This window comes from Pan paniscus, chromosome 23, assembly GCF_029289425.2.
Source record: "Pan paniscus chromosome 23, NHGRI_mPanPan1-v2.0_pri, whole genome shotgun sequence".
NCBI classification, from domain to species: domain Eukaryota; kingdom Metazoa; phylum Chordata; class Mammalia; order Primates; family Hominidae; genus Pan; species Pan paniscus.
Window position 1 is genome coordinate 62,515,871 of NC_085927.1, and position 1,153,433 is coordinate 63,669,303.

Consider the following 1,153,433-nt stretch of genomic DNA (forward strand, 5'->3'; position numbering starts at 1 on the left):
TTTATACAGATCGCTGTGTAGATATTTCCATGTTTATACAGATAGCGGTGTAGATATTTCCATGTTTATACAGATAGCGGTGTAGATATTTCCATGTTTATAGAGATAGCGATCTAGGTATTTCCATGTTTATAGACATAGCGGTGTAGATATATCCATGTTTATATAGATGGCGTTGTAGATATTTCCATGTTTAAACCGATAGATGTGTTGGTATTTCCACGTTTATACAGATAGCGATGAAGATATTTCCATGTTTATACAGCTCGCGTTGCAGATATTTATATCTTTATACAGATGGCATTGTAGATATTTCCTTATTCACACAGATGGCGGTGTAGATATTTCCATGTTTATACAGATGGCGGAGTAGTTAGCTCCATGTTTATGGAGATGTTAGTGTAGATATTTTCATGTTTATAGAGATGGCGGTGTAGATATTTCCATGTTTATACAGATAGCGGTGTCGATATTTCCATGTTTGTACAGATGACGTTGTTGATATTTCCATCTATACACAGATGGCCGTGTAGATATTTCCATGTTTATACAGATGGCAGCGTACATATTTCCATGGACATGCAGATGGCGGTGTAGATATTTCCATGTTTTCACAGATGGTGGTGTAGATATTTCCGTGTTTATACACATGGCGGAGTAGATACTTCCATCTTTATGGAGATGGCAGTGTAGATATTTTCATGTTTATAGAGATGGCGTTGTAGATATTTCCATATTTATAGAGATAGCGGTGTAGATATTTCCATCTTTCTACAGATGGCAGTGTACATATTTCCATGTTTATAAAGATGGCGGTGTAGATATTTCCATAATTATAGAGATGTTTGTGTAGATATTTCCATGTGTATACAGATGGTATTGTAGGTATTTCTATGTTTATACAGATGGTGGTGTAGATATTTCCATGTTTATTCAGATGACTGTGTAGATATTTCCATGTTTTACAGATGGCAGTGTAGATATTTCAATGTTTATAGAGATGGCGCTGTAGATATTTCCATGTTTATACAGATCGCCGTATAGATATTTCCATGTTTATACAGATAGCGGTGAAGATATTTCCATGTTTTTACAGATATCGATGTAGATATTTCCATGTTTACACAGATTGTGGTGTAGATATTTCCATATTTCTACAGATGGCATTGTAGATATTTCCATGTTTATGCAGATGGCGGTGTAGATATTTCCATGTTTATATAGATGGTGGTGTAGATATTACCATGTTTGTACAGATAGCGGTGTATATATTTCCATGTTTATACAGATCGTGGTGAAGATATTTCCATGTTTATACAGATCGCGGTGTAGATATTTCCATGTTTATACAGATTGCTTTGTAGATATTTCCATGTTTATACAGATAGCGGAGTAGATATTTCCATGTTTATACAGATAGCGGTGTAGATATTTCCATGTTTATAGAGATATCGATGTAGGTATTTCCATGTTTATAGACATAGCGGTGTAGATATTTCCATGTTTATATAGATGGTGTTGTAGATATTTCCATGTTTAAACCGATAGATGTGTTGGTATTTCCACATTTATACAGATAGCGATGCAGATATTTCCATGTTTATACAGCTCGTGGTGCAGATATTTATATCTTTATACAGATGGAATTGTAGATATTTCCTTATTCACACAGATGGCGGTGTAGATGTTCCCATGTTTATACAGATGGCGGAGTAGTTAGTTCCATGTTTATGGAGATGGCAGTGTAGATATTTTCATGTTTATAGAGATGGCGGTGTAGATATTTCCATGTTTATAGAGATAGCAGTGTAGATATTTACATGTTTATACAGATGGCTGTGTAGATATTTCCACGTGTATACAGATGGCATTGTAGATATTTCCATGTTTATACAGATGACTGTAGAGTTATTTCCATGTTTTACAGATGGCTGTGCAGATATTTCCATGTTTATACAGATAGCGGTGTAGATATTTCCATGTTTGTACAGATGGCATTGTTGACATTTCCATCTATACACAGATGGCCATGTAGATATTTCCATGTTTATACAGATGGCAGCATAAATATTTCCATGGACATGCAGATGGCAGTGTAGATATTTCCATGCTTATACAGATAGCGGTGTAGATATTTCCATGTTTTCACAGGTGGTGGTGTAGATATTTCCGTGTTTATACACATGGCGGAGAAGATACTTCCATCTTTATGGACATGGCAGTGTAGATATTTTCATGTTTATAGAGATGGCGGTGTAGATATTTCCATATTTATAGAGATAGCGGTGTAGATATTTCCATCTTTCTTCAGATGGCAGTGTAGATATTTCCATGTTTATACAGATGGCCGTGTAGATATTTCCATACTTATACAGATGTCTGTGTAGATATATCCAAGTGTATACAGATGGTATTGTAGGTGTTTCCATGTTTATACAGATGGTGGTGTAGATATTTCCAGGTTTACTCAGATAACTTTGTAGATATTTCCATGTTTTTACAGATGGCAGTGTAGATATTTCAATGTTTATAGAGATGGCGCTGTAGATATTTCAATGTTTATACAGATCTCGGTTTAGATATTTCCATGTTTTTACAGATATCGGTGTAGATATTTCCATGTTTACACAGATTGCAGTGTAGATATTTCCATCTTTCTACAGATGGCATTGTAGATATTTCCATGTTTATGCAGATGGCGGTGTAGATATTTCCATGTTTATATAGATGGTGGTGTAGATATTTCCATGTTTATACAGATCGCGGTGTAGATATTTCCATGTTTATACAGATAGCGGTGTAGATATTTCCATGTTTTTACAGATATCGGTGTAGATATTTCCATGTTTACACAGATTGTGGTATAGATATTTCCATCTTTCTACAGATGGCATTGTAGATATTTCCATGTTTATGCAGATGGCGGTGTAGATATTTCCATGTTTTTATAGATGGTGGTGTAGATATTTCCATGTTTATACAGATAGCGGTGTAGATATTTCCATGTATTCACAGATGGTGGTGTAGATATTTCCTTGTTTATACACATGGCGGAGTAGATACTTCCATCTTTATGGAGATGGCAGTGTAGATATTTTCATGTTTATAGAGATCGCGGTGTATATATTTCCATATTTATAGAGATAGCGGTGTAGATATTTTCATCTTTCTACAGATGGCAGTGTAGATATTTCCATTTTTATACAGATGGCGGTGTAGATATTTCCATACTTATACAGATGTCTGTGTAGATATTTCCATGTGTATACAGATGGTATTGTAGATATTTCCATGTTTATACAGATGGTGGTGTAGATATTTCCATGTTTATTCTGATGACTGTGTAGATATTTCCATGTTTTTACAGATGGCAGTGTAGATATTTCCATGTTTATAGAGATGGCACTGTAGTTATTTCCATGTTTATACAGATCACGGTGTAGATATTTCCATGTTTATACAGATAGCGGTGTAGATATTTCCATGTTTTTACAGATATTGGTGTAGATATTTCCATGTTTACACAGATTGCGGTGTAGATATTTCCATCTTTCTACAGATGGCATTGTAGATATTTCCATGTTTATACAGATAGCGGTGTAGATATTTCCAAGTTTGTACAGATGGCGGTGTTGATGTTTCCATCCATACACAGATTGCCATGTAGGTATTTCCATCTGTATACAGATGGCATTGTAGATATTTCCATATTTATACAGATGGAGGTGTAGATATTTCCATGTTTATACAGATGACTGTATAGGTATTTCCATGTTTTTACAGATGGCATTGTAGATATTTCCATGTTTACAGAGATAGCAGTGTAGATATTTCCATGTTTATACAGATGGCGATGTAGATATTTCCATGTTTATAGATGTAGCCGTGTAGATATTTCCATATTTATACAGATAACGGTGTAAATATTTCCATGTTTATACAGATAGCAGTGTAAATATTTCCATGTTTATACAGATCACGGTGTAGATATTTCCATGATTATAGAAATAGCGGTGTAGATATTTCCATGTTTATACAGACAGCGGTTTAGCTATTTCCATGTTTATACCGTCCACGGTGTAGGTATTTCCATGTTTATACAGATGGCGGTGCAGATTTTTCCATGTTTGTACAGATGGCGGTGTTGATATTTCCATGTATACACAGATGGCCGTGTAGATATTTCCATGTTTATACAGATAGCGGTGTAGTTATTTCCATTTTTATATAGATAGCGGTGTAGATATTTCCATGTATATACACATGGCTGTGTAGATATTTCCATGTTTATACAGATGACGTTGTAGATATTTCCATGTTTATACCGATAACTTTGTAAATATTTCCATGTTTATACAGATGGCAGTGTAGATATTTCGATGTTTATAGAGATAGCAGTGGAGATATTTCCATGTTTATAGAGATAGCGGTGTAGATATTTCCACGTTTATACTGATCGCTGTGTAGATATTTCCATGTTTATACAGATCATGGAGTAGATATTTCCATGTTTATACAGATCGCGGTGTTGATATTACCACGTTTATAGGGATAGCAGTGCAAATATTAACACATTTATACAGATAGCGGTGTAGTTATTAGCATGTTTATACAGATAGCGGTATAGATATTTCCATGTATAAACAGATGTCTGTGTATATATTTCCATGTTTAAACAGACGGCGGTGTAGATATTTCCTTGTTTATACAAATAGCGGTGTAGTTATTTCCATGTTTATACAGATCATGGTGTAGATATTTCCTTGTTTATACAAATAGCGGTGTAGTTATTTCCATGTTTATAGAGATAGCGGTGTAGATATTTCCTTGTTTATACAAATAGCAGTGTAGATATTTCCATGTTTATACAGATCACGGTGTACATATTTCATTGTTTATACAAATAGCGGTGTAGTTATTTCCATGTTTATACAGAGAGCGGTGTAGATATTTCCATGTATATACAGATGGCTGTGTAGATATTTCCATGTTTATACAGATGACTTTGTAGGTATTTCCATGTTTATACTGATCGCGGTGTAGATGTTTCCATGTTTATGCAGATCGCGGTGTAGATATTTCCATGTTTATACAGATAGCGGTGTAGGTATTTCCATGTTTTTACAGATTTTGGTGTAGATATTACCATGTATACACAGAATGCGGTGTAGATATTTCCATCTTTCTACAGATGGCATTGTAGATATTTCCACGTTTATACAGATGGCGGTGTTGATATTTCCATGTTTATATAAATGGTGGTGTAGATATTACCATGTTTATACATATAGCGGGGTAGATTTTTCCATGTTTATACAGATCGCAGTGTAGATATTTCCATGTTTATACAGATCGCAGTGTAGATATTTCCATGTTTGTACAGATAGCGGTGTAGATATTTCCATGTTTATACAGATAGCGGTGTAGTTATTTCCATGTTTATGCAGATGGCGGTGTAGATATTTCCATGTTTATAGAGATGGCGGTGTAGATATTTCCATGTTCATAGAGATAACGGTGTAGATATATCCATGTTCATAGAGATAGCAGTGAGGATATTTCCATGTTTAAAAAGATAGCAGGGTAGATATTTCCATTTTTATAGAGATAGCGGTTTTGATATTTCATATTTATACAGATATCGGTGTAGATATTTCCATGTTCATAGAGATTGCGGTGTAGATATTTCCATGTTTATACAGATAGCGGTGTAGATATTTCCACGTTTATACAGATGGCGGTGTAGAAGTTTCCATCTTTCTACAAATGGCAGTGTAGATATTTCCATGTTTATAGAGATGGCAGTGTAGTTATTTCCATGTTTATACAGATGGCTGTGTAGATATTTTCTCCTTTATGTAGATGGCATTGTAGATATTTCCATGTTTAAAGAGATCGCGGTGTATATATATATATGTTGATGGAGATAGCAGTGTAGATATTTCCATGTTTATAGAGATAGCGGTGTAGTTATTTCCATGTTTATAGAGATAGCGGTGTAGATATTTCCATATTTCTACAGATGACTGTGTAGATATTTCCATGTTTGTACAGATGGCAGTGTAGATATTTCCATGTTTATAGAGATGGCGGTGAAGATATTTTCGTGTTTCTACAGAGTGCGGTGGAGATATGTCCATGTTTATACAGATAGCAATGCAGATATTTCCACGTTAATACACATAGCGGTATAGATAATTCCATGTTTATACAGACAGCGGTGTAGATATTTCCATGTTTATACAGATGGCTGTGCCGATATTTCCATGTTTATACAGAGTTCTCTGTAGATATTTCCATGTTTACATTCATGACAGTGTAGATATTTCCAGGTTTATACAGATGACTGTGTAGATATTTCCATGTTAATACAGATGGCGGTGTAGATATTTCCATGTTTATAGAGATAGCGGTGTAGATATTTCCCCGTTTATTTAGATAGCGGTGTAAATATTTCCATATTTATACAGATAGTGGTGTAGATATTTCCATGTTTTTACAGATAGCGGTGTAGATATTTCCATCTTTGTTCAGAGAGTGCTGTACATATTTCCATGTTTATACACATCACTGTGTAGATATTTCCATGTTAATACAGATAACGTTGTTGATGTTTCCATCTTTATACAAACGGTGGTTTAGATATTTCCATGTTCCTACACATGACTGTGTAGTTATTTCCATGTTTATACAGATGGCGTTGTAGATATTTCCATATTTATAGAGATAGCAGTGTAGATATTTCCAGGTTTATACAGATAGCGGTGTAAATATTTCCATGTTTATACAGATCGTGGTGTAGGTATTTCCATGTTTATACAGATACCGGTGTAGATATTTCCATGTTTATACAGACTGCAGTGTAGGTATTTCTATGTTTATACAGATAGCGGTGTAGATATTTCCAAGTTTGTACAGATGGCGGTGTTGATATTTCCATCTGTACACAGATTGCCGTGTAGATATTTCCATCTTTATACAGATGGCGTTGTAGATATTTCCATGGATATGCAGGTGGCGGTGTGGATATTTCCATGTTTATAGAGATAGCGGTATAGGTATTTCCATGTTTATAGACATAGCGGTGTAGATTTTTCCATGTTTATATAGATGGCGTTGTAGATATTTCCATGTTTATACCGATAGCGGTGTTGGTATTTCCACGTTTATACAGATAGCAATGTAGATATTTCCATGTTTATACAGCTCGCGGTGCAGATATTTATATCTTTATACCGATGGCATTGTTGATATTTCCTTATTCACACAGATGGCGGTGTAGGTGTTTCCATGTTTATACAGATGGCGGAGTAGTTAGTTCCATGTTTATGGAGATGGCAGTGTAGATATTTTCATGTTTATAGAGATGGCGGTGTAGATATTTCCATGTTTATAGAGATAGCAGTGCAGATATTTACATGTTTATACAGATGGCTGTGTAGATATTTCCAAGCGTATACAGATGGCATTGTAGATATTTCCATGTTTATACAGATGACTGTATAGGTGTTTCCATGTTTTTAAAGATGGCAGTGCAGATATTTCCATATTTATAGAGATAGCAGTGTAGATATTTCCATATTTGTACAGATGGCGGTGTTGATATTTCCATCTCTACACAGATGGCCGTGTAGATATTTCCATGTTTATACAGATGGCGGCGTAGATATTTCCATGGACATGCAGATGGCGGTGTAGTTATTTCCATGTTTATACAGATTGCGGTTTAGATATTTCCATGTTTACACAGATGGTGGTGTAGATATTTCCGTGTTTATACACATAGCGGAGTAGATACTTCCATCTTTATGGAGATGGCAGTGTAGATATTTTCATGTTTATAGAGATGGCGGTGTAGATATCTCCATATTTATAGAGATAGCGGTGTAGATATTTCCATCTTTCTACAGATGGCAGTGTAGATATTTCCATGTTTATACAGATGGCGGTGTAGATATTTCCAAATTTATACAGATGTCTGTGTAGATATTTCCATGTGTATACACATGGTATTGTAGCTATTTCCATGTTTATACTGATGGTGGTGTATTTATTTGCATGTTTATTCAGATGACTGTGTATATATTTCCATGTTTTTAAACATGGCAGTGTATATATTTCAATGTTTATAGAGATGGCGCTGTAGATATTTCCATGTTTATACAGATAACGGTGGAGTTATTTCCATGTTTATACAGACAGCAGTGCAGATATTTCCATTTTTATATAGATAGCGTTGTACATATTTCCATGTTTATAGACACAGCGGTGTAGGTATTTCCATGTTTATACAGATAGCGGTGCAGATATTTCCATATTTATACAGAGGGCTGTGTAGATATTTCTATGTTTATACAGATGGCAGTGTAGATATTTCCATGTTCCTACACATGACTGTGTAGGTATTTCCATGTTTCTACAGATGGCTTTGTAGATATTTCCATGTTTATAGAGATAGCGGAGCAGATATTTCCATGTTTATACAGATAGCGGTGTATATATTTCCATGTTTATACAGATCGTGGTGTAGATATTTCCATGTTTATACAGATACCGGTGTTGATATTTCCATGTTTATACAGACCGCAGTGTAGATTTTTCCATGTTTATACAGACCGCAGTGTAGATATTTCCATGTTTATAGAGATAGCGGTGTAGAAATTTCCATGTCTGTACAGATGGCGGTGTTGATGTTTCCATCTATACACAGATTGCCGTGTAGGTATTTCCATGTGTATACAGATGGCATTGTAGATATTTCCATGTTTATACAGATGGTGGTGTAGTTATTTCCATGTTTATACAGATGACTGTATAGCTATTTCCATGTTTTTACAGATGGCATTGTAGTATTTCCATGTTTATAGTGATAGCAGTGTAGATATTTCCATGTTTATACAGATAGCGGTGCAGATATTTCCATTTTTTTACATATGGCGGTGTTGATATTTCCATCTATACACAGATGACCGTGTAGATATTTCCATGTTTATACAGATGGCGGCACAGATATTTCTATGTATATGTAGATGGCAGTGTAGTTATTTCCATGTTTATACAGATAGCGGTGTAGATATTTCCATGTATATACAGAGGGCTGTGTAGATATTTCCATGTTTATACAGATGGCTGTGTAGATATTTCCATGTTTATACAGATGACTTTGTAGTTATTTCCATGTTTATACTGATGGCGGTGTAGATATTTCCATGTTTATAGAGATAGCTGTGTAGATATTTCCATGTTTATACAGATAGCCGTGTAGATATTTCCATGTTTATACAGGTCGTGGTGTAGATATTTCCATGTTTATACAGATAGCCGTGTAGATATTTCCATGTTTATACAGGTCCTGGTGTAGATATTTCCATGTTTATACAGATCGCAGTGTAGATATTTCCATGTTTATACAGCTCGCAGTGTAGATATTTCCATGTTTATACAGAGAGCGGTGTAGATATTTCCATGTTTATACAGATGGCGGTGTAGATATTTCCATGTTTATAGAGATAGTGGTGTAGATATATCCATGTTCATAGAGATAGCAGTGTGGATATTTCCATGTTTATACAGATAGCAGTGTAGATATTTCCATGTTTATACAGATAGCCGTGTAAATATTTCCATGTTTATACAGATCACGGTGTAGATATTTCCATGTTTATAGAGATAGCCGTGTAGATATTTCCATCCTTATACAGAAAGCGGTGTAGTTATTTCCATGTTTATATAGATAGCGGTGTAGATATTTCCATTTATATACACATGGGTGTGTAGATATTTCCATGTTTATACAGATGGCGATGTAGATATTTCCATGTTTACACAGATGACTCTATAGGTATTTCCATGTTTATACAGATGGCGGTGTAGATATTTCCATGTTTATAGAGATAGCGGTGTAGATATTTCCATATTTATACAGATAACGGTGTTGAAATTTCCATGTTTATACAGATATCGGTGTAAATATTTCCATGTTTATAGTGATAGCGGTGTAGGTATTTCCATGTTTATAGACATAGCGGTGAAGATATTTCGATGTTTATACAGATGGCAGTGTAGATATTTACACGTTTATACATATAACTTTGTATATCCATGTTTATACATCTGGCGGTGTAAATATTTCGATGTTTATAGAGATAGCAGTGGAGATATTTCCATGTTTATACAAATAGCGGTGTAGTTATTTCCATGTTTATATAGATAGCGTTGTAGATATTTCCATGTATATACACATGGCTGTGTAGATATTTCCATGTTTATACAGATGGCGGTGTAGATATTTCCATGTTTATACAGATAACTTTGTAAGTATTTCCATGTTTATACAGATGGCAGTGTAGATATTTCGATGTTTATAGAGAGAACAGTGGAGATATTTCCATGTTTATTCAGATGGCGGTGTAGATATTTCCATGTTTATACTGATCACAGTGTAGATATTTCCATGTTTATATAGATGACGGTGTAGTTATTTCCACGTTCATAGAGATAGCGGTGTTGATTTTTCCATGTTTATAGAGATAGCTGTGTGGATATTTCCATGTTTATACAGATAGGGGTGTAGATATTTCCAGGTTTATAGAGATGGCTGTGTAGATGTTTCCATGTTTATACAGATCACGGTGTAGATATTTCCATATTTATACCGATCGCGGTGTAGATATTTCCATGTTTATACAGATCATGGAGTAGGTATTTCCATCTTTATACAGATCGCGGTGATGATGTTACCATGTTTATAGGGATAGAGGTGCAAATATTTCCACATTTATACAGATAGCGGTGTAGTTATTAGCATCTTTATACAGATATCGGTGTAGATATTTCCATGTATAAACAGATGTCTGTGTATATACTTCCATGTTTAAACAGATGGCCGTGTAGATATTTCTTTGTTTATACAAATAGCGGTGTAGATATTTCCATGTATATACAGATGGCTGTGTAGATATTTCCATGTTTATACAGATGGCTGTGTAGATATTTCCATGTTTATACAGATGACTTTTTAGGAATTTCCATGTTTATACAGATGGCGGTGTAGGTATTTCCATGTTTATAGAGATAGCTGTGTAGATATTTCCATGTTTATACCGATAGCGGTGTAGATATTTACATGTTTATACAGACAGCAGTGGAGATATTTCCATGTTTATACACGTAGCGGTGTACATATTTCCAGGTTTATAGAGACAGCAGTGTAGGTATTTCCATGTTTATACAGATAGCGGTGCAGATATTTCCATGTTTATACAGATGCCTATGCAGATATTTCCATATTTATACAGAGGGCTCTGTAGATATTTCCATGTTTATACAGATGGCAGTGTAGATATTTCCATGTTCCTACACATTACTGTGTATGTATTTCCATGTTTATACAGATGGCTTTGTAGTTATTTCCATGTTTATAGAGATAGCGGTGCAGATATTTCCATGTTTATACAGATAGCGGTGTAAATATTTCCATGTTTATACAGATCGTGGTGTAGATATTTCCATGTTTATACAGATACCGGTGTAGACATTTCCATGTTTATACAGACCGCAGTGTAGATATTTCCATGTTTATAGAGATAGCAGTGTAGATATTTCCATGTTTATGCAGATGGAAGTGTAGATGTTTCCATGTTTATAGAGATAGCGGTGTAGATATTTCCATATTTATACAGATAACGGTGTAGGTATTTCCATGTTTATACAGATAGCAGTGTAAATATTTCCATGTTTATACAGATCACGTTGTAGTTATCTCTATGTTTATACAGATAGCGGTTTAGATATTTCCATGTTTATACAGACCGCGGTGTAGATACTTCCATGTTTATACAGATGGCGGTGTTGATATTTCCATCTATACACAGATGACCGTGTAGATATTTCCATGTTTATACAAATGGCGGCGCAGATATTTCCATGGATATGCAGATGGTGGTGTAGATATTTCCACGTTTATACAGATAGCGGTGTAGTTATTTCCATGTTTATATAGATAGCGGTGTAGATATTTCCATGTATATACACATGGCTGTGTAGATATTTCCATGTTTATACAGATGGCGGTGTAGATATTTCCATGTTTATACCGATATCTTTGTAAGTATTTCCATGTTTATACAGATTTCGTTGTAGATATTTCGATGTTTATAGAGATAGCAGTGGAGATATTTCCATGTTTATAGAGATAGCGGTGTAGATATTTCCACGTTTATACTGATCACGGTGTAGATATTTCCATGTTTATAGAGATGGCCGTGTAGATATTTCATGTTCATAGAGATAGCGGTGTTGATTTTTCCATGTTTATAGAGATAGCGGTGTTGATTTTTCCATGTTTATACAGATAGCGGTGGAGATATTTCCATGTTTATACAGATAGCGGTGGAGATATTTCCATGATTATATTGATAGCGGTGTAGATATTTCCATGTTTATACGGATGGCTGTGTAGATATTTCCATGTGTATACAGATGTTAGTGTAGATATTTCCATGTTTATACAGATGGAGGTGTAGATATTCTATTTTTATACAGATGACTGCGCAGAAATTTTCATGTTTTTACAGATGGCGGTGTAGATATTTCCATGTTTATACAGATAGCGGTGTGGCTATTTCCATGTTTATACAGATAGCGGTGAAGATATTTCCATGTTTATAGAGATGGCTGTGTAGATATTGCCATGTTTATACAGATGGCTGCGTGGATAGTTCCATATTTATACCGATGTCATTATAGATATTTCCATGTTTATGCAAATAGTTGTGTTGATATTTCCATGTTTACACAGATAGTGTTGTAAATATTTCCATGTTTTTACAGATGGCGATGTAGATATTTCCATGTTTATGCAGGTAGCGGTGTAGATATTTCCATGTTTATACAGAGAGCGGTGTAATTATTTCCATGTTTATACAGATGGCGTGAACATATTTCCATGTGTATACATATGGTAATGTAGATATTTCCATGTTTATAGAGATGGTGGTGTAGATATTTCCATGTTTATACAGATGGTGGTGTAGATATTTCCATGTTTATACAGATGGTGGTGCAGATATTTCCATGTTTATACAGATGACTGTGTAGATATTTGAATGTTCATACAGATTGCAGTGTAGATATTTCCATGTTTATAGAGATAGTGGTGTAGATATTTCCATGTGTTTACTGATGGTGGTGTAGTTATTTCCATGTTTATTGAGATAACAGTGTAGATTTTTCCATATTTATACCGATAGCGGTGTAGATATTTCCATGTTTATACAGCTGGCGGTGTAGATATTTCCATGTTTATACAGATGGCGGCGTAGGCATTTACATGTTTATACAGATGGAGGTGTAGATATTTCCATGTTTATACACTTAGCGGTGTAGATATTTCCATGTTTACAGAGATAGCAGTGTAGATATTTCCATCTTTTCACAGATTGCGGTGTAGATATTTCCATCTTCACACAGATAGCGGTGTAGATATTTCGTAGTTTACACAGATACCTGTGTAGATATTTCCATGTTTACACAGATAGGGTTGTAGATATTTCCGTGTTTATACAGATAGCGGTGTACATATTTCCATGTTTACACAGATAGCGGTGGAGATATTTCCTTGTTTATACAGATCGTGGTGGAGATATTTCCATGCTTATACAGATAGCGGTGTAGATATTTCCATGTTTCTACGGGTAGCGGTGTAGATATTTCCATTTTATACAGATCGCGATGTAGATATTTCCATCTTTCCACAGATGGCAGTGTAGAAATTTCCATGTTTATAGAGATCGCTGTGTAAATATTTCCATGTTTATATAGATGGCTTTGTAGATATTTCCATGTGTATACATATGGCAATGTAGATATTTACATGTTTATAGAGATGTTGGTGTAGATATTTCCATGTTTATACAGATGACTGTGTAGAGATTTGCATGTTTATACAGATGGCTGTGTAGATATTTCCATGTTCATAGAGATAACGGTGTAGATATTTCCATGTTTATACAGAGAGCTGTGTAGATATGTCCATGTTTATAGAGAGAATGGTGCAGATATTTCCATATTTACACAGATAGCGGTGTAGATATTTCCATGTTTATGCAGATGGCGGTGTAGATATTTCCATGTTTATAGAGATGGCGGTGTAGTTATTTCCATGTTTATAAAGATTGCGGTGTAGAGATTTCCATGTTTACAGGGATAGCGGTGTGGATATTTCCATCTTTGCACAGATTGCGGTGCAGATATTTCCATCTTTACACAGATAGCCGAGCAGATATTTCCACGTTTACACAGATAGCTGTGTACTTATTTCTAAGTTTAAAAAGATAGTGTTGTAGATATTTCCATTTTTATACAGATAGCGGTGCAGATATTTCCATGTTTATAGAGATAGCGGTGTGGATATTTCCATGTTTATACAGATGGCTGTGTAGATATTTCCATGTGTATACATATGGCAGTGTAGAAATTTCCATGTTTATAGAGATGGCGGTGTAGATACTTCCATAGTTATAGAGACAGCGGTGTAGATATTTCCATGTTTATTCTGATGGCGGTGTAGATATTTCCTTGTTTATGCAGATAGTGGTGTAGGTATTTCCATGTTTATACAGATAGCGGTGTAGATATTTCCATGTTTATAGAGATAGCGGTGTAGATATTTCCATTTTGCACAGATTGCGGTGCAGATATTGCAATCGTTACACAGATAACTCTGTAGATATTTACAAGTTCACACAGATAGCTGTGTTGATATTTCCATGTTTTCACAGAAAGCGTTGTAGATATTTCCATGTTTACACTGATAGCGGTGTAGATATTTCCATGTTTATACAGATAGCTGTGTAGATAGTTCCATGTTCATACAAATAGCGGTGGAGTTATTTCCATGTTTATACAGATAGCGATGTAGATATTTCCATGTTTATACAGATAGCGGTGTAGTTATTAACATGTTTATAGAGATAGCGGTGTAGATATTTCCATGTTTATACAGATGGCTGTGTTGATATTTCCATGTGTATACAGATGGCAGTGTAGCTATTTCCATGTTTATAAAGATAGTGGTATAGATATTTCCACGATTATACAGATGAATGTGAAGATATTTGCATGTTTATACAGATGGCGGTGTAGATAATTTCATGTTCACAGAGATAGTGGTGTAGATATTTCCATGTTTATTAGAGACAGTGGTGTATATATTTCCATATTAATACAGATAGCGGTGTATATATTTACATGTTTATACAGATGGCGGTGTAGATATTTCCATGTTTATACAGATGGCGGTGTACACATTTCCATGTTTATACTGATGGCGGTGTACATATTTCCATGTTTATACAGATAGCGGTGTAGATATTTCCATGTTTACAGAGATAGCGTTGTAGATATTTCCATCTTTGCATAGACTGCTGTGTAGATATTTCCATCTTTACACATATAGCAGTGAAGATATTTCCAAGTTTACACAGACAGCTGTGTGGATATTTCTATGTTTACACAGATAGCGTTTTAGATACTTCCATGTTTATAAAGATAGCGGTGTAGATATTTCCAAGTTTATACAGATAGCGGTGTAAATATTTCCATGTTTATACAGATGGCGTTAAGCTATTTCCATGTGTATACATACGGCAATGTAGATATTTCCAAGTTTATAAAGATGGTGGTGTAGATATTTCCATGTTTATACAGATGGTGGTGTAGATATTTCCATGTTTATACAGATGAGTGTGTAGATATTTGAATGTTTATACAGATTGCAGTGTAGATATTTCCATGTTTACAGAGATAGTGGTGTAGATATTTCCATGTATATACAGATGGCGGTGTAGATATTTATATTTTCATAGAGATAACAGGGTAGATATTTCCATATTTATACAGATATTGATGTAGATATTTCCATGTTTATATAGATGGCGGTGTAGATATTTCATGTTTATACAGATGGCGGTGTAGGTATTTCCATGTTTATACAGATGGAGGTGTAGATATTTCCATGTGTATACAGATAGCGGTGTATATATTTCCATGTTTACAGAGATAGCGGTGTAGATATTTCCATCTTTGCACAGATTTCGGTGTAGATATTTCCATCTTTACAGAGATAGCAATGTAGATATTTCCATGTTTAAACAGATAGCGTTGTAGATATTTCCGTGTTTATACAGATATTGGTGTAGATATTTCCTTGTTTATACAAATAGTGGTGTAGATATTTCCATGCTTATACAGATAGCGGTGGAGATATTTCCTTGTTTATACAGATCGTGGTGGAGATATTTCCATGTTTATACAGATAGCGGATTAGATATTTCCATGTTTCTACAGATGGCGGAGTAGATATTTCCATGTTTCTACAGATGTCGGTTTAGATATTTCCATGTTTATACAGATAGCGGTGCAGATATTTCCATGTTTACTGAGATAGCATTGTAGATATTTCCATCTTTGCATGGATTGCGAGGTAGATATTTCCATTTTACACATATAGCGGTGTAGATATTTCCAAGTTTACACAGACAGCTGTGTGGATATTTCTATGTTTACACAGATAGTGTTGTAGATACTTCCATGTTTACACAGATAGCGGTGTAGATATTTCCATGTTTATACAGATAGCAGTGTAGATATTTCCACCTTTGTAAAGATAGCGTTGTAGTTATATCCATGTTTATACAGATGGCAATGTAGATATTTCCATATGTATACAGATAGCGGTGTAGATATTTCCATGTTTACAGAGATAGCGGTGTAGATATTTCGATCTTTCCACAGATTGCGGTGTAGATATTTCCATCTTTACACAGATAGCTTTGTAGATATTTCCATGTTTTCACAGATAGCGTTGTAGATATTTCCATGTTTATAAAGATAGCGGTGTAGATATTTCCACATTTATACAGATAGCGGTGTGGATATTTCCATGTTTACAGAAATAGCGGTGTTGGCATTTCCATCTTTGCACAGACTGCGGTGTAAATATTTACATCCTTACACAGATACCAATGTAGATATTTCCAAGCTTACACAGATAGCTGTGTAGATATTTCCATGTTTACACAGATAGCGGTATCGATATTTCCATGTTTATAGAGATACCGCTGTGGATATTTCCATGTTTATACAGACAGCGGTGTAGATATTTCCATGTTTATTCAGATAGCGGTGTACAGATTTCCACGTTTATACAGATAGCGGTGGAGATATTTCCATGTTTATACAGATAGTTATGTAGATGTTTCCACGTTTATACAGATATCGGTGTTGATATTTCCATGTTTATAGAGACAGTGGTGCAGATATTTCCATGTTTATACACATGGCTGTGTAGATTTTTCCATGTGTATACAGATGGCAGTGTATATATTTCCATGTTTATAGAGATGGTGGTGTAGATATTTCCATGTTTATACAGATGACTGTTTAAATATTTGCATGTTTATACAGATGGCGGTGTAGATATTTCCATGTTTTTAAAGATAGCGGTGTAGATATTTCCACATTTATACAGATAGTGTTGTAGATATTTCCATGTTTATAGAGATAGAGTTGTAGATATTTCCATGTTTATACAGATAGCGGTGTAGATATTTCCATGTTTATAGAGATAAGGGTGTAGATATTTCCATATTTATACAGACAGCGGTGTAGTATTTCCATGTTTATACAGATGGTGGTGTAGATATTTCCATGTTTATACAGATGGCGGTGTAGATATTTCCATTTTTATGCAGATAGCGGTGTAGATATTTCCATGTATACAGAGATAGCAGTGTAGATATTTCCATCATTGCACAGATTGCAGAGTAGATATTTCCAACTTTACACAGATAGCGGTGTAGATATTTCCAAGTTTACACAGATAGCTCTGTAGATATTTCCATGTTAACACAGATAGCGTGGCAGATATTTCCATGTTTATACAGATAGCGGTGTAGATATTTCCATGTTTATGCAGATAGCAATGTGGATATTTCCATGTTTATACAGATAGCCTTGGAGATATTTCCTTGTTTATACAGATCGTGGTGTAGATATTTCCATGTTTATACAGATACCCGTGTAGATATTTCCATGTTTATACAGGTCGCGGTGTAGATATTTCCTTGTTTATACAGATCGCGGTGTAGATATTTCCATCTTTCCACAGATGTCAGTGTAGATATTTCCATGTTTATACAGATAGCGGTGTAGATATTTCCATGTTTATAGAGATAGCGGAGTAAATAGTTCCATGTTTATAGAGATGACTGTGTAGATATTTCCATGTGTATACATATGGCAGTGTAGATATTTCCATATTTATAGAGATGGCGCTTTAGATATTTCCATGGTTATAGAGATAGCGGTGAAGATATTTCCATGTTTATACTGATGGCGGTGTATATATTTCCTTGTTTAAACAGATAGCATTGTAGATATTTCCATGTTTATACACATAGCGGTGTAGATATTTCCATGTTTATACAGATAGTGGTGTAAATATTTCCATGTTTATACCTATGGCGTGAAGATATTTCCATGTGTATACATATGGCAATGTAGATATTTCCAAGTTTATAAAGATGGTGGTGAAGATATTTCCATGTTTATACAGATGGTGGTGTAGATATTTCCATGTTTATACAGAGGAGTGTGTAAATATTTGAATGTTTATACAGATTGCAGTGTAGATATTTCCATGTTTACAGAGATAGTGGTGTAGATATTTCCATGTATATACAGATGGCGGTGTAGATATTTATATTTTCATAGAGATAACAGTGTAGACATTTCCATATTTATACAGATATTCATGTAGATATTTCCATGTTTATATAGATGGCGGTGTAGATATTTCATGTTTATACAGATGGCGGTGTAGGTATTTCCATGTTTATACAGATGGAGGTGTAGATATTTCCATGTGTATACAGATAGCGGTGTATATATTTCCATGTTTACAGAGATAGCGTTGTAGATATTTCCATCTTTGCATGGATTGCGAGGTAGATATTTCCATCTTTACACATATAGCGGTGTAGATATTTCCAAGTTTACACAGACAGCTGTGTGGATATTTCTATGTTTACACAGATAGTGTTGTAGATACTTCCATGTTTACACAGATAGCGGTGTAGATATTTCCATGTTTATACAGATAGCAGTGTAGATATTTCCACCTTTGTAAAGATAGCGTTGTAGATATATCCATGTTTATACAGATGGCAATGTAGATATTTCCATATGTATACAGATAGCGGTGTAGATATTTCCATGTTTACAGAGATAGCGGTGTAGATATTTCGATCTTTCCACAGATTGCGGTGTAGATATTTCCATCTTTACACAGATAGCTTTGTAGATATTTCCATGTTTTCACAGATAGCGTTGTAGATATTTCCATGTTTATAAAGATAGCGGTGTAGATATTTCCACATTTATACAGATAGCGGTGTGGATATTTCCATGTTTACAGAAATAGCGGTGTAGGCATTTCCATCTTTGCACAGATTGCGGTGTAAATATTTCCATCCTTACACAGATACCGATGTAGATATTGCAAATTTACACAGATAGTTGTGTAGATATTTCCATGTTTACACAGATAGTGGTATCGATATTTCCATGTTTATAGAGATAGCGCTGTGGATATTTCCATGTTTATACAGACAGCTGTGTAGATATTTCCATGTTTATTCAGATAGCGTTGTAGATATTTCCACGTTTATACAGATAGCGGTGGAGATATTTCCATGTTTATACAGATAGCGATGTAGATGTTTCCACGTTTATACAGATATCGATGTTGATATTTCCATGTTTATAGAGACAGTGGTGCAGATATTTCCATGTTTATACACATGGCTGTGTAGATTTTTCCATGTGTATACAGATGGCAGTGTATATATTTCCATGTTTATAGAGATGGTGGTGTAGATATTTCCATGTTTATACAGATGACTGTTTAAATATTTGCATGTTTATACAGATGGCGGTGTAGATATTTCCATGTTTATACAAATGGCAGTGTACACAGTTCCATGTTTATACATATAGCGGTGTAGATATTTCCGTGTTTACAGAGATAGCGTTGTAGATATTTCCATCTTTGCACAGATAGCGGTGTAGATATTTCCAAGTTTACACAGATAGCTGTGTGGATATTTCTATGTTTACACAGATAGCGATGTAGATATTTCCATGTTTACACAGATAGCGGAGTAGATATTTCCATGTTTATACAGATAGCGGTGTAGATATTTCCACCTTTGTACAGATAGCGGTGTAGATATTTCCACGTCTATACAGATAGCGGTGTAGATATTTCCAAGTTTATACAGATGGCAATGTATATATTTCCATGTTTATAGAGATGGTGGTGCAGATATTTCCATGTTTATACAGATGGTGGTGTAGATATTTCCATGTTTATACAGATGACTGTGTAGGTATTTTCATGTTTAAACAGATTGCAGTGGATTTATTTCCATGTTTATAGAGATAGTGATGTAGATATTTCCTTGTTCGCAAAAATGGCGGTGTAGATATTTCCATGTTTACAGAGATAACAGTCCAGATATTTCCATATTTATACAGATAGCGGTGTTGATATTTCCATGTTCATACAGATGGTTTTGTAGATATTTCCATGTTTATGCAGATGGCTGTGTAGTTATTTTCCTGTTTATATAGATGGAGGTGTAGATATTTCCATGTTTATACAGATAGCGGTGTAGATATTTCCATGTTTGCAGACATAGCGGTGTAGATATTTCCATCTTTGCACAGATTGCTGTGTAGATATTTCCATCTTAACACCGATAACGGTGTAGATATTTCGAAGTTTACACAGAGAGCTGTGTAGATATTTCCATGTTTACACAGAGAGCTTTGTAGATATTTCCATGTTTATACAGATAGCAGTGGAGATATTTCCTTGTTTATACAGATCGTGGTGTAGATATTTCCATGTTCATACAGATAGCGTTGGAGTTATTTCCATGTTTATACAGATAGCGGTGTAGATATTAACATGTTTATAGAGATAGCAGTGTAGATATTTCCATGTTTATGTAGATGGCAGTGTAGATATTTACATGTGTGTACACTTGGCAATGTTGCTATTTCCAAGTTTATAAAGACTGTGATGTAGATATTTCCATGATTATACAGATGAATGTGTAGTTATTTGCATGTTTATACACATGGCGGTGTAGATATTTCCATGTTTATAGAGATAGCGGTGCAGATATTTCCACATTTATACAGTGTAGATATTTCCATGTTTACACAGATAGTGTTGTAGATATTTCCATGTTTATACAGACAGCGGTGAAGGTATTACCATGTTTATAAAGAGAGCGGTGTAGATATTTCCATGTTTATACAGATAGCGGTGGAGATATTTCCATGTTTATACTGACAGCGTTGTAGATATTTCCATGTTTATACAGATAGCGGTGTAGATATTTCCATGTTTATACAGATAGCGGTGTAGATATTTCCATGTTTATACAGATATCGGTGTAGATATTCCCATGTTTATACAAATAGCGGTGTAGTTATTTCCATGTTTATACAGATAGCGGTGGAGGTATTTCCATGTTTATACAGATAGCGATGGAGATATTTCCATGTCTATATGGATAGCGGTGTAGATATTTCCATGTTTATACGGATGGCTGTGTAGATATTTCCATGTGTATACAGATGTTAGTGTGGATATTTCCATGTTTATACAGATGGAGGTGTAGATTTTACTATTTTTATACAGATGACTGCGCAGAAATTTCCATGTTTTTACACATGGCGGTGTAGATATTTCCATGTTTATACAGATAGCGGTGTGGCTATTTCCATGTTTATACAGATAGCGGTGAAGATATTTCCATGTTTATAGAGATGGCTGTGTAGATATTGCCATGTTTATACAGATGGCTGTGTGGATAGTTCCATATTTATACAGATGTCATTGTAGATATTTCCATGTTTATGCAAATAGTTGTGTTGATATTTCCATGTTTATATAGATGACAGTTTAGTTATTTCCATGTTTATACTGATGGCAGTGTAGATATTTTCATGTATATTCAAATAGTTGTGTAGATAATTCCATGTTTATACAGATGACCGTGTAGGTATTTCCTTGTTTATACAGATTGCGGTATAGATATTTCCGTGTTTATAGAGATATCCATGTAAATATTTCCATATTTATACAGATAGCGGTGTAGACATTTCCATGTTTATAGAGATAGCGGTGTAGATATTTCCATATTGATACAGATAGCGGTGTACATATTTCCATGTTTATACAGATAGCAGTCTAGTTATTTCCATGTTTATACAGATAGCGGTGTAGATATTTCGATGTTTATACAGATAGTGGTGTAGATAATTCCATGCTTACAGAGATAGCGGTGTATATATTTCCATATTTGCACAGATTGAGGTGTAGATATTTCCATTTTACACAGATAGCGGTGTACATATTTCCCTGTTTACTCAGATAGCTGTGTAGATATTTCCATGTTTACACAAATAGTGTTGTAGTTATTTCCATGTTTATACAGATAGAGGTGTAGATATTTACATATTTATACAGATAGCGGTGTAGATATTTCCATGTTTATGCAGGTAGAGGTGTAGATATTTCCATGTTTATGCAGATCGTAGTGCAGATATTTCCATCTTTCTACAGATGGCAGTGTAGATATTTCTACGTTTATACAGATTGCGGTGTAGATATTTTCATGTTTATACAGATGGCGGTGTAGATATTTCCATGTTTATGCAGATGGCGGCGTAGATATTTCCATGTTTATAGAGATGGCCGTGTAGATATTTCTATGTTTACGGAGTTATCTTATCGGTGTAGATAATTCCATATTTACAGAGATGGCGGTGTAGGTATTTCCATGTTTATAGAGATAGTGGTGCAGATATTTTCATGTTTATACAGCTCGCGGCGTAGATATTTCCATCTTTATACAGATGGCAGTGTAGTTATTTCCATGTTTATACAGATAGCGGTGTGGATATTTCCATGTTTACACAGATGGCAGTGTAGATAATTCCATGTTTATGGAGATGGCATGTAGATATTTTCATGCTTATAGAGATGGCGGTGTATATATTTCCATGATTATAGAGATTTCGGTGTAGGTATTTCCATGAGTATAGAGATAGCGTTGCAGATGTTTCCATGTTTATACTGATGGCTGTGTAGATACTTCTGTGTGTATACAGATGGCAATTTAGATATTTCCATGTTTACAGAGATGGTGGTGTAGATATTTCCATGTATGTACAGATGGCCGTGTAGATATTTCCATGTTTACACAGATAGCTGTGTAGATATTTCCATGTTTACACAGATAGTGTTATAGGTATTTCCATGTTTATTCAGATATCGGTGTAGATATTTCCATATTTATACAGATAGTGATGGAGATATTTCCATGTTAATACAGGTAGAGGTGCAGATATTTCCATGTTTATGCAGATCGCGGTGCAGATATTTCCATCTTTCTACAGACGGCAGTGTCGATATTTCTATGTTTATACAGAAGGTGGTGTAGATATTTCCATGTATATACAGATGACTGTGTAGATATTTTCATGTTTATACAGATGGCTGTGTAGATATTTCCATCTTTATACAGATGGCGGTGTAGTCATTTCCATGTTTTTGGAGATAGCGGTGTAGATATTTCCATGTTTGTACATATAACGGTGCAGATATTTCCAAGTTTATAGAGATAGCGGTGTAGATATTTCCATCTTGGAACAGATTGCGGTGAAGATATTTCCATCTTTACACAGATAGCGGCGTATATATTTCCATGTTTACACTGATAGCGTTGTAGATATTTCCATGTTTATACAGATAGCGGTGTAGATGTTTTCATGTTTATACAGACAGCGGTGGAGATATTTCCATGTTTATACAGATAGCGGTGTAGATATTTCTTGTTTATACAGATAGCGGTGTAGATATTTCCATGTTTATACAGATAGCAGTGTAGATCTTTCCATGTTAACATAGACAGCGGTGTAGATATTTCCATATTTGCACGGATTGAGGAGTAGATATTTCCATCTTTACACAGATAGTGGTGTACATATTTCCATGTTTACACAGATAGCTGTGTAGATATTTCCATGTTTACACAGTTTTGTAGATATTTCCATGTTTATACAGATCACGGTGTAGATATTTCCATATTTATACAAATGGCGGTGTAGATATTTCCATGTTTATACATATCGCGGTGTAGATATTTCCAAGTTTATACAAATCGCGGTGTAGATATTTCCATATTTATACAGGTAGCGGTGTAGATATTTCCATGTTTTTACAGATATCGGTGTAGATATATCCACGTTTACACAGATTGCGGTGTAGATATTTCCATCTTTCTACAGATGGCATTGTAGATAATTCCATGTTTATACAGATGGCGGTGTAGATATTTCCATGTTTATATAGATGGTGGTGTAGATATTACCATGTTTATACAGATAGCGGTGTAGATATTTCCACGTTTATACAGATCGCAGTGAAGATATTTCCATGTTTATTCAGATCACGGAGTTGATATTTCCACGTTTATACAGATCGCAGTGAAGATATTTCCATGTTTATACAGATAACGGCGTAGATATTCCATGTTTAGACATATAGCAGTGTAGATATTTCCATGTTTATACTGATGGCGGTGAAGATATTTCCATGTTTATAGAGATGGCGGTGTATATATTTCCATGTTCATAGAGATAGCGGTGTAGATATATCCACGTTCATAGAGATAGCAGTGAGGATATTTCCATGTTTATACAGATAGCCGTGTAGATATTTCCATTTTTATAGAGATAGCGGTTTGGTATTTCATATTTATACAGATAGCGGTGTAGATATTTCCATGTTTATACAGATTGTGGTGTAGATATTTCCATGTTTATAGAGATAGCGGTGTAGATATTTCCACGTTTATACAGAGGGTGGTGTAGATATTTCCATTTTTCTACAAAGGGCAGTGTAGATATTTCCATGTTTATAGAGATGGCGCTGTAGATATTACCATGTTTATATAGATGGCAATGAAGATATTTTCTTGTTTATGTAGATGGCGTTGTAGATATCTCCATGTTTAAAGAGATGGCGGTGTATATATTTCCATGTTGATGGAGATAGCGGTGTAGATATTTCCATGTTTATAGAGATAGCGGTTTAGTTATTTCCATGTTTATAGAGATAGCGGTGTAGATATTTCCATATTTCAACAGATGACTGTGTAGATATTTCCATGTTTCTACAGATGACAGTGTAGATATTTCCATGTTTATAGAGAGAGCGGTGTAGATATTTTCATGTTTATACAGATTGCGGTGGAGATATGTCCATGTTTATACAGGTAGCAATGGAGATATTTCCATGTTAAAACAAATAGCGGTGTAGATATTTCCATGTTTATACAGATAGCGGTGTAGATATTTCCATGTTTATACAGATGGCTGTGCCGATATTTCCATGTTTATACAGAGTACTCTGTAAATATTTCCATGTTTATATAGATGACAGTGTAGATATTTCCAGGTTTATACAGATGACTGTGTAGATATTTCCATGTAAATACAGATGGCGGTGTAGATATTTCCATGTTTATAGAGATAGTGGTGTAGATATTTCCATGTTTATTGAGATAGCGGTGTAAATATTTCCATATTTATACAGATAGTGGTGTAGATATTTCCATGTTTTTACAGATAGCGGTGTAGATATTTCCATGTATATACAGATGGCTGTGTAGATATTTCCATGTTTATACCGATGGCTGTGTAGATATTTCCATGTTTATACAGATGACTTTGTAGGTATTTCCATGTTTATACAGATGGCTTTGTAGGTATTTCCATGGTTATAGAGATAGCTGTGAAGATATTGCCATGTTTATACAGATAGCGGTGTAGATATTTCCATGTTTATACAGACAGCAGTGGAGATATATCCATGTTTATACACGTAGCGGTGTACATATTTCCATGATTTTAGAGGCAGTGGTGTAGGTATTTCCATGTTTATACAGATAGCGGTGCAGATATTTCCATGTTTATACAGATGCCTATGCAGATATTTCAATATTTATACAGAGGGCTCTGTAGATATTTCCATGTTTATACAGATGGCAGTGTAGATATTTCCATGTTCCTACACATGACTGTGTAGGTATTTCCATGTTTATACAGATGGCTTTGTAGATATTTCCATGTTTATAGAGATAGCGGTGCAGATATTTCCATGTTTATACAGATAGCGGTGTAAATATTTCCATGTTTATAGAGATCGTGGTGTAGATATTTCCATGTTTATACAGATAGCGGTGCAGATATTTCCATGTTTGTACAGATGGCGGTGTTGATATTTCCATCTATACACAGATGACCGTGTAGATATTTCCATGTTTATACAGATGGCGGCGCAGATATCTCCATGGATATGTAGATGGCGGTGTAGATATTTCCATGTTTATACAGATAGCGGTGTAGTTATTTCCATGTTTATATAGATAGCGGTGTAGATAATTCCATGTAGATACACATGGTTGTGTAGATATTTCCATGTTTATACAGATGGCGGTGTTGATATTTCCACATTTATACAGATAACATTGTAAGTTTTTCCATGTTTATACAGATGGCGGTGTAGATGTTTCGATGTTTATAGAGATAGCAGTGGAGATATTTCCATGTTTATACAGATAGCGGTGTAGATATTTCCATGTTTATACTGATCACAGTGTAGATATTTCCATGCTTATAGAGATGGTGGTGTAGATATTTCCATGTTCATAGAGATAGAGGTGTTGATTTTTCCATGTTTATAGAGATAGCGGTGTGGATATTTCTTTTTTTTATACAGATAGGGGTGTAGATATTTCCATGTTTATAGAGATGGCGGTGTAGATATTTCCATGTTTATAGAGATCACGGTGTAGATATTTCCATGTTTATACAGATGGCGGTGTAGATATTTCCATGTTTATACATATCGCGGTGTAGATATTTCCATGTTTATACAAATCGCGGTGTAGATATTTCCATATTTATACAGGTAGCGGTGTAGATATTTCCATGTTTTTAGAGATATCGGTGTAGATATTTCCATGTTTACACAGATTGCGGTGTAGATATTTCCATCTTTCTACAGATGGCATTGTAGATAATTCCATGTTTCTACAGATGGTGGTGTAGATATTTCCATGTTTATATAGATGGTGGTGTAGATATTACCATGTTTATACAGATAGCGGTGTAGATATTTCCACGTTTATACAGATCGCAGTGAAGATATTTCCATGTTTATTCAGATCACAGTGTAGATATTTCCACGTTTATACAGATCGCAGTGAACATATTTCCATGTTTATACAGATAGCAGTGTAGATATTCCATGTTTAGACAGATAGCAGTGTAGATATTTCCATGTTTATAGAGATGGCGGTGTATATATTTCCATGTTTATAGAGATGTCGGTGTATATATTTCCATGTTCATAGAGATAGCGGTGTAGATATATCAACGTTCATAGAGATAGCAGTGAGGATATTTCCATGTTTATACGGATAGCCGTGTAGATATTTCCATTATTATAGAGATAGCGGTTTTGATATTTCATATTTATACAGATAGCGGTGTAGATATTTCCAAGTTTATACAGATTGTGGTGTAGATATTTCCATGTTTATAGAGATAGCGGTGTAGGTATTTCCACGTTTATACAGATGGCGGTGTAGATATTTCCATTTTTCTACAAATGGCAGTGAAGATATTTCCATGTTTATAGAGATGGCGCTGTAGATATTTCCATGTTTATATAGGTGGCAATGAAGATATTTTCTTGTTTATGTAGATGGCGTTGTAGATACCTCCATGTTTAAAGAGATGGCGGTGTATATATTTCCATGTTGATGGAGATAGCGGTGTAGATATTTCCATGTTTATAGAGATAGCGGTTTAGTTATTTCCATGTTTATAGAGATAGCGGTGTAGATATTTCCATATTTCAACAGATGACTGTGTAGATATTTCCATGTTTCTACAGATGACAGTGTAGATATTTCCATGTTTATAGAGAGAGCGGTGTAGATATTTTCATGTTTATACAGATTGCGGTGGAGATATGTCCATGTTTATACACGTAGCAATGGAGATATTTCCATGTTAAAACACATAGCGGTGTAGATATTTCCATGTTTATACAGATAGCGGTGTAGATATTTCCATTTTTATACAGATGGCTGTGCCGATATTTCCATGTTTATACAGAGTACTCTGTAAATATTTCCATGTTTATATAGATGACAGTGTAGATATTTCCAGGTTTATACAGATGACTGTGTAGATATTTCCATGTAAATACAGATGGCGGTGTAGATATTTCCATGTTTATAGAGATAGTGGTGTAGATATTTCCATGTTTATACAGATGACTTTGTAGGTATTTCCATGTTTATACAGATGGCTTTGTAGGTATTTCCATGGTTATAGAGATAGCTGTGAAGATATTGCCATGTTTATACAGATAGCGGTGTAGATATTTCCATGTTTATACAGACAGCAGTGGAGATATATCCATGTTTATACACGTAGCGGTGTACATATTTCCATGATTTTAGAGACTGCGTTGTAGGTATTTCCATGTTTATACAGATAGCGGTGCAGATATTTCCATGTTTATACAGATGCCTATGCAGATATTTCAATATTTATACAGAGGGCTCTGTAGTTATTTCCATGTTTATACAGATGGCAGTGTAGATATTTCCATGTTCCTACACATGACTGTGTAGGTATTTCCATGTTTATACAGATGGCTTTGTAGATATTTCCATGTTTATAGAGATAGCGGTGCAGATATTTCCATGTTTATACAGATAGCGGTGTAAATATTTCCATGTTTATAGAGATCGTGGTGTAGATATTTCCATGTTTATACAGATACCGGTGTAGATATTTCCATGTTTATACAGACAGCAGTGTAGATATTTCCATGTTTATAGAGATAGCGGTGTAGGTATTTCCATGTTTGTACAGATGGCGGTGTTGATGTTTCCATCTATACACAGATTGCCGTGTAGGTATTTCCATGCGTATACAGATGGCATTGTAGATATTTCCATGTTTATACACATGGTGGTGTAGATATTTTCATGTTTATACAGATGACTGTATAGGTATTTCCATGTTTTTACAGATGGCATTGTAGATATTTCCATGTTTATAGAGATAGCAGTGTAGATATTTCCATGTTTATACAGATGGCGGTGTAGATATTTCCATGTTTATAGAGATAGCGGTGTAGATATTTCCATATTTATACAGGTAACGGTGTAGATATTTCCATGTTTATACAGATAGCAGTGTAAATATTTCCATGTTTATACAGATCACGGTGTAGTGATTTCCATGTTTATAGAGATACCGGTGTAGATATTTCCATGTTTATACAGGTAGCGGTTTAGATATTTCCATGTTTATACAGACCGCGGTGTAGATATTTCCATGTTTATACAGATAGCGGTGCAGATATTTCCATGTTTGTACAGATGGCGGTGTTGATATTTCCATCTATACACAGATGACCGTGTAGATATTTCCATGTTTATACAGATGGCGGCGCAGATATCTCCATGGATATGTAGATGGCGGTGTAGATATTTCCATGTTTATACAGATAGCGGTGTAGTTATTTCCATGTTTATATAGATAGCGGTGTAGATATTTCCATGTACATACACATGGCTGTGTAGATATTTCCATGTTTATACAGATGGCGGTGTAGATATTTCCACATTTATACAGATAACATTGTAAGTTTTTCCATGTTTATACAGATGGCGGTGTAGATGTTTCGATGTTTATAGAGATAGCAGTGGAGATATTTCCATGTTTATACAGATAGCGGTGTAGATATTTCCATGTTTATACTGATCACAGTGTAGATATTTCCATGCTTATAGAGATGGTGGTGTAGATATTTCCATGTTCATAGAGATAGAGGTGTTGATTTTTCCATGTTTATAGAGATAGCGGTGTGGATATTTCTTTTTTTTATACAGATAGGGGTGTAGATATTTCCATGTTTATAGAGATGGCGGTGTAGATATTTCCATGTTTATACAGATCACGGTGTAGATATTTCCATGTTTATACAGATGGCGGTGTAGATATTTCCATGTTTATACATATCGCGGTGTAGATATTTCCATGTTTATACAAATCGCGGTGTAGATATTTCCATATTTATACAGGTAGCGGTGTAGATATTTCCATGTTTTTACAGATATCGGTGTAGATATTTCCATGTTTACACAGATTGTGGTGTAGATATTTCCATCTTTCTACAGATGGCATTGTAGATAATTCCATGTTTATACAGATGGCGGTGTAGATATTTCCATGTTTATATAGATGGTGGTGTAGATATTACCATGTTTATACAGATAGCGGTGTAGATATTTCCACGTTTATACAGATCGCAGTGAAGATATTTCCATGTTTATTCAGATCACGGTGTAGATATTTCCACGTTTATACAGATCGCAGTGAAGGTATTTCCATGTTTATACAGATAGCAGTGTAGATATTCCATGTTTAGACAGATAGCAGTGTAGATATTTCCATGTTTATAGAGATGGCGGTGTATATATTTCCATGTTTATAGAGATGGCGGTGTATATATTTCCATGTTCATAGAGATAGCTGTGTAGATATATCCACGTTCATACAGATAGCAGTGAGGATATTTCCATGTTTATACAGATAGCCGTGTAGATATTTCCATTATTATAGAGATAGCGGTTTTGATATTTCATATTTATACAGATAGCGGTGTAGATATTTTCATGTTTATACAGATTGCGGTGGAGATATGTCCATGTTTATACAGGTAGCAATGGAGATATTTCCATGTTAAAACACATAGCGGTGTAGATATTTCCATGTTTATACAGATAGCGGTGTAGATATTTCCATGTTTATACAGATGGCTGTGCCGATATTTCCATGTTTATACAGAGTACTCTGTAAATATTTCCATGTTTATATAGATGACAGTGTAGATATTTCCAGGTTTATTGAGATAGCGGTGTAAATATTTCCATATTTATACAGATAGTGGTGTAGATATTTCCATGTTTTTACAGATGGCGGTGTAGATATTTCCATGTATATACAGATGGCTGTGTAGATATTTCCATGTTTATACCGATGGCTGTGTAGATATTTCCATGTTTATACAGATGACTTTGTGGGTATTTCCATGTTTATACAGATGGCTTTGTAGGTATTTCCATGGTTATAGAGATAGCTGTGAAGATATTGCCATGTTTATACAGATAGCGGTGTAGATATTTCCATGTTTATACAGACAGCAGTGGAGATATATCCATGTTTATACACGTAGCGGTGTACATATTTCCATGTTTTTAGAGACAGCGGTGTAGGTATTTCCATGTTTATACAGATAGCGGTGCAGATATTTCCATGTTTATACAGATGCCTATGCAGATATTTCAATATTTATACAGAGGGCTCTGTAGATATTTCCATGTTTATACAGATGGCAGTGTAGATATATCCATTTTTATAGAGATAGCGGTTTTGATATTTCATATTTATACAGATAGCGGTGTAGATATTTCCATCTTTATACAGATTGCGGTGTAGATATTTCCATGTTTATACAGATAGCGGTGTAGATATTTCCACGTTTATACAGATGGCGGTGTAGATATTTCCGTCTTTCTACAAATGGCAGTTTAGATATTTCCATGTTTATAGAGATGGCGGTGTAGATATTTCCATGTTTATATAGATGGCAATGTAGATATTTTCTTGTTTATGTAGACAGCGTTGTAGATATCTCCATGTTTAAAAAGATGGCGGTGTATATATTTCCATGTTGATGGAGATAGCGGTGTAGATATTTCCATGTTTATAGAGATAGCGGTGTAGTTATTTCCATGTTTATAGAGATAGCGGTGAAGATATTTCCATATTTCTACAGATGACTGTGTAGATACTTCCATGTTTCTACAGATGGCAGTTTAGATATTTCCATGTTTATAGAGAGAGCGGTGTAGATATTTTCATGTTTATACAGATTGCGGTGGAGATATGACCATGTTTATACAGATAGCAATGGAGATATTTCCACGTTAAAACACATAGTGGTGTAGATATTTCCATGTTTATACAGATAGCCGTGTAGTTATTTCCATGTTTATACAGATGGCTGTGCCGATATTTCCATGTTTATACAGAGTTCTCTGTAGATATTTCCATGTTTATATAGGTGACAGTGTAGATATTTCCAGGTTTATACAGATGACTGTGTAGATATTTCCATGTTAATACATATGGCGGTGTAGATATTTCCATGTTTATAGAGATAGCGGTGTAGATATTTCCATGTTTATTGAGATAGCGGTGTAAATATTTCCATATTTATACAGATAGTGGTGTAGATATTTCCATGTTTTTACAGATAGCGGTGTAGATATTTCCATCTTTATTCAGAGAGTGCTGTACATATTTCCATGTTTATACAGAACACTGTGTTGATATTTCCATGTTTATACAGATAACGTTGTAGATATTTCCAGCTTTATACAAACGGTGGTGTAGATATTTCCATGTTCCTACACATGACTGTGTAGTTATTTCCATGTTTATACTGATGGCGGTGTAGATATTTCCATATTTATAGAGATAGCAGTGTTGATATTTCCAGGTTTATACAGATAGCGGTGTAAATATTTCCATGATTATACAGATCGTGGTGTAGATATTTCCCTGTTTATACAGACTGCATTGTAGGTATTTCTATGTTTATACAGATAGCGGTGTAGATATTTCCATGTTTGTACAGATGGCGGTGTTGATATTTCCATCTGTACACAGATTGCCGTGTAGATATTTCCATCTTTATACAGATGGCGTTGTAGATATTTCCATGAATATGCAGATGGCGGTGTGGATATTTCCATGTTTATAGAGATAGCGGTGTAGGTATTTCCATGTTTATAGACATAGCGGTGTAGATATTTCCATGTTTATATAGATGGCGTTGTAGATATTTCCATGTTTATACCGATAGCGGTGTTGGTATTTCCATGTTTATACAGATAGCGATGTAGATATTTCCATGTTTATACAGCTCGCGGTGCAGATATTTATATCTTTATACCGATGGCATTGTAGATATTTCATTATTCACACAGATGGCGGTGTAGATGTTTCCATGTTTATACAGATGGCGGAGTTGTTAGTTCCATGTTTATGGAGATGGCAGTGTAGATATTTTCATGTTTATAGAGATGGCGGTGTAGATATTTCCATGTTTATAGAGATAGCAGTGTAGATATTTACATGTTTATTCAGATGGCTGTGTAGATATTTCCATGTTTAAACACAGGGCATTGTAGATATTTCCATGTTTATACAGATGACTGTCTAGTTATTTCCATGTTTTTACAGATGGCAGTGCAGATATTTCCATGTTTATAGAGATAGCGGTGTAGATATTTCCAAATTTCTACAGATGTCGGTGTTGATATTTCCATCTATACACTGTTGGCCGTGTAGATATTTCCATGTTTATACAGATGGCGGCATAGATATTTCCATGGGCATGCAGATGACGGTGTAGTTATTTCCATGTTTATACAGATAGCGGTGTAGATATTTCCATGTTTACACAGATGGTGGTGTAGATATTTCCGTGTTTATACACATGGCGGAGTAGATACTTCTATCTTTATGGAGATGGCAGTGTAGATATTTTCATGTTTATTGAGATGGCAGTGTAGATATTTCCATATTTATAGAGATAGCTGTGTAGATATTTCCATCTTTCTACAGATGTCAATGTAGATAATTCCATGTTTATACAGATGCTGTTGTAGATATTTCCATATTTATACAGATGTCTGTGTAGATATTTCCATGTATATACAGATGTTATTGTAGCTATTTCCATGTTTATAGAGATGGTGGTGCAGATATTTCCATCTTTATTCAGATGTCTTTGTAGATATTTCCATGTTTTATAGATGGCAGTGTAGATATTTCAATGTTTATAGAGATGGCGTTGTAGATATTTCCATGTTTATACAGATAACGGTGGAGATACTTCCATGTTTATACACATAGCGCTGTACATATTTCCATGTTTATAGAGACAGCTGTGTAGGTATTTCCATGTTTATACAGATAGCGGTGCAGGTATTTCCATGTTTATACAGATGCCTATGCAGATATTTCCATATTTATACAGAGGGCTGTGTAGATATTTCTATGTTTATACAGATGGCAGTGTAGATATTTCCATGTTCCTACACATGACTGTGTAGGCATTTCCATGTTTATACAGATGGCTTTGTAGATATTTCCATGTTTATAGAGATAGCGGTGCAGATATTTCCATGTTTATACAGATAGCGGTGTATATATTTCCATGTTTATTCAGATCGTGGTGTAGATATTTCCATGTTTATACAGATACCGGTGTAGATATTTCCATGTTTATACAGACCGCAGTGTAGATATTTCCATGTTTATAGAGATAGCAGTGTAGACATTTCCATGTTTGTACAGATGGCGGTGTTGATGTTTCCATCTATACACAGATTGCCGTGTAGGTATTTCCATGTGTATACATATGGCATTGTAGATATTTCCATGTTTATACCGATGGCGGTGTAGATATTTCCATGTTCACACAGATGACTCTATAGGTATTTCCATGTTTTTACAGATGGCGGTGTAGATATTTCCATGTTTATAGAGATAGCGGTGTAGATATTTCCATATTTATACAGATAACGGTGTAGAAATTTCCATGTATATACACATGGCTGTGTAGATATTTCCATGTTTATGCAGATCACGGTGTAAATATTTCCATGTTTATACAGATAACTTTGTAAGTATTTCCATGTTTATACAGATGGCGGTGTAGATTTTTCGAGGTTTATAGAGATAGCAGTGGAGATATTTCCATGTTTATACAGATAGTGGTGTAGATATTTCCATGTTTATACTGATCGCAGTGTAGATATTTCCAAGTTTATAGAGAAGGCGGTGTAGATAATTCCATGTCCATAGAGATAGCGGTGTTGACTTTTCCATATTTATTGAGATAGTGTTGTGGATATTTCCATGTTTATACTGATAGGCGTGTAGGTATTTCCATGTTTATAGAGATGGCGGTGTAGATATTTCCATGTTTATACAGATAGCGGTGTAGATATTTCCATGTATAAACACATGTCTGTGTATATGTTTCCATGTTTAAACAGATGGCGGTGTAGATATTTCCTTGTTTATTCAAATAGCGGTGTAGTTATTTCCATGTTTATACAGATAGCGGTGTAGATATTTCCATGTTTATAGAGATAGATGTGTAGATATTTCCATGTTTTTACAGATAGCGGTGCAGATATTTCCATGTTTATACAGAACGCGGTGTAGATATTTCCATGTTTATACAGATCGCGGGGTAGATATTTCCATGTTTACACAGGTCGCGGTGTAGATATTTCCATGTTTATACAGATAGCGATGTAGATATTTCCATGTTTATACAGATAGCGGTGTAGATATTTCCATGTTTATACTGATCACGGTGTAGATATTTCCATGTTCATAGAGATACCGGTGTTGATTTTTCCATGTTTATAGAGATAGCTGTGTGGATATTTCCATGTTTATACAGATAGGGGTGTAGATATTTCCATGTTTATAGAGATGGCGTTGTAGATAGTTCCATGTTTATACAGATCACGGTGTAGATATTTCCATGTTTATACAGATCGCGGTGTAGATATTTCTATGTTTATACAGATCATGGTGTAGATATTTCCATGTTTATACAGATCGCGATGTTGATATTACCATGTTTATAGGGATAGCGGTGCAAATATTTCCACTTTTATACATATAGCGGTGTAGTTATTGGCATGTTTATACAGATAGCCGTGTAAATATTTCCATCTTTATAGAGATCACGGTGTAGATATTTCCATGTTTATAGAAATAGCGGTGTAGATATTTCCATGTTTATACAGATGGTGGTGTAGATATTTCCATGTTTATACAGACTGCGGTGTAAATATTTCCATGTTTATACAGATAGCATTGAAGATATTTCCATGTTTGTACTGATGGTGGTGTTGATATTTCCATCTATACACAGATGACCGTGTAGATATTTCCATGTTTATACAGATGGCGGCGCAGATATTTCTATGGATATGTAGATGGCGGTGTAAATATTTCCATGTTTATACAGAAAGCGGTGTAGTTATTTCCATGTTTATATAGATAGCGGTGTAGATATTTCCATGTATATACACATGGCTGTGTAGATATTTCCATGTTTATTCAGATGGCGGTGTAGATATTTCCATGTTTATACAGATAACTTTGTAAGTTATTCCATGTTTATACAGATGGCGGTGTAGATATTTCGATGTTTATAGAGATGGCAGTGGAGATATTTCCATGTTTATACAGATAGCAGTGTAGATATTACCATGTTTATACTGATCGCGGTGTAGATATTTCCATGTTTATAGAGATGGCGGTGTAGATATTTCCATGTTTATACAGATCACGGTGTAGATGTTTCCATGTTTATAGAGATCATGGTGTAGGTTTTTCCATGTTTATACAGATCGCGGTGTTGATATTACCATGTTTACAGGGATAGCGGTGCGAATATTTCCACATTTATACAGATAGCGGTGTAGTTATTAGCATGAATATACAGATAGCGGTGTAGATATTTCCATGTATAAACACATGTCTGTGTATATATTTCTATGTTTAAACAGATGGCAGTGTAGATGTTTCCTTGTTTATACAAATAGCGGTGTAGTTATTTCCATGTTTATACAGATAGCGGTGTAGATATTTCCATGTATATACCGATGTCTGTGTAGATATTTCCATGTTTATACAGCTGGCTGTGTAGATATTTCCATGTTTACACAGATGACTTTGTAGGTATTTCCATGTTTATACAGATGGCGGTGTAGATATTTCCATGTTTATAGAGATAGCTGTGTAGATATTTCCATGCTTTAACAGAGAGCGGTGCAGATATTTCCATGTTTATACAGAACGCGGTGTGGATATTTCCATGTTTACACAGATCGCGGTGTAGATATTTCCATCTTTATACAGATCGCGGTGTAGATATTTCCATGTATATACAGATAGCGCTGTAGGTATTTCCATGTTTATACAGATGGCAGTGTAGATATTTCCACGTTTATAGAGAGAGCGGTGTACATATTTCCATATTTATAGAGATAGCGGTGTAGATATATCCATGTTCATAGAGATAGCAGTGAGGATATTTTCATGTTTATACAGATAGCAGTGTAGGTATTTCCATTTTTATTGAGATAGCGGTTTATATAATTCATATTTATACAGATAGCGGTGTAGATATTTCCATGTTTATACAGATTGCGGTGTAGATATTTCCATGATCCTACACATGACTGTGTAGGTATTTCCATGTTTATACAGATGGCTTTTTAGATATTTCTATGTTTATAGAGATAGCGGTGCAGATATTTCCATGTGTATACAGATAGCGGTGGAAATATTTCCATGTTTATACAGATCGTGGTGTAGATATTTCCATGTTTATACAGATACCGGTGTAGATATTTACAAGTTTATACAGACCGCAGAGTAGGTATTTCCATGTTTATAGAGATAGCGGTGTAGATATTTCCATGTTTGTACTGATGGCGGTGTTGATGTTTCCATCTATACACAGATTGCCGTGTAGGTATTTCCATGTGTATACAGATGGCATTGTAGGTATTTCCATGTTTGTACAGATGTTGGTGTAGATATTTCCAAGTTTATACAGATGACTGTATAGGTATTTCCAGGTTTTTACACATGGCATTGTAGATACTTCCATGTTTATAGAGATAGCAGTGTAGATATTTCTATGTTTATACAGATGGCGGTGTAGATATTTCCATGTTTATAGAGATAGCGGTGAAGATATTTCCATATTTATAGAGATAACAGTGAAGATATTTCCATGTTTATACAGATAGTGGTGTAAATATTTCCATCTTTATACATATCATGGTGCAGATATTTCCATGTTTATACAGATAGCAGTGTAGATATTTCCATGTTTATACAGATAGTGGTGTAGATATTTCCATGTTTATACAGACCGCGGAGTAGATATTTCCACGTTTATACAGATGGCACTGTTGATATTTCCATCTATACACAGATGACCGTGTAGATATTTCCATGTTTATACAGATGGCGGCTCAGATATTCCTATGGATATGTAGACGGCGGTGTAGATATTTCCATGTTTTTACAGACAGCGGTGTAGTTATTTCCATGTTTATATAGATAGCAGTGTAGATATTTGCATGTCTATACGCAAGGCTGTGTAGATATTTCCATGTTTATACAGATGGCGGTGTAGATATTTCCATGTTTATACAGATAACTTTGTAAGTATTTCCATGTTTATACAGACGGTGGTGTAGATATTTCGAAGTTTATAGAGATAGCAGTGGAGATATTTCCATGTTTATACAGATAGCGGTGTAGATATTTCCATGTTTATACTGATCACGGTGTAGATATTTCCAGTTTCATAGAGATACCGGTGTTGATTTTTCCATGTTTATAGAGATAGCTGTGTGGATATTTCCATGTTTATACAGATAGGGGTGTAGATATTTCCATGTTTATAGAGATGGAGGTGTAGATATTTCCATGTTTATACCGATCACGGTGTAGATATTTCCATGTTTATACAGATCGCGGTGTAGATATTTCCATGTTTATACAGATCATGGTGTAGATATTTCCATGTTTATACAGATCACGGTGTTGATATTACCATGCTTATAGGGATAGCGGTGCAAATATTTCCACATATATACAGATCACGGTGTAGATATTTCCATGTTTATACAGACAGCAGTGGAGATATTTCCCTGTTTATACACATAGCGCTGTACATATTTCCATGTTTATAGAGACAGCGGTGTAGGTATTTCCATGTTTATACAGATAGCGGTGCAGATATTTCCATGTTTATACAGATGCCTATGCAGATATTTCCATATTCATACAGAGGGATGTGTAGATATTTCCATGTTTATACAGATGGCATTGTAGATATTTCCATGTTCCTACACATCACTGTGTAGGTATTTCCATGTTTATACAGATGGCTTTGTAGGTATTTCCATGTTTATAGAGATATTGGTGCAGATATTTCCCTGTTTATACAGATAGCGGTGAAAATATTTCCATGTTTAAACACATCGTGGTGTAGATATTTCCATGTTTATACAGATACCGGTGTAGATATTTCCATGTTTATACAGACCACAGTGTAGATATTTCCATGTTTATAGAGATAGCGGTGTAGATATTTCCATGTTTGTACAGATGGGGGTGTTAATTTTTCAATCTATACACAGATTGCCGTGTAGGTATTTCCATGTGTATACAGATGGCATTGTAGATATTTCCATGTTTATACAGATGACTGTATAGTTATTTCCATGTTTTTACAGATGGCATTGTAGATATTTCCATGTTTATAGAGATAGCAGTGTAGATATTTCCATGTTTATACAGATGGCGGTGTAGATATTTCCATGTTTATACAGATAACGGTGTAGATATCTCCAGGTTTATACAGATAGCGGTGTAAATATTACCATGTTTATACAGATCGCGGTGTAGATATTTCCATGTTTATAGAGATAGCGGTGTAGATATTTCCATGTTTATACAGATAGTGGTGTAGATATTTCCATGTTTATACAGACCGCGGTGTAAATATTTCCATGTTTATACAGATAGCGGTGCAGATATTTCCATGTTTGTACAGATGGCGGTGTTGATATTTCCACCTATACACAGATGAACTTGTAGATATTTCCATGTTTATACAGATGGCGGCAGAGTTATTTCTATGTATATGTACATGGCGGTGTAGATATTTCCATGTTTATACAGATAGCGGTATAGTTATTTCCATGTTTATATAGATAGCGGTGTTGATATTTCCATGTATATACACATGGCTGTGTAGATATTTCCAAGTTTATACAGATGGCGGTGTAGATATTTCCATGTTTTTACAGATAACTTTGAAAGTATTTCCATGTTTTTACAGATGGTGGTGGAGATATTTCGATGTTTATAGGGAGAGCAGTGGAGATAATTCCATGTTTATACAGATAGCGGTGTAGTTATCTCCATGTTTATACTGATCGCGGTGTAGATATTTCCTTGATTATACAGATGGCGGTGTAGATATTTCCAAGTGTATACAGATGGTATTGTAGGTATTTCCATGTTTATACAGATGGTGGTGTTTATATTTCCATGTTTATTCGGATGACTGTGTAGATATTTCCATGCTTTTACAGATGGCAGTGTAGATATTTCCATGTTTATAGAGATAGCGGTGCAGATATTTCCATGTTTGTACAGATGGCGGTGTTGATATTTCCATCTATACACAGATGAACGTGTAAATATTTCCATGTTTATACAGATGGCGGCAGAGATATTTCTTTGTATATGTAGATGGCGGTGTAGATATTTCCATGTTTATACAGATAGCGGTGTAGTTATTTCCATGTTTATATAGATAGCGGTGTAGATATTTCCATGTATATACACATGGCTGTGTAGATATTTCCATGTTTATACAGATGGCGGTGTAGATATTTCCATGTTTTTACAGAAAACTTTGTAAGTATTTCCATGTTTATACAGATGGCGGTGTAGATATTTCGATGTTTATAGAGATAGCAGTGGAGATATTTCCATGTTTATACAGAGAGCGGTGTAGATATTTTCATGTTTATACTGATCGCAGTGTAGATATTTCCTTGTTTATACAGATGGCGGTGTAGATATTTCCATGTGTATACAGATGGTATTGTAGATACTTCCATGTTTATACAGATGGTGGTGATTATATTTCAATGTTTATTCGGATTACTGTGTAGATATTTCCATGCTTTTACAGATGGCAGTGTAGATATTTCCATGTTTATAGAGATGGCGCTGTGGATATTTCCATGTTTATACAGATAAAGGTGGAGATATTTCAATGTTTATACAGACAGATATGGAGATATTACCATGTTTATACACATAGCGGTGTACATATTTCCAAGTTTATAGAGACAGCGGTGTAGGTATTTCCATGTTTATACAGATAGCGGTGTGGATATTTCCATGTTTATACAGTTGCCTATGCAGATATTTCCATATTTATACAGAGGGCTGTGTACATATTTCCATGTTTATACAGATGGCAGTGTAGATATTTCCATGTTCCTACACATGACTGTATAGTTATTTCCATGTTTATACAGATGGCTTTGCATGTTTTTCCTTGTTTATAGAGATAGCGGTGTAGACATTTCCATGTTTATACAGAGAGCGGTGTAAATATTTCCATGTTTTATACAGATCGTGGTGTAGATATTTCCATGTTTATAAAGATACCGGTGTAGATATTTCCATGTTTCTACATACCGCAGTGTAGATATTTCCATGTTTATACAGATAGAGGTGTAAATATTTCCATGTCTGTACAGATGGCGGTGTTGATGTTTCCATCTATACACAGATTGCCGTGTAGGTATTTCCATGTGTATACAGATGGCATTGTAGATATTTCCATGTTTATACAGATGGAGGTATAGATATTTCCATGTTTCTACAGATGGCGTTGTAGGTATTTCCATGTTTATACAGATGGCTGTGTAGATATTTCCATGTTTATACAGATGACTTTGTAAGTATTTCCATGTTTATACAGATGGCGGTGTAGATATTTCCATGTTTATAGAGATAGCTGTGTAGATATTTCCATGTTTATACAGATGGCGTTGTAGATATTTCCATGTTTATAGAGATAGCTGTGTAGATATTTCCATGTTTATACAGATAGCGGTGTAGATATTTCCATGTTTATACAGATCACGGTGTAGATGTTTCCATGTTTATACAGATCGCGGTGTAGATATTTCCATGTTTATACAGATAGCGGTGTAGGTATTTCCATGTTTTTACAGATATCGGTGTAGAAATTTCCATGTTTACACAGTTTGCGGTGTAGATATTTCCATCTTTCTGCAGATGGCATTGTAGATATTTACATGTTTATACAGATGGCGGTGTAGATATTTCCATGTTTATATAGATGGTGGTGTAGATATTACCATGTTTATACAGATAGCGGTGTAGATATTTCCATGTTTATACAGATCGTGGTGAAGATATTTCCATGTTTATACAGATCGCGGTGTAGATATTTCCATGTTTATGCAGATCGCGGTGTAGATATTTCCATGTTTATAGAGATAGCGGTGTAGGTATTTCCATGTTTATAGACATAGCGGTGTAGATATTTCCATGTTTACATAGGTGGCGTTGTAGATATTTCCATGTTTATACCGATAGCGGTGTTGGTATTTCCACGTTTATACAGATAGCGAAGTAGATATTTCCATGTTTATACAGCTCGTGGTGCAGATATTTATATCTTTATGCAGATGGCATTGTAGATATTTCCTTATTCACACAGATGGCGGTGTAGATGTTTCCATGTTTATACAGATGGCGGAGTAGTTAGTTCCATGTTTATGGAGATGGCAGTGTAGATATTTTCATGTTTATAGAGATGGCGGTGTAGATATTTCCATGTTTATAGAGATAGCATTGTAGATATTTACATGTTTCTACAGATGGCTGTGTAGATATTTCCATGTGTATACAGATGGCATTGTAGATATTTCCATGTTTATACAGATGACTGTATAGGTATTTCCATGTTTTTACCGATGGCAGTGCAGATATTTCCATGTTTATAAAGATAGCGGTGTAGATATTTCCATGTTTGTAATGATGGCGGTGTTGATATTTCCATCTATACACAGATGGCCGTGTAGATATTTCCATGTTTATAGAGATGGCGGCATAGATATTTCCATGGACATGCAGACGGCGGTGTAGTCATTTCCATATTTATACAGATGTCTGTGTAGATATTTCCATGTGTACACAGATGGTATTGTAGGTATTTCCATGTTTATACAGATGGTGGTGTTGATATTTCCGTGTTTATTCGGATGACTGTGTAGATATTTCCATGTTTTTACAGATGGCAGTGTAGATATTTCCTTGTTTATAGAGATGGCGCTGTAGATATTTCCATGTTTATACAGATAAAGTTGGAGATATATCCAAGTTTATACCAACAGCTGTGGAGATATTACCATGTTTATACACATAGCGGTGTACATATTTCCATTTTTATAGAGACAGCGGTGTAGATATTTCCATGTTTATACAGATAGCAGTGTAGATATTTCCATGTTTATACAGATCGCGGTGTAGATATTTCCATGTTTATACTGATAGCGGTGTAGACATTTCCATGTTTTTACAGATATCGGTGTAGATATTTCCATGTTTACACAGATTGCGGTGTAGATATTTCCATCTTTCTACAGATGGCATTGTAGATATTTCCATGTTTATACAGATGGCGGTGTAGTTATTTCCATGTTTATACAGATGGTGGTGTAGATATTACCATGTTTATAGAGATAGCGGTGTAGATATTTCCATGTTTATACTGATCGTAGTGAAGATATTTCCATGTTTATACAGATCGCGGTGTAGATAGTTCCATGTTCATACAGATCGCGGTGTAGATATTTCCATGTTTATACTGATAGCGGTGTAGATATTTCCATGTTTATGTAGATAGCAGTGTAGATATTTCCATGTTTATAGAGATAGCGGTGTAGGTATTTCCATGTTTATAGACATAGTGGTGTAGACATTTCCATGTTTATAAAGATGGCGTTGTAGATATTTCCATGTTTATACGGATAGCGGTGTTCTTATTTCCACGTTTATACACATAGCGATGTAGATATTTCCATGTTTATACAGCTCGCGGTGCAGATATTTATATCTTTATACAGATGGCATTGTAGATATTTCCTTATTCACACAGATGGCGGTGTAGATGTTTCCATGTTTATACAGATGGCGGAGTAGTTAGTTCCATGTTTATGGAGATGGCAGTGTAGATATTTTCATGTTTATAGACATGGCGGTGTAGATATTTCCATATTTATACAGATAGCGGTGTAGATATTTCCACCTTTCTACAGATGGCAGTGTAGATATTTCCATGTTTATACAGATGGCATTGTAGATATTTCCATATTTATACAGATATCTGTGTAGATATTTCCATGTGTATACAGATGGTATTGTAGGCATTTCCATGTTTATACAGATGGTGGTGTAGATATTTCCATGTTTATTCAGATGTCTGTGTAGATGTTTCCATGTTTTTACAGATGGCAGTGTAGATATTTCCATGTTTACACAGATAGCGTTGTAGATATTTCCATGCTTACACAGATTGCGGTGTAGATATTTCCAAGTTTACACAGATAGCTGTGCAGATATTTCCATGTTTACACAGATAGCGTTGTAGACATTTCATTGTTTACAGAGATAGTGGTGTAGGTATTTCCATGTTTTTAAAGACACCGGTGTAGGTATTTCCGTGTTTATAAAGATAGCGGTGGAAATATTTCCATGTTTATACAGATAGCGGTGTAAAAATTTCCATGTTTATACAGATAGCGGTGTATTTATTTCCATGTTTACACAGATAGCGGTGTAGATATTTCCATGTTTATAGAGACTGCGGTGTAGATATTTCCATCTTTGCACAGATTGCTGTGTAGATATTTCCATGTTTATACAGATAGCGGTGTAGTTATTTCCATGTTGATACAGATTGCGGTGTAGATATTTCCATGTTTATACAGGTAGCGGTGTAGAAATTCCCATGTTTATACAGATCGCTTTGTAGATATTTCCATCTTTCTACATATGTCAGTGTAGATATTTCCATGTTTATACAGATGTGTGCGTAGATATTTCCATGTATATGCAGATGGCGGTTTAGGTATTTCCATGTTTATAGGGATGGCGGTGTAGTTATTTCTATATTTATAGAGATAGCGGTGTAAATATTTCCATGCTTATAGAGATGGTGGTGTAAGTATTTTCATGTTTATAGAGATAGCGGTGTAGGTATTTCCATGTTTATACAGATAACGGTGTTGGTATTTCCATGTTTATATAGATAGCGGTGTAGATATTTCCATGTTTATACTGCTCACGGTGTAGATATTTCCATCTTTATACAGATGGCAGTGTAGATATTTCCATGTTTATACAGATAGCGGTGTAGATATTTTCATGTCTATAGAGGTAGCGGTGTAGGTATTTCCACATTTACACAGATTGCGGTGTAGATATTTCCATCTTTATACAGATGGCGGTGTAGATATTTCCACGTTTATACAGATAGAAGTGAAGATATTTCCATGTTTATACATATAGTGGTGTAGATTTTCCAAGTTTATTCAGATGGCGGTGTAGATACATCCATGTTTCTGAAGATGGCGGTGTAGATATTTTCATGTTTATAGAGATGGCAGTGTAGATATTTCCATGTATGTAGAGATTGCAGTGTAGATATTTCCATGTTTATAGAGAAAGCGGTGTAGGTATTTCCATGTTTATAGATATAGCAGTGTAGATATTTCCACATTTATACAGATAGCGGTGTAGCTATTTCCATGTTTATACAGATTGCGGTGTAGATATTTCCATGTTTCTACAGATGGCGGTGTAGATATTTCCTTGTTTATACAGACAGCGGAGTAGATATTTCCATGTTTATACAGGTAGCAGTGTAGTTATTTCCATGTTTACAGAGATAGCGGTGTAGTTATTTCCATCTTTGCACAGATTGCCGTGTAGATATTTCCATGTTTACGCAGATAGCTGTGTAGATATTTCCAAGTTTACACAGATAGCTGTGTACATATTTCCATGTTTACACACATAGCATTGTAGATATTTCCATGTTTATACAAATTGCGGTGTAGATATGTCCATATTTATACAGAAAGCGGTGTAGATATTTTCATGATTATGCAGATAGCGGTAGAGATATTTCCATATTTATAGAGACTGCGGTATAGATATTTCCATGTTTATACAGATAGCGGTGTAGATATTTCCATGTTTACAGAGATAGCAGTGTTGATATTTCCATCTTTGCACAGATTGCTGTGTAGATATTTCCATTTTTACACAGATAGCTGTGTAGATATTTCCAAGTTTACACAGATAGCTGTGTAGATATTTCCATGTTTACACAGATAGCGTTGCAGATATTTCCATGTTTATACAGATAGCGATGGAGATATATCCCTGTTTATACAGATAGCGATGTAGATATTTCCATGTTTCTACAGATTGCGGTGTAGATATTTCCATGTTTATAGAGATAGCAGTGTAGATATTTCCATGTTTATACAGATGGCTTTGTAGATATTTCCATGTGTGTACAGATGGCGGTGTAGATATTTCCATGTTTATACAGATGGCGCTGTAAATATTTCCATGTTTATACAGACGGCAGTGTAGATATTTCCATGTTTATACAGATATCGGTGTAGATATTTCCATGTTTACAGAGATAGCATTGTAGTTATTTCCATCTTTGCACAGATTGCGGTGTAGGTATTGCCAAATTTACACAGATAGCGGTGTAGATATTTCTAAGTTTACACAGATAGCTGTGTAGATATTTCCATGTTTACAGAGATAGCATTTTAGATATTTCCGTGTTTATACAGATTGCGTTGTAGTTATTTCCATGTTGATACAGATGGCGCTGTAGATATTTCCATGTTTATACAGATGGCAGTTGAGATATTTCCATGTTTATACAGATACTGTGTAGATATTTCCATGTTTACAGAGATACCGGTGTAGATATTTCCATTTTTGCACAGATTGCGGTGTAGGTATTGCCAAATTTACACAGATTGCGGTGTAGATATTTCCAAGTTTACACAGATAGCTGTGTAGATATTTCCATGTTTACAGAGATAGTATTGTAGATATTTCCATGTTTATACAGATTGCGGTGTAGTTATTTCCATGTTGATACAGATAGTGGTGTAAATATTTCCATGTTTATACAGGTAGCGGTGTAGAAATTCCCATGTTTATACAGATCGCTTTGGAGACATTTCCATCTTTCTACAGATGTCAGTGTAGATATTTCCAAGTTTATACTGATGTGTGTGTAGATATTTCCATGTATATGCCAATGGCGGTGTAGATATTTCCATGTTTTTAGAGTTAGCGGTGTATATATTTCCACGTTTATAGAGATAGCGGTGTAGATATTTTCATGTCTATAGAGGTAGCGGTGTAGGTATTTCCACATTTACACAGATTGCGGTGTAGATATTTCCATCTTTATACAGATGGCGGTGTAGATATTTCCACGTTTATACAGATAGAAGTGAAGATATTTCCATGTTTATACATATAGTGGTGTAGATTTTCCAAGTTTTTTCAGATGGCGGTGTAGATACATCCATGTTTCTGAAGATGGCGGTGTAGATATTTTCATGTTTATAGAGATGGCAGCGTAGATATTTCCATGTATATAGAGATTGCAGTGTAGATATTTCCATGTTTATAGAGAAAGCGGTGTAGGTATTTCCATGTTTATAGAGATAGCAGTGTAGATATTTCCACATTTATACAGATAGCGGTGTAGTTATTTCCATGTTTATAGAGATAGCAGTGTAGATATTTCCACATTTATACAGATAGCGGTGTAGGTATTTCCATGTTTATACAGATTGCGGTGTAGATATTTCCATGTTTCTACAGATGGCGGTGTAGATATTTCCTTGTTTATACAGACAGCGGTGTAGATATTTCCATGTTTATACAGGTAGCAGTGTAGTTATTTCCATGTTTACAGAGATAGCGGTGTAGTTATTTCCATCTTTGCACAGATTGCCGTGTAGATATTTCCATGTTTATGCAGATAGCTGTGTAGATATTTCCAAGTTTACACAGATAGCTGTGTACATATTTCCATGTTTACACACATAGCATTGTAGATATTTCCATGTTTATACAAATTGCGGTGTAGATATGTCCATATTTATACAGAAAGCGGTGTAGATATTTTCATGATTATGCAGATAGCGGTAGAGATATTTCCATATTTACAGAGACTGCGGTATAGACATTTCCATGTTTATTCAGATAGCGGTGTAGATATTTCCATGTTTACAGAGATAGCAGTGTTGATATTTCCATCTTTGCACAGATTGCTGTGTAGATATTTCCATTTTTACACAGATAGCTGTGTAGATATTTCCAAGTTTACACAGATAGCTGTGTAGATATTTCCATGTTTACACAGATAGCGTTGCAGATATTTCCATGTTTATACAGATAGCGATGGAGATATATCCCTGTTTATACAGATAGCGATGTAGATATTTCCATGTTTCTACAGATTGCGGTGTAGATATTTCCATGTTTATAGAGATAGCAGTGTAGATATTTCCATGTTTATACAGATGGCTTTGTAGTTATTTCCATGTGTGTACAGATGGCGGTGTAGATATTTCCATGTTTATACAGATGGCGCTGTAAATATTTCCATGTTTATACAGACGGCAGTGTAGATATTTCCATGTTTATACAGATATCGGTGTAGATATTTCCATGTTTACAGAGATAGCATTGTAGGTATTTCCATCTTTGCACAGATTGCGGTGTAGGTATTGCCAAATTTACACAGATAGCGGTGTAGATATTTCTAAGTTTACACAGATAGCTGTGTAGATATTTCCATGTTTACAGAGATAGCATTGTAGATATTTCCGTGTTTATACAGATTGCGTTGTAGTTATTTCCATGTTGATACAGATGGCGCTGTAGATATTTCCATGTTTATACAGATGGCAGTTTAGATATTTCCATGTTTATACAGATACTGTGTAGATATTTCCATGTTTACAGAGATACCGGTGTAGATATTTCCATTTTTGCACAGATTGCGGTGTAGGTATTGCCAAATTTACACAGATTGTGGTGTAGATATTTCCAAGTTTACACAGATAGCTGTGTAGATATTTCCATGTTTACAGAGATAGTATTGTAGATATTTCCATGTTTATACAGATTGCGGTGTAGTTATTTCCATGTTGATACAGATAGTGGTGTAGATATTTCCATGTTTATACAGGTAGCGGTGTAGAAATTCCCATGTTTATACAGATCGCTTTGGAGACATTTCCATCTTTCTACAGATGTCAGTGTAGATATTTCGAAGTTTATACTGATGTGTGTGTAGATATTTCCATGTATATGCCAATGGCGGTGTAGATATTTCCATGTTTTTAGAGTTAGCGGTGTATATATTTCCACGTTTATAGAGATAGCGGTGTAGATATTTCCATGTTTCTAGAAACAGCGGTGTAGATATTTCCATGTTCATAGAGATAACGGTGTAGATATTTCCATGTTTATAGAGACAGTGATGTAGATATTTGCGTGTTTATAGAGATAGCATTGTAGATATTTCCTTGTTTATAGAGACAGTGGTGTAGATATTTCCATGTTTATACCGATAGAGGTGTAGATATTTCCATGTTTATAGAGACAGCAGTGTAGTTATTTCCATGTTTATACTGATAGCGGTGTAGGTATTTCCATGTTTATAGAGATAGCGGTGTAGATATTTCCATGTTTATAGAGATAGCGGTGTAGATATTTACATATTTGTAGAGACAGCGGTGTAAATAGTTCCAACTTTATACAGATAGTGTTGTAAATGTTTACACATTTACAGAGAAAGCGGTGTAGATATTTCCACGTTTACAGAGATTTTATGAAAAGTTATTTTATAAAGACCAAACAAGTCATTGGGGTACCTACCTTATGTCATTTTTTACATTGAGAGTGTTAAAAATACCCCTACCCTAACCAAAACCATGACATATAGAGCCAGGAAAGGCCATGCAATAAAGGATTCTTGGGCTTGTATGCCTGATAACAGAAACTTATCACAGAAGATTGCAAAAAACACAATCTTGCACAAAGCCCATTGCAACTTTGCACACAACAATGCTTTTGAAGGATATTTGCCCAACAACTGCCTGTCCAACCTGTGCCTGGCATCACCTTTGTTATTGATCTTTGTAGCCAAGGATAGTCATTTCCAAATGATCATATAATCTTCCTCATTTTCTCTTTTGTCTTCCTTTACCTCCGTGAATATGCATATAGTTTACTCTGGCTTGCCTGTTTCTATTGCAAGGCTCTGTTTCCAAACGAATATCTTTTTCTTGTGGAGAGCCTCTCTCTGTTTGTTATTTAGGTTGATAAGAGAAATGTGAACATTTGAGAGCTCAGGTAAAAGGCCTTAGTCTACAGTGAAACTTTTTTGCACCCTTAGATGCTTACTTCCACTACAACTTGCAGGTGGGCCTTGAAAAGTTCTTGGAATAAGTTTGAGCTTTGGTCTTCTCCGATTCATTTAGCATAGATTCTCAAAATGTGGTCCCTGGTCCCACAGCATCAGCATCACCTGGAGATTGTTAGAAATGCAAATCATCAGGCCTCATTCCAGACTCTCAGCTGGAAACTCTAGGGGCATGGCCAGACCCTCTGTAGCTGAACAAGCCATCCAGGTGGTTTTGATTCAGCTAAAGTTCTGGAACAACTAATGTAGCCCCATTTGGAAAACTTGGCTCTACAGGCCTCCCTAGCTGGTAAGCTGCTATCATTTTTTGTTTGCTTGTTTGTTTGTTTTGATACAGGGTCTTGCTCTGTTGACCAGACCGTGACCTCCTGGGTTGAAGTGAGGACTCAGCCTCCTGAGTAGCCGGGACTACAGGTATGTGCCACCACCATGCCCAACTACTTTTTGTATTTTTTTTTGTAGGGATGGGGTTTTAGCCCAGGCTAATCTCAAACTCCTGGACTCAAGCAATCTGCCCACTTTGGCCTCAGAAACTGCTGGGATTATAGGCATGAGCCACTGTGCCCGGCCCTGCCAGCTTTGTATAAGCTGAGGAGTTTTTAAAAATACCTAGACTCAGGGCAAACCCCAGACACTTAAGTCAGATTCTCTGGGAGGTGAAGCCCAGGCTCTGGTATTTTTAAAGTCTCTACAGATGGTTCTAATGTGCTGCTAAGTTAGAGAACCGCTGATCTAGACCAGGCCTTTTCAAACTTAATGTGCACATGAATTACCTGGACCTTGTTAAAATGCAGATTCAGTCTGCATAGGCCTGGGGTGGAGCCTGAGCTTCTGCATTTTTAACAAGTCTCTAGAGGATGCTGCTGCATCTGGGCTGCTAACTACACTTGGAGATAGGAGGTTCTGGAGAGCAGAGGAAAGAGCATGAACCATAACCTAGGGGCTGGTAGTCCTGACTTCCGAGCCAAGGTTTGCCTTTATGTGGCTGGCAACTTGCTTGGACTCCTACCTCAATTCTTTGGGCCCAAGGTTTGTCCTGCCTCAGAAGGATGTCAAGAAAATTGAGTGAGTAATGCAGAATTGTTTCTTAAAGTGTGTGCAGATGCTCCATGAATTTAGAGAGTATGTGGATGCACATTAGTAAATTTTAATAGTTGTGACCATCTTGTTATGAGTACTTAGAACAAGTAATAATGGCTTTTGATGTATAGTAGTAAGAAAGCTTCCTTTTAAAAGGCGTGTATTTAAGTTTCAAAAGTGGGGCTATTTAAAAATATATGAAATAAATAATAGTAGAGGTAATTGACAGAGCAAAATTAGGAAGGCAGGATGAGAATGACTCAAGTTTGGGAAATGCTGAGAAAGCAGATGCCCAAGGGCTATGAAAACTTAAAAAAATAGGTAGCACTTGATTTTGATTGGCTGAATGAGATGATGTGTTTGATTATTTATGGGGTTGGCATTTGGCAACATGCACTGGGTGGCTGGGATCACTGTTTATTAAAAAATATTTGAGTCTCCACTTTGCACTAGATACTCTTTTAGTCTCTTGGAAAAGGGATTGGGGGGCAGGCAGGATAAAAACAAATCATTTATGCCCACAAGAAAATTGCAGGAAGATAAAAGTCATGAAATAAACTCTATGCTTCTAATTTAATATTTTTTATAGATTATGAGAAAAAAGTTTTGCTCACTATCAGCTAGGAAAGCTGTCTTAGCACAACCATTCATTCTTGCACAAATCATAATCAAGACGAGCCAGATTTAATTTAATATTTTTTCACAGATTATGAGAAAAAAGTTCTAATTTAATTTTTTTATAGATGATGAGAAAAAAGTTTCGCTCTCTATCAGCTAGGAAAGCTGTCTTAGCACAACCATTCATTCTTGCACAAATCAAAATCAAGATGAGCCAGAAGGCTCCATTCTGACAGCTTCTAATGGAGAAGCTACATTTACTGGACATGGGGAAAGTTGCTGGGCTCTAAGGACTGTGCATTTCTTGAACTAGATAAATGGTATTGGTGTAGCATAATACCAAAACTTCTTGTCGCAGCCTGTAAGGACAGAACTCAATCAGCCTGAAAAGGAAGTCAGTGACTCCGACTCAACACAGGAATGTTCTGTGATTCCTAAAGAAGGATGTAGGAGTGTGGCACAATTCAACCACAGTCTGTGGCCCTGTGCCTCTGCCTTGACATGAGTGGGATTTCCCAGCTGGTTATTTTCTTCTTCTCTAAGACATTGGGAACAAATTACTTGACCTCCTCTGGGCTTCAGTACTCCCACTCATCAAATTAGAGGACTGGGCAGTCGCTAGGCTCTCTTTAGGCATCATATTTTAGTTTCTGTGATTTTAAATTTGAGAAGGGGTGTCTAAGGGAGAATACATAGGGGAGGGGGAAAGGCTTATTAAAAGTGTAGTTAGACACTGAATTTTTAAGAATTGCATTTTGTAATAATACCTTTACCTAATCAGGACTGACAATCTTACCTGATGACAGCACATGGAGGAATGACTGCATTCAAAAATAAAAATGAAATAAAACAAGACCTTATTTGAACTTAGCAATAATGCTGATTCCTCTTTTTGATTTGAGGAGGTTATAGCTGTTGTAAATGCTTGAATTGGGTCTGCCCAGGCAAAACGGAGTCAAGAGTCCATGTCGGATGAATTTTAACAATGTAGACAATAGAAAGGGTTGCTTAAACTGCCCCTCTTTTACCAAAACACATTTACAAATGAAAGAACAACACTTCCATTTTTTAAAAACATTTTTTGAGATGAAGTCTTCCTTTGTCACCCAGAGTGGAGTGCAGTGGTGCGATCTTGGCTCACTGCAAACTTTGCCTCCCGGGTTCAAGTGATTCTCCTGCCTCATCCTCCCGAGTAGCTGGGATTACAGGCGCCCACCACCATTCCTAGCTAATTTTTGTATTTTTAGTAGAGACAGGGTTTCACCATGTTGGCCAGGCTGGTCTCGAACTCCTGACCCCAGGTGATCCGCCGACCTCGGCCTCTGAAAGTGCTGGGATTACAGGCGTGAGCCAACACGCGTGGCCAAAAAATTTCCATTTTTAATTGCAGGGTCTGGGGAATTAAAATGCATCTGTAATTTCTTGCATCTCTCCGCTCGGGCTTGCATGAATGCAGAGGGATGGGGAGGACTTCTTGAGGCAAGCATCCCCCTCTTGTCGCCTGCCATCTAGAGAGAGAGGGCTGTGATTTATCTCACTTTAATCAGGAAGGACCCGATGGGTGGATGGAGAGGTCTGACGGCTTTGTTGCTCCATGTGGGAAAGAAACGGACAGAGTGAATTTGTGTATGATCCCTAAGGAGAAAGCGTCTTTGTGCTCTATTTCTTTTTGACCTGGAGCCCCTGAAAGCAAGCTAGTTACAAGTTGAAATAGGCCGTTTCTAAAGTGTGATTTTGTTTGTGTATGAGCCTTGATTACAAAGGGGAAAAAAAACCCGCTTAATTTACATACACCACATGTAGTGCAGGATCCCCTGGGCTGTCTTTTCAGGTATCAGGGAACTTTGATGAAAGTCGCTTGTCTCATCTAGGAGTCATTTCATATTGTTTAGCAGAGCCTGGTATTAACATTTCCTTCCAACTGTTTACTGGAATCTGTGTGTTCCCTTCAAGTGATGCATACTAGGTGCACAGGCTTCCTGCCACTGTCATCCTAATCTTTCCGTGCAGACAGGAGCAGAGGGGAGAGCGCTGAGCCAGGCCCCAGCTTGCTTTTCTTTCCTGACACAGCCCGGCTCCACTGCACTTCTCAGCTCTTGCTCTAGGTGGTGCTGTTTGACCATTTTCTTCATGTGACCCTCCACTCGGTAATATAAATTCATTCGGAGGATGACCTGATATCAAAAAAATTCCATTTGATTAGTAGAATCAACTTGTTTCTTCACACGATACTCTTCCCACTGAGACACATGGAGACAATTCTGACTCCAGGTTTGCAACCTTGAGATTTCTCTCAGATGCAATAAAAAAAAACAAAAAAGCATTTTGAGTGGCACAGTGATGCCTAGTGCATGATCATGTTTGTCTGCTCAAACATTAAAGGGAAACTTGTGGGTTTGAGGATGCCCAGCAGCACGACAGCTGCCAATGTAAATGAGCCGTATAGAGAGAGAGGGGGCGGGAGGGGACTACAAACTTCAGAATATGAGCTGATCGTTTATAAGTTAAAAAAAAAAAAAAAAAAACAAGTCAAAAGGGAGCCCAGGATGGTGCAAGAAAGAGGAGAAAGGAAGATTTTCCTTGCAGCTAATCAGGAGAGTTCATAAGGGCTGATTACATGAGTGGAAGCCTTAAGTTCTTTTTTTAAAAAAATGTGAAAATTTGCATGTATGTATGTATGTATGTATGTATGTATGTATGTATAGCTTCGTGTATTACCATTATTATTGCAATCAGCAAATGGATTTACTTCCTTTATCTCATGGGCTCCTTCCCACTCACTTCTGGCAGCACATTTTCCTTTCTCCTTCATCCCAGAACACCAAAGAACAGATGCGCTTCCTAACCCTGGCTCCAGGGGACTTTATACAATGTAAACAGTGCACCTCTAACATGGTTCACTGCTTACAGAACGTGTGTCCCATTTTAAAACTGTGACTCCTTTATATTTTGCAGTGCTTATTTTAATAAGAGACATTGGACTTGTGACTTATTTTTCATGGAGGAGTGAGCTTAATGGTTGAAAGTAATCGATAAACTTGTTTTTCCTCTGATGCCATCAGCCAAGATCCTATGGCAATAGTAAGAGGATGACACTGGGCTGGCACCCCCTCCATAACATATTTGGACCATGTTTTCCCCCCAGAATGCACATGCAATAGCTTTGGTTTGGTAAGAGAGAGATGGTGTACTTGGTTTCCTTCTGTCACACTTTTGGTGAAATGAATTAGACTTTTAAATCAGGAAATTCAGCGAGATGAGTTAGATTTTTACACAAGAGCAGTGGAGGACTTCCAGCTGGTTGGGGGAATGATACGGAAATATCTTGCTAAATCAGGGTCTGGTGGAATGCTGCTCCCCTGGCAGGCTCCTCTTCACAGGGAGCAATCTGTGGGTTGCTTATAGAACAGAGCGAGCAGGAGGCATAGCGTGGTCTTGCTCAGGGGAAGACCCGGTGTTCAGATGTTTGTCATTAGGAACTGGGTGTGGGCTTTTTCAAGATAAACTGAAGCAGCAGTTCTATTAGGAAGAGCCTCCCAGATCAGCATCTTCTGTTTCTGGATACTCTCCCTTTGAAAAGCCAGATTTCAGCAAAAAGCTTTGCTAATGGTGAAATTGCACAACTGAAACCCTATGGGAGCAATGGGAAAGATGGAGAAAGAGGTGGTTATATCATGTACTTCAACAGTTTATTTAGAGGCTGTTGACGTTAGAATAACAAGCCAAGACAAACAAAAATACTCATTTTGGATGAAAATATTGTCTTTTCATGTTATTATAGATAGCTGAGTCCTAAGACTTCTACAGAAACACATATTCCTAATGAGTGGCTGATTTTTCTGGTTGTGCAAGTAATATCCAAATTATTGTACAAATTTTTGGCTCAGGAGCAAACATTGTATTGTATATTGAGCTAATCACTTGCCCTTTCTAAGGTAAGCCCTTACCTCTGCTTTCCCTTCATCTTGTCATTTCTGTTTGTTGGGTACAGGTTTCCTGTTGGTTCTTTCTGTTGGCTCTGATGTAACATGAATGAAGTTCTTAACATCCTTTCAGACATAAACACAACTTAGCTCATTGTTTCTGAGTTCATATAGAGGTTTTATTGCCCCTGAGACTTTCGTGTCAGACAGCTGGATGTTGCTGTGTTCAAGGCTCTATATGTTGATTTTGTATCCTACAACTTTACTGATATCACCTATCAGTTCAGTTCTAACAGTTTTCAAATTTTATTTATTTGTTTTTGTTTTTTAAATATTGCATGTTTCATTTTAGAGTCAGGAGGGTAGATGTACAGGTTTCTTAAACAGGTATATTGCATGGTGCTGAGGTTTGGGCTTCTAATGATCACACCACCCAAGCAGTGAGCATACTAATCGATAGGTAGTTTTTCAACCCTTGCTCCCACCATCCTTCCCTCCCACCTTTGGAGTCCCCCAGTGTCTATTGTTCCCTTCTTTGTGTTGAGTTCTAACCTTTTTTTAGTGAAGTTTGTAGGGTTTTCTATATATAACAAGATCATGCCGTCAGTAGAGACAGTTTCACTTCTTCCTTTCCTATTAAGATGCCTTTTATTTCTTTCTTTTGCCTAATTACCCTGAGAAGTGGTGTCTGTGGGCATCCTTGTCTTGTTCCTGATGGTAGAGGAAAAGTTTCAACTTTTCACCATTGATCATGGTGTTAGCTATGGGTTTGTCATATATGGCCTTTATTTTGTTGGGATACAGTCCCTCAATACGTGATCTGTTGGGTGTTTTTTTTTTCACCATGAAAGGGTTTCGAATTTTGTCAAAAGCTTTTTCTATATCTATTGTGATGGCCATATAGTTTCTATCCTTTATTTTTCTAATATGGTATATTATATGTATTGATTTGCTTATGTTGAACCATGACATGATCATGGTGAATGATTCTTTCAATGTGCTATTGAATTTGGTTTGCTAGGATTTTGTTGAGGATTTTTGCATCTATGTAGATCAAGGATATTGGCCTGTCATTTTCCTTTCTTGTAGTGTTCTTGTCTGGCTTTGGAATCAGGGTAATGCTGGCCCTGTAAGATGAGTTTGGAAGTATTCCCTCCACTTCAGCTTTTTGGAAGAGTTTGAGAAGGACTGGTATTAGTTCTTCTTAAAATATTTGGTAGAATTAATCTGGGAAGCCATCTGGTTTTGGGTTTTTCATTGACAGGAGACATTTTCTTACGGATTCAACCTCCTTGCTTGCTATTAGTCTGTTCAGATTTTTAAATTTGTTCATGAGTCAATCTTGGTAGGTTTTATGTGTCTGGGAATTTATCCATTTCTTCTAGATGATCCAATTAGTTAGTGTATAATTATATCTAGCAGTTTCTTAGGATCCTTTGTATTTCTGTGATATTGGCTATGATGTTTCATCTTTCATTTCTGATTTTATGCTCTATTGAAAACATGAGGCATAGCAGGTAGGGGGCACTGGTCAGGACTTGGGGTATAAACTGGCAGATGTTAAGGTGGGTGATTCTGGTTAACTCAGAAACTCCGAAGTCCCGTGTGGAAGAATTAACTGCCTGTACTCACCTAGTAATGTATATCCTTGGTCAAAAAAGATCCAGCTGAGAATGTTGAATGAAGGGACCAAATCAATATTCATCATTATATTGAAAAGAAGTCAGATTGGCTGTGGTCTTTTGACAGCAGGTCAGTGGCTAAGTCTATTTGAACAAAGTTAGGGCAGGTTCAAGGGAGAATCCTGAGATCGGTATTCTTTGTTCCATACAAACTTGCCTTTCAGTTTCTTCTCCCCATGCCTCCAGGATGTCCCTGCACAGCCCGTAGGGCCCCTCCTTCAGTACCTTGCCTTACAAAGGGGAGAAAATGAGTTTTCCAATGTTAGCATATATTTAGCCTTCCAAAATTTTCTATTTCTATTTTAGGGGAGCTCTAGGAAAACAGCAGATTACTCTAAATCCCCAGGTAAAAATCTGAAATGGTGGAATTTCATATGACCAGGAGACATATTTTGGGGCAAGTGGGCTTTTCACAATCACTTGGACATGAAGGCATCTGCTTCTTCTATGCCTAAAATAGTCCTTCAATTTAGTAGTTTAATTCCTCTTCCTGTTTTTCAAATTTCAAGACAATACATGTAGTGACTGAACAATTTGGATCCAAGTTTCACTATTTAACTGCCAGTGTGACCTTGGGCGAGTCACTTAATCTTTTCAAGGCTCAATTTCATCATGTAAAGTAGAAGTACAAACAATCCCTGACTTAGAATATTTTGACTTATGATTTTTCAACCTTAAGATAGTTTGAAAGCAATACACATTCAGCAGAAGCTGTACTTTGAGTACTCATACAACCATTCTGTTTTCCACTTTCAGTACAGTATTCATTATATTACATGAGATATTCAAAGCCCACTTTATTATAAAATGGGCTTTCTGTTAGATGATTTTGCCTAACTGTAGGTTAATGTGAGTGTTTAAGGTAGGCCGAGCTAAGCTATGATGTTTAGTAGGTTAAGTGTATTAAATGCATTTTCAGCTTACAATATTTTCATAAGTTTATTGGAATATAACCCCATTGTAAATTGAGGGGTATTTGTAATAATGATATCTCTTCAAGGAGACTTTGTGAGCCTCTCATAGGAAAATGCATACACAGATGCATATAAATATATAATCTTTCTTTTCCATACATATGATATTCTTTAAGGATATTCAAAAATCTGGAAACAGTTGCCTCCAGGGAGATAAATGGTAGTGGGTTGGGAAACTTTTAAGTGTATACGCTTTTGTACCTTTTGCATTTTGAATCAGATGAATGTATAATCTACATAAAATATTAAGATTAAAACATCACCGAATAACTTATCAGGAGTTTGGTGAACATAAGGGAAGGCCGCCTATGGTGGCTGTATTTTATTCAGTGTTGGTCACTGTTGGGCACTTCATAGAGCTTATTTCATTTCATCCTTACAAGCGCCGTAGGAGGAAGGGGCCCCAGAGGGATTCATGTTTAGAATAGCAGAGTAGGAGCATTTGGCAGCTATATTCTGTGTAGGTGATAACTTTAAAGATATTTCTGTTATAAAATGTTTCAAACATACAAAAAATATAGAGAAGCAGTTTTCTATAGTTATTAAATATTCTTAATGGGTAGTCACAGAAATTATCATCCAAAGTGGGATATTCCTGAGAGAAAAAGGAGGTTCTATTTATAATTATGGTGGGATAACAAACTTAAGATGAACAGCTCTGGACAAACTGGGTTGTATGGTTCCTGGAAAACAAGGATTACTGTAAATGTGAGTCCCGCCTTGTGCTTCTCTCTGTCCCACCAAGAAAATATGATCTTGATACAGATGTTCATTGTGTCAAGGCAACCATGGCAACCATGATCTAGATACACTGTTCAAGTTTTATGCTGATCCTACATATATATGTCTCAGGAACTTTCCAGAGATTCCTTTGAGTGCTTCTAAGTTTTGCATAAATGGTATGTTGTCCCTTGTCTCTTTTTAAAACCAGTAAGCCATTTTCCCTTCTTTTCCTGGAAAATTAAAGGAACAAAGACCAGGAAATAACAATGTATTAGCTAAGGTTCTGTTGATTGAAAGCAACAGAACCTAATTCTGGCTAGCTTAAACCATGCTAGGATTTAATGAAGAATACTGCAGAATCTTAGATATCTTATGACTGGGAAAGAGGAGGTTCAGGCAGTTCCTGGGATGTCAGCAACAGGTAGCTGTCAATTAACTGCCCCCACACCACCCACTGCTGCCGTCATCAATATAGCACACCACGATGGCTCTCAGCCTCTGTACGTCTGGGTTCCGGTGTTCAAATTCTAGAGACAGCAAGAGAAATCCCATTGAGTCAGGGATCCTTCCCTGGGTCACACTCCCTGCATATGGTCAGAAATGCAGGATTATGTACTAAAGACACAGCTAAAGAGGACCCACTTCACTGTTTTGGAACCATTTGCAGGGGAGGCAAAATTGTGAGCTACTCACTTAAAGAGGTGATAACCATAAGTTTGCAGGAAAAAAAAAATTGGAGAAGAGAAGGATAACACTATCCTACGGTTTCTTCTGAAAATGGACGAAGGGAACAGCATTTCCATTTGGAAATTCTCTCCTGGCATTTCAATATTTATGGATTCTGAATTCTGAGAAAAATCAGTTGAGAAATTAGGAAAATGGGAAGGAACATTCTAATTTTCCTGTGAAAATTACAGCTTAATAGTCAGTATAGAGAACTTACTGGCTTGAAGAAATGCACTGACTTCAAGTCAAGCAAGATGAGGAAGCACTGACATGTGGAGATGAAAGTTAAGGTGAACAGGACAGGAGCAGTAAAGGAGCCTCAGTCAGACTTTCTTGTATCTGTTGCTGTGTTAGAAGTGTGTGTTCATGGCCTTGTCCACTGCTAACAGTGAACCATTTCTGCAAATAAATATTAATGTGTTCCTAGGTATAGTATATGTTTTACAAATCCTATGAGAGGTTTTCTAAGAAATGCCAAGTTTTAGAAACAAAATATACCCTTAAATCGGCAATTTTGACAGTTGCTTCTTTCTAGTGCTATTCATCTTGCCAGGAGATCAGAATGTTATGTTATTTAAATGGTATTGGAGGGGATGATTGATGCCTTGTTTAACAATGTCATGTAAACTATGATTAAAGCATTAAGTATTTGTGGTGTCACCTTTCAATCTTTAAAGGACTTTTCTTTAGCATTTATTTTGTGATAACATTCATTTCTTTTTAATGTTTTCTCTATTAATGCTATTGGATTTTATAATCTTGTTACAATATGTTGGCTCATAATAATAATAAGTCATCATTTGTTATCATATCTCTTTAAAACAGAAGACTACTAAAACTTTTCATATAATCCTGTTACAGAAAAAAACGACTATTTGCTTGTTATTATAGTCATTTATTATTTTTCAAAAACTTGTAAGTGAAGTGTTATGAAAATCATATGAATTTGGGAATTCCCAAGCATTCTCAGAAATTCTATTTCCTTGTTCCCAAATCCCAATGATTAATATCTGCCAGGAGTCGGAAAACAGTGAAAGGAAGTAACATCCTATGTTGGATACCTGGTAGGGTTAGTGAAGAAACGTTATTGCTGAGCTCTGTGTTACGCTCACGAATGATGCCATTGAGGAAGTCACGCATGTTGAAAGGAACGCAGATACACAAAGAGTTTTGCTGCTGTCTGTTGAATAAGAACCCCCTGGTCGATTTCAGCTCCTACTGCAAGTTACAAAAATCAATCCAATGATAAATGAAAAGTGCCCAGTGTGCTGGGAAATAACTTATTTTTTGGCTTCAGAGGAAATTTTAGAAACAGTGCCAAGTGAAACGTAAAAACAAACTACGAAGACGTTCATGAATTTCCCTCTGAAGCTGACAGCCGTATTTTAGCAGATGGAACTCCTACTATTAGCCCAACTCTTGGGTTGAAACAGTGTGTCCAGGAAACCCTATGTTAAAATGCAATGTGTTGGGGATATTGTTCCTCTATTTGCTTGAGTTAATTTTCAAATTAGTGTACTCTTGCTTAGCTGTGCTCTGAGGGAATGAACAAAAGATTGGTAAACTCTGATGGAGAACACTGGTCAGGCAGGGCACATAGAATCCCTGGGGATGGTGGTTCCTGGCAAATGGGGGAGGAGGACCTGAGCCAGGCTTGGGCTGGGCTGGAGGAACATGAAGGTGGGATCTACTCACTACCCCCAAAACTGACGGGTCCTGGTAACATATTATTTCACCCTCAGCCATGCAAATTCATTATTTTTATGGATAAAATAGTTTTAAAAAACTAATTTACATTGAAATGTTAAAATATTTATATAGAGATTAGAAATATTTATATAGAGATTATTGGGAATCCCCTCCTAAAGCCAAACATAAAAACTACCAAAAAAAACAAATTCCCTGTAGGCTAAGATTGCAAATGACTGATGGAATGTCATTTAAATTAAACATGGAAAATATATTTCCTCTTTAATAAAGATCTAAATTCTATTCTTTTTAGGAGCCTTCAGAAATGAAATTCAACTATTAAAAAAAGTATAGAGAAGCCTTTAGAAAAGAAACTTTTCTTTTGCTGTATTATATATTAAAGAACTTTGATGAGAATAGTTCTAAAGTGTTTAATAATCGATTCCACTGATGTTTCTAGGTATTGTGGGGAACACCTAGAAATTAAATCTTCATCTTTGGCAGATCAGAGGCCTATTATTTTTAGGTAAAACAATTAAAATCTGCTTTTAATAAATCACAAATTTTGCAAGTTAGCCATTAATAGTAAGTGCTTTTCAAAGTTTGGCCCAATACATGAAAAAGCCAGAAAAACATACCTGCATTAGTTTTGCCCATCACCTTCTTATGCTGGCCTCAGGAGATTTATTAACAGCATTCAATATTTTAGGTAGGCTGGATGTGGTGGCTCATGCATGTAATCCCAGCACTTTGGGAGGCTGAGGTGGGAGGATGGCTTGAGACCAGGAGTTCAAGACCAGCCTGGTCAACCTAGTGAGCCCCTCGGTCTCTCTGAAAAGAAAAAAAATTTAGGTATCCTGTGGCTACCTCCAAAAACAAACTCCAGAGGAACTGAATTTTTTTTTTTATTTCATGTGTTGGGATAATGGCTTCTTTTGCAGTTACTTAGGAAGAATTGAAGGGTCAGTAAAAATATTTTTTCATCCTTAATAACATGAATTCTCTAATTTGTGTGTGACATAATGCTAGATATTGTGCCAAAAGTGTTACATAGACATAATCCATGCCCATTTTCAAAGATAATACTAATATAGAGAATAAGAATCATTATTATTGTAGTAATTATTATTTTAGTAATAGTAGTAATAATCAAAACAATTACATCAAACACTTATTAAACCCTTATTATGTGATAGGTACTGTGTAAGCAATTTCCACATATTAGCTCCTTAAATGTGATCACTAACCCCATGAGGTAGGTAGCATTATGTCCATTTTATAGATGCAGAAACTGAGCTTTGAAGAGGGAAAGCAACTTGCCCAAGGCCATGCAGGCAGTCATTGATAAGGGTGGGGAGCGAGAAGTTGAAGTCTGAGATGTAAGTTCACAGACACGAGTACACAAACACGTACAAGATACTCGTATGACATGTGGGGTTGCTTGAAATATGGAATTGACTTTCCCCAGCACAAGAAAGTGTTTGGACAGATTTCAAAGGGATCTAACACTTCCTCAGAGGACTGCCCTACGACATTTTTCCGTGTGCTTTTCTGCCTCTTGTCCTATACTTTTGGCATTTCTTCTGCTCTTAGAGGCAATGAGTCAACAGCATATTTTTAGCACCTCCTGTGTGCATAGAAGTGGCCCCTGACTCAATGGGAGTGTATAACTACCATGGGCCAAATCAGTGTGCTTTCCTGTTAGCCAGGGGATTATAGAAGAACACGCTCCCCTGATTCCAACAGAACTTGCTGCCACTCTGATGTCTTCATTGTAAGGCCTCTAAATGAATGTTCAAGAAATTCATGTTAAAGGCACGTGTCATATGTGTAACTTGTAAACATTTGTGTACTTGTCTCTGTGTCCTTACACCTCAGGCTTCAACTCTTGTTTTTACCTTTATCAATGACTACCTGTGTGCTGTGTGGCTTTGGACCAATTGCTCACCCCCTCTAAAGCTCAGTTTCTGCATCTGTAAAATGGATATAATGCCATATATACATAGATATAGATATACATACACCAATATATATACACACATATATATGTGTGTATATACATATATATATAATATACAAACTGAAATATATAGTTATATAAATATTTCAGTTTAAGTTTCAAAAATCACTGGAGGGTATTTTTATAATACCCTTCAGCAATTTTACCTGCTGCCTTTGCACATTCTGCTGAATTTCTAAATGGAAGTCTGATAGAGATTAATCTTTTAATGCATCATAAATAAAAAAGAAAATCACAGAATGATGTAGCTGGAGAGGATCTTGGGGATCTAGTGTTTCATGAAAGATTAATGTCCTTGATCTGTTTGTAAGGGTTTTGGAAAAATCTTCCATGGTCAAATAAAACTTGGCAATGTTGGATTAAAGTTAAATACGTTTTTTTTTTCCTGCAGAACTTCATAGTCTTTAATATGCTAATATGTTTTGTGAATCTACAAGGAATGAAATGTTTCAATGCTTATTTTACCCAGATTCTCATTTTGGGACAGGCTGGTCAAGCTGAGTCAGCTAGTATATTCTCTAGATGGAGATGATGGCTGATGCCTTTTTGAGAGCAAGAGAGTCCCCAGGGAAAGCAAGGGTATATCAGTTGCTCCATTTCATGCCAAGGATCCTCAGTCTTTAGAGGCTCAGAGAAGGCTGAAAGGCTACTCTAGGCTATCAGGGCTACCATTCATTGTGACCCATGCTACAGAGAAGCTTTGAGCTCAGTGCAAAGGAGTGACCAGCCCTTGAGAATCAGGAAAATTTATTTATTCCTGACCTAGTCCACTGAGGACATACAAGGAATGGGGCAGGGGAGTGTCACCAGCTATGGTTACAAGCTAGTCTGATTCTCTTTCATTAAGAAAACTGGTCCCTGTGAGTTTAGATTGGGAAGCACCAGGTTAAAAAATTTTTAGGCCAGGAGTGGTGGCCACTGTACTCCAGCCTGGGTGACAGAGTGATAATCTGTCTTAAAAAAAAAAAAAAAAAAGTTAAGTGATGTCTTCTGTTGAGGACCTCTCAGAACTTTTAATATGAAAGTGGTCATTGTGAAGAATGGGAGTAGAGTGTACAGGAGTTTTAAAAGCTACTTTGTCATGAAACTCTTGCTTTGTGCAGGATTCGAGGGGCACTATCATTCTGAGGAAAATATTTTGGGAAACATTGATCTAATCCAAACTTCTCATTTTACCAGCAAACCACTGTGGGGCCCTCTAAGTTTCCTTTATCCATCATTGTGACAAATTCATTGGAATTAATTCAATCAAACCTGGGGTCAGGTTTGAAAATATTTATTTAGCAGGTAAATCTGTTTTGTACATTTTGAGGGAGTTCTGAGTTTCCATAGTCAAAAACCACAGATCAATTTAACCAACCTTTATGGAATATCACCTATGGCCCAAAGACCCTTTAGCTACAGTGATGGTCTACAAAAATATAAACTGTAATTCTTGCAATACAGGAGATTAGTAATAATGGTAAATATAATGATGATGACACCATGAATAGCTAACATTTATTGAATGCCTTTCTATTAGTCAGGCACTTTACTAAGTATTTTAATCCTCCCAACAATTTATGAGGTAGGGATTATAATAATTCCCATCTTATAGTGAGGACACTGAGGTTAGGAAATTATCCTAGCCTAAACGTTAAGTGTAAGCATGAATAGAAAGGTGTTATCAGCCTATAAGACATTCCTTTATGAGTGATACAAAATCCTATATAAATTCAGAGAAAAGAAAAGTGGTTTTAGAAGTCCTTGATCAGTGAGTGTGAAGAATGTGGTGGCCCGGTTACTGTTTGTTTGCCCATCTGTCCTCCCTCTGGGGATCAGCACCCCCTTACTTTGGAAGAATTGTTTTCCTTTTCACTGTAAGGTTCTTTGTGGCTATGCAATGGGGCACATTGCCTCAAACTAGCCCTGTTCCAGTCTTTGAGAACCTTTAAATTGGAACCAAGGGAAGAGGATTGCCTCTTGAATGGTAATTCTCTAAAATCTAGTCTGAGGTGCTGGTGCCTAATCCCTGGGTCTGTGGAAGGAGCTGGGCTGTGAGAGGGGAGAATGATGTTGATGTCAAGAGAGAGGCAGGTGCTAGGAGCAGAGAGATGGAGGCCTGGAGGGTTTCTGGGCTTCTCTGAGGCTTAGGGTTTGGATCATTGTCTTCATTACTGGAACAAAGGATTTACCATACCTGCTCTTCTGGGAATGAAACTGTCCTGCTTTGCAAAATAAAGTGTCATTAGAAAGAGATCTTAAAAACCCCACACCATAGACAGGTGCACAGATCCGTAGAAGTGTTAAAGTTCTGTCTGTTGGATGCTAAGCCAAGACTCTTAAGTATGTTCTAAAGAGAAACTGGTGTGTGTAGGCTGTGCACTCCCAGGGAGATAAAAAGTTAGGAACTTTATGGGTTGGGCTTGGTGGCTCCCACCTGTAATCCCAGCACTGTGGGAGGCTAAAGTGTGCAGATTGATTGAGCTGAGGAGTTCGAGACCAGCCTAGGCAACATGGTGAAACCCCATGTCTACAAAAGCTACAAAAATTAGCTGGGCGTGGTGGCATGTACCTGTAGGCGGGAGGATCGCTTGAGCCCAAGAGGGAGAGGGTGCAGTGAGCCATGATTGTGCCAGTGCACTCCACCTGGGTGACAGGAATTTTATGGGGAATGGGATCTTGGAGACTGAGTAGAGACTAGAGGAAAAAAAAAAAAAACTACCTCCCCAACTGGCCACACTATTCTTTTAAAAAATGTTAATTGACAAATTAAAATTGTATGTATTTACGGAGGTAAAATGTGATGTTATGATATATGTATACATTGTGGAATAATTAAATCCAGAGAATTAATAGATTCATCACCTCAAAACCTATCATTTTTGTGGTGAGAACATTTGAAATTTATTGTCTTAGCAATTTTGAAATACACAATACTTCATTGTAAACTACAGTCACCATGCTGTGCTGTAGATCTCAACAAAATGTATTCTTCCTGTCTCAACTAAAACATTGTACTCTTTGACAACATTTCCCCATTCCTCTCACCCCCTCCAAAAACACCCATTCTTTATGTTGAAGAGAATGGCTAAAAAGTCCCAGCAGGTTTCAACTGACAGCTTCAGTGGTTGTCCCATCACTCTTCAATGTTATTAATAGAAAGGGGAGGGGCAATACATAATTCGGACAGGCAGAAAGTACCATTGTAACCACTTTCCTGACTTCACAGAAAAAGTCCTCTTGTTTTCATCTGTAAAATGGGAACTGCGTGAATACCATTCTTCTTTTCTTCAGCCTCCAAAGAAAAAACAGATGCAAAGCCTTTTATCAATTGCAAAACAGTATACAATGTGTGTTATTACTCACAGTTGTCTTACTGTGACCAAACACTTTATAAGCCTGCGGCGAGTCAGCCTTACTCTCAGGAAGTGGACAATATTTGGGGAAGGAGAAGCAGCAGGATCTTTCAGGACAGTAGCCTTGGTGGGTCCAAAAATTCCTTGAGCGAAATGGGAGACAAAACTTTCTTCCTGCTTTGCGGTATATCCTGTTAGTCTTGTCTCTCTTCACTCCTATTTTCTATGGAGAATTTCCTGGTTTTGGAGTTTGGGTGCGTTTTATGGAGAGGAGGCAGAACATCTTTAGCTCCAGCAGAATGAAAGGATACATGCAAAGAAACCTAGCACAGTATGTGGTACCCAGTTCCCCTTTAACTTGGCTTTATTCATTCACTCCTGGTAGGGCATTAATAGGGGATTTAGCCCCCTCCTATTGAAAATGATTAATTCAGGGAAGAGTTCAGGCAGTGTGGACAGATACAGTGTAGGCCAAGCCTGTTTCTAAGGCAGGAGCTGGGTAGGGAGGGTGAGAAGGGCGAGAAGAATAGGGAAATATGTGTCGTCTGTGTTGCTGCTGTTGCAACCACCACAACAAACAAACAAGGGGAAAAAAAAAAAAAAAGAATTGTCCATACCGGAAAGTGTGCTGTTTTGGAGGAGGCTGGGGTAAGTGTGGATGGCTCGAGTGGGTCCTGTTGGATTGAAGTCTGACAGTGGTGATTCCCTTCAACAAATGGTCGGGGTGGGAGGGTACACACACACACACACACACACACACACACACACACACACCCCACATGCAGCGCCCAGCCTCCGATTTCAGCGCTGGCAGGAGATAACCATTCTTAGCTCGCCTTTCCAGGGTTATTTTTGGCTGAGGCTGTTCGCTGATGGCAAAAGTTTTCAGCCCCCTCCCAAATCCCTCCCCGTGCTTGTTCTAAAGAGAAACTGGTGCGTGTAGGCTGCGCACTCCCAGGGAGACAGGGAGACGAGCCTGGCGCCGGAGAGGAACCCGGACTCTGCCCAAAGTCTCGCCGCACGCCGGCTGTTTTCTGGCGGAGGGTGTGCCCCAGAGGGAGGCAATCGCGCGTGAAGGCTGGGGCCAGGCGCGGGTGCAGGCGTCACCGGGGTCGGGCTCGCAGGCCCTGGAATCAGGCTTTTGGGACACCCCGAAAGTGAGTCCAACTTGGGGAGAAACTGAGGACACCTCAGGCGGTCTGGCAGCGGAGAAGGTGGGCGGGAGAAAACTTTACAGGAAGGCAGAAGCAATCTCCGCCGAGGGAGTCAGCGAGCAGCCGCACGGAGAGGAGGGGCGGGCAGTCCCCAGGCGGGCGGGTGCAGGGCGCAGGGTGCCGACCTGCCGGAGAGGGGGCCTGGGCGCGAGGCGGAGTCCCGGTGCGCGGCCAGGTGGGCGGAGGCCCCCGGCAGGCTGCAGATTGCCTCCGGCCCCGGAAGCCTCAGCAGGACCGGCCAGGAGGCGCCACGGAGGGGAGCCCCATCCCGGTGCTGACAGTGCCCACCGCGCCCTACGAGGACCGGCGGCCGGCCGGCGGCGGGGTTCTGCGGCGACCTACCGGCCTCTTCGAGGGCCAGTGCAACTACCTGCCCAAATTCATCCAGAGCGTGCTATCGTCCATCGACCTGCGTGACCGCCGGGGCTGCACCACGGTGGTGGGCAGCGACGGCAGGTACTTCAGCAGGACGGCCATCGAGATCGTGGGGCAGATGGCTGCGGCCAACGGGGTGAGTGTCCTGATGCCCCTCGCTTCCCGCCGCGCTGCCGCCATGCCCTCTCCTAGCCCTTGTCCCCCTGCTGCCTCCGGGCCCAGCTGGGAGGCCCCTGCCCGGCCCAGGCTTTGCTTCCTCACTCCCGCGTCCTCACCCTCCAGCGCCCCACTCCCGCCGCGCTCGCAGCCTCCCTGGCGCACCCCGGACACTGGGTTCTATTAGTACCCACCGCCCCCAAAAGCCTTGAGGGGTGTCCGTCGTTCCTGGAGCCACTCCGGGCGCCCTGGACTCTTCTCCGACTCTGCACACATCCCGCACCTGCTCATTTTTCTTTCGGACATTCTCTTACCCGGCCCTGTAGATTCCAAGGCAGCTCCCAGTTTTCCATATTGTTCCCAATGCGTTCACTGCCCACAGTCCCCACACAAACTTCTTTCCCAGGCTCACAACATAGTCCCTCTTCCCCGTGCCCTTTTTACAATAATCTGCCAGTCCCCTAAGTCTTAGCTCTGCCTATTTAACAGTAGTGGTGTCTCAGAACACACACACACACACACACACACACACACACACACACGATCCCTGACATATTTGGCAAGAGTAGGTCCTGAAGGTTTTTAATATTTTGGTTCTTTAACCCAGTGGAATTACTGAATGATTTTTATTTAATTAGGGTAGGGATGGAGTGGATCCATTTGTTTGATGCTAAACAGCCTGAGCTCGCAGTTCCCAGGGGGCATATCTCTAAATGGTCTGAAATGAGATTTGCAGTGGTTTTCTTAATGCAATTCCCAACTTCTCTCCAAATGCCTTTTGACATTTGACAACATTTCATGCCTCTTCCCCTTTCGCTTTTCATCCTTGTTTTCTCTCCCTTCTCCCACGACCTCGGTAGTCTTCTGCAATCCAGATTCTCAGACTTCGGGTTTTTCTCCCTCTGCCCCTTTCCTCTCTGTCCTATAACTAGAAGCACCTTTTGGCATAGACCCATATCCCAGTTTCCTCTTTCCCAGGTCCAGCAGCATCTCAAGGACATCTACAAGAGGGATACCTAACTTCAGGGGTCTCTGAATGATATGTGGGAAACATCGTCTAAAAAGGTAATTTTATCCTTATTCATGCAACCAGACCCACACTCATAGAACTTGTCTTTAAGGGGAGTGTCTTGCAGATGTATAAATGAGTGTTAACATCTTTAAAAGCAAAACTGAACATTTCCCTGGCATTTGTATTCCCTCCTTCCTTCCCAACCCTTTCCTTTTCATTTTCTCATTTATTATTAAAAACATTTTTAAAGGATCTCCATGCTTCATATTTATCTACTATAATTCCTCCTTCTCGGTGTTGCAGGGATAGGGAAAGGAGATTTTTTGAAAAACACAATAAAAAGCAATTGGGAGAAACAGGGCCAGTGGTGTTGGGGTGGGTAGTGGAATTGTGATTTTTGACTCCAGTAGACAATGATGCTGGATATATGGGGTTTGATTTCTCTCTGGCTCCTCACTTCAGATTGATGAAGTTTGGCTAGAATCAGGGAGTTGAAGAGAGGTTGACAAATGGTCTTTCACTCTTCTCTGACAGGCTGTTCCTGTGGAGTGATGGAGAATAATGAGCCTTGGGAGAGCTATGGGAGCTCTCATACTCCTTCCTGAGCCAATTTTTTAGGGAGTGAGAGAAACATGGCCTGTCCAATACTTGTTGTGGGTCAGGATATTTTTGAAGCTACGGTTGTTGATTTGCATGGGAAAATTATTATGTCTTATTATTTCTTGTCCCACTTTACCATAAGGGCTCCTCAGCTTCTTACTTCAATGGGTCTTCCATGACACACACACTTTATTAACTCTAAGAGTGGAATTTATTTTAACAGATAATTAGCATAGGTCAATATATGATGAAAATAGAGTCAAATTAAATGCACTAGCTGTTATAAAGGACAGCTGACAAAATCCACATAGAAGCATCGACTCTTAAATAATCTGAAAGTACTACTTCTAAGAGGGGCGGGCATGGGTGAAGGGAATGGTGGACATGTTTCAGAATTTCAAACGCCAACTTTAACCAATCGTTTCCTCATTTTGTTCACCTTCTTGGGGGCTTATGCTAAAGTGAAGTGAATAGCCATAAGGCTGGCTTCAGGAGAAAGGTGGTCTAAAAGAACTGGATAATTATAAGCAAAATTGGTCTCGAATGATTGAAAATTGATGAGAATGTGCTTGTCTCCTGATTTGGCATCCTGAGTTAGACTCAGGAATACCGAACATGGATCCCAAAAGCTTTGGTCTTTTTTGATATCCTATTGGATAATCATAAGCAGGCTAGAAAAATAGGAAACTAGAATTTTTTCTCTTTGAACTGACAAATCTGACCAGTGGGCTGCATTCTCTATATCTGAAAAATCTTGGTTTTGATTGAAAAAGTTAATTTTACAAAGCAATTTTCTTTTTTTCAATTAAATTTCATTTTTTTTTTGACACAGGGTCTCACTTTGTTGCCCAGGCTGGAGTGCAATGGTACAGTCTTGGCTCACTGTAGCCTTGACCTCCCCAGATTCAGGTGATCTTCCCACCTCAGCCTCCTGAGTAGCTGGGGCTATAGGTGCACGCCACTACGCACAGCTGACTTTTGTGTTTTTACTACTCATAGGGTTTCTCTGTGTTGCCCAGTCTAGTCTCAAACTCCTGATCTCAAGAGATCTGCCTGCCTTGGCCTCCTAAAGTGTCATGAACCACCATGCCCAGCCTACAAAGCAATGTTCTAGGAAAAACTACAGTTACTCTTTGATTATGTAATTGCTGGAGAAGAAAAGCATGGCATTTCTAAAATGATGAACTATATTACTTATATTATAATATCTCATAAAGTTTGAAATAGACATTTCAAACATAAACATGTATAAAAATTTTTATAAATTATAAAATCAAAAACATTTTACAATTATTTTATTATAAAATTATTATAGAATCAAAAACATTATAAATTTAAACAACTTTTTAAAAAATTTATTTTGGGATTTCCCATGGAGTGATGGAGAATAATGAGCCTTGGGAGAGCTATGGCAGCTCTCATACTCCTTCCTGGGCCAACTTTTTTAGGAAATGGGAGAAATATACCCTGTTCAATGTTTATTGTGGGTCAGGATATTTTTGAAGCTATAGTTGTTGATTTGCTTCAAACTTTAAAAAAAGTATTATAAAATTATGGGATGTAAAAAATTTATTATAAAACTTTGAAATTTTCAAACTTTCAGAAAAGCAGAGAGATGAGATTAATGGCACTCACAGGCAAGCATAGAACATAGATTGTAAACATTTTGCTATATTTGTGTCATGACTATTTTTTGCTTGTGTTTGAAAGTATATTAAAGAAAATGATATTTTACCCCTAAATTCTTTAGTACAGATTTCTAAAAAAATAAGAACATTTTCCTGTATAGTTACAAAATCATCTTTTCAAACAAAATAAAAAATGGCTTTTTTATATCATTTATTACCCAGTCCACATTCAGATTTCCTCAATTATTATGAAATGTCCTTTTATTTTTTGAGACAAAGTCTTGCTCTTTCACACAGCCTGAAGTGCAGTGAAACAATCATAGCTCATTGCAGCCTCACACTCCTGGGCTCAAGTGATCTTCCTGCCTCAGCTTCCTGAGTAGCTAGGACTAGAGGTGCACACCATCATGCCCAGCTAATTTATTGTTTTTGTAGAGATGGAGGTCTTACTACGTTGCCCAGGCTGGTCTCAAACTCCTGGCCTCAAGTGATCCTTCCAGCTTGGTCTCCCTGAAATATCTTTTGTGGCTGGTTTGTTCAAATTAGTTTCTTCTAATCAAGGGACACACATTGCATTTGATTATTTAGCTCAAGACTGTTTTAACCTGGAAAATACCCATACTCTTTGTTTATGTATTTATTTAGTGAAATTGACTTGTTGAAAAACTAGTCAGTTGTCCTGTAGAATATTTCCCCTTCTGGAATTTTCTGGTTGCTTTTTATGGTGTCATTTAACTTTTCACTCTGTTTTTTCCTGGTTAACTGGAAGTTAGTTCTAAAGGCTTTTAGGCCTGCTATAACAAAATACCAAAAACTGGATGACTTATAAAGAACAGAAATTTATTTCTCACAGTCCTAGAGGCTAGCAAGTTTAAAATCAAGGAGCATGTGGTTTTGATATCTGGTTAGGACCAACTTTCTGGTTCATAGATTGGCTTTCTTGCTGGGCCCTCACATAGTGGGAGAGACTAGCTAGCTCTCTGGGGCCTCTTTTATAAGGGCACTAATTCCAATCATGAAGCCTCTGTCCTTATGATCTAATGACCCCCTAAAGGCCCCACCTTTTAATACCAGCACCTTTGGGGTTAGGATGTCAACATATTAATTTGGGGAAGACATACACGTTCAGCCCATTGCAAGGTTTAGTTAGATTCAGGTTCAACTTCTTTTTTTAAAGACTATTTCATAGGCAATAATGTGTATTCACATCCCATCATTAGTGATGGTGAGATGATCGCAAGGTTAGGGTGATCACTGCCTATCTCCTCTGCTATATTCCCCCTTGGGTCAAGCCAGTAGTCTGTGACGTGAACTTTGTACCATGTGTATATTCAGTTATATTCTGTATCAATAGTTACTTGATTGTTTTAGCATTTATTAATGATCCTTGCTTGAGTTGATTATTTCATTAGGGGTTTCAAAATGGTGAATTTCTAATTCTCTAATTCTATCTATATGCTTTAGCTGGCATTTTTCTATAAGCAGACCATTTTCTTCACAACTGGGTTATTTGGCTACCCTGAAACATAGTTCCTTCCGGGAAGGCAGAACATATGTTTATTTCTGTCTTTTAAAAATTACTGGTGTTTGGAGTGAAGATTAGGTGAGCTAACTACCTCCACAGGTGACAAATGAATTTTGTTTTGTCTCACTTTTGCTTTTTTGAATATCACTGTGGCTACTTGGATTTTTACATTTAATTTGAATGGATTAGGGAATAAATGAGAAGATAGGTTTTATCTGTTTCTGTAGTTTTTATGTGGCTGTGTGAACTTACTTTTAAAAATTCCCAGAAATATTTTAATTCCCCTTTAAAGATATAAACTATGTCATACTATAAAGCAAAAGAAAAACCAATCATGTGAAGAGTAAATAGTACCGTTTAAACGAATTGTGGTTAAGCTTAGTTTGTACCTAATTAGTTTTTTATTTTCTTTCTACTTTTATCTGCTTCAGAGCCTCTTCAGTGGTTTAGATCTTCTATGTGTCAAATTATTCTAATCTCTTAAAAAGTTTAAGAGCTAAAATACAACACAATGACTACAAGAATGCCTTTGTCCTTTTCTGGGTAGGTACACCTAAGGCAACTTCTTTTTCTCTTCTTTGTTCTCTTCTTCTTTCTTATTCTTAAATCATCTTCAATATTGGACAGATGACAGCACTATGCCTGCCTCAAGATGTTTCTGACTTGTTCTTGTTCTTTTTTTTTTTTTTTTTGAGATGGAGTCTTGCTCTGTCACCCAGGCTAGAGTGCAGTGGCACAATCTTGGCTCACTACAACTTCTGCCTCCTGGGTTCCAGTGATTCTCCCAACTCAGCCTCCTGAGTAGCTGGGGTTACAGGCATGCACCACCACGCCTAGCTAATTTTTTGTATTTTTACTAGAGACGGGGTTTCACCATGTCGGCCAGGCTGGTCTTGAACTCCTGACCTCAAGGGATCTGCCTGCCTTGGCCTCCCAAAGTGCTGGGATTACACGTGTGAGCCACTGCACCCGGCCGTTTCTGACTTTTTCTAAAGTCTTCTTTCTCTGGAGATGACATTATATAATAGCACTGTTCAATAGAAGTTTCTTTGATGATGGAACTGTTCTATAATCTGCATTGTCCCAGCCACTAGCCATATGTGACTACTGTAACACTTGAAATGTGGCTAGAGCAACTGAAGAACTGAATTTTGCATTTTACTGAATTTTAATTAATTAAAATAGAAATGCAAATAACCATAAGTGGTTAGTAGCTACCATACTGGACAGCAAAGATCTATAATTCAGCATTTAAAATCGATTTTGTTTTGTTTTCAAAAATGGAGTCAGACTGTTACAACCCAAAAGAACTGTAGGTTAAATTAAGGTAAATCCCCAAATACTACATACACATTTGGGAAATCCAAACCAGATTTTTTCATGTGATAACCACACCCTCTTTTGACTTTAGCCTTGGAGGTAATGGAGTATGGCAGAAAAAACCCTGTATCAGCAGCTGGAAGACTCACCTTCTTTTCCTAGCTCTGCCATATATTGACCAAAAGAGTCAAAGTCCATTCAGATGGTTGAAGGGCCTTGGAATTTTGTTTTTGGTTTTCACATACAAGTTGGAGGGCAGATGCGTTAGCCTCTTGAAATACCCAGAAACCACTTGTTTCCTCATCTAAAAATCAGGTATGACAGGATCATTTAATTATCCTGGAAATCAGATGAAGCACTGCATATGAAAGCACTTTGTAACATCGATAGCACTGGGAAATGTAAAGACCTTTTACTGAAATATAAAGGTGTATGGTTAACTGAATATATCTCAGATAGTTAGGATTTGACTGTATATATTGAATATAACCTGTAGTGGGCCCCTTGGTAAACAGCTTACAGTTTTGTTGCAAGTTTTAGCCAAGAGAAAATTTATTTGTTGACTAGTCATGCCCTTTATTGGCCACATGATGAGCAGCCAAGATATTAACACACAGTGCACCTTGCAGAATTCAAGAATGTCTCAGTGTCTTGTGAACTAGGAAGCTGAAATGCAGTGGTATGCAGAAGGCTGGCTCAGTAGGAGCCTTGGGAGTGTCCTCCAGATAGATGTTTGTGCAGGTTGTGTTTGATTCCAGTTGGCCATGAAAAGCTGGTTGCTCTAAAGAATGAGAATATACTTGGTTTTGCATTTTCTAGAACTATCTGGGGAACAAATCTTGGGGTGGAAGAAAGAAGGGAGGGAGGGAAAGCTGTGCTTCAATACCTAGGGCTTCTTTCCTGGAATGGATCTGAGAATCTGGGATTGGGTGGCTAATATCTCATCTCTAGAAGGGAGAAAGAAATGGGTGGTGATGGCTTTGTATTTTCTATTGGAGTTCACTACAGAATAGGTGAATGGAATGGGCTGCTATGATCCAGACATTAGGGAGGACAGGTTTGTGATACATTAGAAAACTTGAATGAGCCCTTCTATGATTCTCTCTTCCCTCTTTCTGCTTCCCGTTCTTAATCACCATCCGCAGGTTGTGGAATTAGCAAATCTATTATGTGAGCAATAGCAAACTTACAGGAGCCCTTGGCTCCATCTATCTCCCTGTTTGTGTCAGTTCCTTCTGGATGCTTTTAGTCTGTGGTCTTCATTCACTCTTTTTATGGGGAAGTAAAAGGAGTGGGACAGATTATGAGAACAGCTGGGTCCTCCCAGTTGCTGGGGTGGTTATTTTAAGCTTTGTTTAATGTGTCCAGAGACCCAGATGGCATTTTTAACTAAGCTGCTTTATTAAATCTTGTGATAAAGCATAGTGATGTTTATTGAAAAGGCAGACACGCATCAGCAACATTATGCGTGAAACTTGCTCTAAGAATTTTCTATAAAACATCTGTTCTCTTTGAGCCTTTTGTGAACTCTGGAAGTTTGCTAGTTTCTATACAGACTTGAGGACAAGAAGTTGGAACCCACTTTTGGAGATGTCCAAGCATAGGTATTGGAATCATTAATCCTAACCCTCTCAGTTTTAAGGCCCCGGATACCCTTCTGTTAGACAACAGTAACATGAGCAAGCACTGTAATAACCTTTAAACAAGATTATTTGGAAATAATGGACAAGAAAAATTAGTATACATTGTTTGGGGATTTTAAAATTAAAGATAAAAAGCTAGGGCTTCAATGACCTGTGCCAGCCTTTAGCCTTAAGAGTCAATTTGCAAACACTCAAGATTTGGCCAATATGCCTCTACTACTTCTACTTAACACAGTCAAAGGGAAATTTTTAGATTCTTTCATCTGATTTGACTCTCTTAGTTACGAATAAGAGGATATCTAGAATATATATGTGACTTGTTAAAATGAAAATCCACCTTCTCTGAGTCTTCAAATATCTTTCATATCTTACATTTTTTAGTCACATCAACTTTTGAAGTCATGTCCGTAGTTGTATGAAAAGAAAAATTTCAGGAACATTCAACCTCAAAAGTTCTTTTTCTTAGTCTGAAGTCGTAGAAGCATTTGACTTTTACTTTCTCTTTTTAAGTTGGTACTAGTAGGTATTTTGTATAAATATAATATTTAATTATTGCCTTTGTATTCTTTTTCTCTAGTAAACATCCTGGTTTTTAGCTATCAATATGTAGTTTTACATTTAGGGATTTCTAATGGAAAGAGAAAGGAATCTGAAATCAGAGGACGAGAGTTTATTCTACTTGACCAAACACATACACAATACTGGAAGGAGAGTTTTACAACAAATATTTAATATCTATGACATGTAAAACGTTTTTTGAAATCAAGAAAATTCAAACAATTCAATACAAATATCATCAATAATAACACATGAACAGGTGGCCAACCTTATTAATAACCAGAGAAATATAAATTAAAACAATCCATCAACTTGTAAAAAAGATGAAATTACCCAGAGTTGGTGTAGGTGATGGAAAATTGTCATGTTTGTATACTGTTCATAGAAGTTAAATTGACATAACTTTTTGGTCAGGCAATTTGGAAGTATATATCTAAATTAATAGAGTAGTTTTCTAATAACCTGGGAATCTCTTAATCTAAGAATCTTTACTGTAGATTTTTCTAGAACAAATGTACAAACATCTGTGTACAAGGGTACTCACTGCAGCATTTTGCTAAGGAAAAACTCAGAAAAATTCTATATGTTCAACAGAGAACAGGTACATAATTTATGACACAACTGCACAATATACACCACTAAAATAAAGGATATAAATTTATATGTAGTATGAAAAAGATGTGAATGATAGCTTGTTGGTGAAAAACAGCAATGACTGGAATATTGTGTGTAACGTAATCCTGCTTTTCTGTATATAATGTAGGCATAGAAAATAGGATTGAAAGGATATACTCTAGTCAACAGTGTATATAGCTTGGGTGGAGGGGGTGTATAATGGGGAAGGAGAGTCCCTTTTCCTATCTATTCCATATACATCTCCTGATTTAAAAGATCATACATGCATATGCATTACCTTCAAAATTAAAATGATAAAGACAAAAGGAGAAGCTTTGGATTTGAATCATGATACTACTGTTTGCAACTTCTATGACCGTGGGGAAGTCGCCTAGCCTCCTGGGGTTTATTTCCTCATTTATAAAAATAGGGAAAGTAATAATACTTGTCTACATATCTTCTAGGGTTGTTGGGAGGATTGAATGTGATAATGGGTTACAGCGTTATGAATTATTTATTCATATAACACAATTATTATAAAAATAGTTTGCTCTGATTAAAATAAAAGAAGGACGAGATCGTGTGTGTTTTTCAGTCCCAGTAGCTTTACTAACCAGAAAGCGCCTGCTGATGTGGTGATCACAGTTGCTTTGGTGCAGCTTCCTGTTGAATTTTGGCAATTCTCCACGCTGCTAGCTAAGGCTGAGGTGGCGACTGTGGAAGGTGTGATCTCCTCCCCCTCCCAGCACACATTTGTGTGCATACTCACACTCATGCACACACAAACACACACATGCACACTCTATCACAGTACATGAGGTGGCAGCAGCTGCTCCGGCATAGACTTTCACACAACATAAAGGGCTTTTTTGGTGTGGTCTGTGCATTATTTCCTGTTAAGCATGAGCTGAGTCAGTGCCATGCTTTTCCATCTGAAACCTTTCTGAGGCTCAGGCTGTGTTAAGAGCAAACCCTCTCCCCTCCATGCCCACCCCATGGCCCTCTACTGAAGCCAGATCATAATCTGCTCATTTCATGAGGATTTTCAAACCGAATGGACTGGGCCATGTGAGAGATCACTGAAAGGAACAGACCAAGCAGAGGCTAAGAGACTCCACGCTAATCTGCTGAGTCATCTGAAAATGCACAGCTGTGGCAGCTCACGGTGCTTTAAAGTACTTTGGCAGGATGTTTGTTCAGGGGGCCTGTTCCTGCAGCCCTGCTGAATGTTTGGTTAGGAGGCATAATCATTTTTTGGACAGGATCTCCCAAATGTAAGGTGATAGATGCTAATGTGGAATATAATACAGAAGATACAGCTTGGATGTCATAAATAAAAATAAATTGTTTAATCTTGCTGAGTTGTAAATCTATGATTGCCAGAGGTCTTTAGTTCACTGGAACATAGTATGGGGGCAGGGGCACTTAGCAAATAGGCAGTTATTATTTTCCAACCAGACAGAAACTGGTCTGATGAAATTTATCTAAAAAGGCATACACATGTATTTTAATTAATTGTGACAATTACTCAGAGAAAACACATGGCCCTAAAGAGGCTGAGGGTTTTTTTGTTCTACCTATAAATGTATATGTATATTCACCTATATTCTACCTATGTATAAGTAAGAGAATGAGTTTTTGTTTTGGGGATATATATTTATACGTATCTATACAGATAGATATACACATACTTAATTTCTGTCTACCTATTAAGGTGCGGTGACAGATGGAAAGTATTTTTAAGCATTTAGATAGCTTATTCTATAGCATATGTGTGCATATAGCCCCCCCATAAAGCTTTGTCTCTTTTCTGGATATATTTAACAAGAGGCTAGAACAGAGTCCAAAATGTCAGAAATGTTTGAACATTCCATAGAAATGAAGGAGGTGTTTCCAAATGACCTATGTTTCTATGGCAATAAATAGAACTTGTGCTGCGTTGGATGGGTCAGGAGTAAGGAATATAAACAGTGTAAGTATGGCTATTCCAGGCAGAAATCTACCTTGTAAGAACAGCTTTGTGCAGTGAGCTCGACAACATTGATCAGTTAGCAGTCCGGTTCAGTACAACATTGATCAGGTAGCCAGACGGTTCGGTAGTGCCAGTCGGACACACAGATGGGGACAATCAAAGAAGATGCAGGTCAGGACAAGGATGCAGACATGTACCTGTCACTACCATGGACTTCAGCAGCTTCTTAGTGAGCAGGTTTATGATCAAAGAAGAAAGACATCGTTGATATGTAAGCATGTTACAATTAATTTGCTGTTTAGTTACTAGCAAACTACATCCAGTTTTTAGTTTTTAGGTTTTTTTTTTCCTTTTTCTTTTTTGAAAAAGGTTCTTGTTCTGTCATCCAGGTTGGAGTGCAGTCGTTATCCAAGCTCACTGCAGCCTTAAAATCCTGGGCTCCGTAGATCCTCCCACCTCAGCCTCCCAAGAAGCTGGGACTACAAGTGCACACGACCATGGCCAGCTAATATTTCTAATTTTTTTGTAGAGATGAGGCCTTGCTGTATTGCCCAGGCTGCTCTTGAGTTCCTGGCAGTGTAGATATTTCCATGTTTATACAGATGATGGTGTAGATATTTCCATGTTTATACAGATGAGTGTGTAGATATTTCAATGTTTTTAAAGATGGCGGTGTAGATATTTCCATGTTTATAGAGATGGCGGTGTAGATATTTCCATGTTGATACAGATAGCGGTGTAGATATTTCCACATTTTTAAAGATAGCGGTGTAGATAGTTCCATTTTTATACAGGTAGCGGGGTATATATTTCCATGTTTACACAGATGGCGGTGTAGATATTTCCATGTTTATTGAGATAGCAGTGTAGACATTTCCATGTTTATACAGATAGTGGTGTAGATATTTCCATGTTTATAGAGATAGCGGTGTAGATATTTCCATATTTATACATATAGCGGTGTAGATATTTCCATGTTTATAGTGATAGCGGTGTAGGAATTTCCATGTTTATAGTGATAGCGGTGTAGATATTTCCATGTTTATACAGATAGCTGTGTAGATATTTCCATGTTTATACGGATAGCGGTGTTGATATTTTCATGTTTATACAGATAGCGGTGTAGGTATTTCCATGCTAATACAGATAGCGGTGTGGATATTTCCATGTTTATACAGATGGCTGTGTAGATATTTCCATGTTTATACAGATGGTAGTGTAGATATTTCCATGTTTATGCAGATGCTGGTGTTGATATTTCCGTGTTTACAGAGATAGCGGTGTAGATATTTCCATCTTTGCACAGAATGCGGTGCAGGCACTTCCATCTTTACACAGATAGTGGTGTTGATATTTCCGAGTTTACAAATATAGCTGTGTAGATATTTCCATGTTTACACAGATGGCGTTGTAGATATTTCCATGTTCACACAGATAGTGTTGTAGATATTTCAATGTTTATAGAGATGGCAGTGTTGATAATTCCATGTTCATACAGAAGGTGGTGAAGTTATTTCCATGTTCATGCTCATGGCGGTGTAGATATTTAAAAGTTCATAGAGATGGCGGTGTAGATATTTCAAGGTTTGTAGAGATAGCGTTGCAGATAATTCCATGTTTATAGAGATGGCAGTGTAGGTATTTCCATGTTTATAGAGATATTGGTGTAGATATTTCCATGTTTATAGAGATAGAGCTGTAGATATTTCCATGTTTATACAGATAGTGGTGTTGGTATTTCCATGTTTATACAGAAAGCGATGTAGAAATTTCCATGTTTCCACAGATGGCAGTGTAGTTTGTTCCATGTTTATGGAGATGGCTGTGTAGACATTTTCATGTTTATAGAGATGGCGGTGTAGATATTTCCATGTTTATACAGATTGCCGTGTAGATATTTCCATGTTTATAGAGACTGCGGTGTAGATGTTTCCATGTTTATACAGATAGCGGTGGAGATATTTCCATGTTTATACAGATCGTGGTGTAGATATTTCAATGTTTATGGAGATAGCAGTGTAGATATATCCATATTTATACAGATAGCGGTGTAGATATTTCCATGTTTATTCAGATGGTGTTGTAGATATTTCCATGTTTATACAGATGGTGGTGTAGAAATTTCTATGTTTATACTGATAGTGGTGTAGATATTTCCACGTTTATACAGATAGTGGTGTAGATATTTACATGTTTATAGAGATAGCGGTGTAAATATTTCCATGTTTGCAGAGATTGCGGTGCAGATATTTCTGTCTTTACACAAATAGCGGTGTAGATATTTCCATGTTTATACAGAGAGCGGTGCATATAACTCCATGTTTATAGAGATAGAGTTGTAGATATTTCCATCTTTGCAAAGATTGCGGTGTAGATATTTCCATGTTAATACAGATAATGGCTTAGATGTTTCCATGTTTTTACAGATACCAGTGGAGTTATTTCCATGTTTATACAGATAGCGGTGTAGATATTTCTATCTTTATGCAGCTCGTGGTATAGATATTTCCAACTTTATACAGATGGCAGTGTGGATATTTCCATGTTTATACAGATACCGGTGTAGGTATTTCCATGTTTATACAGATAGCGGTGTAGATATTTCCATGTTTATACAGATAGCAGTGGAGATATATCCATGTTTACACACATAGAGGTGTAGATATTTCCATGTTTATAGAGATAGTGGTGTAGATATTTCCATGTTTATACAGAAAGCGGTGTAGATATTTCCATGTTTATACAGATAGCAGTGTACATATTTCCATATTTATACAGAAAGTGGTGTAGGTATTTCCATGTTTATACAGATCATGGTGAACATATTTCCACGTTTACACAAATGGCGTTGTAGATATTTCCATGTTTATTCAGATAGTAATGTAGATATTTCCATGTTTATTCAGATAGTAATGTAGATATTTCCATGTTTATACAGATCGCGGTGTAGATATTTCTCTCTACAGATGGTAGTGTAGACATTTGCATGTTTATACAGATGGCGGTGTAGAGATTTCCATGATTATATAGATGGCGGTGTAGATATTTCCTTGTTTATGTAAATGGCGGGGAAGGTATCTCCACGTTTATAGAGATGGCGGTGTATATATTTCCATGTTTATGCAGATAGCGCTGTTGGTATTTCCATGTTTATACAGAGAGCGGTGTAGATTTTTCCATGTTTATACCGATAGATGTGTTGGTATTTCCACATTTATACAGATAGCGATGTAGATATTTCCATGTTTATACAGCTCGCGGTGCAGATATTTATGTCTTTATACAGATGGCATTGTAGGTATTTCCTTATTCACACAGATGGCGGTGTAGATGTTTCCATGTTTATAAAGATGGCGGAGTAGTTAGTTCCATGTTTATGGAGATGGCAGTGTAGATATTTTCATGTTTATAGAGATGGCGGTGTAGATATTTCCATCTTTCTACAGATGGCATTGTAGATATTTTCATGTTTATGCAGATGGCGGTGTAGATATTTCCATGTTTATATAGATGGTGGTGTAGATATTACCATGTTTATACAGATAGCGGTGTAGATATTTCCATGTTTATACAGATCGCGGTGTAGATATTTCCATGTTTATACAGATGACTGTAGAGGTATTTCCATGTTTTACAGATGGCTGTGCAGATATTTCCATGTTTATAGAGATAGCGGTGTAGATATTTCCATGTTTGTACTGTTGGCGTTGTTGATATTTCCATCTATACACAGATGGCGGTGTAGATATTTCCATGTTTATACAGATGGCAGCGTAGATATTTCCATGTTTTAACAGATGGCAGTGTAGATAATTCCATGTTTATTCAGATGACTGTGTAGATATTTCCATGTTTTTACAGATGGCAGTGTAGATATTTCAATGTTTATAGAGATGGCGCTGTAGAAATTTCCATGTTTATACAGATCGCGGTGTAGATAATTCCATGTTTATACAGATAGCGGTGTAGATATTTCCATGTTTTTACAGATATCGGTGTAGATATTTCCATGTTTACACAGATTGCGGTGTAGATATTTCCATGTTTTTAGAGATAGCGGTGTAGTGATTTCCATGTTTATAGACATAGCGGTGCAGATATTTCCATGTTTATACAGATGACTGTAGAGTTATTTCCATGTTTTACAGATGGCTGTGCAGATATTTCCATGTTTATAGAGATAGCGGTGTAGATAGTTCCATGTTTGTACAGATGGCGTTGTTGATATTTCCATCTATACACAGATGGCGGTGTAGATATTTCCATGTTTATACAGATGGCAGCGTAGATATTTCCATGGACATGCAGATGGCGGTTTAGATATTTCCATGTTTATACAGGTAGCGGTGTAGATATTTCCATGTTTTCACAGATGGTGGTGTAGATATTTCCGTGTTTATACACATGACGGAGTAGATACTTCCATCTTTATAGAGATGGCAGTGTAGATATTTTCATGTTTATAGAGATGGCGATATAGATATTTCCATATTTATAGAGATAGTGGTGTAGATATTTCCATCTTTCTACAGATGGCAGTGTAGATATTTCCATGTTTATACAGAGGGCGGTGTAGATATTTCCATACTTATACAGATATATGTGTAGATATTTCCATGTGTATACAGATGGTATTGTAGGTATTTCCATGTTTATACAGATGGTGGTGTAGATATTTCCATGTTTATTCAGATGACTGTGTAGATATTTCCATGTTTTTACAGATGGCAGTGTAGATATTTCAATGTTTATAGAGATGGCGCTGTAGATATTTCCATGTTTATACAGACCGCGGTGTAGATATTTCCATGTTTATACAGATAGCGGTGTAGATATTTCCATGTTTTTACAGATATCGGTGTAGATATTTCCATGTTTACACAGATTGCGGTGTAGATATTTCCATCTTTCCACAGATGGCATTGTAGATATTTCCATGTTTATGCAGATGGCGGTGTATATATTTCCATGTTTATATAGATGGTGCTGTAGATATTACCATGTTTATACAGATAGCGGTGTAGATATTTCCATGTATATACAGATCGTGGTGAAGATATTTCCATGTTTATTCAAATCGCGGTGTAGATATTTCCATGTTTATGCAGATCACGGTGTAGATATTTCCAAGTTTATACAGATAGCGGTGTAGATATTTCCAAGTTTATACAGATAGCGGTGTAGATATTTCCATGTTTATAGAGATAGCGGTGTAGGTATTTCCATGTTTATAGACATAGCGGTGTAGATATTTCCATGTTTATATAGATGGCGTTGTAGATATTTCCATGTTTATACCGATAGATGTGTTGGTATTTCCACGTTTATACAGATAGCGATGTAGATATTTCTATGTTTATACAGCTCGCGGTGCAGATATTTATAACTTTATACAGATGGCATTGTAGATATTTCCTTATTCACACAGACGGCGGTGTAGATGTTTCCATGTTTATTCAGTTGGCGGAGTAGTTAGTTCCATGTTTATGGAGATGGCAGTGTAGATATTTTCATGTTTATAGAGATGGCGGTGTAGATATTTCCATGTTTATAGAGATAGCAGTGTATATATTTACATGTTTATACAGATGGCTGTGTAGATATTTCCATGTGTATACAGATGGTATTGTAGATATTTCCATGTTTATACAGATTACTGTAGAGATATTTCCATGTTTTACCGATGGCTGTGCAGATATTTCCATGTTTATAGAGATAGCGGTGTAGATATTTCCATGTTTGTACAGATGGCGTTGTTGATATTTCCATCTATACACAGATGGCCGTGTAGATATTTCCATGTTTATACAGATGGCAGCGTAGATATTTCCATGGACACGCAGATGGCGGTGTAGATATTTCCATGTTTATACAGATAGCGGTGTAGATATTTCCATGTTTTCACAGATGGTGGTGTAGATATTTCCGTGTTTATACACATGGTGGAGTAGATACTTCCATCTTTATGGAGATGGCAGTGTAGATATTTTCATGTTTATAGAGATGGCGGTGTAGATATTTACATATTTATAGAGATAGCGGTGTAGATAATTCCATCTTTCTACAGATGGCAGTGTAGATATTTCCATGTATATACAGATGGCGGTGTAGATATTTCCATATTTATACAGATGTCTGTGTAGATATTTCCATGTGTATACAGATGGTATTGTAGGTATTTCCATGTTTATACAGATGGTGGTGTAGATATTTCCATGTTTATTCAGATGACTGTGTAGATATTTCCATGTTTTTACAGATGGCAGTGTAGATATTTCAATGTTTATAGAGATGGCGCTGTATATATTTCCATGTTTATACAGATCGCGGTGTAGATATTTCCATGTTTACACAGATTGCGGTGTAGATATTTCCATCTTTCTACAGATGGCATTGTAGATATTTCCATGTTTACACAGATTGCGGTGTAGATATTTCCATCTTTCTACAGATGGCATTGTAGATATTTCCATGTTTATGCAGATGGCGGTGTAGATACTTCCATGTTTATATCGATGGTGGTGTAGATATTACCATGTTTATACAGATAGCGGTGTAGTTATTTCCATGTTTATACAGATCGTGGTGAAGATATTTCCATGTTTATACAGATCGCGGTGTAGATATTTCCATGTTTATACAGATCGCGGTGTAGATATTTCCATGTTTATACAGATAACGTTGTAGATATTTCCATGTTTATACAGATAGCGGTGTAGATATTTCCATGTTTATAGAGATAGCGGTGTAGGTATTTCCATGTTTATAGACATAGCAGTGTAGATATTTCCATGTTTATATAGATGGCTTTGTAGATATTTCCATGTTTATACCGATAAATGTGTTGGTATTTCAACGTTTATACAGATAGCGATGTAGATATTTCCATGTTTATACAGCTCGCGGTGCAGATATTTATATCTTTATACAGATGGCATTGTAGATATTTCCTTATTCACACAGACGGCGGTGTAGATGTTTCCATGTTTATACAGATGGCGGAGTAGTTAGTTCCATGTTTATGGAGATGGCAGTGTAGATATTTTCATGTTTATAGAGATGGCGGTGTAGATATTTCCATGTTTATAGAGATAGCAGTGTAGATATTTACATGTTTATACAGATGGCTGTGTAGATATTTCCATGTGTATACAGATGGCATTGTAGATATTTCCATGTTTATACAGATGACTGTAGAGGTATTTCCATGTTTTACCGATGGCTCTGCAGATATTTCCATGTTTATAGAGATAGCGGTGTAGATATTTCCATGTTTGTACAGATGGTGTTGTTGATATTTCCATCTATACACAGATGGCCGTGTAGATATTTCCATGTTTATACAGATGGCAGCGTAGATATTTCCAAGGACATAAAGATGGCGGTGTAGATATTTCCATGTTTATACAGATAACGGTGTAGATATTTCCATGTTTTCACAGATGGTGGTGTAGATATTTTCGTGTTTATACACATGGCGGAGTAGATACTTCCATCTTTATGGAGATGGCAGTGTAGATATTTTCATGTTTATAGAGATGGCGGTGTAGGTATTTCCATATTTATAGAGATAGCGGTGTACATAATTCCATCTTTGTACAGATGGCAGTGTAGATATTTCTATGTTTATACAGATGGCGGTGTAGATATTTCCATACTTATACAGATGTCTGTGTAGATATTTCCATGTGTATACAGATGGTATTGTAGGTATTTCCATGTTTATACAGATGGTGGTGTAGATATTTCCATGTTTATTCAGATGACTGTGTAGATATTTCCATGTTTTTACAGATGGCATTGTAGATATTTCAATGTTTATATAGATGGCACTGTAGATATTTCCATGTTTATACAGACCGCGGTGTAGATATTTCCATGTTTATACAGATAGCGGTGTAGATATTTCCATGTTTTTACAGATAACGGTGTAGATATTTCCATGTTTACACAGATTGCGGTGTAGATATTTCCATCTTTCTACGGATGGCATTGTAGATATTTCCATGTTTATGCAGATGGCGGTGTAGATACTTCCATGTTTATATCGATGGCGGTGTAGATATTACCATGTTTATACAGATAGCGGTGTAGATATTTCCATGTTTATACAGATCGTGGTGAAGATATTTCCATGTTTATACAGATCGCGGTGTAGATATTTCCATGTTTATACAGATCGCGGTGTAGATATTTCCATGTTTATACAGATAGCGTTGTAGATATTTCCATGTTTATACAGATAGCGGTGTAGATATTTCCATGTTTATAGAGATAGCGGTGTAGGTATTTCTATGTTTATAGACATAGCTGTGTAGATATTTCCATGTTTATATAGATGGCTTTGTAGATATTTCCATGTTTATACCGATAGATGTGTTGGTATTTCGACGTTTATACAGATAGCGATGTAGATATTTCCATGTTTATACAGCTCGCGGTGCAGATATTTATATCTTTATACAGATGGCATTGTAGATATTTCCTTATTCACTCAGATGGCGGTGTAGATGTTTCCATGTTTATACAGATGGCGGAGTAGTTAGTTCCATGTTTATAGAGATGGCGGTGTAGATATTTCCATGTTTATAGAGATAGCAGTGTAGATATTTACATGTTTCTACAGATGGCTGTGTAGTTATTTCCATGTGTGTACAGATGGCATTGTAGATATTTCCATGTTTATACAGATGACTGTAGAGTTATTTCCATGTTTCACAGATGGCTGTGCAGATATTTCCATGTTTATAGAGATAGCGGTGTAGATATTTCCATGTTTGTACAGATGGCGTTGTTGATATTTCCATCTGTACACAGATGGCCGTGTAGATATTTCCATGTTTATACCGATGGCAGCGTAGATATTTCCATGGACATGCAGATGGCGGTGTAGATATTTCCATGTTTATACAGATAGCGGTGTAGATATTTCCATGTTTTCACAGATGGTGGTGTAGATATTTCCGTGTTTATACACATGGCGGAGTAGATACTTCCATTTTTATGGAGATGGCAGTGTAGATATTTTCATGTTTATAGAGATGGCGGTGTAGATATTTCCATATTTATAGAGACAGCGGTGTAGATACTTCCATCTTTCTACTGATGGCAGTGTAGATATTTCCATGTTTATACAGACGGCGGTGTAGATATTTCCATACTTATGCAGATGTCTGTGTAGATATAACCATGTGTGTACAGATGGTATTGTAGGTATTTCCATGTTTATACAGATGGTGGTGTAGATATTTCCATGTTTATTCAGATGACTGTGTAGATATTTCCATGTTTTTACAGATGGCAGTCTAGATATTTCAATGTTTATAGAGATGGCGCTGTAGATATTTACATGTTTATACAGATAGCGGTGTAGATATTTCCATGTTTTTACAGATATCGGTGTAGATATTTCCATGTTTACACAGATTGCGGTTTAGATATTTCCTTGTTTATAGAGATAGCGGTGTAGGTATTTCCATGTTTATAGACATAGCGGTGTAGATATTTCCATGTTTATACCGATAGGTGTGTTGGTATTTCCACGTTTATACAGATAGCGATGTAGATATTTTCATGTTTATAGAGCTCGCGGTGCAGATACTTATATCTTCTACAGATGGCTTTGTAGATATTTCCTTATTCACACAAATGGCAGTGTAGATATTTCCATGTTTATACAGACGGCGGTGTAGATATTTCCATACTTATACAGATATCTGTGTAGATATTTCCATGTGTATACAGATGGTATTGTAGTTATTTCCATGTTTATACAGATGGTGGTGTAGATTTTTCCATGTTTTTTCAGATGGCAATGTAGATATTTCAATGTTTATAGAGATGGCGCTGTAGATATTTCCATGTTTATACAGATCGCGGTGTAGATATTTCCATGTTTATACAAATAGCGGTGTAGTTATTTCCATGTTTTTACAGATATCGGTGTAGATATTTCGATGTTTACACAGATTGCCGTGTAGATATTTCCATCTTTCTACAGATGGCATTGTAGATACTTCCATGTTTATGCAGATGGCGGTGTATATATTTCCATGTTTATATAGATGGTGGTGTAGATATTACCATGTTTATACAGATAGCGGTGTAGGTATTTCCATGTTTATACAGATCGTGGTGAAGATATTTCCATGTTTATACAGATCGCGGTGTAGATATTTCCATGTTTATACAGATCGCGGTGTAGATATTTCCATGTTTATACAGATAACGGGGTAGATATTTCCATGTTTATACAGATCGCGGTGTAGATATTTCCATGTTTATAGAGATAGAGGTGTAGGTATTTCCATGTTTATAGACATAGCAGTGTAGATATTTCCATGTTTTTATAGATGGCGTTGTAGATATTTCCATGTTTATACCGATAGATGTGTTGTTATTTCCACGTTTATGCAGAAAACGATGTAGATATTTCCATGTTTATACAGCTCGCGGTGCAGATATTTATGTCTTTATACAGATGGCATTGTAGATATTTCCTTAGTCACACAGATGGCGGTGTAGATGTTTCCATGTTTATACAGATGGCGGAGTAGTTAGTTCCATGTTTATGGAGATGGCAGTGTAGATATTTTCATGTTTATAGAGATGGCGGTGTAGATATTTCCATGTTTATAGAGATAGCAGTGTAGATATATTTCATGTTTATACAGATGGCTGTGTAGATATTTCCATGTGTATACAGATGGCATTGTAGATATTTCCATGTTAATACAGATGACTGTAGAGGTATTTCCATGTTTTACAGATGGCTGTGCAGATATTTCCATGTTTATAGAGATAGCGGTGTAGATATTTCCATGTTTGTACAGATGGCGTTGTTGATATTTCCATCTATACACAGATGGCCGTGTAGATATTTCCATGTTTATACAGATGGCAGCGTAGATATTTCCATGGACATGCAGATGGCGGTGTAGTTATTTCCATGTTTGTACAGATAGCAGTGTAGATATTTCCATGTTTTCACAGATGGTGGTGTAGATATTTCCGTGTTTATACACATGGCGGAGTAGATACTTCCATCTTTATGGAGATGGCAGTGTAGATATTTTCATGTTTATAGAGATGGCGGTGTAGATATTTCCATATTTATAGAGATAGCGGTTTAGATATTTCCATCTTTCTACAGATGGCTGTGTAGATATTTCCATGTTTATACAGATGGCGGTGTAGATATTTCCATACTTATACAGATGTCTGTGTAGATATTTCCATGTGTATACAGATGGTATTGTAGGTATTTCCGTGTTTATACAGATGGTGGTGTAGATATTTCCATGTTTATTCAGATGACTGTGTAGATATTTCCATGTTTTTACAGATGGCAGTGTAGATATTTCAATGTTTATAGAGATGGCGCTGTAGATATTTCCATGTTTATACAGATCGCGGTGTAGATATTTCCATGTTTATACTGATAGCGGTGTATCTATTTCCACGTTTTTACAGATATCGGTGTAGATATTTCCATGTTTACACAGATTGCGTTGTAGATATTTCCATCTTTCTACAGATGGCATTGTAGATATTTCCATGTTTATGCAGATGGCGGAGTAGATACTTCCATGTTTATATCGATGGTGGTGTAGATATTACCATGTTTATAGAGATAGCGGTGTAGATATTTCCATGCTTATACAGATCGTGGTGAAGATATTTCCATATTTATACAGATCGCGGTGTAGATATTTCCATGTTTATACAGATCGCGGTGTAGATATTTCCATGTTTATACAGATAGCGCTGTAGATATTTCCATGTTTATTCAGATAGCGGTGTAGATATTTCCATGTTTATGGAGATAGCGGTGTAGGTATTTCCATGTTTATAGACATAGCTGTGTAGATATTTCCAAGTTTATATAGATGGCTTTGTAGATATTTCCATGTTTATACCGATAGATGTGTTGGTATTTCAACGTTTATACAGATAGCGATGTAGATATTTCCATGTTTATACAGCTCGCGGTGCAGATATTTATATCTTTATACAGATAGCATTGTAGATATTTCCTTATTCACACAGATGGCGGTGTAGATGTTTCCATGTTTATACAGATGGCGGAGTAGTTAGTTCCATGTTTATGGAGATGGCAGGGTAGATATTTTCATGTTTATAGAGATGGCGGTGCAGATATTTCCATGTTTATAGAGATAGCAGTGTAGATATTTACATGTTTATACAGATGGCTGTGTAGTTATTTCCATGTGTATACAGATGGCATTGTAGATATTTCCATGTTTATACAGATGACTGTAGAGTTATTTCCATGTTTTACAGATGGCTGTGCAGATATTTCCATGTTTATAGAGATAGCGGTGTAGATATTTCCATGTTTGTACAGATGGCGTTGTTGATATTTCCATCTATACACAGATGGCCGTGTAGATATTTCCATGTTTATACAGATGGCAGCGTAGATATTTCCATGGACATGCAGATGGCGGTGTAGATATTTCCATGTTTATACAGATAGCGGTGTAGATATTTCCATGTTTTCACAGATGGTGGTGTAGATATTTCCGTGTTTATACACATGGCGGAGTAGATACTTCCATCTTTATGGAGATGGCAGTGTAGATATTTTCATGTTTATAGAGATTGCGGTGTAGATATTTCCATCTTTATAGAGATAGCGTTGTAGATATTTCCATCTTTCTACAGATGGCAGTGTAGATATTTCCATGTTTATACAGATGGTGGTGTAGACATTTCCATACTTATACAGATGTCTGTGTAGATATATCCATGTGTGTACAGACGGTATTGTAGGTATTTCCATGTTTATACAGATGGTGGTGTAGATATTTCCATGTTTATTCAGATGACTGTGTAGATATTTCCATGTTTTTACAGATGGCAGTGTAGATATTTCAATGTTTACAGAGATGGCGCTGTAGATATTTCCATGTTTATAGAGATAGCGGTGTAGATATTTCCATGTTTATACAGATAGCGGTGTAGATATTTCCATGTTTATACCGATAGATGTGTTGTTATTTCCACGTTTATACAGATAGCGATGTAGATATTTCCATGTTTATAGAGCTCGTGGTGCAGATATTTATATCTTTTACAGATGGCTTTGTAGATATTTCCTTATTCACACAGATGGCAGTGTAGATATTTCCATGTTTATACAGATGGCGGTGTAAATATTTCCATACTTATACAGATATCTGTGTAGTTATTTCCATGTGTATACAGATGGTACTGTAGGTATTTCCATGTTTATACAGATGGTGGTGTAGTTATTTCCATGTTTATTCAGATGACTTTGTAGATATTTCCATGTTTTTACAGATGGCAATGTAGATATTTCAATGTTTATAGAAATGGCGCTGTAGATATTTCCATGTTTATACAGATCGCGTTGTAGATATTTCCATGTTTATACAGATAGCGGTGTAGTTATTTCCATGTATTTACATATATCAGTGTAGATATTTCCATGTTTACACAGATTGCGGTGTAAATATTTCCATCTTTCTACAGATGGCATTGTAGATATTTCCATGTTTATGCAGATGGCGGAGTATATATTTCCATGTTTATATAGATGGTGGTGTAGATATTACCATGTTTATACAGATCGCGGTGTAGATATTTCCATGTATATACAGATCGCGGTGTAAATATTTCCATGTTTACACATATAACTGGGTAGATATTTCCATGTTTATACAGATAGCGGTGTAGATATTTCCATGTTTGTAGAGATAGATGTGTAGGTATTTCCATGTTTATAGACATAGCAGTGTAGATATTTCCATGTTTATATAGATGGCGTTGTATATATTTCCAGGTTTATACCGATAGATGTGTTGTTATTTCCACGTTTATACAGATAGCGATGTAGATATTTCCATGTTTATACAGCTCGCGGTGCAGATATTTATATCTTTATACAGATGGCATTGTAGATATTTCCTTATTCACACAGATGGCGGTGTAGATGTTTCCATGTTTATACAGATGGCGGAGTAGATAGTTCCATGTTTATGGAGATGGCAGTGTAGATATTTTCATGTTTATAGACATGGCGGTGTAGATATTTCCATGTTTATAGAGATAGCAGTGTAGATATTTACATGTTTATACAGATGGCTGTGTAGATATTTCCATGTGTATACAGATGGCATTGTAGATATTTCCATGTTTATACAGATGACTGTAGAGGTATTTCCATGTTTTGCAGATGGCTGTGCAGATATTTCCATGTTTATAGAGATAGCGGTGTAGATATTTCCATGTTTGTTCAGATGGCGTTGTTGATATTTCCATCTATACACAGATGGCCGTGTAGATATTTCCATGTTTATACAGATGGCAGTGTAGATATTTCCATGGACATGCAGATGGCGGTGTAGATATTTCCATGTTTATACAGATAGCGGTGTGGATATTTCCATGTTTTCACAGATGGTGGTGTAGATATTTCCGTGTTTATACACATGGCGGAGTAGATACTTCCATCTTTATGGAGATGGCAGTGTAGATATTTTCATGTTTATAGAGATTGCGGTGTAGATATTTCCATCTTTATAGAGATAGCGTTGTAGATATTTCCATCTTTCTACAGATGGCAGTGTAGATATTTCCATGTTTATACAGATGGTGGTGTAGACATTTCCATACTTATACAGATGTCTGTGTAGATATATCCATGTGTGTACAGACGGTATTGTAGGTATTTCCATGTTTATACAGATGGTGGTGTAGATATTTCCATGTTTATTCAGATGACTGTGTAGATATTTCCATGTTTTTACAGATGGCAGTGTAGATATTTCAATGTTTACAGAGATGGCGCTGTAGATATTTCCATGTTTATAGAGATAGCGGTGTAGATATTTCCATGTTTATACAGATAGCGGTGTAGATATTTCCATGTTTATACCGATAGATGTGTTGTTATTTCCACGTTTATACAGATAGCGATGTAGATATTTCCATGTTTATAGAGCTCGTGGTGCAGATATTTATATCTTTTACAGATGGCTTTGTAGATATTTCCTTATTCACACAGATGGCAGTGTAGATATTTCCATGTTTATACAGATGGCGGTGTAAATATTTCCATACTTATACAGATATCTGTGTAGATATTTCCATGTGTATACAGATGGTACTGTAGGTATTTCCATGTTTATACAGATGGTGGTGTAGTTATTTCCATGTTTATTCAGATGACTTTGTAGATATTTCCATGTTTTTACAGATGGCAATGTAGATATTTCAATGTTTATAGAAATGGCGCTGTAGATATTTCCATGTTTATACAGATCGCGTTGTAGATATTTCCATGTTTATACAGATAGCGGTGTAGTTATTTCCATGTATTTACATATATCGGTGTAGATATTTCCATGTTTACACAGATTGCGGTGTAAATATTTCCATCTTTCTACAGATGGCATTGTAGATATTTCCATGTTTATGCAGATGGCGGAGTATATATTTCCATGTTTATATAGATGGTGGTGTAGATATTACCATGTTTATACAGATCGCGGTGTAGATATTTCCATGTTTATACAGATCGCGGTGTAAATATTTCCATGTTTATACATATAACTGGGTAGATATTTCCATGTTTATACAGATAGCGGTGTAGATATTTCCATGTTTGTAGAGATAGATGTGTAGGTATTTCCATGTTTATAGACATAGCAGTGTAGATATTTCCATGTTTATATAGATGGCGTTGTATATATTTCCAGGTTTATACCGATAGATGTGTTGTTATTTCCACGTTTATAGAGATAGCGATGTAGGTATTTCCATGTTTATACAGCTCGTGGTGCAGATATTTATATCTTTATACAGATGGCATTGTAGATATTTCCTTATTCACACAGATGTCGGTGTAGATGTTTCCATGTTTATACAGATGGCGGAGTAGATAGTTCCATGTTTATGGAGATGGCAGTGTAGATATTTTCATGTTTATAGACATGGCGGTGTAGATATTTCCATGTTTATAGAGATAGCAGTGTAGATATTTACATGTTTATACAGATGGCTGTGTAGATATTTCCATGTGTATACAGATGGCATTGTAGATATTTCCATGTTTATACAGATGACTGTAGAGGTATTTCCATGTTTTGCAGATGGCTGTGCAGATATTTCCATGTTTATAGAGATAGCGGTGTAGATATTTCCATGTTTGTTCAGATGGCGTTGTTGATATTACCATCTATACACAGATGGCCGTGTAGATATTTCCATGTTTATACAGATGGCAGTGTAGATATTTCCATGGACATGCAGATGGCGGTGTAGATATTTCCATGTTTATACAGATAGCGGTGTGGATATTTCCATGTTTTCACAGATGGTGGTGTAGATATTTCCGTGTTTATACACATGGCGGAGTAGATACTTCCATCTTTATGGAGATGGCAGTGTAGATATTTTCATGTTTATAGAGATGGCGGTGTAGATATTTCCATATTTATAGAGATAGCAGTGTAGATATTTCCATCTTTCTACAGATGGCAGTGTAGATATATCCATGTTTATACAGATGGCGGTGTAGATATTTCCATACTTATACAGATGTCTGTGTAGATATTTCCATGTGTATTCAGATGGTATTGTAGTTATTTCCATGTTTATACAGATGGTGGTGTAGATATTTCCATGTTTATTCAGATGACTGTGTAGATATTTCCATGTTTTTACAGATGGCAGTGTAGATATTTCAATGTTTATAGAGATGGCGCTGTAGATATTTCCATGTTTATACAGATCGCGGTGTAGATATTTCCATGTTTATACAGATAGCGGTGTAGATATTTCCATGTTTTTACAGATATCAGTGTAGATATTTCCATGTTTACACAGATTGCGGTGTAGATATTTCCATCTTTCTACAGATGGCCTTGTAGATATTTCCATGTTTATGCAGATGGCGGTGTAGATATTTCCATGTTTATATAGATGGTGGTGTAGATATTACCATGTTTATACTGATAGCGGTGTAGATATTTCCATGTTTATACAGATCATGGTGAAGATATTTCCATGTTTATACAGATCGCGGTGTAGATATTTCCATGTTTATACGGATCGCTGTGTAGATATTTCCATGTTTATACAGATAGAGGTGTAGATATTTCCATGTTTATACAGATAGCGGTGTAGATATTTCCATGTTTATAGAGATAGCGGTGTAGCTATTTCCATGTTTATAGACATAGCGTTGTAGATATTTCCATGTTTATATAGATGGCGTTGTAGTTATTTCTATGTTTATACGGATAGATGTGTTGGTATTTCCACTTTTATACAGATAGCGATGTAGATATTTCCATATTTATACAGCTCGCAGTGCAGATAGTTATATCTTTATACAGATGGTATTGTAGATATTTCCTTATTCACACAGATGGCAGTGTAGATGTTTCCATGTTTATACAGATGGCGGAGTAGTTAGTTCCATGTTTATGGAGATGGCAGTGTAGATATTTTCATGTTTATAGAGATGGCGGTGTAGATATTTCCATGTTTATAGAGATAGCAGTGTAGATATTTACATGTTTATACAGATGGCTGTGTAGATATTTCCATGTGTAAACAGATGGCATTGTAGATATTTCCACGTTTATACAGATGACTGTAGAGGTATTTCCATGTTTTACAGATGGCTGTGCAGATATTTCCATGTTTATAGAGATAGCGGTGTAGATATTTCCATGTTTGTACAGATGGCGTTGTTGATATTTCCATCTATACACAGATGGCCGTGTAGATATTTCCATGTTTATACAGATGGCAGCGTAGATATTTCCATTGACATGCAGATGGCGGTGTAGATATTTCCATGTTTGTACAGATAGCGGTGTAGATATTTCCATGTTTTCACAGATGGTGGTGTAGATATTTCCGTGTTTATACACATGGCGGAGTAGATACTTCCATTTTTATGGAGATGGCAGTGTAGATATTTTCATGTTTATAGAGATGGCGGTGTAGATATTTCCATATTTATAGAGACAGCGGTGTAGATACTTCCATCTTTCTACAGATGGCAGTGTAGATATTTCCATGTTTATACAGACGGCGGTGTAGATATTTCCATACTTATGCAGATGTCTGTGTAGATATAACCATGTGTGTACAGATGGTATTGTAGGTATTTCCATGTTTATACAGATGGTGGTGTAGATATTTCCATGTTTATTCAGATGACTGTGTAGATATTTCCATGTTTTTACAGATGGCAGTGTAGATATTTCAATGTTTATAGAGATGGCGCTGTAGATATTTCCATGTTTATACAGATCGCAGTGTAGATATTTCCATGTTTCTACAGATAGCGGTGTAGATATTTCCATGTTTTTACAGATAACGGTGTAGATATTTCCATGTTTACACAGATTGCGGTGTAGATATTTCCATATTTCTACAGATGGCATTGTAGATATTTCCATGTTTATGCAGATGGCGGTGTAGATACTTCCATGTTTATATCGATGGCGTTGTAGATATTACCATGTTTATACAGATAGAAGTGTAGATATTTCCATGTTTATACAGATCGTGGTGAAGATATTTCCATATTTATACAGATCGCGGTGTAGATATTTCCATGTTTATACAGATCGCGGTGTAGATATTTCCATGTTTATACAGATAGCGTTGTAGATATTTCCATGTTTGTACAGATAGCGGTGTAGATATTTCCATGTTTATAGAGATAGCGGTGTAGGTATTTCCATGTTTATAGACATAGCTGTGTAGATATTTCCATGTTTATATAGATGGCTTTGTAGATATTTCCATGTTTATACCGATAGATGTGTTGGTATTTCGACGTTTATACAGATAGCGATGTAGATATTTCCATGTTTATACAGCTCGCGGTGCAGATATTTATATCTTTATACAGATGGCATTGTAGATATTTCCTTATTCACTCAGATGGCGGTGTAGATGTTTCCATGTTTATACAGATGGCGGAGTAGTTAGTTCCATGTTTATAGAGATGGCGGTGTAGATATTTCCATGTTTATAGAGATAGCAGTGTAGATATTTACATGTTTCTACAGATGGCTGTGTAGTTATTTCCATGTGTGTACAGATGGCATTGTAGATATTTCCATGTTTATACAGATGACTGTAGAGTTATTTCCATGTTTCACAGATGGCTGTGCAGATATTTCCATGTTTATAGAGATAGCGGTGTAGATATTTCCATGTTTGTACAGATGGCGTTGTTGATATTTCCATCTGTACACAGATGGCCGTGTAGATATTTCCATGTTTATACCGATGGCAGCGTAGATATTTCCATGGACATGCAGATGGCGGTGTAGATATTTCCATGTTTATACAGATAGCGGTGTAGATATTTCCATGTTTTCACAGATGGTGGTGTAGATATTTCCGTGTTTATACACATGGCGGAGTAGATACTTCCATTTTTATGGAGATGGCAGTGTAGATATTTTCATGTTTATAGAGATGGCGGTGTAGATATTTCCATATTTATAGAGACAGCGGTGTAGATACTTCCATCTTTCTACTGATGGCAGTGTAGATATTTCCATGTTTATACAGACGGCGGTGTAGATATTTCCATACTTATGCAGATGTCTGTGTAGATATAACCATGTGTGTACAGATGGTATTGTAGGTATTTCCATGTTTATACAGATGGTGGTGTAGATATTTCCATGTTTATTCAGATGACTGTGTAGATATTTCCATGTTTTTACAGATGGCAGTCTAGATATTTCAATGTTTATAGAGATGGCGCTGTAGATATTTACATGTTTATACAGATAGCGGTGTAGATATTTCCATGTTTTTACAGATATCGGTGTAGATATTTCCATGTTTACACAGATTGCGGTTTAGATATTTCCTTGTTTATAGAGATAGCGGTGTAGGTATTTCCATGTTTATAGACATAGCGGTGTAGATATTTCCATGTTTATACCGATAGGTGTGTTGGTATTTCCACGTTTATACAGATAGCGATGTAGATATTTTCATGTTTATAGAGCTCGCGGTGCAGATACTTATATCTTCTACAGGTGGCTTTGTAGATATTTCCTTATTCACACAAATGGCAGTGTAGATATTTCCATGTTTATACAGATGGCGGTGTAGATATTTCCATACTTATACAGATATCTGTGTAGATATTTCCATGTGTATACAGATGGTATTGTAGTTATTTCCATGTTTATACAGATGGTGGTGTAGATTTTTCCATGTTTTTTCAGATGGCAATGTAGATATTTCAATGTTTATAGAGATGGCGCTGTAGATATTTCCATGTTTATACAGATCGCGGTGTAGATATTTCCATGTTTATACAAATAGCGGTGTAGTTATTTCCATGTTTTTACAGATATCGGTGTAGATATTTCGATGTTTACACAGATTGCCGTGTAGATATTTCCATCTTTCTACAGATGGCATTGTAGATATTTCCATGTTTATGCAGATGGCGGTGTAGATATTTCCATGTTTATATAGATGGTGGTGTAGATATTACCATGTTTATACAGATAGCGGTGTAGGTATTTCCATGTTTATACAGATCGTGGTGAAGATATTTCCATGTTTATACAGATCGCGGTGTAGATATTTCCATGTTTATACAGATCGCGGTGTAGATATTTCCATGTTTATACAGATAACGGGGTAGATATTTCCATGTTTATACAGATCGCGGTGTAGATATTTCCATGTTTATAGAGATAGAGGTGTAGGTATTTCCATGTTTATAGACATAGCAGTGTAGATATTTCCATGTTTTTATAGATGGCGTTGTAGATATTTCCATGTTTATACCGATAGATGTGTTGTTATTTCCACGTTTATGCAGAAAACGATGTAGATATTTCCATGTTTATACAGCTCGCGGTGCAGATATTTATGTCTTTATACAGATGGCATTGTAGATATTTCCTTATTCACACAGATGGCGGTGTAGATGTTTCCATGTTTATACAGATGGCGGAGTAGTTAGTTCCATGTTTATGGAGATGGCAGTGTAGATATTTTCATGTTTATAGAGATGGCGGTGTAGATATTTCCATGTTTATAGAGATAGCAGTGTAGATATATTTCATGTTTATACAGATGGCTGTGTAGATATTTCCATGTGTATACAGATGGCATTGTAGATATTTCCATGTTAATACAGATGACTGTAGAGGTATTTCCATGTTTTACAGATGGCTGTGCAGATATTTCCATGTTTATAGAGATAGCGGTGTAGATATTTCCATGTTTGTACAGATGGCGTTGTTGATATTTCCATCTATACACAGATGGCCGTGTAGATATTTCCATGTTTATACAGATGGCAGCGTAGATATTTCCATGGACATGCAGATGGCGGTGTAGTTATTTCCATGTTTGTACAGATAGCAGTGTAGATATTTCCATGTTTTCACAGATGGTGGTGTAGATATTTCCGTGTTTATACACATGGCGGAGTAGATACTTCCATCTTTATGGAGATGGCAGTGTAGATATTTTCATGTTTATAGAGATGGCGGTGTAGATATTTCCATATTTATAGAGATAGCGGTTTAGATATTTCCATCTTTCTACAGATGGCTGTGTAGATATTTCCATGTTTATACAGATGGCGGTGTAGATATTTCCATACTTATACAGATGTCTGTGTAGATATTTCCATGTGTATACAGATGGTATTGTAGGTATTTCCGTGTTTATACAGATGGTGGTGTAGATATTTCCATGTTTATTCAGATGACTGTGTAGATATTTCCATGTTTTTACAGATGGCAGTGTAGATATTTCAATGTTTATAGAGATGGCGCTGTAGATATTTCCATGTTTATACAGATCGCGGTGTAGATATTTCCATGTTTATACTGATAGCGGTGTATCTATTTCCACGTTTTTACAGATATCGGTGTAGATATTTCCATGTTTACACAGATTGCGTTGTAGATATTTCCATCTTTCTACAGATGGCATTGTAGATATTTCCATGTTTATGCAGATGGCGGAGTAGATACTTCCATGTTTATATCGATGGTGGTGTAGATATTACCATGTTTATAGAGATAGCGGTGTAGATATTTCCATGCTTATACAGATCGTGGTGAAGATATTTCCATATTTATACAGATCGCGGTGTAGATATTTCCATGTTTATACAGATCGCGGTGTAGATATTTCCATGTTTATACAGATAGCGCTGTAGATATTTCCATGTTTATTCAGATAGCGGTGTAGATATTTCCATGTTTATGGAGATAGCGGTGTAGGTATTTCCATGTTTATAGACATAGCAGTGTAGATATTTCCAAGTTTATATAGATGGCTTTGTAGATATTTCCATGTTTATACCGATAGATGTGTTGGTATTTCAACGTTTATACAGATAGCGATGTAGATATTTCCATGTTTATACAGCTCGCGGTGCAGATATTTATATCTTTATACAGATAGCATTGTAGATATTTCCTTATTCACACAGATGGCGGTGTAGATGTTTCCATGTTTATACAGATGGCGGAGTAGTTAGTTCCATGTTTATGGAGATGGCAGGGTAGATATTTTCATGTTTATAGAGATGGCGGTGCAGATATTTCCATGTTTATAGAGATAGCAGTGTAGATATTTACATGTTTATACAGATGGCTGTGTAGTTATTTCCATGTGTATACAGATGGCATTGTAGATATTTCCATGTTTATACAGATGACTGTAGAGTTATTTCCATGTTTTACAGATGGCTGTGCAGATATTTCCATGTTTATAGAGATAGCGGTGTAGATATTTCCATGTTTGTACAGATGGCGTTGTTGATATTTCCATCTATACACAGATGGCCGTGTAGATATTTCCATGTTTATACAGATGGCAGCGTAGATATTTCCATGGACATGCAGATGGCGGTGTAGATATTTCCATGTTTATACAGATAGCGGTGTAGATATTTCCATGTTTTCACAGATGGTGGTGTAGTTATTTCCGTGTTTATACACATGGCGGAGTAGATACTTCCATCTTTATGGAGATGGCAGTGTAGATATTTTCATGTTTATAGAGATTGCGGTGTAGATATTTCCATCTTTATAGAGATAGCGTTGTAGATATTTCCATCTTTCTACAGATGGCAGTGTAGATATTTCCATGTTTATACAGATGGTGGTGTAGACATTTCCATACTTATACAGATGTCTGTGTAGATATATCCATGTGTGTACAGACGGTATTGTAGGTATTTCCATGTTTATACAGATGGTGGTGTAGATATTTCCATGTTTATTCAGATGACTGTGTAGATATTTCCATGTTTTTACAGATGGCAGTGTAGATATTTCAATGTTTACAGAGATGGCGCTGTAGATATTTCCATGTTTATAGAGATAGCGGTGTAGATATTTCCATGTTTATACAGATAGCGGTGTAGATATTTCCATGTTTATACCGATAGATGTGTTGTTATTTCCACGTTTATACAGATAGCGATGTAGATATTTCCATGTTTATAGAGCTCGTGGTGCAGATATTTATATCTTTTACAGATGGCTTTGTAGATATTTCCTTATTCACACAGATGGCAGTGTAGATATTTCCATGTTTATACAGATGGCGGTGTAAATATTTCCATACTTATACAGATATCTGTGTAGATATTTCCATGTGTATACAGATGGTACTGTAGGTATTTCCATGTTTATACAGATGGTGGTGTAGTTATTTCCATGTTTATTCAGATGACTTTGTAGATATTTCCATGTTTTTACAGATGGCAATGTAGATATTTCAATGTTTATAGAAATGGCGCTGTAGATATTTCCATGTTTATACAGATCGCGTTGTAGATATTTCCATGTTTATACAGATAGCGGTGTAGTTATTTCCATGTATTTACATATATCGGTGTAGATATTTCCATGTTTACACAGATTGCGGTGTAAATATTTCCATCTTTCTACAGATGGCATTGTAGATATTTCCATGTTTATGCAGATGGCGGAGTATATATTTCCATGTTTATATAGATGGTGGTGTAGATATTACCATGTTTATACAGATCGCGGTGTAGATATTTCCATGTTTATACAGATCGCGGTGTAAATATTTCCATGTTTATACATATAACTGGGTAGATATTTCCATGTTTATACAGATAGCGGTGTAGATATTTCCATGTTTGTAGAGATAGATGTGTAGGTATTTCCATGTTTATAGACATAGCAGTGTAGATATTTCCATGTTTATATAGATGGCGTTGTATATATTTCCAGGTTTATACCGATAGATGTGTTGTTATTTCCACGTTTATACAAATAGCGATGTAGATATTTCCATGTTTATACAGCTCGCGGTGCAGATATTTATATCTTTATACAGATGGCATTGTAGATATTTCCTTATTCACACAGATGGCGGTGTAGATGTTTCCATGTTTATACAGATGGCGGAGTAGATAGTTCCATGTTTATGGAGATGGCAGTGTAGATATTTTCATGTTTATAGACATGGCGGTGTAGATATTTCCATGTTTATAGAGATAGCAGTGTAGATATTTACATGTTTATACAGATGGCTGTGTAGATATTTCCATGTGTATACAGATGGCATTGTAGATATTTCCATGTTTATACAGATGACTGTAGAGGTATTTCCATGTTTTGCAGATGGCTGTGCAGATATTTCCATGTATATAGAGATAGCGGTGTAGATATTTCCATGTTTGTTCAGATGGCGTTGTTGATATTTCCATCTATACACAGATGGCCGTGTAGATATTTCCATGTTTATACAGATGGCAGTGTAGATATTTCCATGGACATGCAGATGGCGGTGTAGATATTTCCATGTTTATACAGATAGCGGTGTGGATATTTCCATGTTTTCACAGATGGTGGTGTAGATATTTCCGTGTTTATACACATGGCGGAGTAGATACTTCCATCTTTATGGAGATGGCAGTGTAGATATTTTCATGTTTATAGAGATGGCGGTGTAGATATTTCCATATTTATAGAGATAGCAGTGTAGATATTTCCATCTTTCTACAGATGGCAGTGTAGATATATCCATGTTTATACAGATGGCAGTGTAGATATTTCCATACTTATACAGATGTCTGTGTAGATATTTCCATGTGTATTCAGATGGTATTGTAGTTATTTCCATGTTTATACAGATGGTGGTGTAGATATTTCCATGTTTATTCAGATGACTGTGTAGATATTTCCATGTTTTTACAGATGGCAGTGTAGATATTTCAATGTTTATAGAGATGGCGCTGTAGATATTTCCATGTTTATACAGATCGCGGTGTAGATATTTCCATGTTTATACAGATAGCGGTGTAGATATTTCCATGTTTTTACAGATATCAGTGTAGATATTTCCATGTTTACACAGATTGCGGTGTAGATATTTCCATCTTTCTACAGATGGCCTTGTAGATATTTCCATGTTTATGCAGATGGCGGTGTAGATATTTCCATGTTTATATAGATGGTGGTGTAGATATTACCATGTTTATACTGATAGCGGTGTAGATATTTCCATGTTTATACAGATCATGGTGAAGATATTTCCATGTTTATACAGATCGCGGTGTAGATATTTCCATGTTTATACGGATCGCTGTGTAGATATTTCCATGTTTATACAGATAGAGGTGTAGATATTTCCATGTTTATACAGATAGCGGTGTAGATATTTCCATGTTTATAGAGATAGCGGTGTAGCTATTTCCATGTTTATAGACATAGCGTTGTAGATATTTCCATGTTTATATAGATGGCGTTGTAGTTATTTCTATGTTTATACGGATAGATGTGTTGGTATTTCCACTTTTATACAGATAGCGATGTAGATATTTCCATATTTATACAGCTCGCAGTGCAGATAGTTATATCTTTATACAGATGGCATTGTAGATATTTCCTTATTCACACAGATGGCAGTGTAGATGTTTCCATGTTTATACAGATGGCGGAGTAGTTAGTTCCATTTTTATGGAGATGGCAGTGTAGATATTTTCATGTTTATAGAGATGGCGGTGTAGATATTTCCATATTTATAGAGACAGCGGTGTAGATACTTCCATCTTTCTACAGATGGCAGTGTAGATATTTCCATGTTTATACAGACGGCGGTGTAGATATTTCCATACTTATGCAGATGTCTGTGTAGATATAACCATGTGTGTACAGATGGTATTGTAGGTATTTCCATGTTTATACAGATGGTGGTGTAGATATTTCCATGTTTATTCAGATGACTGTGTAGATATTTCCATGTTTTTACAGATGGCAGTGTAGATATTTCAATGTTTATAGAGATGGCGCTGTAGATATTTCCATGTTTATACAGATCGCAGTGTAGATATTTCCATGTTTCTACAGATAGCGGTGTAGATATTTCCATGTTTTTACAGATAACGGTGTAGATATTTCCATGTTTACACAGATTGCGGTGTAGATATTTCCATATTTCTACAGATGGCATTGTAGATATTTCCATGTTTATGCAGATGGCGGTGTAGATACTTCCATGTTTATATCGATGGCGTTGTAGATATTACCATGTTTATACAGATAGAAGTGTAGATATTTCCATGTTTATACAGATCGTGGTGAAGATATTTCCATATTTATACAGATCGCGGTGTAGATATTTCCATGTTTATACAGATCGCGGTGTAGATATTTCCATGTTTATACAGATAGCGTTGTAGATATTTCCATGTTTATACAGATAGCGGTGTAGATATTTCCATGTTTATAGAGATAGCGGTGTAGGTATTTCCATATTTATAGACATAGCTGTGTAGATATTTCCATGTTTATATAGATGGCTTTGTAGATATTTCCATGTTTATACCGATAGATGTGTTGGTATTTCGACGTTTATACAGATAGCGATGTAGATATTTCCATGTTTATACAGCTCGCGGTGCAGATATTTATATCTTTATACAGATGGCATTGTAGATATTTCCTTATTCACTCAGATGGCGGTGTAGATGTTTCCATGTTTATACAGATGGCGGAGTAGTTAGTTCCATGTTTATAGAGATGGCGGTGTAGATATTTCCATGTTTATAGAGATAGCAGTGTAGATATTTACATGTTTCTACAGATGGCTGTGTAGTTATTTCCATGTGTGTACAGATGGCATTGTAGATATTTCCATGTTTATACAGATGACTGTAGAGTTATTTCCATGTTTCACAGATGGCTGTGCAGATATTTCCATGTTTATAGAGATAGCGGTGTAGATATTTCCATGTTTGTACAGATGGCGTTGTTGATATTTCCATCTGTACACAGATGGCCGTGTAGATATTTCCATGTTTATACCGATGGCAGCGTAGATATTTCCATGGACATGCAGATGGCGGTGTAGATATTTCCATGTTTATACAGATAGCGGTGTAGATATTTCCATGTTTTCACAGATGGTGGTGTAGATATTTCCGTGTTTATACACATGGCGGAGTAGATACTTCCATTTTTATGGAGATGGCAGTGTAGATATTTTCATGTTTATAGAGATGGCGGTGTAGATATTTCCATATTTATAGAGACAGCGGTGTAGATACTTCCATCTTTCTACTGATGGCAGTGTAGATATTTCCATGTTTATACAGACGGCGGTGTAGATATTTCCATACTTATGCAGATGTCTGTGTAGATATAACCATGTGTGTACAGATGGTATTGTAGGTATTTCCATGTTTATACAGATGGTGGTGTAGATATTTCCATGTTTATTCAGATGACTGTGTAGATATTTCCATGTTTTTACAGATGGCAGTCTAGATATTTCAATGTTTATAGAGATGGCGCTGTAGATATTTACATGTTTATACAGATAGCGGTGTAGATATTTCCATGTTTTTACAGATATCGGTGTAGATATTTCCATGTTTACACAGATTGCGGTTTAGATATTTCCTTGTTTATAGAGATAGCGGTGTAGGTATTTCCATGTTTATAGACATAGCGGTGTAGATATTTCCATGTTTATACCGATAGGTGTGTTGGTATTTCCACGTTTATACAGATAGCGATGTAGATATTTTCATGTTTATAGAGCTCGCGGTGCAGATACTTATATCTTCTACAGATGGCTTTGTAGGTATTTCCTTATTCACACAAATGGCAGTGTAGATATTTCCATGTTTATACAGATGGCGGTGTAGATATTTCCATACTTATACAGATATCTGTGTAGATATTTCCATGTGTATACAGATGGTATTGTAGTTATTTCCATGTTTATACAGATGGTGGTGTAGATTTTTCCATGTTTTTTCAGATGGCAATGTAGATATTTCAATGTTTATAGAGATGGCGCTGTAGATATTTCCATGTTTATACAGATCGCGGTGTATATATTTCCATGTTTATACAAATAGCGGTGTAGTTATTTCCATGTTTTTACAGATATCGGTGTAGATATTTCGATGTTTACACAGATTGCCGTGTAGATATTTCCATCTTTCTACAGATGGCATTGTAGATATTTCCATGTTTATGCAGATGGCGGTGTATATATTTCCATGTTTATATAGATGGTGGTGTAGATATTACCATGTTTATACAGATAGCGGTGTAGGTATTTCCATGTTTATACAGATCGTGGTGAAGATATTTCCATGTTTATACAGATCGCGGTGTAGATATTTCCATGTTTATACAGATCGCGGTGTAGATATTTCCATGTTTATACAGATAACGGGGTAGATATTTCCATGTTTATACAGATCGCGGTGTAGATATTTCCATGTTTATAGAGATAGAGGTGTAGGTATTTCCATGTTTATAGACATAGCAGTGTAGATATTTCCATGTTTTTATAGATGGCGTTGTAGATATTTCCATGTTTATACCGATAGATGTGTTGTTATTTCCACGTTTATGCAGAAAACGATGCAGATATTTCCATGTTTATACAGCTCGCGGTGCAGATATTTATGTCTTTATACAGATGGCATTGTAGATATTTCCTTAGTCACACAGATGGCGGTGTAGATGTTTCCATGTTTATACAGATGGCGGAGTAGTTAGTTCCATGTTTATGGAGATGGCAGTGTAGATATTTTCATGTTTATAGAGATGGCGGTGTAGATATTTCCATGTTTATAGAGATAGCAGTGTAGATATATTTCATGTTTATACAGATGGCTGTGTAGATATTTCCATGTGTATACAGATGGCATTGTAGATATTTCCATGTTAATACAGATGACTGTAGAGGTATTTCCATGTTTTACAGATGGCTGTGCAGATATTTCCATGTTTATAGAGATAGCGGTGTAGATATTTCCATGTTTGTACAGATGGCGTTGTTGATATTTCCATCTATACACAGATGGCCGTGTAGATATTTCCATGTTTATACAGATGGCAGCGTAGATATTTCCATGGACATGCAGATGGCGGTGTAGTTATTTCCATGTTTGTACAGATAGCAGTGTAGATATTTCCATGTTTTCACAGATGGTGGTGTAGATATTTCCGTGTTTATACACATGGCGGAGTAGATACTTCCATCTTTATGGAGATGGCAGTGTAGATATTTTCATGTTTATAGAGATGGCGGTGTAGATATTTCCATATTTATAGAGATAGCGGTTTAGATATTTCCATCTTTCTACAGATGGCTGTGTAGATATTTCCATGTTTATACAGATGGCGGTGTAGATATTTCCATACTTATACAGATGTCTGTGTAGATATTTCCATGTGTATACAGATGGTATTGTAGGTATTTCCGTGTTTATACAGATGGTGGTGTAGATATTTCCATGTTTATTCAGATGACTGTGTAGATATTTCCATGTTTTTACAGATGGCAGTGTAGATATTTCAATGTTTATAGAGATGGCGCTGTAGATATTTACATGTTTATACAGATCGCGGTGTAGATATTTCCATGTTTATACTGATAGCGGTGTATCTATTTCCACGTTTTTACAGATATCGGTGTAGATATTTCCATGTTTACACAGATTGCGTTGTAGATATTTCCATCTTTCTACAGATGGCATTGTAGATATTTCCATGTTTATGCAGATGGCGGAGTAGATACTTCCATGTTTATATCGATGGTGGTGTAGATATTACCATGTTTATAGAGATAGCGGTGTACATATTTCCATGCTTATACAGATCGTGGTGAAGATATTTCCATATTTATACAGATCGCGGTGTAGATATTTCCATGTTTATACAGATCGCGGTGTAGATATTTCCATGTTTATACAGATAGCGCTGTAGATATTTCCATGTTTATTCAGATAGCGGTGTAGATATTTCCATGTTTATGGAGATAGCGGTGTAGGTATTTCCATGTTTATAGACATAGCAGTGTAGATATTTCCAAGTTTATATAGATGGCTTTGTAGATATTTCCATGTTTATACCGATAGATGTGTTGGTATTTCAACGTTTATACAGATAGCGATGTAGATATTTCCATGTTTATACAGCTCGCGGTGCAGATATTTATATCTTTATACAGATAGCATTGTAGATATTTCCTTACTTACACAGATGGCGGTGAAGATGTTTCCATGTTTATACAGATGGCGGAGTAGTTAGTTCCATGTTTATGGAGATGGCAGGGTAGATATTTTCATGTTTATAGAGATGGCGGTGCAGATATTTCCATGTTTATAGAGATAGCAGTGTAGATATTTACATGTTTATACAGATGGCTGTGTAGTTATTTCCATGTGTATACAGATGGCATTGTAGATATTTCCATGTTTATACAGATGACTGTAGAGTTATTTCCATGTTTTACAGATGGCTGTGCAGATATTTCCATGTTTATAGAGATAGCGGTGTAGATATTTCCATGTTTGTACAGATGGCGTTGTTGATATTTCCATCTATACACAGATGGCCGTGTAGATATTTCCATGTTTATACAGATGGCAGCGTAGATATTTCCATGGACATGCAGATGGCGGTGTAGATATTTCCATGTTTATACAGATAGCGGTGTAGATATTTCCATGTTTTCACAGATGGTGGTGTAGATATTTCCGTGTTTATACACATGGCGGAGTAGATACTTCCATCCTTATGGAGATGGCAGTGTAGATATTTTCATGTTTATAGAGATTGCGGTGTAGATATTTCCATCTTTATAGAGATAGCGTTGTAGATATTTCCATCTTTCTACAGATGGCAGTGTAGATATTTCCATGTTTATACAGATGGTGGTGTAGACATTTCCATACTTATACAGATGTCTGTGTAGATATATCCATGTGTGTACAGACGGTATTGTAGGTATTTCCATGTTTATACAGATGGTGGTGTAGATATTTCCATGTTTATTCAGATGACTGTGTAGATATTTCCATGTTTTTACAGATGGCAGTGTAGATATTTCAATGTTTACAGAGATGGCGCTGTAGATATTTCCATGTTTATAGAGATAGCGGTGTAGATATTTCCATGTTTATACAGATAGCGGTGTAGATATTTCCATGTTTATACCGATAGATGTGTTGTTATTTCCACGTTTATACAGATAGCGATGTAGATATTTCCATGTTTATAGAGCTCGTGGTGCAGATATTTATATCTTTTACAGATGGCTTTGTAGATATTTCCTTATTCACACAGATGGCAGTGTAGATATTTCCATGTTTATACAGATGGCGGTGTAAATATTTCCATACTTATACAGATATCTGTGTAGATATTTCCATGTTTGTACAGATGGCGTTGTTGATACTTCCATGTATACACAGATGGCCGTGTAGATATTTCCATGTTTATACAGATGGCAGCGTAGTTATTTCCATGGAAATGCAGATGGCGGTGTAGATATTTCCATGTTTATACAGATTGCGGTGTAGATACTTCCATGATTTCACAGATGGTGGTGTAGATATTTCCGTGTTTATACACATGGCGGAGTAGATACTTCCATCTTTATGGAGATGGCAGTGTAGATATTTTCATGTTTATAGAGATGGCGGTGTAGATATTTCCATATTTATAGAGATAGCGGTGTAGATATTTCCATCTTTCTACAGATGGCAGTGTAGATATTTCCATGTTTATACAGATGGCGGTGTAGATATTTCCGTACTTATACAGATGTCTGGGTAGATATTTCCATGTGTATACAGATGGTATTGTAGGTATTTCCATGTTTATACAGATGGTGGTGTAGATATTTCCATGTTTATTCAGATGACTCTGTAGATATTTCCATGTTTTTACAGATGGCAGTGTAGATATTTCAATGTTTATAGAGATGGCGCTGTAGATATTTCCATGTATATACAGATCGCGGTGTAGATATTTCCATGTTTATACAGATAGCGGTGTAGATATTTCCATGTTTTTAGAGATATCGGTGTAGATATTTCCATGTTTACACAGATTGCGGTGTAGATATTTCCATCTTTCTACAGATGGCATTGTAGATATTTCCATGTTTATGCAGATGGCGGTGTAGATATTTCCATGTTTATATAGATGGTGGTGTCGATATTACCATGTTTATACAGATAGCGGTGTAGATATTTCCATGTTAATACAGATCGTGGTGAAGATATTTCCATGTTTATACAGATCGCGGTGTAGATATTTCCATGTTTATACAGATAGCGGTGTAGATATTTCCACGTTTATACAGAAAGCGGTGTTGATATTTCCATGTTTATAGAGATAGCGGTGTAGGTATTTCCATGTTTATAGACATAGCGGTGTAGATATTTCCATCTTTCTACAGATGGCCGTGTAGATATTTCCATGTTTATACAGATGGTGGTGTAGATATTTCCATACTTACACAGATGTCTGTGTAGATATTTCCATGTGTATACAGATGGTATTGTAGGTATTTCCATGTTTATACAGATGGTGGTGTAGATATTTCCATGTTTATTCAGATGACTGTGTATATATTTCCATGTTTTTACAGATGGCAGTGTAGATATTTCAATGTTTATTGAGATGGCGCTGTAGATATTTCCATGTTTATACAGATCGCGGTGTAAATATTTCCATGTTTATACAGATTGCGGTGTTGATATTTCCATGTTTTTACAGATATCGGTGTAGCTATTTCCATGTTTACACAGATTGCGGTGTAGATATTTCCATCTTTCTACAGATGGCATTGTATATATTTCCATGTTTATGCAGATGGCGGTGTAGATATTTCCATGTTTATATAGATGGTGGTGTAGATATTACCATGTTTATACTGATAGTGGTGTAGATATTTCCATGTTTATACAGATCGTGGTGAAGATATTTCCAAGTTTATACAGATCGCGGTGTAGATATTTCCATGTTTATACAGATCGCGGTGTAGATATTTCCATGTTTATACAGATAGCAGTGTAGATATTTCCATGTCTATACAGATAGCGGTGTAGATATTTCCATGTTTATAGAGATAGCGGTGTAGGTATTTCCATGTTAATAGACATAGCGGTGTAGATATTTCCATGTTTATATAGATGGCGTTGTAGATATTTCCATGTTTATACCGATAGATGTGGTGGTATTTCCACGTTTATACAGATAGCGATGTAGATATTTCCATGTTTATACAGCTCGCGGTGCAGATATTTATATCTTTATACAGATGGCCTTGTAGATATTTCCTTATTCACACAGCTGGCGGTGTAGATGTTTCCATGTTTATACAGATGGCGCAGTAGTTAGTTTCATGTTTATGGAGATGGCAGTGTAGATATTTTCATGTTTATAGAGATGGCGGTGTAGATATTTCCGTGTTTATAGAGATAGCAGTGTAGATAATTACATGTTTATACAGATGGCGTTGTAGGTATTTCCATGTTTATAGAGATAGCAGTGTAGATAATTACATGTTAATACAGATGGCTGGGTAGATATTTCCATGTGTATACAGATGGCATTGTAATTATTTCCATGTTTATACAGATGACTGTAGAGGTATTTCCATGTTTTACAGATGGCTCTGCACATATTTCCATGTTTATAGAGATAGCGGTGCAGATATTTCCATGTTTGTACAGATGGCGTTGTTGTTATTTCCATCTATTCACAGATGGCCGTGTAGATATTTCCATGTTTATACAGATGGCACCGTAGTTATTTCCATGGACATGCAGATGGCGGTGTAGATATTTCCATGTGTGTACAGATAGCGGTGTAGATATTTCCACGTTTTCACAGATGGTGGTGTAGATATTTCCGTGTTTATACACATGGCGGAGTAGATACTTCCATCTTTATGGAGATGGCAGTGTAGATATTTTCATGTATACAGAGATGTCGGTGTAGATATTTCCATATTTATAGAGATAGCGGTGTAGATATTTCCATCTTTCTACAGATGGCAGTGTAGATATTTCCATGTTTATACCGATGGCGGTGTAGATATTTCCATACTTATACAGATGTCTGTGTAGATATTTCCATGTGTATACAGATGGTATTGTAGGTATTTCCATGTTTATACAGATGATGGTGTATTTATTTCCATGTTTATTCAGATGACTGTGTATATATTTCCATGTTTTTACAGATGTCAGTGTAGATATTTCAATGTTTATTGAGATAGCGGTGTAGATATTTCCATGTTTATACAGATCATGGTGAAGATATTTCCATGTTTATACAGATCTAGGTGTAGATATTTCCATGTTTATACAGATAGCGGTGTAGATATTTCCTTGTTTTTACCGATATCGGTGTAGATATTTCCATGTTTACACGGATTGCGTTGTAGATATTTCCATCTTTCTACAGATGGCATTGTAGATATTTCCATGTTTTTGTAGATGGCGGTGTAGATATTTCCATGTTTATATAGATGGTGGTGTAGACATTACCATGTTTATACTGATAGCGGTGTAGATATTTCCAGGTTTATACAGATCTTGGTGAAGTTATTTCCATGTTTATACAGATCACGGTGTAGATATTTCCATGTTTATACAGATCGCTGTGTAGATATTTCCATGTTTATACAGATAGCGGTGTAGATATTTCCTTGTTTATACAGATAGCGGTGTAGATATTTCCATGTTTATAGAGATACCGGTGTAGGTATTTCCATGTTTATAGACATAGCGGTGTAGATATTTCCATGTTTATATAGATGGCGTTGTAGATGTTTCTATGTTCATACAGATAGATGTGTTGGTATTTCCACTTTTATACAGATAGCGATGTAGATATTTCCATATTTATACAGCTCGCGGTGCAGATATTTATATCTTTATACAGATGGCATTGTAGATATTTCCTTATTCACACAGATGGCGGTGTAGATGTTTCCATGTTTATACAGATGGCGGAGTAGTTAGTTCCATGTTTATGGAGATGGCAGTGTAGATATTTTCATGTTTATAGTGATGGCGGTGTAGATATTTCCATGTTTATAGAGATAGCAGTGTAGATATTTACATGTTTATACAGATGGCTGTGTAGATATTTCCATGTGTAAACAGATGGCATTGTAGATATTTCCACGTTTATACAGAAGACTGTAGAGGTATTTCCATGTTTTACAGATGGCTGTGCAGATATTTCCATGTTTATAGAGATAGCGTTGTAGATATTTCCATGTTTGTACAGATGGCGTTGTTGTTATTTCCATCTATACACAGATGGCCGTGTAGATATTTCCATGTTTATACAGATGGCAGCGTAGATATTTCCATGGACATGCAGATGGCGGTGTAGATATTTCCATGTTTATACAGATAGCGGTGTAGATATTTCCATGTTTTCACAGATGGTGGTGTAGATATTTCCGTGTTTATACACATGGCGTAGTAGATACTTCCATCTTTATGGAGATGGCAGTGTAGATACTTTCATGTTTATAGAGATGGCGGTGTAGATATTTCCATATTTATAGAGATAGCGGTGTAGATATTTCCATCTTTCTACAGATGGCAGTGTAGATATTTCCATGTTTATACAGATGGCGGTGTAGATATTTCCATACTTATACAGATGACTGTGTAGATATTTCCATGTGTATACAGACGGTATTGTAGGTATTTCCATGTTTATACAGATGGTGGTGTAGATATTTCCATGTTTATTCAGATGACTGTGTAGATATTTCCATGTTTTTACAGATGGCAGTGTAGATATTTCAATGTTTATAGAGATGGCGCTGTAGATATTTCCATGTTTATACAGATCGCGGTGTAGATATTTCCATGTTTATACAGATAGCGGTGTAGATATTTCCATGTTTTTACAGATATCGGTGTAGATATTTCCATGTTTACACAGATTGCGGTGTAGATATTTCCATCTCTCTACAGATGGCCTTGTAGATATTTCCATGTTTATGAAGATGGCGGTGTAGATATTTCCATGTTTATATAGATGGTGGTGTAGATATTACCATGTTTATACAGATAGCGGTGAAGATATTTCCATGTTTATACAGATCGTGGTGAAGGTATTTCCATGTGTATACAGATCACGGTGTAGATATTTCCATGTTTATACAGATAGCAGTGTAGATATTTCCATGTTTATACAGATAGCGGTGTAGATATTTCCATGTTTATAGAGATAGCGGTGTAGGTATTTCCATGTTTATAGACATAGCGGTGTAGATATTTCCATGTTTATATAGATGGCGTTGTAGATATTTCCATGTTTATACCGATAGATGTGTTGGTATTTCCACGTTTATACAGATAGCGATGTAGATATTTCCATGTTTATACAGCTCGCGGTGCAGATATTTATATCTTTATACAGATGGCATTGTAGATATTTCCTTATTCACACAGCTGGCGGTGTAGATGTTTCCATGTTTATACAGATGGCACAGTAGTTAGTTTCATGTTTATGGAGATGGCAGTGTAGATATTTTCATGTTTATAGAGATGGCGGTGTAGATATTTCCATGTTTATAGAGATAGCAGTGTAGATAATTACATGTTTATACAGATGGCTGTGTAGATATTTCCATGTGTATACAGATGGCATTGTAGATATTTCCATGTTTATACAGATGACTGTAGAGGTATTTCCATGTTTTACAGATGGCTCTGCAGATATTTCCATGTTTATAGAGATAGCGGTTTAGATATTTCCATGTTTGTACAGATGGCGTTGTTGATATTTCCATCTATACTCAGATGGCCGTGTAGATATTTCCATGTTTATACAGATGGCACCGTAGATATTTCCATGGACATGCAGACGGCGGTGTAGATATTTCCATGTTTGTACAGATAGCGGTGTGGATATTTCCATGTTTTCACAGATGGTGGTGTAGATATTTCCGTGTTTATACACATGGCGGAGTAGATACTTCCATCTTTATGGAGATGGCAGTGTAGATATTTTCATGTATACAGAGATACCGGTGTAGATATTTCCATATTTATAGAGATAGCGGTGTAGATATTTCCATCTTTCTACAGATGGCAGTGTAGATATTTCCATGTTTATACAGATGGCGGTGTAGATATTTCCATACTTATACAGATGTCTGTGTAGATATTTCCATGTGTATACAGATGATATCGTAGGTATTTCCATGTTTATACAGATGGTGGTGTATTTATTTCCATGTTTATTCAGATGACTGTGTATATATTTCCATGATTTACAGATGGCAGTGTAGATATTTCAATGTTTATTGAGATGGCACTGTAGATATTTCCATGTTTATACAGATCACGGTGTAAATATTTCCATGTTTATACAGATTGCGGTGTTGATATTTCCATGTTTTTACAGATATCGGTGTAGCTATTTCCATGTTTACACAGATTGCGGTGTAGATATTTCCATCTTTCTACAGATGGCATTGTATATATTTCCATGTTTATGCAGATGGTGGTGTAGATATTTCCATGTTTATATAGATGGTGGTGTAGATATTACCATGTTTATACAGATAGCGGTGTAGATATTTCCATGTTTATACAGATCGTGGTGAAGATATTTCCATGTTTATACAGATCGCGGTGAAGATATTTCCATGTTTATACAGATCGCGGTGTAGTTATTTCCATGTTTATACAGATAGCAGTGTAGATATTTCCATGTTTATACAGATAGCGGTGTAGATAATTCCATGTTTATAGAGATAGCCGTGTAGGTATTTCCATGTTTGTAGACATAGCGGTGTAGATATTTCCATGTTTATATAGATGGCGTTGTAGATATTTCCATGTTTATAACTATAGATGTGTTGGTATTTCAACGTTTATACAGATAGCGATGTAGATATTTCCATGTTTATACAGCTCGCGGTGCAGTTATTTATAACTTTATACAGATGGCATTGTAGATATTTCCTTATTCACACAGCTGGCGGTGTAGATGTTTCCATGTTTATACAGATGGCGCAGTAGTTAGTTTCATGTTTATGGAGATGGCAGTGTAGATATTTTCATGTCTATAGAGATGGCAGTGTAGATATTTCCATATTTATAGAGATAGCAGTGTAGATAATTACATGTTTATACAGATGGCTGTGTAGATATTTCCATGTGTATACAGATGGCATTGTAGATATTTCCATGTTTATACAGATGACTGTAGAGGTATTTCCATGTTTTACAGATGGCTCTGCAGATATTTCCATGTTTATAGAGATAGCGGTGTAGATATTTCCATGTTTGTACAGATGGCGTTGTTGATATTTCCATCTATACACAGATGGCCGTGTAGATATTTCCATGTTTATACAGATGGCACCGTAGATATTTCCATGGACATGCAGATGGCGGTGTAGATATTTCCATGTTTGTACAGATAGCGCTGTAGATATTTCCATGTTTTCACAGATGGTGGTGTAGATATTTCCGTGTTTATACAAATGGAGGAGTAGATACTTCCATCTTTATGGGGATGGCAGTGTAGATATTTTCATGTATACAGAGATACCGGTGTAGATATTTCCATATTTATAGAGATAGTGGTGTAGATATTTCCATCTTTCTACAGATGGCAGTGTAGATATTTCCATGTTTATACAGATGGCGGTGTAGATATTTCCATACTTATACAGATGTCTGTGTAGATATTTCCATGTGTATACAGATGGTATTGTAGGTATTTCCATGTTTATACAGATGGTGGTGTATTTATTTCCATGTTTATTCAGATGACTGTGTATATATTTCCATGTTTTTACAGATGGCAGTGTAGGTATTTCAATGCTTATTGAGATGGCGCTGTAGATATTTCCATGTTTATACAGATCGCGGTGTAAATATTTCCATGTTTATACAGATTGCGGTGTAGATATTTCCCTGTTTTTACAGATATCGGTGTAGCTACTTCCATGTTTACACAGATTGCGGTGTAGATATTTCCATCTTTCTACAGATGGCATTTTATATATTTCCATGTTTATGCATATGGCGGTGTAGATATTTCCATGTTTATATAGATGGTGGTGTAGATATTACAATGTTTATACAGATAGCGGTGTAGATATTTCTATGTTTATACGGATCGTGGTGAAGATATTTCCATGTTTATACAGATAGCGGTGTAGATATTTCCATGTTTATAGAGATAGCGGTGTAGGTATTTTCATGTTTATAGACATAGCGGTGTAGATATTTCCATGTTTATATAGATGGCGTTGTAGATATTTCCATGTTTATACCGATAGATGTGTTGGTATTTCCACGTTTATACAGATAGCGATGTAGATATTTCCATGTTTATACAGCTCGCCGTGCAGATATTTTTATCTTTATACAGATGGCGTTGTAGATATTTCCTTATTCACACAGATGGCGGTGTAGATGTTTCCATGTTTATACAGATGGCGGAGTAGTTAATTCCATGTTTATGGAGATGGCATTGAAGATATTTTCATGTTTATAGAGATGGCGGGGTAGATATTTCCATGTTTATAGAGATAGCAGTGTAGATATTTACATGTTTATACAGATGGCTGTGTAGATATTTCCATGTGTATACAGATGGCATTGTAGATATTTCCATGTTTGTACAGATGACTGTAGAGTTATTCCCATGTTTTACAGATGGCTGTGCAGATATTTCCATGTTTATAGAGATAGCGGTGTAGATATTTCCATGTTTGTACAGATGGCGTTGTTGATATTTCCATCTATACACAGATGGCCGTGTAGATATTTCCATGTTTAAACAGATGGCAGCGTAGGTATTTCCATGGACATGCAGATGGCTGTGTAGATATTTCCATGTTTATACAGATAGCGGTGTAGATATTTCCATGTTTTCACAGATGGTGGTGTAGATATTTCCGTGTTTATACACATGGCGGAGTAGATACTTCCATCTTTATGGAGATGGCAGTGTAGATATTTTCATGTTTATAGAGATGGCGGTGTAGATATTTCCATATTTATAGAGATAGCGGTGTAGATATTTCCATCTTTCTACAGATGGCAGTGTAGATATTTCCATGTTTATACAGATGGCGGTGTAGTTATTTCCATACTTATACAGATGTCTGAGTAGATATTTCCATGTGTATACAGATGGTATTGTCGGTATTTCCATGTTTATACAGATGGTGGTGTAGATATTTCCATGTATATTCAGATGACTCTGTAGATATTTCCATGTTTTTACAGATGGCAGTGTAGATATTTCAATGTTTATAGAGATGGCGCTGTAGTTATTTCCATGTTTATACAGATCGCGGTGTAGATATTTCCATGTTTGTACAGATAACGGTGTAGATATTTCCATGTTTTTACAGATATCGGTGTAGATATTTCCATGTTTACACAGATTGCGGTGTAGATATTTCCATCTTTCTACAGATGGCATTGTAGATATTTCCATGTTTATGCAGATGGCGGTGAAGATATTTACATGTTTATATAGACGGTGGTGTAGATATTACCATGTTTATACAGATAGCGGTGTAGATATTTCCATGTTTATACAGATCGTGGTGAAGATATTTCCATGTTTATACAGATCGCGGTGTAGATATTTCCATGTTTATACTGATAGCGATGTAGATATTTCTATGTTTATACTGATCGTGGTGATGATATTTCCATGTTTATACAGATAGCGGTGTAGATATTTCCATGTTTATACAGATAGCGGTTTAGATATTTCCATGTTTATACAGATCGTGGTGAAGTTATTTCCATGTTTATACAGATCGCGGTGTAGATATTTCCATGTTTATACAGATAGCGGTGTAGATATTTCCATGTTTATACAGATAGCGGTGTAGATATTTCCATGTTTATAGAGATAGCGGTGTAGGTATTTCCATGTTTATAGACATAGCGGTGTAGACATTTCCATGTTTATATAGATGGCGTTGTAGATATTTCCATGTTTATACCGATAGATGTGTTGGTATTTCCACGTTTATACAGATAGCGATGTAGATATTTCCATGTTTATACAGCTCGCGGTGCAGATATTTATATCTTTATACAGATGGCATTGTAGATATTTCCTTATTCACACAGCTGGCGGTGTAGATGTTTCCATGTTTATACAGATGGCGCAGTAGTTAGTTTCATGTTTATGGAGATGGCAGTGTAGATAATTTCATGTTTATAGAGATGGCGGTGTAGATATTTCCATGTTTATAGAGATAGCAGTGTAGATAATTACATGTTTATACAGATGGCTGTGTAGATATTTCCATGTGTATACAGATAACGGTGTAGATATTTCCATGTTTTTACAGATATCGGTGTAGATATTTCCATGTTTACACAGATTGCGGTGTAGATATTTCCATCTTTCTACAGATGGCATTGTAGATATTTCCATGTTTATGCAGATGGCGGTGAAGATATTTACATGTTTATATAGACGGTGGTGTAGATATTACCATGTTTATACAGATAGCGGTGTAGATATTTCCATGTTTATACAGATCGTGGTGAAGATATTTCCATGTTTATACAGATCGCGGTGTAGATATTTCCATGTTTATACTGATAGCGGTGTAGATATTTCTATGTTTATACTGATCGTGGTGATGATATTTCCATGTTTATACAGATAGCGGTGTAGATATTTCCATGTTTATACAGATAGCGGTGTAGATATTTCCATGTTTATACAGATCGTGGTGAAGATATTTCCATGTTTATACAGATCGCGGTGTAGATATTTCCATGTTTATACAGATAGCGGTGTAGATATTTCCATGTTTATACAGATAGCGGTGTAGATATTTCCATGTTTATAGAGATAGCGGTGTAGGTATTTCCATGTTTATAGACATAGCGGTGTAGACATTTCCATGTTTATATAGATGGCGTTGTAGATATTTCCATGTTTATACCGATAGATGTGTTGGTATTTCCACGTTTATACAGATAGCGATGTAGATATTTCCATGTTTATACAGCTCGCGGTGCAGATATTTATATCTTTATACAGATGGCATTGTAGATATTTCCTTATTCACACAGCTGGCTGTGTAGATGTTTCCATGTTTATACAGATGGCGCAGTAGTTAGTTTCATGTTTATGGAGATGGCAGTGTAGATAATTTCATGTTTATAGAGATGGCGGTGTAGATATTTCCATGTTTATAGAGATAGCAGTGTAGATAATTACATGTTTATACAGATGGCTGTGTAGATATTTCCATGTGTATACAGATGGCATTGTGGATATTTCCATGTTTATACAGATGACTGTAGAGGTATTTCCATGTTTTACAGATGGCTCTGAAGATATTTCCATGTTTATAGAGATAGCGGTGTAGATATTTCCATGTTTGTACAGATGGCGTTGTTGATATTTCCATCTATACACAGATGGCCGTGTAGATATTTCCATGTTTTTACAGATGGCAGCGTAGATATTTCCATGGACATGCAGATGGCGGTGTAGATATTTCCATGTTAGTACAGATAGCGGTGTAGATATTTCCATGTTTTCACAGATGGTGGTGTAGATATTTCCGTGTTTATACACATGGTGGAGTAGATAATTCCATCTTTATGGAGATGGCAGTGTAGATATTTTCATGTTTATAGAGATGGCAGTGTAGATATTTCCATATTTATAGAGATAGCGGTGTAGATATTTCCATCTTTCTACAGATGGCAGTGCAGATATTTCCATGTTTATACAGATGGAGGTGTAGATATTTCCATACTTATACAGATGGCTGTGCAGATATTTCCATGTTTATAGAGATAGCGGTGTAGATATTTCCATGTTTGTACAGATGGCGTTGTTGATATTTCCATCTATACACAGATGGCCGTGTAGATATTTCCATGTTTATACAGATGGCAGCGTAGATATTTCCATGGACATGCAGATGGCGGTGTAGATATTTCCATGTTTATACAGATAGCGGTGTAGATATTTCCATGTTTTCACAGATGGTGGTGTAGATATTTCCGTGTTTATACACATGGCGGAGTAGATACTTCCATCCTTATGGAGATGGCAGTGTAGATATTTTCATGTTTATAGAGATTGCGGTGTAGATATTTCCATCTTTATAGAGATAGCGTTGTAGATATTTCCATCTTTCTACAGATGGCAGTGTAGATATTTCCATGTTTATACAGATGGTGGTGTAGACATTTCCATACTTATACAGATGTCTGTGTAGATATATCCATGTGTGTACAGACGGTATTGTAGGTATTTCCATGTTTATACAGATGGTGGTGTAGATATTTCCATGTTTATTCAGATGACTGTGTAGATATTTCCATGTTTTTACAGATGGCAGTGTAGATATTTCAATGTTTACAGAGATGGCGCTGTAGATATTTCCATGTTTATAGAGATAGCGGTGTAGATATTTCCATGTTTATACAGATAGCGGTGTAGATATTTCCATGTTTATACCGATAGATGTGTTGTTATTTCCACGTTTATACAGATAGCGATGTAGATATTTCCATGTTTATAGAGCTCGTGGTGCAGATATTTATATCTTTTACAGATGGCTTTGTAGATATTTCCTTATTCACACAGATGGCAGTGTAGATATTTCCATGTTTATACAGATGGCGGTGTAAATATTTCCATACTTATACAGATATCTGTGTAGATATTTCCATGTTTGTACAGATGGCGTTGTTGATACTTCCATGTATACACAGATGGCCGTGTAGATATTTCCATGTTTATACAGATGGCAGCGTAGTTATTTCCATGGAAATGCAGATGGCGGTGTAGATATTTCCATGTTTATACAGATTGCGGTGTAGATACTTCCATGATTTCACAGATGGTGGTGTAGATATTTCCGTGTTTATACACATGGCGGAGTAGATACTTCCATCTTTATGGAGATGGCAGTGTAGATATTTTCATGTTTATAGAGATGGCGGTGTAGATATTTCCATATTTATAGAGATAGCGGTGTAGATATTTCCATCTTTCTACAGATGGCAGTGTAGATATTTCCATGTTTATACAGATGGCGGTGTAGATATTTCCGTACTTATACAGATGTCTGGGTAGATATTTCCATGTGTATACAGATGGTATTGTAGGTATTTCCATGTTTATACAGATGGTGGTGTAGATATTTCCATGTTTATTCAGATGACTCTGTAGATATTTCCATGTTTTTACAGATGGCAGTGTAGATATTTCAATGTTTATAGAGATGGCGCTGTAGATATTTCCATGTTTATACAGATCGCGGTGTAGATATTTCCATGTTTATACAGATAGCGGTGTAGATATTTCCATGTTTTTAGAGATATCGGTGTAGATATTTCCATGTTTACACAGATTGCGGTGTAGATATTTCCATCTTTCTACAGATGGCATTGTAGATATTTCCATGTTTATGCAGATGGCGGTGTAGATATTTCCATGTTTATATAGATGGTGGTGTCGATATTACCATGTTTATACAGATAGCGGTGTAGATATTTCCATGTTAATACAGATCGTGGTGAAGATATTTCCATGTTTATACAGATCGCGGTGTAGATATTTCCATGTTTATACAGATAGCGGTGTAGATATTTCCACGTTTATACAGAAAGCGGTGTTGATATTTCCATGTTTATAGAGATAGCGGTGTAGGTATTTCCATGTTTATAGACATAGCGGTGTAGATATTTCCATCTTTCTACAGATGGCCGTGTAGATATTTCCATGTTTATACAGATGGTGGTGTAGATATTTCCATGTTTATTCAGATGACTGTGTAGATATTTCCATGTTTTTACAGATGGCAGTGTAGATATTTCAATGTTTACAGAGATGGCGCTGTAGATATTTCCATGTTTATAGAGATAGCGGTGTAGATATTTCCATGTTTATACAGATAGCGGTGTAGATATTTCCATGTTTATACCGATAGATGTGTTGTTATTTCCACGTTTATACAGATAGCGATGTAGATATTTCCATGTTTATAGAGCTCGTGGTGCAGATATTTATATCTTTTACAGATGGCTTTGTAGATATTTCCTTATTCACACAGATGGCAGTGTAGATATTTCCATGTTTATACAGATGGCGGTGTAAATATTTCCATACTTATACAGATATCTGTGTAGATATTTCCATGTGTATACAGATGGTACTGTAGGTATTTCCATGTTTATACAGATGGTGGTGTAGTTATTTCCATGTTTATTCAGATGACTTTGTAGATATTTCCATGTTTTTACAGATGGCAATGTAGATATTTCAATGTTTATAGAAATGGCGCTGTAGATATTTCCATGTTTATACAGATCGCGTTGTAGATATTTCCATGTTTATACAGATAGCGGTGTAGTTATTTCCATGTATTTACATATATCGGTGTAGATATTTCCATGTTTACACAGATTGCGGTGTAAATATTTCCATCTTTCTACAGATGGCATTGTAGATATTTCCATGTTTATGCAGATGGCGGAGTATATATTTCCATGTTTATATAGATGGTGGTGTAGATATTACCATGTTTATACAGATCGCGGTGTAGATATTTCCATGTTTATACAGATCGCGGTGTAAATATTTCCATGTTTATACATATAACTGGGTAGATATTTCCATGTTTATACAGATAGCGGTGTAGATATTTCCATGTTTGTAGAGATAGATGTGTAGGTATTTCCATGTTTATAGACATAGCAGTGTAGATATTTCCATGTTTATATAGATGGCGTTGTATATATTTCCAGGTTTATACCGATAGATGTGTTGTTATTTCCACGTTTATACAAATAGCGATGTAGATATTTCCATGTTTATACAGCTCGCGGTGCAGATATTTATATCTTTATACAGATGGCATTGTAGATATTTCCTTATTCACACAGATGGCGGTGTAGATGTTTCCATGTTTATACAGATGGCGGAGTAGATAGTTCCATGTTTATGGAGATGGCAGTGTAGATATTTTCATGTTTATAGACATGGCGGTGTAGATATTTCCATGTTTATAGAGATAGCAGTGTAGATATTTACATGTTTATACAGATGGCTGTGTAGATATTTCCATGTGTATACAGATGGCATTGTAGATATTTCCATGTTTATACAGATGACTGTAGAGGTATTTCCATGTTTTGCAGATGGCTGTGCAGATATTTCCATGTATATAGAGATAGCGGTGTAGATATTTCCATGTTTGTTCAGATGGCGTTGTTGATATTTCCATCTATACACAGATGGCCGTGTAGATATTTCCATGTTTATACAGATGGCAGTGTAGATATTTCCATGGACATGCAGATGGCGGTGTAGATATTTCCATGTTTATACAGATAGCGGTGTGGATATTTCCATGTTTTCACAGATGGTGGTGTAGATATTTCCGTGTTTATACACATGGCGGAGTAGATACTTCCATCTTTATGGAGATGGCAGTGTAGATATTTTCATGTTTATAGAGATGGCGGTGTAGATATTTCCATATTTATAGAGATAGCAGTGTAGATATTTCCATCTTTCTACAGATGGCAGTGTAGATATATCCATGTTTATACAGATGGCAGTGTAGATATTTCCATACTTATACAGATGTCTGTGTAGATATTTCCATGTGTATTCAGATGGTATTGTAGTTATTTCCATGTTTATACAGATGGTGGTGTAGATATTTCCATGTTTATTCAGATGACTGTGTAGATATTTCCATGTTTTTACAGATGGCAGTGTAGATATTTCAATGTTTATAGAGATGGCGCTGTAGATATTTCCATGTTTATACAGATCGCGGTGTAGATATTTCCATGTTTATACAGATAGCGGTGTAGATATTTCCATATTTATACAGCTCGCAGTGCAGATAGTTATATCTTTATACAGATGGCATTGTAGATATTTCCTTATTCACACAGATGGCAGTGTAGATGTTTCCATGTTTATACAGATGGCGGAGTAGTTAGTTCCATTTTTATGGAGATGGCAGTGTAGATATTTTCATGTTTATAGAGATGGCGGTGTAGATATTTCCATATTTATAGAGACAGCGGTGTAGATACTTCCATCTTTCTACAGATGGCAGTGTAGATATTTCCATGTTTATACAGACGGCGGTGTAGATATTTCCATACTTATGCAGATGTCTGTGTAGATATAACCATGTGTGTACAGATGGTATTGTAGGTATTTCCATGTTTATACAGATGGTGGTGTAGATATTTCCATGTTTATTCAGATGACTGTGTAGATATTTCCATGTTTTTACAGATGGCAGTGTAGATATTTCAATGTTTATAGAGATGGCGCTGTAGATATTTCCATGTTTATACAGATCGCAGTGTAGATATTTCCATGTTTCTACAGATAGCGGTGTAGATATTTCCATGTTTTTACAGATAACGGTGTAGATATTTCCATGTTTACACAGATTGCGGTGTAGATATTTCCATATTTCTACAGATGGCATTGTAGATATTTCCATGTTTATGCAGATGGCGGTGTAGATACTTCCATGTTTATATCGATGGCGTTGTAGATATTACCATGTTTATACAGATAGAAGTGTAGATATTTCCATGTTTATACAGATCGTGGTGAAGATATTTCCATATTTATACAGATCGCGGTGTAGATATTTCCATGTTTATACAGATCGCGGTGTAGATATTTCCATGTTTATACAGATAGCGTTGTAGATATTTCCATGTTTATACAGATAGCGGTGTAGATATTTCCATGTTTATAGAGATAGCGGTGTAGGTATTTCCATATTTATAGACATAGCTGTGTAGATATTTCCATGTTTATATAGATGGCTTTGTAGATATTTCCATGTTTATACCGATAGATGTGTTGGTATTTCGACGTTTATACAGATAGCGATGTAGATATTTCCATGTTTATACAGCTCGCGGTGCAGATATTTATATCTTTATACAGATGGCATTGTAGATATTTCCTTATTCACTCAGATGGCGGTGTAGATGTTTCCATGTTTATACAGATGGCGGAGTAGTTAGTTCCATGTTTATAGAGATGGCGGTGTAGATATTTCCATGTTTATAGAGATAGCAGTGTAGATATTTACATGTTTCTACAGATGGCTGTGTAGTTATTTCCATGTGTGTACAGATGGCATTGTAGATATTTCCATGTTTATACAGATGACTGTAGAGTTATTTCCATGTTTCACAGATGGCTGTGCAGATATTTCCATGTTTATAGAGATAGCGGTGTAGATATTTCCATGTTTGTACAGATGGCGTTGTTGATATTTCCATCTGTACACAGATGGCCGTGTAGATATTTCCATGTTTATACCGATGGCAGCGTAGATATTTCCATGGACATGCAGATGGCGGTGTAGATATTTCCATGTTTATACAGATAGCGGTGTAGATATTTCCATGTTTTCACAGATGGTGGTGTAGATATTTCCGTGTTTATACACATGGCGGAGTAGATACTTCCATTTTTATGGAGATGGCAGTGTAGATATTTTCATGTTTATAGAGATGGCGGTGTAGATATTTCCATATTTATAGAGACAGCGGTGTAGATACTTCCATCTTTCTACTGATGGCAGTGTAGATATTTCCATGTTTATACAGACGGCGGTGTAGATATTTCCATACTTATGCAGATGTCTGTGTAGATATAACCATGTGTGTACAGATGGTATTGTAGGTATTTCCATGTTTATACAGATGGTGGTGTAGATATTTCCATGTTTATTCAGATGACTGTGTAGATATTTCCATGTTTTTACAGATGGCAGTCTAGATATTTCAATGTTTATAGAGATGGCGCTGTAGATATTTACATGTTTATACAGATAGCGGTGTAGATATTTCCATGTTTTTACAGATATCGGTGTAGATATTTCCATGTTTACACAGATTGCGGTTTAGATATTTCCTTGTTTATAGGGATAGCGGTGTAGGTATTTCCATGTTTATAGACATAGCGGTGTAGATATTTCCATGTTTATACCGATAGGTGTGTTGGTATTTCCACGTTTATACAGATAGCGATGTAGATATTTTCATGTTTATAGAGCTCGCGGTGCAGATACTTATATCTTCTACAGATGGCTTTGTAGGTATTTCCTTATTCACACAAATGGCAGTGTAGATATTTCCATGTTTATACAGATGGCGGTGTAGATATTTCCATACTTATACAGATATCTGTGTAGATATTTCCATGTGTATACAGATGGTATTGTAGTTATTTCCATGTTTATACAGATGGTGGTGTAGATTTTTCCATGTTTTTTCAGATGGCAATGTAGATATTTCAATGTTTATAGAGATGGCGCTGTAGATATTTCCATGTTTATACAGATCGCGGTGTATATATTTCCATGTTTATACAAATAGCGGTGTAGTTATTTCCATGTTTTTACAGATATCGGTGTAGATATTTCGATGTTTACACAGATTGCCGTGTAGATATTTCCATCTTTCTACAGATGGCATTGTAGATATTTCCATGTTTATGCAGATGGCGGTGTATATATTTCCATGTTTATATAGATGGTGGTGTAGATATTACCATGTTTATACAGATAGCGGTGTAGGTATTTCCATGTTTATACAGATCGTGGTGAAGATATTTCCATGTTTATACAGATCGCGGTGTAGATATTTCCATGTTTATACAGATCGCGGTGTAGATATTTCCATGTTTATACAGATAACGGGGTAGATATTTCCATGTTTATACAGATCGCGGTGTAGATATTTCCATGTTTATAGAGATAGAGGTGTAGGTATTTCCATGTTTATAGACATAGCAGTGTAGATATTTCCATGTTTTTATAGATGGCGTTGTAGATATTTCCATGTTTATACCGATAGATGTGTTGTTATTTCCACGTTTATGCAGAAAACGATGTAGATATTTCCATGTTTATACAGCTCGCGGTGCAGATATTTATGTCTTTATACAGATGGCATTGTAGATATTTCCTTAGTCACACAGATGGCGGTGTAGATGTTTCCATGTTTATACAGATGGCGGAGTAGTTAGTTCCATGTTTATGGAGATGGCAGTGTAGATATTTTCATGTTTATAGAGATGGCGGTGTAGATATTTCCATGTTTATAGAGATAGCAGTGTAGATATATTTCATGTTTATACAGATGGCTGTGTAGATATTTCCATGTGTATACAGATGGCATTGTAGATATTTCCATGTTAATACAGATGACTGTAGAGGTATTTCCATGTTTTACAGATGGCTGTGCAGATATTTCCATGTTTATAGAGATAGCGGTGTAGATATTTCCATGTTTGTACAGATGGCGTTGTTGATATTTCCATCTATACACAGATGGCCGTGTAGATATTTCCATGTTTATACAGATGGCAGCGTAGATATTTCCATGGACATGCAGATGGCGGTGTAGTTATTTCCATGTTTGTACAGATAGCAGTGTAGATATTTCCATGTTTTCACAGATGGTGGTGTAGATATTTCCGTGTTTATACACATGGCGGAGTAGATACTTCCATCTTTATGGAGATGGCAGTGTAGATATTTTCATGTTTATAGAGATGGCGGTGTAGATATTTCCATATTTATAGAGATAGCGGTTTAGATATTTCCATCTTTCTACAGATGGCTGTGTAGATATTTCCATGTTTATACAGATGGCGGTGTAGATATTTCCATACTTATACAGATGTCTGTGTAGATATTTCCATGTGTATACAGATGGTATTGTAGGTATTTCCGTGTTTATACAGATGGTGGTGTAGATATTTCCATGTTTATTCAGATGACTGTGTAGATATTTCCATGTTTTTACAGATGGCAGTGTAGATATTTCAATGTTTATAGAGATGGCGCTGTAGATATTTACATGTTTATACAGATCGCGGTGTAGATATTTCCATGTTTATACTGATAGCGGTGTATCTATTTCCACGTTTTTACAGATATCGGTGTAGATATTTCCATGTTTACACAGATTGCGTTGTAGATATTTCCATCTTTCTACAGATGGCATTGTAGATATTTCCATGTTTATGCAGATGGCGGAGTAGATACTTCCATGTTTATATCGATGGTGGTGTAGATATTACCATGTTTATAGAGATAGCGGTGTACATATTTCCATGCTTATACAGATCGTGGTGAAGATATTTCCATATTTATACAGATCGCGGTGTAGATATTTCCATGTTTATACAGATCGCGGTGTAGATATTTCCATGTTTATACAGATAGCGCTGTAGATATTTCCATGTTTATTCAGATAGCGGTGTAGATATTTCCATGTTTATGGAGATAGCGGTGTAGGTATTTCCATGTTTATAGACATAGCAGTGTAGATATTTCCAAGTTTATATAGATGGCTTTGTAGATATTTCCATGTTTATACCGATAGATGTGTTGGTATTTCAACGTTTATACAGATAGCGATGTAGATATTTCCATGTTTATACAGCTCGCGGTGCAGATATTTATATCTTTATACAGATAGCATTGTAGATATTTCCTTATTTACACAGATGGCGGTGAAGATGTTTCCATGTTTATACAGATGGCGGAGTAGTTAGTTCCATGTTTATGGAGATGGCAGGGTAGATATTTTCATGTTTATAGAGATGGCGGTGCAGATATTTCCATGTTTATAGAGATAGCAGTGTAGATATTTACATGTTTATACAGATGGCTGTGTAGTTATTTCCATGTGTATACAGATGGCATTGTAGATATTTCCATGTTTATACAGATGACTGTAGAGTTATTTCCATGTTTTACAGATGGCTGTGCAGATATTTCCATGTTTATAGAGATAGCGGTGTAGATATTTCCATGTTTGTACAGATGGCGTTGTTGATATTTCCATCTATACACAGATGGCCGTGTAGATATTTCCATGTTTATACAGATGGCAGCGTAGATATTTCCATGGACATGCAGATGGCGGTGTAGATATTTCCATGTTTATACAGATAGCGGTGTAGATATTTCCATGTTTTCACAGATGGTGGTGTAGATATTTCCGTGTTTATACACATGGCGGAGTAGATACTTCCATCCTTATGGAGATGGCAGTGTAGATATTTTCATGTTTATAGAGATTGCGGTGTAGATATTTCCATCTTTATAGAGATAGCGTTGTAGATATTTCCATCTTTCTACAGATGGCAGTGTAGATATTTCCATGTTTATACAGATGGTGGTGTAGACATTTCCATACTTATACAGATGTCTGTGTAGATATATCCATGTGTGTACAGACGGTATTGTAGGTATTTCCATGTTTATACAGATGGTGGTGTAGATATTTCCATGTTTATTCAGATGACTGTGTAGATATTTCCATGTTTTTACAGATGGCAGTGTAGATATTTCAATGTTTACAGAGATGGCGCTGTAGATATTTCCATGTTTATAGAGATAGCGGTGTAGATATTTCCATGTTTATACAGATAGCGGTGTAGATATTTCCATGTTTATACCGATAGATGTGTTGTTATTTCCACGTTTATACAGATAGCGATGTAGATATTTCCATGTTTATAGAGCTCGTGGTGCAGATATTTATATCTTTTACAGATGGCTTTGTAGATATTTCCTTATTCACACAGATGGCAGTGTAGATATTTCCATGTTTATACAGATGGCGGTGTAAATATTTCCATACTTATACAGATATCTGTGTAGATATTTCCATGTTTGTACAGATGGCGTTGTTGATACTTCCATGTATACACAGATGGCCGTGTAGATATTTCCATGTTTATACAGATGGCAGCGTAGTTATTTCCATGGAAATGCAGATGGCGGTGTAGATATTTCCATGTTTATACAGATTGCGGTGTAGATACTTCCATGATTTCACAGATGGTGGTGTAGATATTTCCGTGTTTATACACATGGCGGAGTAGATACTTCCATCTTTATGGAGATGGCAGTGTAGATATTTTCATGTTTATAGAGATGGCGGTGTAGATATTTCCATATTTATAGAGATAGCGGTGTAGATATTTCCATCTTTCTACAGATGGCAGTGTAGATATTTCCATGTTTATACAGATGGCGGTGTAGATATTTCCGTACTTATACAGATGTCTGGGTAGATATTTCCATGTGTATACAGATGGTATTGTAGGTATTTCCATGTTTATACAGATGGTGGTGTAGATATTTCCATGTTTATTCAGATGACTCTGTAGATATTTCCATGTTTTTACAGATGGCAGTGTAGATATTTCAATGTTTATAGAGATGGCGCTGTAGATATTTCCATGTTTATACAGATCGCGGTGTAGATATTTCCATGTTTATACAGATAGCGGTGTAGATATTTCCATGTTTTTAGAGATATCGGTGTAGATATTTCCATGTTTACACAGATTGCGGTGTAGATATTTCCATCTTTCTACAGATGGCATTGTAGATATTTCCATGTTTATGCAGATGGCGGTGTAGATATTTCCATGTTTATATAGATGGTGGTGTCGATATTACCATGTTTATACAGATAGCGGTGTAGATATTTCCATGTTAATACAGATCGTGGTGAAGATATTTCCATGTTTATACAGATCGCGGTGTAGATATTTCCATGTTTATACAGATAGCGGTGTAGATATTTCCACGTTTATACAGAAAGCGGTGTTGATATTTCCATGTTTATAGAGATAGCGGTGTAGGTATTTCCATGTTTATAGACATAGCGGTGTAGATATTTCCATCTTTCTACAGATGGCCGTGTAGATATTTCCATGTTTATACACATGGTGGTGTAGATATTTCCATACTTACACAGATGTCTGTGTAGATATTTCCATGTGTATACAGATGGTATTGTAGGTATTTCCATGTTTATACAGATGGTGGTGTAGATATTTCCATGTTTATTCAGATGACTGTGTATATATTTCCATGTTTTTACAGATGGCAGTGTAGATATTTCAATGTTTATTGAGATGGCGCTGTAGATATTTCCATGTTTATACAGATCGCGGTGTAAATATTTCCATGTTTATACAGATTGCGGTGTTGATATTTCCATGTTTTTACAGATATCGGTGTAGCTATTTCCATGTTTACACAGATTGCGGTGTAGATATTTCCATCTTTCTACAGATGGCATTGTATATATTTCCATGTTTATGCAGATGGCGGTGTAGATATTTCCATGTTTATATAGATGGTGGTGTAGATATTACCATGTTTATACTGATAGTGGTGTAGATATTTCCATGTTTATACAGATCGTGGTGAAGATATTTCCAAGTTTATACAGATCGCGGTGTAGATATTTCCATGTTTATACAGATCGCGGTGTAGATATTTCCATGTTTATACAGATAGCAGTGTAGATATTTCCATGTCTATACAGATAGCGGTGTAGATATTTCCATGTTTATAGAGATAGCGGTGTAGGTATTTCCATGTTAATAGACATAGCGGTGTAGATATTTCCATGTTTATATAGATGGCGTTGTAGATATTTCCATGTTTATACCGATAGATGTGGTGGTATTTCCACGTTTATACAGATAGCGATGTAGATATTTCCATGTTTATACAGCTCGCGGTGCAGATATTTATATCTTTATACAGATGGCCTTGTAGATATTTCCTTATTCACACAGCTGGCGGTGTAGATGTTTCCATGTTTATACAGATGGCACAGTAGTTAGTTTCATGTTTATGGAGATGGCAGTGTAGATATTTTCATGTTTATAGAGATGGCGGTGTAGATATTTCCGTGTTTATAGAGATAGCAGTGTAGATAATTACATGTTTATACAGATGGCGTTGTAGGTATTTCCATGTTTATAGAGATAGCAGTGTAGATAATTACATGTTAATACAGATGGCTGGGTAGATATTTCCATGTGTATACAGATGGCATTGTAATTATTTCCATGTTTATACAGATGACTGTAGAGGTATTTCCATGTTTTACAGATGGCTCTGCACATATTTCCATGTTTATAGAGATAGCGGTGCAGATATTTCCATGTTTGTACAGATGGCGTTGTTGTTATTTCCATCTATTCACAGATGGCCGTGTAGATATTTCCATGTTTATACAGATGGCACCGTAGTTATTTCCATGGACATGCAGATGGCGGTGTAGATATTTCCATGTGTGTACAGATAGCGGTGTAGATATTTCCACGTTTTCACAGATGGTGGTGTAGATATTTCCGTGTTTATACACATGGCGGAGTAGATACTTCCATCTTTATGGAGATGGCAGTGTAGATATTTTCATGTATACAGAGATGTCGGTGTAGATATTTCCATATTTATAGAGATAGCGGTGTAGATATTTCCATCTTTCTACAGATGGCAGTGTAGATATTTCCATGTTTATACCGATGGCGGTGTAGATATTTCCATACTTATACAGATGTCTGTGTAGATATTTCCATGTGTATACAGATGGTATTGTAGGTATTTCCATGTTTATACAGATGATGGTGTATTTATTTCCATGTTTATTCAGATGACTGTGTATATATTTCCATGTTTTTACAGATGTCAGTGTAGATATTTCAATGTTTATTGAGATAGCGGTGTAGATATTTCCATGTTTATACAGATCATGGTGAAGATATTTCCATGTTTATACAGATCTAGGTGTAGATATTTCCATGTTTATACAGATAGCGGTGTAGATATTTCCTTGTTTTTACAGATATCGGTGTAGATATTTCCATGTTTACACGGATTGCGTTGTAGATATTTCCATCTTTCTACAGATGGCATTGTAGATATTTCCATGTTTTTGTAGATGGCGGTGTAGATATTTCCATGTTTATATAGATGGTGGTGTAGACATTACCATGTTTATACTGATAGCGGTGTAGATATTTCCAGGTTTATACAGATCTTGGTGAAGTTATTTCCATGTTTATACAGATCACGGTGTAGATATTTCCATGTTTATACAGATCGCTGTGTAGATATTTCCATGTTTATACAGATAGCGGTGTAGATATTTCCTTGTTTATACAGATAGCGGTGTAGATATTTCCATGTTTATAGAGATACCGGTGTAGGTATTTCCATGTTTATAGACATAGCGGTGTAGATATTTCCATGTTTATATAGATGGCGTTGTAGATGTTTCTATGTTCATACAGATAGATGTGTTGGTATTTCCACTTTTATACAGATAGCGATGTAGATATTTCCATATTTATACAGCTCGCGGTGCAGATATTTATATCTTTATACAGATGGCATTGTAGATATTTCCTTATTCACACAGATGGCGGTGTAGATGTTTCCATGTTTATACAGATGGCGGAGTAGTTAGTTCCATGTTTATGGAGATGGCAGTGTAGATATTTTCATGTTTATAGTGATGGCGGTGTAGATATTTCCATGTTTATAGAGATAGCAGTGTAGATATTTACATGTTTATACAGATGGCTGTGTAGATATTTCCATGTGTAAACAGATGGCATTGTAGATATTTCCACGTTTATACAGAAGACTGTAGAGGTATTTCCATGTTTTACAGATGGCTGTGCAGATATTTCCATGTTTATAGAGATAGCGTTGTAGATATTTCCATGTTTGTACAGATGGCGTTGTTGTTATTTCCATCTATACACAGATGGCCGTGTAGATATTTCCATGTTTATACAGATGGCAGCGTAGATATTTCCATGGACATGCAGATGGCGGTGTAGATATTTCCATGTTTATACAGATAGCGGTGTAGATATTTCCATGTTTTCACAGATGGTGGTGTAGATATTTCCGTGTTTATACACATGGCGTAGTAGATACTTCCATCTTTATGGAGATGGCAGTGTAGATACTTTCATGTTTATAGAGATGGCGGTGTAGATATTTCCATATTTATAGAGATAGCGGTGTAGATATTTCCATCTTTCTACAGATGGCAGTGTAGATATTTCCATGTTTATACAGATGGCGGTGTAGATATTTCCATACTTATACAGATGACTGTGTAGATATTTCCATGTGTATACAGACGGTATTGTAGGTATTTCCATGTTTATACAGATGGTGGTGTAGATATTTCCATGTTTATTCAGATGACTGTGTAGATATTTCCATGTTTTTACAGATGGCAGTGTAGATATTTCAATGTTTATAGAGATGGCGCTGTAGATATTTCCATGTTTATACAGATCGCGGTGTAGATATTTCCATGTTTATACAGATAGCGGTGTAGATATTTCCATGTTTTTACAGATATCGGTGTAGATATTTCCATGTTTACACAGATTGCGGTGTAGATATTTCCATCTCTCTACAGATGGCCTTGTAGATATTTCCATGTTTATGAAGATGGCGGTGTAGATATTTCCATGTTTATATAGATGGTGGTGTAGATATTACCATGTTTATACAGATAGCGGTGAAGATATTTCCATGTTTATACAGATCGTGGTGAAGGTATTTCCATGTGTATACAGATCACGGTGTAGATATTTCCATGTTTATACAGATAGCAGTGTAGATATTTCCATGTTTATACAGATAGCGGTGTAGATATTTCCATGTTTATAGAGATAGCGGTGTAGGTATTTCCATGTTTATAGACATAGCGGTGTAGATATTTCCATGTTTATATAGATGGCGTTGTAGATATTTCCATGTTTATACCGATAGATGTGTTGGTATTTCCACGTTTATACAGATAGCGATGTAGATATTTCCATGTTTATACAGCTCGCGGTGCAGATATTTATATCTTTATACAGATGGCATTGTAGATATTTCCTTATTCACACAGCTGGCGGTGTAGATGTTTCCATGTTTATACAGATGGCACAGTAGTTAGTTTCATGTTTATGGAGATGGCAGTGTAGATATTTTCATGTTTATAGAGATGGCGGTGTAGATATTTCCATGTTTATAGAGATAGCAGTGTAGATAATTACATGTTTATACAGATGGCTGTGTAGATATTTCCATGTGTATACAGATGGCATTGTAGATATTTCCATGTTTATACAGATGACTGTAGAGGTATTTCCATGTTTTACAGATGGCTCTGCAGATATTTCCATGTTTATAGAGATAGCGGTTTAGATATTTCCATGTTTGTACAGATGGCGTTGTTGATATTTCCATCTATACTCAGATGGCCGTGTAGATATTTCCATGTTTATACAGATGGCACCGTAGATATTTCCATGGACATGCAGACGGCGGTGTAGATATTTCCATGTTTGTACAGATAGCGGTGTGGATATTTCCATGTTTTCACAGATGGTGGTGTAGATATTTCCGTGTTTATACACATGGCGGAGTAGATACTTCCATCTTTATGGAGATGGCAGTGTAGATATTTTCATGTATACAGAGATACCGGTGTAGATATTTCCATATTTATAGAGATAGCGGTGTAGATATTTCCATCTTTCTACAGATGGCAGTGTAGATATTTCCATGTTTATACAGATGGCGGTGTAGATATTTCCATACTTATACAGATGTCTGTGTAGATATTTCCATGTGTATACAGATGATATCGTAGGTATTTCCATGTTTATACAGATGGTGGTGTATTTATTTCCATGTTTATTCAGATGACTGTGTATATATTTCCATGATTTACAGATGGCAGTGTAGATATTTCAATGTTTATTGAGATGGCACTGTAGATATTTCCATGTTTATACAGATCACGGTGTAAATATTTCCATGTTTATACAGATTGCGGTGTTGATATTTCCATGTTTTTACAGATATCGGTGTAGCTATTTCCATGTTTACACAGATTGCGGTGTAGATATTTCCATCTTTCTACAGATGGCATTGTATATATTTCCATGTTTATGCAGATGGTGGTGTAGATATTTCCATGTTTATATAGATGGTGGTGTAGATATTACCATGTTTATACAGATAGCGGTGTAGATATTTCCATGTTTATACAGATCGTGGTGAAGATATTTCCATGTTTATACAGATCGCGGTGAAGATATTTCCATGTTTATACAGATCGCGGTGTAGTTATTTCCATGTTTATACAGATAGCAGTGTAGATATTTCCATGTTTATACAGATAGCGGTGTAGATAATTCCATGTTTATAGAGATAGCCGTGTAGGTATTTCCATGTTTGTAGACATAGCGGTGTAGATATTTCCATGTTTATATAGATGGCGTTGTAGATATTTCCATGTTTATAACTATAGATGTGTTGGTATTTCAACGTTTATACAGATAGCGATGTAGATATTTCCATGTTTATACAGCTCGCGGTGCAGTTATTTATAACTTTATACAGATGGCATTGTAGATATTTCCTTATTCACACAGCTGGCGGTGTAGATGTTTCCATGTTTATACAGATGGCGCAGTAGTTAGTTTCATGTTTATGGAGATGGCAGTGTAGATATTTTCATGTCTATAGAGATGGCAGTGTAGATATTTCCATATTTATAGAGATAGCAGTGTAGATAATTACATGTTTATACAGATGGCTGTGTAGATATTTCCATGTGTATACAGATGGCATTGTAGATATTTCCATGTTTATACAGATGACTGTAGAGGTATTTCCATGTTTTACAGATGGCTCTGCAGATATTTCCATGTTTATAGAGATAGCGGTGTAGATATTTCCATGTTTGTACAGATGGCGTTGTTGATATTTCCATCTATACACAGATGGCCGTGTAGATATTTCCATGTTTATACAGATGGCACCGTAGATATTTCCATGGACATGCAGATGGCGGTGTAGATATTTCCATGTTTGTACAGATAGCGCTGTAGATATTTCCATGTTTTCACAGATGGTGGTGTAGATATTTCCGTGTTTATACAAATGGAGGAGTAGATACTTCCATCTTTATGGGGATGGCAGTGTAGATATTTTCATGTATACAGAGATACCGGTGTAGATATTTCCATATTTATAGAGATAGTGGTGTAGATATTTCCATCTTTCTACAGATGGCAGTGTAGATATTTCCATGTTTATACAGATGGCGGTGTAGATATTTCCATACTTATACAGATGTCTGTGTAGATATTTCCATGTGTATACAGATGGTATTGTAGGTATTTCCATGTTTATACAGATGGTGGTGTATTTATTTCCATGTTTATTCAGATGACTGTGTATATATTTCCATGTTTTTACAGATGGCAGTGTAGGTATTTCAATGCTTATTGAGATGGCGCTGTAGATATTTCCATGTTTATACAGATCGCGGTGTAAATATTTCCATGTTTATACAGATTGCGGTGTAGATATTTCCCTGTTTTTACAGATATCGGTGTAGCTACTTCCATGTTTACACAGATTGCGGTGTAGATATTTCCATCTTTCTACAGATGGCATTTTATATATTTCCATGTTTATGCATATGGCGGTGTAGATATTTCCATGTTTATATAGATGGTGGTGTAGATATTACAATGTTTATACAGATAGCGGTGTAGATATTTCTATGTTTATACGGATCGTGGTGAAGATATTTCCATGTTTATACAGATAGCGGTGTAGATATTTCCATGTTTATAGAGATAGCGGTGTAGGTATTTTCATGTTTATAGACATAGCGGTGTAGATATTTCCATGTTTATATAGATGGCGTTGTAGATATTTCCATGTTTATACCGATAGATGTGTTGGTATTTCCACGTTTATACAGATAGCGATGTAGATATTTCCATGTTTATACAGCTCGCCGTGCAGATATTTATATCTTTATACAGATGGCGTTGTAGATATTTCCTTATTCACACAGATGGCGGTGTAGATGTTTCCATGTTTATACAGATGGCGGAGTAGTTAATTCCATGTTTATGGAGATGGCATTGAAGATATTTTCATGTTTATAGAGATGGCGGGGTAGATATTTCCATGTTTATAGAGATAGCAGTGTAGATATTTACATGTTTATACAGATGGCTGTGTAGATATTTCCATGTGTATACAGATGGCATTGTAGATATTTCCATGTTTGTACAGATGACTGTAGAGTTATTCCCATGTTTTACAGATGGCTGTGCAGATATTTCCATGTTTATAGAGATAGCGGTGTAGATATTTCCATGTTTGTACAGATGGCGTTGTTGATATTTCCATCTATACACAGATGGCCGTGTAGATATTTCCATGTTTAAACAGATGGCAGCGTAGGTATTTCCATGGCCATGCAGATGGCTGTGTAGATATTTCCATGTTTATACAGATAGCGGTGTAGATATTTCCATGTTTTCACAGATGGTGGTGTAGATATTTCCGTGTTTATACACATGGCGGAGTAGATACTTCCATCTTTATGGAGATGGCAGTGTAGATATTTTCATGTTTATAGAGATGGCGGTGTAGATATTTCCATATTTATAGAGATAGCGGTGTAGATATTTCCATCTTTCTACAGATGGCAGTGTAGATATTTCCATGTTTATACAGATGGCGGTGTAGTTATTTCCATACTTATACAGATGTCTGAGTAGATATTTCCATGTGTATACAGATGGTATTGTCGGTATTTCCATGTTTATACAGATGGTGGTGTAGATATTTCCATGTATATTCAGATGACTCTGTAGATATTTCCATGTTTTTACAGATGGCAGTGTAGATATTTCAATGTTTATAGAGATGGCGCTGTAGTTATTTCCATGTTTATACAGATCGCGGTGTAGATATTTCCATGTTTGTACAGATAACGGTGTAGATATTTCCATGTTTTTACAGATATCGGTGTAGATATTTCCATGTTTACACAGATTGCGGTGTAGATATTTCCATCTTTCTACAGATGGCATTGTAGATATTTCCATGTTTATGCAGATGGCGGTGAAGATATTTACATGTTTATATAGACGGTGGTGTAGATATTACCATGTTTATACAGATAGCGGTGTAGATATTTCCATGTTTATACAGATCGTGGTGAAGATATTTCCATGTTTATACAGATCGCGGTGTAGATATTTCCATGTTTATACTGATAGCGATGTAGATATTTCTATGTTTATACTGATCGTGGTGATGATATTTCCATGTTTATACAGATAGCGGTGTAGATATTTCCATGTTTATACAGATAGCGGTTTAGATATTTCCATGTTTATACAGATCGTGGTGAAGTTATTTCCATGTTTATACAGATCGCGGTGTAGATATTTCCATGTTTATACAGATAGCGGTGTAGATATTTCCATGTTTATACAGATAGCGGTGTAGATATTTCCATGTTTATAGAGATAGCGGTGTAGGTATTTCCATGTTTATAGACATAGCGGTGTAGACATTTCCATGTTTATATAGATGGCGTTGTAGATATTTCCATGTTTATACCGATAGATGTGTTGGTATTTCCACGTTTATACAGATAGCGATGTAGATATTTCCATGTTTATACAGCTCGCGGTGCAGATATTTATATCTTTATACAGATGGCATTGTAGATATTTCCTTATTCACACAGCTGGCGGTGTAGATGTTTCCATGTTTATACAGATGGCGCAGTAGTTAGTTTCATGTTTATGGAGATGGCAGTGTAGATAATTTCATGTTTATAGAGATGGCGGTGTAGATATTTCCATGTTTATAGAGATAGCAGTGTAGATAATTACATGTTTATACAGATGGCTGTGTAGATATTTCCATGTGTATACAGATAACGGTGTAGATATTTCCATGTTTTTACAGATATCGGTGTAGATATTTCCATGTTTACACAGATTGCGGTGTAGATATTTCCATCTTTCTACAGATGGCATTGTAGATATTTCCATGTTTATGCAGATGGCGGTGAAGATATTTACATGTTTATATAGACGGTGGTGTAGATATTACCATGTTTATACAGATAGCGGTGTAGATATTTCCATGTTTATACAGATCGTGGTGAAGATATTTCCATGTTTATACAGATCGCGGTGTAGATATTTCCATGTTTATACTGATAGCGGTGTAGATATTTCTATGTTTATACTGATCGTGGTGATGATATTTCCATGTTTATACAGATAGCGGTGTAGATATTTCCATGTTTATACAGATAGCGGTGTAGATATTTCCATGTTTATACAGATCGTGGTGAAGATATTTCCATGTTTATACAGATCGCGGTGTAGATATTTCCATGTTTATACAGATAGCGGTGTAGATATTTCCATGTTTATACAGATAGCGGTGTAGATATTTCCATGTTTATAGAGATAGCGGTGTAGGTATTTCCATGTTTATAGACATAGCGGTGTAGACATTTCCATGTTTATATAGATGGCGTTGTAGATATTTCCATGTTTATACCGATAGATGTGTTGGTATTTCCACGTTTATACAGATAGCGATGTAGATATTTCCATGTTTATACAGCTCGCGGTGCAGATATTTATATCTTTATACAGATGGCATTGTAGATATTTCCTTATTCACACAGCTGGCTGTGTAGATGTTTCCATGTTTATACAGATGGCGCAGTAGTTAGTTTCATGTTTATGGAGATGGCAGTGTAGATAATTTCATGTTTATAGAGATGGCGGTGTAGATATTTCCATGTTTATAGAGATAGCAGTGTAGATAATTACATGTTTATACAGATGGCTGTGTAGATATTTCCATGTGTATACAGATGGCATTGTGGATATTTCCATGTTTATACAGATGACTGTAGAGGTATTTCCATGTTTTACAGATGGCTCTGAAGATATTTCCATGTTTATAGAGATAGCGGTGTAGATATTTCCATGTTTGTACAGATGGCGTTGTTGATATTTCCATCTATACACAGATGGCCGTGTAGATATTTCCATGTTTTTACAGATGGCAGCGTAGATATTTCCATGGACATGCAGATGGCGGTGTAGATATTTCCATGTTAGTACAGATAGCGGTGTAGATATTTCCATGTTTTCACAGATGGTGGTGTAGATATTTCCGTGTTTATACACATGGTGGAGTAGATAATTCCATCTTTATGGAGATGGCAGTGTAGATATTTTCATGTTTATAGAGATGGCAGTGTAGATATTTCCATATTTATAGAGATAGCGGTGTAGATATTTCCATCTTTCTACAGATGGCAGTGCAGATATTTCCATGTTTATACAGATGGAGGTGTAGATATTTCCATACTTATACAGATGTCTGTGTAGATATTTCCATGTGTATACAGATGGTATTGTAGGTATTTCCATGTTTATACAGATGGTGGTGTAGATATTTCCATGTTAATTCAGATGACTGTGTAGATATTTCCATGTTTGTACAGATGGCAGTGTAGATATTTCAATGTTTATAGAGATGGCGCTGTAGATATTTCCATGTTTATACAGATCACGGTGTAGATATTTCCATGTTTATACAGATAGCGGTGTAGATATTTCCATGTTTTTACAGATATCGGTGTAGTTATTTCCATGTTTACACAGATTGCGGTGTAGATATTTCCATCTTTCTACAGATGGCCTTGTAGATATTTCCATGTTTATGCAGATGGCGGTGTAGATATTTCCATGTTTATATAGATGGTGGTGTAGATATTACCATGTTTATACAGATAGCGGTGTAGATATTTCCATGTTTATACAGATCGTGGTGAAGATATTTCCATGTTTATACAGATCGCGGTGTAGATATTTCCATGTTTATACAGATAGCGGTGTAGATATTTCCATGTTTATACAGATAGCGGTGTAGATATTTCCACGTTTATAGAGATAGCGGTGTAGGTATTTCCATGTTTATAGACATAGCGGTGTAGATATTTCCATGTTTATATAGATGGCGTTGTAGATAATTCCATGTTTATACCGATAGATGTGTTGGTATTTCCACGTTTATACAGATAGCGATGTAGATATTTCCATATTTATACAGCTCGCGGTGCAGATATTTATATCTTTATACAGATGGCCTTGTAGATATTTCCTTATTCACACAGCTGGCGGTGTAGATGTTTCCATGTTTATACAGATGGCGCAGTAGTTAGTTTCATGTTTATGGAGATGGCAGTGTAGATATTTTCATGTTTATAGAGATGGCGGTGTAGATATTTCCATGTTTATAGAGATAGCAGTGTAGATAATTACATGTTTATACAGATGGCGGTGTAGGTATTTCCATGTTTATAGAGATAGCAGTGTAGATAATTACATGTTTATACAGATGGCTGTGTAGATATTTCCATGTGTATACAGATGGCATTGTAATTATTTCCATGTTTATACAGATGACTGTAGAGGTATTTCCATGTTTTACAGATGGCTCTGCAGATATTTCCATGTTCATAGAGATAGCGGTGTAGGTATTTCCATGTTTATAGACATAGCGGTGTAGATATTTCCATGTTTATATAGATGGCGTTGTAGATATTTCTATGTTTATACGGATAGATGTTTTGGTGTTTCCACTTTTATACAGATAGTGATGTAGATATTTCCATATTTATACAGCTTGCGGTGCAGATATTTATATCTTTATACAGATGGCATTGTAGATATTTCCTTATTCACACAGATGGCGGTGTAGATGTTTCCATGTTTATACAGATGGCGGAGTAGTTAGTTCCATATTTATGGAGATGGCAGTGTAGATATTTTCATGTTTATAGAGATGGCGGTGTAGATATTTCCATGTTTATAGAGATAGCAGTGTAGATATTTACATGTTTATACAGATGGCTGTGTAGATATTTCCATGTGTAAACAGATGGCATTGTAGATATTTCCACGTTTATACAGATGACTGTAGAGGTATTTCCATGTTTTACAGATGGCTGTGCAGATATTTCCATGTTTATAGAGATAGCGGTGTAGATATTTCCATGTTTGTAGAGATGGCGTTGTTGATATTTCCATCTATACACAGATTGCGGTGTAGATATTTCCATGTTTATACAGATGGCGCGTAGATATTTCCATGGACATGCAGATGGCGGTGTAGATATTTCCATGTTTATACAGATAGCGGTGTAGATGTTTCCATGTTTTCACAGATGGTGGTGTAGATATTTCCGTGTTTATACACATGGTGGAGTAGATAATTCCATCTTTATGGAGATGGCAGTGTAGATATTTTCATGTTTATAGAGATGGCGGTGTAGATATTTCCATATTTATAGAGATAGCGGTGTAGATATTTCCATCTTTCTACAGATGGCAGTGTAGATATTTCCATGTTTATACAGATGGCGGTGTAGTTATTTCCATATTTATAGAGATAGCAGTGTAGATATTTCCGTGTTCATACAGACGGCAGTGTACATATTTCCTTGTGTATTTAGATGGCAGAGTAGATATTTCCATGTTTATACAGATGGCTGTGTAGGTTTTTCCATGTTTATACAGATGACAGTGTAGATACTTCCATGTTTTACAGATGGCGGTTTAGATATTTCCATGTTTTTACAGATGGCAGGGTTAGTATTTCCATGTTTGTGCAGATAATGGTGTAGATATTTCCATGTTTATACAGATAGCGGTGTAAAATATTTCCATGTTTATTCACATGGCGGTGTAGATACTTCCATTTTTATACTGGTAGCGGTGTAATTTCCATGTTTTTTCAGATAGCGGTGTAGATATTACCATGTTTTTACAGATGGCGGTGTAGATATTTCCATGTTTATGCAGATAGCGGTGTGGCTATTTCCATGTTTGTAGAGATCGTGGTGTAGATAGTTCCATATTTATACAGATAACGGTGTAGATATTTCCATGTCTATAGAGATAGCGGTGTAGATATTACCATATTTGCAAAGATAGCGGTGTAGATATTTCCATCTTTACACAGATAGCGGTGTACATATTTCCATGTTTCCGCAGACAGCGTTGCAGTTATTTCCATGTTTATACAGCTTGCAGTGTAGTTATTTCCATCTTTATAGAGATTTCAGTGTAGTTATTTCCATGTTTATGAAGATAGCGGTGTAGATATTTCCATGTTTATACAGATAGCGGTGGATATATTTCCATGTTTATTCTGATGGTGGTGTAGATATTTCCATGTTTATAGAGATAGCCATGTAGATATTTTCATGTTTACACAGAGAGCGGTGTAGATTTTCCATGTTTATACAGATTGCAGTGTAGATATTTCCATGTTTATATAAATAGCGGTGTAGATATTTCCATGTTTATAGAGATAGCGGTGTAGACATTTCCATGTTTATACAGATAGCGATGCAGATATTTCCAGGTTTATAAAGATAGCGGTGTAGATATTTCCATGTTTATACAGATATTGGGGTAGATATTTCCATGTTTATACAGATAGCGGTGTACATATTTCCATGAGTATGCAGATAGCGGTGGACATATTTCCATGTTTATACAGATAGCGGTGGAGTTATTTCCATGTTTATGCAGATGGCGGTGTAGATATTTCCAAGTTTATACAAATCTTGGTGAATATATTTCCATGTTTATTCACATACAGGTGTAGGTATTTCCATGTTTATACCGATAGCGGTTTAGGTATTTCCATTTTTATAGAGATAGCGGTGTAGATAATTCCATGTTTATACAGATGGTGGTGTACATATTTCCATGTGTATACAGGTGGAGGTGTAGATATTTCCATGTTTATACAGATGACTGTGCAGATATTTCCATGTTTTTACAGATGCTGATGTAGATATTTCCATGTTTATAGATATTGCTGTGTAGATATTTGCATGTTTATACAGATGTCAGTGTAGATATTTCCATGTTTATACAGATAGTGTTGTAGATATTTCCATGTTTGTACAGATGGCCGTGTAGGTATTTCCATATTTATACAGATGGTGGTGTAGATATTTCCATGTTTCTAGAGATAGCCATGGAGATATTTCTATGTTTATACAGATAGCGGTGTAGACATTTCCATGTTTATAGACATAGCAGTGTATATATTTCCATATTTATAAAGATAGCGGTGTATACATTTCCATGTTTATACAGGTAGCGGTGGAGAGATTTCCATGTTTATACAGATAGCGGTGTAGATATTTCCAAGTTTACACAGATGGTGGTGTAGATATTTCCATGTTTAAACAGATAGCGGTGTAGATATTTCCATGTTTATACAGATAGCGTTGTAGATACTTCCATGTTTATGCAGATCGTGTTGTCGATATTTCCATGTTTATACAGATAACGGTGTAGATATTTCCATGTTTATACAGATGGCTTTGTAGATATTTCCATGTTTATACAGATGGCTGTGTAGTTATTTCCATGTTTATACAGATGGCGGTTTAGATATTTCCATGTTTATAAAGATAGCGGTGTAGACATTTCCATGTTCATAGAGATAGCGGTGTAGATATTTCCATATTTACATAGATAGCTGTGTAGATATTTAAATGTTTATGCAGATAGAGATGTAGATATTTCCATGTTTATGCAGATGTCGGTGTAGACATTTCCATCTTTCTACAGATGGCAGTGTAGATATTTCAATGTTTATAGAGATGGCAGTGTTGATAATTCCATGTTTATACAGAAGGTGGTGAAGTTATTTCCATGTTTATGCTGATGGCGGTGTGGATATTTAAATGTTCATAGAGATGGCGGTGTAGATATTTCAAGGTTTGTAGAGATAGCGTTGAAGATAATTCCATGTTTATAGAGATGGCGGTGTAGGTATTTCCATGTTTATACAGATAGTGGTATAGATATTTCCATGTTTATACAGATAGAGCTGTAGATATTTCCATGTTTATACAGATAGTGGTGTTGGTATTTCCATGTTTATACAGATAGCAATGTAGAAATTTTCATGTTTCCAGAGATGGCAGTGTAAATTGTTCCATGTTTATGGAGATGGCTGGGTAGATATTTTCATGTTTATAGAAATGGCGGTGTAGATATTTCCATGTTTGTACAGAAAACTGTGTAGGTATTTCCATGTTTATACAGATCGTGGTGGAGATATTTCCATGTTTATACAGATAGCCGTGTAGATATTTCCATGTTTATTTAGATGGCGGTGTAGATTTTTCCATGTTTATACAGATGGTGTAGATATTTCCATGTTTATACTGACAGTGGTGTAGATATTTCTATGTTTATACAGATAGTGGTGTAGATATTTCCATGTTTACATAGATTGCGGTGTAGATATCTCCAAGTTTACAGAGATGGCGGTGTAGATAATTCCATATTTGCACAGATTGTGGTGTAGATATTTCCATGTTTACACAGATAGCGGTGTACATATTTCCATGTTTACACAGATAGCTGTGTAGATATTTCCATGTTTACACAGATAGTGTTGTAGATATTTCCATGTTTATACAGATAGCGTTGTAGTTATTTGCATGTTTATACAGATAGCGGTGGAGATCTTTCCATGTTTATACAGATGTCCATGGAGATATTTCCCTGTTTATACAGATGGCGGTGTAGATATTTCCAAGTTTATACAGATAGCGGTGTAGATATTTCCATGTTTATACAGATAGTGGTGTAGATATTTGCGTGTTTATACAGATAGAGGTGTAGATATTTCCATGATTATACAGATCGTGGTGTAGATATTTCCATGTTTATGCAGACGGCGGTGTAGATATTTCCATGTTTATAGAGATGGCGGTGTAGATATTTCTATGTTTATAGAGATAGCGGTGTAGATAATTCCGTGTTTATAGAGATGGTGGTGTAGGTATTTCCATGTTTATAAAGATAGTGGAGTAGATATTTCCATGTTTATTTAGATAGCGGTGTAGATATTTCCATGCTAATACAGATAGTGGTGTTGATATTTCCATGTTTATACACATATCGCTGTAGACATTTCCATCTTTATTCTGCTCGCGGTGCAGGTATTTCCATGTTTATACAGATGGCAGTGTAGATATTTCCATGTTTATGCAGATAGCGGTGTAGATATTTCTATGTTTGTACAGATAGCAGTGTATATCTTTCCATGCTTATAGAGATAGCGGTGTAGGTATTTCCATGTGTATTCAGACAGCTGTGCAGATGTTTCCAAGTTTATACAGATGGCTGTGTAGATATTTCCATGAATATACACATGGCAGTGTACATATTTCCATGTTTATAGAGATGGTGGTGTAGATATTTCCAAGTATATACAGATGACTGTGTAGATATTTCCATATTTATACAGATACCAGTGCAGATATTTCCATGTTTATTGAGATTGCGGTGTAAGTATTTCCATGTTTGCAGAGATTGCGGTGCAGATATTTCCATCTTTACACAAATAGCGGTGTAGATATTTCCATGTTTACACAGATAGCTGTGTAGACATTTCCATGTTTACACAGATAGCGTTGTAGAGATTCCCATGTTTATACTGATAGCACTGTAGATATTTCCATGACTCTACAGATAGTAGTGTAGATGTCACCATGTTTATACAGATGATTGTGTAGGTATTTCCATGTTTATACAGATTGTGGTGTAGATATTTCCATGTTTTTACAGATGGCGGTGTAGATATTTCCATGTATATACAGATAGCGTTGTGGATATTTCCATGTTTATAGAGACAGCGGTGTAGATATTACCATGTTTACACAGATAGCGGTTTAGTTATTTCCATCTTTGCACAGATTGCGATGTAGATATTTCCATCTTTACAAAGAGAGCGGTGTAGATATTTCCTTTTTCACACAGATTGCGGTGTAGATATTTACATGTTTATAGAGATAGCTGTATAGATATTTCCATATTTATACAGATAACGGTGTAGATATTTCCTTGATTATAGAGATAGTGGTGTTGGTATGTCCATGTTTATACAGATAGCGTTGCAGATATTTCCATGTTTATACAGCTTGCAGTGTAGTTATTTCCATCTTTATAGAGATTTCAGTGTAGTTATTTCCATGTTTATGAAGATAGCGGTGTAGATATTTCCATGTTTATGCAGATAGCGGTGTAGGGTTTCCATGTTTATAGAGATAGCGGTGTAGATATTTCCATGTTTATACAGATGACTGTGTAGTCTTTTCCATGTGTATTCAGATGGCGGTGTAGATATTTCCATGTTTATACAGATGTCGGTGTCGATATTTCCATGTTTATAGGGATAGCGGTCTAGATATTTCCATGTGTATAGAGATGGCTCAGAGGATATTTCCATGTTTCTACAGATGGCGGTGTTGATATTTCCATGATTATAGAGATAGCGGTGTAGATATTTCCATGTTTATACAGATAGCGGTGAAGATATTTCCATGTTTATAGAGATAGCGTTGTATATATTTCCATCTTTGCACAGATTGTGGAGCAGATATTTCCATCTTTACACAGATAGCGGTGTAGATATTTCCATGTTTACACAGATATCATTGTAGACATTTCCATGTTTAAACAGATAGCGATGTAGACAATTACATGTTTATAGATATAGCTGTGTAGATGTTTCAATGTTTATACAGATAGCGGTGGAGTTATTTCCTTGTTTATACAGATAGCGGTGTAGATATTTCCATGCTTATATAGATACCGGTGTAGATATTTCCATGTTTATAGTGTTAGCGGTGTAGATATTTCCATGTTTATTCAGATGGTGGTGTAGATATTTCCATGTTTTTACAGATGGCGGTGTAGATATTTCCATGTTTATACAGATAGTAGTGTAGATATTTCCATCTTTATACAGATAGTGGTGTAGATATTACCATGTTTACACTGTTAGCGGTGTAGATATTTCCATCTTTGCACCGATTGCAGTGTAGATATTTCCATCTTTACACAGATTGCAGTGTAGATATTTCAATGTTTACACAGATAGCGGAGTAGATATTTCCATGTTTACACAGATAGCGTTGTAGATATTTGCATGTTTATACAGATAGCGGTGTAGATATTTCCATGTTTATTCAGATAGCGTTGTAGATGTTTCCATGTTTATACAGAAAGCGGTGGAGATATCCCCATGTTTATACAGATCGTGGTGTAGATATTTCCATGTTTATACAGATAGCAGTGGAGATAATTCCATGTTTATACAGATAGCGGTGGAGATATTACCATATTTATACTGATGGTGGTGTAGGTATTTGCATGTTTTCACAGATGGCGCTGTAGATATTTCCAGGTTTATACAGATGACTGTGTTGTTATTTCCATGTTTATAGAGAAGGCGGTTTAGGTATTTCCATATTTATAGAGTTAGCCTTGTAGATATTTCCATGTTTATACAAATAGTGGTGTAGACATTTCCATGTTTATAGAGATAGCGGTGTAAATACTTCCATATTTATACAGATCTCGGTGTAGATATTTTCATGTTAATACAGTTAGCGATGTAGTTATTTCCATGTTTATAGAGATAGCAATGTAGATATTTCCATTTTTATACAGATCGTGATGTAGTTGTTTCCATGTTTATACAGATAGCGGTGTAGATATTTCCATGTTTATACAAGTAGCGGTGTAGATATTTCCAAGCTTATACAGATCACGGTGTAGACATTTCCATCTTTCACAGATGGCATTGTAGATATTTCTATGTTTATACAGACGGCGGCGTAGATATTTCCATGTTTATACAGATGGCGGTGTAGATATTTCCATGTTTATAGAAATGGCGGTGTAGTTATTTATATGTTTGTAGAGATAGTGGTGTAGATATTTCCATGTTTATAGAGATGGCGGTGTAGGTATTTCTATGTTTATAGAGATAGTGGTGTAGATAATTCCATGTTTATAGAGATGGCAGTGCAGGTATTTCCTTGTTTATAGAGATAGTGGTGTAGATATTTCCATGTTTATACAGATAGCGGTATACATATTTCCATGTTGATACAGATAGCAGTGTTGGTATTTCCATGTTTATTCAGATAGCGGTGTAGATATTTCCATGTTTATACTGCTCGCGGTGTAGATATTTCCATCTTTATACAGATAGCAGTGAAGATATGTCCATGTTTATACAGATAGCGGTTTAGATATTTCCATTTTACACAGATGGTGGTGTAGATAGTTCCATGTTTATGGAGATGGCGGTGTAAATATTTTCAGGTTTATAAATATGTCAGTGTAGATATCTCCAGGTTTATAGAAATGGCGGTGTAGATATTTCCATGTTTATTGAGATAGCTGTGTAATTATTTCCATCTGTATAGAGATAGCGGTGTAGTTATTTCCATGTTTATGCAGATGGCTGTATAGATATTTCCATGTTTATACAGATGGCGGCATAGATATTTGCATCTTTATACAGACGGCAGTGTAGATATTTCCATGTTTACACAGGTGGCGGTGTAGATAGTTCCATATTTATGAAGATGGCAGTGTAGGTATTTTCATGTTTATAGAGATGGTGGTGTAGATATTTACATGTTTATAGAGATTGTGGTGTAGATATTTCCATGTTTATAGAGATTGCAGTGTAGGTATTTCCATGTGTATAGAGATAGCGGTGCAGATGTTTCCATGTTTATAATGATGGCACTGTAGTCATTTCCATGTGTATACAGACTGCAGTGTAGATATTTCCATGTTTATAGAGATTGTGGTGTACATATTTCCACGTTTATACAGATGACTGTATAGATATTTCCATGTGTACAGATGGCAGTGTAGATATTTCCATGTTTATAGAGTTTTTGGTGTAGATATTTCCATGTATATACTGTTGACTGTGTAGATATTTCCATTTTTATACAGATAGCGGTGTAGATATCTCCATATATAAACAGATAGCGGTGGTGATATTGCCATGTTTATACAGAGAGTGATGTAGATATTTCCATCTTTATACAGATTGCTTTGTAGGTATTTCCATGTTTATAGAGGTAGCGGTGTAGATATTTCCATGTTTATACAGATGGCTGTGAAGATATTTCCATGTTTATACAGATTGCTTTGTCGTATTTCCATGTTTATAGAGGTAGCCGTGTAGAGATTTCCATGTTTATACAGTTGGCTGTGAAGATATTTCCATGTGTATAAATGGCAGTGTAGATATTTCCATGTTTATGCAGATGGAGGTGTAGATATTTCCATGTTTATAGAGATAGCGGTGGAGATATTTCCAAGTTTATACAGATGGATGTGTAGATATTTCCATGTGTATACACATGGCAGTGTAGATATTTCAATGTTTATAGAGATGCTGGTGTAGATATTTCCATGTTTATACACATGACTTTGTAGATATTTGTATGTTTATACAGATGGCAGTGTAGATATTTGCATGTTTATAGAGATAATGGTGAAGAATTTCCATGTTTATACATATAGCAGTTTAGATATTTCCATGTTTGTGGAGATAGCGGTGTAGATATTTCCATATTTACACAGATAGCGGTTAAGATATTTCCATGTTTATAAAGATCCCCGTGTAGATATTTCCATGTTTATATAGATGGCGGTGCAGATATTTCCATGTTTATACAGATAGCGGCGTAGATATTTCCATGTTTATACAGATAGCGGTGAAGATATTTCCATGTTTATAGAGATAGCGTTGTATATATTTCCATCTTTGCACAGATTGTGGAGCAGATATTTCCATCTTTACACAGATAGCGGTGTAGATATTTCCATGTTTACACAGATATCATTTTAGACATTTCCATGTTTAAACAGATAGCGATGTAGACAATTACATGTTTATAGATATAACTGTGTAGATGTTTCAATGTTTATACAGATAGCGGTGGAGTTATTTCCTTGTTTATACAGATAGCGGTGTAGATATTTCCATGCTTATATAGATACCGGTGTAGATATTTCCATGTTTATAGTGTTAGCGGTGTAGATATTTCCATGTTTATTCAGATGGTGGTGTAGATATTTCCATGTTTTTACAGATGGCGGTGTAGATATTTCCATGTTTATACAGATAGTAGTGTAGATATTTCCATCTTTATACAGATAGTGGTGTAGATATTACCATGTTTACACTGTTAGCGGTGTAGATATTTCCATCTTTGCACCGATTGCAGTGTAGATATTTCCATCTTTACACAGATTGCAGTGTAGATATTTCAATGTTTACACAGATAGCGGAGTAGATATTTCCATGTTTACACAGATAGCGTTGTAGATATTTGCATGTTTATACAGATAGCGGTGTAGATATTTCCATGTTTATTCAGATAGCGTTGTAGATGTTTCCATGTTTATACAGAAAGCGGTGGAGATATCCCCATGTTTATACAGATCGTGGTGTAGATATTTCCATCTTTGCACAGATTGCGGTGTTGATATTTCCATCTTTACACAGATAGCGGAGTAGATATTTCCAAGTTTACACAGATTCCTGTGTAGTTATTTCCATGTTAACACAGATAGTGTTGTAGATATTTCCATGTTTAAAGAGATAGCGGTGTAGATATTTCCATATTTATTCAGATATCGGTGTAGATATTTCCATGTTTACAGAGTTAGCGGTGTAGATATTTCCATCTTTGAACACATTGCGGTGTATATCTTTCCATCTTTACACAGATTGCGGTGTAGGTATTTCCAAGTTTACACAGATAGCTGTGTAGATATTTCCATGTTTACACAGATAGCGTTGTAGATATTTCCACGTTTATACACATAACAGTGTAGATATTTCCAGGTTAATAGAGATAGCAGTGTAGATATTTCCATATTTATGGAGATGGCGGTGTAGATATTTCCATGTTTATACAGTAGCAGTGTAGATATTTCCGTGTTTATAGAGATAGCGATGTTGACATTTCCATGTTTATACAGATACCGGTGTAGATATTTCCATCTTTATACAGATATCGGAGTAGATATTTCCATGTTTACACAGATAGCGATGTAGATATTTCCATGTTTACACAGATAGTGTTGCAGATATTTCCATGTTTATACAGATTGCCGTGTAGATATTTCCATGTTTATACAGATGGCGGTGTAGATATTTCCATGTTTATGCAGATGGCGGTGTAGATATATCCTAGTTCACAGAGATGGCGGTGTAGATATTTCCATGTTTATACAGATAGCGGTGTAGGTATTTCCATGTTTATAGTGATAGCGGTGTAGTTATTTCCAGGTTTATACAGATAGCGGTGTAGATATTTCCATGTTTATATGGATAGCGATGTTGATATTTCATGTTTATTGGGATAGCGGTGTATATAATTCCATGTTTATACAGATAGCGGTGTAAGTATTTCCATGTTTATACAGATAGCGATGGAGATATTTAAATGTTTATACAGATGTCTGTGTAGATATTTCCATGTTTATACAGATGTCAGTGTAGATATTTCCATGTTTATACACATGATGATATTGATATTTCCATGTTTATACAGATGAGTGTGTAGGTATTTCCATGTTTATACAGATGTTGGTGCAGATATTTTCATGTTTATAGGGATGCCGGTGTAGATATTTACATGTTTATACAGATAGCGGTGTAGACATTTCCATGTTTATAGAGATAGCGGTGTAGATATTTCCATGTTTACAGAGATAGCGGTGTAGATATTTCCATCTTTGCACAGATTGCGGTGTAGATATTTCCATCTTTACACAGATAGCGGTGTACATATTTCCATGTATGCACAGATAGCTGTTTAGGTATTTCCATGTTTACACAGATAGTGTTGTAGATATTTCCATGTTTATACAGATAGCGGTGTAGATATTTCCATATTTATAGAGATTGTGGTGTAGATATTTCCATATTTATACAGATAGCGGTGTAGATATTTCCATGTTTATACAGACAGTTTTGTAGAGTTTCCATGTTTATACAGATAGCTGTGTAGATATTTCCATGTTTCCACAGATAGCATTGTAGATATTTCCATGTTTACACAGATAGCGAAGTAGATATTTCCATGTTTATACAGATAGCGGTGTGGATATTTCCCAGTTTATACCGATAGCGGTGTAGATATTTCCATGTTTATACCGATAGCGGTGGATATATTTCCATATTTATACAGATACCGGTGGAGATATTTCCATGTTTATACAGATGGCCGTGTAGATATTTCCATGTTTATACAGATAGCGGTGTGGCTATTTCCATGTTTATACAGATAGCAGTGTAGATATTTCCATGTTTATAGAGATGGCTGTGTAAATATTTCCATGTTTATACAGATGGCAGTGTAGATATTTCCATGTATATAGAGATAGTTTTGTAGATATTTCCATGTTTATACAGGTGACTGAGTATGTATTTCCATGTTTTTACAGATGGCGTTGTAGATATTTCCATGTTTATGCAGATAGCCATGTAGTTACTTCCATGTTTATACAGATAGCGGTGTAGGTATTTCCATGTTTATAGAGATAACGGTGTAGATATTTCCATGTTTATACACATGGCGGTGTAGATATTTCCATGTGTATACAGATGGCAGTGTAGTTATTTCCATGTTTATACAGATGGAGGTGTAGATATTTCCAAGTTTATATAGATAGTGGTGTTGATATTTCCATGTTTATACAGATAGCTGTGTAGGTATTTCCATGTTTATAGAGATAGCGGTGTAGATATTTCCATGTTTATAACGATGTCAGTGTAGATATTTCCATGTGTATAGAGATGGCAGTGTAGATATTTACAGGTTTATACAGATGGAGTCGTAGATATTTCCATGTTTATACAGATGACTGTGTAGGTATTTTCATGTTTTTACAGATGGCGGTGTAGATATTTCCATGTTTATACAGATAGCCGTGTGGTTATTTCCACGTTTATAGAGATAGCGATGTAGATATTTCCATGTTTATACAGCTCGCGGTGAAGGTATTTATATCTTCATACAGATGGCATTGTAGATATTTCCTTATTCACACAGATGGCGTTGTAGATGTTTCCATGTTTATACAGATGGCGGAGTAGTTAGTTTCATGTTTATGGAGATGGCAGTGTAGATATTTTCATGTTTATAGAGATGGCGGTGTAAATATTTCCATGTTTATAGAGATAGCAGTGTATATATTTACATGTTTATACAGATGGCTGTGTAGATATTTCCATGTGTATACAGATGGCATTGTAGATATTTCCATGTTTATACAGATGACTGTAGAGGTATTTCCATGTTTTACAGATGGCTCTGCAGATATTTCCATGTTTATAGAGATAGCGGTGTAGATATTTCCATGTTTGTACAGATGGCATTGTTGATATTTAGATCTATACACAGATGGCCGTGTAGATATTTCCATGTTTATACAGCTGGCAGCGTAGATATTTCCATGGACATGCAGATGGTGTTGTAGATATTTCCATGTTTATACAGATAGCGGTGTAGATATTTCCATGTTTTCACAGATGGTGGTGTAGATATTTCCGTGTTTATACACATGGCGGAGTAGATACTTCCATCTTTATGGAGATGGCAGTGTAGATATTTTCATGTTTATAGAGATGGCGTTGTAGATATTTCCATATTTATAGAGATAGCGGTGTAGATATTTCCATCTTTCTACAGATGGCAGTGTAGATATTTCCATGTTTATACAGATGGCGGTGTAGATATTTCCATGCTCATACAGATTTCTGTGTAGATATTTCCATGTGTATACAGATGGTATTGTAGGTATTTCCATGTTTATACAGATGGTGGTGTAGATATTTCCAAGTTTATTCAGATGACTGTGTAGATATTTCCATGTTTTACAGATGGCAGTGTAGGCATTTCAATGTTTATAGAGATGGCGCTGTAGATATTTCCATGTTTATACATATCGCGGTGTAGATATATCCATGTTTATACAGATAGCGGTGTAGATATTTCCATGTTTTTACAGATATCGGTGTAGATATTTCCATGTTTACCCAGATTGCGGTGTAGATATTTCCATCTTTCTACAGATGGCATTGTAGATATTTCCATGTTTATGCAGATGGCGGTGTAGATATTTCCATGTTTATATAGATGGTGGTGTAGATATTACCATGTTTATACAGATAGCGGTGTAGATATTTCCATGTTTATACAGATCGCGGTGAAGGTATTTCCATGTTTATACAGATCGCGGTGTAGATATTTCCAGGTTTATACAGATCGCGGTGTAGATATTTCCATGTTAATACAGATAGCGGTGTAGATATTTCCATGTTTATACAGATAGCGGTCTAGATATTTCCATGTTTATAGAGATAGCGGTGTAGGTATTTCCATGTTTATAGACATAGCGGTGTAGATATTTCCATGTTTATATAGATGACGTTGTAGATATTTCCATGTTTATACCGATAGATGTTTTTGCATTTCCACGTTTATACAGATAGCAATGTAGATATTTCCATGTTGATACAGCTCGCGGTGCAGATATTTATATCTTTACACAGATGGCATTGTAGATATTTCCTTATTCACACAGATGGCGGTGTAGATGTTTCCATGTTTATACAGATGGCGGAGTAGTTAGTTCCATGTTTATGGAGATGGCAGTGTAGATATTTTCATGTTTATAAAGATGGCGGTGTAGATATTTCCATGTTTATAGAGACAGAAGTGTAGATATTTACATGTTTATACAGACGGCTGTGTAGATATTTCCACGTGTATACAGATGACATTGTAGATATTTCCATGTTAATACAGATGACTGTAGAGGTATTTCCATGTTTTACCGATGGCTCTGTAGATATTTCCATGTTTATAGAGATAGCGGTGTAGATATTTCCATGTTTGTACGGATGGCGTTGTTGATATTTCCATCTATACACAGATGGTGGTGTAGATATTTCCATGTTTATACAGATGGCAGCGTAGATATTTCCATGGACATGCAGATGGCGGTGTAGATATTTCCATGTTTATACAGATAGCGGTGTAGATATTTCCATGTTTTCACAGATGGTGGTGTAGATATTTCCGTGTTTATACACATGGCGGAGTAGATACTTCCATCTTTATGGAGATGGCAGTGTAGATATTTTCATGTGTATACAGATGGTGGTGTAGATATTTCCATATTTATAGAGATAGCGGTGTAGATATTTCCATCTTTCTACAGATGGCAGTGTAGATATTTCCATGTTTATACAGATGGCGGTGTAGATATTTCCATACTTATAGAGATGTCTGTGTAGATATTTCCATGTGTATACAGATGGTATTGTAGGTATTTCCGTGTTTATACAGATGGTGGTGTATTTATTTCCATGTTTATTCAGTTGACTGTGTATATATTTCCTTGTTTTTACAGATTGCAGTGTAGATATTTCAATGTTTATAGAGATGGCGCTGTAGATATTTCCATGTTTATACAGATCGCGGTGTAGTTATTTCCATGTTTATACAGATAGCGGTGTAGATATTTCCATGTTTTTACAGATATCGGTGTAGATATTTCCATGTTTACACTGATTGCGGTGTAGATATTTCCATCTTTCTACTGATGGCATTGTAGATATTTCCGTGTTTATGCAGATGGCGGTGTAGATATTTCCATGTTTATATAGATGGCGGTGTAGATATTACCATGTTTATACAGATAGCGGTGTAGATATTTCCATGTTTATACAGATCGCGGTGAAGATATTTCCATGTTTATACAGATCGCGGTGTAGATATTTCCATGTTTATACAGATCGCGGTGTAGATATTTCCATGTTTATACAGATCGCGGTGTAGATATTTCCATGTTTATACAGATAGCGGTGTAGATATTTCCATGTTTATACAGATAGCGGTGTAGATATTTCCATGTTTATAGAGATAGCGGTGTAGATATTTCCATGTTTATAGAGATAGCGGTGTAGATATTTCCATGTTTATACAGATGGCGTTGTAGATATTTCCATGTTTATACAGATAGCTGTGTAGATATTTCCATGTTTATAGAGATAGTGGTGTAGATATTTCCATGTTTATACAGATCGCGGTGTAGATATTTCCATGTTTATACAGATCGCGGTGTAGATATTTCCATGTTTATACAGATCGCGGTGTAGATATTTCCATGTTTATACAGATGGCGGTGTAGATATTTCCATGTTTATACAGATAGCGGTGTAGATATTTTCATGTTTGTAGAGATGGCGGTGTAGATATTTCCATGTTTATAGAGTTAGCAGTGTAGATATTTCCATGTTTATACAGATGGCGGTGTAGATATTTCCATGTTTATACTGATGGCATTGTAGATATTTCCATGTTTATACAGATGACTGTAGAGGTATTTCCATGTTTATACAGATGGCTGTGCAGATATTTCCATGTTTATAGAGATAGCGGTGTAGATATTTCCATGTTTGTTCAGATGGCGTTGTTGATATTTCCATCTATACACAGATGGCCGTGTAGATATTTCCATGTTTATACAGATGGCAGAGTAGATATTTCCATGATTATGCAGATGGCGGTGTAGATATTTCCATGTTTATAGAGATAGCGGTGTAGATATTTCCATGTCTTTACAGATGGTGGTGTAGATATTTCCATGTTTATACAGATGGCGGTGTAGATATTTCCATGTTTATACAGATGGCGGTGTAGATATTTCCATGTTTATACAGATGGCGGTGTAGATATTTCCATGTTTATACAGATGGCGGTGTAGATATTTCCATGTTTATACAGATGGCAGTGTAGATATTTCCATGTTTATACAGATGGCGGTGTAGATATTTCCATGTTTATAAAGATGTATGTGTAGATATTTCCATGTTTATACAGATGGTGCTGTAGATATTTCCATGTTTATACAGATAGTGGTGTAGATATTTCCATGTTTATACAGATAGCGGTGTAGATATTTCCATGTTTTTACAGATGGCGGTGTAGATATTTCCATGTTTATACAGATGGCGGTGTAGATATTTCCATCTTATACAGATGGCTGTGTAGATATTTCCATGTTTATACAGATGCGGTTGTAGATATTTCCATGTTTATACAGATGCTGGTGTAGATATTTCCATGTTTATACAGATCGGTGTAGATATTTCCATGTTTATACAGATCGCGGTGTAGATATTTCCATGTTTATAGAGATCGCGGTGTAGATATTTCCATGTTTATACAGATAGCGGTGTAGATATTTCCATGTTTATACAGATAGCGGTGTAGATATTTCCATGTTTATAGAAATAGCGGTGTAGATATTTCCATGTTTATAGAGATAGCGGTGTAGATATTTCCATGTTTATACAGATGCCTTGTAGGTATTTCCATGTTTATACAGATAGCGTGTAGATATTTCCATGTTTATACATAATGGCGGTGTAGATATTTCCATGTTTATACAGATAGCGGTGTAGATATTTCCATGTTTATACAGATCGTGGTGAAGATATTTCCATGTTTATACAGATCGCGGTGTAGATATTTCCATGTTTATACAGATGGCGGTGTAGATATTTCCATGTTTATACAGATAGCGGTGTAGATATTTCCATGTTTATACAGATAGCGGTGTAGATATTTCCATGTTTATACAGATCGCGGTGTAGATATTTCCATGTTTATACAGATCGCGGTGTAGATATTTCCATGTTTTTACGGATAGCGGTGTTGATATTTCCATGTTTATACAGATAGCGGTGTAGATATTTCCATGTTTATAGAGCTAGCGGTGTAGATATTTACATGTTTATAGAGATGGCGTTGTAGATATTTCCATGTTTATACAGATGGCGGTGTAGATATTTCCATGTTTATACAGATGATGTAGAGGTATTTCCATGTTTATACAGATAGCGTGTAGATATTTCCATGTTTATACAGATAGCGGTGTAGATATTTCCATCTTTGTACAGATGGCGTTGTTGATATTTCCATCTATTCACACAGATGGCCGTGTAGATATTTCCATGTTTATACAGATGGCACTGTAGATATTTCCATGACATGCAGATGGCGGTGTAGATATTTCCATGTTTGTACAGATGGCGGTGTAGATATTTCCATGTATATACAGATGGCGGTGTAGATATTTCCATGTTTATACAGAAAGCGGTGTAGATATTTCCATGTTTATACAGATGGCAGCGTAGATATTTCCATGGTCATGCAGATGGTGGTGTTGATATTTCCATGTTTGTACAGATAGCGGTGTAGATATTTCCATGTTTTCACAGATGGTGGTGTAGATATTTCCTTGTTTATACACATGGCGGAGTAGATACTTCCATCTTTATGGAGATGGCACTGTAGATATTTTCATGTTTATAGAGATGGCGGTGTAGATATTTCCATATTTATAGAGATAGCGGTGTAGATATTTCCATCTTTCTACAGATGGCAGTGTAGATATTTCCATGTTTATACAGATGGCAGTGTAGATATTTCCATACTTATACAGATATCTGTGTAGATATTTCCATGTGTATACAGGTGGTATTGCAGGTATTTCCATGTTTATACAGATGGTGATGCAGATAATTCCATGTTTATTCAGATGACTGTGTAAATATTTCCATGTTTTTACAGATGGCAGTGGAGATATTTCAATGTTTATAGAGATGGCGCTGTAGATATTTCCATGTTTATACAGATCGTGGTGTAGATATTTCCATGTTTATACAGATAGTGGTGTAGATATTTCCATGTTTTTACAGATATCGGTGTAGATATTTCCATGTTTACACAGATTGCGGAGTAGATATTTCCATCTTTCTACAGATGGCATTGTAGATATTTCCATGTTTATGCAGATGGCGGTGTAGATATTTGCATGTTTATATAGATGGTGGTGAAGATATTACCATGTTTATACAGATGGCGGTGTAGTTATTTCCATGTTTATACAGATCGTGGTGAAGATATTTCCATGTTTATACAGATCGCGGTGTATATATTTCCATGTTTATACAGATGGCGGTGTAGATATTTCCATACTTATACAGATATCTTTGTAGATATTTCCATGTGTATACAGATGGTATTGTAGGTATTTCCATGTTTATACAGATGGTGGTGTAGATATTTCCATGTTTATTCAGATGACTGTGTAGATATTTCCATGTTTTTACAGATGGCAGTGTAGATATTTCAATGTTTATAGAGATGGCGCTGTAGATATTTCCATGTTTATACAGATCGCGGTGTAGATGTTTCCATGTTTATACAGATAGCGGTGTAGATATTTCCATGTTTTTACAGATATCGGTGTAGATATTTCCATGTTTACACAGATTGCGGTGTAGATATTTCCATCTTTCTACAGATGGCATTGTAGATATTTCCATGTTTATGCAGATGGCGGTGTAGATATTTCCATGTTTATATAGATGGAGGTGTAGATATTACCATGTTTATACAGATAGCGGTGTAGATATTTCCATGTTTATACAGATCGCAGTGAAGATATTTCCATGTTTATACAGATCGCGGTGTAGATATTTCCATGTTTATACAGATCGCGGTGTAGATATTTCCATGTTTATACAGATAGCGGTGTAGATATTTTCATGTTTATACAGATAGCGGTGTAGATATTTCCATGTTTATAGAGATAGCGGTGTAGGTATTTCCATGTTTATAGACATAGCGTTGTAGATATTTCCATGTTTGTACAGATGGCGTTGTTGATATTTCCATCTATACACAGATGGCCGTGTAGATATTTCCATGTTTATACAGATGGCAGCGTAGATATTTCCAAGGACATGCAGATGGCGGTGTAGATATTTCCATGTTTATACAGATAGCGGTGTAGATATTTCCATGTTTTCACAGATGGTGGTGTAGATATTTCCGTGTTTATACACATGGCGGAGTAGATACTTCCATCTTTATGGAGATGGCAGTCTAGATATTTTCATGTTTATAGAGATGGCGGTGTACATATTTCCATATTTATAGACATAGCGCTGTATATATTTCCAACTTCATACAGATAGCAGTGTAGATATGTCCATGTTTATACAGATAGCGGTAGAGATATTTCCACGTTTATACCGATATCAATGTAGATATTTCCACGTTTATGCAGATAGCATTGTAGATATTTCCACGTTTACACAGACAGCTGTGTAGATATTTCCATGTTTATACAGATAGCATTGTAAATATTTCCATGTTTATACAGATAGCGGTGTAGATATTTCCATGTTCATGCAGATGGCGGTGTAGATTTTCCATGTTTATAGACATGACCGTGTAGATATTTCTATGTTCATAGAGATAGCGGTGTAGATATTTCCATGTGTATAAAGATGGCGGTGTAGGTATTTCCATGTTTATAGAGATAGTGGTGAAAATATTTCCGTATTTATACAGATAGCGGTGTAGATACTTCCATGTTTATACAGATAGTGGTGTTGGTATTTCCATGTTTATACAGTTAGCATTGTAGGTATCTCCATGTTTATACAGATAGCAGTGTAGATATTTCCATGTTTACAGATATAGCGGTGTAGATACTTCAATCTTTCCACAGATAGCTGTGTAGATATTTCGAAGTTTACACAGATAGCTGTGTAGATATTTCCATCTTTATACAGATAGCGGTTTAGGTATTTCCATGTTGATACAGATACAGGTGTATGTATTTCCATGTTTATAGAGATAGCGGTGGAGATATTTCCATGTTTATACAGATAGCGGTGGAGATAATTGTATATTTATGCAGATAGCAGTGTAGATATTTCGTTGTTTACACAGACAGCGGTATAGATATTTCCATGTTTATAGAGACAGCAGTGAAGATATTTCCATGTTCGTACAGATGGCTGTGAAGATATTTCCATGTATATAGATAGAGTGGTGCAGATATTTCCATGTTTATACAGATAGTGGTGTTGGTATTTCCATGTTTATACAGATGGCGATGTAGATATTTCCTTGTTTATAAAGACAGCGGTGTACATATTTCCATGTTTATACAGATATCGGTGTAGATATTTCCACGTTTATACAGAGAGTGGTGTAGATATTTCCAAGTTTTTCAGATAGTGGTGTAAATATTTCCATCTTTATACAGATACCGGTGCAGATATTTCCATGTTTACACAGATATCCATGAAGATATTTCGATGTTTAAAAAGGTAGAGTTGCAGATATTTCCATGTTTAAAAAGATAGCGGTGGAGATATTTCCATGTTTATACAGATAGCGGTGTCGGTATTTCCATGTTTATACAGATAGCGATATAGATATTTCCATGTTTATAGAGATGACTGTCTAGATATTTCCATGTTTAAACAGATTTCCGTGTAGATATTTGCATGTTTATACAGATGGTGGTGTAGATATTTCCATGTTTATACAGATGACTGTGTAGGTATTTCCATGTTTATACAGATGTCGGTGTAGATATTTTCATGTTTATATCGATAGCGATGTAGATATTTCCATGTTTATACAGAGAGCGGTGTAGACATTTCCATGTTTACAGAGATAGCGGTGTAGATATTTCCAAATATATACACATAGCGGTGTACATTTTTCCAGGTTTATACAGGTAGCGGTGTAGATATTTCCATGTTTATACAGAGAGCGGTGTAAATATTTCCATGTTTATAGAGATGGTGGTGTAGGTATTTCCATGTTTATAGAGATAGCAGTGCAGATATTTCCATGTTTATTCAGATAGAGGTGTAGATAATTCCATGTTTATACAAATAGCGGTGTTGGTTTTTCCATGTTTATACAGATAGCGGTGTAGATATTTTCATGTTTATACAGATGGTGGTGTAGGTATTTCCATGTTTATAGAGATAGCAGTGCAGATATTTCCATGTTTATTCAGATAGAGGTGTGGATAATTCCTTGTTTACACAGATAGCGGTGTTGGTATTTCCATGTTTATATATATAGCGGTGTAGATATTTTCATGTTTATACAGCTCGCAGTGCAGATATTTCCATCTTTATACAGATGGCAGTGAAGATATTTCCATCTTTATACAGATAGTGGTGTAGATATTTCCCAGTTTACACAGATAGCGTTGTAAATATTACCATGTTTACACAGATAGCGTTGTAGATATTCCCATGCTGACACAGATAGCGGTGTAGATATTTCCAAGTTTACACAGATAGCTCTGTAGATATTTCCATGTTTATAGTGCAAGTGGTGTTGGTGTTTCCATGTTTATAGAGATAGCGGTGTAGACAATTCCATATTTATACAGGTAGCGGTGTAGCTATTTCCATGTTTATGCAGATGGCGGTGTAAATATTTCCATGTTTCTAAAGATGGCGGTGTAGATATTTCCTTGTTTATACACATAGCGGTGTAGATATTTCCATGTTTATACAGATAGCGGTGGAGATATTTCCCTGTTTATACAGATAGCGATGTAGATATTTCCATGTTTATAGAGATAGCGATGTAGATATTTCAATGTTTATACAGATAGTGGTACAGATATTTCCATGTTTATACAGAGAGTGGAGGATATATTTCCATGTTTATACAGATAGCGGTGGAGATATTTCCATGTTTCTAGAGATGGTGGTGTAGATATTTCCAAGTATATGCAGGTAGCGGAGTAGATATTTCCATGTTTATAGAGAGAGTGGTTTAGATATGTCCATGTTTATACAGGTAGCGGTGTAGATATTTCCATGTTTACAGAGATATCGGTGTAGATATTTCCATATTTATACAGATAGCGGTTTAGATATTTGTATGTTTATTCAGATGGTGGTGTAGATATTTTCATGTTTATACAGATAGCGGTGTAGACATTTCCATGTTTATAGAGATAGCGGTGCAGATATGTCCATGTTTATACAGATAGTGGAGTAGACATTTCCATGTTTATTCAGATTGTGGTGTAGATATTTCCATGTTTATACAGATTTTGATGTGGATATTTCCATGTTTATACAGATAGCGGTGTAGATATTTCCATGTTTATACAGATATTGGTGTAGCTATTTCCATGTTTACAGAGATAGAGGTGTAGATATTTCCATATATGCACAGCTTGCGGTGTAGATATTTCCATCCTCACACAGATTGCGGTGTACATATTTCCATGTTTACACAGACAGCTGTGTAGATATTTCCATGTTTACACAGATAGCGTTGTATATATTTCCATGTTTATAGAGATTGCGGTGTAGATATTTCCATGTTTATACAGATAGCAGTGAAGATATTTTCATGTTTATACAGATAGCGCTGTAGATATTTGCACCTTTATACAGATAGCAGTGTAGATATTTCCATGTTTATACAGATAGCGGTGTAGGTATTTCCATGTTTATACAGAGAGCGGTGTAGATATTTCCATGTTTATTCAGAGAGTGGTGGATATATTTCCATGTTTACACAGATAGCGGTGGAGATATTTCCATGTTTCTAGAGATGGTGGTGTAGATATTTCGAAGTTTAAGGAGGTAGCGGTGTAGATATTTCCATGTTTATAGAGATAGCGGTGTAGACATGTCCATGTTTATACAGATAGCGGTGTAGATATTTCCATGTTTACAGAGATAGCTGTGAAGATATTTCCATATTTATAAAGATAGCGGTGTAGATATTTGTATGTTTATTCAGATGCTGGTGTGGATATTTCCATGTTTATACAGTTAGTGGTGTGGCTATTATCATGTTTATTCAGATGGCAGTGTAGATATATCCATATTTATGCAGATAGTGGAGTTGATATTTCCATGTTTATAAAGATAGCAGTGCAGATATTTCCATGTTTATGCAGATAGCGGGGGAGATATTTCCGTGTATATGCAGATAGCGGTGTTGATATTTCCATGTTTATAGAGATAGCCATGTAGATATTTCCATGTTTATACAGATAGCGTTGTAGACATTTCCATGTTTATAGGGATAGCGGTGTGGATATTTCCATACTTATACAGGTAGCGGTGTAGATATTTCCATGTTTATACGGATAGCGGTGTATATATTTCCATGTTTATGCAGACAGCGGTGTAGTTATTTCCATGTTTATTCAGATGACTGTTTACATGTTTCCATGTTTATACAGATGGCGGTGTAGATATTTCCATGTTTATACAGATAGCGCTGTAGATATATCCATGTTTATACAGATAGCTGTGTAGATATTTCCATGTTTATAGAGGTAGCGGTGTAGATATTTCCATATTTATACAGATAGCCGTGTAGATATTTCCATGTTTATGCAGATGGTGTTGTAGATATTTCCATGTTTATAAAACATAACGCTGTGTCTATTTCCATGTTTATACAGATGGCAGTGTAGATATTTCCATGTTTATACAGATAGCAGTGTAGATATTTCCATGTTTATACAGATAGCGGTGTAGGTATTTCCATGTTTATACTGATGGCGGTGTAGATATTTCCATGTCTATACAGATAGCGGTGTAGATATTTCCAAGTTTACACAGATAGCTGTGCAGATATTTCCATGTTTATAGTGCAAGTGGTGTAGGTATTTCCATGTTTATAGAGATAGCGGTATAGACATTTCCATATTTATACAGGTAGCGGTGTAGATATTTCCATGTTTATACAGATGGCGGTGTAACTATTTCCATGTTTCTAAAGATGGCGTTGTAGATATTTCCTTGTTTATACAGATAGCGGTGTAGATATTTCCATGTTTATACAGATAGCGGTGTAGATATTTCCATGTTTACAGAGATAGCGGTGTAGATATTTCCATCTTTGCACAGAATGCCGTGTAGATATTTCCATTTTTATACAGATAGCTGTGTAGATATTTCCATGTTTACACAGATGTCGGTGTAGATATATCCATGTGTATACATATAGCGGTGTAGATATTTCCATGTTTACATATATAGCGGTAAAAATATTTCCATCTTTGCACAGATTGCGATGTAGACATTGAAAACTTTACACAGATAGCGGTGTATATATTTCCAAGTTTATAGAGATAGCGGTGTAGATATTTCCATGTTTATACAGATGGCTGTGTAGATATTTCCATGTTTATACAGATGTCGGTGTAGATATTTCCATGTTTATACAGATAGCGTTGTAGGTATTTCCATGTTTATAAATATAGCGGTGGAGATATTTCCATGTGTATACAGAGAGCGGTGCAAAAATTTCCATGTTTATACAGATAGCGGTGTAGATATTTCCATGTTTATACTGATAGCGGTGTAGATATTTCCATGTTTATAGGGACTGCGGTGTAGATATTTCCATCTTTGCACAGATTGCTGTGTAGATATTTCCATTTTTACACAGATAGCTGTGTAGATATTTCCAACTTTACACAGATAGCGGTGTAGATATTTCCATGTTTATAGAGATAGCAGTGTAGATATTTCCATGTTTATACAGATGGCTCGGTAGATATTTCCATGTGTATACAGATGGCGGTGTGGATATTTCCATGTTTATACAGATGGCGCTGTAGATATTTCCATGTTTACAGAGATAGCGGTGTAGATATCTCCATCTTTGCACAGATTGCGCTGTAGATATTGCCTAATTTACACAGATAGCGGTGTAGATATTTCCAAGTTTACACAGATAGCTGTGTAGATATTTCCATGTTTACAGAGATAGCATTGTAGATATTTCCATGTTTATACAGATTGTGGTGTAGTTATTTCCATGTTGATACAGATAGCTCTGTAGATATTTCCGTGTTTACAGAGATAGCATTGTAGATATTTCCATGTTTATACAGATTGCGGTGTAGTTATTTCCATGTTGATACATATAGTGTTGTAGATATTTCCATGTTTATACAGGTAGCGGTGTAGAAATTCCCATGTTTATACAGATCGCTTTGTAGATATTTCCATCTTTCTACAGATGTCAGTGTAGATATTTCCAAGTTTATACAGATGGCAGTGTAGATATTTCCATGTTCATACAGATGTCTGTGTAGATATTTCCATGTTTTTGCAGATGGCGGTGTAGATATTTCCATGTTTATAGAGATGGCGGTGTAGTTATTTCTATGTTTAAAGAGATAGCGGTGTAAATATTTCCATGTTTATAGAGATGGTGGTGTAACTATTTTCATGTTTATAGAGATAGTGGTGTAGATATTTCCATGTTTCTACAGATGACTGTGTAGATATTTCCATATTTTTACAGATGGCGGTGTAGATATTTCCATGTTTATACAGATAGCGGTGTAGATATTTCCATGTTTATACTGATAGCGGTGTAGATATTTCCATGTTTATAGAGATAGCGGTGTAGGTATTTCCATGTTTATAGACATAGCGGTGTAGATATTTCCATGTTTATATAGATGGCGTTGTAGATATTTCCATGTTTATACCGATAGATGTGTTGGTATTTCCACGTTTATAGAGATAGTGATGTAGATATTTCCATGTTTATACAGCTCGCGGTGCAGATATTTATATCTTTATACAGATGGCATTGTAGATATTTCCTTATTCACACAGATGGCGGTGTAGATGTTTCCATGTTTATACAGATGGCGGAGTAGTTAGTTCCATGTTTATGGAGATGGCAGTGTAGATATTTTCATGTTTATAGAGATGGCGTTGTAGATATTTCCATGTTTATAGAGTTAGCAGTGTAGATATTTACATGTTTATACAGATGGCTGTGTAGATATTTCCATGTTTATACAGATGGCATTGTAGATATTTCCATGTTTATACAGATGACTGTAGAGGTATTTCCATGCTTTACAGATGGCTGTGCAGATATTTCCATGTTTATAGAGATAGCGGTGTAGATATTTCCATGTTTGTTCAGATGGCGTTGTTGATATTTCCATCTATACACAGATGGCCGTGTAGATATTTCCATGTTTATACAGATGGCAGCGTAGATATTTCCATGGACATGCAGATGGTGTTGTCGATATTTCCATGTTTATACAGATAGCGGTGTAGATATTTCCATGTTTTCACAGATGGTGGTGTAGATATTTCTGTGTTTATACACATGGCGGAGTAGATACTTCCATCTTTATGGAGATGGCAGTCTAGATATTTTCATGTTTGTAGAGATGGCGGTGTAGATATTTCCATATTTATAGAGATAGCGGTGTAGATATTTCCATCTTTCTACAGATGGCAGTGTAGATATTTCCATGTTTATACAGATGGCGGTGTAGATATTTCCATACTTATAAAGATGTATGTGTAGATATTTCCATGTGTATACAGATGGTATTTTAGGTGTTTCCATGTTTATACAGATGGTGGTGTATTTATTTCCATGTTTATTCAGATGACTGTGTATATATTTCCATGTTTTTACAGATGGCAGTGTAGATATTTCCATGTTTATACAGATGGCGGTGTAGATATTTCCACACTTATACAGATGTCTGTGTAGATATTTCCATGTGTATACAGATGCTATTGTAGGTATTTCCATATTTATACAGATGGTGGTGTAGATATTTCCATGTTTATTCAGATGACTGTGTAGATATTTCCATGTTTTTACAGATGGCAGTGTAGATATTTCAATGTTTATAGAGATGGTGCTGTAGATATTTCCATGTTTATACAGATCGCGGTGTAGATATTTCCATGTTTATACAGATAGCGGTGTAGATATTTCCATGTTTTTACAGATATCGGTGTAGATATTTCCATGTTTACACAGATTGCGGTGTAGATATTTCCATCTTTCTACAGATGGTCTTGTAGATATTTCCATGTTTATGCAGATGGCGCTGTAGATATTTCCATGTTTATAATAATGGTGGTGTAGATATTACCATGTTTATACAGATAGCGGTGTAGATATTTCCATGTTTATACAGATCGTGGTGAAGATATTTCCATGTTTATACAGATCGCGGTGTAGATATTTCCATTTTTTTACGGATAGCGGTGTAGATATTTCCATGTTTATACAGATAGCGGTGTAGATATTTCCATGTTTATAGAGATAGCGGTGTAGGTATTTCCATGTTTATAGACATAGCGGTGTAGATATTTCCATGTTTATATAGATGGCGTTGTAGATATTACCATGTTTATACCGATAGATGTGTTGGTATTTCCACGTTTATACAGATAGCGATGTAGATATTTCCATGCTTATACAGCTCGCGGTGCAGATATTTATATCTTTATACAGATGGCATTGTAGATATTTCCTTATTCACACAGATGGCGGTGTAGATGTTTCCATGTTTATACAGATGACTGTAGAGGTATTTCAATGTTTTACAGATGGCTGTGCAGATATTTCCATGTTTATAGAGATAGCGGTGTAGATATTTCCATGTTTGTACAGATGGCGTTGTTGATATTTCCATCTATACACAGATGGCCGTGTAGATATTTCCATGTTTATACAGATGGCACCATAGATATTTCCATTGACATGCAGATGGCGGTGTAGATATTTCCATGTTTGTACAGATCGCGGTGTAGATATTTCCATGTTTATACAGATAGCGGTGTATATATTTCCATGTTTATACAGAAAGCGGTGTAGATATTTCCATGTTTATACAGATGGCAGCGTAGATATTTCCATGGTCATGCAGATGGTGGTGTTGATATTTCCATGTTTGTACAGATAGCGGTGTAGATATTTCCATGTTTTCACAGATGGTGGTGTAGATATTTCCTTGTTTATACACATGGCGGAGTAGATACTTCCATCTTTATGGAGATGGCACTGTAGATATTTTCATGTTTATAGAGATGGCGGTGTAGATATTTCCATATTTATAGAGATAGCGGTGTAGATATTTCCATCTTTCTACAGATGGCAGTGTAGATATTTCCATGTTTATACAGATGGCAGTGTAGATATTTCCATACTTATACAGATATCTGTGTAGATATTTCCATGTGTATACAGATGGTATTGCAGGTATTTCCATGTTTATACAGATGGTGATGCAGATAATTCCATGTTTATTCAGATGACTGTGTAAATATTTCCATGTTTTTACAGATGGCAGTGGAGATATTTCAATGTTTATAGAGATGGCGCTGTAGATATTTCCATGTTTATACAGATCGTGGTGTAGATATTTCCATGTTTATACAGATAGTGGTGTAGATATTTCCATGTTTTTACAGATATCGGTGTAGATATTTCCATGTTTACACAGATTGCGGTGTAGATATTTCCATCTTTCTACAGATGGCATTGTAGATATTTCCATGTTTATGCAGATGGCGGTGTAGATATTTGCATGTTTATATAGATGGTGGTGAAGATATTACCATGTTTATACAGATGGCAGTGTAGTTATTTCCATGTTTATACAGATCGTGGTGAAGATATTTCCATGTTTATACAGATCGCAGTGTATATATTTCCATGTTTATACAGATGGCGGTGTAGATATTTCCATACTTATACAGATATCTGTGTAGATATTTCCATGTGTATACAGATGGTATTGTAGGTATTTCCATGTTTATACAGATGGTGGTGTAGATATTTCCATGTTTATTCAGATGACTGTGTAGATATTTCCATGTTTTTACAGATGGCAGTGTAGATATTTCAATGTTTATAGAGATGGCGCTGTAGATATTTCCATGTTTATACAGATCGCGGTGTAGATGTTTCCATGTTTATACAGATAGCGGTGTAGATATTTCCATGTTTTTACAGATATCGGTGTAGATATTTCCATGTTTACACAGATTGCGGTGTAGATATTTCCATCTTTCTACAGATGGCATTGTAGATATTTCCATGTTTATATAGATGGAGGTGTAGATATTACCATGTTTATACAGATAGCGGTGTAGATATTTCCATGTTTATACAGATCGCAGTGAAGATATTTCCATGTTTATACAGATCGCGGTGTAGATATTTCCATGTTTATACAGATCGCGGTGTAGATATTTCCATGTTTATACAGATAGCGGTGTAGATATTTTCATGTTTATACAGATAGCGGTGTAGATATTTCCATGTTTATAGAGATAGCGGTGTAGGTATTTCCATGTTTATAGACATAGCGGTGTAGATATTTCCATGTTTGTACAGATGGCGTTGTTGATATTTCCATCTATACACAGATGGCCGTGTAGATATTTCCATGTTTATACAGATGGCAGCGTAGATATTTCCAAGGACATGCAGATGGCGGTGTAGATATTTCCATGTTTATACAGATAGCGGTGTAGATATTTCCATGTTTTCACAGATGGTGGTGTAGATATTTCCGTGTTTATACACATGGCGGAGTAGATACTTCCATCTTTATGGAGATGGCAGTGTAGATATTTTCATGTTTATAGAGATGGCGGTGTACATATTTCCATATTTATAGACATAGCGCTGTATATATTTCCAACTTCATACAGATAGCAGTGTAGATATGTCCATGTTTATACAGATAGCGGTAGAGATATTTCCACGTTTATACCGATATCAATGTAGATATTTCCACGTTTATGCAGATAGCATTGTAGATATTTCCACGTTTACACAGACAGCTGTGTAGATATTTCCATGTTTATACAGATAGCATTGTAAATATTTCCATGTTTATACAGATAGCGGTGTAGATATTTCCATGTTCATGCAGATGGCGGTGTAGATTTTCCATGTTTATAGACATGACCGTGTAGATATTTCTATGTTCATAGAGATAGCGGTGTAGATATTTCCATGTGTATAAAGATGGCGGTGTAGGTATTTCCATGTTTATAGAGATAGTGGTGAAGATATTTCCGTATTTATACAGATAGCGGTGTAGATACTTCCATGTTTATACAGATAGTGGTGTTGGTATTTCCATGTTTATACAGTTAGCATTGTAGGTATCTCCATGTTTATACAGATAGCAGTGTAGATATTTCCATGTTTAGAGATATAGCGGTGTAGATATTTCAATCTTTCCACAGATAGCTGTGTAGATATTTCGAAGTTTACACAGATAGCTGTGTAGATATTTCCATCTTTATACAGATAGCGGTTTAGGTATTTCCATGTTGATACAGATACAGGTGTATGTATTTCCATGTTTATAGAGATAGCGGTGGAGATATTTCCATGTTTATACAGATAGCGGTGGAGATAATTGTATATTTATGCAGATAGCAGTGTAGATATTTCCTTGTTTACACAGACAGCGGTATAGATATTTCCATGTTTATAGAGACAGCAGTGAAGATATTTCCATGTTCGTACAGATGGCTGTGAAGATATTTCCATGTATATAGATATAGTGGTGCAGATATTTCCATGTTTATACAGATAGTGGTGTTGGTATTTCCATGTTTATACAGATGGCGATGTAGATATTTCCTTGTTTATAAAGACAGTGGGGTACATATTTCCATGTTTATACAGATATCGGTGTAGATATTTCCACGTTTATACAGAGAGTGGTGTAGATATTTCCAAGTTTTTCAGATAGTGGTGTAGATATTTCCATCTTTATACAGATACCGGTGCAGATATTTCCATGTTTACACAGATATCCATGAAGATATTTCGATGTTTAAAAAGGTAGAGTTGCAGATATTTCCATGTTTAAAAAGATAGCGGTGGAGATATTTCCATGTTTATACAGATAGCGGTGTCGGTATTTCCATGTTTATACAGATAGCGATATAGATATTTCCATGTTTATAGAGATGACTGTCTAGATATTTCCATGTTTAAACAGATTTCCGTGTAGATATTTGCATGTTTATACAGATGGTGGTGTAGATATTTCCATGTTTATACAGATGACTGTGTAGGTATTTCCATGTTTATACAGATGTCGGTGTAGATATTTTCATGTTTATATCGATAGCGATGTAGATATTTCCATGTTTATACAGAGAGCGGTGTAGACATTTCCATGTTTACAGAGATAGCGGTGTAGATATTTCCAAATATATACACATAGCGGTGTACATTTTTCCAGGTTTATACAGGTAGCGGTGTAGATATTTCCATGTTTATACAGAGAGCGGTGTAAATATTTCCATGTTTATAGAGATGGTGGTGTAGGTATTTCCATGTTTATAGAGATAGCAGTGCAGATATTTCCATGTTTATTCAGATAGAGGTGTAGATAATTCCATGTTTATACAAATAGCGGTGTTGGTTTTTCCATGTTTATACAGATAGCGGTGTAGATATTTTCATGTTTATACAGATGGTGGTGTAGGTATTTCCATGTTTATAGAGATAGCAGTGCAGATATTTCCATGTTTATTCAGATAGAGGTGTGGATAATTCCTTGTTTACACAGATAGCGGTGTTGGTATTTCCATGTTTATATATATAGCGGTGTAGATATTTTCATGTTTATACAGCTCGCAGTGCAGATATTTCCATCTTTATACAGATGGCAGTGAAGATATTTCCATCTTTATACAGATAGTGGTGTAGATATTTCCCAGTTTACACAGATAGCGTTGTAAATATTACCATGTTTACACAGATAGCGTTGTAGATATTCCCATGCTGACACAGATAGCGGTGTAGATATTTCCAAGTTTACACAGATAGCTCTGTAGATATTTCCATGTTTATAGTGCAAGTGGTGTTGGTGTTTCCATGTTTATAGAGATAGCGGTGTAGACAATTCCATATTTATACAGGTAGCGGTGTAGCTATTTCCATGTTTATGCAGATGGCGGTGTAAATATTTCCATGTTTCTAAAGATGGCGGTGTAGATATTTCCTTGTTTATACACATAGCGGTGTAGATATTTCCATGTTTATACAGATAGCGGTGGAGATACTTCCCTGTTTATACAGATAGCGATGTAGATATTTCCATGTTTATAGAGATAGCGATGTAGATATTTCAATGTTTATACAGATAGCGGTACAGATATTTCCATGTTTATACAGAGAGTGGAGGATATATTTCCATGTTTATACAGATAGCGGTGGAGATATTTCCATGTTTCTAGAGATGGTGGTGTAGATATTTCCAAGTATATGCAGGTAGCGGAGTAGATATTTCCATGTTTATAGAGAGAGTGGTTTAGATATGTCCATGTTTATACAAGTAGCGGTGTAGATATTTCCATGTTTACAGAGATATCGGTGTAGATATTTCCATATTTATACAGATAGCGGTTTAGATATTTGTATGTTTATTCAGATGGTGGTGTAGATATTTTCATGTTTATACAGATAGCGGTGTAGACATTTCCATGTTTATAGAGATAGCGGTGCAGATATGTCCATGTTTATACAGATAGCGGAGTAGACATTTCCATGTTTATTCAGATTGTGGTGTAGATATTTCCATGTTTATACAGATTTTGATGTGGATATTTCCATGTTTATACAGATAGCGGTGTAGATATTTCCATGTTTATACAGATATTGGTGTAGATATTTCCATGTTTACAGAGGTAGAGGTGTAGATATTTCCATATATGCACAGCTTGCGGTGTAGATATTTCCATCCTCACACAGATTGCGGTGTACATATTTCCATGTTTACACAGACAGCTGTGTAGATATTTCCATGTTTACACAGATAGCGTTGTAGGTATTTCCATGTTTATAGAGATTGCGGTGTAGATATTTCCATGTTTATACAGATAGCAGTGAAGATATTTTCATGTTTATACAGATAGCGCTGTAGATATTTGCACCTTTATACAGATAGCAGTGTAGATATTTCCATGTTTATACAGATAGCGGTGTAGGTATTTCCATGTTTATACAGAGAGCGGTGTAGATATTTCCATGTTTATTCAGAGAGTGGTGGATATATTTCCATGTTTACACAGATAGCGGTGGAGATATTTCCATGTTTCTAGAGATGGTGGTGTAGATATTTCGAAGTTTAAGGAGGTAGCGGTGTAGATATTTCCATGTTTATAGAGATAGCGGTGTAGACATGTCCATGTTTATACAGGTAGCGGTGTAGATATTTCCATGTTTACAGAGATAGCTGTGAAGATATTTCCATATTTATAAAGATAGCGGTGTAGATATTTGTATGTTTATTCAGATGCTGGTGTAGATATTTCCATGTTTATACAGTTAGTGGTGTGGCTATTATCATGTTTATTCAGATGGCAGTGTAGATATATCCATATATATGCAGATAGTGGAGTTGATATTTCCATGTTTATAAAGATAGCAGTGCAGATATTTCCATGTTTATGCAGATAGCGGGGGAGATATTTCCGTGTATATGCAGATAGCGGTGTTGATATTTCCATGTTTATAGAGATAGCCATGTAGATATTTCCATGTTTATACAGATAGCGTTGTAGACATTTCCATGTTTATAGGGATAGCGGTGTGGATATTTCCATTCTTATACAGGTAGCGGTGTAGATATTTCCATGTTTATACGGATAGCGGTGTATATATTTCCATGTTTATGCAGACAGCGGTGTAGTTATTTCCATGTTTATTCAGATGACTGTTTACATGTTTCCATGTTTATACAGATGGCGGTGTAGATATTTCCATGTTTATACAGATAGCGCTGTAGATATATCCATGTTTATACAGATAGCTGTGTAGATATTTCCATGTTTATAGAGGTAGCGGTGTAGATATTTCCATATTTATACAGATAGCCGTGTAGATATTTCCATGTTTATACAGATGGTGTTGTAGATATTTCCATGTTTATAAAACATAACGCTGTGTCTATTTCCATGTTTATACAGATGGCAGTGTAGATATTTCCATGTTTATACAGATAGCAGTGTAGATATTTCCATGTTTATACAGATAGCGGTGTAGATATTTCCATGTTTATACTGATGGCGGTGTAGATATTTCCATGTCTATACAGATAGCGGTGTAGATATTTCCAAGTTTACACAGATAGCTGTGCAGATATTTCCATGTTTATAGTGCAAGTGGTGTAGGTATTTCCATGTTTATAGAGATAGCGGTATAGACATTTCCATATTTATACAGGTAGCGGTGTAGATATTTCCATGTTTATACAGATGGCGGTGTAACTATTTCCATGCTTCTAAAGATGGCGTTGTAGATATTTCCTTGTTTATACAGATAGCGGTGTAGATATTTCCATGTTTATACAGATAGCGGTGTAGATATTTCCATGTTTACAGAGATAGCGGTGTAGATATTTCCATCTTTCCACAGAATGCCTTGTAGATATTTCCATTTTTATACAGATAGCTGTGTAGATATTTCCATGTTTACACAGATGTCGGTGTAGATATATCCATGTGTATACATATAGCGGTGTAGATATTTCCATGTTTACATATATAGCGGTAAAAATATTTCCATCTTTGCACAGATTGCGATGTAGACATTGAAAACTTTACACAGATAGCGGTGTAGATATTTCCAAGTTTATAGAGATAGCGGTGTAGATATTTCCATGTTTATACAGATGGCTGTGTAGATATTTCCATGTTTATACAGATGGTGTAGATATTTCCATGTTTATACAGATAGCGTTGTAGGTATTTCCATGTTTATAAATATAGCGGTGGAGATATTTCCATGTGTATACAGAGAGCGGTGCAAAAATTTCCATGTTTATACAGATAGCGGTGTAGATATTTCCATGTTTATACTGATAGCGGTGTAGATATTTCCATGTTTATAGGGACTGCGGTGTAGATATTTCCATCTTTGCACAGATTGCTGTGTAGATATTTCCATTTTTACACAGATAGCTGTGTAGATATTTCCAACTTTACACAGATAGCGGTGTAGATATTTCCATGTTTATAGAGATAGCAGTGTAGATATTTCCATGTTTATACAGATGGCTCGGTAGATATTTCCATGTTTATACAGATGGCGGTGTGGATATTTCCATGTTTATACAGATGGCGCTGTAGATATTTCCATGTTTACAGAGATAGCGGTGTAGATATTTCCATCTTTGCACAGATTGCGCTGTAGATATTGCCTAATTTACACAGATAGCGGTGTAGATATTTCCAAGTTTACACAGATAGCTGTGTAGATATTTCCATGTTTACAGAGATAGCATTGTAGATATTTCCATGTTTATACAGATTGCGGTGTAGTTATTTCCATGTTGATACAGATAGCTCTGTAGATATTTCCGTGTTTACAGAGATAGCATTGTAGATATTTCCATGTTTATACAGATTGCGGTGTAGTTATTTCCATGTTGATACATATAGTGTTGTAGATATTTCCATGTTTATACAGGTAGCGGTGTAGAAATTCCCATGTTTATACAGATCGCTTTGTAGATATTTCCATCTTTCTACAGATGTCAGTGTAGATATTTCCAAGTTTATACAGATGGCAGTGTAGATATTTCCATGTTCATACAGATGTCTGTGTAGATATTTCCATGTTTTTGCAGATGGCGGTGTAGATATTTCCATGTTTATAGAGATGGCGGTGTAGTTATTTCTATGTTTAAAGAGATAGCGGTGTAAATATTTCCATGTTTATAGAGATGGTGGTGTAACTATTTTCATGTTTATAGAGATAGTGGTGTAGATATTTCCATGTTTCTACAGATGACTGTGTAGATATTTCCATATTTTTACAGATGGCGGTGTAGATATTTCCATGTTTATACAGATAGCGGTTTAGCTATTTCCATGTTTATTCAGATAGCGATGTAGATATTTCCATGTTTATAGAGATGGTGGTGTAAATATTTTCATGTTTATAGAGATAGCGGTGTAGATATTTCCATATTTATACAGATAGCGGTGTAGATATTTCCATGTTTATACACATAGCGATGTAGATGTTTCTGTGTTTATACAGATAGCGGTGTAGATATATACATGTTTATACAGATCATGGTGTAGATATTTCCACGTTTATACAGACAGCAGTGTAGATATTTCCATGTTTATATAGATAGCGGAGTAGATATTTCCATATTTACAGAGATAGATGTGTAGATATTTCCATATTTCCACAGATTGCTGTGTAGATATTTCCACCTTTATACAGTTAGCGGTGTAGATATTTCCATGTTAATACAGATAACGGTGTAGATATTTCCAACTTTATACAGATGACTGTGTAGATATTTCCATGTGTATACAGATGGCTGTGTAGATATTTCCATGTTTATGCAGATAGCGGTGTGACTATTTCCATGTTTATAGAGGTAGCGTTGTAGATATTTCCATGTTTATAGAGATGGCTGTGTAGTTATTTCCATGTTTATACTGATGGCATTGTAGATATTTCCACGTTTATACAGATAGTGGTGTAGATGTTTCCATGTTTATACAGATGACTGTGTAGCTATTTCCATGTATATACAGATGGCAGTGTAGATACTTCCATGTTTATAGAGATAGCGGTGTAGTTATATCCGTGTTTATACAGATGGCAGTGTAGATATTTTCATGTTTATACAGAAGGCGGTGTAGACATTTCCATGTTTATAGAGATAGCGGTGTATATATTTCCATATTTATACAGATAGCAGAGTAGATATTTTCATGTTTATACAGATAGTGGTGTAGATATTTCCATGTTTATACAGATTGTGGTGTAGGTATTTCCATGTTTACAGAGATAGAGGTGTAGATATTTCCATATTTGCACAGATTGCGGTGTACATATTTCCATCCTCACACAGATTGCGGTGTACATATTTCCATGTTTACACAGACAGCTGTGTAATTATTTCGTTGTTTACACAGAAAGTGTTGTAGGTATATCCATGTTTATAGAGATTGCGGTGTAGATATTTCCATGTTTATACAGATAGCGGTGGAGATATTTCCATGTTTATACAGATAGCGGTGTAGATATTTCCATGTTTATTCAGATGACTGTGTAGATATTTCCATGTTTTTACAGATGGCAGTGTAGATATTTCAATGTTTATAGAGATGGCGCTGTAGATATTTCCATGTTTATACAGATCGCGGTGTAGATATTTCCATGTTTATACAGATAGCGGTGTAGATATTTCCATGTTTTTACAGATATCGGTGTAGATATTTCCATGTTTACACAGATTGCGGTGTAGATATTTCCATCTTTCTACAGATGGCATTGTAGATATTTCCATGTTTATGCAGATTGCGGTGTAGATATTTCCATGTTTATATAGATGGAGGTGTAGATATTACCATGTTTATACAGATAGCGGTGTAGATATTTCCATGTTTATACAGATCGCGGTGAAGATATTTCCATGTTTATACAGATCGCGGTGTAGATATTTCCATGTTTATACAGATCGCGGTGCAGATATTTCCATGTTTATACAGATAGCGGTGTAGATATTTTCATGTTTATAGAGATAGCGGTGTAGATATTTCCATGTTTATAGAGATAGCGGTGTAGGTATTTCCATGTTTATAGACATAGCGGTGTAGATATTTCCATGTTTGTACAGATGGCGTTGTTGATATTTCCATCTATACACAGATGGCCGTGTAGATATTTCCATGTTTATACAGATGGCAGCGTAGATATTTCCATGGACATGCAGATGGCGGTGTAGATATTTCCATGTTTATACAGATAGCGGTGTAGATGTTTCCATGTTTTCACAGATGGTGGTGTAGATATTTCCGTGTTTATACATATGGCGGAGTAGATACTTCCATCATTATGGAGATGGCAGTGTAGATATTTTCATGTTTATAGAGATGGCAGTGTAGATATTTCCATATCTATAGAGATAGCGGTGTAGATATTTCCATCTTTCTACAGATGGCAGTGTAGATATTTCCATGTTTATACAGATGGCGGTGTAGATATTTCCATACTTATACAGATGTCTGTGTAGATATTTCCATGTGTATACAGATGGTATTGTAGGTATTTCCATGTTTATACAGATGGTGGTGTAGATATTTCCATGTTTATTCAGATGACTGTGTAGGTATTTCCATGTTTTTACAGATGGCACTGTAGATATTTCAATGTTTATAGAGATGGCGCTGTAGATATTTCCATGTTTATACAGATAGCGTTGTAGATATTTCCATGTTTATACAGATAGCGGTGTAGATATTTCCATGTTTTTACAGATATCGGTGTAGATATTTCCATGTTTACACAGATTGCGGTGTAGATATTTCCATCTTTCTACAGATGGCATTGTAGATATTTCCATGTTTATGCAGATGGCGTTGTAGATATTTCCATGTTTATATAGATGCTGTTGTAGATATTACCATGTTTATACAGATAGCGGTGTAGGTATTTCCGTGTTTATACTGATCGTGGTGAAGATATTTCCATGTTTATACAGATCGCGGTGTAGATATTTCCATGTTTATACAGATAGCGGTGTAGATATTTCCATGTTTATACAGATAGCGGTGTAGATATTTCCATGTTTATAGAGATAGCGGTGTAGGTATTTCCATGTTTATAGACATAGAGGTGTAGATATTTCCATGTTTATAAAGATGCCGTTGTAGGTATTTCCATGTTTATACCGATAGATGTGTTGGTATTTCCACGTTTATACAGATAGCGATGTAGATATTTCCATGTTTATACAGCTCGCGGTGCAGATATTTATATCTTTATACAGATGGCATTTTAGATATTTCCTTATTCACACAGTTGGCGGTGTAGATGTTTCCATGTTTATACAGATGGCGGAGTAGATATTTCCATGGACCTGCAGATGGCGGTGTAGATATTTCCATGTTTGTACAGATAGCGGTGTAGATATTTCCATGTTTTCACAGATGGTGGTGTAGATATTTCCGTGTTTATACACATGGCGGAGTAGATACTTCCATCTTTATGGAGATGGCAGTGTAGATATTTTCATGTTTATAGAGATGGCGGTGTACATATTTCCATATTTATAGACATAGCGCTGTATATATTTCCAACTTCATACAGATAGCAGTGTAGATATGTCCATGTTTATACAGATAGCGGTAGAGATATTTCCACGTTTATACCGATATCAATGTAGATATTTCCACGTTTATGCAGATAGCATTGTAGATATTTCCACGTTTACACAGACAGCTGTGTAGATATTTCCATGTTTATACAGATAGCATTGTAAATATTTCCATGTTTATACAGATAGCGGTGTAGATATTTCCATATTCATGCAGATGGCGGTGTAGATTTTCCATGTTTATAGACATGACCATGTGGATATTTCTATGTTCATAGAGATAGCGGTGTAGATATTTCCATGTGTATAAAGATGGCGGTGTAGGTATTTCCATGTTTATAGAGATAGTGGTGAAGATATTTCCGTATTTATACAGATAGCGGTGTAGATATTTCCATGTTTATACAGATAGTGGTGTTGGTATTTCCATGTTTATACAGTTAGCGTTGTAGGTATCTCCATGTTTATACAGATAGCAGTGTAGATATTTCCATGTTTACAGATATAGCGGTGTAGATATTTCAATCTTTCCACAGATAGCTGTGTAGATATTTCGAAGTTTACACAGATAGCTGTGTAGATATTTCCATCTTTATACAGATAGCGGTTTAGGTATTTCCATGTTGATACAGATACAGGTGTATGTATTTCCATGTTTATAGAGATAGCGGTGGAGATATTTCCATGTTTATACAGATAGCGGTGGAGATAATTGTATATTTATGCAGATAGCAGTGTAGATATTTCCTTGTTTACACAGACAGCGGTATAGATATTTCCATGTTTATAGAGACAGCAGTGAAGATATTTCCATGTTCATACAGATGGCTGTGAAGTTATTTCCATGTATATAGATATAGTGGTGCAGATATTTCCATGTTTATACAGATAGTGGTGTTGGTATTTCCATGTTTATACAGATGGCGATGTAGATATTTCCTTGTTTATAAAGACAGCGGTGTACATATTTCCATGTTTATACAGATATCGGTGTAGATATTTCCACGTTTATACAGAGAGTGGTGTAGATATTTCCAAGTTTTTCAGATAGTGGTGTAGATATTTCCATCTTTATACAGATACCGGTGCAGATATTTCCATGTTTACACAGATATCCATGAAGATATTTCGATGTTTAAAAAGGTAGAGTTGCAGATATTTCCATGTTTAAAAAGATAGCGGTGGAGATATTTCCATGTTTATACAGATAGCGGTGTCGGTATTTCCATGTTTATACAGATAGCGATATAGATATTTCCATGTTTATAGAGATGACTGTCTAGATATTTCCATGTTTATACAGATTTCCGTGTAGATATTTGCATGTTTATACAGATGGTGGTGTAGATATTTCCATGTTTATACAGATGACTGTGTAGGTATTTCCATGTTTATACAGATGTCGGTGTAGATATTTTCATGTTTATATCGATAGCGATGTAGATATTTCCATGTTTATACAGAGAGCGGTGTAGACATTTCCATGTTTACAGAGATAGCGGTGTAGATATTTCCATATATATACACAAAGCGGTGTACATTTTTCCAGGTTTATACAGGTAGCGGTGTAGATATTTCCATGTTTATACAGAGAGCGGTGTAAATATTTCCATGTTTATAGAGATGGTGGTGTAGGTATTTCCATGTTTATAGAGATAGCAGTGCAGATATTTCCATGTTTATTCAGATAGAAGTGTAGATAATTCCAAGTTTATACAGATAGCGGTGTTGGTTTTTCCATGTTTATACAGATAGCGGTGTAGATATTTTCATGTTTATACAGATGGTGGTGTAGGTATTTCCATGTTTATAGAGATAGCAGTGCAGATATTTCCATGTTTATTCAGATATAGGTGTGGATAATTCCTTGTTTACACAGATAGCGGTGTTGGTATTTCCATGTTTATATATATAGCGGTGTAGATATTTTCATGTTTATACAGCTCGCAGTGCAGATATTTCCATCTTTATACAGATGGCAGTGAAGATATTTCCATCTTTATACAGATAGTGGTGTAGATATTTCCCAGTTTACACAGATAGCGTTGTAAATATTACCATGTTTACACAGATAGCGTTGTAGATATTCCCATGCTGACACAGATAGCGGTGTAGATATTTCCAAGTTTACACAGATAGCTCTGTAGATATTTCCATGTTTATAGTGCAAGTGGTGTTGGTATTTCCATGTTTATAGAGATAGCGGTGTAGACATTTCCATATTTATACAGGTAGCGGTGTAGCTATTTCCATGTTTATGCAGATGGCGGTGTAAATATTTCCATGTTTCTAAAGATGGCGGTGTAGATATTTCCTTGTTTATACACATAGCGGTGTAGATATTTCCATGTTTATACAGATAGCGGTGGAGATATTTCCCTGTTTATAGAGATAGCGATGTAGATATTTCCATGTTTATAGAGATAGCGATGTAGATATTTCAATGTTTATACAGATAGCGGTACAGACATTTCCATGTTTATACAGAGAGTGGAGGATATATTTCTATGTTTATACAGATACCTGTGGAGATATTTCCATGTTTCTAGAGATGGTGGTGTAGATATTTCCAAGTATATGCAGGTAGCGGAGTAGATATTTCCATGTTTATAGAGAGAGTGGTTTAGATATGTCCATGTTTATACAGGTAGCGGTGTAGATATTTCCATGTTTACAGAGATATCGGTGTAGATATTTCCATATTTATACAGATATCGGTTTAGATATTTGTATGTTTATTCAGATGGTGGTGTAGATATTTTCATGTTTATACAGATAGCGGTGTAGACATTTCCATGTTTATAGAGATAGCGGTGCAGATATGTCCATGTTTATACAGATAGCGTAGTAGACATTTCCATGTTTATTCAGATTGTGGTGTAGATATTTCCATGTTTATACAGATTTTGATGTGGATATTTCCATGTTTATACAGATAGCGGTGTAGATATTTCCATGTTTATACAGATATTGGTGTAGATATTTCCATGTTTACAGAGATAGAGGTGTAGATATTTCCATATATGCACAGCTTGCGGTGTAGATATTTCCATCCTCACACAGATTGCGGTGTACATATTTCCATGTTTACACAGACAGCTGTGTAGATATTTCCATGTTTACACAGATAGCGTTGTAGGTATTTCCATGTTTATAGAGATTGCGGTGTAGATATTTCCATGTTTATACAGATAGCAGTGAAGATATTTTCATGTTTATACAGATAGCGCTGTAGATATTTGCACCTTTATACAGATAGCAGTGTAGATATTTCCATGTTTATACAGATAGCGGTGTAGGTATTTCCATGTTTATACAGAGAGCGGTGTAGATATTTCCATGTTTATTCAGAGAGTGGTGGATATATTTCCATGTTTACACAGATAGCGGTGGAGATATTTCCATGTTTCTAGAGATGGTGGTGTAGATATTTCGAAGTTTAAGGAGGTAGCGGTGTAGATATTTCCATGTTTATAGAGATAGCGGTGTAGACATGTCCATGTTTATACAGGTAGCGGTGTAGATATTTCCATGTTTACAGAGATAGCTGTGAAGATATTTCCATATTTATAAAGATAGCGGTGTAGATATTTGTATGTTTATTCAGATGCTGGTGTAGATATTTCCATGTTTATACAGTTAGTGGTGTGGCTATTATCATGTTTATTCAGATGGCAGTGTAGATATATCCATATTTATACAGATAGTGGAGTTGATATTTCCATGTTTATAAAGATAGCAGTGCAGATATTTCCATGTTTATGCAGATAGCGGGGGAGATATTTCCGTGTATATGCAGATAGCGGTGTTGATATTTCCATGTTTATAGAGATAGCCATGTAGATATTTCCATGTTTATACAGATAGCGTTGTAGACATTTCCATGTTTATAGGGATAGCGGTGTGGATATTTCCATACTTATACAGGTAGCGGTGTAGATATTTCCATGTTTATACGGATAGCGGTGTATATATTTCCATGTTTATGCAGACAGCGGTGTAGTTATTTCCATGTTTATTCAGATGACTGTTTACATGTTTCCATGTTTATACAGATGGCGGTGTAGATATTTCCATGTTTATACAGATAGCGCTGTAGATATATCCATGTTTATACAGATAGCTGTGTAGATATTTCCATGTTTATAGAGGTAGCGGTGTAGATATTTCCATATTTATACAGATAGCCGTGTAGATATTTCCATGTTTATACAGATGGTGTTGTAGATATTTCCATGTTTATAAAACATAACGCTGTGTCTATTTCCATGTTTATACAGATGGCAGTGTAGATATTTCCATGTTTATACAGATAGCAGTGTAGATATTTCCATGTTTATACAGATAGCGGTGTAGATATTTCCATGTTTATACTGATGGCGGTGTAGATATTTCCATGTCTATACAGATAGCGGTGTAGATATTTCCAAGTTTACACAGATAGCTGTGCAGATATTTCCATGTTTATAGTGCAAGTGGTGTAGGTATTTCCATGTTTATAGAGATAGCGGTATAGACATTTCCATATTTATACAGGTAGCGGTGTAGATATTTCCATGTTTATACAGATGGCGGTGTAACTATTTCCATGTTTCTAAAGATGGCGTTGTAGATATTTCCTTGTTTATACAGATAGCGGTGTAGATATTTCCATGTTTATACAGATAGCGGTGTAGATATTTCCATGTTTACAGAGATAGCGGTGTAGATATTTCCATCTTTGCACAGAATGCCGTGTAGATATTTCCATTTTTATACAGATAGCTGTGTAGATATTTCCATGTTTACACAGATGTCGGTGTAGATATATCCATGTGTATACATATAGCGGTGTAGATATTTCCATGTTTACATATATAGCGGTAAAAATATTTCCATCTTTGCACAGATTGCGATGTAGACATTGAAAACTTTACACAGATAGCGGTGTAGATATTTCCAAGTTTATAGAGATAGCGGTGTAGATATTTCCATGTTTATACAGATGGCTGTGTAGATATTTCCATGTTTATACAGATGTCGGTGTAGATATTTCCATGTTTATACAGATAGCGTTGTAGGTATTTCCATGTTTATAAATATAGCGGTGGAGATATTTCCATGTGTATACAGAGAGCGGTGCAAAAATTTCCATGTTTATACAGATAGCGGTGTAGATATTTCCATGTTTATACTGATAGCGGTGTAGATATTTCCATGTTTATAGGGATAGCGGTGTAGATATTTCTATGTGTATAGAGATGGCGGTGTAGGTATTTCCATGTTTATACATATAGTTGTGTAGATATTTCCATGTCTATACAATTAGCAGTGTAGCTATTTCCATGTTTATACAGACAGCGGTGTTGGTATTTCCATGTGTATACAACTAGCATTGTAGATATTTCCATGTTTATACAGGTCGCGGTGTAGATATATCCATCTTTAAAGAGATAGTGGTTTAGATATTTCCATGTTTATACAGATGGCGGTATAGATATTTCCATGTTTATACAGATATCGGTTTAGATATTTCCATATTTATACAGATAGCTGTGTTGTTATTTCCATGTTTATACAGATAGCGGTGTAAATATTTTCATGTTTACAGAGATGGTGGTGTAGATATTTCCATGTTTATACAGATGACTGTGTAGATATTTCCATGTATATACAGATGGCGGAGTAGATATTTCCATGTTTATACAGATAAAGGTTGAGATATTTCCTTGTTTATACAGATCGTGGTGTAGATATTTCTATTTTTATAAAGAGAGCCGTGTAGATATTTCCATGTTTATACAGGTAGCAGTGTACATATATGCATGTTTATACAGATCGTTGTGGAGATATTTCCATTTTCCTCAGATGGCAGTTTAGATATTTCTATGTTTATACAGATGGCGGTGTAGAAATTTCCATGTTTATACAGACAGCGGTGTAGATATTTCCATGTTCATTCAGAAGGCGGTGTAGATATTTCCATGTTTACAGAGATGGCGGTGTAGATATTTCTATGTTTATAGAGATAGCGGTGTAGGTATTTCCATGTTTATAATGACAGTGGTGTAGGTATTTCCATGTTTATAGAGATAGTGGTGTAGATATTTCCATGTTTATTCAGATAGCGTGGAAGTTATTTCCAGGTTTATACAGATGGCGGTGTAGATAGTTTCATGTTTATGGAGATGGCCGTGTAGATATTTTCACGTTTATAGAGATGGCGTTGTAGATATTTCCATGTTTATAGAGATAGCGGTGTAGATATTTCCATGTTTATACAGATGGCGGTGTAGATATTTCCATGCTTATACAGATGGCAGTGTAGATATATCCATGTTTATACAGATAGCGGTGGAGATGTTTCCATATTTATAAAGATAGCGTTGTAGATATTTCCATGTTTATACAGATAACGGTGTAGATATATCCATGTTTATACAGATAGCGGTGGAGATATTTCCATGATTATACAGATAGTGGTGTTGGTATTTCCATGTTTATACAACTAGCATTGTAGATATTTCCATGTTTATACAGCTCGCGGTGTTGTTATTTCCATCTTTATAGAGATGGCAGTGTAGATAATTCCATGTTTTTACTGATAGCGGTGTAGATACTTCCGAGTTTATACAGATGGTGGTGTAGATATTTCCATGTTTATGGAGATCACGGTGCAGATAATTTCAGGTTTATAGAGATGGCGGTGTAGATATTTTCAGGTTTATAGAGATAGCGATGTAGATATTTCCATGTTTATACAGATAGCGGTGTAGACATTTCCATGTTTACAGAGACAGCGGTGTAGATATTTCCATATTTATACAGATAGCGATGTAGTTATTTCCATGTTTATACAGATAGCAGTGAAAATATTTCCATGTTTATAGAGATGGCAGTGAAGTTATTTCCATGTTTATAGTGATAGAGGTATAGATATTTCCATGTTTATACTGGTAGCGGTGCAGATATTTCCATGTTTATACAGATAGCGGTGTTGGTATTTCCATGTTGATACAGATAGCGGTGTAGATATTTCCATCTGTATACAGTTCGCGGTGTAGGTATTTCCATCTTTATACAGATGGCAGCGTAGATATTTGAATGTTTATAAAGATAGAGGTGTAGATATTTCCATTTTTATACAGATAGATGTGTAGATATTTCCATGTTTATGCAGGTAGTGGTGTAGAAATTTCCATTTTTATACAGATCGTGGTGTAGATACTTCCATCTTTCCACAGAGGGCAGAGTGGATATTTTCATGTTTATACACACGGCGGTGTAGATATTTCCATGTTTACACATATAGTGTTGTAGATATTTCCATGTTCATACAGATAGAGGTGTAGATATTTCCACGTTTATACAGATAGCGGTGTAGATATTTCCACGTTTATACAGGTAGCGGTGTAGATATTTCCACGTTTTACAGATAGTTGTGTAGATATTTCCATGCTTATACAGATGGCGGTGTAGATATTTCCATGTTTATGCAGACGGCAGTGCTGATATTTCTATGTTTATGCAGATGGTGCTGTAGATATTTCCAAGTTTATAGAATGGTGGCGTAGATATTTCCACGTTTATGGAGATAGCGGTGTAGATATTTCCATGTTTATAGAGATAGCGGTATAGGTATTTCCATGTTTATAGTGATAGCGGTGCAGATATTTATATGTTTATTCAGATAGCGGTGTAGATGTTTCCAAGTTTATACAGATGGCAGTGTAGATATTTCCATGTTTATAGAGATACTGGTGTAGATATTTCCATGTTTATGCAGATGACTGTGTATTTATTTCCATGTTTATTCAGATGTCGGTGTAGATATTTTCAGGTTTATAGAGATAGCGATGTAGATATTTCCATGTATATACAGACAGCGGGGTAGACATTTCCATGTTTACAGAGAGAGCGGTGTAGGTATTTCCATATTTACACAGATAGTGGTGTAGATATTTCCATTTTTATACAGATGGCGGTGTAGATAGTTCCATGTTTATGAAGATGGCGGTGTAGATATTTCCATGTTTATAGAGATTGCGGTGTAGATATGTTCATGTTCATAGAGATAACAGTGTAGATATTTCCATGTTTATACAGATGGCTGTGTAGATATTTCCAAGAGTATACAGAGGCAGTGTAGTTATTTCCATGTTTATAGAGATGGTGAAGTAGATATTTCCATGTTTATACAGATGACTGTGTAGATATTTCCATGCTTATATAGATGGCGGTGTAGATATTTCCATGTTTATACAGATAGCGGTGTAGATATTTCCATGTTTACAGAGATAGCGTTGTAGATATATCCGTCTTTGCAGAGATTACGGTACAGATATTTCCATCTTTACACAGATAGCAGTGTAGATATTTCCAAGTTTACACAGACAGCTGTGTAGATATTTCCATGTATCTACATATAGCGTTGTAAGTATTTCCATGTTTACACAGATAGCGGAGAAGATATTTCCAAGTTTATACACTTAGCGGTGTAGATATTTCTATGTTTATAGAGATAACAGTGTAGATATTTCCATGTTTATACAGATGGCTGTGTAGATATTTCCATGTGTATACAGATGGCAGTGTAGATATTTCCATGTTTATACAGATGGTGGTGTAGATATTTCCATGTTTATACAGATGAATGTGTAGATATTTGCTTGTTTATACAGATGGCGGTGTAGATATTTCCATGTTTATTAAGATAGCGGTGTAGATATTTCCATGTTTATACTGATAGCGGTGTAGGTATCTCCTTGTTTATAGAGATGGCTTTGTAGATATTTCCATGTTTATACAGATGGCAGTGTAGATATTTCCATGTTTATAGAGATAGTGTTGTAGTTATTTCCATGTTTATACAGATGACTGTGTAGGTATTTCCATGTTTATATAGATGTAGGTGTAGATATTTTCAGGTTTATAGAGATAGCGATGTAGATATTTCCAGGTTTATGCAGATAGCGGTGTAGACATTTCCATGTTTACAGAGATAGCGGTGTAGATATTTCCATATTTATACAGTTAGCGGTGTAGACATTTCCATGCTTATACAGATAGCGGTGTAGATTTTTCCATGTTTATAGAGATGGCGGTGAAGTTATTTCCATGTTTATAGAGATAGTGATGTAGATATTTCCATGATTATACAGATAGCGGTGCGGTTATTTCCAAGTTTATACAGATAGCAGTGTAGGTATTTCCATGTTTATACAGATAGTTGTGTAGATATTTCCATGTTTATAGAGATAGCGGTGTACATGATTCTATGTTTATACAGATATAGGTGGAGATATTTACATGTTTATACAGATTTCGGTGTAGATATTTCCATATTTACACAGAGAGCGGTGTAGATATTTCCATATTTATACAGATAGTGGTGGAGATATTTCCATGTTTATACAGATAGCGATGTAGATATTTCCATGTTTATACAGATATCTGTGTAGATATTTCCACGTGTATACAGATGGCAGTGTAGATATTTCCATGTTTATAGAGATGGTGGTGTAGACATTTCCAAGCTTATACAGATGACTGTGTGGATATTTCCATGTTTATACTGATGGCGGTGTAGATATTTCCATGTTTATAGAGATAGCGGTGTTGATATTTCCATGTTTATACAGATAGCGGTGTAGCTATTTCCATGTTTATAGACATAGGGTGTAGATATTTTCATATTTATACAGATAGCGGTGTAGATATTTCCATGTTTATACAGACAGCGGTGTAGATATTTCCATGTTCATTCAGAAGGCGGTGTAGATATTTCCATGTTTACAGAGATGGCGGTGTAGATATTTCTATGTTTATAGAGATAGCGGTGTAGGTATTTCCATGTTTATAATGACAGTGATGGAGGTATTTCCTTTTTTATAGAGATAGTGGTGTAGATATTTCCATGTTTATTCCGATAGCGTAGAAGTTATTTCCGTGCTTTTACAGATGGCGGTGTAGATACTTTCATTTTTATGGAGATGGCCGTGTGGATATTTTCACGTTTATAGAGATGGAGGTGTAGATATTTCCATGTTTATAGAGACAGCGGTGTAGATATTTCCATGTTTATACAGATGGCGGTGTAGATATTTCCATGCTTATACAGATGGCAGTGTAGATATATCCATGTTTATACAGATAGCGGTGGAGATATTTCCATATTTATAAAGATAGCGTTGTAGATATTTCCATGTTCATACAGATAGCGATGTAGATATTTCCATGTTTATACAGATAGCGGTGGAGATATTTCCATGATTATACAGATAGTGGTGTTGGTATTTCCATGTTTATACAACTAGCATTGTAGATATTTCCATGTTCATACAGCTCGCGGTGTTGTTATTTCCATCTTTATAGAGATGGCAGTGTAGATAATTCCATGTTTTTACTGATAGCGGTGTAGACACTTCCGTGTTTATACAGATGGTGTTGTAGATATTTCCATGTTTATGGAGATCACGGTGCAGATATTTTCAGGTTTATAGAGATGGCGGTGTAGATATTTTCAGGTTTATAGAGATAGCGATGTAGATATTTCCATGTTTATACAGATAGCGGTGTTGGTATTTCCATGTTGATACAGATAGCGGTGTAGATATTTCCATCTGTATACAGTTCGCGGTGTAGGTATTTCCATCTTTATACAGATGGCAGCGTAGATATTTGAATGTTTATAAAGATAGAGGTGTAGATATTTCCATTTTTATACAGATAGCTGTGTAGATATTTCCATGTTTATGCAGGTAGTGGTGTAGAAATTTCCATTTTTATACAGATCGTGGTGTAGATACTTCCATCTTTCCACAGAGGGCAGAGTGGATATTTTCATGTTTATACACACGGCGGTGTAGATATTTCCATGTTTACACATATAGTGTTGTAGATATTTCCATATTCATACAGATAGAGGTGTAGATATTTCCACGTTTATACAGATAGCGGTGTAGATATTTCCACGTTTATACAGGTAGCGGTGTAGATATTTCCACGTTTTACAGATAGTTGTGTAGATATTTCCATGCTTATACAGATGGCGGTGTAGATATTTCCATGTTTATGCAGACGGCAGTGCTGATATTTCTATGTTTATGCAGATGGTGCTGTAGATATTTCCAAGTTTATAGAATGGTGGCGTAGATATTTCCACGTTTATGGAGATAGCGGTGTAGATATTTCCATGTTTATAGAGATAGCGGTATAGGTATTTCCATGTTTATAGTGATAGCGGTGCAGATATTTATATGTTTATTCAGATAGCGGTGTAGATGTTTCCAAGTTTATACAGATGGCAGTGTAGATATTTCCATGTTTATAGAGATACTGGTGTAGATATTTCCATGTTTATGCAGATGACTGTGTATTTATTTCCATGTTTATTCAGATGTCGGTGTAGATATTTTCAGGTTTATAGAGATAGCGATGTAGATATTTCCATGTATATACAGACAGCGGGGTAGACATTTCCATGTTTACAGAGAGAGCGGTGTAGGTATTTCCATATTTACACAGATAGTGGTGTAGATATTTCCATTTTTATACAGATGGCGGTGTAGATAGTTCCATGTTTATGAAGATGGCGGTGTAGATATTTCCATGTTTATAGAGATTGCGGTGTAGATATGTTCATGTTCATAGAGATAACAGTGTAGATATTTCCATGTTTATACAGATGGCTGTGTAGATATTTCCAAGAGTATACAGAGGCAGTGTAGTTATTTCCATGTTTATAGAGATGGTGAAGTAGATATTTCCATGTTTATACAGATGACTGTGTAGATATTTCCATGCTTATATAGATGGCGGTGTAGATATTTCCATGTTTATACAGATAGCGGTGTAGATATTTCCATGTTTACAGAGATAGCGTTGTAGATATATCCGTCTTTGCAGAGATTACGGTACAGATATTTCCATCTTTACACAGATAGCAGTGTAGATATTTCCAAGTTTACACAGACAGCTGTGTAGATATTTCCATGTATCTACATATAGCGTTGTAAGTATTTCCATGTTTACACAGATAGCGGAGAAGATATTTCCAAGTTTATACACTTAGCGGTGTAGATATTTCTATGTTTATAGAGATAACAGTGTAGATATTTCCATGTTTATACAGATGGCTGTGTAGATATTTCCATGTGTATACAGATGGCAGTGTAGATATTTCCATGTTTATACAGATGGTGGTGTAGATATTTCCATGTTTATACAGATGAATGTGTAGATATTTGCTTGTTTATACAGATGGCGGTGTAGATATTTCCATGTTTATTAAGATAGCGGTGTAGATATTTCCATGTTTATACTGATAGCGGTGTAGGTATCTCCTTGTTTATAGAGATGGCTTTGTAGATATTTCCATGTTTATACAGATGGCAGTGTAGATATTTCCATGTTTATAGAGATAGTGTTGTAGTTATTTCCATGTTTATACAGATGACTGTGTAGGTATTTCCATGTTTATATAGATGTAGGTGTAGATATTTTCAGGTTTATAGAGATAGCGATGTAGATATTTCCAGGTTTATGCAGATAGCGGTGTAGACATTTCCATGTTTACAGAGATAGCGGTGTAGATATTTCCATATTTATACAGTTAGCGGTGTAGACATTTCCATGCTTATACAGATAGCGGTGTAGATTTTTCCATGTTTATAGAGATGGCGGTGAAGTTATTTCCATGTTTATAGAGATAGTGATGTAGATATTTCCATGATTATACAGATAGCGGTGCGGTTATTTCCAAGTTTATACAGATAGCAGTGTAGGTATTTCCATGTTTATACAGATAGTTGTGTAGATATTTCCATGTTTATAGAGATAGCGGTGTACATGATTCTATGTTTATACAGATATAGGTGGAGATATTTACATGTTTATACAGATTTCGGTGTAGATATTTCCATATTTACACAGAGAGCGGTGTAGATATTTCCATATTTATACAGATAGTGGTGGAGATATTTCCATGTTTATACAGATAGCGATGTAGATATTTCCATGTTTATACAGATATCTGTGTAGATATTTCCACGTGTATACAGATGGCAGTGTAGATATTTCCATGTTTATAGAGATGGTGGTGTAGACATTTCCAAGCTTATACAGATGACTGTGTGGATATTTCCATGTTTATACTGATGGCGGTGTAGATATTTCCATGTTTATAGAGATAGCGGTGTTGATATTTCCATGTTTATACAGATAGCGGTGTAGCTATTTCCATGTTTATAGACATAGGGTGTAGATATTTTCATATTTATACAGATAGCGGTGTAGATATTTCCATGTTTATACAGACAGCGGTGTAGATATTTCCATGTTCATTCAGAAGGCGGTGTAGATATTTCCATGTTTACAGAGATGGCGGTGTAGATATTTCTATGTTTATAGAGATAGCGGTGTAGGTATTTCCATGTTTATAATGACAGTGATGGAGGTATTTCCTTTTTTATAGAGATAGTGGTGTAGATATTTCCATGTTTATTCCGATAGCGTAGAAGTTATTTCCGTGCTTTTACAGATGGCGGTGTAGATACTTTCATTTTTATGGAGATGGCCGTGTGGATATTTTCACGTTTATAGAGATGGAGGTGTAGATATTTCCATGTTTATAGAGACAGCGGTGTAGATATTTCCATGTTTATACAGATGGCGGTGTAGATATTTCCATGCTTATACAGATGGCAGTGTAGATATATCCATGTTTATACAGATAGCGGTGGAGATATTTCCATATTTATAAAGATAGCGTTGTAGATATTTCCATGTTCATACAGATAGCGATGTAGATATTTCCATGTTTATACAGATAGCGGTGGAGATATTTCCATGATTATACAGATAGTGGTGTTGGTATTTCCATGTTTATACAACTAGCATTGTAGATATTTCCATGTTCATACAGCTCGCGGTGTTGTTATTTCCATCTTTATAGAGATGGCAGTGTAGATAATTCCATGTTTTTACTGATAGCGGTGTAGACACTTCCGTGTTTATACAGATGGTGTTGTAGATATTTCCATGTTTATGGAGATCACGGTGCAGATATTTTCAGGTTTATAGAGATGGCGGTGTAGATATTTTCAGGTTTATAGAGATAGCGATGTAGATATTTCCATGTTTATACAGATAGCGGTGTTGGTATTTCCATGTTGATACAGATAGCGGTGTAGATATTTCCATCTGTATACAGTTCGCGGTGTAGGTATTTCCATCTTTATACAGATGGCAGCGTAGATATTTGAATGTTTATAAAGATAGAGGTGTAGATATTTCCATTTTTATACAGATAGCTGTGTAGATATTTCCATGTTTATGCAGGTAGTGGTGTAGAAATTTCCATTTTTATACAGATCGTGGTGTAGATACTTCCATCTTTCCACAGAGGGCAGAGTGGATATTTTCATGTTTATACACACGGCGGTGTAGATATTTCCATGTTTACACATATAGTGTTGTAGATATTTCCATATTCATACAGATAGAGGTGTAGATATTTCCACGTTTATACAGATAGCGGTGTAGATATTTCCACGTTTATACAGGTAGCGGTGTAGATATTTCCACGTTTTACAGATAGTTGTGTAGATATTTCCATGCTTATACAGATGGCGGTGTAGATATTTCCATGTTTATGCAGACGGCAGTGCTGATATTTCTATGTTTATGCAGATGGTGCTGTAGATATTTCCAAGTTTATAGAATGGTGGCGTAGATATTTCCACGTTTATGGAGATAGCGGTGTAGATATTTCCATGTTTATAGAGATAGCGGTATAGGTATTTCCATGTTTATAGTGATAGCGGTGCAGATATTTATATGTTTATTCAGATAGCGGTGTAGATGTTTCCAAGTTTATACAGATGGCAGTGTAGATATTTCCATGTTTATAGAGATACTGGTGTAGATATTTCCATGTTTATGCAGATGACTGTGTATTTATTTCCATGTTTATTCAGATGTCGGTGTAGATATTTTCAGGTTTATAGAGATAGCGATGTAGATATTTCCATGTATATACAGACAGCGGGGTAGACATTTCCATGTTTACAGAGAGAGCGGTGTAGGTATTTCCATATTTACACAGATAGTGGTGTAGATATTTCCATTTTTATACAGATGGCGGTGTAGATAGTTCCATGTTTATGAAGATGGCGGTGTAGATATTTCCATGTTTATAGAGATTGCGGTGTAGATATGTTCATGTTCATAGAGATAACAGTGTAGATATTTCCATGTTTATACAGATGGCTGTGTAGATATTTCCAAGAGTATACAGAGGCAGTGTAGTTATTTCCATGTTTATAGAGATGGTGAAGTAGATATTTCCATGTTTATACAGATGACTGTGTAGATATTTCCATGCTTATATAGATGGCGGTGTAGATATTTCCATGTTTATACAGATAGCGGTGTAGATATTTCCATGTTTACAGAGATAGCGTTGTAGATATATCCGTCTTTGCAGAGATTACGGTACAGATATTTCCATCTTTACACAGATAGCAGTGTAGATATTTCCAAGTTTACACAGACAGCTGTGTAGATATTTCCATGTATCTACATATAGCGTTGTAAGTATTTCCATGTTTACACAGATAGCGGAGAAGATATTTCCAAGTTTATACACTTAGCGGTGTAGATATTTCTATGTTTATAGAGATAACAGTGTAGATATTTCCATGTTTATACAGATGGCTGTGTAGATATTTCCATGTGTATACAGATGGCAGTGTAGATATTTCCATGTTTATACAGATGGTGGTGTAGATATTTCCATGTTTATACAGATGAATGTGTAGATATTTGCTTGTTTATACAGATGGCGGTGTAGATATTTCCATGTTTATTAAGATAGCGGTGTAGATATTTCCATGTTTATACTGATAGCGGTGTAGGTATCTCCTTGTTTATAGAGATGGCTTTGTAGATATTTCCATGTTTATACAGATGGCAGTGTAGATATTTCCATGTTTATAGAGATAGTGTTGTAGTTATTTCCATGTTTATACAGATGACTGTGTAGGTATTTCCATGTTTATATAGATGTAGGTGTAGATATTTTCAGGTTTATAGAGATAGCGATGTAGATATTTCCAGGTTTATGCAGATAGCGGTGTAGACATTTCCATGTTTACAGAGATAGCGGTGTAGATATTTCCATATTTATACAGTTAGCGGTGTAGACATTTCCATGCTTATACAGATAGCGGTGTAGATTTTTCCATGTTTATAGAGATGGCGGTGAAGTTATTTCCATGTTTATAGAGATAGTGATGTAGATATTTCCATGATTATACAGATAGCGGTGCGGTTATTTCCAAGTTTATACAGATAGCAGTGTAGGTATTTCCATGTTTATACAGATAGTTGTGTAGATATTTCCATGTTTATAGAGATAGCGGTGTACATGATTCTATGTTTATACAGATATAGGTGGAGATATTTACATGTTTATACAGATTTCGGTGTAGATATTTCCATATTTACACAGAGAGCGGTGTAGATATTTCCATATTTATACAGATAGTGGTGGAGATATTTCCATGTTTATACAGATAGCGATGTAGATATTTCCATGTTTATACAGATATCTGTGTAGATATTTCCACGTGTATACAGATGGCAGTGTAGATATTTCCATGTTTATAGAGATGGTGGTGTAGACATTTCCAAGCTTATACAGATGACTGTGTGGATATTTCCATGTTTATACTGATGGCGGTGTAGATATTTCCATGTTTATAGAGATAGCGGTGTTGATATTTCCATGTTTATACAGATAGCGGTGTAGCTATTTCCATGTTTATAGACATAGGGTGTAGATATTTTCATATTTATACAGATAGCGGTGTAGATATTTCCATGTTTATACAGACAGCGGTGTAGATATTTCCATGTTCATTCAGAAGGCGGTGTAGATATTTCCATGTTTACAGAGATGGCGGTGTAGATATTTCTATGTTTATAGAGATAGCGGTGTAGGTATTTCCATGTTTATAATGACAGTGATGTAGGTATTTCCTTTTTTATAGAGATAGTGGTGTAGATATTTCCATGTTTATTCCGATAGCGTAGAAGTTATTTCCGTGCTTTTACAGATGGCGGTGTAGATACTTTCATTTTTATGGAGATGGCCGTGTGGATATTTTCACGTTTATAGAGATGGAGGTGTAGATATTTCCATGTTTATAGAGACAGCGGTGTAGATATTTCCATGTTTATACAGATGGCGGTGTAGATATTTCCATGCTTATACAGATGGCAGTGTAGATATATCCATGTTTATACAGATAGCGGTGGAGATATTTCCATATTTATAAAGATAGCGTTGTAGATATTTCCATGTTCATACAGATAGCGATGTAGATATTTCCATGTTTATACAGATAGCGGTGGAGATATTTCCATGATTATACAGATAGTGGTGTTGGTATTTCCATGTTTATACAACTAGCATTGTAGATATTTCCATGTTCATACAGCTCGCGGTGTTGTTATTTCCATCTTTATAGAGATGGCAGTGTAGATAATTCCATGTTTTTACTGATAGCGGTGTAGACACTTCCGTGTTTATACAGATGGTGTTGTAGATATTTCCATGTTTATGGAGATCACGGTGCAGATATTTTCAGGTTTATAGAGATGGCGGTGTAGATATTTTCAGGTTTATAGAGATAGCGATGTAGATATTTCCATGTTTATACAGATAGCGGTGTAGACATTTCCATGTTTACAGAGGCGGCGGTGTAGATATTTCCATATTTATACAGATGGCGATGTAAGTATTTCCATGTTTATACAGACAGCAGTGTAGATATTTCCATGTTTATAGAGATGGCGGTGAAGTTATTTCCATGTTTATAGTGATAGTGGTATAGATATTTCCATGTTTATACTGATAGCGGTGCAGATATTTCCATGTTTATACAGATATCGGTGTTGGTATTTCCATGTTTATACAGATAGCGGTGTAGATATTTCCATCTTTATACAGCTCGCGGTGTAGATATTTCCATCTTTATACAGAAGGCAGTGTAGATATTTGAATGTTTATAAAGATAGAGGTGTAGATATTTCCATTTTTATACAGATATCTGTGTAGATATTTCCAGGTTTATGCAGGTAGTGGTGTAGAAATTTCCATTTTTATACAGATCGTGGTGTAGATACTTCCATCTTTCCACAGATGGCAGAGTGGGTATTTCCATGTTTATACACACAGCGGTGTAGATATTTCCATGTTTACACATATAGTGTTGTAGATATTTCCATATTTATACAGATAGAGGTGTAGATATTTCCAAGTTTATACAGATAGCGGTGTAGATATTTCCACGTTTATACAGGTAGCGGTGTAGATATTTCCACGTTTTACATATAGTTGTGTAGATATTTCCATGCTTATACAGATGGCGGTGTAGATATTTCCATGTTTATGCAGACGGCGGTGCAGATATTTCTTTGTTTATGCAGATGGTGGTGTAGATATTTCCAAGTTTATAGAATGGTGGTGTAGATATTTCCACGTTTATAGAGATAGCGGTGTAGATATTTCCATGTTTATAGAGATAGCGGTATAGGTATTTCCATGTTTATAGTGATAGCGGTGCAGATATTTACATGTTTATTCAGATAGCGGTGTAGATGTTTCCAAGTTTATACAGATGGCAGTGTAGATATTTCCATGTTCATAGAGATACTGGTGTAGATATTTCCATGTTTATGCAGATGACTGTGTATTTATTTCCATGTTTATTCAGATGTCGGTGTAGATATTTTCAGGTTTATAGGGATAGCGATGTAGATATTTCCATGTATATACAGACAGCGCGGTAGACATTTTCATGTTTACAGAGAGAGCGGTGTAGATATTTCCATATTTACACAGATAGTGGTGTAGATATTTCCATGTTTATACAGATGGCGGTGTAGATAGTTCCATGTTTATGAAGATGGCGGTGTAGATATTTCCATGTTTATAGAGATTGCGGTGTAGATATGTTCATGTTCATAGAGATAACAGTGTAGATATTTCCATGTTTATACAGATGGCTGTGTAGATATTTCCAAGAGTATACAGAGGCAGTGTAGTTATTTCCATGTTTATAGAGATGGTGAAGTAGATATTTCCATGTTTATACAGATGACTGTGTAGATATTTCCATGTTTATACAGATGGCGCTGTAGATATTTCCATGTTTATACAGATAGCGGTGTAGATATTTCCATATTTATAGAAAATGCGGTGTAGTTATTTCCATATTTATACAGATGGCAGTGTAGATATTTCCATGTTTATTCATATGTCGCTGTAAATATTTCCATGTTTATTCAGATGGCGGTGTAGATATTTCCATGTTTATACAGATAGAGGTGTAGATATTTAAATGTTTACAGAGATATCGGTGTAGATATTTCCATCTTTGCAGAGATTGCGGTGTAGTTATTTCCATTTTTACACAGAGAGCAGTGTAGATATTTCAGTCGTTGCACAGATTGTGCTGTAGATATTTCCATATTTACACAGATAGTGGTGTAGATATTTCCATGTTTACACAGACAGCGGTTTAGATATTTCCATGTTTACACAGATAGCGTTGTATATATTTGCATGTTTATACAGGTAGCGGTGTAAGTGTTCCCATGTTTATACAGATAGCGGTGGAGATATTTCCATGTTTATACAGATAGCGATGGAGATATTTCCATGTTGATACAGATTAAGGTGTAGATATTTCCAAGTTTATTCAGATAGCGGTGCAGATATTTAAATGTTTTTACAGATAGCGGTGTAGTTATTTCCATGTTTATACAGATAGCGGTGTAGGTATTTTCATGTTTGTAGAGATAGCGGTGTAGACATTTCCATGTTTATAGAGATAGTGGTGTAGATATTTCTATGTTTATAGAGAGGGCGGCATAGATATTTCCATGTTTATAGAGATGGCGGTGTAGATAGTTTCATGTTTATGGAGATGGTGGTGTAGATATTTCCATGTTTATAGAGATTGTGGTGTAGGTATTTTCATGTTTATAGAGAAAGCGGTGTAGGTATTTCCATGTTAATAGAGATAGCGGCGTAGGTACTTCCATGTTTATACAGATGGCTGTGTAGATATTTCCATGTGTATGCAGATGGCAGTGTAGATATTTCCATGTTTATGAAGATGGTGGTGTATATAATTCAATGCTTATACAGATGACTGTGTAGCTATTTCCATGTTTATACAGATGGCAGGGTAGATATTTCCAAGTTTATAGAGATAGCGGTGTAGATATTTGCATGTTTATACAAATAGCTGTGTAGCTATTTCCATGTTTATAGACATAGCGTTGTAGATATTTCCATATTTATAGAGATAGCGGTGTAGATATTTCCATGTTTATACAAATGGCGGTGTAGATATTTCCATATTCATAGAGATAGCGGTGTAGATATTTCCAAGTTTATATGGATAGCGGTGTAGGTATTTCCATATTCATAGAGATAGCGGTGTAGATATTTCCAAGTTTATATGGATAGCGGTGTAGATATTTCCATGTATATACTGATAGTGGTGTAGATATTTCCATGTTTACACAGATAGCTCTGTAGGTATTTCCATGTTTACACAGATAGTGTTGTAGATGTTTCCATGTTTATAGAGATAGTGGTTTAGATATTTCCATGTATCTACAGGTAGCGGTGTAGATATTTCCATGTTTACAGGGATAGTGGTTTACATATTTCCATGTTTATACAGATAGCGGTGTAGATATTTCCATGTTTATACAGATAGCGGTGCAGATATTTCCTTGTTTATACAGATAGTGGTGTAGATATTTCCATGTTTATACAGATCGTGGTGTAGATATTTCCACGTTTATACAGATAGCGGAGTAGATATTTCCATCTTTGCACAGATTTCGGTGTAGATATTTCCATCTTTACACAGATAGCGGTATAGATATTTCCATCGTTGCACAGACTGTGCTGTAGATATTTCCATCTTAACAGAGATAGTGGTGTAGATACTTCCTTGTTTACAGAGACAACGGTGTAGATATTTCCATGTTTACACAGATAGTGGTGTAGATATTTCCAAGTTTATACAGATAGCGGTGTAGATATTGAAATGTTTTTACAGATAGCACTGTAGATATTTCCATATTTATACAGATAGCGGTGTAGGCATTTCCATGTTATACAGATAGCGGTGTAGAGATTATCATGTTTATAGAGATAGCGGTGTAGATATTTCCATATTTACACAGAGAGCGGTGTAGATATTTCCATATTTATACAGATAGTGGTGGAGATATTTCCATGTTTATACAGATAGCGATGTAGATATTTCCATGTTTATACAGATATCTGTGTAGATATTTCCACGTGTATACAGATGGCAGTGAAGATATTTCCATGTTTATAGAGATGGTGGTGTAGACATTTCCAAGCTTATACAGATGACTGTGTGGATATTTCCATGTTTATACTGATGGCGGTGTAGATATTTCCATGTTTATAGAGATAGCGGTGTTGATATTTCCCTGTTTATACAGATAGCGGTGTAGCTATTTCCATGTTTATAGACATAGGGTGTAGATATTTTCATATTTATACAGATAGCGGTGTAGATATTTCCATGTTTATACAGATGGCGGTGTAGAAATTTCCCTGTTTATACAGACAGCGGTGTAGATATTTCCATGTTCATTCAGAAGGCGGTGTAGATATTTCCATGTTTACAGAGATGGCGGTGTAGATATTTCTATGCTTATAGAGATAGCGGTGTAGGTATTTCCATGTTTATAATGACAGTGGTGTAGGTATTTCCTTGTTTATAGAGATAGTGGTGTAGATATTTCCATGTTTATTCAGATAGCGTAGAAGTTATTTCCATGCTTATACAGATGGCGGTGTAGATAGTTTCATGTTTATGGAGATGGCCGTGTAGATATTTTCACGTTTATAGAGATGGCGGTGTAGATATTTCCATGTTTATAGAGACAGCGGTGTAGATATTTCCATGTTTATACAGATGGCGGTGTAGATATTTCTATGCTTATACAGACGGCAGTGTAGATATATCCATGTTTATACAGATAGCGGTGGAGATATTTCCATATTTATAAAGATAGCGTTGTAGATATTTCCATGTTTATACAGATAACGGTGTAGATATATCCATGTTTATACAGATAGCGGTGTAGATATTTCCATGATTATACAGATAGTGGTGTTGGTATTTCCATGTTTCTACAACTAGCATTGTAGATATTTCCATGTTCATACAGCTCGCGGTGTTGTTATTTCCATCTTTATAGAGATGGCAGTGTAGATAATTCCATGTTTTTACTGATAGTGGTGTAGAGACTTCCGTGTTTATATAGATGGTGGTGTAGATATTTCCATGTTTATGGAGATCACGGTGCAGATATTTTCAGGTTTATAGAGATGGCGGTGTAGATATTTTCAGGTTTATAGAGATAGCGATGTAGATATTTCCATGTTTATACAGATAGCGGTGTAGACATTTCCATGTTTACAGAGACGGCGGTGTAGATATTTCCATATTTATACAGATAGCGATGTAAGTATTTCCATGTTTATACAGATAGCAGTGTAGATATTTCCATGTTTATAGAGATGGCAGTGAAGTTATTTCCATGTTTATAGTGATAGTGGTATAGATATTTCCATGTTTATACTGATAGCGGTGCAGATATTTCCATGTTTATACAGATAGCGGTGTTGGTATTTCCATGTTTATACAGATAGCGGTGTAGATATTTCCATCTTTATACAGCTCGCGGTGTAGATATTTCCATCTTTATACAGATGGCAGTGTAGATATTTGAATGTTTATAAAGATAGAGGTGTAGATATTTCCATTTTTATACAGATAGCTGTGTAGATATTTCCATGTTTATGCAGGTAGTGGTGTAGAAATTTCCATTTTTATACAGATCGTGGTGTAGATACTTCCATCTTTCCACAGATGGCAGAGTGGATATTTCCATGTTTATACACACAGTGGTGTAGATATTTCCATGTTTACACATATAGTGTTGTAGATATTTCCATATTTATACAGATAGAGGTGTAGATATTTCCAAGTTTATACAGATAGCGGTGTAGATATTTCCACGTTTATACAGGTAGCGGTGTAGATATTTCCACGTTTTACAGGTAGTTGTGTAGATATTTCCATGCTTATACAGATGGCGGTGTAGATATTTCCATGTTTATGCAGACGGCGGTGCAGATATTTCTTTGTTTATGCAGATGGTGGTGTAGATATTTCCAAGTTTATAGAATGGTGGTGTAGATATTTCCACGTTTATAGAGATAGCGGTGTAGATATTTCCATGTTTATAGAGATAGCGGTATAGGTATTTCCATGTTTATAGTGATAGCGGTGCAGATATTTATATGTTTATTCAGATAGCGGTGTAGATGTTTCCAAGTTTATACAGATGGCAGTGTAGATATTTCCATGTTTATAGAGATACTGGTGTAGATATTTCCATGTTTATGCAGATGACTGTGTATTTATTTCCATGTTTATTCAGATGTCGGTGTAGATATTTTCAGGTTTATAGGGATAGCGATGTAGATATTTCCATGTATATACAGACAGCGCGGTTGACATTTCCATGTTAACAGAGAGAGCGGTGTAGATATTTCCATATTTACACAGATAGTGGTGTAGATATTTCCATGTTTATACAGATGGCGGTGTAGATAGTTCCATGTTTATGAAGATGGCGGTGTAGATATTTCCATGTTTATAGAGATTGCGGTGTAGATATGTTCATGTTCATAGAGATAACAGTGTAGATATTTCCATGTTTATACAGATGGCTGTGTAGATATTTCCAAGAGTATACAGAGGCAGTGTAGTTATTTCCATGTTTATAGAGATGGTGAAGTAGATATTTCCATGTTTATACAGATGACTGTGTAGATATTTCCATGTTTAAACAGATGGCGCTGTAGATATTTCCATGTTTATACAGATAGCGGTGTAGATATTTCCATGTTCATACAGATAGCGGTGAAGATATTTCCATGTTTATACAGATTACGGTGATGGTATTTCCATGGTTATACAGATAGCGGTGTAGATATTTCCACGTTTATACAGTTCGCGGTGTAGTTATTTCCATCTTTATACAGATGACAGTGTAGATATTACCATGTTTATACAGATAGCGGTGTAGATATTTCCATGTTTTCAGAGCTGTTGGTGTAGATAGTTCCAAATTAATGGAGATGGCGGTGTAGATATTTTCATGTTTATAGAGATTGCGGTGAAGATATTTCCATGTTTATACAGATGACTGTGAAGATATTTCCATACTTATACAGATGGCGGTGTATATATTTCCAAGTTTATAGAGATAGTCGTGTAGATATTTCCATGCTTATACAGATAGCGGTGCAGATATTTCCATGTTTATAGAGACAGCGTTGTATATATTTACATATTTATACAGATAGCGGTGTAAATATTTCCATGTTTATTCAGATCACTGTGTAGATATTTCCATGTTTATAGAGATGGCGGTGTAGATATTTCCCTGTTTATTCAGATAGCGGTGTGGTTATTTCCGTGTTTATACAGGTAGCGGTGTTGATATTTCCATGTTTACACAGATAGCGGTGTAGATGTTTCCATCTTTGCACAGATTGTGGTGTTGATGTTTCCATTTTTACACAAATAGCGGTGTAGATATTTCCATGTTTACACAGAGAGCTGTGTAGATATTTCCATGTTCACACAGATAGCGTTGAAGATTTTTCATATTTATACAGATAGCGGTGTTGATATTTCCATATTTATACAGATAGCAGTATGGATATTTGCATATTTATACAGATAGCAGTGTATATATTTCCATGTTTAAACAGACAGCGGTGGAGATATATCCATGTTTATACAGATAGCTGTGGAGATATTTCCATTTTTATACAGATCTGGGTGTAGATATTTTCATGTTTATACAGATAGCGTTGTCCATATTTCCAAGTTTGTACAGATAGCCGTGTAGGTATTTCCATGTTTATGTAGATAGCGGTGTAGATATTTGCATGTTTATACCCATAGCGGTGGATATATTTCCACATTTACAGAGATTGCGGTGTAGATATTTCCATGTTTATACTGATGGCTGTGTAGATATTTCCATGTGTATACAGATGGCAGTGTAGATTTCCCATGTTTATACTGATGGAGGTGTAGATATTTCCTTGTTAATAGAGATAGCGGTGGAGATATTTCCATGTTTATACAGATAGCGATGTAGATATTTCCATGTTTATACAGACAGCAGTGCAGGTATTTCCATGTTTATACAGATAGCGGTGAAGATATTTCCATGTTTATAGAGATAGCGGTGTAGATATTTCCATGTTTATACAGATAGCGGTGGAGATATTTCCATGTTTATACAGATAGCGGTGGAGATATTGCCTTATTTATACAGATGGCGGTGTAGATATTTCCGAGTTTCTACAGATAGCCTTGTAGTTATTTCCATGTTTATACAGATAGTGGTGTAGATATTTCCATGTTTATAGAGATAGCGGTGGAGATATTTCCATGTTGATACAGATAGCGATGTAGATATTTCCATGTTTATAGAGATAGCAGTGTAGGTATTTCCATGTTTATACAGAAAGTGGTGAATATATTTCCATGTTTAGAGATAGCGGTGAAGATATTTCCATGTTTATACAGATAGCGGTGGAGATATTTCCATGTTTATACAGATAGCGGTGGAAATATTTCCATGTTTATACAGATAGCTGTGGAGATATTGCCTTGTTTATACAGATGGCAGTGTAGATATTTCCAAGTTTATACAGATAGCGGTTTAGATATTTCCATTTTTATGCAGATAGCAACGCAGTTATTTCCATGTTTATACAGATTGCTGTGAAGGTATTTCCAGATTTATAGAGATATCGGTGTAGATATTTCCATGTTTATACAGATGTTTGTGTAGATATTTCCATGTGTATACAGATGGCAGTGTAAATATTTCCATGTTTATGCAGATGGAGTTGTAGATATTTCCATGTGTATAAAGATTGCGGTGTAGGTATTTCCATGTTTATAGAAAGAGCGGTGCAGATATTTCCATGTTTATACAGATAGTGGTGTAGATAGTTCCATGTTTATAGAGATAGTGGTGTTGGTATGTCCATGTTTATACGCATAGCAGTGTAGATATTTCCATGTTTATACAGCTCGCGGTGTAGCTATTTCCATCTTTATACAGATGGCAGTGTAGGAATTACATGTTTAAGCAGATAGCCGTGTAAATATTTCCATGTTCACACAGATAGCGGTGTAGGTATTTCCATGTTTATAGAGATAGCAGTGTAGATATTTCCATGTTTATACAGATGACTTTGTAGATATTTCCATGTGTATACAGATGGTAGTGTAGATATTTCCATGTTTATACAGTCGGAGGTGTATATATTTCCATGTTTATACAGATGACTTTCTAGATATTTCCATGTTTTCAAAGATGGCGGTGTAGATATTTCCATGTTTATACAGATAGCAATGTGGCAATTTCCATATTTATAGAGATAGCGGTGTAGATACTTCCATGTTTATAGAGATAGCGGTGCATATATTCCCATGTTTATACTGATAGCTGTGCAGATATTTCCATCTTTATAGAGATAGCCGTGTAGATATTTCCATTTTTGCACAGATTGCGGTGTAGGTATTTCCATCTTTACACAGATAGCGGTGTAGATATTTCCATGTTTACACAGATAGCTTTCTGGATATTTCCATGTTTACACTGATAGTGTTGTAGATATTTTCATGTTTATACAGATATCGGTGTAGATATTTCCATGTTTATAGAGATAGCGGTGTAGATATGTCCATATTTATACAGATGGCGGTGTAGATATTTCCATATTTTTAGAGATTGCCTTGTAGATATTTCCATGATTAAACAGATAGCGGTGTAGATATATCCATGTTTATACAGAGAGCGGTGCATATAATTCCATGTTTATAGAGATAGCTTAGATATTTCCATCTTTGCACAGATTGTGGTGTAGATATTTCCATCTTTACAGATATAGCGGTGTAGATATTGCCATGTTTACACAGATAGCTGTTTAGATATTTCCATATTTACACAGATAGCGGTGTAGATATTTCCATGTTTATGCAGATAGCGGTGTAGATGTTTCCATGTTTATACAGATGGCGGAGTAGTTAGTTCCATGTTTATGGAGATGGCAGTGTAGATATTTTCATGTTTATAGAGATGGCGTTGTAGATATTTCCATGTTTATAGAGTTAGCAGTGTAGATATTTACATGTTTATACAGATGGCTGTGTAGATATTTCCATGTTTATACAGATGGCATTGTAGATATTTCCCTGTTTATACAGATGACTGTAGAGGTATTTCCATGCTTTACAGATGGCTGTGCAGATATTTCCATGTTTATAGAGATAGCGGTGTAGATATTTACATGTTTGTTCAGATGGCGTTGTTGATATTTCCATCTATACACAGATGGCCGTGTAGATATTTCCATGTTTATACAGATGGCAGCGTAGATATTTCCATGGACATGCAGATGGTGTTGTAGATATTTCCATGTTTATACAGATAGCGGTGTAGATATTTCCATGTTTTCACAGATGGTGGTGTAGATATTTCTGTGTTTATACACATGGCGGAGTAGATACTTCCATCTTTATGGAGATGGCAGTCTAGATATTTTCATGTTTGTAGAGATGGCGGTGTAGATATTTCCATATTTATAGAGATAGCGGTGTAGATATTTCCATCTTTCTACAGATGGCAGTGTAGATATTTCCATGTTTATACAGATGGCGGTGTAGATATTTCCATACTTATAAAGATATATGTGTAGATATTTCCATGTGTATACAGATGGTATTTTAGGTGTTTCCATGTTTATACAGATGGTGGTGTATTTATTTCCATGTTTATTCAGATGACTGTGTATATATTTCCATGTTTTTACAGATGGCAGTGTAGATATTTCCATGTTTATACAGATGGCGGTGTAGATATTTCCACACTTATACAGATGTCTGTGTAGATATTTCCATGTGTATACAGATGCTATTGTAGGTATTTCCATATTTATACAGATGGTGGTGTAGATATTTCCATGTTTATTCAGATGACTGTGTAGATATTTCCATGTTTTTACAGATGGCAGTGTAGATATTTCAATGTTTATAGAGATGGTGCTGTAGATATTTCCATGTTTATACAGATCGCGGTGTAGATATTTCCATGTTTATACAGATAGCGGTGTAGATATTTCCATGTTTTTACAGATATCGGTGTAGATATTTCCATGTTTACACAGATTGCGGTGTAGATATTTCCATCTTTCTACAGATGGTCTTGTAGATATTTCCATGTTTATGCAGATGGCGCTGTAGATATTTCCATGTTTATAATAATGGTGGTGTAGATATTACCATGTTTATACAGATAGCGGTGTAGATATTTCCATGTTTATACAGATCGTGGTGAAGATATTTCCATGTTTATACAGATCGCGGTGTAGATATTTCCATTTTTTTACGGATAGCGGTGTAGATATTTCCATGTTTATACAGATGGCGGTGTAGATATTTCCATGTTTATAGAGATAGCGGTGTAGGTATTTCCATGTTTATAGACATAGCGGTGTAGATATTTCCATGTTTATATAGATGGCGTTGTAGATATTACCATGTTTATACCGATAGATGTGTTGGTATTTCCACGTTTATACAGATAGCGATGTAGATATTTCCATGCTTATACAGCTCGCGGTGCAGATATTTATATCTTTATACAGATGGCATTGTAGATATTTCCTTATTCACACAGATGGCGGTGTAGATGTTTCCATGTTTATACAGATGACTGTAGAGGTATTTCAATGTTTTACAGATGGCTGTGCAGATATTTCCATGTTTATAGAGATAGCGGTGTAGATATTTCCATGTTTGTACAGATGGCGTTGTTGATATTTCCATCTATACACAGATGGCCGTGTAGATATTTCCATGTTTATACAGATGGCACCATAGATATTTCCATTGACATGCAGATGGCGGTGTAGATATTTCCATGTTTGTACAGATCGCGGTGTAGATATTTCCATGTTTATACAGATAGCGGTGTATATATTTCCATGTTTATACAGAAAGCGGTGTAGATATTTCCATGTTTATACAGATGGCAGCGTAGATATTTCCATGGTCATGCAGATGGTGGTGTTGATATTTCCATGTTTGTACAGATAGCGGTGTAGATATTTCCATGTTTTCACAGATGGTGGTGTAGATATTTCCTTGTTTATACACATGGCGGAGTAGATACTTCCATCTTTATGGAGATGGCACTGTAGATATTTTCATGTTTATAGAGATGGCGGTGTAGATATTTCCATATTTATAGAGATAGCGGTGTAGATATTTCCATCTTTCTACAGATGGCAGTGTAGATATTTCCATGTTTATACAGATGGCAGTGTAGATATTTCCATACTTATACAGATATCTGTGTAGATATTTCCATGTGTATACAGATGGTATTGCAGGTATTTCCATGTTTATACAGATGGTGATGCAGATAATTCCATGTTTATTCAGATGACTGTGTAAATATTTCCATGTTTTTACAGATGGCAGTGGAGATATTTCAATGTTTATAGAGATGGCGCTGTAGATATTTCCATGTTTATACAGATCGTGGTGTAGATATTTCCATGTTTATACAGATAGTGGTGTAGATATTTCCATGTTTTTACAGATATCGGTGTAGATATTTCCATGTTTACACAGATTGCGGTGTAGATATTTCCATCTTTCTACAGATGGCATTGTAGATATTTCCATGTTTATGCAGATGGCGGTGTAGATATTTGCATGTTTATATAGATGGTGGTGAAGATATTACCATGTTTATACAGATGGCAGTGTAGTTATTTCCATGTTTATACAGATCGTGGTGAAGATATTTCCATGTTTATACAGATCGCGGTGTATATATTTCCATGTTTATACAGATGGCGGTGTAGATATTTCCATACTTATACAGATATCTGTGTAGATATTTCCATGTGTATACAGATGGTATTGTAGGTATTTCCATGTTTATACAGATGGTGGTGTAGATATTTCCATGTTTATTCAGATGACTGTGTAGATATTTCCATGTTTTTACAGATGGCAGTGTAGATATTTCAATGTTTATAGAGATGGCGCTGTAGATATTTCCATGTTTATACAGATCGCGGTGTAGATGTTTCCATGTTTATACAGATAGCGGTGTAGATATTTCCATGTTTTTACAGATATCGGTGTAGATATTTCCATGTTTACACAGATTGCGGTGTAGATATTTCCATCTTTCTACAGATGGCATTGTAGATATTTCCATGTTTATATAGATGGAGGTGTAGATATTACCATGTTTATACAGATAGCGGTGTAGATATTTCCATGTTTATACAGATCGCAGTGAAGATATTTCCATGTTTATACAGATCGCGGTGTAGATATTTCCATGTTTATACAGATCGCGGTGTAGATATTTCCATGTTTATACAGATAGCGGTGTAGATATTTTCATGTTTATACAGATAGCGGTGTAGATATTTCCATGTTTATAGAGATAGCGGTGTAGGTATTTCCATGTTTATAGACATAGCGGTGTAGATATTTCCATGTTTGTACAGATGGCGTTGTTGATATTTCCATCTATACACAGATGGCCGTGTAGATATTTCCATGTTTATACAGATGGCAGCGTAGATATTTCCAAGGACATGCAGATGGCGGTGTAGATATTTCCATGTTTATACAGATAGCGGTGTAGATATTTCCATGTTTTCACAGATGGTGGTGTAGATATTTCCGTGTTTATACACATGGCGGAGTAGATACTTCCATCTTTATGGAGATGGCAGTGTAGATATTTTCATGTTTATAGAGATGGCGGTGTACATATTTCCATATTTATAGACATAGCGCTGTATATATTTCCAACTTCATACAGATAGCAGTGTAGATATGTCCATGTTTATACAGATAGCGGTAGAGATATTTCCACGTTTATACCGATATCAATGTAGATATTTCCACGTTTATGCAGATAGCATTGTAGATATTTCCACGTTTACACAGACAGCTGTGTAGATATTTCCATGTTTATACAGATAGCATTGTAAATATTTCCATGTTTATACAGATAGCGGTGTAGATATTTCCATGTTCATGCAGATGGCGGTGTAGATTTTCCATGTTTATAGACATGACCGTGTAGATATTTCTATGTTCATAGAGATAGCGGTGTAGATATTTCCATGTGTATAAAGATGGCGGTGTAGGTATTTCCATGTTTATAGAGATAGTGGTGAAGATATTTCCGTATTTATACAGATAGCGGTGTAGATACTTCCATGTTTATACAGATAGTGGTGTTGGTATTTCCATGTTTATACAGTTAGCATTGTAGGTATCTCCATGTTTATACAGATAGCAGTGTAGATATTTCCATGTTTACAGATATAGCGGTGTAGATATTTCAATCTTTCCACAGATAGCTGTGTAGATATTTCGAAGTTTACACAGATAGCTGTGTAGATATTTCCATCTTTATACAGATAGCGGTTTAGGTATTTCCATGTTGATACAGATACAGGTGTATGTATTTCCATGTTTATAGAGATAGCGGTGGAGATATTTCCATGTTTATACAGATAGCGGTGGAGATAATTGTATATTTATGCAGATAGCAGTGTAGATATTTCCTTGTTTACACAGACAGCGGTATAGATATTTCCATGTTTATAGAGACAGCAGTGAAGATATTTCCATGTTCGTACAGATGGCTGTGAAGATATTTCCATGTATATAGATATAGTGGTGCAGATATTTCCATGTTTATACAGATAGTGGTGTTGGTATTTCCATGTTTATACAGATGGCGATGTAGATATTTCCTTGTTTATAAAGACAGTGGTGTACATATTTCCATGTTTATACAGATATCGGTGTAGATATTTCCACGTTTATACAGAGAGTGGTGTAGATATTTCCAAGTTTTTCAGATAGTGGTGTAGATATTTCCATCTTTATACAGATACCGGTGCAGATATTTCCATGTTTACACAGATATCCATGAAGATATTTCGATGTTTAAAAAGGTAGAGTTGCAGATATTTCCATGTTTAAAAAGATAGCGGTGGAGATATTTCCATGTTTATACAGATAGCGGTGTCGGTATTTCCATGTTTATACAGATAGCGATATAGATATTTCCATGTTTATAGAGATGACTGTCTAGATATTTCCATGTTTAAACAGATTTCCGTGTAGATATTTGCATGTTTATACAGATGGTGGTGTAGATATTTCCATGTTTATACAGATGACTGTGTAGGTATTTCCATGTTTATACAGATGTCGGTGTAGATATTTTCATGTTTATATCGATAGCGATGTAGATATTTCCATGTTTATACAGAGAGCGGTGTAGACATTTCCATGTTTACAGAGATAGCGGTGTAGATATTTCCAAATATATACACATAGCGGTGTACATTTTTCCAGGTTTATACAGGTAGCGGTGTAGATATTTCCATGTTTATACAGAGAGCGGTGTAAATATTTCCATGTTTATAGAGATGGTGGTGTAGGTATTTCCATGTTTATAGAGATAGCAGTGCAGATATTTCCATGTTTATTCAGATAGAGGTGTAGATAATTCCATGTTTATACAAATAGCGGTGTTGGTTTTTCCATGTTTATACAGATAGCGGTGTAGATATTTTCATGTTTATACAGATGGTGGTGTAGGTATTTCCATGTTTATAGAGATAGCAGTGCAGATATTTCCATGTTTATTCAGATAGAGGTGTGGATAATTCCTTGTTTACACAGATAGCGGTGTTGGTATTTCCATGTTTATATATATAGCGGTGTAGATATTTTCATGTTTATACAGCTCGCAGTGCAGATATTTCCATCTTTATACAGATGGCAGTGAAGATATTTCCATCTTTATACAGATAGTGGTGTAGATATTTCCCAGTTTACACAGATAGCGTTGTAAATATTACCATGTTTACACAGATAGCGTTGTAGATATTCCCATGCTGACACAGATAGCGGTGTAGATATTTCCAAGTTTACACAGATAGCTCTGTAGATATTTCCATGTTTATAGTGCAAGTGGTGTTGGTGTTTCCATGTTTATAGAGATAGCGGTGTAGACAATTCCATATTTATACAGGTAGCGGTGTAGCTATTTCCATGTTTATGCAGATGGCGGTGTAAATATTTCCATGTTTCTAAAGATGGCGGTGTAGATATTTCCTTGTTTATACACATAGCGGTGTAGATATTTCCATGTTTATACAGATAGCGGTGGAGATACTTCCCTGTTTATACAGATAGCGATGTAGATATTTCCATGTTTATAGAGATAGCGATGTAGATATTTCAATGTTTATACAGATAGCGGTACAGATATTTCCATGTTTATACAGAGAGTGGAGGATATATTTCCATGTTTATACAGATAGCGGTGGAGATATTTCCATGTTTCTAGAGATGGTGGTGTAGATATTTCCAAGTATATGCAGGTAGCGGAGTAGATATTTCCATGTTTATAGAGAGAGTGGTTTAGATATGTCCATGTTTATACAGGTAGCGGTGTAGATATTTCCATGTTTACAGAGATATCGGTGTAGATATTTCCATATTTATACAGATAGCGGTTTAGATATTTGTATGTTTATTCAGATGGTGGTGTAGATATTTTCATGTTTATACAGATAGCGGTGTAGACATTTCCATGTTTATAGAGATAGCGGTGCAGATATGTCCATGTTTATACAGATAGCGGAGTAGACATTTCCATGTTTATTCAGATTGTGGTGTAGATATTTCCATGTTTATACAGATTTTGATGTGGATATTTCCATGTTTATACAGATAGCGGTGTAGATATTTCCATGTTTATACAGATATTGGTGTAGATATTTCCATGTTTACAGAGGTAGAGGTGTAGATATTTCCATATATGCACAGCTTGCGGTGTAGATATTTCCATCCTCACACAGATTGCGGTGTACATATTTCCATGTTTACACAGACAGCTGTGTAGATATTTCCATGTTTACACAGATAGCGTTGTAGGTATTTCCATGTTTATAGAGATTGCGGTGTAGATATTTCCATGTTTATACAGATAGCAGTGAAGATATTTTCATGTTTATACAGATAGCGCTGTAGATATTTGCACCTTTATACAGATAGCAGTGTAGATATTTCCATGTTTATACAGATAGCGGTGTAGGTATTTCCATGTTTATACAGAGAGCGGTGTAGATATTTCCATGTTTATTCAGAGAGTGGTGGATATATTTCCATGTTTACACAGATAGCGGTGGAGATATTTCCATGTTTCTAGAGATGGTGGTGTAGATATTTCGAAGTTTAAGGAGGTAGCGGTGTAGATATTTCCATGTTTATAGAGATAGCGGTGTAGACATGTCCATGTTTATACAGGTAGCGGTGTAGATATTTCCATGTTTACAGAGATAGCTGTGAAGATATTTCCATATTTATAAAGATAGCGGTGTAGATATTTGTATGTTTATTCAGATGCTGGTGTAGATATTTCCATGTTTATACAGTTAGTGGTGTGGCTATTATCATGTTTATTCAGATGGCAGTGTAGATATATCCATATATATGCAGATAGTGGAGTTGATATTTCCATGTTTATAAAGATAGCAGTGCAGATATTTCCATGTTTATGCAGATAGCGGGGGAGATATTTCCGTGTATATGCAGATAGCGGTGTTGATATTTCCATGTTTATAGAGATAGCCATGTAGATATTTCCATGTTTATACAGATAGCGTTGTAGACATTTCCATGTTTATAGGGATAGCGGTGTGGATATTTCCATTCTTATACAGGTAGCGGTGTAGATATTTCCATGTTTATACGGATAGCGGTGTATATATTTCCATGTTTATGCAGACAGCGGTGTAGTTATTTCCATGTTTATTCAGATGACTGTTTACATGTTTCCATGTTTATACAGATGGCGGTGTAGATATTTCCATGTTTATACAGATAGCGCTGTAGATATATCCATGTTTATACAGATAGCTGTGTAGATATTTCCATGTTTATAGAGGTAGCGGTGTAGATATTTCCATATTTATACAGATAGCCGTGTAGATATTTCCATGTTTATACAGATGGTGTTGTAGATATTTCCATGTTTATAAAACATAACGCTGTGTCTATTTCCATGTTTATACAGATGGCAGTGTAGATATTTCCATGTTTATACAGATAGCAGTGTAGATATTTCCATGTTTATACAGATAGCGGTGTAGATATTTCCATGTTTATACTGATGGCGGTGTAGATATTTCCATGTCTATACAGATAGCGGTGTAGATATTTCCAAGTTTACACAGATAGCTGTGCAGATATTTCCATGTTTATAGTGCAAGTGGTGTAGGTATTTCCATGTTTATAGAGATAGCGGTATAGACATTTCCATATTTATACAGGTAGCGGTGTAGATATTTCCATGTTTATACAGATGGCGGTGTAACTATTTCCATGTTTCTAAAGATGGCGTTGTAGATATTTCCTAGTTTATACAGATAGCGGTGTAGATATTTCCATGTTTATACAGATAGCGGTGTAGATATTTCCATGTTTACAGAGATAGCGGTGTAGATATTTCCATCTTTGCACAGAATGCCGTGTAGATATTTCCATTTTTATACAGATAGCTGTGTAGATATTTCCATGTTTACACAGATGTCGGTGTAGATATATCCATGTGTATACATATAGCGGTGTAGATATTTCCATGTTTACATATATAGCGGTAAAAATATTTCCATCTTTGCACAGATTGCGATGTAGACATTGAAAACTTTACACAGATAGCGGTGTAGATATTTCCAAGTTTATAGAGATAGCGGTGTAGATATTTCCATGTTTATACAGATGGCTGTGTAGATATTTCCATGTTTATACAGATGTCGGTGTAGATATTTCCATGTTTATACAGATAGCGTTGTAGGTATTTCCATGTTTATAAATATAGCGGTGGAGATATTTCCATGTGTATACAGAGAGCGGTGCAAAAATTTCCATGTTTATACAGATAGCGGTGTAGATATTTCCATGTTTATACTGATAGCGGTGTAGATATTTCCATGTTTATAGGGACTGCGGTGTAGATATTTCCATCTTTGCACAGATTGCTGTGTAGATATTTCCATTTTTACACAGATAGCTGTGTAGATATTTCCAAATTTACACAGATAGCGGTGTAGATATTTCCATGTTTATAGAGATAGCAGTGTAGATATTTCCATGTTTATACAGATGGCTCGGTAGATATTTCCATGTTTATACAGATGGCGGTGTGGATATTTCCATGTTTATACAGATGGCGCTGTAGATATTTCCATGTTTACAGAGATAGCGGTGTAGATATTTCCATCTTTGCACAGATTGCGCTGCAGATATTGCCTAATTTACACAGATAGCGGTGTAGATATTTCCAAGTTTACACAGATAGCTGTGTAGATATTTCCATGTTTACAGAGATAGCATTGTAGATATTTCCATGTTTATACAGATAGCGGTGTAGATGTTTCCATGTTTTCACAGATGGTGGTGTAGATATTTCCGTGTTTATACATATGGCGGAGTAGATACTTCCATCATTATGGAGATGGCAGTGTAGATATTTTCATGTTTATAGAGATGGCAGTGTAGATATTTCCATATCTATAGAGATAGCGGTGTAGATATTTCCATCTTTCTACAGATGGCAGTGTAGATATTTCCATGTTTAGACAGATGGCGGTGTAGATATTTCCATACTTATACAGATGTCTGTGTAGATATTTCCATGTGTATACAGATGGTATTGTAGGTATTTCCATGTTTATACAGATGGTGGTGTAGATATTTCCATGTTTATTCAGATGACTGTGTAGGTATTTCCATGTTTTTACAGATGGCACTGTAGATATTTCAATGTTTATAGAGATGGCGCTGTAGATATTTCCATGTTTATACAGATAGCGTTGTAGATATTTCCATGTTTATACAGATAGCGGTGTAGATATTTCCATGTTTTTACAGATATCGGTGTAGATATTTCCATGTTTACACAGATTGCGGTGTAGATATTTCCATCTTTCTACAGATGGCATTGTAGATATTTCCATGTTTACGCAGATGGCGGTGTAGATATTTCCATGTTTATATAGATGCTGTTGTAGATATTACCATGTTTATACAGATAGCGGTGTAGGTATTTCCGTGTTTATACTGATCGTGGTGAAGATATTTCCATGTTTATACAGATCGCGGTGTAGATATTTCCATGTTTATACAGATAGCGGTGTAGATATTTCCATGTTTATACAGATAGCGGTGTAGATATTTCCATGTTTATAGAGATAGCGGTGTAGGTATTTCCATGTTTATAGACATAGAGGTGTAGATATTTCCATGTTTATAAAGATGCCGTTGTAGGTATTTCCATGTTTATACCGATAGATGTGTTGGTATTTCCACGTTTATACAGATAGCGATGTAGATATTTCCATGTTTATACAGCTCGCGGTGCAGATATTTATATCTTTATACAGATGGCATTTTAGATATTTCCTTATTCACACAGTTGGCGGTGTAGATGTTTCCATGTTTATACAGATGGCGGAGTAGATATTTCCATGGACCTGCAGATGGCGGTGTAGATATTTCCATGTTTGTACAGATAGCGGTGTAGATATTTCCATGTTTTCACAGATGGTGGTGTAGATATTTCCGTGTTTATACACATGGCGGAGTAGATACTTCCATCTTTATGGAGATGGCAGTGTAGATATTTTCATGTTTATAGAGATGGCGGTGTACATATTTCCATATTTATAGACATAGCGCTGTATATATTTCCAACTTCATACAGATAGCAGTGTAGATATGTCCATGTTTATACAGATAGCGGTAGAGATATTTCCACGTTTATACCGATATCAATGTAGATATTTCCACGTTTATGCAGATAGCATTGTAGATATTTCCACGTTTACACAGACAGCTGTGTAGATATTTCCATGTTTATACAGATAGCATTGTAAATATTTCCATGTTTATACAGATAGCGGTGTAGATATTTCCATATTCATGCAGATGGCGGTGTAGATTTTCCATGTTTATAGACATGACCATGTGGATATTTCTATGTTCATAGAGATAGCGGTGTAGATATTTCCATGTGTATAAAGATGGCGGTGTAGGTATTTCCATGTTTATAGAGATAGTGGTGAAGATATTTCCGTATTTATACAGATAGCGGTGTAGATATTTCCATGTTTATACAGATAGTGGTGTTGGTATTTCCATGTTTATACAGTTAGCGTTGTAGGTATCTCCATGTTTATACAGATAGCAGTGTAGATATTTCCATGTTTACAGATATAGCGGTGTAGATATTTCAATCTTTCCACAGATAGCTGTGTAGATATTTCGAAGTTTACACAGATAGCTGTGTAGATATTTCCATCTTTATACAGATAGCGGTTTAGGTATTTCCATGTTGATACAGATACAGGTGTATGTATTTCCATGTTTATAGAGATAGCGGTGGAGATATTTCCATGTTTATACAGATAGCGGTGGAGATAATTGTATATTTATGCAGATAGCAGTGTAGATATTTCCTTGTTTACACAGACAGCGGTATAGATATTTCCATGTTTATAGAGACAGCAGTGAAGATATTTCCATGTTCGTACAGATGGCTGTGAAGATATTTCCATGTATATAGATATAGTGGTGCAGATATTTCCATGTTTATACAGATAGTGGTGTTGGTATTTCCATGTTTATACAGATGGCGATGTAGATATTTCCTTGTTTATAAAGACAGTGGTGTACATATTTCCATGTTTATACAGATATCGGTGTAGATATTTCCACGTTTATACAGAGAGTGGTGTAGATATTTCCAAGTTTTTCAGATAGTGGTGTAGATATTTCCATCTTTATACAGATACCGGTGCAGATATTTCCATGTTTACACAGATATCCATGAAGATATTTCGATGTTTAAAAAGGTAGAGTTGCAGATATTTCCATGTTTAAAAAGATAGCGGTGGAGATATTTCCATGTTTATACAGATAGCGGTGTCGGTATTTCCATGTTTATACAGATAGCGATATAGATATTTCCATGTTTATAGAGATGACTGTCTAGATATTTCCATGTTTAAACAGATTTCCGTGTAGATATTTGCATGTTTATACAGATGGTGGTGTAGATATTTCCATGTTTATACAGATGACTGTGTAGGTATTTCCATGTTTATACAGATGTCGGTGTAGATATTTTCATGTTTATATCGATAGCGATGTAGATATTTCCATGTTTATACAGAGAGCGGTGTAGACATTTCCATGTTTACAGAGATAGCGGTGTAGATATTTCCAAATATATACACATAGCGGTGTACATTTTTCCAGGTTTATACAGGTAGCGGTGTAGATATTTCCATGTTTATACAGAGAGCGGTGTAAATATTTCCATGTTTATAGAGATGGTGGTGTAGGTATTTCCATGTTTATAGAGATAGCAGTGCAGATATTTCCATGTTTATTCAGATAGAGGTGTAGATAATTCCATGTTTATACAAATAGCGGTGTTGGTTTTTCCATGTTTATACAGATAGCGGTGTAGATATTTTCATGTTTATACAGATGGTGGTGTAGGTATTTCCATGTTTATAGAGATAGCAGTGCAGATATTTCCATGTTTATTCAGATAGAGGTGTGGATAATTCCTTGTTTACACAGATAGCGGTGTTGGTATTTCCATGTTTATATATATAGCGGTGTAGATATTTTCATGTTTATACAGCTCGCAGTGCAGATATTTCCATCTTTATACAGATGGCAGTGAAGATATTTCCATCTTTATACAGATAGTGGTGTAGATATTTCCCAGTTTACACAGATAGCGTTGTAAATATTACCATGTTTACACAGATAGCGTTGTAGATATTCCCATGCTGACACAGATAGCGGTGTAGATATTTCCAAGTTTACACAGATAGCTCTGTAGATATTTCCATGTTTATAGTGCAAGTGGTGTTGGTGTTTCCATGTTTATAGAGATAGCGGTGTAGACAATTCCATATTTATACAGGTAGCGGTGTAGCTATTTCCATGTTTATGCAGATGGCGGTGTAAATATTTCCATGTTTCTAAAGATGGCGGTGTAGATATTTCCTTGTTTATACACATAGCGGTGTAGATATTTCCATGTTTATACAGATAGCGGTGGAGATACTTCCCTGTTTATACAGATAGCGATGTAGATATTTCCATGTTTATAGAGATAGCGATGTAGATATTTCAATGTTTATACAGATAGCGGTACAGATATTTCCATGTTTATACAGAGAGTGGAGGATATATTTCCATGTTTATACAGATAGCGGTGGAGATATTTCCATGTTTCTAGAGATGGTGGTGTAGATATTTCCAAGTATATGCAGGTAGCGGAGTAGATATTTCCATGTTTATAGAGAGAGTGGTTTAGATATGTCCATGTTTATACAGGTAGCGGTGTAGATATTTCCATGTTTACAGAGATATCGGTGTAGATATTTCCATATTTATACAGATAGCGGTTTAGATATTTGTATGTTTATTCAGATGGTGGTGTAGATATTTTCATGTTTATACAGATAGCGGTGTAGACATTTCCATGTTTATAGAGATAGCGGTGCAGATATGTCCATGTTTATACAGATAGCGGAGTAGACATTTCCATGTTTATTCAGATTGTGGTGTAGATATTTCCATGTTTATACAGATTTTGATGTGGATATTTCCATGTTTATACAGATAGCGGTGTAGATATTTCCATGTTTATACAGATATTGGTGTAGATATTTCCATGTTTACAGAGGTAGAGGTGTAGATATTTCCATATATGCACAGCTTGCGGTGTAGATATTTCCATCCTCACACAGATTGCGGTGTACATATTTCCATGTTTACACAGACAGCTGTGTAGATATTTCCATGTTTACACAGATAGCGTTGTAGGTATTTCCATGTTTATAGAGATTGCGGTGTAGATATTTCCATGTTTATACAGATAGCAGTGAAGATATTTTCATGTTTATACAGATAGCGCTGTAGATATTTGCACCTTTATACAGATAGCAGTGTAGATATTTCCATGTTTATACAGATAGCGGTGTAGGTATTTCCATGTTTATACAGAGAGCGGTGTAGATATTTCCATGTTTATTCAGAGAGTGGTGGATATATTTCCATGTTTACACAGATAGCGGTGGAGATATTTCCATGTTTCTAGAGATGGTGGTGTAGATATTTCGAAGTTTAAGGAGGTAGCGGTGTAGATATTTCCATGTTTATAGAGATAGCGGTGTAGACATGTCCATGTTTATACAGGTAGCGGTGTAGATATTTCCATGTTTACAGAGATAGCTGTAAAGATATTTCCATATTTATAAAGATAGCGGTGTAGATATTTGTATGTTTATTCAGATGCTGGTGTAGATATTTCCATGTTTATACAGTTAGTGGTGTGGCTATTATCATGTTTATTCAGATGGCAGTGTAGATATATCCATATATATGCAGATAGTGGAGTTGATATTTCCATGTTTATAAAGATAGCAGTGCAGATATTTCCATGTTTATGCAGATAGCGGGGGAGATATTTCCGTGTATATGCAGATAGCGGTGTTGATATTTCCATGTTTATAGAGATAGCCATGTAGATATTTCCATGTTTATACAGATAGCGTTGTAGACATTTCCATGTTTATAGGGATAGCGGTGTGGATATTTCCATTCTTATACAGGTAGCGGTGTAGATATTTCCATGTTTATACGGATAGCGGTGTATATATTTCCATGTTTATGCAGACAGCGGTGTAGTTATTTCCATGTTTATTCAGATGACTGTTTACATGTTTCCATGTTTATACAGATGGCGGTGTAGATATTTCCATGTTTATACAGATAGCGCTGTAGATATATCCATGTTTATACAGATAGCTGTGTAGATATTTCCATGTTTATAGAGGTAGCGGTGTAGATATTTCCATATTTATACAGATAGCCGTGTAGATATTTCCATGTTTATACAGATGGTGTTGTAGATATTTCCATGTTTATAAAACATAACGCTGTGTCTATTTCCATGTTTATACAGATGGCAGTGTAGATATTTCCATGTTTATACAGATAGCAGTGTAGATATTTCCATGTTTATACAGATAGCGGTGTAGATATTTCCATGTTTATACTGATGGCGGTGTAGATATTTCCATGTCTATACAGATAGCGGTGTAGATATTTCCAAGTTTACACAGATAGCTGTGCAGATATTTCCATGTTTATAGTGCAAGTGGTGTAGGTATTTCCATGTTTATAGAGATAGCGGTATAGACATTTCCATATTTATACAGGTAGCGGTGTAGATATTTCCATGTTTATACAGATGGCGGTGTAACTATTTCCATGTTTCTAAAGATGGCGTTGTAGATATTTCCTAGTTTATACAGATAGCGGTGTAGATATTTCCATGTTTATACAGATAGCGGTGTAGATATTTCCATGTTTACAGAGATAGCGGTGTAGATATTTCCATCTTTGCACAGAATGCCGTGTAGATATTTCCATTTTTATACAGATAGCTGTGTAGATATTTCCATGTTTACACAGATGTCGGTGTAGATATATCCATGTGTATACATATAGCGGTGTAGATATTTCCATGTTTACATATATAGCGGTAAAAATATTTCCATCTTTGCACAGATTGCGATGTAGACATTGAAAACTTTACACAGATAGCGGTGTAGATATTTCCAAGTTTATAGAGATAGCGGTGTAGATATTTCCATGTTTATACAGATGGCTGTGTAGATATTTCCATGTTTATACAGATGTCGGTGTAGATATTTCCATGTTTATACAGATAGCGTTGTAGGTATTTCCATGTTTATAAATATAGCGGTGGAGATATTTCCATGTGTATACAGAGAGCGGTGCAAAAATTTCCATGTTTATACAGATAGCGGTGTAGATATTTCCATGTTTATACTGATAGCGGTGTAGATATTTCCATGTTTATAGGGACTGCGGTGTAGATATTTCCATCTTTGCACAGATTGCTGTGTAGATATTTCCATTTTTACACAGATAGCTGTGTAGATATTTCCAAATTTACACAGATAGCGGTGTAGATATTTCCATGTTTATAGAGATAGCAGTGTAGATATTTCCATGTTTATACAGATGGCTCGGTAGATATTTCCATGTTTATACAGATGGCGGTGTGGATATTTCCATGTTTATACAGATGGCGCTGTAGATATTTCCATGTTTACAGAGATAGCGGTGTAGATATTTCCATCTTTGCACAGATTGCGCTGCAGATATTGCCTAATTTACACAGATAGCGGTGTAGATATTTCCAAGTTTACACAGATAGCTGTGTAGATATTTCCATGTTTACAGAGATAGCATTGTAGATATTTCCATGTTTATACAGATAGCGGTGTAGATGTTTCCATGTTTTCACAGATGGTGGTGTAGATATTTCCGTGTTTATACATATGGCGGAGTAGATACTTCCATCATTATGGAGATGGCAGTGTAGATATTTTCATGTTTATAGAGATGGCAGTGTAGATATTTCCATATCTATAGAGATAGCGGTGTAGATATTTCCATCTTTCTACAGATGGCAGTGTAGATATTTCCATGTTTAGACAGATGGCGGTGTAGATATTTCCATACTTATACAGATGTCTGTGTAGATATTTCCATGTGTATACAGATGGTATTGTAGGTATTTCCATGTTTATACAGATGGTGGTGTAGATATTTCCATGTTTATTCAGATGACTGTGTAGGTATTTCCATGTTTTTACAGATGGCACTGTAGATATTTCAATGTTTATAGAGATGGCGCTGTAGATATTTCCATGTTTATACAGATAGCGTTGTAGATATTTCCATGTTTATACAGATAGCGGTGTAGATATTTCCATGTTTTTACAGATATCGGTGTAGATATTTCCATGTTTACACAGATTGCGGTGTAGATATTTCCATCTTTCTACAGATGGCATTGTAGATATTTCCATGTTTATGCAGATGGCGGTGTAGATATTTCCATGTTTATATAGATGCTGTTGTAGATATTACCATGTTTATACAGATAGCGGTGTAGGTATTTCCGTGTTTATACTGATCGTGGTGAAGATATTTCCATGTTTATACAGATCGCGGTGTAGATATTTCCATGTTTATACAGATAGCGGTGTAGATATTTCCATGTTTATACAGATAGCGGTGTAGATATTTCCATGTTTATAGAGATAGCGGTGTAGGTATTTCCATGTTTATAGACATAGAGGTGTAGATATTTCCATGTTTATAAAGATGCCGTTGTAGGTATTTCCATGTTTATACCGATAGATGTGTTGGTATTTCCACGTTTATACAGATAGCGATGTAGATATTTCCATGTTTATACAGCTCGCGGTGCAGATATTTATATCTTTATACAGATGGCATTTTAGATATTTCCTTATTCACACAGTTGGCGGTGTAGATGTTTCCATGTTTATACAGATGGCGGAGTAGATATTTCCATGGACCTGCAGATGGCGGTGTAGATATTTCCATGTTTGTACAGATAGCGGTGTAGATATTTCCATGTTTTCACAGATGGTGGTGTAGATATTTCCGTGTTTATACACATGGCGGAGTAGATACTTCCATCTTTATGGAGATGGCAGTGTAGATATTTTCATGTTTATAGAGATGGCGGTGTACATATTTCCATATTTATAGACATAGCGCTGTATATATTTCCAACTTCATACAGATAGCAGTGTAGATATGTCCATGTTTATACAGATAGCGGTAGAGATATTTCCACGTTTATACCGATATCAATGTAGATATTTCCACGTTTATGCAGATAGCATTGTAGATATTTCCACGTTTACACAGACAGCTGTGTAGATATTTCCATGTTTATACAGATAGCATTGTAAATATTTCCATGTTTATACAGATAGCGGTGTAGATATTTCCATATTCATGCAGATGGCGGTGTAGATTTTCCATGTTTATAGACATGACCATGTGGATATTTCTATGTTCATAGAGATAGCGGTGTAGATATTTCCATGTGTATAAAGATGGCGGTGTAGGTATTTCCATGTTTATAGAGATAGTGGTGAAGATATTTCCGTATTTATACAGATAGCGGTGTAGATATTTCCATGTTTATACAGATAGTGGTGTTGGTATTTCCATGTTTATACAGTTAGCGTTGTAGGTATCTCCATGTTTATACAGATAGCAGTGTAGATATTTCCATGTTTACAGATATAGCGGTGTAGATATTTCAATCTTTCCACAGATAGCTGTGTAGATATTTCGAAGTTTACACAGATAGCTGTGTAGATATTTCCATCTTTATACAGATAGCGGTTTAGGTATTTCCATGTTGATACAGATACAGGTGTATGTATTTCCATGTTTATAGAGATAGCGGTGGAGATATTTCCATGTTTATACAGATAGCGGTGGAGATAATTGTATATTTATGCAGATAGCAGTGTAGATATTTCCTTGTTTACACAGACAGCGGTATAGATATTTCCATGTTTATAGAGACAGCAGTGAAGATATTTCCATGTTCATACAGATGGCTGTGAAGATATTTCCATGTATATAGATATAGTGGTGCAGATATTTCCATGTTTATACAGATAGTGGTGTTGGTATTTCCATGTTTATACAGATGGCGATGTAGATATTTCCTTGTTTATAAAGACAGCGGTGTACATATTTCCATGTTTATACAGATATCGGTGTAGATATTTCCACGTTTATACAGAGAGTGGTGTAGATATTTCCAAGTTTTTCAGATAGTGGTGTAGATATTTCCATCTTTATACAGATACCGGTGCAGATATTTCCATGTTTACACAGATATCCATGAAGATATTTCGATGTTTAAAAAGGTAGAGTTGCAGATATTTCCATGTTTAAAAAGGTAGCGGTGGAGATATTTCCATGTTTATACAGATAGCGGTGTCGGTATTTCCATGTTTATACAGATAGCGATATAGATATTTCCATGTTTATAGAGATGACTGTCTAGATATTTCCATGTTTATACAGATTTCCGTGTAGATATTTGCATGTTTATACAGATGGTGGTGTAGATATTTCCATGTTTATACAGATGACTGTGTAGGTATTTCCATGTTTATACAGATGTCGGTGTAGATATTTTCATGTTTATATCGATAGCGATGTAGATATTTCCATGTTTATACAGAGAGCGGTGTAGACATTTCCATGTTTACAGAGATAGCGGTGTAGATATTTCCATATATATACACAAAGCGGTGTACATTTTTCCAGGTTTATACAGGTAGCGGTGTAGATATTTCCATGTTTATACAGAGAGCGGTGTAAATATTTCCATGTTTATAGAGATGGTGGTGTAGGTATTTCCATGTTTATAGAGATAGCAGTGCAGATATTTCCATGTTTATTCAGATAGAAGTGTAGATAATTCCAAGTTTATACAGATAGCGGTGTTGGTTTTTCCATGTTTATACAGATAGCGGTGTAGATATTTTCATGTTTATACAGATGGTGGTGTAGGTATTTCCATGTTTATAGAGATAGCAGTGCAGATATTTCCATGTTTATTCAGATATAGGTGTGGATAATTCCTTGTTTACACAGATAGCGGTGTTGGTATTTCCATGTTTATATATATAGCGGTGTAGATATTTTCATGTTTATACAGCTCGCAGTGCAGATATTTCCATCTTTATACAGATGGCAGTGAAGATATTTCCATCTTTATACAGATAGTGGTGTAGATATTTCCCAGTTTACACAGATAGCGTTGTAAATATTACCATGTTTACACAGATAGCGTTGTAGATATTCCCATGCTGACACAGATAGCGGTGTAGATATTTCCAAGTTTACACAGATAGCTCTGTAGATATTTCCATGTTTATAGTGCAAGTGGTGTTGGTATTTCCATGTTTATAGAGATAGCGGTGTAGACATTTCCATATTTATACAGGTAGCGGTGTAGCTATTTCCATGTTTATGCAGATGGCGGTGTAAATATTTCCATGTTTCTAAAGATGGCGGTGTAGATATTTCCTTGTTTATACACATAGCGGTGTAGATATTTCCATGTTTATACAGATAGCGGTGGAGATATTTCCCTGTTTATACAGATAGCGATGTAGATATTTCCATGTTTATAGAGATAGCGATGTAGATATTTCAATGTTTATACAGATAGCGGTACAGACATTTCCATGTTTATACAGAGAGTGGAGGATATATTTCTATGTTTATACAGATACCTGTGGAGATATTTCCATGTTTCTAGAGATGGTGGTGTAGATATTTCCAAGTATATGCAGGTAGCGGAGTAGATATTTCCATGTTTATAGAGAGAGTGGTTTAGATATGTCCATGTTTATACAGGTAGCGGTGTAGATATTTCCATGTTTACAGAGATATCAGTGTAGGTATTTCCATATTTATACAGATAGCGGTTTAGATATTTGTATGTTTATTCAGATGGTGGTGTAGATATTTTCATGTTTATACAGATAGCGGTGTAGACATTTCCATGTTTATAGAGATAGCGGTGCAGATATATCCATGTTTATACAGATAGCGGAGTAGACATTTCCATGTTTATTCAGATTGTGGTGTAGATATTTCCATGTTTATACAGATTTTGATGTGGATATTTCCATGTTTATACAGATAGCGGTGTAGATATTTCCATGTTTATACAGATATTGGTGTAGATATTTCCATGTTTACAGAGATAGAGGTGTAGATATTTCCATATATGCACAGCTTGTGGTGTAGATATTTCCATCCTCACACAGATTGCGGTGTACATATTTCCATGTTTACACAGACAGCTGTGTAGATATTTCCATGTTTACACAGATAGCGTTGTAGGTATTTCCATGTTTATAGAGATTGCGGTGTAGATATTTCCATGTTTATACAGATAGCAGTGAAGATATTTTCATGTTTATACAGATAGCGCTGTAGATATTTGCACCTTTATACAGATAGCAGTGTAGATATTTCCATGTTTATACAGATAGCGGTGTAGGTATTTCCATGTTTATACAGAGAGCGGTGTAGATATTTCCATGTTTATTCAGAGAGTGGTGGATATATTTCCATGTTTACACAGATAGCGGTGGAGATATTTCCATGTTTCTAGAGATGGTGGTGTAGATATTTCGAAGTTTAAGGAGGTAGCGGTGTAGATATTTCCATGTTTATAGAGATAGCGGTGTAGACATGTCCATGTTTATACAGGTAGCGGTGTAGATATTTCCATGTTTACAGAGATAGCTGTGAAGATATTTCCATATTTATAAAGATAGCGGTGTAGATATTTGTATGTTTATTCAGATGCTGGTGTAGATATTTCCATGTTTATACAGTTAGTGGTGTGGCTATTATCATGTTTATTCAGATGGCAGTGTAGATATATCCATATTTATACAGATAGTGGAGTTGATATTTCCATGTTTATAAAGATAGCAGTGCAGATATTTCCATGTTTATGCAGATAGCGGGGGAGATATTTCCGTGTATATGCAGATAGCGGTGTTGATATTTCCATGTTTATAGAGATAGCCATGTAGATATTTCCATGTTTATACAGATAGCGTTGTAGACATTTCCATGTTTATAGGGATAGCGGCGTGGATATTTCCATACTTATACAGGTAGCGGTGTAGATATTTCCATGTTTATACGGATAGCGGTGTATATATTTCCATGTTTATGCAGACAGCGGTGTAGTTATTTCCATGTTTATTCAGATGACTGTTTACATGTTTCCATGTTTATACAGATGGCGGTGTAGATATTTCCATGTTTATACAGATAGCGCTGTAGATATATCCATGTTTATACAGATAGCTGTGTAGATATTTCCATGTTTATAGAGGTAGCGGTGTAGATATTTCCATATTTATACAGATAGCCGTGTAGATATTTCCATGTTTATACAGATGGTGTTGTAGATATTTCCATGTTTATAAAACATAACGCTGTGTCTATTTCCATGTTTATACAGATGGCAGTGTAGATATTTCCATGTTTATACAGATAGCAGTGTAGATATTTCCATGTTTATACAGATAGCGGTGTAGATATTTCCATGTTTATACTGATGGCGGTGTAGATATTTCCATGTCTATACAGATAGCGGTGTAGATATTTCCAAGTTTACACAGATAGCTGTGCAGATATTTCCATGTTTATAGTGCAAGTGGTGTAGGTATTTCCATGTTTATAGAGATAGCGGTATAGACATTTCCATATTTATACAGGTAGCGGTGTAGATATTTCCATGTTTATACAGATGGCGGTGTAACTATTTCCATGTTTCTAAAGATGGCGTTGTAGATATTTCCTTGTTTATACAGATAGCGGTGTAGATATTTCCATGTTTATACAGATAGCGGTGTAGATATTTCCATGTTTACAGAGATAGCGGTGTAGATATTTCCATCTTTGCACAGAATGCCGTGTAGATATTTCCATTTTTATACAGATAGCTGTGTAGATATTTCCATGTTTACACAGATGTCGGTGTAGATATATCCATGTGTATACATATAGCGGTGTAGATATTTCCATGTTTACATATATAGCGGTAAAAATATTTCCATCTTTGCACAGATTGCGATGTAGACATTGAAAACTTTACACAGATAGCGGTGTAGATATTTCCAAGTTTATAGAGATAGCGGTGTAGATATTTCCATGTTTATACAGATGGCTGTGTAGATATTTCCATGTTTATACAGATGTCGGTGTAGATATTTCCATGTTTATACAGATAGCGTTGTAGGTATTTCCATGTTTATAAATATAGCGGTGGAGATATTTCCATGTGTATACAGAGAGCGGTGCAAAAATTTCCATGTTTATACAGATAGCGGTGTAGATATTTCCATGTTTATAGGGATAGCGGTGTAGATATTTCTATGTGTATAGAGATGGCGGTGTAGGTATTTCCATGTGTATAGATATAGTTGTGTAGATATTTCCATGTCTATACAATTAGCAGTGTAGCTATTTCCATGTTTATACAGACAGCGGTGTTGGTATTTCCATGTGTATACAACTAGCATTGTAGATATTTCCATGTTTATACAGGTCGCGGTGTAGATATATCCATCTTTATAGAGATAGCGGTTTAGATATTTCCATGTTTATACAGATGGCGGTATAGATATTTCCATGTTTATACAGATATCGGTTTAGATATTTCCATATTTATACAGATAGCTGTGTTGTTATTTCCATGTTTATACAGATAGCGGTGTAAATATTTTCATGTTTACAGAGATGGTGGTGTAGATATTTCCATGTTTATACAGATGACTGTGTAGATATTTCCATGTATATACAGATGGCGGAGTAGATATTTCCATGTTTATACAGATAAAGGTTGAGATATTTCCTTGTTTATACAGATCGTGGTGTTGATATTTCTATTTTTATAAAGAGAGCCGTGTAGATATTTCCATGTTTATACAGGTAGCAGTGTACATATATGCATGTTTATACAGATCGTTGTGGAGATATTTCCATTTTCCTCAGATGGCAGTTTAGATATTTCTATGTTTATACAGATGGCGGTGTAGAAATTTCCATGTTTATACAGACAGCGGTGTAGATATTTCCATGTTCATTCAGAAGGCGGTGTAGATATTTCCATGTTTACAGAGATGGCGGTGTAGATATTTCTATGTTTATAGAGATAGCGGTGTAGGTATTTCCATGTTTATAATGACAGTGGTGTAGGTATTTCCATGTTTATAGAGATAGTGGTGTAGATATTTCCATGTTTATTCAGATAGCGTGGAAGTTATTTCCAGGTTTATACAGATGGCGGTGTAGATAGTTTCATGTTTATGGAGATGGCCGTGTAGATATTTTCACGTTTATAGAGATGGCGTTGTAGATATTTCCATGTTTATAGAGATAGCGGTGTAGATATTTCCATGTTTATACAGATGGCGGTGTAGATATTTCCATGCTTATACAGATGGCAGTGTAGATATATCCATGTTTATACAGATAGCGGTGGAGATGTTTCCATATTTATAAAGATAGCGTTGTAGATATTTCCATGTTTATACAGATAACGGTGTAGATATATCCATGTTTATACAGATAGCGGTGGAGATATTTCCATGATTATACAGATAGTGGTGTTGGTATTTCCATGTTTATACAACTAGCATTGTAGATATTTCCATGTTTATACAGCTCGCGGTGTTGTTATTTCCATCTTTATAGAGATGGCAGTGTAGATAATTCCATGTTTTTACTGATAGCGGTGTAGATACTTCCGAGTTTATACAGATGGTGGTGTAGATATTTCCATGTTTATGGAGATCACGGTGCAGATAATTTCAGGTTTATAGAGATGGCGGTGTAGATATTTTCAGGTTTATAGAGATAGCGATGTAGATATTTCCATGTTTATACAGATAGCGGTGTAGACATTTCCATGTTTACAGAGACAGCGGTGTAGATATTTCCATATTTATACAGATAGCGATGTAGTTATTTCCATGTTTATACAGATAGCAGTGAAAATATTTCCATGTTTATAGAGATGGCAGTGAAGTTATTTCCATGTTTATAGTGATAGAGGTATAGATATTTCCATGTTTATACTGGTAGCGGTGCAGATATTTCCATGTTTATACAGATAGCGGTGTTGGTATTTCCATGTTGATACAGATAGCGGTGTAGATATTTCCATCTGTATACAGTTCGCGGTGTAGGTATTTCCATCTTTATACAGATGGCAGCGTAGATATTTGAATGTTTATAAAGATAGAGGTGTAGATATTTCCATTTTTATACAGATAGATGTGTAGATATTTCCATGTTTATGCAGGTAGTGGTGTAGAAATTTCCATTTTTATACAGATCGTGGTGTAGATACTTCCATCTTTCCACAGAGGGCAGAGTGGATATTTTGATGTTTATACACACGGCGGTGTAGATATTTCCATGTTTACACATATAGTGTTGTAGATATTTCCATATTCATACAGATAGAGGTGTAGATATTTCCACGTTTATACAGATAGCGGTGTAGATATTTCCACGTTTATACAGGTAGCGGTGTAGATATTTCCACGTTTTACAGATAGTTGTGTAGATATTTCCATGCTTATACAGATGGCGGTGTAGATATTTCCATGTTTATGCAGACGGCGGTGCTGATATTTCTATGTTTATGCAGATGGTGATGTAGATATTTCCAAGTTTATAGAATGGTGGCGTAGATATTTCCACGTTTATGGAGATAGCAGTGTAGATATTTCCATGTTTATAGAGATAGCGGTATAGGTATTTCCATGTTTATAGTGATAGCGGTGCAGATATTTATATGTTTATTCAGATAGCGGTGTAGATGTTTCCAAGTTTATACAGATGGCAGTGTAGATATTTCCATGTTTATAGAGATACTGGTGTAGATATTTCCATGTATATGCAGATGACTGTGTATTTATTTCCATGTTTATTCAGATGTCGGTGTAGATATTTTCAGGTTTATAGAGATAGCGATGTAGATATTTCCATGTATATACAGACAGCGGGGTAGACATTTCCATGTTTACAGAGAGAGCGGTGTAGGTATTTCCATATTTACACAGATAGTGGTGTAGATATTTCCATTTTTATACAGATGGCGGTGTAGATAGTTCCATGTTTATGAAGATGGCGGTGTAGATATTTCCATGTTTATAGAGATTGCGGTGTAGATATGTTCATGTTCATAGAGATAACAGTGTAGATATTTCCATGTTTATACAGATGGCTGTGTAGATATTTCCAAGAGTATACAGAGGCAGTGTAGTTATTTCCATGTTTATAGAGATGGTGAAGTAGATATTTCCATGTTTATACAGATGACTGTGTAGATATTTCCATGCTTATATAGATGGAGATGTAGATATTTCCATGTTTATACAGATAGCGGTGTAGATATTTCCATGTTTACAGAGATAGCGTTGTAGATATATCCGTCTTTGCAGAGATTACAGTACAGATATTTCCATCTTTACACAGATAGCAGTGTAGATATTTTCAAGTTTACACAGACAGCTGTGTAGATATTTCCATGTATCTACATATAGCGTTGTAAGTATTTCCATGTTTACACAGATAGCGGAGAAGATATTTCCAAGTTTATACACTTAGCGGTGTAGATATTTCTATGTTTATAGAGATAACAGTGTAGATATTTCCATGTTTATACAGATGGCTGTGTAGATATTTCCATGTGTATACAGATGGCAGTGTAGATATTTCCATGTTTATACAGATGGTGGTGTAGATATTTCCATGTTTATACAGATGAATGTGTAGGTATTTGCTTGTTTATACAGATGGCGGTGTAGATATTTCCATGTTTATTAAGATAGCGGTGTAGATATTTCCATGTTTATACTGATAGCGGTGTAGGTATCTCCTTGTTTATAGAGATGGCTTTGTAGATATTTCCATGTTTATACAGATGGCAGTGTAGATATTTCCATGTTTATAGAGATAGTGTTGTAGTTATTTCCATGTTTATACAGATGACTGTGTAGGTATTTCCATGTTTATATAGATGTAGGTGTAGTTATTTTCAGGTTTATAGAGATAGCGATGTAGATATTTCCAGGTTTATGCAGATAGCGGTGTAGACATTTCCATGTTTACAGAGATAGCGGTGTAGATATTTCCATATTTATACAGTTAGCGGTGTAGACATTTCCATGCTTATACAGATAGCGGTGTAGATTTTTCCATGTTTATAGAGATGGCGGTGAAGTTATTTCCATGTTTATAGAGATAGTGATGTAGATATTTCCATGATTATACAGATAGCGGTGCGGTTATTTCCAAGTTTATACAGATAGCAGTGTAGGTATTTCCATGTTTATACAGATAGTTGTGTAGATATTTCCATGTTTATAGAGATAGCGGTGTACATGATTCTATGTTTATACAGATATAGGTGGAGATATTTACATGTTTATACAGATTTCGGTGTAGATATTTCCATATTTACACAGAGAGCGGTGTAGATATTTCCATATTTATACAGATAGTGGTGGAGATATTTCCATGTTTATACAGATAGCGATGTAGATATTTCCATGTTTATACAGATATCTGTGTAGATATTTCCACGTGTATACAGATGGCAGTGTAGATATTTCCATGTTTATAGAGATGGTGGTGTAGACATTTCCAAGCTTATACAGATGACTGTGTGGATATTTCCATGTTTATACTGATGGCGGTGTAGATATTTCCATGTTTATAGAGATAGCGGTGTTGATATTTCCATGTTTATACAGATAGCGGTGTAGCTATTTCCATGTTTATAGACATAGGGTGTAGATATTTTCATATTTATACAGATAGCGGTGTAGATATTTCCATGTTTATACAGACAGCGGTGTAGATATTTCCATGTTCATTCAGAAGGCGGTGTAGATATTTCCATGTTTACAGAGATGGCGGTGTAGATATTTCTATGTTTATAGAGATAGCGGTGTAGGTATTTCCATGTTTATAATGACAGTGATGTAGGTATTTCCTTTTTTATAGAGATAGTGGTGTAGATATTTCCATGTTTATTCAGATAGCGTAGAAGTTATTTCCGTGCTTTTACAGATGGCGGTGTAGATAGTTTCATGTTTATGGAGATGGCCGTGTGGATATTTTCACGTTTATAGAGATGGAGGTGTAGATATTTCCATGTTTATAGAGACAGCGGTGTAGATATTTCCATGTTTATACAGATGGCGGTGTAGATATTTCCATGCTTATACAGATGGCAGTGTAGATATATCCATGTTTATACAGATAGCGGTGGAGATATTTCCATATTTATAAAGATAGCGTTGTAGATATTTCCATGTTCATACAGATAGCGATGTAGATATTTCCATGTTTATACAGATAGCGGTGGAGATATTTCCATGATTATACAGATAGTGGTGTTGGTATTTCCATGTTTATACAACTAGCATTGTAGATATTTCCATGTTCATACAGCTCGCGGTGTTTTTATTTCCATCTTTATAGAGATGGCAGTGTAGATAATTCCATGTTTTTACTGATAGCGGTGTAGACACTTCCGTGTTTATACAGATGGTGTTGTAGATATTTCCATGTTTATGGAGATCACGGTGCAGATATTTTCAGGTTTATAGAGATGGCGGTGTAGATATTTTCAGGTTTATAGTGATAGCGATGTAGATATTTCCATGTTTATACAGATAGCGGTGTAGACATTTCCATGTTTACAGAGGCGGCGGTGTAGATATTTCCATATTTATACAGATGGCGATGTAAGTATTTCCATGTTTATACAGATAGCAGTGTAGATATTTCCATGTTTATAGAGATGGCGGTGAAGTTATTTCCATGTTTATAGTGATAGTGGTATAGATATTTCCATGTTTATACTGATAGCGGTGCAGATATTTCCATGTTTATACAGATATCGGTGTTGGTATTTCCATGTTTATACAGATAGCGGTGTAGATATTTCCATCTTTATACAGCTCGCGGTGTAGATATTTCCATCTTTATACAGAAGGCAGTGTAGATATTTGAATGTTTATAAAGATAGAGGTGTAGATATTTCCATTTTTATACAGATATCTGTGTAGATATTTCCAGGTTTATGCAGGTAGTGGTGTAGAAATTTCCATTTTTATACAGATCGTGGTGTAGATACTTCCATCTTTCCACAGATGGCAGAGTGGGTATTTCCATGTTTATACACACAGCGGTGTAGATATTTCCATGTTTACACATATAGTGTTGTAGATATTTCCATATTTATACAGATAGAGGTGTAGATATTTCCAAGTTTATACAGATAGCGGTGTAGATATTTCCACATTTATACAGGTAGCGGTGTAGATATTTCCACGTTTTACAGATAGTTGTGTAGATATTTCCATGCTTATACAGATGGCGGTGTAGATATTTCCATGTTTATGCAGACGGCGGTGCAGATATTTCTTTGTTTATGCAGATGGTGGTGTAGATATTTCCAAGTTTATAGAATGGTGGTGTAGATATTTCCACGTTTATAGAGATAGCGGTGTAGATATTTCCATGTTTATAGAGATAGCGGTATAGGTATTTCCATGTTTATAGTGATAGCGGTGCAGATATTTATATGTTTATTCAGATAGCGGTGTAGATGTTTCCAAGTTTATACAGATGGCAGTGTAGATATTTCCATGTTCATAGAGATACTGGTGTAGATATTTCCATGTTTATGCAGATGACTGTGTATTTATTTCCATGTTTATTCAGATGTCGGTGTAGATATTTTCAGGTTTATAGGGATAGCGATGTAGATATTTCCATGTATATACAGACAGCGCGGTAGACATTTTCATGTTTACAGAGAGAGCGGTGTAGATATTTCCATATTTACACAGATAGTGGTGTAGATATTTCCATGTTTATACAGATGGCGGTGTAGATAGTTCCATGTTTATGAAGATGGCGGTGTAGATATTTCCATGTTTATAGAGATTGCGGTGTAGATATGTTCATGTTCATAGAGATAACAGTGTAGATATTTCCATGTTTATACAGATGGCTGTGTAGATATTTCCAAGAGTATACAGAGGCAGTGTAGTTATTTCCATGTTTATAGAGATGGTGAAGTAGATATTTCCATGTTTATACAGATGACTGTGTAGATATTTCCATGTTTATACAGATGGCGCTGTAGATATTTCCATGTTTATACAGATAGCGGTGTAGATATTTCCATATTTATAGAAAATGCGGTGTAGTTATTTCCATATTTATACAGATGGCAGTGTAGATATTTCCATGTTTATTCATATGTCGCTGTAAATATTTCCATGTTTATTCAGATGGCGGTGTAGATATTTCCATGTTTATACAGATAGAGGTGTAGATATTTAAATGTTTACAGAGATATCGGTGTAGATATTTCCATCTTTGCAGAGATTGCGGTGTAGTTATTTCCATTTTTACACAGAGAGCAGTGTAGATATTTCAGTCGTTGCACAGATTGTGCTGTAGATATTTCCATATTTACACAGATAGTGGTGTAGATATTTCCATGTTTACACAGACAGCGGTTTAGATATTTCCATGTTTACACAGATAGCGTTGTATATATTTGCATGTTTATACAGGTAGCGGTGTAAGTGTTTCCATGTTTATACAGATAGCGGTGGAGATATTTCCATGTTTATACAGATAGCGATGGAGATATTTCCATGTTGATACAGATTAAGGTGTAGATATTTCCAAGTTTATTCAGATAGCGGTGCAGATATTTAAATGTTTTTACAGATAGCGGTGTAGTTATTTCCATGTTTATACAGATAGCGGTGTAGGTATTTTCATGTTTGTAGAGATAGCGGTGTAGACATTTCCATGTTTATAGAGATAGTGGTGTAGATATTTCTATGTTTATAGAGAGGGCGGCATAGATATTTCCATGTTTATAGAGATGGCGGTGTAGATAGTTTCATGTTTATGGAGATGGTGGTGTAGATATTTCCATGTTTATAGAGATTGTGGTGTAGGTATTTTCATGTTTATAGAGAAAGCGGTGTAGGTATTTCCATGTTAATAGAGATAGCGGCGTAGGTACTTCCATGTTTATACAGATGGCTGTGTAGATATTTCCATGTGTATGCAGATGGCAGTGTAGATATTTCCATGTTTATGAAGATGGTGGTGTATATAATTCAATGCTTATACAGATGACTGTGTAGCTATTTCCATGTTTATACAGATGGCAGGGTAGATATTTCCAAGTTTATAGAGATAGCGGTGTAGATATTTGCATGTTTATACAAATAGCTGTGTAGCTATTTCCATGTTTATAGACATAGCGTTGTAGATATTTCCATATTTATAGAGATAGCGGTGTAGATATTTCCATGTTTATACAAATGGCGGTGTAGATATTTCCATATTCATAGAGATAGCGGTGTAGATATTTCCAAGTTTATATGGATAGCGGTGTAGGTATTTCCATATTCATAGAGATAGCGGTGTAGATATTTCCAAGTTTATATGGATAGCGGTGTAGATATTTCCATGTATATACTGATAGTGGTGTAGATATTTCCATGTTTACACAGATAGCTCTGTAGGTATTTCCATGTTTACACAGATAGTGTTGTAGATGTTTCCATGTTTATAGAGATAGTGGTTTAGATATTTCCATGTATCTACAGGTAGCGGTGTAGATATTTCCATGTTTACAGGGATAGTGGTTTACATATTTCCATGTTTATACAGATAGCGGTGTAGATATTTCCATGTTTATACAGATAGCGGTGCAGATATTTCCTTGTTTATACAGATAGTGGTGTAGATATTTCCATGTTTATACAGATCGTGGTGTAGATATTTCCACGTTTATACAGATAGCGGAGTAGATATTTCCATCTTTGCACAGATTTCGGTGTAGATATTTCCATCTTTACACAGATAGCGGTATAGATATTTCCATCGTTGCACAGACTGTGCTGTAGATATTTCCATCTTAACAGAGATAGTGGTGTAGATACTTCCTTGTTTACAGAGACAACGGTGTAGATATTTCCATGTTTACACAGATAGTGGTGTAGATATTTCCAAGTTTATACAGATAGCGGTGTAGATATTGAAATGTTTTTACAGATAGCACTGTAGATATTTCCATATTTATACAGATAGCGGTGTAGGCATTTCCATGTTATACAGATAGCGGTGTAGAGATTATCATGTTTATAGAGATAGCGGTGTAGATATTTCCATATTTACACAGAGAGCGGTGTAGATATTTCCATATTTATACAGATAGTGGTGGAGATATTTCCATGTTTATACAGATAGCGATGTAGATATTTCCATGTTTATACAGATATCTGTGTAGATATTTCCACGTGTATACAGATGGCAGTGAAGATATTTCCATGTTTATAGAGATGGTGGTGTAGACATTTCCAAGCTTATACAGATGACTGTGTGGATATTTCCATGTTTATACTGATGGCGGTGTAGATATTTCCATGTTTATAGAGATAGCGGTGTTGATATTTCCCTGTTTATACAGATAGCGGTGTAGCTATTTCCATGTTTATAGACATAGGGTGTAGATATTTTCATATTTATACAGATAGCGGTGTAGATATTTCCATGTTTATACAGATGGCGGTGTAGAAATTTCCCTGTTTATACAGACAGCGGTGTAGATATTTCCATGTTCATTCAGAAGACGGTGTAGATATTTCCATGTTTACAGAGATGGCGGTGTAGATATTTCTATGCTTATAGAGATAGCGGTGTAGGTGTTTCCATGTTTATAATGACAGTGGTGTAGGTATTTCCTTGTTTATAGAGATAGTGGTGTAGATATTTCCATGTTTATTCAGATAGCGTAGAAGTTATTTCCATGCTTATACAGATGGCGGTGTAGATAGTTTCATGTTTATGGAGATGGCCGTGTAGACATTTACACGTTTATAGAGATGGCGGTGTAGATATTTCCATGTTTATAGAGACAGCGGTGTAGATATTTCCATGTTTATACAGATGGCGGTGTAGATATTTCTATGCTTATACAGACGGCAGTGTAGATATATCCATGTTTATACAGATAGCGGTGGAGATATTTCCATATTTATAAAGATAGCGTTGTAGATATTTCCATGTTTATACAGATAACGGTGTAGATATATCCATGTTTATACAGATAGCAGTGTAGATATTTCCATGATTATACAGATAGTGGTGTTGGTATTTCCATGTTTCTACAACTAGCATTGTAGATATTTCCATGTTCATACAGCTCGCGGTGTTGTTATTTCCATCTTTATAGAGATGGCAGTGTAGATAATTCCATGTTTTTACTGATAGTGGTGTAGAGACTTCCGTGTTTATATAGATGGTGGTGTAGATATTTTCATGTTTATGGAGATCACGGTGCAGATATTTTCAGGTTTATAGAGATGGCGGTGTAGATATTTTCAGGTTTATAGAGATAGCGATGTAGATATTTCCATGTTTATACAGATAGCGGTGTAGACATTTCCATGTTTACAGAGACGGCGGTGTAGATATTTCCATATTTATACAGATAGCGATGTAAGTATTTCCATGTTTATACAGATAGCAGTGTAGATATTTCCATGTTTATAGAGATGGCAGTGAAGTTATTTCCATGTTTATAGTGATAGTGGTATAGATATTTCCATGTTTATACTGATAGCGGTGCAGATATTTCCATGTTTATACAGATAGCGGTGTTGGTATTTCCATGTTTATACAGATAGCGGTGTAGATATTTCCATCTTTATACAGCTCGCGGTGTAGATATTTCCATCTTTATACAGATGGCAGTGTAGATATTTGAATGTTTATAAAGATAGAGGTGTAGATATTTCCATTTTTATACAGATAGCTGTGTAGATATTTCCATGTTTATGCAGGTAGTGGTGTAGAAATTTCCATTTTTATACAGATCGTGGTGTAGATACTTCCATCTTTCCACAGATGGCAGAGTGGGTATTTCCATGTTTATACACACAGTGGTGTAGATATTTCCATGTTTACACATATAGTGTTGTAGATATTTCCATATTTATACAGATAGAGGTGTAGATATTTCCAAGTTTATACAGATAGCGGTGTAGATATTTCCACGTTTATACAGGTAGCGGTGTAGATATTTCCACGTTTTACAGGTAGTTGTGTAGATATTTCCATGCTTATACAGATGGCGGTGTAGATATTTCCATGTTTATGCAGACGGCGGTGCAGATATTTCTTTGTTTATGCAGATGGTGGTGTAGATATTTCCAAGTTTATAGAATGGTGGTGTAGACATTTCCACGTTTATAGAGATAGCGGTGTAGATATTTCCATGTTTATAGAGATAGCGGTATAGGTATTTCCATGTTTATAGTGATAGCGGTGCAGATATTTATATGTTTATTCAGATAGCGGTGTAGATGTTTCCAAGTTTATACAGATGGCAGTGTAGATATTTCCATGTTTATAGAGATACTGGTGTAGATATTTCCATGTTTATGCAGATGACTGTGTATTTATTTCCATGTTTATTCAGATGTCGGTGTAGATATTTTCAGGTTTATAGGGATAGCGATGTAGATATTTCCATGTATATACAGACAGCGCGGTTGACATTTCCATGTTAACAGAGAGAGCGGTGTAGATATTTCCATATTTACACAGATAGTGGTGTAGATATTTCCATGTTTATACAGATGGCGGTGTAGATAGTTCCATGTTTATGAAGATGGCGGTGTAGATATTTCCATGTTTATAGAGATTGCGGTGTAGATATGTTCATGTTCATAGAGATAACAGTGTAGATATTTCCATGTTTATACAGATGGCTGTGTAGATATTTCCAAGAGTATACAGAGGCAGTGTAGTTATTTCCATGTTTATAGAGATGGTGAAGTAGATATTTCCATGTTTATACAGATGACTGTGTAGATATTTCCATGTTTAAACAGATGGCGCTGTAGATATTTCCATGTTTATACAGATAGCGGTGTAGATATTTCCATGTTCATACAGATAGCGGTGAAGATATTTCCATGTTTATACAGATTACGGTGATGGTATTTCCATGGTTATACAGATAGCGGTGTAGATATTTCCACGTTTATACAGTTCGCGGTGTAGTTATTTCCATCTTTATACAGATGACAGTGTAGATATTACCATGTTTATACAGATAGCGGTGTAGATATTTCCATGTTTTCAGAGCTGTTGGTGTAGATAGTTCCAAATTAATGGAGATGGCGGTGTAGATATTTTCATGTTTATAGAGATTGCGGTGAAGATATTTCCATGTTTATACAGATGACTGTGAAGATATTTCCATACTTATACAGATGGCGGTGTATATATTTCCAAGTTTATAGAGATAGTCGTGTAGATATTTCCATGCTTATACAGATAGCGGTGCAGATATTTCCATGTTTATAGAGACAGCGTTGTATATATTTACATATTTATACAGATAGCGGTGTAAATATTTCCATGTTTATTCAGATCACTGTGTAGATATTTCCATGTTTATAGAGATGGCGGTGTAGATATTTCCCTGTTTATTCAGATAGCGGTGTGGTTATTTCCGTGTTTATACAGGTAGCGGTGTTGATATTTCCATGTTTACACAGATAGCGGTGTAGATGTTTCCATCTTTGCACAGATTGTGGTGTTGATGTTTCCATTTTTACACAAATAGCGGTGTAGATATTTCCATGTTTACACAGAGAGCTGTGTAGATATTTCCATGTTCACACAGATAGCGTTGAAGATTTTTCATATTTATACAGATAGCGGTGTTGATATTTCCATATTTATACAGATAGCAGTATAGATATTTGCATATTTATACAGATAGCAGTGTATATATTTCCATGTTTAAACAGACAGCGGTGGAGATATATCCATGTTTATACAGATAGCTGTGGAGATATTTCCATTTTTATACAGATCGGGGTGTAGATATTTTCATGTTTATACAGATAGCGTTGTCCATATTTCCAAGTTTGTACAGATAGCCGTGTAGGTATTTCCATGTTTATGTAGATAGCGGTGTAGATATTTGCATGTTTATACCCATAGCGGTGGATATATTTCCACGTTTACAGAGATTGCGGTGTAGATATTTCCATGTTTATACTGATGGCTGTGTAGATATTTCCATGTGTATACAGATGGCAGTGTAGATTTCCCATGTTTATACTGATGGAGGTGTAGATATTTCCTTGTTAATAGAGATAGCGGTGGAGATATTTCCATGTTTATACAGATAGCGATGTAGATATTTCCATGTTTATACAGACAGCAGTGCAGGTATTTCCATGTTTATACAGATAGCGGTGAAGATATTTCCATGTTTATAGAGATAGCGGTGTAGATATTTCCATGTTTATACAGATAGCGGTGGAGATATTTCCATGTTTATACAGATAGCGGTGGAGATATTGCCTTATTTATACAGATGGCGGTGTAGATATTTCCGAGTTTCTACAGATAGCCTTGTAGTTATTTCCATGTTTATACAGATAGTGGTGTAGATATTTCCATGTTTATAGAGATAGCGGTGGAGATATTTCCATGTTGATACAGATAGCGATGTAGATATTTCCATGTTTATAGAGATAGCAGTGTAGGTATTTCCATGTTTATACAGAAAGTGGTGAATATATTTCCATGTTTAGAGATAGCGGTGAAGATATTTCCATGTTTATACAGATAGCGGTGGAGATATTTCCATGTTTATACAGATAGCGGTGGAGATATTTCCATGTTTATACAGATAGCTGTGGAGATATTGCCTTGTTTATACAGATGGCAGTGTAGATATTTCCAAGTTTATACAGATAGCGGTTTAGATATTTCCATTTTTATGCAGATAGCAACGCAGTTATTTCCATGTTTATACAGATTGCTGTGAAGGTATTTCCAGATTTATAGAGATATCGGTGTAGATATTTCCATGTTTATACAGATGTTTGTGTAGATATTTCCATGTGTATGCAGATGGCAGTGTAAATATTTCCATGTTTATGCAGATGGAGTTGTAGATATTTCCATGTGTATAAAGATTGCGGTGTAGGTATTTCCATGTTTATAGAAAGAGCGGTGCAGATATTTCCATGTTTATACAGATAGTGGTGTAGATAGTTCCATGTTTATAGGGATAGTGGTGTTGGTATGTCCATGTTTATACGCATAGCAGTGTAGATATTTCCATGTTTATACAGCTCGCGGTGTAGCTATTTCCATCTTTATACAGATGGCAGTGTAGGAATTACATGTTTAAGCAGATAGCCGTGTAAATATTTCCATGTTCACACAGATAGCGGTGTAGGTATTTCCATGTTTATAGAGATAGCAGTGTAGATATTTCCATGTTTATACAGATGACTTTGTAGATATTTCCATGTGTATACAGATGGTAGTGTAGATATTTCCATGTTTATACAGTCGGAGGTGTATATATTTCCATGTTTATACAGATGACTTTCTAGATATTTCCATGTTTTCAAAGATGGCGGTGTAGATATTTCCATGTTTATACAGATAGCAATGTGGCAATTTCCATATTTATAGAGATAGCGGTGTAGATACTTCCATGTTTATAGAGATAGCGGTGCATATATTCCCATGTTTATACTGATAGCTGTGCAGATATTTCCATCTTTATAGAGATAGCCGTGTAGATATTTCCATTTTTGCACAGATTGCGGTGTAGGTATTTCCATCTTTACACAGATAGCGGTGTAGATATTTCCATGTTTACACAGATAGCTTTCTGGATATTTCCATGTTTACACTGATAGTGTTGTAGATATTTTCATGTTTATACAGATATCGGTGTAGATATTTCCATGTTTATAGAGATAGCGGTGTAGATATGTCCATATTTATACAGATGGCGGTGTAGATATTTCCATGTTTTTAGAGATTGCCTTGTAGATATTTCCATGATTAAACAGATAGCGGTGTAGATATATCCATGTTTATACAGAGAGCGGTGCATATAATTCCATGTTTATAGAGATAGCTTAGATATTTCCATCTTTGCACAGATTGTGGTGTAGATATTTCCATCTTTACAGATATAGCGGTGTAGATATTGCCATGTTTACACAGATAGCTGTTTAGATATTTCCATGTTTACACAGATAGCGGTGTAGATATTTCCATGTTTATGCAGATAGCGGTGTAGATGTTTCCATGTCTATACAGATAGCGGTGAAGTTATTTCCATGTTTATACAGATCGAGGTGTAGATATTTCCATGTTTATACAGATAGCGGTGTAGATATTTCCATGTTTATACAGATAGTGTGGCAGATATTTCCATGTTTATACCGATAGCGTTGTAGATATTTCCATGTTTATAAAGATAGCAATGTAGATATTTCCATGTTTATACAGATAGCAGTGGAGATATTTCCGTGTTTATACAGATAGTGTTGCAGATATTTCCATGTTTATACAGATAGCTGTGTACATATTTCCATGTTTACACAGATAGCGGTGTATTTATTTCCGAGTTAACACAGATAGTGTTGTAGGTATTTCCATGTTTATACAGATAGCGGTGTAAATATTTCCATGTTTATACAGATCGTGGTGTAGATATTTCCATGTTTATACAGATCGTGGTGTTTATATTTCCATGTTTATACAGACAGCAGTGTAGATATTTTCATGTTTATTGAGATAGCAGTGTAGATATTTCCATGTTTACAGAGACAGAGTTGTAGATATTTACATCTTTGCACAGATTGCGGTGTAGATATTTCCATCTTTACACAGATAGCGGTGTACATATTTCCATGTTTACAAAGATAGCCGTGTAGATATTTCCATGTTTACACAGATAGTGTTGTAGATATTTCCATGTTTATAGAGATAGTAGTGCAGATATTTCTATGTTTATAAAGATAGCGGTGTAGATGTTTCCATCTTTATACAGATAGCGGTGTAGATATTTCCATGTTTATACAGATGGCGGTGTAGTTATTTCCATATTTATAGAGATAGCGGTGTAGATATTTCCGTGTTCATACAGACGGCAGTGTACATATTTCCTTGTGTATTTAGATGGCAGAGTAGATATTTCCATGTTTATACAGATGGCTGTGTAGGTTTTTCCATGTTTATACAGATGACAGTGTAGATACTTTCATGTTTTACAGATGGCGGTTTAGATATTTCCATGTTTTTACAGATGGCAGGGTTAGTATTTCCATGTTTGTGCAGATAATGGTGTAGATATTTCCATGTTTATACAGATAGCGGTGTAAAATATTTCCATGTTTATTCACATGGCGGTGTAGATACTTCCATTTTTATACTGGTAGCGGTGTAATTTCCATGTTTTTTCAGATAGCGGTGTAGATATTACCATGTTTTTACAGATGGCGGTGTAGATATTTCCATGTTTATGCAGATAGCGGTGTGGCTATTTCCATGTTTGTAGAGATCGTGGTGTAGATAGTTCCATATTTATACAGATAACGGTGTAGATATTTCCATGTCTATAGAGATAGCGGTGTAGATATTACCATATTTGCAAAGATAGCGGTGTAGATATTTCCACCTTTACACAGATAGCGGTGTACATATTTCCATGTTTCCACAGATAGCGGTGTAGATATTTCCATGTTAACACAGAAAGTTTTGTAGATATTTCCATGTTTATACAGATTGCGTTATAGATATTTCCATGTTTATAAAGATTGCGGTGCAGATATATCCATGTTTATACAGATACCGGTGGATATATTTCCATGTTTATTCAGATGGTGGTGTAGATATTTCCATGTTTATGGAGATAGCCATGTAGATATTTTCATGTTTACACAGAGAGCGGTGTAGATTTTCCATGTTTATACAGATTGCAGTGTAGATATTTCCATGTTTATATAAATAGCGGTGTAGATATTTCCATGTTTATAGAGATAGCGGTGTAGACATTTCCATGTTTATACAGATAGCGATGCAGATATTTCCAGGTTTATAAAGATAGCGGTGTAGATATTTCCATGTTTATACAGATAGTGGGGTAGATATTTCCATGTTTATACAGATAGCGGTGTACATATTTCCATGAGTATGCAGATAGCGGTGGACATATTTCCATGTTTATACAGATAGCGGTGGAGATATTTCCATGTTTATGCAGATGGCGGTGTAGATATTTCAAAGTTTATACAAATCTTGGTGAATATATTTCCATGTTTATTCAGATACAGGTGTAGCTATTTCCATGTTTATACCGATAGCGGTTTAGGTATTTCCATTTTTATAGAGATAGCGGTGTAGATAATTCCATGTTTACACAGATGGTGGTGTACATATTTCCATGTGTATACAGGTGGAGGTGTAGATATTTCCATGATTATACAGATAGTGGTGTTGGTATTTCCATGTTTCTACAACTAGCATTGTAGATATTTCCATGTTCATACAGCTCGCGGTGTTGTTATTTCCATCTTTATAGAGATGGCAGTGTAGATAATTCCATATTTTTACTGATAGTGGTGTAGAGACTTCCGTGTTTATACAGATGGTGGTGTAGATATTTCCATGTTTATGTAGATCACGGTGCAGATATTTTCAGGTTTATAGAGTTGGCGGTGTAGATATTTTCAGGTTTATAGAGATAGCGATGTAGATATTTCCATGTTTATACAGATAGCGGTGTAGACATTTCCATGTTTACAGAGACGGCGGTGTAGATATTTCCATATTTATACAGATAGCGATGTAAGTATTTCCATGTTTATACAGATAGCAGTGTAGATATTTCCATGTTTATAGAGATGGCGGTGAAGTTATTTCCATGTTTATAGTGATAGTGGTATAGATATTTCCATGTTTATACTGATAGCGGTGCAGATATTTCCATGTTTATACAGATAGCGGTGTTGGTATTTCCATGTTTATACAGATAGCGGTGTAGATATTTCCATCTTTATACAGCTCGCGGTGTAGATATTTCCATCTTTATACAGATGGCAGTGTAGATATTTGAATGTTTATAAAGATAGAGGTGTAGATATTTCCATTTTTATACAGATAGCTGTGTAGATATTTCCATGTTTATGCAGGTAGTGGTGTAGAAATTTCCATTTTTATACAGATCGTGGTGTAGATACTTCCATCTTTCCACAGATGGCAGAGTGGATATTTCCATGTTTATACTCACAGTGGTGTAGATATTTCCATGTTTACACATATAGTGTTGTAGATATTTCCATATTTATACAGATAGAGGTGTAGATATTTCCAAGTTTATACAGATAGCGGTGTAGATATTTCCACGTTTATACAGGTAGCGGTGTAGATATTTCCACGTTTTACAGGTAATTGTGTAGATATTTCCATGCTTATACAGATGGCGGTGTAGATATTTCCATGTTTATGCAGACGGCGGTGCAGATATTTCTTTGTTTATGCAGATGGTGGTGTAGATATTTCCAAGTTTATAGAATGGTGGTGTAGATATTTCCACGTTTATAGAGATAGCGGTGTAGATATTTCCATGTTTATAGAGATAGCGGTATAGGTATTTCCATGTTTATAGTGATAGCGGTGCAGATATTTATATGTTTATTCAGATAGCGGTGTAGATGTTTCCAAGTTTATACAGATGGCAGTGTAGATATTTCCATGTTTATAGAGATACTGGTGTAGATATTTCCATGTTTATGCAGATGACTGTGTATTTATTTCCATGTTTATTCAGATGTCGGTGTAGATATTTTCAGGTTTATAGGGATAGCGATGTAGATATTTCCATGTATATACAGACAGCGCGGTTGACATTTCCATGTTAACAGAGAGAGCGGTGTAGATATTTCCATATTTACACAGATAGTGGTGTAGATATTTCCATGTTTATACAGATGGCGGTGTAGATAGTTCCATGTTTATGAAGATGGCGGTGTAGATATTTCCATGTTTATAGAGATTGCGGTGTAGATATGTTCATGTTCATAGAGATAACAGTGTAGATATTTCCATGTTTATACAGATGGCTCTGTAGATATTTCCAAGAGTATACAGAGGCAGTGTAGTAATTTCCACGTTTATAGAGATGGTGAAGTAGATATTTCCATGTTTATACAGATGACTGTGTAGATATTTCCATGTTTAAACAGATGGCACTGTAGATATTTCCATGTTTATACAGATAGCGGTGTAGATATTTCCATGTTCATACAGATAGCGGTGAAGATATTTCCATGTTTATACAGATTACGGTGATGGTATTTCCATGGTTATACAGATAGCGGTGTAGATATTTCCACGTTTATACAGTTCGCGGTGTAGTTATTTCCATCTTTATACAGATGACAGTGTAGATATTACCATGTTTATACAGATAGCGGTGTAGATATTTCCATGTTTTCAGAGCTGTTGGTGTAGATAGTTCCAAATTAATGGAGATGGCGGTGTAGATATTTTCATGTTTATAGAGATTGCGGTGAAGATATTTCCATGTTTATACAGATGACTGTGAAAATATTTCCATACTTATACAGATGGCGGTGTATATATTTCCAAGTTTATAGAGATAGTCGTGTAGATATTTCCATGCTTATACAGATAGCGGTGCAGATATTTCCATGTTTATAGAGACAGCGTTGTATATATTTACATATTTATACAGATAGCGGTGTAAATATTTCCATGTTTATTCAGATCACTGTGTAGATATTTCCATGTTTATAGAGATGGCGGTGTAGATATTTCCCTGTTTATTCAGATAGCGGTGTGGTTATTTCCGTGTTTATACAGGTAGCGGTGTTGATATTTCCATGTTTACACAGATAGCGGTGTAGATGTTTCCATCTTTGCACAGATTGTGGTGTTGATGTTTCCATTTTTACACAAATAGCGGTGTAGATATTTCCATGTTTACACAGAGAGCTGTGTAGATATTTCCATGTTCACACAGATAGCGTTGAAGATTTTTCATATTTATACAGATAGCGGTGTTGATATTTCCATATTTATACAGATAGCAGTATAGATATTTGCATATTTATACAGATAGCAGTGTATATATTTCCATGTTTAAACAGACAGCGGTGGAGATATATCCATGTTTATACAGATAGCTGTGGAGATATTTCCATTTTTATACAGATCGGGGTGTAGATATTTTCATGTTTATACAGATAGCGTTGTCCATATTTCCAAGTTTGTACAGATAGCCGTGTAGGTATTTCCATGTTTATGTAGATAGCGGTGTAGATATTTGCATGTTTATACCCATAGCGGTGGATATATTTCCACGTTTACAGAGATTGCGGTGTAGATATTTCCATGTTTATACTGATGGCTGTGTAGATATTTCCATGTGTATACAGATGGCAGTGTAGATTTCCCATGTTTATACTGATGGAGGTGTAGATATTTCCTTGTTAATAGAGATAGCGGTGGAAATATTTCCATGTTTATACAGATAGCGATGTAGATATTTCCATGTTTATACAGACAGCAGTGCAGGTATTTCCATGTTTATACAGATAGTGGTGAAGATATTTCCATGTTTATAGAGATAGCGGTGTAGATATTTCCATGTTTATACAGATAGCGGTGGAGATATTTCCATGTTTATACAGATAGCGGTGGAGATATTGCCTTATTTATACAGATGGCGGTGTAGATATTTCCGAGTTTCTACAGATAGCCTTGTAGTTATTTCCATGTTTATACAGATAGTGGTGTAGATATTTCCATGTTTATAGAGATAGCGGTGGAGATATTTCCATGTTGATACAGATAGCGATATAGATATTTCCATGTTTATAGAGATAGCAGTGTAGGTATTTCCATGTTTATACAGAAAGTGGTGAATATATTTCCATGTTTAGAGATAGCGGTGAAGATATTTCCATGTTTATAGAGACAGCGGTGTAGATATTTCCATGTTTATACAGATGGCGGTGTAGATATTTCTATGCTTATACTGATGGCAGTGTAGATATATCCATGTTTATACAGATAGCGGTGGAGATATTTCCATATTTATAAAGATAGCGTTGTAGATATTTCCATGTTTATACAGATAACGGTGTAGATATATCCATGTTTATACAGATAGCGGTGTAGATATTTCCATGATTATACAGATAGTGGTGTTGGTATTTCCATGTTTCTACAACTAGCATTGTAGATATTTCCATGTTCATACAGCTCGCGGTGTTGTTATTTCCATCTTTATAGAGATGGCAGTGTAGATAATTCCATGTTTTTACTGATAGTGGTGTAGAGACTTCCGTGTTTATACAGATGGTGGTGTAGATATTTCCATGTTTATGGAGATCACGGTGCAGATATTTTCAGGTTTATAGAGATGGCGGTGTAGATATTTTCAGGTTTATAGAGATAGCGATGTAGATATTTCCATGTTTATACAGATAGCGGTGTAGACATTTCCATGTTTACAGAGACGGCGGTGTAGATATTTCCATATTTATACAGATAGCGATGTAAGTATTTCCATGTTTATACAGATAGCAGTGTAGATATTTCCATGTTTATAGAGATGGCAGTGAAGTTATTTCCATGTTTATAGTGATAGTGGTATAGATATTTCCATGTTTATACTGATAGCGGTGCAGATATTTCCATGTTTATACAGATAGCGGTGTTGGTATTTCCATGTTTATACAGATAGCGGTGTAGATATTTCCATCTTTATACAGCTCGCGGTGTAGATATTTCCATCTTTATACAGATGGCAGTGTAGATATTTGAATGTTTATAAAGATAGAGGTGTAGATATTTCCATTTTTATACAGATAGCTGTGTAGATATTTCCATGTTTATGCAGGTAGTGGTGTAGAAATTTCCATTTTTATACAGATCGTGGTGTAGATACTTCCATCTTTCCACAGATGGCAGAGTGGATATTTCCATGTTTATACACACAGTGGTGTAGACATTTCCATGTTTACACATATAGTGTTGTAGATATTTCCATATTTATACAGATAGAGGTGTAGATATTTCCAAGTTTATACAGATAGCGGTGTAGATATTTCCACGTTTATACAGGTAGCGGTGTAGATATTTCCACGTTTTACAGGTAGTTGTGTAGATATTTCCATGCTTATACAGATGGCGGTGTAGATATTTCCATGTTTATGCAGACGGCGGTGCAGATATTTCTTTGTTTATGCAGATGGTGGTGTAGATATTTCCAAGTTTATAGAATGGTGGTGTAGATATTTCCACGTTTATAGAGATAGCGGTGTAGATATTTCCATGTTTATAGAGATAGCGGTATAGGTATTTCCATGTTTATAGTGATAGCGGTGCAGATATTTATATGTTTATTCAGATAGCGGTGTAGATGTTTCCAAGTTTATACAGATGGCAGTGTAGATATTTCCATGTTTATAGAGATACTGGTGTAGATATTTCCATGTTTATGCAGATGACTGTGTATTTATTTCCATGTTTATTCAGATGACGGTGTAGATATTTTCAGGTTTATAGGGATAGCGATGTAGATATTTCCATGTATATACAGACAGCGCGGTTGACATTTCCATGTTAACAGAGAGAGCGGTGTAGATATTTCCATATTTACACAGATAGTGGTGTAGATATTTCCATGTTTATACAGATGGCGGTGTAGATAGTTCCATGTTTATGAAGATGGCGGTGTAGATATTTCCATGTTTATAGAGATTGCGGTGCAGATATGTTCATGTTCATAGAGATAACAGTGTAGATATTTCCATGTTTATACAGATGGCTGTGTAGATATTTCCAAGAGTATACAGAGGCAGTGTAGTTATTTCCATGTTTATAGAGATGGTGAAGTAGATATTTCCATGTTTATACAGATGACTGTGTAGATATTTCCATGTTTAAAGAGATGGCGCTGTAGATATTTCCATGTTTATACAGATAGCGGTGTAGATATTTCCATGTTCATACAGATAGCGGTGAAGGTATTTCCATGTTTATACAGATTACGGTGATGGTATTTCCATGGTTATACAGATAGCGGTGTAGATATTTCCACGTTTATACAGTTCGCGGTGTAGTTATTTCCATCTTTATACAGATGACAGTGTAGATATTACCATGTTTATACAGGTAGCGGTGTAGATATTTCCATGTTTTCAGAGCTGTTGGTGTAGATAGTTCCAAATTAATGGAGATGGCGGTGTAGATATTTTCATGTTTATAGAGATTGCGGTGAAGATATTTCCATGTTTATACAGATGACTGTGAAGATATTTCCATACTTATACAGATGGCGGTGTATATATTTCCAAGTTTATAGAGATAGTCGTGTAGATATTTCCATGCTTATACAGATAGCGGTGCAGATATTTCCATGTTTATAGAGACAGCGTTGTATATATTTACATATTTATACAGATAGCGGTGTAAATATTTCCATGTTTATTCAGATCACTGTGTAGATATTTCCATGTTTATAGAGATGGCGGTGTAGATATTTCCCTGTTTATTCAGATAGCGGTGTGGTTATTTCCGTGTTTATACAGGTAGCGGTGTTGATATTTCCATGTTTACACAGATAGCGGTGTAGATGTTTCCATCTTTGCACAGATTGAGGTGTTGATGTTTCCATTTTTACACAAATAGCGGTGTAGATATTTCCATGTTTACACAGAGAGCTGTGTAGATATTTCCATGTTCACACAGATAGCGTTGAAGATTTTTCATATTTATACAGATAGCGGTGTTGATATTTCCATATTTATACAGATAGCAGTATAGATATTTGCATATTTATACAGATAGCAGTGTATATATTTCCATGTTTAAACAGACAGCGGTGGAGATATATCCATGTTTATACAGATAGCTGTGGAGATATTTCCATTTTTATACAGATCGGGGTGTAGATATTTTCATGTTTATACAGATAGCGTTGTCCATATTTCCAAGTTTGTACAGATAGCCGTGTAGGTATTTCCATGTTTATGTAGATAGCGGTGTAGATATTTGCATGTTTATACCCATAGCGGTGGATATATTTCCACGTTTACAGAGATTGCGGTGTAGATATTTCCATGTTTATACTGATGGCTGTGTAGATATTTCCATGTGTATACAGATGGCAGTGTAGATTTCCCATGTTTATACTGATGGAGGTGTAGATATTTCCTTGTTAATAGAGATAGCGGTGGAGATATTTCCATGTTTATACAGATAGCGATGTAAATATTTCCATGTTTATACAGACAGCAGTGCAGGTATTTCCATGTTTATACAGATAGCGGTGAAGATATTTCCATGTTTATAGAGATAGCGGTGTAGATATTTCCATGTTTATACAGATAGCGGTGGAGATATTTCCATGTTTATACAGATAGCGGTGGAGATATTGCCTTATTTATACAGATGGCGGTGTAGATATTTCCGAGTTTCTACAGATAGCCTTGTAGTTATTTCCATGTTTATACAGATAGTGGTGTAGATATTTCCATGTTTATAGAGATAGCGGTGGAGATATTTCCATGTTGATACAGATAGCGATGTAGATATTTCCATGTTTATAGAGATAGCAGTGTAGGTATTTCCATGTTTATACAGAAAGTGGTGAATATATTTCCATGTTTAGAGATAGCGGTGAAGATATTTCCATGTTTATACAGATAGCGGTGGAGATATTTCCATGTTTATACAGATAGCGGTGGAGATATTTCCATGTTTATACAGATAGCTGTGGAGATATTGCCTTGTTTATACAGATGGCAGTGTAGATATTTCCAAGTTTATACAGATAGCGGTTTAGATATTTCCATTTTTATGCAGATAGCAACGCAGTTATTTCCATGTTTATACAGATTGCTGTGAAGGTATTTCCAGATTTATAGAGATATCGGTGTAGATATTTCCATGTTTATACAGATGTTTGTGTAGATATTTCCATGTGTATACAGATGGCAGTGTAAATATTTCCATGTTTATGCTGATGGAGTTGTAGATATTTCCATGTGTATAAAGATTGCGGTGTAGGTATTTCCATGTTTATAGAAAGAGCGGTGCAGATATTTCCATGTTTATACAGATAGTGGTGTAGATAGTTCCATGTTTATAGGGATAGTGGTGTTGGTATGTCCATGTTTATACGCATAGCAGTGTAGATATTTCCATGTTTATACAGCTCGCGGTGTAGCTATTTCCATCTTTATACAGATGGCAGTGTAGGAATTACATGTTTAAGCAGATAGCCGTGTAAATATTTCCATGTTCACACAGATAGCGGTGTAGGTATTTCCATGTTTATAGAGATAGCAGTGTAGATATTTCCATGTTTATACAGATGACTTTGTAGATATTTCCATGTGTATACAGATGGTAGTGTAGATATTTCCATGTTTATACAGTCGGAGGTGTATATATTTCCATGTTTATACAGATGACTTTCTAGATATTTCCATGTTTTCAAAGATGGCGGTGTAGATATTTCCATGTTTATACAGATAGCAATGTGGCAATTTCCATATTTATAGAGATAGCGGTGTAGATACTTCCATGTTTATAGAGATAGCGGTGCATATATTCCCATGTTTATACTGATAGCTGTGCAGATATTTCCATCTTTATAGAGATAGCCGTGTAGATATTTCCATTTTTGCACAGATTGCGGTGTAGGTATTTCCATCTTTACACAGATAGCGGTGTAGATATTTCCATGTTTACACAGATAGCTTTCTGGATATTTCCATGTTTACACTGATAGTGTTGTAGATATTTTCATGTTTATACAGATATCGGTGTAGATATTTCCATGTTTATAGAGATAGCGGTGTAGATATGTCCATATTTATACAGATGGCGGTGTAGATATTTCCATATTTTTAGAGATTGCCTTGTAGATATTTCCATGATTAAACAGATAGCGGTGTAGATATATCCATGTTTATACAGAGAGCGGTGCATATAATTCCATGTTTATAGAGATAGCTTAGATATTTCCATCTTTGCACAGATTGTGGTGTAGATATTTCCATCTTTACAGATATAGCGGTGTAGATATTGCCATGTTTACACAGATAGCTGTTTAGATATTTCCATGTTTACACAGATAGCGGTGTAGATATTTCCATGTTTATGCAGATAGCGGTGTAGATGTTTCCATGTCTATACAGATAGCGGTGAAGTTATTTCCATGTTTATACAGATCGAGGTGTAGATATTTCCATGTTTATACAGATAGCGGTGTAGATATTTCCATGTTTATACAGATAGTGTGGCAGATATTTCCATGTTTATACCGATAGCGTTGTAGATATTTCCATGTTTATAAAGATAGCAATGTAGATATTTCCATGTTTATACAGATAGCAGTGGAGATATTTCCGTGTTTATACAGATAGTGTTGCAGATATTTCCATGTTTATACAGATAGCTGTGTACATATTTCCATGTTTACACAGATAGCGGTGTATTTATTTCCGAGTTAACACAGATAGTGTTGTAGGTATTTCCATGTTTATACAGATAGCGGTGTAAATATTTCCATGTTTATACAGATCGTGGTGTAGATATTTCCATGTTTATACAGATCGTGGTGTTTATATTTCCATGTTTATACAGACAGCAGTGTAGATATTTTCATGTTTATTGAGATAGCAGTGTAGATATTTCCATGTTTACAGAGACAGAGGTGTAGATATTTACATCTTTGCACAGATTGCGGTGTAGATATTTCCATCTTTACACAGATAGCGGTGTACATATTTCCATGTTTACAAAGATAGCCGTGTAGATATTTCCATGTTTACACAGATAGTGTTGTGGATATTTCCATGTTTATAGAGATAGTAGTGCAGATATTTCTATGTTTATAAAGATAGCGGTGTAGATGTTTCCATCTTTATACAGATAGCGGTGTAGATATTTCCATGTTTATACAGATGGCGGTGTAGTTATTTCCATATTTATAGAGATAGCGGTGTAGATATTTCCGTGTTCATACAGACGGCAGTGTACATATTTCCTTGTGTATTTAGATGGCAGAGTAGATATTTCCATGTTTATACAGATGGCTGTGTAGGTTTTTCCATGTTTATACAGATGACAGTGTAGATACTTCCATGTTTTACAGATGGCGGTTTAGATATTTCCATGTTTTTACAGATGGCAGGGTTAGTATTTCCATGTTTGTGCAGATAATGGTGTAGATATTTCCATGTTTATACAGATAGCGGTGTAAAATATTTCCATGTTTATTCACATGGCGGTGTAGATACTTCCATTTTTATACTGGTAGCGGTGTAATTTCCATGTTTTTTCAGATAGCGGTGTAGATATTACCATGTTTTTACAGATGGCGGTGTAGATATTTCCATGTTTATGCAGATAGCGGTGTGGCTATTTCCATGTTTGTAGAGATCGTGGTGTAGATAGTTCCATATTTATACAGATAACGGTGTAGATATTTCCATGTCTATAGAGATAGCAGTGTAGATATTACCATATTTGCAAAGATAGCGGTGTAGATATTTCCATCTTTACACAGATAGCGGTGTACATATTTCCATGTTTCCACAGATAGCGGTGTAGATATTTCCATGTTAACACAGAAAGTTTTGTAGATATTTCCATGTTTATACAGATTGCGTTATAGATATTTCCATGTTTATAAAGATTGCGGTGCAGATATATCCATGTTTATACAGATACCGGTGGATATATTTCCATGTTTATTCAGATGGTGGTGTAGATATTTCCATGTTTATGGAGATAGCCATGTAGATATTTTCATGTTTACACAGAGAGCGGTGTAGATTTTCCATGTTTATACAGATTGCAGTGTAGATATTTCCATGTTTATATAAATAGCGGTGTAGATATTTCCATGTTTATAGAGATAGCGGTGTAGACATTTCCATGTTTATACAGATAGCGATGCAGATATTTCCAGGTTTATAAAGATAGCGGTGTAGATATTTCCATGTTTATACAGATAGTGGGGTAGATATTTCCATGTTTATACAGATAGCGGTGTACATATTTCCATGAGTATGCAGATAGCGGTGGACATATTTCCATGTTTATACAGATAGCGGTGGAGATATTTCCATGTTTATGCAGATGGCGGTGTAGATATTTCAAAGTTTATACAAATCTTGGTGAATATATTTCCATGTTTATTCAGATACAGGTGTAGGTATTTCCATGTTTATACCGATAGCGGTTTAGGTATTTCCATTTTTATAGAGATAGCGGTGTAGATAATTCCATGTTTATACAGATGGTGGTGTACATATTTCCATGTGTATACAGGTGGAGGTGTAGATATTTCCATGTTTATACAGATGACTGTGCAGATATTTCCATGTTTTTACAGATGCTGATGTATATATTTCCATGTTTATAGATATTGCTGTGTAGATATTTGCATGTTTATACAGATGTCAGTGTAGATATTTCCATGTTTATACAGATAGTGTTGTACATATTTCCATGTTTGTACAGATGGCCGTGTAGGTATTTCCATATTTATACAGATGGTGGTGTAGATATTTCCATGTTTCTAGAGATAGCCATGGAGATATTTCTATGTTTATACAGATAGCGGTGTAGACATTTCCATGTTTATAGAGATAGCAGTGTATATATTTCCATATTTATAAAGATAGCGGTGTATACATTTCCATGTTTATACAGGTAGCGGTGGAGATATTTCCATGTTTATACAGATAGCGGTGTAGATATTTCCAAGTTTACACAGATGGTTGTGTAGATATTTCCATGTTTAAACAGATAGCGGTGTAGATATTTCCATGTTTATACAGATAGCGTTGTAGATACTTCCATGTTTATGCAGATCGTGTTGTCGATATTTCCATGTTTATACAGATAACGGTGTAGATATTTCCATGTTTATACAGATGGCTTTGTAGATATTTCCATGTTTATACAGATGGCTGTGTAGTTATTTCCATGTTTATACAGATGGCGGTTTAGATATTTCCATGTTTATAAAGATAGCGGTGTAGACATTTCCATGTTCATAGAGATAGCGGTGTAGATATTTCCATATTTACATAGATAGCTGTGTAGATATTTAAATGTTTATGCAGATAGAGATGTAGATATTTCCATGTTTATGCAGATGTCGGTGTAGACATTTCCATCTTTCTACAGATGGCAGTGTAGATATTTCAATGTTTATAGAGATGGCAGTGTTGATAATTCCATGTTTATACAGAAGGCGGTGAAGTTATTTCCATGTTTATGCTGATGGCGGTGTGGATATTTAAATGTTCATAGAGATGGCGGTGTAGATATTTCAAGGTTTGTAGAGATAGCGTTGTAGATAATTCCATGTTTATAGAGATGGCGGTGTAGGTATTTCCATGTTTATACAGATAGTGGTATAGATATTTCCATGTTTATACAGATAGAGCTGTAGATATTTCCATGTTTATACAGATAGTGGTGTTGGTATTTCCATGTTTATACAGATAGCAATGTAGAAATTTTCATGTTTCCAGAGATGGCAGTGTAAATTGTTCCATGTTTATGGAGATGGCTGGGTAGATATTTTCATGTTTATAGAAATGGCGGTGTAGATATTTCCATGTTTGTACAGAAAACTGTGTAGGTATTTCCATGTTTATACAGATCGTGGTGGAGATATTTCCATGTTTATACAGATAGCCGTGTAGATATTTCCATGTTTATTTAGATGGCGGTGTAGATTTTTCCATGTTTATACAGATGGTGTAGATATTTCCATGTTTATACTGACAGTGGTGTAGATATTTCTATGTTTATATAGATAGTGGTGTAGATATTTCCATGTTTACATAGATAGCGGTGTAGATATCTCCAAGTTTACAGAGATGGCGGTGTAGATAATTCCATATTTGCACAGATTGTGGTGTAGATATTTCCATGTTTACACAGATAGCGGTGTACATATTTCCATGTTTACACAGATAGCTGTGTAGATATTTCCATGTTTACACAGATAGTGTTGTAGATATTTCCATGTTTATACAGATAGCGTTGTAGTTATTTGCATGTTTATACAGATAGCGGTGGAGATCTTTCCATGTTTATACAGATGTCCATGGAGATATTTCCCTGTTTATACAGATGGCGGTGTAGATATTTCCAAGTTTATACAGATAGCGGTGTAGATATTTCCATGTTTATACAGATAGTGGTGTAGATATTTGCGTGTTTATACAGATAGAGGTGTAGATATTTCCATGATTATACAGATCGTGGTGTAGATATTTCCATGTTTATGCAGACGGCGGTGTAGATATTTCCATGTTTATAGAGATGGCGGTGTAGATATTTCTATGTTTATAGAGATAGCGGTGTAGATAATTCCGTGTTTATAGAGATGGTGGTGTAGGTATTTCCATGTTTATAAAGATAGTGGAGTAGATATTTCCATGTTTATTTAGATAGCGGTGTAGATATTTCCATGCTAATACAGATAGTGGTGTTGATATTTCCATGTTTATACACATATCGCTGTAGTCATTTCCATCTTTATTCTGCTCGCGGTGCAGGTATTTCCATGTTTATACAGATGGCAGTGTAGATATTTCCATGTTTATGCAGATAGCGGTGTAGATATTTCTATGTTTGTACAGATAGCAGTGTATATCTTTCCATGCTTATAGAGATAGCGGTGTAGGTATTTCCATGTGTATTCAGATAGCTGTGCAGATGTTTCCAAGTTTATACAGATGGCTGTGTAGATATTTCCATGAATATACACATGGCAGTGTACATATTTCCATGTTTATAGAGATGGTGGTGTAGATATTTCCAAGTATATACAGATGACTGTGTAGATATTTCCATATTTATACAGATACCAGTGCAGATATTTCCATGTTTATTGAGATTGCGGTGTAAGTATTTCCATGTTTGCAGAGATTGCGGTGCAGATATTTCCATCTTTACACAAATAGCGGTGTAGATATTTCCATGTTTACACAGATAGCTGTGTAGACATTTCGATGTTTACACAGATAGCGTTGTAGAGATTCCCATGTTTATACTGATAGCACTGTAGATATTTCCATGACTCTACAGATAGTAGTGTAGATGTCACCATGTTTATACAGATGATTGTGTAGGTATTTCCATGTTTATACAGATTGTGGTGTAGATATTTCCATGTTTTTACAGATGGCGGTGTAGATATTTCCATGTATATACAGATAGCGTTGTGGATATTTCCAGGTTTATAGAGACAGCGGTGTAGATATTACCATGTTTACACAGATAGCGGTTTAGTTATTTCCATCTTTGCACAGATTGCGATGTAGATATTTCCATCTTTACAAAGAGAGCGGTGTAGATATTTCCTTTTTCACACAGATTGCGGTGTAGATATTTCCATGTTTATAGAGATAGCTGTATAGATATTTCCATATTTATACAGATAACGGTGTAGATATTTCCTTGATTATAGAGATAGTGGTGTTGGTATGTCCATGTTTATACAGATAGCGTTGCAGATATTTCCATGTTTATACAGCTCGCAGTGTAGTTATTTCCATCTTTATAGAGATTTCAGTGTAGTTATTTCCATGTTTATGAAGATAGCGGTGTAGATATTTCCATGTTTATGCAGATAGCGGTGTAGGGTTTCCATGTTTATAGAGATAGCGGTGTAGATATTTCCATGTTTATACAGATGACTGTGTAGTCTTTTCCATGTGTATTCAGATGGCGGTGTAGATATTTCCATGTTTATACAGATGTCGGTGTCGATATTTCCATGTTTGTAGGGATAGCGGTCTAGATATTTCCATGTGTATAGAGATGGCTCAGAGGATATTTCCATGTTTCTACAGATGGCGGTGTTGATATTTCCATGATTATAGAGATAGCGGTGTAGATATTTCCATGTTTATACAGATAGCGGTGAAGATATTTCCATGTTTATAGAGATAGCGTTGTATATATTTCCATCTTTGCACAGATTGTGGAGCAGATATTTCCATCTTTACACAGACAGCGGTGTAGATATTTCCATGTTTACACAGATATCATTGTAGACATTTCCATGTTTAAACAGATAGCGATGTAGACAATTACATGTTTATAGATATAGCTGTGTAGATGTTTCAATGTTTATACAGATAGCGGTGGAGTTATTTCCTTGTTTATACAGATAGCGGTGTAGATATTTCCATGCTTATGTAGATACCGGTGTAGATATTTCCATGTTTATAGTGTTAGCGGTGTAGATATTTCCATGTTTATTCAGATGGTGGTGTAGATATTTCCATGTTTTTACAGATGGCGGTGTAGATATTTCCATGTTTATACAGATAGTAGTGTAGATATTTCCATCTTTATACAGATAGTGGTGTAGATATTACCATGTTTACACTGTTAGCGGTTTGCACCGATTGCAGTGTAGATATTTCCATCTTTACACAGATTGCAGTGTAGATATTTCAATGTTTACACAGATAGCGGAGTAGATGTTTCCATGTTTACACAGATAGCGTTGTAGATATTTGCATGTTTATACAGATAGCGGTGTAGATATTTCCATGTTTATTCAGATAGCGTTGTAGATGTTTCCATGTTTATACAGAAAGCGGTGGAGATATCCCCATGTTTATACAGATCGTGGTGTAGATATTTCCATGTTTATACAGATAGCAGTGGAGATAATTCCATGTTTATACAGATAGCGGTGGAGATATTACCATATTTATACTGATGGTGGTGTAGGTATTTGCATGTTTTCACAGATGGCGCTGTAGATATTTCCAGGTTTATACAGATGACTGTGTTGTTATTTCCATGTTTATAGAGAAGGCGGTTTAGGTATTTCCATATTTGTAGAGTTAGCCTTGTAGATATTTCCATGTTTATACAAATAGTGGTGTAGACATTTCCATGTTTATAGAGATAGCGGTGTAAATACTTCCATATTTATACAGATCTCGGTGTAGATATTTTCATGTTAATACAGTTAGCGGTGTAGTTATTTCCATGTTTATAGAGATAGCAGTGTAGATATTTCCATTTTTATACAGATCGTGATGTAGTTGTTTCCATGTTTATACAGATAGCGGTGTAGATATTTCCATGTTTATACAAGTAGCGGTGTAGATATTTCCAAGCTTATACAGATCACGGTGTAGACATTTCCATCTTTCACAGATGGCATTGTAGATATTTCTATGTTTATACAGACGGCGGCGTAGATATTTCCATGTTTATACAGATGGCGGTGTAGATATTTCCATGTTTATAGAAATGGCGGTGTAGTTATTTATATGTTTGTAGAGATAGTGGTGTAGATATTTCCATGTTTATTGAGATGGCGGTGTAGGTATTTCTATGTTTATAGAGATAGTGGTGTAGATAATTCCATGTTTATAGAGATGGCAGTGCAGGTATTTCCTTGTTTATAGAGATAGTGGTGTAGATATTTCCATGTTTATACAGATAGCGGTATACATATTTCCATGTTGATACAGATAGCAGTGTTGGTATTTCCATGTTTATTCAGATAGCGGTGTAGATATTTCCATGTTTATACTGCTCGCGGTGTAGATATTTCCATCTTTATACAGATAGCAGTGAAGATATGTCCATGTTTATACAGATAGCGGTTTAGATATTTCCATTTTACACAGATGGTGGTGTAGATAGTTCCATGTTTATGGAGATGGCGGTGTAAATATTTTCAGGTTTATAAATATGTCAGTGTAGATATCTCCAGGTTTATAGAAATGGCGGTGTAGATATTTCCATGTTTATTGAGATAGCTGTGTAATTATTTCCATCTGTATAGAGATAGCGGTGTAGTTATTTCCATGTTTATGCAGATGGCTGTATAGATATTTCCATGTTTATACAGATGGCGGCATAGATATTTGCATCTTTATACAGACGGCAGTGTAGATATTTCCATGTTTACACAGGTGGCGGTGTAGATAGTTCCATATTTATGAAGATGGCAGTGTAGGTATTTTCATGTTTATAGAGATGGTGGTGTAGATATTTACATGTTTATAGAGATTGTGGTGTAGATATTTCCATGTTTATAGAGATTGCAGTGTAGGTATTTCCATGTGTATAGAGATAGCGGTGCAGATGTTTCCATGTTTATAATGATGGCACTGTAGTCATTTCCATGTGTATACAGACTGCAGTGTAGATATTTCCATGTTTATAGAGATTGTGGTGTACATATTTCCACGTTTATACAGATGACTGTATAGATATTTCCATGTGTACAGATGGCAGTGTAGATATTTCCATGTTTATAGAGTTTTTGGTGTAGATATTTCCATGTATATACTGTTGACTGTGTAGATATTTCCATTTTTATACAGATAGCGGTGTAGATATCTCCATATATAAACAGATAGCGGTGGTGATATTGCCATGTTTATACAGAGAGTGATGTAGATATTTCCATCTTTATACAGATTGCTTTGTAGGTATTTCCATGTTTATAGAGGTAGCGGTGTAAATATTTCCATGTTTATACAGATGGCTGTGAAGATATTTCCATGTTTATACAGATTGCTTTGTCGTATTTCCATGTTTATAGAGGTAGCCGTGTAGAGATTTCCATGTTTATACAGTTGGCTGTGAAGATATTTCCATGTGTATAAATGGCAGTGTAAATATTTCCATGTTTATGCAGATGGAGGTGTAGATATTTCCATGTTTATAGAGATAGCGGTGGAGATATTTCCAAGTTTATACAGATGGATGTGTAGATATTTCCATGTGTATACACATGGCAGTGTAGATATTTCAATGTTTATAGAGATGGTGGTGTAGATATTTCCATGTTTATACACATGACTTTGTAGATATTTGTATGTTTATACAGATGGCAGTGTAGATATTTGCATGTTTATAGAGATAATGGTGAAGAATTTCCATGTTTATACAGATAGCAGTTTAGATATTTCCATGTTTGTGGAGATAGCGGTGTAGATATTTCCATATTTACACAGATAGCGGTTAAGATATTTCCATGTTCATAAAGATCCCCGTGTAGATATTTCCATGTTTATATAGATGGCGGAGCAGATATTTCCATGTTTATACATATAGCGGCGTAGATATTTCCATGTTTATACAGATAGCGGTGTAGATATTTCCATGTTTACAGAGTTAGCGGTGTAGATATTTCCATCTTTGCACAGATTGCGGTGTTGATATTTCCATCTTTACACAGATAGCGGAGTAGATATTTCCAAGTTTACACAGATTGCTGTGTAGTTATTTCCATGTTAACACAGATAGTGTTGTAGATATTTCCATGTTTAAAGAGATAGCGGTGTAGATATTTCCATATTTATACAGATAGCGGTGTAGATATTTCCATGTTTACAGAGTTAGCGGTGTAGATATTTCCATCTTTGAACACCTTGCGGTGTATATCTTTCCATCTTTACACAGATTGCGGTGTAGATATTTCCAAGTTTACAGAGATAGCTGTGTAGATATTTCCATGTTTACACAGATAGCGTTGTAGATATTTCCACGTTTATACTCATAACAGTGTAGATATTTCCAGGTTTATAGAGATAGCAGTGTAGATATTTCCATATTTATGGAGATGGCGGTGTAGATATTTCCATGTTTATACAGTAGCAGTGTAGATATTTCCGTGTTTATAGAGATAGCGATGTTGACATTTCCATGTTTATACAGATAGCGGTGTAGATATTTCCATCTTTATACAGATATCGGAGTAGATATTTCCATGTTTACACAGATAGCGATGTAGATATTTCCATGTTTACACAGATAGTGTTGCAGATATTTCCATGTTTATACAGATAGCCGTGTAGATATTTCCATGTTCATACAGATGGCGGTGTAGATATTTCCATGTTTATGCAGATGGCGGTGTAGATATTTCCTAGTTCATAGAGATGGCGGTGTAGATATTTCCATGTTTATACAGATAGCGGTGTAGGTATTTCCATGTTTATAGTGATAGCGGTGTAGTTATTTCCAGGTTTATACAGATAGCGGTGTAGATATTTCCATGTTTATATGGATAGCGGTGTCGATATTTCATGTTTATTGGGATAGCGGTGTATATAATTCCATGTTTATACAGATAGCGGTGTAAGTATTTCCATGTTTATAGAGATAGCGATGGAGATATTTAAATGTTTATACAGATGTCTGTGTAGATATTTCCATGTTTATACAGATGTCAGTGTAGATATTTCCATGTTTATACACATGGTGATATTGATATTTCCATGTTTATACAGATGAGTGTGTAGGTATTTCCATGTTTATACAGATGTTGGTGCAGATATTTTCATGTTTATAGGGATGCCGGTGTAGATATTTACATGTTTATACAGATAGCGGTGTAGACATTTCCATGTTTATAGAGATAGCGGTGTAGATATTTCCATGTTTACAGAGATAGCGGTGTAGATATTTCCATCTTTGCACAGATTGCAGTGTAGATATTTCCATCTTTACACAGATAGCGGTGTACATATTTCCATGTATGCACAGATAGCTGTTTAGGTATTTCCATGTTTACACAGATAGTGTTGTAGATATATCCATGTTTATACAGATAGCGGTGTAGATATTTCCATATTTATAGAGATTGTGGTGTAGATATTTCCATATTTATACAGATAGCGGTGTAGATATTTCCATGTTTATACAGACAGATTTGTAGATTTTCCATGTTTATACAGATAGCTGTGTAGATATTTCCATGTTTCCACAGATAGCATTGTAGATATTTCCATGTTTTCACAGATAGCAAAGTAGATATTTCCATGTTTATACAGATAGCGGTGTGGATATTTCCCAGTTTATACCGATAGCGGTGTAGATATTTCCATGTTTGTACAGATAGCGATGTTGACATTTCCATGTTTATACAGATAGCAGTGAAGATATTTCCATCTTTATACAGATAGCAGAGTAGATATTTCCATGTTTACACAGATGGCTGTGTAGATATTTCCATGTTTATAGAGATAGCGGTGTAGATATTTCCACGTTTATACAGATAGCGGTGTAGGTATTTCCACGTTTTACAGATAGCAGTGTAGATATTTACGTGTTTATGCAGATAGCGGTGTAGATATTTCCATGTTTACAGACATAGCGGTGAAGATATTTCCATCTTTGCACAGAGTGCGGTGTGGATATTTCCATCTTTACGCTGATAGTGCAGTATTCATTTCCAAGTTAACACAGATAGCTGTGTTGATATTTCCATGTTTACACAGATAGCGTTGTAAATATTTACATGTTTGTACAGATTGCGGAGTAGATTTTTCCATGTTTATACAGATAGCGGTATTGGTATTTCCATGTTTATACAGATAGCGGTATGGTTATTTCCATGTTTATACAGCTCGCGGTGTAGATATTTCCATCTTTATACTGATGGCAGTGTAGATATTTCCATGTTTATACTGATAGTCGTGTGGATATTTCCATTTTTATACCGATGGCGGTGTAGATATTTCCACGTTTCTGGAGTCGGCGGTGTAGATATTTTCATGTTTACAGAGCTGGCGGTGTAGATACTTCCATGTTTATGGAGATTGTGTTGTAGATATTTCCATGTTTATAGAGATTGCGTTGTAGGTATTTCCATGTTTATAGAGTTAGCAGAGTAGATATTTCCATGTTTACACAGATGGCTGTGTAGGTATTTCCATGTTTATACAGATAGCGGTGTAGATATTTCCATGTTTATACAGATAACGTAGATATTTCCATCTTTATACAAACGGTGGTGTAGATATTTCCATGTTCCTACACATGACTGTGTAGTTATTTCCATGTTTATACAGATGGCGGTGTAGATATTTCCATATTTGTAGAGATAGCAGAGTACGTATTTCCAGGTTTATACAGATAGCGGCGTAAATATTTACATGTTTATACAGATCGTGGTGTAGATACTTCCATGTTTATACAGATACCGGCGTAGATATTTCCATGTTTATACAGACTGCAGTGTAGGTATTTCTATCTTTATACAGATAGCGGTGTAGATATTTCCATGTTTGTACAGATGGCGGTGTTCATATTTCCATCTGTACACTAATTGCCGTGTAGATATTTCCATCTTTATACAGATGGTGTTGTAGATATTTCCATGGATATGCAGATGGCGATGTGGATATTTCCATGTTCATAGAGATAGCGGTGTAGGTATTTCCATGTTTATAGACAAAGCGGTGTAGATATTTCCATGTTTATATAGATGGCGTTGTAGATATTTCCATGTTTGTACCGATAGCGGTGTTGGTATTTCCACGTTTATACAGATAGCGATGTAGATATTTCCATGTTTATACAGCTCGCGGTTCAGATATTTATATCTTTATACAGATGGCATTGTAGATATTTCCGTTTTCACACAGATGGCGGTGTAGATGTTTGCATGTTTATACAGATGGTGGAGTAGTTAGTTCCATGTTTATGGTGATGGCAGTGTTGATATTTTCATGTTTATAGAGATGGCGGTGTAGATATTTCCATGTTTATAGAGATAGCAATGTAGATATTTACATGTTTATACAGATGGCTGTGTAGATATTTCCATGTGTATACAGATGGCATTGTAGATATTTCCATGTTTATACAGATGACTGTATAGGTATTTCCATGTTTTTACAGATGGCAGTGCAGATATTTCCATGTTTATAGAGATAGCGGTGTAGATATTTCCATGTTTGTACAGATGGCGGTGTTGATATTTCCATATATACACAGATGGCCGTGTAGATATTTCCATGTTTATACACATGGCGGCATAGATATTTCCATGGACATTCAGATGGCAGTGTAGTTATTTCCATGTTTATACATATAGCGGTGTAGATATTTCCATGTTTACACAGATGGTGGTGTAGATATTTCCGTGTTTATACACATGGCGGAGTAGATACTTCCATCTTTATGGAGATGGCAGTGAAGATATTTTCATGTTTATAGAGATGGCGGTGGAGATACTAACATATTTATAGAGATAGCGGTGTAGATATTTCCATCTTTCTACAGATGGCAGTGTAGATATTTCCATGTTTATACAGATGGCGGTGTAGATATTTCCATATTTATACAGAGGTCTGTGTAGATATTTCCATGTGTATACTGATGTTATTGTAGATATTTCCATGTTTATACAGATGGTGGTGTAGATATTTCCATCTTTGCACAGATTTCCGTGTAGGTATTTCCATGTTTACGCAGAAAGCTTTGTAGATATTTCCAAGTTTACACAGATAGCTGTGTAGATATTTCCATGTTTACACACATAGCTTTGTAGTTATTTCCATGTTTATACAGATTGAGGTGTAGATAGGTCCATGTTTATACAGAAAGCGGTGTAGATATTTTCATGTTTATACAGATATCGGTGGAGATATTTCCATGTTTATAGAGACTGCGGTATAGATATTTCCATGTTTATACAGATAGCGGTGTAGATATTTCCATGTTTACAGAGATAGCAGTGTAGATATATCCATCTTTGCGCAGATTGCTGTGTAGATATTTCCATTTTTACTCAGATAGCTGTGTAGATATTTCCAAGTTTACACAGATAGCTGTGTAGATATTTCCATGTTTATAGAGATAGCGATGGAGATATATCCCTGTTTATACAGATAGCGATGTAGATATTTCCATGTTTGTACAGATAGCGGTGTAGATATTTCCATGTTTATACAGATGGCGGCGTAGAAAATTCCATGGACTTGCAGATGGCAGTGTAGATATTTCCATGTTTATACAGATAGCGGTGTAGATATTTCCATGTTTTCACAGATGGTGGTGTAGATATTTCCGTGTTAATACACATGGCGGAGTAGATACTTCCATCTTTATGGAGATGGCAGTGTAGATACTTTCATGTTTATAGAGATGGCGGTGTAGATATTTCCATATTTATAGAGATAGCGGTGTAGATATTTCCATTTTTCTACAGATGGCAGTGTAGATATTTCCATGTTTATACAGATGGCGGTGTACATATTTCCATACTTAGACAGATATCTGTGTAGATATTTCCATGTGTATACAGATGGTATTGTAGGTATTTCCATGTTTATACAGATGGTGGTGTAGATATTTCCATGTTTATTCAGATGACTGTGTAGATATTTCCATGTTTTAACAGATGGCAGTGTAGATATTTCAATGTTTATAGAGATGGCGCTGTAGATATTTCCATGTTTATACAGATCGTGGTGTAGATATTTCCATGTTTATACAGATAGCGGTTTAGTTTTTTCCATGTTTTTACAGATATCTGTGTAGATATTTCCATGTTTACACAGATTGCGGTGTAGATATTTCCATCTTTCTACAGATGGCATTGTAGATATTTCCATGTTTATGGAGATGGCGATGTAGATATTTCCATGTTTATATAGATGGTGGTGTAGATATTACCATGTTTATACAGATAGCGGTGTAGATATTTCCATGTTTATACAGATCGTGGTGAAGATATTTCCATGTTTATACAGATCGCGGTGTAGATATTTCCATGTTTATACAGATCGCTGTGTAGATATTTCCATGTTTATACAGATAGCGGTGTAGATATTTCCATGTTTATACAGATAGCGGTGTAGATATTTCCATGTTTATTGAGATAGCGGTGTAGGAATTTCCATGTTTATTGACATAGCGGTGTAGATATTTCCATGTTTATATAGATGGCGTTGTAGATATTTCCATGTTTATACCGATAGATGTGTTGGTATTTCCACGTTTATACAGATAGCGATGTAGATATTTCCATGTTTATGCAGCTCACGGTGCAGATATTTATATCTCTATACAGATGGCATTGTAGAGATTTCCTTATTCACACAGATGGCGGTGTAGATGTTTCCATGTTTATACAGATGGCGGAGTAGTTAGTTCCATGTTTATGGAGATGGCAGTGTAGATATTTTCATGTTTATAGAGATGGCGGTGTAGATATTTCCATGTTTATAGAGATAGCAGTGTAGATATTTACATGTTTATACAGATGGCTGTGTAGATATTTCCATGTGTAAACAGATGGCATTGTAGATATTTCCATGTTTATACAGATGACTGTAGAGGTATTTCCATGTTTTACAGATGGCTGTGCAGATATTTCCATGTTTATAGAGATAGCGGTGTAGATATTTCCATGTTTGTACAGATGGCGTTGTTGATATTTCCATCTATACACAGATGGCCGTGTAGATATTTCCATGTTTATACAGATGGCAGCGTAGATATTTCCATGGACATGCAGATGGCGGTGTAGATATTTCCATGTTTATACAGATAGCGGTGTAGTTATTTCCATGTTTATACAGATCGTGGTGAAGATATTTCCATGTTTATACAGATCGCGGTGTATATATTTCCATGTTTATACAGATGGCGGTGTAGATATTTCCATACTTATACAGATATCTGTGTAGGTATTTCCATGTGTATACAGATGGTATTGTAGGTATTTCCATGTTTATACAGATGGTGGTGTAGATATTTCCATGTTTATTCAGATGACTGTGTAGATATTTCCATGTTTTTACAGATGGCAGTGTAGATATTTCAATGTTTATAGAGATGGCGCTGTAGATATTTCCATGTTTATACAGATCGCGGTGTAGATGTTTCCATGTTTATACAGATAGCGGTGTAGATATTTCCATGTTTTTACAGATATCGGTGTAGATATTTCCATGTTTACACAGATTGCGGTGTAGATATTTCCATCTTTCTACAGATGGCATTGTAGATATTTCCATGTTTATGCAGATGGCGGTGTAGATATTTCCATGTTTATATAGATGGAGGTGTAGATATTACCATGTTTATACAGATAGCGGTGTAGATATTTCCATGTTTATACAGATCGCGGTGAAGATATTTCCATGATTATACAGATCGCGGTGTAGATATTTCCATGTTTATACAGATCGCGGTGTAGATATTTCCATGTTTATACAGATCGCGGTGTAGATATTTCCATGTTTATACAGATAGCGGTGTAGATATTTCCATGTTTATACTGATAGCGGTGTAGATATTTCCATGTTTATAGAGATAGCGGTGTAGGTATTTCCATGTTTATAGACATAGCGGTGTAGATATTTCCATGTTTATATAGATGGCGTTGTAGATATTTCCATGTTTATACCGATAGATGTGTTGGTATTTCCACGTTTATAGAGATAGTGATGTAGATATTTCCATGTTTATACAGCTCGCGGTGCAGATATTTATATCTTTATACAGATGGCATTGTAGATATTTCCTTATTCACACAGATGGCGGTGTAGATGTTTCCATGTTTATACAGATGGCGGAGTAGTTAGTTCCATGTTTATGGAGATGGAAGTGTAGATATTTTCATGTTTATAGAGATGGCGGTGTAGATATTTCCATGTTTATAGAGATAGCAGTGTAGATATTTACATGTTTATACAGATGGCTGTGTAGATATTTCCATGTGTAAACAGATGACATTGTAGATATTTCCATGTTTATACAGATGACTGTAGAGGTATTTCCATGTTTTACCGATTGCTCTGCAGATCTTTCCATGTTTATAGAGATAGCGGTGTAGATATTTCCAGGTTTGTACAGATGGCATTGTTGATATTTCCGTCTATACACAGATGGCCGTGTAGATATTTCCATGTTTATACAGATGGCAGTGTAGATATTTCCATGGACATGCAGATGGCGGTGTAGATATTTCCATGTTTATACAGATAGCGGTGTAGATATTTCCATGTTTTCACAGATGGTGGTGTAGATATTTCCGTGTTTATAGACATGGCGGAGTAGTTACTTCCATCTTCATGGAGATGGCAGTGTAGATATATCCATATTTATAGAGATAGCGGTGCAGATAATTCCATCTTTCTACAGATGGCAGTGTAGTTATTTCCGTGTTTATACAGATGGCGGTGTAGATATTTCCAAATTTATACAGATGTCTGTGTAGATATTTCCATGTGTATACAGATGGTATTGTAGGTATTTCCATGTTTATACAGATGGTGGTGTAGATATTTCCATGTTTATTCAGATGACTGTGTAGATATTTCCATGTTTTTACAGATGGCAGTGTAGATAATTCAATGTTTATAGAGATCGCGCTGTAGATATTTCCAAGTTTATACAGATCGCGGTGTAGATATTTCCATGTTTATACAGATAGCGGTGTAGATATTTCCATGTTTTTACAGATATCGGTGTAGCTATTTCCATGTTTACACAGATTGCGGTGTAGATATTTCCATGTTTCTACAGATGGAATTGTAGATATTTCCATGTTTATGCAGATGGCGGTGTAGATATTTCCATGTTTATATAGATGGTGGTGTAGATATTACCATGTTTATACAGATAGCGGTGTAGATATTTCCATTTTTATACACATCGTGGTGAAGATATTTCCATGTTTATACAGATAGCGGTGTAGATATTTCCATGTTTATACAGATAGCAGTGTAGATATTTCAATGTTTATACAGATAGCGGTGTAGATATTTCCATGTTTATAGAGATAGCGGTGTAGGTATTTCCATGTTTATAGACGTAGCGGTGTAGATATTTCCATGTTTATATACATGGCGTTGTAGATATTTCCATGCTTATTCCGATAGATGTGTTGGTATTTCCACGTTTATACAGATAGCGATGTAGATATTTCCATGTTTATACAGCTCGCGGTGAAGATATTTATATCTTCATACAGATGGCATTGTAGATATTTCCTTATTCACACAGATGGCGTTGTAGATGTTTCCATGTTTATACAGATGGCGGAGTAGTTAGTTTCATGTTTATGGAGATGGCAGTGTAGATATTTTCATGTTTATAGAGATGGCGGTGTAAATATTTCCATGTTTATAGAGATAGCAGTGTATATATTTACATGTTTATACAGATGGCTGTGTAGATATTTCCATGTGTATACAGATGGCATTGTAGATATTTCCATGTTTATACAGACGACTGTAGAGGTATTTCCATGTTTTACAGATGGCTCTGCAGATATTTCCATGTTTATAGAGATAGCGGTGTAGATATTTCCATGTTTGTTCAGATGGCATTGTTGATATTTCCATCTATACACAGATGGCCGTGTAGATATTTCCATGTTTATACAGCTGGCAGCGTAGATATTTCCATGGACATGCAGATGGTGGTGTAGATATTTCCATGTTTATACAGATAGCGGTGTAGATATTTCCATGTTTTCACAGATGGTGGTGTAGATATTTCCGTGTTTATACACATGGCGGAGTAGATACTTCCATCTTTATGGAGATGGCAGTGTAGATATTTTCATGTTTATAGAGACGGCGTTGTAGATATTTCCATATTTATAGAGATAGCGGTGTAGATATTTCCATCTTTCTACAGATGGCAGTGTAGATATTTCCATGTTTATACAGATGGCGGTGTAGATATTTCCATACTCATACAGATTTCTGTGTAGATATTACCATGTGTATACAGATGGTATTGTAGGTATTTCCATGTTTATACAGATGGTGGTGTAGATATTTCCAAGTTTATTCAGATGACTGTGTAGATATTTCCATGTTTTACAGATGGCAGTGTAGGCATTTCAATGTTTATAGAGATGGCGCTGTAGATATTTCCATGTTTATACATATCGCGGTGTAGATATATCCATGTTTATACAGATAGCGGTGTAGATATTTCCATGTTTTTACAGATATCGGTGTAGATATTTCCATGTTTACCCAGATTGCGGTGTAGATATTTCCATCTTTCTACAGATGGCATTGTAGATATTTCCATGTTTATGCAGATGGCGGTGTAGTTATTTCCATGTTTATATAGATGGTGGTGTAGATATTACCATGTTTATACAGATAGCGGTGTAGATATTTCCATGTTTATACAGATCGCGGTGAAGGTATTTCCATGTTTATACAGATCGCGGTGTAGATATTTCCAGGTTTATACAGATCGCGGTGTAGATATTTCCATGTTAATACAGATAGCGGTGTAGATATTTCCATGTTTATACAGATAGCGGTGTAGATATTTCCATGTTTATAGAGATAGCGGTGTAGGTATTTCCATGTTTATAGACATAGCGGTGTAGATATTTCCATGTTTATATAGATGACGTTGTAGATATTTCCATGTTTATACCGATAGATGTTTTGGTATTTCCACGTTTATACAGATAGCGATGTAGATATTTCCATGTTGATACAGCTCGTGGTGCAGATATTTATATCTTTACACAGATGGCATTGTAGATATTTCCTTATTCACACAGATGGCGGTGTAGATGTTTCCATGATTATACAGATGGCGGAGTAGTTAGTTCCATGTTTATGGAGATGGCAGTGTAGATATTTTCATGTTTATAAAGATGGCGGTGTAGATATTTCCATGTTTATAGAGATAGCAGTGTAGATATTTACATGTTTATACAGACGGCTGTGTAGATATTTCCATGTGTATACAGATGGCATTGTAGATATTTCCATGTTTATACAGATGACTGTAGAGGTATTTCCATGTTTTACCGATGGCTCTGCAGATATTTCCATGTTTATAGAGATAGCGGTGTAGATATTTCCATGTTTGTACGGATGGCGTTGTTGATATTTCCATCTATACACAGATGGTGGTGTAGATATTTCCATGTTTATACAGATGGCAGCGTAGATATTTCCATGGACATGCAGATGGCGGTGTAGATATTTCCATGTTTATACAGATAGCGGTGTAGATATTTCCATGTTTTCACAGATGGTGGTGTAGATATTTCCGTGTTTATACACATGGCGGAGTAGATACTTCCATCTTTATGGAGATGGCAGTGTAGATATTTTCATGTGTATAGAGATGGTGGTGTAGATATTTCCATATATATAGAGATAGCGGTGTAGATATTTCCATCTTTCTACAGATGGCAGTGTAGATATTTCCATGTTTATACAGATGGCGGTGTAGATATTTCCATACTTATAGAGATGTCTGTGTAGATATTTCCATGTGTATACAGATGGTATTGTAGGTATTTCCGTGTTTATACAGATGGTGGTGTATTTATTTCCATGTTTATTCAGTTGACTGTGTATATATTTCCTTGTTTTTACAGATTGCAGTGTAGATATTTCAATGTTTATAGAGATGGCGCTGTAGATATTTCCATGTTTATACAGATCGCGGTGTAGTTATTTCCATGTTTATACAGATAGCGGTGTAGATATTTCCATGTTTTTACAGATATCGGTGTAGATATTTCCATGTTTACACAGATTGCGGTGTAGATATTTCCATCTTTCTACTGATGGCATTGTAGATATTTCCGTGTTTATGCAGATGGCGGTGTAGATATTTCCATGTTTATATAGATGGTGGTGTAGATATTACCATGTTTATACAGATAGCGGTGTAGATATTTCCATGTTTATACAGATCTTGGTGAAGATATTTCCATGTTTATACAGATCACGGAGTAGATATTTCCATGTCTATACAGATCCCGGTGAAGATATTTCCATGTTTATAGAGATAGCGGTGTAGATATTTCCATGTTTATACAGATAGCGTTGTAGATATTTCCATGTTTATAGAGATAGCGGTGTAGGTATTTCCATGTTTATAGACATAGCGGTGTAGATATTTCCATGTTTATATAGATGGTGTTGTAGATATTTCCATGTTTATACCGGTAGATGTGTTGGTATTTCCACGTTTATACAGATAGCGATGTAGATATTTCCATGTTTATACAGCTCGCGGTGCAGATATTTATATCTTTATACAGATGGCATTGTAGATATTTCCTTATTCACACAGATGGCGGTGTAGATGTTTCCATGTTTATAGAGATGGTGGAGTAGTTAGTTCCATGTTTATGGAGATGGCAGTGTAGATATTTTCATGTTTATAGAGATGGCGTTGTAGATATTTCCATGTTTATAGAGTTAGCAGTGTAGATATTTACATGTTTATACAGATGGCTGTGTAGATATTTCCATGTGTATACAGATGGCATTGTAGATATTTCCATGTTTATACAGATGACTGTAGAGGTATTTCCATGCTTTACAGATGGCTGTGCAGATATTTCCATGTTTATAGAGATAGCGGTGTAGATATTTCCATGTTTGTTCAGATGGCGTTGTTGATATTTCCATCTATACACTGATGGCCGTGTAGATATTTCCATGTTTATACAGATGGCAGCGTAGATATTTCCATGGACATGCAGATGGTGTTGTAGATATTTCCATGTTTATACAGATAGCGGTGTAGATATTTCCATGTTTTCACAGATGGTGGTGTAGATATTTCTGTGTTTATACACATGGCGGAGTAGATACTTCCATCTTTATGGAGATGGCAGTCTAGATATTTTCATGTTTGTAGAGATGGCGGTGTAGATATTTCCATATTTATAGAGATAGCGGTGTAGATATTTCCATCTTTCTACAGATGGCAGTGTAGATATTTCCATGTTTATACAGATGGCGGTGTAGATATTTCCATACTTATAAAGATGTATGTGTAGATATTTCCATGTGTAAAGAGATGGTATTTTAGGTGTTTCCATGTTTATACAGATGGTGGTGTATTTATTTCCATGTTTATTCAGATGACTGTGTATATATTTCCATGTTTTTACAGATGGCAGTGTAGATATTTCCATGTTTATACAGATGGCGGTGTAGATATTTCCACACTTATACAGATGTCTGTGTAGATATTTCCATGTGTATACAGATGCTATTGTAGGTATTTCCATATTTATACAGATGGTGGTGTAGATATTTCCATGTTTATTCAGATGACTGTGTAGATATTTCCATGTTTTTACAGATGGCAGTGTAGATATTTCAATGTTTATAGAGATGGTGCTGTAGATATTTCCATGTTTATACAGATCGCGGTGTAGATATTTCCATGTTTATACAGATAGCGGTGTAGATATTTCCATGTTTTTACAGATATCGGAGTAGATATTTCCATGTTTACACAGATTGCGGTGTAGATATTTCCATCTTTCTACAGATGGTCTTGTAGATATTTCCATGTTTATGCAGATGGCGCTGTAGATAATTCCATGTTTATATAGATGGTGGTGTAGATATTACCATGTTTATACAGATAGCGGTGTAGATATTTCCATGTTTATACAGATCGTGGTGAAGATATTTCCATGTTTATACAGATCGCGGTGCAGATATTTCCATTTTTTTACGGATAGCGGTGTAGATATTTCCATGTTTATACAGATAGCGGTGTAGATATTTCCATGTTTATAGAGATAGCGGTGTAGGTATTTCCATGTTTATAGACATAGCGGTGTAGATATTTCCATGTTTATATAGATGGCGTTGTAGATATTACCATGTTTATACCGATAGATGTGTTGGTATTTCCACGTTTATACAGATAGCGATGTAGATATTTCCATGCTTATACAGCTCGCGGTGCAGATATTTATATCTTTATACAGATGGCATTGTAGATATTTCCTTATTCACACAGATGGCGGTGTAGATGTTTCCATGTTTATACAGATGGCGGAGTAGTTAGTTTCATGTTTATGGAGATGGCAGTGTAGATATTTTCATGTTTATAGAGATGGCGGTGTAGATATTTCCATGTTTATAGAGATAGCAGTGTAGATAATTACATGTTTATACAGATGGCTGTGTAGATATTTCCATGTGTATACAGATGGCATTGTAGATATTTCCATGTTTATACAGATGTCTGTAGAGGAATTTCCATGTTTTACAGATGGCTGTGCAGATATTTCCATGTTTATAGAGATAGCGGTGTAGATATTTCCATGTTTGTACAGATGGCGTTGTTGATATTTCCATCTATACACAGATGGCCGTGTAGATATTTCCATGTTTATACAGATGGCACCATAGATATTTCCATTGACATGCAGATGGCGGTGTAGATATTTCCATGTTTGTACAGATCGCGGTGTAGATATTTCCATGTTTATACAGATAGCGGTGTAGATATTTCCATGTTTATACAGAAAGCGGTGCAGATATTTCCATGTTTATACATATGGCAGCGTAGATATTTCCATTGTCATGCAGATGGTGGTGTTGATATTTCCATGTTTGTACAGATAGCGGTGTAGATATTTCCATGTTTTCACAGATGGTGGTGTAGATATTTCCTTGTTTATACACATGGCGGAGTAGATACTTCCATCTTTATGGAGATGGCACTGTAGATATTTTCATGTTTATAGAGATGGCGGTGTAGATATTTCCATATTTATAGAGATAGCGGTGTAGATATTTCCATCTTTCTACAGATGGCAGTGTAGATATTTCCATGTTTATACAGATGGCAGTGTAGATATTTCCATACTTATACAGATATCTGTGTAGATATTTCCATGTGTATACAGATGGTATTGCAGGTATTTCCATGTTTATACAGATGGTGATGCAGATAATTCCATGTTTATTCAGATGACTGTGTAAATATTTCCATGTTTTTACAGATGGCAGTGGAGATATTTCAATGTTTATAGAGATGGCGCTGTAGATATTTCCATGTTTATACAGATCGTGGTGTAGATATTTCCATGTTTATACAGATAGTGGTGTAGATATTTCCATGTTTTTACAGATATCGGTGTAGATATTTCCATGTTTACACAGATTGCGGTGTAGATATTTCCATCTTTCTACAGAGGGCATTGTAGATATTTCCATGTTTATGCAGATGGCGGTGTAGATATTTGCATGTTTATATAGATGGTGTTGAAGATATTACCATGTTTATACAGATGGCGGTGTAGTTATTTCCATGTTTATACAGATCGTGGTGAAGATATTTCCATGTTTATACAGATCGCGGTGTATATATTTCCATGTTTATACAGATGGCGGTGTAGATATTTCCATACTTATACAGATATCTGTGTAGATATTTCCATGTGTATACAGATGGTATTGTAGGTATTTCCATGTTTATACAGATGGTGGTGTAGATATTTCCATGTTTATTCAGATGACTGTGTAGATATTTCCATGTTTTTACAGATGGCAGTGTAGATATTTCAATGTTTATAGAGATGGCGCTGTAGATATTTCCATGTTTATGCAGATGGCGGTGTAGATATTTCCATGTTTATATAGGTGGAGGTGTAGATATTACCATGTTTATACAGATAGCGGTGTAGATATTTCCATGTTTATACAGATCGCGGTGAAGATATTTCCATGTTTATACAGATCGCGGTGTAGATATTTCCATGTTTATACAGATCGCGGTGTAGATATTTCCATGTTTATACAGATCGCGGTGTAGATATTTCCATGTTTATACAGATAGCGGTGTAGATATTTCCATGTTTATACTGATAGCGGTGTAGATATTTCCATGTTTATAGAGATAGCGGTGTAGGTATTTCCATGATTATAGACATAGCGGTGTAGATATTTCCATGTTTATATAGATGGCGTTGTAGATATTTCCATGTTTATACCGATAGATGTGTTGGTATTTCCACGTTTATAGAGATAGTGATGTAGATATTTCCATGTTTATACAGCTCGCGGTGCAGATATTTATACCTTTATACAGATGGCATTGTAGATATTTCCTTATTCACACAGATGGCGGTGTAGATGTTTCCATGTTTATACAGATGGCGGAGTAGTTAGTTCCATGTTTATGGAGATGGAAGTGTAGATATTTTCATGTTTATAGAGATGGCGGTGTAGATATTTCCATGTTTATAGAGATAGCAGTGTAGATATTTACATGTTTATACAGATGGCTGTGTAGATATTTCCATGTGTAAACAGATGACATTGTAGATATTTCCATGTTTATACAGATGACTGTAGAGGTATTTCCATGTTTTACCGATTGCTCTGCAGATCTTTCCATGTTTATAGAGATAGCGGTGTAGATATTTCCAGGTTTGTACAGATGGCATTGTTGATATTTCCGTCTATACACAGATGGCCGTGTAGATATTTCCATGTTTATACAGATGGCAGTGTAGATATTTCCATGGACATGCAGATGGCGGTGTAGATATTTCCATGTTTATACAGATAGCGGTGTAGATATTTCCATGTTTTACAGATGGCAGTGTAGGCATTTCAATGTTTATAGAGATGGCGCTGTAGATATTTCCATGTTTATACATATCGCGGTGTAGATATATCCATGTTTATACAGATAGCGGTGTAGATATTTCCATGTTTTTACAGATATCGGTGTAGATATTTCCATGTTTACCCAGATTGCGGTGTAGATATTTCCATCTTTCTACAGATGGCATTGTAGATATTTCCATGTTTATGCAGATGGCGGTGTAGATATTTCCATGTTTATATAGATGGTGGTGTAGATATTACCATGTTTATACAGATAGCGGTGTAGATATTTCCATGTTTATACAGATCGCGGTGAAGGTATTTCCATGTTTATACAGATCGCGGTGTAGATATTTCCAGGTTTATACAGATCGCGGTGTAGATATTTCCATGTTAATACAGATAGCGGTGTAGATATTTCCATGTTTATACAGATAGCGGTGTAGATATTTCCATGTTTATAGAGATAGCGGTGTAGGTATTTCCATGTTTATAGACATAGCGGTGTAGATATTTCCATGTTTATATAGATGACGTTGTAGATATTTCCATGTTTATACCGATAGATGTTTTGGTATTTCCACGTTTATACAGATAGCGATGTAGATATTTCCATGTTGATACAGCTCGCGGTGCAGATATTTATATCTTTACACAGATGGCATTGTAGATATTTCCTTATTCACACAGATGGCGGTGTAGATGTTTCCATGATTATACAGATGGCGGAGTAGTTAGTTCCATGTTTATGGAGATGGCAGTGTAGATATTTTCATGTTTATAAAGATGGCGGTGTAGATATTTCCATGTTTATAGAGATAGCAGTGTAGATATTTACATGTTTATACAGACGGCTGTGTAGATATTTCCATGTGTATACAGATGGCATTGTAGATATTTCCATGTTTATACAGATGACTGTAGAGGTATTTCCATGTTTTACCGATGGCTCTGCAGATATTTCCATGTTTATAGAGATAGCGGTGTAGATATTTCCATGTTTGTACGGATGGCGTTGTTGATATTTCCATCTATACACAGATGGTGGTGTAGATATTTCCATGTTTATACAGATGGCAGCGTAGATATTTCCATGGACATGCAGATGGCGGTGTAGATATTTCCATGTTTATACAGATAGCGGTGTAGATATTTCCATGTTTTCACAGATGGTGGTGTAGATATTTCCGTGTTTATACACATGGCGGAGTAGATACTTCCATCTTTATGGAGATGGCAGTGTAGATATTTTCATGTGTATAGAGATGGTGGTGTAGATATTTCCATATATATAGAGATAGCGGTGTAGATATTTCCATCTTTCTACAGATGGCAGTGTAGATATTTCCATGTTTATACAGATGGCGGTGTAGATATTTCCATACTTATAGAGATGTCTGTGTAGATATTTCCATGTGTATACAGATGGTATTGTAGGTATTTCCGTGTTTATACAGATGGTGGTGTATTTATTTCCATGTTTATTCAGTTGACTGTGTATATATTTCCTTGTTTTTACAGATTGCAGTGTAGATATTTCAATGTTTATAGAGATGGCGCTGTAGATATTTCCATGTTTATACAGATCGCGGTGTAGTTATTTCCATGTTTATACAGATAGCGGTGTAGATATTTCCATGTTTTTACAGATATCGGTGTAGATATTTCCATGTTTACACAGATTGCGGTGTAGATATTTCCATCTTTCTACTGATGGCATTGTAGATATTTCCGTGTTTATGCAGATGGCGGTGTAGATATTTCCATGTTTATATAGATGGTGGTGTAGATATTACCATGTTTATACAGATAGCGGTGTAGATATTTCCATGTTTATACAGATCTTGGTGAAGATATTTCCATGTTTATACAGATCACGGAGTAGATATTTCCATGTCTATACAGATCCCGGTGAAGATATTTCCATGTTTATAGAGATAGCGGTGTAGATATTTCCATGTTTATACAGATAGCGTTGTAGATATTTCCATGTTTATAGAGATAGCGGTGTAGGTATTTCCATGTTTATAGACATAGCGGTGTAGATATTTCCATGTTTATATAGATGGTGTTGTAGATATTTCCATGTTTATACCGGTAGATGTGTTGGTATTTCCACGTTTATACAGATAGCGATGTAGATATTTCCATGTTTATACAGCTCGCGGTGCAGATATTTATATCTTTATACAGATGGCATTGTAGATATTTCCTTATTCACACAGATGGCGGTGTAGATGTTTCCATGTTTATAGAGATGGTGGAGTAGTTAGTTCCATGTTTATGGAGATGGCAGTGTAGATATTTTCATGTTTATAGAGATGGCGTTGTAGATATTTCCATGTTTATAGAGTTAGCAGTGTAGATATTTACATGTTTATACAGATGGCTGTGTAGATATTTCCATGTGTATACAGATGGCATTGTAGATATTTCCATGTTTATACAGATGACTGTAGAGGTATTTCCATGCTTTACAGATGGCTGTGCAGATATTTCCATGTTTATAGAGATAGCGGTGTAGATATTTCCATGTTTGTTCAGATGGCGTTGTTGATATTTCCATCTATACACTGATGGCCGTGTAGATATTTCCATGTTTATACAGATGGCAGCGTAGATATTTCCATGGACATGCAGATGGTGTTGTAGATATTTCCATGTTTATACAGATAGCGGTGTAGATATTTCCATGTTTTCACAGATGGTGGTGTAGATATTTCTGTGTTTATACACATGGCGGAGTAGATACTTCCATCTTTATGGAGATGGCAGTCTAGATATTTTCATGTTTGTAGAGATGGCGGTGTAGATATTTCCATATTTATAGAGATAGCGGTGTAGATATTTCCATCTTTCTACAGATGGCAGTGTAGATATTTCCATGTTTATACAGATGGCGGTGTAGATATTTCCATACTTATAAAGATGTATGTGTAGATATTTCCATGTGTAAAGAGATGGTATTTTAGGTGTTTCCATGTTTATACAGATGGTGGTGTATTTATTTCCATGTTTATTCAGATGACTGTGTATATATTTCCATGTTTTTACAGATGGCAGTGTAGATATTTCCATGTTTATACAGATGGCGGTGTAGATATTTCCACACTTATACAGATGTCTGTGTAGATATTTCCATGTGTATACAGATGCTATTGTAGGTATTTCCATATTTATACAGATGGTGGTGTAGATATTTCCATGTTTATTCAGATGACTGTGTAGATATTTCCATGTTTTTACAGATGGCAGTGTAGATATTTCAATGTTTATAGAGATGGTGCTGTAGATATTTCCATGTTTATACAGATCGCGGTGTAGATATTTCCATGTTTATACAGATAGCGGTGTAGATATTTCCATGTTTTTACAGATATCGGAGTAGATATTTCCATGTTTACACAGATTGCGGTGTAGATATTTCCATCTTTCTACAGATGGTCTTGTAGATATTTCCATGTTTATGCAGATGGCGCTGTAGATAATTCCATGTTTATATAGATGGTGGTGTAGATATTACCATGTTTATACAGATAGCGGTGTAGATATTTCCATGTTTATACAGATCGTGGTGAAGATATTTCCATGTTTATACAGATCGCGGTGCAGATATTTCCATTTTTTTACGGATAGCGGTGTAGATATTTCCATGTTTATACAGATAGCGGTGTAGATATTTCCATGTTTATAGAGATAGCGGTGTAGGTATTTCCATGTTTATAGACATAGCGGTGTAGATATTTCCATGTTTATATAGATGGCGTTGTAGATATTACCATGTTTATACCGATAGATGTGTTGGTATTTCCACGTTTATACAGATAGCGATGTAGATATTTCCATGCTTATACAGCTCGCGGTGCAGATATTTATATCTTTAAACAGATGGCATTGTAGATATTTCCTTATTCACACAGATGGCGGTGTAGATGTTTCCATGTTTATACAGATGGCGGAGTAGTTAGTTTCATGTTTATGGAGATGGCAGTGTAGATATTTTCATGTTTATAGAGATGGCGGTGTAGATATTTCCATGTTTATAGAGATAGCAGTGTAGATAATTACATGTTTATACAGATGGCTGTGTAGATATTTCCATGTGTATACAGATGGCATTGTAGATATTTCCATGTTTATACAGATGTCTGTAGAGGAATTTCCATGTTTTACAGATGGCTGTGCAGATATTTCCATGTTTATAGAGATAGCGGTGTAGATATTTCCATGTTTGTACAGATGGCGTTGTTGATATTTCCATCTATACACAGATGGCCGTGTAGATATTTCCATGTTTATACAGATGGCACCATAGATATTTCCATTGACATGCAGATGGCGGTGTAGATATTTCCATGTTTGTACAGATCGCGGTGTAGATATTTCCATGTTTATACAGATAGCGGTGTAGATATTTCCATGTTTATACAGAAAGCGGTGCAGATATTTCCATGTTTATACATATGGCAGCGTAGATATTTCCATTGTCATGCAGATGGTGGTGTTGATATTTCCATGTTTGTACAGATAGCGGTGTAGATATTTCCATGTTTTCACAGATGGTGGTGTAGATATTTCCTTGTTTATACACATGGCGGAGTAGATACTTCCATCTTTATGGAGATGGCACTGTAGATATTTTCATGTTTATAGAGATGGCGGTGTAGATATTTCCATATTTATAGAGATAGCGGTGTAGATATTTCCATCTTTCTACAGATGGCAGTGTAGATATTTCCATGTTTATACAGATGGCAGTGTAGATATTTCCATACTTATACAGATATCTGTGTAGATATTTCCATGTGTATACATATGGTATTGCAGGTATTTCCATGTTTATACAGATGGTGATGCAGATAATTCCATGTTTATTCAGATGACTGTGTAAATATTTCCATGTTTTTACAGATGGCAGTGGAGATATTTCAATGTTTATAGAGATGGCGCTGTAGATATTTCCATGTTTATACAGATCGTGGTGTAGATATTTCCATGTTTATACAGATAGTGGTGTAGATATTTCCATGTTTTTACAGATATCGGTGTAGATATTTCCATGTTTACACAGATTGCGGTGTAGATATTTCCATCTTTCTACAGAGGGCATTGTAGATATTTCCATGTTTATGCAGATGGCGGTGTAGATATTTGCATGTTTATATAGATGGTGTTGAAGATATTACCATGTTTATACAGATGGCGGTGTAGTTATTTCCATGTTTATACAGATCGTGGTGAAGATATTTCCATGTTTATACAGATCGCGGTGTATATATTTCCATGTTTATACAGATGGCGGTGTAGATATTTCCATACTTATACAGATATCTGTGTAGATATTTCCATGTGTATACAGATGGTATTGTAGGTATTTCCATGTTTATACAGATGGTGGTGTAGATATTTCCATGTTTATTCAGATGACTGTGTAGATATTTCCATGTTTTTACAGATGGCAGTGTAGATATTTCAATGTTTATAGAGATGGCGCTGTAGATATTTCCATGTTTATGCAGATGGCGGTGTAGATATTTCCATGTTTATATAGGTGGAGGTGTAGATATTACCATGTTTATACAGATAGCGGTGTAGATATTTCCATGTTTATACAGATCGCGGTGAAGATATTTCCATGTTTATACAGATCGCGGTGTAGATATTTCCATGTTTATACAGATCGCGGTGTAGATATTTCCATGTTTATACAGATCGCGGTGTAGATATTTCCATGTTTATACAGATAGCGGTGTAGATATTTCCATGTTTATACTGATAGCGGTGTAGATATTTCCATGTTTATAGAGATAGCGGTGTAGGTATTTCCATGATTATAGACATAGCGGTGTAGATATTTCCATGTTTATATAGATGGCGTTGTAGATATTTCCATGTTTATACCGATAGATGTGTTGGTATTTCCACGTTTATAGAGATAGTGATGTAGATATTTCCATGTTTATACAGCTCGCGGTGCAGATATTTATACCTTTATACAGATGGCATTGTAGATATTTCCTTATTCACACAGATGGCGGTGTAGATGTTTCCATGTTTATACAGATGGCGGAGTAGTTAGTTCCATGTTTATGGAGATGGAAGTGTAGATATTTTCATGTTTATAGAGATGGCGGTGTAGATATTTCCATGTTTATAGAGATAGCAGTGTAGATATTTACATGTTTATACAGATGGCTGTGTAGATATTTCCATGTGTAAACAGATGACATTGTAGATATTTCCATGTTTATACAGATGACTGTAGAGGTATTTCCATGTTTTACCGATTGCTCTGCAGATCTTTCCATGTTTATAGAGATAGCGGTGTAGATATTTCCAGGTTTGTACAGATGGCATTGTTGATATTTCCGTCTATACACAGATGGCCGTGTAGATATTTCCATGTTTATACAGATGGCAGTGTAGATATTTCCATGGACATGCAGATGGCGGTGTAGATATTTCCATCTTTATACAGATAGCGGTGTAGATATTTCCATGTTTTACAGATGGCAGTGTAGGCATTTCAATGTTTATAGAGATGGCGCTGTAGATATTTCCATGTTTATACATATCGCGGTGTAGATATATCCATGTTTATACAGATAGCGGTGTAGATATTTCCATGTTTTTACAGATATCGGTGTAGATATTTCCATGTTTACCCAGATTGCGGTGTAGATATTTCCATCTTTCTACAGATGGCATTGTAGATATTTCCATGTTTATGCAGATGGCGGTGTAGATATTTCCATGTTTATATAGATGGTGGTGTAGATATTACCATGTTTATACAGATAGCGGTGTAGATATTTCCATGTTTATACAGATCGCGGTGAAGGTATTTCCATGTTTATACAGATCGCGGTGTAGATATTTCCAGGTTTATACAGATCGCGGTGTAGATATTTCCATGTTAATACAGATAGCGGTGTAGATATTTCCATGTTTATACAGATAGCGGTGTAGATATGTCCATGTTTATAGAGATAGCGGTGTAGGTATTTCCATGTTTATAGACATAGCGGTGTAGATATTTCCATGTTTATATAGATGACGTTGTAGATATTTCCATGTTTATACCGATAGATGTTTTGGTATTTCCACGTTTATACAGATAGCGATGTAGATATTTCCATGTTGATACAGCTCGCGGTGCAGATATTTATATCTTTACACAGATGGCATTGTAGATATTTCCTTATTCACACAGATGGCGGTGTAGATGTTTCCATGATTATACAGATGGCGGAGTAGTTAGTTCCATGTTTATGGAGATGGCAGTGTAGATATTTTCATGTTTATAAAGATGGCGGTGTAGATATTTCCATGTTTATAGAGATAGCAGTGTAGATATTTACATGTTTATACAGACGGCTGTGTAGATATTTCCATGTGTATACAGATGGCATTGTAGATATTTCCATGTTTATACAGATGACTGTAGAGGTATTTCCATGTTTTACCGATGGCTCTGCAGATATTTCCATGTTTATAGAGATAGCGGTGTAGATATTTCCATGTTTGTACGGATGGCGTTGTTGATATTTCCATCTATACACAGATGGTGGTGTAGATATTTCCATGTTTATACAGATGGCAGCGTAGATATTTCCATGGACATGCAGATGGCGGTGTAGATATTTCCATGTTTATACAGATAGCGGTGTAGATATTTCCATGTTTTCACAGATGGTGGTGTAGATATTTCCGTGTTTATACACATGGCGGAGTAGATACTTCCATCTTTATGGAGATGGCAGTGTAGATATTTTCATGTGTATAGAGATGGTGGTGTAGATATTTCCATATATATAGAGATAGCGGTGTAGATATTTCCATCTTTCTACAGATGGCAGTGTAGATATTTCCATGTTTATACAGATGGCGGTGTAGATATTTCCATACTTATAGAGATGTCTGTGTAGATATTTCCATGTGTATACAGATGGTATTGTAGGTATTTCCGTGTTTATACAGATGGTGGTGTATTTATTTCCATGTTTATTCAGTTGACTGTGTATATATTTCCTTGTTTTTACAGATTGCAGTGTAGATATTTCAATGTTTATAGAGATGGCGCTGTAGATATTTCCATGTTTATACAGATCGCGGTGTAGTTATTTCCATGTTTATACAGATAGCGGTGTAGATATTTCCATGTTTTTACAGATATCGGTGTAGATATTTCCATGTTTACACAGATTGCGGTGTAGATATTTCCATCTTTCTACTGATGGCATTGTAGATATTTCCGTGTTTATGCAGATGGCGGTGTAGATATTTCCATGTTTATATAGATGGTGGTGTAGATATTACCATGTTTATACAGATAGCGGTGTAGATATTTCCATGTTTATACAGATCTTGGTGAAGATATTTCCATGTTTATACAGATCACGGAGTAGATATTTCCATGTCTATACAGATCCCGGTGAAGATATTTCCATGTTTATAGAGATAGCGGTGTAGATATTTCCATGTTTATACAGATAGCGTTGTAGATATTTCCATGTTTATAGAGATAGCGGTGTAGGTATTTCCATGTTTATAGACATAGCGGTGTAGATATTTCCATGTTTATATAGATGGTGTTGTAGATATTTCCATGTTTATACCGGTAGAGGTGTTGGTATTTCCACGTTTATACAGATAGCGATGTAGATATTTCCATGTTTATACAGCTCGCGGTGCAGATATTTATATCTTTATACAGATGGCATTGTAGATATTCCCTTATTCACACAGATGGCGGTGTAGATGTTTCCATGTTTATAGAGATGGTGGAGTAGTTAGTTCCATGTTTATGGAGATGGCAGTGTAGATATTTTCATGTTTATAGAGATGGCGTTGTAGATATTTCCATGTTTATAGAGTTAGCAGTGTAGATATTTACATGTTTATACAGATGGCTGTGTAGATATTTCCATGTGTATACAGATGGCATTGTAGATATTTCCATGTTTATACAGATGACTGTAGAGGTATTTCCATGCTTTACAGATGGCTGTGCAGATATTTCCATGTTTATAGAGATAGCGGTGTAGATATTTCCATGTTTGTTCAGATGGCGTTGTTGATATTTCCATCTATACACAGATGGCCGTGTAGATATTTCCATGTTTATACAGATGGCAGCGTAGATATTTCCATGGACATGCAGATGGTGTTGTAGATATTTCCATGTTTATACAGATGGTGGTGTAGATATTTCTGTGTTTATACACATGGCGGTGTAGATACTTCCATCTTTATGGAGATGGCAGTCTAGATATTTTCATGTTTGTAGAGATGGCGGTGTAGATATTTCCATATTTATAGAGATAGCGGTGTAGATATTTCCATCTTTCTACAGATGGCAGTGTAGATATTTCCATGTTTATACAGATGGCGGTGTAGATATTTCCATACTTATAAAGATGTATGTGTAGATATTTCCATGTGTATACAGATGGTATTTTAGGTGTTTCCATGTTTATACAGATGGTGGTGTATTTATTTCCATGTTTATTCAGATGACTGTGTATATATTTCCATGTTTTTACAGATGGCAGTGTAGATATTTCCATGTTTATACAGATGGCGGTGTAGATATTTCCACACTTATACAGATGTCTGTGTAGATATTTCCATGTGTATACAGATGCTATTGTAGGTATATCCATATTTATACAGATGGTGGTGTGGATATTTCCATGTTTATTCAGATGACTGTGTACATATTTCCATGTTTTTACAGATGGCAGTGTAGATATTTCAATGTTTATAGAGATGGTGCTGTAGATATTTCCATGTTTATACACATCGCGGTGTAGATATTTCCATGTTTATACAGATAGCGGTGTAGATATTTCCATGTTTTTACAGATATCGGTGTAGATATTTCCATGTTTACACAGATTGCGGTGTAGATATTTCCATCTTTCTACAGATGGTCTTGTAGATATTTCCATGTTTATGCAGATGGCGCTGTAGATAATTCCATGTTTATATAGATGGTGGTGTAGATATTACCATGTTTATACAGATAGCGGTGTAGATATTTCCATGTTTATACAGATCGTGGTGAAGATATTTCCATGTTTATACAGATCGCGGTGTAGATATTTCCATTTTTTTACGGATAGCGGTGTAGATATTTCCATGTTTATACAGATAGCGGTGTAGATATTTCCATGTTTATAGAGATAGCGGTGTAGGTATTTCCATGTTTATAGACATAGCGGTGTAGATATTTCCATGTTTATATAGATGGCGTTGTAGATATTACCATGTTTATACCGATAGATGTGTTGGTATTTCCACATTTATACAGATAGCGATGTACATATTTCCATGCTTATACAGCTCGCGGTGCAGATATTTATATCTTTATACAGATGGCATTGTAGATATTTCCTTATTCACACAGATGGCGGTGTAGATGTTTCCATGTTTATACAGATGGCGGAGTAGTTAGTTTCATGTTTATGGAGATGGCAGTGTAGATATTTTCATGTTTATAGAGATGGCGGTGTAGATATTTCCATGTTTATAGAGATAGCAGTGTAGATAATTACATGTTTATACAGATGGCTGTGTAGATATTTCCATGTGTATACAGATGGCATTGTAGATATTTCCATGTTTATACAGATGACTGTAGAGGTATTTCCATGTTTTACAGATGGCTGTGCAGATATTTCCATGTTTATAGAGATAGCGGTGTAGATATTTCCATGTGTATAAAGATGGCGGTGTAGGTATTTCCATGTTTATAGAGATAGTGGTGAAGATATTTCCGTATTTATACAGATAGCGGTGTAGATATTTCCATGTTTGTACAGATAGCGGTGTAGATATTTCCATGTTTTCACAGATGGTGGTGTAGATATTTCCGTGTTTATACACATGGCGGAGTATATACTTCCATCTTTATGGAGATGGCAGTGTAGATATTTTCATGTTTATAGAGATGGCGGTGTACATATTTCCATATTTATAGACATAGCGCTGTATATATTTCCAACTTCATACAGATAGCAGTGTAGATATGTCCATGTTTATACAGATAGCGGTAGAGATATTTCCACGTTTATACCGATATCAATGTAGATATTTCCACGTTTATGCAGATAGCATTGTAGATATTTCCACGTTTACACAGACAGCTGTGTAGATATTTCCATGTTTATACAGATAGCATTGTAAATTTTTCCATGTTTATACAGATAGCGGTGTAGATATTTCCATGTTCATGCAGATGGCGGTGTAGATTTTCCATGTTTATAGACATGACCGTGTAGATATTTCTATGTTCATAGAGATAGCGGTGTAGATATTTCCATGTGTATAAAGATGGCGGTGTAGGTATTTCCATGTTTATAGAGATAGTGGTGAAGATATTTCCGTATTTATACAGATAGCGGTGTAGATATTTCCATGTTTATACAGATAGTGGTGTTGGTATTTCCATGTTTATACAGTTAGCGTTGTAGGTATCTCCATGTTTATACAGATAGCAGTGTAGATATTTCCATGTTTACAGATATAGCGGTGTAGATATTTCAATCTTTCCACAGATAGCTGTGTAGATATTTCGAAGTTTACACAGATAGCTGTGTAGATATTTCCATCTTTATACAGATAGCGGTTTAGGTATTTCCATGTTGATACAGATACAGGTGTATGTATTTCCATGTTTATAGAGATAGCGGTGGAGATATTTCCATGTTTATACAGATAGCGGTGGAGATAATTGTATATTTATGCAGATAGCAGTGTAGATATTTCCTTGTTTACACAGACAGCGGTATAGATATTTCCATGTTTATAGAGACAGCAGTGAAGATATTTCCATGTTCGTACAGATGGCTGTGAAGATATTTCCATGTATATAGATATAGTGGTGCAGATATTTCCATGTTTATACAGATAGTGGTGTTGGTATTTCCATGTTTATACAGATGGCGATGTAGATATTTCCTTGTTTATAAAGACAGCGGTGTACATATTTCCATGTTTATACAGATATCGGTGTAGATATTTCCACGTTTATACAGAGAGTGGTGTAGATATTTCCAAGTTTTTCAGATAGTGGTGTAGATATTTCCATCTTTATACAGATACCGGTGCAGATATTTCCATGTTTACACAGATATCCATGAAGATATTTCGATGTTTAAAAAGGTAGAGTTGCAGATATTTCCATGTTTAAAAAGATAGCGGTGGAGATATTTCCATGTTTATACAGATAGCGGTGTCGGTATTTCCATGTTTATACAGATAGCGATATAGATATTTCCATGTTTATAGAGATGACTGTCTAGATATTTCCATGTTTAAACAGATTTCCGTGTAGATATTTGCATGTTTATACAGATGGTGGTGTAGATATTTCCATGTTTATACAGATGACTGGGTAGGTATTTCCATGTTTATACAGATGTCGGTGTAGATATTTTCATGTTTATATCGATAGCGATGTAGATATTTCCATGTTTATACAGAGAGCGGTGTACACATTTCCATGTTTACAGAGATAGCGGTGTAGATATTTCCAAATATATACACATAGCGGTGTACATTTTTCCAGGTTTATACAGGTAGCGGTGTAGATATTTCCATGTTTATACAGAGAGCGGTGTAAATATTTCCATGTTTATAGAGATGGTGGTGTAGGTATTTCCATGTTTATAGAGATAGCAGTGCAGATATTTCCATGTTTATTCAGATAGAGGTGTAGATAATTCCATGTTTATACAAATAGCGGTGTTGGTTTCTCCATGTTTATACAGATAGCGGTGTAGATATTTTCATGTTTATACAGATGGTGGTGTAGATATTTCCATGTTTATAGAGATAGCAGTGCAGATATTTCCATGTTTATTCAGATAGAGGTGTGGATAATTCCTTGTTTACACAGATAGCGGTGTTGGCATTTCCATGTTTATATATATAGCGGTGTAGATATTTTCATGTTTATACAGCTCGCAGTGCAGATATTTCCATCTTTATACAGATGGCAGTGAAGATATTTCCATCTTTATACAGATAGTGGTGTAGATATTTCCCAGTTTACGCAGATAGCGTTGTAAATATTACCATGTTTACACAGATAGCGTTGTAGATATTCCCATGCTGACACAGATAGCGGTGTAGATATTTCCAAGTTTACACAGATAGCTCTGTAGATATTTCCATGTTTATAGTGCAAGTGGTGTTGGTGTTTCCATGTTTATAGAGATAGCGGTGTAGACAATTCCATATTTATACAGGTAGCGGTGTAGCTATTTCCATGTTTATGCAGATGGCGGTGTAAATATTTCCATGTTTCTAAAGATGGCGGTGTAGATATTTCCTTGTTTATACACATAGCGGTGTAGATATTTCCATGTTTATACAGATAGCGGTGGAGATATTTCCCTGTTTATACAGATAGCGATGTAGATATTTCCATGTTTATAGAGATAGCGATGTAGATATTTCAATGTTTATACAGATAGCGGTACAGATATTTCCATGTTTATACAGAGAGTGGAGGATATATTTCCATGTTTATACAGATAGCGGTGGAGATATTTCCATGTTTCTAGAGATGCTGGTGTAGATATTTCCAAGTATATGCAGGTAGCGGAGTAGATATTTCCATGTTTATAGAGAGAGTGGTTTAGATATGTCCATGTTTATACAGGTAGCGGTGTAGATATTTCCATGTTTACAGAGATATCGGTGTAGATATTTCCATATTTATACAGATAGCGGTTTAGATATTTGTATGTTTATTCAGATGGTGGTGTAGATATTTTCATGTTTATACAGATAGCGGTGTAGACATTTCCATGTTTATAGAGATAGCGGTGCAGATATGTCCATGTTTATACAGATAGCGGAGTAGACATTTCCATGTTTATTCAGATTGTGGTGTAGATATTTCCATGTTTATACAGATTTTGATGTGGATATTTCCATGTTTATACAGATAGCGGTGTAGATATTTCCATGTTTATACAGATATTGGTGTAGATATTTCCATGTTTACAGAGATAGAGGTGTAGATATTTCCATATATGCACAGCTTGCGGTGTAGATATTTCCATCCTCACACAGATTGCGGTGTACATATTTCCATGTTTACACAGACAGCTGTGTAGATATTTCCATGTTTACACAGATAGCGTTGTAGGTATTTCCATGTTTATAGAGATTGCGGTGTAGATATTTCCATGTTTATACAGATAGCAGTGAAGATATTTTCATGTTTATACAGATAGCGCTGTAGATATTTGCACCTTTATACAGATAGCAGTGTAGATATTTCCATGTTTATACAGATAGCGGTGTAGGTATTTCCATGTTTATACAGAGAGCGGTGTAGATATTTCCATGTTTATTCAGAGAGTGGTGGATATATTTCCATGTTTACACAGATAGCGGTGGAGATATTTCCATGTTTCTAGAGATGGTGGTGTAGATATTTCGAAGTTTAAGGAGGTAGCGGTGTAGATGTTTCCATGTTTATAGAGATAGCGGTGTAGACATGTCCATGTTTATACAGGTAGCGGTGTAGATATTTCCATGTTTACAGAGATAGCTGTGAAGATATTTCCATATTTATAAAGATAGCGGTCTAGATATTTGTATGTTTATTCAGATGCTGGTGTAGATATTTCCATGTTTATACAGTTAGTGGTGTGGCTATTATCATGTTTATTCAGATGGCAGTGTAGATATATCCATATTTATACAGATAGTGGAGTTGATATTTCCATGTTTATAAAGATAGCAGTGCAGATATTTCCATGTTTATGCAGATAGCGGGGGAGATATTTCCGTGTATATGCAGATAGCGGTGTTGATATTTCCATGTTTATAGAGATAGCCATGTAGATATTTCCATGTTTATACAGATAGCGTTGTAGACATTTCCATGTTTATAGGGATAGCGGTGTGGATATTTCCATACTTATACAGGTAGCGGTGTAGATATTTCCATGTTTATACGGATAGCGGTGTATATATTTCCATGTTTATGCAGACAGCGGTGTAGTTATTTCCATGTTTATTCAGATGACTGTTTACATGTTTCCATGTTTATACAGATGGCGGTGTAGATATTTCCATGTTTATACAGATAGCGCTGTAGATATATCCATGTTTATACAGATAGCTGTGTAGATATTTCCATGTTTATAGAGGTAGCGGTGTAGATATTTCCATATTTATACAGATAGCCGTGTAGATATTTCCATGTTTATACAGATGGTGTTGTAGATATTTCCATGTTTATAAAACATAACGCTGTGTCTATTTCCATGTTTATACAGATGGCAGTGTAGATATTTCCATGTTTATACAGATAGCAGTGTAGATATTTCCATGTTTATACAGATAGCGGTGTAGATATTTCCATGTTTATACTGATGGCGGTGTAGATATTTCCATGTCTATACAGATAGCGGTGTAGATATTTCCAAGTTTACACAGATAGCTGTGCAGATATTTCCATGTTTATAGTGCAAGTGGTGTAGGTATTTCCATGTTTATAGAGATAGCGGTATAGACATTTCCATATTTATACAGGTAGCGGTGTAGATATTTCCATGTTTATACAGATGGCGGTGTAACTATTTCCAAGTTTCTAAAGATGGCGTTGTAGATATTTCCTTGTTTATACAGATAGCGGTGTAGATATTTCCATGTTTATACAGATAGCGGTGTAGATATCTCCATGTTTACAGAGATAGCGGTGTAGATATTTCCATCTTTGCACAGAATGCCGTGTAGATATTTCCATTTTTATACAGATAGCTGTGTAGATATTTCCATGTTTACACAGATGTCAGTGTAGATATATCCATGTGTATACATATAGCGGTGTAGATATTTCCATGTTTACATATATAGCGGTAAAAATATTTCCATCTTTGCACAGATTGCGATGTAGACATTGAAAACTTTACACAGATAGCGGTGTAGATATTTCCAAGTTTATAGAGATAGCGGTGTAGATATTTCCATGTTTATACAGATGGCTGTGTAGATATTTCCATGTTTATACAGATGTCGGTGTAGATATTTCCATGTTTATACAGATAGCGTTGTAGTTATTTCCATGTTTATAAATATAGCGGTGGAGATATTTCCATGTGTATACAGAGAGCGGTGCAAAAATTTCCATGTTTATACAGATAGCGGTGTAGATATTTCCATGTTTATACTGATAGCGGTGTAGATATTTCCATGTTTATAGGGACTGCGGTGTAGATATTTCCATCTTTGCACAGATTGCTGTGTAGATATTTCCATTTTTACACAGATAGCTGTGTAGATATTTCCAACTTTACACAGATAGCGGTGTAGATATTTCCATGTTTATAGAGATAGCAGTGTAGATATTTCCATGTTTATACAGATGGCTCGGTAGATATTTCCATGTGTATACAGATGGTGGTGTGGATATTTCCATGTTTATACAGATGGCGCTGTAGATATTTCCATGTTTACAGAGATAGCGGTGTAGATATTTCCATCTTTGCACAGATTGCGCTGTAGATATTGCCTAATTTACACAGATAGCGGTGTAGATATTTCCAAGTTTACACAGATAGCTGTGTAGATATTTCCATGTTTACAGAGATAGCATTGTAGATATTTCCATGTTTATACAGATTGCGGTGTAGTTATTTCCATGTTGATACAGATAGCTCTGTAGATATTTCCGTGTTTACAGAGATAGCATTGCAGATATTTCCATGTTTATACAGATTGCGGTGTAGTTATTTCCATGTTGATACATATAGTGTTGTAGATATTTCCATGTTTATACAGGTAGCGGTGTAGAAATTCCCATGTTTATACAGATCGCTTTGTAGATATTTCCATCTTTCTACAGATGTCAGTGTAGATATTTCCAAGTTTATACAGATGGCAGTGTAGATATTTCCATGTTCATACAGATGTCTGTGTAGATATTTCCATGTTTTTGCAGATGGCGGTGTAGATATTTCCATGTTTATAGAAATGGCGGTGTAGTTATTTCTATGTTTAAAGAGATAGCGGTGTAAATATTTCCATGTTTATAGAGATGGTGGTGTAACTATTTTCATGTTTATAGAGATAGTGGTGTAGATATTTCCATGTTTCTACAGATGACTGTGTAGATATTTCCATATTTTTACAGATGGCGGTGTAGATATTTCCATGTTTATACAGATAGCGGTTTAGCTATTTCCATGTTTATTCAGATAGCGATGTAGATATTTCCATGTTTATAGAGATGGTGGTGTAAATATTTTCATGTTTATAGAGATAGCGGTGTAGATATTTCCATATTTATACAGATAGAGGTGTAGATATTTCCATGTTTATACACATAGCGGTGTAGATGTTTCTGTGTTTATACAGATAGCGGTGTAGATATATCCATGTTTATAGAGATCATGGTGTAGAGATTTCCATGTTTATACAGACAGCAGTGTAGATATTTCCATGTTTATATAGAAAGCGGAGTAGATATTTCCATATTTACAGAGATAGATGTGTAGATATTTCCATATTTCCACAGATTGCTGTGTAGATATTTCTACCTTTATACAGATAGCGGTGTAGATATTTCCATGTTAATACAGATAAAGGTGTAGATATTTCCAACTTGATACAGATGACTGTGTAGATATTTCCATGTGTATACAGATGGCTGTGTAGATATTTCCATGTTTATGCAGATAGCGGTGTGACTATTTCCATGTTTATAGAGGTAGCGTTGTAGATATTTCCATGTTTATAGAGATGGCTGTGTAGTTATTTCCATGTTTATACTGATGGCATTGTAGATATTTCCACGTTTATACAGATAGTGGTGTAGATGTTTCCGTGTTTATACAGATGACTGTGTAGCTATTTCCATGTATATACAGATGGCAGTGTAGATACTTCCATGTTTATAGAGATAGCGGTGTAGTTATATCCGTGTTTATACAGATGGCAGTGTAGATATTTTCATGTTTATACAGAAGGCGGTGTAGACATTTCCATGTTTATAGAGATAGCGGTGTATATATTTCCATATTTATACAGATAGCAGAGTAGATATTTTCATGTTTATACAGATAGTGGTGTAGATATTTCCATGTTTATACAGATTGTGGTGTAGGTATTTCCATGTTTACAGAGATAGAGGTGTAGATATTTCCATATTTGCACAGATTGCGGTGTACATATTTCCAACCTCACACATATTGCGGTGTATATATTTCCATGTTTATACAGACAGCTGTGTAATTATTTCCTTGTTTACACAGAAAGTGTTGTAGGTATATCCATGTTTATAGAGATTGCGGTGTAGATATTTCCATGTTTATACAGATAGCGGTGGAGATATTTCCATGTTTATACAGATAGCGGTGTAGATATTTCCATGTTTATAGAGATAGTGGTGTAGATATTTCCATGTTTATACTGGTAGCGGTGTAGATATTTCCATGTTTACACAGATAGCGGTGTAGATACTTCCATATTTATAGAGATAGCGGTGTAGATATTTGTATGTTTATTCAGATGGCGGTGTAGATATTTCCATGTTTATACAGAGAGCGGTGTAGACATTTCTATGTTTATAGAGATAGCGGTGTAGATATTTCCATATTTATACAGATAACGGAGGAGATATTTCCAAGTTTATACAGATTGCAGTGTAGATATATCCAAGTTTATACAGATCATGGTGTAGATATTTCCATGTTTTTACAGATAGCGGTGTAGATATTTCCATGTTTATACAGCTCGCGGTGTAGATATTTCCATCTTTATACAGATGGCAGTGTAGATAATTCCATGTTTATACAGATAGCGGTGTAGATATTTCCATGTCTATAGAGATAGCGGTGTAGGTATTTCCATATTTATACAGATTGCGATGTAGATATTTCCATCTTTATACAGATGGCGGTGTAGATATTTACATGTTTATACAGATGGCAGTGAAGATATTCCCATGTTTATACAGATAGTGGTGTAGATATTTCCATGTTTATACAGATGGCGGTGTAGATACATCCATATTTCAGAAGATGGCGGTGTAGATATTTTCATGTTTATAGAGATGGCGGTGTAGATATTTCCATGTTCATACAGATGTCTGTGTAGATATTTCCAAGTTTATGCAGATGGTGTAGATATTTCCATGTTTATAGAGATGGCGGTGTAGTTATTTTTATTTTTATAGAGATTGCGGTGTAAATATATCCATGTTTAAAGAGATCGTGGTGTAAGTATTTTCATGTTTATAGAGATAGCGGTGTAGATATTTCCATGTTGATACAGATAGCGGTGTTGGTATTTCCATGTTTATACAGATAGCGGTGTAGATATTTCCAGGTTTATACAGCTCGCGGTGTAGATATTTCCATCTTCATAAAGAGGGCAGTGTAGATATTTTCATGTTTATACAGATAGCGGTGTAGATATTTCCATGTCTATAGAGATAGCGGTGTAGGTATTTCCATATTTATACAGATTGCGGTTAAGATATTTCCATCTTTATACAGATGGCGGTGTAGATATTTCCATCTTTATACAGATAGCAGTGAAGGTATTTCCATGTTTATACAGATAGCGGTGTAGATATATCCATGTTTTTACAGATGGCGGTGTAGATACATCCATGTTTCTGAAGATGGCGTTGTAGATGTTTTCATGTTTATAGAGATGGCGGTGAAGATATTTCCATGTTTATACAGATGACTGTGTAGGTATTTCCATGTTTATACACATGGCGGTGAAGATATTTCCATGTTTATAAAGATAGCGGTGTAGATATTTCCAAGTTTATACAGATAGTGTTGTAGATATTTCCATGTTTATAGAGATAGCGGTGTAGATATTTCCATCTTTATACAGATAGCGGTGTAGATATTTCCATGTTTATAAAGATGGCGGTGTAGATAGTTCCATGTTTATGGAGATGGTGGTGTAGATATTTTCATGTTTATATACATGGCAGTGTAGATATTTCCATATTTGTAGAGATTGCGGTGTAGATATTTCCATGTTTATAGAGATAGCGGTGTGGGTATTTCCTTTTTTATAGAGATAGCTGTGTAGATACATCCATGTTTATACAGATGGCTGTGTAGGTATTTCCATGTCTATACAGATGGCTGTGTAGATATTTGTATGTTTACACAAATGGCGGTGTAGATATTTCCATATTTATACAGATAGCGGTGTAGATATTTCCATGTTTATAGAGATAGCGGTGTGGGTATTTCCTTTTTTATAGAGATAGCTGTGTAGATACATCCATGTTTATACAGATGGCTGTGTAGGTATTTCCATGTCTATACAGATGGCTGTGTAGATATTTGTATGTTTACACAAATGGCGGTGTAGATATTTCCATATTTATACAGATAGCGGTGTAGATATTTCCATGTTTATAGAGATAACTGTGTAGATATATCCATGTTTATACAGATAGCGATGTAGATATTTCCATGTTTATACAGATAGTGGTGTAGACATTTCCATGTTTACAGAGATAGCGGTGTAGATATTTCCATCTTTGCACAGATTGCGGTGTAGATATTTCCATCTTTACACAGATAACGGTGTAGATATTTTCATATATATACAGATCGTGGTGTAGATTATTTCGTCTTTCCACAGATGACAGTGTAGATATTTCCATGTTTATAAAGATGACAGTGTAGATATTTCCCTGTTTATACAGATAGTGGTGTAGATATTTCCATGTTCATGCAGATGGCGGTGTAGATATTTCCATATTTACAGAGATGGCGGTGTAGATATTTCTATGTTTATAGAGATAGCGGTGTAGATATTTCTATGTGTATAGAGATGGCGGTGTAGGTATTTCCATGTTTATAGATATAGTTGTGTAGATATTTCCATGTCTATACAATTAGCAGTGTAGCTATTTCCATGTTTATACAGACAGCGGTGTTGGTATTTCCATGTGTATACAACTAGCATTGTAGATATTTCCATGTTTATACAGGTCGCGGTGTAGATATATCCATCTTTATAGAGATAGCGGTTTAGATATTTCCATGTTTATACAGATGGCGGTATAGATACTTCCATGTTTATACAGATATCGGTTTAGATATTTCCATATTTATACAGATAGCTGTGTTGTTATTTCCATGTTTATACAGATAGCGGTGTAAATATTTTCATGTTTACAGAGATGGTGGTGTAGATATTTCCATGTTTATACAGATGACTGTGTAGATATTTCCATGTATATACAGATGGCAGAGTAGATATTTCCATGTTTATACAGATAAAGGTTGAGATATTTCCTTGTTTATACAGATCGTGGTGTAGATATTTCTATTTTTATAAAGAGAGCCGTGTAGATATTTCCATGTTTATACAGGTAGCAGTGTACATATATGCATGTTTATACAGATCGTTGTGGAGATATTTCCATTTTCCTCAGATGGCAGTTTAGATATTTCTATGTTTATACAGATGGCGGTGTAGAAATTTCCATGTTTATACAGACAGCGGTGTAGATATTTCCATGTTCATTCAGAAGGCGGTGTAGATATTTCCATGTTTACAGAGATGGCGGTGTAGATATTTCTATGTTTATAGAGATAGCGGTGTAGGTATTTCCATGTTTATAATGACAGTGGTGTAGGTATTTCCATGTTTATAGAGATAGTGGTGTAGATATTTCCATGTTTATTCAGATAGCGTGGAAGTTATTTCCAGGTTTATACAGATGGCGGTGTAGATAGTTTCATGTTTATGGAGATGGCCGTGTAGATATTTTCACGTTTATAGAGATGGCGTTGTAGATATTTCCATGTTTATAGAGATAGCGGTGTAGATATTTCCATGTTTATACAGATGGCGGTGTAGATATTTCCATGCTTATACAGATGGCAGTGTAGATATATCCATGTTTATACAGATAGCGGTGGAGATGTTTCCATATTTATAAAGATAGCATTGTAGATATTTCCATGTTTATACAGATAACGGTGTAGATATATCCATGTTTATACAGATAGCGGTGGAGATATTTCCATGATTATACAGACAGTGGTGTTGGTATTTCCATGTTTATACAACTAGCATTGTAGATATTTCCATGTTTATACAGCTCGCGGTGTTGTTATTTCCATCTTTATAGAGATGGCAGTGTAGATAATTCCATGTTTTTACTGATAGCGGTGTAGATACTTCTGAGTTTATACAGATGGTGGTGTAGATATTTCCATGTTTATGGAGATCACGGTGCAGATAATTTCACGTTTATAGAGATGGCGGTGTAGATATTTTCAGGTTTATAGAGATAGCGATGTAGATATTTCCATGTTTATACAGATAGCGGTGTAGACATTTCCATGTTTACAGAGACGGCGGTGTAGATATTTCCATATTTATACAGATAGCGATGTAGGTATTTCCATGTTTATACAGATAGCAGTGTAGATATTTCCATGTTTATAGAGATGGCGGTGAAGTTATTTCCATGTTTATAGTGATAGAGGTATAGATATTTCCATGTTTATACTGGTAGCGGTGCAGATATTTCCATGTTTATACAGATAGCGGTGTTGGTATTTCCATGTTGATACAGATAGCGGTGTAGATATTTCCATCTGTATACAGTTCGCGGTGTAGGTATTTCCATCTTTATACAGATGGCAGCGTAGATATTTGAATGTTTATAAAGATAGAGGTGTAGATATTTCCATTTTTATACAGATAGCTGTGTAGATATTTCCATGTTTATGCAGGTAGTGGTGTAGAAATTTCAATTTTTATACAGATCGTGGTGTAGATACTTCCATCTTTCCACAGAGGGCAGAGTGGATATTTCCATGTTTATACACACGGCGGTGTAGATATTTCCATGTTTACACATATAGTGTTGTAGATATTTCCATATTTATACAGATAGAGGTGTAGATATTTCCACGTTTATACAGATAGCGGTGTAGATATTTCCACGTTTATACAGGTAGCGGTGTAGATATTTCCACGTTTTACAGATAGTTGTGTAGATATTTCCATGTTTATACAGATGGCGGTGTAGATATTTCCATGTTTATGCGGACGGCGGTGCTGATATTTCTAAGTTTATGCAGATGGTGCTGTAGATATTTCCAAGTTTATAGAATGGTGGCATAGATATTTCCACGTTTATAGAGATAGCGGTGTAGATATTTCCATGTTTATAGAGATAGCGGTATAGGTATTTCCATGTTTATAGTGATAGCGGTGCAGATATTTATATGTTTATTCAGATAGCGGTGTAGATGTTTCCAAGTTTATACAGATGGCAGTGTAGATATTTCCATGTTTATAGAGATACTGGTGTAGATATTTCCATGTTTATGCAGATGACTGTGTATTTATTTCCATGTTTATTCAGATGTCGGTGTAGATATTTTCAGGTTTATAGAGATAGCGATGTAGATATTTCCATGTATATACAGACAGCGGGGTAGACATTTCCATGTTTACAGAGAGAGCGGTGTAGATATTTCCATATTTACACAGATAGTGGTGTAGATATTTCCATTTTTATACAGATGGCGGTGTAGATAGTTCCATGTTTATGAAGATGGCGGTGTAGATATTTCCATGTTTATAGAGATTGCGGTGTAGATATGTTCATGTTCATAGAGATAACAGTGAAGATATTTCCATGTTTATACAGATGGCTGTGTAGATATTTCCAAGAGTATACAGAGGCAGTGTAGTTATTTCCATGTTTATAGAGATGGTGAAGTAGATATTTCCATGTTTATACAGATGACTGTGTAGATATTTCCATGCTTATACAGATGGCGGTGTAGATATTTCCATGTTTATACAGATAGCGGTGTAGATATTTCCATGTTTACAGAGATAGCGTTGTAGATATATCCATCTTTGCAGAGATTACGGTACAGATATTTCCATCTTTACACAGATAGCAGTGTAGATATTTCCAAGTTTACACAGACAGCTGTGTAGATATTTCCATGTATCTACATATAGCGTTGTAAGTATTTCCATGTTTACGCAGATAGCGGAGAAGATATTTCCAAGTTTATACACTTAGCGGTGTAGATATTTCTATGTTTATAGAGACAACAGTGTAGATATTTCCATGTTTATACAGATGGCTGTGTAGATATTTCCATGTGTATACAGATGGCAGTGTAGATATTTCCATGTTTATACAGATGGTGGTGTAGATATTTCCATGTTTATACAGATGAATGTGTAGATATTTGCTTGTTTATACAGATGGCGGTGTAGATATTTCCATGTTTATTAAGATAGCGGTGTAGATATTTCCATGTTTATACTGATAGCGGTGTAGGTATCTCCTTGTTTATAGAGATGGCTTTGTAGATATTTCCATGTTTATACAGATGGCAGTGTAGATATTTCCATGTTTATAGAGATAGTGGTGTAGTTATTTCCATGTTTATACAGATGACTGTGTAGGTATTTCCATGTTTATATAGATGTAGGTGTAGATATTTTCAGGTTTATAGAGATAGCGATGTAGATATTTCCAGGTTTATGCAGATAGCGGTGTAGACATTTCCATGTTTACAGAGATAGCGGTGTGGATATTTCCATATTTATACAGTTAGCGGTGTAGACATTTCCATGCTTATACAGATAGCAGTGTAGATTTTTCCATGTTTATAGAGATGGCGGTGAAGTTATTTCCATGTTTATAGAGATAGTGATATAGATATTTCCATGATTATACAGATAGCGGTGCGGTTATTTCCAAGTTTATACAGATAGCAGTGTAGGTATTTACATGTTTATACAGATAGTTGTGTAGATATTTCCATGTTTATAGAGATAGCGGTGTACATGATTCTATGTTTATACAGATATAGGTGGAGATATTTCCATGTTTATACAGATTTCGGTGTAGATACTTCCATATTTATAGAAAATGCGGTGTGGTTATTTCCATATTTATACAGATGGCGGTGTAGATATTTCCATGTTTATTCATATGTCGGTGTAAATATTTCCATGTTTATTCAGATGGCGGTGTAGATATTTCCATGTTTATACAGATAGAGGTGTAGATATTTAAATGTTTACAGAGATATCGGTGTAGATATTTCCATCTTTGCAGAGATTGCGGTGTAGTTATTTCCATTTTTACACAGAGAGCAGTGTAGATATTTCAGTCGTTGCACAGATTGTGCTGTAGATATTTCCATATTTACACAGATAGTGGTGTAGATATTTCCATGTTTACACAGACAGCGGTTTAGATATTTCCATGTTTACACAGATAGCGTTGTATATATTTGCATGTTTTTACAGGTAGCGGTGTAAGTGTTTCCATGTTTATACAGATAGCGGTGGAGATATTTCCATGTTTATACAGATAGCGATGGAGATATTTCCATGTTGATACAGATTAAGGTGTAGATATTTCCAAGTTTATTCAGATAGAGGTGCAGATATTTAAATGTTTTTACAGATAGCGGTGTAGTTATTTCCATGTTTATACAGATAGCGGTGTAGGTATTTTCATGTTTGTAGAGATAGCGGTGTAGACATTTCCATGTTTATAGAGATAGTGGTGTAGATATTTCTATGTTTATAGAGAGGGCGGCATAGATATTTCCATGTTTATAGAGATGGCGGTGTAGATAGTTTCATGTTTATGGAGATGGTGGTGTAGATATTTCCATGTTTATAGAGATTGTGGTGTAGGTATTTTCATGTTTATAGAGATAGCGGTGTAGGTATTTCCATGTTAATAGAGATAGTGGCGTAGGTACTTCCATGTTTATACAGATGGCTGTGTAGATATTTCCAAGTGTATGCAGATGGCAGTGTAGATATTTCCATGTTTATGAAGATGGTGGTGTATATAATTCTATGCTTATACAGATGACTGTGTAGCTATTTCCATGTTTATACAGATGGCAGGGTAGATATTTCCAAGTTTATAGAGATAGCGGTGTAGATATTTGCATGTTTATACAGATAGCTGTGTAGCTATTTCCATGTTTATAGACATAGCGTTGTAGATATTTCCATATTTATAGAGATAGCGGTGTAGATATTTCCATGTTTATACAAATGGCGGTGTAGATATTTCCATATTCATAGAGATAGCGGTGTAGATATTTCCAAGTTTATATGGATAGCGGTGTAGGTATTTCCATATTCATAGAGATAGCGGTGTAGATATTTCCAAGTTTATATGGATAGCGGTGTAGATATTTCCATGTATATACTGATAGTGGTGTAGATATTTCCATGTTTACACAGATAGCTCTGTAGGTATTTCCATGTTTACACAGATAGTGTTGTAGATGTTTCCATGTTTATAGAGATAGCGGTTTAGATATTTCCATGTATCTACAGATAGCGGTGTAGATATTTCCATGTTTACAGGGATAGTGGTTTACATATTTCCATGTTTATACAGATAGCGGTGTAGATATTTCCATGTTTATACAGATAGCGGTGCAGATATTTCCTTGTTTATACAGATAGTGGTGTAGATATTTCCATGTTTATACAGATCGTGGTGTAGATATTTCCACGTTTATACAGATAGCGGAGTAGATATTTCCATCTTTGCACAGATTTCGGTGTAGATATTTCCATCTTTACACAGATAGCGGTATAGATATTTCCATCGTTGCACAGACTGTGCTGTAGATATTTCCATCTTAACAGAGATAGTGGTGTAGATACTTCCATGTTTACAGAGACAACGGTGTAGATATTTCCATGTTTACACAGATAGTGGTGTAGATATTTCCTAATTTATACAGATAGCGGTGTAGATATTGAAATGTTTTCACAGATAGCACTGTAGATATTTCCATATTTATACAGATAGCGGTGTAGGCATTTCCATGTTATACAGATAGCGGTGTAGAGATTACCATGTTTATAGAGATAGCGGTGTAGATATTTCCATATTTACACAGAGAGCGGTGTAGATATTTCCATATTTATACAGATAGTGGTGGAGATATTTCCATGTTTATACAGATAGCGATGTAGATATTTCCATGTTTATACAGATATCTGTGTAGATATTTCCACGTGTATACAGATGGCAGTGTAGATATTTCCATGTTTATAGAGATGGTGGTGTAGACATTTCCAAGCTTATACAGATGACTGTGTGGATATTTCCATGTTTATACTGATGGCGGTGTAGTTATTTCCATGTTTATAGAGATAGCGGTGTTGATATTTCCATGTTTATACAGATAGCGGTGTAGCTATTTCCATGTTTATAGACATAGGGTGTAGATATTTTCATATTTATACAGATAGCGGTGTAGATATTTCCATGTTTATACAGACAGCGGTGTAGATGTTTCCATGTTCATTCAGAAGGCGGTGTAGATATTTCCATGTTTACAGAGATGGCGGTGTAGATATTTCTATGTTTATAGAGAAAGCGGTGTAGGTATTTCCATGTTTATAATGACAGTGATGTAGGTATTTCCTTTTTTATAGAGATAGTGGTGTAGATATTTCCATGTTTATTCAGATAGCGTAGAAGTTATTTCCATGCTTTTACAGATGGCGGTGTAGATAGTTTCATGTTTATGGAGATGGCCGTGTAGATATTTTCACGTTTACAGAGATGGCGGTGTAGATATTTCCATGTTTATAGAGACAGCGGTGTAGATATTTCCATGTTTATACAGATGGCGGTGTAGATATTTCCATGCTTATACAGATGGCAGTGTAGATATATCCATGTTTATACAGATAGCGGTGGAGATATTTCCTTATTTATAAAGATAGCGTTGTAGATATTTCCATGTTTATACAGATAGCGGTGTAGATATTTCCATGTTTATACAGATAGCGGTGGAGATATTTCCATGATTATACAGATAGTGGTGTTGGTATTTCCATGTTTATACAACTAGCATTGTAGATATTTCCATGTTCATACAGCTCGCGGTGTTGTTATTTCCATCTTTATAGAGATGGCAGTGTAGATAATTCCATGTTTTTACTGATAGCGGTGTAGACACTTCCGTGTTTATACAGATGGTGGTGTAGATATTTCCATGTTTATGGAGATCACGGTGCAGATATTTTCAGGTTTATAGAGATGGCGGTGTAGATATTTTCAGGTTTATAGAGATAGCGATGTAGATATTTCCATGTTTATACAGATAGCGGTGTAGACATTTCCATGTTTACAGAGGCGGCGGTGTAGATATTTCCATATTTATACAGATGGCGATGTAAGTATTTCCATGTTTATACAGATAGCATTGTAGATATTTCCATGTTTATAGAGATGGCGGTGAAGTTATTTCCATGTTTATAGTGATAGTGGTATAGATATTTCCATGTTTATACTGATAGCGGTGCAGATATTTCCATGTTTATACAGATAGCGGTGTTGGTATTTCCATGTTTATACAGATAGCGGTGTAGATATTTCCATCTTTATACAGCTCGCGGTGTAGATATTTCCATCTTTATACAGAAGGCAGTGTAGATATTTGAATGTTTATAAAGATAGAGGTGTAGATATTTCCATTTTTATACAGATAGCTGTGTAGATATTTCCATGTTTATGCAGGTAGTGGTGTAGAAATTTCCATTTTTATACAGATCGTGGTGTAGATACTTCCATCTTTCCACAGATGGCAGAGTGGATATTTCCATGTTTATACACACAGCGGTGTAGATATTTCCATGTTTACACATATAGTGTTGTAGATATTTCCATATTTATACAGATAGAGGTGTAGATATTTCCAAGTTTATACAGATAGCGGTGTAGATATTTCCACGTTTATACAGGTAGCGGTGTAGATATTTCCACGTTTTACAGGTAGTTGTGTAGATATTTCCATGCTTATACAGATGGCGGTGTAGATATTTCCATGTTTATGCAGACGGCGGTGCAGATATTTCTTTGTTTATGCAGATGGTGGTGTAGATATTTCCAAGTTTATAGAATGGTGGTGTAGATATTTCCACGTTTATAGAGATAGCGGTGTAGATATTTCCATGTTTATAGAGATAGCGGTATAGGTATTTCCATGTTTATAGTGATAGCGGTGCAGATATTTATATGTTTATTCAGATAGCGGTGTAGATGTTTCCAAGTTTATACAGATGGCAGTGTAGATATTTCCATGTTCATAGAGATACTGGTGTAGATATTTCCATGTTTATGCAGATGACTGTGTATTTATTTCCATGTTTATTCAGATGTCGGTGTAGATATTTTCAGGTTTATAGGGATAGCGATGTAGATATTTCCATGTATATACAGACAGCGCGGTAGACATTTTCATGTTTACAGAGAGAGCGGTGTAGATATTTCCATATTTACACAGATAGTGGTGTAGATATTTCCATGTTTATACAGATGGCGGTGTAGATAGTTCCATGTTTATGAAGATGGCGGTGTAGATATTTCCATGTTTATAGAGATTGCGGTGTAGATATGTTCATGTTCATAGAGATAACAGTGTAGATATTTCCATGTTTATACAGATGGCTGTGTAGATATTTCCAAGAGTATACAGAGGCAGTGTAGTTATTTCCATGTTTATAGAGATGGTGAAGTAGATATTTCCATGTTTATACAGATGACTGTGTAGATATTTCCATGTTTATACAGATGGCGCTGTAGATATTTCCATGTTTATACAGATAGCGGTGTAGATATTTCCATGTTTACAGAGATAGCGTTGTAGATATATCCATCTTTGCAGAGATTACAGTACAGATATTTCCATCTTTACACAGATAGCAGTGTAGATATTTCCAAGTTTACACAGATAGCTGTGTAGATATTTCCATGTATCCACATATAGCGTTGTAAGTATTTCCATGTTTACACAGATAGCGGAGTAGATATTTCCAAGTTTATACACTTAGCAGTGTAGATACTTCTATGTTTATAGAGATAACAGTGTAGATATTTCCATGTTTATACAGATGGCTCTGTAGATATTTCCATGTGTATACAGATGGCAGTGTAGATATTTCCATGTTTATACAGATGGTGGTGTAGATATTTCCATGTTTATACAGATGAATGTGTAGATATTTGCTTGTTTATACAGATGGCGGTGTAGATATTTCCATGTTTATTAAGATAGCGGTGTAGATATTTCCATGTTTATACTGATAGCGGTGTAGGTATCTCCTTGTTTATAGAGATGGCTTTGTAGATATTTCCATGTTTATACAGATGGCAGTGTAGATATTTCCATGTTTATAGAGATAGTGGTGTAGTTATTTCCATGTTTATACAGATGACTGTGTAGGAATTTCCATGTTTATATAGATGTAGGTGTAGATATTTTCAGGTTTATAGAGATAGCGATGTAGATATTTCCAGGTTTATGCAGATAGCGGTGTAGACATTTCCATGTTTACAGTGATAGCGGTGTAGATATTTCCATATTTATACAGTTAGCGGTGTAGACATTTCCATGCTTATACAGATAGCGGTGTAGATTTTTCCATGTTTATAGAGATGGCGGTGAAGTTATTTCCATGTTTATAGAGATAGTGATGTAGATATTTCCATGATTATACAGATAGCGGTGCGGTTATTTCCAAGTTTATACAGATAGCAGTGTAGGTATTTCCATGTTTATACAGATAGTTGTGTAGATATGTCCATGTTTATAGAGATAGCGGTGTACATGATTCTATGTTTATACAGATATAGGTGGAGATATTTCCATGTTTATACAGATTTCGGTGTAGATATTTCCATATTTATAGAAAATGCGGTGTAGTTATTTCCATATTTATACAGATGGCGGTGTAGATATTTCCATGTTTATTCATATGTCGGTGTAAATATTTCCATGTTTATTCAGATGGCGGTGTAGATATTTCCATGTTTATACAGATAGAGGTGTAGATATTTAAATGTTTACAGAGATATCGGTGTAGATATTTCCATCTTTGCAGAGATTGCGGTGTAGTTATTTCCATTTTTACACAGAGAGCAGTGTAGATATTTCAGTCGTTGCACAGATTGTGCTGTAGATATTTCCATATTTACACAGATAGTGGTGTAGATATTTCCATGTTTACACAGACAGCGGTTTAGATATTTCCATGTTTACACAGATAGCGTTGTATATATTTGCATGTTTATACAGGTAGCGGTGTAAGTGTTTCCATGTTTATACAGATAGCGGTGGAGATATTTCCATGTTTATACAGATAGCGATGGAGATATTTCCATGTTGATACAGATTAAGGTGTAGATATTTCCAAGTTTATTCAGATAGCGGTGCAGATATTTAAATGTTTTTACAGATAGCGGTGTAGTTATTTCCATGTTTATACAGATAGCGGTGTAGGTATTTTCATGTTTGTAGAGACAGCGGTGTAGACATTTCCATGTTTATAGAGATAGTGGTGTAGATATTTCTATGTTTATAGAGAGGGCGGCATAGATATTTCCATGTTTATAGAGATGGCGGTGTAGATAGTTTCATGTTTATGGAGATGGTGGTGTAGATATTTCCATGTTTATAGAGATTGTGGTGTAGGTATTTTCATGTTTATAGAGAAAGCGGTGTAGGTATTTCCATGTTAATAGAGATAGCGGCATAGGTACTTCCATGTTTATACAGATGGCTGTGTAGATATTTCCATGTGTATGCAGATGGCAGTGTAGATATTTCCATGTTTATGAAGATGGTGGTGTATATAATTCAATGCTTATACAGATGACTGTGTAGCTATTTCCATGTTTATACAGATGGCAGGGTAGATATTTCCAAGTTTATAGAGATAGCGGTGTAGATATTTGCATGTTTATACAGATAGCTGTGTAGCTATTTCCATGTTTATAGACATAGCGTTGTAGATATTTCCATATTTATAGAGATAGCGGTGTAGATATTTCCATGTTTATACAAATGGCGGTGTAGATATTTCCATATTCATAGAGATAGCGGTGTAGATATTTCCAAGTTTATATGGATAGTGGTGTAGGTGTTTCCATATTCATAGAGATAGCGGTGTAGATATTTCCAAGTTTATATGGATAGCGGTGTAGATATTTCCATGTATATACTGATAGTGGTGTAGATATTTCCATGTTTACACAGATAGCTCTGTAGGCATTTCCATGTTTACACAGATAGTGTTGTAGATGTTTCCATGTTTATAGAGACAGCGGTTTAGATATTTCCATGTATCTACAGATAGCGGTGTAGATATTTCCATGTTTACAGGGATAGTGGTTTACATATTTCCATGTTTATACAGATAGCGGTGTAGATATTTCCATGTTTATACAGATAGCGGTGCAGATATTTCCTTGTTTATACAGATAGTGGTGTAGATATTTCCATGTTTATACAGATCGTGGTGTAGATATTTCCACGTTTATACAGATAGCGGAGTAGATATTTCCATCTTTGCACAGATTTCGGTGTAGATATTTCCATCTTTACACAGATAGCGGTATAGATATTTCCATCGTTGCACAGACTGTGCTGTAGATATTTCCATCTTAACAGAGATAGTGGTGTAGATACTTCCATGTTTACAGAGACAACGGTGTAGATATTTCCATGTTTACACAGATAGTGGTGTAGATATTTCCAAGTTTATACAGATAGCGGTGTAGATATTGAAATGTTTTTACAGATAGCACTGTAGATATTTCCATATTTATACAGATAGCGGTGTAGGCATTTCCATGTTATACAGATAGCGGTGTAGAGATTACCATGTTTATAGAGATAGCGGTGTAGATATTTCCATATTTACACAGAGAGCGGTGTAGATATTTCCATATTTATACAGATAGTGGTGGAGATATTTCCATGTTTATACAGATAGCGATGTAGATATTTCCATGTTTATACAGATATCTGTGTAGATATTTCCACGTGTATACAGATGGCAGTGTAGATATTTCCATGTTTATAGAGATGGTGGTGTAGACATTTCCAAGCTTATACAGATGACTGTGTGGATATTTCCATGTTTATACTGATGGCGGTGTAGATATTTCCATGTTTATAGAGATAGCGGTGTTGATATTTCCATGTTTATACAGATAGCGGTGTAGCTATTTCCATGTTTATAGACATAGGGTGTAGATATTTTCATATTTATACAGATAGCTGTGTAGATATTTCCATGTTTCTACAGATGGCGGTGTAGAAATTTCCATGTTTATACAGACAGCGGTGTAGATATTTCCATGTTCATTCAGAAGGCGGTGTAGATATTTCCATGTTTACAGAGATGGCGATGTAGATATGTCTATGCTTATAGAGATAGCGGTGTAGGTATTTCCATTTTTATAATGACAGTGGTGTAGGTATTTCCTTGTTTGTAGAGATAGTGGTGTAGATATTTCCATGTTTATTCAGATAGCGTAGAAGTTATTTCCATGCTTATACAGATGGCGGTGTAGATAGTTTCATGTTTATGGAGATGGCCGTGTAGATATTTTCACGTTTATAGAGATGGCGGTGTAGATATTTCCATGTTTATAGAGACAGCGGTGTAGATATTTCCATGTTTATACAGATGGCGGTGTAGATATTTCCATGCTTATACAGATGGCAGTGTAGATATATCCATGTTTATACAGATAGCGGTGGAGATATTTCCATATTTATAAAGATAGCGTTGTAGATATTTCCATGTTTATACAGATAACGGTGTAGATATATCCATGTTTATACAGATAGCGGTGTAGATGTTTCCATGATTATACAGATAGTGGTGTTGGTATTTCCATGTTTCTACAACTAGCATTGTAGATATTTCCATGTTCATACAGCTCGCGGTGTTGTTATTTCCATCTTTATAGAGATGGCAGTGTAGATAATTCCATGTTTTTACTGTTAGTGGTGTAGATACTTCCGTGTTTATACAGATGGTGGTGTAGTTATTTCCATGTTTATGGAGATCACGGTGCAGATATTTTCAGGTTTATAGAGATGGCGGTGTAGATATTTTCAGGTTCATAGAGATAGCGATGTAGATATTTCCATGTTTATACAGATAGCGGTGTAGACATTTCCATGTTTACAGAGACGGCGGTGTAGATATTTCCATATTTATACAGATAGCGATGTAAGTATTTCCATGTTTATACAGATAGCAGTGTAGATATTTCCATGTTTATAGAGATGGCGGTGAAGTTATTTCCATGTTTATAGTGATAGTGGTATAGATATTTCCATGTTTATACTGATAGCGGTGCAGATATTTCCATGTTTATACAGATAGCGGTGTTGGTATTTCCATGTTTATACAGATAGCGGTGTAGATATTTCCATCTTTATACAGCTCGCGGTGTAGATATTTCCATCTTTATACAGATGGCAGTGTAGATATTTGAATGTTTATAAAGATAGAGGTGTAGATATTTCCATTTTTATACAGATATCTGTGTAGATATTTCCATGTTTATGAAGGTAGTGGTGTAGAAATTTCCATTTTTATACAGATCGTGGTGTAGATACTTCCATCTTTCCACAGATGGCAGAGTGGATATTTCCATGTTTATACACACAGCGGTGTAGATATTTCCATGTTTACACATATAGTGTTGTAGATATTTCCATATTTATACAGATAGAGGTGTAGATATTTCCAAGTTTATACAGATAGCGGTGTAGATATTTCCACGTTTATACAGGTAGCGGTGTAGATATTTCCACGTTTTACAGGTAGTTGTGTAGATATTTCCATGCTTATACAGATGGCGGTGTAGATATTTCCATGTTTATGCAGACGGCGGTGCAGATATTTCTTTGTTTATGCAGATGGTGGTGTAGATATTTCCAAGTTTATAGAATGGTGGTGTAGATATTTCCACGTTTATAGAGATAGCGGTGTAGATATTTCCATGTTTATAGAGATAGCGGTATAGGTATTTCCATGTTTATAGTGATAGCGGTGCAGATATTTATATGTTTATTCAGATAGCGGTGTAGATGTTTCCAAGTTTATACAGATGGCAGTGTAGATATTTCCATGTTTATAGAGATACTGGTGTAGATATTTCCATGTTTATGCAGATGACTGTGTATTTATTTCCATGTTTATTCAGATGTCGGTGTAGATATTTTCAGGTTTATAGGGATAGCGATGTAGATATTTCCATGTATATACAGACAGCGCGGTTGACATTTCCATGTTAACAGAGAGAGCGGTGTAGATATTTCCATATTTACACAGATAGTGGTGTAGATATTTCCATGTTTATACAGATGGCGGTGTAGATAGTTCCATGTTTATGAAGATGGCGGTGTAGATATTTCCATGTTTATAGAGATTGCGGTGTAGATATGTTCATGTTCATAGAGATAACAGTGTAGATATTTCCATGTTTATACAGATGGCTGTGTAGATATTTCCAAGAGTATACAGAGGCAGTGTAGTTATTTCCATGTTTATAGAGATGGTGAAGTAGATATTTCCATGTTTATACAGATGACTGTGTAGATATTTCCATGTTTAAACAGATGGCGCTGTAGATATTTCCATGTTTATACAGATAGCGGTGTAGATATTTCCATGTTTACAGAGATACCGTTGTAGATATATCCATCTTTGCAGAGATTACGGTACAGATATTTCCATCTTTACACAGATAGCAGTGTAGATATTTCCAAGTTTACACAGATAGCTGTGTAGATATTTCCATGTATCCACATATAGCTTTGTAAGTATTTCCATGTTTACACAGATAGCGGAGTAGATATTTCCAAGTTTATACACTTAGCAGTGTAGATACTTCTATGTTTATAGAGATAACAGTGTAGATATTTCCATGTTTATACAGATGGCTGTGTGGATATTTCCATGTGTATACAGATGGCAGTGTAGATATTTCCATGTTTATACAGATGGTGGTGTAGATATTTCCATGTTTATACAGATGAATGTGTAGATATTTGCATGATTATACAGATGGCGGTGTAGATATTTCCATGTTTATTAAGATAGCGGTGTAGATATTTCCATGTTTATACTGATAGCGGTGTAGGTATCTCCTTGTTTATAGAGATGGCTTTGTAGATATTTCCATGTTTATACAGATGGCAGTGTAGATATTTCCATGTTTATAGATATAGGGGTCTAGTTATTTCCATGTTTATACAGATGACTGTGTAGGTATTTCCGTGTTTATATAGATGTAGGTGTAGATATTTTCAGGTTTATAGAGATAGTGATGTAGATATTTCCAGGTTTATAAAGATAGCAGTGTAGACATTTCCATGTTTACAGAGATAGCGGTGTAGATATTTCCATATTTATACAGATAGCGGTGTAGACATTTCCATGCTTATACAGATAGCGGTGTAGATTTTTCCATGTTTATAGAGATGGCGGTGAAGTTATTTCCATGTTTATAGAGATAGTGATGTAGATATTTCCATGATTATACAGATAGCGGTGCGGTTATTTCCAAGTTTATACAGATAGCGGTGTAGGTATTTCCATGTTTATACAGATAGTGGTTTAGATATTTCCATGTTTATACATACAGTGGTGTAGATATTTCCATGATTATAGAGATCTTGGTGTAAATATTTCCAAGTTTATACAGATAACGGTGTAGATATTTCCCAATTAATACACGTAGCACTGTAGATATTTCCAAATTTATACAGATCACGGTGTAAACATTTCCATCTTTCTAGAGATGGCAGTGTAGATATTTCAATGTTTATACAGATGGTGGTGTAGATATTTCCCTGTTTATAGAGATGGCGGTGTAGATATTTCTATGATTATAGAGATAGCGTTGTAGATATTTCCATGTTAATACAGATGGCGGTGTAGATATTTCCATGTTTATGCAGATGGTGGAGTAGATATTTCCATGTTTATAGAGATGGCCGTGTATATATTTCTATGTTTATAGAGATAGCGGTGTAGATAATTCCATGTTTATAGAGAAGGCGGTGTAGGTATTCTCAGGTTTATAGAGATAGCGGTGTAGATATTTCCATGTTCATACAGATAGCGGTGAAGGTATTTCCATATTTATACAGATTACGGTGATGGTATTTCCATGTTTATACAGATAGCGGTGTAGATATTTCCATGTTTATACAGTTCGCGGTGTAGTTATTTCCATCTTTATACAGATGACAGTGTAGATATTACCATGTTTATACAGATAGCGGTGTAGATATTTCCATGTTTTCAGAGCTGTTGGTGTAGATAGTTCCAAATTAATGGAGATGGCGGTGTAGATATTTTCATGTTTATAGAGATTGCGGTGAAGATATTTCCATGTTTATACAGATGACTGTGAAGATATTTCCATACTTATACAGATGGCGGTGTATATATTTCCAAGTTTATAGAGATAGTCGTGTAGATATTTCCATGCTTATACAGATAGCGGTGCAGATATTTCCATGTTTATAGAGACAGCGTTGTATATATTTACATATTTATACAGATAGCGGTGTAAATATTTCCATGTTTATTCAGATCACTGTGAAGATATTTCCATGTTTATAGAGATGGCGGTGTAGATATTTCCCTGTTTATTCAGATAGCGGTGTGGTTATTTCCGTGTTTATACAGGTAGCGGTGTTGATATTTCCATGTTTACACAGATAGCGGTGTAGATGTTTCCATCTTTGCACAGATTGTGGTGTTGATGTTTCCATTTTTACACAAATAGCGGTGTAGATATTTCCATGTTTTCACAGAGAGCTGTGTAGATATTTCCATGTTCACACAGATGGCGTTGAAGATTTTTCATATTTATACAGATAGCGGTGTTGATATTTCCATATTTATACAGATAGCAGTATAGATATTTGCATATTTATACAGATAGCAGTGTATATATTTCCATGTTTAAACAGACAGCGGTGGAGATATATCCATGTTTATACAGATAGCTGTGGAGATATTTCCATTTTTATACAGATCGGGGTGTAGATATTTTCATGTTTATACAGATAGCGTTGTCCATATTTCCAAGTTTGTACAGATAGCCGTGTAGGTATTTCCATGTTTATGTAGATAGCGGTGTAGATATTTGCATGTTTATACCCATAGCGGTGGATATATTTCCACGTTTACAGAGATTGCGGTGTAGATATTTCCATGTTTATACTGATGGCTGTGTAGATATTTCCATGTGTATACAGATGGCAGTGTAGATTTCCCATGTTTATACTGATGATGGTGTAGATATTTCCTTGTTAATAGAGATAGCGGTGGAGATATTTCCATGTTTATACAGATAGCGATGTAGATATTTCCATGTTTATACAGACAGCAGTGCAGGTATTTCCATGTTTATACAGATAGCGGTGAAGATATTTCCATGTTTATAGAGATAGCGGTGTAGATATTTCCATGTTTATACAGATAGCGGTGGAGATATTTCCATGTTTATACAGATAGCGGTGGAGATATTGCCTTATTTATACAGATGGCGGTGTAGATATTTCCGAGTTTCTACAGATAGCCTTGTAGATATTTCCATGTTTATACAGATAGTGGTGTAGATATTTCCATGTTTATAGAGATAGCGGTGGAGATATTTCCATGTTGATACAGATAGCGATGTAGATATTTCCATGTTTATAGAGATAGCAGTGTAGGTATTTCCATGTTTATACAGAAAGTGGTGAATATATTTCCATGTTTAGAGATAGCGGTGAAGATATTTCCATGTTTATACAGATAGCGGTGGAAATATTTCCATGTTTATACAGATAGCGATGGAGATATTTCCATGTTTATACAGATAGCTGTGGAGATATTGCCTTGTTTATACAGATGGCAGTGTAGATATTTCCAAGTTTATACAGATAGCGGTTTAGATATTTCCATTTTTATGCAGATAGCAACGCAGTTATTTCCATGTTTATACAGATTGCTGTGAAGGTATTTCCAGATTTATAGAGATATCGGTGTAGATATTTCCATGTTTATACAGATGTTTGTGTAGATATTTCCATGTGTATACAGATGGCAGTGTAAATATTTCCATGTTTATGCAGATGGAGTTGTAGATATTTCCATGTTTATACAGATGACTGTGTAGGTATTTCTATGTTTATACACATGGCCGTGTATATATTTCCATGTTTATAGAGATAGCCATGTAGATGTTTCCATGTTTATACAGATTGCGTTGTAGATATTTCCATGTTTTCAGAGCTGTTGGTGTAGATAGTTTCAAATTAATGGAGATGGCGGTGTAGATATTTTCATGTTTATAGAGATTGCGGTGAAGATATTTCCATGTTTATACAGATGACTGTGAAGATATTTCCATACTTATACAGATGGCAGTGTATATATTTCCAAGTTTATAGAGATAGTCGTGTAGATATTTCCATGCTTATACAGATAGCGGTGCAGATATTTCCATGTTTATAGAGACAGCGTTGTATATATTTACATATTTATACAGATAGCGGTGTAAATATTTCCATGTTTATTCAGATCACTGTGTAGATATTTCCATGTTTATAGAGATGGCGGTGTAGATATTACCCTGTTTATTCAGATAGCGGTGTGGTTATTTCCGTGTTTATACAGGTAGCGGTGTTGATATTTCCATGTTTACACAGATAGCGGTGTAGATGTTTCCATCTTTGCACAGATTGTGGTGTTGATGTTTCCATTTTTACACAAATAGCGGTGTAGATATTTCCATGTTTTCACAGAGAGCTGTGTAGATATTTCCATGTTCACACAGAGAGCGTTGAAGATTTTTCATATTTATACAGATAGCGGTGTTGATATTTCCATATTTATACAGATAGCAGTATAGATATTTGCATATTTATACAGATAGCAGTGTATATATTTCCATGTTTAAACAGACAGCGGTGGAGATATATCCATGTTTATACAGATAGCTGTGGAGATATTTCCATTTTTATACAGATCGGGGTGTAGATATTTTCATGTTTATACAGATAGCGTTGTCCATATTTCCAAGTTTGTACAGATAGCCGTGTAGGTATTTCCATGTTTATGTAGATAGCGGTGTAGATATTTGCATGTTTATACCCATAGCGGTGGATATATTTCCACGTTTACAGAGATTGCGGTGTAGATATTTCCATGTTTATACTGATGGCTGTGTAGATATTTCCATGTGTATACAGATGGCAGTGTAGATTTCCCATGTTTATACTGATGGAGGTGTAGATATTTCCTTGTTAATAGAGATAGCGGTGGAGATATTTCCATGTTTATACAGATAGAGATGTAGATATTTCCATGTTTATACAGACAGCAGTGCAGGTATTTCCATGTTTATACAGATAGCGGTGAAGATATTTCCATGTTTATAGAGATAGCGGTGTAGATATTTCCATGTTTATACAGATAGCGGTGGAGATATTTCCATGTTTATACAGATAGCGGTGGAGATATTGCCTTATTTATACAGATGGCGGTGTAGATATTTCCGAGTTTCTACAGATAGCCTTGTAGATATTTCCATGTTTATACAGATAGTGGTGTAGATATTTCCATGTTTATAGAGATAGCGGTGGAGATATTTCCATGTTGATACAGATAGCGATGTAGATATTTCCATGTTTATAGAGATAGCAGTGTAGGTATTTCCATGTTTATACAGAAAGTGGTGAATATATTTCCATGTTTAGAGATAGCGGTGAAGATATTTCCATGTTTATACAGATAGCGGTGGAGATATTTCCATGTTTATACAGATAGCGGTGGAGATATTTCCATGTTTATACAGATAGCTGTGGAGATATTGCCTTGTTTATACAGATGGCAGTGTAGATATTTCCAAGTTTATACAGATAGCGGTTTAGATATTTCCATTTTTATGCAGATAGCAACGCATTTATTTCCATGTTTATACAGATTGCTGTGAAGGTATTTCCAGATTTATAGAGATATCGGTGTAGATATTTCCATGTTTATACAGATGTTTGTGTAGATATTTCCATGTGTATACAGATGGCAGTGTAAATATTTCCATGTTTATGCAGATGGAGTTGTAGATATTTCCATGTTTATACAGATGACTGTGTAGGTATTTCTATGTTTATACACATGGCCGTGTATATATTTCCATGTTTATAGAGATAGCCATGTAGATGTTTCCATGTTTATACAGATTGCGTTGTAGATATTTCCATGTTTTCAGAGCTGTTGGTGTAGATAGTTTCAAATTAATGGAGATGGCGGTGTAGATATTTTCATGTTTATAGAGATTGCGGTGAAGATATTTCCATGTTTATACAGATGACTGTGAAGATATTTCCATACTTATACAGATGGCAGTGTATATATTTCCAAGTTTATAGAGATAGTCGTGTAGATATTTCCATGCTTATACAGATAGCGGTGCAGATATTTCCATGTTTATAGAGACAGCGTTGTATATATTTACATATTTATACAGATAGCGGTGTAAATATTTCCATGTTTATTCAGATCACTGTGTAGATATTTCCATGTTTATAGAGATGGCGGTGTAGATATTTCCCTGTTTATTCAGATAGCGGTGTGGTTATTTCCGTGTTTATACAGGTAGCGGTGTTGATATTTCCATGTTTACACAGATAGCGGTGTAGATGTTTCCATCTTTGCACAGATTGTGGTGTTGATGTTTCCATTTTTACACAAATAGCGGTGTAGATATTTCCATGTTTTCACAGAGAGCTGTGTAGATATTTCCATGTTCACACAGAGAGCGTTGAAGATTTTTCATATTTATACAGATAGCGGTGTTGATATTTCCATATTTATACAGATAGCAGTATAGATATTTGCATATTTATACAGATAGCAGTGTATATATTTCCATGTTTAAACAGACAGCGGTGGAGATATATCCATGTTTATACAGATAGCTGTGGAGATATTTCCATTTTTATACAGATCGGGGTGTAGATATTTTCATGTTTATACAGATAGCGTTGTCCATATTTCCAAGTTTGTACAGATAGCCGTGTAGGTATTTCCATGTTTATGTAGATAGCGGTGTAGATATTTGCATGTTTATACCCATAGCGGTGGATATATTTCCACGTTTACAGAGATTGCGGTGTAGATATTTCCATGTTTATACTGATGGCTGTGTAGATATTTCCATGTGTATACAGATGGCAGTGTAGATTTCCCATGTTTATACTGATGGAGGTGTAGATATTTCCTTGTTAATAGAGATAGCGGTGGAGATATTTCCATGTTTATACAGATAGCGATGTAGATATTTCCATGTTTATACAGACAGCAGTGCAGGTATTTCCATGTTTATACAGATAGCGGTGAAGATATTTCCATGTTTATAGAGATAGCGGTGTAGATATTTCCATGTTTATACAGATAGCGGTGGAGATATTTCCATGTTTATACAGATAGCGGTGGAGATATTGCCTTATTTATACAGATGGCGGTGTAGATATTTCCGAGTTTCTACAGATAGCCTTGTAGATATTTCCATGTTTATACAGATAGTGGTGTAGATATTTCCATGTTTATAGAGATAGCGGTGGAGATATTTCCATGTTGATACAGATAGCGATGTAGATATTTCCATGTTTATAGAGATAGCAGTGTAGGTATTTCCATGTTTATACAGAAAGTGGTGAATATATTTCCATGTTTAGAGATAGCGGTGAAGATATTTCCATGTTTATACAGATAGCGGTGGAGATATTTCCATGTTTATACAGATAGCGGTGGAGATATTTCCATGTTTATACAGATAGCTGTGGAGATATTGCCTTGTTTATACAGATGGCAGTGTAGATATTTCCAAGTTTATACAGATAGCGGTTTAGATATTTCCATTTTTATGCAGATAGCAACGCAGTTATTTCCATGTTTATACAGATTGCTGTGAAGGTATTTCCAGATTTATAGAGATATCGGTGTAGATATTTCCATGTTTATACAGATGTTTGTGTAGATATTTCCATGTGTATACAGATGGCAGTGTAAATATTTCCATGTTTATGCAGATGGAGTTGTAGATATTTCCATGTTTATACAGATGACTGTGTAGGTATTTCTATGTTTATACACATGGCCGTGTATATATTTCCATGTTTATAGAGATAGCCATGTAGATGTTTCCATGTTTATACAGATTGCGTTGTAGATATTTCCATGTTTATACAGAAAGCGGTGGAGATATTTCCATGTATTTACAGATAGCGGTGTAGATATTTCCATGTTTATATAGATAGCGGTGTAGACAATTCCATGTATATAAAGATAGCGGTGTAGATATTTCCATATTTATACAGATATCGGTGTAGATATTTCTATGTTTATATATATAGCGGCATAGGTATTTCCATGTTCATAAAGATTGCTGTGTAGGTATTTCCATGTTTATATAGGTAGTGGTGTAAATATTTCCATGTTTATACAGATCGCAGTGTAGATATTTCCATGTTTATACAGATGGAGGTGTAGATATTTCCATGTTTATACAGATGACTTTGTAGATATTTCCATGTTTTTACAGATGGCGGTGTTGATATTTCCATGTTTATACAGATAGCGTTGTAGACATTTCGATGTTTATAGAGACGGCGGTGTAGATATTTCCATATTTATACAGATAGCAGTGTATATATTTCCATGTTTATACAGATAGCGGTGTAGATATTTCCATGTTCATACAGATTGCTGTGTAGCTATTTCTGTGTTTATAGAAATAGCCGTGTATATATGTCCATGTTTATACAGATAATGTTGTAGATATTTCCAAGTTTATTCAGATAGCGGTGCAGATATTTAAATGTTTTTACAGATAGCGGTGTAGTTATTTCCATGTTTATACAGATAGCGGTGTAGGTATTTTCATGTTTGTAGAGACAGCGGTGTAGACATTTCCATGTTTATAGAGATAGTGGTGTAGTTATTTCTATGTTTATAGAGAGGGCGGCATAGATATTTCCATGTTTATAGAGATGGCGGTGTAGATAGTTTCATGTTTATGGAGATGGTGGTGTAGATATTTCCATGTTTATAGAGATTGTGGTGTAGGTATTTTCATGTTTATAGAGAAAGCGGTGTAGGTATTTCCTTGTTAATAGAGATAGCGGCGTAGGTACTTCCATGTTTATACAGATGGCTGTGTAGATATTTCCATGTGTATGCAGATGGCAGTGTAGATATTTCCATGTTTATGAAGATGGTGGTGTATATAATTCAATGCTTATACAGATGACTGTGTAGCTATTTCCATGTTTATACAGATGGCAGGGTAGATATTTCCAAGTTTATAGAGATAGCGGTGTAGATATTTGCATGTTTATACAGATAGCTGTGTAGCTATTTCCATGTTTATAGACATAGCGTTGTAGATATTTCCATATTTATAGAGATAGCGGTGTAGATATTTCCATGTTTATACAAATGGCAGTGTAGATATTTCCATATTCATAGAGATAGCGGTGTAGATATTTCCAAGTTTATATGGATAGCGGTGTAGTTATTTCCATATTCATAGAGATAGCGGTGTAGATATTTCCAAGTTTATATGGATAGCGGTGTAGATATTTCCATGTATATACTGATAGTGGTGTAGATATTTCCATGTTTACACAGATAGCTCTGTAGGCATTTCCATGTTTACACAGATAGTGTTGTAGATGTTTCCATGTTTATAGAGATAGCGGTTTAGATATTTCCATGTATTTACAGATAGCGGTGTAGATATTTCCATTTTTACAGGGATAGTGGTTTACATATTTCCATGTTTATACAGATAGCGGTGTAGATATTTCCATGTTTATACAGATAGCGGTGCAGATATTTCCTTGTTTATACAGATAGTGGTGTAGATATTTCCATGTTTATACAGATCGTGGTGTAGATATTTCCACGTTTATACAGATAGCGGAGTAGATATTTCCATCTTTGCACAGATTTCGGTGTAGATATTTCCATCTTTACACAGATAGCGGTATAGATATTTCCATCGTTGCACAGACTGTGCTGTAGATATTTCCATCTTAACAGAGATAGTGGTGTAGATACTTCCATGTTTACAGAGACAACGGTGTAGATATTTCCATGTTTACACAGATAGTGGTGTAGATATTTCCAAGTTTATACAGATAGCGGTGTAGATATTGAAATGTTTTTACAGATAGCACTGTAGATATTTCCATATTTATACAGATAGCGGTGTAGGCATTTCCATGCTATACAGATAGCGGTGTAGAGATTACCATGTTTATAGAGATAGCGGTGTAGATATTTCCATATTTACACAGAGAGCGGTGTAGATATTTCCATATTTATACAGATAGTGGTGGAGATATTTCCATGTTTATACAGATAGCGATGTAGATATTTCCATGTTTATACAGATATCTGTGTAGATATTTCCACGTGTATACAGATGGCAGTGTAGATATTTCCATGTTTATAGAGATGGTGGTGTAGACATTTCCAAGCTTATACAGATGACTGTGTGGATATTTCCATGTTTATACTGATGGCGGTGTAGATATTTCCATGTTTATAGAGATAGCGGTGTTGATATTTCCCTGTTTATACAGATAGCGGTGTAGCTATTTCCATGTTTATAGACATAGGGTGTAGATATTTTCATATTTATACAGATAGCGGTGTAGATATTTCCATGTTTATACAGATGGCGGTGTAGAAATTTCCATGTTTATACAGACAGCGGTGTAGATATTTCCATGTTCATTCAGAAGGCGGTGTAGATATTTCCATGTTTACAGAGATGGCGGTGTAGATATTTCTATGCTTATAGAGATAGCGGTGTAGGTATTTCCATGTTTATAATGACAGTGGTGTAGGTATTTCCTTGTTTATAGAGATAGTGGTGTAGATATTTCCATGTTTATTCAGATAGCGTAGAAGTTATTTCCATGCTTATACAGATGGCGGTGTAGATAGTTTCATGTTTATGGAGATGGCCGTGTAGATATTTTCACGTTTATAGAGATGGCGGTGTAGATATTTCCATGTTTATAGAGACAGCGGTGTAGATATTTCCATGTTTATACAGATGGCGGTGTAGATATTTCCATGCTTATACAGATGGCAGTGTAGATATATCCATGTTTATACAGATAGCGGTGGAGATATTTCCATATTTATAAAGATAGCGTTGTAGATATTTCCATGTTTATACAGATAACGGTGTAGATATATCCATGTTTATACAGATAGCGGTGTAGATGTTTCCATGATTATACAGATAGTGGTGTTGGTATTTCCATGTTTCTACAACTAGCATTGTAGATATTTCCATGTTCATACAGCTCGCGGTGTTGTTATTTCCATCTTTATAGAGATGGCAGTGTAGATAATTCCATGTTTTTACTGATAGCGGTGTAGATACTTCCGTGTTTATACAGATGGTGGTGTAGATATTTCCATGTTTTTGGAGATCACGGTGCAGATATTTTCAGGTTTATAGAGATGGCGGTGTAGATATTTTCAGGTTCATAGGGATAGCGATGTAGATATTTCCATGTTTATACAGATAGCGGTGTAGACATTTCCATGTTTACAGAGACGGCGGTGTAGATATTTCCATATTTATACAGATAGCGATGTAAGTATTTCCATGTTTATACAGATAGCAGTGTAGATATTTCCATGTTTATAGAGATGGCGGTGAAGTTATTTCCATGTTTATAGTGATAGTGGTATAGATATTTCCATGTTTATACTGATAGCGGTGCAGATATTTCCATGTTTATACAGATAGCGGTGTTGGTATTTCCATGTTTATACAGATAGCGGTGTAGATATTTCCATCTTTATACAGCTTGCGGTGTAGATATTTCCATCTTTATACAGATGGCAGTGTAGATATTTGAATGTTTATAAAGATAGAGGTGTAGATATTTCCATTTTTATACAGATAGCTGTGCAGATATTTCCATGTTTATGCAGGTAGTGGTGTAGAAATTTCCATTTTTATACAGATCGTGGTGTAGATACTTCCATCTTTCCACAGAGGGCAGAGTGGATATTTCCATGTTTATACACACAGCGGTGTAGATATTTCCATGTTTACACATATAGTGTTGTAGATATTTCCATATTTATACAGATACAGGTGTAGATATTTCCAAGTTTATACAGATAGCGGTGTAGATATTTCCACGTTTATACAGGTAGCGGTGTAGATATTTCCACGTTTTACAGGTAGTTGTGTAGATATTTCCATGCTTATACAGATGGCGGTGTAGATATTTCCATGTTTATGCAGACGGCGGTGCAGATATTTCTTTGTTTATGCAGATGGTGGTGTAGATATTTCCAAGTTTATAGAATGGTGGTGTAGATATTTCCACGTTTATAGAGATAGCGGTGTAGATATTTCCATGTTTATAGAGATAGCGGTATAGGTATTTCCATGTTTATAGTGATAGCGGTGCAGATATTTATATGTTTATTCAGATAGCGGTGTAGATGTTTCCAAGTTTATACAGATGGCAGTGTAGATATTTCCATGTTTATAGAGATATTGGTGTAGATATTTCCATGTTTATGCAGATGACTGTGTATTTATTTCCATGTTTATTCAGATGTCGGTGTAGATATTTTCAGGTTTATAGGGATAGCGATGTAGATATTTCCATGTATATACAGACAGCGCGGTTGACATTTCCATGTTAACAGAGAGAGCGGTGTAGATATTTCCATATTTACACAGATAGTGGTGTAGATATTTCCATGTTTATACAGATGGCGGTGTAGATAGTTCCATGTTTATGAAGATGGCGGTGTAGATATTTCCATGTTTATAGAGATTGCGGTGTAGATATGTTCATGTTCATAGAGATAACAGTGTAGATATTTCCATGTTTATACAGATGGCTGTGTAGATATTTCCAAGAGTATACAGAGGCAGTGTAGTTATTTCCATGTTTATAGAGATGGTGAAGTAGATATTTCCATGTTTATACAGATGACTGTGTAGATATTTCCATGTTTAAACAGATGGCGCTGTAGATATTTCCATGTTTATACAGATAGCGGTGTAGATATTTCCATGTTTACAGACATACCGTTGTAGATATATCCATCTTTGCAGAGATTACGGTACAGATATTTCCATCTTTACACAGATAGCAGTGTAGATATTTCCAAGTTTACACAGATAGCTTTGTAGATATTTCCATGTATCCACATATAGTGTTGTAAGTATTTCCATGTTTACACAGATAGCGGAGTAGATATTTCCAAGTTTATACACTTAGCAGTGTAGATACTTCTATGTTTATAGAGATAACAGTGTAGATATTTCCATGTTTATACAGATGGCTGTGTAGATATTTCCATGTGTATACAGATGGCAGTGTAGATATTTCCATGTTTATACAGATGGTGGTGTAGATATTTCCATGTTTATACAGATGAATGTGTAGATATTTGCTTGTTTATACAGATGGCGGTGTAGATATTTCCATGTTTATTAAGATAGCGGTGTAGATATTTCCATGTTTATACTGATAGCGGTGTAGGTATCTCCTTGTTTATAGAGATGGCTTTGTAGATATTTCCATGTTAATACAGATGGCAGTGTAGATATTTCCATGTTTATAGAGATAGTGGTGTAGTTATTTCCATGTTTATACAGATGACTGTGTAGGAATTTCCATGTTTATATAGATGTAGGTGTAGATATTTTCAGGTTTATAGAGATAGCGATGTAGATATTTCCAGGTTTATGCAGATAGCGGTGTAGACATTTCCATGTTTACAGAGATAGCGGTGTAGATATTTCCATATTTATACAGTTAGCGGTGTAGACATTTCCATGCTTATACAGATAGCGGTGTAGATTTTTCCATGTTTATAGAGATGGCGGTGAAGTTATTTCCATGTTTATAGAGATAGTGATGTAGATATTTCCATGATTATACAGATAGCGGTGCGGTTATTTCCAAGTTTATACAGATAGCAGTGTAGGTATTTCCAAGTTTATACAGATAGTTGTGTAGATATTTCCATGTTTATAGAGATAGCGGTGTACATGATTCTATGTTTATACAGATATAGGTGGAGATATTTCCATGTTTATACAGATATCAGTGTAGATATTTCCATATTTATAGAAAATGCGGTGTAGTTATTTCCATATTTATACAGATGGCGGTGTAGATATTTCCATGTTTATTCATATGTCGGTGTAAATATTTCCATGTTTATTCAGATGGCGGTGTAGATATTTCCATGTTTATACAGATAGAGGTGTAGATATTTAAATGTTTACAGAGATATCGGTGTAGATATTTCCATCTTTGCAGAGATTGCGGTGTAGTTATTTCCATTTTTACACAGAGAGCAGTGTAGATATTTCAGTCGTTGCACAGATTGTGCTGTAGATATTTCCATATTTACACAGATAGTGGTGTAGATATTTCCATGTTTACACAGACAGCGGTTTAGATATTTCCATGTTTACACAGATAGCGTTGTATATATTTGCATGTTTATACAGGTAGCGGTGTAAGTGTTTCCATGTTTATACAGATAGCGGTGGAGATATTTCCATGTTTATACAGATAGCGATGGAGATATTTCCATGTTGATACAGATTAAGGTGTAGATATTTCCAAGTTTATTCAGATAGCGGTGCAGATATTTAAATGTTTTTACAGATAGCGGTGTAGTTATTTCCATGTTTATACAGATAGCGGTGTAGGTATTTTCATGTTTGTAGAGACAGCGGTGTAGACATTTCCATGTTTATAGAGATAGTGGTGTAGATATTTCTATGTTTATAGAGAGGGCGGCATAGATATTTCCATGTTTATAGAGATGGCGGTGTAGATAGTTTCATGTTTATGGAGATGGTGGTGTAGATATTTCCATGTTTATAGAGATTGTGGTGTAGGTATTTTCATGTTCATAGAGAAAGCGGTGTAGGTATTTCCATGTTAATAGAGATAGCGGCGTAGGTACTTCCATGTTTATACAGATGGCTGTGTAGATATTTCCATGTGTATGCAGATGGCAGTGTAGATATTTCCATGTTTATGAAGATGGTGGTGTATATAATTCAATGCTTATACAGATGACTGTGTAGCTATTTCCATGTTTATACAGATGGCAGGGTAGATATTTCCAAGTTTATAGAGATAGCGGTGTAGATATTTGCATGTTTATACAGATAGCTGTGTAGCTATTTCCATGTTTATAGACATAGCGTTGTAGATATTTCCATATTTATAGAGATAGCGGTGTAGATATTTCCATGTTTATACAAATGGCGGTGTAGATATTTCCATATTCATAGAGATAGCGGTGTAGATATTTCCAAGTTTATATGGATAGCGGTGTAGGTATTTCCATATTCATAGAGATAGCGGTGTAGATATTTCCAAGTTTATATGGATAGCGGTGTAGATATTTCCATGTATATACTGATAGTGGTGTAGATATTTCCATGTTTACACAGATAGCTCTGTAGGCATTTCCATGTTTACACAGATAGTGTTGTAGATGTTTCCATGTTTATAGAGATAGCGGTTTAGATATTTCCATGTATCTACAGATAGCGGTGTAGATATTTCCATGTTTACAGGGATAGTGGTTTACATATTTCCATGTTTATACAGATAGCGGTGTAGATATTTCCATGTTTATACAGATAGCGGTGCAGATATTTCCTTGTTTATACAGATAGTGGTGTAGATATTTCCATGTTTATACAGATCGTGGTGTAGATATTTCCACGTTTATACAGATAGCGGAGTAGATATTTCCATCTTTGCACAGATTTCGGTGTAGATATTTCCATCTTTACACAGATAGCGGTATAGATATTTCCATCGTTGCACAGACTGTGCTGTAGATATTTCCATCTTAACAGAGATAGTGGTGTAGATACTTCCATGTTTACAGAGACAACGGTGTAGATATTTCCATGTTTACACAGATAGTGGTGTAGATATTTCCAAGTTTATACAGATAGCGGTGTAGATATTGAAATGTTTTTACAGATAGCACTGTAGATATTTCCATATTTATACAGATAGCGGTGTAGGCATTTCCATGCTATACAGATAGCGGTGTAGAGATTACCATGTTTATAGAGATAGCGGTGTAGATATTTCCATATTTACACAGAGAGCGGTGTAGATATTTCCATATTTATACAGATAGTGGTGGAGATATTTCCATGTTTATACAGATAGCGATGTAGATATTTCCATGTTTATACAGATATCTGTGTAGATATTTCCACGTGTATACAGATTTCAGTGTAGATATTTCCATGTTTATAGAGATGGTGGTGTAGACATTTCCAAGCTTATACAGATGACTGTGTGGATATTTCCATGATTATACTGATGGCGGTGTAGATATTTCCATGTTTATAGAGATAGCGGTGTTGATATTTCCCTGTTTATACAGATAGCGGTGTAGCTATTTCCATGTTTATAGACATAGGGTGTAGATATTTTCATATTTATACAGATAGCGGTGTAGATATTTCCATGTTTATACAGATGGCGGTGTAGAAATTTCCATGTTTATACAGACAGCGGTGTAGATATTTCCATGTTCATTCAGAAGGCGGTGTAGATATTTCCATGTTTACAGAGATGGCGGTGTAGATATTTCTATGCTTATAGAGATAGCGGTGTAGGTATTTCCATGTTTATAATGACAGTGGTGTAGGTATTTCCTTGTTTATAGAGATAGTGGTGTAGATATTTCCATGTTTATTCAGATAGCGTAGAAGTTATTTCCATGCTTATACAGATGGCGGTGTAGATAGTTTCATGTTTATGGAGATGGCCGTGTAGATATTTTCACGTTTATAGAGATGGCGGTGTAGATATTTCCATGTTTATAGAGACAGCGGTGTAGATATTTCCATGTTTATACAGATGGCGGTGTAGATATTTCCATGCTTATACAGATGGCAGTGTAGATATATCCATGTTTATACAGATAGCGGTGGAGATATTTCCATATTTATAAAGATAGCGTTGTAGATATTTCCATGTTTATACAGATAACGGTGTAGATATATCCATGTTTATACAGATAGCGGTGTAGATGTTTCCATGATTATACAGATAGTGGTGTTGGTATTTCCATGTTTCTACAACTAGCATTGTAGATATTTCCATGTTCATACAGCTCGCGGTGTTGTTATTTCCATCTTTATAGAGATGGCAGTGTAGATAATTCCATGTTTTTACTGATAGTGGTGTAGATACTTCCGTGTTTATACAGATGGTGGTGTAGATATTTCCATGTTTTTGGAGATCACGGTGCAGATATTTTCAGGTTTATAGAGATGGCGGTGTAGATATTTTCAGGTTCATAGAGATAGCGATGTAGATATTTCCATGTTTATACAGATAGCGGTGTAGACATTTCCATGTTTACAGAGACGGCGGTGTAGATATTTCCATATTTATACAGATAGCGATGTAAGTATTTCCATGTTTATACAGATAGCAGTGTAGATATTTCCATGTTTATAGAGATGGCGGTGAAGTTATTTCCATGTTTATAGTGATAGTGGTATAGATATTTCCATGTTTATACTGATAGCGGTGCAGATATTTCCATGTTTATACAGATAGCGGTGTTGGTATTTCCATGTTTATACAGATAGCGGTGTAGATATTTCCATCTTTATACAGCTCGCGGTGTAGATATTTCCATCTTTATACAGATGGCAGTGTAGATATTTGAATGTTTATAAAGATAGAGGTGTAGATATTTCCATTTTTATACAGATAGCTGTGCAGATATTTCCATGTTTATGCAGGTAGTGGTGTAGAAATTTCCATTTTTATACAGATCGTGGTGTAGATACTTCCATCTTTCCACAGATGGCAGAGTGGATATTTCCATGTTTATACACACAGCGGTGTAGATATTTCCATGTTTACACAAATAGTGTTGTAGATATTTCCATATTTATACAGATACAGGTGTAGATATTTCCAAGTTTATACAGATAGCGGTGTAGATATTTCCACGTTTATACAGGTAGCGGTGTAGATATTTCCACGTTTTACAGGTAGTTGTGTAGATATTTCCATGCTTATACAGATGGCGGTGTAGATATTTCCATGTTTATGCAGACGGCGGTGCAGATATTTCTTTGTTTATGCAGATGGTGGTGTAGATATTTCCAAGTTTATAGAATGGTGGTGTAGATATTTCCACGTTTATAGAGATAGCGGTGTAGATATTTCCATGTTTATAGAGATAGCGGTATAGGTATTTCCATGTTTATAGTGATAGCGGTGCAGATATTTATATGTTTATTCAGAGAGCGGTGTAGATGTTTCCAAGTTTATACAGATGGCAGTGTAGATATTTCCATGTTTATAGAGATATTTGTGTAGATATTTCCATTTTTATGCAGATGACTGTGTATTTATTTCCATGTTTATTCAGATGTCGGTGTAGATATTTTCAGGTTTATAGGGATAGCGATGTAGATATTTCCATGTATATACAGACAGCGCGGTTGACATTTCCATGTTAACAGAGAGAGCGGTGTAGATATTTCCATATTTACAGAGATAGTGGTGTAGATATTTCCATGTTTATACAGATGGCGGTGTAGATAGTTCCATGTTTATGAAGATGGCGGTGTAGATATTTCCATGTTTATAGAGATTGCGGTGTAGATATGTTCATGTTCATAGAGATAACAGTGTAGATATTTCCATGTTTATACAGATGGCTGTGTAGATATTTCCAAGAGTATACAGAGGCAGTGTAGTTATTTCCATGTTTATAGAGATGGTGAAGTAGATATTTCCATGTTTATACAGATGACTGTGTAGATATTTCCATGTTTAAACAGATGGCGCTGTAGATATTTCCATGTTTATACAGAGAGCGGTGTAGATATTTCCATGTTTACAGACATACCGTTGTAGATATATCCATCTTTGCAGAGATTACGGTACAGATATTTCCATCTTTACACAGATAGCAGTGTAGATATTTCCAAGTTTACACAGATAGCTGTGTAGATATTTCCATGTATCCACATATAGCGTTGTAAGTATTTCCATGTTTACACAGATAGCGGAGTAGATATTTCCAAGTTTATACACTTAACAGTGTAGATACTTCTATGTTTATAGAGATAACAGTGTAGATATTTCCATGTTTATACAGATGGCTGTGTGGATATTTCCATGTGTATACAGATGGCAGTGTAGATATTTCCATGTTTATACAGATGGTGGTGTAGATATTTCCATGTTTATACAGATGAATGTGTAGATAATTGCATGATTATACAGATGGCGGTATAGATATTTCCATGTTTATTAAGATAGCGGTGTAGATATTTCCATGTTTATACTGATAGCGGTGTAGGTATCTCCTTGTTTATAGAGATGGCTTTGTAGATATTTCCATGTTTATACAGATGGCAGTGTAGATATTTCCATGTTTATAGATATAGGGGTCTAGTTATTTCCATGTTTATACAGATGACTGTGTAGGTATTTCCGTGTTTATATAGATGTAGGTGTAGATATTTTCAGGTTTATAGAGATAGCGATGTAGATATTTCCAGGTTTATAAAGATAGCGGTGTAGACATTTCCATGTTTACAGAGATAGCGGTGTAGATATTTCCATATTTATACAGATAGCGGTGTAGACATTTCCATGCTTATACAGATAGCGGTGTAGATTTTTCCATGTTTATAGAGATGGCGGTGAAGTTATTTCCATGTTTATAGAGATAGTGATGTAGATATTTCCATGATTATACAGATAGCGGTGCGGTTATTTCCAAGTTTATACAGATAGCGGTGTAGGTATTTCCATGTTTATACAGATAGTGGTTTAGATATTTCCATGTTTATACATACAGTGGTGTAGATATTTCCATGATTATAGAGATCTTGGTGTAAATATTACCAAGTTTATACAGATAATGGTGTAGATATTTCCCAATTAATACACGTAGCACTGTAGATATTTCCAAGTTTATACAGATCACGGTGTAAACATTTCCATCTTTCTAGAGATGGCAGTGTAGATATTTCAACGTTTATACAGATGGTGGTGTAGATATTTCCCTGTTTATAGAGATGGCGGTGTAGATATTTCTATGATTATAGAGATAGCGTTGTAGATATTTCCATGTTAATACAGATGGCGGTGTAGATATTTCCATGTTTATGCAGATGGTGGAGTAGATATTTCCATGTTTATAGAGATGGCCGTGTATATATTTCTATGTTTATAGAGATAGCGGTGTAGATAATTCCATGTGTATAGAGAAGGCGGTGTAGGTATTCTCAGGTTTATAGAGATAGCGGTGTAGATATTTCCATGTTCATACAGATAGCGGTGAAGATATTTCCATGTTTATACAGATTACGGTGATGGTATTTCCATGTTTATACAGATAGCGGTGTAGATATTTCCATGTTTATACAGTTCGCGGTGTAGTTATTTCCATCTTTATACAGATGACAGTGTAGATATTACCATGTTTATACAGATAGCGGTGTAGATATTTCCATGTTTTCAGAGCTGTTGGTGTAGATAGTTTCAAATTAATGGAGATGGCGGTGTAGATATTTTCATGTTTATAGAGATTGCGGTGAAGATATTTCCATGTTTATACAGATGACTGTGAAGATATTTCCATACTTATACAGATGGCAGTGTATATATTTCCAAGTTTATAGAGATAGTCGTGTAGATATTTCCATGCTTATACAGATAGCGGTGCAGATATTTCCATGTTTATAGAGACAGCGTTGTATATATTTACATATTTATACAGATAGCGGTGTAAATATTTCCATGTTTATTCAGATCACTGTGTAGATATTTCCATGTTTATAGAGATGGCGGTGTAGATATTTCCCTGTTTATTCAGATAGCGGTGTGGTTATTTCCGTGTTTATACAGGTAGCGGTGTTGATATTTCCATGTTTACACAGATAGCGGTGTAGATGTTTCCATCTTTGCACAGATTGTGGTGTTGATGTTTCCATTTTTACACAAATAGCGGTGTAGATATTTCCATGTTTTCACAGAGAGCTGTGTAGATATTTCCATGTTCACACAGATGGCGTTGAAGATTTTTCATATTTATACAGATAGCGGTGTTGATATTTCCATATTTATACAGATAGCAGTATAGATATTTGCATATTTATACAGATAGCAGTGTATATATTTCCATGTTTAAACAGACAGCGGTGGAGATATATCCATGTTTATACAGATAGCTGTGGAGATATTTCCATTTTTATACAGATCGGGGTGTAGATATTTTCATGTTTATACAGATAGCGTTGTCCATATTTTCAAGTTTGTACAGATAGCCGTGTAGGTATTTCCATGTTTATGTAGATAGCGGTGTAGATATTTGCATGTTTATACCCATAGCGGTGGATATATTTCCACGTTTACAGAGATTGCGGTGTAGATATTTCCATGTTTATACTGATGGCTGTGTAGATATTTCCATGTGTATACAGATGGCAGTGTAGATTTCCCATGTTTATACTGATGGAGGTGTAGATATTTCCTTGTTAATAGAGATAGCGGTGGAGATATTTCCATGTTTATACAGATAGCGATGTAGATATTTCCATGTTTATACAGACAGCAGTGCAGGTATTTCCATGTTTATACAGATAGCGGTGAAGATATTTCCATGTTTATAGAGATAGCGGTGTAGATATTTCCATGTTTATACAGATAGCGGTGGAGATATTTCCATGTTTATACAGATAGCGGTGGAGATATTGCCTTATTTATACAGATGGCGGTGTAGATATTTCCGAGTTTCTACAGATAGCCTTGTAGATATTTCCATGTTTATACAGATAGTGGTGTAGATATTTCCATGTTTATAGAGATAGCGGTGGAGATATTTCCATGTTGATACAGATAGCGATGTAGATATTTCCATGTTTATAGAGATAGCAGTGTAGGTATTTCCATGTTTATACAGAAAGTGGTGAATATATTTCCATGTTTAGAGATAGCGGTGAAGATATTTCCATGTTTATACAGATAGCGGTGGAGATATTTCCATGTTTATACAGATAGCGGTGGAGATATTTCCATGTTTATACAGATAGCTGTGGAGATATTGCCTTGTTTATACAGATGGCAGTGTAGATATTTCCAAGTTTATACAGATAGCGGTTTAGATATTTCCATTTTTATGCAGATAGCAACGCAGTTATTTCCATGTTTATACAGATTGCTGTGAAGGTATTTCCAGATTTATAGAGATATCGGTGTAGATATTTCCATGTTTATACAGATGTTTGTGTAGATATTTCCATGTGTATACAGATGGCAGTGTAAATATTTCCATGTTTATGCAGATGGAGTTGTAGATATTTCCATGTTTATACAGATGACTGTGTAGGTATTTCTATGTTTATACACATGGCCGTGTATATATTTCCATGTTTATAGAGATAGCCATGTAGATGTTTCCATGTTTATACAGATTGCGTTGTAGATATTTCCATGTTTATACAGAAAGCGGTGGAGATATTTCCATGTATTTACAGATAGCGGTGTAGATATTTCCATGTTTATATAGATAGCGGTGTAGACAATTCCATGTATATAAAGATAGCGGTGTAGATATTTCCATATTTATACAGATATCGGTGTAGATATTTCTATGTTTATATATATAGCGGCATAGGTATTTCCATGTTCATAAAGATTGCTGTGTAGGTATTTCCATGTTTATATAGGTAGTGGTGTAAATATTTCCATGTTTATACAGATCGCAGTGTAGATATTTCCATGTTTATACAGATGGAGGTGTAGATATTTCCATGTTTATACAGATGACTTTGTAGATATTTCCATGTTTTTACAGATGGCGGTGTTGATATTTCCATGTTTATACAGATAGCGTTGTAGACATTTCGATGTTTATAGAGACGGCGGTGTAGATATTTCCATATTTATACAGATAGCAGTGTATATATTTCCATGTTTATACAGATAGCGGTGTAGATATTTCCATGTTTATACAGATTGCTGTGTAGCTATTTCTGTGTTTGTAGAAATAGCCGTGTATATATGTCCATGTTTATACAGATAATGTTGTAGATATTTCCCTGTTTATACAGATAGCGGTGGAGGCATTTCCGTGTTTATATAGATAGCGGTGGATATACATCCATGTTTATACAGATGGCGGTGTAGGTATTTCAAAGTTTTTGAAGAAAGCGGTGTAGATATTTCCATGTTTATACAGATAGCGGTGTAGATATTTCCATGTTTATAAACATTGCGGTGTAGGTATTTCCATGTTTATAGAGATAGCGGTGTAGATATTTCCATGTTTATACAGATGGCTGTGTAGATAATTCCATATGTATAGAGATTGCAGTGTAGATATTTCCATGTTTATACAGATGGAGGTGTAGATATTTCCATGTTTATACAGATGACTGTGTAGAAATTTTCATATTTTTACACATTGCAGTGTAGATATTTCATTGTTTATACAGATCGTGGTGTGGCTACTTCCCTGTTTATACAGATAGCAGTGGAGGTATTTCCATGCTGATAGAGATAGCGTTGTAGGTATTTCCATGTTTATATAGATGGCTGTGTAGATATTTCCATGTCTTTACAGATTGCAGTGTAGATATTTCCATGTTTATACAGATGGAGGTGTAGATATTTCCATGTTTATACAGATGACTGTGTAGATATTTCCATGTTTATACAGATAGCGGTGTAGATATTTCCATATTTGCACAGATTGCGGTGCAGATATTTCCATCTTTAAACAGATAGCAGAGTTCACATTTACATGTTTACACACACAGCTGTGTAGATATTTCCATGTTTACACAGATAGTGTTGTAGATACTTCCATGTTTACACAGAGAGTCTTGTAGATATTTAAATGTTTATACAGATTGCGGTGTAGATATTTCCATGTTTATACAGATAGTGGTGTAGACATTTCAATATTTATAGAGATAGAGGTTTACATATTTCCATGTTTATACAGATAGCGGTGTAGTTATTGCCATGTTTACAGAGATAGAGCTGTAGATATTTCAGTATTTGCACAGATTGCGGTGTAGATATTTCCATCTTTACACAGATAGCGGAGTACATATTTCCATGTTTACACAGACAGCTGTGTAGGTATTTCCATGTTTACACAGATAGTGTTGTAGATATTTCCATGTTTATACAGATAGCAGTGTAGATATCTCCATGTTTATACAGATGGCGGTGTAGGTATTTCCATATTTATACAGATAGCGGTGGAGAAATTTCCAAGTTTATACAGATGGCGGTGTAGATATTTCCAAGTTTATACAGATAGCGGTGTTGATATTTCCATGTTTATACAGATAGCGATGTAGAAATTTCCATGTTTCCACAGAAGGCAGTGTAGATTGTTCCATGTTTATGGAGATGGCTGTGTAGGTATTTTCATGTTTGCAGAGATGGCGGTGTAGATATTTCCATGTTTATACAGATTGCGGTGTAGATATTTCCATGTTTATAGAGATTGCGGTGTAGATGTTTCCATGTTTATACAGATAGCGGTGGGGATATTTCCATTTTTATACAGATCATGGTGTAGATATTTCCATGTTTATTCAGATGGCGTTGTAGATATTTCCATGTTTATACTGATGTTGGTGTAGATATTTCTATGTTTATACTGATAGTGGTGTAGATATGTCCACGTTTATACAGATAGTGGTGTAGATATTTCCGTGTTTATAAAGATAGCGGTTTAGATATCTCCATGTTTACAGAGATAGCGGTGTAGATATTTCCATATTTGCACAGATTGTGGTGTAGATATTTCCATATTTACACAGATAGCGGTGTACATATTTCCATGTTTACACAGATAGCTGTGTAGATATATCCATGTTTACACAGATAGTGTTGTAGATATTTCCTTGTTTATACAGATAACGTTTTAGATATTTCCATGTTTATACAGAAAACGGTGGAGATCTTTCCATGTTTATACAGATGGCCGTGGAGATATTTCCATCTTTCTACAGATGGCGGTGTAGATATTTCCAAGTTTATACAGATAGCGGTGTAGATATTTGCATGTTTATACAGGTAGAGGTGTAGATATTTCCATGTTTACAGAGTTAGCTGTGTAGATATTTCCATATTTGCACAGATTGCGGTGTAGTTATTTCCATCGTTACACAGATAGCGGTGTACGTATTTCCATGTTTACATAGATATTGGTGTAGATATTAACATGTTAAAACAGCTATTGTTGTAGATATTTCCATGTTTATACAGTGAGCGGTGTAGATATTTCCATGTTTATAAAGATAGCGGTGTAGATATTTCCATGTTTATACAGATAGCGGTGTAGATATTTCCATGATTTTACAGATAGCGGTGTAGATATTTCCATGTTTATAGAGATAGCCACGTAAATATTTCCATGTTTATACAGATAGTGGTGTAGTCATTTCAATGTTCATAGAGATAGCAGTGTAGATATTTCCATATTTATACAGATAGCTTTTTTGATATTTCCATGTGTGTACAGATAGCGGTGGAGTTATTTCTATGTTTATATAGATGGCGGTGTATATATTTCCAAGTTTATACAGATAGCGGTGTAGTTATTTACATGTTTCTACAGATAGCGGTGTAGATATTTCCATCTTTACAAAGATAGCAGTGTATATATTTCCATGTTTACACAGATAGCAGTGTAGACATTTCCATGTTTACAGAGATAGTGGTGTGGATGTTTCAATGTTCATACAGATAACTGTGTAAGTATTTCCATGTTTATACAGATGGCAGTGTAGACATTTCTATGTTTATACAGATGGTGGTGTAGATACTTCATGTTTATACAGATAGCGGTGTAGTCAATTCCATGTATACAGCTATAGCGGTGTAGATATTTCCATATTTACACAGATAGCGGTGTATGTATTTCCTCGTTTATAGAGATAGCGGTGTAGATATTTCCATGTTTATGCAGATGGCAGTGTAGATATTTCCATGTGTATACAGATGGCAGTGTAGATAATTGCATGTGTATACTGATGGATGTGTAGATATTTCCATATTTACACAGATGACTGTGTAGATATTTTCATGTTTTTACAGATGGCAGTTTAGATATTTCCATGTTTATTCAGATTGCGGTGTAGGTATTTCCATGTTTATACATATTTCTATGTTTATACAGATGGAGGTGTAGATATTTCCATGTTTATACAGATGACTGTGTAGATATTTCCATGTTTATACAGATAGTGGTGTAGACATTTCCATGTTTATGGAAATAGCGGTGTAGATATTTCCATATTTGCACAGATTGTGGTGTAGTTATTTCCATCGTTACACAGATAGTGGTGTACATATTTCCATGTTTACACAGATAGTGCTGTAGATATTTCCAAGTTAAAACAGCTAGTGTTGTAGATATTTCCATGTTTATACAGAGAGTGGTGTAGATATTTCCATGTTTATGAAGATAGCGGTGTAGATATTTCCATGTTTATACAGATAGCGGTGTAGATATTTCCATGTTTTCACAGATGGCGGTGTAGATATTTCCATGTATATACCGATAGCGGTGTGGATATTTCCATGTTTTTACAGTCAGCGGTGTAGACATTACCATGTTTACACAGATATCGGTTTAGATATTTCAATCTTTGCACAGATTGCGGTGTAGATATTTCCATCTTTACAAAGATAGCGGTGTAGATATCTCCATGTTTACACAGATAGCAGTGTAGATATTTCCATGTTTACATAGATAGTGGTGTAGATGTTTCCATGTTTATGCAGATAACTGTGTAGGTATTTCCATGATTATACACATGGCAGTGTAGGCATTTCTATGTTTATACAGATAGCGGTGCAGATATTTCCATGTTTATACAGAAGCCGGTGAAGATATTTCCATGTTTATGCAGATGGCGGTGTAGATATTTCCATGTTTATAGAGATTGCTGTGTAGATATTTCCATGTGTATAAAGATTGCGGTGTAGGTATTTCCATGTTTATAGAAAGAGCGGTGCAGATATTTCCATGTTTATACAGATAGTGGTGTAGATAGTTCCATGTTTATAGGGATAGTGGTGTTGGTATGTCCATGTTTATACGCATAGCAGTGTAGATATTTCCATGTTTATACAGCTCGCGGTGTAGCTATTTCCATCTTTATACAGATGGCAGTGTAGGAATTACATGTTTAAGCAGATAGCCGTGTAAATATTTCCATGTTCATACAGATAGCGGTGTAGGTATTTCCATGTTTATAGAGATAGCAGTGTAGATATTTCCATGTTTATACAGATGACTTTGTAGATATTTCCATGTGTATACAGATGGTAGTGTAGATATTTCCATGTTTATACAGTCGGAGGTGTATATATTTCCATGTTTAAACAGATGACTTTCTAGATATTTCCATGTTTTCAAAGATGGCGGTGTAGATATTTCCATGTTTATACAGATAGCAATGTGGCAATTTCCGTATTTATAGAGATAGCGGTGTAGATACTTCCATGTTTATAGAGATAGCGGTGCATATATTCCCATGTTTATACTGATAGCTGTGCAGATATTTCCATCTTTATAGAGATAGCCGTGTAGATATTTCCATTTTTGCACAGATTGCGGTGTAGGTATTTCCATCTTTACACAGATAGCGGTGTAGATATTTCCATGTTTACACAGATAGCTTTCTGGATATTTCCATGTTTACACTGATAGTGTTGTACATATTTTCATGTTTATACAGATATCGGTGTAGATATTTCCATGTTTATAGAGATAGCGGTGTAGATATGTCCATATTTATACAGATGGCGGTGTAGATATTTCCATATTTTTAGAGATTGCCTTGTAGATATTTCCATGATTAAACAGATAGCGGTGTAGATATGTCCATGTTTATACAGAGAGCGGTGCATATAATTCCATGTTTATAGAGATAGCTTAGATATTTCCATCTTTGCACAGATTGTGGTGTAGATATTTCCATCTTTACAGATATAGCGGTGTAGATATTGCCATGTTTACACAGATAGCTGTTTAGATATTTCCATGTTTACACAGATAGCGGTGTAGATATTTCCATGTTTATGCAGATAGCGGTGTAGATGTTTCCATGTCTATACAGATAGCGGTGAAGTTATTTCCATGTTTATACAGATCGAGGTGTAGATATTTCCATGTTTATACAGATAGCGGTGTAGATATTTCCATGTTTATACAGATAGTGTTGCAGATATTTCCATGTTTATACCGATAGCGTTGTAGATATTGCCATGTTTATAAAGATAGCAATGTAGATATTTCCATGTTTATACAGATAGCAGTGGAGATATTTCCGTGTTTATACAGATATTGTTGCAGTTATTTCCATGTTTATACAGATAGCTGTGTACATATTTCCATGTTTACACAGATAGCGGTGTATTTATTTCCGTGCTAACACAGATAGTGTTGTAGGTATTTCCATGTTTATACAGATAGCGGTGTAAATATTTCCATGTTTATACAGATCGTGGTGTAGATATTTCCATGTTTATACAGATCGTGGTGTTTATATTTCCATGTTTATACAGACAGCAGTGTAGATATTTTCATGTTTATTGAGATAGCAGTGTAGATATTTCCATGTTTACAGAGACAGAGGTGTAGATATTTACATCTTTGCACAGATTGCGGTGTAGATATTTCCATCTTTACACAGATAGCGGTGTACATATTTCCATGTTTACAAAGATAGCCGTGTAGATATTTCCATGTTTACACAGATAGTGTTGTAGATATTTCCATGTTTATAGAGATAGTAGTGCAGATATTTCTATGTTTATAAAGATAGCGGTGTAGATGTTTCCATCTTTATACAGATAGCGGTGTAGATATTTCCATGTTTATACAGATGGCGGTGTAGTTATTTCCATATTTATAGAGATAGCGGTGTAGATATTTCCGTGTTCATACAGACGGCAGTGTACATATTTCCTTGTGTATTTAGATGGCAGAGTAGATATTTCCATGTTTATACAGATGGCTGTGTAGGTTTTTCCATGTTTATACAGATGACAGTGTAGATACTTCCATGTTTTACAGATGGCGGTTTAGATATTTCCATGTTTTTACAGATGGCAGGGTTAGTATTTCCATGTTTGTGCAGATAATGGTCTAGATATTTCCATGTTTATACAGATAGCGGTGTAAAATATTTCCATGTTTATTCACATGGCGGTGTAGATACTTCCATTTTTATACTGGTAGCGGTGTAATTTCCATGTTTTTTCAGATAGCGGTGTAGATATTACCATTTTTTTACAGATGGCGGTGTAGATATTTCCATGTTTATGCAGATAGCGGTGTGGCTATTTCCATGTTTGTAGAGATCGTGGTGTAGATAGTTCCATATTTATACAGATAACGGTGTAGATATTTCCATGTCTATAGAGATAGCGGTGTAGATATTACCATATTTGCAAAGATAGCGGTGTAGATATTTCCATCTTTACACAGATAGCGGTGTACATATTTCCATGTTTCCACAGATAGCGGTGTAGATATTTCCATGTTAACACAGAAAGTTTTGTAGATATTTCCATGTTTATACAGATTGCGTTATAGATATTTCCATGTTTATAAAGATTGCGGTGCAGATATATCCATGTTTATACAGATAGCGGTGGATATATTTCCATGTTTATTCAGATGGTGGTGTAGATATTTCCATGTTTATAGAGATAGCCATGTAGATATTTTCATGTTTACACAGAGAGCGGTGTAGATTTTACATGTTTATACAGATTGCAGTGTAGATATTTCCATGTTTATATAAATAGCGGTGTAGATATTTCCATGTTTATAGAGATAGCGGTGTAGACATTTCCATGTTTATACAGATAGCGATGCAGATATTTCCAGGTTCATAAAGATAGCGGTGTAGATATTTCCATGTTTATACAGATAGTGGGGTAGATATTTCCATGTTTATACAGATAGCGGTGTACATATTTCCATGAGTATGCAGATAGCGGTGGATATATTTCCATGTTTATACAGATAGCGGTGGAGATATTTCCATGTTTATACAGATGGCGGTGTAGATATTTCCAAGTTTATACAAATCTTGGTGAATATATTTCCATGTTTATTCAGATACAGGTGTAGGTATTTCCATGTTTATAGAGATAGCGGTGTAGATAATTCCATGTTTATACAGATGGTGGTGTACATATTTCCATGTGTATACAGGTGGAGGTGTAGATATTTCCATGTTTATACAGATGACTGTGCAGATATTTCCATGTTTTTACAGATGCTGATGTAGATATTTCCATGTTTATAGATATTGCTGTGTAGATATTTGCATGTTTATACAGATGTCAGTGTAGATATTTCCATGTTTATACAGATAGTGTTGTAGATATTTCCATGTTTGTACATATGGCCTTGTAGATATTTCCATATTTATACAGATGGTGGTGTAGATATTTCCAAGTTTCTAGAGATAGCCATGGAGATATTTCTATGTTTATACAGATAGCGGTGTAGACATTTCCATGTTTATAGAGATAGCAGTGTATATATTTCCATATTTATAAAGATAGCGGTGTATACATTTCCATGTTTATACAGGTAGCGGTGGAGAGATTTCCATGTTTATACAGATAGCGGTGTAGATATTTCCAAGTTTACACAGATGGTGGTGTAGATATTTCCATGTTTAAACAGATAGCGGTGTAGATATTTCCATGTTTATACAGATAGCGTTGTAGGTACTTCCATGTTTATGCAGATCGTGTTGTCGATATTTCCATGTTTATACAGATAACGGTGTAGATATTTCCATGTTTATACAGATGGCTTTGTAGATATTTCCATGTTTATACAGATGGCTGTGTAGTTATTTCCATGTTTATACAGATGGCGGTTTAGATATTTCCATGTTTATAAAGATAGCGGTGTAGACATTTCCATGTTCATAGAGATAGCGGTGTAGATATTTCCATATTTACATAGATAGCTGTGTAGATATTTAAATGTTTATGCAGATAGAGATGTAGATATTTCCATGTTTATGCAGATGTCGGTGTAGACATTTCCATCTTTCTACAGATGGCAGTGTAGATATTTCAATGTTTATAGAGATGGCAGTGTTGATAATTCCATGTTTATACAGAAGGCGGTGAAGTTATTTCCATGTTTATGCTGATGGCGGTGTGGATATTTAAATGTTCATAGAGATGGCGGTGTAGATATTTCAAGGTTTGTAGAGATAGCGTTGTAGATAATTCCATATTTATAGAGATGGCGGTGTAGGTATTTCCATGTTTATACAGATAGTGGTATAGATATTTCCATGTTTATACAGATAGAGCTGTAGATATTTCCATGTTTATACAGATAGTGGTGTTGGTATTTCCATGTTTATACAGATAGCAATGTAGAAATTTTCATGTTTCCAGAGATGGCAGTGTAAATTGTTCCATGTTTATGGAGATGGCTGGGTAGATATTTTCATGTTTATAGAAATGGCGGTGTAGATATTTCCATGTTTGTACAGAAAACTTTGTAGGTATTTCCATGTTTATACAGATCGTGGTGGAGATATTTCCATGTTTATACAGATAGCCGTGTAGATATTTCCATGTTTATTTAGATGGCGATGTAAATTTTTCCATGTTTATGCAGATGGTGTAGATATTTCCATGTTTATACTGACAGTGGTGTAGATATTTCTATGTTTATACAGATAGTGGTGTAGATATTTCCATGTTTACATAGATAGCGGTGTAGATATCGCCAAGTTTACAGAGATGGCGGTGTAGATAATTCCATATTTGCACAGATTTTGGTGTAGATATTTCCATGTTTACACAGATAGCGGTGTACATATTTCCATGTTTACACAGATAGCTGTGTAGATATTTCCATGTTTACACAGATAGTGTTGTAGATATTTCCATGTTTATACAGATAGCGTTATAGTTATTTGCATGTTTATACAGATAGCGGTGGAGATCTTTCCATGTTTATACAGATGTCCATGGAGATATTTCCCTGTTTATACAGATGGTGGTGTAGATATTTCCAAGTTTATACAGATAGCGGTGTAGATATTTCCATGTTTATACAGATAGTGGTGTAGATATTTGCGTGTTTATACAGATAGAGGTGTAGATATTTCCATGATTATACAGATCGTGGTGTAGATATTTCCATGTTTATGCAGACGGCGGTGTAGATATTTCCATGTTTATAGAGATGGCGGTGTAGATATTTCTATGTTTATAGAGATAGCGGTGTAGATAATTCCGTGTTTATAGAGATGGTGGTGTAGGTATTTCCATGTTTATAAAGATAGTGGAGTAGATATTTCCATGTTTATTTAGATAGCGGTGTAGATATTTCCATGCTAATACAGATAGTGGTGTTGATATTTCCATGTTTATACACATATCGCTGTAGACATTTCCATCTTTATTCTGCTCGCGGTGCAGGTATTTCCATGTTTATACAGATGGCAGTGTAGATATTTCCATGTTTATGCAGATAGCGGTGTAGATATTTCTATGTTTGTACAGATAGCAGTGTATATATTTCCATGCTTATAGAGATAGCGGTGTAGGTATTTCCATGTGTATTCAGATAGCTGTGCAGATGTTTCCAAGTTTATACAGATGGCTGTGTAGATATTTCCATGAATATACACATGGCAGTGTACATATTTCCATGTTTATAGAGATGGTGGTGTAGATATTTCCAAGTATATACAGATGACTGTGTAGATATTTCCATATTTATACAGATACCGGTGCAGATATTTCCATGTTTATTGAGATTGCGGTGTAAGTATTTCCATGTTTGCAGAGATTGCGGTGCAGATATTTCCATCTTTACACAAATAGCGGTGTAGATATTTCCATGTTTACACAGATAGCTGTGTAGACATTTCCATGTTTACACAGATAGCGTTGTAGAGATTCCCATGTTTATACTGATAGCACTGTAGATATTTCCATGACTCTACAGATAGTAGTGTAGATGTCACCATGTTTATACAGATGATTGTGTAGGTATTTCCATGTTTATACAGATTGTGGTGTAGATATTTCCATGTTTTTACAGATGGCGGTGTAGATATTTCCATGTATATACAGATAGCGTTGTGGATATTTCCATGTTTATAGAGACAGCGGTGTAGATATTACCATGTTTACACAGATAGCGGTTTAGTTATTTCCATCTTTGCACAGATTGCGATGTAGATATTTCCATCTTTACAAAGAGAGCGGTGTAGATATTTCCTTTTTCACACAGATTGCGGTGTAGATATTTCCATGTTTATAGAGATAGCTGTATAGATATTTCCATATTTATACAGATAACGGTGTAGATATTTCCTTGATTATAGAGATAGTGGTGTTGGTATGTCCATGTTTATACAGATAGCGTTGCAGATATTTCCATGTTTATACAGCTCGCAGTGTAGTTATTTCCATCTTTATAGAGATTTCAGTGTAGTTATTTCCATGTTTATGAAGATAGCGGTGTAGATATTTCCATGTTTATGCAGATAGCGGTGTAGATTTTCCATGTTTATAGAGATAGCGGTGTAGATATTTCCATGTTTATACAGATGACTGTGTAGTCTTTTCCATGTGTATTCAGATGGCGGTGTAGATATTTCCATGTTTATACAGATGTCGGTGTCGATATTTCCATGTTTATAGGGATAGCGGTCTAGATATTTCCATGTGTATAGAGATGGCTCAGAGGATATTTCCATGTTTCTACACATGGCGGTGTTGATATTTCCATGATTATAGAGATAGCGGTGTAGATATTTCCATGTTTATATAGATAGCGGTGAAGATATTTCCATGTTTATAGAGATAGCGTTGTATATATTTCCATATTTGCACAGATTGTGGAGCAGATATTTCCATCTTTACACAGATAGCGGTGTAGATATTTCCATGTTTACACAGTTATCATTGTAGACGTTTCCATGTTTAAACAGATAGCGATGTAGACAATTACATGTTTATAGATATAGCTGTGTAGATGTTTCAATGTTTATACAGATAGCGGTGGAGTTATTTCCTTGTTTATACAGATAGCGGTGTAGATATTTCCATGCTTATATAGATACCGGTGTAGATATTTCCATGTTTATAGTGTTAGCGGTGTAGATATTTCCATGTTTATTCAGATGGTGGTGTAGATATTTCCATGTTTTTACAGATGGCGGTGTAGATATTTCCATGTTTATACAGATAGTAGTGTAGATATTTCCATCTTTATACAGATAGTGGTGTAGATATTACCATGTTTACACTGTTAGTGGTGTAGATATTTCCATCTTTGCACAGATTGCAGTGTAGATATTTCCATCTTTACACAGATTGCAGTGTAGATATTTCAATGTTTACACAGATAGCGGAGTAGATGTTTCCATGTTTACACAGATAGCGTTGTAGATATTTGCATGTTTATACAGATAGCGGTGTAGATATTTCCATGTTTATTCAGATAGCGTTGTAGGTGTTTCCATGTTTATACAGAAAGCGGTGGAGATATCCCCATGTTTATACAGATCGTGGTGTAGATATTTCCATGTTTATACAGAGAGCAGTGGAGATAATTCCATGTTTATACAGATAGCGGTGGAGATATTACCATATTTATACTGATGGTGGTGTAGGTATTTGCATGTTTTCACAGATGGCGCTGTAGATATTTCCAGGTTTATACAGATGACTGTGTTGTTATTTCCATGTTTATAGAGAAGGCGGTTTAGGTATTTCCATATTTATAGAGTTAGCCTTGTAGATATTTCCATGTTTATACAAATAGTGGTGTAGACATTTCCATGTTTATAGAGATAGCGGTGTAAATACTTCCATATTTATACAGATCTCGGTGTAGATATTTTCATGTTAATACAGTTAGCGGTGTAGTTATTTCCATGTTTATAGAGATAGCAGTGTAGATATTTCCATTTTTATACAGATCGTGATGTAGTTGTTTCTATGTTTATACAGATAGCGGTGTAGATATTTCCATGTTTATACAAGTAGCGGTGTAGATATTTCCAAGCTTATACAGATCACGGTGTAGACATTTCCATCCTTCACAGATGGCATTGTAGATATTTCTATGTTTATACAGACGGCGGCGTAGATATTTCCATGTTTATACAGATGGCGGTGTAGATATTTCCATGTTTATAGAAATGGCGGTGTAGTTATTTATATGTTTGTAGAGATAGTGGTGTAGATATTTCCATGTTTATAGAGATGGCGGTGTAGGTATTTCTATGTTTATAGAGACAGTGGTGTAGATAATTCCATGTTTATAGAGATGGCAGTGCAGGTATTTCCTTGTTTATAGAGATAGTGGTGTAGATATTTCCATGTTTATACAGATAGCGGTATACATATTTCCATGTTGATACAGATAGCAGTGTTGGTATTTCCATGTTTATTCAGATAGCGGTGTAGATATTTCCATGTTTATACTGCTCGCGGTGTAGATATTTCCATCTTTATACAGATATCAGTGAAGTTATGTCCATGTTTATACAGATAGCGGTTTAGATATTTCCATTTTACACAGATGGTGGTGTAGATAGCTCCATGTTTATGGAGATGGCGGTGTAAATATTTTCAGGTTTATAAATATGTCAGTGTAGATATCTCCAGGTTTATAGAAATGGTGGTGTAGATATTTCCATGTTTATTGAGATAGCTGTGTAATTATTTCCATCTGTATAGAGATAGCGGTGTAGTTATTTCCATGTTTATGCAGATGGCTGTATAGATATTTCCATGTTTATACAGATGGCGGCATAGATATTTCCATCTTTATACAGACGGCAGTGTAGATATTTCCATGTTTACACAGGTGGCGGTGTAGATAGTTCCATATTTATGAAGATGGCAGTGTAGGTATTTTCATGTTTATAGAGATGGTGGTGTAGATATTTACATGTTTATAGAGATTGTGGTGTAGATATTTCCATGTTTATAGAGATTGCAGTGTAGGTATTTCCATGTGTATAGAGATAGCGGTGCAGATGTTTCCATGTTTATAATGATGGCACTGTAGTCATTTCCATGTGTATACAGACTGCAGTGTAGATATTTCCATGTTTATAGAGATTGTGGTGTACATATTTCCACGTTTATACAGTTGACTGTATAGATATTTCCATGTTTACAGATGGCAGTGTAGATATTTCCATGTTTATAGAGTTTTTGGTGTAGATATTTCCATGTATATACTGTTGACTGTGTAGATATTTCCATTTTTATACAGATAGCGGTGTAGATATCTCCATATATAAACAGATAGCGGTGGTGATATTGCCATGTTTATACAGAGAGTGATGTAGATATTTCCATCTTTATACAGATTGCTTTGTAGGTATTTCCATGTTTATAGAGGTAGCGGTGTAGATATTTCCATGTTTATACAGATGGCTGTGAAGATATTTCCATGTTTATACAGATTGCTTTGTCGTATTTCCATGTTTATAGAGGTAACCGTGTAGATATTTCCATGTTTATACAGTTGGCTGTGAAGATATTTCCATGTGTATACATGGCAGTGTAGATATTTCCATGTTTATGCAGATGGACGTGTAGATATTTCCATGTTTATAGAGATAGCGGTGGAGATATTTCCAAGTTTATACAGATGGATGTGTAGATATTTCCATGTGTATACACATGGCAGTGTAGATATTTCAATGTTTATAGAGATGGTGGTGTAGATATTTCCATGTTTATACACATGACTTTGTAGATATTTGTATGTTTATACAGATGGCAGTGTAGATATTTCCATGTTTATAGAGATAACGGTGAAGAATTTCCATGTTTATACAGATAGCAGTTTAGATATTTCCATGTTTGTGGAGATAGCGGTGTAGATATTTCCATATTTACACAGATAGCGGTTAAGATATTTCCATGTTTATAAAGATCCCCGTGTAGATATTTCCATGTTTATATAGATGGCGGTGCAGATATTTCCATGTTTATACAGATAGCGGCGTAGATATTTCCATGTGTATACAGATAGCGGTGTAGATATTTCCATGTTTACAGAGTTAGCGGTGTAGATATTTCCATCTTTGCACAGATTGCGGTGTTGATATTTCCATCTTTACACAGATAGCGGAGTAGATATTTCGAAGTTTACACAGATTGCTGTGTAGTTATTTCCATGTTAACACAGATAGTGTTGTAGATATTTCCATGTTTATAGAGATAGCGGTGTAGATATTTCCATATTTATTCAGATAGCGTTGTAGATATTTCCATGTTTACAGAGTTAGCGGTGTAGATATTTCCATCTTTGAACACATTGCGGTGTATATCTTTCCATCTTTACACAGATTGCGGTGTAGATATTTCCAAGTTTACACAGATAGCTGTGTAGATATTTCCATGTTTACACAGATAGCGTTGTAGATATTTCCACGTTTATACACATAACAGTGTAGATATTTCCAGGTTTATAGAGATAGCAGTGTAGATATTTCCATATTTATGGAGATGGCGGTGTAGATATTTCCATGTTTATACAGTAGCAGTGTAGATATTTCCGTGTTTATAGAGATAGCGATGTTGACATTTCCATGTTTATACAGATAGCGGTGTAGATATTTCCATCTTTATACAGATATCGGAGTAGATATTTCCATGTTTACACAGATAGAGATGTAGATATTTCCATGTTTACACAGATAGTGTTGCAGATATTTCCATGTTTATACAGATAGCCGTGTAGATATTTCCATGTTTATGCAGATGGCGGTGTAGATATTTCCATGTTTATGCAGATGGCGGTGTAGATATTTCCTAGTTCATAGAGATGGCGGTGTAGATATTTCCATGTTTATACAGATAGCGGTGTAGGTATTTCCATGTTTATAGTGATAGCGGTGTAGTTATTTCCAGGTTTATACAGATAGCGGTGTAGATATTTCCATGTTTATATGGATAGCGGTGTTGATATTTCATGTTTATTGGGATAGCGGTGTATAAAATTCCATGTTTATAGTAATAGCGGTGTAGTTATTTCCAGGTTTATACAGATAGCGATGTAGATATTTCCATGTTTATATGGATAGCGGTGTTGATATTTCATGTTTATTGGGATAGCGGTGTATATAATTCCATATTTATACAGATAGCGGTGTAAGTAATTCCATGTTTATACAGATAGCGATGGAGATATTTAAATGTTTATACAGATGTCTGTGTAGATATTTCCATGTTTATACAGATGTCAGTGTAGATATTTCCATGTTTATACACATGGTGATATTGATATTTCCATGTTTATACAGATGAGTGTGTAGGTATTTCCATGTTTATACAGATGTTGGTGCAGATATTTTCATGTTTATAGGGATGCCGGTGTAGATATTTACATGTTTATACAGATAGCGGTGTAGACATTTCCATGTTTATAGAGATAGCGGTGTAGATATTTCCATGTTTACAGAGATAGCGGTGTAGATATTTCCATCTTTGCACAGATTGCAGTGTAGATATTTCCATCTTTACACAGATAGCGGTGTACATATTTCCATGTATGCACAGATAGCTGTTTAGGTATTTCCATGTTTACACAGATAGTGTTGTAGATATTTCCATGTTTATACAGATAGCGGTGTAGATATTTCCATATTTATAGAGATTGTGGTGTAGATATTTCCATATTTATACAGATAGCGGTGTAGATATTTCCATGTTTATACAGACAGTTTTGTAGATTTTCCATGTTTATACAGATAGCTGTGTAGATATTTCCATGTTTCCACAGATAGCATTGTAGATATTTCCATGTTTTCACAGATAGCAAAGTAGATATTTCCATGTTTATACAGATAGCGGTGTGGATATTTCCCAGTTTATACCGATAGCGGTGTAGATATTTCCATGTTTATACCGATAGCGGTGGATATATTTCCATATTTATACAGATACCGGTGGAGATATTTCCATGTTTATACAGATGGCCGTGTAGATATTTCCATGTTTATACAGATAGCGGTGTGGCTATTTCCATGTTTATACAGATAGCATTGTAGATATTTCCATGTTTGTAGAGATGGCTGTGTAGATATTTCCATGTTTATACAGATGGCAGTGTAGATATTTCCATGTATATAGAGATAGTTTTGTAGATATTTCCATGTTTATACAGATGACTGAGTATGTATTTCCATGTTTTTACAGATGGCGTTGTAGATATTTCCATGTTTATGCAGATAGCCACGTAGTTACTTCCATGTTTATACAGATAGCGGTGTAGGTATTTCCATGTTTATAGAGATAACGGTGTAGATATTTCCATGTTTATACACATGGCGGTGTAGATATTTCCATGTGTATACAGATGGCAGTGTAGTTATTTCCATGTTTATACAGATGGAGGTGTAGATATTTCCAAGTTTATATAGATAGTGGTGTTGATATTTCCATGTTTATACAGATAGCTGTGTAGGTATTTCCATGTTTATAGAGATAGCGGTGTAGATATTTCCATGTTTATACCTATGTCAGTGTAGATATTTCCATGTGTATAGAGATGGCAGTGTAGATATTTACAGGTTTATACAGATGGAGTTGTAGATATTTCCATGTTTATACAGATGACTGTGTAGGTATTTTCATGTTTTTACAGATGGCGGTGTAGATATTTCCATGTTTATACAGATAGCCGTGTGGTTATTTCCGTGTTTATAGAGATAGCAGTGTAGATATTTCCATGTTTATAGAGATGGCTGTGTAGATATTTCCAAGTTTATACTGATGGCAGTGTAGATATTTCCATGTTTATAGAGGTAGCGGTGTAGATCTTTCCATCTTTGCACAGATTGCGGTGTAGATATTTCCATGTTTACACAGATAGTGTTGTACATATTTCCATGTTTACACAGATAGCGTTGTAGATATTTCCACGTTTATACACATAGCGTTGTAGATATTTCCAGGTTTATAGAGACAGCGGTGTTGATATTTCCATGTTTATACAGATGGCGGCGTAGATATTTCCATGTTTTTACAGATAGCGGTGTAGATATTTCCATGTTTGTACAGATAGCGATGTTGACATTTCCATGTTTATACAGATAGCAGTGAAGATATTTCCATCTTTATACAGATAGCAGAGTAGATATTTCCATGTTTACACAGATGGCTGTGTAGATATTTCCATGTTTATAGAGATAGCGGTGTAGATATTTCCACGTTTATACAGATAGCGGTGTAGGTATTTCCGCGTTTTACAGATAGCAGTGTAGATATTTACGTGTTTATGCAGATAGCGGTGTAGATATTTCCATGTTTACAGACATAGCGGTGAAGATATTTCCATCTTTGCACAGAGTGCGGTGTGGATATTTCCATCTTTACGCTGATAGTGCAGTATTCATTTCCAAGTTAACACAGATAGCTGTGTTGATATTTCCATGTTTACACAGATAGCGTTGTAAATATTTACATGTTTGTACAGATTGCGGAGTAGATTTTTCCATGTTTATACAGATAGCGGTATTGGTATTTCCATGTTTATACAGATAGCGGTATGGTTATTTCCATGTTTATACAGCTCGCGGTGTAGATATTTCCATCTTTATACTGATGGCAGTGTAGATATTTCCATGTTTATACTGATAGTCGTGTGGATATTTCCATTTTTATACCGATGGCGGTGTAGATATTTCCACGTTTCTAGAGTCGGCGGTGTAGATATTTTCATGTTTACAGAGATGGCGGTGTAGATACTTCCATGTTTATGGAGATTGTGTTGTAGATATTTCCATGTTTATAGAGATTGCGTTGTAGGTATTTCCATGTTTATAGAGTTAGCAGAGTAGATATTTCCATGTTTACACAGATGGCTGTGTAGGTATTTCCATGTTTATACAGATAGCGGTGTAGCTATTTCCATGTTTATACAGATAACGTAGATATTTCCATCTTTATACAAACGGTGGTGTAGATATTTCCATGTTCCTACACATGACTGTGTAGTTATTTCCATGTTTATACAGATGGCGGTGTAGATATTTCCATATTTGTAGAGATAGCAGAGTACATATTTCCAGGTTTATACAGATAGCGGCGTAAATATTTACATGTTTATACAGATCATGGTGTAGATACTTCCATGTTTATACAGATACCGGCGTAGATATTTCCATGTTTATACAGACTGCAGTGTAGGTATTTCTATCTTTATACAGATAGCGGTGTAGATATTTCCATGTTTGTACAGATGGCGGTGTTCATATTTCCATCTGTACACTGATTGCCGTGTAGATATTTCCATCTTTATATAGATGGTGTTGTAGATATTTCCATGGATATGCAGATGGCGATGTGGATATTTCCATGTTCATAGAGATAGCGGTGTAGGTATTTCCATGTTTATAGACAAAGCGGTGTAGATATTTCCATGTTTATATAGATGGCGTTGTAGATATTTCCATGTTTGTACCTATAGCGGTGTTGGTATTTCCACGTTTATACAGATAGCGATGTAGATATTTCCATGTTTATACAGCTCGCGGTTCAGATATTTATATCTTTATACAGATGGCATTGTAGATATTTCCGTATTCACACAGATGGCGGTGTAGATGTTTGCATGTTTATACAGATGGCGGAGTAGTTAGTTCCATGTTTATGGTGATGGCAGTGTTGATATTTTCATGTTTATAGAGATGGCGGTGTAGATATTTCCATGTTTATAGAGATAGCAGTGTAGATATTTACATGTTTATACAGATGGCTGTGTAGATATTTCCATGTGTATACAGATGGCATTGTAGATATTTCCATGTTTATACAGATGACTGTATAGGTATTTCCATGTTTTTACAGATGGCAGTGCAGATATTTCCATGTTTATAGAGATAGCGGTGTAGATATTTCCATGTTTGTACAGATGGCTGTGTTGATATTTCCATATATAAACAGATGGCCGTGTAGATATTTCCATGTTTATACAGATGGCGGCATAGATATTTCCATGGACATTCAGATGGCAGTGTAGTTATTTCCATGTTTACACATATAGCGGTGTAGATATTTCCATGTTTACACAGATGGTGGTGTAGATATTTCCGTGTTTATACACATGGCGGAGTAGATACTTCCATTTTTATGGAGATGTCAGTGAAGATATTTTCATGTTTATAGAGATGGCGGTGGAGATACTAACATATTTATAGAGATAGCGGTGTAGATATTTCCATCTTTCTACAGATGGCAGTGTAGATATTTCCATGTTTATACAGATGGCGGTGTAGATATTTCCATATTTATACAGAGGTCTGTGTAGATATTTCCATGTGTATACTGATGTTATTGTAGATATTTCCATGTTTATACAGATGGTGGTGTAGATATTTCCATCTTTGCACAGATTTCCGTGCAGGTATTTCCATGTTTACGCAGAAAGCTTTGTAGATATTTCCAAGGTTACACAGATAGCTGTGTAGATATTTCCATGTTTACACACATAGCTTTGTAGTTATTTCCATGTTTATACAGATTGAGGTGTAGATATGTCCATGTTTATACAGAAAGCGGTGTAGATATTTTCATGTTTATACAGATATCGGTGGAGATATTTCCATGTTTATAGAGACTGCGGTATAGATATTTCCATGTTTATACAGATAGCGGTGTAGATATTTCCGTGTTTACAGAGATAGCAGTGTAGATATATCCATCTTTGCGCAGATTGCTGTGTAGATATTTCCATTTTTACTCAGATAGCTGTGTAGATATTTCCAAGTTTACAAAGATAGCTGTGTAGATATTTCCATGTTTATACAGATAGCGATGGAGATATATCCCTGTTTATACAGATAGCGATGTAGATATTTCCATGTTTGTACAGATAGCGGTGTAGATATTTCCATGTTTATACAGATGGCGGCGTAGATAATTGCATGGACTGGCAGATGGCGGTGTAGATATTTCCATGTTTATACAGATAGCAGTGTAGATATTTCCATGTTTTCACAGATGGTGGTGTAGATATTTCCGTGTTGATACACATGGCGGAGTAGATACTTCCATCTTTATGGAGATGGCAGTTTAGATATTTTCATGTTTATAGAGATGGCGGTGTAGATATTTCCATATTGATAGAGATAGCGGTGTAGATATTTACATCTTTCTACAGATGGCAGTGTAGATATTTCCATGTTTATACAGATGGCGGTGTACATATTTCCATACTTAGACAGATATCTGTGTAGATATTTCCATGTGTATACAGATGGTATTGTAGGTATTTCCATGTTTATACAGATGGTGGTGTAGATATTTCCATGTATATTCAGATGACTGTGTAGATATTTCCATGTTTTAACAGATGGCAGTGTAGATATTTCAATGTTTATAGAGATGGCGCTGTGGATATTTCCATGTTTATACAGATCGTGGTGTAGATATTTCCATGTTTATACAGATAGCGGTTTAGTTTTTTCCATGTTTTTACAGATATCTGTGTAGATATTTCCATGTTTACACAGATTGCGGTGTAGATATTTCCATCTTTCTACAGATGGCATTGTAGATATTTCCATGTTTATGGAGATGGCGATGTAGATATTTCCATGTTTATATAGATGGTGGTGTAGATATTACCATGTTTATACAGATAGCGGTGTAGATATTTCCATGTTTATACAGATCGTGGTGAAGATATTTCCATGTTTATACAGATCGCGGTGTAGATATTTCCATGTTTATACAGATCGCTGTGTAGATATTTCCATGTTTATACAGATAGCGGTGTAGATATTTCCATGTTTATACAGATAGCGGTGTAGATATTTCCATGTTTATTGAGATAGCGGTGTAGGAATTTCCATGTTTATTGACATAGCGGTGTAGATATTTCCATGTTTATATAGATGGCGTTGTAGATATTTCCATGTTTATACCGATAGATGTGTTGGTATTTCCACGTTTATACAGATAGCGATGTAGATATTTCCATGTTTATGCAGCTCACGGTGCAGATATTTATATCTCTATACAGATGGCATTGTAGAGATTTCCTTATTCACACAGATTGCGGTGTAGATGTTTCCATGTTTATACAGATGGCGGAGTAGTTAGTTCCATGTTTATGGAGATGGCAGTGTAGATATTTTCATGTTTATAGAGATGGCGGTGTAGATATTTCCATGTTTATAGAGATAGCAGTGTAGATATTTACATGTTTATACAGATGGCTGTGTAGATATTTCCATGTGTAAACAGATGGTATTATAGATATTTCCATGTTTATACAGATGACTGTAGAGGTATTTCCATGTTTTACAGATGGCTGTGCAGATATTTCCATGTTTATAGAGATAGCGGTGTAGATATTTCCATGTTTGTACAGATGGCGTTGTTGATATTTCCATCTATACACAGATGGCCGTGTAGATATTTCCATGTTTATACAGATGGCAGCGTAGATATTTCCATGGACATGCAGATGGCGGTGTAGATATTTCCATGTTTATACAGATAGCGGTGTAGATATTTCCATACTTAGACAGATATCTGTGTAGGTATTTCCGTGTGTATACAGATGGTATTGTAGGTATTTCCATGTTTATACAGATGGTGGTGTAGATATTTCCATGTTTATTCAGATGACTGTGTAGATATTTCCATGTTTTACAGATGGCAGTGTACATATTTCAATGTTTATAGAGATGGCGCTGTAGATATTTCCATGTTTATACAGATCGCTGTGTAGATATTTCCATGTTTATACAGATAGCGGTTTAGATATTTCCATGTTTTTACAGATATCGGTGTAGATATTTGCATGTTTACACAGATTGCGTTGTAGATATTTCCATCTTTCTACAGATGGCATTGTAGATATTTCCATGTTTATGCAGATGGCGGTGTAGATATTTCCATGTTTATATAGATGGTGGTGTAGATATTACCATGTTTATACAGACAGCGGTGTAGATATTTCCATGTTTATACAGATCGTGGTGAAGATATTTCCATGTTTATACAGATCGCGGTGTAGATATTTCCATGTTTATACAGATAGCGGTGTAGATATTTCCATGTTTATACAGATAGCGGTGTAGATATTTCCATGTTTTCACAGATGGTGGTGTAGATATTTCCGTGTTTATACACATGGCAGAGTAGATACTTCCATCTTTATAGAGACGGCAGTGTAGATACTTTCATGTTTATAGAGATGGCGGTGTAGATATTTCCATATTTACAGAGATAGCGGTGTATATATTTCCAACTTTCTACAGATGGCAGTGTAGATATTTCCATGTTTATACAGATGGCGGTGTAGATATTTCCATACTTATACAGATGTCTGTGTAGATATTTCCATGTGTATAAAGATGGTATTGTAGGTATTTCCATGTTTATACAGATGGTGGTGTATTTATTTGCACGTTTATTCAGCTGACTGTGTATATATTTCCATGTTTTTACAGATGGCAGTGTAGATATTTCAATGTTTATAGAGTTGGCGCTGTAGATATTTCCATGTTTATACAGATCGTGGTGTAGGTATTTCCATGTTTATACAGATAGCGGTGTAGATATTTCCATGTTTTTACAGATATCAGTGTAGATATTTCCATGTTTACACAGATGGCGGTGTAGATATTTCCATCTTTCTACAGATGGCATTGCAGATAATTCCATGTTTATGCAGATGGCGGTGTAGATACTTCCATGTTTATATAGATGGTGGTGTATTTATTACCATGTTTATACAGATAGCGGTGTAGATATTTCCATGTTTATATAGATCGTGGTGAAGACATTTCCATATTTATACAGATCGCGGTGTAGATATTTCCATGTTTATACAGATCGCGGTGTAGATATTTCCATGTTTATACAGATAGCAGTGTAGATATTTCCATGTTTATAGAGATAGCTGTGTAGGTATTTCCATGTTTATAGACATAGCCATGTAGATATTTCCATGTTTATATACATGGCGTTGTAGATATTTCCATGTTTATACCGATAGATGTGTTGGTATATCCACGTTTATACAGATAGCGATGTAGATATTTCCATGTTTATACAGCTCACGGTGCAGATATTTATATCTTTATACAGATGGCATTGTAGATATTTCCTTATTCACACAGATGGCGGTGTAGATGTTTCCATGTTTATACAGATGGCGGAGTAGTTAGTTTCATGTTTATGGAGGTGGCAGTGTAGATATTTTCATGTTTATAGAGATGGCGGTGTAGATATTTCCATGTTTATAGAGATAGCAGTGTAGATATTTACATGTTTATACAGATGGCTGTGTAGATATTTCCATGTGTATACAGATGGCATTGTAGATATTTCCATGTTTATACAGATGACTGTAGAGATATTTCCATGTTTTACAGATGGCTCTGCAGATATTTCCATGTTTATAGAGATAGCGGAGTAGATATTTCCCTGTTTGTACAGATGGCGTTGTTGATATTTCCATCTATACACAGATGGCCGTGTAGATATTTCCATGTTTATACAGATGGCAGCGTAGATATTTCCATGGACATGCAAATGGCGGTGTAGATATTTCCATGTTTGTACAGATAGCGGTGTAGATATTTCCATGTTTTCACAGATGGTGGTGTAGATATTTCCGTGTTTATACACATGGCGGAGTAGATACTTCCATCTTTATGGTGATGACAGTGTGGATACTTTCATGTTTATAGAAATGGCGGTGTAGATATTTCCATATTTATAGGTATAGCGGTGTAGATATTTCCATCTTTCTACAGATGGCAGTGTAGATATTTCCATGTTTATACAGATGGCGGTGTAGATATTTCCATACTTATACAGATGTCTGTGTAGATATTTCCATGTGTATACAGATGGTATTGTAGGTTTTTCCATGTTTATACAGATGGTGGTGTATTTATTTCCATATTTTCTCAGATGACTGTATATATATTTCCATGTTTTTACAGATGGCAGTGTAGATATTTCAATGTCTATAGAGATGGTGCTGTAGTTATTTCCATGTTTATACAGATAGCGGTGTAGATATTTCCATGTTTTTACAGATATCGGTGTAGATATTTCCATGTTTACACAGATAGCGGTGTAGATATTTCCATGTTTATGCAGATGGCGGTGTAGATATTTCCATGTTTATACAGATGGTGGTGTAGATATTACCATGTTTATACAGATAGCGGTGTAGATATTTCCATGTTTATACAGATCGAGGTGAAGATATTTCCATGTTTATACAGATCGCGTTGTAGTTATTTCCATGTTTATAGAGATAGCGGTGTAGGTATTTCCATGTTTATAGACATAGCGGTGTAGATATTTCCATGTTTATATAGATGGCGTTGTTGATATTTCCATGTTTATACCAATAGATGTGTTGGTATTTCCAAGTTTATACAGATAGCGATGTAGGTATTTCCATGTTTATACAGCTCGCGGTGCAGATATTTATATCTTTTTACAGATGGAATTGTAGATATTTCCTTATTCACACAGATGACGGTGTAGATGTGTCCATGTTTATACAGATGGCAGAGTAGTTAGTTTCATGTTTATGGAGATGGCAGTGTAGACATTTTCATGTTTATAGAGATGGCAGTGTAGATATTTCCATGTTTATAGAGATAGCAGTGTAGATATTTACATGTTTATACAGATGGCTGTGTAGATATTTCCATGTGTATACAGATGGCATTGTAGATATTTCCATGTTTATACAGATGACTGTAGAGGTATTTCCATGTTTTACAGATGGCTGTGCAGATATTTCCATGTTTATAGAGATAGCGGTGTAGATATTTCCATGTTTGTACAGGTGGCGTTGTTGATATTTCCACCTATGCACAGATGGCCGTATAGATATTTCCATGTTTATACAGATGGAACCGTAGATATTTCCATGGACATGCAGATGGCGGTGTAGCTATTTCCATGTTTGTACAGATAGCGGTGTAGATATTTCCATGTTTTCACAGATGGTGGTGTAGATATTTCCGTGTTTATACACATGGCGGTGTAGATAATTCCATTTTTATGGAGATGGCAGTGTAGATATTTTCATGTTTATAGAAATGGCGGTGTATCTATTTCCATATTTATAGAGATAGCGGTGTAGATATTTCCATCTTTCTACAGATGGCAGTGTATATATTTCCATGTTTATACAGATGGCGGTGTAGATAATTCCATACTTATACAGATGTCTGTGTAGATATTTCCATGTGTATACAGATGGTATTGTAGGTATTTCCATGTTTATACAGATGGTGGTGTAGTTATTTCCATGTTTATTCAGATGACTGTGTATATATTTCCATGTTTTTACAGATGGCACTGTAGATATTTCAATGTTTATAGAGATGGCGCTGTAGATATTTCCATGTTTATACAGATCGCGGTGAAGATATTTCCATGTTTATACAGATAGCGGTGTAGATATTTCTATGTTTTTAGAGATATCGGTGTAGATATTTCCATGTTTACACAGATTGCGGTGTAGTTATTTCCATCTTTCTACAGATGGCATTGTAGATATTTCCTTGTTTATGCAGATGGCGGTGTAGATATTTCCATGTTTATATAGATGGTGGTGTAGGTATTACCATGTTTATACAGATAGCGGTGTAGATATTTCCATGTTTATACAGATCGAGGTGAAGATATTTCCATGTTTATACAGATCGCGGTGTAGATATTTCCATGTTTATACAGATAGCGGTGTAGATATTTCCATGTTTATACAGATAGCGGTGTGGATATTTCCATGTTTATAGAGATAGCTGTGTAGGTATTTCCTCGTTTATAGGCATAGCGGTGTAGATATTTCCATGTTTATATAGATGGCGTTGTAGGTGTTTCCATGTTTATACCGATAGATGTGTTGGTATTTCCACGTTTATACAGATAGCGATGTAGATATTTCCATGTTTATACAGCTCGCGGTGCAGTTATTTCTATCTTTATACAGAAAGGCATTGTAGATATTTCCTTATTCACACAGATGGCGGTGTAGATGTTTCCATGTTTATACAGATGGCGGAGTAGTTAGTTTCATGTTTATGGAGATGGGAGTGTAGATATTTTCATGTTTATAGAGATGGCGGTGTAGATATTTCCATGTTTATAGAGATAGCAGTGTAGATATTTACATGTTTATACAGATGGCTGTGTAGATATTTCCATGTGTATACAGATGGCATTGTAGATATTTCCATGTTTATACAGATGAGTGTAGAGATATTTCCATGTTTTCCAGATGGCTCTGCGGATATTTCCATGTTTATAGAGATAGCGGTGCAGATATTTCCATGTTTGTACAGATGGCGTTGTTGATATTTCCATCTATACACAGATGGCCGTGTAGATATTTCCATGTTTATACAGATGGCACCGTAGATATTTCCATGGACATGCAGATGGCGGTGTAGATATTTCCATGTTTGTACTGATAGCGGTGTAGATATTTCCATGTTTTCACAGATAGTGGTGTAGATATTTCCGTGTTTATACACATGGCGGAATAGATACTTCCATCTTTATGGAGATGGCAGTGTAGATACTTTCATGTTTATAGAAATGGCTGTGTAGATATTTCCATATTTATAGAGATAGCAGTGTAGATATTTCCATCTTTCTACAGATGGCAGTGTAGATATTTCCATGTTTATACAGATGGCGGTGTAGATATTTCCATACTTATACAGATGTCTGTGTAGATATTTCCATGTGTATACAGCTGGTATTGTAGGTATTTCCATGTTTATACAGATGGTGGTGTATTTATTTCCATGTTTATTCAGATGACTGTATATATATTTCCATGTTTTTACAGATGGCAGTGTAGATATTTCAATGTTTATAGAGATGGCGCTGTAGATATTTCCATGTTTATACAGATCGCGGTGTAGTTATTTCCATGTTTATACAGATAGCGGTGTAGATATTTCCATGTTTTTACAGATATCGGTGTGGATATTTCAATGTTTACACAGATTGCGGTGTAGATATTTCCATCTTTCTACAGATGGCATTGTAGATATTTCCATGTTTATGCAGATGGTGGTGTAGATATTTCCATGTTTATATAGATGGTGGTGTAGGTATTACCATGTTTATACAGATAGCGGTGTACATATTTCCATGTTTATACAGATCGTGGTGAATATATTTCCATGTTTATACCGATCTCGGTGTAGATATTACCATGTTTATACAGACAGCGGTGTAGATATTTCCATGTTTATACAGATCGTGGTGAAGATATTTCCATGTTTATACAGATCGCGGTGTAGATATTTCCATGTTTATACAGATAGCGGTGTAGATATTTCCATGTTTATACAGATAGCGGTGTAGATATTTCCATGTTTTCGCAGATGTTGGTGTAGATATTTCCGTGTTTATACACATGGCGGAGTAGATACTTCCATCTTTATAGAGACGGCAGTGTAGATACTTTCATGTTTATAGAGATGGCGGTGTAGATATTTCCATATTTACAGAGATAGCGGTGTATATATTTCCAACTTTCTACAGATGGCAGTGTAGATATTTCCATGTTTATACAGATAGCGGTGTAGATATTTCCATGTTTTTACAGATATCAGTGTAGATATTTCCATGTTTACACAGATTGCGGTGTAGATATTTCCATCTTTCTACAGATGGCATTGTAGATAATTCCATGTTTATGCAGATGGCGGTGTAGATACTTCCATGTTTATATAGATGGTGGTGTATTTATTACCATGTTTCTACAGATAGCGGTGTAGATATTTCCATGTTTATACAGATCGTGGTGAAGACATTTCCATGTTTATACAGATCGCGGTGTAGATATTTCCATGTTTATACAGATCGCGGTGTAGATATTTCCATGTTTATACAGATAGCGGTGTAGATATTTCCATGTTTATACAGATAGCGGTGTAGATATTTCCATGTTTATAGAGATAGCTGTGTAGGTATTTCCTTGCTTATAGACATAGCGGTGTAGATATTTCCATGTTTATATAGATGGCGTTGTAGATATTTCCATGTTTATACCGATAGATGTGTTGGTATTTCCACGTTTATACAGATAGCGATGTAGATATTTCCATGTTTATACAGCTCGCGGTGCAGATATTTATATCTTTTTAGAGATGGCATTGTAGATATTTCCTTATTCACACAGATGGCGGTGTAGATGTTTCCATGTTTATACATATGGTGGAGTAGTTAGTTCCATGTTTATGGAGATTGCAGTGTAGATATTTTCATGTTTATAGAGATGGCGGTGTAGATATTTCCATGTTTATAGAGATAGCAGTGTAGATATTTACATGTTTATACAGATGGCTGTGTAGATATTTCCATGTGTATACAGATGGCATTGTAGATATTTCCATGTTTATACAGATGACTGTAGAGGTATTTCCATCTTTTACAGATGGCTGTGGAGATATTTCCATGTTTATAGAGATAGCGGTGTAGATATTTCCATGTTTGTACAGATGGCGTTGTTGATATTTCCATCTATACACAGATGGCCGTGCAGATATTTCCATGTTTATACAGATGGCAGCGTAGATTTTTCCATGGACATGCAGATGGCGGTGTAGATATTTCCATGTTTATTCAGATAGCGGTGTAGATATTTCCATGTTCTCACAGATGGTGGTGTAGATATTTCCGTGTTTATACACATGGCGGAGTAGATACTTCCATCTTTATGGAGATGGCAGTGTAGATATTTTCATGTGTATAGAGATGGCGGTGTAGATATTTCCATATTTATAGAGATAGCGGTGTAGATAATTCCATCTTTCTACTGATGTCAGTGTAGATATTTCCATGTTTATACATATGGCGGTGTAGATATTTCCATACTTATACAGATGTCTGTGTAGATATTTCCATGTGTATACAGATGGTATTGTAGGTATTTCCATGTTTATACAGATGGTGGTGTAGATATTTCCATGTTTATTCAGATGACTGTGTAGATATTTTCATGTTTTTACAGATGGCAGTGTAGATATTTCAATGTTTATAGAGATGGCGCTGTAGATATTTCCATGTTAATACAGATCGCGGTGTAGATATTTCCATGTTTATACAGATAGCGGTGTAGATATTTCCATGTATTTACAGATATCGGTGTAGATATTTCCATGTTTACACAGATTGTGGTGTAGATATTTCCATCTTTCTACAGATGGCATTGTAGATATTTCCATGTTTATGCAGATGGCGGTGTAGATATTTCCATGTTTATATAGATGGTGGTGTAGATATTACCATGTTTATACAGATAGCATTGTAGATATTTCCATGATTATACAGATCGTGGTGAAGATATTTCCATGTTTATACAGATCGCGGTGTAGATATTTCCATGTTTATACAGATAGCGGTGTAGATATTTCCATGTTTATACAGATAGCGGTGTAGATATTTCCATGTTTATAGAGATAGCTGTGTAGGTATTTCCATGTTTATAGACATAGCCATGTAGATATTTCCATGTTTATATACATGGCGTTGTAGATATTTCCATGTTTATACCGATAGATGTGTTGGTATTTCCACGTTTATACAGATAGCGATGTAGATATTTCCATGTTTATACAGCTCACGGTGCAGATATTTATATCTTTATACAGATGGCATTGTAGATATTTCCTTATTCACACAGATGGCGGTGTAGATGTTTCCATGTTTATACAGATGGCGGAGTAGTTAGTTTCATGTTTATGGAGGTGGCAGTGTAGATATTTTCATGTTTATAGAGATGGCGGTGTAGATATTTCCATGTTTATAGAGATAGCAGTGTAGATATTTACATGTTTATACAGATGGCTGTGTAGATATTTCCATGTGTATACAGATGGCATTGTAGATATTTCCATGTTTATACAGATGACTGTAGAGGTATTTCCATGTTTTACAGATGGCTCTGCAGATATTTCCATGTTTATAGAGATAGCGGAGTAGATATTTCCCTGTTTGTACAGATGGCGTTGTTGATATTTCCATCTATACACAGATGGCCGTGTAGATATTTCCATGTTTATACAGATGGCAGCGTAGATATTTCCATGGACATGCAAATGGCGGTGTAGATATTTCCATGTTTGTACAGATAGCGGTGTAGATATTTACATGTTTTCACAGATGGTGGTGTAGATATTTCCGTGTTTATACACATGGCGGAGTAGATACTTCCATCTTTATGGTGATGACAGTGTAGATACTTTCATGTTTATAGAAATGGCGGTGTAGATATTTCCATATTTATAGGTATAGCGGTGTAGATATTTCCATCTTTCTACAGATGGCAGTGTAGATATTTCCATGTTTATAGAGATAGCGGTGTAGATATTTCCATGTTTTCACAGATGGTGGTGTAGATATTTCCGTGTTTATACACATGGCGGAGTAGATACTTCCATCTTTATGGAGATGGCTGTGTAGATATTTCCATATTTATAGAGATAGCGGTGTAGATATTTCCATCTTTCTACAGATGGCAGTGTAGATATTTCCATCTTTCTACAGATGGCGGTTTAGATATTTCCATACTTATACAGTTGTCTGTGTAGATATTTCCATGTGTATACAGATGGTATTGTAGGTATTTCCATGTTTATATAGATGGTGTTGTAGATATTTCCATGTTTATTCAGATGACTGTGTAGATATTTCCATGTTTATATAGATGGTGGTGTAGATATTAACATGTTTATACAGATAGCGGTGTAGATATTTCCATGTATATACAGATCGTGGTGAAGATAATTCCATGTTTTGACAGATCGCGGTGTAGATATTTCCATGTTTATACAGATCGCGGTGTAGATATTTCCATGTTTATACAGATAGCGGTGTAGATATTTCCATGTTTATACAGATAGCGGTGTAGATATTTCCATGTTTATAGACATAGCAGTGTATGTATTTCCACGTTCATAGACATAGCGGTGTAGATATTTCCATGTTTATATAGATGGCATTGTAGATATTTCCATGTTTATATCGATAGCGGTGTTGGTATTTCCACGTTTATACAGATAGCGATGTAGATATTTCCATGTTTATACAGCTCGCGGTGCAGGTATTTACATCTTTTTACAGATGGCATTGTAGATATTTCCTTATTCACACAGATGGCGCTGTAGATGTTTCAGTGTTTATACAGATGGCGGAGTAGTTAGTTCCATGTTTATGGAGATGGCAGTGTAGATATTTTCATGTTTATAGAGATGGCGGTGTAGATATTTCCATGTTTATAGATATAGCAGTGTAGATATTTACATGTTTATACAGATGGCTGTGTAGATATTTCCATGTTTATACAGATGGCGGTGTAGATATTTCCATGTGTATACAGATGGCATTGTAGATATTTCCATGTTTATAAAGATGACTGTATAGTTATTTCCATGTCTTTACAGATGGCATTGCAGATATTTCCATGTTTATAGAGATAGCGGTGTAGATATTTCCATGTTTGTACAGATGGCGGAGATGATATTTCCATCTATACACTGATGACCGTGTAGATATTTCCATGTTTATACAGATGGCGGCGTAGATATTTCCATGGACATGCAGATGGCGGTGTAGATATTTCCATGTTTATACACATAGCGGTGTAGATATTTCCATGTTTACACAGATGGTGTTGTAGATATTTCCGTGTTTATACACATGGCGAAGTAGATACTTCCATGTTTATGGAGATGGCAGTGTAGATATTTTCATGTTTATAGAGATGGCGGTGTAGATATTTCCATATTTATAGAGATAGCGGTGTAGATATTTCCATCTTTCTACAGATGGCAGTGTAGATATTTCCATGTTTATACAAATAACGGTGGAGTTATTTCCATGTTTATACAGAGAGCAGTGGAGAGATTTCCATGTTTATACACATAGCGTTGTACATATTTCCATGTTTATGGAGACAGCGGTTTAGGTATTTCCATCTTTATACAGATAGCGGTGCAGATATTTCCATGTTTACACAGATGCCTATGCAGATACTTCCATATTTATACAGAGGTCTGTGTAGATATTTCTATGTTTATACAGATGGCAGTGTAGATATTTAAATGTTCCTACACATGACTGTGTAAGTATTTCCATGTTTATACAGATGTCTTTGTAGTTATTTCCATGTTTATAGACATAGCGGTCCAGATATTTCCATGTTTATACAGATAGCGGTGTATATATTTCCATGTTTATACAGATCATGGTGTAGATATTTCCATGTTTATAGAGATACCGGTGTAGATATTTCCATGTTTATACAGACCACAGTGTAGATATTTCCATGTTTATAGAGATAGAAGTGTAGATATTTCCATGTTTATACAGATAGCCTTGTAGATATCTCCATGTTTATAGAGATAGCGGTGTAGGTATTTCCATGTTTATAGACATAGCGGTGTAGATATTTCCAAGTTTATATAGATGGCGTTGTAGATATTTCCATGTTTATACCGATAGCGGTGTTGGTATTTCCACGTTTATACAGATAGCGATGTAGATATTTCCATGTTTATACAGCTCGCGGTGCAGGTATTTATATCTTTATACAGATGGCATTGTAGATATTTCCTTATTCACACAGATGGCGTTGTACATGTTTCCATGTTTATATAGATGGCGGAGTAGTTAGTTCCATGTTTATGGAGATAGCGGTGTAGATATTTCCATGTTTACAGAGATAGCGTAGTAGATATTTCCAACTTTGCACAGATTGCGGTGTAGATATTTCCATCTTCATACAGAAGACGGTGTAGATATTTCCATTTTTACCCAGACAGCAGTATACATGTTTCCATGTTAATACAGATGGCGGTGTAGATAGTTCCATGTTTATGGAGATCGCGGTGTAGATGTTTTCATGTTTATAGAGATGGCGGTGTAGGTATTTCCATGTTTATAGAGATATCGGTGTCGATATTTCCATTTTTATACCGATGGCTCTGTAGGTATCTCCATGTGAATACAGATGGGACTGTAGATATTTCCATGTTTATAGAGATGGTGGTGTAGATATTTAAATGTTTATACAGATGACTGCGTATATATTTCCATGTTTATTCAGATGGCGGTGTAGGTATTTCCATGTTTATACAGAGAGCGGTGAAGATACATCAATGTTTACAGAGATAGCGGTGTAGATATTTCCATCTTGGAACAGATTGCGGTGTAGATATTTACATATTTATACAGATAGCGTTGTAGATATTTCCAAGTTTACATAGATAGCTGTGTAGATAGTTCCATTTTTACACAGATAGCGTTGTAGGTATTTCCATGTTTACAAAAATAAAGCTGTAGATATTTCCATGTTTATACAGATAGCGGTGTAGATATTTCCATGTTTTTACAGATATCGGTGTAGATATTTCCATGTTTACACAGATTGCGGTGTAGATATTTCCATCTTTCTACAGATGGCATTGTAGATTTTTCCATGTTTATGCAGATGGCGGTGTAGATATTTCCATGTTTATATAGATGGTGGTGTAGATATTACCATGTTTATACAGATAGCGGTGTAGATATTTCCATGTTTATACAGATCTTGGTGAAGATATTTCCATGTTTATACTGATCGCGGAGTAGATATTTCGATGTTTATACAGATAGCGGTGTAGATATTTCCATGTTTATACAGATAGCGGTGTAGATATTTCCATGTTTATACAGATAGCGATGTAGATATTTCCATGTTTATAGAGATAGCGGTGTAGGTATTTCCATGTTTATAGACATAGCGGTGTAGATATTTCCATGTTTATATTCATGGCGTTGTAGATATTTCCAAGTTTATTCCGATAGATGTGTTGGTATTTCCACTTTTATACAGATAGCGATGTAGATATTTCCATGTTTATACAGCTCGCGGTGCAGATATTTATATCTTCAAACAGATGGCATTGTAGATATTTCCTTATTCACACAGATGGCGGTGTAGATGTTTCCATGTTTATACAGATGGCGGAGTAGTTAGTTTCATGTTTATGGAGATGGCAGTGTAGATATTTTTATGTTTATAGAGATGGCGGTGTAGATATTTCCATGTTTACAGAGATAGCAGTGTAGATATTTACATGTTTTTACAGATGCCTGTGTAGATATTTCCATGTGTGTACAGATGGCAGTGTAGATATTTCCATGTTTATACAGTTGACTGTGTAGGTATTTCCAGGCTTTTACAGATGGCGGTTTAGATATTTCCATGTTTATACAGATGGCCTTGTGTATATTTCCATGCTTATACAGATGGCGGAGTTGAGATTTACATGTTTATACAGATGTCGGTGTAGATATTTCCAGGTTTATACAGATGGCGATGTAGATATTTAGATGTTTATTCAGATGGCGGTGCAGATATCTCCATCTTTATAGAGATAGAGGTGTAGTTATTTCCATATTTACACAGAAAGCGGTGTAGATATTTCCAAGTTTATACAGGTGAGTGTGTAGATATTTCCATCTTTTTACAAAAGGCAGTGTAGATATTTCCATGTTTATACAGATGGCGGTGTAGATATTTCCATGTTTATAGAGATAGCGGTGTAGTTATTTCCATGTTCATATAGATGGCCGTGTAGATATATCCTTGTTTATGTAGATGGCTGTGTAGGAATTTCCATGTTTATGGAGATGGCAGAGAATATATTTCCATGTTTGTAGAGATAGCGGTGCTGATATTTCCATTTTTATAGAGATAGTGGTGTAGGTAATTCCCTGTTTATAGAGATAGTGGTGTAGATATTTCCATGTTGATACAGACAGCAGTGTAGATATTTCCATGTTTATACAGGTAGCAGTGTTGGTATTTCCATGTTTATACAGATAGCGGTGAAAATACTTCCTTGTTTATACAGTTCGTGGTGTAGATATTTACATCTTTATACAGATGGAAGTGTAGATATTTCCATGTTTATACAGATGGCGATGTAGATATTTCCATGTTTATACAGATAGCGGTGTAGATATTTCCATGTTTATACAGATGGCGATGTAGACATTTCCATGTTTATACAGATAGCGGTGTAGATATTTCCATGTTTATACAGATGACTGTTTAGGTATATCCATGTTTTTTCAGATGGCGGTGTAGATATTTGCATGTTTATACAGATAACGGTTTAGGTATTTGCATGTTTATACAGATAACGGTGTAGGTATTTCCATGTTTATACAGATAGCATTGTAGATATTTCCATTTTCATACAGATCGTGGTGGAGATATTTCCATGTTTATACAGATGGCGGTGTACATATTTCCATGTTTATAGAGACAGCGGTGTAGATATTTCCATGTGTATACAGATAGTGGTGTAGGTATTTCCATGGTTATACTGATAGCGGTGTTGGTATTTCCATGTTTATACAGATAGCGGTGTAGATATTTCCATGTTTATTCAGCTCACGTTGTTGATATTTCCATCGTTATACAGATGGCAGTGTAGATATTTCCATGTTTATACAGATATCGGTATCGTTATTTCCATGTTTACACAAATGGTGGTGTAGGTATTTCCATATTTATGGAGATGGTGGTGTAGATATTTTCATGTTTATAGAGATGGCCGTGTAGGTATTTCCATGTTTATTGAGATTGCACTGTAGATATTTCCATGTTTATAGAGATAGCGGTGTAGTTATTTCCATGTGTATAGAGATAGCGGTGTAGATGTTTCCATGTTTATACTGACGGCTGTGTAGGTATTTCCATTTGTATGCTGATGGCAGTGTAGATATTTCCATGTTTATAGAGATGGTGGTGTAGATATTTCCATGTTTATAAGATGACTGTGTAGATATTTGCAGGTTTAAACAGATCGCGGTGTAGATATTTCCATGTTTATAGAGATATCCATGTAGATATTTCCATGTTTATACAGCTAGCGGTGTAGATATTTCCATATTTATACAGATTGCGGTGTAGGTATTTCCATGTTTATGGTGATAGCGGTGTAGATATTTCCATGTTTATACAGATGGTTGTGTAGATGTTTCCATGGGTATACAGATGGCAGTGTAGATATTTCCATGTTTATTCACATGGAGATGTAGATATTTCCATGTTTATACATATGACTGTGTAGATATTTACATGTTTTTCCAGATGGAGGTGTAGATATTTCCATGTTTATGCAAATAGCGGTGTGGCTATTTCCATGTTTATACAGATAGCTGTGTAGATTTTTCCATGTTTATAGAGATGGCTGAATAGATATTTCCATGTTTATTCAGATGGCTGTGTAGTTATTTCCATGTTTATACCGATGGCGTTGTAGATGTTTCCATGTGTATACATATAGTGGTGTAGATTTTTCCATGTTTATACAGATGACTGTGTAGGTGTTTCTATGTTTATACAGACGGCAGTGTAGATATTTCTATGTTTATACAGATAGCAGTGCAGATATTTCCATGTTTATACAGATAGCGGTGTAGACATTTCCATGTTTACAGAGATAGAGGTGTAGATATTTCCATATTTGCGCATATTACGGTGAAGATATTTCCATCTTTACACAGATAGCGGTGTACATATTTCCATGTTTACACAGATAACTGTGAATATATTCCCAAGTTTACACAGATAGTGTTGTAGATAGTTCCATGTTTATACAGATAGCGGTGCAGATATTTCCATGTTTACACAGATATTGTTGTAGATATTTCCATGTTTATAGAGATAGCGTTGTAGGTATTTCAATATTCATAGAGATAGCGGTGTAGATATTTCCATGTTTATGCAGATAGTGCTGTAGATATTTCCATGTTTATAGAGATAGCGGTGTAGACATTTCCATGTTTATACAGATGGTGGTGTAGATATTTCCATGTTTATACAGATAGCGGTGTAGATATTTCCATGTTTATACCGATAACGGTGTAGATATTTCCATGTTTACAGAGATAGCGGTGTAGATATTTTGATATTTGCACAGATTGGGGTGTACCTATTTTCATCTTTACACAGACAGCGTTGTACATATTTCCATGTCTACACAGACAGCTGTGTAGATATTTCCATGTTTACACAGATATTGTTGTAGATATGTCCATGTTTATACAGATAGCGATGTAGATATTTCCATGTTTATAATGATAGCAGTGTAGATATTTCCATGTTTATAGAGATAGCGGTGAAGATATTTCCATCTTTATACAGAGAACGGTGTAGATATTTCCATGTTTATACAGATTGCGGTGTAGCTAATTCCATGTTTATAGAGATAGCGGTGTAGATATTTCCATCTTTCTACAGAGAACGGTGTAGGTACTTCCACGTTTATACAGATTGCGGTGTAGATATTTCCAGGTTATACAGATAGCGGTGTAGATATTTATATGTTTATGCAGATAGCAGTGTAGATATTTCCATGTTTACACAGATAGCGTTTTAGATATTTCCATCTTTGCACAGATTGCGGTGTGGATATTTCCATCTTTACACAGATAGCTGTGTAGATATTTCCAAGTTTAGACGGATAGCTGTGTAGGTATTTCCATGTTTACACAGATAGCATTGTAGATACTTCCATGTTTATACAGATAGCGGTGTTGATATTTCCATGTTTATACAGATAGTGGTGTAGATATTTCCAAGTTTATACATCTCGCGGTGTAGATATTTCCATCTTTATACAGATGGTGGTGCAGATATTTCCATGTTCACTGAGATAGCGTTGTAGATATTTGCATCTTTCCACAGATTGTGGTGTAGATATTTCCATCTTTACACAGATAGCTATGTAGATATTTCCAAGTTTACACAGATAGCTGTGTAGATATTTCTATGTTTATACAGATAGCGTTGTATATATTTCTATGTTTATAGAGATAGCGGTGTAGATATTTCCATGTGTATAAAGATGGCGGTGTAGGTATTTCCATGTTTATAGAGATAGTGGTGAAGATATTTCCATATTTATACAGATAGCGGTGTAGATATTTCCATGTTTACACAGATAGCGGTGTTGGTATTTCCATGTTTATACAGATAGCGGTGTAGATATTTCCATGTTTACACAGATAGCGGTGTAGATATTTCCATCTTTACAGAGATAGCGGTGTAGATATTTCCATCTTTGCACAGATAGCTGTGTAGATATTTCGAAGTATACACAGATAGCTGTGTAGATATTTCCATGTTTACACAGATAGCGTTGTAGGTATTTCCATCTTTATACAGATAGCTGTGTAGATATTTCAATGTTTATAAAGATAACGGTGTTGGTATTTCCATGTTTATACAGATAGCGGTGTAGATATTCCCATGTTTATACAGCTCCCGTTGTAGATATTTCCATCTTTATACACATGGCAGTGTAGATATTTCCATGTTTATACAGATATTGGTGTCAATATTTCCATGTTTCTACAGATGGCGGTGTAGATAGTTCCATGTTTCTGGAGATGGAGGTGTAGATATTTTCATGTTTATAGACATGGCCGTGTAGATGTTTCCATGTTTATAGAGATTGTGGTGCAGATATTTCCATGTTTATAGAGATAGCGGTGTTCGTATTTCCATGTTTATAGAGATAGCGGTGTAGATATTTCCATGTTTATTCAGATGGCTGTGTAGATATTTCCATGTGTAGGCAGATGGAAGTGTAGATATTTCCATGTGTATAGATATGGTGGTGTAGATATTTCCATGTTTACACAGATGACTGGGTAGATATTTGCATGTTTATAAAGATGGCGGTGTAGATATATCCATGTTTATAGAGATAACAATGTAGATATTTCCATGTTTTTACAGATAGCGGTGTAGATATTTCCATGTTCATACAGCTCGCGGTGTAGATACTTCCATCTTTATACAGATGGCAGTGTAGGTATTTCCATGTTTATACAGATAGTGGTGTTGATATTTCCATGTTTATACAGATGGGGGTGTAGATAGTTCCATGTTTCTGGAGATAGCAGTGTAGATATTTTCATGTTTATAGAGATTGCGGTGTAGATATTTCCATGTTTATAGAGATTGCGTTGTAGATATTTCCATGTTTATAGAGATAGCGGTGTAGGTATTTCCATGTTTATGGAGATAGCGGTGTAGATACTTCCATGTTTATACAGATGTCTGTGTAGATATTTCCATGTGTATACCGAAGGCAGTGTAGATATTTCCATGTTTATAGTGATGGTGTTGTAGATATTTCCTTGTTTATACAGATGACTGTGTAGATATTTGCATGTTTAAACAGATGTTGGTGTAGATACTTCCATATTTATAGAGATAACAGTGTAGATATTTCCATGTTTAGACAGATGGCTGTGTAGATATTTCCATGTGTATACCGAAGGCAGTGTAAATATTTCCATGTTTATAGTGATGGTGTTGTAGATATTTCCTTGTTTATACAGATGACTGTGTAGATATTTGCATGTTTAAACAGATGGTGGTGTAGATACTTCCATATTTATAGAGATAACAGTGTAGATATTTCCATGTTTATAGAGATAGCGGTGTAGGTAGTTCCATGTTTATACAGATAGCGGTGTAGATATTTCCATATTTATACAGATAGCGGTGTAGATATTTCCATGTTTATACAGATGGCGTTGTAGATATTTCCATGTTTATACAGATGGTGGAGTAGTTATTTCCTTGATTATACCGATAACAGTGTACATATTTCCATGTTTATACAGATAGCGGTGTAGATATTTTGATGTTTATACTGATAACGGTGTTGGTATTTCCATGTTTATACAGCTCGTGGTGTAGATATTTCAATCTTTATACAGACGGCAGTGTAGATATTTCCATGTTTATACAGATAGCAGTGTAGATATTTCCATGTTTATACAGATTGCGGTGCGGGTATGTCCTTGTTTATAGAGATAGCGGTGTAGACAATTCCATGTTTATACAGATGGCTCCGTATATATTTCAATGTGTATACAGATGGCAGTGTAGATATTTCCAGGTTTATACAGATGACTGTGTAGATATTTTCATGTTTTTACACATGGCGGTGTTGATATTTCCATGTTTAGACAGATAGCGGTGTCGCAATTTCTATGTTTATACAGACAGCAGTTTTGATATTTCCATGTTTATAGAGAGAGCTGTGTAGATTTTCCCATGTTTGTACAGATAGCGGTGTAGATATTTCCTTGTTTATACAGAGGGCAGTGTAGATATTTCCATGTTTATACAGATAGTGGTGTAGAAGTTTCCATGTTTATACAGATGACTGTGTAGGTATTTCCATGTTTATACAGGTGGTGGTGTAGATAGTTCCATGTTTATGGAGTTAACCATGTAGATATTTCCATGTTTATAAAGATAGCGGTGTAGGCATTTCCATGTTTATAGAGATAGCGTTGTAGGTATTTCACTATTTATAGAGATCGCGGTGTAGATATTTCCATGTTTATACAGATAGCGGTGTAGGCATTTCCATGCTTATACAGATGGTGGTGTAGATATTTCCATGTTTATACAGATAGCGGTGTAGATATTTCCATGTTTTTACAGATAACGGTTTAGATATTTCCATGTTTACAGAGATAGCGTTGTAGATATTTTGATATTTGCAGAGATTGCGGTGTACATATTTTCATCTTTACAGAGATAGCGTTGCACATATTTCCATGTCTACACAGATAACTGTGGAGATATTCCCATGTTTACACAGATAGTGTTGTAGATATTTCCATGTTTATACAGGTAGCGGTGTAGATATTTCCGTGTTAACAAAGATAGCGGTGTAGATATTTCCATGTTTATAGAGATAGCGCTGGAGTTATTTCCATGTTTATTCAGATAGCGATGTGGATATTCCCATGTTTATACAGATAGCGGTGTAGAGATTTCCATGTTTATACAGATAGCGGTCGGTATATTTCCATGTTTATACACATGGCGGTGTTGATATTTCCAAGTTTATATAGACAGCGGTGTAGATATTTCCATGTTTACAGATAGCGGTGTATATATTTCCATGTTTGTACAGATGGCTGTGTAGATATTTCCATGTGTATACTGATGGCAGTGTAGATATTTCCATGTTTATACAGATGGAGGTGTAGCTATTTCCAAGTTTATACAGATGACTGTGTAGATATCTTCATGTTTTTGCAGATGGCTGTGTAGATATTTCCATGCTTATACAGATAGCGGTCTCGCTATTTCTATGTTTATACAGATAGCAGTGTAGCTATTTCCATGTTTATAGAGATTGCTTTGTAGGTATTTCCATGTTTAATCAGATAGCGGTGTAGATATTTATATGTTTATACAGATGGCAGTGTAGGTATTTCCATGTTTATACAGATAGTGGTGTAGATGTTTCCATGTTTATACAGATGACTGTGTAGGTATTTCCTTCTTTATACAGATGGCGTTGTAGATAATTCCATGTTTATACAGATAGCCATGTAGTTACTTCCATGTTTGTACAGATAGCGGTGAAGGAATTTCCATGTTTATCGAGATAACGGTGTAGATATTTCCATGTTTATACACATGGCAGTGTAGATATTTCCATGTGTATACAGATGGCAGTGTAGGTATTTCCATGTTTATACAGATGGAGGTGTAGATATTTCCAAGTTTATACAGATAGCGGTGTAGATATTTCCATGTTTCTACAGATAGCGGTGTAGATATTTCCATGTTTATACAGATAGCTGTGTAGGTATTTCCATGTTTATAGAGATAGCGGTGTAGATATTTCCATGTTTATACCGATGTCAGTGTAGATATTTCCATGTGTATAGAGATGGCAGTGTATATATTTCCAGGTTTATACAGATGGAGTTGTAGATATTTCCATGTTTATACAGATGACTGTGTAGGTATTTTCATGTTTTTACAGATGGCGGTGTAGATATTTCCATGTTTATACAGATAGCCGTGTGGTTATTTCCATGTTTATACAGATAGCAGTATAGATATTTCCATGTTTATAGAGATGACTGTGTAGGTATTTTTATGTTTTACAGATGGCAGTGTAGATATTTCCACGTTTATAGAGATAGCCATGTAGATATTTCCATGTTTATACAGATAGCGGTGTAGACATTTCCATGTTCATAGAGATAGCGGTGTAGATATTTCCATAATTATACAGATAGCTTTTTTCAGATTTCCATGTTTATACAGATAGCTGTGGAGTTATTTCCATGTTTCTATAGATGGCGGTGTATATATTTCCAAGTTTATACAGATAGCGGTGTAGTTATTTCCATGTTTCTACAGATAGCGGTGTAGAAATTTCCATGTTCATACAGATGGCTGTGTAGATATTTCCATGTTTATACAGATGGAGGTGCAGATATTTCCGTGTTTATACAGATGACTGTGTAGATATTTCCTTGGTTTTACAGATTGTGGTGTAGATATTTCCATGATTATACAGATAACGGTGTGGCTATTTCCATGTTTATACAGATGGCAGTGTAGATATTTCCATGTTTATAGAGATGACTGTGTAGATATTGTCCATGTTTATACCGATGGCCGTGTAGATATTCCATGTTTATACAGATAGTGGTGTAGATATTTCCATGTTTATACAGATGACTGTGTAGGTATTTTCATGTTTTTACAGATGGCTGTGTAGATATTTCCACGTTTATAGAGATAGCCATGTAGATATTTCCATGTTCATACAGATAGCGGTGTAGACATTTCCATGTTCATAGAGATAGCGGTGTAGATATTTCCATATTTATACAGATAGCTGTGTACATATTTTCATGTTTATACAGGTAGAGGTGGAGATATTTCCATGTTTATGCAGATCTCGGTGAAGATAATTCCATCTTTCTACAGATGGAAGTGTAGATGTTTCTATGTTTATAGAGATGGCGGTGTAGATAATTCCATATTTATACAGACGGCGGTGTAGTTATTTCCATGTTTATGCTGGTGGCAATGTAGATATTTCCATGTTTATAGAGATGCCTGTGTAGATATTTCTATGTTTGTAGAGATAGCAGTGTAGATATTTACATGTTTATACAGATGGCAGTGTAGATATTTCCATGTTTATTGAGATGTTGGTGTAGATATTTCCATGTATATACAGCTGACTGTGTAGATATTTCCATGTTTATACAGATGGCGGTGTAAATATTTACATATTTACAGAGATAGCCTTGTAAATATTTCCATGTTTATACAGATAGCGTTGTAGATATTTCCATGTTTATGCAGATAGCGGTGCAGATAATTCCATGTTTATAGATATAGCGTTGTAGATATTTCCATCTTTGCACAGATTTCAGTGTAGATAATTCCATCTTTCCACAGAAAGCGGTGTAGATATTTCCATGTTTACACAGATAGCTGTTTAGATATTTCCATGTTTACACAGATAGCATTGTAGATATTTCCAGGTTTATAGAGACAGCGGTGTAGATATTTCCATGTTTATACAGATAGCGTTGCAGGCAATTCCATGTTATAGAGATAGCGTTGTAGATATTTCCATCTTTGCACAGATTGCAGTGTAGATATTTCCATCTTTCCACGGAGAGCGGTGTAGGTATTTCCATGTTTACACAATTAGCTGTTTAGATATTTCCATGTTTACACAAATTGCATTGTAGATATTTCCAGGTTTATACAGATAGGGTTGTAGATATTCCCAGGTTTATGCAGATAGCGTTGCAGATATTTCCATGTTTATAGAGATAGCGGTGTAGATGTTTCCATGTCTATATAGATAGTGGTGGAGGTATTTCCATGTTTATACAGATCGTGGTGTAGATATTTCCATGTTTATACAGATAGAAGTGTGCTTATTTCCATGTTTATACAGATAGCGGTGTAGGTATTTCCATGTTTACTGAGATAGCTGTGTAGATATTTCCATATTTGCAAAGATTGCGGTGTAAATATTTCCATCTTTACACAGATAGCGGTGTACATATTTCCATGTTTACACAGATAGCGGTGAAGATATTTCCATGTTAACACAGATAGTTTTGTAGTTATTTCCATGTTTATACAGATAGCGGTGTAGGTAATTCCATATTTATAGAGATCGTGGTGTAGATATTTCCATATTTATACAGATAGCGGTGTAGATATTTCCATGTTTATACAGATAGTGGTGTAGATATTTCCATGTTTATACCGATAGCGGTGGAGATATTTCCATGTTTATACAGATAGCGATGTAGATATTTCCATGTTTATACAGAGAGCGGTGGAGATATTTCCATGTTTATACTGATGGCGGTGTAGATATTTCCATGTTTATACAGACAGTGGCATACATATTTCCATGTTTATACAGATGACTGTGTATGTTTTTCCAAGTGTATACAGATGGCGTTGTAGATATTTCCATGTTTATACAGATAGCCATGTCGATACTTCCATGTTTATACAGATAGTGGTGTAGGAATTTCCATGTTTATAGAGATAGCGGTGTAGATATTTCCATGTTTATAGAGATGGCTTTGTAGATATTTCCATGTATATACAGATGGCAGTGTAAATATTTCCATGTTGAGACATATAGTGGTGTAGATATTTCCATGTTTATACAGATGACTGTGTAGTTATTTCCATGTTTGTACAGATGGCAGTTTAGATATTTAAATGTTTATAAAGATAGCGGTGTAGACATTTCCATGTTCATAGAGATAGCGGTGTAGATATTCCATATTTATACAGATAGCTGTGTAGACATTTCCATGTTTATACAGTTAGAGGTGTAGATATTTCCATGTTTATGCAGATGTCGGTGTAGTTATTTCCATCTTTCTACAGATGGCAGTGTAGATATTTCAATGTTTATAGAGATGGCAGGGTTGAGAATTCCATGTTTATACAGAAGGCGGTGAAGTTATTTCCATGTTTATGCTGATGGCGGTGTAGATATTTAAATGTTCATAGAGATGGCGGTGTAGATATTTCAAGGTTTGTAGAGATAGCGTTGTAGATAATTCCATGTTTATAGAGATGGCGGTGTAGGTATTTCCATGTTTATAGAGATAGTGGTGAAGATATTTCCATGTTTATACAGATAGAGCTTTAGATATTTCAATGTTTATAGAGATAGTGGTGTTGCTATTTGCATGTTTATACAGATAGCGGTGTAGAAATTTCCATGTTTCCACAGATGGCAGTGTAGATTGTTCCATGTTTATGGAGATGGCTGTGTAGACCTTTTCATGTTGATAGAGATGGCGGTGTAGATATTTCCAAGTTTATACAGATTGCCGTGTAGGTATTTCCATGTTTATAGAGATTGCGGTGTAGATGTTTCCATGTTTATACAGATAGCAGTGGAGATATTTCCATGTTTATACAGATCGTGGTGTAGATATTTCCATGTTTATGGAGATAGCGGTGTAGATATTTACATATTTATACAGATAGCGGTGTAGATATTTCCATGTTTATTCAGATGGTGTTGTAACTATTTCCATGTTTATACAGATGGTGGTGTAGATATTTCCATGTTTATACTGATAGTGGTGTAGACATTTCCACGTTTATACAGATAGTGGTGTAGATATTTCCATGTTTATACAGATAGCGGTTTAGATATCTCCATGTTTACAGAGATAGCGGTGTAGATATTTCCATATTTGCACAGAGTGCGTGTAGATATTTCCATCTTTACACAGACAGCGGTGTAAATATTTCCATGTTTACACAGATAGCTGTGTAGATATTTCCATGTTTACACAGATAGTGTTGTAGATATTTCCATGTTTATACAGATAGCGTTTTAGATATTTCCATGTTTATACAGATAGCGGTGGAGATCTTTCCATGTTTATACAGATGGCCGTGGAGATATTTCCATCTTTATATAGATGGCGGTGTAGGTATTTCCAAGTTTATACAGATAGCAGTGTAGATATTTCCATGTTTATACAGATAGCGGTGTATATATTTGCATGTTTAAACAGGTACAGGTGTAGATATTTCCATGTTTATACCGATCGCCGTGTAGATATTTCCATGTTTATGCAGATGGCGGTGTAGATAATTCCATGTTTATAGAGATGGCGGTGTAGATATTTCTATGTTTATAGAGATAGCGGTGTAGATAATTCCATGTTTAGAGAGATGGTGGTGTAGGTATTTCCATGTTTATATAGATAGTGGTGTAGATATTTCCATGTTTATACAGATAGCGGTGTTGATATTTCCATGTTTATACACATAGCGGTGTAGACATTTCCAAGTTTATTCAGCTCGCGGTGTAGATATTTCCATGTTTATAGAGATGGTGGTGTATGTATTTCCATGTTTATGCAGATAGCGGTGTAGATATTTCCATGTTTACACAGATAGCAGTGATGATCTTTCCATGTTTATAGAGACAGCACTGTAGGTATTTCCATGTGTATTCAGATAGCGGTGCAGATGTTTCCAAGTCTATACTGATGGCTGTGTAGATATTTCCATGTGTATACACATGGCAGAGTAGATATTTCCATGTTTATTGTGATGGTGTTGTAGATATTTCCATGTATATACAGATGACTCTGTAGATATTTCCATGTTTATACAGATGGCGGTGTAGGTATTTCCATGTTTACAGAGATAGCGGTGTAGATATTTCCATGTTTATAGAGATAGCGGTGCAGATATTTCCATGTTTATAGAGATAGCGGTGTAAATATTTCCATGTTTGCACAGACTGTGGTGCAGATATTTCTGTCTTTACACAAATAGTGGTGTAGATATTTCCATGTTTACACAGTTAGCTGTGTAGACATTTCCATGTTTACACAGATAGCGTTGAAGATATTTCCATGTTTATACTGATAGCGGTGTAGTTATTTCCTTGACTATACAGATAGCTGTGTAGATGTTACCATGTTTATACAGATGACTGTGTAGGTATTTCCATGTTTATACAGACTGCGGTGTAGATATTTCCATGTTTTTACAGATAGCGGTGTAGATATTTCCATGTATATACCCATAGCGGTGTGGATATTTCCATGTTTTTACAGTCAGCGGTGTAGATATTACCATGTTTACACAGATAGCGGTTTAGATATTTCCATCTTTGCACAGATTGCGGTGTAGTTATTTCCATCTTTACAAAGATAGCCGTGTAGATATTTCCATGTTTACACAGATAGTAGTGTAGATATTTCCATGTTTACACAGATAATGGTGTAGGTTTTTCCATGTTTATATAGATAACTGTGTTGGTATTTCCATGTTTATACAGATGGCAGTGTAGACATTTCTATGTTTATACAGATGGCGGTGCAGATATTTCCATGTTTATACATAAGCCGGTGAAGATATTTCCATGTTTATGCAGATGGCGGTGTAGATATTTCCATGTTTGTGGAGATGGCGGTGTAGATATTTCTATGTTTATACAGATAGCTTTGAAGATATTTCCATGTGTATAAAGATGGCGGTGAAGGAATTTCCATGTTTATAGAAATAGCGGTGCAGATATTTCCATGTTTATACAGATAGTGGTGTAGATAGTTCCATGTTTATAGGGATAGTGTTGTTGGTATGTCCATCTTTATACGGATAGCGGTGTAGATATTTCCATGTTTATGCAGCTCACGGTGTAGATATTTCCATCTTTATACAAACGGCAGTGTAGGTATTTACATGTTTAAGCAGATAGCCGTGTAGATATTTCCATGTTTATATAGATAGCGGTGTAGGTATTTCCATGTTTATACAGATAGCAGTGTAGATATTTCCCTGTTTATACAGATGACTGTGTAGATATTTCCATGTGTATACAGATGGCAGTGTAGATATTTCCATGTGTATACAGATGGCAGTGTAGATATTTCCATGTTTATACAGATGACTTTGTAGATATTTCCATGTTTTCAAAGATGGCGGTGTAGATATTTCCATGTTTATACAGATAGTAATGTGGCTATTTCCATATTTATACAGATAGCGGTGTAGATACTTCCATGTTTATAGAGATAGCGGTTCATATATTCCCAAGTTTATAGTGATAGCAGTGCAGATATTTCCATCTTTATAGAGATAGCGGTGTAGATATTTCCATTTTTGCACAGATTGCGGTGTATGTATTTCCATCTTTATACAGATAGCGGTGTAGATTTTTCCATGTTTACACAGATAGCTGTCTAGATATTTTCATGTTTAAACTGATAGGGTTGTAGATATTTTCATGTTTATACAGATAGCGGTGTAGATATTTCCATTTTTATAGAGATCGCGGTGCAGATATTTCCATGTTTATACAGATGGCGGCGGAGATATTTCCAAGTTTATACAGATGGCGGTGTAGATATTTCCATGTTTTCACAGATGGCGGGGTAGATATTTCCATGTTTAAACAGATGACTGTGAAGTTATTTCCATGTTTATAGAGAAAGCGGTTTAGATATTTCCATATTTACAGACTTAGCCGTGTACATATTTCCATGTTTATACACATATCGGTGTAGACATTTCCATGTTTATAGAGATAGCGGTGTAGATATTTCCATATTTATACAGATCGCGATGTGGATATTTGCATGTTTATACAAATATACAGATGACTGTAGAGATATTTCCATGTTTTACAGATGGCTCTGCAGATATTTCCATGTTTATAGAGATAGCGGAGTAGATATTTCCCTGTTTGTACAGATGGCGTTGTTGATATTTCCATCTATACACAGATGGCCGTGTAGATATTTCCATGTTTATACAGATGGCAGCGTAGATATTTCCATGGACATGCAAATGGCGGTGTAGATATTTCCATGTTTGTACAGATAGCGGTGTAGATATTTCCATGTTTTCACAGATGGTGGTGTAGATATTTCCGTGTTTATACACATGGCAGAGTAGATACTTCCATCTTTATGGTGATGACAGTGTAGATACTTTCATGTTTATAGAAATGGCGGTGTAGATATTTCCATATTTATAGGTATAGCGGTGTAGATATTTCCATCTTTCTACAGATGGCAGTGTAGATATTTCCATGTTTATACAGATGGCAGTGTAGATATTTCCATACTTATACAGATGTCTGTGTAGATATTTCCATGTGTATACAGATGGTATTGTAGGTTTTTCCATGTTTATACAGATGGTGGTGTATTTATTTCCATATTTACTCAGATGACTGTATATATATTTCCATGTTTTTACAGATGGCAGTGTAGATATTTCAATGTTTATAGAGATGGCGCTGAAGTTATTTCCATGTTTATACAGATAGCGGTGTAGATATTTCCATGTTTTTACAGATATCGGTGTAGATATTTCCATGTTTACACAGATTGCGGTGTAGATATTTCCATCTTTCTACAGATGGCATTGTAGATATTTCCATGTTTATGCAGATGGCGGTGTAGATATTTCCATGTTTATACAGATGGTGGTGTAGATGTTACCATGTTTATACAGATAGCGGTGTAGATATTTCCATGTTTATACAGATCGTGGTGAAGATATTTCCATGTTTATACAGATCGCGTTGTAGATATTTCCATGTTTATAGAGATAGCGGTGTAGGTATTTCCATGTTTATAGACATAGCGGTGTAGATATTTCCATGTTTATATAGATGGTGTTGTTGATATTTCCATGTTTATACCAATAGATGTGTTGGTATTTCCAAGTTTATACAGATAGCGATGTAGATATTTCCATGTTTATACAGCTCGCGGTGCAGATATTTATATCTTTATACAGATGGAATTGTAGATATTTCCTTATTCACACAGATGACGGTGTAGATGTGTCCATGTTTATACAGATGGCAGAGTTGTTAGTTTCATGTTTATGGAGATGGCAGTGTAGACATTTTCATGTTTATAGAGATGGCAGTGTAGATATTTCCATGTTTATACAGATAGCAGTGTAGATATTTACATGTTTATACAGATGGCTGTGTAGATATTTCCATGTGTATACAGATGGCATTGTAGATATTTCCATGTTTATACAGATGACTGTAGAGGTATTTCCATGTTTTACAGATGGCTGTGCAGATATTTCCATGTTTATAGAGATAGCGGTGTAGATATTTCCATGTTTGTACAGGTGGCGTTGTTGATATTTCCACCTATGCACAGATGGCCGTATAGATATTTCCATGTTTATACAGATGGAACCGTAGATATTTCCATGGACATGCAGATGGCGGTGTAGCTATTTCCATGTTTGTACAGATAGCGGTGTAGATATTTCCATGTTTTCACAGATGGTGGTGTAGATATTTCCGTGTTTATACACATGGCGGAGTAGATAATTCCATTTTTATGGAGATGGCAGTGTAGATATTTTCATGTTTATAGAAATGGCGGTGTATCTATTTCCATATTTATAGAGATAGCGGTGTAGATATTTCCATCTTTCTACAGATGGCAGTGTATATATTTCCATGTTTATACAGATGGCGGTGTAGATAATTCCATACTTATACAGATGTCTGTGTAGATATTTCCATGTGTATACAGATGGTATTGTAGGTATTTCCATGTTTATACAGATGGTGGTGTAGTTATTTCCATGTTTATTCAGATGACTGTGTATATATTTCCATGTTTTTACAGATGGCAGTGTAGATATTTCAATGTTTATAGAGATGGCGCTGTAGATATTTCCATGTTTATACAGATCGCGGTGAAGATATTTCCATGTTTATACAGATAGCGGTGTAGATATTTCTATGTTTTTAGAGATATCGGTGTAGATATTTCCATGTTTACACAGATTGCGGTGTAGTTATTTCCATCTTTCTACAGATGGCATTGTAGATATTTCCTTGTTTATGCAGATGGCGGTGTAGATATTTCCATGTTTATATAGATGGTGGTGTAGATATTACCATGTTTATACAGATAGCGGTGTAGATATTTCCATGTTTATACAGATCGAGGTGAAGATATTTCCATGTTTATACAGATCGCGGTGTAGATATTTCCATGTTTATACAGATAGCGGTGTAGATATTTCCATGTTTATACAGATAGCGGTGTGGATATTTCCATGTTTATAGAGATAGCTGTGTAGGTATTTCCTCGTTTATAGGCATAGCGGTGTAGATATTTCCATGTTTATGTAGATGGCGTTGTAGGTATTTCCATGTTTATACCGATAGATGTGTTGGTATTTCCACGTTTATACAGATAGCGATGTAGATATTTCCATGTTTATACAGCTCGCGGTGCAGTTATTTATATCTTTATACAGAAAGGCATTGTAGATATTTCCTTATTCACACAGATGGCGGTGTAGATGTTTCCATGTTTATACAGATGGCGGAGTAGTTAGTTTCATGTTTGTGGAGATGGGAGTGCAGATATTTTCATGTTTATAGAGATGGCGGTGTAGATATTTCCATGTTTATAGAGATAGCAGTGTAGATATTTACATGTTTATACAGATGGCTGTGTAGATATTTCCATGTGTATACAGATGGCATTGTAGATATTTCCATGTTTATACAGATGAGTGTAGAGATATTTCCATGTTTTACAGATGGCTCTGCAGATATTTCCATGTTTATAGAGATAGCGGGGTAGATATTTCCATGTTTGTACAGATGGCGTTGTTATTTCCATCTATACACAGATGGCCGTGTAGATATTTCCATGTTTATACAGATGGCACCGTAGATATTTCCATGGACATGCAGATGGCGGTGTAGATATTTCCATGTTTGTACAGATAGCGGTGTAGATATTTCCATGTTTTCACAGATGGTGGTGTAGATATTTCCGTGTTTATACACATGGCGGAATAGATACTTCCACCTTTATGGAGATGGCAGTGTAGATACTTTCATGTTTATAGAAATGGCTGTGTAGATATTTCCATGTGTAAACAGATGACATTGTAGATATTTCCATGTTTATACAGATGACTGTAGAGGTATTTCCATGTTTTACCGATGGCTCTGCAGATCTTTCCATGTTTATAGAGATAGCGGGGTAGATATTTCCATGTTTGTACAGATGGCGTTGTTGATATTTCCGTCTATACACAGATGGCCGTGTAGATATTTCCATGTTTATACAGATGGCAGTGTAGATATTTCCATGGACATGCAGATGGCGGTGTAGATATTTCCATGTTTATACAGATAGCAGTGTAGATATTTCCATGTTTTCACAGATGGTGGTGTAGATATTTCCGTGTTTATAGACATGGCGGAGTAATTACTTCCATCTTCATGGAGATGGCAGTGTAGATATTTCCATATTTATAGAGATAGCGGTGCAGATAATTCCATCTTTCTACAGATGGCAGTGTAGTTATTTCCGTGTTTATACAGATGGCGGTGTGGATATTTCCAAACTTATACAGATGTCTGTGTAGATATTTCCATGTGTATACAGATGGTATTGTAGGTATTTCCATGTTTATACAGATGGTGGTGTAGATATTTCCATGTTTATTCAGATGACTGTGTAGATATTTCCATGTTTTTACAGATGGCAGTGTAGATAATTCAATGTTTATAGAGATGGCGCTGTAGATATTTCCAAGTTTATACAGATCACGGTGTAGGTATTTCCATGTTTATACAGATAGCGGTGTAGATATTTCCATGTTTTTACAGATATCGGTGTAGATATTTCCATGTTTACACAGATTGCGGTGTAGATATTTCCATGTTTCTACAGATGGAATTGTAGATATTTCCATGTTTATGCAGATGGCGGTGTAGATATTTCCATGTTTATATAGATGGTGGTGTAGATATTACCATGTTTATACAGATAGCGGTGTAGATATTTCCATGTTTATACAGATCGTGGTGAAGATATTTCCATGTTTATACAGATCGTGGAGTAGATATTTCCATGTTTATACAGATAGCGGTGTAGATATTTCCATGTTTATACAGATAGCAGTGTAGATATTTCCATGTTTATACAGACAGCGGTGTAGATATTTCCATGTTTATAGAGATAGCGGTGTAGGTAATTCCATGTTTATAGACATAGCGGTGTAGATATTTCCATGTTTATATACATGGCGTTGTAGATATTTCCATGCTTATTCCGATAGATGTGTTGGTATTTCCACGTTTATACAGATAGCGATGTAGATATTTCCATGTTTATACAGCTCGCGGTGAAGATATTTATATCTACATACAGATGGCATTGTAGATATTTCCTTATTCACACAGATGGCGGTGTAGATGTTTCCATGTTTATACAGATGGCGGAGTAGTTAGTTTCATGTTTATGGAGATGGCAGTGTAGATATTTTCATGTTTATAGAGATGGCGGTGTAAATATTTCCATGTTTATAGAGATAGCAGTGTATATATTTACATGTTTATACAGATGGCTGTGTAGATATTTCCATGTGTATACAGATGGCATTGTAGATATTTCCATGTTTATACAGATGACTGTAGAGGTATTTCCATGTTTTACAGATGGCTCTGCAGATATTTCCATGTTTATAGAGATAGCTGTGTAGATATTTCCATGTTTGTACAGATGGCATTGTTGATATTTCCATCTATACACAGATGGCCGTGTAGATATTTCCATGTTTATACAGCTGGCAGCGTAGATATTTCCATGGACATGCAGATGGTGGTGTAGATATTTCCATGTTTATACAGATAGCGGTGTAGATATTTCCATGTTTTCACAGATGGTGGTGTAGATATTTCTGTGTTCATACACATGGCGGAGTAGATACTTCCATCTTTATGGAGATGGCATTGTAGATATTTTCATGTTTATAGAGACGGCGTTGTAGATATTTCCATATTTATAGAGATAGCGGTGTAGATATTTTCATCTTTCTACAGATGGCAGTGTAGGTGTTTCCATGTTTATACAGATGGCGGTGTAGATATTTCCATACTCATACAGATTTCTGTGTAGATATTTCCATGTGTATACAGATGGTATTGTAGGTATTTCCATGTTTATAGAGATGGTGGTGTAGATATTTCCAAGTTTATTCAGATGACTGTGTAGATATTTCCATGTTTTACAGATGGCAGTGTAGGCATTTCAATGTTTATAGAGATGGCGCTGTAGATATTTCCATGTTTATACATATCGCGGTGTAGATATATCCATGTTTATACAGATAGCGGTGTAGATATTTCAATGTTTTTACAGATATCGGTGTAGATATTTCCATGTTTACCCAGATTGCGGTGTAGATATTTCCATCTTTCTACAGATGGCATTGTAGATATTTCCATGTTTATGCAGATGGCGGTGTAGATATTTCCATGTTTATATAGATGGTGGTGTAGATATTACCATGTTTATACAGATAGCGGTGTAGATATTTCCATGTTTATACAGATCGCGGTGAAGATATTTCCACGTTTATACAGATCGCGGTGTAGATATTTCCAGGTTTATACAGATCGCGCTGTAGATATTTCCATGTTTATACAGATAGCGGTGTAGATATTTCCATGTTTATACTGATAGCGGTGTAGATATTTCCATGTTTATAGAGATAGCGGTGTAGGTATTTCCATGTTTATAGACATAGCGGTGTAGATATTTCCATGTTTATATAGATGGCGTTGTAGATATTTCCATGTCTATACCGATAGATGTGTTGGTATTTCCACGTTTATAGAGATAGTGATGTAGATATTTCCATGTTTATACAGCTCGCGGTGCAGATATTTATATCTTTATACAGATGGCATTGTAGATATTTCCTTATTCACACAGATGGCGGTGTAGATGTTTCCATGTTTATACAGATGGCAGAGTAGTTAGTTCCATGTTTATGGAGATGGAAGTGTAGATATTTTCATGTTTATAGAGATGGCGGTGTAGATATTTCCATGTTTATAGAGATAGCAGTGTAGATATTTACATGTTTATACAGATGGCTGTGTAGATATTTCCATGTGTAAACAGATGACATTGTAGATATTTCCATGTTTATACAGATGACTGTAGAGGTATTTCCATGTTTTACCGATTGCTCTGCAGATCTTTCCATGTTTATAGAGATAGCGGTGTAGATATTTCCATGTTTGTACAGATGGCGTTGTTGATATTTCCGTCTATACACAGATGGCCGTGTAGATATTTCCATGTTTATACAGATGGCAGTGTAGATATTTCCATGGACATGCAGATGGCGGTGTAGATATTTCCATGTTTATACAGATAGCGGTGTAGATATTTCCATGTTTTCACAGATGGTGGTGTAGATATTTCCGTGTTTATAGACATGGCGGAGTAGTTACTTCCATCTTCATGGAGATGGCAGTGTAGATATTTCCATATTTATAGAGATAGCGGTGCAGATAATTCTATCTTTCTACAGATGGCAGTGTAGTTATTTCCGTGTTTATACAGATGGCGGTGTAGATATTTCCAAACTTATACAGATGTCCGTGTAGATATTTCCATGTGTATACAGATGGTATTGTAGGTATTTCCATGTTTATACAGATGGTGGTGTAGATATTTCCATGTTTATTCAGATGACTGTGTAGATATTTCCATGTTTTTACAGATGGCAGTGTGGATAATTCAATGTTTATAGAGATGGCGCTGTAGATATTTCCAAGTTCATACAGATCGCGGTGTAGATATTTCCATGTTTATACAGATAGCGGTGTAGATATTTCCATGTTTTTACAGATATCGGTGTAGATATTTCCATGTTTACACAGATTGCGGTGTAGATATTTCCATGTTTCTACAGATGGAATTGTAGATATTTCCATGTTTATGCAGATGGCGGTGTAGATATTTCCATGTTTATATAGATGGTGGTGTAGATATTACCATGTTTATACAGATAGCGGTGTAGATATTTCCATGTTTATACAGATCGTGGTGAAGATATTTCCATGTTTATACAGATCGTGGAGTAGATATTTCCATGTTTATACAGATAGCGGTGTAGATATTTCCATGTTTATACAGATAGCAGTGTAGATATTTCCATGTTTATACAGATAGCGGTGTAGATATTTCCATGTTTATAGAGATAGCGGTGTAGGTATTTCCATGTTTATAGACATAGCGGTGTAGATATTTCCATGTTTATATACATGGCGTTGTAGATATTTCCATGCTTATTCCGATAGATGTGTTGGTATTTCCACGTTTATACAGATAGCGATGTAGATATTTCCATGTTTATACAGCTCGCGGTGAAGATATTTATATCTTCATACAGATGGCATTGTAGATATTTCCTTATTCACACAGATGGCGGTGTAGATGTTTCCATGTTTATACAGATGGCGGAGTAGTTAGTTTCATGTTTGTGGAGATGGCAGTGTAGATATTTTCATGTTTATAGAGATGGCGGTGTAAATATTTCCATGTTTATAGAGATAGCAGTGTATATATTTACATGTTTATACAGATGGCTGTGTAGATATTTCCATGTGTATACAGATGGCATTGTAGATATTTCCATGTTTATACAGATGACTGTAGAGGTATTTCCATGTTTTACAGATGGCTCTGCAGATATTTCCATGTTTATAGAGATAGCGGTGTAGATATTTCCATGTTTGTACAGATGGCGTTGTTGATATTTCCGTCTATACACAGATGGCCGTGTAGATATTTCCATGTTTATACAGATGGCAGTGTAGATATTTCCATGGACATGCAGATGGCGGTGTAGATATTTCCATGTTTATACAGATAGCGGTGTAGATATTTCCATGTTTTCACAGATGGTGGTGTAGATATTTCCGTGTTTATACACATGGCGGAGTAGATACTTCCATCTTTATGGAGATGGCAGTGTAGATATTTTCATGTTTATAGAGACGGCGTTGTAGATGTTTCCATATTTATAGAGATAGCGGTGTAGATATTTCCATCTTTCTACAGATGGCAGTGTAGATATTTCCATGTTTATACAGATGGCGGTGTAGATATTTCCATACTCATACAGATTTCTGTGTAGATATTTCCATGTGTATACAGATGGTATTGTAGGTATTTCCATGTTTATACAGATGGTGGTGTAGATATTTCCAAGTTTATTCAGATGACTGTGTAGATATTTCCATGTTTTACAGATGGCAGTGTAGGCATTTCAATGTTTATAGAGATGGCGCTGTAGATATTTCCATGTTTATACATATCGCGGTGTAGATATATCCATGTTTATACAGATAGCGGTGTAGATATTTCAATGTTTTTACAGATATCGGTGTAGATATTTCCATGTTTACCCAGATTGCGGTGTAGATATTTCCATCTTTCTACAGATGGCATTGTAGATATTTCCATGTTTATGCAGATGGCGGTGTAGATATTTCCATGTTTATATAGATGGTGGTGTAGATATTACCATGTTTATACAGATAGCGGTGTAGATATTTCCATGTTTATACAGATCGCGGTGAAGATATTTCCACGTTTATACAGATCGCGGTGTAGATATTTCCAGGTTTATACAGATCGCGCTGTAGATATTTCCATGTTTATACAGATAGCGGTGTAGATATTTCCATGTTTATACTGATAGCGGTGTAGATATTTCCATGTTTATAGAGATAGCGGTGTAGGTATTTCCATGTTTATAGACATAGCGGTGTAGATATTTCCATGTTTATATAGATGGCGTTGTAGATATTTCCATGTCTATACCGATAGATGTGTTGGTATTTCCACGTTTATAGAGATAGTGATGTAGATATTTCCATGTTTATACAGCTCGCGGTGCAGATATTTATATCTTTATACAGATGGCATTGTAGATATTTCCTTATTCACACAGATGGCGGTGTAGATGTTTCCATGTTTATACAGATGGCAGAGTAGTTAGTTCCATGTTTATGGAGATGGAAGTGTAGATATTTTCATGTTTATAGAGATGGCGGTGTAGATATTTCCATGTTTATAGAGATAGCAGTGTAGATATTTACATGTTTATACAGATGGCTGTGTAGATATTTCCATGTGTAAACAGATGACATTGTAGATATTTCCATGTTTATACAGATGACTGTAGAGGTATTTCCATGTTTTACCGATTGCTCTGCAGATCTTTCCATGTTTATAGAGATAGCGGTGTAGATATTTCCATGTTTGTACAGATGGCGTTGTTGATATTTCCGTCTATACACAGATGGCCGTGTAGATATTTCCATGTTTATACAGATGGCAGTGTAGATATTTCCATGGACATGCAGATGGCGGTGTAGATATTTCCATGTTTATACAGATAGCGGTGTAGATATTTCCATGTTTTCACAGATGGTGGTGTAGATATTTCCGTGTTTATAGACATGGCGGAGTAGTTACTTCCATCTTCATGGAGATGGCAGTGTAGATATTTCCATATTTATAGAGATAGCGGTGCAGATAATTCTATCTTTCTACAGATGGCAGTGTAGTTATTTCCGTGTTTATACAGATGGCGGTGTAGATATTTCCAAACTTATACAGATGTCCGTGTAGATATTTCCATGTGTATACAGATGGTATTGTAGGTATTTCCATGTTTATACAGATGGTGGTGTAGATATTTCCATGTTTATTCAGATGACTGTGTAGATATTTCCATGTTTTTACAGATGGCAGTGTGGATAATTCAATGTTTATAGAGATGGCGCTGTAGATATTTCCAAGTTCATACAGATCGCGGTGTAGATATTTCCATGTTTATACAGATAGCGGTGTAGATATTTCCATGTTTTTACAGATATCGGTGTAGATATTTCCATGTTTACACAGATTGCGGTGTAGATATTTCCATGTTTCTACAGATGGAATTGTAGATATTTCCATGTTTATGCAGATGGCGGTGTAGATATTTCCATGTTTATATAGATGGTGGTGTAGATATTACCATGTTTATACAGATAGCGGTGTAGATATTTCCATGTTTATACAGATCGTGGTGAAGATATTTCCATGTTTATACAGATTGTGGAGTAGATATTTCCATGTTTATACAGATAGCGGTGTAGATATTTCCATGTTTATACAGATAGCAGTGTAGATATTTCCATGTTTATACAGATAGCGGTGTAGATATTTCCATGTTTATAGAGATAGCGGTGTAGGTATTTCCATGTTTATAGACATAGCGGTGTAGATATTTCCATGTTTATATACATGGCGTTGTAGATATTTCCATGCTTATTCCGATAGATGTGTTGGTATTTCCACGTTTATACAGATAGCGATGTAGATATTTCCATGTTTATACAGCTCGCGGTGAAGATATTTATATCTTCATACAGATGGCATTGTAGATATTTCCTTATTCACACAGATGGCGGTGTAGATGTTTCCATGTTTATACAGATGGCGGAGTAGTTAGTTTCATGTTTGTGGAGATGGCAGTGTAGATATTTTCATGTTTATAGAGATGGCGGTGTAAATATTTCCATGTTTATAGAGATAGCAGTGTATATATTTACATGTTTATACAGATGGCTGTGTAGATATTTCCATGTGTATACAGATGGCATTGTAGATATTTCCATGTTTATACAGATGACTGTAGAGGTATTTCCATGTTTTACAGATGGCTCTGCAGATATTTCCATGTTTATAGAGATAGCGGTGTAGATATTTCCATGTTTGTACAGATGGCGTTGTTGATATTTCCGTCTATACACAGATGGCCGTGTAGATATTTCCATGTTTATACAGATGGCAGTGCAGATATTTCCATGGACATGCAGATGGCGGTGTAGATATTTCCATGTTTATACAGATAGCGGTGTAGATATTTCCATGTTTTCACAGATGGTGGTGTAGATATTTCCGTGTTTATACACATGGCGGAGTAGATACTTCCATCTTTATGGAGATGGCAGTGTAGATATTTTCATGTTTATAGAGACGGCGTTGTAGATGTTTCCATATTTATAGAGATAGCGGTGTAGATATTTCCATCTTTCTACAGATGGCAGTGTAGATATTTCCATGTTTATACAGATGGCGGTGTAGATATTTCCATACTCATACAGATTTCTGTGTAGATATTTCCATGTGTATACAGATGGTATTGTAGGTATTTCCATGTTTATACAGATGGTGGTGTAGATATTTCCAAGTTTATTCAGATGACTGTGTAGATATTTCCATGTTTTACAGATGGCAGTGTAGGCATTTCAATGTTTATAGAGATGGCGCTGTAGATATTTCCATGTTTATACATATCGCGGTGTAGATATATCCATGTTTATACAGATAGCGGTGTAGATATTTCCGTGTTTTTACAGATATCGGTGTAGATATTTCCATGTTTACACAGATTGCGGTGTAGATATTTCCATCTTTCTACAGATGGCATTGTAGATATTTCCATGTTTATGCAGATGGCGGTGTAGATATTTCCATGTTTATATAGATGGTGGTGTAGATATTACCATGTTTATACAGATCGCGGTGAAGATATTTCCATGTTTATACAGATCGCGGTATAGATATTTCCATGTTAATACAGATAGCGGTGTAGATATTTCCATGTTTATACAGATCGCGGTGAAGATATTTCCATGTTTATACAGATCGCGGTGTAGATATTTCCAGGTTTATACAGATCGCGGTGTAGATATTTCCATGTTAATACAGATAGCGGTGTAGATATTTCCATGTTTATACAGATAGCGGTGTAGATATTTCCATGTTTATAGAGATAGCGGTGTAGGTATTTCCATGTTTATAGACATAGCGGTGTAGATATTTCCATGTTTATATAGATGGCGTTATAGATATTTCCATGTTTATACCGATAGATGTGTTGGTATTTCCACGTTTATACAGATAGCGATGTAGATATTTCCATGTTTATACAGCTCGCGGTGCAGATATTTATATCTTTATATAGATGGCATTGTAGATATTTCCTTATTCACACAGATGGCGGTGTAGATGTTTCCATGTTTATACAGATGGCGGAGTAGTTAGTTCCATGTTTATGGAGATGGAAGTGTAGATATTTTCATGTTTATAGAGATGGCGGTGTAGATATTTCCATGTTTATAGAGATAGCAGTGTAGATATTTACATGTTTATACAGATGTCTGTGTAGATATTTCCATGTGTAAACAGATGACATTGTAGATATTTCCATGTTTATACAGATGACTGTAGAGGTATTTCCATGTTTTACCGATTGCTCTGCAGATCTTTCCATGTTTATAGAGATAGCGGTGTAGATATTTCCATGTTTGTACAGATGGCGTTGTTGATATTTCCGTCTATACACAGATGGCCGTGTAGATATTTCCATGTTTATACAGATGGCAGTGTAGATATTTCCATGGACATGCAGATGGCGGTGTAGATATTTCCATGTTTATACAGATAGCGGTGTAGATATTTCCATGTTTTCACAGATGGTGGTGTAGATATTTCCGTGTTTATACACATGGCGGAGTAGATACTTCCATCTTTATGGAGATGGCAGTGTAGATATTTTCATGTTTATAGAGACGGCGTTGTAGATGTTTCCATATTTATAGAGATAGCGGTGTAGATATTTCCATCTTTCTACAGATGGCAGTGTAGATATTTCCATGTTTATACAGATGGCGGTGTAGATATTTCCATACTCATACAGATTTCTGTGTAGATATTTCCATGTGTATACAGATGGTATTCTAGGTATTTCCATGTTTATACAGATGGTGGTGTAGATATTTCCAAGTTTATTCAGATGACTGTGTAGATATTTCCATGTTTTACAGATGGCAGTGTACGCATTTCAATGTTTATAGAGATGGCGCTGTAGATATTTCCATGTTTACACATATCGCGGTGTAGATATATCCATGTTTATACAGATAGCGGTGTAGATATTTCCATGTTTTTACAGATATCGTTGTAGATATTTCCATGTTTACCCAGATTGCGGTGTAGATATTTCCATCTTTCTACAGATGGCATTGTAGATATTTCCATGTTTGTACAGATGGTGTTGTTGATATTTCCATCTATACACAGATGGTGGTGTAGATATTTCCATGTTTATACAGATGGCAGCGTAGATATTTCCATGGACATGCAGATGGCGGTGTAGATATTTCCCTGTTTATACAGATAGCGGTGTAGATATTTCCATGTTTTCACAGATGGTGGTGTAGATATTTCCGTGTTTATACACATGGCGGAGTAGATACTTCCATCTTTATGGAGATGGCAGTGTAGATATTTTCATGTGTATAGAGATGGTGGTGTAGATATTTCCATATTTATAGAGATAGCGGCGTAGATATTTCCATCTTTCTACAGATGGCAGTGTAGATATTTCCATGTTTATACAGATAGCGGTGTAGATATTTCCATGTTTTTACAGATATCGGTGTAGATATTTCCATGTTTACACAGATTGCGGTGTAGATATTTCAATCTTTCTACAGATGGCATTGTAGATATTTCCATGTTTATGCAGATTGCGGTGTAGATATTTCCATGTTTATATAGATGGCGGTGTAGATATTACCATGTTTATACAGATAGGGGTGTAGATATTTCCATGTTTATACAGATCGCGGTGAAGTTATTTCCATGTTTATACAGATCGCGGTGTAGATATTTCCATGTTTATACAGATCGCGGTGTAGATATTTCCATGTTTATACAGATCGCGGTGTAGATATTTCCATGTTTATACAGATAGCGGTGTAGATATTTCCATGTTTATACTGATAGCGGTGTAGATATTTCCATGTATATAGAGATAGCGGTGTAGGTATTTCCATGTTTATAGACATAGCGGTGTAGATATTTCCATGTTTATATAGATGGCGTTGTAGATATTTCCATGTCTATACCGATAGATGTGTTGGTATTTCCACGTTTATAGAGATAGTGATGTAGATATTTCCATGTTTATACAGCTCGCGGTGCAGATATTTATATCTTTATACAGATGGCATTGTAGATATTTCCTTATTCACACAGATGGCGGTGTAGATGTTTCCATGTTTATACAGATGTCGGAGTAGTTAGTTCCATGTTTATGGAGATGGAAGTGTAGATATTTTCATGTTTATAGAGATGGCGGTGTAGATATTTCCATGTTTATAGAGATAGCAGTGTAGATATTTACATGTTTATACAGATGGCTGTGTAGATATTTCCATGTGTAAACAGATGACATTGTAGATATTTCCATGTTTATACAGATGACTGTAGAGGTATTTCCATGTTTTACCGATTGCTCTGCAGATCTTTCCATGCTTATAGAGATAGCGGTGTAGATATTTCCATGTTTGTACAGATGGCGTTGTTGATATTTCCGTCTATACACAGATGGCCGTGTAGATATTTCCATGTTTATACAGATGGCAGTGTAGATATTTCCATGGACATGCAGATGGCGGTGTAGATATTTCCATGTTTATACAGATAGCGGTGTAGATATTTCCATGTTTTCACAGATGGTGGTGTAGATATTTCCGTGTTTATAGACATGGCGGAGTAGTTACTTCCATCTTCATGGAGATGGCAGTGTAGATATTTCCATATTTATAGAGATAGCGGTGCAGAGAATTCCATCTTTCTACAGATGGCAGTGTAGTTATTTCCGTGTTATACAGATGGCGGTGTAGATATTTCCAAACTTATACAGATGTCTGTGTAGATATTTCCATGTGTATACAGATGGTATTGTAGGTATTTCCATGTTTATACAGATGGTGGTGTAGATATTTCCATGTTTATTCAGATGACTGTGTAGATATTTCCATGTTTTTACAGATGGCAGTGTAGATAATTCAATGTTTATAGAGATGGCGCTGTAGATATTTCCAAGTTTATACAGATCGCGGTGTAGATATTTCCATGTTTATACAGATAGCGGTGTAGATATTTCCATGTTTTTACAGATATCGGTGTAGATATTTCCATGTTTACACACATTGCGGTGTAGATATTTCCATCTTTCTACAGATGGCATTGTAGATATTTCCATGTTTATGCAGATGGCGGTGTAGATATTTCCATGTTTATATAGATGGTGGTGTAGATATTACCATGTTTATACAGATAGCGGTGTAGATATTTCCATGTTTATACAGATCGCGGTGAAGATATTTCCATGTTTATACAGATCGCGGTGTAGATATTTCCAGGTTTATACAGATCGTGGTGTAGATATTTCCATGTTAATACAGATAGCGGTGTAGATATTTCCATGTTTATACAGATAGCGGTGTAGATATTTCCATGTTTATAGAGATAGCGGTGTAGGTATTTCCATGTTTATAGACATAGCGATGTAGATATTTCCATGTTTATATAGACGACGTTGTAGATATTTCCATGTTTATACTGATAGATGTTTTGGTATTTCCACGTTTATACAGATAGCGATGTAGATATTTCCATGTTGATACAGCTCGCGGTGCAGATATTTATATCTTTACACAGATGGCATTGTAGATATTTCCTTATTCACACAGATGGCGGTGTAGATGTTTCCATGTTTATACAGATGGCGGAGTAGTTAGTTCCATGTTTATGGAGATGGCAGTGTAGATATTTTCATGTTTATAAAGATGGCGGTGTAGATATTTCCATGTTTATAGAGATAGCAGTGTAGATATTTACATGTTTATACAGACGGCTGTGTAGATATTTCCATGTGTATACAGATGGCATTGTAGATATTTCCATGTTTATACAGATGACTGTAGAGTTATTTCCATGTTTTACCGATGGCTCTGCAGATATTTCCATGTTTATAGAGATAGCGGTGTAGATATTTCCATGTTTGCACGGATGGCGTTGTTGATATTTCCATCTATACACAGATGGTGGTGTAGATATTTCCATGTTTATACAGATGGCAGCGTAGATATTTCCATGTTTATACAGATAGCGGAGTAGATTTTTCCTTGTTAACAGAGAGAGCGGAGTAGATATTTCCATCTTTGCACAGATCGCGGTGTAGATATTGGCAACTTTACACAGATAACGGTGTAGATATTTCCAAGTTTTCACAGATAGCTGTGTAGATATTTCCATGTTTACAGAGGTAGCATTGTATACATTTCCATGTTTATACAGATAGCGGAGTAGTTATTTCCATGTTGATACAGATAGCGGTGTAGTTATTTCCAGGTTTATAGAAATAGCGGTGAAGGTATTTCCACGTTTATACAGATAGCGATGTAGATATTTCCACGTTTATACAGATAGCGTTGAAGATATTTCCACATTTATACAGATAGCTATTTAGATATTTCCACGTTTATACAGATAGTTGTGTAGATATTTCCACGTTTTACAGATAGCTGTGTAGATATTTCCATGTTTACACAGATAGCATTGTAAATATTTCCATGTTTACACAGATAGCGTTGTAGATATTTCCATGTTTACACAGATAGCGGTGTACATATTTCCAAGTTTACACAGATAGCTGTGTAGATATTTCCATGTTTACACAGATAGCGAGGTAGATATTTCATTGTTTATACAGATAGCGGTTTAGGTATTTCCATGTTGATACAGATACAGGTGTAGGTATTTCCATGTTTATAGAGATAGCGGTGGAGATATTTCCATGTTTATACAGATAGCGGTGTAAATAATTATAAGTTTATACAGATAGCGGTGTAGATATTTCCTTGTTTACACAGATAGCGGTGTAGATATTTCCATGTTTATAGAGACAGCAGTGAAAATAATTCCATGTTCATACAGATGGCTGTGGAGATATTTCCATGTATATTGTTATAGTGGTGCAGATATGTCAATGTTTATAGAGATGGTGGTGTAGATATTTCCATGCTTGTGCAGATGACTGGGTAGGTATTTGCATGTTTATAGTGATGGCTGCACAGATATTTCCATGTTTATAGAGATAACGGTGTAGATATTTGCATGTTTATGAAGATAGTGGTTTAGATATTTCCATGTTTATAGAGATTGCGATGTAGATATTTCCGTATTTATATAGATAGCGGTGTAGATATTTCCATGTTTATACAAATGGCGGTGTAGATATTTCCATGTAAATACAGATGGCGGTGTAGATATTTCCTTGTTTATAAAGATAGCGGTGTACATATTTCCATGTTTATACAGATATCAGTGTAGATATTTCCACGTTTATACAGAGAGCGGTGTAGATATTTCCAAGATTTTCAGATAGTGGTTTAGATAGCTCCATCTTTATACAGATAGCGGTGCAGATATTTCCATGGTTACACAGATAGCCGTGAAGATATTTCGATGTTTACACAGATAGAGTTGCAGATATTTCCATGTTTAAAAAGATAGCGGTGCAGATATTTCCATGTTTATACAGATAGCGGTGTCGGTATTTCCATGTTTATACAGATAGCGGTATAGATATTTCCATTTTTATAGAGATGACTGTCTAGATATTTCCATGTTTATACAGATTTCTGTGTAGATATTTGCATGTTTATACAGATGGTGGTGTAGTTATTTCCATGTTTATACAGTTGACTGTGTAGGTATTTCCATGTTTATACAGATGTCGGTGTAGATATTTTCATGTTTATATCGATAGCGATGTAGATATTTCCATGTTTATACAGATAGCGGTGTAGACATTTCCATGTTTACAGAGATAGCGGTGTAGATATTTCCATATTTATACACATAGCGGTGTAGATTTTTCCACGTTTATACAGGTAGCGGTGTAGATATTTCCATGTTTATACAGAGAGCGGTGTTGATATTTCCATGTTTATAGAGATGGTGGTGTAGGTATTTCCATGTTTATAGAGATAGCGGTGCAGATATTTCCATGTTTATTCAGATAGAGGTGTAGATAATTCCATGTTTATGCAGATAGCGGTGTTGGTATTTCCAAGTTTATACAGATAGCGGTGTAGATATTTTCATGTTAATAAAACTCGCAGTGCAGGTATTTCCATCTTTACACAGATGGCAGTGAAGATATTTCCATCTTTATACAGATAGTGGTGTATATATTTCCATGTTTAAACAGAGGGCGGTGTAGTTACAGCCATGTTTCTGAAGATGGCGGTGTAGATATTTTCATGTTTACACAGATGTCGGTGTAGATATTTCCATGTTTACAGAGATTTCGGTGTAGATATTTCCATGTTTATAGTGCAAGTGGTGTAGGTATTTCCATATTTATAGAGATAGCGGTGTAGTCATTTCCATATTTATACAGGTAGCGGTGTAGGTATTTCCATGTTTATACAGATGGCGGTGTAGATATTTCCATGTTTCTAAAGATGGCGGTGTAGGTATTTCCTTGTTTATACACATAGCGGTGTAGATATTTCCATGTTTATACAAATAGCGGTGTAGATATTTCCATCTTTGCACAGATTGCCGTCTAGATATTTCCATTTTTAAACAGATAGCTGTGTAGATATTTCCAAGTTTACACAGATTGCTGTGTAGATATTTCCATGGTTACACAGATAGCATTGTAGATATTTCCATGTATATACAGATAGCGGTGTAGATATTTCCATGTTTACAGAGATAGAGGTGTAGATATTTCCATGTTTATTCAGATAGCGTTGTAGTTATTTCCATGTTTACAGAGATAGAGGTGTAGATATTTCCATATTTGCAAAGATTGCAGTGTAGACATTTCCATGTTTATACAGATAGCAGTGGAGATATATCCGTGTTTATACAGTTAGCGATGTAGATATTTCCATGTTTATACAGATAGCGGTGTAGATATTTCCATGTTTATTCAGATAGCGTTGTAGTTATTTCCATGTTTACAGAGATAGAGGTGTAGATATTTCCATATTTGCAAAGATTGCGGTGTAGACATTTCCATGTTTATACAGATAGCGGTGGAGATATATCCGTGTTTATACAGTTAGCGAAGTAGATATTTCCATGTTTATACAGATAGCGGTGTAGATATTTCCATGTTTATACAGATAGCGATGGAGATATTTCCCTGTTTATACAGATATCGATGTAGATATTTCCATGTTTATTCAGAAAGCGGTGTAGATATTTCCATGTTTATTGAGATACCGGTGTAGATATTTCCATGTTTATACAGATGACTGTGTAGATATTTCCATGTGTATACAGATGGCAGTGTAGATATTTCCATGTTTATACATATAGCGGTGTAGATATTTCCATGTTTACAGATATAGCGGTAAAGATATTTGCAACTTTGCACAGATTGCGGTGTAGACATTGCAAACTTTACACAGATAGCGGTGTAGATGTTTCCAAGTTTACACAGATACCTGTGTAGATATTTCCATGTGTACAGAAATAGCATTGTAGATATTTCCATCTTAATACAGATAGCGGTGTAGTTATTTACATGTTGATACAGATAGCGGTGTATATATTTTCAGGGTTATACAGATAGAGGTGAAGGTATTTCCACGTTTATACAGATAGCGATGTAGATATTTCCACGTTTATACAGATAGCGTTGTAGGTATTTCCACATTTATACAGATAGCGGTTTAAATATTTCAACGTTTATACAGATAGCGGTTTAGATATTTTCATGTTTTAAAGATAGCTGTGTAGATATTTCCCTGTTTACACAGAGAGCGTTGTAAATATTTCCATGTTTACAGAGATAGCATTGTAGATATTTCCATGCTTACACAGATTGCGGTGTTGATATTTCCAAGTTTACACAGATACCTGTGTCGATATTTCTATGTTTACAGAGATAGCATTGTAGATATTTCCATGTTTATACAGATAGCGGTGTAATTATTTACATGTTGATACAGATAGCGGCGTAGATATTTTCAGGGTTATACAGATAGTGGTGAAGGTATTTCCACGTTTCTACAGTTAGCGATGTAGATATTTCCACGTTTATTCAGATAGCATTGTAGGTATTTCCACATTTATACAGATAGCGGTTTAGATATTTCCATGTTGATACAGATAGCTCTGTAGATATTTCCATGTTTACAGAGATAGCATTGTAGATATTTCCATGTTTATACAGATTGCGGTGTAGTTATTTCCATGTTGATACAGATAGCGGTGTAGATATTTCCATGTTTATACAGGTAGCGGTGTAGAAATTCCCATGTTTATACAGATCGCTTTGTAGATATTTCCATCTTTCTACAGATGTCAGTGTAGATATTTCCAAGTTTATACAGATGGCATTGTAGGTATTTCCATGTTCATATAGATGTCTGTGTAGATATTTCCATGTTTTTGCAGATGGCGTTGTAGATATTTCCATTTTTATAGAGATGGCGGTGTAGATATTTCCATGTTTATACAGATAGCGGTGTAGATATTTCCATGTTTATACAGATAGCGGTGTAGATATTTCCATGTTTACAGAGATAGCGGTGTGGATATTTTGATATTTGCACAGATTGGGGTGAACACATTTTCATCTTTACACAGATAGCGTTGTACATATTTCCATGTCTACACAGACAGCTGTGTAGATATTTCCATGTTTACACAGATATTGTTGTAGATATGTCCATGTTTATACAGATAGCAGTGTAGATATTTCCATGTTTATAAAGATAGCGGTGTAGATATTTCCATGTATATACAGATAGCGGTGTAGATATTTCCATGTGTATACAGACTGCGGTGTAGCTACTTCCATGTTTATAGAGATAGCGGTGTAGATATTTCCATGCTTATACAGATAGCTGTGTAGTTATTTCCATGTGTATACAGATGGCAGTGTAGATATTTACATGTTTATACAGATGGCAGTGAAGATATTCCCATGTTTATACAGATAGTGGTGTAGATATTTCCATGTTTATACAGATGGCGGTGTAGATACATCCATGTTTCAGAAGATGGCGGTGTAGATATTTTCATATTTATAGAGATGGCGGTGTAGATATTTCCATGTTCATACAGATGTCTGTGTAGATATTTCCAAGTTTATGCAGATGGTGTAGACATTTCCATGTTTATAGAGATGGCGGTGTAGTTATTTTTATTTTTATAGAGATAGCGGTGTAAATATTTCCATGTTTATAGAGATCGTGGTGTAAGTATTTGCATGTTTATAGAGATAGCGGTGTAGATATTTCCATGTTGATACAGATAGCGGTGTTGGTATCTCCATGTTTATACAGATAGCGGTGTAGATATTTCCATGTTTATACAGCTTGCGGTGTAGATATTTCCATCTTTATAAAGAGGGCAGTGTAGATATTTTCATGTTTATACAGATAGCGGTGTAGATATTTCCATGTCTATAGAGATAGCGGTGTAGGTATTTCCATATTTATACAGATTGCGGTTTAGATATTTCCATCTTTATACAGATGGCGGTGTAGATATTTCCATCTTTATACAGATAGCAGTGAAGATATTTCCATGTTTATACAGATAGCGGTGTAGATATATCCATGTTTTTACAGATGGCGGGGTAGATACATCCTTGTTTCTGAAGATGGCGTTGTAGATGTTTTCATGTTTATAGAGATGGCGGTGTAGATATTTCCATGTTTATACAGATGACTGTGTAGGTATTTCCATGTTTATACACATGGCGGTGAAGATATTTCCATGTTTATAAAGATAGCGGTGTAGATATTTCCAAGTTTATACAGATAGTGGTGTAGATATTTCCATGTTTATAGAGATAGCGGTGTAGATATTTCCATCTTTATACAGATAGCGGTGTAGATATTTCCATGTTTATAAAGATGGCGGTGTAGATAGTTCCATGTTTATGGAGATGGTGGTGTAGATATTTTCATGTTTATATACATGGCAGTGTAGATATTTCCATGTTTGTAGAGATTGCGGTGTAGATATTTCCATGTTTATAGAGATAGCGGTGTGGGTATTTCCTTTTTTATAGAGATAGCTGTGTAGATACATCCATGTTTATACAGATGGCTGTGTAGGTATTTCCATGTCTATACAGATGGCTGTGTAGATATTTGTATGTTTACACAAATGGTGGTGTAGATATTTCCATATTTATACAGATAGCGGTGTAGATATTTCCATGTTTATAGAGATAGCGGTGTGGGTATTTCCTTTTTTATAGAGAGAGCTGTGTAGATACATCCATGTTTATACAGATGGCTGTGTAGGTATTTCCATGTCTATACAGATGGCTGTGTAGATATTTGTATGTTTACACAAATGGCGGTGTAGATATTTCCATATTTATACAGATAGCGGTGTAGATATTTCCATGTTTATAGAGATAACTGTGTAGATATATCCATGTTTATACAGATAGCGATGTAGACATTTCCATGTTTATACAGATAGTGGTGTAGATATTTCCATGTTTACAGAGATAGCGGTGTAGCTATTTCCATCTTTGCACAGATTGCGGTGTAGATATTTCCATCTTTACACAGATAACGGTGTAGATATTTTCATATATATACAGATCGTGGTGTAGATTATTTCGCCTTTCCACAGATGACAGTGTAGATATTTCCATGTTTATAAAGATGACAGTGTAGATATTTCCATGTTTATACAGATAGTGGTGTAGATATTTCCATGTTCATGCAGATGGCGGTGTTGATATTTCCATATTTACAGAGATGGCGGTGTAGATATTTCTATGTTTATAGAGATAGCGGTGTAGATATTTCTATGTGTATAGAGATGGCGGTGTAGGTATTTCCATGTTTATAGATATATTTGTGTAGATATTACCATGTCTATACAATTAGCAGTGTAGCTATTTCCATGTTTATACAGACAGCGGTGTTGGTATTTCCATGTGTATACAACTAGCGTTGTAGATATTTCCATGTTTATACAGGTCGCGGTGTAGATATATCCATCTTTATAGAGATAGCGGATTAGATATTTCCATGTTTATATAGATGGCGGTATAGATATTTCCATGTTTATACAGATATCGGTTTAGATATTTCCATGTTTATACAGATAGCTGTGTTGTTATTTCCATGTTTATACAGATAGCGGTGTAAATATTTTCATGTTTACTGAATTGGTGGTGTAGATATTTCCATGTTTATACAGATGACTGTGTAGATATTTCCATGTATATACAGATGGCGGAGTAGATATTTCCATGTTTATACAGATAAAGGTTGAGATATTTCCTTGTTTATACAGATCGTGGTGTAGATATTTCTATTTTTATAAAGAGAGCCATGTAGATATTTCCATGTTTATACAGGTAGCAGTGTACATATATGCATGTTTATACAGATCGTTGTGTAGATATTTCCATTTTCCTCAGATGGCAGTTTAGATATTTCTATGTTTATACAGATGGCGGTGTAGAAATTTCCATGTTTATACAGACAGCGGTGTAGATATTTCCATGTTCATTCAGAATGCGGTGTAGATATTTCCATGTTTACAGAGATGGCGGTGTAGATATTTCTATGTTTATAGAGATAGCGGTGTAGGTATTTCCATGTTTATAATGACAGTGGTGTAGGTATTTCCATGTTTATAGAGATATTGGTGTAGATATTTCCATGTTTATTCAGATAACGTAGAAGTTATTTCCAGGTTTATACAGATGGCGGTGTAGATAGTTTCTTGTTTATGGAGTTGGCCGTGTAGATATTTCCATCTTTATACAGCTCGCGGTGTAGATATTTCCATCTTTATACAGATGGCAGTGTAGATATTTGAATGTTTATAAAGATAGGGGTGTAGATATTTCCGTTTTCATACAGATAGCTGTGTAGGTATTTCCATGTTTATGCAGGTAGTGGTGTAGAAATTTCCATTTTTATACAGATCGTGGTGTAGATACTTCCATCTTTCCACAGAGGGCAGAGTGGATATTTCCATGTTTATACACACGGCGGTGTAGATATTTCCATGTTTACACATATAGTGTTGTAGATATTTCCATATTTATACAGGTAGAGGTGTAGATATTTCCACATTTATACAGATAGCGGTGTAGATATTTCCACGTTTATGCAGGTAGCGGTGTAGATATTTCCACGTTTTACAGATAGTTGTGTAGATATTTCCATGCTTATACAGATGGCGGTGTAGATATTTCCATGTTTATGCAAACGGCGGTGCTGATATTTCTATGTTTATGCAGATGGTGCTGTAGATATTTCCAAGTTTATAGAATGGTGGTGTAGATATTTCCACGTTTATAGAGATAGCGGTGTAGATATTTCCATGTTTATAGAGATAGCGGTATAGGTATTTCCATGTTTATAGTGATAGCGGTGCAGATATTTATATGTTTATTCAGATAGCGGTGTAGATGTTTCCAAGTTTATACAGATGGCAGTGTAGATATTTCCATGTTTATAGAGATACTGGTGTAGATATTTCCATGTTTATGCAGATGACTGTGTATTTATTTCCATGTTTATTCAGATGTCGGTGTAGATATTTTCAGGTTTACAGAGATAGCGATGTAGATATTTCCATGTATATACAGACAGTGGGGTAGACATTTCCATGTTTACAGAGAGAGCGGTGTAGATATTTCCATATTTACACAGATAGTGGTGTAGATATTTCCATTTTTATACAGATGGCGGTGTAGATAGTTCCATGTTTATGAAGATGGCGGTGTAGATATTTCCATGTTTATAGAGATTGCGGTGTAGATATGTTCATGTTCATAGAGATAACAGTGTAGATATTTCCATGTTTTTACAGATGGCTGTGTAGATATTTCCAAGAGTATACAGAGGCAGTGTAGTTATTTCAATTTTTATAGAGATGGTGAAGTAGATATTTCCATGTTTATACAGATGACTGTGTAGATATTTCCATGCTTATACAGATGGCGGTGTAGATATTTCCATGTTTATACAGATAGCGGTGTAGATATTTCCATGTTTACAGAGATAGCGTTGTAGATATATTCATCTTTGCAGAGATTACGGTACAGGTATTTCCATCTTTACACAGATAGCAGTGTAGATATTTCCAAGTTTACACAGATAGCTGTGTAGATATTTCCATGTATCTACATATAGCGTTGTAAGTATTTCCATGTTTACACAGATAGCGGAGAAGATATTTCCAAGTTTATACACTTAGCGGTGTAGATATTTCTATGTTTATAGAGATAACAGTGTAGATATTTCCATGTTTATACAGATGGCTGTGTAGATATTTCCATGTGTATACAGATGGCAGTGTAGATATTTCCATGTTTATACAGATGGTGGTGTAGATATTTCCATGTTTATACAGATGAATGTGTAGATATTTGCTTGTTTATACAGATGGCGGTGTAGATATTTCCATGTTTATTAAGATAGCGGTGTAGATATTTCCATGTTTATACTGATAGCGGTGTAGGTATCTCCTTGTTTATAGAGATGGCTTTGTAGATATTTCCATGTTTATACAGATGGCAGTGTAGATATTTCCATGTTTATAGAGATAGTGGTGTAGTTATTTCCATGTTTATACAGATGACTGTGTAGGTATTTCCATGTTTATATAGATGTAGGTGTAGATATTTTCAGGTTTATAGAGATAGCGATGTAGATATTTCCAGGTTTATGCAGATAGCGGTGTAGACATTTCCATGTTTACAGAGATAGCGGTGTAGATATTTCCATATTTATACAGTTAGCGGTGTAGACATTTCCATGCTTATACAGATAGCGGTGTAGATTTTTCCATGTTTATAGAGATGGCGGTGAAGTTATTTCCATGTTTATAGAGATAGTGATGTAGATATTTCCATGATTATACAGATAGCGGTGCGGTTATTTCCAAGTTTATACAGATAGCAGTGTAGGTATTTCCATGTTTATACAGATAGTTGTGTAGATATTTCCATGTTTATAGAGATAGCGGTGTACATGATTCTATGTTTATACAGATATAGGTGGAGATATTTCCATGTTTATACAGATTTCGGTGTAGATATTTCCATATTTATAGAAAATGCGGTGTAGTTATTTCCATATTTATACAGATGGCGGTGTAGATATTTCCATGTTTTTTCATATGTCGCTGTAAATATTTCCATGTTTATTCAGATGGCGGTGTAGATATTTCCATGTTTATACTGATAGAGGTGTAGATATTTAAATGTTTACAGAGATATCGGTGTAGATATTTCCATCTTTGCAGAGATTGCGGTGTAGTTATTTCCATTTTTACACAGAGAGCAGTGTAGATATTTCAGTCGTTGCACAGATTTTGCTGTAGATATTTCCATATTTACACAGATAGTGGTGTAGATATTTCCATGTTTACACAGACAGCGGTTTAGATATTTCCATGTTTACACAGATAGCGTTGTATATATTTGCATGTTTTTACAGGTAGCGGTGTAAGTGTTTCCATGTTTATACAGATAGCGGTGGAGATATTTCCATGTTTATACAGATAGCGATGGAGATATTTCCATGTTGATACAGATTAAGGTGTAGATATTTCCAAGTTTATTCAGATAGCGGTTCAGATATTTAAATGTTTTTACAGATAGCGGTGTAGTTATTTCCATGTTTATACAGATAGCGGTGTAGGTATTTTCATGTTTGTAGAGATAGCGGTGTAGACATTTCCATGTTTATAGAGATAGTGGTGAAGATATTTCTATGTTTATAGAGAGGGCGGCATAGATATTTCCATGTTTATAGAGATGGCGGTGTAGATAGTTTCATGTTTATGGAGATGGTGGTGTAGATATTTCCATGTTTATAGAGATTGTGGTGTAGGTATTTTCATGTTTATAGAGATAGCGGTGTAGGTATTTCCATGTTAATAGAGATAGCGGCGTAGGTACTTCCATGTTTATACAGATGGCTGTGTAGATACTTCCATGTGTATGCAGATGGCAGTGTAGATATTTCCATGTTTATGAAGATGGTGGTGTATATAATTCTATGCTTATACAGATGACTGTGTAGCTATTTCCATGTTTATACAGATGGCAGGGTAGATATTTCCAAGTTTATAGAGATAGCGGTGTAGATATTTGCATGTTTATACAGATAGCTGTGTAGCTATTTCCATGTTTATAGACATAGCGTTGTAGATATTTCCATATTTATAGAGATAGCAGTGTAGATATTTCCATGTTTATACAAATGGCGGTGTAGATATTTCCATATTCATAGAGATAGCGGTGTAGATATTTCCAAGTTTATATGGATAGCGGTGTAGGTATTTCCATATTCATAGAGATAGCGGTGTAGATATTTCCAAGTTTATATGGATAGCGGTGTAGATATTTCCATGTATATACTGATAGTGGTGTAGATATTTCCATGTTTACACAGATAGCTCTGTAGGCATTTCCATGTTTACACAGATAGTGTTGTAGATGTTACCATGTTTATAGAGATAGCGGTTTAGATATTTCCATGTATCTACAGATAGCGGTGTAGATATTTCCATGTTTACAGGGATAGTGGTTTACATATTTCCATGTTTATACAGATAGCGGTGTAGATATTTCCATGTTTATACAGATAGCGGTGCAGATATTTCCTTGTTTATACAGATAGTGGTGTAGATATTTCCATGTTTATACAGATCGTGGTGTAGATATTTCCACGTTTATACAGATAGCGGAGTAGATATTTCCATCTTTGCACAGATTTCGGTGTAGATATTTCCATCTTTACACAGATAGCGGTATAGATATATCCATCGTTGCACAGACTGTGCTGTAGATATTTCCATCTTAACAGAGATAGTGGTGTAGATACTTCCATGTTTACAGAGACAACGGTGTAGATATTTCCATGTTTACACAGATAGTGGTGTAGATATTTCCATGTTTATACAGATAGCGGTGTAGATATTGAAATGTTTTTACAGATAGCACTGTAGATATTTCCATATTTATGCAGATGGCGGTGTAGATATTTCCATGTTTATATAGATGGTGGTGTAGATATTACCATGTTTATACAGATAGCGGTGTAGATATTTCCATGTTTATACTGATCGTGGTGAAGATATTTCCATGTTTATACAGATCGCGGTGCATTTATTTCCATGTTTATACAGATCGCGGTGTAGATATTTCCATTTTTATACGGAGAGCGGTGTAGATATTTCCATGTTTATACAGATAGCGGTGTAGGTATTTCCATGTTTATGGAGATACCGGTGTAGGTATTTCCATGTTTATAGACATAGCGGTGTAGATATTTCCATGTTTATATAGATGGCGTTGTAGATATTTCCATGTTTATACCGATAGATGTGTTGGTATTTCCACGTTTATACAGATAGCGATGTAGATATTTCCATGCTTATACAGCTCGCGGTGCAGATATTTATATCTTTATACAGATGGCATTGTAGATATTTCCTTATTCACACAGATGGCAGTGTAGATGTTTCCATGTTTATACAGATGTCGGAGTAGTTAGTTTCATGTTTATGGAGATGGCAGTGTAGATATTTTCATGTTTACAGAGATGGCGTTGTAGATATTTCCATGTTTATAGAGATAGCAGTGTAGATAATTAGATGTTTACAGATGGCTGTGTAGATATTTCCATGTGTATACAGATGGCATTGTAGATATTTCCATGTTTGTACAGATGACTGTAGAGGTATTTCCATGTTTTACAGATGGCTGCGCAGATATTTCCATGTTTATAGAGATAGCGGTGTAGATATTTCCATGTTTGTACAGATGGCGTTGTTGATATTTCCATCTATACACAGATGGCCGTGTAGATATTTCCATGTTTATACAGATGGCACCATAGATATTTCCATGGACATGCAGATGGCGGTGTAGATATTTCCATGTTTGTACAGATCGCGGTGAAGATATTTCCATGTTTATACAAATAGCGGTGTAGATATTTCCATGTTTATACAGAAAGCGGTGTAGATATTTCCATGTTTATAGAGATAGCGGTGTAGGTATTTCCATGTTTACAGACATAGCGGTGTAGATATTTCCATCTTTCTACAGATGGCAGTGTAGATATTTCCATGTTTATACAGATGCCGGTGTAGATATTTCCATACTTATACAGATGTCTGTGTAGATAATTCCATGTGTATACAGATGTTATTGTAGGTATTTCCATGTTTATACAGATGGTGGTGTAGATATTTCCATGTTTATTCAGATGACTGTGTAGATATTTCCATGTTTTACAGATGGCAGTGTAGATATTTCAATGTTTATAGAGATGGCGCTGTAGATATTTCCATGTTTATACAGATCGCGGTGTAGATATTTCCATGTTTATACAGATAGCGGTGTAGATATTTCTATGTTTCTGCAGATATCGGTGTAGATATTTCCATGTTTACATAGATTGCGGTGTAGATATTTCCATCCTTGTACAGATGGCATTGTAGATATTTCCATGTTTATGCAGATGGCGGTGTAGATATTTCCATGTTTACACAGATTGCGGTGTAGATATTTCCATCTTTATACAGATGGCATTGTAGATATTTCCATGTTTATGCAGATGGCGGTGTAGATATTTCCATGTTTATATAGATGGTGGTGTAGATATTACCATGTTTATACTGATAGCGGTGTAGATATTTCCATGTTTATTCAGATCGTGGTGAAGATATTTCCATGTTTATACAGATCGCGGTGTAGATATTTCCATGTTTATACAGATCGCTGTGTAGATATTTCCATGTTTATACAGATAGCGGTGAAGATATTTCCATGTTTATACAGATAGCGGTGTAGATATTTACATGTTTATAGAGATAGCGGTGTAGGTATTTCCATGTTTCTAGACATAGCGGTGTAGATATTTCCATGTTTATATACATGGCGTTGTAGATATTTCTATGTTTATACCGATAGATGTGTTGGTATTTCCACGTTTATACAGATAGCGATGTAGATATTTCCATATTTATACAGCTCGCGGTGCAGATATTTATATATTTATACAGATGGCATTGTAGATATTTCCTTATTCACACAGATGGCGGTGTAGATGTTTCCATGTTTATACAGATGGCGGAGTAGTTAGTTCCATGTTTATGGAGATGGCAGTGTAGATATTTTCATGTTTATAGAGATGGCGGTGTAGATATTTCCATGTTTAAAGAGATAGCAGTGTAGATACTTACATGTGTATTCAGATGGCTGTGTAGATATTTCCATGAGAAAACAGATGGCATTGTAGATATTTCCACGTTTATACAGATGACTGTAGAGGTATTTCCATGTTTTACAGATGGCTGTGCAGATATTTCCATGTTTATAGAGATAGCGGTGTAGATATTTCCATGTTTGTACAGATGGCGTTGTTGATATTTCCATCTATACACAGATGGCCGTGTAGATATTTCCATGTTTATAGAGATGGCACCATAGATATTTCCATTGACATGCAGATGGCGGTGTAGATATTTCCATGTTTGTACAGATCGCGGTGTAGATATTTTCATGTTTATACAGATAGCGGTGTAGATATTTCCATGTTTATACAGAAAGCGGTGTAGATATTTCCATGTTTATAGAGATAGCGGTGTAGGTATTTCCATGTTTATAGACATAGCGGTTTAGATATTTCCATCTTTCTACAGTTGGCAGTGTAGATATTTCCATGTTTATACAGATGGCGGTGTAGATATTTCCATACTTATACAGATGTCTGTGTAGATAATTACATGTGTATACAGATGGTATTGTAGGTATTTCCATGTTTATACAGATGGTGGTGTATTTATTTCCATGTTTATTCAGATGACTGTGTATATATTTCCATGTTTTTACAGATGGCAGTGTAGATATTTCAATGTTTATAGAGATGGCGCTGTGGATATTTTCATGTTTATACAGATCGTGGTGTAGATATTTCCATGTTTATACAGATAGCGGTGTAGATATTTCCATGTTTTTACAGATATCGGTGTAGATATTTCAATGTTTACACAGATTGCGGTGTAGATATTTCCATCTTTCTACAGATGGCATTGTAGATATTTCCATGTTTATGCAGATGGCGGTGTAGATATTTCCATGTTTATATAGATGGTGATGTAGATATTACCATGTTTATACAGATAGCGGTGTAGATATTTCCATGTTTATACAGATCGTGGTGAAGATATTTCCATGTTTATACAGATCGCGGTGTAGATATTTCCATGTTTATACAGATCGCGGTGAAGATATTTCCATGTTTATACAGATTGCGGTGTAGATATTTCCATGTTTATACTGATAGCGGTGTAGATATTTCCATGTTTATAGAGATAGCGGTGTAAGTATTTCCATGTTTATAGACATAGCGGTTTAGATATTTCCATGTTTATATAGATGGTGTTGTAGATATTTCCATGTTTATACCGATAGATGTGTTGGTATTTCCACGTTTATACAGATAGCGATGTAGATATTTCCATGTTTATACAGCGCGCGGTGCAGATATTTATATCTTTATACAGATGTCATTGTAGATATTTCCTTATTCACACAGATGGCGGTGTAGATGTTTCCATGATTATACAGATGGCGGAGTAGTTAGTTCCATGTTTATAGAGTTAGCAGTGTAGATATTTACATGTTTATACAGATGGCTGTGTAGATATTTCCATGTGTATACAGATGGCATTGTAGATATTTCCATGTTTATACAGATGACTGTAGAGGTATTTCCATGCTTTACAGATGGCTGTGCAGATATTTCCATGTTTATAGAGATACCGGTGTAGATATTTCCATGTTTGTTCAGATGGCGTTGTTGATATTTCCATCTATACACAGATGGCCGTGTAGATATTTCCATGTTTATACAGATGGCAGCGTAGATATTTCCATGGACATGCAGATGGTGGTGTAGATATTTCCATGTTTATACAGATAGCGGTGTAGATATTTCCATGTTTTCACAGATGGTTGTGTAGATATTTCCGTGTTTATACACATGGCGGAGTAGATACTTCCATCTTTATGGAGATGGCAGTGTAGATATTTTCATGTTTGTAGAGATGGCGGTGTAGATATTTCCATATTTAGAGAGATAGCGGTGTAGATATTTCCATCTTTCTACAGATGGCAGTGTAGATATTTCCATGTTTATACAGATGGCAGTGTAGATATTTCCATACTTATAAAGATGTATGTGTAGATATTTCCATGTGTATACAGATGGTATTTTAGGTGTTTCCATGTTTATACAGATGGTGGTGTATTTATTTCCATGTTTATTCAGATGACTGTGTATATATTTCCATGTTTTTACAGATGGCAGTGAAGATATTTCCATGTTTATACAGATGGCGGTGTAGATATTTCCACACTTATACAGATGTCTGTGTAGATATTTCCATGTGTATACAGATGGTATTGTAGGTATTTCCATATTTATACAGATGGTGGTGTAGATATTTCAATGTTTATTCAGATGACTGTGTAGATATTTCCATGTTTTTACAGATGGCAGTGTAGATATTTCAATGTTTATAGAGATGGTGCTGTAGATATTTCCATGTTTATACAGATCGCGGTGTAGATATTTCCATGTTTATACAGATAGCGGTGTAGATATTTCCATGTTTTTACAGATATCGGTGTAGATACTTCCATGTTTACACAGATTGCGGTGTAGATATTTCCATCTTTCTACAGATGGCCTTGTAGATATTTCCATGTTTATGCAGATGGCGGTGTAGATATTTCCATGTTTATATAGATGGTGGTGTAGATATTACCATGTTTATACAGATAGCGGTGTAGATATTTCCATGTTTATACAGATCGTGGTGAAATATTTCCATGTTTATACAGATCGCGGTGTAGATATTTCCATTTTTTATGGATAGCGGTGTAGATATTTCCATGTTTATACAGATAGCGGTGTAGATATTTCCATGTTTATAGAGATAGCGGTGTAGGTATTTCCATGTTTATAGACATAGCGGTGTAGATATTTCCATGTTTATATAGATGGCGTTGTAGATATTTCCATGTGTATACCGATAGATGTGTTGGTATTTCCACGTTTATACAGATAGCGATGTAGATATTTCCATGCTTATACAGCTCGCGGTGCAGATATTTATATCTTTATACAGATGGCATTGTAGATATTTCCTTATTCACACAGATGGCGGTGTAGATGTTTCCATGTTTATACAGATGGCGGAGTAGTTAGTTTCATGTTTATGGAGATGGCAGTGTAGATATTTTCATGTTTATAGAGATGGCGGTGTAGATATTTCCATGTTTATAGAGATAGCAGTGTAGATAATTACATGTTTATACAGATCGCTGTGTAGATATTTCCATGTGTATACAGATGGCAGTGTAGATATTTCCATGTTTATACAGATGACTGTAGAGGTATTTCCATGTTTTACAGATGGCTGTGCAGATATTTCCATGTTTATAGAGATAGCGGTGTAGATATTTCCATGTTTGTACAGATGGCGTTGTTGATATTTCCATCTATACACAGATGGCCGTGTAGATATTTCCATGTTTATACAGATGGCACCATAGATATTTCCATTGACATGCAGATGGCGGTGTAGATATTTCCATGTTTGTACAGATCGCGGTGTAGATATTTCCATGTTTATACAGATAGCGGTGTAGATATTTCCATGTTTATACAGAAAGCGGTGTAGATATTTCCATGTTTATAGAGATAGCGGTGTAGGTATTTCCATGTTTATAGACATAGCGGTTTAGATATTTCCATCTTTCTACAGTTGGCAGTGTAGATATTTCCATGTTTATACAGATGGCGGTGTAGATATTTCCATACTTATACAGATGTCTGTGTAGATAATTCCATGTGTATACAGATGGTATTGTTGGTATTTCCATGTTTATACAGATGGTGGTGTATTTATTTCCATGTTTATTCAGATGACTGTGTATATATTTCCATGTTTTTACAGATGGCAGTGTAGATATTTCAATGTTTATAGAGATGGCGCTGTAGATATTTCCATGTTTATACAGATCGTGGTGTAGATATTTCCATGTTTATACAGATAGCGGTGTAGATATTTCCATGTTTTTACAGATATCGGTGTAGATATTTCAATGTTTACACAGATTGCGGTGTAGATATTTCCATCCTTGTACAGATGGCATTGTAGATATTTCCATGTTTATGCAGATGGCGGTGTAGATATTTCCATGTTTATATAGATGGTAATGTAGATATTACCATGTTTATACAGATAGCTGTGTAGATATTTCCATGTTTATACAGATAGCGGTGTAGATATTTCCATGTTTATACAGATCGTGGTGAAGATATTTCCATGTTTATACAGATCGCGGTGTAGATATTTCCATGTTTATACAGATCGCGGTGAAGATATTTCCATGTTTATACAGATTGCGGTGTAGATATTTCCATGTTTATACTGATAGCGGTGTAGATATTTCCATGTTTATAGAGATAGCGGTGTAAGTATTTCCATGTTTATAGACATAGCGGTTTAGATATTTCCATGTTTATATAGATGGTGTTGTAGATATTTCCATGTTTATACCGATAGATGTGTTGGTATTTCCACGTTTATACAGATAGCGATGTAGATATTTCCATGTTTATACAGCGCGCGGTGCAGATATTTATATCTTTATACAGATGTCATTGTAGATATTTCCTTATTCACACAGATGGCGGTGTAGGTGTTTCCATGATTATACAGATGGCGGAGTAGTTAGTTCCATGTTTATAGAGTTAGCAGTGTAGATATTTACATGTTTATACAGATGGCTGTGTAGATATTTCCATGTGTATACAGATGGCATTGTAGATATTTCCATGTTTATACAGATGACTGTAGAGGTATTTCCATGCTTTACAGATGGCTGTGCAGATATTTCCATGTTTATAGAGATACCGGTGTAGATATTTCCATGTTTGTTCAGATGGCGTTGTTGATATTTCCATCTATACACAGATGGCCGTGTAGATATTTCCATGTTTATACAGATGGCAGCGTAGATATTTCCATGGACATGCAGATGGTGGTGTAGATATTTCCATGTTTATACAGATAGCGGTGTAGATATTTCCATGTTTTCACAGATGGTGGTGTAGATATTTCCGTGTTTATACACATGGCGGAGTAGATACTTCCATCTTTATGGAGATGGCAGTGTAGATATTTTCATGTTTGTAGAGATGGCGGTGTAGATATTTCCATATTTAGAGAGATAGCGGTGTAGATATTTCCATCTTTCTACAGATGGCAGTGTAGATATTTCCATGTTTATACAGATGGCAGTGTAGATATTTCCATACTTATAAAGATGTATGTGTAGATATTTCCATGTGTATACAGATGGTATTTTAGGTGTTTCCATGTTTATACAGATGGTGGTGTATTTATTTCCATGTTTATTCAGATGACTGTGTATATATTTCCATGTTTTTACAGATGGCAGTGAAGATATTTCCATGTTTATACAGATGGCGGTGTAGATATTTCCACACTTATACAGATGTCTGCGTAGATATTTCCATGTGTATACAGATGGTATTGTAGGTATTTCCATATTTATACAGATGGTGGTGTAGATATTTCAATGTTTATTCAGATGACTGTGTAGATATTTCCATGTTTTTACAGATGACAGTGTAGATATTTCAATGTTTATAGAGATGGTGCTGTAGATATTTCCATGTTTATACAGATCGCGGTGTAGATATTTCCATGTTTATACAGATAGCGGTGTAGATATTTCCATGTTTTTACAGATATCGGTGTAGATACTTCCATGTTTACACAGATTGCGGTGTAGATATTTCCATCTTTCTACAGATGGCCTTGTAGATATTTCCATGTTTATGCAGATGGCGGTGTAGATATTTCCATGTTTATATAGATGGTGGTGTAGATATTACCATGTTTATACAGATAGCGGTGTAGATATTTCCATGTTTATACAGATCGTGGTGAAGGTATTTCCATGTTTATACAGATCGCGGTGTAGATATTTCCATTTTTTTACGGATAGCGGTGTAGATATTTCCATGTTTATACAGATAGCGGTGTAGATATTTCCATGTTTATAGAGATAGCGGTGTAGGTATTTCCATGTTTATAGACATAGCGGTGTAGATATTTCCATGTTTATATAGATGGCGTTGTAGATATTTCCATGTTTATACCGATAGATGTGTTGGTATTTCCACGTTTATACAGATAGTGATGTAGATATTTCCATGCTTATACAGCTCGCGGTGCAGATATTTATATCTTTATACAGATGGCATTGTAGATATTTCCTTATTCACACAGATGGCGGTGTAGATGTTTCCATGTTTATACAGATGGCGGAGTAGTTAGTTTCATGTTTATGGAGATGGAAGTGTAGATATTTTCATGTTTATACAGATGGCTGTGTAGATATTTCCATGTGTATACAGATGGCATTGTAGATATTCCAATGTTTATACAGATGACTGTAGAGGTATTTCCATGTTTTACAGATGGCTGTGCAGATATTTCCATGTTTATAGAGATAGCGGTGTAGATATTTCCATGTTTGTACAGATGGCGTTGTTGATATTTCCATCTATACACAGATGGCCGTGTAGATATTTCCATGTTTATACAGATGGCACTATAGATATTTCCATTGACATGCAGATGGCGGTGTAGATATTTCCATGTTTGTACAGATCGCGGTGTAGATATTTCCATGTTTATACAGATAGCGGTGTAGATATTTCCATGTTTATACAGAAAGCGGTGTAGATATTTCCATGTTTATAGAGATAGCGGTGTAGGTATTTCCATGTTTATAGACATAGCGGTTTAGATATTTCCATCTTTCTACAGTTGGCAGTGTAGATATTTCCATGTTTATACAGATGGCGGTGTAGATATTTCCATACTTATACAGATGTCTGTGTAGATAATTCCATGTGTATACAGATGGTATTGTAGGTATTTCCATGTTTATACAGATGGTGGTGTATTTATTTCCATGTTTATTCAGATGACTGTGTATATATTTCCATGTTTTTACAGATGGCAGTGTAGATATTTCAATGTTTATAGAGATGGCGCTGTAGATATTTCCATGTTTATACAGATCGTGGTGTAGATATTTCCATGTTTATACAGATAGCGGTGTAGATATTTCCATGTTTTTACAGATATCGGTGTAGATATTTCAATGTTTAAACAGATTGCGGTGTAGATATTTCCATCTTTCTACAGATGGCATTGTAGATATTTCCATGTTTATGCAGATGGCGGTGTAGATATTTCCATGTTTATATAGATGGTGATGTAGATATTACCATGTTTATACAGATAGCGGTGTAGATATTTCCATGTTTATACAGATCGTGGTGAAGATATTTCCATGTTTATACAGATCGCGGTGTAGATATTTCCATGTTTATACAGATCGCGGTGAAGATATTTCCATGTTTATACAGATTGCGGTGTAGATATTTCCATGTTTATACTGATAGCGGTGTAGATATTTCCATGTTTATAGAGATAGCGGTGTAAGTATTTCCATGTTTATAGACATAGCGGTGTAGATATTTCCATGTTTATATAGATGGTGTTGTAGATATTTCCATGTTTATACCGATAGATGTGTTGGTATTTCCACGTTTATACAGATAGCGATGTAGATATTTCCATGTTTATACAGCGCGCGGTGTAGATATTTATATCTTTATACAGATGTCATTGTAGATATTTCCTTATTCACACAGATGGCGGTGTAGATGTTTCCATGATTATACAGATGGCGGAGTAGTTAGTTCCATGTTTATAGAGTTAGCAGTGTAGATATTTACATGTTTATACAGATGGCTGTGTAGATATTTCCATGTGTATACAGATGGCATTGTAGATATTTCCATGTTTATACAGATGACTGTAGAGGTATTTCCATGCTTTACAGATGGCTGTGCAGATATTTCCATGTTTATAGAGATACCGGTGTAGATATTTCCATGTTTGTTCAGATGGTGTTGTTGATATTTCCATCTATACACAGATGGCCGTGTAGATATTTCCATGTTTATACAGATGGCAGCGTAGATATTTCCATGGACATGCAGATGGTGGTGTAGATATTTCCATGTTTATACAGATAGCGGTGTAGATATTTCCATGTTTTCACAGATGGTGGTGTAGATATTTCCGTGTTTATACACATGGCGGAGTAGATACTTCCATCTTTATGGAGATGGCAGTGTAGATATTTTCATGTTTGTAGAGATGGCGGTGTAGATATTTCCATATTTAGAGAGATAGCGGTGTAGATATTTCCATCGTTCTACAGATGGCAGTGTAGATATTTCCATGTTTATACAGATGGCGGTGTAGATATTTCCATACTTATAAAGATGTATGTGTAGATATTTCCATGTGTATACAGATGGTATTTTAGGTGTTTCCATGTTTATACAGATGGTGGTGTATTTATTTCCATGTTTATTCAGATGACTGTGTATATATTTCCATGTTTTTACAGATGGCAGTGTAGATATTTCCATGTTTATATAGATGGCCGTGTAGATATTTCCACACTTATACAGATGTCTGTGTAGATATTTCCATGTGTATACAGATGGTATTGTAGGTATTTCCATATTTATACAGATGGTGGTGTAGATATTTCCATGTTTATTCAGATGACTGTGTAGATATTTCCATGTTTTTACAGATGGCAGTGTAGATATTTCAATGTTTATAGAGATGGTGCTGTAGATATTTCCATGTTTATACAGATCGCTGTGTAGATATTTCCATGTTTATACAGATAGCGGTGTAGATATTTCCATGTTTTTACAGATATCGGTGTAGATATTTCCATGTTTACACAGATTGCGGTGTAGATATTTCCATCTTTCTACAGATGGCCTTGTAGATATTTCCATGTTTATGCAGATGGCGGTGTAGATATTTCCATGTTTATATAGATGGTGGTGTAGATATTACCATGTTTATACAGATAGCGGTGTAGATATTTCCATGTTTATACAGATCGTGGTGAAGGTATTTCCATGTTTATACAGATCGCGGTGTAGATATTTCCATTTTTTAACGGATAGCTGTGTAGATATTTCCATGTTTATACAGATGGCTGTGTAGATATTTCCATGTGTATACAGATGGCATTGTAGATATTTCCATGTTTATACAGATGACTGTAGAGGTATTTCCATGTTTTACAGATGGCTGTGCAGATATTTCCATGTTTATAGAGATAGCGGTGTAGATATTTCCATGTTTGTACAGATGGCGTTGTTGATATTTCCATCTATACACAGATGGCCGTGTAGATATTTCCATGTTTATACAGATGGCACCATAGATATTTCCATTGACATGCAGATGGCGGTGTAGATATTTCCATGTTTTTACAGATCGCGGTGTAGATATTTCCATGTTTATACAGATAGCGGTGTAGATATTTCCATGTTTATACAGAAAGCGGTGTAGATATTTCCATGTTTATAGAGATAGCGGTGAAGGTATTTCCATGTTTATAGACATAGCGGTGTAGATATTTCCATCTTTCTACAGATGGCAGTGTAGATATTTACATGTTTATACAGATGGCGGTGTAGATATTTCCATACTTATACAGATGTCTGTGTAGATAATTCCATGTGTATACAGATGGTATTGTAAGTATTTCCATGTTTATACAGATGGTGGTGTAGATATTTCCATGTTTATTCAGATGACTGTGTAGATATTTCCATGTCTTACAGATGGCAGTGTAGATATTTCAATGTTTATAGAGATGGCGCTGTAGATATTTCCATGTTTATACAGATCGCGGTGTAGATATATCCATGTTTATACAGATAGCGGTGTAGATATTTCCATGTTTTTACAGATATCGGTGTAGATATTTCCATGTTTACACAGATTGCGGTGTAGATATTTCCATCTTTATACAGATGGCATTGTAGATATTTCCATGTTTATACAGATGGCGGTGTAGATATTTCCATACTCATACAGATTTCTGTGTAGATATTTCCATGTGTATACAGATGGTATTGTAGGTATTTCCATGTTTATACAGATGGTGGTGTAGATATTTCCAAGTTTATTCAGATGACTGTGTAGATATTTCCATGTTTTGCAGATGGCAGTGTAGGCATTTCAATGTTTATAGAGATGGCGCTGTAGATATTTCCATGTTTATACATATCGCGGTGTAGGTATATCCATGTTTATACAGATAGCGGTGTAGATATTTCCGTGTTTTTACAGATATCGGTGTAGATATTTCCATGTTTACACAGATTGCGGTGTAGATATTTCCATCTTTCTACAGATGGCATTGTAGATATTTCCATGTTTATGCAGATGGCGGTGTAGATATTTCCATGTTTATATAGATGGTGGTGTAGATATTACCATGTTTATACAGATAGCGGTGTAGATATTTCCATGTTTATACAGATCGCGGTGAAGATATTTCCATATTTATACAGATCGCGGTGTAGATATTTCCAGGTTTATACAGATCGCGGTGAAGATATTTCCATGTTAATACAGATAGCGGTGTAGATATTTCCATGTTTATACAGATAGCGGTGTAGATATTTCCATGTTTATAGAGATAGCGGTGTAGGTATTTCCATGTTTATAGACATAGCGGTGTAGATATTTCCATGTTTATATAGATGACGTTGTAGATATTTCCATGTTTATACCGATAGATGTTTTGGTATTTCCACGTTTATACAGATAGCCATGTAGATATTTCCATGTTGATACAGCTCGCGGTGCAGATATTTATATCTTTACACAGATGGCATTGTAGATATTTCCTTATTCACACAGATGGCGGTGTAGATGTTTCCATGTTTATACAGATGGCGGAGTAGTTAGTTCCATGTTTATGGAGATGGCAGTGTAGATATTTTCATGTTTATAGAGATGGCGGTGTAGATATTTCCATGTTTATAGAGATAGCAGTGTAGATATTTACATGTTTATACAGACGGCAGTGTAGATATTTCCATGTGTATACAGATGGCATTGTAGATATTTCCATGTTTATACAGATGACTGTAGAGGTATTTCCATGTTTTACCGATGGCTCTGCAGATATTTCCATGTTTATAGAGATAGCGGTGTAGATATTTCCATGTTTGTACGGATGGCGTTGTTGATATTTCCATCTATACACAGATGGTGGTGTAGATATTTCCATGTTTATACAGATGGCAGCGTAGAAATTTCCATGGACATGCAGATGGCGGTGTAGATATTTCCATGTTTATACAGATAGCGGTGTAGATATTTCCATGTTTTCACAGATGGTGGTGTAGATATTTCCGTGTTTATACACATGGCGGAGTAGATACTTCCATCTTTATGGAGATGGCAGTGTAGATATTTTCATGTGTATAGAGATAGTGGTGTAGATATTTCCATATTTATAGAGATAGCGGTGTAGATATTTCCATCTTTCTACAGATGGCAGTGTAGATATTTCCATGTTTATACAGATGGCTGTGTAGATATTTCCATACTTATAGAGATGTCTGTGTAGATATTTCCAGGTGTATACAGATGGTATTGTAGGTATTTCCGTGTTTATACAGATGGTGGTGTATTTATTTCCATGTTTATTCAGTTGACTGTGTATATATTTCCTTGTTTTTACAGATTGCAGTGTAGATATTTCAATGTTTATAGAGATGGCGCTGTAGATATTTCCATGTTTATACAGATCGCGGTGTAGTTATTTCCAAGTTTATACAGATAGCGGTGTAGATATTTCCATGTTTTTACAGATATCGGTGTAGATATTTCCATGTTTACACAGATTGCGGTGTAGATATTTCCATCTTTCTACTGATGGCATTGTAGATATTTCCGTGTTTATGCAGATGGCGGTGTAGATATTTCCATCTTTATATAGATGGTGGTGTAGATATTACCATGTTTATACAGATAGCGGTGTAGATATTTCCATGTTTATACAGATCGCGGTGAACATATTTCCATGTTTATACAGATCGCGGTGTAGATATTTCCATGTTTATACAGATCGCGGTGTAGATATTTCCATGTTTATACAGATAGCAGTATAGATATTTCCATATTTATACAGATAGCGGTGTAGTTATTTCCATGTTTATAGAGATAGCTGTGTAGGTATTTCCATGTTAATAGACATAGCGGTGTAGATATTTCCATGTTTACATAGATGGCGTTGTAGATATTTCCATGTTTATACCGATAGCGGTGTTGGTATTTCCACGTTTATACAGATAGCGATGTAGATATTTCCATGTTTTTAAAGCTCGCGGTGCAGATATTTATATTTTTATACAGATGGCATTGTAGATATTTCCTTATTCACACTGACGGCGGTGTAGATGTTTCCATGTTTATACAGATGGCAGAGTAGTTATTTCCATGTTTATGGAGATGGCAGTGTAGATATTTTCATGTTTATAGAGATGGCGGTGTAGATATTTCCATGTTTATAGAGATAGCAGTGTAGATATTTCCATGTTTATACAGATCGCGGTGTAGATATTTCCATGTTTATGCAGATCGCAGTGTAGATATTTCCATGTTTATACAGATAGCGGTGTAGATATTTCCATGTTTATACTGATAGCGGTGTAGATATTTCCATGTTTATAGAGATAGCGGTGTAGGTATTTCCATGTTTATAGACATAGCGGTGTAGATATTTCCATGTTTATATAGATGGCGTTGTAGATATTTCCATGTTTATACCGATAGATGTGTTGGTATTTCCAGGTTTATACAGATAGCGATGTAGATATTTCCATGTTTATACAGCTCGCGGTGCAGATATTTATATCTTTATATAGATGGCATTGTAGATATTTCCTTATTCACACAGATGGCGGTGTAGATGTTTCCATGTTTATACAGATGGCGGAGTAGTTAGTTCCATGTTTATGGAGATGGAAGTGTAGATATTTTCATGTTTATAGAGATGGCGGTGTAGATATTTCCATGTTTATAGAGATAGCAGTGTAGATATTTACATGTTTATACAGATGGCTGTGTAGATATTTCCATGTGTAAACAGATGACATTGTAGATATTTCCATGTTTATACAGATGACTGTAGAGGTATTTCCATGTTTTACCGATTGCTCTGCAGATCTTTCCATGTTTATAGAGATAGCGGTGTAGATATTTCCATGTTTGTACAGATGGCGTTGTTGATATTTCCGTCTATACACAGATGGCCGTGTAGATATTTCCATGTTTATACAGATGGCAGTGTAGATATTTCCATGGACATGCAGATGGCGGTGTAGATATTTCCATGTTTATACAGATAGCGGTGTAGATATTTCCATGTTTTCACAGATGGTGGTGTAGATATTTCCGTGTTTATACACATGGCGGAGTAGATACTTCCATTTTTATGGAGATGGCAGTGTAGATATTTTCATGTTTATAGAGACGGCGTTGTAGATGTTTCCATATTTATAGAGATAGCGGTGTAGATATTTCCATCTTTCTACAGATGGCAGTGTAGATATTTCCATGTTTATACTGATGGCGGTGTAGATATTTCCATACTCATACAGATTTCTGTGTAGATATTTCCATGTGTATACAGATGGTATTGTAGGTATTTCCATGTTTTCACAGATGGTGGTGTAGATATTTCCGTGTTTATAGACATGGCGGAGTAGTTACTTCCATCTTCATGGAGATGGCAGTGTAGATATTTCCATATTTATAGAGATAGCGGTGCAGAGAATTCCATCTTTCTACAGATGGCAGTGTAGTTATTTCCGTGTTATACAGATGGCGGTGTAGATATTTCCAAACTTATACAGATGTCTGTGTAGATATTTCCATGTGTATACAGATGGAATTGTAGATATTTCCATGTTTATGCAGATGGCGGTGTAGATATTTCCATGTTTATATAGATGGTGGTGTAGATATTACCATGTTTATACAGATAGCGGTGTAGATATTTCCATGTTTATACAGATCGCGGTGAAGATATTTCCATGTTTATACAGATCGCGGTGTAGATATTTCCAGGTTTATACAGATCGCGGTGTAGATATTTCCATGTTAATACAGATAGCGGTGTAGATAGTTCCATGTTTATACAGATAGCGGTGTAGATATTTCCATGTTTATAGAGATAGCGGTGTAGGTATTTCCATGTTTATAGACATAGCGGTGTAGATATTTCCATGTTTATATAGACGACGTTGTAAATATTTCCATGTTTATACCGATAGATGTTTTGGTATTTCCACGTTTATACAGATAGCGATGTAGATATTTCCATGTTGATACAGCTCGCGGTGCAGATATTTATATCTTTACACAGATGGCATTGTAGATATTTCCTTATTCACACAGATGGCGGTGTAGATGTTTCCATGTTTATACAGATGGCGGAGTAGTTAGTTCCATGTTTATGGAGATGGCAGTGTAGATATTTTCATGTTTATAAAGATGGCGGTGTAGATATTTCCATGTTTATAGAGATAGCAGTGTAGATATTTACATGTTTATACAGAAGGCTGTGTAGATATTTCCATGTGTATACAGATGGCATTGTAGATATTTCCATGTTTATACAGATGACTGTAGAGTTATTTCCATGTTTTACCGATGGCTCTGCAGATATTTCCATGTTTATAGAGATAGCGGTGTAGATATTTCCATGTTTGCACGGATGGCGTTGTTGATATTTCCATCTATACACAGATGGCGTTGTTGATATTTCCATCTATACACAGATGGCCGTGTAGATATTTCCATGTTTATACAGATGGCAGCGTAGATATTTCCATGGACATGCAGATGGCGGTGTAGATATTTCCATGTTTATACAGATAGCGGTGTAGATATTTCCATGTTTTCACAGATGGTGGTGTAGATATTTCCGTGTTTATACACATGGCGGAGTAGATACTTCCATCTTTATGGAGATGGCAGTGTAGATATTTCCATATTTATAGAGATAGCGGTGTAGATATTTCCATCTTTCTACAGGTGGCAGTGTAGATATTTCCATGTTTCTACAGATGGCGGTGTAGATATTTCCATACTTATACAGTTGTCTGTGTAGATATTTCCATGTGTATACAGATGATATTGTAGGTATTTCCATGTTTATACAGATGGTGGTGTAGATATTTCCATGTTTATTCAGATGACTGTGTAGATATTTCCATGTTTATATAGATGGTGGTGTAGATATTAACATGTTTATACATATAGCGGTGTAGATATTTCCATGTATATACAGATCGTGGTGAAGATAATTCCATGTTTTGACAGATCGCGGTGTAGATATTTCCATGTTTATACAGATCGCGGTGTAGATATTTCCATGTTTATACAGATAGCGGTGTAGATATTTCCATGTTTATACAGATAGCGGTGTAGATATTTCCATGTTTATAGACATAGCAGTGTAGGTATTTCCACGTTTATAGACATAGCGGTGTAGATATTTCCATGTTTATATAGATGGCATTGTAGATATTTCCATGTTTATATCGATAGCGGTGTTGGTATTTCCACGTTTATACAGATAGCGATGTAGATATTTCCATGTTTATACAGCTCGCGGTGCAGATATTTATATCTTTATACGGATGGCATTTTAGATATTTCCTTATTCACACAGATGGCGCTGTAGATGTTTCAGTGTTTATACAGATGGCGGAGTAGTTAGTTCCATGTTTATGCAGATGGCAGTGTAGATATTTTCATGTTTTTACAGATATCATTGTGGATATTTCCATGTTTACACAGAAGGCGTTGTTGATATTTCCATCTATACACAGATGGCCGTGTAGATATTTCCATGTTTATACAGATGGCCGTGTAGATATTTCCATGTTGATACAGACAGCAGTGTAGATATTTCCATGTTTATACAGGTAGCAGTGTTGGTATTTCCATGTTTATACAGATAGCGGTGAAAATACTTCCTTGTTTATACAGTTCGTGGTGTAGATATTTACATCTTTATACAGATGGAAGTGTAGATATTTCCATGTTTATACAGATGGCGATGTAGATATTTCCATGTTTATACAGATAGCGGTGTAGATATTTCCATGTTTATACAGATGGCGATGTAGACATTTCCATGTTTATACAGATAGCGGTGTAGATATTTCCATGTTTATACAGATGACTGTTTAGGTATATCCATGTTTTTTCAGATGGCGGTGTAGATATTTGCATGTTTATACAGATAACGGTTTAGGTATTTGCATGTTTATACAGATAACGGTGTAGGTATTTCCATGTTTATACAGATAGCATTGTAGATATTTCCATGTTCATACAGATCGTGGTGGAGATATTTCCATGTTTATACAGATGGCGGTGTACATATTTCCATGTTTATACAGATAGCGGTGTAGATATTTCCATGTGTATACAGATAGTGGTGTAGGTATTTCCATGTTTATACTGATAGCGGTGTTGGTATTTCCATGTTTATACAGATAGCGGTGTAGATATTTCCATGTTTATTCAGCTCACGTTGTTGATATTTCCATCGTTATACAGATGGCAGTGTAGATATTTCCATGTTTATACAGATATCGGTATCGTTATTTCCATGTTTACACAAATGGTGGTGTAGGTATTTCCATATTTATGGAGATGGTGGTGTAGATATTTTCATGTTTATAGAGATGGCGGTGTAGGTATTTCCATGTTTATTGAGATTGCACTGTAGATATTTCCATGTTTATAGAGATAGCGGTGTAGTTATTTCCATGTGTATAGAGGTAGCGGTGTAGATGTTTCCATGTTTATACTGACGGCTGTGTAGGTATTTCCATTTGTATACTGATGGCAGTGTAGATATTTCCATGTTTATAGAGATGGTGGTGTAGATATTTCCATGTTTATAAGATGACTGTGTAGATATTTGCAGGTTTAAACAGATGGCGGTGTAGATATTTCCATGTTTATAGAGATATCCATGTAGATATTTCCATGTTTATACAGCTAGCGGTGTAGATATTTCCATATTTATACAGATTGCGGTGTAGGTATTTCCATGTTTATGGTGATAGCGGTGTAGTTATTTCCATGTTTATACAGATGGTTGTGTAGATGTTTCCATGGGTATACAGATGGCAGTGTAGATATTTCCATGTTTATTCACATGGAGATGTAGATATTTCCATGTTTATACATATGACTGTGTAGATATTTACATGTTTTTCCAGATGGAGGTGTAGATATTTCCATGTTTATGCAAATAGCGGTGTGGCTATTTCCATGTTTATACAGATAGCTGTGTAGATTTTTCCATGTTTATAGAGATGGCTGAATAGATATTTCCATGTTTATTCAGATGGCTGTGTAGATATTTCCATGTTTATACGGATGGCGTTGTAGATGTTTCCATGTGTATACATATAGTGGTGTAGATTTTTCCATGTTTATACAGATGACTGTGTAGGTGTTTCTATGTTTATACAGACGGCAGTGTAGATATTTCTATGTTTATACAGATAGCAGTGCAGATATTTCCATGTTTATACAGATAGCGGTGTAGACATTTCCATGTTTACAGAGATAGAGGTGTAGATATTTCCATATTTGCGCATATTACGGTGAAGATATTTCCATCTTTACACAGATAGCGGTGTACATATTTCCATGTTTACACAGATAACTGTGAATATATTCCCAAGTTTACACAGTGTTGTAGATAGTTCCATGTTTATACAGATAGCGGTGTAGATATTTCCATGTTTACACAGATATTGTTGTAGATATTTCCATGTTTATAGAGATAGCGTTGTAGGTATTTCAATATTCATAGAGATAGCGGTGTAGATATTTCCATGTTTATGCAGATAGTGCTGTAGATGTTTCCATGTTTATAGAGATAGCGGTGTAGATATTTCCATGTTTATACAGATGGTGGTGTAGATATTTCCATGTTTATACAGATAGCGGTGTAGATATTTCCATGTTTATACCGATAACGGTGTAGATATTTCCATGTTTACAGAGATAGAGGTGTAGATATTTTGATATTTGCACAGATTGGGGTGTACCTATTTTCATCTTTACACAGACAGCGTTGTACATATTTCCATGTCTACACAGACAGCTGTGTAGATATTTCCATGTTTACACAGATATTGTTGTAGATATGTCCATGTTTATACAGATAGCGATGTAGATATTTCCATGTTTATAATGATAGCAGTGTAGATATTTCCATGTTTATAGAGATAGCGGTGAAGATATTTCCATCTTTACACAGAGAACGGTTTAGATATTTCCATGTTTATACAGATTGCGGTGTAGCTAATTCCATGTTTATAGAGATTGCGGTGTAGATATTTCCATCTTTATACAGAGAACGGTTTAGGTACTTCCACGTATATACAGATTGCGGTGTAGATATTTCCAGGTTATACAGATAGCGGTGTAGATATTTATATGTTTATGCAGATAACAGTGTAGATATTTCCATGTTTACACAGATAGCGTTTTAGATATTTCCATCTTTGCACAGATTGCGGTGTGGATATTTCCATCTTTACACAGATAGCTGTGTAGATATTTCCAAGTTTAGACGGATAGCTGTGTAGGTATTTCCATGTTTACACAGATAGCATTGTAGATACTTCCATGTTTATACAGATAGCGGTGTTGATATTTCCATGTTTATACAGATAGTGGTGTAGATATTTCCAAGTTTATACATCTCGCGGTGTAGATATTTCCATCTTTATACAGATGGTGGTGCAGATATTTCCATGTTCACTGAGATAGCGGTGTAGATATCTGCATCTTTCCACAGATTGTGGTGTAGATATTTCCATCTTTAGACAGATAGCTATGTAGATATTTCCAAGTTTACACAGATAGCTGTGTAGATATTTCTATGTTTATACAGATAGCGTTGTATATATTTCTATGTTTATAGAGATAGCGATGTAGATATTTCCATGTGTATAAAGATGGCGGTGTAGGTATTTCCACGTTTATAGAGATAGTGGTGAAGATATTTCCGTATTTATACAGATAGCGGTGTAGATATTTCCATGTTTATACAGATAGCGGTGTTGGTATTTCCATGTTTATACAGATAGCGGTGTAGATATTTCCATGTTTACACAGATAGCGGTGTAGATATTTCCATCTTTACAGAGATAGCGGTGTAGATATTTCCATCTTTGCACAGATAGCTGTGTAGATATTTCGAAGTATACACAGATAGCTGTGTAGATATTTCCATGTTTACACAGATAGCGTTGTAGATATTTCCATCTTTATACAGATAGCTGTGTAGATATTTCAATGTTTATAAAGATAACGGTGTTGGTATTTCCATGTTTATACAGATAGCGGTGTAGATATTTCCATGTTTATACCGATAACGGTGTAGATATTTCCATGTTTACAGAGATAGAGGTGTAGATATTTTGATATTTGCACAGATTGGGGTGTACCTATTTTCATCTTTACACAGACAGCGTTGTACATATTTCCATGTCTACACAGACAGCTGTGTAGATATTTCCATGTTTACACAGATATTGTTGTAGATATGTCCATGTTTATACAGATAGCGATGTAGATATTTCCATGTTTATAATGATAGCAGTGTAGATATTTCCATGTTTATAGAGATAGCGGTGAAGATATTTCCATCTTTACACAGAGAACGGTTTAGATATTTCCATGTTTATACAGATTGCGGTGTAGCTAATTCCATGTTTATAGAGATTGCGGTGTAGATATTTCCATCTTTATACAGAGAACGGTTTAGGTACTTCCACGTATATACAGATTGCGGTGTAGATATTTCCAGGTTATACAGATAGCGGTGTAGATATTTATATGTTTATGCAGATAACAGTGTAGATATTTCCATGTTTACACAGATAGCGTTTTAGATATTTCCATCTTTGCACAGATTGCGGTGTGGATATTTCCATCTTTACACAGATAGCTGTGTAGATATTTCCAAGTTTAGACGGATAGCTGTGTAGGTATTTCCATGTTTACACAGATAGCATTGTAGATACTTCCATGTTTATACAGATAGCGGTGTTGATATTTCCATGTTTATACAGATAGTGGTGTAGATATTTCCAAGTTTATACATCTCGCGGTGTAGATATTTCCATCTTTATACAGATGGTGGTGCAGATATTTCCATGTTCACTGAGATAGCGGTGTAGATATCTGCATCTTTCCACAGATTGTGGTGTAGATATTTCCATCTTTAGACAGATAGCTATGTAGATATTTCCAAGTTTACACAGATAGCTGTGTAGATATTTCTATGTTTATACAGATAGCGTTGTATATATTTCTATGTTTATAGAGATAGCGATGTAGATATTTCCATGTGTATAAAGATGGCGGTGTAGGTATTTCCACGTTTATAGAGATAGTGGTGAAGATATTTCCGTATTTATACAGATAGCGGTGTAGATATTTCCATGTTTATACAGATAGCGGTGTTGGTATTTCCATGTTTATACAGATAGCGGTGTAGATATTTCCATGTTTACACAGATAGCGGTGTAGATATTTCCATCTTTACAGAGATAGCGGTGTAGATATTTCCATCTTTGCACAGATAGCTGTGTAGATATTTCGAAGTATACACAGATAGCTGTGTAGATATTTCCATGTTTACACAGATAGCGTTGTAGATATTTCCATCTTTATACAGATAGCTGTGTAGATATTTCAATGTTTATAAAGATAACGGTGTTGGTATTTCCATGTTTATACAGATAGCGGTGTAGATATTCCCATGTTTATACACCTCCCGTTGTAGATATTTCCATCTTTATACACATGGCAGTGTAGATATTTCCATGTTTATACAGATATTGGTGTCAATATTTCCATGTTTATACAGATGGCGGTGTAGATAGTTCCATGTTTCTGGAGATGGCGGTGTAGATATTTTCATGTTTATAGACATGGCCGTGTAGATGTTTCCATGTTTATAGAGATTGTGGTGCAGACATTTCCATGTTTATAGAGATAGCGGTGTTGGTATTTCCATGTTTATAGAGATAGCGGTGTAGATATTTCCATGTTTATTCAGATGGCTGTGTAGATATTTCCATGTGTAGGCAGATGGAAGTGTAGATATTTCCATGTGTATAGATATGGTGGTGTAGATATTTCCATGTTTACACAGATGACTGTGTAGATATTTGCATGTTTATAAAGATGGTGGTGTAGATATACCCATGTTTATAGAGATAACAATGTAGATATTTCCATGTTTTTACAGATAGCGGTGTAGATATTTCCATGTTCATACAGCTCGCGGTGTAGATACTTCCATCTTTATACAGATGGCAGTGTAGATATTTCCATGTTTATACAGATAGTGGTGTTGATATTTCCATGTTTATACAGATGGGGGTGTAGATAGTTCCATGTTTCTGGAGATAGCAGTGTAGATATTTTCATGTTTATAGAGATTGCGGTGTAGATATTTCCATGTTTATAGAGATAGCGGTGTAGGTATTTCCATGTTTATGGAGATAGCGGTGTAGATACTTCCATGTTTATACAGATGGCTGTGTAGATATTTCCATGTGTATACCGAAGGCAGTGTAGATATTTCCATGTTTATAGTGATGGTGTTGTAGATATTTCCTTGTTTATACAGATGACTGTGTAGATATTTGCATGTTTAAACAGATGGTGGTGTAGATACTTCCATATTTATAGAGATAACAGTGTAGATATTTCCATGTTTATACAGATGGCTGTGTAGATATTTCCATGTGTATACCGAAGGCAGTGTAGATATTTCCATGTTTATAGTGATGGTGTTGTAGATATTTCCTTGTTTATACAGATGACTGTGTAGATATTTGCATGTTTAAACAGATGGTGGTGTAGATACTTCCATATTTATAGAGATAACAGTGTAGATATTTCCATGTTTATAGAGATAGCGGTGTAGGTAGTTCCATGTTTATACAGATAGCGGTGTAGATATTTCCATATTTATACAGATAGCGGTGTAGATATTTCCATGTTTATACAGATGGCGTTGTAGATATTTCCATGTTTATACAGATGGTGGAGTAGTTATTTCCTTGATTATACAGATAACAGTGTACATATTTCCATGTTTATACAGATAGCGGTGTAGATATTTTGATGTTTATACTGATAACGGTGTTGGTATTTCCATGTTTATACAGCTCGTGGTGTAGATATTTCAATCTTTATACAGATGGCAGTGTAGATATTTCCATGTTTATACAGATAGCAGTGTAGATATTTCCATGTTTATACAGATTGCGGTGCGGGTATGTCCTTGTTTATAGAGATAGCGGTGTAGACAATTCCATGTTTATACAGATGGCTCCGTAGATATTTCAATGTGTATACAGATGGCCGTGTAGATATTTCCAGGTTCATACAGATGACTGTGTAGATATTTTCATGTTTTTACACATGGCGGTGTTGATATTTCCATGTTTAGACAGATAGCGGTGTCGCAATTTCTATGTTTATACAGACAGCAGTTTTGATATTTCCATGTTTATAGAGAGAGCTGTGTAGATTTTCCCATGTTTGTACAGATAGCGGTGTAGATATTTCCTTGTTTATACAGAGGGCAGTGTAGATATTTTCATGTTTATACAGATAGTGGTGTAGAAGTTTCCATGTTTATACAGATGACTGTGTAGGTATTTCCATGTTTATACAGGTGGTGGTGTAGATAGTTCCATGTTTATGGAGTTAACCATGTAGATATTTCCATGTTTATAAAGATAGCGGTGTAGGCATTTCCATGTTTATAGAGATAGCGTTGTAGGTATTTCAATATTTATAGAGATCGCGGTGTAGATATTTCCATGTTTATACAGATAGCGGTGTAGGCATTTCCATGCTTATACAGATGTTGGTGTAGATATTTCCATGTTTATACAGATAGCGGTGTAGATATTTCCATGTTTTTACAGATAACGGGGTAGATATTTCCATGTTTACAGAGATAGCGTTGTAGATATTTTGATATTTGCAGAGATTGCGGTGTACATATTTTCATCTTTACAGAGATAGCGTTGCACATATTTCCATGTCTACACAGATAACTGTGGAGATATTCCCATGTTTACACAGATAGTGTTGTAGATATTTCCATGTTTATACAGGTAGCGGTGTAGATATTTCCATGTTAACAAAGATAGCGGTGTAGATATTTCCATGTTTATAGAGATAGCGCTGGAGATATTTCCATGTATATTCAGACAGCGATGTGGATATTCCCATGTTTATACAGATAGCGGTGTAGAGATTTCCATGTTTATACAGATAGCGGTCGGTATATTTCCATGTTTATAAACATGGCGGTGTTGATATTTCCAAGTTTATATAGATAGCGGTGTAGATATTTCCATGTTTACAGATAGCGGTGTACATATTTCCATGTTTGTACAGATGCCTGTGTAGATATTTCCATGTGTATACTGATGGCAGTGTAGATATTTCCATGTTTATACAGATGGAGGTGTAGCTATTTCCAAGTTTATACAGATGACTGTGTAGATATCTTCATGTTTTTACAGATGGCTGTGTAGATATTTCCATGTTTATACAGATAGCGGTCTCGCTATTTGTATGTTTATACAGATAGCAGTGTAGCTATTTCCATGTTTATAGAGATTGCTTTGTAGGTATTTCCATGTTTAATCAGATAGCGGTGTAGATATTTATATGTTTATACAGATGGCAGTGTAGGTATTTCCATGTTTATACAGATAGTGGTGTAGATGTTTCCATGTTTATACAGATGACTGTGTAGGTATTTCCTTCTTTATACAGATGGCGTTGTAGATAATTCCATGTTTATACAGATAGCCATGTAGTTACTTCCATGTTTGTACAGATAGCGGTGAAGGAATTTCCATGTTTATAGAGATAACGGTGTAGATATTTCCATGTTTATACACATGGCAGTGTAGATATTTCCATGTGTATACAGATGGCAGTGTAGGTATTTCCATGTTTATACAGATGGAGGTGTACATATTTCCAAGTTTATACAGATAGCGGTGTAGATATTTCCATGTTTATACAGATAGCGGTGTAGATATTTCCATGTTTTTACAGATATCAGTGTAGATATTTCAATGTTTACACAGATTGTGGTGTAGATATTTCCATCTTTCTACAGATGGCATTGTAGATATTTCCATGTTTATGCAGATGGCGGTGTAGATATTGCCATGTTTATTTAGATGGTGATGTAGATATTACCATGTTTATACAGATAGCGGTGTAGATATTTCCATGTTTATAGAGATTGCTTTGTAGGTATTTCCATGTTTAATCAGATAGCGGTGTAGATATTTATATGTTTATACAGATGGCAGTGTAGGTATTTCCATGTTTATACAGATAGTGGTGTAGATGTTTCCATGTTTATACAGATGACTGTGTAGGTATTTCCTTCTTTATACAGATGGCGTTGTAGATAATTCCATGTTTATACAGATAGCCATGTAGTTACTTCCATGTTTGTACAGATAGCGGTGAAGGAATTTCCATGTTTATAGAGATAACGGTGTAGATATTTCCATGTTTATACACATGGCAGTGTAGATATTTCCATGTGTATACAGATGGCAGTGTAGGTATTTCCATGTTTATACAGATGGAGGTGTACATATTTCCAAGTTTATACAGATAGCGGTGTAGATATTTCCATGTTTCTACAGATAGCGGTGTAGATATTTCCATGTTTATACAGATAGCTGTGTAGGTATTTCCATGTTTATAGAGATAGCGGTGTAGATATTTCCATGTTTATACCAATGTCAGTGTAGATATTTCCATGTGTATAGAGATGGCAGTGTATATATTTCCAGGTTTATACAGATGGAGTTGTAGATATTTCCATGTTTATACAGATGACTGTGTAGGTATTTTCATGTTTTTACAGATGGCGGTGTAGTTATTTCCATGTTTATACAGATAGCCGTGTGGTTATTTCCATGTTTATACAGATAGCAGTATAGATATTTCCATGTTTATAGAGATGACTGTGTAGGTATTTTTATGTTTTACAGATGGCAGTGTAGATATTTCCACGTTTATAGAGATAGCCATGTAGATATTTCCATGTTTATACAGATAGCGGTGTAGACATTTCCATGTTCATAGAGATAGCGGTGTAGATATTTCCATAATTATACAGATAGCTTTTTTCAGATTTCCATGTTTATACAGATAGCTGTGGAGTTATTTCCATGTTTCTATAGATGGCGGTGTATATATTTCCAAGTTTATACAGATAGCGGTGTAGTTATTTCCATGTTTCTACAGATAGCGGTGTAGAAATTTCCATGTTCATACAGATGGCTGTGTAGATATTTCCATGTTTATACAGATGGAGGTGCAGATATTTCCGTGTTTATACAGATGACTGTGTAGATATTTCCTTGGTTTTACAGATTGTGGTGTAGATATTTCCATGATTATACAGATAACGGTGTGGCTATTTCCATGTTTATACAGATGGCAGTGTAGATATTTCCATGTTTATAGAGATGACTGTGTAGATATTGTCCATGTTTATACCGATGGCCGTGTAGATATTCCATGTTTATACAGATAGTGGTGTAGATATTTCCATGTTTATACAGATGACTGTGTAGGTATTTTCATGTTTTTACAGATGGCTGTGTAGATATTTCCACGTTTATAGAGATAGCCATGTAGATATTTCCATGTTCATACAGATAGCGGTGTAGACATTTCCATGTTCATAGAGATAGCGGTGTAGATATTTCCATATTTATACAGATAGCTGTGTACATATTTCCATGTTTATACAGGTAGAGGTGGAGATATTTCCATGTTTATGCAGATCTCGGTGAAGATACTTCCATCTTTCTACAGATGGAAGTGTAGATGTTTCTATGTTTATAGAGATGGCGGTGTAGATAATTCCATATTTATACAGACGGCGGTGTAGTTATGTCCATGTTTATGCTGATGGCAATGTAGTTATTTCCATGTTTATAGAGATGCCTGTGTAGATATTTCTATGTTTGTAGAGATAGCAGTGTAGATATTTACATGTTTATACAGATGGCAGTGTAGATATTTCCATGTTTATTGAGATGTTGGTGTAGATATTTCCATGTATATACAGCTGACTGTGTAGATATTTCCATGTTTATACAGATGGCGGTTTAGATATTTACATATTTACAGAGATAGCCTTGTAAATATTTCCATGTTTATACAGATAGCGTTGTAGATATTTCCATGTTTATGCAGATAGCGGTGCAGATAATTCCATGTTTATAGATATAGCGTTGTAGATATTTCCATCTTTGCACAGATTTCAGTGTAGATAATTCCATCTTTCCACAGAAAGCGGTGTAGATATTTCCATGTTTACACAGATATCTGTTTAGATATTTCCATGTTTACACAGATAGCATTGTAGATATTTCCAGGTTTATAGAGACAGCGGTGTAGATATTTCCATGTTTATACAGATAGCGTTGCAGGTAATTCCATGTTATAGAGATAGCGTTGTAGATATTTCCATCTTTGCACAGATTGCAGTGTAGATATTTCCATCTTTCCACGGAGAGCGGTGTAGGTATTTCCATGTTTACACAATTAGCTGTTTAGATATTTCCATGTTTACACAAATTGCATTGTAGATATTTCCAGGTTTATACAGATAGGGTTGTAGATATTCCCAGGTTTATGCAGATAGCGTTGCAGATATTTCCATGTTTATAGAGATAGCGGTGTAGATGTTTCCATGTCTATACAGATAGTGGTGGAGGTATTTCCATGTTTATACAGATCGTGGTGTAGATATTTCCATGTTTATACAGATAGAAGTGTGCTTATTTCCATGTTTATACAGATAGCGGTGTAGGTATTTCCATGTTTACTGTGATAGCGGTGTAGACATTTCCATATTTGCAAAGATTGCGGTGTAAATATTTCCATCTTTACACAGATTGCGGTGTACATATTTCCATGTTTACACAGATAGCGGTGAAGATATTTCCATGTTAACACAGATAGTTTTGTAGATATTTCCATGTTTATACAGATAGCGGTGTAGGTATTTCCATATTTATAGAGATCGTGGTGTAGATATTTCCATATTTATACAGATAGCGGTGTAGATATTTCCATGTTTACAGATACTGGTGTAGATATTTCCATGTTTATACCGATAGCGGTGGAGATATTTCCATGTTTATACAGATAGCGATGTAGATATTTCCATGTTTATACAGAGAGCGGTGGAGATATTTCCATGTTTATACTGATGGCGGTGTAGATATTTCCATGTTTATACAGACAGTGGCATACATATTTCCATGTTTATACAGATGACTGTGTATGTTCTTCCAAGTGTATACAGATGGCGTTGTAGATATTTCCATGTTTATACAGATAGCCATGTAGATACTTCCATGTTTATACAGATAGTGGTGTAGGAATTTCCATGTTTATAGAGATAGCGGTGTTGATATTTCCATGTTTATAGAGATGGCTTTGTAGATATTTCCATGTATATACAGATGGCAGTGTAAATATTTCCAAGTTGAGACATATAGTGATGTAGATATTTCCATGTTTATACAGATGACTGTGTAGTTATTTCCATGTTTATACAGATGGCAGTTTAGATATTTAAATGTTTATAAAGATAGCGGTGTATACATTTCCATGTTCATAGAGATAGCAGTGTAGATATTCCATATTTATACAGATAGCTGTGTAGACATTTCCATGTTTATACAGTTAGAGGTGTAGATATTTCCATGTTTATGCAGATGTCGGTGTAGATATTTCCATCTTTCTACAGATGGCAGTGTAGATATTTCTATGTTTATAGAGATGGCAGTGTTGAGAATTCCATGTTTATACAGAAGGTGGTGAAGTTATTTCCATGTTTATGCTGATGGCGGTGTAGATATTTAAATGTTCATAGAGATGGCGGTGTAGATATTTCAAGGTTTGTAGAGATAGCGTTGTAGATAATTCCATGTTTATAGAGATGGCGGTGTAGGTATTTCCATGTTTATAGAGATAGTGGTGTAGATATTTCCATGTTTATACAGATAGAGCTTTAGATATTTCCATGTCTATAGAGATAGTGGTGTTGCTATTTGCATGTTTATACAGATAGCGGTGGAGAAATTTCCATGTTTCCACAGATGGCAGTGTAGATTGTTCCATGTTTATGGAGATGGCTGTGTAGACCTTTTCATGTTGATAGAGATGGCGGTGTAGATATTTCCAAGTTTATACAGATTGCCGTGTAGGTATTTCCATGTTTATAGAGACTGCGGTGTAGATGTTTCCATGTTTATACAGATAGCAGTGGAGATATTTCCATGTTTATACAGATCGTGGTGAAGATATTTCCATGTTTATGGAGATAGCGGTGTAGATATTTACATATTTATACAGATAGCGGTGTGGATATTTCCATGTTTATTCAGATGGTGTTGTAACTATTTCCATGTTTATACAGATGGTGGTGTAGATATTTCTATGTTTATACTGATAGTGGTGTAGACATTTCCACGTTTATACAGATAGTGGTGTAGATATTTCCATGTTTATACAGATAGCGGTTTAGATATCTCCATGTTTACAGAGATAGCGGTGTAGATATTTCCATATTTGCACAGAGTGCGTGTAGATATTTCCATCTTTACACAGACAGCGGTGTAAATATTTCCATGTTTACACAGATAGCTGTGTAGATATTTCCATGTTTACACAGATAGTGTTGTAGATATTTCCATGTTTATACAGATAGCGTTTTAGATATTTCCATGTTTATACAGATAGCGGTGGAGATCTTTCCATGTTTATACAGATGGCCGTGGAGATATTTCCATCTTTATATAGATGGCGGTGTAGGTATTTCCAAGTTTATACAGATAGCAGTGTAGATATTTCCATGTTTATACAGATAGCGGTGTATATATTTGCATGTTTAAACAGGTACAGGTGTAGATATTTCCATGTTTATACCGATCGCTGTGTAGATATTTCCATGTTTATGCAGATGGCAGTGTAGATATTTCCATGTTTATAGAGATGGCGGTGTAGATATTTCTATGTTTATAGAGATAGCGGTGTAGATAATTCCATGTTTAGAGAGATGGTGGTGTAGGTATTTCCATGTTTATATAGATAGTGGTGTAGATATTTCCATGTTTATACAGATAGCGGTGTTGATATTTCCATGTTTATACACATAGCGGTGTAGACATTTCCAAGTTTATTCAGCTCGCGGTGTAGATATTTCCATGTTTATAGAGATGGTGGTGTAGGTATTTCCATGTTTATGCAGATAGCGGTGTAGATATTTCCATGTTTACACAGATAGCAGTGATGATCTTTCCATGTTTATAGAGACAGCACTGTAGGTATTTCCATGTGTATTCAGATAGCGGTGCAGATGTTTCCAAGTCTATACTGATGGCTGTGTAGATATTTCCAAGTGTATACACATGGCAGTGTAGATATTTCCATGTTTATTGAGATGGTGTTGTAGATATTTCCATGTATATACAGATGACTGTGTAGATATTTCCATGTTTATACAGATGGCGGTGTAGATATTTCCATGTTTACAGAGATAGCGGTGTAGATATTTCCATGTTTATAGAGATAGCGGTGCAGATATTTCCATGTTTATAGAGATAGCGGTGTAAATATTTCCATGTTTGCACAGATTGTGGTGCAGATATTTCTGTCTTTACACAAATAGTGGTGTAGATATTTCCATGTTTACACAGTTAGCTGTGTAGACATTTCCATGTTTACACAGATAGCGTTGAAGATATTTCCATGTTTATACTGATAGCGGTGTAGTTATTTCCATGACTATACAGATAGCTGTGTAGATGTTACCATGTTTATACAGATGACTGTGTAGGTATTTCCATGTTTATACAGACTGCGGTGTAGATATTTCCATGTTTTTACAGATAGCGGTGTAGATATTTCCATGTATATACCCATAGCGGTGTGGATATTTCCATGTTTTTACAGTCAGCGGTGTAGATATTACCATGTTTCACAGATAGCGGTTTAGATATTTTCATCTTTGCACAGATTGCGGTGTAGTTATTTCCATCTTTACAAAGATAGCCGTGTAGATATTTCCATGTTTACACAGATAGTAGTGTAGATATTTCCATGTTTACACAGATAATGGTGTAGGTTTTTCCATGTTTATATAGATAACTGTGTTGGTATTTCCATGTTTATACAGATGGCAGTGTAGACATTTCTATGTTTATACAGATGGCGGTGCAGATATTTCCATGTTTATACATAAGCCAGTGAAGATATTTCCATGTTTATGCAGATGGCGGTGTAGATATTTCCATGTTTGTGGAGATGGCGGTGTAGATATTTCTATGTTTATACAGATAGCTTTGAAGATATTTCCATGTGTATAAAGATGGCGGTGAAGGAATTTCCATGTTTATAGAAATAGCGGTGCAGATATTTCCATGTTTATACAGATAGTGGTGTAGATAGTTCCATGTTTATAGGGATAGTGTTGTTGGTATGTCCATCTTTATACGGATAGCGGTGTAGATATTTCCATGTTTATGCAGCTCACGGTGTAGATATTTCCATCTTTATACAAACGGCAGTGTAGGTATTTACATGTTTAAGCAGATAGCCGTGTAGATATTTCCATGTTTATATAGATAGCGGTGTAGGTATTTCCATGTTTATAGAGATAGCAGTGTAGATATTTCCCTGTTTATACAGATGACTGTGTAGATATTTCCATGTGTGTACAGATGGCAGTGTAGATATTTCCATGTGTATACAGATGGCAGTGTAGATATTTCCATGTTTATACAGATGACTTTGTAGATATTTCCATGTTTTCAAAGATGGCGGTGTAGATATTTCCATGTTTATACAGATAGTAATGTGGCTATTTCCATATTTATACAGATAGCGGTGTAGATACTTCCATGTTTATAGAGATAGCGGTTCATATATTCCCATGTTTATACTGATAGCAGTGCAGATATTTCCATCTTTATAGAGATAGCGGTGTAGATATTTCCATTTTTGCACAGATTGCGGTGTATGTATTTCCATCTTTACACAGATAGCGGTGTAGATTTTTCCATGTTTACACAGATAGCTGTCTAGATATTTTCATGTTTACACTGACAGGTTTGTAGATATTTTCATGTTTATACAGATAGCGGTGTAGATATTTCCATTTTTATAGAGATCGCGGTGCAGATATTTCCATGTTTATACAGATGGCGGCGTAGATATTTCCAAGTTTATACAGATTGCGGTGTAGATATTTCCATGTTTTCACAGATGGCGGGGTAGATATTTCCATGTTTAAACAGATGACTGTGTAGTTATTTCCATGTTTATAGAGAAAGCGGTTTAGATATTTCCATATTTATAGACTTAGCCGTGTAGATATTTCCATGTTTATACACATATCGGTGTAGACATTTCCATGTTTATAGAGATAGCGGTGTAGATATTTCCATATTTATACACATCGCGCTGTGGATATTTGCATGTTTATACAGATAGCGGTGTAGATATTTACATGTTTATACAGATAGCGGTGTAGATATTTTCATTTTATACAGATCGTGGTGTATATGTTTCCATGTTTATACAGATAGCGGTGTAGATATTTCTATGTTTACACAGATGTCTGTGTAGATATTTCCATGTTTACACAAATAGTGTTGTAGATATTTCCATGTTTATACAGACAGCGGTGTAGAGATTTCCATGTTTATACAGATAGCGGTGTAGATTTTTCCATGTTTATACAGATCGCGGTGTAGGTATTTCCATCTTTATGCAGATGGCGGTGTAGATATTTCCATGTTTATAGAGATGGCGGTGTAGATATTTCTATGTTTATAGAGCTAGCGGTGTAGATAATTCCATGTTTATATAGATGGTGGTGTTGGTATTTCCATGTTTATTCAGATAGCGGTGTACATATTTCTATGCTTATACAGATGTTGGTGTTGATATTTCCATGTTTATACACATAGCGGCGTAGACATTTCCATGTTCATTCAGCTCGCGGTGCAGGTATTTCCATGTTTATACAGATGGCAGTGTTGGTATTTCCATGTTTATGCAGATAGCAGCGTAGATATTTCCATGTTTATACAGATAGCAGTTTAGATCTTTCCATGTTTATAGAGATAGCGGTGTAGGTATTTCCATGTGTATTCAGATAGTGGTGCAGATGTTTCCAAGTTTATACTTATGGCTGTGTAGATATTTCCATGTGTATACACTTGGCAGTGTAGATATTTCCATGTTTATAGAGATGATGGTGTAGATATTTCCATGTATATTCAGATGACTGTGTAGATATTTCCATGTTTATACAGATGGCGGTGTAGATATATCCACGTTTATTGAGATAGCGGTGTAGATATTTCCATGTTTATACAGATAGCGTTGTAGATATTTCCATGTTTATACTGATAGCGGTGTAGATATTTCCATGACTATACAGGGAGCTGTGTAGATGACACCATGTTTATACAGTTGATTGTGTAGATATTTCCATGTTTATACAGATTGCGGTGTAGATATTTCCATGTTTTTACAGATGGCTGTGTAGATATTTCCATGTTTATACAGATGGCGGTGTGGATATTTGCATGTTGATACAGTTAACTGTGTAGGTATTTCCATGTTTATACAGAGGACACTGTAAATATTTCTATGTTTACACAGATGGCGGTGCAGATATTTTCATGTTTATACAGGTAGCGGTGGAGATATTTCCATGTTTATACAGATCGTGGTGTAATTATTTCCATGTTTATGGAGATAGCGGTGTAGATATTTCCATATTTACAGATAGCGGTGTAGTTATTTCCATGTTTATTCAGATGGCGGTGTAGATATTTCCATGTATATACAGATGGTGTAGATATTTCCATGTTTATACAGACTGCGGTGTAGATATTTCCATGTTTATACAGATAGCGGTGTTGATATTTCCATGTTTATACACATAGCGGTGTAGACATTTCCATGTTTATTCAGCTCGCGGTGTAGATATTTCTATGTTTATACAGATAGTGGCGTAGATATTTCCATGTTTATACAGATAGCGTTGTACATATCTCCATGTTTACAGAGATGGCGGTGTAGATAATTCCATATTTGCACAGATTGTGGTGTAGATTTTCCATCTTTACACAGATAGCGGTGTACATAATTCCATGTTTACACAGATAGCTGTGTAGATATTTCCATGTTTACACAGATAGTGTTCTAGATATTTCCATGTTTATACAGATAGCTTTGTAGATATTTCCATGTTTATACAGATAGCGGTGGAGATCTTTCCATGTTTATACAGATGGCCATGGAGATATTTCCCTGTTTATGCAGAAGGCGGTGTAGATATTTCTAACTTTATACAGATAGCGGTGTAGATATTTCCATGTTTATACAGATAGTGGTGTAGATATTTGCATGTTTTTACAGGTAGAGGTGTAGATATTTCCATGTTTATACAGATCGCGGTGTAGATATTTCCACGTTTACACAGACGGCGGTGTAGATATTTCCATGTTCATAGAGATGGCAGTGTAGGTATTTCTATGTTTATAGAGATAGCGGTGTAGATAATTCCATGTTTATAGAGATGGTGGTGTAGGTATTTCCATGTTTATATAGATAGTGTAGTAGATATTTCCATGTTTATTCAGATAGCGGTGTAGATATTTCCATGCTTATACAGATAGCGGTGTAGGTATTTGCATGTGTATTCTGATAGCGGGCAGATGTCTCCAACTTTATACTGATGGCTGTGTAGTTATTTCCATGAGTATACACATGGCATTGTAGATATCTCCATGTTTACAGAGATGGTGGTGTAGATATTTCCAAGTATATACAGATGACTGTGTAGATATTTCCATGTTTATACAGATGTAGGTGTAGATATTTCCATGTTTATACAGATATCGGTGTCGATATTTCCATGTTTATAGGGATAGCGGTGTAGATATTTCCATGTTTACATACGAAGAAGTGTAGATATCTCCATGTTTATACAGATCACGGTGTAGATATTTCCATCTTTCTACAGATGGCAGTGTAGATATTTCTACGTTTATACAGATGGTGGTGTAGATATTTCCATTTTTACACAGATCGCGGTGTAGATATTTCCATGTTTATGCAGATGGCGGTGTAGATATTTCCATGTTTACTGAGATTGCGTTGTAGATATTTCTATGTTTATAGAGATAGTGGTATAGATAATTCCATGTTTATAGAGATGGCGGTGTAGGTATTTCCATGTTTACATTCAGCGCTGTAGATATTTCCATGTTTATACAGATATTGCTGTTGGTATTTCCATGTTTACACATAGCTGTGTAGATATTTCCATGTTTATACAGCTTGCAGTGTAGATATTTCCATCTTTATATAGATGGCAGTGTAGTAATTTCCATCTTTATGCACATAGTTGTGTAGATATTTCCATTTTTATACAGATAGCAGTGTAGTTATTTACATGTTTATAGAGATAGGTATTTAGGTATTTCCATGTTTTTACAGATAGCGGTGCAGATGTTTTCCAGTTTATACTGATGGCTGTGTAGTTATTTCCACGTGTATACACATGGTCGTGTAGATATTTCCATGTCTATAGAGATGGTGTTGTACATATTTCCATGTATATACAGATGACTGTGTAGATATTTCCATGTTTCTACAGATGGAGGTGTAGATATTTCCATGATTATAGAGATAGCGGTGTAGATAATTCCATGTTTATACAGATAGCGGTTAAGACATTTCCATGTTTATAGAGATATCGTTGTATATATTTCCATCTTTCCACAGATTGTGGAGCAGATATTTCCATCTTTACACAGATAGCGGTGTAGATATTTCCATGTTTACAAAGATAGCGTTGTAGACATTTCCATGTTTAAACAGATAGCGGTGTAGATAATTCCATGTTTATAGATATAGCTGTGAGGATGTTTCAATGTTAATACAGATAGCGGTGGAGTTATTTCCTTGTTTATACAGATAGCGGTGTAGATATTTCCATGCTTATAGAGATACCGGTGTAGATATTTCCATGTTTATAGTGTTAGCGGTGTAGATATTTCCATGTTTATTCAGATGGAGGTGTAGATATTTCCACGTTTTTACAGATGGCGGTGTAGATATTTCCATGTTTATACAGATAGCAGTGTAGGTAATTCCATGTTTATACAGAGAGTGGTGTGGATATTACCACGTTTACAGAGATAGCGGTGTAGATATTTAAATCTCTGCACAGATTGCGGTGTATATATTTCCTACTTTACAAAGATAGCGGAGTAGATATTTCCATGTTTACACAGATATCGATGTACATATTTCCATGTTGTTACAGATGGCGTTGTAGTTATTTTCATGTTTATACAGATAGCGGTGTGGCTATTTCCGTGTTTATACAGATAACAGTGTAGATATTTCCATGTTTATAGAGATGGCTGTGTAGATATTTCCATGTTTATTCAGATGGCTGTGTAGATATTTCCATGTTTATAGAGATGGCAGTGTAGATATTTCCATGTTTATACTGATGGCGGTGTAGATATTTCCATGTTTATACAGATGGCAGTGTTGGTATTTCCATGTTTATAAAGATATTTGTGTAGATTTTTCCATGTTTATAAAGATGACTGTGTAGGTAATTCCATTTTTATACAGATGGCGGTGTAGATATTTCCATGTTTATGGAGATAGCCATGTAGATATTTCCATGTTTATGCAGATAGCAGTGCAGGTATTTCTATGTTTATACAGATAGCGTTGGAGATATTTCCATGTTTATACAGATGGCGGTGTAGATATATCCATGTTTATACAGATGGCAGTGTAGATATTTCCATGTTTATACAGATAGTGGTGTAGATGTTTCCATGTTTATACAGATGACTGTGTAGTTATTTCCATGTTTATACAGATGGCTGTGTAGATATCTCCATGTTTATAGAGATAGCCCTGTAGATATTTCCATGTTTATACAGATAGCTGTGTAGGCATTTCCATGTTTATAGAGATAGCGTTGTAGATATTTCAATATTTATAGAGATAGCGGTGTAGATATTTCCATGTTTATACAGATAGCGGTGTAGATATTTCCATGTTTATACAGATAACGGGGTAGATACATCCATGTTTACAGAGATAGCGTAGTAGATATTTTGATATTTGTACAGATTGCGATGTACATATTTTCATCTTTACACAGATAGTGGTGTACATATTTCCATGTTTTCACAGATAGCTGTGTAGATATTTCCATGTTTACACAGATATTGTTGTAGGTATTTCCATGTTCATACAGATAGCGTTGGAGATATTTCCATGTTTATACAGATAGCGTTGTAGATATTTCCATGTTTATACAGTTAGCGGTGTAGATGTTTCCATGTTTATACTGATCGTGGTGTAGATATTTCCATGTTTATACAGATAGTGGAGTAGATATTTCCATGTTTATACAGATACCGGTGTAGATATTTCCATGTTAACAGGGATAGCGGTGTATATATTTCCATATTTGCACAGACTGCGGTGTAGATATTCCCATCTTTACACAGATAGCGGTTTACACATTTCCATGTTTACACAGATAGCTGTGTAGATACTTCCATATTTTCACAGAGAGCGTGGTAGATATTTCCATGCTAATACAGATAGCTGTGTAGATATTCCATGTTTATAAAGATAATGTTGTAGATATTTCCATGTTTATAGAGATAGCCCTGTAGATATTTCCATGTTTATACAGCAAGCTGTGTAGACATTTCCATGTTTATAAAATTAGCCGAGTAGATATTTCCATATATATACAGATAGCAGTGTAGATATTTCCATGTTTATAGAGATAGCGGTGGAGATATTTCCATGTTTATACAGATAGCGGTGTATATATTTACATTTTTAAACAGATGGCGGTGTAGACAATTCCATGTATATAGAGATAGCGGTGTAGATATTTCCATATTTATACAGATAGCGGTGTAGATATTTCCATGTATATACAGAGAGCGGTGTCGATATTTCCATGCTTATACAGATTGCGGTGTAGGTATTTCCATGTTTTTATAGATAGCCGTGTATATATTTCCATGTTTATACAGATGACTGTGTAGATATTTCCATGTTTTTACAGATGGCATTGTAGATATTTCCATGTTTATACAGATGGAGGTGTAGATATTTCCATGTTTATACAGATGACTCTGTAGATATTTTCATGTTTTTATAGATGGCGGTGTAGATAATTCCATGTTTATACAGATAGCAGTGTGGCTATTTCCATGTATATACAGATAGCAGTGTAGGTATTTCCATGTTTATAGAGATAGCTTTGTAGACATTTCCATGTTTATACAGATTGCGGTGTGGATATTTCCATGTTTATACAGATGGCAGTGTAGATATTTCCATGATTATACAGATAGTGGTGTAGATAATTCCATCTTTATACAGATGACTGTGTAGGTATTTTCATGTTTATACAGACGGCGGTGTAGATATTTCCATATTTACAGAGATAGCCATGTAGATATTTAGATGTTTATACAGATAGAGGTGTAGGCATTTCCATGTTTATAGAGATAGCGGTGTACATATTTCAATATTTATACAGATAGCGGTGAAGATATTTCCATGTTTATACAGATAGCAGTGTAGATATTTCCATGTTTATACAGATGTCTGTGTAGGTATTCCCATGTTCATAAAGGTGACGGTGTAGATATTTCCATGTTTATAGAGACATCATTGTATGCATTACCATGTTTATACAGATAGCGGTGTAGACATTTCCATGTTTATAGACATAGGCATGTAGATGTTTCCATGTTTATACAGATAGCGGTGTAGACATTTACATGTTCATAGAGACAGCGGTGTAAATATTTCCATATTTATACTGATAGCTGTGTAGGTATTTCCATGTTTATACAGGTTGAGGTGTAGATATTTCCATGTTTATGCAGATCTCGGTGTAGATATTTCCATCTTTCAACAGATGACAGTGTAGATGTTTCTATGTTTATAGAGATGGTGGTGTAGATATTTCCATGTTTATACAGACGGCAGTGTAGTTATTTCCATATTTATGCTGATGGCGGTGTAGATATTTACATGTTTATAGAGATGGCGTTTTAGATATTTCTATTTTTATAGAGAGAGCGGTGTAGATAATTCCATGTTTATATAGATAGCGGTGTAGGTATTTCCATATTTATACAGATAGCAGTGTAGATATTTCCATGTTTATACAGATAGCGGTGTAGATATTTCCATGTTTATACAGATAGTGGTGTAGATATTTCCATGTTTATGCAATTGACTGTGTAGGTATTTCCATGTTTATACAGATGGCGGTGTAGATATTTCCAAGTTTTTACAGATGGCGTTGTAGTTATTTTCATGTTTATACAGATAGCAGTGTGGCTATTTCCGTGTTTATACAGATAGCAGTGTAGATATTTCCATGTTTATAGAGATGGCTGTGTAGATATTTCCATGTTTATACAGATGGCTGTGTAGATATTTCCATGTTTATACAGGTGGCAGTGTAGTTATTTCCATGTTTATACAGATGGCGGTGTAGATATTTCCATGTTTATACAGTTGGCAGTGTTGGTATTTCCATGTTTATACAGATAGTGGTGTAGATTTTTCCAGGTTTATAAAGATGACTCTGTAGGTATTTCCATGATTATACAGATGGCGGTGTAGATATTTCCATGTTTATGGAGATAGCCATGTAGATATTTCCATGTTTATGCAGATAGCAGTACAGGTATTTCTGTGTTTATACAGATAGCGTTGGAGATATTTCCATGTTTATACAGATGGCGGTGTAGATATATCCATGTTTATACAGATGGCAGTGTAGATATTTCCATGTTTATACAGATAGTGGTGTAGATGTTTCCATGTTTATACAGATGACTGTGTAGTTATTTCCATGTTTATACAGATGGCGGTGTAGATATTTCCATGTTTATAGAGATAGCCATGCAGATATTTCCATGTTTATACAGATTGCGGTGTAGATATTTCCATGTTTATAGAGATAGCAGTGTAGATATTTCCATATTTTTACAGATAGCAGTGTAGATACTTCCATGTTTATACAGATTGCGGTGTAGATATTTCCATGTTTATACAGATTTTGGTGTGGGTATTTCCATGTTTATGGAGATAGCGCTGTAGATATTTCCATGTTTATACAGATGGCTGTGTGGATATTTCCATGTGTATACAGATGACGGTGTAGATATTTCCATGTTTATACACATGGAGATGTACATAATTCCATGTTTTTACAGATGACTGTGTAGATATTTCCATGTTTTTACAGATGGCGGTGTAGATATTTCCATGTTTATACAGATAGCGGTGTGCCTATTTCCATGTTTAAACAGATAGCTCTGTAGATATTTCCATGTTTATAGAGATGGCTGTTTAGACATTTCCATGTTTATACAGATGACTCTGTAGATATTTCCATGTTTATACAGATGGCAGTGTAGATATTTCCAAGTTTATACAGATAATGGTGTAGATTTTTCCATGTTTATACACATGACTGTGTAGGTATTTCCATGTTTATACAGATGGCGGTGTAGATATTTCCATGTTTATAGAGATAGCCATGTAGATATTTCCAGGTTTATACAGATAGCAGTGCAGATATTTCCATTTTTATACAGATAGCGGTGTAGATATTTCCATGTTTACAGAGATAGCGGTGTAGATTTTTCCATGTTTACAGATATAGCGGTGTAGATATTTCCATATTTGCGCATATTGCAGTGTAGATATTTCCATCTTTACACAGATAGCGGTGTACATATTTCCATGGTTACACAGATAGCTTTGAAGATATTCCCATGTTTACACTGACAGTGTTGTAGGTATTTCTGTGTTTATACAGGTAGCGGTGTAGATATTTCCATGTTTACAATGATAACGGTGTAGATATTTCCATGTTTATAGAGATAGCGCGGGGGATATTTCCATGTTTATACAGATAGCAATGTAGATATTTCCATTTTTATACAGATAGCGGTGTAGATATTTCCATGTTTATACAGATAGCGGTGTAGATTTTTCCATGTTTATACAGATAACGGTGTAGATATTTCCATGTTTATACAGATGACTGTGTAGGTGTTCCCATGTTCATAAAGGTGGCGGTGTAGATATTTCCATGTTTATAGATATAGCCATGTATTTCCATGTTTATACAGATAGCGCTGTAGACATTTCCATGTTTATAGAGATAGCTGTGTAAATATTTCCATATTTATACAATAGCTGTGCAGGTATTTCCATGTTTATACAGGTAGAGGTGTATATATTTCCATGTTTATGCAGATATCGGTGTAGATATTTCCATCTTTCTACAGATGGCACTGTAGATGTTTCTATGTTTACAGAGATGGTGGTGTAGATATTTCCATGTTTATACAGACGGCGGTGTATTTATTTCCATGTTTTTGCTGATGGCGTTGTAGATATTTCCATGTTTATAGAGATGGCGTTTTAGATATTTCTATGTTTATAGTGATAGCAGTGTAGATATTTCCATGTTTATACAGAAAGCGGTGTAGGTATTTCCATGTTTATACAGATAGCGGTGTAGTTATTTCCATGTTTATACAGATAGCGGTGTAGATATTTCCATGTTTATATGGATAGTGGTGTAGATATTTCCATGTTTATGCAATCGAATGTGTAGTTAATTCTGTGTTTGTACTGATGGCAGTGTAGATATTTCCATGTTTCTAGAGATAGCCAAGTAGATATTTCCACGTTTATACCGCTAGCATTGTAGATATTTCCATGTTTATGGAGATAGCGGTGTAGATATTTCCATATTTTTACCGATTGCTGTGTAGATACTTCCATGTTTATACAGATAGTTGTGTAGATATTTCCATGTTTATACAGATTGCGGTGTAGGTATTTCCATGTTTATGGAGATAGCGGTGTAGATATTTCTGTGTTTATACAGATGGCTGTGTAGATATTTCCATGTGTATACTGATGGCAGTGTAGATATTTCCATGTTTATACACATGGAGGTGTAGGAATTTCCATGTTTATACAGATGACTGCGTAGATATTTCCATGTTTTTACAGATGGCGGTGTATATATTTCCATGTTTATGCAGATAGCGTTGTGGCTATTTCCATGTTTATACAGATAGCAATGTAAATATTTCCATGTTTATAGAGATGGCTGTGTAGATATTTCCATGCTTATACGGATGGCTGTGTAGATATTTCCATGTTTATACAAATGGCAGTGTAGATATTTCCAGGTTTATACAGATGGTGGTGTAGAAATTTCCATGTTTATAAAGATGACTGTGTAGGTATTTCCATGTTTATACAGATGGCGGTGTCGATATTTCCATGTTTACAGAGATAGCGATGTAGATATTTTGATATTTGCACAGATTGCGGTGTACATGTTTTCATCTTTCACAGATAGCGGTGTACATATTTCCATGTTGACACAGAGAGCTGTGTAGATATTTCCATGTTTACACAGATATTGTTGTAGATATTCCCATGTTTATACAGATAGCAGTGTAGATATTTCCGTGTATATAAAGATAGCGGTGTAGATATTTCCATGCTTATACAGATAGCAGTCTAGGTATTTCCATGTGTTTTGAGATGGCAGTGTAGATATTTCCATGTTTATACAGATGTCGTTTTAGATATTTCTATGTTTATAGAGATAGCGGTGTAGATAATTCCATGTTTATACAGATAGCGGTGTAGGTATTTCGATGTTTATACGGACAGCAGTGGATGTATTTCCATGTATATACAGATAGCGGTATAGATATTCCCATGTTTACAGAGATAGCGATGTAGATATTTCCATATTTGCGCATATTGCGGAGAAGATATTTCCATCTTTACACAGATAGCGGTGTACATATTTCCATGTTTACACGGATAACTGTGAAGGTATTCCCATGTTTACACAGACAGTGTTGTAGATATTTCCATGTTTATACAAGTTGCCGTGTAGATATTTCTATATTTATAGAGATGGCGGTGTAGATATTTCCATGTTTATACAGATGGCGGTGTAGATATTTCCATGTTTATAGAGATGGCGTTGTAGATATTTCCATATTTATACTGATAGCGGTGTAGATATTTCCATGTTTATGCAGATAGCGGTGTAGATATTTCCATGTTCATACATATAGCGGTGGAGATATTTCCATGTTTATACAGATAGCGATGTAGATTTTCCCATGTTTATACAGAAAGTGCTGTGTACATTTCCATGTGTATACAGATGGCAGTGTGGATATTTCCATGTTTATACAGATGACCGTTTAGATATTTCCATGTTTTTACAGATGGCGGTGTAGATATTATCATGTTCATACAGATTTCGGTGTGGCTATTTCCATGTTCATACAGAAAGCGGTGTAGATATTTCCATTTTTATATAGATGGCTTTGTAGATATTTCCATGTTTATACAGATGGCAGTGTAGATATTTCCATGTTTATACAGACGGTGGTGTAGATATTACCATGTTTATACAGATGAATCTGTAGTTATTTCCATGTTTATACAGAAGGCACTTTACAAATTTCCATGTTTACATAGATAACCGTGTAGTTATCTCCATGTTTATACAGATAGCGGTGTACAAATTTCCATGTTTATAGAGATAGCGCTGTAGATATTTCCATATTTATACAGATAGCGGTGTAGTTATTTCCACATTTGTACAGATAGCTGTGTAGATGTTTCCATGTTTATTCAGATGTTGGTGTAGATATTTCCATGATTACAGAGATAGCGGTGTGGCTATTTCCATGTTTGTACAGATGGCAGTGAATATATTTCCATGTTTTTACAGATAGTCTTTTAGATATTTCCATGTTTATACTGATAGTGGTGTAGATATTTCCATGTTTATACAAATTGCAGTGTATGTATATCCATGTTTATAGAGATAGCGGTGTAGATATTTCAAAGTTTATACAGATGACTGTGTAGGTATTTCCATGTTTATACAGAAGGCGGTGTAGATATTACCATGTTTATAGACATAGCCATGTAGATCTTTCCATGTTTATACAGATAGCTGTGTAGACATTTCCATGTTTATAGAGATAGCGGTGTAGATATATCCATATTTATACAGATAGCAGTGTAGATATTTCCATGTTTATACAGATTGCGTTGTAGTTATTTCCTTGTTTATATAGATAGCTGTGTAGATATTTCCAAATTTATAGAGATAGCCATGTACATATTTCCATGTTTATGCAGATAGCGGTGTAAACATTTCCAAGTTTATAGAGATAGCGGTATAGATTTTTCCATATTTATACAGATAGCGGTGTAGATATTTCCATGTTTATACAGATAGCGCTGTAGATATTTCCATGTGTATAGAGATAGCGGTGTGGATATTTCCATGGTTATACAGATAGCGGTGTAGATATTTCCATGTTTATACAGAGAGCGGTGTAGATATTTCCATGTTTATAAAGATAGTGGTGTAGATATATCCATGTTTATAGAGATAGCGGTGGAGGTATATCCATGTTTATACATATAGCGATGTAGATATTTCCATGTTTATACAAATAGCGAGGTAGATATTTCCATGTTTATACAGATATCGGTGTAGATATTTCCATCTTTATGCAGATGGCGTTGTAGATATTTCAAAGTTTATACAGATAGCTGTGTAGATATTTCCATCTTTATACAGATAACAGTGTAGTTATTTCCATGTTTATACAGATTGCGGTGTAGATATTTGCAGATTTATACAGATGGCGGTGGAGTTATTTCCATGTTTGTGCAGATAGCGGTGTAGACAATTCCATGTATATAGAGATAGCGGTGTAGATATTTCCATATTTATACAGATAGCAGTGTAGATATTTTCATATTTATACAGATAGCGGTGTAGATATTCCATGTTTATACAGATAGCGGTGTTGTTATTTCCACGTTTTTACAGATAGTGATGCAGATATTTCCATGTTTATACAGCTCGCGGTGCAGATATTTATATCTTTATACAGATGGCATTGTAGATATTTCCTTATTCACACAGATGGCGGTGTAGGTCTTTCCATGTTTATACAGATGGCGGAGAAGATAGTTCCATGTTTATGGAGATTGCAGTGTAGATATTTTCAAGTTTATAGAGATGGCGGTGTAGATATTTCCATGTTTATAGAGATAGCAGCGTAGATATTTACATGCTTATATAGATGGCTGTGCAGTTATTTCCATGTGTATACAGATGTCATTGTAGATATTTCCATGTTTATACAGATGGTGGTGTAGATATTCCCATGATTATACAGATGAGTGTATAGATATTTCCATGTTTTTACAGATGGCAGTGTAGATATTTCCATGTTTATAGAGACAGCGGTGTAGATATTTCCATGTTTGTACAGATGGCAGTGTTGATATTTCCATCTATACTCAGATGTCCGTGTAGATATTTCCAAGTTTATACAAATGGCGGCATAGGTATTTCCATGGATATGCAGATGGCGGTGTAGATATTTCCATGTATATACAGATGGCGGTGTAGATATTTCCATGTTTATACAGATAACTTTGTAATTATTTCCATGTTTATACAGATAGCGGTATAGGTATTTCCATGTTTATGGAGATAGCGGTGTAGATATTTCCATGTTTACACAGATGGCTGTGTAGATATTTCCATGTGAATACAGATCGCATTGTAGATATATCCATGTTTATAGAGATGGTGTTGTAGATATATCCATGTTTATACAGATGGCTGAGTAGTTAATTCCATATTTTTAAAGATGGCATTGTAGATATTTCAATGTTTACAGAGACAGCCCTGTAGATATTTCCACGTTCATACAGATGGCGCTGTGGATATTTCCATGTTTAGACAAATGGCAGTGTAGATATTTCCATGTTTATACAGATAGCGGAGTAGATTTTTCCTTGTTAACAGAGAGAGCGGAGTAGATATTTCCATCTTTGCACAGATCGCGGTGTAGATATTGGCAACTTTACACAGATAACGGTGTAGATATTTCCAAGTTTTCACAGATAGCTGTGTAGATATTTCCATGTTTACAGAGGTAGCATTGTATACATTTCCATGTTTATACAGATAGCGGAGTAGTTATTTCCATGTTGATACAGATAGCGGTGTAGTTATTTCCAGGTTTATAGAAATAGCGGTGAAGGTATTTCCACGTTTATACAGATAGCGATGTAGATATTTCCACGTTTATACAGATAGCGTTGAAGATATTTCCACATTTATACAGATAGCTATTTAGATATTTCCACGTTTATACAGATAGTTGTGTAGATATTTCCACGTTTTACAGATAGCTGTGTAGATATTTCCATGTTTACACAGATAGCATTGTAAATATTTCCATGTTTACACAGATAGCGTTGTAGATATTTCCATGTTTACACAGATAGCGGTGTACATATTTCCAAGTTTACACAGATAGCTGTGTAGATATTTCCATGTTTACACAGATAGCGAGGTAGATATTTCATTGTTTATACAGATAGCGGTTTAGGTATTTCCATGTTGATACAGATACAGGTGTAGGTATTTCCATGTTTATAGAGATAGCGGTGGAGATATTTCCATGTTTATACAGATAGCGGTGTAAATAATTATAAGTTTATACAGATAGCGGTGTAGATATTTCCTTGTTTACACAGATAGCGGTATAGATATTTCCATGTTTATAGAGACAGCAGTGAAAATAATTCCATGTTCATACAGATGGCTGTGGAGATATTTCCATGTATATAGTTATAGTGGTGCAGATATGTCAATGTTTATAGAGATGGTGGTGTAGATATTTCCATGCTTGTGCAGATGACTGGGTAGGTATTTGCATGTTTATAGTGATGGCTGCACAGATATTTCCATGTTTATAGAGATAACGGTGTAGATATTTGCATGTTTATGAAGATAGTGGTTTAGATATTTCCATGTTTATAGAGATTGCGATGTAGATATTTCCGTATTTATATAGATAGCGGTGTAGATATTTCCATGTTTATACAAATGGCGGTGTAGATATTTCCATGTATATACAGATGGCGGTGTAGATATTTCCTTGTTTATAAAGATAGCGGTGTACATATTTCCATGTTTATACAGATATCAGTGTAGATATTTCCACGTTTATACAGAGAGCGGTGTAGATATTTCCAAGATTTTCAGATAGTGGTTTAGATAGCTCCATCTTTATACAGATAGCGGTGCAGATATTTCCATGGTTACACAGATAGCCGTGAAGATATTTCGATGTTTACACAGATAGAGTTGCAGATATTTCCATGTTTAAAAAGATAGCGGTGCAGATATTTCCATGTTTATACAGATAGCGGTGTCGGTATTTCCATGTTTATACAGATAGCGGTATAGATATTTCCATTTTTATAGAGATGACTGTCTAGATATTTCCATGTTTATACAGATTTCTGTGTAGATATTTGCATGTTTATACAGATGGTGGTGTAGTTATTTCCATGTTTATACAGTTGACTGTGTAGGTATTTCCATGTTTATACAGATGTCGGTGTAGATATTTTCATGTTTATATCGATAGCGATGTAGATATTTCCATGTTTATACAGATAGCGGTGTAGACATTTCCATGTTTACAGAGATAGCGGTGTAGATATTTCCATATTTATACACATAGCGGTGTAGATTTTTCCACGTTTATACAGGTAGCGGTGTAGATATTTCCATGTTTATACAGAGAGCGGTGTTGATATTTCCATGTTTATAGAGATGGTGGTGTAGGTATTTCCATGTTTATAGAGATAGCGGTGCAGATATTTCCATGTTTATTCAGATAGAGGTGTAGATAATTCCATGTTTATGCAGATAGCGGTGTTGGTATTTCCAAGTTTATACAGATAGCGGTGTAGATATTTTCATGTTAATAAAACTCGCAGTGCAGGTATTTCCATCTTTACACAGATGGCAGTGAAGATATTTCCATCTTTATACAGATAGTGGTGTATATATTTCCATGTTTAAACAGAGGGCGGTGTAGTTACAGCCATGTTTCTGAAGATGGCGGTGTAGATATTTTCATGTTTACACAGATGGAGGTGTAGATATTTCCATGTTTACAGAGATTTCGGTGTAGATATTTCCATGTTTATAGTGCAAGTGGTGTAGGTATTTCCATATTTATAGAGATAGCGGTGTAGTCATTTCCATATTTATACAGGTAGCGGTGTAGGTATTTCCATGTTTATACAGATGGCGGTGTAGATATTTCCATGTTTCTAAAGATGGCGGTGTAGGTATTTCCTTGTTTATACACATAGCGGTGTAGATATTTCCATGTTTATACAAATAGCGGTGTAGATATTTCCATCTTTGCACAGATTGCCGTCTAGATATTTCCATTTTTAAACAGATAGCTGTGTAGATATTTCCAAGTTTACACAGATTGCTGTGTAGATATTTCCATGGTTACACAGATAGCATTGTAGATATTTCCATGTATATACAGATAGCGGTGTAGATATTTCCATGTTTACAGAGATAGAGGTGTAGATATTTCCATGTTTATTCAGATAGCGTTGTAGTTATTTCCATGTTTACAGAGATAGAGGTGTAGATATTTCCATATTTGCAAAGATTGCAGTGTAGACATTTCCATGTTTATACAGATAGCAGTGGAGATATATCCGTGTTTATACAGTTAGCGATGTAGATATTTCCATGTTTATACAGATAGCGGTGTAGATATTTCCATGTTTATTCAGATAGCGTTGTAGTTATTTCCATGTTTACAGAGATAGAGGTGTAGATATTTCCATATTTGCAAAGATTGCGGTGTAGACATTTCCATGTTTATACAGATAGCGGTGGAGATATATCCGTGTTTATACAGTTAGCGAAGTAGATATTTCCATGTTTATACAGATAGCGGTGTAGATATTTCCATGTTTATACAGATAGCGATGGAGATATTTCCCTGTTTATACAGATATCGATGTAGATATTTCCATGTTTATTCAGATAGCGGTGTAGATATTTCCATGTTTATTGAGATACCGGTGTAGATATTTCCATGTTTATACAGATGACTGTGTAGATATTTCCATGTGTATACAGATGGCAGTGTAGATATTTCCATGTTTATACATATAGCGGTGTAGATATTTCCATGTTTACAGATATAGCGGTAAAGATATTTGCAACTTTGCACAGATTGCGGTGTAGACATTGCAAACTTTACACAGATAGCGGTGTAGATGTTTCCAAGTTTACACAGATACCTGTGTAGATATTTCCATGTGTACAGAAATAGCATTGTAGATATTTCCATCTTAATACAGATAGCGGTGTAGTTATTTACATGTTGATACAGATAGCGGTGTATATATTTTCAGGGTTATACAGATAGAGGTGAAGGTATTTCCACGTTTATACAGATAGCGATGTAGATATTTCCACGTTTATACAGATAGCGTTGTAGGTATTTCCACATTTATACAGATAGCGGTTTAAATATTTCAACGTTTATACAGATAGCGGTTTAGATATTTTCATGTTTTAAAGATAGCTGTGTAGATATTTCCCTGTTTACACAGAGAGCGTTGTAAATATTTCCATGTTTACAGAGATAGCATTGTAGATATTTCCATGCTTACACAGATTGCGGTGTTGATATTTCCAAGTTTACACAGATACCTGTGTCGATATTTCTATGTTTACAGAGATAGCATTGTAGATATTTCCATGTTTATACAGATAGCGGTGTAATTATTTACATGTTGATACAGATAGCGGTGTAGATATTTTCAGGGTTATACAGATAGTGGTGAAGGTATTTCCACGTTTCTACAGTTAGCGATGTAGATATTTCCACGTTTATTCAGATAGCATTGTAGGTATTTCCACATTTATACAGATAGCGGTTTAGATATTTCCATGTTGATACAGATAGCTCTGTAGATATTTCCATGTTTACAGAGATAGCATTGTAGATATTTCCATGTTTATACAGATTGCGGTGTAGTTATTTCCATGTTGATACAGATAGCGGTGTAGATATTTCCATGTTTATACAGGTAGCGGTGTAGAAATTCCCATGTTTATACAGATCGCTTTGTAGATATTTCCATCTTTCTACAGATGTCAGTGTAGATATTTCCAAGTTTATACAGATGGCATTGTAGGTATTTCCATGTTCATATAGATGTCTGTGTAGATATTTCCATGTTTTTGCAGATGGCGTTGTAGATATTTCCATTTTTATAGAGATGGCGGTGTAGATATTTCCATGTTTATACAGATAGCGGTGTAGATATTTCCATGTTTATACAGATAGCGGTGTAGATATTTCCATGTTTACAGAGATAGCGGTGTGGATATTTTGATATTTGCACAGATTGGGGTGAACACATTTTCATCTTTACACAGATAGCGTTGTACATATTTCCATGTCTACACAGACAGCTGTGTAGATATTTCCATGTTTACACAGATATTGTTGTAGATATGTCCATGTTTATACAGATAGCAGTGTAGATATTTCCATGTTTATAAAGATAGCGGTGTAGATATTTCCATGTATATACAGATAGCGGTGTAGATATTTCCATGTGTATACAGACTGCGGTGTAGCTACTTCCATGTTTATAGAGATAGCGGTGTAGATATTTCCATGCTTATACAGATAGCTGTGTAGTTATTTCCATGTGTATACAGATGGCAGTGTAGATATTTACATGTTTATACAGATGGCAGTGAAGATATTCCCATGTTTATACAGATAGTGGTGTAGATATTTCCATGTTTATACAGATGGCGGTGTAGATACATCCATGTTTCAGAAGATGGCCGTGTAGATATTTTCATGTTTATAGAGATGGCGGTGTAGATATTTCCATGTTCATACAGATGTCTGTGTAGATATTTCCAAGTTTATGCAGATGGTGTAGACATTTCCATGTTTATAGAGATGGCGGTGTAGTTATTTTTATTTTTATAGAGATAGCGGTGTAAATATTTCCATGTTTATAGAGATCGTGGTGTAAGTATTTGCATGTTTATAGAGATAGCGGTGTAGATATTTCCATGTTGATACAGATAGCGGTGTTGGTATCTCCATGTTTATACAGATAGCGGTGTAGATATTTCCATGTTTATACAGCTTGCGGTGTAGATATTTCCATCTTTATAAAGAGGGCAGTGTAGATATTTTCATGTTTATACAGATAGCGGTGTAGATATTTCCATGTCTATAGAGATAGCGGTGTAGGTATTTCCATATTTATACAGATTGCGGTTTAGATATTTCCATCTTTATACAGATGGCGGTGTAGATATTTCCATCTTTATACAGATAGCAGTGAAGATATTTCCATGTTTATACAGATAGCGGTGTAGATATATCCATGTTTTTACAGATGGCGGGGTAGATACATCCATGTTTCTGAAGATGGCGTTGTATATGTTTTCATGTTTATAGAGATGGCGGTGTAGATATTTCCATGTTTATACAGATGACTGTGTAGGTATTTCCATGTTTATACACATGGCGTTGAAGATATTTCCATGTTTATAAAGATAGCGGTGTAGATATTTCCAAGTTTATACAGATAGTGGTGTAGATATTTCCATGTTTATAGAGATAGCGGTGTAGATATTTCCATCTTTATACAGATAGCGGTGTAGATATTTCCATGTTTATAAAGATGGCGGTGTATATAGTTCCATGTTTATGGAGATGGTGGTGTAGATATTTTCATGTTTATATACATGGCAGTGTAGATATTTCCATGTTTGTAGAGATTGCGGTGTAGATATTTCCATGTTTATAGAGATAGCGGTGTGGGTATTTCCTTTTTTATAGAGATAGCTGTGTAGATACATCCATGTTTATACAGATGGCTGTGTAGGTATTTCCATGTCTATACAGATGGCTGTGTAGATATTTGTATGTTTACACAAATGGTGGTGTAGATATTTCCATATTTATACAGATAGCGGTGTAGATATTTCCATGTTTATAGAGATAGCGGTGTGGGTATTTCCTTTTTTATAGAGAGAGCTGTGTAGATACATCCATGTTTATACAGATGGCTGTGTAGGTATTTCCATGTCTATACAGATGGCTGTGTAGATATTTGTATGTTTACACAAATGGCGGTGTAGATATTTCCATATTTATACAGATAGCGATGTAGATATTTCCATGTTTATAGAGATAACTGTGTAGATATATCCATGTTTATACAGATAGCGATGTAGACATTTCCATGTTTATACAGATAGTGGTGTAGATATTTCCATGTTTACAGAGATAGCGGTGTAGCTATTTCCATCTTTGCACAGATTGCGGTGTAGATATTTCCATCTTTACACAGATAACGGTGTAGATATTTTCATATATATACAGATCGTGGTGTAGATTATTTCGTCTTTCCACAGATGACAGTGTAGATATTTCCATGTTTATAAAGATGACAGTGTAGATATTTCCATGTTTATACAGATAGTGGTGTAGATATTTCCATGTTCATGCAGATGGCGGTGTTGATATTTCCATATTTACAGAGATGGCGGTGTAGATATTTCTATGTTTATAGAGATAGCGGTGTAGATATTTCTATGTGTATAGAGATGGCGGTGTAGGTATTTCCATGTTTATAGATATATTTGTGTAGATATTACCATGTCTATACAATTAGCAGTGTAGCTATTTCCATGTTTGTACAGACAGCGGTGTTGGTATTTCCATGTGTATACAACTAGCGTTGTAGATATTTCCATGTTTATACAGGTCGCGGTGTAGATATATCCATCTTTATAGAGATAGCGGATTAGATATTTCCATGTTTATATAGATGGCGGTATAGATATTTCCATGTTTATACAGATATCGGTTTAGATATTTCCATGTTTATACAGATAGCTGTGTTGTTATTTCCATGTTTATACAGATAGCGGTGTAAATATTTTCATGTTTACTGAATTGGTGGTGTAGATATTTCCATGTTTATACAGATGACTGTGTAGATATTTCCATGTATATACAGATGGCGGAGTAGATATTTCCATGTTTATACAGATAAAGGTTGAGATATTTCCTTGTTTATACAGATCGTGGTGTAGATATTTCTATTTTTATAAAGAGAGCCGTGTAGATATTTCCATGTTTATACAGGTAGCAGTGTACATATATGCATGTTTATACAGATCGTTGTGTAGATATTTCCATTTTCCTCAGATGGCAGTTTAGATATTTCTATGTTTATACAGATGGCGGTGTAGAAATTTCCATGTTTATACAGACAGCGGTGTAGATATTTCTATGTTTATACAGATGGCGGTGTAGATATTTCCATGTTTACAGAGATGGCGGTGTAGATATTTCTATGTTTATAGAGATAGCGGTGTAGGTATTTCCATGTTTATAATGACAGTGGTGTAGGTATTTCCATGTTTATAGAGATATTGGTGTAGATATTTCCATGTTTATTCAGATAACGTAGAAGTTATTTCCAGGTTTATACAGATGGCGGTGTAGATAGTTTCTTGTTTATGGAGTTGGCCGTGTAGATATTTCCATCTTTATACAGCTCGCGGTGTAGATATTTCCATCTTTATACAGATGGCAGTGTAGATATTTGAATGTTTATAAAGATAGAGGTGTAGATATTTCCGTTTTCATACAGATAGCTGTGTAGGTATTTCCATGTTTATGCAGGTAGTGGTGTAGAAATTTCCATTTTTATACAGATCGTGGTGTAGATACTTCCATCTTTCCACAGAGGGCAGAGTGGATATTTCCATGTTTATACACACGGCGGTGTAGATATTTCCATGTTTACACATATAGTGTTGTAGATATTTCCATATTTATACAGATAGAGGTGTAGATATTTCCACGTTTATACAGATAGCGGTGTAGATATTTCCACGTTTATGCAGGTAGCGGTGTAGATATTTCCACGTTTTACAGATAGTTGTGTAGATATTTCCATGCTTATACAGATGGCGGTGTAGATATTTCCATGTTTATGCAGACGGCGGTGCTGATATTTCTATGTTTATGCAGATGGTGCTGTAGATATTTCCAAGTTTATAGAATGGTGGTGTAGATATTTCCACGTTTATAGAGATAGCGGTGTAGATATTTCCATGTTTATAGAGATAGCGGTATAGGTATTTCCATGTTTATAGTGATAGCGGTGCAGATATTTATATGTTTATTCAGATAGCGGTGTAGATGTTTCCAAGTTTATACAGATGGCAGTGTAGATATTTCCATGTTTATAGAGATACTGGTGTAGATATTTCCATGTTTATGCAGATGACTGTGTATTTATTTCCATGTTTATTCAGATGTCGGTGTAGATATTTTCAGGTTTATAGAGATAGCGATGTAGATATTTCCATGTATATACAGACAGTGGGGTAGACATTTCCATGTTTACAGAGAGAGCGGTGTAGATATTTCCATATTTACACAGATAGTGGTGTAGATATTTCCATTTTTATACAGATGGCGGTGTAGATAGTTCCATGTTTATGAAGATGGCGGTGTAGATATTTCCATGTTTATAGAGATTGCGGTGTAGATATGTTCATGTTCATAGAGATAACAGTGTAGATATTTCCATGTTTTTACAGATGGCTGTGTAGATATTTCCAAGAGTATACAGAGGCAGTGTAGTTATTTCAATTTTTATAGAGATAGTGAAGTAGATATTTCCATGTTTATACAGATGACTGTGTAGATATTTCCATGCTTATACAGATGGCGGTGTAGATATTTCCATGTTTATACAGATAGCGGTGTAGATATTTCCATGTTTACAGAGATAGCGTTGTAGATATATTCATCTTTGCAGAGATTACGGTACAGATATTTCCATCTTTACACAGATAGCAGTGTAGATATTTCCAAGTTTACACAGATAGCTGTGTAGATATTTCCATGTATCTACATATAGCGTTGTAAGTATTTCCATGTTTACACAGATAGCGGAGAAGATATTTCCAAGTTTATACACTTAGCGGTGTAGATATTTCTATGTTTATAGAGATAACAGTGTAGATATTTCCATGTTTATACAGATGGCTGTGTAGATATTTCCATGTGTATACAGATGGCAGTGTAGATATTTCCATGTTTATACAGATGGCGGTGTAGATATTTCCATGTTTATACAGATGAATGTGTAGATATTTGCTTGTTTATACAGATGGCGGTGTAGATATTTCCATGTTTATTAAGATAGCGGTGTAGATATTTCCATGTTTATACTGATAGCGGTGTAGGTATCTCCTTGTTTATAGAGATGGCTTTGTAGATATTTCCATGTTTATACAGATGGCAGTGTAGATATTTCCATGTTTATAGAGATAGTGGTGTAGTTATTTCCATGTTTATACAGATGACTGTGTAGGTATTTCCATGTTTATATAGATGTAGGTGTAGATATTTTCAGGTTTATAGAGATAGCGATGTAGATATTTCCAGGTTTATGCAGATAGCGGTGTAGACATTTCCATGTTTACAGAGATAGCGGTGTAGATATTTCCATATTTATACAGTTAGCGGTGTAGACATTTCCATGCTTATACAGATAGCGGTGTAGATTTTTCCATGTTTATAGAGATGGCAGTGAAGTTATTTCCATGTTTATAGAGATAGTGATGTAGATATTTCCATGATTATACAGATAGCGGTGCAGTTATTTCCAAGTTTATACAGATAGCAGTGTAGGTATTTCCATGTTTATACAGATAGTTGTGTAGATATTTCCATGTTTATAGAGATAGCGGTGTACATGATTCTATGTTTATACAGATATAGGTGGAGATATTTCCATGTTTATACAGATTTCGGTGTAGATAGTTCCATATTTATAGAAAATGCGGTGTAGTTATTTCCATATTTATACAGATGGCGGTGTAGATATTTCCATGTTTTTTCATATGTCGCTGTAAATATTTCCATGTTTATTCACATGGCGGTGTAGATATTTCCATGTTTATACTGATAGAGGTGTAGATATTTAAATGTTTACAGAGATATCGGTGTAGATATTTCCATCTTTGCAGAGATTGCGGTGTAGTTATTTCCATTTTTACACAGAGAGCAGTGTAGATATTTCAGTCGTTGCACAGATTTTGCTGTAGATATTTCCATATTTACACAGATAGTGGTGTAGATATTTCCATGTTTACACAGACAGCGGTTTAGATATTTCCATGTTTACACAGATAGCGTTGTATATATTTGCATGTTTTTACAGGTAGCGGTGTAAGTGTTTCCATGTTTATACAGATAGCGGTGGAGATATTTCCATGTTTATACAGATAGCGATGGAGATATTTCCATGTTGATACAGATTAAGGTGTAGATATTTCCAAGTTTATTCAGATAGCGGTTCAGATATTTAAATGTTTTTACAGATAGCGGTGTAGTTATTTCCATGTTTATACAGATAGCGGAGTAGGTATTTTCATGTTTGTAGAGATAGCGGTGTAGACATTTCCATGTTTATAGAGATAGTGGTGAAGATATTTCTTGTTTATAGAGAGGGCGGCATAGATATTTCCATGTTTATAGAGATGGCGGTGTAGATAGTTTCATGTTTATGGAGATGGTGGTGTAGATATTTCCATGTTTATAGAGATTGTGGTGTAGGTATTTTCATGTTTATAGAGATAGCGGTGTAGGTATTTCCATGTTAATAGAGATAGCGGCGTAGGTACTTCCATGTTTATACAGATGGCTGTGTAGATACTTCCATGTGTATGCAGATGGCAGTGTAGATATTTCCATGTTTATGAAGATGGTGGTGTATATAATTCTATGCTTATACAGATGACTGTGTAGCTATTTCCATGTTTATACAGATGGCAGGGTAGATATTTCCAAGTTTATAGAGATAGCGGTGTAGATATTTGCATGTTTATACAGATAGCTGTGTAGCTATTTCCATGTTTATAGACATAGCGTTGTAGATATTTCCATATTTATAGAGATAGCAGTGTAGATATTTCCATGTTTATACAAATGGCGGTGTAGATATTTCCATATTCATAGAGATAGCGGTGTAGATATTTCCAAGTTTATATGGATAGCGGTGTAGGTATTTCCATATTCATAGAGATAGCGGTGTAGATATTTCCAAGTTTATATGGATAGCGGTGTAGATATTTCCATGTATATACTGATAGTGGTGTAGATATTTCCATGTTTACACAGATAGCTCTGTAGGCATTTCCATGTTTACACAGATAATGTTGTAGATGTTTCCATGTTTATAGAGATAGCGGTTTAGATATTTCCATGTATCTACAGATAGCGGTGTAGATATTTCCATGTTTACAGGGATAGTGGTTTACATATTTCCATGTTTATACAGATAGCGGTGTAGATATTTCCATGTTTATACAGATAGCGGTGCAGATATTTCCTTGTTTATACAGATAGTGGTGTAGATATTTCCATGTTTATACAGATCGTGGTGTAGATATTTCCACGTTTATACAGATAGCGGAGTAGATATTTCCATCTTTGCACAGATTTCGGTGTAGATATTTCCATCTTTACACAGATAGCAGTATAGATATATCCATCGTTGCACAGACTGTGCTGTAGATATTTCCATCTTAACAGAGATAGTGGTGTAGATACTTCCATGTTTAGAGAGACAACGGTGTAGATATTTCCATGTTTACACTGATAGTGGTGTAGATATTTCCATGTTTATACAGATAGCGGTGTAGATATTGAAATGTTTTTACAGATAGCACTGTAGATATTTCCATATTTATGCAGATGGCGGTGTAGATATTTCCATGTTTATATAGATGGTGGTGTAGATATTACCATGTTTATACAGATAGCGGTGTAGATATTTCCATGTTTATACTGATCGTGGTGAAGATATTTCCATGTTTATACAGATCGCGGTGCATTTATTTCCATGTTTATACAGATCGCGGTGTAGATATTTCCATTTTTATACGGAGAGCGGTGTAGATATTTCCATGTTTATACAGATAGCGGTGTAGGTATTTCCATGTTTATGGAGATACCGGTGTAGGTATTTCCATGTTTATAGACATAGCGGTGTAGATATTTCCATGTTTATATAGATGGCGTTGTAGATATTTCCATGTTTATACCGATAGATGTGTTGATATTTCCACGTTTATACAGATAGCGATGTAGATATTTCCATGCTTATACAGCTCGCTGTGCAGATATTTATATCTTTATACAGATGGCATTGTAGATATTTCCTTATTCACACAGATGGCAGTGTAGATGTTTCCATGTTTATACAGATGTCGGAGTAGTTAGTTTCATGTTTATGGAGATGGCAGTGTAGATATTTTCATGTTTACAGAGATGGCGGTGTAGATATTTCCATGTTTATAGAGATAGCAGTGTAGATAATTAGATGTTTACAGATGGCTGTGTAGATATTTCCATGTGTATACAGATGGCATTGTAGATATTTCCATGTTTGTACAGATGACTGTAGAGGTATTTCCATGTTTTACAGATGGCTGCGCAGATATTTCCATGTTTATAGAGATAGCGGTGTAGATATTTCCATGTTTGTACAGATGGCGTTGTTGATATTTCCATCTATACACAGATGGCCGTGTAGATATTTCCATGTTTATACAGATGGCACCATAGATATTTCCATGGACATGCAGATGGCGGTGTAGATATTTCCATGTTTGTACAGATAGCGGTGAAGATATTTCCATGTTTATACAGATAGCGGTGTAGATATTTCCATGTTTATACAGAAAGCGGTGTAGATATTTCCATGTTTATAGAGATAGCGGTGTAGGTATTTCCATGTTTACAGACATAGCGGTGTAGATATTTCCATCTTTCTACAGATGGCAGTGTAGATATTTCCATGTTTATACAGATGCCGGTGTAGATATTTCCATACTTATACAGATGTCTGTGTAGATAATTCCATGTGTATACAGATGTTATTGTAGGTATTTCCATGTTTATACAGATGGTGGTGTAGATATTTCCATGTTTATTCAGATGACTGTGTAGATAATTCCATGTTTTACAGATGGCAGTGTAGATATTTCAATGTTTATAGAGATGGCGCTGTAGATATTTCCATGTTTATACAGATCGCGGTGTAGATATTTCCATGTTTATACAGATAGCGGTGTAGATATTTCCATGTTTCTACAGATATCGGTGTAGATATTTCCATGTTTACACAGATTGCGGTGTAGATATTTCCATCCTTGTACAGATGGCATTGTAGATATTTCCATGTTTATGCAGATGGCGGTGTAGATATTTCCATGTTTACACAGATTGCGGTGTAGATATTTCCATCTTTATACAGATGGCATTGTAGATATTTCCATGTTTATGCAGATGGCGGTGTAGATATTTCCATGTTTATATAGATGGTGGTGTAGATATTACCATGTTTATACTGATAGCGGTGTAGATATTTCCATGTTTATTCAGATCGTGGTGAAGATATTTCCATGTTTATACAGATCGCGGTGTAGATATTTCCATGTTTATACAGATCGCTGTGTAGATATTTCCATGTTTATACAGATAGCGGTGAAGATATTTCCATGTTTATACAGATAGCGGTGTAGATATTTACATGTTTATAGAGATAGCGGTGTAGGTATTTCCATGTTTCTAGACATAGCGGTGTAGATATTTCCATGTTTATATACATGGCGTTGTAGATATTTCTATGTTTATACCGATAGATGTGTTGGTATTTCCACGTTTATACAGATAGTGATGTAGATATTTCCATATTTATACAGCTCGCGGTGCAGATATTTATATCTTTATACAGATGGCATTGTAGATATTTCCTTATTCACACAGATGGCGGTGTAGATGTTTCCATGTTTATACAGATGGCGGAGTAGTTAGTTCCATGTTTATGGAGATGGCAGTGTAGATATTTTCATGTTTATAGAGATGGCGGTGTAGATATTTCCATGTTTAAAGAGATAGCAGTGTAGATATTTACATGTGTATTCAGATGGCTGTGTAGATATTTCCATGAGAAAACAAATGGCATTGTAGATATTTCCACGTTTATACAGATGACTGTAGAGGTATTTCCATGTTTTACAGATGGCTGTGCAGATATTTCCATGTTTATAGAGATAGCGGTGTAGATATTTCCGTGTTTGTACAGATGGCGTTGTTGATATTTCCATGTATACAAAGATGGCGGTGTAGATATTTCCATGTTTATACAGATGGCAGCGTAGATATTTCCATGGTCATGCAGATGGCGGTGTAGATATTTCCGTGTTTATACAGATAGCGGTGTAGATATTTCCATGTTTTCACAGATGGTGGTGTAGATATTTCCGTGTTTATACACATGGCGGAGTAGATACTTCCATCTTTATGGAGATGGCACTGTAGATATTTTCATGTTTATACAGATGGCGGTGTAGATATTTCCATATTTATAGAGATAGCGGTGTAGATATTTCCATCTTTCTACAGATGGCAGTGTAGATATTTCCATGTTTATACAGATGGCGGTGTAGATATTTACATACTTATACATATATCTGTGTAGATATTTCCATGTGTATACAGATGGTATTGTAGGTATTTCCATGGTTATACAGATGGTGGTGTAGATATTTCCATGTTTATTCAGATGACTGTGTAGATATTTCCATGTTTTTACAGATGGCAGTGTAGATATTTCAATGTTTATAGAGATGGCGCTGTAGATATTTCCATGTTTATACAGATCGCGGTGTAGATATTTCCATGTTTATACAGATAGCGGTGTAGATATTTCCATGTTTTTACAGATATCGGTTTAGATATTTCCATGTTTACACAGATTGCGGTGAAGATATTTCCATCTTTCTACAGATGTCATTGTAGATATTTCCATGTTTATGCAGATGGCGGTGTAGATATTTCCATGTTTATATAGATGGAGGTGTAGATATTACCATGTTTATACAGATAGCTGTGTAGATATTTCCATGTTTATACAGATCGCGGTGAAGATATTTCCATGTTTATACAGATCGCGGTGTAGATATTTCCATGTTTATACAGATCGCGGTGTAGATATTTCCATGTTTATGCAGATAGCGGTGTAGATATTTCCATGTTTATACAGATAGCGGTGTAGATATTTCCATGTTTATAGAGATAGCGGTGTAGGTATTTCCATGCTTATAGACATAGCGGTGTAGATATTTCCATGTTTGTACAGATGGCGTTGTTGATATTTCCATCTATACACAGATGGCCGTGTAGATATTTCCATGTTTATACAGATGGCAGCGTAGATATTTCCATGGACATGCAGATGGCGGTGTAGATATTTCCATGTTTATACAGATAGCGGTGTAGATATTTCCATGTTTTTACAGATATCGTTGTAGATATTTCCATGTTTACTCAGATTGCGGTGAAGATATTTCCATCTTTCTACAGATGTCATTGTAGATATTTCCATGTTTATGCAGATGGCGGTGTAGATATTTCCACACTTATACAGATGTCTGTGTAGATATTTCCATGTGTATACAGATGGTATTGTAGGTATTTCCATATTTATACAGATGGTGGTGTAGATATTTCAATGTTTATTCAGATGACTGTGTAGATATTTCCATGTTTTCACTGATGGCAGTGTAGATATTTCAATGTTTATAGAGATGGTGCTGTAGATATTTCCATGTTTATACAGATCGCGGTGTAGATATTTCCATGTTTATACAGAGAGCGGTGTAGATATTTCCATGTTTTTACAGATATCGGTGTAGATACTTCCATGTTTACACAGATTGCCGTGTAGATATTTCCATCTTTCTACAGATGGCCTTGTAGATATTTCCATGTTTATGCAGATGGCGGTGTAGATATTTCCATGTTTATATAGATGGTGGTGTAGATATTTCCATGTTTATACAGATCGCGGTGAAGATATTTCCATGTTTATACAGATCGCGGTGTAGATATTTCCATGTTTATTCAGATCGCGGTGTAGATATTTCCATGTTTATGCAGATAGCGGTGTAGATATTTCCATGTTTATACAGATAGCGGTGTAGATATTTCCATGTTTATAGAGATAGCGGTGTAGGTATTTCCATGCTTATAGACATAGCGGTGTAGATATTTCCATGTTTGTACAGATGGCGTTGTTGATATTTCCATCTATACACAGATGGCCGTGTAGATATTTCCATGTTTATACAGATGGCAGCGTAGATATTTCCATGGACATGCAGATGGCGGTGTAGATATTTCCATGTTTATACAGATAGCGGTGTATATATTTCCATGTTTATACAGATAGCGGTGTAGATATTTCCATGTTTATAGAGATAGCGGTGTAGTTATTTCCATGTTTATACACATAGCGGTGTAGATATTTCTATGTTTATATAGATGGCGTTGTAGATATTTCCATGTTTATACCGATAGATGTGTTGGTATTTCCACGTTTATACAGATAGCGATGTAGATATTTCCATGTTTATACAGCTCGTGGTGCAGATATTTATATCTTTATACAGATGGCATTGTAGATATGTCCTTATTCACACAGATGGCAGTGTAGATGTTTCCATGTTTATAAAGATGGCGGAGTAGTTAGTTCCATGTTTATGGAGATGGCAGTGTAGATATTTTCATGTTTATAGAGATGGCGGTGTAGATATTTCCATGTTTCTAGAGATAGCAATGCAGATATTCACATGTTTATACAGATGGCTGTATAGATATTTCCATGTGTATACAGATGGCATTGTAGATATTTCCATGTTTATACAGATGAGTGTAGAGGTATTTCCATGTTTTACAGATGGCTGTGCAGATATTTCCATGTTTATAGAGATAGCGGTGTAGATATTTCCATGTTTGCACAGATGGCGTTATTGATATTTCCATCTATACACAGATGGCCGTGTAGATATTTCCATGTTTATACAGATGGCAGCGTAGATATTTCCATGGACATGCAGATGGCGGTGTAGATATTTCCATGTTTATACAGATAGCGGTGTAGATATTATGTTTTCACTGATGGTGGTGTAGATATTTCCGTGTTTATACACATGGCGGAGTAGATACTTCCATCTTTATGGAGATGGCAGTGTAGATATTTTCATGTTTATAGAGATGGCGGTGTAGATATTTCCATATTTATAGAGATAGCGGTGTAGATATTTCCATCTTTCTACAGATGTCAGTGTAGATATTTCCATGTTTATACAGATGGCGGTGTAGATATTTCCATACTTATACAGATGTCTGTGTAGATATTTCCATGTGTATACAGATGGTATTTTAGGTATTTCCATGTTTATACAGATGGTGGTGTATTTATTTCCATGTTTATTCAGATGACTGTGTATATATTTCCATGTTTTTACAGATGGCAGTGTAGATATTTCCATGTTTATACAGATGGCGGTGTAGATATTTCCACACTTATACAGATGTCTGTGTAGATATTTCCATGTGTATACAGATGGTATTGTAGGTATTTCCATATTTATACAGATGGTGGTGTAGATATTTCAATGTTTATTCAGATGACTGTGTAGATATTTCCATGTTTTCACAGATGGCAGTGTAGATATTTCAATGTTTATAGAGATGGTGCTGTAGATATTTCCATGTTTATACAGATCGCGGTGTAGATATTTCCATGTTTATACAGATAGCGGTGTAGATATTTCCATGTTTTTACAGATATCGGTGTAGATACTTCCGTGTTTACACAGATTGCGGTGTAGATATTTCCATCTTTCTACAGATGGCCTTGTAGATATTTCCATGTTTATGCAGATGGCGGTGTAGATATTTCCATGTTTATATAGATGGTGGTGTAGATATTACCATGTTTATACAGATAGCGGTGTAGATATTTCCATGTTTATACAGATCGTGGTGAAGGTATTTCCATGTTTATACAGATCGCGGTGTAGATATTTCCATTTTTTTACGGATAGCGGTGTAGATATTTCCATGTTTATACAGATAGCGGTGTAGATATTTCCATGTTTATAGAGATAGCGGTGTAGGTATTTCCATGTTTATAGACATAGCGGTGTAGATATTTCCATGTTTATATAGATGGCGTTGTAGATATTTCCATGTTTATACCGATAGATGTGTTGGTATTTCCACGTTTATACAGATAGCGATGTAGATATTTCCATGCTTATACAGCTCGCGGTGCAGATATTTATATCTTTATACAGATGGCATTGTAGATAATTCCTTATTCACACAGATGTCGGTGTAGATGTTTCCATGTTTATACAGATGGCGGAGTAGTGAGTTTCATGTTTATGGAGATGGCAGTGTAGATATTTTCATGTTTATAGAGATGGCGGTGTAGATATTTCCATGTTTATAGAGATAGCAGTGTAGATAATTACATGTTTATACAGATGGCTGTGTAGATATTTCCATGTGTATACAGATGGCATTGTAGATATTTCCATGTTTATACAGATGACTGTAGAGGTATTTCCATGTTTTACAGATGGCTGTGCAGATATTTCCATGTTTATAGAGATAGCGGTGTAGATATTTCCATGTTTGTACAGATGGCGTTGTTGATATTTCCATCTATACACAGATGGCCGTGTAGATATTTCCATGTTTATACAGATGGCACCATAGATATTTCCATTGACATGCAGATGGCGGTGTAGATATTTCCATGTTTGTACAGATCGCGGTGTAGATATTTTCATGTTTATACAGATAGCGGTGTAGATATTTCCATGTTTATACAGAAAGCGGTGTAGATATTTCCATGTTTATAGAGATAGCGGTGTAGGTATTTCCATGTTTATAGACATAGCGGTTTAGATATTTCCATCTTTCTACAGTTGGCAGTGTAGATATTTCCATGTTTATACAGATGGCGGTGTAGATATTTCCATACTTATACAGATGTCTGTGTAGATAATTACATGTGTATACAGATGGTATTGTAGGTATTTCCATGTTTATACAGATGGTGGTGTATTTATTTCCATGTTTATTCAGATGACTGTGTATATATTTCCATGTTTTTACAGATGGCAGTGTAGATATTTCAATGTTTATAGAGATGGCGCTGTGGATATTTTCATGTTTATACAGATCGTGGTGTAGATATTTCCATGTTTATACAGATAGCGGTGTAGATATTTCCATGTTTTTACAGATATCGGTGTAGATATTTCAATGTTTACACAGATTGCGGTGTAGATATTTCCATCTTTCTACAGATGGCATTGTAGATATTTCCATGTTTATGCAGATGGCGGTGTAGATATTTCCATGTTTATATAGATGGTGATGTAGATATTACCATGTTTATACAGATAGCGGTGTAGATATTTCCATGTTTATACAGATCGTGGTGAAGATATTTCCATGTTTATACAGATCGCGGTGTAGATATTTCCATGTTTATACAGATCGCGGTGAAGATATTTCCATGTTTATACAGATTGCGGTGTAGATATTTCCATGTTTATACTGATAGCGGTGTAGATATTCCCATGTTTATAGAGATAGCGGTGTAAGTATTTCCATGTTTATAGACATAGCGGTTTAGATATTTCCATGTTTATATAGATGGTGTTGTAGATATTTCCATGTTTATACCGATAGATGTGTTGGTATTTCCACGTTTATACAGATAGCGATGTAGATATTTCCATGTTTATACAGCGCGCGGTGCAGATATTTATATCTTTATACAGATGTCATTGTAGATATTTCCTTATTCACACAGATGGCGGTGTAGATGTTTCCATGATTATACAGATGGCGGAGTAGTTAGTTCCATGTTTATAGAGTTAGCAGTGTAGATATTTACATGTTTATACAGATGGCTGTGTAGATATTTCCATGTGTATACAGATGGCATTGTAGATATTTCCATGTTTATACAGATGACTGTAGAGGTATTTCCATGCTTTACAGATGGCTGTGCAGATATTTCCATGTTTATAGAGATAGCGGTGTAGATATTTCCATGTTTGTTCAGATGGCGTTGTTGATATTTCCATCTATACACAGATGGCCGTGTAGATATTTCCATGTTTATACAGATGGCAGCGTAGATATTTCCATGGACATGCAGATGGTGGTGTAGATATTTCCATGTTTATACAGATAGCGGTGTAGATATTTCCATGTTTTCACAGATGGTGGTGTAGATATTTCCGTGTTTATACACATGGCGGAGTAGATACTTCCATCTTTATGGAGATGGCAGTGTAGATATTTTCATGTTTGTAGAGATGGCGGTGTAGATATTTCCATATTTAGAGAGATAGCGGTGTAGATATTTCCATCTTTCTACAGATGGCAGTGTAGATATTTCCATGTTTATACAGATGGCAGTGTAGATATTTCCATACTTATAAAGATGTATGTGTAGATATTTCCATGTGTATACAGATGGTATTTTAGGGGTTTCCATGTTTATACAGATGGTGGTGTATTTATTTCCATGTTTATTCAGATGACTGTGTATATATTTCCATGTTTTTACAGATGGCAGTGAAGATATTTCCATGTTTATACAGATGGCGGTGTAGATATTTCCACACTTATACAGATGTCTGTGTAGATATTTCCATGTGTATACAGATGGTATTGTAGGTATTTCCATATTTATACAGATGGTGGTGTAGATATTTCAATGTTTATTCAGATGACTGTGTAGATATTTCCATGTTTTTACAGATGGCAGTGTAGATATTTCAATGTTTATAGAGATGGTGCTGTAGATATTTCCATGTTTATACAGATCGCGGTGTAGATATTTCCATGTTTATACAGATAGCGGTGTAGATATTTCCATGTTTTTACAGATATCGGTGTAGATACTTCCATGTTTACAGAGATTGCGGTGTAGATATTTCCATCTTTCTACAGATGGCCTTGTAGATATTTCCATGTTTATGCAGATGGCGGTGTAGATATTTCCATGTTTATATAGATGGTGGTGTAGATATTACCATGTTTATACAGATAGCGGTGTAGATATTTCCATGTTTATACAGATCGTGGTGAAGGTATTTCCATGTTTATACAGATCGCGGTGTAGATATTTCCATTTTTTTACGGATAGCGGTGTAGATATTTCCATGTTTATACAGATAGCGGTGTAGATATTTCCATGTTTATAGAGATAGCGGTGTAGGTATTTCCATGTTTATAGACATAGCGGTGTAGATATTTCCATGTTTATATAGATGGCGTTGTAGATATTTCCATGTTTATACCGATAGATGTGTTGGTATTTCCACGTTTATACAGATAGCGATGTAGATATTTCCATGCTTATACAGCTCGCGGTGCAGATATTTATATCTTTATACAGATGGCATTGTAGATATTTCCTTATTCACACAGATGGCGGTGTAGATGTTTCCATGTTTATACAGATGGCGGAGTAGTTAGTTTCATGTTTATGGAGATGGAAGTGTAGATATTTTCATGTTTATAGAGATGGCGGTGTAGATATTTCCATGTTTATAGAGATAGCAGTGTAGATAATTACATGTTTATACAGATGGCTGTGTAGATATTTCCATGTGTATACAGATGGCATTGTAGATATTCCAATGTTTATACAGATGACTGTAGAGGTATTTCCATGTTTTACAGATGGCTGTGCAGATATTTCCATGTTTATAGAGATAGCGGTGTAGATATTTCCATGTTTGTACAGATGGCGTTGTTGATATTTCCATCTATACACAGATGGCCGTGTAGATATTTCCATGTTTATACAGATGGCACTATAGATATTTCCATTGACATGCAGATGGCGGTGTAGATATTTCCATGTTTGTACAGATCGCGGTGTAGATATTTCCATGTTTATACAGATAGCGGTGTAGATATTTCCATGTTTATACAGAAAGCGGTGTAGATATTTCCATGTTTATAGAGATAGCGGTGTAGGTATTTCCATGTTTATAGACATAGCGGTTTAGATATTTCCATCTTTCTACAGTTGGCAGTGTAGATATTTCCATGTTTATACAGATGGCGGTGTAGATATTTCCATACTTATACAGATGTCTGTGTAGATAATTCCATGTGTATACAGATGGTATTGTAGGTATTTCCATGTTTATACAGATGGTGGTGTATTTATTTCCATGTTTATTCAGATGACTGTGTATATATTTCCATGTTTTTACAGATGGCAGTGTAGATATATCAATGTTTATAGAGATGGCGCTGTAGATATTTCCATGTTTATACAGATCGTGGTGTAGATATTTCCATGTTTATGCAGATGGCGGTGTAGATATTTCCATGTTTATATAGATGGTGGTGTAGATATTTCCATGTTTATACAGATCGCGGTGAAGATATTTCCATGTTTATACAGATCGCGGTGTAGATATTTCCATGTTTATTCAGATCGCGGTGTAGATATTTCCATGTTTATGCAGATAGCGGTGTAGATATTTCCATGTTTATACAGATAGCGGTGTAGATATTTCCATGTTTATAGAGATAGCGGTGTAGGTATTTCCATGCTTATAGACATAGCGGTGTAGATATTTCCATGTTTGTACGGATGGCGTTGTTGATATTTCCATCTATACACAGATGGCCGTGTAGATATTTCCATGTTTATACAGATGGCAGCGTAGATATTTCCATGGACATGCAGATGGCGGTGTAGATATTTCCATGTTTATACAGATAGCGGTGTATATATTTCCATGTTTATACAGATAGCGGTGTAGATATTTCCATGTTTATAGAGATAGCGGTGTAGGTATTTCCATGTTTATACACATAGCGGTGTAGATATTTCTATGTTTATATAGATGGCGTTGTAGATATTTCCATGTTTATACCGATAGATGTGTTGGTATTTCCACGTTTATACAGATAGCGATGTAGATATTTCCATGTTTATACAGCTCGTGGTGCAGATATTTATATCTTTATACAGATGGCATTGTAGATATGTCCTTATTCACACAGATGGCAGTGTAGATGTTTCCATGTTTATAAAGATGGCGGAGTAGTTAGTTCCATGTTTATGGAGATGGCAGTGTAGATATTTTCATGTTTATAGAGATGGCGGTGTAGATATTTCCATGTTTCTAGAGATAGCAATGCAGATATTCACATGTTTATACAGATGGCTGTATAGATATTTCCATGTGTATACAGATGGCATTGTAGATATTTCCATGTTTATACAGATGAGTGTAGAGGTATTTCCATGTTTTACAGATGGCTGTGCAGATATTTCCATGTTTATAGAGATAGCGGTGTAGATATTTCCATGTTTGCACAGATGGCGTTATTGATATTTCCATCTATACACAGATGGCCGTGTAGATATTTCCATGTTTATACAGATGGCAGCGTAGATATTTCCATGGACATGCAGATGGCGGTGTAGATATTTCCATGTTTATACAGATAGCGGTGTAGATATTATGTTTTCACTGATGGTGGTGTAGATATTTCCGTGTTTATACACATGGCGGAGTAGATACTTCCATCTTTATGGAGATGGCAGTGTAGATATTTTCATGTTTATAGAGATGGCGGTGTAGATATTTCCATATTTATAGAGATAGCGGTGTAGATATTTCAATCTTTCTACAGATGTCAGTGTAGATATTTCCATGTTTATACAGATGGCGGTGTAGATATTTCCATACTTATACAGATGTCTGTGTAGATATTTCCATGTGTATACAGATGGTATTTTAGGTATTTCCATGTTTATACAGATGGTGGTGTATTTATTTCCATGTTTATTCAGATGACTGTGTATATATTTCCATGTTTTTACAGATGGCAGTGTAGATATTTCCATGTTTATACAGATGGCGGTGTAGATATTTCCACACTTATACAGATGTCTGTGTAGATATTTCCATGTGTATACAGATGGTATTGTAGGTATTTCCATATTTATACAGATGGTGGTGTAGATATTTCAATGTTTATTCAGATGACTGTGTAGATATTTCCATGTTTTCACAGATGGCAGTGTAGATATTTCAATGTTTATAGAGATGGTGCTGTAGATATTTCCATGTTTATACAGATCGTGGTGTAGATATTTCCATGTTTATACAGATAGCGGTGTAGATATTTCCATGTTTTTACAGATATCGGTGTAGATACTTCCATGTTTACACAGATTGCGGTGTAGATATTTCCATCTTTCTACAGATGGCCTTGTAGATATTTCCATGTTTATGCAGATGGCGGTGTAGATATTTCCATGTTTATATAGATGGTGGTGTAGATATTACCATGTTTATACAGATAGCGGTGTAGATATTTCCATGTTTATACAGATCGTGGTGAAGGTATTTCCATGTTTATACAGATCGCGGTGTAGATATTTCCATTTTTTTACGGATAGCGGTGTAGATATTTCCATGTTTATACAGATAGCGGTGTAGATATTTCCATGTTTATAGAGATAGCGGTGTAGGTATTTCCATGTTTATAGACATAGCGGTGTAGATATTTCCATGTTTATATAGATGGCGTTGTAGATATTTCCATGTTTATACCGATAGATGTGTTGGTATTTCCACGTTTATACAGATAGCGATGTAGATATTTCCATGCTTATACAGCTCGCGGTGCAGATATTTATATCTTTATACAGATGGCATTGTAGATAATTCCTTATTCACACAGATGTCGGTGTAGATGTTTCCATGTTTATACAGATGGCGGAGTAGTGAGTTTCATGTTTATGGAGATGGCAGTGTAGATATTTTCATGTTTATAGAGATGGCGGTGTAGATATTTCCATGTTTATAGAGATAGCAGTGTAGATAATTACATGTTTATACAGATGGCTGTGTAGATATTTCCATGTGTATACAGATGGCATTGTAGATATTTCCATGTTTATACAGATGACTGTAGAGGTATTTCCATGTTTTACAGATGGCTGTGCAGATATTTCCATGTTTATAGAGATAGCGGTGTAGATATTTCCATGTTTGTACAGATGGCGTTGTTGATATTTCCATCTATACACAGATGGCCGTGTAGATATTTCCATGTTTATACAGATGGCACCATAGATATTTCCATTGACATGCAGATGGCGGTGTAGATATTTCCATGTTTGTACAGATCGCGGTGTAGATATTTTCATGTTTATACAGATAGCGGTGTAGATATTTCCATGTTTATACAGAAAGCGGTGTAGATATTTCCATGTTTATAGAGATAGCGGTGTAGGTATTTCCATGTTTATAGACATAGCGGTTTAGATATTTCCATCTTTCTACAGTTGGCAGTGTAGATATTTCCATGTTTATACAGATGGCGGTGTAGATATTTCCATACTTATACAGATGTCTGTGTAGATAATTACATGTGTATACAGATGGTATTGTAGGTATTTCCATGTTTATACAGATGGTGGTGTATTTATTTCCATGTTTATTCAGATGACTGTGTATATATTTCCATGTTTTTACAGATGGCAGTGTAGATATTTCAATGTTTATAGAGATGGCGCTGTGGATATTTTCATGTTTATACAGATCGTGGTGTAGATATTTCCATGTTTATACAGATAGCGGTGTAGATATTTCCATGTTTTTACAGATAACGGTGTAGATATTTCAATGTTTACACAGATTGCGGTGTAGATATTTCCATCTTTCTACAGATGGCATTGTAGATATTTCCATGTTTATGCAGATGGCGGTGTAGATATTTCCATGTTTATATAGATGGTGATGTAGATATTACCATGTTTATACAGATAGCGGTGTAGATATTTCCATGTTTATACAGATCGTGGTGAAGATATTTCCATGTTTATACAGATCGCGGTGTAGATATTTCCATGTTTATACAGATCGCGGTGAAGATATTTCCATGTTTATACAGATTGCGGTGTAGATATTTCCATGTTTATACTGATAGCGGTGTAGATATTTCCATGTTTATAGAGATAGCGGTGTAAGTATTTCCATGTTTATAGACATAGCGGTTTAGATATTTCCATGTTTATATAGATGGTGTTGTAGATATTTCCATGTTTATACCGATAGATGTGTTGGTATTTCCACGTTTATACAGATAGCGATGTAGATATTTCCATGTTTATACAGCGCGCGGTGCAGATATTTATATCTTTATACAGATGTCATTGTAGATATTTCCTTATTCACACTGATGGCGGTGTAGATGTTTCCATGATTATACAGATGGCGGAGTAGTTAGTTCCATGTTTATAGAGTTAGCAGTCTAGATATTTACATGTTTATACAGATGGCTGTGTAGATATTTCCATGTGTATACAGATGGCATTGTAGATATTTCCATGTTTATACAGATGACTGTAGAGGTATTTCCATGCTTTACAGATGGCTGTGCAGATATTTCCATGTTTATAGAGATAGCGGTGTAGATATTTCCATGTTTGTTCAGATGGCGTTGTTGATATTTCCATCTATACACAGATGGCCGTGTAGATATTTCCATGTTTATACAGATGGCAGCGTAGATATTTCCATGGACATGCAGATGGTGGTGTAGATATTTCCATGTTTATACAGATAGCGGTGTAGATATTTCCACGTTTTCACACATGGTGGTGTAGATATTTCCGTGTTTATACACATGGCGGAGTAGATACTTCCATCTTTATGGAGATGGCAGTGTAGATATTTTCATGTTTGTAGAGATGGCGGTGTAGATATTTCCATATTTAGAGAGATAGCGGTGTAGATATTTCCATCTTTCTACAGATGGCAGTGTAGATATTTCCATGTTTATACAGATGGCAGTGTAGATATTTCCATACTTATAAAGATGTATGTGTAGATATTTCCATGTGTATACAGATGGTATTTTAGGTGTTTCCATGTTTATACAGATGGTGGTGTATTTATTTCCATGTTTATTCAGATGACTGTGTATATATTTCCATGTTTTTACAGATGGCAGTGAAGATATTTCCATGTTTATACAGATGGCGGTGTAGATATTTCCACACTTATACAGATGTCTGTGTAGATATTTCCATGTGTATACAGATGGTATTGTAGGTATTTCCATATTTATACAGATGGTGGTGTAGATATTTCAATGTTTATTCAGATGACTGTGTAGATATTTCCATGTTTTCACAGATGGCAGTGTAGATATTTCAATGTTTATAGAGATGGTGCTGTAGATATTTCCATGTTTATACAGATCGCGGTGTAGATATTTCCATGTTTATACAGATAGCGGTGTAGATATTTCCATGTTTTTACAGATATCGGTGTAGATACTTCCATGTTTACACAGATTGCGGTGTAGATATTTCCATCTTTCTACAGATGGCCTTGTAGATATTTCCATGTTTATGCAGATGGCGGTGTAGATATTTCCATGTTTATATAGATGGTGGTGTAGATATTACCATGTTTATACAGATAGCGGTGTAGATATTTCCATGTTTATACAGATCGTGGTGAAGGTATTTCCATGTTTATACAGATCGCGGTGTAGATATTTCCATTTTTTTACGGATAGCGGTGTAGATATTTCCATGTTTATACAGATAGCGGTGTAGATATTTCCATGTTTATAGAGATAGCGGTGTAGGTATTTCCATGTTTATAGACATAGCGGTGTAGATATTTCCATGTTTATATAGATGGCGTTGTAGATATTTCCATGTTTATACCGATAGATGTGTTGGTATTTCCACGTTTATACAGATAGCGATGTAGATATTTCCATGCTTATACAGCTCGCGGTGCAGATATTTATATCTTTATACAGATGGCATTGTAGATATTTCCTTATTCACACAGATGGCGGTGTAGATGTTTCCATGTTTATACAGATGGCGGAGTAGTTAGTTTCATGTTTATGGAGATGGAAGTGTAGATATTTTCATGTTTATAGAGATGGCGGTGTAGATATTTCCATGTTTATAGAGATAGCAGTGTAGATAATTACATGTTTATACAGATGGCTGTGTAGATATTTCCATGTGTATACAGATGGCATTGTAGATATTCCAATGTTTATACAGATGACTGTAGAGGTATTTCCATGTTTTACAGATGGCTGTGCAGATATTTCCATGTTTATAGAGATAGCGGTGTAGATATTTCCATGTTTGTACAGATGGCGTTGTTGATATTTCCATCTATACACAGATGGCCGTGTAGATATTTCCATGTTTATACAGATGGCACTATAGATATTTCCATTGACATGCAGATGGCGGTGTAGATATTTCCATGTTTGTACAGATCGCGGTGTAGATATTTCCATGTTTATACAGATAGCGGTGTAGATATTTCCATGTTTATACAGAAAGCGGTGTAGATATTTCCATGTTTATAGAGATAGCGGTGTAGGTATTTCCATGTTTATAGACATAGCGGTTTAGATATTTCCATCTTTCTACAGTTGGCAGTGTAGATATTTCCATGTTTATACAGATGGCGGTGTAGATATTTCCATACTTATACAGATGTCTGTGTAGATAATTCCATGTGTATACAGATGGTATTGTAGGTATTTCCATGTTTATACAGATGGTGGTGTATTTATTTCCATGTTTATTCAGATGACTGTGTATATATTTCCATGTTTTTACAGATGGCAGTGTAGATATTTCAATGTTTATAGAGATGGCGCTGTAGATATTTCCATGTTTATACAGATCGTGGTGTAGATATTTCCATGTTTATACAGATAGCGGTGTAGATATTTCCATGTTTTTACAGATATCGGTGTAGATATTTCAATGTTTACACAGATTGCGGTGTAGATATTTCCATCTTTCTACAGATGGCATTGTAGATATTTCCATGTTTATGCAGATCGCGGTGTAGATATTTCCATGTTTATATAGATGGTGATGTAGATATTACCATGTTTATACAGATAGCGGTGAAGATATTTCCATGTTTATACAGATCGTGGTGAAGATATTTCCATGTTTATACAGATCGCGGTGTAGATATTTCCATGTTTATACAGATCGCGGTGAAGATATTTCCATGTTTATACAGATTGCGGTGTAGATATTTCCATGTTTATACTGATAGCGGTGTAGATATTTCCATGTTTATAGAGATAGCGGTGTAAGTATTTCCATGTTTATAGACATAGCGGTGTAGATATTTCCATGTTTATATAGATGGTGTTGTAGATATTTCCATGTTTATACCGATAGATGTGTTGGTATTTCCACGTTTATACAGATAGCGATGTAGATATTTCCATGTTTATACAGCGCGCGGTGTAGATATTTATATCTTTATACAGATGTCATTGTAGATATTTCCTTATTCACACAGATGGCGGTGTAGATGTTTCCATGATTATACAGATGGCGGAGTAGTTAGTTCCATGTTTATAGAGTTAGCAGTCTAGATATTTACATGTTTATACAGATGGCTGTGTAGATATTTCCATGTGTATACAGATGGCATTGTAGATATTTCCATGTTTATACAGATGACTGTAGAGGTATTTCCATGCTTTACAGATGGCTGTGCAGATATTTCCATGTTTATACAGATACCGGTGTAGATATTTCCATGTTTGTTCAGATGGTGTTGTTGATATTTCCATCTATACACAGATGGCCGTGTAGATATTTCCATGTTTATACAGATGGCAGCGTAGATATTTCCATGGACATGCAGATGGTGGTGTAGATATTTCCATGTTTATACAGATAGCGGTGTAGATATTTCCATGTTTTCACAGATGGTGGTGTAGATATTTCCGTGTTTATACACATGGCGGAGTAGATACTTCCATCTTTATGGAGATGGCAGTGTAGATATTTTCATGTTTGTAGAGATGGCGGTGTAGATATTTCCATATTTATAGAGATAGCGGTGTAGATATTTCCATCGTTCTACAGATGGCAGTGTAGATATTTCCATGTTTATACAGATGGCGGTGTAGATATTTCCATACTTATAAAGATGTATGTGTAGATATTTCCATGTGCATACAGATGGTATTTTAGGTGTTTCCATGTTTATACAGATGGTGGTGTATTTATTTCCATGTTTATTCAGATGACTGTGTATATATTTCCATGTTTTTACAGATGGCAGTGTAGATATTTCCATGTTTATATAGATGGCCGTGTAGATATTTCCACACTTATACAGATGTCTGTGTAGATATTTCCATGTGTATACAGATGGTATTGTAGGTATTTCCATATTTATACAGATGGTGGTGTAGATATTTCCATGTTTATTCAGATGACTGTGTAGATATTTCCATGTTTTTACAGATGGCAGTGTAGATATTTCAATGTTTATAGAGATGGTGCTGTAGATATTTCCATGTTTATACAGATCGCTGTGTAGATATTTCCATGTTTATACAGATAGCGGTGTAGATATTTCCATGTTTTTACAGATATCGGTGTAGATATTTCCATGTTTACACAGATTGCGGTGTAGATATTTCCATCTTTCTACAGATGGCCTTGTAGATATTTCCATGTTTATGCAGACGGTGGTGTAGATATTTCCATGTTTATATAGATGGTGGTGTAGATATTACCATGTTTATACAGATAGCGGTGTAGATATTTCCATGTTTATACAGATCGTGGTGAAGGTATTTCCATGTTTATACAGATCGCGGTGTAGATATTTCCATTTTTTTACGGATAGCTGTGTAGATATTTCCATGTTTATACAGATGGCTGTGTAGATATTTCCATGTGTATACAGATGGCATTGTAGATATTTCCATGTTTATACAGATGACTGTAGAGGTATTTCCATGTTTTACAGATGGCTGTGCAGATATTTCCATGTTTATAGAGATAGCGGTGTAGATATTTCCATGTTTGTACAGATGGCGTTGTTGATATTTCCATCTATACACAGATGGCCGTGTAGATATTTCCATGTTTATACAGATGGCACCATAGATATTTCCATTGACATGCAGATGGCGGTGTAGATATTTCCATGTTTGTACAGATCGCGGTGTAGATATTTCCATGTTTATACAGATAGCGGTGTAGATATTTCCATGTTTATACAGAAAGCGGTGTAGATATTTCCATGTTTATAGAGATAGCGGTGAAGGTATTTCCATGTTTATAGACATAGCGGTGTAGATATTTCCATCTTTCTACAGATGGCAGTGTAGATATTTCCATGTTTATACAGATGGCGGTGTAGATATTTCCATACTTATACAGATGTCTGTGTAGATAATTCCATGTGTATACAGATGGTATTGTAGGTATTACCATGTTTATACAGATGGTGGTGTAGATATTTCCATGTTTATTCAGATGACTGTGTAGATATTTCCATGTCTTACAGATGGCAGTGTAGATATTTCAATGTTTATAGAGATGGCGCTGTAGATATTTCCATGTTTATACAGATCGCGGTGTAGATATATCCATGTTTATACAGATAGCGGTGTAGATATTTCCATGTTTTTACAGATATCGGTGTAGATATTTCCATGTTTACACAGATTGCGGTGTAGATATTTCCATCTTTGTACAGATGGCATTGTAGATATTTCCATGTTTATGCAGATGGCGGTGTAGATATTTCCATGTTTATATAGATGGTGGTGTAGATATTACCATGTTTATACTGATAGCGGTGTAGATATTTCCATGTTTATACAGATCGTGGTGAAGATATTTCCATGTTTATACAGATCGCGGTGTAGATATTTCCATGTTTATACAGATCGCTGTGTAGATATTTCCATGTTTATACAGATAGCGGTGAAGATATTTCCATGTTTATACAGATAGCGGTGTAGATATTTCCATGTTTATAGAGATAGCGGTGTAGGTATTTCCATGTTTCTAGACATAGCGGTGTAGATATTTCAATGTTTATATAGATGGCGTTGTAGATATTTCCATGTTTATACCGATAGATATGTTGGTATTTCCACGTTTATACAGATAGCGATGTAGATATTTCCATATTTATACAGCTCGCGGTGCAGATATTTATATCTTTATACAGATGGCATTGTAGATATTTCCTTATTCACACAGAGGGCGGTGTAGAGGTTTCCATGTTTATACAGATGGCGGAGTAGTTAGTTCCATGTTTATGGAGATGGCAGTGTAGATATTTTCATGTTTATAGAGATGGCGGTGTAGATATTTCCATGTTTATAGAGATAGCAGTGTAGATATTTACATGTTTATACAGATGGCTGTGTAGATATTTCCATGTGTAAACAGATGGCATTGTAGATATTTCCACGTTTATACAGATGACTGTGGAGATATTTCCATGTTTTACAGATGGCTGTGCTGATATTTCCATGTTTATAGAGATAGCGGAGTAGATATTTCCATGTTTGTACAGATGGCGTTGTTGATATTTCCATCTATACACAGATGGCGGTGTAGATATTTCCATGTTTATACAGATGGCAGCGTAGATATTTCCATGGTCATGCAGATGGTGGTGTTGATATTTCCATGTATCTACAGATAGCGGTGTAGATATTTCCATGTTTTCACAGATGGTGGTGTAGATATTTCCTTGTTTATACACATGGCGGAGTAGATAATTCCATTTTTATGGAGATGGCACTGTAGATATTTTCATGTTTATAGAGATGGCGGTGTAGATATTTCCATATTTATAGAGATAGCGGTGTAGATATTTCCATCTTTCTACAGATGGCAGTGTAGATATTTCCATGTTTATACAGATGGCAGTGTAGATATTTCCATACTTATACAGATATCTGTGTAGATATTTCCATGAGTATACAGATGGTATTGTAGGTATTTCCATGTTTATACAGATGGTGGTGCAGATAATTCCATGTTTATTCAGATGACTGTGTAAATAATTCCATGTTTTTACAGATGGCAGTGGAGATATTTTAATGTTTACAGAGATGGCGTTGTAGATATTTCCATGTTTATACAGATCGCGGTGTAGATATTTCCATGTTTATACAGATAGTGGTGTAGATATTTCCATGTTTTTACAGATATCGGTGTAGATATTTCCATGTTTACACAGATTGTGGTGTAGATATTTCCATCTTTCTACAGATGGCATTGTAGATATTTCCATGTTTATGCAGATGGCGGTGTAGATATTTGCATGTTTATATAGATGGTGGTGTAGATATTACCATGTTTATACAGATGGCGGTGTAGTTATTTCCATGTTTATACAGATCGTGGTGAAGATATTTCCATGTTTATACAGATCGCGGTGTATATATTTCCATGTTTATACAGATGGCGGTGTAGATATTTCCATACTTATACAGATATCTGTGTAGATATTTCCATGTGTATACAGATGGTATTGTAGGTATTTCCATGTTTATACAGATGGTGGTGTAGATATTTCCATGTTTATTCAGATGACTGGGTAGATATTTCCATGTTTTTACAGATGGCAGTGTAGATATTTCAATGTTTGTAGAGATGGCGCTGTAGATATTTCCATGTTTATACAGATCGCGGTGTAGATATTTCCATGTTTATACAGATAGCGGTGTAGATATTTCCATGTTTTTACACATATCGGTGTAGATATTTCCATCTTTACACAGATTGCGGTGTAGATATTTCCATCTTTCTACAGATGGCATAGTAGATATTTCCAGGTTTATGCAGATGGCGGTGTAGATATTTCCATGTTTATATAGATGGAGGTGTAGATATTACCATGTTTATACAGATAGCGGTGTAGATATTTCCATGTTTATAGAGATTGCGGTGAAGCTATTTCCATGTTTATACAGATCGCGGTGTACATATTTCCATGTTTATGCCGATCGCGGTGTAGATATTTCCATGTTTATGCAGATAGCGGTGTAGATATTTCCATGTTTATACAGATAGCGGTGTAGATATTTCCATGTTTATAGAGATAGCGGTGTAGGTATTTCCATGTTTATAGACATAGCGGTGTAGATATTTCCATGTTTGTACAGATGGCTGTGTTGATATTTCCATCTATACACAGATGACCGTGTACATATTTCCATGTTTATACAGATGGCAGCGCAGGTATTTCTATGGATATGTAGATGGCGGTGTAGATATTTCCATGTATATACAGATAGCGGTTTAGTTATTTCCATGTTTATATAGAGAGCGGTGTATATATTTCCATGTATGTACACATGGCTGGGAAGATATTTCCATGTTTATACAGATGTCGGTGTAGATAGTTCCATGTTTACACAGATAACTTTGTAAGTACTTCCATGTTTATACAGATGGCGGTGTAGATATTTCGATGTTTATAGAGATTGCAGTGGAGATATTTCCATGTTTATTCAAATAGCGGTGTAGATATTTCGATGTTTATACAGATAGCTGTGTAAATATTTCCTTGTTTATACTGATCACGGTGAAGACATTTCCATGTGTATAGAGATGGCGGTGTAGATATATCCATGTTCATAGAGATAGCGGTGTTGGTTTTTCCACGTTTATAGAGATACCTGTGTGGATATTTCCATGTTTATACAGATAGGGGTGTAGATATTTCCAGGTTTATAGAGATGGTGGTGTAGATTTTCCAATGTTTATACAAATCACGGTGTAGATATTTCCATGTTTATACAGATCGCGGTGTAGATATTTCCATGTTTATCCAGATCATGGTGTAGATATTTCCATGTTTATACAGATCGCGGTGTTTATATTACCATGTTTTTAGGGATAGCGGTGCAAATATTTCCACATTTATACAGATAGCGGTGTAGTTATTAGCACGTTTATACAGATAGCGGTGTAGATATTTCCATGTATAAACAGATGTCTGTGTATATATTTCCATGTTTAAACAGATGGCGGTGTAGATATTTCTTTGTTTATACAAATAGCAGTGTAGTTATTTCCATGTTTATACAGATAGCGGTGTAGATATTTCCATGTATATACAGATGACTGTGTAGATATTTCCATGTTTCTACAGATGGCTGTGTAGATATTTCCATATTTATACAGATGCCTTTGTAGGTATTTCCATGTTTATACAGTTGGCGGTGTAGGTATTTCCATGTTTATAGAGATAGTTGTGTAGATATTTCCATGTTTATACAGATAGCGGTGTAGATAATTCCATGTTTATACAGACAGCAGTGGAGATATTTCCCTGTTTATACACGTAGTGGTGTACATATTTCCATGTTTATAGAGACAGCGGTGTAGGTATTTCCATGTTTATAGAGATAGCGGTGCAGATATTTCCATGTTTATACAGATGCCTATGCAGATATTTCCATATTTATACAGAGGGCTCTGTAGATATTTCCATGTTTATACAGATGGCAGTGTAGATATTTCCATGTTCCTACACATGACTGTGTAGGTATTTCCATGTTTATACAGATGGCGGTATAGATATATCAATGTTTATAGAGATAGCTGTGTAGATATTTCCATGTTTATACAGATAGAGGTGTAGATATTTCCATGTTTATACAGATCATGGTGTAGATATTTCCATGTTTATACAGATCACGGTGTTGATATTTCCATGTTTATACAGATAGCGGTGTAGATATTTCCATGTTTTTACAGATATCAGTGTAGATATTTCCATGTTTACACAGATTGAGGTGTAAATATTTCCATCTTTGTACAGATGGCATTGTAGATATTTCCATATTTATACACATGTTGGTGGAGATATTTCCATGTTTACACAGATTGAGGTGTAGATATTTCCATCTTCGTACAGATGGCATTGTAGATATTTCCATGTATATACAGATGGTGGTGTAGATATTTCCATGTGTAAACAGATGGCATTGTAGATATTTCCATGTTTATACAGATGACTGTATAGGTACTTCCATGTTTTTACAGATGGCAGTGCAGGTATTTCCATGTTTATAGAGATAGCGGTGTAGATATTTCCAAGTATGTACAGATGGCAGTGTTGATATATCCATCTATACACAGATGGCCGTGTAGATATTTCCATGTTTATACAGATGGCGGCGTAGATATTTCCATGGACATGCAGATGGCGGTGTAGATATTTCCATGTTTATAGAGATGGCGGTGTAGATATTTCCATATTTATAGAGATAGCGGTGTAGATATTTCCACCTTTCTACAGATGGCAGTGTAGATATTTCCATGTTTATACAGATGACTGTGCAGATATTTCCATGTGTATACAGATGGTATTGTAGGTATTTCCATGTTTAAACAGATGGCTTTGTAGATATTTCCATGTTTATACAGATGACTTTGTAGGTATTTCCATGTTTATACAGATGGAGGTGTAGATATTTCCATGTTTATAGAGATAGCTGTGTAGATATTTCCATGTTTATACAGATCGCATTGCAGATATTTCCATGTTTATACAGATCGCGGTGTAGATATTTCCATGTTTATACAGATAGCGGTGTAGATATTTCCATGTTTTTACAGATATCGGTGTAGATATTTCCATGTTTACACAGATTGCGGTGTAGATATTTCCATCTTTCTACAGATGGCATTGTAGATATTTCCATGTTTATACAGATGGCGGTGTAGATATTTCCATGTTTATAGAGATAGCGGTGAAGGTATTTCCATGTTTATAGACATAGCGGTGTAGATATTTCCATGTTTATATAGATGGCGTTGTAGATATTTCCATGTTTATACCGATAGCGGTGTTGGTATTTCCATGTTTATACAGATAGCGATGCAGATATTTCCATGTTTATACAGCTTGAGGTGCAGATATTTATATCTTTATACTGATGGCTTTGTAGATGTTTCCCTATTCACACAGAAGGCGGTGTAGATGTTTCCGTGTTTATACAGATGGCGGAGAAGTTAGTTCCATGTTTATGGAGATGGCAGTGTAGATATTTTCATGTTTATAGAGATGGCGCTGTAGATATTTCCATGTTTATAGAGATAGCAGTGTAGATATTTACATGTTTATACAGATGGCTGTGTAGATATTTCCATGTTTATACAGATGGCATTGTGGATATTTCCATGTTTATACAGATGACTGTATAGGTATTTCCATGTTTTTACAGATGGCAGTGCAGATATTTCCATGTTTATAGAGATAGCGGTGTAGATATTTCCATGTTTGTACAGATGGCAGTGTTGATATTTCCATCTATACACAGATGGCCGTGTAGATATTTCCATGTTTATACAGATGGCGGCGTAGATACTGCCATAGTTATACAGATGTCTGTGTAGATATTTCCATGTGTATACAGATGGTATTGTAGGTATTTCCACGTTTATGCAGACGGTGGTGTAGTTATTTCCATGTTTATTCAGATGACTGTGCAGATATTTCCATGTTTTTACAGATGGCAGTGTAGATATTTCAATGTTTATAGAGATGGCACTGTAGATATTTCCATGTTTATACAGATAACGGTAGAGATATTTCCATGTTCATACACATAGCCGTGTACTCATTTCCATGTTAATAGAGACAGCGGTGTCGGTATTTCCATGTTTATACAGACAGTGGTGCAGATATTTCCATGTTTATACAGATGCCTATGCAGATATTTCCATATTTATACAGAGGGCTGTGTAGATATTTCTATGTTTATACAGATGGCAGTGTTGATATTTCCATGTTCCTACACATGACTGTGTAGGTATTTCCAATTCTATACAGATGGCTTTGTAGATATTTCCTTGTCTATAGAGGTAGCGGTGCAGATATTTCCATGTTTATGCAGATAGCGGTGTATATATTTCCATGTTTATACAGATCGTGATGTAGATATTTCCATGTTTATACAGATACCGGTGTAGATATTTCCATGTTTATACAGACCACAGTGTAGGTATTTCCATGTTTATAGAGATAGCAGTTTAGATATTAACAAGTTGGTACAGTTGGCGGTGTTGATGTTTCCATCTATACACAGATTGCCGTGTAGGTATTTCCATGTGTATACAGATGGCATTGTAGATATTTCCATGTTTATACAGATGGTGGGGTAGATATTTCCATGTTTACACAGATGACTGTATAGGTATTTCCATATTTATACAGATGGCGGTGTAGATATTTCCATGTATATACACATGGCTGTGTAGATATTTCCATGTTTATACAGATGGCGGTGTAGATATGTCCATGTTTATACAGACTGTGGTGTAGATATTTCCATGTTTATACAGATAGCCGTGTAGATATTTCCATGTTTATACAGATAGCGGTGTATATATTTCCATGTTTATACAGATAGCGGTGTAGATATTTCCATGTTTATACAGACTGCGGAGTAGATATTTCCATGTTTATACAGATAGCGGTGCAGATATTTCCATGTTTGTACAGATGGCGGTGTTGATATTTCCATCTATACACAGATGACCGTGTACATATTTCCATGTTTATACAGATGGCAGCGCAGGTATTTCTATGGATATGTAGATGGCGGTGTAGATATTTCCATGTATATACAGATAGCGTTTTAGTTATTTCCATGTTTATATAGAGAGCGGTGTAGATATTTCCATGTATGTACACATGGCTGGGAAGATATTTCCATGTTTGTACAGATGTCGGTGTAGATAGCTCCATGTTTACACAGATAACTTTGTAAGTACTTCCATGTTTATACAGATGGCGGTGTAGATATTTCGATGTTTATAGAGATTGCAGTGGAGATATTTCCATGTTTATTCAAAGAGCGGTGTAGATATTTCGATGTTTATACAGATAGCGGTGTAAATATTTCCTTGTTTATACTGATCACGGTGAAGACATTTCCATGTTTATAGAGATGGCGGTGTAGATATATCCATGTTCATAGAGATAGCAGTGTTGATTTTTCCATGTTTATATAGATACCTGTGTGGATATTTCCATGTTTATACAGATAGGGGTGTAGATATTTCCAGGTTTATAGAGATGGTGGTGTAGATATTTCCATGTTTATACAGATCACGGTGTAGATATTTCCATGTTTATACAGAGCGCGGTGTTTATATTACCATGTTTATAGGGATAGCGGTGCAAATATTTCCACATTTATACAGATAGCGGTGCAGTTATTAGCATGTTTATACAGATAGCGGTGTAGATATTTCCTTGTATAAACAGATGTCTGTGTATATATTTCCATGTCTAAACAAATGGCGGTGTAGATATTTCCATGTTTGTACAGATGGCGGTGTTGATGTTTCCATCTATACACAGATTGCCGTGTAGGTATTTCCATGTGTATACAGATGGCATTGTAGGTATTTCCATGTTTATACAGATGGTGGTGTAGATATTTCCATGTTTACACAGATGACTTTATAGGTATTTCCATGTATATACAGATCGCGGTGTAGATATTTCCATGTTTATAGAGATAGCGGTGTAGATATTTCCATATTTATACAAATAACGGTGTAGAAAATTCTATGTTAATACAGATATCAGTGTAAATATTTCCATGTTTATGCAGATTACGGTGTAAATATTTCCATGTTTATAGAGATAGCGGTGTATATATATCCATGTTTATACAGATAGCGGTGTAGATATTTCCATGTTTATACAGACTGCGGTGTAGATATTTTCATGTTTATACAGATAGCGGTGCAGATAATTCCATGTTTGTACAGATGGCGGTGTTGATATTTCCATCTATACACAGATGACCGTGTACATATTTCCATGTTTATACAGATGGCAGTGCAGATATTTCTATGGATATGTAGATGGCGGTGTAGATATTTCCATGTTTATACAGATGGCGGTGTAGATATTTCCATGCTTATACAGATGGCAGTGTAGATATATCCATGTTTATACAGATAGCGGTGGAGTTGTTTCCATATTTATAAAGATAGCATTGTAGATATTTCCATGTTTATACAGATAACGGTGTAGATATATCCATGTTTATACAGATAGCGGTGTAGATATTTCCATGATTATACAGATACTGGTGTTGGCATTTCCATGTTTATACAACTAGCATTGTAGATATTTCCATGTTTATACAGCTCGCGGTGCTGTTATTTCCATCTTTATAGAGATGGCAGTGTAGATAATTCTATGTTTTTACTGATAGCGGTGTAGATACTTCCGAGTTTATACAGATGGTGGTGTAGATATTTCCATGTTTATGGAGATCACGGTGCAGATAATTTCAGGTATATAGAGATGGCGGTGTAGATATTTTCAGGTTTATACAGATAGCGATGTAGATATTTCCATGTTTATACAGATAGCGGTGTAGACATTTCCATGTTTACAGAGACGGCGGTGTAGTTATTTCCATATTTATACAGATAGCGATGTAGGTATTTCCATGTTTATACAGATAGCAGTGTAGATATTTCCATGTTTATAGAGATGGCGGTGAAGTTATTTCCATGTTTATAGTGATAGTGGTATAGATATTTCCATGTTTATACTGGTAGCGGTGCAGATATTTCCATGTTTATACAGATAGCGGTGTTGGTATTTCCATGTTGATACAGATAGCGGTGTAGATATTTCCATCTGTATACAGTTCGCGGTGTAGGTATTTCCATGTTTATACAGATGGCAGCGTAGATATTTGAATGTTTGTAAAGATAGAGGTGTAGATATTTCCATTTTTATACAGATAGCTGTGTAGATATTTCCATGTTTATGCAGGTAGTGGTGTAGAAATTTCCATTTTTATACAGATCGTGGTGTAGATACTTCCATCTTTCCACAGAGGGCAGAGTGGATATTTCCATGTTTATACACACAGCGGTGTAGATATTTCCATGTTTACACATATAGTGTTGTAGATATTTCCATATTTATACAGATAGAGGTGTAGATATTTCCACGTTTATACAGATAGCGGTGTAGATATTTCCACGTTTATGCAGGTAGCGGTGTAGATATTTCCACGTTTTACAGATAGTTGTGTAGATATTTCCATGCTTATACAGATGGCGGTGTAGATATTTCCATGTTTATGCAGACGGCGGTGCTGATATTTCTATGTTTATGCAGATGGTGCTGTAGATATTTCCAAGTTTATAGAATGGTGGCGTAGATATTTCCACGTTTATAGAGATAGCGGTGTAGATATTTCCATGTTTATAGAGATAGCGGTATAGGTATTTCCATGTTTATAGTGATAGCGGTGCAGATATTTATATGTTTATTCAGATAGCGGTGTAGATGTTTCCAAGTTTATACAGATGGCAGTGTAGATATTTCCATGTTTATAGAGATACTGGTGTAGATATTTCCATGTTTATGCAGATGACTGTGTATTTATTTCCATGTTTATTCAGATGTCGGTGTAGATATTTTCAGGTTTATAGAGATAGCGATGTAGATATTTCCATGTATATACAGACAGCGGTGTAGACATTTCCATGTTTACAGAGAGAGCGGTGTAGATATTTCCATATTTACACAGATAGTGGTGTAGATATTTCCATGTTTATACAGATGGCGGTGTAGATAGTTCCATGTTTATGAAGATGGCGGTGTAGATATTTCCATGTTTATAGAGATTGCGGTGTAGATATGTTCATGTTCATAGAGATAACAGTGTAGATATTTCCATGTTTATACAGATGGCTGTGTAGATATTTCCAAGAGTATACAGAGGCAGTGTAGTTATTTCCATTTTTATAGAGATGGTGAAGTAGATATTTCCATGTTTATACAGATGACTGTGTAGATATTTCCATGCTTATACAGATGGCGGTGTAGATATTTCCATGTTTATACAGATAGCGGTGTAGATATTTCCATGTTTACAGAGATAGCGTTGTAGATATATCCATCTTTGCAGAGATTACGGTACAGATATTTCCATCTTTACACAGATAGCAGTGTAGATATTTCCAAGTTTACACAGATAGCTGTGTAGATATTTCCATGTATCTACATATAGCGTTGTAAGTATTTCCATGTTTACACAGGTAGCGGAGAAGATATTTCCAAGTTTATACACTTAGCGGTGTAGATATTTCTATGTTTATAGAGATAACATTGTAGATATTTCCATGTTTATACAGATGGCTGTGTAGATATTTCCATGTGTATACAGATGGCAGTGTAGATATTTCCATGTTTATACAGATGGTGGTGTAGATATTTCCATGTTTATACAGATGAATGTGTAGATATTAGCTTGTTTATACAGATGGCGGTGTAGATATTTCCATGTTTATTAAGATAGCGGTGTAGATATTTCCATGTTTATACTGATATCGGTGTAGGTATCTCCTTGTTTATAGAGATGGCTTTGTAGATATTTCCATGTTTATACAGATGGCAGTGTAGATATTTACATGTTTATAGAGATAGTGGTGTAGTTATTTCCATGTTTATACAGATGATTGTGTAGGTATTTCCATGTTTATATAGATGTAGGTGTAGATATTTTCAGGTTTATAGAGATAGCGATGTAGATATTTCCAGGTTTATGCAGATAGCGGTGTAGACATTTCCATGTTTACAGAGATAGCGGTGTAGATATTTCCATATTTATACAGTTAGCGGTGTAGACATTTCCATGCTTATACAGATAGCGGTGTAGATTTTTCCATGTTTATAGAGATGGCGGTGAAGTTATTTCCATGTTTATAGAGATAGTGATGTAGATATTTCCATGATTATACAGATAGCGGTGCGGTTATTTCCAAGTTTATACAGATAGCAGTGTAGGTATTTCCATGTTTATACAGATAGTTGTGTAGGTATTTCCATGTTTATAGAGATAGCGGTGTACATGATTCTATGTTTATACAGATATAGGTGGAGATATTTCCATGTTTATACAGATTTCGGTGTAGATATTTCCATATTTATAGAAAATGCGGTGTAGTTATTTCCATATTTATACAGATGGCGGTGTAGATATTTCCATGTTTATTCATATGTCGGTGTAAATATTTCCAAGTTTATTCAGATGGCGGTGTAGATATTTCCATGTTTATACAGATAGAGGTGTAGATATTTAAATGTTTACAGAGATATCGGTGTAGATATTTCCATCTTTGCACAGATTGCGGTGTAGATATTTCCATGTTTATACAGATAGAGGTGTAGATATTTAAATGTTTACAGAGATATCGGTGTAGATATTTCCATCTTTGCACAGATTGCGGTGTAGTTATTTCCATTTTTACACAGAGAGCAGTGTAGATATTTCAGTCGTTGCACAGATTGTGCTGTAGATATTTCCATATTTACACAGATAGTGGTGTAGATATTTCCATGTTTACACAGACAGCGGTTTAGATATTTCCATGTTTACACAGATAGCGTTGTATATATTTGCATGTTTTTACAGGTAGTGGTGTAAGTGTTTCCATGTTTATACAGATAGCGGTGGAGATATTTCCATGTTTATACAGATAGCGATGGAGATATTTCCATGTTGATACAGATTAAGGTGTAGATATTTCCAAGTTTATTCAGATAGCGGTGCAGATATTTAAATGTTTTTACAGATAGCGGTGTAGTTATTTCCATGTTTATACAGATAGCGGTGTAGGTATTTTCATGTTTGTAGAGATAGCGGAGTAGACATTTCCATGTTTATAGAGATAGTGGTGTAGATATTTCTATGTTTATAGAGAGGGCGGCACAGATATTTCCATGTTTATAGAGATGGCGGTGTAGATAGTTTCATGTTTATGGAGATGGTGGTGTAGATATTTCCATGTTTATAGAAATTGTGGTGTAGGTATTTTCATGTTTATAGAGATAGCGGTGTACGTATTTCCATGTTAATAGAGATAGCGGCGTAGGTACTTCCATGTTTATACAGATGGCTGTGTAGATATTTCCATGTGTATGCAGATGGCAGTGTAGATATTTCCATGTTTATGAAGATGGTGGTGTATATAATTCTATGCTTATACAGATGACTGTGTAGCTATTTCCATGTTTATACAGATGGCAGGGTAGATATTTCCAAGTTTACAGAGATAGCGGTGTAGATATTTGCATGTTTATACAGATAGCTGGGTAGCTATTTCCATGTTTATAGACATAGCGTTGTAGATATTTCCATATTTATAGAGATAGCGGTGTAGATATTTCCATGTTTATACAAATGGCGGTGTAGATATTTCCATATTCATAGAGATAGCGGTGTAGATATTTCCAAGTTTATATGTATAGCGGTGTAGGAATTTCCATATTCATAGAGATAGCGGTGTAGATATTTCCAAGTTTATATGGATAGCGGTGTAGATATTTCCATGTATATACTGATAGTGGTGTAGATATTTCCATGTTTACACAGATAGCTCTGTAGGTATTTCCATGTTTACACAGATAGTGTTGTAGATGTTTCCATGTTTATAGAGATAGCGGTTTAGATATTTCCATGTATCTACAGATAGCGGTGTAGATATTTCCATGTTTACAGGGATAGTGGTTTACATATTTCCATGTTTATACAGATAGCGGTGTAGATATTTCCATGTTTATACAGATAGCGGTGCAGATATTTCCTTGTTTATACAGATAGTGGTGTAGATATTTCCATGTTTATACAGATCGTGGTGTAGATATTTCCACGTTTATACAGATAGCGGAGTAGATATTTCCATCTTTGCACAGATTTCGGTGTAGATATTTCCATCTTTACACAGATAGCGGTATAGATATTTCCATCGTTGCACAGACTGTGCTGTAGATATTTCCATCTTAACAGAGATAGTGGTGTAGATACTTCCATGTTTACAGAGACAACGGTGTAGATATTTCCATGTTTACACAGATAGTGGTGTAGATATTTCCAAGTTTATACAGATAGCGGTGTAGATATTGAAATGTTTTTACAGATAGCACTGTAGATATTTCCATATTTATACAGATAGCGGTGTAGGCATTTCCATGTTATACAGATAGCGGTGTAGAGATTACCATGTTTATAGAGATAGCGGTGTAGATATTTCCATATTTACACAGAGAGCGGTGTAGATATTTCCATATTTATACAGATAGCGGTGGAGATATTTCCATGTTTATACAGATAGCGATGTAGATATTTCCATGTTTATACAGATATCTGTGTAGATATTTCCACGTGTATACAGATGGCAGTGTAGATATTTTCATGTTTATAGAGAGGGTTGTGTAGACATTTCCAAGCTTATACAGATGACTGTGTGGATATTTCCATGTTTATACTGATGGCGATGTAGATATTTCCATGTTTATAGAGATAGCGGTGTTGATATTTCCATGTTTATACAGATAGCGGTGTAGCTATTTCCATGTTTATAGACATAGGGTGTAGATATTTTCATATTTATACAGATAGCGGTGTAGATATTTCCATGTTTATACAGACAGCGGTGTAGATATTTCCATGTTCATTCAGAATGCGGTGTAGATATTTCCATGTTTACAGAGATGGCGGTGTAGATATTTCTATGTTTATAGAGATAGCGGTGTAGGTATTTCCATGTTTATAATGACAGTGGTGTAGGTATTTCCTTTTTTATAGAGATAGTGGTGTAGATATTTCCATGTTTATTCAGATAGCGTAGAAGTTATTTACATGCTTTTACAGATGGCGGTGTAGATAGTTTCATGTTTATGGAGATGGCCGTGTAGATATTTTCACGTTTATACAGATGGCGGTGTAGATATTTCCATGTTTATAGAGACAGCGGTGTAGATATTTCCATGTTTATACAGATGGCGGTGTAGATATTTCCATGCTTATACAGATGGCAGTGTAGATATATCCATGTTTATACAGATAGCGGTGGAGATATTTCCATATTTATAAAGATAGCGTTGTAGATATTTCCATGTTTATACAGATAGCGGTGTAGATATTTCCATGTTTATACAGATAGCGGTGGAGATATTTCCATGATTATACAGATAGTGGTGTTGGTATTTCCATGTTTATACAACTAGCATTGTAGATATTTCCATGTTCATACAGCTCGCGGTGTTGTTATTTCCATCTTTATAGAGATGGCAGTGTAGATAATTCCATGTTTTTACTGATAGCGGTGTAGATACTTCCGTGTTTATACAGATGGTGGTGTAGATATTTCCATGTTTATGGAGATCACGGTGCAGACATTTTCAGGTTTATAGAGATGGCGGTGTAGATATTTTCAGGTTTATAGAGATAGCGATGTAGATATTTCCATGTTTATACAGATAGCGGTGTAGACATTTCCATGTTTACAGAGACGGCGGTGTAGATATTTCCATATTTACACAGATAGCGATGTAAGTATTTCCATGTTTATACAGATAGCAGTGTAGATATTTCCATGTTTATAGAGATGGCGGTGTAGTTATTTCCATGTTTATAGTGATAGTGCTTTAGATATTTCCATGTTTATACTGATAGCGGTGCAGATATTTCCATGTTTATACAGATAGCGGTCTTGGTATTTCCATGTTTATACAGATAGCGGTGTAGATATTTCCATCTTTATACAGCTCGCGGTGTAGATATTTCCATCTTTATACAGAAGGCAGTGTAGATATTTGAATGTTTATAAAGATAGAGGTGTAGATATTTCCATTTTTATACAGATAGCTGTGTAGATATTTCCATGTTTATGCAGGTAGTGGTGTAGAAATTTCCATTTTTATACAGATCGTGGTGTAGATACTTCCATCTTTCCACAGATGGCAGAGTGGATATTTCCATGTTTATACACACAGCGGTGTAGATATTTCCATGTTTACACATATAGTGTTGTAGATATTTCCATATTTATACAGATAGAGGTGTAGATATTTCCAAGTTTATACAGATAGCGGTGTAGATATTTCCACGTTTATACAGGTAGCGGTGTAGATATTTCCACGTTTTACAGATAGTTGTGTAGATATTTCCATGCTTATACAGATGGCGGTGTAGGTATTTCCATGTTTATGCAGACGGCGGTGCAGATATTTCTTTGTTTATGCAGATGGTGGTGTAGATATTTCCAAGTTTATAGAATGGTGGTGTAGATATTTCCACGTTTATAGAGATAGCGGTGTAGATATTTCCATGTTTATAGAGATAGCGGTATAGGTATTTCCATGTTTATAGTGATAGCGGTGCAGATATTTATATGTTTATTCAGATAGCGGTGTAGATGTTTCCAAGTTTATATAGATGGCAGTGTAGATATTTCCATGTTTATAGAGATACTGGTGTAGATATTTCCATGTTTATGCAGATGACTGTGTATTTATTTCCATGTTTATTCAGATGTCGGTGTAGATATTTTCAGGTTTATAGGGATAGCGATGTAGATATTTCCATGTATATACAGACAGCGTGGTAGACATTTCCATGTTTACAGAGAGAGCGGTGTAGATATTTCCATATTTACACAGATAGTGGTGTAGATATTTCCATGTTTATACAGATGGCGGTGTAGATAGTTCCATGTTTATGAAGATGGCGGTGTAGATATTTCCATGTTTATAGAGATTGCGGTGTAGATATGTTCATGTTCATAGAGATAACAGTGTAGATATTTCCATGTTTATACAGATGGCTGTGTAGATATTTCCAAGAGTATACAGAGGCAGTGTAGTTATTTCCATGTTTATAGAGATGGTGAAGTAGATATTTCCATGTTTATACAGATGACTGTGTAGATATTTCCATGTTTATACAGATGGCGCTGTAGATATTTCCATGTTTATACAGATAGCGGTGTAGATATTTCCATGTTTACAGAGATAGCGTTGTAGATATATCCATCTTTGCAGAGATTACGGTACAGATATTTCCATCTTTACACAGATAGCAGTGTAGATATTTCCAAGTTTACACAGATAGCTGTGTGGATATTTCCATGTATCCACATATAGCGTTGTAAGTATTTCCATGTTTACACAGATAGCGGAGTAGATATTTCCAAGTTTATACACTTAGCAGTGTAGATACTTCTATGTTTATAGAGATAACAGTGTAGATATTTCCATGTTTATACAGATGGCTTTGTAGATATTTCCATGTGTATACAGATGGCAGTGTAGATATTTCCATGTTTATACAGATGGTGGTGTAGATATTTCCATGTTTATACAGATGAATGTGTAGATATTTGCTTGTTTATACAGATGGCGGTGTAGATATTTCCATGTTTATTAAGATAGCGGTGTAGATATTTCCATGTTTATACTGATAGCGGTGTAGGTATCTCCTTGTTTATACAGATGGCTTTGTAGATATTTCCATGTTTATACAGATGGCAGTGTAGATATTTACATGTTTATAGAGATAGTGGTGTAGTTATTTCCATGTTTATACAGATGACTGTGTAGGAATTTCCATGTTTATATAGATGTAGGTGTAGATATTTTCAGGTTTATAGAGATAGCGATGTAGATATTTCCAGGTTTATGCAGATAGCGGTGTAGACATTTCCATGTTTACAGAGATAGCGGTGTAGGTATTTCCATATTTATACAGTTAGCGGTGTAGACATTTCCATGCTTATACAGATAGCGTTGTAAATTTTTCCATGTTTATAGAGATGGCGGTGAAGTTATTTCCATGTTTATAGAGATAGTGATGTAGATATTTCCATGATTATACAGATAGCGGTGCGGTTATTTCCAAGTTTATACAGATAGCAGTGTAGGTATTTCCATGTTTATACAGATAGTTGTGTAGATATTTCCATGTTTATAGAGATAGCGGTGTACATGATTCTATGTTTATACAGATATAGGTGGAGATATTTCCACGTTTATACAGATTTCGGTGTAGATACTTCCATATTTATAGAAAATGCGGTGTAGTTATTTCCATATTTATACAGATGGCGGTGTAGATATTTCCATGTTTATTCATATGTCGGTGTAAATATTTCCATGTTTATTCAGATGGCGATGTAGATATTTCCATGTTTATACAGGTAGCGGTGCAGATATTTCCTTGTTTATACAGATAGTGGTGTAGATATTTCCATGTTTATACAGATCGTGGTGTAGATATTTCCACGTTTATACAGATAGCGGAGTAGATATTTCCATCTTTGCACAGATTTCGGTGTAGATATTTCCATCTTTACACAGATAGCGGTATAGATATTTCCATCGTTGCACAGACTGTGCTGTAGATATTTCCATCTTAACAGAGATAGTGGTGTAGATACTTCCATGTTTACAGAGACAACGGTGTAGATATTTCCATGTTTACACAGATAGTGGTGTAGATATTTCCAAGTTTATACAGATAGCTGTGTAGATATTGAAATGTTTTTACAGATAGCACTGTAGATATTTCCATATTTATACAGATAGCGGTGTAGGCATTTCCATGTTATACAGATAGCGGTGTAGAGATTACCATGTTTATAGAGATAGCGGTGTAGATATTTCCATATTTACACAGAGAGCGGTGTAGATATTTCCGTATTTATACAGATAGTGGTGGAGATATTTCCATGTTTATACAGATAGCGATGTAGATATTTCCATGTTTATACAGATATCTGTGTAGATATTTCCACGTGTATACAGATGGCAGTGTAGATATTTCCATGTTTATAGAGATGGTGGTGTAGACATTTCCAAGCTTATACAGATGACTGTGTGGATATTTCCATGTTTATACTGATGGCGGTGTAGATATTTCCATGTTTATAGAGATATCGGTGTTGATATTTCCATGTTTATTCAGATAGCGGTGTAGCTATTTCCATGTTTATAGAAATAGGGTGTAGATATTTTCATATTTATACAGATAGCGGTGTAGATATTTCCATGTTTATACAGATGGCGGTGTAGAAATTTCCATGTTTATACAGACAGCGGTGTAGATATTTCCATGTTCATTCAGAAGGCGGTGTAGATATTTCCATGTTTACAGAGATGGCGGTGTAGATATTTCTATGTTTATAGAGATAGCGGTGTAGGTATTTCCATGTTTATAATGACAGTGGTGTAGGTATTTCCTTGTTTATAGAGATAGTGGTGTAGATATTTCCATGTTTATTCAGATAGCGTAGAAGTTATTTCCATGCTTATACAGATGGCGATGTTGATAGTTTCATGTTTATGGAGATGGCCGTGTAGATATTTTCATGTTTATAGAGGTGGCGGTGTAGATATTTCCATGTTTATAGAGACAGCGGTGTAGATATTTCCATGTTTTTACAGATGGCGGTGTAGATATTTCCATGCTTATACAGATGGCAGTGTAGATATATCCATGTTTATACAGATAGCGGTGGAGATATTTCCATATTTATAAAGATAGCATTGTAGATATTTCCATGTTTATACAGATAGCGGTGTAGATATTTCCATGTTTATACAGATAGCGGTGGAGATATTTCCATGATTATACAGATAGTGGTGTTGGTATTTCCATGTTTATACAACTAGCATTGTAGATATTAACATGTTCATACAGCTCGCGGTGTTGTTATTTCCATCTTTATAGAGATGGCAGTGTAGATAATTCCATGTTTTTACTGATAGCGGTGTAGATAGTTCCGTGTTTATACAGATGGTGGTGTAGATATTTCCATGTTTATGGAGATCACGGTGCAGATATTTTCAGGTTTATAGAGATGGCGGTGTAGATATTTTCAGGTTTATAGAGATAGCGATGTAGATATTTCCGTGTTTATACAGATAGCGGTGTAGACATTTCCATGTTTACAGAGACGGCGGTGTAGATGTTTCCATATTTATACAGATAGCGATGTAAGTATTTCCATGTTTATACTGATAGCAGTGTAGATATTTCCATGTTTATAGAGATGGCGGTGAAGTTATTTCCATGTTTATAGTGATAGCGGTATAGATATTTCCATGTTTATACTGATAGCGGTGCAGATATTTCCATGTTTATACAGATAGCGGTGTTGTTATTTCCATGTTTATACAGATAGCGGTGTAGATATTTCCATCTTTATACAGCTCGCGGTGTAGATATTTCCATCTTTATACAGATGGCAGTGTAGATATTTGAATGTTTATAAAGATAGAGGTGTAGATATTTCTATTTTTAGACAGATAGCTGTGTAGATATTTCCATGTTTATGCAGGTAGTGGTGTAGAAATTTCCATTTTTATACAGATCGTGGTGTAGATACTTCCATCTTTCCACAGATGGCAGAGTGGATATTTCCATGTTTATACACACAGCGGTGTAGATATTTCCATGTTTACACATATAGTGTTGTAGATATTTCCATATTTATACAGATAGAAGTGTAGATATTTCCAAGTTTATACAGATAGCGGTGTAGATATTTCCACGTTTATACAGGTAGCGGTGTAGATATTTCCACGTTTTACAGGTAGTTGTGTAGATATTTCCATGCTTATACAGATGGCGGTGTAGATATTTCCATGTTTATGCAGACGGCGGTGCAGATATTTCTATGTTTATGCAGATGGTGGTGTAGATATTTCCAAGTTTATAGAATGGTGGTGTAGATTTTTCCACGTTTATAGAGATAGCGGTGTAGATATTTCCATGTTTATAGAGATAGCGGTATAGGTATTTCCATGTTTATAGTGATAGCGGTGCAGATATTTATATGTTTATTCAGATAGCGGTGTAGATGTTTCCAAGTTTATACAGATGGCAGTGTAGATATTTCCATGTTTATAGAGATACTGGTGTAGATATTTCCATGTTTATGCAGATGACTGTGTATTTATTTCCATGTTTATTCAGATGTCGGTGTAGATATTTTCAGGTTTATAGGGATAGCGATGTAGATAGTTCCATGTATATACAGACAGCGCGGTTGACATTTCCATGTTAACAGAGAGAGCGGTGAAGATATTTCCATATTTACACAGATAGTGGTGTAGATATTTCCATGTTTATACAGATGGCGGTGTAGATAGTTCCATGTTTATGAAGATGGCGGTGTAGATATTTCCATGTTTATAGAGATTGCGGTGTAGATATGTTCATGTTCATAGAGATAACAGTGTAGATATTTCCATGTTTATACAGATGGCTGTGTAGATATTTCCAAGAGTATACAGAGGCAGTGTAGTTATTTCCATGTTTATAGAGATGGTGAAGTAGATATTTCCATGTTTATACAGATGACTGTGTAGATATTTCCATGTTTAAACAGATGGCGCTGTAGATATTTCCATGTTTATACAGATAGCGGTGTAGATATTTCCATGTTTACAGAGATAGCGTCGTAGATATATCCATCTTTGCAGAGATTACGGTACAGATATTTCCATCTTTACACAGATAGCAGTGTAGATATTTCCAAGTTTACACAGATAGCTGTGTAGATATTTCCATGTATCCACATATAGCGTTGTAAGTATTTCCATGTTTACACAGATAGCGGAGTAGATATTTCGAAGTTTATACACTTAGCAGTGTAGATACTTCTATGTTTATAGAGATAACAGTGTAGATATTTCCATGTTTATACAGATGGCTGTCTGGATATTTCCATGTGTATACAGATGGCAGTGTAGATATTTCCATGTTTATACAGATGGTGGTGTAGATATTTCCATGTTTATACAGATGAATGTGTAGATATTTGCATGATTATACAGATGGCGGTGTAGATATTTCCATGTTTATTAAGATAGCGGTGTAGATATTTCCATGTTTATACTGATAGCGGTGTAGGTATCTCCTTGTTTATAGAGATGGCTTTGTAGATATTTCCATGTTTATACAGATGGCAGTGTAGATATTTCCATGTTTATAGAGATAGGGGTGTAGTTATTTCCATGTTTACACAGATGACTGTGTAGGTATTTCCGTGTTTATATAGATGTAGGTGTAGATATTTTCAGGTTTATAGAGATAGCGATGTAGATATTTCCAGGTTTATACAGATAGCGGTGTAGACATTTCCATGTTTAGAGAGATAGCTGTGTAGATATTTCCATATTTATACAGATAGCGGTGTAGACATTTCCATGCTTATACAGATAGCGGTGTAGATTTTTCCATGTTTATAGAGATGGCGGTGAAGTTATTTCCATGTTTATAGAGATAGTGATGTAGATATTTCCATGATTATACAGATAGCGGTGCGGTTATTTCCAAGTTTATACAGATAGCGGTGTAGGTATTTCCATGTTTATACAGATAGTGGTTTAGATATTTCCATGTTTATACATATAGTGGTGTAGATATTTCCATGATTATAGAGATCTTGGTGTAAATATTTCCAAGTTTATACAGATAACGGTGTAGATATTTCCCAATTAATACACGTAGCACTGTAGATATTTCCAAGTTTATACAGATCGCGGTGTAAACATTTCCATCTTTGTAGAGATGGCAGTGTAGATATTTCAATGTTTATACAGATGGTGGTGTAGATATTTCCCTGTTTATAGAGATGGCGGTGTAGATATTTCTATGATTATAGAGATAGCGTTGTAGATATCTCCATGTTAATACAGATGGCGGTGTAGATATTTCCATGTTTATGCAGATGGTGGAGTAGATATTTCCATGTTTATAGAGATGGCCGTGTATATATTTCTATGTTTATAGAGATAGCGGTGTAGATAATTCCATGTTTATAGAGAAGGCGGTGTAGGTATTCTCAAGTTTATAGAGATAGCGGTGTAGATATTTCCATGTTCATACAGATAGCGGTGATGATATTTCCATGTTTATAGAGATTACGGTGATGGTATTTCCATGTTTATACAGATAGCGGTGTAGATATTTCCATGTCTATACAGTTCGCTGTGTAGTTATTTCCATCTTTATACAGATGACAGTGTAGATATTACCATGTTTATACAGATAGCGGTGTAGATATTTCCATGTTTTCAGAGCTGTTGGTGTAGATAGTTCCAAATTAATGGAGATGGCGGTGAAGATATTTCCATGTTTATAGAGATGACTGTGAAGATATTTCCATACTTATACAGATGGCGGTGTATATATTTCCAAGTTTATAGAGATAGTCGTGTAGATATTTCCATGCTTATACAGATAGCGGTGCAGATATTTCCATGTTTATAGAGACAGCGTTTTATATATTTACATATTTATACAGATAGCGGTGTAAATATTTCCATGTTTATTCAGATCACTGTGTAGATATTTCCATGTTTATAGAGATGGCGGTGTAGATATTTCCCTGTTTATTCAGATAGCGGTGTGGTTATTTCCGTGTTTATACAGGTAGCGGTGTTGATATTTCCATGTTTACACAGATAGCGGTGTAGATGTTTCCATCTTTGCACAGATTGTGGTGTTGATGTTTCCATTTTTACACAAATAGCGGTGTAGATATTTCCATGTTTACACAGAGAGCTGTGTAGTTATTTCCATGTTCACACAGATAGCGTTGAAGATTTTTCATATTTATACAGATAGCGGTGTAGATATTTCCATATTTATACAGATAGCAGTATAGATATTTGCATATTTATACAGATAGCAGTGTATATATTTCCATGTTTAAACAGACAGCGGTGGAGATATATTCATGTTTATACAGATAGCTGTGGAGATATTTCCATTTTTCTACAGATCGGGGTGTAGATATTTTCATGTTTATACAGATAGCGTTGTCCATATTTCCAAGTTTGTACAGATAGCCGTGTAGGTATTTCCATGTTTATGTAGATAGCGGTGTAGATATTTGCATGTTTATACCCATAGCGGTGGATATATTTCCACGTTTACAGAGATTGCGGTGTAGATATTTCCATGTTTATACTGATGGCTGTGTAGATATTTCCAAGTGTATACAGATGGCAGTGTAGATTTCCCATGTTTATACTGATGGAGGTGTAGATATTTCCTTGTTAATAGAGATAGCGGTGGAGATATTTCCATGTTTATACAGATAGCGATGTAGATATTTCCATGTTTATACAGACAGCAGTGCAGGTATTTCCATGTTTATACAGATAGCGGTGAAGATATTTCCATGTTAATAGAGATAGCGGTGTAGATATTTCCATGTTTATACAGATAGCGGTGGAGATATTTCCATGTTTATACATATAGCGGTGGAGATATTGCCTTATTTATACAGATGGCGGTGTAGATATTTCCGAGTTTCTACAGATAGCCTTGTAGATATTTCCATGTTTATACAGATAGTGGTGTAGATATTTCCATGTTTATAGAGATAGCGGTGGAGATATTTCCATGTTGATACAGATAGCGATGTAGATATTTCCATGTTTATAGAGATAGCAGTGTAGGTATTTCCATGTTTATACAGAAAGTGGTGAATATATTTCCATGTTTAGAGATAGCGGTGAAGATATTTCCATGTTTATACAGATAGCGGTGGAGATATTTCCATGTTTATACAGATAGCGGTGGAGATATTTCCATGTTTATACAGATAGCTGTGGAGATATTGCCTTGTTTATATAGATGGCAGTGTAGATATTTCCAAGTTTATACAGATAGCGGTTTAGATATTTCCATTTTTATGCAGATAGCAATGCAGTTATTTCCATGTTTATACAGATTGCTGTGAAGGTATTTCCAGATTTATAGAGATATCGGTGTAGATATTTCCATGTTTATACAGATGTTTGTGTAGATATTTCCATGTGTATACAGATGGCAGTGTAAATATTTCCATGTTTATGCAGATGGAGTTGTAGATATTTCCATGTTTATACAGATGACTGTGTAGGTATTTCTATGTTTATACACATGGCCGTGTATATATTTCCATGTTTATAGAGATAGCCATGTAGATGTTTCCATGTTTATACAGATTGCGTTGTAGATATTTCCATGTTTATACAGAAAGCGGTGGAGATATTTCCATGTATTTACAGATAGCGGTGTAGATATTTCCATGTTTATATAGATAGCGGTGTAGACAATTCCATGTATATAAAGATAGCGGTGTAGATATTTCCATATTTATACAGATATCGGTGTAGATATTTCTATGTTTATATATATAGCGGCATAGGTATTTCCATGTTCATAAAGATTGCTGTGTAGGTATTTCCATGTTTATATAGGTAGTGGTGTAAATATTTCCATGTTTATACAGATCGCAGTGTAGATATTTCCATGTTTATACAGATGGAGGTGTAGATATTTCCATGTTTATACAGATGACTTTGTAGATATTTCCATGTTTTTACAGATGGCGGTGTTGATATTTCCATGTTTATACAGATAGCGTTGTAGACATTTCGATGTTTATAGAGACGGCGGTGTAGATATTTCCATATTTATACAGATAGCAGTGTATATATTTCCATGTTTATACAGATAGCGGTGTAGATATTTCAATGTTTATACAGATTGCTGTGTAGCTATTTCTGTGTATATAGAAATAGCCTTGTATATATGTCCATGTTTATACAGATAATGTTGTAGATATTTCCCTGTTTATACAGATAGCGGTGGAGGTATTTCCGTGTTTATATAGATAGCGGTGTATATACATCCATGTGTATACAGATGGCGGTGTAGTTATTTCAAAGTTTTTGAAGAAAGCGGTGTAGATATTTCCATGTTTATACAGATAGCGGTGTAGATATTTCCATGTTTATAAACATTGCGGTGTAGGTATTTCCATGTTTATAGAGATAGCGGTGTAGATATTTCCATGTTTATACAGATGGCTGTGTAGATATTTCCATATGTATAGAGATTGCAGTGTAGATATTTCCATGTTTATACAGATGGAGGTGTAGATATTTCCATGTTTATACAGATGACTGTGTAGAAATTTTCATATTTTTACACATTGCAGTGTAGATATTTCATTGTTTATACAGATCGTGGTGTGGCTACTTCCCTGTTTATACAGATAGCAGTGGAGGTATTTCCATGCTGATAGAGATAGCGTTGTAGGTATTTCCATGTTTATATAGATGGCTGTGTAGATATTTCCATGTCTTTACAGATTGCAGTGTAGATATTTCCATGTTTATACAGATGGAGGTGTAGATATTTCCATGTTTATACAGATGACTGTGTAGATATTTCCATGTTTATACAGATAGCGGTGTAGATATTTCCATCTTTGCACAGATTGCGGTGCAGATATTTCCATCTTTACACAGATAGCAGAGTTCACATTTACATGTTTACACACACAGCTGTGTAGATATTTCCATGTTTACACAGATAGTGTTGTAGATATTTCCATGTTTACACAGAGAGTGTTGTAGATATTTAAATGTTTATACAGATTGCGGTGTAGATATTTCCATGTTTATACAGATAGTTGTGTAGACATTTCAATATTTATAGAGATAGAGGTTTACATATTTCCATGTTTATACGGATAGCGGTGTAGTTATTGCCATGTTTACAGAGATAGAGCTGTAGATATTTCAGTATTTGCACAGATTGCGGTGTAGATATTTCCATCTTTACACAGATAGCGGAGTACATATTTCCATGTTTACACAGACAGCTGTGTAGGTATTTCCATGTTTACACAGATAGTGTTGTAGATATTTCCATGTTTATACAGATAGCAGTGTAGATATCTCCATGTTTATACAGATGGCGGTGTAGGTATTTCCATATTTATACAGAGAGCGGTGTAGATATTTCCATGTTTATACAGATAGCGGTGTAGATATTTTCATGTTTATACAGATAGCAGTGGAGATATTTCCATGTTTATACAGATAGCGGTGGAGATATTTCCATGGTTATAGAGATAGCGGTGTAGATATTTCCATGTTTATAGAGATAGCAGTGTAGATATTTCGATGTTTACACAGATGGCGGTGCAGGTATTTCCATGTTTATGGAGATAGCGGTGTAGATATTTCCATGTTTATACAGATGGCTGTGTAGGTATTTCCATATGTATACAGATGGCAGTGTAGATATTTCCATGTTTTACAGATGGCGGTGTAGATATTTCTATGTTTATACAGATATCGTTGTAGATATTTCCATGTTTATAGATATGGCTGTGTAGATATTTCCATGTTTATACAGATGGCAGCGTAGTTATTTCCATGTTTATACAGATAGTGGTGTAGATATATCCATGTTTATGCAGATGACTGTGTAGGTATTTCCATGTTGATACAGATGGCGGTGTAGATATTTCCATGTTTACAGACATAGCCATGTGGATATTTCCATGTTTATACAGCTAGCGGCTGTAGACATTTCCATGTTTATAGAAATAGCCGTGTAGTTATTTCCATATTTGTATAGATAGCGGTGTATATATTTCCATATTTATACAGATAGCGGTGTAGATATTTCCATGTTTATACAGATTGCGGTGTAGGTATTTCCATGTTTATAGAGAGAGCGGTGTAGATATTTCCATGTTTATACAGATTGCTGTTTAGATATTTCCATGTTTATACAGATGGTTGTGTAGATACTTCCAAGTATATACAGATATCGGTGTAGATATTTCCTTGTTTATACAGATAGCATTGGAGATAGTTCCATGTTTATACGGATACCGTTGGAGATATTTCCATGTTTATACAGATAGCGTTGTAGATATTTCCATGTTTATACAGTTTGCGGTGTAGATATTTCCATGTTTATACACATCGTGGTGTAGATATTTCCATGTTTATACAGATAGTGGAGTAGATATTTCCATGTTTACAGGGATAGCGGTGTATATATTTCCATATTTGCGCAGACTGCGGTGTAGGTATTCCCATGTTTACACAGATATCAGTGTACATATTTCCATTTTTACACAGATAGCTGTGTAGATACTTCCATATTTACACGGAGAGCGTGGTAGACATTTACATGTTTATACATATTGATGTGTAGATATTTCCATGTTTATAAAGATAGAGTTGTAGACATTTCCATGTTTATAGAGACAGCAGTGGATATATTTCCATGTTTATACAGATAGCGATGTAGATATTTTCATTTATATACAGATAACGGTGTAGCTACATCCAAGTTTATACAGATCGACGTGTAGGTATTTCCATGCTTATACAGATAGCAGTGTAGATATTTCCATGTTTATACAGATAGCGGTGGAGATATTTCCATTTTTATACAGATAGCGGTGGAGAAATTTCCATGTTTATACAGATGGCGGTGTAGATATTTCCAAGTTTATACAGACAGCGGTGTTGATATTTCCATGTTTATACAGATAGCGTTGTAGAAATTTCCATGTTTCCACAGAAGGCAGTGTAGATTGTTCCATGTTTATGGAGATGGCTGTGTAGGTATTTTCATGTTTACAGAGATGGCGGTGTAGATATTTCCATGTTTATACAGATTGCGGTGTAGATATTTCCATGCTTATAGAGATTGCGGTGTAGATGTTTCCATGTTTATACAGATAGCGGTGGGGATATTTCCATTTTTATACAGATCATGGTGTAGATATTTCCATGTTTATTCAGATGGCGTTGTAGATATTTCCATGTTTATACTGATGTTGGTGTAGATATTTCTATGTTTATACTGATAGTGGTGTAGATATTTCCACGTTTATACAGATAGTGGTGTAGACATTTCCGTGTTTATAAAGATAGCGGTTTAGATATCTCCATCTTTACAGAGATAGCGGTGTAGATATTTCCATATTTGCACAGATTGCGGTGTAGATATTTCCATATTTACAAAGATAGCGGTGTACATATTTCCATGTTTACACAGATAGCTGTGTAGATATATCCATGTTTACACAGATAGTGTTGTAGATATTTCCTTGTTTATACAGATAACGTTTTAGATATTTCCATGTTTATACAGATAGCGGTGGAGATCTTTCCATGTTTCTACAGATGGCCGTGGAGATATTTCCATCTTTCTACATGTGGCGGTGTAGATATTTCCAAGTTTATACAGATAGAGGTGTAGATATTTGAATGTTTATACAGGTAGAGGTGTAGATATTTCCATGTTTACAGAGTTAGCGGTGTAGATATTTCCATATTTGCACAGATTGCGGTGTGGTTATTTCCATCGTTACACAGATAGCTGTGTACGTATTTCCATGTTTACATAGATATCGGTGTAGATATTTCCATGTTAAAACAGCTATTGTTGTAGATATTTCCATGTTTATACAGAGAGCGGTGTAGATATTTCCATGTTTATAAAGATAGCGGTGTAGATATTTCCATGTTTATACAGATAGCGGTGTAGATATTTCCATGATTTTACAGATAGCGGTGTAGATATTTCCATGTTTATAGAGATAGCCACGTAAATATTTCCATGTTTATACAGATAGTGGTGTAGACATTTCCATGTTCATAGAGATAGCAGTGTAGATATTTCCATATTTATACAGATAGCTTTTTTGATATTTCCATGTGTGTACAGATAGCGGTGGAGTTATTTCTATGTTTATATAGGTGGCGGTGTATATATTTCCAAGTTTATACAGATAGCGGTGTAGTTATTTACATGTTTCTACAGATAGCGGTGTAGATATTTCCATCTTTACAAAGATAGCAGTGTATATATTTCCATGTTTACACAGATAGCAGTGTAGACATTTCCATGTTTACAGAGATAGTGGTGTGGATGTTTCAATGTTTATACAGATAACTGTGTAGGTATTTCCATGTTTATACAGATGGCAGTGTAGACATTTCTATGTTTATACAGATGGTGGTGTAGATACTTCATGTTTATACAGATAGCGGTGTACTCAATTCCATGTATACAGCTATAGCGGTGTAGATATTTCCATATTTACACAGATAGCGGTGTATGTATTTCCTCGTTTATAGAGATAGCGGTGTAGATATTTCCATGTTTATGCAGATGGCAGTGTAGATATTTCCATGTGTATACAGGTGGCAGTGTAGATATTTGCATGTTTATACTGATGGATGTGTAGATATTTCCATGTGTATACCGAAGGCAGTGTAGATATTTCCATGTTTATAGTGATGGTGTTGTACATATTTCCATGTTTATACAGATAGCGGTGTAGATATTTCCATGTTTATACAGAGAGCGGTGTAGATATTTCCATGTTTATACTGATCGTGGTGTAGATATTTGCATGTTTATAGAGATGGCGGTGTAGATATTTCCATGTTCATAGAGATAGCAGTGTTGATTTTTCCATGGTTATAGAGACAGCGGTGTGGATATTACCATGTTTATACAGATAACGGTGGAGATATTTCCATGTTTATACAGAGAGCAGTGGAGATATTTCCATGTTTATAAACATAGCGGTGTACATATTTCCATCTTTATAGAGACAGCGGTGTAGGTATTTCCAAGTTTATACAGATAGCGGTGCAGATATTTCCATGTTTATACAGATGCCTATGCAGATATTTCCATATTTATACAGAGGGCTGTGTAGATATTTCTATGTTTATACAGATGGCAGTGTAGATATTTAAATGTTCCTACACATGACTGTGTAGGTATTTCCATGTTTATACGTATGTCTTTGTAGATATTTCCATGTTTATAGAGATAGCGGTGCAGATATTTCCATGTTTATACAGATACCGGTGTAGATATTTCTATGTTTATACAGACAGCATTGTGGATATTTCCATGTTTATAGAGATAGCAGTGTAGATATTTCCATGTTTGTACAGATGGCGGTGTTGATGTTTCCATCTATTCACAGATTGCCGTGTAGGTATTTCCATGTGTATACGGATGGCATTGTAGATATTTCCATGATTATACAGATGGTGGTGTAGATATTTCCATGTTTACACAGATGACTGTATAGCTATTTCCATGTTTATACAGATGGTGGTGTAGATATTTCCATGTTTATAGAGATAGCGGTGTAGATATTTCCATATTTATACAGATAACGGTGTAGAAACTTCCACGTTTATACAGATAGTGGTGTAAATTTTTCCATGTTTATACAGATCACGGTGTAGATATTTCCATGTTTATGGAGATAGCGGTGTAGATATTTCCAAGTTTATACAGATAGCGGTGTAGATATTTCCATGTTTATACAGACCGCGGTGTAGATATTTCCATCTTTATAAAGATAGCGGTGCAGATATTTCTATGTTTGTACAGATGGCGGTGTTGATATTTCCATCTATACACAGATGACTGTATAGATATTTCCATGTTTATACAGATGGCGGCGCAGATATTTCCATGGTTATGTAGATGGTGGTGAAGATACTTCCATGTATATACAGATAGCACTGTACTTATTTCCATGTTTATATAGAGAGCGGTATAGATATTTCCATGTATGTACACATGGCTGTGTAGATATTTCCATGTTTATACAGATGGCGGTGTAGAAATTTCAATGTTTATACAGATAGCGGTGTAAATATTTCCATGTTTATACAGATCACGGTGTAGATATTTCCTTGTTTATACAAATAGCAGTGTAGTTATTACCATGTTTATACAGATAGCGGTGTAGATATTTCCATGTATATACAGATGGCTGTGTAGATATTTCCATGTTTATACAGATGGTTTTGTAGATATTTCCATCTTTATTCAGATGACTTTCTAGCTATTTCCATGTTTATACAGATGGTGGTGTAGCTATCTCCATGTTTATAGAGATAGCTTTGTAGATATGTCCATGTTTATGCAGATAGCGGTGTAGATATTTCCATGTTTATACAGATCGCGGTGTAGTTATTTCCATGTTTATACAGATAGCGGTGTAGATATTTCCATGTTTATACAGATAGCGGTGGAGATATTTTCATGTTTACACAGATTTCGGTGTAGATATTTCCATCTTTCTACAGATGGCATTGTAGATATTTCCATGTTTATACAGATGGCGGCGTAGATATTTCCATGTTTATATAGATGGTGGTGTAGATATTACCATGTTTATACAGACAGCGGTGTAGATATTTCCATGTTTATACAGATTGTGGTGAAGATATTTCCATGTTTATACCGAACGCAGTGTAGATAATTCCATGTTTATACAGATCGTGGTGTAGATATTTCCATGTTTATACAGATAGCGGTGTAGGTATTTCCATGTTTATAGACATAGCAGTGTAGATATTTCCATGTTTATATAGATGGCGTTGTAGATATTTCCATGTTTATACCGATGGCGGTGTTGGTATTTCAACGTCTATACAGATAGCGATGTAGATATTTCCATGTTTATACAGCTCGCGGTGCAGATATTTATATCTTTATACAGATGGCATTGTAGATATTTCCTTATTCACACATATGGCGGTGTAGATGTTTCCATGTTTATACAGATGGCGGAGTAGTTAATTCCATGTTTATAGAGTTGGCAGTGTAGTTATTTTCATGTTTATAGAGATGGCGGTGTAGATATTTCCATGTTTATAGAGATAGCAGTGTAGATATTTACATGTTGATACAGATGGCTGTGTAGATATTTCCATGTGTATACAGATGGCATTGCAGGTATTTCCATGTTTATACAGATGACTGTAGAGGTATTTCCATGTTTTTACAGGTGGCAGTGCAGATATTTCCATGTTTATAGAGATAGCGGTGTAGATATATCCATGTTTGTACTGATGGCGGTGTTGATATTTCCATCTATACACAGATGGCCGTGTAGATATTTCCATGTTTATACAGATGGCAGCGTAGATATTTCCATGGACATGCAGATGGCGGTGTAGATATTTCCATGTTTATACAGATAGCGGTGTAGATATTTCCATGTTTACACAGATGGTGGTGTAGATATTTCCGTGTTTATACACATGGTGGAGTAGATACTTCCATGTTTACGGAGATGGCAGTGTAGATATTTTCACGTTTATAGAGATGGCGGTGTAGATATTTCCCTATTTATAGAGATAGCGGTGTAGATACTTCCATCATTCTACAGATGGCAGTGTAGATATTTCCATGTTTATACAGATGGCGGTGTAGATATTTCCATATTTATACAGATGTCTGTGTAGATATTTCCATGTTTATACAGATAGTATTGTAGGTATTTCCATGTTTATACAGAGGGTGGTGTAGATATTTCCATGTTTATTCAGATGACTGTATAGATATTTCCATGTTTTTACAGATGGCAGTGTAGATATTTCAATGTTTATAGAGATGGCGTTGTAGATATTTCCAATTTTATACAGATCGCGGTGTAGATATTTCCTTGTTTATTCAGATAGCGGTGTAGATATTTCCATGTTTTTACAGATATCGGTGTAGATATTTCCATGTTTACACAAATTGCAGTGTAGATATTTCCTTCTTTCTACAGATGGCATTGCAGATATTTCCAAGTTTATGCAGCTGGCGGTGTAGATATTTCCATGTTTATATTGATGGCGTTGTAGATATTTCCATGTTTATACCGATGGATGTGTTGGTATTTCCACGTTTATACAGATAGCGATGTAGATATTTCCATGTTTGTACAGCTCGCGGTGCAGATATTTATATCTTTATACAGATGGCATTTAGATATTTCCTTATTCACACAGATGGCGGTGTAGATGTTTCCATGTTTATACAGATGGCGGAGTAGTTAGTTCCATGTTTATGGAGATGGCAGTGTAGATATTTTCATGTTTATAGAGATGGCGGTGTAGATATTTCCATGTTTGTACAGATGGCGTTGTTGATATTTCCATCTATACACAGATGGCCATGTAGATATTTCCATGTTTATACAGATGGCAGCGTAGATATTTCCATGGACATGCAGATGGCGGTGTAGATATTTCCATGTTTATACAGATAGCGGTGAAGATATTTCCATGTTTTCACACATGGTGGTGTAGATATTTCCGTGTTCATACACATGGCGGAGTAGATACTTCCATCTTTATGGAGATGGCAGTGTAGATATTTTCATGTTTATAGAGATGGCGGTGCAGATATTTCCATATTTAAAGAGATAGCGGTGTAGATATTTCCATCTTTCTGCAGATGGCAGTGTAGATATTTCCATGTTTATACAGATGGCGGTGTAGATATTTCCATACTTATAGAGATGTCTGTGTAGATATTTCCAGGTGTATACAGATGGTATTGTAGGTATTTCCATGTTTATACAGATGGTGGTGTAGATATTTCCATGTTTATTCAGATGACTGGGTAGATATTTCCATGTTTTTACAGATGGCAGTGTAGATATTTCAATGTTTATAGAGCTGGCGCTGTAGAAATTTCCATGTTTATACAGATCGCGGTGTAGATATTTCCATGTTTATACAGATAGCGGTGTAGATATTTCCATGTTTTTACAGATATCGGTGTAGATATTTCCATGTTTACACAGACTGCGGTGTAGATATTTCCATCTTTCTACAGATGGCATTGTAGATATTTCCATATTTATGCAGATGGCAGTGTAGATAGTTCCATGTTTATATAGATGGTGGTGTAGATATTACCATGTTTATACAGATAGCGGTGTAGATATTTCCATGTTTATACTGATCGTGGTGAAGATATTTCCATGTTTATACAGATCGCGGTGCAGTTATTTCCATGTTTATACAGATCGCGGTGTAGATATTTCCATTTTTATACGGATAGCGGTGTAGATATTTCCATGTTTATACAGATAGCGGTGTAGATATTTCCATGTTTATAGAGATAGCGGTGTATGTATTTCCATATTTATAGACATAGCGGTGTAGATATTTCCATGTTTATAGACATAGCGGTGTAGATATTTCCATGTTTATATAGATGGCGTTGTAGATATTTCCATGTCTATACCGATAGATGTGTTGGTATTTCCACGTTTATACAGATAGCGATGTAGATATTTCCATGCTTATACAGCTCGCGGTGCAGATATTTATATCTTTATACAGATGGCATTGTAGATATTTCCTTATTCACACAGATGGCAGTGTAGATGTTTCCATGTTTATACAGATGGCGGAGTAGTTAGTTCCATGTTTATGGAGATGGAAGTGTAGATATTTTCATGTTTATAGAGATGGCGGTGTAGATATTTCCATGTTTATAGAGATAGCAGTGTAGATAATTACATGTTTACAGATGGCTGTGTAGATATTTCCATGTGTATACTGATGGCATTGTAGATATTTCCATGTTTGTACAGATGACTGTAGAGGTATTTCCATGTTTTACAGATGGCTGCGCAGATATTTCCATGTTTATAGAGATAGCGGTGTAGATATTTCCAAGTTTGTACAGATGGCGTTGTTGATATTTCCATCTATACACAGATGGCCGTGTAGATATTTCCATGTTTATACAGATGGCACCATAGATATTTCCATGGACATGCAGATGGCGGTGTAGATATTTCCATGTTTGTACAGATCGCGGTCTAGATATTTCCATGTTTATACAGATAGCAGTGTAGATATTTCCATGTTTATACAGAAAGCGGTGTAGATATTTCCATGTTTATAGCGATAGCGGTGTAGGTATTTCCATGTTTACAAACATAGCGGTGTAGATATTTCCATCTTTCTACAGATGGCAGTGTAGATATTTCCATGTTTATACAGATGGCAGTGAAGATATTTCCATACTTATACAGATATCTGTGTAGATATTTCCATGTGTATACAGATGGTATTGTAGGTATTTCCATGTTTATACAGATGGTGGTGCAGATAATTCCATGTTTATTCAGATGACTGTGTAAAAATTTCCATGTTTTTACAGATGGCAGTGGAGATATTTTAATGTTTACAGAGATGGCGCTGTAGATATTTCCATGTTTATACAGATGGCGGTGTAGATATTTCCATGTTTGCACAGGTATCGGTGTAGATATTACCATCTTTGCACAGATTGCGGTGTAGATATTTCCATCTTTACACAGATATCGGTGTATATATTTCCGTGTATAAACAGGTAGCCGTGCAGATATTTCCATGGTTATAGAGATAGCAGTGGAGATATTTCCATATTTATACAGATAGCGATGTACATATTTCCATGTATATACAGATAGCGGTGTAGTTATTTCCATGTTTATACAGATAGCGGTGTAGATATTTCCATGTTTATACAGATAGTGATGTAGATATTTCCATGTTTATACAGATAGCGGTGGAGATATTTCCATGTTTATACTGATGGCTGCGTAGCTATTTCTATGTGTATAGTGTTGGCGGTGTAGATATTTCCATGTTGATACAGATAGCGGTGTAGATATTTCCATGTTTATACAGATAGCGGTGGAGATATTTCCATGTTTATAGAGAAGACTGCGTAGATATTTCCATGTGTACACAGTTGTCAGTGTAGATATTTCCAAGTTTACAGAGAGGGTGGTGTAGATATCTCCAAGTTTATACAGATGACTGTGTAGATATTTCCATGTTTATACAGATGGCGGTGTAGATATTTCCATGTTTATAGAGATAGCGGTGTAGATGTTTCCATGTTTACACAGATAGCGGTGTAGATATTTACATGATTATAGAGATAGCTCTGCAGATATTTCCACATTTATACAGATAGCGGTGTAGATATTTCCATGTTTATACAGAAGGCGGTGTAGATATTTCCATGTTTACACAGATAGCGGTGTAGATATTTCCATGTTTATACAGATAGCGTTGTAGATATTTCCATGTTTACAGAGATAGCGGTGTAGACATATCCATCTTTGCACAGATTGCGGTGTAGATATTTCCATGTTTACACAGATAGCGGTGTAGATATTTCCATGTTTACAGAGATATCTGTGTAGATATTTCCATGTTTATACAGATGGCTTTGTAGATATTACCATGTTTACACAGATAGCTGTGTAGATATTTCCATGTTTTCATAGATAGCGGTGTAGATATTTCCATGTTTAAACAGATTGCGGTGTAGATATTTCCATGTTTATAGAGATTGTTGTGTAGATATTTCCATCTTTCTACAGATGGCAGTGTAGATATTTCTATGTTTATACACATCGCGGTGTAGATGTTTCCATGTTTATACAGATGGTGGTGTAGATATTTCCATGTTTATACAGATAGCGGTGTAGATGTTTTCATGTTTATTCTCATGGCGGTGTAGATATTTCAATGTTTATAGAGATAGCGTTGTAGATATTTCCATGTTTATGGAGATGGCGGTGTAGATATTTTCACTTTTATACAGATGGCGGTGTAGATATTTCCATGTTTATAGAGATTGCGAAGTAGTTATTTCAATGTTTATATAGATAGCGGTGTAGGTATTTCCATGTTTATGCAGATGGCTGTGTAGATATTTCCATGTATTTACAGATGGCAGTGTAGATATTTCCATGTTTATAGAGATGGTGGTGTAGATATTTCCATGTTTATACCCATGAGTGTGTAGATATTTCCATGTTTATACAGATGGCGGTGTAGTTATTTCCATGTTTATAGATATATCGGTGTAGATATTTCCACGTGTATATAGATATCGGTGTAGATATTTCCATGTTTATACAGATGGCGGTGTAGATATTTCCAGGTTTATACAGATGGCGGTGTAGATATTTCCATGTTTATACAGATGACGGTGTAGACATTTCCATGTTTATATAGATGGTGGTGTAGATATTTCCATGTTTATACAGATGGCGGTGGAGTTATTTCCATGTTTATACAGATGTCGGTGTAGATATTTCCATGTTTGCACAGATATCGGTGTAGATATTACCATCATTGCACAGATTGCGGTGTATATATTTCCATCTTTACACAGATATCGGTGTAGATATTTCCAAGTATATACAGGTAGCCGTGCAGATATTTCCATGGTTATAGAGATAGCAGTGGAGATATTTCCATATTTATACAGATAGCGATATAGATATTTGCATGTGTATACAGATAGCGGTGTAGTTATTTCCATGTTTATATAGATGGCAGTGTAGATACTTCCATGTTTATAGAGATAGCGATGTAGATATTTCCATATGTATATAGATATCGGTGTAGATATTTCCATGTTCATACAGATGGCGGTGTAGATATTTCCAGGTTTATACAGATGGCGGTGTAGATATTTCCATGTTTATACAGATAACAGTGTAGAACTTTCCATACTTATACAGATGGCGGTGTAGATATTTCCATGTTTATACAGATGACGGTGGAGATATTTCCATATTTATACAGATGGCGGTGTAGATATTTCCATGTTTGCACAGATATCGGTGTAGATATTAGCATCTTTGCACAGATTGTGGTGTAGATATTTCCATCTTTACACAGATAACCGTGTAGATATTTCCAGGTATATACAGGTAGCCGTGCAGATATTTCCATGGTTATAGAGATAGCAGTGGAGATATTTCCATATTTATACAGATAGCGATGTATATATTTCCATGTGTATACAGATAGCGGTGTAGATATTTCCATGTATATACAGATAGCGGTGTAGATATTTCCATGTTTATACACATAGCGATGTAGATATTTCCACATTTATAAAGATAGCGGTGTAGATATTTTCATGTTTATACAGATAGCGGTGGAGGTATGTCCGTGTTTACTCAGATAGCGATGTAGATATTTCCATGTTTATGCAGATAGCTGTGTATATATCTCCATGTGTATACCGGTGGCCATGTACATTTTGCCATGTTTGTACAGTCGGAGGTGTAGACATTTCCATGTTTTTACAGATGACAGTGTATATATTTCCATGTTTCTGCTGATGGCAGTGTAGATATTTCCATGTTTATACAGATGACTGTGTAAATATTTCAAAGTTTATAGAGATGGCGGTGTAGGTATTTCCATGTTTATAGAGATAGCCATGTAGATATTTCCATGTTTATACAGATAGCGTTTTAGACATTTCCGTGTTTATAGAGATAGTACGTGTAGATATTTCCATATTTATACAGATAGCAGAGTACATATTTCCATGTTTATGCAGACAGTGGTGTAGATATTTCCATGTTTATACAGACAGCGGTGTAGATATTTCCATGTTTATACAGATCGTGGTGAAGATATTTCCAGGTTTATACAGATAGTGGTGTAGATATTTCCATGTTTATAGAGAGAGTGGTGTAGATATTTCCATGTTTATAGAGATAGCGATGTAGGTATTTCCATGTTTGTAGAGATAGTGGTGTAGATATTTCCATGTTTATACAGATGGCAGTGCAGATATTTCCATGTGTATAAAGATGGCCTTGTAAATATTTCCATATTTATGCACATGGCGGTGTAGACATTTCCATGTTTATAGAGATGGCGGTGTAGATATTTCCATGTTTATAGAGATAGCGGTGTAGATATTTCCATGTTTATACAGATTGCGGTGTAGATATTTCCATGTTTACACAGATCACGTTGTTGATATTTCCATGTTTATACAGATAGCTGTGTGGATATTTCCATGTTTATACAGATGGCTGTGTAGATATTTCCAGGTTTACACAGGAGGCGGTGTGTTTATTTCCATGTTTCTACACATGGCTTTGTAGATCTTTCCATGTTTATACAGGTGGCGGTGTAGATATTTCCATGCTTATAGAGACAGCGGTGAAGATATTTCATTGTTTATACAGATGGCAGTGTAGATATTTCCAAGTGTATACAAATGGAGGTGTAGATATTTCCATGTTTATACGGATGATTGTGTAGATATTTCCATGATTTTACAGATAGAGCTGTGGCTATTTCCATGTTTATAGAGATAGCGGTGTAGATATTTCCATGTTTATAGAGTTGGCTGTGTAGATATTTCCTTGTTTATAAAGATGGCAGTGTAGATATTTCCATGTTTATACAGACGGTGGTGTAGATATTTCCATGTTTATACAGATGACTGTGTAAGTATTTACAAGTTTATTCCGATGGCGGTGTAGATATTTCCATGTTTATAGAGATAGCGGTGTAGATATTTCCAAGTTCATACAGATAGCGGAGTAGATATCTCCATGTTTATACAGATCGTGGTGAAGATATTTCCATGTTTATACAGATAGCGGTGTAGATATTTCTATGATTATAGAGATAGTGGTGTAGTTATTTCCATGTTTACAGAGATAGCGGTGTTGGTATTTCCAAGTTTATACAGATGGCTGTGTAGATATTTCCAAGTGCATACAGATGGCAGTGTAGATATTTCCATATTTATGCACATGGCGGTGTAGACATTTCCATGTTTATAGAGATGGGCGTGTAGATATTTCCATGTTTATAGAGATAGCGGTGTAGATATTTCCAAGTTCATACAGATAGCGGTGTAGGTAACTCCATGTTTATAGAGATAGCAGTGTAGATATTTCCATGTTTATACAGATAGCGGTGTAGATATTTCCATGTTTATACAGATCATGGTGAAGTTATTTCCTTTTTTATACAGATAGCATTGTAGGTATTTCCATGCTTATACAGATAGCGGTTTAGATGTTTCCATGTTTATACAGATTGCGGCACAGATACTTCCCTCTTTCTGAAGATGGCATTGTAGATATTTCCATGTTTATACAGATGGTGGTGTAGATATTTCCATGTTTATAGAGATGGCGGTGTAGATATTTCCATGTTTATACAGATGGCGGTGTAGATATTGCCATGTTTGCATAGATAGTAGTGGGGATATTTCCATGTTTGTACAGATAGCGGTGTAGATATTTCCATGTTTATATAGATAGCAGTGTAGATATTTTCATGTTTATACAGATAGCGGTGTTGGTATTTCCATGTTTATACAGATAGCAGTGTAGATATTTCCATGTTTACACAGATCGCGGTGTAGATATTTCCATCTTTACACTGGTAGTGGTGTAGATATTTCCACCTTTACACAGATAGCGGTGTAGATATTTCCATGTTTACACAGATAGCGGTGTAGATATTTCCATGTTTATACACACAGCGGTGTACATATTTCCATGTTTATACAGGTATCTGTGTAGATATTTCCATGTTTATGCAGGTCGCGGTAGAGATGTTTCCATGTTTATACAGATAGTGCTGTAGATATTTCCATGTTTATACACACAGCGGTGTACATATTTCCATGTTTATACAGATAGCGGTGTAGAAATTTCCATGTTTATACAGATAGTGGTGTAGATATGTCCATGTTTATATAGATAGCGGTGGAGGTATTTCCATGTTTATACAGATGGCGGTGTAGTTAGTTCCATGTTCCAGGAGATGGCAGTGTAGATATTTTCATGCTTATAGAGATGGCGGTATAGATATTTCCATGTTTATAGAGATTGCGGTGTAGATATTTCCATGTTTCTAGAGATAGCGGTGTAGGTATTTCCATGTTTATAGAGATAGCGGTGTAGGTATTTCCACGTTCCTACAGATGTCTTTGTAGATATTTCCATGTGTATAGAGATGGCAGTTTATATATTTCCATGTTTATAGATATGGTGGTGTAGATATTTCCATGTTTATACAGATGACTGTGTGGATATTTGCATGTTTATACAAATGGCGGTGTAGATATTTCCATGTTTATAGAGATAACAGTGTAGATATTTCCATGTTTATAAAGATAGTGGTGAAGATATTTCCATGTTTATAGAGATAGCGGTATACATATTTCCATGTTTACACAGATAGCTGTGTAGATATTTTCAAGTTTACACAGATATCTGTGTAGATATTTCCATGTTTACACAGATAGCTTTGTAGATATTTCCATGTTTATACAGCTGGTTGTGTAGATAATTCCATGTTTATTCAGATGACTTTGTAGATATTTCCATGTTTTTACAGATGACGGCGTAGATATTTCCATGTTTATAGAGATAGTGGTGTAGGTATTTCCATGTTTATAGATATAGCGGTGTAGGAATTTCCATGTTCATAGAGATAACGGTGTAATTATTTCCATGTTTATACAGATGGTTTTGTAGATATTTCTATATTTATACAGATAACGGTGTATATATTTCCATGTTTATACAGATAGCGGTGTAGTTATTTCCATGTTTACACCGATAGCCTTTTTGATATTTCCATGCTTATAGAGATAGCAGTTTAGATATTTCCCTGTTTACACAGATAGCGTTGCAGATATTTCCATGTTTATAGAGATAGCGGTTTAGATAATTCCATGTTTATACAGATAGCAGTGTAGACATTTCTATGTTTATAGAGATAGCAGTGTAGATATTTCCATATTTGAAGAAATAGCGTTGTAAGTATTTCCATGTTTCTACAGATAGCGGTGTAGGTATTTCCATGTTCATACAGATAGTGGTGTAGATATTTCCATGTTTATGAAGAACATGGTGTAGATATTTCCATGTTTATAGAGATAGCGGTGTAGCTATTTCCATGTTTATACAGGTAGCGGTGTAGAAATTTCCATGTTTATACATGTCGTGGTGTAGATATATCCATCTTTCTACACATGACAGTGTAGATATTTCCATGTTTATACAGATAGCGGTGTAGGTATTTCCATGTTTATACAGCTCGCAGTGTAGATATTTCCATATTTATACAGATGTCAGTTTAGCTATTTCCATGTTTAAAGAGATAGCGGTGTAGATATTTCCAAGTTTATAAAGATGGCTGCGTAGATATTTCCATGTGTATACAGATGGCATTGTAGATATTTCTATCTTTATAGAGATGTTGGTGTAGATATTTCCAAGTTTATACACATGACTGCGTAGATATTTCCATTTTTATACAGATCGCGGTGTAGATATTTCCATCTTTCTACAGATGACAGTGTAGATATTTCCATGTTTATACAGATGGCAGTGTAGATATTTCCAAGTTCATATAGATGGCGGTGTAGATATTTCCATGTTTAAAGAGACGGCGGTGTACATATTTCCATGTTTATAGAGATAGCGGTGTAGATATTTCCATGTTTATAGAGATAGCGGTGTAGATATTTCCATGTTTATATAGATTTCGGTGTAGATAATTCCATGTTTATACAGATAGCGGTGTAGATATTTCCATGTTTATGCAGCTCACCGTGTAGATATATACATCTTTATACAGATGGCAGTGTAGTTATTTCCATATTTATAGAGATGTTGGTGTAGATATTTCCAAGTGTATACAGATGGCAGTGTAGTTATTTCCATGTTTATACAGATGGTGGTGTAGATATTTCCATGTTTATACAGATGACTGTGTAGATATTTCCATGTTTTTACAGATGGCGATGTAGGTATTTCCATGTTTATAGAGATAGCGGTGTAGATATTTCCAAGTTTATATAGACGGCGGTTTTTGTATTTCTATGCTTATACAGATAGCGGTGTAGATATTTCCATGTTTATACTGCTCGCGGTGTAGATACTTACATCTTTTACATATAGCAGTGTAGACATTTCCATGTTTATACAGATCGCGGTGTAGATAGTTCCATGTTTATGGAGATGGCAGTGTAGATATTTTCATGTTTATTGAGATGGCGGTGTAGTTATTTCCATGTTTATAGAGATATCGGTGTAGATATTTCCATGTGTATACAGATGGCATTGTAGATATTTCCAAGTTTATATAGATGGTGGTGTAGATACATCCATGTTAATGCGGATCACTGTGTAGGTATTTCCAAGTTTTTACAGATGGCGGTGTAGGTACTTCCATGTTTACAGAGATAGCTGTGTAGATATTTCCATGTTTATACAGATCGCATTGTAGATATTTCCTTGTTTATACAGATAGCGGTGTAGATACTTCCATGTTTATACATATAGCGGTGTAGATATTTCCATATTTATACAGCTCACTGTGTAGAAATTTCCATGTTTATACAGATGGCGGTGTAGATATTTCCATGTTTATACACCTCATGGTGTAGAAATCTCCATGTTTATACAGATGGCGGTGTAGTTATTTCCATCTTTATACAGATGGCGGTGTAGCTATTTCCATGTTTATACAGATGCCAGTGTAGATACTTCCATGTTTACGGGGATGGTAGTGTAGATATTGTTATGTTTATAGAGATGGCGGTGTGGTTATTTCCATGTTTATAAAGATAGCGGTGTAGGTATTTCCATATTTTTAGAGATAGCGGTGTATATATTTCAATGTTTATACAGATGGTAGTGTAGATATTTCCATGTTTTTACAGATGGCGGTGTAGATATTTCCATGTATGTAGAGATAGCGGTGTAGATATTTCCATGTTTCTACACATAGCGGTGTAGATATTTCCATGTGTATAGAGATAGCGGTGTAGATATTTCCAAGTTTACACATACAGTGGTGTAGACATTTCCATGTTTATACAGATTGCGGTGTAGATATTTCCATCTTTCTACAGATGGCAGTGTAGGTATTTCCATGTTTATGCAGATGGCGGTGTAGATATTTCCATGTTTAAATAGATGGCGGTGTATATATTTCCTTGTTTATGTAGATGACGGTGTAGATATTTCCATGTTTCTAGAGATGGCCCTGTACATATTTCCATCATTATAGAGACAGTGTTGTAGATATTTCCATGTATATACAGATAGCGGTGTACATATTTCCATGTTTATACAGATAGCTGTGTAGTTATTTCCATGTTCATACAGATAACGGTGTAGATATTTCCAAGTTTATACAGCATGTGGTGTAGATATATACATCTTTATACAGATGGCAGTGTAGATATTTCCATGTTAATAGAGATGGCGTTGTAGATATTTCCATTTTTATACAGATGGTGGTGTAGATAGTTCCATTATATTGGAGATGGCAGTGTAGATATTTTCATGTTTATAGAGATGGCCGTGTAGATATCTCCATTTTTGTAGAGATAGCGGTGTGGATATTTCTATGTTTGTAGAGATAGTGGTGTAGGTATTTCCATTTTTATAGGGATAGCGGTGTATGTATTTCCATGTTTATACAGATAGCGGTGTAGGTATTTCCATGTTTATACAGAGGGTGGTGTAGAAATTTCCATGTTAATGCAGATGACGTTCTAGATATTTCCATGTTTTTAGAGATGGCGGTGTAGGTATTTTCAAGTTTATGGAGATAATTGTGTAGATACTTCCATGTTTATACAGGTCGCGGTGTAGATATTTCCTTGTTTATAAAGATAGCGGTGTAGATATTTCCATGTTTATACAGATAGCGGTGTAGATATTTCCAACTTTACACAGATAGCTGTGTAGCTATTTCCATATTTACACACATAGCGTTATAAATATTTTCATGTTTATACAGATAGCGGTGTAGATATTTCCATGTTTATACAGATAGAGATGTAGATATTTCCATGTTTATTCAGATAGCGGTGTTGGTATTTCCATGTTTATACTGATGGCGGTGTAGATATTTCCATGTTTATGGAGACAGCGGTGTAGATATTTTCATGTTTTTAGAGATGGCGGTGTAGTTATTTTCATGTTTATAGAGATAGCGTTTTAGATATTTCCATGTTTAAAAGAAGGCGGTGTAGATATTTCCATGTGTATACAGTTGGCTTTGTAGAAATTTCCATGTTTATAGAGATGGTGGAGTAGATATTTCCATGTTTTTACAGATGAATGTGTAGCTATTTCCATTTTTATACATATGGCAGTGTAGATATTTCCATGTTATACAGATAGCGGTGTTGATATTTCCATGTTTATAGAGATAGCGTTGAGGATATTTCCATGTTTATAGAGATAGCGGTTTAGATATTTTCGAGTTTATAGTGATGGCGGTGTAGATATTTCCATGTTTATAGAGACAGCGGTGTAGATAATTCCGTGTCTATAGAGATGGCGGTGTAAGTATTTCCATGTTTATAGTCATAGCGGTGTAGATATTTACATGTTTATACAGATAGCGGTGCAGATATTTCCATGTTTATTGAGATCATGGTGTAGATACTTCCATGTTTATAGAGATAGCATTGTAGATATTTCCAGGTTTATACAGAGAGTGGTGTAGATATTTCCAGGTTTATACGGATCACGGTGTAGATATTTCCATCTTTCTACAGATGGCAGTGTAGATATTTCTATGTTTATACAGATGGCAGTGTAGATATTTCCATGTTTATATAGATGGCGGTGTAGATATTCCCTTGTTTATGTAAACGGCGGTGTAGATATTTCCATGTTTATAGAGATGGCGGTGTAGATATTTCCATGTTTATAGAGATAACAGTGTAGATATTTTCATGTTTATACAGATAGCCGTGCAGATATTTCCATGTTTATACAGATAGCGCTGTTGGTATTTCCATGTTTATACTGATAGCTTTGTAGCTATTTCCATGTGGATACAGCGCGCGGTGTAGATATTTAAGTCTTTATACAGATGGCAGTGTAGATATTTCTATGCTTATACAGATGGTGGTGTAGATAACTCCATGTTTATGGAGATGGCAGTGTAGATATTTTCATGTTTATAGAGATGGCGGTGTAGATATTTCCATGTTTATAGAGATAGCATTGTGGAGATTTCCATGTTTATACAGATAGCGGTGTAGATATTTCCATGTTTATACAGATGGCTGTGTAGATATTTCCAGGTTTATACAGATGGAAGTGTAGATATTTCCATGCTTACACAGATGCTGGTGTAAATATTTCCAAGTTTAGACAGATGACTGTGTAGGTATTTCCATGTTTATACAGGTGGCGGTGTAGACATTTACATGTTTATAAAGCTCGCGTTGTAGATATTTACATCTTTATACAGATGGCAGTGGAATTTCCATGTTTATAGAGATGGCGGTGTAGATATTTCCATGTTTATATAGATGGCATTGTAGATAGTTCTATGTTTATGGAGATGGCAGTGTAGATATTTTCATGTTTACAGAGATGGCGGTGTAGATATTTCCATATTTACGCAGATTTCTTTGTAGAGATTTCTATGTTTTTAGAGATAGCGGTGTAGGTATTTTCATGTTTATAGGGATAGCAATGTATATATTTCCATGTTTATACAGATGGCTGTGTAGATATTTCCATGTGTATACAGGTGTCAGTGTAGATATAACCATGTTTATACAGACGGTGTTGTAGATATTTCCATGTTTATACAGATTACTGTGTAGATGTTTCCTTGTTTTTACAGATGGTGATGTAGATATTTCCATGTTTATAGAGATAGCATTGTAGATATTTCCAAATTTATATAGAGGGCAGTGTAGATATTTCCTTGTTTATGTAGATTGCGGTGTTGATATTTCCATGTTTATAGAGATGGCGGTGTTTAGGTTTCCATGTTTATAGAGATAGCGGTGTAGACATTTCCATGTTTATAGATGCAGCGGTGTATATATTTCCATGTTTATACAGATAGCGGTGTATATATTTCCATGTTTATACAGATATCGTTGGTATTTCCATGTTTATACAGATAGCTGTGTAGAAACTTCCATGTTTATACAGGTCGCAGTGTAGATATTTACATCTTTATACAGGTCGCAGTGTAGATATTTACATCTTTATACAGATGGCAGTGTATATATTTCCATGTTTATACAGATGGCGGTGTAGATATTTCCATGTTTATGGAGATGGCAGTGTAGATACTGTCATGTTTATAGACATAGCAGTGTAGATTTTTCCATGTTTACAGAGATAGCGGTGTAGGTATTTCCATGTTTATAGAGATAGAGGTGTAGATATTTCTATGTTTGCACAGATGGCTGTGTACATATTTCCATGTTTATACAGATAGCGGTGTAGATATTTCCAAGTATATACAGATCATGGTGTAGATATTTCCATGTTTATACAGATAGCATTGTAGATATTTCCATGTTTATACAGATAGCGGTGTAGATATTTCCATGTTAATACAGATAGCGGTGTAGATATTTCCATGTTTATGCTTTTGGCATTGTAGATATTTCCATGTTTATGCAGATGGCGGTGTAGATATTTCCAAGTTTATAGAGATGGCGGTGTACATATTTCCATGTTCATAGAGATAGAGGTGTAGATATTTCCATGTTTATGGAGATAGCGGTGTAGGTATTTCCATGTTTATACTGAAAGCGTTGTAGATATTTCCATGTTTATACAGATAGTGGTGTTGGTATTTCCATATTTATACAGAAATCGGTGTAGATATTTCCATGTTTATACAGGACACGGTGTGGACATTTCCATGTTTATAGAGATTGTCGTGTAGGTATTTCCATGTGTATACAGATGACTGTGTTGGTATTTCCATGTTTATACGGATGGTGGTGTAGATATTTCCATATTTACAGATATAGCAGTGTAGATATTTCCATGTATATACAGATAGCGGTGTAGATATTTCCATGTATACAGAGATCACGGTGTAGATATTTCCATGTTTACACAGATAGCGGTGTAGATATTTCCATGTTTATACAGGTAGTAATGTAGATATTTCCAAGTTTATACAGATCACGGTGTAGATAATTCCATCTTTCTACAGATGGCAGTGTAGATATTTCCATGTACATAGAGATAGCGGTTGAGATATTTCCATGTTTATATATATAGCGGTGTAGCTATTTCCATGTTTATGTAGATAGCGGTGTAGATATTTCCATATTTATACAGATAGCATGTAGATATTTCCATGTTTATACAGGACACGGTGTAGTTATTTCCATGTTTATAGAGATTGCGTTGTAGATATTTCCATGTTTATACACATAGCGCTGTAGATATTTCCATGTTATAGATATAGCGGTGTAGATATTTCCATATTTATACCGATAACGGTGTAGTTATTTCCATGTATATACAGATAGCGTCGTAGATATTTCCATGTTTATACAGAGAGCAGTGTAGATTTTTCCATGTTTCTAAAGTTCATTGTGTTGATATTTCCATGTTTATGAAAACAGCGTTGTAGATATATCCATGTTTATACAGATCGCGGTGTAGATATTTCCATCTTTCTACAGATGGCGGTGTAGATATTTCCATGCTTATAGAGATAGCGGTGTAGGTATTTCAATGTTTATAAAGATGGCGGTGCAGGTATTTCCATGTTTATAGTCATAGCGGTGTAGATATTTCCATGTTTATACAGAGAGCGGAGTAGATATTTCCATGTTTATACAGAAAGCGGTGTTGATATTTCCATGTTTAACGGAATAGTGGTGTAGATATTTCCATGTGTATATGGATAGCTATGTAGGTATTTCCATGTTTATACAGATAGCGGTGCTGGTATTTCCATGTTTATACAAATATTGGTGTAAATATTTCCATGTTTATACAGCTCGCCGTGTAGATATTTCCATCTTTATACAGATGGCTGTATATTTCCATGTTTATACAGATGTCGGTGTAGATATTTCCATGTTTATACAGATGGCAGTGTAGATATTTCCATGTTTATACAGATGACTTTGTAGATATTTCCATGTTTATACAGATGACTTTGCAGATATTTCCATGTTTCTACAGATGACTTTGCAGATATTTCCATGTTTCTACAGATGGCGGTGTAGATATTTCCATGTGTATAGAGATAGTTGTGTAGATATTTCCATGTTTATACAGATAGCGGTATAGATATTTCCATGTTTATAGAGATAGCGGTGTAGATATTTCCATGTTTATACAGATAGCGGTGTAGGTATCTCCAGGTTTATACAGATAGCGGTTTAGATATTTCCATGTTTATACAGATAGCGGTGTAGATATTTCCATGTTTATACAGATCATTGTGTAGATATTTCCATGTTTATAGAGATAGCGTTGTAGATATTTCCATTTATATTCAGATAGCGGTGTAGATATTTCCACGTTTATACTGATAGCGGTGTAGATGTTTCCATGTTTATACAGATCATTGTGTAGATATTTCCATGTTTATACAGAAAGTGTTGTAGATATTTCCATGTTTAGTCAGATAGCGGTGTAGATATTTCCAGGTTTATACAGCTCGCGGTGTAGATATTTCCATTTTTATACAGATGGCAGTATAGATATTCCCATGCATATACAGATGGCAGTGTAGATATTTCCATGTTTATGCAGATGGCGGTGTAGATATTTCCATGTTTATGCAGACGGCGGTGAAGGTATTTCCATGTTTATACAGATAGCGGTTTTATTTCCTTGTTTATAGGAATAGTTTTTTAGGTATTTCCATGTTTATACAGATAGCGGTGTGGGTATTACCATGTTTATACAGATAGCGGTGTTGGTATTTCCATGTTTATAGAGATAGCGGTGAAGATATTTCTATCTTTATGGAGCTCGCAATATAGATATTTCCATCTTTATACAGATGGCAGTGTAGATATTTCCATGTTTATACCGATGGCTGTGTAGATATTTCCATATTTATATAGATTGCGGTGTAGATATTTAATTGTTTATGTAGATGGCAATGTAGATATTTCCATGTTTATAGAGATGGTGGTGTATATATTTCCATGTTTTTAGAGATAGCGGTGTAGTTATTTCAATGTTTATACAGATAGTGGTGTAGATATTTCCATATTTCCATGTTTATACAAATAGTGGTGTTGGTATTTCCATGTTTATACAGATAGCGGTGTAGATATTTCCATGTTTGTACAGCTCGCGGTGTAGACATTTACATCTTTATATAGATGGCAGTGTACATATTTCCATGCTTATACAGATGGCGGTGTAGATATTTCCATGTTTATAGAGATGGTGGTGTAGATAGTTACATGTTTCTGGAGATGGCGGTGTAGATATTTTCATGTTTATAGAGATCGCGGTGTAGATATTTCCATGTTTATAGAGATGGCGGTGTAGATATTTCCATGAATAAAGAGATAGCGGTGTAGGTATTTACAGGTTTATAGAGATGGTGGTGTAGATATTTTGATGTTTATACAGATGACTGTGTAGATATCTGCATGTTTATACAGACGGCAGTGTATAAATTTCCATTCTTATAGAGATAACGTTGTAGATATTTCCATGTTTATAAAGATATTGGAGTAGACATTTCCAGGTTTATAGAGATAGCAGTGTAGATATTTCCATATTTATACAAATAGCTGTGTAGACATTTCCATGTTTATACAGATGGCGGTGTAGATATTTCCATGTTTATACAGATGGCGGTGTAGATATTTCCTTGTTTATACAGATTGCGGTGTAGTTATTTCCATGTTTATACAGATAGCGGTGTAAATATTTCCATGTTTACAGAGATTGTGGTGGAGATATTTCCATCTTTGCACAGATTGAGGTGTAGATATTTCCATGTTTACACAGATAGCTATGTAGATATTTCCCAGTTTACACAGATAGTTATGTAGATATTTCCATGTTTACAAAGATAGCGGTGTAGATATTTCCATGTTTATACAGATCGTAGTGGAGATATTTCCTTGTTGATACAGATCGTAATGTAGATATTTCCATGTTTATACAGATAGCGGTGTAGATATTTCCATATTAATAGAGGTAGCTGTGTAGATATTTCCATGTTTATACAGATGGCGGTGTAGACATTTCCATGTTTATACAGATTGCGGTGTAGATGTTTCCATGTTTATGCTGATGGCGGTGTAGGTCTTTCAATTTTTATAGAGATGGCAGTGTAGATAGTTCCATGTTTATGGAGATGGCGGTGTAGATGTTTTGACTTTTATAGAGATGGCGGTGTAGATATTTCCATGTTTATATACATAGCGGTGTAGGTATTTCCATGTTTATGCAGATGGCTGTGTAGATATTTCCATGTGTATACAGATGACAGTGTAGATATTTGCATGTTTATAGAGATGGTGGTGTAGATATTTGCATGTTTATATCGATGACTGTGTAGATATTTCCATATTTATACAGATGGCGGTGTAGATATTTCCATGTTTATACAGATAGCGGTGAAGATATTTCCATGCTTATACAGATTGCGGTGTAGATAATTCCATATTTATAGAGATACCGGTGTAGATATTTCCAAATGTATATAGATATCGGTGAAGATATTTCCATGTTTATGCAGATGCCTGTGTAGATATTTCCAGGTTTATACAGATGGCGGTGTAGATATTTCCATGTTTATACAGATGACGATGTAGATATTTCCATGTTTATGCAGATGGTGGTGTAGATATTTCCATGTTTATACAGATGGCGGTGTAGATATTTCCATGTTTATACAGATGGCGGTGTAGATATTTCCATGTTTGCACAGTTATCGGTTTAGATATTACCATCTTTGCACAGATTGCGGTGTAGATATTTCCATCTTTACACAGATAACGGTGTAGATATTTCCTTGTATAAACAGGTAGCCGTGCAGATATTTCCGTGTTTATAGAGATAGCATTGGAGATATTTCCATATTTATACAGATAGCGATGTAGATATTTCCATGTTTATACAGATAGCGATGTAGATATTTCCATGTTTATACAGATAGCGGAGGAGATATTTCCCTGTTTATACTGATGGCTGCGTAGATATTTCCATGTGTATACTGTTGGCGGTGTAGATATTTCCATGTTGATACAGATAGCGGTATAGATATTTCCATGTTTATACAGATAGCGGTGGAGATATTTCCATGTTTATACAGAAGGCTGTGTAGATATTTCCATGTGTACACAGTTGTCAGTGTAGATATTTCCATGTTTACAGAGAGGGTGGTGTAGATATTTCCAAGTTTATACAGATGACTGTGTAGATATTTCCGTGTTTATACAGATGGCGGTGTAGATATTTCCATGTTTACACAGATAGCGGTGTAGATATTTCCATGTTTATACAGATAGCGTTGTAGATATTTCCATGTTTACAGAGATTGCAGTGTAGATATATCCATCCTTGCACAGATAGCTGTGTAGATATTTCCATGTTTACACAGATAGCGTTGCAGATATTTCCATGTTTATACAGGTGGCGGTGTTGGTTTTTCCAAGTGTATAGACATGGTGGTATAGGTGTTTCCATGTTTATAGAGATGGCGGTGTAGATATTTCCATGTTTATAGAGATAGTGGTGTAGGTATTTCCATGATTATAGTGAAAGCCTTGAAGACATTTCCATGTTCAAACAGATAGCGGTGTAGATATTTCCATGTTTATACATAGAGCTGTGTAGATATTTCCATGTTTACAGAGATAGCGTTGTAGATATTTCCATTTTTGCAGAGATTGCGGTGTAGATACTTCCATGTTTACACAGATAGCGTTGTAGATATTTCCATGTTTACACAGATCGCGTTGTAGGTATTTCCATGTTTACACGGATAGCATTGTAGATATTTCCATGTTTATACAGATAGCGGTGTAGATATTTCCAAGTTTACACAGATAGCTGTGTAAATATTTCCATGTTTACACAGATAGCGTGGTAGATATTTCCATGTTTATACAGATAGCGGTGTAGGTATTTCCATGTTTATACCCATAGCAGTGTAGATATTTCCATATTTATGCATATAGAGGTGGTGATATTTCCATTTTTCTTCACTTAACGATGTAGATATTTCCATGTTTATGGAGATAGAGGTGGAGATATTTCCACGTTTATACAGATAGCGATGTAGATATTTCCCATTTATACTGATAGCATTGTAGATATTTCGAAGTTTATTCAGATAGCTGTTTAGATATTTCCAGGTTTACACAGATAGATGTGTAGTTATTTCCATATTTACATAGATAGCCGTGTTGATATTGCCGTGTTTATATAGGTAGCGGTGTAGATATTTCCATGTTTATACAGATGGCGGTGTAGATATTTCCATGTTTGTACAGATAACGGTGGAGATATTTCCATGTTTATACAGATAACGATGTAGATATTTCCATGTTTATACATATAGCGGTGTAGATATTTCCATGTGTATAGAGGTGGCAGTCTAGATATTTCCATGTTTATACAGATGGTGGTGTAGATATTTCCTTGTTTATACAAGTAGCGGTGTCGATAATTCCATGTTTATACAGATTGCGCTGTAGATATTTCCATGTTTCTACAGATCATAGTGGAGATGTTTCCTTGTTCATACAGATCTTGATGTAGATATTTCCATGTTTATACAGATAGCGGTGTAGATATTTCCACATTAATAGAGCTAGCTGTGTAGATATTTCCATATTTATACATATCACGGTGTAGATATTTCTATGTTTATACAGATAGCGGTGTAGATATTTCCATGTTCATGCAGATGGTGGTGTAGATTTTTCTATTTTTATAGAAATGGCCGTGTAGATATTTCCATGTTTATACAGAAGGCGGTGTAGATCTTTCCATGTTTATACAGATGGCGGTGTAGATATTTCCATGTTTACACAGATAGCGGTGTAGATATTTCCATGTTTATTCAGACAGCTGTGCAGATATATCCATGTTTACAAAGATAGCGTTGTATATATTTTCATATTTATACAGATAGCGGTGTAGATATTTCCATGTTTATACAGATAGCGGTGTACATATTTCCATGTATATACAGATAGCGGTGTAGACATTCCCAAGTTTATACAGTTATCGGTCAAGATATTTCCACGTTTATACAGATACCATTGGTGATATCTCCATGTTTATACAGATGCCCGTGTAGATATTACCACGTTTATACAGATAGCGGTGTAGATATTTCCATGTTTATACAGATAACGCTGAAGATATTTCCATGTTTATACAGATAGAGGTGTAGCTATTTCCAAGTTTATAGAGATAGCGGTGTAGATATTTCCATGTTAATACATATGGCTCTGTAGATATTTCCATGTTTACCCAAATAGCTGTGTAGATATTTCCATGTTTACTCAGATAGCGTTGTAGATATTTCCATGTTTATACAGATAGCGGTGTAGATATTTCCAAGTTTATACAGATAGCCTTGTAGATATTTCCATGTTTATACAAATAGCGATGTAGATTTTTCCATGTTTATACACATAGCAATGTGGATATTTTCATGTTTGTTCAGATAGCGGTGTAGATATTTCCTTGTTTATACAGATAGCGGTGGAGATATTTCCCCGTTTATACAGATAGCGGTGGAGATATTTTCATGTTTATAGAGATGGTGGTGTAGGTATTTCCATGTTTATAGAGATTGCGGTGTAGGTAATTCCAAGTTTATAGATATGGTGGTGTAGGTATTTCCATGTTTATTGAGATAGCGGTGTAGATATTTCCATCTTTATACAGTTGGCGGTGTAGACAGTTCCATGTTTACAGAGATAGCGGTCTAGATGTATCCATCTTTGCACAGATTGCGGTGAAAATACTTCCATGTTTTCACAGATAGCGGTGTAGATATTTCCATGTTTACCCAGATAGCTGTGTAGATATTTCCATGTTTATACAGATGGCTGTGTAGATATTACCATGTATACACAGATAGCTGTGTAGATATTTTCATGTTTACACAGATATCGTTGTAGATATTTCCATGTTTATACAGATAGCGGTGTAGGTATTTCCATGTTTTTACAGATAGCGGTGGAAATATTTCCATGTTTATACAGATGGCTGCGAAGATATTTCCATGTGTATACAGTTGGCAGTGTAGATATTTCCAAGTTTACAGAGAGGGTAGTGAAGATATTTCCAAGTTTATACAGATGATTGTGAAGATGATTCCATGTTTATACAGATGGCGGTGTAGATATTTCCCTGTTTATAGAGATAGAGTTATAGATATATCCATGTTTATACAGATAGCGGTGTAGATATTTGAATGATTATAGAGATAGCTGTGTAGATATTTCCATATATATACAGATAGCGGTGTAGGTATTTCCATGTTTATACAGATAGACGTCGAGATATTTCCATGTTTATACAGATAGCGGTGGATATATTTCCATGTTTATACAGATGGCTGCGTAGATATTTCCATGTGTATACAGTTGGCAGTGTGGATATGTCCAAGTTTACAGACAGGGTGGTGTAGACATTTCCCAGTTTACACAGATGATTGTGTATATATTTCCATGTTTATACAGATGGCGGTGTATATATTTCCATGATTATAGAGATAGCGGTGTAGATATTTCCATGTTTATAGAGATACTGGTATAGATATTTCCATGTTTATAGAGATAGCGGTATAGATATTTCCATATTTATACAGATAGTGGTGTAGACATTTCCATGTTTATACAGACGGCATTGTAGATATTTCCATATTTATAAAGATGGCAGTGTAGATATTTCCATGTTTACACAGATAGCGGTGTAGATATTTCCATGTTTATACTGATAGCGGTGTAGATATTTCCATGTTTACTGGGATAGCGGTGTCGATATTTCCATGTTTATGCAGATGGCTGTGTAGATATTACCATGTTTACAGAGATAGCTGTGGAGATATTTCCATGTTTACACAGATATCGTTGAAGATATTTCCATGTTTATACAGATAGCGGTGTAGATATTTCCATGTTTAAACAGATAGCGGTGTAGATATTTCCATGTTTATACAGATTGTGGTGTATATATTTCCATCTTTCTACAGATGGCAGTGTAGATATTGCTATGTTTATACAGATGGCGGTGTAGATATTTCCATGTTTATACAGATGGCGGTGTAGATATTTCCATGTTTATACAGATGGCGCTGTAGATGTTTCCATGTTTATACAGATGGCGGTGTAGGCATATCCATGTTTATACAGATGGCGGTGTAGATGTTTCCATGTTTATGCTGTTGGCGGTGTAGTTCTTTCAATGTTTATAGAGATGGCAGTGTAGATAGTTCCATGTTTATGGAGATGGCGGTGTAGATATTATGAATTTTATAGAGATGGCGGTGTAGATATTTCCATGTTTATATAGATAGCGGTGTAGGTATTTCCATGTTTATGCAGATGGCTGTGTAGATATTTCCATGTGTATATAGATGACAGTGTAGATATTTGCATGTTTGTAGAGATGGTGGTGTAGATATTTGCATGTTTATATCGATGACTGTGTAGATATTTCCATGTATATACAGATGGCGGTGTAGATATTTCCATGGTTATACAGATAGCGGGGAAGATATTTCCATGTTTATACAGAGAGCGGTGTAGACAATTCCATCTTTATAGAGATACCCGTGTAGATATTTCCAAATGTATATAGATATCGGTGTAGATATTTCCATGTTTATACAGATGGCAGTGTAGATATTTCCAGGTTTATACAGATGGCGGTGTAGATGTTTCCATGTTTATACAGATGACGGTGTAGATATTTCCAAGTTTATACAGATGTCGGTGTAGATATTTCCATGTTTATACAGATGGCGGTGTAGATATATCCATGTTTATACAGATGGCGGTGTAGATATTTCCATGTTTGCACAGTTATCGGTGTAGATATTACCATCTTTGCACAGATTGCGGTGTAGATATTTCCATCTTTACACAGATATCGGTGTATATATTTCCGTGTATAAACAGGTAGCCATGCAGATATTTCCATGGTTATAGAGATAGCAGTGGAGATATTTCCATATTTATACAGATAGCGATGTACATATTTCCATGTATATACAGATAGCGGTGTAGTTATTTCCATGTTTATACAGATAGCGGTGTAGATATTTCCATGTTTATACAGATAGTGATGTAGATATTTCCATGTTTATACAGATAGCGGTGGAGATATTTCCATGTTTATACTGATGGCTGCGTAGCTATTTCTATGTGTATAGTGTTGGCGGTGTAGATATTTCCATGTTGATACAGATAGCGGTGTAGATATTTCCATGTTTATACAGATAGCGGTGGAGATATTTCCATGTTTATAGAGAAGACTGCGTAGATATTTCCATGTGTACACAGTTGTCAGTGTAGATATTTCCAAGTTTACAGAGAGGGTGGTGTAGATATCTCCAAGTTTATACAGATGACTGTGTAGATATTTCCATGTTTATACAGATGGCGGTGTAGATATTTCCATGTTTATAGAGATAGCGGTGTAGATGTTTCCATGTTTACACAGATAGCGGTGTAGATATTTACATGATTATAGAGATAGCTCTGCAGATATTTCCACATTTATACAGATAGCGGTGTAGATATTTCCATGTTTATACAGAAGGCGGTGTAGATATTTCCATGTTTACACAGATAGCGGTGTAGATATTTCCATGTTTATACAGATAGCGTTGTAGATATTTCCATGTTTACAGAGATAGCGGTGTAGACATATCCATCTTTGCACAGATTGCGGTGTAGATATTTCCATGTTTACACAGATAGCGGTGTAGATATTTCCATGTTTACAGAGATATCGGTGTAGATATTTCCATGTTTATACAGATGGCTTTGTAGATATTACCATGTTTACACAGATAGCTGTGTAGATATTTCCATGTTTTCATAGATAGCGGTGTAGATATTTCCATGTTTAAACAGATAGCGGTGTAGATATTTCCATGTTTATAGAGATTGTTGTGTAGATATTTCCATCTTTCTACAGATGGCAGTGTAGATATTTCTATGTTTATACACATCGCGGTGTAGATATTTCCATGTTTATACAGATGGTGGTGTAGATATTTCCATGTTTATACAGATGGCGGTGTAGATGTTTTCATGTTTATTCTGATGGCGGTGTAGATATTTCAATGTTTATAGAGATAGCGTTGTAGATATTTCCATGTTTATGGAGATGGCGGTGTAGATATTTTCACTTTTATACAGATGGCGGTGTAGATATTTCCATGTTTATAGAGATTGCGAAGTAGTTATTTCAATGTTTATATAGATAGCGGTGTAGGTATTTCCATGTTTATGCAGATGGCTGTGTAGATATTTCCATGTGTTTACAGATGGCAGTGTAGATATTTCCATGTTTATAGAGATGGTGGTGTAGATATTTCCATGTTTATACCCATGAGTGTGTAGATATTTCCATGTTTATACAGATGGCGGTGTAGTTATTTCCATGTTTATAGATATATCGGTGTAGATATTTCCACGTGTATATAGATATCGGTGTAGATATTTCCATGTTTATACAGATGACGGTGTAGATATTTCCAGGTTTATACAGATAGCGGTGGAGATATTTCCATGTTTATAGAGAAGACTGCGTAGATATTTCCATGTGTACACAGTTGTCAGTGTAGATATTTCCAAGTTTACAGAGAGGGTGGTGTAGATATCTCCAAGTTTATACAGATGACTGTGTAGATATTTCCATGTTTATACAGATAGCGGTGGAGATATTTCCATGTTTATACTGATGGCTGCGTAGCTATTTCTATGTGTATAGTGTTGGCGGTGTAGATATTTCCATGTTGATACAGATAGCGGTGTAGATATTTCCATGTTTATACAGATAGCGGTGGAGATATTTCCATGTTTATAGAGAAGACTGCGTAGATATTTCCATGTGTACACAGTTGTCAGTGTAGATATTTCCAAGTTTACAGAGAGGGTGGTGTAGATATCTCCAAGTTTATACAGATGACTGTGTAGATATTTCCATGTTTATACAGATGGCGGTGTAGATATTTCCATGTTTATAGAGATAGCGGTGTAGATGTTTCCATGTTTACACAGATAGCGGTGTAGATATTTACATGATTATAGAGATAGCTCTGCAGATATTTCCACATTTATACAGATAGCGGTGTAGATATTTCCATGTTTATACAGAAGGCGGTGTAGATATTTCCATGTTTACACAGATAGTGGTGTAGATATTTCCATGTTTATACAGATAGCGTTGTAGATATTTCCATGTTTACAGAGATAGCGGTGTAGACATATCCATCTTTGCACAGATTGCGGTGTAGATATTTCCATGTTTACACAGATAGCGGTGTAGATATTTCCATGTTTACAGAGATATCGGTGTAGATATTTCCATGTTTATACAGATGGCTTTGTAGATATTACCATGTTTACACAGATAGCTGTGTAGATATTTCCATGTTTTCATAGATAGCGGTGTAGATATTTCCATGTTTAAACAGATAGCGGTGTAGATATTTCCATGTTTATAGAGATTGTTGTGTAGATATTTCCATCTTTCTACAGATGGCAGTGTAGATATTTCTATGTTTATACACATCGCGGTGTAGATATTTCCATGTTTATACAGATGGTGGTGTAGATATTTCCATGTTTATACAGATGGCGGTGTAGATGTTTTCATGTTTATTCTGATGGCGGTGTAGATATTTCAATGTTTATAGAGATAGCGTTGTAGATATTTCCATGTTTATGGAGATGGCGGTGTAGATATTTTCACTTTTATACAGATGGCGGTGTAGATATTTCCATGTTTATAGAGATTGCGAAGTAGTTATTTCAATGTTTATATAGATAGCGGTGTAGGTATTTCCATGTTTATGCAGATGGCTGTGTAGATATTTCCATGTGTTTACAGATGGCAGTGTAGATATTTCCATGTTTATAGAGATGGTGGTGTAGATATTTCCATGTTTATACCCATGAGTGTGTAGATATTTCCATGTTTATACAGATGGCGGTGTAGTTATTTCCATGTTTATAGATATATCGGTGTAGATATTTCCACGTGTATATAGATATCGGTGTAGATATTTCCATGTTTATACAGATGACGGTGTAGATATTTCCAGGTTTATACAGATAGCGGTGGAGATATTTCCATGTTTATAGAGAAGACTGCGTAGATATTTCCATGTGTACACAGTTGTCAGTGTAGATATTTCCAAGTTTACAGAGAGGGTGGTGTAGATATCTCCAAGTTTATACAGATGACTGTGTAGATATTTCCATGTTTATACAGATGGCGGTGTAGATATTTCCATGTTTATAGAGATAGCGGTGTAGATGTTTCCATGTTTACACAGATAGCGGTGTAGATATTTACATGATTATAGAGATAGTTCTGCAGATATTTCCACATTTATACAGATAGCGGTGTAGATATTTCCATGTTTATACAGAAGGCGGTGTAGATATTTCCATGTTTACACAGATAGTGGTGTAGATATTTCCATGTTTATACAGATAGCGTTGTAGATATTTCCATGTTTACAGAGATAGCGGTGTAGACATATCCATCTTTGCACAGATTGCGGTGTAGATATTTCCATGTTTACACAGATAGCGGTGTAGATATTTCCATGTTTACAGAGATATCGGTGTAGATATTTCCATGTTTATACAGATGGCTTTGTAGATATTACCATGTTTACACAGATAGCTGTGTAGATATTTCCATGTTTTCATAGATAGCGGTGTAGATATTTCCATGTTTAAACAGATAGCGGTGTAGATATTTCCATGTTTATAGAGATTGTTGTGTAGATATTTCCATCTTTCTACAGATGGCAGTGTAGATATTTCTATGTTTATACACATCGCGGTGTAGATATTTCCATGTTTATACAGATGGTGGTGTAGATATTTCCATGTTTATACAGATGGCGGTGTAGATGTTTTCATGTTTATTCTGATGGCGGTGTAGATATTTCAATGTTTATAGAGATAGCGTTGTAGATATTTCCATGTTTATGGAGATGGCCGTGTAGATATTTTCACTTTTATACAGATGGCGGTGTAGATATTTCCATGTTTATAGAGATTGCGAAGTAGTTATTTCAATGTTTATATAGATAGCGGTGTAGGTATTTCCATGTTTATGCAGATGGCTGTGTAGATATTTCCATGTGTTTACAGATGGCAGTGTAGATATTTCCATGTTTATAGAGATGGTGGTGTAGATATTTCCATGTTTATACCCATGAGTGTGTAGATATTTCCATGTTTATACAGATGGCGGTGTAGTTATTTCCATGTTTATAGATATATCGGTGTAGATATTTCCACGTGTATATAGATATCGGTGTAGATATTTCCATGTTTATACAGATGGCGGTGTAGATATTTCCAGGTTTATACAGATGGCGGTGTAGATATTTCCATGTTTATACAGATGACGGTGTAGACATTTCCATGTTTATACAGATGGTGGTGTAGATATTTCCATGTTTATACAGATGGCGGTGGAGTTATTTCCATGTTTATACAGATGTCGGTGTAGATATTTCCATGTTTGCACAGATATCGGTGTAGATATTACCATCATTGCACAGATTGCGGTGTATATATTTCCATCTTTACACAGATATCGGTGTAGATATTTCCAAGTATATACAGGTAGCCGTGCAGATATTTCCATGGTTATAGAGATAGCAGTGGAGATATTTCCATATTTATACAGATAGCGATATAGATATTTGCATGTGTATACAGATAGCGGTGTAGTTATTTCCATGTTTATATAGATGGCAGTGTAGATACTTCCATGTTTATAGAGATAGCGGTGTAGATATTTCCATATGTATATAGATATCGGTGTAGATATTTCCATGTTCATACAGATGGCGGTGTAGATATTTCCAGGTTTATACAGATGGCGGTGTAGATATTTCCATGTTTATACAGATAACAGTGTAGAACTTTCCATACTTATACAGATGGCGGTGTAGATATTTCCATGTTTATACAGATGACGGTGGAGATATTTCCATATTTATACAGATGGCGGTGTAGATATTTCCATGTTTGCACAGATATCGGTGTAGATATTAGCATCTTTGCACAGATTGTGGTGTAGATATTTCCATCTTTACACAGATAACCGTGTAGATATTTCCAGGTATATACAGGTAGCCGTGCAGATATTTCCATGGTTATAGAGATAGCAGTGGAGATATTTCCATATTTATACAGATAGCGATGTATATATTTCCATGTGTATACAGATAGCGGTGTAGATATTTCCATGTATATACAGATAGCGGTGTGGCTATTTCCATGTTTATACAGATAGCGGTGTAGATATTTCCATGTTTATAGAGATGGCTGTGTAGATATTTCCATGTTTATTCAGATGACAGTGTACATCTTTCCATGTTTATACAGATGGTGGTGTAGATATTTCCAGGTTTATAGAGATGACTGTGTAGTTATTTCCATGTTTATACAGATGGCGGTTTAGATATTTCCATGTTTTTAGGTATAGCCGTGTCGATATTTCCATGTTTATAACGATAGCGGTGTTGACATTTCCATGTTTGTAGAGAAAGCATTGTAGATATTTTCATATTTAAACAGATAGCGGCGTAGATATTTCCATGTTTATACAGATAGCTGTGGAGATATTTCCATGTTTATACAGATAGCGATGTAGATATTTCCATGTTTATACAGATAGCGGTGTAGATATTTCCGTGTGTATACAGGTGGCCATGTAGATATTGCAACGTTTATACAGATGGAGGTGTAGATATTTCCATGTTTATACAGATGACTTTATAGATATTTCCATGTTTTTACCGATGGCGGTGTAGATATTTCCATATTTATACAGATAGCGGTGTGGCTATTTCCATGTTTATACAGATAGCGGTGTAGATATTTCCATGTTTATAGAGATGGCTATGTAGATATTTCCATGTTTATGCAGATCGTAGTGTAGATATTTCCATGTTTATACAAATAGCGGTCTAGATAATTCCATGTTTATTCAGGTAGCGGCGTAGATATTTCCGTGTTTATACAGAGCACGATGTAGACATTTCCATCTTTCTACAGATGGCAGTGTAGATATTTCCATGTTTATACAGATGGAGGTGTAGATATTTCCATGTTTATACAGATGGCAATGTAGTTATTTCCATGTTTATGCAGATGGCTGTGTAGATATCTCCTGGATTATAGAGATGGCAGTGTAGGTATTTCTATGTTTATGGAGATAGCGGTGTAGATAATTCCATGTTTATAGAGATGGTGTTGTAGATATTTCCATGTTTATAGAGATGGCGATGTAGATATATCCATGTTCATAGATATAGCCGTGTAGTTATTTCCATGAGTATAGAGAAAGCGGTGTAGATACTTCCATGTTTATACAGATGGCTGTGTAGATATTTCCATGTTTATACAGACGGCAGTGCAGATATTTCCATGTTTATAGAGATTGCGGTGTAGCTATTTCCATGTTTTTACAGATTACTGTGGATATATTTCCATGTTTATACAGATGGCGGTGTAGATATTTCCATGTTTATAAAGATAGCGGTGTAGGTATTTACATTTTTCTGCAGATGGCAATGTAGATATTTCCATGTTCATTGATATAGCGGTGTAGATATTTCCATACTTATCCAGATAGCAGTGTAGATATTTCCAGGTTTATACAGATAGTGGTGTAGATATTTCCATGTTTATACAGATAGCGGCGTAGATATTTCCACGTTTCAGAGATAGCGGTGTAGATAATACCATGTTTACACGGATGGCTGTGTAGATATTTCCATGTGTATACAGATGACAGTGTAGATATTTCCATGTTAATATAGATGGTGGTGTAGATATTTACATCTATATACAGATGACTGTGTAGATATTTCCATGTTTATACAGATAGCGGTGTAGGTAATTCCATGTTTAAACAGATATTGGTGGAGTTTTTAAATGTTTATTCGGATAGCGGTGGAGATATTTCCATGTTGATATCGATGGCGATGTAGATATTTCCCTGTTTACAGAGATAGCGGTGTAGATATTTCCATGTTTATACAGATCGTGGTGTAGATATTTCCATGTTTATACAGATCACGTTGTTGATATTTCCATGTTTATACAGATAGCGGTGTAGATATTTCCATGTTTTTACGGATATCGGTGTAGTTATTTCCATTTTTACACAGATTGAGGTGTAAATATTTCCATCTTTGTACAGATGACGTTGTAGGTATTTCCATGTTTATACAGATGGCGGTGTAGATATTTCCATGTTTATAGAGATAGCTGTGTAGATATTTCCATGTTTATACAGATCGCATTGTAGTTATTTCCATGTTTATACAGATCGCGGTGTAGATATTTCCATGTTTATACAGATAGCGGTGTAGATATTTCCATGTTTTTACAGATATCGGTGTAGATATTTCCATGTTTACACAGATTGCGGTGTAGATATTTCCATCTTTCTACAGATGGCATTGTAGATATTTCCATGTTTATACAGATGGCAGTGTAGATATTTCCATGTTTATAGAGATAGCGGTGAAGGTATTTCCATGTTTATAGACATAGCGGTGTAGATATTTCCATGTTTATATAGATGGCGTTGTAGATATTTCCATGTTTATACCGATAGCGGTGTTGGTATTTCCATGTTTATACAGATAGCGATGCAGATATTTCCATGTTTATACAGCTTGAGGTGCAGATATTTATATCTTTATACAGATGGCTTTGTAGATGTTTCCCTATTCACACTGAAGGCTGTGTAGATGTTTCCGTGTTTATACAGATGGCGGAGTAGTTAGTTCCATGTTTATGGAGATGGCAGTGTAGATATTTTCATGTTTATAGAGATGGCGCTGTAGATATTTCCATGTTTATAGAGATAGCAGTGTAGATATTTACATGTTTATACAGATGGCTGTGTAGATATTTCCATGTTTATACAGATGGCATTGTGGATATTTCCATGTTTATACAGATGACTGTATAGGTATTTCCATGTTTTTACAGACGGCAGTGCAGATATTTCCATGTTTATAGAGATAGCGGTGTAGATATTTCCATGTTTGTACAGATGGCAGTGTTGATATTTCCATCTATACACAGATGGCCGTGTAGATATTTCCATGTTTATACAGATGGCGGCGTAGATTCTTCCATACTTATACAGATGTCTGTGTAGATATTTCCATGTGTATACAGATGGTATTGTAGGTATTTCCACGTTTATGCAGATGGTGGTGTATTTATTTCCATGTTTATTCAGATGACTGTGTAGATATTTCCATGTTTTTACAGATGGCAGTGTAGATATTTCAATGTTTATAGAGATGGCACTGTAGATATTTCCATGTTTATACAGATAACGGTAGAGATATTTCCATGTTCATACACATAGCCGTGTACACATTTCCATGTTAATAGAGACAGCGGTGTCGGTATTTCCATGCTTATACAGACAGTGGTGCAGATATTTCCATGTTTATACTGATGCCTATGCGGATATCTCCATATTTATACAGAGGGCTGTGTAGATATTTCTATGTTTATACAGATGGCAGTGTTGATATTTCCATGTTCCTACACATGACTGTGTAGGTATTTCCAAGTTTATACAGATGGCTTTGTAGATATTTCCTTGTCTATAGAGATAGCGGTGCAGATATTTCCATGTTTATACAGATAGCTGTGTATATATTTCCATGTTTATACAGATCGTGATGTAGATATTTCCATGTTTATACAGATACCGGTGTAGATATTTGCATGTTTATACACACCACAGTGTAGGTATCTCCATGTTTATAGAGATAGCAGTTTAGATATTAACAAGTTGGTACAGATGGCGGTGTTGATGTTTCCATCTATACACAGATTGTCGTGTAGGTATTTCCATGTGTATACAGATGGCATTGTAGATATTTCCATGTTTATACAGATGGTGGGGTAGATATTTCCATGTTTACACAGATGACTGTATAGGTATTTCCATGTTTATACAGATGGCGGTGTAGATATTTCCATGTATATACACAAGGCTGTGTAGATATTTCCATGTTTATACAGATGGCGGTGTAGATATTTCCATGTTTATACAGATAACTTTGTAAGTATTTCCATGTTTATACAGATGGCAGTGTATATAGTTCGATGTTTATAGAGATAGCAGTGGAGATATTTCCATGTTTATACAAATAGCGGTTTAGTTATTTCCATGTTTATATAGATAGCGGTGTAGATATTTCCATGTATATACACATGGCTGTTTAGATATTTCCATGTTTATACAGATGGCGGTGTAGATATTTCCAACTTTCTACATATGGCAGTGTAGATATTTCCATTTTTATACAGATGGCAGGGTAAATATTTCCATGTTTACACAGATGGTGGAGTAGATATATCAATGTTCATGCAGATGGCGGTGTAGATATTTCCATGTTTATAGAGATCGCGATGTAGATATTTCTATGTTTATAGAGATAGCGGTGTAGATATTTCCATATTTATAGAGATGGCGGTGTAAGTACTTCCATGTTGATAGAGATAGCGGTGTAGAAATTTCCATGTTTATACAGATTGTGGTGTAGATATTTCCATGTTTTTACAGATGGCGGTGCAGATATTTCCATGTTTATACAGATGGCCGTGTAAATATTTCCATGTTTATACAGAGAGCGGTGTAGATAATTCCATCTTTATACAGATGGCAGTGTAGATATTTCCATGCTTATACAGATGACTGTGTAGATATTTCCATGTTGATACAGATGTCGGTGTAGATATTTCCATGTTTATACAGAGAGCGGTGTAGATATTTCCATCTTTATTCAGATGGCAGTGTAGATATTTCCATGCTTATACAGATGACTTTGTAGATATTTCCATGTTTATACAGATGGCTGTGTAGCTATTTCAATGTTTATAGAGATAGCGGTGTAGATATTTCTGTGTTCATACTGATAGCGGTGTAGATATTTCCATGTTTATAGAGATAGTGGAGTAGATATTTCCATATTTATAAAGATAGCGGTGTAGATATTTCCATGTTTATTCAGATGGCTGTGTAGATATTTCCATGATTGTACACATGGTGGTGTACATATTTCCCTGTTTATACAGATATCTGTGTAGAGATTGCCCTCTTTATATAGATAGTGGTGTAGATATTTCCATGTTTATACAGATAGCGGTGTAGATAGTTCCATGTTTATACCGTAGCGGTGTAGAAATTTCCATGTTTATACAGATCTTGGAGTAGATATTTCCAACTTTCTTCAGATGGCAGTGTAGATATTTCCACGTTTATACAGAAGGCGGTGTAGATATTTCCATGTTTACACAGATGGTGGTGTAGATATATCAATGTTCATGCAGATGGTGGTGTAGATATTTCCATGTTTATAGAGATGGCGATGTAGATATTTCTATATTTATAGAGATAGCGGTGTAGATATATCCATATTTATAGAGATGGCGGTGTAAGTACTTCCATGTTTATACAGATAGCGGTGCAGATATTTCCATGTTTATACAGATTGTGGTGTAGATATTTCCATGTTTATACAGATACCGTTGAAGATATTTCCATGTTTATACACATACCGGTGCAGTTATTTCCATGTTTATACAGATACCGTTGTAGATATTTCCATGTTTATACAGATAGCGGTGAAGATATTTCCATGTTTATACTGATGGCTGTGTAGATATTTCCAAGTGTATACAGATGGAAGTGTAGATATTTCCATGTCTATACAGATTGCAGTGTAGATATTTCCATCTTTATACAGATGACTGTGTACATATTTCCACGTTTTTACAGATGGCGGTGCAGATATTTCCATGTTTATACTGATAGCGGTGTAGATATTTTCATATTTATACAGATCGTGGTGTAGATATTTCCATGTTTGTACAGATAGCGGTGTAGATAGGTCCATGTTTATACAGTAGCGGTGTAGAAATTTCCATGTTTATACAGATCACGGAGTAGATATTTCCAACTTTCTACAGATGGCATTGTTGATATTTCCATGTTTATACAGATGGCAGTGTAGATATTTCCATATTTACACAGATGGTGGTGTAGATATATCAATGTTCATGCAGATGGCGGTATAGATATTTCCATGTTTATAGAGATGGCGGTGTAACTACTTCCATGTTTATAAAGATAGTCGTGTAGGTATTTAAATGTTTATACAGATACCGTTGAAGATATTTCCATGTTTATACAGATACCAGTGTAGATATTTCCATGTTTATAAAGATACCGTTATAGATATTTCCATGTTTATACAGATAGCAGTGAAGATATTTCCATGTTTATACTGATGGCTGTGTAGATATTTACATGTGTATACAGATGGCAGTGTAGATATTTCCATGTCTATACAGATGGCAGTGTAGATATTTCCATCTTTATACAGATGACTGTGTACATATTTCCGTGTTTTTACAGATGGCGGTGCAAATATTTCCATGTTTATACAGATAACGGTGTGGATATTTCCATGATTATACATATGGCGGTGTTGATAATTCCATGTTTATACAGATAGCGTTGTAGATATTTCCATGTTTATACAGAGAGTGGTGTAGACATTTCCATGTTTATACAGATGGCATTGTAGATGTTTCCATGCTTATACAGATGACTGTGTAGATATTTCCATGTTTATACAGATGGCGGTGTAGATATTTCCATGTTTATACAGAGAGCGGTGTAGATATTTCCGTCTTTATACAGATGGCCGTGTAGATATTTCCATGCTTATACAGATGACTGTGTAGATATTTCCGTGTTGATACAGTTGTCGGTGTAGATATTTCCATGTTTATACAGAGAGCGGTGTAGATATTTCCATCTTTATTCAGATGGCAGTGTAGATATTTCCATGCTTATACTGATGACTGTGTAGATATTTCCATGTTTATACAGACGGCGGTGTACATATTTCCATGTTTATAGAGATACCGGTGTAGATATTTCCGTGTTCATACTGATAGCGGTGTAGATATTTCCATGTTTATGGACATAGCGGTGTAGATATTTTCATATTTATAAAGATAGCAGTGTAAATATTTTCATGTTTATTCAGATGGCTGTGTAGATATTTCCATGATTGTACAGATGGTGGTGTACATATTTCCCTGTTTATACATTTATCGGTGTAGATATTGCCATCTTTATACAGATAGCGGTGTAGATATTTCCATGTTTATACAGATCGTTGTGTAGACATTTCCATGTTTGTACAGATAACGGTGTAGATAGTTCCATGTTTATACAGTAGCGGTGTAGAATTTTCCATGTTTTTACAGATCGCGGAGTAGATATTTCCAACTTTCTACAGATGGCAGTGTAGATATTTCCACGTTTATACAGATGGCGGTGTAGATATTTCCATGTTTACACAGATGGTAGTGTAGATATATCAATGTTCATGCAGATGGCGGTGTAGATATTTCCATGTTTCTAGAGATGGCGATGAAGATATTTCTATGTTTATAGAGATAACGGTGTAGATATTTCCATGTTTATACAGATACCGTTGTAGATATTTCCATGTTTATACCGATAGCGCTGTTGGTATTTCCATGTTTATACAGATAGCGATGCAGATATTTCCATGTTTATACAGCTTGAGGTGCAGATATTTATATCTTTATACAGATGGCTTTGTAGATGTTTCCCTATTCACACAGAAGGCTGTGTAGATGTTTCCGTGTTTATACAGATGGCGGAGTAGTTAGTTCCATGTTTATGGAGATGGCAGTGTAGATATTTTCATGTTTATAGAGATGGCGCTGTAGATATTTCCATGTTTATAGAGATAGCAGTGTAGATATTTACATGTTTATACAGATGGCTGTGTAGATATTTCCATGTTTATACAGATGGCATTGTGGATATTTCCATGTTTATACAGATGACTGTATAGGTATTTCCATGTTTTTACAGACGGCAGTGCAGATATTTCCATGTTTATAGAGATAGCGGTGTAGATATTTCCATGTTTGTACAGATGGCAGTGTTGATATTTCCATCTATACACAGATGGCCGTGTAGATATTTCCATGTTTATACAGATGGCGGCGTAGATACTTCCATAGTTATACAGATGTCTGTGTAGATATTTCCATGTGTATACAGATGGTATTGTAGGTATTTCCACGTTTATGCAGATGGTGGTGTAGTTATTTCCATGTTTATTCAGATGACTGTGTAGATATTTCCATGTTTTTACAGATGGCAGTGTAGATATTTCAATGTTTATAGAGATGGCACTGTAGATATTTCCATGTTTATGCAGATAACGGTAGAGATATTTCCATGTTCATACACATAGCCGTGTACACATTTCCATGTTAATAGAGACAGCGGTGTCGGTATTTCCATGCTTATACAGACAGTGGTGCAGATATTTCCATGTTTATACAGATGCCTATGCGGATATCTCCATATTTATACAGAGGGCTGTGTAGATATTTCTATGTTTATACAGATGGCAGTGTTGATATTTCCATGTTCCTACACATGACTGTGTAGGTATTTCCAAGTTTATACAGATGGCTTTGTAGATATTTCCTTGTCTATAGAGATAGCGGTGCAGATATTTCCATGTTTATACAGATAGCAGTGTATGTATTTCCATGTTTATACAGATCGTGATGTAGATATTTCCATGTTTATACAGATACCGGTGTAGATATTTCCATGTTTATACACACCACAGTGTAGGTATCTCCATGTTTATAGAGATAGCAGTTTAGATATTAACAAGTTGGTACAGATGGCGGTGTTGATGTTTCCATCTATACACAGATTGTCGTGTAGGTATTTCCATGTGTATACAGATGGCATTGTAGATATTTCCATGTTTATACAGATGACTGTATAGGTATTTCCATGTTTATACAGATGGCGGTGTAGATATTTCCATGTTTATAGAGATAGCGGTGAAGGTATTTCCATGTTTATAGACATAGCGGTGTAGATATTTCCATGTTTACATAGATGGCGTTGCAGATATTTCCATGTTTATACCGATAGCGGTGTTGGTATTTCCATGTTTATACAGATAGCGATGCAGATATTTCCATGTTTATACAGATGGTGGGGTAGATATTTCCATGTTTACACAGATGACTGTATAGGTATTTCCATGTTTATACAGATGGCGGTGTAGATATTTCCATGTTTATACAGATAACTTTGTAAGTATTTCCATGTTTATACAGATGGCAGTGTATATAGTTCGATGTTTATAGAGATAGCAGTGGAGATATTTCCATGTTTATAGAAATAGCGGTTAAGTTATTTCCATGTTTATATAGATAGCGGTGTAGATATTTCCATGTATATACACATGGCTGTTTAGATATTTCCATGTTTATACAGATGGCGGTGTAGATATTTCCAACTTTCTACATATGGCAGTGTAGATATTTCCATTTTTATACAGATGGCAGGGTAGATATTTCCATGTTTACACAGATGGTGGAGTAGATATATCAATGTTCATGCAGATGGCGGTGTAGATATTTCCATGTTTATACAGAGAGTGGTGTAGATATTTCCGTCTTTATACAGATGGCCGTGTAGATATTTCCATGCTTATACAGATGACTGTGTAGATATTTCCGTGTTGATACAGTTGTCGGTGTAGATATTTCCATGTTTATACAGAGAGCGGTGTAGATATTTCCATCTTTATTCAGATGGCAGTGTAGATATTTCCATGCTTATACTGATGACTGTGTAGATATTTCCATGTTTATACAGACGGCGGTGTACATATTTCCATGTTTATAGAGTTAGCGGTGTAGATATTTCCGTGTTCATACTGATAGCGGTGTAGATATTTCCATGTTTATGGACATAGCGGTGTAGATATTTTCATATTTATAAAGATAGCAGTGTAAATATTTTCATGTTTATTCAGATGGCTGTGTAGATATTTCCATGATTGTACAGATGGTGGTGTACATATTTCCCTGTTTATACAGTTATCGGTGTAGTTATTGCCATCTTTATACAGATAGCGGTGTAGATATTTCCATGTTTATACAGATCGTTGTGTAGATATTTCCATGTTTGTACAGATAACGGTGTAGATAGTTCCATGTTTATACAGTAGAGGTGAAGAAATTTCCATGTTTTTACAGATCGCGGAGTAGATATTTCCAACTTTCTACAGATGGCAGTGTAGATATTTCCACGTTTATACAGATGGCGGTGTAGATATTTCCATGTTTACACAGATGGTAGTGTAGATATATCAATGTTCATGCAGATGGCGGTGTAGATATTTCCATGTTTCTAGAGATGGCGATGAAGATATTTCTATGTTTATAGAGATAACGGTGTAGATATTTCCATGTTTATACAGATACCGTTGTAGATATTTCCATGTTTATACAGATAGAGGTGAAGATATTTCCATGTTTATACTGATGGCTGTGTAGATATTTCCATGTGTATACTGATGACAGTGTAGCTATTTCCATGTCTATACAGACGGCAGTGTAGATATTTCCATCTTCATACAGATGACTGTGTACATATTTCCATGTTTTTACAGATGGCGGTGCAGATATTTCCATGTTCATACAGATAGCGGTGTGGATATTTCCATGATTATATATATGGCGGTGTTGATAATTCCATGTTTATACAGTAGCGGTGTAGAAATTTCCACGTTTATACAGATCGCGGAGTAGATATTTCCAACTTTCTACAGATGGCAGTGTAGATATTTCCATGTTTATACAGATGGCAGGGTAGATATTTCCATGTTTACACAGATGGTGGAGTAGATATATCAATGTTCATGCAGATGGTGGTGTAGATATTTCCATGTTTATACAGAGAGCAGTGTAGACATTTCCATCTTTATACAGATGGCATTGTAGATATTTCCATGCTTATGCAGGTGACTGTGTAGATATTTTCATGTTTATACAGATGGCGGTGCAGATATTTTCATGTTTATACAGAGAGCGGTGTAGATATTCCCATCTTTATACAGATGCCAGTGTAGATATTTTCATGCTTATACAGATGACTGTGTAGATATTTCCATGTTGATACAGATGTCGGTGTAGATATTTCCATGTTTATACAGATGACTGTGTAGATATTTCCATGTTTATACAGATGGAGGTGTAGATATTTCCATGTTTATACAGATGGCGGTGTAGATATTTCCATGTTTATAGATATAGCGGTGTAGATATTTCCGTGTTCATACTGATAGCGGTGTAGATATTTCCAAGTTTATAGAGATAGAGGTGTAGATATTTCCATATTTATACAGATAGCGGTATAGATATTTCCAACTTTATACAGATGACTGTGTACATATTTCCATGTTTTTACAGATGGTGGTACAGATATTTCCTTATTTATACTGATAGCGGTGTAGATATTTCCATGTTTATACAGATCGTGGTGTAGGTATTTCCATGTTTGTACAGATAGCCGTGTAGATAGTTCCATGTTTATACAGTAGCGGTGTAGAAATTTCTATGTTTATACAGATCGCTGAGTAGATATTTCCAACTTTCTACAGATGGCAGTGTAGATATTTCCACGTTTATACAGATGGCGGTGTAGATATTTCCATGTTTACACAGATGGTGGTGTAGATATATCAATGTTCATGCAGATGGCGGTGTAGATATTTCCATGTTTATAGAGATGGCGATGTAGATATTTCTATATTTATAGAGATAGCGGTGTAGATATTTCCATATTTATAGAGATGGCGGTTTAACTACTTCCTTGTTTATACAGATAGCGATATAAATATTTCCACGTTTATACAGATTGTGGTGTAGATATTCCCATGTTTACACAGATACCATTGAAGATATTTCCATGTTTATACAGATACCGTTGTAGACATTTCCATGTTTATACAGATAGCGGTGAAGATATTTCCATGTTTATACTGATAGCGGTGAAGATATTTCCATGTTTATACTGATGGCTGTGTAGATATTTCCATGTGTATACAGATGGCAGTGTAGTTATTTCCATGTTTTTACAAATAGCGGTGTAGGTATTTCCATGCTTATACAGATAGCGGTGTAGCTATTTCCATGTTTATAGAGATGGGTATACAGATATTTCCATGTTTATACAGATGGTGGTGTAGATATTTCCATGTTTACAGAGATAGCGTTATAGAAATTTCCATCTTTGCACTGATTGCGGTGTAGATATTTCCAACTTTACACAGATAGCATTGTAGATATTTCCAAGTTTACACAGATAGCTGTGTAGATATTTCCTTGTTCACACAGATACCGTTGCGGATATTTCCATGTTTACACAGATAGCGTTGTAGATATTTCCATGTTTACACAGATAGCTGTGTATATATTTCAATTTTTACAAAGATAGCGTTGTAGATATTTCCATGTTTATACAGATTCCGGTGTAGATATTTCCATGTTTGTACAGATAACAATGTAGATATTTCCTTGTTTATACAGATAGCGGTATAGTTATTCCCATGTTTATAGAGATAGCGGTGTAAATATTCCCATGTTTATACAGATGGCTGTGTAGATATTTCCATCTTTATAGAAATGGCAGTCTAGGTATTTCCATGTTTATAGAGATGGTTGTGTAGATATATCCATGTTTATACTGATGACTCTGTAGATATTTGCATGTTAATAAAGATGGCGGTGTAGATATTTCCACGTTTATAGAGATAGCGTTGTAGATATTTCCATGTTTATACAGATAGTGGTGTGGATATTTCCATGTTTATAGAGATAGCGGTGTAGATATTTCCATGATTACACAGATAGCATTGCGTATATTTCCAGGTTTATACAGATAGCGGTGTAGATATTTCCATCTTTATACAGATAGCGGTGTAGATTTTTCCATGTTTATGCAGAAGGCGGTGTAGATATTTCCATGGTTATGCAGATGGCGGTGTAGATACTTTTAAGTTTATAGAGATTTCCATGTTTATACAGATAGTGGTGTAGATATTTCCATGTTTCTGGAAATAGTGGTGTATATATTTCCATATTTATACAGATGACTCTGTAGATATTTGCATGTTTATACAGATGGTGGTGTAGATATTTCCATGTTTATAGAGATAGCTGTGTAGGTATTTCCATGTTTATACAGATAGAGGTGCAGCCATTTCCATCTTTATACAGATAGCGGTGTTGATATTTCCATGTTTATTCAGATAGTGGTGGAGATATTTCCTTGTTTATACAGATCCTGGTGTAGATATTTCCATGTTTATACATAGAGCGGTGTAGATATTTCCATATTTATACAGGTAGCGGTGTAGGTATTACCATGTTTATACAGATCGTGGTGTAGATATTTCCATCTTTCCACAGATGGCAGTGAAGATATTTCAATGTTTATACAGATGGTGGTGTACATATTTCCATGTTTATAGAGATAGCGGTGTAGATATTTCCATGTTCATGCAGATGGCAGTGTAGATATTTCCATGTTTATACAGATAGCAGTGTAGATATTTCCATGTTTATATAGATAGCGGTGTAGATATTTCTATATTTATATACATGGCGGTGTAGATGTTTCCATGTTTTTAGAGATGGCGGTGTAGACAATTCCATTTTTATACAGATGGTAGTGTAGATATTTCCTTGTTTATACAGATAGCGGTGTAGATATTTCCATGTTTATACAGATAGCAGTGTAGATATTTCGATGTTTATACAGATAGTGGTGTAGATATTTCCATGTTTATAGGGATGATTGTGAAGTTATTTCCATGTTCATAGAGATAGTGGTGTAGACATTTCCATCTTTATACAGATAGCGGTGTAGATATTTCCCTGTTTATTCAGCTCCCGGTGTAGATACTTCCATCTTTATACAGATGGCAGTGTAGATATTTCCATTTCTATACAGATAGTGTTGTAGATATTTCCAAGTTTATACAGATGGCGTTGTAGATAGTTCCATATTTCTGGAGATGGCGGTGTAGATATTTTCATGTTTATAGAGATGGCAGTGTAGATATTTCCATGTTTATAGAGATGGCGGTGTAGGTATTTCCATGTTTATAGAGATAGCTGTGTAGGTATTTCCATGTTTATACAGATAGACTTTCAGCCTTTTCCATCTTTATACAGATAGCGGTGTTGATATTTCCATGTTTATTCAGATAGTGGTGGAGATATTTCCTTGTTTATACAGATCCTGGTGTAGATATTTCCATGTTTATACATAGAGCGGTGTAGATATTTCCATATTTATACAGGTAGCGGTGTAGATATTACCATGTTTATACAGATCGTGGTGTAGATATTTCCATCTTTCCACAGATGGCAGTGTAGATATTTCAATGTTTATACAGATGGTGGTGTACATATTTCCATGTTTATAGAGATAGCGGTGTAGATATTTCCATGTTCATGCAGATGGCAGTGTAGATATTTCCATGTTTATACAGATAGCAGTGTAGATATTTCCATGTTTAAATAGATAGCGGTGTAGATATTTCTATATTTATATACATGGCGGTGTAGATGTTTCCATGTTTTTAGAGATGGCAGTGTAGACAATTCCATTTTTATACAGATGGTAGTGTAGATATTTCCTTGTTTATACAGATAGCGGTGTAGATATTTCCATGTTTATACAGATAGCAGTGTAGATATTTCGATGTTTATACAGATAGTGGTGTAGATATTTCCATGTTTATAGGGATGATTGTGAAGTTATTTCCATGTTCATAGAGATAGTGGTGTAGACATTTCCATCTTTATACAGATAGCGGTGTAGATATTTCCCTGTTTATTCAGCTCCTGGTGTAGATACTTCCATCTTTATACAGATGGCAGTGTAGATATTTCCATTTCTATAGAGATAGTGTTGTAGATATTTCCAAGTTTATACAGATGGCGTTGTAGATAGTTCCATATTTCTGGAGATGGCGGTGTAGATATTTTCATGTTTATAGAGATGGCGGTGTAGATATTTCCATGTTTATAGAGATGGTGGTGTAGGTATTTCCATGTTTATAGAGATGGCTATGTAGATATTTCCATGTTTATGCAGATCGTAGTGTAGATATTTCCATGTTTATACAAATAGCGGTCTAGATAATTCCATGTTTATTCAGGTAGCGGCGTAGATATTTCCGTGTTTATACAGAGCACGGTGTAGACATTTCCATCTTTCTACAGATGGCAGTGTAGATATTTCCATGTTTATACAGATGGAGGTGTAGATATTTCCATGTTTATACAGATGGCAATGTAGTTATTTCCATGTTTATGCAGATGGCTGTGTAGATATCTCCTGCATTATAGAGATGGCAGTGTAGGTATTTCTATGTTTATGGAGATAGCGGTGTAGATAATTCCATGTTTATAGAGATGGTGTTGTAGATATTTCCATGTTTATAGAGATGGCGGTGTAGATATATCCATGTTCATAGATATAGCCGTGTAGTTATTTCCATGAGTATAGAGAAAGCGGTGTAGATACTTCCATGTTTATACAGATGGCTGTGTAGATATTTCCATGTTTATACAGACGGCAGTGTAGGTATTTCCATGTTTATAGAGATTGCGGTGTAGATATTTCCATGTTTTTACAGATTACTGTGGATATATTTCCATGTTTATACAGATGGCGGTGTAGATATTTCCATGTTTATAAAGATAGCGGTGTAGGTATTTACATTTTTCTGCAGATGGCAATGTAGTTATTTCCATGTTCATTGATATAGCGGTGTAGATATTTCCATACTTATCCATATAGCAGTGTAGATATTTCCAGGTTTATACAGATAGTGGTGTAGATATTTCCATGTTTATACAGATAGTGGCGTAGATATTTCCACGTTTCAGAGATAGCGGTGTAGATAATACCATGTTTACACGGATGGCTGTGTAGATATTTCCATGTGTATACAGATGACAGTGTAGATATTTCCATGTTAATATAGATGGTGGTGTAGATATTTACATCTATATACAGATGACTGTGTAGATATTTCCATGTTTATACAGATAGCGGTGTAGATAATTCCATGTTTAAACAGATATTGTTGGAGTTTTTTAAATGTTTATTCGGATAGCGGTGGAGATATTTCCATGTTGATATCGATGGCGATGTAGATATTTCCCTGTTTACAGAGATAGCGGTGTAGATATTTCCATGTTTATACAGATAGCAGTGTAGTTATTTCCATGTTTTCACAGATAGCGGTGTAGATATTTCCATCTTTGCACAGATTGCGGTGTAGATATTTCCATCTTTACACAGATAATGGTGTAGGTATTTCCATGTTTACACAGATAGCGGTGTAGATATTTAAAGGTTTACACAGACAGCGTTGTAGATATTTGCATGTTTATACAGATAGCGGTGTAGATATTTCTATGTTTATACAGATAGCGGTGTAGATGTTTCCATGTATATACAGATAGCTGTGGAGATATTTCCATGTTTATACACATAGTGATGTAGATGTTTCCATGTTTCTACAGATAGCGGTGTAGATATTTCCATGTTGATAGAGATAGAGGTGTAGATATTTTCAAGTTTACAAAGATAGCGGTGTAGACATTTCCATGTTTATACAGATAGCGGTGGAGATATTTCCATGTTTATACAGATAGCGGTGGAGATATTTCCATGTTTATACAGATGGCGGTGTGGATATTTCGATGTTTTTATAGATAGTGTTGTAGATATTTCCAAGATCATGCAAATAGCGGTGAAGATATTTCCATGTTTATACAGATCGTGGTGCAGATATTTCCATGTTTATACAGGTAGCGGTGTAGGTATTTCCATGTTCGTAGAGATAGCGGTGTAGACATTTCCCTGTTTATTGAGATATCGGTGTAGATATATCCAAATTTATACAGATAGCGGTGTAGATATTTCCATGTTTATACTGATAACAGTGGAGATATTTCCATGTTTATAGAGATAGTGGTGGAGGTACTTCCATGTTTATGCAGATAGCATTGTAGATATTTCCATGTTTATACAGATAATGGTGTAGATGTTTCCATGTTTATAAAAATAGCGGTGTACATATTTCCATGGTTATACAGATAGCGGTGTAGATATTTCCATCTTTATACAGATAGCAGTGTTGATATTTCCATTTTTATAAAGATAGCGGTGTAGATATTTCCATGTTTATACAGATAGCGGTGGAGATATTTCCATGTTTATACAGATAGCGATGTAGATATTTCCATGTTTTTACAGATGGCGTTGTAGGTATTTCCATGTTTCTACAGATAGCGGTGTGGCTATTTCCATGTTTATACAGGTAGCGGTGAAGATATTTCCATGTTTATAGTGATGTCTGTGTAGATATTTCCATGTTTACAGATGGCAGTGTACATATTTCCATGTTTATACAGATGGTGGTGTAGATATGTCCATGTTTATACAGATGACTTTGTAGTTATTTCCATGTATATACAGATGGCGGTTTAGATATTTCCATGTTTTTAGGGATAGTCATGTAGATATTTCCATGTTTATAACGATAGCATTATAGACATTTCAATGTTTATACAAATGGCGTTGTAGATATTTCCATGTTTATTAGGATACCAGTGTAGGTGTTTCCATGTTTGTTCAGATGGCGGTGTAGATATTTCCATGCTTCTACTGATGGCAATGTATGTATTTCTATCTTTATACAGATGGCCGTGTAAATATTTCCATGTTTATACAGATAGCGGTGTAGATATTTCCATGTTTATTGAGATAACGGTGTAGATGTTTCCATGTTTATTCAGATAGCTGTGTAGCTATTTCAATATTTATAAAGATAGCGGTGTAGATATTTCAAGGTTTATAAGGATAGCGGTGTAGATATTTCCATGTTTACAGAGAGAGCGGTGTAGATAATTCCATGTTTATAGAGATAGCGGTGTAGATATTTCAGTGTTTATAGACATACCGGTGTAGATATTTCCGAGTTTATAGACATAGCGGTGCAGATATTCCCGTGTATATACAGATAGCAGTGTAGATATTTCCATCCTTACAGAGATATCGGTGTAGATATTTCCATGTTTTTAGAGATGGCGGTGTAGATATTTCCATGTTTATACAGATAGCAGTGTAGATATTATGTTCATGCAGATGGCGGTGTAGGTATTTATATATTCATACAGATGGCGGTGTAGATATTTCCATGTTTATACAGATGGCGGTGTAGATATTTCCATGTTTCTAGAGACAGCGGTGTAGACATTTCCATGTATATACAGATGGCTGTGTAGATATTTCCTTGTGTATACAGATGGCAGTGTAGATATTTCCATGTTTATACAGATGGCGGTTTACATATTTCCATGTTTACAGAGATAGCGGTGTAGATATTTCCATATTTGCACATGTTGCGGGGTAGATATTTCCGTCTTTAAACAGATAGCGGTGAACATATTTCCATGTTTACACAGATAGCTGTGAAGGTATTCCCATGTTTACACAGACAGTGTTGTAGATATTTCCATGTTTATACAGGTAGCGGTGTAGATATTTCCATGTTTACAAAGATAGCGGTGTAGATATTTCCATGTTTATAGAGATAGAGCTGGTGATATTTCCATCTTTATACAGGTAACGAAGTAGACATTTCCATGTTTATACAGATAGCGGTGGAGATATTTCCATGTCTATACAGATAGCGTTGTAGATATTTCCATGTTTATACAGATAGCGGTGGAGATATTTCCATGTCTATACAGATTGCGTTGGAGATATTTCCATGTTTATACAGATGGCCGTGTAGGTATTTCCAAGCTTATAAAGATAGCGGTGTATATATTTCCATGTTTATACAGAAAGCGGTGGAGATATTTCCATGTTTATACATATTGCGGTGTAGGTATTTCCATGCTTATACAGATAGCGGTGTTGATATTTCCATGTTTATACAGATGGCTGTGTAGATATTTCCATGTGTATACAGATGGCAGTGTAGATATTTACATCTTTATACAGATGGAGATGGAGATATTTCCTAGTTTATACAGATGACTGTGTAGATATTTTCATGTTTTTACAGATGGCGGTGTAGATATTTCCATGTTTATACGGATAGCGGTGTCGCTATTTCTGTGTTTATACATATAGCAGTGTAGATATTTCCATGTATATAGAGAAAGCTATGTAGATATTTCCTAGTTTATAGAGATAGGGGTGAAGATGTTTCCATGTTTATACAGATGACTGTGTAGGTATTTCCATGTTTATACAGATGGTGGTGTAGATATTTCCATGTTTATAGAGATAGCCATGTAGATATTTCCATGTTTATACAGATAGCTGTGTAGGCATTTCCATGTTTATAGAGATAGCCTTGTAGATATTTCAATATTTATAGAGATAGCGGTGTAGATATTTCAATGTTTATACAGATAGCGGTGTAGATATTTCCATGTTTATACAGATAGCAGTGAAGATATTTCCATGTTTATGCGGATAGCGGTGTTCATATTTCCATGTTTATAGGGATAGCGGTGTAGATATTTCCATGTTTATACAGATAGCGTGGCAGTTATTTCCATGTTTATACAGATAGCGTTGTAGATATTTCCATGTTTATACAGATAACGGTGTAGATATTTCCATGTTAATACAGATTGCGGTGTAGATTTTGCATATTTATAGAGATAGCGGTGTAGATATTTCCATGTTTATACAGATGGCTGTGTAGATATTTCCCTTTGTATACAGATGGCAGTGTAGATATTTTCATGTTTATACAGATGGAGGTGTAGATATTTCCATGTTTATACAGATTGCGGTGTAGGAATTGCATGTTTATAGAGATAGCGGTGTAGATATTTCCATGTTTATACAGATGGCTGTGTAGATATTTCCCTGTGTATACAGATGGCAGTGTAGATATTTCCATGTTTATACAGATGGAGGTGTAGATATTTCCATGTTTATACAGATGACTCTGTAGACATTTTCATGTTTTTATAGGTGGCAGTGTAGTTATTTCCATGTTTATAGACATAACGGTGTGGCTATTTCCATGTTTATACAGATAGCAGTGTAGGTATTTCCATGTTTACAGAGATAGCTTTGTAGATATTTCCATCTTTATACAGACAGCATTGTAGTTATTTCCATGTTTATACATATGGCAGTGTAGATATTTCCATGTTTATACAGATAGTGGTGTAGATGTTTCCATGTTTATACAGATAGCGGTGTAGATATTTCCATGTTTATACAGACAACAGGTTAGATATTTCCATGTTTACCGAGATTGCGGTTTAGATATTTCGATATTGCACAGATTGCGGTGTACATATTTTCTTCTTTACACAAATAGTGGTGTACATATTTCCATGTATACACAGATAGCTGTGTAGATATTTCCATGTTTACACAGATATTGTTGTAGAGATTCCCATGTTTATACAGATAGCGGTGTAGATATTTCCATGTTTATGAAGATAGGGGTGTAGATATTTCCATGTTTATACAGATAGTTGTGTAGATATTTCCATGTCTATACAGATAACGGTGTAGTTATTTCCATGTTTATATAGATTGCAGTGTAGGCATTTCCATGTATATAGAGATAGCGGTGTATATATTTCCATGCTTATACAGATAGCGGTGTAGGTATTTCCATGTGTATACAGATGGCGGTGTAGATATTTCCATGTTTATACAGATGGCAGTGTAGATATTTCCAGGTTTATACAGATAGCCGTGTAGATATTTCCATGTTTATACAGATGGCAGTGTAGATATTTTCATGTTTATACAGATAGTGGTGTAAATATTTCCATGTTTATACAGGTAGAGGTGTAGATATTTCCATGTTTATGCAGATCTCGGTGTAGATATTTCCATCTTTCTACAGATGACATTGTAGGTGTTTCTATGCTTATAGAGATGACGGTGCAGATATTTCCATATTTATACAGATGTCGGTGTAGTTATTTCCATGTTTATGCTGATGGTGGTGTGTATATTTCCATGTTTATAGATATGGCGTTTTAGATGTTTCTTTGTTTACTGAGATAGCGGTGTAGATAATTCCATCTTTATACAGATAGCGGTGAAGGCATTTCCATGTTTATACAGATAGCGGTGTAGATATTTCCATGTTTATAGTGCTAGCGGTGTACATATTTCCATGTTTATAGAGATAGCGGTGTAGATATTTCCATATTTTTACAGATAGCGGTGTAGATATTTCCACATTTATACAGATAGCGGTGTAGATATTTCCATGTTTCTACAGATTGCGGGGAATGTATTTCCATGTTGATGGAGATAGCGGTGTAGATACATCCATGTTTATAGAGATGGCGGTGTAGATACTTCCATGTTTATACACATGGAGATGTAGATATTTCCATGTTTTTACAGATGACTCTGTAGATATTTCCATGTTTTTGCAGATGTCTGTGTAGATATTTCCATGTTTTTACAGATGGCGGTGTAGATATTTCCATGTTTATACAGATAGCGGTGTGGCTCTTTCCATGTTTATACAGATAGCTGTGTAGATATTTCCATGTTTATAGAGATGGCTGTGTAGATATTTCCATGTTTCTACAGATGGCTGTGTAGATATTTCCATGTTTGTACAGATTGCTTTGAAGATATTCCCATGTTTACACAGAGACTGTTGTAGTTATTTCCATGTTTATACATGTAGCGGTGTAGATATTTCCATGTTTACAAAGATAACAGTTTAGATATTTCCATGTTTATAGAGATAGCGCTGGGGATATTTCCATCTTTATACAGGTAACGAAGTAGACATTTCCATGTTTATACAGATAGCGGTGGAGATATTTCCATGTCTATACAGATAGCGTTGTAGATATTTCCATGTTTATACAGATAGCGGTGGAGATATTTCCATGTCTATACAGATTGCGTTGGAGATATTTCCATGTTTATACAGATGGCCGTGTAGGTATTTCCAAGCTTATAAAGATAGCGGTGTATATATTTCCATGTTTATACAGAAAGCGGTGGAGATATTTCCATGTTTATACATATTGCGGTGTAGGTATTTCCATGCTTATACAGATAGCGGTGTTGATATTTCCATGTTTATACAGATGGCTGTGTAGATATTTCCATGTGTATACAGATGGCAGTGTAGATATTTACATCTTTATACAGATGGAGATGGAGATATTTCCTAGTTTATACAGATGACTGTGTAGATATTTTCATGTTTTTACAGATGGCGGTGTAGATATTTCCATGTTTATACGGATAGCGGTGTCGCTATTTCTGTGTTTATACATATAGCAGTGTAGATATTTCCATGTATATAGAGAAAGCTATGTAGATATTTCCTAGTTTATAGAGATAGGGGTGAAGATGTTTCCATGTTTATACAGATGACTGTGTAGGTATTTCCATGTTTATACAGATGGTGGTGTAGATATTTCCATGTTTATAGAGATAGCCATGTAGATATTTCCATGTTTATACAGATAGCTGTGTAGGCATTTCCATGTTTATAGAGATAGCCTTGTAGATATTTCAATATTTATAGAGATAGCGGTGTAGATATTTCAATGTTTATACAGATAGCGGTGTAGATATTTCCATGTTTATACAGATAGCAGTGAAGATATTTCCATGTTTATGCGGATAGCGGTGTTCATATTTCCATGTTTATAGGGATAGCGGTGTAGATATTTCCATGTTTATACAGATAGCGTGGCAGTTATTTCCATGTTTATACAGATAGCGTTGTAGATATTTCCATGTTTATACAGATAACGGTGTAGATATTTCCATGTTAATACAGATTGCGGTGTAGATTTTGCATATTTATAGAGATAGCGGTGTAGATATTTCCATGTTTATACAGATGGCTGTGTAGATATTTCCCTTTGTATACAGATGGCAGTGTAGATATTTTCATGTTTATACAGATGGAGGTGTAGATATTTCCATGTTTATACAGATTGCGGTGTAGGAATTGCATGTTTATAGAGATAGCGGTGTAGATATTTCCATGTTTATACAGATGGCTGTGTAGATATTTCCCTGTGTATACAGATGGCAGTGTAGATATTTCCATGTTTATACAGATGGAGGTGTAGATATTTCCATGTTTATACAGATGACTCTGTAGACATTTTCATGTTTTTATAGGTGGCAGTGTAGTTATTTCCATGTTTATAGACATAACGGTGTGGCTATTTCCATGTTTATACAGATAGCAGTGTAGGTATTTCCATGTTTACAGAGATAGCTTTGTAGATATTTCCATCTTTATACAGACAGCATTGTAGTTATTTCCATGTTTATACATATGGCAGTGTAGATATTTCCATGTTTATACAGATAGTGGTGTAGATGTTTCCATGTTTATACAGATAGCGGTGTAGATATTTCCATGTTTATACAGACAACAGGTTAGATATTTCCATGTTTACCGAGATTGCGGTTTAGATATTTCGATATTGCACAGATTGCGGTGTACATATTTTCTTCTTTACACAAATAGTGGTGTACATATTTCCATGTATACACAGATAGCTGTGTAGATATTTCCATGTTTACACAGATATTGTTGTAGAGATTCCCATGTTTATACAGATAGCGGTGTAGATATTTCCATGTTTATGAAGATAGGGGTGTAGATATTTCCATGTTTATACAGATAGTTGTGTAGATATTTCCATGTCTATACAGATAACGGTGTAGTTATTTCCATGTTTATATAGATTGCAGTGTAGGCATTTCCATGTATATAGAGATAGCGGTGTATATATTTCCATGCTTATACAGATAGCGGTGTAGGTATTTCCATGTGTATACAGATGGCGGTGTAGATATTTCCATGTTTATACAGATGGCAGTGTAGATATTTCCAGGTTTATACAGATAGCCGTGTAGATATTTCCATGTTTATACAGATGGCAGTGTAGATATTTTCATGTTTATACAGATAGTGGTGTAAATATTTCCATGTTTATACAGGTAGAGGTGTAGATATTTCCATGTTTATGCAGATCTCGGTGTAGATATTTCCATCTTTCTACAGATGACATTGTAGGTGTTTCTATGCTTATAGAGATGACGGTGCAGATATTTCCATATTTATACAGATGTCGGTGTAGTTATTTCCATGTTTATGCTGATGGTGGTGTGTATATTTCCATGTTTATAGATATGGCGTTTTAGATGTTTCTTTGTTTACTGAGATAGCGGTGTAGATAATTCCATCTTTATACAGATAGCGGTGAAGGCATTTCCATGTTTATACAGATAGCGGTGTAGATATTTCCATGTTTATAGTGCTAGCGGTGTACATATTTCCATGTTTATAGAGATAGCGGTGTAGATATTTCCATATTTTTACAGATAGCGGTGTAGATATTTCCACATTTATACAGATAGCGGTGTAGATATTTCCATGTTTCTACAGATTGCGGGGAATGTATTTCCATGTTGATGGAGATAGCGGTGTAGATACATCCATGTTTATAGAGATGGCGGTGTAGATACTTCCATGTTTATACACATGGAGATGTAGATATTTCCATGTTTTTACAGATGACTCTGTAGATATTTCCATGTTTTTGCAGATGTCTGTGTAGATATTTCCATGTTTTTACAGATGGCGGTGTAGATATTTCCATGTTTATACAGATAGCGGTGTGGCTCTTTCCATGTTTATACAGATAGCTGTGTAGATATTTCCATGTTTATAGAGATGGCTGTGTAGATATTTCCATGTTTCTACAGATGGCTGTGTAGATATTTCCATGTTTGTACAGATTGCTTTGAAGATATTCCCATGTTTACACAGAGACTGTTGTAGTTATTTCCATGTTTATACATGTAGCGGTGTAGATATTTCCATGTTTACAAAGATAACAGTTTAGATATTTCCATGTTTATAGAGATAGCGCTGGGGATATTTCCATCTTTATACAGGTAACGAAGTAGACATTTCCATGTTTATACAGATAGCGGTGGAGATATTTCCATGTCTATACAGATAGCGTTGTAGATATTTCCATGTTTATACAGATAGCGGTGGAGATATTTCCATGTCTATACAGATTGCGTTGGAGATATTTCCATGTTTATACAGATGGCCGTGTAGGTATTTCCAAGCTTATAAAGATAGCGGTGTATATATTTCCATGTTTATACAGAAAGCGGTGGAGATATTTCCATGTTTATACATATTGCGGTGTAGGTATTTCCATGCTTATACAGATAGCGGTGTTGATATTTCCATGTTTATACAGATGGCTGTGTAGATATTTCCATGTGTATACAGATGGCAGTGTAGATATTTACATCTTTATACAGATGGAGATGGAGATATTTCCTAGTTTATACAGATGACTGTGTAGATATTTTCATGTTTTTACAGATGGCGGTGTAGATATTTCCATGTTTATACGGATAGCGGTGTCGCTATTTCTGTGTTTATACATATAGCAGTGTAGATATTTCCATGTATATAGAGAAAGCTATGTAGATATTTCCTAGTTTATAGAGATAGGGGTGAAGATGTTTCCATGTTTATACAGATGACTGTGTAGGTATTTCCATGTTTATACAGATGGTGGTGTAGATATTTCCATGTTTATAGAGATAGCCATGTAGATATTTCCATGTTTATACAGATAGCTGTGTAGGCATTTCCATGTTTATAGAGATAGCCTTGTAGATATTTCAATATTTATAGAGATAGCGGTGTAGATATTTCAATGTTTATACAGATAGCGGTGTAGATATTTCCATGTTTATACAGATAGCAGTGAAGATATTTCCATGTTTATGCGGATAGCGGTGTTCATATTTCCATGTTTATAGGGATAGCGGTGTAGATATTTCCATGTTTATACAGATAGCGTGGCAGTTATTTCCATGTTTATACAGATAGCGTTGTAGATATTTCCATGTTTATACAGATAACGGTGTAGATATTTCCATGTTAATACAGATTGCGGTGTAGATTTTGCATATTTATAGAGATAGCGGTGTAGATATTTCCATGTTTATACAGATGGCTGTGTAGATATTTCCCTTTGTATACAGATGGCAGTGTAGATATTTTCATGTTTATACAGATGGAGGTGTAGATATTTCCATGTTTATACAGATTGCGGTGTAGGAATTGCATGTTTATAGAGATAGCGGTGTAGATATTTCCATGTTTATACAGATGGCTGTGTAGATATTTCCCTGTGTATACAGATGGCAGTGTAGATATTTCCATGTTTATACAGATGGAGGTGTAGATATTTCCATGTTTATACAGATGACTCTGTAGACATTTTCATGTTTTTATAGGTGGCAGTGTAGTTATTTCCATGTTTATAGACATAACGGTGTGGCTATTTCCATGTTTATACAGATAGCAGTGTAGGTATTTCCATGTTTACAGAGATAGCTTTGTAGATATTTCCATCTTTATACAGACAGCATTGTAGTTATTTCCATGTTTATACATATGGCAGTGTAGATATTTCCATGTTTATACAGATAGTGGTGTAGATGTTTCCATGTTTATACAGATAGCGGTGTAGATATTTCCATGTTTATACAGACAACAGGTTAGATATTTCCATGTTTACCGAGATTGCGGTTTAGATATTTCGATATTGCACAGATTGCGGTGTACATATTTTCTTCTTTACACAAATAGTGGTGTACATATTTCCATGTATACACAGATAGCTGTGTAGATATTTCCATGTTTACACAGATATTGTTGTAGAGATTCCCATGTTTATACAGATAGCGGTGTAGATATTTCCATGTTTATGAAGATAGGGGTGTAGATATTTCCATGTTTATACAGATAGTTGTGTAGATATTTCCATGTCTATACAGATAACGGTGTAGTTATTTCCATGTTTATATAGATTGCAGTGTAGGCATTTCCATGTATATAGAGATAGCGGTGTATATATTTCCATGCTTATACAGATAGCGGTGTAGGTATTTCCATGTGTATACAGATGGCGGTGTAGATATTTCCATGTTTATACAGATGGCAGTGTAGATATTTCCAGGTTTATACAGATAGCCGTGTAGATATTTCCATGTTTATACAGATGGCAGTGTAGATATTTTCATGTTTATACAGATAGTGGTGTAAATATTTCCATGTTTATACAGGTAGAGGTGTAGATATTTCCATGTTTATGCAGATCTCGGTGTAGATATTTCCATCTTTCTACAGATGACATTGTAGGTGTTTCTATGCTTATAGAGATGACGGTGCAGATATTTCCATATTTATACAGATGTCGGTGTAGTTATTTCCATGTTTATGCTGATGGTGGTGTGTATATTTCCATGTTTATAGATATGGCGTTTTAGATGTTTCTTTGTTTACTGAGATAGCGGTGTAGATAATTCCATCTTTATACAGATAGCGGTGAAGGCATTTCCATGTTTATACAGATAGCGGTGTAGATATTTCCATGTTTATAGTGCTAGCGGTGTACATATTTCCATGTTTATAGAGATAGCGGTGTAGATATTTCCATATTTTTACAGATAGCGGTGTAGATATTTCCACATTTATACAGATAGCGGTGTAGATATTTCCATGTTTCTACAGATTGCGGGGAATGTATTTCCATGTTGATGGAGATAGCGGTGTAGATACATCCATGTTTATAGAGATGGCGGTGTAGATACTTCCATGTTTATACACATGGAGATGTAGATATTTCCATGTTTTTACAGATGACTCTGTAGATATTTCCATGTTTTTGCAGATGTCTGTGTAGATATTTCCATGTTTTTACAGATGGCGGTGTAGATATTTCCATGTTTATACAGATAGCGGTGTGGCTCTTTCCATGTTTATACAGATAGCTGTGTAGATATTTCCATGTTTATAGAGATGGCTGTGTAGATATTTCCATGTTTCTACAGATGGCTGTGTAGATATTTCCATGTTTGTACAGATTGCTTTGAAGATATTCCCATGTTTACACAGAGACTGTTGTAGTTATTTCCATGTTTATACATGTAGCGGTGTAGATATTTCCATGTTTACAAAGATAACAGTTTAGATATTTCCATGTTTATAGAGATAGCGCTGGGGATATTTCCATCTTTATACAGGTAACGAAGTAGACATTTCCATGTTTATACAGATAGCGGTGGAGATATTTCCATGTCTATACAGATAGCGTTGTAGATATTTCCATGTTTATACAGATAGCGGTGGAGATATTTCCATGTCTATACAGATTGCGTTGGAGATATTTCCATGTTTATACAGATGGCCGTGTAGGTATTTCCAAGCTTATAAAGATAGCGGTGTATATATTTCCATGTTTATACAGAAAGCGGTGGAGATATTTCCATGTTTATACATATTGCGGTGTAGGTATTTCCATGCTTATACAGATAGCGGTGTTGATATTTCCATGTTTATACAGATGGCTGTGTAGATATTTCCATGTGTATACAGATGGCAGTGTAGATATTTACATCTTTATACAGATGGAGATGGAGATATTTCCTAGTTTATACAGATGACTGTGTAGATATTTTCATGTTTTTACAGATGGCAGTGTAGATATTTCCATGTTTATACGGATAGCGGTGTCGCTATTTCTGTGTTTATACATATAGCAGTGTAGATATTTCCATGTATATAGAGAAAGCTATGTAGATATTTCCTAGTTTATAGAGATAGGGGTGAAGATGTTTCCATGTTTATACAGATGACTGTGTAGGTATTTCCATGTTTATACAGATGGTGGTGTAGATATTTCCATGTTTATAGAGATAGCCATGTAGATATTTCCATGTTTATACAGATAGCTGTGTAGGCATTTCCATGTTTATAGAGATAGCCTTGTAGATATTTCAATATTTATAGAGATAGCGGTGTAGATATTTCAATGTTTATACAGATAGCGGTGTAGATATTTCCATGTTTATACAGATAGCAGTGAAGATATTTCCATGTTTATGCGGATAGCGGTGTTCATATTTCCATGTTTATAGGGATAGCGGTGTAGATATTTCCATGTTTATACAGATAGCGTGGCAGTTATTTCCATGTTTATACAGATAGCGTTGTAGATATTTCCATGTTTATACAGATAACGGTGTAGATATTTCCATGTTAATACAGATTGCGGTGTAGATTTTGCATATTTATAGAGATAGCGGTGTAGATATTTCCATGTTTATACAGATGGCTGTGTAGATATTTCCCTTTGTATACAGATGGCAGTGTAGATATTTTCATGTTTATACAGATGGAGGTGTAGATATTTCCATGTTTATACAGATTGCGGTGTAGGAATTGCATGTTTATAGAGATAGCGGTGTAGATATTTCCATGTTTATACAGATGGCTGTGTAGATATTTCCCTGTGTATACAGATGGCAGTGTAGATATTTCCATGTTTATACAGATGGAGGTGTAGATATTTCCATGTTTATACAGATGACTCTGTAGACATTTTCATGTTTTTATAGGTGGCAGTGTAGTTATTTCCATGTTTATAGACATAACGGTGTGGCTATTTCCATGTTTATACAGATAGCAGTGTAGGTATTTCCATGTTTACAGAGATAGCTTTGTAGATATTTCCATCTTTATACAGACAGCATTGTAGTTATTTCCATGTTTATACATATGGCAGTGTAGATATTTCCATGTTTATACAGATAGTGGTGTAGATGTTTCCATGTTTATACAGATAGCGGTGTAGATATTTCCATGTTTATACAGACAACAGGTTAGATATTTCCATGTTTACCGAGATTGCGGTTTAGATATTTCGATATTGCACAGATTGCGGTGTACATATTTTCTTCTTTACACAAATAGTGGTGTACATATTTCCATGTATACACAGATAGCTGTGTAGATATTTCCATGTTTACACAGATATTGTTGTAGAGATTCCCATGTTTATACAGATAGCGGTGTAGATATTTCCATGTTTATGAAGATAGGGGTGTAGATATTTCCATGTTTATACAGATAGTTGTGTAGATATTTCCATGTCTATACAGATAACGGTGTAGTTATTTCCATGTTTATATAGATTGCAGTGTAGGCATTTCCATGTATATAGAGATAGCGGTGTATATATTTCCATGCTTATACAGATAGCGGTGTAGGTATTTCCATGTGTATACAGATGGCGGTGTAGATATTTCCATGTTTATACAGATGGCAGTGTAGATATTTCCAGGTTTATACAGATAGCCGTGTAGATATTTCCATGTTTATACAGATGGCAGTGTAGATATTTTCATGTTTATACAGATAGTGGTGTAAATATTTCCATGTTTATACAGGTAGAGGTGTAGATATTTCCATGTTTATGCAGATCTCGGTGTAGATATTTCCATCTTTCTACAGATGACATTGTAGGTGTTTCTATGCTTATAGAGATGACGGTGCAGATATTTCCATATTTATACAGATGTCGGTGTAGTTATTTCCATGTTTATGCTGATGGTGGTGTGTATATTTCCATGTTTATAGATATGGCGTTTTAGATGTTTCTTTGTTTACTGAGATAGCGGTGTAGATAATTCCATCTTTATACAGATAGCGGTGAAGGCATTTCCATGTTTATACAGATAGCGGTGTAGATATTTCCATGTTTATAGTGCTAGCGGTGTACATATTTCCATGTTTATAGAGATAGCGGTGTAGATATTTCCATATTTTTACAGATAGCGGTGTAGATATTTCCACATTTATACAGATAGCGGTGTAGATATTTCCATGTTTCTACAGATTGCGGGGAATGTATTTCCATGTTGATGGAGATAGCGGTGTAGATACATCCATGTTTATAGAGATGGCGGTGTAGATACTTCCATGTTTATACACATGGAGATGTAGATATTTCCATGTTTTTACAGATGACTCTGTAGATATTTCCATGTTTTTGCAGATGTCTGTGTAGATATTTCCATGTTTTTACAGATGGCGGTGTAGATATTTCCATGTTTATACAGATAGCGGTGTGGCTCTTTCCATGTTTATACAGATAGCTGTGTAGATATTTCCATGTTTATAGAGATGGCTGTGTAGATATTTCCATGTTTCTACAGATGGCTGTGTAGATATTTCCATGTTTGTACAGATTGCTTTGAAGATATTCCCATGTTTACACAGAGACTGTTGTAGTTATTTCCATGTTTATACATGTAGCGGTGTAGATATTTCCATGTTTACAAAGATAACAGTTTAGATATTTCCATGTTTATAGAGATAGCGCTGGGGATATTTCCATGTTTACACAGATAGCGATGTAGATATTTCCAAGACTATACAGATAGCGGTGTAGATATTTCCATGTTTATACAGATAGCGGTGGAGATATTTCAATGTTTATACAGATAGCGGTGTAGATATTTCCATGTTTATACAGATAGTGGTGGATATATTTCCATGTTTATACAGATAGCGGTGGAGATATTTCCATGTTTATACGGATAGCGGTGCAGTTATTTCCATGTTTATACAGATAGCGATATAGATATTTCCATGTTTATACAGATAGTTGTGTAGATATTTCCATGTTTATGCAATTGACTGTGTAGGTATTTCCATGTTTATACAGATGGCGGTGTAGATATTTCCATGTTCATAGAGATAGCCATGTAGATATTTCCATGTTTATACAGCTAGCAGTGTAGATATTTCCATGTTTACAAAGATAACGGTGTAGATATATCCATGTTTATAGAGATAGCGCTGGGGATATTTCCATGTTTATACAGATAGCGATGTAGATATTTCCATGTCTATACAGATAGCGGTGTAGATATTTCCATGTTTATACAGATAGCGGTGGAGATATTTCAATGTTTATACAGATTGCGGTGTAGATATTTCCATGTTTATACAGATAGTGGTGGATATATTTCCGTGTTTATACAGATCGCGGTGGAGATATTTCCATGTTCATAGAGATAGCCAAATAGATATTTCCATGTTTATACAGCTAGCAGTGTAGATATTTCCATGTTTACAGATAGCGGTGTAGATATTTCCATGTTTGTACAGATTGCGGTGTAGGTATTTCCATGTTTATGGAGATAGCGGTGTAGACATTTCCATGTTTATACAGATGGCAGTGTAGATATTTCCATGTGTATACAGATGGCGGTGTAGTTATTTCCATGTTTATGCACATGGAGATGTAGATATTTCCATGTTCATACAGATGACTGTTTAGCTATTTCCATGTTTTTACAGATAGCGGTGCAGATATTTCCATGTTTATACAGATGGCGGTGTAGATACTTCCAAGTTTATAAAGATAGCGGTGTAGATATTTCCATGTTTATACAGATAGCGGTGTAGATATTTCCATATTTATACAGATTGCGGTGCAGGTATTTCCATGTTTATAGAGATAGCGTTGTAGACATTTCCATGTTTATTCAGATGCATGTGTAGGTATTCCCATGAGTATACAGATGGCAGTCTAGATTTTTCCATGTTTATACAGATGACTGTGTAGATATTTTCTTGTTTTTACTCATGGCGGTGTAGATATTTCCATGTTTATACAGATAGCGGTGTCACTATTTCTATGTTTATACAGACAGCACTGTAGATATTTCCATGTTTATAGAGATAGCTGTGTAGATATTTCCATGTTTGTACAGATAGCGGTGTAGGTATTTCCATGTTTATACAGATGGCGGTATAGATATTTCCATGTATATAGTGATAGCCATGTAGATATATCCATGTTTATAAAGATAGAGGTGTAAGCATTTTCATGTTTATAGAGATAGCATTGTAGGTATCTCAATATTTATAGAGATAGCAGTGTAGATATTTCCATGTTTATGCAGATATTTGTGTACATATTTCCATGTTTATGCAGATAGCGGTGTATATATTTCCATGTTTATACAGATCGTGGTGTAGATATTTCCATGTTTATACAGATAGCGGTGTAGATATTTCCATGTTTATACAGATAACGGGGTAGATATTTCCATGTTTACAGAGATAGCGGTGTAGATATTTTGATATTTGCACAGATTGCGGTGTACATATTTTCATCTTTACACAGACAGCGGTGTATATATTTCCACGTCTACACAGATAGCTGTGCAGATATTTCCATGTTTACACAGATATTGTTGTAGATATTTCCATGTTTATACAGATAGCGGTGTAGATATTTCCATGCTTATACAGATAGCGGTGTAGGTATTTCCATGTGTATAGAGATGGCAGTGTAGGTATTCCCATGTTTATACAGATAGCAGTGTAGATATTTCCATGTTTATGGAGACAGCTGTGTAGATATTTTCATATTTATACAGACGGCTGTGTACATATTTCCATGTTTATACAGATAGTGATGTACATATTTCCATGTTCATACAGGTAGAGGTTTAGGTATTTCCATGTTTATACAGATGGCACTGTAGATATTTCCATGTTTATACAGATAGTGGTGTAGATATTTCCATGTTTATACAGAGGACTGTGTAGGTATTTCCATGTTTATACAGATAGCGGTGTAGATATTTCCATGTTTATACTGCTAGCAGTGTAGATATTTCCATGTTTACAGAGATAGCTGAGCAGATATTTCCATATTTATACAGATAGCGGTGTAGATATTTCCATGTTTATACAGATAGCATTGTAGATATATTCAGGTTTAAACAGATAGCGATGTACATATTTCCATGTTTATAGACATGGTGGTGAAGATATTTCCATGTTTATAGAGATAGTGGTGTAGACATTTCCATGTTTATACAGATAGCGGTGAGGATATTTCCATGCTTATTCAGCTCCTGGTGTAGATATTTCCATATATATACAGATGGCAATGTAGATATTTTGATGTTTATACAGATAGTGGTGTAGATATTTTCATGTTTATAGAGATGGTGGTGTACAGATTTCCATGTTTATACAGATTGCGGTGTAGATATTTCCATGTTTATAGAGATGGTGTTGTAGGTATATCCGTATTTACAGAGATAGCGGTGTAGATACTTCCACGTTTCTACAAATGGCTTTGTAGATATTTCCACGTTTATACAGATGGCAGTGTAGATATTTCCATGTTTATATGTATGGTGGTGTAGTTATTTCCATGTTTTTACAGATAACTGCTTAGATATTTGCATGTTTATACAGATGGCGGTGTAGATATTTCCATGTTTACAGAGATAACAGTGTAGATATTTCCATGTTTATGCAGATAGCGGTGAAGTTATTTCCATGTTTATAGAGATAGCGGTGTAGATATTTACATATTTATACAGATTGCAGTGTAGATATTTTCAGGTTTATACAGGTGGCGGTGTAGACATTTCCATGTTTATTCAGATGGTGGTGTATATATTTCCTTGTTTATACAGATAGCGGTGTAGATATTTCCATGTTTATACAGATAACGGTGTAGATATTTCCATGTTTATATGGATAGCGGTGTATATATTTCCACGTTTATACAGATATCGATGTAGATATTTCCAAGTTTATACAGATAGCGTTGTAGAGATTTTCACGTTTATACAGATAGTGGTGTAGATATTTCTACGTTTTACAGATAGCGGTGTAGACATTTCCAAGTTTACACAGACTGCGTTGGGGATATTTCCATGTTTTTACAGATATCAATGTAGGTATTTCCATGTTTACACAGATGACGGTGTAGATATTTCCATGTTTATGCAGATGGTGGTGTAGATATTTCCATGTTTATGCAGATGGTGGTGAAGACATTTCCAAGTTTATGGAATGGCGGTGTAGATATTTCCATGTTTATAGAGATAGCGGTGTAGATATTTCCATGTTTATTAAGATAGCGGTGTAGGTACTTCCATGTTTATAGTGATAGCGGTGTAGATATTTCCATGTTTATACAGATAGCAGTGAAGATATTTCCATGTTTATGCGGATAGTGGTGTTCATATTTCAATGTTTATAGGGATAGTGGTGTAGATATTTCCATGTTTATACAGATAGCGGTGTAGGTATTTCCATGTTTATACAGATGACTGTGTAGGTATTTCCATGGTTATACAGATGTAGGTGTAGTTGTTTTTAGGTTTATAGAGATAGCGGTGTAGATATTTGCATTTTTATACAGATAGCGTTGTAGACATTTCCATGTTTACAGAGATAGTGGTGTAGATATTTCCATATTTGTACAGATAGCGGTGTAGTTATTTCCATGTTTATACAGATAGCGGAGTAGATATTTCCATGTTTATACAGATAGCGGTGTAGTTATTTCCATGTTTATAGAGATGGTGGTGAAGATATTTCCATGTTTATAGAGATGCTGGTGCAGACATTTCCATGTTTATGCAGGTAGCGATGTAGATATTTCCATGTATATTCAGCTCCCGGTGTACGTATTTCCATCTTTATAGAGATGGCAGTGAAGATATTTCGATGTTTATACAGATAGCGGTGTAGATATTTTCATGTTTATGGAGATGGTGGTGTAGATATTTGCATGTTTATAGAGTTTGCGGTGTAGATATTTCCATGTTTATAGAGATGGCGGTGTAGGTATTTCCATGTTTATAGAGATAGCGGTGTAGATACTTCCACGTTTCTACAGATGGCTTTGTAGATATTTCCATGTGTATACAGATGGCAGTGTAGATATTTCCATATTTATACAGATGGAGGTGTAGATATTTCGAAGTTTATACAGATGAATGTGTAGATATTTTCATGTTTTTACAGATGGCGGTGTAGATATTGACATGTTTATACAGATAGCGGTGTCGCTATTTCCATTTTATACAGATAGTGTTTATTTTTCCATGTTCATACAGATGACTGTGTAGGTATTTCCATGTTTGTACAGATTCCGGTGTAGATATTTCCATGTTTGTAGAGATAGCCATGTAGATATTTCCATGTTTATACAGATAGCAGTGCAGATATTTCCATGTTTATACAGATTGCGGTGTAGATATTTCTATGTTTACAGAGATAGCGGTGTAGATATTTCCATATTTGCGCATATTTCGGTGTAGATATTTACATCTTTACAGAGATATTGGTGCACATATTTCCATGTTTACACAGATAGCTGTGAAGATATTCCCATGTTTCCACAGATAGTTTTGTAGATATTTCCATGTTTATAAAGGTAGCGGTGTAGATATTTCCATGTTTACAAAAATAGCGGTGTAGATATTTCCATGTTTATAGAGATAGCGCTGGGGATATTTCCATGTTTATACTGATAGCGATGTAGACATTTCTATGTTTATACAGATAGCGGTATAGATATTTCCATGTTTACACAGATAGCGGTGGAGACATTTCCATGTTTATACAGATAGCGGTGGGGATATTTCCATGTTTATACAGATGGCGTTGTAGATATTTCCAAGTTTATAAAGATAGCGGTGGTGATATTTCCATGTTTATACAGATAGCAGTGTAGAGATTTCCAAGTTTATACAGATAGCGGTGCAGGTATTTCCATGTTTATAGAGATAGCAGTGTAGACATTTTTATGTTTATACAGATGGCTGTGTAGGTATTTCCATGAGTATATAGATGGCAGTGTAGATTTTTCTATGTTTATACTGATGACAGTGTAGATATTTTAATGTTTTTACACATGTCGGTGTAGATATTTCCATGTTTATACAGATAGCGGTGTCACTAATTCTATGCTTATACAGACAGCAGTGTAGATAGTTCCATGTTTATAGAGATAGCTGTGTAGATATTTCCATGTATGTACAGATATCGGTGTAGATATTTCCACGTTTATACAGATGGCAGTGTAGATATTTCTATGTTTATACAGATAGTGGTGTAGATGTTTCCATGATTATACAGATGAGTGTGTAGGTATTTCCATGTTTATACAGATGGCGGTGTAGATATTTCCATGTTTATAGAGATAGCCATGTAGATATATCCATGTTTATAAAGACAGAGGTGTAAGCATTTTCATGTTTATAGAGATAGCGTTGTAGGTATCTCAATATTTATAGAGATAGCAGTGTAGATATCTCCATGTTTATGCAGATAGTTGTGTAGATATTTCCATGTTTATACAGATAGCGGTGTAGATATACTGATATTTGCACAAATTGCGGTGTACATATTTTCAACTTTACACAGATAGCGGTGTACATATTTCCAAGTCTACACAGATAGATGTGTAGATATTCCCATGTTTACACAAATATTGTTGTAGATATTTCCATGTTTATACAGATAGCGGTGTAGTTATTTCCATGTTTATACGGATTTCAGTGTAGGTATTTCCATGTTTATAGAGATAGCGGTGTAGATATTTCCATGCTTATACAGATAGCGGTGTAGGTATTTCCATGTGTATACAGATGGCAGTGTAGATATTGCCATGTTTATAAAGATAGCAGTGTAGAAATTTCCATGTTTATGGAGACAGCTGTGTAGATATTTTCATATTTATACAGACGGCAGTGTATATATTTCCATCTTTATACAGATAGTGCTGTAGGTATTTCCATGTTCATACAGGTATAGGTGAAGGTATTTCCATGTTTATACAGATGGCACTGTAGATATTTCCATGTTTATACAGATAGTGGTGTAGATATTTCCATGTTTATACGGAGGACTGTGTAGGTATTTCCATGTATATACAGATGTCAGTGTAGATATTTTCAGGTTTATAGATATAGCGGTGTAGACATTTCCATTTTTATTCAGATAGCGGTGTAGATATATCCATGTTTACAGAGATAGCTGTGTAGATATTTCTATATTTATACAGATAGCAGTGTAGATATTTCCATGTTTATACAGATAGCGGTGTAGATATATCCATGTTTATAGAGACAGCGATGTACATATTTCCATGTTTATAGACATGGTGGTGAATATATTTCCATGTTTATAGAGATAGTGGTGTACACATTTCCATGTTAGCACAGATAGCAGTGAGGATATTTCCATGTTTATTCAGCTCCTGGTGTAGATATTTTCATCTTTATACAGATGGCAGTGTAGATATTTTGATATTTATACAGATAGTGGTGTAGATATTTTCATGTTTATAGAGATGGTGGTGTACATATTTCTATGTTTATACAGATTGCGGTGTAGATATTTCCATGTTTATAAAGATGGTGGTGTAGGTATATCCGTGTTTATACAGATAGCGGTGTGGATACTTCCACGTTTCTACAGATGGCTTTCTAGAAATTTCCATGTTTATACAGATGGCAGTGAATATATTTCAATGTTTATAGATATGGTGGCGTAGATATATCCATGTTTATACAGATAAATGTGTAGATATTTGCATGTTTATACAGATGGCGGTGTAGATATTTCCAACTTTCTACATATGGCAGTGTAGATATTTCCATTTTTATACAGATGGCAGGGTAGATATTTCCATGTTTACACAGATGGTGGAGTAGATATATCAATGTTCATGCAGATGGCAGTGTAGATATTTCCATGTTTATAGAGTTCGCGATGTAGATATTTCTATGTTTATAGAGATAGCGGTGTAGATATTTCCATATTTATAGAGATGGCGGTGTAAGTACTTCCATGTTGATAGAGATAGCGGTGTAGAAATTTCCATGTTTATACAGATTGTGGTGTAGATATTTCCATGTTTTTACAGATGGCGGTGCAGATATTTCCATGTTTATACAGATGGCCGTGTAAATATTTCCATGTTTATACAGAGAGCGGTGTAGATAATTCCATCTTTATACAGATGGCAGTGTAGATATTTCCATGCTTATACAGATGACTGTGTAGATATTTCCATGTTGATACAGATGTCGGTGTAGATATTTCCATGTTTATACAGAGAGCGGTGTAGATATTTCCATCTTTATTCAGATGGCAGTGTAGATATTTCCATGCTTATACAGATGACTTTGTAGATATTTCCATGTTTATACAGATGGCTGTGTAGCTATTTCAATGTTTATAGAGATAGCGGTGTAGATATTTCTGTGTTCATACTGATAGCGGTGTAGATATTTCCATGTTTATAGAGATAGTGGAGTAGATATTTCCATATTTATAAAGATAGCGGTGTAGATATTTCCATGTTTATTCAGATGGCTGTGTAGATATTTCCATGATTGTACACATGGTGGTGTACATATTTCCCTGTTTATACAGATATCTGTGTAGAGATTGCCCTCTTTATACAGATAGTGGTGTAGATATTTCCATGTTTATACAGATCATGGTGTAGATATTTCCATGTTTGTACAGATAGCGGTGTAGATAGTTCCATGTTTATACCGTAGCGGTGTAGAAATTTCCATGTTTATACAGATCTTGGAGTAGATATTTCCAACTTTCTTCAGATGGCAGTGTAGATATTTCCACGTTTATACAGAAGGCGGTGTAGATATTTCCATGTTTACACAGATGGTGGTGTAGATATATCAATGTTCATGCAGATGGTGGTGTAGATATTTCCATGTTTATAGAGATGGCGATGTAGATATTTCTATATTTATAGAGATAGCGGTGTAGATATATCCATATTTATAGAGATGGCGGTGTAAGTACTTCCATGTTTATACAGATAGCGGTGCAGATATTTCCATGTTTATACAGATTGTGGTGTAGATATTTCCATGTTTATACAGATACCGTTGAAGATATTTCCATGTTTATACACATACCGGTGCAGTTATTTCCATGTTTATACAGATACCGTTGTAGATATTTCCATGTTTATACAGATAGCGGTGAAGATATTTCCATGTTTATACTGATGGCTGTGTAGATATTTCCAAGTGTATACAGATGGAAGTGTAGATATTTCCATGTCTATACAGATTGCAGTGTAGATATTTCCATCTTTATACAGATGACTGTGTACATATTTCCACGTTTTTACAGATGGCGGTGCAGATATTTCCATGTTTATACTGATAGCGGTGTAGATATTTTCATATTTATACAGATCGTGGTGTAGATATTTCCATGTTTGTACAGATAGCGGTGTAGATAGGTCCATGTTTATACAGTAGCGGTGTAGAAATTTCCATGTTTATACAGATCACGGAGTAGATATTTCCAACTTTCTACAGATGGCATTGTTGATATTTCCATGTTTATACAGATGGCAGTGTAGATATTTCCATATTTACACAGATGGTGGTGTAGATATATCAATGTTCATGCAGATGGCGGTATAGATATTTCCATGTTTATAGAGATGGCGGTGTAACTACTTCCATGTTTATAAAGATAGTCGTGTAGGTATTTAAATGTTTATACAGATACCGTTGAAGATATTTCCATGTTTATACAGATACCAGTGTAGATATTTCCATGTTTATAAAGATACCGTTATAGATATTTCCATGTTTATACAGATAGCAGTGAAGATATTTCCATGTTTATACTGATGGCTGTGTAGATATTTACATGTGTATACAGATGGCAGTGTAGATATTTCCATGTCTATACAGATGGCAGTGTAGATATTTCCATCTTTATACAGATGACTGTGTACATATTTCCGTGTTTTTACAGATGGCGGTGCAAATATTTCCATGTTTATACAGATAACGGTGTGGATATTTCCATGATTATACATATGGCGGTGTTGATAATTCCATGTTTATACAGATAGCGTTGTAGATATTTCCATGTTTATACAGAGAGTGTTGTAGACATTTCCATGTTTATACAGATGGCATTGTAGATGTTTCCATGCTTATACAGATGACTGTGTAGATATTTCCATGTTTATACAGATGGCGGTGTAGATATTTCCATGTTTATACAGAGAGCGGTGTAGATATTTCCGTCTTTATACAGATGGCCGTGTAGATATTTCCATGCTTATACAGATGACTGTGTAGATATTTCCGTGTTGATACAGTTGTCGGTGTAGATATTTCCATGTTTATACAGAGAGCGGTGTAGATATTTCCATCTTTATTCAGATGGCAGTGTAGATATTTCCATGCTTATACTGATGACTGTGTAGATATTTCCATGTTTATACAGACGGCGGTGTACATATTTCCATGTTTATAGAGATAGCGGTGTAGATATTTCCGTGTTCATACTGATAGCGGTGTAGATATTTCCATGTTTATGGACATAGCGGTGTAGATATTTTCATATTTATAAAGATAGCAGTGTAAATATTTTCATGTTTATTCAGATGGCTGTGTAGATATTTCCATGATTGTACAGATGGTGGTGTACATATTTCCCTGTTTATACAGTTATCGGTGTAGATATTGCCATCTTTATACAGATAGCGGTGTAGATATTTCCATGTTTATACAGATCGTTGTGTAGACATTTCCATGTTTGTACAGATAACGGTGTAGATAGTTCCATGTTTATACAGTAGCGGTGTAGAAATTTCCATGTTTTTACAGATCGCGGAGTAGATATTTCCAACTTTCTACAGATGGCAGTGTAGATATTTCCACGTTTATACAGATGGCGGTGTAGATATTTCCATGTTTACACAGATGGTAGTGTAGATATATCAATGTTCATGCAGATGGCGGTGTAGATATTTCCATGTTTCTAGAGATGGCGATGAAGATATTTCTATGTTTATAGAGATAACGGTGTAGATATTTCCATGTTTATACAGATACCGTTGTAGATATTTCCATGTTTATACCGATAGCGCTGTTGGTATTTCCATGTTTATACAGATAGCGATGCAGATATTTCCATGTTTATACAGCTTGAGGTGCAGATATTTATATCTTTATACAGATGGCTTTGTAGATGTTTCCCTATTCACACAGAAGGCTGTGTAGATGTTTCCGTGTTTATACAGATGGCGGAGTAGTTAGTTCCATGTTTATGGAGATGGCAGTGTAGATATTTTCATGTTTATAGAGATGGCGCTGTAGATATTTCCATGTTTATAGAGATAGCAGTGTAGATATTTACATGTTTATACAGATGGCTGTGTAGATATTTCCATGTTTATACAGATGGCATTGTGGATATTTCCATGTTTATACAGATGACTGTATAGGTATTTCCATGTTTTTACAGACGGCAGTGCAGATATTTCCATGTTTATAGAGATAGCGGTGTAGATATTTCCATGTTTGTACAGATGGCAGTGTTGATATTTCCATCTATACACAGATGGCCGTGTAGATATTTCCATGTTTATACAGATGGCGGCGTAGATACTTCCATAGTTATACAGATGTCTGTGTAGATATTTCCATGTGTATACAGATGGTATTGTAGGTATTTCCACGTTTATGCAGATGGTGGTGTAGTTATTTCCATGTTTATTCAGATGACTGTGTAGATATTTCCATGTTTTTACAGATGGCAGTGTAGATATTTCAATGTTTATAGAGATGGCACTGTAGATATTTCCATGTTTATGCAGATAACGGTAGAGATATTTCCATGTTCATACACATAGCCGTGTACACATTTCCATGTTAATAGAGACAGCGGTGTCGGTATTTCCATGCTTATACAGACAGTGGTGCAGATATTTCCATGTTTATACAGATGCCTATGCGGATATCTCCATATTTATACAGAGGGCTGTGTAGATATTTCTATGTTTATACAGATGGCAGTGTTGATATTTCCATGTTCCTACACATGACTGTGTAGGTATTTCCAAGTTTATACAGATGGCTTTGTAGATATTTCCTTGTCTATAGAGATAGCGGTGCAGATATTTCCATGTTTATACAGATAGCAGTGTATGTATTTCCATGTTTATACAGATCGTGATGTAGATATTTCCATGTTTATACAGATACCGGTGTAGATATTTCCATGTTTATACACACCACAGTGTAGGTATCTCCATGTTTATAGAGATAGCAGTTTAGATATTAACAAGTTGGTACAGATGGCGGTGTTGATGTTTCCATCTATACACAGATTGTCGTGTAGGTATTTCCATGTGTATACAGATGGCATTGTAGATATTTCCATGTTTATACAGATGACTGTATAGGTATTTCCATGTTTATACAGATGGCGGTGTAGATATTTCCATGTTTATAGAGATAGCGGTGAAGGTATTTCCATGTTTATAGACATAGCGGTGTAGATATTTCCATGTTTACATAGATGGCGTTGCAGATATTTCCATGTTTATACCGATAGCGGTGTTGGTATTTCCATGTTTATACAGATAGCGATGCAGATATTTCCATGTTTATACAGATGGTGGGGTAGATATTTCCATGTTTACACAGATGACTGTATAGGTATTTCCATGTTTATACAGATGGCGGTGTAGATATTTCCATGTTTATACAGATAACTTTGTAAGTATTTCCATGTTTATACAGATGGCAGTGTATATAGTTCGATGTTTATAGAGATAGCAGTGGAGATATTTCCATGTTTATAGAAATAGCGGTTAAGTTATTTCCATGTTTATATAGATAGCGGTGTAGATATTTCCATGTATATACACATGGCTGTTTAGATATTTCCATGTTTATACAGATGGCGGTGTAGATATTTCCAACTTTCTACATATGGCAGTGTAGATATTTCCATTTTTATACAGATGGCAGGGTAGATATTTCCATGTTTACACAGATGGTGGAGTAGATATATCAATGTTCATGCAGATGGCGGTGTAGATATTTCCATGTTTATACAGAGAGTGGTGTAGATATTTCCGTCTTTATACAGATGGCCGTGTAGATATTTCCATGCTTATACAGATGACTGTGTAGATATTTCCGTGTTGATACAGTTGTCGGTGTAGATATTTCCATGTTTATACAGAGAGCGGTGTAGATATTTCCATCTTTATTCAGATGGCAGTGTAGATATTTCCATGCTTATACTGATGACTGTGTAGATATTTCCATGTTTATACAGACGGCGGTGTACATATTTCCATGTTTATAGAGTTAGCGGTGTAGATATTTCCGTGTTCATACTGATAGCGGTGTAGATATTTCCATGTTTATGGACATAGCGGTGTAGATATTTTCATATTTATAAAGATAGCAGTGTAAATATTTTCATGTTTATTCAGATGGCTGTGTAGATATTTCCATGATTGTACAGATGGTGGTGTACATATTTCCCTGTTTATACAGTTATCGGTGTAGTTATTGCCATCTTTATACAGATAGCGGTGTAGATATTTCCATGTTTATACAGATCGTTGTGTAGATATTTCCATGTTTGTACAGATAACGGTGTAGAGAGTTCCATGTTTATACAGTAGAGGTGAAGAAATTTCCATGTTTTTACAGATCGCGGAGTAGATATTTCCAACTTTCTACAGATGGCAGTGTAGATATTTCCACGTTTATACAGATGGCGGTGTAGATATTTCCATGTTTACACAGATGGTAGTGTAGATATATCAATGTTCATGCAGATGGCGGTGTAGATATTTCCATGTTTCTAGAGATGGCGATGAAGATATTTCTATGTTTATAGAGATAACGGTGTAGATATTTCCATGTTTATACAGATACCGTTGTAGATATTTCCATGTTTATACAGATAGAGGTGAAGATATTTCCATGTTTATACTGATGGCTGTGTAGATATTTCCATGTGTATACTGATGACAGTGTAGCTATTTCCATGTCTATACAGACGGCAGTGTAGATATTTCCATCTTCATACAGATGACTGTGTACATATTTCCATGTTTTTACAGATGGCGGTGCAGATATTTCCATGTTCATACAGATAGCGGTGTGGATATTTCCATGATTATATATATGGCGGTGTTGATAATTCCATGTTTATACAGTAGCGGTGTAGAAATTTCCACGTTTATACAGATCGCGGAGTAGATATTTCCAACTTTCTACAGATGGCAGTGTAGATATTTCCATGTTTATACAGATGTCAGGGTAGATATTTCCATGTTTACACAGATGGTGGAGTAGATATATCAATGTTCATGCAGATGGTGGTGTAGATATTTCCATGTTTATACAGAGAGCAGTGTAGACATTTCCATCTTTATACAGATGGCATTGTAGATATTTCCATGCTTATGCAGGTGACTGTGTAGATATTTTCATGTTTATACAGATGGCGGTGCAGATATTTTCATGTTTATACAGAGAGCGGTGTAGATATTCCCATCTTTATACAGATGCCAGTGTAGATATTTTCATGCTTATACAGATGACTGTGTAGATATTTCCATGTTGATACAGATGTCGGTGTAGATATTTCCATGTTTATACAGATGACTGTGTAGATATTTCCATGTTTATACAGATGGAGGTGTAGATATTTCCATGTTTATACAGATGGCGGTGTAGATATTTCCATGTTTATAGATATAGCGGTGTAGATATTTCCGTGTTCATACTGATAGCGGTGTAGATATTTCCAAGTTTATAGAGATAGAGGTGTAGATATTTCCATATTTATACAGATAGCGGTATAGATATTTCCAACTTTATACAGATGACTGTGTACATATTTCCATGTTTTTACAGATGGTGGTACTGATATTTCCTTATTTATACTGATAGCGGTGTAGATATTTCCATGTTTATACAGATCGTGGTGTAGGTATTTCCATGTTTGTACAGATAGCCGTGTAGATAGTTCCATGTTTATACAGTAGCGGTGTAGAAATTTCTATGTTTATACAGATCGCTGAGTAGATATTTCCAACTTTCTACAGATGGCAGTGTAGATATTTCCACGTTTATACAGATGGCGGTGTAGATATTTCCATGTTTACACAGATGGTGGTGTAGATATATCAATGTTCATGCAGATGGCGGTGTAGATATTTCCATGTTTATAGAGATGGCGATGTAGATATTTCTATATTTATAGAGATAGCGGTGTAGATATTTCCATATTTATAGAGATGGCGGTTTAACTACTTCCTTGTTTATACAGATAGCGATATAAATATTTCCACGTTTATACAGATTGTGGTGTAGATATTCCCATGTTTACACAGATACCATTGAAGATATTTCCATGTTTATACAGATACCGTTGTAGACATTTCCATGTTTATACAGATAGCGGTGAAGATATTTCCATGTTTATACTGATAGCGGTGAAGATATTTCCATGTTTATACTGATGGCTGTGTAGATATTTCCATGTGTATACAGATGGCAGTGTAGTTATTTCCATGTTTTTACAAATAGCGGTGTAGGTATTTCCATGCTTATACAGATAGCGGTGTAGCTATTTCCATGTTTATAGAGATGGGTATACAGATATTTCCATGTTTATACAGATGGTGGTGTAGATATTTCCATGTTTACAGAGATAGCGTTATAGAAATTTCCATCTTTGCACTGATTGCGGTGTAGATATTTCCAACTTTACACAGATAGCATTGTAGATATTTCCAAATTTACACAGATAGCTGTGTAGATATTTCCTTGTTCACACAGATACCGTTGCGGATATTTCCATGTTTACACAGATAGCGTTGTAGATATTTCCATGTTTACACAGATAGCTGTGTATATATTTCAATTTTTACAAAGATAGCGTTGTAGATATTTCCATGTTTATACAGATTCCGGTGTAGATATTTCCATGTTTGTACAGATAACAATGTAGATATTTCCTTGTTTATACAGATAGCGGTATAGTTATTCCCATGTTTATAGAGATAGCGGTGTAAATATTCCCATGTTTATACAGATGGCTGTGTAGATATTTCCATCTTTATAGAAATGGCAGTCTAGGTATTTCCATGTTTATAGAGATGGTTGTGTAGATATATCCATGTTTATACTGATGACTCTGTAGATATTTGCATGTTAATAAAGATGGCGGTGTAGATATTTCCACGTTTATAGAGATAGCGTTGTAGATATTTCCATGTTTATACAGATAGTGGTGTGGATATTTCCATGTTTATAGAGATAGCGGTGTAGATATTTCCATGATTACACAGATAGCATTGCGTATATTTCCAGGTTTATACAGATAGCGGTGTAGATATTTCCATCTTTATACAGATAGCGGTGTAGATTTTTCCATGTTTATGCAGAAGGCGGTGTAGATATTTCCATGGTTATGCAGATGGCGGTGTAGATACTTTTAAGTTTATAGAGATTTCCATGTTTATACAGATAGTGGTGTAGATATTTCCATGTTTCTGGAAATAGTGGTGTATATATTTCCATATTTATACAGATGACTCTGTAGATATTTGCATGTTTATACAGATGGTGGTGTAGATATTTCCATGTTTATAGAGATAGCTGTGTAGGTATTTCCATGTTTATACAGATAGAGGTGCAGCCATTTCCATCTTTATACAGATAGCGGTGTTGATATTTCCATGTTTATTCAGATAGTGGTGGAGATATTTCCTTGTTTATACAGATCCTGGTGTAGATATTTCCATGTTTATACATAGAGCGGTGTAGATATTTCCATATTTATACAGGTAGCGGTGTAGGTATTACCATGTTTATACAGATCGTGGTGTAGATATTTCCATCTTTCCACAGATGGCAGTGAAGATATTTCAATGTTTATACAGATGGTGGTGTACATATTTCCATGTTTATAGAGATAGCGGTGTAGATATTTCCATGTTCATGCAGATGGCAGTGTAGATATTTCCATGTTTATACAGATAGCAGTGTAGATATTTACATGTTTATATAGATAGCGGTGTAGATATTTCTATATTTATATACATGGCGGTGTAGATGTTTCCATGTTTTTAGAGATGGCGGTGTAGACAATTCCATTTTTATACAGATGGTAGTGTAGATATTTCCTTGTTTATACAGATAGCGGTGTAGATATTTCCATGTTTATACAGATAGCAGTGTAGATATTTCGATGTTTATACAGATAGTGGTGTAGATATTTCCATGTTTATAGGGATGATTGTGAAGTTATTTCCATGTTCATAGAGATAGTGGTGTAGACATTTCCATCTTTATACAGATAGCGGTGTAGATATTTCCCTGTTTATTCAGCTCCCGGTGTAGATACTTCCATCTTTATACAGATGGCAGTGTAGATATTTCCATTTCTATACAGATAGTGTTGTAGATATTTCCAAGTTTATACAGATGGCGTTGTAGATAGTTCCATATTTCTGGAGATGGCGGTGTAGATATTTTCATGTTTATAGAGATGGCGGTGTAGATATTTCCATGTTTATAGAGATGGCGGTGTAGGTATTTCCATGTTTATAGAGATAGCTGTGTAGGTATTTCCATGTTTATACAGATAGACTTTCAGCCTTTTCCATCTTTATACAGATAGCGGTGTTGATATTTCCATGTTTATTCAGATAGTGGTGGAGATATTTCCTTGTTTATACAGATCCTGGTGTAGATATTTCCATGTTTATACATAGAGCGGTGTAGATATTTCCATATTTATACAGGTAGCGGTGTAGATATTACCATGTTTATACAGATCGTGGTGTAGATATTTCCATCTTTCCACAGATGGCAGTGTAGATATTTCAATGTTTATACAGATGGTGGTGTACATATTTCCATGTTTATAGAGATAGCGGTGTAGATATTTCCATGTTCATGCAGATGGCAGTGTAGATATTTCCATGTTTATACAGATAGCAGTGTAGATATTTCCATGTTTAAATAGATAGCGGTGTAGATATTTCTATATTTATATACATGGCGGTGTAGATGTTTCCATGTTTTTAGAGATGGCAGTGTAGACAATTCCATTTTTATACAGATGGTAGTGTAGATATTTCCTTGTTTATACAGATAGCGGTGTAGATATTTCCATGTTTATACAGATAGCAGTGTAGATATTTCGATGTTTATACAGATAGTGGTGTAGATATTTCCATGTTTATAGGGATGATTGTGAAGTTATTTCCATGTTCATAGAGATAGTGGTGTAGACATTTCCATCTTTATACAGATAGCGGTGTAGATATTTCCCTGTTTATTCAGCTCCCGGTGTAGATACTTCCATCTTTATACAGATGGCAGTGTAGATATTTCCATTTCTATAGAGATAGTGTTGTAGATATTTCCAAGTTTATACAGATGGCGTTGTAGATAGTTCCATATTTCTGGAGATGGCGGTGTAGATATTTTCATGTTTATAGAGATGGCGGTGTAGATATTTCCATGTTTATAGAGATGGCGGTGTAGGTATTTCCATGTTTATAGAGATGGCTATGTAGATATTTCCATGTTTATGCAGATCGTAGTGTAGATATTTCCATGTTTATACAAATAGCGGTCTAGATAATTCCATGTTTATTCAGGTAGCGGCGTAGATATTTCCGTGTTTATACAGAGCACGGTGTAGACATTTCCATCTTTCTACAGATGGCAGTGTAGATATTTCCATGTTTATACAGATGGAGGTGTAGATATTTCCATGTTTATACAGATGGCAATGTAGTTATTTCCATGTTTATGCAGATGGCTGTGTAGATATCTCCTGCATTATAGAGATGGCAATGTAGGTATTTCTATGTTTATGGAGATAGCGGTGTAGATAATTCCATGTTTATAGAGATGGTGTTGTAGATATTTCCATGTTTATAGAGATGGCGGTGTAGATATATCCATGTTCATAGATATAGCCGTGTAGTTATTTCCATGAGTATAGAGAAAGCGGTGTAGATACTTCCATGTTTATACAGATGGCTGTGTAGATATTTCCATGTTTATACAGACGGCAGTGTAGGTATTTCCATGTTTATAGAGATTGCGGTGTAGATATTTCCATGTTTTTACAGATTACTGTGGATATATTTCCATGTTTATACAGATGGCGGTGTAGATATTTCCATGTTTATAAAGATAGCGGTGTAGGTATTTACATTTTTCTGCAGATGGCAATGTAGTTATTTCCATGTTCATTGATATAGCGGTGTAGATATTTCCATACTTATCCATATAGCAGTGTAGATATTTCCAGGTTTATACAGATAGTGGTGTAGATATTTCCATGTTTATACAGATAGTGGCGTAGATATTTCCACGTTTCAGAGATAGCGGTGTAGATAATACCATGTTTACACGGATGGCTGTGTAGATATTTCCATGTGTATACAGATGACAGTGTAGATATTTCCATGTTAATATAGATGGTGGTGTAGATATTTACATCTATATACAGATGACTGTGTAGATATTTCCATGTTTATACAGATAGCGGTGTAGATAATTCCATGTTTAAACAGATATTGTTGGAGTTTTTTAAATGTTTATTCGGATAGCGGTGGAGATATTTCCATGTTGATATCGATGGCGATGTAGATATTTCCCTGTTTACAGAGATAGCGGTGTAGATATTTCCATGTTTATACAGATAGCAGTGTAGTTATTTCCATGTTTTCACAGATAGCGGTGTAGATATTTCCATCTTTGCACAGATTGCGGTGTAGATATTTCCATCTTTACACAGATAATGGTGTAGGTATTTCCATGTTTACACAGATAGCGGTGTAGATATTTAAAGGTTTACACAGACAGCGTTGTAGATATTTGCATGTTTATACAGATAGCGGTGTAGATATTTCTATGTTTATACAGATAGCGGTGTAGATGTTTCCATGTATATACAGATAGCTGTGGAGATATTTCCATGTTTATACACATAGTGATGTAGTTGTTTCCATGTTTCTACAGATAGCGGTGTAGATATTTCCATGTTGATAGAGATAGAGGTGTAGATATTTTCAAGTTTACAAAGATAGCGGTGTAGACATTTCCATGTTTATACAGATAGCGGTGGAGATATTTCCATGTTTATACAGATAGCGGTGGAGATATTTCCATGTTTATACAGATGGCGGTGTGGATATTTCGATGTTTTTATAGATAGTGTTGTAGATATTTCCAAGATCATGCAAATAGCGGTGAAGATATTTCCATGTTTATACAGATCGTGGTGCAGATATTTCCATGTTTATACAGGTAGCGGTGTAGGTATTTCCATGTTCGTAGAGATAGCGGTGTAGACATTTCCCTGTTTATTGAGATATCGGTGTAGATATATCCAAATTTATACAGATAGCGGTGTAGATATTTCCATGTTTATACTGATAACAGTGGAGATATTTCCATGTTTATAGAGATAGTGGTGGAGGTACTTCCATGTTTATGCAGATAGCATTGTAGATATTTCCATGTTTATACAGATAATGGTGTAGATGTTTCCATGTTTATAAAAATAGCGGTGTACATATTTCCATGGTTATACAGATAGCGGTGTAGATATTTCCATCTTTATACAGATAGCAGTGTTGATATTTCCATTTTTATAAAGATAGCGGTGTAGATATTTCCATGTTTATACAGATAGCGGTGGAGATATTTCCATGTTTATACAGATAGCGATGTAGATATTTCCATGTTTTTACAGATGGCGTTGTAGGTATTTCCATGTTTCTACAGATAGCGGTGTGGCTATTTCCATGTTTATACAGGTAGCGGTGAAGATATTTCCATGTTTATAGTGATGTCTGTGTAGATATTTCCATGTTTACAGATGGCAGTGTACATATTTCCATGTTTATACAGATGGTGGTGTAGATATGTCCATGTTTATACAGATGACTTTGTAGTTATTTCCATGTATATACAGATGGCGGTTTAGATATTTCCATGTTTTTAGGGATAGTCATGTAGATATTTCCATGTTTATAACGATAGCATTATAGACATTTCAATGTTTATACAAATGGCGTTGTAGATATTTCCATGTTTATTAGGATACCAGTGTAGGTGTTTCCATGTTTGTTCAGATGGCGGTGTAGATATTTCCATGCTTCTACTGATGGCAATGTATGTATTTCTATCTTTATACAGATGGCCGTGTAAATATTTCCATGTTTATACAGATAGCGGTGTAGATATTTCCATGTTTATTGAGATAACGGTGTAGATGTTTCCATGTTTATTCAGATAGCTGTGTAGCTATTTCAATATTTATAAAGATAGCGGTGTAGATATTTCAAGGTTTATAAGGATAGCGGTGTAGATATTTCCATGTTTACAGAGAGAGCGGTGTAGATAATTCCATGTTTATAGAGATAGCGGTGTAGATATTTCAGTGTTTATAGACATACCGGTGTAGATATTTCCGAGTTTATAGACATAGCGGTGCAGATATTCCCGTGTATATACAGATAGCAGTGTAGATATTTCCATCCTTACAGAGATATCGGTGTAGATATTTCCATGTTTTTAGAGATGGCGGTGTAGATATTTCCATGTTTATACAGATAGCAGTGTAGATATTATGTTCATGCAGATGGCGGTGTAGGTATTTATATATTCATACAGATGGCGGTGTAGATATTTCCATGTTTATACAGATGGCGGTGTAGATATTTCCATGTTTCTAGAGACAGCGGTGTAGACATTTCCATGTATATACAGATGGCTGTGTAGATATTTCCTTGTGTATACAGATGGCAGTGTAGATATTTCCATGTTTATACAGATGGCGGTTTACATATTTCCATGTTTACAGAGATAGCGGTGTAGATATTTCCATATTTGCACATGTTGCGGGGTAGATATTTCCGTCTTTAAACAGATAGCGGTGAACATATTTCCATGTTTACACAGATAGCTGTGAAGGTATTCCCATGTTTACACAGACAGTGTTGTAGATATTTCCATGTTTATACAGGTAGCGGTGTAGATATTTCCATGTTTACAAAGATAGCGGTGTAGATATTTCCATGTTTATAGAGATAGAGCTGGTGATATTTCCATCTTTATACAGGTAACGAAGTAGACATTTCCATGTTTATACAGATAGCGGTGGAGATATTTCCATGTCTATACAGATAGCGTTGTAGATATTTCCATGTTTATACAGATAGCGGTGGAGATATTTCCATGTCTATACAGATTGCGTTGGAGATATTTCCATGTTTATACAGATGGCCGTGTAGGTATTTCCAAGCTTATAAAGATAGCGGTGTATATATTTCCATGTTTATACAGAAAGCGGTGGAGATATTTCCATGTTTATACATATTGCGGTGTAGGTATTTCCATGCTTATACAGATAGCGGTGTTGATATTTCCATGTTTATACAGATGGCTGTGTAGATATTTCCATGTGTATACAGATGGCAGTGTAGATATTTACATCTTTATACAGATGGAGATGGAGATATTTCCTAGTTTATACAGATGACTGTGTAGATATTTTCATGTTTTTACAGATGGCGGTGTAGATATTTCCATGTTTATACGGATAGCGGTGTCGCTATTTCTGTGTTTATACATATAGCAGTGTAGATATTTCCATGTATATAGAGAAAGCTATGTAGATATTTCCTAGTTTATAGAGATAGGGGTGAAGATGTTTCCATGTTTATACAGATGACTGTGTAGGTGTTTCCATGTTTATACAGATGGCGGTGTAGATATTTCCATGTTTATAGAGATAGCCATGTAGATATTTCCATGTTTATACAGATAGCTGTGTAGGCATTTCCATGTTTATAGAGATAGCCTTGTAGATATTTCAATATTTATAGAGATAGCGGTGTAGATATTTCAATGTTTATACAGATAGCGGTGTAGATATTTCCATGTTTATACAGATAGCAGTGAAGATATTTCCATGTTTATGCGGATAGCGGTGTTCATATTTCCATGTTTATAGGGATAGCGGTGTAGATATTTCCATGTTTATACAGATAGCGTGGCAGTTATTTCCATGTTTATACAGATAGCGTTGTAGATATTTCCATGTTTATACAGATAACGGTGTAGATATTTCCATGTTAATACAGATTGCGGTGTAGATTTTGCATATTTATAGAGATAGCGGTGTAGATATTTCCATGTTTATACAGATGGCTGTGTAGATATTTCCCTTTGTATACAGATGGCAGTGTAGATATTTTCATGTTTATACAGATGGAGGTGTAGATATTTCCATGTTTATACAGATTGCGGTGTAGGAATTGCATGTTTATAGAGATAGCGGTGTAGATATTTCCATGTTTATACAGATGGCTGTGTAGATATTTCCCTGTGTATACAGATGGCAGTGTAGATATTTCCATGTTTATACAGATGGAGGTGTAGATATTTCCATGTTTATACAGATGACTCTGTAGACATTTTCATGTTTTTATAGGTGGCAGTGTAGTTATTTCCATGTTTATAGACATAACGGTGTGGCTATTTCCATGTTTATACAGATAGCAGTGTAGTTATTTCCATGTTTACAGAGATAGCTTTGTAGATATTTCCATCTTTATACAGACAGCATTGTAGTTATTTCCATGTTTATACCTATGGCAGTGTAGATATTTCCATGTTTATACAGATAGTGGTGTAGATGTTTCCATGTTTATACAGATAGCGGTGTAGATATTTCCATGTTTATACAGACAACGGGTTAGATATTTCCATGTTTACCGAGATTGCGGTTTAGATATTTCGATATTGCACAGATTGCGGTGTACATATTTTCTTCTTTACACAAATAGTGGTGTACATATTTCCATGTATACACAGATAGCTGTGTAGATATTTCCATGTTTACACAGATATTGTTGTAGAGATTCCCATGTTTATACAGATAGCGGTGTAGATATTTCCATGTTTATGAAGATAGGGGTGTAGATATTTCCATGTTTATACAGATAGTTGTGTAGATATTTCCATGTCTATACAGATAACGGTGTAGTTATTTCCATGTTTATATAGATTGCAGTGTAGGCATTTCCATGTATATAGAGATAGCGGTGTATATATTTCCATGCTTATACAGATAGCGGTGTAGGTATTTCCATGTGTATACAGATGGCGGTGTAGATATTTCCATGTTTATACAGATGGCAGTGTAGATATTTCCAGGTTTATACAGATAGCCGTGTAGATATTTCCATGTTTATACAGATGGCAGTGTAGATATTTTCATGTTTATACAGATAGTGGTGTAAATATTTCCATGTTTATACAGGTAGAGGTGTAGATATTTCCATGTTTATGCAGATCTCGGTGTAGATATTTCCATCTTTCTACAGATGACATTGTAGGTGTTTCTATGCTTATAGAGATGACGGTGCAGATATTTCCATATTTATACAGATGTCGGTGTAGTTATTTCCATGTTTATGCTGATGGTGGTGTGTATATTTCCATGTTTATAGATATGGCGTTTTAGATGTTTCTTTGTTTACTGAGATAGCGGTGTAGATAATTCCATCTTTATACAGATAGCGGTGAAGGCATTTCCATGTTTATACAGATAGCGGTGTAGATATTTCCATGTTTATAGTGCTAGCGGTGTACATATTTCCATGTTTATAGAGATAGCGGTGTAGATATTTCCATATTTTTACAGATAGCGGTGTAGATATTTCCACATTTATACAGATAGCGGTGTAGATATTTCCATGTTTCTACAGATTGCGGGGAATGTATTTCCATGTTGATGGAGATAGCGGTGTAGATACATCCATGTTTATAGAGATGGCGGTGTAGATACTTCCATGTTTATACACATGGAGATGTAGATATTTCCATGTTTTTACAGATGACTCTGTAGATATTTCCATGTTTTTGCAGATGTCTGTGTAGATATTTCCATGTTTTTACAGATGGCGGTGTAGATATTTCCATGTTTATACAGATAGCGGTGTGGCTCTTTCCATGTTTATACAGATAGCTGCGTAGATATTTCCATGTTTATAGAGATGGCTGTGTAGATATTTCCATGTTTCTACAGATGGCTGTGTAGATATTTCCATGTTTGTACAGATTGCTTTGAAGATATTCCCATGTTTACACAGAGACTGTTGTAGTTATTTCCATGTTTATACATGTAGCGGTGTAGATATTTCCATGTTTACAAAGATAACAGTTTAGATATTTCCATGTTTATAGAGATAGCGCTGGGGATATTTCCATGTTTACACAGATAGCGATGTAGATATTTCCAAGACTATACAGATAGCGGTGTAGATATTTCCATGTTTATACAGATAGCGGTGGAGATATTTCAATGTTTATACAGATAGCGGTGTAGATATTTCCATGTTTATACAGATAGTGGTGGATATATTTCCATGTTTATACAGATAGCGGTGGAGATATTTCCATGTTTATACGGATAGCGGTGCAGTTATTTCCATGTTTATACAGATAGCGATATAGATATTTCCATGTTTATACAGATAGTTGTGTAGATATTTCCATGTTTATGCAATTGACTGTGTAGGTATTTCCATGTTTATACAGATGGCGGTGTAGATATTTCCATGTTCATAGAGATAGCCATGTAGATATTTCCATGTTTATACAGCTAGCAGTGTAGATATTTCCATGTTTACAAAGATAACGGTGTAGATATATCCATGTTTATAGAGATAGCGCTGGGGATATTTCCATGTTTATACAGATAGCGATGTAGATATTTCCATGTCTATACAGATAGCGGTGTAGATATTTCCATGTTTATACAGATAGCGGTGGAGATATTTCAATGTTTATACAGATTGCGGTGTAGATATTTCCATGTTTATACAGATAGTGGTGGATATATTTCCGTGTTTATACAGATCGCGGTGGAGATATTTCCATGTTCATAGAGATAGCCAAATAGATATTTCCATGTTTATACAGCTAGCAGTGTAGATATTTCCATGTTTACAGATAGCGGTGTAGATATTTCCATGTTTGTACAGATTGCGGTGTAGGTATTTCCATGTTTATGGAGATAGCGGTGTAGACATTTCCATGTTTATACAGATGGCAGTGTAGATATTTCCATGTGTATACAGATGGCGGTGTAGTTATTTCCATGTTTATGCACATGGAGATGTAGATATTTCCATGTTCATACAGATGACTGTTTAGCTATTTCCATGTTTTTACAGATGGCGGTGCAGATATTTCCATGTTTATACAGATGGCGGTGTAGATACTTCCAAGTTTATAAAGATAGCGGTGTAGATATTTCCATGTTTATACAGATAGCGGTGTAGATATTTCCATATTTATACAGATTGCGGTGCAGGTATTTCCATGTTTATAGAGATAGCGTTGTAGACATTTCCATGTTTATTCAGATGCATGTGTAGGTATTCCCATGAGTATACAGATGGCAGCCTAGATTTTTCCATGTTTATACAGATGACTGTGTAGATATTTTCTTGTTTTTACTCATGGCGGTGTAGATATTTCCATGTTTATACAGATAGCGGTGTCACTATTTCTATGTTTATACAGACAGCACTGTAGATATTTCCATGTTTATAGAGATAGCTGTGTAGATATTTCCATGTTTGTACAGATAGCGGTGTAGGTATTTCCATGTTTATACAGATGGCGGTATAGATATTTCCATGTATATAGTGATAGCCATGTAGATATATCCATGTTTATAAAGATAGAGGTGTAAGCATTTTCATGTTTATAGAGATAGCATTGTAGGTATCTCAATATTTATAGAGATAGCAGTGTAGATATTTCCATGTTTATGCAGATATTTGTGTACATATTTCCATGTTTATGCAGATAGCGGCGTATATATTTCCATGTTTATACAGATCGTGGTGTAGATATTTCCATGTTTATACAGATAGCGGTGTAGATATTTCCATGTTTATACAGATAACGGGGTAGATATTTCCATGTTTACAGAGATAGCGGTGTAGATATTTTGATATTTGCACAGATTGCGGTGTACATATTTTCATCTTTACACAGACAGCGGTGTACATATTTCCACGTCTACACAGATAGCTGTGCAGATATTTCCATGTTTACACAGATATTGTTGTAGATATTTCCATGTTTATACAGATAGCGGTGTAGATATTTCCATGCTTATACAGATAGCGGTGTAGGTATTTCCATGTGTATAGAGATGGCAGTGTAGGTATTCCCATGTTTATACAGATAGCAGTGTAGATATTTCCATGTTTATGGAGACAGCTGTGTAGATATTTTCATATTTATACAGACGGCTGTGTACATATTTCCATGTTTATACAGATAGTGATGTACATATTTCCATGTTCATACAGGTAGAGGTTTAGGTATTTCCATGTTTATACAGATGGCACTGTAGATATTTCCATGTTTATACAGATAGTGGTGTAGATATTTCCATGTTTATACAGAGGACTGTGTAGGTATTTCCATGTTTATACAGATAGCGGTGTAGATATTTCCATGTTTATACTGCTAGCAGTGTAGATATTTCCATGTTTACAGAGATAGCTGAGCAGATATTTCCATATTTATACAGATAGCGGTGTAGATATTTCCATGTTTATACAGATAGCATTGTAGATATATTCAGGTTTAAACAGATAGCGATGTACATATTTCCATGTTTATAGACATGGTGGTGAAGATATTTCCATGTTTATAGAGATAGTGGTGTAGACATTTCCATGTTTATACAGATAGCGGTGAGGATATTTCCATGCTTATTCAGCTCCTGGTGTAGATATTTCCATATATATACAGATGGCAATGTAGATATTTTGATGTTTATACAGATAGTGGTGTAGATATTTTCATGTTTATAGAGATGGTGGTGTACAGATTTCCATGTTTATACAGATTGCGGTGTAGATATTTCCATGTTTATAGAGATGGTGTTGTAGGTATATCCGTATTTACAGAGATAGCGGTGTAGATACTTCCACGTTTCTACAAATGGCTTTGTAGATATTTCCACGTTTATACAGATGGCAGTGTAGATATTTCCATGTTTATATGTATGGTGGTGTAGTTATTTCCATGTTTTTACAGATAACTGCTTAGATATTTGCATGTTTATACAGATGGCGGTGTAGATATTTCCATGTTTACAGAGATAACAGTGTAGATATTTCCATGTTTATGCAGATAGCGGTGAAGTTATTTCCATGTTTATAGAGATAGCGGTGTAGATATTTACATATTTATACAGATTGCAGTGTAGATATTTTCAGGTTTATACAGGTGGCGGTGTAGACATTTCCATGTTTATTCAGATGGTGGTGTATATATTTCCTTGTTTATACAGATAGCGGTGTAGATATTTCCATGTTTATACAGATAACGGTGTAGATATTTCCATGTTTATATGGATAGCGGTGTATATATTTCCACGTTTATACAGATATCGATGTAGATATTTCCAAGTTTATACAGATAGCGTTGTAGAGATTTTCACGTTTATACAGATAGTGGTGTAGATATTTCTACGTTTTACAGATAGCGGTGTAGACATTTCCAAGTTTACACAGACTGCGTTGGGGATATTTCCATGTTTTTACAGATATCAATGTAGGTATTTCCATGTTTACACAGATGACGGTGTAGATATTTCCATGTTTATGCAGATGGTGGTGTAGATATTTCCATGTTTATGCAGATGGTGGTGAAGACATTTCCAAGTTTATGGAATGGCGGTGTAGATATTTCCATGTTTATAGAGATAGCGGTGTAGATATTTCCATGTTTATTAAGATAGCGGTGTAGGTACTTCCATGTTTATAGTGATAGCGGTGTAGATATTTCCATGTTTATACAGATAGCAGTGAAGATATTTCCATGTTTATGCGGATAGTGGTGTTCATATTTCCATGTTTATAGGGATAGTGGTGTAGATATTTCCATGTTTATACAGATAGCGGTGTAGGTATTTCCATGTTTATACAGATGACTGTGTAGGTATTTCCATGGTTATACAGATGTAGGTGTAGTTGTTTTTAGGTTTATAGAGATAGCGGTGTAGATATTTGCATTTTTATACAGATAGCGTTGTAGACATTTCCATGTTTACAGAGAGAGTGGTGTAGATATTTCCATATTTGTACAGATAGCGGTGTAGTTATTTCCATGTTTATACAGATAGCGGAGTAGATATTTCCATGTTTATACAGATAGCGGTGTAGTTATTTCCATGTTTATAGAGATGGTGGTGAAGATATTTCCATGTTTATAGAGATGCTGGTGCAGACATTTCCATGTTTATGCAGGTAGCGATGTAGATATTTCCATGTATATTCAGCTCCCGGTGTACGTATTTCCATCTTTATAGAGATGGCAGTGAAGATATTTCGATGTTTATACAGATAGCGGTGTAGATATTTTCATGTTTATGGAGATGGTGGTGTAGATATTTGCATGTTTATAGAGTTTGCGGTGTAGATATTTCCATGTTTATAGAGATGGCGGTGTAGGTATTTCCATGTTTATAGAGATAGCGGTGTAGATACTTCCACGTTTCTACAGATGGCTTTGTAGATATTTCCATGAGTATACAGATGGCAGTGTAGATATTTCCATATTTATACAGATGGAGGTGTAGATATTTCGAAGTTTATACAGATGAATGTGTAGATATTTTCATGTTTTTACAGATGGCGGTGTAGATATTGACATGTTTATACAGATAGCGGTGTCGCTATTTCCATTTTATACAGATAGTGTTTATTTTTCCATGTTCATACAGATGACTATGTAGGTATTTCCATGTTTGTACAGATTCCGGTGTAGATATTTCCATGTTTGTAGAGATAGCCATGTAGTTATTTCCATGTTTATACAGATAGCAGTGCAGATATTTCCATGTTTATACAGATTGCGGTGTAGATATTTCTATGTTTACAGAGATAGCGGTGTAGATATTTCCATATTTGCGCATATTTCGGTGTAGATATTTACATCTTTACAGAGATATTGGTGCACATATTTCCATGTTTACACAGATAGCTGTGAAGATATTCCCATGTTTCCACAGATAGTTTTGTAGATATTTCCATGTTTATAAAGGTAGCGGTGTAGATATTTCCATGTTTACAAAAATAGCGGTGTAGATATTTCCATGTTTATAGAGATAGCGCTGGGGATATTTCCATGTTTATACTGATAGCGATGTAGACATTTCTATGTTTATACAGATAGCGGTATAGATATTTCCATGTTTACACAGATAGCGGTGGAGACATTTCCATGTTTATACAGATAGCGGTGGGGATATTTCCATGTTTATACAGATGGCGTTGTAGATATTTCCAAGTTTATAAAGATAGCGGTGGTGATATTTCCATGTTTATACAGATAGCAGTGTAGAGATTTCCAAGTTTATACAGATAGCGGTGCAGGTATTTCCATGTTTATAGAGATAGCAGTGTAGACATTTTTATGTTTATACAGATGGCTGTGTAGGTATTTCCATGAGTATATAGATGGCAGTGTAGATTTTTCTATGTTTATACTGATGACAGTGTAGATATTTTAATGTTTTTACACATGTCGGTGTAGATATTTCCATGTTTATACAGATAGCGGTGTCACTAATTCTATGCTTATACAGACAGCAGTGTAGATAGTTCCATGTTTATAGAGATAGCTGTGTAGATATTTCCATGTATGTACAGATATCGGTGTAGATATTTCCACGTTTATACAGATGGCAGTGTAGATATTTCTATGTTTATACAGATAGTGGTGTAGATGTTTCCATGATTATACAGATGAGTGTGTAGGTATTTCCATGTTTATACAGATGGCGGTGTAGATATTTCCATGTTTATAGAGATAGCCATGTAGATATATCCATGTTTATAAAGACAGAGGTGTAAGCATTTTCATGTTTATAGAGATAGCGTTGTAGGTATCTCAATATTTATAGAGATAGCAGTGTAGATATCTCCATGTTTATGCAGATAGTTGTGTAGATATTTCCATGTTTATACAGATAGCGGTGTAGATATACTGATATTTGCACAAATTGCGGTGTACATATTTTCAACTTTACACAGATAGCGGTGTACATATTTCCAAGTCTACACAGATAGATGTGTAGATATTCCCATGTTTACACAAATATTGTTGTAGATATTTCCATGTTTATACAGATAGCGGTGTAGTTATTTCCATGTTTATATGGATTTCAGTGTAGGTATTTCCATGTTTATAGAGATAGCGGTGTAGATATTTCCATGCTTATACAGATAGCGGTGTAGGTATTTCCATGTGTATACAGATGGCAGTGTAGATATTGCCATGTTTATAAAGATAGCAGTGTAGAAATTTCCATGTTTATGGAGACAGCTGTGTAGATATTTTCATATTTATACAGACGGCAGTGTATATATTTCCATCTTTATACAGATAGTGCTGTAGGTATTTCCATGTTCATACAGGTATAGGTGAAGGTATTTCCATGTTTATACAGATGGCACTGTAGATATTTCCATGTTTATACAGATAGTGGTGTAGATATTTCCATGTTTATACGGAGGACTGTGTAGGTATTTCCATGTATATACAGATGTCAGTGTAGATATTTTCAGGTTTATAGATATAGCGGTGTAGACATTTCCATTTTTATTCAGATAGCGGTGTAGATATATCCATGTTTACAGAGATAGCTGTGTAGATATTTCTATATTTATACAGATAGCAGTGTAGATATTTCCATGTTTATACAGATAGCGGTGTAGATATATCCATGTTTATAGAGACAGCGATGTACATATTTCCATGTTTATAGACATGGTGGTGAATATATTTCCATGTTTATAGAGATAGTGGTGTACACATTTCCATGTTAGCACAGATAGCAGTGAGGATATTTCCATGTTTATTCAGCTCCTGGTGTAGATATTTTCATCTTTATACAGATGGCAGTGTAGATATTTTGATATTTATACAGATAGTGGTGTAGATATTTTCATGTTTATAGAGATGGTGGTGTACATATTTCTATGTTTATACAGATTGCGGTGTAGATATTTCCATGTTTATAAAGATGGTGGTGTAGGTATATCCGTGTTTATACAGATAGCGGTGTGGATACTTCCACGTTTCTACAGATGGCTTTCTAGAAATTTCCATGTTTATACAGATGGCAGTGAATATATTTCAATGTTTATAGATATGGTGGCGTAGATATATCCATGTTTATACAGATAAATGTGTAGATATTTGCATGTTTATACAGATGGCGGTGTAGATATTTCCAACTTTCTACATATGGCAGTGTAGATATTTCCATTTTTATACAGATGGCAGGGTAGATATTTCCATGTTTACACAGATGGTGGAGTAGATATATCAATGTTCATGCAGATGGCGGTGTAGATATTTCCATGTTTATAGAGTTCGCGATGTAGATATTTCTATGTTTATAGAGATAGCGGTGTAGATATTTCCATATTTATAGAGATGGCGGTGTAAGTACTTCCATGTTGATAGAGATAGCGGTGTAGAAATTTCCATGTTTATACAGATTGTGGTGTAGATATTTCCATGTTTTTACAGATGGCGGTGCAGATATTTCCATGTTTATACAGATGGCCGTGTAAATATTTCCATGTTTATACAGAGAGCGGTGTAGATAATTCCATCTTTATACAGATGGCAGTGTAGATATTTCCATGCTTATACAGATGACTGTGTAGATATTTCCATGTTGATACAGATGTCGGTGTAGATATTTCCATGTTTATACAGAGAGCGGTGTAGATATTTCCATCTTTATTCAGATGGCAGTGTAGATATTTCCATGCTTATACAGATGACTTTGTAGATATTTCCATGTTTATACAGATGGCTGTGTAGCTATTTCAATGTTTATAGAGATAGCGGTGTAGATATTTCTGTGTTCATACTGATAGCGGTGTAGATATTTCCATGTTTATAGAGATAGTGGAGTAGATATTTCCATATTTATAAAGATAGCGGTGTAGATATTTCCATGTTTATTCAGATGGCTGTGTAGATATTTCCATGATTGTACACATGGTGGTGTACATATTTCCCTGTTTATACAGATATCTGTGTAGAGATTGCCCTCTTTATACAGATAGTGGTGTAGATATTTCCATGTTTATACAGATCATGGTGTAGATATTTCCATGTTTGTACAGATAGCGGTGTAGATAGTTCCATGTTTATACCGTAGCGGTGTAGAAATTTCCATGTTTATACAGATCTTGGAGTAGATATTTCCAACTTTCTTCAGATGGCAGTGTAGATATTTCCACGTTTATACAGAAGGCGGTGTAGATATTTCCATGTTTACACAGATGGTGGTGTAGATATATCAATGTTCATGCAGATGGTGGTGTAGATATTTCCATGTTTATAGAGATGGCGATGTAGATATTTCTATATTTATAGAGATAGCGGTGTAGATATATCCATATTTATAGAGATGGCGGTGTAAGTACTTCCATGTTTATACAGATAGCGGTGCAGATATTTCCATGTTTATACAGATTGTGGTGTAGATATTTCCATGTTTATACAGATACCGTTGAAGATATTTCCATGTTTATACACATACCGGTGCAGTTATTTCCATGTTTATACAGATACCGTTGTAGATATTTCCATGTTTATACAGATAGCGGTGAAGATATTTCCATGTTTATACTGATGGCTGTGTAGATATTTCCAAGTGTATACAGATGGAAGTGTAGATATTTCCATGTCTATACAGATTGCAGTGTAGATATTTCCATCTTTATACAGATGACTGTGTACATATTTCCACGTTTTTACAGATGGCGGTGCAGATATTTCCATGTTTATACTGATAGCGGTGTAGATATTTTCATATTTATACAGATCGTGGTGTAGATATTTCCATGTTTGTACAGATAGCGGTGTAGATAGGTCCATGTTTATACAGTAGCGGTGTAGAAATTTCCATGTTTATACAGATCACGGAGTAGATATTTCCAACTTTCTACAGATGGCATTGTTGATATTTCCATGTTTATACAGATGGCAGTGTAGATATTTCCATATTTACACAGATGGTGGTGTAGATATATCAATGTTCATGCAGATGGCGGTATAGATATTTCCATGTTTATAGAGATGGCGGTGTAACTACTTCCATGTTTATAAAGATAGTCGTGTAGGTATTTAAATGTTTATACAGATACCGTTGAAGATATTTCCATGTTTATACAGATACCAGTGTAGATATTTCCATGTTTATAAAGATACCGTTATAGATATTTCCATGTTTATACAGATAGCAGTGAAGATATTTCCATGTTTATACTGATGGCTGTGTAGATATTTACATGTGTATACAGATGGCAGTGTAGATATTTCCATGTCTATACAGATGGCAGTGTAGATATTTCCATCTTTATACAGATGACTGTGTACATATTTCCGTGTTTTTACAGATGGCGGTGCAAATATTTCCATGTTTATACAGATAACGGTGTGGATATTTCCATGATTATACATATGGCGGTGTTGATAATTCCATGTTTATACAGATAGCGTTGTAGATATTTCCATGTTTATACAGAGAGTGGTGTAGACATTTCCATGTTTATACAGATGGCATTGTAGATGTTTCCATGCTTATACAGATGACTGTGTAGATATTTCCATGTTTATACAGATGGCGGTGTAGATATTTCCATGTTTATACAGAGAGCGGTGTAGATATTTCCGTCTTTATACAGATGGCCGTGTAGATATTTCCATGCTTATACAGATGACTGTGTAGATATTTCCGTGTTGATACAGTTGTCGGTGTAGATATTTCCATGTTTATACAGAGAGCGGTGTAGATATTTCCATCTTTATTCAGATGGCAGTGTAGATATTTCCATGCTTATACTGATGACTGTGTAGATATTTCCATGTTTATACAGACGGCGGTGTACATATTTCCATGTTTATAGAGATAGCGGTGTAGATATTTCCGTGTTCATACTGATAGCGGTGTAGATATTTCCATGTTTATGGACATAGCGGTGTAGATATTTTCATATTTATAAAGATAGCAGTGTAAATATTTTCATGTTTATTCAGATGGCTGTGTAGATATTTCCATGATTGTACAGATGGTGGTGTACATATTTCCCTGTTTATACAGTTATCGGTGTAGATATTGCCATCTTTATACAGATAGCGGTGTAGATATTTCCATGTTTATACAGATCGTTGTGTAGACATTTCCATGTTTGTACAGATAACGGTGTAGATAGTTCCATGTTTATACAGTAGCGGTGTAGAAATTTCCATGTTTTTACAGATCGCGGAGTAGATATTTCCAACTTTCTACAGATGGCAGTGTAGATATTTCCACGTTTATACAGATGGCGGTGTAGATATTTCCATGTTTACACAGATGGTAGTGTAGATATATCAATGTTCATGCAGATGGCGGTGTAGATATTTCCATGTTTCTAGAGATGGCGATGAAGATATTTCTATGTTTATAGAGATAACGGTGTAGATATTTCCATGTTTATACAGATACCGTTGTAGATATTTCCATGTTTATACCGATAGCGCTGTTGGTATTTCCATGTTTATACAGATAGCGATGCAGATATTTCCATGTTTATACAGCTTGAGGTGCAGATATTTATATCTTTATACAGATGGCTTTGTAGATGTTTCCCTATTCACACAGAAGGCTGTGTAGATGTTTCCGTGTTTATACAGATGGCGGAGTAGTTAGTTCCATGTTTATGGAGATGGCAGTGTAGATATTTTCATGTTTATAGAGATGGCGCTGTAGATATTTCCATGTTTATAGAGATAGCAGTGTAGATATTTACATGTTTATACAGATGGCTGTGTAGATATTTCCATGTTTATACAGATGACATTGTGGATATTTCCATGTTTATACAGATGACTGTATAGGTATTTCCATGTTTTTACAGACGGCAGTGCAGATATTTCCATGTTTATAGAGATAGCGGTGTAGATATTTCCATGTTTGTACAGATGGCAGTGTTGATATTTCCATCTATACACAGATGGCCGTGTAGATATTTCCATGTTTATACAGATGGCGGCGTAGATACTTCCATAGTTATACAGATGTCTGTGTAGATATTTCCATGTGTATACAGATGGTATTGTAGGTATTTCCACGTTTATGCAGATGGTGGTGTAGTTATTTCCATGTTTATTCAGATGACTGTGTAGATATTTCCATGTTTTTACAGATGGCAGTGTAGATATTTCAATGTTTATAGAGATGGCACTGTAGATATTTCCATGTTTATGCAGATAACGGTAGAGATATTTCCATGTTCATACACATAGCCGTGTACACATTTCCATGTTAATAGAGACAGCGGTGTCGGTATTTCCATGCTTATACAGACAGTGGTGCAGATATTTCCATGTTTATACAGATGCCTATGCGGATATCTCCATATTTATACAGAGGGCTGTGTAGATATTTCTATGTTTATACAGATGGCAGTGTTGATATTTCCATGTTCCTACACATGACTGTGTAGGTATTTCCAAGTTTATACAGATGGCTTTGTAGATATTTCCTTGTCTATAGAGATAGCGGTGCAGATATTTCCATGTTTATACAGATAGCAGTGTATGTATTTCCATGTTTATACAGATCGTGATGTAGATATTTCCATGTTTATACAGATACCGGTGTAGATATTTCCATGTTTATACACACCACAGTGTAGGTATCTCCATGTTTATAGAGATAGCAGTTTAGATATTAACAAGTTGGTACAGATGGCGGTGTTGATGTTTCCATCTATACACAGATTGTCGTGTAGGTATTTCCATGTGTATACAGATGGCATTGTAGATATTTCCATGTTTATACAGATGACTGTATAGGTATTTCCATGTTTATACAGATGGCGGTGTAGATATTTCCATGTTTATAGAGATAGCGGTGAAGGTATTTCCATGTTTATAGACATAGCGGTGTAGATATTTCCATGTTTACATAGATGGCGTTGCAGATATTTCCATGTTTATACCGATAGCGGTGTTGGTATTTCCATGTTTATACAGATAGCGATGCAGATATTTCCATGTTTATACAGATGGTGGGGTAGATATTTCCATGTTTACACAGATGACTGTATAGGTATTTCCATGTTTATACAGATGGCGGTGTAGATATTTCCATGTTTATACAGATAACTTTGTAAGTATTTCCATGTTTATACAGATGGCAGTGTATATAGTTCGATGTTTATAGAGATAGCAGTGGAGATATTTCCATGTTTATAGAAATAGCGGTTAAGTTATTTCCATGTTTATATAGATAGCGGTGTAGATATTTCCATGTATATACACATGGCTGTTTAGATATTTCCATGTTTATACAGATGGCGGTGTAGATATTTCCAACTTTCTACATATGGCAGTGTAGATATTTCCATTTTTATACAGATGGCAGGGTAGATATTTCCATGTTTACACAGATGGTGGAGTAGATATATCAATGTTCATGCAGATGGCGGTGTAGATATTTCCATGTTTATACAGAGAGTGGTGTAGATATTTCCGTCTTTATACAGATGGCCGTGTAGATATTTCCATGCTTATACAGATGACTGTGTAGATATTTCCGTGTTGATACAGTTGTCGGTGTAGATATTTCCATGTTTATACAGAGAGCGGTGTAGATATTTCCATCTTTATTCAGATGGCAGTGTAGATATTTCCATGCTTATACTGATGACTGTGTAGATATTTCCATGTTTATACAGACGGCGGTGTACATATTTCCATGTTTATAGAGTTAGCGGTGTAGATATTTCCGTGTTCATACTGATAGCGGTGTAGATATTTCCATGTATATGGACATAGCGGTGTAGATATTTTCATATTTATAAAGATAGCAGTGTAAATATTTTCATGTTTATTCAGATGGCTGTGTAGATATTTCCATGATTGTACAGATGGTGGTGTACATATTTCCCTGTTTATACAGTTATCGGTGTAGTTATTGCCATCTTTATACAGATAGCGGTGTAGATATTTCCATGTTTATACAGATCGTTGTGTAGATATTTCCATGTTTGTACAGATAACGGTGTAGATAGTTCCATGTTTATACAGTAGAGGTGAAGAAATTTCCATGTTTTTACAGATCGCGGAGTAGATATTTCCAACTTTCTACAGATGGCAGTGTAGATATTTCCACGTTTATACAGATGGCGGTGTAGATATTTCCATGTTTACACAGATGGTAGTGTAGATATATCAATGTTCATGCAGATGGCGGTGTAGATATTTCCATGTTTCTAGAGATGGCGATGAAGATATTTCTATGTTTATAGAGATAACGGTGTAGATATTTCCATGTTTATACAGATACCGTTGTAGATATTTCCATGTTTATACAGATAGAGGTGAAGATATTTCCATGTTTATACTGATGGCTGTGTAGATATTTCCATGTGTATACTGATGACAGTGTAGCTATTTCCATGTCTATACAGACGGCAGTGTAGATATTTCCATCTTCATACAGATGACTGTGTACATATTTCCATGTTTTTACAGATGGCGGTGCAGATATTTCCATGTTCATACAGATAGCGGTGTGGATATTTCCATGATTATATATATGGCGGTGTTGATAATTCCATGTTTATACAGTAGCGGTGTAGAAATTTCCACGTTTATACAGATCGCGGAGTAGATATTTCCAACTTTCTACAGATGGCAGTGTAGATATTTCCATGTTTATACAGATGGCAGGGTAGATATTTCCATGTTTACACAGATGGTGGAGTAGATATATCAATGTTCATGCAGATGGTGGTGTAGATATTTCCATGTTTATACAGAGAGCAGTGTAGACATTTCCATCTTTATACAGATGGCATTGTAGATATTTCCATGCTTATGCAGGTGACTGTGTAGATATTTTCATGTTTATACAGATGGCGGTGCAGATATTTTCATGTTTATACAGATGGCGGTGCAGATATTTTCATGTTTATACAGAGAGCGGTGTAGATATTCCCATCTTTATACAGATGCCAGTGTAGATATTTTCATGCTTATACAGATGACTGTGTAGATATTTCCATGTTGATACAGATGTCGGTGTAGATATTTCCATGTTTATACAGATGACTGTGTAGATATTTCCATGTTTATACAGATGGCGGTGTAGATATTTCCATGTTTATAGATATAGCGGTGTAGATATTTCCGTGTTCATACTGATAGCGGTGTAGATATTTCCAAGTTTATAGAGATAGAGGTGTAGATATTTCCATATTTATACAGATAGCGGTATAGATATTTCCAACTTTATACAGATGACTGTGTACATATTTCCATGTTTTTACAGATGGTGGTACAGATATTTCCTTATTTATACTGATAGCGGTGTAGATATTTCCATGTTTATACAGATCGTGGTGTAGGTATTTCCATGTTTGTACAGATAGCCGTGTAGATAGTTCCATGTTTATACAGTAGCGGTGTAGAAATTTCTATGTTTATACAGATCGCTGAGTAGATATTTCCAACTTTCTACAGATGGCAGTGTAGATATTTCCACGTTTATACAGATGGCGGTGTAGATATTTCCATGTTTACACAGATGGTGGTGTAGATATATCAATGTTCATGCAGATGGCGGTGTAGATATTTCCATGTTTATAGAGATGGCGATGTAGATATTTCTATATTTATAGAGATAGCGGTGTAGATATTTCCATATTTATAGAGATGGCGGTTTAACTACTTCCTTGTTTATACAGATAGCGATATAAATATTTCCACGTTTATACAGATTGTGGTGTAGATATTCCCATGTTTACACAGATACCATTGAAGATATTTCCATGTTTATACAGATACCGTTGTAGACATTTCCATGTTTATACAGATAGCGGTGAAGATATTTCCATGTTTATACTGATAGCGGTGAAGATATTTCCATGTTTATACTGATGGCTGTGTAGATATTTCCATGTGTATACAGATGGCAGTGTAGTTATTTCCATGTTTTTACAAATAGCGGTGTAGGTATTTCCATGCTTATACAGATAGCGGTGTAGCTATTTCCATGTTTATAGAGATGGGTATACAGATATTTCCATGTTTATACAGATGGTGGTGTAGATATTTCCATGTTTACAGAGATAGCGTTATAGAAATTTCCATCTTTGCACTGATTGCGGTGTAGATATTTCCAACTTTACACAGATAGCATTGTAGATATTTCCAAGTTTACACAGATAGCTGTGTAGATATTTCCTTGTTCACACAGATACCGTTGCGGATATTTCCATGTTTACACAGATAGCGTTGTAGATATTTCCATGTTTACACAGATAGCTGTGTATATATTTCAATTTTTACAAAGATAGCGTTGTAGATATTTCCATGTTTATACAGATTCCGGTGTAGATATTTCCATGTTTGTACAGATAACAATGTAGATATTTCCTTGTTTATACAGATAGCGGTATAGTTATTCCCATGTTTATAGAGATAGCGGTGTAAATATTCCCATGTTTATACAGATGGCTGTGTAGATATTTCCATCTTTATAGAAATGGCAGTCTAGGTATTTCCATGTTTATAGAGATGGTTGTGTAGATATATCCATGTTTATACTGATGACTCTGTAGATATTTGCATGTTAATAAAGATGGCGGTGTAGATATTTCCACGTTTATAGAGATAGCGTTGTAGATATTTCCATGTTTATACAGATAGTGGTGTGGATATTTCCATGTTTATAGAGATAGCGGTGTAGATATTTCCATGATTACACAGATAGCATTGCGTATATTTCCAGGTTTATACAGATAGCGGTGTAGATATTTCCATCTTTATACAGATAGCGGTGTAGATTTTTCCATGTTTATGCAGAAGGCGGTGTAGATATTTCCATGGTTATGCAGATGGCGGTGTAGATACTTTTAAGTTTATAGAGATTTCCATGTTTATACAGATAGTGGTGTAGATATTTCCATGTTTCTGGAAATAGTGGTGTATATATTTCCATATTTATACAGATGACTCTGTAGATATTTGCATGTTTATACAGATGGTGGTGTAGATATTTCCATGTTTATAGAGATAGCTGTGTAGGTATTTCCATGTTTATACAGATAGAGGTGCAGCCATTTCCATCTTTATACAGATAGCGGTGTTGATATTTCCATGTTTATTCAGATAGTGGTGGAGATATTTCCTTGTTTATACAGATCCTGGTGTAGATATTTCCATGTTTATACATAGAGCGGTGTAGATATTTCCATATTTATACAGGTAGCGGTGTAGATATTACCATGTTTATACAGATCGTGGTGTAGATATTTCCATCTTTCCACAGATGGCAGTGAAGATATTTCAATGTTTATACAGATGGTGGTGTACATATTTCCATGTTTATAGAGATAGCGGTGTAGATATTTCCATGTTCATGCAGATGGCAGTGTAGATATTTCCATGTTTATACAGATAGCAGTGTAGATATTTCCATGTTTATATAGATAGCGGTGTAGATATTTCTATATTTATATACATGGCGGTGTAGATGTTTCCATGTTTTTAGAGATGGCGGTGTAGACAATTCCATTTTTATACAGATGGTAGTGTAGATATTTCCTTGTTTATACAGATAGCGGTGTAGATATTTCCATGTTTATACAGATAGCAGTGTAGATATTTCGATGTTTATACAGATAGTGGTGTAGATATTTCCATGTTTATAGGGATGATTGTGAAGTTATTTCCATGTTCATAGAGATAGTGGTGTAGACATTTCCATCTTTATACAGATAGCGGTGTAGATATTTCCCTGTTTATTCAGCTCCCGGTGTAGATACTTCCATCTTTATACAGATGGCAGTGTAGATATTTCCATTTCTATACAGATAGTGTTGTAGATATTTCCAAGTTTATACAGATGGCGTTGTAGATAGTTCCATATTTCTGGAGATGGCGGTGTAGATATTTTCATGTTTATAGAGATGGCGGTGTAGATATTTCCATGTTTATAGAGATGGCGGTGTAGGTATTTCCATGTTTATAGAGATAGCTGTGTAGGTATTTCCATGTTTATACAGATAGACTTTCAGCCTTTTCCATCTTTATACAGATAGCGGTGTTGATATTTCCATGTTTATTCAGATAGTGGTGGAGATATTTCCTTGTTTATACAGATCCTGGTGTAGATATTTCCATGTTTATACATAGAGCGGTGTAGATATTTCCATATTTATACAGGTAGCGGTGTAGATATTACCATGTTTATACAGATCGTGGTGTAGATATTTCCATCTTTCCACAGATGGCAGTGTAGATATTTCAATGTTTATACAGATGGTGGTGTACATATTTCCATGTTTATAGAGATAGCGGTGTAGATATTTCCATGTTCATGCAGATGGCAGTGTAGATATTTCCATGTTTATACAGATAGCAGTGTAGATATTTCCATGTTTAAATAGATAGCGGTGTAGATATTTCTATATTTATATACATGGCGGTGTAGATGTTTCCATGTTTTTAGAGATGGCAGTGTAGACAATTCCATTTTTATACAGATGGTAGTGTAGATATTTCCTTGTTTATACAGATAGCGGTGTAGATATTTCCATGTTTATACAGATAGCAGTGTAGATATTTCGATGTTTATACAGATAGTGGTGTAGATATTTCCATGTTTATAGGGATGATTGTGAAGTTATTTCCATGTTCATAGAGATAGTGGTGTAGACATTTCCATCTTTATACAGATAGCGGTGTAGATATTTCCCTGTTTATTCAGCTCCCGGTGTAGATACTTCCATCTTTATACAGATGGCAGTGTAGATATTTCCATTTCTATAGAGATAGTGTTGTAGATATTTCCAAGTTTATACAGATGGCGTTGTAGATAGTTCCATATTTCTGGAGATGGCGGTGTAGATATTTTCATGTTTATAGAGATGGCGGTGTAGATATTTCCATGTTTATAGAGATGGCGGTGTAGGTATTTCCATGTTTATAGAGATGGCTATGTAGATATTTCCATGTTTATGCAGATCGTAGTGTAGATATTTCCATGTTTATACAAATAGCGGTCTAGATAATTCCATGTTTATTCAGGTAGCGGCGTAGATATTTCCGTGTTTATACAGAGCACGGTGTAGACATTTCCATCTTTCTACAGATGGCAGTGTAGATATTTCCATGTTTATACAGATGGAGGTGTAGATATTTCCATGTTTATACAGATGGCAATGGAGTTATTTCCATGTTTATGCAGATGGCTGTGTAGATATCTCCTGCATTATAGAGATGGCAGTGTAGGTATTTCTATGTTTATGGAGATAGCGGTGTAGATAATTCCATGTTTATAGAGATGGTGTTGTAGATATTTCCATGTTTATAGAGATGGCGGTGTAGATATATCCATGTTCATAGATATAGCCGTGTAGTTATTTCCATGAGTATAGAGAAAGCGGTGTAGATACTTCCATGTTTATACAGATGGCTGTGTAGATATTTCCATGTTTATACAGACGGCAGTGTAGGTATTTCCATGTTTATAGAGATTGCGGTGTAGATATTTCCATGTTTTTACAGATTACTGTGGATATATTTCCATGTTTATACAGATGGCGGTGTAGATATTTCCATGTTTATAAAGATAGCGGTGTAGGTATTTACATTTTTCTGCAGATGGCAATGTAGTTATTTCCATGTTCATTGATATAGCGGTGTAGATATTTCCATACTTATCCATATAGCAGTGTAGATATTTCCAGGTTTATACAGATAGTGGTGTAGATATTTCCATGTTTATACAGATAGTGGCGTAGATATTTCCACGTTTCAGAGATAGCGGTGTAGATAATACCATGTTTACACGGATGGCTGTGTAGATATTTCCATGTGTATACAGATGACAGTGTAGATATTTCCATGTTAATATAGATGGTGGTGTAGATATTTACATCTATATACAGATGACTGTGTAGATATTTCCATGTTTATACAGATAGCGGTGTAGATAATTCCATGTTTAAACAGATATTGTTGGAGTTTTTTAAATGTTTATTCGGATAGCGGTGGAGATATTTCCATGTTGATATCGATGGCGATGTAGATATTTCCCTGTTTACAGAGATAGCGGTGTAGATATTTCCATGTTTATACAGATAGCAGTGTAGTTATTTCCATGTTTTCACAGATAGCGGTGTAGATATTTCCATCTTTGCACAGATTGCGGTGTAGATATTTCCATCTTTACACAGATAATGGTGTAGGTATTTCCATGTTTACACAGATAGCGGTGTAGATATTTAAAGGTTTACACAGACAGCGTTGTAGATATTTGCATGTTTATACAGATAGCGGTGTAGATATTTCTATGTTTATACAGATAGCGGTGTAGATGTTTCCATGTATATACAGATAGCTGTGGAGATATTTCCATGTTTATACACATAGTGATGTAGATGTTTCCATGTTTCTACAGATAGCGGTGTAGATATTTCCATGTTGATAGAGATAGAGGTGTAGATATTTTCAAGTTTACAAAGATAGCGGTGTAGACATTTCCATGTTTATACAGATAGCGGTGGAGATATTTCCATGTTTATACAGATAGCGGTGGAGATATTTCCATGTTTATACAGATGGCGGTGTGGATATTTCGATGTTTTTATAGATAGTGTTGTAGATATTTCCAAGATCATGCAAATAGCGGTGAAGATATTTCCATGTTTATACAGATCGTGGTGCAGATATTTCCATGTTTATACAGGTAGCGGTGTAGGTATTTCCATGTTCGTAGAGATAGCGGTGTAGACATTTCCCTGTTTATTGAGATATCGGTGTAGATATATCCAAATTTATACAGATAGCGGTGTAGATATTTCCATGTTTATACTGATAACAGTGGAGATATTTCCATGTTTATAGAGATAGTGGTGGAGGTACTTCCATGTTTATGCAGATAGCATTGTAGATATTTCCATGTTTATACAGATAATGGTGTAGATGTTTCCATGTTTATAAAAATAGCGGTGTACATATTTCCATGGTTATACAGATAGCGGTGTAGATATTTCCATCTTTATACAGATAGCAGTGTTGATATTTCCATTTTTATAAAGATAGCGGTGTAGATATTTCCATGTTTATACAGATAGCGGTGGAGATATTTCCATGTTTATACAGATAGCGATGTAGATATTTCCATGTTTTTACAGATGGCGTTGTAGGTATTTCCATGTTTCTACAGATAGCGGTGTGGCTATTTCCATGTTTATACAGGTAGCGGTGAAGATATTTCCATGTTTATAGTGATGTCTGTGTAGATATTTCCATGTTTACAGATGGCAGTGTACATATTTCCATGTTTATACAGATGGTGGTGTAGATATGTCCATGTTTATACAGATGACTTTGTAGTTATTTCCATGTATATACAGATGGCGGTTTAGATATTTCCATGTTTTTAGGGATAGTCATGTAGATATTTCCATGTTTATAACGATAGCATTATAGACATTTCAATGTTTATACAAATGGCGTTGTAGATATTTCCATGTTTATTAGGATACCAGTGTAGGTGTTTCCATGTTTGTTCAGATGGCGGTGTAGATATTTCCATGCTTCTACTGATGGCAATGTATGTATTTCTATCTTTATACAGATGGCCGTGTAAATATTTCCATGTTTATACAGATAGCGGTGTAGATATTTCCATGTTTATTGAGATAACGGTGTAGATGTTTCCATGTTTATTCAGATAGCTGTGTAGCTATTTCAATATTTATAAAGATAGCGGTGTAGATATTTCAAGGTTTATAAGGATAGCGGTGTAGATATTTCCATGTTTACAGAGAGAGCGGTGTAGATAATTCCATGTTTATAGAGATAGCGGTGTAGATATTTCAGTGTTTATAGACATACCGGTGTAGATATTTCCGAGTTTATAGACATAGCGGTGCAGATATTCCCGTGTATATACAGATAGCAGTGTAGATATTTCCATCCTTACAGAGATATCGGTGTAGATATTTCCATGTTTTTAGAGATGGCGGTGTAGATATTTCCATGTTTATACAGATAGCAGTGTAGATATTATGTTCATGCAGATGGCGGTGTAGGTATTTATATATTCATACAGATGGCGGTGTAGATATTTCCATGTTTATACAGATGGCGGTGTAGATATTTCCATGTTTCTAGAGACAGCGGTGTAGACATTTCCATGTATATACAGATGGCTGTGTAGATATTTCCTTGTGTATACAGATGGCAGTGTAGATATTTCCATGTTTATACAGATGGCGGTTTACATATTTCCATGTTTACAGAGATAGCGGTGTAGATATTTCCATATTTGCACATGTTGCGGGGTAGATATTTCCGTCTTTAAACAGATAGCGGTGAACATATTTCCATGTTTACACAGATAGCTGTGAAGGTATTCCCATGTTTACACAGACAGTGTTGTAGATATTTCCATGTTTATACAGGTAGCGGTGTAGATATTTCCATGTTTACAAAGATAGCGGTGTAGATATTTCCATGTTTATAGAGATAGAGCTGGTGATATTTCCATCTTTATACAGGTAACGAAGTAGACATTTCCATGTTTATACAGATAGCGGTGGAGATATTTCCATGTCTATACAGATAGCGTTGTAGATATTTCCATGTTTATACAGATAGCGGTGGAGATATTTCCATGTCTATACAGATTGCGTTGGAGATATTTCCATGTTTATACAGATGGCCGTGTAGGTATTTCCAAGCTTATAAAGATAGCGGTGTATATATTTCCATGTTTATACAGAAAGCGGTGGAGATATTTCCATGTTTATACATATTGCGGTGTAGGTATTTCCATGCTTATACAGATAGCGGTGTTGATATTTCCATGTTTATACAGATGGCTGTGTAGATATTTCCATGTGTATACAGATGGCAGTGTAGATATTTACATCTTTATACAGATGGAGATGGAGATATTTCCTAGTTTATACAGATGACTGTGTAGATATTTTCATGTTTTTACAGATGGCGGTGTAGATATTTCCATGTTTATACGGATAGCGGTGTCGCTATTTCTGTGTTTATACATATAGCAGTGTAGATATTTCCATGTATATAGAGAAAGCTATGTAGATATTTCCTAGTTTATAGAGATAGGGGTGAAGATGTTTCCATGTTTATACAGATGACTGTGTAGGTGTTTCCATGTTTATACAGATGGCGGTGTAGATATTTCCATGTTTATAGAGATAGCCATGTAGATATTTCCATGTTTATACAGATAGCTGTGTAGGCATTTCCATGTTTATAGAGATAGCCTTGTAGATATTTCAATATTTATAGAGATAGCGGTGTAGATATTTCAATGTTTATACAGATAGCGGTGTAGATATTTCCATGTTTATACAGATAGCAGTGAAGATATTTCCATGTTTATGCGGATAGCGGTGTTCATATTTCCATGTTTATAGGGATAGCGGTGTAGATATTTCCATGTTTATACAGATAGCGTGGCAGTTATTTCCATGTTTATACAGATAGCGTTGTAGATATTTCCATGTTTATACAGATAACGGTGTAGATATTTCCATGTTAATACAGATTGCGGTGTAGATTTTGCATATTTATAGAGATAGCGGTGTAGATATTTCCATGTTTATACAGATGGCTGTGTAGATATTTCCCTTTGTATACAGATGGCAGTGTAGATATTTTCATGTTTATACAGATGGAGGTGTAGATATTTCCATGTTTATACAGATTGCGGTGTAGGAATTGCATGTTTATAGAGATAGCGGTGTAGATATTTCCATGTTTATACAGATGGCTGTGTAGATATTTCCCTGTGTATACAGATGGCAGTGTAGATATTTCCATGTTTATACAGATGGAGGTGTAGATATTTCCATGTTTATACAGATGACTCTGTAGACATTTTCATGTTTTTATAGGTGGCAGTGTAGTTATTTCCATGTTTATAGACATAACGGTGTGGCTATTTCCATGTTTATACAGATAGCAGTGTAGGTATTTCCATGTTTACAGAGATAGCTTTGTAGATATTTCCATCTTTATACAGACAGCATTGTAGTTATTTCCATGTTTATACATATGGCAGTGTAGATATTTCCATGTTTATACAGATAGTGGTGTAGATGTTTCCATGTTTATACAGATAGCGGTGTAGATATTTCCATGTTTATACAGACAACGGGTTAGATATTTCCATGTTTACCGAGATTGCAGTTTAGATATTTCGATATTGCACAGATTGCGGTGTACATATTTTCTTCTTTACACAAATAGTGGTGTACATATTTCCATGTATACACAGATAGCTGTGTAGATATTTCCATGTTTACACAGATATTGTTGTAGAGATTCCCATGTTTATACAGATAGCGGTGTAGATATTTCCATGTTTATGAAGATAGGGGTGTAGATATTTCCATGTTTATACAGATAGTTGTGTAGATATTTCCATGTCTATACAGATAACGGTGTAGTTATTTCCATGTTTATATAGATTGCAGTGTAGGCATTTCCATGTATATAGAGATAGCGGTGTATATATTTCCATGCTTATACAGATAGCGGTGTAGGTATTTCCATGTGTATACAGATGGCGGTGTAGATATTTCCATGTTTATACAGATGGCAGTGTAGATATTTCCAGGTTTATACAGATAGCCGTGTAGATATTTCCATGTTTATACAGATGGCAGTGTAGATATTTTCATGTTTATACAGATAGTGGTGTAAATATTTCCATGTTTATACAGGTAGAGGTGTAGATATTTCCATGTTTATGCAGATCTCGGTGTAGATATTTCCATCTTTCTACAGATGACATTGTAGGTGTTTCTATGCTTATAGAGATGACGGTGCAGATATTTCCATATTTATACAGATGGCGGTGTAGTTATTTCCATGTTTATGCTGATGGTGGTGTGTATATTTCCATGTTTATAGATATGGCGTTTTAGATGTTTCTTTGTTTACTGAGATAGCGGTGTAGATAATTCCATCTTTATACAGATAGCGGTGAAGGCATTTCCATGTTTATACAGATAGCGGTGTAGATATTTCCATGTTTATAGTGCTAGCGGTGTACATATTTCCATGTTTATAGAGATAGCGGTGTAGATATTTCCATATTTTTACAGATAGCGGTGTAGATATTTCCACATTTATACAGATAGCGGTGTAGATATTTCCATGTTTCTACAGATTGCGGGGAATGTATTTCCATGTTGATGGAGATAGCGGTGTAGATACATCCATGTTTATAGAGATGGCGGTGTAGATACTTCCATGTTTATACACATGGAGATGTAGATATTTCCATGTTTTTACAGATGACTCTGTAGATATTTCCATGTTTTTGCAGATGTCTGTGTAGATATTTCCATGTTTTTACAGATGGCGGTGTAGATATTTCCATGTTTATACAGATAGCTGCGTAGATATTTCCATGTTTATAGAGATGGCTGTGTAGATATTTCCATGTTTCTACAGATGGCTGTGTAGATATTTCCATGTTTGTACAGATTGCTTTGAAGATATTCCCATGTTTACACAGAGACTGTTGTAGTTATTTCCATGTTTATACATGTAGCGGTGTAGATATTTCCATGTTTACAAAGATAACAGTTTAGATATTTCCATGTTTATAGAGATAGCGCTGGGGATATTTCCATGTTTACACAGATAGCGATGTAGATATTTCCAAGACTATACAGATAGCGGTGTAGATATTTCCATGTTTATACAGATAGCGGTGGAGATATTTCAATGTTTATACAGATAGCGGTGTAGATATTTCCATGTTTATACAGATAGTGGTGGATATATTTCCATGTTTATACAGATAGCGGTGGAGATATTTCCATGTTTATACGGATAGCGGTGCAGTTATTTCCATGTTTATACAGATAGCGATATAGATATTTCCATGTTTATACAGATAGTTGTGTAGATATTTCCATGTTTATGCAATTGACTGTGTAGGTATTTCCATGTTTATACAGATGGCGGTGTAGATATTTCCATGTTCATAGAGATAGCCATGTAGATATTTCCATGTTTATACAGCTAGCAGTGTAGATATTTCCATGTTTACAAAGATAACGGTGTAGATATATCCATGTTTATAGAGATAGCGCTGGGGATATTTCCATGTTTATACAGATAGCGATGTAGATATTTCCATGTCTATACAGATAGCGGTGTAGATATTTCCATGTTTATACAGATAGCGGTGGAGATATTTCAATGTTTATACAGATTGCGGTGTAGATATTTCCATGTTTATACAGATAGTGGTGGATATATTTCCGTGTTTATACAGATCGCGGTGGAGATATTTCCATGTTCATAGAGATAGCCAAATAGATATTTCCATGTTTATACAGCTAGCAGTGTAGATATTTCCATGTTTACAGATAGCGGTGTAGATATTTCCATGTTTGTACAGATTGCGGTGTAGGTATTTCCATGTTTATGGAGATAGCGGTGTAGACATTTCCATGTTTATACAGATGGCAGTGTAGATATTTCCATGTGTATACAGATGGCGGTGTAGTTATTTCCATGTTTATGCACATGGAGATGTAGATATTTCCATGTTCATACAGATGACTGTTTAGCTATTTCCATGTTTTTACAGATGGCGGTGCAGATATTTCCATGTTTATACAGATGGCGGTGTAGATACTTCCAAGTTTATAAAGATAGCGGTGTAGATATTTCCATGTTTATACAGATAGCGGTGTAGATATTTCCATATTTATACAGATTGCGGTGCAGGTATTTCCATGTTTATAGAGATAGCGTTGTAGACATTTCCATGTTTATTCAGATGCATGTGTAGGTATTCCCATGAGTATACAGATGGCAGCCTAGATTTTTCCATGTTTATACAGATGACTGTGTAGATATTTTCTTGTTTTTACTCATGGCGGTGTAGATATTTCCATGTTTATACAGATAGCGGTGTCACTATTTCTATGTTTATACAGACAGCACTGTAGATATTTCCATGTTTATAGAGATAGCTGTGTAGATATTTCCATGTTTGTACAGATAGCGGTGTAGGTATTTCCATGTTTATACAGATGGCGGTATAGATATTTCCATGTATATAGTGATAGCCATGTAGATATATCCATGTTTATAAAGATAGAGGTGTAAGCATTTTCATGTTTATAGAGATAGCATTGTAGGTATCTCAATATTTATAGAGATAGCAGTGTAGATATTTCCATGTTTATGCAGATATTTGTGTACATATTTCCATGTTTATGCAGATAGCGGTGTATATATTTCCATGTTTATACAGATCGTGGTGTAGATATTTCCATGTTTATACAGATAGCGGTGTAGATATTTCCATGTTTATACAGATAACGGGGTAGATATTTCCATGTTTACAGAGATAGCGGTGTAGATATTTTGATATTTGCACAGATTGCGGTGTACATATTTTCATCTTTACACAGACAGCGGTGTACATATTTCCACGTCTACACAGATAGCTGTGCAGATATTTCCATGTTTACACAGATATTGTTGTAGATATTTCCATGTTTATACAGATAGCGGTGTAGATATTTCCATGCTTATACAGATAGCGGTGTAGGTATTTCCATGTGTATAGAGATGGCAGTGTAGGTATTCCCATGTTTATACAGATAGCAGTGTAGATATTTCCATGTTTATGGAGACAGCTGTGTAGATATTTTCATATTTATACAGACGGCTGTGTACATATTTCCATGTTTATACAGATAGTGATGTACATATTTCCATGTTCATACAGGTAGAGGTTTAGGTATTTCCATGTTTATACAGATGGCACTGTAGATATTTCCATGTTTATACAGATAGTGGTGTAGATATTTCCATGTTTATACAGAGGACTGTGTAGGTATTTCCATGTTTATACAGATAGCGGTGTAGATATTTCCATGTTTATACTGCTAGCAGTGTAGATATTTCCATGTTTACAGAGATAGCTGAGCAGATATTTCCATATTTATACAGATAGCGGTGTAGATATTTCCATGTTTATACAGATAGCATTGTAGATATATTCAGGTTTAAACAGATAGCGATGTACATATTTCCATGTTTATAGACATGGTGGTGAAAATATTTCCATGTTTGTAGAGATAGTGGTGTAGACATTTCCATGTTTATACAGATAGCGGTGAGGATATTTCCATGCTTATTCAGCTCCTGGTGTAGATATTTCCATATATATACAGATGGCAATGTAGATATTTTGATGTTTATACAAATAGTGGTGTAGATATTTTCATGTTTATAGAGATGGTGGTGTACAGATTTCCATGTTTATACAGATTGCGGTGTAGATATTTCCATGTTTATAGAGATGGTGTTGTAGGTATATCCGTATTTATAGAGATAGCGGTGTAGATACTTCCACGTTTCTACAAATGGCTTTGTAGATATTTCCACGTTTATACAAATGGCAGTGTAGATATTTCCATGTTTATATGTATGGTGGTGTAGTTATTTCCATGTTTTTACAGATAACTGCTTAGATATTTGCATGTTTATACAGATGGCGGTGTAGATATTTCCATGTTTACAGAGATAACAGTGTAGATATTTCCATGTTTATGCAGATAGCGGTGAAGTTATTTCCATGTTTATAGAGATAGCGGTGTAGATATTTACATATTTATACAGATTGCAGTGTAGATATTTTCAGGTTTATACAGGTGGCGGTGTAGACATTTCCATGTTTATTCAGATGGTGGTGTATATATTTCCTTGTTTATACAGATAGCGGTGTAGATATTTCCATGTTTATACAGATAACGGTGTAGATATTTCCATGTTTATATGGATAGCGGTGTATATATTTCCACGTTTATACAGATATCGATGTAGATATTTCCAAGTTTATACAGATAGCGTTGTAGAGATTTTCACGTTTATACAGATAGTGGTGTAGATATTTCTACGTTTTACAGATAGCGGTGTAGACATTTCCAAGTTTACACAGACTGCGTTGGGGATATTTCCATGTTTTTACAGATATCAATGTAGGTATTTCCATGTTTACACAGATGACGGTGTAGATATTTCCATGTTTATGCAGATGGTGGTGTAGATATTTCCATGTTTATGCAGATGGTGGTGAAGACATTTCCAAGTTTATGGAATGGCGGTGTAGATATTTCCATGTTTATAGAGATAGCGGTGTAGATATTTCCATGTTTATTAAGATAGCGGTGTAGGTACTTCCATGTTTATAGTGATAGCGGTGTAGATATTTCCATGTTTATACAGATAGCAGTGAAGATATTTCCATGTTTATGCGGATAGTGGTGTTCATATTTCCATGTTTATAGGGATAGTGGTGTAGATATTTCCATGTTTATACAGATAGCGGTGTAGGTATTTCCATGTTTATACAGATGACTGTGTAGGTATTTCCATGGTTATACAGATGTAGGTGTAGTTGTTTTTAGGTTTATAGAGATAGCGGTGTAGATATTTGCATTTTTATACAGATAGCGTTGTAGACATTTCCATGTTTACAGAGAGAGTGGTGTAGATATTTCCATATTTGTACAGATAGCGGTGTAGTTATTTCCATGTTTATACAGATAGCGGAGTAGATATTTCCATGTTTATACAGATAGCGGTGTAGTTATTTCCATGTTTATAGAGATGGTGGTGAAGATATTTCCATGTTTATAGAGATGCTGGTGCAGACATTTCCATGTTTATGCAGGTAGCGATGTAGATATTTCCATGTATATTCAGCTCCCGGTGTACGTATTTCCATCTTTATAGAGATGGCAGTGAAGATATTTCGATGTTTATACAGATAGCGGTGTAGATATTTTCATGTTTATGGAGATGGTGGTGTAGGTATTTGCATGTTTATAGAGTTTGCGGTGTAGATATTTCCATGTTTATAGAGATGGCGGTGTAGGTATTTCCATGTTTATAGAGATAGCGGTGTAGATACTTCCACGTTTCTACAGATGGCTTTGTAGATATTTCCATGAGTATACAGATGGCAGTGTAGATATTTCCATATTTATACAGATGGAGGTGTAGATATTTCGAAGTTTATACAGATGAATGTGTAGATATTTTCATGTTTTTACAGATGGCGGTGTAGATATTGACATGTTTATACAGATAGCGGTGTCGCTATTTCCATTTTATACAGATAGTGTTTATTTTTCCATGTTCATACAGATGACTATGTAGGTATTTCCATGTTTGTACAGATTCCGGTGTAGATATTTCCATGTTTGTAGAGATAGCCATGTAGTTATTTCCATGTTTATACAGATAGCAGTGCAGATATTTCCATGTTTATACAGATTGCGGTGTAGATATTTCTATGTTTACAGAGATAGCGGTGTAGATATTTCCATATTTGCGCATATTTCGGTGTAGATATTTACATCTTTACAGAGATATTGGTGCACATATTTCCATGTTTACACAGATAGCTGTGAAGATATTCCCATGTTTCCACAGATAGTTTTGTAGATATTTCCATGTTTATAAAGGTAGCGGTGTAGATATTTCCATGTTTACAAAAATAGCGGTGTAGATATTTCCATGTTTATAGAGATAGCGCTGGGGATATTTCCATGTTTATACTGATAGCGATGTAGACATTTCTATGTTTATACAGATAGCGGTATAGATATTTCCATGTTTACACAGATAGCGGTGGAGACATTTCCATGTTTATACAGATAGCGGTGGGGATATTTCCATGTTTATACAGATGGCGTTGTAGATATTTCCAAGTTTATAAAGATAGCGGTGGTGATATTTCCATGTTTATACAGATAGCAGTGTAGAGATTTCCAAGTTTATACAGATAGCGGTGCAGGTATTTCCATGTTTATAGAGATAGCAGTGTAGACATTTTTATGTTTATACAGATGGCTGTGTAGGTATTTCCATGAGTATATAGATGGCAGTGTAGATTTTTCTATGTTTATACTGATGACAGTGTAGATATTTTAATGTTTTTACACATGTCGGTGTAGATATTTCCATGTTTATACAGATAGCGGTGTCACTAATTCTATGCTTATACAGACAGCAGTGTAGATAGTTCCATGTTTATAGAGATAGCTGTGTAGATATTTCCATGTATGTACAGATATCGGTGTAGATATTTCCACGTTTATACAGATGGCAGTGTAGATATTTCTATGTTTATACAGATAGTGGTGTAGATGTTTCCATGATTATACAGATGAGTGTGTAGGTATTTCCATGTTTATACAGATGGCGGTGTAGATATTTCCATGTTTATAGAGATAGCCATGTAGATATATCCATGTTTATAAAGACAGAGGTGTAAGCATTTTCATGTTTATAGAGATAGCGTTGTAGGTATCTCAATATTTATAGAGATAGCAGTGTAGATATCTCCATGTTTATGCAGATAGTTGTGTAGATATTTCCATGTTTATACAGATAGCGGTGTAGATATACTGATATTTGCACAAATTGCGGTGTACATATTTTCAACTTTACACAGATAGCGGTGTACATATTTCCAAGTCTACACAGATAGATGTGTAGATATTCCCATGTTTACACAAATATTGTTGTAGATATTTCCATGTTTATACAGATAGCGGTGTAGTTATTTCCATGTTTATACGGATTTCAGTGTAGGTATTTCCATGTTTATAGAGATAGCGGTGTAGATATTTCCATGCTTATACAGATAGCGGTGTAGGTATTTCCATGTGTATACAGATGGCAGTGTAGATATTGCCATGTTTATAAAGATAGCAGTGTAGAAATTTCCATGTTTATGGAGACAGCTGTGTAGATATTTTCATATTTATACAGACGGCAGTGTATATATTTCCATCTTTATACAGATAGTGCTGTAGGTATTTCCATGTTCATACAGGTATAGGTGAAGGTATTTCCATGTTTATACAGATGGCACTGTAGATATTTCCATGTTTATACAGATAGTGGTGTAGATATTTCCATGTTTATACGGAGGACTGTGTAGGTATTTCCATGTATATACAGATGTCAGTGTAGATATTTTCAGGTTTATAGATATAGCGGTGTAGACATTTCCATTTTTATTCAGATAGCGGTGTAGATATATCCATGTTTACAGAGATAGCTGTGTAGATATTTCTATATTTATACAGATAGCAGTGTAGATATTTCCATGTTTATACAGATAGCGGTGTAGATATATCCATGTTTATAGAGACAGCGATGTACATATTTCCATGTTTATAGACATGGTGGTGAATATATTTCCATGTTTATAGAGATAGTGGTGTACACATTTCCATGTTTGCACAGATAGCAGTGAGGATATTTCCATGTTTATTCAGCTCCTGGTGTAGATATTTTCATCTTTATACAGATGGCAGTGTAGATATTTTGATATTTATACAGATAGTGGTGTAGATATTTTCATGTTTATAGAGATGGTGGTGTACATATTTCTATGTTTATACAGATTGCGGTGTAGATATTTCCATGTTTATAAAGATGGTGGTGTAGGTATATCCGTGTTTATACAGATAGCGGTGTGGATACTTCCACGTTTCTACAGATGGCTTTCTAGAAATTTCCATGTTTATACAGATGGCAGTGAATATATTTCAATGTTTATAGATATGGTGGCGTAGATATATCCATGTTTATACAGATAAATGTGTAGATATTTGCATGTTTATACAGATGGCGGTGTAGATATTTCCAACTTTCTACATATGGCAGTGTAGATATTTCCATTTTTATACAGATGGCAGGGTAGATATTTCCATGTTTACACAGATGGTGGAGTAGATATATCAATGTTCATGCAGATGGCGGTGTAGATATTTCCATGTTTATAGAGTTCGCGATGTAGATATTTCTATGTTTATAGAGATAGCGGTGTAGATATTTCCATATTTATAGAGATGGCGGTGTAAGTACTTCCATGTTGATAGAGATAGCGGTGTAGAAATTTCCATGTTTATACAGATTGTGGTGTAGATATTTCCATGTTTTTACAGATGGCGGTGCAGATATTTCCATGTTTATACAGATGGCCGTGTAAATATTTCCATGTTTATACAGAGAGCGGTGTAGATAATTCCATCTTTATACAGATGGCAGTGTAGATATTTCCATGCTTATACAGATGACTGTGTAGATATTTCCATGTTGATACAGATGTCGGTGTAGATATTTCCATGTTTATACAGAGAGCGGTGTAGATATTTCCATCTTTATTCAGATGGCAGTGTAGATATTTCCATGCTTATACAGATGACTTTGTAGATATTTCCATGTTTATACAGATGGCTGTGTAGCTATTTCAATGTTTATAGAGATAGCGGTGTAGATATTTCTGTGTTCATACTGATAGCGGTGTAGATATTTCCATGTTTATAGAGATAGTGGAGTAGATATTTCCATATTTATAAAGATAGCGGTGTAGATATTTCCATGTTTATTCAGATGGCTGTGTAGATATTTCCATGATTGTACACATGGTGGTGTACATATTTCCCTGTTTATACAGATATCTGTGTAGAGATTGCCCTCTTTATACAGATAGTGGTGTAGATATTTCCATGTTTATACAGATCATGGTGTAGATATTTCCATGTTTGTACAGATAGCGGTGTAGATAGTTCCATGTTTATACCGTAGCGGTGTAGAAATTTCCATGTTTATACAGATCTTGGAGTAGATATTTCCAACTTTCTTCAGATGGCAGTGTAGATATTTCCACGTTTATACAGAAGGCGGTGTAGATATTTCCATGTTTACACAGATGGTGGTGTAGATATATCAATGTTCATGCAGATGGTGGTGTAGATATTTCCATGTTTATAGAGATGGCGATGTAGATATTTCTATATTTATAGAGATAGCGGTGTAGATATATCCATATTTATAGAGATGGCGGTGTAAGTACTTCCATGTTTATACAGATAGCGGTGCAGATATTTCCATGTTTATACAGATTGTGGTGTAGATATTTCCATGTTTATACAGATACCGTTGAAGATATTTCCATGTTTATACACATACCGGTGCAGTTATTTCCATGTTTATACAGATACCGTTGTAGATATTTCCATGTTTATACAGATAGCGGTGAAGATATTTCCATGTTTATACTGATGGCTGTGTAGATATTTCCAAGTGTATACAGATGGAAGTGTAGATATTTCCATGTCTATACAGATTGCAGTGTAGATATTTCCATCTTTATACAGATGACTGTGTACATATTTCCACGTTTTTACAGATGGCGGTGCAGATATTTCCATGTTTATACTGATAGCGGTGTAGATATTTTCATATTTATACAGATCGTGGTGTAGATATTTCCATGTTTGTACAGATAGCGGTGTAGATAGGTCCATGTTTATACAGTAGCGGTGTAGAAATTTCCATGTTTATACAGATCACGGAGTAGATATTTCCAACTTTCTACAGATGGCATTGTTGATATTTCCATGTTTATACAGATGGCAGTGTAGATATTTCCATATTTACACAGATGGTGGTGTAGATATATCAATGTTCATGCAGATGGCGGTATAGATATTTCCATGTTTATAGAGATGGCGGTGTAACTACTTCCATGTTTATAAAGATAGTCGTGTAGGTATTTAAATGTTTATACAGATACCGTTGAAGATATTTCCATGTTTATACAGATACCAGTGTATATATTTCCATGTTTATAAAGATACCGTTATAGATATTTCCATGTTTATACAGATAGCAGTGAAGATATTTCCATGTTTATACTGATGGCTGTGTAGATATTTACATGTGTATACAGATGGCAGTGTAGATATTTCCATGTCTATACAGATGGCAGTGTAGATATTTCCATCTTTATACAGATGACTGTGTACATATTTCCGTGTTTTTACAGATGGCGGTGCAAATATTTCCATGTTTATACAGATAACGGTGTGGATATTTCCATGATTATACATATGGCGGTGTTGATAATTCCATGTTTATACAGATAGCGTTGTAGATATTTCCATGTTTATACAGAGAGTGGTGTAGACATTTCCATGTTTATACAGATGGCATTGTAGATGTTTCCATGCTTATACAGATGACTGTGTAGATATTTCCATGTTTATACAGATGGCGGTGTAGATATTTCCATGTTTATACAGAGAGCGGTGTAGATATTTCCGTCTTTATACAGATGGCCGTGTAGATATTTCCATGCTTATACAGATGACTGTGTAGATATTTCCGTGTTGATACAGTTGTCGGTGTAGATATTTCCATGTTTATACAGAGAGCGGTGTAGATATTTCCATCTTTATTCAGATGGCAGTGTAGATATTTCCATGCTTATACTGATGACTGTGTAGATATTTCCATGTTTATACAGACGGCGGTGTACATATTTCCATGTTTATAGAGATAGCGGTGTAGATATTTCCGTGTTCATACTGATAGCGGTGTAGATATTTCCATGTTTATGGACATAGCGGTGTAGATATTTTCATATTTATAAAGATAGCAGTGTAAATATTTTCATGTTTATTCAGATGGCTGTGTAGATATTTCCATGATTGTACAGATGGTGGTGTACATATTTCCCTGTTTATACAGTTATCGGTGTAGATATTGCCATCTTTATACAGATAGCGGTGTAGATATTTCCATGTTTATACAGATCGTTGTGTAGACATTTCCATGTTTGTACAGATAACGGTGTAGATAGTTCCATGTTTATACAGTAGCGGTGTAGAAATTTCCATGTTTTTACAGATCGCGGAGTAGATATTTCCAACTTTCTACAGATGGCAGTGTAGATATTTCCACGTTTATACAGATGGCGGTGTAGATATTTCCATGTTTACACAGATGGTAGTGTAGATATATCAATGTTCATGCAGATGGCGGTGTAGATATTTCCATGTTTCTAGAGATGGCGATGAAGATATTTCTATGTTTATAGAGATAACGGTGTAGATATTTCCATGTTTATACAGATACCGTTGTAGATATTTCCATGTTTATACCGATAGCGCTGTTGGTATTTCCATGTTTATACAGATAGCGATGCAGATATTTCCATGTTTATACAGCTTGAGGTGCAGATATTTATATCTTTATACAGATGGCTTTGTAGATGTTTCCCTATTCACACAGAAGGCTGTGTAGATGTTTCCGTGTTTATACAGATGGCGGAGTAGTTAGTTCCATGTTTATGGAGATGGCAGTGTAGATATTTTCATGTTTATAGAGATGGCGCTGTAGATATTTCCATGTTTATAGAGATAGCAGTGTAGATATTTACATGTTTATACAGATGGCTGTGTAGATATTTCCATGTTTATACAGATGGCATTGTGGATATTTCCATGTTTATACAGATGACTGTATAGGTATTTCCATGTTTTTACAGACGGCAGTGCAGATATTTCCATGTTTATAGAGATAGCGGTGTAGATATTTCCATGTTTGTACAGATGGCAGTGTTGATATTTCCATCTATACACAGATGGCCGTGTAGATATTTCCATGTTTATACAGATGGCGGCGTAGATACTTCCATAGTTATACAGATGTCTGTGTAGATATTTCCATGTGTATACAGATGGTATTGTAGGTATTTCCACGTTTATGCAGATGGTGGTGTAGTTATTTCCATGTTTATTCAGATGACTGTGTAGATATTTCCATGTTTTTACAGATGGCAGTGTAGATATTTCAATGTTTATAGAGATGGCACTGTAGATATTTCCATGTTTATGCAGATAACGGTAGAGATATTTCCATGTTCATACACATAGCCGTGTACACATTTCCATGTTAATAGAGACAGCGGTGTCGGTATTTCCATGCTTATACAGACAGTGGTGCAGATATTTCCATGTTTATACAGATGCCTATGCGGATATCTCCATATTTATACAGAGGGCTGTGTAGATATTTCTATGTTTATACAGATGGCAGTGTTGATATTTCCATGTTCCTACACATGACTGTGTAGGTATTTCCAAGTTTATACAGATGGCTTTGTAGATATTTCCTTGTCTATAGAGATAGCGGTGCAGATATTTCCATGTTTATACAGATAGCAGTGTATGTATTTCCATGTTTATACAGATCGTGATGTAGATATTTCCATGTTTATACAGATACCGGTGTAGATATTTCCATGTTTATACACACCACAGTGTAGGTATCTCCATGTTTATAGAGATAGCAGTTTAGATATTAACAAGTTGGTACAGATGGCGGTGTTGATGTTTCCATCTATACACAGATTGTCGTGTAGGTATTTCCATGTGTATACAGATGGCATTGTAGATATTTCCATGTTTATACAGATGACTGTATAGGTATTTCCATGTTTATACAGATGGCGGTGTAGATATTTCCATGTTTATAGAGATAGCGGTGAAGGTATTTCCATGTTTATAGACATAGCGGTGTAGATATTTCCATGTTTACATAGATGGCGTTGCAGATATTTCCATGTTTATACCGATAGCGGTGTTGGTATTTCCATGTTTATACAGATAGCAATGCAGATATTTCCATGTTTATACAGATGGTGGGGTAGATATTTCCATGTTTACACAGATGACTGTATAGGTATTTCCATGTTTATACAGATGGCGGTGTAGATATTTCCATGTTTATACAGATAACTTTGTAAGTATTTCCATGTTTATACAGATGGCAGTGTATATAGTTCGATGTTTATAGAGATAGCAGTGGAGATATTTCCATGTTTATAGAAATAGCGGTTAAGTTATTTCCATGTTTATATAGATAGCGGTGTAGATATTTCCATGTATATACACATGGCTGTTTAGATATTTCCATGTTTATACAGATGGCGGTGTAGATATTTCCAACTTTCTACATATGGCAGTGTAGATATTTCCATTTTTATACAGATGGCAGGGTAGATATTTCCATGTTTACACAGATGGTGGAGTAGATATATCAATGTTCATGCAGATGGCGGTGTAGATATTTCCATGTTTATACAGAGAGTGGTGTAGATATTTCCGTCTTTATACAGATGGCCGTGTAGATATTTCCATGCTTATACAGATGACTGTGTAGATATTTCCGTGTTGATACAGTTGTCGGTGTAGATATTTCCATGTTTATACAGAGAGCGGTGTAGATATTTCCATCTTTATTCAGATGGCAGTGTAGATATTTCCATGCTTATACTGATGACTGTGTAGATATTTCCATGTTTATACAGACGGCGGTGTACATATTTCCATGTTTATAGAGTTAGCGGTGTAGATATTTCCGTGTTCATACTGATAGCGGTGTAGATATTTCCATGTATATGGACATAGCGGTGTAGATATTTTCATATTTATAAAGATAGCAGTGTAAATATTTTCATGTTTATTCAGATGGCTGTGTAGATATTTCCATGATTGTACAGATGGTGGTGTACATATTTCCCTGTTTATACAGTTATCGGTGTAGTTATTGCCATCTTTATACAGATAGCGGTGTAGATATTTCCATGTTTATACAGATCGTTGTGTAGATATTTCCATGTTTGTACAGATAACGGTGTAGATAGTTCCATGTTTATACAGTAGAGGTGAAGAAATTTCCATGTTTTTACAGATCGCGGAGTAGATATTTCCAACTTTCTACAGATGGCAGTGTAGATATTTCCACGTTTATACAGATGGCGGTGTAGATATTTCCATGTTTACACAGATGGTAGTGTAGATATATCAATGTTCATGCAGATGGCGGTGTAGATATTTCCATGTTTCTAGAGATGGCGATGAAGATATTTCTATGTTTATAGAGATAACGGTGTAGATATTTCCATGTTTATACAGATACCGTTGTAGATATTTCCATGTTTATACAGATAGAGGTGAAGATATTTCCATGTTTATACTGATGGCTGTGTAGATATTTCCATGTGTATACTGATGACAGTGTAGCTATTTCCATGTCTATACAGACGGCAGTGTAGATATTTCCATCTTCATACAGATGACTGTGTACATATTTCCATGTTTTTACAGATGGCGGTGCAGATATTTCCATGTTCATACAGATAGCGGTGTGGATATTTCCATGATTATATATATGGCGGTGTTGATAATTCCATGTTTATACAGTAGCGGTGTAGAAATTTCCACGTTTATACAGATCGCGGAGTAGATATTTCCAACTTTCTACAGATGGCAGTGTAGATATTTCCATGTTTATACAGATGGCAGGGTAGATATTTCCATGTTTACACAGATGGTGGAGTAGATATATCAATGTTCATGCAGATGGTGGTGTAGATATTTCCATGTTTATACAGAGAGCAGTGTAGACATTTCCATCTTTATACAGATGGCATTGTAGATATTTCCATGCTTATGCAGGTGACTGTGTAGATATTTTCATGTTTATACAGATGGCGGTGCAGATATTTTCATGTTTATACAGATGGCGGTGCAGATATTTTCATGTTTATACAGAGAGCGGTGTAGATATTCCCATCTTTATACAGATGCCAGTGTAGATATTTTCATGCTTATACAGATGACTGTGTAGATATTTCCATGTTGATACAGATGTCGGTGTAGATATTTCCATGTTTATACAGATGACTGTGTAGATATTTCCATGTTTATACAGATGGCGGTGTAGATATTTCCATGTTTATAGATATAGCGGTGTAGATATTTCCGTGTTCATACTGATAGCGGTGTAGATATTTCCAAGTTTATAGAGATAGAGGTGTAGATATTTCCATATTTATACAGATAGCGGTATAGATATTTCCAACTTTATACAGATGACTGTGTACATATTTCCATGTTTTTACAGATGGTGGTACAGATATTTCCTTATTTATACTGATAGCGGTGTAGATATTTCCATGTTTATACAGATCGTGGTGTAGGTATTTCCATGTTTGTACAGATAGCCGTGTAGATAGTTCCATGTTTATACAGTAGCGGTGTAGAAATTTCTATGTTTATACAGATCGCTGAGTAGATATTTCCAACTTTCTACAGATGGCAGTGTAGATATTTCCACGTTTATACAGATGGCGGTGTAGATATTTCCATGTTTACACAGATGGTGGTGTAGATATATCAATGTTCATGCAGATGGCGGTGTAGATATTTCCATGTTTATAGAGATGGCGATGTAGATATTTCTATATTTATAGAGATAGCGGTGTAGATATTTCCATATTTATAGAGATGGCGGTTTAACTACTTCCTTGTTTATACAGATAGCGATATAAATATTTCCACGTTTATACAGATTGTGGTGTAGATATTCCCATGTTTACACAGATACCATTGAAGATATTTCCATGTTTATACAGATACCGTTGTAGACATTTCCATGTTTATACAGATAGCGGTGAAGATATTTCCATGTTTATACTGATAGCGGTGAAGATATTTCCATGTTTATACTGATGGCTGTGTAGATATTTCCATGTGTATACAGATGGCAGTGTAGTTATTTCCATGTTTTTACAAATAGCGGTGTAGGTATTTCCATGCTTATACAGATAGCGGTGTAGCTATTTCCATGTTTATAGAGATGGGTATACAGATATTTCCATGTTTATACAGATGGTGGTGTAGATATTTCCATGTTTACAGAGATAGCGTTATAGAAATTTCCATCTTTGCACTGATTGCGGTGTAGATATTTCCAACTTTACACAGATAGCATTGTAGATATTTCCAAGTTTACACAGATAGCTGTGTAGATATTTCCTTGTTCACACAGATACCGTTGCGGATATTTCCATGTTTACACAGATAGCGTTGTAGATATTTCCATGTTTACACAGATAGCTGTGTATATATTTCAATTTTTACAAAGATAGCGTTGTAGATATTTCCATGTTTATACAGATTCCGGTGTAGATATTTCCATGTTTGTACAGATAACAATGTAGATATTTCCTTGTTTATACAGATAGCGGTATAGTTATTCCCATGTTTATAGAGATAGCGGTGTAAATATTCCCATGTTTATACAGATGGCTGTGTAGATATTTCCATCTTTATAGAAATGGCAGTCTAGGTATTTCCATGTTTATAGAGATGGTTGTGTAGATATATCCATGTTTATACTGATGACTCTGTAGATATTTGCATGTTAATAAAGATGGCGGTGTAGATATTTCCACGTTTATAGAGATAGCGTTGTAGATATTTCCATGTTTATACAGATAGTGGTGTGGATATTTCCATGTTTATAGAGATAGCGGTGTAGATATTTCCATGATTACACAGATAGCATTGCGTATATTTCCAGGTTTATACAGATAGCGGTGTAGATATTTCCATCTTTATACAGATAGCGGTGTAGATTTTTCCATGTTTATGCAGAAGGCGGTGTAGATATTTCCATGGTTATGCAGATGGCGGTGTAGATACTTTTAAGTTTATAGAGATTTCCATGTTTATACAGATAGTGGTGTAGATATTTCCATGTTTCTGGAAATAGTGGTGTATATATTTCCATATTTATACAGATGACTCTGTAGATATTTGCATGTTTATACAGATGGTGGTGTAGATATTTCCATGTTTATAGAGATAGCTGTGTAGGTATTTCCATGTTTATACAGATAGAGGTGCAGCCATTTCCATCTTTATACAGATAGCGGTGTTGATATTTCCATGTTTATTCAGATAGTGGTGGAGATATTTCCTTGTTTATACAGATCCTGGTGTAGATATTTCCATGTTTATACATAGAGCGGTGTAGATATTTCCATATTTATACAGGTAGCGGTGTAGATATTACCATGTTTATACAGATCGTGGTGTAGATATTTCCATCTTTCCACAGATGGCAGTGAAGATATTTCAATGTTTATACAGATGGTGGTGTACATATTTCCATGTTTATAGAGATAGCGGTGTAGATATTTCCATGTTCATGCAGATGGCAGTGTAGATATTTCCATGTTTATACAGATAGCAGTGTAGATATTTCCATGTTTATATAGATAGCGGTGTAGATATTTCTATATTTATATACATGGCGGTGTAGATGTTTCCATGTTTTTAGAGATGGCGGTGTAGACAATTCCATTTTTATACAGATGGTAGTGTAGATATTTCCTTGTTTATACAGATAGCGGTGTAGATATTTCCATGTTTATACAGATAGCAGTGTAGATATTTCGATGTTTATACAGATAGTGGTGTAGATATTTCCATGTTTATAGGGATGATTGTGAAGTTATTTCCATGTTCATAGAGATAGTGGTGTAGACATTTCCATCTTTATACAGATAGCGGTGTAGATATTTCCCTGTTTATTCAGCTCCCGGTGTAGATACTTCCATCTTTATACAGATGGCAGTGTAGATATTTCCATTTCTATAGAGATAGTGTTGTAGATATTTCCAAGTTTATACAGATGGCGTTGTAGATAGTTCCATATTTCTGGAGATGGCGGTGTAGATATTTTCATGTTTATAGAGATGGCGGTGTAGATATTTCCATGTTTATAGAGATGGCGGTGTAGGTATTTCCATGTTTATAGAGATAGCTGTGTAGGTATTTCCATGTTTATACAGATAGACTTTCAGCCTTTTCCATCTTTATACAGATAGCGGTGTTGATATTTCCATGTTTATTCAGATAGTGGTGGAGATATTTCCTTGTTTATACAGATCCTGGTGTAGATATTTCCATGTTTATACATAGAGCGGTGTAGATATTTCCATATTTATACAGGTAGCGGTGTAGATATTACCATGTTTATACAGATCGTGGTGTAGATATTTCCATCTTTCCACAGATGGCAGTGTAGATATTTCAATGTTTATACAGATGGTGGTGTACATATTTCCATGTTTATAGAGATAGCGGTGTAGATATTTCCATGTTCATGCAGATGGCAGTGTAGATATTTCCATGTTTATACAGATAGCAGTGTAGATATTTCCATGTTTAAATAGATAGCGGTGTAGATATTTCTATATTTATATACATGGCGGTGTAGATGTTTCCATGTTTTTAGAGATGGCAGTGTAGACAATTCCATTTTTATACAGATGGTAGTGTAGATATTTCCTTGTTTATACAGATAGCGGTGTAGATATTTCCATGTTTATACAGATAGCAGTGTAGATATTTCGATGTTTATACAGATAGTGGTGTAGATATTTCCATGTTTATAGGGATGATTGTGAAGTTATTTCCATGTTCATAGAGATAGTGGTGTAGACATTTCCATCTTTATACAGATAGCGGTGTAGATATTTCCCTGTTTATTCAGCTCCCGGTGTAGATACTTCCATCTTTATACAGATGGCAGTGTAGATATTTCCATTTCTATAGAGATAGTGTTGTAGATATTTCCAAGTTTATACAGATGGCGTTGTAGATAGTTCCATATTTCTGGAGATGGCGGTGTAGATATTTTCATGTTTATAGAGATGGCGGTGTAGATATTTCCATGTTTATAGAGATGGCGGTGTAGGTATTTCCATGTTTATAGAGATGGCTATGTAGATATTTCCATGTTTATGCAGATCGTAGTGTAGATATTTCCATGTTTATACAAATAGCGGTCTAGATAATTCCATGTTTATTCAGGTAGCGGCGTAGATATTTCCGTGTTTATACAGAGCACGGTGTAGACATTTCCATCTTTCTACAGATGGCAGTGTAGATATTTCCATGTTTATACAGATGGAGGTGTAGATATTTCCATGTTTATACAGATGGCAATGTAGTTATTTCCATGTTTATGCAGATGGCTGTGTAGATATCTCCTGCATTATAGAGATGGCAGTGTAGGTATTTCTATGTTTATGGAGATAGCGGTGTAGATAATTCCATGTTTATAGAGATGGTGTTGTAGATATTTCCATGTTTATAGAGATGGCGGTGTAGATATATCCATGTTCATAGATATAGCCGTGTAGTTATTTCCATGAGTATAGAGAAAGCGGTGTAGATACTTCCATGTTTATACAGATGGCTGTGTAGATATTTCCATGTTTATACAGACGGCAGTGTAGGTATTTCCATGTTTATAGAGATTGCGGTGTAGATATTTCCATGTTTTTACAGATTACTGTGGATATATTTCCATGTTTATACAGATGGCGGTGTAGATATTTCCATGTTTATAAAGATAGCGGTGTAGGTATTTACATTTTTCTGCAGATGGCAATGTAGTTATTTCCATGTTCATTGATATAGCGGTGTAGATATTTCCATACTTATCCATATAGCAGTGTAGATATTTCCAGGTTTATACAGATAGTGGTGTAGATATTTCCATGTTTATACAGATAGTGGCGTAGATATTTCCACGTTTCAGAGATAGCGGTGTAGATAATACCATGTTTACACGGATGGCTGTGTAGATATTTCCATGTGTATACAGATGACAGTGTAGATATTTCCATGTTAATATAGATGGTGGTGTAGATATTTACATCTATATACAGATGACTGTGTAGATATTTCCATGTTTATACAGATAGCGGTGTAGATAATTCCATGTTTAAACAGATATTGTTGGAGTTTTTTAAATGTTTATTCGGATAGCGGTGGAGATATTTCCATGTTGATATCGATGGCGATGTAGATATTTCCCTGTTTACAGAGATAGCGGTGTAGATATTTCCATGTTTATACAGATAGCAGTGTAGTTATTTCCATGTTTTCACAGATAGCGGTGTAGATATTTCCATCTTTGCACAGATTGCGGTGTAGATATTTCCATCTTTACACAGATAATGGTGTAGGTATTTCCATGTTTACACAGATAGCGGTGTAGATATTTAAAGGTTTACACAGACAGCGTTGTAGATATTTGCATGTTTATACAGATAGCGGTGTAGATATTTCTATGTTTATACAGATAGCGGTGTAGATGTTTCCATGTATATACAGATAGCTGTGGAGATATTTCCATGTTTATACACATAGTGATGTAGATGTTTCCATGTTTCTACAGATAGCGGTGTAGATATTTCCATGTTGATAGAGATAGAGGTGTAGATATTTTCAAGTTTACAAAGATAGCGGTGTAGACATTTCCATGTTTATACAGATAGCGGTGGAGATATTTCCATGTTTATACAGATAGCGGTGGAGATATTTCCATGTTTATACAGATGGCGGTGTGGATATTTCGATGTTTTTATAGATAGTGTTGTAGATATTTCCAAGATCATGCAAATAGCGGTGAAGATATTTCCATGTTTATACAGATCGTGGTGCAGATATTTCCATGTTTATACAGGTAGCGGTGTAGGTATTTCCATGTTCGTAGAGATAGCGGTGTAGACATTTCCCTGTTTATTGAGATATCGGTGTAGATATATCCAAATTTATACAGATAGCGGTGTAGATATTTCCATGTTTATACTGATAACAGTGGAGATATTTCCATGTTTATAGAGATAGTGGTGGAGGTACTTCCATGTTTATGCAGATAGCATTGTAGATATTTCCATGTTTATACAGATAATGGTGTAGATGTTTCCATGTTTATAAAAATAGCGGTGTACATATTTCCATGGTTATACAGATAGCGGTGTAGATATTTCCATCTTTATACAGATAGCAGTGTTGATATTTCCATCTTTATAAAGATAGCGGTGTAGATATTTCCATGTTTATACAGATAGCAGTGGAGATATTTCCATGTTTATACAGATAGCGATGTAGATATTTCCATGTTTTTACAGATGGCGTTGTAGGTATTTCCATGTTTCTACAGATAGCGGTGTGGCTATTTCCATGTTTATACAGGTAGCGGTGAAGATATTTCCATGTTTATAGTGATGTCTGTGTAGATATTTCCATGTTTACAGATGGCAGTGTACATATTTCCATGTTTATACAGATGGTGGTGTAGATATGTCCATGTTTATACAGATGACTTTGTAGTTATTTCCATGTATATACAGATGGCGGTTTAGATATTTCCATGTTTTTAGGGATAGTCATGTAGATATTTCCATGTTTATAACGATAGCATTATAGACATTTCAATGTTTATACAAATGGCGTTGTAGATATTTCCATGTTTATTAGGATACCAGTGTAGGTGTTTCCATGTTTGTTCAGATGGCGGTGTAGATATTTCCATGCTTCTACTGATGGCAATGTATGTATTTCTATCTTTATACAGATGGCCGTGTAAATATTTCCATGTTTATACAGATAGCGGTGTAGATATTTCCATGTTTATTGAGATAACGGTGTAGATGTTTCCATGTTTATTCAGATAGCTGTGTAGCTATTTCAATATTTATAAAGATAGCGGTGTAGATATTTCAAGGTTTATAAGGATAGCGGTGTAGATATTTCCATGTTTACAGAGAGAGCGGTGTAGATAATTCCATGTTTATAGAGATAGCGGTGTAGATATTTCAGTGTTTATAGACATACCGGTGTAGATATTTCCGAGTTTATAGACATAGCGGTGCAGATATTCCCGTGTATATACAGATAGCAGTGTAGATATTTCCATCCTTACAGAGATATCGGTGTAGATATTTCCATGTTTTTAGAGATGGCGGTGTAGATATTTCCATGTTTATACAGATAGCAGTGTAGATATTATGTTCATGCAGATGGCGGTGTAGGTATTTATATATTCATACAGATGGCGGTGTAGATATTTCCATGTTTATACAGATGGCGGTGTAGATATTTCCATGTTTCTAGAGACAGCGGTGTAGACATTTCCATGTATATACAGATGGCTGTGTAGATATTTCCTTGTGTATACAGATGGCAGTGTAGATATTTCCATGTTTATACAGATGGCGGTTTACATATTTCCATGTTTACAGAGATAGCGGTGTAGATATTTCCATATTTGCACATGTTGCGGGGTAGATATTTCCGTCTTTAAACAGATAGCGGTGAACATATTTCCATGTTTACACAGATAGCTGTGAAGGTATTCCCATGTTTACACAGACAGTGTTGTAGATATTTCCATGTTTATACAGGTAGCGGTGTAGATATTTCCATGTTTACAAAGATAGCGGTGTAGATATTTCCATGTTTATAGAGATAGAGCTGGTGATATTTCCATCTTTATACAGGTAACGAAGTAGACATTTCCATGTTTATACAGATAGCGGTGGAGATATTTCCATGTCTATACAGATAGCGTTGTAGATATTTCCATGTTTATACAGATAGCGGTGGAGATATTTCCATGTCTATACAGATTGCGTTGGAGATATTTCCATGTTTATACAGATGGCCGTGTAGGTATTTCCAAGCTTATAAAGATAGCGGTGTATATATTTCCATGTTTATACAGAAAGCGGTGGAGATATTTCCATGTTTATACATATTGCGGTGTAGGTATTTCCATGCTTATACAGATAGCGGTGTTGATATTTCCATGTTTATACAGATGGCTGTGTAGATATTTCCATGTGTATACAGATGGCAGTGTAGATATTTACATCTTTATACAGATGGAGATGGAGATATTTCCTAGTTTATACAGATGACTGTGTAGATATTTTCATGTTTTTACAGATGGCGGTGTAGATATTTCCATGTTTATACGGATAGCGGTGTCACTATTTCTGTGTTTATACATATAGCAGTGTAGATATTTCCATGTATATAGAGAAAGCTATGTAGATATTTCCTAGTTTATAGAGATAGGGGTGAAGATGTTTCCATGTTTATACAGATGACTGTGTAGGTGTTTCCATGTTTATACAGATGGCGGTGTAGATATTTCCATGTTTATAGAGATAGCCATGTAGATATTTCCATGTTTATACAGATAGCTGTGTAGGCATTTCCATGTTTATAGAGATAGCCTTGTAGATATTTCAATATTTATAGAGATAGCGGTGTAGATATTTCAATGTTTATACAGATAGCGGTGTAGATATTTCCATGTTTATACAGATAGCAGTGAAGATATTTCCATGTTTATGCGGATAGCGGTGTTCATATTTCCATGTTTATAGGGATAGCGGTGTAGATATTTCCATGTTTATACAGATAGCGTGGCAGTTATTTCCATGTTTATACAGATAGCGTTGTAGATATTTCCATGTTTATACAGATAACGGTGTAGATATTTCCATGTTAATACAGATTGCGGTGTAGATTTTGCATATTTATAGAGATAGCGGTGTAGATATTTCCATGTTTATACAGATGGCTGTGTAGATATTTCCCTTTGTATACAGATGGCAGTGTAGATATTTTCATGTTTATACAGATGGAGGTGTAGATATTTCCATGTTTATACAGATTGCGGTGTAGGAATTGCATGTTTATAGAGATAGCGGTGTAGATATTTCCATGTTTATACAGATGGCTGTGTAGATATTTCCCTGTGTATACAGATGGCAGTGTAGATATTTCCATGTTTATACAGATGGAGGTGTAGATATTTCCATGTTTATACAGATGACTCTGTAGACATTTTCATGTTTTTATAGGTGGCAGTGTAGTTATTTCCATGTTTATAGACATAACGGTGTGGCTATTTCCATGTTTATACAGATAGCAGTGTAGGTATTTCCATGTTTACAGAGATAGCTTTGTAGATATTTCCATCTTTATACAGACAGCATTGTAGTTATTTCCATGTTTATACATATGGCAGTGTAGATATTTCCATGTTTATACAGATAGTGGTGTAGATGTTTCCATGTTTATACAGATAGCGGTGTAGATATTTCCATGTTTATACAGACAACGGGTTAGATATTTCCATGTTTACCGAGATTGCAGTTTAGATATTTCGATATTGCACAGATTGCGGTGTACATATTTTCTTCTTTACACAAATAGTGGTGTACATATTTCCATGTATACACAGATAGCTGTGTAGATATTTCCATGTTTACACAGATATTGTTGTAGAGATTCCCATGTTTATACAGATAGCGGTGTAGATATTTCCATGTTTATGAAGATAGGGGTGTAGATATTTCCATGTTTATACAGATAGTTGTGTAGATATTTCCATGTCTATACAGATAACGGTGTAGTTATTTCCATGTTTATATAGATTGCAGTGTAGGCATTTCCATGTATATAGAGATAGCGGTGTACATATTTCCATGCTTATACAGATAGCGGTGTAGGTATTTCCATGTGTATACAGATGGCGGTGTAGATATTTCCATGTTTATACAGATGGCAGTGTAGATATTTCCAGGTTTATACAGATAGCCGTGTAGATATTTCCATGTTTATACAGATGGCAGTGTAGATATTTTCATGTTTATACAGATAGTGGTGTAAATATTTCCATGTTTATACAGGTAGAGGTGTAGATATTTCCATGTTTATGCAGATCTCGGTGTAGATATTTCCATCTTTCTACAGATGACATTGTAGGTGTTTCTATGCTTATAGAGATGACGGTGCAGATATTTCCATATTTATACAGATGGCGGTGTAGTTATTTCCATGTTTATGCTGATGGTGGTGTGTATATTTCCATGTTTATAGATATGGCGTTTTAGATGTTTCTTTGTTTACTGAGATAGCGGTGTAGATAATTCCATCTTTATACAGATAGCGGTGAAGGCATTTCCATGTTTATACAGATAGCGGTGTAGATATTTCCATGTTTATAGTGCTAGCGGTGTACATATTTCCATGTTTATAGAGATAGCGGTGTAGATATTTCCATATTTTTACAGATAGCGGTGTAGATATTTCCACATTTATACAGATAGCGGTGTAGATATTTCCATGTTTCTACAGATTGCGGGGAATGTATTTCCATGTTGATGGAGATAGCGGTGTAGATACATCCATGTTTATAGAGATGGCGGTGTAGATACTTCCATGTTTATACACATGGAGATGTAGATATTTCCATGTTTTTACAGATGACTCTGTAGATATTTCCATGTTTTTGCAGATGTCTGTGTAGATATTTCCATGTTTTTACAGATGGCGGTGTAGATATTTCCATGTTTATACAGATAGCGGTGTGGCTCTTTCCATGTTTATACAGATAGCTGCGTAGATATTTCCATGTTTATAGAGATGGCTGTGTAGATATTTCCATGTTTCTACAGATGGCTGTGTAGATATTTCCATGTTTGTACAGATTGCTTTGAAGATATTCCCATGTTTACACAGAGACTGTTGTAGTTATTTCCATGTTTATACATGTAGCGGTGTAGATATTTCCATGTTTACAAAGATAACAGTTTAGATATTTCCATGTTTATAGAGATAGCGCTGGGGATATTTCCATGTTTACACAGATAGCGATGTAGATATTTCCAAGACTATACAGATAGCGGTGTAGATATTTCCATGTTTATACAGATAGCGGTGGAGATATTTCAATGTTTATACAGATAGCGGTGTAGATATTTCCATGTTTATACAGATAGTGGTGGATATATTTCCATGTTTATACAGATAGCGGTGGAGATATTTCCATGTTTATACGGATAGCGGTGCAGTTATTTCCATGTTTATACAGATAGCGATATAGATATTTCCATGTTTATACAGATAGTTGTGTAGATATTTCCATGTTTATGCAATTGACTGTGTAGGTATTTCCATGTTTATACAGATGGCGGTGTAGATATTTCCATGTTCATAGAGATAGCCATGTAGATATTTCCATGTTTATACAGCTAGCAGTGTAGATATTTCCATGTTTACAAAGATAACGGTGTAGATATATCCATGTTTATAGAGATAGCGCTGGGGATATTTCCATGTTTATACAGATAGCGATGTAGATATTTCCATGTCTATACAGATAGCGGTGTAGATATTTCCATGTTTATACAGATAGCGGTGGAGATATTTCAATGTTTATACAGATTGCGGTGTAGATATTTCCATGTTTATACAGATAGTGGTGGATATATTTCCGTGTTTATACAGATCGCGGTGGAGATATTTCCATGTTCATAGAGATAGCCAAATAGATATTTCCATGTTTATACAGCTAGCAGTGTAGATATTTCCATGTTTACAGATAGCGGTGTAGATATTTCCATGTTTGTACAGATTGCGGTGTAGGTATTTCCATGTTTATGGAGATAGCGGTGTAGACATTTCCATGTTTATACAGATGGCAGTGTAGATATTTCCATGTGTATACAGATGGCGGTGTAGTTATTTCCATGTTTATGCACATGGAGATGTAGATATTTCCATGTTCATACAGATGACTGTTTAGCTATTTCCATGTTTTTACAGATGGCGGTGCAGATATTTCCATGTTTATACAGATGGCGGTGTAGATACTTCCAAGTTTATAAAGATAGCGGTGTAGATATTTCCATGTTTATACAGATAGCGGTGTAGATATTTCCATATTTATACAGATTGCGGTGCAGGTATTTCCATGTTTATAGAGATAGCGTTGTAGACATTTCCATGTTTATTCAGATGCATGTGTAGGTATTCCCATGAGTATACAGATGGCAGCCTAGATTTTTCCATGTTTATACAGATGACTGTGTAGATATTTTCTTGTTTTTACTCATGGCGGTGTAGATATTTCCATGTTTATACAGATAGCGGTGTCACTATTTCTATGTTTATACAGACAGCACTGTAGATATTTCCATGTTTATAGAGATAGCTGTGTAGATATTTCCATGTTTGTACAGATAGCGTTGTAGGTATTTCCATGTTTATACAGATGGCGGTATAGATATTTCCATGTATATAGTGATAGCCATGTAGATATATCCATGTTTATAAAGATAGAGGTGTAAGCATTTTCATGTTTATAGAGATAGCATTGTAGGTATCTCAATATTTATAGAGATAGCAGTGTAGATATTTCCATGTTTATGCAGATATTTGTGTACATATTTCCATGTTTATGCAGATAGCGGTGTATATATTTCCATGTTTATACAGATCGTGGTGTAGATATTTCCATGTTTATACAGATAGCGGTGTAGATATTTCCATGTTTATACAGATAACGGGGTAGATATTTCCATGTTTACAGAGATAGCGGTGTAGATATTTTGATATTTGCACAGATTGCGGTGTACATATTTTCATCTTTACACAGACAGCGGTGTACATATTTCCACGTCTACACAGATAGCTGTGCAGATATTTCCATGTTTACACAGATATTGTTGTAGATATTTCCATGTTTATACAGATAGCGGTGTAGATATTTCCATGCTTATACAGATAGCGGTGTAGGTATTTCCATGTGTATAGAGATGGCAGTGTAGGTATTCCCATGTTTATACAGATAGCAGTGTAGATATTTCCATGTTTATGGAGACAGCTGTGTAGATATTTTCATATTTATACAGACGGCTGTGTACATATTTCCATGTTTATACAGATAGTGATGTACATATTTCCATGTTCATACAGGTAGAGGTTTAGGTATTTCCATGTTTATACAGATGGCACTGTAGATATTTCCATGTTTATACAGATAGTGGTGTAGATATTTCCATGTTTATACAGAGGACTGTGTAGGTATTTCCATGTTTATACAGATAGCGGTGTAGATATTTCCATGTTTATACTGCTAGCAGTGTAGATATTTCCATGTTTACAGAGATAGCTGAGCAGATATTTCCATATTTATACAGATAGCGGTGTGGATATTTCCATGTTTATACAGATAGCATTGTAGATATATTCAGGTTTAAACAGATAGCGATGTACATATTTCCATGTTTATAGACATGGTGGTGAAAATATTTCCATGTTTGTAGAGATAGTGGTGTAGACATTTCCATGTTTATACAGATAGCGGTGAGGATATTTCCATGCTTATTCAGCTCCTGGTGTAGATATTTCCATATATATACAGATGGCAATGTAGATATTTTGATGTTTATACAAATAGTGGTGTAGATATTTTCATGTTTATAGAGATGGTGGTGTACAGATTTCCATGTTTATACAGATTGCGGTGTAGATATTTCCATGTTTATAGAGATGGTGTTGTAGGTATATCCGTATTTATAGAGATAGCGGTGTAGATACTTCCACGTTTCTACAAATGGCTTTGTAGATATTTCCACGTTTATACAAATGGCAGTGTAGATATTTCCATGTTTATATGTATGGTGGTGTAGTTATTTCCATGTTTTTACAGATAACTGCTTAGATATTTGCATGTTTATACAGATGGCGGTGTAGATATTTCCATGTTTACAGAGATAACAGTGTAGATATTTCCATGTTTATGCAGATAGCGGTGAGGTTATTTCCATGTTTATAGAGATAGCGGTGTAGATATTTACATATTTATACAGATTGCAGTGTAGATATTTTCAGGTTTATACAGGTGGCGGTGTAGACATTTCCATGTTTATTCAGATGGTGGTGTATATATTTCCTTGTTTATACAGATAGCGGTGTAGATATTTCCATGTTTATACAGATAACGGTGTAGATATTTCCATGTTTATATGGATAGCGGTGTATATATTTCCACGTTTATACAGATATCGATGTAGATATTTCCAAGTTTATACAGATAGCGTTGTAGAGATTTTCACGTTTATACAGATAGTGGTGTAGATATTTCTACGTTTTACAGATAGCGGTGTAGACATTTCCAAGTTTACACAGACTGCGTTGGGGATATTTCCATGTTTTTACAGATATCAATGTAGGTATTTCCATGTTTACACAGATGACGGTGTAGATATTTCCATGTTTATGCAGATGGTGGTGTAGATATTTCCATGTTTATGCAGATGGTGGTGAAGACATTTCCAAGTTTATGGAATGGCGGTGTAGATATTTCCATGTTTATAGAGATAGCGGTGTAGATATTTCCATGTTTATTAAGATAGCGGTGTAGGTACTTCCATGTTTATAGTGATAGCGGTGTAGATATTTCCATGTTTATACAGATAGCAGTGAAGATATTTCCATGTTTATGCGGATAGTGGTGTTCATATTTCCATGTTTATAGGGATAGTGGTGTAGATATTTCCATGTTTATACAGATAGCGGTGTAGGTATTTCCATGTTTATACAGATGACTGTGTAGGTATTTCCATGGTTATACAGATGTAGGTGTAGTTGTTTTTAGGTTTATAGAGATAGCGGTGTAGATATTTGCATTTTTATACAGATAGCGTTGTAGACATTTCCATGTTTACAGAGATAGTGGTGTAGATATTTCCATATTTGTACAGATAGCGGTGTAGTTATTTCCATGTTTATACAGATAGCGGAGTAGATACTTCCACGTTTCTACAGATGGCTTTGTAGATATTTCCATGTGTATACAGATGGCAGTGTAGATATTTCCATATTTATACAGATGGAGGTGTAGATATTTCGAAGTTTATACAGATGAATGTGTAGATATTTTCATGTTTTTACAGATGGCGGTGTAAATATTGACATGTTTATACAGATAGCGGTGTCGCTATTTCCATTTTATACAGATAGTGTTTATTTTTCCATGTTCATACAGATGACTGTGTAGGTATTTCCATGTTTGTACAGATTCCGGTGTAGATATTTCCATGTTTGTAGAGATAGCCATGTAGATATTTCCATGTTTATACAGATAGCAGTGCAGATATTTCCATGTTTATACAGATTGCGGTGTAGATATTTCTATGTTTACAGAGATAGCGGTGTAGATATTTCCATATTTGCGCATATTTCGGTGTAGATATTTACATCTTTACAGAGATATTGGTGCACATATTTCCATGTTTACACAGATAGCTGTGAAGATATTCCCATGTTTCCACAGATAGTTTTGTAGATATTTCCATGTTTATAAAGGTAGCGGTGTAGATATTTCCATGTTTACAAAAATAGCGGTGTAGATATTTCCATGTTTATAGAGATAGCGCTGGGGATATTTCCATGTTTATACTGATAGCGATGTAGACATTTCTATGTTTATACAGATAGCGGTATAGATATTTCCATGTTTACACAGATAGCGGTGGAGACATTTCCATGTTTATACAGATAGCGGTGGGGATATTTCCATGTTTATACAGATGGCGTTGTAGATATTTCCAAGTTTATAAAGATAGCGGTGGTGATATTTCCATGTTTATACAGATAGCAGTGTAGAGATTTCCAAGTTTATACAGATAGCGGTGCAGGTATTTCCATGTTTATAGAGATAGCAGTGTAGACATTTTTATGTTTATACAGATGGCTGTGTAGGTATTTCCATGAGTATATAGATGGCAGTGTAGATTTTTCTATGTTTATACTGATGACAGTGTAGATATTTTAATGTTTTTACACATGTCGGTGTAGATATTTCCATGTTTATACAGATAGCGGTGTCACTAATTCTATGCTTATACAGACAGCAGTGTAGATAGTTCCATGTTTATAGAGATAGCTGTGTAGATATTTCCATGTATGTACAGATATCGGTGTAGATATTTCCACGTTTATACAGATGGCAGTGTAGATATTTCTATGTTTATACAGATAGTGGTGTAGATGTTTCCATGATTATACAGATGAGTGTGTAGGTATTTCCATGTTTATACAGATGGCGGTGTAGATATTTCCATGTTTATAGAGATAGCCATGTAGATATATCCATGTTTATAAAGACAGAGGTGTAAGCATTTTCATGTTTATAGAGATAGCGTTGTAGGTATCTCAATATTTATAGAGATAGCAGTGTAGATATCTCCATGTTTATGCAGATAGTTGTGTAGATATTTCCATGTTTATACAGATAGCGGTGTAGATATACTGATATTTGCACAAATTGCGGTGTACATATTTTCAACTTTACACAGATAGCGGTGTACATATTTCCAAGTCTACACAGATAGATGTGTAGATATTCCCATGTTTACACAAATATTGTTGTAGATATTTCCATGTTTATACAGAGAGCGGTGTAGTTATTTCCATGTTTATACGGATTTCAGTGTAGGTATTTCCATGTTTATAGAGATAGCGGTGTAGATATTTCCATGCTTATACAGATAGCGGTGTAGGTATTTCCATGTGTATACAGATGGCAGTGTAGATATTGCCATGTTTATAAAGATAGCAGTGTAGAAATTTCCATGTTTATGGAGACAGCTGTGTAGATATTTTCATATTTATACAGACGGCAGTGTATATATTTCCATCTTTATACAGATAGTGCTGTAGGTATTTCCATGTTTATACAGGTATAGGTGAAGGTATTTCCATGTTTATACAGATGGCACTGTAGATATTTCCATGTTTATACAGATAGTGGTGTAGATATTTCCATGTTTATACGGAGGACTGTGTAGGTATTTCCATGTATATACAGATGTCAGTGTAGATATTTTCAGGTTTATAGATATAGCGGTGTAGACATTTCCATTTTTATTCAGATAGCGGTGTAGATATATCCATGTTTACAGAGATAGCTGTGTAGATATTTCTATATTTATACAGATAGCAGTGTAGATATTTCCATGTTTATACAGATAGCGGTGTAGATATATCCATGTTTATAGAGACAGCGATGTACATATTTCCATGATTATAGACATGGTGGTGAATATATTTCCATGTTTATAGAGATAGTGGTGTACACATTTCCATGTTTGCACAGATAGCAGTGAGGATATTTCCATGTTTATTCAGCTCCTGGTGTAGATATTTTCATCTTTATACAGATGGCAGTGTAGATATTTTGATATTTATACAGATAGTGGTGTAGATATTTTCATGTTTATAGAGATGGTGGTGTACATATTTCTATGTTTATACAGATTGCGGTGTAGATATTTCCATGTTTATAAAGATGGTGGTGTAGGTATATCCGTGTTTATACAGATAGCGGTGTGGATACTTCCACGTTTCTACAGATGGCTTTCTAGAAATTTCCATGTTTATACAGATGGCAGTGAATATATTTCCATGTTTATAGATATGGTGGCGTAGATATATCCATGTTTATACAGATAAATGTGTAGATATTTGCATGTTTATACAGATGGCGGTGTACATATTTCCATGTTTATAGAGATAACAGTGTAGATATTTCCATGTTTATGCAGATAGCGGTGTAGATATTTCCATGTTTATAGAGATAGCAATGTGGCTATTTCCATATTTATAGAGATAGCTGTGTAGATACTACCATGTTTATAGGGATAGCGGTGCATATATTCCCATGTTTGTACTGATAGCAGTGCAGATATTTCCATCTTTTTAGAGATAGCGATGTAGATATTTCCATTTTTGCAAAGATTGCGGTGTAGGTATTTCCATCTTTACACAGATAGCGGTGTAGATATTTCCATGTTTACACAGATAGCTGTCTAGATATTTCCATGTTTACACTGATAGGGTTGCAGATATTTTCATGTTTATATAGATAGCGGTGTAGATATTTCCATTTTTATAGACATTGCAGTGTAGATATTTCCATGTTTATAGAGATAGCGGTTTAGATATTTCCATCTTTATACAGACCGCGGTGTAATTATTTCCATGTTTATACAGATTGCGTTGCAGATATTTCCATGTTTGTATAGATGGCGGTGTTGATATTTCCATCTGTACACATATGGCCGTGTAGATATTTCCATGTTTATACAGATGGCGGTGCAGATATTTCTATGGATATGTAGATGGCAGTGTAAATATTTCCATGTTTATACAGAAAGCGGTGCAGTTATTTCCATGTTTATATAGATAGCGGTGTAGATATTTCCATGTATATACACATGGCTGTGTAGATATTTCCATGTTTATACAGATGGCGGTGTAGATATTTCCATGTTTATACAGATAACTTTGTATATATTTCCATGTTTATACAGATGGCGGTGTAGATATTTCGATGTTTATAGAGATAGCAGTGGAGATATTTCCATGTTTATACAGATAGCGGTGTAGATATTTCCATGTTTCTACTGATCGCGGTGAAGATATTTCCATGTTTATAGAGATAGCGGTGCAGATATTTCCATGTTTATACAGATAGCGGTGTAAATATTTCCATGTTTATACAGATCGTGGTGTAGATATTTCCATGTTTATACAGATTCCGGTGTAGATATTTCCATGCTTATGCAGACCGCAGTGTAGATATTACCATGTTTATAGAGATAGCGGTGTAGATATTTCCATGTTTGTACAGATGGCGGTGTTGATATTTCCATCTATACACAGATTGCCGTGTAGTTATATCCATGTGTATGCAGTTGGCATTGTAGATATTTCCATGCTTATACAGATGGTGGTGTAGATATTTCCATGTTTATACAGATGACTGTATAGGTATTTCCATGTTTTCACAGATGGCATTGCAGATATTTCCATGTTTATAGAGATAGCAGAGTAGATATTTCCATGTTTATACAGATGGCGGTGTAGTTATTTCCATGTTTATACAGATAACGGTGTAGATATTTCCAGGTTTATACAGATAGCCGTGTAAATATTTAAATGTTTATACAGATCACGTTGTAGATATTTCCATGTTTATACAGATAGCGGTGTAGATATTTCCAAGTTTGTACAGATGGCGGTGTAGATATTTCCATCTTTCTACAAATGGCAGTGTAGATATTTCCATGTTTATAGAGATGGCGGTGTAGATATTTCCACGTTTATATAGATGGCAATGTAGATATTTTGTTGTTTATGTAGATGGCGTTGTAGATATCTCCATGTTTAAAGAGATGGCGGTGTATATATTTCCATGTTGATGGAGATAGCAGTGTAGATATTTCCATGTTTATAGAGATAGCGGTGTAGTTATTTCCATGTTGATAGAGATAGCGGTGTAGATATTTCCATATTTCTTCAGATGACTGTGTAGATGTTTCCATGTTTGTACAGATGGCAGTGTAGATATTTCCATGTTTGTACAGATGGCAGTGTAGATATTTCCATGTTTATAGTGACAGCGGTTTAGATATTTCCATCTTTATACAGACCGCGGTGTAAATATTTCTATGTTTATACAGATAGCGTTGCAGATATTTCCATGTTTGTACAGATGGCGGTGTTGATATTTCCATCTGTACACAGATGGCCGTGTAGATATTTCCATGTTTATACAGATGGCGGCACAGATATTTCTATGGATATGTAGATGGCAGTGTAAATATTTCCATGTTTATACAGAAAGCGGTGTAGTTATTTCCAAGTTTATGTAGATAGCGGTGTAGATATTTCCATGTATACACATGTCTGTGTAGATATTTCCATGTTTATACAGATGGCGGTGTAGATATTGCCATGTTTATACAGATAACTTTGTAAGTATTTCCATGTTTGTACAGATGGCGGTGTTGATATTTCCATCTTTACAAAGATTGCCGTGTAGCTATTTCCTTGTGTATAAAGATGGCATTGTAGCTATTTCCATGTTTAAACAGATGGTGGTGTAGATATTTCCATGTTTATACAGATGACTGTATAGGTATTTCCATGTTTTTACAGATGGCATTGCAGATATTTCCATGTTTATAGAGATAGCAGTGTAGATATTTCCATGTTTATACAGATGGCGGTGTAGTTATTTACATGTTTATACAGATAACGGTGTAGATATTTCCATGTTTATACAGATAGCCGTGTAAATATTTAAATGTTTATACAGATCACGGTGTAGATATTTCCATGTTTATACAGATAGCGGTGTAGATATTTCCACGTTTATACAGATGGTGGTGTAGATATATCCATCTTTCTACGAATGGCAGTGTAGATATTTCCATGTTTATGGAGATGGCGGTGTAGATATTTCCACGATTATATAGATGGCAATGTAGATATTTTGTTGTTCATGTAGATGGCATTGTAGATATCTCCATGTTTAAAGAGATGGCGGTGTATATATTTCCATGTTCATGGAGATAGCGGTGTAGATATTTCCATGTTTATGGAGATAGCGGTGTAGTTATTTCCATGTTTATAGAGATAGCAGTGTAGATATTTCCATATTTCTTCAGATGACTGTGTAGATATTTCCATGTTTCTACAGATGGCAGTGTAGATATTTCCATGTTTGTACAGATGGCAGTGTAGATATTTCCATGTTTATAGAGATAGTGGTTTAGATATTTCCATCTTTATACACACAGTGGTGTAAATATTTCCATGTTTATACAGATAGCGTTGCAGATATTTCCATGTTTGTACAGATGGCGGTGTTGATATTTCTATCTGTACACAGATGGCTGTGTAGATATTTCCATGTTTATACAGATGGCGGCGCAGATATTTCTATGGATATGTAGATGGCAGTGTAAGTATTTCCAAGTTTATACAGAAAGCGGTGTAGTTATTTCCATGTTTATATAGGTAGCGGTGTAGTTATTTCATGTATATACGCATGGCTGTGTAGATATTTCCATCTTTATACAGATGGCGGTGTAGATATTTCCATGTTTATACAGATAACTTTGTAAGTACTTCCATGTTTATACAGATGGCAATGTAGATATTTCCATGTTTATACAGATAGCGGTGTAGATATTTCTTGTCTATAGAGATAGCGGTGTAGTTATTTCCATCTTTATACAGATTGCGGTGTAGATATTTCCATCTTTATACAGATGGCGGTGTAGATATTTCCATGTTTATACAAATAGCGGTGTAGATACATCCATGTTTCTGAAGATGGCGGTGTAGATATTTTCATGTTTATAGAGATGGAGGTGTAGATATTTCCATGTATATAGAGATATCAGTGTAGATATTTTTATGTTTATAGAGAAAGCGGTATAGGTATTTCCATGTTTATAGAGATAGCAGTGTAGATATTTCCATATTTATACAGATAGCGGTGTAGGTATTTCCATGTTTATACAGATTGCGGTGTAGATATTTCCATGTTTCTACAGATGGCGGTGTAGATATTTCCTCGTGTATACAGACAGCGGTGTGGATATTTCCATGTTTATACAGGTAGTGGTGTAGATATTTCCATGTTTACAGAGATAGCGGTGTAGATATTTCCATCTTTGCACAGATTGCCGTGTAGATATTTCCAAGTTTACACAGATAGCTGTGTAGATATTTCCATGTTTACACAGATGTCGGTGTAGATATATCCATGTGTATACATATAGCGGTGTAGATATTTCCATGTTTACATATATAGCGGTAAAAATATTTCCATCTTTGCACAGATTGTGATGTAGACATTGAAAACTTTACACAGATAGCGGTGTAGATATTTCCAAGTTTATAGAGATAGCGGTGTAGATATTTCCATGTTTATACAGATGGCTGTGTAGATATTTCCATGTTTATACAGATGTCGGTGTAGATATTTCCATGTTTATACAGATAGCGTTGTAGGTATTTCCATGTTTATAAATATAGCGGTGGAGATATTTCCATGTGTATACAGAGAGTGGTGCAAAAATTTCCATGTTTATACAGATAGCGGTGTAGATATTTCCATGTTTATACTGATAGCGGTGTAGATATTTCCATGTTTATAGGGACTGCGGTGTAGATATTTCCATCTTTGCACAGATTGCCGTGAAGATATTTCCAAGTTTACACAGATAGCTGTGTAGATATTTCCATGTTTACACACATAGCATGGTAAATATTTCCATGTTTATACAGATTGCGGTGTAGATATGTCCATGATTATACAGATAGCATTGTAGATATTTTCATGTTTATACAGATAACGGTGTATATATTTCCATGTTTATACAGAGAGCGGTGTCGATATTTCCATGTTCATACAGACCACGGTGTAGATATTTCCATGTTTATACAGATAGCGGTGTAGATATTTCCATCTTTGCACAGATTGCTCTGTAGATATTTCCATTTTACACAGAGAGCTGGGTAGGTATTTCCTAGTTTACACAGATAGCTGTGTAGATATTTCCATGTTTACACAGATAGCATTGTATATATTTCCATGTTTATACAGATAGCGGTGTAGATATTTCCATGTTTCTACTGCTCGCGGTGTAGATATTTCCATATTTATACAGATGGCAGTGTAGATATTTCCATGTTTATAGAGATAGCGGTGTAGATATTTCCATATTTAAACAGATAACTGTGTAGATATTTCCATGTTTAAACAGTTAGTGGTGTAAATATTTCCATGTTTATACAGATCATGGTGTAGATATTTCCATGTTTATAGAGATTACGGTGTAGCTATTTCCATGTTTATACAGATTGCGGTGTAGATATTTCCATGTTTATACAGACTGCGGTGTAGATATTTCCATGTTTATACAGATAGCGGTGCAGATATTTCCATGTTTGTACAGATGGCGGTGTTGATATTTCCATCTATACACAGATGACCGTGTAGATATTTCCATGTTTATACAGATGGCGGCACAGATATTTCTATGGATATGTAGATGGCGGTGTAGATATTTCCATGTTTATACAGATAGCGGTGTACTTATTTCCATGTTTATATAGATAGCAGTACAGGTATTTCCATGTATATACGCATGGCTGTGTAGATATTTCCATGTTTATAGAGATAGCAGTGGATATATTTCCATGTTTATACAGATGGCGATGTAGACATTTCCATGTTTATACAGATAACTTTGTAAGTATTTCCATGTTTATACAGATGGCGGTGTAGATATTTCGATGTTTATAGGGATAGCAGTGGAGATATTTCCATGTTTATACAGATAGCAGTGTAGATATTTCCATGTTTATATAGATAGCGGTGTAGATATTCCCATGTATATACGCATGGCTGTGTAGATATTTCCATGTTTATACAGATGGCGGTGTAGACATTTCCATGTTTATACAGACAACTTCGTAAGTATTTCCATGTTTATACAGATGGCGGTGTAGATATTTCGATGTTTACAGTGATAGCAGTGGAGATATTTCCATGTTTATACAGATAGCGGTGTAGATATTTCCATGTTTATACTGATCGCGGTGTAGGTATTTCCATGTTTATAGAGATGTTGGTGTAGATTTTTCCATGTTCATAGAGATAGCGGTGTTGATTTTTCCATGTTTATACAGATAGCTGTGTGGATATTTCCATGTTTACACAGATAGGGGTGTAGATATTTCCATGATTATAGAGATGGCAGTGTAGATATTTCCATGTTTATACAGATCACGGTGTAGATATTTCCATGTTTATACAGATCGCGGTGTAGATATTTCAATGTTTATACAGATCATGGTGTAGTTATTTCCATGTTTATGCAGATCGCGTTCTTGATATTACCATGTTTATAGGGATAGCGGTGCAAATATTTCCACATTTATACAGATAGCAGTGTAGTTATTAGCATGTTTATACAGATAGCGGTGTAGATATTTCCATGTACAAACAGATGTCTTTGTATATATTTCCGTGTTTAAACAGATGGCGGTGTAGATATTTGTTTTTTTATACAAATAGCGGTGTAGATATTTCCATGTTTATACAGCTCGCGGTTTAGATATTTCCATCTTTATACACATAGCAGTGTAGATATTTCCATGTTTATTCAGATAGCGGTGAAGATATTTCCATGTCTATAGAGATAGCGGTGTAGTTATTTCCATATTTATACAGATTGCGGTGTAGATATTTCCATCTTTATACAGATGGCTGTGAAGATATTTCCATGTTTATACAGATGGCAGTGAAGATATTTCCATATTTATACAGACAGTGGTGTAGATATTTCCATGTTTATACAGATGGCGGTGTAGGTATTTCCATGTTTATAGCGATAGCGATGTAGGTATTTCCAAGTTTATACACCTTGCGGTGTAGATGTTTCCATGTTTATACAGATAGCGATGTAGATATTTTCATGTTTATACAGATAGCCGCGTTGGTATTTCCATGTTTATATAGATAACGATGTAGATATTTCCATGTTTATGCAGCTCGCGGTGTAGATATTTCCATCTTTATACAGATGGCAGTGTACATGTTTAAATGTTTATACAGATAGTGGTGTAGATATTTCCATGTTTATACAGGTGGTGGAGTAGATACTACCATGTTTATAGATATGGCGGTGTACATATTTCCAGGTATATAGAGATTGCGGTGTAGATATTTCCATGTTTATAGAGGTAGCAGTGTAGGTATTTCCATGTTTAAAGAGATAGCGGAGTAGATATTTACATTTTTATACAGATAGCGGTGAAGATATTTCCATATTTATGCAGATGGCGGTGTAGATATTTCCATGTTTACACAGATGTTGGTGTAGATATTTCCTTGTTTATACAGATAGCGGTTTACATATTTCCATGTTTATACTGATAGCGGTATAGAAATATCCATGTTTACAGAGATAGTGGTGCAGATATTTCCATCTTTGCATAGATTGTGGTGTAGATATTTCCATCTTTACAGAGATAGCTGTGTAGATATTTCCATGTTTACACAGATAGCATTGTAGATATTTCCATGTTTATACAGATAGTGTTGTAGGTATTTCCATGTTTATACAGATAGCGGTGTAGATATTACCACATTTATACAGATAGCGGTGTAGATATTTCCACGATTTACTGATAGCGCTGTAGATATATCCATGTTTATGGAGATAGCGGTGCAGATATTTCCATGTTTACAGAGATAGCGGTGTAGATATTTCCATCTTTGCACAGATTGCGGTGTGCATATTTCCATCTTTACACAGATAGCTGTGTAGATGTTTCCAAGTTTACACAGATAGCTGTGTAGATATTTCCGTGTTTACACAGATATCGTTGTAGATATTTCCATGTTTTTTGAAATTGCGGTGTAGATATTTCCATGTTTATACAGATAGCGGTGTTGTTATTTCCATGTTTATACAGACAGCGGTGTAGATATTTCCATGTTTGTGCAGCTCGCGTTGTAAATATTACCATCTTTATACAGATGGCAGTGTAGATATTCCCATGTTTATACAGATGGCGGTGTAGATAGTTCCATGTTTCTGGAGATGGTGGTGTAGATATTTTCATGTTTATAGAGGTGGCGTTGTAGATATTTCCATGTTTATAGAGATTGCGGTGTAGATATTTCCATGTTTATAGAGATAGCGTTGTAGGTATTTCCATGTTTATAGAGATAGCGGTGTAGTTATTTCCTTGTCTATACAGATGGCTGTGTAGATATTTCCATGTTTATACAGATAGCAGTGTAGATATTTCCATGTTTTTAGAGATGGTGGTGTAGATATTTCCATGTTTATACACATAGCGGTGTACATATTTCCATGTTTATAGAGACAGCGGTGTAGGTAATTCCATGTTTCTACAGATAGCGGTGCAGATATTTCCATGTTTATAGAGATGACTGTGTAGATATTTCCATGTTAATACAGATGGCAGTTAAGATATTTCGATGTTTACAGAGATAGCGGTGTAGATATTTCCATGTTTTTAGAGATAGCGGTGTAAATATTTCCATATTTGTGCAGATAGCGGTGTAGATATTTCCATCTTTATACAGATAATCATGTAGTTATTTCCATCTTTATACAGAGAGCGCTGTGCATATTTCCATGTTTATACAGATCATGGTGTAGATATTTCCATGTATTTACAGATAACGCTGTAGTTATTTCCATGTTTATCTAGATAGCGGTGTAGATATTTCCATGTATATATAGATGGCTGTGTAGACATTTCCATGTTTATACAGATGGCAGTGTAGATATTTCCATGTTTATAAAGAGAACTTTGTAGTTATTTCCATGTTTACACAGATGGTGGTGTAGATATTTCCATGTTTATGGAGATAGCGGTGTAGCTATTTCCATGTTTATACAGATAGCGGTGAAGATATCTCCATGTTTATACTGATCACGGTTTACATATTTCCATGTTTATAGAGATGGCGGTGTAGATATTTCCATGTTCATAGATATAGCGGTGTTGATATTTCCATATTTATAGAGATAGCGATGTGGATATTTCCATGTTTATACAGATAGCGGTGTAGATATTTCCATGTTTATAGAGATGGTGGTGTAGCTATTTCCACATTTATACAGATAGCGGTGTAGATATTGCCATGTTTATACAGATGGCGGTGTAGATATTTCCAAGTTAGTACAGATGGCGGTGTAGATATTTCCATGTTTATACAGATCACGGTGTTGATATTTCCATGTTTATACAGATCCTGGTGTAGATATTTCCATGTTTATACAGATCGCAGTGTTGATATTTCCATGTTTGTAGGGATAGCAGTGTAAATATTTCCACATTTATTCAGATATCAGTGTGGTCATTAGCATGTTTATACAGATATCGGTGTAGATATTTCCATGTATATAAAGATGGCTGTGTAGATATTTCCATGTTTATACAGATTGCGGGGTAGATATTTCCATGTTACACAGATGACTTTGTAGGTATTTCCATGTTTATACAGATAGCGGTGGAGATATTTCCATGTTTATACAGATCACGGTGTAGATATTTTCATGTTTATACAGATCGCGGTGTAGATATTTCCATGTTTATACAGATCCTGGTGTAGATATTTCCATGTTTATACAGATCGCGGTGTAGATATTTCCATGTTTATAGGGATAGCGGTGTAAATATTTCCACATTTATTCAGATATCGGTGCGGTTATTAGCATGTTTACACAGATATCGGTGTAGATATTTCCATGTATATACAGATGGCTGTGTAGATATTTCCATGTTTACACAGATGGCGGTGTAGATATTTCCATGTTATACAGATGACTTTGTAGGTATTTCCATGTTTTTACAGATAGCGGTGTAGATATTTCCATGTTTATAGAGATAGCTGTGTGGATATTTCCATGTTTATACAGATAGCGGTGGAGATATTTCCATGTTTATACAGAAAGCGGTGTAGTTATTTCCATGTTTATACAGATATCGGTGTAGATATTTCCATTTTTACACAGATGGCGGTGTAGATATTTCCATGTTTATAGAGATGGCGGTGTAGATATTTCCAGGTTTATAGAGATAGCGGTGTAGTTATTTACATGTTTATAGAGATAGCGGTGTGGATATTTCCATGTTTATACAGATAGCGGTGGAGATATTTCCATGTTTATAGAGATTCCGGTATAGATATTTCATATTTATAAAGATAGCGGTGTAGATATATCCATGTTTATACAGATAGCGTTGTAGATATTTCCATATTTATGCAGATAGCGGTGTATTTATTTCCCTCTTTATACAGAGAGCGCTGTACATATTTCCATGTTTATACAGATCATGGTGTAGATATTTCCATGTTTTTACAGATAACTTTGTAGATATTTCCATGTTTATCTAGATAGCGGTGTATATATTTCCATGTTTATACAGACCACGGTGTAGATATTTCTATCTTTCTACAGTTGGCAGTGTAGATATTTCCATGTTTATACAGATGGCGATGTAGATATTTCCATGTTTATATAGATGGCGGTGTAGGTATTTCCTTGTTTATGTAGATGACGGTGTAGATTTTTCCAAATTTATAGAGATGGCTGTGTATATATTTCCACATTAATAGAGATAGCGGTGTAGATATATCCATGTTTATGCAGATGGCGTTGTAGATATTTCCATGTTTATAGAGATAACAGTGTAGATATTTCCATATTTATATATATGGCGGTGTAGATATTTCCGTGTTTATACAGATAGCGGTGTAGATATTTCCATGTTTATACAGATAGCGATGTTGATGTTTCCATGTTTATAGGGATAGCGGTGTAGATATTTCCATGTTTATACAGATATCGGTGTAGATATTTCCATGTTTATACAGATGGCGGTGTAGATATTTCCCTGTTTATACAGATGGTGGTGTAGATATTTCCATGTTTTTACAGATGGCCTTGTAGATCTTTCCATGTTTATAGGGACAGCGGTGTAGATATTCCCAGGTTTATACAGATAGCGGTGTAGATATTTCCATGTTTATACTGATCGCGGTTTAGATATTTCCAAGTTTATAGAGATGGTGGTGTAGATATTTCCATGTTCAAAGAGATAGCGGTGTTGGTTTCTCCATGTTTATAGAGATAGCGGTGTGGATATTTCCATGTTTACACAGATAGCGGTGTAGATATTTCCATGTTTATAGAGATGGTGGTGTAGATATTTCCATGTTCAAAGAGATAGCGGTGATGGTTTCTCCATGTTTATAGACATAGCGGTGTGGATATTTCCATGTTTACACAGATAGCGGTGTAGATATTTCCATGTTTATAGAGATGGCCGTGTAGATAATTCCACATTTATATAGAGAGAGCGGTGTAAATATTTCCATGATTATACAGATGGCGGTGTAGGTATTTCCAAGATAATACAGATGGCTGTGTAGATATATCCATGTTTATACCGATCACGGTGTAGATATTTTCATGTTTATACAGATCGCGGTGCAGATATTTCCATGTTTATACCGATCCTGGTGTAGATATTTCCATGTTTATACAGATCGCGGTGTTGATATTTCCATGTTTATAGGGATAGCGGTGTAAATATTTCCACATTTATTCAGATAGCGGTGTGGTTATTAGCATGTTTATATAGATAGCGGTGTAGATAATTCCATGTATATACAGATGGCTGTGTAGATATTTCCATGTTTATTCAGATCGCGGTGTAGATATTTCCATGTTTATACACATTGAGGTGTAGATATTTCCATGTTTATACAGATCGCGGTGTAGGTATTTCCATGTTTATACAGAAAGCGGTGTACATATTTCCATGTTTATACAGATATCGGTGTAGATATTTCAATGTTTACACAGATGGCTGTGTAGATATTTCCATGTTTACAGAGATGGCTGTGTAGATATTTCCATGTTTATAGAGATAGCCGTGTAGATATTTCCATGTTTATAGAGATAGCGGTGTGGATATTTCCATGTTTATACAGATAGCGGTGTAGATATTTCCATGTTTATAGAGATTGCTGTATAGAAATTTCATATTTATACAGATAGCTGTGTAGATATATCCATGTTTATACAGATAGCCGTGTAGATATTTCCATGATTATACAGATAGCGGTGTAGATATTTCCACGTTTATACAGATGACAGTGTAGGTATTTCCATCTTTCTACAGATGGCAGTGTAGATATTTCCATGTTTATACAGATGGCGGTGTAGATATTTCTATGTTTATATAGATGGCAATGTAGATAGTTTCTTGTTTATGTAGATGGCGGTGTAGATATCTCCATGTTTAAAGAGATGGTGGTGTATATATTTCCATGTGGATAGAGATAGCGGTGTAAATATATCCATGTTTATAGAGATAGCGGTGTAGATATTTCCATGTTTGTAGAGATAGCGGTGTAGATATTTCCATGTTTCTACAGATAGTAGTGGAGCTATTTCCATGTTTATACTCATAGCAGTGTAGATATTTCCATGTTTATACAGATAGCGGTGTAGATATTTCCATGTTTATACAGATGGCTGTGCCGATATTTCCATGTTTATACATTGTTCTCTGTAGATATTTCCATGTTTATATACATGGCAGTGTAAATATTTCCAGGTTTATACAGATGACTGTGTAGCTATTTCCATGTTAATACAGATGGCGGTGTAGATATTTCCATGTTTATAGAGACAGCAGTGTAGATATTTCCATGTTTATAGAGATAACGGTGTAAATATTTCCATAGTTATACAGACAGTGGTGTATATATTTCCATGTTTATACAGATAACGGTGTAGATATTTCCATCTTTATACAGATAACTTTGTAGATAATTCCAAGATTATACAAACGGTGGTGTAGATATTTCCATGTTTCTACACATGACTGTGTAGGTATTTCCATGTTTATACAGATGGCTGTGCCGATATTTCCATGTTTATACAGTGTTCTCTGTAGATATTTCCATGTTTACATAGATGGCGGTGTAAACATTTCCAGGTTTATACAGATGACTGTGTAGCTATTTCCATGTTAATACAGATGGCGGTGTAGATATTTCCATGTTTATAGAGATAGCAGTGTAGATATTTCTATGTTTTTAGAGATAACGGTGGGAATATTTCCATATTTATACAGATAGTGGTGTATATATTTCCATGTTTACACAAATAGCGGTGTAGATATTTCCATCTTTATACAGAGAGTGCTGTACATATTTCCATGTTTATACAGATCATGGTGTAGATATTTCCATCTTTATACAGATAACTTTGTAGATATTTCCACGTTTATGCAAACGGTGGTGTAGATATTTCCATGTTTCTACACATGACTGTGTAGGTATTTCCATGTTTATACAGATGGCGGTGTAGATATTTCCATGTTAATAGAGATAGCGGTGTAGATATTTCCATGTTTATACAGATAGCCGTGTAAATATTTCCATGTTTATACAGATCGTGTTGAAAATATTTCCTTGTTTATACAGATACCGTTGTAGATATTTGCATGTTTATACAGACCGCAGTGTAGATATTTCCATGTTTACAGTTAGCGGTGTAGATATTTCCATGTTTCTACAGATACCGGTGTAGATATTTGCATGTTTATACAGACTGCAGTGTAGATATTTCCATGTTTATAGAGATAGCGGTGTAGATATTTCCATGTTTATACAGATAACGGTGTAGATATTTCCATGTTTGTGCAGATAGCGGTGTTGTTATTTCCATGTTTATACAGACGGCGGATTAGATATTTCCATGTTTGTGCAGCTTGCGTTGTAAATATTTCCATCTTTATACAGATGGCAGTGTAGGTATTTCCATGTTTATATGGATGGCGTTGTATATAGTTCCATGTTTCTGGAGATGGCGGTGTAGATATTTGCATATTTATAGAGTTGGCGTTGTAGATTTTCCATGTTTATAGAGATTGCGGTGTAGATATTTCCAAGTTTTTAGAGATAGCGGTGTGGGTATTTCCATGTATATAAATATAGCGGTGAAGTTATTTCCATGTTTATACAGATGGCTGTGTAGATATTTCCATGTGTATACAGATGACAGTGTAGATATTTCCTTGTTTTTAGAGATGGTGGTGTAGATATTTTCATGTTTATACAGATGGCGGTGTAGATATTTTCATGGTTATGGAGATGGCGTTGTAGATATTTCCATGTTTCTAGAGATAGCGCTGTAGGTATTTCCATGTTTGTACAGATAGCAGTGTAGATATTTCCATGTTTATGCAGATGGCGTTGTAGATATTTCCAGGTTTATAGAGATAGCGGTGTAGATATTTCCATATTTATGGAGATGGCGGTGTAGATATTTCCAAGTTTATACAGATAGCATTGTTGATATTTCCATGTTTATACAGATAGCGATGTTGACATTTCCATGTTTATAGGGATAGCGGTGTACATAATTTCTTGTTTATACAGATAGCTGTGTTGTTATTTCCATGTTTATACAGATAGCGGTGTAGATATTTCCATGTTCATTCAGAAGGCGGTGCAGATATTTTGATGTTTACAGAGATGGCGGTGTAGATATTTCTTTGTTTATTGAGATAGCGGTGTAGTTATTTCCATGTGTATAGAGATATTGTTGTAGGTATTTCCATGTTTATAGAGACAGTGGTGTAGATATTTCCATGTTTATTCAGATAGCGGAGTAGATATTTCCATGTTTATACACATGGCGGTGTAGATAGCTTCATGTTTATGGAGATGGCCTTGTAGTTATTTTCATGTTTATAGAGATGGCGGTGTAGATATTTCCATGTTCATAGAGATAGCGGTGTAGATATTTCCATGTTTATACAACTAGCACTGTAGATATATCCATGTTTATACAGCTCTCGGAGTAGTTATTTCCATGTTTATACATATGGCAGTGTAGATATTTCCATGTTTATACAGATAGCGGTGTAGATACTTCCGTGTTCATACAGATGGTGGTGTATATATTTCCATGTTTATGGAGATCACAGTGCAGATATTTTCAGGTTTATATTGATGGCGGTTTAGATATTTCCATGTATTTAGAGATGGCAGTTTAGATATTTCCATGTATATATAGATAGCGGTGTAGGGATTTCCGTGTTTATAGAGATGGCGGTGAGGATATTTCCATGTCAATGCAGATGGCTGTGCAGATATTTCCCTATGCGTACAGATGGCAGTGTAGATATTTCCATGTTTAAGCAGATTGTGGTGTCGATATTTCCATGTTTAAACAGATGGTTGTGTAGGTATTTCCATGTTTATTGGGATAGCGGTGTAGATATTTCCATGTTTATACAGATCATGGTGTAGATATTTCCATGTTTATAGAGATGGCGGTGTAGATATTTCCATGTTTATACAGATATCGGTGTAGATATTTCCATGTTTATACAGAGAGCGGTGTAGGTATTACCATGTTTACACAGATAGCGGTGTAGATATTTCCATCTTTGAACAGATTGTGGTGTGTATATTTCCATGTTTATTCAGATAGCGGTGTAGATATTTCCATGTTTAAGCAGATAGCTCTGTAGATATTTCCAAGTTTACACAGATATCATTGAAGATATTTCCATGTTTATAGATATAGCGGTTTAGATATTTCCATGTTTATACAGATAGCTGTGCTGTTATTTCCATGTTTATATAGATAGCGGTTTAGATTGTTCCATGTTTATGGAGATGGCGGTGTAGATATTTTCTTGTTTATAGAGATGGTGTTGTAGATATTTCCATTTTTATAGAGATGACTGTGTAGATATTTCCATGTTTATACAGATTGCGGTGTAGATATTTCCATGTTTATACAGATAGCCGTGGAGATATTTCCTTGTTTATACACATCGTGTTGTAGATATTTCTATATTTATACAAAGAACCGTGTAGATATTACCATGTTTATACAGGTAGTGATGTTCATATTTCCTTGTTTATACAGATCGTGGTGTAGATATTTCCATTTTCCTCAGATGGCAGTTCAGATATTTCCATGTTTATACAGATGGCGGTGTAGATATTTCCATGTTTATACAGATAACGGTGGACAAATTTCCATATTTATACAGATAGCGGGGTATATATTTCCAAGTTTATACAGATAGCGGTGTTGATTTTTCCAAGTTTATACAGATGGCGGTGTAGATATTTGTATGTTTATACAGATGGTGGTGTAGATATTTGCATGTATATGCTGATGGCGGTGAAGGTATTTCCACGTTTATAGAGATGGCGGTGTAGATATTTCTATGTTTATAGAGATAGCGTTGTACATATTTCCATGTTTATAGAAATGGTGGTGTAAGTATTTCCATGTTTGTAGAGATAGCGGTGTAGATATTTCTATGTTTATACAGATAGCGGTGTAGATATTTCCATATTTATACAGATAGCAGTGTTGATAATTGCACGTTGATACAGATAGCGGTGTAGATATTTCCAGGTTTATAAAACTCGCAGTGTAGATATTTCCGTCTTTATACAGATGGCAGTGTAGATATTTCCATCTTTAGACAGATATCGGTGTAGATATTTCCATGTTTATACATATGGCGGTGTAGATAGTTCCATGTTTATGAAGATGGCCGTGTAGATATTTTCATGTTTATACAGATGCCGTGTAGATATTTCCATGTTTAGAGATAGTTGTGTAGATATTTCCATGTTTATACAGATGGCTGTGTAGATATTTTCATGTTTATAGAGATGGTGTTGTAGATATTTCCATGTTTATACAGATGACTGTGTAGATATTTCCATGTTTATACAGATGGCGTTGAAGATATTTCCGTGTTTGTACAGATAGCGGTTTAGATATTTCCATGTTTATACAGAAAACGTTGTAGATATTTCCATGTTCATACAGGTAGCGGTGTAGATATTCCCATGTTTATACTGATCGCGGTGTAGATATTTCCATTAACCTCAGATGGCAGTGTAGATATTTCCATGTTTATACAGATGGCTGTGTAGATATTTCCATGTTTATACAGATAGCTTTGTAGATATTTCCATGTTCATGAAGATATCGATGTAGATATTTCCATGTTTATAGAGATGGCGGTGTATATATTTCCATATTTATACTAATAGCGGTGTAGATATTTCCATGTTTATACAGATAGTGGTGTAGATATTTCCATGTTTATACTGATGGCTGTGTAGATATTTCCATGTGTATACAGATGGCCGTGCAGTTATTTCCATGTTTATAGAGACGGTGGTGTAGATATTTCCATCTACATACAGATGACTCTGTAGATATTTCCATATTTATACAGAAGGCGGTGTATATATTTCCATGTACATTCAGATAGTGTTGTAGATATTTCCATGTTTATAGAGATAGCGGTGTAGATATTTCCATGTTTATAGAGATAGCGGTGTAGATATTTCCATATTTATACAGATAGCGGTGTAGATATTTCCATGTTTATACAGATGGTGTTGAAGATATTTCCATGTTTATAGAGATGGCTGTGTAGATATTTCCATGTTTATACATACGGCAGTGTAGATATTTCCCTGTTTATACACATTGTGGTGTAGATATTTCAATGTTTATATAGATGACTGTGTAGGTATTTCCATGTTTATAGAGATGGTGGTGTAGATATTTCCATGTTTATAGAGATAGCCATGAAAGTATTTCCAGGTTTATAAAGATAGAGGTGTAGACATGTCCATGTTTACAGGGATAGCGGTGTAGATATTTCCAAGTTTATGCAGAAATCGGTGTAGATATTTCCATGTTTGAAGAGATGATTGTGTATATATTTCCATGTTTTTACTGATGGCTGTGTAGATATTTCCATGTTTATACAGATATCGGTTTCGCTATTTCCATGTTTATACAGATTGAGGTGTAGATATTTCCATGTGTACAGAGATGGCTGTGTAGATATTTCTATGTTTATACAGATGGCCGTGTAGCTATTTCTATGTTTATACAGACGGTGGTGTAAATATTTCCATGTTTACACAGATGGCGTTGCAGATATTTCCATGTTTATGCAGATGGCTGTGTAGATATTTCCATGTTTATAGAGACGGCGGTGTATATATTTCTATGTTTGTAGTGATAGCGGTGTAGATAATTCCATGTTTATAGAGATGGTGATGTAGTTATTTCCATGTTTGCAAAGATAGTGGTGTAGATATTTCCATGGTTATACAGATAGCGGAGTAGATATTTCCATCTTCATACAAATAGTGGTGTAGATATTTCCATGTTTATACAGATAGCGGTCTAGATATATCCATGTTTTTACAGTGAGTGGCGCAGATATTTCCATGTTTACAGAGATAGAGGTGTAGATATTTCCATATTTGCACAGATAGCGGTGTAGATATTTCCATCCTCACACAGATTGCGGTGTACATATTTCCATGTTTAAACAGACAGCTGTGTAGGTATTTCCATATTTACACAGATAATGTTGTACATATTTCCATGTTTATAGAGATTGCTGTGTAGATATTTACATGTTTATACAGATAGCAGTGGAGATATTTCCATGTTTATCCAGATAGCGCTGCAGATATTTGCATGTTTATACAGATTGCGTTGTAGATATTTCCATGTTTATACAGATAGTGGTGTAGATATTTCCATGTTTATGCAGATAGCGGTGAAGATATTTCCATGTTTATACAGAGAGCGGTGGAGATATTTCCATGTTTATACAGATAGCGGTGGAGATATTTCCATGTTTATAGAGATGGTGGTGTAGATATTTTCAAGATTATGCGGATAGCAGTGTAGATATTTTCATGTTTATAGAGACAGTGGTGTAGATATTTCCATGTTTATACAGGTAGCGGTGTAGATATTTCCATATTTACAGAGATAGCGGTGTAGATACTTCCATATTTATAGAGATAGCGGTGTAGATATATTTATGTTTATTCAGATGGCGGTGTAGATAATTCCATGTTTACACAGAGAGCGGTGTAGACATTTCCATGTTTATAGAGATACTGGTGTAGATATTTCCATATTTATACAGATAGCGGCCTAGATATTTCCATGTTTATACAGATAGTGGTGTAGATATATCCATGTTTATACAGAATGTGGTGTAAATATTTCCATGTCTATTCAGATAGCGGTGTAGATATTTCCATGTTTATATAGAGAGTGGTATACATATTTCCATGTTTACAGTGATAGAGGTGTAGTTATTTCCATATTTGCACAGATTGCTGTGTAGGTATTTCCATCTTCATGCAGATTGCGGTGTACATATTTCCATGTTTATATAGACAGCTGTGTAGATATTTCCATGTTTACGCAGATAGTGTTGTAGATATTTCCATGTTTATAGAGATTGCGGTGAAGATGTTTCCATGTTTATAAAGATAGCGGTGTAGATATTTCCATGTTTATACAGATAGCGGTGGAGATATTTCCATGTTTATACAGATAGCGCTGTAGATATTTGCACGTTTATACAGATAGCGGTGTAGATATTTCCATGTTTATAAAGATAGCGGTGTAGATATTTCCATGTTTATTCTGATAGCGGTGAAGATATTTCCATGTTTATACAGAGAGCGGTGGGGGTATTTCCATCTTTATACAGAGAGTGGTGGAGATATTTCCATGTTTCTAGATTTGGTTGTGTAGATATTTCCAAGTTTATGCAGGTAGCGGTGTAGATATTTCCATGTTTATAGAGATAACGGTGTAGATATGTCCATGTTTATACAGGTAGCGGCATAGATATTTCCATGTTTACAGAGATAGCGGTGTAGGTATTTCCATGTTTATACAGATAGCGGTGTAGATATTTGTATGTTTATTTAGATGGTGGTGTAGATATTTCCATGTTTATACAGATAGCAGTGTGGCTATTACCATGTTTATACAGATGACAGTGTAGATATATCCATGTTTATATAGATAGTGTAGTAGATATTTCCAAGTTTATAACGATAGCGGTGCAGATATTTCCAAGTTTATAGAGTTAGCGGTGGAGATATTTCCATGTTTATACAGATAGCGGTGGACATATTTCCATGTTTGTACAGATAACGATGTAGATATTTCCATGTTTATGCTGATAGCGATGTAGATATTTCCATGTTTATGCAGATAGCGGTGTTGATATTTCCATGTGTATAGAGATAGCCATGTAGATATTTCCATGTTTATACAGATAGCGGTGTAGACATTTCCATGTTTATAGGGATAGCAGTGTGGGTATTTCCATATTTATACAGATAGCGGTGTGGATATTTCCATGTTTATATGGATAGCGGTGTAGATATTTCTATGTTTATCGAGATAGCGGTGTAGTTATTTCCATGTTTATAAAGATGACTGTGTACGTATTTCCATGTTTATACAGATGGCAGTGTAGATATTTCCATGTTTATAGAGGTAGCAGTGTAGATATTTCCATATATATACAGATAGCCGTGTAGATATTTCCAAGTTTATTCAGATGGTGGTGTAGATATTTCCATGTTTATACAGATAGCGGTGTGGCTATTTCCATGTTTATACAGATGGCAGTGAGGATATTTCCATGTTTGTACAGATGGCGGTGTAGATATTTCCATGTCTATATAGATAGCGGTGTAGATATTTCCATGTTTATACAGATAGCCGTGTAGATATTTCTATGTTAATACAGATAGCGGTGGAGATATTTCCATGTTTATACAGATGGCGGTGTAGATATTTCCATGTTTCTACAGATGACTGTGTAGATATTTCCATATTTTTACAGATGGCGGTGTAGATATTGCCATGTTTATACAGATAGCGATGTAGATAGTTTCATGTTTATAGAAATGGCTGTGTAGATATTTCCATGTTTATACAGATGGCAGTGTAGATATTTCCGTGTTTATACAGATAGTGGTGTGGATATTTCTTTGTTTATACAGATGACTGTGTAGGTATTTCCATGTTTATACAGATGGCAGTGTAGATATTTCCATATTTATAGAAATAGCCATGTAGATATTTCCATGTTTATACAGATAGTGGTGTAGACATTTCCATGTTTATAGAGATAGCGGTGTAGATATTTCCATATTTATACAGATAGCGGTGTAGATATTTCCATGTTTATACAGATAGCGGTGTAGATGTTTCTATGTTTATACAGATAGCGGTGCAGATATATCCATGTTTATACAGATCGTGGTGTAGATATTTCCATGTTTCTACAGACAGCGGTGTACATATTTCCATGTTTATATAGATAGCAGAGTAGATTATTCCATATTTACAGAGATAGATTTGTAGATATTTCCATATTTGCAGATAGCGGTGTAGATATTTCCATGTGTGAAGAGATGACTGTGTAAATATTTCCATGTTGTTACTGATGGCTGTGTAGATATTTCCAAGTTTATACAGATATCGGTGTGGCTATTTCCATGTTTATGCAGATAGATTTGTAGATATTTCCATGTTTATAGAGATGGCTATGTAGATATTTCTATGTTTATACAGATGGCAGTGTAGCTATTTCTATGTTTTTACAGGCGGTGGTGTAGATATTTTCATGTATATACAGATGACTGTGTAGTTATTTCCACGTTTATACAGATGGCGGTGTAGATATTTCCATGTTTATAAAGATAGCCGTGTAGATATTTCCATGTTTATACCGATAGTGGTGTAGACTTTTCCATGTTTATAGAGATAGCAGTGTAGATATTTCCATATTTATACAGACAGTGGTGTACATATTTCCATGTTTATACAGGTGATGGTGTAGATATTTCCATGTTTATACAGATAGTGGTGTACATATTTCCATGTTTATACGGATAGTGGTGTAGACATTTCCATGTTTATACAGGTAGCGGTGTAGATATTTCCATATTTATACAGATAGCGGTGTAGATATTTCCATGTTTATACAGATAGCGGTGTAGATATTTCCATGTTTATACAGATATTGGTGTAGATATTTCCATGTTTACAGAGATAGAGTTGTAGATATTTCCATATTTGCACACATTGCGGTATAGATATTTCCATCCTAACACAGATTGCGGTGTACATATTTCCATGTTTACATAGACAGCTGTGTAGATATTTCCGTGTTTACACAGATAGTGTTGAAGATATTTCCATGTTTATAGAGATTGCTGTGTAGATATTTCCATGTTTATAAAGATAGCGGTGTAGATATTTCTAAGTTTATACAGACAGCGGTGGAGATATTTCCATGTTTATACTGATAGCACTGTAGATATTTGCATGTTTATACAGATAGCGGTGCAGATATATCCATGTTTATACAGATTGTGGTGTAGATATTTCCATGTTTATACAGATAGCGGTGCAGATATTTCCATGTTTATACAGATAGCGGTGCAGATATATCCATGTTTATACAGATTGTGGTGTAGATATTTCCATGTTTATAAAGATAGCTGTGTAGATATTTCTAAGTTTATACAGATTGCGGTGGAAATATTTCCATGTTTATACATATAGCGATGAAGATTTTTCCAGGTTTATACAGATAGCGGTGTAGATATTTCCATGTTTATACAGATAGCGGTGTAGATATTTCCATGGTTATACAGATAGCGGTGGAGATATTTCCATATTTATACAGATGGCGGTGTAGATATTTCGAAGTTTATACATATCGTTCTGTAGATATTTCCTTGTTTATACACATTGCGGTGTAGTTATTTCCATGTTTATACAGATAGCGGTGTAGTTATTTTCATGTTTATAGAGATACCGGTGTAGATATTTCCATGTGTATACAGATGGCAGTGTAGATATTTTCATGTTTATACAGATGGAGGTGTAGATATTTCCATGTTTATACAGATGATTGTGTAGATATTTCCATATTTTTACAGATGGAGTTGTAGATATTTCCAGGTTTATGCAGATAGCGTTTTAGCTATTTTCATATTTATACAGATATCCATGTAGATATTTCCATGTTTATAGAGATGGCTGTGTATGTATGTCGATGTTTATAGAGATGGCAGTGTTGATATTTCCGTGTTTATACAGATATTGCTGTGGATATTTCTATGTTTATACAGATAGCGGTGTAGATATTTCCATGTTTATAGTGTTAGCCTTGTAGACATTTACATCTTTATTCAGATGGAGGTGTAGATATTTCCATGTTTTTACAGATGGTGGTGTAGATATTTCCATGTTTATACAGATAGCGGTGTGGCTATTTCCATGTTTATAGAGATAGCGGTGTAGATATTTCCATGTTTATAGAGATCGTTGTGATGATATTTCCATGTTTATACTGATAGCAGTGTAGATATTTCCATGTTTATATAGATAGTGGTGTAGATATTTCCATGTTTATACAGATGACTTTGTAGGTATTTCCATGTATATACAGATGGCGGTGTAGGCAGTTCCATCTTTATAGAGATAGCCATGAAAATATTTCCATGTTTATACAGCTCGCGGTGTAGATATTTTCATCCTTATACAGATGGCAGTGTAGATATTTCCATGCTTATAAAGATAGTGGTGTAGATATTTCCATGTTTATAGGGATGTCTGTGTAGATATTTTCATGTTTATACAGATGGCAGTGTGGATATTTCCATATTTATACAGATAGTGCTGTAAATATTTCCATGTTTATACAGATGAATCTGTAGTTATTTCCATGTTTATACAGATGGCGGTGAAGATATTTCCATGTTTATAGAGATGGCATTGTAGATATTTCCAGGTTTATACAGATAGCAGTGTAGACAATTCCATGTTTATAGAGATAGCGGTGTAGATATTTCCATATTTATACAGATAGCAGTGTAGATATTTCCATGTTTATACAGATAGCGGTGTAGATATTTCCATGTTTATACAGATTGCTGTGTAGGTATTTCCATGTTTATATAGATAGCGGTGTAGATATTTCCATGTTTATACAGATAACAGTGTAGATATTTCCATGTTTTTACAGATGGCGGTGTTGAGGTTTCAATGTTTATACAGATAGTGGTGTAGATATGTCCATGTTTACAGAGATGGCTTTGTAGATATTTCCATGTTTATACAGATGGCAGCGTAGATATTTCCATGTTTATACAGATAGTGGTGTAGATATTTCCATGTTTATATAGATGACAGTGTAGTTATTTCCATGTTAATATAGATGGCGGTGCAGATATTTCCATGTTTATACAGATAGCCCTGTAGATATTTCCATGTTTATACAGATAGCAGTATAGCCATTTCCATGTTTATAGAGATAGCGGTGTAGATCTTTCCATATTTATACAGATAGCGGTGTAGACATTTTCATGTTTATAGAGATAGCGGTGTAGTTATTTCCATGTTTATACAGACAGCGGTGTAGATATTTCCATGTTCATACAGATAGCGGTGTAGACAATTCCATGTATATAGAGATAGCGGTGTAGATATTTCCATGTTTATACAGATGGCAGTGAAGATATTTCCATGTTTATACAGATGGAGGTGTAGATATTTCCATGTTTATACAGATGACTGTGTGGATATTTCCATGTTTATACAGATAACGGTGTAGACAATTCCATGTTTATAGAGATAGCGATGTAGATTTTTCCATATTTATACCGATAGCGGTGTAGGTATTTCCATGTTTATACAGATAGCGGTCTAGGCATTTCCATGTTTATACGGATTGCGGTGTAGGCATTTCCATGTTTATATAGATAACGGTGTACATATTTCCATGTTTATACAGATGACATTGTAGTTATTTCCATGTTTTTACACATGGCGGTGTTGATGTTTCAATGTTTATACAGATATTGGTGTAGATATGTCCATGTTTATAGAGATGGCTGTGTAGATATTTCCATGTTTCTACAGATGGCGGTGAATATATTTCCTTGTTTATACAGACAGCGGTGTAGATATTTCCATGTTTATACAGGTAGCGGTGTAGATATTTCCATCTTTACAGAGATAGCGGTGTACATATTTCCATCTTTGCACAGATTGCTGTGTAGATATTTCCATGTTTACGCAGATAGCTGTGTAGATATTTCCAAGTTTACACAGATAGCTGTGTAGATATTTCCATGTTTACACACATAGCATGGTAGATATTTAAATGTTTATTCAGAATGCGGTGTAGATATGTCCATGATTATACAGACAGCGGTGTAGATATTTTCATGTTTATACAGATAGTGGTGGAGATATTTCCATGTTTATAGAGACTGCGGTATAGAGATATCCATGTTTATAGAGATAGCGGTGTAGATATTTCCATGTTTACAGAGATCGCGGTGCAGATGTTTCCATATTTGCATATATTGTTGTGTAGATATTTCCATTTTTACACAGATGGGTGGGTAGATATTTCCAAGTTTACACAGATAGCTGTGTAGATATTTACATGTTTACACAGATAGCATTGTATATATTTCCATGTTTATACAGATAGCGGTGTAGTTATTTCCATGCTTATATAGATATCGGTGTAGATATTTCCATGTTTATACAAATAGTGGTGGAGATATTTCCCTGTTTAAACAGATAGCGATGTAGATATTTCCATGTTTATACAGATAGCGGTGTAGATATTTCCATGTTTATAGAGATAGCGGTGTAGATATTTCCATGTTTATGCAGATGGCTGTGTAGATATTTCCATGTGTGTACAGAGGGCAGTGTACATATTTCCATGTTTCTACAGATGGCAGTGTAGATATTTCCATGTTTATACAGATAGCGGTGTGGATATTTCCATCTTTGCACAGATTGCGGTGTAAGTATTGCCAAATTTACACAGATAGCGGTGTAGATATTTCCAAGTTTACACAGATAGCTGTGTAGATATTTCCATGATTACAGAGATAGCATTGTATATATTTCCATTTTTATACAGATTGCGATGTAGATATTTCCATGTTTATACAGCTCGCGGTGTAGATATTTCCATCTTTATACAGAAGGAAGTGTAGATATTTCCATGTTTATACAGATAGCGGTGTAGATATTTACATGTCAATAGAGGTAGCGGTGGTGATATTTCCATGTTTATACAGACAGCGATGTAGATATTTCCATGTTTATACAGATTGCTTTGTAGGTATTTCCATGTTTATAGAGGTAGCAGTGTAGATATTTCCATGTTTATACAGATGGCTGTGTAGTTATTTCTATGTTTATAGAGATAGCGGTGTAAATATCTCCATGTTTATAGAGATGGTGGTGGAAGTATTTTCATGTTTGTAGAGATAGCGCTGTAGATATTTCCATGTTTATACAGATAACGGTGTTGGTATTTCCATGTTTATAGAGATAGCGGTGTAGATATTTCCATGTTTATACAGCTCGCGGTGTAGATATTTCCATCTTTATACAGATGGCAGTGTAGATATTTCCATGTTTATACAGATAGCGGTGTAGATATTTCCTTGTCTATAGAGATAGTGGTGTAGATATTTCCATATATATACAGATTGCGGTGCAGATATTTCCATCTTTATACAGATGGCGGTGTAGACATTTCCATGTTTATACAGGTGGCAGTGAAGATATTTCCATGTTTATACAGATAATGGTGTAGATATTTCCATGTTTATACAGATGGCTGTGTAGATATTTCCATGTTTTTACAGATGACTTTGTCGGTATTTCCATGTTTATACAGAGGGCGGTGTAGGTACTTCCATGTTTATAGAGACAGCTGTGTAGATATTTCCATGTTTATAGAGATAGCGGTGTAGATATTTCCATGTTTATACAGATTGCGGTGTAGATATTTCCATGTTTATACAGACAGCAGTGGAGATATTTCCAGGTTTATACTCATAGCTGTGTATATATTTCCATGTTGATAGAGACAGTGGTGTAGGTATTACCATGTTTATACAGATAGCGGTGCAGATATTTCCATGTTTATACAGATGCCTAGGCAGATATTTCCATATTTATACAGAGGGCTGTGTAGATGTTTCCATGTTTATACAGATGGCAGTGTAGATATTTCCATGTTCCTACACATGACTTTGTAGATACTTCCATGTTTATACAGATGGCTTTGTAGATATTTCCATGTTTATAGAGAAAGCGGTGCAGATATTTCCATGTTTATACAGATAGCGGTGTAAACATTTCCATGCTTATACAGATCGTGGTGTAGATATTTCCATGTTTATACAGATACTGGTGTAGATATTTCCATGTTTATACAGACCGCAGTGTAGATATTTCCACGTTTATAGAGATAGCGGTGTAGATATTTCCATGTTTGAACAGATGGCGGTGTAGATGTTTCCATCTATACACAGATTGCCGTGTAGATGTTTCCATGTTTATACAGATGGCATTGCAGATATTTCCATGTTTATACAGATGGTGGTGTAGATATTTTCATGTTTATACAGATGACTGTATAGGTATTTGCATGTTTTTACAGATGGCATTGTAGATATTTCCATGTTTATATAGATAGCAGTGTAGACATTTCCATGTTTATACAGATGGCGGTGTAGATATTTCCATGTTTATAGAGATAGCGGTGTAGATATTTCCATATTTATACAGATAACGGTGCAGATATTTCCATGTTTATACTGATAGCAGTGTAAATATTTCCATGTTTATACAGATCACGGTGTAGATATTTCCATGTTTATAGAGATAGCGGTGTAGATATTTCCATGTTTATACAGATAGCGATGTAGATATTTCCATGTTTATACAGACCGCGGTGTAAATATTTCCGTGTTTATACAGATAGCGTTGCAGATATTTCCATCTTTGTACAGATGGCGGTGTTGATATTTCCATCTATACACAGATGACCGTGTAGATATTTCCATGTTTATACAGATGGCGGCGCAGATATTTCTATGGATATGTAGATGGCGGTGTAAATATTTCCGTGTTTATACAGAAAGCGGTGTAGTTATTTCCATGTTTATATAGATAGCGGTGTAGATATTTCCATGTATATACACATGGCTGAGTAGATATTTCCATGTTTCGACAGATGGCGGTGTAGATTTTCCATGTTTATACAGATAACTTTGTAAGTATTTCCATGTTTATACAGATGGCGGTGTATATTTTTCGATGTTTATAGAGATAGCAGTGGAGATATTTCCACGTTTATACAGATAGCGGTGTAGATATTTCCATGTTTATACTGATCGCGGTGTAGATATTTCCATGTTTATAGAAATGGCGGTGTAGTTATTTCCATGTTAGTAGAGATAGAGGTGATGATTTTTCCATGTTTATAGAGATAGCGGTTTGGATATTTCCATGTTTATACAGATAAGAGTGTAGATATTTCCATGTTTATAGAGATGGCGGTGTAGATATTTCAATGTTTATACAGATCACGGTGTAGATGTTTCCATGTTTATACAGATCATGGTGTACATATTTCCATGTTTATACAGATCGCGGTGTTGATATTACCATGTTTATAGGGATAGTGGTGCAAATATTTCCACATTTATACAGACAGCGGTGTAGTTATTAGCATGTTTATACAGATATCGTTGTAGATATTTCCATGTATAAACAGATGTCTGTGTATATATTTCCATGTTTAAACAGATGGCGGTGTAGATATTTCCTTGTTTACACAAATAGCTCTGTAGTTATTTCCATGTTTATACAGATAGCGGTGTAGATATTTCCATGTATATACAGATGGCTGTGTACATATTTCCATGTTGATACAGCTGGCTGTGTAGATATTTCCATGTTTATACAGATGACTTTGTAGGTATTTCCATGTTTATACAGATGGCGGTGAAGTTATTTCCAAGTTTATAGAGATAGCTGTGTAGAAATTTCCATGTTTATACAGATCGCGGTGTAGATATTTCCATGTTTATGCAGATGGCGGTGTAGATATTTCCAAGTTTATACAGATCGCAGTGTAGTTATTTCCATGTTTATACAGATAGCGGTGTAGATATTTCCATGTTAATACAGTTAGCGCTGTAGATATTTCCATGTTTATAGAGATGGCGGTTTAGATATTTGCATGTTTATAGAGATGGCGTTGTAGATATTTCCATGTTTATAGAGATAGCGGTGTAGATATATCCATGTTCATAGAGATAGCAGTGAGGGTATTTCCATGTTTATACAGATAGCAGTGTAGATATTTCCATTTTTATAGAGATAGCAGTTTAGATATTTCATATTTATACAGATAGCGGTGTAGATATTTCCATGTTTATACAGATTGCGGTGTAGATATTTCCACGTTTATATACATGACTGTGTAGGTATCTCCATGTTTATACAGAGGGCTTTGTAGATATTTCCATGTTTATAGAGATAGCGGTGCAGATATTTCCATGTTTATACAGATAGCGGTGTAGATATTTCCATGTTTATACTGATCGCGGTGTAGATATTTCCACGGTTATAGACATGGCGGTGTAGATATTTCCATGTTCATAGAGATAGAGGTGTTGATTTTTCCATGTTTATAGAGATAGCGGTGTGGATATTTCCATGTTTTTACAGATGGGGTGAAGATATTTCCATGTTTATAGAGATGGCGGTGTAGATATTTCCATGTTTATACAGATCACGGTGTAGATGTTTCCATGTTTATACAGATAATGGTGAACATATTTCCATGTTTAAACACATTGCGGTGTTGATATTACCATGTTTATAGGGATAGCGGTGCAAATATTTCCACATTTATACAGATACCGGTGTAGTTATTAGCATGTTTATACACATATCGGTGTAGATATTTCCATGTATAAACAGATGTCTGTGTATATATTTCCATGTTTAAACAGATGGCGGTGTAGATATTTCCTTGTTTATACAAATCGCGGTGTAGTTATTTCCATGTTTATACAGATAGCGGTGTAGATATTTGCATATTTATACAGATGGCTGTGTAGATATTTCCATGTTTATACAGATGGCTGTGTAGATAGTTCCATGTTTATACAGACGGCTGTGTAGATATTTCCATGTTTATACAGATGACTTTGTAGTTATTTCCATGTTTATACAGATGGCGGTGTAGATTTTTCCATGTTTATAGAGATAGCTGTGTAGATATTTCCATGTTTATACAGATCACGGTGTAGATATTTCCATGTTTATACAGATCGCGGTGTTGATAATACCATGTTTATAGGCATAGCGGTGCAAATATTTCCACATTTGTACAGATAGCGGTGTAGTTATTAGCATGTTTATATAGGTAGCGGTGTAGATATTTCCGTGTATAAACAGATCTCTGTGTACATATTTCCATGTTTAAACAGAGGACAGTGTAGATATTTCCTGGTTTATACAAATAGCGGTGTAGTTATTTCCATGTTTATACAGATAGCGGTGTAGATATTTCCATGTATATACAGATGGCTGTGTATATATTTCCATGTTTATACAGATGGCTTTGTAGATATTTCCATGTTTATACAGATGACTTTGTAGGTAATTCCATGTTTATACAGATGGCGGTGTAGGTATTTCCATGTTTATAGAGATAGCTGTGTAGTTATTTCCATGCTTATACAGATAGCGGTGTAGATATTTCCATGTTTATACAGATCGCGGTGTAGATAATTCCATGTTTACAGACAGCAGTGGAGATATTTCCATGTTTATACACATAGCGGTGTTCATATTTCCATGTTTACAGAGACAGCGGTGTAGGTATTTCCATGTTTATACATATAGCGGTGCAAATATTTCCATGTTTATACAGTTGCCTATGCAGATATTTCCATATTTATACAGAGGGCTGTGTAGATATTTCCATGTTTATACAGATGGCAGTGTCGATATTTCCATGTTCCTACACATGATTGTGTAGGTATTTCCATGTTTATACAGATGGCTTTGTAGATATTTCCATGTTTATAGAGATAGCGGTGTAGATATTTCCAGGTTTATAGAGATATCGGTGTAGATATTTCCATATTTATACCGATAACGGTGTAGAAATTTCCATGTTTATAGAGATAGCGGTGTAGATATTTCCATGTTTATAGAGATGGCGGTGTTGATATTTCCATCTATACGCAGATGGCCGTGTATATATTTCCATGTTTATACAGATGGCGGCGTAGATATTTCTACGGATATGCAGATGGCGGTGTAGATATTTCCATGTTTATACAGATAGCGGTGTAGCTATTTCCATGTTTACACAGATGGTGGTGTAGATATTTCCGTGTTTATACACATGGCGGGGTAGATACTTCCATCTTTATGGAGATGGCAGTGTAGATATTTTCATGTTTATAGAGATGGCGGTGTAGATATTTCCATATATATAGAGATAGCGGTGTAGATATTTCCATTTTCTACAGATTGCAGTGTGGATATTTCCATGTCCATACAGATGGCGCTGTAGATATTTCCATATTTATACAGATGTCTGTGTAGATATTTCCATGTGTATACAGATGGTATTGTAGGTATTTCCATGTTTATACAGATGGTTGTGTAGATATTTCCATGTTTATTCAGATGACTGTGTAGATATTTCCATGTTTTTACAGATGGCAGTGTAGATATTTCAATGTTTATAGAGATGGCGCTGTAGATATTTCCATGTTTATACAGATAACGGTGGAGTTATTTCCATATTTATACAGATAGCGGTGCAGATATTTCCATGTTTATACAGATGCCTATGCAGATATTTCCATATTTATACAGCTGGCTGTGTAGATATTTCTATGTTTATACAGATGGCAGTGTAGATATTTAAATGTTCCTACACATGACTGTGTAGGTATTTCCATGTTTTACAGAAGTCTTTGTAGATATTTCCATGTTTATAGACATAGCGGTGCAGATATTTCCATGTTTATACAGATCCCGGTGTAGATATTACCATGTTTATACAGACCGCAGTGTAGATATTTCCATGTTTATAGAGATAGCAGTGTAGATATTTCCATGTTTGTACAGATGGGGGTGTTGATGTTTCCATCTATACACAGATTGCCATGTAGCTATTTCCATGTGTATACAGATGCCATTGTAGATATTTCCATGTTTATACAGATGGTGGTGTAGATATTTCCATGTTTACACAGATGACTATATAGGTATTTCCATGTTTATACAGATGGCAGTGTAGATATTTCCATGTTTATAGAGATAGCGGTGTATATATTTCCATATTTATACAGTTAACGGTGTAGAAATTTCCATGTTTACAGATAGCGGTGTAAATATTTCCATGTTTATACAGATCACGGTGTAGATATTTCCATGTTTATAGAGATAGCGGTGTAGATATTTCCATGTTTATTCAGATAGCGGTGTAGATATTTCCATGTTTATACAGACCGCGGTGTAGATATTTCCATGTTTATACAGATAGCAGTGCACATATTTGCATGTTTGTACAGATGGCGGTGTTCATATTTCCATCTATACACAGATGTCCGTGTATATATTTCCAAGTTTATACAGATGGCGGCGCAGATATTTCTATGGATATGTAGATGGTGGTGTAGATACTTCCATGTATATACAGATAGCGCTGTACTTATTTCCATGTTTATATAGAGAGCAGTGTAGATATTTCCATGTATGTACACATGGCTGTGTAGATATATCCATGTTTATACAGATGGCGGTGTAGATATTTCCATGTTTATACAGATAACTTTGTAAGTATTTCCATGTTTATACAGATCGCGGTTTTGATAATACCATGTTTATAGGCATAGCGGTGCAAATATTTCCATATTTGTACAGATAGCGGTGTAGTTATTAGCATGTTTATACAGATAGCGGTGTAGATATTTCCATGTATAAACAGATGTCTGTGTTCATATTTCCATGTTTAAACAGAGGGCGGTGTAGATATTTCCATGTTTATACAGATGACTTTGCAGGTATTTCCATGTTTATACAGATGGCGGTGTAGGTATTTCCATGTTTATACAGACAGTAGTGGAGATATTTCCACGTTTATACACTTTGCGGTGTACATATTTCCATGTTTATAGAGACAGCGGTGTAGGTATTTCCATGTTTATACATATAGCGGTGCAGATATTTCCATGTTTTTACAGTTGCCTATGCAGATATTTCCATATTTATACAGAGGGCTGTGTAGATATTTCCATGTTTATACAGATGGCAGTGTAGATATTTCCATGTTCCTACACATGACTGTGCAGGTATTTCCATGTTTATACAGATGGCTTTGTAGATATTTCCATGTTTATAGAGATAGCGGTGTAGATATTTCCATGTTTATAGCGATATCGGTGTAGATATTTCCATATTTATACAGATAACGGTGTAGAAATTTCCATGTTTATGCAGATAGCGGTGTAAGTATTTCCATGTTTATACAGATCACGGTGTAGATATTTCCATGTTTATAGAGATAGCGCTGTAGATATTTCCATGTTTATACAGATAGCGGTGTAGATATTTCCATGTTTATACAGACCGCGGTGTAGATATTTCCATGTTTATACAGATAGCGGTGTGGATATTTCCATGTTTGTAAAGATGGCGGTGTTGATGTTTCCATCTATACACAGATGACCGTGTAGATATTTCCATGTTTATACAGATGGCGGCGCAAATATTTCTATGGATATGTAGATGGCGGTGTAGATACTTCCATGTATATACAGATAGCGGTGTAGATATTTCCACGTTTATATAGAGAGCGGTGTAGATATTTCCATGTATGTACACATGGCTGTGTAGATATTTCCATGTTTATACAGAAGACTGTGTAGATATTTCCATGTTTTTACAGATAGCGGTGTAGATATTTCCATATTTACACAGATAGCGGTGTAGTTATATCCATGTTTATATAGATAGCGGTGTAGATATTTCTATGTATATACACATGGCTGTGTAGATATTTCCATGTTTATAAACATGGTGGTGCAGATATTTCCATGTTTATACAGATAACTTTGTAAGTATTTCCATGTTTATACAGATGGCGGTGTAGTTATTACGAAGTTTACAGAGATAGCAGTGGAGGGATTTCCATGTTTATACAGATAGCGGTGTAGATATTTCCATGTTTATACTGATCACGATGTAGATATTTCCATGTGTATAGAGATGGCGGTGTAGATATTTCCATGTTCATAGAGAAAGCGGTGTTGATTTTCCAAAGTTTATAGAGATAGCTGTGTGGATATTTCCATGTTTATACAGATAGGGGTGTAGATATTTCCATGTTTATACAGATAGCAGCGTAAATATTTCAATGTTTATACAGATCACGGTGTAGATATTTCCATGTTTATAGAGATAGCGGTGTAGATATATCCATGTTTATACAGATAGCGATGTAGATATTTCCATGTTTATACAGACCGTGGTGTAAATATTTCCATGTTTATACAGACAGCGTTGCAGATATTTCCATGTTTGTACAGATGGCGGTGTTGATATTTCCATCTATACACAGATGACCGCGTAGATATTTCCATGTTTATACAGATGGCGGCGCAGATATTTCTATGGATATGTAGATGGCAGTGTAAATATTTCCATGTTTATACAGAAAGCGGTGTAGTTATTTACATGTTTATATAGATAGTGGTGTAGATATTTTCATGTATATACACATGGCTGTGTAGATATTTCCATGTTTATACAGATGGCGGTGTAGATATTTCCATGTTTATACTGATAACTTTGTAAGTATTTCCATGTTTTTACAGATGGCGGTGTAGATATTTCCAAGTTTATACAGATAGCGCTGTAGATATTTCCAAGTTTCTGCAGATGGCGGTTTAGATATTTCCATGTTTACAGAGATGGCGGTGTAGATATTTCCATGTTTATAGAGATAGCGGTGTAGATATATCCATGTTCATAGAGATAGCAATGAGGATATTTCCATGTTTATACTGATAGCAGTGTAGATATTGCCATTTTTATAGAGACAGCGGTTTAGATATTTCATATTTATACAGATAACGTTGGAGATATTTCCATGTTTATACAGATAGCTGTGTAAATATTTCCATGTTTATACAGATCACGGTGTGGATATTTCCATGTTTATAGAGATAGCGGCGTAGATATTTCCATGTTTATACAGATAGCGGTTTAGATGTTTCCATGTTTATACAGACCGCGGTGTAGATATTTCCATGTTTATACAGACGGTGGTGTAGATATTTCCATGTTTATTCAGATGACTGTGTATATATTTCCATGTTTTTACAGATGGCAGTGTAGATATTTCAATGTTTATAGAGATGGCGCTGTAGATATTTCCATGTTTATACAGATCGCGGTGTAGGTATTTCCATGTTTATACAGATAGCGGTGTAGATATTTCCATGTTTTTACAGATATCGGTGTAGATATTTCCATGTTTACACAGATTGCGGTGTAGATATTTCCATCTTTCTACAGATGGCATTGTAGATACTTCCATGTATATGCAGGTGGCGGTGTAGATATTTCCATGTTTATATAGATGGTAGCGTAGATATTACCATGTTTATACAGATAGTGTTGTAGATATTTCCATGTTTATACAGATCGTGGTGAAGATATTTCCATGTTTATACAGATCGTGGTGTAGATATTTCCATGTTTATACAGATTGCGGTGTAGATATTTCCATGTTTATACAGATAGCAGTGTAGATATTTCCATGTATATACAGATAGCAGTGTAGATATTTCCATGTTTATAGAGATAGCGGTGTAGATATTTCCATGTTTATAGACATAGCGGTGTAGATATTTCCATGTTTATAGACATAGCGGTGTAGATATTTCCATGTTTATATAGATGGTGTTGTAGATATTTCCATGTTTATACCGATAGATGTGTTGGTATTTCCACGTTTATACAGATAGCGATGTAGATATTTCCATGTTTATACAGCTCACGGTGCAGATATTGATATCTTTATACAGATGGCATTGTAGATATTTCCTTATTCACACAGATGGCGGTGTAGATGTTTCCATGTTTTTACAGATGGCGGAGTAGTTAGTTCCATGTTTATGGAGATGGCAGTGTAGATATTTTCATGTTTATAGAGATGGCGGTGTAGATATTTCCATGTGAATACAGATGGCACTGTAGATATTTCCATATTTATACAGATGACTGTAGAGGTATTTCCATGTTTTACAGATGGCTGTGGAGATATTTCCATGTTTATATAGATAGCGGTGTAGATACTTACATGTTTGTACAGATGGCGTTGTTGATATTTCCATCTATACACAGATGGCCGCGTAGATATTTCCATGTTTATACAGATAGCGGTGTAGATATTTCCATGTTTTCACAGATGGTGGTGTAGATATTTCCGTGTTTATACACATGGCGGAGTAGATACTTCCATCTTTATGGAGATGGCAGTGTAGATATTTTCATGTTTATAGAGATGGCGGTGTAGATATTTCCATATTTATAGAGATAGCGGTGTAGATATTTCCATGTTTATACAGATGGCGGTGTAGATATTTCCATACTTATACAGATGTCTGTGTAGATATTTCCATGTGTATACAGATGGTATTGTACGTATTTCCATGTTTATACAGATGGTGGTGTAGATAATTCCATGTTTATTCAGATGACTGTGTAGATATTTCCATGTTTTTACAGATGGCAGTGTAGATATTTCAATGATTATAGAGATGGCGCTGTAGATATTTCCATGTTTAGACAGATCGCGGTATAGTTATTTCCATGTTTATACAGATAGCGGTGTAGATATTTCCTTATTTTCACAGATGGTGGTGTAGATATTTCCGTGTTTATACACATGGCGGAGTAGATACTTCCATCTTTATGGAGATGGCAGTGTAGATATTTTCATGTATATAGAGATGGCGGTGTAGATATTTCCATATTTATAGAGATAGCGGTGTAGATATTTCCATCTTTCTACAGATGGCAGTCTAGATATTTCCATGTTTATACACATGGCGTTGTAGATATTTCCATACTTATACAGATGTCTGTGTAGATATTTCCATGTTTATACAGATGGTATTGTAGGTATTTCCATGTTTATACAGATGGTGGTGTATTTATTTGCATGTTTATTCAGATGACTGTGTATATATTTCCATGTTTTTACAGATGGCAGTGTAGATAGTTCAATGTTTATAGAGATGGCGCTGTAGATATTTCCATGTTTATACAGATCGTGGTGTAGATATTTCCATGTTTATACAGATAGCGGTGTAGATATTTCCATGTTTTTACAGATATCGGTGTAGATATTTCCATGTTTACACAGATTGCGGTGTAGATATTTCCATCTTTCTACAGATGTCATTGTAGATATTTCCATGTTTATGCAGGTGGCCGTGTAGATATTTCCATGTTTATATAGATGGTGGTGTAGATATTTCCATGTTTATACAGATAGCGGTGTAGATATTTCCATGTTTATACAGATCGTGGTGAAATATTTCCATGTTTATACAGATCGCGGTGTAGATATTTCCATGTTTATACAGAGAGCAGTGTAGATATTTCCATGTTTATACAGATAGCGGTGTAGATATTTCCATGTTTATAGAGATAGCGGTGTAGATATTTCCATGTTTATAGACATAGCGGTGTAGATATTTCCATGATTATATAGATGGCGTTGTAGATATTTCCATGTTTATACCGATAGATGTGTTGGTATTTCCACGTTTATACAGATAGTGATGTAGATATTTCCATGTTTATACAGCTCACGGTGCAGATATTTCTATCTTTATACAGATGGCATTGTAGGTATTTCCTTATACACACAGATGGCGGTGTAGATGTTTCCATGTTTATACAGATGGCGGAGTATTTAGTTCCGTGCTTATGGAGATGGCAGTGTAGATTATTTCATGTTTATAGAGATGGCGGTGTAGACATTTCCATGTTTATAGAGATAGCAGTGTAGATATTTACATGTTTATACAGATGGCTGTGTAGATATTTCCATGTGTATACAGATGGCGTTGTAGATTTTTCCATGTTTATACAGATGACTGTAGAGGTATTTCCATGTTTTACAGATGGCTGTGCAGATATTTCCATGTTTATAGAGATAGCGGTGTAGATATTTCCATGTTTGTACAGATGGCGTTGTTGATATTTCCATCTATACACAGATGGATATGTAGATATTTCCATGTTTACACAGATTGCGGTGTAGATATTTCCATCTTTCTACAGATGGCATTGTTGATATTTCCATGTTTATGCAGATGGCGGTGTATATATTTCCATGTTTATATAGATGGTGGTGTAGATATTACCATGTTTATACAGATAGCGGTGTAGATATTTCCATGTTTATACAGATCGTGGTGAAGATATTTCCATGTTTATACAGATCGCGGTGCAGATATTTCCATGTTTATGCAGATCGCGGTGTAGATATTTCCATGTTTATACAGATAGCGGTGTAGCTATTTCCATGTTTATACAGATAGCGGTGTAGATATTTCCATGTTTATAGAGATAGAGGTGTAGGTATTTCCATGTATATAGACATAGGAGTGTAGATATTTCCATGTTTATATAGATGGCGTTGTAGATATTTCCATGTATATACCGATAGATGTGTCAGTATTTCAACGTTTATACAGATAGCGATGTAGTTATTTCCATGTTTACACAGCTCGCGGTGCAGATATTTATATCTTTTTACAGATGGCATTGTAGATATTTCCTTATTCACACAGATGGCGGTGTAGATGTTTCCATGTTTATACAGATGGCGGAGTTGTTAGTTTCATGTTTACGGAGATGGCAGTGTAGATATTTTCATGTTTATAGAGATGGCGGTGTAGATATTTCCATGTTTATAGAGATAGCAGTGTAGGTATTTACATGTTTATACAGATGGCTGTGTAGATATTTCCATGTGTATACAGATGGCATTGTAGATATTTCCATGTTTATACAGATGACTGTAGAGGTATTTCCATGTTTTACAGATGGCTGTGCAGATATTTCCATGTTTATAGAGATAGCGGTGTCGATATTTCCATGTTTGTACAGAGAGCGTTGTTGATATTTCCATCTACACAGATGGCCGTGTAGATAATTCCATGTTTATACAGATGGCAGCGCAGATATTTCCATGGACATGCAGATGGCTGTGTAGATATTTCCATGTTTATACAGAGAGCGGTGTAGATATTTCCATGTTTTCACAGATGGTGGTGTAGATAATTCCGTGTTTATACACATGGCGGAGTAGATATTTCCATCTTTATGGAGATGGCAGTGTAGATATTTTCATGTTTATAGAGATGGCGGTGCAGATATTTCCATATTTATAGAGATAGTGGTGTTGATATTTCCATCTTTCTACAGATGGCAGTGTAGATATTTCCATGTTTATACAGATGGCGGTGTAGATATTTCCATACTTATAGAGATGTCTGTGTAGATATTTCCATGTGTATACAGATGGTATTGAAGGTATTTCCATGTTTATACAGATGGTGGTGTAGATATTTCCATGTTTATTCAGATGACTGTGTAGATATTTCCATGTTTTACAGATGGCTGTGTAGATATTTCAATGTTTATAGAGATGGTGCTGTAGATATTTCCATGTTTATACAGATCGCGGTGTAGATATTTCCATGTTTATACAGATAGCGGTGTAGATATTTCCATGTTTATACAGATAGCGGTGAAGATATTTCCATGTTTTTACAGATATCGATGTAGATATTTCCATGTTTACACAGATTGTGGTGTAGATATTTCCATCTTTCTACAGATGGCATTGTAGATATTTCCATGTTGATGCAGATGGCGGTGTAGATATTTCCATGTTTATATAGATGGTGGTGTAGATATTACCATGTTTATACAGATAGCGGTGTAGATATTTCCATGTTTACACAGATCGTGGTGAAGATATTTCCATGTTTATACAGATCGCGGTGTAGATATTTCTATGTTTATACAGATCGCGGTGTAGATATTTCCATGTTTATACAGATAGCGGTGAAGATATTTCCATGTTTTTACAGATATCGATGTAGATATTTCCATGTTTACACAGATTGTGGTGTAGATATTTCCATCTTTCTACAGATGGCATTGTAGATATTTCCATGTTTATGCAGATGGCGGTGTAGATATTTCCATGATTATATAGATGGTGGTGTAGATATTACCATGTTTATACAGATAGCGGTGTAGATATTTCCATGTTTATACAGATCGTGGTGAAGATATTTCCATGTTTATACAGATCGCGGTGTAGATATTTCCATGTTTATACAGATCCCTGTGTAGATATTTCCATGTTTATACAGATAGCGGTGTAGATATTTCCATGTTTATACAGATAGCGGTGTAGATATTTCCATGTTTATAGAGATAGTGATCTAGGTATTTCCATGTTTATAGACATAGCGGTGTAGATATATCCATGTTTATATAGATGGCGTTGTAGATATTTCCATGTTTAAACCGATAGATGTGTTGGTATTTCCACGTTTATACAGATAGCGATGAAGATATTTCCATGTTTATACAGCTCGCGTTGCAGATATTTATATCTTTATACAGATGGCATTGTAGATATTTCCTTATTCACACAGATGGCGGTGTAGATATTTCCATGTTTATACAGATGGCGGAGTAGTTAGCTCCATGTTTATGGAGATGTCAGTGTAGATATTTTCATGTTTATAGAGATGGCGGTGTAGATATTTCCATGTTTATACAGATAGCGGTGTCGATATTTCCATGTTTGTACAGATGACGTTGTTGATATTTCCATCTATACACAGATGGCCGTGTAGATATTTCCATGTTTATACAGATGGCAGCGTACATATTTCCATGGACATGCAGATGGCGGTGTAGATATTTCCATGTTTTCACAGATGGTGGTGTAGATATTTCCGTGTTTATACACATGGCGGAGTAGATACTTCCATCTTTATGGAGATGGCAGTGTAGATATTTTCATGTTTATAGAGATGGCGTTGTAGATATTTCCATATTTATAGAGATAGCGGTGTAGATATTTCCATCTTTCTACAGATGGCAGTGTAGATATTTCCATGTTTATAAAGATGGCGGTGTAGATATTTCCATAATTATAGAGATGTTTGTGTAGATATTTCCATGTGTATACAGATGGTATTGTAGGTATTTCTATGTTTATACAGATGGTGGTGTAGATATTTCCATGTTTATTCAGATGACTGTGTAGATATTTCCATGTTTTACAGATGGCAGTGTAGATATTTCAATGTTTATAGAGATGGCGCTGTAGATATTTCCATGTTTATACAGATCGCCGTATAGATATTTCCATGTTTATACAGATAGCGGTGAAGATATTTCCATGTTTTTACAGATATCGATGTAGATATTTCCATGTTTACACAGATTGTGGTGTAGATATTTCCATATTTCTACAGATGGCATTGTAGATATTTCCATGTTTATGCAGATGGCGGTGTAGATATTTCCATGTTTATATAGATGGTGGTGTAGATATTACCATGTTTGTACAGATAGCGGTGTATATATTTCCATGTTTATACAGATCGTGGTGAAGATATTTCCATGTTTATACAGATCGCGGTGTAGATATTTCCATGTTTATACAGATTGCTTTGTAGATATTTCCATGTTTATACAGATAGCGGAGTAGATATTTCCATGTTTATACAGATAGCGGTGTAGATATTTCCATGTTTATAGAGATATCGATGTAGGTATTTCCATGTTTATAGACATAGCGGTGTAGATATTTCCATGTTTATATAGATGGTGTTGTAGATATTTCCATGTTTAAACCGATAGATGTGTTGGTATTTCCACATTTATACAGATAGCGATGCAGATATTTCCATGTTTATACAGCTCGTGGTGCAGATATTTATATCTTTATACAGATGGAATTGTAGATATTTCCTTATTCACACAGATGGCGGTGTAGATGTTCCCATGTTTATACAGATGGCGGAGTAGTTAGTTCCATGTTTATGGAGATGGCAGTGTAGATATTTTCATGTTTATAGAGATGGCGGTGTAGATATTTGCATGTTTATAGAGATAGCAGTGTAGATATTTACATGTTTATACAGATGGCTGTGTAGATATTTCCACGTGTATACAGATGGCATTGTAGATATTTCCATGTTTATACAGATGACTGTAGAGTTATTTCCATGTTTTACAGATGGCTGTGCAGATATTTCCATGTTTATACAGATAGCGGTGTAGATATTTCCATGTTTGTACAGATGGCATTGTTGACATTTCCATCTATACACAGATGGCCGTGTAGATATTTCCATGTTTATACAGATGGCAGCATAGATATTTCCATGGACATGCAGATGGCAGTGTAGATATTTCCATGCTTATACAGATAGCGGTGTAGATATTTCCATGTTTTCACAGGTGGTGGTGTAGATATTTCCGTGTTTATACACATGGCGGAGAAGATACTTCCATCTTTATGGACATGGCAGTGTAGATATTTTCATGTTTATAGAGATGGCGGTGTAGATATTTCCATATTTATAGAGATAGCGGTGTAGATATTTCCATCTTTCTTCAGATGGCAGTGTAGATATTTCCATGTTTATACAGATGGCCGTGTAGATATTTCCATACTTATACAGATGTCTGTGTAGATATATCCAAGTGTATACAGATGGTATTGTAGGTGTTTCCATGTTTATACAGATGGTGGTGTAGATATTTCCAGGTTTACTCAGATAACTTTGTAGATATTTCCATGTTTTTACAGATGGCAGTGTAGATATTTCAATGTTTATAGAGATGGCGCTGTAGATATTTCAATGTTTATACAGATCTCGGTTTAGATATTTCCATGTTTTTACAGATATCGGTGTAGATATTTCCATGTTTACACAGATTGCAGTGTAGATATTTCCATCTTTCTACAGATGGCATTGTAGATATTTCCATGTTTATGCAGATGGCGGTGTAGATATTTCCATGTTTATATAGATGGTGGTGTAGATATTTCCATGTTTATACAGATCGCGGTGTAGATATTTCCATGTTTATACAGATAGCGGTGTAGATATTTCCATGTTTTTACAGATATCGGTGTAGATATTTCCATGTTTACACAGATTGTGGTATAGATATTTCCATCTTTCTACAGATGGCATTGTAGATATTTCCATGTTTATGCAGATGGCGGTGTAGATATTTCCATGTTTTTATAGATGGTGGTGTAGATATTTCCATGTTTATACAGATAGCGGTGTAGATATTTCCATGTATTCACAGATGGTGGTGTAGATATTTCCTTGTTTATACACATGGCGGAGTAGATACTTCCATCTTTATGGAGATGGCAGTGTAGATATTTTCATGTTTATAGAGATCGCGGTGTATATATTTCCATATTTATAGAGATAGCGGTGTAGATATTTTCATCTTTCTACAGATGGCAGTGTAGATATTTCCATTTTTATACAGATGGCGGTGTAGATATTTCCATACTTATACAGATGTCTGTGTAGATATTTCCATGTGTATACAGATGGTATTGTAGATATTTCCATGTTTATACAGATGGTGGTGTAGATATTTCCATGTTTATTCTGATGACTGTGTAGATATTTCCATGTTTTTACAGATGGCAGTGTAGATATTTCCATGTTTATAGAGATCGCACTGTAGTTATTTCCATGTTTATACAGATCACGGTGTAGATATTTCCATGTTTATACAGATAGCGGTGTAGATATTTCCATGTTTTTACAGATATTGGTGTAGATATTTCCATGTTTACACAGATTGCGGTGTAGATATTTCCATCTTTCTACAGATGGCATTGTAGATATTTCCATGTTTATACAGATAGCGGTGTAGATATTTCCAAGTTTGTACAGATGGCGGTGTTGATGTTTCCATCCATACACAGATTGCCATGTAGGTATTTCCATCTGTATACAGATGGCATTGTAGATATTTCCATATTTATACAGATGGAGGTGTAGATATTTCCATGTTTATACAGATGACTGTATAGGTATTTCCATGTTTTTACAGATGGCATTGTAGATATTTCCATGTTTACAGAGATAGCAGTGTAGATATTTCCGTGTTTATACAGATGGCGATGTAGATATTTCCATGTTTATAGATGTAGCCGTGTAGATATTTCCATATTTATACAGATAACGGTGTAAATATTTCCATGTTTATACAGATAGCAGTGTAAATATTTCCATGTTTATACAGATCACGGTGTAGATATTTCCATGATTATAGAAATAGCGGTGTAGATATTTCCATGTTTATACAGACAGCGGTTTAGCTATTTCCATGTTTATACAGTCCACGGTGTAGGTATTTCCATGTTTATACAGATGGCGGTGCAGATTTTTCCATGTTTGTACAGATGGCGGTGTTGATATTTCCATGTATACACAGATGGCCGTGTAGATATTTCCATGTTTATACAGATAGCGGTGTAGTTATTTCCATTTTTATATAGATAGCGGTGTAGATATTTCCATGTATATACACATGGCTGTGTAGATATTTCCATGTTTATACAGATGACGTTGTAGATATTTCCATGTTTATACCGATAACTTTGTAAATATTTCCATGTTTATACAGATGGCAGTGTAGATATTTCGATGTTTATAGAGATAGCAGTGGAGATATTTCCATGTTTATAGAGATAGCGGTGTAGATATTTCCACGTTTATACTGATCGCTGTGTAGATATTTCCATGTTTATACAGATCATGGAGTAGATATTTCCATGTTTATACAGATCGCGGTGTTGATATTACCACGTTTATAGGGATAGCAGTGCAAATATTAACACATTTATACAGATAGCGGTGTAGTTATTAGCATGTTTATACAGATAGCGGTATAGATATTTCCATGTATAAACAGATGTCTGTGTATATATTTCCATGTTTAAACAGACGGCGGTGTAGATATTTCCTTGTTTATACAAATAGCGGTGTAGTTATTTCCATGTTTATACAGATAATGGTGTAGATATTTCCTTGTTTATACAAATAGCGGTGTAGTTATTTCCATGTTTATAGAGATAGCGGTGTAGATATTTCCTTGTTTATACAAATAGCAGTGTAGATATTTCCATGTTTATACAGATCACGGTGTACATATTTCATTGTTTATACAAATAGCGGTGTAGTTATTTCCATGTTTATACAGAGAGCGGTGTAGATATTTCCATGTATATACAGATGGCTGTGTAGATATTTCCATGTTTATACAGATGACTTTGTAGGTATTTCCATGTTTATACTGATCGCGGTGTAGATGTTTCCATGTTTATGCAGATCGCGGTGTAGATATTTCCATGTTTATACAGATAGCGGTGTAGGTATTTCCATGTTTTTACAGATTTTGGTGTAGATGTTACCATGTATACACAGAATGCGGTGTAGATATTTCCATCTTTCTACAGATGGCATTGTAGATATTTCCACGTTTATACAGATGGCGGTGTTGATATTTCCATGTTTATATAAATGGTGGTGTAGATATTACCATGTTTATACATATAGCGGGGTAGATTTTTCCATGTTTATACAGATCGCAGTGTAGATATTTCCATGTTTATACAGATCGCAGTGTAGATATTTCCATGTTTGTACAGATAGCGATGTAGATATTTCCATGTTTATACAGATAGCGGTGTAGTTATTTCCATGTTTATGCAGATGGCGGTGTAGATATTTCCATGTTTATAGAGATGGCGGTGTAGATATTTCCATGTTCATAGAGATAACGGTGTAGATATATCCATGTTCATAGAGATAGCAGTGAGGATATTTCCATGTTTAAAAAGATAGCAGGGTAGATATTTCCATTTTTATAGAGATAGCGGTTTTGTTATTTCATATTTATACAGATATCGGTGTAGATATTTCCATGTTCATAGAGATTGCGGTGTAGATATTTCCATGTTTATACAGATAGCGGTGTAGATATTTCCACGTTTATACAGATGGCGGTGTAGAAGTTTCCATCTTTCTTCAAATGGCAGTGTAGATATTTCCATGTTTATAGAGATGGCAGTGTAGTTATTTCCATGTTTATACAGATGGCTGTGTAGATATATTCTCCTTTATGTAGATGGCATTGTAGATATTTCCATGTTTAAAGAGATCGCGGTGTATATATATCTATGTTGATGGAGATAGCAGTGTAGATATTTCCATGTTTATAGAGATAGCGGTGTAGTTATTTCCATGTTTATAGAGATAGCGGTGTAGATATTTCCATATTTCTACAGATGACTGTGTAGATATTTCCATGTTTGTACAGATGGCAGTGTAGATATTTCCATGTTTATAGAGATGGCGGTGAAGATATTTTCGTGTTTCTACAGAGTGCGGTGGAGATATGTCCATGTTTATACAGATAGCAATGCAGATATTTCCACGTTAATACACATAGCGGTATAGATAATTCCATGTTTATACAGACAGCGGTGTAGATATTTCCATGTTTATACAGATGGCTGTGCCGATATTTCCATGTTTATACAGAGTTCTCTGTAGATATTTCCATGTTTACATTCATGACAGTGTAGATATTTCCAGGTTTATACAGATGACTGTGTAGATATTTCCATGTTAATACAGATGGCGGTGTAGATATTTCCATGTTTATAGAGATAGCGGTGTAGATATTTCCCCGTTTATTTAGATAGCGGTGTAAATATTTCCATATTTATACAGATAGTGGTGTAGATATTTCCATGTTTTTACAGATAGCGGTGTAGATATTTCCATCTTTGTTCAGAGAGTGCTGTACATATTTCCATGTTTATACACATCACTGTGTAGATATTTCCATGTTAATACAGATAACGTTGTTGATGTTTCCATCTTTATACAAACGGTGGTTTAGATATTTCCATGTTCCTACACATGACTGTGTAGTTATTTCCATGTTTATACAGATGGCGTTGTAGATATTTCCATATTTATAGAGATAGCAGTGTAGATATTTCCAGGTTTATACAGATAGCGGTGTAAATATTTCCATGTTTATACAGATCGTGGTGTAGATATTTCCATGTTTATACAGATACCGGTGTAGATATTTCCATGTTTATACAGACTGCAGTGTAGGTATTTCTATGTTTATACAGATAGCGGTGTAGATATTTCCAAGTTTGTACAGATGGCGGTGTTGATATTTCCATCTGTACACAGATTGCCGTGTAGATATTTCCATCTTTATACAGATGGCGTTGTAGATATTTCCATGGATATGCAGGTGGCGGTGTGGATATTTCCATGTTTATAGAGATAGCGGTATAGGTATTTCCATGTTTATAGACATAGCGGTGTAGATTTTTCCATGTTTATATAGATGGCGTTGTAGATATTTCCATGTTTATACCGATAGCGGTGTTGGTATTTCCACGTTTATACAGATAGCAATGTAGATATTTCCATGTTTATACAGCTCGCGGTGCAGATATTTATATCTTTATACCGATGGCATTGTTGATATTTCCTTATTCACACAGATGGCGGTGTAGGTGTTTCCATGTTTATACAGATGGCGGAGTAGTTAGTTCCATGTTTATGGAGATGGCAGTGTAGATATTTTCATGTTTATAGAGATGGCGGTGTAGATATTTCCATGTTTATAGAGATAGCAGTGCAGATATTTACATGTTTATACAGATGGCTGTGTAGATATTTCCAAGCGTATACAGATGGCATTGTAGATATTTCCATGTTTATACAGATGACTGTATAGGTGTTTCCATGTTTTTAAAGATGGCAGTGCAGATATTTCCATATTTATAGAGATAGCAGTGTAGATATTTCCATATTTGTACAGATGGCGGTGTTGATATTTCCATCTCTACACAGATGGCCGTGTAGATATTTCCATGTTTATACAGATGGCGGCGTAGATATTTCCATGGACATGCAGATGGCGGTGTAGTTATTTCCATGTTTATACAGATAGCGGTTTAGATATTTCCATGTTTACACAGATGGTGGTGTAGATATTTCCGTGTTTATACACATAGCGGAGTAGATACTTCCATCTTTATGGAGATGGCAGTGTAGATATTTTCATGTTTATAGAGATGGCGGTGTAGATATCTCCATATTTATAGAGATAGCGGTGTAGATATTTCCATCTTTCTACAGATGGCAGTGTAGATATTTCCATGTTTATACAGATGGCGGTGTAGATATTTCCAAATTTATACAGATGTCTGTGTAGATATTTCCATGTGTATACACATGGTATTGTAGCTATTTCCATGTTTATACTGATGGTGGTGTATTTATTTGCATGTTTATTCAGATGACTGTGTATATATTTCCATGTTTTTAAACATGGCAGTGTATATATTTCAATGTTTATAGAGATGGCGCTGTAGATATTTCCATGTTTATACAGATAACGGTGGAGTTATTTCCATGTTTATACAGACAGCAGTGCAGATATTTCCATTTTTATATAGATAGCGTTGTACATATTTCCATGTTTATAGACACAGCGGTGTAGGTATTTCCATGTTTATACAGATAGCGGTGCAGATATTTCCATATTTATACAGAGGGCTGTGTAGATATTTCTATGTTTATACAGATGGCAGTGTAGATATTTCCATGTTCCTACACATGACTGTGTAGGTATTTCCATGTTTCTACAGATGGCTTTGTAGATATTTCCATGTTTATAGAGATAGCGGAGCAGATATTTCCATGTTTATACAGATAGCGGTGTATATATTTCCATGTTTATACAGATCGTGGTGTAGATATTTCCATGTTTATACAGATACCGGTGTTGATATTTCCATGTTTATACAGACCGCAGTGTAGATTTTTCCATGTTTATACAGACCGCAGTGTAGATATTTCCATGTTTATAGAGATAGCGGTGTAGAAATTTCCATGTCTGTACAGATGGCGGTGTTGATGTTTCCATCTATACACAGATTGCCGTGTAGGTATTTCCATGTGTGTACAGATGGCATTGTAGATATTTCCATGTTTATACAGATGGTGGTGTAGTTATTTCCATGTTTATACAGATGACTGTATAGCTATTTCCATGTTTTTACAGATGGCATTGTAGTATTTCCATGTTTATAGTGATAGCAGTGTAGATATTTCCATGTTTATACAGATAGCGGTGCAGATATTTCCATTTTTTTACATATGGCGGTGTTGATATTTCCATCTATACACAGATGACCGTGTAGATATTTCCATGTTTATACAGATGGCGGCACAGATATTTCTATGTATATGTAGATGGCAGTGTAGTTATTTCCATGTTTATACAGATAGCGGTGTAGATATTTCCATGTATATACAGAGGGCTGTGTAGATATTTCCATGTTTATACAGATGGCTGTGTAGATATTTCCATGTTTATACAGATGACTTTGTAGTTATTTCCATGTTTATACTGATGGCGGTGTAGATATTTCCATGTTTATAGAGATAGCTGTGTAGATATTTCCATGTTTATACAGATAGCCGTGTAGATATTTCCATGTTTATACAGGTCGTGGTGTAGATATTTCCATGTTTATACAGATAGCCGTGTAGATATTTCCATGTTTATACAGGTCCTGGTGTAGATATTTCCATGTTTATACAGATCGCAGTGTAGATATTTCCATGTTTATACAGCTCGCAGTGTAGATATTTCCATGTTTATACAGAGAGCGGTGTAGATATTTCCATGTTTATACAGATGGCGGTGTAGATATTTCCATGTTTATAGAGATAGTGGTGTAGATATATCCATGTTCATAGAGATAGCAGTGTGGATATTTCCATGTTTATACAGATAGCAGTGTAGATATTTCCATGTTTATACAGATAGCCGTGTAAATATTTCCATGTTTATACAGATCACGGTGTAGATATTTCCATGTTTATAGAGATAGCCGTGTAGATATTTCCATCCTTATACAGAAAGCGGTGTAGTTATTTCCATGTTTATATAGATAGCGGTGTAGATATTTCCATTTATATACACATGGGTGTGTAGATATTTCCATGTTTATACAGATGGCGATGTAGATATTTCCATGTTTACACAGATGACTCTATAGGTATTTCCATGTTTATACAGATGGCGGTGTAGATATTTCCATGTTTATAGAGATAGCGGTGTAGATATTTCCATATTTATACAGATAACGGTGTTGAAATTTCCATGTTTATACAGATATCGGTGTAAATATTTCCATGTTTATAGTGATAGCGGTGTAGGTATTTCCATGTTTATAGACATAGCGGTGAAGATATTTCGATGTTTATACAGATGGCAGTGTAGATATTTACACGTTTATACAGATAACTTTGTATATCCATGTTTATACATCTGGCGGTGTAAATATTTCGATGTTTATAGAGATAGCAGTGGAGATATTTCCATGTTTATACAAATAGCGGTGTAGTTATTTCCATGTTTATATAGATAGCGTTGTAGATATTTCCATGTATATACACATGGCTGTGTAGATATTTCCATGTTTATACAGATGGTGGTGTAGATATTTCCATGTTTATACAGATAACTTTGTAAGTATTTCCATGTTTATACAGATGGCAGTGTAGATATTTCGATGTTTATAGAGAGAACAGTGGAGATATTTCCATGTTTATTCAGATGGCGGTGTAGATATTTCCATGTTTATACTGATCACAGTGTAGATATTTCCATGTTTATATAGATGACGGTGTAGTTATTTCCACGTTCATAGAGATAGCGGTGTTGATTTTTCCATGTTTATAGAGATAGCTGTGTGGATATTTCCATGTTTATACAGATAGGGGTGTAGATATTTCCAGGTTTATAGAGATGGCTGTGTAGATGTTTCCATGTTTATACAGATCACGGTGTAGATATTTCCATATTTATACCGATCGCGGTGTAGATATTTCCATGTTTATACAGATCATGGAGTAGGTATTTCCATCTTTATACAGATCGCGGTGATGATGTTACCATGTTTATAGGGATAGAGGTGCAAATATTTCCACATTTATACAGATAGCGGTGTAGTTATTAGCATCTTTATACAGATAGCGGTGTAGATATTTCCATGTATAAACAGATGTCTGTGTATATACTTCCATGTTTAAACAGATGGCCGTGTAGATATTTCTTTGTTTATACAAATAGCGGTGTAGATATTTCCATGTATATACAGATGGCTGTGTAGATATTTCCATGTTTATACAGATGGCTGTGTAGATATTTCCATGTTTATACAGATGACTTTTTAGGAATTTCCATGTTTATACAGATGGCGGTGTAGGTATTTCCATGTTTATAGAGATAGCTGTGTAGATATTTCCATGTTTATACCGATAGCGGTGTAGATATTTACATGTTTATACAGACAGCAGTGGAGATATTTCCATGTTTATACACGTAGCGGTGTACATATTTCCAGGTTTATAGAGACAGCAGTGTAGGTATTTCCATGTTTATACAGATAGCGGTGCAGATATTTCCATGTTTATACAGATGCCTATGCAGATATTTCCATATTTATACAGAGGGCTCTGTAGATATTTCCATGTTTATACAGATGGCAGTGTAGATATTTCCATGTTCCTACACATGACTGTGTATGTATTTCCATGTTTATACAGATGGCTTTGTAGTTATTTCCATGTTTATAGAGATAGCGGTGCAGATATTTCCATGTTTATACAGATAGCGGTGTAAATATTTCCATGTTTATACAGATCGTGGTGTAGATATTTCCATGTTTATACAGATACCGGTGTAGACATTTCCATGTTTATACAGACCGCAGTGTAGATATTTCCATGTTTATAGAGATAGCAGTGTAGATATTTCCATGTTTATGCAGATGGAAGTGTAGATGTTTCCATGTTTATAGAGATAGCGGTGTAGATATTTCCATATTTATACAGATAACGGTGTAGGTATTTCCATGTTTATACAGATAGCAGTGTAAATATTTCCATGTTTATACAGATCACGTTGTAGTTATCTCTATGTTTATACAGATAGCGGTTTAGATATTTCCATGTTTATACAGACCGCGGTGTAGATACTTCCATGTTTATACAGATGGCGGTGTTGATATTTCCATCTATACACAGATGACCGTGTAGATATTTCCATGTTTATACAAATGGCGGCGCAGATATTTCCATGGATATGCAGATGGTGGTGTAGATATTTCCACGTTTATACAGATAGCGGTGTAGTTATTTCCATGTTTATATAGATAGCGGTGTAGATATTTCCATGTATATACACATGGCTGTGTAGATATTTCCATGTTTATACAGATGGCGGTGTAGATATTTCCATGTTTATACCGATATCTTTGTAAGTATTTCCATGTTTATACAGATTTCGTTGTAGATATTTCGATGTTTATAGAGATAGCAGTGGAGATATTTCCATGTTTATAGAGATAGCGGTGTAGATATTTCCACGTTTATACTGATCACGGTGTAGATATTTCCATGTTTATAGAGATGGCCGTGTAGATATTTCATGTTCATAGAGATAGCGGTGTTGATTTTTCCATGTTTATAGAGATAGCGGTGTTGATTTTTCCATGTTTATACAGATAGCGGTGGAGATATTTCCATGTTTATACAGATAGCGGTGGAGATATTTCCATGATTATATTGATAGCGGTGTAGATATTTCCATGTTTATACGGATGGCTGTGTAGATATTTCCATGTGTATACAGATGTTAGTGTAGATATTTCCATGTTTATACAGATGGAGGTGTAGATATTCTATTTTTATACAGATGACTGCGCAGAAATTTTCATGTTTTTACAGATGGCGGTGTAGATATTTCCATGTTTATACAGATAGCGGTGTGACTATTTCCATGTTTATACAGATAGCGGTGAAGATATTTCCATGTTTATAGAGATGGCTGTGTAGATATTGCCATGTTTATACAGATGGCTGCGTGGATAGTTCCATATTTATACCGATGTCATTATAGATATTTCCATGTTTATGCAAATAGTTGTGTTGATATTTCCATGTTTACACAGATAGTGTTGCAGTTATTTCCATGTTTATACAGGTAGCGTTGTAGATATTTCCATGTATATAGAGATAGCGCTGGAGATATTTCCATGTTTATACAGAGAGCGATGTAGATATTTCCATGCTTACGCAGATAGCGGTATAGATATTTCCATGTTTATACTGATAGCGGTGTATATATTTCCATGTTTATACAGATAGCAGTGTAGATATTTCCATGTTTTTACAGATAGCGGTGTAGATATTTCCATGCTTACAGAGATAGCAGTGTAGATATTTCCATCCTTGCACAGATTGCAGTGTAGATATTTCCATCTTTACACAGATAGCGGTGTAGATATTTCCATGTTTACACAGATATCTGAGTATATATTTCCATGTTTACACAGATAGCCTTGTAGATATTTCCGTGTATATACAGATAGGGGTATAGATATTTCCATGTTCATAAAGATAGCGGTATAGATATTTCCATGTTTATACAGATAGCGTTGCAGTTATTCCCATGTTTATACAGATAGCGCTGTAGATATTTCCATGTATATAGAGATGGTGGTGTAGATATTTCTATTTTTATAGAGAGGTCGTGTAGTTATTTCCACGTGTATAGAGATGGCAGTGTAGTTATTTCCACGTTTATAGAGATAGCGGTGGAGATATTTCCATGTTTATACAGGTAGCGGTGTACATATTTCCATGTTTATACAGATAGCGGTGTAGATATTTCCATGTTTAAAAAGATGGCGGTGTACATAGTTCCATGTTTATGGAGATGGCGGTGTAGATATTTTCATGTTTATAGAGATGGCGGTGTAGATATTTCTATGTTCATAGAGATTGCGGTGTGGATATTTGCATGTTTAAAGAGATAGCGGTGTATGTATTTCTATGTTTATAGAGATATGGGTGTAGTTATTTCCATGTTTATACAGATGGCAGTGTAGATATTTCCACGTTAATGCAGATGGCGGTGTAGATATTTCCATGTTTATAGAGATAGGGGTGTAAATATTTCCATGTTTATACAGATGGCCGTGTAGATATTTCCATGTGTATACGTATGTCAGTGTAGATATTTCCATGTTTATAGAAATGGCAGTGTAGATATTTCCATCGTTATAGAGATAGCGGTGTACATATATCCTTGTTTATACAGATAGTGGTGTAGATATTTCCATGTTTATATAGATAGCGGTGTAGATATTTCCATGTTTATAGAGATATCGGTGTAGATATTTCCCTCTTTGCACAGATTGCGGTGCAGATATTTCCATCTTTACACAGATAACCCGGTAGATATTTCCAAGTTTACACAGATAGCTGTGTATATATTTCCATGTTTACAGAGATAGCGTTGTAGATATTTCCGTGTTTATACAGACAGCGGTGTACATATTTCCATGTTTATACAGATAGCGGTGTAAATATTTCCATGTTTATACAGATAGCGGTGCAGATATTTCCATATTTATAGAGATCGTTGTGTAGATATTTCCATGTTTATACAGATAGCGGTGGAGGTATTTCCATGTTTATAGAGAAAGCGGTGTAGATATTTCCATGTTTATACAGATGACTGTGTAGATATTTTCATGTGTATACAGATGGTAGTGTATATATTTCCATGTATATATTGATGGTGGTGTAGATATTTCCATGTTTATACAGATAAAGGTGTAAATACCTCCATGTTTATAGAGATAGCGGTGTAGATATTTCCATCTTTGCACAGATTGTGGTGCAGATATTTCCATCTTTACACAGATAGCTCTGTATATATTTCCAAGTTTACACAGATAGCTGTGTAGATATTTACGTTTTTACAAAGATAGCTTTGTAGATATTTCCAAGTTTATACTGATAGCGGTGTAGATATTTCCATGTTTATATTAATAGCGGTGTAGATATTTCCATGTTCATACAGATAAAGGTGGAGTTATTTCCATTTTTATACAGATAGCGATGTAGATATTTACATGTTTACAAGATAGCGGTGTAGATATTAACATGTTTATAGAGATAACGTTGTAGATATTTCCATATTTATACAGATAGCAGTGTAGATATTTCCATGTATACACAGATGTCGGTGTAGATATTTCCATGATTATACAGATGGCGGTGGAGATATTTCCATGTTTATACAGATCGTGGTGTAGATATTTCCATGTTTATACAGATAGCGGTGTTTGTATTTACATGTTTATTCAGATAACGGTGCAGATATTTCCAAGATATAGAGATAGCGTTGTAGATATTTCCATATTCATACAAATAGCGGTGTAGGTATTTCCATGTTTATACAGATAGCGGTGTAGTTATTTGCATGTTTATAGAGATAAAGGTGTAGATATTTCCATATTTATAGAGATAGCGGTGTAGTTATTTCCATGTTTTTACAGATGGTGGTGTAGATATTTCCATGTTTATACAGATAGCCGTGTAGATATTTCCATGTTCATGCAGATGGCGATGTAGATATTTCCATGTTTATAGAGATGGCGGTGTAGTTATTTCCATGTTTATAAAGATAGTGGTTAAGATATTTCAATGTTTATACAGATAGCGGTGTAGATATTTCCATGTTTATACAGATAGCTTTGTAGATATTTCCATGTTTGTACTGATGGTTGTGTAGATATTTTCCATGTGTATACAGATGGCAGTTTAGCTATTTCCATGTTTATAAAGATAGTGGTGTAGATATTTCCAAGATTATACAGATGATGTGAAGATATTTGCATGTTTATACAGATGGCGGTGTATATATTTCCATGTTTATAGAGATAGCGGTGTAGATATTTCCACGTTTATTAGAGATAGCGTTGTATATATTTCCATAATGATACAGATAGCGGTGTAGATATTTGCATGTTTATACAAATTGAGGTGTAGATATTTCCTTGTTTATACAGATGGCGGTGTAGATATTTCCATGTTTATACAAATGGCAGTGTACACAGTTCCATGTTTATATATATAGCGGTGTAGATATTTCCGTGTTTACCGAGATAGCGTTGTAGATATTTCCATCTTTGCACAGATAGCGGTGTAGATATTTCCAAGTTTACACAGATAGCTGTGTGGATATTTCTATGTTTACACAGATAGCGATGTAGATATTTACATGTTTACACAGATAGCGGAATAGATATTTCCATGTTTATACAGATAGCGGTGTAGATATTTCCACCTTTGTACAGATAGCGGTGTAGATATTTCCACGTCTATACAGATAGCGGTGTAGATATTTCCAAGTTTATACAGATGGCGATGTAGATATTTCCATGTGTACACAGATAGCGGTGTAGATATTTCCATGTTTATAAAGATAGCGGTGTAGATATTTCCACGTTTATACAGATAGCGATGTAGAGCTTTCCACGTTTATACAAATAGCGTTGTAGATATTTCTTCGTTTATACAGCTAGCGGTGTAGATGTTTCCACGTTTATACAGATAGCGTTGTAAATATTTCCATGTTTTTACAGATGGCGATGTAGATATTTCCATGTTTATGCAGGTAGCGGTGTAGATATTTCCATGTTTATACAGAGAGCGGTGTAATTATTTCCATGTTTATACAGATAGCGTGAACATATTTCCATGTGTATACATATGGTAATGTAGATATTTCCATGTTTATAGAGATGGTGGTGTAGATATTTCCATGTTTATACAGATGGTGGTGTAGATATTTCCATGTTTATACAGATGGTGGTGCAGATATTTCCATGTTTATACAGATGACTGTGTAGATATTTGAATGTTCATACAGATTGCAGTGTAGATATTTCCATGTTTATAGAGATAGTGGTGTAGATATTTCCATGTGTTTACTGATGGTGGTGTAGTTATTTCCATGTTTATTGAGATAACAGTGTAGATTTTTCCATATTTATACCGATAGCGGTGTAGATATTTCCATGTTTATACAGCTGGCGGTGTAGATATTTCCATGTTTATACAGATGGCGGCGTAGGCATTTACATGTTTATACAGATGGAGGTGTAGATATTTCCATGTTTATACACTTAGCGGTGTAGATATTTCCATGTTTACAGAGATAGCAGTGTAGATATTTCCATCTTTTCACAGATTGCGGTGTAGATATTTCCATCTTCACACAGATAGCGGTGTAGATATTTCGTAGTTTACACAGATACCTGTGTAGATATTTCCATGTTTACACAGATAGGGTTGTAGATATTTCCGTGTTTATACAGATAGCGGTGTACATATTTCCATGTTTACACAGATAGCGGTGGAGATATTTCCTTGTTTATACAGATCGTGGTGGAGATATTTCCATGCTTATACAGATAGCGGTGTAGATATTTCCATGTTTCTACGGGTAGCGGTGTAGATATTTCCATTTTATACAGATCGCGATGTAGATATTTCCATCTTTCCACAGATGGCAGTGTAGAAATTTCCATGTTTATAGAGATCGCTGTGTAAATATTTCCATGTTTATATAGATGGCTTTGTAGATATTTCCATGTGTATACATATGGCAATGTAGATATTTACATGTTTATAGAGATGTTGGTGTAGATATTTCCATGTTTATACAGATGACTGTGTAGAGATTTGCATGTTTATACAGATGGCTGTGTAGATATTTCCATGTTCATAGAGATAACGGTGTAGATATTTCCATGTTTATACAGAGAGCTGTGTAGATATGTCCATGTTTATAGAGAGAATGGTGCAGATATTTCCATATTTACACAGATAGCGGTGTAGATATTTCCATGTTTATGCAGATGGCGGTGTAGATATTTCCATGTTTATAGAGATGGCGGTGTAGTTATTTCCATGTTTATAAAGATTGCGGTGTAGAGATTTCCATGTTTACAGGGATAGCGGTGTGGATATTTCCATCTTTGCACAGATTGCGGTGCAGATATTTCCATCTTTACACAGATAGCCGAGCAGATATTTCCACGTTTACACAGATAGCTGTGTACTTATTTCTAAGTTTAAAAAGATAGTGTTGTAGATATTTCCATTTTTATACAGATAGCGGTGCAGATATTTCCATGTTTATAGAGATAGCGGTGTGGATATTTCCATGTTTATACAGATGGCTGTGTAGATATTTCCATGTGTATACATATGGCAGTGTAGAAATTTCCATGTTTATAGAGATGGCGGTGTAGATATTTCCATAGTTATAGAGACAGCGGTGTAGATATTTCCATGTTTATTCTGATGGCGGTGTAGATATTTCCTTGTTTATGCAGATAGTGGTGTAGGTATTTCCATGTTTATACAGATAGCGGTGTAGATATTTCCATGTTTATAGAGATAGCGGTGTAGATATTTCCATTTTGCACAGATTGCGGTGCAGATATTGCAATCGTTACACAGATAACTCTGTAGATATTTACAAGTTCACACAGATAGCTGTGTTGATATTTCCATGTTTTCACAGAAAGCGTTGTAGATATTTCCATGTTTACACTGATAGCGGTGTAGATATTTCCATGTTTATACAGATAGCTGTGTAGATAGTTCCATGTTCATACAAATAGCGGTGGAGTTATTTCCATGTTTATACAGATAGCGATGTAGATATTTCCATGTTTATACAGATAGCGGTGTAGTTATTAACATGTTTATAGAGATAGCGGTGCAGATATTTCCATGTTTATACAGATGGCTGTGTTGATATTTCCATGTGTATACAGATGGCAGTGTAGCTATTTCCATGTTTATAAAGATAGTGGTATAGATATTTCCACGATTATACAGATGAATGTGAAGATATTTGCATGTTTATACAGATGGCGGTGTAGATAATTTCATGTTCACAGAGATAGTGGTGTAGATATTTCCATGTTTATTAGAGACAGTGGTGTATATATTTCCATATTAATACAGATAGCGGTGTATATATTTACATGTTTATACAGATGGCGGTGTAGATATTTCCATGTTTATACAGATGGCGGTGTACACATTTCCATGTTTATACTGATGGCGGTGTACATATTTCCATGTTTATACAGATAGCGGTGTAGATATTTCCATGTTTACAGAGATAGCGTTGTAGATATTTCCATCTTTGCATAGACTGCTGTGTAGATATTTCCATCTTTACACATATAGCAGTGAAGATATTTCCAAGTTTACACAGACAGCTGTGTGGATATTTCTATGTTTACACAGATAGCGTTTTAGATACTTCCATGTTTATAAAGATAGCGGTGTAGATATTTCCAAGTTTATACAGATAGCGGTGTAAATATTTCCATGTTTATACAGATGGCGTTAAGCTATTTCCATGTGTATACATACGGCAATGTAGATATTTCCAAGTTTATAAAGATGGTGGTGTAGATATTTCCATGTTTATACAGATGAGTGTGTAGATATTTGAATGTTTATACAGATTGCAGTGTAGATATTTCCATGTTTACAGAGATAGTGGTGTAGATATTTCCATGTATATACAGATGGCGGTGTAGATATTTATATTTTCATAGAGATAACAGGGTAGATATTTCCATATTTATACAGATATTGATGTAGATATTTCCATGTTTATATAGATGGCGGTGTAGATATTTCATGTTTATACAGATGGCGGTGTAGGTATTTCCATGTTTATACAGATGGAGGTGTAGATATTTCCATGTGTATACAGATAGCGGTGTATATATTTCCATGTTTACAGAGATAGCGGTGTAGATATTTCCATCTTTGCACAGATTTCGGTGTAGATATTTCCATCTTTACAGAGATAGCAGTGTAGATATTTCCATGTTTAAACAGATAGCGTTGTAGATATTTCCGTGTTTATACAGATATTGGTGTAGATATTTCCTTGTTTATACAAATAGTGGTGTAGATATTTCCATGCTTATACAGATAGCGGTGGAGATATTTCCTTGTTTATACAGATCGTGGTGGAGATATTTCCATGTTTATACAGATAGCGGATTAGATATTTCCATGTTTCTACAGATGGCGGAGTAGATATTTCCATGTTTCTACAGATGTCGGTTTAGATATTTCCATGTTTATACAGATAGCGGTGCAGATATTTCCATGTTTACTGAGATAGCATTGTAGATATTTCCATCTTTGCATGGATTGCGAGGTAGATATTTCCATTTTACACATATAGCGGTGTAGATATTTCCAAGTTTACACAGACAGCTGTGTGGATATTTCTATGTTTACACAGATAGTGTTGTAGATACTTCCATGTTTACACAGATAGCGGTGTAGATATTTCCATGTTTATACAGATAGCAGTGTAGATATTTCCACCTTTGTAAAGATAGCGTTGTAGTTATATCCATGTTTATACAGATGGCAATGTAGATATTTCCATATGTATACAGATAGCGGTGTAGATATTTCCATGTTTACAGAGATAGCGGTATAGATATTTCGATCTTTCCACAGATTGCGGTGTAGATATTTCCATCTTTACACAGATAGCTTTGTAGATATTTCCATGTTTTCACAGATAGCGTTGTAGATATTTCCATGTTTATAAAGATAGCGGTGTAGATATTTCCACATTTATACAGATAGCGGTGTGGATATTTCCATGTTTACAGAAATAGCGGTGTAGGCATTTCCATCTTTGCACAGACTGCGGTGTAAATATTTACATCCTTACACAGATACCAATGTAGATATTTCCAAGCTTACACAGATAGCTGTGTAGATATTTCCATGTTTACACAGATAGCGGTATCGATATTTCCATGTTTATAGAGATACCGCTGTGGATATTTCCATGTTTATACAGACAGCGGTGTAGATATTTCCATGTTTATTCAGATAGCGGTGTACAGATTTCCACGTTTATACAGATAGCGGTGGAGATATTTCCATGTTTATACAGATAGTTATGTAGATGTTTCCACGTTTATACAGATATCGGTGTTGATATTTCCATGTTTATAGAGACAGTGGTGCAGATATTTCCATGTTTATACACATGGCTGTGTAGATTTTTCCATGTGTATACAGATGGCAGTGTATATATTTCCATGTTTATAGAGATGGTGGTGTAGATATTTCCATGTTTATACAGATGACTGTTTAAATATTTGCATGTTTATACAGATGGCGGTGTAGATATTTCCATGTTTTTAAAGATAGCGGTGTAGATATTTCCACATTTATACAGATAGTGTTGTAGATATTTCCATGTTTATAGAGATAGAGTTGTAGATATTTCCATGTTTATACAGATAGCGGTGTAGATATTTCCATGTTTATAGAGATAAGGGTGTAGATATTTCCATATTTATACAGACAGCGGTGTAGTATTTCCATGTTTATACAGATGGTGGTGTAGATATTTCCATGTTTATACAGATGGCGGTGTAGATATTTCCATTTTTATGCAGATAGCGGTGTAGATATTTCCATGTATACAGAGATAGCAGTGTAGATATTTCCATCATTGCACAGATTGCAGAGTAGATATTTCCAACTTTACACAGATAGCGGTGTAGATATTTCCAAGTTTACACAGATAGCTCTGTAGATATTTCCATGTTAACACAGATAGCGTGGCAGATATTTCCATGTTTATACAGATAGCGGTGTAGATATTTCCATGTTTATGCAGATAGCTATGTGGATATTTCCATGTTTATACAGATAGCCTTGGAGATATTTCCTTGTTTATACAGATCGTGGTGTAGATATTTCCATGTTTATACAGATACCCGTGTAGATATTTCCATGTTTATACAGGTCGCGGTGTAGATATTTCCTTGTTTATACAGATCGCGGTGTAGATATTTCCATCTTTCCACAGATGTCAGTGTAGATATTTCCACGTTTATACAGATAGCGGTGTAGATATTTCCATGTTTATAGAGATAGCGGAGTAAATAGTTCCATGTTTATAGAGATGACTGTGTAGATATTTCCATGTGTATACATATGGCAGTGTAGATATTTCCATATTTATAGAGATGGCGCTTTAGATATTTCCATGGTTATAGAGATAGCGGTGAAGATATTTCCATGTTTTTACAGATGGCGGTGTATATATTTCCTTGTTTAAACAGATAGCATTGTAGATATTTCCATGTTTATACACATAGCGGTGTAGATATTTCCATGTTTATACAGATAGTGGTGTAAATATTTCCATGTTTATACCTATGGCGTGAAGATATTTCCATGTGTATACATATGGCAATGTAGATATTTCCAAGTTTATAAAGATGGTGGTGTAGATATTTCCATGTTTATACAGATGGTGGTGTAGATATTTCCATGTTTATACAGATGAGTGTGTAGATATTTGAATGTTTATACAGATTGCAGTGTAGATATTTCCATGTTTATACAGATGGTGGTGTAGATATTTCCATGTTTATACAGATGGCGGTGTAGATATTTCCATGTTTATACAGATGGTGGTGTAGATATTTCCATGTTTATTCTGATGACTGTGTAGATATTTCCATGTTTTTACAGATGGCAGTGTAGATATTTCCATGTTTATAGAGATGGCGCTGTAGTTATTTCCATGTTTATACAGATCACGGTGTAGATATTTCCATGTTTATACAGATAGCGGTGTAGATATTTCCATGTTTTTACAGATATTGGTGTAGATATTTCCATGTTTATACAGATGGTGGTGTAGATATTTCCATGTTTATACAGATGAGTGTGTAGATATTTGAATGTTTATACAGATTGCAGTGTAGATATTTCCATGTTTATACAGATGGTGGTGTAGATATTTCCATGTTTATACAGATGGCGGTGTAGATATTTCCATGTTTATACAGATGGTGGTGTAGATATTTCCATGTTTATTCTGATGACTGTGTAGATATTTCCATGTTTTTACAGATGGCAGTGTAGATATTTCCATGTTTATAGAGATGTCGCTGTAGTTATTTCCATGTTTATACGGATCACGGTGTAGATATTTCCATGTTTATACAGATAGCGGTGTAGATATTTCCATGTTTTTACAGATATTGGTGTAGATATTTCCATGTTTACACAGATTGCGGTGTAGATATTTCCATCTTTCTACAGATGGCATTGTAGATATTTCCATGTTTATACAGATAGCGGTGTAGATATTTCCAAGTTTGTACAGATGGCGGTGTTGATGTTTCCATCCATACACAGATTGCCATGTAGGTATTTCCATCTGTATACAGATGGCAATGTAGATATTTCCATATTTATACAGATGGAGGTGTAGATATTTCCATGTTTATACAGATGACTATATAGGTATTTCCATGTTTTTACAGATGGCATTGTAGATATTTCCATGTTTACAGAGATAGCAGTGTAGATATTTCCGTGTTTATACAGATGGCGATGTAGATATTTCCATGTTTATAGATGTAGCCGTGTAGATATTTCCATATTTATACAGATAACGGTGTAAATATTTCCATGTTTATACAGATAGCAGTGTAAATATTTCCATGTTTATACAGATCACGGTGTAGATATTTCCATGATTATAGGAATAGCGGTGTAGATATTTCCATGTTTATACAGACAGCGGTTTAGCTATTTCCATGTTTATACAGTCCACGGTGTAGGTATTTCCATGTTTATACAGATAGCGGTGCAGATTTTTCCATGTTTGTACAGATGGCGGTGTTGATATTTCCATGTATACACAGATGGCCGTGTAGATATTTCCATGTTTATACAGATAGCGGTGTAGTTATTTCCATTTTTATATAGATAGCGGTGTAGATATTTCCATGTATATACACATGGCTGTGTAGATATTTCCATGTTTATACAGATGACGTTGTAGATGTTTCCATGTTTATACCGATAACTTTGTAAATATTTCCATGTTTATACAGATGGCAGTGTAGATATTTCGATGTTTATAGAGATAGCAGTGGAGATATTTCCATGTTTATAGAGATAGCGGTGTAGATATTTCCACGTTTATACTGATCGCTGTGTAGATATTTCCATGTTTATACAGATCATGGAGTAGATATTTCCATGTTTATACAGATCGCGGTGTTGATATTACCACGTTTATAGGGATAGCAGTGCAAATATTAACACATTTATACAGATAGCGGTGTAGTTATTAGCATGTTTATACAGATAGCGGTATAGATATTTCCATGTATAAACAGATGTCTGTGTATATATTTCCATGTTTAAACAGACGGCGGTGTAGATATTTCCTTGTTTATACAAATAGCGGTGTAGTTATTTCCATGTTTATACAGATCATGGTGTAGATATTTCCTTGTTTATACAAATAGCGGTGTAGTTATTTCCATGTTTATACAGATAGCGGTGTAGATATTTCCTTGTTTATACAAATAGCAGTGTAGATATTTCCATGTTTATACAGATCACGGTGTACATATTTCATTGTTTATACAAATAGCGGTGTAGTTATTTCCATGTTTATACAGAGAGCGGTGTAGATATTTCCATGTATATACAGATGGCTGTGTAGATATTTCCATGTTTATACAGATGACTTTGTAGGTATTTCCATGTTTATACTGATCGCGGTGTAGATGTTTCCATGTTTATGCAGATCGCGGTGTAGATATTTCCATGTTTATACAGATAGCGGTGTAGGTATTTCCATGTTTTTACAGATTTTGGTGTAGATATTACCATGTATACACAGAATGCGGTGTAGATATTTCCATCTTTCTACAGATGGCATTGTAGATATTTCCACGTTTATACAGATGGCGGTGTTGATATTTCCATGTTTATATAAATGGTGGTGTAGATATTACCATGTTTATACATATAGCGGGGTAGATTTTTCCATGTTTATACAGATCGCAGTGTAGATATTTCCATGTTTATACAGTTCGCAGTGTAGATATTTCCATGTTTGTACAGATAGCGGTGTAGATATTTCCATGTTTATACAGATAGCGGTGTAGTTATTTCCATGTTTATGCAGATGGCGGTGTAGATATTTCCATGTTTATAGAGATGGCGGTGTAGATATTTCCATGTTCATAGAGATAACGGTGTAGATATATCCATGTTCATAGAGATAGCAGTGAGGATATTTCCATGTTTAAAAAGATAGCAGGGTAGATATTTCCATTTTTATAGAGATAGCGGTTTTGATATTTCATATTTATACAGATATCGGTGTAGATATTTCCATGTTCATAGAGATTGCGGTGTAGATATTTCCATGTTTATACAGATAGCGGTGTAGATATTTCCACGTTTATACAGATGGCGGTGTAGAAGTTTCCATCTTTCTACAAATGGCAGTGTAGATATTTCCATGTTTATAGAGATGGCAGTGTAGTTATTTCCATGTTTATACAGATGGCTGTGTAGATATTTTCTCCTTTATGTAGATGGCATTGTAGATATTTCCATGTTTAAAGAGATCGCGGTGTATATATATCTATGTTGATGGAGATAGCAGTGTAGATATTTCCATGTTTATAGAGATAGCGGTGTAGTTATTTCCATGTTTATAGAGATAGCGGTGTAGATATTTCCATATTTCTACAGATGACTGTGTAGATATTTCCATGTTTGTACAGATGGCAGTGTAGATATTTCCATGTTTATAGAGATGGCGGTGAAGATATTTTCGTATTTCTACAGAGTGCGGTGGAGATATGTCCATGTTTATACAGATAGCAATGCAGATATTTCCACGTTAATACACATAGCGGTATAGATAATTCCATGTTTATACAGACAGCGGTGTAGATATTTCCATGTTTATACAGATGGCTGTGCCGATATTTCCATGTTTATACAGAGTTCTCTGTAGATATTTCCATGTTTATATTCATGACAGTGTAGATATTTCCAGGTTTATACAGATGACTGTGTAGATATTTCCATGTTAATACAGATGGCGGTGTAGATATTTCCATGTTTATAGAGATAGCGGTGTAGATATTTCCCCGTTTATTTAGATAGCGGTGTAAATATTTCCATATTTATACAGATAGTGGTGTAGATATTTCCATGTTTTTACAGATAGCGGTGTAGATATTTCCATCTTTGTTCAGAGAGTGCTGTACATATTTCCATGTTTATACACATCACTGTGTAGATATTTCCATGTTAATACAGATAACGTTGTTGATGTTTCCATCTTTATACAAACGGTGGTTTAGATATTTCCATGTTCCTACACACGACTGTGTAGTTATTTCCATGTTTATACAGATGGCGTTGTAGATATTTCCATATTTATAGAGATAGCAGTGTAGATATTTCCAGGTTTATACAGATAGCGGTGTAAATATTTCCATGTTTATACAGATCGTGGTGTAGATATTTCCATGTTTATACAGATACCGGTTTAGATATTTCCATGTTTATACAGACTGCAGTGTAGGTATTTCTATGTTTATACAGATAGCGGTGTAGATATTTCCAAGTTTGTACAGATGGCGGTGTTGATATTTCCATCTGTACACAGATTGCCGTGTAGATATTTCCATCTTTATACAGATGGCGTTGTAGATATTTCCATGGATATGCAGGTGGCGGTGTGGATATTTCCATGTTTATAGAGATAGCGGTATAGGTATTTCCATGTTTATAGACATAGCGGTGTAGATTTTTCCATGTTTATATAGATGGCGTTGTAGATATTTCCATGTTTATACCGATAGCGGTGTTGGTATTTCCACGTTTATACAGATAGCAATGTAGATATTTCCATGTTTATACAGCTCGCGGTGCAGATATTTATATCTTTATACCGATGGCATTGTTGATATTTCCTTATTCACACAGATGGCGGTGTAGATGTTTCCATGTTTATACAGATGGCTGAGTAGTTAGTTCCATGTTTATGGAGATGGCAGTGTAGATATTTTCATGTTTATAGAGATGGCGGTGTAGATATTTCCATGTTTATAGAGATAGCAGTGCAGATATTTACATGTTTATACAGATGGCTGTGTAGATATTTCCAAGCGTATACAGATGGCATTGTAGATATTTCCATGTTTATACAGATGACTGTATAGGTGTTTCCATGTTTTTAAAGATGGCAGTGCAGATATTTCCATATTTATAGAGATAGCAGTGTAGATATTTCCATATTTGTACAGATGGCGGTGTTGATATTTCCATCTCTACACAGATGGCCGTGTAGATATTTCCATGTTTATACAGATGGCGGCGTAGATATTTCCATGGACATGCAGATGGCGGTGTAGTTATTTCCATGTTTATACAGATAGCGGTTTAGATATTTCCATGTTTACACAGATGGTGGTGTAGATATTTCCGTGTTTATACACATAGCGGTGTAGATACTTCCATCTTTATGGAGATGGCAGTGTAGATATTTTCATGTTTATAGAGATGGCGGTGTAGATATTTCCATATTTATAGAGATAGCGGTGTAGATATTTCCATCTTTCTACAGATGGCAGTGTAGATATTTCCATGTTTATACAGATGGCGGTGTAGATATTTCCAAATTTATACAGATGTCTGTGTAGATATTTCCATGTGTATACACATGGTATTGTAGCTATTTCCATGTTTATACAGATGGTGGTGTATTTATTTGCATGTTTATTCAGATGACTGTGTATATATTTCCATGTTTTTAAATATGGCAGTGTATATATTTCAATGTTTATAGAGATGGCGCTGTAGATATTTCCATGTTTATACAGATAACGGTGGAGTTATTTCCATGTTTATACAGACAGCAGTGCAGATATTTCCATTTTTATATAGATAGCGTTGTACATATTTCCATGTTTATAGACACAGCGGTGTAGGTATTTCCATGTTTATACAGATAGCGGTGCAGATATTTCCATATTTATACAGAGGGCTGTGTAGATATTTCTATGTTTATACAGATGGCAGTGTAGATATTTCCATGTTCCTACTCATGACTGTGTAGGTATTTCCATGTTTATACAGATGGCTTTGTAGATATTTCCATGTTTATAGAGATAGCGGAGCAGATATTTCCATGTTTATACAGATAGCGGTGTATATATTTCCATGTTTATACAGATCGTGGTGTAGATATTTCCATGTTTATACAGATACCGGTGTTGATATTTCCATGTTTATACAGACCGCAGTGTAGATTTTTCCATGTTTATACAGACCGCAGTGTAGATATTTCCATGTTTATAGAGATAGCGGTGTAGAAATTTCCATGTCTGTACAGATGGCGGTGTTGATGTTTCCATCTATACACAGATTGCCGTGTAGGTATTTCCATGTGTATACAGATGGCATTGTAGATATTTCCATGTTTATACAGATGGTGGTGTAGTTATTTCCATGTTTATACAGATGACTGTATAGCTATTTCCATGTTTTTACAGATGGCATTGTAGTATTTCCATGTTTATAGTGATAGCAGTGTAGATATTTCCATGTTTATACAGATAGCGGTGCAGATATTTCCATTTTTTTACATATGGCGGTGTTGATATTTCCATCTATACACAGATGACCGTGTAGATATTTCCATGTTTATACAGATGGCGGCACAGATATTTCTATGTATATGTAGATGGCAGTGTAGTTATTTCCATGTTTATACAGATAGCGGTGTAGATATTTCCATGTATATACAGAGGGCTGTGTAGATATTTCCATGTTTATACAGATGGCTGTGTAGATATTTCCATGTTTATACAGATGACTTTGTAGTTATTTCCATGTTTATACTGATGGCGGTGTAGATATTTCCATGTTTATAGAGATAGCTGTGTAGATATTTCCATGTTTATACAGATAGCCGTGTAGATATTTCCATGTTTATACAGGTCGTGGTGTAGATATTTCCATGTTTATACAGATAGCCGTGTAGATATTTCCATGTTTATACAGGTCCTGGTGTAGATATTTCCATGTTTATACAGATCGCAGTGTAGATATTTCCATGTTTATACAGCTCGCAGTGTAGATATTTCCATGTTTATACAGAGAGCGGTGTAGATATTTCCATGTTTATACAGATGGCGGTGTAGATATTTCCATGTTTATAGAGATAGTGGTGTAGATATATCCATGTTCATAGAGATAGCAGTGTGGATATTTCCATGTTTATACAGATAGCAGTGTAGATATTTCCATGTTTATACAGATAGCCGTGTAAATATTTCCATGTTTATACAGATCACGGTGTAGATATTTCCATGTTTATAGAGATAGCCGTGTAGATATTTCCATCCTTATACAGAAAGCGGTGTAGTTATTTCCATGTTTATATAGATAGCGGTGTAGATATTTCCATTTATATACACATGGGTGTGTAGATATTTCCATGTTTATACAGATGGCGATGTAGATATTTCCATGTTTACACAGATGACTCTATAGGTATTTCCATGTTTATACAGATGGCGGTGTAGATATTTCCATGTTTATAGAGATAGCGGTGTAGATATTTCCATATTTATACAGATAACGGTGTTGAAATTTCCATGTTTATACAGATATCGGTGTAAATATTTCCATGTTTATAGTGATAGCGGTGTAGGTATTTCCATGTTTATAGACATAGCGGTGAAGATATTTCGATGTTTATACAGATGGCAGTGTAGATATTTACACGTTTATACAGATAACTTTGTATATCCATGTTTATACATCTGGCGGTGTAAATATTTCGATGTTTATAGAGATAGCAGTGGAGATATTTCCATGTTTATACAAATAGCGATGTAGTTATTTCCATGTTTATATAGATAGCGTTGTAGATATTTCCATGTATATACACATGGCTGTGTAGATATTTCCATGTTTATACAGATGGCGGTGTAGATATTTCCATGTTTATACAGATAACTTTGTAAGTATTTCCATGTTTATACAGATGGCGGTGTAGATATTTCGATGTTTATAGAGAGAACAGTGGAGATATTTCCATGTTTATTCAGATGGCGGTGTAGATATTTCCATGTTTATACTGATCACAGTGTAGATATTTCCATGTTTATATAGATGACGGTGTAGTTATTTCCACGTTCATAGAGATAGCGGTGTTGATTTTTCCATGTTTATAGAGATAGCTGTGTGGATATTTCCATGTTTATACAGATAGGGGTGTAGATATTTCCAGGTTTATAGAGATGGCTGTGTAGATGTTTCCATGTTTATACAGATCACGGTGTAGATATTTCCATATTTATACCGATCGCGGTGTAGATATTTCCATGTTTATACAGATCATGGAGTAGGTATTTCCATCTTTATACAGATCGCGGTGATGATATTACCATGTTTATAGGGATAGAGGTGCAAATATTTCCACATTTATACAGATAGCGGTGTAGTTATTAGCATCTTTATACAGATAGCGGTGTAGATATTTCCATGTATAAACAGATGTCTGTGTATATACTTCCATGTTTAAACAGATGGCCGTGTAGATATTTCTTTGTTTATACAAATAGCGGTGTAGATATTTCCATGTATATACAGATGGCTGTGTAGATATTTCCATGTTTATACAGATGGCTGTGTAGATATTTCCATGTTTATACAGATGACTTTTTAGGTATTTCCATGTTTATACAGATGGCGGTGTAGGTATTTCCATGTTTATAGAGATAGCTGTGTAGATATTTCCATGTTTATACCGATAGCGGTGTAGATATTTCCATGTTTATACAGACAGCAGTGGAGATATTTCCATGTTTATACACGTAGCGGTGTACATATTTCCAGGTTTATAGAGACAGCAGTGTAGGTATTTCCATGTTTATACAGATAGCGGTGCAGATATTTCCATGTTTATACAGATGCCTATGCAGATATTTCCATATTTATACAGAGGGCTCTGTAGATATTTCCATGTTTATACAGATGGCAGTGTAGATATTTCCATGTTCCTACACATGACTGTGTATGTATTTCCATGTTTATACAGATGGCTTTGTAGTTATTTCCATGTTTATAGAGATAGCGGTGCAGATATTTCCATGTTTATACAGATAGCGGTGTAAATATTTCCATGTTTATACAGATCGTGGTGTAGATATTTCCATGTTTATACAGATACCGGTGTAGACATTTCCATGTTTATACAGACCGCAGTGTAGATATTTCCATGTTTATAGAGATAGCAGTGTAGATATTTCCATGTTTATGCAGATGGAAGTGTAGATGTTTCCATGTTTATAGAGATAGCGGTGTAGATATTTCCATATTTATACAGATAACGGTGTAGGTATTTCCATGTTTATACAGATAGCAGTGTAAATATTTCCATGTTTATACAGATCACGTTGTAGTTATCTCTATGTTTATACAGATAGCGGTTTAGATATTTCCATGTTTATACAGACCGCGGTGTAGATACTTCCATGTTTATACAGATGGCGGTGTTGATATTTCCATCTATACACAGATGACCGTGTAGATATTTCCATGTTTATACAAATGGCGGCGCAGATATTTCCATGGATATGCAGATGGTGGTGTAGATATTTCCACGTTTATACAGATAGCGGTGTAGTTATTTCCATGTTTATATAGATAGCGGTGTAGATATTTCCATGTATATACACATGGCTGTGTAGATATTTCCATGTTTATACAGATGGCGGTGTAGATATTTCCATGTTTATACCGATATCTTTGTAAGTATTTCCATGTTTATACAGATTTCGTTGTAGATATTTCGATGTTTATAGAGATAGCAGTGGAGATATTTCCATGTTTATAGAGATAGCGGTGTAGATATTTCCACGTTTATACTGATCACGGTGTAGATATTTCCATGTTTATAGAGATGGCCGTGTAGATATTTCATGTTCATAGAGATAGCGGTGTTGATTTTTCCATGTTTATAGAGATAGCGGTGTTGATTTTTCCATGTTTATACAGATAGCGGTGGAGATATTTCCATGTTTATACAGATAGCGGTGGAGATATTTCCATGATTATATTGATAGCGGTGTAGATATTTCCATGTTTATACGGATGGCTGTGTAGATATTTCCATGTGTATACAGATGTTAGTGTAGATATTTCCATGTTTATACAGATGGAGGTGTAGATATTCTATTTTTATACAGATGACTGCGCAGAAATTTTCATGTTTTTACAGATGGCGGTGTAGATATTTCCATGTTTATACAGATAGCGGTGTGGCTATTTCCATGTTTATACTGATAGCAGTGAAGATATTTCCATGTTTATAGAGATGGCTGTGTAGATATTGCCATGTTTATACAGATGGCTGTGTGGATAGTTCCATATTTATACCGATGTCATTATAGATATTTCCATGTTTATGCAAATAGTTGTGTTGATATTTCCATGTTTACACAGATAGTGTTGCAGTTATTTCCATGTTTATACAGGTAGCGTTGTAGATATTTCCATGTATATAGAGATAGCGCTGGAGATATTTCCATGTTTATACAGAGAGCGATGTAGATATTTCCATGCTTACGCAGATAGCGGTATAGATATTTCCATGTTTATACTGATAGCGGTGTATATATTTCCATGTTTATACAGATAGCAGTGTAGATATTTCCATGTTTTTACAGATAGCGGTGTAGATATTTCCATGCTTACAGAGATAGCAGTGTAGATATTTCCATCCTTGCACAGATTGCAGTGTAGATATTTTCATCTTTACACAGATAGAGGTGTAGATATTTCCATGTTTACACAGATATCTGAGTATATATTTCCATGTTTACACAGATAGCCTTGTAGATATTTCCGTGTATATACAGATAGGGGTATAGATATTTCCATGTTCATAAAGATAGCGGTATAGATATTTCCATGTTTATACAGATAGCGTTGCAGTTATTCCCATGTTTATACAGATAGCGCTGTAGATATTTCCATGTATATAGAGATGGTGGTGTAGATATTTCTATTTTTATAGAGAGGTCGTGTAGTTATTTCCAAGTGTATAGAGATGGCAGTGTAGTTATTTCCACGTTTATAGAGATAGCGGTGGAGATATTTCCATGTTTATACAGATAGCGGTGTACATATTTCCATGTTTATACAGATAGCGGTGTAGATATTTCCATGTTTAAAAAGATGGCGGTGTACATAGTTCCATGTTTATGGAGATGGCGGTGTAGATATTTTCATGTTTATAGAGATGGCGGTGTAGATATTTCTATGTTCATAGAGATTGCGGTGTGGATATTTGCATGTTTAAAGAGATAGCGGTGTATGTATTTCTAGGTTTATAGAGATATGGGTGTAGTTATTTCCATGTTTATACAGATGGCAGTGTAGATATTTCCACCTTAATGCAGATGGCGGTGTAGATATTTCCATGTTTATAGAGATAGGGGTGTAAATATTTCCATGTTTATACAGATGGCCGTGTAGATATTTCCATGTGTATACGTATGTCAGTGTAGATATTTCCATGTTTATAGAAATGGCAGTGTAGATATTTCCATCGTTATAGAGATAGCGGTGTACATATTTCCTTGTTTATACAGATAGTGGTGTAGATATTTCCATGTTTATATAGATAGCGGTGTAGATATTTCCATGTTTATAGAGATATCGGTGTAGATATTTCCCTCTTTGCACAGATTGCGGTGCAGATATTTCCATCTTTACACAGATAACCCGGTAGATATTTCCAAGTTTACACAGATAGCTGTGTATATATTTCCATGTTTACAGAGATAGCGTTGTAGATATTTCCGTGTTTATTCAGACAGCGGTGTACATATTTCCATGTTTATACAGATAGCGGTGTAAATATTTCCATGTTTATACAGATAGCGGTGCAGATATTTCCATATTTATAGAGATCGTTGTGTAGATATTTCCATGTTTATACAGATAGCGGTGGAGGTATTTCCATGTTTATAGAGAAAGCGGTGTAGATATTTCCATGTTTATACAGATGACTGTGTAGATATTTTCATGTGTATACAGATGGTAGTGTATATATTTCCATGTATATATTGATGGTGGTGTAGATATTTCCATGTTTATACAGATAAAGGTGTAATTACCTCCATGTTTATAGAGATAGCGGTGTAGATATTTCCATCTTTGCACAGATTGTGGTGCAGATATTTCCATCTTTACACAGATAGCTCTGTATATATTTCCAAGTTTACACAGATAGCTGTGTAGATATTTACGTTTTTACAAAGATAGCTTTGTAGATATTTCCAAGTTTATACTGATAGCGGTGTAGATATTTCCATGTTTATATTAATAGCGGTGTAGATATTTCCATGTTCATACAGATAAAGGTGGAGTTATTTCCATTTTTATACAGATAGCGATGTAGATATTTACATGTTTACAAGATAGCGGTGTAGATATTAACATGTTTATAGAGATAACGTTGTAGATATTTCCATATTTATACAGATAGCAGTGTAGATATTTCCATGTATACACAGATGTCGGTGTAGATATTTCCATGATTATACAGATGGCGGTGGAGATATTTCCAAGTTTATACAGATCGTGGTGTAGATATTTCCATGTTTATACAGATAGCGGTGTTTGTATTTACATGTTTATTCAGATAACGGTGCAGATATTTCCAAGATATAGAGATAGCGTTGTAGATATTTCCATGTTCATACAAATAGCGGTGTAGGTATTTCCATGTTTATACAGATAGCGGTGTAGTTATTTGCATGTTTATAGAGATAAAGGTGTAGATATTTCCATATTTATAGAGATAGCGGTGTAGTTATTTCCATGTTTTTACAGATGGTGGTGTAGATATTTCCATGTTTATACAGATAGCCGTGTAGATATTTCCATGTTCATGCAGATGGCGATGTAGATATTTCCATGTTTATAGAGATGGCGGTGTAGTTATTTCCATGTTTATAAAGATAGTGGTTAAGATATTTCAATGTTTATACAGATAGCGGTGTAGATATTTCCATGTTTATACAGATAGCTTTGTAGATATATCCATGTTTGTACTGATGGTTGTGTAGATATTTTCCATGTGTATACAGATGGCAGTTTAGCTATTTCCATGTTTATAAAGATAGTGGTGTAGATATTTCCAAGATTATACAGATGATGTGAAGATATTTGCATGTTTATACAGATGGCGGTGTATATATTTCCATGTTTATAGAGATAGCGGTGTAGATATTTCCACGTTTATTAGAGATAGCGTTGTATATATTTCCATAATGATACAGATAGCGGTGTAGATATTTGCATGTTTATACAAATTGAGGTGTAGATATTTCCTTGTTTATACAGATGGCGGTGTAGATATTTCCATGTTTATACAAATGGCAGTGTACACAGTTCCATGTTTATATATATAGCGGTGTAGATATTTCCGTGTTTACCGAGATAGCGTTGTAGATATTTCCATCTTTGCACAGATAGCGGTGTAGATATTTCCAAGTTTACACAGATAGCTGTGTGGATATTTCTATGTTTACACAGATAGCGATGTAGATATTTCCATGTTTACACAGATAGCGGAATAGATATTTCCATGTTTATACAGATAGCGGTGTAGATATTTCCACCTTTGTACAGATAGCGGTGTAGATATTTCCACGTCTATACAGATAGCGGTGTAGATATTTCCAAGTTTATACAGATGGCGATGTAGATATTTCCATGTGTACACAGATAGCGGTGTAGATATTTCCATGTTTATAAAGATAGCGGTGTAGATATTTCCACGTTTATACAGATAGCGATGTAGAGCTTTCCACGTTTATACAAATAGCGTTGTAGATATTTCTTCGTTTATACAGCTAGCGGTGTAGATGTTTCCACGTTTATACAGATAGCGTTGTAAATATTTCCATGTTTTTACAGATGGCGATGTAGATATTTCCATGTTTATGCAGGTAGCGGTGTAGATATTTCCATGTTTATACAGAGAGCGGTGTAATTATTTCCATGTTTATACAGATGGCGTGAACATATTTCCATGTGTATACATATGGTAATGTAGATATTTCCATGTTTATAGAGATGGTGGTGTAGATATTTCCATGTTTATACAGATGGTGGTGTAGATATTTCCATGTTTATACAGATGGTGGTGCAGATATTTCCATGTTTATACAGATGACTGTGTAGATATTTGAATGTTCATACAGATTGCAGTGTAGATATTTCCATGTTTATAGAGATAGTGGTGTAGATATTTCCATGTGTTTACTGATGGCGGTGTAGTTATTTCCATGTTTATTGAGATAACAGTGTAGATTTTTCCATATTTATACCGATAGCGGTGTAGATATTTCCATGTTTATACAGCTGGCGGTGTAGATATTTCCATGTTGATACAGATGGCGGCGTAGGCATTTACATGTTTATACAGATGGAGGTGTAGATATTTCCATGTTTATACACTTAGCGGTGTAGATATTTCCATGTTTACAGAGATAGCAGTGTAGATATTTCCATCTTTTCACAGATTGCGGTGTAGATATTTCCATCTTCACACAGATAGCGGTGTAGATATTTCGTAGTTTACACAGATACCTGTGTAGATATTTCCATGTTTACACAGATAGGGTTGTAGATATTTCCGTGTTTATACAGATAGCGGTGTACATATTTCCATGTTTACACAGATAGCGGTGGAGATATTTCCTTGTTTATACAGATCGTGGTGGAGATATTTCCATGCTTATACAGATAGCGGTGTAGATATTTCCATGTTTCTACGGGTAGCGGTGTAGATATTTCCATTTTATACAGATCGCGATGTAGATATTTCCATCTTTCCACAGATGGCAGTGTAGAAATTTCCATGTTTATAGAGATCGCTGTGTAAATATTTCCATGTTTATATAGATGGCTTTGTAGACATTTCCATGTGTATACATATGGCAATGTAGATATTTACATGTTTATAGAGATGTTGGTGTAGATATTTCCATGTTTATACAGATGACTGTGTAGAGATTTGCATGTTTATACAGATGGCTGTGTAGATATTTCCATGTTCATAGAGATAACGGTGTAGATATTTCCATGTTTATACAGAGAGCTGTGTAGATATGTCCATGTTTATAGAGAGAATGGTGCAGATATTTCCATATTTACACAGATAGCGGTGTAGATATTTCCATGTTTATGCAGATGGCGGTGTAGTTATTTCCATGTTTATAGAGATGGCGGTGTAGTTATTTCCATGTTTATAAAGATTGCGGTGTAGAGATTTCCATGTTTACAGGGATAGCGGTGTGGATATTTCCATCTTTGCACAGATTGCGGTGCAGATATTTCCATCTTTACACAGATAGCCGAGCAGATATTTCCAAGTTTACACAGATAGCTGTGTACTTATTTCTAAGTTTAAAAAGATAGTGTTGTAGATATTTCCATTTTTATACAGATAGCGGTGCAGATATTTCCATGTTTATAGAGATAGCGGTGTGGATATTTCCATGTTTATACAGATGGCTGTGTAGATATTTCCATGTGTATACATATGGCAGTGTAGAAATTTCCATGTTTATAGAGATGGCGGTGTAGATATTTCCATAGTTATAGAGACAGCGGTGTAGATATTTCCATGTTTATTCTGATGGCGGTGTAGATATTTCCTTGTTTATGCAGATAGTGGTGTAGGTATTTCCATGTTTATACAGATAGCGGTGTAGATATTTCCATGTTTATAGAGATAGCGGTGTAGATATTTCCATTTTGCACAGATTGCGGTGCAGATATTGCAATCGTTACACAGATAACTCTGTAGATATTTACAAGTTCACACAGATAGCTGTGTTGATATTTCCATGTTTTCACAGAAAGCGTTGTAGATATTTCCATGTTTACACTGATAGCGGTGTAGATATTTCCATGTTTATACAAATAGCTGTGTAGATAGTTCCATGTTCATACAAATAGCGGTGGAGTTATTTCCATGTTTATACAGATAGCGATGTAGATATTTCCATGTTTATACAGATAGCGGTGTAGTTATTAACATGTTTATAGAGATAGCGGTGTAGATATTTCCATGTTTATACAGATGGCTGTGTTGATATTTCCATGTGTATACAGATGGCAGTGTAGCTATTTCCATGTTTATAAAGATAGTGGTATAGATATTTCCACGATTATACAGATGAATGTGAAGATATTTGCATGTTTATACAGATGGCGGTGTAGATATTTTCATGTTCACAGAGATAGTGCTGTAGATATTTCCATGTTTATTAGAGATAGTGGTGTATATATTTCCATATTAATACAGATAGCGGTGTATATATTTACATGTTTATACAGATGGCGGTGTAGATATTTCCATGTTTATACAGATGGCGGTGTACACATTTCCATGTTTATACTGATGGCGGTGTACATATTTCCATGTTTATACAGATAGCGGTGTAGATATTTCCATGTTTACAGAGATAGCGTTGTAGATATTTCCATCTTTGCATAGACTGCTGTGTAGATATTTCCATCTTTACACATATAGCAGTGAAGATATTTCCAAGTTTACACAGACAGCTGTGTGGATATTTCTATGTTTACACAGATAGCGTTTTAGATACTTCCATGTTTATAAAGATAGCGGTGTAGATATTTCCAAGTTTATACAGATAGCGGTGTAAATATTTCCATGTTTATACAGATGGCGTTAAGCTATTTCCATGTGTATACATACGGCAATGTAGATATTTCCAAGTTTATAAAGATGGTGGTGTAGATATTTCCATGTTTATACAGATGGTGGTGTAGATATTTCCATGTTTATACAGATGAGTGTGTAGATATTTGAATGTTTATACAGATTGCAGTGTAGATATTTCCATGTTTACAGAGATAGTGGTGTAGATATTTCCATGTATATACAGATGGCGGTGTAGATATTTATATTTTCATAGAGATAACAGGGTAGATATTTCCATATTTATACAGATATTGATGTAGATATTTCCATGTTTATATAGATGGCGGTGTAGATATTTCATGTTTATACAGATGGCGGTGTAGGTATTTCCATGTTTATACAGATGGAGGTGTAGATATTTCCATGTGTATACAGATAGCGGTGTATATATTTCCATGTTTACAGAGATAGCGGTGTAGATATTTCCATCTTTGCACAGATTTCGGTGTAGATATTTCCATCTTTACAGAGATAGCAGTGTAGATATTTCCATGTTTAAACAGATAGCGTTGTAGATATTTCCGTGTTTATACAGATATTGGTGTAGATATTTCCTTGTTTATACAAATAGTGGTGTAGATATTTCCATGCTTATACAGATAGCGGTGGAGATATTTCCTTGTTTATACAGATCGTGGTGGAGATATTTCCATGTTTATACAGATAGCGGATTAGATATTTCCATGTTTCTACAGATGGCGGAGTAGATATTTCCATGTTTCTACAGATGTCGGTTTAGATATTTCCATGTTTATACAGATAGCGGTGCAGATATTTCCATGTTTACTGAGATAGCATTGTAGATATTTCCATCTTTGCATGGATTGCGAGGTAGATATTTCCATTTTACACATATAGCGGTGTAGATATTTCCAAGTTTACACAGACAGCTGTGTGGATATTTCTATGTTTACACAGATAGTGTTGTAGATACTTCCATGTTTACACAGATAGCGGTGTAGATATTTCCATGTTTATACAGATAGCAGTGTAGATATTTCCACCTTTGTAAAGATAGCGTTGTAGTTATATCCATGTTTATACAGATGGCAATGTAGATATTTCCATATGTATACAGATAGCGGTGTAGATATTTCCATGTTTACAGAGATAGCGGTATAGATATTTCGATCTTTCCACAGATTGCGGTGTAGATATTTCCATCTTTACACAGATAGCTTTGTAGATATTTCCATGTTTTCACAGATAGCGTTGTAGATATTTCCATGTTTATAAAGATAGCGGTGTAGATATTTCCACATTTATACAGATAGCGGTGTGGATATTTCCATGTTTACAGAAATAGCGGTGTAGGCATTTCCATCTTTGCACAGACTGCGGTGTAAATATTTACATCCTTACACAGATACCAATGTAGATATTTCCAAGCTTACACAGATAGCTGTGTAGATATTTCCATGTTTACACAGATAGCGGTATCGATATTTCCATGTTTATAGAGATACCGCTGTGGATATTTCCATGTTTATACAGACAGCGGTGTAGATATTTCCATGTTTATTCAGATAGCGGTGTACAGATTTCCACGTTTATACAGATAGCGGTGGAGATATTTCCATGTTTATACAGATAGTTATGTAGATGTTTCCACGTTTATACAGATATCGGTGTTGATATTTCCATGTTTATAGAGACAGTGGTGCAGATATTTCCATGTTTATACACATGGCTGTGTAGATTTTTCCATGTGTATACAGATGGCAGTGTATATATTTCCATGTTTATAGAGATGGTGGTGTAGATATTTCCATGTTTATACAGATGACTGTTTAAATATTTGCATGTTTATACAGATGGCGGTGTAGATATTTCCATGTTTTTAAAGATAGCGGTGTAGATATTTCCACATTTATACAGATAGTGTTGTAGATATTTCCATGTTTATAGAGATAGAGTTGTAGATATTTCCATGTTTATACAGATAGCGGTGTAGATATTTCCATGTTTATAGAGATAAGGGTGTAGATATTTCCATATTTATACAGACAGCGGTGTAGTATTTCCATGTTTATACAGATGGTGGTGTAGATATTTCCATGTTTATACAGATGGCGGTGTAGATATTTCCATTTTTATGCAGATAGCGGTGTAGATATTTCCATGTATACAGAGATAGCAGTGTAGATATTTCCATCATTGCACAGATTGCAGAGTAGATATTTCCAACTTTACACAGATAGCGGTGTAGATATTTCCAAGTTTACACAGATAGCTCTGTAGATATTTCCATGTTAACACAGATAGCGTGGCAGATATTTCCATGTTTATACAGATAGCGGTGTAGATATTTCCATGTTTATGCAGATAGCTATGTGGATATTTCCATGTTTATACAGATAGCCTTGGAGATATTTCCTTGTTTATACAGATCGTGGTGTAGATATTTCCATGTTTATACAGATACCCGTGTAGATATTTCCATGTTTATACAGGTCGCGGTGTAGATATTTCCTTGTTTATACAGATCGCGGTGTAGATATTTCCATCTTTCCACAGATGTCAGTGTAGATATTTCCACGTTTATACAGATAGCGGTGTAGATATTTCCATGTTTATAGAGATAGCGGAGTAAATAGTTCCATGTTTATAGAGATGACTGTGTAGATATTTCCATGTGTATACATATGGCAGTGTAGATATTTCCATATTTATAGAGATGGCGCTTTAGATATTTCCATGGTTATAGAGATAGCGGTGAAGATATTTCCATGTTTTTACAGATGGCGGTGTATATATTTCCTTGTTTAAACAGATAGCATTGTAGATATTTCCATGTTTATACACATAGCGGTGTAGATATTTCCATGTTTATACAGATAGTGGTGTAAATATTTCCATGTTTATACCTATGGCGTGAAGATATTTCCATGTGTATACATATGGCAATGTAGATATTTCCAAGTTTATAAAGATGGTGGTGTAGATATTTCCATGTTTATACAGATGGTGGTGTAGATATTTCCATGTTTATACAGATGAGTGTGTAGATATTTGAATGTTTATACAGATTGCAGTGTAGATATTTCCATGTTTATACAGATGGTGGTGTAGATATTTCCATGTTTATACAGATGGCGGTGTAGATATTTCCATGTTTATACAGATGGTGGTGTAGATATTTCCATGTTTATTCTGATGACTGTGTAGATATTTCCATGTTTTTACAGATGGCAGTGTAGATATTTCCATGTTTATAGAGATGGCGCTGTAGTTATTTCCATGTTTATACAGATCACGGTGTAGATATTTCCATGTTTATACAGATAGCGGTGTAGATATTTCCATGTTTTTACAGATATTGGTGTAGATATTTCCATGTTTATACAGATGGTGGTGTAGATATTTCCATGTTTATACAGATGAGTGTGTAGATATTTGAATGTTTATACAGATTGCAGTGTAGATATTTCCATGTTTATACAGATGGTGGTGTAGATATTTCCATGTTTATACAGATGGCGGTGTAGATATTTCCATGTTTATACAGATGGTGGTGTAGATATTTCCATGTTTATTCTGATGACTGTGTAGATATTTCCATGTTTTTACAGATGGCAGTGTAGATATTTCCATGTTTATAGAGATGTCGCTGTAGTTATTTCCATGTTTATACAGATCACGGTGTAGATATTTCCATGTTTATACAGATAGCGGTGTAGATATTTCCATGTTTTTACAGATATTGGTGTAGATATTTCCATGTTTACACAGATTGCGGTGTAGATATTTCCATCTTTCTACAGATGGCATTGTAGATATTTCCATGTTTATACAGATAGCGGTGTAGATATTTCCAAGTTTGTACAGATGGCGGTGTTGATGTTTCCATCCATACACAGATTGCCATGTAGGTATTTCCATCTGTATACAGATGGCATTGTAGATATTTCCATATTTATACAGATGGAGGTGTAGATATTTCCATGTTTATACAGATGACTATATAGGTATTTCCATGTTTTTACAGATGGCATTGTAGATATTTCCATGTTTACAGAGATAGCAGTGTAGATATTTCCGTGTTTATACAGATGGCGATGTAGATATTTCCATGTTTATAGATGTAGCCGTGTAGATATTTCCATATTTATACAGATAACGGTGTAAATATTTCCATGTTTATACAGATAGCAGTGTAAATATTTCCATGTTTATACAGATCACGGTGTAGATATTTCCATGATTATAGGAATAGCGGTGTAGATATTTCCATGTTTATACAGACAGCGGTTTAGCTATTTCCATGTTTATACAGTCCACGGTGTAGGTATTTCCATGTTTATAGAGATAGCGGTGTAGATATTTCCATATTGATACAGATAGCGGTGTACATATTTCCATGTTTATACAGATAGCAGTCTAGTTATTTCCATGTTTATACAGATAGCGGTGTAGATATTTCGATGTTTATACAGATAGTGATGTAGATAATTCCATGCTTACAGAGATAGCGGTGTATATATTTCCATATTTGCACAGATTGAGGTGTAGATATTTCCATTTTACACAGATAGCGGTGTACATATTTCCGTGTTTACTCAGATAGCTGTGTAGATATTTCCATGTTTACACAAATAGTGTTGTAGTTATTTCCATGCTTATACAGATAGAGGTGTAGATATTTACATATTTATACAGATAGCGGTGTAGATATTTCCATGTTTATGCAGGTAGAGGTGTAGATATTTCCATGTTTATGCAGATCGTAGTGCAGATATTTCCATCTTTCTACAGATGGCAGTGTAGATATTTCTACGTTTATACAGATTGCGGTGTAGATATTTTCATGTTTATACAGATGGCGGTGTAGATATTTCCATGTTTATGCAGATGGCGGCGTAGATATTTCCATGTTTATAGAGATGGCCGTGTAGATATTTCTATGTTTACGGAGTTATCTTATCGGTGTAGATAATTCCATATTTACAGAGATGGCGGTGTAGGTATTTCCATGTTTATAGAGACAGTGGTGCAGATATTTTCATGTTTATACAGCTCGCGGCGTAGATATTTCCATCTTTATACAGATGGCAGTGTAGTTATTTCCATGTTTATACAGATAGCGGTGTGGATATTTCCATGTTTACACAGATGGCAGTGTAGATAATTCCATGTTTATGGAGATGGCATGTAGATATTTTCATGCTTATAGAGATGGCGGTGTATATATTTCCATGATTATAGAGATTTCGGTGTAGGTATTTCCATGAGTATAGAGATAGCGTTGCAGATGTTTCCATGTTTATACTGATGGCTGTGTAGATACTTCTGTGTGTATACAGATGGCAATTTAGATATTTCCATGTTTACAGAGATGGTGGTGTAGATATTTCCATGTATGTACAGATGGCCGTGTAGATATTTCCATGTTTACACAGATAGCTGTGTAGATATTTCCATGTTTACACAGATAGTGTTATAGGTATTTCCATGTTTATTCAGATATCGGTGTAGATATTTCCATATTTATACAGATAGTGATGGAGATATTTCCATGTTAATACAGGTAGAGGTGCAGATATTTCCATGTTTATGCAGATCGCGGTGCAGATATTTCCATCTTTCTACAGACGGCAGTGTCGATATTTCTATGTTTATACAGAAGGTGGTGTAGATATTTCCATGTATATACAGATGACTGTGTAGATATTTTCATGTTTATACAGATGGCTGTGTAGATATTTCCATCTTTATACAGATGGCGGTGTAGTCATTTCCATGTTTTTGGAGATAGCGGTGTAGATATTTCCATGTTTGTACATATAACGGTGCAGATATTTCCAAGTTTATAGAGATAGCGGTGTAGATATTTCCATCTTGGAACAGATTGCGGTGAAGATATTTCCATCTTTACACAGATAGCGGCGTATATATTTCCATGTTTACACTGATAGCGTTGTAGATATTTCCATGTTTATACAGATAGCGGTGTAGATGTTTCCATGTTTATACAGACAGCGGTGGAGATATTTCCATGTTTATACAGATAGCGGTGTAGATATTTCTTGTTTATACAGATAGCGGTGTAGATATTTCCATGTTTATACAGATAGCAGTGTAGATCTTTCCATGTTAACATAGACAGCGGTGTAGATATTTCCATATTTGCACGGATTGAGGAGTAGATATTTCCATCTTTACACAGATAGTGGTGTACATATTTCCATGTTTACACAGATAGCTGTGTAGATATTTCCATGTTTACACAGTTTTGTAGATATTTCCATGTTTATACAGATCACGGTGTAGATATTTCCATATTTATACAGATGGCGGTGTAGATATTTCCATGTTTATACATATCGCGGTGTAGATATTTCCAAGTTTATACAAATCGCGGTGTAGATATTTCCATATTTATACAGGTAGCGGTGTAGATATTTCCATGTTTTTACAGATATCGGGGTAGATATATCCACGTTTACACAGATTGCGGTGTAGATATTTCCATCTTTCTACAGATGGCATTGTAGATAATTCCATGTTTATACAGATGGCGGTGTAGATATTTCCATGTTTATATAGATGGTGGTGTAGATATTACCATGTTTATACAGATAGCGGTGTAGATATTTCCACGTTTATACAGATCGCAGTGAAGATATTTCCATGTTTATTCAGATCACGGAGTTGATATTTCCACGTTTATACAGATCGCAGTGAAGATATTTCCATGTTTATACAGATAACGGTGTAGATATTCCATGTTTAGACATATAGCAGTGTAGATATTTCCATGTTTATACTGATGGCGGTGAAGATATTTCCATGTTTATAGAGATGGCGGTGTATATATTTCCATGTTCATAGAGATAGCGGTGTAGATATATCCACGTTCATAGAGATAGCAGTGAGGATATTTCCATGTTTATACAGATAGCCGTGTAGATATTTCCATTTTTATAGAGATAGCGGTTTGGTATTTCATATTTATACAGATAGCGGTGTAGATATTTCCATGTTTATACAGATTGTGGTGTAGATATTTCCATGTTTATAGAGATAGCGGTGTAGATATTTCCACGTTTATACAGATGGCGGTGTAGATATTTCCATTTTTCTACAAATGGCAGTGTAGATATTTCCATGTTTATAGAGATGGCGCTGTAGATATTTCCATGTTTATATAGATGGCAATGTGGATATTTTCTTGTTTATGTAGATGGCGTTGTATATAACTCCATGTTTAAAGAGATGGCGGTGTATACATTTCCATGTTCATGGAGATAGCTGTGTAGGTATTTCCATGTTTATAGAGATAGCGATTTAGTTATTTCCATGTTTATAGAGATAGCGGTGTAGATATTTCCATATTTCAACAGATGACAGTGTAGATATTTCCATGTTTATATAGAGAGCGGTGTAGATATTTTCATGTTTATACAGATTGCGGTGGAGATATGTCCATGTTTATACAGGTAGCAATGGAGATATTTCCATGTACATACACATGGCTGTGTAGATATTTCCATGTTTATACAGATAGCGGTGTAGATATTTCCATGTTTATACAGATGGCTGTGCCGATATTTCCATGTTTATACAGAGTACTCTGTAAATATTTCCATGTTTATATAGATGAGAGTGTAGATATTTCCAGGTCTATACAGATGACTGTGTAGATATTTAAATGTAAATACAGATGGCGGTGTAGATACTTCCATGTTTATAGAGATAGTGGTGTAGATATTTCCATGTTTATTGAGATAGCGGTGTTAATATTTCCATATTTATACAGATAGTGGTGTAGATATTTCCATGTTTTTACAGATAGCGGTGTGGATATTTCCATGTATATACAGATGGCTGTGTAGATATTTCCATGTTTATACCGATGGCTGTGTAGATATTTCCATGTTTATACAGATGACTTTGTAGGTATTTCCATGTTTATACAGATGGCTTTGTAGGTATTTCCATGTTTTTAGAGATAGCTGTGTAGATATTTCCATATTTATACAGATAGCGGTGTACATATTTCATGTTTATACAGACAGCAGTGGAGATATATCCATGCTTATACACGTAGCGGTGTACTTATTTCCATGTTTTTAGAGACAGCGGTGTAGGTATTTCCATGTTTATACAGATAGCGGTGCAGATATTTCCATGTTTATACAGGTGCCTATGCAGATATTTCCATATTTATACAGAGGGCTCTGTAGATATTTCCATGTTTATACAGATGGCAGTGTAGATATTTCCATGTTCCTACACATGACTTTGTAGGTATTTCCATGTTTATACAGATGGCTTTGTAGATATTTCCATGTTTATAGACATAGAGGTGCAGATATTTCCATCTTTAAACAGATAGCGGTGTAAATATTTCCATGTTTATACAGATCGTGGTGTAGACATTTCCATGTTTATACAGATACCGGTGTAGATATTTCCATGTTTATACAGATAACGGTTTAGATATTTCCATGTTTATACAGACCGCGGTGTAGATATTTCCATGTTTATACAGATAGCGGTGCAGATATTTCCATGTTTGTACAGATGGCGGTGTTGGTATTTCCATCTATACACAGATGACCGTGTAGATATTTCCATGTTTATACAGATGGCGGCGCAGATATCTCCATGGATATGTAGATGGCGGTGTAGATATTTCCATGTTTATACAGATAGCGGTGTACTTATTTCCATGTTTATATAGATAGCGGTGTAGATATTTCCATGTACATACACATGGCTGTATAGATATTTCCATGTTTATATAGATGGCGGTGTAGATATTACCATATTTATACAGATAACATTGTAAGTTTTTCCATGTTTATACAGATGGCGGTGTAGATGTTTCGATGTTTATAGAGATAGCAGTGGAGATATTTCCATGTTTATACAGATAGCGGTGTAGAAATTTCCATGTTTATACTGATCAGAGTGTAGATATTTCCATGTTTATAGAGATGGTGGTGTAGATATTTCCATGTTCATAGAGATAGAGGTGTTGATTTTTCCATGTTTATAGAGATAGCGGTGTGGATATTTCCGTGTTTATACAGATAGGGGTGTAGATATTTCCATGTATATACAGATGGCTGTGTAGATATTTCCATGTTTATACCGATGGCTGTGTAGATATTTCCATGTTTATACAGATGACTTTGTAGGTATTTCCATGTTTATACAGATGGCTTTGTAGGTATTTCCATGGTTATAGAGATAGCTGTGAAGATATTGCCATGTTTATACAGATAGCGGTGTAGATATTTCCATGTTTATACAGACAGCAGTGGAGATATATCCATGTTTATACACGTAGCGGTGTACATATTTCCATGTTTTTAGAGACAGCGGTGTAGGTATTTCCATGTTTATACAGATAGCGGTGCAGATATTTCCATGTTTATACAGATGCCTATGCAGATATTTCAATATTTATACAGAGGGCTCTGTAGATATTTCCATGTTTATACAGATGGCAGTGTAGGTATTTCCATGTTCGTACACATGACTGTGTAGGTATTTCCATGTTTATACAGATGGCTTTGTAGATATTTCCATGTTTATAGAGATAGCGGTGCAGATATTTCCATGTTTATACAGATAGCGGTGTAAATATTTCCATGTTTATAGAGATCGTGGTGTAGATATTTCCATGTTTATACAGATACCGGTGTAGATATTTCCATGTTTATACAGACAGCAGTGTAGATATTTCCATGTTTATAGAGATAGCGGTGTAGGTATTTCCATGTTTGTACAGATGGCGGTGTTGATGTTTCCATCTATACACAGATTGCCGTGTAGGTATTTCCATGCGTATACAGATGGCATTGTAGATATTTCCATGTTTATACACATGGTGGTGTAGATATTTTCATGTTTATACAGATGACTGTATAGGTATTTCCATGTTTTTACAGATGGCATTGTAGATATTTCCATGTTTATAGAGATAGCAGTGTAGATATTTCCATGCTTATACAGATGGCGGTGTAGATATTTCCATGTTTATAGAGATAGCGGTGTAGATATTTCCATATTTATACAGATAACGGTGTAGATATTTCCATGTTTATACAGATAGCAGTGTAAATATTTCCATGTTTATACAGATCACGGTGTAGTTATTTCCATGTTTATAGGGATACCGGTGTAGATATTTCCATGTTTATACAGATAGCGGTTTAGATATTTCCATGTTTATACAGACCACGGTGTAGATATTTCCATGTTTATACAGATAGCGGTGCAGATATTTCCATGTTTGTACAGATGGCGGTGTTGATATTTCCATCTATACACAGATGACCGTGTAGATATTTCCATGTTTATACAGATGGCGGTGCAGTTTTCTCCATGGATATGTAGATGTCGGTGTAGATATTTCCATGTTTATACAGATAGCGGTGTAGTTATTTCCATGTTTATATAGATAGCGGTGTAGATATTTCCATGTACATACACATGGCTGTGTAGATATTTCCATGTTTATACAGATGGCGGTGTAGATATTTCCACATTTATACAGATAACATTGTAAGTTTTTCCATGTTTATACAGATGGCGGTGTAGATGTTTCGATGTTTATAGAGATAGCAGTGGAGATATTTCCATGTTTATACAGATAGCGGTGTAGATATTTCCATGTTTATACTGATCACAGTGTAGATATTTCCATGCTTATAGAGATGGTGGTGTAGATATTTCCATGTTCATAGAGATAGAGGTGTTGATTTTTCCATGTTTATAGAGATAGCGGTGTGGATATTTCTTTTTTTTATACAAATAGGGGTGTAGATATTTCCATGTTTATAGAGATGGCGGTGTAGATATTTCCATGTTTATACAGATCACGGTGTAGATATTTCCATGTTTATACAGATGGCGGTGTAGATATTTCCATGTTTTTACATATTGCGGTGTAGATATTTCCATGTTTATACAAATCGCGGTGTAGATATTTCCATATTTATACAGGTAGCGGTGTAGATATTTCCATGTTTTTAGAGATATCGGTGTAGATATTTCCGTGTTTACACAGATTGTGGTGTAGATATTTCCATCTTTCTACAGATGGCATTGTAGATAATTCCATGTTTCTACAGATGGCGGTGTAGATATTTCCATGTTTATATAGATGGTGGTGTAGATATTACCATGTTTATACAGATAGCGGTGTAGATATTTCCAGGTTTATACAGATCGCAGTGAAGATATTTCCATGTTTATTCAGATCACGGTGTAGATATTTCCACGTTTATACAGATCGCAGTGAAGGTATTTCTATGTTTATACAGATAGCGGTGTAGATATTCCATGTTTAGACAGATAGCAGTGTAGATATTTCCATGTTTATACTGATGGCGGTGTAGATATTTCCATGTTTATAGAGATGGCGGTATATATTTCCATGTTCATAGAGATAGCGGTGTAGATATATCCACGTTCATAGAGATAGCAGTGAGGATATTTCCATGTTTATACAGATAGCCGTGTATATATATCCATTATTGTAGAGATAGCAGTTTTGATATTTCGTATTTATACAGATAGCGGTGTAGATATTTCCATGTTTATACAGATTGTGGTGTAGATATTTCCATGTTTATAGAGATAGCGGTGTAGATATTTCCACGTTTATACAGAGGGTGGTGTAGATATTTCCATTTTTCTACAAAGGGCAGTGTAGATATTTCCATGTTTATAGAGATGGCGCTGTAGATATTTCCATGTTTATATAGATGGCAATGAAGATATTTTCTTGTTTATGTAGATGGCGTTGTAGATATCTCCATGTTTAAAGAGATGGCGGTGTATATATTTCCATGTTGATGGAGATAGCGGTGTAGATATTTCCATGTTTATAGAGATAGCGGTTTAGTTATTTCCATGTTTATAGAGATAGCGGTGTAGATATTTCCATATTTCAACAGATGACTGTGTAGATATTTCCATGTTTCTACAGATGACAGTGTAGATATTTCCATGTTTATAGAGAGAGCGGTGTAGATATTTTCATGTTTATACAGATTGCGGTGGAGATATGTCCATGTTTATACAGGTAGCAATGGAGATATTTCCATGTTAAAACAAATAGCGGTGTAGATATTTCCATGTTTATACAGATAGCGGTGTAGATATTTCCATGTTTATACAGATGGCTGTGCCGATATTTCCATGTTTATACAGAGTACTCTGTAAATATTTCCATGTTTATATAGATGACAGTGTAGATATTTCCAGGTTTATACAGATGACTCTGTAGATATTTCCATGTAAATACAGATGGCGGTGTAGATATTTCCATGTTTATAGAGATAGTGGTGTAGATATTTCCATGTTTATTGAGATAGCGGTGTAAATATTTCCATATTTATACAGATAGTGGTGTAGATATTTCCATGTTTTTACAGATAGCGGTGTAGATATTTCCATGTATATACAGATGGCTGTGTAGATATTTCCATGTTTATACCGATGGCTGTGTAGATATTTCCATGTTTATACAGATGACTTTGTAGGTATTTCCATGTTTATAAAGATGGCTTTGTAGGTATTTCCATGGTTATAGAGATAGCTGTGAAGATATTGCCATGTTTATACAGATAGCGGTGTAGATATTTCCATGTTTATACAGACAGCAGTGGAGATATATCCATGTTTATACACGTAGCGGTGTACATATTTCCATGATTTTAGAGACAGTGGTGTAGGTATTTCCATGTTTATACAGATAGCGGTGCAGATATTTCCATGTTTATACAGATGCCTATGCAGATATTTCAATATTTATACAGAGGGCTCTGTAGATATTTCCATGTTTATACAGATGGCAGTGTAGATATTTCCATGTTCCTACACATGACTGTGTAGGTATTTCCATGTTTATACAGATGGCTTTGTAGATATTTCCATGTTTATAGAGATAGCGGTGCAGATATTTCCATGTTTATACAGATAGCGGTGTAAATATTTCCATGTTTATAGAGATCGTGGTGTAGATATTTCCATGTTTATACAGATAGCGGTGCAGATATTTCCATGTTTGTACAGATGGCGGTGCAGTTATTTCCATGTTTATATAGATAGCGGTGTAGATAATTCCATGTAGATACACATGGTTGTGTAGATATTTCCATGTTTATACAGATGGCGGTGTTGATATTTCCACATTTATACAGATAACATTGTAAGTTTTTCCATGTTTATACAGATGGCGGTGTAGATGTTTCGATGTTTATAGAGATAGCAGTGGAGATATTTCCATGTTTATACAGATAGCGGTGTAGATATTTCCATGTTTATACTGATCACAGTGTAGATATTTCCATGCTTATAGAGATGGTGGTGTAGATATTTCCATGTTCATAGAGATAGAGGTGTTGATTTTTCCATGTTTATAGAGATAGCGGTGTGGATATTTCTTTTTTTTATACAGATAGGGGTGTAGATATTTCCATGTTTATAGAGATGGCGGTGTAGATATTTCCATGTTTATACAGATCACGGTGTAGATATTTCCATGTTTATACAGATGGCGGTGTAGATATTTCCATGTTTATACATATCGCGGTGTAGATATTTCCATGTTTATACAAATCGCGGTGTAGATATTTCCATATTTATACAGGTAGCGGTGTAGATATTTCCATGTTTTTACAGATATCGGTGTAGATATTTCCATGTTTACACAGATTGCGGTGTAGATATTTCCATCTTTCTACAGATGGCATTGTAGATAATTCCATGTTTCTACAGATGGTGGTGTAGATATTTCCATGTTTATATAGATGGTGGTGTAGATATTACCATGTTTATACAGATAGCGGTGTAGATATTTCCACGTTTATACAGATCGCAGTGAAGATATTTCCATGTTTATTCAGATCACGGTGTAGATATTTCCACGTTTATACAGATCGCAGTGAAGATATTTCCATGTTTATACAGATAGCAGTGTAGATATTCCATGTTTAGACAGATAGCAGTGTAGATATTTCCATGTTTATAGAGATGGCGGTGTATATATTTCCATGTTTATAGAGATGTCGGTGTATATATTTCCATGTTCATAGAGATAGCGGTGTAGATATATCAACGTTCATAGAGATAGCAGTGAGGATATTTCCATGTTTATACGGATAGCCGTGTAGATATTTCCATTATTATAGAGATAGCGGTTTTGATATTTCATATTTATACAGATAGCGGTGTAGATATTTCCATGTTTATACAGATTGTGGTGTAGATATTTCCATGTTTATAGAGATAGCGGTGTAGATATTTCCACGTTTATACAGATGGCGGTGTAGATATTTCCATTTTTCTACAAATGGCAGTGAAGATATTTCCATGTTTATAGAGATGGCGCTGTAGATATTTCCATGTTTATATAGGTGGCAATGAAGATATTTTCTTGTTTATGTAGATGGCGTTGTAGATACCTCCATGTTTAAAGAGATGGCGGTGTACATATTTCCATGTTGATGGAGATAGCGGTGTAGATATTTCCATGTTTATAGAGATAGCGGTTTAGTTATTTCCATGTTTATAGAGATAGCGGTGTAGATATTTCCATATTTCAACAGATGACTGTGTAGATATTTCCATGTTTCTACAGATGACAGTGTAGATATTTCCATGTTTATAGAGAGAGCGGTGTAGATATTTTCATGTTTATACAGATTTCGGTGGAGATATGTCCATGTTTATACAGGTAGCAATGGAGATATTTCCATGTTAAAACACATAGCGGTGTAGATATTTCCATGTTTATACAGATAGCGGTGTAGATATTTCCATTTTTATACAGATGGCTGTGCCGATATTTCCATGTTTATACAGAGTACTCTGTAAATATTTCCATGTTTATATAGATGACAGTGTAGATATTTCCAGGTTTATACAGATGACTGTGTAGATATTTCCATGTAAATACAGATGGCGGTGTAGATATTTCCATGTTTATAGAGATAGTGGTGTAGATATTTCCATGTTTATTGAGATAGCGGTGTAAATATTTCCATATTTATACAGATAGTGGTGTAGATATTTCCATGTTTTTACAGATAGCGGTGTAGATATTTCCATGTATATACAGATGGCTGTGTAGATATTTCCATGTTTATACCGATGGCTGTGTAGATATTTCCATGTTTATACAGATGACTTTGTAGGTATTTCCATGTTTATACAGATGGCTTTGTAGGTATTTCCATGGTTATAGAGATAGCTGTGAAGATATTGCCATGTTTATACAGATAGCGGTGTAGATATTTCCATGTTTATACAGACAGCAGTGGAGATATATCCATGTTTATACACGTAGCGGTGTACATATTTCCATGATTTTAGAGACTGCGTTGTAGGTATTTCCATGTTTATACAGATAGCGGTGCAGATATTTCCATGTTTATACAGATGCCTATGCAGATATTTCAATATTTATACAGAGGGCTCTGTAGATATTTCCATGTTTATACAGATGGCAGTGTAGATATTTCCATGTTCCTACACATGACTGTGTAGGTATTTCCATGTTTATACAGATGGCTTTGTAGATATTTCCATGTTTATAGAGATAGCGGTGCAGATATTTCCATGTTTATACAGATAGCGGTGTAAATATTTCCATGTTTATAGAGATCGTGGTGTAGATATTTCCATGTTTATACAGATACCGGTGTAGATATTTCCATGTTTATACAGACAGCAGTGTAGATATTTCCATGTTTATAGAGATAGCGGTGTAGGTATTTCCATGTTTGTACAGATGGCGGTGTTGATGTTTCCATCTATACACAGATTGCCGTGTAGGTATTTCCATGCGTATACAGATGGCATTGTAGATATTTCCATGTTTATACACATGGTGGTGTAGATATTCTCATGTTTATACAGATGACTGTATAGGTATTTCCATGTTTTTACAGATGGCATTGTAGATATTTCCATGTTTATAGAGATAGCAGTGTAGATATTTCCATGTTTATACAGATGGCGGTGTAGATATTTCCATGTTTATAGAGATAGCGGTGTAGATATTTCCATATTTATACAGGTAACGGTGTAGATATTTCCATGTTTATACAGATAGCAGTGTAAATATTTCCATGTTTATACAGATCACGGTGTAGTGATTTCCATGTTTATAGAGATACCGGTGTAGATATTTCCATGTTTATACAGATAGCGGTTTAGATATTTCCATGTTTATACAGACCGCGGTGTAGATATTTCCATGTTTATACAGATAGCGGTGCAGATATTTCCATGTTTGTACAGATGGCGGTGTTGATATTTCCATCTATACACAGATGACCGTGTAGATATTTCCATGTTTATACAGATGGCGGCGCAGATATCTCCATGGATATGTAGATGGCGGTGTAGATATTTCCATGTTTATACAGATAGCGGTGTAGTTATTTCCATGTTTATATAGATAGCGGTGTAGATATTTCCATGTACATACACATGGCTGTGTAGATATTTCCATGTTTATACAGATGGCGGTGTAGATATTTCCACATTTATACAGATAACATTGTAAGTTTTTCCATGTTTATACAGATGGCGGTGTAGATGTTTCGATGTTTATAGAGATAGCAGTGGAGATATTTCCATGTTTATACAGATAGCGGTGTAGATATTTCCATGTTTATACTGATGACAGTGTAGATATTTCCATGCTTATAGAGATGGTGGTGTAGATATTTCCATGTTCATAGAGATAGAGGTGTTGATTTTTCCATGTTTATAGAGATAGCGGTGTGGATATTTTTTTTTTTATACAGATAGGGGTGTAGATATTTCCATGTTTATAGAGATGGCGGTGTAGATATTTCCATGTTTATACAGATCACGGTGTAGATATTTCCATGTTTATACAGATGGCGGTGTAGATATTTCCATGTTTATACATATCGCGGTGTAGATATTTCCATGTTTATACAAATCGCGGTGTAGATATTTCCATATTTATACAGGTAGCGGTGTAGATATTTCCATGTTTTTACAGATATCGGTGTAGATATTTCCATGTTTACACAGATTGCGGTGTAGATATTTCCATCTTTCTACAGATGGCATTGTAGATAATTCCATGTTTATACAGATGGCGGTGTAGATATTTCCATGTTTATATAGATGGTGGTGTAGATATTACCATGTTTATACAGATAGCGGTGTAGATATTTCCACGTTTATACAGATCGCAGTGAAGATATTTCCATGTTTATTCAGATCACGGTGTAGATATTTCCACGTTTATACAGATCGCAGTGAAGGTATTTCCATGTTTATACAGATAGCAGTGTAGATATTCCATGTTTAGACAGATAGCAGTGTAGATATTTCCATGTTTATAGAGATGGCGGTGTATATATTTCCATGTTTATAGAGATGGCGGTGTATATATTTCCATGTTCATAGAGATAGCTGTGTAGATATATCCACGTTCATACAGATAGCAGTGAGGATATTTCCATGTTTGTACAGATAGCCGTGTAGATATTTCCATTATTATAGAGATAGCGGTTTTGATATTTCATATTTATACAGATAGCGGTGTAGATATTTTCATGTTTATACAGATTGCGGTGGAGATATGTCCATGTTTATACAGGTAGCAATGGAGATATTTCCATGTTAAAACACATAGCGGTGTAGATATTTCCATGTTTATACAGATAGCGGTGTAGATATTTCCATGTTTATACAGATGGCTGTGCCGATATTTCCATGTTTATACAGAGTACTCTGTAAATATTTCCATGTTTATATAGATGACAGTGTAGATATTTCCAGGTTTATTGAGATAGCGGTGTAAATATTTCCATATTTATACAGATAGTGGTGTAGATATTTCCATGTTTTTACAGATGGCGGTGTAGATATTTCCATGTATATACAGATGGCTGTGTAGATATTTCCATGTTTATACCGATGGCTGTGTAGATATTTCCATGTTTATACAGATGACTTTGTAGGTATTTCCATGTTTATACAGATGGCTTTGTAGGTATTTCCATGGTTATAGAGATAGCTGTGAAGATATTGCCATGTTTATACAGATAGCGGTGTAGATATTTCCATGTTTATACAGACAGCAGTGGAGATATATCCATGTTTATACACGTAGCGGTGTACATATTTCCATGTTTTTAGAGACAGCGGTGTAGGTATTTCCATGTTTATACAGATAGCGGTGCAGATATTTCCATGTTTATACAGATGCCTATGCAGATATTTCAATATTTATACAGAGGGCTCTGTAGATATTTCCATGTTTATACAGATGGCAGTGTAGATATATCCATTTTTATAGAGATAGCGGTTTTGATATTTCATATTTATACAGATAGCGGTGTAGATATTTCCATCTTTATACAGATTGCGGTGTAGATATTTCCATGTTTATACAGATAGCGGTGTAGATATTTCCACGTTTATACAGATGGCGGTGTAGATATTTCCGTCTTTCTACAAATGGCAGTTTAGATATTTCCATGTTTATAGAGATGGCGGTGTAGATATTTCCATGTTTATATAGATGGCAATGTAGATATTTTCTTGTTTATGTAGACGGCGTTGTAGATATCTCCATGTTTAAAAAGATGGCGGTGTATATATTTCCATGTTGATGGAGATAGCGGTGTAGATATTTCCATGTTTATAGAGATAGCGGTGTAGTTATTTCCATGTTTATAGAGATAGCGGTGAAGATATTTCCATATTTCTACAGATGACTGTGTAGATACTTCCATGTTTCTACAGATGGCAGTTTAGATATTTCCATGTTTATAGAGAGAGCGGTGTAGATATTTTCATGTTTATACAGATTGCGGTGGAGATATGACCATGTTTATACAGATAGCAATGGAGATATTTCCACGTTAAAACACATAGTGGTGTAGATATTTCCATGTTTATACAGATAGCCGTGTAGTTATTTCCATGTTTATACAGATGGCTGTGCCGATATTTCCATGTTTATACAGAGTTCTCTGTAGATATTTCCATGTTTATATAGGTGACAGTGTAGATATTTCCAGGTTTATACAGATGACTGTGTAGATATTTCCATGTTAATACATATGGCGGTGTAGATATTTCCATGTTTATAGAGATAGCGGTGTAGATATTTCCATGTTTATTGAGATAGCGGTGTAAATATTTCCATATTTATACAGATAGTGGTGTAGATATTTCCATGTTTTTACAGATAGCGGTGTAGATATTTCCATCTTTATTCAGAGAGTGCTGTACATATTTCCATGTTTATACAGAACACTGTGTAGATATTTCCATGTTTATACAGATAACGTTGTAGATATTTCCAGCTTTATACAAACGGTGGTGTAGATATTTCCATGTTCCTACACATGACTGTGTAGTTATTTCCATGTTTATACTGATGGCGGTGTAGATATTTCCATATTTATAGAGATAGCAGTGTTGATATTTCCAGGTTTATACAGATAGCGGTGTAAATATTTCCATGATTATACAGATCGTGGTGTAGATATTTCCCTGTTTATACAGACTGCATTGTAGGTATTTCTATGTTTATACAGATAGCGGTGTAGATATTTCCATGTTTGTACAGATGGCGGTGTTGATATTTCCATCTGTACACAGATTGCCGTGTAGATATTTCCATCTTTATACAGATGGCGTTGTAGATATTTCCATGGATATGCAGATGGCGGTGTGGATATTTCCATGTTTATAGAGATAGCGGTGTAGGTATTTCCATGTTTATAGACATAGCGGTGTAGATATTTCCATGTTTATATAGATGGCGTTGTAGATATTTCCATGTTTATACCGATAGCGGTGTTGGTATTTCCATGTTTATACAGATAGCGATGTAGATATTTCCATGTTTATACAGCTCGCGGTGCAGATATTTATATCTTTATACCGATGGCATTGTAGATATTTCATTATTCACACAGATGGCAGTGTAGATGTTTCCATGTTTATACAGATGGCGGAGTAGTTAGTTCCATGTTTATGGAGATGGCAGTGGAGTTATATTCATGTTTATAGAGATGGCGGTGTAGATATTTCCATGTTTATAGAGATAGCAGTGTAGATATTTACATGTTTATTCAGATGGCTGTGTAGATATTTCCATGTTTAAACACAGGGCATTGTAGATATTTCCATGTTTATACAGATGACTGTCTAGTTATTTCCATGTTTTTACAGATGGCAGTGCAGATATTTCCATGTTTATAGAGATAGCGGTGTAGATATTTCCAAATTTCTACAGATGTCGGTGTTGATATTTCCATCTATACACTGTTGGCCGTGTAGATATTTCCATGTTTATACAGATGGCGGCATAGATATTTCCATGGGCATGCAGATGACGGTGTAGTTATTTCCATGTTTATACAGATAGCGGTGTAGATATTTCCATGTTTACACAGATGGTGGTGTAGATATTTCCGTGTTTATACACATGGCGGAGTAGATACTTCTATCTTTATGGAGATGGCAGTGTAGATATTTTCATGTTTATTGAGATGGCAGTGTAGATATTTCCATATTTATAGAGATAGCTGTGTAGATATTTCCATCTTTCTACAGATGTCAATGTAGATAATTCCATGTTTATACAGATGCTGTTGTAGATATTTCCATATTTATACAGATGTCTGTGTAGATATTTCCATGTGTATACAGATGTTATTGTAGCTATTTCCATGTTTATAGAGATGGTGGTGCAGATATTTCCATCTTTATTCAGATGTCTTTGTAGATATTTCCATGTTTTATAGATGGCAGTGTAGATATTTCAATGTTTATAGAGATGGCGTTGTAGATATTTCCATGTTTATACAGATAACGGTGGAGATACTTCCATGTTTATACACATAGCGCTGTACATATTTCCATGTTTATAGAGACAGCTGTGTAGGTATTTCCATGTTTATACAGATAGCGGTGCAGGTATTTCCATGTTTATACAGATGCCTATGCAGATATTTCCATATTTATACAGAGGGCTGTGTAGATATTTCTATGTTTATACAGATGGCAGTGTAGATATTTCCATGTTCCTACACATGACTGTGTAGGCATTTCCATGTTTATACAGATGGCTTTGTAGATATTTCCATGTTTATAGAGATAGCGGTGCAGATATTTCCATGTTTATACAGATAGCGGTGTATATATTTCCATGTTTATTCAGATCGTGGTGTAGATATTTCCATGTTTATACAGATACCGGTGTAGATATTTCCATGTTTATACAGACCGCAGTGTAGATATTTCCATGTTTATAGAGATAGCAGTGTAGACATTTCCATGTTTGTACAGATGGCGGTGTTGATGTTTCCATCTATACACAGATTGCCGTGTAGGTATTTCCATGTGTATACATATGGCATTGTAGATATTTCCATGTTTATACCGATGGCGGTGTAGATATTTCCATGTTCACACAGATGACTCTATAGGTATTTCCATGTTTTTACAGATGGCGGTGTAGATATTTCCATGTTTATAGAGATAGCGGTGTAGATATTTCCATATTTATACAGATAACGGTGTAGAAATTTCCATGTATATACACATGGCTGTGTAGATATTTCCATGTTTATGCAGATCACGGTGTAAATATTTCCATGTTTATACAGATAACTTTGTAAGTATTTCCATGTTTATACAGATGGCGGTGAAGATTTTTCGAGGTTTATAGAGATAGCAGTGGAGATATTTCCATGTTTATACAGATAGTGGTGTAGATATTTCCATGTTTATACTGATCGCAGTGTAGATATTTCCAAGTTTATAGAGAAGGCGGTGTAGATAATTCCATGTCCATAGAGATAGCGGTGTTGACTTTTCCATATTTATTGAGATAGTGTTGTGGATATTTCCATGTTTATACTGATAGGCGTGTAGGTATTTCCATGTTTATAGAGATGGCGGTGTAGATATTTCCATGTTTATACAGATAGCGGTGTAGATATTTCCATGTATAAACACATGTCTGTGTATATGTTTCCATGTTTAAACAGATGGCGGTGTAGATATTTCCTTGTTTATTCAAATAGCGGTGTAGTTATTTCCATGTTTATACAGATAGCGGTGTAGATATTTCCATGTTTATAGAGATAGATGTGTAGATATTTCCATGTTTTTACAGATAGCGGTGCAGATATTTCCATGTTTATACAGAACGCGGTGTAGATATTTCCATGTTTATACAGATCGCGGGGTAGATATTTCCATGTTTACACAGATCGCGGTGTAGATATTTCCATGTTTATACAGATAGCGATGTAGATATTTCCATGTTTATACAGATAGCGGTGTAGATATTTCCATGTTTATACTGATCACGGTGTAGATATTTCCATGTTCATAGAGATACCGGTGTTGATTTTTCCATGTTTATAGAGATAGCTGTGTGGATATTTCCATGTTTATACAGATAGGGGTGTAGATATTTCCATGTTTATAGAGATGGCGTTGTAGATAGTTCCATGTTTATACAGATCACGGTGTAGATATTTCCATGTTTATACAGATCGCGGTGTAGATATTTCTATGTTTATACAGATCATGGTGTAGATATTTCCATGTTTATACAGATCGCGGTGTTGATATTACCATGTTTATAGGGATAGCGGTGCAAATATTTCCACTTTTATACAGATAGCGGTGTAGTTATTGGCATGTTTATACAGATAGCCGTGTAAATATTTCCATCTTTATAGAGATCACGGTGTAGATATTTCCATGTTTATAGAAATAGCGGTGTAGATATTTCCATGTTTATACAGATGGTGGTGTAGATATTTCCATGTTTATACAGACTGCGGTGTAAATATTTCCATGTTTATACAGATAGCGTTGAAGATATTTCCATGTTTGTACTGATGGTGGTGTTGATATTTCCATCTATACACAGATGACCGTGTAGATATTTCCATGTTTATACAGATGGCGGCGCAGATATTACTATGGATATGTAGATGGCGGTGTAAATATTTCCATGTTTATACAGAAAGCGGTGTAGTTATTTCCATGTTTATATAGATAGCGGTGTAGATATTTCCATGTATATACACATGGCTGTGTAGATATTTCCATGTTTATTCAGATGGCGGTGTAGATATTTCCATGTTTATACAGATAACTTTGTAAGTTATTCCATGTTTATACAGATGGCGGTGTAGATATTTCGATGTTTATAGAGATGGCAGTGGAGATATTTCCATGTTTATACAGATAGCGGTGTAGATATTACCATGTTTATACTGATCGCGGTGTAGATATTTCCATGTTTATAGAGATGGCGGTGTAGATATTTCCATGTTTATACAGATCACGGTGTAGATGTTTCCATGTTTATAGAGATCATGGTGTAGGTTTTTCCATGTTTATACAGATCGCGGTGTTGATATTACCATGTTTACAGGGATAGCGGTGCGAATATTTCCACATTTATACAGATAGCGGTGTAGTTATTAGCATGAATATACAGATAGCGGTGTAGATATTTCCATGTATAAACACATGTCTGTGTATATATTTCTATGTTTAAACAGATGGCAGTGTAGATGTTTCCTTGTTTATACAAATAGCGGTGTAGTTATTTCCATGTTTATACAGATAGCGGTGTAGATATTTCCATGTATATACCGATGTCTGTGTAGATATTTCCATGTTTATACAGCTGGCTGTGTAGATATTTCCATGTTTACACAGATGACTTTGTAGGTATTTCCATGTTTATACAGATGGCGGTGTAGATATTTCCATGTTTATAGAGATAGCTGTGTAGATATTTCCATGCTTTAACAGAGAGCGGTGCAGATATTTCCATGTTTATACAGAACGCGGTGTGGATATTTCCATGTTTACACAGATCGCGGTGTAGATATTTCCATCTTTATACAGATCGCGGTGTAGATATTTCCATGTATATACAGATAGCGCTGTAGGTATTTCCATGTTTATACAGATGGCAGTGTAGATATTTCCACGTTTATAGAGAGAGCGGTGTAGATATTTCCATATTTATAGAGATAGCGGTGTAGATATATCCATGTTCATAGAGATAGCAGTGAGGATATTTTCATGTTTATACAGATAGCAGTGTAGGTATTTCCATTTTTATTGAGATAGCGGTTTATATAATTCATATTTATACAGATAGCGGTGTAGATATTTCCATGTTTATACAGATTGCGGTGTAGATATTTCCATGATCCTACACATGACTGTGTAGGTATTTCCATGTTTATACAGATGGCTTTTTAGATATTTCCATGTTTATAGAGATAGCGGTGCAGATATTTCCATGTGTATACAGATAGCGGTGTAAATATTTCCATGTTTATACAGATCGTGGTGTAGATATTTCCATGTTTATACAGATACCGGTGTAGATATTTACAAGTTTATACAGACCGCAGAGTAGGTATTTCCATGTTTATAGAGATAGCGGTGTAGATATTTCCATGTTTGTACTGATGGCGGTGTTGATGTTTCCATCTATACACAGATTGCCGTGTAGGTATTTCCATGTGTATACAGATGGCATTGTAGGTATTTCCATGTTTGTACAGATGTTGGTGTAGATATTTCCAAGTTTATACAGATGACTGTATAGGTATTTCCAGGTTTTTACACATGGCATTGTAGATACTTCCATGTTTATAGAGATAGCAGTGTAGATATTTCTATGTTTATACAGATGGCGGTGTAGATATTTCCATGTTTATAGAGATAGCGGTGAAGATATTTCCATATTTATAGAGATAACAGTGAAGATATTTCCATGTTTATACAGATAGTGGTGTAAATATTTCCATCTTTATACATATCATGGTGCAGATATTTCCATGTTTATACAGATAGCAGTGTAGATATTTCCATGTTTATACAGATAGTGGTGTAGATATTTCCATGTTTATACAGACCGCGGAGTAGATATTTCCACGTTTATACAGATGGCACTGTTGATATTTCCATCTATACACAGATGACCGTGTAGATATTTCCATGTTTATACAGATGGCGGCTCAGATATTCCTATGGATATGTAGACGGCGGTGTAGATATTTCCATGTTTTTACAGACAGCGGTGTAGTTATTTCCATGTTTATATAGATAGCAGTGTAGATATTTGCATGTCTATACGCAAGGCTGTGTAGATATTTCCATGTTTATACAGATGGCGGTGTAGATATTTCCATGTTTATACAGATAACTTTGTAAGTATTTCCATGTTTATACAGACGGTGGTGTAGATATTTCGATGTTTATAGAGATAGCAGTGGAGGTATTTCCATGTTTATACAGATAGCGGTGTAGATATTTCCATGTTTATACTGATCACGGTGTAGATATTTCCAGTTTCATAGAGATACCGGTGTTGATTTTTCCATGTTTATAGAGATAGCTGTGTGGATATTTCCATGTTTATACAGATAGAGGTGTAGATATTTCCATGTTTATAGAGATGGAGGTGTAGATATTTCCATGTTTATACCGATCACGGTGTAGATATTTCCATGTTTATACAGATCGCGGTGTAGATATTTCCATGTTTATACAGATCATGGTGTAGATATTTCCATGTTTATACAGATCACGGTGTTGATATTACCATGCTTATAGGGATAGCGGTGCAAATATTTCCACATATATACAGATCGCGGTGTAGATATTTCCATGTTTATACAGACAGCAGTGGAGATATTTCCCTGTTTATACACATAGCGGTGTACATATTTCCATGTTTATAGAGACAGCGGTGTAGGTATTTCCATGTTTATACAGATAGCGGTGCAGATATTTCCATGTTTATACAGATGCCTATGCAGATATTTCCATATTCATACAGAGGGATGTGTAGATATTTCCATGTTTATACAGATGGCATTGTAGATATTTCCATGTTCCTACACATCACTGTGTAGGTATTTCCATGTTTATACAGATGGCTTTGTAGGTATTTCCATGTTTATAGAGATATTGGTGCAGATATTTCCCTGTTTATACAGATAGCGGTGAAAATATTTCCATGTTTAAACACATCGTGGTGTAGATATTTCCATGTTTATACAGATACCGGTGTAGATATTTCCATGTTTATACAGACCACAGTGTAGATATTTCCATGTTTATAGAGATAGCGGTGTAGATATTTCCATGTTTGTACAGATGGGGGTGTTGATTTTTCCATCTATACACAGATTGCCGTGTAGGTATTTCCATGTGTATACAGATGGCATTGTAGATATTTCCATGTTTATACAGATGACTGTATAGTTATTTCCATGTTTTTACAGATGGCATTGTAGATATTTCCATGTTTATAGAGATAGCAGTGTAGATATTTCCATGTTTATACAGATGGCGGTGTAGATATTTCCATGTTTATACAGATAACGGTGTAGATATCTCCAGGTTTATACAGATAGCGGTGTAAATATTACCATGTTTATACAGATCGCGGTGTAGATATTTCCATGTTTATAGAGATAGCGGTGTAGATATTTCCATGTTTATACAGATAGTGGTGTAGATATTTCCATGTTTATACAGACCGCGGTGTAAATATTTCCATGTTTATACAGATAGCGGTGCAGATATTTCCATGTTTGTACAGATGGCGGTGTTGATATTTCCACCTATACACAGATGAACTTGTAGATATTTCCATGTTTATACAGATGGCGGCAGAGTTATTTCTATGTATATGTACATGGCGGTGTAGATATTTCCATGTTTATACAGATAGCGGTATAGTTATTTCCATGTTTATATAGATAGCGGTGTTGATATTTCCATGTATATACACATGGCTGTGTAGATATTTCCAAGTTTATACAGATGGCGGTGTAGATATTTCCATGTTTTTACAGATAACTTTGAAAGTATTTCCATGTTTTTACAGATGGTGGTGTAGATATTTCGATGTTTATAGGGAGAGCAGTGGAGATAATTCCATGTTTATACAGATAGCGGTGTAGATATTTCCATGTTTATACTGATCGCGGTGTAGATATTTCCTTGATTATACAGATAGCGGTGTAGATATTTCCAAGTGTATACAGATGGTATTGTAGGTATTTCCATGTTTATACAGATGGTGGTGTTTATATTTCCATGTTTATTCGGATGACTGTGTAGATATTTCCATGCTTTTACAGATGGCAGTGTAGATATTTCCATGTTTATAGAGATAGCGGTGCAGATATTTCCATGTTTGTACAGATGGCGGTGTTGATATTTCCATCTATACACAGATGAACGTGTAAATATTTCCATGTTTATACAGATGGCGGCAGAGATATTTCTTTGTATATGTAGATGGCGGTGTAGATATTTCCATGTTTATACAGATAGCGGTGTAGTTATTTCCATGTTTATATAGATAGCGGTGTAGATATTTCCATGTATATACACATGGCTGTGTAGATATTTCCATGTTTATACAGATGGCGGTGTAGATATTTCCATGTTTTTACAGAAAACTTTGTAAGTATTTCCATGTTTATACAGATGGCGGTGTAGATATTTCGATGTTTATAGAGATAGCAGTGGAGATATTTCCATGTTTATACAGAGAGCGGTGTAGATATTTTCATGTTTATACTGATCGCAGTGTAGATATTTCCTTGTTTATACAGATGGCGGTGTAGATATTTCCATGTGTATACAGATGGTATTGTAGGTATTTCCATGTTTATACAGATGGTGGTGATTATATTTCAATGTTTATTCGGATGACTGTGTAGATATTTCCATGCTTTTACAGATGGCAGTGTAGATATTTCCATGTTTATAGAGATGGCGCTGTGGATATTTCCATGTTTATACAGATAAAGGTGGAGATATTTCAATGTTTATACAGACAGATATGGAGATATTACCATGTTTATACACATAGCGGTGTACATATTTCCTAGTTTATAGAGACAGCGGTGTAGGTATTTCCATGTTTATACAGATAGCGGTGTGGATATTTCCATGTTTATACAGTTGCCTATGCAGATATTTCCATATTTATACAGAGGGCTGTGTACATATTTCCATGTTTATACAGATGGCAGTGTAGATATTTCCATGTTCCTACACATGACTGTATAGTTATTTCCATGTTTATACAGATGGCTTTGCATGTATTTCCTTGTTTATAGAGATAGCGGTGTAGACATTTCCATGTTTATACAGAGAGCGGTGTAAATATTTCCATGTTTTATACAGATCGTGGTGTAGATATTTCCATGTTTATAAAGATACCGGTGTAGATATTTCCATGTTTCTACATACCGCAGTGTAGATATTTCCATGTTTATACAGATAGCGGTGTAAATATTTCCATGTCTGTACAGATGGCGGTGTTGATGTTTCCATCTATACACAGATTGCCGTGTAGGTATTTCCATGTGTATACAGATGGCATTGTAGATATTTCCATGTTTATACAGATGGAGGTATAGGTATTTCCATGTTTCTACAGATGGCGTTGTAGGTATTTCCATGTTTATACAGATGGCTGTGTAGATATTTCCATGTTTATACAGATGACTTTGTAAGTATTTCCATGTTTATACAGATGGCGGTGTAGATATTTCCATGTTTATAGAGATAGCTGTGTAGATATTTCCATGTTTATACAAATGGCGTTGTAGATATTTCCATGTTTATAGAGATAGCTGTGTAGATATTTCCATGTTTATACAGATAGCGGTGTAGATATTTCCATGTTTATACAGATCACGGTGTAGATGTTTCCATGTTTATACAGATCGCGGTGTAGATATTTCCATGTTTATACAGATAGCGGTGTAGATATTTCCATGTTTTTACAGATATCGGTGTAGAAATTTCCATGTTTACACAGTTTGCGGTGTAGATATTTCCATCTTTCTGCAGATGGCATTGTAGATATTTACATGTTTATACAGATGGCGGTGTAGATATTTCCATGTTTATATAGATGGTGGTGTAGATATTACCATGTTTATACAGATAGCGGTGTAGATATTTCCATGTTTATACAGATCGTGGTGAAGATATTTCCATGTTTATACAGATCGCGGTGTAGATATTTCCATGTTTATACAGATCGCGGTGTAGATATTTCCATGTTTATAGAGATAGCGGTGTAGGTATTTCCATGTTTATAGACATAGCGGTGTAGATATTTCCATGTTTACATAGGTGGCGTTGTAGATATTTCCATGTTTATACCGATAGCGGTGTTGGTATTTCCACGTTTATACAGATAGCGAAGTAGATATTTCCATGTTTATACAGCTCGTGGTGCAGATATTTATATCTTTATGCAGATGGCATTGTAGATATTTCCTTATTCACACAGATGGCGGTGTAGATGTTTCCATGTTTATACAGATGGCGGAGTAGTTAGTTCCATGTTTATGGAGATGGCAGTGTAGATATTTTCATGTTTATAGAGATGGCGGTGTAGATATTTCCATGTTTATAGAGATAGCATTGTAGATATTTACATGTTTCTACAGATGGCTGTGTAGATATTTCCATGTGTATACAGATGGCATTGTAGATATTTCCATGTTTATACAGATGACTGTATAGGTATTTCCATGTTTTTACCGATGGCAGTGCAGATATTTCCATGTTTATAAAGATAGCGGTGTAGATATTTCCATGTTTGTAATGATGGCGGTGTTGATATTTCCATCTATACACAGATGGCCTTGTAGATATTTCCATGTTTATACAGATGGCGGCATAGATATTTCCATGGACATGCAGACGGCGGTGTAGTCATTTCCATATTTATACAGATGTCTGTGTAGATATTTCCATGTGTACACAGATGGTATTGTAGGTATTTCCATGTTTATACAGATGGTGGTGTTGATATTTCCGTGTTTATTCGGATGACTGTGTAGATATTTCCATGTTTTTACAGATGGCAGTGTAGATATTTCCTTGTTTATAGAGATGGCGCTTTAGATATTTCCATGTTTATACAGATAAAGTTGGAGATATATCCAAGTTTATACCAACAGCTGTGGAGATATTACCATGTTTATACACATAGCGGTGTACATATTTCCATGTTTATAGAGACAGCGGTGTAGATATTTCCATGTTTATACAGATAGCAGTGTAGATATTTCCATGTTTATACAGATCGCGGTGTAGATATTTCCATGTTTATACTGATGGCGGTGTTGATGTTTCCATCTATACACAGATTGCCGTGTAGGTATTTCCATGTGTATACAGATGGCATTGTAGGTATTTCCATGTTTGTACAGATGTTGGTGTAGATATTTCCAAGTTTATACAGATGACTGTATAGGTATTTCCAGGTTTTTACACATGGCATTGTAGATACTTCCATGTTTATAGAGATAGCAGTGTAGATATTTCTATGTTTATACAGATGGCGGTGTAGATATTTCCATGTTTATAGAGATAGCGGTGAAGATATTTCCATATTTATAGAGATAACAGTGAAGATATTTCCATGTTTATACAGATAGTGGTGTAAATATTTCCATCTTTATACATATCATGGTGCAGATATTTCCATGTTTATACAGATAGCAGTGTAGATATTTCCATGTTTATACAGATAGTGGTGTAGATATTTCCATGTTTATACAGACCGCGGAGTAGATATTTCCACGTTTATACAGATGGCACTGTTGATATTTCCATCTATACACAGATGACCGTGTAGATATTTCCATGTTTATACAGATGGCGGCTCAGATATTCCTATGGATATGTAGACGGCGGTGTAGATATTTCCATGTTTTTACAGACAGCGGTGTAGTTATTTCCATGTTTATATAGATAGCAGTGTAGATATTTGCATGTCTATACGCAAGGCTGTGTAGATATTTCCATGTTTATACAGATGGCGGTGTAGATATTTCCATGTTTATACAGATAACTTTGTAAGTATTTCCATGTTTATACAGACGGTGGTGTAGATATTTCGATGTTTATAGAGATAGCAGTGGAGGTATTTCCATGTTTATACAGATAGCGGTGTAGATATTTCCATGTTTATACTGATCACGGTGTAGATATTTCCAGTTTCATAGAGATACCGGTGTTGATTTTTCCATGTTTATAGAGATAGCTGTGTGGATATTTCCATGTTTATACAGATAGAGGTGTAGATATTTCCATGTTTATAGAGATGGAGGTGTAGATATTTCCATGTTTATACCGATCACGGTGTAGATATTTCCATGTTTATACAGATCGCGGTGTAGATATTTCCATGTTTATACAGATCATGGTGTAGATATTTCCATGTTTATACAGATCACGGTGTTGATATTACCATGCTTATAGGGATAGCGGTGCAAATATTTCCACATATATACAGATCGCGGTGTAGATATTTCCATGTTTATACAGACAGCAGTGGAGATATTTCCCTGTTTATACACATAGCGGTGTACATATTTCCATGTTTATAGAGACAGCGGTGTAGGTATTTCCATGTTTATACAGATAGCGGTGCAGATATTTCCATGTTTATACAGATGCCTATGCAGATATTTCCATATTCATACAGAGGGATGTGTAGATATTTCCATGTTTATACAGATGGCATTGTAGATATTTCCATGTTCCTACACATCACTGTGTAGGTATTTCCATGTTTATACAGATGGCTTTGTAGGTATTTCCATGTTTATAGAGATATTGGTGCAGATATTTCCCTGTTTATACAGATAGCGGTGAAAATATTTCCATGTTTAAACACATCGTGGTGTAGATATTTCCATGTTTATACAGATACCGGTGTAGATATTTCCATGTTTATACAGACCACAGTGTAGATATTTCCATGTTTATAGAGATAGCGGTGTAGATATTTCCATGTTTGTACAGATGGGGGTGTTGATTTTTCCATCTATACACAGATTGCCGTGTAGGTATTTCCATGTGTATACAGATGGCATTGTAGATATTTCCATGTTTATACAGATGACTGTATAGTTATTTCCATGTTTTTACAGATGGCATTGTAGATATTTCCATGTTTATAGAGATAGCAGTGTAGATATTTCCATGTTTATACAGATGGCGGTGTAGATATTTCCATGTTTATACAGATAACGGTGTAGATATCTCCAGGTTTATACAGATAGCGGTGTAAATATTACCATGTTTATACAGATCGCGGTGTAGATATTTCCATGTTTATAGAGATAGCGGTGTAGATATTTCCATGTTTATACAGATAGTGGTGTAGATATTTCCATGTTTATACAGACCGCGGTGTAAATATTTCCATGTTTATACAGATAGCGGTGCAGATATTTCCATGTTTGTACAGATGGCGGTGTTGATATTTCCACCTATACACAGATGAACTTGTAGATATTTCCATGTTTATACAGATGGCGGCAGAGTTATTTCTATGTATATGTACATGGCGGTGTAGATATTTCCATGTTTATACAGATAGCGGTATAGTTATTTCCATGTTTATATAGATAGCGGTGTTGATAATTCCATGTATATACACATGGCTGTGTAGATATTTCCAAGTTTATACAGATGGCGGTGTAGATATTTCCATGTTTTTACAGATAACTTTGAAAGTATTTCCATGTTTTTACAGATGGTGGTGTAGATATTTCGATGTTTATAGGGAGAGCAGTGGAGATAATTCCATGTTTATACAGATAGCGGTGTAGATATTTCCATGTTTATACTGATCGCGGTGTAGATATTTCCTTGATTATACAGATAGCGGTGTAGATATTTCCAAGTGTATACAGATGGTATTGTAGGTATTTCCATGTTTATACAGATGGTGGTGTTTATATTTCCATGTTTATTCGGATGACTGTGTAGATATTTCCATGCTTTTACAGATGGCAGTGTAGATATTTCCATGTTTATAGAGATAGCGGTGCAGATATTTCCATGTTTGTACAGATGGCGGTGTTGATATTTCCATCTATACACAGATGAACGTGTAAATATTTCCATGTTTATACAGATGGCGGCAGAGATATTTCTTTGTATATGTAGATGGCGGTGTAGATATTTCCATGTTTATACAGATAGCGGTGTAGTTATTTCCATGTTTATATAGATAGCGGTGTAGATATTTCCATGTATATACACATGGCTGTGTAGATATTTCCATGTTTATACAGATGGCGGTGTAGATATTTCCATGTTTTTACAGAAAACTTTGTAAGTATTTCCATGTTTATACAGATGGCGGTGTAGATATTTCGATGTTTATAGAGATAGCAGTGGAGATATTTCCATGTTTATACAGAGAGCGGTGTAGATATTTTCATGTTTATACTGATCGCAGTGTAGATATTTCCTTGTTTATACAGATGGCGGTGTAGATATTTCCATGTGTATACAGATGGTATTGTAGGTATTTCCATGTTTATACAGATGGTGGTGATTATATTTCAATGTTTATTCGGATGACTGTGTAGATATTTCCATGCTTTTACAGATGGCAGTGTAGATATTTCCATGTTTATAGAGATGGCGCTGTGGATATTTCCATGTTTATACAGATAAAGGTGGAGATATTTCAATGTTTATACAGACAGATATGGAGATATTACCATGTTTATACACATAGCGGTGTACATATTTCCTAGTTTATAGAGACAGCGGTGTAGGTATTTCCATGTTTATACAGATAGCGGTGTGGATATTTCCATGTTTATACAGTTGCCTATGCAGATATTTCCATATTTATACAGAGGGCTGTGTACATATTTCCATGTTTATACAGATGGCAGTGTAGATATTTCCATGTTCCTACACATGACTGTATAGTTATTTCCATGTTTATACAGATGGCTTTGCATGTATTTCCTTGTTTATAGAGATAGCGGTGTAGACATTTCCATGTTTATACAGAGAGCGGTGTAAATATTTCCATGTTTTATACAGATCGTGGTGTAGATATTTCCATGTTTATAAAGATACCGGTGTAGATATTTCCATGTTTCTACATACCGCAGTGTAGATATTTCCATGTTTATACAGATAGCGGTGTAAATATTTCCATGTCTGTACAGATGGCGGTGTTGATGTTTCCATCTATACACAGATTGCCGTGTAGGTATTTCCATGTGTATACAGATGGCATTGTAGATATTTCCATGTTTATACAGATGGAGGTATAGGTATTTCCATGTTTCTACAGATGGCGTTGTAGGTATTTCCATGTTTATACAGATGGCTGTGTAGATATTTCCATGTTTATACAGATGACTTTGTAAGTATTTCCATGTTTATACAGATGGCGGTGTAGATATTTCCATGTTTATAGAGATAGCTGTGTAGATATTTCCATGTTTATACAAATGGCGTTGTAGATATTTCCATGTTTATAGAGATAGCTGTGTAGATATTTCCATGTTTATACAGATAGCGGTGTAGATATTTCCATGTTTATACAGATCACGGTGTAGATGTTTCCATGTTTATACAGATCGCGGTGTAGATATTTCCATGTTTATACAGATAGCGGTGTAGATATTTCCATGTTTTTACAGATATCGGTGTAGAAATTTCCATGTTTACACAGTTTGCGGTGTAGATATTTCCATCTTTCTGCAGATGGCATTGTAGATATTTACATGTTTATACAGATGGCGGTGTAGATATTTCCATGTTTATATAGATGGTGGTGTAGATATTACCATGTTTATACAGATAGCGGTGTAGATATTTCCATGTTTATACAGATCGTGGTGAAGATATTTCCATGTTTATACAGATCGCGGTGTAGATATTTCCATGTTTATACAGATCGCGGTGTAGATATTTCCATGTTTATAGAGATAGCGGTGTAGGTATTTCCATGTTTATAGACATAGCGGTGTAGATATTTCCATGTTTACATAGGTGGCGTTGTAGATATTTCCATGTTTATACCGATAGCGGTGTTGGTATTTCCACGTTTATACAGATAGCGAAGTAGATATTTCCATGTTTATACAGCTCGTGGTGCAGATATTTATATCTTTATGCAGATGGCATTGTAGATATTTCCTTATTCACACAGATGGCGGTGTAGATGTTTCCATGTTTATACAGATGGCGGAGTAGTTAGTTCCATGTTTATGGAGATGGCAGTGTAGATATTTTCATGTTTATAGAGATGGCGGTGTAGATATTTCCATGTTTATAGAGATAGCATTGTAGATATTTACATGTTTCTACAGATGGCTGTGTAGATATTTCCATGTGTATACAGATGGCATTGTAGATATTTCCATGTTTATACAGATGACTGTATAGGTATTTCCATGTTTTTACCGATGGCAGTGCAGATATTTCCATGTTTATAAAGATAGCGGTGTAGATATTTCCATGTTTGTAATGATGGCGGTGTTGATATTTCCATCTATACACAGATGGCCTTGTAGATATTTCCATGTTTATACAGATGGCGGCATAGATATTTCCATGGACATGCAGACGGCGGTGTAGTCATTTCCATATTTATACAGATGTCTGTGTAGATATTTCCATGTGTACACAGATGGTATTGTAGGTATTTCCATGTTTATACAGATGGTGGTGTTGATATTTCCGTGTTTATTCGGATGACTGTGTAGATATTTCCATGTTTTTACAGATGGCAGTGTAGATATTTCCTTGTTTATAGAGATGGCGCTTTAGATATTTCCATGTTTATACAGATAAAGTTGGAGATATATCCAAGTTTATACCAACAGCTGTGGAGATATTACCATGTTTATACACATAGCGGTGTACATATTTCCATGTTTATAGAGACAGCGGTGTAGATATTTCCATGTTTATACAGATAGCAGTGTAGATATTTCCATGTTTATACAGATCGCGGTGTAGATATTTCCATGTTTATACTGATAGCGGTGTAGACATTTCCATGTTTTTACAGATATCGGTGTAGATATTTCCATGTTTACACAGATTGCGGTGTAGATATTTCCATCTTTCTACAGATGGCATTGTAGATATTTCCATGTTTATACAGATGGCGGTGTAGTTATTTCCATGTTTATACAGATGGTGGTGTAGATATTACCATGTTTATAGAGATAGCGGTGTAGATATTTCCATGTTTATACTGATCGTAGTGAAGATATTTCCATGTTTATACAGATCGCGGTGTAGATAGTTCCATGTTCATACAGATCGCGGTGTAGATATTTCCATGTTTATACTGATAGCGGTGTAGATATTTCCATGTTTATGTAGATAGCAGTGTAGATATTTCCATGTTTATAGAGATAGCGGTGTAGGTATTTCCATGTTTATAGACATAGTGGTGTAGACATTTCCATGTTTATAAAGATGGCGTTGTAGATATTTCCATGTTTATACGGATAGCGGTGTTCTTATTTCCACGTTTATACACATAGCGATGTAGATATTTCCATGTTTATACAGCTCGCGGTGCAGATATTTATATCTTTATACAGATGGCATTGTAGTTATTTCCTTATTCACACAGATGGCGGTGTAGATGTTTCCATGTTTATACAGATGGCGGAGTAGTTAGTTCCATGTTTATGGAGATGGCAGTGTAGATATTTTCATGTTTATAGACATGGCGGTGTAGATATTTCCATATTTATAGAGATAGCGGTGTAGATATTTCCACCTTTCTACAGATGGCAGTGTAGATATTTCCATGTTTATACAGATGGCATTGTAGATATTTCCATATTTATACAGATATCTGTGTAGATATTTCCATGTGTATACAGATGGTATTGTAGGCATTTCCATGTTTATACAGATGGTGGTGTAGATATTTCCATGTTTATTCAGATGTCTGTGTAGATGTTTCCATGTTTTTACAGATGGCAGTGTAGATATTTCCATGTTTACACAGATAGCGTTGTAGATATTTCCATGCTTACACAGATTGCGGTGTAGATATTTCCAAGTTTACACAGATAGCTGTGCAGATATTTCCATGTTTACACAGATAGCGTTGTAGACATTTCATTGTTTACAGACATAGTGGTGTAGGTATTTCCATGTTTTTAAAGACACCGGTGTAGGTATTTCCGTGTTTATAAAGATAGCGGTGGAAATATTTCCATGTTTATACAGATAGCGGTGTAAAAATTTCCATGTTTATACAGATAGCGGTGTATTTATTTCCATGTTTACACAGATAGCGGTGTAGATATTTCCATGTTTATAGAGACTGCGGTGTAGATATTTCCATCTTTGCACAGATTGCTGTGTAGATATTTCCATGTTTATACAGATAGCGGTGTAGTTATTTCCATGTTGATACAGATTGCGGTGTAGATATTTCCATGTTTATACAGGTAGCGGTGTAGAAATTCCCATGTTTATACAGATCGCTTTGTAGATATTTCCATCTTTCTACATATGTCAGTGTAGATATTTCCATGTTTATACAGATGTGTGCGTAGATATTTCCATGTATATGCAGATGGCGGTTTAGGTATTTCCATGTTTATAGGGATGGCGGTGTAGTTATTTCTATATTTATAGAGATAGCGGTGTAAATATTTCCATGCTTATAGAGATGGTGGTGTAAGTATTTTCATGTTTATAGAGATAGCGGTGTAGGTATTTCCATGTTTATACAGATAACGGTGTTGGTATTTCCATGTTTATATAGATAGCGGTGTAGATATTTCCATGTTTATACTGCTCACGGTGTAGAAATTTCCATCTTTATACAGATGGCAGTGTAGATATTTCCATGTTTATACAGATAGCGGTGTAGATATTTTCATGTCTATAGAGGTAGCGGTGTAGGTATTTCCACATTTACACAGATTGCGGTGTAGATATTTCCATCTTTATACAGATGGCGGTGTAGATATTTCCACGTTTATACAGATAGAAGTGAAGATATTTCCATGTTTATACATATAGTGGTGTAGATTTTCCAAGTTTATTCAGATGGCGGTGTAGATACATCCATGTTTCTGAAGATGGCGGTGTAGATATTTTCATGTTTATAGAGATGGCAGTGTAGATATTTCCATGTATATAGAGATTGCAGTGTAGATATTTCCATGTTTATAGAGAAAGCGGTGTAGGTATTTCCATGTTTATAGATATAGCAGTGTAGATATTTCCACATTTATACAGATAGCGGTGTAGCTATTTCCATGTTTATACAGATTGCGGTGTAGATATTTCCATGTTTCTACAGATGGCGGTGTAGATATTTCCTTGTTTATACAGACAGCGGAGTAGATATTTCCATGTTTATACAGGTAGCAGTGTAGTTATTTCCATGTTTACAGAGATAGCGGTGTAGTTATTTCCATCTTTGCACAGATTGCCGTGTAGATATTTCCATGTTTATACAGATATCGGTGTAGATATTTCCATGTTTACAGAGATAGCATTGTAGGTATTTCCATCTTTGCACAGATTGCGGTGTAGGTATTGCCAAATTTACACAGATAGCGGTGTAGATATTTCTAAGTTTACACAGATAGCTGTGTAGATATTTCCATGTTTACAGAGATAGCATTTTAGATATTTCCGTGTTTATACAGATTGCGTTGTAGTTATTTCCATGTTGATACAGATGGCGCTGTAGATATTTGCATGTTTATACAGATGGCAGTTGAGATATTTCCATGTTTATACAGATACTGTGTAGATATTTCCATGTTTACAGAGATACCGGTGTAGATATTTCCATTTTTGCACAGATTGCGGTGTAGGTATTGCCAAATTTACACAGATTGCGGTGTAGATATTTCCAAGTTTACACAGATAGCTATGTAGATATTTCCATGTTTACAGAGATAGTATTGTAGATATTTCCATGTTTATACAGATTGCGGTGTAGTTATTTCCATGTTGATACAGATAGTGGTGTAGATATTTCCATGTTTATACAGGTAGCGGTGTAGAAATTCCCATGTTTATACAGATCGCTTTGGAGACATTTCCATCTTTCTACAGATGTCAGTGTAGATATTTCCAAGTTTATACTGATGTGTGTGTAGATATTTCCATGTATATGCCAATGGCGGTGTAGATATTTCCATGTTTTTAGAGTTAGCGGTGTATATATTTCCACGTTTATAGAGATAGCGGTGTAGATATTTTCATGTCTATAGAGGTAGCGGTGTAGGTATTTCCACATTTACACAGATTGCGGTGTAGATATTTCCATCTTTATACAGATGGCGGTGTAGATATTTCCACGTTTATACAGATAGAAGTGAAGATATTTCCATGTTTATACATATAGTGGTGTAGATTTTCCAAGTTTTTTCAGATGGCGGTGTAGATACATCCATGTTTCTGAAGATGGCGGTGTAGATATTTTCATGTTTATAGAGATGGCAGTGTAGATATTTCCATGTATATAGAGATTGCAGTGTAGATATTTTCATGTTTATAGAGAAAGCGGTGTAGGTATTTCCATGTTTATAGAGATAGCAGTGTAGATATTTCCACATTTATACAGATAGCGGTGTAGTTATTTCCATGTTTATAGAGATAGCAGTGTAGATATTTCCACATTTATACAGATAGCGGTGTAGGTGTTTCCATGTTTATACAGATTGCGGTGTAGATATTTCCATGTTTCTACAGATGGCGGTGTAGATATTTCCTTGTTTATACAGACAGCGGTGTAGATATTTCCATGTTTATACAGGTAGCAGTGTAGTTATTTCCATGTTTACAGAGATAGCGGTGTAGTTATTTCCATCTTTGCACAGATTGCCGTGTAGATATTTCCATGTTTATGCAGATAGCTGTGTAGATATTTCCAAGTTTACACAGATAGCTGTGTACATATTTCCATGTTTACACACATAGCATTGTAGATATTTCCATGTTTATACAAATTGCGGTGTAGATATGTCCATATTTATACAGAAAGCGGTGTAGATATTTTCATGATTATGCAGATAGCGGTAGAGATATTTCCATATTTACAGAGACTGCGGTATAGACATTTCCATGTTTATTCAGATAGCGGTGTAGATATTTCCATGTTTACAGAGATAGCAGTGTTGATATTTCCATCTTTGCACAGATTGCTGTGTAGATATTTCCATTTTTACACAGATAGCTGTGTAGATATTTCCAAGTTTACACAGATAGCTGTGTAGATATTTCCATGTTTACACAGATAGCGTTGCAGATATTTCCATGTTTATACAGATAGCGATGGAGATATATCCCTGTTTATACAGATAGCGATGTAGATATTTCCATGTTTCTACAGATTGCGGTGTAGATATTTCCATGTTTATAGAGATAGCAGTGTAGATATTTCCATGTTTATACAGATGGCTTTGTAGTTATTTCCATGTGTGTACAGATGGCGGTGTAGATATTTCCATGTTTATACAGATGGCGCTGTAAATATTTCCATGTTTATACAGACGGCAGTGTAGATATTTCCATGTTTATACAGATATCGGTGTAGATATTTCCATGTTTACAGAGATAGCATTGTAGGTATTTCCATCTTTGCACAGATTGCGGTGTAGGTATTGCCAAATTTACACAGATAGCGGTGTAGATATTTCTAAGTTTACACAGATAGCTGTGTAGATATTTCCATGTTTACAGAGATAGCATTGTAGATATTTCCGTGTTTATACAGATTGCGTTTTAGTTATTTCCATGTTGATACAGATGGCGCTGTAGATATTTCCATGTTTATACAGATGGCAGTTTAGATATTTCCATGTTTATACAGATACTGTGTAGATATTTCCATGTTTACAGAGATACCGGTGTAGATATTTCCATTTTTGCACAGATTGCGGTGTAGGTATTGCCAAATTTACACAGATTGTGGTGTAGATATTTCCAAGTTTACACAGATAGCTGTGTAGATATTTCCATGTTTACAGAGATAGTATTGTAGATATTTCCATGTTTATACAGATTGCGGTGTAGTTATTTCCATGTTGATACAGATAGTGGTGTAGATATTTCCATGTTTATACAGGTAGCGGTGTAGAAATTCCCATGTTTATACAGATCGCTTTGGAGACATTTCCATCTTTCTACAGATGTCAGTGTAGATATTTCGAAGTTTATACTGATGTGTGTGTAGATATTTCCATGTATATGCCAATGGCGGTGTAGATATTTCCATGTTTTTAGAGTTAGCGGTGTATATATTTCCACGTTTATAGAGATAGCGGTGTAGATATTTCCATGTTTCTAGAAACAGCGGTGTAGATATTTCCATGTTCATAGAGATAACGGTGTAGATATTTCCATGTTTATAGAGACAGTGATGTAGATATTTGCGTGTTTATAGAGATAGCATTGTAGATATTTCCTTGTTTATAGAGACAGTGGTGTAGATATTTCCATGTTTATACCGATAGAGGTGTAGATATTTCCATGTTTATAGAGACAGCAGTGTAGTTATTTCCATGTTTATACTGATAGCGGTGTAGGTATTTCCATGTTTATAGAGATAGCGGTGTAGATATTTCCATGTTTATAGAGATAGCGGTGTAGATATTTACATATTTGTAGAGACAGCGGTGTAAATAGTTCCAACTTTATACAGATAGTGTTGTAAATGTTTACACATTTACAGAGAAAGCGGTGTAGATATTTCCACGTTTACAGAGATTTTATGAAAAGTTATTTTATAAAGACCAAACAAGTCATTGGGGTACCTACCTTATGTCATTTTTTACATTGAGAGTGTTAAAAATACCCCTACCCTAACCAAAACCATGACATATAGAGCCAGGAAAGGCCATGCAATAAAGGATTCTTGGGCTTGTATGCCTGATAACAGAAACTTATCACAGAAGATTGCAAAAAACACAATCTTGCACAAAGCCCATTGCAACTTTGCACACAACAATGCTTTTGAAGGATATTTGCCCAACAACTGCCTGTCCAACCTGTGCCTGGCATCACCTTTGTTATTGATCTTTGTAGCCAAGGATAGTCATTTCCAAATGATCATATAATCTTCCTCATTTTCTCTTTTGTCTTCCTTTACCTCCGTGAATATGCATATAGTTTACTCTGGCTTGCCTGTTTCTATTGCAAGGCTCTGTTTCCAAACGAATATCTTTTTCTTGTGGAGAGCCTCTCTCTGTTTGTTATTTAGGTTGATAAGAGAAATGTGAACATTTGAGAGCTCAGGTAAAAGGCCTTAGTCTACAGTGAAACTTTTTTGCACCCTTAGATGCTTACTTCCACTACAACTTGCAGGTGGGCCTTGAAAAGTTCTTGGAATAAGTTTGAGCTTTGGTCTTCTCCGATTCATTTAGCATAGATTCTCAAAATGTGGTCCCTGGTCCCACAGCATCAGCATCACCTGGAGATTGTTAGAAATGCAAATCATCAGGCCTCATTCCAGACTCTCAGCTGGAAACTCTAGGGGCATGGCCAGACCCTCTGTAGCTGAACAAGCCATCCAGGTGGTTTTGATTCAGCTAAAGTTCTGGAACAACTAATGTAGCCCCATTTGGAAAACTTGGCTCTACAGGCCTCCCTAGCTGGTAAGCTGCTATCATTTTTTGTTTGCTTGTTTGTTTGTTTTGATACAGGGTCTTGCTCTGTTGACCAGACCGTGACCTCCTGGGTTGAAGTGAGGACTCAGCCTCCTGAGTAGCCGGGACTACAGGTATGTGCCACCACCATGCCCAACTACTTTTTGTATTTTTTTTTGTAGGGATGGGGTTTTAGCCCAGGCTAATCTCAAACTCCTGGACTCAAGCAATCTGCCCACTTTGGCCTCAGAAACTGCTGGGATTATAGGCATGAGCCACTGTGCCCGGCCCTGCCAGCTTTGTATAAGCTGAGGAGTTTTTAAAAATACCTAGACTCAGGGCAAACCCCAGACACTTAAGTCAGATTCTCTGGGAGGTGAAGCCCAGGCTCTGGTATTTTTAAAGTCTCTACAGATGGTTCTAATGTGCTGCTAAGTTAGAGAACCGCTGATCTAGACCAGGCCTTTTCAAACTTAATGTGCACATGAATTACCTGGACCTTGTTAAAATGCAGATTCAGTCTGCATAGGCCTGGGGTGGAGCCTGAGCTTCTGCATTTTTAACAAGTCTCTAGAGGATGCTGCTGCATCTGGGCTGCTAACTACACTTGGAGATAGGAGGTTCTGGAGAGCAGAGGAAAGAGCATGAACCATAACCTAGGGGCTGGTAGTCCTGACTTCCGAGCCAAGGTTTGCCTTTATGTGGCTGGCAACTTGCTTGGACTCCTACCTCAATTCTTTGGGCCCAAGGTTTGTCCTGCCTCAGAAGGATGTCAAGAAAATTGAGTGAGTAATGCAGAATTGTTTCTTAAAGTGTGTGCAGATGCTCCATGAATTTAGAGAGTATGTGGATGCACATTAGTAAATTTTAATAGTTGTGACCATCTTGTTATGAGTACTTAGAACAAGTAATAATGGCTTTTGATGTATAGTAGTAAGAAAGCTTCCTTTTAAAAGGCGTGTATTTAAGTTTCAAAAGTGGGGCTATTTAAAAATATATGAAATAAATAATAGTAGAGGTAATTGACAGAGCAAAATTAGGAAGGCAGGATGAGAATGACTCAAGTTTGGGAAATGCTGAGAAAGCAGATGCCCAAGGGCTATGAAAACTTAAAAAAATAGGTAGCACTTGATTTTGATTGGCTGAATGAGATGATGTGTTTGATTATTTATGGGGTTGGCATTTGGCAACATGCACTGGGTGGCTGGGATCACTGTTTATTAAAAAATATTTGAGTCTCCACTTTGCACTAGATACTCTTTTAGTCTCTTGGAAAAGGGATTGGGGGGCAGGCAGGATAAAAACAAATCATTTATGCCCACAAGAAAATTGCAGGAAGATAAAAGTCATGAAATAAACTCTATGCTTCTAATTTAATATTTTTTATAGATTATGAGAAAAAAGTTTTGCTCACTATCAGCTAGGAAAGCTGTCTTAGCACAACCATTCATTCTTGCACAAATCATAATCAAGACGAGCCAGATTTAATTTAATATTTTTTCACAGATTATGAGAAAAAAGTTCTAATTTAATTTTTTTATAGATGATGAGAAAAAAGTTTCGCTCTCTATCAGCTAGGAAAGCTGTCTTAGCACAACCATTCATTCTTGCACAAATCAAAATCAAGATGAGCCAGAAGGCTCCATTCTGACAGCTTCTAATGGAGAAGCTACATTTACTGGACATGGGGAAAGTTGCTGGGCTCTAAGGACTGTGCATTTCTTGAACTAGATAAATGGTATTGGTGTAGCATAATACCAAAACTTCTTGTCGCAGCCTGTAAGGACAGAACTCAATCAGCCTGAAAAGGAAGTCAGTGACTCCGACTCAACACAGGAATGTTCTGTGATTCCTAAAGAAGGATGTAGGAGTGTGGCACAATTCAACCACAGTCTGTGGCCCTGTGCCTCTGCCTTGACATGAGTGGGATTTCCCAGCTGGTTATTTTCTTCTTCTCTAAGACATTGGGAACAAATTACTTGACCTCCTCTGGGCTTCAGTACTCCCACTCATCAAATTAGAGGACTGGGCAGTCGCTAGGCTCTCTTTAGGCATCATATTTTAGTTTCTGTGATTTTAAATTTGAGAAGGGGTGTCTAAGGGAGAATACATAGGGGAGGGGGAAAGGCTTATTAAAAGTGTAGTTAGACACTGAATTTTTAAGAATTGCATTTTGTAATAATACCTTTACCTAATCAGGACTGACAATCTTACCTGATGACAGCACATGGAGGAATGACTGCATTCAAAAATAAAAATGAAATAAAACAAGACCTTATTTGAACTTAGCAATAATGCTGATTCCTCTTTTTGATTTGAGGAGGTTATAGCTGTTGTAAATGCTTGAATTGGGTCTGCCCAGGCAAAACGGAGTCAAGAGTCCATGTCGGATGAATTTTAACAATGTAGACAATAGAAAGGGTTGCTTAAACTGCCCCTCTTTTACCAAAACACATTTACAAATGAAAGAACAACACTTCCATTTTTTAAAAACATTTTTTGAGATGAAGTCTTCCTTTGTCACCCAGAGTGGAGTGCAGTGGTGCGATCTTGGCTCACTGCAAACTTTGCCTCCCGGGTTCAAGTGATTCTCCTGCCTCATCCTCCCGAGTAGCTGGGATTACAGGCGCCCACCACCATTCCTAGCTAATTTTTGTATTTTTAGTAGAGACAGGGTTTCACCATGTTGGCCAGGCTGGTCTCGAACTCCTGACCCCAGGTGATCCGCCGACCTCGGCCTCTGAAAGTGCTGGGATTACAGGCGTGAGCCAACACGCGTGGCCAAAAAATTTCCATTTTTAATTGCAGGGTCTGGGGAATTAAAATGCATCTGTAATTTCTTGCATCTCTCCGCTCGGGCTTGCATGAATGCAGAGGGATGGGGAGGACTTCTTGAGGCAAGCATCCCCCTCTTGTCGCCTGCCATCTAGAGAGAGAGGGCTGTGATTTATCTCACTTTAATCAGGAAGGACCCGATGGGTGGATGGAGAGGTCTGACGGCTTTGTTGCTCCATGTGGGAAAGAAACGGACAGAGTGAATTTGTGTATGATCCCTAAGGAGAAAGCGTCTTTGTGCTCTATTTCTTTTTGACCTGGAGCCCCTGAAAGCAAGCTAGTTACAAGTTGAAATAGGCCGTTTCTAAAGTGTGATTTTGTTTGTGTATGAGCCTTGATTACAAAGGGGAAAAAAAACCCGCTTAATTTACATACACCACATGTAGTGCAGGATCCCCTGGGCTGTCTTTTCAGGTATCAGGGAACTTTGATGAAAGTCGCTTGTCTCATCTAGGAGTCATTTCATATTGTTTAGCAGAGCCTGGTATTAACATTTCCTTCCAACTGTTTACTGGAATCTGTGTGTTCCCTTCAAGTGATGCATACTAGGTGCACAGGCTTCCTGCCACTGTCATCCTAATCTTTCCGTGCAGACAGGAGCAGAGGGGAGAGCGCTGAGCCAGGCCCCAGCTTGCTTTTCTTTCCTGACACAGCCCGGCTCCACTGCACTTCTCAGCTCTTGCTCTAGGTGGTGCTGTTTGACCATTTTCTTCATGTGACCCTCCACTCGGTAATATAAATTCATTCGGAGGATGACCTGATATCAAAAAAATTCCATTTGATTAGTAGAATCAACTTGTTTCTTCACACGATACTCTTCCCACTGAGACACATGGAGACAATTCTGACTCCAGGTTTGCAACCTTGAGATTTCTCTCAGATGCAATAAAAAAAACAAAAAAGCATTTTGAGTGGCACAGTGATGCCTAGTGCATGATCATGTTTGTCTGCTCAAACATTAAAGGGAAACTTGTGGGTTTGAGGATGCCCAGCAGCACGACAGCTGCCAATGTAAATGAGCCGTATAGAGAGAGAGGGGGCGGGAGGGGACTACAAACTTCAGAATATGAGCTGATCGTTTATAAGTTAAAAAAAAAAAAAAAAAAAACAAGTCAAAAGGGAGCCCAGGATGGTGCAAGAAAGAGGAGAAAGGAAGATTTTCCTTGCAGCTAATCAGGAGAGTTCATAAGGGCTGATTACATGAGTGGAAGCCTTAAGTTCTTTTTTTAAAAAAATGTGAAAATTTGCATGTATGTATGTATGTATGTATGTATGTATGTATGTATAGCTTCGTGTATTACCATTATTATTGCAATCAGCAAATGGATTTACTTCCTTTATCTCATGGGCTCCTTCCCACTCACTTCTGGCAGCACATTTTCCTTTCTCCTTCATCCCAGAACACCAAAGAACAGATGCGCTTCCTAACCCTGGCTCCAGGGGACTTTATACAATGTAAACAGTGCACCTCTAACATGGTTCACTGCTTACAGAACGTGTGTCCCATTTTAAAACTGTGACTCCTTTATATTTTGCAGTGCTTATTTTAATAAGAGACATTGGACTTGTGACTTATTTTTCATGGAGGAGTGAGCTTAATGGTTGAAAGTAATCGATAAACTTGTTTTTCCTCTGATGCCATCAGCCAAGATCCTATGGCAATAGTAAGAGGATGACACTGGGCTGGCACCCCCTCCATAACATATTTGGACCATGTTTTCCCCCCAGAATGCACATGCAATAGCTTTGGTTTGGTAAGAGAGAGATGGTGTACTTGGTTTCCTTCTGTCACACTTTTGGTGAAATGAATTAGACTTTTAAATCAGGAAATTCAGCGAGATGAGTTAGATTTTTACACAAGAGCAGTGGAGGACTTCCAGCTGGTTGGGGGAATGATACGGAAATATCTTGCTAAATCAGGGTCTGGTGGAATGCTGCTCCCCTGGCAGGCTCCTCTTCACAGGGAGCAATCTGTGGGTTGCTTATAGAACAGAGCGAGCAGGAGGCATAGCGTGGTCTTGCTCAGGGGAAGACCCGGTGTTCAGATGTTTGTCATTAGGAACTGGGTGTGGGCTTTTTCAAGATAAACTGAAGCAGCAGTTCTATTAGGAAGAGCCTCCCAGATCAGCATCTTCTGTTTCTGGATACTCTCCCTTTGAAAAGCCAGATTTCAGCAAAAAGCTTTGCTAATGGTGAAATTGCACAACTGAAACCCTATGGGAGCAATGGGAAAGATGGAGAAAGAGGTGGTTATATCATGTACTTCAACAGTTTATTTAGAGGCTGTTGACGTTAGAATAACAAGCCAAGACAAACAAAAATACTCATTTTGGATGAAAATATTGTCTTTTCATGTTATTATAGATAGCTGAGTCCTAAGACTTCTACAGAAACACATATTCCTAATGAGTGGCTGATTTTTCTGGTTGTGCAAGTAATATCCAAATTATTGTACAAATTTTTGGCTCAGGAGCAAACATTGTATTGTATATTGAGCTAATCACTTGCCCTTTCTAAGGTAAGCCCTTACCTCTGCTTTCCCTTCATCTTGTCATTTCTGTTTGTTGGGTACAGGTTTCCTGTTGGTTCTTTCTGTTGGCTCTGATGTAACATGAATGAAGTTCTTAACATCCTTTCAGACATAAACACAACTTAGCTCATTGTTTCTGAGTTCATATAGAGGTTTTATTGCCCCTGAGACTTTCGTGTCAGACAGCTGGATGTTGCTGTGTTCAAGGCTCTATATGTTGATTTTGTATCCTACAACTTTACTGATATCACCTATCAGTTCAGTTCTAACAGTTTTCAAATTTTATTTATTTGTTTTTGTTTTTTAAATATTGCATGTTTCATTTTAGAGTCAGGAGGGTAGATGTACAGGTTTCTTAAACAGGTATATTGCATGGTGCTGAGGTTTGGGCTTCTAATGATCCCACCACCCAAGCAGTGAGCATAGTAATGGATAGGTAGTTTTTCAACCCTTGCTCCCACCATCCTTCCCTCCCACCTTTGGAGTACCCCAGTGTCTATTGTTCCCTTCTTTGTGTTGAGTTCTAACCTTTTTTTAGTGAAGTTTGTAGGGTTTTCTATATATAACAAGATCATGCCGTCAGTAGAGACAGTTTCACTTCTTCCTTTCCTATTAAGATGCCTTTTATTTCTTTCTTTTGCCTAATTACCCTGAGAAGTGGTGTCTGTGGGCATCCTTGTCTTGTTCCTGATGGTAGAGGAAAAGTTTCAACTTTTCACCATTGATCATGGTGTTAGCTATGGGTTTGTCATATATGGCCTTTAATTTGTTGGGATACAGTCCCTCAATACGTGATCTGTTGGGTGTTTTTTTTTTCACCATGAAAGGGTTTCGAATTTTGTCAAAAGCTTTTTCTATATCTATTGTGATGACCATATAGTTTCTATCCTTTATTTTTCTAATATGGTATATTATATGTATTGATTTGCTTATGTTGAACCATGACATGATCATGGTGAATGATTCTTTCAATGTGCTATTGAATTTGGTTTGCTAGGATTTTGTTGAGGATTTTTGCATCTATGTAGATCAAGGATATTGGCCTGTCATTTTCCTTTCTTGTAGTGTTCTTGTCTGGCTTTGGAGTCAGGGTAATGCTGGCCCTGTAAGATGAGTTTGGAAGTATTCCCTCCACTTCAGCTTTTTGGAAGAGTTTGAGAAGGACTGGTATTAGTTCTTCTTAAAATATTTGGTAGAATTAATCTGGGAAGCCATCTGGTTTTGGGTTTTTCATTGACAGGAGACATTTTCTTACGGATTCAACCTCCTTGCTTGCTATTAGTCTGTTCAGATTTTTAAATTTGTTCATGAGTCAATCTTGGTAGGTTTTATGTGTCTGGGAATTTATCCATTTCTTCTAGATGATCCAATTAGTTAGTGTATAATTATACCTAGCAGTTTCTTAGGATCCTTTGTATTTCTGTGATATTGGCTATGATGTTTCATCTTTCATTTCTGATTTTATGCTCTATTGAAAACATGAGGCATAGCAGGTAGGGGGCACTGGTCAGGACTTGGGGTATAAACTGGCAGATGTTAAGGTGGGTGATTCTGGTTAACTCAGAAACTCCGAAGTCCCGTGTGGAAGAATTAACTGCCTGTACTCACCTAGTAATGTATATCCTTGGTCAAAAAAGATCCAGCTGAGAATGTTGGATGAAGGGACCAAATCAATATTCATCATTATATTGAAAAGAAGTCAGATTGGCTGTGGTCTTTTGACAGCAGGTCAGTGGCTAAGTCTATTTGAACAAAGTTAGGGCAGGTTCAAGGGAGAATCCTGAGATCGGTATTCTTTGTTCCATACAAACTTGCCTTTCAGTTTCTTCTCCCCATGCCTCCAGGATGTCCCTGCACAGCCCGTAGGGCCCCTCCTTCAGTACCTTGCCTTACAAAGGGGAGAAAATGAGTTTTCCAATGTTAGCATATATTTAGCCTTCCAAAATTTTCTATTTCTATTTTAGGGGAGCTCTAGGAAAACAGCAGATTACTCTAAATCCCCAGGTAAAAATCAGAAATGGTTGAATTTCATATGACCAGGAGACATATTTTGGGGCAAGTGGGCTTTTCACAATCACTTGGACATGAAGGCATCTGCTTCTTCTATGCCTAAAATAGTCCTTCAATTTAGTAGTTTAATTCCTCTTCCTGTTTTTCAAATTTCAAGACAATACATGTAGTGACTGAACAATTTGGATCCAAGTTTCACTATTTAACTGCCAGTGTGACCTTGGGCGAGTCACTTAATCTTTTCAAGGCTCAATTTCATCATGTAAAGTAGAAGTACAAACAATCCCTGACTTAGAATATTTTGACTTATGATTTTTCAACCTTAAGATAGTTTGAAAGCAATACACATTCAGCAGAAGCTGTACTTTGAGTACTCATACAACCCTTCTGTTTTCCACTTTCAGTACAGTATTCATTATATTACATGAGATATTCAAAGCCCACTTGATTATAAAATGGGCTTTCTGTTAGATGATTTTGCCTAACTGTAGGTTAATGTGAGTGTTTAAGGTAGGCCGAGCTAAGCTATGATGTTTAGTAGGTTAAGTGTATTAAATGCATTTTCAGCTTACAATATTTTCATAAGTTTATTGGAATATAACCCCATTGTAAATTGAGGGGTATTTGTAATAATGATATCTCTTCAAGGAGACTTTGTGAGCCTCTCATAGGAAAATGCATACACAGATGCATATAAATATATAATCTTTCTTTTCCATACATATGATATTCTTTAAGGATATTCAAAAATCTGGAAACAGTTGCCTCCAGGGAGATAAATGGTAGTGGGTTGGGAAACTTTTAAGTGTATACGCTTTTGTACCTTTTGCATTTTGAATCAGATGAATGTATAATCTACATAAAATATTAAGATTAAAACATCACCGAATAACTTATCAGGAGTTTGGTGAACATAAGGGAAGGCCGCCTATGGTGGCTGTATTTTATTCAGTGTTGGTCACTGTTGGGCACTTCATAGAGCTTATTTCATTTCATCCTTACAAGCGCCGTAGGAGGAAGGGGCCCCAGAGGGATTCATGTTTAGAATAGCAGAGTAGGAGCATTTGGCAGCTATATTCTGTGTAGGTGATAACTTTAAAGATATTTCTGTTATAAAATGTTTCAAACATACAAAAAATATAGAGAAGCAGTTTTCTATAGTTATTAAATATTCTTAATGGGTAGTCACAGAAATTATCATCCAAAGTGGGATATTCCTGAGAGAAAAAGGAGGTTCTATTTATAATTATGGTGGGATAACAAACTTAAGATGAACAGCTCTGGACAAACTGGGTTGTATGGTTCCTGGAAAACAAGGATTACTGTAAATGTGAGTCCCGCCTTGTGCTTCTCTCTGTCCCACCAAGAAAATATGATCTTGATACAGATGTTCATTGTGTCAAGGCAACCATGGCAACCATGATCTAGATACACTGTTCAAGTTTTATGCTGATCCTACATATATATGTCTCAGGAACTTTCCAGAGATTCCTTTGAGTGCTTCTAAGTTTTGCATAAATGGTATGTTGTCCCTTGTCTCTTTTTAAAACCAGTAAGCCATTTTCCCTTCTTTTCCTGGAAAATTAAAGGAACAAAGACCAGGAAATAACAATGTATTAGCTAAGGTTCTGTTGATTGAAAGCAACAGAACCTAATTCTGGCTAGCTTAAACCATGCTAGGATTTAATGAAGAATACTGCAGAATCTTAGATATCTTATGACTGGGAAAGAGGAGGTTCAGGCAGTTCCTGGGATGTCAGCAACAGGTAGCTGTCAATTAACTGCCCCCACACCACCCACTGCTGCCGTCATCAATATAGCACACCACGATGGCTCTCAGCCTCTGTACGTCTGGGTTCCGGTGTTCAAATTCTAGAGACAGCAAGAGAAATCCCATTGAGTCAGGGATCCTTCCCTGGGTCACACTCCCTGCATATGGTCAGAAATGCAGGATTATGTACTAAAGACACAGCTAAAGAGGACCCACTTCACTGTTTTGGAACCATTTGCAGGGGAGGCAAAATTGTGAGCTACTCACTTAAAGAGGTGATAACCATAAGTTTGCAGGAAAAAAAAAATTGGAGAAGAGAAGGATAACACTATCCTACGGTTTCTTCTGAAAATGGACGAAGGGAACAGCATTTCCATTTGGAAATTCTCTCCTGGCATTTCAATATTTATGGATTCTGAATTCTGAGAAAAATCAGTTGAGAAATTAGGAAAATGGGAAGGAACATTCTAATTTTCCTGTGAAAATTACAGCTTAATAGTCAGTATAGAGAACTTACTGGCTTGAAGAAATGCACTGACTTCAAGTCAAGCAAGATGAGGAAGCACTGACATGTGGAGATGAAAGTTAAGGTGAACAGGACAGGAGCAGTAAAGGAGCCTCAGTCAGACTTTCTTGTATCTGTTGCTGTGTTAGAAGTGTGTGTTCATGGCCTTGTCCACTGCTAACAGTGAACCATTTCTGCAAATAAATATTAATGTGTTCCTAGGTATAGTATATGTTTTACAAATCCTATGAGAGGTTTTCTAAGAAATGCCAAGTTTTAGAAACAAAATATACCCTTAAATCGGCAATTTTGACAGTTGCTTCTTTCTAGTGCTATTCATCTTGCCAGGAGATCAGAATGTTATGTTATTTAAATGGTATTGGAGGGGATGATTGATGCCTTGTTTAACAATGTCATGTAAACTATGATTAAAGCATTAAGTATTTGTGGTGTCACCTTTCAATCTTTAAAGGACTTTTCTTTAGCATTTATTTTGTGATAACATTCATTTCTTTTTAATGTTTTCTCTATTAATGCTATTGGATTTTATAATCTTGTTACAATATGTTGGCTCATAATAATAATAAGTCATCATTTGTTATCATATCTCTTTAAAACAGAAGACTACTAAAACTTTTCATATAATCCTGTTACAGAAAAAAACGACTATTTGCTTGTTATTATAGTCATTTATTATTTTTCAAAAACTTGTAAGTGAAGTGTTATGAAAATCATATGAATTTGGGAATTCCCAAGCATTCTCAGAAATTCTATTTCCTTGTTCCCAAATCCCAATGATTAATATCTGCCAGGAGTCGGAAAACAGTGAAAGGAAGTAACATCCTATGTTGGATACCTGGTAGGGTTAGTGAAGAAACGTTATTGCTGAGCTCTGTGTTACGCTCACGAATGATGCCATTGAGGAAGTCACGCATGTTGAAAGGAACGCAGATACACAAAGAGTTTTGCTGCTGTCTGTTGAATAAGAACCCCCTGGTCGATTTCAGCTCCTACTGCAAGTTACAAAAATCAATCCAATGATAAATGAAAAGTGCCCAGTGTGCTGGGAAATAACTTATTTTTTGGCTTCAGAGGAAATTTTAGAAACAGTGCCAAGTGAAACGTAAAAACAAACTACGAAGACGTTCATGAATTTCCCTCTGAAGCTGACAGCCGTATTTTAGCATATGGAACTCCTACTATTAGCCCAACTCTTGGGTTGAAACAGTGTGTCCAGGAAACCCTATGTTAAAATGCAATGTGTTGGGGATATTGTTCCTCTATTTGCTTGAGTTAATTTTCAAATTAGTGTACTCTTGCTTAGCTGTGCTCTGAGGGAATGAACAAAAGATTGGTAAACTCTGATGGAGAACACTGGTCAGGCAGGGCACATAGAATCCCTGGGGATGGTGGTTCCTGGCAAATGGGGGAGGAGGACCTGAGCCAGGCTTGGGCTGGGCTGGAGGAACATGAAGGTGGGATCTACTCACTACCCCCAAAACTGACGGGTCCTGGTAACATATTATTTCACCCTCAGCCATGCAAATTCATTATTTTTATGGATAAAATAGTTTTAAAAAACTAATTTACATTGAAATGTTAAAATATTTATATAGAGATTAGAAATATTTATATAGAGATTATTGGGAATCCCCTCCTAAAGCCAAACATAAAAACTACCAAAAAAAACAAATTCCCTGTAGGCTAAGATTGCAAATGACTGATGGAATGTCATTTAAATTAAACATGGAAAATATATTTCCTCTTTAATAAAGATCTAAATTCTATTCTTTTTAGGAGCCTTCAGAAATGAAATTCAACTATTAAAAAAAGTATAGAGAAGCCTTTAGAAAAGAAACTTTTCTTTTGCTGTATTATATATTAAAGAACTTTGATGAGAATAGTTCTAAAGTGTTTAATAATCGATTCCACTGATGTTTCTAGGTATTGTGGGGAACACCTAGAAATTAAATCTTCATCTTTGGCAGATCAGAGGCCTATTATTTTTAGGTAAAACAATTAAAATCTGCTTTTAATAAATCACAAATTTTGCAAGTTAGCCATTAATAGTAAGTGCTTTTCAAAGTTTGGCCCAATACATGAAAAAGCCAGAAAAACATACCTGCATTAGTTTTGCCCATCACCTTCTTATGCTGGCCTCAGGAGATTTATTAACAGCATTCAATATTTTAGGTAGGCTGGATGTGGTGGCTCATGCATGTAATCCCAGCACTTTGGGAGGCTGAGGTGGGAGGATGGCTTGAGACCAGGAGTTCAAGGCCAGCCTGGTCAACCTAGTGAGCCCCTCGGTCTCTCTGAAAAGAAAAAAAATTTAGGTATCCTGTGGCTACCTCCAAAAACAAACTCCAGAGGAACTGAATTTTTTTTTTTATTTCATGTGTTGGGATAATGGCTTCTTTTGCAGTTACTTAGGAAGAATTGAAGGGTCAGTAAAAATATTTTTTCATCCTTAATAACATGAATTCTCTAATTTGTGTGTGACATAATGCTAGATATTGTGCCAAAAGTGTTACATAGACATAATCCATGCCCATTTTCAAAGATAATACTAATATAGAGAATAAGAATCATTATTATTGTAGTAATTATTATTTTAGTAATAGTAGTAATAATCAAAACAATTACATCAAACACTTATTAAACCCTTATTATGTGATAGGTACTGTGTAAGCAATTTCCACATATTAGCTCCTTAAATGTGATCACTAACCCCATGAGGTAGGTAGCATTATGTCCATTTTATAGATGCAGAAACTGAGCTTTGAAGAGGGAAAGCAACTTGCCCAAGGCCATGCAGGCAGTCATTGATAAGGGTGGGGAGCGAGAAGTTGAAGTCTGAGATGTAAGTTCACAGACACGAGTACACAAACACGTACAAGATACTCGTATGACATGTGGGGTTGCTTGAAATATGGAATTGACTTTCCCCAGCACAAGAAAGTGTTTGGACAGATTTCAAAGGGATCTAACACTTCCTCAGAGGACTGCCCTACGACATTTTTCCGTGTGCTTTTCTGCCTCTTGTCCTATACTTTTGGCATTTCTTCTGCTCTTAGAGGCAATGAGTCAACAGCATATTTTTAGCACCTCCTGTGTGCATAGAAGTGGCCCCTGACTCAATGGGAGTGTATAACTACCATGGGCCAAATCAGTGTGCTTTCCTGTTAGCCAGGGGATTATAGAAGAACACGCTCCCCTGATTCCAACAGAACTTGCTGCCACTCTGATGTCTTCATTGTAAGGCCTCTAAATGAATGTTCAAGAAATTCATGTTAAAGGCACGTGTCATATGTGTAACTTGTAAACATTTGTGTACTTGTCTCTGTGTCCTTACACCTCAGGCTTCAACTCTTGTTTTTACCTTTATCAATGACTACCTGTGTGCTGTGTGGCTTTGGACCAATTGCTCACCCCCTCTAAAGCTCAGTTTCTGCATCTGTAAAATGGATATAATGCCATATATACATAGATATAGATATACATACACCAATATATATACACACATATATATGTGTGTATATACATATATATATAATATACAAACTGAAATAGATAGTTATATAAATATTTCAGTTTAAGTTTCAAAAATCACTGGAGGGTATTTTTATAATACCCTTCAGCAATTTTACCTGCTGCCTTTGCACATTCTGCTGAATTTCTAAATGGAAGTCTGATAGAGATTAATCTTTTAATGCATCATAAATAAAAAAGAAAATCACAGAATGATGTAGCTGGAGAGGATCTTGGGGATCTAGTGTTTCATGAAAGATTAATGTCCTTGATCTGTTTGTAAGGGTTTTGGAAAAATCTTCCATGGTCAAATAAAACTTGGCAATGTTGGATTAAAGTTAAATACGTTTTTTTTTTCCTGCAGAACTTCATAGTCTTTAATATGCTAATATGTTTTGTGAATCTACAAGGAATGAAATGTTTCAATGCTTATTTTACCCAGATTCTCATTTTGGGACAGGCTGGTCAAGCTGAGTCAGCTAGTATATTCTCTAGATGGAGATGATGGCTGATGCCTTTTTGAGAGCAAGAGAGTCCCCAGGGAAAGCAAGGGTATATCAGTTGCTCCATTTCATGCCAAGGATCCTCAGTCTTTAGAGGCTCAGAGAAGGCTGAAAGGCTACTCTAGGCTATCAGGGCTACCATTCATTGTGACCCATGCTACAGAGAAGCTTTGAGCTCAGTGCAAAGGAGTGACCAGCCCTTGAGAATCAGGAAAATTTATTTATTCCTGACCTAGTCCACTGAGGACATACAAGGAATGGGGCAGGGGAGTGTCACCAGCTATGGTTACAAGCTAGTCTGATTCTCTTTCATTAAGAAAACTGGTCCCTGTGAGTTTAGATTGGGAAGCACCAGGTTAAAAAATTTTTAGGCCAGGAGTGGTGGCCACTGTACTCCAGCCTGGGTGACAGAGTGAGAATCTGTGTTAAAAAAAAAAAAAAAGTTAAGTGATGTCTTCTGTTGAGGACCTCTCAGAACTTTTAATATGAAAGTGGTCATTGTGAAGAATGGGAGTAGAGTGTACAGGAGTTTTAAAAGCTACTTTGTCATGAAACTCTTGCTTTGTGCAGGATTCGAGGGGCACTATCATTCTGAGGAAAATATTTTGGGAAACATTGATCTAATCCAAACTTCTCATTTTACCAGCAAACCACTGTGGGGCCCTCTAAGTTTCCTTTATCCATCATTGTGACAAATTCATTGGAATTAATTCAATCAAACCTGGGGTCAGGTTTGAAAATATTTATTTAGCAGGTAAATCTGTTTTGTACATTTTGAGGGAGTTCTGAGTTTCCATAGTCAAAAACCACAGATCAATTTAACCAACCTTTATGGAATATCACCTATGGCCCAAAGACCCTTTAGCTACAGTGATGGTCTACAAAAATATAAACTGTAATTCTTGCAATACAGGAGATTAGTAATAATGGTAAATATAATGATGATGACACCATGAATAGCTAACATTTATTGAATGCCTTTCTATTAGTCAGGCACTTTACTAAGTATTTTAATCCTCCCAACAATTTATGAGGTAGGGATTATAATAATTCCCATCTTATAGTGAGGACACTGAGGTTAGGAAATTATCCTAGCCTAAACGTTAAGTGTAAGCATGAATAGAAAGGTGTTATCAGCCTATAAGACATTCCTTTATGAGTGATACAAAATCCTATATAAATTCAGAGAAAAGAAAAGTGGTTTTAGAAGTCCTTGATCAGTGAGTGTGAAGAATGTGGTGGCCCGGTTACTGTTTGTTTGCCCATCTGTCCTCCCTCTGGGGATCAGCACCCCCTTACTTTGGAAGAATTGTTTTCCTTTTCACTGTAAGGTTCTTTGTGGCTATGCAATGGGGCACATTGCCTCAAACTAGCCCTGTTCCAGTCTTTGAGAACCTTGAAATTGGAACCAAGGGAAGAGGATTGCCTCTTGAATGGTAATTCTCTAAAATCTAGTCTGAGGTGCTGGTGCCTAATCCCTGGGTCTGTGGAAGGAGCTGGGCTGTGAGAGGGGAGAATGATGTTGATGTCAAGAGAGAGGCAGGTGCTAGGAGCAGAGAGATGGAGGCCTGGAGGGTTTCTGGGCTTCTCTGAGGCTTAGGGTTTGGATCATTGTCTTCATTACTGGAACAAAGGATTTACCATACCTGCTCTTCTGGGAATGAAACTGTCCTGCTTTGCAAAATAAAGTGTCATTAGAAAGAGATCTTAAAAACCCCACACCATAGACAGGTGCACAGATCCGTAGAAGTGTTAAAGTTCTGTCTGTTGGATGCTAAGCCAAGACTCTTAAGTATGTTCTAAAGAGAAACTGTTGTGTGTAGGCTGTGCACTCCCAGGGAGATAAAAAGTTAGGAACTTTATGGGTTGGGCTTGGTGGCTCCCACCTGTAATCCCAGCACTGTGGGAGGCTAAAGTGTGCAGATTGATTGAGCTGAGGAGTTCGAGACCAGCCTAGGCAACATGGTGAAACCCCATGTCTACAAAAGCTACAAAAATTAGCTGGGCGTGGTGGCATGTACCTGTAGGCGGGAGGATCGCTTGAGCCCAAGAGGGAGAGGGTGCAGTGAGCCATGATTGTGCCACTGCACTCCACCTGGGTGACAGGAATTTTATGGGGAATGGGATCTTGGAGACTGAGTAGAGACTAGAGGAAAAAAAAAAAAAAAACTACCTCCCCAACTGGCCACACTATTCTTTTAAAAAATGTTAATTGACAAATTAAAATTGTATGTATTTACGGAGGTATAATGTGATGTTATGATATATGTATACATTGTGGAATAATTAAATCCAGAGAATTAATAGATTCATCACCTCAAAACCTATCTTTTTTGTGGTGAGAACATTTGAAATTTATTGTCTTAGCAATTTTGAAATACACAATACTTCATTGTAAACTACAGTCACCATGCTGTGCTGTAGATCTCAACAAAATGTATTCTTCCTGTCTCAACTAAAACATTGTACTCTTTGACAACATTTCCCCATTCCTCTCACCCCCTCCAAAAACACCCATTCTTTATGTTGAAGAGAATGGCTAAAAAGTCCCAGCAGGTTTCAACTGACAGCTTCAGTGGTTGTCCCATCACTCTTCAATGTTATTAATAGAAAGGGGAGGGGCAATACATAATTCGGACAGGCGGAAAGTACCATTGTAACCACTTTCCTGACTTCACAGAAAAAGTCCTCTTGTTTTCATCTGTAAAATGGGAACTGCGTGAATACCATTCTTCTTTTCTTCAGCCTCCAAAGAAAAAACAGATGCAAAGCCTTTTATCAATTGCAAAACAGTATACAATGTGTGTTATTACTCACAGTTGTCTTACTGTGACCAAACACTTTATAAGCCTGCGGCGAGTCAGCCTTACTCTCAGGAAGTGGACAATATTTGGGGAAGGAGAAGCAGCAGGATCTTTCAGGACAGTAGCCTTGGTGGGTCCAAAAATTCCTTGAGCGAAATGGGAGACAAAACTTTCTTCCTGCTTTGCGGTATATCCTGTTAGTCTTGTCTCTCTTCACTCCTATTTTCTATGGAGAATTTCCTGGTTTTGGAGTTTGGGTGCGTTTTATGGAGAGGAGGCAGAACATCTTTAGCTCCAGCAGAATGAAAGGATACATGCAAAGAAACCTAGCACAGTATGTGGTACCCAGTTCCCCTTTAACTTGGCTTTATTCATTCACTCCTGGTAGGGCATTAATAGGGGATTTAGCCCCCTCCTATTGAAAATGATTAATTCAGGGAAGAGTTCAGGCAGTGTGGACAGATACAGTGTAGGCCAAGCCTGTTTCTAAGGCAGGAGCTGGGTAGGGAGGGTGAGAAGGGCGAGAAGAATAGGGAAATATGTGTCGTCTGTGTTGCTGCTGTTGCAACCACCACAACAAACAAACAAGGGAAAAAAAAAAAAAAAAGAATTGTCCATACCGGAAAGTGTGCTGTTTTGGAGGAGGCTGGGGTAAGTGTGGATGGCTCGAGTGGGTCCTGTTGGATTGAAGTCTGACAGTGGTGATTCCCTTCAACAAATGGTCGGGGTGGGAGGGTACACACACACACACACACACACACACACACACACACACACCCCACATGCAGCGCCCAGCCTCCGATTTCAGCGCTGGCAGGAGATAACCATTCTTAGCTCGCCTTTCCAGGGTTATTTTTGGCTGAGGCTGTTCGCTGATGGCAAAAGTTTTCAGCCCCCTCCCAAATCCCTCCCCGTGCTTGTTCTAAAGAGAAACTGGTGCGTGTAGGCTGCGCACTCCCAGGGAGACAGGGAGACGAGCCTGGCGCCGGAGAGGAACCCGGACTCTGCCCAAAGTCTCGCCGCACGCCGGCTGTTTTCTGGCGGAGGGTGTGCCCCGGAGGGCGGCAATCGCGCGTGAAGGCTGGGGCCAGGCGCGGGTGCAGGCGTCACCGGGGTCGGGCTAGCAGGCCCTGGAATCAGGCTTTTGGGACACCCCGAAAGTGAGTCCAACTTGGGGAGAAACTGAGGACACCTCGGGCGGTCTGGCAGCGGAGAAGGTGGGCGGGAGAAAACTTTACAGGAAGGCAGAAGCAATCTCCGCCGAGGGAGTCAGCGAGCAGCCGCACGGAGAGGAGGGGCGGGCAGTCCCCAGGCGGGCGGGTGCAGGGCGCAGGGTGCCGACCTGCCGGAGAGGGGGCCTGGGCGCGAGGCGGAGTCCCGGTGCGCGGCCAGGTGGGCGGAGGCCCCCGGCAGGCTGCAGATTGCCTCCGGCCCCGGAAGCCTCAGCAGGACCGGCCAGGAGGCGCCACGGAGGGGAGCCCCATCCCGGTGCTGACAGTGCCCACCGCGCCCTACGAGGACCGGCGGCCGGCCGGCGGCGGGGTTCTGCGGCGACCTACCGGCCTCTTCGAGGGCCAGCGCAACTACCTGCCCAAATTCATCCAGAGCGTGCTATCGTCCATCGACCTGCGCGACCGCCGGGGCTGCACCACGGTGGTGGGCAGCGACGGCATGTACTTCAGCAGGATGGCCATCGAGATCGTGGGGCAGATGGCTGCGGCCAACGGGGTGAGTGTCCGGATGCCCCTCGCTTCCCGCCGCGCTGCCGCCATGCCCTCTCCTAGCCCTTGTCCCCCTGCTGCCTCCGGGCCCAGCTGGGAGGCCCCTGCCCGGCCCAGGCTTTGCTTCCTCACTCCCGCGTCCTCACCCTCCAGCGCTCCACTCCCGCCGCGCTCGCAGCCTCCCCGGCGCACCCCAGACACTGGGTTCTATTAGTACCCACCGCCCCCAAAAGCCTTGAGGGGTGTCCGTCGTTCCTGGAGCCACTCCGGGCGCCCTGGACTCTTCTCCGACTCTGCACACATCCCGCACCTGCTCATTTTTCTTTCGGACATTCTCTTACCCGGCCCTGTAGATTCCAAGGCAGCTCCCAGTTTTCCATATTGTTCCCAATGCGTTCACTGCCCACAGTCCCCACACAAACTTCTTTCCCAGGCTCACAACATAGTCCCTCTTCCCCGTGCCCTTTTTACAATAATCTGCCAGTCCCCTAAGTCTTAGCTCTGCCTATTTAACAGTAGTGGTGTCTCAGAACACACACACACACACACACACACACACACACACACACACACACACACACACACGATCCCTGACATATTTGGCAAGAGTAGGTCCTGAAGGTTTTTAGTATTTTGGTTCTTTAACCCAGTGGAATTACTGAATGATTTTTATTTAATTAGGGTAGGGATGGAGTGGATCCATTTGTTTGATGCTAAACAGCCTGAGCTCGCAGTTCCCAGGGGGCATATCTCTAAATGGTCTGAAATGAGATTTGCAGTGGTTTTCTTAATGCAATTCCCAACTTCTCTCCAAATGCCTTTTGACATTTGACAACATTTCATGCCTCTTCCCCTTTCGCTTTTCATCCTTGTTTTCTCTCCCTTCTCCCACGACCTCGGTAGTCTTCTGCAATCCAGATTCTCAGACTTCGGGTTTTTCTCCCTCTGCCCCTTTCCTCTCTGTCCTATAACTAGAAGCACCTTTTGGCATAGACCCGTATCCCAGTTTCCTCTTTCCCAGGTCCAGCAGCATCTCAAGGACATCTACAAGAGGGATACCTAACTTCAGGGGTCTCTGAATGATATGTGGGAAACATCGTCTAAAAAGGTAATTTTATCCTTATTCATGCAACCAGACCCACACTCATAGAACTTGTCTTTAAGGGGAGTGTCTTGCAGATGTATAAATGAGTGTTAACATCTTTAAAAGCAAAACTGAACATTTCCCTGGCATTTGTATTCCCTCCTTCCTTCCCAACCCTTTCCTTTTCATTTTCTCATTTATTATTAAAAACATTTTTAAAGGATCTCCATGCTTCATATTTATCTACTATAATTCCTCCTTCTCGGTGTTGCAGGGATAGGGAAAGGAGATTTTTTGAAAAACACAATAAAAAGCAATTGGGAGAAACAGGGCCAGTGGTGTTGGGGTGGGTAGTGGAATTGTGATTTTTGACTCCAGTAGACAATGATGCTGGATATATGGGGTTTGATTTCTCTCTGGCTCCTCACTTGAGATTGATGAAGTTTGGCTAGAATCAGGGAGTTGAAGAGAGGTTGACAAATGGTCTTTCACTCTTCTCTGACAGGCTGTTCCTGTGGAGTGATGGAGAATAATGAGCCTTGGGAGAGCTATGGGAGCTCTCATACTCCTTCCTGAGCCAATTTTTTAGGGAGTGAGAGAAACATGGCCTGTCCAATACTTGTTGTGGGTCAGGATATTTTTGAAGCTACGGTTGTTGATTTGCATGGGAAAATTATTATGTCTTATTATTTCTTGTCCCACTTTACCATAAGGGCTCCTCAGCTTCTTACTTCAATGGGTCTTCCATGACACACACACTTTATTAACTCTAAGAGTGGAATTTATTTTAACAGATAATTAGCATAGGTCAATATATGATGAAAATAGAGTCAAATTAAATGCACTAGCTGTTATAAAGGACAGCTGACAAAATCCACATAGAAGCATCGACTCTTAAATAATCTGAAAGTACTACCTCTAAGAGGGGCGGGCATGGGTGAAGGGAATGGTGGACATGTTTCAGAATTTCAAACGCCAACTTTAACCAATCGTTTCCTCATTTTGTTCACCTTCTTGGGGGCTTATGCTAAAGTGAAGTGAATAGCCATAAGGCTGGCTTCAGGAGAAAGGTGGTCTAAAAGAACTGGATAATTATAAGCAAAATTGGTCTCGAATGATTGAAAATTGATGAGAATGTGCTTGTCTCCTGATTTGGCATCCTGAGTTAGACTCAGGAATACCGAACATGGATCCCAAAAGCTTTGGTCTTTTTTGATATCCTATTGGATAATCATAAGCAGGCTAGAAAAATAGGAAACTAGAATTTTTTCTCTTTGAACTGACAAATCTGACCAGTGGGCTGCATTCTCTATATCTGAAAAATCTTGGTTTTGATTGAAAAAGTTAATTTTACAAAGCAATTTTCTTTTTTTCAATTAAATTTCATTTTTTTTTTGACACAGGGTCTCACTTTGTTGCCCAGGCTGGAGTGCAATGGTACAGTCTTGGCTCACTGTAGCCTTGACCTCCCCAGATTCAGGTGATCTTCCCACCTCAGCCTCCTGAGTAGCTGGGGCTATAGGTGCACGCCACTACGCACAGCTGACTTTTGTGTTTTTACTACTCATAGGGTTTCTCTGTGTTGCCCAGTCTAGTCTCAAACTCCTGATCTCAAGAGATCTGCCTGCCTTGGCCTCCTAAAGTGTCATGAACCACCATGCCCAGCCTACAAAGCAATGTTCTAGGAAAAACTACAGTTACTCTTTGATTATGTAATTGCTGGAGAAGAAAAGCATGGCATTTCTAAAATGATGAACTATATTACTTATATTATAATATCTCATAAAGTTTGAAATAGACATTTCAAACATAAACATGTATAAAAATTTTTATAAATTATAAAATCAAAAACATTTTACAATTATTTTATTATAAAATTATTATAGAATCAAAAACATTATAAATTTAAACAACTTTTTAAAAAATTTATTTTGGGATTTCCCATGGAGTGATGGAGAATAATGAGCCTTGGGAGAGCTATGGCAGCTCTCATACTCCTTCCTGGGCCAACTTTTTTAGGAAATGGGAGAAATATACCCTGTTCAATGTTTATTGTGGGTCAGGATATTTTTGAAGCTATAGTTGTTGATTTGCTTCAAACTTTAAAAAAAGTATTATAAAATTATGGGATGTAAAAAATTTATTATAAAACTTTGAAATTTTCAAACTTTCAGAAAAGCAGAGAGATGAGATTAATGGCACTCACAGGCAAGCATAGAACATAGATTGTAAACATTTTGCTATATTTGTGTCATGACTATTTTTTGCTTGTGTTTGAAAGTATATTAAAGAAAATGATATTTTACCCCTAAATTCTTTAGTACAGATTTCTAAAAAAATAAGAACATTTTCCTGTATAGTTACAAAATCATCTTTTCAAACAAAATAAAAAATGGCTTTTTTATATCATTTATTACCCAGTCCACATTCAGATTTCCTCAATTATTATGAAATGTCCTTTTATTTTTTGAGACAAAGTCTTGCTCTTTCACACAGCCTGAAGTGCAGTGAAACAATCATAGCTCATTGCAGCCTCACACTCCTGGGCTCAAGTGATCTTCCTGCCTCAGCTTCCTGAGTAGCTAGGACTAGAGGTGCACACCATCATGCCCAGCTAATTTATTGTTTTTGTAGAGATGGAGGTCTTACTACGTTGCCCAGGCTGGTCTCAAACTCCTGGCCTCAAGTGATCCTTCCAGCTTGGTCTCCCTGAAATATCTTTTGTGGCTGGTTTGTTCAAATTAGTTTCTTCTAATCAAGGGACACACATTGCATTTGATTATTTAGCTCAAGACTGTTTTAACCTGGAAAATACACATACTCTTTGTTTATGTATTTATTTAGTGAAATTGACTTGTTGAAAAACTAGTCAGTTGTCCTGTAGAATATTTCCCCTTCTGGAATTTTCTGGTTGCTTTTTATGGTGTCATTTAACTTTTCACTCTGTTTTTTCCTGGTTAACTGGAAGTTAGTTCTAAAGGCTTTTAGGCCTGCTATAACAAAATACCAAAAACTGGATGACTTATAAAGAACAGAAATTTATTTCTCACAGTCCTAGAGGCTAGCAAGTTTAAAATCAAGGAGCATGTGGTTTTGATATCTGGTTAGGACCAACTTTCTGGTTCATAGATTGGCTTTCTTGCTGGGCCCTCACATAGTGGGAGAGACTAGCTAGCTCTCTGGGGCCTCTTTTATAAGGGCACTAATTCCAATCATGAAGCCTCTGTCCTTATGATCTAATGACCCCCTAAAGGCCCCACCTTTTAATACCAGCACCTTTGGGGTTAGGATGTCAACATATTAATTTGGGGAAGACATACACGTTCAGCCCATTGCAAGGTTTAGTTAGATTCAGGTTCAACTTCTTTTTTTAAAGACTATTTCATAGGCAATAATGTGTATTCACATCCCATCATTAGTGATGGTGAGATGATCGCAAGGTTAGGGTGATCACTGCCTATCTCCTCTGCTATATTCCCCCTTGGGTCAAGCCAGTAGTCTGTGACGTGAACTTTGTACCATGTGTATATTCAGTTATATTCTGTATCAATAGTTACTTGATTGTTTTAGCATTTATTAATGATCCTTGCTTGAGTTGATTATTTCATTAGGGGTTTCAAAATGGTGAATTTCTAATTCTCTAATTCTATCTATATGCTTTAGCTGGCATTTTTCTATAAGCAGACCATTTTCTTCACAACTGGGTTATTTGGCTACCCTGAAACATAGTTCCTTCCGGGAAGGCAGAACATATGTTTATTTCTGTCTTTTAAAAATTACTGGTGTTTGGAGTGAAGATTAGGTGAGCTAACTACCTCCACAGGTGACAAATGAATTTTGTTTTGTCTCACTTTTGCTTTTTTGAATATCACTGTGGCTACTTGGATTTTTACATTTAATTTGAATGGATTAGGGAATAAATGAGAAGATAGGTTTTATCTGTTTCTGTAGTTTTTATGTGGCTGTGTGAACTTACTTTTAAAAATTCCCAGAAATATTTTAATTCCCCTTTAAAGATATAAACTATGTCATACTATAAAGCAAAAGAAAAACCAATCATGTGAAGAGTAAATAGTACCGTTTAAACGAATTGTGGTTAAGCTTAGTTTGTACCTAATTAGTTTTTTATTTTCTTTCTACTTTTATCTGCTTCAGAGCCTCTTCAGTGGTTTAGATCTTCTATGTGTCAAATTATTCTAATCTCTTAAAAAGTTTAAGAGCTAAAATACAACACAATGACTACAAGAATGCCTTTGTCCTTTTCTGGGTAGGTACACCTAAGGCAACTTCTTTTTCTCTTCTTTGTTCTCTTCTTCTTTCTTATTCTTAAATCATCTTCAATATTGGACAGATGACAGCACTATGCCTGCCTCAAGATGTTTCTGACTTGTTCTTGTTCTTTTTTTTTTTTTTTTTGAGATGGAGTCTTGCTCTGTCACCCAGGCTAGAGTGCAGTGGCACAATCTTGGCTCACTACAACTTCTGCCTCCTGGGTTCCAGTGATTCTCCCAACTCAGCCTCCTGAGTAGCTGGGGTTACAGGCATGCACCACCACGCCTAGCTAATTTTTTGTATTTTTACTAGAGACGGGGTTTCACCATGTCGGCCAGGCTGGTCTTGAACTCCTGACCTCAAGGGATCTGCCTGCCTTGGCCTCCCAAAGTGCTGGGATTACACGTGTGAGCCACTGCACCCGGCCGTTTCTGACTTTTTCTAAAGTCTTCTTTCTCTGGAGATGACATTATATAATAGCACTGTTCAATAGAAGTTTCTTTGATGATGGAACTGTTCTATAATCTGCATTGTCCCAGCCACTAGCCATATGTGACTACTGTAACACTTGAAATGTGGCTAGAGCAACTGAAGAACTGAATTTTGCATTTTACTGAATTTTAATTAATTAAAATAGAAATGCAAATAACCATAAGTGGTTAGTAGCTACCATACTGGACAGCAAAGATCTATAATTCAGCATTTAAAATCGATTTTGTTTTGTTTTCAAAAATGGAGTCAGACTGTTACAACCCAAAAGAACTGTAGGTTAAATTAAGGTAAATCCCCAAATACTACATACACATTTGGGAAATCCAAACCAGATTTTTTCATGTGATAACCACACCCTCTTTTGACTTTAGCCTTGGAGGTAATGGAGTATGGCAGAAAAAACCCTGTATCAGCAGCTGGAAGACTCACCTTCTTTTCCTAGCTCTGCCATATATTGACCAAAAGAGTCAAAGTCCATTCAGATGGTTGAAGGGCCTTGGAATTTTGTTTTTGGTTTTCACATACAAGTTGGAGGGCAGATGCGTTAGCCTCTTGAAATACCCAGAAACCACTTGTTTCCTCATCTAAAAATCAGGTATGACAGGATCATTTAATTATCCTGGAAATCAGATGAAGCACTGCATATGAAAGCACTTTGTAACATCGATAGCACTGGGAAATGTAAAGACCTTTTACTGAAATATAAAGGTGTATGGTTAACTGAATATATCTCAGATAGTTAGGATTTGACTGTATATATTGAATATAACCTGTAGTGGGCCCCTTGGTAAACAGCTTACAGTTTTGTTGCAAGTTTTAGCCAAGAGAAAATTTATTTGTTGACTAGTCATGCCCTTTATTGGCCACATGATGAGCAGCCAAGATATTAACACACAGTGCACCTTGCAGAATTCAAGAATGTCTCAGTGTCTTGTGAACTAGGAAGCTGAAATGCAGTGGTATGCAGAAGGCTGGCTCAGTAGGAGCCTTGGGAGTGTCCTCCAGATAGATGTTTGTGCAGGTTGTGTTTGATTCCAGTTGGCCATGAAAAGCTGGTTGCTCTAAAGAATGAGAATATACTTGGTTTTGCATTTTCTAGAACTATCTGGGGAACAAATCTTGGGGTGGAAGAAAGAAGGGAGGGAGGGAAAGCTGTGCTTCAATACCTAGGGCTTCTTTCCTGGAATGGATCTGAGAATCTGGGATTGGGTGGCTAATATCTCATCTCTAGAAGGGAGAAAGAAATGGGTGGTGATGGCTTTGTATTTTCTATTGGAGTTCACTACAGAATAGGTGAATGGAATGGGCTGCTATGATCCAGACATTAGGGAGGACAGGTTTGTGATACATTAGAAAACTTGAATGAGCCCTTCTATGATTCTCTCTTCCCTCTTTCTGCTTCCCGTTCTTAATCACCATCCGCAGGTTGTGGAATTAGCAAATCTATTATGTGAGCAATAGCAAACTTACAGGAGCCCTTGGCTCCATCTATCTCCCTGTTTGTGTCAGTTCCTTCTGGATGCTTTTAGTCTGTGGTCTTCATTCACTCTTTTTATGGGGAAGTAAAAGGAGTGGGACAGATTATGAGAACAGCTGGGTCCTCCCAGTTGCTGGGGTGGTTATTTTAAGCTTTGTTTAATGTGTCCAGAGACCCAGATGGCATTTTTAACTAAGCTGCTTTATTAAATCTTGTGATAAAGCATAGTGATGTTTATTGAAAAGGCAGACACGCATCAGCAACATTATGCGTGAAACTTGCTCTAAGAATTTTCTATAAAACATCTGTTCTCTTTGAGCCTTTTGTGAACTCTGGAAGTTTGCTAGTTTCTATACAGACTTGAGGACAAGAAGTTGGAACCCACTTTTGGAGATGTCCAAGCATAGGTATTGGAATCATTAATCCTAACCCTCTCAGTTTTAAGGCCCCGGATACCCTTCTGTTAGACAACAGTAACATGAGCAAGCACTGTAATAACCTTTAAACAAGATTATTTGGAAATAATGGACAAGAAAAATTAGTATACATTGTTTGGGGATTTTAAAATTAAAGATAAAAAGCTAGGGCTTCAATGACCTGTGCCAGCCTTTAGCCTTAAGAGTCAATTTGCAAACACTCAAGATTTGGCCAATATGCCTCTACTACTTCTACTTAACACAGTCAAAGGGAAATTTTTAGATTCTTTCATCTGATTTGACTCTCTTAGTTACGAATAAGAGGATATCTAGAATATATATGTGACTTGTTAAAATGAAAATCCACCTTCTCTGAGTCTTCAAATATCTTTCATATCTTACATTTTTTAGTCACATCAACTTTTGAAGTCATGTCCGTAGTTGTATGAAAAGAAAAATTTCAGGAACATTCAACCTCAAAAGTTCTTTTTCTTAGTCTGAAGTCGTAGAAGCATTTGACTTTTACTTTCTCTTTTTAAGTTGGTACTAGTAGGTATTTTGTATAAATATAATATTTAATTATTGCCTTTGTATTCTTTTTCTCTAGTAAACATCCTGGTTTTTAGCTATCAATATGTAGTTTTACATTTAGGGATTTCTAATGGAAAGAGAAAGGAATCTGAAATCAGAGGACGAGAGTTTATTCTACTTGACCAAACACATACACAATACTGGAAGGAGAGTTTTACAACAAATATTTAATATCTATGACATGTAAAACGTTTTTTGAAATCAAGAAAATTCAAACAATTCAATACAAATATCATCAATAATAACACATGAACAGGTGGCCAACCTTATTAATAACCAGAGAAATATAAATTAAAACAATCCATCAACTTGTAAAAAAGATGAAATTACCCAGAGTTGGTGTAGGTGATGGAAAATTGTCATGTTTGTATACTGTTCATAGAAGTTAAATTGACATAACTTTTTGGTCAGGCAATTTGGAAGTATATATCTAAATTAATAGAGTAGTTTTCTAATAACCTGGGAATCTCTTAATCTAAGAATCTTTACTGTAGATTTTTCTAGAACAAATGTACAAACATCTGTGTACAAGGGTACTCACTGCAGCATTTTGCTAAGGAAAAACTCAGAAAAATTCTATATGTTCAACAGAGAACAGGTACATAATTTATGACACAACTGCACAATATACACCACTAAAATAAAGGATATAAATTTATATGTAGTATGAAAAAGATGTGAATGATAGCTTGTTGGTGAAAAACAGCAATGACTGGAATATTGTGTGTAACGTAATCCTGCTTTTCTGTATATAATGTAGGCATAGAAAATAGGATTGAAAGGATATACTCTAGTCAACAGTGTATATAGCTTGGGTGGAGGGGGTGTATAATGGGGAAGGAGAGTCCCTTTTCCTATCTATTCCATATACATCTCCTGATTTAAAAGATCATACATGCATATGCATTACCTTCAAAATTAAAATGATAAAGACAAAAGGAGAAGCTTTGGATTTGAATCATGATACTACTGTTTGCAACTTCTATGACCGTGGGGAAGTCGCCTAGCCTCCTGGGGTTTATTTCCTCATTTATAAAAATAGGGAAAGTAATAATACTTGTCTACATATCTTCTAGGGTTGTTGGGAGGATTGAATGTGATAATGGGTTACAGCGTTATGAATTATTTATTCATATAACACAATTATTATAAAAATAGTTTGCTCTGATTAAAATAAAAGAAGGACGAGATCGTGTGTGTTTTTCAGTCCCAGTAGCTTTACTAACCAGAAAGCGCCTGCTGATGTGGTGATCACAGTTGCTTTGGTGCAGCTTCCTGTTGAATTTTGGCAATTCTCCACGCTGCTAGCTAAGGCTGAGGTGGCGACTGTGGAAGGTGTGATCTCCTCCCCCTCCCAGCACACATTTGTGTGCATACTCACACTCATGCACACACAAACACACACATGCACACTCTATCACAGTACATGAGGTGGCAGCAGCTGCTCCGGCATAGACTTTCACACAACATAAAGGGCTTTTTTGGTGTGGTCTGTGCATTATTTCCTGTTAAGCATGAGCTGAGTCAGTGCCATGCTTTTCCATCTGAAACCTTTCTGAGGCTCAGGCTGTGTTAAGAGCAAACCCTCTCCCCTCCATGCCCACCCCATGGCCCTCTACTGAAGCCAGATCATAATCTGCTCATTTCATGAGGATTTTCAAACCGAATGGACTGGGCCATGTGAGAGATCACTGAAAGGAACAGACCAAGCAGAGGCTAAGAGACTCCACGCTAATCTGCTGAGTCATCTGAAAATGCACAGCTGTGGCAGCTCACGGTGCTTTAAAGTACTTTGGCAGGATGTTTGTTCAGGGGGCCTGTTCCTGCAGCCCTGCTGAATGTTTGGTTAGGAGGCATAATCATTTTTTGGACAGGATCTCCCAAATGTAAGGTGATAGATGCTAATGTGGAATATAATACAGAAGATACAGCTTGGATGTCATAAATAAAAATAAATTGTTTAATCTTGCTGAGTTGTAAATCTATGATTGCCAGAGGTCTTTAGTTCACTGGAACATAGTATGGGGGCAGGGGCACTTAGCAAATAGGCAGTTATTATTTTCCAACCAGACAGAAACTGGTCTGATGAAATTTATCTAAAAAGGCATACACATGTATTTTAATTAATTGTGACAATTACTCAGAGAAAACACATGGCCCTAAAGAGGCTGAGGGTTTTTTTGTTCTACCTATAAATGTATATGTATATTCACCTATATTCTACCTATGTATAAGTAAGAGAATGAGTTTTTGTTTTGGGGATATATATTTATACGTATCTATACAGATAGATATACACATACTTAATTTCTGTCTACCTATTAAGGTGCGGTGACAGATGGAAAGTATTTTTAAGCATTTAGATAGCTTATTCTATAGCATATGTGTGCATATAGCCCCCCCATAAAGCTTTGTCTCTTTTCTGGATATATTTAACAAGAGGCTAGAACAGAGTCCAAAATGTCAGAAATGTTTGAACATTCCATAGAAATGAAGGAGGTGTTTCCAAATGACCTATGTTTCTATGGCAATAAATAGAACTTGTGCTGCGTTGGATGGGTCAGGAGTAAGGAATATAAACAGTGTAAGTATGGCTATTCCAGGCAGAAATCTACCTTGTAAGAACAGCTTTGTGCAGTGAGCTCGACAACATTGATCAGTTAGCAGTCCGGTTCAGTACAACATTGATCAGGTAGCCAGACGGTTCGGTAGTGCCAGTCGGACACACAGATGGGGACAATCAAAGAAGATGCAGGTCAGGACAAGGATGCAGACATGTACCTGTCACTACCATGGACTTCAGCAGCTTCTTAGTGAGCAGGTTTATGATCAAAGAAGAAAGACATCGTTGATATGTAAGCATGTTACAATTAATTTGCTGTTTAGTTACTAGCAAACTACATCCAGTTTTTAGTTTTTAGGTTTTTTTTTTCCTTTTTCTTTTTTGAAAAAGGTTCTTGTTCTGTCATCCAGGTTGGAGTGCAGTCGTTATCCAAGCTCACTGCAGCCTTAAAATCCTGGGCTCCGTAGATCCTCCCACCTCAGCCTCCCAAGAAGCTGGGACTACAAGTGCACACGACCATGGCCAGCTAATATTTCTAATTTTTTTGTAGAGATGAGGCCTTGCTGTATTGCCCAGGCTGCTCTTGAGTTCCTGGCAGTGTAGATATTTCCATGTTTATACAGATGATGGTGTAGATATTTCCATGTTTATACAGATGAGTGTGTAGATATTTCAATGTTTTTAAAGATGGCGGTGTAGATATTTCCATGTTTATAGAGATGGCGGTGTAGATATTTCCATGTTGATACAGATAGCGGTGTAGATATTTCCACGTTTTTAAAGATAGCGGTGTAGATAGTTCCATTTTTATACAGGTAGCGGGGTATATATTTCCATGTTTACACAGATGGCGGTGTAGATATTTCCATGTTTATTGAGATAGCAGTGTAGACATTTCCATGTTTATACAGATAGTGGTGTAGATATTTCCATGTTTATAGAGATAGCGGTGTAGATATTTCCATATTTATACATATAGCGGTGTAGGAATTTCCATGTTTATAGTGATAGCGGTGTAGATATTTCCATGTTTATACAGATAGCGGTGTAGATATTTCCATGTTTATACAGATAGCTGTGTAGATATTTCCATGTTTATACGGATAGCGGTGTTGATATTTTCATGTTTATACAGATAGCGGTGTAGGTATTTCCATGCTAATACAGATAGCGGTGTGGATATTTCCATGTTTATACAGATGGCTGTGTAGATATTTCCATGTTTATACAGATGGTAGTGTAGATATTTCCATGTTTATGCAGATGCTGGTGTTGATATTTCCGTGTTTACAGAGATAGCGGTGTAGATATTTCCATCTTTGCACAGAATGCGGTGCAGGTACTTCCATCTTTACACAGATAGTGGTGTTGATATTTCCGAGTTTACAAATATAGCTGTGTAGATATTTCCATGTTTACACAGATGGCGTTGTAGATATTTCCATGTTCACACAGATAGTGTTGTAGATATTTCAATGTTTATAGAGATGGCAGTGTTGATAATTCCATGTTCATACAGAAGGTGGTGAAGTTATTTCCATGTTCATGCTGATGGCGGTGTAGATATTTAAAAGTTCATAGAGATGGCGGTGTAGATATTTCAAGGTTTGTAGAGATAGCGTTGCAGATAATTCCATGTTTATAGAGATGGCAGTGTAGGTATTTCCATGTTTATAGAGATATTGGTGTAGATATTTCCATGTTTATAGAGATAGAGCTGTAGATATTTCCATGTTTATACAGATAGTGGTGTTGGTATTTCCATGTTTATACAGAAAGCGATGTAGAAATTTCCATGTTTCCACAGATGGCAGTGTAGTTTGTTCCATGTTTATGGAGATGGCTGTGTAGACATTTTCATGTTTATAGAGATGGCGGTGTAGATATTTCCATGTTTATACAGATTGCCGTGTAGATATTTCCATGTTTATAGAGATTGCGGTGTAGATGTTTCCATGTTTATACAGATAGCGGTGGAGATATTTCCATGTTTATACAGATCGTGGTGTAGATATTTCAATGTTTATGGAGATAGCAGTGTAGATATATCCATATTTATACAGATAGCGGTGTAGATATTTCCATGTTTATTCAGATGGTGTTGTAGATATTTCCATGTTTATACAGATGGTGGTGTAGAAATTTCTATGTTTATACTGATAGTGGTGTAGATATTTCCACGTTTATACAGATAGTGGTGTAGATATTTACATGTTTATAGAGATAGCGGTGTAAATATTTCCATGTTTGCAGAGATTGCGGTGCAGATATTTCTGTCTTTACACAAATAGCGGTGTAGATATTTCCATGTTTATACAGAGAGCGGTGCATATAATTCCATGTTTATAGAGATAGCGTTGTAGATATTTCCATCTTTGCAAAGATTGCGGTGTAGATATTTCCATGTTAATACAGATAATGGCTTAGATGTTTCCATGTTTTTACAGATACCAGTGGAGTTATTTCCATGTTTATACAGATAGCGGTGTAGATATTTCTATCTTTATGCAGCTCGTGGTATAGATATTTCCAACTTTATACAGATGGCAGTGTGGATATTTCCATGTTTATACAGATACCGGTGTAGGTATTTCCATGTTTATACAGATAGCGGTGTAGATATTTCCATGTTTATACAGATAGCAGTGGAGATATATCCATGTTTACACACATAGAGGTGTAGATATTTCCATGTTTATAGAGATAGTGGTGTAGATATTTCCATGTTTATACAGAAAGCGGTGTAGATATTTCCATGTTTATACAGATAGCAGTGTACATATTTCCATATTTATACAGAAAGGGGTGTAGGTATTTCCATGTTTATACAGATCATGGTGAACATATTTCCACGTTTACACAAATGGCGTTGTAGATATTTCCATGTTTATTCAGATAGTAATGTAGATATTTCCATGTTTATACAGATCGCGGTGTAGATATTTCTCTCTACAGATGGTAGTGTAGACATTTGCATGTTTATACAGATGGCGGTGTAGAGATTTCCATGATTATATAGATGGCGGTGTAGATATTTCCTTGTTTATGTAAATGGCGGGGAAGGTATCTCCACGTTTATAGAGATGGCGGTGTATATATTTCCATGTTTATGCAGATAGCGCTGTTGGTATTTCCATGTTTATACAGAGAGCGGTGTAGATTTTTCCATGTTTATACCGATAGATGTGTTGGTATTTCCACATTTATACAGATAGCGATGTAGATATTTCCATGTTTATACAGCTCGCGGTGCAGATATTTATGTCTTTATACAGATGGCATTGTAGGTATTTCCTTATTCACACAGATGGCGGTGTAGATGTTTCCATGTTTATACAGATGGCGGAGTAGTTAGTTCCATGTTTATGGAGATGGCAGTGTAGATATTTTCATGTTTATAGAGATGGCGGTGTAGATATTTCCATCTTTCTACAGATGGCATTGTAGATATTTTCATGTTTATGCAGATGGCGGTGTAGATATTTCCATGTTTATATAGATGGTGGTGTAGATATTACCATGTTTATACAGATAGCGGTGTAGATATTTCCATGTTTATACAGATCGCGGTGTAGATATTTCCATGTTTATACAGATGACTGTAGAGGTATTTCCATGTTTTACAGATGGCTGTGCAGATATTTCCATGTTTATAGAGATAGCGGTGTAGATATTTCCATGTTTGTACTGTTGGCGTTGTTGATATTTCCATCTATACACAGATGGCGGTGTAGATATTTCCATGTTTATACAGATGGCAGCGTAGATATTTCCATGTTTTAACAGATGGCAGTGTAGATAATTCCATGTTTATTCAGATGACTGTGTAGATATTTCCATGTTTTTACAGATGGCAGTGTAGATATTTCAATGTTTATAGAGATGGCGCTGTAGAAATTTCCATGTTTATACAGATCGCGGTGTAGATAATTCCATGTTTATACAGATAGCGGTGTAGATATTTCCATGTTTTTACAGATATCGGTGTAGATATTTCCATGTTTACACAGATTGCGGTGTAGATATTTCCATGTTTTTAGAGATAGCGGTGTAGTGATTTCCATGTTTATAGACATAGCGGTGCAGATATTTCCATGTTTATACAGATGACTGTAGATTTATTTCCATGTTTTACAGATGGCTGTGCAGATATTTCCATGTTTATAGAGATAGCGGTGTAGATAGTTCCATGTTTGTACAGATGGCGTTGTTGATATTTCCATCTATACACAGATGGCGGTGTAGATATTTCCATGTTTATACAGATGGCAGCGTAGATATTTCCATGGACATGCAGATGGCGGTTTAGATATTTCCATGTTTATACAGATAGCGGTGTAGATATTTCCATGTTTTCACAGATGGTGGTGTAGATATTTCCGTGTTTATACACATGACGGAGTAGATACTTCCATCTTTATAGAGATGGCAGTGTAGATATTTTCATGTTTATAGAGATGGCGGTATAGATATTTCCATATTTATAGAGATAGTGGTGTAGATATTTCCATCTTTCTACAGATGGCAGTGTAGATATTTCCATGTTTATACAGAGGGCGGTGTAGATATTTCCATACTTATACAGATATATGTGTAGATATTTCCATGTGTATACAGATGGTATTGTAGGTATTTCCATGTTTATACAGATGGTGGTGTAGATATTTCCATGTTTATTCAGATGACTGTGTAGATATTTCCATGTTTTTACAGATGGCAGTGTAGATATTTCAATGTTTATAGAGATGGCGTTGTAGATATTTCCATGTTTATACAGACCGCGGTGTAGATATTTCCATGTTTATACAGATAGCGGTGTAGATATTTCCATGTTTTTACAGATATCGGTGTAGATATTTCCATGTTTACACAGATTGCGGTGTAGATATTTCCATCTTTCCACAGATGGCATTGTAGATATTTCCATGTTTATGCAGATGGCGGTGTATATATTTCCATGTTTATATAGATGGTGCTGTAGATATTACCATGTTTATACAGATAGCGGTGTAGATATTTCCATGTATATACAGATCGTGGTGAAGATATTTCCATGTTTATTCAAATCGCGGTGTAGATATTTCCATGTTTATGCAGATCACGGTGTAGATATTTCCAAGTTTATACAGATAGCGGCGTAGATATTTCCATGTTTATAGAGATAGCGGTGTAGGTATTTCCATGTTTATAGACATAGCGGTGTAGATATTTCCATGTTTATATAGATGGCGTTGTAGATATTTCCATGTTTATACCGATAGATGTGTTGGTATTTCCACGTTTATACAGATAGCGATGTAGATATTTCTATGTTTATACAGCTCGCGGTGCAGATATTTATAACTTTATACAGATGGCATTGTAGATATTTCCTTATTCACACAGACGGCGGTGTAGATGTTTCCATGTTTATTCAGTTGGCGGAGTAGTTAGTTCCATGTTTATGGAGATGGCAGTGTAGATATTTTCATGTTTATAGAGATGGCGGTGTAGATATTTCCATGTTTATAGAGATAGCAGTGTATATATTTACATGTTTATACAGATGGCTGTGTAGATATTTCCATGTGTATACAGATGGTATTGTAGATATTTCCATGTTTATACAGATTACTGTAGAGATATTTCCATGTTTTACCGATGGCTGTGCAGATATTTCCATGTTTATAGAGATAGCGGTGTAGATATTTCCATGTTTGTACAGATGGCGTTGTTGATATTTCCATCTATACACAGATGGCCGTGTAGATATTTCCATGTTTATACAGATGGCAGCGTAGATATTTCCATGGACACGCAGATGGCGGTGTAGATATTTCCATGTTTATACAGATAGCGGTGTAGATATTTCCATGTTTTCACAGATGGTGGTGTAGATATTTCCGTGTTTATACACATGGTGGAGTAGATACTTCCATCTTTATGGAGATGGCAGTGTAGATATTTTCATGTTTATAGAGATGGCGGTGTAGATATTTACATATTTATAGAGATAGCGGTGTAGATAATTCCATCTTTCTACAGATGGCAGTGTAGATATTTCCATGTTTATACAGATGGCGGTGTAGATATTTCCATATTTATACAGATGTCTGTGTAGATATTTCCATGTGTATACAGATGGTATTGTAGGTATTTCCATGTTTATACAGATGGTGGTGTAGATATTTCCATGTTTATTCAGATGACTGTGTAGATATTTCCATGTTTTTACAGATGGCAGTGTAGATATTTCAATGTTTATAGAGATGGCGCTGTATATATTTCCATGTTTATACAGATCGCGGTGTAGATATTTCCATGTTTACACAGATTGCGGTGTAGATATTTCCATCTTTCTACAGATGGCATTGTAGATATTTCCAAGTTTATACAGATGGTGGTGTAGATATTTCCATGTTTATTCATATGACTGTGTAGATATTTCCATGTTTTTACAGATGGCAGTGTAGATATTTCAATGTTTATAGAGATGGCGCTGTACATATTTCCATGTTTATACAGATCGCAGTGTAGATATTTCCATGTTTATACAGATAGCGGTGTAGATATTTCCATGTTTTTACAGATAACGGTGTAGATATTTCCATGTTTACACAGATTGCGGTGTAGATATTTCCATCTTTCTACAGATGGCATTGTAGATATTTCCATGTTTATGCAGATGGCGGTGTAGATACTTCCATGTTTATATCGATGGTGGTGTAGATATTACCATGTTTATACAGATAGCGGTGTAGTTATTTCCATGTTTATACAGATCGTGGTGAAGATATTTCCATGTTTATACAGATCGCGGTGTAGATATTTCCATGTTTATACAGATCGCGGTGTAGATATTTCCATGTTTATACAGATAACGTTGTAGATATTTCCATGTTTATACAGATAGCGGTGTAGATATTTCCATGTTTATAGAGATAGCGGTGTCGGTATTTCCATGTTTATAGACATAGCTGTGTAGATATTTCCATGTTTATATAGATGGCTTTGTAGATATTTCCATGTTTATACCGATAAATGTGTTGGTATTTCAACGTTTATACAGATAGCGATGTAGATATTTCCATGTTTATACAGCTCGCGGTGCAGATATTTTTATCTTTATACAGATGGCATTGTAGATATTTCCTTATTCACACAGACGGCGGTGTAGATGTTTCCATGTTTATACAGATGGCGGAGTAGTTAGTTCCATGTTTATGGAGATGGCAGTGTAGATATTTTCATGTTTATAGAGATGGCGGTGTAGATATTTCCATGTTTATAGAGATAGCAGTGTAGATATTTACATGTTTATACAGATGGCTGTGTAGATATTTCCATGTGTATACAGATGGCATTGTAGATATTTCCATGTTTATACAGATGACTGTAGAGGTATTTCCATGTTTTACCGATGGCTCTGCAGATATTTCCATGTTTATAGAGATAGCGGTGTAGATATTTCCATGTTTGTACAGATGGTGTTGTTGATATTTCCATCTATACACAGATGGCCGTGTAGATATTTCCATGTTTATACAGATGGCAGTGTAGATATTTCCAAGGACATAAAGATGGCGGTGTAGATATTTCCATGTTTATACAGATAACGGTGTAGATATTTCCATGTTTTCACAGATGGTGGTGTAGATATTTTCGTGTTTATACACATGGCGGAGTAGATACTTCCATCTTTATGGAGATGGCAGTGTAGATATTTTCATGTTTATAGAGATGGCGGTGTAGGTATTTCCATATTTATAGAGATAGCGGTGTACATAATTCCATCTTTGTACAGATGGCAGTGTAGATATTTCTATGTTTATACAGATGGCGGTGTAGATATTTCCATACATATACAGATGTCTGTGTAGATATTTCCATGTGTATACAGATGGTATTGTAGGTATTTCCATGTTTATACAGATGGTGGTGTAGATATTTCCATGTTTATTCAGATGACTGTGTAGATATTTCCATGTTTTTACAGATGGCATTGTGGATATTTCAATGTTTATATAGATGGCACTGTAGATATTTCCATGTTTATACAGACCGCGGTGTAGATATTTCCATGTTTATACAGATAGCGGTGTAGATATTTCCATGTTTTTACAGATAACGGTGTAGATATTTCCATGTTTACACGGATTGCGGTGTAGATATTTCCATCTTTCTACGGATGGCATTGTAGATATTTCCATGTTTATGCAGATGGCGGTGTAGATACTTCCATGTTTATATCGATGGCGGTGTAGATATTACCATGTTTATACAGATAGCGGTGTAGATATTTCCATGTTTATACAGATCGTGGTGAAGATATTTCCATGTTTATACAGATCGCGGTGTAGATATTTCCATGTTTATACAGATCGCGGTGTAGATATTTCCATGTTTATACAGATAGCGTTGTAGATATTTCCATGTTTATACAGATAGCGGTGTAGATATTTCCATGTTTATAGAGATAGCGGTGTAGGTATTTCCATGTTTATAGACATAGCTGTGTAGATATTTCCATGTTTATATAGATGGCTTTGTAGATATTTCCATGTTTATACCGATAGATGTGTTGGTATTTCGACATTTATACAGATAGCGATGTAGATATTTCCATGTTTATACAGCTCGCGGTGCAGATATTTATATCTTTATACAGATGGCATTGTAGATATTTCCTTATTCACTCAGATGGCGGTGTAGATGTTTCCATGTTTATACAGATGGCGTAGTAGTTAGTTCCATGTTTATAGAGATGGCGGTGTAGATATTTCCATGTTTATAGAGATAGCAGTGTAGATATTTACATGTTTCTACAGATGGCTGTGTAGTTATTTCCATGTGTGTACAGATGGCATTGTAGATATTTCCATGTTTATACAGATGACTGTAGAGTTATTTCCATGTTTCACAGATGGCTGTGCAGATATTTCCATGTTTATAGAGATAGCGGTGTAGATATTTCCATGTTTGTACAGATGGCGTTGTTGATATTTCCATCTGTACACAGATGGCCGTGTAGATATTTCCATGTTTATACCGATGGCAGCGTAGATATTTCCATGGACATGCAGATGGCGGTGTAGATATTTCCATGTTTATACAGATAGCGGTGTAGATATTTCCATGTTTTCACAGATGGTGGTGTAGATATTTCCGTGTTTATACACATGGCGGAGTAGATACTTCCATTTTTATGGAGATGGCAGTGTAGATATTTTCATGTTTATAGAGATGGCGGTGTAGATATTTCCATATTTATAGAGACAGCGGTGTAGATACTTCCATCTTTCTACTGATGGCAGTGTAGATATTTCCATGTTTATACAGACGGCGGTGTAGATATTTCCATACTTATGCAGATGTCTGTGTAGATATAACCATGTGTGTACAGATGGTATTGTAGGTATTTCCATGTTTATACAGATGGTGGTGTAGATATTTCCATGTTTATTCAGATGACTGTGTAGATATTTCCATGTTTTTACAGATGGCAGTCTAGATATTTCAATGTTTATAGAGATGGCGCTGTAGATATTTACATGTTTATACAGATAGCGGTGTAGATATTTCCATGTTTTTACAGATATCGGTGTAGATATTTCCATGTTTACACAGATTGCGGTTTAGATATTTCCTTGTTTATAGAGATAGCGGTGTAGGTATTTCCATGTTTATAGACATAGCGGTGTAGGTATTTCCATGTTTATACCGATAGGTGTGTTGGTATTTCCACGTTTATACAGATAGCGATGTAGATATTTTCATGTTTATAGAGCTCGCGGTGCAGATACTTATATCTTCTACAGATGGCTTTGTAGATATTTCCTTATTCACACAAATGGCAGTGTAGATATTTCCATGTTTATACAGACGGCGGTGTAGATATTTCCATACTTATACAGATATCTGTGTAGATATTTCCATGTGTATACAGATGGTATTGTAGTTATTTCCATGTTTATACAGATGGTGGTGTAGATTTTTCCATGTTTTTTCAGATGGCAATGTAGATATTTCAATGTTTATAGAGATGGCGCTGTAGATATTTCCATGTTTATACAGATCGCGGTGTAGATATTTCCATGTTTATACAAATAGCGGTGTAGTTATTTCCATGTTTTTACAGATATCGGTGTAGATATTTCGATGTTTACACAGATTGCCGTGTAGATATTTCCATCTTTCTACAGATGGCATTGTAGATATTTCCATGTTTATGCAGATGGCGGTGTATATATTTCCATGTTTATATAGATGGTGGTGTAGATATTACCATGTTTATACAGATAGCGGTGTAGGTATTTCCATGTTTATACAGATCGTGGTGAAGATATTTCCATGTTTATACAGATCGCGGTGTAGATATTTCCATGTTTATACAGATCGCGGTGTAGATATTTCCATGTTTATACAGATAACGGGGTAGATATTTCCATGTTTATACAGATCGCGGTGTAGATATTTCCATGTTTATAGAGATAGAGGTGTAGGTATTTCCATGTTTATAGACATAGCAGTGTAGATATTTCCATGTTTTTATAGATGGCGTTGTAGATATTTCCATGTTTATACCGATAGATGTGTTGTTATTTCCACGTATATGCAGAAAACGATGTAGATATTTCCATGTTTATACAGCTCGCGGTGCAGATATTTATGTCTTTATACAGATGGCATTGTAGATATTTCCTTAGTCACACAGATGGCGGTGTAGATGTTTCCATGTTTATACAGATGGCGGAGTAGTTAGTTCCATGTTTATGGAGATGGCAGTGTAGATATTTTCATGTTTATAGAGATGGCGGTGTAGATATTTCCATGTTTATAGAGATAGCAGTGTAGATATATTTCATGTTTATACAGATGGCTGTGTAGATATTTCCATGTGTATACAGATGGCATTGTAGATATTTCCATGTTAATACAGATGACTGTAGAGGTATTTCCATGTTTTACAGATGGCGGTGCAGATATTTCCATGTTTATAGAGATAGCGGTGTAGATATTTCCATGTTTGTACAGATGGCGTTGTTGATATTTCCATCTATACACAGATGGCCGTGTAGATATTTCCATGTTTATACAGATGGCAGCGTAGATATTTCCATGGACATGCAGATGGCGGTGTAGTTATTTCCATGTTTGTACAGATAGCAGTGTAGATATTTCCATGTTTTCACAGATGGTGGTGTAGATATTTCCGTGTTTATACACATGGCGGAGTAGATACTTCCATCTTTATGGAGATGGCAGTGTAGATATTTTCATGTTTATAGAGATGGCGGTGTAGATATTTCCATATTTATAGAGATAGCGGTTTAGATATTTCCATCTTTCTACAGATGGCTGTGTAGATATTTCCATGTTTATACAGATGGCGGTGTAGATATTTACATACTTATACAGATGTCTGTGTAGATATTTCCATGTGTATACAGATGGTATTGTAGGTATTTCCGTGTTTATACAGATGGTGGTGTAGATATTTCCATGTTTATTCAGATGACTGTGTAGATATTTCCATGTTTTTACAGATGGCAGTGTAGATATTTCAATGTTTATAGAGATGGCGCTGTAGATATTTCCATGTTTATACAGATCGCGGTGTAGATATTTCCATGTTTATACTGATAGCGGTGTATCTATTTCCACGTTTTTACAGATATCGGTGTAGATATTTCCATGTTTACACAGATTGCGTTGTAGATATTTCCATCTTTCTACAGATGGCATTGTAGATATTTCCATGTTTATGCAGATGGCGGAGTAGATACTTCCATGTTTATATCGATGGTGGTGTAGATATTACCATGTTTATAGAGATAGCGGTGTAGATATTTCCATGCTTATACAGATCGTGGTGAAGATATTTCCATATTTATACAGATCGCGGTGTAGATATTTCCATGTTTATACAGATCGCGGTGTAGATATTTCCATGTTTATACAGATAGCGCTGTAGATATTTCCATGTTTATTCAGATAGCGGTGTAGATATTTCCATGTTTATGGAGATAGCGGTGTAGGTATTTCCATGTTTATAGACATAGCTGTGTAGATATTTCCAAGTTTATATAGATGGCTTTGTAGATATTTCCATGTTTATACCGATAGATGTGTTGGTATTTCAACGTTTATACAGATAGCGATGTAGATATTTCCATGTTTATACATCTCGCGGTGCAGATATTTATATCTTTATACAGATAGCATTGTAGATATTTCCGTATTCACACCGATGGCGGTGTAGATGTTTCCATGTTTATACAGATGGCGGAGTAGTTAGTTCCATGTTTATGGAGATGGCAGGGTAGATATTTTCATGTTTATAGAGATGGCGGTGCAGATATTTCCATGTTTATAGAGATAGCAGTGTAGATATTTACATGTTTATACAGATGGCTGTGTAGTTATTTCCATGTGTATACAGATGGCATTGTAGATATTTCCATGTTTATACAGATGACTGTAGAGTTATTTCCATGTTTTACAGATGGCTGTGCAGATATTTCCATGTTTATAGAGATAGCGGTGTAGATATTTCCATGTTTGTACAGATGGCGTTGTTGATATTTCCATCTATACACAGATGGCCGTGTAGATATTTCCATGTTTATACAGATGGCAGCGTAGATATTTCCATGGACATGCAGATGGCGGTGTAGATATTTCCATGTTTATACAGATAGCGGTGTAGATATTTCCATGTTTTCACAGATGGTGGTGTAGATATTTCCGTGTTTATACACATGGCGGAGTAGATACTTCCATCTTTATGGAGATGGCAGTGTAGATATTTTCATGTTTATAGAGATTGCGGTGTAGATATTTCCATCTTTATAGAGATAGCGTTGTAGATATTTCCATCTTTCTACAGATGGCAGTGTAGATATTTCCATGTTTATACAGATGGTGGTGTAGACATTTCCATACTTATACAGATGTCTGTGTAGATATATCCATGTGTGTACAGACGGTATTGTAGGTATTTCCATGTTTATACAGATGGTGGTGTAGATATTTCCATGTTTATTCAGATGACTGTGTAGATATTTCCATGTTTTTACAGATGGCAGTGTAGATATTTCAATGTTTACAGAGATGGCGCTGTAGATATTTCCATGTTTATAGAGATAGCGGTGTAGATATTTCCATGTTTATACAGATAGCGGTGTAGATATTTCCATGTTTATACCGATAGATGTGTTGTTATTTCCACGTTTATACAGATAGCGATGTAGATATTTCCATGTTTATAGAGCTCGTGGTGCAGATATTTATATCTTTTACAGATGGCTTTGTAGATATTTCCTTATTCACACAGATGGCAGTGTAGATATTTCCATGTTTATACAGATGGCGGTGTAAATATTTCCATACTTATACAGATATCTGTGTAGATATTTCCATGTGTATACAGATGGTACTGTAGGTATTTCCATGTTTATACAGATGGTGGTGTAGTTATTTCCATGTTTATTCAGATGACTTTGTAGATATTTCCATGTTTTTACAGATGGCAATGTAGATATTTCAATGTTTATAGAAATGGCGCTGTAGATATTTCCATGTTTATACAGATCGCGTTGTAGATATTTCCATGTTTATACAGATAGCGGTGTAGTTATTTCCATGTATTTACATATATCGGTGTAGATATTTCCATGTTTACACAGATTGCGGTGTAAATATTTCCATCTTTCTACAGATGGCATTGTAGATATTTCCATGTTTATGCAGATGGCGGAGTATATATTTCCATGTTTATATAGATGGTGGTGTAGATATTACCATGTTTATACAGATCGCGGTGTAGATATTTCCATGTTTATACAGATCGCGGTGTAAATATTTCCATGTTTATACATATAACTGGGTAGATATTTCCATGTTTATACAGATAGCGGTGTAGATATTTCCATGTTTGTAGAGATAGATGTGTAGGTATTTCCATGTTTATAGACATAGCAGTGTAGATATTTCCATGTTTATATAGATGGCGTTGTATATATTTCCAGGTTTATACCGATAGATGTGTTGTTATTTCCACGTTTATACAGATAGCGATGTAGATATTTCCATGTTTATACAGCTCGCGGTGCAGATATTTATATCTTTATACAGATGGCATTGTAGATATTTCCTTATTCACACAGATGGCGGTGTAGATGTTTCCATGTTTATACAGATGGCGGAGTAGATAGTTCCATGTTTATGGAGATGGCAGTGTAGATATTTTCATGTTTATAGACATGGCGGTGTAGATATTTCCATGTTTATAGAGATAGCAGTGTAGATATTTACATGTTTATACAGATGGCTGTGTAGATATTTCCATGTGTATACAGATGGCATTGTAGATATTTCCATGTTTATACAGATGACTGTAGAGGTATTTCCATGTTTTGCAGATGGCTGTGCAGATATTTCCATGTTTATAGAGATAGCGGTGTAGATATTTCCATGTTTGTTCAGATGGCGTTGTTGATATTTCCATCTATACACAGATGGCCGTGTAGATATTTCCATGTTTATACAGATGGCAGTGTAGATATTTCCATGGACATGCAGATGGCGGTGTAGATATTTCCATGTTTATACAGATAGCGGTGTGGATATTTCCATGTTTTCACAGATGGTGGTGTAGATATTTCCGTGTTTATACACATGGCGGAGTAGATACTTCCATCTTTATGGAGATGGCAGTGTAGATATTTTCATGTTTATAGAGATTGCGGTGTAGATATTTCCATCTTTATTGAGATAGCGTTGTAGATATTTCCATCTTTCTGCAGATGGCAGTGTAGATATTTCCATGTTTATACAGATGGTGGTGTAGACATTTCCATACTTATACAGATGTCTGTGTAGATATATCCATGTGTGTACAGACGGTATTGTAGGTATTTCCATGTTTATACAGATGGTGGTGTAGATATTTCCATGTTTATTCAGATGACTGTGTAGATATTTCCATGTTTTTACAGATGGCAGTGTAGATATTTCAATGTTTACAGAGATGGCGCTGTAGATATTTCCATGTTTATAGAGATAGCGGTGTAGATATTTCCATGTTTATACAGATAGCGGTGTAGATATTTCCATGTTTATACCGATAGATGTGTTGTTATTTCCACGTTTATACAGATAGCGATGTAGATATTTCCATGTTTATAGAGCTCGTGGTGCAGATATTTATATCTTTTACAGATGGCTTTGTAGATATTTCCTTATTCACACAGATGGCAGTGTAGATATTTCCATGTTTATACAGATGGCGGTGTAAATATTTCCATACTTATACAGATATCTGTGTAGATATTTCCATGTGTATACAGATGGTACTGTAGGTATTTCCATGTTTATACAGATGGTGGTGTAGTTATTTCCATGTTTATTCAGATGACTTTGTAGATATTTCCATGTTTTTACAGATGGCAATGTAGATATTTCAATGTTTATAGAAATGGCGCTGTAGATATTTCCATGTTTATACAGATCGCGTTGTAGATATTTCCATGTTTATACAGATAGCGGTGTAGTTATTTCCATGTATTTACATATATCGGTGTAGATATTTCCATGTTTACACAGATTGCGGTGTAAATATTTCCATCTTTCTACAGATGGCATTGTAGATATTTCCATGTTTATGCAGATGGCGGAGTATATATTTCCATGTTTATATAGATGGTGGTGTAGATATTACCATGTTTATACAGATCGCGGTGTAGATATTTCCATGTTTATACAGATCGCGGTGTAAATATTTCCATGTTTATACATATAACTGGGTAGATATTTCCATGTTTATACAGATAGCGGTGTAGATATTTGCATGTTTGTAGAGATAGATGTGTAGGTATTTCCATGTTTATAGACATAGCAGTGTAGATATTTCCATGTTTATATAGATGGCGTTGTATATATTTCCAGGTTTATACCGATAGATGTGTTGTTATTTCCACGTTTATACAGATAGCGATGTAGATATTTCCATGTTTATACAGCTCGCGGTGCAGATATTTATATCTTTATACAGATGGCATTGTAGATATTTCCTTATTCACACAGATGGCGGTGTAGATGTTTCCATGTTTATACAGATGGCGGAGTAGATAGTTCCATGTTTATGGAGATGGCAGTGTAGATATTTTCATGTTTATAGACATGGCGGTGTAGATATTTCCATGTTTATAGAGATAGCAGTGTAGATATTTACATGTTTATACAGATGGCTGTGTAGATATTTCCATGTGTATACAGATGGCATTGTAGATATTTCCATGTTTATACAGATGACTGTAGAGGTATTTCCATGTTTTGCAGATGGCTGTGCAGATATTTCCATGTTTATAGAGATAGCGGTGTAGATATTTCCATGTTTGTTCAGATGGCGTTGTTGATATTTCCATCTATACACAGATGGCCGTGTGGATATTTCCATGTTTATACAGATGGCAGTGTAGATATTTCCATGGACATGCAGATGGCGGTGTAGATATTTCCATGTTTATACAGATAGCGGTGTGGATATTTCCATGTTTTCACAGATGGTGGTGTAGATATTTCCGTGTTTATACACATGGCGGAGTAGATACTTCCATCTTTATGGAGATGGCAGTGTAGATATTTTCATGTTTATAGAGATTGCGGTGTAGATATTTCCATCTTTATTGAGATAGCGTTGTAGATATTTCCATCTTTCTGCAGATGGCAGTGTAGATATTTCCATGTTTATACAGATGGTGGTGTAGACATTTCCATACTTATACAGATGTCTGTGTAGATATATCCATGTGTGTACAGACGGTATTGTAGGTATTTCCATGTTTATACAGATGGTGGTGTAGATATTTCCATGTTTATTCAGATGACTGTGTAGATATTTCCATGTTTTTACAGATGGCAGTGTAGATATTTCAATGTTTACAGAGATGGCGCTGTAGATATTTCCATGTTTATAGAGATAGCGGTGTAGATATTTCCATGTTTATACAGATAGCGGTGTAGATATTTCCATGTTTATACCGATAGATGTGTTGTTATTTCCACGTTTATACAGATAGCGATGTAGATATTTCCATGTTTATAGAGCTCGTGGTGCAGATATTTATATCTTTTACAGATGGCTTTGTAGATATTTCCTTATTCACACAGATGGCAGTGTAGATATTTCCATGTTTATACAGATGGCGGTGTAAATATTTCCATACTTATACAGATATCTGTGTAGATATTTCCATGTGTATACAGATGGTACTGTAGGTATTTCCATGTTTATACAGATGGTGGTGTAGTTATTTCCATGTTTATTCAGATGACTTTGTAGATATTTCCATGTTTTTACAGATGGCAATGTAGATATTTCAATGTTTATAGAAATGGCGCTGTAGATATTTCCATGTTTATACAGATCGCGTTGTAGATATTTCCATGTTTATACAGATAGCGGTGTAGTTATTTCCATGTATTTACATATATCGGTGTAGATATTTCCATGTTTACACAGATTGCGGTGTAAATATTTCCATCTTTCTACAGATGGCATTGTAGATATTTCCATGTTTATGCAGATGGCGGAGTATATATTTCCATGTTTATATAGATGGTGGTGTAGATATTACCATGTTTATACAGATCGCGGTGTAGATATTTCCATGTTTATACAGATCGCGGTGTAAATATTTCCATGTTTATACATATAACTGGGTAGATATTTCCATGTTTATACAGATAGCGGTGTAGATATTTCCATGTTTGTAGAGATAGATGTGTAGGTATTTCCATGTTTATAGATATAGCAGTGTAGATATTTCCATGTTTATATAGATGGCGTTGTATATATTTCCAGGTTTATACCGATAGATGTGTTGTTATTTCCACGTTTATACAGATAGCGATGTAGATATTTCCATGTTTATACAGCTCGCGGTGCAGATATTTATATCTTTATACAGATGGCATTGTAGATATTTCCTTATTCACACAGATGGCGGTGTAGATGTTTCCATGTTTATACAGATGGCGGAGTAGATAGTTCCATGTTTATGGAGATGGCAGTGTAGATATTTTCATGTTTATAGACATGGCGGTGTAGATATTTCCATGTTTATAGAGATAGCAGTGTAGATATTTACATGTTTATACAGATGGCTGTGTAGATATTTCCATGTGTATACAGATGGCATTGTAGATATTTCCATGTTTATACAGATGACTGTAGAGGTATTTCCATGTTTTGCAGATGGCTGTGCAGATATTTCCATGTTTATAGAGATAGCGGTGTAGATATTTCCATGTTTGTTCAGATGGCGTTGTTGATATTTCCATCTATACACAGATGGCCGTGTAGATATTTCCATGTTTATACAGATGGCAGTGTAGATATTTCCATGGACATGCAGATGGCGGTGTAGATATTTCCATGTTTATACAGATAGCGGTGTGGATATTTCCATGTTTTCACAGATGGTGGTGTAGATATTTCCGTGTTTATACACATGGCGGAGTAGATACTTCCATCTTTATGGAGATGGCAGTGTAGATATTTTCATGTTTATAGAGATGGCGGTGTAGATATTTCCATATTTATAGAGATAGCAATGTAGATATTTCCATCTTTCTACAGATGGCAGTGTAGATATATCCATGTTTATACAGATGGCAGTGTAGATATTTCCATACTTATACAGATGTCTGTGTAGATATTTCCATGTGTATTCAGATGGTATTGTAGTTATTTCCATGTTTATACAGATGGTGGTGTAGATATTTCCATGTTTATTCAGATGACTGTGTAGATATTTCCATGTTTTTACAGATGGCAGTGTAGATATTTCAATGTTTATAGAGATGGCGCTGTAGATATTTCCATGTTTATACAGATCGCGGTGTAGATATTTCCATGTTTATACAGATAGCGGTGTAGATATTTCCATGTTTTTACAGATAACAGTGTAGATATTTCCATGTTTACACAGATTGCGGTGTAGATATTTCCATCTTTCTACAGATGGCCTTGTAGATATTTCCATGTTTATGCAGATGGCGGTGTAGATATTTCCATGTTTATATAGATGGTGGTGTAGATATTACCATGTTTATACTGATAGCGGTGTAGATATTTCCATGTTTATACAGATCATGGTGAAGATATTTCCATGTTTATACAGATCGCAGTGTAGATATTTCCATGTTTATACGGATCGCTGTGTAGATATTTCCATGTTTATACAGATAGAGGTGTAGATATTTCCATGTTTATACAGATAGCGGTGTAGATATTTCCATGTTTATAGAGATAGCGGTGTAGCTATTTCCATGTTTATAGACATAGCGTTGTAGATATTTCCATGTTTATATAGATGGCGTTGTAGTTATTTCTATGTTTATACGGATAGATGTGTTGGTATTTCCACTTTTATACAGATAGCGATGTAGATATTTCCATATTTATACAGCTCGCAGTGCAGATAGTTATATCTTTATACAGATGGTATTGTAGATATTTCCTTATTCACACAGATGGCAGTGTAGATGTTTCCATGTTTATACAGATGGCGGAGTAGTTAGTTCCATGTTTATGGAGATGGCAGTGTAGATATTTTCATGTTTATAGAGATGGCGGTGTAGATATTTCCATGTTTATAGAGATAGCAGTGTAGATATTTACATGTTTATACAGATGGCTGTGTAGATATTTCCATGTGTAAACAGATGGCATTGTAGATATTTCCACGTTTATACAGATGACTGTAGAGGTATTTCCATGTTTTACAGATGGCTGTGCAGATATTTCCATGTTTATAGAGATAGCGGTGTAGATATTTCCATGTTTGTACAGATGGCGTTGTTGATATTTCCATCTATACACAGATGGCCGTGTAGATATTTCCATGTTTATACAGATGGCAGCGTAGATATTTCCATTGACATGCAGATGGCGGTGTAGATATTTCCATGTTTGTACAGATAGCGGTGTAGATATTTCCATGTTTTCACAGATGGTGGTGTAGATATTTCCGTGTTTATACACATGGCGGAGTAGATACTTCCATTTTTATGGAGATGGCAGTGTAGATATTTTCATGTTTATAGAGATGGCGGTGTAGATATTTCCATATTTATAGAGACAGCGGTGTAGATACTTCCATCTTTCTACAGATGGCAGTGTAGATATTTCCATGTTTATACAGACGGCGGTGTAGATATTTCCATACTTATGCAGATGTCTGTGTAGATATAACCATGTGTGTACAGATGGTATTGTAGGTATTTCCATGTTTATACAGATGGTGGTGTAGATATTTCCATGTTTATTCAGATGACTGTGTAGATATTTCCATGTTTATACAGATCGCAGTGTAGATATTTCCATGTTTCTACAGATAGCGGTGTAGATATTTCCATGTTTTTACAGATAACGGTGTAGATATTTCCATGTTTACACAGATTGCGGTGTAGATATTTCCATATTTCTACAGATGGCATTGTAGATATTTCCATGTTTATGCAGATGGCGGTGTAGATACTTCCATGTTTATATCGATGGCGTTGTAGATATTACCATGTTTATACAGATAGAAGTGTAGATATTTCCATGTTTATACAGATCGTGGTGAAGATATTTCCATATTTATACAGATCGCGGTGTAGATATTTCCATGTTTATACAGATTGCGGTGTAGATATTTCCATGTTTATACAGATAGCGTTGTAGATATTTCCATGTTTATACAGATAGCGGTGTAGATATTTCCATGTTTATAGAGATAGCGGTGTAGGTATTTCCATGTTTATAGACATAGCTGTGTAGATATTTCCATGTTTATATAGATGGCTTTGTAGATATTTCCATGTTTATACCGATAGATGTGTTGGTATTTCGACGTTTATACAGATAGCGATGTAGATATTTCCATGTTTATACAGCTCGCGGTGCAGATATTTATATCTTTATACAGATGGCATTGTAGATATTTCCTTATTCACTCAGATGGCGGTGTAGATGTTTCCATGTTTATACAGATGGCGGAGTAGTTAGTTCCATGTTTATAGAGATGGCGGTGTAGATATTTCCATGTTTATAGAGATAGCAGTGTAGATATTTACATGTTTCTACAGATGGCTGTGTAGTTATTTCCATGTGTGTACAGATGGCATTGTAGATATTTCCATGTTTATACAGATGACTGTAGAGTTATTTCCATGTTTCACAGATGGCTGTGCAGATATTTCCATGTTTATAGAGATAGCGGTGTAGATATTTCCATGTTTGTACAGATGGCGTTGTTGATATTTCCATCTGTACACAGATGGCCGTGTAGATATTTCCATGTTTATACCGATGGCAGCGTAGATATTTCCATGGACATGCAGATGGCGGTGTAGATATTTCCATGTTTATACAGATAGCGGTGTAGATATTTCCATGTTTTCACAGATGGTGGTGTAGATATTTCCGTGTTTATACACATGGCGGAGTAGATACTTCCATTTTTATGGAGATGGCAGTGTAGATATTTTCATATTTATAGAGATGGCGGTGTAGATATTTCCATATTTATAGAGACAGCGGTGTAGATACTTCCATCTTTCTACTGATGGCAGTGTAGATATTTCCATGTTTATACAGACGGCGGTGTAGATATTTCCATACTTATGCAGATGTCTGTGTAGATATAACCATGTGTGTACAGATGGTATTGTAGGTATTTCCATGTTTATACAGATGGTGGTGTAGATATTTCCATGTTTATTCAGATGACTGTGTAGATATTTCCATGTTTTTACAGATGGCAGTCTAGATATTTCAATGTTTATAGAGATGGCGCTGTAGATATTTACATGTTTATACAGATAGCGGTGTAGATATTTCCATGTTTTTACAGATATCGGTGTAGATATTTCCATGTTTACACAGATTGCGGTTTAGATATTTCCTTGTTTATAGAGATAGCGGTGTAGGTATTTCCATGTTTATAGACATAGCGGTGTAGATATTTCCATGTTTATACCGATAGGTGTGTTGGTATTTCCACGTTTATACAGATAGCGATGTAGATATTTTCATGTTTATAGAGCTCGCGGTGCAGATACTTATATCTTCTACAGATGGCTTTGTAGATATTTCCTTATTCACACAAATGGCAGTGTAGATATTTCCATGTTTATACAGATGGCGGTGTAGATATTTCCATACTTATACAGATATCTGTGTAGATATTTCCATGTGTATACAGATGGTATTGTAGTTATTTCCATGTTTATACAGATGGTGGTGTAGATTTTTCCATGTTTTTTCAGATGGCAATGTAGATATTTCAATGTTTATAGAGATGGCGCTGTAGATATTTCCATGTTTATACAGATCGCGGTGTAGATATTTCCATGTTTATACAAATAGCGGTGTAGTTATTTCCATGTTTTTACAGATATCGGTGTAGATATTTCGATGTTTACACAGATTGCCGTGTAGATATTTCCATCTTTCTACAGATGGCATTGTAGATATTTCCATGTTTATGCAGATGGCGGTGTATATATTTCCATGTTTATATAGATGGTGGTGTAGATATTACCATGTTTATACAGATAGCGGTGTAGGTATTTCCATGTTTATACAGATCGTGGTGAAGATATTTCCATGTTTATACAGATCGCGGTGTAGATATTTCCATGTTTATACAGATCGCGGTGTAGATATTTCCATGTTTATACAGATAACGGGGTAGATATTTCCATGTTTATACAGATCGCGGTGTAGATATTTCCATGTTTATAGAGATAGAGGTGTAGGTATTTCCATGTTTATAGACATAGCAGTGTAGATATTTCCATGTTTTTATAGATGGCGTTGTAGATATTTCCATGTTTATACCGATAGATGTGTTGTTATTTCCACGTTTATGCAGAAAACGATGTAGATATTTCCATGTTTATACAGCTCGCGGTGCAGATATTTATGTCTTTATACAGATGGCATTGTAGATATTTCCTTAGTCACACAGATGGCGGTGTAGATGTTTCCATGTTTATACAGATGGCGGAGTAGTTAGTTCCATGTTTATGGAGATGGCAGTGTAGATATTTTCATGTTTATAGAGATGGCGGTGTAGATATTTCCATGTTTATAGAGATAGCAGTGTAGATATATTTCATGTTTATACAGATTGCTGTGTAGATATTTCCATGTGTATACAGATGGCATTGTAGATATTTCCATGTTAATACAGATGACTGTAGAGGTATTTCCATGTTTTACAGATGGCTGTGCAGATATTTCCATGTTTATAGAGATAGCGGTGTAGATATTTCCATGTTTGTACAGATGGCGTTGTTGATATTTCCATCTATACACAGATGGCCGTGTAGATATTTCCATGTTTATACAGATGGCAGCGTAGATATTTCCATGGACATGCAGATGGCGGTGTAGTTATTTCCATGTTTGTACAGATAGCAGTGTAGATATTTCCATGTTTTCACAGATGGTGGTGTAGATATTTCCGTGTTTATACACATGGCGGAGTAGATACTTCCATCTTTATGGAGATGGCAGTGTAGATATTTTCATGTTTATAGAGATGGCGGTGTAGATATTTCCATATTTATAGAGATAGCGGTTTAGATATTTCCATCTTTCTACAGATGGCTGTGTAGATATTTCCATGTTTATACAGATGGCGGTGTAGATATTTCCATACTTATACAGATGTCTGTGTAGATATTTCCATGTGTATACAGATGGTTTTGTAGGTATTTCCGTGTTTATACAGATGGTGGTGTAGATATTTCCATGTTTATTCAGATGACTGTGTAGATATTTCCATGTTTTTACAGATGGCAGTGTAGATATTTCAATGTTTATAGAGATGGCGCTGTAGATATTTCCATGTTTATACAGATCGCGGTGTAGATATTTCCATGTTTATACTGATAGCGGTGTATCTATTTCCACGTTTTTACAGATATCGGTGTAGATATTTCCATGTTTACACAGATTGCGTTGTAGATATTTCCATCTTTCTACAGATGGCATTGTAGATATTTCCATGTTTATGCAGATGGCGGAGTAGATACTTCCATGTTTATATCGATGGTGGTGTAGATATTACCATGTTTATAGAGATAGCGGTGTAGATATTTCCATGCTTATACAGATCGTGGTGAAGATATTTCCATATTTATACAGATCGCGGTGTAGATATTTCCATGTTTATACAGATCGCGGTGTAGATATTTCCATGTTTATACAGATAGCGCTGTAGATATTACCATGTTTATTCAGATAGCGGTGTAGATATTTCCATGTTTATGGAGATAGCGGTGTAGGTATTTCCATGTTTATAGACATAGCAGTGTAGATATTTCCAAGTTTATATAGATGGCTTTGTAGATATTTCCATGTTTATACCGATAGATGTGTTGGTATTTCAACGTTTATACAGATAGCGATGTAGATATTTCCATGTTTATACAGCTCGCGGTGCAGATATTTATATCTTTATACAGATAGCATTGTAGATATTTCCTTATTCACACAGATGGCGGTGTAGATGTTTCCATGTTTATACAGATGGCGGAGTAGTTAGTTCCATGTTTATGGAGATGGCAGGGTAGATATTTTCATGTTTATAGAGATGGCGGTGCAGATATTTCCATGTTTATAGAGATAGCAGTGTAGATATTTACATGTTTATACAGATGGCTGTGTAGTTATTTCCATGTGTATACAGATGGCATTGTAGATATTTCCATGTTTATACAGATGACTGTAGAGTTATTTCCATGTTTTACAGATGGCTGTGCAGATATTTCCATGTTTATAGAGATAGCGGTGTAGATATTTCCATGTTTGTACAGATGGCGTTGTTGATATTTCCATCTATACACAGATGGCCGTGTATATATTTCCATGTTTATACAGATGGCAGCGTAGATATTTCCATGGACATGCAGATGGCGGTGTAGATATTTCCATGTTTATACAGATAGCGGTGTAGATATTTCCATGTTTTCACAGATGTTGGTGTAGATATTTCCGTGTTTATACACATGGCGGAGTAGATACTTCCATCTTTATGGAGATGGCAGTGTAGATATTTTCATGTTTATAGAGATTGCGGTGTAGATATTTCCATCTTTATAGAGATAGCGTTGTAGATATTTCCATCTTTCTACAGATGGCAGTGTAGATATTTCCATGTTTATACAGATGGTGGTGTAGACATTTCCATACTTATACAGATGTCTGTGTAGATATATCCATGTGTGTACAGACGGTATTGTAGGTATTTCCATGTTTATACAGATGGTGGTGTAGATATTTCCATGTTTATTCAGATGACTGTGTAGATATTTCCATGTTTTTACAGATGGCAGTGTAGATATTTCAATGTTTACAGAGATGGCGCTGTAGATATTTCCATGTTTATAGAGATAGCGGTGTAGATATTTCCATGTTTATACAGATAGCGGTGTAGATATTTCCATGTTTATACCGATAGATGTGTTGTTATTTCCACGTTTATACAGATAGCGATGTAGATATTTCCATGTTTATAGAGCTCGTGGTGCAGATATTTATATCTTTTACAGATGGCTTTGTAGATATTTCCTTATTCACACAGATGGCAGTGTAGATATTTCCATGTTTATACAGATGGCGGTGTAAATATTTCCATACTTATACAGATATCTGTGTAGATATTTCCATGTGTATACAGATGGTACTGTAGGTATTTCCATGTTTATACAGATGGTGGTGTAGTTATTTCCATGTTTATTCAGATGACTTTGTAGATATTTCCATGTTTTTACAGATGGCAATGTAGATATTTCAATGTTTATAGAAATGGCGCTGTAGATATTTCCATGTTTATACAGATCGCGTTGTAGATATTTCCATGTTTATACAGATAGCGGTGTAGTTATTTCCATGTATTTACATATATCGGTGTAGATATTTCCATGTTTACACAGATTGCGGTGTAAATATTTCCATCTTTCTACAGATGGCATTGTAGATATTTCCATGTTTATGCAGATGGCGGAGTATATATTTCCATGTTTATATAGATGGTGGTGTAGATATTACCATGTTTATACAGATCGCGGTGTAGATATTTCCATGTTTATACAGATCGCGGTGTAAATATTTCCATGTTTATACATATAACTGGGTAGATATTTCCATGTTTATACAGATAGCGGTGTAGATATTTCCATGTTTGTAGAGATAGATGTGTAGGTATTTCCATGTTTATAGACATAGCAGTGTAGATATTTCCATGTTTATATAGATGGCGTTGTATATATTTCCAGGTTTATACCGATAGATGTGTTGTTATTTCCACGTTTATACAGATAGCGATGTAGATATTTCCATGTTTATACAGCTCGCAGTGCAGATATTTATATCTTTATACAGATGGCATTGTAGATATTTCCTTATTCACACAGATGGCGGTGTAGATGTTTCCATGTTTATACAGATGGCGGAGTAGATAGTTCCATGTTTATGGAGATGGCAGTGTAGATATTTTCATGTTTATAGACATGGCGGTGTAGATATTTCCATGTTTATAGAGATAGCAGTGTAGATATTTACATGTTTATACAGATGGCTGTGTAGATATTTCCATGTGTATACAGATGGCATTGTAGATATTTCCATGTTTATACAGATGACTGTAGAGGTATTTCCATGTTTTGCAGATGGCTGTGCAGATATTTCCATGTTTATAGAGATAGCGGTGTAGATATTTCCATGTTTGTTCAGATGGCGTTGTTGATATTTCCATCTATACACAGATGGCCGTGTAGATATTTCCATGTTTATACAGATGGCAGTGTAGATATTTCCATGGACATGCAGATGGCGGTGTAGATATTTCCATGTTTATACAGATAGCGGTGTGGATATTTCCATGTTTTCACAGATGGTGGTGTAGATATTTCCGTGTTTATACACATGGCGGAGTAGATACTTCCATCTTTATGGAGATGGCAGTGTAGATATTTTCATGTTTATAGAGATGGCGGTGTAGATATTTCCATATTTATAGAGATAGCAGTGTAGATATTTCCATCTTTCTACAGATGGCAGTGTAGATATATCCATGTTTATACAGATGGCAGTGTAGATATTTCCATACTTATACAGATGTCTGTGTAGATATTTCCATGTGTATTCAGATGGTATTGTAGTTATTTCCATGTTTATACAGATGGTGGTGTAGATATTTCCATGTTTATTCAGATGACTGTGTAGATATTTCCATGTTTTTACAGATGGCAGTGTAGATATTTCAATGTTTATAGAGATGGCGCTGTAGATATTTCCATGTTTATACAGATCGCGGTGTAGATATTTCCATGTTTATACAGATAGCGGTGTAGATATTTCCATGTTTTTACAGATATCAGTGTAGATATTTCCATGTTTACACAGATTGCGGTGTAGATATTTCCATCTTTCTACAGATGGCCTTGTAGATATTTCCATGTTTATGCAGATGGCGGTGTAGATATTTCCATGTTTATATAGATGGTGGTGTAGATATTACCATGTTTATACTGATAGCGGTGTAGATATTTCCATGTTTATACAGATCATGGTGAAGATATTTCCATGTTTATACAGATCGCGGTGTAGATATTTCCATGTTTATACGGATCGCTGTGTAGATATTTCCATGTTTATACAGATAGAGGTGTAGATATTTCCATGTTTATACAGATAGCGGTGTAGATATTTCCATGTTTATAGAGATAGCGGTGTAGCTATTTCCATGTTTATAGACATAGCGTTGTACATATTTCCATGTATATATAAATGGCGTTGTAGTTATTTCTATGTTTATACGGATAGATGTGTTGGTATTTCCACTTTTATACAGATAGCGATGTAGATATTTCCATATTTATACAGCTCGCAGTGCAGATAGTTATATCTTTATACAGATGGCATTGTAGATATTTCCTTATTCACACAGATGGCAGTGTAGATGTTTCCATGTTTATACAGATGGCGGAGTAGTTAGTTCCATGTTTATGGAGATGGCAGTGTAGATATTTTCATGTTTATAGAGATGGCGGTGTAGATATTTCCATGTTTATAGAGATAGCAGTGTAGATATTTACATGTTTATACAGATGGCTGTGTAGATATTTCCATGTGTAAACAGATGGCATTGTAGATATTTCCACGTTTATACAGATGACTGTAGAGGTATTTCCATGTTTTACAGATGGCTGTGCAGATATTTCCATGTTTATAGAGATAGCGGTGTAGATATTTCCATGTTTGTACAGATGGCATTGTTGATATTTCCATCTATACACAGATGGCCGTGTAGATATTTCCATGTTTATACAGATGGCAGCGTAGATATTTCCATTGACATGCAGATGGCGGTGTAGATATTTCCATGTTTGTACAGATAGCGGTGTAGATATTTCCATGTTTTCACAGATGGTGGTGTAGATATTTCCGTGTTTATACACATGGCGGAGTAGATACTTCCATTTTTATGGAGATGGCAGTGTAGATATTTTCATGTTTATAGAGATGGCGGTGTAGATATTTCCATATTTATAGAGACAGCGGTGTAGATACTTCCATCTTTCTACAGATGGCAGTGTAGATATTTCCATGTTTATACAGACGGCGGTGTAGATATTTCCATACTTATGCAGATGTCTGTGTAGATATAACCATGTGTGTACAGATGGTATTGTAGGTATTTCCATGTTTATACAGATGGTGGTGTAGATATTTCCATGTTTATTCAGATGACTGTGTAGATATTTCCATGTTTTTACAGATGGCAGTGTAGATATTTCAATGTTTATAGAGATGGCGCTGTAGATATTTCCATGTTTATACAGATCGCAGTGTAGATATTTCCATGTTTCTACAGATAGCGGTGTAGATATTTCCATGTTTTTACAGATAACGGTGTAGATATTTCCATGTTTACACAGATTGCGGTGTAGATATTTCCATATTTCTACAGATGGCATTGTAGATATTTCCATGTTTATGCAGATGGCGGTGTAGATACTTCCATGTTTATATCGATGGCGTTGTAGATATTACCATGTTTATACAGATAGAAGTGTAGATATTTCCATGTTTATACAGATCGTGGTGAAGATATTTCCATATTTATACAGATCGCGGTGTAGACATTTCCATGTTTATACAGATCGCGGTGTAGATATTTCCATGTTTATACAGATAGCGTTGTAGATATTTCCATGTTTATACAGATAGCGGTGTAGATATTTCCATGTTTATAGAGATAGCGGTGTAGGTATTTCCATGTTTATAGACATAGCTGTGTAGATATTTCCATGTTTATATAGATGGCTTTGTAGATATTTCCATGTTTATACCGATAGATGTGTTGGTATTTCGACGTTTATACAGATAGCGATGTAGATATTTCCATGTTTATACAGCTCACGGTGCAGATATTTATATCTTTATACAGATGGCATTGTAGATATTTCCTTATTCACTCAGATGGCGGTGTAGATGTTTCCATGTTTATACAGATGGCGGAGTAGTTAGTTCCATGTTTATAGAGATGGCGGTGTAGATATTTCCATGTTTATAGAGATAGCAGTGTAGATATTTACATGTTTCTACAGATGGCTGTGTAGTTATTTCCATGTGTGTACAGATGGCATTGTAGATATTTCCATGTTTATACAGATGACTGTAGAGTTATTTCCATGTTTCACAGATGGCTGTGCAGATATTTCCATGTTTATAGAGATAGCGGTGTAGATATTTCCATGTTTGTACAGATGGCGTTGTTGATATTTCCATCTGTACACAGATGGCCGTGTAGATATTTCCATGTTTATACCGATGGCAGCGTAGATATTTCCATGGACATGCAGATGGCGGTGTAGATATTTCCATGTTTATACAGATAGCGGTGTAGATATTTCCATGTTTTCACAGATGGTGGTGTAGATATTTCCGTGTTTATACACATGGCGGAGTAGATACTTCCATTTTTATGGAGATGGCAGTGTAGATATTTTCATGTTTATAGAGATGGCGGTGTAGATATTTCCATATTTATAGAGACAGCGGTGTAGATACTTCCATCTTTCTACTGATGGCAGTGTAGATATTTCCATGTTTATACAGACGGCGGTGTAGATATTTCCATACTTATGCAGATGTCTGTGTAGATATAACCATGTGTGTACAGATGGTATTGTAGGTATTTCCATGTTTATACAGATGGTGGTGTAGATATTTCCATGTTTATTCAGATGACTGTGTAGATATTTCCATGTTTTTACAGATGGCAGTCTAGATATTTCAATGTTTATAGAGATGGCGCTGTAGATATTTACATGTTTATACAGATAGCGGTGTAGATATTTCCATGTTTTTACAGATATCGGTGTAGATATTTCCATGTTTGCACAGATTGCGGTTTAGATAATTCCTTGTTTATAGAGATAGCGGTGTAGGTATTTCCATGTTTATAGACATAGCGGTGTAGATATTTCCATGTTTATACCGATAGGTGTGCTGGTATTTCCACGTTTATACAGATAGCGATGTAGATATTTTCATGTTTATAGAGCTCGCGGTGCAGATACTTATATCTTCTACAGATGGCTTTGTAGATATTTCCTTATTCACACAAATGGCAGTGTAGATATTTCCATGTTTATACAGATGGCGGTGTAGATATTTCCATACTTATACAGATATCTGTGTAGATATTTCCATGTGTATACAGATGGTATTGTAGTTATTTCCATGTTTATACAGATGGTGGTGTAGATTTTTCCATGTTTTTTCAGATGGCAATGTAGATATTTCAATGTTTATAGAGATGGCGCTGTAGATATTTCCATGTTTATACAGATCGCGGTGTAGATATTTCCATGTTTATACAAATAGCGGTGTAGTTATTTCCATGTTTTTACAGATATCGGTGTAGATATTTCGATGTTTACACAGATTGCCGTGTAGATATTTCCATCTTTCTACAGATGGCATTGTAGATATTTCCATGTTTATGCAGATGGCAGTGTATATATTTCCATGTTTATATAGATGGTGGTGTAGATATTACCATGTTTATACAGATAGCGGTGTAGGTATTTCCATGTTTATACAGATCGTGGTGAAGATATTTCCATGTTTATACAGATCGCGGTGTAGATATTTCCATGTTTATACAGATCGCGGTGTAGATATTTCCATGTTTATACAGATAACGGGGTAGATATTTCCATGTTTATACAGATCGCGGTGTAGATATTTCCATGTTTATAGAGATAGAGGTGTAGGTATTTCCATGTTTATAGACATAGCAGTGTAGATATTTCCATGTTTTTATAGATGGCGTTGTAGATATTTCCATGTTTATACCGATAGATGTGTTGTTATTTCCACGTTTATGCAGAAAACGATGTAGATATTTCCATGTTTATACAGCTCGCGGTGCAGATATTTATGTCTTTATACAGATGGCATTGTAGATATTTCCTTAGTCACACAGATGGCGGTGTAGATGTTTCCATGTTTATACAGATGGCGGAGTAGTTAGTTCCATGTTTATGGAGATGGCAGTGTAGATATTTTCATGTTTATAGAGATGGCGGTGTAGATATTTCCATGTTTATAGAGATAGCAGTGTAGATATATTTCATGTTTATACAGATGGCTGTATAGATATTTCCATGTGTATACAGATGGCATTGTAGATATTTCCATGTTAATACAGATGACTGTAGAGGTATTTCCATGTTTTACAGATGGCTGTGCAGATATTTCCATGTTTATAGAGATATCTGTGTAGATATTTCCATGTTTGTACAGATGGCGTTGTTGATACTTCCATGTATACACAGATGGCCGTGTAGATATTTCCATGTTTATACAGATGGCAGCGTAGTTATTTCCATGGAAATGCAGATGGCGGTGTAGATATTTCCATGTTTATACAGATTGCGGTGTAGATACTTCCATGATTTCACAGATGGTGGTGTAGATATTTCCGTGTTTATACACATGGCAGAGTAGATACTTCCATCTTTATGGAGATGGCAGTGTAGATATTTTCATGTTTATAGAGATGGCGGTGTAGATATTTCCATATTTATAGAGATAGCGGTGTAGATATTTCCATCTTTCTACAGATGGCAGTGTAGATATTTCCATGTTTATACACATGGCGGTGTAGATATTTCCATACTTATACAGATGTCTGGGTAGATATTTCCATGTGTATACAGATGGTATTGTAGGTATTTCCATGTTTATACAGATGGCGGTGTAGATATTTCCATGTTTATTCAGATGACTCTGTAGATATTTCCATGTTTTTACAGATGGCAGTGTAGATATTTCAATGTTTATAGAGATGGCGCTGTAGATATTTCCATGTTTATACAGATCGCGGTGCAGATATTTCCATGTTTATACAGATAGCGGTGTAGATATTTCCATGTTTTTACAGATATCGTTGTAGATATTTCCATGTTTACACAGATTGCGGTGTAGATATTTCCATCTTTCTACAGATGGCATTGTAGATATTTCCATGTTTATGCAGATGGCGGTGTAGATATTTCCATGTTTATATAGATGGTGGTGTCGATATTACCATGTTTATACAGATAGCGGTGTAGATATTTCCATGTTAATACAGATCGTGGTGAAGATATTTCCATGTTTATACAGATCGCGGTGTAGATATTTCCATGTTTTTACAGATAGCGGTGTAGATATTTCCACGTTTATACAGAAAGCGGTGTTGATATTTCCATGTTTATAGAGATAGCGGTGTAGGTATTTCCATGTTTATAGACATAGCGGTGTAGATATTTCCATCTTTCTACAGATGGCAGTGTAGATATTTCCATGTTTATACAGATGGTGGTGTAGATATTTCCATACATACACAGATGTCTGTGTAGATATTTCCATGTGTATACAGATGGTATTGTAGGTATTTCCATGTTTATACAGATGGTGGTGTAGATATTTCCATGTTTATTCAGATGACTGTGTATATATTTCCATGTTTTTACAGATGGCAGTGTAGATATTTCAATGTTTATTGAGATGGCGCTGTAGATATTTCCATGTTTATACAGATCGCGGTGTAAATATTTCCATGTTTATACAGATTGCGGTGTTGATATTTCCATGTTTTTACAGATATCGGTGTAGCTATTTCCATGTTTACACAGATTGCGGTGTAGATATTTCCATCTTTCTACAGATGGCATTGTATATATTTCCATGTTTATGCAGATGGCGGTGTAGATATTTCCATGTTTATATAGATGGTGGTGTAGATATTACCATGTTTATACAGATAGTGGTGTAGATATTTCCATGTTTATACAGATCGTGGTGAAGATATTTCCAAGTTTATACAGATCGCGGTGTAGATATTTCCATGTTTATACAGATCGCGGTGTAGATATTTCCATGTTTATACAGATAGCAGTGTAGATATTTCCATGTCTATACAGATAGCGGTGTAGATATTTCCATGTTTATAGAGATAGCGGTGTAGGTATTTCCATGTTAATAGACATAGCGGTGTAGATATTTCCATGTTTATATAGATGGCGTTGTAGATATTTCCATGTTTATACCGATAGATGTGGTGGTATTTCCACGTTTATACAGATAGCGATGTAGATATTTCCATGTTTATACAGCTCGCGGTGCAGATATTTATATCTTTATACAGATGGCCTTGTAGATATTTCCTTATTCACACAGCTGGCGGTGTAGATGTTTCCATGTTTATACAGATGGCGCAGTAGTTAGTTTCATGTTTATGGAGATGGCAGTGTAGATATTTTCATGTTTATAGAGATGGCGGTGTAGATATTTCCGTGTTTATAGAGATAGCAGTGTAGATAATTACATGTTTATACAGATGGCGGTGTAGGTATTTCCATGTTTATAGAGATAGCAGTGTAGATAATTACATGTTAATACAGATGGCTGGGTAGATATTTCCATGTGTATACAGATGGCATTGTAATTATTTCCATGTTTATACAGATGACTGTAGAGGTATTTCCATGTTTTACAGATGGCTCTGCACATATTTCCATGTTTATAGAGATAGCGGTGCAGATATTTCCATGTTTGTACAGATGGCGTTGTTGTTATTTCCATCTATTCACAGATGGCCGTGTAGATATTTCCATGTTTATACAGATGGCACCGTAGTTATTTCCATGGACATGCAGATGGCGGTGTAGATATTTCCATGTGTGTACAGATAGCGGTGTAGATATTTCCACGTTTTCACAGATGGTGGTGTAGATATTTCCGTGTTTATACACATGGCGGAGTAGATACTTCCATCTTTATGGAGATGGCAGTGTAGATATTTTCATGTATACAGAGATGTCGGTGTAGATATTTCCATATTTATAGAGATAGCGGTGTAGATATTTCCATCTTTCTACAGATGGCAGTGTAGATATTTCCATGTTTATACCGATGGCGGTGTAGATATTTCCATACTTATACAGATGTCTGTGTAGATATTTCCATGTGTATACAGATGGTATTGTAGGTATTTCCATGTTTATACAGATGATGGTGTATTTATTTCCATGTTTATTCAGATGACTGTGTATATATTTCCATGTTTTTACAGATGTCAGTGTAGGTATTTCAATGTTTATTGAGATAGCGGTGTAGATATTTCCATGTTTATACAGATCATGGTGAAGATATTTCCATGTTTATACAGATCTAGGTGTAGATATTTCCATGTTTATACAGATAGCGGTGTAGATATTTCCTTGTTTTTACAGATATCGGTGTAGATATTTCCATGTTTACACGGATTGCGTTGTAGATATTTCCATCTTTCTACAGATGGCATTGTAGATATTTCCATGTTTTTGTAGATGGCGGTGTAGATATTTCCATGTTTATATAGATGGTGGTGTAGACATTACCATGTTTATACTGATAGCGGTGTAGATATTTCCAGGTTTATACAGATCTTGGTGAAGTTATTTCCATGTTTATACAGATCACGGTGTAGATATTTCCATGTTTATACAGATCGCTGTGTAGATATTTCCATGTTTATACAGATAGCGGTGTAGATATTTCCTTGTTTATACAGATAGCGGTGTAGATATTTCCATGTTTATAGAGATACCGGTGTAGGTATTTCCATGTTTATAGACATAGCGGTGTAGATATTTCCATGTTTATATAGATGGCGTTGTAGATGTTTCTATGTTTATACAGATAGATGTGTTGGTATTTCCACTTTTATACAGATAGCGATGTAGATATTTCCATGTTTATACAGATAGCGGTGTAGATATTTCCATGTTTTCACAGATGGTGGTGTAGATATTTCCGTGTTTATACACATGGCGTAGTAGATACTTCCATCTTTATGGAGATGGCAGTGTAGATACTTTCATGTTTATAGAGATGGCGGTGTAGATATTTCCATATTTATAGAGATAGCGGTGTAGATATTTCCATCTTTCTACAGATGGCAGTGTAGATATTTCCATGTTTATACAGATGGCGGTGTAGATATTTCCATACTTATACAGATGACTGTGTAGATATTTCCATGTGTATACAGACGGTATTGTAGGTATTTCCATGTTTATACAGATGGTGGTGTAGATATTTCCATGTTTATTCAGATGACTGTGTAGATATTTCCATGTTTTTACAGATGGCAGTGTAGATATTTCAATGTTTATAGAGATGGCGCTGTAGATATTTCCATGTTTATACAGATCGCGGTGTAGATATTTCCATGTTTATACAGATAGCGGTGTAGATATTTCCATGTTTTTACAGATATCGGTGTAGATATTTCCATGTTTACACAGATTGCGGTGTAGATATTTCCATCTCTCTACAGATGGCCTTGTAGATATTTCCATGTTTATGAAGATGGCGGTGTAGATATTTCCATGTTTATATAGATGGTGGTGTAGATATTACCATGTTTATACAGATAGCGGTGAAGATATTTCCATGTTTATACAGATCGTGGTGAAGGTATTTCCATGTGTATACAGATCACGGTGTAGATATTTCCATGTTTATACAGATAGCAGTGTAGATATTTCCATGTTTATACAGATAGCGGTGTAGATATTTCCATGTTTATAGAGATAGCGGTGTAGGTATTTCCATGTTTATAGACATAGCGGTGTAGATATTTCCATGTTTATATAGATGGCGTTGTAGATATTTCCATGTTTATACCGATAGATGTGTTGGTATTTCCACGTTTATACAGATAGCGATGTAGATATTTCCATGTTTATACAGCTCGCGGTGCAGATATTTATATCTTTATACAGATGGCATTGTAGATATTTCCTTATTCACACAGCTGGCGGTGTAGATGTTTCCATGTTTATACAGATGGCACAGTAGTTAGTTTCATGTTTATGGAGATGGCAGTGTAGATATTTTCATGTTTATAGAGATGGCGGTGTAGATATTTCCATGTTTATAGAGATAGCAGTGTAGATAATTACATGTTTATACAGATGGCTGTGTAGATATTTCCATGTGTATACAGATGGCATTGTAGATATTTCCATGTTTATACAGATGACTGTAGAGGTATTTCCATGTTTTACAGATGGCTCTGCAGATATTTCCATGTTTATAGAGATAGCGGTGTAGATATTTCCATGTTTGTACAGATGGCAGTGTTGATATTTCCATCTATACTCAGATGGCCGTGTAGATATTTCCATGTTTATACAGATGGCACCGTAGATATTTCCATGGACATGCAGACGGCGGTGTAGATATTTCCATGTTTGTACAGATAGCGGTGTGGATATTTCCATGTTTTCACAGATGGTGGTGTAGATATTTCCATGTTTATACACATGGCGGAGTAGATACTTCCATCTTTATGGAGATGGCAGTGTAGATATTTTCATGTATACAGAGATACCGGTGTAGATATTTCCATATTTATAGAGATAGCGGTGTAGATATTTCCATCTTTCTACAGATGGCAGTGTAGATATTTCCATGTTTATACAGATGGCGGTGTAGATATTTCCATACTTATACAGATGTCTGTGTAGATATTTCCATGTGTATACAGATGATATCGTAGGTATTTCCATGTTTATACAGATGGTGGTGTATTTATTTCCATGTTTATTCAGATGACTGTGTATATATTTCCATGTTTTTACAGATGGCAGTGTAGATATTTCAATGTTTATTGAGATGGCACTGTAGATATTTCCATGTTTATACAGATCACGGTGTAAATATTTCCATGTTTATACAGATTGCGGTGTTGATATTTCCATGTTTTTACAGATATCGGTGTAGCTATTTCCATGTTTACACAGATTGCGGTGTAGATATTTCCATCTTTCTACAGATGGCATTGTATATATTTCCATGTTTATGCAGATGGTGGTGTAGATATTTCCATGTTTATATAGATGGTGGTGTAGATATTACCATGTTTATACAGATAGCGGTGTAGATATTTCCATGTTTATACAGATCGTGGTGAAGATATTTCCATGTTTATACAGATCGCGGTGAAGATATTTCCATGTTTATACAGATCGCGGTGTAGTTATTTCCATGTTTATACAGATAGCAGTGTAGATATTTCCATGTTTATACAGATAGCGGTGTAGATAATTCCATGTTTATAGAGATAGCCGTGTAGGTATTTCCATGTTTGTAGACATAGCGGTGTAGATATTTCCATGTTTATATAGATGGCGTTGTAGATATTTCCATGTTTATAACTATAGATGTGTTGGTATTTCAACGTTTATACAGATAGCGATGTAGATATTTCCATGTTTATACAGCTCGCGGTGCAGTTATTTATATCTTTATACAGATGGCATTGTAGATATTTCCTTATTCACACAGCTGGCGGTGTAGATGTTTCCATGTTTATACAGATGGCGCAGTAGTTAGTTTCATGTTTATGGAGATGCCAGTGTAGATATTTTCATGTCTATAGAGATGGCAGTGTAGATATTTCCATATTTATAGAGATAGCAGTGTAGATAATTACATGTTTATACAGATGGCTGTGTAGATATTTCCATGTGTATACAGATGGCATTGTAGATATTTCCATGTTTATACAGATGACTGTAGAGGTATTTCCATGTTTTACAGATGGCTCTGCAGATATTTCCATGTTTATAGAGATAGCGGTGTAGATATTTCCATGTTTGTACAGATGGCGTTGTTGATATTTCCATCTATACACAGATGGCCGTGTAGATATTTCCATGTTTATACAGATGGCACCGTAGATATTTCCATGGACATGCAGATGGCGGTGTAGATATTTCCATGTTTGTACAGATAGCGCTGTAGATATTTCCATGTTTTCACAGATGGTGGTGTAGATATTTCCGTGTTTATACAAATGGAGGAGTAGATACTTCCATCTTTATGGAGATGGCAGTGTAGATATTTTCATGTATACAGAGATACCGGTGTAGATATTTCCATATTTATAGAGATAGCGGTGTAGATATTTCCATCTTTCTACAGATGGCAGTGTAGATATTTCCATGTTTATACAGATGGCGGTGTAGATATTTCCATACTTATACAGATGTCTGTGTAGATATTTCCATGCGTATACAGATGGTATTGTAGGTATTTCCATGTTTATACAGATGGTGGTGTATTTATTTCCATGTTTATTCAGATGACTGTGTATATATTTCCATGTTTTTACAGATGGCAGTGTAGGTATTTCAATGCTTATTGAGATGGCGCTGTAGATATTTCCATGTTTATACAGATCGCGGTGTAAATATTTCCATGTTTATACAGATTGCGGTGTAGATATTTCCATGTTTTTACAGATATCGGTGTAGCTACTTCCATGTTTACACAGATTGCGGTGTAGATATTTCCATCTTTCTACAGATGGCATTTTATATATTTCCATGTTTATGCATATGGCGGTGTAGATATTTCCATGTTTATATAGATGGTGGTGTAGATATTACAATGTTTATACAGATAGCGGTGTAGATATTTCTATGTTTATACGGATCGTGGTGAAGATATTTCCATGTTTATACAGATAGCGGTGTAGATATTTCCATGTTTATAGAGATAGCGGTGTAGGTATTTTCATGTTTATAGACATAGCGGTGTAGATATTTCCATGTTTATATAGATGGCGTTGTAGATATTTCCATGTTTATACCGATAGATATGTTGGTATTTCCACGTTTATACAGATAGCGATGTAGATATTTCCATGTTTATACAGCTCGCCGTGCAGATATTTATATCTTTATACAGATGGCGTTGTAGATATTTCCTTATTCACACAGATGGCGGTGTAGATGTTTCCATGTTTATACAGATGGCGGAGTAGTTAATTCCATGTTTATGGAGATGGCATTGTAGATATTTTCATGTTTATAGAGATGGCGGTGTAGATATTTCCATGTTTATAGAGATAGCAGTGTAGATATTTACATGTTTATACAGATGGCTGTGTAGATATTTCCATGTGTATACAGATGGCATTGTAGATATTTCCATGTTTATACAGATGACTGTAGAGTTATTCCCATGTTTTACAGATGGCTGTGCAGATATTTCCATGTTTATAGAGATAGCGGTGTAGATATTTCCATGTTTGTACAGATGGCGTTGTTGATATTTCCATCTATACACAGATGGCCGTGTAGATATTTCCATGTTTAAACAGATGGCAGCGTAGGTATTTCCATGGACATGCAGATGGCTGTGTAGATATTTCCATGTTTATACAGATAGCGGTGTAGATATTTCCATGTTTTCACAGATGGTGGTGTAGATATTTCCGTGTTTATACACATGGCGGAGTAGATACTTCCATCTTTATGGAGATGGCAGTGTAGATATTTTCATGTTTATAGAGATGGCGGTGTAGATATTTCCATATTTATAGAGATAGCGGTGTAGATATTTCCATCTTTCTACAGATGGCAGTGTAGATATTTCCATGTTTATACAGATGGCGGTGTAGTTATTTCCATACTTATACAGATGTCTGAGTAGATATTTCCGTGTGTATACAGATGGTATTGTCGGTATTTCCATGTTTATACAGATGGTGGTGTAGATATTTCCATGTATATTCAGATGACTCTGTAGATATTTCCATGTTTTTACAGATGGCAGTGTAGATATTTCAATGTTTATAGAGATGGCGCTGTAGTTATTTCCATGTTTATACAGATCGCGGTGTAGATATTTCCATGTTTATACAGATAACGGTGTAGATATTTCCATGTTTTTACAGATATCGGTGTAGATATTTCCATGTTTACACAGATTGCGGTGTAGATATTTCCATCTTTCTACAGATGGCATTGTAGATATTTCCATGTTTATGCAGATGGCGGTGAAGATATTTACATGTTTATATAGACGGTGGTGTAGATATTACCATGTTTATACAGATAGCGGTGTAGATATTTCCATGTTTATACAGATCGTGGTGAAGATATTTCCATGTTTATACAGATCGCGGTGTAGATATTTCCATGTTTATACTGATAGCGGTGTAGATATTTCTATGTTTATACTGATCGTGGTGATGATATTTCCATGTTTATACAGATAGCGGTGTAGATATTTCCATGTTTATACAGATAGCGGTGTAGATATTTCCATGTTTATACAGATCGTGGTGAAGATATTTCCATGTTTATACAGATCGCGGTGTAGATATTTCCATGTTTATACAGATAGCGGTGTAGATATTTCCATGTTTATACAGATAGCGGTGTAGATATTTCCATGTTTATAGAGATAGCGGTGTAGGTATTTCCATGTTTATAGACATAGCGGTGTAGACATTTCCATGTTTATATAGATGGCGTTGTAGATATTTCCATGTTTATACCGATAGATGTGTTGGTATTTCCACGTTTATACAGATAGCGATGTAGATATTTCCATGTTTATACAGCTCGCGGTGCAGATATTTATATCTTTATACAGATGGCATTGTAGATATTTCCTTATTCACACAGCTGGCGGTGTAGATGTTTCCATGTTTATACAGATGGCGCAGTAGTTAGTTTCATGTTTATGGGGATGGCAGTGTAGATAATTTCATGTTTATAGAGATGGCGGTGTAGACATTTCCATGTTTATAGAGATAGCAGTGTAGATAATTACATGTTTATACAGATGGCTGTGTAGATATTTCCATGTGTATACAGATGGCATTGTAGATATTTCCATGTTTATACAGATGACTGTAGAGGTATTTCCATGTTTTACAGATGGCTCTGAAGATATTTCCATGTTTATAGAGATAGCGGTGTAGATATTTCCATGTTTGTACAGATGGCGTTGTTGATATTTCCATCTATACACAGATGGCCGTGTAGATATTTCCATGTTTTTACAGATGGCACCGTAGATATTTCCATGGACATGCAGATGGCGGTGTAGATATTTCCATGTTAGTACAGATAGCGGTGTAGATATATCCATGTTTTCACAGATGGTGGTGTAGATATTTCCGTGTTTATACACATGGTGGAGTAGATAATTCCATCTTTATGGAGATGGCAGTGTAGATATTTTCATGTTTATAGAGATGGCAGTGTAGATATTTCCATATTTATAGAGATAGCGGTGTAGATATTTCCATCTTTCTACAGATGGCAGTGCAGATATTTCCATGTTTATACAGATGGAGGTGTAGATATTTCCATACTTATACAGATGTCTGTGTAGATATTTCCATGTGTATACAGATGGTATTGTAGTTATTTCCATGTTTATACAGATGGTGGTGTAGATATTTCCATGTTAATTCAGATGACTGTGTAGATATTTCCATGTTTGTACAGATGGCAGTGTAGATATTTCAATGTTTATAGAGATGGCGCTGTAGATATTTCCATGTTTATACAGATCACGGTGTAGATATTTCCCTGTTTATACAGATAGCGGTGTAGATATTTCCATGTTTTTACAGATATCGGTGTAGATATTTCCATGTTTACACAGATTGCGGTGTAGATATTTCCATCTTTCTACAGATGGCCTTGTAGATATTTCCATGTTTATGCAGATGGCGGTGTAGATATTTCCATGTTTATATAGATGGTGGTGTAGATATTACCATGTTTATACAGATAGCGGTGTAGATATTTCCATGTTTATACAGATCGTGGTGAAGATATTTCCATGTTTATACAGATCGCGGTGTAGATATTTCCATGTTTATACAGATAGCGGTGTAGATATTTCCATGTTTATACAGATAGCGGTGTAGATATTTCCATGTTTATAGAGATAGCGGTGTAGGTATTTCCATGTTTATAGACATAGCGGTGTAGATATTTCCATGTTTATATAGATGGCGTTGTAGATAATTCCATGTTTATACCGATAGATGTGTTGGTATTTCCACGTTTATACAGATAGCGATGTAGATATTTCCATATTTATACAGCTCGCGGTGCAGATATTTATATCTTTATACAGATGGCCTTGTAGATATTTCCTTATTCACACAGCTGGCGGTGTAGATGTTTCCATGTTTATACAGATGGCGCAGTAGTTAGTTTCATGTTTATGGAGATGGCAGTGTAGATATTTTCATGTTTATAGAGATGGCGGTGTAGATATTTCCATGTTTATAGAGATAGCAGTGTAGATAATTACATGTTTATACAGATGGCGGTGTAGGTATTTCCATGTTTATAGAGATAGCAGTGTAGATAATTACATGTTTATACAGATGGCTGTGTAGATATTTCCATGTGTATACAGATGGCATTGTAATTATTTCCATGTTTATACAGATGACTGTAGAGGTATTTCCATGTTTTACAGATGGCTCTGCAGATATTTCCATGTTCATAGAGATAGCGGTGTAGGTATTTCCATGTTTATAGACATAGCGGTGTAGATATTTCCATGTTTATATAGATGGCGTTGTAGATATTTCTATGTTTATACGGATAGATGTTTTGGTGTTTCCACTTTTATACAGATAGTGATGTAGATATTTCCATATTTATACAGCTTGCGGTGCAGTTATTTATATCTTTATACAGATGGCATTGTAGATATTTCCTTATTCACACAGATGGCGGTGTAGATGTTTCCATGTTTATACAGATGGCGGAGTAGTTAGTTCCATATTTATGGAGATGGCAGTGTAGATATTTTCATGTTTATAGAGATGGCGGTGTAGATATTTCCATGTTTATAGAGATAGCAGTGTAGATATTTACATGTTTATACAGATGGCTGTGTAGATATTTCCATGTGTAAACAGATGGCATTGTAGATATTTCCACGTTTATACAGATGACTGTAGAGGTATTTCCATGTTTTACAGATGGCTGTGCAGATATTTCCATGTTTATAGAGATAGCGGTGTAGATATTTCCATGTTTGTAGAGATGGCGTTGTTGATATTTCCATCTATACACAGATGGCGGTGTAGATATTTCCATGTTTATACAGATGGCGCGTAGATATTTCCATGGACATGCAGATGGCGGTGTAGATATTTCCATGTTTATACAGATAGCGGTGTAGATGTTTCCATGTTTTCACAGATGGTGGTGTAGATATTTCCGTGTTTATACACATGGTGGAGTAGATAATTCCATCTTTATGGAGATGGCAGTGTAGATATTTTCATGTTTATAGAGATGGCGGTGTAGATATTTCCATATTTATAGAGATAGCGGTGTAGATATTTCCATCTTTCTACAGATGGCAGTGTAGATATTTCCATGTTTATACAGATGGAGGTATAGATATTTCCATACTTATACAGATGTCTGTGTAGATATTTCCAGGTGTATACAGATGGTATTGTAGGTATTTCCATGTTTATACAGATGGTGGTGTAGATATTTCCATGTTTATTCAGATGACTGTGTAGATATTTCCATGTTTTTACAGATGGCAGTGAAGATATTTCAATGTTTATAGAGATGGCGCTGTAGATATTTCCATTTTTATACAAATCGCGGTGTAGATATTTCCATGTTTATACAGATAGCGGTGTAGATATTTCCATGTTTTTACAGATATCGGTGTAGATATTTCCATGTTTACACAGATTGCGGTGTAGATATTTCCATCTTTCTACAGATGGCCTTGTAGATATTTCCATGTTTATGCAGATGGCGGTGTAGATATTTCCATGTTTATATAGATAGTTGTGTAGATATTACCATGTTTATACAGATAGCGGTGTAGATATTTCCATGTTTATACAGATCGTGGTGAAGGTATTTCCATGTTTATACAGATCGCAGTGTAGATATTTCCATGTTTATACAGATAGCGGTGTAGATATTTACATGTTTATACAGATAGCGGTGTAGATATTTCCATGTTTATAGAGATAGCGGTGTAGGTATTTCCATGTTTATAGACATAGCGGTGTAGACATTTCCATGTTTATATAGATGGCGTTGTAGATATTTCCATGTTTATACCGATAGATGTGTTGGTATTTCCACGTTTATACAGATAGCGATGTAGATATTTCCATGTTTATACAGCTCGCGGTGCAGATATTTATATCTTTATACAGATGGCATTGTAGATATTTCCTTATTCACACAGCTGGCGGTGTAGATGTTTCCATGTTTATAGAGATGGCGCAGAAGTTAGTTTCATGTTTATGGAGATGGCAGTGTAGATATTTTCATGTTTATAGAGATGGCGGTGTAGATATTTCCATGTTTCTAGAGATAGCAGTGTAGATAATTACATGTTTATACAGATGGCTGTGTAGATATTTCCATGTGTATACAGATGGCATTGTAGATATTTCCATGTTTATACAGATGACTGTAGAGGTATTTCCATGTTTTACAGATGGCTGTGCAGATATTTCCATGTTTATAGAGATAGCGGTGTAGATATTTCCATGTTTGTACAGATGGCGTTGTTGATATTTCCATCTATACACAGATGGCCGTGTAGATATTTCCATGTTTATACAGATGGCACCGTAGATATTTCCATGGACATGCAGATGGCGGTGTAGATATTTCCATGTTTGTACAGATAGCGGTGTAGATATTTCCATGTTTTCACAGATGGTGGTGTAGATATTTCCGTGTTTATACAAATGGCGGAGTAGATACTTCCATCTTTATGGAGATGGCAGTGTAGATATTTTCATGTATACAGAGATACCGGTGTAGATATTTCCATATTTATAGAGATAGCGGTGTAGATATTTCCATCTTTCTACAGATGGCAGTGTAGATATTTCCATGTTTATACAGATGGCGGTGTAGATATTTCCATACTTATACAGATGTCTGTGTAGATATTTCCATGTGTATACAGATGGTATTGTAGGTATTTCCATGTTTATACAGATGGTGGTGTATTTATTTCCATGTTTATTCAGATGACTGTGTATATATTTCCATGTTTTTACAGATGGCAGTGTAGGTATTTCAGTGCTTATTGAGATGGCGCTGTAGATATTTCCATGTTTATACAGATCGCGGTGTAAATATTTCCATGTTTATACAGATTGCGGTGTAGATATTTCCATGTTTTTACAGATATCGGTGTAGCTACTTCCATGTTTACACAGATTGCGGTGTAGATATTTCCATCTTTCTACAGATGGCATTGTATATATTTCCATGTTTATGCATATGGCGGTGTAGATATTTCCATGTTTATATAGATGGTGGTGTAGACATTACAATGTTTATACAGATAGCGTTGTAGATATTTCCATGTTTATACAGATCGTGGTGAAGATATTTCCATGTTTATACAGATAGCGGTGTAGATACTTCCATGTTTATAGAGATAGCGGTGTAGGTATTTTCATGATTATAGACATAGTGGTGTAGATATTTCCATGTTTATATAGATGGCGTTGTAGATATTTCCATGTTTATACCGATAGATGTGTTGGTATTTCCACGTTTATACAGATAGCGATGTAGATATTTCCATGTTTATACAGCTCGCGGTGCAGATATTTATATCTTTATACAGATGGCATTGTAGATATTTCCTTATTCACACAGATGGCGGTGTAGATGTTTCCATGTTTATACAGATGGCGGAGTAGTTAATTCCATGTTTATGGAGATGGCATTGTAGATATTTTCATGTTTATAGAGATGGCGGTGTAGATATTTCCATGTTTATAGAGATAGCAGTGTAGATATTTACATGTTTATACAGATGGCTGTGTAGATATTTCCATGTGTATACAGATGGCATTGTAGATATTTCCATGTTTATACAGATGACTGTAGAGTTATTTCCATGTTTTACAGATGGCTGTGCAGATATTTCCATGTTTATAGAGATAGCGGTGTAGATATTTCCATGTTTGTACAGATGTCGTTGTTGATATTTCCATCTATACACAGATGGCCGTGTAGATATTTCCATGTTTAAACAGATGGCAGCGTAGGTATTTCCATGGACATGCAGATGGCTGTGTAGATATTTCCATGTTTATACAGATAGCGGTGTAGATATTTCCATGTTTTCACAGATGGTGGTGTAGATATTTCCGTGTTTATACACATGGCGGAGTAGATACTTCCATCTTTATGGAGATGGCAGTGTAGATATTTTCATGTTTATAGAGATGGCGGTGTAGATATTTCCATATTTATAGAGATAGCGGTGTAGATATTTCCATCTTTCTACAGATGGCAGTGTAGATATTTCCATGTTTATACAGATGGCGGTGTAGATATTTCCATACTTATACAGATGTCTGAGTAGATATTTCCATGTGTATACAGATGGTATTGTCGGTATTTCCATGTTTATACAGATGGTGGTGTAGATATTTCCATGTATATTCAGATGACTCTGTAGATATTTCCATGTTTTTACAGATGGCAGTGTAGATATTTCAATGTTGATAGAGATGGCGCTGTAGTTATTTCCATGTTTATACAGATCGCGGTGTAGATATTTCCATGTTTATACAGATAACGGTGTAGATATTTCCATGTTTTTACAGATATCGGTGTAGATATTTCCATGTTTACACAGATTGCGGTGTAGATATTTCCATCTTTCTACAGATGGCATTGTAGATATTTCCATGTTTATGCAGATGGCGGTGAAGATATTTACATGTTTATATAGACGGTGGTGTAGATATTACCATGTTTATACAGATAGCGGTGTAGATATTTCCATGTTTATACAGATCGTGGTGAAGATATTTCCATGTTTATACAGATCGCGGTGTAGATGTTTCCATGTTTATACTGATAGCGGTGTAGATATTTCTATGTTTATACTGATCGTGGTGATGATATTTCCATGTTTATACAGATAGCGGTGTAGATATTTCCATGTTTATACAGATAGCGGTGTAGATATTTCCATGTTTATAGATATAGCGGTGTAGGTATTTCCATGTTTATAGACATAGCGGTGTAGATATTTCCATGTTTATATAGATGGCGTTGTAGATATTTCTGTGTTTATAAGGATAGATGTTGTGGTATTTCCATTTTTATACAGATATCGATGTAGATATTTCCATATTTATACAGCTCGCAGTGCAGATATTTATATCTTTATACAGATGGCATTGTAGATATTTCCTTATTCACACAGATGGCGGTGTAGATGTTTCCATGTTTATACAGATGGCAGAGTAGTTAGTTCCATGTTTATGGAGATGGCAGTGTAGATATTTTCATGTTTGTAGAGATGGCGGTGTAGATATTTCCATGTTTATAGAGATAGCAGTGTAGATATTTACATGTTTATACAGATGGCTGTGTAGATATTTCCATGTGTAAACAGATGGCATTGTAGATATTTCCACGTTTATACAGATGACTGTAGAGGTATTTCCATGTTTTACAGATGGCTGTGCAGATATTTCCATGTTTATAGAGATATCGGTGTAGATATTTCCATGTTTGTACAGATGGCGTTGTTGATATTTCCATCTATACACAGATGGCGGTGTAGATATTTCCATGTTTATACAAATGGCGCGTAGATATTTCCATGGACATGCAGATGGTGGTGTAGATATTTCCATGTTTATACAGATAGCGGTGTAGATGTTTCCATGTTTTCACAGATGGTGGTGTAGATATTTCCGTGTTTATACACATGTTGGAGTAGATAATTCCATCTTTATGGAGATGGCAGTGTAGATATTTTCATGTTTATAGAGATGGCGGTGTAGATATTTCCATATTTATAGAGATAGCGGTGTAGATATTTCCATCTTTCTACAGATGGCAGTGTAGATATTTCCATGTTTATACAGATGGAGGTATAGATATTTCCATACTTATACAGATGTCTGTGTAGATATTTCCAGGTGTATACAGATGGTATTGTAGGTATTTCCATGTTTATACAGATGGTGGTGTAGATATTTCCATATTTATTCAGATGACTGTGTAGATATTTCCATGTTTTTACAGATGGCAGTGAAGATATTTCAATGTTTATAGAGATGGCGCTGTAGATATTTCCATTTTTATACAAATCGCGGTGTAGATATTTCCATGTTTATACAGATAGCGGTGTAGATATTTCCATGTTTTTACAGATATCGGTGTAGATATTTCCATGTTTACACAGATTGCGGTGTAGATATTTCCATCTTTCTACAGATGGCCTTGTAGATATTTCCATGTTTATGCAGATGGCGGTGTAGATATTTCCATGTTTATATAGATAGTGGTGTAAATATTACCATGTTTATACAGATAGTGGTGTAGATATTTCCATGTTTATACAGATCGTGGTGAAGGTATTTCCATGTTTATACAGATCGCGGTGTAGATATTTCCATGTTTATACAGATAGCGGTGTAGATATTTCCATGTTTATACAGATAGCGGTGTAGATAATTCCATGTTTATAGAGATAGCCATGTAGGTATTTCCATGTTTGTAGACATAGCGGTGTAGACATTTCCATGTTTATATAGATGGCGTTGTAGATATTTCCATGTTTATACTGATAGATGTGTTGGTATTTCCACGTTTATACAGATAGCGATGTAGATATTTCCATGTTTATACAGCTCGCGGTGCAGGTATTTATATCTTTATACAGATGGCATTGTAGATATTTCCTTATTCACACAGCTGGTGGTGTAGATGTTTCCATGTTTATACAGATGGCGCAGTAGTTAGCTTCATGTTTATGGAGATGGCAGTGTAGATATTTTCAGGTTTATAGAGATGGCGGTGTAGATATTTCCATGTTTATAGAGATAGCAGTGTAGATAATTACATGTTTATACAGATGGCTGTGTAGATATTTCCATGTGTATACAGATGGCATTGTAGATATTTCCATGTTTATACAGATGACTGTAGAGTTATTTCCATGTTTTACAGATGGCTCTGCAGATATTTCCATGTTTATAGAGATAGCGGTGTAGATATTTCCATGTTTGTACAGATGGCGTTGTTGATATTTCCATCTATACACAGATGGCCGTGTAGATATTTCCATGTTTATACAGATGGCACCGTAGATATTTCCATGGACATGCAGATGGCGGTGTAGATATTTCCATGTTTGTACAGATAGCGGTGTAGATATTTCCATGTTTTCACAGATGGTGGTGTAGATATTTCCGTGTTTATACAAATGGCGGAGTAGATACTTCCATCTTTATGGAGATGGCAGTGTAGATATTTTCATGTATACAGAGATACCGGTGTAGATATTTCCATATTTATAGAGATAGCGGTGTAGATATTTCCATCTTTCTACAGATGGCAGTGTAGATATTTCCATGTTTATACAGATGGCGGTGTAGATATTTCCATACTTATACAGATGTCTGTGTAGATATTTCCATGTGTATACAGATGGTATTGTAGGTATTTCCATGTTTATACAGATGGTGGTGTATTTATTTCCATGTTTATTCAGATGACTGTGTATATATTTCCATGTTTTTACAGATGGCAGTGTAGGTATTTCAATGCTTATTGAGATGGCGCTGTAGATATTTCCATGTTTATACGGATCGCGGTGTAAATATTTCCATGTTTATACAGATTGCGGTGTAGATATTTCCATGTTTCTACAGATATCGGTGTAGCTACTTCCATGTTTACACAGATTGCGGTGTAGATATTTCCATCTTTCTACAGATGGCACTGTATATATTTCCATGTTTATGCATATGGCGGTGTAGATATTTCCATGTTTATATAGATGGTGGTGTAGATATTACAATGTTTATACAGATAGCGGTGTAGATATTTCCATGTTTATACGGATCGTGGTGAAGATATTTCCATGTTTATACAGATAGCGGTGTAGATATTTCCATGTTTATAGAGATAGCGGTGTAGGTATTTTCATGTTTATAGACATAGCGGTGTAGATATTTCCATGTTTATATAGATGGCGTTGTAGATATTTCCATGTTTATACCGATAGATGTGTTGGTATTTCCACATTTATACAGATAGCGATGTAGATATTTCCATGTTTATACAGCTCGTGGTGCAGATATTTATATCTTTATACAGATGGCATTGTAGATATTTCCTTATTCACACAGATGGCGGTGTAGATGTTTCCATGTTTATACAGATGGCGGAGTAGTTAATTCCATGTTTATGGAGATGGCATTGTAGATATTTTCATGTTTATAGAGATGGCGGTGTAGATATTTCCATGTTTATAGAGATAGCAGTGTAGATATTTACATGTTTATACAGATGGCTGTGTAGATATTTCCATGTGTATACAGATGGCTTTGTAGATATTTCCATGTTTATACAGACGACTGTAGAGTTATTTCCATGTTTTACAGATGGCTGTGCAGATATTTCCATGTTTATAGAGATAGCGGTGTAGATATTTCCATGTTTGTACAGATGGCGTTGTTGATATTTCCATCTATACACAGATGGCCGTGTAGATATTTCCATGTTTAAACAGATGGCAGCGTAGGTATTTCCATGGACATGCAGATGGCTGTGTAGATATTTCCATGTTTATACAGATAGCGGTGTAGATATTTCCATGTTTTCACAGATGGTGGTGTAGATATTTCCGTGTTTATACACATGGCGGAGTAGATACTTCCATCTTTATGGAGATGGCAGTGTAGATATTTTCATGTTTATAGAGATGGCGGTGTAGATATTTCCATATTTATAGAGATAGCGATGTAGATATTTCCATCTTTCTACAGATGGCAGTGTAGATATTTCCATGTTTATACAGATGGCGGTGTAGATATTTCCATACTAATACAGATGGCGGTGTAGATATTTCCATACTTATACAGATGTCTGAGTAGATATTTCCATGTGTATACAGATGGTATTGTCGGTATTTCCATGTTTATACAGATGGTGGTGTAGATATTTCCATGTATATTCAGATGACTCTGTAGATATTTCCATGTTTTTACAGATGGCAGTGTAGATATTTCAATGTTTATAGAGATGGCGCTGTAGTTATTTCCATGTTTATACAGATCGCGGTGTAGATATTTCCATGTTTATACAGATAGCGGTGTAGATATTTCCATGTTTTTACAGATATCGGTGTAGATATTTCCATGTTTACACAGATTGCGGTGTAGATATTTCCATCTTTCTACAGATGGCCTTGTAGATATTTCCATGTTTATGCAGATGGCGGTGTAGATATTTCCATGTTTATATAGATAGTGGTGTAAATATTACCATGTTTATACAGATAGTGGTGTAGATATTTCCATGTTTATACAGATCGTGGTGAAGGTATTTCCATGTTTATACAGATCGCGGTGTAGATATTTCCATGTTTATACAGATAGCGGTGTAGATATTTCCATGTTTATACAGATAGCGGTGTAGATAATTCCATGTTTATAGAGATAGCCATGTAGGTATTTCCATGTTTGTAGACATAGCGGTGTAGACATTTCCATGTTTATATAGATGGCGTTGTAGATATTTCCATGTTTATACTGATAGATGTGTTGGTATTTCCACGTTTATACAGATAGCGATGTAGATATTTCCATGTTTATACAGCTCGCGGTGCAGGTATTTATATCTTTATACAGATGGCATTGTAGATATTTCCTTATTCACACAGCTGGCGGTGTAGATGTTTCCATGTTTATACAGATGGCGCAGTAGTTAGCTTCATGTTTATGGAGATGGCAGTGTAGATATTTTCAGGTTTATAGAGATGGCGGTGTAGATATTTCCATGTTTATAGAGATAGCAGTGTAGATAATTACATGTTTATACAGATGGCTGTGTAGATATTTCCATGTGTATACAGATGGCATTGTAGATATTTCCATGTTTATACAGATGACTGTAGAGTTATTTCCATGTTTTACAGATGGCTCTGCAGATATTTCCATGTTTATAGAGATAGCGGTGTAGATATTTCCATGTTTGTACAGATGGCGTTGTTGATATTTCCATCTATACACAGATGGCCGTGTAGATATTTCCATGTTTATACAGATGGCACCGTAGATATTTCCATGGACATGCAGATGGCGGTGTAGATATTTCCATGTTTGTACAGATAGCGGTGTAGATATTTCCATGTTTTCACAGATGGTGGTGTAGATATTTCCGTGTTTATACAAATGGCGGAGTAGATACTTCCATCTTTATGGAGATGGCAGTGTAGATATTTTCATGTATACAGAGATACCGGTGTAGATATTTCCATATTTATAGAGATAGCGGTGTAGATATTTCCATCTTTCTACAGATGGCAGTGTAGATATTTCCATGTTTATACAGATGGCGGTGTAGATATTTCCATACTTATACAGATGTCTGTGTAGATATTTCCATGTGTATACAGATGGTATTGTAGGTATTTCCATGTTTATACAGATGGTGGTGTATTTATTTCCATGTTTATTCAGATGACTGTGTATATATTTCCATGTTTTTACAGATGGCAGTGTAGATATTTCAATGCTTATTGAGATGGCGCTGTAGATATTTCCATGTTTATACGGATCGCGGTGTAAATATTTCCATGTTTATACAGATTGCGGTGTAGATATTTCCATGTTTCTACAGATATCGGTGTAGCTACTTCCATGTTTACACAGATTGCGGTGTAGATATTTCCATCTTTCTACAGATGGCACTGTATATATTTCCATGTTTATGCATATGGCGGTGTAGATATTTCCATGTTTATATAGATGGTGGTGTAGATATTACAATGTTTATACAGATAGCGGTGTAGATATTTCCATGTTTATACGGATCGTGGTGAAGATATTTCCATGTTTATTCAGATAGCGGTGTAGATATTTCCATGTTTATAGAGATAGCGGTGTAGGTATTTTCATGTTTATAGACATAGCGGTGTAGATATTTCCATGTTTATATAGATGGCGTTGTAGATATTTCCATGTTTATACCGATAGATGTGTTGGTATTTCCACGTTTATACAGATAGCGATGTAGATATTTCCATGTTTATACAGCTCGTGGTGCAGATATTTATATCTTTATACAGATGGCATTGTAGATATTTCCTTATTCACACAGATGGCGGTGTAGATGTTTCCATGTTTATACAGATGGCGGAGTAGTTAATTCCATGTTTATGGAGATGGCATTGTAGATATTTTCATGTTTATAGAGATGGCGGTGTAGATATTTCCATGTTTATAGAGATAGCAGTGTAGATATTTACATGTTTATACAGATGGCTGTGTAGATATTTCCATGTGTATACAGATGGCTTTGTAGATATTTCCATGTTTATACAGACGACTGTAGAGTTATTTCCATGTTTTACAGATGGCTGTGCAGATATTTCCATGTTTATAGAGATAGCGGTGTAGATATTTCCATGTTTGTACAGATGGCGTTGTTGATATTTCCATCTATACACAGATGGCCGTGTAGATATTTCCATGTTTAAACAGATGGCAGCGTAGGTATTTCCATGGACATGCAGATGGCTGTGTAGATATTTCCATGTTTATACAGATAGCGGTGTAGATATTTCCATGTTTTCACAGATGGTGGTGTAGATATTTCCGTGTTTATACACATGGCGGAGTAGATACTTCCATCTTTATGGAGATGGCAGTGTAGATATTTTCATGTTTATAGAGATGGCGGTGTAGATATTTCCATATTTATAGAGATAGCGATGTAGATATTTCCATCTTTCTACAGATGGCAGTGTAGATATTTCCATGTTTATACAGATGGCGGTGTAGATATTTCCATACTAATACAGATGGCGGTGTAGATATTTCCATACTTATACAGATGTCTGAGTAGATATTTCCATGTGTATACAGATGGTATTGTCGGTATTTCCATGTTTATACAGATGGTGGTGTAGATATTTCCATGTATATTCAGATGACTCTGTAGATATTTCCATGTTTTTACAGATGGCAGTGTAGATATTTCAATGTTTATAGAGATGGCGCTGTAGTTATTTCCATGTTTATACAGATCGCGGTGTAGATATTTCCATGTTTATACAGATAACGGTGTAGATATTTCCATGTTTTTACAGATATCGGTGTAGATATTTCCATGTTTACACAGATTGCAGTGTAGATATTTCCATCTTTCTACAGATGGCATTGTAGATATTTCCATGTTTATGCAGATGGCGGTGAAGATATTTACATGTTTATATAGACGGTGGTGTAGATATTACCATGTTTATACAGATAGCGGTGTAGATATTTCCATGTTTATACAGATCGTGGTGAAGATATTTCCATGTTTATACAGATCGCGGTGTAGATATTTCCATGTTTATACTGATAGCGGTGTAGATATTTCTATGTTTATACTGATCGTGGTGATGATATTTCCATGTTTATACAGATAGCGGTGTAGATATTTCCATGTTTATACAGATAGCGGTGTAGATATTTCCATGTTTATAGATATGGCGGTGTATGTATTTCCATGTTTATAGACATAGCGGTGTAGATATTTCCATGTTTATATAGATGGCGTTGTAGATATTTCTGTGTTTATAAGGATAGATGTGGTGGTATTTCCATTTTTATACAGATATCGATGTAGATATTTCCATATTTATACAGCTCGCGGTGCAGATATTTATATCTTTATACAGATGGCATTGTAGATATTTCCTTATTCACACAGATGGCGGTGTAGATGTTTCCATGTTTATACAGATGGCGGAGTAGTTAGTTCCATGTTTATGGAGATGGCAGTGTAGATATTTTCATGTTTATAGAGATGGCGGTGTAGATATTTCCATGTTTATAGAGATAGCAGTGTAGATATTTACATGTTTATACAGATGGCTGTGTAGATATTTCCATGTGTAAACAGATGGCATTGTAGATATTTCCACGTTTATACAGATGACTGTAGAGGTATTTCCATGTTTTACAGATGGCTGTGCAGATATTTCCATGTTTATAGAGATATCGGTGTAGATATTTCCATGTTTGTACAGATGGCGTTGTTGATATTTCCATCTATACACAGATGGCGGTGTAGATATTTCCATGATTATACAGATGGCAGCGTAGATATTTCCATGGACATGCAGATGGCGGTGTAGATATTTCCATGTTTATACAGATGGCGCGTAGATATTTCCATGGACATGCAGATGGCGGTGTAGATATTTCCATGTTTATACAGATAGCAGTGTAGATGTTTCCATGTTTTCACAGATGGTGGTGTAGATATTTCCGTGTTTATACACATGGAGGAGTAGATAATTCCATCTTTATGGAGATGGCAGTGTAGATATTTTCATGTTTATAGAGATGGCGGTGTAGATATTTCCATATTTATAGAGATAGCGGTGTAGATATTTCCATCTTTCTACAGATGGCAGTGTAGATATTTCCATGTTTATACAGATGGAGGTATAGATATTTCCATACTTATACAGATGTCTGTGTAGATATTTCCAGGTGTATACAGATGGTATTGTAGGTATTTCCATGTTTATACAGATGGTGGTGTAGATATTTCCATGTTTATTCAGATGACTGTGTAGATATTTCCATGTTTTTACAGATGGCAGTGAAGATATTTCAATGTTTATAGAGATGGCGCTGTAGATATTTCCATGTTTATACAAATCGCGGTGTAGATATTTCCATGTTTATACTGATAGCGGTGTAGATATTTCTATGTTTATACTGATCGTGGTGATGATATTTCCATGTTTATACAGATAGCGGTGTAGATATTTCCATGTTTATACAGATAGCGGTGTAGATATTTCCATGTTTATAGATATGGCGGTGTAGGTATTTCCATGTTTATAGACATAGCGGTGTAGATATTTCCATGTTTATATAGATGGCGTTGTAGATATTTCTGTGTTTATAAGGATAGATGTGGTGGTATTTCCATTTTTATACAGATATCGATGTAGATATTTCCATATTTATACAGCTCGCGGTGCAGATATTTATATCTTTATACAGATGGCATTGTAGATATTTCCTTATTCACACAGATGGCGGTGTAGATGTTTCCATGTTTATACAGATGGCGCAGTAGTCAGTTTCATGTTTATGGAGATGGCAGTGTAGATATTTTCATGTTTATAGAGATGGCGGTGTAGATATTTCCATGTTTATAGAGATAGCAGTGTAGATAATTACATGTTTATACAGATGGCTGTGTAGATATTTCCATGTGTATACAGATGGCATTGTAGATATTTCCATGTTTATACAGATGACTGTAGAGGTATTTCCATGTTTTACAGATGGCTGTGCAGATATTTCCATGTTTATAGAGATAGCGGTGTAGATATTTCCATGTTTGTACAGATTGCGTTGTTGATATTTCCATCTATACACAGATGGCCGTGTAGATATTTCCATGTTTATACAGATGGCACCGTAGATATTTCCATGGACATGCAGATGGCGGTGTAGATATTTCCATGTTTGTACAGATAGCGGTGTAGATATTTCCATGTTTTCACAGATGGTGGTGTAGATATTTCCGTGTTTATACAAATGGCGGAGTAGATACTTCCATCTTTATGGAGATGGCAGTGTAGATATTTTCATGTATACAGAGATACCGGTGTAGATATTTCCATATTTATAGAGATAGCGGTGTAGATATTTCCATCTTTCTACAGATGGCAGTGTAGATATTTCCATGTTTATACAGATGGCGGTGTAGATATTTCCATACTTATACAGATGTCTGTGTAGATATTTCCATGTGTATACAGATGGTATTGTAGGTATTTCCATGTTTATACAGATGGTGGTGTATTTATTTCCATGTTTATTCAGATGACTGTGTATATATTTCCATGTTTTTACAGATGGCAGTGTAGGTATTTCAATGCTTATTGAGATGGCGCTGTAGATATTTCCATGTTTATACAGATCGTGGTGTAAATATTTCCATGTTTATACAGATTGCGGTGTAGATATTTCCATGTTTTTACAGATATCGGTGTAGCTACTTCCATGTTTACACAGATTGCGGTGTAGATATTTCCATCTTTCTACAGATGGCACTGTATATATTTCCATGTTTATGCATATGGCGGTGTAGATATTTCCATGTTTATATAGATGGTGGTGTAGATATTACAATGTTTATACAGATAGCGGTGTAGATATTTCCAGGTTTATAGAGATAGCGGTGTAGGTATTTTCATGTTTATAGACATAGCGGTGTAGATATTTCCATGTTTATATAGATGGCGTTGTAGATATTTCCATGTTTATACCGATAGATGTGTTGGTATTTCCACGTTTATACAGATAGCGATGTAGATATTTCCATGTTTATACAGCTCGTGGGGCAGATATTTATATCTTTATACAGATGGCATTGTAGATATTTCCTTATTCACACAGATGGCGGTGTAGATGTTTCCATGTTTATACAGATGGCGGAGTAGTTAATTCCATGTTTATGGAGATGGCATTGTAGATATTTTCATGTTTATAGAGATGGCGGTGTAGATATTTCCATGTTTATAGAGATAGCAGTGTAAATATTTACATGTTTATACAGATGGCTGGGTAGATATTTCCATGTGTATACAGATGGCATTGTAGATATTTCCATGTTTATACAGATGACTGTAGAGTTATTTCCATGTTTTACAGATGGCTCTGCAGATATTTCCATGTTTATAGAGATAGCGGTGTAGATATTTCCATGTTTGTACAGATGGCGTTGTTGATATTTCCATCTATACACAGATGGCCGTGTAGATATTTACATGTTTAAACAGATGGCAGCGTAGGTATTTCCATGGACATGCAGATGGCTGTGTAGATATTTCCATGTTTATACAGATAGCGGTGTAGATATTTCCATGTTTTCACAGATGGTGGTGTAGATATTTCCGTGTTTATACACATGGCGGAGTAGATACTTCCATCTTTATGGAGATGGCAGTGTAGATATTTTCATGTTTATAGAGATGGCGGTGTAGATATTTCCATATTTATAGAGATAGCGGTGTAGATATTTCCATCTTTCTACAGATGGCAGTGTAGATATTTCCATGTTTATACCGATGGCGGTGTAGATATTTCCATACTTATACAGATGTCTGAGTAGATATTTCCATGTGTATACAGATGGTATTGTCGGTATTTCCATGTTTATACAGATGGTGGTGTAGATATTTCCATGTATATTCAGATGACTCTGTAGATATTTCCATGTTTTTACAGATGGCAGTGTAGATATTTCAATGTTTATAGAGATGGCGCTGTAGTTATTTCCATGTTTATACAGATCGCGGTGTAGATATTTCCATGTTTATACAGATAACGGTGTAGATATTTCCATGTTTTTACAGATATCGGTGTAGATATTTCCATGTTTACACAGATTGCGGTGTAGATATTTCCATCTTTCTACAGATGGCATTGTAGATATTTCCATGTTTATGCAGATGGCGGTGAAGATATTTACACGTTTATATAGACGGTGGTGTAGATATTACCATGTTTATACAGATAGCGGTGTAGATATTTCCATGTTTATACTGATAGCGGTGTAGATATTTCTATGTTTATACTGATCGTGGTGATGATATTTCCATGTTTATACAGATAGCGGTGTAGATATTTCCATGTTTATACAGATAGCGGTGTAGATATTTCCATGTTTATAGATATGGCGGTGTAGGTATTTCCATGTTTATAGACATAGCGGTGTAGATATTTCCATGTTTATATAGATGGCGTTGTAGATATTTCTGTGTTTATAAGGATAGATGTGGTGGTATTTCCATTTTTATACAGATATCGATGTAGATATTTCCATATTTATACAGCTCGCGGTGCAGATATTTATATCTTTATACAGATGGCATTGTAGATATTTCCTTATTCACACAGATGGCGGTGTAGATGTTTCCATGTTTATACAGATGGCGGAGTAGTTAGTTCCATGTTTATGGAGATGGCAGTGTAGATATTTTCATGTTTATAGAGATGGCGGTGTAGATATTTCCATGTTTATAGAGATAGCAGTGTAGATATTTACATGTTTATACAGATGGCTGTGTAGATATTTCCATGTGTAAACAGATGGCATTGTAGATATTTCCACGTTTATACAGATGACTGTAGAGGTATTTCCATGTTTTACAGATGGCTGTGCAGATATTTCCATGTTTATAGAGATATCGGTGTAGATATTTCCATGTTTGTACAGATGGCGTTGTTGATATTTCCATCTATACACAGATGGCGGTGTAGATATTTCCATGTTTATACAGATGGCAGCGTAGATATTTCCATGGACATGCAGATGGCGGTGTAGATATTTCCATGTTTATACAGATAGTGGTGTAGATATTTCCATGTTTTCACAGATGGTGGTGTAGATATTTCCGTGTTTATACACATGGCGGAGTAGATATTTCCATCTTTATGGAGATGGCACTGTAGATATTTTCATGTTTATAGAGATGGTGGTGTAGATATTTCCATATTTGTAGAGATAGCGGTGTAGATATTTCCATCTTTCTACAGATGGCAGTGTAGATATTTCCATGTTTATACACATGGCGGTGTAGGTATTTCCATACTTATACAGATATCTGTGTAGATATTTCCTTGTGTATACAGATGGTTTTGTAGTTATTTCCATGTTTATACAGATGGTGGTGTAGATATTTCCATGTTTATTCAGATGACTGTGTAGATATTACCATGTTTTTACAGATGGCAGTGTAGATATTTCAATGTTTATAGAGATGGCGCTGTAGATATTTCCATGTTTACACAGATCGCGGTGTAGATATTTCCATGTTTCTACAGATAGCGGTGTAGATATTTCCATGTTTTTACAGATATCGGTGTAGCTATTTCCATGTTTACACAGATTGCGGTGTAGATATTTCCATCTTTCTACAGATGGCATTGTAGATATTTCCATGTTTATGCAGATGGCGGTGTAGATATTTCCATGTTTATATAGATGGTGTTGTAGATATTACCATGTTTATAGAGATAGCGGTGTAGATATTTCCATGTTTATACAGATTGTGGTGAAAATATTTCCATGTTTATACAGATCGCGGTGTAGATCTTTCCATGTTTATACAGATAGCGGTGTAGATATTTCCAGGTTTATACCGAAAGCGGTGAAGATATTTCCATGTTTATAGAGATAGCGGTGTAGGTATTTCCGTGTTTATAGACATAGCGGTGTAGATATTTCCATCTTTCTACAGATGGCAGTGTAGATATTTCCATGTTTATACAGATGGTTGTGTAGATATTTCCATACTTATACAGATGTCTGTGTTGATATTTCCATGTGTATACAGATGGTATTGTTGGTATTTCCATGTTTATACAGATGGTGGTGTAGATATTTCCATGTTTATTCAGATGACTGTGTAGATATTTCCATGTTTTACAGATGGCAGTGTAGATATTTCAATGTTTATAGAGATGGCGCTGTAGATATTTCCAGGTTTATACAGATCACGGTGTAGATATTTCCATGTTTATACAGATATCGGTATAGATATTTCCATGTTTACACAGATTGCGTTGTAGATATTTCCATCTTTCTACAGATGGCATTGTAGATATTTCCATGTTTATGCAGATGGCGGTGTATATATTTCCATGTTTATATAGATGGTGGTGTAGATATTACCATGTTTATACAGATAGCGGTGTAGATATTTCCATGTTTATACAGATCGTGGTGAAGATATTTCCATGTTTATACAGAACGTGGTGTAGATATATCCATGTTTATGCATATCGCGGTGTAGATATTTCCATGTTTATACAGATAGCGGTGTAGATATTTCCAAGTTTATACAGATAGCGGTGTAGATATTTCCATGTTTATAGAGATAGCGGTGTAGGTATTTCCATTTTTATAGACATAGCGGTGTAGATATTTCCATGTTTATATAGATGGCGTTGTAGATATTTCCATGTTTATACCGATAGATGAGTTGGTATTTCCACGTTTATACAGATAGCGATGTAGATATTTCCATGTTTATACAGCTCGCGGTGCAGATATTTATATCTTTATACAGATGGCATTGTAGATATTTCCTTATTCACACATATGGCGGTGTAGATGTTTCCATGTTTATACAGATGGCGGAGTAGTTAGTTCCATGTTTCTGGAGATGGCAGTGTAGATATTTTCATGTTTATAGAGATGGTGGTGTAGATATTTCCATGTTTATAGAGATAGCAGTGTAGATATTTACATGTTTATACAGATGGCTGTGTAGATATTTCCATGTGTATACAGATGGCATTGTAGATATTTCCATGTTTATACAGATGACTGTACAGATATTTCCATGTTTTACAGATGGCTGTGCAGATATTTCCATGTTTATAGAGATAGCGGTGTAGATATTTCCATGTTTGTGCAGATGGCGTTGTTGATATTTCCATCTATACACAGATGGCGGTGTAGATATTTCCATGTTTATACAGATGGCAGTGTAGACATTTCCATGGTCATGCAGATGTCAGTGTAGATATTTCCATGTTTATACAGATAGCGGTGTAGATATTTCCATGTTTTCACAGATGGTGGTGTAGATATTTCCGTGTTTATACTCATGGCGGAGTAGATACTTCCATCTTTATAGAGATGGCAGTGTAGATATTTTCATTTTTATAGAGATGGCGGTGTAGATATTTCCATATTTATAGAGATAGCGGTGTAGATATTTCCATCTTTCTACAGATGGCAGTGTAGATATTTCCATCTTTATACAGATGGCGGTGTAGATATTTCCATACTTATACAGATATCTGTGTAGATATTTCCATGTGTATACAGATGGTATTGTAGGTATTTCCATGTTTATACAGATGGTGGTGCAGATATTTCCATGTTTATTCAGATGACTGTGTAGATATTTCCATGTTTTTACAGATGGCAGTGTAGATATTTCAATGTTTATAGAGATGGTGCAGTAGATATTTCCATGTTTATACAGATCGTGGTGTAGATATTTCCATGTTTATACAGATAGCGGTGTAGATATTTCCATGTTTTTACAGATATCGGTGTAGATATTTCCATGTTTACACAGATTGCGATGAAGATATTTCCATCTTTCTACAGATGGCATTGTAGATATTTCCATGTTTATGCAGATGGCGGTGTAGATATTTCCATGTTTATATAGATGGTGGTGTAGATATTACCATGTTTATAGAGATAGCGGTGTAGATATTTCCATGTTTATACAGATCGTGGTGAAGATATTTCCATGTTTATACAGATCGCGGTGTAGATATTTCCATGTTTATTCAGATAGCGGTGTAGATATTTCCATGTTTATACAGAAAGCGGTGTAGATATTTCCATGTTTATAGAGATAGCGGTGTAGGTATTACCATGTTTATAGACATAGCGGTGTAGATATTTCCAACTTTCTACAGATGGCAGTGTAGATATTTCCATGTTTATACAGATGGCGGTGTAGATATTTCTATACTTATACAGATGTCTGTGTAGATATTTCCATGTGTATAAAGATGGTATTGTAGGTATTTCCATGTTTATACAGATGGTGGTGTAGATATTACCATGTTTATTCAGATGACTGTGTAGATATTTCCATGTTTTTACAGATGGCAGTGAAGATATTTCAATGTTTATAGAGATGGCGCTGTAGATATTTCCATGTTTATACAGATCGCGGTGTAGATATTTCCATGTTTATACAGATAGCGGTGTAGATATTTCCATGTTTTTACAGATATTGGGGTAGATGTTTCCATGTTTACACAGATTTCGGTGTAGATATTTCCATCTTTCTACAGATGGCATTGTAGATATTTCCATGTTTATGCAGATAGCGTTTTAGATATTTCCATGTTCATACAGACCACAGTGTAGATATTTCCATGATTGTACAGATGGCGGTGTTGATATTTCCAACTATACACAGATGACCGTGTGGATATTTCCATGTTTATACAGATGGCGGCACAGATATTTCCATGGATATGTAGATGTCGTTGTAGATATTTACATGTTTACACAGATAGTGTTGAAGTTATTTCCATGTTTATATAGATAGCAGTGTAGATATTTCCATGTATATGCACATGGCTGTGTAGATATTTCCATGTTTATACAGATGGCGATGTAGATATTTCCATGTTTATACCTATAACTTTGTAAGTATTTCCATGTTTATACAGATGGCGGTGAAGATATTTCGATGTTTATAGAGATAGCAGTGGAGATATTTCCATGTTTATACAGTTAGCGGTGTAGATATTTCCACGTTTATACTGACCGCGGTGTAGATATTTCCATGTTTATAGAGATGGCAGTGTAGATATTTCCATGTTCATAGAGATAGCGGTGTTGATTTTTCCTTGTTTATAGAGATAGCGGTGTGGATATTTCCATGTTTATAGAGATAGGGGTGTAGATATTTCCATGTTTATAGAAATGGCGGTGTAGATATTTCCATGTTTATACAGATCACGGTGTAGATATTTCCATGTTTATACAGATCGCGGTGTAGATATTTCCCTGTTTATACAGATTATGTTGTAGATATTTCCATGTTTATACAGATCGTAGTGTTGATATTAGCATGTTTATAGGCATAGCAGTGCAAATATTTCCACATTTATACCGATAGCGGTGTAGTTATTAGCAGGTTTATACAGATAGCGGTGTAGATATTTCCATGTATAAACAGATGTCTGTGTATATATTTCCATGTTTAAACAGATGGCGGTGTAGATATTTCCTTTTTTATTCAAATAGCGGTGTAGTTATTTCCAGGTTCATACAGATCACGGTGTAGATATTTCCTTGTTTATACAAATAGCTGTGTAGTTATTTCCATGCTTACACAGATAGCAGTGTAGATATTTCCTTGTTTATACAAATTGCGGTGTAGACATTTCCATGTTTATACAGATCACGGTGTAGATATTTCCTGGTTTATACAAATAGCGGTGTAGTTATTTCCATGTTTATACAGATAGCGGTGTAGATATTTCCATGTATATACAGATGGCTGTGTAGATATTTCCATGTTTATACAGATGGCTGTGTAGATGTTTCCATGTTTGTACAGATGACTTTGTAGGTTTTTCCATGTTTATACAGAAGGCGGTGTAGATATTTCCATGTTTATAGAGATAGCTGTGTAGATATTTCCATGTTTATACTGATAGTGGTGTAGATATTTCCATGTTTATACAGATCGCGGTGTAGATATTTCCATGTTTATACAGATAACTTTGTAAGTATTTCCATGTTTATACAGATGGCGGTGTAGATATTTCGATGTTTATAGAGATAGCAGTGGAGATATTACCATGTTTATACAGATAGCGATGTAGATATTTCCATGTTTATACTGATCGCAGTGTAGATATTTCCATGGATATGCAGATGGCGGTGTGGATATTTCCATATTTATAGAGATAGCGGTGTAGATATTTCCATGTTTATACAGATCACGGTGTAGATATTTCCATTTTTATACAGACAGCAGTGGAGATATTTCCATGTTTATACACAGAGCGGTGTACATATTTCCATGTTTATAGAGACAGCGGTGTAGGTATTTCCATGTTTATACAGATAGCGGTGCAGATATTTCCATGTTTATGCAGACGCCTATGCAGATATTTCCATATTTATACAGAGGGCTGTGTAGATATTTCCATGTTAATACAGATGGCAGTGTAGATATTTCCATGTTCCTACACATGACTGTGTAGCTATTTCCATGTTTATACAGATGGCTTTGTAGATATTTCCATGTTTACAGAGATAGCGTTGCTGATATTTCCATGTTTATACAAATAGCGGTGTAAATATTTCCATGTTTATACAGATCGTGGTGTAGATATTTCCATGTTTATACAGATACCGGTGTAGATATTTCCATGCTTATGCAGACCGCAGTTTAGTTATTTCCATGTTTATAGAGATAGCGGTGTAGGTATTTCCATGTTTGTACAGATGGCGGTGTTGATATTTCCATCTATACACAGATTGCCGTGTAGCTATTTCCATGTGTATGCAGTTGGTATTGTAGATATATCCATGCTTATACAGATGGTGGTGTAGATATTTCCATGTTTATACAGATGACTGTATAGGTATTTCCATGTTTTTACAGATGGCATTGCAGATATTTCCATGCTTATAGAGACAGCAAAGTAGATATTTCCATGTTTATACAGATGGCAGTGTAGTTATTTCCATGTTTATACAGATAACGGTGTAGATATTTCCATGTTTATACAGATAGCCGTGTAAATATTTAAATGTTTATACAGATCACGGTGTAGATATTTCCATGTTTATGCAGATAGCGGTGTAGATATTTCCACGTTTGTACAGATGGCGGTGTAGATATTTCCATCTTTCTACAAATGGCAGTGTAGATATTTCCATGTTTATAGAGAGGGCGGTGTAGATATTTCCACGTTTATATAGATGGCAATGTAGATATTTTGTTGTTTATGTAGATGGCGTTGTAGATATCTCCATGTTTAAAGAGATGGCGGTGTATATATTTCCATGTTGATGGAGATAGCGGTGTAGATATTTCCATGTTTATAGAGATAGCGGTGTAGTTATTTCCATGTTTATAGAGATAGCGGTGTAGATATTTCCATATTTCTTCAGATAACTCTGTAGATATTACCATGTTTGTACAGATGGCAGTGTAGATATTTCCATGTTTGTACAGATGGCAGTGTAGATTTTTCCATGTTTATAGAGATAGCGGTTTAGATATTTCCATCTTTATACAGACCGCGGTGTAAATATTTCCATGTTTATACAGATAGCGTTGCAGATATTTCCATGTTTGTATAGATGGCGGTGTTGATATTTCCATCTGTACACAGATGGCCGTGTAGAAATTTCCATGTTTATACAGATGGCGGCGCAGATATTTCTATGGATATGTAGATGGCAGTGTAAATATTTCCATGTTTATACAGAAAGCGGTGTAGTTATTTACATGTTTATATAGATAGCGGTGTAGATATTTCCATGTATATACACATGTCTGTGTAGATATTTCCATGTTTATACAGATGGCGGTGTAGATATTTCCATGTTTATACAGATAACTTTGTAAGTATTTCCATGTTTATACAGATGGCGGTGTAGATATTTCGATGTTTATAGAGATAGCAGTGGAGATATTTCCATGTTTATACAGATAGCGATGTAGATATTTCCATGTTTATACTGATCGCGGTGTAGATATTTCCATGGATATGCAGATGGAGGTGTGGATATTTCCATATTTATAGAGATAGCGGTGTAGATATTTCCATGTTTATACAGATCGCGGTGTAGATATTTCCATTTTTATACAGACAGCAGTGGAGATATTTCTTGTTTATACACAGAGCGGTGTACATGTTTCCATGTTTATAGAGACAGCGGTGTAGGTATTTCCATGTTTATACAGATAGCGGTGCAGATATTTCCATGTTTATACAGACGCCTATGCAGATATTTCCATATTTATACAGAGGGCTGTGTAGATATTTCCATGTTAATACAGATGGCAGTGTAGATATTTCCATGTTCCTACACATGACTGAGTAGCTATTTCCATGTTTATACAGATGGCTTTGTAGATATTTCCATGTTTACAGAGATAGCGGTGCTGATATTTCCATGTTTATACAAATAGCGGTGTAAATATTTCCATGTTTATACAGATCGTGGTGTAGATATTTCCATGTTTATACTGATACCGGTGTAGATATTTCCATGCTTATGCAGACCGCAGTGTAGATATTTCCATGTTCATAGAGATAGCGGTGTAGATATTTCCATGTTTGTACAGATGGCGGTGTTGATATTTCCATCTATACACAGATTGCCGTGTAGGTATTTCCATGTGTATACAGATGGCATTGTAGATATTTCCATGTTTAAACAGATGGTGGTGTAGATATTTCCATGTTAATACAGATGACTGTATAGGTATTTCCATGTTTTTACAGATGGCATTGCAGATATTTCCATGTTTATAGAGATAGCAGTGTATATATTTCCATGTTTATACAGATGGCGGTGTAGTTATTTCCATGTTTATACAGATAACGGTGTAGATATTTCCATGTTTATACAGATAGCCGTGTAAATATTTAAATGTTTATACAGATCACGGTGTAGATATTTCCATGTTTATACAGATAGCGGTGTAGATATTTCCACGTTTGTACAGATGGCGGTGTAGATATTTCCATCTTTCTACAAATGGCAGTGTAGATATTTCCATGTTTATAGAGATGGCGGTGTAGATATTTCCACGTTTATATAGATGGCAATGTAGATATATTGTTGTTTATGTAGATGGCGTTGTAGATATCTCCATGTTTAAAGAGATGGCGGTGTATATATTTCCATGTTGATGGAGATAGCGATGTAGATATTTCCATGTTTATAGAGATAGCGGTGTAGTTATTTCAATGTTTATAGAGATAGCGGTGTAGATATTTCCATATTTCTTCAGATGACTGTGTAGATATTTCCATGTTTGTACAGATGGCAGTGTAGATATTTCCATGTTTGTACAGATGGCAGTGTAGATATTTCCATGTTTGTACAGATGGCAGTGTAGATATTTCCATGTTTATAGAGATAGCGGTTTAGATATTTCCATCTTTATACAGACCGCGGTGTAATTATTTCCATGTTTATACAGATAGCGTTGCAGATATTTCCATGTTTGTATAGATGGCGGTGTTGATATTTCCATCTGTACACATATGGCCGTGTAGATATTTCCATGTTTATACAGATGGCGGCGCAGATATTTCTACGGATATGTAGATGGCAGTGTAAATATTTCCATGTTTATACAGAAAGCGGTGTAGTTATTTCCATGTTTATATAGATAGCGGTGTAGATATTTCCATGTATATACACCTGGCTGTGTAGATATTTCCATGTTTATACAGATGGCGGTGTAGATATTTCCATGTTTATACAGATAACTTTGTATATATTTCCATGTTTATACAGATGGCGGTGTAGATATTTCGATGTTTATAGAGATAGCATTGGAGATATTTCCATGTTTATACAGATAGCGGTGTAGATATTTCCATGTTTATACTGATCGCGGTGTAGATATTTCCATGTTTATAGAGATAGCGGTGCAGATATTTCCATGTTTATACAGATAGCGGTGTAAATATTTCCATGTTTATACAGATCGTGGTGTAGATATTTCCATGTTTATACAGATTCAGGTGTAGATATTTCCATGCTTATGCAGACCGCAGTGTAGATATTTCCATGTTTATAGAGATAGCGGTGTAGATATTTCCATGTTTGTACAGATGGCGGTGTTGATATTTCCATCTATACACAGATTGCCGTGTAGGTATTTCCATGTGTATAAAGATGGCATTGTAGATATTTCCATGTTTAAACAGATGGTGGTGTAGATATTTCCATGTTTATACAGATGACTGTATAGGTATTTCCATGTTTTTACAGATGGCATTGCAGATATTTCCATGTTTATAGAGATAGCAGTGTAGATATTTCCATGATTATACAGATGGCGGTGTAGTTATTTACATGTTTATACAGATAACGGTGTAGATATTTCCATGTTTATACAGATAGCCGTGTAAATATTTAAATGTTTATACAGATCACGGTGTAGATATTTCCATGTTTATACAGATAGCGGTGTAGATATTTCCACGTTTATACAGATGGTGGTGTAGATAATTCCATCTTTCTACGAATGGCAGTGTAGATATTTCCATGTTTATGGAGATGGCGGTGTAGATATTTCCACGTTTATATAGATGGCAATGTAGATATTTTGTTGTTTATGTAGATGGCATTGTAGATATCTCCATGTTTAAAGAGATGGCGGTGTATATATTTCCATGTTGATGGAGGTAGCGGTGTAGATATTTCCATGTTTATGGAGATAGCGGTGTAGTTATTTCCATGTTTATAGAGATAGCGGTGTAGATATTTCCATATTTCTTCAGATGACTGTGTAGATATTTCCATGTTTGTACAGATGGCAGTGTAGATATTTCCATGTTTGTACAGATGGCAGTGTAGATATTTCCATGTTTATAGAGATAGTGGTTTAGATATTTCCATCTTTATACACACAGCGGTGTAAATATTTCCATGTTTATACAGATAGCGTTGCAGATATTTCCATGTTTGTACAGATGGCGGTGTTGATATTTCCATCTGTACACAGATGGCCGTGTAGATATTTCCATGTTTATACAGATGGCGGCGCAGATATTTCTATAGATATGTAGATGGCAGTGTAAATATTTCCATGTTTATACAGAAAGCGGTGTAGTTATTTCCATGTTTATATAGGTAGCGGTGTAGTTATTTCATGTATATACGCATGGCTGTGTAGATATTTCCATCTTTATACAGATGGCGGTGTAGATATTTCCATGTTTATACAGGTAACTTTGTAAGTACTTCCATGTTTATACAGATGGCAATGTAGATATTTCCATGTTTATACAGATAGCGGTGTAGATATTTCCTTGTCTATAGAGATAGCGGTGTAGTTATTTCCATCTTTATACAGATTGCGGTGTAGATATTTCCATCTTTATACAGATGGCGGTGTAGATATTTCCATGTTCATACAAATAGCGGTGTAGATACATCCATGTTTCTGAAGATGGCGGTGTAGATATTTTCATGTTTATAGAGATGGAGGTGTAGATATTTCCATGTATATAGAGATATCAGTGTAGATATTTTCATGTTTATAGAGAAAGCGGTATAGGTATTTCCATGTTTATAGAGATAGCAGTGTAGATATTTCCATATTTATACAGATAGCGGTGTAGGTATTTCCATGTTTATACAGATTGCGGTGTAGATATTTCCATGTTTCTACAGATGGCGGTGTAGATATTTCCTCGTGTATACAGACAGCGGTGTGGATATTTCCATGTTTATACAGGTAGTGGTGTAGATATTTCCATGTTTACAGAGATAGCGGTGTAGATATTTCCATCTTTGCACAGATTGCCGTGAAGATATTTCCAAGTTTACACAGATAGCTGTGTAGATATTTCCATGTTTACACACATAGCATGGTAAATATTTCCATGTTTATACAGATTGCGGTGTAGATATGTCCATGATTATACAGATAGCATTGTAGATATTTTCATGTTTATACAGATAGCGGTGTATATATTTCCATGTTTATACAGATAGCGGTGTAGATATTTCCATCTTTGCACAGATTGCTGTGTAGATATTTCCATTTTTACACAGAGAGCTGGGTAGGTATTTCCTAGTTTACACAGATAGCTGTGTAGATATTTCCATGTTTACACAGATAGCATTGTATATATTTCCATGTTTATACAGATAGCGGTGTAGATATTTCCATGTTTCTACTGCTCGCGGTGTAGATATTTCCATATTTATACAGATGGCAGTGTAGATATTTCCATGTTTATAGAGATAGCGGTGTAGATATTTCCATATTTATACAGATAACTGTGTAGATATTTCCATGTTTAAACAGATAGTGGTGTAAATATTTCCATGTTTATACAGATCATGGTGTAGATATTTCCATGTTTATAGAGATAACGGTGTAGATATTTCCATGTTTATACAGATAGCGGTGTAGATATTTCCATGTTTATACAGACTGCGGTGTAGATATTTCCATGTTTATACAGATAGCGGTGCAGATATTTCCATGTTTGTACAGATGGCGGTGTTGATATTTCCATCTATACACAGATGACCGTGTAGATATTTCCATGTTTATACAGATGGCGGTACAGATATTTCTATGGATATGTAGATGTCGGTGTAGATATTTCCATGTTTATACAGATAGCGGTGTACTTATTTCCATGTTTATATAGATAGCAGTACAGGTATTTCCATGTATATACGCATGGCTGTGTAGATATATCCATGTTTATAGAGATAGCAGTGGAGATATTTCCATGTTTATACAGATGGCGATGTAGACATTTCCAAGTTTATACAGATAACTTTGTAAGTATTTCCATGTTTATACAGATGGCGGTGTAGATATTTCGATGTTTATAGGGATAGCAGTGGAGATATTTCCATGTTTATACAGATAGCAGTGAAGATATTTCCATGTTTATATAGATAGCGGTGTAGATATTCCCATGTATATACGCATGGCTGCGGTGTAGGTATTGCCAAACTTACAGAGATAGCGGTGTAGATATTTCCAAGTTTACACAGATAGCTGTGTAGATATTTCCATGTTTACAGAGATAGCATTGTAGATATTTCCATGTTTATACAGACTGCGGTGTAGTTATTTCCATGTTGATACAGATAGCGGTGTAGATATTTCCATGTTCATACAAGTAGCGGTGTAGAAATTCCCATGTTTATACAGATCGCTTTGTAGACATTTCCATCGTTCTACAGATGTCAGTGTAGATATTTCCAAGTTGACACAGATGTCAGTGTAGATATTTGCAAGTTTATACATATGGCAGTGTAGATATTTCCATGTTTATACTGATGTCTGTATAGATATTTCCATGTTTATGCAGATGGCGGTGTAGATATTTCCATGTTTATAGAGATGGCGGTGTAGTTATTTCTATCTTTATAGAGATAGCGGTGTAAATATCTCCATGTTTATAGAGATGGTGGTGTAAGTATTTTCATGTTTATAGAGATAGCGCTGTAGATATTTCCATGTTTATACAGATAACGGTGTTGGTATTTCCATGTTTATACAGATAGCGGTGTAGATATTTCCACGTTTGTACAGATGGCGGTGTAGATATTTCCATCTTTCTACAAATGGCAGTGTAGATATTTCCATGTTTATAGAGATGGCGGTGTAGATATTTCCTCGTTTATATAGATGGCAATGTAGATATATTGTTGTTTATGTAGATGGCGTTGTAGATATCTCCATGTTTAAAGAGATGGCGGTGTATATATTTCCATGTTGATGGAGATAGCGATGTAGATATTTCCATGTTTATAGAGATAGCTGTGTAGTTATTTCAATGTTTATAGAGATAGCGGTGTAGATATCTCCATAATTCTTCAGATGACTGTGTAGATATTTCCATGTTTGTACAGATGGCAGTGTAGATATTTCCATGTTTGTACAGATGGCAGTGTAGATATTTCCATGTTTGTACAGATGGCAGTGTAGATATTTCCATGTTTATAGAGATAGCGGTTTAGATATTTCCATCTTTATACAGACCGCGGTGTAATTATTTCCATGTTTATACAGATAGCATTGCAGATATTTCCATGTTTGTATAGATGGCGGTGTTGATATTTCCATCTGTACACATATGGCCGTGTAGATATTTCCATGTTTATACAGATGGCGGCGCAGATATTTCTACGGATATGTAGATGGCAGTGTAAATATTTCCATGTTTATACAGAAAGCGGTGTAGTTATTTCCATGTTTATATAGATAGCGGTGTAGATATTTCCATGTATATACACCTGGCTGTGTAGATATTTCCATGTTTATACAGATGGCGGTGTAGATATTTCCATGTTTATACAGATAACTTTGTATATATTTCCATGTTTATACAGATGGCGGTGTAGATATTTCGATGTTTATAGAGATAGCAGTGGAGATATTTCCATGTTTATACAGATCGCGGTGTAGATATTTCCATGTTTATAGAGATAGCGGTGCAGATATTTCCATGTTTATACAGATAGCGGTGTAAATATTTCCATGTTTATACAGATCGTGGTGTAGATATTTCCATGTTTATACAGATTCAGGTGTAGATATTTCCATGCTTATGCAGACCGCAGTGTAGATATTTCCATGTTTATAGAGATAGCGGTGTAGATATTTCCATGTTTGTACAGATGGCGGTGTTGATATTTCCATCTATACACAGATTGCCGTGTAGGTATTTCCATGTGTATAAAGATGGCATTGTAGATATTTCCATGTTTAAACAGATGGTGGTGTAGATATTTCCATGTTTATACAGATGACTGTGTAGGTATTTCCATGTTTTTACAGATGGCATTGCAGATATTTCCATGTTTATAGAGATAGCAGTGTAGATATTTCCATGATTATACAGATGGCGGTGTAGTTATTTACATGTTTATACAGATAACGGTGTAGATATTTCCATGTTTATACAGATAGCCGTGTAAATATTTAAATGTTTATACAGATCACGGTGTAGATATTTCCATGTTTATACAGATAGCGATGTAGATATTTCCACGTTTATACAGATGGCGGTGTAGATAATTCCATCTTTCTACGAATGGCAGTGTAGATATTTCCATGTTTATGGAGATGGCGGTGTAGATATTTCCACGTTTATATAGATGGCAATGTAGATATTTTGTTGTTTATGTAGATGGCATTGTAGATATCTCCATGTTTAAAGAGATGGCGGTGTATATATTTCCATGTTGATGGAGATAGCGGTGTAGATATTTCCATGTTTATGGAGATAGCGGTGTAGTTATTTCCATGTTTATAGAGATAGCGGTGTAGATATTTCCATATTTCTTCAGATGACTGTGTAGATATTTCCATGTTTGTACAGATGGCAGTGTAGATATTTCCATGTTTGTACAGATGGCAGTGTAGATATTTCCATGTTTATAGAGATAGTGGTTAAGATATTTCCATCTTTATACACACAGCGGTGTAAATATTTCCATGTTTATACAGATAGCGTTGCAGATATTTCCATGTTTGTACAGATGGCGGTGTTGATATTTCCATCTGTACACAGATGGCCGTGTAGATATTTCCATGTTTATACAGATGGCGGCGCAGATATTTCTATAGATATGTAGATGGCAGTGTAAATATTTCCATGTTTATACAGAAAGCGGTGTAGTTATTTCCATGTTTATATAGGTAGCGGTGTAGTTATTTCATGTATATACGCATGGCTGTGTAGATATTTCCATCTTTATACAAATGGCGGTGTAGATATTTCCATGTTTATACAGGTAACTTTGTAAGTACTTCCATGTTTATACAGATGGCAATGTAGATATTTCCATGTTTATACAGATAGCGGTGTAGATATTTCCTTGTCTATAGAGATAGCGGTGTAGTTATTTCCATCTTTATACAGATTGCGGTGTAGATATTTCCATCTTTATACAGATGGCGGTGTAGATATTTCCATGTTCATACAAATAGCGGTGTAGATACATCCATGTTTCTGAAGATGGCGGTGTAGATATTTTCATGTTTGTAGAGATGGAGGTGTAGATATTTCCATGTATATAGAGATATCAGTGTAGATATTTTCATGTTTATAGAGAAAGCGGTATAGGTATTTCCATGTTTATAGAGATAGCAGTGTAGATATTTCCATATTTATACAGATAGCGGTGTAGGTATTTCCATGTTTATACAGATTGCGGTGTAGATATTTCCATGTTTCTACAGATGGCGGTGTAGATATTTCCTCGTGTATACAGACAGCGGTGTGGATATTTCCATGTTTATACAGGTAGTGGTGTAGATATTTCCATGTTTACAGAGATAGCGGTGTAGATATTTCCATCTTTGCACAGATTGCCGTGAAGATATTTCCAAGTTTACACAGATAGCTGTGTAGATATTTCCATGTTTACACACATAGCATGGTAAATATTTCCATGTTTATACAGATTGCGGTGTAGATATGTCCATGATTATACAGATAGCATTGTAGATATTTTCATGTTTATACAGATAGCGGTGTATATATTTCCATGTTTATACAGATAGCGGTGTAGATATTTCCATCTTTGCACAGATTGCTGTGTAGATATTTCCATTTTTACACAGAGAGCTGGGTAGGTATTTCCTAGTTTACACAGATAGCTGTGTAGATATTTCCATGTTTACACAGATAGCATTGTATATATTTCCATGTTTATACAGATAGCGGTGTAGATATTTCCATGTTTCTACTGCTCGCGGTGTAGATATTTCCATATTTATACAGATGGCAGTGTAGATATTTCCATGTTTATAGAGATAGCGGTGTAGATATTTCCATATTTATACAGATAACTGTGTAGATATTTCCATGTTTAAACAGATAGTGGTGTAAATATTTCCATGTTTATACAGATCATGGTGTAGATATTTCCATGTTTATAGAGATAACGGTGTAAATATTTCCATGTTTATACAGATAGCGGTGTAGATATTTCCATGTTTATACAGACTGCGGTGTAGATATTTCCATGTTTATACAGATAGCGGTGCAGATATTTCCATGTTTGTACAGATGGCGGTGTTGATATTTCCATCTATACACAGATGACCGTGTAGATATTTCCATGTTTATACAGATGGCGGTACAGATATTTCTATGGATATGTAGATGGCGGTGTAGATATTTCCATGTTTATACAGATAGCGGTGTACTTATTTCCATGTTTATATAGATAGCAGTACAGGTATTTCCATGTATATACGCATGGCTGTGTAGATATATCCATGTTTATAGAGATAGCAGTGGAGATATTTCCATGTTTATACAGATGGCGATGTAGACATTTCCAAGTTTATACAGATAACTTTGTAAGTATTTCCATGTTTATACAGATGGCGGTGTAGATATTTCGATGTTTATAGGGATAGCAGTGGAGATATTTCCATGTTTATACAGATAGCAGTGTAGATATTTCCATGTTTATATAGATAGCGGTGTAGATATTCCCATGTATATACGCATGGCTGCGGTGTAGGTATTGCCAAACTTACAGAGATAGCGGTGTAGATATTTCCAAGTTTACACAGATAGCTGTGTAGATATTTCCATGTTTACAGAGATAGCATTGTAGATATTTCCATGTTTATACAGACTGCGGTGTAGTTATTTCCATGTTGATACAGATAGCGGTGTAGATATTTCCATGTTCATACAAGTAGCGGTGTAGAAATTCCCATGTTTATACAGATCGCTTTGTAGACATTTCCATCGTTCTACAGATGTCAGTGTAGATATTTCCAAGTTGACACTGATGTCAGTGTAGATATTTGCAAGTTTATACATATGGCAGTGTAGATATTTCCATGTTTATACTGATGTCTGTATAGATATTTCCATGTTTATGCAGATGGCGGTGTAGATATTTCCATGTTTATAGAGATGGCGGTGTAGTTATTTCTATCTTTATAGAGATAGCGGTGTAAATATCTCCATGTTTATAGAGATGGTGGTGTAAGTATTTTCATGTTTATAGAGATAGCGCTGTAGATATTTCCATGTTTATACAGATAACGGTGTTGGTATTTCCATGTTTATACAGATAGCGGTGTAGATATTTCCATGTTTATACAGCTCGCGGTGTAGATATTTCCATCTTTATACAGATGGCAATGTTGATATTTCCATGTTTATACAGATAGCGGTGTAGATATTTCCTTGTCTATAAAGACAGCGGTGTAGTTATTTCCATCTTTATACAGATTGCGGTGTAGATATTTCCTTATTCACACAGATGGCGGGGTAGGTGTTTCCATGTTTATACAGATGGCGGAGTAGATAGTTCCATGTTTAAGGAGATGTCAGTGTAGACATTTTCATGTTTATAGAGATGGCGGTTTAGATATTTCCATGTTTATAGAGATAGCAGTGTAGATATTTACATGTTTATACAGATGGCTGTGTACATATTTCCATGTGTATAGAGATGGCATTGTAGATATTTCCATGTTTATACAGATGACTGTATAGGTATTTCCATGTTTTTAGAGATGGCAGTGCAGATATTTCCATGTTTATAGAGATAGAAATGTAGATATTTTCATGTTTATACACATTGCGGTGGGGATATGTCCATGTTCATGCAGATAGCAATGGAGATATTTCCACGTTAATACACATAGCGGTGTAGATATTTACATGTTTATACAGATAGCGGTGGAGATATTTCCATGTTTATACGGATGGCTGTGCCAATATTTCCATGTATCTACAGAGTTCTCTGTAGATATTTCCATGTTTATATAGATGACAGTGTAGATGTTTCCAGGTTTATACAGATGACTGTGTAGATATTTCCATGTTAATACAGATGGCGGTGTAGATATTTCCGTGTTTATAGAGATAGCGGTGTAGATATTTCCATGTTTATTGAGATAGCGGTGTAAATATTTCCATATTTATACAGATAGTGGTTTAGATATTTGCATGTTTTTACAGATAGCGGTGTAGATATTTCCATCTTTGTTCAGAGAGTGCTGTACATATTTCCATATTTATACAGATCACTGTTTAGGTATTTCCATGTTTATACATATAACGTTGTAGATATTTCCATCTTTATACAAACGGTGGTGTAGATATTTCCATGTTCCTACACATGACTGTGTAGTTATTTCCATGTTTATACAGATGGCGGTGTAGATATTTCCATATTTATAGAGATAGCAGTGTAGATATTTCCATGTTTACACAGATGGCGGTGTAAATATTTCCATATTTATACAGATAGCGGTGTAGCTATTTCCATGTGTATACAGATGGTATTGTATGTATTTCCATGTTTATACAGATGGTGGTGTACATATTTCCATGTTTATTCAGATGACTGTGTAGATATTTCCATGTTTTTACAGATATCGGTGTAGATATTTACATGTTTACACAGATTGCGGTGTAGATATTTCCATCTTTCTACAGATGGAATTGTAGATATTTCCATGATTATACAGATGGCGGTGTAGATATGTCCATGTTTATATAGATGGTGGTGTAGTTATTAACGTGTTTATACAGATAGCGGTGTAGATATTTCCATGTTTATACAGATCGTGGTGAAGATATTTCCATGTTTATACAGATCACGGCGTAGATATTTCCATGTTTATACAGATCACGGTGTAGATATTTCCATGTTTATACAGATAGCGGTGTAGATATTTCCATGTTTATACAGATAGCGGTGTAGATATTTCCATGTTTATACAGATAGCGGTGTAGTTATTTCCATGTTTATAGACATAGCGGTGTAGATATTTCCATGTTTATATAGAAGGCGTTGTAGATATTTCCAAGTTTATACCTATAGCGATGTTGGTATTTCCACGTTTATACAGTTAGCGATGTAGATATTTCCATGCTTATACAGCTCGCGGTGCAGATATTTATATCTTTATACAGATGGCATTGTAGATATTTCCTTATTCACACAGATGGCGGTGTAGATGTTTCCATGTTTATACAGATGGCGGAGTAGTTAGCTCCATGTTTATGGAGATGGCAGTCTAGATATTTTCATGTTTATAGAGATGTCGGTGTAGATATTTCCATGTTTATATAGATGGCAGTGTAGATATTTACATGTTTATACAGATGGCTGTGTAGATATTTCCATGTGTATACAGATGGCATTGTTGATATTTCCATGTTTATACAGATGACTGTATAGTTATTTCCATGTTTTTACAGATGGCAGTGCAGATATTTCCATGTTAATAGAGATAGCGGTGTAGATATTTCCATGTTTGTACAGATGGCAGTGTTGATATTTCCATCTATACACAGATGGCCGTGTAGATATTTCCATGTTTATACAGATGGCGGCGTAGATATTTCCATGGACCTGCAGATGGCGGTGTAGATATTTCCATGTTTATACAGATAGCGGTGTAGATATTTCCATGTTTACACAGATGGTGGTGTAGATATTTTCGTGTTTATACACATGGCGGAGTAGATACTTCCATCTTTAGGGAGATGGCAGTGTAGATATTTTCATGTTTATAGTGATGGCGGTGTAGATATTTCCATATTTGTAGATATAGCGGTGTAGATATTTCCATCTTTCTGCAGATTGCAGTGTAGATATTTCCATGTTTATACAGATGGCGGTGTAGATATTTCCATCTTTATACAGATGTCTGCGTAGATATTTCCATGTGTATACAAATGGTATTGTAGGTATTTCCATGTTTATACAGATGGTGGTGTACATATTTCCATGTTTATTCAGATGACTGTGTAGGTATTTCAATGTTTTTACAGATATCGGTGTAGATATTTCCATGTTTACACATATTGCGGTGTAGATATTTCCATCTTTCTACTGATGGCATTGTAAATATTTCCATGATTATACAGATGGCGGTGTAGATATTTCCATGTTTATATAGATGGTGGTGTAGATATTACCATGTTTATACAGATAGCGGTGTAGATATTTCCCTGTTTATACAGATCGCGGTGAAGATATTTCCATGTTTATACAGATCGCGGTGTAGGTATTTCCATGTTTATAAAGATCGTGGTGTAGATATTTCCATGTTTATACAGATAGCGGTGTAGAGATTTCCATGTTTATACAGATAGCGGTGCAGATATTTCCATGTTTATAGAGATAGCGGTGTAGGTATTTCCATGTTTATAGACATAACGGTGTAGATATTTCCATGTTTATATAGATGGCATTGTAGATATTTCCATGTTTATATCTACAGCGATGTTGGAATTTCCACGTTTATACAGATAGCGATGTAGATATTTCCATGCTTATAGAGCTCACGGTGCAGATATTTATATCTTTATACAGATGGCATTGTAGATATTTCCTTATTCACACAGATGGCGGTGTAGATTTGTCCATGTTTATACAGATGGCGGACTAGTTAGCTGCATGTTTATGGAGATGTCAGTGTAGATATTTTCATGTTTATAGAGATGGCGGTGTAGATATTTCCATGTTTATAGAGATGGTAGTGTAGATATTTACATGTTTATACAGATGGCTGTGTAGATATTTCCATGTGTATACAGATGGCATTGTTGATATTTCCATGTTTATACAGATGACTGTATAGTTATTTCCATGTTTTTACAGATGGCAGTGCAGATATTTCCATGTTTATAGAGATAGCGGTGTAGATATTTCAATGTTTGTACAGATGGCGGTGTTGATATTTCCATCTATACACAGATGGCCGTGTAGATATTTCCATGTTTATACAGATGGCGGCGTACATATTTCCATGGACATGCAGATGGCGGTGTAGATATTTCCATGTTTATACAGATAGCGGTGTAGATATTTCCATGTTTATACAGATCGTGGTGAAGATATTTCCATGTTTATACAGATCGTGGTGTAGTTATTTCCATGTTTACACAGATGGTGGTGTAGATATTTTCGTGTTTATACACATGGCGGAGTAGATACTTCCATCTTTATGGAGACTGCAGTGTAGATATTTTCATGTTTCTAGTGATGGCAGTGTAGATATTTCCATATTTATAGAGATAGCGGTGTAGATACTTTTATGTTTATACAGATAGCGGTGTAGATAATTCCATGCTTATGCAGATAGCGGTGTTGATAATTCCATATTTATAGAGATAGTGGTGTAGATATTTCCATGTTTATAGAGATAGCGGTGTAGTTATTTCCATGTTTACAGAGATAGCGGTGTGGATATTTCCATGTTCATACAGATAGCGGTGAAGTTATTTCCATGTTTATTCAGATAGCGGTGTAGATATTTCCATGTTTATTCAGAGAGTGGTGTAGATATTTGCAAGTTTATACAGATTGTGGTGTAGATATTTCCATGTTTATACAGATAGCGGTGTAGATATTTCCATGTTTATAAAGGTAGCGGTATAGAAATTTCCATGTTTATACAGATCGCGGTGTAGATATTTCCATCTTTCTACAGAAGGCAGTGTAGATATTTACATGTTTTCACAGATGGCGGTGTAGATATTTCCATGTTTACAAGGTGGCGGTGTAGATATTTCCATGTTTATACAGATGGCAGTGTAGGTATTTCCATCTTTATACAGATAGTGTTGTAGATATTTCCATGTTTATACAGACAGCGGTGTAGATAGATCCATGTTTTTGGAGATGGCGGTGTAGATATTTTCATCTTTATAGAGATGGCGGTGTAGATATTTCCATGTTTATAGAGATGGCTGTGTAGATATTTCCAAGTTTATACAGATTGCGGTGTAGATATTTCCATATTTGTAGACATAGCGGTGATGGTATTTCCATGTTTATAGAGATAACGGTGTAGATATTTCCATGTTTATACAGATAGCGGTGCAGATATTTCCATGTTTATAGAGATGGCGGTGTAGATAATTCCAAGTTTATACAGATAGCGTTGTTGATATTTCCTTGTTTATAGAGATGGTGGGGTAGATATTTCCATGTTTATAGAGATAGCGGTGTAGATATTTCCATGTTTATAGAGATAGCGGTGTAGTTATTTCCATGTTTATAGAGATAGCAGTGTAGATATTTCCATATTTATACAGATAGCGGTGCAGATATTACCATGTGTATTAAGGTGGCGGTGTAGATATTTCCATGTTTATACAGAAGGCGGTGTAGATATTTCCTTGATTATACTGATAGCAGTGTAGATATTTCCATGTTTATACAGATGGCAGTTTAGATATTTCCACGTTTACAGAGAAAGCAGTGTAGACATTTCCATATTTATACAGATAACGGTGTAGATATTTCCATGTATATGCAGATAGCCGTGTAGATATTTCCATGTTTATAGAGATGGCGGTGTAGATATTTCCAAGTTTATAGAGATTTCGGTGTAGATATTTCCATGTTTATAGAGATAGCGGTGTCAGTATTTCCATGTTTATAGAGATAGCAGTGTAGGCATTTCCGTATTTATACAGACAGGGGTGCAGATATTTCCATGTTTATAAAGATGGCAGGGTAGATATTTCCATGTTTATACAGATAGCGGTGTTGATATTTCCATGTTTACAGAGATAGCGGTGTAGATATTTCCATTTTTGCACAGAGTGCGGTGTATATATTTCCATCTTTACACAGATAACTCTGTAGATATTTCCAAGTCAACACAGATAGCTGTGTAGATATTTCCATGTTTACACAGATAGTGTTGTAGATATATCCAGGTTTATACAGATAGCGGTGTAGATATTCCCACGTTTATAGAGATAGCGGTGTAGATATTTCCACGTTTATACAGATTGCAGTGTAGATATTTCCACGTTTTACAGATAGTTGTGTAGATATTTCCATGTTTATACAGATGGCAGGGTAGATATTTCCAGGTTTATGCAGAAGGTGGTGTAGGTATTTCTGTGTTTATGCATATGGCGGTGTAGATATTTCCAAGTTTATAGAATGGCGGTGTAGATATTTCCACGTTTATAGAGATAGCGGTGTAGATATTTCCATGTTTATAGAGATAGCGGTGTAGTTATTTCCATGTTTATAATGATAGCGGTGCAGATATTTATATGTTTATGCAGATAGCAGTGAAGATATTTCCATGTTTATACAGATGGCAGTGTAGATATTTCCATGTTTATAGAGATACTGGTGTAGATATTTCCATGTTTATTCAGATGACTGTGTAGGTATTTCCATGTTTATACAGATGTCGGTGTAGATATTTTCAGGTTTATAGAGATTGCGATGTAGATATTTCTATGTTTATACAGATAGCGGTGTAGACATATCCATGTTTACAGAAATAGCGGTGTACATATTTCCATATTTACACATATAGCGGTGTAGATATTTCCATGTTTATACAGATGGCGGTATAGATAGTTCCATGTTTATGAAGATGGTGGTGTAGATATTTTCATGTTTATGGAGATGGCTGTGTAGATATTTCCAAGTGTATACAGATGACAGTGTAGTTATTTCCATGTATATAGAGATGATGGAGTAGATATTTACATGCTTATAAAGATGACTGTGTAGATATTTCCATGTTTACATAGATGGCTGTGTAGATATTTCCATGTTTACACTGATAGCGGTGTAGCTATTTCCATGTTTACAGAGATACCGGTGTAGATATATCCATATTTATACAGATACCGGTGTAGATATTTCCATGTTTATACAGATGGCGGTGTAGATATTTCCGTGTTTATAGATATGGTGGTGTAGTTATTTCCATGTTTATACAGATAGCGGTGTAGATATTTCCATGAATATACTGATAGCGGTGTAGATTTTTTCGTGTTTACACAGATATCGGTGTAAATATTTCCATCTATGCACAGATTGCGGTGTAGATATTTCCATCTTTACACAGATAGCGGTGTAGATATTTCCATGTTTACACAGATAACTCTGTAGACATTTCCATGTTTACAGGGAGAGTGGTGTACATATTTCCATGTTTATACAGATAGCGGTGTAGATATTTCCATGTTTATACAGATAGCGGTGCAGATATTTCCTTGTTTATGCAGATAGTGGTGTCGATATTTCCCTGTTTATACAGATCGTGGTGTAGATATTTCCATGTTTATACAGATAGCGGAGCAGATATTTCCATGTTTACAAAGGTAGCGGTGTAGAAATTTCCATGTTTATACAGATGACGGTGTAGATATTTCCATGTTTATAGAGATGGTGGTGAAGATATTTGAATGTTTATACTGATGACTGTGTAGATAATTGCATGTTTATACAGATGGCGGTGTAGATATTTCCATGTTTATAAAGATAGCGGTGTAGATATTTCCATGTTTATACTGATAGTGGTGTAGATATCTCCTTGTTTATAGAGATGGCTTTGTAGATATTTCCATATTTCTACAGATAGCGGTGTAGATATTTCCATGTTTATAAAGATGGCGGTGTAGATATTTCCATGTTTATACAGATAGCGGTGTTGATATTTCCATGTTTACAGAGATAGCGGTGTAGGCATTTCCATCTTTGCACAGAATGCGGTGTACATATTTCCATCTTTACACAGATAACTGTGTAGATATTTCCAAGTCTACACAGATAGCTGTGTAGATATTTCCATGTTTACACAGATAGTGTTGTAGGTATTTCCATGTTTATATAGATAGCGGTGTAGATATTCCCTCGTTTATACAGATAGCGGTGTAGATATTTCCACGTTTATACATATAATAGTGTAGATATTTCCACGTTTTACAGATAGTTGTGTAGATATTTCCATGTTTTTGCAGATGGCATTGTAGATATTTCCAGGTTTATGCAGATGGCGGTGTAGATATTTCTATGTTTATGCATATGGCGGTGTAGATATTTTCAAGTTTATAGAATTTCGGTGTAGATATTTCCACGTTTATAGAGATAGCGGTGTAGATATTTCCATGTTTGTAGAGATAGCAATGTAGTTATTTCCATATTTATAATGATAGCGGTGCAGATATTTAAATGTTTATGCTGATAGCGGTGTAGATATTTCCATGTTTATACACATGGCAGTGTAGATATTTCCATGTTTATAGTGATACTGGTGTAGATATTTCCATGTTTCTACAGATGACTGTGTAGGTATTTCCATGTTTATACAGATGTCGGTGTAGATATTTTCAGGTTTATAGAGATAGCGATGTAGATATTTCCATGTTTATACAGATAGCGGTGTAGACATTTCCATGTTTACAGAGATAGCGGTGTAGATACTTCCAAATGTAGACAGATAGCAGTGTAGATATTTCCATGTTTATACAGATGGCAGTGTAGATAGTTCCATGTTTATAAAGATGGCAGTGTAGATATTTTCATGTTTATGGAGATGGCTGTGCAGATATTTCCAAGTGTATACAGATGGCAGTGTAGTTATTTCCATCTTTATAGAGATGGTGGAGTAGATATTTCCATGTTTATACAGATGACTGTGTAGATATTTCCATGTTTATACAGATGGCGGTGTAGATATTTCCATGTTTATACACATAGCGGTGTAGATATTTCCAGGTTTACAGAGATAGCGGTGTAGATATATCCCTCTTTGCAGAGATTGCGGTGTAGATATTTCCATCTTTACACAGATAGCGATGTAGATAATTCCAAGTTTACACAGATAGCTGTGTAGATATTTCCATGTTTATAGAGATAACAGTGTAGATATTTCCATGTTTATACAGATGGCTGCGTAGAAATTTCCATGTGTATACAGATGGCAGTGTAAATATTTCCATGTTCATAGAGATGGTGGTGTAGGAATTTCCATGTGTATAAAGATGACTGTGTAGATAATTGCATGTTTATACAGATGGCAGTGTAGATATTTCCATGTTTATAAAGATAGCGGTGTTGATATTTCCATGTTTATACTGATAGCGGTGTAGATATCTCCTTGTTTATAGAGATGACTTTGTAGATATTTCCATGTTTATACAGATGTCACTGTAGATATTTCCATGTTTATAGAGATAGTGGTGTAGTTATTTCCATGTTTATACAGATGACTGTGTATGTATTTCTATGTTTATACAGATGTCGGTGAACATATTTTCAGGTTTATAGAGATAGCGATGTAGATATTTCCATGTTTTTATAGACAGCGGTGTAGACATTTCCATGTTTACAGAGATAGCGGTGTAGATATTTCCATATTTATACAGATAGCGGTGTAGGTATTTCCATGTTTATAAAGATGGCGGGGTAGGTAGTTCCATGTTTCTACAGACAGCGTTGTTGATATTTCCATGTTTACAGAGATAGCGGTGTAGGTATTTCCACCTTTGTACAGAATGCAGTGTACATATTTCCATCTTTACACAGATAACTGTGTAGATATTTCCAAGTCTACACAGATAGCTGTGTAGATATTTCCATGTTTACACAGATAGTGTTGTAGATATTTCCATGTTTATATAGATAGCGGTGTACATAATCCCACGTTTATACAGATAGCGGTGTAGATATTTCCCCGTTTATACACATAACAGTGTAGATATATCCATGTTTATACAGATAGCGGTGTAGGTATTTCTATGTTTATACAGATAGCGGTGTAGATATTTCCACGTTTATACAGATGGCAGTGTAGATATTTCCAGGTTTATGCAGATAGCGGTGCAGTTATTTCTATGTTTATGCTTATGGCGGTGTAGATATTTCCATGTTTATACAGATGGCAGTGTAGATATTTCCATGTTTATAGTGATACTGGTGTAGATATTTCCATGTTTATACAGATGACTGTGTAGTTATTTCCATGTTTATACAGATGTCGGTGTAGATATTTTCAGGTTTATAGAGATAGCGATGTAGATATTTCCATGTTTATACAGATAGCGGTGTAGACATTTCCATGTTTACAGAGATAGCGGTGTAGATATTTCCATATGTAAACAGATAGCGGTGTAGATATTTCCATGTTTATAATGATAGCAGTGCAGATATTTATATGTTTATGCTGATAGCGGTGTAGATATTTCCATGTTTATACAGATTGCGGTGCAGTTATTTCCATGTTTATGGAGATAGTGGTGTAGACATTTCGATGTTTATACAGATGGCTTTGTAGATATTTCCATGTGTATACAGATGGCAGTGTAGATATTTCCATGTTTATGCAGATGACTGTGTAGATATTTTCATGTTTTTACAAATGGCGATGTAGATATTTCCATGTTTATACAGATGGCAGTGTAGATATTTCCAGGTTTATGCAGATGGCGGTGTAGATATTTCTATGTTTATGCATATGGCGGTGTAGATATTTCCAAGTTTATAGAATGGCGGTGTAGATATTTCCACGTTTATAGAGATAGCGGTGTAGATATTTCCATGTATATAGAGATATCGCAGTAGTTATTTCCATGTTTATCATGATAGCAGTGCAGATATTTATATGTTTATGCAGATAGCGGTGTAGATATTTCCATGTTTATACAGATGGCATTGTAGATATTTCCATGTTTATAGAGATACTGGTGTAGATATTTCCATGTTTATACAGATGACTGTGTAGGTGTTTCCATGTTTATACACATGTCGGTGTAGATATTTTCCGGTTTATAGAGATAGCGATGTAGATATTTCCATGTTTATACAGATAGCGGTGTAGGCATTTTCATGTTTACAGAGATAGCGGTGTAGATATTTCCATATTTACACAGATAGCGGTGTAGGTATTTCCATGATTATACAGATGGCCGTGTAGTTAGTTCCATATTTATGAAGATGGCATTGTAGATATCTTCATGTTTATGGAGATGGCTGTGTAGGTATTTCCAAGTGTATACAGATGGCAGTGTAGTTATTTCCATCTTTATAGAATTGGTGGAGTAGATATTTCCATGTTTATACAGATGACTGTGTAGATATTTCCATGTTTATACAGCTGGCGGTTTAGATATTTCCATGTTTGTACAAATAGCGGTGTAGATATTTCCATGTTTACAGAGATAGCGGTGTAGGTATATCCCTCTTTGCAGAGATTGCGGTTTAGATATTTCCATCTTTACACAGATAGCGGTGTATATATTTCCAAGTTTACTCAGATAGCTGTGTAGATATTTCCATGTTTCCACATATAGCGTTGTAGATATTTCCATAGTTACACAGATAGCGGAGTAGATATTTCCATGTTTATACGGATAGCGTTGTAGCTATTTCCATGTTTATAGAGATAACAGTGTAGATATTTCCATGTTTATACAGATGGCTGTGTAGATATTTCCATGTGTATACAGATGGCAGTGTAGATATTTCCATGTTTATAGAGATGGTGGTTTAGATATTTCCATGTTTATACAGATGACTGTGTAGATAATTGCATGTTTACACAGATGTCGTTGTAGATATTTCCATGTTTATAAAGATAGCGGTGTAGATATTTCCATGTTAATACTCATAGCGGTGTAGATATCTCCTTGTTTATAGAGATGGCTTTGTAGATATTTCCATGTTTATACAGATGTCACTGTAGATATTTCCATGTTTATAGAGACACTGTTGTAGTTATTTCCATGTTTATACAGATGACTGTGTAGGTATTTCCATGTTTATACAGATGTCGGCGAAGATATTTTCAGGTTTATAGAGATAGCGATGTAGATATTTCCATGTTTTTACAGATAGCGGTGTAGACATTTCCATGTTTACAGAGATAGCAGTGTAGATATTTCCATATTTATACAGATAGCGGTGTAGATATTTCCATGTTTACAGAGATAGCGGTGTAGATATTTCCATATTTATACAGATAGCGGTGTAGATATTTCCATGTTTATAAAGATGGCTGGGTAGATATTTCCATGTTTATTCAGATAGCGGTGTTGATATTTCCATGTTTACAGAGATAGCGGTGTAGGCATTTCCATCTTTGCACAGAATGCGGTGTACATATTTCCGTCTTTACACAGATAACTGTGTAGATATTTCCAAGTCTACACAGATAGCTGTGTAGATATTTCCATATTTACACAGATAGTGTTGTAGATATTTCCATGTTTATATAGATAGCGGTGTAGATATTCCCTCGTTTATACAGATAGCGGTGTAGTTATTTCCACGTTTATACAGATAATAGTGTAGATATTTCCACGTTTTACAGATAGTTGTGTAGATATTTCCATGTTTATACAGATGGCAGTGTAGGTATTTCCAGGTTTATGCAGATGGCGTTGTAGATATTTCTATGTTTATGCATATGGCGGTGTAGATATATCCAAGTTTATAGAATGGCGGTGTAGATATTTCCACGTTTATAGAGATAGCGGTGTAGATATTTCCATGTTTATAGAGATAGCAATGTAGTTATTTCCATGTTTCTAATGATAGCGGTGCAGATATTTATATGTTTATGCTGATAGCGGTGTAGATATTTCCATGTTTATACAGATGGCAGTGTACATATTTCCATGTTTATAGTGATACTGGTGTAGATATTTCCATGTTTATACAGATGACTGTGTAGGTATTTCCATGTTTATACAGATGTCGGTGTAGATATTTTCAGGTTTATAGAGATAGCGATGTAGATATTTCCATGTTTATACAGATAGCGGTGTAGACATTTCCATGTTTACAGAGATAGCGGTGTAGATATTTCCATATGTAGACAGATAGCGGTGTAGATATTTCCATGTTTATACAGATGGCGGTGTAGATAGTTCCATGTTTATGAAGATGGCAGTGTAGATATTTTCATGTTTATGGAGATGGCTGTGTAGATATTTCCAAGTGTATACAGATGGCAGTGTAGTTATTTCCATCTTTATAGACATGGTGGAGTAGGTATTTCCATGTGTATACAGATGACTGTGAAGATATTTCCATGTTTATACAGATGGCGGTGTAGATATTTCCATGTTTATACACATAGCGGTGTAGATATTTCCGTGTTTACAGAGATAGCGGTGTAGGTATATCCCTCTTTGCAGAGATTGCGGTTTAGATATTTCCATCTTTACACAGATAGCGGTGTAGATATTTCCAAGTTTACTCAGATAGCTGTGTAGATATTTCCATGTTTCCACATATAGCGTTGTAGATATTTCCATATTTACACAGATAGCGGAGTAGATATTTCCATGTTTATGCAGATAGTGTTGTAGCTATTTCCATGTTTATAGAGATAACAGTGTAGATATTTCCATGTTTATACAGATGGCTGCGTAGATATTTCCATGTGTATACAGATGGCAGTGTAGATATTTCCATGTTTATAGAGATGGTGGTGTAGATATTTCCATGTTTATACAGATGACGGTGTAGATAATTGCATGTTTATACTGATGGCGTTGTAGATATTTCCATGTTTATAAGGATAGCGGTGTAGATATTTCCATGTTTATACTGATAGCGGTGTAGTTATCTCCTTGTTTATAGAGATGGCTTTGTAGATATTTCCATGTTTATACAGATGTCACTGTAGATATTTCCATGTTTATAGAGACAGTGGTGTAGTTATTTCCATTTTTATACTGATGACTGTGTAGGTATTTCCATGTTTATACAGATGTCGGTGAAGATATTTTCAGGTTTATAGAGATAGCGATGTAGATATTTCCATGTTTTTACAGATAGCGGTGTAGACATTTCCATGTTTACAGAGATAGCGGTGTAGATATTTCCATATTTATACAGATAGCGGTGTGGATATTTCCATGTTTATAAAGATGGCGGGGTAGATATTTCCATGTTTATACAGATAGCAGTGTTGATATTTCCATGTTTACAGAGATAGCGGTGTAGGCATTTCCATCTTTGCACAGAATGCGGTGTACATATATCCATCTTTACACAGAAAACTGTGTACATATTTCCAAGTCTACACAGATAGCTCTGTAGATATTTCCATGTTTACACAGATAGTGTTGTAGATATTTCCATGTTTATACAGATTGCGGGGTAGATATTTCCATGTTATACAGATGACTTTGTAGGTATTTCCATGTTTATACAGATAGCGGTGTAGATATTTCCATGTTTATAGAGATAGCTGTGTGGATATTTCCATGTTTATACAGATAGTGGTGGAGATATTTCCATATTTATACAGATCACGGTGTAGATATTTTCATGTTTATACAGATCGCGGTGTAGATATTTCCATGTTTATACAGATCCTGGTGTAGATATTTCCATGTTTATACAGATCGCGGTGTTGATATTTCCATGTTTATAGGGATAGCGGTGTAAATATTTCCACATTTATTCAGATATCGGTGCGGTTATTAGCATGTTTATACAGATATCGGTGTAGATATTTCCATGTATATACAGATGGCTGTGTAGATATTTCCATGTTTACACAGATGGCGGTGTAGATATTTCCATGTTATACAGATGACTTTGTAGGTATTTCCATGTTTATACAGATAGCGGTGTAGATATTTCCATGTTTATAGAGATAGCTGTGTGGATATTTCCATGTTTATACAGATAGCGGTGGAGATATTTCCATGTTTATACAGAAAGCGGTGTAGTTATTTCCATGTTTATACAGATATCGGTGTAGATATTTCCATTTTTACACAGATGTCGGTGTAGATATTTCCAGGTTTATAGAGATAGCGGTGTAGTTATTTACATGTTTGTAGAGATAGCGGTGTGGATATTTCCATGTTTATACAGATAGCGGTGGAGATATTTCCATGTTTATAGAGATTCCGGTATAGATATTTCATATTTATAAAGATAGCGGTGTAGATATATCCATGTTTATACAGATAGCGTTGTAGATATTTCCATATTTATGCAGATAGCGGTGTATTTATTTCCCTCTTTATACAGAGAGTGCTGTACATATTTCCATGTTTATACAGATCATGGTGTAGATATTTCCATGTTTTCACAGATAACTTTGTAGATATTTCCATGTTTATCTAGATAGCGGTGTATATATTTCCATGTTTATACAGACCACGGTGTAGATATTTCTATCTTTCTACAGTTGGCAGTGTAGATATTTCCATGTTTATACAGATGGCGATGTAGATATTTCCATGTTTATATAGATGGCGGTGTGGGTATTTCCTTGTTTATGTAGATGACGGTGTAGATTTTTCCAAATTTATAGAGATGGCTGTGTATATATTTCCACGTTTATAGAGATAGCGGTGTAGATATATCCATGTTTATGCAGATGGCGTTGTAGATATTTCCATGTTTATAGAGATAGCAGTGTAGATATTTCCATATTTATATATATGGCGGTGTAGATATTTCCATGTTTATACAGATAGCGGTGTAGATATTTCCATGTTTATACAGATAGCGATGTTGATGTTTCCATGTTTATAGGGATAGCGGTGTAGATATTTCCATGTTTATACAGATATCGGTGTAGATATTTCTATGTTTATACAGATGGCGGTGTAGATATTTCCCTGTTTATACAGATGGTGGTGTAGATATTTCCATGTTTTTCCAGATGGCCTTGTAGATCTTTCCATGTTTATAGGGACAGCGGTGTAGATATTCCCATGTTTATACAGATAGCGGTGTAGATATTTCCATGTTTATACTGATCGCGGTTTAGATATTTCCATGTTTATAGAGATGGTGGTGTAGATATTTCCATGTTCAAAGAGATAGCGGTGTTGGTTTCTCCATGTTTATAGAGATAGCGGTGTGGATATTTCCATGTTTACACAGATAGCGGTGTAGATATTTCCATGTTTATAGAGATGGCCGTGTAGATATTTCCACATTTATATAGAGAGAGCGGTGTAAATATTTCCATGTTTATACAGATGGCGGTGTAGATATTTCCAATATAATACAGATGGCTGTGTAGATATATCCATGTTTATACCGATCACAGTGTAGATATTTTCATGTTTATATAGATCGCGGTGCAGATATTTCCATGTTTATACCGATCCTGGTGTAGATATTTCCATGTTTATACAGATCGCGGTGTTATTTCCATGTTTATAGGGATAGCGGTGTAAATATTTCCACATTTATTCAGATAGCGGTGTGGTTATTAGCATGTTTATATAGATAGCGGTGTAGATAATTCCATGTATATACAGATGGCTGTGTAGATATTTCCATGTTTATTCAGATCGCAGTGTAGATATTTCCATGTTTATACACATTGAGGTGTAGATATTTCCATGTTAATACAGATCGCGGTGTAGGTATTTCCATGTTTATACAGAAAGCGGTGTACATATTTCCATGTTTATACAGATATCGGTGTAGATATTTCAATGTTTACACAGATGGCTGTGTAGATATTTCCATGTTTACAGAGATGGCGGTGTAGATATTTCCATGTTTATAGAGATAGCCGTGTAGATATTTCCAGGTTTATAGAGATAGCGGTGTGGATATTTCCATGTTTATACAGATAGCGGTGTAGATATTTCCATGTTTATAGAGATTGCTGTATACATATTTCATATTTATACAGATAGCTGTGTAGATATATCCATGTTTATACAGATAGCCGTGTAGATATTTCCATGTTTATACAGATAACGGTGTAGATATTTCCACGTTCATACAGATGGCCGTGTAGGTATTTCCATCTTTCTACAGATGGCAGTGTAGATATTTCCATGTTTATACAGATGGCGGTGTAGATATTTCTATGTTTATATAGATAGCAATGTAGATAGTTTCTTGTTTATGTAGATGGCGGTGTAGATATCTCCATGTTTAAAGAGATGGTGGTGTATATATTTCCATGTGGATAGAGATAGCGGTGTAAATATATCCATGTTTATAGAGATAGCGGTGTAGATATTTCCATGTTTATAGAGATAGCGGTGTAGATATTTCCATGTTTCTACAGATAGTAGTGGAGCTATTTCCATGTTTATACTCATAGCAGTGTAGATATTTCCATGTTTATACAGATAGCGGTGTAGATATTTCCATGTTTATACAGATGGCTGTGCCGATATTTCCATGTTTATACATTGTTCTCTGTAGATATTTCCATGTTTATATACATGGCAGTGTAAATATTTCCAGGTTTATACAGATGACTGTGTAGCTATTTCCATGTTAATACAGATGGCGGTGTAGATATTTCCATGTTTATAGAGACAGCTGTGTAGATATTTCCATGTTTATAGAGATAACGGTGTAAATATTTCCATAGTTATACAGACAGTGGTGTAGATATTTCCATGTTTATACCGATAACGGTGTAGATATTTCCATCTTTATACAGATAACTTTGTAGATATTTCCAAGATTATACAAACGGTGGTGTAGATATTTCCATGTTTCTACACATGACTGTGTAGGTATTTCCATGTTTATACAGATGGTGGTGTAGATATTTCCATGTATATACACATTGAGGTGTAGATATTTCCATGTTTATACAGATCGCGCTGTAGATATATCCATGTTTAAACAGAAAGCGGTGTAGATATTTCCATGTTTATAGAGATATTCGTGTAGATATTTCCATGTTTACGCAGATGGCGGTGTAGATATTTCCATGTTTACAGAGATGGCGGTGTAGGTATTTCCATGTTTACAGCGATAGCGGTGTGGATATTTCCATGTTTATAGAGATAGCGGTGTGGATATTTCCATGTTTATACAGATAGCGGTGTAGATATTTCCATGTTTATAGAGATGGCGGTGTAGATATTTCCACATTTATACAGAGAGCGGTGTAAATATTTCCATGTTTATACAGATGTCGGTGTAGATATTTCCAAGATAATACAGATGGCTGTGTAGATATTTCCATGTTTATACAGATCATGGTGTAGATATTTTCATGTTTATACAGATCGCGGTGCAGATATTTCCATGTTTATACAGATCCTGGTGTAGACATTTCCATGTTTATACAGATCGCGGTGTTGATATTTCCAGGTTTATAGGGATAGCGGTGTAAATATTTCCACATTTATTCAAATAGCGGTGTGGTTATTAGCATGTTTATATAGATAGCGGTGTAGATAATTCCATGTATATACAGATGGCTGTGTAGATATTCCCATGTTTATACAGATGGCTGTGCCGATATTTCCATGTTTATACAGTGTTCTCTGTAGATATTTCCATGTTTTCATAGATGGCGGTGTAAACATTTCCAGGTTTATACAGATGACTGTGTAGCTATTTCCATGTTAATACAGATGGCGGTGTAGATATTTCCATGTTTATAGAGATAGCAGTGTAGATATTTCTATGTTTTTAGAGATAACGGTGGAAATATTTCCATATTTATACAGATAGTGGTGTATATGTTTCCATGTTTACACAGATAGCGGTGTAGATATTTCCATCTTTATACAGAGAGTGCTGTACATATTTCCATGTTTATACAGATCATGGTGTAGATATTTCCATCTTTATACAGATAACTTTGTAGATATTTCCACGTTTATGCAAACGGTGGTGTAGATATTTCCATGTTTCTACACATGACTGTGTAGGTATTTCCATGTTTATACAGATGGCGGTGTAGATATTTCCATGTTAATTGAGATTGCGGTGTAGATATTTCCATGTTTCTACAGATAGCCGTGTAAATATTTCCATGTTTATACAGATCGTGTTGAAAATATTTCCTTGTTTATACAGATACCGTTGTAGATATTTCCATGTTTATACAGACCGCAGTGTAGATATTTCCATGTTTATACAGTTAGCGGTGTAGATATTTCCATGTTTCTACAGATACCGGTGTAGATATTTGCATGTTTATACAGACTGCCGTGTAGATATTTCCATGTTTATAGAGATAGCGGTGTAGATATTTCCATGTTTATACAGATAGCGGTGTAGATATTTCCATGTTTGTACAGATAGCGGTGTTGTTATTTCCATGTTTATACAGACGGCGGATTAGATATTTCCATGTTTGTGCAGCTTGCGTTGTAAATATTTCCATCTTTATACAGATGGCAGTGTAGATATTTCCATGTTTATATAGATGGCGGTGTATATAGTTCCATGTTTCTGGAGATGGCGGTGTAGATATTTGCATATTTATAGAGTTGGCGTTGTAGATTTTCCATGTTTATAGAGATTGCGGTGTAGATATTTCCAAGTTTTTAGAGATAGCGGTGTGGGTATTTCCAAGTATATAAATATAGCGGTGAAGTTATTTCCATGTTTATACAGATGGCTGTGTAGATATTTCCATGTGTATACAGATGACAGTGTAGATATTTCCTTGTTTTTAGAGATGGTGGTGTAGATATTTTCATGTTTATACAGATGGCGGTGTAGATATTTTCATGGTTATGGAGATGGCGTTGTAGATATTTCCATGTTTCTAGAGATAGCGCTGTAGGTATTTCCATGTTTGTACAGATAGCAGTGTAGATATTTCCATGTTTATGCAGATGGCGTTGTAGATATTTCCAGGTTTATAGAGATACCGGTGTAGATATTTCCATATTTATGGAGATGGCGGTGTAGATATTTCCAAGTTTATACAGATAGCAGTGTTGATATTTCCATGTTTATACGGATAGCGATGTTGACATTTCCATGTTTATAGGGATAGCGGTGTACATAATTTCTTGTTTATCCAGATAGCGGTGTTGTTATTTCCATGTTTATACAGATAGCGGTGTAGATATTTCCATGTTCATTCAGAAGGCGGTGCAGATATTTTGATGTTTACAGAGATGGCGGTGTAGATATTTCTTTGTTTATTGAGATAGCGGTGTAGTTATTTCCATGTGTATAGAGATATTGTTGTAGGTATTTCCATGTTTATAGAGACAGTGGTGTAGATATTTCCATGTTTATTCAGATAGCGGAGTAGATATTTCCATGTTTATACACATGGCGGTGTAGATAGCTTCATGTTTATGGAGATGGCCTTGTAGTTATTTTCATGTTTATAGAGATGGCGGTGTAGATATTTCCATGTTCATAGAGATAGCGGTGTAGATATTTCCATGTTTATACAACTAGCACTGTAGATATATCCATGTTTATACAGCTCGCGGAGTAGTTATTTCCATGTTTATACATATGGCAGGGTAGATATTTCCATGTTTATACAGATAGCGGTGTAGATACTTCCGTGTTCATACAGATGGTGGTGTATATATTTCCATGTTTATGGAGATCACAGTGCAGATATTTTCAGGTTTATAGAGATGGCGGTTTAGATATTTCCATGTATTTAGAGATGGCAGTGTAGATATTTCCATGTATATAGAGATAGCGGTGTAGGGATTTCCGTGTTTATAGAGATGGCGGTGAGGATATTTCCATGTCAATGCAGATGGCTGTGCAGATATTTCCATATGCGTACAGATGGCAGTGTAGATATTTCCATGTTTAAGCAGATTGTGCTGTCGATATTTCCATGTTTAAACAGATGGTTGTGTAGGTATTTCCATGTTTATTGGGATAGCGGTGTAGATATTTCCATGTTTATACAGATCACGGTGTAGATATTTCCATGTTTATAGAGATGGCGGTGTAGATATTTCCATGTTTATACAGATATCGGTGTAGATATTTCCATGTTTATACAGAGAGCGGTGTAGATATTACCATGTTTACACAAATAGCGGTGTAGATATTTCCATCTTTGAACAGATTGTGGTGTGTATATTTCCATGTTTATTCAGATAGCGGTGTAGATATTTCCATGTTTAAGCAAATAGCTCTGTAGATATTTCCAAGTTTACACAGATATCATTGCAGATATTTCCATGTTTATAGATATAGCGGTTTAGATATTTCCATGTTTATACAGATACCTGTGCTGTTATTTCCATGTTTATATAGATAGCGGTTTAGATTGTTCCATGTTTATGGAGATGGCGGTGTAGATATTTTCTTGTTTATAGAGATGGTGTTGTAGATATTTCCATTTTTATAGAGATGACTGTGTAGATATTTCCATGTTTATACAGATTGCGGTGTAGATATTTCCATGTTTATACAGATAGCAGTGGAGATATTTCCTTGTTTATACACATCGTGTTGTAGATATTTCTATATTTATACAAAGAACCGTGTAGATATTACCATGTTTATACAGGTAGTGATGTTCATATTTCCATGTTTATACAGATCGTGGTGTAGATATTTCCATTTTCCTCAGATGGCAGTTGAGATATTTCCATGTTTATACAGATGGCGGTGTAGATATTTCCATGTTTATACAGATAACGGTGGAAAAATTTCCATATTTATACAGATAGCGGGGTATATATTTCCAAGTTTATACAGATAGCGGTGTAGATTTTTCCAAGTTTATACAGATGGCGGTGTAGATATTTGTATGTTTATACAGATGGTGGTGTAGATATTTGCATGTATATGCTGATGCCGGTGAAGATATTTCCACGTTTATAGAGATGGCGGTGTAGATATTTCTATGTTTATAGAGATAGCGGTGTACATATTTCCATGTTTATAGAAATGGTGGTGTAAGTATTTCCATGTTTGTAGAGATAGCGGTGTAGATATTTCCATGTTTATACAGATAGCGGTGTAGATATTTCCATGTTTATACAGATAGCAGTGTTGATAATTGCACGTTGATACAGATAGCGGTGTAGATATTTCCAGGTTTATAAAACTCGCAGTGTAGATATTTCCGTCTTTATACAGATGGCAGTGTAGATATTTCCATCTTTAGACAGATATCGGTGTAGATGTTTCCATGTTTATACATCTGGCGGTGTAGATAGTTCCATGTTTATGAAGATGGCCGTGTAGATATTTTCATGTTTATACAGATGCGGTGTAGATATTTCCATGTTTAGAGATAGTTGTGTAGATATTTCCATGTTTATACAGATAGCTGTGTAGATATTTCCATATTTACACAGATATTGTTGTAGATATTTCCATGTTTATATAGATAGCGGTGTAGATATTCCCTCGTTTATACAGATAGCGGTGTAGTTATTTCCATGTTTATACAGATAATAGTGTAGATATTTCCACGTTTTACAGATAGTTGTGTAGATATTTCCATGTTTATACAGATGGCAGTGTAGGTATTTCCAGGTTTATGCAGATGGCGTTGTAGATATTTCTATGTTTATGCATATGGCGGTGTAGATATATCCAAGTTTATAGAATGGCGGTGTAGATATTTCCACGTTTATAGAGATAGCGGTGTAGATATTTCCATGTTTATAGAGATAGCAATGTAGTTATTTCCATGTTTCTAATGATAGCGGTGCAGATATTTATATGTTTATGCTGATAGCGGTGTAGATATTTCCATGTTTATACAGATGGCAGTGTACATATTTCCATGTTTATAGTGATACTGGTGTAGATATTTCCATGTTTATACAGATGACTGTGTAGGTATTTCCATGTTTATACAGATGTCGGTGTAGATATTTTCAGGTTTATAGAGATAGCGATGTAGATATTTCCATGTTTATACAGATAGCGGTGTAGACATTTCCATGTTTACAGAGATAGCGGTGTAGATATTTCCATATGTAGACAGATAGCGGTGTAGATATTTCCATGTTTATACAGATGGCGGTGTAGATAGTTCCATGTTTATGAAGATGGCAGTGTAGATATTTTCATGTTTATGGAGATGGCTGTGTAGATATTTCCAAGTGTATACAGATGGCAGTGTAGTTATTTCCATCTTTATAGACATGGTGGAGTAGGTATTTCCATGTGTATACAGATGACTGTGAAGATATTTCCATGTTTATACAGATGGCGGTGTAGATATTTCCATGTTTATACACATAGCGGTGTAGATATTTCCGTGTTTACAGAGATAGCGGTGTAGGTATATCCCTCTTTGCAGAGATTGCGGTTTAGATATTTCCATCTTTACACAGATAGCGGTGTAGATATTTCCAAGTTTACTCAGATAGCTGTGTAGATATTTCCATGTTTCCACATATAGCGTTGTAGATATTTCCATATTTACACAGATAGCGGAGTAGATATTTCCATGTTTATGCAGATAGTGTTGTAGCTATTTCCATGTTTATAGAGATAACAGTGTAGATATTTCCATGTTTATACAGATGGCTGCGTAGATATTTCCATGTGTATACAGATGGCAGTGTAGATATTTCCATGTTTATAGAGATGGTGGTGTAGATATTTCCATGTTTATACAGATGACGGTGTAGATAATTGCATGTTTATACTGATGGCGTTGTAGATATTTCCATGTTTATAAGGATAGCGGTGTAGATATTTCCATGTTTATACTGATAGCGGTGTAGTTATCTCCTTGTTTATAGAGATGGCTTTGTAGATATTTCCATGTTTATACAGATGTCACTGTAGATATTTCCATGTTTATAGAGACAGTGGTGTAGTTATTTCCATTTTTATACTGATGACTGTGTAGGTATTTCCATGTTTATACAGATGTCGGTGAAGATATTTTCAGGTTTATAGAGATAGCGATGTAGATATTTCCATGTTTTTACAGATAGCGGTGTAGACATTTCCATGTTTACAGAGATAGCGGTGTAGATATTTCCATATTTATACAGATAGCGGTGTGGATATTTCCATGTTTATAAAGATGGCGGGGTAGATATTTCCATGTTTATACAGATAGCAGTGTTGATATTTCCATGTTTACAGAGATAGCGGTGTAGGCATTTCCATCTTTGCACAGAATGCGGTGTACATATATCCATCTTTACACAGAAAACTGTGTACATATTTCCAAGTCTACACAGATAGCTCTGTAGATATTTCCATGTTTACACAGATAGTGTTGTAGATATTTCCATGTTTATACAGATTGCGGGGTAGATATTTCCATGTTATACAGATGACTTTGTAGGTATTTCCATGTTTATACAGATAGCGGTGTAGATATTTCCATGTTTATAGAGATAGCTGTGTGGATATTTCCATGTTTATACAGATAGTGGTGGAGATATTTCCATATTTATACAGATCACGGTGTAGATATTTTCATGTTTATACAGATCGCGGTGTAGATATTTCCATGTTTATACAGATCCTGGTGTAGATATTTCCATGTTTATACAGATCGCGGTGTTGATATTTCCATGTTTATAGGGATAGCGGTGTAAATATTTCCACATTTATTCAGATATCGGTGCGGTTATTAGCATGTTTATACAGATATCGGTGTAGATATTTCCATGTATATACAGATGGCTGTGTAGATATTTCCATGTTTACACAGATGGCGGTGTAGATATTTCCATGTTATACAGATGACTTTGTAGGTATTTCCATGTTTATACAGATAGCGGTGTAGATATTTCCATGTTTATAGAGATAGCTGTGTGGATATTTCCATGTTTATACAGATAGCGGTGGAGATATTTCCATGTTTATACAGAAAGCGGTGTAGTTATTTCCATGTTTATACAGATATCGGTGTAGATATTTCCATTTTTACACAGATGTCGGTGTAGATATTTCCAGGTTTATAGAGATAGCGGTGTAGTTATTTACATGTTTGTAGAGATAGCGGTGTGGATATTTCCATGTTTATACAGATAGCGGTGGAGATATTTCCATGTTTATAGAGATTCCGGTATAGATATTTCATATTTATAAAGATAGCGGTGTAGATATATCCATGTTTATACAGATAGCGTTGTAGATATTTCCATATTTATGCAGATAGCGGTGTATTTATTTCCCTCTTTATACAGAGAGTGCTGTACATATTTCCATGTTTATACAGATCATGGTGTAGATATTTCCATGTTTTCACAGATAACTTTGTAGATATTTCCATGTTTATCTAGATAGCGGTGTATATATTTCCATGTTTATACAGACCACGGTGTAGATATTTCTATCTTTCTACAGTTGGCAGTGTAGATATTTCCATGTTTATACAGATGGCGATGTAGATATTTCCATGTTTATATAGATGGCGGTGTGGGTATTTCCTTGTTTATGTAGATGACGGTGTAGATTTTTCCAAATTTATAGAGATGGCTGTGTATATATTTCCACGTTTATAGAGATAGCGGTGTAGATATATCCATGTTTATGCAGATGGCGTTGTAGATATTTCCATGTTTATAGAGATAGCAGTGTAGATATTTCCATATTTATATATATGGCGGTGTAGATATTTCCATGTTTATACAGATAGCGGTGTAGATATTTCCATGTTTATACAGATAGCGATGTTGATGTTTCCATGTTTATAGGGATAGCGGTGTAGATATTTCCATGTTTATACAGATATCGGTGTAGATATTTCTATGTTTATACAGATGGCGGTGTAGATATTTCCCTGTTTATACAGATGGTGGTGTAGATATTTCCATGTTTTTCCAGATGGCCTTGTAGATCTTTCCATGTTTATAGGGACAGCGGTGTAGATATTCCCATGTTTATACAGATAGCGGTGTAGATATTTCCATGTTTATACTGATCGCGGTTTAGATATTTCCATGTTTATAGAGATGGTGGTGTAGATATTTCCATGTTCAAAGAGATAGCGGTGTTGGTTTCTCCATGTTTATAGAGATAGCGGTGTGGATATTTCCATGTTTACACAGATAGCGGTGTAGATATTTCCATGTTTATAGAGATGGCCGTGTAGATATTTCCACATTTATATAGAGAGAGCGGTGTAAATATTTCCATGTTTATACAGATGGCGGTGTAGATATTTCCAATATAATACAGATGGCTGTGTAGATATATCCATGTTTATACCGATCACAGTGTAGATATTTTCATGTTTATATAGATCGCGGTGCAGATATTTCCATGTTTATACCGATCCTGGTGTAGATATTTCCATGTTTATACAGATCGCGGTGTTATTTCCATGTTTATAGGGATAGCGGTGTAAATATTTCCACATTTATTCAGATAGCGGTGTGGTTATTAGCATGTTTATATAGATAGCGGTGTAGATAATTCCATGTATATACAGATGGCTGTGTAGATATTTCCATGTTTATTCAGATCGCAGTGTAGATATTTCCATGTTTATACACATTGAGGTGTAGATATTTCCATGTTAATACAGATCGCGGTGTAGGTATTTCCATGTTTATACAGAAAGCGGTGTACATATTTCCATGTTTATACAGATATCGGTGTAGATATTTCAATGTTTACACAGATGGCTGTGTAGATATTTCCATGTTTACAGAGATGGCGGTGTAGATATTTCCATGTTTATAGAGATAGCCGTGTAGATATTTCCAGGTTTATAGAGATAGCGGTGTGGATATTTCCATGTTTATACAGATAGCGGTGTAGATATTTCCATGTTTATAGAGATTGCTGTATACATATTTCATATTTATACAGATAGCTGTGTAGATATATCCATGTTTATACAGATAGCCGTGTAGATATTTCCATGTTTATACAGATAACGGTGTAGATATTTCCACGTTCATACAGATGGCCGTGTAGGTATTTCCATCTTTCTACAGATGGCAGTGTAGATATTTCCATGTTTATACAGATGGCGGTGTAGATATTTCTATGTTTATATAGATAGCAATGTAGATAGTTTCTTGTTTATGTAGATGGCGGTGTAGATATCTCCATGTTTAAAGAGATGGTGGTGTATATATTTCCATGTGGATAGAGATAGCGGTGTAAATATATCCATGTTTATAGAGATAGCGGTGAAGATATTTCCATGTTTATAGAGATAGCGGTGTAGATATTTCCATGTTTCTACAGATAGTAGTGGAGCTATTTCCATGTTTATACTCATAGCAGTGTAGATATTTCCATGTTTATACAGATAGCGGTGTAGATATTTCCATGTTTATACAGATGGCTGTGCCGATATTTCCATGTTTATACATTGTTCTCTGTAGATATTTCCATGTTTATATACATGGCAGTGTAAATATTTCCAGGTTTATACAGATGACTGTGTAGCTATTTCCATGTTAATACAGATGGCGGTGTAGATATTTCCATGTTTATAGAGACAGCTGTGTAGATATTTCCATGTTTATAGAGATAACGGTGTAAATATTTCCATAGTTATACAGACAGTGGTGTAGATATTTCCATGTTTATACCGATAACGGTGTAGATATTTCCATCTTTATACAGATAACTTTGTAGATATTTCCAAGATTATACAAACGGTGGTGTAGATATTTCCATGTTTCTACACATGACTGTGTAGGTATTTCCATGTTTATACAGATGGTGGTGTAGATATTTCCATGTATATACACATTGAGGTGTAGATATTTCCATGTTTATACAGATCGCGCTGTAGATATATCCATGTTTAAACAGAAAGCGGTGTAGATATTTCCATGTTTATAGAGATATTCGTGTAGATATTTCCATGTTTACGCAGATGGCGGTGTAGATATTTCCATGTTTACAGAGATGGCGGTGTAGGTATTTCCATGTTTACAGCGATAGCGGTGTGGATATTTCCATGTTTATAGAGATAGCGGTGTGGATATTTCCATGTTTATACAGATAGCGGTGTAGATATTTCCATGTTTATAGAGATGGCGGTGTAGATATTTCCACATTTATACAGAGAGCGGTGTAAATATTTCCATGTTTATACAGATGTCGGTGTAGATATTTCCAAGATAATACAGATGGCTGTGTAGATATTTCCATGTTTATACAGATCATGGTGTAGATATTTTCATGTTTATACAGATCGCGGTGCAGATATTTCCATGTTTATACAGATCCTGGTGTAGACATTTCCATGTTTATACAGATCGCGGTGTTGATATTTCCAGGTTTATAGGGATAGCGGTGTAAATATTTCCACATTTATTCAAATAGCGGTGTGGTTATTAGCATGTTTATATAGATAGCGGTGTAGATAATTCCATGTATATACAGATGGCTGTGTAGATATTCCCATGTTTATACAGATGGCTGTGCCGATATTTCCATGTTTATACAGTGTTCTCTGTAGATATTTCCATGTTTTCATAGATGGCGGTGTAAACATTTCCAGGTTTATACAGATGACTGTGTAGCTATTTCCATGTTAATACAGATGGCGGTGTAGATATTTCCATGTTTATAGAGATAGCAGTGTAGATATTTCTATGTTTTTAGAGATAACGGTGGAAATATTTCCATATTTATACAGATAGTGGTGTATATGTTTCCATGTTTACACAGATAGCGGTGTAGATATTTCCATCTTTATACAGAGAGTGCTGTACATATTTCCATGTTTATACAGATCATGGTGTAGATATTTCCATCTTTATACAGATAACTTTGTAGATATTTCCACGTTTATGCAAACGGTGGTGTAGATATTTCCATGTTTCTACACATGACTGTGTAGGTATTTCCATGTTTATACAGATGGCGGTGTAGATATTTCCATGTTAATTGAGATTGCGGTGTAGATATTTCCATGTTTCTACAGATAGCCGTGTAAATATTTCCATGTTTATACAGATCGTGTTGAAAATATTTCCTTGTTTATACAGATACCGTTGTAGATATTTCCATGTTTATACAGACCGCAGTGTAGATATTTCCATGTTTATACAGTTAGCGGTGTAGATATTTCCATGTTTCTACAGATACCGGTGTAGATATTTGCATGTTTATACAGACTGCCGTGTAGATATTTCCATGTTTATAGAGATAGCGGTGTAGATATTTCCATGTTTATACAGATAGCGGTGTAGATATTTCCATGTTTGTACAGATAGCGGTGTTGTTATTTCCATGTTTATACAGACGGCGGATTAGATATTTCCATGTTTGTGCAGCTTGCGTTGTAAATATTTCCATCTTTATACAGATGGCAGTGTAGATATTTCCATGTTTATATAGATGGCGGTGTATATAGTTCCATGTTTCTGGAGATGGCGGTGTAGATATTTGCATATTTATAGAGTTGGCGTTGTAGATTTTCCATGTTTATAGAGATTGCGGTGTAGATATTTCCAAGTTTTTAGAGATAGCGGTGTGGGTATTTCCAAGTATATAAATATAGCGGTGAAGTTATTTCCATGTTTATACAGATGGCTGTGTAGATATTTCCATGTGTATACAGATGACAGTGTAGATATTTCCTTGTTTTTAGAGATGGTGGTGTAGATATTTTCATGTTTATACAGATGGCGGTGTAGATATTTTCATGGTTATGGAGATGGCGTTGTAGATATTTCCATGTTTCTAGAGATAGCGCTGTAGGTATTTCCATGTTTGTACAGATAGCAGTGTAGATATTTCCATGTTTATGCAGATGGCGTTGTAGATATTTCCAGGTTTATAGAGATACCGGTGTAGATATTTCCATATTTATGGAGATGGCGGTGTAGATATTTCCAAGTTTATACAGATAGCAGTGTTGATATTTCCATGTTTATACGGATAGCGATGTTGACATTTCCATGTTTATAGGGATAGCGGTGTACATAATTTCTTGTTTATCCAGATAGCGGTGTTGTTATTTCCATGTTTATACAGATAGCGGTGTAGATATTTCCATGTTCATTCAGAAGGCGGTGCAGATATTTTGATGTTTACAGAGATGGCGGTGTAGATATTTCTTTGTTTATTGAGATAGCGGTGTAGTTATTTCCATGTGTATAGAGATATTGTTGTAGGTATTTCCATGTTTATAGAGACAGTGGTGTAGATATTTCCATGTTTATTCAGATAGCGGAGTAGATATTTCCATGTTTATACACATGGCGGTGTAGATAGCTTCATGTTTATGGAGATGGCCTTGTAGTTATTTTCATGTTTATAGAGATGGCGGTGTAGATATTTCCATGTTCATAGAGATAGCGGTGTAGATATTTCCATGTTTATACAACTAGCACTGTAGATATATCCATGTTTATACAGCTCGCGGAGTAGTTATTTCCATGTTTATACATATGGCAGGGTAGATATTTCCATGTTTATACAGATAGCGGTGTAGATACTTCCGTGTTCATACAGATGGTGGTGTATATATTTCCATGTTTATGGAGATCACAGTGCAGATATTTTCAGGTTTATAGAGATGGCGGTTTAGATATTTCCATGTATTTAGAGATGGCAGTGTAGATATTTCCATGTATATAGAGATAGCGGTGTAGGGATTTCCGTGTTTATAGAGATGGCGGTGAGGATATTTCCATGTCAATGCAGATGGCTGTGCAGATATTTCCATATGCGTACAGATGGCAGTGTAGATATTTCCATGTTTAAGCAGATTGTGCTGTCGATATTTCCATGTTTAAACAGATGGTTGTGTAGGTATTTCCATGTTTATTGGGATAGCGGTGTAGATATTTCCATGTTTATACAGATCACGGTGTAGATATTTCCATGTTTATAGAGATGGCGGTGTAGATATTTCCATGTTTATACAGATATCGGTGTAGATATTTCCATGTTTATACAGAGAGCGGTGTAGATATTACCATGTTTACACAAATAGCGGTGTAGATATTTCCATCTTTGAACAGATTGTGGTGTGTATATTTCCATGTTTATTCAGATAGCGGTGTAGATATTTCCATGTTTAAGCAAATAGCTCTGTAGATATTTCCAAGTTTACACAGATATCATTGCAGATATTTCCATGTTTATAGATATAGCGGTTTAGATATTTCCATGTTTATACAGATACCTGTGCTGTTATTTCCATGTTTATATAGATAGCGGTTTAGATTGTTCCATGTTTATGGAGATGGCGGTGTAGATATTTTCTTGTTTATAGAGATGGTGTTGTAGATATTTCCATTTTTATAGAGATGACTGTGTAGATATTTCCATGTTTATACAGATTGCGGTGTAGATATTTCCATGTTTATACAGATAGCAGTGGAGATATTTCCTTGTTTATACACATCGTGTTGTAGATATTTCTATATTTATACAAAGAACCGTGTAGATATTACCATGTTTATACAGGTAGTGATGTTCATATTTCCATGTTTATACAGATCGTGGTGTAGATATTTCCATTTTCCTCAGATGGCAGTTGAGATATTTCCATGTTTATACAGATGGCGGTGTAGATATTTCCATGTTTATACAGATAACGGTGGAAAAATTTCCATATTTATACAGATAGCGGGGTATATATTTCCAAGTTTATACAGATAGCGGTGTAGATTTTTCCAAGTTTATACAGATGGCGGTGTAGATATTTGTATGTTTATACAGATGGTGGTGTAGATATTTGCATGTATATGCTGATGCCGGTGAAGATATTTCCACGTTTATAGAGATGGCGGTGTAGATATTTCTATGTTTATAGAGATAGCGGTGTACATATTTCCATGTTTATAGAAATGGTGGTGTAAGTATTTCCATGTTTGTAGAGATAGCGGTGTAGATATTTCCATGTTTATACAGATAGCGGTGTAGATATTTCCATGTTTATACAGATAGCAGTGTTGATAATTGCACGTTGATACAGATAGCGGTGTAGATATTTCCAGGTTTATAAAACTCGCAGTGTAGATATTTCCGTCTTTATACAGATGGCAGTGTAGATATTTCCATCTTTAGACAGATATCGGTGTAGATGTTTCCATGTTTATACATCTGGCGGTGTAGATAGTTCCATGTTTATGAAGATGGCCGTGTAGATATTTTCATGTTTATACAGATGCGGTGTAGATATTTCCATGTTTAGAGATAGTTGTGTAGATATTTCCATGTTTATACAGATAGCTGTGTAGATATTTCCATATTTACACAGATATTGTTGTAGATATTTCCATGTTTATATAGATAGCGGTGTAGATATTCCCTCGTTTATACAGATAGCGGTGTAGTTATTTCCACGTTTATACAGATAATAGTGTAGATATTTCCACGTTTTACAGATAGTTGTGTAGATATTTCCATGTTTATACAGATGGCAGTGTAGGTATTTCCAGGTTTATGCAGATGGCGTTGTAGATATTTCTATGTTTATGCATATGGCGGTGTAGATATATCCAAGTTTATAGAATGGCGGTGTAGATATTTCCACGTTTATAGAGATAGCGGTGTAGATATTTCCATGTTTATAGAGATAGCAATGTAGTTATTTCCATGTTTCTAATGATAGCGGTGCAGATATTTATATGTTTATGCTGATAGCGGTGTAGATATTTCCATGTTTATACAGATGGCAGTGTACATATTTCCATGTTTATAGTGATACTGGTGTAGATATTTCCATGTTTATACAGATGACTGTGTAGGTATTTCCATGTTTATACAGATGTCGGTGTAGATATTTTCAGGTTTATAGAGATAGCGATGTAGATATTTCCATGTTTATACAGATAGCGGTGTAGACATTTCCATGTTTACAGAGATAGCGGTGTAGATATTTCCATATGTAGACAGATAGCGGTGTAGATATTTCCATGTTTATACAGATGGCGGTGTAGATAGTTCCATGTTTATGAAGATGGCAGTGTAGATATTTTCATGTTTATGGAGATGGCTGTGTAGATATTTCCAAGTGTATACAGATGGCAGTGTAGTTATTTCCATCTTTATAGACATGGTGGAGTAGGTATTTCCATGTGTATACAGATGACTGTGAAGATATTTCCATGTTTATACAGATGGCGGTGTAGATATTTCCATGTTTATACACATAGCGGTGTAGATATTTCCGTGTTTACAGAGATAGCGGTGTAGGTATATCCCTCTTTGCAGAGATTGCGGTTTAGATATTTCCATCTTTACACAGATAGCGGTGTAGATATTTCCAAGTTTACTCAGATAGCTGTGTAGATATTTCCATGTTTCCACATATAGCGTTGTAGATATTTCCATATTTACACAGATAGCGGAGTAGATATTTCCATGTTTATGCAGATAGTGTTGTAGCTATTTCCATGTTTATAGAGATAACAGTGTAGATATTTCCATGTTTATACAGATGGCTGCGTAGATATTTCCATGTGTATACAGATGGCAGTGTAGATATTTCCATGTTTATAGAGATGGTGGTGTAGATATTTCCATGTTTATACAGATGACGGTGTAGATAATTGCATGTTTATACTGATGGCGTTGTAGATATTTCCATGTTTATAAGGATAGCGGTGTAGATATTTCCATGTTTATACTGATAGCGGTGTAGTTATCTCCTTGTTTATAGAGATGGCTTTGTAGATATTTCCATGTTTATACAGATGTCACTGTAGATATTTCCATGTTTATAGAGACAGTGGTGTAGTTATTTCCATTTTTATACTGATGACTGTGTAGGTATTTCCATGTTTATACAGATGTCGGTGAAGATATTTTCAGGTTTATAGAGATAGCGATGTAGATATTTCCATGTTTTTACAGATAGCGGTGTAGACATTTCCATGTTTACAGAGATAGCGGTGTAGATATTTCCATATTTATACAGATAGCGGTGTGGATATTTCCATGTTTATAAAGATGGCGGGGTAGATATTTCCATGTTTATACAGATAGCAGTGTTGATATTTCCATGTTTACAGAGATAGCGGTGTAGGCATTTCCATCTTTGCACAGAATGCGGTGTACATATATCCATCTTTACACAGAAAACTGTGTACATATTTCCAAGTCTACACAGATAGCTCTGTAGATATTTCCATGTTTACACAGATAGTGTTGTAGATATTTCCATGTTTATACAGATTGCGGGGTAGATATTTCCATGTTATACAGATGACTTTGTAGGTATTTCCATGTTTATACAGATAGCGGTGTAGATATTTCCATGTTTATAGAGATAGCTGTGTGGATATTTCCATGTTTATACAGATAGTGGTGGAGATATTTCCATATTTATACAGATCACGGTGTAGATATTTTCATGTTTATACAGATCGCGGTGTAGATATTTCCATGTTTATACAGATCCTGGTGTAGATATTTCCATGTTTATACAGATCGCGGTGTTGATATTTCCATGTTTATAGGGATAGCGGTGTAAATATTTCCACATTTATTCAGGTATCGGTGCGGTTATTAGCATGTTTATACAGATATCGGTGTAGATATTTCCATGTATATACAGATGGCTGTGTAGATATTTCCATGTTTACACAGATGGCGGTGTAGATATTTCCATGTTATACAGATGACTTTGTAGGTATTTCCATGTTTATACAGATAGCGGTGTAGATATTTCCATGTTTATAGAGATAGCTGTGTGGATATTTCCATGTTTATACAGATAGCGGTGGAGATATTTCCATGTTTATACAGAAAGCGGTGTAGTTATTTCCATGTTTATACAGATATCGGTGTAGATATTTCCATTTTTACACAGATGTCGGTGTAGATATTTCCAGGTTTATAGAGATAGCGGTGTAGTTATTTACATGTTTGTAGAGATAGCGGTGTGGATATTTCCATGTTTATACAGATAGCGGTGGAGATATTTCCATGTTTATAGAGATTCCGGTATAGATATTTCATATTTATAAAGATAGCGGTGTAGATATATCCATGTTTATACAGATAGCGTTGTAGATATTTCCATATTTATGCAGATAGCGGTGTATTTATTTCCCTCTTTATACAGAGAGTGCTGTACATATTTCCATGTTTATACAGATCATGGTGTAGATATTTCCTTGTTTTCACAGATAACTTTGTAGATATTTCCATGTTTATCTAGATAGCGGTGTATATATTTCCATGTTTATACAGACCACGGTGTAGATATTTCTATCTTTCTACAGTTGGCAGTGTAGATATTTCCATGTTTATACAGATGGCGATGTAGATATTTCCATGTTTATATAGATGGCGGTGTGGGTATTTCCTTGTTTATGTAGATGACGGTGTAGATTTTTCCAAATTTATAGAGATGGCTGTGTATATATTTCCACGTTTATAGAGATAGCGGTGTAGATATATCCATGTTTATGCAGATGGCGTTGTAGATATTTCCATGTTTATAGAGATAGCAGTGTAGATATTTCCATATTTATATATATGGCGGTGTAGATATTTCCATGTTTATACAGATAGCGGTGTAGATATTTCCATGTTTATACAGATAGCGATGTTGATGTTTCCATGTTTATAGGGATAGCGGTGTAGATATTTCCATGTTTATACAGATATCGGTGTAGATATTTCTATGTTTATACAGATGGCGGTGTAGATATTTCCCTGTTTATACAGATGGTGGTGTAGATATTTCCATGTTTTTCCAGATGGCCTTGTAGATCTTTCCATGTTTATAGGGACAGCGGTGTAGATATTCCCATGTTTATACAGATAGCGGTGTAGATATTTCCATGTTTATACTGATCGCGGTTTAGATATTTCCATGTTTATAGAGATGGTGGTGTAGATATTTCCATGTTCAAAGAGATAGCGGTGTTGGTTTCTCCATGTTTATAGAGATAGCGGTGTGGATATTTCCATGTTTACACAGATAGCGGTGTAGATATTTCCATGTTTATAGAGATGGCCGTGTAGATATTTCCACATTTATATAGAGAGAGCGGTGTAAATATTTCCATGTTTATACAGATGGCGGTGTAGATATTTCCAATATAATACAGATGGCTGTGTAGATATATCCATGTTTATACCGATCACAGTGTAGATATTTTCATGTTTATATAGATCGCGGTGCAGATATTTCCATGTTTATACCGATCCTGGTGTAGATATTTCCATGTTTATACAGATCGCGGTGTTATTTCCATGTTTATAGGGATAGCGGTGTAAATATTTCCACATTTATTCAGATAGCGGTGTGGTTATTAGCATGTTTATATAGATAGCGGTGTAGATAATTCCATGTATATACAGATGGCTGTGTAGATATTTCCATGTTTATTCAGATCGCAGTGTAGATATTTCCATGTTTATACACATTGAGGTGTAGATATTTCCATGTTAATACAGATCGCGGTGTAGGTATTTCCATGTTTATACAGAAAGCGGTGTACATATTTCCATGTTTATACAGATATCGGTGTAGATATTTCAATGTTTACACAGATGGCTGTGTAGATATTTCCATGTTTACAGAGATGGCGGTGTAGATATTTCCATGTTTATAGAGATAGCCGTGTAGATATTTCCAGGTTTATAGAGATAGCGGTGTGGATATTTCCATGTTTATACAGATAGCGGTGTAGATATTTCCATGTTTATAGAGATTGCTGTATACATATTTCATATTTATACAGATAGCTGTGTAGATATATCCATGTTTATACAGATAGCCGTGTAGATATTTCCATGTTTATACAGATAACGGTGTAGATATTTCCACGTTCATACAGATGGCCGTGTAGGTATTTCCATCTTTCTACAGATGGCAGTGTAGATATTTCCATGTTTATACAGATGGCGGTGTAGATATTTCTATGTTTATATAGATAGCAATGTAGATAGTTTCTTGTTTATGTAGATGGCGGTGTAGATATCTCCATGTTTAAAGAGATGGTGGTGTATATATTTCCATGTGGATAGAGATAGCGGTGTAAATATATCCATGTTTATAGAGATAGCGGTGTAGATATTTCCATGTTTATAGAGATAGCGGTGTAGATATTTCCATGTTTCTACAGATAGTAGTGGAGCTATTTCCATGTTTATACTCATAGCAGTGTAGATATTTCCATGTTTATACAGATAGCGGTGTAGATATTTCCATGTTTATACAGATGGCTGTGCCGATATTTCCATGTTTATACATTGTTCTCTGTAGATATTTCCATGTTTATATACATGGCACTGTAAATATTTCCAGGTTTATACAGATGACTGTGTATCTATTTCCATGTTAATACAGATGGCGGTGTAGATATTTCCATGTTTATAGAGACAGCTGTGTAGATATTTCCATGTTTATAGAGATAACGGTGTAAATATTTCCATAGTTATACAGACAGTGGTGTAGATATTTCCATGTTTATACCGATAACGGTGTAGATATTTCCATCTTTATACAGATAACTTTGTAGATATTTCCAAGATTATACAAACGGTGGTGTAGATATTTCCATGTTTCTACACATGACTGTGTAGGTATTTCCATGTTTATACAGATGGTGGTGTAGATATTTCCATGTATATACACATTGAGGTGTAGATATTTCCATGTTTATACAGATCGCGCTGTAGATATATCCATGTTTAAACAGAAAGCGGTGTAGATATTTCCATGTTTATAGAGATATTCGTGTAGATATTTCCATGTTTACGCAGATGGCGGTGTAGATATTTCCATGATTACAGAGATGGCGGTGTAGGTATTTCCATGTTTACAGCGATAGCGGTGTGGATATTTCCATGTTTATAGAGATAGCGGTGTGGATATTTCCATGTTTATACAGATAGCGGTGTAGATATTTCCATGTTTATAGAGATGGCGGTGTAGATATTTCCACATTTATACAGAGAGCGGTGTAAATATTTCCATGTTTATACAGATGTCGGTGTAGATATTTCCAAGATAATACAGATGGCTGTGTAGATATTTCCATGTTTATACAGATCATGGTGTAGATATTTTCATGTTTATACAGATCGCGGTGCAGATATTTCCATGTTTATACAGATCCTGGTGTAGACATTTCCATGTTTATACAGATCGCGGTGTTGATATTTCCAGGTTTATAGGGATAGCGGTGTAAATATTTCCACATTTATTCAAATAGCGGTGTGGTTATTAGCATGTTTATATAGATAGCGGTGTAGATAATTCCATGTATATACAGATGGCTGTGTAGATATTCCCATGTTTATACAGATGGCTGTGCCGATATTTCCATGTTTATACAGTGTTCTCTGTAGATATTTCCATGTTTTCATAGATGGCGGTGTAAACATTTCCAGGTTTATACAGATGACTGTGTAGCTATTTCCATGTTAATACAGATGGCGGTGTAGATATTTCCATGTTTATAGAGATAGCAGTGTAGATATTTCTATGTTTTTAGAGATAACGGTGGAAATATTTCCATATTTATACAGATAGTGGTGTATATGTTTCCATGTTTACACAGATAGCGGTGTAGATATTTCCATCTTTATACAGAGAGTGCTGTACATATTTCCATGTTTATACAGATCATGGTGTAGATATTTCCATCTTTATACAGATAACTTTGTAGATATTTCCACGTTTATGCAAACGGTGGTGTAGATATTTCCATGTTTCTACACATGACTGTGTAGGTATTTCCATGTTTATACAGATGGCGGTGTAGATATTTCCATGTTAATTGAGATTGCGGTGTAGATATTTCCATGTTTCTACAGATAGCCGTGTAAATATTTCCATGTTTATACAGATCGTGTTGAAAATATTTCCTTGTTTATACAGATACCGTTGTAGATATTTCCATGTTTATACAGACCGCAGTGTAGATATTTCCATGTTTATACAGTTAGCGGTGTAGGTATTTCCATGTTTCTACAGATACCGGTGTAGATATTTGCATGTTTATACAGACTGCCGTGTAGATATTTCCATGTTTATAGAGATAGCGGTGTAGATATTTCCATGTTTATACAGATAGCGGTGTAGATATTTCCATGTTTGTACAGATAGCGGTGTTGTTATTTCCATGTTTATACAGACGGCGGATTAGATATTTCCATGTTTGTGCAGCTTGCGTTGTAAATATTTCCATCTTTATACAGATGGCAGTGTAGATATTTCCATGTTTATATAGATGGCGGTGTATATAGTTCCATGTTTCTGGAGATGGCGGTGTAGATATTTGCATATTTATAGAGTTGGCGTTGTAGATTTTCCATGTTTATAGAGATTGCGGTGTAGATATTTCCAAGTTTTTAGAGATAGCGGTGTGGGTATTTCCAAGTATATAAATATAGCGGTGAAGTTATTTCCATGTTTATACAGATGGCTGTGTAGATATTTCCATGTGTATACAGATGACAGTGTAGATATTTCCTTGTTTTTAGAGATGGTGGTGTAGATATTTTCATGTTTATACAGATGGCGGTGTAGATATTTTCATGGTTATGGAGATGGCGTTGTAGATATTTCCATGTTTCTAGAGATAGCGCTGTAGGTATTTCCATGTTTGTACAGATAGCAGTGTAGATATTTCCATGTTTATGCAGATGGCGTTGTAGATATTTCCAGGTTTATAGAGATACCGGTGTAGATATTTCCATATTTATGGAGATGGCGGTGTAGATATTTCCAAGTTTATACAGATAGCAGTGTTGATATTTCCATGTTTATACGGATAGCGATGTTGACATTTCCATGTTTATAGGGATAGCGGTGTACATAATTTCTTGTTTATCCAGATAGCGGTGTTGTTATTTCCATGTTTATACAGATAGCGGTGTAGATATTTCCATGTTCATTCAGAAGGCGGTGCAGATATTTTGATGTTTACAGAGATGGCGGTGTAGATATTTCTTTGTTTATTGAGATAGCGGTGTAGTTATTTCCATGTGTATAGAGATATTGTTGTAGGTATTTCCATGTTTATAGAGACAGTGGTGTAGATATTTCCATGTTTATTCAGATAGCGGAGTAGATATTTCCATGTTTATACACATGGCGGTGTAGATAGCTTCATGTTTATGGAGATGGCCTTGTAGTTATTTTCATGTTTATAGAGATGGCGGTGTAGATATTTCCATGTTCATAGAGATAGCGGTGTAGATATTTCCATGTTTATACAACTAGCACTGTAGATATATCCATGTTTATACAGCTCGCGGAGTAGTTATTTCCATGTTTATACATATGGCAGGGTAGATATTTCCATGTTTATACAGATAGCGGTGTAGATACTTCCGTGTTCATACAGATGGTGGTGTATATATTTCCATGTTTATGGAGATCACAGTGCAGATATTTTCAGGTTTATAGAGATGGCGGTTTAGATATTTCCATGTATTTAGAGATGGCAGTGTAGATATTTCCATGTATATAGAGATATCGGTGTAGGGATTTCCGTGTTTATAGAGATGGCGGTGAGGATATTTCCATGTCAATGCAGATGGCTGTGCAGATATTTCCATATGCGTACAGATGGCAGTGTAGATATTTCCATGTTTAAGCAGATTGTGCTGTCGATATTTCCATGTTTAAACAGATGGTTGTGTAGGTATTTCCATGTTTATTGGGATAGCGGTGTAGATATTTCCATGTTTATACAGATCACGGTGTAGATATTTCCATGTTTATAGAGATGGCGGTGTAGATATTTCCATGTTTATACAGATATCGGTGTAGATATTTCCATGTTTATACAGAGAGCGGTGTAGATATTACCATGTTTACACAAATAGCGGTGTAGATATTTCCATCTTTGAACAGATTGTGGTGTGTATATTTCCATGTTTATTCAGATAGCGGTGTAGATATTTCCATGTTTAAGCAAATAGCTCTGTAGATATTTCCAAGTTTACACAGATATCATTGCAGATATTTCCATGTTTATAGATATAGCGGTTTAGATATTTCCATGTTTATACAGATACCTGTGCTGTTATTTCCATGTTTATATAGATAGCGGTTTAGATTGTTCCATGTTTATGGAGATGGCGGTGTAGATATTTTCTTGTTTATAGAGATGGTGTTGTAGATATTTCCATTTTTATAGAGATGACTGTGTAGATATTTCCATGTTTATACAGATTGCGGTGTAGATATTTCCATGTTTATACAGATAGCAGTGGAGATATTTCCTTGTTTATACACATCGTGTTGTAGATATTTCTATATTTATACAAAGAACCGTGTAGATATTACCATGTTTATACAGGTAGTGATGTTCATATTTCCATGTTTATACAGATCGTGGTGTAGATATTTCCATTTTCCTCAGATGGCAGTTGAGATATTTCCATGTTTATACAGATGGCGGTGTAGATATTTCCATGTTTATACAGATAACGGTGGAAAAATTTCCATATTTATACAGATAGCGGGGTATATATTTCCAAGTTTATACAGATAGCGGTGTAGATTTTTCCAAGTTTATACAGATGGCGGTGTAGATATTTGTATGTTTATACAGATGGTGGTGTAGATATTTGCATGTATATGCTGATGCCGGTGAAGATATTTCCACGTTTATAGAGATGGCGGTGTAGATATTTCTATGTTTATAGAGATAGCGGTGTACATATTTCCATGTTTATAGAAATGGTGGTGTAAGTATTTCCATGTTTGTAGAGATAGCGGTGTAGATATTTCCATGTTTATACAGATAGCGGTGTAGATATTTCCATGTTTATACAGATAGCAGTGTTGATAATTGCACGTTGATACAGATAGCGGTGTAGATATTTCCAGGTTTATAAAACTCGCAGTGTAGATATTTCCGTCTTTATACAGATGGCAGTGTAGATATTTCCATCTTTAGACAGATATCGGTGTAGATGTTTCCATGTTTATACATCTGGCGGTGTAGATAGTTCCATGTTTATGAAGATGGCCGTGTAGATATTTTCATGTTTATACAGATGCGGTGTAGATATTTCCATGTTTAGAGATAGTTGTGTAGATATTTCCATGTTTATACAGATGGCTGTGTAGATATTTTCATGTTTATAGTGATGGTGTTGTAGATATTTCCATGTTTATACAGATGACTGTGTAGATATTTCCATGTTTATACAGATGGCGTTGTAGATATTTCCGTTTTTGTACAGATAGCGGTGTAGATATTTCCATGTTTATACAGAAAACGTTGTAGATATTTCCATGTTCATACAGGTAGCGGTGTAGATATTCCCATGTTTATACTGATCGCGGTGTAGATATTTCCATTAACCTCAGATGGCAGTGTAGATATTTCCATGTTTATACAGATGGCTGTGTAGATATTTCCATGTTTATACAGATAGCTGTGTAGATATTTCCATGTTCATGCAGATATCGATGTAGATATTTCCATGTTTATAGAGATGGCGGTGTATATATTTCCATATTTATACTAATAGCGGTGTAGATATTTCCATGTTTATACAGATAGTGGTGTAGGTATTTCCATGTTTATACTGATGTCTGTGTAGATATTTCCATGTGTATACAGATGGCCGTGCAGTTATTTCCATGTTTATAGAGATGGTGGTGTAGATATTTCCATCTACATACAGATGACTCTGTAGATATTTCCATATTTATACAGAAGGCGGTGTATATATTTCCATGTACATTCAGATAGTGTTGTAGATATTTCCATGTTTATAGAGAGAGCGGTGTAGATATTTCCATGTTTATAGAGATAGCGGTGTAGATATTTCCATATTTATACAGATAGCGGTGTAGATATTTCCATGTTTATACAGATGGTGTTGAAGATATTTCCATGTTTATAGAGATGGCTGTGTAGATATTTCCATGTTTATACATACCGCAGTGTAGATATTTCCCTGTTTATACACATTGTGGTGTAGATATTTCAATGTTTATATAGATGACTGTGTAGGTATTTCCATGTTTATAGAGATGGTGGTGTAGATATTTCCATGTTTATAGAGATAGCCATGAAAGTATTTCCAGGTTTATAAAGATAGCGGTGTAGACATGTCCATGTTTACAGGGATAGCGGTGTAGATATTTCCATGTTTATGCAGAAATCCGTGTAGATATTTCCATGTTTGAAGAGATGACTGTGTATATATTTCCATGTTTTTACTGATGGCTGTGTAGATATTTCCAAGTTTATACAGATATCGGTTTGGCTATTTCCATGTTTATACAGATTGAGGTGTAGATATTTCCATGTGTACAGAGATGGCTGTGTAGATATTTCTATGTTTATACAGATGGCCGTGTAGCTATTTCTATGTTTATACAGACGGTGGTGTAAATATTTCCATGTTTACACAGATGGCGTTGTAGATATTTCCATGTTTATGCAGATGGCTGTGTAGATATTTCCATGTTTATAGAGACGGCGGTGTATATATTTCTATGTTTGTAGTGATAGCGGTGTAGATAATTCCATGTTTATAGAGATGGTGGTGTAGTTATTTCCATGTTTGCAAAGATAGTGGTGTAGATATTTCCATGGTTATACAGATAGCGGAGTAGATATTTCCATCTTCATACAAATAGTGGTGTAGATATTTCCATGTTTATACAGATAGCGGTCTAGATATATCCATGTTTTTACAGTGAGTGGCGCAGATATTTCCATGTTTACAGAGATAGAGGTGTAGATATTTCCATATTTGCACAGATAGCGGTGTAGATATTTCCATCCTCACACAGATTGCGGTGTACATATTTCCATGTTTAAACAGACAGCTGTGTAGGTATTTCCATATTTACACAGATAATGTTGTACATATTTCCATGTTTATAGAGATTGCTGTGTAGATATTTACATGTTTATACAGATAGCGGTGGAGATATTTCCATGTTTATCCAGATAGCGCTGTAGATATTTGCATGTTTATACAGATTGCGTTGTAGATATTTCCATGTTTATACAGATAGTGGTGTAGATATTTCCATGTTTATGCAGATAGCGGTGAAGATATTTCCATGTTTATACAGAGAGCGGTGGAGATATTTCCATGTTTATACAGATAGCGGTGGAGATATTTCCATGTTTATAGAGATGGTGGTGTAGATATTTTCAAGATTATGCGGATAGCAGTGTAGATATTTTCATGTTTATAGAGACAGTGGTGTAGATATTTCCATGTTTATACAGGTAGCGGTGTAGATATTTCCATGTTCACAGAGATAGCGGTGTAGATACTTCCATATTTATAGAGATAGCGGTGTAGATATATTTATGTTTATTCAGATGGCGGTGTAGATATTTCCATGTTTACACAGAGAGCGGTGTAGACATTTCCATGATTATAGAGATACCGGTGTAGATATTTCCATATTTATACAGATAGCGGCCTAGATATTTCCATGTTTATACAGATAGTGGTGTAGATATATCCATGTTTATACAGAATGTGGTGTAAATATTTCCATGTCTATTCAGATAGCGGTGTAGATATTTCCATGTTTATATAGAGAGTGGTGTACATATTTCCATGTTTACAGTGATAGAGGTGTAGTTATTTCCATATTTGCACAGATTGCTGTGTAGGTATTTCCATCTTCATGCAGACTGCGGTGTACATATTTCCATGTTTATACAGACAGCTGTGTAGATATTTCCATGTTTACGCAGATAGTGTTGTAGATATTTCCATGTTTATAGAGATTGCGGTGAAGATATTTCCATGTTTATAAAGATAGCGGTGTAGATATTTCCATGTTTAAACAGATAGCAGTGGAGATATTTCCATGTTTATACAGATAGCGCTGTAGATATTTGCACGTTTATACAGATAGCGGTGTAGATATTTCCATTTTTATAAAGATAGCGGTGTAGATATTTCCATGTTTATTCAGATTTCGGTGAAGTTATTTCCATGTTTAAACAGAGAGCGGTGGAGGTATTTCCATCTTTATACAGAGAGCGGTGGAGATATTTCCATGTTTCTAGATTTGGTTGTGTAGATATTTCCAAGTTTATGCAGGTAGCGGTGTAGATATTTCCATGTTTATAGAGATAGCGGTGTAGATATGTCCATGTTTATACAGGTAGCGGCGAAGATATTTCCATGTTTACAGAGATAGCGGTGTAGGTATTTCCATGTTTATACAGATAGCGGTGTAGATATTTGTATGTTTATTTAGATGGTGGTGTAGATATTTCCATGTTTATACAGATAGCAGTGTGGCTATTACCATGTTTATACAGATGACAGTGTAGATATATCCATGTTTATATAGATAGTGTAGTAGATATTTCCATGTTTATAACGATAGCGGTGCAGATATTTCCAAGTTTATAGAGATAGCGGTGGAGATATTTCCATGTTTATACAGATAGCGGTGGACATATTTCCATGTTTGTACAGATAACGATGTAGATATTTCCATGTTTATGCAGATAGCGGTGTAGATATTTCCATGTTTATGCAGATAGCGGTGTTGATATTTCCATGTGTATAGAGATAGCCATGTAGATATTTCCATGTTTATACAGATAGCGGTGTAGATATTTCCATATTTATAGGGATAGCAGTGTGGGTATTTCCATATTTATACAGATAGCGGTGTGGATATTTCCATGTTTAAATGGATAGCGGTGTAGATATTTCTATGTTTATGCAGATAGCGTTGTAGTTATTTCCATGTTTATAAAGATGACTGTGTACATATTTCCATGTTTATACAGATGGCGGTGTAGATATTTCCATGTTTATAGAGGTAGCAGTGTAGATATTTCCAGATTTATACAGATAGCCGTGTAGATATTTCCAAGTTTATTCAGATGGTGGTGTAGATATTTCCATGTTTATACAGATAGCGGTGTGGCTATTTCCATGTTTATACAGATGGCAGTGAGGATATTTCCATGTTTGTACAGATGGCGGTGTAGATATTTCCATGTCTATATAGATAGCGGTGTAGATATTTCCATGTTTATACAGATAGCCGTGTAGATATTTCTATGTTAATACAGATAGCGGTGGAGATATTTCCATGTTTATACAGATGGCGGTGTAGATATTTCCATGTTTCTACAGATGACTGTGTAGATTTCCATATTTTTACAGATGGTGGTGTAGATATTGCCATGTTTATACAGATAGCGATGTAGATAGTTTCATGTTTATAGAAATGGCTGTGTAGATATTTCCATGTTTATACAGATGGCAGTGTAGATATTTCCGTGTTTATACAGATAGTGGTGTGGATATTTCTTTGTTTATACAGATTACTGTGTAGGTAATTCCATGTTTATACAGATGGCAGTGTAGATATTTCCATATTTATAGAAATAGCCATGTAGATATTTCCATGTTTATACCGATAGTGGTGTAGACATTTCCATGTTTATAGAGATAGCGGTGTAGATATTTCCATATTTATACAGATAGCGGTGTAGATATTTCCATGTTTATACAGATACCGGTGTAGATGTTTCTATGTTTATACAGATAGCGGTGCAGATATATCCATGTTTATACAGATCGTGGTGTAGATATTTCCATGTTTATACAGACAGCGGTGTACATATTTCCATGTTTATATAGATAGCAGAGTAGATTATTCCATATTTACAGAGATAGATTTGTAGATATTTCCATATTTGCAGATAGCGGTGTAGATATTTCCATGTGTGAAGAGATGACTGTGTAAATATTTCCATGTTGTTACTGATGGCTGTGTAGATATTTCCAAGTTTATACAGATATCGGTGTGGCTATTTCCATGTTTATGCAGATAGATTTGTAGATATTTCCATGTTTATAGAGATGGCTATGTAGATATTTCTATGTTTATACAGATGGCAGTGTAGCTATTTCTATGTTTTTACAGGCGGTGGTGTAGATATTTTCAAGTATATACAGATGACTGTGTAGTTATTTCCACGTTTATACAGATGGCGGTGTAGATATTTCCATGTTTATAAAGATAGCCGTGTAGATATTCCCATGTTTATACCGATAGTGGTGTAGACTTTTCCATGTTTATAGAGATAGCAGTGTAGATATTTCCATATTTATACAGATAGTGGTGTACATATTTCCATGTTTATACAGGTGATGGTGTAGATATTTCCATGTTTATACAGATAGTGGTGTACATATTTCCATGTTTATACGGATAGTGGTGTAGACATTTCCATGTTTATACAGATAGCGGTGTAGATATTTCCGTATTTATACTGATAGCGGTGTAGATATTTCCATGTTTATACAGATAGCGGTGTAGATATTTCCATGTTTATACAGATATTGGTGTAGATATTTCCATGTTTACAGAGATAGAGTTGTAGATATTTCCATATTTGCACACATTGCGGTATAGATATTTCCATCCTAACACAGATTGCGGTGTACATATTTCCATGTTTACATAGACAGCTGTGTAGATGTTTCCATGTTTACACAGATAGTGTTGAAGGTATTTCCATGTTTATAGAGATTGCTGTGTAGATATTTCCATGTTTATAAAGATAGCGGTGTAGATATTTCTACGTTTATACAGACAGCGGTGGAGATATTTCCATGTTTATACTGATAGCACTGTAGATATTTGCATGTTTATACAGATAGCGGTGTAGATATTTCCATGTTTATACAGATAGCGGTGTAGTTATTTCCATGTTTATACAGATAGCGGTGTAGATATTTCCATGTTTATACAGATAGCGGTGCAGATATATCCATGTTTATACAGATTGTGGTGTAGATATTTCCAGGTTTATAAAGATAGCTGTGTAGATATTTCTAAGTTTATACAGATTGCGGTGGAAATATTTCCATGTTTATACATATAGCGATGAAGATTTTTCCAGGTTTATACAGATAGCGGTGTAGATATTTCCATGTTTATACAAATAGCGGTGTAGATATTTCCATGGTTATACAGATAGCAGTGGAGATATTTCCATATTTATACAGATGGCGGTGTAGATATTTCGAAGTTTATACATATGGTGCTGTAGATATTTCCATGTTTATACACATTGCGGTGTAGTTATTTCCATGTTTATACAGATAGCGGTGTAGTTATTTTCATGTTTATAGAGATAGCGGTGTAGATATTTCCATGTGTATACAGATGGCAGTGTAGATATTTTCATGTTTATACAGATGGAGGTGTAGATATTTCCATGTTTATACAGATGATTGTGTAGATATTTCCATATTTTACAGATGGAGTTGTAGATATTTCCAGGTTTATGCAGATAGCGTTTTAGCAATTTTCATATTTATACAGATATCCATGTAGATATTTCCATGTTTATAGAGATGGCTGTGTATGTATGTCCATGTTTATAGAGATGGCAGTGTTGATATTTCCGTGTTTATACAGATATTGCTGTGGATATTTCTATGTTTATACAGATAGCGGTGTAGATATTTCCATGTTTATAGTGTTAGCCTTGTAGACATTTCCATCTTTATTCAGATGGAGGTGTAGATATTTCCATGTTTTTACAGATGGTGGTGTAGATATTTCCATGTTTATACAGATAGCGGTGTGGCTATTTCCATGTTTATAGAGATAGCGGTGTAGATATTTCCATGTTTATAGAGATGGTTGTGATGATATTTCCATGTTTATACTGATGGCAGTGTAGATATTTCCATGTTTATATAGATAGTGGTGTAGATATTTCCATGTTTATACAGATGACTTTGTAGGTATTTCCATGTATATACAGATGGCGGTGTAGGTAGTTCCATCTTTATAGAGATAGCCATGAAAATATTTCCATGTTTATACAGCTCGCGGTGTAGACATTTTCATCCTTATACAGATGGCAGTGTAGATATTTCCATGCTTATAAAGATAGTGGTGTAGATATTTCCATGTTTATAGAGATGTCTGTGTAGATATTTTCATGTTTATACAGATGGCAGTGTAGATATTTCCATATTTATACAGATAGTGCTGTAAATATTTCCATGTTTATACAGATGAATCTGTAGTTATTTCCATGTTTATACAGATGGCGGTGTAGATATTTCCATGTTTATAGAGATGGCATTGTAGATATTTCCAGGTTTATACAGATAGCAGTGTAGACAATTCCATGTATATAGAGATAGCGGTGTAGATATTTCCATATTTATACAGATAGCAGTGTAGATATTTCCATGTTTATACAGATAGCGGTGTAGATATTTCCATGTTTATACAGATTGCTGTGTAGGTATTTCCATGTTTATATAGATAGCGGTGTAGATATTTCCATGTTTATACTGATAACAGTGTAGATATTTCCATGTTTTTACAGATGGCGGTGTTGAGGTTTCAATGTTTATACAGATAGTGGTGTAGATATGTCCATGTTTACAGAGATGGCTTTGTAGATATTTCCATGTTTATACAGATGGCAGCGTAGATATTTCCATGTTTATACAGATAGTGGTGTAGATATTTCCATGTTTATATAGATGACAGTGTAGTTATTTCCATGTTAATATAGATGGCGGTGCAGATATTTCCATGTTTATACAGATAGCCCTGTAGATATTTCCATTGTTTATACAGATAGCGGTATAGCCATTTCCATGTTTATAGAGATAGCGGTGTAGATCTTTCCATATTTATACAGATAGCGGTGTAGACATTTCCATGTTTATAGAGATAGCGGTGTAGTTATTTCCATGTTTATACAGATAGCGGTGTAGATATTTCCATGTTCATACAGATAGCGGTGTAGACAATTCCATGTATATAGAGATAGCGTTGTAGATACTTCCATGTTTATACAGATGGCAGTGAAGATATTTCCATGTTTATACAGATGGAGGTGTAGATATTTCCATGTTTATACAGATGACTGTGTGGATATTTCCATGTTTATACAGATAACGGTGTAGACAATTCCATGTTTATAGAGATAGCGATGTAGATTTTTCCATATTTATACCGATAGCGGTGTAGATATTTCCATGTTTATACAGATAGCGGTGTAGGCATTTCCATGTTTATACGGATTGCGGTGTAGGCATTTCCATGTTTATATAGATAACGGTGTACATATTTCCATGTTTATACAGATGACAGTGTAGTTATTTCCATGTTTTTACACATGGCGGTGTTGATGTTTCAATGTTTATACAGATATTGGTGTAGATATGTCCATGTTTATAGAGATGGCTGTGTAGATATTTCCATGTTTATGCAGATGGCTTTGTAGATACTTCCATGTTTATACAGATGGCAGTGTAGGATTTCCATGTTTATTCTGATAGTGGTGTAGATATTTCCACGATTATACAGATGACTCTGTAGGTATTTCCATGTTTATACAGATGACAGTGCAGACATTTCCATGTTTATAGACATAGCCATGTGGATATTTCCATGTTTATACAGATAGCAGTGTAGACATTTCGAAGTTTATAGAGATAGCGGTGTAGATATTTCCATATTTATACAGATAGCGGTGTAGATATTTCCATGTTTATACAGATAGAGGTGTAGATATTTCCATGTGTGAAGAGATGAGTGTGTAAATATTTCCATGTTGTTACTGATGGCTGTGTAGATATTTCCAAGTTTATACAGATATCGGTGTGGCTATTTCCATGTTTATGCAGATAGATTTGTAGATATTTCCATGTTTATAGAGATGGCTATGTAGATATTTCTATGTTTATACAGATGGCAGTGTAGCTATTTCTATGTTTTTACAGGCGGTGGTGTAGATATTTTCAAGTATATACAGATGACTGTGTAGTTATTTCCACGTTTATACAGATGGCGGTGTAGATATTTCCATGTTTATAAAGATAGCCGTGTAGATATTTCCATGTTTATACCGATAGTGGTGTAGACTTTTCCATGTTTATAGAGATAGCAGTGTAGATATTTCCATATTTATACAGATAGTGGTGTACATATTTCCATGTTTATACAGGTGATGGTGTAGATATTTCCATGTTTATACAGATAGTGGTGTACATATTTCCATGTTTATACGGATAGTGGTGTAGACATTTCCATGGTTATAGAGATAGCCATGTAGATATTTCCTTGTTTATAAAAATAGCGGTGTAGACATTTCCATGTTTATTGAGATAGCGCTGTAGATATTTCCATATTTATACAGATAGCGGTGTCACTATTTCCATGTTTATACAGTTAGTGGTGTAGATATTTCCATGTTTATTGATAGCTGTGTAGATATTTCCATGTTTATACAGATCCTGGTGTAGATATTTCCATGTTTATACAGAGAGTGGTGTAGATATATCCATGTTTATACAGATAGCGGTATAGATATTTCCATGTTTACAGGGATAGCGGTATGTATATGTCCATATTTGCACAGACTGTGGTGTAGATATTCCCATCTTTACACAGATAGCGGTGTATATATTGCCATGTTTACACAGATAGCTGTGTAGATATTTCCATGTATATACAGATGACTGTGTAGGTATTTCCATGTTTATACAGATGGCGGTGTAGATATTTTCATGTTTATAGAGATAGCAGTGTAGATATTTCCATATTAATTCAGATAACGGTGTAGATATATCCATGTCTATACAGATAGCGGTGTAGATATTTTCACGTTTATTCAGACAGCGGTTTAGATATTTCCATGTTTATACAGATAGCGGTGTAGTCAATTCCATGTATATAGAGATAACGGTGTAGACATTTCCATATTTATACAGATAGCGGTGTAGATATTTCCATGTTTACACAGATAGCGGTGTAGATATTTCCATGTTTATAAAGATTGCAGTGTAGGTATTTCCATGTTTATATAGATAGCGGTGTAGATATTTCCATGTTTATACATATGACAGTGTAGTTATTTCCATGCTTATACTGATGGAGGTGTAGATATATCTATGTTTATGCACATGACTGTGTAGATATTTCCATGTTTTCACAGATGGCGGTGTTGATATTTCCATGTTTATACAGATAGCGGTGTAGACACTTCCATGTATATAGAGATAGCGGTGTAGATATTTCCATATGTATACAGATAGCGGTGTATATATTTCCATGTTTATACAGATTGCGGTGTACATATTTCCATGTTTATACAGATTGCAGTGTAGGTATTTCCATGTTTATATAGATAGCGGTGTAGATATTTCCATGTTTATACAGATGACAGTGTAGGTATTTCCATGTTTATACAGATGGATGTGTGGATATTTCCATGTTTATACACATGACTGTGTAGATATTTCCATGTTTTTACAGATGGCGGTGTTGATGTTTCAAAGTTTATACAGATAGTGGTGTAGTTTTGTCCATGTTTATAGAGATGGCTGTGTAGATATTTCCATGTTTATACAGATGACAGTGTAGATATTTCGATGTATATACAGATAGTGGTGTATATATTTCCATGTTTATACAGTTGACAGTGAAGTTATTTCCATGTTAATACAGATGGCGGTGTAGATATTTCCATGTTTACAGAGATAGCCATGTAGATATTTCCATGTTTATACAGAGAGCGGTGTAGCCATTTCCATGTTTATAGAGATAGCGGTGTAGATCTTTCCATATTTAAACAGTTAGTGGTGTAGATATTTCCATGTTTATACAGATAGCGGTGTAGATATTTCCATGTTTATACAGATAGCGTTGTAGATATTTCCATGTTCATACAGATAGTGGTGTAGACAATACCATGTATGTAGAGATAGCGGTGTAGATATTTCCATGTTTATACAGATGACAGTGTAGATATTTCCATCTTTATTAAGATGGAGGTGCAGATATTTCCATGTTTATACAGATGATAGTGTAGATATTTCCATGTTTATACAGATTGCGGCGTAGACAATTCCATGTATATAGAGATAACGATGTAGATATTTCCATATTTATACAGATTGCGGTGTAGCTATTTCCATGTTTATATAGATAGCGGTGTAGATATTTCCATGTTAATACAGATGACAGTGTAGATATTTCCATGTTTATACAGACGGAGGTGTAGATATTTCCATGTTTATACACATGACTGTGTGGATATTTGAATGGTTTTACAGATGGCAGTGTTGATATTTCCATGTTTATACAGAAAGCGGTGTAGACAATTCCATGTATATAGGGATAGCGGTGTAGATATTTCCATATTTATACAGATAACGGTGTAGATATTTCCATGTTTATACAGATGGCGGTGTAGATATTTCCACGTTTATACAGATAGCGTTGTAGATATTTCCACGTTTAACAGATAGCGGTGTCACATTTCCAAGTTTACACAGACAGCGTTGGAGGTATTTCCATGTTTATATAGATAACAATGTAGATATTTCCATGTTTATACAGTATGCAGTGTAGATATTTCCTTGTTTATGCAGATGGTGCTGTAGATATTTCCATGTTTATGCAGATGGCGGTGTAGACATTTCCAAGTTTATGGAATGGCGGTGTAGATATTTCCATGTTTATAGAGATAGCGGTGTAGATATTTCCATATTTATAAAGATAGCGGTGTAGGTATTTCCATGTTTATAGTGAAAGCGGTGTAGATGTTTCCATGTTTATACAGATAGCGGTGAAGATATTTGCATGTTTATGTGGATAGCGGTGTTCATATTTCCATGTTTATAGGGATAGCGTTGTAGTTATTTCCATGTTTATACAGATAGCGGTGTAGGTATTTCCATATTTATACATATAGCGGTGTAGATATTTCCATGTTTATAGAGATGGCTTTGTAGGTATTTCCATGTTTATACAGATGGCAGTGTAGGTATTTCCATGTTTATACTTATATTGGTGTAGATATTTCCATATTTATACAGATGACAGTGTAGGTATTTCCATATTTATACAGATGTCGGTGTAGATGTTTTCAGGTTTATAGAGATAGCGGTGTAGATATTTCCATGTTTATACAGATAGCGTTGTTGTCATTTCCATGTTTACAGAGATAGTGGTTTAGATGTTTCCATATTTATACAGATAGCGGTGTAGGTATTTCCATGTTTTTACAGATAGCGGTGTAGATATTTCCATGTTTATACAGATAGCGGTGTCGATATTTCCATGTTTATACAGATAGCGGTATAGATATTTCCATGTTTACACAGATAGCCGTGGAGATATTTCCATGTTTATACAGATAGCTGTGAAGATATTTCATTGTTTACACAGATCGTTTTGGGCATATTTCCATGTTTATACAGATAGCAGTGGGGATATTTCCATTTTTATACAGATGGTGGTGTAGATATTACCAAGTTTATAAAGATAGCGTTGTAGATATTTCCATGTTTATACACATAGCGGTGTAGATAATTCTATGTTTATACAGATTGCTGGGCAGGTATTTCCATGTTTATAGAGATAGCGGTGGAAATATTTCCATATTTATACAGATGGCTGTGTAGATATTTCCATGTTTATGCAGATAGTAGTGTAGATATTTCCATGTTTATACAGATAGTGGTGTAGACATTTCCATGTTTATACAAATCGTGGTGTAGATATTTCCATGTTTATACAGATATTGGTGTAGATATTTCCATGTTTATACAGATAACGGGGTAGTTATTTCCATGTTTACAGAGATAGCGGTGTATATATTTTGATATTTGCACAGATTGCGGTGTACATATTTTCATCTTTACACAGATAGCGGTGTACATATTTCCATGTCTACATAGATAGCTGTGTAGATATTTCCATGTTTACACAGATATTGTTGTAGATATTTCCAAGTTTATACAGATAGCGGTGTAGATATTTCCATGTTTATACAGATTGCGGTGTAGGTATTTCCATGTTTATAGAGATAGCGGTGTAGATATTTCCATGCTTATACAGATAGCGGTGTAGGTATTACCATGGGTATTCAGATGGCAGTGTAGATATTTCCATGTTTATGGAGACAGCTGTGTAGATATTCCCATAACTATACAGACGGCAGTGTATATATTTCCATGTTTATACAGATACTGCTGTAGATATTTCCATGTTCATACAGCTATAGGTGTAGATATTTCAATGTTTATGCAGATATCGGTGTAGATATTTCCATATTTCTACAGATGACATTGTAGATGTTTCCATGTTTATAGAGTTTGCCTTGAAGATATTTCCCTGTTTATACAGATGGCGGTGTAGTTATTTCCATGTTTATGCTGATGGCAGTGTAGATATTTGCATGTTTATAGAGATGGTGTTTTAGATATTTCTATGTTTATAGAGATAACGGTGTAGATAATTCCATGTTTATACACATAGTGGTGTAGGTATTTCCATGTTTATACAGATAGCGGTGTAGGTATTTCCATGTTTATACAGATAGCGGTGTAGGTATTTCCATGTTTATACAGATAGTGGTGTAGTTATTTTCATGTTTATGCAATTGACTGTGTAGGTATTTCCATGTTTATGCAGATGGCGGTGTAGATATTTCCATGTTTATAGAGATATCCATGTAGATATTTCCATGTTTATACAGCTAGCGGTGTAGATATTTCCATGTTTATACAGATTGCTGTGTAGGTATTTCCATGTTTATGGAGATAGCGGTGTAGATATTTACGTTTATACAGATGGCTGTGTAGATATTTCCATGTGTATACAGATGGCAGTGTAGATATTTCATGTTTATACACATGGAGATGTAGATATTTCCATGTTTATACAGATGACTGTGTAGATATTTCCATGTTTTTCCAGATGGCAGTGTAGATATTTCCATGTTTATACAGATAGCGGTTTGGTTATTTCCATGTTTATACAGATAGCTGTGTAGATATTTCCTTGCTTATAGAGATGGCTGTGTAGATAATTCCATGTTTATACAGATGGCAGTGTAGATATTTCCATGTATATAAAGCTAGTGGTGTAGATATGTCCAAGTTTATACAGATGACTCTGTAGGTATTTCCATATTTATACAGATGTCGGTGTAGATATTTTCAGGTTTATAGAGATACCGGTGTAGATATTTCCATGTTTACTCAGATAGCGGTGCAGATGTTTCCATGTTTACAGAGATAGCGGTGCATATATTTCCATATTTATACAGATAGCAGTGTAGATATTTCCATGTTTATACAGATGGCAGTGTAGATATTTCAATGTTTATACAAATTGTTGTGTAGATATTTCCATGTTTCACAGATGACCGTGTATGTATTTCCATGTTTATAGAGATGGCGGTGTAGATATTTCCATGTTTATAGAGATAGCGGTGTAGATATTTCCATATTTATTCTGATAGCGTTTTAGGTATTTCCATGTTTATTCTGATAGCAGTGTAGATATTTCCATGTTTATACAGATAGCAGTGTTGATATTTCCATGTTTACAGAGATAGCGGTGCAGTTATTTCCTTGTTTACAGAGAGAGAGGTGTAGATATTTCCATATTTGCACAGATTGCGGTGTAGATATTTCCATCTTTACACAGAGAGCAGTGTATATATTTCCACGTTTATACAGATAGCGGTGTAGATATTTCCATGTTTATAAAGACAGCGGTGTAGATATTTCCATGTTTATACAGAGAGCGTTGCAGATATTTCCCTGTTTATAGAGATAGCGGTGAAGATATTTCCTTGTTTATAGAGATAGAGTTGTAGGTATTTCCATGTGTACAGATAGCGGAGTAGATATTTCCATTTTTATACAGATGGCGGAGTAGATATTTCCATGTTTATACAGATAGCGTTGTGGCTATTTCCCTGTTTATACAGAGAGCATAGTGGATATTTCCATGTTTATACAGATGGCTGTGTTGATATTTCCATGTTTATACAGATGGCAGTGTAGGTATTTCTGTGTTAATACAGATAGCGGTGTAGTTATTTCCATGTTTATACAGATAGTTGTGTAGATATTTCCTTGTTTACAGACATAGCGGTCTAGATATTAGCATATTTGCACAGATTGTGGTGAAGATATTTCGACCTCTACACAGATAGCGGTGTACATATTTCCATGTTTACACAGATAGCTGTGTAGGTATTTCCATGTTTACACAGATAGCATTGTAGATATTTCCATGTTTATACAGATAGCGGTGTAGATATTTCCATGTATATGAATATAGCGATGAAGATATTTCCATGTTTATACAGACAGCGGTGTTGGAATTTCCATGTGACTACAGATAGCAGTGTACATATTTCCAGGTTTATACAGCTCGCAGTGTAGACACTTCCGTCTTTATACTGATGCCAGTGTAGATATTTCCATGTTTATGCAGATAGGGATGGAGATATTTCCAAGTTTATACAGATAGCGGTGGAGATATCTCCATGTTTATAGAGATGATGGTGTAGATATTTCCAAGTTTACACAGATATTTGTGTACATATTGCCATGCTTACACAGGTAACTCTGTAGATATTTCCATGTATACACAGATAGTTTTGTCGATATTTCCATGTTTATACAGATAGCGGTGTAGACATATCCATGTTTATAAAGATAGCGGTGGGGATATTTCCGTGTTTATACAGTTAGCGATGTAGCTATTGCCATGTTTATAAAGATAGCAATTCAGATATTTCCATGTTTGTACAGATAGCATTGTAGATATATCCATGTTTATACCGATAGCGGTGTAGGTATTTCCATGTTTATACAGATAGCGGTGGAGATATTTCCATGTTTATACAGATAGCGGTGGAGATATTTCCATGTTTATACAGATGGCTTTGTAGATATTTCCATGTTTATATAGATAGCAGTGTAGATATTTCCAAGTTTACAGATACCGGTGTAGATATTTCCGTGTTTATACAGATACCGGTGTAGATATTTCCATGTTTATACAGCTAACGGTGTAGATGTTTCCATCTTTATACAGATGGCAGTTTAGATATTTCCATGTTTATACAGATAGCGGTGTAGATAATTCCATGTTTATACAGTTGACGGTGTAGATAGTTCCATGTTTATGGAGATCGTGGTCTACATATTTTCATTTTTATAGACATAGCGATATAGATATTTCCAAGTTTATACAGATGGCTGTGCAGATATTTCCATGTGTATACAGATGCCCGTGTAGATATTTCCATGTTTATAGAGATGGTGGTGAAGATATTTCCACCTTTATACAGATGGTGGTGCAGATATATCCATGTTTATACAGATGGCGGTGTAAATATTTCCATGTTTTTAGAGATCCGGTTTAGTTATTTCCATGTTTATTCAGATAACGATGTAGATATTCCCATGTTTGTAGAGATAGCAGTGTAGACATTTCCATGTTTATACTGATGCTGGTGTAGATATTTCCATATTTATACAGAAACGGTGTAGATATATCCATGTTTATACAGATAGCGGTGTAAATATTTCCATGTTTACACAGATAGCGGTGTAGATATTTCCATCTTTGCAAAGATTGCGGTGTAGATATTTCCATGCTTATAGAGATAGCGGTTTAGATATTTCCATGTTTATATAGATAGCGGTGAAGACATTTCCATGTTTATAGAGACAGCGGTATAGATGTTTCCATGTTTATCCAGATAGCGGTGTAGATGTTTCCATGTTTACAGATAGCGGTGTAGATATTTCCATGTTTATACAGATAGCGGTGTAGATATTTCCATGTACATACACATGGCAGTGTAGATATCTCCATGTTTATACAGATATCGGTGTAGATATTTCCATGTTTATGCAGATGGCGGTGTAGATATTTCAATGTTTACACAGATGGCGGAGTTGATATTTCTATGTTTATAGAGATAGCGGTGTAGATATTCCCATGTTTATAGAGATGGCGGTGTATTTCCATGTTTATAGAGATAGCGGTGTAGATATTTCCATGCTTATGCAGATAGCGATTCTGATATTTCCATGTTTATGCAGATAGCTGTGTAGGTATTTCCATGTTTATGCAGATAGCGGTGTAGATATTTCCTTGTTGATAGAGCTCACGGTGTAGATACTTCCATCTTTACACTGATGGCAATGTAGATATTTCCATGTTTATACAGACAGTTGTGTAGGTATTTCCATGTTTATACAGATGGCGGTGTAGATAGTTCCATGTTTATGGAGATGGCGGTGTAGATATTTTCATGTTTATAGAGATGGCGGTATAGATATTTCCATGTTTATAGAGATAGCGGTGTAGACATTTCCATGTTTCTACAGATGGCCGTGTAGATATTTCCATGTTTATAGAGATGGAGGTGTAGATATTTTCATGTTTATACAGATAACTGTGTAGTTATTTCCACGTTTATACAGATGGCGGTTTAGGTATTTCCATGTTTATACAGATTGCGGTGTAGATATTTCCATGTTTATACAGATAACGATGTACATATTTCCATGTTTGTAGAGATAGCTGTGTAGATATTTCCATGTTTATACAGATGGCTGTGTAGGTATTTCCATATTTATACAGATAGCGTTCTAGATATTTCCAGGTTTACACACATAGCCGTGTAGATATTTCCATGTTTATACAGATTGCGGTGTAGATATTTCCAAGTTTATACAGGTAGCGGTGTAGATATTTCCACGTTTATACAGATAGCGGTGTATATATTTCCATGTTTTTACAGATTGCGCTGCAGATATTTCCATGTTTATAGAGATAGCGATGCAGATATTTCCATGTGAATACAGATGGCTTTGTAGATATTTACATGTTTATAGAGATGGAGGTGTAGATATTTCCACGTTTATTCAGATGACTGTGTAGATATTTTCATGTATTTACAGATGGCGGTGTTGATATTTCCATGTTTATACAGATGGCGGTTTATTTATTTCCATATTTATACAGATATCGTTGTAGATATTTCCATGTTTACACAGATAGTGGTGTATATATTTCCATGTTTACACAGATAGCGGTGTAGATATTTCCATCTTTGCACAGATTGCGGTTTAGATATTTCCATGTTTATTCAGATAGCGGTGTAGATATTTCCATGTTTACACAGATCGCTCTGTAGACATTTGCATATTTACACAGATAGCATTGTAGATATTTCCATGTTTATACAGATAGCGGTGTAGACATTTCCATGTTTATAGGGATAGCGGTGTAGATATTTCCATGTTTATACAGATTGCGGTGTATATGTCTCCATGTTTATACAGAGAGCGTTGTAGATATTTAAATGTTTATACAGAAGGCTCTGAAGGTATTTCCAAGTTTATACAGTTCTAGGTGTAGCTATTTCCATTTTTATACAGATAGCCGTGTAGATATTTTCATGTTTATACAGGTAGCGGTGTAGACATTTACATGTTTATACAGATCGCGGTGTAGATATTTCAATCTTTCTACAGATGGCAGTGTAGATATTTCCATGTTTATACAGATAGTGGTGTAGATATTTCCATGTTTATACAGATGGCGGTGTAGATATTTCTATGTTTATACACATGGCGGTGTTGATATTTCCATGTTTATACAGATCGCGGTGTAGATATTTCCATGTTTATTCAGATCCGGTGTAGATATTCCCGTGTTTATACAGATAACGGTGTAGATATTTCCATGTTTACAGGGATAGCGGTGTATATATTTCCATATTTGCACAGACTGCGGTGTAGATATTCCCATCTTTACACAGATAGCGGTGAACATATTTCCATTTTTACACAGATAGGTGTGTAGATACTTCCATATTTACACAGAGAGCGTGGTAGACATTTCCATGTTTATACAGATAGCGGTGTAGATATTTCCATGTTTATAGAGACAGCAGTGGAGATATTTCCATGTTTATACAGATTGCCATGTAGATATTTTCATTTTTATACAGATAACGGTGTAGCTACATCCATGTTTATACAGATCGACGTGTAGGTATTTCCATGCTTATACAGATAGCAGTATAGATATTTCCATGTTTATACAGATAGCGGTGTAGAGATTTCCGTGTTTATACAGACAGCGTTGTAGATATTTCCATGTTTATACAGAGAGTGGTGGAGATATTTCCATGTTTATACAGATAGCGGTGGATATATTTCCATGTTTCTTCAGATGGTGGTGTAGATATTTCCAAGTTTATGCAGGTAGCGGTGTAGATATTTCCATGTTTATACAGATAGCAATGTGGCAATTTCCATATTTATAGAGATTGCGGTGTAGATACTTCCATGTTTATACAGATAGCTTTGTTTTTATTTCCATGTTTATACAGATAGCGGTGTAGATTGTTCCATGTTTATGGAGATGGCGGTGTAGATATTTTCATGTTTATAGAGATGGTGGTGTAGATATTTCCATTTTTATAGAGATGACTGTGTAGATATTTCCATGTTTATACAGATGGCGGTGTAGATATTTCCATGTTTATACAGATAGCGGTGGAGATATTTCCTTGTTTATAGAGATCGTGTTGTAGACGTTTCTATGTTTATACAGAGAGCCGTGTAGATATTTCCATGTTTATACAGGTAGCGGTGTTCATATTTCCATGTTTATACAGATCGTGGTGTAGATATTTCCATTTTCCTCAGATGGCAGTTTAGATATTTCCATGTTTATACAGATGGCGGTGTAGACATTTCCATGTTCATTCAGAAGGCGGTGTAGATATTTCCATGTTTACAGAGATGGCAGTGTTGATATTTCTATGTTTATAGAGATAGCGGTGTAAATATTTCCATGTGTATAGAGATGGTGGTGTAGGTATTTCCATGTTTATAATGACAGTGGTGTAGATATTTCCATATTTATTCAGATAGTGGTGTAGGTATTTCCATGTTTATACAGATGTCGGTGTAGATAGTTCCATGTTTATGGAGATGGCCATGTAGATATTTCCATGTTTATACAGATAGCGGTGTAGACATTTCCATGTGTATAGAGATAGTGGTGTAGGTATTTCCATATTTATACAGATAACGCAGTAGTTATTTCCATGTTAATACAGATAGTGAAATAGATATTTCCATGTTTATACAGATAGCTGTGTGGATTTATCCATGTTTATACAGATTGTGGTGTAGATATTTCCATGTTTATACAGATAGCGGTGTAGATATTTAAATGTTTATACAGAGAGTGGTGTAGATATTTCCATGTTTACAGAGATAGAGGTGTAGGTATTTCCATATTTGCAAAGATTGCGGTGTAGATATTTACATCTTCATACAGATTGCGGTGTACATATTTCCATGTTTAAACAGACAGTTGTGTACATATTTCCATGTTTACACAGATAGTGTTGTTGATATTTCCATGTTTACACAGATTGCGGTGTAGATATTTACATGTTTATAAAGATAGCGGTGTAGATATTTCCATGTTTATACAGATAGCGGTGGATATATTTCCATGTTTCTTCAGATGGTGGTGTAGATATTTCCAAGTTTATGCAGGTAGCGGTGTAGATATTTCCATGTTTATAGAAACTGCGGTGTAGATATGTGCATGTTTATACAGGTAGCGGTGTAGATATTTCCATGTTTACAGAGATAGCTGTGTAGATATTTCCATATTTATACAGATAACGGTTTAGATATTTGTATGTTTATTCAGATGGTGGTGTAGATATTTCCATGTTTATACAGAGAGCGATGTGGCTATTACCATGTTTATACAGATGGCAGTGTAGATATATCCATGTTTATACAGATAGTGGAGTAGATATTTCCATGGTTATAAAGATAGCGGTGAAGATATTTCCAAGTTTATAGAGATAGCGGTGGAGATATTTCCATGTTCATAGATATAGCGATGGAGATATTTCCATGTTTGTACAGATAACGATGTAGATAATTCCATGTCTATGCAGATAGCGGTGTATATATTTCCATGTTTATACAGATAGCGGTGTAGACATTTCCATGTTTATAGGGATAGCGGTGTGGATATTTCCATATTTATACATATAGCGGTGTAGATATTTCCATGTTTTTACAGATGACGGTGTAGATATATCCATGTTTCTGAAGAAGGTGGTGTAGATGTTTTCATGTTTATAGGGATGGCGATGTAGATATTTCCATGTTTATACAGATCACTGTGTAGGTATTTCCATGTTTATACAGATGGCGGTGAAGATATTTCCATGATTATACAGATAGCGGTGTAGATATTTCCAACTTTATACAGATATTGGTGTAGATATTTACATGTTTATAGAGATAGCGGTGTAGATATTTCCATCTTTATACAGATAGCGGTGTAGGTATTTAAATGTTTATACAGATGGCGGTGTACATAGTTCCATGTTTATGGAGATGGCGGTGTAGATATTTTCATGTTTATATACAATTCCGTGTAGATATTTCGATGTTTGTAGAGATTGCGGTGTAGATATTTCCATGTTTATAGAGATAGCGGTGTGGGTATTTCCTTGTTTATAGAGATAGCTTTGTAGATACATCCATGTTTATACAGATGGCTGGATAGGTATTTCCATGTCTGTACAGATGACTGTGTAGATATTTGTATGTTTACTCAAATGCCGGTGTAGGTATTTCCATATTTATACACATAGCGGGGTAGATATTTCCATGTTTATACGGATAGCGGTGTAGGTATTTCCAGGTTTATACAGAGAGCGGTGTAGTTATTTCCATGTTTATACAGATGACTGTGTACATATTTCCATGTCTACACAGATGGCGGTGTACATATTTCCATGTTTATAGAGATAGCGGTGTAGATACTTCCATGTTTATACAGATAGCTGTGTAGATATTTCCATGTTTATAGAGATGGCGGTCTAGTTATTTCTAAGTTTATAGAGATAGCGGTGTAAATATTTCCATGTTCATAGAGATGGTGGTGTAAGTATTTTCATGTTTATAGAGATAGCGGTGTAGATATTTACATGTTTATACAGAGAGCGGTGTTGGTATTTCCATGTTTATACAGATAGCGGTGTAGATATTTCCATGTTTATACAGCTCGCGGTGTAGATATTTCCATCTTTATACAGATGGCAGTGTAGGTATTTCCATGTTTATACAGATAGCGGTGAAGATATTTCCATGTCTATAGAGATAGCGGTGTAGTTATTTCCATATTTATACAGATTGCGGTGTAGATATTTCCATCTTTATACAGATGGCGGTGTAGATATTTCCATGTTTATAAAGATGGCAGTGAAGATATTTCCATATTTATACAGATAGTGGAGTAGATATTTCCATGTTTATACAGATGGCGGTGTAGATACATCCATGTTTCTGAAGATGGCAATGTAGATATTTTCATGTTTATAGAGATGGAGGTGTAGATATTTCTTTGTCTATAGAGATAGCAGTGTAGATATTTTCATGTTTATAGAGAAAGTGGTGTAGGTATTTCCATGTTTATACAGATGGCAGTGTAGATACTTCCATGTTTATACAGATATCGGTGTAGATATTTCCATGTTTACAGAGATAGCGGTGTACGTGTTTCTATCTTTGCACAGATTGCGGTGTAGGTATTGCCAAACTTACAGAGATAGCAGTGTAGATATTTCCAAGTTTACACAGATAGCTGTGTAGATATTTCCATGTTTACAGTGATAGCATTGTAGATATTTCCATGTTTATACAGATTGCGGTGTAGTTATTTCCATGTTGATACAGATAGTTGTGTAGATATTTCCATGTTTATACAAGTAGCGGTGTAGAAATTCCCATGTTTATACAGATCACTTTGTAGATATTTCCATCTTTCTACAGATGTCAGTGTAGATATTTCCAAGTTTATACAGATGGCAGTGTAGATATTTCCATGTTTATTCCGATGTCTGTGTAGATATTTCCATGTTTTTGCAGATGGCGGTGTAGATATTTCCATGTTTACAGAGATGGAGGTGTAGTTATTTCTATGTTTATAGAGATAGCGGTGTAAATATCTCCATGTTTATAGAGATGGTGGTGTAAGTATTTTCATGTTTATAGAGATAGCGCTGTAGATATTTCCATGTTTATACAGATAACGGTGTTGGTATATCCATGTTTATAGAGATAGTGGTGTAGATATTTCCATGTTTATACAGCTCGCGGTGTAGATATTTCCATCTTTATACAGATGGCAGTGTAGATATTTCCATGTTTATACAGATAGCGGTGTAGGTATTTCCTTGTCTATAGAGATAGCAGTGTAGATATTTCCATATAGATACAGATTGCGCTGCAGATATTTCCATCTTTATACAGATGGCGGTGTAGATATTTCCATGTTTATACAGATGGCAGTGAAGATATTTCCATGTTTATACAGATAGTGGTGTAGATATTTCCATGTTTATACAGATAGCGGTGTAGATACATCCATGTTTCTGAAGATGGCGGTGTAGATAATTTCAGGTTTATAGAGATGGAGGTGTAGGATATTTCCATGTACATTGAGATAGCAGAGTAGATATTTTCATGTTTATAGAGAAAGCGGTGTAGGTATTTCCATGTTTATAGAGATAGCGGTGTAGATATTTCCATATTTATGCAGATAGCGGTGTGGTTATTTCCGTGTTTATACAGATTGCGGTGTAGATATTTCCATATTTCTACAGATGGCGGTGTAGATATTTCCTTGTTTATACAGACAGCGGTGTAGATATTTCCATGTTAATACAGGTAGCGGTGTAGATATTTCCATGTTTACAGAGGTAGCGGTGTAGATATTTCCATCTTTGCACAGATTGCCGTGTAGGTACTTCCATGTTTACGCAGATAGCTGTGTAGATATTTCCAGGTTTACACAGATTGCTGTGTAGACATTTCCATGTTTACACACATAGCGTGGTCGATATTTCCATGTTTATACAGATTGCGGTGTAGATATGTCCATGATTATGCAGATAGCGGTGTAGATATTTTCATGTTCATACAGATAGCGGTGGAGATATTATCATGTTTATACAGACTGCGGTATAGATATTTCCATGTTCATACATATGGTGGTGTAGATATTTCCATGTTTACAGAGATAGCGCTGTAGATATTTCCATCTTTTCACAGATTGATGTGTAGATATTTCAATTTTTACACAAATAGCTGGGTAGATATTTCCATGTTTACACAGATAGCTGTGTAGATATTTCCATGTTTACACAGATAGCATTGTATATATTTCCATGTTTATACAGATAGCTGTGTAGATATTTCCATGTTTATACAGATAGCGGTGTAGATATTTCCATGTTTATACAGATAGCGGTGGAGATGTTTCCCTGTTTATACAGATAGCGATGTAGATATTTCCATGTTTATACATACAGCGGTGTAGATATTTCCATGTTTATAGAGATAGCGGTGTAGATATTTCCTTGTTTATACAGATGGCTGTGTAGATATTTCCACGTTTGTACAGATTGCAGTGTAGGTATTTCCATGTTTATGCAGATGGCACTGTAGATATTTCCATGTTTTTACAGATGGCAGTGTAGATATTTCCATGTTTATACAGATAGCGGTGTAGATATTTCCATGTTTACAGAGATAGCGGTGTAGATATTTAAATCTTTGCACAGATTGCGGTGTAATTATTGCCAAATTTACACAGATAGCGGTGTAGATCTTTCCAAGTTTACACAGATAGCTGTGTAGATATTTCCATGTTTACAGAGATTCCATTGTAGATATTTCCATGTTTATACAGATTGCGGTGTAGTTATTTCCATGTTGATACAGATAGCGGTGTAGATATTTCCATGTTTATACAGGTAGTGTTGTAGAAATTCCCATGTTTATTGAGATCGCTTTGTAGACATTTCCATCTTTCAACACATGTCAGTGTAGGTATTTCCAAGTTTATACAGATGGCAGTGTAGGTATTTCCAAGTTTATACAGATGTCTGTGTAGATATTTCCAGCTTTATGCAGATGGTTGTGTAGATATTTCCATGTTTATACAGATGGCGGTGTAGATATTTCAATGTTTATACAGATGGCAGTGAAGATATTTCCATATTTATACAGATAGTGGTGTAGATATTTCCATGTTTATACAGATGGCGGTGTAGATACATCCATGTTTCTGAAGATTGCGGTGTAGATATTTTCATGTTTATAGAGATGGAGGTGTAGATATTTCCATGTACATAGAGATAGCAGTGTAGATATTTTCATGTTTATAGAGAAAGCGGTGTAGTTATTTCCATGTTTATACAAATGGCAGTGAAGATATTTCCATGTTTATACAGATATCGGTGTAGATATTTCCATGTTTATAGAGATAGTGGTGCAGATATTTCCATCTTTGCACAGATTACTGAGTAGATATTTCCATTTTCACACAGATAGCTGGGTAGATATTTCCAAGTTTACACAGATAGCTGTGTACATATTTCCATGTTTACACAGATAGCATTGTATATATTTCCATGTTTATACAGATAGCGGTGTAGATATTTCCATGTTTCTACAGATGGCGGTGAATATATTTCCTTGTTTATACAGACAGCGGTGTAGATATTTCCATGTTTATACAGGTAGCGGTGTAGATATTTCCATCTTTACAGAGATAGCGGTGTACATATTTCCATCTTTGCACAGATTGCTGTGTAGATATTTCCATGTTTACGCAGATAGCTGTGTAGATATTTCCAAGTTTACACAGATAGCTGTGTAGATATTTCCATGTTTACACACATAGCATGGTAGATATTTAAATGTTTATTCAGATTGCGGTGTAGATATGTCCATGATTATACAGACAGCGGTGTAGATATTTTCATGTTTATACAGATAGCGGTGGAGATATTTCCATGTTTATAGAGACTGCGGTATAGAGATTTCCATGTTTATAGAGATAGCGGTGTAGATATTTCCATGTTTACAGAGATCGCGGTGCAGATGTTTCCATCTTTGCATATATTGTTGTGTAGATATTTCCATTTTTACACAGATGGGTGGGTAGATATTTCCAAGTTTACACAGATAGCTGTGAAGATATTTACATGTTTACACAGATAGCATTGTATATATTTCCATGTTTATACAGATAGCGGTGTAGTTATTTCCATGCTTATATAGATAGCGGTGTAGATATTTCCATGTTTATACAAATAGCGGTGGAGATATTTCCCTGTTTAAACAGATAGCGATGTAGATATTTCCATGTTTATACAGATAGCGGTGTAGATATTTCCATGTTTATAGAGATAGCGGTGTAGATATTTCCATGTTTATGCAGATGGCTGTGTAGATATTTCCATGTGTGTACAGAGGGCAGTGTACATATTTCCATGTTTCTACAGATGGCAGTGTAGATATTTCCATGTTTATACAGATAGCGGTGTGGATATTTCCATGTTTACAGAGATAGCGGTGTAGATATTTCCATCTTTGCACAGATTGCGGTGTAAGTATTGCCAAATTTACACAGATAGCGGTGTAGATATTTCCAAGTTTACACAGATAGCTGTGTAGATATTTCCATGATTACAGAGATAGCATTGTATATATTTCCATTTTTATACAGATTGCGGTGTAGATATTTCCATGTTTATACAGCTCGCGGTGTAGATATTTCCATCTTTATACAGACGGAAGTGTAGATATTTCCATCTTTATACAGATGGAAGTGTAGATATTTCCATGTTTATACAGATAGCGGTGTAGATATTTACATGTCAATAGAGGTAGCGGTGTAGGTATTTCCATGTTTATACAGATGGCGGTGTAGATATTTCCATGTTTATAGAGATAGCGGTGTAGATATTTCCATATTTATACAGATAACGGTGCAGATATTTCCATGTTTATACAGATAGCAGCGTAAATATTTCCATGTTTATACAGATCACGGTGTAGATATTTCCATGTTTATAGAGATAGCGGTGTAGATATTTCCATGTTTATACAGATAGCGATGTAGATATTTCCATGTTTATACAGACCGCGGTGTAAATATTTCCATGTTTATACAGATAGCGTTGCAGATATTTCCATGTTTGTACAGATGGCGGTGTTGATATTTCCATCTATACACAGATGACCGTGTAGATATTTCCATGTTTATACAGATGGCGGCGCAGATATTTCTATGGATATGTAGATGGCGGTGTAAATATTTCCGTGTTTATACAGAAAGCGGTGTAGTTATTTCCATGTTTATATAGATAGCGGTGTAGATATTTCCATGTATATACACATGGCTGAGTAGATATTTCCATGTTTCGACAGATGGCGGTGTAGATATTTCCATGTTTATACAGATAACTTTGTAAGTATTTCCATGTTTATACAGATGGCGGTGTACATTTTTCGATGTTTATAGAGATAGCAGTGGAGATATTTCCACGTTTATACAGATAGCGGTGTAGATATTTCCATGTTTATACAGATAACGGTGTTGGTATTTCCATGTTTATAGAGATAGCGGTGTAGATATTTCCATGTTTATACAGCTCGCGGTGTAGATATTTCCATCTATATACAGACGGCGGTGTAGATATTTCCATGTTTATACAGATGGCAGTGAAGATATTTCCATGTTTATACAGATAATGGTGTAGATATTTCCATGTTTATACAGACGGCTTTGTAGATATTTCCATGTTTTTACAGATGACTTTGTAGGTATTTCCATGTTTATACAGATGGCGGTGTAGGTACTTCCATGTTTATAGAGACAGCTGTGTAGATATTTCCATGTTTATAGAGATAGCGGTGTAGATATTTCCATGTTTATACAGATTGCGGTGTAGATATTTCCATGTTTATACAGACAGCAGTGGAGATATTTCCAGGTTTATACTCATAGCGGTGTATATATTTCCATGTTGATAGAGACAGTGGTGTAGGTATTACCATGTTTATACAGATAGCTGTGTAGATATTTCCATGTTTATACAGATACTGGTGTAGATATTTCCATGTTTATACAGACAGCAGTGTAGATATTTCCACGTTTATAGAGATAGCGGTGTAGATATTTCCATGTTTGAACAGATGGCGGTGTAGATGTTTCCATCTATACACAGATTGCCGTGTAGATGTTTCCATGTGTATACAGATGGCATTGCAGATATTTCCATGTTTATACAGATGGTGGTGTAGATATTTCCATGTTTATACAGATGACTGTATAGGTATTTGCATGTTTTTACAGATGGCATTGTAGATATTTCCATGTTTATATAGATAGCAGTGTAGATATTTCCATGTTTATACAGATGGCGGTGTAGATATTTCCATGTTTATAGAGATAGCGGTGTAGATATTTCCATATTTATACAGATAACGGTGCAGATATTTCCATGTTTATACAGATAGCAGCGTAAATATTTCCATGTTTATACAGATCACGGTGTAGATATTTCCATGTTTATAGAGATAGCGGTGTAGATATTTCCATGTTTATACAGATAGCGATGTAGATATTTCCATGTTTATACAGACCGCGGTGTAAATATTTCCATGTTTATACAGATAGCGTTGCAGATATTTCCATGTTTGTACAGATGGCGGTGTTGATATTTCCATCTATACACAGATGACCGTGTAGATATTTCCATGTTTATACAGATGGCGGCGCAGATATTTCTATGGATATGTAGATGGCGGTGTAAATATTTCCGTGTTTATACAGAAAGCGGTGTAGTTATTTCCATGTTTATATAGATAGCGGTGTAGATATTTCCATGTATATACACATGGCTGAGTAGATATTTCCATGTTTCGACAGATGGCGGTGTAGATATTTCCATGTTTATACAGATAACTTTGTAAGTATTTCCATGTTTATACAGATGGCGGTGTACATTTTTCGATGTTTATAGAGATAGCAGTGGAGATATTTCCACGTTTATACAGATAGCGGTGTAGATATTTCCATGTTTATACTGATCGCGGTGTAGATATTTCCATGTTTATAGAAATGGCGGTGTAATTATTTCCCTGTTAGTAGAGATAGAGGTGATGATTTTTCCATGTTTATAGAGATAGCGGTGTGGATATTTCCATGTTTATACAGATAGGAGTGTAGATATTTCCATGTTTATAGAGATGGCGGTGTAGATATTTCAATGTTTATACAGATCACGGTGTAGATGTTTCCATGTTTATACAGATCATGGTGTACATATTTCCATGTTTATACAGATCGCGGTGTTGATATTACCATGTTTATAGGGATAGTGGTGCAAATATTTCCACATTTATACAGACAGCAGTGTAGTTATTAGCATGTTTATACAGATAGCGTTGTAGATATTTCCATGTATAAACAGATGTCTGTGTATATATTTCCATGTTTAAACAGATGGCGGTGTAGATATTTCCTTGTTTACACAAATAGCGGTGTAGTTATTTCCATGTTTATACAGATAGCGTTGTAGATATTTCCATGTATATACAGATGGCTGTGTACATATTTCCATGTTTATACAGCTGGCTGTGTAGATATTTCCATGTTTATACAGATGACTTTGTAGGTATTTCCATGTTTATACAGATGGCGGTGAAGATATTTCCAAGTTTATAGAGATAGCTGTGTAGAAATTTCCATGTTTATACAGATCGCGGTGTAGATATTTCCATGTTTATGCAGATGGCGGTGTAGATATTTCCAAGTTTATACAGATCGCAGTGTAGTTATTTCCATGTTTATACAGATAGCGGTGTAGATATTTCCATTTTAATACAGTTAGCGCTGTAGATATTTCCATGTTTATAGAGATGTCGGTTTAGATATTTGCATGTTTATAGAGATGGCGTTGTAGATATTTCCATCTTTATAGAGATAGCGGTGTAGATATATCCATGTTCATAGAGATAGCAGTGAGGGTATTTCCATGTTTATACAGATAGCAGTGTAGATATTTCCATTTTTATAGAGATAGCGGTTTAGATATTTCATATTTATACAGATAGCGGTGTAGATATTTCCATGTTTATACAGATTGCGGTGTAGATATTTCCACGTTTATATACATGACTGTGTAGGTAACTCCATGTTTATACAGAGGGCTGTGTAGATATTTCCATGTTTATAGAGATAGCGGTGCAGATATTTCCATGTTTATACAGATAGCGGTGTAGATATTTCCATGTTTATAGAGATAGCGGTGCAAATATTTCCACATTTATACAGATAGCAGTGTAGATATTAGCATGTTTATACAGATAGCGGTGTAGATATTTCCATGTATAAATAGATGTCTGTGTATTTATTTCCATGTTTAAACAGATGGCGGTGTAGATATTTCCTTGTTTATACAAATAGAGGTGTAGTTATTTCCATGTTTATACAGATAGCGGTGTAGTTACTTCCATGTATATACAGATGGCTGTGTAGATAGTTCCATGTTTATACAGATGGCTGTGTAGATATTTCCATGTTTTTACAGATGACTTTGTAGGTATTTCCAAGTTTATACAGATGGCGGTGTAGGTATTTCCATGTTAATAGAGATAGCTGTGTAGGTATTTCCATGTTTATACAGATACCGGTGTAGATATTTACATGTTTATGCAGACCGCAGTGTAGGTATTTCCATGTTTATAGAGATAGCGGTGTAGATATTTCCATGTTTGTACAGATGGCTGTGTTGATGTTTCCATCTATACATAGATTGACGTGAAGGTATTTCCATGTGTATACAGATGGCATTGTAGATATTTCCATGTTTATACAGATGGTGGTGTAGATATTTCCGTGTTTATACAGCTGACTGTATAGGTATTTCCATGTGTTTACAGATGGCATTGTAGATATTTCCATGTTTATAGAGATAGCAATGTAGATATTTCCATTTTTATACAGATGGCGGTGTAGATATTTCCATGTTTATAGAGATAGCGGTGTAGATATTTCCATATTTATACAGATAACTTCGTAGATATTCCCATGTTTATACCGATAGTGGTGTAAATATTTCCATGTTTATACAGATCATGGTGTAGATATTTCCACGTTTATAGAGATAGCGGTGTAGATATTTCCATGTTTATACAGATAGCGGTGTAGATATTTCCATGTTTATACAGACCACGATGTAGATATTTCCATGTTTATATTGACCGCAGTGTAGATATTTCTATGTTTATAGAGATAGCAGTGTAGATATTTCCATGTTTGTACAGATGCCGGTGTTGAAGTTTCCATCTATACACAGATTGCCGTGTAGGTATTTCCATGTGTATACAGATGGCATTGTAGATATTTCCATGTTTATACAGATGGCGGTGTAGATATTTCCATGTTTATAGAGATAGCGGTGTAGATATTTCCATATTTATACAGATAACGGTGTAGAAATTTCCATGTTTATACAGATAACGTTGTAAATATTTCCATGTTTATACAGATCACGGTGTAGATATTTCCATGTTTACAGAGATATCGGTGTAGATATTTCCATGTTTATACAGACAGCGGTGTAGATATTTCCATGTTTATACAGACAGCGGTGTAGATACTTCCATGTTTATAAAAATAGCGGTGCAGATATTTCCATGTTTGTACAGATGGCGGTGTAGATGTTTCCATCTATACACACATTGCCGTTTAGATATTTCCATGTGTATACAGATGGCATTGCAGATATTTCCATGTTTATACAGTTGGTGGTGTAGATATTTCCATGTTTATACAGATGACTGTATAGGTTTTTCCATGTTTTAACAGATGGCATTGTCGATATTTCCATGTTTATATAGATAGCAGTGTAGATATTTCCTTGTTTATGCAGAAGCGGTGTAGATATTTCCATGTTTATAGAGATATCGGTGTAGATATTTCCTTGTTTATGCAGAAGCCGTGTAGATATTTCCATGTTTATAGAGATAGCGGTGTAGATATTTCCATATTTATACAGATAACGGTGTAGATATGTCCATGTTTATACAGATAGCAGTGTAAATATTTCCATGTTTATACAGATCACGGTGTAGATATTTCCATGTTTATAGAGATAGCGTTGTAGATATTTCCATGTTTATACAGATAGCGATGTAGATATTTCCATGTTTATACAGACCGCGGTGTAAATATTTCCATGTTTATACAGATAGCGTTGCAGATATTTCCATGTTTGTACAGATGGCGGTGTTGATACTTCCATCTATACACAGATGACCGTGTAGATATTTCCAAGTTTATACAGATGGCGGCGCAGATATTTCTATGGATATGTAGATGGCGGTGTAAATATTTCCGTGTTTATACAGAAAGCGGTGTAGTTATTTCCATGTTTATATAGATAGCGGTGTAGATATTTCCATGTATATCCACATGGCTGTGTAGATATTTCCATGTTTATACAGATGGCGGTGTAGATATTTCCATGTTTATACAGATAACTTTGTAAGTATTTCCATGTTAATACAGATGGCGGTGTAGATATTTCGATGTTTATAGAGATAGCAGTGGAGACATTTCCATGTTTATACAGATCGCGGTGTAGATAATTCCATGTTTACAGACAGCAGTGGAGATATTTCCATGTTTATACACATAGCGGTGTTCATATTTCCATGTTTATAGAGACAGCGGTGTAGGTATTTCCATGTTTATACATATAGCGGTGCAAATATTTCCATGTTTATACAGCTGCCTATGCAGATATTTCCATATTTATACAGAGGGCTGTGTAGATATTTCCATGTTTATACAGATGGCAGTGTAGATATTTCCATGTTCCTACACATAATTGTGTAGGTATTTCCATGTTTATACAGATGGCTTTGTAGATATTTCCATGTTTATAGAGATAGCGCTGTAGATATTTCCAGGTTTATAGAGATATCGGTGTAGATATTTCCATATTTATACCGATAACGGTGTAGAAATTTCCATGTTTATAGAGATAGCGGTGTAGATATTTCCATGTTTATAGAGATGGCGGTGTTGATATTTCCATCTATACGCAGATGGCCGTGTATATATTTCCATGTTTATACAGATGGCGGCGTAGATATTTCTACGGACATGCAGATGGCGGTGTAGATATTTCCATGTTTATACAGATAGCTGTGTAGCTATTTCCATGTTTACACAGATGGTGGTGTAGATATTTCCGTGTTTATACACATGGCGGTGAAGATACTTCCATCTTTATGGAGATGGTAGTGTAGATATTTTCATGTTTATAGAGATGGCGGTGTAGATATTTCCATATATATAGAGATAGCGGTGTAGATATTTCCATTTTCTACAGATTGCAGTGTGGATATTTCCATGTCCATACAGATGGTATTGTAGGTATTTCCATGTTTATACAGATGGTTGTGTAGATATTTCCATGTTTATTCAGATGACTGTGTAGATATTTCCATGTTTTTACAGATGGCAGTGTAGATATTTCAATGTTTATAGAGATGGCGCTGTAGATATTTCCATGTTTATACAGATAACGGTGGAGTTATTTCCATGTTTATACAGAGAGCAGTGGAGATATTTCCATGTTTATACACATAGCGGTGTACATATTTCCATGTTTATAGAGACAGCGTTGTAGGTATTTCCATGTTTATACAGATAGCGGTGCAGATATTTCCATGTTTATACAGATGCCTATGCAGATATTTCCATATTTATACAGCTGGCTGTGTAGATATTTCTATGTTTATACAGATGGCAGTGTAGATATTTAAATGTTCCTTCACATGACTGTGTAGGTATTTCCATGTTTTACAGAAGTCTTTGTAGATATTTCCATGTTTATAGAGATAGCGGTGCAGATATTTCCATGTTTATACAGATACCGGTGTAGATATTTACATGTTTATACAGACCGCAGTGTAGATATTTCCATGTTTATAGACATAGCAGTGTAGATATTTCCATGTTTGTACAGATTGGGGTGTTGATGTTTCCATCTATACACAGATTGCCATGTAGCTATTTCCATGTGTATACAGATGCCATTGGAGATATTTCCATGTTTATACAGATGGTGGTGTAGATATTTCCATGTTTACACAGATGACTATATAGGTATTTCCATGTTTATACAGATGGCAGTGTAGATATTTCCATGTTTATAGAGATAGCGGTGTATATATTTCCATATTTATACAGTTAATGGTGTAGAAATTTCCATGTTTATACAGATAGCGGTGTAAATATTTCCATGTTTATACAGATCACGGTGTAGTTATTTCCATGTTTATAGAGATAGCGGTGTAGATATTTCCATGTTTATTCAGATAGCAGTGTAGATATTTCCATGTTTATACAGACCGCGGTGTAGATATTTCCATGTTTATACAGATAGCGGTGCACATATTTGCATGTTTGTACAGATGGCGGTGTTCATATTTCCATCTATACACAGATGACCGTGTATATATTTCCATGTTTATACAGATGGCGGCGAAGATATTTCTATGGATATGTAGATGGTGGTGTAGATACTTCCATGTATATACAGATAGCGCTGTACTTATTTCCATGTTTATATAGAGAGCGGTGTAGATATTTCCATGTATGTACACATGGCTGTGTAGATATATCCATGTTTATACAGATGGCGGTGTAGATATTTCCATGTTTATACAGATAACTTTGTAAGTATTTCCATGTTTATACAGATCGCGGTTTTGTTAATACCATGTTTATAGGAATAGCGGTGCAAATATTTCCATATTTGTACAGATAGCGGTGTAGTTACTAGCATGTTTATACAGATAGCGGTGTAGATATTTCCATGTATAAACAGATGTCTGTGTACATATTTCCATGTTTAAACAGAGGGCGGTGTAGATATTTCCTGGTTTATACAAATAGCGGTGTAGTTATTTCCATGTTTATACAGATAGCGGTGTAGATATTTCCATGTATATAGAGATGGCTGTGTAGATATTTCCATGTTTATACAGATGGCTGTGTAGATATTTCCATGTTTATACAGATGACTTTGTAGGTATTTCCATGTTTATACAGATGGCGGTGTAGGTATTTCCATGTTTATAGAGATAGCTGTGTAGTTATTTCCATGCTTATACAGATAGCGGTGTAGATATTTCCATGTTTATACAGATCGCGGTGTAGATATTTCCATGTTTATACAGACAGTAGTGGAGATATTTCCACGTTTATACACTTTGCGGTGTACATATTTCCATGTTTAAAGAAACAGCGATGTAGGTATTTCCATGTTTATACATATAGCGGTGCAGATATTTCCATGTTTATACAGTTGCCTATGCAGATATTACCATATTTATACAGAGGGCTGTGTAGATATTTCCATGTTTATACAGATGGCAGTGAAGATATTTCCATGTTCCTACACATGACTGTGCAGGTATTTCCATGTTTATACAGATGGCTTTGTAGATATTTCCATGTTTATAGAGATAGCGGTGTAGATATTTCCATGTTTATAGCGATATCGGTGTAGATATTTCCATATTTATACAGATAACGGTGTAGAAATTTCCATGTTTATGCAGATAGCGGTGTAAGTATTTCCATGTTTATACAGATCACGGTGTAGATATTTCCATGTTTATAGAGATAGCGCTGTAGATATTTCCATGTTTATACAGATAGCGGTGTAGATATTTCCATGTTTACACAGACCGCGGTGTAGATATTTCCATGTTTATACAGATAGCGGTGTGGATATTTCCATGTTTGTAAAGATGGCGGTGTTGATGTTTCCATCTATACACAGATGACCGTGTAGATATTTCCATGTTTATACAGATAGCGGCGCAAATATTTCTATGGATATGTAGATGGCGGTGTAGATACTTCCATGTATATACAGATAGCGGTGTAGATATTTCCACGTTTATATAGAGAGCGGTGTATATATTTCCATGTATGTACACATGGCTGTGTAGATATTTCTATGTTTATACAGAAGACTGTGTAGATATTTCCATGTTTTTACAGATAGCGGTGTAGATATTTCCATATTTACACAGATAGCGGTGTAGTTATATCCATGTATATATAGATAGCGGTGTAGATATTTCTATGTATATACACATGGCTGTGTAGATATTTCCATTTTTATAAACATGGAGTGCAGATATTTCCATGTTTATACAGATAACTTTGTAAGTATTTCCATGTTTATACAGATGGCGGTGTAGTTATTACGAAGTTTACAGAGATAGCAGTGGAGGGATTTCCACGTTTATACAGATAGCGGTGTAGATATTTCCATGTTTATACTGATCACGATGTAGATATTTCCATGTTTATAGAGATGGCGGTGTAGATATTTCCATGTTCATAGAGATAGCGGTGTTGATTTTTCCAAGTTTATAGAGATAGCTGTGTGGATATTTCCATGTTTATACAGATAGGGGTGTAGATATTTCCATGTTTATACAGATAGCAGCGTAAATATTTCAATGTTTTTACAGATCATGGTGTAGATATTTCCATGTTTATAGAGATAGCGGTGTAGATATATCCATGTTTATACAGATAGCGATGTAGATATTTCCATGTTTATACAGACCGTGGTGTAAATATTTCCATGTTTATACAGATAGCGTTGCAGATATTTCCATGTTTGTACAGATGGCGGTGTTGATATTTCCATCTATACACAGATGACCGCGTAGATATTTCCATGTTTATACAGATGGCGGCGCAGATATTTCTATGGATATGTAGATGGCAGTGTAAATATTTCCATATTTATACAGAAAGCGGTGTAGTTATTTACATGTTTATATAGATAGTGGTGTAGATATTTTCATGTATATACACATGGCTGTGTAGATATTTCCATGTTTATACAGATGGCGGTGTAGATATTTCCATGTTTATACAGATAACATTGTAAGTATTTCCATGTTTGTACAGATGGCGGTGTAGATATTTCCAAGTTTATACAGATAGCGCTGTAGATTTTTCCAAGTTTATGCTGATGGCGGTTTAGATATTTCCATGTTTACAGAGATGGCGGTGTAGATATTTCCATGTTTATAGAGATAGCGGTGTAGATATATCCATGTTCATAGAGATAGCATTGAGGATATTTCCGTGTTTATACTGATAGCAGTGTAGATATTGCCATTTTTATAGAGACAGCGGTTTAGATATTTCATATTTATACAGATAAAGTTGGAGATATTTCCATGTTTACAGATAGCTGTGTAAATATTTCCATGTTTATACAGATCACGGTGTGGATATTTCCATGTTTATAGAGATAGCAGCGTAGATATTTCCATGTTTATAGAGATAGCGGTTTAGATATGTCCATGTTTATACAGACCGCGGTGTAGATATTTCCATGTTTATACAGATGGAGGTGTAGATATTTCCATACTTATACAGATGTCTGTGTAGATATTTCCATGTTTATACAGATGGTATTGTAAGTATTTCCATGTTTATACAGATGGGGATGTATTTATTTGCAAGTTTATTCAGATGACTGTGTATATATTTCCATGTTTTTACAGATGGCAGTGTAGATATTTCAATGTTTATAGAGATGGCGCTGTAGATATTTCCAGGTTTATACAGATCGCGGTGTAGATATTTCCATGTTTATACAGATAGCGGTGTAGATATTTCCATGTTTTTACAGATATCGGTGTAGATATTTCCATGTTTACACAGATTGCGGTGTAGATATTTCCATCTTTCTACAGATGGCATTGTAGATACTTCCATGTATATGCAGGTGGCGGTGTAGATATTTCCATGTTTATATAGATGGTGGCGTAGATATTACCATGTTTATACTGATAGTGGTGTAGATATTTCCATGTTTATACAGATCGTGGTGAAGATATTTCCATGTTTATACAGATCGCGGTGTAGATATTTCCATGTTTATACCAACTGCGGTGTAGATATTTCCATGTTTATACAGATAGCAGTGTAGATATTTCCATGTATATACAGATAGCGGAGTAGATATTTCCATGTTTATAGAGATAGCGGTGTAGATATTTCCATGTTTATAGACATAGCGGTGTAGATATTTCCATGTTTATACAGATGGCGTTGTAGATATTTCCATGTTTATACCGATAGATGTGTTGGTATTTCCACGTTTATACAGATAGCGATGTAGTTATTTCCATGTTTATACAGCTCACGGTGCAGATATTGATATCTTTATACAGATGACATTGTAGATATTTCCTTATTCACACAGATGGCGGTGTAGATGTTTCCATGTTTTTACAGATGGCGGAGTAGTTAGTTCCATGTTTATGGGGATGTCAGTGTAGATATTTTCATGTTTATAGAGATGGCGGTGTAGATATTTCCATGTGAATACAGATGGCACTGTAGATATTTCCATGTTTATACAGATGACTGTAGAGGTATTTCCATGTTTTAGAGATGGCTGTGGAGATATTTCCAAGTTTATAGAGATAGCGGTGTAGATACTTACATGTTTGTACAGATGGCGTTGTTGATATTTCCATCTATACACAGATGGCCGTGTAGATATTTCCATGTTTATACAGATAGCGGTGTAGATATTTCCATGTTTTCACAGATGGTGGTGTAGATATTTCCGTGTTTATACACATGGCGGAGTAGATACTTCCATCTTTATGGAGATGGCAGTGTAGATATTTTCATGTTTATTGAGATGGCGGTGTAGATATTTCCATATTTATAGAGATAGCGGTGTAGATATTTCCATGTTTATACAGATGGCGGTGTAGATATTTCCATACTTATACAGATGTCTGTGTAGATATTTCCATGTGTATACAGATGGTATTGTACGTATTTCCATGTTTATACAGATGGTGGTGTAGATATTTCCATGTTTATTCAGATGACTGTGTAGATATTTCCATGTTTTTACAGATGGCAGTGTAGATATTTCAATGTTTATAGAGATGGCGCTGTAGATATTTCCATGTTTATACAGATCGCGGTATAGTTATTTCCATGTTTATACAGATAGCGGTGTAGATATTTCCTTATTTTCACAGATGGTGGTGTAGATATTTCCGTGTTTATACACATGGCGGAGTAGATACTTCCATCTTTATGGAGATGGCAGTGTAGATATTTTCATGTATATAGAGATGGCGGTGTAGATATTTCCATATTTATAGAGATAGCGGTGTAGATATTTCCATCTTTCTACAGATGGCAGTGTAGATATTTCCATGTTTATACAGATGGCGGTGTAGATATTTCCATACTTATACAGATCTCTGTGTAGATATTTCCATGTTTATACAGATGGTATTGTAGTTATTTCCATGTTTATACAGATGGTGGTGTATTTATTTGCATGTTTATTCGGATGACTGTGTATATATTTCCATGTTTTTACAGATGGCAGTGTAGATATTTCAATGTTTATAGAGATGGCACTGTAGATATTTCCATGTTTATACAGATCGTGGTGTAGATATTTCCATGTTTATACAGATAGCGGTGTAGATATTTCCATGTTTTTACAGATATCGGTGTAGATATTTCCATGTTTACACAGATTGCGGTGTAGATATTTCCATCTTTCTACAGATGGCATTGTAGATATTTCCATGTTTATGCAGGTGGCCGTGTAGATATTTCCATGTTTATATAGATGGTGGTGTAGATATTTCCATGTTTATACAGATGGCGGTGTAGATATTTCCATAATTATAGAGATGTCTGTGTAGATATTTCCATGTGTATACAGACGGTATTGAAGGTATTTCCATGTTTATACAGATGGTGGTGTAGATATTTCCATGTTTATACAGATCACGGTGTAGATATTTCCATGTTTATACAGATCACGGTGTTGATATTACCATGTTTATATGGATAGCGGTGCAAATATTTCCATATTTATACAGATAGCGGTGTAGTTATAAGCATGTTTATACAGATAGCGTTGTAGATATTTCCATGTATAAACAGATGTCTTTGTAGATATTTCCATGTTTAAACAGATGGTGGTGTAGATATTTCCTTGTTTATACAAATAGCGGTGTATTTATTTCCATGTTTATACAGATAGCGGTGTTGATATTTCCATGTATATACAGACGGCTGTGTAGATATTTCCATTTTTATACAGATGGCTGTGTATATATTTCCATGTTTATACAGATGACTTTGTAGGTATTTCCATGTTTATACAGATTGCGTTGTAGATATTTCCATGTTTATAGAGATAGCTGTGTAAATATTTCCATGTTTATACAGACAGCGGTGTAGATATTTCCATGTTTATACAGACCGCGGTGTAGATATTTCCATGTTTATACAGATAGCGGTGCACATATTTCCATGTTTTTACAGATGGCGGTGTTGATATTTCCATCTATACACAGATGACCATGTAGATATTTCCATGTTTATACAGATGGCGGCGCAGATATTTCCATGGATATGTAGATGGCGGTGTAGTTGTTTCCATGTTTATACAGATAGCGTTGTAGTTATTTCCATGTTTATGTAGATAGCGGTGTAGAGATTTCCATGTATATACACATGGCTGTGTAGATATTTCCATGTTTATACAGATAAATTTGTAAGTTTTTCCATGTTTATACAGATGGTGGTGTAGATATTTCCATGTTTATAGAGATAGCAGTGGGGATATTTCCATGTTTATACAGATAGCGGTGTAGATATTTCCATGTTTATACTGATCGTGGTGTAGATATTTCCATGTTTATAGAGATGACGGTGTAGATATTTCCATGTTCATAGATATAGCGGTGTTGAATTTTCCATGTTTATAGAGATAGCGGTGTGGATATTTCCATGTTTATACAGATTGCGTTGTAGATATTTCCATGTTTATACAGATGGCTTTGTAGATATTTCCATGTTTATTGAGAGAGCGGTGTAGATAGTTCCATGTTTATACAGATAGCGGTGTAAATATTTCCATGTTTCTACAGATTGTGGTGTAGATATTTCCATGTTTATACAGATACCGGTGGAGAAATTTCCATGTTTATACAGACCGCAGTGTAGATATTTCCATGTTTATACAGATAGCGGTGTAGATATTTCCATGTTTGTACAGATGGCGGTGTTGATGTTTCCATCAATACACAGATTGCCATGTAGGTATTTCCATCTGTATACAGATGGCATTGTAGATATTTCCATGTTTATACAGATGGAGGTGTAGATATTTCCATGTTTATACAGATGACTGTATAGTTATTTCCATGTTTTTACAGATGGCATTGTAGATATTTCCATGTTTACAGACATAGCAGTGTAGATATTTCCGTGTTTATACAGATGGTGATGTAGATATTTCCATGTTTATAGATGTAGCCGTGTAGATATTTCCATATTTATACAGATAACGGTGTAAATATTTCCATGTTTATACAGATAGCAGTGTAAATATTTCCATGTTTATACAGATCACGGTGTAGATATTTCCATGATTATAGAAATAGCCGTGTAGATATTTCCATGTTTATACAGACAGCGGTTTAGCTATTTCCATGTTTATACAGTCCACGGTGTAGGTATTTCCATGTTTATACAGATAGCGGTGCAGATTTTTCCATGTTTGTACAGATGGCGGTGTTGATATTTCCATGTATACACAGATGGCCGTGTAGATATTTCCATGTTTATACAGATAGCGGTGTAGTTATTTCCATTTTTATATAGATAGCGGTGTAGATATTTCCATGTATATACACATGGCTGTGTAGATATTTCCATGTTTATACAGATGACGTTGTAGATATTTCCATGTTTATACCGATAACTTTGTAAATATTTCCATGTTTATACAGATGGCAGTGTAGATATTTCGATGTTTATAGAGATAGCAGTGGAGATATTTCCATGTTTATAGAGATAGCGGTGTAGATATTTCCACGTTTATACTGATCGCGGTGTAGGTATTTCCATTTTCATAGAGATGGCGGTGTAGATATTTCCATGTTTATACAGATCGCTGTGTAGATATTTCCATGTTTATACAGATCATGGAGTAGATATTTCCATGTTTATACAGATCGCGGTGTTGATATTACCACGTTTATAGGGATAGCAGTGCAAATATTAACACATTTATACAGATAGCGGTGTAGATATTAGCATGTTTATACAGATAGCGGTATAGATATTTCCATGTATAAACAGATGTCTGTGTATATATTTCCATGTTTAAACAGACGGCGGTGTAGATATTTCCTTGTTTATACAAATAGCGGTGTAGTTATTTCCATGTTTATACAGATCATCGTGTAGATATTTCCTTGTTTATACAAATAGCGGTGTAGTTTTTTCCATTTTTATACAGATAGCGGTGTAGATATTTCCTTGTTTATACAAATAGCAGTGTAGATATTTCCATGTTTATACAGATCACGGTGTACATATTTCATTGTTTATACAAATAGCGGTGTAGTTATTTCCATGTTTATACAGAGAGCGGTGTAGATATTTCCATGTATATACAGATGGCTGTGTAGATATTTCCATGTTTATACTGATGACTTTGTAGGTATTTCCATGTTTATACTGATCGCGGTGTAGATGTTTCCATGTTTATGCAGATCGCGGTGTAGATATTTCCATGTTTATACAGATAGCGGTGTAGGTATTTCCATGTTTTTACAGATATTGGTGTAGATATTACCATGTATACACAGAATGCGGTGTAGATATTTCCATCTTTCTGCAGATGGCATTGTAGATATTTCCACGTTTATACAGATGGCGGTGTTGATATTTCCATGTTTATATAAATGGTGGTGTAGATATTACCATGTTTATACATATAGCGGGGTAGATTTTTCCATGTTTATACAGATCGCGGTGTAGATATTTCCATGTTTATACAGTTCGCAGTGTAGATATTTCCATGTTTGTACAGATAGCGGTGTAGATATTTCCATGTTTATACAGATAGCGGTGTAGTTATTTCGATTTTTATGCAGATGGCGGTGTAGATATTTCCATGTTTATAGAGATGGCGGTGTAGATATTTCCATGTTCATAGAGATAACGGTGTAGATATGTCCATGTTCATAGAGATAGCAGTGAGGATATTTCCATGTTTAAACAGATAGCAGGGTAGATATTTCCATTTTTATAGAGATAGCGGTTTTGATATTTCATATTTATAAAGATAGCGGTGTAGATATTTCCATGTTCATAGAGATTGCGGTGTAGATATTTCCATGTTTATACAGATAGCGGTGTAGATATTTCCACGTTTATACAGATGGCGTTGTAGAAGTTTCCATCTTTCTACAAATGGCAGTGTAGATATTTCCATGTTTATAGAGATGGCGGTGTAGTTATTTCCATGTTTATACAGATGGCTATGTAGATATTTTCTCCTTTATGTAGATGGCATTGTAGATATTTCCATGTTTAAAGAGATCGCGGTGTATATATTTCTATGTTGATGGAGATAGCAGTGTAGATATTTCCATGTTTATAGAGATAGCGGTGTAGTTATTTCCATGTTTATAGAGATAGCAGTGTAGATATTTCCATATTTCTACAGATGACTGTGTAGATATTTCCATGTTTGTTCAGATGGCATTGTAGATATTTCCATGTTTATAGAGATAGCGGTGAAGATATTTTCATGTTTATACAGAGTGCGGTGGAGATATGTCCATGTTTATACAGATAGCAATGCAGATATTTCCACGTTAATACACATAGCGGTATAGATAATTCCATGTTTATACAGACAGCGGTGTAGATATTTCCATGTTTATACAGATGGCTGTGCCGATATTTCCATGTTTATACAGAGTTCTCTGTAGATATTTCCATGTTTATATTCATGACAGTGTAGATATTTCCAGGTTTATACAGATGACTGTGTAGATATTTCCATGTTAATACAGATGGCGGTGTAGATATTTCCATGTTTATACAGATCGCGGTGTAGATATTTCCATGTTTATACAGACAGTAGTGGAGATATTTCCACGTTTATACACTTTGCGGTGTACATATTTCCATGTTTAAAGAAACAGCGATGTAGGTATTTCCATGTTTATACATATAGCGGTGCAGATATTTCCATGTTTATACAGTTGCCTATGCAGATATTACCATATTTATACAGAGGGCTGTGTAGATATTTCCATGTTTATACAGATGGCAGTGAAGATATTTCCATGTTCCTACACATGACTGTGCAGGTATTTCCATGTTTATACAGATGGCTTTGTAGATATTTCCATGTTTATAGAGATAGCGGTGTAGATATTTCCATGTTTATAGCGATATCGGTGTAGATATTTCCATATTTATACAGATAACGGTGTAGAAATTTCCATGTTTATGCAGATAGCGGTGTAAGTATTTCCATGTTTATACAGATCACGGTGTAGATATTTCCATGTTTATAGAGATAGCGCTGTAGATATTTCCATGTTTATACAGATAGCGGTGTAGATATTTCCATGTTTACACAGACCGCGGTGTAGATATTTCCATGTTTATACAGATAGCGGTGTGGATATTTCCATGTTTGTAAAGATGGCGGTGTTGATGTTTCCATCTATACACAGATGACCGTGTAGATATTTCCATGTTTATACAGATAGCGGCGCAAATATTTCTATGGATATGTAGATGGCGGTGTAGATACTTCCATGTATATACAGATAGCGGTGTAGATATTTCCACGTTTATATAGAGAGCGGTGTATATATTTCCATGTATGTACACATGGCTGTGTAGATATTTCTATGTTTATACAGAAGACTGTGTAGATATTTCCATGTTTTTACAGATAGCGGTGTAGATATTTCCATATTTACACAGATAGCGGTGTAGTTATATCCATGTATATATAGATAGCGGTGTAGATATTTCTATGTATATACACATGGCTGTGTAGATATTTCCATTTTTATAAACATGGAGTGCAGATATTTCCATGTTTATACAGATAACTTTGTAAGTATTTCCATGTTTATACAGATGGCGGTGTAGTTATTACGAAGTTTACAGAGATAGCAGTGGAGGGATTTCCACGTTTATACAGATAGCGGTGTAGATATTTCCATGTTTATACTGATCACGATGTAGATATTTCCATGTTTATAGAGATGGCGGTGTAGATATTTCCATGTTCATAGAGATAGCGGTGTTGATTTTTCCAAGTTTATAGAGATAGCTGTGTGGATATTTCCATGTTTATACAGATAGGGGTGTAGATATTTCCATGTTTATACAGATAGCAGCGTAAATATTTCAATGTTTTTACAGATCATGGTGTAGATATTTCCATGTTTATAGAGATAGCGGTGTAGATATATCCATGTTTATACAGATAGCGATGTAGATATTTCCATGTTTATACAGACCGTGGTGTAAATATTTCCATGTTTATACAGATAGCGTTGCAGATATTTCCATGTTTGTACAGATGGCGGTGTTGATATTTCCATCTATACACAGATGACCGCGTAGATATTTCCATGTTTATACAGATGGCGGCGCAGATATTTCTATGGATATGTAGATGGCAGTGTAAATATTTCCATATTTATACAGAAAGCGGTGTAGTTATTTACATGTTTATATAGATAGTGGTGTAGATATTTTCATGTATATACACATGGCTGTGTAGATATTTCCATGTTTATACAGATGGCGGTGTAGATATTTCCATGTTTATACAGATAACATTGTAAGTATTTCCATGTTTGTACAGATGGCGGTGTAGATATTTCCAAGTTTATACAGATAGCGCTGTAGATTTTTCCAAGTTTATGCTGATGGCGGTTTAGATATTTCCATGTTTACAGAGATGGCGGTGTAGATATTTCCATGTTTATAGAGATAGCGGTGTAGATATATCCATGTTCATAGAGATAGCATTGAGGATATTTCCGTGTTTATACTGATAGCAGTGTAGATATTGCCATTTTTATAGAGACAGCGGTTTAGATATTTCATATTTATACAGATAAAGTTGGAGATATTTCCATGTTTACAGATAGCTGTGTAAATATTTCCATGTTTATACAGATCACGGTGTGGATATTTCCATGTTTATAGAGATAGCAGCGTAGATATTTCCATGTTTATAGAGATAGCGGTTTAGATATGTCCATGTTTATACAGACCGCGGTGTAGATATTTCCATGTTTATACAGATGGAGGTGTAGATATTTCCATACTTATACAGATGTCTGTGTAGATATTTCCATGTTTATACAGATGGTATTGTAAGTATTTCCATGTTTATACAGATGGGGATGTATTTATTTGCAAGTTTATTCAGATGACTGTGTATATATTTCCATGTTTTTACAGATGGCAGTGTAGATATTTCAATGTTTATAGAGATGGCGCTGTAGATATTTCCAGGTTTATACAGATCGCGGTGTAGATATTTCCATGTTTATACAGATAGCGGTGTAGATATTTCCATGTTTTTACAGATATCGGTGTAGATATTTCCATGTTTACACAGATTGCGGTGTAGATATTTCCATCTTTCTACAGATGGCATTGTAGATACTTCCATGTATATGCAGGTGGCGGTGTAGATATTTCCATGTTTATATAGATGGTGGCGTAGATATTACCATGTTTATACTGATAGTGGTGTAGATATTTCCATGTTTATACAGATCGTGGTGAAGATATTTCCATGTTTATACAGATCGCGGTGTAGATATTTCCATGTTTATACTGACTGCGGTGTAGATATTTCCATGTTTATACAGATAGCAGTGTAGATATTTCCATGTATATACAGATAGCGGAGTAGATATTTCCACGTTTATAGAGATAGCGGTGTAGATATTTCCATGTTTATAGACATAGCGGTGTAGATATTTCCATGTTTATACAGATGGCGTTGTAGATATTTCCATGTTTATACCGATAGATGTGTTGGTATTTCCACGTTTATACAGATAGCGATGTAGATATTTCCATGTTTATACAGCTCACGGTGCAGATATTGATATCTTTATACAGATGACATTGTAGATATTTCCTTATTCACACAGATGGCGGTGTAGATGTTTCCATGTTTTTACAGATGGCGGAGTAGTTAGTTCCATGTTTATGGGGATGTCAGTGTAGATATTTTCATGTTTATAGAGATGGCGGTGTAGATATTTCCATGTGAATACAGATGGCACTGTAGATATTTCCATGTTTATACAGATGACTGTAGAGGTATTTCCATGTTTTAGAGATGGCTGTGGAGATATTTCCAAGTTTATAGAGATAGCGGTGTAGATACTTACATGTTTGTACAGATGGCGTTGTTGATATTTCCATCTATACACAGATGGCCGTGTAGATATTTCCATGTTTATACAGATAGCGGTGTAGATATTTCCATGTTTTCACAGATGGTGGTGTAGATATTTCCGTGTTTATACACATGGCGGAGTAGATACTTCCATCTTTATGGAGATGGCAGTGTAGATATTTTCATGTTTATTGAGATGGCGTTGTAGATATTTCCATATTTATAGAGATAGCGGTGTAGATATTTCCATGTTTATACAGATGGCGGTGTAGATATTTCCATACTTATACAGATGTCTGTGTAGATATTTCCATGTGTATACAGATGGTATTGTACGTATTTCCATGTTTATACAGATGGTGGTGTAGATATTTCCATGTTTATTCAGATGACTGTGTAGATATTTCCATGTTTTTACAGATGGCAGTGTAGATATTTCAATGTTTATAGAGATGGCGCTGTAGATATTTCCATGTTTATACAGATCGCGGTATAGTTATTTCCATGTTTATACAGATAGCGGTGTAGATATTTCCTTATTTTCACAGATGGTGGTGTAGATATTTCCGTGTTTATACACATGGCGGAGTAGATACTTCCATCTTTATGGAGATGGCAGTGTAGATATTTTCATGTATATAGAGATGGCGGTGTAGATATTTCCATATTTATAGAGATAGCGGTGTAGATATTTCCATCTTTCTACAGATGGCAGTGTAGATATTTCCATGTTTATACAGATGGCGGTGTAGATATTTCCATACTTATACAGATCTCTGTGTAGATATTTCCATGTTTATACAGATGGTATTGTAGTTATTTCCATGTTTATACAGATGGTGGTGTATTTATTTGCATGTTTATTCGGATGACTGTGTATATATTTCCATGTTTTTACAGATGGCAGTGTAGATATTTCAATGTTTATAGAGATGGCACTGTAGATATTTCCATGTTTATACAGATCGTGGTGTAGATATTTCCATGTTTATACAGATAGCGGTGTAGATATTTCCATGTTTTTACAGATATCGGTGTAGATATTTCCATGTTTACACAGATTGCGGTGTAGATATTTCCATCTTTCTACAGATGGCATTGTAGATATTTCCATGTTTATGCAGGTGGCCGTGTAGATATTTCCATGTTTATATAGATGGTGGTGTAGATATTTCCATGTTTATACAGATGGCGGTGTAGATATTTCCATAATTATAGAGATGTCTGTGTAGATATTTCCATGTGTATACAGACGGTATTGAAGGTATTTCCATGTTTATACAGATGGTGGTGTAGATATTTCCATGTTTATACAGATCACGGTGTAGATATTTCCATGTTTATACAGATCACGGTGTTGATATTACCATGTTTATATGGATAGCGGTGCAAATATTTCCATATTTATACAGATAGCGGTGTAGTTATAAGCATGTTTATACAGATAGCGTTGTAGATATTTCCATGTATAAACAGATGTCTTTGTAGATATTTCCATGTTTAAACAGATGGTGGTGTAGATATTTCCTTGTTTATACAAATAGCGGTGTATTTATTTCCATGTTTATACAGATAGCGGTGTTGATATTTCCATGTATATACAGACGGCTGTGTAGATATTTCCATTTTTATACAGATGGCTGTGTATATATTTCCATGTTTATACAGATGACTTTGTAGGTATTTCCATGTTTATACAGATTGCGTTGTAGATATTTCCATGTTTATAGAGATAGCTGTGTAAATATTTCCATGTTTATACAGACAGCGGTGTAGATATTTCCATGTTTATACAGACCGCGGTGTAGATATTTCCATGTTTATACAGATAGCGGTGCACATATTTCCATGTTTTTACAGATGGCGGTGTTGATATTTCCATCTATACACAGATGACCATGTAGATATTTCCATGTTTATACAGATGGCGGCGCAGATATTTCCATGGATATGTAGATGGCGGTGTAGTTGTTTCCATGTTTATACAGATAGCGTTGTAGTTATTTCCATGTTTATGTAGATAGCGGTGTAGAGATTTCCATGTATATACACATGGCTGTGTAGATATTTCCATGTTTATACAGATAAATTTGTAAGTTTTTCCATGTTTATACAGATGGTGGTGTAGATATTTCCATGTTTATAGAGATAGCAGTGGGGATATTTCCATGTTTATACAGATAGCGGTGTAGATATTTCCATGTTTATACTGATCGTGGTGTAGATATTTCCATGTTTATAGAGATGACGGTGTAGATATTTCCATGTTCATAGATATAGCGGTGTTGAATTTTCCATGTTTATAGAGATAGCGGTGTGGATATTTCCATGTTTATACAGATTGCGTTGTAGATATTTCCATGTTTATACAGATGGCTTTGTAGATATTTCCATGTTTATTGAGAGAGCGGTGTAGATAGTTCCATGTTTATACAGATAGCGGTGTAAATATTTCCATGTTTCTACAGATTGTGGTGTAGATATTTCCATGTTTATACAGATACCGGTGGAGAAATTTCCATGTTTATACAGACCGCAGTGTAGATATTTCCATGTTTATACAGATAGCGGTGTAGATATTTCCATGTTTGTACAGATGGCGGTGTTGATGTTTCCATCCATACACAGATTGCCATGTAGGTATTTCCATCTGTATACAGATGGCATTGTAGATATTTCCATGTTTATACAGATGGAGGTGTAGATATTTCCATGTTTATACAGATGACTGTATAGTTATTTCCATGTTTTTACAGATGGCATTGCAGATATTTCCATGTTTACAGACATAGCAGTGTAGATATTTCCGTGTTTATACAGATGGTGATGTAGATATTTCCATGTTTATAGATGTAGCCGTGTAGATATTTCCATATTTATACAGATAACGGTGTAAATATTTCCATGTTTATACAGATAGCAGTGTAAATATTTCCATGTTTATACAGATCACGGTGTAGATATTTCCATGATTATAGAAATAGCCGTGTAGATATTTCCATGTTTATACAGACAGCGGTTTAGCTATTTCCATGTTTATACAGTCCACGGTGTTGGTATTTCCATGTTTATACAGATAGCGGTGCAGATTTTTCCATGTTTGTACAGATGGCGGTGTTGATATTTCCATGTATACACGGATGGCCGTGTAGATATTTCCATGTTTATACAGATAGCGGTGTAGTTATTTCCATTTTTATATAGATAGCGGTGTAGATATTTCCATGTATATACACATGGCTGTGTAGATATTTCCATGTTTATACAGATGACGTTGTAGATATTTCCATGTTTATACCGATAACTTTGTAAATATTTCCATGTTTATACAGATGGCAGTGTAGATATTTCGATGTTTATAGAGATAGCAGTGGAGATATTTCCATGTTTATAGAGATAGCGGTGTAGATATTTCCACGTTTATACTGATCGCGGTGTAGGTATTTCCATTTTCATAGAGATGGCGGTGTAGATATTTCCATGTTTATACAGATCGCTGTGTAGATATTTCCATGTTTATACAGATCATGGAGTAGATATTTCCATGTTTATACAGATCGCGGTGTTGATATTACCACGTTTATAGGGATAGCAGTGCAAATATTAACACATTTATACAGATAGCGGTGTAGATATTAGCATGTTTATACAGATAGCGGTATAGATATTTCCATGTATAAACAGATGTCTGTGTATATATTTCCATGTTTAAACAGACGGCGGTGTAGATATTTCCTTGTTTATACAAATAGCGGTGTAGTTATTTCCATGTTTATACAGATCATCGTGTAGATATTTCCTTGTTTATACAAATAGCGGTGTAGTTTTTTCCATTTTTATACAGATAGCGGTGTAGATATTTCCTTGTTTATACAAATAGCAGTGTAGATATTTCCATGTTTATACAGATCACGGTGTACATATTTCATTGTTTATACAAATAGCGGTGTAGTTATTTCCATGTTTATACAGAGAGCGGTGTAGATATTTCCATGTATATACAGATGGCTGTGTAGATATTTCCATGTTTATACTGATGACTTTGTAGGTATTTCCATGTTTATACTGATCGCGGTGTAGATGTTTCCATGTTTATGCAGATCGCGGTGTAGATATTTCCATGTTTATACAGATAGCGGTGTAGGTATTTCCATGTTTTTACAGATATTGGTGTAGATATTACCATGTATACACAGAATGCGGTGTAGATATTTCCATCTTTCTGCAGATGGCATTGTAGATATTTCCACGTTTATACAGATGGCGGTGTTGATATTTCCATGTTTATATAAATGGTGGTGTAGATATTACCATGTTTATACATATAGCGGGGTAGATTTTTCCATGTTTATACAGATCGCGGTGTAGATATTTCCATGTTTATACAGTTCGCAGTGTAGATATTTCCATGTTTGTACAGATAGCGGTGTAGATATTTCCATGTTTATACAGATAGCGGTGTAGTTATTTCGATTTTTATGCAGATGGCGGTGTAGATATTTCCATGTTTATAGAGATGGCGGTGTAGATATTTCCATGTTCATAGAGATAACGGTGTAGATATGTCCATGTTCATAGAGATAGCAGTGAGGATATTTCCATGTTTAAACAGATAGCAGGGTAGATATTTCCATTTTTATAGAGATAGCGGTTTTGATATTTCATATTTATAAAGATAGCGGTGTAGATATTTCCATGTTCATAGAGATTGCGGTGTAGATATTTCCATGTTTATACAGATAGCGGTGTAGATATTTCCACGTTTATACAGATGGCGTTGTAGAAGTTTCCATCTTTCTACAAATGGCAGTGTAGATATTTCCATGTTTATAGAGATGGCGGTGTAGTTATTTCCATGTTTATACAGATGGCTATGTAGATATTTTCTCCTTTATGTAGATGGCATTGTAGATATTTCCATGTTTAAAGAGATCGCGGTGTATATATTTCTATGTTGATGGAGATAGCAGTGTAGATATTTCCATGTTTATAGAGATAGCGGTGTAGTTATTTCCATGTTTATAGAGATAGCAGTGTAGATATTTCCATATTTCTACAGATGACTGTGTAGATATTTCCATGTTTGTTCAGATGGCATTGTAGATATTTCCATGTTTATAGAGATAGCGGTGAAGATATTTTCATGTTTATACAGAGTGCGGTGGAGATATGTCCATGTTTATACAGATAGCAATGCAGATATTTCCACGTTAATACACATAGCGGTATAGATAATTCCATGTTTATACAGACAGCGGTGTAGATATTTCCATGTTTATACAGATGGCTGTGCCGATATTTCCATGTTTATACAGAGTTCTCTGTAGATATTTCCATGTTTATATTCATGACAGTGTAGATATTTCCAGGTTTATACAGATGACTGTGTAGATATTTCCATGTTAATACAGATGGCGGTGTAGATATTTCCATGTTTATAGAGATAGCGGTGTAGATATTTCCCCGTTTATTTAGATAGCGGTGTAAATATTTCCATATTTATACAGATAGTGGTGTAGATATTTCCATGTTTTTACAGATAGCGGTGTAGATATTTCCATCTTTGTTCAGAGAGTGCTGTACATATTTCCATGTTTATACACATCACTGTGTAGATATTTCCATGTTAAAACAGATAACGTTGTAGATGTTTCCATCTTTATACAAACGGTGGTTTAGATATTTCCATGTTCCTACACATGACTGTGTAGTTATTTCCATGTTTATACACATGGCGTTGTAGATATTTCCATATTTATAGAGATAGCAGTGTAGATATTTCCAGGTTTATACAGATAGCGGTGTAAATATTTCCATGTTTATACAGATCGTGGTGTAGATATTTCCATGTTTATACAGATACCGGTGTAGATATTTCCATGTTTATACAGACTGCAGTGTAGGTATTTCTATGTTTATACAGATAGCGGTGTAGATATTTCCAAGTTTGTACAGATGGCGGTGTTGATATTTCCATCTGTACACAGATTGCCGTGTAGATATTTCCATCTTTATACAGATGGCGTTGTAGATATTTCCATGGATATGCAGGTGGCGGTGTGGATATTTCCATGTTTATAGAGATAGCGGTATAGGTATTTCCATGTTTATAGACATAGCGGTGTAGATTTTTCCATGTTTATATAGATGGCGTTGTAGATATTTCCATGTTTATACCGATAGCGGTGTTGGTATTTCCACGTTTATACAGATAGCAATGTAGATATTTCCATGTTTATACAGCTCGCGGTGCAGATATTTATATCTTTATACCGATGGCATTGTTGATATTTCCTTATTCACACAGATGGCGGTGTAGATGTTTCCATGTTTATACAGATGGCGGAGTAGTTAGTTCCATGTTTATGGAGATGGCAGTGTAGGTATTTTCATGTTTATAGAGATGGCGGTGTAGATATTTCCATGTTTATAGAGATAGCAGTGCAGATATTTACATGTTTATACAGATGGCTGTGTAGATATTTCCAAGCGTATACAGATGGCATTGTAGATATTTCCATGTTTATACAGATGACTGTATAGGTGTTTCCATGTTTTTAAAGATGGCAGTGCAGATATTTCCATATTTATAGAGATAGCGGTGTAGATATTTCCATATTTGTACAGATGGCGGTGTTGATATTTCCATCTCTACACAGATGGCCGTGTAGATATTTCCATGTTTATACAGATGGCGGCGTAGATATTTCCATGGACCTGCAGACGGCGGTGTAGTTATTTCCAAGTTTATACAGATAGCGGTTTAGATATTTCCATGTTTACACAGATGGTGGTGTAGATATTTCCGTGTTTATACACATGGCGGAGTAGATACTTCCATCTTTATGGAGATGGCAGTGTAGATATTTTCATGTTTATAGAGATGGCGGTGTAGATATTTCCATATTTATAGAGATAGCGGTGTAGATATTTCCATCTTTCTACAGATTGCAGTGTAGATATTTCCATGTTTATACAGATGGCTGTGTAGATATTTCCAAATTTATACAGATGTCTGTGTAGATATTTCCAGGTGCATACACATGGTATTGTAGCTATTTCCATGTTTATACAGATGGTGGTGTATTTATTTGCATGTTTATTCAGATGACTGTGTATATATTTCCATGTTTTTAAATATGGCAGTGTATATATTTCAATGTTTATAGAGATGGCGCTGTAGATATTTCCATGTTTATACAGATAACGGTGGAGTTATTTCCATGTTTATACAGACAGCAGTGCAGATATTTCCATTTTTATACAGATAGCGGTGTACATATTTCCATGTTTATAGACACAGCGGTGTAGGTATTTCCATGTTTATACAGATAGCGGTGCAGATATTTCCATATTTATACAGAGGGCTGTGTAGATATTTCTATGTTTATACAGATGGCAGTGTAGATATTTCCATGTTCCTACACATGACTGTGTAGGTATTTCCATGTTTATACAGATGGCTTTGTAGATATTTCCATGTTTATAGAGATAGCGGTGCAGATATTTCCATGTTTATACAGATAGCGGTGTATATATTTCCATGTTTATACAGATCGTGGTGTAGATATTTCCATGTTTATACAGATAACGGTGTTGATATTTCCATGTTTATACAGACCGCAGTGTAGATTTTTCCATGTTTATACAGACCGCAGTGTAGATATTTCCATGTTTATAGAGATAGCGGTGTAGAAATTTCCATGTCTGTACAGATGGCGGTGTTGATGTTTCCATCTATACACAGATTGCCGTGTAGGTATTTCCATGTGTATACAGATGGCATTGTAGATATTTCCATGTTTATACAGATGGTGGTGTAGTTATTTCCATGTTTATACAGATGACTGTATAGATATTTCCATGTTTTTACAGATGACATTGTAGATATTTCCATGTTTATAGTGATAGCAGTGTAGATATTTCCATGTTTATACAGATAGCGGTGCAGATATTTCCATTTTTTTACATATGGCGGTGTTGATATTTCCATCTATACACAGATGACCGTGTAGATATTTCCATGTTTATACAGATGGCGGCACAGATATTTCTATGTATATGTAGATGGCAGTGTAGTTATTTCCATGTTTATACAGATAGCGGTGTAGATATTTCCATGTATATACAGAGGGCTGTGTAGATATTTCCATGTTTATACAGATGGCTGTGTAGATATTTCCATGTTTATACAGATGACTTTGTAGGTATTTCCATGTTTATACTGATGGCGGTGTAGATATTTCCATGTTTATAGAGATAGCTGTGTAGATATTTCCATGTTTATACAGATAGCCGTGTAGATATTTCCATGTTTATACAGGTCGTGGTGTAGAGATTTCCATGTTTATACAGCTCGCAGTGTAGATATTTCCATGTTTATACAGAGAGCGGTGTAGATATTTCCATGTTTATACAGATGACTTTGTAGGTATTTCCATGTTTATACGGATGGCGGTGTAGATATTTCCATGTTTATAGAGATAGCTGTGTAGATATTTCCATGTTTATACAGATAGCCGTGTAGCTATTTCCATGTTTATACAGGTCGTGGTGTAGATATTTCCATGTTTATACAGCTCGCAGTGTAGATATTTCCATGTTTATACAGAGAGCGGTGTAGATATTTCCATGTTTATACAGATGGCGGTGTAGATATTTCCATGTTTATACAGAGAGCGGTGTAGATATTTCCATGTTTATACAGATGGCGGTGTAGATATTTCCATGTTTATAGAGATATCGGTGTAGATATATCCATGTTCATAGAGATAGCAGTGTGGATATTTCCATGTTTATACAGATAGCAGTGTAGATATTTCCATGTTTATACAGATAGCCGTGTAAATATTTCCATGTTTATACAGATCACGGTGTAGATATTTCCATGTTTATAGAGATAGCCGTGTAGATATTTCCATGCTTATACAGAAAGCGGTGTAGTTATTTCCATGTTTATATAGATAGCGGTGTAGATATTTCCATTTATATACACATGGGTGTGTAGATATTTCCATGTTTATACAGATGGCGATGTAGATATTTCCATGTTTACACAGATGACTCTATAGGTATTTCCATGTTTATACAGATGGCGGTGTAGATATTTCCATGTTTATAGAGATAGCGGTGTAGATATTTCCATATTTATACAGATAATGGTGTAGAAATTTCCATGTTTATACAGATATCGGTGTAAATATTTCCATGTATAGTGATAGCGGTGTAGGTATTTCCATGTTTATAGACATAGCGGTGAAGATATTTCGATGTTTATACAGATGGCAGTGTAGATATTTACATGTTTATACAGATAACTTTGTATATCCATGTTTATACAGATGGCGGTGTAAATATTTCGATGTTTATAGAGATAGCAGTGGAGATATTTCCATGTTTATACATATAGCGGTGTAGTTATTTCCATGTTTATATAGATAGCGTTGTAGATATTTCCATGTATATACACATGGCTGTGTAGATATTTCCATGTTTATACAGATGGCGGTGTAGATATTTCCATGTTTATACAGATAACTTTGTAAGTATTTCCATGTTTATACAGATGGCGGTGTAGATATTTCGATGTTTATAGAGAGAGCAGTGGAGATATTTCCATGTTTATTCAGATGGCGGTGTAGATATTTCCATGTTTATACTGATCACAGTGTAGATATTTCCATGTTTATAGAGATGACGGTGTAGATATTTCCACGTTCATAGAGATAGCGGTGTTGATTTTTCCATGTTTATAGAGATAGCTGTGTGGATATTTCCATGTTTATACAGATAGGGGTGTAGATATTTCCAGGTTTATAGAGATGGCTGTGTAGATATTTCCATGTTTATACAGATCACGGTGTAGATATTTCCATATTTATACCGATCGCGGTGTAGATATTTCCATGTTTATGCAGATCATGGAGTAGATATTTCCATCTTTATACAGATCGCGGTGATGATATTACCATGTTTATAGGGATAGAGGTGCAAATATTTCCACATTTATACAGATAGCGGTGTAGTTATTAGCATCTTTATACAGATAGCGGTGTAGATATTTCCATGTATAAACAGATGTCTGTGTATATATTTCCATGTTTAAACAGATGGCCGTGTAGATATTTCTTTGTTTATACAAATAGGGGTGTAGTTATTTCCATGTTTATACAGATAGCGGTGTAGATATTTCCATGTATATACAGATGGCTGTGTAGATATTTCCATGTTTATACAGATGGCTGTGTAGATATTTCCATGTTTATACAGATGATTTTTAGGTATTTCCATGTTTATACAGATGGCGGTGTAGGTATTTCCATGTTTATAGAGATAGCTGTGTAGATATTTCCATGTTTATACCGATAGCGGTGTAGATATTTCCATGTTTATACAGACAGCAGTGGAGATATTTCCATGTTTATACACGTAGCGGTGTACATATTTCCAGGTTTATAGAGACAGCAGTGTAGGTATTTCCATGTTTATACAGATAGCGGTGCAGATATTTCCATGTTTATACAGATGCCTATGCACATATTTCCATATTTATACAGAGGGCTCTGTAGATATTTCCATGTTTATACAGACGGCAGTGTAGATATTTCCATGTTCCTACACATGACTGTGTATGTATTTCCATGTTTATACAGATGGCTTTGTAGTTATTTCCATGTTTATAGAGATAGCGGTGCAGATATTTCCATGTTTATACAGATAGCGGTGTAAATATTTCCATGTTTATACAGATCGTGGTGTAGATTTTTCCATGTTTATACAGATACCGGTGTAGACATTTCCATGTTTATACAGACCGCAGTTTAGATATTTCCATGTTTATAGAGATAGCGGTGTAGATATTTCCATGTTTGTACAGATGGCGGTGTTGATGTTTCCATCTATACACAGATTGCCGTGTAGGTATTTCCAAGTGTATACAGATGGCATTGTAGATATTTCCATGATTATACAGATGGTGGTGTAGGTATTTCCATGTTTATGCAGATGACTGTATTGGTATTTCCATGTTTTTACAGATGGCATTGTAGATATTTCCATGTTTATAGAGATAGCAGTGTAGATATTTCCATGTTTATACAGATGGCGGTGTAGAAATTTCCATGTTTATAGAGATAGCGGTGTAGATATTTCCATATTTATGCAGATAACGGTGTAGACATTTCCATGTTTATACAGATAGCGGTGTAAATATTTCCATGTTTATACAGATCACGGTGTAGTTATTTCCATGTTTATAGAGATAGCGGTGTAGATATTTCCATGTTTATACAGATAGCGGTTTACATATTTCCATGTTTATACCGACCACGGTGTAGATATTTCCATGTTTATACAGATAGCGGTGCAGATATTTCCATGTTTATACAGATCACGGTGTAGTTATCTCCTTGTTTATACAGATAGCGGTTTAGATATTTCCATGTTTATACAGACCGCGGTGTAGATACTTCCATGTTTATACAGATGGCGGTGTTGATATTTCCATCTATACACAGATGACCGTGTAGATATTTCCATGTTTATACAAATGGCGGCGCAGATATTTCCATGGATATGCAGATGGTGGTGTAGATATTTCCATGTTTATACAGATAGCGGTGTAGTTATTTCCATGTTTATATAGATAGCGGTGTAGATATTTCCATGTATATACACATGGCTGTGTAGATATTTCCATGTTTATACAGATGGCGGTGTAGATATTTTCATGTTTATACCGATATCTTTGTAAGTATTTCCATGTTTATACAGATGGCGGTGTAGATATTTCGATGTTTATAGAGATAGCAGTGGAGATATTTCCATGTTTATAGAGATAGTGGTGTAGATATTTCCACGTTTATACTGATCACGGTGTAGATATTTCCATGTTTATAGAGATGGCCGTGTAGATATTTCATGTTCATAGAGATAGCGGTGTTGATTTTTCCATGTTTATAGAGATAGCGGTGTTGATTTTTCCATGTTTATACAGATATCGGTGGAGATATTTCCATGTTTATACAGATAGCGGTGGAGATATTTCCATGATTATATGGATAGCGGTGTAGATATTTCCATGTTTATACGGATGGCTGTGTAGATATTTCCATGTGTATACAGATGTTAGTGTAGATATTTCCATGTTTATACAGATGGAGGTGTAGATATTTCTATTTTTATACAGATGACTGCGCAGAAATTTTCATGTTTTTACAGATGGCGGTGTAGATATTTCCATGTTTATACAGATAGCGGTGTGGCTATTTCCATGTTTATACAGATAGCGGTGAAGATATTTCCATGTTTATAGAGATGGCTGTGTAGATATTGCCATGTTTATACAGATGGCTGTGTGGATAGTTCCATATTTATACCGATGACATTATAGATATTTCCATGTTTATGCAAATAGTTGTGTTGATATTTCCATGTTTACACAGATAGTGTTGCAGTTATTTCCATGTTTATACAGGTAGCGTTGTAGATATTTCCATGTATATAGAGATAGCGCTGGAGATATTTCCATGTTTATACAGAGAGCGATGTAGATATTTCCATGCTTACGCAGATAGCGGTATAGATATTTCCATGTTTATACTGAGAGTGGTGTATATATTTCCATGTTTATACAGATAGCAGTGTAGATATTTCCATGTTTTTACAGATAGCGGTGTAGATATTTCCATGCTTACAGAGATAGCAGTGTAGATATTTCCATCCTTGCACAGATTGCAGTGTAGATATTTCCATGTTTACACAGATAGCGGTGTAGATATTTCCATGTTTACACAGATATCTGAGTATATATTTCCATGTTTACACAGATAGCCTTGTAGATATTTCCGTGTTTATACAGATAGGGGTATAGATATTTCCATGTTCATAAAGATAGCGGTATAGATATTTCCATGTTTATACAGATAGCGTTGCAGGTATTCCCATGTTTATACAGATAGCGCTGTAGATATTTCCATGTATATAGAGATGGCGGTGTAGATATTTCTATTTTTATAGAGAGGTCGTGTAGTTATTTACACGTGTATAGAGATGGCAGTGTAGTTATTTCCACGTTTATAGAGATAGCGTTGGAGATATTTCCATGTTTATACAGATAGCGGTGTACATATTTCCATGTTTATACAGATAGCGGTGTAGATATTTCCATGTTTAAAAAGATGGCGGTGTACTTAGTTCCATGTTTATGGAGATGGCGGTGTAGATATTTTCATGTTTATAGAGATGGCGGTGTAGATATTTCTATGTTCATAGAGATTGCGGTGTGGATATTTGCATGTTTATAGAGATAGCGGTGTATGTATTTCTATATTTACAGAGATATGGGTGTAGTTATTTCCATGTTTATACAGATGGCAGTGTAGATATTTCCACGTTAATGCAGATGGCGGTGTAGATATTTCCATGTTTATAGAGATAGGGGTGTAAATATTTCCATGTTTATACAGATGGCCGTGTAGATATTTCCATGTGTATACGTATGTCAGTGTAGATATTTCCATGTTTATAGAAATGGCAGTGTAGATATTTCCATCGTTATAGAGATAGCGGTGTACATATTTCCATGTTTATACAGATGGCGGTGTAGATATTTCCTTGTTTATACAGATAGTAGTGTAGATATTTCCATGTTTATATAGATAGCGGTGTAGATATTTCCATGTTTATAGAGATATCTGTGTAGATATTTCCCTCTTTGCACAGATTGCGGTGCAGATATTTCCATCTTTACACAGATAACCCGGTAGATATTTCCAAGTTTACACAGATAGCTGTGTATATATTTCCATGTTTACAGAGATAGCGTTGTAGATATTTCCGTGTTTATACAGACAGCGGTGTACATATTTCCATGTTTATACAGATAGCGGTGTAAATATTTCCATGTTTATACAGATAGCGGTGCAGATATTTCCATATTTATAGAGATCGTTGTGTAGATATTTCCATGTTTATACAGATAGCGGTGGAGATATTTCCATGTTTATAGAGAAAGCGGTGTAGATATTTCCATGTTTATACAGATGACTGTGTAGATATTTTCATGTGTATACTGATGGTAGTGTATATATTTCCATGTATATATTGATGGTGGTGTAGATATTTCCATGTTTATACAGATAAAGGTGTAAATACCTCCATGTTTATAGAGATAGCGGTGTAGATATTTCCATCTTTGCACAGATTGTGGTGCAGATATTTCCATCTTTACACAGATAGCTCTGTATGTATTTCCAGGTTTACACAGATAGCTGTGTAGATATTTACGTTTTTACAAAGATAGCTTTGTAGATATTTCCAAGTTTATACTGATAGCGGTGTAGATATTTCCATGTTTATATTAATAGCGGTGTAGATATTTCCATGTTCATACAGATAGAGGTGGAGTTATTTCCATTTTTATACAGATAGCGATGTAGATATTTACATGTTTACAAGATAGCGGTGTAGATATTAACATGTTTATAGAGATAACGTTGTAGATATTTCCATATTTATACAGATAGCGGTATAGATATTTCCATGTTTGCAGACATAGCGGTGTAGATATTTCCATCTTTGCACAGATTGCTGTGTAGATATTTCCATCTTAACACCGATAACGGTGTAGATATTTCGAAGTTTACACAGATAGCTGTGTAGATATTTCCTTGTTTATACAGAGAGCAGTGGAGATATTTCCTTGTTTATACAGATCGTGGTGTAGATATTTCCATGTTCATACAGATAGCGTTGGAGTTATTTCCATGTTTATACAGATAGCGGTGTAGATATTAACATGTTTATAGAGATAGCAGTGTAGATATTTCCATGTTTATGTAGATGGCAGTGTAGATATTTACATGTGTGTACACTTGGCAATGTTGCTATTTCCATGTTTATAAAGACTGTGATGTAGATATTTCCATGATTATACAGATGAATGTGTAGTTATTTGCATGTTTATACACATGGCGGTGTAGATATTTCCATGTTTATAGAGATAGCGGTGTAGATATTTCCACATTTATACAGTGAAGATATTTCCATGTTTACACAGATAGTGTTGTAGATATTTCCATGTTTATACAGATAGCGGTGAAGGTATTACCATGTTTATAAAGAGAGCGGTGTAGATATTTCCATGTTTATACAGATAGCGGTGGAGATATTTCCATGTTTATACTGACAGCATTGTAGATATTTCCATGTTTATACAGATAGCGTTGTAGATATTTCCATGTTTATACAGATAGCGGTGTAGATATTTCCATGTTTATACAGATATCGGTGTAGATATTCCCATGTTTGTACAAATAGCGGTGTAGTTATTTCCATGTTTATACAGATAGCGGTTGAGATATTTCCATGTTTATACAGATAGCGATGGAGATATTTCCATGTTTATATGGATAGCGGTGTAGATATTTCCATGTTTATATGGATGGCTGTGTAGATATTTCCATGTGTATACAGATGTTAGTGTAGATATTTCCATGTTTATACAGATGGAGGTGTAGATATTACTATTTTTATACAGATGACTGCGCAGAAATTTCCATGTTTTTACACATGGCGGTGTAGATATTTCCATGTTTATACAGATAGCGGTGTGGCTATTTCCATGTTTATACAGATAGCGGTGAAGATATTTCCATGTTTATAGAGATGGCTGTGTAGATATTGCCATGTTTATACAGAAGGCTGTGTGGATAGTTCCATATTTATACAGATGTCATTGTAGATATTTCCATGTTTATGCAAATAGTTGTGTTGATATTTCCATGTTTATATAGATGACAGTTTAGTTATTTCCATGTTTATACAGATGGCAGTGTAGATATTTTCATGTATATTCAAATAGTTGTGTAGATATTTCCATGTTTATACAGATGACCGTGTAGGTATTTCCTTGTTTATACAGATTGCGGTATAGATATTTCCGTGTTTATAGAGATATCCATGTAAATATTTCCATATTTATACAGATAGCGGTGTAGACATTTCCATGTTTATAGGGATAGCGGTGTAGATATTTCCATATTGATACAGATAGCGGTGTACATATTTCCATGTTTATACAGATAGCAGTCTAGATATTTCCATGTTTATACAGATAGCGGTGTAGATATTTCGATGTTTATACAGATAGCGGTGTAGATAATTCCATGCTTACAGAGATAGCAGTGTATATATTTCCATATTTGCACAGATTGAGGTGTAGATATTTCCATTTTACACAGATAGCGGTGTACATATTTCCATGTTTAGTCAGATAGCTGTGTAGATATTTCCATGTTTACACAAATAGTGTTGTAGTTATTTCCATGTTTATACAGATAGAGGTGTAGATATTTACATATTTATACAGATAGCGGTGTAGATATTTCCATGTTTATGCAGGTAGAGGTGTAGATATTTCCATGTTTATGCAGATCGTAGTGCAGATATTTCCATCTTTCTACAGATGGCAGTGTAGATATTTCTACGTTTATACAGATTGCGGTGTAGATATTTTCATGTTTATACAGATGGCGGTGTAGATATTTCCATGTTGATGCAGATGGCGGCGTAGATATTTCCATGTTTATAGAGATGGCCGTGTAGATATTTCTATGTTTACGGAGTTATCTTATCGGTGTAGATAATTCCATATTTACAGAGATGGCGGTGTAGGTATTTCCATGTTTATAGAGATAGTGGTGCAGATATTTTCATGTTTATACAGCTCGCGGCGTAGATATTTCCATCTTTATACAGATGGCAGTGTAGTTATTTCCATGTTTATACAGATAGCGGTGTAGATATTTCCATGTTTACACAGATGGCAGTGTAGATAATTCCATGTTTATGGAGATGGCATGTAGATATTTTCATGCTTATAGAGATGGCGGTGTATATATTTCTCTGTTTATAGAGATAGCGGTGTAGATATTTCCATGATTATAGAGATTTCGCTGTAGGTATTTCCATGAGTATAGAGATAGCGTTGCAGATGTTTCCATGTTTATACTGATGGCTGTGTAGATACTTCTGTGTGTATACAGATGGCAATTTAGATATTTCCATGTTTACAGAGATGGTGGTGTAGATATTTCCATGTATGTACAGATGGCCGTGTAGATATTTCCATGTTTACACAGATAGCTGTGTAGATATTTCCATGTTTACACATATAGTGTTATAGGTTTTTCCATGTTTATTCAGATATCGGTGTAGATATTTCCATATTTATACAGATAGTGATGGAGATATTTCCATGTTAATACAGGTAGAGGTGCAGATATTTCCATGTTTATGGAGATCGCGGTGCAGATATTTCCATCTTTCTACAGACGGCAGTGTCGATATTTCTATGTTTATACAGAAGGTGGTGTAGATATTTCCATGTATATACAGATGACTGTGTAGATATTTTCATGTTTATACAGATGGCTGTGTAGATATTTCCATCTTTATACAGATGGCGGTGTAGACATTTCCATGTTTTTGGAGATAGCGGTGTAGATATTTCCATGTTGTACATATAACGGTGCAGATATTTCCAAGTTTATAGAGATAGCGGTGTAGATATTTCCATCTTGGAACAGATTGAGGTGAAGATATTTCCATCTTTACACAGATAGCGGTGTATATATTTCCATGTTTACACTGATAGCGTTGTAGATATTTCCATGTTTCTACAGATAGCGGTGTAGATGTTTCCATGTTTATACAGACAGCGGTGGAGATATTTCCATGTTTATACAGATAGCGGTGTAGATATTTCTTGTTTATACAGATAGCGGTGTAGATATTTCCATGTTTATACAGATAGCAGTGTAGATATTTCCATGTTAACATAGACAGCGGTGTAGATATTTCCATATTTGCACGGATTGAGGAGTAGATATTTCCATCTTTACACAGATAGTGGTGTACATATTTCCATGTTTACACAGATAGCTGTGTAGATATTTCCATGTTTACACAGTTTTGTAGATATTTCCATGTTTATACAGATAGCGGTGTAGATATTTCTATGTTTATAAAGATAGCGGTGTAGATATTTCCATGTTTATAGAGATAGCGGAGGAGGTATTTACATGTTTATTCAGATAGCTATGAAGGGATTTCCATGTTTATACAGATAGCAGTGTAGATATTTCCATGTTTACCGATAGCGGTGTTGGTATTTCCATGTTTATACAGATAGCGATGTAGATATTTCCATGTTTATACAGCTCGCGCTGCAGATATTTGTATCTTTATACCGATGGCATTGTAGATATTTCATTATTCACACAGATGGCGGTGTAGATGTTTCCATGTTTATACAGATGTCGGAGAAGTTAGTTCCATGTTTATGGAGATGGCAGTGTAGATATTTTCATGTTTATAGAGATGGCGGTGTAGATATTTCCATGGTTATAGAGATAGCAATGTAGATATTTGCATGTTTATTCAGATGGCTGTGTAGATATTTCCATGTGTATACAGGTGGCATTGTAGATATTTCCATGTTTATACAGATGACTGTCTAGGTATTTCCCTGTTTTTACAGATGGCAGTGCAGGTATTTCCATGTTTATAGAGATAGCGGTGCAGATATTTCCATATTTGTACAGATGGCGTTGTTGATATTTCCATCTATGCACAGATGACCGTGTAGATATTTCCATGTTTATACAGATGGCGACGGAGATATTTCCATGGACATGCAGATGGCGGTGTAGTTATTTCCATGTTTATACAGATAGCGGTGTAGATATTTCCATGTTTACACAGATGGTGCTGTAGATATTTCCGTGTTTATACACATGGCGGGGTAGATACTTCCATCTTTATGGAGATGGCAGTGTAAATATTTTCAGGTTTATAGAGATGGCGGTGTAGATATTTCCATATTTATACAGATAACGGTGGAGATATTTCCATGTTTATACACATAGCGGTGTACATATTTCCATGTTTATAGAGACAGCGGTGCAGATATTTCCATGTTTATACAGATGCCTATGCAGATATTTCCATATATATACAGAGGGCTGTGTAGATATTAGTAAGTTTATACAGATGGCAGTGTAGATATTTCCATGTTCCTACACATGACTGTGTAGGCATTTCCATGTTTATACAGATTGCTTTGTAGATATTTCCATGTTTACAGAGATAGCAGTGCAGATATTTCCATTTTTATACAGATGGTGGTGTATATATTTCCATGTTTATACATATCGTGGTGTAGATATTTCCATGTTTATACAGATACCGGTGTAGATATTTCCGTGTTTGTACAGATGGCGGTGTTGATGTTTCCATCTATACAGATTGCCGTGTAGGTATTTCCATGTGTATACAGATGGCATTGTAGATATTTCCATGTTTATACAGATGGTGGTGTAGATATTTCCATGTTTACACAGATGACTGTATTGGTATTTCCATGTTTATACAGATGGCGGTGTAGATATTTCCATGTTTATAGAGATAGCAGTGTAGATATTTCCATATTTATACAGATAACGGTGTAGAAATTTCCATGCTTATACAGATATCGGTGTAAATATTTCCATGTTTATACAGATCACGGTCTAAATATTTCCATGTTTATAGAGATAGCGGTGTATATATTTCCATGTTTATACAGATAGCGGTGTAGATATTTCCATGTTTATACAGATGGCATTGTAGATATTTCCATGTTTATAGAGATAGCAGTGTAGATATTTCCATGTTTATACAGATGGCGGTGTAGATATTTCCATGTATATAGAGATAGCCGTGAAGGTATTTCCATATTTATACAGATAACGGTGTAGATATTTCCATGTTTATACCGATAGCAGTGAAAATATTTCCATGTTTATACAGATCACGGTGTAGTTATTTCCATGTATATAGAGATAGCGGTGTAGATATTTCCATGTTTATACAGATAACGGTGTAGATATTTCCATGTTTATACAGACCGCGGTGTAGATATTTCCATGTTTATACAGTTAGCGGTGCAGATATTTTCATGTTTGTACAGATGGCGGTGTTGGTATTTCCATCTATACACAGATGACCGTGTAGATATTTCCATGTTTATACAGATGGCGGCGCAGATATCTAAATGGATATGTAGATGGCAGTGTAGATATTTCCATGTTTATACAGATAGCGGTGTAGATATTTCCATGTTTATACTGATCGCAGTGTAGACATTTCCATGTTTATAGAGATGGTGGTGTAGATATTTCCATGTTCATAGAGATAGAGGTGTTGATTTTCCCATGTTTATAGAGATAGCGGTGTGGATATTTCCATGTTTATACAGATTGGGGTGTAGATATTTCCATGTTTATAGAGATGGCGGTGTAGATATTTCCATGTTTATACAGATCACGGTGTAGATATTTCCATATTTATACAGATGGCAGTGTAGATATTTCCATGTTTATACATATCGCGGTGTAGATATTTCCAAGTTTATACAAATCGCGATGTAGATATTTCCATATTTATACAGGTAGCGGTGTAGATATTTCCATGTTTTTACAGATATCGGTGTAGATATTTCCACGTTTACACAGATTGCGGTGTAGATATTTCCATCTTTCTACAGATGGCATTGTAGATAATTCCATGTTTATACAGATGGCGGTGTAGATATTTCCATGTTTATATAGATGGTGGTGTAGATATTACCATGTTTATACAGATAGCGGTGTAGATATTTCCACGTTTATACAGATCGCAGTGAAGATATTTCCATGTTTATTCAGATCACGGAGTTGATATTTCCACGTTTATACAGATCGCAGTGAAGATATTTCCATGTTTATACAGATAACGGTGTAGATATTCCATGTTTAGACATATAGCAGTGTAGATATTTCCATGTTTATACTGATGGCGGTGAAGATATTTCCATGTTTATAGAGATGGCGGTGTATATATTTCCATGTTCATAGAGATAGCGGTGTAGATATATCCACGTTCATAGAGATAGCAGTGAGGATATTTCCATGTTTATACAGATAGCCGTGTAGATATTTCCGTTTTTATAGAGATAGCGGTTTGGTATTTCATATTTATACAGATAGCGGTGTAGATATTTCCATGTTTATACAGATTGTGGTGTAGATATTTCCATGTTTATAGAGATAGCGGTGTAGATATTTCCACGTTTATACAGATGGCGGTGTAGATATTTCCATTTTTCTACAAATGGCATTGTAGATATTTCCATGATTATAGAGATGGCGCTGCAGATATTTCCATGTTTATATAGATGGCAATGTGGATATTTTCTTGTTTATGTAGATGGCGTTGTATATAACTCCATGTTTAAAGAGATGGCGGTGTATACATTTCCATGTTCATGGAGATAGCGGTGTAGGTATTTCCATGTTTATAGAGATAGCGGTTTAGTTATTTCCATGTTTATAGAGATAGCGGTGTAGATATTTCCATATTTCAACAGATGACAGTGTAGATATTTCCATGTTTATATAGAGAGCGGTGTAGATATTTTCATGTTTATACAGATTGCGGTGGAGATATGTCCATGTTTATACAGGTAGCAATGGAGATATTTCCATGTACATACACATGGCTGTGTAGATATTTCCATGTTTATACAGATAGCGGTGTAGATATTTCCATGTTTATACAGATGGCTGTGCCGATATTTCCATGTTTATACAGAGTACTCTGTAAATATTTCCATGTTTATATAGATGAGAGTGTAGATATTTCCAGGTCTATACAGATGACTGTGTAGATATTTAAATGTAAATACAGATGGCGGTGTAGATACTTCCATGTTTATAGAGATAGTGATGTAGATATTTCCATGTTTATTGAGATAGCGGTGTTAATATTTCCATATTTATACAGATACTGGTGTAGATATTTCCATGTTTTTACAGATAGCGGTGTAGATATTTCCATGTATATACAGATGGCTGTGTAGATATTTCCATGTTTATACCGATGGCTGTGTAGATATTTCCATGTTTATACAGATGACTTTGTAGGTATTTCCATGTTTATACAGATGGCTTTGAAGGTATTTCCATGTTTATAGAGATAGCTGTGTAGATATTTCCATGTTTATACAGATAGCGGTGTACTTATTTCATGTTTATACAGACAGCAGTGGAGATATATCCATGCTTATACACGTAGCGGTGTACTTATTTCCATGTTTTTAGAGACAGCGGTGTAGGTATTTCCATGTTTATACAGATAGCGGTGCAGATATTTCCATGTTTATACAGGTGCCTATGCAGATATTTCCATATTTATACAGAGGGCTCTGTAGATATTTCCATGTTTATACAGATTGCAGTGTAGATATTTCCATGTTCCTACACATGACTTTGTAGGTATTTCCATGTTTATACAGATGGCTTTGTAGATATTTCCATGTTTATAGAGATAGCGGTGCAGATATTTCCATATTTAAACAGATAGCGGTGTAAATATTTCCATGTTTATACAGATCGTGGTGTAGACATTTCCATGTTTATACAGATACCGGTGTAGATATTTCCATGTTTATACAGACCGCAGTGTAGATATTTCCATGTTTATAGAGATAGCGGTGTAGATATTTCCATGTTTGTACTGATGGCGGTGTTGATGTTTCCATCTATACACAGATTGCTGTGTAGGTATTTCCATGTGTATACAGATGGCATTGTAGATATTTCCATGTTTATACAGATGGTGGTGTAGATATTTCCATGTTTATACAGATGACTGTATAGGTATTTCCATGTTTTACATATGGCATTGTAGATATTTCCATGTTTATAGAGATAGCAGTGTAGATATTTCCATGTTTATACAGATGGCGGTGTAGATATTTCCATGTATATAGAGATAGCGGTGAAGATATTTCCATATTTATACAGATAACGGTGTAGATATTTCCATGTTTATACAGATAGCAGTTTAAATATTTCCATGTTTATACAGATCACGGTGTAGTTATTTCGTGTATATAGAGATAGCGGTGTAGATATTTCCATGTTTATACAGATAACGGTTAAGATATTTCCATGTTTATACAGACCGCGGTGTAGATATTTCCATCTTTATACAGATAGCGGTGCAGATATTTCCATGTTAGTACAGATGGCGGTGTTGATATTTCCATCTATACACAGAAGACCGTGTAGATATTTCCATGTTTATACAGATGGCGGCGCAGATATCTCCATGGATATGTAGATGGCTGTGTAGATATTTCCATGTTTATACAGATGGCGGTGTACTTATTTCCATGTTTATATAGATAGCGGTGTAGATATTTCCATGTACATACACATGGCTGTATAGATATTTCCATGTTTATACAGATGGCGGTGTAGATATTTCCATATTTATGCAGATAACATTGTAAGTTTTTCCATGTTTATACAGATGGCGGTGTAGATGTTTCGATGTTTATAGAGATAGCAGTGGAGATATTTCCATGTTTATACAGATGGCGGTGTAGAAATTTCCATGTTTATACTGATCACAGTGTAGATATTTCCATGTTTATAGAGATGGTGGTGTAGATATTTCCATGTTCATAGAGATAGAGGTGTTGATTTTTCCATGTTTATAGAGATAGCGGTGTGGATATTTCCATGTTTATACAGATAGGGGTGTAGATATTTCCATGTTTATAGAGATGGCGGTGTAGATATTTCCATGTTTATACAGATCACGGTGTAGATATTTCCATGTTTATACAGATGGCGGTGTAGACATTTCCATTTTTATACATATCGCGGTGTAGATATTTCCATGTTTATACAAATCGCGGTGTAGATATTTCCATATTTATACAGGTAGCGGTGTAGATATTTCCATGTTTTTACAGATATCGGTGTAGATATTTCCATGTTTACACAGATTGCGGTGTAGATATTTCCATCTTTCTACAGATGGCATTGTAGATAATTCCATGTTTCTACAGATGGCGGTGTAGATATTTCCATGTTTATATAGATGGAGGTGTAGATATTACCATGTTTATACAGATAGCGGTGTAGATATTTCCACATTGACACAGATCGCAGTGAAGATATTTCCAGGTTTATTCAGATCACGGTGTAGATATTTCCACGTTTATACAGATCGCAGTGAAGATATTTCCATGTTTATACAGATACCGGTGTAGATATTCCATGTTTAGACAGATAGCAGTGTAGATATTTCCATGTTTATACTGATGGCGGTGTAGATATTTCCATGTTTATAGAGATGGCGGTGTATATATTTCCATGTTCATAGAGATAGCGGTGTAGATATATCCACGTTCATAGAGATAGCAGTGAGGATATTTCCATGTTTATACAGATAGCCGTGTAGATATTTCCATTATTATAGAGATAGCGGTTTTGATATTTCATATTTATACAGATAGCGGTGTAGATATTTCCATGTTTATACAGATTGTGGTGTAGATATTTCCATGTTTATAGAGATAGCGGTGTAGATATTTCCACGTTTATACAGATGGCGGTGTAGATATTTCCATTTTTCTACAAATGGCAGTGTAGATATTTCCATGTTTATAGACATGGCGCTGTAGATATTTCCATGTTTATATAGATGGCAATGAAGATATTTTCTTGTTTATGTAGGTGGCGTTGTAGATATCTCCATGTTTAAAGAGATGGCGGTGTATATATTTCCATGTTGATGGAGATAGCGGTGTAGATATTTCCATGTTTCTACAGATGACAGTGTAGATATTTCCATGTTTATAGAGAGAGCGGTGTAGATATTTTCATGTTTATACAGATTGCGGTGGAGATATGTCCATGTTTATACAGGTAACAATGGAGATATTTCCATGTTAATACACATAGCGGGGTAGATATTTCCATGTTTATACAGATAGCGGTGTAGATATTTCCATGTTTATACAGATGGCTGTGCCGATATTTCCATGTTTATACAGAGTACTCTGTAAATATTTCCATGTTTATATAGATGACAGTGTAGATATTTCCAGGTTTATGCAGATGACTGTGTAGATATTTCCATGTAAATACAGATGGCGGTGTAGATATTTCCATGTTTATAGAGATAGTGGTGTAGATATTTCCCTGTTTATTGAGATAGCGGTGTAAATATTTCCATATTTATACAGATAGTGGTGTAGATATTTCCATGTTTTTACAGATAGCGGTGTAGATATTTCCATGTATATACAGATGGCTGTGTAGATATTTCCATGTTTATACCGATGGCTGTGTAGATATTTCCATGTTTATACAGATGACTTTGTAGGTATTTCCATGTTTATACAGATGGCGTTGTAGGTATTTCCATGGTTATAGAGATAGCTGTGAAGATATTGCCATGTTTATACAGATAGCGGTGTAGATATTTCCATGTTTATACAGACAGCAGTGGAGATATATCCATGTTTATACACGTAGCGGTGTACATATTTCCATGATTTTAGAGACAGCGGTGTAGGTATTTCCATGTTTATACAGATAGCGGTGCAGATATTTCCATGTTTATACAGATGCCTATGCAGATATTTCAATATTTATACAGAGGGCTCTGTAGATATTTCCATGTTTATACAGATGGCAGTGTAGATATTTCCATGTTCCTACACATGACTGTGTAGGTATTTCCATGTTTATACAGATGGCTTTGTAGATATTTCCATGTTTATAGAGATAGCGGTGCAGATATTTCCATGTTTATACAGATAGCGGTGTAAATATTTCCATGTTTATAGAGATCGTGGTGTAGATATTTCCATGTTTATACAGATACCGGTGTAGATATTTCCATGTTTATACAGACAGCAGTGTAGATATTTCCATGTTTATAGAGATAGCGGTGTAGGTATTTCCATGTTTGTACAGAAGGCGGTGTTGATGTTTCCATCTATACACATATTGCCGTGTAGGTATTTCCATGCGTATACAGATGGCATTGTAGATATTTCCATGTTTATACACATGGTGGTGTAGATATTTTCATGTTTATACAGATGACTGTATAGGTATTTCCATGTTTTTACAGATGGCATTGTAGATATTTCCATGTTTATAGAGATAGCAGTGTAGATATTTCCATGTTTATACAGATGGCGGTGTAGATATTTCCATGTTTATAGAGATAGCGGTGTAGATATTTCCATATTTATACAGATAACGGTGTAGATATTTCCATGTTTATACAGATAGCAGTGTAAATATTTCCATGTTTATACAGATCACGGTGTAGTTATTTCCATGTTTATAGAGATACCGGTGTAGATATTTCCATGTTTATACAGATAGCGGTTTAGATATTTCCATGTTTGTACAGACCGCGGTGTAGATATTTCCATGTTTATACAGATAGCGGTGCAGATATTTCCATGTTTGTACAGATGGCGGTGTTGATATTTCCATCAATACACAGATGACCGTGTAGATATTTCCATGTTTATACAGATGGCGGCGCAGATATCTCCATGGATATGTACATGGCGGTGTAGATATTTCCATGTTTATACAGATAGTGGTGTAGTTATTTCCATGTTTATATAGATAGCGGTGTTGATATTTCCATGCACATACACATGGCTGTGTAGATATTTCCATGTTTATACAGATTGCGGTTTAGATATTTCCATGTTTATACAGACCGCGGTGTAGATATTTCCAAGTTTATACAGATCACGGTGTAGATATTTCCATATTTATACAGATGGCGGTGTAGATATCTCCATGTTTATACATATCGCGGTGTAGATATTTCCAAGTTTATACAAATCGCGGTGTAGATATTTCCATATTTATACAGGTAGCGGTGTAGATATTTCCATGTTTTTACAGATATCGGTGTTGATATTTCCACGTTTACACAGATTGCGGTGTAGATATTTCCATCTTTCTACAGATGGCATTGTAGATAATTCCATGTTTATTCAGATGGCGGTGAAGATATTTCCATGTTTATATAGATGGTGGTGTAGATATTACCATGTTTATACAAATAGCGGTTTAGATATTTCCACGTTTATACAGATCGCAGTGAAGATATTTCCATGTTTATTCAGATCACGGAGTTGATATTTCCACTTTTATACAGATCACAGTGATGATATTTCCATGTTTATACAGATAACGGTGTAGATATTCCATGTTTAGACATATAGCAGTGTAGATATTTCCATGTTTATACTGATGGCGGTGAAGATATTTCCATGTTTATAGAGATGGCGGTGTATATATTTCCATGTTCATAGAGATAGCGGTGTAGATATATCCACGTTCATAGAGATAGCAGTGAGGATATTTCCATGTTTATACAGATAGCCGTGTAGATATTTCCATTTTTATAGAGATAGCGGTTTTGATATTTCATATTTATACAGATAGCGGTGTAGATATTTCCATGTTTATACAGATTGTGGTGTAGATATTTCCATGTTTATACAGATAGCGCTGTAGATATTTCCACGTTTATACAGATGGCGGTGTAGATATTTCCATTTTTCTACAAATGGCAGTGTAGATATTTCCATGTTTATAGAGATGGCGCTGTGGATATTTCCATGTTTATATAGATGGCAATGTAGATATTTTCTTGTTTATGTTGATGGCGTTGTATATAACTCCATGTTTAAAGAGATGGCGGTGTATACATTTCCATGTTCATGGAGATAGCGGTGTAGGTATTTCCATGTTTATAGAGATAGCGGTTTAGTTATTTCCATGTTTATAGAGATAGCGGTGTAGATATTTCCATATTTCAACAGATGACAGTGTAGATATTTCCATGTTTATACAGATGGCGGCGCAGATATCTCCATGGATATGTAGATGGCGGTGTAGATATTTCCATGTTTATACAGATAGCGGTGAACTTATTTCCATGTTTATATAGATAGCGGTGTAGATATTTCCATGTACATACACATGGCTGTGTAGATATTTCCATGTTTATACCGGTGGCGGTGTAGATATTTCCATATTTATACAGATAACATTGTAAGTTTTTCCATGTTTATACAGATGGCGGTGTAGATGTTTCGATGTTTATAGAGAGAGCAGTGGAGATATTTCCATGTTTATACAGATAGCGGTGTAGAAATTTCCATGTTTATACTGATCACAGTGTAGATATTTCCATGTTTATAGAGATGGTGGTGTAGATATTTCCATGTTCATAGAGATAGAGGTGTTGATTTTTCCATGTTTATAGAGATAGCGGTGTGGATATTTCCATGTTTATACAGATAGGGGTGTAGATATTTCCATGTTTATAGAGATGGCGGTGTAGATATTTCCATGTTTATACAGATGGCGGTGTAGATATTTCCATGTTTATACAAATCGCGGTGTAGATATTTCCATATTTATACAGGTAGCGGTGTAGATATTTCCATGTTTTTACAGATATCGGTGTAGATATTTCCATGTTTACACAGATTGCGGTGTAGATATTTCCATCTTTCTACAGATGGCATTGTAGATAATTCCATGTTTCTACAGATGGCGGTGTAGATATTTCCATGTTTATATAGATGGTGGTGTAGATATTACCATGTTTATACAGATAGCGGTGTAGATATTTCCACGTTTATACAGATCGCAGTGAAGGTATTTCCAGGTTTATTCAGATCACGGTGTAGATATTTCCACGTTTATACAGATCGCAGTGAAGATATTTCCATGTTTATACAGATAGCGGTGTAGATATTCCATGTTTAGACAGATAGCAGTGTAGATATTTCCATGTTTATACTGATGGCGGTGTAGATATTTCCACATTTATAGAGATGGCGGTGTATATATTTCCATGTTCATAGAGATAGCGGTGTAGATATATCCACGTTCATAGAGATAGCAGTGAGGATATTTCCATGTTTATACAGATAGCCGTGTAGATATTTCCATTATTATAGAGATAGCGGTTTTGATATTTCATATTTATACAGATAGCGGTGTAGATATTTCCATGTTTATACAGATTGTGGTGTAGATATTTCCATGTTTATAGAGATAGCGGTGTAGATATTTCCACGTTTATACAGATGGCGGTGTAGATATTTCCATTTTTCTACAAATGGCAGTGTAGATATTTCCATGTTTATAGAGATGGCGCTGTAGATATTTCCATGTTTATAGAGAGAGCGGTGTAGATATTTTCATGTTTATACAGATTGCGGTGGAGATATGTCCATGTTTATACAGGTAGCAATGGAGATATTTCCATGTTAATACACATAGCGGTGTAGATATTTCCATGTTTATACTGATAGCGGTGTAGATATTTCCATATTTATACAGATGGCTGTGCCGATATTTCCATGTTTATACAGAGTACTCTGTAAATATTTCCATGTTTATATAGATGACAGTGTAGATATTTCCAGGTTTATACAGATGACTGTGTAGATATTTCCATGTAAATACAGATGGCGGTGTAGATATTTCCATGTTTATAGAGATAGTGGTGTAGATATTTCCGTGTTTATTGAGATAGCGGTGTAAATATTTCCATATTTATACAGATAGTGGTGTAGATATTTCCATGTTTTTACAGATAGCGGTGTAGATATTTCCATGTATATACAGATGGCTGTGTAGATATTTCCATGTTTATACCGATGGCTGTGTAGATATTTCCATGTTTATACAGATGACTCTGTAGGTATTTCCATGTTTATACAGATGGCTTTGTAGGTATTTCCATGGTTATAGAGATAGCTGTGAAGATATTGCCATGTTTATACAGATAGCGGTGTAGATATTTCCATGTTTATACAGACAGCAGTGGAGATATATCCATGTTTATACACGTAGCGGTGTACATATTTCCATGATTTTAGAGACAGCGGTGTAGGTATTTCCATGTTTATACAGATAGCGGTGCAGATATTTCCATGTTTATACAGGTGCCTATGCAGATATTTCAATATTTATACAGAGGGCTCTGTAGATATTTCCATGTTTATACAGATGGCAGTGTAGATATTTCCATGTTCCTACACATGACTGTGTAGGTATTTCCATGTTTATACAGATGGCTTTGTAGCTATTTCCATGTTTATAGAGATAGCGGTGCAGATATTTCCATGCTTATACAGATAGCGGTGTAAATATTTCCATGTTTATAGAGATCGTGGTGTAGATATTTCCATGTTTATACAGATAGCGGTGTAGATATTTCCATGTTTATACAGACAGCAGTGTAGATATTTCCATGTTTATAGAGATAGCGGTGTAGGTATTTCCATGTTTGTACAGATGGCGGTGTTGATGTTTCCATCTATACACAGATTGCCGTGTAGGTATTTCCATGCGTTTACAGATGGCATTGTAGATATTTCCATGTTTATACACATGGTGGTGTAGATATTTTCATGTTTATACAGATGACTGTATAGGTATTTCCATGTTTTTACAGATGGCATTGTAGATATTTCCATGTTTATAGAGATAGCAGTGTATATATTTCCATGTTTATACAGATGGCGGTGTAGATATTTCCATGTTTCTAGAGATAGCGGTGTAGATATTTCCATATTTATACAGATAACGGTGTAGATATTTCCATGTTTATAGAGATAGCGGTGTAGATATTTCCATGTTTGTACTGATGGCGGTGTTGATGTTTCCATCTATACACAGATTGCCGTGTAGGTATTTCCATGTGTATACAGATGGCATTGTAGATATTTCCATGTTTATACAGATGGTGGTATAGATATTTCCATGTTTATACAGATGACTGTATAGGTATTTCCATGTTTTTACAGATTGCATTGTAGATATTTCCATGTTTATAGAGATAGCAGTGTAGATATTTCCATGTTTATACAGATGGCGGTGTAGATATTTCCATGTATATAGAGATAGCGGTGAAGATATTTCCATATTTATACAGATAACGGTGTAGATATTTCCATGTTTATACAGATAGCAGTGTAAATATTTCCATGTTTATACAGATCACGGTGTAGTTATTTCGTGTATATAGAGATAGCGGTGTAGATATTTCTATGTTTATACAGATAACGGTTTAGATATTTCCATGTTTATACAGACCGCGGTGTAGATATTTCCATGTTTATACAGATAGCGGTGCAGATATTTCCATGTTTGTACAGATGGCGGTGTTGATATTTCCAACTTTACACAGATGACCGTGTAGATATTTCCATGTTTATACAGATGGTGGCGCAGATATCTCCATGGATATGTAGATGGCGGTGTAGATATTTCCATGTTTATACAGATAGCGGTGTACTTATTTCCATGTTTATATAGATAGCGGTGTAGATATTTCCATGTACATACACATGGCTGTATAGATATTTCCATGTTTATACAGATGGCGGTGTAGATATTTCCATATTTATTCAGATAACATTGTAAGTTTTTCCATGTTTATACAGATGGCAGTGTAGATGTTTCGATGTTTATAGAGATAGCAGTGGAGATATTTCCATGTTTATACAGATAGCGGTGTAGAAATTTCCATGTTTATACTGATCACAGTGTAGATATTTCCATGTTTATAGAGATGGTGGTGTAGATATTTCCATGTTCATAGAGATAGAGGTGTTGATTTTTCCATGTTTATAGAGATAGCGGTGTGGATATTTCCATGTTTATACAGATAGGGGTGTAGATATTTCCATGTTTATAGAGATGGCGGTGTAGATATTTCCATGTTTATACAGATCACGGTGTAGATATTTCCATGTTTATACAGATGGTGGTGTAGACATTTCCATTTTTATACATATCGCGGTGTAGATATTTCCATGTTTATACAAATCGCGGTGTAGATATTTCCATATTTATACAGGTAGCGGTGTAGATATTTCCATGTTTTTAGAGATATCGGTGTAGATATTTCCATGTTTACACAGATTGCGGTGTAGATATTTCCATCTTTCTACAGATGGCATTGTAGATAATTCCATGTTTCTACAGATGGCGGTGTAGATATTTCCATGTTTATATAGATGGTGGTGTAGATATTACCATGTTTATACAGATAGCGGTGTAGTTATTTCCAGGTTTATACAGATCGCAGTGAAGGTATTTCCAGGTTTATTCAGATCACGGTGTAGATATTTCCACGTTTATACAGATCGCAGTGAAGATATTTCCATGTTTATACAGATAGCGGTGTAGATATTCCATGTTTAGACAGATAGCAGTGTAGATATTTCCATGTTTATACTGATGGCGGTGTAGATATTTCCACGTTTATAGAGATGGCGGTGTATATATTTCCATGTTCATAGAGATAGCGGTGTAGATATATCCACGTTCATAGAGATAGCAGTGAGGATATTTCCATGTTTATACAGATAGCCGTGTAGATATTTCCATTATTATAGAGATAGCGGTTTTGATATTTCATATTTATACAGATAGCGGTGTAGAGATTTCCATGTTTATACAGATTGTGGTGTAGATATTTCCATGTTTATAGAGATAGCGGTGTAGATATTTCCACGTTTATACAGATGGCGGTGTAGATATTTCCATTTTTCTACAAATGGCAGTGTAGATATTTCCATGTTTATAGAGATGGCGCTGTAGATATTTCCATGTTTATATAGATGGCAATGAAGATATTTTCTTGTTTATGTAGATGGCGTTGTAGATATCTCCATGTTTAAAGAGATGGCGGTGTATATATTTCCATGTTGATGGAGATAGCGGTGTAGATATTTCCATGTTTATAGAGATAGCGGTTTAGTTATTTCCATGTTTATAGAGATAGCGGTGTAGATATTTCCATATTTCAACAGATGACTGTGTAGATATTTCCATGTTTTTACAGATGACAGTGTAGATATTTCCATGTTTATAGAGAGAGCGGTGTAGATATTTTCATGTTTATACAGATTGCGGTGGAGATATGTCCATGTTTATACAGGTAGCAATGGAGATATTTCCATGTTAATACACATAGCGGTGTAGATATTTCCATGTTTATACAGATAGCGGTGTAGATATTTCCATGTTTATACAGATGGCTGTGCCGATATTTCCATGTTTATACAGAGTACTCTGTAAATATTTCCATGTTTATATAGATGACAGTGTAGATATTTCCAGGTTTATGCAGATGACTGTGTAGATATTTCCATGTAAATACAGATGGCGGTGTAGATATTTCCATGTTTATAGAGATAGTGGTGTAGATATTTCCATGTTTATTGAGATAGCGGTGTAAATATTTCCATATTTATACAGATAGTGGTGTAGATATTTCCATGTTTTTACAGATAGCGGTGTAGATATTTCCATGTATATACAGATGGCTGTGTAGATATTTCCATGTTTATACCGATGGCTGTGTAGTTATTTCCATGTTTATACAGATGACTTTTTAGGTATTTCCATGTTTATACAGATGGCTTTGTAGGTATTTCCATGGTTATAGATATAGCTGTGAAGATATTGCAATGTTTATACAGATAGCGGTGTAGATATTTCCATGTTTATAGAGACAGCAGTGGAGATATATCCATGTTTATACACGTAGCGGTGTACATATTTCCATGTTTTTAGAGACAGCGGTGTAGGTATTTCCATGTTTATACAGATAGCGGTGCAGATATTTCCATGTTTATACAGATGCCTATGCAGATATTTCAATATTTATACAGAGGTCTCTGTAGATATTTCCATGTTTATACAGATGGCAGTGTAGATATTTCCATGTTCCTACACATGACTGTGTAGGTATTTCCATGTTTATACAGATGGCTTTGTAGATATTTCCATGTTTATAGAGATAGCGGTGCAGATATTTCCATGTTTATACAGATAGCGGTGTAAATATTTCCATGTTTATAGAGATCGTGGTGTAGATATTTCCATGTTTATACAGATACCGGTGTAGATATTTCCATGTTTATACAGACAGCAGTGTAGATATTTCCATGTTTATTGAGATAGCGGTGTAGGTATTTCCATGTTTGTACAGATGGCGGTGTTGATGTTTCCATCTATACACAGATTGCTGTGTAGGTATTTCCATGCGTATACAGATGGCATTGTAGATATTTCCATGTTTATACACATGGTGGTGTAGATATTTTCATGTTTATACAGATGACTGTATAGGTATTTCCATGTTTTTACAGATGGCATTGTAGATATTTCCATGTTTCTAGAGATAGCGGTGTAGATATTTCCATATTTATACAGATAACGGTGTAGATATTTCCATGTTTATACAGATAGCAGTGTAAATATTTCCATGTTAATACAGATCACGGTGTAGTTATTTCCATGTTTATAGAGATAGCGGTGTAGATATTTCCATGTACATACACATGGCTGTGTAGATATTTCCATGTTTATACAGATGGCGGTGTAGATATTTCCACATTTATACAGATAACTTTGTAAGTTTTTCCATGTTTGTACAGATGGCGGTGTAGATGTTTCGATGTTTATAGAGATAGCAGTGGAGATATTTCCATGTTTATACAGATAGCGGTGTAGATATTTCCATGTTTATACTGATCACAGTGTAGATATTTCCATGCTTATAGAGATGGTGGTGTAGATATTTCCATGTTCATAGAGATAGAGGTGTTGATTTTTCCATGTTTATAGAGATAGCGGTGTGGATATTTCTTTTTTTTATACAGATAGGTGTGTAGATATTTCCATGTTTATAGAGATGGCGGTGTAGATATTTCCATGTTTATACAGATCACGGTGTAGATATTTCCATGTTTATACAGATGGCGGTGTAGATATTTCCATGTTTATACATATCGCGGTGTAGATATTTCCATGTTTATACAAATCGCGGTGTAGATATTTCCATATTTCTACAGGTAGCGGTGTAGATATTTCCATGTTTTTAGAGATATCGGTGTAGATATTTCCATGTTTACACAGATTGCGGTGTAGATATTTCCATCTTTCTACAGATGGCATTGTAGATAATTCCATGTTTCTACAGATGGCGGTGTAGATATTTCCATGTTTATATAGATGGTGGTGTAGATATTACCATGTTTATACAGATAGCGGTGTAGTTATTTCCAGGTTTATACAGATTGCAGTGAAGGTATTTCCAGGTTTATTCAGATCACGGTGTAGATATTTCCACGTTTATACAGATCGCAGTGAAGATATTTCCATGTTTATACAGATAGCAGTGTAGATATTCCATGTTTAGACAGATAGCAGTGTAGATATTTCCATGTTTATACTGATGGCGGTGTAGATATTTCCACGTTTATAGAGATGGCGGTGTATATATTTCCATGTTCATAGAGATAGCGGTGTAGATATATCCACGTTCATAGAGATAGCAGTGAGGATATTTCCATGTTTATACAGATAGCCGTGTAGATATTTCCATTATTATAGAGATAGCGGTTTTGATATTTCATATTTATACAGATAGCGGTGTAGAGATTTCCATGTTTATACAGATTGTGGTGTAGATATTTCCATGTTTATAGAGATAGCGGTGTAGATATTTCCACGTTTATACAGATGGCGGTGTAGATATTTCCATTTTTCTACAAATGGCAGTGTAGATATTTCCATGTTTATAGAGATGGCGCTGTAGATATTTCCATGTTTATATAGATGGCAATGAAGATATTTTCTTGTTTATGTAGATGGCGTTGTAGATATCTCCATGTTTAAAGAGATGGCGGTGTATATATTTCCATGTTGATGGAGATAGCGGTGTAGATATTTCCATGTTTATAGAGATAGCGGTTTAGTTATTTCCATGTTTATAGAGATAGCGGTGTAGATATTTCCATATTTCAACAGATGACTGTGTAGATATTTCCATGTTTCTACAGATGACAGTGTAGATATTTCCATGTTTATAGAGAGAGCGGTGTAGATATTTTCATGTTTATACAGATTGCGGTGGAGATATGTCCATGTTTATACAGGTAGCAATGGAGATATTTCCATGTTAATACACATAGCGGTGTAGATATTTCCATGTTTATACAGATAGCGGTGTAGATATTTCCATGTTTATACAGATGGCTGTGCCGATATTTCCATGTTTATACAGAGTACTCTGTAAATATTTCCATGTTTATATAGATGACAGTGTAGATATTTCCAGGTTTATGCAGATGACTGTGTAGATATTTCCATGTAAATACAGATGGCGGTGTAGATATTTCCATGTTTATAGAGATAGTGGTGTAGATATTTCCATGTTTATTGAGATAGCGGTGTAAATATTTCCATATTTATACAGATAGTGGTGTAGATATTTCCATGTTTTTACAGATAGCGGTGTAGATATTTCCATGTATATACAGATGGCTGTGTAGATATTTCCATGTTTATACCGATGGCTGTGTAGATATTTCCATGTTTATACAGATGACTTTTTAGGTATTTCCATGTTTATACAGATGGCTTTGTAGGTATTTCCATGGTTATAGATATAGCTGTGAAGATATTGCAATGTTTATACAGATAGCGGTGTAGATATTTCCATGTTTATAGAGACAGCAGTGGAGATATATCCATGTTTATACACGTAGCGGTGTACATATTTCCATGTTTTTAGAGACAGCGGTGTAGGTATTTCCATGTTTATACAGATAGCGGTGCAGATATTTCCATGTTTATACAGATGCCTATGCAGATATTTCAATATTTATACAGAGGTCTCTGTAGATATTTCCATGTTTATACAGATGGCAGTGTAGATATTTCCATGTTCCTACACATGACTGTGTAGGTATTTCCATGTTTATACAGATGGCTTTGTAGATATTTCCATGTTTATAGAGATAGCGGTGCAGATATTTCCATGTTTATACAGATAGCGGTGTAAATATTTCCATGTTTATAGAGATCGTGGTGTAGATATTTCCATGTTTATACAGATACCGGTGTAGATATTTCCATGTTTATACAGACAGCAGTGTAGATATTTCCATGTTTATTGAGATAGCGGTGTAGGTATTTCCATGTTTGTACAGATGGCGGTGTTGATGTTTCCATCTATACACAGATTGCCGTGTAGGTATTTCCATGCGTATACAGATGGCATTGTAGATATTTCCATGTTTATACACATGGTGGTGTAGATATTTTCATGTTTATACAGATGACTGTATAGGTATTTCCATGTTTTTACAGATGGCATTGTAGATATTTCCATGTTTATAGAGATAGCAGTGTAGATATTTCCATGTTTATACAGATGGCGGTGTAGATATTTCCATGTCTCTAGAGATAGCGGTGTAGATATTTCCATATTTATACAGATAACGGTGTAGATATTTCCATGTTTATACAGATAGCAGTGTAAATATTTCCATGTTTATACAGATCACGGTGTAGTTATTTCCATGTTTATAGAGATAGCGGTGTAGATATTTCCATGTACATACACATGGCTGTGTAGATATTTCCATGTTTATACAGATGGCGGTGTAGATATTTCCACATTTATACAGATAACTTTGTAAGTTTTTCCATGTTTGTACAGATGGCGGTGTAGATGTTTCGATGTTTATAGAGATAGCAGTGGAGATATTTCCATGTTTATAGAGATAGCGGTGTAGATATTTCCATGTTTATACTGATCACAGTGTAGATATTTCCATGCTTATAGAGATGGTGGTGTAGATATTTCCATGTTCATAGAGATAGAGGTGTTGATTTTTCCATGTTTATAGAGATAGCGGTGTGGATATTTCTTTTTTTTATACAGATAGGTGTGTAGATATTTCCATGTTTATAGAGATGGCGGTGTAGATATTTCCATGTTTATACAGATCACGGTGTAGATATTTCCATGTTTATACAGATGGCGGTGTAGATATTTCCATGTTTATACATATCGCGGTGTAGATATTTCCATGTTTATACAAATCGCGGTGTAGATATTTCCATATTTCTACAGGTAGCGGTGTAGATATTTCCATGTTTTTAGAGATATCGGTGTAGATATTTCCATGTTTACACAGATTGCGGTGTAGATATTTCCATCTTTCTACAGATGGCATTGTAGATAATTCCATGTTTCTACAGATGGCGGTGTAGATATTTCCATGTTTATATAGATGGTGGTGTAGATATTACCATGTTTATACAGATAGCGGTGTAGTTATTTCCAGGTTTATACAGATTGCAGTGAAGGTATTTCCAGGTTTATTCAGATCACGGTGTAGATATTTCCACGTTTATACAGATCGCAGTGAAGATATTTCCATGTTTATACAGATAGCAGTGTAGATATTCCATGTTTAGACAGATAGCAGTGTAGATATTTCCATGTTTATACTGATGGCGGTGTAGATATTTCCACGTTTATAGAGATGGCGGTGTATATATTTCCATGTTCATAGAGATAGCGGTGTAGATATATCCACGTTCATAGAGATAGCAGTGAGGATATTTCCATTTTTATACAGATAGCCGTGTAGATATTTCCATTATTATAGAGATAGCGGTTTTGATATTTCATATTTATACAGATAGCGGTGTAGAGATTTCCATGTTTATACAGATTGTGGTGTAGATATTTCCATGTTTATAGAGATAGCGGTGTAGATATTTCCACGTTTATACAGATGGCGGTGTAGATATTTCCATTTTTCTACAAATGGCAGTGTAGATATTTCCATGTTTATAGAGATGGCGCTGTAGATATTTCCATGTTTATATAGATGGCAATGAAGATATTTTCTTGTTTATGTAGATGGCGTTGTAGATATCTCCATGTTTAAAGAGATGGCGGTGTATATATTTCCATGTTGATGGAGATAGCGGTGTAGATATTTCCATGTTTATAGAGATAGCGGTTTAGTTATTTCCATGTTTATAGAGATAGCGGTGTAGATATTTCCATATTTCAACAGATGACTGTGTAGATATTTCCATGTTTCTACAGATGACAGTGTAGATATTTCCATGTTTATAGAGAGAGCGGTGTAGATATTTTCATGTTTATACAGATTGCGGTGGAGATATGTCCATGTTTATACAGGTAGCAATGGAGATATTTCCATGTTAATACACATAGCGGTGTAGATATTTCCATGTTTATACAGATAGCGGTGTAGATATTTCCATGTTTATACAGATGGCTGTGCCGATATTTCCATGTTTATACAGAGTACTCTGTAAATATTTCCATGTTTATATAGATGACAGTGTAGATATTTCCAGGTTTATGCAGATGACTGTGTAGATATTTCCATGTAAATACAGATGGCGGTGTAGATATTTCCATGTTTATAGAGATAGTGGTGTAGATATTTACATGTTTATTGAGATAGCGGTGTAAATATTTCCATATTTATACAGATAGTGGTGTAGATATTTCCATGTTTTTACAGATAGCGGTGTAGATATTTCCATGTATATACAGATGGCTGTGTAGATATTTCCATGTTTATACCGATGGCTGTGTAGATATTTCCATGTTTATACAGATGACTTTTTAGGTATTTCCATGTTTATACAGATGGCTTTGTAGGTATTTCCATGGTTATAGATATAGCTGTGAAGATATTGCAATGTTTATACAGATAGCGGTGTAGATATTTCCATGTTTATAGAGACAGCAGTGGAGATATATCCATGTTTATACACGTAGCGGTGTACATATTTCCATGTTTTTAGAGACAGCGGTGTAGGTATTTCCATGTATATACAGATAGCGGTGCAGATATTTCCATGTTTATACAGATGCCTATGCAGATATTTCAATATTTATACAGAGGTCTCTGTAGATATTTCCATGTTTATACAGATGGCAGTGTAGATATTTCCATGTTCCTACACATGACTGTGTAGGTATTTCCATGTTTATACAGATGGCTTTGTAGATATTTCCATGTTTATAGAGATAGCGGTGCAGATATTTCCATGTTTATACAGATAGCGGTGTAAATATTTCCATGTTTATAGAGATCGTGGTGTAGATATTTCCATGTTTATACAGATACCGGTGTAGATATTTCCATGTTTATACAGACAGCAGTGTAGATATTTCCATGTTTATTGAGATAGCGGTGTAGGTATTTCCATGTTTGTACAGATGGCGGTGTTGATGTTTCCATCTATACACAGATTGCCGTGTAGGTATTTCCATGCGTATACAGATGGCATTGTAGATATTTCCATGTTTATACACATGGTGGTGTAGATATTTTCATGTTTATACAGATGACTGTATAGGTATTTCCATGTTTTTACAGATGGCATTGTAGATATTTCCATGTTTATAGAGATAGCAGTGTAGATATTTCCATGTTTATACAGATGGCGGTGTAGATATTTCCATGTTTCTAGAGATAGCGGTGTAGATATTTCCATATTTATACAGATAACGGTGTAGATATTTCCATGTTTATACAGATAGCAGTGTAAATATTTCCATGTTTATACAGATCACGGTGTAGTTATTTCCATGTTTATAGAGATAGCGGTGTAGATATTTCCATGTACATACACATGGCTGTGTAGATATTTCCATGTTTATACAGATGGCGGTGTAGATATTTCCACATTTATACAGATAACTTTGTAAGTTTTTCCATGTTTGTACAGATGGCGGTGTAGATGTTTCGATGTTTATAGAGATAGCAGTGGAGATATTTCCATGTTTATACAGATAGCGGTGTAGATATTTCCATGTTTATACTGATCACAGTGTAGATATTTCCATGCTTATAGAGATGGTGGTGTAGATATTACCATGTTCATAGAGATAGAGGTGTTGATTTTTCCATGTTTATAGAGATAGCGGTGTGGATATTTCTTTTTTTTATACAGATAGGTGTGTAGATATTTCCATGTTTATAGAGATGGCGGTGTAGATATTTCCATGTTTATACAGATCACGGTGTAGATATTTCCATGTTTATACAGATGGCGGTGTAGATATTTCCATGTTTATACATATCGCGGTGTAGATATTTCCATGTTTATACAAATCGCGGTGTAGATATTTCCATATTTATACAGGTAGCGGTGTAGATATTTCCATGTTTTTAGAGATATCGGTGTAGATATTTCCATGTTTACACAGATTGCGGTGTAGATATTTCCATCTTTCTACAGATGGCATTGTAGATAATTCCATGTTTCTACAGATGGCGGTGTAGATATTTCCATGTTTATATAGATGGTGGTGTAGATATTACCATGTTTATACAGATAGCGGTGTAGTTATTTCCAGGTTTATACAGATCGCAGTGAAGGTATTTCCAGGTTTATTCAGATCACGGTGTAGATATTTCCACGTTTATACAGATCGCAGTGAAGATATTTCCATGTTTATACAGATAGCGGTGTAGATATTCCATGTTTAGACAGATAGCAGTGTAGATATTTCCATGTTTATACTGATGGCGGTGTAGATATTTCCACGTTTATAGAGATGGCGGTGTATATATTTCCATGTTCATAGAGATAGCGGTGTAGATATATCCACGTTCATAGAGATAGCAGTGAGGATATTTCCATGTTTATACAGATAGCCGTGTAGATATTTCCATTATTATAGAGATAGCGGTTTTGATATTTCATATTTATACAGATAGCGGTGTAGAGATTTCCATGTTTATACAGATTGTGGTGTAGATATTTCCATGTTTATAGAGATAGCGGTGTAGATATTTCCACGTTTATACAGATGGCGGTGTAGATATTTCCATTTTTCTACAAATGGCAGTGTAGATATTTCCATGTTTATAGAGATGGCGCTGTAGATATTTCCATGTTTATATAGATGGCAATGAAGATATTTTCTTGTTTATGTAGATGGCGTTGTAGATATCTCCATGTTTAAAGAGATGGCGGTGTATATATTTCCATGTTGATGGAGATAGCGGTGTAGATATTTCCATGTTTATAGAGATAGCGGTTTAGTTATTTCCATGTTTATAGAGATAGCGGTGTAGATATTTCCATATTTCAACAGATGACTGTGTAGATATTTCCATGTTTCTACAGATGACAGTGTAGATATTTCCATGTTTATAGAGAGAGCGGTGTAGATATTTTCATGTTTATACAGATTGCGGTGGAGATATGTCCATGTTTATACAGGTAGCAATGGAGATATTTCCATGTTAATACACATAGCGGTGTAGATATTTCCATGTTTATACAGATAGCGGTGTAGATATTTCCATGTTTATACAGATGGCTGTGCCGATATTTCCATGTTTATACAGAGTACTCTGTAAATATTTCCATGTTTATATAGATGACAGTGTAGATATTTCCAGGTTTATGCAGATGACTGTGTAGATATTTCCATGTAAATACAGATGGCGGTGTAGATATTTCCATGTTTATAGAGATAGTGGTGTAGATATTTCCATGTTTATTGAGATAGCGGTGTAAATATTTCCATATTTATACAGATAGTGGTGTAGATATTTCCATGTTTTTACAGATAGCAGTGTAGATATTTCCATGTATATACAGATGGCTTTGTAGATATTTCCATGTTTATACCGATGGCTGTGTAGTTATTTCCATGTTTATACAGATGACTTTTTAGGTATTTCCATGTTTATACAGATGGCTTTGTAGGTATTTCCATGGTTATAGATATAGCTGTGAAGATATTGCAATGTTTATACAGATAGCGGTGTAGATAGTTCCATGTTTATAGAGACAGCAGTGGAGATATATCCATGTTTATACACGTAGCGGTGTACATATTTCCATGTTTTTAGAGACAGCGGTGTAGGTATTTCCATGTTTATACAGATAGCGGTGCAGATATTTCCATGTTTATACAGATGCCTATGCAGATATTTCAATATTTATACAGAGGTCTCTGTAGATATTTCCATGTTTATACAGATGGCAGTGTAGATATTTCCATGTTCCTACACATGACTGTGTAGGTATTTCCATGTTTATACAGATGGCTTTGTAGATATTTCCATGTTTATAGAGATAGCGGTGCAGATATTTCCATGTTTATACAGATAGCGGTGTAAATATTTCCATGTTTATAGAGATCGTGGTGTAGATATTTCCATGTTTATACAGATACCGGTGTAGATATTTCCATGTTTATACAGACAGCAGTGTAGATATTTCCATGTTTATTGAGATAGCGGTGTAGGTATTTCCATGTTTGTACAGATGGCGGTGTTGATGTTTCCATCTATACACAGATTGCCGTGTAGGTATTTCCATGCGTATACAGATGGCATTGTAGATATTTCCATGTTTATACACATGGTGGTGTAGATATTTTCATGTTTATACAGATGACTGTATAGGTATTTCCATGTTTTTACAGATGGCATTGTAGATATTTCCATGTTTCTAGAGATAGCGGTGTAGATATTTCCATATTTATACAGATAACGGTGTAGATATTTCCATGTTTATACAGATAGCAGTGTAAATATTTCCATGTTTATACAGATCACGGTGTAGTTATTTCCATGTTTATAGAGATAGCGGTGTAGATATTTCCATGTACATACACATGGCTGTGTAGATATTTCCATGTTTATACAGATGGCGGTGTAGATATTTCCACATTTATACAGATAACTTTGTAAGTTTTTCCATGTTTGTACAGATGGCGGTGTAGATGTTTCGATGTTTATAGAGATAGCAGTGGAGATATTTCCATGTTTATACAGATAGCGGTGTAGATATTTCCATGTTTATACCGATCACAGTGTAGATATTTCCATGCTTATAGAGATGGTGGTGTAGATATTTCCATGTTCATAGAGATAGAGGTGTTGATTTTTCCATGTTTATAGAGATAGCGGTGTGGATATTACTTTTTTTTATACAGATAGGTGTGTAGATATTTCCATGTTTATAGAGATGGCGGTGTAGATATTTCCATGTTTATACAGATCACGGTGTAGATATTTCCATGTTTATACAGATGGCGGTGTAGATATTTCCATGTTTATACATATCGCGGTGTAGATATTTCCATGTTTATACAAATCGCGGTGTAGATATTTCCATATTTATACAGGTAGCGGTGTAGATATTTCCATGTTTTTAGAGATATCGGTGTAGATATTTCCATGTTTACACAGATTGCGGTGTAGATATTTCCATCTTTCTACAGATGGCATTGTAGATAATTCCATGTTTCTACAGATGGCTGTGTAGATATTTCCATGTTTATATAGATGGTGGTGTAGATATTACCATGTTTATACAGATAGCGGTGTAGTTATTTCCAGGTTTATACAGATTGCAGTGAAGGTATTTCCAGGTTTATTCAGATCACGGTGTAGATATTTCCACGTTTATACAGATCGCAGTGAAGATATTTCCATGTTTATACAGATAGCAGTGTAGATATTCCATGTTTAGACAGATAGCAGTGTAGATATTTCCATGTTTATACTGATGGCGGTGTAGATATTTCCACGTTTATAGAGATGGCGGTGTATATATTTCCATGTTCATAGAGATAGCGGTGTAGATATATCCACGTTCATAGAGATAGCAGTGAGGATATTTCCATGTTTATACAGATAGCCGTGTAGATATTTCCATTATTATAGAGATAGCGGTTTTGATATTTCATATTTATACAGATAGCGGTGTAGAGATTTCCATGTTTATACAGATTGTGGTGTAGATATTTCCATGTTTATAGAGATAGCGGTGTAGATATTTCCACGTTTATACAGATGGCGGTGTAGATATTTCCATTTTTCTACAAATGGCAGTGTAGATATTTCCATGTTTATAGAGATGGTGCTGTAGATATTTCCATGTTTATATAGATGGCAATGAAGATATTTTCTTGTTTATGTAGATGGCGTTGTAGATATCTCCATGTTTAAAGAGATGGCGGTGTATATATTTCCATGTTGATGGAGATAGCGGTGTAGATATTTCCATGTTTATAGAGATAGCGGTTTAGTTATTTCCATGTTTATAGAGATAGCGGTGTAGATATTTCCATATTTCAACAGATGACTGTGTAGATATTTCCATGTTTCTACAGATGACAGTGTAGATATTTCCATGTTTATAGAGAGAGCGGTGTAGATATTTTCATGTTTATACAGATTGCGGTGGAGATATGTCCATGTTTATACAGGTAGCAATGGAGATATTTCCATGTTAATACACATAGCGGTGTAGATATTTCCATGTTTATACAGATAGCGGTGTAGATATTTCCATGTTTATACAGATGGCTGTGCCGATATTTCCATGTTTATACAGAGTACTCTGTAAATATTTCCATGTTTATATAGATGACAGTGTAGATATTTCCAGGTTTATGCAGATGACTGTGTAGATATTTCCATGTAAATACAGATGGCGGTGTAGATATTTCCATGTTTATAGAGATAGTGGTGTAGATATTTCCATGTTTATTGAGATAGCGGTGTAAATATTTCCATATTTATACAGATAGTGGTGTAGATATTTCCATGTTTTTACAGATAGCGGTGTAGATATTTCCATGTATATACAGATGGCTGTGTAGATATTTCCATGTTTATACCGATGGCTGTGTAGATATTTCCATGTTTATACAGATGACTTTTTAGGTATTTCCATGTTTATACAGATGGCTTTGTAGGTATTTCCATGGTTATAGATATAGCTGTGAAGATATTGCAATGTTTATACAGATAGCGGTGTAGATATTTCCATGTTTATAGAGACAGCAGTGGAGATATATCCATGTTTATACACGTAGCGGTGTACATATTTCCATGTTTTTAGAGACAGCGGTGTAGGTATTTCCATGTTTATACAGATAGCGGTGCAGATATTTCCATGTTTATACAGATGCCTATGCAGATATTTCAATATTTATACAGAGGTCTCTGTAGATATTTCCATGTTTATACAGATGGCAGTGTAGATATTTCCATGTTCCTACACATGACTGTGTAGGTATTTCCATGTTTATACAGATGGCTTTGTAGATATTTCCATGTTTATAGAGATAGCGGTGCAGATATTTCCATGTTTATACAGATAGCGGTGTAAATATTTCCATGTTTATAGAGATCGTGGTGTAGATATTTCCATGTTTATACAGATACCGGTGTAGATATTTCCATGTTTATACAGACAGCAGTGTAGATATTTCCATGTTTATTGAGATAGCGGTGTAGGTATTTCCATGTTTGTACAGATGGCGGTGTTGATGTTTCCATCTATACACAGATTGCCGTGTAGGTATTTCCATGCGTATACAGATGGCATTGTAGATATTTCCATGTTTATACACATGGTGGTGTAGATATTTTCATGTTTATACAGATGACTGTATAGGTATTTCCATGTTTTTACAGATGGCATTGTAGATATTTCCATGTTTATAGAGATAGCAGTGTAGATATTTCCATGTTTATACAGATGGCGGTGTAGATATTTCCATGTCTCTAGAGATAGCAGTGTAGATATTTCCATATTTATACAGATAACGGTGTAGATATTTCCATGTTTATACAGATAGCAGTGTAAATATTTCCATGTTTATACAGATCACGGTGTAGTTATTTCCATGTTTATAGAGATAGCGGTGTAGATATTTCCATGTACATACACATGGCTGTGTAGATATTTCCATGTTTATACAGATGGCGGTGTAGATATTTCCACATTTATACAGATAACTTTGTAAGTTTTTCCATGTTTGTACAGATGGCGGTGTAGATGTTTCGATGTTTATAGAGATAGCAGTGGAGATATTTCCATGTTTATACAGATAGCGGTGTAGATATTTCCATGTTTATACTGATCACAGTGTAGATATTTCCATGCTTATAGAGATGGTGGTGTAGATATTTCCATGTTCATAGAGATAGAGGTGTTGATTTTTCCATGTTTATAGAGATAGCGGTGTGGATATTTCTTTTTTTTATACAGATAGGTGTGTAGATATTTCCATGTTTATAGAGATGGCGGTGTAGATATTTCCATGTTTATACAGATCACGGTGTAGATATTTCCATGTTTATACAGATGGCGGTGTAGATATTTCCATGTTTATACATATCGCGGTGTAGATATTTCCATGTTTATACAAATCGCGGTGTAGATATTTCCATATTTATACAGGTAGCGGTGTAGATATTTCCATGTTTTTAGAGATATCGGTGTAGATATTTCCATGTTTACACAGATTGCGGTGTAGATATTTCCATCTTTCTACAGATGGCATTGTAGATAATTCCATGTTTCTACAGATGGCGGTGTAGATATTTCCATGTTTATATAGATGGTGGTGTAGATATTACCATGTTTATACAGATAGCGGTGTAGTTATTTCCAGGTTTATACAGATCGCAGTGAAGGTATTTCCAGGTTTATTCAGATCACGGTGTAGATATTTCCACGTTTATACAGATCGCAGTGAAGATATTTCCATGTTTATACAGATAGCGGTGTAGATATTCCATGTTTAGACAGATAGCAGTGTAGATATTTCCATGTTTATACTGATGGCGGTGTAGATATTTCCACGTTTATAGAGATGGCGGTGTATATATTTCCATGTTCATAGAGATAGCGGTGTAGATATATCCACGTTCATAGAGATAGCAGTGAGGATATTTCCATGTTTATACAGATAGCCGTGTAGATATTTCCATTATTATAGAGATAGCGGTTTTGATATTTCATATTTATACAGATAGCGGTGTAGAGATTTCCATGTTTATACAGATTGTGGTGTAGATATTTCCATGTTTATAGAGATAGCGGTGTAGATATTTCCACGTTTATACAGATGGCGGTGTAGATATTTCCATTTTTCTACAAATGGCAGTGTAGATATTTCCATGTTTATAGAGATGGCGCTGTAGATATTTCCATGTTTATATAGATGGCAATGAAGATATTTTCTTGTTTATGTAGATGGCGTTGTAGATATCTCCATGTTTAAAGAGATGGCGGTGTATATATTTCCATGTTGATGGAGATAGCGGTGTAGATATTTCCATGTTTATAGAGATAGCGGTTTAGTTATTTCCATGTTTATAGAGATAGCGGTGTAGATATTTCCATATTTCAACAGATGACTGTGTAGATATTTCCATGTTTCTACAGATGACAGTGTAGATATTTCCATGTTTATAGAGAGAGCGGTGTAGATATTTTCATGTTTATACAGATTGCGGTGGAGATATGTCCATGTTTATACAGGTAGCAATGGAGATATTTCCATGTTAATACACATAGCGGTGTAGATATTTCCATGTTTATACAGATAGCGGTGTAGATATTTCCATGTTTATACAGATGGCTGTGCCGATATTTCCATGTTTATACAGAGTACTCTGTAAATATTTCCATGTTTATATAGATGACAGTGTAGATATTTCCAGGTTTATGCAGATGACTGTGTAGATATTTCCATGTAAATACAGATGGCGGTGTAGATATTTCCATGTTTATAGAGATAGTGGTGTAGATATTTCCATGTTTATTGAGATAGCGGTGTAAATATTTCCATATTTATACAGATAGTGGTGTAGATATTTCCATGTTTTTACAGATAGCAGTGTAGATATTTCCATGTATATACAGATGGCTTTGTAGATATTTCCATGTTTATACCGATGGCTGTGTAGTTATTTCCATGTTTATACAGATGACTTTTTAGGTATTTCCATGTTTATACAGATGGCTTTGTAGGTATTTCCATGGTTATAGATATAGCTGTGAAGATATTGCAATGTTTATACAGATAGCGGTGTAGATAGTTCCATGTTTATAGAGACAGCAGTGGAGATATATCCATGTTTATACACGTAGCGGTGTACATATTTCCATGTTTTTAGAGACAGCGGTGTAGGTATTTCCATGTTTATACAGATAGCGGTGCAGATATTTCCATGTTTATACAGATGCCTATGCAGATATTTCAATATTTATACAGAGGTCTCTGTAGATATTTCCATGTTTATACAGATGGCAGTGTAGATATTTCCATGTTCCTACACATGACTGTGTAGGTATTTCCATGTTTATACAGATGGCTTTGTAGATATTTCCATGTTTATAGAGATAGCGGTGCAGATATTTCCATGTTTATACAGATAGCGGTGTAAATATTTCCATGTTTATAGAGATCGTGGTGTAGATATTTCCATGTTTATACAGATACCGGTGTAGATATTTCCATGTTTATACAGACAGCAGTGTAGATATTTCCATGTTTATTGAGATAGCGGTGTAGGTATTTCCATGTTTGTACAGATGGCGGTGTTGATGTTTCCATCTATACACAGATTGCCGTGTAGGTATTTCCATGCGTATACAGATGGCATTGTAGATATTTCCATGTTTATACACATGGTGGTGTAGATATTTTCATGTTTATACAGATGACTGTATAGGTATTTCCATGTTTTTACAGATGGCATTGTAGATATTTCCATGTTTATAGAGATAGCGGTGTAGATATTTCCATATTTATACAGATAACGGTGTAGATATTTCCATGTTTATACAGATAGCAGTGTAAATATTTCCATGTTTATACAGATCACGGTGTAGTTATTTCCATGTTTATAGAGATAGCGGTGTAGATATTTCCATGTACATACACATGGCTGTGTAGATATTTCCATGTTTATACAGATGGCGGTGTAGATATTTCCACATTTATACAGATAACTTTGTAAGTTTTTCCATGTTTGTACAGATGGCGGTGTAGATGTTTCGATGTTTATAGAGATAGCAGTGGAGATATTTCCATGTTTATACAGATAGCGGTGTAGATATTTCCATGTTTATACCGATCACAGTGTAGATATTTCCATGCTTATAGAGATGGTGGTGTAGATATTTCCATGTTCATAGAGATAGAGGTGTTGATTTTTCCATGTTTATAGAGATAGCGGTGTGGATATTTCTTTTTTTTATACAGATAGGTGTGTAGATATTTCCATGTTTATAGAGATGGCGGTGTAGATATTTCCATGTTTATACAGATCACGGTGTAGATATTTCCATGTTTATACAGATGGCGGTGTAGATATTTCCATGTTTATACATATCGCGGTGTAGATATTTCCATGTTTATACAAATCGCGGTGTAGATATTTCCATATTTATACAGGTAGCGGTGTAGATATTTCCATGTTTTTAGAGATATCGGTGTAGATATTTCCATGTTTACACAGATTGCGGTGTAGATATTTCCATCTTTCTACAGATGGCATTGTAGATAATTCCATGTTTCTACAGATGGCTGTGTAGATATTTCCATGTTTATATAGATGGTGGTGTAGATATTACCATGTTTATACAGATAGCGGTGTAGTTATTTCCAGGTTTATACAGATTGCAGTGAAGGTATTTCCAGGTTTATTCAGATCACGGTGTAGATATTTCCACGTTTATACAGATCGCAGTGAAGATATTTCCATGTTTATACAGATAGCAGTGTAGATATTCCATGTTTAGACAGATAGCAGTGTAGATATTTCCATGTTTATACTGATGGCGGTGTAGATATTTCCACGTTTATAGAGATGGCGGTGTATATATTTCCATGTTCATAGAGATAGCGGTGTAGATATATCCACGTTCATAGAGATAGCAGTGAGGATATTTCCATGTTTATACAGATAGCCGTGTAGATATTTCCATTATTATAGAGATAGCGGTTTTGATATTTCATATTTATACAGATAGCGGTGTAGAGATTTCCATGTTTATACAGATTGTGGTGTAGATATTTCCATGTTTATAGAGATAGCGGTGTAGATATTTCCACGTTTATACAGATGGCGGTGTAGATATTTCCATTTTTCTACAAATGGCAGTGTAGATATTTCCATGTTTATAGAGATGGTGCTGTAGATATTTCCATGTTTATATAGATGGCAATGAAGATATTTTCTTGTTTATGTAGATGGCGTTGTAGATATCTCCATGTTTAAAGAGATGGCGGTGTATATATTTCCATGTTGATGGAGATAGCGGTGTAGATATTTCCATGTTTATAGAGATAGCGGTTTAGTTATTTCCATGTTTATAGAGATAGCGGTGTAGATATTTCCATATTTCAACAGATGACTGTGTAGATATTTCCATGTTTCTACAGATGACAGTGTAGATATTTCCATGTTTATAGAGAGAGCGGTGTAGATATTTTCATGTTTATACAGATTGCGGTGGAGATATGTCCATGTTTATACAGGTAGCAATGGAGATATTTCCATGTTAATACACATAGCGGTGTAGATATTTCCATGTTTATACAGATAGCGGTGTAGATATTTCCATGTTTATACAGATGGCTGTGCCGATATTTCCATGTTTATACAGAGTACTCTGTAAATATTTCCATGTTTATATAGATGACAGTGTAGATATTTCCAGGTTTATGCAGATGACTGTGTAGATATTTCCATGTAAATACAGATGGCGGTGTAGATATTTCCATGTTTATAGAGATAGTGGTGTAGATATTTCCATGTTTATTGAGATAGCGGTGTAAATATTTCCATATTTATACAGATAGTGGTGTAGATATTTCCATGTTTTTACAGATAGCGGTGTAGATATTTCCATGTATATACAGATGGCTGTGTAGATATTTCCATGTTTATACCGATGGCTGTGTAGATATTTCCATGTTTATACAGATGACTTTTTAGGTATTTCCATGTTTATACAGATGGCTTTGTAGGTATTTCCATGGTTATAGATATAGCTGTGAAGATATTGCAATGTTTATACAGATAGCGGTGTAGATATTTCCATGTTTATAGAGACAGCAGTGGAGATATATCCATGTTTATACACGTAGCGGTGTACATATTTCCATGTTTTTAGAGACAGCGGTGTAGGTATTTCCATGTTTATACAGATAGCGGTGCAGATATTTCCATGTTTATACAGATGCCTATGCAGATATTTCAATATTTATACAGAGGTCTCTGTAGATATTTCCATGTTTATACAGATGGCAGTGTAGATATTTCCATGTTCCTACACATGACTGTGTAGGTATTTCCATGTTTATACAGATGGCTTTGTAGATATTTCCATGTTTATAGAGATAGCGGTGCAGATATTTCCATGTTTATACAGATAGCGGTGTAAATATTTCCATGTTTATAGAGATCGTGGTGTAGATATTTCCATGTTTATACAGATACCGGTGTAGATATTTCCATGTTTATACAGACAGCAGTGTAGATATTTCCATGTTTATTGAGATAGCGGTGTAGGTATTTCCATGTTTGTACAGATGGCGGTGTTGATGTTTCCATCTATACACAGATTGCCGTGTAGGTATTTCCATGCGTATACAGATGGCATTGTAGATATTTCCATGTTTATACACATGGTGGTGTAGATATTTTCATGTTTATACAGATGACTGTATAGGTATTTCCATGTTTTTACAGATGGCATTGTAGATATTTCCATGTTTATAGAGATAGCAGTGTAGATATTTCCATGTTTATACAGATGGCGGTGTAGATATTTCCATGTCTCTAGAGATAGCAGTGTAGATATTTCCATATTTATACAGATAACGGTGTAGATATTTCCATGTTTATACAGATAGCAGTGTAAATATTTCCATGTTTATACAGATCACGGTGTAGTTATTTCCATGTTTATAGAGATAGCGGTGTAGATATTTCCATGTACATACACATGGCTGTGTAGATATTTCCATGTTTATACAGATGGCGGTGTAGATATTTCCACATTTATACAGATAACTTTGTAAGTTTTTCCATGTTTGTACAGATGGCGGTGTAGATGTTTCGATGTTTATAGAGATAGCAGTGGAGATATTTCCATGTTTATACAGATAGCGGTGTAGATATTTCCATGTTTATACTGATCACAGTGTAGATATTTCCATGCTTATAGAGATGGTGGTGTAGATATTTCCATGTTCATAGAGATAGAGGTGTTGATTTTTCCATGTTTATAGAGATAGCGGTGTGGATATTTCTTTTTTTTATACAGATAGGTGTGTAGATATTTCCATGTTTATAGAGATGGCGGTGTAGATATTTCCATGTTTATACAGATCACGGTGTAGATATTTCCATGTTTATACAGATGGCGGTGTAGATATTTCCATGTTTATACATATCGCGGTGTAGATATTTCCATGTTTATACAAATCGCGGTGTAGATATTTCCATATTTATACAGGTAGCGGTGTAGATATTTCCATGTTTTTAGAGATATCGGTGTAGATATTTCCATGTTTACACAGATTGCGGTGTAGATATTTCCATCTTTCTACAGATGGCATTGTAGATAATTCCATGTTTCTACAGATGGCGGTGTAGATATTTCCATGTTTATATAGATGGTGGTGTAGATATTACCATGTTTATACAGATAGCGGTGTAGTTATTTCCAGGTTTATACAGATCGCAGTGAAGGTATTTCCAGGTTTATTCAGATCACGGTGTAGATATTTCCACGTTTATACAGATCGCAGTGAAGATATTTCCATGTTTATACAGATAGCGGTGTAGATATTCCATGTTTAGACAGATAGCAGTGTAGATATTTCCATGTTTATACTGATGGCGGTGTAGATATTTCCACGTTTATAGAGATGGCGGTGTATATATTTCCATGTTCATAGAGATAGCGGTGTAGATATATCCACGTTCATAGAGATAGCAGTGAGGATATTTCCATGTTTATACAGATAGCCGTGTAGATATTTCCATTATTATAGAGATAGCGGTTTTGATATTTCATATTTATACAGATAGCGGTGTAGAGATTTCCATGTTTATACAGATTGTGGTGTAGATATTTCCATGTTTATAGAGATAGCGGTGTAGATATTTCCACGTTTATACAGATGGCGGTGTAGATATTTCCATTTTTCTACAAATGGCAGTGTAGATATTTCCATGTTTATAGAGATGGCGCTGTAGATATTTCCATGTTTATATAGATGGCAATGAAGATATTTTCTTGTTTATGTAGATGGCGTTGTAGATATCTCCATGTTTAAAGAGATGGCGGTGTATATATTTCCATGTTGATGGAGATAGCGGTGTAGATATTTCCATGTTTATAGAGATAGCGGTTTAGTTATTTCCATGTTTATAGAGATAGCGGTGTAGATATTTCCATATTTCAACAGATGACTGTGTAGATATTTCCATGTTTCTACAGATGACAGTGTAGATATTTCCATGTTTATAGAGAGAGCGGTGTAGATATTTTCATGTTTATACAGATTGCGGTGGAGATATGTCCATGTTTATACAGGTAGCAATGGAGATATTTCCATGTTAATACACATAGCGGTGTAGATATTTCCATGTTTATACAGATAGCGGTGTAGATATCTCCATGTTTATACAGATGGCTGTGCCGATATTTCCATGTTTATACAGAGTACTCTGTAAATATTTCCATGTTTATATAGATGACAGTGTAGATATTTCCAGGTTTATGCAGATGACTGTGTAGATATTTCCATGTAAATACAGATGGCGGTGTAGATATTTCCATGTTTATAGAGATAGTGGTGTAGATATTTCCATGTTTATTGAGATAGCGGTGTAAATATTTCCATATTTATACAGATAGTGGTGTAGATATTTCCATGTACATACACATGGCTGTGTAGATATTTCCATGTTTATACAGATGGCGGTGTAGATATTTCCACATTTATACAGATAACTTTGTAAGTTTTTCCATGTTTGTACAGATGGCGGTGTAGATGTTTCGATGTTTATAGAGATAGCAGTGGAGATATTTCCATGTTTATACAGATAGCGGTGTAGATATTTCCATGTTTATACTGATCACAGTGTAGATATTTCCATGCTTATAGAGATGGTGGTGTAGATATTTCCATGTTCATAGAGATAGAGGTGTTGATTTTTCCATGTTTATAGAGATAGCGGTGTGGATATTTCTTTTTTTTATACAGATAGGTGTGTAGATATTTCCATGTTTATAGAGATGGCGGTGTAGATATTTCCATGTTTATACAGATCACGGTGTAGATATTTCCATGTTTATACAGATGGCGGTGTAGATATTTCCATGTTTATACATATCGCGGTGTAGATATTTCCATGTTTATACAAATCGCGGTGTAGATATTTCCATATTTATACAGGTAGCGGTGTAGATATTTCCATGTTTTTAGAGATATCGGTGTAGATATTTCCATGTTTACACAGATTGCGGTGTAGATATTTCCATCTTTCTACAGATGGCATTGTAGATAATTCCATGTTTCTACAGATGGCGGTGTAGATATTTCCATGTTTATATAGATGGTGGTGTAGATATTACCATGTTTATACAGATAGCGGTGTAGTTATTTCCAGGTTTATACAGATCGCAGTGAAGGTATTTCCAGGTTTATTCAGATCACGGTGTAGATATTTCCACGTTTATACAGATCGCAGTGAAGATATTTCCATGTTTATACAGATAGCGGTGTAGATATTCCATGTTTAGACAGATAGCAGTGTAGATATTTCCATGTTTATACTGATGGCGGTGTAGATATTTCCACGTTTATAGAGATGGCGGTGTATATATTTCCATGTTCATAGAGATAGCGGTGTAGATATATCCACGTTCATAGAGATAGCAGTGAGGATATTTCCATGTTTATACAGATAGCCGTGTAGATATTTCCATTATTATAGAGATAGCGGTTTTGATATTTCATATTTATACAGATAGCGGTGTAGAGATTTCCATGTTTATACAGATTGTGGTGTAGATATTTCCATGTTTATAGAGATAGCGGTGTAGATATTTCCACGTTTATACAGATGGCGGTGTAGATATTTCCATTTTTCTACAAATGGCAGTGTAGATATTTCCATGTTTATAGAGATGGCGCTGTAGATATTTCCATGTTTATATAGATGGCAATGAAGATATTTTCTTGTTTATGTAGATGGCGTTGTAGATATCTCCATGTTTAAAGAGATGGCGGTGTATATATTTCCATGTTGATGGAGATAGCGGTGTAGATATTTCCATGTTTATAGAGATAGCGGTTTAGTTATTTCCATGTTTATAGAGATAGCGGTGTAGATATTTCCATATTTCAACAGATGACTGTGTAGATATTTCCATGTTTCTACAGATGACAGTGTAGATATTTCCATGTTTATAGAGAGAGCGGTGTAGATATTTTCATGTTTATACAGATTGCGGTGGAGATATGTCCATGTTTATACAGGTAGCAATGGAGATATTTCCATGTTAATACACATAGCGGTGTAGATGTTTCCATGTTTATACAGATAGCGGTGTAGATATTTCCATGTTTATACAGATGGCTGTGCCGATATTTCCATGTTTATACAGAGTACTCTGTAAATATTTCCATGTTTATATAGATGACAGTGTAGATATTTCCAGGTTTATGCAGATGACTGTGTAGATATTTCCATGTAAATACAGATGGCGGTGTAGATATTTCCATGTTTATAGAGATAGTGGTGTAGATATTTCCATGTTTATTGAGATAGCGGTGTAAATATTTCCATATTTATACAGATAGTGGTGTAGATATTTCCATGTTTTTACAGATAGCGGTGTAGATATTTCCATGTATATACAGATGGCTGTGTAGATATTTCCATGTTTATACCGATGGCTGTGTAGATATTTCCATGTTTATACAGATGACTTTTTAGGTATTTCCATGTTTATACAGATGGCTTTGTAGGTATTTCCATGGTTATAGATATAGCTGTGAAGATATTGCAATGTTTATACAGATAGCGGTGTAGATATTTCCATGTTTATAGAGACAGCAGTGGAGATATATCCATGTTTATACACGTAGCGGTGTACATATTTCCATGTTTTTAGAGACAGCGGTGTAGGTATTTCCATGTTTATACAGATAGCGGTGCAGATATTTCCATGTTTATACAGATGCCTATGCAGATATTTCAATATTTATACAGAGGTCTCTGTAGATATTTCCATGTTTATACAGATGGCAGTGTAGATATTTCCATGTTCCTACACATGACTGTGTAGGTATTTCCATGTTTATACAGATGGCTTTGTAGATATTTCCATGTTTATAGAGATAGCGGTGCAGATATTTCCATGTTTATACAGATAGCGGTGTAAATATTTCCATGTTTATAGAGATCGTGGTGTAGATATTTCCATGTTTATACAGATACCGGTGTAGATATTTCCATGTTTATACAGACAGCAGTGTAGATATTTCCATGTTTATTGAGATAGCGGTGTAGGTATTTCCATGTTTGTACAGATGGCGGTGTTGATGTTTCCATCTATACACAGATTGCCGTGTAGGTATTTCCATGCGTATACAGATGGCATTGTAGATATTTCCATGTTTATACACATGGTGGTGTAGATATTTTCATGTTTATACAGATGACTGTATAGGTATTTCCATGTTTTTACAGATGGCATTGTAGATATTTCCATGTTTATAGAGATAGCAGTGTAGATATTTCCATGTTTATACAGATGGCGGTGTAGATATTTCCATGTCTCTAGAGATAGCGGTGTAGATATTTCCATATTTATACAGATAACGGTGTAGATATTTCCATGTTTATACAGATAGCAGTGTAAATATTTCCATGTTTATACAGATCACGGTGTAGTTATTTCCATGTTTATAGATAGCGGTGTAGATATTTCCATGTACATACACATGGCTGTGTAGATATTTCCATGTTTATACAGATGGCGGTGTAGATATTTCCACATTTATACAGATAACTTTGTAAGTTTTTCCATGTTTGTACAGATGGCGGTGTAGATGTTTCGATGTTTATAGAGATAGCAGTGGAGATATTTCCATGTTTATACAGATAGCGGTGTAGATATTTCCATGTTTATACTGATCACAGTGTAGATATTTCCATGCTTATAGAGATGGTGGTGTAGATATTTCCATGTTCATAGAGATAGAGGTGTTGATTTTTCCATGTTTATAGAGATAGCGGTGTGGATATTTCTTTTTTTTATACAGATAGGTGTGTAGATATTTCCATGTTTATAGAGATGGCGGTGTAGATATTTCCATGTTTATACAGATCACGGTGTAGATATTTCCATGTTTATACAGATGGCGGTGTAGATATTTCCATGTTTATACATATCGCGGTGTAGATATTTCCATGTTTATACAAATCGCGGTGTAGATATTTCCATATTTATACAGGTAGCGGTGTAGATATTTCCATGTTTTTAGAGATATCGGTGTAGATATTTCCATGTTTACACAGATTGCGGTGTAGATATTTCCATCTTTCTACAGATGGCATTGTAGATAATTCCATGTTTCTACAGATGGCGGTGTAGATATTTCCATGTTTATATAGATGGTGGTGTAGATATTACCATGTTTATACAGATAGCGGTGTAGATATTTCCACATTTATACAGATCGCAGTGAAGATATTTCCATGTTTATTCAGATCACGGTGTAGATATTTCCACGTTTATACAGATCGCAGTGAAGATATTTCCATGTTTATACAGATAGCGGTGTAGATATTCCATGTTTAGACAGATAGCAGTGTAGATATTTCCATGTTTATACTGATGGCGGTGTAGATATTTCCATGTTTATAGAGATGGCGGTGTATATATTTCCATGTTCATAGAGATAGCGGTGTAGATATATCCACGTTCATAGAGATAGCAGTGAGGATATTTCCATGTTTATACAGATAGCCGTGTAGATATTTCCATTATTATAGAGATAGCGGTTTTGATATTTCATATTTATACAGATAGCGGTGTAGATATTTCCATGTTTATACAGATTGTGGTGTAGATATTTCCATGTTTATAGAGATAGCGGTGTAGATATTTCCACGTTTATACAGATGGCGGTGTAGATATTTCCATTTTTCTACAAATGGCAGTGTAGATATTTCCATGTTTATAGAGATGGCGCTGTAGATATTTCCATGTTTATATAGATGGCAATGAAGATATTTTCTTGTTTATGTAGATGGCGTTGTAGATATCTCCATGTTTAAAGAGATGGTGGTGTATATATTTCCATGTTGATGGAGATAGCGGTGTAGATATTTCCATGTTTATAGAGATAGCGGTTTAGTTATTTCCATGTTTATAGAGATAGCGGTGTAGACATTTCCATATTTCAACAGATGACTGTGTAGATATTTCCATGTTTCTACAGATGACAGTGTAGATATTTCCATGTTTATAGAGAGAGCGGTGTAGATATTTTCATGTTTATACAGATTGCGGTGGAGATATGTCCATGTTTATACAGGTAGCAATGGAGATATTTCCATGTTAATACACATAGCGGTGTAGATATTTCCATGTTTATACTGATAGCGGTGCAGATATTTCCATGTTTATACAGATGCCTATGCAGATATTTGAATATTTATACAGAGGGTTCTGTAGATATTTCCGTGTTTATACAGATGGCAGTGTAGATATTTCCATGTTCCTACACATGACTGTGTAGGTATTTCCATGTTTATACAGATGGCTTTGTAGATATTTCCATGTTTATAGAGATAGCGGTGCAGATATTTCCATGTTTATACAGATAGCGGTGTAAATATTTCCATGTTTATAGAGATCGTGGTGTAGATATTTCCATGTTTATACAGATACCGGTGTAGATATTTCCATGTTTATACAGACAGCAGTGTAGATATTTCCATGTTTATAGAGATAGCGGTGTAGTTATTACCATGTTTGTACAGATGGCGGTGTTGATGTTTCCATCTATACACAGATTGCCGTGTAGGTATTTCCATGCGTATACAGATGGCATTGTAGATATTTCCATGTTTATACACATGGTGGTGTAGATATTTTCATGTTTATACAGATGACTGTATAGGTATTTCCATGTTTTTACAGATGGCATTGTAGATATTTCCATGTTTATAGAGATAGCAGTGTAGATATTTCCATGTTTATACAGATGGCGGTGTAGATATTTCCATGTTTATAGAGATAGCGGTGTAGATATTTCCATATTTATATAGATAACGGTGTAGATATTTCCATGTTTATACAGATAGCAGTGTAAATATTTCCATGTTTATACAGATCACGGTGTAGTTATTTCCATGTTTATAGAGATACCGGTGTAGATATTTCCATGTTTATACAGATAGCCGTTTAGATATTTCCATGTTTATACAGACCACGGTGTAGATATTTCCATGTTTATACAGATAGCGGTGCAGATATTTCCATGTTTGTACAGATGGCGGTGTTGATATTTCCATCTATACACAGATGACCGTGTAGATATTTCCATGTTTATACAGATGGCGGCGCAGATATCTCCATGGATATGTAGATGGCGGTGTAGATATTTCCATGTTTATACAGATAGCGGTGTAGTTATTTCCATGTTTATATAGATAGCGGTGTAGATATTTCCATGTACATACACATGGCTGTGTAGATATTTCCATGTTTATACAGATGGCGGTGTAGATATTTCCACATTTATACAGATAACATTGTAAGTTTTTCCATGTTTATACAGATGGCGGTGTAGATGTTTCGATGTTTATTGAGATAGTAGTGGAGATATTTCCATGTTTATACAGATAGCGGTGTAGATATTTCCATGTTTATACTGATCACAGTGTAGATATTTCCATGCTTATAGAGATGGTGGTGTAGATATTTCCATGTTCATAGAGATAGAGGTGTTGATTTTTCCATGTTTATAGAGATAGCGGTGTGGATATTTCTTTTTTTTATACAGATAGGGGTGTAGATATTTCCATGTTTATAGAGATGGCGGTGTAGATATTTCCATGTTTATACAGATCACGGTGTAGATATTTCCATGTTTATACAGATGGCGGTGTAGATATTTCCATGTTTATACATATCGCGGAGTAGATATTTCCATGTTTATACAAATCGCGGTGTAGATATTTCCATATTTCTACAGGTAGCGGTGTAGATATTTCCATGTTTTTACAGATATCGGTGTAGATATTTCCATGTTTACACAGATTGCGGTGTAGATATTTCCATCTTTCTACAGATGGCATTGTAGATAATTCCATGTTTATACAGATGGCGGTGTAGATATTTCCATGTTTATATAGATGGTGGTGTAGATATTACCATGTTTATACAGATAGCGGTGTAGATATTTCCACGTTTATACAGATCGCAGTGAAGCTATTTCCATGTTTATTCAGATCACGGTGTAGATATTTCCACGTTTATACAGATCGCAGTGAAGATATTTCCATGTTTATACAGATAGCAGTGTAGATATTCCATGTTTAGACAGATAGCAGTGTAGATATTTCCATGTTTATAGAGATGGCGGTGTAGATATTTCCATGTTTATAGAGATGGCGGTGTATATATTTCCATGTTCATAGAGATAGCGGTGTAGATATATCCACGTTCATAGAGATAGCAGTGAGGATATTTCCATGTTTATACAGATAGCCGTGTAGGTATTTCCATTATTATAGAGATAGCGGTTTTGATATTTCATATTTATACAGATAGCGGTGTAGATATTTCCATGTTTATACAGATTGTGGTGTAGATATTTCCATGTTTATAGAGATAGCGGTGTAGATATTTCCACGTTTATACAGATGGTGGTGTAGATATTTCCATTTTTCTACAAATGGCAGTGTAGATATTTCCATGTTTATAGAGATGGCGCTGTAGATATTTCCATGTTTATATAGATGGCAATGAAGATATTTTCTTGTTTATGTAGATGGCGTTGTAGATATCTCCATGTTTAAAGAGATGGCGGTGTATATATTTCCATGTTGATGGAGATAGCGGTGTAGATATTTCCATGTTTATAGAGATAGCGGTTTAGTTATTTCCATGTTTATAGAGATAGCGGTGTAGATATTTCCATATTTCAACAGATGACTGTGTAGATATTTCCATGTTTCTACAGATGACAGTGTAGATATTTCCATGTTTATAGAGAGAGCGGTGTAGATATTTTCATGTTTATACAGATTGCGGTGGAGATATGTCCATGTTTATACAGGTAGCAATGGAGATATTTCCATGTTAATACACATAGTGGTGTAGATATTTCCATGTTTATACAGATAGCGGTGTAGATATTTCCATATTTATACAGATGGCTGTGCCGATATTTCCATGTTTATACAGAGTACTCTGTAAATATTTCCATGTTTATATAGATGACAGTGTAGATATTTCCAGGTTTATACAGATGACTGTGTAGATATTTCCATGTAAATACAGATGGCGGTGTAGATATTTCCATGTTTATAGAGATAGTGGTGTAGATATTTCCATGTTTATTGAGATAGCGGTGTAAATATTTCCATATTTATACAGATAGTGGTGTAGATATTTCCATGTTTTTACAGATAGCGGTGTAGATATTTCCATGTATATACAGATGGCTGTGTAGATATTTCCATGTTTATACCGATGGCTGTGTAGATATTTCCATGTTTATACAGATGACTTTGTAGGTATTTCCATGTTTATACAGATGGCTTTGTAGGTATTTCCATGGTTATAGAGATAGCTGTGAAGATATTGCCATGTTTATACAGATAGCGGTGTAGATATTTCCATGTTTATACAGACAGCAGTGGAGATATATCCATGTTTATACACGTAGCGGTGTACATATTTCCATGATTTTAGAGACAGCGGTGTAGGTATTTCCATGTTTATACAGATAGCGGTGCAGATATTTCCATGTTTATACAGATGCCTATGCAGATATTTCAATATTTATACAGAGGGCTCTGTAGATATTTCCATGTTTATACAGATGGCAGTGTAGATATTTCCATGTTCCTACACATGACTGTGTAGGTATTTCCATGTTTATACAGATGGCTTTGTAGATATTTCCATGTTTATAGAGATAGCGGTGCAGATATTTCCATGTTTATACAGATAGCGGTGTAAATATTTCCATGTTTATAGAGATCGTGGTGTAGGTATTTCCATGTTTATACAGATACCGGTGTAGATATTTCCATGTTTATACAGACAGCAGAGTAGATATTTCCATGTTTATAGAGATAGCGGTGTAGGTATTTCCATGTTTGTACAGATGGCGGTGTTGATGTTTCCATCTATACACAGATTGCCGTGTAGGTATTTCCATGCGTATACAGATGGCATTGTAGATATTTCCAGGTTTATACACATGGTGGTGTAGATATTTTCATGATTATACAGATGACTGTATAGGTATTTCCATGTTTTTACAGATGGCATTGTAGATATTTCCATGTTTATAGAGATAGCAGTGTAGATATTTCCATGTTTATACAGATGGCGGTGTAGATATTTCCATGTTTATAGAGATAGCGGTGTAGATATTTCCATATTTATACAGATAACGGTGTAGATATTTCCATGTTTATACAGATAGCAGTGTAAATATTTCCATGTTTATACAGATCACGGTGTAGTTATTTCCATGTTTATAGAGATACTGGTGTAGATATTTCCATGTTTATACAGATAGCGGTTTAGATATTTCCATGTTTATACAGACCACGGTGTAGATATTTCCATGTTTATACAGATAGCGGTGCAGATATTTCCATGTTTGTACAGATGGCGGTGTTGATATTTCCATCTATACACAGATGACCGTGTAGATATTTCCATGTTTATACAGATGGCGGTGCAGATATCTCCATGGATATGTAGATGGCGGTGTAGATATTTCCATGTTTATACAGATAGCGGTGTAGTTATTTCCATGTTTATATAGATAGCGGTGTAGATATTTCCATGTACATACACATGGCTGTGTAGATATTTCCATGTTTATACAGATGGCGGTGTAGATATTTCCACATTTATACAGATAACATTGTAAGTTTTTCCATGTTTATACAGATGGCGGTGTAGATGTTTCGATGTTTATAGAGATAGCAGTGGAGATATTTCCATGTTTATACAGATAGCGGTGTAGATATTTCCATGTTTATACTGATCACAGTGTAGATATTTCCATGCTTATAGAGATGGTGGTGTAGATATTTCCATGTTCATAGAGATAGAGGTTTTGATTTTTCCATGTTTATAGAGATAGCGGTGTGGATATTTCTTTTTTTTATACAGATAGGGGTGTAGATATTTCCATGTTTACAGAGATGGCGGTGTAGATATTTCCATGTTTATACAGATCACGGTGTAGATATTTCCATGTTTATACAGATGGCGGTGTAGATATTTCCATGTTTATACATATCGCGGTGTAGATATTTCCATGTTTACACAAATCGCGGTGTAGATATTTCCATATTTATACAGGTAGCGGTGTAAATATTTCCATGTTTTTACAGATATCGGTGTAGATATTTCCATGTTTACACAGATTGTGGTGTAGATATTTCCATCTTTCTACAGATGGCATTGTAGATAATTCCATGTTTCTACAGATGGCGGTGTAGATATTTCCATGTTTATATAGATGGTGGTGTAGATATTATCATGTTTATACAGATAGCGGTGTAGATATTTCCACGTTTATACAGATCGCAGTGAAGATATTTCCATGTTTATTCAGATCATGGTGTAGATATTTCCACGTTTATACAGATCGCAGTGAAGATATTTCCATGTTTATACAGATAGCGGTGTAGATATTCCATGTTTAGACAGATAGCAGTGTAGATATTTCCATGTTTATACTGATGGCGGTGTAGATATTTCCATGTTTATAGAGATGGCGGTGTATATATTTCCATGTTCATAGAGATAGCGGTGTAGATATATCCACGTTCATAGAGATAGCAGTGAGGATATTTCCATGTTTATACAGATAGCCGTGTAGATATTTCCATTTTTATAGAGATAGCGGTTTTGATATTTCATATTTATACAGATAGCGGTGTAGATATTTCCATGTTTATACAGATTGTGGTGTAGATATTTCCATGTTTATACAGATAGCGCTGTAGATATTTCCACGTTTATACAGATGGCGGTGTAGATATTTCCATTTTTCTACAAATGGCAGTGTAGATATTTCCATGTTTATAGAGATGGCGCTGTGGATATTTCCATGTTTATATAGATGGCAATGTAGATAATTTCTTGTTTATGTTGATGGCGTTGTATATAACTCCATGTTTAAAGAGATGGCGGTGTATACATTTCCATGTTCATGGAGATAGCGGTGTAGGTATTTCCATGTTTATAGAGATAGCGGTTTAGTTATTTCCATGTTTATAGAGATAGCGGTGTAGATATTTCCATATTTCAACAGATGACAGTGTAGATATTTCCATGTTTATACAGATGGCGGCGCAGATATCTCCATGGATATGTAGATGGCGGTGTAGATATTTCCATGTTTATACAGATAGCGGTGTACTTATTTCCATGTTTATATAGATAGCGGTGTAGATATTTCCATGTACATACACATGGCTGTATAGATATTTCCATGTTTATACCGATGGCGGTGTAGATATTTCCATATTTATACAGATAACATTGTAAGTTTTTCCATGTTTATACAGATGGCGGTGTAGATGTTTCGATGTTTATAGAGAGAGCAGTGGAGATATTTCCATGTTTATACAGATAGCGGTGTAGAAATTTCCATGTTTATACTGATCACAGTGTAGATATTTCCATGTTTATAGAGATGGTGGTGTAGATATTTCCATGTTCATAGAGATAGAGGTGTTGATTTTTCCATGTTTATAGAGATAGCGGTGTGGATATTTCCATGTTTATACAGATAGGGGTGTAGATATTTCCATGTTTATAGAGATGGCGGTGTAGATATTTCCATGTTTATACAGATGGCGGTGTAGATATTTCCATGTTTATACATATCGCGGTGTAGATATTTCCATGTTTATACAAATCGCGGTGTAGATATTTCCATATTTATACAGGTAGCGGTGTAGATATTTCCATGTTTTTAGAGATATCGGTGTAGATATTTCCATGTTTACACAGATTGCGGTGTAGATATTTCCATCTTTCTACAGATGGCATTGTAGATAATTCCATGTTTCTACAGATGGCGGTGTAGATATTTCCATGTTTATATAGATGGTGGTGTAGATATTACCATGTTTATACAGATAGCGGTGTAGATATTTCCACGTTTATACAGATCGCAGTGAAGGTATTTCCAGGTTTATTCAGATCACGGTGTAGATATTTCCACGTTTATACAGATCGCAGTGAAGATATTTCCATGTTTATACAGATAGCGGTGTAGATATTCCATGTTTAGACAGATAGCAGTGTAGATATTTCCATGTTTATACTGATGGCGGTGTAGATATTTCCACGTTTATAGAGATGGCGGTGTATATATTTCCATGTTCATAGAGATAGCGGTGTAGATATATCCACGTTCATAGAGATAGCAGTGAGGATATTTCCATGTTTATACAGATAGCCGTGTAGATATTTCCATTATTATAGAGATAGCGGTTTTGATATTTCATATTTATACAGATAGCGGTGTAGATATTTCCATGTTTATACAGATTGTGGTGTAGATATTTCCATGTTTATAGAGATAGCGGTGTAGATATTTCCACGTTTATACAGATGGCGGTGTAGATATTTCCATTTTTCTACAAATGGCAGTGTAGATATTTCCATGTTTATAGAGATGGCGCTGTAGATATTTCCATGTTTATATAGATGGCAATGAAGATATTTTCTTGTTTATGTAGATGGCGTTGTAGATATCTCCATGTTTAAAGAGATGGCGTTGTATATATTTCCATGTTGATGGAGATAGCGGTGTAGGTATTTCCATGTTTATAGAGATAGCGGTTTAGTTATTTCCATGTTTATAGAGATAGCGGTGTAGATATTTCCATATATCAACAGATGACTGTGTAGATATTTCCATGTTTCTACAGATGACAGTGTAGATATTTCCATGTTTATAGAGAGAGCGGTGTAGATATTTTCATGTTTATACAGATTGCGGTGGAGATATGTCCATGTTTATACAGGTAGCAATGGAGATATTTCCATGTTAATACACATAGCGGTGTAGATATTTCCATGTTTATACTGATAGCGGTGTAGATATTTCCATATTTATACAGATGGCTGTGCCGATATTTCCATGTTTATACAGAGTACTGTGTAAATATTTCCATGTTTATATAGATGACAGTGTAGATATTTCCAGGTTTATACAGATGACTGTGTAGATATTTCCATGTAAATACAGATGGCGGTGTAGATATTTCCATGTTTATAGAGATAGTGGTGTAGATATTTCCATGTTTATTGAGATAGCGGTGTAAATATTTCCATATTTATACAGATAGTGGTGTAGATATTTCCATGTTTTTACAGATAGCGGTGTAGATATTTCCATGTTTATACAGATGGCTGTGTAGATATTTCCATGTTTATACCGATGGCTGTGTAGATATTTCCATGTTTATACAGATGACTCTGTAGGTATTTCCATGTTTATACAGATGGCTTTGTAGGTATTTCCATGGTTATAGAGATAGCTGTGAAGATATTGCCATGTTTATACAGATAGCGGTGTAGATATTTCCAGGTTTATACAGACAGCAGTGGAGATATATCCATGTTTATACACGTAGCGGTTTACATATTTCCATGATTTTAGAGACAGCGGTGTAGGTATTTCCATGTTTATACAGATAGCGGTGCAGATATTTCCATGTTTATACAGGTGCCTATGCAGATATTTCAATATTTATACAGAGGGCTCTGTAGATATTTCCATGTTTATACAGATGGCAGTGTAGATATTTCCATGTTCCTACACATGACTGTGTAGGTATTTCCATGTTTATACAGATGGCTTTGTAGATATTTCCATGTTTATAGAGATAGCGGTGCAGATATTTCCATGTTTATACAGATAGCGGTGTAAATATTTCCATGTTTATAGAGATCGTGGTGTAGATATTTCCATGTTTATACAGATACCGGTGTAGATATTTCCATGTTTATACAGACAGCAGTGTAGATATTTCCATGTTTATAGAGATAGCGGTGTAGGTATTTCCATGTTTGTACAGATGGCGGTGTTGATGTTTCCATCTATACACAGATTGCCGTGTAGGTATTTCCATGCGTATACAGATGGCATTGTAGATATTTCCATGTTTATACACATGGTGGTGTAGATATTTTCATGTTTATACAGATGACTGTATAGGTATTTCCATGTTTTTACAGATGGCATTGTAGATATTTCCATGTTTATAGAGATAGCAGTGTAGATATTTCCATGTTTATACAGATGGCGGTGTAGATATTTCCATGTTTCTAGAGATAGCGGTGTAGATATTTCCATATTTATACAGATAACGGTGTAGATATTTCCATGTTTATACAGATAGCAGTGTAAATATTTCCATGTTTATACAGATCACGGTGTAGTTATTTCCATGTTTATAGAGATACCGGTGTAGATATTTCCATGTTTATACAGATAGCGGTTTAGATATTTCCATGTTTATACAGACCGCGGTGTAGTTATTTCCATGTTTATACAGATAGCGGTGCAGATATTTCCATGTTTGTACAGATAACGGTGTAGATATTCCATGTTTAGACATATAGCAGTGTAGATATTTCCATGTTTATACTGATGGCGGTGAAGATATTTCCATGTTTATAGAGATGGCGCTGTAGATATTTCCATGTTTATATAGATGGCAATGTAGATATTTTCTTGTTTATGTAGATGGCGTTGTATATAACTCCATGTTTAAAGAGATGGCGGTGTATACATTTCCATGTTCATGGAGATAGCGGTGTAGGTATTTCCATGTTTATAGAGATAGCGGTTTAGTTATTTCCATGTTTACAAAGATAGCGGTGTAGATATTTCCATATTTCAACAGATGACAGTGTAGATATTTCCATGTTTATATAGAGAGCGGTGTAGATATTTTCATGTTTATACAGATTGCGGTGGAGATATGTCCATGTTTATACAGGTAGCAATGGAGATATTTCCATGTACATACACATGGCTGTGCCGATATTTCCATGTTTATACAGAGTACTCTGTAAATATTTCCATGTTTATATAGATGAGAGTGTAGATATTTCCAGGTCTATACAGATGACTGTGTAGATATTTAAATGTAAATACAGATGGCGGTGTAGATACTTCCATGTTTATAGAGATAGTGGTGTAGATATTTCCATGTTTATTGAGATAGCGGTGTAAATATTTCCATATTAATACAGATACTGGTGTAGATATTTCCATGTTTTTAGAGATAGCGGTGTAGATATTTCCATGTATATACACATGGCTGTGTAGATATTTCCATGTTTATACCGATGGCTGTGTAGATATTCCCATGTTTATACAGATGACTTTGTAGGTATTTCCATGTTTATACAGATGGCTTTGTAGGTATTTCCATGTTTATAGAGATAGCTGTGTAGATATTTCCATGTTTATACAGATAGCGGTGTACACATTTCATGTTTATACAGACAGCAGTGGAGATATATCCATGCTTATACACGTAGCGGTGTACTTATTTCCATGTTTTTAGAGACAGCGGTGTAGGTATTTCCATGTTTATACAGATAGCGGTGCAGATATTTCCATGTTTATATAGGTGCCTATGCAGATATTTCCATATTTATAAAGTGGGCACTGTAGATATTTCCATGTTTATACAGATGGCAGTGTAGATATTTCCATGTTCCTACACATGACTTTGTAGGTATTTCCATGTTTATACAGATGGCTTTGTAGATATTTCCATGTTTATACAGATAGCGGTGCAGATATTTCCATGTTTAAACAGATAGCGGTGTAAATATTTCCATGTTTATACAGATCATGGTGTAGACATTTCCATGTTTATACAGATACCGGTGTAGATATTTCCATGTTTATACAGACCACGGTGTAGATATTTCCATGTTTATAGAGATAGCGGTGTAGATATTTCCATGTTTGTACTGATGGCGGTGTTGATGTTTCCATCTATACACAGATTGCCGTGTAGGTATTTCCATGTGTATACAGATGGCATTGTAGATATTTCCATGTTTATACAGATGGTGGTGTAGATATTTCCATGTTTATACAGATGACTGTATAGGTATTTCCATGTTTTTACAGATTGCATTGTAGATATTTCCATGTTTATAGAGATAGCAGTGTAGATATTTCCATGTTTATACAGATGGCGGTGTAGATATTTCCATGTATATAGAGATAGCGGTGAAAATATTTCCATATTTATACAGATAACGGTGTAGATATTTCCATGTTTATACAGATAGCAGTGTAAATATTTCCATGTTTATACAGATCACGATGTAGTTATTTCGTGTATATAGAGATAGCGGTGTAGATATTTCCATGTTTATACAGATAACGGTTTAGATATTTCCATGTTTATACAGACCGCGGTGTAGATATTTCCATGTTTATACAGATAGCGGTACAGATATTTCCATGTTTGTACAGATGGCGGTGTTGATATTTCCAACTTTACACAGATGACCGTGTAGATATTTCCATGTTTATACAGATGGTGGCGCAGATATCTCCATGGATATGTAGATGGCGGTGTAGATATTTCCATGTTTATACAGATAGCGGTGTACATATTTCCATGTTTATATAGATAGCGGTGTAGATATTTCCATGTACATACACATGGCTGTATAGATATTTCCATGTTTATACAGATGGCGGTGTAGATATTTCCATATTTATACAGATAACATTGTAAGTTTTTCCATGTTTATACAGATGGCGGTGTAGATGTTTCGATGTTTATAGAGATAGCAGTGGAGATATTTCCATGTTTATACAGATAGCGGTGTAGAAATTTCCATGTTTATACTGATCACAGTGTAGATATTTCCACGTTTATAGAGATGGTGGTGTAGATATTTCCATGTTCATAGAGATAGAGGTGTTGATTTTTCCATGTTTATAGAGATAGCGGTGTGGATATTTCCATGTTTATACAGATAGGGGTGTAGATATTTCCATGTTTATAGAGATGGCGGTGTAGATATTTCCATGTTTATACAGATCACGGTGTAGATATTTCCATGTTTATACAGATGGTGGTGTAGACATTTCCATGTTTATACATATCGCGGTGTAGATATTTCCATGTTTATACAAATCGCGGTGTAGATATTTCCATATTTATACAGGTAGCGGTGTAGATATTTCCATGTTTTTAGAGATATCGGTGTAGATATTTCCATGTTTACACAGATTGCGGTGTAGATATTTCCATCTTTCTACAGATGGCATTGTAGATAATTCCATATTTCTACAGATGGCGGTGTAGATATTTCCATGTTTATATAGATGGTGGTGTAGATATTACCATGTTTATACAGATAGCGGTGTAGTTATTTCCAGGTTTATACAGATCGCAGTGAAGGTATTTCCAGGTTTATTCAGATCACGGTGTAGATATTTCCACGTTTATACAGATCGCAGTGAAGATATTTCCATGTTTATACAGATAGCGGTGTAGATATTCCATGTTTAGACAGATAGCAGTGTGGATATTTCCATGTTTATACTGATGGCGGTGTAGATATTTCCACGTTTATAGAGATGGCTGTGTATATATTTCCATGTTCATAGAGATAGCGGTGTAGATATATCCACGTTCATAGAGATAGCAGTGAGGATATTTCCATGTTTATACAGATAGCCGTGTAGATATTTCCATTATTATAGAGATAGCGGTTTTGATATTTCATATTTATACAGATAGCGGTGTAGAGATTTCCATGTTTATACAGATTGTGGTGTAGATATTTCCATGTTTATAGAGATAGCGGTGTAGATATTTCCACGTTTATACAGATGGCGGTGTAGATATTTCCATTTTTCTACAAATGGCAGTGTAGATATTTCCATGTTTATAGAGATGGCGCTGTAGATATTTCCATGTTTATATAGATGGCAATGAAGGTATTTTCTTGTTTATGTAGATGGCGTTGTAGATATCTCCATGTTTAAAGAGATGGCGGTGTATATATTTCCATGTTGATGGAGATAGCGGTGTAGATATTTCCATGTTTATAGAGATAGCGGTTTAGTTATTTCCATGTTTATAGAGATAGCGGTGTAGATATTTCCATATTTCAACAGATGACTGTGTAGATATTTCCATGTTTCTACAGATGACAGTGTAGATATTTCCATGTTTATAGAGAGAGCGGTGTAGATATTTTCATGTTTATACAGATTGCGGTGGAGATATGTCCATGTTTATACAGGTAGCAATGGAGATATTTCCATGTTAATACACATAGCGGTGTAGATATTTCCATGTTTATACAGATAGCGGTGTAGATATTTCCATGTTTATACAGATGACAGTGTAGATATTTCCATGTTTATAGAGAGAGCGGTGTAGATATTTTCATGTTTATACAGATTGCGGTGGAGATATGTCCATGTTTATACAGGTAGCAATGGAGATATTTCCATGTTAATACACATAGCGGTGTAGATATTTCCATGTTTATACTGATAGCGGTGTAGATATTTCCATATTTATACAGATGGCTGTGCCGATATTTCCATGTTTATACAGAGTACTGTGTAAATATTTCCATGTTTATATAGATGACAGTGTAGATATTTCCAGGTTTATACAGATGACTGTGTAGATATTTCCATGTAAATACAGATGGCGGTGTAGATATTTCCATGTTTATAGAGATAGTGGTGTAGATATTTCCATGTTTATTGAGATAGCGGTGTAAATATTTCCATATTTATACAGATAGTGGTGTAGATATTTCCATGTTTTTACAGATAGCGGTGTAGATATTTCCATGTTTATACAGATGGCTGTGTAGATATTTCCATGTTTATACCGATGGCTGTGTAGATATTTCCATGTTTATACAGATGACTCTGTAGGTATTTCCATGTTTATACAGATGGCTTTGTAGGTATTTCCATGGTTATAGAGATAGCTGTGAAGATATTGCCATGTTTATACAGATAGCGGTGTAGATATTTCCAGGTTTATACAGACAGCAGTGGAGATATATCCATGTTTATACACGTAGCGGTTTACATATTTCCATGATTTTAGAGACAGCGGTGTAGGTATTTCCATGTTTATACAGATAGCGGTGCAGATATTTCCATGTTTATACAGGTGCCTATGCAGATATTTCAATATTTATACAGAGGGCTCTGTAGATATTTCCATGTTTATACAGATGGCAGTGTAGATATTTCCATGTTCCTACACATGACTGTGTAGGTATTTCCATGTTTATACAGATGGCTTTGTAGATATTTCCATGTTTATAGAGATAGCGGTGCAGATATTTCCATGTTTATACAGATAGCGGTGTAAATATTTCCATGTTTATAGAGATCGTGGTGTAGATATTTCCATGTTTATACAGATACCGGTGTAGATATTTCCATGTTTATACAGACAGCAGTGTAGATATTTCCATGTTTATAGAGATAGCGGTGTAGGTATTTCCATGTTTGTACAGATGGCGGTGTTGATGTTTCCATCTATACACAGATTGCCGTGTAGGTATTTCCATGCGTATACAGATGGCATTGTAGATATTTCCATGTTTATACACATGGTGGTGTAGATATTTTCATGTTTATACAGATGACTGTATAGGTATTTCCATGTTTTTACAGATGGCATTGTAGATATTTCCATGTTTATAGAGATAGCAGTGTAGATATTTCCATGTTTATACAGATGGCGGTGTAGATATTTCCATGTTTCTAGAGATAGCGGTGTAGATATTTCCATATTTATACAGATAACGGTGTAGATATTTCCATGTTTATACAGATAGCAGTGTAAATATTTCCATGTTTATACAGATCACGGTGTAGTTATTTCCATGTTTATAGAGATACCGGTGTAGATATTTCCATGTTTATACAGATAGCGGTTTAGATATTTCCATGTTTATACAGACCGCGGTGTAGTTATTTCCATGTTTATACAGATAGCGGTGCAGATATTTCCATGTTTGTACAGATAACGGTGTAGATATTCCATGTTTAGACATATAGCAGTGTAGATATTTCCATGTTTATACTGATGGCGGTGAAGATATTTCCATGTTTATAGAGATGGCGCTGTAGATATTTCCATGTTTATATAGATGGCAATGTAGATATTTTCTTGTTTATGTAGATGGCGTTGTATATAACTCCATGTTTAAAGAGATGGCGGTGTATACATTTCCATGTTCATGGAGATAGCGGTGTAGGTATTTCCATGTTTATAGAGATAGCGGTTTAGTTATTTCCATGTTTACAAAGATAGCGGTGTAGATATTTCCATATTTCAACAGATGACAGTGTAGATATTTCCATGTTTATATAGAGAGCGGTGTAGATATTTTCATGTTTATACAGATTGCGGTGGAGATATGTCCATGTTTATACAGGTAGCAATGGAGATATTTCCATGTACATACACATGGCTGTGCCGATATTTCCATGTTTATACAGAGTACTCTGTAAATATTTCCATGTTTATATAGATGAGAGTGTAGATATTTCCAGGTCTATACAGATGACTGTGTAGATATTTAAATGTAAATACAGATGGCGGTGTAGATACTTCCATGTTTATAGAGATAGTGGTGTAGATATTTCCATGTTTATTGAGATAGCGGTGTAAATATTTCCATATTAATACAGATACTGGTGTAGATATTTCCATGTTTTTAGAGATAGCGGTGTAGATATTTCCATGTATATACACATGGCTGTGTAGATATTTCCATGTTTATACCGATGGCTGTGTAGATATTCCCATGTTTATACAGATGACTTTGTAGGTATTTCCATGTTTATACAGATGGCTTTGTAGGTATTTCCATGTTTATAGAGATAGCTGTGTAGATATTTCCATGTTTATACAGATAGCGGTGTACACATTTCATGTTTATACAGACAGCAGTGGAGATATATCCATGCTTATACACGTAGCGGTGTACTTATTTCCATGTTTTTAGAGACAGCGGTGTAGGTATTTCCATGTTTATACAGATAGCGGTGCAGATATTTCCATGTTTATATAGGTGCCTATGCAGATATTTCCATATTTATAAAGTGGGCACTGTAGATATTTCCATGTTTATACAGATGGCAGTGTAGATATTTCCATGTTCCTACACATGACTTTGTAGGTATTTCCATGTTTATACAGATGGCTTTGTAGATATTTCCATGTTTATACAGATAGCGGTGCAGATATTTCCATGTTTAAACAGATAGCGGTGTAAATATTTCCATGTTTATACAGATCATGGTGTAGACATTTCCATGTTTATACAGATACCGGTGTAGATATTTCCATGTTTATACAGACCACGGTGTAGATATTTCCATGTTTATAGAGATAGCGGTGTAGATATTTCCATGTTTGTACTGATGGCGGTGTTGATGTTTCCATCTATACACAGATTGCCGTGTAGGTATTTCCATGTGTATACAGATGGCATTGTAGATATTTCCATGTTTATACAGATGGTGGTGTAGATATTTCCATGTTTATACAGATGACTGTATAGGTATTTCCATGTTTTTACAGATTGCATTGTAGATATTTCCATGTTTATAGAGATAGCAGTGTAGATATTTCCATGTTTATACAGATGGCGGTGTAGATATTTCCATGTATATAGAGATAGCGGTGAAAATATTTCCATATTTATACAGATAACGGTGTAGATATTTCCATGTTTATACAGATAGCAGTGTAAATATTTCCATGTTTATACAGATCACGATGTAGTTATTTCGTGTATATAGAGATAGCGGTGTAGATATTTCCATGTTTATACAGATAACGGTTTAGATATTTCCATGTTTATACAGACCGCGGTGTAGATATTTCCATGTTTATACAGATAGCGGTACAGATATTTCCATGTTTGTACAGATGGCGGTGTTGATATTTCCAACTTTACACAGATGACCGTGTAGATATTTCCATGTTTATACAGATGGTGGCGCAGATATCTCCATGGATATGTAGATGGCGGTGTAGATATTTCCATGTTTATACAGATAGCGGTGTACATATTTCCATGTTTATATAGATAGCGGTGTAGATATTTCCATGTACATACACATGGCTGTATAGATATTTCCATGTTTATACAGATGGCGGTGTAGATATTTCCATATTTATACAGATAACATTGTAAGTTTTTCCATGTTTATACAGATGGCGGTGTAGATGTTTCGATGTTTATAGAGATAGCAGTGGAGATATTTCCATGTTTATACAGATAGCGGTGTAGAAATTTCCATGTTTATACTGATCACAGTGTAGATATTTCCACGTTTATAGAGATGGTGGTGTAGATATTTCCATGTTCATAGAGATAGAGGTGTTGATTTTTCCATGTTTATAGAGATAGCGGTGTGGATATTTCCATGTTTATACAGATAGGGGTGTAGATATTTCCATGTTTATAGAGATGGCGGTGTAGATATTTCCATGTTTATACAGATCACGGTGTAGATATTTCCATGTTTATACAGATGGTGGTGTAGACATTTCCATGTTTATACATATCGCGGTGTAGATATTTCCATGTTTATACAAATCGCGGTGTAGATATTTCCATATTTATACAGGTAGCGGTGTAGATATTTCCATGTTTTTAGAGATATCGGTGTAGATATTTCCATGTTTACACAGATTGCGGTGTAGATATTTCCATCTTTCTACAGATGGCATTGTAGATAATTCCATATTTCTACAGATGGCGGTGTAGATATTTCCATGTTTATATAGATGGTGGTGTAGATATTACCATGTTTATACAGATAGCGGTGTAGTTATTTCCAGGTTTATACAGATCGCAGTGAAGGTATTTCCAGGTTTATTCAGATCACGGTGTAGATATTTCCACGTTTATACAGATCGCAGTGAAGATATTTCCATGTTTATACAGATAGCGGTGTAGATATTCCATGTTTAGACAGATAGCAGTGTGGATATTTCCATGTTTATACTGATGGCGGTGTAGATATTTCCACGTTTATAGAGATGGCTGTGTATATATTTCCATGTTCATAGAGATAGCGGTGTAGATATATCCACGTTCATAGAGATAGCAGTGAGGATATTTCCATGTTTATACAGATAGCCGTGTAGATATTTCCATTATTATAGAGATAGCGGTTTTGATATTTCATATTTATACAGATAGCGGTGTAGAGATTTCCATGTTTATACAGATTGTGGTGTAGATATTTCCATGTTTATAGAGATAGCGGTGTAGATATTTCCACGTTTATACAGATGGCGGTGTAGATATTTCCATTTTTCTACAAATGGCAGTGTAGATATTTCCATGTTTATAGAGATGGCGCTGTAGATATTTCCATGTTTATATAGATGGCAATGAAGGTATTTTCTTGTTTATGTAGATGGCGTTGTAGATATCTCCATGTTTAAAGAGATGGCGGTGTATATATTTCCATGTTGATGGAGATAGCGGTGTAGATATTTCCATGTTTATAGAGATAGCGGTTTAGTTATTTCCATGTTTATAGAGATAGCGGTGTAGATATTTCCATATTTCAACAGATGACTGTGTAGATATTTCCATGTTTCTACAGATGACAGTGTAGATATTTCCATCTTTATAGATAGAGCGGTGTAGATATTTTCATGTTTATACAGATTGCGGTGGAGATATGTCCATGTTTATACAGGTAGCAATGGAGATATTTCCATGTTAATACACATAGCGGTGTAGATATTTCCATGTTTATACAGATAGCGGTGTAGATATTTCCATGTTTATACAGATGACAGTGTAGATATTTCCATGTTTATAGAGAGAGCGGTGTAGATATTTTCATGTTTATACAGATTGCGGTGGAGATATGTCCATGTTTATACAGGTAGCAATGGAGATATTTCCATGTTAATACACATAGCGGTGTAGATATTTCCATGTTTATACTGATAGCGGTGTAGATATTTCCATATTTATACAGATGGCTGTGCCGATATTTCCATGTTTATACAGAGTACTGTGTAAATATTTCCATGTTTATATAGATGACAGTGTAGATATTTCCAGGTTTATACAGATGACTGTGTAGATATTTCCATGTAAATACAGATGGCGGTGTAGATATTTCCATGTTTATAGAGATAGTGGTGTAGATATTTCCATGTTTATTGAGATAGCGGTGTAAATATTTCCATATTTATACAGATAGTGGTGTAGATATTTCCATGTTTTTACAGATAGCGGTGTAGATATTTCCATGTTTATACAGATGGCTGTGTAGATATTTCCATGTTTATACCGATGGCTGTGTAGATATTTCCATGTTTATACAGATGACTCTGTAGGTATTTCCATGTTTATACAGATGGCTTTGTAGGTATTTCCATGGTTATAGAGATAGCTGTGAAGATATTGCCATGTTTATACAGATAGCGGTGTAGATATTTCCAGGTTTATACAGACAGCAGTGGAGATATATCCATGTTTATACACGTAGCGGTTTACATATTTCCATGATTTTAGAGACAGCGGTGTAGGTATTTCCATGTTTATACAGATAGCGGTGCAGATATTTCCATGTTTATACAGGTGCCTATGCAGATATTTCAATATTTATACAGAGGGCTCTGTAGATATTTCCATGTTTATACAGATGGCAGTGTAGATATTTCCATGTTCCTACACATGACTGTGTAGGTATTTCCATGTTTATACAGATGGCTTTGTAGATATTTCCATGTTTATAGAGATAGCGGTGCAGATATTTCCATGTTTATACAGATAGCGGTGTAAATATTTCCATGTTTATAGAGATCGTGGTGTAGATATTTCCATGTTTATACAGATAACGGTGTAGATATTTCCATGTTTATACAGACAGCAGTGTAGATATTTCCATGTTTATAGAGATAGCGGTGTAGGTATTTCCATGTTTGTACAGATGGCGGTGTTGATGTTTCCATCTATACACAGATTGCCGTGTAGGTATTTCCATGCGTATACAGATGGCATTGTAGATATTTCCATGTTTATACACATGGTGGTGTAGATATTTTCATGTTTATACAGATGACTGTATAGGTATTTCCATGTTTTTACAGATGGCATTGTAGATATTTCCATGTTTATAGAGATAGCAGTGTAGATATTTCCATGTTTATACAGATGGCGGTGTAGATATTTCCATGTTTCTAGAGATAGCGGTGTAGATATTTCCATATTTATACAGATAACGGTGTAGATATTTCCATGTTTATACAGATAGCAGTGTAAATATTTCCATGTTTATACAGATCACGGTGTAGTTATTTCCATGTTTATAGAGATACCGGTGTAGATATTTCCATGTTTATACAGATAGCGGTTTAGATATTTCCATGTTTATACAGACCGCGGTGTAGTTATTTCCATGTTTATACAGATAGCGGTGCAGATATTTCCATGTTTGTACAGATAACGGTGTAGATATTCCATGTTTAGACATATAGCAGTGTAGATATTTCCATGTTTATACTGATGGCGGTGAAGATATTTCCATGTTTATAGAGATGGCGCTGTAGATATTTCCATGTTTATATAGATGGCAATGTAGATATTTTCTTGTTTATGTAGATGGCGTTGTATATAACTCCATGTTTAAAGAGATGGCGGTGTATACATTTCCATGTTCATGGAGATAGCGGTGTAGGTATTTCCATGTTTATAGAGATAGCGGTTTAGTTATTTCCATGTTTACAAAGATAGCGGTGTAGATATTTCCATATTTCAACAGATGACAGTGTAGATATTTCCATGTTTATATAGAGAGCGGTGTAGATATTTTCATGTTTATACAGATTGCGGTGGAGATATGTCCATGTTTATACAGGTAGCAATGGAGATATTTCCATGTACATACACATGGCTGTGCCGATATTTCCATGTTTATACAGAGTACTCTGTAAATATTTCCATGTTTATATAGATGAGAGTGTAGATATTTCCAGGTCTATACAGATGACTGTGTAGATATTTAAATGTAAATACAGATGGCGGTGTAGATACTTCCATGTTTATAGAGATAGTGGTGTAGATATTTCCATGTTTATTGAGATAGCGGTGTAAATATTTCCATATTAATACAGATACTGGTGTAGATATTTCCATGTTTTTAGAGATAGCGGTGTAGATATTTCCATGTATATACACATGGCTGTGTAGATATTTCCATGTTTATACCGATGGCTGTGTAGATATTCCCATGTTTATACAGATGACTTTGTAGGTATTTCCATGTTTATACAGATGGCTTTGTAGGTATTTCCATGTTTATAGAGATAGCTGTGTAGATATTTCCATGTTTATACAGATAGCGGTGTACACATTTCATGTTTATACAGACAGCAGTGGAGATATATCCATGCTTATACACGTAGCGGTGTACTTATTTCCATGTTTTTAGAGACAGCGGTGTAGGTATTTCCATGTTTATACAGATAGCGGTGCAGATATTTCCATGTTTATATAGGTGCCTATGCAGATATTTCCATATTTATAAAGTGGGCACTGTAGATATTTCCATGTTTATACAGATGGCAGTGTAGATATTTCCATGTTCCTACACATGACTTTGTAGGTATTTCCATGTTTATACAGATGGCTTTGTAGATATTTCCATGTTTATACAGATAGCGGTGCAGATATTTCCATGTTTAAACAGATAGCGGTGTAAATATTTCCATGTTTATACAGATCATGGTGTAGACATTTCCATGTTTATACAGATACCGGTGTAGATATTTCCATGTTTATACAGACCACGGTGTAGATATTTCCATGTTTATAGAGATAGCGGTGTAGATATTTCCATGTTTGTACTGATGGCGGTGTTGATGTTTCCATCTATACACAGATTGCCGTGTAGGTATTTCCATGTGTATACAGATGGCATTGTAGATATTTCCATGTTTATACAGATGGTGGTGTAGATATTTCCATGTTTATACAGATGACTGTATAGGTATTTCCATGTTTTTACAGATTGCATTGTAGATATTTCCATGTTTATAGAGATAGCAGTGTAGATATTTCCATGTTTATACAGATGGCGGTGTAGATATTTCCATGTATATAGAGATAGCGGTGAAAATATTTCCATATTTATACAGATAACGGTGTAGATATTTCCATGTTTATACAGATAGCAGTGTAAATATTTCCATGTTTATACAGATCACGATGTAGTTATTTCGTGTATATAGAGATAGCGGTGTAGATATTTCCATGTTTATACAGATAACGGTTTAGATATTTCCATGTTTATACAGACCGCGGTGTAGATATTTCCATGTTTATACAGATAGCGGTACAGATATTTCCATGTTTGTACAGATGGCGGTGTTGATATTTCCAACTTTACACAGATGACCGTGTAGATATTTCCATGTTTATACAGATGGTGGCGCAGATATCTCCATGGATATGTAGATGGCGGTGTAGATATTTCCATGTTTATACAGATAGCAGTGTACATATTTCCATGTTTATATAGATAGCGGTGTAGATATTTCCATGTACATACACATGGCTGTATAGATATTTCCATGTTTATACAGATGGCGGTGTAGATATTTCCATATTTATACAGATAACATTGTAAGTTTTTCCATGTTTATACAGATGGCGGTGTAGATGTTTCGATGTTTATAGAGATAGCAGTGGAGATATTTCCATGTTTATACAGATAGCGGTGTAGAAATTTCCATGTTTATACTGATCACAGTGTAGATATTTCCACGTTTATAGAGATGGTGGTGTAGATATTTCCATGTTCATAGAGATAGAGGTGTTGATTTTTCCATGTTTATAGAGATAGCGGTGTGGATATTTCCATGTTTATACAGATAGGGGTGTAGATATTTCCATGTTTATAGAGATGGCGGTGTAGATATTTCCATGTTTATACAGATCACGGTGTAGATATTTCCATGTTTATACAGATGGTGGTGTAGACATTTCCATGTTTATACATATCGCGGTGTAGATATTTCCATGTTTATACAAATCGCGGTGTAGATATTTCCATATTTATACAGGTAGCGGTGTAGATATTTCCATGTTTTTAGAGATATCGGTGTAGATATTTCCATGTTTACACAGATTGCGGTGTAGATATTTCCATCTTTCTACAGATGGCATTGTAGATAATTCCATATTTCTACAGATGGCGGTGTAGATATTTCCATGTTTATATAGATGGTGGTGTAGATATTACCATGTTTATACAGATAGCGGTGTAGTTATTTCCAGGTTTATACAGATCGCAGTGAAGGTATTTCCAGGTTTATTCAGATCACGGTGTAGATATTTCCACGTTTATACAGATCGCAGTGAAGATATTTCCATGTTTATACAGATAGCGGTGTAGATATTCCATGTTTAGACAGATAGCAGTGTGGATATTTCCATGTTTATACTGATGGCGGTGTAGATATTTCCACGTTTATAGAGATGGCTGTGTATATATTTCCATGTTCATAGAGATAGCGGTGTAGATATATCCACGTTCATAGAGATAGCAGTGAGGATATTTCCATGTTTATACAGATAGCCGTGTAGATATTTCCATTATTATAGAGATAGCGGTTTTGATATTTCATATTTATACAGATAGCGGTGTAGAGATTTCCATGTTTATACAGATTGTGGTGTAGATATTTCCATGTTTATAGAGATAGCGGTGTAGATATTTCCACGTTTATACAGATGGCGGTGTAGATATTTCCATTTTTCTACAAATGGCAGTGTAGATATTTCCATGTTTATAGAGATGGCGCTGTAGATATTTCCATGTTTATATAGATGGCAATGAAGGTATTTTCTTGTTTATGTAGATGGCGTTGTAGATATCTCCATGTTTAAAGAGATGGCGGTGTATATATTTCCATGTTGATGGAGATAGCGGTGTAGATATTTCCATGTTTATAGAGATAGCGGTTTAGTTATTTCCATGTTTATAGAGATAGCGGTGTAGATATTTCCATATTTCAACAGATGACTGTGTAGATATTTCCATGTTTCTACAGATGACAGTGTAGATATTTCCATCTTTATAGATAGAGCGGTGTAGATATTTTCATGTTTATACAGATTGCGGTGGAGATATGTCCATGTTTATACAGGTAGCAATGGAGATATTTCCATGTTAATACACATAGCGGTGTAGATATTTCCATGTTTATACAGATAGCGGTGTAGATATTTCCATGTTTATACAGATGGCTGTGCCGATATTTCCATGTTTATACAGAGTACTCTGTAAATATTTCCATGTTTATATAGATGACAGTGTAGATATTTCCAGGTTTATACAGATGACTGTGTAGATATTTCCATGTAAATACAGATGGCGGTGTAGATATTTCCATGTTTATAGAGATAGTGGTGTAGATATTTCCATGTTTATTGAGATAGCGGTGTAAATATTTCCATATTTATACAGATAGTGGTGTAGATATTTCCATGTTTTTACAGATAGCGGTGTAGATATTTCCATGTATATACAGATGGCTGTGTAGATATTTCCATGTTTATACCGATGGCTGTGTAGATATTTCCATGTTTATACAGATGACTTTTTAGGTATTTCCATGTTTATACAGATGGCTTTGTAGGTATTTCCATGGTTATAGATATAGCTGTGAAGATATTGCAATGTTTATACAGATAGCGGTGTAGATATTCCATGTTTATAGAGATAGCAGTGGAGATATATCCATGTTTATACACGTAGCGATGTACATATTTCCATGTTTTTAGAGACAGCGGTGTAGGTATTTCCATGTTTATACAGATAGCGGTGCAGATATTTCCATGTTTATACAGATGCCTATGCAGATATTTCAATATTTATACAGAGGTCTCTGTAGATATTTCCATGTTTATACAGATGGCAGTGTAGATATTTCCATGTTCCTACACATGACTGTGTAGGTATTTCCATGTTTATACAGATGGCTTTGTAGATATTTCCATGTTTATAGAGATAGCGGTGCAGATATTTCCATGTTTATACAGATAGCGGTGTAAATATTTCCATGTTTATAGAGATCGTGGTGTAGATATTTCCATGTTTATACAGATACCGGTGTAGATATTTCCATGTTTATACACACAGCAGTGTAGATATTTCCATGTTTATTGACATAGCGGTGTAGGTATTTCCATGTTTGTACAGATGGCGGTGTTGATGTTTCCATCTATACACAGATTGCCGTGTAGGTATTTCCATGCGTATACAGATGGCATTGTAGATATTTCCATGTTTATACACATGGTGGTGTAGATATTTTCATGTTTATACAGATGACTGTATAGGTATTTCCATGTTTTTACAGATGGCATTGTAGATATTTCCATGTTTATAGAGATAGCAGTGTAGATATTTCCATGTTTATACAGATGGCGGTGTAGATATTTCCATGTTTCTAGAGATAGCGGTGTAGATATTTCCATATTTATACAGATAACGGTGTAGATATTTCCATGTTTATACAGATAGCAGTGTAAATATTTCCATGTTTATACAGATCACGGTGTAGTTATTTCCATGTTTATAGAGATAGCGGTGTAGATATTTCCATGTACATACACATGGCTGTGTAGATATTTCCATGTTTATACAGATGGCGGTGTAGATATTTCCACATTTATACAGATAACTTTGTAAGTTTTTCCATGTTTGTACAGATGGCAGTGTAGATGTTTCGATGTTTATAGAGATAGCAGTGGAGATATTTCCATGTTTATACAGATAGCGGTGTAGTTATTTCCATGTTTATACTGATCACAGTGTAGATATTTCCATGCTTATAGAGATGGTGGTGTAGATATTTCCATGTTCATAGAGATAGAGGTGTTGATTTTTCCATGTTTATAGAGATAGCGGTGTGGATATTTCTTTTTTTTATACAGATAGGTGTGTAGATATTTCCATGTTTATAGAGATGGCGGTGTAGATATTTCCATGTTTATACAGATCACGGTGTAGATATTTCCATGTTTATACAGATGGCGGTGTAGATATTTCCATGTTTATACATATCGCGGTGTAGATATTTCCATGTTTATACAAATCGCGGTGTAGATATTTCCATATTTATACAGGTAGCGGTGTAGATATTTCCATGTTTTTAGAGATATCGGTGTAGATATTTCCATGTTTACACAGATTGCGGTGTAGATATTTCCATCTTTCTACAGATGGCATTGTAGATAATTCCATGTTTCTACAGATGGCGGTGTAGATATTTCCATGTTTATATAGATGGTGGTGTAGATATTACCATGTTTATACAGATAGCGGTGTAGTTATTTCCAGGTTTATACAGATCGCAGTGAAGGTATTTCCAGGTTTATTCAGATCACGGTGTAGATATTTCCACGTTTATACAGATCGCAGTGAAGATATTTCCATGTTTATACAGATAGCGGTGTAGATATTCCATGTTTAGACAGATAGCAGTGTAGATATTTCCATGTTTATACTGATGGCGGTGTAGATATTTCCACGTTTATAGAGATGGCGGTGTATATATTTCCATGTTCATAGAGATAGCGGTGTAGATATATCCACGTTCATAGAGATAGCAGTGAGGATATTTCCATGTTTATACAGATAGCCGTGTAGATATTTCCATTATTATAGAGATAGCGGTTTTGATATTTCATATTTATACAGATAGCGGTGTAGAGATTTCCATGTTTATACAGATTGTGGTGTAGATATTTCCATGTTTATAGAGATAGCGGTGTAGATATTTCCACGTTTATACAGATGGCGGTGTAGATATTTCCATTTTTCTACAAATGGCAGTGTAGATATTTCCATGTTTATAGAGATGGCGCTGTAGATATTTCCATGTTTATATAGATGGCAATGAAGATATTTTCTTGTTTATGTAGATGGCGTTGTAGATATCTCCATGTTTAAAGAGATGGCGGTGTATATATTTCCATGTTGATGGAGATAGCGGTGTAGATATTTCCATGTTTATAGAGATAGCGGTTTAGTTATTTCCATGTTTATAGAGATAGCGGTGTAGATATTTCCATATTTCAACAGATGACTGTGTAGATATTTCCATGTTTCTACAGATGACAGTGTAGATATTTCCATGTTTATAGAGAGAGCGGTGTAGATATTTTCATGTTTATACAGATTGCGGTGGAGATATGTCCATGTTTATACAGGTAGCAATGGAGATATTTCCATGTTAATACACATAGCGGTGTAGATATTTCCATGTTTATACAGATAGCGGTGTAGATATTTCCATGTTTATACAGATGGCTGTGCCGATATTTCCATGTTTATACAGAGTACTCTGTAAATATTTCCATGTTTATATAGATGACAGTGTAGATATTTCCAGGTTTATGCAGATGACTGTGTAGATATTTCCATGTAAATACAGATGGCGGTGTAGATATTTCCATGTTTATAGAGATAGTGGTGTAGATATTTCCATGTTTATTGAGATAGCGGTGTAAATATTTCCATATTTATACAGATAGTGGTGTAGATATTTCCATGTTTTTACAGATAGCGGTGTAGATATTTCCATGTATATACAGATGGCTGTGTAGATATTTCCATGTTTATACCGATGGCTGTGTAGATATTTCCATGTTTATACAGATGACTTTTTAGGTATTTCCATGTTTATACAGATGGCTTTGTAGGTATTTCCATGGTTATACATATAGCTGTGAAGATATTGCAATGTTTATACAGATAGCGGTGTAGATATTTCCATGTTTATACAGACAGCAGTGGAGATATATCCATGTTTATACACGTAGCGGTGTACATATTTCCATGTTTTTAGAGACAGCGGTGTAGGTATTTCCATGTTTATACAGAGAGCGGTGCAGATATTTCCATGTTTATACAGATGCCTATGCAGATATTTCAATATTTATACAGAGGTCTCTGTAGATATTTCCATGTTTATACAGATGGCAGTGTAGATATTTCCATGTTCCTACACATGACTGTGTAGGTATTTCCATGTTTATACAGATGGCTTTGTAGATATTTCCATGTTTATAGAGATAGCGGTGCAGATATTTCCATGTTTATACAGATAGCGGTGTAAATATTTCCATGTTTATAGAGATCGTGGTGTAGATATTTCCATGTTTATACAGATACCGGTGTAGATATTTCCATGTTTATACAGACAGCAGTGTAGATATTTCCATGTTTATTGAGATAGCGGTGTAGGTATTTCCATGTTTGTACAGATGGCGGTGTTGATGTTTCCATCTATACACAGATTGCCGTGTAGGTATTTCCATGCGTATACAGATGGCATTGTAGATATTTCCATGTTTATACACATGGTGGTGTAGATATTTTCATGTTTATACAGATGACTGTATAGGTATTTCCATGTTTTTACAGATGGCATTGTAGATATTTCCATGTTTATAGAGATAGCAGTGTAGATATTTCCATGTTTATACAGATGGCGGTGTAGATATTTCCATGTTTCTAGAGATAGCGGTGTAGATATTTCCATATTTATACAGATAACGGTGTAGATATTTCCATGTTTATACAGATAGCAGTGTAAATATTTCCATGTTTATACAGATCACGGTGTAGTTATTTCCATGTTTATAGAGATAGCGGTGTAGATATTTCCATGTACATACACATGGCTGTGTAGATATTTCCATGTTTATACAGATGGCGGTGTAGATATTTCCACATTTATACAGATAACTTTGTAAGTTTTTCCATGTTTGTACAGATGGCGGTGTAGATGTTTCGATGTTTATAGAGATAGCAGTGGAGATATTTCCATGTTTATACAGATAGCGGTGTAGATATTTCCATGTTTATACTGATCACAGTGTAGATATTTCCATGCTTATAGAGATGGTGGTGTAGATATTACCATGTTCATAGAGATAGAGGTGTTGATTTTTCCATGTTTATAGAGATAGCGGTGTGGATATTTCTTTTTTTTATACAGATAGGTGTGTAGATATTTCCATGTTTATAGAGATGGCGGTGTAGATATTTCCATGTTTATACAGATCACGGTGTAGATATTTCCATGTTTATACAGATGGCGGTGTAGATATTTCCATGTTTATACATATCGCGGTGTAGATATTTCCATGTTTATACAAATCGCGGTGTAGATATTTCCATATTTATACAGGTAGCGGTGTAGATATTTCCATGTTTTTAGAGATATCGGTGTAGATATTTCCATGTTTACACAGATTGCGGTGTAGATATTTCCATCTTTCTACAGATGGCATTGTAGATAATTCCATGTTTCTACAGATGGCGGTGTAGATATTTCCATGTTTATATAGATGGTGGTGTAGATATTACCATGTTTATACAGATAGCGGTGTAGTTATTTCCAGGTTTATACAGATCGCAGTGAAGGTATTTCCAGGTTTATTCAGATCACGGTGTAGATATTTCCACGTTTATACAGATCGCAGTGAAGATATTTCCATGTTTATACAGATAGCGGTGTAGATATTCCATGTTTAGACAGATAGCAGTGTAGATATTTCCATGTTTATACTGATGGCGGTGTAGATATTTCCACGTTTATAGAGATGGCGGTGTATATATTTCCATGTTCATAGAGATAGCGGTGTAGATATATCCACGTTCATAGAGATAGCAGTGAGGATATTTCCATGTTTATACAGATAGCCGTGTAGATATTTCCATTATTATAGAGATAGCGGTTTTGATATTTCATATTTATACAGATAGCGGTGTAGAGATTTCCATGTTTATACAGATTGTGGTGTAGATATTTCCATGTTTATAGAGATAGCGGTGTAGATATTTCCACGTTTATACAGATGGCGGTGTAGATATTTCCATTTTTCTACAAATGGCAGTGTAGATATTTCCATGTTTATAGAGATGGCGCTGTAGATATTTCCATGTTTATATAGATGGCAATGAAGATATTTTCTTGTTTATGTAGATGGCGTTGTAGATATCTCCATGTTTAAAGAGATGGCGGTGTATATATTTCCATGTTGATGGAGATAGCGGTGTAGATATTTCCATGTTTATAGAGATAGCGGTTTAGTTATTTCCATGTTTATAGAGATAGCGGTGTAGATATTTCCATATTTCAACAGATGACTGTGTAGATATTTCCATGTTTCTACAGATGACAGTGTAGATATTTCCATGTTTATAGAGAGAGCGGTGTAGATATTTTCATGTTTATACAGATTGCGGTGGAGATATGTCCATGTTTATACAGGTAGCAATGGAGATATTTCCATGTTAATACACATAGCGGTGTAGATATTTCCATGTTTATACAGATAGCGGTGTAGATATTTCCATGTTTATACAGATGGCTGTGCCGATATTTCCATGTTTATACAGAGTACTCTGTAAATATTTCCATGTTTATATAGATGACAGTGTAGATATTTCCAGGTTTATGCAGATGACTGTGTAGATATTTCCATGTAAATACAGATGGCGGTGTAGATATTTCCATGTTTATAGAGATAGTGGTGTAGATATTTCCATGTTTATTGAGATAGCGGTGTAAATATTTCCATATTTATACAGATAGTGGTGTAGATATTTCCATGTTTTTACAGATAGCAGTGTAGATATTTCCATGTATATACAGATGGCTTTGTAGATATTTCCATGTTTATACCGATGGCTGTGTAGTTATTTCCATGTTTATACAGATGACTTTTTAGGTATTTCCATGTTTATACAGATGGCTTTGTAGGTATTTCCATGGTTATAGATATAGCTGTGAAGATATTGCAATGTTTATACAGATAGCGGTGTAGATAGTTCCATGTTTATAGAGACAGCAGTGGAGATATATCCATGTTTATACACGTAGCGGTGTACATATTTCCATGTTTTTAGAGACAGCGGTGTAGGTATTTCCATGTTTATACAGATAGCGGTGCAGATATTTCCATGTTTATACAGATGCCTATGCAGATATTTCAATATTTATACAGAGGTCTCTGTAGATATTTCCATGTTTATACAGATGGCAGTGTAGATATTTCCATGTTCCTACACATGACTGTGTAGGTATTTCCATGTTTATACAGATGGCTTTGTAGATATTTCCATGTTTATAGAGATAGCGGTGCAGATATTTCCATGTTTATACAGATAGCGGTGTAAATATTTCCATGTTTATAGAGATCGTGGTGTAGATATTTCCATGTTTATACAGATACCGGTGTAGATATTTCCATGTTTATACAGACAGCAGTGTAGATATTTCCATGTTTATTGAGATAGCGGTGTAGGTATTTCCATGTTTGTACAGATGGCGGTGTTGATGTTTCCATCTATACACAGATTGCCGTGTAGGTATTTCCATGCGTATACAGATGGCATTGTAGATATTTCCATGTTTATACACATGGTGGTGTAGATATTTTCATGTTTATACAGATGACTGTATAGGTATTTCCATGTTTTTACAGATGGCATTGTAGATATTTCCATGTTTATAGAGATAGCGGTGTAAATATTTCCATATTTATACAGATAACGGTGTAGATATTTCCATGTTTATACAGATAGCAGTGTAAATATTTCCATGTTTATACAGATCACGGTGTAGTTATTTCCATGTTTATAGAGATAGCGGTGTAGATATTTCCATGTACATACACATGGCTGTGTAGATATTTCCATGTTTATACAGATGGCGGTGTAGATATTTCCACATTTATACAGATAACTTTGTAAGTTTTTCCATGTTTGTACAGATGGCGGTGTAGATGTTTCGATGTTTATAGAGATAGCAGTGGAGATATTTCCATGTTTATACAGATAGCGGTGTAGATATTTCCATGTTTATACCGATCACAGTGTAGATATTTCCATGCTTATAGAGATGGTGGTGTAGATATTTCCATGTTCATAGAGATAGAGGTGTTGATTTTTCCATGTTTATAGAGATAGCGGTGTGGATATTTCTTTTTTTTATACAGATAGGTGTGTAGATATTTCCATGTTTATAGAGATGGCGGTGTAGATATTTCCATGTTTATACAGATCACGGTGTAGATATTTCCATGTTTATACAGATGGCGGTGTAGATATTTCCATGTTTATACATATCGCGGTGTAGATATTTCCATGTTTATACAAATCGCGGTGTAGATATTTCCATATTTATACAGGTAGCGGTGTAGATATTTCCATGTTTTTAGAGATATCGGTGTAGATATTTCCATGTTTACACAGATTGCGGTGTAGATATTTCCATCTTTCTACAGATGGCATTGTAGATAATTCCATGTTTCTACAGATGGCTGTGTAGATATTTCCATGTTTATATAGATGGTGGTGTAGATATTACCATGTTTATACAGATAGCGGTGTAGTTATTTCCAGGTTTATACAGATTGCAGTGAAGGTATTTCCAGGTTTATTCAGATCACGGTGTAGATATTTCCACGTTTATACAGATCGCAGTGAAGATATTTCCATGTTTATACAGATAGCAGTGTAGATATTCCATGTTTAGACAGATAGCAGTGTAGATATTTCCATGTTTATACTGATGGCGGTGTAGATATTTCCACGTTTATAGAGATGGCGGTGTATATATTTCCATGTTCATAGAGATAGCGGTGTAGATATATCCACGTTCATAGAGATAGCAGTGAGGATATTTCCATGTTTATACAGATAGCCGTGTAGATATTTCCATTATTATAGAGATAGCGGTTTTGATATTTCATATTTATACAGATAGCGGTGTAGAGATTTCCATGTTTATACAGATTGTGGTGTAGATATTTCCATGTTTATAGAGATAGCGGTGTAGATATTTCCACGTTTATACAGATGGCGGTGTAGATATTTCCATTTTTCTACAAATGGCAGTGTAGATATTTCCATGTTTATAGAGATGGTGCTGTAGATATTTCCATGTTTATATAGATGGCAATGAAGATATTTTCTTGTTTATGTAGATGGCGTTGTAGATATCTCCATGTTTAAAGAGATGGCGGTGTATATATTTCCATGTTGATGGAGATAGCGGTGTAGATATTTCCATGTTTATAGAGATAGCGGTTTAGTTATTTCCATGTTTATAGAGATAGCGGTGTAGATATTTCCATATTTCAACAGATGACTGTGTAGATATTTCCATGTTTCTACAGATGACAGTGTAGATATTTCCATGTTTATAGAGAGAGCGGTGTAGATATTTTCATGTTTATACAGATTGCGGTGGAGATATGTCCATGTTTATACAGGTAGCAATGGAGATATTTCCATGTTAATACACATAGCGGTGTAGATATTTCCATGTTTATACAGATAGCGGTGTAGATATTTCCATGTTTATACAGATGGCTGTGCCGATATTTCCATGTTTATACAGAGTACTCTGTAAATATTTCCATGTTTATATAGATGACAGTGTAGATATTTCCAGGTTTATGCAGATGACTGTGTAGATATTTCCATGTAAATACAGATGGCGGTGTAGATATTTCCATGTTTATAGAGATAGTGGTGTAGATATTTCCATGTTTATTGAGATAGCGGTGTAAATATTTCCATATTTATACAGATAGTGGTGTAGATATTTCCATGTTTTTACAGATAGCGGTGTAGATATTTCCATGTATATACAGATGGCTGTGTAGATATTTCCATGTTTATACCGATGGCTGTGTAGATATTTCCATGTTTATACAGATGACTTTTTAGGTATTTCCATGTTTATACAGATGGCTTTGTAGGTATTTCCATGGTTATAGATATAGCTGTGAAGATATTGCAATGTTTATACAGATAGCGGTGTAGATATTTCCATGTTTATAGAGACAGCAGTGGAGATATATCCATGTTTATACACGTAGCGGTGTACATATTTCCATGTTTTTAGAGACAGCGGTGTAGGTATTTCCATGTTTATACAGATAGCGGTGCAGATATTTCCATGTTTATACAGATGCCTATGCAGATATTTCAATATTTATACAGAGGTCTCTGTAGATATTTCCATGTTTATACAGATGGCAGTGTAGATATTTCCATGTTCCTACACATGACTGTGTAGGTATTTCCATGTTTATACAGATGGCTTTGTAGATATTTCCATGTTTATAGAGATAGCGGTGCAGATATTTCCATGTTTATACAGATAGCGGTGTAAATATTTCCATGTTTATAGAGATCGTGGTGTAGATATTTCCATGTTTATACAGATACCGGTGTAGATATTTCCATGTTTATACAGACAGCAGTGTAGATATTTCCATGTTTATTGAGATAGCGGTGTAGGTATTTCCATGTTTGTACAGATGGCGGTGTTGATGTTTCCATCTATACACAGATTGCCGTGTAGGTATTTCCATGCGTATACAGATGGCATTGTAGATATTTCCATGTTTATACACATGGTGGTGTAGATATTTTCATGTTTATACAGATGACTGTATAGGTATTTCCATGTTTTTACAGATGGCATTGTAGATATTTCCATGTTTATAGAGATAGCAGTGTAGATATTTCCATGTTTATACAGATGGCGGTGTAGATATTTCCATGTCTCTAGAGATAGCGGTGTAGATATTTCCATATTTATACAGATAACGGTGTAGATATTTCCATGTTTATACAGATAGCAGTGTAAATATTTCCATGTTTATACAGATCACGGTGTAGTTATTTCCATGTTTATAGAGATAGCGGTGTAGATATTTCCATGTACATACACATGGCTGTGTAGATATTTCCATGTTTATACAGATGGCGGTGTAGATATTTCCACATTTATACAGATAACTTTGTAAGTTTTTCCATGTTTGTACAGATGGCGGTGTAGATGTTTCGATGTTTATAGAGATAGCAGTGGAGATATTTCCATGTTTATACAGATAGCGGTGTAGATATTTCCATGTTTATACTGATCACAGTGTAGATATTTCCATGCTTATAGAGATGGTGGTGTAGATATTTCCATGTTCATAGAGATAGAGGTGTTGATTTTTCCATGTTTATAGAGATAGCGGTGTGGATATTTCTTTTTTTTATACAGATAGGTGTGTAGATATTTCCATGTTTATAGAGATGGCGGTGTAGATATTTCCATGTTTATACAGATCACGGTGTAGATATTTCCATGTTTATACAGATGGCGGTGTAGATATTTCCATGTTTATACATATCGCGGTGTAGATATTTCCATGTTTATACAAATCGCGGTGTAGATATTTCCATATTTATACAGGTAGCGGTGTAGATATTTCCATGTTTTTAGAGATATCGGTGTAGATATTTCCATGTTTACACAGATTGCGGTGTAGATATTTCCATCTTTCTACAGATGGCATTGTAGATAATTCCATGTTTCTACAGATGGCGGTGTAGATATTTCCATGTTTATATAGATGGTGGTGTAGATATTACCATGTTTATACAGATAGCGGTGTAGTTATTTCCAGGTTTATACAGATCGCAGTGAAGGTATTTCCAGGTTTATTCAGATCACGGTGTAGATATTTCCACGTTTATACAGATCGCAGTGAAGATATTTCCATGTTTATACAGATAGCGGTGTAGATATTCCATGTTTAGACAGATAGCAGTGTAGATATTTCCATGTTTATACTGATGGCGGTGTAGATATTTCCACGTTTATAGAGATGGCGGTGTATATATTTCCATGTTCATAGAGATAGCGGTGTAGATATATCCACGTTCATAGAGATAGCAGTGAGGATATTTCCATGTTTATACAGATAGCCGTGTAGATATTTCCATTATTATAGAGATAGCGGTTTTGATATTTCATATTTATACAGATAGCGGTGTAGAGATTTCCATGTTTATACAGATTGTGGTGTAGATATTTCCATGTTTATAGAGATAGCGGTGTAGATATTTCCACGTTTATACAGATGGCGGTGTAGATATTTCCATTTTTCTACAAATGGCAGTGTAGATATTTCCATGTTTATAGAGATGGCGCTGTAGATATTTCCATGTTTATATAGATGGCAATGAAGATATTTTCTTGTTTATGTAGATGGCGTTGTAGATATCTCCATGTTTAAAGAGATGGCGGTGTATATATTTCCATGTTGATGGAGATAGCGGTGTAGATATTTCCATGTTTATAGAGATAGCGGTTTAGTTATTTCCATGTTTATAGAGATAGCGGTGTAGATATTTCCATATTTCAACAGATGACTGTGTAGATATTTCCATGTTTCTACAGATGACAGTGTAGATATTTCCATGTTTATAGAGAGAGCGGTGTAGATATTTTCATGTTTATACAGATTGCGGTGGAGATATGTCCATGTTTATACAGGTAGCAATGGAGATATTTCCATGTTAATACACATAGCGGTGTAGATATTTCCATGTTTATACAGATAGCGGTGTAGATATCTCCATGTTTATACAGATGGCTGTGCCGATATTTCCATGTTTATACAGAGTACTCTGTAAATATTTCCATGTTTATATAGATGACAGTGTAGATATTTCCAGGTTTATGCAGATGACTGTGTAGATATTTCCATGTAAATACAGATGGCGGTGTAGATATTTCCATGTTTATAGAGTTAGTGGTGTAGATATTTCCATGTTTATTGAGATAGCGGTGTAAATATTTCCATATTTATACAGATAGTGGTGTAGATATTTCCATGTACATACACATGGCTGTGTAGATATTTCCATGTTTATACAGATGGCGGTGTAGATATTTCCACATTTATACAGATAACTTTGTAAGTTTTTCCATGTTTGTACAGATGGCGGTGTAGATGTTTCGATGTTTATAGAGATAGCAGTGGAGATATTTCCATGTTTATACAGATAGCGGTGTAGATATTTCCATGTTTATACTGATCACAGTGTAGATATTTCCATGCTTATAGAGATGGTGGTGTAGATATTTCCATGTTCATAGAGATAGAGGTGTTGATTTTTCCATGTTTATAGAGATAGCGGTGTGGATATTTCTTTTTTTTATACAGATAGGTGTGTAGATATTTCCATGTTTATAGAGATGGCGGTGTAGATATTTCCATGTTTATACAGATCACGGTGTAGATATTTCCATGTTTATACAGATGGCGGTGTAGATATTTCCATGTTTATACATATCGCGGTGTAGATATTTCCATGTTTATACAAATCGCGGTGTAGATATTTCCATATTTATACAGGTAGCGGTGTAGATATTTCCATGTTTTTAGAGATATCGGTGTAGATATTTCCATGTTTACACAGATTGCGGTGTAGATATTTCCATCTTTCTACAGATGGCATTGTAGATAATTCCATGTTTCTACAGATGGCGGTGTAGATATTTCCATGTTTATATAGATGGTGGTGTAGATATTACCATGTTTATACAGATAGCGGTGTAGTTATTTCCAGGTTTATACAGATCGCAGTGAAGGTATTTCCAGGTTTATTCAGATCACGGTGTAGATATTTCCACGTTTATACAGATCGCAGTGAAGATATTTCCATGTTTATACAGATAGCGGTGTAGATATTCCATGTTTAGACAGATAGCAGTGTAGATATTTCCATGTTTATACTGATGGCGGTGTAGATATTTCCACGTTTATAGAGATGGCGGTGTATATATTTCCATGTTCATAGAGATAGCGGTGTAGATATATCCACGTTCATAGAGATAGCAGTGAGGATATTTCCATGTTTATACAGATAGCCGTGTAGATATTTCCATTATTATAGAGATAGCGGTTTTGATATTTCATATTTATACAGATAGCGGTGTAGAGATTTCCATGTTTATACAGATTGTGGTGTAGATATTTCCATGTTTATAGAGATAGCGGTGTAGATATTTCCACGTTTATACAGATGGCGGTGTAGATATTTCCATTTTTCTACAAATGGCAGTGTAGATATTTCCATGTTTATAGAGATGGCGCTGTAGATATTTCCATGTTTATATAGATGGCAATGAAGATATTTTCTTGTTTATGTAGATGGCGTTGTAGATATCTCCATGTTTAAAGAGATGGCGGTGTATATATTTCCATGTTGATGGAGATAGCGGTGTAGATATTTCCATGTTTATAGAGATAGCGGTTTAGTTATTTCCATGTTTATAGAGATAGCGGTGTAGATATTTCCATATTTCAACAGATGACTGTGTAGATATTTCCATGTTTCTACAGATGACAGTGTAGATATTTCCATGTTTATAGAGAGAGCGGTGTAGATATTTTCATGTTTATACAGATTGCGGTGGAGATATGTCCATGTTTATACAGGTAGCAATGGAGATATTTCCATGTTAATACACATAGCGGTGTAGATGTTTCCATGTTTATACAGATAGCGGTGTAGATATTTCCATGTTTATACAGATGGCTGTGCCGATATTTCCATGTTTATACAGAGTACTCTGTAAATATTTCCATGTTTATATAGATGACAGTGTAGATATTTCCAGGTTTATGCAGATGACTGTGTAGATATTTCCATGTAAATACAGATGGCGGTGTAGATATTTCCATGTTTATAGAGATAGTGGTGTAGATATTTCCATGTTTATTGAGATAGCGGTGTAAATATTTCCATATTTATACAGATAGTGGTGTAGATATTTCCATGTTTTTACAGATAGCGGTGTAGATATTTCCATGTATATACAGATGGCTGTGTAGATATTTCCATGTTTATACCGATGGCTGTGTAGATATTTCCATGTTTATACAGATGACTTTTTAGGTATTTCCATGTTTATACAGATGGCTTTGTAGGTATTTCCATGGTTATAGATATAGCTGTGAAGATATTGCAATGTTTATACAGATAGCGGTGTAGATATTTCCATGTTTATAGAGACAGCAGTGGAGATATATCCATGTTTATACACGTAGCGGTGTACATATTTCCATGTTTTTAGAGACAGCGGTGTAGGTATTTCCATGTTTATACAGATAGCGGTGCAGATATTTCCATGTTTATACAGATGCCTATGCAGATATTTCAATATTTATACAGAGGTCTCTGTAGATATTTCCATGTTTATACAGATGGCAGTGTAGATATTTCCATGTTCCTACACATGACTGTGTAGGTATTTCCATGTTTATACAGATGGCTTTGTAGATATTTCCATGTTTATAGAGATAGCGGTGCAGATATTTCCATGTTTATACAGATAGCGGTGTAAATATTTCCATGTTTATAGAGATCGTGGTGTAGATATTTCCATGTTTATACAGATACCGGTGTAGATATTTCCATGTTTATACAGACAGCAGTGTAGATATTTCCATGTTTATTGAGATAGCGGTGTAGGTATTTCCATGTTTGTACAGATGGCGGTGTTGATGTTTCCATCTATACACAGATTGCCGTGTAGGTATTTCCATGCGTATACAGATGGCATTGTAGATATTTCCATGTTTATACACATGGTGGTGTAGATATTTTCATGTTTATACAGATGACTGTATAGGTATTTCCATGTTTTTACAGATGGCATTGTAGATATTTCCATGTTTATAGAGATAGCAGTGTAGATATTTCCATGTTTATACAGATGGCGGTGTAGATATTTCCATGTCTCTAGAGATAGCGGTGTAGATATTTCCATATTTATACAGATAACGGTGTAGATATTTCCATGTTTATACAGATAGCAGTGTAAATATTTCCATGTTTATACAGATCACGGTGTAGTTATTTCCATGTTTATAGATAGCGGTGTAGATATTTCCATGTACATACACATGGCTGTGTAGATATTTCCATGTTTATACAGATGGCGGTGTAGATATTTCCACATTTATACAGATAACTTTGTAAGTTTTTCCATGTTTGTACAGATGGCGGTGTAGATGTTTCGATGTTTATAGAGATAGCAGTGGAGATATTTCCATGTTTTTACAGATAGCGGTGTAGATATTTCCATGTTTATACTGATCACAGTGTAGATATTTCCATGCTTATAGAGATGGTGGTGTAGATATTTCCATGTTCATAGAGATAGAGGTGTTGATTTTTCCATGTTTATAGAGATAGCGGTGTGGATATTTCTTTTTTTTATACAGATAGGTGTGTAGATATTTCCATGTTTATAGAGATGGCGGTGTAGATATTTCCATGTTTATACAGATCATGGTGTAGATATTTCCATGTTTATACAGATGGCGGTGTAGATATTTCCATGTTTATACATATCGCGGTGTAGATATTTCCATGTTTATACAAATCGCGGTGTAGATATTTCCATATTTATACAGGTAGCGGTGTAGATATTTCCATGTTTTTAGAGATATCGGTGTAGATATTTCCATGTTTACACAGATTGCGGTGTAGATATTTCCATCTTTCTACAGATGGCATTGTAGATAATTCCATGTTTCTACAGATGGCGGTGTAGATATTTCCATGTTTATATAGATGGTGGTGTAGATATTACCATGTTTATACAGATAGCGGTGTAGATATTTCCACATTTATACAGATCGCAGTGAAGATATTTCCATGTTTATTCAGATCACGGTGTAGATATTTCCACGTTTATACAGATCGCAGTGAAGATATTTCCATGTTTATACAGATAGCGGTGTAGATATTCCATGTTTAGACAGATAGCAGTGTAGATATTTCCATGTTTATACTGATGGCGGTGTAGATATTTCCATGTTTATAGAGATGGCGGTGTATATATTTCCATGTTCATAGAGATAGCGGTGTAGATATATCCACGTTCATAGAGATAGCAGTGAGGATATTTCCATGTTTATACAGATAGCCGTGTAGATATTTCCATTATTATAGAGATAGCGGTTTTGATATTTCATATTTATACAGATAGCGGTGTAGATATTTCCATGTTTATACAGATTGTGGTGTAGATATTTCCATGTTTATAGAGATAGCGGTGTAGATATTTCCACGTTTATACAGATGGCGGTGTAGATATTTCCATTTTTCTACAAATGGCAGTGTAGATATTTCCATGTTTATAGAGATGGCGCTGTAGATATTTCCATGTTTATATAGATGGCAATGAAGATATTTTCTTGTTTATGTAGATGGCGTTGTAGATATCTCCATGTTTAAAGAGATGGTGGTGTATATATTTCCATGTTGATGGAGATAGCGGTGTAGATATTTCCATGTTTATAGAGATAGCGGTTTAGTTATTTCCATGTTTATAGAGATAGCGGTGTAGACATTTCCATATTTCAACAGATGACTGTGTAGATATTTCCATGTTTCTACAGATGACAGTGTAGATATTTCCATGTTTATAGAGAGAGCGGTGTAGATATTTTCATGTTTATACAGATTGCGGTGGAGATATGTCCATGTTTATACAGGTAGCAATGGAGATATTTCCATGTTAATACACATAGCGGTGTAGATATTTCCATGTTTATACTGATAGCGGTGCAGATATTTCCATGTTTATACAGATGCCTATGCAGATATTTGAATATTTATACAGAGGGTTCTGTAGATATTTCCGTGTTTATACAGATGGCAGTGTAGATATTTCCATGTTCCTACACATGACTGTGTAGGTATTTCCATGTTTATACAGATGGCTTTGTAGATATTTCCATGTTTATAGAGATAGCGGTGCAGATATTTCCATGTTTATACAGATAGCGGTGTAAATATTTCCATGTTTATAGAGATCGTGGTGTAGATATTTCCATGTTTATACAGATACCGGTGTAGATATTTCCATGTTTATACAGACAGCAGTGTAGATATTTCCATGTTTATAGAGATAGCGGTGTAGTTATTACCATGTTTGTACAGATGGCGGTGTTGATGTTTCCATCTATACACAGATTGCCGTGTAGGTATTTCCATGCGTATACAGATGGCATTGTAGATATTTCCATGTTTATACACATGGTGGTGTAGATATTTTCATGTTTATACAGATGACTGTATAGGTATTTCCATGTTTTTACAGATGGCATTGTAGATATTTCCATGTTTATAGAGATAGCAGTGTAGATATTTCCATGTTTATACAGATGGCGGTGTAGATATTTCCATGTTTATAGAGATAGCGGTGTAGATATTTCCATATTTATATAGATAACGGTGTAGATATTTCCATGTTTATACAGATAGCAGTGTAAATATTTCCATGTTTATACAGATCACGGTGTAGTTATTTCCATGTTTATAGAGATACCGGTGTAGATATTTCCATGTTTATACAGATAGCCGTTTAGATATTTCCATGTTTATACAGACCACGGTGTAGATATTTCCATGTTTATACAGATAGCGGTGCAGATATTTCCATGTTTGTACAGATGGCGGTGTTGATATTTCCATCTATACACAGATGACCGTGTAGATATTTCCATGTTTATACAGATTGCGGCGCAGATATCTCCATGGATATGTAGATGGCGGTGTAGATATTTCCATGTTTATACAGATAGCGGTGTAGTTATTTCCATGTTTATATAGATAGCGGTGTAGATATTTCCATGTACATACACATGGCTGTGTAGATATTTCCATGTTTATACAGATGGCGGTGTAGATATTTCCACATTTATACAGATAACATTGTAAGTTTTTCCATGTTTATACAGATGGCGGTGTAGATGTTTCGATGTTTATTGAGATAGTAGTGGAGATATTTCCATGTTTATACAGATAGCGGTGTAGATATTTCCATGTTTATACTGATCACAGTGTAGATATTTCCATGCTTATAGAGATGGTGGTGTAGATATTTCCATGTTCATAGAGATAGAGGTGTTGATTTTTCCATGTTTATAGAGATAGCGGTGTGGATATTTCTTTTTTTTATACAGATAGGGGTGTAGATATTTCCATGTTTATAGAGATGGCGGTGTAGATATTTCCATGTTTATACAGATCACGGTGTAGATATTTCCATGTTTATACAGATGGCGGTGTAGATATTTCCATGTTTATACATATCGCGGAGTAGATATTTCCATGTTTATACAAATCGCGGTGTAGATATTTCCATATTTCTACAGGTAGCGGTGTAGATATTTCCATGTTTTTACAGATATCGGTGTAGATATTTCCATGTTTACACAGATTGCGGTGTAGATATTTCCATCTTTCTACAGATGGCATTGTAGATAATTCCATGTTTATACAGATGGCGGTGTAGATATTTCCATGTTTATATAGATGGTGGTGTAGATATTACCATGTTTATACAGATAGCGGTGTAGATATTTCCACGTTTATACAGATCGCAGTGAAGCTATTTCCATGTTTATTCAGATCACGGTGTAGATATTTCCACGTTTATACAGATCGCAGTGAAGATATTTCCATGTTTATACAGATAGCAGTGTAGATATTCCATGTTTAGACAGATAGCAGTGTAGATATTTCCATGTTTATAGAGATGGCGGTGTAGATATTTCCATGTTTATAGAGATGGCGGTGTATATATTTCCATGTTCATAGAGATAGCGGTGTAGATATATCCACGTTCATAGAGATAGCAGTGAGGATATTTCCATGTTTATACAGATAGCCGTGTAGGTATTTCCATTATTATAGAGATAGCGGTTTTGATATTTCATATTTATACAGATAGCGGTGTAGATATTTCCATGTTTATACAGATTGTGGTGTAGATATTTCCATGTTTATAGAGATAGCGGTGTAGATATTTCCACGTTTATACAGATGGCGGTGTAGATATTTCCATTTTTCTACAAATGGCAGTGTAGATATTTCCATGTTTATAGAGATGGCGCTGTAGATATTTCCATGTTTATATAGATGGCAATGAAGATATTTTCTTGTTTATGTAGATGGCGTTGTAGATATCTCCATGTTTAAAGAGATGGCGGTGTATATATTTCCATGTTGATGGAGATAGCGGTGTAGATATTTCCATGTTTATAGAGATAGCGGTTTAGTTATTTCCATGTTTATAGAGATAGCGGTGTAGATATTTCCATATTTCAACAGATGACTGTGTAGATATTTCCATGTTTCTACAGATGACAGTGTAGATATTTCCATGTTTATAGAGAGAGCGGTGTAGATATTTTCATGTTTATACAGATTGCGGTGGAGATATGTCCATGTTTATACAGGTAGCAATGGAGATATTTCCATGTTAATACACATAGCGGTGTAGATATTTCCATGTTTATACAGATAGCGGTGTAGATATTTCCATATTTATACAGATGGCTGTGCCGATATTTCCATGTTTATACAGAGTACTCTGTAAATATTTCCATGTTTATATAGATGACAGTGTAGATATTTCCAGGTTTATACAGATGACTGTGTAGATATTTCCATGTAAATACAGATGGCGGTGTAGATATTTCCATGTTTATAGAGATAGTGGTGTAGATATTTCCATGTTTATTGAGATAGCGGTGTAAATATTTCCATATTTATACAGATAGTGGTGTAGATATTTCCATGTTTTTACAGATAGCGGTGTAGATATTTCCATGTATATACAGATGGCTGTGTAGATATTTCCATGTTTATACCGATGGCTGTGTAGATATTTCCATGTTTATACAGATGACTTTGTAGGTATTTCCATGTTTATACAGATGGCTTTGTAGGTATTTCCATGGTTATAGAGATAGCTGTGAAGATATTGCCATGTTTATACAGATAGCGGTGTAGATATTTCCATGTTTATACAGACAGCAGTGGAGATATATCCATGTTTATACACGTAGCGGTGTACATATTTCCATGATTTTAGAGACAGCGGTGTAGGTATTTCCATGTTTATACAGATAGCGGTGCAGATATTTCCATGTTTATACAGATGCCTATGCAGATATTTCAATATTTATACAGAGGGCTCTGTAGATATTTCCATGTTTATACAGATGGCAGTGTAGATATTTCCATGTTCCTACACATGACTGTGTAGGTATTTCCATGTTTATACAGATGGCTTTGTAGATATTTCCATGTTTATAGAGATAGCGGTGCAGATATTTCCATGTTTATACAGATAGCGGTGTAAATATTTCCATGTTTATAGAGATCGTGGTGTAGGTATTTCCATGTTTATACAGATACCGGTGTAGATATTTCCATGTTTATACAGACAGCAGTGTAGATATTTCCATGTTTATAGAGATAGCGGTGTAGGTATTTCCATGTTTGTACAGATGGCGGTGTTGATGTTTCCATCTATACACAGATTGCCGTGTAGGTATTTCCATGCGTATACAGATGGCATTGTAGATATTTCCAGGTTTATACACATGGTGGTGTAGATATTTTCATGATTATACAGATGACTGTATAGGTATTTCCATGTTTTTACAGATGGCATTGTAGATATTTCCATGTTTATAGAGATAGCAGTGTAGATATTTCCATGTTTATACAGATGGCGGTGTAGATATTTCCATGTTTATAGAGATAGCGGTGTAGATATTTCCATATTTATACAGATAACGGTGTAGATATTTCCATGTTTATACAGATAGCAGTGTAAATATTTCCATGTTTATACAGATCACGGTGTAGTTATTTCCATGTTTATAGAGATACTGGTGTAGATATTTCCATGTTTATACAGATAGCGGTTTAGATATTTCCATGTATATACAGACCACGGTGTAGATATTTCCATGTTTATACAGATAGCGGTGCAGATATTTCCATGTTTGTACAGATGGCGGTGTTGATATTTCCATCTATACACAGATGACCGTGTAGATATTTCCATGTTTATACAGATGGCGGTGCAGATATCTCCATGGATATGTAGATGGCGGTGTAGATATTTCCATGTTTATACAGATAGCGGTGTAGTTATTTCCATGTTTATATAGATAGCGGTGTAGATATTTCCATGTACATACACATGGCTGTGTAGATATTTCCATGTTTATACAGATGGCGGTGTAGATATTTCCACATTTATACAGATAACATTGTAAGTTTTTCCATGTTTATACAGATGGCGGTGTAGATGTTTCGATGTTTATAGAGATAGCAGTGGAGATATTTCCATGTTTATACAGATAGCGGTGTAGATATTTCCATGTTTATACTGATCACAGTGTAGATATTTCCATGCTTATAGAGATGGTGGTGTAGATATTTCCATGTTCATAGAGATAGAGGTTTTGATTTTTCCATGTTTATAGAGATAGCGGTGTGGATATTTCTTTTTTTTATACAGATAGGGGTGTAGATATTTCCATGTTTACAGAGATGGCGGTGTAGATATTTCCATGTTTATACAGATCACGGTGTAGATATTTCCATGTTTATACAGATGGCGGTGTAGATATTTCCATGTTTATACATATCGCGGTGTAGATATTTCCATGTTTACACAAATCGCGGTGTAGATATTTCCATATTTATACAGGTAGCGGTGTAGATATTTCCATGTTTTTACAGATATCGGTGTAGATATTTCCATGTTTACACAGATTGTGGTGTAGATATTTCCATCTTTCTACAGATGGCATTGTAGAGAATTCCATGTTTCTACAGATGGCGGTGTAGATATTTCCATGTTTATATAGATGGTGGTGTAGATATTATCATGTTTATACAGATAGCGGTGTAGATATTTCCACGTTTATACAGATCGCAGTGAAGATATTTCCATGTTTATTCAGATCATGGTGTAGATATTTCCACGTTTATACAGATCGCAGTGAAGATATTTCCATGTTTATACAGATAGCGGTGTAGATATTCCATGTTTAGACAGATAGCAGTGTAGATATTTCCATGTTTATACTGATGGCGGTGTAGATATTTCCATGTTTATAGAGATGGCGGTGTATATATTTCCATGTTCATAGAGATAGCGGTGTAGATATATCCACGTTCATAGAGATAGCAGTGAGGATATTTCCATGTTTATACAGATAGCCGTGTAGATATTTCCATTTTTATAGAGATAGCGGTTTTGATATTTCATATTTATACAGATAGCGGTGTAGATATTTCCATGTTTATACAGATTGTGGTGTAGATATTTCCATGTTTATACAGATAGCGCTGTAGATATTTCCACGTTTATACAGATGGCGGTGTAGATATTTCCATTTTTCTACAAATGGCAGTGTAGATATTTCCATGTTTATAGAGATGGCGCTGTGGATATTTCCATGTTTATATAGATGGCAATGTAGATAATTTCTTGTTTATGTTGATGGCGTTGTATATAACTCCATGTTTAAAGAGATGGCGGTGTATACATTTCCATGTTCATGGAGATAGCGGTGTAGGTATTTCCATGTTTATAGAGATAGCGGTTTAGTTATTTCCATGTTTATAGAGATAGCGGTGTAGATATTTCCATATTTCAACAGATGACAGTGTAGATATTTCCATGTTTATACAGATGGCGGCGCAGATATCTCCATGGATATGTAGATGGCGGTGTAGATATTTCCATGTTTATACAGATAGCGGTGTACTTATTTCCATGTTTATATAGATAGCGGTGTAGATATTTCCATGTACATACACATGGCTGTATAGATATTTCCATGTTTATACCGATGGCGGTGTAGATATTTCCATATTTATACAGATAACATTGTAAGTTTTTCCATGTTTATACAGATGGCGGTGTAGATGTTTCGATGTTTATAGAGAGAGCAGTGGAGATATTTCCATGTTTATACAGATAGCGGTGTAGAAATTTCCATGTTTATACTGATCACAGTGTAGATATTTCCATGTTTATAGAGATGGTGGTGTAGATATTTCCATGTTCATAGAGATAGAGGTGTTGATTTTTCCATGTTTATAGAGATAGCGGTGTGGATATTTCCATGTTTATACAGATAGGGGTGTAGATATTTCCATGTTTATAGAGATGGCGGTGTAGATATTTCCATGTTTATACAGATGGCGGTGTAGATATTTCCATGTTTATACATATCGCGGTGTAGATATTTCCATGTTTATACAAATCGCGGTGTAGATATTTCCATATTTATACAGGTAGCGGTGTAGATATTTCCATGTTTTTAGAGATATCGGTGTAGATATTTCCATGTTTACACAGATTGCGGTGTAGATATTTCCATCTTTCTACAGATGGCATTGTAGATAATTCCATGTTTCTACAGATGGCGGTGTAGATATTTCCATGTTTATATAGATGGTGGTGTAGATATTACCATGTTTATACAGATAGCGGTGTAGATATTTCCACGTTTATACAGATCGCAGTGAAGGTATTTCCAGGTTTATTCAGATCACGGTGTAGATATTTCCACGTTTATACAGATCGCAGTGAAGATATTTCCATGTTTATACAGATAGCGGTGTAGATATTCCATGTTTAGACAGATAGCAGTGTAGATATTTCCATGTTTATACTGATGGCGGTGTAGATATTTCCACGTTTATAGAGATGGCGGTGTATATATTTCCATGTTCATAGAGATAGCGGTGTAGATATATCCACGTTCATAGAGATAGCAGTGAGGATATTTCCATGTTTATACAGATAGCCGTGTAGATATTTCCATTATTATAGAGATAGCGGTTTTGATATTTCATATTTATACAGATAGCGGTGTAGAGATTTCCATGTTTATACAGATTGTGGTGTAGATATTTCCATGTTTATAGAGATAGCGGTGTAGATATTTCCACGTTTATACAGATGGCGGTGTAGATATTTCCATTTTTCTACAAATGGCAGTGTAGATATTTCCATGTTTATAGAGATGGCGCTGTAGATATTTCCATGTTTATATAGATGGCAATGAAGATATTTTCTTGTTTATGTAGATGGCGTTGTAGATATCTCCATGTTTAAAGAGATGGCGTTGTATATATTTCCATGTTGATGGAGATAGCGGTGTAGGTATTTCCATGTTTATAGAGATAGCGGTTTAGTTATTTCCATGTTTATAGAGATAGCGGTGTAGATATTTCCATATATCAACAGATGACTGTGTAGATATTTCCATGTTTCTACAGATGACAGTGTAGATATTTCCATGTTTATAGAGAGAGCGGTGTAGATATTTTCATGTTTATACAGATTGCGGTGGAGATATGTCCATGTTTATACAGGTAGCAATGGAGATATTTCCATGTTAATACACATAGCGGTGTAGATATTTCCATGTTTATACTGATAGCGGTGTAGATATTTCCATATTTATACAGATGGCTGTGCCGATATTTCCATGTTTATACAGAGTACTGTGTAAATATTTCCATGTTTATATAGATGACAGTGTAGATATTTCCAGGTTTATACAGATGACTGTGTAGATATTTCCATGTAAATACAGATGGCGGTGTAGATATTTCCATGTTTATAGAGATAGTGGTGTAGATATTTCCATGTTTATTGAGATAGCGGTGTAAATATTTCCATATTTATACAGATAGTGGTGTAGATATTTCCATGTTTTTACAGATAGCGGTGTAGATATTTCCATGTTTATACAGATGGCTGTGTAGATATTTCCATGTTTATACCGATGGCTGTGTAGATATTTCCATGTTTATACAGATGACTCTGTAGGTATTTCCATGTTTATACAGATGGCTTTGTAGGTATTTCCATGGTTATAGAGATAGCTGTGAAGATATTGCCATGTTTATACAGATAGCGGTGTAGATATTTCCAGGTTTATACAGACAGCAGTGGAGATATATCCATGTTTATACACGTAGCGGTTTACATATTTCCATGATTTTAGAGACAGCGGTGTAGGTATTTCCATGTTTATACAGATAGCGGTGCAGATATTTCCATGTTTATACAGGTGCCTATGCAGATATTTCAATATTTATACAGAGGGCTCTGTAGATATTTCCATGTTTATACAGATGGCAGTGTAGATATTTCCATGTTCCTACACATGACTGTGTAGGTATTTCCATGTTTATACAGATGGCTTTGTAGATATTTCCATGTTTATAGAGATAGCGGTGCAGATATTTCCATGTTTATACAGATAGCGGTGTAAATATTTCCATGTTTATAGAGATCGTGGTGTAGATATTTCCATGTTTATACAGATACCGGTGTAGATATTTCCATGTTTATACAGACAGCAGTGTAGATATTTCCATGTTTATAGAGATAGCGGTGTAGGTATTTCCATGTTTGTACAGATGGCGGTGTTGATGTTTCCATCTATACACAGATTGCCGTGTAGGTATTTCCATGCGTATACAGATGGCATTGTAGATATTTCCATGTTTATACACATGGTGGTGTAGATATTTTCATGTTTATACAGATGACTGTATAGGTATTTCCATGTTTTTACAGATGGCATTGTAGATATTTCCATGTTTATAGAGATAGCAGTGTAGATATTTCCATGTTTATACAGATGGCGGTGTAGATATTTCCATGTTTCTAGAGATAGCGGTGTAGATATTTCCATATTTATACAGATAACGGTGTAGATATTTCCATGTTTATACAGATAGCAGTGTAAATATTTCCATGTTTATACAGATCACGGTGTAGTTATTTCCATGTTTATAGAGATACCGGTGTAGATATTTCCATGTTTATACAGATAGCGGTTTAGATATTTCCATGTTTATACAGACCGCGGTGTAGTTATTTCCATGTTTATACAGATAGCGGTGCAGATATTTCCATGTTTGTACAGATAACGGTGTAGATATTCCATGTTTAGACATATAGCAGTGTAGATATTTCCATGTTTATACTGATGGCGGTGAAGATATTTCCATGTTTATAGAGATGGCGCTGTAGATATTTCCATGTTTATATAGATGGCAATGTAGATATTTTCTTGTTTATGTAGATGGCGTTGTATATAACTCCATGTTTAAAGAGATGGCGGTGTATACATTTCCATGTTCATGGAGATAGCGGTGTAGGTATTTCCATGTTTATAGAGATAGCGGTTTAGTTATTTCCATGTTTACAAAGATAGCGGTGTAGATATTTCCATATTTCAACAGATGACAGTGTAGATATTTCCATGTTTATATAGAGAGCGGTGTAGATATTTTCATGTTTATACAGATTGCGGTGGAGATATGTCCATGTTTATACAGGTAGCAATGGAGATATTTCCATGTACATACACATGGCTGTGCCGATATTTCCATGTTTATACAGAGTACTCTGTAAATATTTCCATGTTTATATAGATGAGAGTGTAGATATTTCCAGGTCTATACAGATGACTGTGTAGATATTTAAATGTAAATACAGATGGCGGTGTAGATACTTCCATGTTTATAGAGATAGTGGTGTAGATATTTCCATGTTTATTGAGATAGCGGTGTAAATATTTCCATATTAATACAGATACTGGTGTAGATATTTCCATGTTTTTAGAGATAGCGGTGTAGATATTTCCATGTATATACACATGGCTGTGTAGATATTTCCATGTTTATACCGATGGCTGTGTAGATATTCCCATGTTTATACAGATGACTTTGTAGGTATTTCCATGTTTATACAGATGGCTTTGTAGGTATTTCCATGTTTATAGAGATAGCTGTGTAGATATTTCCATGTTTATACAGATAGCGGTGTACACATTTCATGTTTATACAGACAGCAGTGGAGATATATCCATGCTTATACACGTAGCGGTGTACTTATTTCCATGTTTTTAGAGACAGCGGTGTAGGTATTTCCATGTTTATACAGATAGCGGTGCAGATATTTCCATGTTTATATAGGTGCCTATGCAGATATTTCCATATTTATAAAGTGGGCACTGTAGATATTTCCATGTTTATACAGATGGCAGTGTAGATATTTCCATGTTCCTACACATGACTTTGTAGGTATTTCCATGTTTATACAGATGGCTTTGTAGATATTTCCATGTTTATACAGATAGCGGTGCAGATATTTCCATGTTTAAACAGATAGCGGTGTAAATATTTCCATGTTTATACAGATCATGGTGTAGACATTTCCATGTTTATACAGATACCGGTGTAGATATTTCCATGTTTATACAGACCACGGTGTAGATATTTCCATGTTTATAGAGATAGCGGTGTAGATATTTCCATGTTTGTACTGATGGCGGTGTTGATGTTTCCATCTATACACAGATTGCCGTGTAGGTATTTCCATGTGTATACAGATGGCATTGTAGATATTTCCATGTTTATACAGATGGTGGTGTAGATATTTCCATGTTTATACAGATGACTGTATAGGTATTTCCATGTTTTTACAGATTGCATTGTAGATATTTCCATGTTTATAGAGATAGCAGTGTAGATATTTCCATGTTTATACAGATGGCGGTGTAGATATTTCCATGTATATAGAGATAGCGGTGAAAATATTTCCATATTTATACAGATAACGGTGTAGATATTTCCATGTTTATACAGATAGCAGTGTAAATATTTCCATGTTTATACAGATCACGATGTAGTTATTTCGTGTATATAGAGATAGCGGTGTAGATATTTCCATGTTTATACAGATAACGGTTTAGATATTTCCATGTTTATACAGACCGCGGTGTAGATATTTCCATGTTTATACAGATAGCGGTACAGATATTTCCATGTTTGTACAGATGGCGGTGTTGATATTTCCAACTTTACACAGATGACCGTGTAGATATTTCCATGTTTATACAGATGGTGGCGCAGATATCTCCATGGATATGTAGATGGCGGTGTAGATATTTCCATGTTTATACAGATAGCGGTGTACATATTTCCATGTTTATATAGATAGCGGTGTAGATATTTCCATGTACATACACATGGCTGTATAGATATTTCCATGTTTATACAGATGGCGGTGTAGATATTTCCATATTTATACAGATAACATTGTAAGTTTTTCCATGTTTATACAGATGGCGGTGTAGATGTTTCGATGTTTATAGAGATAGCAGTGGAGATATTTCCATGTTTATACAGATAGCGGTGTAGAAATTTCCATGTTTATACTGATCACAGTGTAGATATTTCCACGTTTATAGAGATGGTGGTGTAGATATTTCCATGTTCATAGAGATAGAGGTGTTGATTTTTCCATGTTTATAGAGATAGCGGTGTGGATATTTCCATGTTTATACAGATAGGGGTGTAGATATTTCCATGTTTATAGAGATGGCGGTGTAGATATTTCCATGTTTATACAGATCACGGTGTAGATATTTCCATGTTTATACAGATGGTGGTGTAGACATTTCCATGTTTATACATATCGCGGTGTAGATATTTCCATGTTTATACAAATCGCGGTGTAGATATTTCCATATTTATACAGGTAGCGGTGTAGATATTTCCATGTTTTTAGAGATATCGGTGTAGATATTTCCATGTTTACACAGATTGCGGTGTAGATATTTCCATCTTTCTACAGATGGCATTGTAGATAATTCCATATTTCTACAGATGGCGGTGTAGATATTTCCATGTTTATATAGATGGTGGTGTAGATATTACCATGTTTATACAGATAGCGGTGTAGTTATTTCCAGGTTTATACAGATCGCAGTGAAGGTATTTCCAGGTTTATTCAGATCACGGTGTAGATATTTCCACGTTTATACAGATCGCAGTGAAGATATTTCCATGTTTATACAGATAGCGGTGTAGATATTCCATGTTTAGACAGATAGCAGTGTGGATATTTCCATGTTTATACTGATGGCGGTGTAGATATTTCCACGTTTATAGAGATGGCTGTGTATATATTTCCATGTTCATAGAGATAGCGGTGTAGATATATCCACGTTCATAGAGATAGCAGTGAGGATATTTCCATGTTTATACAGATAGCCGTGTAGATATTTCCATTATTATAGAGATAGCGGTTTTGATATTTCATATTTATACAGATAGCGGTGTAGAGATTTCCATGTTTATACAGATTGTGGTGTAGATATTTCCATGTTTATAGAGATAGCGGTGTAGATATTTCCACGTTTATACAGATGGCGGTGTAGATATTTCCATTTTTCTACAAATGGCAGTGTAGATATTTCCATGTTTATAGAGATGGCGCTGTAGATATTTCCATGTTTATATAGATGGCAATGAAGGTATTTTCTTGTTTATGTAGATGGCGTTGTAGATATCTCCATGTTTAAAGAGATGGCGGTGTATATATTTCCATGTTGATGGAGATAGCGGTGTAGATATTTCCATGTTTATAGAGATAGCGGTTTAGTTATTTCCATGTTTATAGAGATAGCGGTGTAGATATTTCCATATTTCAACAGATGACTGTGTAGATATTTCCATGTTTCTACAGATGACAGTGTAGATATTTCCATCTTTATAGATAGAGCGGTGTAGATATTTTCATGTTTATACAGATTGCGGTGGAGATATGTCCATGTTTATACAGGTAGCAATGGAGATATTTCCATGTTAATACACATAGCGGTGTAGATATTTCCATGTTTATACAGATAGCGGTGTAGATATTTCCATGTTTATACAGATGGCTGTGCCGATATTTCCATGTTTATACAGAGTACTCTGTAAATATTTCCATGTTTATATAGATGACAGTGTAGATATTTCCAGGTTTATACAGATGACTGTGTAGATATTTCCATGTAAATACAGATGGCGGTGTAGATATTTCCATGTTTATAGAGATAGTGGTGTAGATATTTCCATGTTTATTGAGATAGCGGTGTAAATATTTCCATATTTATACAGATAGTGGTGTAGATATTTCCATGTTTTTACAGATAGCGGTGTAGATATTTCCATGTATATACAGATGGCTGTGTAGATATTTCCATGTTTATACCGATGGCTGTGTAGATATTTCCATGTTTATACAGATGACTTTTTAGGTATTTCCATGTTTATACAGATGGCTTTGTAGGTATTTCCATGGTTATAGATATAGCTGTGAAGATATTGCAATGTTTATACAGATAGCGGTGTAGATATTCCATGTTTATAGAGATAGCAGTGGAGATATATCCATGTTTATACACGTAGCGATGTACATATTTCCATGTTTTTAGAGACAGCGGTGTAGGTATTTCCATGTTTATACAGATAGCGGTGCAGATATTTCCATGTTTATACAGATGCCTATGCAGATATTTCAATATTTATACAGAGGTCTCTGTAGATATTTCCATGTTTATACAGATGGCAGTGTAGATATTTCCATGTTCCTACACATGACTGTGTAGGTATTTCCATGTTTATACAGATGGCTTTGTAGATATTTCCATGTTTATAGAGATAGCGGTGCAGATATTTCCATGTTTATACAGATAGCGGTGTAAATATTTCCATGTTTATAGAGATCGTGGTGTAGATATTTCCATGTTTATACAGATACCGGTGTAGATATTTCCATGTTTATACACACAGCAGTGTAGATATTTCCATGTTTATTGACATAGCGGTGTAGGTATTTCCATGTTTGTACAGATGGCGGTGTTGATGTTTCCATCTATACACAGATTGCCGTGTAGGTATTTCCATGCGTATACAGATGGCATTGTAGATATTTCCATGTTTATACACATGGTGGTGTAGATATTTTCATGTTTATACAGATGACTGTATAGGTATTTCCATGTTTTTACAGATGGCATTGTAGATATTTCCATGTTTATAGAGATAGCAGTGTAGATATTTCCATGTTTATACAGATGGCGGTGTAGATATTTCCATGTTTCTAGAGATAGCGGTGTAGATATTTCCATATTTATACAGATAACGGTGTAGATATTTCCATGTTTATACAGATAGCAGTGTAAATATTTCCATGTTTATACAGATCACGGTGTAGTTATTTCCATGTTTATAGAGATAGCGGTGTAGATATTTCCATGTACATACACATGGCTGTGTAGATATTTCCATGTTTATACAGATGGCGGTGTAGATATTTCCACATTTATACAGATAACTTTGTAAGTTTTTCCATGTTTGTACAGATGGCAGTGTAGATGTTTCGATGTTTATAGAGATAGCAGTGGAGATATTTCCATGTTTATACAGATAGCGGTGTAGTTATTTCCATGTTTATACTGATCACAGTGTAGATATTTCCATGCTTATAGAGATGGTGGTGTAGATATTTCCATGTTCATAGAGATAGAGGTGTTGATTTTTCCATGTTTATAGAGATAGCGGTGTGGATATTTCTTTTTTTTATACAGATAGGTGTGTAGATATTTCCATGTTTATAGAGATGGCGGTGTAGATATTTCCATGTTTATACAGATCACGGTGTAGATATTTCCATGTTTATACAGATGGCGGTGTAGATATTTCCATGTTTATACATATCGCGGTGTAGATATTTCCATGTTTATACAAATCGCGGTGTAGATATTTCCATATTTATACAGGTAGCGGTGTAGATATTTCCATGTTTTTAGAGATATCGGTGTAGATATTTCCATGTTTACACAGATTGCGGTGTAGATATTTCCATCTTTCTACAGATGGCATTGTAGATAATTCCATGTTTCTACAGATGGCGGTGTAGATATTTCCATGTTTATATAGATGGTGGTGTAGATATTACCATGTTTATACAGATAGCGGTGTAGTTATTTCCAGGTTTATACAGATCGCAGTGAAGGTATTTCCAGGTTTATTCAGATCACGGTGTAGATATTTCCACGTTTATACAGATCGCAGTGAAGATATTTCCATGTTTATACAGATAGCGGTGTAGATATTCCATGTTTAGACAGATAGCAGTGTAGATATTTCCATGTTTATACTGATGGCGGTGTAGATATTTCCACGTTTATAGAGATGGCGGTGTATATATTTCCATGTTCATAGAGATAGCGGTGTAGATATATCCACGTTCATAGAGATAGCAGTGAGGATATTTCCATGTTTATACAGATAGCCGTGTAGATATTTCCATTATTATAGAGATAGCGGTTTTGATATTTCATATTTATACAGATAGCGGTGTAGAGATTTCCATGTTTATACAGATTGTGGTGTAGATATTTCCATGTTTATAGAGATAGCGGTGTAGATATTTCCACGTTTATACAGATGGCGGTGTAGATATTTCCATTTTTCTACAAATGGCAGTGTAGATATTTCCATGTTTATAGAGATGGCGCTGTAGATATTTCCATGTTTATATAGATGGCAATGAAGATATTTTCTTGTTTATGTAGATGGCGTTGTAGATATCTCCATGTTTAAAGAGATGGCGGTGTATATATTTCCATGTTGATGGAGATAGCGGTGTAGATATTTCCATGTTTATAGAGATAGCGGTTTAGTTATTTCCATGTTTATAGAGATAGCGGTGTAGATATTTCCATATTTCAACAGATGACTGTGTAGATATTTCCATGTTTCTACAGATGACAGTGTAGATATTTCCATGTTTATAGAGAGAGCGGTGTAGATATTTTCATGTTTATACAGATTGCGGTGGAGATATGTCCATGTTTATACAGGTAGCAATGGAGATATTTCCATGTTAATACACATAGCGGTGTAGATATTTCCATGTTTATACAGATAGCGGTGTAGATATTTCCATGTTTATACAGATGGCTGTGCCGATATTTCCATGTTTATACAGAGTACTCTGTAAATATTTCCATGTTTATATAGATGACAGTGTAGATATTTCCAGGTTTATGCAGATGACTGTGTAGATATTTCCATGTAAATACAGATGGCGGTGTAGATATTTCCATGTTTATAGAGATAGTGGTGTAGATATTTCCATGTTTATTGAGATAGCGGTGTAAATATTTCCATATTTATACAGATAGTGGTGTAGATATTTCCATGTTTTTACAGATAGCGGTGTAGATATTTCCATGTATATACAGATGGCTGTGTAGATATTTCCATGTTTATACCGATGGCTGTGTAGATATTTCCATGTTTATACAGATGACTTTTTAGGTATTTCCATGTTTATACAGATGGCTTTGTAGGTATTTCCATGGTTATACATATAGCTGTGAAGATATTGCAATGTTTATACAGATAGCGGTGTAGATATTTCCATGTTTATACAGACAGCAGTGGAGATATATCCATGTTTATACACGTAGCGGTGTACATATTTCCATGTTTTTAGAGACAGCGGTGTAGGTATTTCCATGTTTATACAGAGAGCGGTGCAGATATTTCCATGTTTATACAGATGCCTATGCAGATATTTCAATATTTATACAGAGGTCTCTGTAGATATTTCCATGTTTATACAGATGGCAGTGTAGATATTTCCATGTTCCTACACATGACTGTGTAGGTATTTCCATGTTTATACAGATGGCTTTGTAGATATTTCCATGTTTATAGAGATAGCGGTGCAGATATTTCCATGTTTATACAGATAGCGGTGTAAATATTTCCATGTTTATAGAGATCGTGGTGTAGATATTTCCATGTTTATACAGATACCGGTGTAGATATTTCCATGTTTATACAGACAGCAGTGTAGATATTTCCATGTTTATTGAGATAGCGGTGTAGGTATTTCCATGTTTGTACAGATGGCGGTGTTGATGTTTCCATCTATACACAGATTGCCGTGTAGGTATTTCCATGCGTATACAGATGGCATTGTAGATATTTCCATGTTTATACACATGGTGGTGTAGATATTTTCATGTTTATACAGATGACTGTATAGGTATTTCCATGTTTTTACAGATGGCATTGTAGATATTTCCATGTTTATAGAGATAGCAGTGTAGATATTTCCATGTTTATACAGATGGCGGTGTAGATATTTCCATGTTTCTAGAGATAGCGGTGTAGATATTTCCATATTTATACAGATAACGGTGTAGATATTTCCATGTTTATACAGATAGCAGTGTAAATATTTCCATGTTTATACAGATCACGGTGTAGTTATTTCCATGTTTATAGAGATAGCGGTGTAGATATTTCCATGTACATACACATGGCTGTGTAGATATTTGCATGTTTATACAGATGGCGGTGTAGATATTTCCACATTTATACAGATAACTTTGTAAGTTTTTCCATGTTTGTACAGATGGCGGTGTAGATGTTTCGATGTTTATAGAGATAGCAGTGGAGATATTTCCATGTTTATACAGATAGCGGTGTAGATATTTCCATGTTTATACTGATCACAGTGTAGATATTTCCATGCTTATAGAGATGGTGGTGTAGATATTTCCATGTTCATAGAGATAGAGGTGTTGATTTTTCCATGTTTATAGAGATAGCGGTGTGGATATTTCTTTTTTTTATACAGATAGGTGTGTAGATATTTCCATGTTTATAGAGATGGCGGTGTAGATATTTCCATGTTTATACAGATCACGGTGTAGATATTTCCATGTTTATACAGATGGCGGTGTAGATATTTCCATGTTTATACATATCGCGGTGTAGATATTTCCATGTTTATACAAATCGCGGTGTAGATATTTCCATATTTATACAGGTAGCGGTGTAGATATTTCCATGTTTTTAGAGATATCGGTGTAGATATTTCCATGTTTATACCGATGGCTGTGTAGATATTTCCATGTTTATACAGATGACATTTTAGGTATTTCCATGTTTATACAGATGGCTTTGTAGGTATTTCCATGGTTATAGATATAGCTGTGAAGATATTGCAATGTTTATACAGATAGCTGTGTAGATATTTCCATGTTTATAGAGACAGCAGTGGAGATATATCCATGTTTATACACGTAGCGGTGTACATATTTCCATGTTTTTAGAGACAGCGGTGTAGGTATTTCCATGTTTATACAGAGAGCGGTGCAGATATTTCCATGTTTATACAGATGCCTATGCAGATATTTCAATATTTATACAGAGGTCTCTGTAGATATTTCCATGTTTATACAGATGGCAGTGTAGATATTTCCATGTTCTTACACATGACTGTGTAGGTATTTCCATGTTTATACAGATGGCTTTGTAGATATTTCCATGTTTATAGAGATAGCGGTGCAGATATTTCCATGTTTATACAGATAGCGGTGTAAATATTTCCATGTTTATAGAGATCGTGGTGTAGATATTTCCATGTTTATACAGATACCGGTGTAGATATTTCCATGTTTATACAGACAGCAGTGTAGATATTTCCATGTTTATTGAGATAGCGGTGTAGGTATTTCCATGTTTGTACAGATGGCGGTGTTGATGTTTCCATCTATACACAGATTGCCGTGTAGGTATTTCCATGCGTATACAGATGGCATTGTAGATATTTCCATGTTTATACACATGGTGGTGTAGATATTTTCATGTTTATACAGATGACTGTATAGGTATTTCCATGTTTTTACAGATGGCATTGTAGATATTTCCATGTTTATAGAGATAGCAGTGTAGATATTTCCATGTTTATACAGATGGCGGTGTAGATATTTCCATGTTTCTAGAGATAGCGGTGTAGATATTTCCATATTTATACAGATAACGGTGTAGATATTTCCATGTTTATACAGATAGCAGTGTAAATATTTCCATGTTTATACAGATCACGGTGTAGTTATTTCCATGTTTATAGAGATAGCGGTGTAGATATTTCCATGTACATACACATGGCTGTGTAGATATTTCCATGTTTATACAGATGGCGGTGTAGATATTTCCACATTTATACAGATAACTTTGTAAGTTTTTCCATGTTTGTACAGATGGCGGTGTAGATGTTTCGATGTTTATAGAGATAGCAGTGGAGATATTTCCATGTTTATACAGATAGCGGTGTAGATATTTCCATGTTTATACTGATCACAGTGTAGATATTTCCATGCTTATAGAGATGGTGGTGTAGATATTTCCATGTTCATAGAGATAGAGGTGTTGATTTTTCCATGTTTATAGAGATAGCGGTGTGGATATTTCTTTTTTTTATACAGATAGGTGTGTAGATATTTCCATGTTTATAGAGATGGCGGTGTAGATATTTCCATGTTTATACAGATCACGGTGTAGATATTTCCATGTTTATACAGATGGCGGTGTAGATATTTCCATGTTTATACATATCGCGGTGTAGATGTTTCCATGTTTATACAAATCGCGGTGTAGATATTTCCATATTTATACAGGTAGCGGTGTAGATATTTCCATGTTTTTAGAGATATCGGTGTAGATATTTCCATGTTTACACAGATTGCGGTGTAGATATTTCCATCTTTCTACAGATGGCATTGTAGATAATTCCATGTTTCTACAGATGGCGGTGTAGATATTTCCATGTTTATATAGATGGTGGTGTAGATATTACCTTGTTTATACAGATAGCGGTGTAGATATTTCCACGTTTATACAGATCGCAGTGAAGATATTTCCATGTTTATTCAGATCACGGTGTAGATATTTCCACGTTTATACAGATCGCAGTGAAGATATTTCCATGTTTATACAGATAGCGGTGTAGATATTCCATGTTTAGACAGATAGCAGTGTAGATATTTCCATGTTTATACTGATGGCGGTGTAGATATTTCCATGTTTATAGAGATGGCGGTGTATATATTTCCATGTTCATAGAGATAGCGGTGTAGATATATCCACGTTCATAGAGATAGCAGTGAGGATATTTCCATGTTTATACAGATAGCCGTGTAGATATTTCCATTATTATAGAGATAGCGGTTTTGATATTTCATATTTATACAGATAGCGGTGTAGATATTTCCATGTTTATACAGATTGTGGTGTAGATATTTCCATGTTTATAGAGATAGCGGTGTAGATATTTCCACGTTTATACAGATGGCGGTGTAGATATTTCCATTTTTCTACAAATGGCAGTGTAGATATTTCCATGTTTATAGAGATGGCGCTGTAGATATTTCCATGTTTATATAGATGGCAATGAAGATATTTTCTTGTTTATGTAGATGGCGTTGTAGATATCTCCATGTTTAAAGAGATGGCGGTGTATATATTTCCATGTTGATGGAGATAGCGGTGTAGATATTTCCATGTTTATAGAGATAGCGGTTTAGTTATTTCCATGTTTATAGAGATAGCGGTGTAGACATTTCCATATTTCAACAGATGACTGTGTAGATATTTCCATGTTTCTACAGATGACAGTGTAGATATTTCCATGTTTATAGAGAGAGCGGTGTAGATATTTTCATGTTTATACAGATTGCGGTGGAGATATGTCCATGTTTATACAGGTAGCAATGGAGATATTTCCATGTTAATACACATAGCGGTGTAGATATTTCCATGTTTATACTGATAGCGGTGCAGATATTTCCATGTTTATACAGATGCCTATGCAGATATTTCAATATTTATACAGAGGGTTCTGTAGATATTTCCGTGTTTATACAGATGGCAGTGTAGATATTTCCATGTTCCTACACATGACTGTGTAGGTATTTCCATGTTTATACAGATGGCTTTGTAGATATTTCCATGTTTATAGAGATAGCGGTGCAGATATTTCCATGTTTATACAGATAGCGGTGTAGATATTTCCATATTTCAACAGATGACTGTGTAGATATTTCCATGTTTCTACAGATGACAGTGTAGATATTTCCATGTTTATAGAGAGAGCGGTGTAGATATTTTCATGTTTATACAGATTGCGGTGGAGATATGTCCATGTTTATACAGGTAGCAATGGAGATATTTCCATGTTAATACACATAGCGGTGTAGATATTTCCATGTTTATACAGATAGCGGTGTAGATATTTCCATATTTATACAGATGGCTGTGCCGATATTTCCATGTTTATACAGAGTACTCTGTAAATATTTCCATGTTTATATAGATGACAGTGTAGATATTTCCAGGTTTATACAGATGACTGTGTAGATATTTCCATGTAAATACAGATGGCGGTGTAGATATTTCCATGTTTATAGAGATAGTGGTGTAGATATTTCCATGTTTATTGAGATAGCGGTGTAAATATTTCCATATTTATACAGATAGTGGTGTAGATATTTCCATGTTTTTACAGATAGCGGTGTAGATATTTCCATGTATATACAGATGGCTGTGTAGATATTTCCATGTTTATACCGATGGCTGTGTAGATATTTCCATGTTTATACAGATGACTTTGTAGGTATTTCCATGTTTATACAGATGGCTTTGTAGGTATTTCCATGGTTATAGAGATAGCTGTGAAGATATTGCCATGTTTATACAGATAGCGGTGTAGATATTTCCATGTTTATACAGACAGCAGTGGAGATATATCCATGTTTATACACGTAGCGGTGTACATATTTCCATGATTTTAGAGACAGCGGTGTAGGTATTTCCATGTTTATACAGATAGCGGTGCAGATATTTCCATGTTTATACAGATGCCTATGCAGATATTTCAATATTTATACAGAGGGCTCTGTAGATATTTCCATGTTTATACAGATGGCAGTGTAGATATTTCCATGTTCCTACACATGACTGTGTAGGTATTTCCATGTTTATACAGATGGCTTTGTAGATATTTCCATGTTTATAGAGATAGCGGTGCAGATATTTCCATGTTTATACAGATAGCGGTGTAAATATTTCCATGTTTATAGAGATCGTGGTGTAGATATTTCCATGTTTATACAGATACCGGTGTAGATATTTCCATGTTTATACAGACAGCAGTGTAGATATTTCCATGTTTAGAGAGATAGCAGTGTAGGTATTTCCATGTTTGTACAGATGGCGGTGTTGATGTTTCCATCTACACACAGATTGCCGTGTAGGTATTTCCATGCGTATACAGATGGCATTGTAGATATTTCCATGTTTATACACATGGTGGTGTAGATATTTTCATGTTTATGCAGATGACTGTATAGGTATTTCCATGTTTTTACAGATGGCATTGTAGATATTTCCATGTTTATAGAGATAGCAGTGTAGATATTTCCATGTTTATACAGATGGCGGTGTAGATATTTCCATGCTTATAGAGATAGCAGTGTAGATATTTCCATATTTATACAGATAACGGTGTAGATATTTCCATGTTTATACAGATAGCAGTGTAAATATTTCCATGTTTATACAGATCACGGTGTAGTTATTTCCATGTTTATAGAGATACCGGTGTAGATATTTCCATGTTTATACAGATAGCGGCTTAGATATTTCCATGTTTATACAGACCGCTGTGTAGATATTTCCATGTTTATACAGATAGCGGTGCAGATATTTCCATGTTTGTACAGATGGCGGTGTTGATATTTCCATCTATACACAGATGACCGTGTAGATATTTCCATGTTTATACAGATGGCGGCGCAGATATCTCCATGGATATGTAGATGGCGGTGTAGATATTTCCATGTTTATACAGATAGCGGTGTAGTTATTTCCATGTTTATATAGATAGCGGTGTAGATATTTCCATGTACATACACATGGCTGTGTAGATATTTCCATGTTTATACAGATGGCGGTGTAGATATTTCCACATTTATACAGATAACATTGTAAGTTTTTCCATGTTTATACAGATGGCAGTGTAGATGTTTCGATGTTTATTGAGATAGCAGTGGAGATATTTCCATGTTTATACAGATAGCGGTGTAGATATTTCCATGTTTATACTGATCACAGTGTAGATATTTCCATGCTTATAGAGATGGTGGTGTAGATATTTCCATGTTCATAGAGATAGAGGTGTTGATTTTTCCATGTTTATAGAGATAGCGTTGTGGATATTTCTTTTTTTTATACAGATAGGGGTGTAGATATTTCCATGTTTATAGAGATGGCGGTGTAGATATTTCCATGTTTATACAGATCACGGTGTAGATATTTCCATGTTTATACAGATGGCGGTGTAGATATTTCCATGTTTATACATATTGCGGTGTAGATATTTCCATGTTTATACAAATCGCGGTGTAGATATTTCCATATTTATACAGGTAGCGGTGTAGATATTTCCATGTTTTTACAGATATCGGTGTAGATATTTCCATGTTTACACAGATTGCGGTGTAGATATTTCCATCTTTCTACAGATGGCATTGTAGATAATTCCATGTTTATACAGATGGCGGTGTAGATATTTCCATGTTTATATAGATGGTGGTGTAGATATTACCATGTTTATACAGATAGCGGTGTAGATATTTCCACGTTTATACAGATCGCAGTGAAGATATTTCCATGTTTATTCAGATCACGGTGTAGATATTTCCACGTTTATACAGATCGCAGTGAAGATATTTCCATGTTTATACAGATAGCAGTGTAGATATTCCATGTTTAGACAGATAGCAGTGTAGATATTTCCATGTTTATAGAGATGGCGGTGTATATATTTCCATGTTTATAGAGATTGCGGTGTATATATTTCCATGTTCATAGAGATAGCGGTGTAGATATATCCACGTTCATAGAGATAGCAGTGAGGATATTTCCATGTTTATACAGATAGCCGTGTAGGTATTTCCATTATTATAGAGATAACGGTTTTGATATTTCATATTTATACAGATAGCGGTGTAGATATTTCCATGTTTATACAGATTGTGGTGTAGATATTTCCATGTTTATACAGATAGCGGTGTAGATATTTCCACGTTTATACAGATGGCGGTGTAGATATTTCCATTTTTCTACAAATGGCAGTGTAGATATTTCCATGTTTATAGAGATGGCGCTGTAGATATTTCCATGTTTATATAGATGGCAATGAAGATATTTTCTTGTTTATGTAGATGGCGTTGTAGATATCTCCATGTTTAAAGAGATGGCGGTGTATATATTTCCATGTTGATGGAGATAGCGGTGTAGATATTTCCATGTTTATAGAGATAGCGGTTTAGTTATTTCCATGTTTACAGAGATAGCGGTGTAGATATTTCCATATTTCAACAGATGACTGTGTAGGTATTTCCATGTTTCTACAGATGACAGTGTAGATATTTCCATGTTTATAGAGAGAGCGGTGTAGATATTTTCATGTTTATACAGATTGCGGTGGAGATATGTCCATGTTTATACAGGTAGCAATGGAGATATTTCCATGTTAATACACATAGCGGTGTAGATATTTCCATGTTTATACAGATAGCGGTGTAGATATTTCCATATTTATACAGATGGCTGTGCCGATATTTCCATGTTTATACAGAGTACTCTGTAAATATTTCCATGTTTATATAGATGACAGTGTAGATATTTCCAGGTTTATACAGATGACTGTGTAGATATTTCCATGTAAATACAGATGGCGGTGTAGATATTTCCATGTTTATAGAGATAGTGGTGTAGATATTTCCATGTTTATTGAGATAGCGGTGTAAATATTTCCATATTTATACAGATAGTGGTGTAGATATTTCCATGTTTTTACAGATAGCGGTGTAGATATTTCCATGTATATACAGATGGCTGTGTAGATATTTCCATGTTTATACCGATGGCTGTGTAGATATTTCCATGTTTATACAGATGACTTTGTAGGTATTTCCATGTTTATACAGATGGCATTGTAGGTATTTCCATGGTTATAGAGATAGCTGTGAAGATATTGCCATGTTTATACAGATAGCGGTGTAGATATTTCCATGTTTATACAGACAGCAGTGGAGATATATCCATGTTTATACACGTAGCGGTGTACATATTTCCATGATTTTAGAGACAGCGGTGTAGGTATTTCCATGTTTATACAGATAGCGGTGCAGATATTTCCATGTTTATACAGATGCCTATGCAGATATTTCAATATTTATACAGAGGGCTCTGTAGATATTTCCATGTTTATACAGATGGCAGTGTAGATATTTCCATGTTCCCACACATGACTGTGTAGGTATTTCCATGTTTATACAGATGGCTTTGTAGATATTTCCATGTTTATAGAGATAGCGGTGCAGATATTTCCATGTTTATACAGATAGCGGTGTAAATATTTCCATGTTTATAGAGATCGTGGTGTAGATATTTCCATGTTTATACAGATACCGGTGTAGATATTTCCATGTTTATACAGACAGCAGTGTAGATATTTCCATGTTTATAGAGATAGCGGTGTAGGTATTTCCATGTTTGTACAGATGGCGGTGTTGATGTTTCCATCTATACACAGATTGCCGTGTAGGTATTTCCATGCGTATACAGATGGCATTGTAGATATTTCCAGGTTTATACACATGGTGGTGTAGATATTTTCATGTTTATACAGATGACTGTATAGGTATTTCCATGTTTTTACAGATGGCATTGTAGATATTTCCATGTTTATAGAGATAGCAGTGTAGATATTTCCATGTTTATACAGATGGCGGTGTAGATATTTCCATATTTATAGAGATAGCGGTGTAGATATTTCCATATTTATACAGATAACGGTGTAGATATTTCCATGTTTATACAGATAGCAGTGTAAATATTTCCATGTTTATACAGATCACGGTGTAGTTATTTCCATGTTTATAGAGATACTGGTGTAGATATTTCCATGTTTATACAGATAGCGGTTTAGATATTTCCATGTTTATACAGACCACGGTGTAGATATTTCCATGTTTATACAGATAGCGGTGCAGATATTTCCATGTTTGTACAGATGGCGGTGTTGATATTTCCATCTATACACAGATGACCGTGTAGATATTTCCATGTTTATACAGATGGCGGTGCAGATATCTCCATGGATATGTAGATGGCGGTGTAGATATTTCCATGTTTATACAGATAGCGGTGTAGTTATTTCCATGTTTATATAGATAGCGGTGTAGTTATTTCCATGTACATACACATGGCTGTGTAGATATTTCCATGTTTATACAGATGGCGGTGTAGATATTTCCACATTTATACAGATAACATTGTAAGTTTTTCCATGTTTATACAGATGGCGGTGTAGATGTTTCGATGTTTATAGAGATAGCAGTGGAGATATTTCCATGTTTATACAGATAGCGGTGTAGATATTTCCATGTTTATACTGATCACAGTGTAGATATTTCCATGCTTATAGAGATGGTGGTGTAGATATTTCCATGTTCATAGAGATAGAGGTGTTGATTTTACCATGTTTATAGAGATAGCGGTGTGGATATTTCTTTTTTTTATACAGATAGGGGTGTAGATATTTCCATGTTTACAGAGATGGCGGTGTAGATATTTCCATGTTTATACAGATCACGGTGTAGATATTTCCATGTTTATACAGATGGCGGTGTAGATATTTCCATGTTTATACATATCGCGGTGTAGATATTTCCATGTTTATACAAATCGCGGTGTAGATATTTCCATATTTATACAGGTAGAGGTGTAGATATTTCCATGTTTTTAGAGATATCGGTGTAGATATTTCCATGTTTACACAGATTGCGGTGTAGATATTTCCATCTTTCTACAGATGGCATTGTAGATAATTCCATGTTTCTACAGATGGCGGTGTAGATATTTCCATGTTTATATAGATGGTGGTGTAGATATTATCATGTTTATACAGATAGCGGTGTAGATATTTCCACGTTTATACAGATCGCAGTGAAGATATTTCTATGTTTATTCAGATCACGGTGTAGATATTTCCACGTTTATACAGATCGCAGTGAAGATATTTCCATGTTTATACAGATAGCGGTGTAGATATTCCATGTTTAGACAGATAGCAGTGTAGATATTTCCATGTTTATACTGATGGCGGTGTAGATATTTCCATGTTTATAGAGATGGCGGTGTATATATTTCCACGTTCATAGAGATAGCGGTGTAGATATATCCACGTTCATAGAGATAGCAGTGAGGATATTTCCATGTTTATACAGATAGCCGTGTAGATATTTCCATTATTATAGAGATAGCAGTTTTGATATTTCATATTTATACAGATAGCGGTGTAGATATTTCCATGTTTATACAGATTGTGGTGTAGATATTTCCATGTTTATAGAGATAGCGGTGTAGATATTTCCACGTTTATACAGATGGTGGTGTAGATATTTCCATTTTTCTACAAATGGCAGTGTAGATATTTCCATGTTTATAGAGATGGCGCTGTAGATATTTCCATGTTTATATAGATGGCAATGAAGATATTTTCTTGTTTATGTAGATGGCGTTGTAGATATCTCCATGTTTAAAGAGATTGCGTTGTATATATTTCCATGTTGATGGAGATAGCGGTGTAGATATTTCCATGTTTATAGAGATAGCGGTTTAGTTATTTCCATGTTTATAGAGATAGCGGTGTAGATATTTCCATATTTCAACAGATGACTGTGTAGATATTTCCATGTTTCTACAGATGACAGTGTAGATATTTCCATGTTTATAGAGAGAGCGGTGTAGATATTTTCATGTTTATACAGATTGAGGTGGAGATATGTCCATGTTTATACAGGTAGCAATGGAGATATTTCCATGTTAATACACATAGCGGTGTAGATATTTCCATGTTTATACAGATAGCGGTGTAGATATTTCCATATTTATACAGATGGCTGTGCCGATATTTCCATGTTTATACAGAGTACTCTGTAAATATTTCCATGTTTATATAGATGACAGTGTAGATATTTCCAGGTTTATACAGATGACTGTGTAGATATTTCCATGTAAATACAGATGGCGGTGTAGATATTTCCATGTTTATAGAGATAGTGGTGTAGATATTTCCATGTTTATTGAGATAGCGGTGTAAATATTTCCATATTTATACAGATAGTGGTGTAGATATTTCCATGTTTTTACAGATAGCGGTGTAGATATTTCCATGTATATACAGATGGCTGTGTAGATATTTCCATGTTTATACCGATGGCTGTGTAGATATTTCCATGTTTATACAGATGACTTTGTAGGTATTTCCATGTTTATACAGATGGCTTTGTAGGTATTTCCATGGTTATAGAGATAGCTGTGAAGATATTGCCATGTTTATACAGATAGCGGTGTAGATATTTCCATGTTTATACAGACAGCAGTGGAGATATATCCATGTTTATACACGTAGCGGTGTACATATTTCCATGATTTTAGAGACAGCGGTGTAGGTATTTCCATGTTTATACAGATAGCGGTGCAGATATTTCCATGTTTATACAGACGCCTATGCAGATATTTCAATATTTATACAGAGGGCTCTGTAGATATTTCCATGTTTATACAGATGGCAGTGTAGATATTTCCATGTTCCTACACATGACTGTGTAGGTATTTCCATGTTTATACAGATGGCTTTGTAGATATTTCCATGTTTATAGAGATAGCGGTGCAGATATTTCCATGTTTATACAGATAGCGGTGTAAATATTTCCATGTTTATAGAGATCGTGGTGTAGATATTTCCATGTTTATACAGATACCGGTGTAGATATTTCCATGTTTATACAGACAGCAGTGTAGATATTTCCATGTTTATAGAGATAGCGGTGTAGGTATTTCCATGTTTGTACAGATGGCGGTGTTGATGTTTCCATCTATACACAGATTGCCGTGTAGGTATTTCCATGCGTATACAGATGGCATTGTAGATATTTCCATGTTTATACACATGGTGGTGTAGATATTTTCATGTTTATGCAGATGACTGTATAGGTATTTCCATGTTTTTACAGATGGCATTGGAGATATTTCCATGTTTATAGAGATAGCAGTGTAGATATTTCCATGTTTATACAGATGGCGGTGTAGATATTTCCATGTTTATAGAGATAGCAGTGTAGATATTTCCATATTTATACAGATAACGGTGTAGATATTTCCATGTTTATACAGATAGCAGTGTAAATATTTCCATGTTTATACAGATCACGGTGTCGTTATTTCCATGTTTATAGAGATACCGGTGTAGATATTTCCATGTTTATACAGATAGCGGTTTAGATATTTCCATGTTTATACAGACCGCGGTGTAGATATTTCCATGTTTATACAGATAGCGGTGGAGATATTTCCATGTTTGTACAGATGGCGGTGTTGATATTTCCATCTATACACAGATGACCGTGTAGATATTTCCATGTTTATACAGATGGCGGCGCAGATATCTCCATGGATATGTAGACGGCGGTGTAGATATTTCCATGTTTATACAGATAGCGGTGTAGTTATTTCCATGTTTATATAGATAGCGGTGTAGATATTTCCATGTACATACACATGGCTGTGTAGATATTTCCATGTTTATACAGATGGCGGTGTAGATATTTCCACATTTATACAGATAACATTGTAAGTTTTTCCATGTTTATACAGATGGCAGTGTAGATGTTTCGATGTTTATTGAGATAGCAGTGGAGATATTTCCATGTTTATACAGATAGCGGTGTAGATATTTCCATGTTTATACTGATCACAGTGTAGATATTTCCATGCTTATAGAGATGGTGGTGTAGATATTTCCATGTTCATAGAGATAGAGGTGTTGATTTTTCCATGTTTATAGAGATAGCGGTGTGGATATTTCTTTTTTTTATACAGATAGGGGTGTAGATATTTCCATGTTTATAGAGATGGCGGTGTAGATATTTCCATGTTTATACAGATCACGGTGTAGATATTTCCATGTTTATACAGATGGCGGTGTAGATATTTCCATGTTTATACATATTGCGGTGTAGATATTTCCATGTTTATACAAATCGCGGTGTAGATATTTCCATATCTATACAGGTAGCGGTGTAGATATTTCCATGTTTTTACAGATATCGGTGTAGATATTTCCATGTTTACACAGATTGCGGTGTAGATATTTCCATCTTTCTACAGATGGCATTGTAGATAATTCCATGTTTATACAGATGGCGGTGTAGATATTTCCATGTTTATATAGATGGTGGTGTAGATATTACCATGTTTATACAGATAGCGGTGTAGATATTTCCACGTTTATACAGATCGCAGTGAAGATATTTCCATGTTTATTCAGATCACGGTGTAGATATTTCCACGTTTATACAGATCGCAGTGAAGATATTTCCATGTTTATACAGATAGCAGTGTAGATATTCCATGTTTAGACAGATAGCAGTGTAGATATTTCCATGTTTATAGAGATGGCGGTGTATATATTTCCATGTTTATAGAGATGGCGGTGTATATATTTCCATGTTCATAGAGATAGCGGTGTAGATATATCCACGTTCATAGAGATAGCAGTGAGGATATTTCCATGTTTATACAGATAGCCGTGTAGGTATTTCCATTATTATAGAGATAACGGTTTTGATACTTCATATTTATACAGATAGCGGTGTAGATATTTCCATGTTTATACAGATTGTGGTGTAGATATTTCCATGTTTATAGAGATAGCGGTGTAGATATTTCCACGTTTATACAGATGGCAATGTAGATATTTCCATTTTTCTACAAATGGCAGTGTAGATATTTCCATGTTTATAGAGATGGCGCTGTAGATATTTCCATGTTTATATAGATGGCAATGAAGATATTTTCTTGTTTATGTAGATGGCGTTGTAGATATCTCCATGTTTAAAGAGATGGCGGTGTATATATTTCCATGTTGATGGAGATAGCGGTGTAGATATTTCCATGTTTATAGAGATAGCGGTTTAGTTATTTCCATGTTTATAGAGATAGCGGTGTAGATATTTCCATATTTCAACAGATGACTGTGTAGATATTTCCATGTTTCTACAGATGACAGTGTAGATATTTCCATGTTTATAGAGAGAGCGGTGTAGATATTTTCATGTTTATACAGATTGCGGTGGAGATATGTCCATGTTTATACAGGTAGCAATGGAGATATTTCCATGTTAATACACATAGCGGTGTAGATATTTCCATGTTTATACAGATAGCGGTGTAGATATTTCCATATTTATACAGATGGCTGTGCCGATATTTCCATGTTTATACAGAGTACTCTGTAAATATTTCCATGTTTATATAGATGACAGTGTAGATATTTCCAGGTTTATACAGATGACTGTGTAGATATTTCCATGTAAATACAGATGGCGGTGTAGATATTTCCATGTTTATAGAGATAGTGGTGTAGATATTTCCATGTTTATTGAGATAGCGGTGTAAATATTTCCATATTTATACAGATAGTGGTGTAGATATTTCCATGTTTTTACAGATAGCGGTGTAGATATTTCCATGTATATACAGATGGCTGTGTAGATATTTCCATGTTTATACCGATGGCTGTGTAGATATTTCCATGTTTATACAGATGACTTTGTAGGTATTTCCATGTTTATACAGATGGCTTTGTAGGTATTTCCGTGGTTATAGAGATAGCTGTGAAGATATTGCCATGTTTATACAGATAGCGGTGTAGATATTTCCATGTTTATACAGACAGCAGTGGAGATATATCCATGTTTATACACGTAGCGGTGTACATATTTCCATGATTTTAGAGACAGCGGTGTAGGTATTTCCATGTTTATACAGATGCCTATGCAGATATTTCAATATATATACAGAGGGCTCTGTAGATATTTCCATGTTTATACAGATGGCAGTGTAGATATTTCCATGTTCCTACACATGACTGTGTAGGTATTTCCATGTTTATACAGATGGCTTTGTAGATATTTCCATGTTTATAGAGATAGCGGTGCAGATATTTCCATGTTTATACAGATAGCGGTGTAAATATTTCCATGTTTATAGAGATCGTGGTGTAGATATTTCCATGTTTATACAGATACCGGTGTAGATATTTCCATGTTTATACAGACAGCAGTGTAGATATTTCCATGTTTATAGAGATAGCGGTGTAGGTATTTCCATGTTTGTACAGATGGCGGTGTTGATGTTTCCATCTATACACAGATTGCCGTGTAGATATTTACATGCGTATACAGATGGCATTGTAGATATTTCCAGGTTTATACACATGGTGGTGTAGATATTTTCATGTTTATACATATGACTGTATAGGTATTTCCATGTTTTTACAGATGGCATTGTAGAGATTTCCATGTTTATAGAGATAGCAGTGTAGATATTTCCATGTTTATACAGATGGCGGTGTAGATATTTCCATGTTTATAGAGATAGCGGTGTAGATATTTCCATATTTATACAGATAACGGTGTAGATATTTCCATGTTTATACAGATAGCAGTGTAAATATTTCCATGTTTATACAGATCACGGTGTCGTTATTTCCATGTTTATAGAGATACCGGTGTAGATATTTCCATGTTTATACAGATAGCGGTTTAGATATTTCCATGTTTATACAGACCACGGTGTAGATATTTCCATGTTTATACAGATAGCGGTGCAGATATTTCCATGTTTGTACAGATGGCGGTGTTGATATTTCCATCTATACACAGATGACCGTGTAGATATTTCCATGTTTATACAGATTGCGGCGCAGATATCTCCATGGATATGTAGATGGCGGTGTAGATATTTCCATGTTTATACAGATAGCGGTGTAGTTATTTCCATGTTTATATAGATAGCGGTGTAGATATTTCCATGTACATACACATGGCTGTGTAGATATTTCCATGTTTATACAGATGGCGGTGTAGATATTTCCACATTTATACAGATAACATTGTAAGTTTTTCCATGTTTATACAGATGGCGGTGTAGATGTTTCGATGTTTATAGAGATAGCAGTGGAGATATTTCCATGTTTATACAGATAGCGGTGTAGGTATTTCCATGTTTATACTGATCACAGTGTAGATATTTCCATGCTTATAGAAATGGTGGTGTAGATATTTCCATGTTCATAGAGATAGAGGTGTTGATTTTTCCATGTTTATAGAGATAGCGGTGTGGATATTTCTTTTTTTTATACAGATAGGGGTGTAGATATTTCCATGTTTACAGAGATGGCGGTGTAGATATTTCCATGTTTATACAGATCACGGTGTAGATATTTCCATGTTTATACAGATGGCGGTGTAGATATTTCCATGTTTATACATATCGCGGTGTAGATATTTCCATGTTTATACAAATCGCGGTGTAGATATTTCCATATTTATACAGGTAGCGGTGTAGATATTTCCATGTTTTTACAGATATCGGTGTAGATATTTCCATGTTTACACAGATTGCGGTGTAGATATTTCCATCTTTCTACAGATGGCATTGTAGATAATTCCATGTTTCTACAGATGGCGGTGTAGATATTTCCATGTTTATATAGATGGTGGTGTAGATATTACCATGTTTATACAGATAGCGGTGTAGATATTTCCACGTTTATACAGATCGCAGTGAAGATATTTCCATGTTTATTCAGATCACGGTGTAGATATTTCCACGTTTATACAGATCGCAGTGAAGATATTTCCATGTTTATACAGATAGCGGTGTAGATATTCCATGTTTAGACAGATAGCAGTGTAGATATTTCCATGTTTATACTGATGGCGGTGTAGATATTTCCATGTTTATAGAGATGGCGGTGTATATATTTCCACGTTCATAGAGATAGCGGTGTAGATATATCCACGTTCATAGAGATAGCAGTGAGGATATTTCCATGTTTATACAGATAGCCGTGTAGATATTTCCATTATTATAGAGATAGCAGTTTTGATATTTCATATTTATACAGATAGCGGTGTAGATATTTCCATGTTTATACAGATTGTGGTGTAGATATTTCCATGTTTATAGAGATAGCGGTGTAGATATTTCCACGTTTATACAGATGGTGGTGTAGATATTTCCATTTTTCTACAAATGGCAGTGTAGATATTTCCATGTTTATAGAGATGGCGCTGTAGATATTTCCATGTTTATATAGATGGCAATGAAGATATTTTCTTGTTTATGTAGATGGCGTTGTAGATATCTCCATGTTTAAAGAGATTGCGTTGTATATATTTCCATGTTGATGGAGATAGCGGTGTAGATATTTCCATGTTTATAGAGATAGCGGTTTAGTTATTTCCATGTTTATAGAGATAGCGGTGTAGATATTTCCATATTTCAACAGATGACTGTGTAGATATTTCCATGTTTCTACAGATGACAGTGTAGATATTTCCATGTTTATAGAGAGAGCGGTGTAGATATTTTCATGTTTATACAGATTGCGGTGGAGATATGTCCATGTTTATACAGGTAGCAATGGAGATATTTCCATGTTAATACACATAGCGGTGTAGATATTTCCATGTTTATACAGATAGCGGTGTAGATATTTCCATATTTATACAGATGGCTGTGCCGATATTTCCATGTTTATACAGAGTACTCTGTAAATATTTCCATGTTTATATAGATGACAGTGTAGATATTTCCAGGTTTATACAGATGACTGTGTAGATATTTCCATGTAAATACAGATGGCGGTGTAGATATTTCCATGTTTATAGAGATAGTGGTGTAGATATTTCCATGTTTATTGAGATAGCGGTGTAAATATTTCCATATTTATACAGATAGTGGTGTAGATATTTCCATGTTTTTACAGATAGCGGTGTAGATATTTCCATGTATATACAGATGGCTGTGTAGATATTTCCATGTTTATACCGATGGCTGTGTAGATATTTCCATGTTTATACAGATGACTTTGTAGGTATTTCCATGTTTATACAGATGGCTTTGTAGGTATTTCCATGGTTATAGAGATAGCTGTGAAGATATTGCCATGTTTATACAGATAGCGGTGTAGATATTTCCATGTTTATACAGACAGCAGTGGAGATATATCCATGTTTATACACGTAGCGGTGTACATATTTCCATGATTTTAGAGACAGCGGTGTAGGTATTTCCATGTTTATACAGATAGCGGTGTAGATATTTCCATGTTTATACAGATGCCTATGCAGATATTTCAATATTTATACAGAGGGCTCTGTAGATATTTCCATGTTTATACAGATGGCAGTGTAGATATTTCCATGTTCCTACACATGACTGTGTAGGTATTTCCATGTTTATACAGATGGCTTTGTAGATATTTCCATGTTTATAGAGATAGCGGTGCAGATATTTCCATGTTTATACAGATAGCGGTGTAAATATTTCCATGTTTATAGAGATCGTGGTGTAGATATTTCCATGTTTATACAGATACCGGTGTAGATATTTCCATGTTTATACAGACAGCAGTGTAGATATTTCCATGTTTATAGAGATAGCGGTGTAGGTATTTCCATGTTTGTACAGATGGCGGTGTTGATGTTTCCATCTATACACAGATTGCCGTGTAGGTATTTCCATGCGTATACAGATGGCATTGTAGATATTTCCAGGTATATACACATGGTGGTGTAGATATTTTCATGTTTATACAGATGACTGTATAGGTATTTCCATGTTTTTACAGATGGCATTGTAGATATTTCCATGTTTATAGAGATAGCAGTGTAGATATTTCCATGTTTATACAGATGGCGGTGTAGATATTTCCATGTTTATAGAGATAGCGGTGTAGATATTTCCATATTTATACAGATAACGGTGTAGATATTTCCATGTTTATACAGATAGCAGTGTAAATATTTCCATGTTTATACAGATCACGGTGTAGTTATTTCCATGTTTATAGAGATACTGGTGTAGATATTTCCATGTTTATAGAGATAGCGGTTTAGATATTTCCATGTTTATACAGACCACGGTGTAGATATTTCCATGTTTATACAGATAGCGGTGCTGATATTTCCATGTTTGTACAGATGGCGGTGTTGATATTTCCATCTATACACAGATGACCGTGTAGATATTTCCATGTTTATACAGATGGCGGTGCAGATATCTCCATGGGTATGTAGATGGCGGTGTAGATATTTCCATGTTTATACAGATAGCGGTGTAGTTATTTCCATGTTTATATAGATAGCGGTGTAGGTATTTCCATGTACATACACATGGCTGTGTAGATATTTCCATGTTTATACAGATGGCGGTGTAGATATTTCCACATTTATACAGATAACATTGTAAGTTTTTCCATGTTTATACAGATGGCGGTGTAGATGTTTCGATGTTTATAGAGATAGCAGTGGAGATATTTCCATGTTTATACAGATAGCGGTGTAGATATTTCCATGTTTATACTGATCACAGTGTAGATATTTCCATGCTTATAGAGATGGTGGTGTAGATATTTCCATGTTCATAGAGATAGAGGTGTTGATTTTTCCATGTTTATAGAGATAGCGGTGTGGATATTTCTTTTTTTTATACAGATAGGGGTGTAGATATTTCCATGTTTACAGAGATGGCGGTGTAGATATTTCCATGTTTATACAGATCACGGTGTAGATATTTCCATGTTTATACAGATGGCGGTGTAGATATTTCCATGTTTATACATATCGCGGTGTAGATATTTCCATGTTTATACAAATCGCGGTGTAGATATTTCCATATTTATACAGGTAGCGGTGTAGATATTTCCATGTTTTTAGAGATATCGGTGTAGATATTTCCATGTTTACACAGATTGCGGTGTAGATATTTCCATCTTTCTACAGATGGCATTGTAGATAATTCCATGTTTCTACAGATGGCGGTGTAGATATTTCCATGTTTATATAGATGGTGGTGTAGATATTATCATGTTTATACAGATAGCGGTGTAGATATTTCCACGTTTATACAGATCGCAGTGAAGATATTTCCATGTTTATTCAGATCACGGTGTAGATATTTCCACGTTTATACAGATCGCAGTGAAGATATTTCCATGTTTATACAGATAGCGGTGTAGATATTCCATGTTTAGACAGATAGCAGTGTAGATATTTCCATGTTTATACTGATGGCGGTGTAGATATTTCCATGTTTATAGAGATGGCGGTGTATATATTTCCATGTTCATAGAGATAGCGGTGTAGATATATCCACGTTCATAGAGATAGCAGTGAGGATATTTCCATGTTTATACAGATAGCCGTGTAGATATTTCCATTATTATAGAGATAGCAGTTTTGATATTTCATATTTATACAGATAGCGGTGTAGATATTTCCATGTTTATACAGATTGTGGTGTAGTTATTTCCATGTTTATAGAGATAGCGGTGTAGGTATTTCCACGTTTATACAGATGGTGGTGTAGATATTTCCATTTTTCTACAAATGGCAGTGTAGATATTTCCATGTTTATAGAGATGGCGCTGTAGATATTTCCATGTTTATATAGATGGCAATGAAGATATTTTCTTGTTTATGTAGATGGCGTTGTAGATATCTCCATGTTTAAAGAGATTGCGTTGTATATATTTCCATGTTGATGGAGATAGCGGTGTAGATATTTCCATGTTTATAGAGATAGCGGTTTAGTTATTTCCATGTTTATAGAGATAGCGGTGTAGATATTTCCATATTTCAACAGATGACTGTGTAGATATTTCCATGTTTCTACAGATGACAGTGTAGATATTTCCATGTTTATAGAGAGAGCGGTGTAGATATTTTCATGTTTATACAGATTGCGGTGGAGATATGTCCATGTTTATACAGGTAGCAATGGAGATATTTCCATGTTAATACACATAGCGGTGTAGATATTTCCATGTTTATACAGATAGCGGTGTAGATATTTCCATATTTATACAGATGGCTGTGCCGATATTTCCATGTTTATACAGAGTACTCTGTAAATATTTCCATGTTTATATAGATGACAGTGTAGATATTTCCAGGTTTATACAGATGACTGTGTAGATATTTCCATGTAAATACAGATGGCGGTGTAGATATTTCCATGTTTATAGAGATAGTGGTGTAGATATTTCCATGTTTATTGAGATAGCGGTGTAAATATTTCCATATTTATACAGATAGTGGTGTAGATATTTCCATGTTTTTACAGATAGCGGTGTAGATATTTCCATGTATATACAGATGGCTGTGTAGATATTTCCATGTTTATACCGATGGCTGTGTAGCTATTTCCATGTTTATACAGATGACTTTGTAGGTATTTCCATGTTTATACAGATGGCTTTGTAGGTATTTCCATGGTTATAGAGATAGCTGTGAAGATATTGCCATGTTTATACAGATAGCGGTGTAGATATTTCCATGTTTATACAGACAGCAGTGGAGATATATCCATGTTTATACAGGTAGTGGTGTACATATTTCCATGATTTTAGAGACAGCGGTGTAGGTATTTCCATGTTTATACAGATAGCGGTGCAGATATTTCCATGTTTATACAGATGCCTATGCAGATATTTCAATATTTATACAGAGGGCTCTGTAGATATTTCCATGTTTATACAGATGGCAGTGTAGATATTTCCATGTTCCTACACATGACTGTGTAGGTATTTCCATGTTTATACAGATGGCTTTGTAGATATTTCCATGTTTATAGAGATAGCGGTGCAGATATTTCCATGTTTATACAGATAGCGCTGTAAATATTTCCATGTTTATAGAGATCGTGGTGTAGATATTTCCATGTTTATACAGATACCGGTGTAGATATTTCCATGTTTATACAGACAGCAGTGTAGATATTTCCATGTTTATAGAGATAGCGGTGTAGGTATTTCCATGTTTGTACAGATGGCGGTGTTGATGTTTCCATCTATACACAGATTGCCGTGTAGGTATTTCCATGCGTATACAGATGGCATTGTAGATATTTCCAGGTTTATACACATGGTGGTGTAGATATTTTCATGTTTATGCAGATGACTGTATAGGTAATTCCATGTTTTTACAGATGGCATTGGAGATATTTCCATGTTTATAGAGATAGCAGTGTAGATATTTCCATGTTTATACAGATGGCGGTGTAGATATTTCCATGTTTATAGAGATAGCAGTGTAGATATTTCCATATTTATACAGATAACGGTGTAGATATTTCCATGTTTATACAGATAGCAGTGTAAATATTTCCATGTTTATACAGATCACGGTGACGTTATTTCCATGTTTATAGAGATACCGGTGTAGATATTTCCATGTTTATACAGATAGCGGTTTAGATATTTCCATGTTTATACAGACCGCGGTGTAGATATTTCCATGTTTATACAGATAGCGGTGGAGATATTTCCATGTTTGTACAGATGGCGGTGTTGATATTTCCATCTATACACAGATGACCGTGTAGATATTTCCATGTTTATACAGATGGCGGCGCAGATATCTCCATGGATATGTAGATGGCGGTGTAGATATTTCCATGTCTATACAGATAGCGGTGTAGTTATTTCCATGTTTATATAGATAGCGGTGTAGATATTTCCATGTACATACACATGGCTGTGTAGATATTTCCATGTTTATACAGATGGCGGTGTAGATATTTCCACATTTATACAGATAACATTGTAAGTTTTTCCATGTTTATACAGATGGCGGTGTAGATGTTTCGATGTTTATTGAGATAGCAGTGGAGATATTTCCTTGTTTATACAGATAGCGGTGTAGATATTTCCATGTTTATACTGATCACAGTGTAGATATTTCCATGCTTATAGAGATGGTGGTGTAGATATTTCCATGTTCATAGAGATAGAGGTGTTGATTTTTCCATGTTTATAGAGATAGCGGTGTGGATATTTCTTTTTTTTATACAGATAGGGGTGTAGATATTTCCATGTTTACAGAGATGGCGGTGTAGATATTTCCATGTTTATACAGATCACGGTGTAGATATTTCCATGTTTATACAAATCGCGGTGTAGATATTTCCATATTTATACAGGTAGCGGTGTAGATATTTCCATGTTTTTAGAGATATCGGTGTAGATATTTCCATGTTTACACAGATTGCGGTGTAGATATTTCCATCTTTCTACAGATGGCATTGTAGATAATTCCATGTTTCTACAGATGGCGGTGTAGATATTTCCATGTTTATATAGATGGTGGTGTAGATATTACCATGTTTATACAGATAGCGGTGTAGATATTTCCACGTTTATACAGATCGCAGTGAAGATATTTCCATGTTTATTCAGATCACGGTGTAGATATTTCCACGTTTATACAGATCGCAGTGAAGATATTTCCATGTTTATACAGATAGCGGTGTAGATATTCCATGTTTAGACAGATAGCAGTGTAGATATTTCCATGTTTATACTGATGGCGGTGTAGATATTTCCATGTTTATAGAGATGGCGGTGTATATATTTCCATGTTCATAGAGATAGCGGTGTAGATATATCCACGTTCATAGAGATAGCAGTGAGGATATTTCCATGTTTATACAGATAGCCGTGTAGATATTTCCATTATTATAGAGATAGCGGTTTTGATATTTCATATTTATACAGATAGCGGTGTAGATATTTCCATGTTTATACAGATTGTGGTGGAGATATTTCCATGTTTATAGAGATAGCGGTGTAGATATTTCCACGTTTATACAGATGGCGGTGTAGATATTTCCATTTTTCTACAAATGGCAGTGTAGATATTTCCATGTTTATAGAGATGGCGCTGTAGATATTTCCATGTTTATATAGATGGCAATGAAGATATTTTCTTGTTTATGTAGATGGCGTTGTAGATATCTCCATGTTTAAAGAGATGGCGGTGTATATATTTCCATGTTGATGGAGATAGCGGTGTAGATATTTCCATGTTTATAGAGATAGCGGTTTAGTTATTTCCATGTTTATAGAGATAGCGGTGTAGATATTTCCATATTTCAACAGATGACTGTGTAGATATTTCCATGTTTCTACAGATGACAGTGTAGATATTTCCATGTTTATAGAGAGAGCGGTGTAGATATTTTCATGTTTATACAGATTGCGGTGGAGATATGTCCATGTTTATACAGGTAGCAATGGAGATATTTCCATGTTAATACACATAGCGCTGTAGATATTTCCATGTTTATACAGATAGCGGTGTAGATATTTCCATATTTATACAGATGGCTGTGCCGATATTTCCATGTTTATACAGAGTACTCTGTAAATATTTCCATGTTTATATAGATGACAGTGTAGATATTTCCAGGTTTATACAGATGACTGTGTAGATATTTCCATGTAAATACAGATGGCGGTGTAGATATTTCCATGTTTATAGAGATAGTGGTGTAGATATTTCCATGTTTATTGAGATAGCGGTGTAAATATTTCCATATTTATACAGATAGTGGTGTAGATATTTCCATGTTTTTACAGATAGCGGTGTAGATATTTCCATGTATATACAGATGGCTGTGTAGATATTTCCATGTTTATACCGATGGCTGTGTAGATATTTCCATGTTTATACAGATGACTTTGTAGGTATTTCCATGTTTATACAGATGGCTTTGTAGGTATTTCCGTGGTTATAGAGATAGCTGTGAAGATATTGCCATGTTTATACAGATAGCGGTGTAGATATTTCCATGTTTATACAGACAGCAGTGGAGATATATCCATGTTTATACACGTAGCGGTGTACATATTTCCATGATTTTAGAGACAGCGGTGTAGGTATTTCCATGTTTATACAGATGCCTATGCAGATATTTCAATATTTATACAGAGGGCTCTGTAGATATTTCCATGTTTATACAGATGGCAGTGTAGATATTTCCATGTTCCTACACATGACTGTGTAGGTATTTCCATGTTTATACAGATGGCTTTGTAGATATTTCCATGTTTATAGAGATAGCGGTGCAGATATTTCCATGTTTATACAGATAGCGGTGTAGTTATTTCCATGTTTATATAGATAGCGGTGTAGATATTTCCATGTACATACACATGGCTGTGTAGATATTTCCATGTTTATACAGATGGCGGTGTAGATATTTCCACATTTATACAGATAACATTGTAAGTTTTTCCATGTTTATACAGATGGCAGTGTAGATGTTTCGATGTTTATTGAGATAGCAGTGGAGATATTTCCATGTTTATACAGATAGCGGTGTAGATATTTCCATGTTTATACTGATCACAGTGTAGATATTTCCATGCTTATAGAGATGGTGGTGTAGATATTTCCATGTTCATAGAGATAGAGGTGTTGATTTTTCCATGTTTATAGAGATAGCGGTGTGGATATTTCTTTTTTTTATACAGATAGGGGTGTAGATATTTCCATGTTTATAGAGATGGCGGTGTAGATATTTCCATGTTTATACAGATCACGGTGTAGATATTTCCATGTTTATACAGATGGCGGTGTAGATATTTCCATGTTTATACATATTGCGGTGTAGATATTTCCATGTTTATACAAATCGCGGTGTAGATATTTCCATATCTATACAGGTAGCGGTGTAGATATTTCCATGTTTTTACAGATATCGGTGTAGATATTTCCATGTTTACACAGATTGCGGTGTAGATATTTCCATCTTTCTACAGATGGCATTGTAGATAATTCCATGTTTATACAGATGGCGGTGTAGATATTTCCATGTTTATATAGATGGTGGTGTAGATATTACCATGTTTATACAGATAGCGGTGTAGATATTTCCACGTTTATACAGATCGCAGTGAAGATATTTCCATGTTTATTCAGATCACGGTGTAGATATTTCCACGTTTATACAGATCGCAGTGAAGATATTTCCATGTTTATACAGATAGCAGTGTAGATATTCCATGTTTAGACAGATAGCAGTGTAGATATTTCCATGTTTATAGAGATGGCGGTGTATATATTTCCATGTTTATAGAGATGGCGGTGTATATATTTCCATGTTCATAGAGATAGCGGTGTAGATATATCCACGTTCATAGAGATAGCAGTGAGGATATTTCCATGTTTATACAGATAGCCGTGTAGGTATTTCCATTATTATAGAGATAACGGTTTTGATACTTCATATTTATACAGATAGCGGTGTAGATATTTCCATGTTTATACAGATTGTGGTGTAGATATTTCCATGTTTATAGAGATAGCGGTGTAGATATTTCCACGTTTATACAGATGGCAATGTAGATATTTCCATTTTTCTACAAATGGCAGTGTAGATATTTCCATGTTTATAGAGATGGCGCTGTAGATATTTCCATGTTTATATAGATGGCAATGAAGATATTTTCTTGTTTATGTAGATGGCGTTGTAGATATCTCCATGTTTAAAGAGATGGCGGTGTATATATTTCCATGTTGATGGAGATAGCGGTGTAGATATTTCCATGTTTATAGAGATAGCGGTTTAGTTATTTCCATGTTTATAGAGATAGCGGTGTAGATATTTCCATATTTCAACAGATGACTGTGTAGATATTTCCATGTTTCTACAGATGACAGTGTAGATATTTCCATGTTTATAGAGAGAGCGGTGTAGATATTTTCATGTTTATACAGATTGCGGTGGAGATATGTCCATGTTTATACAGGTAGCAATGGAGATATTTCCATGTTAATACACATAGCGGTGTAGATATTTCCATGTTTATACAGATAGCGGTGTAGATATTTCCATATTTATACAGATGGCTGTGCCGATATTTCCATGTTTATACAGAGTACTCTGTAAATATTTCCATGTTTATATAGATGACAGTGTAGATATTTCCAGGTTTATACAGATGACTGTGTAGATATTTCCATGTAAATACAGATGGCGGTGTAGATATTTCCATGTTTATAGAGATAGTGGTGTAGATATTTCCATGTTTATTGAGATAGCGGTGTAAATATTTCCATATTTATACAGATAGTGGTGTAGATATTTCCATGTTTTTACAGATAGCGGTGTAGATATTTCCATGTATATACAGATGGCTGTGTAGATATTTCCATGTTTATACCGATGGCTGTGTAGATATTTCCATGTTTATACAGATGACTTTGTAGGTATTTCCATGTTTATACAGATGGCTTTGTAGGTATTTCCGTGGTTATAGAGATAGCTGTGAAGATATTGCCATGTTTATACAGATAGCGGTGTAGATATTTCCATGTTTATACAGACAGCAGTGGAGATATATCCATGTTTATACACGTAGCGGTGTACATATTTCCATGATTTTAGAGACAGCGGTGTAGGTATTTCCATGTTTATACAGATGCCTATGCAGATATTTCAATATATATACAGAGGGCTCTGTAGATATTTCCATGTTTATACAGATGGCAGTGTAGATATTTCCATGTTCCTACACATGACTGTGTAGGTATTTCCATGTTTATACAGATGGCTTTGTAGATATTTCCATGTTTATAGAGATAGCGGTGCAGATATTTCCATGTTTATACAGATAGCGGTGTAAATATTTCCATGTTTATAGAGATCGTGGTGTAGATATTTCCATGTTTATACAGATACCGGTGTAGATATTTCCATGTTTATACAGACAGCAGTGTAGATATTTCCATGTTTATAGAGATAGCGGTGTAGGTATTTCCATGTTTGTACAGATGGCGGTGTTGATGTTTCCATCTATACACAGATTGCCGTGTAGATATTTACATGCGTATACAGATGGCATTGTAGATATTTCCAGGTTTATACACATGGTGGTGTAGATATTTTCATGTTTATACATATGACTGTATAGGTATTTCCATGTTTTTACAGATGGCATTGTAGAGATTTCCATGTTTATAGAGATAGCAGTGTAGATATTTCCATGTTTATACAGATGGCGGTGTAGATATTTCCATGTTTATAGAGATAGCGGTGTAGATATTTCCATATTTATACAGATAACGGTGTAGATATTTCCATGTTTATACAGATAGCAGTGTAAATATTTCCATGTTTATACAGATCACGGTGTCGTTATTTCCATGTTTATAGAGATACCGGTGTAGATATTTCCATGTTTATACAGATAGCGGTTTAGATATTTCCATGTTTATACAGACCACGGTGTAGATATTTCCATGTTTATACAGATAGCGGTGCAGATATTTCCATGTTTGTACAGATGGCGGTGTTGATATTTCCATCTATACACAGATGACCGTGTAGATATTTCCATGTTTATACAGATTGCGGCGCAGATATCTCCATGGATATGTAGATGGCGGTGTAGATATTTCCATGTTTATACAGATAGCGGTGTAGTTATTTCCATGTTTATATAGATAGCGGTGTAGATATTTCCATGTACATACACATGGCTGTGTAGATATTTCCATGTTTATACAGATGGCGGTGTAGATATTTCCACATTTATACAGATAACATTGTAAGTTTTTCCATGTTTATACAGATGGCGGTGTAGATGTTTCGATGTTTATAGAGATAGCAGTGGAGATATTTCCATGTTTATACAGATAGCGGTGTAGGTATTTCCATGTTTATACTGATCACAGTGTAGATATTTCCATGCTTATAGAAATGGTGGTGTAGATATTTCCATGTTCATAGAGATAGAGGTGTTGATTTTTCCATGTTTATAGAGATAGCGGTGTGGATATTTCTTTTTTTTATACAGATAGGGGTGTAGATATTTCCATGTTTACAGAGATGGCGGTGTAGATATTTCCATGTTTATACAGATCACGGTGTAGATATTTCCATGTTTATACAGATGGCGGTGTAGATATTTCCATGTTTATACATATCGCGGTGTAGATATTTCCATGTTTATACAAATCGCGGTGTAGATATTTCCATATTTATACAGGTAGCGGTGTAGATATTTCCATGTTTTTACAGATATCGGTGTAGATATTTCCATGTTTACACAGATTGCGGTGTAGATATTTCCATCTTTCTACAGATGGCATTGTAGATAATTCCATGTTTCTACAGATGGCGGTGTAGATATTTCCATGTTTATATAGATGGTGGTGTAGATATTACCATGTTTATACAGATAGCGGTGTAGATATTTCCACGTTTATACAGATCGCAGTGAAGATATTTCCATGTTTATTCAGATCACGGTGTAGATATTTCCACGTTTATACAGATCGCAGTGAAGATATTTCCATGTTTATACAGATAGCGGTGTAGATATTCCATGTTTAGACAGATAGCAGTGTAGATATTTCCATGTTTATACTGATGGCGGTGTAGATATTTCCATGTTTATAGAGATGGCGGTGTATATATTTCCACGTTCATAGAGATAGCGGTGTAGATATATCCACGTTCATAGAGATAGCAGTGAGGATATTTCCATGTTTATACAGATAGCCGTGTAGATATTTCCATTATTATAGAGATAGCAGTTTTGATATTTCATATTTATACAGATAGCGGTGTAGATATTTCCATGTTTATACAGATTGTGGTGTAGATATTTCCATGTTTATAGAGATAGCGGTGTAGATATTTCCACGTTTATACAGATGGTGGTGTAGATATTTCCATTTTTCTACAAATGGCAGTGTAGATATTTCCATGTTTATAGAGATGGCGCTGTAGATATTTCCATGTTTATATAGATGGCAATGAAGATATTTTCTTGTTTATGTAGATGGCGTTGTAGATATCTCCATGTTTAAAGAGATTGCGTTGTATATATTTCCATGTTGATGGAGATAGCGGTGTAGATATTTCCATGTTTATAGAGATAGCGGTTTAGTTATTTCCATGTTTATAGAGATAGCGGTGTAGATATTTCCATATTTCAACAGATGACTGTGTAGATATTTCCATGTTTCTACAGATGACAGTGTAGATATTTCCATGTTTATAGAGAGAGCGGTGTAGATATTTTCATGTTTATACAGATTGCGGTGGAGATATGTCCATGTTTATACAGGTAGCAATGGAGATATTTCCATGTTAATACACATAGCGGTGTAGATATTTCCATGTTTATACAGATAGCGGTGTAGATATTTCCATATTTATACAGATGGCTGTGCCGATATTTCCATGTTTATACAGAGTACTCTGTAAATATTTCCATGTTTATATAGATGACAGTGTAGATATTTCCAGGTTTATACAGATGACTGTGTAGATATTTCCATGTAAATACAGATGGCGGTGTAGATATTTCCATGTTTATAGAGATAGTGGTGTAGATATTTCCATGTTTATTGAGATAGCGGTGTAAATATTTCCATATTTATACAGATAGTGGTGTAGATATTTCCATGTTTTTACAGATAGCGGTGTAGATATTTCCATGTATATACAGATGGCTGTGTAGATATTTCCATGTTTATACCGATGGCTGTGTAGATATTTCCATGTTTATACAGATGACTTTGTAGGTATTTCCATGTTTATACAGATGGCTTTGTAGGTATTTCCATGGTTATAGAGATAGCTGTGAAGATATTGCCATGTTTATACAGATAGCGGTGTAGATATTTCCATGTTTATACAGACAGCAGTGGAGATATATCCATGTTTATACACGTAGCGGTGTACATATTTCCATGATTTTAGAGACAGCGGTGTAGGTATTTCCATGTTTATACAGATAGCGGTGTAGATATTTCCATGTTTATACAGATGCCTATGCAGATATTTCAATATTTATACAGAGGGCTCTGTAGATATTTCCATGTTTATACAGATGGCAGTGTAGATATTTCCATGTTCCTACACATGACTGTGTAGGTATTTCCATGTTTATACAGATGGCTTTGTAGATATTTCCATGTTTATAGAGATAGCGGTGCAGATATTTCCATGTTTATACAGATAGCGGTGTAAATATTTCCATGTTTATAGAGATCGTGGTGTAGATATTTCCATGTTTATACAGATACCGGTGTAGATATTTCCATGTTTATACAGACAGCAGTGTAGATATTTCCATGTTTATAGAGATAGCGGTGTAGGTATTTCCATGTTTGTACAGATGGCGGTGTTGATGTTTCCATCTATACACAGATTGCCGTGTAGGTATTTCCATGCGTATACAGATGGCATTGTAGATATTTCCAGGTATATACACATGGTGGTGTAGATATTTTCATGTTTATACAGATGACTGTATAGGTATTTCCATGTTTTTACAGATGGCATTGTAGATATTTCCATGTTTATAGAGATAGCAGTGTAGATATTTCCATGTTTATACAGATGGCGGTGTAGATATTTCCATGTTTATAGAGATAGCGGTGTAGATATTTCCATATTTATACAGATAACGGTGTAGATATTTCCATGTTTATACAGATAGCAGTGTAAATATTTCCATGTTTATACAGATCACGGTGTAGTTATTTCCATGTTTATAGAGATACTGGTGTAGATATTTCCATGTTTATAGAGATAGCGGTTTAGATATTTCCATGTTTATACAGACCACGGTGTAGATATTTCCATGTTTATACAGATAGCGGTGCTGATATTTCCATGTTTGTACAGATGGCGGTGTTGATATTTCCATCTATACACAGATGACCGTGTAGATATTTCCATGTTTATACAGATGGCGGTGCAGATATCTCCATGGGTATGTAGATGGCGGTGTAGATATTTCCATGTTTATACAGATAGCGGTGTAGTTATTTCCATGTTTATATAGATAGCGGTGTAGGTATTTCCATGTACATACACATGGCTGTGTAGATATTTCCATGTTTATACAGATGGCGGTGTAGATATTTCCACATTTATACAGATAACATTGTAAGTTTTTCCATGTTTATACAGATGGCGGTGTAGATGTTTCGATGTTTATAGAGATAGCAGTGGAGATATTTCCATGTTTATACAGATAGCGGTGTAGATATTTCCATGTTTATACTGATCACAGTGTAGATATTTCCATGCTTATAGAGATGGTGGTGTAGATATTTCCATGTTCATAGAGATAGAGGTGTTGATTTTTCCATGTTTATAGAGATAGCGGTGTGGATATTTCTTTTTTTTATACAGATAGGGGTGTAGATATTTCCATGTTTACAGAGATGGCGGTGTAGATATTTCCATGTTTATACAGATCACGGTGTAGATATTTCCATGTTTATACAGATGGCGGTGTAGATATTTCCATGTTTATACATATCGCGGTGTAGATATTTCCATGTTTATACAAATCGCGGTGTAGATATTTCCATATTTATACAGGTAGCGGTGTAGATATTTCCATGTTTTTAGAGATATCGGTGTAGATATTTCCATGTTTACACAGATTGCGGTGTAGATATTTCCATCTTTCTACAGATGGCATTGTAGATAATTCCATGTTTCTACAGATGGCGGTGTAGATATTTCCATGTTTATATAGATGGTGGTGTAGATATTATCATGTTTATACAGATAGCGGTGTAGATATTTCCACGTTTATACAGATCGCAGTGAAGATATTTCCATGTTTATTCAGATCACGGTGTAGATATTTCCACGTTTATACAGATCGCAGTGAAGATATTTCCATGTTTATACAGATAGCGGTGTAGATATTCCATGTTTAGACAGATAGCAGTGTAGATATTTCCATGTTTATACTGATGGCGGTGTAGATATTTCCATGTTTATAGAGATGGCGGTGTATATATTTCCATGTTCATAGAGATAGCGGTGTAGATATATCCACGTTCATAGAGATAGCAGTGAGGATATTTCCATGTTTATACAGATAGCCGTGTAGATATTTCCATTATTATAGAGATAGCAGTTTTGATATTTCATATTTATACAGATAGCGGTGTAGATATTTCCATGTTTATACAGATTGTGGTGTAGTTATTTCCATGTTTATAGAGATAGCGGTGTAGGTATTTCCACGTTTATACAGATGGTGGTGTAGATATTTCCATTTTTCTACAAATGGCAGTGTAGATATTTCCATGTTTATAGAGATGGCGCTGTAGATATTTCCATGTTTATATAGATGGCAATGAAGATATTTTCTTGTTTATGTAGATGGCGTTGTAGATATCTCCATGTTTAAAGAGATTGCGTTGTATATATTTCCATGTTGATGGAGATAGCGGTGTAGATATTTCCATGTTTATAGAGATAGCGGTTTAGTTATTTCCATGTTTATAGAGATAGCGGTGTAGATATTTCCATATTTCAACAGATGACTGTGTAGATATTTCCATGTTTCTACAGATGACAGTGTAGATATTTCCATGTTTATAGAGAGAGCGGTGTAGATATTTTCATGTTTATACAGATTGCGGTGGAGATATGTCCATGTTTATACAGGTAGCAATGGAGATATTTCCATGTTAATACACATAGCGGTGTAGATATTTCCATGTTTATACAGATAGCGGTGTAGATATTTCCATATTTATACAGATGGCTGTGCCGATATTTCCATGTTTATACAGAGTACTCTGTAAATATTTCCATGTTTATATAGATGACAGTGTAGATATTTCCAGGTTTATACAGATGACTGTGTAGATATTTCCATGTAAATACAGATGGCGGTGTAGATATTTCCATGTTTATAGAGATAGTGGTGTAGATATTTCCATGTTTATTGAGATAGCGGTGTAAATATTTCCATATTTATACAGATAGTGGTGTAGATATTTCCATGTTTTTACAGATAGCGGTGTAGATATTTCCATGTATATACAGATGGCTGTGTAGATATTTCCATGTTTATACCGATGGCTGTGTAGCTATTTCCATGTTTATACAGATGACTTTGTAGGTATTTCCATGTTTATACAGATGGCTTTGTAGGTATTTCCATGGTTATAGAGATAGCTGTGAAGATATTGCCATGTTTATACAGATAGCGGTGTAGATATTTCCATGTTTATACAGACAGCAGTGGAGATATATCCATGTTTATACAGGTAGTGGTGTACATATTTCCATGATTTTAGAGACAGCGGTGTAGGTATTTCCATGTTTATACAGATAGCGGTGCAGATATTTCCATGTTTATACAGATGCCTATGCAGATATTTCAATATTTATACAGAGGGCTCTGTAGATATTTCCATGTTTATACAGATGGCAGTGTAGATATTTCCATGTTCCTACACATGACTGTGTAGGTATTTCCATGTTTATACAGATGGCTTTGTAGATATTTCCATGTTTATAGAGATAGCGGTGCAGATATTTCCATGTTTATACAGATAGCGCTGTAAATATTTCCATGTTTATAGAGATCGTGGTGTAGATATTTCCATGTTTATACAGATACCGGTGTAGATATTTCCATGTTTATACAGACAGCAGTGTAGATATTTCCATGTTTATAGAGATAGCGGTGTAGGTATTTCCATGTTTGTACAGATGGCGGTGTTGATGTTTCCATCTATACACAGATTGCCGTGTAGGTATTTCCATGCGTATACAGATGGCATTGTAGATATTTCCAGGTTTATACACATGGTGGTGTAGATATTTTCATGTTTATGCAGATGACTGTATAGGTAATTCCATGTTTTTACAGATGGCATTGGAGATATTTCCATGTTTATAGAGATAGCAGTGTAGATATTTCCATGTTTATACAGATGGCGGTGTAGATATTTCCATGTTTATAGAGATAGCAGTGTAGATATTTCCATATTTATACAGATAACGGTGTAGATATTTCCATGTTTATACAGATAGCAGTGTAAATATTTCCATGTTTATACAGATCACGGTGACGTTATTTCCATGTTTATAGAGATACCGGTGTAGATATTTCCATGTTTATACAGATAGCGGTTTAGATATTTCCATGTTTATACAGACCGCGGTGTAGATATTTCCATGTTTATACAGATAGCGGTGGAGATATTTCCATGTTTGTACAGATGGCGGTGTTGATATTTCCATCTATACACAGATGACCGTGTAGATATTTCCATGTTTATACAGATGGCGGCGCAGATATCTCCATGGATATGTAGATGGCGGTGTAGATATTTCCATGTCTATACAGATAGCGGTGTAGTTATTTCCATGTTTATATAGATAGCGGTGTAGATATTTCCATGTACATACACATGGCTGTGTAGATATTTCCATGTTTATACAGATGGCGGTGTAGATATTTCCACATTTATACAGATAACATTGTAAGTTTTTCCATGTTTATACAGATGGCGGTGTAGATGTTTCGATGTTTATTGAGATAGCAGTGGAGATATTTCCTTGTTTATACAGATAGCGGTGTAGATATTTCCATGTTTATACTGATCACAGTGTAGATATTTCCATGCTTATAGAGATGGTGGTGTAGATATTTCCATGTTCATAGAGATAGAGGTGTTGATTTTTCCATGTTTATAGAGATAGCGGTGTGGATATTTCTTTTTTTTATACAGATAGGGGTGTAGATATTTCCATGTTTACAGAGATGGCGGTGTAGATATTTCCATGTTTATACAGATCACGGTGTAGATATTTCCATGTTTATACAAATCGCGGTGTAGATATTTCCATATTTATACAGGTAGCGGTGTAGATATTTCCATGTTTTTAGAGATATCGGTGTAGATATTTCCATGTTTACACAGATTGCGGTGTAGATATTTCCATCTTTCTACAGATGGCATTGTAGATAATTCCATGTTTCTACAGATGGCGGTGTAGATATTTCCATGTTTATATAGATGGTGGTGTAGATATTACCATGTTTATACAGATAGCGGTGTAGATATTTCCACGTTTATACAGATCGCAGTGAAGATATTTCCATGTTTATTCAGATCACGGTGTAGATATTTCCACGTTTATACAGATCGCAGTGAAGATATTTCCATGTTTATACAGATAGCGGTGTAGATATTCCATGTTTAGACAGATAGCAGTGTAGATATTTCCATGTTTATACTGATGGCGGTGTAGATATTTCCATGTTTATAGAGATGGCGGTGTATATATTTCCATGTTCATAGAGATAGCGGTGTAGATATATCCACGTTCATAGAGATAGCAGTGAGGATATTTCCATGTTTATACAGATAGCCGTGTAGATATTTCCATTATTATAGAGATAGCGGTTTTGATATTTCATATTTATACAGATAGCGGTGTAGATATTTCCATGTTTATACAGATTGTGGTGGAGATATTTCCATGTTTATAGAGATAGCGGTGTAGATATTTCCACGTTTATACAGATGGCGGTGTAGATATTTCCATTTTTCTACAAATGGCAGTGTAGATATTTCCATGTTTATAGAGATGGCGCTGTAGATATTTCCATGTTTATATAGATGGCAATGAAGATATTTTCTTGTTTATGTAGATGGCGTTGTAGATATCTCCATGTTTAAAGAGATGGCGGTGTATATATTTCCATGTTGATGGAGATAGCGGTGTAGATATTTCCATGTTTATAGAGATAGCGGTTTAGTTATTTCCATGTTTATAGAGATAGCGGTGTAGATATTTCCATATTTCAACAGATGACTGTGTAGATATTTCCATGTTTCTACAGATGACAGTGTAGATATTTCCATGTTTATAGAGAGAGCGGTGTAGATATTTTCATGTTTATACAGATTGCGGTGGAGATATGTCCATGTTTATACAGGTAGCAATGGAGATATTTCCATGTTAATACACATAGCGCTGTAGATATTTCCATGTTTATACAGATAGCGGTGTAGATATTTCCATATTTATACAGATGGCTGTGCCGATATTTCCATGTTTATACAGAGTACTCTGTAAATATTTCCATGTTTATATAGATGACAGTGTAGATATTTCCAGGTTTATACAGATGACTGTGTAGATATTTCCATGTAAATACAGATGGCGGTGTAGATATTTCCATGTTTATAGAGATAGTGGTGTAGATATTTCCATGTTTATTGAGATAGCGGTGTAAATATTTCCATATTTATACAGATAGTGGTGTAGATATTTCCATGTTTTTACAGATAGCGGTGTAGATATTTCCATGTATATACAGATGGCTGTGTAGATATTTCCATGTTTATACCGATGGCTGTGTAGATATTTCCATGTTTATACAGATGACTTTGTAGGTATTTCCATGTTTATACAGATGGCTTTGTAGGTATTTCCGTGGTTATAGAGATAGCTGTGAAGATATTGCCATGTTTATACAGATAGCGGTGTAGATATTTCCATGTTTATACAGACAGCAGTGGAGATATATCCATGTTTATACACGTAGCGGTGTACATATTTCCATGATTTTAGAGACAGCGGTGTAGGTATTTCCATGTTTATACAGATGCCTATGCAGATATTTCAATATTTATACAGAGGGCTCTGTAGATATTTCCATGTTTATACAGATGGCAGTGTAGATATTTCCATGTTCCTACACATGACTGTGTAGGTATTTCCATGTTTATACAGATGGCTTTGTAGATATTTCCATGTTTATAGAGATAGCGGTGCAGATATTTCCATGTTTATACAGATAGCGGTGTAAATATTTCCATGTTTATAGAGATCGTGGTGTAGATATTTCCATGTTTATACAGATACCGGTGTAGATATTTCCATGTTTATACAGACAGCAGTGTAGATATTTCCATGTTTATAGAGATAGCGGTGTAGGTATTTCCATGTTTGTACAGATGGCGGTGTTGATGTTTCCATCTATACACAGATTGCCGTGTAGGTATTTCCATGCGTATACAGATGGCATTGTAGATATTTCCAGGTTTATACACATGGTGGTGTAGATATTTTCATGTTTATACAGATGACTGTATAGGTATTTCCATGTTTTTACAGATGGCATTGTAGAGATTTCCATGTTTATAGAGATAGCAGTGTAGATATTTCCATGTTTATACAGATGGCGGTGTAGATATTTCCATGTTTATAGAGATAGCGGTGTAGATATTTCCATATTTATACAGATAACGGTGTAGATATTTCCATGTTTATACAGATAGCAGTGTAAATATTTCCATGTTTATACAGATCACGGTGTAGTTATTTCCATGTTTATAGAGATACCGGTGTAGATATTTCCATGTTTATACAGATAGCGGTTTAGATATTTCCATGTTTATACAGACCGCGGTGTAGATATTTCCATGTTTATACTGATAGCGGTGCAGATATTTCCATGTTTGTACAGATGGCGGTGTTGATATTTCCATCTATACACAGATGACCGTGTAGATATTTCCATGTTTATACAGATGGCGGCGCAGATATCTCCATGGATATGTAGACGGCGGTGTAGATATTTCCATGTTTATACAGATAGCGGTGTAGTTATTTCCATGTTTATATAGATAGCGGTGTAGATATTTCCATGTACATACACATGGCTGTGTAGATATTTCCATGTTTATACAGATGGCGGTGTAGATATTTCCACATTTATACAGATAACATTGTAAGTTTTTCCATGTTTATACAGATGGCGGTGTAGATGTTTCGATGTTTATTGAGATAGCAGTGGAGATATTTCCTTGTTTATACAGATAGCGGTGTAGATATTTCCATGTTTATACTGATCACAGTGTAGATATTTCCATGCTTATAGAGATGGTGGTGTAGATATTTCCATGTTCATAGAGATAGAGGTGTTGATTTTTCCATGTTTATAGAGATAGCGGTGTGGATATTTCTTTTTTTTATACAGATAGGGGTGTAGATATTTCCATGTTTATAGAGATGGCGGTGTAGATATTTCCATGTTTATACAGATCACGGTGTAGATATTTCCATGTTTATACAGATGGCGGTGTAGATATTTCCATGTTTATAGATATCGCGGTGTAGATATTTCCATGTTTATACAAATCGCGGTGTAGATATTTCCATATTTATACAGGTAGCGGTGTAGATATTTCCATGTTTTTAGAGATATCGGTGTAGATATTTCCATGTTTACACAGATTGCGGTGTAGATATTTCCATCTTTCTACAGATGGCATTGTAGATAATTCCATGTTTCTACAGATGGCGGTGTAGATATTTCCATGTTTATATAGATGGTGGTGTAGATATTACCATGTTTATACAGATAGCGGTGTAGATATTTCCACGTTTATACAGATCGCAGTGAAGATATTTCCATGTTTATTCAGATCACGGTGTAGATATTTCCACGTTTATACAGATCGCAGTGAAGATATTTCCATGTTTATACAGATAGCAGTGTAGATATTCCATGTTTAGACAGATAGCAGGGTAGATATTTCCATGTTCATAGAGATAGCTGTGTAGATATATCCACGTTCATAGAGATAGCAGTGAGGATATTTCCATGTTTATACAGATAGCCGTGTAGGTATTTCCATTATTATAGAGATAACGGTTTTGATATTTCACATTTATACAGATAGCGGTGTAGATATTTCCATGTTTATACAGATTGTGGTGTAGATATTTCCATGTTTATAGAGATAGCGGTGTAGATATTTCCACGTTTATACAGATGGCGGTGTAGATATTTCCATTTTTCTACAAATGGCAGTGTAGATATTTCCATGTTTATAGAGATGGCGCTGTAGATATTTCCATGTTTATATAGATGGCAATGAAGATATTTTCTTGTTTATGTAGATGGCGTTGTAGATATCTCCATGTTTAAAGAGATGGCGGTGTATATATTTCCATGTTGATGGAGATAGCGGTGTAGATATTTCCATGTTTATAGAGATAGCGGTTTAGTTATTTCCATGTTTATAGAGATAGCGGTGTAGATATTTCCATATTTCAACAGATGACTGTGTAGATATTTCCATGTTTCTACAGATGACAGTGTAGATATTTCCATGTTTATAGAGAGAGCGGTGTAGATATTTTCATGTTTATACAGATTGCGGTGGAGGTATGTCCATGTTTATACAGGTAGCAATGGAGATATTTCCATGTTAAAACACATAGCGGTGTAGATATTTCCATGTTTATACAGATAGCGGTGTAGATATTTCCATGTTTATACAGATGGCTGTGCCGATATTTCCATGTTTATACAGAGTACTCTGTAAATATTTCCATGTTTATATAGATGACAGTGTAGGTATTTCCAGGTTTATACAGATGACTGTGTAGATATTTCCATGTAAATACAGATGGCGGTGTAGATATTTCCATGTTTATAGAAATAGTGGTGTAGATATTTCCATGTTTATTGAGATAGCGGTGTAAATATTTCCATATTTATACAGATAGTGGTGTAGATATTTCCATGTTTTTACAGATGGCGGTGTAGATATTTCCATGTATATACAGATGGCTGTGTAGATATTTCCATGTTTATACCGATGGCTGTGTAGATATTTCCATGTTTATACAGATGACTTTGTAGGTATTTCCATGTTTATACAGATGGCTTTGTAGGTATTTCCATGGTTATAGAGATAACTGTGAAGATATTGCCATGTTTATACAGATAGCGGTGTAGATATTTCCATGTTTATACAGACAGCAGTGGAGATATATCCATGTTTATACACGTAGCGGTGTACATATTTCCATGATTTTAGAGACAGCGGTGTAGGTATTTCCATGTTTATACAGATGCCTATGCAGATATTTCAATATTTATACAGAGGGCTCTGTAGATATTTCCATGTTTATACAGATGGCAGTGTAGATATTTCCATGTTCCTACACATGACTGTGTAGGTATTTCCATGTTTATACAGATGGCTTTGTAGATATTTCCATGTTTATAGAGATAGCAGTGCAGATATTTCCATGTTTATACAGATAGAGGTGTAAATATTTCGATGTTTATAGAGATCGTGGTGTAGATATTTCCATGTTTATACAGATACCGGTGTAGATATTTCCATGTTTATACAGACAGCAGTGTAGATATTTCCATGTTTATAGAGATAGCGGTGTAGGTATTTCCATGTTTGTACAGATGGCGGTGTTGATGTTTCCATCTATACACAGATTGCCGTGGAGGTATTTCCATGCGTATACAGATGGCATTGTAGATATTTCCAGGTTTATACACATGGTGGTGTAGATATTTTCATGTTTATACAGATGACTGTATAGGTATTTCCATGTTTTTACAGATGGCATTGTAGAGATTTCCATGTTTATAGAGATAGCAGTGTAGATATTTCCATGTTTATACAGATGGCGGTGTAGATATTTCCATGTTTATAGAGATAGCGGTGTAGATATTTCCATATTTATACAGATAACGGTGTAGATATTTCCATGTTTATACAGATAGCAGTGTAAATATTTCCATGTTTATACAGATCACGGTGTCGTTATTTCCATGTTTATAGAGATACTGGTGTAGATATTTCCATGTTTATACAGATAGCGGTTTAGATATTTCCATGTTTATACAGACCACGGTGTAGATATTTCCATGTTTATACAGATAGCGGTGCAGATATTTCCATGTTTGTACAGATGGCGGTGTTGATATTTCCATCTATACACAGATGACCGTGTAGATATTTCCATGTTTATACAGATTGCGGCGCAGATATCTCCATGGATATGTAGATGGCGGTGTAGTTATTTCCATGTTTATACAGATACCGGTGTAGTTATTTCCATGTTTATATAGATAGCAGTGTAGATATTTCCATGTACATACACATGGCTGTGTAGATATTTCCATGTTTATACAGATGGCGGTATAGATATTTCCACATTTATACAGATAACATTGTAAGTTTTTCCATGTTTATACAGATGGCGGTGTAGATGTTTCGATGTTTATAGAGATAGCAGTGGAGATATTTCCATGTTTATACAGATAGCGGTGTAGATATTTCCATGTTTATACTGATCACAGTGTAGATATTTCCATGCTTATAGAGATGGTGGTGTAGATATTTCCATGTTCATAGAGATAGAGGTGTTGATTTTTCCATGTTTATAGAGATAGCGGTGTGGATATTTCTTTTTTTTATACAGATAGGGGTGTAGATATTTCCATGTTTACAGAGATGGCGGTGTAGATATTTCCATGTTTATACAGATCACGGTGTAGATATTTCCATGTTTATACAGATGGCGGTGTAGATATTTCCATGTTTATACATATCGCGGTGTAGATATTTCCATGTTTATACAAATCGCGGTGTAGATATTTCCATATTTATACAGGTAGCGGTGTAGATATTTCCATGTTTTTAGAGATATCGGTGTAGATATTTCCATGTTTACACAGATTGCGGTGTAGATATTTCCATCTTTCTACAGATTGCATTGTAGATAATTCCATGTTTCTACAGATGGCGGTGTAGATATTTCCATGTTTATAGAGATGGTGGTGTAGATATTACCATGTTTATACAGATAGCGGTGTAGATATTTCCACGTTTATACAGATTGCAGTGAAGATATTTCCATGTTTATTCAGATCACGGTGTAGATATTTCCACGTTTATACAGATCGCAGTGAAGATATTTCCATGTTTATACAGATAGCGGTGTAGATATTCCATGTTTAGACAGATAGCAGTGTAGATATTTCCATGTTTATACTGATGGCGGTGTAGATATTTCCATGTTTATAGAGATGGCGGTGTATATATTTCCATGTTCATAGAGATAGCGCTGTAGATATATCCACGTTCATAGAGATAGCAGTGAGGATATTTCCATGTTTATACAGATAGACGTGTAGATATTTCCATTATTATAGAGATAGCAGTTTTGATATTTCATATTTATACAGATAGCGGTGTAGATATTTCCATGTTTATACAGATTGTGGTGTAGATATTTCCATGTTTATAGAGATAGCGGTGTAGATATTTCCACGTTTATACAGATGGCGGTGTAGATATTTCCATTTTTCTACAAATGGCAGTGTAGATATTTCCATGTTTATAGAGATGGCGCTGTAGATATTTCCATGTTTATATAGATGGCAATGAAGATATTTTCTTGTTTATGTAGATGGCGTTGTAGATATCTCCATGTTTAAAGAGATTGCGTTGTATATATTTCCATGTTGATGGAGATAGCGGTGTAGATATTTCCATGTTTATAGAGATAGCGGTTTAGTTATTTCCATGTTTATAGAGATAGCGGTGTAGATATTTCCATATTTCAACAGATGACTGTGTAGATATTTCCATGTTTCTACAGATGACAGTGTAGATATTTCCATGTTTATTAGAGAGAGCGGTGTAGATATTTTCATGTTTATACAGATTGCGGTGGAGATATGTCCATGTTTATACAGGTAGCAATGGAGATATTTCCATGTTAATACACATAGCGGTGTAGATATTTCCATGTTTATACAGATAGCGGTGTAAATATTTCCATATTTATACAGATGGCTGTGCCGATATTTCCATGTTTATACAGAGTACTCTGTAAATATTTCCATGTTTATATAAATGACACTGTAGATATTTCCAGGTTTATACAGATGACTGTGTAGATATTTCCATGTAAATACAGATGGCGGTGTAGATATTTCCATGTTTATAGAGATAGTGGTGTAGATATTTCCATGTTTATTGAGATAGCGGTGTAAATATTTCCATATTTATACAGATAGTGGTGTAGATATTTCCATGTTTTTACAGATAGCGGTGTAGATATTTCCATGTATATACAGATGGCTGTGTAGATATTTCCATGTTTATACCGATGGCTGTGTAGATATTTCCATGTTTATACAGATGACTTTGTAGGTATTTCCATGTTTATACAGATGGCTTTGTAGGTATTTCCATGGTTATAGAGATAGCTGTGAAGATATTGCCATGTTTATACAGATAGCGGTGTAGATATTTCCATGTTTATACAGACAGCAGTGGAGATATATCCATGTTTATACACGTAGCGGTGTACATATTTCCATGATTTTAGAGACAGCAGTGTAGGTATTTCCATGTTTATACAGATAGCGGTGCAGATATTTCCATGTTTATACAGATGCCTATGCAGATATTTCAATATTTATACAGAGGGCTCTGTAGATATTTCCATGTTTATACAGATGGCAGTGTAGATATTTCCATGTTCCTACACATGACTGTGTAGGTATTTCCATGTTTATACAGATGGCTTTGTAGATATTTCCATGTTTATAGAGATAGCGGTGCAGATATTTCCATGTTTATACAGATAGCGGTGTAAATATTTCCATGTTTATAGAGATCGTGGTGTAGATATTTCCATGTTTATACAGATACCGGTGTAGATATTTCCATGTTTATACAGATAGAAGTGTAGATATTTCCATGTTTATAGAGATAGCGGTGTAGGTATTTCCATGTTTGTACAGATGGCGGTGTTGATGTTTCCATCTATACACAGATTGTCGTGTAGGTATTTCCATGCGTATACAGATGGCATTGTAGATATTTCCAGGTTTATACACATGGTGGTGTAGATATTTTCATGTTTATACAGATGACTGTATAGGTATTTCCATGTTTTTACAGATGGCATTGTAGATATTTCCATGTTTATAGAGATAGCAGTGTAGATATTTCCATGTTTATACAGATGGCGGTGTAGATATTTCCATGTTTATAGAGATAGCGGTGTAGATATTTCCATATTTATACAGATAACGGTGTAGATATTTCCATGTTTATACAGATAGCAGTGTAAATATTTCCATGTTTATACAGATCACGGTGTAGTTATTTCCATGTTTATAGAGATACCGGTGTAGATATTTCCATGTTTATACAGATAGCGGTTTAGATATTTCCATGTTTATACAGACCGCGGTGTAGATATTTCCATGTTTATACTGATAGCGGTGCAGATATTTCCATGTTTGTACAGATGGCGGTGTTGATATTTCCATCTATACACAGATGACCGTGTAGATATTTCCATGTTTATACAGATGGCGGCGCAGATATCTCCATGGATATGTAGACGGCGGTGTAGATATTTCCATGTTTATACAGATAGCGGTGTAGTTATTTCCATGTTTATATACATAGCGGTGTAGATATTTCCATGTACATACACATGGCTGTGTAGATATTTCCATGTTTATACAGATGGCGGTGTAGATATTTCCACATTTATACAGATAATATTGTAAGTTTTTCCATGTTTATACAGATGGCGGTGTAGATGTTTCGATGTTTATAGAGATAGCAGTGGAGATATTTCCTTGTTTATACAGATAGCGGTGTAGATATTTCCATGTTTATACTGATCACAGTGTAGATATTTCCATGCTTATAGAGATGGTGGTGTAGATATTTCCATGTTCATAGAGATAGAGGTGTTGATTTTTCCATGTTTATAGAGATAGCGGTGTGGATATTTCTTTTTTTTATACAGATAGGGGTGTAGATATTTCCATGTTTATAGAGATGGCGGTGTAGATATTTCCATGTTTATACAGATCACGGTGTAGATATTTCCATGTTAATACAGATGGCGGTGTAGATATTTCCATGTTTATACATATCGCGGTGTAGATATTTCCATGTTTATACAAATCGCGGTGTAGATATTTCCATATTTATACAGGTAGCGGTGTAGATATTTCCATGTTTTTAGAGATATCGGTGTAGATATTTCCATGTTTACACAGATTGCGGTGTAGATATTTCCATGTTTCTACAGATGGCATTGTAGATAATTCCATGTTTCTACAGATGGCGGTGTAGATATTTCCATGTTTATATAGATGATGGTGTAGATATTACCATGTTTATACAGATAGCGGTGTAGATATTTCCACGTTTATACAGATCGCAGTGAAGATATTTCCATGTTTATTCAGATCACGGTGTAGATATTTCCACGTTTATACAGATCGCAGTGAAGATATTTCCATGTTTATACAGATAGCAGTGTAGATATTCCATGTTTAGACAGATAGCAGTGTAGATATTTCCATGTTTATAGAGATGGCGGTGTATATATTTCCATGTTTATAGAGATGGCGGTGTATATATTTCCATGTTCATAGAGATAGCGGTGTAGATATATCCACGTTCATAGAGATAGCAGTGAGGATATTTTCATGTTTATACAGATAGCCGTGTAGGTATTTCCATTATTATAGAGATAACGGTTTTGATATTTCATATTTATACAGATAGCGGTGTAGATATTTCCATGTTTATACAGATTGTGGTGTAGATATTTCCATGTTTATAGAGATAGCGGTGTAGATATTTCCACGTTTATACAGATGGCGGTGTAGATATTTCCATTTTTCTACAAATGGCAGTGTAGATATTTCCATGTTTATAGAGATGGCGCTGTAGATATTTCCATGTTTATATAGATGGCAATGAAGATATTTTCTTGTTTATGTAGATGGCGTTGTAGATATCTCCATGTTTAAAGAGATGGCGGTGTATATATTTCCATGTTGATGGAGATAGCGGTGTAGATATTTCCATGTTTATAGAGATAGCGGTTTAGTTATTTCCATGTTTATAGAGATAGCGGTGTAGATATTTCCATATTTCAACAGATGACTGTGTAGATATTTCCATGTTTCTACAGATGACAGTGTAGATATTTCCATGTTTATAGAGAGAGCGGTGTAGATATTTTCATGTTTATACAGATTGCGGTGGAGATATGTCCATGTTTATACAGGTAGCAATGGAGATATTTCCATGTTAAAACACATAGCGGTGTAGATATTTCTATGTTTATACAGATAGCGGTGTAGATATTTCCATGTTTATACAGATGGCTGTGCCGATATTTCCATGTTTATACAGAGTACTCTGTAAATATTTCCATGTTTATATAGATGACAGTGTAGATATTTCCAGGTTTATGCAGATGACTGTGTAGATATTTCCATGTAAATACAGATGGCGGTGTAGATATTTCCATGTTTATAGAGATAGTGGTGTAGATATTTCCATGTTTATTGAGATAGCGGTGTAAATATTTCCATATTTATACAGATAGTGGTGTAGATATTTCCATGTTTTTACAGATGGCGGTGTAGATATTTCCATGTATATACAGATGGCTGTGTAGATATTTCCATGTTTATACCGATGGCTGTGTAGATATTTCCATGTTTATACAGATGACTTTGTAGGTATTTCCATGTTTATACAGATGGCTTTGTAGGTATTTCCATGGTTATAGAGATAGCTGTGAAGATATTGCCATGTTTATACAGATAGCGGTGTAGATATTTCCATGTTTATACAGACAGCAGTGGAGATATATCCATGTTTATACACGTAGCGGTGTACATATTTCCATGTTTTTAGAGACAGCGGTGTAGGTATTTCCATGTTTATACAGATAGCCGTGCAGATATTTCCATGTTTATACAGATGCCTATGCAGATATTTCAATATTTATACAGAGGGCTCTGTAGATATTTCCATGTTTATACAGATGGCAGTTTAGATATTTCCATGTTCCTACACATGACTGTGTAGGTATTTCCATGTTTATACAGATGGCTTTGTAGATATTTCCATGTTTATAGAGATAGCGGTGCAGATATTTCCATGTTTATACAGATAGCGGTGTAAATATTTCCATGTTTATAGAGATCGTGGTGTAGATATTTCCATGTTTATACAGATACCGGTGTAGATATTTCCATGTTTATACAGACAGCAGTGTAGATATTTCCATGTTTATAGAGATAGCGGTGTAGGTATTTCCATGTTTGTACAGATGGCGTTGTTGATGTTTCCATCTATACACAGATTGCCGTGTAGGTATTTCCATGCGTATACAGATGGCATTGTAGATATTTCCATGTTTATACACATGGTGGTGTAGATATTTTCATGTTTATACAGATGACTGTATAGGTATTTCCATGTTTTTACAGATGGCATTGTAGAGATTTCCATGTTTATAGAGATAGCAGTGTAGATATTTCCATGTTTATACAGATGGCGGTGTAGATATTTCCATGTTTATAGAGATAGCGGTGTAGATATTTCCATATTTATACAGATAACGGTGTAGATATTTCCATGTTTATACAGATAGAAGTGTAAATATTTCCATGTTTATACAGATCACGGTGTAGTTATTTCCATTTTTATAGAGATACCGGTGTAGATATTTTCATGTTTATACAGATAGCGGTTTAGATATTTCCATGTTTATACAGACCGCGGTGTAGATATTTCCATGTTTATACAGATCACGGTGTAGATATTTCCATATTTATACAGATGGCGGTGTAGATATTTCCATGTTTATACATATCGCGGTGCAGATATTTCCAAGTTTATACAAATCGCGGTGTAGATATTTCCATATTTATACAGGTAGCGGTGTAGATATTTCCATG